The sequence below is a fragment of the Carcharodon carcharias genome, chromosome 15 (genome assembly GCF_017639515.1).
Source record: "Carcharodon carcharias isolate sCarCar2 chromosome 15, sCarCar2.pri, whole genome shotgun sequence".
Lineage (NCBI taxonomy): Eukaryota > Metazoa > Chordata > Chondrichthyes > Lamniformes > Lamnidae > Carcharodon > Carcharodon carcharias.
Genome location: NC_054481.1, coordinates 8809376 through 9962808, shown reverse-complemented (window position 1 = coordinate 9962808; position 1153433 = coordinate 8809376). Strand labels below are relative to the sequence as shown.

At 42.2% G+C, this 1153433-nt stretch overlaps 9 protein-coding genes and 1 pseudogene across 24 annotated transcripts in view; 5 read left to right on the top strand and 5 right to left on the bottom strand.

Moving 5' to 3' along the window:
- The window catches only part of brd8a (bromodomain containing 8a), an 87825-nt gene extending 87813 nt beyond the window's left edge, over positions 1–12 (bottom strand). For all 6 annotated transcript variants that reach the window (XR_005945296.1, XM_041206304.1, XM_041206305.1 and 3 more), the window contains exon 1: positions 1–12. This exon is cut by the window's left edge and continues 41 nt beyond it. The gene's annotated coding sequence lies outside the window, so the exon portion shown is untranslated.
- Positions 13–9533: 9521 nt separating this feature from the next.
- On the top strand, positions 9534–93316 carry cfap70 (cilia and flagella associated protein 70). Of its 3 annotated transcripts, none has more exons than XM_041206626.1 (29): positions 9534–9615; positions 12056–12135; positions 16062–16201; positions 17669–17852; positions 19194–19292; positions 19396–19475; positions 21273–21449; positions 23430–23603; positions 24677–24771; positions 31148–31253; positions 34568–34702; positions 37954–38076; positions 42151–42231; positions 42795–42886; positions 51222–51282; positions 52308–52502; positions 64083–64214; positions 67054–67179; positions 69513–69646; positions 70184–70299; positions 74294–74464; positions 75426–75575; positions 79611–79789; positions 81075–81227; positions 84992–85162; positions 86686–86775; positions 89284–89385; positions 91548–91595; positions 93028–93316. In XM_041206626.1, exons 3-29 carry the CDS (start codon positions 16118–16120, stop codon positions 93106–93108), a joined length of 3339 nt encoding a protein of 1112 aa, XP_041062560.1. In that variant the 5' UTR covers positions 9534–9615; positions 12056–12135; positions 16062–16117; the 3' UTR covers positions 93109–93316. The 3 variants fall into 3 exon arrangements, with proteins under 3 accessions (XP_041062560.1, XP_041062558.1, XP_041062559.1); XM_041206624.1 differs by having other exon boundaries at positions 23427–23603; XM_041206625.1 differs by lacking the exon at positions 12056–12135 and having other exon boundaries at positions 9547–9615; positions 23427–23603.
- A 3336-nt stretch (positions 93317–96652) lies between these two features.
- Positions 96653–173703, top strand: wdr90 (WD repeat domain 90). Of its 2 annotated transcripts, XM_041207107.1 has the most exons (44): positions 96653–96751; positions 98525–98662; positions 101123–101220; positions 101959–102135; positions 103630–103768; positions 105656–105826; positions 109066–109189; positions 111361–111431; positions 111945–112054; positions 114351–114581; positions 115933–115995; positions 116567–116635; positions 119270–119380; positions 119737–119882; positions 120911–120968; positions 124916–125034; positions 126059–126220; positions 128020–128144; positions 130340–130456; positions 131699–131934; positions 132962–133101; positions 133414–133544; positions 136596–136726; positions 142360–142521; positions 143152–143280; positions 148046–148173; positions 148485–148522; positions 151588–151716; positions 153404–153583; positions 154700–154797; positions 157520–157619; positions 158812–158933; positions 161269–161425; positions 164254–164444; positions 166854–167022; positions 167102–167213; positions 167459–167630; positions 168309–168431; positions 168749–168929; positions 169114–169244; positions 169423–169566; positions 170290–170415; positions 171323–171407; positions 173104–173703. In XM_041207107.1, exons 2-44 carry the CDS (start codon positions 98644–98646, stop codon positions 173289–173291), a joined length of 5613 nt encoding a protein of 1870 aa, XP_041063041.1. In that variant the 5' UTR covers positions 96653–96751; positions 98525–98643; the 3' UTR covers positions 173292–173703. The 2 variants fall into 2 exon arrangements, with proteins under 2 accessions (XP_041063041.1, XP_041063040.1); XM_041207106.1 differs by lacking the exon at positions 96653–96751 and having other exon boundaries at positions 98329–98662.
- Positions 173704–178717: 5014 nt separating this feature from the next.
- LOC121287998 lies at positions 178718–180856 on the top strand (annotated as a pseudogene).
- A 2771-nt stretch (positions 180857–183627) lies between these two features.
- Positions 183628–213411, bottom strand: LOC121287761 (lipid droplet assembly factor 1-like). The gene is made up of 7 exons (XM_041205671.1): positions 213266–213411; positions 206524–206602; positions 205348–205484; positions 199867–199999; positions 189291–189459; positions 187066–187204; positions 183628–184467 (listed from the first exon to the last, which is right to left on the bottom strand). The coding sequence occupies exons 3-7, from the start codon at positions 205482–205484 to the stop codon at positions 184377–184379; spliced, it is 669 nt and encodes a 222-aa protein (XP_041061605.1). The 5' UTR covers positions 206524–206602; positions 213266–213411; the 3' UTR covers positions 183628–184376.
- Positions 213412–224232: 10821 nt separating this feature from the next.
- Positions 224233–394972, top strand: dnah3 (dynein axonemal heavy chain 3). Its single transcript, XM_041206203.1, has 60 exons — positions 224233–224308; positions 246213–246432; positions 248993–249062; positions 253438–253618; positions 259160–259349; positions 260187–260382; positions 262953–263078; positions 265859–266054; positions 267062–267241; positions 268921–269057; positions 271053–271158; positions 275734–275912; positions 277420–277604; positions 278796–278919; positions 286148–286301; positions 289807–289951; positions 292208–292419; positions 293921–294012; positions 296116–296230; positions 297388–297504; positions 298031–298210; positions 299278–299414; positions 302839–303040; positions 304645–304737; positions 309139–309249; positions 310789–310903; positions 312040–312238; positions 315564–315672; positions 318153–318266; positions 320452–320628; positions 321224–321315; positions 328508–328727; positions 330059–330193; positions 332103–332214; positions 336668–336909; positions 341515–341615; positions 341708–341813; positions 348822–348951; positions 352152–352388; positions 352479–352579; positions 353687–353981; positions 355508–355687; positions 358258–358381; positions 359120–359276; positions 360522–360665; positions 362996–363662; positions 364704–364869; positions 365714–365930; positions 372190–372372; positions 372941–373139; positions 376671–378812; positions 379455–379680; positions 380519–380763; positions 381050–381166; positions 381318–381475; positions 388940–389107; positions 390785–390927; positions 392903–393107; positions 394114–394251; positions 394619–394972. The coding sequence occupies exons 1-60, from the start codon at positions 224294–224296 to the stop codon at positions 394970–394972; spliced, it is 12081 nt and encodes a 4026-aa protein (XP_041062137.1). The 5' UTR covers positions 224233–224293.
- Positions 390266–414992, bottom strand: lyrm1 (LYR motif containing 1). Of its 4 annotated transcripts, none has more exons than XM_041207431.1 (6): positions 414546–414738; positions 406283–406355; positions 402641–402799; positions 398650–398710; positions 398525–398556; positions 390266–396147 (listed from the first exon to the last, which is right to left on the bottom strand). In XM_041207431.1, the coding sequence occupies exons 2-6, from the start codon at positions 406304–406306 to the stop codon at positions 396034–396036; spliced, it is 390 nt and encodes a 129-aa protein (XP_041063365.1). In that variant the 5' UTR covers positions 406307–406355; positions 414546–414738; the 3' UTR covers positions 390266–396033. The 4 variants fall into 4 exon arrangements, with proteins under 4 accessions (XP_041063365.1, XP_041063367.1, XP_041063364.1 ...); XM_041207433.1 differs by lacking the exon at positions 406283–406355 and adding an exon at positions 403869–403950; XM_041207430.1 differs by lacking the exons at positions 406283–406355; positions 414546–414738 and adding an exon at positions 414837–414992.
- A 350-nt stretch (positions 414993–415342) lies between these two features.
- dcun1d3 (defective in cullin neddylation 1 domain containing 3) lies at positions 415343–451323 on the top strand. Of its 3 annotated transcripts, none has more exons than XM_041207180.1 (4): positions 415343–415453; positions 438672–438756; positions 443769–444310; positions 448813–451323. In XM_041207180.1, exons 3-4 carry the CDS (start codon positions 443877–443879, stop codon positions 449330–449332), a joined length of 954 nt encoding a protein of 317 aa, XP_041063114.1. In that variant the 5' UTR covers positions 415343–415453; positions 438672–438756; positions 443769–443876; the 3' UTR covers positions 449333–451323. The 3 variants fall into 3 exon arrangements, with proteins under 3 accessions (XP_041063114.1, XP_041063115.1, XP_041063113.1); XM_041207181.1 differs by having other exon boundaries at positions 415343–415744; positions 443769–444169; XM_041207179.1 differs by having other exon boundaries at positions 415349–415744.
- Positions 451324–458022: 6699 nt separating this feature from the next.
- Positions 458023–741584, bottom strand: mrtfba (myocardin related transcription factor Ba). 2 transcript variants are annotated; one of them, XM_041206102.1, is made up of 20 exons: positions 741477–741584; positions 696883–696965; positions 692996–693234; positions 640447–640545; positions 629592–629667; positions 603217–603428; positions 544892–544957; positions 521043–521098; positions 510621–510696; positions 510324–510485; positions 500711–500895; positions 492934–493065; positions 488227–488474; positions 487227–487383; positions 477445–478479; positions 475210–475350; positions 469881–470039; positions 466622–466765; positions 463682–463742; positions 458023–462899 (listed from the first exon to the last, which is right to left on the bottom strand). In XM_041206102.1, the coding sequence occupies exons 6-20, from the start codon at positions 603404–603406 to the stop codon at positions 462361–462363; spliced, it is 3351 nt and encodes a 1116-aa protein (XP_041062036.1). In that variant the 5' UTR covers positions 603407–603428; positions 629592–629667; positions 640447–640545; positions 692996–693234; positions 696883–696965; positions 741477–741584; the 3' UTR covers positions 458023–462360. The 2 variants fall into 2 exon arrangements, with proteins under 2 accessions (XP_041062036.1, XP_041062037.1); XM_041206103.1 differs by lacking the exons at positions 603217–603428; positions 629592–629667; positions 640447–640545; ... (1 more) ...; positions 696883–696965; positions 741477–741584 and adding an exon at positions 574149–574380.
- A 21684-nt stretch (positions 741585–763268) lies between these two features.
- On the bottom strand, positions 763269–806462 carry ercc4 (excision repair cross-complementation group 4). 2 transcript variants are annotated; one of them, XM_041207029.1, is made up of 11 exons: positions 806207–806458; positions 792694–792874; positions 791327–791522; positions 788143–788350; positions 783511–783691; positions 777850–777981; positions 776094–776204; positions 774420–775017; positions 770280–770372; positions 768526–768638; positions 763269–765934 (listed from the first exon to the last, which is right to left on the bottom strand). In XM_041207029.1, exons 1-11 carry the CDS (start codon positions 806378–806380, stop codon positions 765201–765203), a joined length of 2721 nt encoding a protein of 906 aa, XP_041062963.1. In that variant the 5' UTR covers positions 806381–806458; the 3' UTR covers positions 763269–765200. The 2 variants fall into 2 exon arrangements, with proteins under 2 accessions (XP_041062963.1, XP_041062964.1); XM_041207030.1 differs by lacking the exon at positions 770280–770372 and having other exon boundaries at positions 806207–806462.
- Positions 806463–1153433: the final 346971 nt, after the last annotated feature.

The window sequence follows — 1153433 nt, the reverse complement described above, 5'->3', positions numbered from 1 at the left end:
CATGGCCTTTGACCCCCCCCTCCCCTCCCCTCGGACGGTTAAACCGTTATCCCCAAATCTTGACAAAATTCATTTGCGGTGCATCAACACGATTCCCTCAGTTTTATAGGATTTTATAACGTCGCGTGAGTTTTCCTTTTAAAAAGAAAATCCAGGGAGAGAGTCCGGGCTCGCTGATGTGACATCACTGCGCACGTCATGGGCTGCACGGTAACTAGGCAACAGAGATAAAAACAAAAAAATAAAAACAAAAAAATAAAAACAAAAAAACTGCGGATGCTGGAAATCCAAAACAAAAACAGAATTACCTGGAAAAACTCAGCAGGTCTGGCAGCATCGGCGGAGAAGAAAAGAGTTGACGTTTCGAGTCCTCATGACCCTTCGACAGAACTTGAGTTCGAGTCCAGGAAAGAGCTGAAATATAAGCTGGTTTAAGGTGTGTGTGTGGGGGGCGGAGAGATAGAGAGACAGAGAGGTGGAGGGGGTTGGTGTGGTTGTAGCGACAAACAAGCAGTGATAGAAGCAGATCATCAAAAGATGTCAACAACAATAGTACAATAGAACACATAGGTGTTAAAGATAAAGTTGGTGATATTATCTAAACGAATGTGCTAATTAAGAATGGATGGTAGGGCACTCAAGGTATAGCTCTAGTGGGTTTTTTTTTTATTTTATATAATGGAAATAGGTGGGAAAAGGAAAATCTTTATAATTTATTGGGAAAAAAAAAGAGAAGGGGGAAACAGAAAGGGGGTGGGGATGGGGGAGGGGACTCACGACCTAAAGTTGTTGAATTCAATATTCAGTCCGGAAGGCTGTAAAGTCCCTAGTCGGAAGATGAGGTGTTGTTCCTCCAGTTTGCGTTGGGCTTCACTGGAACAATGCAGCAAGCCAAGGACAGACATGTGGGCAAGAGAGCAGGGTGGAGTGTTAAAATGGCAAGCGACAGGGAGGTTTGGGTCATTCTTGCGGACAGACCGCAGGTGTTCTGCAAAGCGGTCGCCCAGTTTACGTTTGGTCTCTCCAATGTAGAGGAGACCACATTGGGAGCAACGAATGCAGTAGACTAAGTTGGGGGAAATGCAAGTGAAATGCTGCTTCACTTGAAAGGAGTGTTTGGGTCCTTGGACGGTGAGGAGAGAGGAAGTGAAGGGGCAGGTGTTACATCTTTTGCGTGGGCAAGGGGTTGTGCCATAGGAGGGGGTTGAGGAGTAGGGGGTGATGGAGGAGTGGACCAGGGTGTCCCGGAGGGAGCGATCCCTACGGAATGCCGATAAGGGGGGTGAAGGGAAGATGTGTTTGGTAGTGGCATCATGCTGGAGTTGGCGGAAATGGCGGAGGATGATCCTTTGAATGCGGAGGCTGGTGGGGTGATAAGTGAGGACAAGGGGGACCCTATCATGTTTCTGGGAGGGAGGAGAAGGAGTGAGGGCGGATGCGCGGGAGATGGGCCGGACACGGTTGAGGGCCCTGTCAACGACCGTGGGTGGAAAACCTCGGTTAAGGAAGAAGGAGGACATGTCAGAGGAACTGTTTTTGAATGTAGCATCATCGGAACAGATGCGACGGAGGCGAAGGAACTGAGAGAATGGGATGGAGTCCTTACAGGAAGTGGGGTGTGAGGAGCTGTAGTCGAGATAGCTGTGGGTGTCGGTGAGTTTGTAATGGATATTGGTGGACAGTCTATCACCAGAGATTGAGACAGAGAGGTCAAGGAAGGGAAGGGAAGTGTCAGAGATGGACCACGTGAAAATGATGGAGGGGTGGAGATTGGAAGCAAAATTAATAAATTTTTCCAAGTCCTGACGAGAGCATGAAGCAGCACCGAAATAATCATCGATGTACCGGAGAAAGAGTTGTGGAAGGGGGCCGGAGTAGGACTGCAACAAGGAATGTTCCACATACCCCATAAAGAGACAGGCATAGCTGGGGCCCATGCGGGTACCCATAGCCACACCTTTTATTTGGAGGAAGTGAGAGGAGTTGAAGGAGAAATTGTTCAGCGTGAGAACAAGTTCAGCCAGACGGAGGAGAGTAGTGGTGGATGGGGATTGTTCGGGCCTCTGTTCGAGGAAGAAGCTAAGGGCCCTCAGACCATCCTGGTGGGGGATGGAGGTGTAGAGGGATTGGACGTCCATGGTGAAGAGGAAGCGGTAGGGGCCAGGGAACTGGAAATTGTTGATGTGACGTAAGGTGTCAGAGGAATCACGGATGTAGGTGGGAAGGGACTGGACAAGGGGAGAGAGAAGGGAGTCAAGATAACGAGAAATGAGTTCTGTGGGGCAGGAGCAAGCTGAGACGATCGGTCTACCGGGGCAGTTCTGTTTGTGGATTTTGGGTAGGAGATAGAAGCGGGCCGTCCGAGGTTGGGCAACTATCAGGTTGGAAGCTGTGGGAGGGAGATCCCCAGAGGAGATGAGGTCAGTGACAGTCCTGGAAACAATGGCTTGATGTTCAGTGGTGGGGTCATGGTCCAGGGAGAGGTAGGAGGAAGTGTCTGCGAGTTGACGCTCAGCCTCCGCGTGGTAGAGGTCAGTGCGCCAGACAACAACAGCACCACCCTTGTCAGCGGGTTTGATGACAATGTCAGGGTTGGACCTGAGAGAATGGAGTGCAGTAAGTTCAGAGAGAGACAGGTTAGAATGGGTGAGAGGAGCAGAGAAATTGAGACGACTAATGTCGCGCCGACAGTTCTCAATGAAAAGATCGAGAGAAGGTAAGAATCCAGAGGGAGGGGTCCAGGTGGAGGGAGAATATTGAAGATGGGTAAAAGGATCCGTTGAACTGGGAGAGGACTCCTGCCCAAAGAAGTGAGCCCGGAGACGAAGACGGCGGAAGAAGAGTTCAGTATCATGCCGAGCCCGAAATTCATTGAGGTGAGGGCGTAAGGGTATGAAACTAAGTCCTTTGCTGAGCACTGAACGTTCAGCATCGGAGAGGGGAAGGTCAGGGGGTATAGTGAATACACGGCTGGGGTTGGGATTGGAAGATGGGGTGGGGACGGAGGGACAGGCAGGGGTGGAGGGTCCTAGATGGGTGTTGGTGTCGATGAGTTGTTGGAGCTTGCGTTCCTTAGCACTTGAGAGAAAGAGAAAAAGTTTCTTGTTGAGGCGTCGGATGAGCCGAAGGATAAAATGAAACTGGGGGCACGCGCAGCTTTGAAAAAGGGTACGGCGGTGCTGCTGGAGGGAGAGGTCGAGTGTGTTCATATGGCGGCGCATGGCACTGAGAGTGGATTTCAGAATGTGACGGGAACAGCAGTCCGAGAAACGTTTTATGTCCCGGAGATACCTATAATCCTGGGTGGGTTCGAAACATGAGGGGTGGAATTTCAGTTGAAATCCATGTGGGGTAAGTCGGAGACGGAGACAGTCACTGAGAAAGGAGATATGGCTGTGAAAGCGGGTTTTAGTAAACACCTTGTCAAACACTAGGAGAGAAATGGAAAGCAATGAAGGTGAACAAGGCAACAGAGAAATCCGGAAATCTTGTCGCAGAGAGGAACAGAACTTCTTCAAGGAGGTAGGCATTTCTTGAAGAGCAGTGGCAGTCAATTAAACACAGAGATAAAAACAAAAAAACTGCGGATGCTGGAAATCCAAAACAAAAACAGAATTACCTGGAAAAACTCAGCAGGTCTGGCAGCATCGGCGGAGAAGAAAAGAGTTGACGTTTCGAGTCCTCATGACCCTTCGACAGAACTTGAGTTCGAGTCCAGGAAAGAGCTGAAATATAAGCTGGTTTAAGGTGTGTGTGTGGGGGGCGGAGAGATAGAGAGACAGAGAGGTGGAGGGGGTTGGTGTGGTTGTAGCGACAAACAAGCAGTGATAGAAGCAGATCATCAAAAGATGTCAACAACAATAGTACAATAGAACACATAGGTGTTAAAGATAAAGTTGGTGATATTATCTAAACGAATGTGCTAATTAAGAATGGATGGTAGGGCACTCAAGGTATAGCTCTAGTGGGTTTTTTTTTTTATTTTATATAATGGAAATAGGTGGGAAAAGGAAAATCTTTATAATTTATTGGGAAAAAAAAAAGAGAAGGGGGAAACAGAAAGGGGGTGGGGATGGGGGAGGGGACTCACGACCTAAAGTTGTTGAATTCAATATTCAGTCCGGAAGGCTGTAAAGTCCCTAGTCGGAAGATGAGGTGTTGTTCCTCCAGTTTGCGTTGGGCTTCACTGGAACAATGCAGCAAGCCAAGGACAGACATGTGGGCAAGAGAGCAGGGTGGAGTGTTAAAATGGCAAGCGACAGGGAGGTTTGGGTCATTCTTGCGGACAGACCGCAGGTGTTCTGCAAAGCGGTCGCCCAGTTTACGTTTGGTCTCTCCAATGTAGAGGAGACCACATTGGGAGCAACGAATGCAGTAGACTAAGTTGGGGGAAATGCAAGTGAAATGCTGCTTCACTTGAAAGGAGTGTTTGGGTCCTTGGACGGTGAGGAGAGAGGAAGTGAAGGGGCAGGTGTTACATCTTTTGCGTGGGCAAGGGGTTGTGCCATAGGAGGGGGTTGAGGAGTAGGGGGTGATGGAGGAGTGGACCAGGGTGTCCCGGAGGGAGCGATCCCTACGGAATGCCGATAAGGGGGGTGAAGGGAAGATGTGTTTGGTAGTGGCATCATGCTGGAGTTGGCGGAAATGGCGGAGGATGATCCTTTGAATGCGGAGGCTGGTGGGGTGATAAGTGAGGACAAGGGGGACCCTATCATGTTTCTGGGAGGGAGGAGAAGGAGTGAGGGCGGATGCGCGGGAGATGGGCCGGACACGGTTGAGGGCCCTGTCAACGACCGTGGGTGGAAAACCTCGGTTAAGGAAGAAGGAGGACATGTCAGAGGAACTGTTTTTGAATGTAGCATCATCGGAACAGATGCGACGGAGGCGAAGGAACTGAGAGAATGGGATGGAGTCCTTACAGGAAGTGGGGTGTGAGGAGCTGTAGTCGAGATAGCTGTGGGTGTCGGTGAGTTTGTAATGGATATTGGTGGACAGTCTATCACCAGAGATTGAGACAGAGAGGTCAAGGAAGGGAAGGGAAGTGTCAGAGATGGACCACGTGAAAATGATGGAGGGGTGGAGATTGGAAGCAAAATTAATAAATTTTTCCAAGTCCTGACGAGAGCATGAAGCAGCACCGAAATAATCATCGATGTACCGGAGAAAGAGTTGTGGAAGGGGGCCGGAGTAGGACTGCAACAAGGAATGTTCCACATACCCCATAAAGAGACAGGCATAGCTGGGGCCCATGCGGGTACCCATAGCCACACCTTTTATTTGGAGGAAGTGAGAGGAGTTGAAGGAGAAATTGTTCAGCGTGAGAACAAGTTCAGCCAGACGGAGGAGAGTAGTGGTGGATGGGGATTGTTCGGGCCTCTGTTCGAGGAAGAAGCTAAGGGCCCTCAGACCATCCTGGTGGGGGATGGAGGTGTAGAGGGATTGGACGTCCATGGTGAAGAGGAAGCGGTAGGGGCCAGGGAACTGGAAATTGTTGATGTGACGTAAGGTGTCAGAGGAATCACGGATGTAGGTGGGAAGGGACTGGACAAGGGGAGAGAGAAGGGAGTCAAGATAACGAGAAATGAGTTCTGTGGGGCAGGAGCAAGCTGAGACGATCGGTCTACCGGGGCAGTTCTGTTTGTGGATTTTGGGTAGGAGATAGAAGCGGGCCGTCCGAGGTTGGGCAACTATCAGGTTGGAAGCTGTGGGAGGGAGATCCCCAGAGGAGATGAGGTCAGTGACAGTCCTGGAAACAATGGCTTGATGTTCAGTGGTGGGGTCATGGTCCAGGGAGAGGTAGGAGGAAGTGTCTGCGAGTTGACGCTCAGCCTCCGCGTGGTAGAGGTCAGTGCCTTAGCACTCAGCACCATTACTTGCATTTTTAAAAAAATAGAAGTGGCTGAGGAGGACAAATAGCACTAAAAATCATTTTATTCATAGAGAACGATGGCAAAATGTTGCTGTTATCTGCAATAATAGGCATTTAAAAAATCAACAGTAATTAAAAATAAAAGTGGATAAGTCAAAAGTTTATAAAAATGGTGCTCCTCACTTAGGTCTGCTGCTCTGTTACTTCATACTATATGACTTTGCATGCAATGAATGAATTGGACGTTTTATAAGAATATGGGCGTTATGCCAAGTATCGTCACCAGGGATGCTGATTTATCAGCATTGGGACTAGTCTGTTATTTGGGAGAAGTGGGAGAGGTCATCAGACCAGGTGCCTTTTCTACTTTAAGTGCATTGCTGACCTTTTAAGTACCTACTCTATTTTTATCCATTCCATTTGTCTACTATCTCCTTTACTGTGACGATGGCAGCTCTTCTTGATGCCAAATGCAAACCTCAACCTTACTCTCTGCCTCCACAAGATTCTCTCTTTTTTGATCCCAACCTTCACCTGTCCTTTTACTCTTTATGCTTATAAAGACTTCCACATTCCCTTATATGTTATCCATTATTCTATTCTTACACAATTTCTTTTCCCCACTTCTGTCCTTTTTGATTTATGCTCTGACTTTCTGTATTTCCTTTTCCTGCTTCATCATAATTATTACATAAAGTGTACTTTACTCTGCTTCTGACTGTAATACACCTAGCCTTGGACAAGCCACGACATACATATGATTGAGAGCACGAGTTATAGGAGTGCAACAACTTAAAGGGTGACAACACAATCTGGATGCAATATGCTGGTATAAGGGTGACATAATTGGACCTCTAACTGAGCATGTAATTAGTACATGACTTTAATACATGGTCTGGTATCAGCAAAAGCAATTACTGCACCTGCCACACACAAAAAAACTGGTTCACCAATGCCTTTCAAGGAAGATGATCTGAAGTCCTTACTCAATTTTGCCTCTGCAGGGTACACAACTTGGTTCACTAGCAAGCCACTCAGTGACACCAAGCCACTACAGAAAAAATTACAATGGTTCCAAGAAGGTGTCCACTAAAACCTTCTCAGGACAAGAAGGGATGGACAATGAAAACAGAAAATTCTGAAAATACTCAGCAGATCAGGCCTGTGGAGAGAAACAGAGTTAAAATTTCAAGTTGTTAACGATCCTTTATTACAGACCTGAAACATTAACTCTGCTGTTCTCTCCGCAGATACTGCCTGACTTGCTGAACATTTCCAGCAATTTTTGTTTTCAATTTCAGACTTCCAGCATCCACAAATATTTAGCTTTTGTCTGGAATGGGCAATGATTGCGGTCTTATCAGCAGCGCCCACATCCCAAGAATTATACAATGGCCCAGAAATTCACGTAAACGGCGATGTTGGAGTGCAGGGTAGGGTGAGAGTCAATGGGGTGCTGTTAATCACTGATTCACGCAAGAAATTAACAGTTGGGCAATACTAGAGTAAGTATCCAAATAAGCATCACACAACAAGCCCGAATCTCTGACACCGAACTCAGTGTCGGAGGTACTTTCGGAGGGACCCATGCAGTGCAAACCTGCACATCTGAACTTTAAATTTCTCGGGCAATTACCACACGTGCACGGATCCCGATGTGCAATAGAGGTAAACATCTTAAGAGTTGCTGCCAGTGGCATTGGAAGATCTGGGCCATTATCACAGATTGACTCGTACTCTTTAACCACTATCTGAATTGCTGGGCAGCAACTATCACTATAATACTGGAATGAACATGTAAAATCTGAGGGCAAAAGCAAAATGCTGCAAAGGTTGGGATCTGAAATAAAAGCAGAAAATGCTCGAAATATTCAGCAAGTTAATGACCTTAAACGTTAACACTCAGTATTTCAGTTTTATACCATTATTTCCTATAAATCCTGCTTTCAATCCTATGTACATAGTAGCTGGGCCCAGGCTAGGCATATTACAGTCAGATGCAGAATTACCCACTAATTATGTTCAAACAGGAAAAGGAGATTTACAATTAATATTTGCTTAACTATGCAATAGCAAAACAAGTTGGATACGCAGCAAGATTGGTAACCTGGTTGACCAACTGTCCCTCATTTCATGGGATGGTCCGGTATCTGAGTCCACTGTCCCATGCTGCACGTTATTTATCCCGCCATTCAGACCTCTAAGTTTTGTGCATGTGCAGCAGCCGCTCTCTTCCTGAATGTGCACTCTAACAACTCCAACAACATCCCTATGCCCCACCAAACCCCACTGACAGCTCCAACAACACCCACAACCCCCAACCTCACTGACAGCTCCAGCAACACACCTACCCCTGCACCCCCCCCAAACCCCACTGACAGCTCCAGCAACACCCCTACCCCTGCAACCCCCCAACCCCACTGACAGCTCCAGCAATACCCCTACCTCCGCACCCCACTGACAGCTCCAGCAATACCCCTACCCCCGCAACCCCCCCAACCCCAGACAGCTCCAGCAATACCCCTACCTCCGCACCCCACTGACAGCTCCAGCAATACCCCTACCCCCGCAACCCCCCCAACCCCACTGACAGCTCCAGCAATACCCCTACCTCCGCACCCCACTGACAGCTCCAGCAACACCCCTACCCCCGCAATTCCCCCAACCCCACTGACAGCTCCTGCAACACCCCTACCCCCACAATACCCCTAAACCCACTGACAGCTCCAGCAACACCCCTACTCTCGCACGCCCCCCGGACAGCTCCAGCAACACACCTAATCCCGGACCCTCCCCCCCAAACTGATAACTCCAGCAGTATCCCAGCACCCAAAGCCCCAACAGTTCCAGCAGCACCACCACCCCCCCTCCCCTCCCCTCCCCTCCTCACTTCGTCCCCACCCAACAAGTAACACCACAACCAGCCCCCACATCAGCTTCAGCACTCCACAAAGGCTCCCACCCCCGGCCAGATCCGGAAGCTCTGGCCGCATCCCGCACCCCTCCCGACAGCTCCAGCAGCAACCTCCCCACGCCCCCTCCCCGGCAGCACCCGACCACTCTCCCTGGTCCTAACAGCTCCCCCCCCCCCCCCCCACGCCTCCATGACAAACCGCCCTTATTTTTCTCCGCCGGAGTTGGTCGTCCTGCTGGTGGAGGGAAGGAACAGAGTTAACGATCCAGCTCACTGGCCCGCTGTTTATATTCTAAGAGCCACGGACGTGATTGTGATCGATACAGAAAAGGGTCCCAGTCAAGCTACTCCCTTCCCGCCGACATCCCTCGTCAGGCAAGCACTTATCCTCGAACCCCCCAACCCCCCACAAGGAGACAGGACTCCTGTATGAGAAGATCATCCCCGATCCCCGATCCCCGATCCCGATCCCGATCCCGATCCCGGCCACTTACTGCCAGTCCCGGCCGCCATCATCCCAGCAACCACTGCGCACCATGGCCTTTGACCCCCCCTCCCCTCCCCTCGGACGGTTAAACCGTTATCCCCAAATCTTGACAAAATTCATTTGCGGTGCATCAACACGATTCCCTCAGTTTTATAGGATTTTATAACGTCGCGTGAGTTTTCCTTTTAAAAAGAAAATCCAGGGAGAGAGTCCGGGCTCGCTGATGTGACATCACTGCGCACGTCATGGGCTGCACGGTAACTAGGCAACAGGCCCGGAACCACGGACACGGACGGGGAATAATTTGTTGTGATGACTGGAGACTCGTAAACGTTTGTTATGAAGGTGACCACGTTTTCAAAAAGGCAAAACCCGCACATCACCAGGCTCCCAGTAATATAGGGTTTCACATTAAGGGGAGTCCGTGTGATTCTGCCCCTCCAGGGTGACCAACCGGCCCTTATTTCACGGGGTCCACCCCCAATGTTTGAAACAGTGATGACGCAGAAGGTGGGGGGAGGGCCATTCGGCCCATCGTCAATGCACTGGCTCTCCAAAATGAGCAATTCCCATAGTGCCGTCCCCCCCCAGTAACCCTGCACATTCTTCCTTTTCAGATAACGGTCTAATCTGCCTTTTGGGTGCCTCAGTTGACCCTGCCTCCGCCGCACCCCCAGGGAATTCGTTCCAAAACCCTAAACACTTGCTGCGTGAAAAAGTTTCTCCATGTGTCGCCATTGCCTCTCTTGTCAATTAGTTTAGATTTGTGCCCTCTTGTTCTCCATCCTACCACCAGTGGGAAGAGTTTCTCGCTGTCGACTCTTTCCAAAAACCTCATGATTTTGAATACCTCTTATCAAACCTCCTCTCAGCCTTCTTTTCTTCAAGGAAGACAGTCCTAACTTCTCCATAACTGAAGTTCCTCATCCCTGGAACAATTCTCGTGTATCTTTTCTGTGCCTTTTCCAATGCATTCACACCCTAAAGTGCAGCGTCCAAAACTGAACGCAATATTACAGCTGAGGCCGAACCACCACTGTCCCAGGTCACATGCTGCCAGGATGCTGTTTTTCCCCATAACTCAGTCCTTCAAATGTCGTGCATAATCAATAGCTGCTGTCCTGTTTGTGCATTCTCATAGCTCTGGCAGCAGCCACACCCCCACTCATACGGGACCCCTGCCAGAATGTCCCTTTACTTTGCTCACGAGAGTTGTTCACCCATGTGCCCCAAGTCAGTGTAGTACTGAGTTGTTATACCCCAGCCTCCTCATTGAGGGGTTTAACCTGGAGCTGTGCCTCTTGCTGCACATCCTCTGTTGTCAACGAGCTCATGGTTGCTAAGCGATGCTGTCAACACTACATCCAGGAGGGTAACCCAGACAAATCTTGCAAGAGCACCTGGAGCTCAAACCTGGCTGGGGCTGTCTCCCTGGGATCAGCTGTCAGTCATCCTAGGGTGACCAACAACCACCCTCCACACCCCCCCCCCCCCCCACACACACACACACACACACACACACACACACAACCACTAATTTATAGTATCTTGCAGCCACCTTGTTCCCATTGGTATAGTTTAAAGATTGTCCAAAAAGAGAAAAGTTGAAAACAAGGACATTTAAGTTTTGAGTAAATTATCAGGACAGTGGGACGTTAAATGAAGAACAAAGACTTCTGGTCACTCTATTTATTGTAGCCCCAGCATTGGTGTGGATTATAGACTGGTTACTCCTCAAAAGAACATACTTTGTTTACTGTTAAATGGGAAATGTAGTGCAGTACTGAGGGAGTGCTGCATTGTCTTTTGGATGAGACGTTAAACTGAGGCTCCATCTGCCTGCCTAGGTGGATGTAAAAGAACCCATGGCACCATTTTGAAGAAGCGGTGGGGAGTGCTCCCTGGTGTCCCACCCAATATTTATCTTTCAGTCAACATCACAAAAAAACAGATGGGTCATTATCACGTTGTTTGTGGAAGTTTGCACAGCACAAGTTGTCTTTTGTGTTTCTTACATTACAACAGTGACTCCACTTCAAAAGTACTTCATTGGCTGTAAATCTCTTTGAGACATCTCGTGGTCATGAAAGGCACTGTATGAATCCATGCTTTTTATAATGAAATAATAAACTGTGGGGTAAATAGTGATGGACTTCAAGAGGACATAGACAGGGCAGATCGAAAGAGTGTTTAAAAAGGCGTACTGGATGCGGAGTTCTATAAATGAAGCATAGAGAACAAAAGTAGGGAAGTTATGATGAACCTTTATAAAACACTGGTTTTGCTTGAGCTGGTGTATTGTGCCCAATTCTGGGCACTGCACTTTAGGAAGGATGTGAAAGCTTTAGAGAGAAAAAAAGACTTGCGTTGACTACAATACTTTTCACAGCCACTGGCCATCTTAAAGCACTTTATGACCATAATGAAAGTGAGTGGAGGTCATGTTTTCGCCCGTTTCTTAGTCAGTCTGTAAACAATATATCTCAAAGACTAGTGAAAGGAACAAAACTTGGTACACATATAGGGTATAGCCCATGGGAAGATTGATTAGTTTTTGGTGAAGATGCAGATCTGGATCCAGACTCTGGAATTTTTTAGGGATTTATTAACACTGGGGGATAATGCAAATTTTCTTTTTCTTGATTGGTTTATAATGTTATGGATTTTCATAGCTATCAAAATGTGAGCAGAGTTTATAGAACAGGTTGTTGGATGTGAATGGCCAAAAGCCTCCTCAGTGAGATAGAAGCTCTTAATAAAAATATTTCTTCTTTCAACTTTGTAGATACAAACCATCAACCAGACAGGGAAAGGCCTCAAGGAAGAGCTGCGTAATTGTAGTAACATTAACATAGTGTGGTGGAGGTATGCACTCTACTGGGTACCCTTTTCACTTATTACTTGCTATACCTGCATGCAAACTTTTTGTGATTCATGTACAAGGATACCCAGATCCCTCTGTACCGGAGCATTCTGTAGCCTCACTATATTTAAATAAGATTCTGCTTTTCTATTCTTCCCAAAGTGGATAACCTGCTATTTTCCTGTATAATACTCCATCTGCCAAATTTCTCCCCACTTGAGTATCCTATCGATATCCTGTAGAATAGTATCCCTTATACTATACCGTATGCTGTGTAGTGTAATAGTATCCTGTATTCACAGCTCACATTGCAGTTTCCTTTACACCGGGGTGACTAAATACAGATTGGGTGACCACTTTGCAGAACACCTCCGCTCAGTCTGCAAGCATGACTGCGAGTTTCTGGTTGCGTATTTTAATTCTCCGCCTTGCTGTCATCCAGACATCTCCATCCTGGCAGTGTTTCAATAAAGCTCATCACAAGCTTGAGGAATAGCACCTCAGCTTTCAATTCGGCACTCTATAGACTTCTGGACTCAACACTTGAGTTCAACAATTTCAGATTGTAAACTCTATCCCTCATTTTGTTTCTTTCTTTTTTGCATGTGCCGGTCTTAGTCTGTTTTTTTCATGTTTTTGCTTTCAGAGACACCTGCCATTATTCTGCCATTCACACCCATTCTGGCCAAATCTTTTGTTTCTTCCCTACAACCATTACCATTCCCTTTTGTACCACGAATACGTTTGTCATATAACTTCTCCAGCATACCATCTTCCCTTTTGTTGCTCCTGCCTCTCCTCCCACCTTTCACTTGCACAAAACTATTACATTTCCATCTTGCTTCAGTCCTGAAAAAGGGTCATTGACCTGAAATGTTAACCTTGTCTCTCTACACAGATGCCAGAGCTACTGAGTATTTCCAGCATTTTCTGTCTTTATTTCAAACTTACAATGTTGGGCTCTGCCAATGGAACCAGAACGGGCAGATCGCCAAACACAACCTCAAAAAACCAAACCAAGCCAATTTTCACCCAAGCCGTTCCCGCCTATTCTGAGACTGCGCACTCCGCTTCCGTTCACTGGCTTCGTGTGCGGCTGCCGCTCATTGGTGCACTCGTCGCTCTTTTTCATTGGCTGTTCCTGCCACCCGCGCCTGTTCATTGGCTGCGCCTGTCACCGCACGCGGTTGATGCTGCATCCCATTGGCTGCGCCCGCCGCTCCCGCTCATTGGCTGCGCCCGCCGCTCCCGCTCGCTGAGTGGCCGCCACACACGCGCTCAGGGTTACGTCAAGGCACCGCTCCTGCCGTCGTCATGGCAACAAGCGAACGCCAAGTGGGAACGCGCCGTTGCAGGCGAGAAGGACCAGGAGCTGAGGAGGGTGGATGGAAGTTAAAAGTGAGGTCACAGAGGCAGCAGTGGAGAACCTGGACGGTAATGGGGCATTAATTGAGCCGTGGGTAGGGAGAGTGACGGCCTAAGGGTCAGACAGGGTCGGGGATAAACTTTGGGAAGGGACCAGGTAAAGGTGAACAGGGTCTATCTCCCCAGGGACAACCTGGCCAGTCCATAAGACCATAAGACATAAGAGCAGAAATTAGGCCCTTCAGCCCATCGAGTCTGCTCCGCCATTCAATCATGGCTGATAAGTTTCTCAACCCCATTCTCCCTGTAACCTTTGATACCCTTACCAATCAAGAATTTATCTATCTTGTTCTTAAATACACTCAATGACCTGGCCTCCACAGCCTTCTGTGGCAATGAATTCCATAGATTCACCACTCTCTGGCTAAGAAAGTTTCTCCTCATCTCTGTTCTAAAAGGTCTTCCCTTTACTCTGAGGCTGTGTCCTCGGGTCCTAGTCTCTCCTACTAATGGAAACATCTTCCCCACGTCCACTCTATCCAGGCCTTTCAGTAATCTGTAAGTTTCAATCAGATCCCCCCCTCATCCTTCTAAACTCCATCGAGTATAGACCCAGAGTCCTCAAACGTTCCTCATATGTTAAGCCTTTCATTCCTGGGATGGTTCTCGTGAACCTCTTCTGGACTCTCTCCAGGGCCAGAACATCCTTCCTGAGGTACAGGGCCCAAAATTGCTCACAATATTCTAAATGTGGTCTGACCAGAGTCTTATAAAGCCTCAGCAGCACATCCCTGCTTTTATATTCTAGTCCTTGCGAAATAAATGCTAACATTGCATTTCCTTCCTAACTACCGACTCAACCTGCAAGTTAACCTTAAGAGAATCCTGGACTAGGACTCCCAAATCCCTTTGCACTCCAGATTTCTGAATTCTTTCCCCATTTAGAAAATAGTCCAGCAAACCCCGACCATTTTATGGGTGAACACTGGGAGATAGATAGGTGTTGGGTCAAATATCGTCCTGAAAAAGAATGAAACATTTAACATTGCAAAGGTAATCAACCTGTTTGTAAAGATTTTTTCCGCAATTTAAAAACGAACAAAATAGAAGGCTAGTCAACCAGGACCAATTTTTTTTTTTTTTTTTTTGCACATTTCCTGCTATACAGTTAGATTATTGGAGATCTAGGAACATCTACAATCTGTTGTTTGGGCTAAGTGCAGTGGAATGTATAGACTATGACAAGGAATGGAGGCGGGGAATAAATTACAAAAAAATGCTACTGAATTCCCCCCACCAACTCTAGGCAACATTTTTGTGCACCTTTCCCAATAGAGCAGGAAGACACTTTGTTAGTGATCTGCAAATGTAGATTAGGATGACTAATATAGTGATTATACTAAACAAAAACAGAATTACCTGGAAAAACTCAGCAGGTCTGGCAGCGTCGGCGGAGAAGAAAAGAGTTGACGTTTCAAGTCCTCATCTTTTCTTCTCCGCCGATGCTGCCAGGCCTGCTGAGTTTTTTGAGGTAATTCTGTTTTTGTTTTGGATTTCCAGCATCCACAGTTTTTTTGTTTTTATCTTAATGATTATACTACTTTGTTTATCAAAGTGAAGCATTTTAGTGCTCGTTTGTAGAATACCTTTGAAATTTTAGCAGTGTCAGCACTGAGCACTAAATGATGAGTCAAAGCATGGTCTGTTGAATAAATCTATCTCTAGCCTACCAAAAGTACCTTAATAGCCAGTTTTAAAAGCAAAGTGAACATGTGTGCCAGTTGTGATGGTATTCTCAACTTTGAATCAGAGGATTGTGGGTTCAGGTGCCACCCTGGAGACGAGCACAAAAAAGACTCACCCCAGTACAGCACTGAAGGAGTTTTGCAGAGGTGCCATCTTTCGCATGAAATGTTAAACTGAGGCCCTGCCTGCCCTCTCTGTAAAGAATCCCCTAGCACGATTTCAAACAGATATCACCCTCTAATCTTTATGATCTCTATTGAACCACACAAGTAGCCTTTATGACTGAGGGAAGGAAATATGGCTGTGAGAGTGAGTTTTGGTAAACACCTTGTCAAACACCAGGAGGGAAATGGAAAGCAATGAAGGTGAACAGGGCAAAAGAGACAAATAGAAATCCTGTTGGAGAGAAGAAGAGCTCTGAAGAAGAGTCATATGGACTCTAAACGTTAACTCTTTTTTTTCTCTCCACAGATGCTGTTAGACCTGCTGAGTTTTTCCAGCATTTTCTGTTTTTGCTTCAGATTTCCAGTATCTGCAGGATGTTGCTTTTTGCTTTAACCTTTACTTAAGCTTTGAATGAGCTTAATGCCAAATTCTGTTGTGGCATCAGGAATATTAGGAACAAAGTTAATATTATGTAGCACTTGGAGAGAGGTAAGACTAATTTCACTTGTTGTTTAGGACCAGATTCAAATTTAGGTGGAAGGACTGTGCTTTAACCTATTGTGTAGTTCAATCTTTTTATTGTGTGAAATATTGTGCACATTGGAGTTCTGTTGTCTGCCATTAGTGATTCTCTTTTTATTTTCTCTTTCAGAAAACAGTTTCTGCATTACCGTAAAATAATTCTCTGATATACTGGAGTAGTTGGGTATGCACATGGAGAACCCTGAGGTTGAATTCAGAGCACGCAACGCAGTGCCTGTGCACATCACAGTGCTGAAGGCCAGGAACTTGGTATGTATCTTCACTCTTCCTCTCAGGCAATCAGAGCTTTTATAATTTTGACACTTTAAGGCACTTTTACACTCAGCGTAACTATAGCTTAAACAAAAGGAGACTGCATTTGTGAGCTGATTCCTCATAAAGAAAAAGAAAGACTTGCATTCCTATCACACCTTTCACAACAATATGACATTCCAAAGCACATAACAGCCAATTAAATACTGCTATTGCAGCAATGTAGGAAATACAGCAGCCAATTTGCATACAGCAAGCTCCCACAATCAGCAACGTAATAATAATCAGTTAATCTGTCGTTGTGATATTGGTTTGAAATTGTGCTATGGGATTCTTTACAGAGAGGGCAGACAGGGCCTCAGTTTAACATTTAATGCGAAAGATGGCACCTCTGCAACACTCCCTCAGTGCTGTACTGGGGTGAGCCTTTTTTTGCGCTCTTCTCCAGGAGTGACACCTGAACCCACAATCCTCTGATTCAAAGTTGAGAATACCATCACAACTGGCACACATGTTCACTTTGCTCAAAACGCTCCCTTACTTGGACAGCTGGGTAGTAAACTCATGTAAATACTGGTTAAAAAGTATATTAGAGTATCCCAAGAGAAAATATATGCTTGTCTCCAACTCATCACATCTGTACAGTGGCATGGATGAGAGCAGGAACTCAGTGTCTGTGAAATTATTGGATGCAGTTACAGAATCCCTTGTTCATGATACAAAAATTTGGTACCCCAACACATTTTTGATACTGCAGCATTATCCTACTACTTAACTCCTCTGTTAATCATTCACTACTGTGTAGTGTAGCTTAATGAGTAATGAAGTCAGAAGGGCGCAGGAGCGTACTAAAACCAGCTGCTATCTTTAATTTTAACTTGTGTAACAATTGCTACAATACTTCATAATTAATACTTAAACACTATGTTGCATTCAGAGGTTTTGTGTAAGCTGTGGCTCACTTCACTGGGTGGCATTCTCGCCTCCGAGTCACAAGGTTCTGGGTTCATGTCCCACTCCAGGGCTTGAGTGCAAAAATCAAGCCTGACACTCCAGTACAGTACTGATGGAGTGTTGCACTGTTGGAGGTGCCATATGTTTGATGATATATTAAACCAGAGCCCTATCTGCCTGCTTGGGTGGGTGTAAAAGATCCCATTGCACTATTTAAGGAGGAATAGGAGAGCTTCCCTGATACCCTAGCCAATATTTATCACACAAAAACAAACAGATTACCTGGTCATTATCACACTGCTGTTTGTGGGAGTTCACTGTGTGCATGTTGGCTGCTGTATTTCCTACAGTACAACAGTGACTGCACTTCAAAAATACTTAATTGGCAGTGAAGCGCTTTGAGATGCCCAGTGGTCATGAAAAGTATAAGTGCAAATCTTTCTTTCAGAGGCTCAATTTTAAAAAAAATATTGTATGGGTCATGTCTCGTCTTTTCCATTTTCCTTGCAGAAAGGGAGTAAAGGAGATAATCCAGTGACCTATGTCCGTGTGGAGTATAATAACTTCCAACTTGGAGACTCAGGGAAATTGCAGATGACAGAAAATGAAATAGAGTACAACTTCACAACCAGTTTTGACTGCACATTGGATGGGATTCAAGGATTGGACAACCTGGTGCATAAACCTGTAATTTGTGAGTTTCTGCTTTATTTAACCATTGAATCACAAGCATTCATATATAGTTCTTTCCTCACCTTACCTTCATGTGAATGAATAATGTTGGTCCTTTCTAGAACTGAGCTATGGCTCCACTTCTGCCCCTCAGGGGAGAACTGCAGGATATGTTATAATGAAACTGATGTATAAATAATTATGCATGATTATACCCTTGAATTTGTACCTAGGAATATTAAATACATAAAGGCAGTAATATGGTATGGACCAGATGACAAGAATTTAGTCACAGCAATACCCTAACCTGGAACTGGAATTCTAATTATTGCAGATATGGTGAAGGAGAAACAGTCCTAGTCTGTGTGAAAGAATGTTCACACAGTATCTCCCATACATTCAGAGCTGACTTTATTTTTCTCTGAACACGACCGCAATGCTGCATCTTGGTCAGCTGTTTTGACGAAACATTAACTCTCATTCTCTCTCATCAGATGCTGCCTGACCTTCTGAGTATTTCCAGCATTTTCAGTCTATATTTCAGATTTCAAACATCCAAAATTTTTTTCTTTTGAAAGCAGGTTCTATCATTCACATTTTAAAATTTTACAGGAAGCAAAGTAAAGGTTAGAATATAGACATTGCATTAAGGTCGAAACTGAATTATCATAAACAAATTTTAGAAAAATAATAACTTTTATTATTTTAAAGATCTATAGGATATTTATCATGAAATGGAAAAAACCTGACATACCACAAATATAATATTAGTTTTTCAGGTCCAGCAATGTTATTCATTAGTAATTATGAATTAGTATTCCGTTAAAAACCCAGTTACACTCATTCAACAAAACAAAACAAAACTTTTTAGAGGATTCTTACATTAAGAATAATAATGTTAGAAAGCGGACATTCATGTCAGTTCAGTGATTTCTAATTGATTGCCATCTGCGAGGATTTCAACAGTGCATCCTGTGGAGAATCATTTGCAGCAACATTTCATTTCCACGTTTAACTATACATGTGCAGATGCCTGAAGTTGCTATCAGTTTCACAGACTAATGACAGTGAATGCTGACAGTTTTACCGTCATTACAACTGCAATACCTGAACCAATATTTTACCTCCTGAATGAAACATTTTGCAGTAAATTAATTAACAACAATTTATAAAACATCTGAAAGATAGAACATGTTCCAATGTTCCAAAAATTGACACCAAACCTAGAAGGAGGTATGGAGAGATTAAAGTTGCTTTTGTCATTTCAAAGCTGTTATCTTTTTGCTGTTCTATTGTGGAAGTGTACCTAGAGAATTGTTAATGCCTTATTTTTAAACATTTCTCCCTTTCTATGAAACCATAGTGACAGTAATTGAGCTTTTGCCTAAAGAGAAGAAAAAAAAAGATGAGAAGATTATTGTACTAGGCCAAGCCACGGTGGACTTGTTGCCTCTGGCTCAAGGTGTGTGATATCACCAGAAATTCATGTGACATCACTTAACTATTCAGTTAAACTCTTTACAAGAGACACACCAATCTAATGTTACAAATTCTCTTATTCTTAGGAGAATGTACATTCACAAAGACCTTGACACTCTACCCTTTAGGAAATCCTTTGGAGCAAAATATTACTGAGGAAACAAAGGTAATCATGAATATAGACCTATGTTTGTGATAACATTAATATGATTTATCATCCTTCTTTCTACCCACCGTTACATTTTCAAGTTTATCTATGAGTGTAGCCTGCACCCTGGATTGAACTTGCCACAACGTGTCAGATGTGACTGAGAAGTATTGTTGATTTTCAATCTCTTCTCCTGCTGCATAGTAATTTTCCTCGTGACCACTCAACAACTAATAAAAGTAATTAGTTGTGACTATTGGCTTTAACTAGGTTTGAGATGTCAAACCTGTGCTTCCTGGATTGTGAGGTGAATAGCCTTATCCTTGTGTTGAGGATCTGTTGACAAGCGTTATTCACTTTGTAATTTATTTTCAGTTTTAGTTGACAAAATCTCTTGCCTTCACCCGATGGGGTGGATCTTGAATTTGTGCAATAGTGTAAAAGCAAGTTGACATCCCGTTTTACATCCCTATAAAATAGCCTGACAACTTGTTATCACTTGTTTTATACTAAAATACAAAGTCACGATCCATCCTGAAGTCTTTTTTTGCTTATTCATTCCTGAAATTTGAGTGTCGCTGGTAAGGCTGACAAATCACTCATTCCTGGTTGCCCTTGTTCAACTGACCGGCCAGGCCACTTCAGAGTAAACCATGTTGGTGTGCGACAGGAGTCACATATAATCCAGGTCAGTTGAGAAAGGCAGGTATCTTTATGTAAGGACATTAGTGAACCAGTTAAGTTTGTACAGCAATCCAGCAGCTTCATGATCACTTGTCACTGGTACCAGTTTTATACAAACTGAAATTGAATATTTAAGCTGTCACAATGGGATTTGAACTCCCATTCTTTGGATTATTTGTCTGGGCCCCTAAGTTTTTACTTCAATGACATAACCACTATACTTTGAAGTGGGAAGATATTTTTGATTTGCTCAAGCTGTATATACCTTTTACATTGGTGCTGTTTTGTAAACAGAAGGCTTGGCTTGTAGTTAACTTTGATGGAGCTATTTACTTCCTTTGCCCTACATAATAATAAAGTTCTTTAACGGGTAAGATTTGAAATCTTGTGTGTTTTCCTATGTAGCAGAAATGCTCAGAGTTAAGAAAACACATTCAAGTGGTGCTTCGATGTGCCAACGCATTATTAACATCCTGCATCACAAAGTTGGAGGATGTTGGTGCTCATTGGGATGCTGACAAAGATCATTGTGTTGCTTGTATATTAATTGGATTTAATTGTAAGCAGATGGTGGGCAGATGGGTGCCCCCAATAAATAAACACAGACTGCAATTGTGGTTGGAGGTGCTTGCTTTTAGTCTGTGTCTGTGCAAACAAATGCTTATAAAGGTGTGTGAAGATTGCCTCCAGTTATGTCCTTCACCAACTGGCTTTCTGGAATATAACACTTTGTGTTAGTCACGGGGAAGAAGTTGAGCCCTTCTACAGGGAGAGGGAGGTAATTCCCCAGAGGAAAGGAGAAACAAATTTGAGGACATGTCATCCTATGCAATTTAGATAGACTTCATAGTGTTCTCAGGCTTCGGAAGAGAATTGTTAACAGATTGCCTGCCCATCTTGGCTGGAGAACTTCAGGGGGATCTTAAGAGGCTGCAGAGACCAATGTAAAAAACCTGTTCTACCAGTGAGCAATAAATAAAGCCACTACCATCTTGCTTGGAAGCCAGATTATCAGAATCTATTGAGCTGTTTATTAATATTAATTTGTTAAATATGTAAAACTAAAACGTGTGTTATTAGCTGTATAATTTTGTACTATTTATGCCTTGCATTTTTGTGTTTTATATACAGTGTCTGGTGGATATTGCTGTGTCTGTCCCAGAACCCTTGCTTTCTGAAGCCCAGTTAGAAGAGTCCAATCTCCTCAGGATCACAACAGAGTGTGCCTACTCAGTACCTGAGAGCTGGGCCCTGGCTGCGCCACAATTTAACTATGTAGTTTCTCTGTTTCTACCAACATCCATTTCAGTAAGTAAAGGAACCCATTACTTTCCGAATATACCAGCCATATCAGGCTTCCTTATATAGACTATTATAACACAGAAACAGACCATTCAGCCCCTCCAGCTCTATGCCAGTGTTTGCCCTTCGCATGAACTTTCTTCCATCTTACCACACCCTCATCCTACCAACGTATCTTTCTATTCCTTTCTTCTTCACACTTACCTAGCTGCCCATTGACTGCATCTATGCTACTCGCCTGAACACTCCATGATGTAGTGCATTCTATTTTCTTACCACTCCCTGGCTAAAGAAGTTTCTCCTGAATTCTTTAACAGATTTATTTATGACGATCTTATATTCATGATCCCTAGTTTTGGACTAAATCATGGTTTACCAGGCATCAGTGATCCATACACTCTTATATGCCTTGGACACTTGGACAACTCATGGCAGGTACCTCAAAGCACTGGTGAAGTACCATCAATGGTGCCTTCACAAGATCCTCCAAATCTGGGGGCGAAAGATGTTCCAAAAGCAGCGCCTTCTCCCAAGCCAACATGATCAGCATCGGAGCGCTAATCACTCCATTGGGCAGGACATGTCATTCGTATGCCTGACACCAGACTCCTGAAGCAACTAATCTGCTCGGAACTTGGTCACAGCAGGAGACTTCCAGACTAAATTTGAAGATAAAACGGAAGCTTAGTCTACTGCTTGATGCTCAGTTTAGCTTACTTCCCATTTCTGCTTTTCTTGTGTAACATCACACACCTCCACCCCTACCTTTTCTCTACTGCTGCAAACTTTAAGATATGATGTTTTATGGAGATTTTATTGGTGGAGAATAATGTGAAGTGATATATTTTGATTGAACGAATGAGGAACAAAGAATAAGGAGGTGCAGGAGCAGAAGGACCTGTGGGTATCTGTGCGCAAATCATTGAGGCGGCAGGGCAGGTTGAGAAAGAAGTCAATAAGGCATATGAGACCCTGAGCTTTACAAATAAAGGCATGGAGTACAAAAGCAAGGAAGTTACATTTTATAAAGCATTGACTTGATCTCAGTTGGAATATTGTGTCCAATTCTGGGCACCGCATTTTAGGAAGGACTGAAGGCATTAGAGAGGGTGCAGAAAAGATTTGCAAGAATCATTCCAGGGATAAGGGACTTCAGTTATGTGGATAGATTGGAGAAGCAGGGGCAATTCTCCTTAGAAAAGAGAAGGTTGAGAGGAAATTTAATAGAGGTATTAAAAATCCTGAGGTCTCTAAGCAGGGTAGATAGGGAGAAACTCTTTCCATTGGCAGAAGGGCTGAGAACCAGGGGACACTGATTTAATGTAAATGACAAAAGAATCAAAACTGAGATGAAGAAAAACTTTTTTTCGCAGTGAGTGATTAGGATCTGGAATGGACTGCTTGAGAGTGTGGTGGAAGCAGAGTCAATCGTGGCTTCCAAAGGGGATCTGATAATTATCTGAGGAGAAAAAATTTGCAGAGCTGTAGGGAAATTCAGGGGAAGTGGAACTAGCTGAGTAGCTTTTGCAGAGAGTTGGCATTGTCATGATGGGCCAAATGGCCTCTGTGCTGTAACCATTCTATGATTCTATTCTGTATTTGGTTTGCTTTTCTGGTGGTGACTTTCACTAAAACCTGAAACTCCTCTGTGCATAATTTAGTACCCTAGTCAATGCATTTGTGTTAAGTTCCTACCTGTTGAGGCAGAGGGTTCCAAAGTCACATGACCCTCTGAGAGAAGGTTATGTTAAATGTTACAGGCTGACATATGGCCAAGTTATGGATGCATCTTTCATGGCCATCAAGTCCTGGAGTGGGACTTGAACCCAGAACTTCTATCCCAGAGGTAGGGACACTACCATTGCCCCATAAGACCTCTTAGCGTGTTAAGCTCCTAAATACACTAATTTAACAAAGTAGTTAACTAGTTTACAATAGCTCAAATCTCATTATTTCGTGATCATTAACTGGATTGTATTTCAGAAGGAACTTCGTGTGTTGTTTACTAATGGGATTTTAAAAGCAGACAAAGAGCCCAGTATCAGACCAAAGAGGTGGCCAGTAAGCAACATCATTACAATCGGAGCACAGAATATTCCAGATTCCTTCATAGAGCGTTGTCCTTATGAAGATGAGGATGGGGAACTAAATCATAAAGAGGTAGGACATAAAGTGTGAATTGGTGTTCCTTGTGGATTAGTGATGGGTACCAGTGTTGTCTACCAGTTACTTAAACGATTTGGACTTGGGAATCAAAAGTGTGCAGTAATTTCAAAATTTGCAGACAACACAAAATTGGGGGCTGTAGTTAGTGTGTAAATAGACTGACAAAATACAAGAATTCTGCATTAATAGACTTGCAGAATGGGAGTTTAGTTGGCAAATTAACTTCAATATCGTTCAATGTGAGGTGGTACATTTTGGTAAGAAGATTAAGAAGGTTACATACTCCTTGGAAAATAAGGCCTAAATTTTCTTAGCCCCTGGTGGCAGGCTGGGAGGTGTGGGAAAATAAGGCGCAACCATGTCATGAAAGCACCCAGACACATTTCTGCTACTGGGTAAGCTTCCGAGGGGAAGCGGATCAGCTGCCAGTGCACTGAGGCAGACAGCCAATTTAATTTGTTATTTTATAAAAGGCAATTTTGCTGGCAGTTTGTCAGCAGGGAAACAGCATCCCTCACCCGTGCAGGGACCGTTTAAAAGTCGGTAAGAAAGTGACGGGAGTAGATGGAAAGTATTTGGAGGAGGGAGAATAAACAAGTCTTATCTATGTCGCTTGCTTGTAAGCAGCAGTCAGAAGCCAGGTGTTGACTGAAAATCTGAGTTGCCTGAAATGACAGGTAATCACACTTCAACGAGGTGCATGCAGCTGCTTGAACTGTTTGTTATGCTTGAAGCAGCACCTTTGTAATTGACACGATGTTAGCAAATGGTTAGTACAGTTAAAAACAAAAAACTGCGGATGCTGGAAATCGAAAACAAAAACAAAAATAACTGGAAAAACTCAGCAAGTCTGGCAGCATCTGTGGAAGGGAGCACAGTTAAAGTTTCGAGTCCGCATGATTCTTCGAAATGGCTAGTGCGGTTTGCCTGATATAGGCTGCTGTTCAGATTAAGTGTGGACAGTATGGCTGGTCGCGGCTGTATGTACGTATGTTATTAGATGTAGGGATTTAGTCCATGTACAAGAAGAGATAAATCTGGGATTATTTCTCTCAATTATTATTCAGGACTGGGCATTTAGAAGAGAGGCAGAAAATGAGAAGAAGCATGTGATGTGGAACATAGAGAGACGCTGTTTTATGGAGCCTGAGGCTTTGAGGAGGTAACTATTGTATCTCAACTTTAATTTAAATATAATCAAGAACTGAGGCGCGTCTTTGTTTTTTTGTCTCTGGACTGTGGAATTGAATCCAGCCCAAACTGATGGGGTTAAAAGCCTCTCTTGACCCTAAGATTCTGTGGGAAATTAGTTTATGGAATCTCATCTGATTTCACAGAACAAAACTGCCTTTACTTGTCATTCAGAGAGGCCACAAAGGTGTAGAAAATTGAACAGCTGTAGTGCAGGAGGGTGTACTTTTCTGAGGGTGATGTGTAAAAATGTTACAAAGTGTATTTATTCTAAAAATGAAGAGGTTTAATATAATTACTGAAATTGTGACTTCCAAACTTCTCTTCATTTGACCTTTGACAACCTCCACGGAAGACTCTGTGAGGACAGAGAAACACATCAGCATCTGCCTGCTGTAATTTTCTTTCTCTCTCATCTGTGTTTCTACTGTCTAACAGTCCATTAAATTAAAAAAATACATAAAAACACTTCAGAGAATGTTCAATCGACTGATTCCTGGAATGAGGGGGTTATCTAATGAGGAAAGGTGGGACAGGTTGTGCCTGTATCCATTGGAGTTCAGAAGAATGGGAGGTGATTTTGTTGAAACATATACGGTCCTGAGGAGATTTGACAGGGTGGATGCAAATAGGATGTTTCCCCTTGTGGGACAGACTAGAACTAGGGCATAGTTTAAAAATAAGGGATCTCCCATTTAAGACAGAAATGAGGATTTTTTTTTTCTCTCAGAGGGTCATGAGTGTAGTATAAGGGTCTGGCACATATAGGGTTAACAATGGCTGAGTATATCACCGCCCACATAGTGATTTAAGAGAATACATGTCCCGCACCTATGGGTCAGTCTAATGTTGGAGCCAGTATGCACAAGCAAGCATGGGAACAACTTCTAGCTTGAATCCTGTACTTACACATGTACATGGTTAGGTAGTTAATACATGCATACAGTTAACCTCCTTAAGACTATGAAGACTTTAGACAGTATCCAACACCCTACAATAGTGAGCCTGTAGAACTCCCTTCCTCAGAAAGCGGTGCAGGCAGGGTTGTTGAATATTTTTAAGGTTGATTTAGATAGATTCTCAATTGACAAGGGACTCAAAGGGTATAGGAGGTAGGAAAGAAAGTGGAGTTGAGGCCACAATTACATCAGACACGATCTTATTGAATGGCGAAGCAGGCTCGAGGGGCTGAATGACCTATTCCTGCTCTTTGTTCGAATGTTTGTATAATTATTTATTATGGGAGCTTGAGTTCTGTTGTTGGAGATCTGGCTGGAATTTGAGTCCTGTCTGGATGACTAGATCATTTCTCTTTATCAAAGTTCCAGGTTTTGGAACCCAATTTCCCACCCTGAGCTTGGTATTTCAGGAGTTGGGAAACTTAATTTTGTTGGAACCTGAAGCTGCACAGCAAAAATATTTTTTATTTTTCTGTATCATTCTCTCTCTTTAAATCCATGTTTCTTTGTAGCTTGTTGAGAATATGCACAAGCAGAACAGTAGTATTCAAAATCATCTTATGGTTGAAATGAGTAAAGAGCTCTTAGCCTCTTGAGTCTCTGGCTGGAATCTTGTGTTCTCGCTGGTGGTGAGCTTGGAAACAGGAAGCACATTTTCTTAGGCGGGCTGGTGGCTTACCAAAACCCTGTCACTTTCCCACCTCCGCCAGAATTAAATTCTGGGTGTGAAGAGCTGTGGTTGACCTTCCTGCCTCACCACTAGTTGAGATCCTTAAATGGCCAATTAATGATCATTTAAAAGGGTCTCATCCCGCCGCGGCTGGTATTAACTCTGCTGCAGGCTGCCTGTCACCATGTGGCATACATTGATAGTTAAAACTGTGTGGCCAGCTGATCACCTCCAGGGGAGAGAGGGTTCCCTCGATCAAAGACACGCAATGTCTGATCGAGGGACATCGACATTGGAAGGGAGGGGGTGCCGCTGAGTGCCACCCCCTGCCCTTGCTGCCAACCTCCCTGCACCGCTCTCCCTGTGACCCCCACCCCACAAAACCCCGCTTTCCTACATTACTTACCTGTAGCCTGAGTCGCTCTGCGATCCTGGGACTCCAGTGCCTGTCCTTCGGGCAGCACCCACAGCTTCCCCAGTGCCACTGCTGTGCACAAGAGCTGCTGGTCTCTGATTGGCCAGCAGCACTCGGTAGGCAAGACTTCTGCCGCTGGGACCTTGATTCCAGGGAAGGCCTGCCGCTGGCCTTGCTACTGCTTGATTGGCATGTGGTTTGGGGGTGCCTTCTCAAAAAGAGGCAGCATGGTCTTATGCCAGCTCATCAGCTGACACCTCAATAAGATTACATCCCCTGTAACTAAAGTTATGGATATTTTTAAGCCTGAGGTAAAAGATCCTTCCCTTCTATATGTCTTTCTCCCGCACCTTTTATTTGTATTCCATCTCTTCTTCTGTCCCTCTTCCATTCTTTATCTGTAATTTTTTTCTGCTTATTTCTCTCTGCTCATCATTTCTAACTCTCCTCTTTATCTCAGGTTCCCTTCCACCCATTTCTCTCTTTCATTTCTTCTATATGTGTCTCTCTTCTTATAGAAGCATAGAGCACAGAGGAGGCTATATGTCCCATTATGCCCAGGAAGAACTATCCAATTTGAAAGAGCTATCCAATTAGTCCCATTTCCCTTGTCTTTCCCCATCGGCCTGCAGATATTTCCTTTTCAAGTATATGTCCAATTCTCTTTTGAAAGTTACTGTTGAATCTGCATCCACCACCCTTTCAAGTTGTGCGCTTCATTTAACTATATATTTTCAAATTTCTTACCTCCTCCTTCTTTACTGTGATATGGGCAACATCCTTTTGTGAAGACAGAAGCAAAATATTTATTTTGTACTTCAGCCATATCCTCTGCTTTCATAAGAAGATTCCCTTTTTGGCTCAAATCACCCCCACCCTTCCTTTTGACTATCCTTTCACGCTTTGTGTTTATAATAGACTTTAGTATTCCCTTTTATGTTAGCCCCTAATGTTTTCTCATACACTCTCTTTTTCCCCTTAAGTCCTTTATAGTTCCCTTTGCTTTTTGCATTCTGCATGTATTATGAACCTGACATTTTTATAAGCCTCCCATTTTTTTTGTTTAATTTTAACATAATTTTTTTTCAGTCAGCCTGGGAACTCTAAGCTTTCAATGCCTTTCCTCCCCCCCTCATAAAAATGTGTTTGTTCTTGGACTATTTCCTCCTTGAAGGCCTTCCATTGCACATTTACTGTTTTGCCTTGGGATGAATATTTAGACTGTGTTGGGTCCAGGTAGGCACGGAATTTCATGCTGCTGGCCGGTGTGCTGGTTCCCTGGTTCCATCCCGTCCCCAGACCATTTGGGATGGAGGGGCAGTAGGGCCACCCTTTGGTGAGTGGCAGTAGCTGATTCAACTTATTAAAGGTTCATTGTCAAAGGCCTCCAGGTCCCCAGAGAAGGTGGGGTACAAGGCACCTGCTTGGAGGAGGTCTCTCATGGCAGACTGGGGGAAGGGGCATCAGCATCCGGGTAAGCTCAGAAGCTATCTCTGCCTGACTGGCATCAGCTGCAGCTGAAGTCCGCCCTGTGGAGCGATTTCCCTCTCACTGTGGTGGCCAGGCTGTTGAGGGTTTTTTTTTTAAAATCTTTAGATGATGACCCTGTACTTTGGTCAATTCAGGGAGGACCATAGATGAGTGAGGGTTCTGCACACTGCGCGGACTCCTGATAACATTTCAGCCTGATGGCAGGGTCCTGAAGCCTGCAGGAATTTAACTCCAGCATGATGACACCACCAAACACATCTTCCCTTCACTGCCCCCTGGCGGCATTCCGTAGGGATAGTTCCCTCCGTGACACCCTGGTCCATTCCTCCATCACCCCCTAGACCTCAACCCCCTCCTACTGCACCTTCCCATGCAACTGCAGAAGATGCAACACCTGCCCCTTTACTTCCCCTCGCCTCACTGTCCAAGGGCCCAAACACTCCTTTCAAGTGAAGCAGCATTTCACCTGTACTTCCCTCAACTTAGTCTACTGCATTCGTTGCTCCCAATGCAGCTTCCTCTACATTGGAAAGACCAAACGCAGACTGCGTGACTGCCTTGCAGAACACCTTCGTTCTGTCCGCAAGCATTACCCAGACCTCCCTGCCGCTTACCATTTCAACACTCCACCCTGCTCTCATGCCCACATGTACGTCCTTGGCTTGCTGCATTGTTCCATTGAAGCTCAACGCAAACTGGAGGAACAGCACCTCATCTTCCAAATAGGCACTTCACAGCCTTCCAGACTGAATATTGAGTTCAACAATTTTAGATCATGATCTCTCTCCTCCATCCCCATCCCCTTTCTGTTCTTTCCCCCTCCTTTTTGTTTTTTCCAATAATTTATATAGATTTTTCTTTTCCCACCTATTTCCATTATTTTTAAATGTATTTCCATCCATTGTTTTATCTCTACCTTTTAGCCTTTTTCGATTCCTTCACCCCACCCCACCCCCACTAGGGCTATCTGTACCTTGCTTGTCCTGCTTTCTACCCTTAATTAGCACATTCCTTTAGATAATATCACCACCTTCAACACCTCTTTGTCCTTTTGTCTGTGACATCTTTTGGTTATCTCCACCGATCACTGGCCCTCTATCCAGCTCTCTTGTCCCACCCCACCCCCCCCACTTAAATCGGCTTATATTTCACCCCTTTTCTATTTTTCCTTAGTTCTGTTGAAGAGTCATGTGGACTCGAAACGTTAATTGTGCTCCCTTCCACAGATGCTGCCAGACCTGAGTTTTTCCAGGTACTTTTGTTTTTGTTTTCAATTTCCAACACCTGCAGTTTTTTGCTTTTATCTTAGGGATAATCCTACCCTTTGTTTCCAACTTACCTGGGTAAGATTTTTTTTTTGAACTCACCCACTTGAGTATATTCACCTTTGGCGATACCTTGTCCTTTTCCTGTAGTCCAAACCTAATATTGTGATCATTATTCTCCTCATTCCTTTCTACCTCTCTGTTTCACTTCTTCCTTACTCTGTCATAGTCTCTTTTCAGCTGTTCTGTCAGCTGGAGGATCTTAATCATACACCTTTGGCTGTTGTTTGGAAAAAACTGTTTTGGAGCTATGTCACTAGAACGGGGAAGACGCTGTTCTGTTCATCTACTCTGGCGCTGGCTATTCACAGGTTAGAAGAGGGAAAGAGGAGAAAAAGAAAAACGGGGGTAGTCTATTGAGATGGATAGAAAACTGGTTGGCAGACAGGAAACAAAGTGTAGGAGTAAACGGGTCTTTTTCTGAATGGCAGGCAGTGACTGGTGGGGTATCGCAGGGATCGGTGTTGTGACCCCAGCTATTCACAATATATATTAATGATTTAGATGAGGGAACTAAATGTAATGTCTCCAAATTTGCAGATGACACAAAGCTGGGTGGGAAGGTGAGCTGTGAGGAGATGCGGAGATGCTTCAGTGTGATTTGGACAAGCTGAGTGAGTGGGCAAATGCATGGCGGATGCAGTATAATGTGGATAAATGTGAGGTTATCCACTTTGGTAGCAAAAGCAGGAAGGCTGATTATTATCTGACTGGCTATAAATTGAGAGAGTGGAATGTGCAACGAGACCTGGGTGTCCTCGTACACCAGTCGCTGAAGGTAAGCATGCAGGTGCAGCAGATGGTAAAGAAGGCAAATGGCATGTTGGCCTTCATAGCGAGAGGATTCAAGGACAGGAGCAGGGATGTCTTGCTGCAATTATATAGGGCCTTGGTGAGACCACACTTTGAATATTATGTCCAGTTTTGGTCTTCTTATCTGAGCAAGGATGTTCTATAGAGGGAGTGCAGCGAAGGTTTACCAGACTGACTCCTGGGATGGAAGGACTGACATATGAGGAGAGATTGAGTCGTTTAGGATTATATTCGCTGGAGTTCAGAAGAATGAGGGGGATCTCATGGAAACCTATAAAATTCTACCAGAACTAGACAGGGTAGATGCAGGAACAATGTTCCTGATGATGGGGGCGTCCAGAGCCAGGGGCCACAGTCTGAAGATACGGGGTAGACCATTTAGGACTGAGATGAGGAGAAATTTCTTCACCCAGAGAGTGGTGAGCCTGTGGAATTCATTACCACAGAAAGTAGTTGAGGCCAAAACATTGTATGTTTTCAAAAAGGAGTTAGATATAGCTCTTTGGGCGAAAGGGATCAAAGGATGAGGGGAGAAAGCGGGAGCAGGCTATTGAGTTGGATGATCAGCCATGATCATAATGAATGGCCTACTCCTGCTCCTATTTTCTTTGTTTCTATGGAATATCTAAAAGCAATCCTTTTTTTAGTTTTTACAAATGAAATCTATTTTTCAGACTGCAGAAGCACATAGCTGAGTTCATGTACATCCCTGTGGAGATCAAGCGTCTACCATTAGCCCCTCCAGCCAAGGCAGGAGGAAGGAGCAGCAAATTGGAGAAGGTTGGTTAATTATTTCTCGACCTAATTGATAAAAGGGGATGGAAAGCGTTGGGAGGGTTTTTTCTTTGTCATACACACTACTTATATAAGAATAGGATGGCTTTCTTATTTAACAATTGCCCATATTATTTCAAAGCATGTATAGTCATTCTTCCTATTCCAGTAACATCAAGAATATCCCCATGCAGAGGTGCCTCAGGGAGCTAAGTTTTAAGGTTTAAAAACTTTAATAAAGAAAAAAAAATTAAGACATGTCCCCTCATGTGACAGTGTCACATGAGCTAGGCCATGTCAGTAAACTTTAATTAAAAAATTTATTTAACTTAGAAACCCTTCATGAAACCTCATCCCGCCCATGGATGAGGTTCTATTAAAAATGCAAAGGCCACCTGAGTTCTTCGCCTGCCTGCCAACCTTAAGGTTGGACGGGCAGCTTTCTCAATAGCCTTACTTAGTTAATTAATGGCCTTAACAGACCTGTGACAGTTCGGCGGGTGCGCAGCCAACTTGGGAAATCTAAATGACGCGCAGTGACTTCGGGACGCACACCCAACATCACCCCATGTCATTTTACGCCTTGGTGAGCGGGCCCTGCCCGTGTTGCCGAGCCAAAAATTCTCCCCCTAAGTCTGTGCAAGACTTCTTAAGGCCCCAAAAAGAGATTAAATGCCTCTATAATGTGACTGAAATCATTTCCTCTGCTTGGTCTTTCCCTGTACCCTGTTTGAAATGCCTACCCTAAGCTATCGTTTTTCCTTTGTTGCTCTCTCCAAAAAATGCTGCCAGCATTTGATAGACAGCCAAGTAACCCAGATTGACTGCTGGCTTCCAAAATTCCAGTCTTTAGATTCCTATGCATTATTTGATAGGTACTGTGAACTCCATAAACCTGTGTTAATGAGCTAATCTTGCATGATGTAGCAAATGTGACCCAGACTGCATAGGCAGTGTCCTTGGCCTTATACACTGAGGGTTGCATAATTGAAATCAGAAAATATTGGAAATGCACAGCCAGTCATTCAAAATCTGTGGGGAGAAAAGGTAAGTTTATGTTTAAGGAGCAGAACATTTTTAATTTATCGTGTTGCATAATTGGCCTAATTGAATTAATAGATAATCTGTATCACATTCATTAGTTCTAATTCCATAGCTACAATGTTCCTATTGATAGAAGTCACCCAATATGACAATAATATTTTTCATTTATATCTTCTTTCTCACCATAAACATCTTGTTATCAATTGAATCATCCACAAGTGTATGTACCAGACTCCTATTGCTGACTCTACCTTATACTTAATTATTAACACATGCCAGGCTTTTTTATTTTGATGTACTCATTAAATATCAAGTTAGATTATTAACTTTCACAATGAAGACAGGACATAGACCTGCTCATACTGGTAATACTCCTGAAGAGAAAGCCAAGAGAAATTTGCCTTGTGCAGTCAGTGGGTGTAGTGAACATGTTAACTGCTTCTATTCATACAAACATAAGAACTAGAAACAGGAGTAGGCCACTCAGCCCTTCAAACCTGCTCCGCCATTCAATAAGATCATGGCTGTTCTGTTTGTAACCCCCCAATTAACCTTTCACCCCCTTGTTAATTAAGAATTTATCTTGCCCTGCCTTAAAAATATTCAAACATCCTGCTTCCACTGCCTTTTGAGGAAAGAGTTCCAAAGACTCACGACCCTCTGAGAGAAAAAAATTCTCCTCATCTCTGTCTTAAATGAGCAACCTCTTATTTTTAAACTGTGACCCCTAGGTCTAGATTTTCCCACAAGAGGAAACATCCTCTGCACATCCACTCTGTCAAGACCCCTCAGGATCTTAAAGGTTTCTATCTAGTCACCTCTGCCTCTTCTAAGCTCCAGTGAATACAAGCCTAACCTGTCCAACCTTTCCTCAAAACACAACCCGCCCATTTCTGGTACGAGCCTAGTAAATCTTCTCTGAATTGCTTCTAATGTATTTACACCTTTACTTAAATAAGGAGATCAATACTGTACACAGTACTCTGGATGTGGTCTCACCACTGCCCTGTACAACTGAAGCGTAACCTCCCTACTTTTGTATTCAATTCCCCTCACAATAAATGATAACATTCTATTAGCTTTCCTAATTACCTGCTGTACCTGCATTTTAGCCTTTTGTGATTCATGCACCAGGACATTGAGACCCCTCTGAATCTCAGAGCACTGCAATCTCTCATCATTTAGATAATAAGCTTTTATATTCTTCCTCCCAAAATGGACAATTTCACATTTGCCCACATTATACTCCATTTGCCAGGACTTTGCCCACTCACTTAACCTATGTCACTTTGTAACCTCCTTATGTCCTCTTCACAACTTACTTTCCTACCTGTCTTTGTTCAAAACATCAATAGCTTTTGCCTTGTAACAGAATGTCATATGACCATAAAACACCAATATTTTAGCAGTTATCCTGTATTCCACTTCAAAGCAGTTGCTTGTTTAATAGTTGTATAGCATCTCCTCTACAACTGCCTAGTGCTGGGAATAGATGATTATACACTTAAACAATGGCTTAAAAAAAGGATAACTTTGTCCTGAGCATGTTTTTAAAGAATTGAAAGAGCACAAAACCTTGAACACTTTGTTCTCAAAAACTTTTTTTCTGCAGTTCGTATTTCACAAAATGTGTTTCCCACTGCCCTGCCTCTCAGTTTATTGATGCTCATGTTAGGATAACAAACTGTTCAAAATGTAAATTATATGCCAGTAGGAATGAACCTGCAGAATAGATATTGGTTAAATTTTCCAAGTACACAGATGCCGAGCTATCTCACTGCCAGCATGTATTTGGAAAATTTAGGCATATCAAAAAAAGGTGCTAAATACAGGTAAGTCATGAAATTGATTACATTTTCCCATGAAATAATAGAATAATAATGCATCTTTGATTACATCAGAGATGCAGTACTTTGATTCCATATGAATTAACTCTGGACAAGGAAGGCGTATGTAGGTTTGCGGGCAAATGTATTTTAAAGTAAAATGCACAAACATATGCTTATAAACTAATGCCTGTTGCCTATGGATTTTGCTCCCAAGACAGAACTTCTTCTCTTGGATGGATTTATTTACTATCCTACGCACACCAGGTCCATTTCTTTGCTTCAAAAATATGAAGTTCTCTGAATGTGTCATTCACAGACCAGAACGGACAATGAAAATGAAAAGCTTTCTATTGTCATAGATCAGCCAGTAAAAGGATCAAGGGTAACATGAAGATACATTCTGTTCCAGTTTCTCTATGGAAGTGATCTGTTAAATTATGTTTGCAGACAGAGGAAGAAGGACCTATCTCGTTCCACGGAGTAGCATATGTAAATATGGCTCCTTTGTTGTATCCAGGTGTAAAGCGGATTCGAGGCGCATATGCAATACACCCTTTCAATGAGCACGAAATAATTGAAAAGGTAACATTGATGTAGTAATATAATATGCATTACTTTGGGAAAGAATGTCAAGATAGGTCAACAATTCCTTATACAATAAGTTCCCAGTCTCTGTTATCCAGTTGGAAACATTGCAGACAAAGGTATGAAGATAAAATTCCACACTCCTGTCATTGGGACTCTCCAGTCCTGCTCCCTTCCTTCACACATCAAGGCCTCGCAGAAATCCCATATTGGATCTGATGTATCTGAGCCTGGATTATAATCCAGCATTTCAGATGCCCTCTAGTCAGAGTTACAGAAGGGTCATGGATATTCAGCTCCACAGACCAGCTCAAGGACTTAATTAATCTGATAGTTTTCTGTGCTAACCCCTATTCTCATGTGCTCATGTACCACCCTTTTCCTGAAATGCTGGCATTACTTCTATGATTGATGGAAATAATAACTTGACTTGCATTTTAAAGTTTAGATCAAAGGTGAACAAAACATAGTCGCCTAGGAAATGATCCGTGTAGTTTTGGGCGCTACTTGGAATACCTTAAAACATTGTGTAGGAAGCATGCACACATTTCCCCCCATCATATGGGGTAAGAACAAACAAAAGATGTCCTTTACCTCTCCCTGAAACAGGTGCTAGGTCTTTGCATGTATAAATAATGGCCCGAATGCTTCCTAGCGGTAACCTTCTGTAAGATTGGTTTACCTTGAGGCTGTTGACTGCTCTCAGGGAATCCAATTCTAGAGGTCACCTGCAACAAATAAGGTAAGTAATTTGCCTGAATGTGGAGCCAGAAGGAGCAGCACATTAAAAGGGCTGATCACCAATCCCACAACCCTCTCGCCAATTGCCTCCACTCCCAACCCAATTCTCAATCCTTATCCCTGATCTACCCTCTGTTCTTGACTTGGCCCGTGATCCCTGGCACAGACCACATGACCCTCACCCCAATCCCTGCAAATCCTGTCTGATCTTTGCTTGTGAACCTCGATTCCATTCCAGGCACCAATCCCAACCCAGTACTTGAACCCTGACAGCATGTGTTCTGCAATACGAGCAACAGCCCAACCCAAGGCTGAACAGTGACAAAGAAGGAAAGAAGAGGAAGCAAATCCTGCACGCTGGTTCTCAGTATCATGTGGGATATCCTGCTCTGAGTAGACGTCATGCTCAAATCGAGAGACAGCTGACAACGAGCCCAAACTTGGACTTCTCTTCATCCTAAGCTCTTTAAGCTTTACCATTAACTTTGAAATAAAGCCTGACACCCAACATCTGGAGAGCCTCGGAGCTCACTGTTTAGGCATAGGAGGTATTGCCAAAAAATCATTATGGCCCCATTTCTGGACAAGTGACTTTGCCAGTGCTCACTTCATATAACAAGTTTACATTGTTAGAGTTCTGTTTTTGTGGGATTTATGTAGCTTAACATAACTGATTACAGAAAAAAAACCTTAATTTAAATAAAGCCTTTTATGGCCTCCAGACATAGTTGCTTGACAAATAGGAATATTACAGGATTGTGGAATGGTAAAAGAAAGGACTTGTATTTATGTTGTGCCTTTCATATGCTTAGAATGTTGCAAAGTGCTTCACAGCTAATGATATCTTTCTGAAGTATAATTATTGTCATGTAGAGAAGCAAGGAAGTTAACTTGCATACAATGAGGTCCCACAAACAGCAATAATGTAAAGACCAGATAATACATTTTTGGTGGAGTTAGTTGAGGGATAAATGTTGATGAGAATACCTGGAGAAATCCACTGCTCTTCTTTAAATAGTGCCATGGAATCTTTAACGTCCATCTGAGAGGACAGTTTATGTATAGGCCATCTGAAAAATGACACATCCAGCAATGCAACATTTGTTCAGCACTGCAAGGAGGTTTCTGGAATGGAGACTAAACCCATGACATTCTGACTTAAAAGCTGTGAGTGCCTCTCCTGAGGCAGGTGTGACAGTTTAAATTACATCCTAACCAGGGTTGGCCTAGTATTTAGATAATAGTGGTGTAAAACTAAATAAATAATCTAAATAATGAAGCACAATACATTTAACAATGCTATCTAGAAGTCTTCCTCTTTCATAGTCAATAGCAGGAGACGGATGACAAAAATAATAAAGGCAACATAGGAACTTACGTAGGCTATTTAATCCCTTGAGCCTGTTCTGTAATTCAGTATCATGTTAATCTGTTACCCAACTCCATGGACTGGATTTTATGATTGTGGGGAAGTGGCAGAAGAAAAGTCGGTTCCAAAACCGATCAACTTTAAAATAGGCCACCCAGCAGTGGTAACCCACTCCGACGGCTTAAATAAGCTGAGGGTCAGACTTCTGCCCCTCAGTGGGAGGAAGCCCTGCTGTTGAGATCCCAGCCAATTTAATGGAGCAGCAGCTCTAGCAGTTCCAGCAGCTCTGGAAATCAGTTGTGGGTGCTGCCAGGACTGCAAGGAGGCCCTGGGTTGAAGGGTTAAATGGCCACTGGAGAGCGATAAATCTGGTTCTGGATGGGGAGGGCTCAGGGAGCTAAAAGAGGTGAGGGATTGGGGGTGGGTTTTGGAGGCCAGCTCGGGTGGATCAAAAGGGGGTAACATTTTGGGTGGGGGGGGTGCCCACAGGGCACTCTCCAAATGATGTGGCCCCTTCTTTGCTGCCTTTTCAACAAAATTATTTAAAAAAACAGCTTTTCCACTCTTGAGGGTCTTAATTGGGCAATAATTAGCTGCAAGGCTCTCAAGAGGCCTAAGGGCAGGCAGGCTGGTGGGCGACTTACCCACCCCCACGTGGACTGGGTCAGAGGGGTGGGAAGGCAGCGGGCTAGCCACCATATTTTACATGCCCTCCCAACCAAAAGCATGCCTGGTGGGTGGTGGGGTGTAAAAATCCAGTCCCCGGTATGCGCCTTACCCTCCATTCCAAATAACTTAGGTTAACAAAAGTCTATCTCAGTTTTAAATTCAACTATTGATCTTGCATCGGCTGCAGTTTGTGGAATAGACCTCCAAACCTCTATCAGCCTATCACATTGGGCAAGGATATCATGTGTGATTCAGATCACCAAAAAGAGGAAAAAAATACTGCAGAAATGAATATGGGGAGAAAATTAATACTATCTCCAATTTTATTCCACTAGCAAAACTATGCTGAATGCTTTAGTGAATTTTCAGGAAACGCTGAAGTTCTAGAAGAGCTCTTTCATTACATTGTAATTTATACTTCCTTATGACATGAGCTTCGTTGTTGCTGTGTTTATTGTGTATGATTCAGACAAAACGTAAGAACCGGGAAGCTACTGGTGTTGCAGGAGGATTGAAGGGTCCGCCTTCACATTCTAAAAATGCCCCTAATAAGGTTAAGGATGATAAAGGGCCAAAAGAAGTATATAAGAAGGTATGATTCCTATTGTTATCAAATCTTGTATGGCTCTCACAAGCCAGTATTGCATTCGAGCTAAGACAAAAATAAAAATACCTGGAAAAACTCAGCAGGTCTGACAGCATCTGCGGAGAGGAACACAGTTAACGTTTCAACAGAACTAAGGAAAAATAGAAAATAGGTGAAATATAAGCTGGTTTAAGGGTGGGGGGGGGGGGGGAACGGGACAAGTAGAGCTGGATAGAGGGCCAGTGTGATAGATAGAGATGGCCAAAAGCTATCATAGAAAAAAGGACAAAGAGGTGTTGAAGGTGTTGATATTATCTAAGGAATGTGCTAATAGGTGACATTAAGGGTAGAAAGCAGGACGAACAAGGTACAGATAGCCCTAGTGGGGGCGGGGTGGGGGGGGAGGGATCGAAATAGGCTAAAAGGTAGAGATAAAACAATGGATGGAAATACATTTAAAAATAATGGGAATGGGTGGGAAAAGAAAGATCTATATAAGTTATTGGAAAAAAGGGGGATCGGAAAGGAGGTGGGGATGGAGGAGAGAGTTCATGATCTAAAATTGTTGAACTCAATATTCAGTCCTAAAGGCTGTAAAGTGCCTAGTCAGAAGATGAGTTGCGTTGAGCTTCACTGGAACATTGCAGCAGGCCAAAATTACGGACATGTGGGCATGAGAGCAGGGTGGTGTGTTGAAATAGCAAGCAACAGGGAGGTTTGGGTAATTCCTGCGGGCAGACCGAAGGTGTTCCGCAAAGTGGTCACCCAGTCTGTTTGGTCTCTCTAATGTAGAGGAAACCGCATTGGGAGCAGCGAATGCAGTAGACTAAATTGAGGGAAGTGCAAGTGAAATGCTGCTCCACTTGAAAGGAGTGTTTGGGCCCTTGGACAGTGAGGAGAGGGGGAGTAAAGGGGCATGTGTTGCACCTTCTGCAGTTGCATGGGAAGGTGCCATGGGAGGGGGTTGAGGTGTAGGGGGTGATGGTGGAGTGGACCAGGGTGTCCTGGAGGGAACGATCCCTGCGGAATGCCGCCGGGGGTGGGGTTGAAGGGAAGATGTGTTTGGTGGTGGCATCATGCTGGAGTTGGCAGAAATAGCAGAGGATGATCCTTTGAATGCAGAGGCTGGTGGGATGATAAGTGAGGACAAAGGGGACTCTATCATGGTTCTGAGAGGGAGAGGAAGGTGTGAGGGCGGATGCATGGGAGATGGGCCGGATGCGGTTGAGGGCCCTGAGGTGGAAAACCTCAGTTAAGGAAGAAGGAAAACATGTCAAAGGAACTGTTTTTCAAAGTGGCATCATCAGAACAGATGCGACAGAGGCGAAGGAACTGAGAGAATGGGATGGGGACCTTACAGGAAGCGGGGTATGAGGAGCTGTGGGAGTTGGTAGGCTTGTAATGAATATTAGTGGACAGTCTATCACCAGAAATTGAGACAGAGAGGTCAAGGAAGGGAAGGGAAGTGTCAGAGATGGACCATGTAAAAATGATGGAGGGGTGGAGATTGGAAGCAAATTTAATAAATTTTTCCAGGTCCAGATGAGAGCATGAAGCAGCACCGAAGCAATCATCAATGTATCAGAGAAAGAGTTGTTGGAGGGGGCCGGAGTAGGACTGGAACAAGGAATGTTCCACATACCCCATAAAGAGACAGGCATAACTGGGGCCCATGTGGGTACCCATAGCCACACCTTTTATTTGGAGGAAGTGAGAGGAGTTTGAGGAGAAATTGTTCAGTGAGAGAACAAGTTCAGCTAGATGGAGGAGAGTAGTGGTGGATGGGGATTGTTCGGGCCTCTGTTCAAGGAAGAAGTGGAGAACCATCAGACCATTCCGGTGGGGGATGGAGGTGTAGAAGGATTGGACGTCCATGGTGAAGAGGAGGCAGTTGGGGCAAGGGAACTGGAAATTGTTGATATGATGTAGGGTGTCAGAGGAATCACGGATGTAGGTGGGAAGGGACTGGACAAGGGAAGAGAGACTGGAGTCAAGATAACAAGAATTGAGTTCCGTGGGGCAGGAACAGGCTGACACAATTGGTCTGCCGGGACAGTCCTGTTTGTGGATTTTGGGTAGGAGGTAGAAGCAGGCCATCTGAGGTTGGGAGACTACGAGGTTGGAAGCTGTGGAAGGAAGATCTCCAGAGGAGATGAGGCCAGTAGCAGTCCTGGAGCTATATCGTGTAAGCACTGGCACTAAGCTATCAAAGATGTTTATTATTCTCATTCAGTGTGCCAATAAAGTTGCTTATCATCCTCATTGTTATTCTTCTGATAGTGCTGTGTTATAGTTACTTGTTTTCCCTGTAAGTAGTTTGTAAGGGATTTGGTGCTGGTTTGCTCTCATTTTTGGAGCCCTTTTAAGAGATTACACTTGCTGTCATAGACACACAGCAAATTTATGGCAAAGCAGGAGGCCATTCAGCCCATCTTGTCGATTCCAGCAAAAAAAGAGTCATCCAGTCTAAACCCGCTTTCCAGCTCTTGGTCCATAACCCTGTAGATTACATCACTAGAGTGTATCCAAGTATTTTTTTAAATGCAATAAAGGTTTCTGCTTCCACCATCCTTTCAAACAGCGAGTTCCACACATCCACCACTCTCTGGCTGAAAATTCCCCAGCTATCCTCGAATCCTTCTGCCAATTACTTTAAATCTATGCTCCCTGGTTAATAATCTCTCTACTAAGGGAAATAGGCCCTTCCAATCCACTGTATCTAGCCCCTTCATAATTTTATACACCTCAACTAAATCTTCCCTCAGCCTTTCTGTTTCAAAGAAAATAACTTCAGCCTATCCAGACTTTTCTCATAGCTAAAAGTTTCTATTCCTTGGAATTCCTCTATTCCTCTGTACCCTCTGGTGTGTTATGCAATGTGGTGTCTGGAACTCCATGCAGTTCTTTAACTGTGGATTAGCTAGTGTTCTACACAGTACTGGGATAACCTCCCACCTCTTACATTCTATGTCTCAGCTCCTGAAGGAATGTATCCTCTATGCCTTCTTAATCACCTTGTCTATCTGTCCTGTTACCTTCAGTGACCTGTGGACATGCACTCCAAGTTCTTTTGGTTCCTCTACTCTTCTCAGAATCCTACCATTTATTGTGTGCTCTCTTTGCCCTCCCCAAATGCATGACCCCACTATTCACTGGATTGAATTCCATTGTCACTTTTCTGAGGACCTGACCAGTTCATTGATATCTTCCTGCAGCCGACAGCCTTCTTCCTCACTATTGACCATACAACCAAATTTTGTATCAATTGCAAAATATATACAAAAACATCAATTGACCATACTCTTGGCTTCTTGCCACTGAGCCAGTTTTGGATCCAACTTGCCACTTGCCCTTGGATCCCATGGGGTATCAAAATGAAAGAAAGAAAAAATGCACCTGCACTATTAGGAGCTTCATCACAAATTGAGTTTTCCTTTACATTCACTCAGAAGAATAAGGAGATTACACTGCACAAATTTGTCCTAAACATCATACTAATTCACATTTACATCTATTGACTAAATTTTAGCATTAGAATAGAATTATTGCACTTTGGTCTTGCCTTAAAACCTAAAAATTTGACATTCCACACCAACAGGACAGAGCCCTATGTTCAGTGTATGCTAAAAGCTCCAGATGTTATCTTTACCTAAAGATGCGGACTTTTGAATCAAAGGCTTCTGATAATACAACCTGAAGACAGCCAAACCTTAAAGAAAATCTCATTTGTACTTGAATACAGTTTCAGATGATCCCAGTTATATTACAAGTTGAAGCTAAATTTGAACTCCATCAAAGGTTGTTCCTAGAACAAAATTCAAATTTGGACTTGGTCAGCATTTCTGAGATTTAATTGAGCAAAATATTTTAGAGAATGAAGATCCTTGCCTGATTTTTCTGATTTAGCTGCCAATACTAGGAACAAGACCCTGCCATTCATTTATAGAATGAATAGTAATTCTTGGCCTTGATAAATTAGGTGTACTAGTTTTGCTTCATTTTGGGAAGTTTTATTCTGAGACTAAAGCTTGTATTTCACTGCCTGTTCAATGTTTCATTTTTTTTTTTGCTTTCCTGTAGAACTCATTAAATTTGAAGTCAATTCTCCAGGATCATTTGTTCGATTCAGAAGTGGCAAATGTACTTAATGTGGAAGGAGAGGTACGTTTGTTAGAAAAGTGCAATTTGTATTGAGATACAGCTGCCTTTGAAATTGTACAGGGGTTTTCCTTTGCTCTAGAAGCTTGTGGATGCTCCATCATTGAATACATTTAAGGCCTTGCTCCTTTCAGCTTCTCAGGGAAATAAGGTATATGGGGTGGGGAGTGGGTGGGAAAATGAAATTGAAGCCTGAGATTAGCGATGATCATCTCGAGTGGTGGAACAGGCTTTGCAGGCTGCATGGTCTACTGCTACTCCAATTTCTTGTGTTCTTGTGTGCATACATTTTGTGCACAGGCCCCCAGTGTGCTACATGCTGGTCTGCTATACTGTCAAGCAATTAATGCATTGTGCCTGATAATAGGGCAGTCCAAAGAACACCTTAGTTATGGACTGTGCTCTCAACTCCCATGGGTGGTATCGACATCCAAATGTGATGTTTAATTGTTGGTATCAGATTTGTCTTGATGTCACTGCTATTGCTGTCATTCAATAATCTATTTACCTGTAACTGTCAAGAATGAGTTTATAATCTCAAAAAATGTTTGGCTGTTACATTTCAGCAATACATAGAAGCAAGGTCATACATTGTTCTGGAGTTTACTCTGGAAAAACCTTTGGTGCAAAAGCGACTCCGTGAGGAACTGGCTAAAAGGTACATTTCAGACTGAACAGTGAACATCCACAATTCTTTCAGATGTGCAAACTGATATCTTGTTGATGAAATTCTGATAATATAGAAAATATTTGTCCTTCATTCTGCATCATCCGCATACTATGGGAGTGCATCTTAGTTTGATGGCCATCATGCACTGAACATGTCCACAGAAATGATGCGATGAAATTGCATATAGGCAGTGTTGCAAGTGATCTCCTACTCCCATGTCTGACTGTGCATTATTGTGCTAGCTAGAGCACTTCAGTCTTGTTATTGGTGTACATTACTTTTGTATTCTGTCTCAATTTATTGTGATTTGAACTTCTGCAAACATTGAAACAAAACAATTATGTATCTAATTTCTACTTGTTCTCTGCTAACTCACTATCCTCTCCCCTCCGGGGACTCAACTCAAGTTTAACAATCCTCTTTCTGCTGATAGTCACAGCAAAATAGTTACTATTTAATTTCTGGTCTGTTTTGAGTTCGCTGACCTAAGCTGGGTGCCAGTTAATGCAGTACTATTGGGTTCAGTGTCTTGGACCACAGGGGAAATCCGAATAGCTTTCCAGTTCTGACTACTATTCCTAGACCCTTGCAGTTTTAATCTAGATAGCCAGGCAGTGAGGTATAGAACTGGAACCTAATCTTTGAACACTTACAAGCTTTTATTTCACAGGCACAGTTACAAGCATGTACCTCCAAACCCAACAAACACAAGCCAGAATTTTCCATTCTAGAGTCTAAGTTCAGTGGCGGGTGTGGAATTGAGAGTGATTCCCACCGTGTAGCAGGAGGGCTGACCCTGGTGTGACCTCACGGGGTCGAAGGACTGAGCACCAGTTTTAAAGGCACCCGAACTGCCATTCACTCATTGCTGGCCAGCAGCTCCATATTCTGCACCTACCAGAATTTTGCAGCGAAGGCAACAACGTATGGCCCCACAGTTCAACAGAGGTTCCCTGGGGATTCTCCTCCAGGTTGTCCAGGAAAGACTGGAGGTCCTGTTTCCTGGGATGGCAGCAGGAGGCCATCCCATTTGACCATGGCGGCCTGGGAGGAAGTTGCAGTGGAGGTTAGCGCCCCATGGGGGCCACTAAAGAACCTCTCAGCAGTGCAGGAAGAGTGAATGAACTGCTGCGTCCCACCAGAGTAAGTGGCACCGTCTGCTGACTGCAAACTAACACTCATAAGGGCATCAGGCAGTGTAAGTGTGTGCATGCACAGGATGTCAGACAGGAGTTTGGGCTGCAGTACTCAGCAGCAGAATGGTCATGTGCACTGAGTATGTGCCAGTCACTTCATGCTCTCAATCTTTTATCGGTTGCAGAACATCTTGCTTGTTAATCTCTTACTAGGAAGGGCTCAGGAGCTGCAATAGGCATGCCTGCTCCTAAACTGCTCAATCACCCATTGGGATGACACTAAATCCTTTTGTCTGTCTGCAGGACAAGAATGCTCACAATAAGAGGGAGCAGGCCAAGACTGGAGGTGGCATTCCTGACAATCAAGTCCTCACTCCTTTTGAAGAGCAGGCTGCCGTGTTAACTGGGGATGAGCAGGATCGTGCCTGTGCTGAAGGTGAGACAGCACTCCTCCAGGAAGCCAGTGAGGATGTCTCCAGTCTGCAGTTGTCAGCTGTGTCCAAAGAGTAACACATTTGGTTTAATTAAGAGCCTACTAAATCCACTAAATCTTTCTTCTCTCCATTCCAGGTACCAACAAGAAAAGGGGGAAGCCAACAAGGGAGATGAGCCACAGAATCAGCTGCAACTCCACCTCTGCACAGGATGCCTCAAAAGCCTCAGAAGATGCATTGTCACAGCATTCACCCGCTCCCTCCACCAGAGCAGATACATTCACCTCAGTGGGTGCATGTTCTAGAGAAGGCTCGGTGTCACAATCTGGTGAGCACATCACTGACACAGGTCCATAGCTGGTGGAGGAAGTGACGGCCAAGGTCCCTGATGCTTAGGGCACTGCTGGAGACCAGGTCCCTGCACAGCTCCACTCAGATGACGAGCCCCTGGACTCAGCACTAAGAGACCTGATGGAGATGCAGAGACAAGCAGGGAAACATCAGGCAGAGATGCCAGAAACCATGTTTAGACAGGACCAAAGGCTAGAGGAGTCCATCCATGTTCTGTCTGCTGTGAGCGCTTGGCTGCCTGCATGGAAAGAGTGGTGGCCGTCTTGGAGACCCAGGTCAAGCAGAACACACAGTGGCTGCCGAATATGCATTTGGACATTCACTCCGTCACTCAAACTATGGGTGCAGTGCAGGAGTGGCTAGGTGAGGGGTACTGGGCAGCTCGACCTCCTTTCAGGTGCCACTTCTCCTCAAGGGGTCAGGAAGATGTCATCGGACCCCCACAGGGAGGAGGACCGCCAGCCAGGTACCCCAGACGCTTCGTCCCAGGACACTCCAAGGGTGTCCTGCCATTCTACCTCCCCTCTACTGGTGACTCCATCGCCTCCAGCAGGTCAGGCTAAGGAGGGTGCATTTGCAGGAGACCCTTAGTCTGGCCAGGAAGCCCTAGGCTACAGGCCACCAGAGGATGCCCACCAGAGTCATCACCATCAACAGGGCGTAGCAGTCAGCAGAGAATAGAGAAAGGAAGTTAAAGAAGTTTTGAAGCACACAGGTGGCACAGGTGTACAACCATTGTATATATTTTTGGCACTTGTAAATATATATTCAATTGCACAGTTTGGAAGCGTCCTGGATTCCATATTGCGACTAGTTGCTTCAATGGTCATGGGCATTTAAGGGTTTGGATTTAGGCTCCCATCAGAGCCTGAGAATGAACTCCTATAGATTCACTTCTCTCACATTATTAACAAAGTGATTACTCAACAATCCCACATGTGAATAATAAAGCAGTGGCCATAGTTTGCAGCCTGGGCACGCGGAATGTAAAGCCATTACTTACAGCTCACCACATTCTGACCTCTGAAAATGTGTTCAGCGAGGTCATTGCAGCTCCTGCATCCTCTTAAGTGGGTGCTAGGAGTACTCAAGGGGAGCTAAACATGCTATGTGAGTGGCACTATAGTTGCAGTTTCAGGACTGAGAGAGTGAAGTTCTAGACTGTTTTCGTAACATTAGAAAACCAGAGGCTTCCCTACATGTCCGTAGAAAGCTGTGGTGGGCATGTTCGTTTGTTATTGGCCTTCCTTCAAGATTTGCCATTTTGAGCTAACATGCAAGTAAAGGCTGCAAGGAAGGAGGCAACAGGCAAGTTAACCTTGACTACAAAAGGGATTGTGTCTAGGATTAAAGAGGTGTGGGTCAAGCGGAGGCGATGGCATAGTGGTATTGTTGCCAGAGACCAGGGTAATGCTCTGGGGACCTGGATTTGAATCCCGCCCTGGCAGAAGGTGAAATTTGAATTCAATAAAAATCTGGAATTAAGAGTCTAAGGATGACCATGAAACCATTGTTGATTGCTGTAAAAACCCATCTGCTTCACTAAAGTCCTTTAGGGAAGGAAACCTGCAGTTTACCTGGTCTGGCCTATATGTGACTCCAGATCCACAGCAATGTGGTTGACTCTTAAATGCCCTCTGAAAATGACCTAGCAACCCACTCAATTGTATCAAACTGCTACAAAGTCACAAAAAAGGAATTAAACCAATCGACATAGACTTAGGCACTGGAAACAACAACGGCAAACTCAACCTTGTCGACCCTGCAAAGTCCTCCTTACTAACCTCTGGGGGCTCATGCCAAAATTGAGAGAGCTGTCTCACAGATTAGTCAAGTAACAGCCTGACATAGTCATCCTCACAGATTCGTATCTTACAGATCATGTCCTGGGCACCACCATCACCATCCCTGGGTATGTCTTGTCCCACTGACAGGACAGACAGGTGGCAGCACAGTGGTATACAGTCGGGAGGGAGTTGCTCTGGGAGTCCTCAATATCATCTCTGGACCCCATGAAATCTCATGACATCAGGTCAAACATGGGCAAGGAAACCTCCTGCTGATTACCATGTACCACCCTCCTTCAGCTGATGAATCAATGCTGCTCCACATTGAGCACCACTTGGAGGAAGCACTGAGGGTGACAAGGGCGCAGAATGTACTCTTCAATGTCCATCACCAAGAGTGGCTCGGTAGCATCAATACTGACCGAGCTAAAGGATATAGCTGCTAGACTGGGCCTGAGGCAGATGGTGAGGGAACCAACAGAAGGGAAAAACATAATTGACCTCATCCTCACCAACCTGCCTATTGCAGACGCATCTGTCCATGACAGTATTGCTTGGAGTGAGACTGCCGCACAGTCGCTGTGGAGACAAAGTCCCTCCTTCACATGTGTGGCCCTACCATTGTGCTAAATAGGATAGATTTCAAAGAGATCTAGCAACTCAAGACTTAGCATCCAAGAGGCACTGTGGATCATCAGCAGCAGCAGAATTGTACTCGAACCCAATCTGTAACCTCATGGCCTGGCATACCCCCACTGTACCATTACCACCAAGCCAGTGGATCAACCCTGGTTCAATGAAGAGTGCAGGAGGGTATGCCAGGAGCAGCACCAGGCACACCTAAAAGTGAGATGTCAACTTGGTGAAGCTACAACACGGGACAACTTGCGTGTCAAACAACATAAGCAGCAAGCAATAGACAGAGCTAAGCAGTTCCACAACCAACGGTTAGAACTAAGCTCTGCAGTCCTGTCACATGCAGTCGTGAATGGTGGTGGACAATTAAACAACTCATTGGAGTAACGGGATCCACAAATATCCCATCCTCAATGATAGGGGAGCCCAGCACATCAGTGCAAAAGATAAGGCTGAAGCATTTGCTACAATCTTCAGCCAAAAGTACTGGATGGATGATCCATCTTGGCCTCCTCTGGAGGTCCCCAGCATCACAGATGCCGGTCTTCAGCGAATTCGATTCACTCCACGTGATATTAAGAAACAGCTGAAGGCACTGGATCGTGCAAAGACTATGGACCCTGACAATATTCCTGTAAGAGTACTGAAGACTTATGCTCCAGAACTCGCCACGCCACTAGCCAAGCTGTTCCAGTACAGCGACAACACTGGCATCCACCTGGCTATGTGGAAAATTGCCCAGGCATATCTTGTACACAAGAAGCAGACACATCCAACCCGGCCAATTACCACCCAATTAATCTACTCTTGATCATCAGTAAAGTGATGGAAAGGGTCATCAACAGTGCTATCAAGCGGCAATTTCAAAGAAAAACCTGCTCTCTGATGCTCACATTGGGTGCCGCCATGGTCACTGAGCACCTGACCTCATTACAACCTTGATTCAAACATGGACGAAAGAGCTGAATTCCAGGGGTGATGTGACAGTGACTGCCCCGGACATCAAGGCAGTATTTGACCGAGTGTGGCATTAAGGAGCTTGAGCAAAACTGGAGTCAATGGAAATCAGGGGGAAAACTCTCTGCTGGTTATAGTCATACCTAGCACAAAACAAGATGGTTGTGGTTGTTGGAGGTCAATCATCTCAATTCCAGGACATCACTCAGGAGTTCCTCAGGGTCGTGTCCTAGGCCCAACCATCTTCAGCTGTCTCATCGATGACTTTCCTTCTTTCATAAGTTCAGAAGTGGGGATGTTCACTGATGTTTGCACAATATTCAGCACCATTTGTGTCTCCTCAGAAACTGATGCAGTTCATGTCCAAATGCAGCAAGACCTGGACAATATCCAGGCTTGGGCTGACAAATGGCAAGTAACATTCGCACCACAAAAGTGTTAGGCAATGATCATCTCCAACAAGAGAGAATCTAACCATCGCTCCTTGACATTCAATGGCATTTCCATCACTGAATCCCCCACTATCAACATCCTGGGGGTGACCATTGACCAGAAACCGAACTGGACTAGCCATCTAAATACTGTGGCTACAAGAATAGGTAGAGGCTAGGAATCCTGCAGCAAGTAACTCACCGCCTAACTCCCCAAAACCTGTACACCATCTACAAGCACAAGGCAAGAGTGTGATGGAATACTCTCCACTTACCTGGACGAGTGCAGCTCCAACAATATTCAAGAAGCTTGAAACCCCAGGATAAAGCAGACGCACAGTAGAAGCAGTGTGTACCGTCTACAAGATGCACTGCAGGAATTCACCAAGGCTCCTTAGACAGCACCTTCCAAACCCACGACCTCTACCACCTAGAAGGACTAGGGAAGCAGACAAATGGGAACACCACCACTTGGAAGTTCCCCTCCAAGCCACTCACTACCCTGACTTGGAAATATATCGCCATTTCTCCATTGTCACTGGGTCAAAATCCTAGAACTCACTCCCAAACAGCACTATGGATGTTACTACACCACATGGACTGCAGCGGTTCAAGAAGTCAACTCACTGCTACCTTCTCAAGGGCAATTAGGCATGGGCAATAAATGCTGGCCTAGGCAGTTATGCCCCTATCCCATAAATGAAAAAAAGAACTTGGGTAACTGGGACTGAGACTTATAGGAATCCCAGTGATTGGAGGGTCCGGATTGCTTGATGCTCAGCAACCCATAATGCAAGTGAGGCACTCTCAGTGAGTGGACATCAAAGTAACCTTGAAAAATTTTGGCATTATATAGATGTCAAGGGATGTGGTGATCGGTGGGGGGGGGTGCAGGAACACAATCTTCCCTAACCAATCTGCATGGAGGAGTGATCTCGAGGGGTAAATGGTGTTCTCATGTTGCTCCTCCCTTTGGCCTCATATATTTGTTTCCGCCTGAAATGGCTCTCTGCACCCCTTTGGGGAGCAGCTGTTAGGGTGACGTAAGTGGATCCCTGCCGAGATTAGATTTGATATTGCTTCCAAGTTGCCATGCGCACAGACTTTGTGAGGGCTTGGTAAAATCTCAGTTCTACTTACAGTGATCGAAGTTGCAGGAGAATGGAGTGCTGTGCAGGTTCCAATGTGTGCATTTAGGGCCAAGACTCGCTATATCAGCACAGTTTGGTACATTGCAAAGGATCAAATCACTGGCAGGGCAGACTTTAAGTAGTGCAATTTAATTCAACTATCATAAATCAAAGGTACATAAGAGCAAAGTATAATGCCTGTAACCAAAAAGGAGTTGGGGCCTGACAGCCAGCAGATGATAGAAAACCAGCTAGTAAAGGATATGTTTTGGCAGCTTACGCTGCCTGCAACCTGTTACCTATCAGATTGTCAATGGACCTGTCTACCATGTTGTACACTTGCAATGGCCTCTGCATGTGGCTCTGTGACACCCTGGCCCTCGTCAGCACCATCCCTTCACCATCTTCGTAGGAGGAGACATCTCTTAGCATGCCTCCCATCTTCAGCCTCTGTTCCACCCTTCCACCCTACCCCACCTCCACCCTTAGCCTGCTTCCCATCTCCAGCCTTCATGTAGCTTGACTGGTCAGCACCTGATCTGAATCAAGAGTTTGACATTTATGAACGATCTCCAAGAAGGCCAAAGCAGCAGCTACTCATTTCAAAGTCCAGGAAGAAGTCAAGCTCGCCAGGTGCACGTCACTTATACACAGTTGTAAATGTGAACATTCTAATTTCTCGCTGGTGAGGAACTTAATTTGGAGGGGAGCTTAGTTCTGCCGAGGTGGCCTTTTAATGAGCATGCATGAATTGCTAACGCATGCAAATGGGATTCCCGACATTGCTTGTCAGGAAGCTCAACCTGTCTTTAAGGTCCCGGGAACTTAATTCCAAAAACTCATCCCACAGTCGGGAAACTGATTTTTGGCCTCCTGCCGATATAAGTTTCCCCTGCCTGCCAAGCTTCCCGCTGCTGGCGGGACCTGAAGATTCAACCCACAGTTTCAGTTTGTTCCTACATATGGGAGTACAAGTAATTCCCCAGGTAATGCCCACCACCTGAATACAACTAAACACCCAATTAACTTACGGTCATGAGGACTCGAAACGTCAACTCTTTTCTTCTCCGCCGATGCTGCCAGACCTGCTGAGTTTTTCCAGGTAATTCTGTTTTTGTTTTGAACTTACAATTAACATCTGTTGGAAGTGTGCATGTGTAAACAATGGGTGAGAACAGGATTGGACTCCTCTGTGGCAGCTCCTACTGTTGAATATCCTGCTAAACACTTTACCAGGTCTCACATAAAGAATGACCACCATTGTAAGGTACTAGCAGGCACTGTTATGTTTCCATGGAATGTGCAACAGTGGAAGTCAACACTAACAAGGCAAGAATAGGAGAAAAGTGACAAAGAAGTGAATAACTGTTTGAATTTGAGTTGTGCCACTAAACCAAATGTTAACTTTCTTTACTGCATTATATATAAATCCCTCATGGATAATTTGTCTCTTTCTCACAGGATTGCGGAGATGATTCCTCCTCAGCCACGATTCCCTCGTAGAACAAGTGGAGCAGATAAGGTGAGTAGAGGAACTGGAAAGGGACGGCTCTAGGAAGTAATATATTTATCAGATGATTAGAACAAAATAACAGTGTAATACATTTTAATTCATAGCATGTCTGCTGCAGTATGAAGCCTCTTCATTTGTCTCCCTAAGCAATATGCATTGTATGGTTAACATAACAAATTGCTCTGAGGTTTTTGCCAATCTAGCCTTGTAACTAAATTCCAAAAAATGTTGTTTAGATTTTTCCTCCCATGTTGCTCTAGTTCAGGACATCTGTTTAGTGTTCCAACATGGTGTGCGTGCAAGAATATAGTTTTTAATGGATTTTGACCCATCCACATGGTACTTTTATGTAAGCCGCTTCTTTCTTCACACACCATTCCTTGAAGTTAAAGCAAAATACTGCGGATGCTGGAAACCTGAAATAAAAACAGAAAATGCTGGAAAATTTCAGCAGGTCTGGCAGCATCTGTGGAGAGAAAAACGGAGTTAATGTTTCAAGTCCAATATGACTCTTCTTCAGAATTAAACCTCCAGTAATTTAACTTATAAAATGTTTGTCAGTACTTGAATTTTATTTTAGCCTGGACAACTAAGTGCATTAAGAAAGCTGAGAAGGTAATGAAAGACAGAAGCTGAATTGGACATGTACTGGAAGATGACTAATTTGCAGAGTTAATGGGGAAATGCTGGCTGGGGTACAAAATTGGACAGCCTTTTTAAAGAGCAGGCACAGGCTCAAACAACCTCCTCCTCCTGTACAGAAAGACTCTATGATTCTGTGAAGCATTCCCTGTGATTGCTTTTCTCATACCTCTTATCAAGGATTACAGAGCAATTGTGAAACCTTTTAGAATTTTTTTGTTAATTATAGCAAGGCTCAGTCATTACTGAAACTTATTCAATGACAAGTAGGTCCAAATAGTCAATCTGAAGGAGTTCCTTATGTGTTTAGAGACATGGCATTTTATTCCGAAAATAGGGTAAGCTTTATTCTACTAAGTGTTTATTACATGGCTGATTTCTGAATGTCACAGGCTGTTGCAGACTACCACAACCAGATAATCAATGTGGCTAAAATCATCATGGACGAATATCAGGAGATGTTTGGACAGAAACTAGCTGAAGGAAAACTCTCGCAGGAATTACAGGATCAGGAAGAGCGCAAACATAAACTTATATTTGAGCTCAACGCCTCAGGAAAATACTTTGCCTTCAAGGAACAGCTTAAGGTAAAAACTGATTGTGTATCTAATTTTAAGTATTAGAATGTGATGTTGCTGAAAATTGAGCTTTGGCAGCTATATTTAGTACATACTCCATTCATCCAGATATGTATTTATAATGGGAATGCATCATCTGATGGATTTCTCCCGATTAACACCTTAAAGGGACTGGTTGACAAGAATGCTGATACGTTCCTGGAGTCAGGCATTGCCAATGTGACAGATGGGGAGTTAAAAATTGAAGGGCTACTTTTCCCATTGATTATATGTATTAGGCGAGATTGGAGGTTAAAAAATATATATATTTTTGTTCTTCAGCCACAGCCTCTAGTCATGCTATTCCTTAATGGATGCTGCAGCCATTTAGCTACAAGTAAATTATGAATAGGTATAGTTGCAATGATGCAATCCAAGGTCTTGCTGTATTTTGGCCAATCTGCTTTACGGAAGTTCGATCACATCACCTTTACATTGTTGATGACTGGAAGACGAAGGCCAATGCAAATGAGTGATGGCCTGTGTTGTTGATTATGTGGGATGTCATCCAGGAATAGGCACTGTGCTGGTTGGGGTGACTATTAATGGAACTGACCCAGCACAGGTCAGGTGAGTAATTCCAGCCACATCTGGCTGAATAGAACATTCCTCATTGCTTGGGGTCATTTATCAGGCTGAGGACATTTATGGAGGCCCACTTTTGGGCTGTTCACCATCAGTGTCTGGTACTGAGTAACCCCAGTCAGTGTGGTGGCTGTTGAAATCTCCCACGTAGGTAGCTAGATGGGGCAGTATTGGCAGAATTTGCTGTTCCTAGCGGGCACTTGGAAGCTTTGCAATATGTAGACTGCTGACCCGAATTGTATCGCAGAACATGATTGATAGCAGGGCGGTTGCATCAGCAATGTTGGATCGGACATAAGTGGCACAACCGTATTTAGAGGGGAGTAGCACAGTACGTCAAAGCCTTTGATGTAATAACGACCTGCTTCTTCAGTTCCAAAATGGGTCTCTTGTAGGCAAAAGGTGTCAATGGAGTGTTGGGTGGCAAGACATCCAATGAAGTTTCGCTTGGCAGCTGATAGTCCCTCAACATAGATTCGGAGAGCATGCCATATTACCATAAAGCCAGAGGGCTGCTCAATGTTGAGACTGGCGGCTCTGGGGACCTGGGTTTCTGCATGAGGGTTCTTTTGGAGTTCTTTAATTTTCTCTTGGAATTCTGGTAGGATCATTAGCTTCCTCAGGGGTACCTGGGTACTGACGGGGTGGAGGCTAGGGAGGCGCAATGTGAATGCTGATCCATTGTCCCCCTACACTTGCAGTAAGACAGCTTCATTTTTATACTCCAATCCCTTTTGTAATAAAGGTGAATATACCATTTATTTCCTAATTGCTTGTTGTACCTGCATGTTACAGTGATAATCTTATGTTCTTATGTTAACTGTCTGTGACTTGTGTGCAATGACAACCAGGTCCCTCTGAATACCAACATTTCCTAGCCTCTCAGCGTTTAAAGAATGCTGTCTGTTTTTCTAGAATTCCATATACAGTGGATAACTTTACAATTCCCCACATTATATTCCATCTGCCATGTTCTTGCCCACTCCCTTTGCAATCTCTTGGCATCCTGCTCACAACTTACTTACCTAACTTTACACTGTCAGCAAAAATGGATACATTAGACAGTTCCCTCTTCTACGTCCATACAGATTGAAAATAGCTGAGTCTCAAGTACTGATCCTTCCAATGCCCTGCGAGTTACAGCCTGCCTACGTAAAAATGACATGTTTATTCCTCATCTCTGTTTTCTGTCCATTAATCAATCCCTGCTAATATATTACCCTCCCAAATCCCATGAGCCCTACATCTTGTGTAACAACCTCCTGTTTGTTGTTGTTGAGTCTGAATGTTGTTGAGTCTGAAATTTGGGTCAAAATGTAAATGACCCTAGTTCCCCAGTCACCACCACTACCATCTCTGAGGCCAACGGTGTGGGTCAATCAAATAAGGCTGCTTCATTTTCATAATATTTTGCTCCAGGTGTATCTCATAATTCATTGGGAATGCCAGGGCCATTTTGTTGAGTGTTAGCAGCCAGTGAATGCTGGCTATCCATTGTGCACTTTGCACTTTGCTGGCCTGGAGAGAGGACCAAGTAGCATTGGGCAGTGGGACAACAGGCAAGGAGGATGTTAATGCCAGTGTGCTTTGAGTAGTAGTGGGTGGCAAGTAGTGGGTAAGACAATAGGCGGAATTGTCCCTAAATTGCTCTAAGTGCGGTAGCAGGCGTGGAAATCAGCGCTTGTCCCTCTGGCTGCAATGGCGGGTTTTCACGCAATATCGTCCAGGTCCCGCCTCAAAAATTATGTATCCATATGAAATCCGCTTGATCGCTGGTGGGCAGCTTCTGGTTCGCCCACCCTGATGTGACCTCACTGCTTCTTCACTCCAGGCACCATATCTAATTGGCCACAGTGCGCACTGTTCTCAATGCTTGCAGACCAGGGCAGCTCCGTTGCATAAATGACCCCAAATCCGAAGAAGAACGCTGCTCCCAGTTTAGTGATGCCTCAGTTGAGTACCTGCTGGATGCCACGATGTCCCCTACCCCTGCTTTGGGGCAGCAGCGTCACCAATCCTGGCAGCGGTGGTCAGTGCAAATGCTGCCCAGAAAATGTTGGCCATCCATTGCAGAAAGAGGTTGAATGATCTCATCCATTTCGCCAAAGTAAGTCAACCTTCTAATCACTCTCAACTCACACACTCACGAGACCATCACGCATCCACAGGGATCTCAATCACTGCCAGCTCAATAAACATCACCATGTGGGGAGGCGATGGTATAATGGTATTATCACTGACTAGTATTCCAGAGACCCAGGGCAATGCTCTGGGTACCGGGTTCGGATCCCACTACGGCAGATGGTGAAATTAGAATCCAAAACAAAAGTCTGATGACGACCATGAAACCATTGCCGATTGTTGGAAAAACCCATTTAGTTCACTAATGTTCTTCACCTGGTCTGGCCTTCCTGTGATTCCAGACCCACAGCAATATGGTTGACTCTTAAAAATGCCATCTGAACAAGGGCAATTAGGGATGGCCAATAACTGCTGGCTTAGCCAGCTAATAAAAAAAAACTCACTCTCATGTACCCTCACATTTCCATATGGCCTCATTCTCTCTGCTGATCTCATCCTCATTCCGTCCATGGTTCTACAAACTACTACAAACACCAACCATCCATATCATCTACCCCGCCATGTGTGTTGCTCACACCCTCTCCATTGGTCTTTATGCAGGACAGGATCGGCCATTGGGCATTAGGCACCAGTGGGTGCACCAATAAAAGGGAGAGGTCCCAGACCAGGGATTGTGTAATAGAACTCAACGTTCTCAGCGACTTCGAAAACAGAGCCATCGCGCTGGCCGGGGACTATGTTGACTATTCCTGCGGCAATAGTGAGGATGTCGGTAAGCACCCACATGAGGATCCTGCACCAGATCATCCCTCTATCAACAACTCTGTGAATGCACTGCTCTGTATGTTACTTGGCTGCCTGCACTAATAATCTCCACTTTCTCTCCTAGGCACATCTGCCACACGCCCGACACCCTTGGGCAACCAGGACACCATCTCCAGCCCCAAAACCACCTTGGATGAGGACCCTGAGGTTGGCACCTTAGAAGCCCCATCACAGCACTCACCTACACTGTCCATCAGTGCAGAGACACACACCTAGGTGGTACCGAGATCTAGAGCAGGCTTGGGATCACAATCTGATCCACAGCAGGCAGAGGTAGAGACATCAGAAGTCAACAACACTCGGAGGACTGCTGGAGGCCACAGTTCTGCTGAGTCCGAGTCAGATGATGAGTCTCTAGACTCGGTCCTCAATCATTTGATGGAGCTGCAGCGACAAGCACAGGAACATCAGGAAGGGATGTCAGCTCACTCCTCAGATTGCAAGGGATGATGGAGGAGTCTATTCGACTTCAGTCCGAGGTGATTGCATTGTCATGCCAACGCACCAATATCAACCATGGCAGGATGGCAATCGCCAAAGAGACCTTGGTCATGGGCATCAGTCCTGCACTGCTGCGTGGGATGATCTCCATCGCTGAAGCCATGGCTGGCCTCCAGCAGTGTCAATGCGAGAGGGGTGTGGGGCAGCTTGAACTCACTCCAGCTTCCCCTTCTCCTCAAAGAATCAGCCACAGTCCCTCGGGCACCCATAGGGAGGAGGACCAGCAGCTGAACATCCCAGGGCCATCCACTCAGTTGACTCAAGGAGTGTCCCACCAATCCAAATCCCCACTTCCTCTGACAGTATCAGCTCCAGCTTCATGGGCCTGCCCCACAGCAGGACACCTGAAACAGGCCAGGGCCCTCCAGGTCTTGGTCTTTCAGAGGATGCCCACCAAGGTCATCACAGAGAACAGCAATTTGCAGTTAGTGTGGTCACAAATGCTAATTCCAAGTGGTCATATGTGGTGAACCATGGATCCATTGAGCATGATCAGGAACCACCAGTTGTACTTTCAGACAATGTTGATGGAAGAAATGGGGTATGAGTGATAGTGTACTGAAGCTTAAGTGTGCTCGATATTGGAAACTACGCATGACCCTGAGGGCTTCATGGTGTCAGAGATTTTTCAATTCACCAGGGCTAGCGATGCCCATGAGGGCACAATGTCTGCGTTAAAGGGGAGGCATGTTAACGGCTGGCATGTGTTTGAATGTTGTCATCCTCAGGTAGTCCACATCCATAGTTGGGTGAGAAAAAAAATATTGGTCACCATCCCTGATTGAGAGTGCCAGATATCAGTGGGATTGAGAAGGAGGTTACATGGAGGATTGACTCTTCTGTACATGGACCAAGACCTGCTGAACCTCCACAGCTGCCTTGGCACAAGTCCCACCCATCAGTTGCACCATCGATGTTACTCAATGCATAATCGCATCGTTGAAATGGATTACCTCAAGGAGCGTAGTCTAAATGAACTGCCTACGAGCTCACTCATAATAGTGGTTCAGCTCCTGCATCATCTAGGCTGCCGTTGTGACTGAGATGCTGCAGAGATACTTGAAGGGTCAGCATCTTTGGACCTTTGATGGCACCACACCCTCCCTCCGGACAGTGCCTCATCTCGCAAGGAAGCATGCTCCCAAGGCTTCATCAACCTTCAAAGGATCACACTAAGAAGAGCCTGAGGTGAAACTATTGACTCTTACTTTGAAGTGCATAGTTGAAAAGATAGGAGTTGCAGGGCTCCTGTTCATGTTGGCCTATTGTGTAGGCCATTTGTCCAAGAGGATGCTCACTCCATCTCGTCATACTCCTCCTGGAATCTTGTGGCTATGAGGCCCTCCTGCACGTGCCTGCCTCGTCTGCCTGTGCTATGGCTTCTTCATTTGCAGCATTGGCTTCCTCGAACTCATTGCTGTCATCCCCTTTTGAGGTCCTCCTCATTGGAGGGGATATGCAGCTCCTCCAAGTCACCCCTCTTTGCGGTGTCAGGTTGTGTAGCGTGCAGCAAACCACAATGATCTGCAACACCCTCTGGGGAGTGTATGGGAGTGCTTCACCAGGTCTGTCCAGGCACCAGAATTGCACCTTTAGTATCTTTATGGTGTGCTCAACTAATGTCCAGGTAGCAGAGTGAGCCTCATTGTACCTTCTCTCTGCAGGAGCCTGAGGCTGCCACACTGGCAACATCAACCATGTTCTTTGCGGGTACCCTTTGTCCCCGAGGAACTAGCACTGGATCCTGTGTGGTGCCTCTAAGATCTCTGGGATCTGCAGTCTAATCAAGATATGAGTTGGGGCTCTTCTTGGATATCTGGTGTAAACCTGCAGGATTTGTTTGTTATGGTAGCATACCAGCTGTACATTGAGTGAGTGGAAGCCTTTCATGTTTAATTATTGTAGTGCCTTCTGCCAGGTAGCTTTGATAGCCACATGAGTGCAGTCGATGGCACCCTGCATCTGTGGGAACCTGGAAATCTCTGCGAAGGCCAATGCTCTGGCGTCCTGCATGCTTGATCTCTGTCGAAGTTGATGTAATTGTGGGCCTTGCTAAAAGGACATCTGTGACCTCATGTATGCATTTGCGTGTAGATGCCTGAGAGATCCCACAGAGGTTCCTCATCAAGCCTTGGAAGGAGCCACTGGCTTAGGAGTTGAGTGCAGCTATTACTTTTACAGCCACTGGCAATGGGTGTCCTCCAAGCCCACATGGCGCCAATTCGTTGAGAATGTGGCAAGTGAGTTATCAATCCTTGGACGTGCAGAGCTGTCGGCGACACTGGTTCTCGGTCATCTTCAGATAAGACAGGCGATGTCTGTATAACCAGGCTCTAGCGAGGTGCCTATGCACTACGTTTCTGCTCTCCACATCCTCTGTGTCCAAAGAGGGCCCTGCTGGGCCTTGGTCTTGAGGGTTTTGCTCCTCCCTTTGGTGAGCCAGCCTCCTCTGTCGCAATCTCCTCCTTCTCTCATGCCTGTTTGCAATTATGCAGGCAGCAGTGAATCCAGCCTTCACATTCCTGGTGGCCTCCTCTCTGCAGTATCCCTGAGGAACAGACGAGAGTCAGGACTCATCTGCAATACTGATCTTTCTGTCAATGACTTGTGAGCAATTGTGGGTTTATGGCCGAACTACTCGCCATGGAAACGATCTACAATGCAGGGTGTGTATCAAGGTGCTTCCCCTCACTAATCATGAGCAACTGCTATGAGATTGCTTTGGTCATGTGCCTGGATGTGCTGCTTTCAGGCCAGGCACAGGCATCCTCATACAGGCCACATACCCACTTTGCCAATTAAGCTCTCGCCCTGCAGCCGTTGAAAAAACACCCCTGCCTCACCGCTGCTCTGGTGGTTTGAGACTTTCGTGTTAGTCCCCCTGAAACCGATGTGGTGCTGCCAGCAAAGCCTGGCACAGAATACCATGAGCGTTGCCCGGAACAAGGTAGGCAAATGGTCCTCGAATTGAGGAATGAAGTGCAGGTTGCCAGGTGCAATTCGCTTATGTACCGTTGTGAAACACATTGGCATGATTGCACGCTAATGTGGTGACATGATCAAGCGTGGGGGTATGATTCCAGCAAGCTGGGGTTATAAATACATGCAGAAAATGATGTTCCCGATGTTCAGGAGCGGAGACCACGACCCGCCTTTGGCGGTAGGAGTAGACGATTTCAACCTGGTTTTACAATGACGTAAAACGGATTTTTGCGAGATTTTCCATTCCTGCCCACCATGACGGAATATCTTTTTTTTTGTGGAATATCCTGGCCAATGTGTTTTTCTGTTATTTATTCATTCATGGGTTTAGGCATCACTGGCTGGGCCAGCATTTATTTCCCATCCCTAATTGCCCTTGAGAAGGGGGCAGTGAGCTGCCTTCTTGAAGTGCTGCAGTCCATGTCATAGTCATAGAGGTGATAGTCATAGAAGTCTACAGCACAGGAAAAGGCCCTTCGGCCCATTGAGTCTGTGCCAGTCAAACAAGTACCTAACTATTCTAATCCCATTTTCCATCACTAGGCCCATAGCCTTGTACACTATGGCATCGCAAGTGGACATCCAAATACTGGTCAAATGCAATGAGGGTTTCTGCCTCTACCAAACTTTCAGGCAGTGAGTTCCAGATTCCCAGCACCCTCTGGGTGAAAAAGTTCTTCCTCATATCCCCTCTAAACCTCCTGCCCCTTAGCTTAAATCTATGCCCCCGGTTATTGGTTCCTCCACCAAGGGGAAAAGTTGCTTCCAGTCTACCCTATCTTTGCCCCTCATAATTTTATACACCTCAATCATGTTCCCCCTCAATCTCCTCTGCTCCAGTGAAAATAACCCCAGTCTATCCAATCTCTCCTCATAACTAAAACTCTCCAGCCCAGACAACATCCTGGTAAATCTCCTCTGCACTCTCTTTGATGCAATCACATCCTTCCAATAATGTAGATTCCAGAACTGCATGCAATACTTTAGCTGTGGCCTAACCAGCATTTTATACAGTTCCAGCATAACCTCCCTGCTCTTATATTCTATGTCTCAGCTAATAAAGGCAAGTATCCCATATGCCTTCTTTTCTTAACCACCTTATCTACCTGTCCCGCTATCTTAAGGGACCAGTGGACATGCACACCAAGGTCCCTCTGATTCTTGGTTCTTCCCAGGGTCCTGCCATTCATCGTGTATTCCCATGCCTTGTTTGTCCTGCCCAAGTGCATCACCTCACACTTATCCGGATTAAATGCGCTACCTGGGAGGGTAGTGGAGGCGGGTTGCTTCAAATCCTTTAAAAAGTATCTGGATGAGCACTTGGCACGTCATAACATTCAAGGCTATGGGCCAAGTGCTGGCAAATGGGATTAGGTAGGTAGGATAAGTGTTTCTCACGTGTTGGTGCAGACTCGATGGTCCGAAGGGCCTCTTCTGCACTGTGATTCTGTGAAATTCCATTTGCCACTGATCAGCCCATCTGACCAGCCCGTCTATATCCTCCTGTAATCTAAGGCTATCCTCCTCACTATTTACCACCCCACCAATTTTCGTGTCATCCGCGAACTTACTGATCAACCCTCCTACGTTCAAGTCTAAATCGTTTATATATACTACAAACAGCAAGGGTCCCAACACCGATCCCAGTGGAATCCCACTGAACTCAGGCATCCGGTCACAAAATCATCCCTCGATCATCACCTCCTGCTTCCTGCCACTCAGCCAATTCTGGATCCAATTTGCCAAATTGCCTTGGATCCCATGGGGTCTAACCTTTGTTATTAGTCTCCCATGCGGGACCTTATCAAAAGCCTTGCTGAAGTCCAAGTAGACTATGTCAAATGTACTGCCCTCATCTACACACCTGGTCACCTTTTCGAAAAATTCAATCAAATAGGTCAGACATGACCTCCTATTAACAAAATCATGCTGACTGTCCTTAATTAACCTCTGTCTCTCCATGTGTAGATTAATTCGGTCCCTCAGAATTGCTGTTAATAGTTTACCCACCACTGAGGTTAGACTGACTGGCCTGTAGTTCCCTGGTTTATCCCTTCCTCCCTCCTTGAATAACGGTGCCACTTTGGCTGTCCTCCAGTCCTGTGGCACCTCTCCTGTGGCCAGAGAGGTATTGAAAATTATTGCCAGCGCCCCTGCTATCTCCTCCCTTGCCTCACTCAACAGCCTGGCATACATTTTGTCCGGGCCTGGAGATTTATTTACTTTTAAGCCTGCCAGACCATGGCACTGGTACACCTGCAGTAATGTTAGGAAGGGAGTGCCAGGATTTTGACTGAATGACAGTGAAGGAATGGTGATATAGTTCTAAGTCAGGACAGTGTGTGACGAGGAGGGGAATTTGCAGGTGATGGTGTTCCCATGCATCTGCTGCCCTTGTCCTTCTAGGTCATAGGAGTCGCTTGTTTGGAAGGTACTGTCGAAGGTGCCTTGGTTAGTTGCTGCAGTGCGTTTTGTAGATGGTACACACAGTGTTGTTGGAGCTGCATCCATCCAAACAAATAAAAATTGCTCCATCACACTCTTGACTTGTGCCTTGTAGATGGTGGACAGGCTTTAAGGAGTCAGAAAGTGAGTTACTCGCTGCAGAATTCCCAGCCTCTGACCTGCTCTTGTAGCCACAGTATTTATATAGCAGGTCTAGTTCAGTTTCTGGTCAAAGCTAACCCCCAGGATGTTGATAGTGGGAGATTCAGTGATGGTAATGCCATTGAATGTCAAGAGGAGATGGTTGGATTCATTCTTATTGGAGATGGTCATTGCCTAGTGTGATGTGAATGTTAGCCACCTGTCAGCCCAAGCCTGAATATTGCCCCGGTCATTTGGGCATGGACTACTTCACTATCCAAGGAGTCGTGAATGGTGCTGAACTTTGTGCAATCATCAGCGAGCATCCCCACTTCTGACCTTAAGAGGGACAGGAGGTCAGTGATAAAGCAGCTGAAGATTGTTGGGCCCAGGACACTACCCTGCGGTGATGTCCTGGAACTGAGATGATTAACCTCTAACAATCACAATTATTTTCCTTTGCTAGGTATGACTGCCTCATTGATATTAAAGTCAATGCTAAAGTTTAACTTTGACTCAGGTTTGTGCACACTATGCCCAATCTAATGGGACTAAGAATAAAATGGTAGGCTCTTAATCTTTTCATGGGATAAAAGCAGTATGGGCAGTATTTATTACAAATCCCTAACTCCCCTTGAAGAGGTGGTAATGAGTCACCTTCTTGAGCTGCTGCAGTCCATGTGGTATAGATAGAAGTATTACAGAGGGAGTTCCAGGATTTTCAGTCAGCAACAGTGAAGGAATGGCAATATAGTTCCAAGTCAGGATAGTGAGTGACTTGGAGGCGAACTTGCAGATCCTGGTTTTCCCATGTGCCTGTTGCCTTTATTCTGCTAGGTGGTAAATATCGTGGACTTGGAAGGTGCTGTCGAAGGAGTCTTTGTGAGTTGCTACAGTGTATTTTGTAGATGGTGCACACTCATCTCCTGACCCCCCCAAAGCCTGACCACCATCTACAAGGCACAAGTTAGGAGTGTAATGGAATACCCACCACTTGTATGGATGAATACAGCTCCAACAACACTCAAGAAGCTCAACACCATCCAAGACAAATCAGCTCGTTTGATCGGCACCCCATCCACTATCTTAAACGGTGACTCCCTCCAGCACCGATACACTCTTGAAGTCACTTCAGTGAAACGGAACATTCCATTTTCTAGCCAAAGGCACATAGTGGAAAATAATGGGAACAATTATATTTTCCCAAATCGTTTGCAGTCTGACAGTTGAAATTAGAATTATTTTTTCATTTTTCTGTCAGTGGCAAAGTGTTGGTGCTTAATGCTGACCTTGAAGAAAGCTGCTCACAAAGATCTTGTGATCTCTGGCAAGAATTTCATTTTTTCTGATGTATATTTGATTCTGGTGTAACTGGAGGGGATCTCTAGCTTCCAGCAACAATCCCATTGAAGGATTCTCACAGACAGTAAAGCAGGAAGAAAATGCATTGGTTATCCTTCACCTTTTAATCATTTTACCGAGAGCGAATTGAAGATTGGACATGGAATTAAGATAGAAAACTAAAACAAAAACTAAAGACATGGAATTTTTAGCTTAATGGAGAAGTTTGACATTCTACAAACATATAACTAGCTTTTCAGGGTCAGAGGGATTATTGAATAGCAATTAAGACTCGGTAAGGCATTAAAAATCTGGTTCCATCACATTCAAAGATGTGTTAATTTTTAGAGAGTTAAAAAAGTGAAAGATCACTTCTAAAGACTTCTAAATTTCTAAAGATTTTAATTGTGGGGACTTCAAAAGCATTACTGTAGAGGAGCAGGGTATCATTGACAGCCAACTTTGGCTTTCTGTGTTTACTGTGCATGTATGGACATCATAAGTTGCTGTCAGCTTCATTGCTGTAATGAGGGTGAACGCTGACAGTTTACCATCATTACGACTGCAAAATCCTGGCCTATGTATTAATTAAACATTTTTATGGAGATAATGTCTTGTAAAATCCTAACTTTTAATTTCCTACTCCAGCATGCGGTTGTGAAAATTGTGCGAGAGAAGTACTTGCAGACGGTGGCCTTTGAGAATAGAGAACAGCTTCAGACATTCCTTAATGAATTATATATTTACTTGGTGGATCAGATGCACTGTTGCCTGCATAAGGTAAAGAACAGCTGAAGTGGGAAAAGCTATGTACCTGTTATTTTTATTTTACCTTTTAACACATTTGATGAGCTCACTAAACTTAACCATATATCAGTAAGTAGTCCAGTCCAACCTCAAAGCACAGTTTGAAGAAATAATGGTGGTGATGATTCAAAGTCAATCAAAAACCTGTGGCAGTCCACTCTTTTAGCAAGAATTTGCAAACTAACTCCACAGAGACAGCCATCAAACTTCTATATGAAGTAAAAGTTGCCAGTGCAATGATCCTGTCTCTTCACTTAACACTGCAAAGACATAAGTTGAGTGGACAAGCTTTTGTGTTTTTCACAACCTTGATAGCAACAATCAGTACAGCTGACAACTGTTGAGAGTTTGGCAAGCAGAAGGGCTGGCGAATGGAAGGGTTTGTGAGCGGGAGATAAATAGAAAGAGTTAGAATGTTATTAAGAGTTAGTAAGTTATTAAACATATTAGTAACTGTGTACAGTTACTAATGTTTTATAATCCTGTTTTGTGTTTTATATGCAAAAATACCTCTTTGAAGAAATAAATTGCAATTAATCTAGATGTATTTTTAAAATTTTACTTGCAGTCAGAATAAAATTTTCCAATTTCCCAATTGACCCTCATTATTTTTCTAGTGAATAAGTTAGAATAAAGAAAAACAAACAAGTGCTGTTAGAGTGCATTGTCTGACAGGTAATCTGGTGTAGTTTAGAAAAAAACCATTACCATCTGCTGCTGCAGTTTAAATAGATTCCATTGTTGACATTTCCCAAAGGCTGAGCCCATTATGAATGCCTGACTGAAGTTCAAAAGCTCCAAACCAATTATCTCAGCAGAGGGACTAAGTTCATATTTTGAATGACGGTTTTAAGAGGCTATTGAAGGATTAGCTGTATTTGGTGTGGTTACCAAATAGGAGTTTGTTTGTTTTTATAACAGATTGATCACTTGAGGGGATTTAAAATCTTCAAATGAGTTTCATGAATGAGAATTTTTTCATTATCAAGTGTGTATGGGTGAGCTGCCTTAGACTGTTAAAAGCTTAGTTTATTTTCATTTCCACATGGCTCCTGAGGTCTGTCCATAATGGATACTGGCTGAGTGGCTATGGAGGTGGCATGAGAGTATGAGGTGGTGTGGGTGTGAGGGGTGAGGGCTAGGGGGCATCCAGAGGTGGCAGGCCCAGCTCGATCACAGCCAGGCCTTGCCCACATCAACCCCCTCCATGCTCCCAGAGTGAAAATCATGCATGCAGGGTTTGTTTCCATGGAGATGGGCGTGCTGAATTCCTGCCTCCATGGCAAAAATCTGGCTAGCAAACTCTGTTTCTCTCTCCAGAGATGCTGCCTGATTGGCTGAGAATTTCCAACATTTTTGTTTTCATTTAAGATTTGCAGCAACCACAGTATTTTGCTTGACTAATCTCTTTAGTTTACCTGCTCCCTTGGAATCAAGTTTATTCACCATCCATGACATATATGATGACATCAAATTTTATTCTGTCTTCTCTGGGCTTACTGAACACTCTATGCCCTGAATATTAAATTATTTTCCATCCTCTGGTTTATGTGTTCACTCTAATGGCTCACATTAACATGAACTACACTGAGGGAATGGATGACTGCAAAAATTTCTGCTAAGAATGAATGGTTGTTGGTTATAAGGAAATGTTTATGATGAACAGTCAGCGATATTAACTAAAACCTGCACTAAAACTTGTGAATGGCAAGCATGGCACTTTAAAAATTGTCAGAGAAGAAGAGTGCAGTGAAATGCACAAATATTGCTCTTCTCAGTGAAGGTGAGTTGAGAAGTGAGGTGACAACAGCTTCAAGGGTGAGAAGGGACTAGTTCAAAGTAAGCATAGTGGAGCTGTCACAAAACAGTAGTTGAACTCCACAGTACTTAATTAATTAAATGACATAACCCTCATTGTCACTTATTGCTGCAATACCAGTGGAATTTTACAGCCACTCATCATTTTTTATTGTATTATATCTGTGCATGATAAGTTTTGGTTCTAATTGGGTGCCAGTTCAACATATTTTATTTCTCAAAGTTCTATGCAAACCTAATTAGACCAATTCTAATACAAGCTGTATTTAAACAGCTGACACTTGGGGACACTTGGATGTTGTCTCCTGTTGATAGATAGCAAGACAATTTTCCCCTCTTTATAGTCATTTTGTTGCCCATTTATGGTCACAATTGTGACTTTTACAGTTTACTTAACTCATCAACTTTTGGCTTGTGACCCTCGGGTCACTGAGCTGTATTTCGTTGGTCACTTTATGACCCTTAACCCACTGAACAGATTGCTGAACATGTGCAACCATAGGGGGCTCATTCTTATCAGGACTTATTCTGCTGTCTAAAATTAGCATCCTTTTAGGCAGTCACAACTATCCTTCATTACATATGCCTCTGCAGAAATACATTACTACACAGCTGAGTAAAGTAAGCTATTTAAGATGTGATATTTCTGTTTCCTGAATGGTTTGCTTTAGAAGTTTATCCTGATTTTAGGGGCTTTGAAAAGTATACACTTTTTTGGGTGAATCAACTTTGCCCATCTTGCTTCACTTTATCTTACCCATAATTAATGCATTAGTCATTCTGCCTTAGTTTCAGTAAAAAATTGCAGAAGCGAATATATTGTTGTTAACAGTGCATGTACAATTCAGAAACCATGCAGCCATTTCATTCGTGGCATGTGAGATTGGTGGAAGCTGTGATCTTTAAATTCTTATTACCATTTTACCTACACTTTGAGTAGAATTTTGAATATTTTCTGATTTGGGTCTAAATCATTGTCCTTTTCTTCATCTAGATGTTGCATGTGGACCCTCCAGATCCTATTCCAGAATCAGTTCTTGGCTCTGCACAGTTAAAACACTTTGCTAAAGAAGCTGAAATGAACAAGGACTTTGAACTAGCAAATAAATACTACCAAGAGGTGAGAAATTGTGCAGATAAGCTGATAATCCAGGGAATCTATAGGGTGAATATCCTTCCATGGTGCTTGAGAACCGTTTTGTTATGATCACATCCTCAGTGTCCAGTTCCCCTGCTGAGCCTAATTTTCATTCTGCAGGCCCATACTAGGTGCATATGAGGGCACTACGGGGTATGGAAAAGCAACCAAGAGGACATCCTGGTGCTGCCAAGATGGTAAAGGCAGCAGCAACTATAAAGCAGTTGGTAAAATAAAAATACCCAGTAAGTCTTTTTAATTATAAAGGTAATGGGAGCAGAAATTTCCTGTGTACTGCTTCCTGCCTGCTCGAACCTGTGATTTGTATGTCAGTGGCCTTCACGTTTATTTATAGGTGGTGTCCACTGTGGATGAGTCTGTGTTGCTGTGCCTTGGCTGTAATAGCTGCAGCATCCTAAGCAAAAGTCTGGAAATCCCCTGTGGTCTGCGTTGGAGAAAATTGGTAAAAGGGCGATATGGCTGTGACACACAGTAGAAAGAATAATAGGAAAAGGAAATGTGAGTCTGAAGAATGATGGTGTAGGAACAGGAGGAAGGTGCTGGCTTGACTTTAGTATAAAGCTCATCTTTATATTCAAATTTGGGACTGAATGATGTTATGACCACAGCCGGTGTTAATTGCTGCGTAAGCCAAATCCCAGAGGGAAACTTGGCTTACAGGCCACAACCTTTCTTTTTTTATTCTGATGACAAGAAGAAGACGTACCAATCTCAGCAGTAAGAGGTCCAATACCACTTTTGGTTTTTTAAAATTTATAAGTAAAAGTTTTATTAAACTTAAGCACACAAGAATGCAATTACACAATTAAGGTTAGTCTTACAAAATGTTCCCCCAAAAATATTCTACTTTGTCACACCCACAATTAAGCACTTTCCAGGCAACACTCCCTTATTGGATGTTTAAATATGAAAAGTTCAGTAATATTATACAAGGTAAACTGCTGTAGCTTCAATAAAGGTGTACCACATAACCTTTACCCTCTTCCACTCTGCTGTGGAATCCACTTCAGAATAAAACTGCTTACTGTAGCCCAAGACTTCTCAATAGCTCAAACAGTTCCAGCTATCTCCAGCTTAACAACTATCCAGCTCAACAGCTCTCCAGCTCAATAGCTAAAAACCAGCTATGCACAGTAACTCCAATATACCTTTTTACTCTTTCAACTCAATCCCATTGTTCTCACACCCCTTTGAAACTCAAACCCTTCCAAATATAAGATCTTTCATCTTGTTTCCATCTTGTCTTTCCTTTTGGGTCAATAAAAGTATAATATCCCCACTACTATTTACCTATAGATTCCTGCAAGCTGCAAACATTTTCCTTTCCACCTCTAACTCCCCTTTGGAATTCAAACAACTTTTCAACTTATTTAAAAATGCAAATGTTAGATCTAACATGCTTACTTGTACCTCAAACTAAACACCTTTTTCCTTTTTATGTTTCCAAACCCCCAGACAACCTGACTCCAATCAAACTCTTGCCCAGCTTAATTAAATCTCACGCAACACACACACACACACTTCAGCCTTTTTTACAGAATACCACAATATTCCCCAAAATATTTGTTAAACATCCATTCTCACAATGGTTGTGTGGTCAGGTAGGGTATGTTTTTGCTCTGTGACAGAGAAAGAATTATTATTGGCTTGTGGGGAGATGGTCAGGTAAATAACTTCAGTAGATATCAAACAGACTTTTTTTTACTTAGTTCTGTCTATTTGTCTCCAAATAAGCCACATTGTGAAAAGATGGGTGATGCAGTATGCCTCCACCACTGACAATTTTGAAGCAGCAAGACCATTTTTATTCAAAAAGTCAAAAATAAAGACCTTTCTTCTCATCATTGACCTGTGTCCTTAGACAGAGTTCACCTAAATAGGTGTTGGAAACAGTCATTCTAGGTTTTTAATGGGGGCAGTCTGCCTCTGATCTGCTCCCAGTGCAATTAGAGGAATAAGTGAAGACCTAGCTTTTTGTTTTCAATTTTACAAAAGGTTCATAAAACAGGCATTTGGCTCCTCACTAGCATATTCAAGGTATCTAATGTCTGTTATAGATGGACATCAGAGCATCTGAATCAAAATAGCACTGGATGTGTTTCTGATGCTGGTTGGGCATGGGAGGTAGCCCCTGAAATTGGACCCCTGCTCCATTTTCCGCTTGGAAGACAGGCACAAGGTTCATTTCCCTTCATTGTCTTCAGGAGTAGGATGCTGAAGATGATCAACTATTTCACACTGGGAATGGGTCACGGACTTAACTCACAATTATCAAAATACATTTTCTCTTACAGAGATTAGCACGTGATAGGAGCATTGCTGAACACTGGTTTGACTATGGTACTTTCCACCTCCTGTTAAATGACCATGCCAAAGCAGAGGAGTGCTTCCGTGAGGCTGTTGCTGTAAACCAGGAGCATGTATACAGGTCAGAATCACACATGTTAACCATGCCATGCTTACTAACAGTTTTTTAGACAGCCTAATTAGTATAGCTATGCTAAAAAGGTAGCTTCACTTTTGACTTCGGGCCTTGATTTTGGTTTGGAGCATATATAAGATGGATGGTGGGTGGAGCGATTGCACAGCCTGCTCAACGATGTCATTGGGAGGTCTGAACCATTTTGATTGCCGAAGCTCACTTCAATTAGACAGGTGAACCTCCAGTGCAATTATTGCTGCTGCTTTTGACTATTTAAGCTCTGCATTTGTGCAGATGTGGTTGGTGGGAAGGGTTGAGGGACTCACTCTCCCAAAGATGCTATGTCAGTCACTCAAACCTTTCCAAGCACCAGTACAGAGATCTGCACATCGGATGAATGTACACTGTCACTTGACTTGATGGTAGCCTTGATTCAAAACACACACAGAATGTGATTAGTAAAGTTGATACTATGTTTGAATAGACTACACAGCATTTATTATGATTTCTTTGTTTGACTGAATCTGGTGATTTTTTTTCTAGCCTTATTCTCTGTGGTATCCTGGCATGCATGAATGAACACTATGAAGATGCTGACAATTTCTTTGAGAGTGCCAGGAGCTTTGAACCGAGTAGCGTGTTAGCTTGGACGATCCAGGGTAAGACTCAATTCACATTCCAATTCATTATCATGTCTCTTAAAGTAGTAACATGCAAAAACTAGCATGAGAAACCATTTGATTCCGAGCATTATTACAACCCATTCAGGAGAATGCGTGTCAGGATTTACCCTCCTGTGGACAAGAGGGAAGTACCTTGATGGTCCCTTCTTGAAGACAGTTAAAATTGTCGCAGTGCTGAAGTCAGGAATCCCCTCAAATCCACAGGATAATGCATGGAGCGTAAGTCCACCAGCTCTGAAGATCTCAGCTGGAAGACCATCGGGGCCACAGACTTTGTTGTTTTTGTCCATTTGATTGCTTGTTGCAGCTTTCCTGTCAATGGTGATTCACCCATGGATTCTACTGGAGATTGCCATCTGCCACTTTTTTTTCTTTGTTCTTTCATTGGATGTGGCCATCGCTAGCAAGGCCAGCATTTGTTGCCCATCCCTAATTGCCCTTGAACTGCGGGCAGTTAAGAGACAACCACATTGTCGTAGGTCTTGAGTCACATGTAGGCCAGACTAGGTAAGGATGGCACTAAAGGACATTAGTGAACTAGATGGGTCTTTACAACAATCAATGATATCTGTCATGGCCACCATCACTGAGACTAGTTTTATATTCCAGATTTATTAATTGAATTCAAATTCCCCCAGCTGCCTTGGTGGGATTTGAACCCATGTCCCAGACCATTAGCCTTGATTACCAGTCAGTATCTTAAGGTTGGACAGGCAGGTCCATTAACTAGCTCAATTACTTTTTAATGGTATCACTTGGCCGTTGACAGGTTGGCGAGCGCACAGTTGATTCGGCTGCACGCCCGCCAACCTGAAAATTGAAATGAGGTTGGTGACATAGGGAGTTCCGCCCAACGTCATCCCGCGTCATTTTATGTGTCTGCAAGCAGCACCCCCCCCACCACGCGCCGACCTCAATATGCTGGCCAATGTGGCTTTAGACCTTCTAGAGGAATCTCTGACATGGTCAAATACAAGAAAAATGTCAAGAACTACAAAAGGAACTCTTCATTACATTCATAAACCGGACCAAAGCATTTGACTCAATAAATCATGAGGCTCTGTGGATTATGCTCCAAAGATTTGGATGCCAGGAAACTTTATCACAATCCTGCAGCTGCTTCACGATGATATACTGCAATTGTCTTGAGTGGGAGATCTGAAACACATGCCTTCAAAATCTGGACTGGAGTCAACTAAGGCTGTGTAATAGCCCCCATACTATTTACAATCTACCTGACTGTCTATTCATTTCATCAAAGATCAACTGCCCTCTGGTGTGAGTATTAAATACCACTTAGATGGAAAACTCTTTAACCTCAGTCGCCTCCATGCCAAAACTAAACTGACCACCATGGACATACATGATCTACAGTTTGCAGATGACTGCAGTATCATTGACCACTCTGCAACATATTTGCAAGCCACTCTTGATCGTTTCAATTCTTCATACAAGAGACTTGGTCTGTCCTTGAATATTGCCAAAACAAAACTCCTACATCAATCCACAGCTGGTCAGCTATTCCCCTCCTATTTATGTTGAAGTAGAGACTCTGAAATATATTGAGCACTTCCCAAACTTTGGCAGCCACTTCTCTCAAAAGGCTAGCTTTGACGAGGCGATCCAACACCAGATCAGCTGCACCAGCTCAGCCTTCCTCAAACGACAGCTGTGAGTGTTTGATAACAAAGACCTCCACAAGTCAACAAAAGTCCGAATGTACAGAGTAATTGTCACCGCACTCCTGTACTGCCGTAAGACCTGGCCTGTGTATCAGTGACACATATAACAGCGCTAGAGTAGTTCCATCAGTAATGGGTGTGGAGAGATGGGAGATGGCATTGTGGTACATCAGAATCCAGAGGCACAACTAACACTCTGGGGACATGGGTTCAAAGGTGGAATTTAAAATTCAATTATTAAAACTGGAATATAAAGCTAGTCTTAATAATGGCGACAATAAAACTATTAGATTGTTGTAAAAACCCATCTGGCTCAGTAATGCCCTTTAGGGAAGGAAGTCTGCTATCCTTACCCATTCTGGCCTACATGTGACTCCAGATCCACAGCAGTGTGGTTGATTCTTGATTTCCCTCTGAAATGGCCTAGCAAGCCACTCAGTTCAAAAGGCAATGCGGGATGAGGAACAAATGTTGGCATTGCCAGTGACGTCCATGTCCCATGATAAAATAAAGAAAAAAATACCTCTGCTGCAGCCTCTGCATTCAATGGGAGGAACATTGAACAAATTCTTAGTGGCCTTCTTGAAAAAGCCAGCTCCACAAGCATTCAGGCAAAATTCCTGCAAAATCAGCTTCGCCGAAATGGATGGCCAAAAAGCCTCAATCCCCATCAGGCCCTGTTTTCTCAACTCTCAGATGGCCAGCTTTCCAGGGGAGGACAAAGAAAATGCTTTAAAGGAACTCTGAAGCTCTCCTCGAAGCATGGCAGCATTGACGTTACTGACTGGGAGGAGCTGCAACCAATTGTTCATCGTGCTACATCGCACCTTGAGTCCAAACACCTTAACGATGAGGTAGAGCGATGGCAGAGAACGAAAGAAAAGGAAGCAAATCCTGCACTCCAGATCCCACTACCTCTTGGGACGTCCTGCCCAATGTGCCCAAAGAACTGTGGGTCAAAAATCGACCCGTTCAGTCACGTGAAGACCCGTGGCAGAAACTTGCTATCCTGAGTAGATATCATCCTCAAAATGAGGAATAGCTGAAAATGACAACCCCATCTTTTTCCATATGATTTCTTATTAGGGACCAAATGGCCTACTCCTGCTACTATTTCCTATGTACTGATGTGATTTAGTTTGCATAGCAAAAAGATTCTTCCTTGTGTAATTACACTACAGTTAATACCGAATTTTGAATAAAGGATGTCTGGTCAATTTCTTGCTACATCTCCCTGTGCTTTCAATGTATAGCAAGAAAATAGTTACATTTAGAACACTTACCCTTCTTTTTTTATGTGCTTCATAAGATAGTTTGTGACTAACCAGTCTGTTAGTTTACCCCTCTTTCAGTATGTGCCGCACAGAATTGCTGAAGCTAGATATAATTCAGTTTGTTCATAAGGTGCTCAGTTAAATATCACATTCACTCATATGCACACAATGATACACAACTCATACGTACTCATTCATCATGTGTGTACGCAACAAACATGAATTTTGAAGAACTGTTCAAATTGGGATGTCAACTAATACGATTAGTTTGAACATTGTTCTCAATTGCACACATTTACATATATATATTTACTTATGTAAGTAACATTTAACATCCTCTTATGCCTAATTACACACTGCCATAGTGTTCACAAAGTTGCCTTTGAGAGGTACATGAGGTTAAATTTGTGTGTGCGACATGTGATTTGTCTATTTCCCCTATGTTGGTGTCTCAGTTAGGCCTCTCCTTGTAACACTGCAGATGAAATCACCCTTCTATACCTTCAAATTGCAGGTGGGTGGTGGCAAGTGCAGAGGTAAAGTGTCCTTCTTAAGCAAGATCTGCAACATTTCAGTCATTGTTTGTCTTTTAATTGCAAGCCCTGCCAGTCTCACCATGTACTCTCTGAGAGCACAGTTTGTGAAAATGCTGGGCCTCACCAGTCCTGCCAAGGATATGCAAAATCAATCAATGAGGCAGCTAGGTTTACAAAGCAGCCCCTTTGCCAGCCTAGCTAAAAGGTGCCAATGCATATTCAATGGGAACAAGTAGATTTGAATGGGAGTTACGGCTTGGAAATACTTGAGCTAGTGACTTAACTTGAAGTATCTGTTTAAAAGCAGTTATTCACCTAAATATTTTCTTTCAATTAATATTGCAGGCAGAAAAGGGAAACTTCAGAATTTAATTCTGATGGGAATTTGATCAGATCTAGATATCACCTGCATGTTTTTACTTTTTATTAACATGTAACTTAATCTGCCTCTAGTTTTTAATGGAATAATTGTGTTCAGGGCTGTTCTATGAAAGTCAAGATCGTACAATTCTGTCCGAAATGGCCTTCGCCGAGGCAAGAAAGCTTCAAACGGCAGCGGAGACACTGAAAAAGTCTCTGGATGAAGTGATCATTGACCGGGCGAAGGTAACCGAGGTTCCAGAAGCTGAACCTGAGAACGATAAAAAAGGTGAAAAGGCATATATATTTCACTTTTTCATGAAATTTATTATATCCTCCAAGTGTCTGTGGGCAGCCCTTCCCCTTTGGCCATTTAGGACTTTTTTTATGCTGCTGAAAAGAGAGATGTTACCATAGCTTTTCGTCTTTTTTTTATATTGATTCACGGGATGTGTACGTTATCAGCAATTTATTGTCCATCCCGAATTTCCTTTGAGAACTGAGTGGTTTGCCCATTCAAAGGGCAGTTAAGAGTCACCCATATTGTTGTGGGTCTGGAATTGCATATAAGCCAGACCAGTAAGAATGGCTTATTTCCTTCCCCAAGGTAAAAGCAAAACACTGCGAATGCTGGAAATCTGAAACAAAAACAGGAAATGCTGGAAAAACTCAGCAGGCCTAACAGCATCTGTGGAGAGTCAGAGAGACTCTGAAGAAGAGTCATATGGACTCTGTTTTTCTCTCCACAGATGCTGTTAGACCTGCTGAGTTTTTCCAACATTTTCTGTTTTTGTTTCAGATTTCCTTCCCCAATGGGCATTAGTGAAACTAGATGTTTTTTTTATGACAATCCAGTAGTTTCATGGTTACCAATACTGATGGCTTTTTATTCCGATTTTATTTCATTCATTGAATTTAAAGCCCCCAGCTGCTGTGATGGGATTTGAACTCGTTTCTCCGGATCATTAGTCCAGGTCTTTAGATTACAAGGGTGAGATGAGGAGAAATTTCTTTATTCAGAGGGTTGTGAATTTTTGGAATTCTCTATCCCCTGGAAGCTGTGGAAGATCAGTCATTGCGTATATTCAAGATTGAGATTGATAGATTTTGGGGCACTAAGGGAATCAAGGGATAAGGGATAGGTAGGAAAGTGGAGCAGGCTCAAGGGGATGAATGGCCTACTGCTGCTCCTATTTCTTATGTTCTTATTATGCAGTTTATGAACATAATCTTGTTCACTTCTCTTTAAGATCAGCCAGCTGCAACAGATGAAACTGAACCTGCGGTCCAAGAAACCCCTAGCTCACAGTCTGTTACAAGCCCAGGTGGAACGACTACAGATATGGTTCCGAAAGTCGCATCTAATTTCATCAGTAAAAAAAGGATATCTTCCATTAAAGGTCAGTTGACATTTTATTTCTCTCGTCAACCTCCTTGCCTTTTCACAATAATGTTTGTCACCTTTTATGTCTTACCCTTTTGGGGAGAGGAACTGTAGTCTTTTCAAAGCTTGTTTTAACACTCATTAAGTTACTGGATTGCTGTTAAAACCCCATCTGGTTTACTAATGTCCTTAGGGAAGGAAATCTGCTGCCCTTACCTGGTCTGGCCTAAATGTGACTCCAGACCCCCAGCAATGCAGTTGACTTTTAGCTGCACTTTGAAATGGCCTCAACAAGTCACTCAGTCGTATAAAATTGCAAGAAAAATTACAATTAAGAAAATAAGATGGACCACTCAATTTGACCTACGTACTGGACATGAAAAAAGCACACCCAGCTCAGTCTATTCTGCAAAGACCTCCTCACAGACATCAAGGTTCTTGTGCCAAAATTAGGAGAGCTGTGCCACAGACTAGTCAAACAACAGCCTGACTTCAACATACTCATTGAACCAAATTTAACATTAGATATGTGCTGCCCCACTGTCAGGATCAATCAGTGGCATGGAGCTGGGAGTGAATGATCATGGGGTCCTCTACATTGATTCTGAACCCCATGAAATCTCATGGCATCAGGACAAACATGAGCAAGGAACCCTTCTGACGATTACCACCTGTCTTTCTCCCTCAGCTGATGAATCAATACTCCTCCATATTGAACATTACTTGGAAGAGATGCTGAGGGTGGCAAGTCCATCTTCGACTTTCTCCTTTCTTGCTTGTATCCATTTCTGGTGATAAGCTATCAACTAATATTCATTATAAGCTCAATGACTCCCACAGCTGCCTCTATTATACTTTCTCCTAGCCTATACCCTGTAAGGATTCCATTCCATTATCCCAGTTCCTCCGTCTATGTCGAATCATCGTTCTGATGATGCAACCTTCCACAACAGCACTTCTCATGTCTTTTTTTTTACCTTAACCAAGGAATCCCCTTGCCCCCAACCGTGGTCGACAGGACCCTTGACCATGTCCACTCTTCAGTCACCTCCAACGGCCTGTTCCCTTTCCACAGTTCCTTTCCATGCAAACGCAGGAGATGTAACACCTACCCTTTTACCTCCTCTCTCCTCACCGACCAAAGCCCCAAACACTCTTTCCGGTGCAGCAGTGATTTATATGCACTTCCTTCAATCTAGTCTACTGTATTCATTGCTCAAAATGCAGTTTCCTCTTTCTGGAGATGGTGGTGTAATGGTAATGTCACTGAACTAGCAATCCAGAGGTCCCAGGCTAATGCTCTCTCTCCATGGCAGCTGGTGGAATTTGAAATCCGTTAATAAATCTGGAATATAAAGCTAGTCTCAGTAATAGTGATCATGAAACTATCAACAATTGTTGTAAAAACCCTTCTGGTTCACTAATCTCCTTTAGGGAGGGAAATCTGCCATCCTTAGATGTTCTGGCCTACACCTGACTCCAGATCCACAGCAATGTGGTTGACTCTTAAATGTCCTCTGGAATGGCCTCGCAAACTACTCATTTCAAGGGCAAATAGCAATGCAACAAATGCTGATCTTGCCATTTCCCAAGAAAGAATACATTTTCTACACTGGTGAGACCAAACGCAGATTGGGTGACCGCTTTGCAGAACGCCTCCATTGAGTCCACAAGCATCACCCTGAGCTTCCAGTGACTTGTCATTTTAATTCTCCACCTCGCTCTCACACTGGCATCTCTGTCCTCGGCCCACTACTGTTCCAGTGAAGCACAACATAGCTTGAGGAACTGCATTTCATCTTTTGGTTAGGCACTTTGCAGCCTTCCAAACTCAACATCAGTTTCAGACTATAATCTGTGCTCCATTTTGTTTCCTCTTCTTTGCTTGTTTTGGTTTTTTTGCTTTCAGTCAACAGCACATCTGCTCTAGGAACATCTTTTGTTTCTCTTCTTGCTACATCACCATTCTCTTTGGCTCTGGAAGACTAACTCTTCTGTCTTTCACCCTATTACAGACCTTCTTTTGTCCTTGTCCCGTCCACCCCAATTGCTCAAAATCTATTACATCTCTAATTTTTCCCAGTTCTGGTGAAAGGTCACAGACCTGAATCATTACCTCTGTTTCTCTCTCCACAGATGCTGCCATAACCTGCTGAGTATTTCCAGCATTTTCTGTTTTTATTTCAGTATATGGGTGATGGTCTGACTTGGATGGCCACAATCATAATTCAAGCTGTTCCTCGAGATTAAATTGTGGAGCAAGTGGCCACATCTTCCTTGGTCTGTCCTCAAAATGATTAAGGGTTTTTCAGATTTTCCATGGACTCATGTCAGTTACCAGGTTGTGATTGGTGATGTTTGCAGTCAACCGGGAGATGCGCCATCGAGAGGTGGGGTCGTCGTCAGTTTGTAGGGTGTGGGGTGTGTTTAAGGAGGCACCGTGGGATTTCAAACAAGTGCATGGGTATTTTTGAGGTCCTCTGTCAATGGGATTGCCTTGTTTGCTGTCACCCAGTGGTCTTTTTCGAGGAGGATGTTTTCCCTGTGGACATCAGGAGGGAGTCAGCAATCTTCATGTGGTCTTCCTGTTAAAGTACATTTTAGCACCTGAAAACCTGCGAATTAATGCTATCAAGAAAACAACCAAACTCCAGCCACCTGGCTCCTGGCCTGAGCAGTAAAACGCCGTGGAAAATAGTTTTTGTGCTGTGTCTGCCTAATTCCAGACACAGGCACAACCTCAGTAATGCGAGTTTAGGCTTTCCCTGAAAAGCAAGGGCCAGTGTAGTAGAGTTAGAAATCTGATGTAACAGATTATTGCCCACCTTTCCTCTGAGTAAACACTGCAGCCTGGATTTGTATCGGATAGGTCATTCAGCATGGATTTGTAAGAGGGAGATCATGCTTGTAGAACCTGATCAAACTTTTGGAAGATGTGGCTGAAGTGGTGGAGAAGCAAATATCTGTTAAATGGATCCAAGCCAGATGGTGAAGTATGAAACAAGAAACTGATCTATTCATTGAGTGCTGGTTTATTCACAGGATGCAGAATTACAGATCCCTACCTCCTAACCACCCACCCAGCTGACTCTCTTTATACTCTTTTGAGCACTACAATAAACAAATGGGCAATTTAACAAATCAAATTAAAGTGATAGCCCCTTAAAGATGCACTGTAATAGAACCAAAACTCCGAAGAAGACTTAGTTAACTAAATCAAAATGCGATTTTGGGGCTAATGAAGTACTCTAGCCCCCATGGTGCCCACCCATTGCAGAAGGCATGTCCCTTTTTATACTCTTGAGTACCAGTAAAACAAATTTAACAAATTAATTGATCGAAAAAAAACAGTTAAACTAACTGATAGCCCCTAAGGGCCCTATATGTGCTCGCAGTTATTAATCAAACAATGCCTACCACCGGTGTATCTTTCACAGCTTAATCAGCCAACCATTAACAATGTCTATGGATGTTATTTTTTGGACTTCCAGAAGAGATTTGATAAAGTCCCTCATAAGAGACCGTTAGCTAAAATTGGAGTCCATGGAATTGACAGCAAGTAATTGATCTGATTAGGAAATTGGCTTGCGGCAGCAAACAGAGTAGGGATGATGGACATGTGCTCAAATCGGCAGGATGCAACTAGTGGTGACCTTGTTCCTATATTCCTACTCAGTTGCTAAACTCATGCACACTGTTCACTAGTGTGAGTTAGTACCCGCATGAGAGAAGGAGAGAAAATTTTTGGGGGTGGGGTGGGGGCTGGGGGGGGTGGTGGTGACAATGATACCAGGAGAATTGTGGAAACCAGCTTTCCATTCCACTAGAGGTAGGTATAAGCAAATGAATAGGCTCATCTGAATTCCCTGAATTTAATTGTGTGCTTGGAATCAGTCTTTACAAAAGCAAAGCCATTGACTGAACTGATGTTTTGTGAAATTTAACTCATGATGAAATTAACTGATTTTGCTTTACATTGAAATCAAAAACGTTATGCCAAGCTGTAGAGTATCAGACTGTTGAAAAGTTCTACATTTTGCCGCTTTTGTAGACCCAGCAAAGGTCACTGATGTCCTTGAGACTATTGTAACAACTACGCAACAGGATGAGCCAGCACCCGTTGTACCCCTTCCTGTTAATGAGCCCCCACCAAGAGAGACCATTCCTGTATGTACAAAAAGTATCTACATGGAAGCAGCAAAGTTTCTATTGGAGGTTAATGCTCTACAGGTTAGTTATTGTTCTTACTTAAAAAAAGAAAGATTTGTAATACCTAATCACATCTTGGAAACAGGAGCAGTTTAATTTCCCACTCTCATGAAAAGGAAATTTTATGTAGTATGGAAACAGCCAGAACAACAAAAAATTGAGAGCAACCTCAATGCAACATTCCATGACTGCCAAGTATTTTTTTTAACAGTACTTATTTTCATTCATACAGATACATTACATGTGTTACCTCTCTGTTACTGATTGAAATTCCAGTTTTGTATTCTTAATTTCCAGAACACTGACAGGTCCCAGTGAGGTGCCACATCATTGTCAGTATCATGACTCAGAGAAACTCCTTAGTGTTTCAATAGACAGAAACAAACCAACATTTAATAATTATCTGAAGCTTAAATGACCACATAGTTGCTTAAATAAGAATGAGGCAATCGTGAGAAGTGGCAGGCTCTTGTACCAGATTATGAACAATTTCTGTTCTCCTAAGTAAAAAGTTCAATTTTGTTTAGGCTATGTACTAATTGTTGAGTATGTATTCTGTACATATGTATATCATATACAAGATACTGGAATGATTACTTAGTGGTATTCACCTTTAAAATTGGATAATTGTTTGGCAACACTGAACATGAAGAACAACCCAGGCATTGAAAGTTGTGATATGTCTTGACAATTCTTTTATCCTGAAAATTTTGGGTAGAAATTCCATGAATTATCCACAATAACACTTTTTTCACTGGCGTCTTGCCGGATAAACAGTGAGCCCTGTAGAAATTCATTGTGGTGTATTCTTTCTTTATTCATCCATTTGCCTGTCTCATTTTTCAACTATTGCATTTTTTTTTCAGCTTTTATCCATTTTCCACCAACTTGGGTCACAGTCTATCCTCTGTAGCAACAAATAATCTATTTTTTGGCCTCTTCCAATACTTCCTCTTAACTGAAGGCTGAAAAATCCATGAGAAAGGTTTGAGCAGATCCAAACTTCAATCACCCTCCATTTTCCTCTCTCTCTGTAGGAAATCCTGATTTTTTTTGTAGGGCAATGTGACTTGCAAGCCTATGATCTGTGACTCAGTACAACATTCGAGTGAATTAACAAAGCTATTTGCACAGCCTGCGAATTTCAACAATATGACATTTACAGCATTTTTTTCTATTAATTTATTTAAATCTTTCTCACTCTCTGTTTCTCTCTTTCTATAGCAATCCGGCCAAATTATAGCATGTCACCACATTTTGGTCATCGTTAACTCAGTAAAACTTTTTTCTATTCTCTTGCAATTAGTTTGCAACAAGAGCCATGGCACATGAGATGCTTTCCAATGAAAATGGTCTAAACTGTGAGTATCATGTGGTTCTGGCTCAACTTTACATACTTCAGGAGGAGTTTGGAAAAGCAGAGGAATCTCTTGCAGAAGCAGGACGAATTGACCATCAAGTAAGTGAAAAGACAGTCTATATTAGTTAGTAAGTTAAAGAGAATGTAGCCCAGATCAGTTGTCAGGTAAGTTATTTCTGGGCCTGGAATTTCCTCAATCCCATTTAAACCAAACGTATACTGAAATTTATGCAGGTTTCTGTGCCAATCTTGCTTAAGCTTAGACTCAAATTTCCTGCAGAAATTGTGACAAATATAATAACTTTGGTCAAGTGTCACCAATAGGGTTAAAAGCAAATGGACTGACATCTTCTGTCAAGACAACTGTCTCTCAAAGCATATTGTCTCTTCTGCTCCTCTTCCTCGTGTGTTACTGTGATGACCAGTGATATATCTGGGAGGGAATTGCCCTGGGAGTCCTCAACATTGACTCCAGACCCCATGAAGTCTCATGGCATCAGTTCAAACATGGGCAAGGAAACTTCCTGCTGATTACCACCTACCAACCGCCTCAGCTGATGAATCACCAATTGGAAAAAGCACTGAGAGTGGCAAGGGCACAGAGTGTACTTTGAGTGGGGGATTTCAATATCTTTCACCCAGAATGACTCGGTAGCACTGTTACTGACCAAGCTGGCTGAGACCTAAAGGGAGTCATACCTAGCACAAACGAAGATGGTTGTGGTTGTTGGAGGTCATCTTAGTCCCAGGACATTGCTGCAGTAGCTCCTTAGGGCCCATTGCATCTCAGTATCCAGTGCCTTCAGCTGTTTCGTGATATCACATGGAGTGAATCTAATTGGCTGAAGACTGGCACTTGTGATGCTGGGGCCCTCTGGAAAAGGCTGAGGTGGATCATCCACTCAGCATTTCTGGCTGAAGATTGTATCCTAGGCCCAACCATCTTCAGCTGCTTCATCAATGACCTTCCTTCCATCAGAAGTTTGGAAATGGGGATGTTCACTGATGATTGCACAAAGTTCAGCACCATTTGCGACTTCTTAGATACTGAAACAATCTGTATCTATAGGCAGCGAGACCTGGGCAATATTCAGGCTTGGGCTGACAAGTGGCAAATAACATTCGTGCCACACAAGTGCCAGGCAATGACCATCTCCAACAAGAGAGAATCAAACCATCGCCCCTTGAGATTCAATGGCATTACTATTGCTGAATGCCCCACTATCAACATCCTGGCGGCGGGGGGGGGGGGGGGGGGGGGGGGGGGGGGGGGGGTGGTTTACCATTGACCAGAAACTGATTTGGACCAGCCATATAAATAATGTGGCTACATGAACAGGTCAGAGGCTGGGAATTCTGCACAGAGTAACTCATGTCTTGATTCCTAAGCCTGTCCACCATCTACAAGGTACAGGTTATGAATGTGTTGAAATACTCTCCACTTGCCTGGATGAGTACCGCTCCAGCAGTGCTCAAGAAGCTTGACACTATCCAGGATTGGCATCCCATTCATCACCTTAAACATTCACTCCCTTCACCACCGATGCATAGTGGCTGCAGGGTGTGCAATCTACAAGGTGCACTGCAGGAATTCACCAAGGCTCCTTCAACAGCACCTTCCAAACTGGCAACTACTACTATCTAAAAGGACAAGGGCAGCAGATACATGGGATGGCATGTAACCTGCATGTTACTCTCCAAGTTGCACACCATTGTGATTTGGAACTATATTGCTGTTCCTTCACTGTCACTGGGTCAAAACCCTGAAACTCATCCCTTATAGAACTGTGGGCGTTGCTACAACACATGGACTGCAGCGGTTCAAGAAGACGGCTCACCACCACCTTCTCAAAGGCAATTAAAGATCAGCAAAAATGCTGGACTAGCCAGTAATGCCCACAGCCCATGAAGGAATAAATTTTAAAAATGCTTTCTCAGAGGCTATTAGAACTCTATCTCCTGAATGCAGGGAAAAGGTAGGGTCCGGAAAAATTTGTGTACACTGAGACTGACAGCACTTTCAGTACACTGTCGGATTCCAGAAGAAATGGTTTTGTAAATTGCAACAAAAATAGTTATCAAATTTAAATCTCAGGTATACTGATATCGGGTGGGTTTGGGACAATATGCAGAATTTTTTCAGCATTAATGTGTGCCAGTGCATTACTGGTATAAATACAGGGAACTTGGGTGTGCTGATCTTTATCACAAAGCTATGTAGATGAGTGGCAGATCTCAGCACATGCATCAAACCCTTTAAGCTGAATTTGCACTTCTAATTCACTTGTTTTATTTCCGATGTTACTTGCATTAGCATATATAACTTTTAATAGGGCAATAGACTTTGGCCTCCCTTTATGCCTCGATATTGTTTTCATGCATATTGGAACTTAACATACTCCTCGGGTCACATTTTTAAATGGCAACCAAGTGGAAAAAGAGGTGGACATGCCTGCAATTTTCCGGCACCGTTGGTGTGCTGCTTTGCTGGCATGTTCACGCATCTGGGACATTTTAGAAGTGGATGTTTGGGTTGGGGGTGCAGTGGGGCGGGGGATGGTGATGGCGATCAGCCTGCAAGCAGCTTGGAACCAATTAAGGCCTTTTAAAGGGCCTATAAGGACACAAGTGCTGACGCTGCCATTTTGCAGTCAACTACTGAGCCAACCTCTCCCCCGCTGAGGCCAAAACATGATCCCGTGATGGAAGTGGGATTCCGGTGGCGGACCTGGGTTCCAGCACTACATCTAACATTTCTGACCCCCAAACCCACCACCCCCCCCACCCCCAAACTGTGGGCGCAATCATGAGATGGCCAAAGCTGCAACAGCAGACCACCCTTTCGCAGGGTTGGGGAGGGGTGAAGGTGTTCCCCTCCCCAGTATGCAGTCTGGCAGCTGTGGCCAGCTTAATGCAAATAAGAGTAGTAAAAAAATTAAAGGCTCTTATATCTGAAACCATGGCCCAGATTTTGCAGTCAGGAGCAAAGCAAGTGGTACTTGCTGCTGGCATCGAGGAAAGCTGCCCACAAATATGTAGCAATCTCTGTGGTGAAAATCTCTCTTTTCCCATCATTAGTTTCAATTTGGTGTCAAGTCAAAGAGATCTCCAGGCAGCCAGCAACAGCAACGCCATCAAGCATGATATGCAGCCAGTCACACAGAAATATTCTCACAACAAACCAGGAAGTTAAAAGCACTGATTATCCCTCACTTTTTAATATATCATTTTACACAGAGTGAAATAAAGATTGAGACATGGGATTAAGGTAGAAGTCAAAAGATATTATAAACTTGTAAAAACAATTATTTTAAATGGGATTTTTTTTCGTAATGAAGAGATTTGTCATTCCGCAAATATATAATTAGCTCTTCAGGGCCATTTATTCTATTCACCAGTAATTATGAACTTAGTACACCAATAAAAACCCATTTACACCTCATTCAACAAGGTGTAACATTTCTGAGGGTTTTTGCAATGAGACTAATAGCGTACAGGGCAAGTTCTTGTCGGTTCAGTGATTTCCTCTTGAATACATTCTTAGGGGACTTCAACACTACAACCTATGAAGAAGCTAAAATCACTGTGAGCAACATCTGGATTTCTGCGCTAAATTGCAGAAGTGTGAACCCCAGAAGTTGCTGTCAGTTTCAAAGGAGTAATGGTAAACACTGACAGTTTCATCGTGATTACTACTGCAAAATCCAGGCCTATGATACTTGTAAATAACTTCCAAGTCTATATTTCTTAATATTAATAGTCTACTTTATAGAAAACCAACCTTTTTTTTTGCATGAATTATCTTTTTGTTCTCTTGCATTGGAAGCTGAAGATTGAATTTCCTGACAACTTTGGTTTTTCAGAATCCAGATCTATGGGCTTTGCTGGGACATCTAAGCTACATGAAAGAAAACTACACCAAGGCTAAGGAATATTATGAACGTGCCTTGTGTTATGTAAATGATGCACTTGATATGCACACCATCTGCTTGAGACTGGGCTCCATCTATCTGCAGGAAGAAAAGCTTCAATCAGTAAGAACAATTTAGTAATTAGTTCAGTTTCAGCTTGCTGTAACGTGCTAGAAGGTAAACAACAATGTATCTAATACATATTAACATTAAAGGAGGGGTTGCAACATTAGAATTCAAATTGCATTGAAAACACCTGCAGTCGGCAATACCTTTGGGGAAATTCCATTTTAAAAATATCCACAAGTACTTGTGTCACATAATAATTCCAAAGATGAGTACTGACACAGTGTTCAGGCTTTTTGCAGCCGTTTACATTTGATGGTTGGGCACCACAATTCTTCTTTACGCCCACGTGGCTATATCATTAATGTTCAGGATTTTTCATAAGCCATGTAAAAGTAACAGCAAGTGTCTGTTTGGAAGTAAATAATGTATTCCAATTTTGAATTTCGAATTCAGAAGTGTCGTCTAGCTGAAAAGGTAATGTACTCACTGTTCACTTCCAACCCTCCAATTGGTGGCCCACCAAAGAATTTTGACCAACAGGTAATAAAAAAATATTGTATTGAATCCAATTCAGCACCCTGACAATGCACATACATTTTCCTGAGTGCGACTGAATACCCTTCAACATTCACATTGAATGTTCCCCTATGCCTGTGTTTAAAGATTTAGACAGCATTACCACTAATGTTCCCAAACAGTAGCCAGTTATATCGCCACCTTGGAGCCTAAGGGCAGAATCACCCTTGAATTTTACTAAGTGTGGTAGCAAGCTTGAAAAACGATGTTTTACCCGCCAGCCGCAATGGCGGGTTTTTGCACCGCATCGTCCGCCTCCTGGTGCATTCTGCCTCATTACTATTGCTTTCAGGGGAAACACGCCAGACTGCTGGTGGGCAGGCTTGGATTTGCCCACCATGTTGTGACCTCAGCACTTCCTTGCTCCAGGCATCATATTCAAAGCACACCAGGACAGCTCCAGGTGACAGATGGCCCTAAAGCAAAGTTGACGACAGTCCCCAAATTTAATGACATCTCTCTGTGGCGCCTGTTGGACACAGTGGAAGGTCGTCATTGATGTTCTCCACCCCCGCTCAGTCCACAGGAGATCCACTAGAGTCACCAATCCGGCCAGGGTGGCAGTGGCAGTCAGTGGCGATGGGGCACAGAGGTCAGCCACCCAGTGCCTAAAGAGGATGAATGATCTCATCCGTTCCGTCAGGGTAAGCCAAACACCGCAACATCTCAACACACACTCCCAAACCCATCACACATCCACAGGGATTTCACACCTCAAGGGGCAACACCACTAACTCTCACACACACCCTCACATCTCCATCAGGCTCATATCGTCTGGAGCTCACATCCTCTTCCCGTCCATGGCTCCGCTCACACCACACCCTCATCATCCGCTGTGACATGCATCCTGCTCACACTCTTTCCATCTGTTTTCCTGCAGGAGAAGGTGGCTCACAACAGGAGGGAGAAGTCCCAGATCAGCGGTGGAGCAACTTTATTTACTTCTATAGTTATTTATATTTATAAACTATCTGATTGTTATTTCTAATGTGTTTTTCAGAATAAATTAGCCAAATCTACCTACCTGTTTGCCTCCCAGAGAGCACCATCCTGCTTGTCCTGGCTAGGAGTTGGCATTGCCTGCTATAGGGTGAGTAGACAAGAAATACTGGAAATATTCAGCAGTCAGGCAGCATCTAGGGAAAGAAGAACAGATTTAGCGGGCAGGAATTTTAGACCCAGATGGGGGCAAGTGCGAAAATTAGCACTGCCAGCTGGTTTTACATTGCTGTTCCTGTTACTAGCAACTTTCCTCATGACAGGGGAAGGCAGACCCAGAATTTAGAATTAGGCCAATTAGTCCTGTTAAAAAGCTCATTGTCATCTCATTCAGCACCAGTTTGAAATTTTGGTGGGGATGCACAGGTTACAGCAGGATCAGGGACAGATTAAGTGCATAGAGGCAGCAACACAGCGGGGAATTGGTCACGGCGACATCATATTATTAGGTAAGCCCATATAAGGGAGCAAGGCTGAGAGGGACCCTTGGCTGTTGACACATGTACCATTGAGTGTATAGTGGTTGTGGGGAAAGTGGTTTGTATGCTCTTGGGCAGTGTAGGGGGTTCAGACTGTCCTGGCATTGCTGGGACGTAAGAGGAGGGGGCTAGGATTCCAGACATTATTGTGAGTGCAACAGAGTACAAGTAAGGCAACAGCTGGTGGTGAGGAAGGGCACCTTCCTCTCCCTCCCAGAACCATGATAGGATCCCTTTTGTCCTCACTTTTCACCCCACCAGCCTCTGCATTTAAAGGATCATTGTCTGCCATTTCCGCCAACTCCAGCATGATGCCACTGCCAATCACATCTTCCCTTCACTCTCCTGTCGGCATTCCATAGGGACCATTCCCCCCGGGATACCCTGGTCCACACCTCCATCATCCCCAACATCCCAACATCTCAACCCCCTGCCACGGCACCTTCCCATGCAATCACAGAAGGTGCAACATCTGCCTCTTTACTTCCCCTCCTCCTCACAATCCAAGGGCCCAAACACTCATTTCAAAGTGGAAGCAGCACTTTCTTCAATTTGGTCAACTGCATTCGCTGCTCCCAATGCAGCCTTCCCTATATTGGAGAGACCAAACGCAGACTGGGTGATCGCCTTGCCGAACACCTTCAGTCTGTCCGCAAACATGATCCAGACCTTTCTGTCGCTTGCCATTTCAACACACCACCCTGCTCTCATGCCCACATGTCCGTACTTAGCCCGCTACAATGTTCCAGTGAAGCTCAATGCAAACTGGAGGAACAGCACCTCATCTTCCAATTAGGCACTTGACAGCCTTCTGGACTTAACATTGAGTTGAACAACTTCAGATCATGAACTCTCTCCTCCATCCTCACCCCTTTTTGATCCCCTTTTTTCAAATATTTATCTTTTAATTTTTATATACATATTTTTCCCCACTTATTTCTATTATTATTATTTTTAAAAATTTATTTCCATTCATTATTTTGTCCCCACCTTTTAGCCTATTTCGATCTTTTCTCCCGCACCATCCCCTCCCCCCACTCCGACTAGGGCCATCTGTCACTTGCTCATCCTGCTTTCTACTCTTAATGTCACCATTAGCACTTCATTTAGCCAGTATTACCATCATCAGCACCCCTTCGACCTTTCATTTATGACGTCTTTTGCATTCTCTGCGCTACCTCCACCTATCACTGGCCTTCTATCCAGCTTCACCAGTCCCACCACCCCCCCCTCCTTAAACAGTATATATTTCACCACACTTTTACTTCTCTTTAGTTCTGAAGAAGGGTCATTCAGACTCGAAAAGTTAACTCTGTCTTTCTCTCCACAGATGCTGTCAGACCTGCTGAGTTTGGAAATATATTGCTTTTTTTCACTGCTACTGGGTCAAAATCATGGAACTCCCATCCAAACAGCATTATTGGTGTACCAACATCACATGAACAGCAACAGTTCAAGCAGGCAGCTCACTGCCACCTTCCCAGTGGCCATTAGGAATGGGCAATAAGCCCTGGCCTTGCTAAGAATTTAAAAATAATTTTAAACTAAATATCCATCAAACCATTAGGTTGCAGTAACAACAACTTGAATTTATCTAGTGCCTTGAACATAGAAGAACATCTCAGAGGCCTATTAAGACCAAAATGGACATTTAGCCAAAGAAGATATAAGGAGGGGTGACCAAACACTTGGCCAGAGTGACAGCTTTTAAGGAGGGGCCTTAAAGGAGGCGAGGAGGGCAGAAGAGATTAAGGAGCAAATTCCAAAGTGTGGAGCCTAAATAGCAATTTCTTAGAACTTGTGTGCAAATGAATTGCTCCATTTATGTACAAAACAACGGTAATTAAAAAAAGGAATGGCATTGCATTAAATTGTGTTTTTAAGTTCCCCAAAGAGTGATGCATTGTGCATGAGCGATGTAAATATTGGAAGGAAAATTCATTAAAAAATGGAAAATAACTTTTTAAAAGAATTGCTTAAGTACTGAGCATCCCTAAATACATGTTCCAAGGGATGCTAAGCATAGTTGAGGCTAATTATCTTTGATCTTTGATGGTGCTTTTGTAATGCTTTGTTCAAAAACAACTGATTAATTCTCTTTCTTTCCTGTATCTACACAGCTTAATGAACTGACAAATGCTGAAGATGCACTCTGTGAAGCAAATATTCTGTGTAATACAAACGCAGAGGTCTGGGGCTACCTCTCACTGGTGTGCTTAAAGGTACTGAAAATCTTATTGAGTGGAAATAATTTAATATTGTGACAGATATAATTAGTTATGGTCACCTTGCTCATTAAATGCTAATCCGTTCAAATTTGCAAAACTCATTCCCTCTAAAAAATTTATAGATAATGACAGTGGCTGGTGTACTCTGGACAGAAAAGCTCAACCTTGAGTCTGTGCTGAGTTAGCAGATTTAACCTGGGGAGGTAGGATGTTGTTACCATTTAATCAGTCTGGGTATGAGGGTGGATTTGAGCCCCTACTTCAGAAATTAACATGTATTTTAGGCTGACACCTGAGTACAGTATTGGGATTGTGCTGCATTTTTAAGGTGCTTTCTTTCAGATATCTTATTCAACAAAGATACTCTCAGTTCAGTTCAATTTGGTACCATTCAAAGCAGAGGAGCCAGTTCTTCCAGGGCCTGAACTAGTATTTTGCCCTTAGCTTATGCCACCAAAACAGATCAACTGGTCATTTTGTTGATTTGCTGTTTCTTGGACCTTGCATTGTGCAAATTTACTGCTGTGCCAGCCAGCATGGGCCATCTAAGGACCTGAAGATGTAAAAGTTGCTATACAAATAGATCTTATTTGGCCTGAGCACCCCTAAGCTAGGGAAGGAAAATATTTCTATTCCTCATTGCCTTTTTTGTGGTTCCTTGTCAGAATCACAGAACTGTTACAACAAAGAAGGAGGCCATTGTGAACATTGGGTGAAATTAGGATTTAGTTGGCTTGTGCTTCCTATAATATAATAGCCAGCCAACTAAAAGACACACAAGTCAAACATGAAAATGATCAATTAACAGCAGGTACCTGCCTCATCCAACATTCCTGCTGCAATTTCTAACCATTTATCAGCATCTTCAGGAGAGGAAGGGAGAAAATAGGACAATAATTTTTTTAAAATTTCTCATATCTCACTCAACATTTATACAGCAAGTAAGATTTTTTATTCTTTCATGGGATGTGGCCGTTGCTGGCAAGCCAGTATTTGTTGACTACCCCTAATTGCTGTGAACGGAGTGGCTTGCTAGGCCATTTCAGAGGCAGTTAAGTCAACCACATTGCTGTGGGTCTGGAATCACATGTAGGCCTGACCAGGTAAGGATGGCAGATTTCCTTCCCTAAAGGACATTAGTGAACTAGATGGGTTTTTACAGCAATTGTTGATAGTTTCATGGTCTGAGAGAAGCTTTCAATTCCTGATTTATTTTACTAATTGGATTAAATTCCACCAACTGCCGTGGTGGGATTTGCACCCAGATCTGAAACTGTTAAAAAAATTAAAATGTGCATTGGTTTGATGCCTTTCTCTAATATTTTCTAAAGTTCAAGAAACATGCTGTTCAAAAAGAAACATTCTCATATAGTCTCTTTCCTTACGTTCTGCTTTCACAATGTTTAATAGTTCGGCTGGGATTTTCCAGTCCCGCTACCCACAAAGTCGATGGACTTTTTGCAGATTTGCCAAATTTTCCATCCCGCCTGCAATGGGACTGAAAAATCCCAGCCTTCATTTCTAGCACAGGATTGCTCAGAAATTCACTGAAGATTGCTTCTGAAAATCTTGAAAAATGTTTGTCACAAATGTAATCTTTCAATCAAATTAATAGAAATGATAACAGACAAGTTCTGTAATGAGCAGTAGACTACGCGAGCTGTTAAGGTGAAAATGATCCCCATTACATCATATATCTTCGGAGTCTTACACCTTTAACAGGAATAATTCTAGTCTTGAGAGTTTCAGCAGAACAATGAATCAAGCTTAACAAAAACAGAATTACCTGGAAAAACTCAGCAGGTCTGGCAGCATCGGCGGAGAAGAAAAGAGTTGACGTTTCGAGTCCTCATGACCCTTCGACAGAACTTTACAATGAATCAAGCTTGCTCTTTAAAAAAGGGCAAGTGGGTATATGGCTTAGTGTAAGCATATTTTACTGATAATCTTCAATCCACTCTTGTAGCATTTTATATATGACTAAAGATAGGACATGATTATAACTTTTTTATTTAGAAAAAATATTTTGTATTTTACCAGATGTTCCAATGTTTGTTTTTTGGAAGCATTGCAATGCAGCTGCAGTCCTAATTGCCTCTTGCTGTCTCTGTCCTGAGTTTGATTACATTAATTTGATTTATTTCTCATTGTTTCAGACGGGGAGAAAACTAGAAGCAGAGCAAACCTATAAATACGCAGTAAAGGTTTGTTTCAAGACTGACTTGGTTTTGTTTACCTCCTGCTCTAATAGCTTATTATGGAGGTTGCAACAGAAAGCAACAAAGGAGTAGGCCATGCAACCCTTTAAGCCTGTTCAGTGAGATCATTACTGATCTGCTCCATTCATACAGTTTGGCCCCATATCCCTCAATACACTTGGTGAGCTAAAATCTATGGATCTCAAATTTAAAATGATTAATTGAGCTTGCATCGACAGCTTTTTGTGGGAAAGAGCTTCACCCTCCTACCTCCTTTTGTGTGAAGAAGTGGTTTCTAACTTTACTTCTTATTTTGAGTCTTAGACACTCTCACCAGTGGAAAAAGTGTCTTTCTAACCCTTCAATTTATTTCAAAGTCCTCATTCAAATTACTCCTAAAGCTTCAATAATGCAGGGAATACAAAACTTGTTTATGTAATTCCTCCTCATAATTTAGCTCTTGGGACCCTGGTAACATTCCAGTAAATCTGCATTGCACTCCATCCAAAGCTATTTTATCTTTTCAACAGTGCAGTGCCCAGAACAGTACACAGTTGTGATCGAACCAGGGAAAGCTTTGCAGCTTCTAACAACAGCCTTGTGATTGGGCAGTTTGTTTTTACTGGTAGTTTCAATCAAAGAAAAGTAATTGTGACTGCATGTAAATGATAATGTAACCTGAACACGGTGCTTCCAGTATATATGCATATATAGCTGTGATGTAAATCTAGCTTGGGTGACTTCTTTTACAGACCACAAGCAGAGTGAATTAATTTACAATCAGGCTGAGCCTCAGATTTATATGACACATTTTCTGCCCAAGTTCCTTTTCTTAGCATTTGTGAGGAGTCACCAAATTTAGACAAGGCAATATTCAGCGAGGAAAATTTTTGACTCAATTCAGCATCTTTTTGTTCAAAGCCTTCAGAGGCCCAAGGTTACTTGGTTGCCCAGCCCCAAACATTCTATGCCAGAGAATGTTACATGGTTTGGAAGGAAAACAATAAAACTGAGTGTGCTAGGGAGGAGGAGGGGATGTGATGGTATGGGAGTAGTCGGTATGAGCAGAGGGAGGGCTATTTGCTGAAGAGCTTTCGAGTTACAACGCAAAATACTTGTTGCTTTCTGTAAACTTAGTTTTCAATTAGTTGCACCAGATTTTAGAATGTCACATCTCTGAAGAGTTTAATAGTATATTTTTCATATTAAAAATGTTGGCTAAGGATCAAACTATGCAAAGAATCCAAAAATGCCATTAGAAATAGGAATCGTGGCAGATTCTTCTTCTAATGAGAAACATACTTTTAGGATTATTGCACATTCAACTGAGGGATAAGTGTAAATCAATAAATGAAATTCAAGCAGACAATGGTGGACTGTCAACTGGAGAAACGTATTAGTGTTAATGCTAATTTGCAGTCTGTTTTGTTTTCCATAGTTAAACCTTCAAAATAAACAGCTTCTTGATGAGATTCATCAGCTGCAGAAAACACTTGGCTTTGGAAACCCTTCACTCTGAACCCATTGTAATCCATCAGTTCTGACATAAGCTCTGTGCTTCTTTAGACAGTCTACGTTTTTTTTCATCTTGATTACTTTATCATTACAGCTGTAAAAGGTGTGATTTTTGGCTAATATAAAGCCTGCCTTATATACAAATGCTAAAGTGTACCCAAGATGTGAACGATTCCATGATGTCACAAAAACAATAAAATGTATTTTGAAAACATTGTGTTTTCTGGTGTTTGTGATGGTGTTGTAGATCCCATTCTCTTCTCCCCTTTCTTCTGCCATTTTTTTAAGTTCAATTAAGGTACATACAGTATATACACTCTTACCTGAAATAAAACTATTACAGACGTATCAGTTAGGCTTCTGTCTCATCAGCAACATTCCAGTATTGGAATACTAGGGCAGAATAGCAATACACCATAGTGATAAGTTGATGGACCAGCTTTTCTTCTTTCAGTGACTTTTTGTAAATATAATTTCACCACTGACAAAAAGACATTTTCATGCATGTGACTTATTTATTTTTCTCTCATATATTTTGAAAATAGTAGCATAATGTGCAGGGCAGTGTATTGAAGCACTGACGTTTGACACCAGGGGCCAGATTTTCACTACTCAGACAGGTACATAACTCGAGTCGGGAAATTTCCTGACTTGGCAGACCTGCCTTGGTTTAAAGGGCCCTGTTACACCCACTTTTCATTCCAGGGAGTCAGAAGTGGGATACATTTGGACCCGCCGACCATGGAAACTGATCATAGGTGGCCATGGGGGCAGACGAGTGCCAAGGTTTGAATTAATTCCAGTTGAATACAATACAGTTCCAAGGGCCAAGCTACATCTCGATTTTGAGATTGTCATTCGCATATTCAAACCCCTCCCTAACCCTGTAATCTCTGCCGGCCCTACTTTTGAAATAACAATGAGTACTACAAATGGCTACTATAAAAAACATGACGTGTGGTATGCAGGATACTAATAGAAAATGCTTTGTAATGATAATATATAGTACTGGCAACATGATGATATGCTCCTTGTAATGGACAGCATAGTAATAGCATACAGGTTACTGTTTAACATGTGATAGTAAAAAATACATTGTTCATGGACCATGAAGATTTCAGTTTGATGTTTGTTCTCTGTTCAGTTAGTGAATCTCTGGTGATAGGGATGCTGAAATCTGCCATAACACTAAACCCTATAGATCGTGTGGGAGGGAGGGGAGTTGAATGAATAAACTTTGAAATTGTCTATTAGAAGCGCTGAAGTTTTGTTTAAAAGATGTACTGTACGTAAAAAATTGCATCCGAACCCATTAACAGAACATGTGCTCTGGAAAATTAACGCCATTGGGATTATTGAGAAGCAGATACTTTGTTCGTGAAATTTTGTAAACACTGTTCCTTCCATGTCTAGCACAAGGTTAAACTCAAGCTGGAACAAACCCCTGTTCCACTTTAAAATTTCTTATTGTCATTTCATGGGATTCGTGTGTCATTGACAGGGTCAGCATTTGTTGCTCATCCATAATTACCCTTGAAAAGGTGGTGGTGAGCCACCTTTTTGAAAGTTTCAGCCCGTCTGGTGTAAGTACACCTACAGTTAAGAAGGGAGTTTCACGATTTTGATCCAGTGACAGTGAAGGAATGGTGATATAGTTCCTCCTGAGACCCCCGGATGCCAGTCTTCAGCCAATGGTCAAAATATTGACAGTTAAAAAAATGCTAACACAATATGTATGCAAAATGGAGTTTTGCTATAAATACATCTATGTATCTATTACTGATAAGACTGTATGAAATAGAAGCTGGAATCGGCCATTTGGCCCATCGGGTCTAATCTTTAGCTGCCATTAAATAAGATCATGGCTGATCTGATTGTGGCCTTAAATCCACATTCCTGCCAGTTTCCCATAAGCCTTGACTCCCTTGTCAATCAAAAATCTAACTCGGCTTTGAATATATTCAAGACCTTACCTCCACTGCTCTTTGTGGAAGAGAATTCCAAACACATACATCTAACGATCCTCAGAGAGAAGAAATTCCTCCTCGTCTCTGTTTTAAATGGGAGATGCCTTATTTTGAAACTGCCCCCTAGTTCTAGATTACCCCACAAGAAGAAACATCCTCTCAGCATCTTCCCTGTCAAGCCCCCTCAGAATCTGCTCTCCCCTCCCCAGCTCTCTCCCCTTCCCCCAGCTCCCTCCCTGTCAGGAAGAAATAAGAATTATCATACTGTTATTGGAATTTATTGTAAAATAGTGGTATCTGTGTCTATATGTATCTGTGTGTGTGTATGTGTGTGTGAGAGAGACTTAATTGGATTAACGGCAGCTGATCTGAAAGTTTTGATGTAAACATGGTAAACATGGTGGAAGTTTGGAATGTAATGCGTAAAAGGACATTCACATTTTTAAATAAATCAGACTAGAATGTTTTCAATAGAGGGAGTGAAATGTTCACCTAGCCAGGTGAGGTTCAGAAACAGTTCACTTTCCCCAAAGATTACTGGTAAAATTTAGTATTATGAGAGATTTTTATTATCAGAAAGGTAAAGTCCAAAGACATAGTGAAACAATGGGAATTTGCATTCAAAGAGGAAAATATGTATAAAGGAGCAAAGGCTGTGTGTAAGGATAGGCACTTTAAAGACCTTACAAGTGTGAAAAGCCTTCAGCATCTATACCTCAAGCTGCTGTCTTCAAAGAACTGAAGTTAAGAAAACTCACTCTGAATTCGACTGATTCAGGGTATCGTGTTTCTTTGCCTGGGTCTTTTGAAATCTATGGGTCTTACTGTTGCCTTAACAAAAGTCTAACAGGGATTCAGATTAATTAGGGGATTTAGAAGTTATTATAGTAGTAATTTGTACACATATGTGTGTGCTTAAAAATCATATTTCTTGTTAATAAATGTTTAATCTAGTTTTGTTCAAACCTGTAAGACTTGGCGGTCTTATTACTAGTGATTTTGTATAAATTTCAAGGTGCATCTCGAAATTTATACAAATCGCAAAACAAGTTGTGGCAGTTGTTTCAAGTTTCTCTTTGGGATTTGAACAACTCAGCATTTACCATCAGCTGTGCCATAACATCCCCCCAGCTCTCTCTCTCTCTCTCCCATGCTCTCTCTTCCCCTCCCCCCCCCCCTCCATTGAAGAAGCTCTGAAGGGTCATACAGACTCAAAACGTTAACTCCGTTTCTCTCTCCACAAATGCTGCCAGATTCTGCTTTAATTTCAGCTTTCCAGCAGCCGCAGTATTTTGCTTTTATCCCCTCAGAATCTTATATGCTTCAATAAGACCTCTTATTCTTTTTAAACTCCAAAGAGCATAGGTTCAACCTGCTCAAGATCATTAACATATATTTCAGCCTTTCCTCATTAACGAACCAATATTTCCGCATTTGACGCTTAGTTTCCACATTTAATATTACATCCCCTTCGTTCCAGTCTGATCAATTCTACGCATGCGCAGACAATTTCCTGCTTTCGGGGGCGGGGTTTCTGCTGCGTGGCTGCGCGATGACGTAGCCGGCCCGCTCGGCCGGTTGGTTCGCGCGCCGTGCGCGGCAAGGGAGGCGGGACCGTCGTCAGGGAGCGGGCCTGGGGCTTGCAGAGCGTACCCGCCGTCAGTGGCTGGATTAGCGAATGTAAACACGGAGGAGGAAACGGAAACGGGGTTGGGGTCGGGGTCGGGGTCGGGGTCGGTGGGGGGGGAGAGTGAGGCGTCAGTGATGGGGGAGCGCGGCTTGGGGGAGGGAAGAGCGAGAGGGGGTAGAGATTGAGGGGGGGGGGTAGAGAGCAATGGAGGAGAGAGGTTGAATGAGGTGAGGAGAGGGACCAAGATCCAGCGGGAGGGAGCTGGGGTGGAGATCAAGGGAGGTAGAGAACAAGGGGGAGAGGGAAGGGGCAAAGAGCTGGGGGAGAGGGTGGCGGGTAGGGGGAGGGAGAGGGAGGAAAGTGTGTGAGAGGATGGGGAGGGAGAGTGGGGAGGGGGAGAGGGTAGGGTGGGGTGGGGGAGGGGGAGAGGGTAGGGTGGGGTGGGGAGGGGGAGAGGGTAGGGTGGGGTGGGGGAGAGGGTAGGGTGGGGGAGGGGGAGAGGGTGGGGTGGGGGAGGGGGAGAGGGTGGGGTGGGGGAGGGGGAGAGGGTGGGGGAGGGGGAGAGGGTAGGGTGGGGTGGGGGAGGGGGAGAGGGTAGGGTGGGGGAGAGGGTGGGGTGGGGGAGGGAGAGGGTGGGGAGGGAGGAGGGGGTGAGAGGAGGGCTGAGGGAGGGAGGAGGGGGTGAGAGAGGAGGGGTGAGGGAGGGAGGAGGGGTGAGGGAGGGAGGAGGGGTGAGGGAGGGAGGAGGGGTGAGGGAGGGAGGAGGGGGTGAGGGAGGGGTGAGGGAGGGAGGAGGGGTGAGGGAGGGAGGAGGGGGTGAGAGAGGAGGGGGTGAGAGAGGAGGGGGTGAGAGAGGAGGGGTGAGAGAGGAGGGGTGAGGGAGGGAGGAGGGGGTGAGAGAGGAGGGGTGAGGGAGGGAGGAGGGGGTGAGAGAGGAGGGGTGAGGGAGGGAGGAGGGGGTGAGAGAGGAGGGGTGAGGGAGGGAGGAGGGGGTGAGAGAGGAGGGGTGAGGGAGGGAGGAGGGGGTGAGAGAGGAGGGGTGAGGGAGGGAGGAGGGGGTGAGAGAGGAGGGGTGAGGGAGGGAGGAGGGGGTGAGAGAGGAGGGGTGAGGGAGGGAGGAGGGGGTGAGAGAGGAGGGGTGAGGGAGGGAGGAGGGGGTGAGAGAGGAGGGGTGAGGGAGGGAAGAGGGGGGTGAGGGAGGGAGAAGGGGTGAGAGAGGGGGGTGAGGGAGGGAGGAGGGGGGTGAGGGAGGGAGGAGGGGGTGGGGGGAGGGAGGGGTAGGGGTCAGAGAGGGAGGAGAGCATAGTGGGGAGAGAGGGACGGTGAGGAGAGCATGGGGGAGAGTGCAAGGGGCTAGAGAGTGACGGGGAGAGAGTGAGGAAGGAGAACGTGATAGTGTGTGACGGGGTAAGTGAGGGAAGAGTGGGAGGGGCTAGAGAGCGATGGGAGAGAGAGGGAAGAAAGCACAACGGCGTGGGAGGGGTGGGAGAGAGCGACAGTAGGGATGGGAGAGAGTGACGCAGTGGAGAGGGTGACAGGAGGGGGGGGAGAGAGTGAGGGGGGAGGCAGGAGAGAGCAAGGAATGGGGAGAGCGTGAGGAGTGGGGAGAAAGAGCACTTGGGACTTGTGCAAAGGACTGAAAATTTTTGATGAAGGGCCTTTACCTGAAATGTCAACTAGACTGACTTTTGGGCTGCTGATGAGGCATTCTGATCAGTTGGAAGAGAAAAGGGGCTGGAGGCCAAGTATTGGCCTTTGAGAAATGTCACATAGATTTGTTTTTGGATTTTTCTTGCAGTTGCCCAATGCAATTTTTCTTTCAGGTGATCGGCTCTGCCAAAATGTTCTTTTGCATTGAAAGGTTTGATGCCCACATTAACTAAGAGTGATCTGCTGGGGTCATAGAAAAGAAGAGCATTTGTTGAGGGAAATTTTGACCAGCATGGATAAGCCCAGAATAGGTGAGAAAAGAAATGGTCATCATTGTGAGTTCTGCTGAGTCTCTGTAATGTAATTAAAATCTGTTTGCAGGATTCTGATAGTCTATTGCATAGGGCATCTTAATTTATTGTTGTAGATAGCTATTTGATACATCTGTATGTGCCATCTGTTTTTGTAAAATTATTACAGCATTATCGTGATGCACTTTTATCCCCGCTGCTTTCCGGGAGTTGACCATGTGAAATGTTTAGCTCCCTTTCTGTGGCATTCACCTGTTATTTGGTGTGACAGTCATGTTGTTTTACTCCTTTAAATCAATTCCTGTCTTACTGTGTTTCAGGTTCAGTGAAAATGCTGCCAAGGAATGCCTTATCTTAATGGAACATAGTTCCATCTAATTCATTAATATGTTTTGTAGCAGGGAATTATTGATGACCCCTTCAGTATGAAATTGTTCTAGGCAATGAATGTTTCTTCAGCTTAAAAGTGAGAGAACTTGCACAGGACAGCTCCTCTATTGTTTGTGTAAAGAATTAATAACATTAATCTGGTTTAATTTTTGAAAATTCATCGAGAGGTGATTAACAAGCCTTCAATTTTCAAGATTTCAACATTATGTTCAGCTTCCCAATAAAATGTTATGTTGAACCATTTACATTTCTCCAGGCACGAATTTAAAAGCACTAAAAAACACTATTGTGCAACACGCCATTTTTTTCCCTTTCATATCACTATTTCCCCACACTCCTCTTGAAGATAATCATCACCTTTCTAGAGTGCGGTTCCACAGGGACTGGTCACTTTGCTAACCTTGCTCATGTGGGAATGTGATCATCACAGGTACTGAAGACATTTAACGTAGAGGCACACTATTATTCCTACCTTCTCAGGGCATCTAGAGATTGGAAATAAATGTGGCATTGTCAGTATTGCCCATATCTTGAATGAGAGAGATGTGCATCCTGGGAGTTCCCATTGACCAGAAACTGAACTGTTCTAATCATATAAATGCTCTAGCTACAAGAGCAGGTCAGAGGCTGGGAATCCTGTTGCAAGTAACTCACCTGACTCCCCAAACCCTGTCCATGTCTCCAAGGCATAAGTCAGGTGTGCGATGGAATACTCTGCACTTGCCTGGATGAGAGCAGCTCCAACATTCAAGAAGCTTGACACCTCCCAGAACAAAGCAGCCTACATGATTAGCACCCGATCCACCTCTTTCTGTATTCACTCCCTCCATCACTGATGCATAGTGTGTACCATCTAAAAGATGCATTGAGGCAACTCTGCAAGGCTCCTTTGACAGCACCTTCCAAACCTGCGATCTCTACCACCTAGAAGGCAGTAGATGCACGGGAACATCATCACCTGCAAGTTCCTCTCCAATCTGCAAACTATCTTGATTTGGAACTATATTGCCATTCCTTCACTGTCACTGGGTTAAAATCCTGGAACTCCCTCCCTAATAGCACATTGGGTGTACCAGCACCACGTGGACTACAGCAGTTCAAGAAGGCAGCTCACCACCACCTTTTCGAGGGCAATTAGGGATGAACAATAAGCACTGCTTAGCCAGAGATTCCCACATCCCATGAAAGAATAAAAAACAAATCACAGAATTTTGGTCGTATTAGTAAGCATTCACCTGCAGAGGACTTTACAGCTGAGCATAGTCCTGTTGTTTTCTGGTGTCCATGCATGCACAATTCCATCAAGTGCTGCTGTATAACAATCTGAAGTGTGGGCCCTTGCTGATATTTTTTTTCTCTCCCCAGTCTAATGTGTGCTGTAGCCAACCATGAGACTTATCAATGTCCCAGCTGAGATTTGCTAATTTTGCAAGACTAGGGATTTAACTTCAGAATTTTCTTGATGGTATGGCTGAGATAATAACCACTACTGTGCCTCCGTTGGAGCTTATTTCTTCTCTCTGGTGTGCATTTTATTGTAATTTTAGTTTTGCTGCCCTTTATCCTCCTACATGGTTCTCCCAAGCTCACTAGGTTGGCTAGACACCTATTCCCCAATGTTCTAATGATGCTTAACAAACATATGAGCATCTGGATGCATTGACTTTGCGTTTTTCTGTGGAAGCAGATTTCCAATGGTAGATTTGCTGTTTGGCTAACCTGAATTCATGGCATTCTATGTTCTAGGATATTCTCTGCGATTTAAAAAAATCTTAAACTCTTTTAAATATTTTCCTCTCGTTAACCTGCTGGGAAAACGATTGCTTTGATTGATAACTCAAAGATGTATTTTGCCTGTGGCAGAATTTCACTGCAGTGAAATCGCTCAACATTTAAGCTAAATTTTAAAAAGTTGTTTTAACTTGCATTAGCCTCCCTTTTTTGCCATACAGACAAGGTGAAATACATTGGTAGCTTAAGACATTTAAAGTGTATGCACTTTCCTTTTGGTTTTGTTTTGTTAAGTTGTGCTTAAACTCATTGCATTTCTTAATCTTGAACCTGTTTCAGAGTCTGTGTGGCAGCGTCCATATGTGAACATCTTCAAACACTTCAAATTGGAAGAATGGAAGAAATCAGCAAAAGAAGGGGATGTCACAGCTGTTATGGTACTATTTGATTTCCTATTGGAAATATTTTGCCACCTCCGCAGATACCAGCAGCCCTCTGGTAATTTTTCCATGTAGGTGTTTTTTTGTGTGTGAACTGAGACAGTAAGTTTTTACCTGATTTTAAAAGGATGAAGACGGTACAGTGCATGCAAGCACCAAAGTAGGAGGTGTATTTGGGGAAGTCTGAGGATGTTAAGGCCCGTTCGATCTTCACTTGAGTAATTTCCCTGACTCCCATTACCTGATTGGTGGGCAGTACTGGGAATTCTACTGCACAGCTGGAAATGAGTGAAAACCGGTTTCTGGCATAGTTGGGATGGTGGGGAGCCAGGACAAGGGAAGTCCAAGGCCACTATATGAGGCCTGAATTAGCACAGTTGATCTTCCTGGCCCACGAGGAAACCTAAAATAAAAATGTTCACACTTGAACTGTGTCAGTGCTCCAACATGCACGTGCATTTGTTTTTAAAAATCTTTGTGCACAATAACATCTTCAGTTAATGAAGGTAAACAAGGGGACATTGTTCTATAAAGGATGCTTAATCCTTACTTTTAATAAGAAGTACATCTCGATCAATTTTTGACCACAGTAATGTGCTTAAACAGAGGAACACTTGATAAATTCTGTGTAGGGTAGCAGAGAGATGATTGCAACCATAATTGCAGATAGTTTAAGGAGTTAATCTTGAGCTTGCAGGTTTAATTGATGGATGTTTATTCTGGATTCTTTGCTAGGATAAAACCCTGAAGTGCACGGTGTATCGTATCAGAGGCCCCATCCCTCCTGGTAACTACATTCAGTTACCAAAAACTAGCACTCAATCCCTTGGACTAGTTGGTCGCTACGTCTATCTCCTCTTCAAACCAATTGTATCCAAATACTTTGTGGTTCACTTTGATACAGTCACTGAGGTATGTAATGATTAGTGCCTTCATTTGTTGCAGGACTGTTCCTTTAACAGAATGATCTAACGCAGGAACTGAAGAGTTTGTATTAATGTTCATAGGTTAAAGCTGCAATGTTTGCTAAGATCATTCAGCCAATTAAACTGCACCACTGTAATTCAGTAGTATGTTTGGTTGTTACTGGTGATAATGGTGCAAAATGGGCATCGGGACCTGGTGGAGAACCATTTGTTTTTTTCTATTCATTCACGGGCTATAGGCTTTGCTGGCTGGGCCAGCATTTTATTGCCCAACCCTAGTTGCCCTTGAGTAGGTGGTGGTGCATTGCCTTCTTGAATCGCTGCAGTCCATGTGGTGTAGGTGTAGCCACAGTCCTGTTAGGAAGGAGTTCCAGGATTTTAACGCTATGCTGATTGAAGCCAAAGAAGCTTTAGACTTAAATAGGCTCTTCAACTACTGTAATCAGTCAGGTTTAAATGTGTTTGAATATTCATTGTATTTCCTATGAGTTATTCAAAATTCATTTTTTTTATCACCAATATGGTCTACTTACTCTTCTTTGCCTGAAGGCACTGACAAATGACTGGCAGTGTTGACAATTTGTTACAGTCCCATGTAAGCCTGTATCCTGAATTTTAGATGGGGGTCATTGCTACTGAGTCAGTTCTATTCACGCTTTCTGCACACTTTTCAACAGTGATCACTGGACAGCAATTAAGATCAGGAACACTAGCAGGCCCACCATATGAACTAAGTTTGACATCCCTGTTCTAGGAAGAGCTCAGAATTTTGTGAAGAGATTACAAAGTTAATGAATGATGGAAATCTAGTAGATACTTAAATTAATAGAACAAAATTGAGCTTTCAGTTTCCTTGTTAACAAAACAAATCTTAAATCCTTTTTAAGTACTTTTCGCAGAATCACACAGTGCAGAAGAAGCCCTTCGGCCATCGAGTCTGCACCGACACGTGAGAAACACCTGACCTACCTACCTAATCCCATTTACCAGCACTTGGCCCATAGATTTTTCAATTAAATAACTTCACAGATATTTCCTTTAGATTATTGATGATACATTTGAAGGAGCAAGCTTGCAAACACGTGAAGGTAATTTCTTTAAGTATATTTATGTTTCCTACTTAACTTGCCTTTCTGCTCTTGGTGTGTCATTTCTCAACTAAGACTGGGCACTGCTGCCATGTCTGCATGAAGGAGTGTATGAGCACAAAAAAGAATTTGACCTGTGTTCGTAGACAGGAGTTGCTGATATAAGACTTGCAGGCACCAGCATGAATCTAGTAGCTCTGCAGTACATTACTCCAAAAGCATTTATCTTCTTGGCATAAGCCAATTACTTGAATTTTGATCTTGGTCTCTAATTCTAAGTGAAGTGCCTGTCTGGGGATTGAGGAGAGCAATTGATTGGACTGTGCAACTTTCTGTTATAGGACTCATTCATTGTAATATTTCTGTGAATTGTTAAATCTATCTCTCTCCAGGGGAGTCAAGTCATTCGGATTTCATTCTCCAACCTCTTCAAGGAGTTCAAATCCACAGCCACGTGGCTCCAGTTCCCCTTTGTTTGTGGTGCTGTGGAAGGCTCTGTGTATAATACCACTGCAAAGACTGCAAAGCAAGGTACCCTGGGCAGAGTATTCTGTATGCTCACTGTTCTTTCCTTCATTATATCAGCACCTCAGTTGCTCATCTTTGGAAAAGGCACCAGTTTATTGAACAAACTGCCAGAACATTGTGTAACTGTACTTTTATTTGCATATTTTATTCTATGACCACTTTACTTCAAGGTACAGTAATAGAACAGTTCGGTGTCTGAGAGCTTATGACTGTGTCTCTACAAAAGAAAATATGAGTGGACCATGTAGAAACAGAAATATCCGGAGTCCAAAATCTTCCTTCACAAATACTACTTCCAATTCAATAAAATTAAACTGCCTATGAGGACCTCAGATTTTTATTTTATAGACTATGGGTTACATTGTGACACTTTCTTCCCCCCTCATAGTTTTCATGTCCTTTGCGTACAATATTCTCCAGCTTATTCTCAGATCTGTCACCAGGACACTTGAACTGCTTGATGCCATCTAGATTACACCACTGTTGTGTGTGTATATCCCTTTCATTGGTCCCTATGGGAAAGCACCATGCCTGCACTTCATATCTTATTGGTGGCACAGCCAAGGTCACAAACTCTCGGGGTGTGAAATAGCAGGGTGAACCAGTGTCCGTTCACACTATTGTTGAGCTTGTTGGCTCTTTCAACTCTGCTGCTTTGATTTGACTTGTTTGAGCAAGATTTTGCTTTTTGGTTATTATTTGTTCTATTTCCTTGTTTTTTCAGTTTTTCATGTTTGCTTCACTCCAAGGTGCAGGCAAAGCAAATTACTTGGCGCTGCGCAGCTTTGTTTAGTTTGCCTAATGTCTGGCTCCTTCTAATTGCACCTTTTAATTGGAAACTTGCTGAAAGGACAGATTGCAGTGCAATCAGTGATTCATTGTGATGCTTACAAGTCAAATTAATTTGCTTCTTTCCAATAATCCTAATAAAATTAAACATTCATATTAATTTTACAGCACCCATTTGACATTCCTGAACCACAGTGAGTAAATTTATAGAGGGTCATTTGTTTTGAAGCTACATCTCTGGAAAAACACGAGGCCATTGCCACTCTTACTGAATTAAGGCTACGATTCATATTGAATCCATGTTTTTCTCACATGATCTCAGTATGCAGGGAAACTTTGTGTCACTGAGAAGGTGGTGGCTGTAGGACTTCAGTGATGCACATTAATTTTTTCATATTACTTTTAATACCTGTGGTGTCATATTCCATTTAGTATCACAGTGCACTGATTTGGTGCTAACTTCACTGAGATTGTAAGTTTGCATCTGACCATGGCAAATTTTGAATTTAAATCTAATAAACCATGTGGAGTGGCATCAGAAAAAATGACCAGAGGAGTTGTCTGGCTTTTTGTGTATCAACCTAATTGGTTTATCAGTGCCTTTCAGAGAAAGGGACTGCTACTTCTACCCAGTCTGGCATACATGCAAGTGGTAATGTTCTCTTAAATAGCCTAGCGATTCATTCAGTTGAACAGCTGAACGCCTATGAAGCTGTTCAGGTCTTTAAATAAATAAGGATGGACAGTAGCTTTTCCAGCATTGTCCACATCCTGAAAAGATTTTAAAAATTATGTTTGGTTTGAAAATACACAAGTTGTCTGACTTATTTGGTTCTGTGTTTAAATTTATCTGCTGTAAGTCCTGTGATGTGTTTCTGAAGATGGTATGATTGTGAGCTAAGTTCCTGTTTTTTTATATAAAAGTACCTTTTTTCCATCTCTTTATCTGAATCCTTTGTTCTTTTGATGCTTGTAAATTAGTTATTTTAGAGGAGAAATAATAATTACCATTACTACTAGTTACAGATTTTATCAAGTAGGAGTATTCATCTAATTATTTGGGATAATGCATGTAATCTTTTCCTTTACTTCTGTATACAGACCTGGTAGGCCTTGCACCTCCTGGTGTGAAGTGGACATGCCTGATGATGGACCTGCAGTATCTTCTGTCATTTTATCTGAACCGACACTACAGCCATCTGAAGAGTATTAAGCTCTGCTCCAATATGTTTGTTAAGAATATATTCACCAGTGACCTGGTATTTGAGCCAAGTAAGTGATCACATTGCTTTCAAGGACTAAGTTAGGTGGACATTGATCTTGGTGTGATCTAACATTCATAGAATGCATAGACCTAACTACACAATATATGTGTGGAAATGGTTGGTATTTGGTCAGGTTTGAGAGTCGTATACAAGAAAATAGGGCCGAATGAAGAAAAATTAATAAATTCATGATCATTACTGACAAAGGCAATTTGACTCAGCTTAGTTTACCTATCCAAAACAATCCTCAATTCTCCTCCCATTTAATTTTCGATTGTTCCTTAAATAATTCCAGCCTTTTTTTGCCTTCACTACACTTCATTGGATGTATGTTGTCCACCACGTGTGCAAAGAAGGATTTGCTGATATCCTTCCTAAAGTTACTTTTTACTAGTTATCCTATTCTTACCATTTAATGTAACATTCCAGCTTATTCTTTTTTCAGTCCTTTAAGTATCTTGTATACCTCTAGGATCAGACCTCAGACTCTTTGAGTTGAAAAGCTTTATTTCCTCCAGTCTTTAATCATAACTCAGACTTTTGAGTCTGTTGTTTGAATCATTCTTTGCTTGTATGTCTCCCTTGAGGCTTAGCAACCAGAACTGGACATGGCACTTGAGATATGTCACAGTTTGGTTGTAACTTGTTATCCCACATTGTTTGGATGTAGCCCCTTCCAGGTTCATCCTTAGCTGTTTTCATTAAGTGCAAGATTTTATATTTGTTTGCAATAAATTTTGCCTATTTTTCTGATTGCTCTTAATTATTTAACTAATTCTGTAATTTCTGACCCTGATTCTACAATTCCATTGCCACTTCTAGTTTGCTACGATATGCAAATTTGACCATTTTGCATTTGGGGATGTTCGCTGATGATTGCGCAATGTTCAGCACCATTTGTGACTCCTCAGATGCTGAAGCAGTCCATGTCCAAATGCAGCAAGACCTGGACAATATCCAAATTTGGGCTGACAAGTGGCAAGTAACATTTGTGCCACACAAGTGCCCGGACAATAACCATCTCCAACAAGAGAGAATCTAACCATCGTCCCATGACGTTCAATGCATTATCATCACTGAATCCCCCACTATCAACATCCTGGGGTTTACCATTGACTAGAAACTGAACTGGACTAGCCATATAAATACTGTAGCTACAAGAGCAGGTCAGAGGCTAGGAATTCTGCGATGAATACCTCACCTCCTGACTTTCCAAAGCCTGTCCATCATCTACAAGGTACAAGTCAGGAGTGTAACGGAATACTCCCCACTTGTCTGGATGAGTATAGCTCCCAGAACACTCAAGAAGCTTGATACGGTCCAGGACAAAGCTGCCCTCTATATTGCTACCATATCCACAAATACTCACTCCCTCCACCAGCAGTGCACAGTAGCAGCAGTGTGTACCATCTACAAGATGCACTGCTGGAATTCACCAAGGCTCCTTAGACAGCACCTTCCAAACCCACGACCATTACCATCTGGAAGGACAAGGGCAGCAGATAGATGGGAACGCCACTACCTGGAAGTTCCCCTCCAGATCACTCGCCATCCTGACTTGGAAATATATCGCTGTTCCTTCACTATCGCTGGGTCAAAATCCTGGAATTCCCTTCCTAAAAGCACTGTGGGCTGCAGCAGCTCACCACCACCTTCTCAAAGGAAACTAGGGATGGGCAATAAATGCTGGCCCAGCCAGCGAAGCCTACATCCCATGAGTGAATATAAAATAAAATTTGAATCCCATTCGTTAATATAAATTAGAAACAGTTTGTGTTTTGTAGTTCATATTTTTTCATTGATTTTTACAATAAAATAAGCAGAATTAATTTTAATACATCTTCCCAGAAAATTGCTTTTTAAATTATTGTTATTTTAAAAGCAAGAAAAATGAATGCCATCACCCCTCCTCATTACTCTTTCTTGGTCCACCCAAATGGTATTGTCCCCATATGGTTTTGAAATAGCCCAGCTCATCAGTTTCTCCTCCAGTCCTTGTTTGTTTTTCCCTTGGCTTGCAATGAAATTTCAGTCAGCTGTATGTTTGCTGATGACATCCAACTCTTTGCTATCTTACTCCATCCATGATTGTGGCACTCAACTGTTTATATGACAGAGTTGTGGATGAGCCTAAATTTTCTCTAGCTTAATGTTGGTAAGACAGAAACCATCTTTTTTGCCCCCTGACAGAAACCATCCTATTTTAAGATATGTTACTTATGTTGATCCTGATGGTACGCAACATGAGTATGTGTTTTATCCTGAGCAAGGATCAACCCCAAATTCCATGAACCACCCAGTACTGCCTAGTTCCATTTCTAGATTGCTCTGCATTAATTCATACCTCATCTTCATTGCTGCTGAACCTTCCTTTCATATCTTTGTCACCTCCAGGTTTAACTTCTCCTGTAAGATAAAAGCAAAATACTGCGGATGCTGGATATCTGAATAAAAACAGAAAATGCTTTAAAAAATCAGGTCTGACAGCATCTGTGGAGAGAGAAACAGCTCTGACAAGGAGTCATACGGACTCGAGAAACAAAGAGAAACAACTCTGCCGTAGAGTCATATGGACTCAAAACGATGCTGAGAGACCTGCTGGATTTTTCCTGCATGTTCTGTTTTTATTAACTTCTCAAGTAATCTTTTTACTTGTATCCTGAGCTTCACTGTAGGCATTCAAACTTGCCAAAGGTCTGTCAGCTATATCTTATCCCATACTAACTATTGCTCACCTGTCACCTCTTTCACCAACCGTTGCAGCTTTTTGCCCTCAAATGCATTGATTTCAAACTCCATCTTGGTCTTCTCCAGCCTGAAGCTATGATCCCTTTCTCTGTTAGTGGCTGAGATTTCACCCATTACACTCCTGTAATCTAGAATTTTCTCTCAGAACCCATCTGTTATGCCACATTTTTTTCTTTATTCATTCATGAGATGTGAGTGTCGCAGGCAAGGTCAGCATTTGTTGCCCATCCCTAACTGCCCTTGAACTGACTGGCTTGCTAGGCTGTTTCAGAGGGCAGTTAAGAGTCAATCACATTACTGTGGGTGTGGAGTCACATGTAGGTGAGACCAGGTAAGGATAGCAGATTTCCTCCCCTAAAGGATATTAGTGAATCAGATGATGGTTTCATGATCACCAATACTGAGACTAGCTTTATATTCCAAATTTAATAATTGAATTTAAATTCCGCCTGCTGCTGTGGTGGGATTTTAACTCATTTTTTAATCTGCATTTTTTAGGTGTGACCGCCTTCAAGGTCAAGCGGGCAGGACTGGTGCTGCATGATGTCTCCCCAATGCCACGAGAAATGGCTTTCCTGGTTCCCAAAGGAGAAAATTGGCATGACATTTATGATTATATCAGGTCAGCTTCACTGTGCTTCAAGAGAGAATACTGCAATAGTAATCAGTGATGTCATATTTAAAGAAATTCAAATTATCTTAGCTCATTATCAGGTCTTTGGGGCATTTCTAAAATGTATATGTAATGGAATATTTCTGAAATAGTCACCTGTAGGTAAATACATCACCAATTTGTTTACAGCCAGGCTATGTTGGTTATGGAAGCAATAGTGACAAAAGCACTAGATTCCCTGCACTCCTCACTCTTCTTTGAATAGTGTGACGTGGTCTTTTATGGCCACCTGGGTAGGTGGGGAATGGGGGTGACACAGCTTTGGCTTAATGCTTCACCCAACAGAAAGCATCTCTGATGCTGGAGCACTTCTGCAGCCCTCACAGATTTGTCAGCTTAGCGTATAGCCCTGAAATTTCACACACTGGCATTGCACCCCACCATGTACACGCCAGCTTTCCTTAAATCTAGATAAGTGTTCCAAGCTATCTGTCAAAGGTCTATTCAGACAAAAATAGACACTGAGCTGAAGGAGGAGTTTTTATGAGGAGTGACCAAGAGATTAGTGAAAGAAGGGATTGAAAGAATTGGAGAAAAGTGGAGACGTGTTTATGTAAGAAATTTCAGAGTTTGGGGCCTTGGCTGAAAGCACAGCCACCTAAGGTGAAAGGTGGATAGCAAGAGGCTGAAGACAAAGGAACAGACCGGACTGAAGGATATTGCGGAGATATAGAGAAAAGTAAGACTGAGGAAGTGATTTCAAATCGTCGTTTGGTAGTAAAGATCTTGAATATTGCTGAAAACAAAGACAAGTTACCAAAGCTTTTTGTCTTGCAGTCATCGGGACAAATGTAAGAATGTTAAATTTCAAACAGAGACAATAATTTATACTACTGGAAAACGAGATTATGTGATTGTGCAGCACTTGCTGTACAATCCAGAGTGTGCTAATAGCTGCATTAACAACCAATTTAAGATAATCGGTCAAATTTATAATCTGGCTCGTTTATGCTTGCTAGAAGCAACTTACACTCATATGCAGGAACTCCTTCTCTGCAAAGTAAAAGAATATGTTAAAGCATTGTGCCATTTTTGAATGACCCAGGAGCTTGGGGAGCCTGTAGCTCCCCATTTTTTTTCTCCATGGCAATGCTTCGGCCAGTCAGAGTCAACATGCCAACCAATCAGCACCCTTTTCTCCTCTAGTTTAAGTTGTTGTGATTGTTTGAAATTTGAGATTCTTATGTCTGTGCTGATGAGTGCAAGATGAATGGCAGCATTTCTCTCTCTTCAGCAATATTGAAGTGATTTCAGTTCTGAATTGAGAATTTCATTTTGGACGTGTTGGGTGCCAGGAACCGATGTTGTTCAGCAAGGACAGGACTGGAAGACAAGTGGACTTTGGTGCCAAGCAAGATATGGAGATGAAAATCAGCAGACCTCACAATGAAGAGGTGTGGAGTTGGAACAGGATGCAAGGTTGTTAATAGTCTAGCTCAAACTGAAATAGTGGTAGAGGAAGAAAATGGAATTGGTTGCAAAACAAATGTCTGTGATAAAGGAATGAGTTTCAAAACCTCAGAATTTCCCATAGTGCTTTCTAGCTAATGAATTCATTTTCAAGTGCAGGCACCTTTGCTTTGTAGGCAAATGCAGCAGCTAGCTTGCACACAGCAAGGTTCCACAAAACATTGAGATGTTGATTGATAATTGTTAACCAGGAGACTGTTGTAACTCATTTGCATTTCTTTGAAAAGTGTCATGGAATCCTTTATGTATCTGAGCAGGCAAATTGGGTCCCTCATGAATACCCCATTTGAAAGATGGCACCTCTAGAGAAATAAGGGAGGTAATTTTAACCCCCAAAATGGGTGAATTTAGGCAAGTGGGACGTTAAAATTTTAACAATCCCAAACCCTACCCAACTTGAGTTGGATTTGCCCAATATGATATGGAGTATAGATCTGCCAGTGTTTATGCTCCAGATAAGCTTCCTCACATCCTATTTCATGTAAGCCCATCTACATACCCTTCTATTCCTCTCTTCCTCTTGTGCTTATCTAGCTTCACCCTAAGTGTATCAATGCAAAATAGATCTGGTAGCATCTTGTTTGGCTCCGTTACATCTAGCTTTGTATTGCAACATCTAGATTTTATCTGATTTTTATGCTTGACTCCAGGTTCCCATCAGATGGAGTTAAGATGCCATTCGACTCCATTCAAAAGGGACAGTCCAGCCCACACAAAAAAGGTTAGCAATGCAGTTAATGTGAGACGTAAAAACTTGTGAAAGACTTGAACAGCTTTTATTATGCATTATGCTTTTAATGTTTCTATTCTTGGCATAATTTCAAAACTGCAGCATTGGCAGCTCAAGACTGTACAACCTATGGCAATGCAAAGGACTGCAGGTTGATATTTGCAGAACCTATGGTAGGCTGCCAAGGATTTCTTCATTATACTTTATGAATGCCAATTGCACCTGCAAGATTTTTGAAATTTAATTGTTCACAATTTCATTCTAGACTGAAATAATAATTTATAGACATACCATTTATACTGATGTCTCTGATCCTGCAAGCCAGTCTCAAATGATGCATTTATATAGTCCAACCCACTTCTGCACACACAACCAGTCCTTTGCTGTCTTTGAGTCAGTCAAAAATATTTAATAATTTGTCCCTCAAACATCATCAAAGGCCAGCATCTCTTTCTGCTTCAATTTCAATTTGCATTTTCTTATTTGTAATCTTGCCTTATCTAGGACACCCAACACATTGCACTCCCATTAGAGCAAATCCACACACTGTGAGTGTCAGTAAGGCAGTCCAAGACCGAGTTTCCCTCATCCAGCAAATTACCAGCCCAGAGACGGTGAGTACCTGAAAAAAGTTGACACACTACTTACTCAAGGTTTTAAAGAACTTGCATTTATAGAGTGCCTTATCTCATCCTCAAGATGCCTAATGATTTCAGCAGATAACTTTTGAAGTACAGTTACTATACTTTGTATGAAAGAAACAGCTTGCATTTAAATAATTTTATGGTGTCAGGACATCTCAGAGCACTTCACAGCCAATGATGACCTTGTGAAATTAAGTCGTGTGTAGTGCAATGCAGCAAGCAGTGTGGGCAGAACAAGGTCAAACAGCATTGAGATAAATGTCCACTTAAGGAGTTTTAAATCATGTTGTTTGAGGGATAAATGTTCAAAAGGACAAAGTGGGAGGACTCTTTTTTTGTTTGAAAAGTGCCCCACAATTTTTTATGTCTATTTGTGAAGGAAGACTGGACCTTAATTTAACATTACTAAAAAAAAAAAGTAATCTCTGACAGCGCTTGCAGCATTGTCTGCACTAAAGTATCAGCTTGAATGATGTGCTCAAGTTCTGGAGCAGGATTTGAACCCAAAGCCTTTTGATTTATGCTAGAGTTCTGCTATTGAGCCAATGCTGACGCTACTGCAGCCAAACATGTCAGCCAGTTTATGTCCAGCAGGATCTCTCAATAATTGATATGTAATTGTTTTGGTGCTTTTTGGTTATTGGATGAATGATAACTAGGACACTCAGAAAACTTGCTATTCCTTAAATAGTGCCACAATATCACCTGACACCCACCTGAACAGGGAGACTTCCTTTGTTTGATATCTTATCCAAAATATACAATTTCCAACACTACAGCACATGCTCACTTTATGGATAATGTACAAAAAAAACTGATGTTTCGACATGCATGCAAGTTTACTCCACCCTCTTGGGGTTGATCAGAGATTTTCTGCTGCAGCTGGAAATTCTCAGAATTAAAGGGCATGAAGTACATTGTTTAACAAACAGAAGATTTTGACCTTTTAAACATTTACACATAACCGTATATATTGACGTATAACTCAACCTTTGAAGCCTCAAAAAATCCCTACAAAAACTACTTAAACGTTGAGTATAAAAGTAAGTTGCTGGCTTGGGCAAGGGTGGTCACCATTTTGAAATGCCATCGATATCAGATGCAAAGTGTAGGCGTGCATTAAACTCCTTCAGTCCAATTATAAGGCACTGGTAAGGAAAACATGCAATTGTGGGGTGAAAAATTGAGGCTGACTGCTAATGCAAGTACAACATGTCATGGCTGGAAAGGAGGATCAAGTTATACAGAGAGTCTGTAGAATTGGGGAGCTGTACGCGAATACCAATGGGTTTCATTTCCTTTGCAGTACTTTTAACATACAGATTGATTGCTTACATTTCGTTCTGTATTATTTTAATGTGGCAATTAGTTCATTTTGTTTTAAACAGGGGAGTGACAACATTAGCATTGAGCAGAGAAGAATTTATATAAACATTAACTGTTATGCTTAAAAAATAACAAAAATGAAATAAGTCTCCAAGTGTTTCCTCATGTAAACATACAAATTTTTATACTTGGGGAATCTAGTTAATATCAGGTTTTAGGAACATAGGAGCAAGAGTTGGGCATCAGCCCCTTAAACCTGTTCAGTGAAATCTTGGCTGATCGTTATCCTAACTCCATCCACCCATGTTGGTTTCTATAATCTATTAATATCATTTACTAGCAAAAAAATCTATCAATCTGAGATTTAAATTTATTAATGAAGCTAGTATATGCTGCTTTTTGTGGGAGATAGTTCCACCACCTCCACCGCCTTTTGTGTGAAGATGTGTTTCCTAACTTCTCTCTTGAATAACCTGGCTCTGATTTTAAGATTATGCCCCCTTGCCTTAGATTTCCCCAACAGCAAAAAGTTTCTCTCTAACCTACTAATTCCTTTCAAAATCCTAAAAACCTCAACCAAATCACCTCCTTAACCTTCTGTATTCCAGGGAATTCAAGCCTAGTTTATGTGCATAACTAATTGTAATTTAATAGTCTTTATTTATGTTGAACCTTATTGAATGTCTTTTGTAATTTTCCTTAATTTTAGTTGTGCTTGCAGTAGTTTCAGTTCATCAGCTGGGTTGGTCATCCATTAACCTTTGTTAAATTGCAGATTTCATGAGAGCATGCTATTCTCAAATCTTCCAAAATAATTATACTTAAAAACAAAACAAAACCTTTAAAATTATTTATTGAAGTTGAGAGCTCTTCAAATAAACTAAGAAATTATGCACTTTAGTTACTTGCTATATGCTTCAAGAGTTGCTTCCTGTTCCAGGCACCTTGTAGACGGAGATCTTCTCGGATCATTACGAGCATCCCAGAAATACACTTGGATACAACTGTATCGCCCCATCATGACAAAGATAACAGAGAACATGGGGATCAAACCACAGCTAAAAGTGATGAATGTATGAAAGTGGCTCCAGTGGATGATGGTGGAATTCATGTTTTTGCAGGTCAAAGTGGTAGAGTTGCAGTCCAAAAGTGTAGCAGTGATACAGAGGAGGTGAGCCATAAAACGCAGAAAAATTGCTTGTATTTTTATTACTATTATGTTTGGATGAACAACTTGAATTTTCATTTCAAGTCCAGAGCATAATTTGTGAAATGTTTGGTCACATCAAACCAAACAAACCTGCACAGAAATACGACCCAGCTACTCTGCTATCCACCTTCTCAGCCAAAGGATTGAGGAGAAGAGGAGGAAAATTGGCTCCTCCTTTGTCACTGATGCTTTGACATTGGCTGCAAGGAATCCTGAAGGTGTGGTCATCCATGGGCAGTTTTTAAAGGCTGGAGTTTTTATGTATATCGCTTGAGCAGTATCATTTGCCGCTCTGGAGGAGCCTCATATGAACAAGGAGCAGGTGTCGACCATTCAGCCCCTCGAGCCTGCTCCGCCATTTAATAAGATCATGGCTGACCTGATAGTAACCTGAAATCCCAAGTGCCTCTGATAACTTATCTCCCCCTTACCAAGAATCTGTTCACCTCTGCCTTAAAAATATTCAAAGACTCTGCTTCCACTGCCTTTTCAGGAAGAGAGTTCCAAAGACTCTCAACCCTCTGAGTGAAAAAAACTCACCTCATCTGTCTTAAATGGGTCATCCTTTATTTTTAAACAGTGACCCTTAGTTCTAGATTTTTCCACAAGAGGAAACATCTTCTCTACATCCACCCTGTCAAGACCTGTCAGGATCATCAGATTTGCTGCAGATAATATTGTTTCTCCTTTTTTGAAATGGAGAAGCTACTTCTTCGAATGAGATTGGAACCTCCGTGTGGAGAATCACAGCGAGCCTCTATTTATTCTGTATCACAGCATTTTTGCTACTGTGCTGCACCTCTCATTTTTTGTACATAAAGTGCACCAATTCAGTACATCATGTTTTAAAGCATCACTGCCTCCTTATTTTGGACATAAAGGTCTCATAGAAGCATAGAAAGTAGGAGCAGAAGTAGGCCATTCAGTCCCTCTAGCCTGCTCCGCCATTCAGTATGATCATGGCTGATCCTCTATCTCAATGCCATACTCCTGCTCTCTCCCCATAGCCCTTTATGCCATTAGCATCTAGAAATCTATTTCCTTCATAAGTATATTCAGTGACGTGGCCTCCACAACGTTCTGTGGTAGAGAATTCCACAGGTTCAGCACCCTCTGAAGATATTTCTCCACATCTCAGTCCTAAATGGCCTACCATATATCCTGAGACTGTGACCCCTTGTTCTAGACCCCCCCCCCCTCAGCCAGGGAAAACATCATCCTTGCATCTAGTCTGTCCGTCCCTGTCAGAATTTTGTACGTTCTTAGTTCTGTGTTGCATAATGTTTATGGCCATAATACCTTTGTTTTACAGCCTGTACGCACCAAGGTTCCTTCACCTACTAGGCTTCTTTGTCAGAAGTTCAAAGACCCTAAGGTAGGTCACTTAACCTGAAGGTTTTCTTCAGCCAACAGGACAGATCTTGTATCTGAAATATTTTAATTTTGGAAATTTTTACAGGGAATGAGAAAAGCAAAACTGCATTTTTAAGAAATATCCTTAGGAACACTACATATTCAATATGAATAATCTAATGGCACTCTTCAAAGCGTGTATGTGACTCTGAACAATATCTTTTTACTGCTTAAGCCTTATATTAACATGACTATTTTCCAGTGGCAGCCCTTCACGCCCCCAAAATAAACCATTGGTTTTTGGATCTATTTTAGAGTTTGACGCTGTTCCTTCTCTTGCATGTTATGCCTATTCCTGTTACATGTGGGATCATACATTAACCAATATTTTTACCTTTAGTGAACCTCTTCCACAGGACCCCAGTGTAAACGAGGTGTGGTTTTTCATTTAATTGTCTTGTTACAAATGATCTTTGTTCTGAGCAACTCGGGAGATGAAAATTAAAAAATATTCTATTTAAGTTGCTCCTATATATTTTAGGTTTAAATTTTATTGTATATTTATCCATTCTGCTCAATCCTATTTTTTACAGGGGCTGCAGCCAGACCCTATACTAAAACTAAAGAAGATTATTGGATATGGAGGGTGCACTGTGAAATGTGTAAGTCTGTTTTGAACCTAAAGATGTAGTGCAACATGGTGAAAATAGCTCTTTTTTTGCTTTTTGCCTTTTGCCTTTTCTGCTTTGCATTTTTTTTGTCTTGAGCTCATTTTTACCCATGCAAGCAAAGTCAAATATTGTGGAGAGGTTGCTAGCTGCCTTTTGTCACAGATGGCTTGCAGTTGCTGGCTAACAATTTAGAGAAAAAAACTAAATATAGGACATTTTAAATTGGGAAGCTACATTATGGAATGTTTTTCCTAGTAATTAAAGCATGATTTCTCCTACTTCAGAGAAAAATCTGCACAGATGTGATTTTTACTACATTGATGAGTAAGCCAAACTTACTGATGTTTGGCAAAAGATTAGTAATGCTATTTCAAAGGCAACTGTGGTAAATCTTAGTAAAGAAGAATTGTCTATTTTGAGATGAATTTACAGTGTCAGTAGTTATGGACCGCGATGGGAAAAGTGCACAGTTAATTCTAGCCCCACCTCTTCACAGTTTGCAACAATAGTTTAATTGTTTAATTTGCCCATAAATCTGGCCAATTGTCTATCTTTATGCCCAGCATAAAAAGACTCTAACCAGGCTTATTTCAGTAAACACAAAAGTAATTGATTTATTATAAAACAAGCAACTTTTTAGAAACAAGTTAATAAACTGGTTAACATACAAGTTGTAGTTTAGAATTGTAATGATTTTTCCCTTTTTAAAAAAAAAAACAGATATTCAAGCCCCCATACACTCACACACAAACACAAAACAGGACCAAACAAACAGTCCTCTGCAGAGGCTGGAGTATAGGAATGTTTCTTTTAAAATAGATAAAATTCGAAAAGATCTCAACGCTGTTGATGTAACAGAATTCTAATCACAATAGATCTGGAAGTTCTTTCAGATGGATTTTTTAGTAAAACTTGATGACTCTTTCTTATCACAACTTTGCAGACTTTTAAAAAAAATATGAATTATTCTGATGAGACGTTTCTGAGGAAAGTTTAACTCACTCTAGACCACATGTAACACAAAGGTGGGGCAGAGTGAGGGAAAGAGAGAGTCATCGTTGTCTTGCAGCTTTCTCCCAAGGCATGAGCGCACTGACTGAGAGTCAAAGAATCAAATGTTCAGCGAATACTTCTACCAGGCCAGTAGGCAACAACAGTTTTTTGTTAATTTCGATATACAAAGTATCTCTCCCCTCTCCAGCTGTTCCCCACTAGACATCTATCTTGACCTGTGGTTTTTTGAAGAATGGCATATTCGTAGCTCCAAATTAATCTTGCAGATTTTTAAAATAACTCAGGAGGAAGAATGTCCAAAATTCAGTGTCCTTCAAATTTTCCAAAAACAGGTTCCTCTCATGGTGAAATAGTACAAGTGATTCCATGCACTGTACATGGGAAAAGTCTTGTGCATTTGGTATAAGTTTTTGGAGTCTAGAGTACATCTGTTGAGGCATAGTCAGATAAGGCAAAAGAAATGTGTAGCTGTTGATTTCTTTTGTAAAGTATGCTGTTTCTAGTATTACAGTATTTTGATATTGAGATATAGGTTTCTTCCAGAAGTGGTGAAATAGATCTTTGGGTATAGGTGATGGCAGATTTAAAACAAAAACAAGTTTTTTTGAATCGGTGTTCATGATGCTGTCGCAATAAGTATCTCTAGAAGGTTTGTGCCCAGTACAATTCTGAACAAATAGAAGCAAAAACCTTTTTTGCATTTTTTTCACAAATCATTTGAGCATTAAAATTTAACTTGTGTTAACCTAACACTGCATTTATCTTAAATAGATATAAAATGACTGGCATTGTTTCCTGTTAATTGTATTTTAACATCCTTAATAGAACTTGGCCCCGGGAGAAGTGTTTATGTTCCACAGCAGTAATTTCTGTTATTTAGCTACAGAACTGGGGCTGATTTGATTTTCTTTTATTGTAATGCTTCCACATCTTCCCATATCCCAGAAGATATAAATAATTTCGGGTAGGAAAGAAGAGAGCTTTGAGTTTGTGCAATCTGGTAACCTCCCTGAAAATAGAAATATTTACACCTTTCCACCTGCACCAGAATCACTCGGTTATCTCACTGAATTGGAGATCGATGGACTGTAAAGGTGGTTTTAATTATTTTTTAAAGGGATAATTTCCTCCCTTTTCCTTTCTGATCTTCTATCTGCACCATGGACCAACCTTGTGCTGAGACAGGGAGGCAATCTGCTGCAAGGGTTCTTTAAGTGCTACTCTATTACTAGCTACAAAGAAGTGGCAGGACCAGTCTAGAGGGCACCTTTCTTCCTCGTTTTTGTGAGGAAGAGCTTGGCTTTATTTGTTGACTTCCGACAATGGCTTGATTGAGATGCTTGAACTTGTGATTCTTGACACATTATCTTGTAGGTTTGTCTCTAGTTAATCACAGTTATCAAATGAAAATTGTTAAAGTTTGCAGAAGGTTTAATTTTAATTTTAATTTTTTTTTGAATTTTTGAAATAAATTTTGCCTTTAAGTGACCTAGCCTAGTTTACCTAGCCACAGTTTTTAAAAAAATCTCTGGATGTAAATGGCACGCATGCATGTTGGGAAACCTTTTGGTAACAGTTGTAAAATATATTTGATAATGTGTAACTACCTAGGCAGCATGGACTAAATCTGGATCAGCTGTGGCCTACCCTTGTCATGCCATAGTTGTGGTGATGGAAATTGACACCGGACAGCAGAGATTTTTCATTGGACATACAGACAAGGTAAGGTAGATGCATTTGTTTTATAATTCCTACATTACTGTTTTCAGGAAGATTTTGAAGTATATTATTTAGATCTGTTCTTTATCAAGGGGTCTTACGATCTGCTCCCAGGCGTCTGCCACTCTGATCAATCAAAGACTGGTTTGTTAGAATAGCTGGCCTTGATTTTAAATTGTTCCTGCCCCCATCTCTTTCCATCCCCCGTTTACGACTTACTAATGGCTTCAATTTGGGTGCAGATCTAGGTCCAACTAAACCTTAGATAGCACACATTGTGGTATCCAATGAAAGTACCATATATAATTTCAGCTTTCCTGTCAAACCTATCTATTTCTCTTCTGTCTGCTTTCTGGCAGGTTTCTGCTTTGTCCTTTAATGGCAACTCAACACTACTCGCGTCAGCACAGACTGGGAATGTGAGCCTGGTCAGAGTCTGGAACTTCAACAAAGGGAATTGCCTGGCAATGTTCAAAACCCACATACATTCAGTGTCATCGCTCAGGTAAGGCTGAACTACAGGATTGCTGTTGTGCATCCCTTCTTGCTTTGTTGATTATAAGTGAATTGAATAAAGTGATTGAATGTTTTTTATATTATTTCTCAAATTGCTTGTTGTCAGGAAATCCAGATAGCTAATATCTGTTACATATGTTAAATTTGAGTGCTTTCTTGGATTAATTATTCAAGATCTAGCCAAAACATTTATTGTGTTAAATGGATTGAGTTCCCTCACTTAGACAGTTTCAATTTGAGTATTGCTGAAAAAAGAGATGTACTGAAGCTTTTCATGAAGCACTCATCAAGACACTTTGCAAGAATGCCAAAATAAGGGGAAAACAACAATTTAAAAATTGTTTTTCAGTATGCCTCGAACCAATAGTTTTAAAGTGACTGCATATAAAATGGCGGACTAGTTAAATTCAACAGTAACTTCAGATGTCTTATTTGAAGCATAATGGGAATTTCGGCACATAAGATCAATTGCTGTGCTGTTGTCACCTACACAGTGGAGCTACCTATTCCAAACCATTCCCTATTTGATATTTTTCTTGTACAAATGTTTGATTTCCTTGTAAATTTAATCTCCTCTTATTACTCATGTTCTACACATTGGTCATAGAATTAAACATCAGGAAACTGCAGGAAAGTTTTATGTTACAAAATGTTACTCTATAGGCCATTCATAACTGTTCTAATGGCTCTTTTGAATTTTGCATCTGAGAATCCTGAACACTTCAATGTAGTTGCAGAGTTAAGTGTTCCAAAAAGAAATCAACAATTAAATCCCTCCACAAATAAACAATACAGTTGCTGGGGCTTTGGTGTCTTTTGTAGCAGTTTTATATTTGAATATTTGAAACACCTTTGGGAGCTTACAGTTAGAATGTTCATTGGTTCTGAGTATTGCTTGGGTAATGGGTTACTCTAAATATTGATATATTGGTACAATTACAGGCAGTGCTCCAGGCTGGTTAAGATTTGTCCAAATAACAGGAAAGTTTTTCAACATAGTGTGTTTCTTTCCTTTAGTTTTTCTTTCAGTGGAAGAGTTCTCTGTGGCGTGGGCAAGGACAGTCGTGGTAAAACAGTAGGTACTTTTCAGTTCTTATACAGACACACTCAGTCAAGCCTGTCCAGCGATAACCAAAATCATTCATTGCATTCTGGGTGGTTCAGTTCAGTATGTTGCTTTGTAATTTATATTTATAGTAATAATAATGGTAGTAGAATAATATCATCAAACATTGACACACACAGAATTTGGTACACTTGAAAAGCTCAATAGAACACTTGTAAGCCAATAAGTCCAACAGCCTAGAGTATGTAGAGAAATGCTGTAAACTGTGTCACATTATAACAACGCTGTAAATGCTTTGTTTAAAGGTTGGAACCTTGGGTCAACCTGGATTCTATCAAGAGAATCTTGTCATTTACTGGCATTTTGAAAGGTCTTAAAAAAAAAATCTGGTTCACGAATGCCCTTAAGGGAAGGAAATCTGCAGTCCTGTGACAGAAAGGGACAGAGTGTACAAATATAAAAAAAAGCAGCAAATAGGGTCAAAGGGGGAAAAATGGTAAAGAGGCAAAATTAATGGGCCTTTACTTAAATGCTTGTAGTTTTCAAAACAAAATAAATGAATTAAAGGCACAAATAGAGGTAAATGGGTATTATCTTATAGCCATTAAGGAGACATGGTTACAAGGAGGTCAAAGCTGGGAACTAAATTCAGGGGTGTGTGACTTTTCGAAAGGACAGGAAGGAAAAGGTGGTGGGATAGTTTTGTTAGTATGAGATGGAATAAGTACGATAGCAAGAAAGGATCTTGAATCAGAAGATGTAGAACCCATATGGGTGGAGGTAAGAAATAATAAGAAGACACTGGTGGAAGTAATGTATAGGCCCCCTGACAGTAGCTATACTGTAGGACGGAGAATAAATCAGGAGATAATGAGGGCATGTAAAAAAGGCCGCATATTAATGATGGGTGACTTTAATCTTCATGTAGATTGGGAAAATCAAATTGGCAGAGGTAGACAAGAGCACAAATTCATAGAGTGTATTCGGGACAGTTTCTTAGAACAATGTGTTGTGAGTCCAACCAGGGATCAAGCTATTTTGCATCTGGTAATCTGTAATGAGGCAGGTTTAATAAATGATCTCAGAGTAAAGGATCCCCTAGGAAACAGTGACCATAATATGGTAAAATTTAGCAGTCAGTTTGAGAGTGAGAAACTTGGGTCGGAAACAACTGTGCTAAATTTAAATAAGGGTAATTAGAATGGAATGAGAGCAGAGTTGGCTGGAGTGGACTGGGAAAGCAGTTTAGCAGAAAACAGGGTTGATGAACAATGGCTGACATTTAAGAAAATGACTGTCAACAAAGATACCCCGTGAGGAAGAAGGATCCAAGGATGGGGATAAACCAACCATGGTTAACCAAGGAAGTTGGGGACAGTATCAAATTGAAAGAAAAAGCATACAGTGTGGCAAAGGTTAGTGGTAAGCCAGAGGATTGGGAAAGTTTTAAAAACCAACAAAAGATGACCAGAAAAAATAAAAAGGGAGAAAATACTCCTTGAGGGAAAACTAGCCAGTAATATAAAAATGGATAGTAAGAGCTTCTTTAAATATATAAAAAGGAAGAGAGAGGGCAAAGTGAACATAGACCCCTTAGAGAATGAGGCTGGGGAAATAATAATGGGGAACCAGGAAATGGCAGAGGAGTTGAATAAATACTTAGCTTCAGTCTTCACGGTAGAGGATACTAATAGCATTTCAAAAATACTAAATAATCAAGGGGAAAAGTGGTGGGGGAGGAAAGGAAATAAATACAATAACTATCACTAGAGAGCAAATACTAGAGAAACTAATGGGGCTAAAGGCTGATATGTCCCCTAGACTTGATGGGTTGCATCCTAGGATATTAAAGGAAGTAGCTACAGAGATAATGGATGCACTGGTAGTAATCTTCCAAGAATCCTTAGATTCTGGAAAAGTCCCTGCAGATTGGAGAATGGTCAATGTAACACCCTTATTTAAAAAGGGAGGGAGATAAACAACAGGTAACAATAGGGCAGTTAGCTTAACGCCTGTCATTGGGCAAATGTTGGAGTCTATTATAAAGGATGTAATAGTGGAGCATTTAGAAATACATAGCCTAATCAAGCAGAGTCAGCTTGGCTTCATGAAGGGGAAATAATACTTAACAAATTTATTAGAACTCTTTGAGGAGGTAACAAGCAGGATAGATAAAGGGAAACCAGTAGATGTAGGTACTGGACGTAAGGTTATTTAATAAGATAAAAGCCCATGGTGTTGGGGGTAGTATATTAGCATGGGCAGAGGATTGGCTAACTAATGAGAGTTGGGATATTGGGTGAATTTTCAGGATGGCAACCTGTAACTAGTGGAGTGCCACAGGGATCAGTGCGGGGGCCTCAATTATTTACAATATATATATTAAAGACTTTGAGGGAAGTGAATGTACTATTGCCAACTTTGCGGATGACATAAAAATAGGTGGGAAGGCAAGCGGTGAGGGTGACACAAGGAGTCTACAGAGCGATTATAGATAGGTTAGATGTGTGAGCAAAAACTTGGCAGATAGAATATAATGTGGGAAAATGTGAGGTTATGCAGGAGGCTAGAGGAGCTGAAAATTATTTAAATGGAGAAAGACTGCAGAAGGCTGCAGCAAAGAGGGATTTGGGAGCCCTTGTGCATGAATCCCAAAAAGCTAACAGAAGTTCATAGGGAAGGCAAGTGGTATGTTGGCCTTTATTGCAAAGGGAATGCAGTATGAAAATAGGGAAATCTCGCTAAAATTATACAAGGCACTAGTTGGACCACACCTAGAATACTGTGAACAATTTTGGTCCCCTTATCTAAAGAAAGATATACTGGCATTGGAGACAGTCCAGAGAAGGTTCACTAGGTTGACCCTGGGGACGGAAGCATTTTCTTATGAGCAGAGGTTGAGTAGGTTAGGCCTGTACTCATTGGAATCTAGAAGAATGAGAGGTGACCTTATGGAAACATATCATATTCTTAGGGGGCTTGACAGGGTAGATGCTGAGAGGTTATTTCCCCTTGTGGGAGAGTCTAGGACCAAAACAAGGACCGGGTGAACAATTGGGGAATTTCATTCAGTTAAAAGCTGTAGAAGAAACCTATGATAGTTTGGAATATCTGGATGAATGAAAGCACATTGTTTTAAAATAGATTAACTTCTCCCATTGGGTTTGTCCACTCAGAATTGGATTAAAGAACATGCTGTGAATATGTAGCCATTATTTGACTGTTAGATTATTCCCTTCATTATTTTTATTACAACTTTCTTTCTTTTTAAACTTTTAAAAATGAACACCAGCAATTTCCAAAGGGGAACTTCCTACTATAACATTGGTGGAAATTTGGAAGTAACTGTTTTGGCTTTTCAGAAAGTTTCTCTTTTCTGCTGAACTTATAATGGGGTATCAGGGAACCCCAGTGCAAATTCCACCCCAAATTCTACCGTGATGCTTCAAAAACCATTTTCGAAGATTGAATTGAAATTTTATGATAGTATAAGGGTAGTTCAGCATCGAATAGAGAATACTGTTTGCTAATTAATGTTCATTTCCAGGGAAAGTTATCAAAATCTTACCTACATTTCAAGGAATAGATGTGTAGTTGAAGGTTTGGGGAATTAGGTCACCATTACAAGAATGATCTGAAATATGAGAATCAAAATAACCTAGGCCAAGGAGTCTAACAAGACCCAAAAATACGATGATGATAGCATGAGATTCAAATCCGTGGCATCAAATTGCCCGGTGTCTTCAATGGGGAGCTACTACAACACCAGGCAAATACAATACAAAATGAACAGATGAGGTAAAGATCCCATGATGTAAATGGGAAGAACAGAAATAAAACTGCAACTATAGGCAATTGAAAACTGTTTTCATTTAGGGTAATAAAATAGGGATTAAAAATAAAAATAGCAATTGAAGTTGTCCTCAGTTATTGGAAATAGTAATATTTCTCTGCAGATGGTTGTGGTTTGGAACACAGCAAAAGTGAATCAGGATGGTGAAGTAATGGTGTTGGCAAAAGCTCACACTGAAGTCGACATTCAGGTGATGAAAATAGCTTCTTTTGATGACACCAGGTAAGACTCTCTACTTTTATATTGAATTTTCTCTCTCAAATTGTATTTCTCTCCAACCTTTCCCTGTAAGATGGCAATTAAATTTTTTCTCCTACAAGATGACATTGTTGTTTTTTCTCCCTACTCTGGCATAACTGATATGCAGATTAATTTCCCTGATCTCCAATTCAATTCAGTGTTGGGTTAAATGTTTGTTCATTGATTGGAAGCGGCATGTAGATTTGAGAGTGTACTGTGAATCTAGTTGGAATACTTATTACACAAAGAACATACAGCACAGAAACAGGCCATTCAGTCTGATTGGTGTCTGCTGGTGTTTATACGCTACACACGTCTCCTCTCTTTTCATCTCATCTGAATCTTTGAGCAAATCTTTGTATTCCCTTTCCTCTAATGCACTCATGTGGTTTCCTTTTGAAAGCATCTAAGCTATTCACCTCGGCCACTTCCCATCGTTGCAAGTTCCACATCTAACCACTCTGAGTAAAGACGTTTTTCCTTATTTCCCTACTGGCTTTGTTGGTAACTATCTTGTATTTATGGCCCCTAGTTCTGAATCCTATCAAGTGGAAACATTCACTCCACATCCACACTGTCAAACCCAATTATAGTTTAAAAGATTTTTTTGGGTACCTCTAAGCCTTATTTCCTAAAGAAAAGCCCCTGTCTTGTTCAAACTGCCCTGGTAGCTATAATCTTTCAGTTCTAGTACCACCCTTGTAAATTGTTTTTGCACTTCCTGTGGTAACAGGTATGGAGGCCAGGACTTTGTGCAGTGCGGCCTGACCAGGGTCACATGCTATTTTAATGTAACTTCATTACTTCTGAACTTTGCACCCCTAGAAATAAGTCCCAGTTCTTTATGAGCATTTTGAATTATTTTATTGATGCTATTATTGACTTGTTCACCTGTACCCCTGGATCCCTTTATTCTCGACCCCATTTAGTTTCTTATTTTCCGAGTGTAAATACAACCTGTGTGACACCATGTGACTGCACAATGATTGCTTTGTTTATTTGACAGGATGGTGTCATGTGGAAGAGATAATATTCGCCTGTGGCGTGTTCGAAGTCGGGCATTGCGATCTTGCCCAGTAAACCTGGGTGAATATCATTGTTTGGAATTTACAGATGTAGCGTTTGAAGAAGGGCATCTGGCTGACAAAGACCCTGCTGACCGAATGCTGTAAGGGTAAAAGTGAACAAAACCCAAAAAAATGTTTGATAAGATCAATTCCATGTCATCTAACTCATGTGGTGTTTTGAACTAATTTGACCAATCTTCCAGTGTATGTAGCATATTTTGCATCCTTTTAATGGGTTTTAAAACACATTTACACAAGGAACGAACATATGACCTCTCCAATTTCTTAACCATGTATCAAATAGTAATAAGAAGCAGCTTTGAAGAGCTTTCTTGTCAATTGGCAAGCAGGGATTGTCAAGGCTTGGCCTGTATCATGTTAAGATTTTTATTGGTTTCAATGCCCACTCTAAAAAGTAAATATTTCAAACAAATTTGAAGGTTGCCATGTTAAACTAAATTTGTAGATTAAGGTGTTAAAGCCAATAAAAGATGCAAAGAATGGTGTGAGACTAGTGGTTGAACTGAATGTTTTGTATGGAATAAAGATAGAAGCTGTAATTATAAGCACAGCTACATTCTGAGGATCACAGCAATTTGGAAACGAGATTAAGATTCTGAATGTTTACTCTCTTACAGAAATATACCAAGGGTATATTGAAGTTTAGGAACAGAAGAAATGGGGTAGATATTTATCATCATCACTTTGGTGGAAATCTGCCGGAACCAATAACCTGCCTTTCATAAAATGTGTTTTGATATTTATTTTGTTGATTTTCAATGGAATCGGTTACAGATAGCTGCTCTGCCCCACCATATTACCACCTGAGGGTGAAGATGGAAATTTACCCCAGACACAACTTGTCACCTCACAATTTTCTTTCCTCAATAGCAGTACCTATTTTTTTGGAGAGGGGGAAATGCAAAACTTCATCTTGCATATCTCATTATCCAAGAGACCAAAATCCAGTAGAAATTGGCTAATTCTGTGCAAGCCAGTGATCACACATGAGCGCTTCCTGTTCCTACGGCTCAGCTACAAGAAAAACTTGTTGACCCATCATGAGATCCTGGATTAATTTGGTGTTTTTATAGGAAAGAAAACTGAGGGAAATAAAATAGGAATAGCAACAATTGATTTTTAAGACTGTGATTTGGAGGACCACGAGTGAAAGGGTTTAATAGAGATGGGATTCATATTCTTGAATCAAGGCTGACACCTGTGGCCAATGAAGTCACACTTAGACTTTCGGACCCTGTCTATTTATGAAGTAAATGGTGTCCTAAATGAACATTATTCTGATTTAATTTAAACTTCTTGATTTTTGACCTTTTGAAAATGTTGATTTTTTTGAAATTATGAATTGATTTAATGCAATTATTTTCATGTTGTTCATCCAGGATACTTTGACAATCATGTCTTTTTCAACTATTGATAAGTTCATTTGCTTGGTGACTCTGCCAAGGTTGTCAGCACTCCTTCTTTTGCTATCAGCTGTGGCTCAGTTGTTAACTATCTCGCCTCTTGAGTCAGAAGGTCATGTGCTCGAGTCTCACTACAGAGATTTGAGCACAAAATATATAGGCTGACATTCCATTGCAGTATTGAGCGAGTGCTGCACTGTTGGAGGTGTTGTCTTTTTGATAAGACATTAAACCAATGCTGTCTGTCCTGTCAAGTTGACATGAAAAAGCTTGTGCTCTTGTATAGTAGGCATTTCCTACTATACAAAAGCGAATATTTAGTTTGCTGCAAAATGCACTGGGACATCCTGAGGTCATGAAATGCCCTATAGAAATGCAAATCTTTCATCCTTCATTAGTCAAGTTGGGACATTAGATGTGGTAACCAATCCGAATATGAACAATGCATTTATTTCTATTATTTTGCACATTTGCAGCTTTGCATGCAGTAAAAGTGGGCACATCATCGAAATCGACTATAAAAATGTTGTGATTAAGAATGCACGTCGCTTGTTTCCCTCACAGCAAAAGCATTCACACCAACGGGAAATGGTTAATTCAGGTAAGAAGCTACATTTCTGCACAAACTTAATTTATCTGCAGCTTTGTGTGCAGGATTGCAAGTAAATGCAACTTCACAAAATAAATGTGAATTAATGCATTGAAATTATTGGAAAATTGGTCCATTGTAGCAGTATAGCTGTGTTTTGTACTGAAATTGTCACTTCCATTATGCAAAATCCAAAGGCTATTCCACTGAAGGACTAAAATGTGTTTTGATTGTTCATGATGGAGTGATGGGATAGAGGTTTGATTTCTTTCCCACTCTAACTGAGAAGAGTTGGTGATTCCTACTGTTAAGAGGACTGAATTATGATGATGAGCTAGAAGGAATTTAAATTTCCCTGTTCAAAAGGGTGAAATTGAAGGAATGCCAAAAGCATTGAGCAAAAAAAGGAATCTGGAGCGCCATTTAAAATTAAATCTTAATGTGTGAAAAGGAAATGAAAGAATAAACGGGTGTTATGACCCTAGACCAGATCCCCAAGTTTTTGGTACAATCAGTTAGGAACCAGTAAATTTTGCTAAAGTTTGAGATTCAAGACATTTGTGAAGAGAATAAAGGCACAAGATTCCATGGGTTTTGAACAAATAAAATAAGCTTTACAAGGTCAGAAAGATAAAACAATTTGCAATATCTATCTTATGTTCTAACATTCAGGATTAATATAAGGTACATGTGAATTAACAGGCAAACTGGTTGAGCACACCACACTGCAGAATCGATGACCAATGCGACGTAGACCGATTCTGTGGATTTCTCAATAATCCACCCAGACGTCAGTAAACACAGAGTTAACCAATCTCGTTGAAGCTCTGCCTCTGTCATGAGGGATTCCAGTCTTCACCTTCAAAGATCTTGCCTTGGAATTCTCTCCAAAAATCGCTCCAAGTCAGGCAGCCTCAACAACAGCCCACTCTGAAGGGTTTCATTCTTGCCTCCCAAGACTCCGTTCCTCTGGATTCGTGAGTCTGCACTGCAGCACTAACTCACAAGCACAATCTCAGCTCTTTGGCTGCACGAAGCAGAACACTATTCCAAAGGGGTATTTTTGTCCCAACAGCCCGCAGCACAGAATCACCAACCTTCTGCTGCTGTCTTCAATCTCCAGGGCGTCTTCTGAGCTCCAGTTACTTAGTCTGCCAGCCCCAGCCCTTTTGCTACTGGGAGCTTTTTCTTCGTGTCCTGTCCTCTGTCCTGTCGATCTTGAAACTAGGTTTCTGCCACACACAAAGCCATCATTTCTGCAAATGATGCTGCTAACAAACCTAAACATAATGTAGTTTACTCTTCCTCTTGGTAACAGGTTGATGTCAGGAAGCATTGCACACACTGATCAGTATCAGATGGTGATAGCGGAGACAAAGACTTTGGAATAGCTCACAGTGTGATTAGCTTCCTTGTTGGGACGGACCACAGATTTGTATCATAATATGAACTTCGTAGGTCAAAGTTCTTCATTTGTACTTACCTTTTGAGTGTTTTCAGCCTGTTAGGTCTATCTCGAAAAAGAATTGATCATTGTAATGCACCTTGAAATCCAGCAGGTGGTGCTTTTTTGCACTTAATATCTTAATGCGAATGGGGCATAATTGCATTAATCGACTCAAGATGATTCTCTCTGTATCTCAGAGATGATGTATAATTTAAAATAAAACCTAAGGCTTTGAGTGTAAAGCTTCAGAAAATAAGTTAAAATCTGATGGTTTGAAAAGTGGGATCTGCAGGCTACATGTCAATACACAAGATGTAATGGATTTTCCATTTGTCTGGGATCTGTTCTGTGACTGTCCTCCATTGTAATAAAAATGTATGTTACAGAAATATTTCAAATCCTCTGTACATTTAGTTATGAATTCCTCATTTGATAATTTGTGATTCATTCTCTATATTATTGTATTCTATAAATAGTTGGTAATCCCCATCATCTAGGCCCCTATATAAGTCTCTCAGAGTGGGCTTTCCATTTCCACAGAAAAATTATCAAACTTATGGCGTGTTCTTCCTTTGCTGCCTAACTATGAATTGTAGCAACATGCAGACATTAGCTTAAATGGTGCAAGAAAAGTTAGGAGGAAACATACATCCATTTTAATAATATTTTGATCTGTCTCAAGTTTAGAATTTGTGTTTTTATGATAATCTTTCAGACATGTAAAATTAGTATGCTAAATAATATTTTTTTTAAATTCCAGGTGCTGGTATTGCCATCAATAGTATTAGTGTTTCTGCTGCTTTCTGTGCCACAGGATCTGATGATGGTTACTTGCGTCTCTGGCCTTTGGATTTCTCCACTGTCTTTCTTGAAGCAGGTGACTTGCTATCTTTACTTCATCTAGCAGTTTTGCTGTGGATCTGTACAAATTATTGTAAATGCACATTGATTTGTCAAGTTCAGTCTTTTCTCCCCCATCTTCTCTTCCTGTGCATTGTTCCCGGTATTGGAACAGCCAGGCAATTTGCTTCCCAGCTTGTGCTTAGCCATCCATAAGACAGTTGTTTAGGGATTGCCAAAGTTTAGATTGCACAATATAAGCTAGCCTGTGTAGACTCTTCTTGGTGAAGGAAATGTTAGCATAATTGATGAGAAAACTGATATAGGGCAACACCTGTTGGAGGCTGAAAACAAGAACATTTGCATGTATTCATGGCTGATGAGTTGTTTGTAGAAAGGCAAGAAGCTGCTGTTGGAACTCTGAATTTCCTGGAGCCATAATTGAATAGGGTTTCATGAGTGTCCATGTTGCAATCAGCGAGCTGGTGGCAATGCACTCACACAGCTCATGTCAAGTTTTGTTGCTCAGTATACCGTTCAGAAGATGTTCCTGAAACCTGGTTTTACCGAGGAAGGGTTGAAGTTCACACTTGTCAGTTGTCATAATGAGCAAGTAATGACTATCCTCCCTGACAAGGAAGAATTAATTGGGTTCTCAACTCCAAGGTGACTTTGCTAGTATTGGAAGTTCAGAACATCTTAACCAAATACCTGAATCAGGCAGTTCTGCATGTTTCAAGGCCTGTTGGAACATGGGACAGTAAATCCATCACTTGAGGCTGGAAGTTTTTCTGAATCAGCTCCAGAGAATCCTATATGCCAGTGTTCTAACAGATGGTCTAGTTCTAGCTTGAAAATCTGTGGGAAGAGTCTAGTGCTTTCTACTGATAAGCTGTGCAGTTTTAGCCTCAGTAAGACTCCTGTGCATACTTGGAGATGTCTAAATCTTGGGTTAACCAAACTGTACCGTGCAAACTATTTCTTATGGTAATAGTGTATCAAGTAAACATAAAATCTACAGGAGTATATTACTCATTATCCTGGGAATGCTTCTTCTCAGGTCAGACAGCCATCTGATCGGAAAGGAAGCAGGTATGAAAATTGGCTTCTGATATATTTTGTTCTTGACATTGATGGTAAAATGCCTTTTACCCCTTGCTTTAAAAAAAAAGCACTATTGTATTTTTTTTAAAGTCAGTTTTGAAATTTCAGTATGACATAAATTCATAAATAAATGACTGATTGTACAGAGTTACTTAATTCCTGCATCTATCTATAGAGCACGAAAGTGGTGTCAGCTTTGTAAACATCGACCCTAATGGACTGAAAGTGCTTGCAGCAACCACTACAGGTAACCTAGGATACCTGGATATACCCAGCAGAGGTTATACCACACTAATGAGATCACATACAAACAGAATTCTGGCTTTCTCAGTGGATGGAATAAGGAGACATCTTGTTACTGCATCTGAAGACTGCACCATCCGTTTGTGGGACCTAGATTCTATGCAACAGGTGTGTATGGTCAGGTTGGAGGATGAAGGATTGTTATTTTAAAGAAGTACTGAGGGTCTATCTTTGTATGTTTATTTGGAGGGTTCCCATTTGGAAAAAATACCTATTTCTAAAATCACTTTATTATTTTTACTTCTTGTAACTGATCTCTTAGGCTTTTAAATATACCAAAACATTAAGAAAAGATTTACTAGGATGTTGCTGGGTCTTAAGGAGTTGAGTTACAGGGAAAGATTAAACAGGTTAGGACTTTATTCCTTGGAGCGTAGAAGGATGAGGGGAGATTTGATAGAAGTTTACAAAATTATGAGGGGTATAGACAGAGTAAATGTGAATAGGCTCTTTCCACTTAGATTAGGAGAGATAAACACGAGAGGACGTGGCTTTAGGGTGAAAGGGGAAAGGTTTAGGGGGAACATTAGGGGGAACTTATTCACTCAGAGAGTGTGGAACGAGCTACCATCTGACGTGGTAAATGCGGGTTCACTCTTAAGTTTTAAGAATAAATTGCATAGATACATGGATGGGAGAGGTCTGGAGGGTTACAGACTGGGTGCAGGTCAATGGGATTAGCGGAATAATATTTCGGCACAGACTAGAAGGGCCAAATGGCCTGTTTTCTGTGCTGTAATGTTCTATGGTTCTATGAAATGGGCCTATAGCCTAAATTTTGGTTGCAATTCCTTTACATAGCTACATGATCTGCAAAATAATAAAATTACTGTTGTATGTTGCTCTATAGTGAGTTCTCTGAGAGATGTGTTTCTTGAAACATTTTATATATCTGTTTTTTTTCTCCCCCCCTTCACTTTTTTCCTCCCACTCCAAAACAAAAATAGACACTCAATCTCTCCCAAAAAAGGATTGTACTCTAAGTAATTTTGTGTCACTCTGCATCTTTGTGTTTTTGATTTGTGTAGAGTAGGTTGAGAGAGAGGATTTGTTTAAATTCAAAGGAATATATTTACTTAAATATCATGTTAATGTGGTTGTTTTGTAACTGAATATATGTTTTTCTGATTAATAGTTATATGACTTTGTAAGTGCTGAAGAGACTCCGTGTGCTGTGACATTTCACCCTACACAGCAGATTTTTGCTTGTGGATTCAGCAGTGGAGTAGTAAGAATTTTTAATGTGGGGAATTCCAGTCTCCTGACTGAACAGAGGTGAGTGCTGAATTCTATAGCAATATGTTTTAGGTTTATGAACTTTAAAAAAAAAATTCAAAACCTATTTTGTACAATCCAGTGTTAAACCTGTTCGCATAATTTGCTGTGGAATGGATGAATCAACAAGGGAGTTGAGGGTTAAGGGAGGTGGACAGGAAAGTGGGGGTTGAGGCCACAATCAGATCAGCCATGATCTTAACAAATGGCGGAGTAGGCTCAAGGGGCTGAATGGTCTACTCCTAATTCTTGTGTTCTTGTGAGTGAGGTTTCAGTTCCAAGTTTTGCTGATATTCCATGTGTGGTCTCCAGGCAGCACAGAGGACAGGTGATTGGACTTGTGTTTTCCCCCAAAGGAGAGTATATGTACAGTGCTGGGTCTCTGGGTTCGTTGGCTCTGTACAATGCAACTGAGGAGGATCACCATGTTATCAGGATCTTGGGTAAGTTACACTGTTTCGATTCAGCTGATAACTACTTAAGCACTTGCAGCACATTCCAGTGGCCAGTGTCTAAATTGCAGGGTTAACTGATAGTTGATGTGGGATGTTTGTGAGGAGAGGTTTGGAGGGAAGCCTAGGAAAGAGTTGAATGGATATGGATTTCACAAGTAACTGGGTGCCATGTTCCCTGAGACCAAAATGGCTGCTGTCCCATAACTGCAGCCAATGATTTTCTTACATCATTGGACTTAAATTTACTTAAACAAAATTCAGAGAGCAGGAAATAATGGGATAGAAACTGAAGAAAGTTCATCTTCTTAAACCAGACAAGGGAACAAATTTTCTTCCAGCACTTTGGACATAAAGCATTGCAACATTACTTACATTATAATTGTGAAAACACTTTAAAAGCACTTAATTAGCTGAAAAGCACTTTGAAATACCTGGGGCTGTCAAACATGCAGTATATCAGTGCAAGTCCTTTCTTTATTGCTTGAGTGCACTGTTACCTCTGGATACCCCAAAGATCTACGCTTGGCCCCCTCCCATTTTATAATGGCATGCTGCCCATTGGCAATATCATCTGAAAATATGACATTAGGTTCTGCATGTACACTCCGATACCCAGTTCTACTTCATTAGCACCTCAGTCAACCTTTACACTGTTCCTGATTGATCTCACTTCTTGTCCTGGATGAGCAGACATTTCCTCTAAGTACTGAGAAGACTGAAACCATTGTCTTCAAACTCACCATAAACTGTTCCCTAGCCACTGACTCCATCCCTTTGTCTGTTGCCTGAGGTGAAACCAAACCGTTTGCAAATTTGGCATCCTATTTGAGACGAGCTTCTGACCATGCTCTTTCGCCAAGACTGCCTGTTTCCACCTCAATAACATTGCCTGTCTCTGCCCCTGTCTCAGCTGATCTGCTGCTTAAAAACCTCATCTCTGCCTTTGTTACCTCTAGATTTGATGATTCTAATGTTATCCGGGCCATCCTTGCATTTTCCTCCGTAACTTGAACTGATCCGTAACCACTGCCTGTGTTGTAACTCACAACAAATCCCACTCAACCATCACCCCAATGCTCGTGAACTACGTTGACTTCTGGTCTGGCAATCCCTTTGATTTTAAAATTTTCAACCTTCTTTTCAAATCCCCCCGAGGTCTTGTCCCTCCCTATTGCTGTAGTCTTCTCCAGCTCTAAAGTCCTCCAAGATCTCTGAGCTCCAATTCTGGCCTCTTGTGCATCTCCAGTTGCTGCAACCGTTGACAACTTTGTCTCCAGTTGCCTGAAACCTAAGTTCTGGAATTCATTCTCTAAAGCTCTCAGCCTCTCTAACTCTCTGGGTGTCCTTGTGCATGAATAGCTGAAAGCTAGTATGCAGGTACGACAGGTAAATGGAAGGCAAATGGAATTTTGGCATTTATTGCTAAAGGAATAGAGTATAAAAATAGAGAAGTGTTGTTGCAACTGTACAAGGCATTGGTGAGACCACACCTGGAGTGCTGTCCACACTTTTGGTCCCCTTGAGTAAGGAAGTAGTTGCATCGGAGACGGTTCAGAGGAGGTTCACTAGATTAATTCTAGAAATGTGGGGCTTGTCTTATGAGGAGAGATTGAGCAGTTTAGGCCAATACTTGCTAGAGTTTAGAAGGATGAGAGGAGAGCTAATTGAGGCATATAAGGTGCTAAAGGGGATGGACAAAGTAGATGTGGAGCAGATGTTTCCCCTTGTGGGGCATTCTAGATTGAGAGGCCATAGTTTTAGGCTAAGGGGTGGTAGATTTAAATCAGAGATGAGGAGGAATTACTTTTCACAAAGGGTCGTGAATCTGTGGAATTCACTACCTCAAAGTGCAATGGATGCCGGGACCCTGAATACATTTTAGGAGGAGATAGACAGATTTTTAATTAGTAATGGGTTGAAAGGTTATGGGGAGAGGGTGGGAAATTGAAGTTGAGACCGAAATGAGATCAGCCATGATCGTATTGAATGGCGGGGCAGGCTCGAGGGGCTGAATTGTCTACTCCTGCTCCTAGTTCTTATGTTCTCTCTCCTCCTTTAAGACACTTTTTTAAAACTTACCTCTTTGCTGCCCTAATATCTCTTTAAGTGGTTCAGTGTCAAATTTTGTTTGAAAGAGCTCTTGTGAAGTGCCTAGGTACGTTACTATGCTAAAGGTGCAATATCATTGCAAACTAGGGATGTTGTTAGAGGAATGGGATTGCTTAGATCAAATCTCAGTGGAGTTCGTCAACTTTCTGTCCATTTAAATAAATTGGATGAAAAATTAAGAGTTGGGTCCTCCCTGCCAGATTTTCAATTATGTTCTCTTTAAACAATACTTTGCTTCCAAGAGCTAGAAGGAAAATTTGCCTCATGTGTTCATATAGTGAAAAAGGGAAACAGAAACAGAATTACCTGGAAAAACTCAGCAGGTCTGGCAGCATTGGCGGAGAAGCAAAGAGTTGACGTTTCGAATCCTCATGACCCTTCAACAGAACTGATTTTTCTTTACAATGAGAGGGTTGAAATATAAGCTGGTTTAAGTGGACGGCGGGGTGTTGTTGTAGGGGCAAGCAAGCAGTGATAGGAGCAGATCATCAAAAGATGTCACAGACAAAAGATGTCACAAATATCCTTATAATAACATTTTTGATGATCTGCTCCTATCACTGCTTGCTTGTCCCTACAATAACACTCCGCTCTCCACTTCTCTCTCCACCACCCCCCACGTTAAACACCTTAAACCAGCTTATATTTCAACCCTCTCATTGTAAAGAAAAATCAGTTCTGTTGAAGGGTCATGAGAACTCGAAACGTCAACTCTTTTCTTCTCCGCCGATGCTGCCAGACCTGCTGAGCTTTTCCAGGTAATTCTGTTTTTGTTTTGGATTTCCAGCATCCACAGTTTTTTGTTTTTATCTTAGTGAAAAAGGGAGATGGTTTTCTGACCTCATTGTACAATCAAAGCTGTGTGTGCCGAAAGATGCTTTAATCTTTATCTAAATTGTTGTAGTTACTATGTGTACACTATTCTTCCAGGTAATGTTGTGGCAAGAGGCAGTCATCATGGTCCAGATGCACTGACAGTGAGCAGTGATAGCCGTTACTTGGCTTTTGTGGGCCCATCTGAATACATAGTCACTGTGATGGATGCTCGCTCACTAGATGAGGTAATCTACCATACTTCACCAGAGCAATTTTATCCTGATAATAACATTTACAGGCCTGGTAAATGAATTTTTTTTTCCTGAGTGCAAGTTTCTTGTGCTTTAAATGTTCTTGTGCTACAAGTTATTTGTAGCTCCAAATGGCTGGGTAGACCTTCTCCCTCCTCCTCCCCCACTGTTTCAGCCAATGTTAATCCAGCCTCTAGGAAGATAAAAACAAGAAATTGCCAGAACACCTCAAGTAGTGGCAGTTCAAAGGGTGACCTGTATTTAATTAATACAGTCAGAATTAGAGGGGTGAAAACTTGAACAATAGATGACCCATCTCTTAACTTGTGGTAGAACCGGGCGGTCGATATTTACCTCAATAAAATGTTTAAATTATGCATGTAGTTCCCAGATGAAAATAAGCTAAAAGCAGTTTGTAAGTGAGGGAGTTTCTTGATGAACCCAGCAAGTCTGGAAGAGTGGGTCATTAACTCCATTAGAGGTATAAATTATTAATGTGGGTCTCAGAATCAAAAGGTTTGGTTTTAAAGGTAACAGGTAGTTTACATTTCTGTTTGGAACATCCCAAGTATGTCACATTGCCATGGAGATGACCTGTTGGGATTAGGGAGGTTCCCTTGTTTAATTTATCTCTGTGTATGCTGACAGGAACAAGCAACTCAGTTTGGGAACAGACAGAGACAGTCGCAGCTCACTGAATGAAGGAGCAAAAAGATAATGTTAGCCAGTTCTGCACCTTAAGCAGAGAAAATACTAACTTTATCGTTCACAACATAGAATACGGGTGGGAGTTTGAGTTCAGTTTGGAGACTGAGTTCGTTAGGGAAAAAGAGGCTGGAAGATTTGCCTAACTTGGAGCTAGAGGAAGCAATCAGCAGTAACCCTCATAGTAAAACAAGCAGTTCAGCCTGGAATCTGCCAAAAGGTATGGAACACCTGTAGATTGGAGTTATTAGAAACAAGGGTGTTTTAGGAATTGACGTTCAGGCTTGAGCTGAAAAGTCCTGGACCTTAACAACGGAGCTGTGGAAAAGTTTAGAGTTGGTCCCAAGAAAGTGTATAATCTTCAAGAACCTTATAAGTAGCCAACAATTTTCTGGGGGGGACATTGGGAAAAGGGGGAGGTTCAGTTAAAGAGTTTAGCTGAAAGTATATGTGGTTGTCTTTTATTGTGCTTTCCAATGTAAAGTATAGGTAGTTATCTGTGATAGTGTTTATTTAGTAATGCTTACTTGATTCTTGTATAATAAAATTCATTTGTTTTAAGCCTTGGAATCCTGTGACTTACTCCTTTCAGTAGATAATAGGGATTTCAAATTATTCAAGTGTCAAATGGTCTCTATGAGAATGGTAACTGTACGGCTGGACAACTTTAACTTCAGGCCATTAGTGACTGTCCCCTCTTCCCCCCCCCGATTCACCCAATTGATAAGTTCCCAACCATGGGGAATGGTGACCCCATTGAAGATCAAGGTGCAATGGCTAAGTCTTCTCTTGCAGAAGGTCAGCAGCTTACTTTTATGTGTGATGGTTATTACCTACCATTTATCAATCCAATTAGGAGATTATCTAGGTCCTAGTGACATTTACTCCTTTTTTCTGAGGAGTTGTGAACGGATCTGAACACAGATACCATCAGCAGATTGTCCCACTCCTGTCCTTATGACTGTAGGATGATCATTAATGAGATAGCTGAAGAAGCTTCCTTGAGGAACTCCAGCAATGATATACTATGGGGCTATGCTGGCTGGCCTCCAGCAACCAATGCGGTCTTCCTTTGCATCAGACCTGCCTCCAGCCACTGGCACATTTTTTTTTGAGTGCTGCTTTTATATAGAATGCAACTTTTTTTTTCTTGTGGCATTTAGCTCTTGCATCCATGCCTGGATCAAGACTGTGATGAGTTCTGGGACCAAGGGTTCTGTCAGAATCCACCCTGAGTATCAGGTTATTCTTGAGTAGTTGTCACTTGATGGTACTGCTAATGACTGGAAAGAGGCCATTAGGACAGTTATTGTCTTTTTATCTTTTTTCGTGGATAGGACATAACTAGGAAATTTCCTATATTGTCAGGTAAGTGCCTGTATCAAAGCTGTACTGGAACAGTTGGACCTGGAGAGCGGTTATCTGTTGTGAACAGACCTTCATTACTACAGTTAGGATATTGTCGAGACCCATCGCATATACTGTGTCCGGCATTGTTAGCATCCCCTTAATTTCTTCTTGTGGGTTAAACTGAATTGTTCTGACATGGGCATCTACGATGGCTGAAACCGCAGCAGGAGCCAGAGTAGGATTAGCCACTTGGCTGAAGACACTGCAACTTTTGCATTCACATGCTGGGCTCCACCATGGTCAAGGGTAGAGATGTTCATTCAGCTGCTGCTTCCTGCTTGATTGTCCACCACCAATCTCAATTGAATATGGTAGCACTGGGAGCTTTGCTGTCATCTGTTGTTTGTGCCATTGCATAGCTACTGTAGATCAAGGTGTATAAGTCAACACAGCAGATAAGACGACCCAATTTTTTTTAACACAATGCATATTTAGACTTATGCTCGGTGTGTAAGTTGACCCCCCCCCATTTTCAGCCAATAAATGCATCTTTAGGCTATACTCCCATTAGGAGTTGGCTTTAAATTTTCAGCTCAGAGATACATATTTAGGATTATACTTGCCTTATAAGTTGGTAATGCCCAAATACACTGCCTCACACTTTCAGATTAAATTCTATTCACTATTTCTCTGCCCACTCAACCAAACCATTGGGATCAAGGAGGTAATATGGGCTGTGTTGTCAAGAAGATGCACAAGAGCTTAAGACATGCCCACACAGCAGACTGTGCATAGTGACTGACTAACAGATATGGATACTCCTGCACCAATACTGACAGTTTATGTTTTATACTTGTATAAGTTGACCTCCGTTTTTGAAAGGGTTTTTCAAAGCTTCAAAGGTCGACTTATATGCTGTGGCCTTCAGTATGCCTATGATCTATTTTTAATATACAGGTGCAGAAAGTGAGATCCTGTGGGATACAGGGGAAGGTGTCAGGTTGGATCCAAAATTAGCTCAGTGGCAGGAAACAAAGGGTAATGGTCGATTGATGTTTTTTGCAAATGGAAAACGGTTTCCAGTGGTGTTCCACAGGGCTCAGTATTGGGGCCCTTGCTGTTTGTTGTATATATTAATGAGTTAGACTTAAATTTGAGAGGCATGATTGGGAAATTTGCAGATGACACAAAAATTGGCTGTGTAGTTGATAGTGGAGAGGATAGCTGTTGACTCTAGAATAATATTAATGGTTTGGTTGAGTGGGCAGAGAAGTGGCAAATGGAATTCAATCTGATAAAGTGTGATGTAATGCATTTGGGGAGGGCAAACCAAGCAAGGAAATACTCAATAAATGGGTGGACTGAGAGGGGTTGAGGAAGTGAGACACCTTGGAGTGCATGTCCACCGGCCCTTGAAGGTGGCAGGACTGGTGGATATGGTGGTAAGGAGAGCATTTAAAATGCTTTCCTTTATTGGGTGAGGTATTGAATGCAAAACAGGGGATGTGATGATGGAACTTTATGAAATGCTCGTTAGGGCACAGCTGGAATTTTGTGTGCAGATCTGGCCACATTACAGGAAGGACATAATTGCTCTGGAGAGAGTGCAGAGGAGATTTACAAAAATGTTGCTAGGGCTTGAAAATTGCAGCAATGAGGAAAGATTGGATAGGCTAGGGTTGTTTTCCTTAGAACAAAGGAGGCTAATGGGTGACCTAATTGAGGTGTACAAAATTATGAGGAACATAGATAGGGTAGACGGTAAAGACTTGTTTCCCCTAGCTGAGGGGTCAATTACCAGGGAGCATAGATTTAAGGTGATTGGTAGAAGGATTAGAGGGGACATGAGGAAAAGCTTTTTCATCCAGAGGGTGGTGGGCATCTGGAATTCACTGCCTAAGTTGGTGGTTGAGGCCGAAATGCTCAGCTCATTTAATAGGTACCTGGATCTGCATCTGAAGTGCTGTAACCTATAAGTGGGATTAAAATGAGTGGCTAGTTTCTTTTTTCTCTTTTTGACCGGTGCAGATATGATGGGCTGAATGCACTGTAACTTTTCTATGGTAGCCCTATGTGGTAGCTTAACTATATTAATTACTCATTCAAAGGTATGCCCAGTGCTACTCCTTGCATACCATTCTGCACTGGACCTGGTGGTGTTCCTTTTTCAATCCATGCTGCGCTGGGTAACTCTTCTGGCTTGGTGGTGATCAAGAACTGAGGAATTTACTGGCCCCTGAATTTACATATTGTGGTGATATATAATTCTCATGGCGATGGTCCACAGTGCCTCACGGATGCCCAATTTTGGGTTGTTGGATCTGTCCTTAGATGGTCCATTTAGCACAATGGCAGTACCAAGCTATGCAGTGAAAGATACCCTCATGGTGGAAACAAGACATGATCTCTATGAGGACTGTGTGCACACTTCTACCAATGCTCTCGTGGACTGGTGTGTCTGATGTTCTATTAAAAGTAAGGTCAGGTACTTCCTTGTGTTGGATTTGCATGACCTCACTCAGGCTCAGTCTTGTAGGGTTCAGTCAGCAATTAGTGGTGGCTCTACCAAGCTGCTTTTAGTGGTGCATTCCCTTATCCTGTAGAATTATTTCAATCAACTGATTATTCTGTAAAGTATATGTAGAAACTGTTAGCATATGTTATTAATTCTTGCGTTGCATCTAAATTTTCATTCACTAAACGTGACAGAACTATCGCAGTGAATGTTTGCAACAGAGGAGAAAAGCTGCTTCAGCCACCATCTGCAACATGCATTAAAGCAAACATGGTCAAATCAGTGATTAGAAATAGTTAACCCCATTGAAAGTGTGCACAATTCAGGTTTCACTGGTAATGTGAAACTTCTACTTTAAACAAGCCTTGCCATTGTTTGTTGGGTAGTTTATGGATGGCACTTTTTAAAATTCATTTATGAGATGTAGGTGTTGCTGGCTAGGCTAGCATTTATTGCCCACTCCTAAATGCCCTTCAGAAGCTGGTGGTGAGTTTACTTCTTGAACCGCAACAGTCTATGTGCTGTTAGGGAGGAAGTTCCAGGATTTTGACCAGCGACAATGAAGGAACAGTGGTATATTTCCAAGTCAGATTGTGAGTGGCTTGGAGGAGAAATTCCAGGTGGTGGTGTTCCTTTGTCCTTCTACGTGGTTGTGGGTTTGGAAGATGCTGCAGTACATTTTGTAGATAGCTCACATCGCTGCTACTGTGCGTCAGCGGTGGAGGGTGTGAAAGTTTGTGGATGGGGTGCCAGTCAAGCGGGCTGCTTTGTCCTGGTGTCAAGCTTTTTGAGTGTTGTCGGAATTGCACTCATGCAGGCAAGTGGAGAGTATTCCATCACACTCCTGACTTGTGCCTTGTAGATAATGGACAGGATTTGGGGAGTCAGGAGGTGAGCTACTCGCCACAGGATTCCTAGCCTCTAACCTGCTCTTGTAGCTATAGTATTTATGCGGTCATACTCCCAGGGTGTGACAACTACAATAGGGGTTTTTCTGTACCAGCTACATTGTAATAGCAGCAAGGGTCTATTTTCAACTATACCTTTTTTCCTGTAGATAATGCTTGTTGATGTCAGTATTTTGGACCTGGAGACAACCACCCTTGACACTGCTGTCAAAGTCTGCTATCCATCTGCTGCAATCAGCCAGCTGCTAGTGACTACCTCCTCTAATAAGATACTGTGGCTGAACGCAAGGACTGGGAAACTGATTCGAGAGGTATGTATCTGATGATGAGGGCATTTCTTAGTAAAACCTGTAAAGTTAGGTGGTACTTACTACAATTACAATTGTAGCACTGCATTAATGGGTTACTACAGTTTAAGATGCAACAAAGTTCTTATCAAAGATTTGAAAAATATAGTCCTATATTTAGAATTCTTAAATATTTATTTACAGTTTCCTGATGGTTTAGCTAGTTAAGGCAGTGAGTAATTGTCACACACAGACAAGAATATCCTAGATTCAGTCCCTGAGCCGTACTAAGTTAGCTGACCTCAGTCAGGTTGAGCTTTGCAAGTGTCCTTCATATCAGTTTAGATTTATTTTAAATTAAAATGTTGGGTTTTCATTGTGCTAAGTTGGCAATTTAATTGTTTGGTTACATGTTTTAAGCTGTTGGCCACAACCTGTACTACTTTGATTTACGTCAGACATCTTCTCTTCCTTGGTCAATGCTAATACCTTCTTTAATAATCTGAGTGTGGGAATAATCATTTGATATCGGATGAATTATTGCAGGCTCCAAACCAGGAACTTAGTGGAGTATAGTAGACATGCTTATTCTCTTGGTGTTTTACAGAAAATATACCCTTTGCTTTGCACTAATTGGACTTTTTGTTCCAATAGGTTTGTAATATACACAAAACGGTCTCTTCATCTTTAGCTGTGAGTGAGGACATTCGGTATCTACTGACCACTGGAGAGAAGGTCATTAAAATCTGGGATTACCATATGAAACAAGATATTAATTTCCAGGTATGAAATTCCAATGTTAATATTTTTTGAGCAAGTTAGACCAACATATTACTTCAGTACCAATACACAGTGAAACCTGAGTTTAGTTTAACATCTCATTCATGCTGATGCATTAAGTTAGAAGAAAAAATAAAAAAAGAACTGATTCTTTAAAAATTTGATTTCCCACTTTTGTTTTCTTCTCCCCCCCAACCCCCACCCCCACAAGAAATATCTTGATATATGTCATCCAAAGCTAAAAGGATAGGTCAGAGTCAAATTTTTGGACACTTATCATTGCTACTTTGTGTGTCATCAAGAGCTTTGCTGTAGTGATTTGGTGTGACCTCTGATTTTTGACTGTCTCTCTGCCTATAATCAGAACTGAGATTGTCATCTCACTGTTAGGATCTGGGGAAGCATGGTGGCGATCACCCTTCTAGTATACCATGATGGAGTTCCATTACCACTGTAGGGCCCTGGGAGTACTTTACAGGGAGGGGGAACATGGATCGCAGTTAAATCCCCTGATGGAATTATGCCTAGTCATTCAAAGTTACTGTTTTGAGATATATTTCAATTATGTTTCTACGTGTTATGCATTTGTAGCTTTCTTAACGTCAAAATGCATCTGAAAGACAGTTAACTGTAAATTGAAGCAATTTTTTCTAGCTTTGTGTAAATCATTGGCAAGGGGAAATGTTCATCAGTCAATTTTAAGTGAAAAATCAGTAAAAATCTGAAATGTCCCTTGATGGCAGTGCAGTACATGCTATAATTCTAAACCTTGTAAACTACCAAAGTTCTCTGTTCAGTCTCTAGTCTGTGTTGAGCTGCCTCATATCAGCCAAGACAGAATTGTTGGTATCACTACTGGACTTAATTTCATTAGGATCGGAAAATTTAAAAAAAAAAAGTTGCCACGCTTCCACTAATGTTTGTCCAATAACCACAGCTGAAAAGTATATGTTCAAGCTCAGAGCTGGCAGGGTTATTTGGTTGTGGTGCTTCGCACAGTTGAATAGCATTTCAACACACTGTCTAGGTCCACATGTGAAGAGTGGGCACTTGGGCTGAGTTTTTATTTATTCATTCATGGGATGTGGGCTTCACTGGTTCGGCCAGCATTTATTGCCCATCCCTAGTTGCCCTTGAGAAGGCGGTGGTGAGCTGCCTCCTTGAACTGTTGCAGTCCATGTGGTGTATTTACACCCAAAGTGCTATTAGGGATGGAGTTCCAGGATTTTGACCCAGCGACAGTGAAGGAACAGCGATATATTTCCAAGTCAGGATGGTGAGTGACTTGGAGGGGAACTTGCAGATAGTGGTGTTTCCATGTGCCTGCTGCCCTTGCCTTTCTATATGGTAGTGGTTGGGGGTTTGAAAGGTGCTGTCTAAGGAGCCTTGGTGAATTTCTGCAATGCACTTTGTAGATGTTACACACTGCTGCTGCTGTGTGTTGGTGGTGGAGGGAGTGAATGTTTGTGGCTGTGATGCCAAACAAGCAGGCTGCTTTGTCCTGGATGGTGTCAAGCTCCTTGAGTGCTGTGGGAGCTGCATTCATCCAGACAATTGGAGAGCATTCCATCACATTCCTGACTTGTGCCTTGTCTATGGTAGACAGGCTTCGGGGAGTCAGGAGGTGAGGTACTCGTCACAGCCTCTGACCTACTCTTGTAGCCACAGTATTTATATGGCTTGTCCAGTTCAGTTTCTAGTCAATGGTAATCCCCAGGATGTTGATAGTGGGGGATTCAGTGATGGTAGTGCCATTGAATGTCAAGGGGTGATGGTTAGATTCTCTCTTGTTGGAGATGGTCATTGCCTGGCACTTGTGTGGCGCAAATGTTACTTGCAACTTGTCAGCCCAAGCCTGGATATTGTCCAGGTCTTGCTGCATTTGGACATGGACTGCTTCAGTATCTGAGGAGTCAGCGAATGGTGCTGAACATTGTGCAATCATCAGTGAACATCCCCACTCCTGACCTTGTAATGGAAGGAAGGTCACTGATGAAGCAGCTGACGACGGCTGAGCCGAGGACACCACCCTGAGGAACTCCTGCAGTGTTGTCCTGGAACTGACAGGACTGACTCCAACAACCTCAACCACCTCCTTTTGTGCTACGTATGAGACCAACCAGTGGAGAGTTTTCCCCCTGATACCCATCGACTCCAGTTTTGATGCCACACACTGTCAAATGCTGCCTTGATGTCAGGGGCAGTCACACTCACCTCACCTCAGGACTTCAGCTCTTTTGTTCACGTTTGAACCAAGGCTGTAATGAGGTCAGTAGCTGAGTGGCCCAGGTGGAACCTAAACTGAGCATCAATGAGCAGGTTATTGCAAAGCAAGTGCAGCTTGATAGCATTGTTGATGACCCCTTCCATTACTTTACTGATGATCGAGAATTGGGTGATGGGGTGGTAATTGGTCGGGTTGGATTTGCCCTGCTTTTTGTGTATAGGACATAGCTGGGCAATGTTCCACATAGTTGGGATAGCTGCCAGTATTGTACCTGTACTGGAACAGCTTGGCTAGAGGTGCAGCATGTTCTGGAGCACAAATCTTCAGTACTATTGCAGGAATATTGTCAGGGCCCATAGCCTTTGCACTATTCAGTGCCTTCAGCTGTTTCTTGATATCACATGGAGTGAATCGATTTGGCTGAAGACTGGCATCTGTGATGCTGGGGACCTCCGGAGGAGACCAAGATGGATTTGGCACTTCTGGCTGAAGATTGTAGCATATGCTTCAGCCTTATATTTTGCACTGATGTACTGGGTTCCTCCATCATTGAGGATGGAGATATTTGTGGAGCCTTCTCTTCCAGTGAGTTGTTTAAGAGTCCACCACCATTCACGACTGGATGTGGCAGGACTGCAGAATTTAGGTCGGATCCGTTGGTTGTGGGATCGCTTGGCTCTGTCTGTCACTTGCTGCTTATGCTGTTTGGCATGCCAGCAGTCCTGTGTTATAGCTTCACCAGGTTGACACCTTTTTAGGTGTGCCTGGCACTGCTACTGGCATGCCCTCCTGCCCTCTTCATTGAACCAGGGTTGATCCCCTAGCGTAATGGTAGAGTGGGGGATATGCCGAGCCATGAGATTACAGATTGTGTTCGAGTACAGTTCTGTTGCTGCTGATGCCCACAGCACCTCATGGGTGCCCAATCTTGAGTTGCTAGATCTGTTTGAAACCCATCCCATTTAGCACAGCAGTAGTGCCACACAACATGATGGAGGGTATCCTCAATGTGAAGGCAGAATTCATCTCCACAGTAACTATGTGGTGGTCACTGCTACTGATACTGTCATGGATAGATGCATCTGCAGCAGGCAGATTGGCAAGGATGAGGTCAAATACATATTTTTCCCTCTTGTTGGTTCCCTCACCACCTGCCGCAGACCCAGTCTGGCAGCTATGCCATTTAGAACTCAGCCAGCTTGGTCAGTGCTGGTGCTACCGAGTCGCTCTTGGTGATGGACATTGAAGTCCCCCACTCAGGGAACATTCTGCACCCTTGCCACCCTCAGTGCTTCCTCCAAGTGGTGTTCAACATGGAGGAGCTGAGGGAGGGTGGTACGCGGTAATCAGCAGAAGGTTTCCTTGCCCATGTTTGACCTGATGCCATGAGACTTCGTGGTCTGGAGTCAATGTTGAGGGCTCCCAAGGCAACTCCCTCCCGACTGTATACCACTGTACCGCCACCTCTGCTGGGTCTGTCCTGCCGGTGGGACAGGACGTACAGTGATGGTGAATGGTGGTGTCTGGAACATTATCTGTAAGGTATGATTCCATGAGGATGACTATGTCAGGTTGTTGCTTGACTAGTCTGTGAGACAGCTGTCCCAATTTTGGCCCCAGGTGTTAGTAAGGAGGACTTTGCAGGGCCGATAGGGCTGAGTTTGCTGTTGTCGTTTCTGGTGCCTAGGTCGATGCTGGGTGTTCCTTCCTGTTTCATTCCTTTTTTGAGACTTTGTAGCGCTTTGCTACAACTGAGTGGCTTGCTAGGCCTTTTCAGAAGGCTCTTTAAAGAGTCATCCACAATTGCAGTCAGTCTGAAGTCACATGTCGGCCTTACCAGGTAAGGATGGCAGATTTCCTTGCCTAAAGGACACTAGTGAGCAGATGGGTTTTTAACAACAATCAGCAATGGTTCCAGATTTTTATTGAATTTAAATTCCACCATCTGCCCTGGCGGGATTCAAGCCCGGGTCCCCAGAGCATTACCCTGGGCCTCTGGGTTACTCGTCCAGTGACAATACGATACGCTATCACCTCCCCCATAAGTTGGCTTCCAACACCTGAAACTCTACCACAACAAGAGGAAGAGGAAGGAAGAAACTGGAATGAAATTAAAAAGGACTAAAAGTGAAGAATCTTACTTATGACATATAACCACAAATCTGATGTATGTATAATCACGTTCAAATGATAGATAATCACATCTAAGAATGCATGTCTTAAACCCAGCTCTTAAATGACACACTAGAAACTATGTAAGTTTTATGTTCATTATAACATAACATCTGATCCTGCACAGCTGGATGTCTGTTTTCAGGAAGATGTGTCTTATTTTCTAGTTGGGTATATTGATACCCTGTGCAAATGGAGTTTGGTTCAGCATGTCACCCAGCTTCACAGACTGCATGTGTTCTCCATTCTGAAGCATGTCTGTTAGTTTTGCTTAGATTGCTCAGCTCCTCTTGTCTACTGTTTTGTTGCACATTGTACTCTTCAGGATAGTTTCCATTCTTGCTTGTGTTTATGTTGTTTTTTTACCAGGTGTTCATTGGTCACTCTGAAACAATTCAGCAAGCTGCATTCACTCCAGACCAGCTAAGTGTAATCAGTGTGGGTGATGCAATATTTGTTTGGGATTTTCTTGCTTCCGTCCTAGACCAGGAGACCAAGTAAGTGAAATGGTATTGGTACTGTATACACCGAGTATATTCTTTGGCCCTTGCTGAAATGTGGTGATACTTTAATGGGCATGTGAACCGCTAGCTATTTTGGTAAGATTTGAATGTTTTGGTCTATGTGCTTTTGTTTTCTGGAGTGACATTGTTCCAAAGAACAGAAACTCTTGGAACTATGTAAAAACGGAGACAAGTTGGTAAGGAATGCAGACAGTCAGCACACTGTTTTGGATAAGAGCTTAAATGATTAGGTTGTGTTGTTTCATTATGGGTTGTTAATTGTTTTTATTTTTCTTCCTTGGCAGCCTTCCCTCAATTCAGCCATTTGCCCTTCATGAACCTGGTGAGTTTTCACCACTTAAATTATTGATTTCAAGCTGCATAATCTTAAACCATGTGGAACATAGAGTTATAACAGCACAGAATGAGGCCTTTCAATCCACCACATCCATGCCAGCTCTCTGTAAAGTGATCCATCCAGTCATTCCCAATCCCCTGCTCTCTCCCCATAGCCCTTCAAGTTTATTTCATTCAAGTGCCCATCCAATTTTCCTTTGAAATCATTCATTGCCTTCGCTTCCGCCACCTTCTAGGTTATTACCACTCGCTGTGTACAAAACATCTTCCTCACATCTCCCTTGCACCTCTTTCCCAAAACCTTAAATCTGTGTCCCCTGCTCCTAGTATCACCAGCTAATGGAAATAGCTTTCATTTGCCCCCATTATCTAATCCTGTCATAATCTTAAACACCTGTCAAATCTCCCCTCAATCTCCTTTGCTCCAAAGAGAACAACCCCAACTTCTTCAACCTAACCTTGTAGCTAAAATCTCTCATCCCTGGAACCATCCTCTACACCTTCTCGAGGACCCTCCCATCCTCCCTAAAGTGTGGTGAGCAGAAATGGACACAATACCCTAGTTTTGGCCTAACCAGAGCTTTATAAGGATTTAGCCCAAGACCTCATATATTTTGCTAAATGCTCTCTCAATATTATCTGCCACCTTCAAAGATCTATTCACGTGAAACCTCTGTTCCTGTATACTGTTTAAAACTGTGCCATTTAGTTTATATTGCCTCTCCCTATCCGTTCTGTCAAAATGCATCACTTCACACATCTCTGTATTAAATCCATCTGCCACACATCTGTGCATTCTGCTAGCCTGTCTGTCTCCTGTTGCAGTCAATTGGTATCATCCTCATTGTCTGCCACATCTCCAAGTTTGATATCATCAAACTTTGAAATTTTACCCTATATTCTAATATCCAAGTCAGGTGTATATATATCAGAAAATGCAGTGGCCCTAGCATTGAACCTTGGGGAACACCACTGACTACCGTCTTCAAGTTTGAAAAACAACCAGTTGCCATTTTTTAAAAAAAATTATTTCACAGGACATGGGCATTGCTGGCTGGCCCAATATTTTTATTGCCCTTGAGAAAGTGATGGTGAGCCACCTTCTTGAACTGCTGCAGTCCATGTGGTGTTGGTACACGTACAGTGCTATTTTGGAGCAGTCGCTCCCTGTTTTTTGTCCTAATGCCAGTTTTTTACCCAAGCTAACATTCACCCCTGACCCTCCTATGAGCACCAGTTTTGTTAACCCATCTTTTATGTAGTATTTTGTAAAACACTTCCTTAAAATCATCATGGACACCATCCATTGCTTTCCCTTCATCAACCAATTCAATTAGATTAATCAAATACAACCTGCCTTTTACAAATCGGTTATGGCTTTATTTAATTAACTCATACATCTTCAAATGCCAATTGATTTTTTTTCCAGATTATTGTTTCCAAAACCATACCCACCACGATGTTAAACTGACTGCCTTGTAGTTACTAGGAATGCCTTTGCATGCTTTTTTGAATAGGGGTGTCACATTTGCCACTCTCCAATCCTCTGGTACGTCACCATATGTAGGGAAGATTGAAAGATTAAGGCAAGTTCTTCTACTATCTCCATTCCCATTTCCTTTAGAAACTTGGTTGCAAGCCCTCTAGACTAGATGACATAGCCAGCTTTTCCAGTACATCCTTCCTATCAATGTTTAGCCCATCTGTAACATCTATCATCTCCGCTTCATTGATATTTTGTCAGCATTCTCTTCCTAAGTAAAATCTGGTTTAAAAAAAAAGTACTCAAGTATTCCAGCCTTGCCCTCAACTCTTATGTTTTGTTTATATATATGTATATGCATAACCCTCTTTGTCCCTAATAGGCTCCATCACACTTCCTGCTTACTATTTGCATACCAGAAATTGATTTTCAGGTTCTCTTTAATGTTAACCACCATTCTATTCTCATATTCCTGCTTTGCCTGAATTATTTTCCTATTCTCAACCTCTCAATTTACTGTATTTGGCCTTATTGTGTATTGTTTCTTATCTAGTTCTTGGGTTCTTGTGTTTTTGCGCCAATATTTTAACTCCTGCCAATGCAGTTATTGACTTTCCAATGAGATTCTTCCTAACTGAGGTATTTGAAAGCAGCAAAAATAGATACAGACAGGAATTTCAGGGAGATAAAGCCACATTCTTTGTGATGACCTGCTGTAACCCTAATGTTCATTACGCTGAGAGGGGGTACCTAACCTCACCCCACAGACATTAGTGTTTCCAAAAACTTTGTTCCGCAAGGGGGAAGGTGCAAGAGCAGACCCAGTGGTGCCACTAAGATGTGGGAATGTCTGACTCATCACAAAAAATGCCACCCCAGAAGCACCCAAACGCATGTATGTCATGCTTTTGGTGATACTTGCAAGAAAACTTACCCAACAGCCAATATATTTTGGTCATCAGTCAAGGTGCCACTAATTCTTGCACATTTACCTGTCAATGACCTTGAGAAATGTCTTCACAGGATCCAGATCAGCAGAGCATCAGATGTAGAGCCTTGCTATCTTTTGGAAGGACACTTGCAGCTGGCATGTGCTATAGAGCTGACGCACCCAGTGACAATAATGGCCAACTGCAGCCTGAAATTTGGCTCCACCTCCTTTTGATCCATGCTGATCTGTGTGGATGGTTCAGGAATATAATAGGGGCCATCCTTCCTTATAATATCTCATGTAGAACTGTTTCAACTTCAGCCACCAAATGAGGTTGAGTGCTGGGTTGCACCAACACTTGTTTGTAGACTGATGCCTGCACTCTGGGCTTCCTTTTCCTTCATCTTTGCCTGTCATTTAGCACCTTCTGCATTGCAGGGAAACATCTGACCCTCCACTCTCCCACAGTATCATGACTGTGACCACAGATTATGTGGAGGGCTGCAGGTGCAAACCTGCATCCAAACACATTTGTTGTTAAAAGGCCATATTTCTCCTTCTGGGTTGTATTCATGATGAGCAGCATTTATACTGAAACAAAAACATTAAACAATGAATCTGACTTCTTTTATTTTAGATGCTCCCTCAATTGCAGAGGGCAGTGAGCTGTTCCAAAACAATGGGATGCCTCGCCAGTCAGTGCCAGTCCCCATCTCCTCCCCACCGCAGCTCAGTGTCAATGCTATTGAAAGAACTGAACAGGATGGTGAGTAGTACAGAGTAATTTAGGGTTCCCCCAGTTACTGGATGGGAATAATAATGTGCCACATTTCATTACAATCATCATGGGAATTATACCTCGCTGATACTTATTGATTTAAAAGGCACTGCTGGTTTTGGGTAAAACTGGGTCTTCAAACAATTTTGGTCAGCTACTCGCACCTCGTTAAAGTGAGGTTACTTTTAGTGATGGGATTTTGGATGCAACTAACATCAGTTAGAGGCGGTTGCTATGTTGGGACTTCCTTTTCTTAAATCTGTTGGTTATTTGGCTTTTTAGTTTTACCATCCACTGATCTTAACATGTAAATTGCGTTGAACCAATTTGCTTGTTGTAAGCCATGAGGAGTATTGCGATAACGATTAAATTTACTCAATGAATTGTTTCATGTCTTTTAATATCTCTGTTATAAAGTTATTTCAAGGGCTCTGCTTTAAAACTTGTTTTCAGAGAGTTGAAATAGAAAGGTGCATGTGTTTACCTTTTGTGGATTTGAGAGTTTCTTTCGTGAATATTTCGAAATAAACCAGAGATAGAATTCTCACAACTTTGCTAGACAAGTTTCACATCAAAGTATTTCAATTGTCATGAAAGCAAAATACCGTGGATGCTGGAAATCTCTCTCCACAGATGCCAGACCTGCTGAGTTTTTTCAGCATTTTTCATCTCAATTATCAACTGCTTAATTTATTTTACCTCACTGACCAACACCTGTGATTAATTATGCATGTGGTTTCTTCAGCTGATTTTTAGAACGAAAATCAAAGATTGTTTCATGTAGATAATTTCTTGCTAATTTAAAAATTGAGAGGACTTCACTTTATTTTTCCAACTGAATTAAACCTCGTCGGTAGATGAATTTGAATTATGAAGTTCTCCCTTAGCAGTTATTGTACATCTCAGTCACAAGAAGCCACTCCTTGAATTCAAACTCCAAATTCAGTTCTAAAGAAGTTCTTTCTGTGAAAGATACAACCAATCTATTCAATAAGATTTTTGTATGAAACCTTGGAAAATACATAATCTAGGAAATTTTGAACTTTTTAAGACCATTTTTCTATGTGGGAATTGTATGTTTATTAAAACTTGATTAAGTCAGCAAACACACACGTGCAGACTAATTGTTTTAAGGTAACAGAGAAATGGGGTGGGGCTGGAGGGCGATGGTGCCGAGTGAACCCAGAAGCGATTGGGTTTGGGGAGACTGGCCATTTGTCAGGAGTGTTGTAGGGAAGAGAGTGATGATTGAGAAGCAAAAACTACACACAGTTTGAGCCCATTGTCTTGGGCCCCACTCTGGCTTAACATAGGCAAACTCTATAAATGCTTGCCCCAAAAATTGCCAGACCCTACAATCCCCAATATTACCAGACCTTGGCTGTGCAATGTGGTTGGAATAATTGAAGAGGATTTTTGTTTATTTTTTCAAGTATTTTCAACCTCGCTGGAAGATGAATTTCAAAATGAGCTTTCTCCTGGTTGGCTACTGGCTAAAAAGAGGATATTCTGATCTGCTGTAACAACTCAGCTGTTTAGCTGTCACAGCTGTTTTGTTGTTTAATAAATGATTTATGACTACAAATGTCAGGTGATACTTGGTACAGATATGACACTTTCTGTTAATTGATTTGGCTCATTCTAACAGTTTCTTTGGGATTTTTTTGCTCCCAAGTGTTTTTGTCTGATGCCGAGAATAAGGATGACCACAGTCAGAAAGATGACTCAATCGCCGTTAAAGAACTTGGAGACTCATTTCTGCAAGTACATGAAAACTTGCATTGCGGGGAGGATGTGTCACCTTTTTTGAGGCCTGTTTCTCTTCAGGAGTGCCAGGAAGAGCTGGAAGAACCAGGTAGCTCAGCAGATGCAAAGTAGCCTTGCTTTCCCACCTACCCTTCCTGTTCCACCCCATCACATCCAGACATTATCCTCTGCTTATTCTGTAATTAACCAGTGCAACAATTGGGAGAAAAAGCATAGGCAGTGTAAACAAATCCCTCTCTTTTGGATACCTCATTCTTTCTCTTTTCTGCCTGTGAGTTATTTTGAACCAAGTTTTCAACATTGAAAGTACAATGTATGTAAGTCAGTTTACAGTTTTGCATTGCAAGTTATTTTATCAAATGTTGTAAAAGATTAATTAGAATTTTCTTAAACCTTGCATTTTAACGATCATCATATCATTGATCACTACAAGTTTTGTAATTGGGGTAGTTTATTGCATTCAGAGCTACATAAACTGAACTGACAAATTTAATTCTGTGGTTCTTTGGACTTGGTGATTGATGTTGATTTGCAGTGGGTATCACCACTAGCTCCAGCACCACTGCTAGAGAGCTTAATTTTTAAATTTTAAATCAAGCGTGCAGTGAAAACAGGCACTACAATAAGCTATCAACTCCCAATTGGCAATAATTGTTGCCTAAAGTACAAGAGGAAAGGTGAGAGCCCATAGTGTGAGAGGTTTGTGCTCTGGTTTTTTTCTTCATATTTGTTTATATCTGTTTTGCATCTGATGACCAGAACAGTTTTAACAGAGTTGGAGAAACTCACCCCACCTTATTAATATATGAAGTATTTCACAATTCCAAAAACAGATTTTCCAGTAGAGGGTCAAAAACATTTTGCTCTTCCCTTCAAAAGAACAAAATGGTTTTTGTTTTCTTCTCCTTTTGCTTGCATCAAATAAAGCTGTAATTTCTTTGTAAAGCTCCACTAAGCACATTCTATAGATTATGACCCTTACTGCAGTCACATCTATCTGTGAATCTAACATTGATAGCATGATTATTCCTCATGTGTATCTATGATTAATATCTGTAGTATTTGTACATTTATATGAACAAATGTATCTGTGAAGAATATATTTTTCATCGAAGCTCAGTCCATTGCTATTGATCTCAAAAGTACATGGAGTTGCAGACCTTTACTGAGTGCATTTTGAGTTTAACACACTCTTCTTTCACAGTATCCCTCGTTGGAGATGGAGATTTTCCGCACAATTATACACGACCAGATTCTTATAAACATTTCGCTGCTCAATTCAAAACCTCGTCGGTATCTCAGGTACAATCCCTTAATTCCTTTGTTTTTGTATATAGTTACAATACTGTGAGAAGGCCCAGAGCTGGTATAATTGGCTGGTATTTTGTGGTTTTGAAGATGTTTTCTCTTTGCATCCAATTCAATCCAAGTACACACAAAATCTGGACGAACAAGTACCATAATAGTCGAGAACCCTGCTGTCCTCTCTGAGACCACGGTTCCAGAATTGAAGAGACCTGAGAACCTGGCTGGGAGAGAACTGTTTTGTGCTGATTTGTTTGGAGTTGACCAAGCATCACCCACTAACTATCTGCAGCAGAAAGTTGGTTGAGTTCCTTATCATTGTCTGCCAGACAGCCATGTAGAATTGAAGCCCTTTATTTCTTCCATCTCTGAAGCTTTGCCCCTTCATATTGCTGCACAATATAGAAATGGAGATTGCAGCATGGCTTTTTATGCATACGTTTTGTTTTTAAAAAGGGCAGGAACATCTGACTCTGAATTTGGCTAAAGTTCAGCATGAGAGTATCAAATTCCATTTGCAAAGGTGCAGAAGTTGCTTCAAGCCAAATAAGTGAGGTGCCATTTTTTTTTAATTCTCCCCATTGAACAGGGACAGTTGATCTGCTTCCAGGTTGGAGATACCTGAACAAACAGCCTACAATTGCTTGCATAATCACTTGCTTCTTATGCTTATCCACTGCTCCCTGAAAAATGACTAAGACCTGGCTCACCTGGCCTTTTTCTGCTATGCTATAGTTGCTATCCCCGCCAGGCTATTAGGCTTGTACTTCTAAATTAATTTTATTATTGTGGAATTTTTCTTTGCTTTGGGATGCATTGGGAAAAATTAGCCAAGTTTTGTGCTCTGATAACTATCTTGCGATTCTCTGCTTGGAAATGCATGTGTCTGGAAATCTCATGAGAAAGAGGACCAGGCTCGGGTGTGATGCTCTGTACACCCCATAGAGAAATGGCTTGATGCTACTCACCACTCAGGGTAAAAAAAAATTGGCTATTGGGCTGAGTTATGAGAAGATACTTAATGGCTATGGCCAGGTGAATGCACCAATTTCAGGAGAGAAGGAAAAAGGGAGAAAGTAATCAAAACAAAAAATCAATTTTGTGACTATGATGAAATGGGTACCTTATTAAGTTGCGTGAAAGAAAGCAAAGCTTACTTTGTGTAGCTCTTCATCATATCCTGAGGTTCTCACGTAAATTAATTAGAAGTAAGTTCATTATTTTGCCCCAAGTAGGATCCTCCAAACAGCAATTTTTGGTAATAGTGATTGAGGGGGGAATGTTCACCAACACGTCAGAACAACTTCATGCCTCTCTTTGAAATTGTGTCATGGGATCCTTAGCATCTACCTGAACAAGATTTTGGTTTCATCTTGAACCTGAATAGCACTACCTCTGGTAATGATCTGATCTGTTATTCTGCACCCTACAAGGGGCAGGTGGATTGACTGATTAGAGGCCAGCACTGATTTGCAAATACAAGCAATCTGATATCTAACATAATGGTGAGTGAATGTATTGAAAGCTTTATCCTGCCTGAAAGGGCAGGGAGCTTTGATTAGGACAGTGTTGGTATGATAACTCGAGTAACTCACCTCCTGACTCCCCAAATCCTGCCCACCATCTACAAGGCACAAGTCAGGAGTGTGATGGAATACTCCCCATTTGCCTGGATAAGTGTAGCTCCAACAACACTCAAAAAGCTTGACACTGTCCAGGACAAAGCAACCTGCTTCATTGGCATCCCATCCAAAAACATTCACTCCCTTCACCACCGACACACAGTGGCAACAGTGTATACCATCTAAAGATGCACTGCAGGAACTCAACAAAGCTTCTTAGACAGCACCTTCAAAACCATGACCGCTACCATCTAGAAGGAAAAGGGCAGCAGATGCATGGGAATACCACCTACTGGAAGTACCCCTCCAAGCCAAACACCATCCTGACTTAGAAATATATCGCCGTTCCTTCACTGTCACTGGGTCAAAATCCTGGAACTCCTTCCCTAACAGCACTGTGGGGTACCTACGTCACATGGACTGCAGTGGTTCAATAAAGTAGCTCACCACCACCTTCTCAAGGACAATTAGGGATGGACAATAAATGCTGGCCCAGTCAGTGAAGCCCACATCCCATGAATGAATAAAAAAGATTACTAGAATGATTCTGGGGTGAGGAACTACAGTTACATGGATAGATTGGAGAAGCTGAGGTTATTCTCCTTAGAGCAGAGATAGCTAAGAGGAGAGTTTATAGAGGTGGTCAAAATTATGAAGAGATTAGGCTTAGTAATAAAGAAAAACTGTTTCCAGTGGTTGAAGGGTCACCAACCAGATTGCACTGATTTAAGGCGATTGGCAAATGAACCAGAGATGATCTGAGGAAAAACCTACTTGTGCAAGTGTTTAGGGTTTGGAATGCAGTGCCTGAAAGGGTGGTAGATAGAGATTCAATAGCAGCCTTCAAAAGGCAATTGGATAAATACTTGAAGGATAAACATTTACAGGTATACGGACAAGTGTCAGAGAGTGGGACTAACTGGCTTGCTCTATGAAAGAGCAGATGCAGATTTGATGGATTGAATGGCCTATGCTGTAGTATGTGATGATTCTATCTGTACGCCTTACTTCACTTTGCAGTTTATTCCACATTCACTTTGCTGTCGCATGCACATGATAGTAATTTTATGAACTCAAGCTGTGAATTTGTCTCATAGGTTGCAGTCCTTCCTGATGGGAAGGAGGATCTGAAGCTGAAAGTAGTAATTGGATACAATGGCAATGGAAGAGGAAATATGGTCTGGAATCCTGATACAGGTAATTGTTAGAAAATGACCTAAAATGGATGCAGTGAATCAGTGGAAAAGAAGATATTGTTTGGAATTGGAATGTGGGTGATCAGTAAATATGGGAAATATGTAAGATCTGGCAAGGAAGCATACATTATGCAGCAAATGTTATGCTATATTTATGGCTGCTGTATCTACCTTGAGATGCTTACTAAATTGACACCTTTGTTTGCATCTACAGTGGCTTTCCTATTCAATGTCCCTTGTCAATCAACTGCGGTGGGCATTAAGTATATATTGTAACTAGGTATGAGATTAATGAAATCTCACTTTTTCACCCTGTGTACGCTTTAACTGTACAGTGGCTGCCACTGAGTCATACATTTAGCATGGCACAGCTAGTATATGACAAGTTCCTTTTACCCAGTGTAGGACTTTAACACTGAGTAATACAATAATAGATGTATATGAATCTGCCTTTGTGCACTGTTACAAAAATGCTGAAAATAAACATGACATGGTGTGACTTTATTAAAACATAATTGCATTAAAATTGCATTTTAGTTCTGATAGCATTTTCTGCTACTGAGCTGTTCAGACCAAGATTGAGGTTTAATTCCTGGTCTGTATTAAGTTAGCTGATCCCTGAGTGCTGATAATGAGCAAATCACTGGACACAATAATGGAGATAAAATTAGCCAGGGCTCGAGTTCTTGCCCATTTTCCAGTGGCATCTATTGGAAAGAGCATCTATGTAGATGTCTGGTTGAATTTAAGGTTGTGACATTCATCATACAATTAAATAATCCACTGATGTTTGAAAATGCTCCCACAAGAAGAACGATCACTTGGCCAAGGCAGTGGAAGGTTGTTGATCTTTGTTGAATTGTGCTTATTCCTGTCAGTAGGAAATTAGTGAAAAAGATTGTTTTGCAATTCAAAATGAAGGCTTGATGGAAACTAGCCAGATAATTTCTTTAGGTAAAGTGGCTCTTGGAGAGATTGGCTGATTTACAAATTGTCAGTTGCTGTTTCATGTGTTCAATTCATGTATCAAAACACCCACTGAAATGCAGCTTTTCAGCATCAAGCTGTAACCTGCATCTGACTAATCAGCTTGTTGCATTCTGTGTTTACTAGTGACCTAATAAGTTTTCAAAAGTTTAGACAATGTTCCTGCCATTGTTTTCATTGTCCTTGTTTCTATTTGTCTCTCCCAGCACTCTTTGCATATTCCTGTGGCTGCTTGGTGGTGATTGAGGACTTGCATTCTGGATCTCAGAGACATTTAACTGGTCACACGGAGGAGATCTCTACTATTGCAGTTAGCCATGATGCGCAGGTATGCTCGGGCTGGATTTAGTTTAAATTTAATCCTGTCACTCATGAGTGACATAGGATACCCCTACAGTTAATGTTCCATTTGATTGCTAATCTAATAATTTATAGAATTGTCTTCAACACAGATTGGAAGATTGTGCTTCCTCAGTTGTTATTTGACAACGATCCTTTTTAGTTCTGTATTTGTCACTGAAGTTGTAGTCCTGCTTTTGATCTGTAGATCTACATTGTGTAAAAAACTCGTACTCTGGTAATAAAAACAGAATTACCTGGAAAAGCTCAGCAGGTCTGGCAGCATCGGCGGAGAAGAAAAGAGTTGACGTTTCGAATCCTCATGACCCTTCAACAGAACTAGCTAGTTAGTTCTGTTGAAGGGTCATGAGGACTCGAAACGTCAACTCTTTTCTTCTCCGCCGATGCTGTCAGACCTGCTGAGTTTTTCCAGGTAATTCTGTTTTTGTTTTGGATTTCCAGTATCCGCAGTTTTTTTGTTTTTATATTTGTACTCTGGTAAGTTTATTGGGGAACAGAGGAAGGAAATGTAGTATGTTACTTTCTGTTGGTTAAAAATTATTTAATAGTGCTTTGTAATATTCATCTGTACATATAATATTGCAGTGTACTTCTGTAAACCTTGACTTGAAGAAAAAAAAATACACTCAGCATCCATTGTAGTAATTAGTCCTCTTAGGGCCAGTGCGCCTAGGTCATCTAGGAACCAATTAATTTAATCAAATGTTGCAAATGGAAGGTTTGTGGCCCTTTCAAAACTTAGGTTACATAGGGCAGAATTTAGCCCTCGATAGGCGAGCAGGCCCCACTGGCTGGGCGGCGGGGGGGCAGCCGACCCCTGCCACCAAAACGGGGCCCGCCGCCATTTTGAGTGGGCGGGCCAATTAAGGCCAGCACAGCAGACTGCCTGACAGGAAGTGCTATGCGCTTCCTGTGCAGTGGAGGAGGGAATCCCCAACTGTCAAAGTGCACTCTTTCATGCGCATGCTCCCTGAGGCAAAGTGCTGTCTCAGGGAGTTTACTGACAGGTAAGAAAAGTCAAAAACTGGAGAAATATTAACATATCCCCCTCATCTGACAATGTCAGACGAGATGGGAAATGTTAATAAGAAACACACAAAGTTTATTAAATTTTTTTAAAACGGCCATGAAACTTCATCCTGCCAGTGGATTAAGTTTCATGAATAATCTGGAGCCTGCTGGGGCTCCTGGCCTGCCCACCAGCCTTAAGCTTGGACGGGCAGTGTCTTTAACAAGGTTAAATCCCCACCCCCTTTCTGTTTCCCCCTTCCTTTTTTTTTCCAATAAATTATATAGATTTTCCTTTTCCCACCTATTTCCATTATATATATATTTATTTTACATCTTTTATGCTCTCCCCACCCCCACTGGAGCTATACCTTGAGTGCCCTACCATCCATTCTTAATTAGCACATTCGTTTAGATAATATCACTAACTTTAACTTTAACACCTATGTGTTCTTTTGTACTATTGTTGTTGACATCTTTTGATGATCTGCTTCTATCACTGCTTGTTTGTCCCTACAACCACACCCCCACTCCACCTCTCTCTCTCTCTCTCTCCGCCCCCCACACACACACCTTAAACCAGCTTATATTTTAACTCTTTCTTGGACTCGAACTCAAGTTCTGTCGAAGGGTCATGAGGACTCGAAACGTCAACTCTTTTCTTCTCCGCCGATGCTGCCAGACCTGCTGAGTTTTTCCAGGTAATTCTGTTTTTGTTTTTGTTTTGGATTTCCAGCATCCGCAGTTTTTTTGTTTTTATCTTTAACAAGGTTAGTTAGCCTGTCAATGGCCTTAATTGGCCATTGACAGGTCGGCGGGCGGACAGCTGATTTCGCTGTCTGCCGGCCTTCCTGAAGATTTAAGTGGACCGGGATGACATCGGGGATTCCTCCCGACGTCGTCCCTCGTCATTTTCCCCTCAGCGAGCGGGCCCTGCCCCCCATATTGCCAAGGGGAAAATCTGTTTAATAGTCGTAAGTTACAAACAAGGCCTAAGCCATGTTCTTTCCATGGAAGCATATTAGGTGGCCTGCCTAGAGGAAGAGCAGTATATAAAGATAAGATTAACTCTCTCTCCATTCGCACCCCCACCCCCGCCAACTCCACCAGCCCAAAGGGAGATGAGCTTTTGTAGAAGTTTTCAGGTTTTGTTCACATTTCTTCAGCTTTGAGTTAAGTGCTCCTTGGAGTAAACTCTTTATGGTATTTGATGATTGCTTCAGATAGTGATTTCATCCCTTAACAAAAATGAGAAGATTTGCCTTATAATTACTGTTGTTTGTTCTGTCTGGAAGGATCTCGCCTCGGCTTCAGGAAGTCAGGATAAGACTGGCTGCAGTATCTTTATTTGGAATATGACAAGTGGCTGCTGTAAGAAGGTAGTCTCTCAACACATGACTGAGGTACAAGCTATGGCCTACTCCAGAGATGACCGGTTCCTGATGTCTGCTGGTAAGTTCAGAAGCGCTACTTCACACTTGGTACAGTTTTGTTTCAGATATTGTATCTTTACAGGATCTAATTATAGAAGTGGAGAGGTTTATGTTATGACTGTATTTAATTAATGGTCACTACAGTAACATCAAAGTGCTTCAGCAGATTTTGACTGATCTTCTGAACTGCCATCTCCCACCATAACTTGAGGTATTTGGGTGCAGTTTGCATATGCAACAAGGAATAGATTTATTCAGCAAGTTAAAAATACATTTGTTGATGATGGAGCTCATTGGTGATCCAACAGTCTATGCCACAAAAGTTATAAGACAGAGGTTATACGTTAATTCTATCAGTTGTATTGTTGGGAAGATTGAACTAGCTTCTGCATGCTCTTTTATGGTCTCTTAAAGGCCAGATCAAGGCTAAGTACATTTGGAATTTTACCATATTAGGAAGTATTTTTTTTATTTTTTGGCTCAGTTGGCTAGCAGCTACTGTGTGGATCAGATTAACACCAGCAGCAAGGGGTTTGATCCCCGTTCCAGCTGAGGCAAACTGGGGCGGCCTGTTTCCGCACCCTATTTGTCGTTTAAAAAGAAATTCCGGGACTTTGCTGTGGTTTGGCAAATACCTTTTGCAGCTTTCCACTTCTCCCATCCTATTTTATTCTGCCCTGATCCTTATTCCAACCCTAAGGATTTTGAGCCTATTCTACTATCAGAAAAGGAAAAAAATACATCAGTTATGATAAACATGGCTTATGACTAGTATACCCTCTCTCAGCAAGTTTTCTTCCCCAAACATCAAAATAACAAAAAGCAGGAGTAAACTTTGGGTAAGCTCTTTGGAATCAGTCTCACCTAATTTCCTTCAGATTGGTGCTTCCTCTGAATGCATCAGAATGCACACTGTTTCCTTTGCTAACAGAGACACTTCTAAGAGCAAAAGCAAAATATTGCAGATGCCCGAAATTTTAAATAAAAAGAGACAATGCTGGACCCACTCAATGGGCCAGGCAGCAACAATAGAGAAAGAAACAGTGTTAACAGGAAATTTAAAGTTCTTGACCAGCCAGGAGGAAGGTAGGGGGAAACTGGGCTGGAGGTAAGAGTTTCCCCCCACACTGTGGAATTTTAACTCCATAGCATGCATCACTGGCAGGTTCCCTGGCCAGAAGTCAGGCTAATTGACAGCCTTAACTTTTGGTCAGGTGGGGAACATTCGAGAAGAGGCTGTAGGACTAGTTAAGTTCGATCCCTGTTCCTGGTGGGGTCTAAAGGTGGGGTGAGTTTAGGGGGGTGGGGGGTCAGCTGTGGGTGCGTGGAATTGGAGGCTTTGATGGTGGGGGGGTGCGGAGATTGGACGCCTGATCGGAGAGCAGAGCTGTGCAAAGTAATGGGGTGTCAGATGCCTTTGGAAGAGATCGGAGGCTGAGATTGGTTTGTCTGATAGTGGGGTTTGGTGAGGCAGGTACGTGGGATGGAACTTGCCCCTGGATTCTGCAGCCCTTCCCTTCCTATAGCTGACAGGTTTGTTGAGGTTTGAGTTAAATTTGAAATGATGGCTAGATATGTGAGACACAAACTCATTATAATTAAATTGCCAGCTGCCTCCCGTCCTGCCTCTTTTAGAACCAGAAGTGGATGGTTTGCAGTCAGGATTGAGATTTTTAATCCTTCAATCTCCCACCCAACTAACATCTACCTGGTTTTAAGGTTAAGGCCTGAATGTTCCTGTTGGTGATTTGGGGGCGGGGCCTGCTCACCGACAGGAAAATGACACAGGATGACGTTGGGAGGAACCCCCGAAGTCATCCCGGCCCCTTTAAATTTTTAAGAAGGTGGGCCATTGACAGGCTAATTAAGATAAATTAAGGCTGGTGGGTAGGCCGAGAGCCCCAGCGGGCTCCTGATAAAACATGAAACCTTATCCACTGGCGGCATGAGATTTCATGCCCGTTTTTAAAAACCTTAATGCATTTTATGTGATATTTATTAACATGTCCCATCTCGTGTGACATTGTCACATATGGGGAACATGTTAATAATTTTTTACTTTTTCTATTTTTAAAGTTTTTTGGACTGTCAGTAATCTCCCTAAGACAGCACTTAGCCTCAGGGAGCAGCGTGAAAGAGCAGGATGGGGATTCCCTCTCTCCTCCACCCCCGCACAGGAAGCATATAGTGCTTCCCATCAGGCAGACCGCTGGGTAGGCCTTAATTGGTCCGCCCACTCAAAATAGCGGTGGGCCCTGTTTTGGTGGCTGGGGTCAGATGTCCGCCCGCCGCCGAGCCGGTGGGGCCCACACGCCCACCAAGGGCAAAATTCTGCCCTAAAATTCTCCCCCTCCCATGTTTCAGATAAATGACTGTTCACATGTAACGTGGCCAAAAATAGAAAAGAGATCTTAAACAAGGTGAGACATCAAATTTTGTTGTAAAATAAATTTCAAGCAGGAACAAACAGGTGAAGCGTTATTTGCAATACCAAGCCATGAGTGGTATGGTACTTATACAATTTTCCACTTGATACTGTCCTGAGTAGCATTGCATAAAGGCAGAACTGTAAACCAGGTGATTATATTAATAAACGTTTATAATAACAAAACCGCACCGCATATCCACGTTATATTGCTTTACTTTAACGTTCAGTAGCTCATAATTTTTCACTGAGGCAAGGTGAAATTTGAATTTGTCCCACAATCAGTCTAAAAGGTTGTAACCTGTCTTAATTTATTTTGGATACATAAATGGTACTGCATTCTTCAAAGTTTAAATAAGATGTATGTGTTGCAAGATATGCCCCCAAATGTTTCTAATGTTGATTGATTTAATCCTTTCCAGGAGATTACAGGGATCTCTCAATTGCTTTGTGGGAAACCAGGAATTATGAGCTGTTAACAACAGCAAGAGTATCAAATCCTATTCATGATTTAGCATTTGACCCAACTGCTGTCAATGAATTTGCCTGCGTTGGGGTAGGAGGGGTGCATTTCTGGCTGGTCGAGCAAACTGGTAATGAAGTACAACTCAAGGTCAGTTTTTACATACTGGACTGTATTTCTTGAAAGCAAAATGTTTATGATTGGGCTTGTCCTTAGTTTGTAAGTTTTGAACACTCTCTTGAAGTTACAAGGCTACTATTGACTGGGGGGGACTTCTAATTTCAGGCTTTGATGCAACTTTATAATAGTATGTATATGAACAGTATATGGTGATGAACTTGTCAAAAAATCTCCCTGTCTGCCTCATTGATTATGACCCAAGAGAAATCAGAAACTACATTTGTAGCTGAACTATAGTCTTCTTTATCCTGGGAACCTACCTTGCCGCCTGTTTTTTACTCCTTCATTCTGCTAAGACAGTGATTTTATTTGGGTATAGTTCTGTTAAGGCTAGCATCTCTCATAGGAACATAGCACTTAGGAGCAGGAGTATGACATTCGGCCCTTTGAACATGCTTCGCCATTCAATAAAATCCTGCCTGATCTGGTTGTGGTCTCAACTCCACTTTCCTCTCTGTCTCCCCATTAACTCTTGATTCCCTTGCCTATCAAAAATCTGTCTAACTCAGCCTTGAATAAATTCAATGACTCGCCCTCCTGCTACTTTCTGGGGAAGAGAATTCTACATATTAATGACCCTTTGAGGGAAAATAATTCTCTTCATCTCCATCTTAAAAGGGAGACCCCTTATTTTTAAATTGTGTCCCCTGATTCTAATTTCGCCCATAATGGAAAACATCCCCTCAGCATTCACCCTGTCAGATCCCCTCAGGATTTTATATATTTCAATAAAGTTGCCTCTCATTCTTCTAAATTCTAATGGTTAAAGGCCCAACCTGCCCAACCTTCATAAGATAAGCCCTTCATCCCAGGAATGAGTTGAGTGAACCTTCTCTGAACTGCTTCTAACACAGTTATATCCTTTTGTTTTCAAATAAGGAGAACAAAACTGTACACAGTTCTCCAGATATGGTCTCACCAAGACCCTGTACAGCTGCAGTAAAACTTGCTTACTTTTATATTCCATTCCCCTTGCAATAAATGCCAACATTCCATTTGCCTTCCGAATCACTTGCTCTTCCTGCATACTAACTTTTTGTGATTCCTGTCCCAGTACACCCAGCTCCCTCTGTACCACCGAGCTCTACAATCTCTCTCCGTTTAATAACATACTGCTTTCCTGTTCTTCCTGTCAATGTGTTTTCCCACATCATACACCATCTGCCAATTTTTTGCCCATTCACTTAACCTATCTATATCCCTTTTATAGACACTTTACCACTTCTTGACAACTTACTTTCCTAGCTATCTTGGTGTCATTGGCAAATTTAGCTACCATACATTCAGTCCCTTGATATAGATTGTAAATGGTTGAGGCCCCAGCACTGATCCCTGTGATACCACATTACTTACAACCTGCCTTCCCAAAAAAGACCCATTTATCTCTACTCTCTGCTTCCTGATAGCTAGCCAATCCTTTATCCATGCAAACATGTTAATCAAGAGCTCTTATCTAGTGTAGTAACCTTTGATGTGGCATCTTATCAAGTGTCTTTTGGAAATCCAAGTAAACCATATCTACAGTTCCCCTTTATCCATCTTGCTTGTTACTTTACTTCCTCAAAGAATTCTAATAACTTATTTAAGTTCAATTTCCCTTTCACAAAACCATGTTGACTCTGCCTGATCTCAGTATGATTTTCTAAGTATCCTGCTAATGGATTCTAGCAATTTCCCTATGACATTGTCCCTAAGAACTGGTGCAGAAGATAAAAGGCTTTCACAAATGCAAAACATGCTAACTGCATTTGCACAGAAGTCTGAAATTAGGCCTTTTATGTGCAGCCTTAAAGTTTAAACTTTAGGAAACCTTGAAAGAGTATTATGTACTGATATAAATTGAATGATTCCTGGTTTTCCTGTGAAAAGTGAAGTATTCCATGTGTGAAATTCCAGTGTCATCGATTCCTATAATTTTTAATCACAACACGGAGAAACAGCAATATTTACTAGCTTCTTGCAGTGCTTGATTTAATTTATTCAGTTGAATAAAACCACAGTGCATTGGAACAAGATGATTAACAATGTACTACAGTGTTGCGAGGACATGGAATATTTAAACAGGTAAAACCAGAGATATAGAAATATTGAATTTATTTCCCAGTTGAAACATTTTTTTTAAGTTAGAAGGCATATAGTCCATAATACTAAGAAAAAGGGTAGATATTTGACTTGTGCTAAATGCTGGTTTGTAAACAGCATCTCAAAGACCTTGAGTTGAGCCTGGTAACTTAAGATAAGAGCTCGTTGCTGATTTACATCCTGCTAAACATAGCTTCCCATTCCATATGTGATACTTATCTGATCAGTTCCTTAGAGCAAGGGAAGTTTTGATTTTTGACTGAGTAATTCTGAATATTGTATGTGTTTTTGTTATAGGTTCACAGAGTCTCAATCCCAGATGAGGTGGGTGCTGATGAACTCTCAGCATTGTGCTATAACAGTGATTCAGTTCTTTATACTGCTACCAATACAGGGAAGATCTGTGCATGGGACACCCAACAGAATAGATGTTTCATGGCTTGGGATGCAGATGAGGGGGAGATTGGTAAGTATAAACATAATGTAGCACAGTCCCTCATGCAGTGTGATATGGTGTTATATACTCTGCTATTGTTTTGTTACAGGGATAGTGCAATGTCGAAGATATCGCCTGATGACTGGCAGTAACACAAAGAAAATCCGGCTGTGGGCAGTCGCTGCAGTGCAGGAGATGAGACTCGAGGGCACAAGAGCAAGGTGATACTGCTGTACTGGGGCTTGTCACTGTATTGATGAGTCTGCTGGTTGGGGCTCTTGATCAAAGTTATATTTGTACTGAAATGGAAATTACTTAATATTAGGAAAGATTAAATCTTGTACATTTCAGAAGCTGAGCTTATAAGGAATAAAATTCTATTTAAATGTGTCTTTTCCAGTTTCATAATGTGATGCCTTGTCTGGATGTGTTTGTATCTATAACAATCCATCTATATTCCTTTTAGATCAAGTTCAGTGCTCCTGGAACATGAGATGATTCTGGATGGGACAATAGTTAGTGCAGTCTTTGATGATATCATGGACATGGGTATTGTGGGGACCACAGCAGGGACTCTGTGGTATATAAACTGGGCTGAAAATACCAGCATCCGTCTGATCAGCGGCCACAGAAACAAGGTAACTTCCAAATTGTTTAAAAGGTGAAATTAGTCACATCTCAGCATGCAATAACACTGGAAACGTGGAGCAATGAGCAAGTGAAAGCTTAATGAGTGCCTTGCTCAATTCCATCAGAGCGGCATTATGTGAAAGCTGCAAAGGGAGGAGAAGGGAATTGGAGGGTTGCTTTGTTGACCATCAGAGCTGGCCACCTACCTATTCTCTGGACAACAGTAAGTGAAGGATAATTTGATGGCATTACTGCATTAGGAAAAAAAATGAAATAATAATGGATGAAAAGTAACCCTTAGCATAGGGCAAGTTAACTTCAGAATAGTTTTGCAGTGAGTAATTCAGAGCATTGCCAAAGCCTTGGACCAGAGAAGGGATTTAACACACTCCAAAATAACTAAATGAACGTTGTTAAAATGACTTGTATTTTAAAGTGTGAATTGGTCCCTTTTAATGTGAAAATTAGTTAATAAACTAGTCTTTGCAGCAGATCGTGCTGTTTGTGGTTCTTGCACACGCAGTATCTCTTGTGACATTGCACTTCAGTATCTGTCTCTGAAAGCCAGTGCAAGCAAGGAATTTCAGCATCTGGCTGCCATCAAAATTTAGATGTTGCCTTCATGAGTGTAAATAAGCTGGAGATTGTTGAGCATTTTGATCAGGTTTTTTAAAATTTTCTTTCAGGTTAACCAAGTGATTTTTAGCCCTGATGAAAGTCATTTTGCCACATGTGCAGAGGATGGCAGCTTAAGGGTGTGGGTCATGCACACCACTGAACTGGTTGTTCAGTTTCATGTTCTTAATCAGGTATGTTACCGAAAAAGAAAGGCACCATAAGCGGGGTGAGGGGCAGTTTGTCTTAAAATTGTTAAATGAAGGGAGTTTGAAACAGCGATATAAAGTAAGGTGATGTTACTTAATCATCCAACGACAGCCAGCATTTATTGGGCACAGTAATGTTTTTCTTCATTCTTTTAACCAGAAATTTGCAGAATTTGTGGGTAGTGTACAGCAGTTTTTTCACTGGCATTTATCACTAGGTTTTGGAGAGATTAAGCTGGATGGAAAAACACTCAATGTTTGGGAAAGCATTCACATTTTGCTAACTTTCTGTTTTGCCCCAGAGCTGCTTATGCATGGCATGGAGCCCAGCAGTTAACTCAAGAGAATCTGTTGATAAACAGCAAATTGTGGCAGGATATAGTGATGGCACAATACGTCTCTTTGGAATGTTGAAGACTGAGATGAAATTGAAGATTCACCCCCATCCTGTGGCAGTCAATGCGATTGCATACTCCATGGATGGTACGTTCCACTGGCTACTAATATAGAGCATGTGCTGCACAGAATAGAATGCTGATCATAAGCATACAGCACTAATGCATGTCCTCTGCCCAGAATGTACATTAATTGTCCTGTCATCACCAGTATGAGTAGCACTGATCTCTGGTGTGTGATTAACTGACAGATATTACACATTTATTCCCAGGCGAGGTTGTCATTTCAGGAGGTAAAGATGGTCTAATGGCTGTGAGTAGTCCTCGAACAGGAATCACCATTCGTGTCATCAGTGATCATAAAGGTTCACCGATTACTACAATTGAATGTGCACGGAAAAAAGTAAGTTCAGTATGGCTATAGCATAAAAATGAAAATCAAGAAGTCAAGTGTATAGTCAACATTAAAGTTAAATATGTTGCTCGCGTCGATGTTGTTTTCAGCTAAAATGGGTAACAAATCGGCACAGGATGTAGAACCTGAATTTGAAGCACTGGGCTATTTTGCATTTCTTTTCCAGTATGACGAATTTGGACTTGATGGATGTGAAATGTGGTTGGCTGTCAGTTCAGATCGACGTGTTAGTGTTTGGGCTACTGATTGGCATAAAGACCTATGTGAGCTCATTGATTGGTTGACATTCCCAGCACCTATTGAACCCGAGGTGAGTCTAATTTCCGTTTCATTACAGTGTGGGTAAATTACAGGCTGGGATCTGTTTGCCGAACCTGTACAATCAGATTCTGTAATTTTTTTTATCTATGCGGTATAATGTTGTGGTTTTAGAGTTAGACACTAGGTAATCTATATATTTATGAATACAGAAGGTACAGGTTTTGTGGGTGTATAAGGGTTGTGTAAAGTTAGCAGAATGACATGGTTAAATAGAACAGCCCTCTGTGTGCATAGATGGAGGGTGTGGCTGGTTTGGGGCCAGGGTTGTCTGTGTTGGAAGCATGAAGAGAAAAATAAGTTTCCACAAAAGTGGCAGCCAATTTGCACACAAGATCACTAAATCAGCAATTAAGTAAATCATCTGTTTTGATGGTGTTGGCTAAGGGATGAGTATTAGCCATAAAATCCCTCTGGATCTTTTATGCCCATCTTGACCAGCAGATGGGGCCTCGGTTTAACATGTATTTGAAAAGATGATGCCTCCAAACTGCACTGCACTGACGTGTGAAACAATATTATATGCTCCAGTTCCTGGAGTGGAGTTTGAACCCACAAAGAAAACTATATGGCCATATTGTGCATATGCATATTCCTGTGTTAAGAGTAAGGACAAACCAGCGTTCTGCGTACTAAATAAGGACACCAGAAGGTATTTCAGATGCTCATTTGAAGAACGCTGTGTGATTTCAACTTTTTTTGTTATTTCCTTCAGGGATCTGACAAGAGTAGCCTCCCACCAAGCTTGGCTGCCTTCTCACCCAGTCAGAGTGGTGTAGTGGTATATGTGGGATTTGGAGTGAAACCAGAGATTATCTTGTACAACCTCTATAAAAAGCAGGTATATGACAATAACAAATCTTTATCTAAACTACTTTTAAAACAAAACATCTGTGGTATCTTTTGTGGTGCGATGTCTTGTGCACCGATCATCAACACCAATGAGTTTGAAAATGCAAACTGGCCTCGACTGTTGTTCACATGCAAGGGTGAGAAATTTCTGCCTTTTGACAGATTTCTGACTTGTCAATTATAGAATTCTGCCCTTTGAAATGTTTTTCTGACTTCCAGCTCCCCTGCTCCATAGTCCTCTCGCATGTACATAATGCAGCAAGGCTGTGTGCTGTTGTCAGTATGAACTTCATTCTGCACTAACTGCACAGAATGTTGAAATACTGAGGTCACTTTGGTAATTTTATACAAATGCATTGGTCCACAACCTTGAAGGTAATAGAAGGTAAACGGGGAAAACTAATGTTTCTACCCACTTGAAGTCCAACATCGCCACCTATTCGAAGAGGCCTGGAAGTATTTGCATTACGCTACAACCATAAAAAGTGCAATAATTTTCCAGCCCTCGTGCTACAGTGTCTTCTGCTTTGCGTTATACTATGTACATGATTCCTTGTCATGAAAAAAATTTCAGATCTTATGGTCTTCACCTGCTTGTATCTCTGCACACAGTGAGTTTTTGATCTCCAATTTAGGCAGACGATCAACTCACAATACAGGGCAGTGGTTGGTTGCAGTGTGGAATTGTAGTGCTTGGAACAGGTCACTTGCCCTCTGGATTGGGAGAGACATTTGAACGAACACCCAGGAAAAAAGAAAAGTAGAAACAGATGAGAAAATGTAGTTCGAATGCCTACAGAAATAAAGATCAGGTTTCTGGAAATTTCTCAGCCTAAGTTGTTGCCACGTTACCCTTTGTATAACTACAAGTCTTGTTTTTTTGTATCTCTTTGCAGACAATTAAAAATATAGCTTTGCCTCAGTGGGCTACAAGTTTGAGCCTCTCTCCAAGAGGACAGCTTATTGCTGTTGGGACCAATGGTAAGAGTGAGTTTTGTTCTGCAATTGTGTGAACCAGGGGGTTTTTGCAGGTGACTTTTCACCCTGAAAATACATGGCCTCCGATTAGTCATCAGTGTCACAATATTATTTTCTTCAAATTGCTTGTGTAAAATGGATAAAAGACTTGCACAAATCAAGGTAAAGGAAACACAAACCTTCAGTAAGGCACAGCAAAACCCTGGTGGAAAGGGAACTTAAACCATGCTGAGTTACTGAAGGATTCTGTTGCAGATAAGAGTTAATTTACAGCACTTCCTCTCAACTGGACTTAGAATGACATTGGCAGACCCAGGTTATCTCTGCTGTACAGGACTTATGACATAGGGAGATCAGAAAGTAATAAGGAGGAAACTGTTTTACAGAACAAGAGATTCTCCTTCACTGGAAGTACTCCATGATGGAAGTAATGACAAACTGTTGAAGCATCCAAGTAATGAATAAGCAACAGCCAACTCTAGTGCTCGGTTCAAAAAGTGTCACTTAAGTTGAATATCATTTTGGTGGTCTCATTAGGAATATTGTGATCCTGTGTAACACTTTTTAAATAGATTTTATTGTCGCTTTGTGCAAGCATGCTATATTACAGAAACATACTGAAACTGATGGTTTTAACATAAATGGAAACATCTGACCTAGGTACCTACATGGGATGGTTATGACATATAGAGCACTTTCACATCAGACCAGCCTACAGATTTCTGTACATTTGTCTCTGCTTCACTGTCCCATGAACTGGTTCCAGATTGCTTTAAACATTTGTCCAACCAGCTGGTTCTAAATATCGATGATAGAAACCTTTGCTGTTTAAAGTTAAACCTTAAAAGCTGGAGTGCAAAACCCCTTATAGAAATCATGGAATGTTGCGGTACAGCTTATCATGCCTGTGCTGGCTGTTTGTGAGAGTGCTATCAAATTAGTCCCCACTCGCACCTACTCCTTCCCTTTTCTCCTGCAATTTTTTTTTTCCTTTGAATATTTATCCAATTCCTCACAGCTCACTGCAAACTAGAAGGCAAAGCAACATTAGACCTAAGGAGCAAAATATGTTAGCTTGGTGTTTGTGTGTTAACATGCATAACACAATTTTCCAAGTTGCTTCATTAGCATGAATGCATAAAATTGCTGCAACTCAATACTCACTTGGGTATGCTACCTTCAGTGACCTAATTTATCTTATCCCAGTTTCCGGTTTGAAGTGCAAGTGATTGCACCTCTGCCGTTAAATGCCCCATGAAACAGAAAAAAGACTCTATGAGGTCCATGTAATGCATTTCCATTTCAAATGGTAAAATTCCCAGTAATTAGGATTGGGAACTTTTTTTTTAATTTTTCCCTCTCAGACTGGGCGTGCAGATCAATTCTAATGCCTTGGTTGAATCAGCAAATTCAGCAGAGACCCGGGATCTTTCCTGATGTTTTCTGTTCTGTATGGTACGGACCTACCTTTTAATTGGTATAGGGGCAATTTAAACTGAAATGTGGCATTAAGATTAGCTTAAGACCTGTTGTGTTTTTTTTTGTTTCGCTGAAGAGGAGATTGCGACACCAGCAGGAGATTGTTGCCTTAAATAGAAGTTATTTGAAGCGTAAACTTTGCTTTTAATGCATTCTGTACCAATGTTGTTTCACATCCCAGGCTTTTAAAGTTATTCTTCATGTTTCTGCTTTTGTGCAGGGAGACTTCTGAAGCTAATTCAGAACTCATCCGGAAAATTTCAGGATTTCACCGGGCATAATGATACCGTTCATTTCAGTCGATTCACACCTTCTGGGAAATTCCTCCTATCCGTCGCATACAATGAGGTGCTGGTCTGGGAGGTCCAGAATCTACGTAGCAATTTCACCCATGTACAATATCTCTGAGTTTCCACAGCACACTTGAAGGGGGTATTAGCTGTATCACTGCTGTTATAAATATACCCCTTTATCAAGCTATCTGACATCACAGGTTTCATATGGCTCTTTTTACAATAGAGAACTCATAATGTAGTCCAACGTTAATGCAGTTTTACAGTTAGCAAGATATCACTTTGGAAAGGGCATCTGTTACAGTAATGTAAAATATTGATGTTTAAATCATTATTAAATTGTATAGTTGGTGCACTGTGCACATGAAGTTTTTAATAAATAGTTGCACTGAGATTTTTTAAATTAAGTTTAGCCAAGTAAAGTTTTATTGCGAGATTCTACTTATGAAGTAACACTGATCATTTAAGTGATTTTATACAAGTGATTTTTGTATTTTCCATAAATAAAACTTTTTTTTACTGATTTACAATGTGGGTATTGATTCAGAATTTGTGATGGACTGTTCTGCTTAATTGTATTTGATAAAAACATTGCTCAAAATTTTAAAAAATGCCTATGTTCTATTTTTAATTCTGCACTAAAATATTACTCAGCCTACAAGGCACGTGGCTCATGGGACAAATTGTCTTTACTGTCTTTAGAGCATAAAGATCTTTAGAGCATAAAGATCCTACTCAACTTGTGAATCATAAAATGAACAAATGTTAAAAATAATGAGGAGCCCTTCACCACACGGAGCCCTTCACCGCAGTGCTTCCCAAACCTTTTCCTGGTGTGACCCCATTTTAATGTCTTAGACTTCGTGTGACCTGAATGAAAATCAGTGGGGTGGGGGGAGGACTGGGTCTGTGGAAGGTTAGTGCTGTTTAGTTGGGGGTGGGGGGCTGCTTTAAGATAAGACTTGTTTTATTGGAAACATATTTTGCATAAATATTGAGCTTAAATATGCTTTAATGATCTGGTAAAAAGTATAGATTACAGTTGATAAATAATTACTTTCAACAAAGGCCACTAGAATTCTGTTCTTTGAATGATAAATATGTCACACTCTCATTAGATCACCTGTTCCAGTGTTATACAAGAACAATGATAATGAGAGGTTTGAAATTAACTTGTTTGATTTGCTATTATAGTTTGGCTGAACAGATTTTTCTTTTGTTCCCTCAAGTCCAAGGGATGGGGAATACCAAAATATCTGACACCCAACTGGTGTACCATCCGTCACAATTTGGCAGGACTACATCAAACATTATCAAGTCTCCCTCTTCTCTACGAAAACCACACAATTCCAAGATCATGCCTGGCTGCTTTTCTCCACCATCAACCATCTCTATAAACCCTTCACCCGCTGCTTTCTCCACTCTCATCTCCAGTAACAAGGTGGTGTTGAGAAATTACTTACCTCAAAAGGTTGTGAATCTTTGGAACCCTCTACCAAGAGGGTTGTGGATGCTCCATTGTTGAGTACATTTAAGGCTGGGATAGACAGATTTTTGGTCTCAGGGAATTAAGGGATATGGGGAGCAGGTGGAAAATGAAGTTGAAGCCCCAGATCAGCCATGATCATACTGAATGGCAGAGCAGGCTCGATGGGCCGTATGGTTTACTCTTATTTCTTGTGTACTAAAAACAGGGTAATCTGTTACCTTCTTTTACACCTCCCTCCGCCACCATCTCCCTCGCTGCCCTGCCTTAACCTGAGCCAACAACTTTCTTCAATTTGATTCTTCATATTCAATCCAAACCCATCTTTGTCCATGGTATTCCTGGGTCATGAAAGGTGTGCTACAAATACAAGTCAGCATAAAGCTCAAAGATTGTCCTTAATGCTTCATCTAGACTACCCTTCCTGTTAAGGCAGAATAAAGAGCCAAACCTAAATACAATTGCACAAGGATACAAGCACAAATAGAAAAGGAGCAGACTTACAGCTGCCTCGAAACCCTGAAAAACCCAGTGATAAATGGCTAACAAACACTAACTGAGAGCCACATATTGATCTAAATGTGGTATCAAACTCTAGATTGTAATGGATTTGTGTTTTAAGAACATAAGAACTAGGAGCAGGAGTAGGCAATTCAGCCCCTCGAGCCTGTCCCGCCATTCAATATGATCACGGCTGATCTCATTTCGGCCTCAACTCCAATTTCCCATCCTCTCCCCATAACCTTTCAACCAGTTACTAATTAAAAATCTGTCTACCTCCTCAAATTTATTCAGCATCCCGTGTGCACTGCACTCAGGTAGTGAATTCTGCAGATTCATGACCCTTTGTGAAATTCCTCCCCATCTCTGATTTAAATCTACCACCCCTTAGCCTAAAACTATGGCCTCTCATTCTAGAATGCCCCACATGGGGAAACATCTGCTCCATGTCTACTTTGTCTATCCCCTTTAGCAACTTATATACCTCAATTAGATCTCCTCTCATCCTTCTAAACTCTAGCGAGTATAGGCCTAAACTGCTTAATCTCTCCTCATAAGACAAGCCCCACATCTCTGGAATCAATCTAGTGAACCGCCTCCAATGCAGCTACATCCTTCCTCAGGTAAGGGGACCAAAATTGTGCACAGTACTCCAGGTGTGGTCTCACCAATGCCTTGTACAGTTGCAACAACACTTCTCTACTTTTATACTCTATTCCTTTAGCAATAAATGCCAAAATTCCATTTGTCTTCCTTATTAACTGCTGTCCCTGCATACTAGTTTTCAGCGATTCATGCACAAGGACACCCAGATCCCTCTGCACTGAAGCATTCAGAAGTTTCTTTCCATTTAAATAAGAAGTCAATTTTTTATTCTTCTGACCAAAATGGTTAACCTCACACTTATCCACGTTAAACTCCATCTGCCAAATTTTGTCCCATTCACCTAACCTGTTCATATCCATTTGTAAATTTCTTATTTCTTCATTACAACTTACTTTCCCATCTATTTTGGTGTCATCTGCAAATTTAACTATAGTACCTTCTATCCCTGAGTCCGAGTCATTAATATAAATTGCAAATAGTTGGGGCCCAAGGACCAAACCCTCTGGTGCCCCACTAGTTACAGCTTGTCATCCAGAAAAAGATCCATTTATCCCGACTCTCTGCTTTCTGTTGGTTAGTCGATCCTCTGTCCAAGTTAATATATTACCCCTAACTCCATGTGATCTTATTTTGTGTATTAATCTTTTGTGCGGCACCTTATCAGAGGCCTCCTGGAAGTCCAGATATACTACATCTACAGGATCCACATTATCCACTTTGCTTGTCACATCTTCAAAGAACTCTAGCAAATTAGTCAAAACACGATCTACTCTTCATAAAACCATGCTGATTCTGATGGATTGTATTTTGACTTTACAAATGCCCATTACTACTTCCTTAATAATGGATTCCAACAATTTCCCAATGACAGACGTTAAACTAACTGGTCTATAGTTTCTTACTTTCTGCCTCCTCCCCCAGTGTGCCCTGCCCCCCCTTTTGAATAAGGGCATTTCCAATCCACTGGAACCTTTCCAGAATCCAGGGAATTTTGGAATATTATAACCAATGCATCCACTATCTCCACTGCCGCTTCCTTTAAGACCCTGTGATGTAGGCCATCAGGTCCTGGGGACTTGTCACCCTTTAATCCCAATAGTTTGCCCAGTACTTTTTCTCTAGTGATGGTGACTGTTCTAAGTTCCTCCTTTATGCCCTCTGCACTACTTGTTCCTATTAGGGTGGTACTAGTGTCCTCCACTGTGAAAACTGAGGGAAAATATTGCTTAAGCATCTCTGCCATTTCTGCATTCCCCACTATTAACTCCCCAGTCTCATCCTCCAAGGGACCAATATTCACTTTAGCTACACTTTCCTTTTATATACTTGTGGAAGCTTTTGCTATCAATTTTTACATTTTGCACTATTTTCTTTCATAATTTACCTTTGCTCTTTTTATTATTTTTTTAGTAACCCTTTGTTGATCTTTAAAAGTTTCCCAATCTTCCAGCCTGCCACTTTCGCAATTTGGTATGCCCTAGTTTTTGCCTTTATGTTATCTTTACCTTTCTTGCTTAGCCTTGGATGCTTTTTCCCCCTCTTACCGTCTTTCTCCCTCTTTGGAATATATTTTACTTGGGAGGAATTGAATATCTCCTTAAAAATCTGCCACTGTTCATCAACTGCTCTACCTTGTAGTCTTCCTGCCCAGTCCACTAGGGCCAAATCTGCCCTCGTGCCTATGTAGTTACCTTTGTTTAACTCCAGAACACTATTGTGGGACTCCAGTTTCTCGCTCTCAAACTGAACTTGAAATTCTAGCATGCTACGACCACTCTTCCCTAGAGGATCTTTTACTCTGAGATCATTAATTAATCCCATCTTATTACACAAAACCAAATCCAGAATAGCCTGCTCCCTCGTTGGTTCCACAACATATTGTTCCAAGAAACAATCTCTAATATACTCTATGAACTCTCCCTCGAGGCTACCCTTGCCAATTTGATTAGTCCAATCTATATACATATTAAAATCACCCATGATTATTGCTGTGCCTTTCTTACATGCTCCCAGTATTTCCTGGTTTATGTTGTGCCCTACTGCTGAACTACTGTTTGGGGACCTATAGATTACTCCCACCAGGGACTTCTTTCCCTTGCTATTTCTTATTTCTATCCAGACTGACTCTACATCTTGCTCTCCAGTGCCTATATCATTCCTCACTATAGCACTGATCTCTTCCTTTACTAACAAAGCTACACCACCTCCTTTTCCTTCCTGTCTATCCTTCCAAAACAGAGTAACCTTGGATAGTCCACTACCAAGCCTGTTCTCCCTGAAACCACGTCTCAGTAATCGTCATCAAATCACACCTATTTATCTCTATTTGCGCTGTGAACTCATTAGTTTTATTCTGAATGCTATGCGCATTCAGATATATCTTTAAGTTTGCCCTATTGTCAATTTTCCCTACTCTTATTTGATTCTTTGGTGCAATATGGCATTCACACACTTTTCTTCTTTTCACTTTTTGGTAACAATCGGCCTCGTCACTAACCTGCACTCTTACGCTCTCCTTAAACTTTGATTTTTTATATTTCCGTGCAATGAACCCCCCACAACAACAACCACCCCCCCCCCCCCCCACCTCACTATTTAGTTTAAAGCCCTATCTACGACCCTAGTTATGCGATTTGTCAGGACACTGATCCCAGCATGATTCAAGTGGAGCCCTCTTTCCCCAGTACTGGTACCAATGTCCCATGAATTCGAACCCATTTCTCCCACACCAATCTTTGAGCCACGCATTTAGCTCTTTAATCTTATTGACCCTCTGCCAATTAGCTCGTGGGTCAGGCGGTAATCCGGAGATTATTACCTTTTTGGTTCTGCTTTTTAATTTAGTTTTATTCAGATGAAATGAATCCCTTTGCTTGTACCAACATCACGCCAACAATTTTCTGTTCAGGATAATCAATAGCGGGATTGTTATTTTCACTGTTAGTAAAATGTTTCCGTTCAAACCCCATAGCAGCAGAGTTCCAGATATTTTTTTCATCAACTTGCCCGTGGTTTTTATTGGGCATGCTATTCATGTTCCCTCAGTTTCTAGGCGACAGAGGTTGGCACTTTGGCGAGATCATCTTAGCCTTGGACGCCAACAGCCAATTCACTAGTGCCTACGCCCTCACTGCTATGACTATTGACTGTTACTTAGCCATCGTCCACCCATTCACATCAACTCGATTCTGGAGCCCGCCATTGCTACCCTGACCATCTGTTTTTTGGGTGTTCTCCTTTCCGAGTGACATCCTGGTCTTGGTGTATGCCAGGCTTGTCCAACAGTGTGAAGGGTTGAAGGGGCTTCAGGTTGCAGGATCCGCCTTCCCAACCCAAAGACTGATATCTAATGGTTCACTCTTTACCAGCTCTTCCTGGCATTTGACGTGCTCCTCATTGTCATCTCCATAGGGAAACTATTGGAGAAAATTCTGAAGGAGAGAATCTATCTCCACTTGGAGAGGCAAGGTTTGGTCAGGGATAGTCAGCATGGTTTTGTCAGAGGGAGGTCATGCCTAACAAATCTGATTGAATTTTTTGAGGAGGTGACCAGGTGTGTAGATGAGGGTAGTGCAGTTGATGTAGTTTATATGGATTTCAGCAAAGGCTTTGGCAAGGTCCCACATGGGAGCCTTATAAAGAAGGCAAATGCATATGGGATACAGGGTAATTTGATATGGTGGATTCAAAATTGGCTTGAGTTGTAGGAGACAGAAGGTGATGACAGAAGGATGTTTTAGTGACTGGAAGCCAATGTCCAGTGGCGCATCATAGGGATCTGTGCTGGGTCCCCTATTATTTGTCATTTGTATAAATGACATAGATGACTATGTGAGGGGTAGGATTAGTAAGTTTGCGGATGACATAAAAGATTGGCCGGGTGGTTAACAGTGAGGTTGAGTGTCTTGGGCTACGGGAAGATATAGACAGATGGAATTTAACCCTGAAAAGTGTGAGGTGATACACTTTGGAAGGAGTAATTTGACAAGGAAGTATTCAATGAACGGCATGACACTAGGAAGTTCTGAGGAACAAAGGGTCCTTGGCGTGTGTGTCCATAGATCTCTGAAGGTGGAGGGGCATGTTAGTGGGATGGTGAAAAAGGCATATGGGATACTTGCCTCAATCAATCGAGGCATAGATTACAAAAGTAGGGAGGTCATGTTGGAGTTGTATAGAACCTTGGTGAGGCCACAGCTGGAGTACTGTGTGCAGTTCTGGTCACCACATTATGGGAAGGATGTGATAGCACTGGAGGGGGTGCAGAGGAAATTCACCAAGATTTTGCCTGGGATGAAACTTTTAAGTTATGAAGAGAGGTTAGATTGACTTGGGTTGTTTTAGTTGGAGCAGAGAAGACTGAGGGGCGACCTGATCGAGGTGTACAAGATTATGAGGGGCATGGACAGGGTGGTAGGAGCAGCTGTTACCCTTAGTTGAAGGGTCAGTCACAAGGGAACATAAGTTCAAGGTGAGGGGCAGGAGGTTTGGGGGGATGTGAGGAAAAACCTTTTTACCCAGAGGGTGGTGACGGTCTGGAATGCGCTGCCTGGGAGGGTGGTGGAGGCGGGTTGCCTCACAGCCTTTAAAAAGTATCTGGATGAGCACTTGGCACATCATAACATTCAAGGCTATGGGCCAAGTGCTGGTAAATGGGATAGGTAGGTAGGTCAGGTGTTTCTCACGTGTTGGTGCAGACTTGATGGGCCGAAGGGCCTCTTCTGCACTGTGTGATTCTGTGAATAGCCTAGAAGAGGATCCTGTTGAACATGAGCTCACTCAGAACTCTAATCTTGCATAGAACAGCAAGGCTGTGGACTAAAAGAGTGGTTCAAATCGCCATCTCAATCTGTCTGGCTTTTTTCATCTGCTGGGCTCCATTTTACCTCCTGCAGTTAGCACAGCTAGTCCAGGAGCAGCCTACCTGGCTGTTCAGTTACACCTTCATTGCAGTGATCAACTTGGGCTATCCTTTCTGCTATCCTTCCATCTACATTTTCCTATGTGACAATTTTAGAAAAAGTTTCTTCATCTTAGTGCGGCCCTCCACTGAACAAAACGACCAACACGGTGGTGGCTTGGATTAGGAAAGACACAGAGTGTCAACAGGATAAGCACCACAGACAGTGACAGTCCAGCCAAAGGACTTCTAGGTCACGGAGACCTAACTAGTCCTTATCAATGCAGAATTGCAGTTCTCTCTAGTAGATGTGGACTTTGGACGATAATGTTAAACGGGTGACAGCAAGTGTACAACTTGTTTTACAAATCTGGATTTTTTTTCACTTGTATTCAATATAAGTAACAATTGGTGATATAGGCACTTGCCGATAACTGTTCTGTATTATTGCCCAATGTCAAGATTTATGGACTGCCCTTTCTATTCCTATCACACTTAACTGTAAGCTATTTTTAATAAAACTCCTTACTCACAGATGCACTCTATTGTGTTTCATCTGCTGCTATCTTTGTTGGGTTGCAAAATGTAGGAGACTGGTGTAATGTCAATGTCACTGGCTTTATAATCGTGAAGCCCAGGGTAATGCTCTGGAGATGTGGGTTCATATCTCACCATGGCAGCTGGTGGAACTTAAATTAAATGAATAAAATCTGCAATTGAAAGTGGTGTGACCATAAAACCATCATCAATTATCATAAGCCCCATCTGGTTCGCTAATTCATTCACTCAGAGTGAAATCTGCAGTCCTTACCTGGTCTGGCCTTCATGTGACACCAGATCCATAGCAATGTGGTTGACTTCTACCTGTCCTCTGAAAGGTCACTGAGTTCAAGGGCAATTAGGGATGGGCAACAAATGCTGGTCTTGCCAACGTGCCAGCATCCAATGAAACATAAATTAAAATGAGAAAAAGCTCAAAAAATAAGGAAAGGACATCCAAGCTCGACGGCTAGCATGAGGTGTGGAATAACACCGACAGTGTTCAATCCCCATTCTGGCTGAGGTAGACTTGGGGGATGTCTCCTTGCTCTCCCCTTTGGTAAAATCAAGGCACAAGCCATGGTTCGGCGACCCTCGAATAATCGTGGATGCTAACTGGGGAGAAAAAAGTGGTCACTTTTATTTATATAGATTCATTTATAGCAGAGGGGAGAAGGGAATCACACAACAAATCAACAAGTGAGATGTGTGGCAAAGCCTTATTCCCCCCACAGCAGAAGAATGTGTAAATAATCAAAATCACAATGTAAACTGCAGCAGTTAAACAAAGTAATTACTGACTCTGTACTAAAGCATAAAATCTGAGACATATTTCTAGAAAAGCGTGGCAATTGCTGTACTGTGGGGAAACTAAATCAGAGTTCATCGTGCAACGCGAGGCTGCTTCAATCCCAACCAGTGAGATTAATTCCAACGTGTTTTCTCGCTGCAGATTTATTTTTTCCATCATCCTTTCAGAACCAGTTGTGTATGTGAAGCTGATCGTGCTCCTGGGTAAATCAAGCTCTATTTGATAACAAGCCCAGTGTCCTGGTAAATTTATCTTAACACATTAATTCCAAAGTGATTACACGAACTCTGGCCAAACTGAAATCTAAAATCATTCAGCAATTAATTACTTTTATTGGGATTTTACTTCCTGGATCTTAATAAGAATACTGTTTTGTGTATATCTGGCATTATCTGTATAATGCATACTTGCAATGAAATATGCTAAGTACTTACAATATGATAGTTTAAAACATGTATTGTACCACTCAATTCTCAGTGTTTTTGAAACTATAAATAGGCATGTTGAAACATACACCAGAAAGTGGTTCAGTCTTAATCTTGGGAGCCGGTGCACTTTGTATCAATGGAAATTTACCTTTTTATCTGAGTCCTACTCATTTAAGCATCTTTATAAACTTAAATTATTAATTTATTGTATTTATTATGTAAGGGTAAGAGATTAGGTGAGTTGCTCTCGCAGAAAGCCAGCATGGACACGACAGGCTGAATGGCCCCTATTGTGTTATAATTTCTATGATTCGATATTATACTAGTAATTAAGTATTGGCAGATCTTAAATTTCTGTTGAATAAAAAGTGTTAATGGTAAATCACTGTAATTAGGTGACCACTGACTAGTTATTCATTGACTTCCAATTAGTCAGCATGCTAAATTACTGAAAATTATGCTGTAAACTTTGTTCCATAATGAAGAGTACAATACTACATAGAGATGGTAGCTAAAATTCTCCCTGGTACAAGACTACAAGTTCAATTTGGCCCTGAGTAAGTATTCTTTGGCACAATTTGTGCAGATTGTGGGCTGCTAATTTAATTCACTCTATGGATGAGTGGATGAAAGCTAATTCATACTCTATGTACATTTGGACTAGAATAATTACTGGGAATTTTAAGAGGATGGTGATCACCTTCTCAAACATTAAAATCTCAAACTGTAGTGTTGTAGTGTTTTGAAATTGCAATTTGTATATTTTGTTCACTTGAAACTACCATCCACAATTGTACTAGCAGAGGGAGTCTGCAAGCTGAAACAGAGAATCTAATAAAGGAGCTAAGTTGCTTGTGTACTTTTAATTCTGGGCTATTTCTCGTCCCAAGAACCTGTCACATATAACCAGTTCCTCCTCTCTGCTGCGCTGCTTGCTGGGCCCTGTATGAGCAGCAAGCTGGTTCTACTGACTAGGAATGGGACCCATCCCCAGTTCTTCAGGGCCGTCTGGCTGGTGCCAGTTTCACTGCTAAAGGCAAAGATGGCTTTCCACTCATGTATCCAATGCTCGATTACCATGGATTTCATCACACAGGAAAATCATAAAGCTATAGTAGTTTCACATATAAATATCAGTTTCAAAAAGTTATACAGAATAATAACAGACATGCAAAAGACTGAAAATTTGCAAGGTTTATTGTATAGATTTTAATCTCTACCAAGAAAAGGGATTAAAAAGTTGGGAAATGGAACATGGTTCTCCTTAGATTCAGTAATGATATGAGAAATTATACATGTATTAGTAGCGACAGGTCTTGTTTGTATGCATTAGTCTGCATTTACAGCATTTCTCCCTCAACTTTAGACTTCTCATACTATCTATTGTTTATAGTGTTTTCAAACTGCTGGCAGCCAGACAGCAGAAACAATCTTTCCAACATAGATTTCTTAAGTTTTAACTACAATTTAACTTGTTAATATTTACTAAACATTTGTATTTTTAACAATTCTGTTGTTTCAAAGTGTATAAAGTAAACTGTCATGGATCAAATGCATTTATATTGCTCTGAGTATCTATTTCATTGATAATAGATTTAAAATATCATCACACAGCAGTTAGAACCCATAGGTACGACGGTAATCATTGCTGATGCAGGTAATAACACACAGTATACTGGGCCCAATAACTAGATTTCCATGTTAAGTGATAATTATGTTAAATATTAGGTTAAAGTTGAAAGTGTACAAAGGTGCCCATTGATAATGACAATAAACAAACTAAAATACCAAACAAATTGTGAGGACTAACATCTGCAGTGGTGTTCAAAGGCAAAACAAAAGCGCTTCTCGTTAAAGGAAAATAGTGAAAATAAAATAGTTTTACATAAATACAACCTAACGCAGAAATTCTAGGGGTACTTTGCAATCTAGTCCTTCTTCAAGGTGGGTTTGGATTCGGTGCTATCTGGATATGAAATTGCTGATTGGCTGACAGCCTCTTCTTCCTTATTTGGAGTGCTTGGGAAAAGGTAACAACATGAACAATAATCTGCATTATCTAATCCAGAAACTTTTGCTGTGTTATGCCATGCAATCAAAATTACAATTGAGGTAAAGAATTTAGTGCTTTCAACAACGAGTCTAGAACAAATGCATGTTACTCCACAATGCAAACTCGTAACAGAAAAACAAGTCAATGCAGATACTGGGAATCTGAAATAAAAACAAAAAATGCTAGAAACACTGACTCGATAAAATCCCGGCCAACAGGGTTCTTGCCCACCAGTTGGAGAACCAGCGGGGAACCCCGTCAATTCCTGGGGGAGGCCTGACGGAATCAAGTGCCCTCGGGTTGCAGTTGGACCTTCTCAGCGATTGAGGTTCTGGGAGGAGGAAGACCTACCAGTTGGAAGCCCGCTGGCCAATCAGAGGCCAGTAGGAACATTGACCATGGCAACAACATCCACCTGAAATCCAGGGTTGTGCAGGGACCCAGGCCACAGGTGAGTAAAGGTGGGATGAAGATCTCAAGGTGGGGGCTGTAATAATTTGTTGCTCATTCATTGAGTAAAGGTGGAATCTGGAGGCAGTCTTTCCTTAACGTAGGTTTATTCACAAAACCCAGAGAACACAAGCAGAGACTTCCTCCCCCCTCCATGATGGAAATTGGTTCTTATGTATGCTTAAGAATAATGCCCTAGCCTTTCCCCAATTAGTAACAGCTGCTCTCACTTAAGACCAGAGCATGAACTTCATTGTGACAGGATTGCAACACTAATAGGGGTCGCAGGAAAGGAAGGTCGGAGGTAAGAGCAATGGGGCGGTTTTCAGTGGCTCCCCCATTCTCGATGCCAGGTCCCTCAATCGGGTACAGAGTGCCGGATAATGAGGGACCACCCCCCCACCTCATTTGGGAGGCCACTGGCAAACCAGACAGGTTTTGCTGGGCGGCCTTCTAACAGCTCAGGAGACCCATGGGGCCTCCTTTTAATTCTGAGCTGCCACTAAATTGTAGTGGGCGCAGGGATAATGGTGTCAACTGGCTCATTAATGAGCCTAATTAACTTCCCACTGCCGATGGTTGGAGTCCTGCAGCAGCCCCTTGTGCCCTCCGACTTAATTACGGCTGGTTTTCCCACTGCGAGGAGACTAATGTGGGGCCTCTCCTATGATTAAAGCGGACCTGACTGCCATAAAATGCAGCCCACACTGTGGAGTAAACTGAAATATTGCAATCCCCATTTTCTAAAGCTTAAGAGAGCATTAGATTTTACTGAGGTTCCCCAGTATTGGTGGCCTTATAGTAATAGATGAATATTTCATAAAACACCTAAAGGGCCACCACAACATTTTTGTTTGACTCTGGTTCTGCACTAGAGCCACCACAGTTTTTATCCATTCTATGATTTAGGAAGATAGAGGGAAGTTGGGGATGAACCTAATTCATGATACATCTCAAAATCAGGAAGGCTGCAAAAGCAAGTGAACAGAGATTCATAGTTTAAAATGTAAGTGACATGGTCAAATTGAGCATCTTATATAAGTTTGACAAGTTGCACAAACTAGTGTTGTATAGCCTGGAATTTAGAAGGCTAAGGGGTGATTTTCAAGATATTAAGGGGAACAGACAGGATAGATATGGAGAAACTATCTCTACTGGTTGGGTGTCTAGGACTAGGTGCCATAGTCTAAGTGAAATTAGGAAACACTTCTACACTCAGAAGGTAGTTGAAATCTGGAGCTCTCTTCCACAAATAGCAAACGGTGCTAGATCAGGTGTTAATTTTAAAACAGATTAATAGATTTTTGATAACCAAAAAGTATTAATGGATACAGGGCAAAGGGAGGTATATGGAGTTAGATTACAAATCAGCCGTGATCTCACTGAATGGTGGAACAGGCTCAAGGATCTTGATGGCCTACTCTAGTCCTAAAATACTGTTATCTGCCATATCTTTTCCCCTACTTTCCAGAGTGTTTTGTTTGTCGGTGGTTACTAAATTTAAAAACTGGAACTCAGTTTGATTTAACCATTCCAGCCAGTGGATTGGCCTTTGATTACCAAGGTTTTTATCTTTACGTTTCACCCCAGACCTTGACAGAGAGAAGTTGCCTAAACTTCTTGGGGCATTCGTTCCAAAAGGGCAACAGTGAAATGGTAGCCTGCTTCACACCCTGCCCAGTTTTCTTTCCTACTGACATTAGATCCCTTTGTTGGCCAGAAAGGTAGAGTGTGTAATGGATTTGATTCCACTCCTTAAGTTTCAAGAAACTGTCAAAAATTGCCAAATTTTCATATGCATATGACACATTATTGCTGACACTAATTTTCTCATGGAATTCCTCCTGCTGCTGTCTATTCACCACCTAAATGAAATGTGTCCTTAAATGCCAATACGTATCATCTACAAAGAAAATAAGAGCTTTTCAGGATTGTGTTTGACTATATATTAGTACCTACAAAAATACATTTTTACAAATATCCTCAAATACTGGTTTTAATATATTTTATTGTACCTCTCTGAAATTAAAGTACCCCAAAATGTTAATAACTTAATATATTAAATTCTCTTACTGGAAATTAAATAGAATTTAAAGTATTAATGAAGTCCTTACCTTGAATGGTGATAATAATTCATTGTTGTAGAAAAGGTAAAAATGCAGATAGCCAGAAAAGAAGTGATGACCAATGAAATGAGAACCAGCCCACATAAAAAACAAAGGAGGATAACTCCACCTATTGACAGCATCAGACCTGGTAGGTAAATGAATAAAAAACTAAATTGTACAGGAAACTGAATGTTTTATAATGACAATCAGTAAATGTGGGAGATTTGATAACTAAACTTTTTTTTTCCCACTTTGTTGTAGATAGCATGAACTCAATTTGGATTTCTTTTTAGGCAAAATGTTTATTTTCACTATGTCAAGGAGATGTACATTTTTTAAAACGCAAAACAATAATTACTGAATCTAGAATTAAGCAACTAATTAACAAAGAATAAAAATAATTTATTTACAGTAGGATGCTGCTCTGATGCTTTTGGGGCCAGAATATGAACATATCACACTAGAAGGCACCTGAATTGTTTTAATATTCTGTGCAATGAGTGTAGGTTTCAAAATTACAATTCACTGCTATAGGCTTTGCTTAAAGCTTTAAAATACACTAAGAAGTATTTTCCTGGACTTTTTGTAACTAATTAAAATATTTCATTTTGCTTGTGCCTAGATTAATTTAATCATTGAAGCCTTCCTTCATATGTATAGTCATATGCACTGAAGGACAGTGCATATCAAACAACTGCATGTGAAATAGTTGTCTAGATGGCAATCCTTGGGAATTTCTGGTGCACCACCCTCTCACCAAACAGATTTATGTCCACAGGGCTGAAGCATAACAATCAGAATGAGGGCCTTTCGTACTAGGTATGATTACTTTTTGAACTGTTACACAGATGATGCGTGTTTACATGGTCCAAAGCATCTTCCCTGCTCTCAACCCCCGACGCACACAATAGTCACCACTTTAAACTAACTTACAGCTTAGATGATCTATTGACTTTTTTTCATTTTTTAGCTAATTAAGTAATTCTGATCAGAACTTCAAAACTGATGAACCAAGAAGTGTGTGCATATCCATTCTTGTATTTGAAAAACTGGTAACTCAAATAGATAGCAACTCAGGCATGATTCCCCCCATTTAACAATAAACAGAATTTTCTGAAATGATAAGTTTTAACGCTACAGGCAAAAGACTTACATAAAAATATTTGCGCTGAGTATCTAGCTCATGGTTAATATTTTAGAAATAATTTTTTGTTCTGTGAAGATTAAAGTTTAACTTCAGAAAATGGGATAAATTCAACTAAAGCAGCTTGGTGTCTATTGCAGTTAAAATGTTGGGACCACGTTGACTTGAGGAGTCAATAGTTAGATGAGATAGAGCCCTAAAACAGCAGCTGGGCTTATTTAGCTAGAGCAATTGAAAAGGAGGGATAATTGGCTTGGAGGTCAGCTTGAGGATAGACCAGAGCAGCAGATGTCATCATTTTTTTTCTGCATTTCCCACACCAGCCACCCTGTGACATATATAAAAAATAGAGGGATGGTGGTGTACTGGTAATGTCACTAGACTAATAATCCAGAGGCCCAGACAAATGCTCTGGGGACATGGGTTCAAGTGCCATTAAGTTCAAGCCCCATTAAGTTCAATTAATAAAATATATAATTGAAAGCTAGTCATTTATAGTTCGGTGCAGCCAGGAGACTGGAGTTCGGAGAAACCCAGGGGCGGTGTCAGCTCAGTGAAGCTAGCGGCCTGCAAAAGAGTTGGAAGTGCGTCAGTAATTAGAGGTAGGAGTGCAGGTTTGCGAATCCCATGGAACGCAGTCTCAGGACAAAAGACTGAATCATTAGGAGGGGTGAGCAGTCATAGAGACAATCTGGGTTGGAGAAGCTTTGAGGGAATTCAGGGACTAAATCTTCGAAAGTGAAGAGCTGAAGTCCCTCATGAGGAAGATAGAGTGTTAACAAGATTTTGTGACTCACTGTGGGCACTGACATCTGGGTGGGTTGCTGAGAATTGCATGGAATCTGCCTTGGTTGTATTTGAAATTTAATGTGCAGTGTGATCTGTTGAACCACAGTTTGCCTTTTAATTCATATTTACCTCATTTTAATTCTGATTATATAGTAAAGTTTATTTTGTTTGTTTAAAACCCTGAAATCTTGTAACCTTATTCTCCAGTGGGTAACTGGGATTTCAAACATTGTCTACTTTAAACAAAAAGTTACTGGTCCCGAACCGTATCGTAACATATTCATGAAACTTTTAGTACCTTCCATCACAATGAAACCAATGAAGGCCAAAAGGGATGTAATCACTGCAAAAATCAGGAACAAACCAACTGGCAAGGCTGACATTATGGTAAAAACTAGTAGTAACAAGGCAAGAAAAGGGTGGTCATCCAGGTACTGACCCACAGAGGAGCTCATGAAAGCTGCAACCTGCAAAACAAACATGGAAGGACAGAGATTAAGATCCAAAGGTGTGAAATCATTCTTTGTACAGATGAGATCATATCATTTCAGTTTACCAAAGTAAAACATTTGTGCAATTAGTTTCCAATTTAAACTGGGCTTTTCCCAAAAAGGTTTGGGAATAATTAATTTTCTTGCACTTGTTAGTAATAATGCATTTTCATGAAGTTATACAAGTTATTCGCAAAGTACAAAACAAATATCAAATTACAGAGAAAGGGCAGAGTAATAATGATTGCAGGAATGAGAAAAGGTCATTTTTTCCCTTCAGTTTGCTCTTCTAGGAGTCTGTGTACTACCTACATTATAAAAGGCTATCTCTAACAAATTTTACATACCCCTCTCTTCCCCTCCTCAACTTATCTTCCCTCTGAGCATGCACCATTGTGGCTGAAAGGGTGCATGGACATCTTGCTCCCACCCAGTTCTCTGCAACACTATTTTAGAATGAACCATTAAGTTATACACAAAAGCAGCTCTGCTGCAACTCATTTTATTCTGTTGCAAAGTGTTGCAAAGTTTCTGTGTGACAACTGCCCAAACAGTACCACTAAGAGACAGAGCTCATTGATATAGAGGACTGTGAAAATGAAATCATATTCCACTATTCCATTTTGAAGCTTCAACTTGCTATTCATCTTCCTTCATAATTTAACTAGCTGTGAATGCAAATTGCCAAGCGTAAGCTGTAAAATTACCACCTCGACTTTTACGACATCGAAGCAAAATAATTTCGGCATATAAATCAAACGCTGCTTTATGCAGAGTTGTTAGCATACAAAAATCATTAAAAGTAGTGACACGGATTAAAAGGCCATAAAAAACAAGCAAAGCACTGGAGTTGTTTTTTCTTGGAACATTTTGAAAAGCAGAGAATTTATGTTAAACTTGTATGGAACCTTGATTACAGCATAAATAGAAACAGAAACTGCTGGAAAAGCTCAGCTGGTCCAGCAGCATCTGTGGAGAGAGAAATAGAGTTAATGTTTTGAGTCCAATATGACTCTTCTTCATTGGTAATTTGGTTACAGCATGCTTGGAGTACTGTAAATAGTATTAAATATATAAGTACTAGAGAAGGTGCAGAAAATATTTACCAGGATCACATCAGAATTAAGACATTACACCTCAGAAAAGATTGAACAGGCTGGAAAAAGGTCTCCAAGATTATGAAAGGGTTTGAGAAGATAATACATAGTGTTACCATTATGAGGTTTATGACAGTGCCATGTTTTGGGACTGTGTCTTTAATTTAGGGTAAAATGAAAGAGGTCATGTGATCTATGCTGAAGTCTTCCTGACAAAAGGTCTGGCTGATCGGGCAATTAAAGGAAAGCCTAGATTATGTTACTAGGAAGAAAGGTGCAAGGCATCCACACTTGCAGACAATGGCGAAGGCAGCTTGATGCCAGTGGATAGACCGTGAGTCTCAAAGTCCCAGGGGAGTGGTAAGAATGTCTGGTTGTAAAACAGTATACTTCTGAACTGTCCCTTTGATTCCAGGATAGGTCAGAGTTGGGGTCTAAAGAATAGCTAATCAGAATTTCTACTTAGACACAAGACCCATGTGACTCATGTTGCCATGGAGAAGGGTGCAGAGGCAACCATTGTAAAGTTTGGGCTACAGGCTTTCCAAAAAGATCACCGAATATCACAGGCATCTGGGTCTGCCTTGATCCAGGAGAGAGAGGGCAGCTGGAGGCCGAAAATCTCCGTGGTTCACCGTACAGGAATGCTGGTGGGAACTCTTGCTCGGATTTAAGTTTGTGAGGAAATAAAATGAGACTGGAAGATTTGCCTAGCTTGTGCTAGAGGAGGAATCTCCTAAGGGGGCGGGGGAGCCTCACTGTAAAATACAGTTCTAAGGTTACAAGTTACCAGGCTGAGAAAGGAAAAGAATAGAAATAAACCCTTGGGAGCTAAGAATGACTTTGAATTGATTCTGTGAGAATTGAACGTCAGTGTAAAGTATATCTGTGAAGTGTGTTTCTTCGGTTTTGTGAAAAATAGAAATGGGGTATTCTGTTCTCTGGTTTGAAGTATAAATTGTCTGCAAAGATAGTGCTTAGTCAATCAATAGAGTCTTTAGTCTTTTGTTACAGTAAACGTCTCAAGAAAGGGGAATCTTGTATCATTCTGGAAGCTCGAATTTCTTTTTAAAATTTATCAGTCTCTACAGGGACGTAACAGTAGAGAAGATGGTTCCACTTGCAGGAGAGACCAGATTAAAAGGGCTGTAAATATACAGTCACTGATTAATTCCACTAGGGAGTTCAGAAGAAATTTCTTTACTCAAAGTGGAACCCAATACCAGGAAGAGTAGTAGAGGCAACAATCATAGATGCATTTAAGGGGATGGTGGATAAACATATGAGGGAGAAAGGAATAGAAAGGATATGTTTATGGGGTTAGATGAAGAAGGGCAGGAGAAGGCTCGTGTGGAGCATAAACACTTGTATGGTCTGTTGGCTCAAATGTCCTGTTTCTGTGCTGTAAGTTTTATGTGATATAGAATATCCTATTAGAAACAGCAGTGGAATCAAAATTCGCAATAGCATTTAAAAGGGAACTGGATAAATATTTGAAAAAGAAAATGGAAGTACATGCAAAGGTCAGAAGAACTGGACTAAGTGAGTCATTCTTGCAAAGATTCAGCAAAAAATACAATGGATTGAAGGGTCTTCTGTGCTATATGATTCCAACCTGACTTAGTAGTATGCCAGTCACAAATGGAACAGAATATTTAATTGGGATTCTTATATCTATTTCAGTAACTTCCAACCACTTTCGTAACCAGTACGGTTCCTTTTCAAAAGCAATTTGTTATGTTTCCAGCTAAGGTTACCACTGGACAAGCTTTGATCCTAGAGTGGAACCCAGCTTGATAGATCCTAACTTTTATTTATTTTACCGACTCAGCTGTTGGCAGTATCGCTGCTTTACATGCTCACAGCAGAGAGTTACAGATCTTCAGCTGTTTCTTTGAACCTTCTTGCCTCTTGCAAGCCTTCACCTCTTTACGCTTGAAGCTTTAAACTTGAAGCTTGGGGCCTTTCTCTGCTCCTCACTCTTAACTTCACTTAACAGGGCCTTTTCCAGGTTCCTGTCCTTCCTTTGACTAGAAGGTCTTCTTGGGACTTCCCCCTGTTCCACTCCCCTGGACAGCACTGCGGGTGTACCTACACCACATGGACTGCAGCGGTTCAAGAAGGCAGCTCACCACCACCTTCTCAAGGGCAACTAGGGATAGGCAACAAATGCTGATCCAGCCAGCGAGGCCCAAATCGTGTGAACGAAGAAAGAGAAGGGTCCCTGTAGCAAGGCAACAACAATGTTTTTTTCTACTCTTGTTTGGTTGCCTTAGCTGAAATTGCGTGAAATCATGGGTCCTGCCCTTACACATGCTGAAACCTCTTTCCCATTATTGCTGTCCATAACCTCTGCCATCTAAGTCCAAGGTCTGGAATTCCCTCCCTATACGACTTCGCTTCCCTCTCTGAGACCCTCCTTAAAGCCCACCTCTGATAAGCTTCTTGCTAACTCCCTCACCATCTCTTTTTTTTGCCTCGGTGCCAATTTTGTCTGATTATGTTCCTGTGAAGTCCCTTGGGAATTCCTTCTATGTTAACTGTGTTTTTTGGGCTTAATTTTCCCTCCATTGAGGGGGGTGGGTGGGGGTGGTGGTGATAGTGTTGGTTGATGGGTGGGCGCATACGGGCACGCTTCTGATCAGCGCCTCCGATCAAAGGCACGCCGCCATTTTATGTGGGCAGGCCAATTAAGGCCCACCCAGCATGACACTATGCACTCCCTGTGAAGGCCAGGGGAACCCCAAAATCGAGAGTGTGCTCTTTCACGCATGCACACGAAAGAGCACACTCATATCCCTGAGGCTAAGTGCTGCCTCAGGGAGATCAGCTCTAAATGTGAAAAAGGCAAAAATAGAAAAATAAAATTTCCCTTACATGTCCCTTCATGTGACAATGTCACATGAGTTGGAACATGTCCATAATTTTCACAAAACCTTTATTTAAATTTTTTAAAGCCTGCATGAAACCTCATCCTGCCGGTGGAAGAGGTTTCATGTTTTTTCTACTTCCCGCCAGGGCTCCTGGCCTGCCCACCAACCTTAAGGTTGGACGAGCAGGTCCTTTAATTACTTAATTAACCCTGTCAATGGCCTCAATTGGCCATTGACAGGTCGGCAGGCGTGCAGCTGATTATGCTGCGCTCCCGCCTTCCTGAAAATTTAAATGGGGCGGGCCACCCAGCATCACCGCGCATCATTTTACGTGTCGGCGAGCAGGCCCTGCCCCCGACTTGTAAAATTCTGCCCTTTAAATGTAAGTTGTTGTTAAATAGTCTGCTTCAACTTGCAACAAAAAATCCTTCAGGTACATTTCAGAAGTTACTTTCATTTAACAGTCAAATCACACCAAAATTTTATTTTATTTTTTGTGAATATTCTGAAGTTACATACAATAAAAATGAAAATCCATGTATTCAGTCATCACTAATAGTCTCAGTTCACTAACCAGACAGTCTAATGGAATACCCCTGCTGTGACAGAAGCATTTCTAATTTATATATTACAAATGTGAATTTGCCATCTGTTGTTCAGCTTGTGTAGAGAAGTAGAATGTGCAGTGCTGATCAATGAATTGAGTGTGTGGATGTACAATGAATTCTACTTGTCTGGAGCACTCATTCAAGTTTGGCTAAAAAAATAACAACCTTGCTTTCAGTTCAAGGCTCTAACAAAATGCACCATTAGACAGAGTGAGAGTCTTTTATTTCTTGGTCAAGAACCCAGCAATTTCAAGTTAGGCTGATTTTAAATTGAACTTCATGCTTTCTCCATCTTATTCAGCTATCCAAGCTATAACAAATCAGCTAGCCTCTAATGGTGAAACTTCCAGTTTCAAATACCAAATAGGAGTTCAATGTTATTCAGTTCAAATGTTTTTTTATTCAGTCCATACCGTTGGCTTGTTCTTTTCATATAATGTGTACTCTTAAGAAATAAACATATTTAATATACTGATTCAATAAACATCTAGAGAAAAGTCAGTTGTAATCATAAGGAAATAAGCAACAGGAAGGTACTAAAATAACAAAAACTCAGCGGGTCTGACAGCATCTGTAGTGAGAGAAACAGTTAACGTTTCGAGTCCGTAAGGCCCTTCTTCAGAGCTAAAGAGAAGTTGAAATGTGAGAAGTAGAAGTAGGAATATACTAAGGTTGGAAGCAACCCAGAATCATTTAGTTAAATGATTCGGTTCTATAGGATTTTGATTTTGCAGCAAACAAACAAAATTACTGTTAATTGTGAACAAAATAGTGGACGATTGTTTTAACCATTTCATAATTTTGCATTACCAGGTTTCTCAACATAACTTCAGCTTGGCAAGTAAGGAAAGAACTTAACAGTCATATAGTTTCAAAGTACATACACCCAGTTTACCTTAATCACGCACACCATATATGTGTATACACACAGTAGCAAATTGAATACCCTTTGGTATCAGGTTTCTGAATTATATAAACACATCGGTGCCAAGTTAGACTATTAAAAGAAGAATTTAGTGTGGTTTGTCAACCGAAGAACAATAATTTATTCCAATCAGACTCCTTTCAAGAATGACATGTTACAACGTAAGACTGAACAGATGTAGTTGTTGCCCAGGAAATGGCAAGCTCCAGCTTGTTAAAAACGCATTTTCAGTCAGGCAATACCTAGTACAATAGGCAATACCTATACAACTTTCACAAAGGCATGTTTTTTTGTATTTTATAAACTCCGTTGGTTTCAAGTTAATAAAGCAGGGATTGAAGTTCTGGATAAATGAATAATACTTGAAAGATCTACCTACACAGCTCTAAGAATGTCAAACTAGTTTTCCTACGAATAGGGGCTGCCTTTAAAGCAAATTGATGCCAAAGGCATTAATTTGCCTTCATTCAGTTGGCTACTCAATACCTTAAAATGTGGGATAGTGTTATGACCGCAAGACGTTATAAGACAATTGTGCTTTAAACTGTCTCCTTTATTTCAAGGTACAATGAAGTAGCAGAGACGGACATGTAACCTCATATGAAGTTTGCCTGGAGACAAGTCCATGTGACCTGGTTGCCATGGGGTCAGGGGCCCAGGTTGAAATTTATTGAAAGTGAAGTATAAGCTTTAACATCTGAACACAAAGGAGAAGGCAGCTGTTCTTGCTGATTGCGGACTCACAGGCACTCAGAGGCACTCAGGCTGAGAGATTTGGGGAAGGAGACCCACAACAGGTGCTGCTATGCCAGACATTATAAATGGACAGCTTTTGGGTTAAGCACCAAGTGGAGGGCTGGTGGGAACAGAACCCATATTTGAAGAAACAAGGATTATAAAGAGTTAAAAACCACAGAATCACCAGATGGTACCTTGCAATGGGAAGTCCATTTGAATATGCTCAAAGGATTAAGTGAAGGAGACTTTACTTTAAAGGACACTGGAAGATTCACCCTGGTGAAGCAGAGAGAAGAAATCTTGTTGTGGCTGGGAGGAGCTTTGGACGTTAAATTAAAAAGTATATGTCTATGGAGAATGTGGTGTAATGGATATACATGGAGCAGGGCTTTTGGTTGTGTTAAGAAGTTGCTAGGGAACACCTTTTCTGTGGTTTAATGTATTAGTTGCCTATTAAGTAATGTTTAGTCAATATTGAATTTAGTGTTTTTGTTACAGTAAAAGTCTATAATGTCATGTGATCCTTTGAGTCAGTCAATAGGAAATTTATAAAAATAAAAATAACAATACCTGGAAAAACTCAGCAGGTCTGACAGCATCTGTGGAGAGGAACACAGTTAATGTTTCGAGTCTGTATGTAAGTGAAATAGAAAAGAGGTGAAATATAAGCTGGTTTAAGGCAGAGGGGGCCGGGGCGGGGGGGGGTGTTGAGCTCAATAGAGGGCCAGTGATAGGTGGAGATAGCCAAAAGATGTCATAGACAAAAGGACAAAGAGGTGTTGAAGGTGGTGATATTATCTAAGGAATGTGCTAATTAAGGGTAGAAAGCAGGACAAGCAAGGTACAGATAGCCCTAGTTGGGGTAGGGTGAAGGGAAGGGATCAAAATAGACTAAAACAATGGATGGAAATACATTTAAAAATAATGGAAATAGGTGTGAAAAGAAAAATCTATATAAATTATTGGAAAAAAAAGGGGGTGGGGGGGGAAATCGGAAAGGGGCTTGTGGACAGACTGAAGGTGTTCTGCAAAGCGGTCACCCATCTGCGTTTGGTCTCTCCAATGTAGAGGAAACCACTTTGGGAGCAACGAATGCAGTAGATTAAATTGAAGGAAGTGCAACAGTAATGCTGCTTCACTAGAAAGGAGTGTTTGGGCCCTTGGACGGTGAAGAGAGGGGAAGTAAAGGGGCAGGTGTTCCACCTTCTGCGGTTGCATAGGAAGGTGCCGTAGGAAGGGGTTGAGGTGTAGGAGGTGATGGAGGAGTGGATCATGGTGTCCCGGAGGGAACGATCCCTACGGAATGCCGCTGCGGGGGTGAAGGGAAGATGTGTTTGGTGGTGACATCATGCTGGAGTTGGCGGAAATGGATCTCTGAATGCAGAGGCTGGTGGGGTGATAAATGTGGACAAGGGGGACCCTATCATGGTTCTGGGAGGGAGAGGAAGGTGTGAGGGTGGATGTGCGGGAGATGGGCCGGACACGGTTGAGGGCCCCGTCAACCACCGTGGGTGGAAAACCTCGGTTAAGGAAGAAGGAAGACACGTCAGAGGAACTGTTTTTGAAAGTGGCATCATCAGAACAGATGTGACGGAGGCGAAGGAACTGAGAGAATGGGATGGAGTCCCATTCAACGTGACATTAGTCGTCTCTATTTCTCTGCTCCTTTCACCCACTCTAACCTATCTCTCTCTGAACTTGCTGCACTCCGTTCTCTCGGGTCCAACCCTGACATTGTCATCAAACCTGCTGACAAGGGTGGTGCTGTTGTTGTCTGGCGCACTGACCTCTACCTCGCAGAGGCTGAATGTCAACTCGCAGACACTTCCTCCTATATCCCCCTGGACCATGACCCCACCACTGAACATCAAGCCATTGTTTCCAGGACTGTTACTGACCTCATCTCCTCTGGAGATCTTCCTTCCACAGCTTCCAGCCTCATAGTCTTCAAAACTCGGACGGCCCGCTTCTACCTCCTACCCAAAATCCACAAACAGGAATATCCTGCCCCACGGATCTCATTTCTTGCTATCTTGACTCCATTCTCTCTCCCTTTGTCCAGTCCCTTCCCACCTACATCTGTGATTCCTCTGACACCCTACATCATATCAACAATTTCCAGTTCCCTGGCCCCAACCGCCTCCTCTTCACCATGGGCATTCAATTCCTCTACACATCCATCCCCCACCAGGATGGTCTGAGGGCTCTCCGCTTCTTCCTCGAAAAAGGGCCCAAACAATCCCCATCCACCACTACTCTCCTCTGTCTGGCTGAACTTGTTCTCACACTGAACAATTTCTCCTTAAACTCCTCTCACTTCCTCCAAATAAAAGGTGTGGTTATGGGTACCCGCTTGGGTACCCAGTTATGCCTGTCTCTTTATGGGGTATGTGGAACATTCCTTGTTCCAGTCCTACTCCGGCCCCCTCCAACAACTCTTTCTCCAGTATATTGATGATTGCTTTGGTGCCGCTTCATGGTCTCGGCTGGACCTGGAAAAATTTATTAATTTTGCTTCCAATTTCCACCCCTCCATCATTTTCACATGGTCCATCTCTGACACTTCCCTTCCTTGACCTCTCAGTCTCAATTTCTGGTGATAGACTGTCCACTAATAATCATTACAAGCCTACCGACTCTCACAGCTACCTCGACTACAGCTCCTTACTCTCAGTTTCTTCGCCTCCGTCACATCTGTTCTGATGATGCCACTTTCAAAAACAGTTCCTCTGACATGTCTTCCTTCTTCCTTAACCGAGGTTTTCCACCCACGGTGGTTGATAGGGCCCTCAACTGTGTCCGGCCCATTTCCCGCGCATCCGCCCTCACACCTTCCTCTCCCTCCCAGAACCATGTTAGGGTCCCCCTTGTCCTCACTTATCACCCCAGCAGCCTCCGCATTCAAAGGATCATCCTTCACCATTTCCGCCAACTCCAGCATGATGACACCACCAAACATATCTTCCCTTCACCCCCCCCCCAGCGGCATTCAGCAGGGATCATTCCCTCCGGGACACCCTGGTCCACTCCTCCATCACCCCCTACACCTCAACTCCCTCTCACGGCATCTTCTAATGCAACCGCAGAAGGTGCAACACCTGCCCCTTTACTTCCCGTCTCCTCACTGTCCAAGGGCCCAAACACTCCTTTCAAGTGAAGCAGCATTTCACTTGCACTTCCCTCAACTTAGTCTACTGCATTTGTTGCTCCCAATGCGGTTTCCTCTACATTGGAGAGACCAAACGCAGATGGGTGACCGCTTTGCAGAACACCTTCGGTCTGTCCACAAGCATGACCCAGACCTCCCTGTCGCTTGCCATTTCAACACTTCACCCTGCTCTCATGCCCCCATGTCCATCCTTGGCCTGCTGCATTGTTCCAATGAAGCTTAATGCAAATTGGAGGAACAGCACCTCATCTTCCGACTAGGCACTTTACAGCCTTCTTGACTGAATACTGAGTTCAACAATTTTAATCATGAACTCACTCCTCCATCCCCACCCCCTTTCCGATCCCCCCCTTTTTTTTCCAATAATTTATATAGATTTTTCTTTTCCCACCTATTTCCATTATTTTTAAATGTATTTCCATCCATTGTCTTATCTCTACCTTTTAGCCTATTTCGTTCCCTTCCCTTCACCCCACCCCACCCCCACTAGGGCTATCTGTACCTTGCTTGTCCTGCTTTCTACCCTTAATTAGCACATTCCTTAGATAATACCACCACCTTCAACACCTCTTTTGTCCTTTTGTCTATGACATCTTTTGGCTATCTCCACCTATCACTGGCCCTCTATCCAGCTCCACCCACCCCCTTAAACAAGTTTATATTTCACCTCTTTTCTATCTTTACTTAGTTCTGTTGAAGAATCATACGGACTCGAAACGTTAACTGTGTTCCTCTCCGCAGATGCTGCCAGACCTGCTGAGTTTTTCCAGATATTTTTATTTTTGTTTTGGATTTCCAGTTTTTTGCTTTTCTAATAGGAAATTCATATCTCTTTTTACAAGTTATTAGTCTCTACAGGATCATAACAAAAGTCATAATACTCTTAATAATTAGACATGCCACCTGCATTACCTGTTGCTTAACAGTTCTGCTTTTAGGTTAGAAATGATAACATATATAAAGGACATCATACCTTTGAGTTGCTGTTGATTGTACGCATCATTGTATTAAATCGATTCTGTAAGTCTTGCATTTCTCTTGATAATGGTAACCCTTCAAAGTTTGACATTTTACCCTGCAGTTCATTTATTTCCAGCAGAATTAACCTGTACAGAAGAAAGGAGTTTTTTTAAGCAATGTATGGATCTCACTTGTTAAAAACACAATAAGATGGAGTGGGATTATAGGTGGCTTGAAATGCACAGCTGTAGTTTCTACTGAAATTGTAGTACCAGAGCAAACATACAAATAACCAGCCCAAACTGACATTCTGAAATACTATTAAAGGAGAATTTCATGTAATTACGTTTTTCTATTGCCTGATAACAATAAAACTATGAAGCTTTTAAAATATAACAAAAAGGTTAATCTATTTCCAAATACAGGCATGTCCATTGGGTCAGGCATACTTTCTAACCATCCAAAAGACTAATTCTTGTAGTATAAAGGGTTGATGTTAAATATGTAAATACATACTCCACATCATCAATGACATAAGATCGCAAGACAACAGAGCACGGCGAGAGATAGCTCTATGTACAGCCTCATGCTTAGTCTGTATTGTACATCGTTAGCCTAATGTTCAATAAAAGGTAGAGTTTACCAACAGCATTACCTCCAGCATTATCTGTAAGACCATCCCCACGACAACCATATCTAAAATCCACAACAATAATAACAGCTGGTGGCAACAGAAAAACATGACGAAAGGAGCAACATGTGAAGAGCCCAGCGACAGGAAGGACCAGCAAGAGAAACAACTGCAGGACAACGACTGCACGGGAATATCTTCAACCAATCTCCAAAAAAAGGTAACAGTAAAAGGAAGACAAGGAAAAAATCCTACCTTTACCAGAGTGCTTAGACCTAGGGGAAGGCCCGGATCAAGCCGAGTAGTGGCAGAACTAGCATCGCAGGTTTACCAGGTGCAGAACAGTATTGAGCAGACTAGCAAGGAGCAGGTCAGGACCTTACTCTGCGTCATGGGCAACGATGTAATGGTCAGAAGGGCATAAACAGAGACACGGTGACGTATGAATAAGTTATCAAGGCCTTTGATGCTCATTTTAGTCTTCAGAAAAATATCATAACAGAGAGAACAAAATTTAATAGGCATACCTAAAAACCAGAAGAGAAAGCGTAGATTCCTTTATTAACAAGCTATATTCATTAGCTGAAAATTGTGAACATGGAGCCCTGAAAGTAAAATTAATTCGGGATTGCATTGTTGTTGGAGTCTTAGAAGAGATGCTACCAGATTTTTTGTAGTTGAGGGAAGATTTGACCCTATTGAAGGCTGTGCAGGTAACGAGGCAGACGAAGAGAAAGCAAAACAAAATCTTTATTCGAGATGAAAAAGAAATCTCATGGAAAAAAAACGGTTGATACAGTCCCATTTATAGCACATAAAAATTGCAGCACACCTAACCCCAAACAGAGAAAAAGAGGAGGGCGTGGTAGCCGCTATTATTCAGTGTCCCCATCGTGATGGGGAAAGGCTGCTTCGGTGCAAAGAATGCCCTGCCAAAAATGTAGAGTGCCATTCCTGCAAGAAGAGAGGCCACTCTAAATCAGTTTTCCGCAGCAAACAGCTCTGAACAAAACAATTAAAGGAGAAACAGCTAAGATCATGTGAGATAAAAACAAAAAAACTGCAGATGCTGGAAACCCAAAACAAAAACAAAATTACTCAAAACATCGACTCTTTTCTTTTCCGCCGATGCTGCCAGACCTGCTGAGTTTTTCCAGGTAATTCTGTTTTCATTTTTGAGTTAAGATCATGTACCATGCAAGAAGTTGAAGACATTCAAGAAGTTGGAGAAAAAGAACCAGAAGTACCATTCTTGGGAGAAATTACAGGATCAAATTAGAACTATTTGAGTTCAGATATTATGGACAAGGGACATAAAACAAACTTCAAATTAGAAACCAAAGCAGGAGTTTTGAGTCTTTTAGAGACAGAAAATTGGTTAAAATTAGACATACTCCAGCCATTGACCATAAGACTCCTTGGTCCAGGAGGCATTCAGCTGAAAATCAAGTACAGTTGACTGCTAAACTTCAGCACAAAAGGAGCAGAATCACAGAAACTTTGTATGTGATCTACAATCAAGAATGTTCACTGTTAAGTTGAAAAGCTTGCACAGATCTATAACTCATCTTGAAAGGAGATGAATTAGAAAACCTTGAGTAAATCAGATAGATTTCTCTGGACCAGCAGGTGAAGGAACAAGACAAACATGGCCAAGGCAAACAACAAACATAGCAGATGCAGTGCCATGCATTCCTGTTGGGAAGCCTGAACAGGAGGACATCAATTTTGTTGAGGATATAGTTATGCAGCTCACTGACTACAAAATTCCCACCAGAAACCACAAAGAGACTAACAAAATATGACAAGAACAGAAAACATATGAAGAATGTGCTAAAATGAGAGAATACTGCAAAAATGGATGGCCAAAATATGTTCCAAACAATTCCATCCTTAAACAATACTACTTTGAGCAACACAGACATCTCAGTATTGTAGCTGGCTTATTAATCTACAATGAAAGGTTGGTCATTCCAAGAGTACTCAGACTCAAGATCCTTCAAAGAATACACTAGGGACACCTAGACGTTACCAAGTGTCGTGCTAGGCACAAAATTCAGTTTGGCAGCCAGGAATCTCAAAACCACTGGAGGACATGATTTTGAGTTACATCACCTCTGCATCCATTGCCAAGAGCAAAAAGAACCGCTAATGGTATCTTCATTTCCGTCCAGACCCTGGGAACGTCTCAGAATGAACCTTTATATGCTCAAGGGGAAGATATTTTTTCCAAGTTGTTGACTACTACTCCAGCTGGATTGAGGTTAAACATCTTCATAGTACAACCTCAGGAGCAGTCATTCATTCACTAAAAGAAATTTTTGTCACACATGGCATTCCAGATCTTGTCATTTCAAACAAAGGTCCACAGTTTGCAAATGGAGGATTCAAGAAATTTACAGAAGACTATGGATTTGTCCTTTGGAAAATAGGACTTAAGAGCAGGAGTTGGCAATTAAGCCCTTTGTTCGCCCAGATACCGCAAGCAAATTGTGAGGTCAAAAGAGGAGTAAGAATGGTCAAAGCTTTGTTGATAAAGAACGATTATATCAACTTAGCACTGTTGAGCTTTCTTTCTACACCACTTCAGATTGGGTTGGCTCCATCGGAACTTCTGGTGGGAAGATGACAATGGACCCAACTTTCCGTTCTTCCACATATGTTCATGCCATGTCTACAAACCACTGACATTGAGAAACTAAGGGAGGAGGATAATTGTCATGCAAATCAGACCAAAAATTACAACCACCGCCCCTAGAGTCCATGAGTTACCAGGGCTCCAACCAGGTGAATCAGTCTGGATTAGAGCCCAGAATAGAGAAGGCCAAGTACGGAAAAGATACAAGGTCCAAGATCATAGCTTGTCAAAACTGAGAATGGGATAGACGAAATAGAAATGCACTCTTATCAATGAGAATACCACCATCAGTTGAATGGACTAACTACCCTTATGATCAGGAAGTCAACTTGAGCAGAGAACCAACAGTTTCTGAAGATTCACATGCTGGTCCACAGAGTTCAAGAAAGAACATGGAGTACTTGAATCCTATGTGACCTCTGGGAGAGATGAGAACAAAGTCAGGGAGATTGGTGAAAACACCACAATGCTTAACTCTGAGCCAGTGATGAAGGCAGAGACTTCAGTGGAGAGACATAGAGTAACGTAAATAGTATTTAATACAGTCAAAGACTTGGGGAGAGATGTAGTATTAAGGGTTAATGTTCAATATATAAATATATAATCTCATTCATTAGTGACATAAGATAACATGGCAACGGAGCACAGAGAAAGATAGTTCTATGTAGAGCCTTGACTACGACATCTAAGACCCACAACATTAATACATAATTCTTTCCCACACTCTCTAAAAATATCTAGTTAGATGCTCACACAGATTCTCCTTCTAATGTAATGGCATCTTTTCTGGTCTCACAGAAGTATGGGGTTCCACTTACTGAAGGAAAATTAGGATGCTTTTATAGTCACAATAAAATAACGTAAGCAAAGATTTCTTTCACATTAAGAAAACCTACAAAATGTTGTTCAGACCCAGTGGCTTAATGATTAAGCTGGGACAGAGGCTTAAGTTCCATCTAGAGCAAAGAAACAGTGTTTGAATTTTTGATCAGAAAACTGACTGGATCATTTGGATCCACTTGGTTGAGTTGGTAATCTCTTGGTCAAATGATTGTGGGCGTGAGCTGACATCAGCACCCGAGTGCATGAGCTAGCCCAATACTCCAGTGCAGTACCAAAGGAGGCTGTGTGGTCAGGAAATGCTAGATTTCAGAAATGACCCTCAAACAAAGATCCTGTCTGACACTACAGGTAAGGGTGGTGGGAATCTGGAACTCACTGCCTGAAAGGGTGGTAGAGGCAGAAACCCTCATAACATTTAAGAAGTATTTGGATGTGCACTTACGATGCCATGGTATACAAGGCTATGGGCTTAGTGCTGGAAAATGGGATTAGAATAGTTAGGTACTTGTTTGACTTGATAGGCCAAAGGGCCTTTTTCTGTGCTGCAGACCTCTATGACTATGACTCTATGAAGTTAGATATTTTAACAGGAAGACAATAAGTCATCTTAAAAAAAAAAGCGGTATTAAATGGCAAAAGGCCCTCATCCACAGCTATCTTGTGACGACAAGAACCTAACTCATTCACATTTTAGGGATAGTGGTGCTATTGTCACTGGGCTAGGAATCCAGAGACCCAGGGTAATGCTCAGGGGACCTGGGCTTGAATCCCACCATGGCAGATGATGGAATTTGAATTCAATAAAAAAAAGTCTGGAATTAAATACCTAATGATGACCATGAAACCATTGTTGTAAAAAAACATCTAGTTCATTGATGTCCTTTAGGGAAGGAAATCTTAGGGAAGGAAAGTCACCCTTACATGTGATTCCAGATCCACAGCAATCTGGCTGACTCTTAAATGCCCTCAAAATGGTCTAACAAGCCACTCAGTTTCTCAAGGGCAATTAGGGATGGGCAATAAATGCTGGCCTAGCCAGCAATACCTACAAGCCATGAATCAATAAAAAAAAAAACATTTTAACTATGAATGACTCAGCCATTACACTTATAGTAACTGTCCTGGGTCCTGATCTGTACTCTGGTAATAAATGACCACAGAAAATTTCACTTTATAGGCTTTGGCATTTAAAAATTTCAGATATGACTACAATTCTGTAGCTCCAGATCTCTGACCTGTGCTCTCTGCTGGGAAAGTATAATCTAAGATCATACAATCATAAGAAAAAGGAGCAGGAATAGGTCATTTGGCCCATCAAGGCTGCTCCACTATTCAGGAAGATCATGGCTGATCTGATTGTGGCCTTAACTCCACTTTCTTACCTGTCCCCCACAACCTTTGGCTCCCTGTCAATCAAAGCTTTGAATGTATTCAATGACCCAGCCTTCAATGCTCTCTGGGGAAAAGAATTCCAAAGACTAACGAGCCTTTGACAGAAGAAATTCCTCCTCATCTCCATCTTAAATGGGAATAGATAGATTAAGTGAGTAATGGAGTTCAATGTTGCATCCAAGGAAGACAAGTCAGAATATTGTTTTAATAGTGAGACCAGGAACCATGTAGGCAGCAGCCGAGGGATTTGGTGCACAGGCAAAAGAACCAAATCAATAGAGTTAATTGAATGCTGGCCTTAATCACAAAGGAGTCTGGATACAAATGGGAGGAAGTTATGTTTCAATGATATAAAGCCTTGGACCCCATCAGGAGTACTATGTTGAGTTTTATGTATGATACCTCCGTAAGAATACTGCCTTGGAGGGACAACAGTGCTGATTCACCAGAATTATAACTAACTTTAAAGAGTTAAATTATGAATCATGTAAACTTGGATTGCTTTAAAAGGTTGAGGGGTGATCCAATTGAGGTGCTTAAAATTGTAGGGAATCAAACGGATAGAACTATGTGGAACCTCAGAACATTTCTTAATTTGCGAACTAAATCATTTCAGTATTTACAATAGATTCAATTATTCCTTTAGTAACATTACAATTCAAGTATATATTTAGAGGCTTATTGCACAATAAGTGGAAATGTTAAGACTTTCCAGTCAAATAGAAGAACAACTTACTAATTTTGTCTGTTTTGAATAGAATATCTCAGGGATAACAAGTGTTAATTTATCCCAAACTTGGAAAGTAAAGTTGAAAGGCAGTGGAAGAGATTTAGAGAATATCCTAGACCATATGAACAAGGCAACTGTTTTACAGAAACAAAAATAGAGAAAGGTGGAAGAGTAGGGCTGCCCACCCCGGCTGAACGAGCTCCTGCACACATGATCTCCTGCCTCCAACAATCCCGCCCCCAAATTCCCTCCATTGGTGACCCTACATGCCCATCCTCATTGGGTCCTGCCTTCCCAAGGCCAACTGGAAAGCGAGCTGACTCCATTACCTGTTGGGATAATGCTTGACTGTCAGTCAAAAGGGCATTTCTTTCCCCTCATCTCCATTGTTTAACTAATTAATAAACAAAACTATTCAAAGAAAACAATTTTTTACCTGAGTTTGCCCGCAGTGACCTGGAGATTGATCCTTCAGTTCCTGGAGAATCTAGGTCAATCCTAGAAGGATGGCCACCCTAAAGAACACAACATATAATTTTAGCCTCCTGCCAGCAAGTTGACATTCAGAGTTTGCTTCTTTCTTCAGAATTTCTGAAAAGTACAAACTGAAATATTAACTTGTATGTTCCTTTCACAAAAACTGGCTGACCTTGTGTGTGCTTGTAGCTTACTTAAACTTAATGTCAGCTCTATCAGGTAACAGTCACTGTTTGCAAGATGCTCCCTTACCATCAGATTATTAATTAATTCTGGTTTATACTATTAGTAAATTTAGTTTGGCCTGTTTCCACCTTGGTTCTAAAACTCATTGGCCGGGATTTTCCGGCCCCGTTGTGGTGGGACCCGCCGAGGGAGATTCGATGACCCAGGCAAAAGTCCATTGACTTCCAGAGGGACTGGATGATCCCGGTAGTGGGCGGAGCTGGAGAATCCTGCCCACTGTTTCAGAAAACTGTTCTAGATACATCTTAGAAATTCACTACATTTACAACTTGAGCTGTTTTGCATCTCTTGGCCTATGTGAAACTTCAAAACTTTCGTTAATTGTCTTGCCTTTGTTACATGCTTCTGATCTTCATATGTTTCACAAAAATGCATAATCTAAGATGTTACATAACAAGATCAGAGTTCAGTAATGTCATCACTCTCCACTATTCTCCTTCAATAAAAAGACAAAATATAAAATCTGCAGCAAACGATATAGGAAAAGCCCCTGCAACATTCATTCTTAAAGGTCCAGCTCTGATTGTCAATATACTGTCTGAGTCATCACAGGCAACTATGCACCATCTACAAGACAATGTCTTAATTTCTTTTACACTTGTGCTTATCAAACTTTAAGATTACTTTTCCACCTGGGATTCCAACTGGAATCAACACACAATCAACTTTATTACCTTTGTGTTTTTATGGCTGTGCTCAATCACAGTTTAAATAATATACCACAATTCATGTGATATTATCTGTTATAGATTATGGAAAACAATCATTGCTTTTTGTCACAAAGCTGTTACACAATCTCTCAGTTCCAATTACATCATAATAAGCAATCGAGTATTGGCTTTAGCTTTGTGGTGCTCTCTGAATTGTATGTTGCACAAACTCCAAGCCTTTGAATCTTTTGAACAACTAAATAATTGTTGGGTAACTACTTGCCATTAGAATTCTTCTGCTTTCTATTGCAGCCATTTTAGCTAATATGATTAACTGCATGCTTAATTTAGACTTGTTGGTAGTAGAATAACTAATAATTACCACAAGAATGTTTCTGTTTTTCTATAAAACAAGCCTGGATTTTCGCAGAGTTGGAGACCCTATGGAGCTTCCAAAATGGCAGGCAGGCAGGCAGGCAGGGCCCAGATTGGAAGCCACCCCCGCTCCCCCCTCCCCATTTCTAACAAATCCATTTTTACTGGTGGGGAAAGGGGGCGGGGAGTGATTCACACATGAGGGAAACCTATGAATTAGCAGTAAGATTAGACTATTCAACCCCTCAAGCCTTCTCTGTGATTCAGTATGATAATGGCTGATCTGAATGTGGCCTCAACTCCACTTTCCTTCCTAGCCCCGATATCCTTTGCCTCCTTTGTCAATCAAGAATCTATCTAGCTCAGTCTTAAAAATATTCAATGACCCTGCCTCCACCGATCTCTGGGGAAAAGTTTCACAGACTTGTGACCCTATGAGAAAAAATTTCTCCTCATCTCCGTCTTAAACGGAAGACCTCTTATTTTTAAACTGTGTCCCACGGTTCTAGTTTCTCTCACAAGGGGAACCATCCTCCCAGGATCCACCCTGTCAAGTCCCCTCAGGATCTTACATTTTTCAACAAGGTCGCCTCTCATTCTTCTAAACTCCAATGGCTGGAGGCCCAAACTGTCCAACCTTTCCTCATGGGAAAACCCCCTCATTCCAGGAGTCAGTTGAATGAAACCTTCTCTGAACTGCTTCTTACGCAATTGTGTCCTTTGTTAAATAAGGAGACCAAAACTGTACACAGAGCCCTAAATATGGTCTCACCAATAATAAAGGCCAACATTTCATTTGCCTTGCTAAATCACATGCTGTTCCTGCATGCAAAGTTTTTGTGATTCATGTACCAGGACTTCCATATCTCTCTGTACCTGAGTTCTGCAATCTCTTCCCATTTAAATAAGATGCTATTTTATTATTCCTGCCAAAGTGGATAAGTTCACATTTTCCCACATTATACTCCATCTGCCAATTTTTTGCCCACTCACTTAACCTATTTATATACCCTTGCAGACTCCTTATGTCCTCTTCACAACTTACTTTCCTACCTATCTTTGTGTCATTAGCAAATTTAGCAACCATGCATTCAATCCCATCATCCAAGTCATTAATATAGATTGTAAATAGTTGAGGCCCTATCAGTGATTCCTGTGGCACTCCACTCATTACATCCTGTCAACCCGAAAATGATCCACTTATGCATAGAAACATAGAAGCAGAAGTAAGTCATTCGGCCCTTTGAGCCTGCTTCACCATTCAATATGATCATGGCTGATCCTCGATCTCAATGCTATACTCCCTCCCCATACCCCTTGATGCCTTTAGGGCCCAGAAATCGATTTCCTTCTTAAATATATTCAGTGACTTGGCCTCCACAGCCCTCTGTGGTAGAGAATTCCACAGGTTCAGCAACCTCCAAGAGAAGAAGTTTCTCCTCATCTCAGTCCTAAATGGCCAACCCCGTATCCTGAGATTGTGACCCCTAGTTCTAGACTCCCCCAGCCAGAGGAAACATCATCCCTGCATCCAGTCTGTCCAGTCCTGTTAGGACATTATATGTCTCAATGAGATCCCTTCTCATTCTTCTAAATTCCAGTGAATACAGGCACATTGGTGTCATTGGGAAAGAAGCTTTTAGTACATTTTGGTGAGAACTAGAAGGCCTAAAATGTCATAATGCAACTCAAGGGCGGGTTTTTTAACCAGCCTGCCTCAGCACTTTTTTTAATATATTCATTCACGAGATGTGGGCTTCGCTGGCTGGGCCAGCATTTATTGTCCACCTCTAGTTGCCCTTGAGAAGGTGGTGGCGAGCTGCCTTCTTGAACCGCTGCAGTCCATGTGGTGTAGGTACAGTCACAGTGCTGTTAGAAAGGGAGTTCCAGGATTTTGACCCAGCGACAGTGAAGGAAAGGCGATATAATTCCAAGTCAGGATGGGTGAGTGGCTTGGAGGAGAACTTGCAGATGGTGGTGCTCCCATCTGTCCACTGCCCTTGTCCTCTAGATGGTAGTGGTCATGGGTTTGGAAGGTGCTGTTGAAGGAGCCTTGGTGCATTCCTGCAGTCTTGACTGCCCAAGCTCTGCTTCCAGGGGAGGTGGGCTTGACTCTATCCAGATAATGCCTTGCAGGGGCCCTTTTACTGAGACAGGTTCGTTGAGTCGGGAAATTTCTTCCGTCAAGCACAACGATTTCAATGCTCATTGGTGGGCTCAAGGAATTGTCACTCTGCTATACAGCCGCATTGCAGCCGGATGTATAGACAATACCAAATGGATTGAGGATCCATCCGTCCAACAGGTGTCCAAACTTTTTGAGCAATAAGCTGAACCAGTATACCACAGCTATTGAGTGAAGTGCCTATGAACAAACTACTTTTGAGTCAGATAGAATGTACAAGCTCATTTTCTTCTGAAATAAGTAGCAGTAGCCTGTCCACTCAAAAATCACTGACTGAAGCAGGGTACAGAGCTGATAAAACTATGGTTTTCAGCTGCTAGCTCCTCCACAATGAACCATAATATCTCTCTGCAGACAAGTAAACACTGAATTCATAACATTTCCTTTTAGAATGCAGAAATATCACATGGAAATGAACTTTCCATCATAACAAACAAAGCAAACACTGAGCCAGGTGACTTTTTTGGGAACCAACCATACAGGACTTTGAGATAGTTAAAACAGCATTTCCAATGGAAGAAAGCATTTATCAGCAGGCATTCTTTGTTAATTCATTTCATTTTCACACCAGTTGCAGTCACTGCTGAACTGGCAACTTGCTAACTGCAAAGCCACATGTTGATGAAAGGTATAGCACTGTCAATCCTGAACTGCTTTGCAGCACTGTCTCCCTTGCCTATGACCACCAGAAAAGACTTAACAGCAAATTCTCACACATATGGCTATAATTTGTTGTAAAGTTGAGCCATGATAAAGGTGTCAAAAGCATTAGAAATCATAAAACAACCATGAAGTGACATGGAAAGAGTTTTCTGGTAGCAGAATATTGATATATTTTCCTCTCACGGCAATTCTGCTTCTCTTTTTTTCTTATTTCACATCTGTGTCTCTATTATCCACTTGCTTTTTTAACCTCTTAACCACTTAACTTTCTCTTCCTTGTTCTTATATTTCCCTTCTTCCTTTTGTTTATGTCTAAAAGAACGTTAAACTGGCACAAAAATGTACACTCAAAGTTTATATTAGGTCAGAGAACCAAAGGACAGGTTACAAAGGGGTTTTGAAGTGGGTGGGTGAGAGCATCAGCATCAGCAAAGGCATGTAAGGTTAGTACCAATCTGGAGTCAAGAATGCAGGAAACCTGGAGTTTGCAGCCTCAGGAATTAGGTGAGTGGGGCTGAAGCAAGCAGGCTGCTGAATGAGTTGCAGTCTGTAGAATCAGGTGGGAAAGTGAGCTGCAGCCTGCAGCAATGAGACTCAGGTGGGTTTCTGCCAGCAGTATCAGGAATCATGTGTCTATCAGTTTCAAATACTTCATTGAAGAACTCCAAATATTGACAGACTCCTGGATATCCTCTTCCCTAATTTCCAAGTTAGTACCCAAAAAATGCTGTGCTACAACGGCACACATATTTCTTAAAATTATAGCAGCAAAGAACAGGTCACTAAGTCAACAAACAAAAATCTGAGGATGCATGGATAGAAAACTGGCTACATCATGGACACCCTGGGTTCTTTCTTGGGATAGATCCCTTAAGGTCAGGTATCCTGGTTTGACCCAAGAATCACGTAACTGAATTTATGCCAAAACAACAGCTTGCATTTAAACAGCATCTCTAATGTACAAAATATTCCAGGAATATCAGGCGGTATAATAACAGGAATATAACTTCACAGAGAGTGAGGTTGGGGGGATGGTTGAAGTCTTTGGAAAATAAATGGGGTTTGAGAAGGTTTGTAAGAAAAATAGAAGAGTGGAGGGGGTAGAAGGAAGAAGTACTAAATACTACATACTCCCTGCCTAAACCATTGCAGCTCACTACACAAGATGCACTCTCAGCCAGCTAAAATGCTAGTTCAGCTTGTCACAGATCATCAACCTTAGCAATGATTCAGGGATCTAAAATGAGAGATCGTAAATACAAGATTAAGTGCAAGAAATTCATGTTAAAGGAGATTTTTTTTTACATACCAGATTGCAAGGCTGTGGAATTAATTATGAGTTAGTCATTGAAGCGGGAACCTGCCAACATTTAGGAATAAGTTAGGAAGGTGGCTGGAGAGGGAGATAAAAGGATGTTGCAAAAGAGCAGGTAGATGGGAGTACTGCTTCTGTAAAGGATAAACCTCTCCTTCTGCTTTCATTGTGTCAGCATCGCAGACTAACATCCGTATTCCACTAACGTTTATGTGATCAGCGCCAGCTGAACCAGACCCGCTCATATGGTAGTCATGATAATGAAAAACTTATAAATGGAATTAATCTAAAGGTGAGCGCTGAAGATTTCAAGTAATGGAGCTGTGAACTATTTCCTTTGGCAGCTTGTTCCATAGTGAGATTGTCCTTGGAAGAAAGATTGTTGATGCTTGGAAACAAATGGTCTTTGTAGTTTGTGTCCTTGGTTATCTCCTGTTTTGCCATTGCTGAAGGGCACCAGCTCCTTGTTTCTGTCAACTTCCACCAGTCCATTTCATACTGGTCCGACCTAAGGGCAGCTTTATTGTAATTAAGATTTCCGTATAGTTCTGTTCGTCTCTGCGACAAGATTTCCGTACAACACCACCCGCCCCCCTTCTCTCCACCCCCCCCCCCCCCTTAAACCAGCTTATATTTCACCCCTCTCCTTGGATTCACCCAGTTCTGTTGAAGGGTCATGAGGACTCGAAATGTCAACTCTCTTCTTCTCCGCCGATGCTGCCGGACCTGCTGAGTTTTTCCAGGTAATTCCGTTCTTATTGTAATTAATACGCAATCGGGTCACCTCTTGGAGGAGATGGAAGCGCCCACCTTCCCTGAAGGCCCCGCATAGCAACGGGAGGGGGAGGAGTTGGAGGAGCCCTGGACCCCCGCGCAGCAACGGGAGGGGGAGGAGTTGGAGGAGCCCTGGACCCCCGCGCAGCAACGGGAGGGGGAGGAGTTGGAGGAGCCCTGGACCCCACATAGCAACGGGAGGGGGAGGTGTCGTGGACCCCGCATAGCAACGGGAGGGGGGAGGAGTTGGAGGAGCCCTGGACCCCGCACAGCAACGGGAGGGGGAGGAGCCTTCGGGCCTCCCCTTAGCAACCGCTTCAGAGCCTGGTCCCCTTTGCCGAGGATTTAGAGTCCGCCCGACCGACCCCGGTCCCTTCGGGGAGGGGGCGGGAAAGAGGCTCCGAAAAGCTCAGGCTGACATTTCCGCGGGTTTGTGCCGGAGGGAAGGCACCCGGATCCTCGCCCCGTCTCCGACATTAATTAATGAACCCACCTTCTGCTCGCCGACGGCTGCCGCCTCCTTCCCCGCTCGGGGGGAGACTTGGCTCCTACCCGTCTCTCCCCGCGGCTGGGTGGGGGCGGGGCGGGGCGGGGGTGACAGTTGGGTTTGATTGACCCTCCCTCTTATTTAAACTTTTACAAACCACTTTTTGCTGCCTTAACAATAAACTGCCGAATGCATCAAGGTGCCGGAAGCTGTGGGACTTGTTCCGGAATCTGAGGGACGTGTCTTTTGCTGCTTGAGGGACATCAGAGCGCAACTAGGGTAGGAATTGGAGGATAACGTACATATAAAAAAAAAATAATCAAATTTCCTTTCGATTTCTCTTGTTCTTTTACGAGTTGTGCCCCCTCTGTAAAATAAAGGGGACACTTTTTCCTCTGATGACAGAGGCAAGGCGGTGTTTTTTCTTGAGAATTCTCCCTCCCCTCCACAGAGGGAGGTGACAACATCACCTGTGAGCCAACGTGGGACGCCGGTGACCACAGTGGCCTGGCAACAGGCGCAGGCGCCAAAAACAATGACCCACCGTTGATGGCGCGCTGACCACTTCATATTCAGCTCTCTTGCGGCACAGCCTGCCCCTCACAGATTGGTCTCTTCAGCCAGCACCAAAAGTGCACCATATGGAAACCGCCATGTGCCCAAAAGTTTTGATCTCCTTGCATGTCCATCATATCGCCTGGGGGAAGGATGCCGATGATGGTCTCCCATTTATAGCCTCACCAGGCTCTTCCTTTTGGAAGGCAACTGAAATTAACTTAATGGACTAAGGATAAAGACTTTGAAAAACTTGTATTTATATCGCACATTATTATGCCTCTGAGACAATTCAAAGTACTTCACGTTTAGTGAATTCCTTTCAAATGCAATAAATGATTGTTATCTTGGCATTTTGTGAGTACCATCACTGACTTTTTAGATGATTAAAGCAGCACAACTTTAAAAAGCATATTTTTAAGACATGAATTGTAAATAATGCCACATAATTCCAAAGATTTTCTCGTTCCCCTTTGAACAACGACATTGTACTCTTTTTTTTTCTTGAGCTGAAAACCAAAAATTATGGCTATTGGTAGATATAGGAATTGCCATAATTCATTTACTTTTCATATTAAGTTACCAGTGGATAGACATTGCTGACTTCCATAGTTGAGCACCTCCTGATCCATTCAGGTCAGGTCAAAGTCTGGTCATTGCATCTTTTAGGAGCCATGTGCACCCATGCCTGACAGCAACAAAATAGCTGCTTCATGTAAGGGGAGATTCACAATCATCATGGCCTGGAAAACCTTGATAAAATAAGCATTCTTTCTACTTGATTGGAGATTTTGAAACTGTATTTCCTATACAGGAAAGGGCCCCAAACTTTAAGTACTCCCACTACTCTTAACATTTCCTCTGATGAGTGGGCAGGAGTTGTGTAGACCCTACAATGTCTTCACATTGAGGATACCCTCCGTCGTGTTGTGTGGCACTACAACTATGCTAAATGGACTTCAGACAGATCGAGCAACTCAAGACTGGGCAACCATGAGGCACTGTGGGCCATCAGCAGCAGCAGAATTGTACTCAACCACAATCTAACCTCAGGGTCCGGCATACCCCCCACTCTACCACTACCACCAAGCCAGGGGATCAACTCTGGTTCAATGAAGAGTGCAGGAGGGCATGCCAGGAGCAGCACCAGGCTTACCTAGCAATGAGGTATCAACCTGGTGAAGCTACAACGCAGGACTACTTGCGTGCCAAACAGCATAAGCCGCAAGTGATAGACAGAACTAAGTGATTCCACAACCAACCGAGCAATGTGGAAAATTGCCCAGGTATAACCTGTACACAAAAAGCAGGACAAATCCAACCCGGCCAATTACTGCCCCTTCAGTCTACTCTCCATTATCAGTAAAGTGATGGAAGGGGTCATCAACAGTGCTACCAAGCGGCACTTGCTTATTAATAACCTGCTCACTAATGCTCAGTTTGGGTTCTGCCAGGGCTATTCGACTCCTGACCTCATTATAGCTTTGGTTCAAACATAGACAAAAGAGCTGAACTCCAGAGGTGAGGTGAGAGTGACTGCCCTTGATATCAAGGCCACATTTCACCAAGTGTGGCATCAAGGAGCCCTAGCAAAACTGGAGACAATGGGCTAAAAGCAAAATATTGCAGATGCTGGAAATCTGAAACAAAAATAAAAATAGCTGGAAAAACTCAGCAGGTCTGACAGCATCTGCAGAGAGGAATACAGTTAACGTTTCGAGTCCGTATGACTCTTCATCAGAACTGAAGAAATATAGAAATGAGGTGAAATATAAGCTGGTTGAGGGAGGTGGGACAGCTAGAACTGGATAAAGGGCCAGTGATAGGTGGAGGCAAAGAAGAGATTGCCAAAGATGTCATAGACAAAAGGACAAAGGGGTGTTGACAGTGGTGATATTAGCTAAGGAATGTGCTAATGGTGACATTAAGGGTAGAAAGCAGGATGAGCAAGTAACAGATGGCCCCAGTGGGGGGGGGGGGGGGGGGGGGGGGGGGGGGAGAAGGGATCAAAATAGGCTAAAAGATGGAGATGAAACACATTTAAAATACATTTAAAAATAATGGAAATAGGTGGCAAAAGAAAAACATATTTAAAAAATATAAATTATTGGAAAAAGGGGGATCGGAAAGGGGATGGGGATGGAGGAAAGAGTTCATGATCTGAAGTTGTTGAACTCAATATTAAGTCCGGCAGGCTGTAAAGTGCCTAGTCGGAAGATGAGGTGCTGTTCCTCCAGTTTGCGTTGAGCTTCACTGGAACATTGCAGCAGGCCAAGGACGGACATGTGGGCATGAGAACAGGGTGGTGTTGAAATGGCAAGCGACAGGGAGGTCTGGGTCATGCTTGCGGAAAGACAAGCTGTTCCGCAAAGCGGTCACCCATCTGCGTTTGGTCTCTCTGATGTAGAGGAGACTGCATTGGGAGCAGCGAATTCATTAGACTAAATTGAGGGAAGTGCAAGGAGTGTTTGGGCCCTTGGACGGTGAGGAGAGGGGAAGTAAAGGGGCAGGTGTTGCCCCTTCTGCGGTTGCATTAGAAGGTGCCGTGGGAGGGAGTTGAGGTGTAGGGGGTGATGGAGGAGTGGACCAGGGTGTTCCGGAGGGAACAATCCCTGCGGAATGCCGCCAAAGGGGGTGAAGGGAAGATGTGTTTGGTGGTGGCATCATGCTGGAGTTGGCGGAAATGGTGGAGGATGATCTTTTGAATGCGGAGGCTGGTGGGGTGATAAGTGAAGACAAGGGGGACCCTATCATGGTTCTGGGAGAGAGAGGAAAAAGACAATGGGCATTGGGGAAAACTCCACTGGTTGGAGTCAAACCTAGTACAAAGGAAGATGATTTGGTTGTTGGAAGTCAATCATCTCAGCTCCAGGACATCACTGCAGGAGTTCCTCAAGGTAGTGTCCTAGGCGCAACCATCTTCAGCTGCTTCATCAATGACCTTCTATAATAAGGTCAGAAGTGGGGATGTTCGCTCATGATTGCACAATGTTCGGCACCAGTCGTGACTCCTCAGATACTGAAACGGTCCATGTCCAAATGCAGCAAGACCTGGACAATATCCAGGCTTGGGCTGACGAGTAGCAAATAACATTCGGGCCTCACAAATGCCAGGCAATGACCATCTCCAACAAGAAAAAATTTAACCAGCGCCCCTTGACATTCAATGGCATTACCATTGCTGAGTCCCACACTATCAACATCCTAGGAGTTACCATTGACTAGAAACTGAATTGGACTAGCCATCTAAATACTATGGCTACAAGAGCAGGTTAGGGGCTACAACGAGTAACTCACCTCTTGACTCCCCAAAGCCTGTCCGCAATCTACAAGGTATGAGTCAGGGGTGTGATGGAATATTTTCCCCTTGCCTGGATGAGTGCATCTCCAACAACACTCAAGAAGCTTGACACCATCCAGGACAAAGCAACCTGCTTGATTGGCACCCCATCCACAAACATTCACTCCCTCCATCACCGATGCACAGTAGCAGCAGTGTGTACCATCTACAAGATGCACTGCAGAAACTCAAGACTCCTTAGACAACATCTTCCAAACCCAGGACCACTACCATGTAGAAGAACAAGGGCAGCAGATACATTGGAACACCACTACCTGGAGAATCCCCTCAAAGCCGTTCACCATCCTGACTTGGAAATACATAATCTAATTTAGAAATTGATTTAGAAATACATACTTTAATCAAGCAGAGTCAGCATGGCTTCATGAAAGGAAAATCATGCCTAACAAATTTATTATAATTCTTTGAGGAGGTAATAAGCAATATAGAAAAAGGGCAACCAGTAAATTTCCAAAAGGCATTCGATAAGGTACCGCACATAAGGCTACTTAATAAGATAAGAGCCCATCGTGTTGGGGGTAGTATATTAGCATGGATAGAGGATTGGCTAACTAATAGAAGACAGAGTGTTGGAATAACGGGGCCATTTTCAGGATAGCAACCTGTAACTAGTGGAGTGACACAGGGATCAGTGCTGGGGCCTCAATTATTTACAATGTATATTAATGATTTAGATAAGGGAAGTGAATGTACTTTCACCAAGTTTGCGGATGACATAAAAATAGGTGGGAAAGCAAGTGGTGAGGATGACACAAGGGGTCTACAAAGGGATATAGACAGATTAAGTGAATGAGCAAAAACTTGGCAAATGGAATATAATGTGGGAAAATGTGAGGTTATGCACTTTAGCAGGAAGAATAGAGAAGCTGAATATTATTTAAATGGAGAAAGACTGCAGAAGGCTGCAGCACAGAGGGATTTGGAAGTCCTTGTGCATGAATCCCAAAAAGTTAACATAGAAGTTCAACAGGTAATAGGGAAGGCAAATGGAATGCTGGCCTTTATTTAAAAGGGAATGGAGTATAAAAATAGGTAAGTCTTGCTAGAACCATACACGGCATTAGTTAGACCACACCTAGAATACTGTGAACAGTTATGCTGCCCTTATCTAAGGAAATATATACTGGCAATGGAGGCAGTCCAGAGAAGGTTCGCTAGGTTGATCCTGGGTATAGAGGGATTTTGTTATGAGGAGAGTTTTAATAGGTTGGGCCTGCACTCATTGGAGTTTAGAAGAATGAGAGGCAACCTTATTGAAACATATAATATTCTTAGGGGGCTTGACAGGGCAGTTGCTGAGAGGTTGTTTCCTCCTGTGGGAGAGTCTAGGAGCAGAGGGCAAAATCTCAGAGTATTATCTGAATAATAATCTCAATATAATCTCAGACATCCATTTAAAACTGAGATAAGGAGGAATTTCTTCTCAGAGGGTAGTGAATCTGTGGAATTCTTTACCGCAGAGGGTAATAGAGGCTAGGTCGTTAAGTATATTCAAGGCTGAGATAGACAGATTTTTAATCAGTAAGGGAATCAAGGGTTATGGGGAAAAGGCAGGAAAGTGGAGCTGAGGATTATCAGATCGACCATGATCTCATTGAATGGCAGAGCAGACTTGATGGGCTGAATGGCCTCCTTCTGCTCCTACGTCTTATGGTCTTACATATTGCCAATTCTTCACTTTCGCTGGGTCAAAAATCCTGGAACTCCCTCCCTAACAGAACTGTGGTTGTACCTACACACACATGGACTGCTGTGGTTCAAGAAGGCAGCTCACCACCAACTTCTCAAAGGCAGTTAGGGATGGGCAATAAATGCTGGCCTAGCCAGTGAAGCACACATCCCTTGAATGAATAAAAAAAAACTTTAGTAGTCAATTCAGCCTATTATGTCATCAGCTTATCTATTTTATTAGCCAAAGCTGTTGGTCTTGGCTTAATGGCAGTCTTCTTTGACGCTGAGTCAAAATGCCAAAGGTTCAAGTCCAACTCCAAAGATTACTGCATTAGAACGCAGCATCAGGCACCCAATTTGGGGATACTTCAATCCTTGTATAACAATGCAAGTCTTGGAATTAGTTGCCCAAAACATTTATCAGATTATCAAATTATAATTAAATACAAAATGAAATGATTAAACTTTGAAATAAATTGACAGAGTTGGCGTTCATTCTGTATCTGAATGATGTACGCTTAAGTAGATTCACTCTATACCCTGTACCAACAATATATGAGTATGCATTGTAACTAAGAATAATTCCAATGAAAGAAGGGAGAAATATAAATGCAAAGACATTCAAAAGCCACAACTCACAACAAATGTAATTAACACTGCCACTGCCTTCAGCTGCACTGAAACAAAACTACAAAGGAATATTATGTATCATTAACATTTTTAACCATTTGACCTATCTAACAGTCATATGTTGCACTGTGTACATGATGAAAACATGCACATTATTTTTGTCTCACTCACTTGTTGCACTGACCATAATTTATGAGATGTAAATCATTTACTGTAGATCCTCATGAGTTTATTATGTGTAATTAAGATATAGATGCTGTGCAGCCTGTATAGCCAAACTTCTAGATGAAAAAAATATATAACAGAGCAACATTTTATGTTGCTGCAGTTTGATTTTGGCTTCACAGAGACACAAAGTGTGCAGTATAACTGCACACCACATAAACCAGCATCATGTTAGATGTCAGCTTAGAATATAACAGCAGCTTCAGGAAGCTGCCTCATACCATTTCACTTTCCTACTTACTGCCAAATAACTCGAACATGCAAAGCATATTTTTAAAAAATGTAGTTTTCAAGTATTACCAAGGATTGTCTTTACATTTCTAATGTTACAAAAAAGGGAAGTCAAGAATATTACACTAATTTACTGGCTCTGGCTAGCAGAGTTTTGCATGTTTACAGTTGTTCCCACTTCACCAGAGCAGTGCCAGATTTTGGTAGTGTTGGCAGACACTGCTCTCAAGTGGTGCCTGCAGCATGAATAAACACTTTCTTGGAATGGTAGTATCAAATTATTTCTGAAATGATTCCAGTTTTTTTTTGGCTTTTCTGATGTACCTCGAAGTCTATTCCATAGGTTGGGAGGTAGGAGGCAGAGAGTAGGGATAAAGAGATGGTTCTCTGATTGGCGGAATGTGACACGTGTTCCGCAGGGATCTGCACTGCGGCCTCAGCTTTTCACCATATTTATTAATGACTGGGATGAAGCAATGGTTTAATTTGCAGATTACCTTAAATTAGGTGGCACAATAACATGTGTGGATGGGAGCAGGAATCTACAAAGGGTCACAGACCAAGTTAAAGGACAAAATAATAGCAGATGGAGTTCAGTGTGGGAAAGTTTGAGGTCAAGGATCTGAGCAAGACAAATTGGAATATTTTCTTAAGGGTGAGAGGCTAGGAGGGGCTGTGGATTTAGGTGTCCATCAACACAAACCACTAAAAGTTAGTTCACACATATAAAAAGTAATTAAAAGGCCAATGGGATGTTGGCCTTTATCTCAAGAGGGCTGGTATTGAAAAGCGAGGAATTAACGCTTCAGTTTCACATAACCTTGGTCCGTACACTCCATCTGGAATACTGTTGTTATTTTCAGGCGCTGAACATTAAGAAAGATATATTGCTCTTGGAGGGGTAGAGTGCAGATTCAACAGGATGATACAGTGCTTAAAAAATTACATTCGGAAAATGATTTGCAGATGCATGGCTTTCATTCACTTGAATTTATACAGTGGAGGGGTGATTTAATGAGCAACCTAAAGGAGGAAAGAAAGGAAGTGTTGGGGAGAGGTTTACGAAGAGAATTACAGAAATTAGGGCTTTTTTAGTGGTACAATCCCAGCTGATGTTAATACCGGACAAGTAAGATCCCAAAGTGAAACCTGTCTTGATAGGTCCTAGATTTTTTTTAGACTGTGGAGAAAAGTTACTGAACAAATTTTAATTTTTAATACAAACTTTTATTACAAAGAACAAAATATTTATTAAAACAAGAAAAATGAACTATGTTATACCAGTCAAAAAGGTTGTAAAGATCTCAATACAAACACAAGAAGGTGATTCAAGTACCGACTATTTCTTTATCCCAGCAATATCTTTACAGACACATAAACCAGCTTGACACAAAGGTTTCTTGCTTAGAACTGGCATAGTTACTTCTGGTTCTGGTGAATTCCTGAGCATTCACTTGATGCTTCTCACCAAACTGATATCTCTCCCCAAGCCACCTAAAAAACACACTCTAAATTCACTGTTTCTTCAACTGTAGAACAAACAAATGAGCTCCCTAAACTCAGTCTTCCAGTAGCACCTCTGCTAAACTGATCACTTCACTGTGTCCTCTATGATTGTTCAGTTAACTACTGTCCCAATGTAGTTTTTCTTCTCAGAGAGCGTAAAATCCCTGTCTTCTCCCTCTGTTTCCTTGCTCAACTCCTGCTTTTTTCTGTGTCTGTGTCACTGGATCACTGTTGCTAGGCAACAGTATCATTTTCTACTTTGTGTTTTTTTTCCTCAGAGTACAACATATAACCCCTTTTAACCCATCTCTTTAATTTCAGGTTTACAGCCTCATTAAAAATGTATATATACAAACAAACCCAAAATACCTGAAACCTTTGAGTCACAAGTCTATCCAGACTCCCAGGCACCAAGGTTCATAAACAAAACCTAAATGAAACTGAAACCATTTTTATCTTTCTCAACACACAAATATATATATAAATACAAAATTTTACATTGTTCATAACAGTAGCTAAATGCACAGTGCAGTAATTTGTAAGATTATTAGGTTTTTAACCGAATAACCAGACTTATACTAACCAGAAATAATTAAAGTTTAACTTTATTAGGAACTTGTCTTGGTAGTGTAGTAAAGTGGGAAAACTTACTAATAGGGCACAGTATAGAAAAGGTGCCAAGCTAGTGGGACTATGGGGAAATTATATATTTTTTTTAAAAAACTTACTTGCATCAAAAAGCCAAGATTTTGTTTGTGGGAATTGCTTGTGCATGGAAAGACACAGGATCGGAATGTTTAGGCCTCTCTAAGAGGTAAGACCTTGGAGCTCTGAGATAAAAGGCAGTCGAGCAAAGATGGATGTGAAAAACATGTAATGGTGTGATGCTCACATGAGAGAAACCTGGTTGGTCAAGGAAAGTATGCGCAAACGTGGGGCTGAAGATATTTGAAGTGAGGGATAATTGGATAAGAGCCAGGATAAAAGAGACCCTAACTTTGTCTCTCTGCAGTGGAGAAAACTGGAAAACAAGACAAGGGAGAGAGAGAAAAACAGAGAAGAACCCGAAGACCAAAAACTGCAAGAAACAAAGTCTTCATGCACAGGCTGTCCAGTTATGATATAGAAAGTATATAGCCCACATTAGATTATATGTAAATCACTGCCTGGGTTTATTGCTGGGGCCAAATATGACACCAGTGTTGTGAACAGTCCAATTCAGCCTCAGAGAGTTGCCAGGGAGGGGTTGGAGTTGGTGGAGATTTTTTGCAGGCACCCAAGTTAATAGTTTCAGTCTTCCCAATTTTTTTTGGTGGAAATTTCTGCTATCCATTACTGGATATTGAACAAGCAGTCTGACAATTTAGCAACAGTGGAAGGTGGTGAGCGAGGTGGTGACAAGGCTAAGCTGAGTATCATTGGCGTTCATGCGGAAGCAGACATTTTTCAGATGATATCACCGAGGAGGCCAATGATAGATCCTTGGACGTTGCCAGAGGTAATGGTTTGGAAGCAGGAGGAGAGGCCATTGCAGTTGATGCTCTGGCTTTGTCTGGGCACGTAAGAATGGAACTAGCTGGAGGAGGATGGTGTGAACAATGGTGTCAAAGGCTGCAGATAGGTCGAGAAGGACGAGGAGGGAAAGATTACCATTGTCACAGTCACGCAGGATGACATTTGTGACTTTGGAAAGAGCTGCTTTGGTACTGTGGCAGGTATTGATTTATTACTGATGATATTGTGTGTTTTCCTTAAAACTTATTTTAAGTTTTAAAACTTGCCAGATCACATGCCAACACAAATGTCACATGTCACAAATTTAATGCAGACTGTACCCACATTGTCTTATTTGAATGAAGAAAGAACTGTGCTCCTAATTTATTGACTGCATCATTTATGCCAATTGGAGCATGTATATGTGTAACTGTTTTGTTTGGACACGCGGCTTTAAGTGACTCAAGTTCTTTTGAACAGTGGTTCTCCAAGTGAGTTGGGGGAAGGAGGCGGGGGGAGGTGAGTTGGGGGAAGGGAGGAGGGGGGGGTGCGGGGATGGGGTGGTGGCATCTGTCGACATTTTCTAGATGATCCAGGAAATAATGTGAAAGTAATTATGAGGCTGGATCGGTGCCCGCTGAGAGGTGGGGGCAGAGTGTGGCATATATCACACTAAGAATAGACACAGTGCAATGAGCAGGAGGGGGCACACCCATCTCATTGATACCTGTAAGCAATAACTGTTTTCTTGAAAGCAAACACACTTTCCACTCATCACTTTCATATTGAGAGTATTATATCGTTTTATAATTTAGATGGTGGGTCCGTTTGCAAAGGGATGCTTCCGCGAAAATTGGGAAGCACTTCTTTAAAACAAGGACGAGGTATTAATATGTAACATCCTCGGGAACCTAGCAACAGGAACGCAGTAACAAATAAACAACAGCGTGCTGCACAATGAGTTGCTGGCATGCCGATACAGGGACAACCTTGGGTCACAGACTATAACTTTATGAAACACATTAAAGTTAACTTTTTTATCAATCAGAAAGTTCGTTCAGTTACAAAAAAAAACTCACGAAACGCTTCAGTTCAAGCAGATAATCTGACAATGAAATTCTGGCGTTTAGAAAGTTCAATGAAAGAGGCATTTGGGAAAGCGTCCCAGCTTTAATAAAACTGGCTGAGTGTGGGCACTTGCCCGTCAGAAAGACGCAGAGCCACAACTTTCTATGACGAAACAAAACGGCGACTGTTCCTTAGGAGATTTTCACGAATAATGACCTAAGATATGTTGAAGACTTCATTCAGGGACTGAGTTTTGTTCCAAGAAATTGATTCTTCAATTGCTGCTACCAAAGATGGAAGAACAGGAGGTAGGAACCTAAACTCTTTGTGCGCGAATTCCTTTGCCTTTTGTGTATCTCATCTTCAATGTTTCTGCTGTTTAATATGTTTTGATTTTGAATGAGTGACACATAACTTTGCGCTTTCTAGAAGCGGAATTAAAATATAACAGAAGCTACCTAAATTGTCAATTTCAAAATTGCATTAATGCATATTATTTATTGTGTAGCGTGCCTCAATGTATAAATTACATTATTTAAATACATTCAAAACTGCATTGAAAAAGGTTTTCCTAAGAGGGAAAATAACACTATTGCGAGAGGAATTCACTTGTTTTTTTTCTCCCCCTGTAAAATGCGCTCAAATTTCTAAATTTAATTTGTTAACTCGTCATATTTTGCATCTGTTTTTATACCCCAATACAATGTCGGGTAATGCACCCAGAATGTTTCTTTACTCGTAATTAGACAGGAACTTAGTAACAAGCAAGTTGCTTGGCACCAGTGGGCAGAACTGGCCAAACAGATCCATACGAGAAGCATTGAACTTAGGACCTGGCTGCAATGCTGTAAGAAGCGTAATAATCTGAGCAGGGCTGCAAACGGAAGCCTCCCAGTTCCTATCTCTGTTACTCCCCTGCACTGAGAGTAGACCCTGCACATTCCCTCTATTGCTCCCCATCACTTTCATTCAGTCACAGCAACACACTTCATTGAACCAGCTTCTGTTGCTACTGGCACATTCTGTATCTATTACTGTCATCGCAATTACTTCCCTAAACCTGTGCCACCTTTCCCTCACCATTGACGCACACATCCCATAAACTTTCACCAGGTGCACGCTAACACACATCCTTTCTCCTTACACGACAAGCTGACACACTATATGTGGGAGCCACCCTCCATCATGTGTCTCCATTAGCAGAGGTGGCCATGGAAATTGTGGGCATGTTAGAAGCAATGTGACTAATGTCACAATGTGACAGGCATCACTTTAAAGTTAAGATTAGAGGACTTGCTCAATGTTTTGCTATGTTGTAAACACTGGCTGGCATCAGCAATATGATTGGGGATATAAAACCTGTGTGCTGTAGATAAGGTTAGACAAATCAGAAAACTGCATTGCAGGTAATTACGCTGGAGCACAGATAGAATAATTTGACACGAAATCCATGACAAACTGCCTCTTTGAATGCGAGGAAATTATCTTTGGTCCCTGCCACAAACTCCATTCCTTAGCCACTGACTCTATCCCTCCCCCAGCAACTCTCTGAAACTGAACCCAGATTGTTTGCAACCTTGATGTGATATTTGACTCCAGGATAAACTTCCGGCCACCTATCCACACTATCATTAAGACTATCAATTTCCACTTCTGTAATATTGCCTCACTCCACTCCTGCCTTAGCTCATCTACTGCTGAAACCCTCATCCATGCCTTTGTTACCTCTAGACTTGACTATTCCAATGCACTCTTGGCTGACCTCTGGAACCTTGAGGTCATCCAAAATTCTGTTGCTCAGGTCCTAACTCTCACCAAGTCATGTTCATTTGTCAGTCTTGCACTTGCTGACCTACATTGGCTCTGGGTTAAGCAATGCCTTGATTTTCTCATTCTTGTTTTCAAATCCATCCAAGGCCTCACCCCTCCCTATCTCTGTAATCTCCTCCAGCCCCACAGCCCTTCAAGATATCTGCACTCCTTCAGTCCTGGCCTCTTGTACACCTCTGATTTTAATCACTCCCATCATTGACAGTCATGCCTTCAGTTGCCAAGGCCCTGAGCTCTAGTTTTCTCTCCCTAAAATCTTTGCCTCCCCTCCTCTGTTTCTGTTGATTTTAAGAGGCCCAGTATCTGTGGCTTGATATCAAATTTTGGCTTATAACACTCCTGTGAAGCACTTTGGATATTTTATCATGTTAAAGTTGTTGCTGTTGTTGGAAATGAGCCTTCTGAAAAATCAAATTTGGAAGTCTCTTTGCATGTATATCTGTTTAACATTTATTGCTTCATCCAAGACTCTAATACATCTGCCTTTCACTTTGCCAGACTATTCAAATATTTAGAGAAACTGATATCTGGGAATGATAACAAGGCAATGTGTATTCAAATAGCAAACTTGAGAGTGAGGCTAAAGTGATTTATGATAGTCGTTTGAATTGAGAGATAAGATTACAAGCTTGAAATCATTCCCATATCACATATTTAACTAAGTTATTTCATGGGATTTTCTGATCAATTTAATTTCCCTTATAGGAAATCAAGAATTTCAAAGTTTGCTTAAATGAATTATTACAAGTACAAGGCAATGGCAGAAAAAAAATCAAGCAGTTGATTGAAATATAATATTCTTTACAAACTTTGCAAGCAAATAATTTTTCAAACTTGAATTGCAATTTAATATAACTTGTTTCTGATTTCAAGGCTCAGAGGTTAATTATGTGCATGACAGCATGTATAGAAGCAGCAATATGGAGAAGTCCAACACCAAACTTTGTGGAATATTCTCACATGGCATGGAATCAGTGTAGTCAAGCATAGTCAGTTGTATGGATACTACAACAAGGCCCTCAGATATGTAGCTTCTGGTGACAGCTTTGATAGGTTTTGATGGAAGATCAGTTACTATCTAGGCTCTGGGTTCCAACATCTTGTCTCACTTTCAAAGTATTAAGGAGAAGATGGAAAACAAGGTGTCCTTGTTTTTTTAGTATATTCATTCATGAGACAGGGGACATCACTGGCTAGGCCAACATTATTGCCCTAACTGTCCTTGAGAATTGAGCAGCTTGCTAGGCCATTTCAGAGGGCATTGCTGTGGGTCTGGATATCCCCAATATCCCATGAGTCTGCAGAGAGCATTGCTGTGGGTCACATGTAGGCCAGACAAAGACAGCAGATTTCCCTCCCTTAAGGACATTATTGAACCAAATGGCTTTTTACAGTGATTGATGATGGTTTCATGGTCACCATTAGACTTTTAATTTCAGATTTTTATTGAATTCAAATCTCATCATCTGCTGTGGTGGGATTTGAACCTGTGTCCCCAGAACATTACCCTGGGTCTCTGGATTGCTAGTCCAGTGACAATATCACTACACTACTGTCTCCCACCAGATGTGAAGATCTCCATAACATAGTTCCTGTCATTGCAAATTAGTAATACATTGAATGAGTGGAAGCCCTTCCTACTTAGGAATAGTCCAGAATCTCCATATGTTTAGTATGTAAGGCTTTGTGGGCACAACCACAGGTGTCCTGTACTTATGGGAATCAAGCTATTCTTGCTTTCTGGGGAAATTAAGATATTTATAATGTTTAGTGAGGAGCACATCCATCACCTGTTTGATGCATCACCAATTGCAGCTTGGATTGACCTGGAGACCTAAAAATACAGAGCTATGGCCAATGATCTGCGCAGCCCTTATCCTGGGCTGTAGTTGATGCTGCAACAGGTGACATATCTCTGTCACAGCCTCCCTGGTGAAAGGATTGCAACAGAAAAGTTGAAAAATCTACCTAGTCAGAGCAGTGGTTTTCAAACCTTGAACAGACTGAGGATTTTGAAAAAGTTAAGAGTTCTTCAGGGAAAAATGTTTGGCATGAAATAGAAAGCTATACTAGATTTCTAGATAAAAACAAAAAAACTGCGGATGCTGGAAATCCAAAACAAAAACAGAATTACCTGGAAAAACTCAGCAGGTCTGGCAGCATCGGCGGAGAAGAAAAGAGTTGACGTTTCGAGTCCTCATGACCCTTCGACAGAACTTGAGTTCGAGTCCAGGAAAGAGCTGAAATATAAGCTGGTTTAAGGTGTGTGTGTGGGGGGCGGAGAGATAGAGAGACAGAGAGGTGGAGGGGGTTGGTGTGGTTGTAGCGACAAACAAGCAGTGATAGAAGCAGATCATCAAAAGATGTCAACAACAATAGTACAATAGAACACATAGGTGTTAAAGTTAAAGTTGGTGATATTATCTAAACGAATGTGCTAATTAAGAATGGATGGTAGGGCACTCAAGGTATAGCTCTAGTGGGTTTTTTTTTATTTTATATAATGGAAATAGGTGGGAAAAGGAAAATCTTTATAATTTATTGGGAAAAAAAAAAGAAGGGGGAAACAGAAAGGGGGTGGGGATGGGGGAGGGGACTCACGACCTAAAGTTGTTGAATTCAATATTCAGTCCGGAAGGCTGTAAAGTCCCTAGTCGGAAGATGAGGTGTTGTTCCTCCAGTTTGCGTTGGGCTTCACTGGAACAATGCAGCAAGCCAAGGACAGACATGTGGGCAAGAGAGCAGGGTGGAGTGTTAAAATGGCAAGCGACAGGGAGGTTTGGGTCATTCTTGCGGACAGACCGCAGGTGTTCTGCAAAGCGGTCGCCCAGTTTACGTTTGGTCTCTCCAATGTAGAGGAGACCACATTGGGAGCAACGAATGCAGTAGACTAAGTTGGGGGAAATGCAAGTGAAATGCTGCTTCACTTGAAAGGAGTGTTTGGGTCCTTGGACGGTGAGGAGAGAGGAAGTGAAGGGGCAGGTGTTGCATCTTTTGCGTGGGCAAGGGGTTGTGCCATAGGAGGGGGTTGAGGAGTAGGGGGTGATGGAGGAGTGGACCAGGGTGTCCCGGAGGGAGCGATCCCTACGGAATGCCGATAAGGGGGGTGAAGGGAAGATGTGTTTGGTAGTGGCATCATGCTGGAGTTGGCGGAAATGGCGGAGGATGATCCTTTGAATGCGGAGGCTGGTGGGGTGATAAGTGAGGACAAGGGGGACCCTATCATGTTTCTGGGAGGGAGGAGAAGGAGTGAGGGCGGATGCGCGGGAGATGGGCCGGACATGGTTGAGGGCCCTGTCAACGACCGTGGGTGGAAAACCTCGGTTAAGGAAGAAGGAGGACATGTCAGAGGAACTGTTTTTGAATGTAGCATCATCGGAACACATTGGAGAGACCAAACGTAAACTGGGCGACCGCTTTGCAGAACACCTGCGGTCTGTCCGCAAGAATGACCCAAACCTCCCTGTCGCTTGCCATTTTAACACTCCACCCTGCTCTCTTGCCCACATGTCTGTCCTTGGCTTGCTGCATTGTTCCAGTGAAGCCCAACGCAAACTGGAGGAACAACACCTCATCTTCCGACTAGGCACTTTACAGCCTTCCGGACTGAATATTGAATTCAACAACTTTAGGTCGTGAGTCCCCTCCCCCATCCCCACCCCCTTTCTGTTTCCCCCTTCTTTTTTTTTTCCCAATAAATTATAAAGATTTTCCTTTTCCCACCTATTTCCATTATATAAAATAAAAAAAAACCCACTAGAGCTATACCTTGAGTGCCCTACCATCCATTCTTAATTAGCACATTCGTTTAGATAATATCGCCAACTTTAACTTTAACACCTATGTGTTCTATTGTACTATTGTTGTTGACATCTTTTGATGATCTGCTTCTATCACTGCTTATTTGTCGCTACAACCACACCAACCCCCTCCACCTCTCTGTCTCTCTATCTCTCCGCCCCCCACACACACACCTTAAACCAGCTTATATTTCAGCTCTTTCCTGGACTCGAACTCAAGTTCTGTCGAAGGGTCATGAGGACTCGAAACGTCAACTCTTTTCTTCTCCGCCGATGCTGCCAGACCTGCTGAGTTTTTCCAGGTAATTCTGTTTTTGTTTTAGATTTCTAGAGACAGCTCGGTAATTGAGGTATGGGACTTTCAATCTGAGATCAGAGGAAGTAGTGTGACCATGAACACAATGGATAAAGAAGGACTAAGGGTAAATCCATCAAAAATTAGAGGCAGTTGCTGTTGTTTCTACTTATGTGAAATATAAAGGATTTGCCTATGAGGAATTGGAATTGCTCCTTTGAAAGACTTTAAGGAAATCAAGATATAGTGAAATCAACCATAGCATTGCAAGAGGATTGGAGGATGTGCTCACTGAGGGCAAGAGGAAGAAAGTTGATGAATGAAAGTGAAATCATCAGCAAAACCGTAGATAGACTTAGGTGATAAGCAGAGATGGTCATTGATGTGAAGTGATAACACAATGGAAGAGAGGATAAACAAGTTAGAGATGAGCCATCAACTACAGCAATTTGAGAGGAAATTCTGTAGCCGTGGGCGTATCTTTGGTGGAAGACCATATGATAGTAACTTGTTTGGAAATGGACCATGCCAGATTCTAATATTTTGGAGGCATCCGAGGGAAAAACAGATAACTCATCAAAATGTTCAACAGCAGAGATTCACATATGTGAATCATAGGCACAAGATTACCAGTGGAACTAACATGTTGAAAATCATGCTGGCTGTCAGGAATTAGGTTAGAATCTTGCAAAATAAATTTTATTTCTAATGAGCCTATTTTTGTTTTAGAACTTACCACAAATTGTCAGGTGTGTTGACTGTGCCAATGTCACCTTGGTGTTTCTGATGTTCAGACATGGAAACATGGGCTGGAATTCCACCCCCACCCTCCCCCCTTCCCTCCGGCCCTGGAGCGGGCTGGCAAGCGGGAGGTTTAAGATCAGGTGGGATGGCAGGGGGCACCATGCCCATCACGTACCCACTGCTGCTTGTAAAATAGCAGTGGTGGGGGAGGCATTGGGTGGCCACCTAGCTCTTGAGCCAATTAGGGCCCTTATGTGGCCAATTAATGATCACTTAAGAACCTCTTCCTGCCATCACTGCTATGTTACCAGCAGTGGGGGCTGCCCATGCCATGTGGTAAACCTTGTTGAAGGTGGAGGGAAGCTTCAGTCCTGTTTGGGCACCCTTTTCTAAACGGAGGCCCCCACCTCCATGGTACTACTCACCCTTGCAAGTTTACCCTCCCAAATGTGGCCCCCAGTCTCCCTCCCTGGACATTCCAGACTGGCTGCAGTGAAACCCTCTCACTTACGTGGGTGTCTGGCTCCAGCGATGATTGTCATTGGGGACAGGCTGCAGTTCCAGCCATGGCCACTGCTCCCAATGGTGCTGCTAGGACTAGAGAGCCATATGATTGGCTGGTAGCTCTTTGAAGTGGGACTTCCTCCCAGATGGGGATGGGAAGTCTAATCCCGAAGCAATTAATATCCTAACGACCGTTAAATCAACTCAGGGCTTCCCAGCCACACAAAGGCAGGCTTCCCCCTGACTTCTAAGCCAGGGTCAGGGTCACCGTCTCCAAGTGAAATTCTGCCCATGATATGTAGTTACTTAGCCTCAGCTTATGATTATGGTATTGAGAGCAATGACCTGTAGGTTAAACAAGAACATTTAATGCTTCTGCACCTAAATTTGAAAATGACAAGAAGATGGTGATCTTGCTCAGGAGGCCAGCCACTTCATGGTGGATTTCAAACATAAAACGGATTTAGATTTAGTATATAATCTTTTTCTTTCTTATGTATAAAAAAGTACAAGGCTGTCCGTTTTAATTGGGGAGAAAGGTATTATAAGTCCTTCCCCATCGATTTTCTACCAATTCAAGATTTTCTGAAGTCAAGTTTATAAGAAAAAGCAGGTACACATATATTATCAAACTGACTGATTAGTTTGTCACAAGTTAATGGAAAACTGATAAATTGTATGTTCAGGGGCAAGCCTCATAAAATACCTTATGTAATAGCTTTGTCTTTTGTCACTGAAGTATATAAATTTAGAACTACAGAAAACGTAGACTAAAGCTCAGCTACTGTATCAAAAGTTCTGTTTTATTAATTCTTAAATTGAGTTTTATGAGAATAGATTTCTTAGTGAAGATTCATGTTATACTGAATTGTTGAGAAGCAAATAACACTGTTGTTGACTTTAGTCACAGGATCTCCCCATACTTCACAGTAGTTATACAAGAGGGTTGCCTGGGTTACCACCTCTGCCTCCTGACCACTGTAGCAAAGCTTCAGAATTATATAAGGTAAATGATTTTTGTAGTGAGAAAAGTATTAATTCAGATATCACATATACCACTTTATTATCATAGGTGAAGATCAATTAAAGTCAATCTGTAGAAATAATTTGCAAGGATATTGTGGGGTACAGTGCTTTATGCTTAATTACTTAAAATATCTAAAATTAATTTTTGAAAACCAAATCAAAATGCTGGTGCTGCCTCTGATTTACTAGTGTCTCAGTAATATTTTCAGACAGGCTTATTCATTATTCAGCCCTCCTGGTGATTCACATTGTTCATTCTTCACCCCATCATATTTCTGAATTTTCTGGTTATTTTTTCAGAGAAAGGATTTGGAAAATGTTACTTTTGATCAAAAGCTGAGTGTATTCTCACAAGGTTCAGAAAAGAGACAACCAGCTACAATGTGGTTAATATACTAAACAGGAAGTTACTTCTTTCAGAGCCTGAACAACACGTGATTCAATAGTTTTTCCTGATTTTCAGAAAGACGCCTTGCAATATGACTTTGGAAAACTCTTTGTGTTGGCCTGTGAGAAAGACTTTTAATAGTTAGAATGAAAAGACCAGAAAGAAAGTTTGTCTGGTTTTGGAATCAGGGGTTGCAGACACAGTTGGACAGAGTGCAGGAGGCTGTGGAAGGAGAGTTGTTTAACCAGGAGATTGTACAACAAAATGCAGAGAAGTTATTCTCATTAGGTTAAGTAAGATGACCCACCAAATTGGGATAGCACAAAGTATTCCTTATTTTATATCATTATGTGAACATATATTGTATCATTTGAACAATGCAGCTTTAATCAGAACCTATTACTCTGTATGTTTCTCCTTGCTATGGAATGAAAACTGAAATGAACCCAATTCAGCTTCAACAAGTGCTAATCGGGTCTGCCTTTGGAGAGATTGAAAAGTACACGGGCTGAAGTTATGTCCAAATCACAAGAGAGTCTAATTATTCTACTCCACAACCTTACTATTGTGCAAGTAGCAGTTAGCAGTTTGAGACAACTCCCGTTGAAGTAAATTACTTATGGGCTTGACCCAGATGAAACTGACAATAAAGATAAAGTAACTACAGCAGAGACTGTATATGTGACACATGTTGCAAGTTTTTGGGGTAAAATTGAAACCTCTATCTTAAGGGTAAGTAAACTGATGCATCAAGTGAGGACATGTGTTCCAATCCCCTTGACAGAACAGAGGAATCATGTTAATCAGGGGTATATCTTTTAGCCTTCTGAGGAAAAGCATTTCTACCAAAGCTTTTTGAAAATATATATACCATCTGGATGTAAAATGTACCTGAACTTAAACTTCATTTTACTAGAATATGTTGGATAAAGCTTGACAACCGTGTCTTATTTAGCAGTCATTTTTAGAGCGCCGTGATTAAAGGTTGCTGACAGTTGTTTCCCTGGAACACGTGAGGGTGACTTTAACCCCTACCAAGATGCGAGGGGGTGGGACAAATGGAGATTGCACTTGTTGGCCATAGCTTGAGGCCTGGGGATCTCCCCTATATGTTGTGGTTAGTCGAGCACCTAAAATGGGTGGAAAGCGCCAGCTGCCCAGTGGGCATGAGAGAAACTCAAAAGATGACTCATTGGTAAAATGGTAAATTATGCAGTTGCTGGGCAGGTTTTTAATTGGCTATGGTTAAACTCGCAGTATGTACAAAGGAATGATGGATCTTTCTGACTGCCATTCTTATTAATGGCATGTTAATTATATGGTTAAGTGCACAGGTAAAGGACATTGTTCAATTAAGTACTTAGAGCACTTACAGAGAGAGAGCTTTCCATGACCAGTGGGTACTTGCAGGGACTGGGGTGCTTCCTCAACCCAGAAAGCAACATTTTAATTTAGTTCATTTAAAATTTTAGGTTATTTTTGTGACAGGGGCCTTTAAGAGCATGTTTGGCTAATTGGCTGTTTAATTAGACAATTTGTTAATGATTACTTTATTGGCATACTCAAAAGAATATCGAGAGACTGCTGGAACATTGGTGTAGCAGGTAGAAAGCAGATATCCCAGCCCCGGCTGTGTTTTCACCATACCCTCTGACCTTCCCCTCTCTGATGCTAAACGTTCAGTGCTCAGCAAAGGACTCAGTTTCATACCCTTATGCCCTCACCTCAATGAATTTCGGGCTCGGCACAATGCTGAACTCTTCTTCTGCCGCCTTCGCCTCCATGCTCACTTCTTTGGGCAGGAGTCCTCTCCCCGTTCAACGGATCCTTTTACTCGCCTCCAATATTCTCCCTCCACCTTGACCCCTCCCTCTGGAATTTTACCTGCTCTTGATCTTTTCATTGAGAACTGTTGGTGTGACATCAGTCGTCTCAATTTCTCAGCTCCTCTCACCCACTCTAACCTGTCATTTTCATAACTTGCTGCACTCTGTTCTCTCGGATCCAACCCTGACTTTGTCATCAAATCCACTGACAAGAGTGGTCCTGTTGTCTGGCACAATGACTTCAATCTTGCAGAGGCTGAGTGTCAACTCGCAGACACTTCCTCCTACCTCCCCCAGAACTATGACCCCACCACTGAACATCAAGCCATTGTTTCCAGGACTGTCACTGACCTCATCTCCTCTGGAGATCTTCCCTCCACAGCTTCCAACCTCATAGTCTCCCAACCTCGGACGGCCCGCTTCTACCTCCTACCCAAAATCCAGAAACAAGACTGTCCTGGCAGACCGATTGTGTCAGCCTGTTCCTGCCCCACGGAACTCATTTCTTGCTATCTTGACTCCATTCTCTCTCCCCTTGCTCAGTCTTTTCCCTACATCCACGATTCCTCTGACAGCCTACATCATGTCAACAATTTCCAGTTCCCTGGCTCTAACCGTCTCCTCTTCATCATGGACATCCAATCCCTCTACATCCCCCACCGGGATGGTCGGAGGGCTCTCCGCTTCTTCCTCGAACAGAGGTCCGAACAATCCACATCCACCACTACTCTCCTCCGTCTGGCTGAACTTGTTCTCTCAATGAACAATTTCTCCTTAAACTCCTCTCACTTCCTCCAAATAAAAGGTGTGGCTATGGGTACCCTCATGGGCCCCAGCTATGCCTGTCTCTTTATGGGGTATGTGCAACATTCCTTGTTCCAGTCCTACTCAGGCCCCCTCCCACAACTCTTTCTCCAGTACATCGATGACTGCTTCGGTGCCGCTTCATGCTCTCGTCTGGATCTGGAAAAATGTATTAATTTTGCTTCCAATTTCCACCCCTCCATCATTTTCACATGGTCCATCTCTGACATTTCCCTTCCCTTGGAAAAACTCAGCAGGTCTGGCAGCATCGGCAGAGAAGAAAAGAGTTGACGTTTCGAGTCCTCATGACCCTTCAATAGAACTGAGTGAATCTTAGGAAAGGGGTGAATTATAAGCTGGTTTAAGGTGGGGGTGGGGGAGGGGGGAGAGAAGTGGGGGGCGTGGTGTGGTTGTAGGGACAAGCAAGCAGTGATAGGAGCAGATAATTAAAAGATGTCACAGACAAAAGAACAAAAGAACACAGAGGCGTTGAAGGTGGTGATATTATCTAAACAAATGTGCTAATTAAGAATGGATGGTGGGGAACTCAAGGTACAGCTCTAGTGGGGGTGGGGTGGAAAGGCTAGCAGGGCATAAAAGATTTAAAAATAATGGAAATAGGTGGGAAAAGAAAAATCTATATAAATTATTGGAAAAAAACAAAAGGAAGGGGGAAGAAACAGAAAGGGGGTGGGGATAGAGGAGGGAGTTCAAGATCTAAAGTTGTTGAATTCAATATTCGGTCCGGAAAGCTGTAAAGTGCCTAGTTGGAAGATGAGGTGCTGTTCCTCCAGTTTGCGTTGGGCTTCACTGGAACAATGCAGCAAGCTAAGGACAGACATGTGGGCAAGAGAGCAGGCTGGAGTGTTAAAATGGCAAATGACAGGGAAGTTTGGGTCATTCTTGCGGACAGACCGCAGGTGTTCTGCAAAGCAGTCGCCCAGTTTACGTGTGGTCTCTCCAATGTAGAGGAGACCACATTGGGAGCAACGAATGCAGTAGACTAAGTTGGGGGAAATGCAAGTGAAATGCTGCTTCACTTGAAAGGAGTGTTTGGGCCCTTGGACGGTGAGGAGAGAGGAAGTGAAGGGACAGGTGTTGCATCTTTTGCATGGGCATGGGGAGGTGCCATAGGTGAGGGTTGAGGAGTAGGGCGTGATGGAGGAGTGGACCAGGGTGTCCCGAAGGGAACGATCCCTACGGAATGCCGCCAGGGGGCGTGAAGGGAAGATGTGTTTGGTGGTGGCATCATGCTGGAGTTGGCAGAAATGGCGGAGGATGATCCTTTGACTGCGGAGGCTGGTGGGGTGATAAGTGAGGACAAGGGGGACCCTATCATGTTTCTTGGAGGGAGGAGAAGGCGTGAGGGCGGATGCACGGGAGATAGGCCGGACATGGTTGAGGGCCCTGTCAACGACCGTGGATGGAAAACCTCGGTTAAGGAAGAAGGAGGAGATGTCGGAGGAACTGTTTTTGAATGTAGCTTCATCAGAACAGATGCAATGGAGGCAAAGGAACTGAGAGAATGGAATGGAGTCCTTACAGGAAGCGGGGTGTGAGGAGCTGTAGTCGCGGTAGCTGTGGGAGTTGGTAGGCTTGTAATGGATATTGGTGGTCAGTCTATCACCAGAGATTGAGACAGAGAGGTCAAGGAAGTGGAGGGAAGTATCAGAGATGGACCATGTGAAAATGATGGAGGGGTAGAGATTGGAAGCAAAATTAATACATTTTTTCAAGTCCAGACGAGAGCATGAAGCAGCACCAAAGTAATCATCGATGTACCAGAGAAAGAGTTGTGGAAGGGGGCCAGAGTAGGACTGGAACAAGGAATGTTCCTCATACCCCATAAAGAGACAGGCATAACTGGGGCCCATGTCCCATTTCCTAAGATTCACTCAGTTCTGTTGAAGGGTCATGAGGACTCGAAACATCAACTCTTTTCTTCTCCGCCGATGCTGCCAGACCTGCTGAGTTTTTCCAGGTAATTCTGTTTTTGTTTTGGATTTCCAGCATCCGCAGTTTTTTGTTTTTACTTCCCTTCCCTTCCTTGACGTCTCTGTCTCAATTTCTGGTGATAGATTGTCCACCAATATTCATTACAAGCCTAACGACTCCCACAGCTACCTCGACTACACCTCCTCACACCCCGCATCCTGTAAGGACTCCATCCCATTCTCTCAGTTCCTTCGCCTCCATCGCATCTGTTCTGATGATGTCACTTTCAAAAACAGTTCCTCTGACATGTCTTCCTTCTTCCTTAACTGAGGTTTTCCACCCACAGTGGTTGACAGGGCCCTCAACTGTGTCTGGCCCCATCTCCCACGCATTCGCACTCATGCCTTCCTCTCCCTCCCAGAACCATGATAGGGTCCCCCTTGTCCTCATTTATCACCCCACCAGCCTCCGCATTCAAAGGATCATCCTCCACCATTTCCGCCAACTCCAGCATGATACCACCACCAAACACATCGTCCCTTCACCACCCCTGGCGGCATTTCGCAGGGATCATTCCCTCCAGGACACCCTGGTCCGCTCCTTCATCACCCCCTACACCTCAATTCCTTCCCATGGCACCTTCCCATGCAACCGCAGAAAGTGCAACACATGCCCCTTTACTTACCCCCTCCTCACCATCCAAGGGCCCAAACACTCCTTTCAAGTGAAGCAGCATTTCATTTGCACTTCCCTCAATTTAGTCTACTACATTTGCTGCTCCCAATGCGGTTTCCTCTACATTGGAGAGACCAAACGCAGACTGGGTGACCGCTTTGCGGAACACCTTTGGTTTGTCTGCAAGCATGACCCAGACCTCCTTGTCACTTGCCATTTCAACACCACCCTACTCTCATGCCCACATGTCCATCCTTGGCCTGCTGCAACGTTCCAGTGAAGTTCAACGCAAACTGGAGGAACAGCATTTCATCTTCTATCTAGGTACTTTACAGCCTTCCGGACTGAATATTGAGTTCAACAACTTTAGATCATGAACTCTCTCCTCCTTCCCCACCCTCTTTCCGATCCCCCTTTTTTCAACAATTTATATATATTTTTCTTTTCCCACCTATTTCCATTATTTTTAAATGTATTTCCATCCATTGTTTTATCTCTACCTGTAAACCTATTTTGATTCCCCCCCCATCTGTCTCTTGCTCGTCCTGCTTTCCACCATTAATGTCCCTATTAACACATTTCTTAGCTAATATCACCATCGTCAACACCTCTTTGTTCTTTTGTCTATGACATCTTTTGGCAATCTCCACCTATCACTGGCCGTCTATCCAGCTCTACCTGTCCTGCCCCCTCTTAAACCAACTTATATTTCACCTCTTTTCTATTTTTCCTTAGTTCTGATGAAGTGTCATTCGGACTCAAAACGTTAACTGTGTTCGTCTCCGCAGATGCTGTCAGACCTGCTGAGTTTTTCCAGGTATTTTTGTTTTTGTTCTAGATTTCCAGCATCCATAGTATTTTGCTTTTATCTTATATGTAATGATGCATTCTGCAAATAAACCTATTATCAAGATAACAAATAGTGTCTAGTCTCATGCAGCAACTGGCTTGGGAGTGGATTAACACTTGTGGTTGAGGAGGAGCAGAAGTGAGGAAATCGCTTGGAAGCCTTTTACTCCCTTACTCATTGCACCACACCCCAACTCCGGATTGCATCCTGAGAACCCCCACCCCACCCCCAACTGACTTGGGGACTGTATCCGGAGCTGTGACCTCCTGCAACCAAATTCCTGTTCCTGCTGATTGGCCAAGAACCCAAGAAGGGTTCAGGTGGGTGTTGCCCATTAAGATTGGCTGGACTCTCCAGTGTGCTGCCTGCTTTGGGGCTGATGTGCACCATAATCATTGTTAACAACAAAGAATCCTTAAAAAAACAATTGTCGGAAAAGATAGTCTCTTCTTAAAGGAAATCCAATACAATTGGTGGTGAGCACTTGAAAACAAAAGGCTTTTGTGCAATTGAAAGGTGATCCACCAGCAATTCAAGTGCCTGTTATTGTGCTTAAGGATATGAATATCTTCCGATTGCTGGGGCAGAACTTTTCCGTTGGCTTGCAGGGGGTGGCGGGCCCCACGTCCACGCGTAAAATGATGCGCAGTGACATCGGGCGATATTTTGCTGGGCGGGTGTGCGACGATGTCCCATGCGCGCCCGCCGTTAATTAACGGGCCAGTTAAGGCCCTTGACTCATCAATTGATGCCGATTTTTTCGGTGCCCGTGTAATCTTTTGGTTGGCGCATGGGCACAATGGGCAGGCGGGTAAGAGACATTTGTATAAACCTCATCCACAGGTGGGATAAGAGGGCTCAGTGGGGTCGTGAATGTGCTCTGTGAAGTATTTATTTTTGAAAGCTTTTGAAACTTGCCTGTGTAATTTGCAGTACTTCAGAACGCATCCCAGCTGCTCTGTCTGGACTCTTAACCTTCAGGTTAGCACTCTGCAGTGAGTAACCTTTTCTGGGCCTGCAGGTTTCAGGAAGCCTTCCCTTAGCCTGGGAATGGGAGCTGCACTATCCACTGGAGGCAGTTCCTCTGACGAGGAAGGGAGGGTGAAAAGGGGGAGGAGGCCAGGAGTAGCACATTCAGCCTCCAGGGGAGCCACCTTTGGGAGGACAGACGCAGGCACAAGGGGCACAGGGCCAAGAGGTAGATCAAGGCGGGAGGGACAGCAGAAGACAGAATCACAGAATCACACAGTGCAGAAGAGGCCCTTCGGCCCATTGAGTCTGCACTGACATGTGAGAAACACCTGACCTATCTACCTAATCCCATTTACCAGCACTTGGCCCATAGCCTTGAATGTTATGACATGCCACTATCCTGCTGCCAGGGTATACAGGTGGCGAAGCAGCCACCTCAATATGTCTGAGGTGCTGTGCCGAAGGAGGCTCCGTCTCTCAAGGGATACAGTCAACCATATCTGTCAGATGATAGGGCCTGAGATCTTCGCTAACTGTGTGGGCGGACACCCCATGGCAGTGGCTCTGAAGGTCACAGTTGCTCTCCACCTCTATGCCTCTGGCTCCTTCCAGGGGTCAGTGGGCGATCTTTGCGGTGTCTCCCAATCAGCTGTCCACACTTGTGTCAAGCAGGTTACAGATGCTCTGTCCAGGCCTGCATTGACCTTCATCCATTACCGCTGGGACCAGGTAAGCCAGACACAGTGAGCCAGAGGCTTCGCTGCCATTGCTGGCTTCCCCCGTGTCCAGGGTGCTATAGACTGTACACATGTGGCCATCAAGGTGCCAGCAAGTGAGCCCCGTGCCTTCGTCAACAGGAAGGGCTTCCACTCCATGAACGTGCAGATAGTGTCTGATCACAGGATGCTGATTCTACAAGTCTGTGCAAGGTCCCCAGGCAGCTCCCACGACGCCTACATCCTCAGACACTCCCAGGTGCCGGGGCTCTTCAGTGCTCCACCCCGGCTTGATGCCTGGCTGCTGGGTGACAAGGGCTATCCCCTCAGAAGGTGGCTCATGACGCCTCTCTGCCATCCAAGAACAGAAGCTGAGCAGCGGTACAATAGAAAACATGCCTGCACAAGGGTTGTGGTGGAAAGAACCATCGGTCTTCTCAAGATGTGCTTCCGATGCCTGGACCGATCAGGGGATGCATTCCAGTACCCCACAGATCCTGTGTCGGTGATAGTGGTTGCATGCTGCATTCTGCAATCTTGCGCTGGAAAGGGGGGACACAGTGGATGATGAAGACATCGATGCAGTGGTTGTGACGATGAGTCCATCAGTGAGTCTGAGGATGAGCACACACAGGGAAATGCTGAGGGGATAGACGCTGACCTGGGCATACTCCAGGGAGGCAGGGACACCCGGGAGGCTTTAATCCAATGAACCTTCAGCTAGCCCACCACAGATGGATCTCCAGGACAAGCCTGGGCTGTAGGCTCCATACTCGACACCTAAGTGCAAAATCTGTCAGGTTAGAAACAGTCACTAAGGGCCTTGTTAATAAAGCTGAATGTCCAACAAAGCACTCAAGCTTTGGAAACCGTACACATGCAGAAGAAAAGAGGCACCCTCAGCCATGGTGACATATCTGAATTTAATATGTCAAGCAAACCAACTTATTCCAAAAAAAGACAATAATTACTAATCAAGACAAATCAACACAAAAACACCAGTGATAAACCTGTGGTGTACCTAAGGTGCCTTATGTTTACGTCTCCGGGTGTTACGTCTTGGTGCTGCCTCATCGCTTGGAGTGACATCTGAGCCAGTCTGCTGACTCTGCTGTCCTGTTGGCCTTGATGACCTTGGCGGTCGTCCTCTGGCCCGTGGAGCCAGTGCTGGCCCCGCCTGGGATGTGAGGGTTTACTGGTCAGAGCGCATCCCCAGAAAGCCCTGACGGGTCTCCTGGAGTAGCCTCTCCACGAGAGTCGCCACGGTCTCCATGGAGGACGAATGGTGCTCGGTCATGTGGCTCATTGCTTCAGCGATCGTCCACGTAGACTCCTCCACCGCAGAGACCAAGCATAGCCTCATGTATCTCCCCCAGATGCTCCCGCACACCTGGCTTCATTTCCTGTCCCTGCTACGTCGTGGACGACTCTAGAGACACATCATCAGGCACCGGCTGAGCATGTGCCTGGTCCCCTGCAGTCCTCCAGCTGCTGGTGTCATGGGCACTCTCTGTCTCTGCCAGTTCCTCCAGCGACTGTGAAGTGCCGTCACCACTGTGCCCTGGGACATGAGCCGATGTTCTAATTCCCACTGAGGTGCTAGTGTCTGCATTGGGGCCTGCCTCGCAGAAATGGTGTGACGCTGGTGAGACCTCAGACCCCTCAGGTGTGAGAGAGGGCCTTTGCTGCTCCTCCTCCCGGCTCTGCTCCAATGATGCTGAAAGGAAGAACAAGGACAGTGGATCAGTTATCGTGGAGACAATGACAAACTACATCCCTGTACCCCGGATCATTATATGCTCATCCTTCCATAACCAATGGTCAAGCCAAGTTGCAAAATTAAATCAATTAACATTCAGCAGTGTATGGGAGAACAATGGTGACCTCACTGCTGGGCATACATACCTGGCTAATGGCACCCCAGCCTCACCGACACCAGTGGACCTGGGCACATGGCGCCTCTCCAGATCCAGGGCATCCTGCTCGAAGCAGCTAAGAAAGGTGATCTGCGCCTGGCCACCGCCAATCCTCATATGCTCTGCAGCATTATGAACATTCTTCTCCTGAAAATGAGAGACGAGCATTGATTAGTGCAAATTGCACATGGACTCTCTTTATGCACAGCCCACCACAACCAGAGTAGAACATATCAGGGCTCCAGTGACTCCTCTCCCTGCTGCTGCCGAACACTCACACAAAGATGCTAGACCTGTTCCCCAACCACCTCCCCCCCCCGTCCCCCAACTCCCACCCCAGCCGACACATGCTGCCTACATTACATTAGGAACCGCACGGCGGTGGGGGGGTAGCCGATCTGCTGGGTTAAATGCCCAATGCCAACATGGTTCTCATCCTGCCAGAGTGCAACAAGTCGTTAAAGCGCTTGCGACACTGGATCCAGGTGCGACGCACCATGTCGTGGGAGGTCACCACCTCCGCTACCTCCTCCTAGGCACATTTCATCACGTGGGGAGGCCTCCTCTTCCTACCCTGGGGAACCAGCACCTCCTGCCGTGCTGCCACCTCCTCGAGGAGGGCAGCAAGGCAGGCATCCGAAAAACAAGGGGCACACTGGCCCCCTGCCCAACCTCCGGCCTGGCCTGTCCTGCTGCCCTACCCTCCAGCCTAACCCGCTCCACTGGCCTACCTTCCGGACTGGCCTGCTCACCAGAAGCCCTCTGGTGAGCCCTTCCACTTGCCATTGTGCGCAGCCTTGCAAAGGCTGCCAGCGCTTCATATAAACAGGCTGCCGGGTTGCCATCGGACCCGGTGGATAGTGTACTCCCGCTGCCGCTCGCCCACTCTTGCTATCCCCTGGAGTCACGCCTTATACTGGGCGGGCCTTAATTGGCCCCCCTGTGTAAAATGGCGGTGCGGGCGGTGATCTGGTCCGCGTCCGCTCCAGCTCCCGCTCCCTCCCCTCCCCATCAACCAGAAAATTCAGCCCCTGAATTTCTGGACTCTGGATATGTATGGCTTACTAAAAGGGGTTTAGTCTAGACTTCCAGTGCTTTGAATCTTTAGAACAGAGGAACACAAACAGTTTTTGTGCAAAGTATTTTAATGTTCTGCTGAGAGCTAGCTGATGAGAGAAGTAACTTAATTTGACATATGTTTTGTTCGTATTTTATATAACACCTGTCTGACCACATGTGCTTGCAGTTTCCATGTTCACTGCTACATTTCGTTGAAAACAATTTGCCTTTCAAAACCTTTAATTCCATTCTCAGCATCTCCTCTGGTGATCTGGCTCACTTTTGTCAGCTTTCCATGTTTAGAAGCTTCAACACAAACATGCATTGCATTTCCCCATCGTAGATGTATTGATGCACCCGTCCTCTGTACCATCAAGCTATCTTATTTTGGTTGAGGCTTAATAGATTTAAGGTTCAACGCTCCAGTGCTGTTTACTCGGGCTCGTTGGAGATTTTAGTGTATTCAAACATAATTTGTTTACTTATTGGTACGTTTGCAAATTCCAGTGCAAGTCTCTGAGAAACTCTCAAAAGGAATGTTACAGTTTTAAAGCAGCCACTGGCCTGTTAATTTCTTAAGGAATATAACCCAGTGTATAACACATTTTGCTGTTTTGTTTGAATTTTTTGACATCAGTCAAAATTTAATCTTTTCAGAACTCCAAACAATCATATTATAAAATGAACTCAGAACCATTTGAATAAAAGAAAATAGGAATGATCCAAGTTTTCAAATTGGTATGAAGAATCTTCAGTGAATCAACGGCACCATATGGAATTTATTAGTATACAGTGTCCGCCATGTAGCACCGATGTGCTTTGTTTTCAGTACCAATGGTGCAGTTAGCTCAGTTGCATTTATTAAGTGCAAGTTGCTATGGGCACAGCCAGTGTTCACTACTGCCAAGAGTCCCAGTGTAGGTTGCTGCAGGCAGATAAGAAAGTAGTTTGGCCAGATTATTAAGTCCTACAGAGGAAACAACTATTTATCAAACCTTGTGACCCGCACATTCACTATATAAAAGTAGCTAATGTGAGAACCAGGCAGAATTTTGTTGTGCTTTTTAATTCCTGTTTTTAATTTTTACAACACTGTTGTCTGTTATGTTTTGCTGTTCTTTTTAAAAGCCAGGAAACAGGATCAAACCATCTGAAGCAGCACTGCTACTACAACACTCCTGGTATTGTAAAGAAATATGAGAGTACATCAACAGACTGCTCTAATTAATCGCATGGACAAATAGACCTTAGTACTATTCCTCATCATTTTGTTTCTTCCCATGATTTAGCTGTGTTGGAAAACGTTTCATTACTGAAAGATGGATTAACTTCATTAAGACCATAATCTTGAGATTATCACCTGGTGCTAGCATGTCTTGTACTTTTCACCAAGATTGTATGTATTGCATCCAGTAGTTGGTAGGAGTACTGATTGGCAGCATTTGTCGCTGAAATTTTGACTACTGGAGTCCTGGTTTTTAGATTTATTTTTCCTGCAGTTTTTTTTTCCCTTGAATGTTTCTGGTTTGGGGATTTTGCTGTTATGTTATGAGTTCTTGTGTGCAAAACAATTTAGCCTAGCATGCCTTGGGCAAAGAATAAAGCTTTTTTTTTTGGATTAAGCATAGAATTTTCACTATGCTGCCTTCCTGTCATTTCAAAAGACTAAACCACCAAAAGGTTTATTCATTGTTATGAGTAACAGCCAGTTGTTGAAGTCAGTTCACCTAACAGCAACTTTGAACCAGTTCATGAAGGGCTTAAACAGATAGCCAGGTCAGTTAAGTCCTTATCATTTCCCCGTGGAAAGCTGTCAGCAGCCCAAGGTGACCCTGCACTTCCTCCATCTGACAGGCTTTTCCATAAACCATTTTGACAGTGGAAACAGAGGCAGCTGTTAATGTTGTTTTTAAGCTATCCATCAGGAACTATTGTCGGATGATTGTGGCGGGATGTTTGAAGTCAAGATTTGGCCAACTTGGCACAGCGCAGCCACAGAGACGTACTCCAGTGGCATGTTGCTGTCCACAGCTGACATAAAAGCACACACAATCATGATTGAAAATTTGTAAGTTAAAGTGAGTAAATTATTTGTAGTCAGTTTTGACTGAGTGCTGACGTACAAAATTGGTTGAGCTCAAATTGATGGTGTGGTCATGACCATTCTGTTTCCACTATCCATTAGGATTAGGTTTAATATTTATTAAACTAAGTAATAGACACTACCATAATAACCTTTACTTGCTTGGTTGTACTGAATTTGAGTATTGCTGAGAAAAGAGACATGCTGTCGAAGCTTTTTAACTTGCACTCTTCAGGATGGATGCAAGAATGCCAAATTTCAAAGGGAGGAACAATTTATTCTGCACGGGAAAAGGGTGCTGATTGATTGTCAAGCCAACTCCATTGGTCAAGGTGTTGTGATGGAGAATGCATCTTGTCCCCTACACTTCTGTTTAATTCAAAAAAGGGAAATGCCTGTACATGTTCCTTTTGCCTGCAGAGGACGGGTCCCTGCGTATGAAGACATGTAGCTTCTAGCAAGTGTAAATGAGCCGCATTACAAGCCCAACTGATAAACTTAAGTTGAATATTTGTGTAATTCATAGCACACTCTCTTAATATTCTTATAGAAACCTGGAGGACCTTTAAATGGATGTTTTCTAATCAATCACCAGCTGCTTTTAGTAATAACTGGATGACAGTGTTGCTCCTCTGAATAGATTTTCATTTTTGCATAAAATCTTGTACAGGAAAATAGAGTGAGCCGGTGTCTAGTTCATAGTGTTCACTTACGTAGGATGCATTTGAAAATTTTACTGACATGCAGTTTTATTGAAGGTTCTGTATCTATAACCTATTTGCTTTTCAGACTGTATTGCGTCATAGCCGTCATCCTCCTATAATGCAGGATATATCATGGCCTTTGGCGATTCCATTCAAAGAGCAACGCTACTATAGAAGCCCAAGTGAATCAATAGGCAATAACTACACACCAACAGCAAGCAACCTGAAAATTAAAAATTTGAAGAATGCGTTCCGAGCTGACAAGGTGGCTGCAGCAATGCCGTCCTGTGCAATGAAATATTATGGTATCTTTTCATGAGGGGAGTGAGAAATAATACAAAAATGCTAGGTATGTTGATGCATTTTCTTTATCCCCGAGAAGTACAAATAGCCATTCGTCATTTTTGTCACACAAAGGGGTGTCTCTGTCACAAAATGGGATGTTTTTATGCAACTTGTGCCATAATTGTGTCACAGTATTTGATCACAAAAGACATGTTGAGCACTTTTGTTTTAAAGGCACAATACATGCAATATTTGAAGAACACATATATATGTGATCTACAAAAGCTTTCCGAGACTCTGTGAAATGGCAGTGGTAAATAATTTCTTCTTTCCAAATAGTCTATGGGCTAGGTAAAATCTGAAACCAAGACCATCATTCAAAGGGATGCTTGTCAACTGAAAGCCATGAAACAAAATGTTCCCACTCTTCTTCCTCTTCGGGTGTCAGCTTCAGGTCTTTTTTTTGTTTCTTTTATTTGTCATAAAGTGACAATTTTTCCACTGTGGGAGGAAAGTAAGCAATGAAAAAGACTGCATCTTGTTTATTTGCTTAGAACACTTTTGCAAAGTTCTCCCATAGTTTTGGGAGCTGTTTATTTATAGATTTTTTTTTTTGGCCTTCATATTCTGCTTGCAGAAACTATTTCCTTTCAAACAGCCCTCGTCACAAATGTGTGCTATGTAAAATTTGTCAGGAAAGGACAAAAAAAATCAGTGACATTGGACTGTCCAACATGAAAATTGGAAGGACAAAGAATCCACGGCCATTTATCCTTTCTTGAAGTTGAAGCTTAAAATAGATCCCATAAAGAGAGCTTACCATTGGGTTTAAATTTTGGATTATCTCCAGCAAAATAAGTGATAGTTCATCAATCAAACAAGTCACCGTTGACAACAGATGGAGAAAAGCACCGCAATAGCCAAGGAAGGAGTTGACATTATTGCTTGTGGGTACCGTCTATGTTAGCTATTGATGCCATAGATTTTCTGAAAGTTGCATGTATGTCATCACTCACATTCAGGCTTTGGATGGAAGAGAAAATTCCAGCTTAAATAAGCTAAAACCTCAGGCAGGTTCCCTGATTGACCTTATATGTGTTGGCCTCTCACTTAGCTCCACTATCAGTAATAGAACTTTGAGACGTCTTAGCATTACGCTTTGGAAAGAAAACAAAAGACTTGCATTTATATAACCTCTTTCATTACCACAGGACACCTGGAGCACTTTACAGTCAATTAAGTAGTTTTGAAGTATGGTCACTGTTGTAATGTAGGAAACATGGCAACCAATTTGCACACAGCACACTCCCACAAATAGCAATAACTGGATAGTCTGTTTATTTTGTGAAGTTGATTGCGGGATAAGTATTAACCAGGACACCAAGGATAATTCCCTTCTCTTCAAAAAAGTGCCATGGGATCTTTTAAATCTACCATAAGAGGGCAGATAGGGTATTGGTTTAACATCTCAACTGAAAGGCAACACCAACTGACCAATGCAGCATTCTGTCAGTACTGCACTGGAGTGTCAGCCTTGATTTTTGTGCTCAAGTGGGACTTGAACCCAATACTTTCTGATTCAGAGGCAAGACTCAACCACTACAGCTGGCTGTCCCTTGAAGTGAGGAGTATGTTTCCATGGAGTACACCTTGTGGCAAGAACCAGCGTGTGAAGTTTTTTAATGTGGGGAGGCTAGTGTGCAGCAGCTACCACACATGGGGCTTTGGCTGACCAGAAGACTCTCCCGCTCCTACTGCTTGCCGTAGGTATGGTGGAAGGATGTGCAGGTTGATAATCAACCTGGTTGGCCATGTTATGCATGCACCTTCTGTGGCCATCAAGTCCCAGAATGGGAGTTGGAATCTGGAGCTTCTGGCTCAGAGACAGGAATGTGACCCACTGCACCCCATGACCTCCATGCAAGAACAGTACCAATTGAGCTAAAGCTGATACTCTGGAAATGCCTAACACCCTTCACTTACTTTCTATCTTACTCTTTGAAAGCTTTCTCAAAAGCAATCTCATCAAGTATATCTTTGCTTCTAATTCATCTTATTCTTTTCGTGACTTTTCCTTCTCCGTGAAGTGCTTCAGGACATTTTGTTACATGAAAGAGCTGGGTGAATGTTAAGTTGTTGCCTTATTGGAACTTATGGCTCACATGGAATTTGCACAGCAGCTGGCCTCATCTTTGGAGTGCATCAAGTCCTTTGGATATAACAACGATAACAATTGGAAGTGGCTGCTACGTGAAGGGGAGAGTTATGGATACAAATAAGCAAAGATACTGATAGGCGGTGAATTTTCTCAGTTTCGGTTGACTTGAAAGATCAGTGGAAATCCTGGTTTACGTATATAAATGGGGCACTTGCTGATCTACTGCCAAAGTTACGCTGGTTAACTGGGAGAACCATGGAAGAAATTCCTAGCTAAAGTCTTTTAAAGGGACCTTGCTTCTATTATTTTTCATGGTTCCTCCAAACATTATGTGTGATTTCTGAAGCATTAGCTTCAGTTGAAAGAGTAATCACCATTGTGGTAACCTGTTTTTCTGGATTAACCTTAACTGATGCATTCAGCTGCAAAAGCGTATCAACCTGAGCTGAAGAGTCGAAAGTTTTCAGCAAGAAGCAAGACTATCAGTGAAAGGTAATTTGTCCTTTCATATCTCTTCCGATTGATAGTTTCTAAAATTTCAATTATTTGCTTTATTATTTTTTTGAAACTACAGATGATTTCTTCTACTTATGAAACAATATGACGGCAATAGCAGAGATAGAGCTTAAAGTACTATAGGCCTGATTTTGCAACTTGTGTTTCCTGGTAACACAACCCCTTATAAGTAAGCATTTTCCACTGTTCAACTCTATAATCTGCAGTTTTTACAGGATGCAGAGAAGTTAAGTTCAGAATGTGTTAAGGACAGCTATTTTTGTATCTATCGAGGTTAGGAGCTCAAATGACTATTGAATTTAATCTGATTTTGATCAGCCTTTGTGATATTTTCTCTTCCATTGTTAAAGTCTATATCTGCATGGTACCTAGGGAAGAATTCTGACAAAATGCTGCAACTTGTGGTCCGATGGGATTTTTATCTTTTAGTATTGGACTTAACATGTTAGACGACAATTTTTAAAATGATAAGTGTTGCATTTGCCAAGGTCTAGAAATTTGGGAACAAACATTTTTTGGGCACCTTGCCACAGAGTGGTAACAGATTGCACTCAAATGGGGAAATCTAAGGAGCCCAGGAATTTTGGACCTTGACCCTCATTATCTGTGAAAGGTAGGAGCCCAAACAGTTTTGTGTTACGCTTTTCAGGAGAGAACTTCGCAGGGGTCTGCATGTTGATGGTGAATCTTGGATTGTGATTAGGAGGGGTGGGAGTGCAAGTTTGGGGGGTTGCACATAGGTCACTGGAGCAGGATTGATGGTTAATGATAGTGCTAAACCTATTTTTCAATCCATAGCATTGGTTTTCCCAGAAGCAGTAAGTATTTTTTTTATTATTCATTCTTGGGATGTGGGCGCTGCTGGCTAGGTCAGCATTTATTGCCCTTGTTCAGGGGGCATTTTTTTTTAAGAGTCAACCACGTTGCTGTGGATCTGGAGTCACATGTAGGCCAGGCCAGGTGAGCACAGCAGATTTCCTAATTCATGAACCAGTTGGGTTTTTTAAATTAAACAGTTTCACCACTTTTAATTCCAGATATTTATTGAATTCACATTCCACCATCTGTCATTGTGGGATTTGAACCCAGGTTTCAAACCTGGATTACTAGTCCAGTGACAATGTCACTACACCACTGCCTCCCCAAGCAATGGTGTTGGCCAAAATACTAAAATATCCCTTTATGCAGACTGTTAGATTTGAATTTGTCTTGCACATCTCAGGATTGGTTTCTTTTTAAGCGAAAGTTGCAAGAGAGAGCAGAAGCAAGAGAGAGCAGAAGCAAGTGTTCAGCCAGTTATATTCATATGTTAATAAACTTATGCCTGCTTCTAATGTGAGTAAACCATGCTTCTTAATTAGCCTTTGCCAAAATGACTCCTGTTGGAGCTTGCACCAGAATGATGTGCGCAGCATGGATACATTTTGGACAAGCCCAGCTGCAATGGAGCCAAATTTCTAACTCCTTGAGTTTTAACCTAACAGGATTTTCAAAGTGAAAGGAGAATTTCAAATTACATGCTTGGCTACTGACATTGGTTCAATGTTTTCTTTTTGTTTCTGGCCTTCGGGATATAGATGTAAGCCAAAATGAAACAAAAGTCTAATTTTTCTGATAGCCAATTAGGATCCTATAAATTAATTTTGGTCACCTCATGCTCAACTGTAAATGTAGAACCATAAAATTATCCATAGTTCATAAATACATGTGGCTTCTGTAATTATTGGCGCAATGATCAGGCTGCTATTTAAAAGATATTTTTACACTTAAAATGAAAAATAAAACAATCCCGAGATGTGTGGAGCAATCTCAAATCTCATCACTGTGCAATGGGATATTGTAATCACGCAGTACACAGATCATTTTACTAAATAGATAAAGTTCATATATTGTTGATAGCAACGGGGGCATTTAATCAGGTGGGTGGGTGACAGGTGGGGACCCCGCCATCTTCTGGCCTCTGCTTGATTAGGTTCGTGGTGTGAAGGCTTGTGGATTGCCTTCCTGCCCCACCACCAATTGAAGCCATTAAATGGGCAATTAATGCCCACTTAAGGGTCTCGTCCAGATACTGCTGATATTCATCCAGGGGGCAGGAGACTCTCCTTATGAGAAGCCTGAAAATTGCAGACTTCCCTGGGGCGGGAGTGGTTTCCTCATTCAAAGGCTTTCAGTGCCTGATCAAGGGACCCGGCATCCGGAAGTTAAGGACCCACTGAGAGCCTACTCCCTCTGCCATGACCCCAACCCCCTCCTGCCATCACTCACTTTGTGGGGGTAGATGGTGGTGTAGCGGTAAGGTCACCGGATTAGTAATCTAGAGACCCTAGCTAATCATCTGGGGGGCATGGGTTCAAATCTGACTGCAGCAGCTGGTGGAATTTAAATTCATTTAATAAATCTGGAATCATCTGAGTAATGGTGACCATGGCCACTATTATCAAAAATTGTTGTTAAAAACTTATCTGGTTCACTAATGCCCTTTAGGGAGAGAAACGTTCTTACCCAGCCTGGCCTACGTGTGACTCCAGACCCACAGAAATATGATTGACTCTTATCTGCCCTCTGAAATGGCCGAGCAAACCATTCAGTCCAAGGCAGTTAGGGATGGGCAACAAATGCTGGTCAGCAACATCGACATCCCTTGAAAGAATTAAAATAATCTGCTCTGTGGCCTGAATCCCTTGGTGATCCTGGGTGCATTACTGCCAGCAGCCACCACCTCCCTGGTGGTGCTGCCAAGCAAGGAAGAACTGCTGGTGCAAGGTAGAACTGCTGGCCTCTGATTGACCTGATCTGACTCTCTTGGGCCTTTGATTCCGGGGAAGGACCGCCACTACCCAGTTAAGTGCCTGATTGGCAGCTAATGTAAAGGTCTTCTTGAAAAGAAGTGAAATGGGGCTCTTGTCGGCTCTCCAGCAGTGGGTGAGACTTCCTTCCCCTACATTAAATTCCACCCAATATCTCCTTATAAGGGAGGCATAATAGTAATATCACTGCACTAGTATTGCAGAGGCATTCAGATACCACCACCACAGCAACAGACGGAATTTAAATTAATTTAATTAATTCGGAATTGAAAAGAAGTCTTGGCAATGATGAGATTGTCGTTAAAACCCACCTGGTTCACTAATGACCTTTAAGGAAGGAAATCTGCCATCCTTACCTGGTCTGGCCTACACGTGCCTGTAGACCCACAGCAATGTGGTTGTCTCTCAGTGCCTTCTGAAATAGCCTAACAAGCTGCTCAGTTCAAGAAGGTGGCTCAACATCACCTTCTCAAGGGCAATTTTGGATGGTTAACAAATGCTGGCACTACCACTGATGTCCACATCCCACAAAACTAAACAAAAAAGTGACTCTCTGTCATACCTTGTTTCATAAGCTCCCATGGGATGTTTCATTACATTAGAGGCACTACAAATTGTTATTGGTCCACTATTTCTAAAATTGTAAAAAGTATTTTAAAATTCTTTCTCGTAATGCCATAAGCTAAGCCATAACTCCAGTGAAATTTACAATCAAAGTTGTCTTCATATTATGCTCTCTTGGGTCAAAAGTGCTTGTTTGAATTTTAAATGAAGAAATCTCTCTTGCACCACCATCAATAAAAATCCCACAAGGAGTTATTTTTTATTCATTCACAGGATGTGGGCATTGCTGACTAGGCCAGCATTTATTGCCCATCCCTAATTGTCCTTGAGAAGGTGGTTGTGAGCTGCCTTCTTGAGCCACTGGTCCATGTGGTGTAGGTACGCCTCAGTGCTGTTGGGAAGGGAGTTCCAGGATTTTGACCCAGCAATAGTGAAGGAATGGCGATATATTTCCAAGCCAGGATGGCATGTGGCTTGGACTTCAAGGTGATGGCGTTTCCATGCATCTGCTGCCATTGTCCATCTAGATGGTAGAGGTTGCGGGTTATCTGGAAGGTGCTGTTGAAGGAGCCTTGCTGAGTTGCTGCGGTGCATCTTGTAGATTGTACACACTGCTGCCACTGTGTGTCGGTGGTGGAGGGAGTGAACGTTTATGGATTGGGCACCGATCAAGTGGGCTGCTTTGTCCTGGATGGTGTCAAGCTTCTTGCGTGTTGTTGGAGCTGCCGTCCAGGCAAATGGGGAGTATTCCATCACACTCCTGACTTGTGCTTTGTAGATGGCGGACAGGCTTTGGGGAGTCAAGAGGTGAGTTGCAGGATTCCCAGCCTCTGACTTGCTCTTATAGCCACGGTATTTATATGATAGGTCCCGTTCAGCTTCCTGTGAATGCTAATTCCCAGAATGTTGATAGTGGGGGATTCAGTGATGGTTATGCTATTAAACGGCAAGGAGCATAAAACTGTTTTTTGTTTCAGAGATTCAACAAGTCGGCATGGAGCCCCTGGCCCTTCTGGAGCATCGGATTCTACACCTCCGGCAGGGGAGGTGTTCCCTGGAAGCCGACCTATGACGCCAGTGGAACAAATTAATCTAATTCTTGAACATGAAGAAGAAATTGCTGAGCTAGAAGGAGTGCCTTCTGATCGAGATTATGAGGTTTTTTTATTTACACACTTTTTTAAAGAGGGATTTGCATTCACTTACTGTACCAACAATGGAATGAAATTGGAAAGTATCACCATATAATTCATACTTGGACAATTGCACAAATGGGAAAAATGACCCATAGAAAATTGCTCATTATTTAGCTCAAGGTCTGATCAGTTTGTTCAGCTCAGTTAAAACATTGAGCCCTTTATGTTCAGTAGTCGAAAAACAATTGGGCTGGTTTTGACTGTTGAACTGCTGGTGAGATGAAAGTTCACGCAATGTCAATATCTGAGTTAGTGGCTGTGAGTGTGGGATCAAGTGATGGTGTTTATTCTTCATCCACCTCCTCTACCTCTTGAACTTCAGGCTCCTGTGCTGGTTTTTGGCAAAGTGGCAGCTATTCTGTATCTTTTTTTATTTATTCATTCATGGGATGTGGGCATCGCTGGCTAGGCCTACCCATCCCTAATTGCCCTTGAGAAGATGGTGGTGAGCTGTCATCTTGAACCACTGCGGTCCATGTGGTGTAGATACACCCACAGTGCTATTAGGAAGGGGGCTTCAAAATTTTGACCCAGCAACAGTGAAGGAATGGTGATGTAATTCCAAGTCAGGATGGTGTGTGGCTTGGATGGGAACTTCCAGGTGGTGGTGTTCCCATGCATCTGCTGCTTCCGTCGAGTTGTTGGAGGTCACGGGTTTGGATGATGCTGCTTGGTGAGTTGCTGCAGTGCATCTTGTAGTTGGTACACACTGCCGCCACTGTGCCTTGGTGGTGGAGAGTGTAAATATTGTAGGTGGTGGATGGGGTGCCAGTTGAGCGGGCTGCATTGTCCTGGATGATGTTGAACTGCTTGAGCGTTGTTGGAGCTGCATTCATCCAGGCAGGTGGAGAGTATTCCATCAGACTCCTGATTTGTGCCTTGTAGATGGTGGACAGGCTTTGGGAGTCAGAACGTGAGTTACTCACCACAGAATTCCCAGCCTTTGACCTGTTCTTGTAGCCACAGTATTTATATGGCCAGTTCAGTTCAGTTTCTGGTCAGTGGTAACCCCCGGGATGTTGATAGTGAGGGATTTGGCAATGCTAATGCCATTGAGTATCTAGGGGTGGAGGATGGTTAGTTTGTCTCGTTGAAGATGATCATTGCCTGGCACTTGTGTGGTCGAATGTTACTTGCCACTTGTCAGCCCAAGCCTTAATATTGTCCAGGTCTTGCTGCTTCAGTATCTGAGGAGTTGCGAATGGTGCTGAACATTGTGCAACCATCAGAGAACATCCTCCTTTCCTGATTTTATGGTGAATGGGAGGTCTTTGATGAAGCAGCGGAAGATGATTGGGCCTAGGAATGCCTGAAGTGATATCCTGGAACTTAGATGATTGACCTCCAACCACCATAACCATCTTCCTTTGCGCTAGGTATGACATAACCATTGGAGAGTTTTCCCCCTGATTCCCATTGACTCCAGTTTTGCTAGGGCTCCTTGATGCCACACTCAGTCAAATGCAGCCTTGATGTCAAGGGCAGTCACTGTCACTTCACCTTTGGAGTCATGCTTGATAGAGACTGTTGGTGGTTAGTGAAGGCCTAGTGGTGACATGTGTGAGATTAATGGTTCATTTGTAAGGATCCAACCTGTGTAAGATGCACTCACTAGCTTGACTTCTTATGTCATTGAACTTTCTTGCGGCACTGCGCCCAGATCCCCGGAGTTAGACTGCTGCCATTGACTGCAATGATTATCTGTTCCCACTGTCTTCATGTCTGCCTGGAGGATCTCCTGGCTCCCTAAGGGAAAGAAACTGCTCTCCTCCTCTTCCCCACCTGTTTGAAGGCCTCCAGTACTGGAGAACCTTAGAGCATGCTCCCTGGTCTTTTGTGGCTTTTTTCACCCCTCTTTCTGCTCAGAGACTCTTCCAGTTGCATCAACTGTGCCAACTAAAATTCACCCCCCACCCCTGCCCCCATTTAAGAAGCACAGACTGGCTTTAAATATTGCAGGTTAGCCTTAGATGGTGCTAGCTTTGTCAATAATTAGACCCATGTTGAAGTATGTAAGCCGGTTAGCGGTGCACTTAGAGTTGGGCTGCATGCCTATATGATTTAAATTAGCAGGCACCGTGGAGTTTTCATGCTGCCTGCATCACAACAAAAGGGTACAAGTTGACTGTGCATTAGTAGGCTAAGCCAAGTTCCCCCAACAGGGTCCATTTATAGTTTTAAAAGAAAGAAACTGAATTCAAGTTTTACTTGAAGACAGATAAATGGCACATTCTGGTGGGAAGAATAAGGAGGCCACTTATTACTTGGAAGATTCAAGTCCAGATGGGATAGAGGAACAAAGGGATCTTGGAGTACGAATACATCAGTTACTAAAAGTGCACCCCAGGTTAACAAAGCCGTAGGAAAAGGCATACTAAGCACTAGGTTTTATTTCTAGGGGGATAGGCTTGAAAAGTAGGGAAGTTATGCTGAAATTGTATCAAACCTTGGTTAGACCACACTAGACTGGTCACTATTATGAAAAAGATAGAGAGGGTGGAATTTTCTGTGCTCATTGGCGTCGGACATCATTGCGCGTGCGAGCGGACAATATGATGGGAAGGCCAAAAATCAGCTTCACGCTGTTGTGAAACCAGTTTGTGATCGTCCACTCCGCCCGGCAATGGTGGGCGCCGGAACTTCATTTTAATACATCTGCATGGCATTATAACCCTTACTCGCCAGAATCATCCCCCCCATGTTGGATCATCCAGGCACATGGGCACGATTGCATGCCAACCAACGCAGTTCACAACTGTATATAAGCGCACCAGGCGAGCTGCCCTTCGCTTGGAACTTTGAGGTTTGTTTGCCTACCTTGCCTCAGGCAACACTCAGTCTCCAGCGCCAGGCTTCGCAGGCAGCACCACATCATTTTTAGGGAGGTTCATGAGCAGGTCTCTACCTACCAGACCAGCTGTAAGGCAAAGATCGCTTGTCAATGGCTGCAGGGCTAGGGCTTGCTTGGGGAAGGGGGAGAAGTGGCCTCAGGCCTGTGAAGAGGCTATAGGGCGAGGGCTAGACTGGGGGAAGGGGGTATCCCAGGGTGTGTGTGGGGGCACATGTTGATCTGTGCAAGTGGCCCCAAGATGGTGAGGGCTGAGGAGGCAGCCTCCAGAGGAGATGAGGCCAGATGGAGATGTGAGGGTCTGTGAGAGAGAGTAAGTGGTGATGTCCCTTGAGCTGGCAGCCAGTGAGATGCCAGCCTTGTGACTGTGTGAGTTTAGAGTGATGAGATGGCTGCCTTATCCTGGCAGCATGGATGAGATCATTCATCCTCTATCTGCACTGGATGGCCAGCCTCTTCCATGCAGCATAGGCACTGACCACCACTGTCACTGCCTCCCAAGCCGGAGCAGTGAGATGTCGGGACCTCTTGCGGCCAGAGCGGGGGTGAAGGCCTCTCGGCGGGCCTCCAAAAGGCATTCTAGTGACGGGTCACTGAACTCTTCTTGGCTTTCAGGGCCATGTCTTCAGTGGAGCAGTCCCGGGCTGCAAGCATTGAGAATTGTGTGCACGGCTGCAGTTTAGATATGGCATCCAGAGTAAGGAAACAGTGAGGTAACAGAATGGCAAGCGATTCAGAGGCCGCCCACCAGCGAGACAGCGTGTTTCCTGTGGCTGCATAATTAATGAGGCAGGAAGCGGAGCGACAGTGCGAAAAGCCGCCATTGTGGCTGGTGGGTAAAACGTCCTTTTTCCTGCCCGCTACCACTCTTCGTTCAGATCTGGGATGACTCCACCCAGAAGCACTGGAAAGGATGCAGAGGATATTTACAAGAATGATACCATAAATGCGGTGGGTATACAGATCAGGAAAGGATTAACAGGCTGGGTCTCTTTTCACTGGAAAAAAGGCTGATGAATGGCCTAATAGAGTTCTTTAAAATTATGGGCAGAACTTTATATCCTGCTGTCCACTGCACGCCCGACCCAATCGGGAGTAAAATAGTGCGTGATGACTTCAGGTGCGCGTCCCAACGTCATCACACACTCGTGCGATTTTCCTGTTGGCGGGCGTGGGTGAGAGTCGGCAGCGTACCCGCTGACAAGAGGCCTATTAAGGCCCTTAAGCAGGTAATTAATTTATATTTTCCGCTGCCCGCTCAACCGTTCGTCTGGTGGGCGGGCGAATAGGCCAGGTGGTCTTTGCATTTTTTACAAAACCTCTTCCACAGACGGGATGACGTTTCCAATGGCAAGTTTAAAAAAAAAAGGAAAAAATTTTTCAACTTCGTTTGAAACGTCCCTCATGTGACTGAGTCACATGTGGGGACACGTTTATATCATCTTTTAGATCTTTATTTTTGTTTCCCCAATTCTTCAGCTCCCTGAGGCAGCTCTGCGTCCTCAGGGAGCTTTCAGCGTGTGGTCCCGCGCTCATGTGCAGACTTCTGCGCTCGCCCTCCTCCTGCACCCACCCCCCCCCACCCCCCCCCATCCCACCCCGGCAGTGCTGAGCGTTGCAGCGCACGCTTCACGCCTGCTGGCCGTTAATTGGCCAACCAACGTGAATTCAGGAGGGTGGGTCAGGGGCCAATCGTGGGCGACAGACCTTTTCCTGGCCGCTCCCAGGCCTGCTCGCTGCACCCACCGACGAACTGCCTATGACAGGTTTTGATAGAGTTTTGTGGGAAAGAGCATCCCTAGAGGTCACCAATATAAGATGGTCAAGAAATCCCCATCGGGAATTCTGAGAGTGGTAAGAATGTGGAACTCACTACCACAGAGAGTGGTTGAAGCGAATAGTATCGATGCAATTAAGGGGAAGCTAGTCGAGCGTTTGAGGGAACAAAAGTAGAAAATGCTGGAAAAACTTAACAGGTCTAACAGCATCTGTGGAGAGAAAGACAGAGTTAACGTTTCGAGTGCGTATGACTCTTCTTCAGAGCTCTATTTTTGTTTCTCCAATTCTTCAGCTTCCTGAGGCAGCTCTTGTGGAAGCTTTCAGTACGTGGTCCCGCGCTCATGTGCAGACTTCCGCGTTCGCCTTCCTCCCGCCCCCACCCCGGCAGTGTTCCGAAGAAGAGTCAAACGGGACTCGAAACGTTAACTCTGTCTTTCTCTCTGCAGGTGCTGTTAGACCTACTGAGTCTTTCCAGCGTTTTCTGTTTTTGCTTCAGATTTCCAACATCCACAATATTTTGCTTTTATCCGAGCATTTGAGGGAGAAGGGAATAGAGGGTTACGATGGTAGATTTAGATGAGAAAAAAATGGGAGGAGGCTTGAGTGGAGCATAAACGTTGACATGGTCTAGTTGGGCTGAATGGCCATATATCCTATGTAATCCAGTGTTCATAGAAAAATGAAATTGTACTGAAATGTAAACAATGAAACAAAACATACTGAAAGTGTTAGACACACCCTTAACTAATGGGATAGGATTTGCAAAGTACTTTATTGCATATTACATTTGTTTTATTTACACTGATACATGGTGGATACATGCCTGTTGAGTGTTTGACACCAGAAGAGTTAATTTCCCTCTCTATATTTTCACAGAGATATAGCTACTACATTGATCATGGCATCCAGCCTGATATGATTGAACCACAAAAGCCTGAACAAATAAACCGAATAGAACAACTTTTGCCAAAGGAGCTTAGAAATGTTCCAGATTTGCAAGAGCTACGCGTTGAATTGCTTGAGGAGGTTCATAGTGACTATGACAGCAGCCTTAGGAAAGCTATTGGTAGGGTAATTTCCACAGTTCCCAAATAAATAAACTCCTCCTATTATGAATCAATAAAATTTTCTATGTTTCTGTCAGCAGATGAGTATACTAATTACCTTAAATAATTTCCACACACTTCAAATGTCCCTGAATCGTATCCAGTGTGGCAGTTGGATTAAATCACAACGTGCTAGGGAAATTAGCCTGTAATACTGAATACCTGAAAACTGATACAAACAGAATTTGACTAACAATGAATGGTACCACAACAATATCGCTGTAATTATTGTAGAAAAGCATGGAGATTATCTAACCGGGAGGTACAATGTGATTACTTGGAGTAAGAGAACCGGATTTTTAGATGTGACCTCTTCTGTCTTTTCCATATAATGGGAATTAAGTTTCAATGACCTAAAATACTTTGAAACCTAATTGAAAACAAACAGAAACAGAAATACCTGGAAAAACTCAGCAGGTCTGGCAGCATCGGCGGAGCAGAGCACAGTTCTTTTGAAGGGTCATGAGGACTCGAAAGCATCAACTGTGCTCTTCTCCGCCGATGCTGCCAGACCTGCTGAGTTTTTCCAGGTATTTCTGTTTCTGTTTTTGTTTTCAATTAGGTTTCAAAGTATTTTAGGTCATTGAAACTTAATTCCCATATATGGAAAAGACAGAAGAGGTCACATCTAAAAATCCGGTTCTCTTATTTCTGTTTCTGTTTTTGTTTTGGATTTCCAGCATCCACAGTTCTTTGCTTTGAAACCTAATTGAACCTGGTGACAAATTTTACTTCAACATGTATATTTCTATAACATGTTTGTAAATTAATTCAATGCTTTATTGCAATTTTTTCAGTTAACTACATCTTAAAGGATCCTTCTGAACGGATGCGGCTTTTTGTTTCTTCTGTGCCTCGATCTTTTCCTCATAGAGTCGTTCGTGCTCCAGTTCCTTGGCACAATGCGTACTGTAAAGCTAAGGCTTGGAATGAATCTCACCTCTTTGTTATCAATCCAATGATGACTTTACTACAGGAGTTCTGGTACACAAAGTAAGACAATCAACTGTAGGCTGACTTTTTGCTCACCTTTTGTCCAAATTACTTTACAAATAATGCACAACTTAGCATTTACATCAATAAGTCAATTACCTAATCTGTTCACTTTTGTACAAGTTGTGTGTCTTCATTTGTGTTAACCCTGGCTTCTTAATCCAAGATTTTTTGGATGGTGTACAAATATCAGGGTTCATGTTTTTAGTTGAAAGCATGGATACAATCCCTGCTGTAAATTGGGTAGCTTTTCCTCATTGACCTGTTTTACACACGAATATTTGTGAGGTATCGGAGGCCCATGCTTTAGGATATACGCAGCAGTAATTGTTTTCAGGAGAGGAAAGGAGAACTTTTTGAAAGCATCTATTGAAAAGAGAATTTTTCAAATTTGTGCTCATTGTAGCTTTACATGGTGGCTGCGCATTTTGGAAATTCACAAGCAGAATGTCTATGCTTTCTCATCTATTAAATTTAATAGACTGAAAATCACAGGGGGTGCTGCAGTTTCACAAGATGTGAAGCTGGTAGCTGAGGTTTCGTGTCTGTACTTTATAATTGGTCTATCAACTATTGTGGGTATGACTTATTATTCTATACTTGATTATTTTACTGTGTAAAACAAAATGACATTTTAAATAATATTATAGAAATAAATGAGTGATGGCTAGGCGTTTGAAAGGAATTATTGGCCTGGGTTTTCATCCAGGGTAGTGGGAGTCAGGAAAATCCCCAGCTTGGCCTGCCTGCCTCTGGAGGAAGTGCCCGCAGAGGCAGGATCTTCATTGTCAGGGTGGGGGGGCAGGTATGGGCTGAGGTTGGGCCAGTGACCCAGGAAGAAGTGTGGAGGCAACCACAGAGGCTGCTAAATGCAGAGGCAGGCTGTTTAAAAGGCCCACTGCAATGCCGTGGGCTCTCAGCCAAACATACATAATGAAGCTTGGTTGAGAGCCCAGACAATTTGTTGAAACAGTTGCTCCCCAGAGTAAAAAAATGTTTGATTGACAGCCCAGGCATTCTGATTCTGCTGTGAATTTTATAATGTTTGTTTACATAAGTTAAGTGGTTTCAAGGGTTTATGGATTTTGTTATTGATACTTTAAAGGGTCTGGATGATTTACACTTTTATTAGCTTCTAGTGAAGAAATTTTTTCAACTTAGGAGAAGGTTATGAATGAATTATATTTTTCAAAGCTTTTTACTTTACACACCCCACAATACACTACAGGGTTCATTGGCTCTAGGCAGTGTATTGTGGGTCACTGGACATGAAAATGCCATAGCTTGGCATAGCGGGCATGAGGGGCTATGGGGAAGGATGGAAGAGCTTGGCACTGGGGGCTTGAAGGGCCATAACGCATGGGTAGAAGAACAGAGCTTGGCATAGGAGGTATGAGGAGGACCTTTTGAATTTACCTTTTACAAGGTCCCCTATAGTTTAAAAGCATTCAGTGAACCCTGAAAGATCTAAAAACCCATTTACTTAATCAGATCAAAGAAGAAATTGTAAATGAAGCATAATTAACCTAAAGGTTGGTTTGAGGGTAGCCCAGAGCAGGCGATGTCGTCATGGAGATGGGTGGAGTCCTTGGGGTGGGGTTGGGGGGGGTTCCCTGGTTTCAATTTATCTGGGTATTTTTGCTGAGAGTTTTTATTTGCAGTTTGGTCTGTGCATGATTCACTAAGAGCAAGCTTAAGTAAATGATAGTTAGCTGGGCCTGCACTGTAGGCAAAGTAAAAATCTAACTTCACCATCTGATGAAGAGTCATACGGACTCGAAATGTTAACTGCATTCCTTTCTGCAGATACTGTCAGTCCTGCTGAGTTTTTCCAGCTAATTTTGTTTTTGATAACTTTATCATTAACTGTGTGGAATGCGGGTGAGGCTTAATCTCAGTTTGAATTTTGTGAGGGAACAGAAGCTGGAAGTTTGCCCAGTTTGAAACAAGTAGAAGCATCTGTAGTGGTCCTCACAGAGTCTTGTGCCAAAGAAAGCAACCAGAAGATTAACTTAGAAGTATTGAAAAGTAACCAGAGAAAGGGACTGAGGTGCCCACAGTTAAGAAATGGTAAATGAAAATTTTACCTCTGAGAATAGCTAGAGCTGAGGAAAATTCTCCAGTGGACAGTGGCATACTTATAGGTGGTCCGTACAGAAGTAAATAACTTTAATGTTGATGTGTCTTGTGAGAGAATTCTTGGGGGAAGTAAGAGGTAACCCTGAGTGCATAACATACGTAGTTATAAACCATATTAAGTTAATAGCACTTGTTTTGTTTAATTTGTTCTCTATACAATAAAGTTTGTTTTGCTTTTAAAAATGTGAAACCTTGTGGCGTAGTTCTGTTGGTTAAAATGAGGTATTCGGATTTCTCTTTAAATGTTAACAGTCCCTAACCGGATTGTGACACCCTGTAATTGACATCAAGGAAATAAATGTGCATGAAATATTTTTCAATGTTTTTAGTTTGACATAACTATCAAACAATTAAACATAAATGGTAATAGGAAGATACAATTCAATCTGAAGGTGCCTAGTTTTAATAATTCAACCATCTGCCTCATTCAGGTTCGATAATCTCCGATTTGTACATCTGAAGAAAATAAAAAATGAAGACCTTCCTATGCTCCCTCAAGAGTTTGAAGATCTTGTAAAGAAACAGTGTGCAGAGGCTCATAACATCCTTGAAAACAAGTCAGTATGGTATCTTTTATAGAATCATAGAGTCATAGAGGTCTACAGCACAGAAAAAGGCCCTTCAGCCCATCGAGTATAAGCTGGTCAAACAAGTACCTAACTATTCTAATCCCATTTTCCAGCATTAGGCCCATAGCCTTGTATGCCATGGCATCCCAAGTGCACATCCAAATACTTCTTAATTGTTATGAGGGTTTCTGCCTCTACCACCCTTTCAGGCAGTGAGTTCCAGATTCCCACCACCACCCTCCGGGTGAAAAAATTCTTCCTCACATCCCCTCTAAACCTCCTGCTCCTTATCTTAAATCTATGTCCCCTGGTTATTGATTCAAGGGGAAAAGTTCCTCCCTGTCTATCCTATCTATGGCCCTCATAATTTCATACACCTCAATCATGCCCCCCCCCCCCCCCACAATCTCCTCTGCTCCAAGGAAAATAACCCCAGTCTATCCAATCTCTCCTCATAACCAAAACTCTCCAGCCCAGGCAACACCCTGGTAAATCTCCTCTGCACTCTCTCTAGTGCAATCTAGTGCTGTCCTCTGTTGACGCATCTGGAACTGCATCTGTTGTTCTGAATGATTCATGAAAATTAGCTTAGACTGAAGGAATTAAATGCTATTTGCATGTTATTTTTCAGGCAGCATTTTTATTAGCTTTAAACCATTTAAAGCTGACTAAGATATGTAAAGGAAAACCCACCCCATTATTTGAAGGAAGACAGCCATCAATTTTTAAATGGCAAAACGTAACTGAAATTTTCAGCTTCTAATTGTCTAGGCAGTCTTTGGCAACTTTGTCAACTTGGCACCAAATTAAATGATGTCTTTTATTTATTCATTGTCATAATGTAGGTGTCACTGCCTTCCTTAGATGTCCTTGAAAAATTGGTGGCTTTTTTAAACTGTTGCAGTCTTTGTGGTAAAGGTGCTTCAGAATTGTGTTCATCATGAAATTTTAGGAATTTGATCCACTGATAATGAAGGAACAGTAATGTTGGTCCTCATGATGGTGTTTGGTTTGGAGTAGAACTTTGACGTAATAATGTTCCTATGCACTTGCTGCCATTGTCATTCTTAATGCTGCAGATTGCAGGTAACTGAAAAACCCTTAGTGGGTCACTATTGTGCGTCCTGTAGACAGTACACACACTGTATCCACAGTAAGCCAGTGGTGGAAGGAATAGATGTTTAGTCTAGTGGATGAAGTGCAGATCAAAAAAACTTTTATTTTGGATGTTGCAGGTGAAAATATGTAAACGCACTCTGATTGTTTAATCATTACAATCCTTTTGCATTATTGATGACTCTTGGGCTTTTTGAGGTGAAGGGCGCCAGTGAAATACTTCTTTTAATATTATGCACCTGACATCATCTTCATACAGTTGTGGTGAAGTGCATGACCAGTTAAAGTTCCTTCCATTCTGCCTGAAAATATACTATTACCCCAATTCAAAAATAAGCTCTTCCTGGAACCCTATAATCTTTTTGTTTCCTACAGTAGCTGTCTCTTTGGCCCGCCTGGCAGGTTCTTTGCTGTAAACTCACACTAGCTGGGAAAACTGAGAGAGATGGCGGTGTATTGGTAATGCCACTGGGCTAGCAATCCCAGACTTTTACTCTGGGGCCAAGAGTTCAAATCTCATCAAGGCAGCTGATGGAATTTAAATTCAAATAATACATTTAATTAATTAAAAATAGCTGGAATTGAAAACTAGCCTCAGTAATGGTGACCATGAAACTATCGTTGATTGTTGGTAAAAACCCATCTGGTTCACTAATGTCTTTGAGGGAAGGAAATCAACCATCCTTACCTGGGCTAGCCTATGTGTAACTCCTGACCCACAGTAATGTGGTTAACTCTTAACTGCTATCCTCAAGGGCAATTATGGATGGGCAACAAATGCTGGTCTTTCCAGAGACACTCCCTTCCCATGAAAGAATAAAAAAAAATGCAATGAAAATGATCAAACTCATTTATTATAAAATTTTGCAGCCAACAGATAGACGAGACTTGCATCCCATCAGACTTGACCGGGTGTGAATAATGGCCGCAGGGTGATTGAAAGGTTTCTACAGCTTGCAATGTAAAATGAAGGGACTTTGCATTGTTGTTGGGGCTAATTTTGGTCTTGGTACCTCCCCATTTTCTTGGAGGAGAAGGGTAGTAGAAAACCAAAGTCACAGTGAAGGACTTGTCATCCTGTCTTACCAAAGGACAGTCTGCCTCAATTTTAGAATAGGTTCGGATGTAGGTATCCAAGTGTCACACTGGAAATAGGCAGGGACCTCATTAATTTTTGCCAATCATGCATAGGATCTCAATGCATTCTTGATGCTGGGACATGCAGGGCCCACTAGTGACACTGCACATAGAGCAGCTAGACCATTGGCCCTCAAAAAGACCACCGGAGGCCACAACAAAATTACTGAAGGTGAGTGGTTTTCATTGTTTTTGTGGCGTCAGAGGAGGTCAGGACAGCCTGCTGCCTGTGCAGTTCATGGTCTTCCCTGCACTGAATGGCAATCATCTGGCCCTTCCTTCAGATTAAGTTTCTAATTCTACATCTTGGAGGAGCCACTGACCGTTACCCTCTAACCAGCGAGTTGCCTGTCAATGCTCACAGAGTATTTTAGTGAGGCTCCACCATGAAAATGACTTGGGCCTCTGATGAAACTGTACCAGACAGATCCCTCAGGCTTGGTTTCTCCTGGCTTTTTGGAAGAGCAGTATTTTTGCCCTGCAGCTTAAACTAATTTGTCAATTTGTGCTTGCAGTTGGGTCCCAACCTGTGCTACTCTCTTCCTTACTCACAAAGAGAAGTGGATGCATCTGGTGCCACAAAATGATTGTGATTCAACTCAACAAGTTAAAGAATTCTTTGCATGTGCTGCCTCTATCATGTCTTTGCAACTAAGGGAACTTGTTGTCAACTCTTTGAAGGATCTCCTCTCATTTTTTACCGTACACAAGGTACTATTAGAAATGTTTCTTGAAAAAACATGTGAGGTATGCATGAATTAATGGGCATTAAAATGCACAATTTATTGAGCAAATATTAGGGATGGTTATATTCAGCAGAATAGACAAAGTGTTATTGTCATTTTGATCTTTTTAGGCCATATTATATGTCAAGTATATCATTTTAGCAAATCAAAAGGACTTGGGCCTTGGAGCATCGTCAAAGGAATGTCTTCTGTATGCCACATTTCCTGCACCCGCCAGGCGAATGGGGATTTGGTGCTGGGCTCTTCCCTCTTCACTTGCAGTTACTAGGGGAATTCTTGCTAGTTTCTTTTCCTCCGCTTAGTAATATGCTTAAATTCAGCGGGTTGCCACGTCTGATCTGAGGTCAGTAACGGCCGGGTATGGGCCCAATGCTCCATCGCCACCCATTCAGGGCTAGTTGATTCGGCAGGTGAGTTGTTACACATGATGGCGTAGTGGTATTGTTGCTGGACTAGTAGATCAGAGACCCAGGGTAATGGTCTGGGGATCTGGGTTTGAATCCTGCCATGGCAGATGGTGGAATTTGAATTCAATAAAAAAATGGAATTAAAAGTCTGATGATGACCATGAAACCATTGTCGATTGTTGTAAAAACCCACCTGGTTCCCTAATGTCCTTTAGGGAAGGACATCTGCCGTCCTTACCTGGTCTGGCCTACATGTGACTCCAGACCCACAGCAATGTGGTTGACTCTTAAATGCCCTCTGAACAAGGGCGATTAGGGATGGGCAATAAATGCTGGCCTAGCCAGCGATGCCTACATCCCAGGAATGAATTAAAAAAAGACAAATGCCATACCATCAAGCTTTGGTAATCTGGTAAAACTCTGCAAACCAAGTAGTTTCTTTGTGAACTTTTTGATTATTTAATCAAAAATGCATTTTCCCTAAATGTTTTGGCAATGTTAGCCACATTTTTGCACAAGCTTGTACAGGCCTTTGGTAATAGCATTTATTGCTATTGATTGACAGGATGGAAATGATTTTGGAGAAGAATACCATGAGATGCGATATGTCAGGCCACAAATCATGATCCTCAAACTGAAAGTGGAAGAACCTAAAATCACTTTTGAACCAAGCCTGGATGAGTGCTGGGACCTAATTAATCGATGCTTCAAGGAAATTCTTAAAAGTGCTGATGGAATTCTTAAGGTATCTAATGATCTTGGTCTTTTGTTTTGTTCAAAGAAGCTAATGATACACTCGATTCTATTAGTGGTGAATCAACTCCAGTTTCTACTTCTTGGGTACGTAGATAGACAACTTTTGCTGTTCATGTATAGACCCAGGAGTCCAAAATGTGTGTTTGTGTGGCTGCTCCCCCTGTTCCTCAAGTGGTCCATGATATAGCTGCATAAGCTGCTCCCATGTTGCAGTAAAGGCTGACAGCAGAGAAGATTAGGACATGGTGAGTAAAGTGCAATGTAGATGAAATGACTTCCAAAAAGTTGGAAATCACCAATGAAACAGTGAACTCTCAGAACATGTACGGTATAGGCATGGCAACAGCCTGTCAGTCTTATTGATCAATTATGCATCCTGTTGCTCTTGCCTTGTTGACCCCGGTGAGTTCCACACAGCTTGGTAAACCTGTGCACTGTCTGTTAAATTGCACCTCCTCTCTAAAAGCATATTTTTTCTATATGTTTTTAATCCTACACAAGTTTACATTGTAGTTATTATCACTGTAGAGGTGAAATGTATAACCTCTGAAATTTTGGATGGTTGTTGGGAGGTAGTTTGTGGGAAAGAATTTTATGTCCAATTTTACATCCATTTACGACTCTGATCATGGATCCCAATTTCCAGTGAGGGGTTGAAGATGCTTTAGCTCAGATGCAGCCATGCAAGTAATGGGTAATGAGATTCCTATCATAATTTATTTGTTGGAGAGAAAGGATGAAGAATAGCAATCTACACAGGCTGATAAGGCAGCGCCATAGGCAATCTACACCCTTCAAAAGATACCCAGAGTGTAAAACCTCAAAAGGTTCATGCCATTCCTCAATATATCAATTGAGTTGTTTGCTATATGGTCTCTGCATCCTATGGGATGTATGCAGAGATTCCTCAAGTTGCCATTCATTCCAGGGTCCTCTGCATTTTTAAGATGGCTCCATCATAGTGCTGCTAAGAATGGCTTTGCACTCTGTTGGTATCTCTGTTAATATCTTCAGGGAGTTTTGCGGTGCCTTCAGATGGTGTCTTCTGAAGTTTTACAAGCGTTCATCTTTTCACAGCAGTTCCTCAGAGATCAGTGTCTCAACAGCAGGAGTCTGACACCTTCACAGCCTCCACTTGGGTACATTGTGCTGTACCTCCTATACTTCATCTCCCGGCTCCATTGAGAGTTGCAAATCATTCCCTCCCAGTTTCTGTCCTAGACTGTTACGGGGGAGAAGTTATCTGAATCACATTGGAAATCAGCTAGAAATGGCCTCAGTTATATAAAGTAGGAATATTTTTTCTCCTCTATTTTCCCTTGACCTGTATACCAGCGATTCTTAAAAATTTCTAGCCATCATGTGATGAAGTGGCTGGAGGGATTGAATTTTTTTTGTCCTCCTTTGTAGCCTTTGAGTTCTCTCGCCACAGGGTTCACTATCTGCCAGAGAAAGGAGACGGGTGATCTGTTTCTTGGCCAGTGTCAAACTGTTTTGTAATCCGTTGCAGGGAGATTTGCTGATTATATTTAAAAAAAAAACCTTTCCCCTTTCTGCAAATGATCTGTCATCAGGAATAATGGAGCTGTTCAACATTCTAATCATGACAGACAGTGCTCATGCCCTCAGACTAAGTTGTTGGTGCATTATTTTTGTTCTCTGTAACAGGTGGAGTGTGAACTCTTTCCAGACATTAGAGAAAAAAACCTCACCATTCATACGGTAAAAGAAGATGAATCCTTAGTCAGTGAAATTATCAGCAAAACACAAGAAATTTTTAGTGCCAATGTCATCGGGCCACAAAGGTAAATCTTCATGTAGTTGTTGTATATTTGAAAACAGGGTGAATCGTCCTCTGTAATTAACAAGGTGGGCAGAATTTAGCGATGGGGTCTTGCCTGCCGGCTGGAGAACAGGTGAGACCCCCGCTTTGCCTCCACTGAGGAAAGCCCGCCGGAATTAGAGGGCCCATCAGATGCTTAACTGGCCAGTGTCGAGCCTTCCACGGAATTTTGGACCCCAGAGACAGAAATCCTATCCCCGTGAGCTGCTGGCCAATCAGAGGCTGGCAGCTCTCCATTGCCAGTTGGTGTCATTGGGAGTGGTGGCTGCTGTCAGTAATGCACCCATCAGAGGCCTAGGATCGATGAGAGACCCGGGCCATAAGTGAGTGGGGGCGATTTGGGGATTGTGGACTGGCTGGAGAAGGAAGCGGTCAGAAGAAAGGGTAGGGGGTGGCTCTCTGTCCCCTCTTTCCTGATGCCGGGACCATGATCAGGCACTGGGTATATTTGAATGAGGGAACACCGGCCCTGCCCCCCGTCATCAGCACCTCCGCTCACCCCGACTTGGAAGCCCGTAAGTAACCCCGACAGAAGTTTCCTTTTCAGGCCCCCATGTGGAAACCCCTGCCTGTTGCTGGTAGCAGCATGAGGTCCTTAAGTGGGCATTACTTAAGGACCTCAGTTAGCATTCAGGCTGGAAGGCCGTCCATGAGCCTTGTACGATCGGTCAGAGGCAGGAAGGTGGCAGGGCTTCCATCCTGTACCCTCCGGCCCGATTAAATGTCTTGCCTGCCTTCAAACTCACCGCCGGGGTTGGAGAGGGCATTAAATTCCATCCTATAAGTGGAACCTTACGTGAATTTGGTTAAAATACCAAACATGTATGAACTCATGCAATTATATTCTATTATTAAGAGTATTATTATATAGAGCACAACATGAAATTAATTCTACCAGTCTTGCCCAATTTGTGCTGGGCATGGTTATAAAGTACTGAGATAACCTGGATGACATGGGTAGGAACTGGAGTAGGCCATTCGGCCACTTGAACCTGTTGTGCCATACAGTAGATTGTGGCTGATTTATACCAACTCCATTCATTTGCCTTTGATCCTTTAACACCCTTGCCTAATTCAATAATGTTGATGTCAGCCATGAAAGTTTCAATTGACCCCCATCATCCTCGGTCCTTTTGGAGAGACATTTTCACATTTCCTCCACCCTTTACTTGAAGAAGTGTTTCCCGATTTCACTTCTGAAGGATTGTGCACTATTGTTCTGGATTCGCCCAGGAGACAAAATGGCTTCTCTGTCTCTGGTCTGTCTCATCCTTTTATCATTTTTAAACACTTCAATCAGAGCAACCCTAAACCTAATAAATGCAATACTGGAAGGTGTCTGACCAAACCTCCCCTTTGTATTCCAATCCTTGTCAACTCACACTAGCCAAGATGCTAAATTTGTACAGGTGAGCTCAATCAGGTTTCTAAAGTACCATTCAGTAGTTTAATCTGAGGTCCAACTTGGGAAAAGTAGGTTACTGAGATCCTCCCTTACAGCTGCAAGACTGGAGCCTTTATAGAACTTCAATTGAACCTGTGGAGGTTTAGTCATGGAATGTCTAACTAATGCTCTGTTAAGAGTTAGTAAATTATTAGGAGTTAGTAAGAGGATTTTTGGACCAGTATGGTTCAAGGCAGCCAAAAGATGTGAAAATTAGTGAAAAGGAATGTAACCCACCCTTATTACATGTTTTCTTATGGGATAGCATGTTTTTGTTTAGCACAGTGGTTTTAGGAGCGCTAAACGAGGAATAGCTGTCTGAGTTTGAAATATTTAAGCATAATTCCCTCACACACAGATAATATAACATCTGCATCTTTCCCCTCTGTGATACTGTGGTTTAGTTTCCCATTATGCCATATAAAAATACAAACTTACTTTACCACATTTAATTCTTCATGACAGGATAACTATTTTTATTTACACTAAATATTTTATTTTCTCTTTCTTTAGCTACCTAAATGTGTATAAAATATACAGTGATCTTTTGAACAACAAAACTGAACAAGAAATTACTACCTTTTTGTCAGAGAAACATTCAATGGAAGCATTCATAACAGTAAGTATACTGCTCCTATTTTAAACCTCTGTAAATATGTAGCTTTTTGCATAGTAGCATGGTTATAGCTCATAGTTTATTTCAGAAACACAGCCAACAAAATATTGTATTTCTGTATCTTTCTGAGGTTCTGTTTCAGAAAATTCTTTCAAGGCTTTGAAGGATTTGGTTAGATATTGGTCTTCGTTGTACTATACACTTTGCACCTAAGTATGGAAATGCATTAGTTGATAAAATCACGCCAGCACTTTTCCCTCATAACAACATTAGAATGTTAAAGTACAGGAAATGTTGCATAACCAGGAAGTTATTCATTTGCAATCCTTCTAGTGTATATGAGGGCAGTTGTCATGGTTCAGGATTTTTGTCTATATCACCTTGGGAGGATCTTGATGTAATTGATATTAAAAATTCCACTGTTAAACTACACATGACTCTTAAGTGGTTAAACTTGTAGAATAACTGAATTGGGAACAAGGGTACATTAGACAATGAAATTTAGTTAAGAAAATCCAATGAATATTCAAACCTATTGCAAGGGAATTAATGCTTCTGTTTTTGTCAACCCATCAGAAGGTGCGTGTTGAGAATATAATTCTTGGGCGCCACAGCTGAGTCCCTGGCTGGGGAAAAGGTCAGATGGACAGCTTCCCACCATCTCTCTCCCCAACCCACCCAGCCCTATCCCCTTGATAGGAACATAGAGAGAAAAGTACAAAGGAACACAGGGATGGTTAGTCAAGGAGCAAGGTCTGGCATAGTGAGGGGAAACTCACATCCAGAAATAATCAGAATCAGAAGGCTGAGCAAGAAATATCAAGCAATTCAATTAAACATTGTGCAAGATTTTTTGAATTTTTTTCCCTATACTTGAGAAGGGGTTTATTAGTTAAATTGAAGTGAGATTTGATTACATTGTTAATTCTGAATGTTACTTTCTGCCTATAAAATAAATTAACTTAAAGATGCATAGTGTACTTTGTCTCACTTAAGTGTTTCAATCCACCTTCAAAAAGCTTGAGAAAGCACACATGAAAGCTCATTGAAGAGGCAAAAAGACTTCCTCCGAGTTGAGATCAGAGAGGGTCTTTTTGTTACACCCACAGGGTTAAGCTATCTTATAATTAGTTATTGGGCTGTACAGATGCACCCCTGACACATGCTTACGGCAGTGACCAGCCTCCAAGAGGATATCGAAGACAGATCTGAAGCTTGTACCAACAGTCTACCTGGTATTCCACAATAACATAAGAAATAGGAACAGGAGTAAACCATAAGGCCCGTCAAGCCTGCTGTGCCGTTCAATATAATCATGGCTGATCTTCTGCCTCAACTGCACTTTCCTGCCCATTCTCCATATCCCTTGATTCCGTGAAAGACTGAAAATCTGTCTATCTGAACCTTAAGTATATTCAACAATGGAGCATCGACAACCCTCTGGGGTAGAGAATTCCAAAGATTCGGAACCCTTTTGAATGAACAAATTTCTCCACATCTCAGTCCTAAATGATTGACCCCTTATCTTGAGACTGTGCCCCTAAATTTTAGCTTCCCCAGTTGGGAAAAGCCTTTCGATTTCTACCCTATCAAGTTTCTTCAGAATCTTGTATGTTACAAAGAGATAAACTCAGAGATTAAAGGCCCAATTTACTCAGCCTCTCATCATAGGACAACCCTCTTGTCTCTGCCACCAACTTGGTGAACTTTCACTGTACTGCCTCCAAGGCAAGTATATCCTTCCTTAAATATAGAGATTAAAACTGTACACAGTATTCCAGGTGTGGTTTCACCAAAGTCCTGTACAAATGTAGCAAGATTTCCTTATTCTTGTACTCCAATCCCTGTGCAATAAAAGCCAATATGCCATTTGCCTTCCTAATTGCTCCTGTACCTATATGTTCCTTGTACAAGTATACCCAAGTTTTTCTGAACATCAACATTTATAAGTTCCAGCTAGGCCTTTTCAAAAATATTCTGCATATTTCTATTCTTACTACCGAAGTGAATAACCTCATGCTTCCAGACATTATACTCCATGTGCCACCTTGTTGCCCATTCACTTAACCTGCCCATATCTGTTTGCAACCTCTTGGTGTCCTCCACAAAGCTTAAATTCCCACCTAGCTTTGTATCAGTCTCTTCATCTAAGTCATTAATGTGGACTGTAAATAGCTGAGGCCCCAGCACTGATTCTTGCAGCACTGTAATAGTTACAGCCTGCCAATGTGAAAATGCCCCAGCTCTTTATCCCAACTTTTTTTTTCCTGACCATCAGTCAATCCTCTATCCATGTATCCGTCCATCCTCTATCCAGGTAGCTGTAGGCCAGGTGGCTTAACATCCGTCATTGGGAAAATGTTAGATCTATTATAAAGGATGTCATAACAGAGTATTTAGAAATGCATAATCTAATCAAGCAGAGTCAGCATGGCTTCATGAAAGGGAAATCACGCCTGACAAATTTAGTAGAATTCTTTGAGGAGGTAACAAGCAAAATAGATAAAGGGAAACCAGTAGATGTAATATATTTGGGTTTCCAAAAAGGCATTTGATAAGGTACCGCACATAAGGTTACTTAATAAGATAAGAGCCCATGGTGTTGGGGGTAGTATATTAGCATGGATAGAGGATTGGCTAACTAATAGAAGACAGAGGGTTGGGATAAGGAGGGCATTTTCAGGACAGCAACCTGTAACTAGTGGAGAGTCACAGGGATCAGTGCTAGGGCCTCAATTATTCACAATATATATTAATGACTTGGATTAGGGAAATGAATGTACTATCGCCAAGTTTGCGAATGACACAAAATTGGTGGGAAGGCAAGTGGTGAGGATGACACAAAGAATCTACAAAGGGATATAGACAGGTTAAGCGAGTGTGCACAAACTTGACAGATGGAATATAATGTGGGGAAAATGTGAGTTTATGCAACTTGGCAGGAAGAAAAGAAGAGCTGAATATTATTTAAATGGAGAAAGACTGCAGAAAGCTGCAGCACACAGGGATTTGGGGGTCCTCATGCATGAATCCCAAAAAGCTAGCATACAAGTTCAACATGTAATAGGGAAGGCAAATGGAATTTTGGCCTTTATTTCAAAGGGAATGGAGTATAAAAATAGGGAAGCCTTGCTAAAACTACATAAGGCACTAGTTAGACCACAACTAGAGTACTACGAACAGTTTTGGGCCCATTATTTAAGGAAAGATATACTGGCATTGGAGGCAGTCCAGAAAAGGTTCACTAGGTTTATCCTGGGAATGGAGGGATTTTCTTATGAGAAGAGTTTGAGTAGGTTTGACCTATATTCATTGTGGAGTATATAAGAATGAGAGGTGACGTTATTGAAACATATAAGATTCTTTGGGTGCTTGACAGGGTAGATGCTGAGAGGTTATTTCCCCCTGTGGGAGAGTCTAGGACCAAAGAGCATAAACTCAGAGTAAGGAGTTGCCCATTTAAGACAGAGATGAGGAGGAATTTATTCTCTGAGGGTAGTTAAAATGTGGAATTCTTTACCACAAAGGGCTGTAGAGGCTGGGTCTTTAGGCATACTTAAGGCTGAGATAGACAGGTTTCTAATCAGTAATGGAGTCAAAGGTTATGTGAAAAAGGAGGAAAGTGGAGCCATGATCTTATTGAATGGCAGAGCAGACTCAATGGGCCGAATGACCTACCTCTACTCCTACGTCTTTTAGTCTTATGGTCTAACGTATCACCTCAAACCCTATGAGCTCTTTTCTTGCGTATTAGCCTTTTATGTGGCACCTTATTGAATGTCTTTTGGAAATCAAAGTATAGTGCATCCCCTGTTTCTTCCCCTTTATCTACCCTACTCATTACATGCTCCAAATAAACTTGCTAAACATGATTTCTGTTTTATAACACCATGTTGATTTTGTCTGATCATACCATGATCTTCTAAATGCATTGTTAAGACTTGCTTAAAAATAGATTCCAGTATTGTCCCAATGACTGATGACAGGCTAACTGGCCTTTAGTTCCCTCTTTTCTCTCTCTCCTTCCTTTCTTGAATAGCGGAGTTACATTTGCTGAATTCCAATCCATTGGCACCATTCTAGAACCTAAGGAATGAACCAGTGCACACAACAATTACTGATGCCACCTGCATCCTTTGGCTTAGTCTCTTTTTCCTTCATTTTCCCCTCATTTTAAAAACGAATTCCCCCTGCCCTTTATTTGGTAATAAAAATGCTTCACATTGTTCAAGCTTACAGTATTTCTTCCAGAATGAGACTTATTTTTGGCTTTCTTTAACTTGAGGAATCAGGCTAAGGAATTTACACTGTTGGCTATGTCATGGGACGTGGGCACAAATGGAAATCAAACGCTTTTGCACCTGGGAAAGGAGGGGGAAGATCAGTGGGTGAACTTCCCAAGTTGCTTTTGTGCACTTCACAATGGTCAGGTTTTGGAGGTGCTCCTGGGAGCAGATAATCTGTCAAACTGCTTTATTGGGAAATGGTACATAGTAGGTGTTAAAGATCAATTTGTTGTGATACTCACTGTTTGCGGAATGCAGTACATTTTTGCTAACCACTGTCTCTTACTGCTAGAAAATAGAGGGCTTGCAGAAACTGTGTGATGAAATAGCTTTAATGCACGTCACTGTGCCACTTGCTATGTTTTGCCTGGATGCTGTCAGCCTGAATGCAGACCTCTGTGCTCGCGGTATGAAACTAAAGGAAATGTTAGTTGAGTCGGTGGTGAAGGAAAATCGGAATCTCAACATGAGGTATGGTAACAGCTGAATTTCCTGCTTGGTTTTTCATGAGGTTGCAGTTGACTGCATTTGAAGAAGGTGCAGCCGTGTAAATTGCATGCAAGCAAATTTTGGGGCTAGATTTTCAATTTCCAGCGGGGGTGGGAATGAAGGTGGCGCAGTTTGAAAATTGTGTTACTGGGTTCCATCGCCCTGGGACAGTTTGCATTCTTCAAATGGCCTGTGGGGGGTGGGGGGAGAGAATGAGAAACCCGCTTGCCACCCATTAAATGCCCCTTAAGCTCTTTATTAAGCTCTTTGTTAAGAGGCCTGTCCAGATCAAAATGGGATTTCCAATCTTTTTTCCAGTCAAAGCCAAACGCTCCGGTACATATTAGTACACACATGCTGAGATCTCTACAGGGAAAAAGGAAGTTTGTTTCTATCTGTGATTTTTGCAAAAATTGAGGGGTCAGTTAGGTGTTAACTCAGTTGGCTAGATGGCTATCGTGTGGTTCAGATTAACACGAGAAGCATGGGTTTGATTCCTGCTCTGGATGAGGTAAACTTTTTGGGATCTGCTTTCTTGCCCCGTCCTGGAGAATGGAAGGAAATGGCAAACCACCACCGACAAAAACTGCCAAGGAAGTGGCTCAGGATGAAGCATCAGTGGACAATTATTGAACTTTCCTGAATATTTGTTTTCAGATCACAAAACAGAATCACAAATGAAAACTGCAGCTTGCTTTCCTCGTTTTTAACTGCAGAGCTAAAAAAATCCTCTTTAGCATAGCTTAATATTTTTTTCAAGTGATGAGATATGAGTCATTGTAATGCAGAGAACACCAGGTATCACGACACAGAAGCAATATCTTCTTCAGTTCTCTGAGTGAAGGCAGGTCTGACCCACAGCGCCCCTGCTCCGCCATGGATAGGGCAAGGAGGCAAGTCCTGAATGCACCCCAGCCAGGACAGGGATTAAACCCCATCCTGTTGACACAGTCTGATCCACACCAGCCATTTAGTACTCAAGGAGTCCAAGTTGTTGTGGCACCATACACTAGTTTTATGTGTGTTGTAGTCTGCAGCTATGGATAGTGATGGCAGAGGCTCCAATTTTCTATCCATCACATGGCTGGCCAGGAGTCTCTCCTACTCTTAGTGCCTGTTATTGGTGTACATTGGAAGGATTACAAGTTGACACTCAGCCCTGTTTGGCTGCATTATGAATGCATCTTCCTTGGCCATCAGGCCCTGGAGTGGGATTTGAACCCGGAGCTTTTTGCTCAGAGAAGGGGACACCACCCACTGCACCTCAGGACCTCCAGACAAAAGTAATGTAAAGAGGTAGAAATACTTTGGAATTATTCAAGCCTATCTTCTACAGCTTTTCAGGCTTTACGAGAAGTGAACTCAAAAAGACATGAAAAATGAATCTTCAAGTAGTCAGTTTTACTTATTGTTTGTGTTTTTCTTAATGTTAAAGGAGATAATATGACCTCAATGCTATATATACAGAATGCTGTTTTCCCCTCTCTAGTATTTGTCACCGCTATGAGGAGATATCTGATCGGATTAGCGAAATACCTGAGACCACAGAAGAGCTGGTAGAACTTGACACTTTTGTGAAAAAATCCAGCGAGGTCACTATTACTAAACTGAAAGAAGAAATCTTTGAAGCAGCAGATAGACTGGATTTTTTATTAGACTATGCCACACTTTCAGGTAAACCACATGTATAGTATGTTTTAGAGAATTATTTGAGCATTTGCATTTTCTCTAGCCATCCATTCAACATTAATGTAACTATTTCTAAAACTATTTCATTATTGCCTTGTTTCACCTGGTTTCCCTTCCTATGTGCAGTACCTTACCCAGCAGTTTATTTCATCTACCATTATTCTGCCTACTGACATATTAGAGGGGATTTTGGTGCATTGAATGATCCAGGTTCTGTGAACAGTGGACAGTTGAATGGATTCTTTTACTGGCACGTGCTCCAACCTGCCTACTGATTTCCCAGTTTGTGCTGCACCCAGAAAATTCAGCCTGCTCGGTGGTTTGGTGGGGGAGGGGGACATAAAAATCTACCCGATTTTGTCCAACTCATTTTGTCACTTCTGAGCTGCCTCTTCCAATTCTACTGCCCCTCCTACTTTGGGTGTCACTATCCAAATGTAATTACTTGTTAAATTAAATCTCCCATCTGCCTGGTGAGGTAGGCATTAATGATCCTGCGCCATTATTTGTCGAAGAGCAGTTAGTTCTGCCTTTTACTTGGAAATATACCCTCCTCAATCATTGCTTTTATGAAATGATGCTGGTACAAGGTGGTTGCCATGTTTAGTTGCACGCTAGTCACTACACTCCAGTAGCAGCATTAAGAAACTATGCAACCTGATACGCAATATATGGTATATACTCGAGTAATGGTCAATCTCATGTATAAGTTGACGCCCGACTTTTAGCCAAAAAATCCAAGCTCTTTGTTCTTACTACCCGCTCACTGTTGAAGTCAAAGTTGCCCTGGGTGTAAACCCAGTCATTGATGGAGTTATAGAATAGCAGACCATTGAAGGTGACAGTCCAGTTCCTCATGTCTGCGTATGTCGATGCACGTTAAAAATACATTTTGGCTCCTTTTGTGCTACTTTTGGAGGGGGGTTGGCTGGAAGTGGTCTCCGACCTGGCAACTCTGCGATAGCGAGACGATGGGAGAGGGTGGATTTCAACCCCTCAAAAACATTATCCGTGTAAAAGCCGACCTCCTACTTTTTGACTAAAAGTTTAATCTCAGATACTTTGACTTTTGCACCAGTAAGCGCGATAAATGCAGATGTTTCAATGCAATTTATAACAAGTTCTATGGTTTGGATGATGCTTTTCTGATTGTTAGATTTTCCCTCTATCTTAAAGATGATGATATAAGGCTGAACAGTCAAGTCTTTAACTGGCCAGAACAAATTATATTGATGCTCGATTTACATCGGGACCGGCTGCTGAACAAGAGAGACGATGTAGAAGAAGATCTGAGGAACCGGTCTGTAGTTGAAAACATTTCTTCCTTGGGAAATAAAAGGGAAATAGAATTATCCTCTGTGAAATTGCACTGTAGCAAGGCAACAGGGAATAACACCATTAAAATTCTTGATAGGTTGAAGTTTGTAAATATACGGAATGAGCTTTAAGTGGGTATGTTGCCTATAATGTCTCCCTGTCACATTTTACCAAACTGCAGGTTTTGTTTTATTTCAGAATGACCTTTTAACTTGCTCAAGGAATCCACATTAGACATCAAACTGGTTGGCTTTCCTTTTTATGGAAATTAATCCATTAAAGCACTTTGTATACCTTGCTACATAGCAACTTAGCAAAGACTTTGGGCTGGATTTTACGCTGAGGGTAGGATCCTCACATCCCCAACGTATATTTCAGGAATGAGCTCATGGCCGCATTGCCCTGCTTTAATTTTTTTATGCAGCGGCCCTTTAATTAGTATGAGGCAGGACTTACGTCCATCTCTAAGAGGAAGTCCCCCCTCATAGAGCTGCTGTCCAATCAGAGAGCTGCTCTGCATACCGCAAGGGTCAAGCAGGAGCAGTGGCCACTGCTGGTACTGCAGGTAGGCCAAGGAGGTAGCATTCAGCAATGGGCCTGGACATTCAGGAAAGTTCGAGATTTTGCTGGGGCCTGTTAGTCAGGCTCCAGTGAGTGGTGCAAGGCATGTTGGACAGGGGAGAGGGGAGAGTGGATATGGGGAGGCAAAACCGTGTGGGAGGACCTCCGATTGACACAGCAGGCCTGGATAGGTAGCACTCTCCACTTTTCACTGACCAGCAACTCACAGGGTTAAATCTGCCAGGTTACCTGTTGGGCTTCAGGCCTCTCCTACCACCCATTAAATGGGAGTGGTGGCAGGATGAAGCCCTTAAATGGGCCAGAGTTGAGAGATGCACCTGATGCTTCCTGTACTGCTCATCCACCCCTGCCATGGATTTGCTGGCGACAGATACACTGCTGATGGCATGGTGCCCTAATTTATGGGTCCATCAACCTGTTTTCCTACCCATAGGTGGCCTGTAAAATACAACCCCCCAGTTACAATTGTCATGTATCTTTTTAAAAGGGCATCATGTCGGCACATTTTAGAGTAAGGCCTTATGTGCTGTTGATATAGAGGATGCATAGACCTTACTTGTTTTGGAATGCTTTTGTATTTCTGTCTGACTTTTATCACTTGCTTTGCATTGCTGATAACAGATGTTTAATATTCATACCTATTGTCACTATTTAACAAATATTTTTTCTCTTTCAGTTTAAATGGTTTCAGATTTAATTTGACTGTTATAGAAATCTTTTCTTAAAAAACTTGAAAGCAATGTGATGATTGATGGACGTTGAAAAGAAAATAACCTTTGCAAACATTTATCATCTGAAGCCAAAGAATTGGGATAAAACTTGTGTTGTGAGAACACTTGCATCATATGTGTGCTTAGCAACACATCCTAATGCCAAACAGTCCATGATGTTTTTTCAGTAATCCAAGTGGAAGAGCCTTTTCAACAGCAGCTAGTTAATCTTCATGGAAAATAATGCCCTACTCAATGTGGCGGGTTATAAAGATTCAAGAAATTATGTTTGTTACTCTCCCACATTACTTCTATTCATCGGAACTAAACTGAGTCACAATGATTAGATAGATAATAAATAGTTGGCAGCAAATTATGAGGCAATGATTTGTTATATGTTTTCCAGACATTGTAAATCATGATAGTAATGCTTCAGCGATTTCTGATGTCAACAGAACAATTAATTAATTCCTGGCTTAAATTTATTGTTAGATACTTGTCCTTCTTTATAAAAGTACAGTTTTTTAAAGTAGATTTTTGACATCATCTAGGGTGAAGTGGTGCACGACAAAGGTGAAGACAGGAGTGATATAGGGCCTGAAAGCTTCGTGCATTCCTTGGCTGTTACTGTAATAATAATAGAGTATCTTTTCAAAATGTGTTTCGTTGGGACGTAAGATGTTCAGTATGCATTCTAAACAGCTGGCCCCCAAGTCTCATTACACAGTGTAGGGAGGGTCAATGTTAAATCAACTTCACTGGTAATTATGCAAACACTAAAGTAAAACATTTCAAAAACATTGTTATATGCCACATTCCTTGACTGCAGCCATGTTACATTCCTCTGCTCTGAGCCCATTCACTTTTGCAGGAGAAATGTGTGTGTATGTTTTTTAAGAGAGCTTTTAACACCCTTTTTATTTCATTTTCATTTTATTCCTCTCTCTTAAATTACTGGTGCAACAGTGACTTTTTCTAATGACTCTGAAGTACAGTTTTGTGTGAAGAATATGTATACCAGTGGTATTCACTACATGGCCATAGACTTGTCTCACTGAGGCCCACTCACCACCCCTCTCCCATTCCCTACCACTCTCCTGCTTGCCGCCTATCTCCCGCTCACCACTTGCCTCCCGCTTACCACTTGTCTCCCACTCGCAACCTCTTTCCTCCCTGCTGCCTGTCTCCTGCTCATCGCCTCTTCCCTGCTTACTGCCTGTCTCCACTTGCTGCCTGTCTCCCACTCACCACCTCTTCCCTGATCACTGCCTCTCTCCCGCTCGCCACCTGTCTCCTGCTCGCTGCATCTCTCATTCCTCGAACCACCTGCACGCTGACCCACCTGCACGCTACCTCTCCCCCACTTGCTGACCCTCTCATTCACCACCTCTCTCTCGTTCCCTGACCGTCCCACTTGCCACTTCCCTCCCTGACTCTTCCCCTTGTAGCCCTTCTCACTCCCTTGCACCCTCCCGCTCACCTCCCTTTCTCACGAGCCCTCACTCACAGCGAAGGTTTGGGAGAGGAAAGCGGTAAGTGAGGAGAAGGGTCGGGGAGGGAAGGGGTGAGCAGTCGAGGCAGTGAGCAGATGGTCAAGGAGTGTGAGGGGCAGTGAGTGAGAAAGCCTGGCCCGGGAGTGGGCAAGGTCAGCAGTGGGAGGACCGGGGTAGTGGTGGGGGGGGAGTGCTGAGTGGGAAGGTCGGCGAGTGCGAGGTACCAGTAAGTAGAAAGAGTCAGCATATTTCTTTTATATTTTTAAATTTATTTTATTTTTGAAGTTATTTCATTTGCAAATATAGGAATTTAGGAACGTGCACTATTTCAACTTACAGGGTATAATGTCTTATTGTTTTTTTTCTGAGAAAGGCCCCCACGGAATCTTACATTGGCTATAATGGAAAAATCTGATTCACGTAACGTTGTTTCACTTAAAGCTGCACTTACAGGAACGTGGCTACAGCATTCAGTGAGAATTACTGTACATGCTTTTTGTTCTGTCTGCAGGCCATTCATGCCCAGTGTCTCCCCACAGGCCGATCCCCCCCTCTGCTATACTGCGCCGTGTCAGTATCTGAGCTAGCGGTTGCGAGTATGAAATTGAGTAATGGGTTATTTTCTTCATCACTATCTTCAGGCTGTTGCTCCCTTATCTGACCAAGTTGTCTTACTTGGGTATCTGAAAGGAGAAAGGCATAAGGATAGGGTTGTGGTGCAGGAATGGTTGGTGAGGGTAGGGGGGGGGGGGTGGCGGTGGTTGTTGATGAGTGGTGGTGTTGTAAGAGGTCCATGCTAACACCATCTGCAGCTTGTAAATCAGAAGAGATAGTGAGATGAGGAGGAAGTGGGACGTGAGAAAGAGAATGAGCTATGAGGATACCATCAATATTGATGAATTCGGCCCTTCCACTGGCCATGGCCTCAGCAATGAAATGTAAACCAGGCTGTTAAGTGAGGCAAGGGAGGAGATAGCAGGGGCGCTAGCAATAATGTTCAATACCTCTCTAGCCACAGGAGAGGTGCCAGAGGACTAGAGGACAGCCAATGTGGTACCGTTATTGAAGAAGGGAGGAAGGCATAAACCAGGGAACTACAGGCCAGTCAGTCTAACCTCAGTGGTGGGGAAACTATTGGAAGCAATCCTGAGGAACAGAATTAATCTACACTTGGAAAGGCAGGGATTAATCAAGGACAGTCAGCATGGTTTTGTTAAGGGGAGGTCATGTCTGACCTATTTGATTGAATTTTTTGAGGTGACCAACTGTGTAGATGAGGGTAATGCATTTGACATAGTCTACTTGAACTTCAGCAAGGCTTTTGATAAGATCCCGCATGGGAGACTGATAACGAAGGTAAGAGGCCATGGGATCCAAGGCAATTAGGTAAATTGGATCCAGAATTGGCTGAGTGGCAGGAAGCAGAGGGTAATGGTCGAGGGGTGTTTTTGTGACTGGATGCCTGTGTCCAGTGGGGTTCTACAGGGATCGGTGTTGCGTAACTTGCTGTTAGTGGTGTACATAAACGATTTAGACTTGAAGTTAGGAGGGTTGATCAGTAAGTTCACGGATGACATGAAAATTGGTGGTTTGGTAAATAGTGAGGAGGATAGCCTTAGATTATGGGAGGATACAGACGGGCTGGCCAGATGGGCTGATCAATGGCAAATGGAATTTAATCCAGATAAGTGTGAGGTAATGCACTTGGGGAGGACAAACAAGGCATGGGAATACATGATGAATAGTAGGACCCTGGGAAGTACCGAAGATCAGAGGGACCTTGGTGTACATGTCCACTGGTCCCTTAAGGTAGCGAGACAGGTAGATAAGGTGGTTAAGAAGGCATATGGGATACTTGACTTTATTAGCCAAGGCATAGAATATAAGAGCAGGGAGGTTATGCTGGAACTGTATAAAACGCTGGTTAGGCCACAGCTAGAGTATTGCGTGCAGTTCTGGAATCCGCTTTATAGGAAGGATTTGATTGCACTAGAGAGAGAGTGCAGAGGAGATTTACCAGTATGTTGCCTGGACTGGAGAGTTTTAGTTATGAGGAGAGATTGGATAGACTGGGGTTATTTTCCCTAGAGCAGAGGAGATTGAGGGGAGACATGATTGAGATGTATAAAATTATGAGGGCATAGATAGAGTAGACAGGAAGGAACATTTCCCCTTGGAGGAGGGATCAATAACCAGGGCATACAGTTTTAAGGTAAGGGGCAGGAGGTTTAGAGGGGGCGCGAGGAAGAATTTTTTCACCCAGAGGGTGGTGGGAATCTGGAACTCACTGCCTGAAAGGGTGGTAGAGGCAGAAACCCTCATTACATTTAAGAAGTAATTGGATGTGCACTTGCGATGCCATGACATACAGGGCTATGGGCCTAGTGCTGGAAAGTGGGATTAGAATAGTTAGGTACTTGTTTGACTGGCGCAGACTTGATGGGCCAAAGGGCCTTTTTCTGTGCTGTAGACCTCTACGACTCTCTATGACTCAATGGCATCCCTGTAATGGCCAGTGCTGTGGCAATCACGACATGCAGGTTAGCTCTTCCTGCCTCTGGAGGACCACCTTGTCCTGCAGAAGAGAGAAGTATGACAGTCAGTGTGGTGCAATCTGTTTAGGTGATGTGGCTGTTGTAGTTGAATAGCTGATGGTGTGTGCAAGCTGTGAGATGTGAGTATGAGGCTTGTAGCAGTGCCAAGTGTGTGAGGATGCAATGAAGCATGTGAATGTCCTGTTGAATAAAGATTGTTTGTAGGTGAGTGATGGAGATGGTGAATTGAGGAGTTCCTGAGGCTGGTGCGACAATTGATGGGAAATGGCATTTGAAGATGCATTCACTGACCTTGACCACATGTGTCAATCGAGATTACTGAACTTCTTGCGGCACTGCGTCCAGGCTCTTAGGGTTTGACTCCTTGCATTGACCTCCATGGTTATTTGTTCTCACTGCCTTCTGAGCATGTGTCTGCAGGATCTCCTGCAGATGCAGGACATCTCCCCTATTTTCTACCCCGTCCGCCGAGGCTGCCAGTGTCACATCCAAAGACCCTGTGCCTGCTCTCTTCCATATTGTCCTGTGATCAAGGTTTCACAGGTCACAGTCATTTCTTGTGAGGTTGCCAGCACCTGCTCCACCCACAGTGTTTTTTAAAATTCATTTATTGAATGTGGGCATCACTGGCTAGGCCAGAATTTTTTGTCCACCCCTAATTGCCCTTGAGAAGGAGGTGGTGACTGCCTTCTCGAACCGTTTCAGTCCATGTGGTGTAGGTATACCCACAGATTCCCACCAACCTCTGGGTGAAAAAATTCTTCCTCACATCCCCTCTAAAACTCCTGCCCCTTACCTTAAACCTATATGCCCTGGTTATTGATCCCTCCACCAAGGGGAAATGTTCCTTCCTGTCTACCCTATCAGCTGTTGGGGAGGGAGTTCCAGGATTTTGATCCAGCAACAGTGAAGGAACGGCGATATATTTCCAAGTCAGGATGGTGAGTGGCTTGGAGGGGAACTTTCAGGTGATGGTGCTCCCATGTGTCTACTGTCCTTGTCCTTCTAGATGGTAGTGGTTGGGGGTTTGGAAGGCGATGTCTTAGGAGCCTTGTTGAGTTCTTGCAGTGCAATCTTATAGGTAGTACATACTGCTGCCACTGTGCGTTGGCGGTGGAGGGAGTGAATGTTTATAGATGTGGTGCCAATCAAGTGAGCAGCTTTGTCTCGGATGGTGTCAAGCTTCTTGAGTGTCATTAGAGCTGCACTCATCCAGGCAAGTAGAGAGTATTCCATCACACTCCTGACTTGTGCCTTGTAGATGGTGGACAGGCTTTGGGGAGTCAGGAGGTGATTTCTAGCCTCTAACCTGCCTTCGTAGCCACAGTATTCATATGACTATGTAGACCATAAGACTAGAAGACATAGGACCAGAAATTAGGCCATTCGGCCCATCGAGTCTGCTCCGCCACTCAATCATGGCTGATAAGTTTCTCAACCCCATTGTCCCATCTTCTCCCCGTAACCTTTGATCCCCTTACCAATCAAGAACCAATCTATCTTGGTCTTAAATACACTCAATGACCTGGCCTCCACAGCCTTCTGTGGCAATGAATTCCATAGATTCAAATGTACCTCCCCTTTAAGAGGTGCACTAGATTTAACTGATACTAGCTACTCATGATATTAGCTCCTGGCTTAAGTGTCCAACCAATGACCAAAACTTGGTACTGCCTGGGCTCTGAAATCAGCAGACAAGACGAAATTGACATGCTGCTTGCTTTGCCATCAATAGGCCTAGGTTACTCGCACATCGCGATCTCCTCACCCATTTTCAAGGTGCCTTGGAATTTAACCCCTCTTATTTTCTAGAATTTCAAATGACATTTAAAAAAAATAATTGTGGCTAATACAATTTATTGTGTTTTTAGAATAAAAGAATTTCAAAAGAAGGTGGTGGCATATGGCAAAGAAGTAGACAGCTTCAAGAGAAAAGAAATTATAACTACTGATGAAATGAGGAACAATGTGGAAAAGATCAGTGAATTGACTAATAATCTGAATGCAGCCATCGATGAGGCAGATGTAGGTAATCTTTTGGTGCAGCTAATTATATATTATTCTGTCCGTGATCTTAGTTCAGGAACCAATTTTGCAGCCCACTTTGATGTGGAGAGGCTTTTGGAACTAGCTGTCAAAACCACAGTGATCGATCCCCATGACTTCTGTCATCTGTGCGCACTGAGTTGATTTATTTACAACACCTACTCTATTCTGCTTTCCAACCACCAAAGGCACTTAGCAGAACGCCTAGATAAAATTGACATAAACTAAGCACTGTCCTAAAGTTAAGATTGCAGTGATTGTCCTGAATGTGTCTGTAGCAGGAAGTAAGTGGCTCAACTGCAAAGCTCTGACCTGCTGTGATGTCTTGCTCCCCTGCCTCACTGCAGAAGTTTATTATACTAATTATATCCCTTTTGTCCTTCTTGGAACAATTATTATTGAACTCAGTTTTGATGGCTTGATGCATTTCCTCTTCCTTTCTTTCTCCCCACCAGCGGCCAGTTAGCTCAGTTGGTTAATAGTGTGGTGTCGAATAATGCCAATAGCACATGTTCAATCCCTGGGGCTGGCTGCAGTTGTTCTTGGAGCCTGCCTCCTTGTCTTGCTCCCTAGTGATATCATAACATAAACCCTGATTAGCAACCCTTGGTGGACTGCAGCAGGGGGTGGAAGCAGAGGAAACACCTTGTACTGGGTGTCTATTGAAGCTACCTAGATGTCTTGCATCCTCTTTGCTCCTGGGATTACAAAAGTGTGACCTTTAAAATCACTTACAACTTGGACATTCTTGAAGAATGAGAAGTCTACTACTGCTGCGACTACTTTTTCCTATACACTTTAATAACTGCCTAAATTGTACCATGGTCAGCCACTATTAACCAACTGAGCTAACTGGCCGCTGGTGGGGAGAAAGAAAGGAAGAGGAAATGCATCAAGCCATCAAAACTGAGTTCAATAATAATTGTTCCAAGAAGGGCAAAAGGGATATAATTAGTATAATAAACTTCTGCAGTGAGGCAGGGGAGCAAGACATCACAGCAGGTCAGAGCTTTGCAGTTGAGCCAGTTACTTCCTGCTACATACACATTCAGGACAATCACTGCACTCTTAACTTTAGGACAGTGCTTAGTTTATGTCAATTTTATCTAGGCGTTCTGCTAAGTGCCTTTGGTGGTTGGAAAGCAGAATAGAGTAGGTGTTGTAAATAAATCAACTCAGTGCGCACATAATATGGGGGAGTGTCCTGGAATGGCTGCCTCTGATTTTCCATTCTTTCCCTAACCAATTTTTTTCAAGTGCAGGAGAGATCAAGAACTCAACTTGTAGATGATCGCAAACAAAAGTCAGTGTCTCAGAACTTGACAACATCACACATCCCAGCACGATGTGTTTTCTTTAATTAGGAAAAAAAAATGTCATTCTATTTACATTCTCTGCAATCAGCTGGTACTGTCCTATATGCTTGGACAGGACAGATCTGTTTCTGGAAGGTTTCTTTTACAACAGCTTCCTTATCCTGTCTCCCAGATTGCCGATTTAGTTCCAAATTATGAATGTGATTACGATCATGTTTTTCATGGGAATTAAATATTTCAGATTGTGCATAATAAACTTGGTGCATGTGACCTTTTATGCAGAACTTTCCCTCTGGAGGTTTATCAGATAGTTAGAGTCCACAATACGGTGTATTGTTTCTTTTTGTTCTTTTAATTTTTTCTATTGGATTCACACTCAGTGCTTAAATTCATTTCGTTTGGCGGTTTCCAGTAGGCAGATAAAGGGTACGCCATCTTACCAATTGTTCAACTTGGTTTCCTAAAGAATTGATTAAGCTCTCCCTATTTGGATACTTATGAGGGTCTAGAATTCTACCAGCAGTATAAGGAAGCTAATTCTATCAATATGAACACAGGAAATTGATGCACAGTTGTTGTTCCTACATGATCCAAACTAAATATGTAGTAATATAGAAGCACCTCATGTGATTGGTTGAAACTCTGAGCTCTGAGATGAAATTTTATCTCATCTTATTGAAACATATAAGATCCTGAGGGCACTTGATGGCCTGGATTTTCATCCTCCAAGTAAGTAGGAGGAGTTGGGAAAATTCCCAACACAGCCTGACTACCATGAGAGAAAATGCCCAAGGCTTGGCTGAGAATCCTGACGGATATTAGAATACGAGAACACCTGCCCCCGAGAGGCATCATTGTTTGATTGACAGCTCATACTCTTTGATCTCTGCAGTCATTTTCACAATGTTTGTTTATACAAGTTAAGTGGTTTCTGGGGTTTGTGGTTTTTGAAACTTCAAAGGACCTGAATGATTGGCACTTCTATTAGCTAGTACTTCAGACTTTTTTTTCAATAGGAGAAACTTCTCATCAAATGACCTTTCCACGGTTTTTATTTACACATCCAACTTTACCATAGGGTTTACCAAAGTGTACAATGTGTCAAAGAGGATGGAAGTGCCATAGCTTGGCACAGAGTGCATGAAGGGGGCATTTGGGTGGATGAAGGGCATAACAGCATAAGGGGCATGAGGGTCCTGAGGGGGTGGGTGTTAGGGCAGAAGTTGTAAGAGGGGGCATGAGGGTGACCTTTTGAATTTATCTTTTAAAAGGTCCCCTTATGCAGATTAGGTTTCATAACTCCTCTAAGGGGTCGTGAACCACAACTCTTTAAAAACCCAGCCTGACCCCATAAAAATTGTGGAGGAGTAGGAGATACCTATCTCCACAATGGAGCCAGCCAGATTGGGAGTGCTGGATGTGGCTTTTGAGGAACCACCTCATACCCTTTAAAGGCACTCCTGAAAATCACACAGCCCAAGAATGGGGTTGGGAATCCCGGAATTGGAATGTGAAGGGCCCCCAAGACAACTGGACTTGGTAAAAATCCAGGCCAATAAGGTGGATACCAGAAGGCTGTTTCCTCTTAGTGGTGGGTGGGGTGGGGGTGGGGTGGTCAGTGGCAGAGACTAGAACTAGGGGACACAGTTTATGAATAAGAGATCTCCATTTTAACATGAAAATGAGGAGAATTTTTTTTCCCCTCCAAGAGTTGTTAATCTGTGGAATTCTCTTCCCCAGAGAGCAGTGGAGGCTGGGTCATTGTATTTATTCAAGACTGAATGAGATAGATCTTTGATAGACAAGGGAGTCAAGGGTGATAGGGGGCAGACAGAAAAGTGGATTTGACCACAACCAGATCAGCCATGATCTGTTTGAATGGCGGAGCAAACTTGAATGGCCTACTCCTGCTCCTATGTCCCTTTGTCTACTATTTCAAGTGGCCCTAGCAGTGACCCAGATCCATTTTTTTTCTGTTCTTGCACTCTATGCAGTTTGTTCCACCGCATCTTCTGGCCGCTGACAGTTTCCTATGTAACTTTTATTAATTTGCACTGTTATGTTTGTAAACCAGAGTAATCCAGAGATCAGGATCTAACCATCAATGGCCTCTTCTAAGATCTGGTGCTAGCTACATCCATCATGAACCCCACTCTCTGTTTTCAAAGGCTATAAACAAAGAAGAGGAGCTGTTGGAACACAAGCTGACCCAGTTCCCTCAATTACTGGTCACAGTTGGACAGAAGCAGCCTTATGAACAGCTGTGGAACACAGCATATAACTTCTACACAAAGTCAGAGATGTGGATGAATGGTGAGTTTCAAAAGATAATTGAATGACAAACATAAGGAATCCTTAAGTGGAAACTGGTTAAAACATGTGTTAGTGGGTGGATTAGTCTCCCTTTCCTAGTGCAATACAAACAAAAAGATAAAACCCCATCATAAAGTTAGCATAAACCACTGGTGACATTTTCTCTTATTCAGACATTTTTTTTATTAAAAGAAAATCCCATTTATTGATCCCTGTATAATTTTTAAAAAATATTAAATCTAATGTACAACATTCTGTTTTTGAGTAAAGAGGCTTTAAAAATTCCAAAGTCCTGATTTTTCTGGCCCTGATGAGATGGGAATGGAGACAGGACAGTAGAGAAAATGGCTGCTTTGTCCTGGATGGTGTCCAGCTTTGAGTGCTGTCGGAGCTGCCCTCATCCTAGCAAGTGGGGAGTATTCCATCACACTCCTGACTTGTGCCTTGTAGATGGTGGGTTGGCTTTGGGGAGTCAGGAGGTGAGTTACTCGTTGTACGATTCCTAGCCTTTGACCTGCTCTTGTAACCACAGTATGGCTAGTCCAGTTCAGTTCTGGTCAATACCCCAAGAATGTTGATAGTGGGGGATTCAGTAATGATAATGCCATTGAATGTCAAGGAGCGTTGGTTAGATTCTCTCTTGTTGGAGATGGTCATTGCCTGGCACTTGTGTGGTGCGAATGTTACTTGACACTTGTCAGCCCAAGTCTGGATATTGTCCAGGCCTTGCTGCATTTGGAAATGAACTGCTTCAGTATCTGAGGAGTCTTGAATGGTGCTGAACATTGTGCAATCATCAGCGAACATCCCCACTTCTGACCTTTTGATGGAACTAGTGAAATTTCTAGTTTTCAGTAAGGCGGGTATACTTTTGCAGCTTTCGGGAATCAGACCAGCTCAATGGAGGTGAGGGTGGGGTCGCCTGTTAGCTTATGAGAGAAGATGCAGTTCGAAGGAGCACTGAAGAGGCTGAACATGGCAAAGGAGTCCTACCCCATTGTATAAAAAACCATGTTAAAGAAAATGCCACCAGCCTACCCTGTCCCCCGGTTCCAGTCCTCCCACTGCCCTCCGAAATGTGAGAAATTTTAACATACCCTCTTTTTGTCCCAAAGCATTAATGTGTAAAAAGCAGTGACAGCAGTGGCTGTGAAATGTGTCGCAACGCTTTTTGACTGACCCGCCTTTGTTCCCATGCCCTTGCCAGATCATTGGACAACAGAACCGTCCCTTAGACAATTAACCTCCCAACTATTTCACATCGGGGGTGGGTTTGTGACCCAGAATCAGACCCGCCTCCTGATCCCTGCCTTCAACAGGAACATCCAGCCACAAGTGCTTTTAAACTGACCAGTTTTGAATATCATAATGCTGCTGCATGTACAATGATCATTGTTTTATATCTTTTAAAAATAAATGACAACTGCAGCCGTGTCATGTAGGCACAACCTGACTTTTGGTCATGATGTTTTTTGCTACACTTTTTGTGCCAGTTTCTCTTATTCTTATGTCCACACTTATAATGAATTTTCCAATGCAAAATCATTACTGTGCAAGCAAGCCACAAGGTTTTCATATATCACAAAGTGTATCTGCTATTTCCTTCTTAGTAATTGAAAATTCTGAAGGGCAAAATAAAAAATATTAAAAATTGCAATCACATGATTCAATCTATCTGTTGTATAGTCTATTGTGTCTTTCAATGCCTTCATTCAAGTGTCTTATTTGAAGGCCTCAGCTTCTCCCAAAAGCTTGAACTTGATATTTCAGTCCAAAGGTGTGACTTTCTCAGCTGAATTTGGATTATGCAATGTGAGCATGTGCCATGACACTGACACCATGAGATAGAGATTCTAATTTCTAACGTCTATTAGACAGAGTTTGGAATGGAAAATTGAGAGATGATTGGGGAATAAAGTTCAAAATGCAGGAACTTGAGAAAGGAAAAGGGGATTGAGAAAGGGAAGGCCCATTGAGAGCGAGAATAGTGTTATGCTTCAGGAATTATTGGCAATTTTTTCACAATAAACTCGGGCATGTCCTTTTAAGTTGGGTGACGTTACAGATGTGTAAGTTTTTATAACTCCATCTATGCAATACCTTGGAAGATTGACTAGTGCTATACACATCTGTACATTAAGGTCCAAATCATGAGATGGACTGGAATGCTTGTAACCTATTTTTGGATTATGAGTGGAATAGTTCTAATCATTCCAATAATTTTCTGCTGGGATTTTTATCCCCATCATTTTATAGGACCCTTTCAAGGCCTAGATGCTGAAGAGATCACTAATGATGTTTCAACTATGTGGAGAACAATGTATAAACTGACAAAGACTTTTGCAGACATCTCAGGACCTAAACGCGTAGCAGAAAATGCAAAACTTAAAATTGAGAAATTTAAACCTCATCTACCAATCATTGCAATCATTTGCAATCCTGGCATCAAGGAGAGACACTGGGAAGAGGTAACTCTTTAAATTGGCAGACCATCAAAATGCAAAACTATGAGAATGTATGGACCCTTGACATTATTACCTACCTGTTGTGCCACTGACTAAGAAAACATGAGCGCAGTTTATCATACACACATGGTCATAATTTCAGCTTTCATCAGTAATGTAAAGTGGTCATTGAAAGGGAAAATGGGACCTGATAATGAACCAATATTTCCCATTTCAAGCTGTTGTTGAAAATTAAAAAGACCATAACTGAGTTCCTGTTGAACCATGGTTGTACTCTCAAGTCAGGCACTAATGCAAACTCCTCCTCTGTGGAGACTTAAGGTGGCTGCAGTTTCCTTTAAGAGTGGTGTAGGCAAAGGATTTAAGAAGAAAGAAGTTGAGCATAGGTAGGAAAGTATGTTGTGAAGAGGACATAAGTAGGTTTTGGACAGATATAGATAGGTTGAGTGAATGGGCAAAAATCTGGCAAATGGAGTATAATGTGGGAAGATGTGAAGTTGTTCACTTTGACAGGAAGAATAAAAAAGCAGAGATTTACTTAAATGGAGAATAACTGCAGAACTCTGAGGTGCAGAGGGATCTAAGTGTTCTAGTGCATGAGTCACAAAAAATTAGTATGCAGGTACAGCAAGTAGTTAAGCAGGCTAATGGAATGCAATCCTTTTTTATGAGAGGAATTTAACATAAAAGTAAGGATGTTATCCTTCAATTATACAGGGCATTGGTGAGACCACATCTTGAATACTGTGTGCAGTTTTGGTCTCCTTATTTAAGGAAGGATGTAAATGCGTTGGAGGCGGTTCAGAGGAGGTTTACTAGATTGATACCTGGAATGAGTGGGCTGTCTTATGAGGAAAGGTTGGACAGACTGGGCTTATTTCTGCTAGAGTCTCGAATAGTGAGGGGTGCCTTGAAGTATATAAGATCCTGTTGGACGTGGAAAGGATGTTTCCTCTTGTGGGTGAGTCCAGAACTAGGGAGCACAGTTTTAAAATTAGGGATTGCCCTTATAGGACAGAGATGAGGAGAAGTTTTTTCTCTCAGAGGGTTGTGCGACTTTGGAACTCTGCCTCAGAAGGCGTTGGAGGCAAGGTCATTGAATATTTTTAAGGCAGAGGTAGATAGATTCTTGTTAAACAAGGGATTAAAAGATTATCGGTGTAGATGGGAATGTGGAAATCAAAAAACAAACAGATCAGGCATGATCTTATTGAATGGTAGAGCAGGCTTGAGGGGCCGAATGGCCTATTTCTTCTCCTATTCCATATGTTCGTATATATCGAAAGCAATTTATAAACAGTGCATTACTTTTGTCCTGTAATTATTGTTATGTAAAATATGTTCTCCAAGGAACAAATGCCCCCAAGCTGCTATCCTCATGGGACGAAGGGGACCAAATGAAGGATAAATGAAAAAATCTACAGAATTGACAGATTTTTCTTATTTAAAAAAATACAAATTTGTGTGACTTTATAATCTGTGCTGACTGATGGTTTATTTTCAGATCAGTCAAATTGTTGGATTTACAGTGAAACCAGATAAAGACACCACGTTGCAACAAATGCTAGAATTTGGACTTTCAAATTTCAGTGAGAGGTAAGCAATTAAGGCAGTTACCTGCTTGTCTTCATTCCCCAGGATAAAACTCCTTTCCTTTTAAGCTACTTTCTCAATACCTACACATCTAAAGAGGCTGGATTATCATCCTCCTCCCAGATTCCACGCTGCAGATCTGAAAGTAGTCCCCAGGACTGTGCAAGAGTAGCCCAGGGTGACCCTTGCCCTCCCTATTATGTGGAGTGAATAACCATTCAACCTGCACCATTGCCTCCTTATGATAGTGCTGTTGGTAAGAGGAGCTCTCCTTGTGAACAGAGGGCATAAGCCTTACCACGCATCATACTTTTCATCTTAGATCTGTTTTCTCAGTTGCTCAATGTTTATTTACAAACAATAAAGAGGGGTCTGGTGCTTGCAGTTTCTGCTATCGATACTTTAAAGGTCTGAGTGATTGACACTTTATAGAACTGGAGTAAAAGCAGTTTTTAAAGAAAGTTTTAAATGAATGACTGCTTTTTAAAAAAACCTTTTCCACACATGCTTTTGTTACTTTAGGGCTTATTGGTTCTGTACAGAGTATTTGGGCAAGTTGGCATGCAGGGTATGGGGGGCCATTGGGGGTTGGTGGAGGTGCATTGGTTGGCATGGAGGGTATGATTGGTTCGTGGGGATGCATTAGTTGGCATAGAGGATGAGGAGCCATTGGGGATGGGTGGACGGGCATAGGTTGGCATAGAGAATATGAGGGGCTATGGGGGGTGGGTATAGTGGTGAGTCATAGAGATTACAGCATGGAACTATAGGCCTATCATCGATTATCATAAAAACCCATCAGGTTCCCTCATATCCTTTAAGGAAGGAAATCTGCTGTCCTCACCTGGTCTGGCCTACATGTGACTCCAGACCCACGTCAATGTGGTTGACTCTTAAAAAAAATGCCCTCTGAACAAAACCAATTCGGGATGGGCACTAAATGCTTGCCTAGCTAGCGATGCCCACACCCCATGAACGAATAATTTAAAAAATTAAGGAGTCAGAATTCTCAATTGAGGAGCAAACAATTTACATGAATGGCTTGGATTTCAAAACTCATTGCAAGCTGAACAAACTTGCAAAGAATACTAAACTGGATGGGAGGAAGGGGCAGTTGAATCTTAGGATGTAGCCAGGGACCTACAAAATGCATTACACAAAAGGTGTAAATCGACAAAACAATCTAGTCTGGTTTATTTAATAAAAACGCAAAGGCAGCTTGGGCTTTTTGCCTGCCCGCCAACCTTAAGGTTGAATTAATTAGTTAAATTAGTTTTTAAATGGCCTTAATAGGCCTTTGACAGTTCGACGGGTGCACAGCCGACTCGGCTGCATGCCTGCCGAACTGAAAACCTGAATGACATGCGGTGACGTTGGGCTGTATGTCCCACGTCACCATGTGGTGATTTTACATGGGCCCCGCTCACCGAGCTGAAGATTCTGCCCATAGTGAAACAATGGGAATTTGTATTCAAAAGGGAAAATATGTATAAAGGAGTGAAGGCTATGTGTAAGGGTAGACATTTTAAGATCTTACAAATGTGAAAAGCCTTCAGCATCTATGCCTCAAGTTACTGCCTTCAAAGGACTGAAGTGAAGAAAACTCATTTAAGAAAATGTGTCTTATTGTTGCCTTAATAAAAGTGTAATTGGGAGTTAGATTGATTAGGGGATTTAGAATTTATCATAGTAATAATTTGTAGATCTATGTATGTATTTAAAAATCATCTCTCTTATTAATAAATGTTTTATTTAGTTTTGTAAAACCTATAAGACTTGGTGGTCTTATTACTACTGAATTCAAGGCATGCATCTCAAAGTTTATATAAACTGTAAAACAAGTTGTGGCAGTTGTTTCAAGTTTCCCTTTGAGATTTGAACAATCAGCATTTACCATTGGCTGTATCATAACATAGTCTACTTAAAAGTATTCACTGGCCTAGAAAGAAAAGAGTTGGATGTGTGAGTGTGTGTGTGTGTGTGTGTCTATTCTATCTTTGTAAATGTGGTGCATTAAAACAATAGTGCGAAGTCAAGAAATAACTAAAAGATAATGAGTTCTACAGTGATAAATAATAAAATTAATTATAAACAACTTCTATCTAGATTGGAAGAGATTGGTGTAGCAGCCAGCAAAGAGTATTCACTGGAGAAAGCTCTCGCCAAGATGAAGGCAGAATGGTTAGAGTTGGTCTTCAACTTTACAAAATATAGGGACACAGTAAGTATATTTTCAGAATTCAGAAAATTATCCCCTTCACTTTGTACCAGGGCAACTATTTTAGTTTGGGCAATTAATCTTGCACAATTTCCCCAAATACCAAACTGTGCCGATATTGGCAACTATATTGAGTCTAATCTCGAAGGGTTTCACTTGTCCTGTAAGTTCTCTTTTGTGATGCCTGGACTATACTGATTTCAGTCATTGTGGCAACATGGCTTCTACTGCAACAAGCCTGGGCTGGGATAGGGAAAAAAATCAATCAGGATTCACACTCTGCATTGCTATCCAGTAACTCAAGGGCTTGAAAATGAGGTTGACAGCCATGAACTCTGACAATCGCCCTGCCTTAACTTTCACAGAAGTTTTCCTCTGGGTAGCTGAATTTTCTGCCTGAAGCAAACTTTCAGCAACTTTACTGTGTAAGATGACCTAGTTAGGACCCCAGTTGCAAACTTCAGGGATAAAAGGGCAGAGCTTGTGACCTGAATGCTCTGACCACATGTATTGGTTTTCACCTGGAAATGGTCGGGAAAGTTATAAAAATTGTTGGACTTCTTTTTGTGTGGAGCCAGAGGGACCAAAAGTCCTAGCTGCACAAAAAAAAACCTGTGACTGACGTGAGCTGCTCTAGGACCCCTGTTTGATATTCGCAGCTTGTCTGCCAAATCCAACTGAAGCCGGGGCCTCAAAGTTATAGTGGCCTCTTCACCTTCACGGTGGACGGTCAGCTATTCGAAAGTTAAAGTTGACCTCATGTGTTTGGAGATCAAGTGAGGACAAGGTTAGTACATGGATAGCCTGCCAAAGCTCAGTATGAAATTTTCCACTGGCTTATACCACAGTAGGAGCCTTAAATGCAATGGGCTTCTTGGCGTAAGATGGCAAAGTGCTCTTGAGGGGGGCCTTGTGTGCTGTACCTGCTGTATATTTTAAAACCCAAACATTTTTTTTGAAAACTATGGAATTTCATTACATTACTATAAATTTATATTATTCTGAAGAATTACTGAGTAATGTAATTTGATGTCATACCTGCAGCCCAGAAGCTATTGCCTTCAAGTGTAGGTAATGGTGTGGGTGAACTGCACCATTATGGCAGGTGAATCCAGCCACTTATTGATAAGGTGCTGTAATGTAACCTCCTGTATTTTCAGAATATAAGTATTCTGTCCGCAGTGGATGATATCCAGGTCCTGCTGGACGATCATGTCATTAAAACCCAGACTATGCGTGGATCTCCATTTATCAAACCTGTGGAAGAAGAGTGTAAGGTATGAGCAAAGAATAAGGGAGAGAGGTGCCACCTGAAACACACAAACGCTGAATATGAAAACCCATCATGTGCTATGAACTTGTATCTAACTCTCCATGAAGAATTTTCCTTCTGAAATTATGCATGTCCTTTTTTTTAACAAGTAAAGCTACACCTGAAAATTATCTTAATTTCAAATTTGGATTTTCAGCGTGACTGAAAATAATGATCTAGGAAGACATATTTATGACTTAAATACGTAAAGTGAAGATAAGTTTAAAAAAAAGTAATTTCAGATCCAGATTTTGCTTTTCATTTTCTGCATTTTGTAACAAACTACTGCTTAAAGGTTTAAAAAAAAAATAATTTTCCTGGATAGCAGCAATAACTTATAAATTTCATTTTATTGTCAAATGTGTTTCTTTAAAGAAATTCTAATTCCTACAAGCATGGTGGATGAAACAGAGTCTTGTTTGTTACTTAACTGTTACCTTAAGTATTCCTAATGATGATTTTTATATTGTGTGTAATTTTCAATAATCTAGCTATGGGAGGAGAAGCTGGTCCTGATGCAGAATATTTTAGATGCCTGGTTAAAATGTCAGGCCACCTGGTTGTACCTGGAGCCTATCTTTAGCTCAGAGGACATCATTGCTCAAATGCCAGAAGAAGGTCGGAAATTTGGTATTGTTGATGGCTACTGGAAAGACATTATGTTGGAAGCAGTAAGTAAATCACCCATTCAATTTAGGGACTTCAATTTTGAACTGAAGAAAATCAACACTGAACTTAGGACAGGTTATTGCAGGAAACTTTGGAAGCAGTGTATTTTTCTGCACCCATAATACAAACTAACACCCAGCTGCAACTTTTCTCTTGGGTTCATTTTTCTGTGACCCATTTAGTAGTAATTTTCTGTTTTGCTCCATTCATTTCGTCTCCACATCTGTTTGCATGTCTTTGTCAATCAACGCCAAACCTGAACTGAACACTACCGGAGGTATAGGAAGGGGAGAGCATGTCCACTTGCACTGATTTCTTCCTGCCTCTCCTTTTTTATGAAGTAATGTCTTGATGTGGTAGAAATTTAGGTCTACCACTAGAGACATGCAGGAGGGTGCTTCTAGTGCACAGTGATGGACCATTTTCAAAACGCTGGCACCCTCATTATTGGTGTTAGTAAGGTGATGAGACTATTGATTCTATTTCTATGCCTTTGCTAATCTGTTAACAGCAGTGAGAATGCACAGCCCTTGCGGAGACCAAGACCTGTCTTCACAGTGAGGATGTTCTCCATTGTGTTGAGTATCACGGCCCCCACACTAAATGAGTTGGATTCATAGAAGATCTAGCAGCTCGAAATTGGGCATCCACGAGATGCTGTGGGCCACCGGCAGCTGCAGAATTGTATTCAACCACAATCTGTAACCTCATGGACTGGCATATCCCTCACTCTAGCACTACCAGCAAGTGAGGCAATCAATCCTGGTTCAGTGTGGAGTATAGAAGGTCGTGGCAGCAAGGTCTACTTGAAAATGAAGACCTGGTGAAGCTACAACACAGGACTGACTCCATGCATGTTACGTAGATTACATGTACTACACTGCCTACTGGTGCAGTATTGCAAACTTGATACTGTTTTTAATAGATAATGGTTGGTTTAAACTAGATCATAGTGTAAATTAAATTCTATGTCCTGAACATGTATGTCGTTTAATGTGTTGACAAGGAGGCATGGTCACTCAAAATTTAAGAGCCATATTCTTTCACACTGTGACTGTTTTGTTGCAAGGTAAAAGATACCCGAGTTTTGGTAGCTACAGCTCAGCCAAATATGCTGGAAAGGCTGCAAGAGGCTAATTTTCTTTTAGAGGACATCCAGAAAGGACTTAATTTATATCTGGAGAAGAAAAGACTCTATTTCCCAAGGTAATAGATCCATTTTAAAAATACAGTGCGATTTTTCTTTTGAATAAGGGGCTTTTCCAGCACTTTTGTTTTTCTTTCAAGAGGCAGTATTTTGGATATAGGGGAAACTCTTATTCAGATATTTTATAAATAGGCAATATAAATGTGTATATACTTTCTGGATATTCTGTAATCTCTTGTTTGCGTCTCACCATTTCTGTGGTGAAAATAACACTCACTTATACAGAAGAGAGTGTTGATGGATTTAGATGCAGTTGCTGATACCCAACCAGGTAGCAATGTAGCCTAGAGTATCCTGTTTACATTGTGTTGCTTAAACTTCAAATCCGCTGCTAACAAGAGAGTTCTATTCTGAAGCACTTGCAAATCTGCCGTCCCTACGCTTCAGAGCCCAGAACCCTAGGGCCCTACTCTTCCAGCAAAAGTGTAACAAATGGGGGCTTTTGTACTCCATTACCCATCACTGTAGACCCTGTTCTATATCACAGGAATTGGGTCATTTTGATGCTCGGAGCAACAATGGTGTAAGGGTGATTTAGCGCAGCAGTCCTGTTCTACAGCACAAGTCGGAATGGTACACAGAACACATAGTTACTCCACTTCAGGAATTCCTGACCTGGGAAAGGCCAATAAACAGTCAATTTTACTAGAACAAAGATTTGATTGCCCTTGATTATACCTCTTTCCAACTTCCCTCCTCTCAGAACTCATTCTTTCTCTTGGTTTCTCCAATTTCATTGCATCTGCTTCGATCATGCCAGAATTACTGAAATGTCTTCCCTTTTCTTCAGCCGAAAGTTTCCCACCGCTGTAGTTGTACTCAGTTGCATCCATTCCACCTCCCACGCTTTTGCCTTCATGCTTCTCCTTCCTCCCAGAACCATGATAGGGTCCCTCATCGACACCTTCCACCCTGACAGTATCCAGATTAAGCCGCTCATACTCCGTCATTCCTTCTACCTCCAGCAGAATTCCACCAAAAGAGACACCTTCTGCTCTTTTTCCCTTTCAGCATTCCTTTGAGGCACTGTGATCCACTCTTGCATTACCCTTACCACCTTAGGGGATGTGGTAATGTGACAGGACTAATCATCCACAGGCTAAACTAATGCTTTGTGGACTTGGGTTCAAATCTCACCATGGCAGCTGGTGGAATTTAAATTCAATTAATAAATCTGGAATTCAAAGCTACTCTCAGTAATGGTAACCATGAACCTATCATCGATTATCATAAAAACGCATCTGGTTCACTCATGTCCTTTAGGGAAGGAAACCTGCCATCCTTACCTGGTCTGGCCTACATGTGACTCCAGACCCGTAGTGCTGTAGTTGACTCTTAACTGCCCTCTGAAATGACTTTGCAAGCCAATCAGTTGTGGCAACTAGGGATGGGCAACAAATGCTGGATTTTCCAGCGATGCCCACATCTCATGAAAGAACATATTAAAAAAACCTTACTCCCCTCGGCATGGAAGTGAAGGAGATGCAACCTGCTCTATTACATCCTCCCTCCCTGTTGTACAGGGCTGAAACACTCCTAGGTAAAGCAGTGATTTAATTCAACTTCTCCCAGCTCAATACTGTATTCATTGCTCACGATTCAATGTCTCCCCTATCCTGTGGAGACCAAACCCAAATTTGGAGATTGTTTTAGTACCACTTGTGTTCAGTCCAGAAGCATACCCTGAGCTTCTAATTATTTTAATTTTATTTTAAGCTGCCACTTTAATTCTCCATTTCACTCCAGCTCTGACCTCTCTGTCCTTGACTCTTAACTGCCCTCTGAAATGACTTTGCAAGCCAATCAGTTGTGGCAACTGTTCCAATGAAGCTCAATGGAAGCTCAAAGAACAATGCCTAATTTTTCTACTAGACACTTGACAATCTTCTGGTCTTAACATTGAGTGTAAGAACTTTAGATCTTAACCACCACTCCCATATTTCTCGCACTGTTAGCAATCTATCAGAACCACTGGGATCGGAGGAGGCTGATACTTTGGGTGGGGAACACCTATAGATACACAGTTGGACAGGGCAGTCTGTACCCCTGGGACTCTACCTGCCTTTGTCCCATCACACTCCCAGGCCAAGGGGAGCTTTCGTATCTTTTCCAGCTTTTTGTTGCTTTCCTTTTCTCTGCTATTTTGTTGTAACCAGTTACAGCTCCTCTGGATCCATCTTTTGATTCTTTACCTGTCTCCTTATGACCTCATTTTGTCTTGCAACAGCATCACTTGTGTCATTTAATCACACTTGTTCACAGATTTTTCCCTCTTGTTCTTTCCCTGTTCCCCTCCCTGTGGCTCTTTATTTATGCAATAGCTGTTCTTCTCTATTTTTTTTTCCACTTCTGATCAAAGGTCATCAACCTGAAATGTTAACTTGATGCTCTCTCCACCGATGCTGAATATTTCCAGCATTTCTTGTATTTATTAAACCAATTATACTAATAACCCTGAATGAGGAAAGTGCCATTTTATTAAATACAATTACCATCCCATTCAGGACAAGTGACTACTTTGTTCACCGGCTGCCAAATGTCACTGTAGAGCAGCCCAAGGTTTCGAGACAGAAATCCTAGAGCCTTTACTAAGGCCTCATTGGAATTCACAGCATATCCTCAGCTGGTGAGTTATGTTGAGCTTAATGAGGCAGAATGAGGTGAATTTCTGCAGTAGACTGGGAAGGAGAAACTTAGCTGAGCTGGGATCCACCTCAAATTCCAGCTGCCCAGTTAACCATCTAGCTACTTGCTACCCTCTTTTAGGATTGGGATTTTCTGGCCACTAGATGTGATGTCTTTAAGCCTCTGCAAGACCACAGCATCTGCATTTTTGTTAAACATATGAACTAATTACAGTTTTGCTAGTCTCAGGAGACGTTATGGCCTCATTCTGTGCTTACACTACAAGAGCAACACTAAGGTGTAAATGTACTCAACTGTAGTTTATTTGCATCTGCCTCAGAAGATTTTCATAGTTCGACACAAAGCAGCATTCCCCTGGAGAATACCCCATGAACTGACCTTGGGTCAGAAATGGGCAGAGTGAGAGAATTTGAAGCTAAAAACGGATGGGTGCGATTCACCTTTTCGTTAAATTATCAGATTGCCTTTAGATAGATGGATGGATAATCGTCATGGTGGCAAGAGGCAAATTGCGATGATGATACAAATAAAACAGCTAATCATAATTCACAACATAGTTATAGACAATCATTTAAAGTAAAAATAGTGTAAAATAATAAAAGGATTGCATAATTATCTTTTCAGTGTGCGAATAATTACAATGTGTTGCAAAATGCAGGCCTCCTTAATTTATGAAGTAGAAATGAAAGGCCTGCTAATTTTGTATTTTAGCTGATTTGTTGTCAGGTTGAGTTTGGTTGCTTGCACTCTTTGTCTTACTGTTGCTTTTCACTCCAGATTCTTTTTCTTGTCCAATGATGAGCTGCTTGAGATTCTCTCAGAAACCAAAGACCCGCTTAGAGTCCAGCCACATTTGAAGAAATGCTTTGAAGGGATAGCAAAACTTCAGTTCACCGATCAGCTTCAAATAATAGGGATGGTCAGCTCTGAAAACGAAATCGTTCCATTTGTTAAAATTATCTACCCAGCAAAAGCAAAGGTACGTGTTTGCTCCCCATGAGTCTTAATTGCTCTTCTGTGATTACAGAACAACCCAAAATATAGGGAAGGGTCACTATTCTTTACAAAATGGAAGGGTTCTAAGCAATCACTCAGTCACTCTTCAAATATACTTTGATTTCCTGAAAGAAAATATTTGATTAATATATATTCAATCACACCCTTTTTGACAAATTCCATTCATCTATATTTTTTCCTCTAATATCTGCTCAGTTGTGATGTTAACAGTAAATTACAGAGTTCCACAAACTTTTGTAACTTGATAAATATTCATTATGACTTGGTAAGGATGTGGGAGCCTAATTCATTTGGAAAATATTGTAATTCAAATTGGGTAGACAATAGAGAATGGTTTACGATATGAAGAAATGATCATGAGTAATTGGATAGTATTGTAGTGGACACAGCGCCTTTTGTCAGCATTAACCAATCAAGTCTCCAACAAGCCATGTCAGTTGAGCTGTCTGTGCGATTTATATTTAAGATGGAAATTTATACTCCTTTTTTTCACCTATCTTCCTGGCAGCCATTTATGTTGCAATTTAATCAGAATCCTAGTAGCATACGTTGGAATGTAAAAACCAGTGGAAATTAGCATTAAAAATATGAACCTGAGGAAAGCACAGGACAGCTTCTGTCATCTTATTGTTAGATTGTGACGCAATTTTAAAAAATCAACGATACAGAAAATACAATGTATCTCTCAATAAGGAGAAATTTTTTTTTAATGTTAAAAATTGGCCATAAAACATTAGACACCAGGGACAGAATTTTACGGCCCTGGTTTGGCGAGGACGGGGCTGTAAAATGCGGCGAGACATTATAAACCCCATTGACTTCAGCGGGAAGGTAAAATCCCGCTGCCGTGAAATTCTGCCCCAGTGGTTTGGGTCCTGCCGCGGACAATTTTTTTTGTGGGAAATTTACCGACGTTATGGCAGCAAAGTCACGTTTTGTCTTACACGCGTTAAATAGCGAGGTGCGGCTATGTTAGTTAGCTGGGTGAGGCTCGAGCAGTTTTAACTTGAGAATGGCGGTTGTAATTTGGATCCACAGAAACTGGATTCAGAATGAATTAACAGGTTATGTGCTAGTCCATTATGCACCCGGGCACTGCTTATTTTTAAAAGAAGACGTTTTAGATGTTCAGAGCAATACGAAGGGCTACTTTGAGTTACAGGACACCACTTCCGAAATAGACCTGGCCCTTAATTACGTGTAAAAACGACAAGAGCGATAAAGCCTGTTGCAATTTGCTGGAACCAGATTGCAGGCAGTGAGTGACTGGTTATTAACAATAATTTGCCCAATGTCACCCCATTGAGTATAGAGGGGCAGAAAATCCAAAGGCCAGTTACACAAGATTTTGCTTGCAGAAGTCAACCTCACCTGCTGAGAACACATATTGGAAAATTTCAGGTGTACTCCCCATTAAATTTAATAGTCAGAAAATTGTGGGGACAGGCCCCATAACTTCCTGATGTGCATTCCTGACATCAAGCAGTTTTATAAAATCAGTCCTCTCTGATGCATCCCAAATCTGATAGAAATTAATTTTTCCTTTGTGCACTTTCTCAATTGTAGGGTATGGTGGAGAAGTGGCTTTTGCAAGTTGAAGGGATGATGCTTAGCAGCATAAAGCACGTCATCAAGGAAGGTATTTCCCACTACGTTCAGGTAACAGGACTTAACTGTCAATCACAATTAGTCCATTTTGTTTACACATTTTTATAAGATTAAGGCCGGAATTCTCCAGCCCCTCAGCGATGGGATCTTCCGTTCCCGCCGATGTGAACCGAGATTTCAATGGCTCACCGGTCCCGCTGCGGTAGGGGCTGGAAAATTCCAGCCGAAGGCACTAAAATCTTGCAGGTATATTTTTGGCTGTATTAGTATTAATATGGCAAACTGGCTCCACTTTTCTATTGCTTATTATTATTCCTATGGATTTTTTTTACCATTTCTTTATTCAGTTTAATTTTTTTTATTGCTACTCCAATTATGCTAGAATACTCATGATACACTTGTTCTGAAACAAAATCAATTGCTATAATCCCAGTATAGAGTTGCAAAATCAAAACAAAAAACAGAATCAGCTCTATCAGGATCTACCACACCCGGCAATCTCATGTTACTTGCTTCCATGCATCATCTTTCCTACTCTTGAATTAGCTGCAAGGTATAAGAGCATAGCCCAGGGATGACTCACCATAATTTTTCCTTGCTACTACTCCAGAAGCGCTACACGTCCTGTACTGCATCTTCACAACATTCATAAAACTGGAGCTTGCCAAGAGATTTCAAAAACGGAATACTAGCCTGAGCTAACAGTTGCCTCTATTTAGCCCAGATTGTCATTGACCTCACCAAGAGCAAGGCAAATGCTGAGCCGGTGGACTTTCAAACTTGAATCTCATGTCAGCTGTTGATTGGTCGTGTTGTGACATTGCTGGTCTTTCCCAGCTGTACATCAGAGTGTTTGTGTGTTAGGGAATTTCCACCCCAAAATGATTCCTATTTTTGGGTTCCTCTCACAAACCTGCTCTTATGATCACGAGGGTAGGCAGATAGCCCATACATGACCAGCTATTAGTAGGTGTACACCTTTTGATTCTCTCGCTCATCTTTGCGCCGGCAACTCACACATAGATGCCTTCTCTACATGACAGACCATTGTCAGAATCAGAGATACAAACCTACATTCTACAATTCCAAGGCAGAGTGTGCATGTATACTAAATATATCATTGATCTAGCAAAAATAATTGATATTTTCCTTTTTGATCAACAAATTATTACTGCCAGTTTTTGTTTTCATATCCTAGTTTCTTCCCTTTTGCCGCTACACCCCGCCCAGTCCCCATAGGTTTTGGATTCTGAGGTTTCTCCCCACTGCCTCTGGGACATGAATTTTCATAAAGATGGAGAGCCTCTCTGTCTTTACGAAAATGGTGGCCGAGGACCAATTCTAGAACATGGCACCTACCATTTTTTTAGGGGGAGTATTGCAGCAGGTTCTAATGAGCACACCTGTGTTTCACAGAAGCAGCTGCACATGTTAAAGTGCAGCTGCCTCAGGCTGATCTCATTTTCGTTGCTGGGATATCCAAAACACAACTTGTGCATTTTAGGCCTGGTAGGATGTCTAAAACTACTGGAGATCTTTAGAGGGCTGAGGTACCCTTTTGGATATGTTCCTAGGGCACCTCTTGGGGAAATCAGGTGCTCTTTGGGAGAGATAATGTGCCCTTTGGGATTGTTAAATGTAGACATGAATGTGTGGAAAAATTGCATAAACTCATTGGAGCTGCCAAGCTCATGGAACTGTCAAAAGGAGCTGTCAAAAGGAAACTCTCATCTGCACAATTGTTGGACAATTGCAAGCACTGAGGCTGCTCCACTTTTACCTTCTCGATTCCCCTTACCTCTTTTACTTGCAGTCACACCCTCCTGTCCCTGACCACTGACCAAATGAGAAGACACTATCCCAAGGGTGTGACCGCCTCCTGGAGCAAAGTGTCCAGATAACACTTACCCCCTCTGATGTATCGCAGTGTCTGCAACTCTGCTTCCAGCTCAATGACTCTGAGCTGAATCTCCTCAAGCCACAGAAATTTACTGTAGATGTTTTTGTCTGGGATTAAACTGGCATCCAGGAGTTCCCACATCCTACAGTTGCAGCACATCACCTTTTTTCTCATTCATTCATGGGATGTGGGCTTCGCTGGCTGGGCCAGCATTTTTTGCCCATCCCTGGTTGCCCTTGAGAAGGTGGTGGTGAGCTGCCTTCTTGAACTGTTGCAGTCTATGTGGTGTAGGTACACCCACAGTGCTGTTAAGGAGGGAGTTCCAGGATTTTGACCCAGCGACAGTGAAGGAACAGCGATATATTTCCAAGTCAGGATGGTGAGTGACTTGGAGGGGAACTTCCAGGTGGTGGTGTTCCCATCTATCTGCAGCCCTTGTCCTTCTAGATGGTAGTGGTCGTGGGTTTGGAAGGTGCTATCTTAGGAGCCTTGGTGAATTCCTGCAGTGCATCTTGTAGATGGTACACACTGCTGCTACTGTGCGTTGGTAGTGGGAGTGAATGTTTGTGGATGTGGTGCCATTCAAGTGGGCTGCTTTGTCCTGGATGATGTAAAGCTTCTTGAGTGTTGTGGGAGCTGCTCTCATCCAAGCAAGTGGAGAGTATTCCATCAGACTCCTGATTTGTGCCTTGTAGATGGTGGACAGGCTTGGGGAGTCAGGAGATGGGTTACTTATCGCAGGATTCTTAGCCTCTGACCTGCTGTTAGCCACAGTATTTATATGGCTAGTCCAGTTCAGTTTCTGATCAATGGTAACTCCCAGGATGTTGATAGTGGGGAATTTAGTGATTGTAATGCCATTGAATGTTACTTGCCACTTGTCAGCCTAAGCCTGGATATTATCCAGGTCTTGTTGCATTTGGACATGGACTGCTTCAGTACCTGAGGAGTTGTGAATGGTGCTGAACATTATGCAATCATCATCGAACATCCCCACTTCTGACCTTATGATGGAAGGGAAGGTCATTGATGAAGCAGCTAAAGATGTTTGGGCCGAGGACACTATCCTGAAGAACTCCTGCAGTAATGTCCTGGAGCTGAGATGACTGACCTTCAAAAACCACAACTATCTTCCTTTGTGCTAGGTATGACTCCAATCAGTTTTCCCCCTGATTTCCATTGAATCCAGTTTTGCTAGGGCTCCTTGATGATACACTTGGTCAAGTGCGGCCTTGATGTCAAGGGCAGTCACTCTCACCTCACCTCGGGAGTTCAGCTCTTCTGTCCATGTTTGAACCAAGGCTGTAACGAAGTCATGAGTTGAGTGGCCCTGGCGGAACACAAACTGGGCATCAGTGAGCAGGTTTTTGCTAAGCAAGTGCCGAATTCTAGCACTGTTGAAGACCCCTTCCATTACTTTAGTGATAATGGAGAGTAGACTGATGGGGCGGTAATTGGCTGGGTTGGATTTGTTCTGCTCTTTGTGTACAGGACATATCTTGGCAATTTTCTACATAGCCAGGTAGATTCCAGGGTTGTAGCTGTACTGGAACAGCTTGGCTAGGGGCACGGCAAGTTCTGGAGCACAAGTCTTCAGTACTATTGCCGGAATATTGTCAGGGCTCATAGCATTTGCAGTATCCAGTGCCTTCAGCCATTTCTTGATGTCATGAGGAGCGAATTCAATTGGTTGAAGACTGGCATCTGTCCCAGATTACACTGGCATCCAGGAGCTCCCACATCCTACAGTTGCAGCACAACACCTTTTTTTTTGTATTATTGCATCGAACTTAATTCACTAATTAATTGTTTTCTTAATTAATTTTGAATTGTATTCGTTGCCTATCAAGTAATGTTTAGTCTATCTGTGGAGAGAAAAACGGAATTAATGTTTTGAGTTTGTACGATTCTTCAGTGGAGAGTCATACTGACTTGAAATGTTAACTCTATTTTTCGCTCCACAGATGCTGTTAGATCTGCTGAGTTTTTCCAGCATTTTCTGTTTTTGTTTCAGATTTCCAGCATCTGCAGTATTTTGCTTTTATCTTAATGTTTAGTCTATGTTGATTGTAATATATTTGTTACAGCAAAAGTCTTAAAATGTGAAATCTTGTGATCTTTTGAGTCAGTCACTGGGAAATGCATATCTCTTTTTAAAATTCATCAGTTATTGGGATTGTAGCTGTGTTCCTTTACCATTAGCTTGTTGACAAATTCAGCTCAACAAGGTGACACACACATATGGCATTCTTCTGAACTGTATGAATCTATGGTGCTTCAGCAATAGAGTATAGCGTCTCCATTACTGGTCATGACCCAGTGCAGACTAGATTATGGAGAGCTTTTGCCCCTCCAACTGGTTGGGCATGGTTCTTCTGTGGGCAAAGTAGAAAAATGTTGGAGTTTGAGGAATATATGTTGAATATATCTGAGAAAATGAGTTTTGTCTACACATTGGCTTTGAAAAGTATCCTGTGCACCGCAAACATAAATAACTTTTCCTATTTGTGATTGAAAATAATTTTAAAGCGTTTTTTTTTTTGGATTTGTAGCTACCTCGCAGAAAATGGGTTCTTCAGTGGCCTGGGCAGGTGGTGATATCAGTGTCCACAGTCTACTGGACCAGTCAGGTCTCCAAGGCAATTAGAGATGGAACTTTAACAGTAAGCTGAAACAAGCCCCTGTTCCTATGTGTATATGTACACAAGATACATGTAAATGTATACATGTGAATGCATACGTGTATATGCATACAAGCTCATGTTCCTACGTGTATATGTCTACAAGCTTATGTTCCTATGTATATATGTTTACAACTTGTTTTTAAGTCACAATGTGTTGCAGATTGTAGTACAATGATGTTTTCATAATGTCCGAGGAAGCAGGAAGGGTGCAGGGGTGATGGGTTAGCAGCCAGAAAATGTGGTAAAGGCACCTCAGTAGAGTTTCTGGACTCTATTGTTCCCTTCCATGTTTGCCCGCTAGCTGAAGACAAACAGCTATTGGAATACACATGCCAGTTTTCAATTGGAAAAGCTTACGCTGATTTTACCATAAAGGTTTGTAAATTCCTTTGTAAAGGACAGGAATTGTGAAATGGTGAAGCTGAGATAAGGAGAATATGTGGATGCACCTTTGTCTGTGCAATGCCTGATGTCCCCAGTAAGGCAGCTATCTGTGAATGACAGCTGTATCTATAACAAAGTTGTGCAGTTAGCAGAAAATCAATAAAACTTACCCTTAAGGTACATTCACACAGCAACTGTACTGTAGATACAAAGTAATTATGATAGAAATGCAGTAATGATATAAAAACAGCCTGAATCTGAAGCCAGGACCTGACCTGACAGTGGAACAAAATTAATTGAGACATCTTGGAGACAAGAGTCTTTCTCTTCTTCACTTTGGAGTCAGTTTGGACTTTAATGCCTGAGCTTCATCACACACGCTCAGCATCGATACAAAGCTGAAATCATAGAAACATAGGAAAATAGAAGCAGGACTAGGTCATTTGGCCCTTTGAGCCTGCTCCTCCATTCAATATGATCATGGCTGATCCTCTATCTCAACGCCATACTCCTGCGCTCTCCCCATATGCCTTGATGCCCTTAGAGTCTAGAAATTATTTGCTTCTTAAATATATTCAGTGACTTGGCCTCCACAGCCCCTGTGGTAGAGAATTCCTCACCCTCTAAGTGAAGAGGTTTCTCCTCATCTCAGTCCTAAATGGCCTACCCTGTATCCTGAGACAGTGACCCTCTTGTTCTAGACTCCCCCAGCCAGAGGAAACATCATTCCTGTATCCCTGTCAGAATTTTATATCTTTCAATGAGAACCCTTCTCATTTTCCTAAACTCCAGTGAATACAGGCCTAGTCGGCCCAATCTCTCCTCATACAACAACCCTGCCATCCAGCTGCTTCATACGTAAACTTGTAGTGTTGATGCAACCTTAAATAACTGAGTCTCTGAGGCACTTTTGGCAGCAATAATGTGCTTCAGCTAATAGGTTATAGCAAGGTTGGAGAAGTCTTGGAAGTAAGAGGCTTGTCTAAACTATCCTTTTCAGGGCGTGAGGGGAACCCAAAGCTGGGGGAGTAAAATAATTGAAATTTTGAGTGTTTATTTTAAGAACTGCACCTTTCCTCAATTATTACACCGATTATTGGCTAAGTACATCAACATTTTATTATTATTTTGAAGGATTATCTAAAGAAAAGCAACGAACAAATCAATGAAATTGTGGAACTAGTGCGAGGAAAGCTATCTAGTGGAGAACGCATGACTCTGGGAGCACTCACTGTCATTGATGTACATGGTAATTGATCAATTACAGTCTCTCATATTTGTGAGGGAATAACAGTAATTGCTTGTTTCAGTAATGTCACATTATCTTAAAAAAAACAAGGTAGAAATTCCTCTCGGGTGGTGATGCAAAATGGGCAGTATTGGATAGGCCGTGCCTGACATTTAATCCCATTGACTGACTGCAGTGGAGCTGAATATCAGGCAATATGTACAACAGGCAAATCCAATACTGCTCATTTTGTACCATTGCCTGAGATGAATTTCTTCCCTAATGTGTTCTCATAATAGGGGCAGTGCTGGGAAAACCACAGTTATTGCTCAACTTTAGCTGCCCTGACAACTGGGGGTATTGAGAGTCAGCAACATAATGCGCACAGGGCAGGCTTCCTTGTTTGGAGGGAATTACTGAATCAGTTTCATTATGACTTGAGCTCCTAACGTCTGGGTTGCTAGTCCAGTATCATATCTACAACAATGCTTACCTGCTACAGATCTAGCTTGTTTCTGCATGCAATTTTTTAAAATTCTTCCATAGGTTATGAGTGTTAATGACAAGGCCAGCATTAGTTACTCATCCCTAATTGCCCCTCGAGGCACCTTCCTGAACCATTGCAGTCCACCTGGGTGTAGGTACACCTACAGTATTGCCAGGAAGGGAGTTCCAGGATTTTGACCCAGCAACTGTAAAAGTAACAGTGATAAAGTTTCAAATCAGGATGGTGTGTGGAGCTTGCAGTTGGTGGTGTTCCCACCCATTTTCTAAAGGTGATTAATATTTCAGGTCTGATCCCTGGACTCTGAAAGGCCTCACTGGGCAGCAGTACGAATGCAATAATTGGCCACAGCAAATTAGGGAAGCAAAATTGGCCTTGGTTCCTGCCCCTGAATGCTTTACAGTAACTCCTTCTGATAGACAGTATGTGTTTCATGGCTAGGTGAGGACAGGACTCTACATGGATGAGGTCCTACAGACTATTGTTGAGGCTCCAACATTGAAGCCATGTACTGGGGAGTGAGTCCATTTATGGAAATGTATCCCTATGAGGTACATGCCTGTGCCTCAGGAGAGGAAGGCAGGGGGGAAAATGAGGAAAACGATATTTAAATGGTGCACGGCATATCCGATTGTATGTTCTGTTCCTGCAGCACGTGATGTGGTTTCTGAACTGGCAGATGCTAAAGTATCAAGCCTCAATGATTTTATGTGGATTTCCCAGCTGAGGTACTACTGGGAAGAGAATGATGTTATTGTGCGAATGATCACTACAGTTCTGACATATGGTTATGAATATCTGGGCAATTCTGCAAGACTCGTCATAACACCTCTCACTGATCGATGCTACAGGTACAATAAAGCACATATTCTTCTTCTGAAAGAAACAGAACCTTGCATTTTCAAGGGGAGTATTGTTGATAGGCATTTTTGGGCTTCTCGAATAGAAAATGTTTACAGGGAAGATTGATAAATTTCACAAGGTAATTTATTGTGTCTTCACAAAATTTGTCATTGAAGGAAGATTTACACCCATTGTTGGCATTCAGGCTGCAGATTGGCTAATTTACCTATCAGTTCACCTCTGTCCTTCTATTAAAAAGATGTGCACCTAGCTTTCCTTCTGTTTATACTTTAGTTTGAAACTACTGAAGAGAGACCAACCAAAACTGTCTTTCAGAAATATCAACCCTTTCCACAGTTCATGTAGTTTCATAAATGTGTAGATTGGCTCCAATTAAATACTTTTTTGGTGTGGCTTTAATTAGAGACCAAGCAGGTGTGAAGATGTTTTATTTGAATGCACTCCTGAATACTGATCTTTCATCTGAGAATTTGGATCAATTTCAACTGTGCCAGGAGGATGCGGGTATCCTCCTGATAACAAGTCTTTTTTATTCATTCATTGGACTTGGGCATCACTGGCTAGGCCAACATTTATTAGCCATCCCTAATTGCCCTTGAGAAGGTGGTGGTGAGCTGCCTTCTTGAACCGCTGCAGTCCAGGTAGTGTAGATACACCCACAGTGCTGTTAGGGAGGGAGTTCCAGGATTTTGACCCAGCAACAGTGAAGGAACAGTGATATATTTCCAAGTCAGGATGGTGAGTGACTTCTAGGGGATTTTCCAGCTGGTGGTGTTCCCATGTGTCTGTTGCCCTTGTCCTTCTAGATAGTAGTGGTTGAGTTTGGAAGGTGCTGTCTAAGGAGTCTTGGTGAGTTGCTGCAGTGCATCTTGTAGATAGTACACACTGCTGCCACTCTGCGTCACTGGTGGAGGGATTGAATGTTGAAGGTGGCAGATGGGGTGCCAATCAAGTGGGCTGCTTAGTCCTGGATGGTGTCAAGCTTCTTGAATGTTGTTGGAGCTGCACTCATCCAGGCAAGTGGAGAATATTCCATCACACTCCTGACATGTGCCTTGTAGATATTGGGCAGGATTTGGGGAGTCAGAAGGTGAGTTACTCCCCACAGGATTCCTAGCCTCTGACCTGCTCTTGCAGCCACAGTATTTATATGGCTAGTTCAGTTCAGCTTCTGGTCAATGGTAGCCCCCAGGATGTTGATAGTGGGGATTCAGTGATACTAACGCCATTGAATGTCAAGGGGCTGCAGTTAGATTCTCTCCTGTTGGAGATGGACATTGCCTGGCACTTGTGTGGCATGAATTTTACTTGCCACTTGTCAGTCCAAGGCTGTATATTGTTCAGGTCTTGCTGCATTTGGACATGGACTCAGCATCTGAGGAATCACGAATGATGCTGAACATTGTGCAATCATCAGCGAACATCCTCACTTCTGACCTTATGATGGAAGGAAGGTCACTAATGAAGCAGCTAAAGATGGTTGGGCCTAGAACGCTCCTGGACTGATGTCCTGGAACTGAGATGATTGACCTCCAACAACCACAAACATCTTCCTTTGTACTAGGTATGACTCCAACCAGCAGAAAGCTTTTGTCCTGATTCCCATTGATTCCAGTTTTGAAAGGGCTCCTTGACGCCACACTTGATCAAATGCTGCCTTGATATCAAGGGCAGTCATTCTCACCTCACCTCTGGAATTCAGCGCTTTAGTGGCAATTGAACCACGTTGGGAAGTCTCAAGTCAGTTCTCAGTGAACATTCATGATTCACAGTTGTCAATATTTGGCAATATTTCAGCAATGATTGTAAGTTTTCTATTTGAGATTACAGACAAAGGAGGTTGCCAAAACAACATACAAACACATGAACTAGGAACAGGAGTAGGACACTCAGCCCTTTGACCTTGCTCCACCGTTCAATAAGATCATGACTAATCTGACTGTAACCTCCTGCCCACCCCTGGTAACCCTTCACCCCCTTGCTTATCAAGAATCCATCTAGCTGGGCCTTGATAACATTCAAAGACTTTGCATTCACTGCCTTTTGAGGAAGGGAGTTTCAAAGACTCTCTACCCTCTGAGTGAAAAAATTTCACCTCATCTCTGTCTTAAATGAGCAACCCCTTATTTTTAAACAATGACCCTGAGTTCTAGATTCTCCCACAAGAAGAAACATCCTTTCCACTGCAACCCTGTCAAGACCTCTCAGGATCTTATATGTTTCAATCAAGTTGCCTGTTACTCTTCTAAACTCCAGTGGATAAAAGCCTTGTCTGTCCAATCTTTCCTCATAAGATAATCCACCCATTTAGTAAACTTTCTCTGAACTGCTTCTAATGCATTTACATCCTTCCTTAAATAAGGAAACCAATACTGTACACGGTATTCCAGATGTGGTCTCACCAATGTCCTGCACAACTGAAGCATAACCTCCCTACTTTTATATTCAATTCCCCTTGCAATAAATGATAACTTTCTATTAGTTTTCCTAATTACTTGCTGTACCTGCATGCTAACCTTTTGCGATTCATGCTCTTGGACACCCAGACCCCTCTGAACCTCAGAGCTCTGCAATTTCTCACCATTTAGATAATATGCTTTTTTATTCTTCCAGCTAAAATGGACCATTTCACATTTGTCCACATTATACTTCATTTGCCTGATCTTTGCTCACTCACTTAACCTATCTATGTCTCTTTGTAGTCTCCTTATGTCCTCTTCACAACTTACTTTCCTACCTATCTTTGGATCATCAGGAAATTTAGAAAAACATCAATTCTGTTTTTCAGTGCATGTGTACCTAGAAGTGTGTTATGTAGTCACTCATGTTCCTTTATATACTATGGGGTTGCTTTTCTAATGACCACAGTTCCCCTCCTTTTGCTTTGTGAGACAGCAAAAGCCTCCTGGAATAAGGTTTTTCTCATTGTGCCTAACCAAAATGCAACTTATGACAAATATAAACAGTGCACACCATAAGAATATACCTGGCATTTGGAGTTTGACATTAGGTAGCATAATACTCTGCAAGTGCAGTTCATTCAAAGTAACACAGTGTAAACAGAACAGGTTCAGTGTCAATTAGTTCAATTAAGTAATATAAAACCATATAAATAGAAGCACATTCTTTCTGTACCAACTTTAAAAACCTCTTTCTAAACCGTTACAGATTGAAGCATTCTAAATGTAAATCTCACTTTAAATTACATTAAATATTCAGTCTTGGTAATTTAGAGAATCAATGAGATTCACATATTAACTTATCTTTAGTCACCTGATTATACTTAGTGTACTTTTCTTGTAATACGTTTAGGACATTGATGGGGGCCTTAAAATTAAATCTTGGTGGTGCACCTGAAGGACCTGCTGGAACTGGCAAAACAGAAACCACAAAAGATTTAGCAAAAGCTGTAGCCAAGCAGGTAACTATCACTGTGAGATGTTACGTAAGTGCTTGCTGCTTTTTGCTTTTATTTTAACCAATTTTTAAAAATTTAAATGTACCAATTTCCTCTGCTGTTTTCATTTGTTTACACATTACCCGCACCTTATTTCTGTTTGCCCTATTTATTGACATCACTGTCCTTCCATTTTTATATTTCAGAACATTTTAGTTGCAAGCAGTCAGTATGTTTCCTCTTTCAGCATAGAGAATATGACCATGCGGTTTCTTCACTTCCAGCATTAATGTTGTTTCATGTTCTGTTGATTATGGATGTCTTCTGCGGGGACAGGCTTGATGCTCCTATTGGTTTTTAAAGCTGCTCTGACCCCACCTCCCATCCCCTGAATGGAGCAGCCAATCCACAGCCCCCCCCCACACCCCCCCCCCCCCCCCCCCCAACCCCACCCCACCCCACCCCCACCACCACCCAATACACACATACCCCTGAGTGCTTATGTAACTGAATTATAAAGGAATGGTCATCTTAATTGCTATTGCTGATGGAAGAAATGCTCATATTGAGAATCTGCTAAATGAACTATAGTAAGTCCTCATTGTGGTTACGTTCCTGAAAATTGTGATGTTAAGTGAAACAACTTTAAGTGAATCATAGGTTCTCATAGGATTCAATGTTAAAGCAAGAGTTAGGCTCCTTTAGATTTTGCTCACCCGGAAAAAGTAATTTACGAGTTGCAGTACTACACCACTGTGAGTTCCTAGCTTAAGTAACCTACAAAATAAAATATATCACTAACTATGAAAGAAATACAATATAAAATACTATGCAAATTGTTTAAAAAAATTACACTCATCTCCAATACAGTACTTTTAGATTGACCGGACTCCATCTAGTGGCAGAAGTTGGTTGGTGAGGTAGCAGCTGAAGTCCCAGGACTACCTGTACTGCCCAGCTTCTGCCACCAGATAGAGCTCAGGATTTCAGTGTGAGTTTAGAACTGAAGCCAGGAGCTAAGAGCTGAAGAACAGAGTCCAGGGATAAGGTAAGAACAGAGGCTGGAAGGCAAGGCCTGGAATCGGCAATGGTGGGAGAGGTAAGTGTGGGAGAAGTAAGAGCAACTGAGGGAGAGGGCAGAAACACGACAGGAAAGATCATGTGAGCAGGCGGGCCACGAAAGAGGAAGTTTGGCAGAAGATGTTAAAGTGAAGCTGGCAACATTAAATGGCTAAGCGGGGACTTAACTATAAAGAATTCTTTTAAAAACTGATTTTCAGCAGTTATGCTGCGGTGCAGGGATGGTTACTTTTAGTATGGCAGGTACATGGTATATGCAAGTAGCAATCTGCATAGGGATGTGATAGTATCATTGTCATATCTTGTCAGTGCTTTTGGATGAAGATGCAACCCTGAAGGAGAAACACTAACAAAACAAATTATAAAACGACCTATGAAAGGGCAAGGATATGTTTTTAAATAATAAAACAATAAACCTTAAGCAAACTATCCTTTGAATGAAAACACAAGGTAGTTTCAATTCTAACATGTAACCAGTTAGACCATATGTCATCTTATGATGTGGGAACTCATTTCAAAATTAACAGAGACGAAATAGATCATTGTCTAACATTACTGGGGTAAATGTTCATCTTCACAGTCAGCAATGTTTTGATTTTAAAATTCTCAACCTTGTTTTCAAATCCTTCCAACCTTTTGCACCTCCCTATCTCTGTAATCTCTACCAGTCCCACAACCCCCAGAGATATCTGCACTCCTGTAATTCTGGCCACTTTTGCATTCCCAATTATAATTGTTCCATCACTGGTGGCTGTACCTTCAGTTGCCTCGGCCCCAAGCTCTGAAATTCCCTCCCTATACCTCTCAGCCTCTCTATCTCACTATCCTCCTTTAAGACACTCCTTAAAACCTATCTCTTTGACCAAGCTTTTGACCATGGATATCTCCTTATGTGACTTGCTGTTATGCTTTGTTTTGTAATGCTCCTGTGAAGCGTCTTGGGACATTTCATATGTTAAAGGCGCCATATAAATATTAGCTGCTATTGTTCACCACCTGGATGGTAATCTGGTGAAATGGAAAGAATAAAATAATAAATGTTGTAGAATAAAGTTCTAAAACAGGCAGATGATCCGGTCTTGCAGGTAACTGCCCAGGCAAGGAAGACAATTAACAGGTAATTAACAGTGCAAATGCAAAGTTATGGGGAAATTGATGGCAAGCGGGGCTAATGGCAGAGTGGTGCAAATTGCCCAGTAATTTGTGGCAACCTGTGCAGTATCTCTACCTCACCAGAAATTGCTATTTTTTTTTGACATCCTAATGATGGCATTTAACTTGTTCTTATTCTCCCAGCAAGTCCTGAGCCATTAAATTACCATAAATGTGCCATTTGTAATGATTCACTCATAGAGCTGTCCTACGTTGGGTGTTGCGGTTTAGTTTGGTGTTCTACTTCACTCACTTTTTCTGTGTCTTTACAGTGTGTAGTTTTCAACTGCTCTGATGGCCTGGATTATAAAGCCATGGGGAAATTCTTCAAAGGCCTTGCTCAATCTGGGGCCTGGGCCTGCTTTGATGAGTTCAACAGAATAGAGGTAATTAAACCTATGAGGAGAAGACGGTGGCGTAGTGATAATGTCACTGGATGAACAGTCCAGAATCCCAGGCTAATTCTCTGGGCACATGGGTTCAAATCCCATCATGGAAGCTGGCGGGATTTAAATTCAATGAATTAATAATTCTGGAATTCTTCGCAATGGCCATGAAATTATCATTGATTGTTGTTAAAAATCCATCTAGTTCACTAATGTCCTTCGGGGTCTATTCTTCAGATGTCTCCCTGGTTTGGCCTACATGTGACTCCAGATCCACAGCAATATGGTTGATTCTTAACTGCTCTCAAGGGCAATTAGGGAAGGGCAACAAATGATGGCCATGCCCACGATGCCCACACCCTATAAAAGAATTAAAAAGAAATAGATCAAGATAAGATCTATATAGTCATAAATGTTGAATTTGGATTACTTTCCTTGTTTATTAGGATTCAGACAGTGGAATTCTCAATGAGTTGGAATTTGCATAGGCTGGAGTTTAAGGTCTCTAGTTTCACCTGAAGGATTGCACACGTGACAATACAGCACCCTCTCATAACTTCACTTGAGCATCTATGCTTAATTCCTGCAGTGGGTTTTGAATCTATAAGGTTTTGCATTAACAAGTAGGTGCTGGTGCACAATTCTTTGAGTGCCAGCCACTCCCATGGCACAATGACCAAGTGAACCAAGGCAGTATATGTTGGTATGATATTTCATTATGGGTGATTAGGGTAAAACAAAAAGCAGCAACTGAGCCAGTCATCACCCAACATTTATACACAAACCCTTTTCCAGTGGCGATCACTGGGTGGCAATCTGGAGGAACCCTAGTTTGTTTTATATTTCTCCCCTCACTAACTCGGGTATGATGAGGTCAAACTTGGTGCTTCCACTACAGTCTGGCTGAGGTCATTTGACTCAGAACTAGGGATAACTGGCCTATAGTTTCCTGCTTTCTGTCTCCCTCATTTTTTTGAATAAAGGAGTTACATTTGCTATTTTCCAATCAAATGGAGCCTTCCCTGAATCTTGGAAAATTAAAACCAAAGCATCAACTCTCTCACTAATCACTTCCTTTAAGACCCTAGGATGAAATCAATCAGGACCCGGGGACTTGTCAACCGCAGTTCCATCAATTTGCTGAATACCACTTCCCTGCTGATTGTAATTTTTTTGAGTTCCTCTCTCCCATCCAATTCCTGATTTACAGCTTTCTCAATTTCTTTAGCTGTATTGGAACAGAGAACAAGGACACAAAGTAATAATAGTGATACAAAACACTGGTTAGGCCATGTATGTAGTTTTGGGTACTTTATGATGGAAAAAATTACTTGTTTTAATGCCTGTTGGTGATCCAATAATAAGCCTGAAGTCAACAGACCCTTTGCTGGTCCGTCAAATTTCCTGTGCCACCCATGACGATTCCCACGGCGGGTGGGACTGGAAAACCCCGTCCTCGGAGTGTGCTATTAAAGCAACATTAATTTACTGAGGGCTGCGGGACCCCAACATCAGGCTGAAAAGTGGATCCTGAGCCCGCACTTGGCTCTTCCTGAACTTGTCCTAATCGTTCAAAACGGTATTATTAATGGTGGTATGGTTGCTAAATTTGCTGATGACACAAAGGTAGGTAGGAAAGTAAGTTGTGAAGAGGAGGCTACAAAAGAATATAGATATGTGAGTGCATAAAGATCTGGCAAATGTGATATAATGTGGGAAAATGTGAGGTTGTCCATTTTGGCATGAAGTATCAAAAAGAAGCCTATTATCTAAACGGTGAGAGGTTGCAGAGTTCTGAGGTGCAGAGGGACCTGGGTGTCCTAGTGTATGAGTCACAAAAGGTTAGCATGCAGGTACAGCAAGTAATTAGGAAAGTTAATAGAACGTATTGTTTATTGTGAAGAGGATTGATTACAAAAGTAGGGAGGTCATGCTTGAGTTATACAGGGCACTGGTGAGACACATCTGGAGATACATCCTGCGTGCAGTATTGGTCTTCTTATTTAAGGAAAGATGTAAATGCATTGGAAGCAGTTCAGAGAAAGTTTACTCGATTAACACATTATTAATGTAATTTATTATCCCTCATGGTCGATCCACACACTGGAGCACAGATATGACAAAAGTAGCGTGGAGTTTTAAAACGTCTGTGATAACAATGTTGGATTGTTATTTCGATCCCCAGGTGGAAGTACTCTCTGTAGTTGCGCAACAGATTCTCAGTATCCAACAAGCAATTATAAGGCATCTTAAAACATTTTACTTTGAGGGTACAGAAATTTCTCTCGACCCAACATGCTCAGTCTTTATTACCATGAACCCTGGGTACGCTGGTCGAGCTGAGCTTCCAGACAACCTTAAGGTAAAACTCAAATATTTCTTCCTGATTTATGATGCAATAAAGTATTGAACAAATCCTAGCAACTAACTTAAATTTGCAAATGGCAGCATATAGTATATATAAAAACAAACTGAATAGTGACATTTAAAAGGCACATATAAACATTACATTATACAGGTTGATTTCCTAACTATATTTTTCACAAAAACTTGTTCCTAATTGTTTGAGGAGTGAAATAAATCATTTTGAGGTGTGTTTTTTTTTTGAAGTATGTGCTGCATATTTGAAAGTTATTTTCCTTCCCCCTTCTCCCCTAAAGGAAGATTATTTTCCTTAAGATTAAAGATAGCTACAAGCTAAAGCTGAGGTTTAATGCTGAGAACCTTCAATGAGATCCCTTTTGCTGTTTGTGAATTAGAATTTGCAATTAAAAAATAAACTCCATATCCAGGTTGTTTTTGGACAGTGCACTAAAGATACAAGAGCTCTTTGGAGGGCATAACACACCAAAGGTGTCATGGAATCAACTGAATGAATGAATCCTTCCTTGACGATTATTATTGACTTACCTTTGCATTTTTAAAAATTAATTCACGTTATGCTCTAATTTCTCCAGGCCTTGTTCCGTACAGTTGCTATGATGGTTCCAGACTACGCTCTGATTGGTGAAATTTCTCTTTACTCAATGGGGTTTATTGACTCACGAAGGTAAAGAGCATTGATTTTTGGATACTTTAACTCAAATTAAAATTGTAGCCCTAAGTATCCCTTATCTGTATCTTCCCACCGGTGCAGATCCTACTCTTGTGGGTTGAGTGAGAAAACATCTCAATTCTGGGTGACCAATGGTGCAAGTGCCACTTGGGATATATTTCTTTTGCTTGTTTGTGTATGTGGTCAGAAACTTGCCTGCCTTGGAGAATTGCTCAAAACCCCCCACCCACCCTGACCCCAGCCATATCATCCCTGGTCCTCTGTGTTGTGGAAGGCAGTTCCCTTCTTAAAAACAAAACATTTGATGAGGCTTTCTTTGGTGTGCAAACCACTTTCCTGGCATAGATGTGACCATTGGGCAAACATCTGCTCATGCAGACACGCTGGTAGGTCTCACGTCCCTGGGTGTATTGTTCTCCATTGGTAATTTGGATCCAGACAACCAAAGAAGCTACAGTTTGGTGCACAACCAATTGTGCTGGTTCCACCTTCTTACTGTTATTTCTTCTTACACAGTCCCTCAGGTTCGATAGGGACTTACTTCTGCTTTAGTTTGGTGGTTTCTAAGATGGCTGATAAGTCCAATATGCAATTTGCAAACTCTGCCACATGCGGGACTGGTGGAGTTTGAGGGTTGTTTGGAGGTTTGTGCACTCCCTTTGCCTCGACTTTGCCTCTGCACATTTCCAATGAAGTCCCTTGATGTATTTGGTGCCTTCCCAAATGAACCTTCTCCATTTAGGTCAGTCACAAGCCAGGGACTCCCATGAGTCGAAGGGTATGTTTGACCTTTTCACAGAAGCTTTGAGGATGTCCCTAAAGGCTTTCCACTGTTCTCCTGCCATGACTGAATTCCAAGTAGAGCTATTTATTTGGGAGTCTGGTGTCAGGCATACAAACGACATGTCCTGCCCAGTTGAGCTGGTTTTTAGTGATTAGCACCTCAATGCTGGGCAAGTTGGCGTGGGGAAGGATACTGCTGTTGGACCACCTTTCTTGCCACTGGATTTGGAGGATCTTGTGAAGGTGCTGCTGGTGGGACTTCTCCAGCGCTTTTGAGGTTCCTATTGTAGGGCGTCCAAGTCTCCAAAGCAGATAGCAGTGGAGGGATCATTGCTACTGTTATTTGCTTTGTTGTTTACCTTTAAGAGGATATAGACGAGCTGGTGGAGTGGGCAGATAGGTGGCAGATAAAGTTCAATGCAGAGAAATGTGAGGTGATTCATTTTGGTAGGAAGAACATGGACATACAATATAAAATAAGGGGTGAAATTTTGAAAGGTGTTGCAGGAGCAGAATGACCTGGGTGTATATGTACATAGATCATTGAAGGTGGCAGGACGTGTGGAGAGAGCAGTTAATAAAGCATATAGTATCCTGGGCTTTATTAATAGGGGCATAGAGTACAAGAGCAGGGAGATTATGCTGAATTTATATAAGACACTCATTAGATTTCAGCTGGAGTATTGTGTACAGTTCTGGGCACCATATATTATAGGGAGGATGTGAACACATTGGAGAATGTGCAGAAGAGGTTTACATGAACGGTTCCAGAGATGAGAAACTTCAGCTATGAGGATAGATTGGAGAGGTTGGGACTGTTCTCCTTGGAGAGAAGGCTAAGAGGAGATTTGATAGACATGTTCAAATCATGAGGGGGCTGGACAGAGTAGATAGGGAGAAGCTGTTCCCGCTCGTAAAAGAATCAAGAACAAGAGGGCACAGATTTAAAATGATTTGCAAAAGAAGCAAATGTGATGTGAGAAAAATATTTTTCATACAGCGAGTGGTTCGGGTCTGGAATGCACTGTCTGGAAGTGTGGTGGAGGCAGGTTCAATCGAAGCATTCAGGAGGGCATTAGATAATTATTTGAATCGAAACAATGTGCAGGGGTATGGGGAAAAGGCAGGGCAATGGCATTAGGTCATGATGCTCTTTGGAGAGACGGTGCAGACACGATGGGCTGAATGGCCTCCTCCTGTGCTGTTAAAATTCTATGATTCTGCGAAGTGGCAGACAGAGTGCGGTTGTGGACGGGAAAAAGGACGTTTTACCCGCTGGCTGCAATTGCAGGTTTTCACACCATATCGTCCGATTTCCGGAGAATCCTGCCTCATAAATAATGCATTCCCGGGTAACATGTTGGATTCCAGGCAGGGAGGCCTCTGATTTTCCCGCCCTACCATCACCTCAGGTCTTCAGTGATCCGGGCGTCATATGTGCCCCTCTACAGAGCTAGCACTCTCTAAGGAACTGGATCTGCTGCAAAGTCATGACTGCCAAAGGGAGGAAACATACTATCCTCAAATTTAGTTATGCTTCCGTTGGGCACCTACTGGATGCAGTGAAGTCCCACCATGAAGTCCTCTACCCTCGCTCTGAGTGAAGACCAGCAAGCAAGGTCACCAATCCAGCATGAGAGGTGGTCAGCGCAAGCACCCTGCAAAAGAGGACAGACACCCAGTGCTGAAAGAGGATGAATGATCTCCTCTGTTCTGCCAGGGTAAGTCACTCTTCTCATCACTCTCAAATCTCACGCTCACAAAACAATCACACATCCACAGGGATTCACTCACTTCTAGTTCAAGAGACCATTCATTCTCTCACACACACACCTTCATCTGCCCTGCGGATCATGTCCTCATCCCATCCATGGCACCATTCACCACCCACACATGCCAGACATCCTTTTAACCTGGCCTGGCAGGCGTCCAACTTACACTCTCTCCATCTGTCTTCATGCAGGACAAGCTGGCTTACAACAAAAGGGAGAGATCGCAGACTGGTGAAGGAATGCCTGACAAAGCCTTCACAGACTTTGAAAATAGAGTTATTCAGCTGGCCGGTGGTGATGTGGACCGTTCCTGTGCTGCTGATGAGGTCAGCGGTGCTCAACCAAATGAGGATCCAGCAGTGCAATATCCATCAGACAACTGTGGGTCAGTTCTCCTGTTCTTCAGTCCTCTGCCATGCATGAGGAACATATGAGGAACGTTTGAGGACTCTGGGTCTATACTCGATGGAGTTTAGAAGGATGAGGGGGGATCTGATTGAAACTTACAGAATACTGAAAGGCCTGGATAGAGTGGACGTGGGGAAGATGTTTCCATTAGTAGGAGAGACTAGGACCCGAGGGCACAGCCTCAGAGTAAGGGGAAGACCTTTTAGAACAGAGATGAGGAGAAACTTCTTTAGCCAGAGAGTGGTGAATCTATGGAATTCTTTGCCACAGAAGGCTGTGGAGGCCAGGTTATTGGGTGTATTTAAGGCCAAGATAGATAGGTTCTTGATTGGTAAAAGGTTACGGGGCAAAGGCGGGAGAATGGGTTTGAGAAACTTATCAGCCATTACTGAATGGCGGAGCAGACTCGATGGTCTGAATGGCCTAACTTCTGCTCCTACGTCTTATGGTCTTATGAATTATCTCTCCTTGCTTTCACAGGCACACCTGGGAAGCAGCCGAGGGAGTCAGTGAGCCAGGTTCTCGACTCAAGCCCTGAAGACACCTCGGAAGAAGAATCTAATGACGTGCTCACCCACACCCTCCACCAGCGCAGAGACACACACCTCAGTGGGACCTAATTCTAGAGTAGCCTCGGGGTCACAATCTGGTGAGCACATCACACTGATGCACAGCAGGTGGCGGCAGGGACATCCCAGGTTTCCAGTACTCGAAGGAACTGCTGGAGATTAGAAGTGTCCGAGTCAGATGATGAGCCTCTGGGCTCAGTCATACCTCTTTTCCTGGAACTGCAAAGGCAAGCTCTGGAACATCAGGAAGGGATAGTCCGCTGCACTCCTCAGATTGCAAGGCATGATGGAGGCCTTCAGTCTGATGTGATGCCAATGCACCAAGGTCAGCACTGGTAGGATGGCAGCCATCATGGACACCATGGTCCCGAACATTGGTCCTGCACTGCTGCATAGGCTGAACTCCATCGCTGATGCCATAGTTGGCTTCCAACAGTGTCAACGCGAAAGGGGTATGGGATAGCTGGCTCTCACTCCAGCTGACCCTTCTCCTCAAGGAGTCAGCCAGGGTCCTTCGGGCACCCATCGGGAGGAGGATCAGCAGGTGCTCACCCTGGGACCATCCACCCGGGTGACTCCGGGAGTGTCCGGCCCATCCGAATCCCCTCTTCCTGTGACCCCAGCAGCTCCAGCTCCACAGGCCGAGGAGGGTGCCACTGCCACACAGCAGGACCCCGAAAGCAGGCCGGGGCCCTCCAGGTCTCAGCCCTCCAGAGGATGTTTGCCAAGGTCATCACAGACAGGGCATAGCAGTCAGCAGGCTGCCTCCACCTTGGCTGTGGATGTCAGGGAAGCATCACGGCGTAGTGGCAAGGTTAAGAAGATGTAGTTGCACAGCCTGGGCATGAGTGTTAGTCATTTTTACTTAATGTTCACTATTGTAAATAAACTCGAAGAATGTCTCCTTGCCTGTGGCTCCCTGTTATGAGGAGCAGTGTTTGTGTCACACAGATGTGAAACCTTGGTTCCTCCACAAGATAAAGGCAGGTCTCGATCCAGGGCCTCTTCCCTGTGCATTGTGTAACCTTCAGAGTAAAGTGATGGTCCGGCCTCACACTCACTGGACACATTAGTGATGCCTGCACCTCGATGATGCTTGTTATTGCTTCAGAATGTCGTGGGCAGGTGTCACAGAGTTCCGTCATTCTCTCTGTGTGCCCTCAGTACCTTTGTGGTGGGGCTGGCCCGCATCTCTTCAGCATCTGTGACCGGTGACGCAGTGCTCCTGAAGGGCTCAGGTGCTGAAGGCTGACAAAGGATCAGGTGCATTTAAAGTTTCACTGCTGCGTCTCCATGATATGACCCTGATCACAGAGCACAGGTGAGCTGCCCTCAGCCCGACAGGAGTCAGACATTCACAGAGGCTATGTGAAGATCTATGGAGTGCCCTTACTGCATGTCGTCATCATCCTCCTGGAACCTAGCGACTATTAGGGCCTCCGCTGCATCGCCATGACATGAGCCTGACTATCCAGTGTATGTGCACTGCCATCAGCCACACAGGAGTCAAACATTCACAGATGCAAGATGAGGATGTCAGGATTGTCCTCACTGCATCTTGTCATCATCCTCCACAAATCTTGTGGCTTTGAGGGCCTCCTGAGTGCACCTGCCTCATCTGACTAGTGCGATGGCCTCATCGTCGGCATCCTCTCCTTTGAGGACCTCATCATTGTCATTCCCTTCGATGTCCTCCTGATTGGAGGATACGTGCAGCTCCTCCATCTCCTCCTCAGCCAGGTCCTCTCCCCGGTTGCAGCGCCAGGTTGTGGAGCGTGCAGCAAGTGACGATGATGTGCACAACACCCTCTGGGGACTGGGTTGTAGTACTCCACTGGACCTGTTGAGGCACTGGAACCTCATTTTCAAGATGCCTATAGATGGCTTCACCAAGTCTGGGTTGCAGCATGAGCCTCGTTATACCGTCGCTCTGCTGCAGTCTGAGGCCTCTGCACAGGCATCACCAACGCCCTCTGTTGGTGGCCCTTATCCCCGAGGAGCCAACACTAGACCCTGGAAGACGTCAGGGATCTGAGACCTGCAAAGGATGCAGGAGTCGTGGACGCTCCCTGGGAATCTTGCACAGACCTGCAGGTCTGTGGTCGCACACCAGCTGAACATTCAGCGAGTGGAAGCCCTTGTGGTTGATGTAGTTGACTCCTTGTTGCTATGGAGCTCTGAGTGTCAAGTGAGTACAGTCGATGGCAGCTTACACTTGTGGAAAATCAGAGATCTTCACAAATCCCAGCACTCTTGCTTCCTGGCTTTCCTGATCCCAGGCAGAATGTACAAAGTCCTGTGCCTTTGTGAATATGGCATTCATGTCCTCCTAGATACACTTGTGTGTGGAGGCTTGTGAGATCCCGCAAAGATCACCTGTGGAGCCCTGGAAGGAGCCACTGGCATAGAAATTAAGCACCGTGGTCACTTTCATGGCCTCTGGCAGTGGATACCCTCCATGTCCCCAAGGCGCCAAATCTTGCAGCAGGTGGCAGATGTGACCGACCAATTCCCTGGACATGTACAGTCTTAGGCGACATTGGTTCTTGGTCATCTGCAGGAATGACAGGTGCCGTCTATAGACCCTGGGTCTAGAGAGGCACCTACAAGTGACGGCCCACAGTGGATCTTCAGCTTGGGGGAAGTGCTCCTCCCTTTGCCAAGCCAGGCGCTTCTGCTGCTATCTTCTTCTTCTTCTTCTCACTTCCCTGTAAGCCATGAGGCATACCGCTAAATCACCAGGCTCCATGATCCTGATGTTCTCCTCCTGCAGGATCAAAGAGAGAGATGTGTAGGTTAGCATAGGTGTAGTAAGAACCTCTCTTAGTTAAGTCTGAAGGCCCCTTCACGCATGCAGGAGAATGCTGTCCATCACTTGCCTCCTTGCAGTCCCAGCAGCACCCACTGCTGAGCTCTGAGACTGGGACTACTATTAAGGGCCAGACTTCCTGCCACTGAGGGTCAAAAATCCAACCTTCACCTGCTGAAGTCCACCCCTGTATTATTGCTGAGATTCAGCCTTGTTGAGTGTTGGTTGGTGCAGCACCAACTTATTTTCTGGGGGCGGGCAGAGGTGGGGCAAGCAATACACTCCCTCTCCTTCTGCACCCACCCTCCACACCCCCCTCCCCCCCATAAAATTCAGCCCATGGTGCCACTGGTTAATGGTGTTGCATGTCCACAGTGGCCAATTTGTCAGTCATGACCATTACCAGAAACCTGAAGCTGATATTCCCATCTACAAGTGCTTTTTCCCTTGGAACACAGTTTATTTCTGGTTCACGGAGACACTGGCAATACAACTTAAAAGTAAACTTCAGAGTACGTAAGCCTACCATGTAGTGGTAAATGCTGGATCTGTCGCATTAAATCATTAATGTGGTGTAACTCTCTTGTCCAATGGATTGCCTTTTGTTAATTTGTGGGATGTGTGGGTTGTTGGATACAACAGCATTTATAGCCCCTCCCTAATTGCCCTTGAGAAGGTAGTAATGAGTCCGTTGTGTCTCTTCAGCTCACTGCTAATTCTGTACATTATAGCCTGAAATAATTGTTTTAGACAAAATAGAGGAAAATTTACAGCACAAGTGCTTTTTATTGTTACACTCTTCTCTTCACCTGTTTCCCCCACACCCTTCTCCATGCCTCTCCCAGTCTTTCCCAGAAGATTGTAGCTACCTACCGACTGTGTTCTGAACAGTTATCATCACAGCATCACTATGATTATGGTATGCGTGCAGTAAAGTCAGTCCTGACTGCAGCTGGAAACCTGAAGCTGAATTTCCCAAAAGAAAATGAGAGTGTACTGCTGTTACGAGCCCTGCTTGATGTGAACTTAGCCAAGTTTTTGGCCCAGGATGTCCCTCTATTTCAGGTATATTTGAAGAAGAGAACCTTGCTTAAAACAAGATCTCTGAGAGAGATTGAGTCTGGCATGCCAGCTTACTAATTGTGAGCAAAACTCTGTGTAAATGATTATTTAGCATATAATGAAAATGGTGCAGATAAATGAGATTTGCACCGTTTTGAAGTGGCAATATACAATGTTCAGGTTTACGTAAAAAGTAAACTGTGAGGAGGATAGTGTAGCACTTCAAAAGGACATAGACAAGTTGGTGGAGTGGGCAGATAGATGGCAGATGAAGTTCAATGCAGAGAAGTGTGAGGTGATTCATTTTGGTAGGAAGCCATGGAAGAGACAATATAAAATAAGAGGTACAACTCTAAAGGGTGTGCGGAGCAGAGGGACCTGGGCGTATATGTGCATAAGACATTAAAGGTAGCAGGACATGAGGAGAGAGCAGTTAGTAAAGCATACAGTATCCTAGGCTTTATTAATAGGGGCAGAGAATACAAGAGCAAGGAGATTATGCTGAACTTGGATAGGACACTAGTGAGACCACAGCTGGAATATTGTGTATAGTTCTGCGCGCCACACTTTAGGAAGGATGTGATCTTATTGGAGAGGGTGCAGAAGAGGTTTACAAAAATGGTTCCAGAGATGAGAAACTTCAGTTATGAAGATAGATTGGAGAGGTTGGGACTGTTTTCCTTGGAGAGAAGAAGGCTAAGAGGAGATTTGATAGAGGTGTTCAAAATCATGAGGGGGCTGGACAGAGTAGATAGTAAAAGGATCGAGAACGAGAGGACACAGATTTAAAGTGATTTGCAAAAGAAGCAAATGTGATGTGAGAGGAACCTTTTTTACACAGCGAGTGATTCAGGCATGGAATGCACTGTCTGGAAGTGTGGTGGAGGCATGTTCAATCAAGGCATTCAAGAGGGCATTAGATGATTATTTAAACAAAAGCAATGTGCAGGGTTACGGGGAAAAGGCAGAAGAATGGCACTGAGTCATAATGCTCATTCGGAGAGCTGCTGCAGACACAATGGGCCGAATGGCCTCCTTCTGGTCCGTAACAATTCTGTAAAAACCTCAAGTGTTGGAAATATGAAACAAAAATTGATAATGTCAGCCACCAACTGTAAAGAGAACAATTTGGTTGAAACTCAAAGGCAAAGTAACTTTTGTTTTCGAGTATTTATTGACTACCTTTGCGTTATCTGCATTTTCAGCTTTTAGCCCAGATCTAGGCATTCAGGTCAAAACTTTGGTAGCATCTCAGGATCAGCATGCAGAGTTACAATGTAAAAAAATCTTGTCATCCACTGTTAAAATGCAATCTCTGTGTCTCGTTGCTCCAGGGAATTATATCCGACTTGTTCCCTGGTGTGGAGCTACCTGCACCGGAACGTGAGGTTTTCCTCGTTGCACTCAGGACCAACATCAAGAAGATGAAGCTGCAGCCTGTTCCATGGTTTATTGAGAAGATTATTCAGGTAACTTGAAGTTGTTTTAAGCTGGTGATCCATCTGTTGGTCTGTCCTTTTCAGGGGGGAGAAGTTAGTATTTGCCGATTTTTAATGATCATTATCTCCCTTTCCAATTGTTACCCTCCCCAAACACTTTCAAACGAGAAAATAGTTCTTCCCTTTTCATAAACGTAAAATAATGCAGATGCTGGAGATCTGAAATAAAAACAGAAAGTGCTGGAAAAACTCAGCAGGTCAGGCAGTAGAAACAAGAGTTAATGGGCAGAATATTTAGGTCGGCGGGCGGGCACCCAACCCGACTGGACGTGAAATTGTGTGAGATGATGTCAGGCAAGCGTCCCAAGTGTTCGTGCAATATTTTGGGCGCGTGCAGAAGTCAAAATTGCGCCCACTGACAATTAGGTCAATTAAGGAAATTAAAGGTGCAATTGTCTCTGATTTTTTGTGGTCCATCCAGCCTTACAGTTGGCCGGCGGGCGAATCAGCCAGGTGGACCTTGCATTTTTCATGAAACCTCATCCACGGGCGGGATGAGGTTTTCCGTTATTAAATGAAAGAAGAAAGAAAAATCTATGGTCGGCATTTTTATCATGTATATGTTCAGGTGACCGATAGTGACGCTTGCGCATTTTTTTCCCTGATTTTAGAAACTTTATTTAATGCTTTTCAGGTCTTCAGCTCCCTGAGGCAGCTCTCTGCCTTCAGGGAGCTTTCTGTCAGTGCTCACCCCCGGCAGCGCTGATGTCAGGGCCCACCCTCCTCCCCCCTCACCCCCAGCAGCGCTGATGTCAGTGCCCACCCTCCTTCCCCCCACCCCCGGCAGCGTTGAGGTCAGTGCCCACCCTCCTCCCCCCTCACCCCCGGCAGCGCTGATGTCAGTGCCCACCCTCCTCCCGCCCTCACCCCCGGCAGCGCTGATGTCAGTGCCTGCCCTCCTCCCGCCCTCACCCCCGGCAGCGCTGACGCCAGTGCCCGCCCTCCTCCCCCCCCACCCCCGGCAGCGTTGAGGTCAGTGCCCACCCTCCTCCCGCCCTCACCCCCGGCAGCGCTGATGTCAGTGCCTGCCCTCCTCTCGTCCTCACCCCCGGCAGCGCTGATGTCAGTGCCTGCCCTCCTCTCGTCCTCACCCCCGGCAGCGCTGACGCCAGTGCCCACCCTCCTCCCGCCCTCACCCCCGGCAGCGCTGAGATTCTCAGCACACCTTTCACACTGGCTGGCTGTTAAGTGGCCAGCCAGCCTGAAATTGCGGTCAGAGGCAGAGGTTGGTGGTCCATTCCCCGGCCAATCCCGGACCCGCCAATCACGCCTGTCCACCGATCTAAGAATTTCTGGCCAGTGTTTCGAATTAAATGACTTCTTTGGAACTGAAGGGAGGTAGAAATATGATGGGTTTTATGCTGTTGAAAGGGAGACAGGGGAGGTAGGACAAAGGGATGGTCTGGGATAAGGTAGAGGGCGGGAGAGATTAAATAACAAAGATGTCACAGAACAAAGGGCAAAGGAAGTGTGAAGGTTGTAGTAAAGAAACAAAGTATTGGTCCAGAGTGAGTGTTAATGGCAGGAGAGTGAACAGCTCTGTCTGAAAGCAAAAACATGAAAACAAGGTTCAGATATATTTGCAGAATTAAACAACCCTAATGTTTCTTTAACTATGGGATAGGTTAATGTTGCATCAGCCCATGAAACGATAGTGCCTGAAAGATTTCATCCCTAACTTTTACAATGTGAGGGATGATAATTGTATTACAAGTATATTTTTTCAAGTTAAACTATGATTTGCTGAGCATTTATATAAATAGCATCTGTCTTACTACTTGTTTTTGCCTCCTATTTTCCTGAAAACAATGTTTCAGTAAGAGACTTAACCTAGTGACTGAAATGAAGTGTTCTGTTAATTTATACTTTGCTCCATCAGATTTATGAGATGATGCTAGTGCGTCATGGATTTATGATTGTTGGTGATCCTTTGGGTGGTAAAACCTGTGCCTTCAAAGTGTTGGCGGCAGCACTTGGTGATTTGTATGCAGGTAACAATTTATCAGATATTTATGTAGCAAATTAGTCGTTGCATGTTTGCAGAATTAGATAAATATATATCCTGCTAACAGTTACACAACTAATATTGTGCGTTTCCTTATATGACAGTTGTTTGTAAAATGTTCTTGGTTTCAGCCAATTTTACATGACAAGAAACTTTCAATTTCTTTGGATAAAAGTACAATTACTTACAGTAATTGTAACAAATGTGTGTAACAAAGTTCTTGGAGTTTTCCAGCTACCATTTGGCACATGTTGGTATCCTCACTGGTACTCTAACACTAGCGATAGGGGTGAAGAATATTAGAATCACTCTTAAAGGTTCTATTTTGCTCAGCACTCTCTGACACTACGTGTTACTGTCAATGCTAGCTAAGGAGAGGTGGGAGGAGGTGGGTGCAAGGGAATGGTTAGGACATTTGCAGGTTCAAATACTTCTGTATGTAACCCACTCTTCTGTCTCCTGGTATTGCTATTTTTAAAAATTCTTTCATGGGATGTGGGTGTCACTGGTAAGGCCAGCATTTGTTGCCCCATCCCTAATTGCCCTTGAGCTGAGTAGTTTTTCTAGGCCATTGGTCTGGAGTCACATGTAGGCCAGAGCAGATTAAGGAAGGCAGTTTTAATTCCCTAAAGCACATTAATGAACCAGATAGGTTTTTAGGACAATTGGTGATAATTTCATGGTCACCATTACTGAGACTAGCTTTCAATTCCAGATTTAGTAATTGAATTTAAATTCCATTAGCTACTGTAGTGGGACTTGAATCTGCGTCCCCAGAGCTTTATCCTGCGCCTCAAGACATTATCACTATGCCACCAACTCCCACTATCACTAATTATGGTACAGATTATGTCAGCAAACAAAGTACCTACAATAATATAACAGCAAATCTAATGTAACATGCAAATATTGTTTGTATTATATAGTTATCATCAGGTAATCTATATTAATCCTATTGATTTCAATATAGGATTATTTTTCATGTCTTGAAATTAAGTTGTTACTTAATGTGTTTATTCAAATTCCTCTGCTAGTTTTAGCAGAGGTAGTGCTCTGGTAAAGTAAATGGGCTACAGCTTCTGTTAAAATAATGGAAAGAGGAAGTTCAGATGACGAATGTGTTTGTGTGAATATTGAAATGTGAAAACGGCTAGGAAAATGCTTTTTTACTGACTGTTATAGGGGCATTTAACAGCTTTCCACGGGCATGCTTCATGCACGCACCCGCCCTCTGCCAGGATCTTCCGGTCCCGCCGCAAGTCAGTGGAATTCTGGCTGGGGTGCTGCCTCGCCCCTGGCGGGTCCCACCCGCAACAGGGCCAGAAAGTCCCGGCCAGTGTATTTTTAAGGGAAAATTGGTTAAATATTAAAAGCAGAGGAGGACACAGGGTTACGGGAAGAGTGTGGGAAATGGGATTAATTCTGGATGTAAACTTCTGTATGCTTAGGTATAATTTCAAGGCTTGGTGATTTCCACAAACAGATTCATATTTGTGTATGCTAAAGTCGATTTGAATAAGGAAACGTAAAGACGTTTTTTGTGCAATCTGTCAGATGTAGGGGTATGCGGAAAAATGCAGGAGAATAGATTAAGGCCAGGATTTAATGGCCCCTCCTGTCTAGTGGGATAATAAGGATCCTGTCGAATTGAATGGAGGTTTAAATAGCTCGCTGCATCCGCCGAGGGGAGACACACTGCGGCAGGGCTGTAAAATCCTTATATGGAGAAAAATGCCAGTGCAGATTAGATGAACCAATTGTCATTCTGTGATTTGATTATAATCACAATGGACTGAATTGTAACAGCAGTATATAACAGATTACAGTTTTTATGTAGGTGGGTAAGTGGGAGAACAGCCTCCCTTCCTGAGACAGGCTGCTTAAATATGCATATTGGGGTCCTACGTCGGTTCAGTGACTCTAGTTGCAATATTCAAAATTGTTCCCTATCATGTCTCTCATTTGCCAAAGACTCAGTGAACGTCTCTCCAACAGCTATTTGTGTTTTATATATAAATTTAGAGGAGGCAATGGTGCAGTGGTATTGTCGCTGGACTAGTAACCTAGAGACCCAGGGTAATGCTCTGGGGGACTTGGGTTCGAAATCCCACCACAGCAGATGGTGGAATTTGAACTCAGTAAAAATCTGGAATTAAAAATCTTTTGATGACAATGGAACCATTGTCGATTATTGTAAAAACCCATCTGGTTTACTAATGCCCACTGGGGAAGGAAATCTGTTGTCCTTACCTGGCCTGGCCTTTGTGTGACTCCAGACCCACAGCAATGTGGTTGACTCTGAAATGGCCTAGCAAGCCGCTCCATTGTAACAAACTGCTACAAAATCACAAAATAAGGAATGAAACAGGATGGACCACCCGGCATCGACCTAGGTACAGGAAATGACAATGGCAATCGCAGCCCTGTCGACCCTGCAAAGTCCTCCATATTAATATCTGGGGGCTGTTTCACAGACTAGTCAAGCAACAGCCTGACATAGTCATCTTCATGGAATCATACCTTACAGATAATGTCCCAGACACTAGCATCACCATCCCACCGGCAGGACAGACCCAGCAGAGGCGGCGGCACAGTGGTATACAGTCGGGAGGGAGTTGCTCTGGGAGTCCTCAACATCGACCCCAGACCGCATTAAGTCTCATGGCATCAGGTTAAACATGGGCAAGGAAACCTCCAGCTGATTACTACGTACCACCCTCCCTCAGCTGATGAATCAGTGCTCCTCCATGTTGAACACCACTTGGAGGAAACACTGAGGGTGGCAAGGGCACAGAATGTACTCTGGGTGGGGAACTTCAATGTCCATCACCAAGAGTGGCTCAGTAGCACCGCTACTGACCGAGCTGGCTGAGCCCCAAATGACATAGCTGCTAAGCTGGGTCTGTGGCAGGTGGTGAGAGAACCAACAAGAGGGAAAAATATACTTGATCACCACCCTGCCTGCCGCAGATGCAACTGTCCATGACTGTATCGGTAGGAGTGACCGCCATACAGTTGTTGGGGAGACAAAGTCCCGCCTTCACATCATGTTTTGTGGCACTACCACCATGCTAAATGGAATAGATTTTGAACAGATCTAGCAACTCAAGACTGGGCATCCATGAGGCACTATGGGCCATCAGCAGCAGCAGAATTGTACTCGAACATAATCTGTAACCTCATGGCCTGGCAAATCTCCCATTCTACTATTATCATCAAGTCAGGGAATCAACCCTGGTTCAATGAAGAGTGCAGGAGAACATGCCAGGAGCAGCACCAGGCATACTTAAAAATGAGGTGTCAACCTGGTGAAGCTATAACACAGGACTACTTGCGTGCTAAACAGCATTACCAGCAAGAGCTAAGTGATCCCAAACCAATGGATCAGATTTAAGCTTTGCAGTCCTGCCACATCCAGTCGTGAATGGTGGTGGACAATTAAACAACTCACAGGAGGAGGACGCTCCACAAATACCCCCACCCTCAATGATGGAGGAGCCAGCACATCACTGCAAAAGATAAGGCGGAAGCACTCGCAACAATCTTCAGCCAGAAGTGCTGACTGGATGATCCATCTTGGCCTCCTCTGGAGGTCCCCAGCATTACAAATGCCAGTCTTCAGCCAATTCGATTCACTGTACGTGATATCAAGAAACAGCTGAAGGCGCTGGATACTGCAAAGGCTATGGGCCCTGACAATATTCTGGCAATAGTACTGAAGACGTGTGCTCCAGAACTTGCCACATCCCTAGCCAAACTGTTTCAGTACAGCTACAACACTGGCATCTACCTGCCTATGTGGAAAATTGCCCAGGGTATATGTCCTGTACACAAAAAGCAGGACAAATCTAACCCGGCCAAATACCGCCCCGTCAGTCTACTCTCCATCATCAGTAAAGTAATGGAAGGGGTCATCAAAAGTGCTATCAAGTGGCACTTGCTTAGCAATAATCTACTCACTGACACCCAGTCTGGGTTCCGCCAGGGCCACTCAGCTCCTGACCTCATTACAGCCTTGGTTCAACATGGACAAAAGAGCTGAACTCCCGAGGTGAGGTGAGAGTGACTGCCCTTGACATCAAGGCCGCATTTGAACAAGTGTGGCATCAAGGAGCCCTAGCAAAACTGGAGTCAATGGGAATCAGAGGGAAAACTAGGGATGTGCAATAAATGCTGGCTGAGCCAGCGAAGCCCACACCTTGTGAATAAATAATTTTTAAAAATTGTCTTTCAGAGCTATAGGTTGAGTGTAGTTTAGATCTGTTGGAATATTAGTTTCATTTTCACGTGAGAAGGAAAGAATTGGGTTATTATGCCAGAATGTAAAAATACATTCTATTCTTAGTTGTGAATGTTGAAATAGAAAATATAGAAACAGTAAACTGATGAACATAAGCTTTTTGAATCTTCTAACTTGTTTTATTTGCTTTATTTTTAAGCCCAATTGATGAATGAGTATGCTGTTGAATATGCTATAATAAATCCTAAGGCTGTAACTATGGGCCAGCTGTATGGTTGCTTTGATCCTGTGAGCCATGAGTGGACAGATGGGATTCTCGCCACAACCTTCCGTGCACACGCAACTTCTGCTACCAATACAAGAAAGTGGATTGTATTTGATGGACCTGTTGATGCTGTGTGGATTGAAAATATGAATACTGTATTGGATGACAACAAGAAAGTAGGTAGATATTTTTGGAAGAGTTTGAGAGATTGTGAAGAAATCATATAGAATTGCACAGAAACAGTTTATCAATATTGTTGTCCATACTATTTTCCCAAGTTCTATCCTTCGTCCCTCAAAATCAGCTTTTCTCCAATTGATTATCCTGGTTTTTAACATGCCTATCTTGCTCACAGTTATTATCTTGAAGTGTATTTTATTACGGGCACTGTGTCCAGATGTTCTCCCTCTTTTACTCCCCTTATGTGCTCTGCTTCATTCATTATTGCTAGAAAGTAGTGATTCTTCCTTGTTGGACTTCTTATGTACTGGGTTAGAAAGGAGTTGTGTACACACTGTAGGAACGCAATTCCCTTATCCTCTTTACCTACCTCCTCTAGCCAGTTAATTTTGGGGTAGTTGAAATCCCCCATGATTATAATTCTATGGGCTTGGTGTGCGGGCATGCGCCCAACACATATGAGCACGAAATACCGCGGGGAGATGTCGGGCGAGCATCCTGGCATCATCGCGCACTTGCGCAATATTTCGGTTGGCAGGCAAGCGCCGGAGTCGGCAGTGCACCTGCCGATAACTAAGAGGGCTGTTAAGCCCATTAGTAAATTAATTAAACTTGATTTTTCTCTGCCTGTTCAACCTTATGGTTGGCGGGCGGGCGAATAAGCCCTTGGATTTTTGGGGAAGCCTCATCCACGGGCAGGGTGAGGTTTCCGATGTTAATTAAAAATAAAAGTAATGTTTTTAATTCTTATTTTTAACATGTCTCTGCTCATGTGACAGAGTCACACGAGAGGACATTTGCCTTAATTTTAAGATCTTTATTTTGAGTGGTAGAAATCTTCAGCTTCCTGAGGCAGCTCTCCTGTGCGCGTGCGCTGACTTCTGTGCTCGCCCTCCCCCCCCCCCATCCCCGCACCCAGGCAGTGCTGAGCGTTTAAGCGTGCGATTCACACTGCTGGCCGTTAATTGGCCTGTCTGCCGCACCTGCCCAATTAAGGTAAAAATCTTGTCCTATGTTTCTTACTCAGCCCCCTAATTTGTCTGCACATTTTTTCTCCACTTCCCTTCCACTATGAGGTGGTCTGTATTCTACCATAATTCGTGTGTTTGATCCTTTATCATCTTTTATCTCTATCCACTCGACCACTATTTCTGTCTTACTGATGGCTGTGTCACTCTCTTCTACTGCCATTATGCTATTTCTAATAATCACATCTGCTCCACATCCCCTTTTACCCTCTCTGATTCTTCTTAAGTTTATTTATACTCTGCAAAGCTTCATTCCTATGTAGCCATATATCAGCATTCCGTTCCACACTGGTTCCTTGTATTATTGCCTCCAATTCCCCTGTTTTATTACAGACACTGTGTACATTGCTATACAAGCAGTTTAACTAATTTTAATAGCAATTCCCCTCACCATATTTTTAATCATCTTTTAACAGCCTGGTTCCATAATTCCATTTATTTTCTCCATTTATTTAGACATTTGTCCTCCTTTCCTGTTCTGTTTATGTTGTTTCATTTCTTGCAGTTCCTTCCCTGTGTCTTGGTTAGTTTAAAGTCTTTTCCATCGCCCTGTTTGCCACTTCTTTGAGGGCACTGGTCTCATTCTGGTTCTGGTACAGTCCATCCCTCCTGTAAGGCTCCCTCTTGTCCCAGTACTGGTGCCAGTGTGTGTCCCATGAAAGTAGTATTGTCAAAGTTGGAGTTTGGGCTTGAGTGGATTCTGTTTAGTCCCATGCTTTCCAGTGGATCTTTCAAAGCTGTACTCCTAATATTTTCCCAAGCTTCCCATCAAGGTTTTCCATAGGGGTGAAGCCAAAAGAGTCTGCCACAGTTCTGTGGAACACATGCCTATTCACATTCATGTTCTAAGTGGCAATTTTACCATCCTCCTTCATCTTTCCTTTCATGGAGTTGATGGCTGTCATTTTGACATATTTCGAACTCTGAAGGAGTGTAATATCAGTCTCTCCAGCCCTGCCTTTTAGGCAGGAAGTAAAAGAAGCTGATTTGGTTGTATCATTAACTTCTATTATCTACCATAAACCAGTGGAACATTGTCAATCACTAAGTGCAAATAATAGCCAGAAACCCATCCAGTTGCCTCAGGAACCTGATGTGTTGATTTCTAAAAAATTAATGAGTGACTGAGCATCTGGGAATATTCTCTTTCAATCTCAAAGAAACATGTGATTTCCACGGAATTTGGAGCCCAAGAGAAACCCTGCCCCTTACTGGGGCTTCCTGGGCTCCCTCATTACCCCACCCACCTACTCCACACCATTTCCCTGAAACACCTTGTTGTAGGGCGGCCAAATTGTGCAACTAGTGATAGAGTTGATCTGCAGACACTTCTTGGGTGGAAACATTAAGTCTATTTACAATATACTCAGCAGCAACTACATGTCCACTTTCAACTCTAACTCTATGGGCAGAATTTTCTGCCTGTCGGGCGGAAGGGCCCTCACCCAATCGCCAGCGGGTGTGGAGCCGATCGCCGCCTGCAAAGCGGGCTGCACTGCCATTTTACGTGGGCCGGCCAATTAATAGCCACCCAGTGTGATGTCCGCCGGGAAGCGCTATGCGCTCCCTGTGCGGGCGGGGGGATTCCCTAAAATCGAGAGGGCGTTCTTTCGCGCGTGCGCAGGAAACAGCGCACTCATCTCCCTGAGGCTAAGTGCAGCCTCAGGGAGATCGCTTTGACTTTTGAAACTGTTAAAAATAGAGAAAAGAAAAATCCCTTATATGTCCCCTCATGTGACAATGTCACATGAGTTGGGACATGTTCACAATTTACAGAACAACTTTATTACAATTTTTAAAACCCTGCATGAAACCTCATCCCGCCGCTGGATGAGGTTTCATGTTTTCTCTATTTGCTGCTAGGGATCCTGGCCTCCCCGCCAACCTTAAGGCTGGATGGGCAGGTCCTTTAATTGTTTCAATGATCCTGTCAATGGCCTCAAGTGGCCATTGACAGGTTGGCAGGCCTGCAGCTGATTTTGCTGCGCCCCCACCTTCCTGAAAATTTAAATGGACTGGGATGACTTCAGGGGTTCCGCCCAATGTCATCCGGTGTCATTTTATGCATCGGTGAGTGGGCCCCGCCCCCTGCTCGCCGACGTCAAAATTCTGCCCTATATCTCGACACTGACTGCTGAGGTAGCCCATGCTACTCTCCTATTGGTTACTACAGATCATGTGATCTTCCTTAACAAGTATTATTCTTAAAGGTACATTACACACTAAATAAAACCATAATTACTACATTCCTCCCTCTTTAACTCGGCTATAAATATATTTACAAGTACATATTTTTCAAGACTACCCAAGATCTGCTGACCAGGATATTGGCTCAAGTTGGTAAAATGACTTTATTCCTTCATTCTAAATTGAGGAGATAAAATATTCCAGCAGCGTAACACTGTATTCATTCAATTTCACTTGGTCCTTGCTTTCTCTAGCAAGTCTGTACGACTTTGCTAAACATCCAACAGCTCAGCACAACGTATGTTATTATTTAACAAAACTACTGTTTTACCCAACTTAAGATTTGAAATCATGGTCTGTTATGAGCTGTCCCACACACAATGAGAGCTATTGTAACAAAATAATGTTTGTGAGTTGTCGTGAAACCGAGATGTCAAGCAATGTTCCCATGTTCTGCAAGACCAAAATCTTAACTTCTCCAGCCGGTCCTCTTAGCTGGTGCAGACGCAATGGGCCAAATAGCTTCCTTCTGTGCCATAACAATTCTGTGATTATCAGATTGCTAAAAAAAAAACTAATTTACTTCTTCATCCTGAAATGAGTCAGTGGGGGGTGATCTTCCTTTTTCCCATAACTTTGGAGTGCTCCACCTACCCTGAAACACTGATGCAACACTTCCCAGTTTCCTGCTGCAACTTTGGTAAGATACCAGCAGAAATGCTCGAGAAAAGACCTGAGGATCTGGTGGTCTCAGGCCAAAGTTGCAGCAGGAGTAGGGGCGAATTACAAAGGGATTTCAGGATTTTGATATTTTTCTGCTACTAATACCTTGACCAGGGAGCAACACGAATTGAATCATTAGTTCTGATGTTATATATGTTACTTAACTCTGTGGTATTTAGACAACATAGCAGTGCAGTGGTTGGTGGTTGAATGGGTTTTAATGCGCTTGATTCCATACACACTACTTGTAAATATCATAAGGGACAACCAATAAACAGTGTTCTGGAGCTCCCTCAAAGAAAAAGCAGGAAGCTGAGAGGGAGAGATACCCTGGATTATTATTATGTATTTCCTCCCAGTTAGCTCAGCAACAGAATTGGTCGAAACCCGAGATCAGAGCACATTCCTCACTGAAACGCTGAGTGATGCAGGAAGACTTGGGGGAGGAGAAGATACATTTTACTGTTTGATTTGATCTTTTAAAGTTTTGGACATTGTAAAACATCAGTGTCCAGAGGCAGTGTTCAATTCTTTCAACTGGAAGAACAATTGAAAGATTTGCTGGACGCTCATTAATGATGTCTTTATTATTTAGACCTATGATGAAATGCTCTCCTACACTGTGCGCAAATCGCTATTGTTTATATGCCATTTGTCTTCCAGTTGTGTTTGATGAGTGGTGAAATTATCCAGATGAGTCCCAAAATGAATTTAATATTTGAGCCGGCAGGTTTGGAACAGGCATCTCCAGCGACTGTCAGCAGGTATGATGGACTGTGAGATTATCGAGGCCTCAGCACTTGGTACAGAATGCAGCCACTGTTGTCCAGTGTTAAAGTGCCATCCTTTTTAACAGGTGTGGTATGATTTACCTGGAGCCCCATCAGCTCGGTTGGACGCCACTGAAAGATTCCTACATGGATACTCTACCATCAACTGTCACTGCTGAACATAAAGAACTGGTAACTCTATATTTTGAAATGTTTAAATTTTTTGTGATAAATGTCGACAGAACTTGCCCAACTAATTATTCAGTGCTGTCGACAGCAATCGGTGACACCACGTGTGTTAAGTGGGAAATACTGAGCTTGAGGAATCTCATTCATATCTGTAATTCTCATATTGTGTATTCCCAGTGTCAGTTTTAATTCTCCGCTTTCTTTCATTGATGCAATTCGCTCACTGCCACTCAGCACAAAGATACAATAAATCTAAGACCTAACCTCCAACTACAAAATTCAATACTGAAGATTGTCCTCCCCTTGTGAACTTGGTTGTAAACTAGGCCACCTACATTTGTAATTCAGTTCCCTGTGAGGTTATTGCAGATTCCATATATTAATCATCTGGAGTTTGGCGCACAAGGCACAATTTCAAAATTTGCAGATAATACAAAACTTGGAAATGTTGTGAACTGTGAGCATATAGACAGTTTGGCAGAATGGAGGGAACAAGTGGCAGATGAAATTTAAGGCAGAGAACTGTAAAGTGATTCATTTTAGTAGGAAGAACAAGGAGAGGCAATACAAAATAAAGGGTACAATTCTAAGGGTACTGGAGCAGAGGGGGTATATGTGTACAAGTCATTGAAGGTGGTAGGGCAGGTGAGAGAGTGGTCAATAAAGCATACTGGATCCGGAGATTTTTAAATAGGGTCATAGAGTACAAAAGCAAGGAAGTTATCATAAACTTGTATAAAACAATGGTTTGGCCTCAGTTGGAGTATTGCATCCAGTTCTGGATATGACACTTTAGGAAGGATGTGAAGTCAGTAGAGAGAGTGCAGAAAAGATTCACAAGAATGGTTCCATTGAATGCCTCAATTATGTACATCTTTTGGAGAAACTGGGGTTGTTCTCCTTGGAGAAGAGATGGTTGAGAGGAGATTTGATTCAAAATCATGAGAGATTTGGACAGAGTAGATAGGGAGAAACTGTTCCCTTTGGTGGAAGGATCGAGAACCAGAGGGACAGATTTAAGGTGATTGGCGAAAGAATCAGCGGTGACATGGGGAAAAATTTTCCACCCATTGGGGGGGGGGAAGCGCAGGAGCGGGCGCTGCCATTTTACGTGGGCGGGCTAATTAAGGCCCGTCCAGCGTGATGTCCGTCTGGAAGCGCAATGCACTCCCTGTGCGGGCGAGGGGATATTCCATCAACCGGGAGTGTGCTCATTCGCGCATGCATGCACAAGTCCACACTCATCTCCTTAAGGCTAAGTGCTGCCTCGGGGAGATCGGCTATGATTTAAAATTTGCAATAAAAATGGTAGGAAAATTTCCTTGACATGTCCTTTCATGTGACAGTGTCATATGAGTTGGGTCATGTTCATCACTTTAGCTCAAACCTTTACTAAATATTTAAAAACCCTCATGAAACCGCATCCCGCCTGTGGATGAGGTTTCATGCTTTGTCTTAAGCCCACCAGGGCTCCCGGCCTGCCAGGCAACCCTAAGGTTGGACGGGCAGGTCTCTTAATTATGTTAATGATTTTTTAAACGGCCTCAATAGGACATTGACAGGCCGGCAAGCGCACAGCTGATTCGGATGCGCCCCTGCCGACTTGAAAACGGAAATGATGTGGGGTGACGTTGGGAGTCCCGCCCGACATTGTCCCACATCATCTTACGCATCGGTGAGCGGGCCCCGGACCCCGCTCGCCAACCTAAGGATCCTAAACAAAAACAGAATTACCTGGAAAAACTCAGCAAGTCTGGCAGCATCGGCGGAGAAGAAAAGAGTTGACGTTTCGAGTCCTCATGACCCTTCGACAGAACTTGAGTTCGAGTCCAGGAAAGAGCTGAAATATAAGCTGGTTTAAGGTGTGTGTGTGGGGGGCGGAGAGATAGAGAGACAGAGAGGTGGAGGGGGTTGGTGTGGTTGTAGCGACAAACAAGCAGTGATAGAAGCAGATCATCAAAAGATGTCAACAACAATAGTACAATAGAACACATAGGTGTTAAAGTTAAAGTTGGTGATATTATCTAAACGAATGTGCTAATTAAGAATGGATGGTAGGGCACTCAAGGTATAGCTCTAGTGGGTTTTTTTTTATATTTTATATAATGGAAATAGGTGGGAAAAGGAAAATCTTTATAATTTATTGGGAAAAAAAAAAGAAGGGGGTAACAGAAAGGGGGTGGGGATGGGGGAGGGGACTCACGACCTAAAGTTGTTGAATTCAATATTCAGTCCGGAAGGCTGTAAAGTCCCTAGTCGGAAGATGAGGTGTTGTTCCTCCAGTTTGCGTTGGGCTTCACTGGAACAATGCAGCAAGCCAAGGACAGACATGTGGGCAAGAGAGCAGGGTGGAGTGTTAAAATGGCAAGCGACAGGGAGGTTTGGGTCATTCTTGCGGACAGACCGCAGGTGTTCTGCAAAGCGGTCGCCCAGTTTACGTTTGGTCTCTCCAATGTAGAGGAGACCACATTGGGAGCAACGAATGCAGTAGACTAAGTTGGGGGAAATGCAAGTGAAATGCTGCTTCACTTGAAAGGAGTGTTTGGGTCCTTGGACGGTGAGGAGAGAGGAAGTGAAGGGGCAGGTGTTGCATCTTTTGCGTGGGCAAGGGGTTGTGCCATAGGAGGGGGTTGAGGAGTAGGGGGTGATGGAGGAGTGGACCAGGGTGTCCCGGAGGGAGCGATCCCTACGGAATGCCGATAAGGGGGGTGAAGGGAAGATGTGTTTGGTAGTGGCATCATGCTGGAGTTGGCGGAAATGGCGGAGGATGATCCTTTGAATGCGGAGGCTGGTGGGGTGATAAGTGAGGACAAGGGGGACCCTATCATGTTTCTGGGAGGGAGGAGAAGGAGTGAGGGCGGATGCGCGGGAGATGGGCCGGACACGGTTGAGGGCCCTGTCAACGACCGTGGGTGGAAAACCTCGGTTAAGGAAGAAGGAGGACATGTCAGAGGAACTGTTTTTGAATGTAGCATCATCGGAACAGATGCGACGGAGGCGAAGGAACTGAGAGAATGGGATGGAGTCCTTACAGGAAGTGGGGTGTGAGGAGCTGTAGTCGAGATAGCTGTGGGTGTCGGTGGGTTTGTAATGGATATTGGTGGACAGTCTATCACCAGAGATTGAGACAGAGAGGTCAAGGAAGGGAAGGGAAGTGTCAGAGAAAAGCTTTTTTTTTATGCAGCAAGTGGTTAGGATCTGAAATACACTGCCTAAGAGTGTGGTGAAGGCAGATTCAGTTGTGGCTTTCAAAAGGGAATTGGATCATTATCTGAAGAGCAAAGATTTGCAGGACCGTGGGAATAAACAGGGGATTGCCGTTGGGTGAATGGCTCTTGCAGAGCCAGTACAGACACAATAGGCTAAAAGGCCTCCTTCTGTGCTGTAACTATTCTGTGCTTTTATGAGATATCAGTATTAATTACCTACAAGATAGTGATTAATGACAGTGGATAAAAATCTGAGTCCAGTTCTCAGTACCTAAAGCTAAATTGGGTTTTTAAAAAGATATTCTTTCATGGGATGTGGCAAGGCCAGCATTTGTTGCCCATCCCGAACTGCGCTTGAACTGAGTGACTTGCTCAGCCATTTCAGAGTCAACCACATTGCTGTGGGCCTGGAGTCACATGAAGAGTAGATAGGCCAGACCAGGTAAGGACAGCAGATTTCCTCCCCTAAAGGAGCATTAGTGAACCAGATGGGTTTTTATGACAATCAACAAGGGTTTCATGGGCACCATTACTGAGCCTAATTCATATTTCCAAATTAATTAACTGACTTTAAATTCCACCAGCAGCCGTGATGGGATTAGAACCCGTTTCCCCAGAGCATTAGCCTGGGCCTCTGGATTACCACTATGCCACTGTCGCCCCAGTGGGTGTTGGTGTTGGTTTGGTATCTTATTTGCTACTACAGCTAATTTGATCGTACTCTTTCCAAAACTACTTACCAATTTTAAACGGGAAAAATCTTGACCCTAAAAATCATTAGGGCAGCATATCATGTAAGTGCCGAGTGCACTTGCTTAGGTCTCAGCCTCTGATCCACAGTCCCTGTATTTTGATGGTTTAGGCTCCCACTGCCCCCGATGAGCCCCAAATTGCTGGTTGATCTGCCAATTAATCAGGTGTACTGCCGCTCTTCAGAAGCCAAGTCCTTAAGTAAGTTCAAGATGAAGGAACCCTGAGGTTCAGAGTTTTACCTAGCACCCCCCCCACCCCAATCTGCTACTTTAAACCAATGGGCCTTGAAGGAGCAGTTGGGGACTCTACCTCCACAGTCATCTGGAATCTTTGGTGTGTTAGAACAAAAGAACTAGAAACAGTATTTTTTAAAATTCATTCATGGGATGTGGGTGTCGCTGGCTAGGCCAGCATTTATTGCCCTCCCTAATTGCCTTGCAAAGGTGCCGGTGTGCTGCCTTTTTGAACCAATGCAGTCCATGTGGTGTAGGTACACCCACAGTTAGGGAGGGAGTTCCAGGATTTTGACCCAATGACAGTAAAGGAACGGTGATATATTTCCAAGTCAGGATGGTGAGTGGGATTGGAGGGGAACTTCCAGGTGGTGGTGTTCCCATCTATCTGCTGCCCTTGTCCTTCTAGATGGTAGTGATTGTGGGTTTGGAAGGTGCTGTCTAAGGAGCCTTGGTGAATTCCTGCAGTGCATCATGTAGATGGTACATACTGCTGCTGCTGTGCTTCGGTGGTGGAAGGAGTGAATGTTTGTGGATGGGATGCCAATCAAGTGGGCTGCTTTGTCCTGCATGGTGTCAAGCTTCTTGAGTGTTGTTGAAGCTGCACTCATCCAGGCAAGTGGAGAGTATTCCATCACACTCCTGACTTGTGCCTTGTAGATGGTGGATGGGCTTTGGGGAGTCTGGAGATGAGTTACTAACCGCAGGATTCCTAGCCTCTGACCTGCTCTTGTAGCCACAGTATTTACATGGCTAGTCAATGGTAAGCCCCAGGATGTTTATCGTGGGGGATTCAGCAATGGTAATGCCATTGAATGTCAAAGGGCAACAGTTAGATTCTCTCTTGTTGGAGATGGTCATTGCCTGGCACTTGTGTGGCATGAATGTTACTCGCCACTTGTCAGCCCAAGCCTGGATATTGTCCAGATCTTGCTGCATTTGGACATGGACTGCTAGTAGACCATACAGTCCCTTATACCCTGCTTCATCAACTTCATTTTCCTGTCAAATCTGCAGTTCTTGATGTAACAGGTTTTCAGACTTAGTTTCTAGCCATTTTCATGGATTCCTGCTGAAGGTATGGTGGAAGCCGCGAGAGCAACAGTGAATATTCAGCCTCAGTCAGTGTCAGGTTATGAATGGTCCTGGGTTAGGTGCATTGGAGCTCCACTCTGTGCTGCCACAGAATGGGGCATAAGCTTTCCTCTACTCCAGCAGCAGAGATTCACCAATTAGAGATCAGGGCCCTTTCCAAAAAGCAACAGAAATCCAAGGCAGAATCCCCACCAAACTGCTTTTACGCACACCCGAGCAGGGGACTCAAAAAGAGCATTGCAGGGGCTATGGGAGTGAATTGGAAGCCCTCCACCCACAGGAGTTATTGCATCTTGAACATACGACCATACGAATTAGGAGCAGGAGTAGGCCACTCAGCTCCTCGAGCCTGCTCTGCCATTCAATAAGGTCATGGCTGATCTGATTGTAACCTCTGGCCTACCCCCGATAATCTCTCACCCCTTTGTTTATCAAGAATCTATCTAGCTCTGCCTTAAAAATCTCATCCCCTGCCCCTAAGAAAATGAAGAAACTAACCAGAGATTGTAAAAATAAATAGTCAAAAGTGTGGAAATGTTGTTGATTCTTCTCAATGTTATCTGTCCACCTTCCCTACCACTGACTCAGGTTTTAACCCACATTAAAACAAATAATTTTGATTAAGTACTGAAGACAAGAGGACAAGGTTAACTAACCTGAGAAAAGGAGATAATAACATCCATACAGATAATTTTTTAAACTTGTTCTGTACTCTTTTGAATAGTCTTCCTTTAAACCAAGGAAATGTTTATGTGTTGACCCCAATGATAGGTACCCATTAAAACTGCCATTGTATCATGTGAAGAAAAGTAACAAATCACTCCGGATTGCTTTAATTAGTTGACATACATGGTACACTGGCACAGTAAAGGGAATATACTATCTATGGAGATTAAATATAATATTCTTTGGTCATTCCTGTTACCTTGAAAGGTTTTTTTTCTGACCATATTCTCTCTCCTTCCTTTCTCTTATAAGCTCTGACTCATTGCTGAGGTATGGCTTCACAGATGTTGCATGGCGACTCTCTCTCAGGTCTCTTCCTGTGGCCACGGGTTTCAAGTGTGAGCCTTGATGGCGGGTATTGACAGGCTGTGCAACTGTTGGGGCATTACAGCCGACCCAATCCTGTTCTTTTCCGACATTTACCTATGCAAACTTCCAGAAGGGCTCACTGATTAACAATCAGGAATGGGAGCTCTGGCTGATATCCCTTCCCCTAACCCAGAGGTATTGAGCTCAACTGTAACATTTCAATTCCCAATCGAGCTATCATCAGCTATTTCAGTACAGACCAGTTCTGAAATGTGCAGGCTTCCTCATACGATCATAAGAAACAGGAACAGGAGTAGACCATTAGGCCTATCGAGCCTGCTCCACCATTCAATAATATCATGGTTGATCTGATTGTGGCCTTAATGCTACTTTCCTGCCTGTCTCCCATAACCATTGGCTCCTTTGTCAATCAAAAATCTACCTGGTTCAGCCTTGAATTTATTCAGTGACCCAGCCTCCACTGCTCTCTGTGGAAGAGAATTCCAAAGACTAGTGACCTTCAGAGAGAAGAATTTCCTCTTCACCTCCATCTTAAATGGGAGATCCCAACTGTCATGCAAAGATGGATCATTAGATAAAGAAGCTGAATCATTGTGAAGTTATTTTGAAGACTCTAGAAATTGTAAAGATGTTTCAGATAAACAGCTAAGATGCTTTGTTTTCAGATCAATGACATGTTCCATTGGCTGATGCAGCCCTGTTTGGACTTCACCCGACTGCGCTGCAAGTTTTTTGTGCAAACGTCTCCAATGCACCTTGCCTATAGTATGATGAGGCTCTACTCTTGTTTAATGGGTGAGTGCTCTTATTTAAACCTGGATCTTGCTGCACTGCTGCAGCATGAATGCAAATTTTACTGGGTTAGCTGAATTTCAGCTGTCTGTCAAATGCTATTGTTTCAGAACAGCACTAATATGATTGCAAAACAAAAACAGAATTACCTGGAAAAACTCAGCAGGTCTGGCAGCATCGGCTGAAGGGTCATGAGGACTCGAAACGTCAGCTCTTTTCTTCTCCGCCGATGCTGCCAGACCTGCTGAGTTTTTCCAGGTAATTCTGTTTTTGTTTTGGATTTCCAGCATCCGCAGTTTTTTGTTTTTATCTCTAATATGATTGCAGTTCAGTGAGAAATGTGTTAGTAATAATTGTGCACAAGTATGTTAGGAACCAGTCATTTAATTTTAACAGAAGGACTAATAAATTCCTTGGGCTGTGAAAACTAGATAGGAAATGCTTTTTTCCATTTGCCTTTTTTGAAAACCCTGTATCAAAAAAAAAAATCATGATTTGGTAAATGGTATATTCACTTCTCCATTAGGGGCTGGGAGCAGGAAAGGAAAATAAAAGAGTATATTTTGTAACATTGTAAAAGTAATCTTTTTTGAATTACTCATAAGCAGCTAAGTCCTAGGGTTATTGGGAAGAGAAGGTCAAAAGGAAGGGAGTAGCAGGGGCCAGAAGCAGCTGCAGTATTGCACTGTTGACTCTGTCTTAGGAATAAGAGATAAGACATGCCTTTTTGTTAGCAGCCTCCAACGATCCATTTAAGGACTGCAGGTTAGGCTGCGGTAGACCTGGACTAACTGAGTGGAGCATGTGAGGTGTGTAATCCATCCACTAATGACCGAATTTGGCATCAAGGCCCTCCAGGCATTAGGGCCCTGGTTGACATTTTCAAGGGGCCTGAAGTCTGGTGTAGCTGGGCACCCAGGGCATGGAGCAGTTGCTGGCTGCCAAATTGGGAAGTCACACCCAGAAATTCCCCAGCTCTTTTTATTCGGTAATCTGGCACATTGGAGACCAATTTTGTCCCTTTATGTAATCTGATCTACATTTCATTCCATATTTCCTGGGAGACAAGAGGTAAAAAATGTTCCAAATAAAATAAATACAAATTATATAATGGATTTACCTATGATGTTGGAATGCAATCATCAGGCTGGAAGGTGAATTTTTATATTGAGAGATTCTTTTTTCATTCATTAATGGGATATGGGCATCGGTGGCTCATTCATTGTCTATTCCTAAGTGCCATTGAGAAGGTGGGGGTGAAGAGCCTTCTTGAACTGTGGCAGTTAATATGGTGAAGATGCATCGCAATGCTGTTAGGGAAGTAGTTCCAGGGTTTTGACCTGGCAACGACAAAGGATTGTAAGCATATTTCCAAACGTATTAAGGGTGATGGCATCATGCACTTAGTGGCATTTCCATGTGCCTGCTGCCCTTTTAATTCTAGGGGGTGGAGGTCGCATATTTGGAAGGTGTTGTCAAAGAAACTTGGGTGAGTTGCTACAGTTGATTTTGTAGATGGTACGCACTGCAACCATGATGTGCTGATGATGGAAGTGACTGTTTAAGGTGGCAGACAGGGTGTCAATCAAGTGAGCCTCTTTTGTCCAGGATATGTTGCAGCTGCTCTCATCCAGACAAGTGGAGAGTATTCAATTACACTCCTGACTTATGTATTATAAATTGTGGAATGACTTTGGGAAGTCAGTGAGTCACTCCCTGAAGAATATCCAGCCTCTGGCCTGTTCTTGTAGCCACTCGTGGCTGATCCAGTTATGTTTCTGGTCAATGGTGACTCTCAGGATGTTGCTGGTGGGGGATTCAGCGATGGTAATGCTGATGACGTCTTGTTGGAGATGGTCATTGCCTGGCAGTTTTATGACATGAATGTTTCCTTACGTTTATCAGCCCAAACTGAATGTTGTCCAGGAATTGCTGCATGTGGGCACAGACTGCTTCAGTATCTGAGGAGTTGCAAGTGGTACTAAATGTTGTACAGAACATCCCCACTTCTGACCTTCTGATGGATGGAAGGTCATCGATGAAGCTAGTGGTTGGGCCTAGGACACTGCTCTGGGGAACTCTGACAGTGATATCCAAGGGCTGAGACGAGTGGCCTCTAACAACCCCGGCCATCTTCCTTTGTGCTTGGAATGATTCCAGTCAGTGGAGAGTTTTCCCCTTAATATCAATTTACTAGGCTCCTTGGTACCACACTCGGTCAGTGATGGCCTTGATATTAAGGGCATTTACTCTCACCTAAGTTTTGGAATTCAGCTCTTTTGTCCATGTTTGGGCCAAGGCTGTGATGAGGTCTGGAACTGAGTGGTCCTGACAGAACCCAAAACTAAACATCAGGGAGCTGGATATTGGTGAGTAATTGGTGCTTGATAGCTCTATTGAAGACACCTTCTGTTACTTTGCTGGATTGGACTTGTCCTGCTTTTTGTGGACAGGACTTGCTTGGGAAGTGTTCCACTTTGTCGGGTAAATGCCTGTGTTGGAGCTGTACTGGGACTGTTTGGCTAAAGGCGCAGATAGTTCTGGGGCACAAGTCTTTAGCTAAACAGTTAGGATGTTGTCAGGGGCAATATCCTTATCTGTGTCCAACACGTTCCACCATTCCTCGTGGAGTGGATCAAATTGGCAGAAGACTGGCTCCTATGATTTTGGGGATCTCAGGAAACGGCTGAGATGGATCATTCACTTGTCACTGCTGGCTGAAGATGGTTGCAAATGCTTCAGTCTTGTCTTTTGCACTCACGTGCTGTGCTCTGCTATCATTGAGGATGGGGCTGTTCATGGAGGTGCTTCCTCCTCCCACCACTGCACATGGAAATGCCACCAAGTGCATGATGCCATCACCCTGAATATGTTTGGAAAATCTTCTGTTCCTTTGTTGTTGCTAGGTCAAAATCCTGGAACTACTTCCCTAACAGCATCACTAAACACCAAGAACCTAAATATTAGATATCTAGATACCTAAACTAGATCCTTATTATGGAATCCTTGAGCTCTGCGGCTCTACTCCTTTTTTGAGTTGGGCATCAGAAACCACCTTGCTCCTCTTCATTGAATTCCTTCTTTCACCAGATTCTCAGCGCCTGCTCTGCTTGCAATCCACCTAGCCCTCTCGCCAAGCCCTATGTCCAAGCCCAAAGAGAATTGTGACACTAACAATTGATTTGTCTTTTTCTAACCTACAGATGAAATAGCTCAGTCAGGAAAGGAAGAAAATGAGGAAATGTCAAGTCAACAAATCACGCTCTGGCTGCAGGGTTTATTCCTCTTTGCTACTGTATGGGCTATTGGTGCCACAATCAATGGGGAAAGCCGCAAGAAATTTGATGTTTTCTTCCGTAATTTGATTTTGGGAATGGATGACCATAATCCCCGTCCAAAGAGTGTCAAACTTACAAAAAACAATATATTTCCTGAAAGAGGTTAGTATATAAAACTTTGAAAATGCAGGAGCCCTAAGTAAAGTATCATGGCTGGGAGGCTAATTATTTTTTTCCATGCTCTTCACACAGGAAGCATTTATGATTACTTTTTCAAAAAGACTGGTAGTGGACAGTGGACAATGTGGACTGATTACGCCACAAAAGACCAAGTCATTCCTGCTGGAGCTAAGGTTAGACTGTTTTTTTAGCTGGGAGATTATATGTCTGATGCTTGTGTTTAATTATCTATTTTCTAGGCTGAGATCAGCATAATATTTGATGTTGGTCTCCATGACCACAGGTTAATTGCTTATTCTTTTGCTTTTTCAGATACTTCTGGCAAAGCTGCCTCCTTTATACTCGAACACCAAAGGAATATAAATTATTCCTGGTACATTTTTGATTCAATATTTAGACTTTCCTCACAACCTTCTTGTGTTCTCTGCCTGAAGGCAGGCCTGACCCACAGTGCCATGATCCCCACCTCGAGTAGGGTAAAGAGGCAGATCCCGACTCCACCCCAGCCAGAATAGGGATCGAACCTCTGTGCTGTTGGCACCAACCTGATGCAGATCAGCCACTGAGCCAACACCCCACCAGGAGTCTGAGTTGCTTGACAGCATACACTTGTCATCTAGAGCAAAGGACAGTGATGATGTTTCTTTCCTTTATGGCTGACCGGGCATCTCTCCTGCTTTTACTGCCTGCCATTGGCGTACATTGGAGGGATTCACAGATGGATCCTCAACCTTTTTGGCCAGATTATGAACATACTTTCCTTGGCCATCAACTCCTGGAGTGGGATTTGAACCCAGAGCTTCTGGCTCAGAGATAGGAACGCCATCTACCGCAAGACCTCCTTTCCTTGCAATCCAAACTTTAAAAAACACTTTTAACCTTAATAAAGAATTCATTAAGGCTCAAAGTCTGGCTGAAACACACCCCCACATTGGGGGTTGTTTGGTCGTTCTACATTCTGAACCTTTCAGAAATCTTATTGAAATCATCTCTTAAGATCCATAAGAGGGAGCAATTTGGTTTGAAAGCATTTGAGTTTGTGGGAGCAGGGCCTTGTAAAAGCTGGGCCAGTTAGCCTGATTTATTGCCGTAGCTTCTCAGGCTTTGGCCATATAGTTTGCTGGTATCAGCATTTAAAACTCACAATCTGTCCTTTCTTTGAGATACTCCAAATATTGAAAAAAACCCAGACATATATTGTTTTGGGTAAATAATGAAATCTAAATGTTGGAATATCTTACCTTATTAGGATATAGCTTTAACATTCTCTTAATTTACAGGTTTCGGATCTTATTATTCCTACCGTGGAAACGGCCAGGCAGAGCTTCTTCTTAGACATTTTTGTCTTACACAAAGTGCCTATGTTAATTGTGGGACCCACTGGCACGGGCAAATCCACCATTACAAACAATTTTCTCATGCGGCTGCCCAAAGAGCATTATATTCCCAACTGCATCAGCCTCTCCGCCAGAACCTCGGCCAATCAAATGCAAGACATTATCATGTCCAAACTGGACAGGAGGAGGAAAGGAGTTTATGGCCCACCTATTGGAAAGGAGTCCATTGTATTTGTAGGTAAGGGGTCTAAACTGTAGGTAGGTTTGGTACCATAAAAATCTTCCTTTATAGAAAATTCATTCAACGTTTCAGTTTAATAATGGAAATTTGAGATTTATATAATTATTATTGCTATCATTACTCACAATAATATAATTGAAATGGCCTAGCAAGGTCAGTCAGTTCAGGAAGGCGGTTCACCACTATCTTCTCAAGGGCAATTAGGGACGGGCAACAAATGCTGGCCTAGCCAGTGGCGCCCACATCCCATGAAAGAATAAAAGAATTATTAATATGGTAGGTCTGAAGGTAGATTGGCACCTTGTGCACCTATTGCAGGGGGTTTGAAGCATACGCCACATCCTGCAATTTCTTCAGCATCATGAAACACAGAACCATAACAAAGAAAGAGGCCACTCAGCCCATCGTATCTGCGCCAGCCAAAAAGAGCAAAAAGAAACTAGCCGCTCATTTTAATCCCGCTTTCCGCCACCTGGTCCATAGCTTTGCAGGTTGCAGCGCTTCAGATGCAGACCCAGGTACCTTTTTAAATGTGTTGGGATTTGCTCATTTCTTCAACGGGGATTAAACTGGCAAACTAAGGTCTGGCAATCTGGGAGCACCCAGGTCCAAGTGGGTCCAGGCGACAGGTTCAGGGTGAGGGGGTGATGCAAGTTGATAAAAAAAAACCATGGGTCAGGCCCGGCGATCAGGGCTACGGGTCGGGTTGAGGGACTAGGAGTGGTAGGGGCGGAGAGGGCAATCAGAGCTGCGGAGGAGAGGGTGATTGGTGGTCGGGGCCAGCAGGGGAAAGGGTAGTCAGGGGCCAGGGAAGGGAGAACCTGGCCTGACGTGTCTGGCAACAGATATGGAGGAGAAGTTTGGAATGGTGATCGAACCCTTTAATGTCTCTCCTGGATCTATATTCAGATACGTTACTTAGCTTCTTTGTTGTAGGCAGCCCCTCGGACGAGCTCCCCCGAGTACAAACGTAACAGTGCTGACTGCCTCAAGAAAGCTGAAGTTGGAACGAGCAAGCACAGGGGACCCTTATTGGCACATGCAGAGGGATTAATGTCTGCTTCATGCGTGTGGAAGCAGGGACTACCCAGCCCAATTTCTGAGCCGAAGACTGCGTTGGGATAGCTTGTAGGAATGAGAAACCCTCTCAATTCTGTCTGGATCTAATCCATAAAGATTAGTAGAGTTTGGATATCTCTTGTATCCTCTCAGTGGCCCAGTTCTGAAGTTTCCAAGTCATCTTGCAATTAATTTTGGTAGCTTGCCTCAGCTGGTAGATCTTTATCCACCAAATTATAAATGTGTGGGTTCAAGTTCCCCTCCAGGAGTGGAGTGAAAATCAGGACTGACACCTCTGTGGGAGGTCTGAGGCGTTGTTAGTGGTGCTGTGCTAAACCCTGGCCCACTCAGATGGATTTTACAAATTGTGATGGGATGCGCCGGGAGATGCTGTTTGAATACACTTGTTTCCCCCCCTTTATAAAAGAAGATTCGTGCTCAAGTATTTCATGTGTTGATTCCAGATGATCTTAATATGCCTGCAAAAGAAATCTATGGAGCCCAGCCACCAATTGAGCTCCTTCGACAATGGCTAGATCATGGTCACTGGTATGATAAGAAAGATACATCAAAGCTGACTATTATAAATGTATTGTTTCTTTCGGCAATGGGGCCTCCTGGTGGAGGAAGGAATGATATAACAGGTAAGAAAGCTGTAAAGCACATCCTGTACTGGAGGATTATAGCAAATGTTAGTGTTTTAAATGGAATGTAGCATTAATTCCTTGGCTTCATAATCACAAGATTCAGCCATTTTGCAAACTAGGATAATATTTTTAAAAGTGCTTCTGAATTTCATCACGGATTGATTTTTGAGTTCTGCTGGATCTTTTTGTCTGGGTTCAAGTGTACATTGTTAATATTGGGGTGTTTGCTCTGTGCATACCTACCACAACCATTCTAACAAGTAGCAAAGGGAAAAATACCTGAGTTATTTAGAACCAAGTCACAATTTGTGCCCTTGTCTAAAGGAAAGCTCTGGAGCTCGGTATTTCATTGCGTGCAGGATGTTGAGTGAAACCAGAATTATCAGACCAACAAAAGGTGCATGTTGGCCCCACCTAGGGGTACAGGCAAACATTTTCCTTTTCATTCACAGTCGAAAGTCAGTGAGCAACGCAGATAAAGGATATTTACAAATTCTGGTCTGATATAGATGCCTTATCAGGCTCAATGACATTGGCTGCTCTTGTTGGCAGACTATGCACCTTAACCTTTACACAAGTTGACTCGACCTGCTCTATATCTTTATGGGGTGGCAAAACTGATTTTTCAGGTGGTGGGGCCTGTTCCATCCACTGATAAAGTCAGCGGAGAATGCATCCCCACCCATGTCAGCAGCCCACAGCCACTTAACACTCTGAGGACCGATAATTGGCTAAAGAAGGGATTTCCGCCTTCACTCGGAGGAAGTCCTGCCTCAGAGGTGCTGGAAAATCTGATTGGTCGATAGTTCTGTAGGCCCAGCAGCATCACTGGGAGCCATGGCCACTGCTGGATCTTCAGCTAGCCCTCAGATTCGAAGTGCCAGGACCCCAGGCCAAAGGTAAATGCCAGGGTCTTGCAGTGCAACTGGAGGGGGAGGCTCCGGGTGTGAGAGGGGATCAGGCTGGAAAAGCCAGGGTCGGGGGAGCATCTGGTGTGGGCATTCCTTAGAGGAGGTGGGTGGGGGGTGGTAGTGCTGATCCGGAAAGGGGGCTTGCAAGGAGATGTTCCCCCTCCTTTCTTTCCAGAGGCACAAACAGCTTAAGTTCCCCCCCCCCCACCGCCCCCCCCGCACTACTACCCCCACCACAGTGCCGCCCTCACCCCCCTGTCTCTGACCTTCTCTTGCCAGCCTCAAATTTGTAACTGGGCGTGAAGCAGCCCTTAAATGGCCAATAATTAGTTACTTAAGGGCCTCAATTGGGACCAAGGCAATTTTGACACCCTAGACCTCGCCCACCCCCTTTAAAATTTCAGATAGGTCGGCGGTAGGCAGGTAGGCAGTGGGAAGGCCACCTGGGTAACTTTACAGACACCCCCTCCCACTTATAAATTGCCGATGGGGAGCATAACATTCTGCCCCTGGGGAAGTAACATTAGCACCCTTTTCTGACTGACACTGATATCTGTGCTTTTCACACACAAATATATTCAATCTTTCTAAAGATGGACCAGGCTAATAATGGATGAAGAAAGTTTAAATGGAATTGTAAACCGTAAGTTCCACTGTATGGTGACATGGCAGAGTCATAAATAATTCAAATCAGTTGTGGTATAACTTATATAATATAATAAAAACATAAAATGCCGGAAAAACTCAGCAGGTCTGGCAGGGTCTGTGGAGGGAGAAATAGAGTAAATGTTTCAAGTCCGTCTGACTCTCCTTCAGAGCCAGATTATTATGGTATAACTTATGTTTGCATTACTATAAAAAAAAAGCCCATGAGGTTACCCTTACCGCCAGCGTGTCTTAAATAGTCTCTCTACATCCCAAAGCAGAGCCTATTTTCCTTTAGCCTCTTGTCCTTTTCTCACCTTTTCACAACTTTCTGCTGCTTTACTGTCTGTGTAATTGTGTATCATTTTTAAAAGCCTCACTTCAGAACGAGCTTTCAGACAAAACTCTGTTATCCTACCCCCTCTGCCTCCCCCAGAATATAGTCCGCTTTGACCCCAACTGGGTTCAAAACTCGAACTCAAGTTCTGTCGAAGGGTCATGAGGACTCGAAACGTCAACTCTTTTCTTCTCCGCCGATGCTGCCAGACCTACTGAGTTTTTCCAGGTAATTCTGTTTTTGTTTCAAAATTTATATGATTGTTGCAATAACTATGAATGTGGCAGTCACTCGTTGTCTTCAGAAAGATTGTTTTGGAGACCTGTGCCTGAATTCCAGTACACAGCTCTGTTGTGCTTCCAGTTTAACCTCTTTGATGCAAGTTTTAATTTAATAGCCCATTTTAAAGTAATTCATAATTGGATACTTCCCATGGGAAAATGGTAATAAAAAATCCAGAAATGTGATAGGGTTACTGAAGAACAATGGGCGTGTCATGTCAGTGACATTAGATTATGTTATTTATAAGTATGGGGTTTGCTACCAATTAAGGTACCTGTGTTTGGATGAACTACAACTCAAAACGATATTTTTGCATTGCATCCATAAAATTCAAGTTGCTGTCCCCAGTTTCTCTGGTCGTTTTGAAGTCACTCTTCTGCTCTACCTGACAGGGCGCTTCACTCGCCATTTGAATATAATCTCCATTGATTCATTTGATGATGATACCATGATGAAGATTTTTACTTCAATTTCGGATTGGCATTTTGGAAAAGGATTTGAAACCACCTTTCTACGGTAAGGATCAACAGAGTTCAATTAAATGAAATCAAATGGGGGTCTTCAGCTTCAGTGTAATATCTAATATTGGATAAGTTGCAATTTCATCAGCTATTAATTTTGCCCCTGTGTCAGCTCGCCTGTTGCTGAAACCCTCATTCATGCCTTTGTTAACTCCAACATATTCGTGGCTGGTTTCCCACATTCTACCCTCCATAAACCTGAGTTCTTCCAAACTCTGCTGCCTTTGTCTTAACTCACACCAAGTCCCATTCCCCTATCCACCCCTGTGCTCGTTGATGTACTTTGGCTCCTGGTCAAGCAATGTCTTGATTTTAAAATTCTCATCTTGTTTTCGAATCCCTCCTTGGTCTCGCCCTTCTCTATTTCTGTGAGTTCCTCAAGCCCCATAACTCTCTGAGATATCTGCACTCATCTAATTCTGGCTTCTTGAGATTCCCTGCTTTTAATTGCTCCACTATTGGTTGCTGTGCCTTCAGTTGCCTAGGCCCCTACACTCTCTGCCTCTCTACCTCCTTTCTCCTTCTTTAAGACACTCCTTAAAAACCTACCTGTTGACCAGGCTTTGGTCAGCTGACCTAATATCTCCTTATGTAGCTTGGTGTCAAATTTTATTTTATAATGCACCTGTGAAGTGTCTTGGGACATTATATACATTAAACGTGCAATAAGTTGTTGTTCTTGTTGATATTGGCTAGGAACATGAATTTAAAGCTAAATTCTTCTATATTTTAGATTAGGTAAGATGATGGTGCAAGCTACCATGGCGGTTTATAAGGCTGCAGTGGACAATTTTCTTCCAACGCCTTCCAAATCTCATTATGTTTTCAATCTGCGAGATTTCTCCCGAGTGATTAAAGGAGTGCTGTTGTGTCCAAACACTCATCTAAAGGTCAGTGATGAAACTTTGCTACAGTCTTTGAATGCCAAGCACATTGCATCACTTGAATTGGACTTGAGGGAAGTCATGTAAAGCTACAGACACTATTATGTGAAGTAAAAGACACTATATAATTTGCAAAAATACACCAGCCACCTACAGAATTCCAATTAAATAAGTCCTAAAGTCTTCCATGACCCTATTCAAAATAGAGCAGTAGCATATCTGAGAGGGAAATTATAGGCTGAAGTAACATATTAAGTACTATGCCACATGCTGAAGACCTTGGTAGAATTAATTGAAGAGCTTTGAAACAAAACTGAGGATCCCAACCTGTCCTCAAATAAAATGTGCTTGTTCTGACAATGTATAGAAGGTCTCTCAGAATGGTCATGTTGATTTCTTTCTGGTGTAGGCCGCGTATTTAGCACAGCCTCAAACAAGATTTTCTACATAGGCAGATACAGCAAGGACTTAAACATCGCTTTCAGCTGTGCTTTAAAAGAAAGAAAGACTTGCATTTCTATAGCACTTTTCATGACCACTGAGTGTCTCAAAGCACTTCACAGCCAATGAAGTATTTTTGAAGTGTAGTCACTGCTGTAATGTAGCAGCCAATTCTGGCACAACAAGCTCCCACAAACAACACTGTGATAATGACCAAATAATCTGTTTTTGCGATGTTAATTGAGGGAGAAATATTGGCTAGGATACTGAGGATAACTCCCCTTTTCTTCTTCAAAACAGTGCCATAGGATCTTTTAATCCACCCAGCAGGTGGGTGATTGGAGACCGATTTAATGTCTCACCTAAAAGGTGACACCCCCGACAGCGCAGCTGTACTCCCTTGGTACTGCACGGGAGTGTAAGCGTTGATGCTTGTGCTCAAGCCATGGAGTACTACTTGAACCTGGAACCTTGTGACTCGGGCTAAAGTCTAAGCTACATGGAATAGCATGCAGTGGATTCAATGTCATGTAAACTTAATTCCTGATGTCAGAAGAGCACGCCTGGTTTGAGACAATTGTAGTTCCTGTGCTTTTCAAAGGAGTTCTTTAGCAAACATTTATTCTGCAAAGATTCAAGCCCCTCAGACATGAAAGCTGTGTGATACACAACATGTTAAGTAATTCTACAGCAGCACCTATCTCCTGTACTACTGTTCTTCAATGCTGAAGCTTTTTCTCTGAACTATTCTTGTGTACACTCATTTGTGAAGTGCTTTAGTTACATGATGTGAATGATTTCCTTTTCCAGGAGGGGGAAAAGCTGATTCGTCTCTGGATTCATGAAGTTTACAGGGTTTTTTATGACAGATTGATTGCAGATGATGACAGACAGACATTCTTCAATATAATTAAACAAACAACATCAAATTTCTTCAAACAGTCTGTTGATAAGGTAATTTTTAGTGCTTCTTATGATTTTTTTTCTAGATGTTTAAAATTGTACAGGTAGTATTTGTGAGACTAAACAAAGAGCAAGAATAGAGGATTACACCACAAGCTTCAACTCATTTGTTACCCCTTAATCTCATAATTGAATTCTTAATGATAGTCTAGTACAGCTGACTTTATTTGATCCCACTGTACTGGAATTGAGTTGGATGTAAGAAGATTTTCCAGATTGGTTGGGAGCTGCACTTGAAATTCCTCTCTTATTTTGGGCTGCTTTAGGTCTGAGACATTGATACATTGATCTTCTCCCTTTTGGACTTTTGAGTCTTGCAATGTCTTGGTGCTAGGTGGATGTTCATTGCTGATAAAACAAGTCTATGATCTGTCCTGTAGGCAATTGTCCCCCAAATGGACCAGTGATATAGATATCATGTAGATCTTTAACCCAAATGATGACATAATCCAGGAGGTGCTAATGCTTTGATCTAGGATGCCTCCATGTAGGTTTATAATTGTCCTGACGGAAGACAGTGTTTGTTATAATGAGGCCATGCTGAACACACTTTGTCAGCAGGAGGACTCTATTTGCATTGGCTTTTCCCACCCCATTTTTCCCAACGGTTTCACTCCAGATAACAGAGTTGTGGCCAGCCCTGGCATTAAAGTCCCCCGGAAGGATGATCTTTTCTGCTTTTGGGATGGCAGTGAGGACTTCATTAATGTCAGAATAAAACTTTTCATCTTCATCGGAGTCAAGGATCGGAGCATAAACACTGATGACGGTGGCATATTAGTTATGGCTGAGCTGGAGGTGAAGTTTCATGAGTCTTTCATTTATACAATTTGGGAACTTTGGCAGAACATCCAAGATCCTATTCAGGATGGCAAAACCAAGTCCGTGGACATGACAGTCGCTGTCAGCCTTTTCAGTAGTAGGTGCGTGTTCCTTCAGCTGCCCCTCCCCAAGAAGGTGGGCCTCGCTGAGGGCAGTGATGTCAATTTAGAGTCTTGATAGTTCACTTAATATGAGTGCAGTTCTTTCTAGACAGTCACCCACCAGTGTTCTAACATTCCAAGTTGCAAAATTTAAAATTTTCTCTGACCATAAAGATGGTGATGCTGCAGGTTGCGATTTCCCAGCCAGGAGAAAGTGGGATAGCCTATTTTAAGCCCTCTTTTCTAGTCCTCTTCCCATTTGGGGTATCCTGAAGAGGACTGTTCAGTTGCAGATGCTGCTGCCTAAAGACACCTGTATCCCAGCACAGGTGTTCAACAGGTGTCATGCAACTGTTGCCAGTGTGCAGATTCTTGACTCGGGACTTCCAGGTTCACAGCCCTATCCCCATCATCAATTCTCCATCACCATAGAACTTGACAAATGGACTCAGTTGCTTAATCTGGGAATGTTGGTGCTGTCATTGTCCACACATTCTTTGACATGTTGGTGGTCAGATTTCAGTAACATGTGGAGCCATGATGACTGGGACCACCTTGCTGCTGCAACCTTCTTCCGCTTTTGCAGTTGGTGAGATGCACAGTCTTCCTTCACCTGCTCTGCCGTTGAGGACGTTTTGGACCACATCAACCTTACCAGCATGAGTGACCCTACCAGGAGCAAGGAGCTCTCAATGGCATCGCTCAAGGAATCGTCGGAACGCACAAGCCTCTCCACCATGCCAAGGTGGCGATCCATGGAAGGGTGATTACAATTAACGTGCCAGCAAAGGAAAGAAAATAACTGGCAATACAAGAAAAGAATGCTCAATTGTGCCTGATTTTAGCCAGTTCCCCCAAAGTTATACAATAAATAATACATAGGTCAAATAATTTTGTTTTATTATTTAAACTTCAGCCTTGACATTAAACTGCTCTAGGAATGATTAAAACATTGATCCAAAATTACTCTTCACTGTTTCAATGGAAATGCTAACTGATATGACGCTGGGACTGAAAGTATTGAGAGGAATTTCAGATGAATTCATTAAGAATATGTAATTTCAAGTCTTATATTTCTTTCTTGTCCTCCAATTCCTCTTACTTTTGGCAGCATGAGGCCACTGGTATCCTACATAGCAATGAGTAAGGTCATTTAACTGTGCATCTTCTTGGAATCAAGTCAGAAAATACGCTCATCCAATATCTATATGTATGTATTTCCAGCAGTGGTTCCTGGATAGTGAACAGGAATGGTTTGATTTTTTTTTCTTTCTCTTTGTCTTGCGAATATTGAGCTTAGATGCTGTACTGCTAGAATAAAGTAACTTATTTCTTTTTAAATAAATGAAACACACACAACTAAACTTTATGCAATCTGTTTCCGTCCATGTCCTCTAGGTTTTGAGCCATTTAACTCCATCGGGGAAAGTTACTGATGACAATATTCGCAGTTTGTTTTTTGGAGATTATCTAAAGCCAGAGGCTAATGTAAAGGCTTATGATGAGATTGTAGACTTAAAACAACTCACATCAATCATGGAATACTATCTGTCAGAGTATAACAATGTCAGTAAAGCTCCAATGGCCCTGGTTATGTTCAGGTTTGCTATAGAGCACATCTCAAGAATATGCAGAGTGCTAAAGCAGGACAATGGCCACTTGCTTTTGGTTGGTGTTGGTGGAAGTGGCAGACAGAGTTGCACAAAACTGTCCACATTCATGAATGATTTTACTCTTTTCCAAATCGAAATTACAAAGAACTATGGCAAGAGTGAATGGAGAGATGATGTTAAAAAAATAATGATCAAGACTGGAGTTGAAAGCATACAGACTGTCTTCATGTTTAACGATAGCCAAATTAAAGATGAATCATTTGTGGAAGACATCAACATGTTGTTGAACACAGGAGATGTACCCAATATCTTTCCAGCAGATGAGAAAGCTGAACTCCTTGAAAAGATGCAAACTGTGGCCAGGACAGATGGAAAGAAAATTGAAGCCACTCCACTGTCATTGTACAATTACTTTATTGAAAAAGTAAAAGCTAACCTCCACATTGTATTAGGTAAAATCTCATATTCCTACAGTTAAAACAGTGACTATACTTCAATAAGTACTTCATTGTCATGAAAGGTGCTATATAAATGCAAATTTTTCTTTCTATTCATCCATTAGTTCTGAATTAAAACTATTGGTATCACAAGAGTGGATTCAGTTCCAATTTGATCTAGTCCAATCAACCAATTGTAATTTGGCAATGGAATGAACAACCTTGTTCTGCTGTATGATTGGTACCAGACTAGGGCACAGATTTAAAGTAATTTGAAAAAGAAGCAAATGTGATGTGAGAAAAAAACTTTCTCACACAGTGAGTGGTTCAAGTCTGGAATGCGCTGCCTGAAAGTGTGGCGGAGGCAGGTTCAATCGAGGCATTCAAGAGGGCATTAGATGAATATTTGAATAGAAACAATGTGCAAGGGTACGGGGAAAAGGCAGGAGAATGGCACTAGGTCATAATGCTTATTTGGAGAGCTGGTACAGACACAATGGGCTGAATGGTCCCCTACTGCAATGTAACAAGTCTGTGATCATTTTACTCTTCCTTTTGTTATGATAGACAATATTCCATTAATCTAGGCACCAGTGGCAAAAAAGTGCCTCAAAATTAAAATGTACTGTTGGATTTTAGTCCAGTACCTAATTTGACCAAGCATCATTATTTGAACAAATTGACTAAGTAAGGAAATATATATTTTTGCATTGGGCTGCTCATTTGTTTGATGAATGAGTAGAAAACCCTTAATGAAAACAGAAAGTGCTGGAAAAACTCAGCAGTTCTGGCAGCATCTATGGAGAGAGAAACAGAGCTGATGTTTCAGGTCCAATATGACTCTTCTTTGGAACTGTTCCCCTTACTCTGCAAGTTTAAAACTGATGCTTTTCCTCTTGGAATAAATCTCTTACCTTTCAGCTACAGATATAACAATGTGGAAAAATCAGTATTCAGATTCAAAATTAGCTAATTTTGCAACATAATATCTCAGTCTATCAATTGTTTTTAACATGCTTTTCCAGAAATACCTTATCGGAAATTTTATTTCTACAGTCATGAGTCCAATTGGAGATGCCTTTAGGAATCGTTTGCGAATGTTCCCGTCACTCATAAATTGCTGTACCATCGATTGGTTCAAAGTTTGGCCAAGTGATGCTTTAGAAATGGTGGCACACAAATCTTTGGAAGATGTGGAATTGGACTATGAAGTCAGGAAAGAGTAAGTCAGCAGGTGACATTTAATTTCATTGCAGCAATACATTTCTATACTATCCACAACAGCATTTTGATTTGTCCATCCATTTAGTCAATATACTAAATTATAGTGAATGCTGCACAATACCTGCAATAACACTGTTGACTGTTTATACTGAAAATTCATTGATGGTGGAAAGCAAACACAAAAGTATGGCATCAGTGAAGAGATGGTGGACATGTAAAGGTCAACAATGACATATTCTGCATCATATTCTTGATTAAGGCTGACAGGATAATACAGAAATAAGTTACGAACATAATGGTCACATTATAAATGGAAGTATTGCATGGTTGGTCATGAAGCTCTGCTTGCAAAAGCTATAGTAAGTTTCTAGCTTTTAAAAATAACTCTCAGTGTGTATCTTTGTGGGGAAAACTGCAATGAGGGTGTCACTTATCATTGTGCAGTCGTACAAATATCTTTACAATCATTATATAAAAACTAATCGTGGAAATATCAAAGAAATTCACTTCCCTATCTTAAGCCTTCCAGTTGATGTTGTAAATTATATTTCTACTGAGATCATTTACAATACTCCATACTTTTGCCATACTTCAGCCCAGTTTACAGATTAAACTTTCAGAAAGATCTTACACAATTTTCTATTATTTGATCATTATAATTTTTAAAAGTGTGCCATTTTGTCAAAAAAGAAATGCAAAAGCTAATTTAGAAGCTAATTTTAAAATTTGTGAACATTGTGGTAATATAATAATCGCTTTTTAAATCTGTGCATAAAATACTTGTAAATACATGTAGTGTGAAACAGGCAAAAATACCATTGCGGATATCCATGTTTTTGCAGAGTTGTTGCACTGTGTAAATATTTCCAAGAGAGTGCAAGAGATCTTTCAACTAAATATTTCTCAACATTGCGGAGGTATAACTATGTGACGCCTACTTCCTACCTGGAATTAATCCTGACCTTCAAAGTTCTGCTTAATAAAAAGAGGCATGAAGTTGATCTGATGAGAAACCGTTACCTTGTTGGTCTAGAGAAACTAGAGTTTGCCTCTTCACAAGTGAGTTTACTGACTACTCAGTTTTTTCTTATTTTATTTCTGATTGTTTTATTTCTGTTGCCTGAAATGACCTGTGATTTATTTTCTGTCATCAAGGACATAAGAAGAACATTAAAAAGGTAGGGAAAAAAAAGACTAATTTTATTCCTGGCACATGTGTCCTTTGCAGTGATGTGAAAATAGGAATATTTTCTATTCCTAAGGAACTTGGGTTTAGTGTCCAATGGTGTCTAATAGTGTCCCATAATTCCATTGTGGAGTCAGATCTGTTTAACCCAATGGCACTGTTTTTGATGTTGTTACAATCCCAACTGATATTAAAACTGGACAAGTCAAAACCTGGCTCGATAGATCCTAGCTTTTATTTTTTTTGAAACCGTGGAGGAAAGTTACTGAACAAATTCACAGGAGTCTCCTGACGAACTTTTAACACAAAGAATAAAACATTTATTAAACAAGAAAAATGAACTATATAACACCAGACAAAAATGTTGGAAAGATCTCAGTATGAACACATGAAAATGATTCAAATATTTAGAGATACGTACAAATTAGGAAAGATAAAACAATTTACCATATCTATCTTATACTCTAATATTCAAGGTAAGTATGCAGTATATGTAAATTAACAGGCGAACTGTGATCAGACACACCACACTCCAAAGTAAATGACAGATGCAACCAAAGCAGAGTCCTTGGATTTCTCAACAACCCACAAAGGTGCCTATCACACTGTGAGCCAACCAGTCTCAGTGAAACTTCGCCTTCCTCACAAGGGCTTCCAATCTCCACATTCGAAGAAATCGCCTTGGAATTCTCTCCAAATATCACTCCCATTTGGACAACTTCAACAAGGATCCACCTCTAGGGTTTCAATATCTTCAATATTGCCTTCTGAGACTCCTTTCCCCTGGATCTCTGAGTGCACTCAAGCTTCACCTTCCAAGCCCACTTTCAGATCTTCAGCCATGCCAAGCAGAACACCACTGCTCCAAAGGGATACCTTTGCCCCTACACCCACAGCACGGAGTCACCAACCTTAGGCTGCCCTCTCGGATCTTTCTGGGCTTCTCTTGTGCCCACTTTGCTTCAAGTCCGCTCCTTGCAGTTCTTTCTTTAATTTGAAGCCTATTTTTCTGCTCTTTAATTTTAATTTTACTTAAGGGACCTCTTTCTAATCCCTGTCTTTGTCGCTGCCTGGGACTTCTGGGACCGCTTCCTGTCCCACTCCCTGGTTTGGGACCTTCTCCCTGTCACGCCTTATCCTGCTCCATGGGATGCCTTCCTCTGGAATGGCGCTCCGGTTCAGTTCACCTGACTAGTTTCATGCCGTTTCACTTTGCATCTTTTCTTCTGCGCAGGGCCAGTTCCCGGCCTGAAGAACAGGAAAACCATTAACTGCGCATGTGTGGTCACTTCCTGGCTGGCACATGTGCAGAAGGCTCAAGGCCACTGGAAACTGTAATTTCCAACCTCCAAAGTAAGTATTCACATTTCTTAACAATGTATGAATTTGACTTAATTTGACTCATATTGGGTTTAGTGTGGTGCTGAGGCTGCTTTTATTGGGTCGTCCTCTGGTGTCTTATTAAATTAGCAAGTGGGGCCACTGCTAGCGGCAGCGGTCCTAACACCCCACTAAATCCAATAGGCCAGAATTTACTTTCAAAATAATGACAAGTTTTATGAGCATGCCATTATTAATGTGTAAATCATCCAGTAACATGGCAAAGAAGAGAGACCCCATGAACTGCGAATCACCAGTTTCTGGCAGATTTGTGCTGCTCCTCCCTAAACAGCTTGCCTTCGACCTTAATTATTAGCCAATTAAACTTGCGGCATTAAGTTAAGGCTGGTACTTAACAGCGTAAGTATCTTGTTAATAACAAAATTGGTGTTCTTGCAATGCCACTCAAGCTCTCACCCCAGGAAGGCAACAATTGAAAGTGTGGAGTTTTTCTTATTGGTAGTCCATTGTTGTTGGAAATTCTTAAAATGTTAAATCTTTTTCTTACTTTGTCTTTTCTTTTTCTCTTTTAACCCAATCTTTCTTTCCCTTTCTATTTCTCTTCTTATATCTGATTTGACATTAATTCACTCTATTTTCTTCTCTTATTGCTTTGCTTCTTTCCAAACCTTACTGGTTAAGGAAATGGATGAAGTTCCCATATTCCCCATTCCCTTGCCCTCAGAAAACTTTTGAGATAGAGGATGAGGGGAAAAGTCAAACCTACAGGCCATGCCTCAAGATGTCCCACTCCAGCAAATTCTGGACCATAAAAGCAAAAATGAAAAGGAAACACAAAATGCTGGGATTACATAACAGGTCAATTAGCAGCTGTGTAGAGAACAGATAAGTTAATCTTCCAAGTCTAACATTGCATTAAAAATAGAAAACTTTTGGGATAGAAGTAAAGAAAAGCAATGTTCCCTTGGGTCATGGAAAACCTGGAAAAATCATGGAATTTTATTTAACTAAAGGTGCAGGAACCCTGGAGACAAAACATGCACATGAGAGAGTAAATAAAGATATAATCATCTGTAATTAGGGAGAAGAAGTAATGTGCACAAAGGACTGGGAGAGGCACTAGAGTAAATAACAGTTCAATGATGGGAGGGATCAGACAGTGGGTAAATATGAAGCAAACAAAGATGGATTTTCATGTATGTAAATGCATAGGGTGCAATAATTACAGTTAGTGAGCTGCAGGCACAAGTCGTCATGTGGGACTATAATATAATGACAATATAGACCTGGTTCAAGGTAGGGGAGGAATGAGAACTTAATATTCCTGGCTACAAGTTATTCAGGCATAATTGGGAAGGAAAAGAGGGTGATGTCAATATTGATCAAAAAAGGCATTACAGTGCTGGTAAGGAATGAGATTGTTGAGGGGTCAATGTCAAGAGTTTATTTGGTTGGAATAAAGGAATCGGAGAACTGTTAGATTACTGGATGCATGCTACATATTGGGAAAGAGATGGAGGAGCAATTTTCAGGCAAATTACAGAAAGGTCTGAGAACTACAGTGTAGTGATAATGGGGGCATCAATTATCCTAATATAGACTAGGATAGTGACAGTTTAAAGGAATAAAGAGGGAGAACAATTCCTGAAGTGTGGATAAGAATAGTGCGTTGTCAGCCCAATGAGTAAGGAAGCAGTACAAGATCTAGTTCTTGGGAATGAATTAGAGAAAATAGAGCATGTTTCTGTGGGAGTGAATTTGGGGAATGGTGATCATAACATTATCGGGTTTAGAACAGTTAGGGACAACAACAAGGTCTGATAAAGCGTAAAAATATTAACTGGAGGAGACCTAATTTAAGTGAGTTGAAAAGGGATCTGGCCCAAGTGGATTGGAATAAAAAATTGTTAGGCAAAACACTAATTGAGCAGCCTTCAAAAAAGAGATGGATAGGGTATGGAGTAGTCACATTCTTATTTGGGGACCAAGAAGAGCATCCAAAGCTAGAGTTTGCTAGACGACTAAAGATATAGAAGTTAAAATGAACAGAAAAAGGAAACTTATGATGATTGAAAGGTTCATAAAACAGTAGAGAAGCAAGCTGAGTATAGAAAGTATAGAGGGAAGATCTAAAAAAGGGGTAGAAGGGTGGAAAGAGAGACTATGTGAATAGATTAAGATAAAAGCAATATACTCCAGTTGCTGGAAATGTGAAGTGCTGGAAAAACTCAGCAAGTCTGACAGCATCTGTGGAGAAGGAAACAGAGTTAATGTTTCAAGTTCAATATAATTAATCTTTGGAACTGAAGAAGAGTCATAATGGACTTGAAAAGTTATCTCTGTTTCTTTCTACTCAGTATTATGACACAGCCGATGGTAAATGCTGAACTGTTCAAATCCCAGAGGGAAACTTGAAACAACTGTCATAACTCATTTTGCAATTTATAAGTTTCGAGATGCAGGCTTTGGATTCAGTAGTAATAAGACCACCGAGTCTCAAGGGTTTTTATAAAACTAAATTAAACATTTATTAATACAAGAAAGGTTGTAAGCACATACATATGTCTACAAAATTACTACTATAATAACTACAAAAATCCCCTAATTAATCTGACTCCTAGTTACACCTCTGTTAAGGCAACAGTAAAACACATAGGGGAGAATTTTCTCCCCGTTGGGCGGGCCAGTCAGGAGCAGACGTGTGCGGGCACAGAGCCAATTGTTGCCCACAATCGGCTGCATGCCGCCATTTTACGTGGGCGGGCCAATTAAGGCCTGCCCAGCGTGATGCTCTACTTGTGCGGGCAGGGGTAGGAGGGAGAGTTGGGGCTTGCGCTGCATCAGGGAGATTAATTTAATTATCAAAAATTGAAAAAAAGAATAAATAAAATTATTCAGACATGTCCCCTCATCACATGAGCTGGACGTATTTATGAATTTTCTTGAAACATTTTATTGAATTAATAAACCCTTCATGAAACCTCATCCCACTCGTGATTGAGGTTCCATGAAAAATGCGAAAGCTGCCTTAAGGTTGGACAGGCATCCCTGGCAATTAGTTCAGTTAGATTATTAATGGCCTTAACAGGCCTTTGACAGTTCGGCGGGCGCGTAGCCTACTCCGGTGCGCATCCGCCAAACTGAAGATCAGAATGACGTGCATTGACCTTGAGACGCATGCCGAACAGAAGATTCTGGCCATAGATTTAAGCAGACCCCTGGCAAAGCACACTCTGGACAGTCACATTCAAAATGAGTTTCTTTCAGCTCTGGATCCTTGCAGACAGCGGCTTGAGGCTTACAGGCTGAAGGCTTTAGATCTTAGAAACCCTCTCCTTTTTACCAACATCCTTCTCTCCCTTTATACATATTTTCCTCTTTGAATGCAAATTTTCATTGTATCACTAGGTCTTTTGAACTTTATCTCTTCCAATAATAAGACACTTTCATAATACCCATTTCATCCTTGGGAAAAATAAACACACTGGGCAGGATTTTGCCCTTGGCAGGGGTGCGGACTGGGAAGCCGACCACTACCTGCAATCGGCTCCGCACCACAATTTTGCATGGGTGGGCCAATTAAGGCTGCCTGTGCGGGTGGGGGGAGGAGGGAGAGCTGGGTCTGGTGCGCAGTTTGCACATGTGCGAGAAAGAGTGCTTCAGTCTCCCTGGAGCTGCCTCAGGGAGATTGAAGTGCTTTTTAAAAAAATTCATAAAGACAATAAAAAATTTAATGAAACATGTCTCCTCGTGCTGTCGCATGAGATGGGACATGTTTTTAATTCCAAAATAAAGTTTTTAATTTAATGCTTATTTGCTTAAGGAAACCTCATCCCGTAGGTGAGGTTTCCTAAAAATGTAAAGGCCGCTTGGCCGCTTCGCCTGTCCGCCAACCGTAAGGTTGGACAGGCAGCATAGATTTGAATTTAATTAGATTGTTAATGGCCTTAATAGGCCTTTTAATTATCGGCGGGCGCGCAGCCAACTCCAGCGTATGCCCGCCGAATGAAATATTGCGCGAGTGCGCAATTACGTCAGGACATACGCCCGATGTCATCATGTGTCATTTTACGCTCAGGCATGTCGGGCACATGCCTGCACACCAAGTGTAATATTCTGCCCACTGTTTCTGAGCTTCACCTGGTTAGGTGTAATATTTCACTCCCCCTCTTTGAATCCAAGCTACACTAGTTTGTTTAAAGAAAAAAATGCCAATTTCCCCCATGTTTACCTAATTATCATTTTAAACCTAATTCTGTTCCATACATCAAAGCCTCTAGACCAGCTGGCTTTAATCCAATTAAGACACACATACGCACATACATAGACACAGACACCACTAGAACTCTATTTTAAAATAGTTTCCAATGACATTACAGACATTATTATATCTTCTTGACAATAGATGCTACCAGACCTGCTAAGATTTTCCAGCACTTTCTGCTTTTATGTGAGTAGATTACTGGGTGCATTTCTGAATCAATAAAAATCAAAATTGGTGCTTTCTATAACCGGCTGGAAATATGCTCCGTGAGTTTGTTACTTACGTGGTGAAAGTGAAAGTTAATTCTTTTAATTGAGGCAAAGAAACCTTGGGTCTCCCTTATTTTGTACTCTTAAGCAAGGACTGAGAAACTCTTCCGCATCATATTGGATCACTGTACCATCTACTGTTTCAATACAAAATACTCAATTGTATATGTACCACATGAGTATTTTACAAAGCTATTTCCAGTTGCTACCTCGTATTAACAATCAAGTAATATATATCGAATTGTGACTCACCTTTAGGTGTCCGTAATGCAAAAGGAGCTGACAGACCTGCAGCCAGAGTTGATCAAGACTTCTGCTGAGACTGACAACATGATGATAAAAATTGAAGAGGAAACAGTTGAAGTTGATGCTGCAAAGGAGTTGGTTGCAGCAGATGAAGTAGTGGCTAATGAAGCTGCAGCTGCTGCACAAGAAATTAAGGTACAACATAGTGAGCTTTGATTAATTTTTACTAAATTCTTTCACATCAGGTTGATCTTAACTGGGATTTTCCAAATTACCTTCTAGGGTGTTGCTATAATGATGAAAAACGTAATCAAAGGTTAATATAGAACCTGGTTTCTGTGGCTGCTACTTAGTGTTTTAACCCAGTACATTAAACATGATTGTCAAGATGTGCCAATTACATCTGAAGATAAATTAATGGATACTCCATTAACTTAATCAATCAGTTATTACAATAAAACGGTGAATTGTTTTAACTAAGGAATCACTGATAATTTTACTTTGTTTAGTGACATTAGTTAAATATTTTCCAGACTTAATTAAAAGGGATCAACATATTATTGTGGTGGAGGAAGCAAATTGGGGATTGAAATTACATTCTAAGAAAGGAATAGCTGATGAGAAGTATTTGCAGGTGCTCCTGTGTTTGTTGTAGTGAATCTCGTCTTTTTTTCTGCGATATAAGATATTTTACACATCACCAGAAACATATTCTTCAGCTGAATATAATGTTTTACTTTATTTCTTTGGAATGTTTTTGCAGGATGAATGTGAGGGAGATCTTGCAGAAGCCATGCCAGCACTAGAGGCTGCTGTAGCTGCTCTCGATACTTTGAAGCCTGCTGATATCACAGTTGTAAAGACTATGCAAAATCCACCGGGCCCCATAAAGCTGGTGATGGAAAGTATCTGTGTAATAAAAGGGATAAAGCCAGAACGTAAACCAGATCCAACTGGATCAGGTATGGGATTTACTTAATCATGACATTAATTTAAGTCTCTCATCATAACTGTTTTACATTAATGTAACAATAGTTGGAGCCAGGGAAACCTAAGGAATGGATGTCCTGAAAGATCTGATTTGAAACCACTGAGCCAGATCATAAAACTAGACAGCAAAAACTTTGTCTACAGTAGTGATAGCCAAGCTCAGAAGCTTGACACCATCCAGGACAAAGCAGACTGTTTGATTGGCACCCCTTCCACAAACATTCACTTCCTCCACCACCGACAAACAGTGGCAGCATCTACAAAATGCACTGCAGAAACTCACCGAGGCTCCTTCGACAGCACCTTCCAAACCCACAACTGCTACCATTTAGAAGGACAAGGGTAGCAGATACTTGGGAACACCACCAGCTGGAAGTTCCTCTTCAAGCCACTCACCATCCTATCTTGGAAATACATTGTTGTTCCTTCACCAATGCTGGGTCAAAATCCTGGAACACCCTCCTTAACAGCACTGTGGGTGTACCTACACCACAAGGGCTGCAGCAGTTTAAGAAGGCAGCTGTCCACCACCTTCTCAACGGCAATTAGGGATGGGCAATAAATGCTGGCCCAGCCAGCAATGCTCACATCCTGTAAATGAATAATAAAAAATGAAGTTCTAGCATTTGACACAACTATATTGGGGCAGATGTCCAAAAGCTTGGTCAAAGAGGTAGGTTGTAAAGAAAAAAAAAAATTACATTTATATGGTACCTTCCATGACCTTAGGATGTCCCAAAGCACTTTTCAAAAGAGCTTCACTGGCTATAATGTAGTCACTGTTGTATTGTAGGAAACTGAGGAGCCCTAAAGGAAGAAAGAGAGGTAGAGAGATGAAAAGATTCAGGAGTGAATTCCAGAACTTGCAGCTGAAGCTGCAGCTACTAATGGTAAACCAGCTAAAATCGGGGATGCTCAAGAGGCCAGGATTAGAAAAGTGCAAATATTTGAGGCTCTGGAGTTAGAGAAGATGACATAGATAGTGGGGTTGAGGTCATGGATAGATTTGAAAACAGTTACAAGAAGGAAACAGGGCCAACATATTACAGTAAAGACAAAGGGTGGGACCAACAAATCCAGGGAACCCTGGATATTGAGGAATATACAGGATTGGATAAAGAGAAAAAGGGAGGCTTATGGCAGATACCGAGAGCTCAAAACAGCGGAAGCTCTAGAGGATTATAGAATGTGTAGGGGGATCTTAAAAAGGAAATTAGGAGAGCAAAAAGGGGGCATGAAAAAACATTGGCAGGTAAAATAAAGGAAAAATCCCAAGTTATTTTACAAGTACATTAAGAGTAAGAGGATAACTAGGGAAAGAGTAGGGCCCCTTAAGGACCACAGTGGTAATTTGTGTGTCAAGCCGGAAGACGTAGGTAGGGTTCGAAATGAATACTTTGTGTCAGTGTTCACAAGTGAGAGGGACGATGTGGGTATGGAAATCAGCCAGGAAGACTGTGACATAAGTAAAGAAATTAGCATAGAAAGGGAGGAGGCTCTAGGTGGCCTGGCAGGCTTAAAAGTAGATAAATATCCAGGCCCAGATGAAATGAATTCCAGGCCGTTGAGCGAGGCAAGGGAGGAGATAGCGGGGGTGCTGACAATAATTTTCAAAGCCTCTCTGGCCACAGGTGAGGTGCCAGAGGACTGGAGGACAGCCAATGTGGTACTGTTGTTCAAGAAGGGAGGAAGAAGTAAACCAGGGAACTACAGGCCATTTAGTCTAACCTCAGTGGTGGGGAAACTATTGGAAGCAATTCTGAGGGAGGCCATGTTTGACCAATTTGATTGAATTTTTCGAAGTGGTGACCAGGTGTGTAAATGAGGGCAATGCATTTGATGTTGTCTACTTGGATTTCAGCAAGGCTTTTGATAAGGTCCCGCATGGGAGACTGGTAATGAAGGTAAGAGCCCATGGGATCCAAGGCAATTTGGCAAATTGGATCCAGAATTGGCTGAGTGGCAGGAAGCAGAGGGGTGTTTTTGTGACTGGATGCCTGTGTCCAGTGGGGTTCCACAGGGCTTGGTGTTGGGTCCCTTGCTGTTTGTGGTATATATAAACAATTTAGACTTGGATGTAGGAGGGTTGATCAGTAAGTTCGCAGATGACATGAAAATTGGTGGGGTGGTAAATAGGAGGATAATCTTAGATTATAGGAGGATGCAGACGGGCTGGTCAGATGGGCTGATCAGTGGCAAATAGAATTTAATCCGGATAAGTGTGAGGTGATGCACTTGGGCAGGACAAACAAGGCATGGGAATACACGATGAATGGTAGGACCCTGGGAAGTACAGAGGATCAGAGGGACCTTGATGTGCATGTCCACCAGTCCCTTAAGGTAGCGGGACAAGTAGTTGAGGTTGCTAAGAAGACATATGACACTTGCCTTTATTAGCCGAGGCATAGAATATAAGAGCAGGGAGGTTATGCTGGCACTGATTAAAACGCTGGTTAGGCCACAGCTAGAGTATTGTCTGCAGTTCTGGAATCTGCATTACAGGAAGGATGTGATTGCATTAGAGAGAGTACAGTGGAGATTTACCAGGATGTTGCCTGGGCTGGAGAGTTTTAGTTATGAGGAGAGATTGGATAGACTGGGGTTATTTTCCCTGGAGCAGAGGAGATTGAGGCGGGACATGATTGAAGTGCATAAAATTTTGAGGGGCATAGATAGGGTAGACAGGAAGGAACTTTTCCCCTTGATGGAGGATTCAATAACCAGGGGGCATAGATTTAAGGTCAGGGGCTGGAGGTTTAGAGGGGATGTGAGGAAGAATTTTTTCACCCAGAGGGTGGTGGGAATCTGGAACTCTCTGCCTGAAAGGGTGGTAGAGGCAGAAACCCTCATAACATTTAAGAAGTATTTGGATGTGCACTTGTGATACCATGGCAGACAAGGCTATGGGCCTAGTGCTAGAAAATGGGATTAGAATAGTTAGGTACTTGTTTGACCCATGCAGACTTGATGGGCCGAAGGGCCTTCTTCTGTGCTGTAGACCTCTATGACTCTATATTGGGAGAAAAAAAAGACTTGCATTTATATAGTGCCTTTCATGAACACTGGATGCCTCAAAGTGCTTTACAAGTGGCTCACCACATGCGGATTATGCTTCTATTTTATCCTGTAAATTATGAACAGTGTCAATACCTGAGGTGGTGGCTGTGAGTGTGAAGGCGAGTGACAGTGTTTCTGCTCCATCATTGTCTTCCCATTATTCAACTTTTCGCTCTTCGATTGGAGTGGCAAATATACATCTGTCTAAAAAGAGTTTGCAATATAGGTGATTCTAAAAACACTTACCTCAAGACATATTTCTCTGACACCTTGTAATAGTAATATATTTATTTGCATAAATACAGATTAAGATTTTGATTATTGTATTTAAATGATCTCTCAAGTTGAAACAAGCTGAAAGTATTGCAACAGATGAAGACCAAAAGTATTTAAAAGAATGATTTGTAGTATTAGTATTTAGTATTTTTTTCTTAATTTTCACACAGGTAAAATGATTGAGGATTATTGGGGCCCATCTAAGAAAATTCTTGGCGACCTTAAATTCCTTGAAAGCCTGAAGGCGTTTGACAAGGACAACATTCCACCTGCTGTCATGAAAAGAATCAGGGAAAGGTTTATAGACCATCCAGACTTTCAGCCGGCTGTTATTAAAAATGTATCATCTGCCTGTGAAGGTTTGTGTAAATGGGTTAGAGCCATGGAAGTGTATGAACGCGTCATAAAGGTGGTTGGTCCAAAACGTGAGCGGCTGAGGATAGCCGAAGAGGAATTTGCTGTCCAGATGGAGATGTTGAATGTTAAACGAGCAGAGTTAAAAGCTTTGGAGGACAAACTGCAAGCATTGAATGATGACTTTGAAATTATGAATAACAGGAAGAAGGATTTAGAAGACAGCATAGAACTCTGCTCACAGAAACTTGTACGTGCTGAAAAACTGATAGGTGGACTTGGTGGAGAGAAGGACAGGTGGACTGAAGCTGCTCGACTTTTAGGAATAAAGTACAAAGATCTAACTGGTGATGTGCTTCTGTCATCAGGCACCGTAGCCTATTTAGGGGCTTTCACAGTTGATTATCGTCATGAATGCCAAAGTGAGTGGCACGTCTTATGTAAAGAGAAGTTAATCCCATGTTCAGATGTCTTTTCCCTGAATGGCATATTAGGAGATCCTGTAAAAATCCGCGCTTGGCAAATTGCCGGGCTGCCAGTTGATGCTTTTTCTATTGACAATGGGATAATTACATCAAACTCGAGAAGGTGGCCCTTAATGATTGATCCTCAAGGTCAAGCAAACAAATGGATCAAAAATATGGAGAAAGCCAACAGACTTGGAGTAATAAAGTTATCAGACACAAATTATGTAAGGACGTTAGAAAATTCCATCCAGTTTGGCACACCACTCTTATTAGAAAATATTGGTGAAGAGCTAGATCCCATGCTTAAACCAGTACTGCTGAAACAAACATATAAGCAACAGGGAGTAGAGGTCATGAAGTTAGGGGAAAATGTAATTGAGTATTCACATGACTTCAAATTCTACATTACCACTCGTTTAAGAAACCCACACTACCTCCCAGAAGTAGCAGTAAAAGTTTGTCTGTTAAACTTCATGATTACACCACTGGGCCTTGAAGACCAATTGCTAGGAATTGTAGCTGCCAAAGAAAAGCCTGAGTTGGAAGAAAAGAAGAACATGTTGATCGTGGAGAGTGCACAGAACAAAAAGCAACTTAAGGAGATAGAGGACAAAATTCTTGAAGTCTTGTCTTCATCACAGGGAAATATCCTAGAAGATGAAACTGCCATTAAAGTGCTATCTTCTTCTAAACTGCTTTCAGAGGAAATATCTCAAAAGCAACAAATTGCAACTGCAACAGAGAAAGAAATAGATATCACACGAATGGGTTACAAGCCTGTTGCAGTACACTCATCTATTATCTTCTTCTGCATCTCTGACTTGGCTCACATTGAACCGATGTATCAGTACTCACTAATTTGGTTCATTACCTTGTATGTGCAGTCAATTGCAAACAGTAAGAAGAGTGAAAATGTGGCTAAAAGAATTTTAGCCATAATGGAACACTTCACATTGAGCATCTATAACAATGTTTGTCGTTCTCTGTTTGAAAAGGACAAACTACTTTTTTCACTGCTTCTTAATGTGGGGATATTGAAAGGTAAAGGAGAAATCGATGAAGAGCTATGGCGTTTTCTGCTAAGTGGTGGTGTGGCTCTTGACAATCCATATCCCAATCCAGCTCCTGAATGGCTATCAGACAAATGCTGGTCAGAGATTGTCCGAGCGTCTAATCTGACAAACCTGTATGGATTTATGGATCATGTGATTGACAATATAGAAAAGTGGAAAAACATTTATGATTCTGCAAAACCTCATGAAGAAGCACTTCCAGATGAATGGAGTTCCTTAAAAGGAATGGATCACTTGGTTGTTATCAGATGCTTTAGACCAGACAAAATTATTCCAGCAGTGCAGCAATTCATTGCTAACACAATGGGAAAGATATTTGTTGAACCTCCAACGTTTGATCTTGGTGGTAGTTACAATGATTCCCATTGCTGTGCACCTTTGATATTTATTCTTTCCCCTGGAGCTGATCCCATGGCAGGTAAACAGATTAGTTGAATCATTAATCCATTAACTGTTACACTTTTGGATAAACAATGAAGTCAAATTAAAAGAAGACATATTTTAGTCTTAATCTAACAGTTATGATTTCTTTATACTGGTATGTAATATTGAACAATGTAAATTAGCAAATTGTAATTTATACTAATGCAAAAATTGTTTGGAACAAATGGTATAAATGCTTGATGTAGTAGCATGTTGTGTATTCATTTTTAAGTTTCCCCTGCTTTTAAGAAGGACTTTCATTCTTTTCTGGTGTTTTGGCTTGAATGATAACTTCCACTTCTGATTATTTTGGGGACGAATTTCCTCAGGGCTTCTACTGTTTTTCTGCTATACTCACGGTCAAAATGCCACGGAAACTCCAAACAATATAAAGGTCTTACCCAGTTTTTTGAGATTTCCACAACTCTTCCACAAAAGCTGTGCAAATGAGGGGATCTCCATGGAAATTCATCCCGTTTACTTATACTGTTCATGTTTTGGTGTCATCCACTTGTGTGCTGTACAGTTGGGAAAAAGCAGTGAAAAATCTTACCAATTTTCAAACATTGTGAAATGTTTGTGGCAGAGTACAGTTTCTAGCTGTTATGTTCATGAATGTTTTATTCCATGCTCACAGGCTTGCTTAAGTTTGCAGAAGATGTTGGCATGGGTGGAGAAAACACTCAAACAATATCACTTGGTCAGGGCCAGGGACCTATTGCTGCACAAATGATAGACGGTGCAATTCAAAGTGGATCCTGGGTCGTATTGCAGAACTGCCACCTTGCAACTAGCTGGATGCCTACTTTGGAGAAAATCTGTGAGGAGGTGATTATACCAGAAAACACCAAAAAGAACTTCAGGTCCAAATTTTTCTAATTCTGTTGAATATTCATGATTTAATATTGGTTATTACTTTCATAAATGTAAACACACTTTTTCCTGTAAATCGTGGCGCTAATCCGGTGCCTAAAAGATCTATTGCATTGGTTTTTACCTTCTGCCACAATTCTTGGCCAACTGGGTTAGATTTTAGAAAAATGAGATGTGAGCTAGCAGAGGTGAGGTGGAAGGTGAAATTGATATTCAGGACTGTAGGACAACAGTGCGTTTTTAAAAAAATAAATAGCAAAGAAAGAACTTGCATTCATTTGAGGAAGTACAAATGCGAGGAGTTGAAAATTAGACCTTTATTTGAACATTGCAGACTACGTACAGCTCATCATGCTAGTTAGTAGCGTTGAAAACTATGAATGCTGGAACAGTGTAAATAGAAGCAATCTGTTTCAAGTTGTTGAAAGTTCTATTGTTCAGGCTGATCACAGGTTTATCATTTTATGACTTCAGTAACCATCTGTTTGCCTGATCTTCCAGATCTGAGGAAACACTTCAGTAGTGTTACATATAATTTATCTAGTTAGCATAGTTGATTTATGCCTTAAAATGTCCTGAGTATAATTCCATTGGCCACAGATCAGGCATAATCTTGAATGGTGGGAACAGGCTTGAAGGGCTAAATGGCCTACTCTGCTCTGTGTCCATTATTAATGGCAGTGATATAAACTTTAGCTTGTGATTTTGGAATGCCATAGAGATATATATTCTAAAGATGCAGATTATTCTCTCTTTGTTGTATGAATTACTTCATAATATTTTATGATACTTGTGTCATGTGCCAATTAAAAAGGCGTATCTTTTCAGATTGTGGCTGACCAGTTACCCTTCAGACAAGTTTCCTGTCAGTATTCTTCAAAATGGTGTAAAGATGACAAATGAGCCTCCAAAGGGCCTCAGGGCAAATATGCTACGTTCATATCTAAACGATCCAATCTCAGATACTACCTTCTTCAAAAGTTGTGATAAACCTGAAATCTGGGAAAAACTTCTATTTGGGCTTTGCTTTTTTCATGCTCTAGTGCAAGAGAGGAGGAACTTTGGTCCTTTAGGTGAGCCTCCAATATTACAGAAATAGATCATTAAAGATATCTTCACAGGATAATGTAGTTTATAATTTTAAAATATTTGTGCCAAATATGTATTTCCCCAAGATAGATAAATTAACATATTCTAGTATCTAAACTGTATATTGTCAATTGTTTATGTAATGTTCAAACCAGATGTAAAGAAATTAATATTTATTGGTTTTAAGCATTTAAATCTTTAGGGTGTAATATGAATTCAATCTTTACCACCATAGATATTTTATTGCTTTGCAATACAACTTTTTAACAGGTTGGAATATCCCTTATGAATTTAATGAGTCTGATCTGCGAATAAGCATGAGACAGATCCATATGTTTCTGAATGAATATGAAGAGGTACCATTAGAAGCTCTAACATACTTAACAGGTACACAATTACAATTGATAATTCAGTTCCTTCACTGATATTAATTAAAGTATCTTAATTGGTTGAAAGTTTATTTTAAACAATAAGATTGGTGACGTTATTGTCATCCTACAGATTTCATCAAACTTTGTGTATTTCTTAATTCCTAAAGGTGAATGTAACTATGGAGGTAGAGTTACAGATGACAAAGACAGGCGTTTGCTTTTGTCTCTTCTATCTATTATATACAATAAGGACCTAATATACCAAGACAAATATGGGCTTACACCTGGTGAAATTTACTATGTCCCACCACATGGTTCATATCAGGTAAGCAATTCATTGAATGAATTTTCCTATCTACTCAAACTTGAGGAAAACCTTTAGGAAAGGGGTTCTGGTTTTTCTTAGTTACACATCATAATTTTATAATGTAGTGTTCCTGTCTGCCTTTCCTTCCTCAGATTAGCAAGTGTGTAGATTGGCACTGTAAAGTAAAATCATTCCTTTCCTTGTGCTATAATGTAATTGAGGAGGAAAAGGTGGGCAATTCTGTACTGTTTTAAATACCTCCTTAGGATCAGTCACTCCCATGATCTGAACATTTGTGGGAGTTGATGCAGTGCACTACTTGCACAATAGCACAACCTAGGGATGTAAAGAAAGAATGAATTTACATTCATAGAGCACATTTGGTATCTCAAAGTGCTTCCCAGCTGATGATGTATGTGCTGTAGTTACTGTGTAATTTTGTACAGAATGTGCAGAAAATGTAACAATAACAGTTCCTTGCAATCTGAACTTGTATCTTTCACGTGTACCTCCCTTCAATCTCCATGTAGTCAGCATAGGCTCAGTGGTAGCATGCTCATCTGAGTCAGAGATTGTGGGTTCAGATGACACTCTCGACACTTCAACACAAAATCTAGGTTGACACTCCAGTGCAATACTGAGGGGGTGCTGCACTGTCAAAGTTGTCTACTTTTGGATGAGAATCAAACCGAGGCCTCATCTGCTCCCTCAGCTGGATGTGAAAGATCCCATGGAACTATTTAAAAAAAAGAAAATCCTCCCTAGTGTTCTGGTTAATATTTGTTCAACCAATGTCACTAAAGCATACTGTTTTGTCTCCAGAGCACTTTGTGGGAATTTATGTTGAACAAATTGGCTGCCATGTTTCCAACATTACAACAGTGACTACGTTTTAAAAATACTTAATTGGCTGTAGATTGCTTTGGGACACCTGGAGATTGTCAGAGGTGCTATACAAACATGATTTCTTAATTTCCACCAGAGGACCAAACACAGATGAGTGAAGTTTGGTTTGAATTGTCCCTAAACTGTCAAGTTACCTTTCATTATCCCCAGGTTCAGGTGGCTCAACTAATAGCTAAAACACGCCTCTGCCAGCCCAGCTGTCCTGTAAACTTAAGTTAAAGCTTGCTTTAAAAATAATTGCAGTGGTTATTTTACCACCACCACCTTCACAAGGGCAATTAGGGATGGGCAATAAATGCTGGCCTAGCTAGCGACACCCACATCCCATGAATGAATAAAAGGAACTAATTTTTACATAATTTCCTTGGGAAAATATTTTTTTTAAATCCAGAGATGTGACAACAGGTAATATGCAAATGTTACACTCTTGGTCAAAAATAGGGTGTAAAGATAAGCTCAGCAGCTACAGGTTAGTCAGTTTAACCTCAGTGGGTGGGGAATCTTTTCGAAGCGATAATTCAGGACAAAATGAATAGTCACCTGGGAAATGCGGATTAATTAAGGAAAGCCAGCATTGATGTGCTAAGGGCAAATTGTGTTTAATTAACTTGCTTTAGTTTTTTTATGGGAGAACAGTGAGGGTTATTAAGGGTAATGTTGATTTTGGGTACATGGACTTGAAAAAGACATTTGATAAAGTGCCGCACAACAGACTTGGGAGCAAAGTTAGAGTTTATGGTATAAAAGGGACAGTAGCAACATGGATACAAAATTGGCTGAGTGACAGAAATCAAAGTAGTGATGAATGGCTGTTTTTCAGACTGGAGGAAGTTTTTTAATGGAGTTCCCCTGGAATCGGTGTTGGTACCCCTGATCTTCCTAATATACATTATGGCTGAGACCTTGGTGTACAGGGCACAATTTCAAAATTTGCGAATTATATGAAACTTAGAAGTATTGTAAACCATGAGGAGGATAGTGTAGACATAGACGGGTTCAAGAAATGGGCAGACAAGTGACGGATGAAATTTAATGCAGAGAAGCATGAAATGTTTCATTTTGGTAGGAAGAATGCAGAGACACAACATAAAATAACAGGCATTGAAATGTTTCTTCACTTCTTAACAATTAAGAATACACACACACATACACACATCTGCTTTATCTGCTTCTGAACCCCAGCTTCCTGTATAAAAAAACAGAAGGTTTCTTTATTTCTTATTTTACATCAGAGGGCAATACATCCCGGACTTAGCACACCCTGCTGGCAGGTTTTATATAACAATTCTTTTTAACTAAAATGTTCTTTTACAAAAAAAGCATTTAACATTAAACACAAACTCCTCCCCCTTTTGCCAGGAACAAATCAGTCAGATAGTTGGCAGACTCGCTTTGGTCTAGAGAGGAGTGTTGGCTTAGGTATCTGTTTGTTTGTTTAGAAATAGGAGGATCTGCTGTTCCACTTGTTTCTGTTCAGGTTCAACAGTTGCAGCTACAGGTTTGTCAGTTGAGTCAAGTCGGGTTTCACCAACTGCAGCAGATGTTTCCCAAAAATATTCCACTGGAGATCCCTGGAAATTTGGTTCCTTGCATTTGACTTCTCTAACCTGGTCAGATTCCACAGGAAGGTTCAACATCACAGGTCAGCTGTCTTGGATGCATGATGATTCTTGCCAGGAGCCACTTTGGTGTCCCATAGTAATTTTGAACCTAAATAGACTGATCCAGATTAAACTCATGAGCTGGTTTACTTGTGTCATGTGACCTTTTCTGATCAAGTTGCCTTGAACCCATCTTTCCTTTCAAACCCGGACACAGTAAATCCATTCTTGTACGCACTCGTCTTCCAAACATCAGCTCAGCAGGAGATACTCCTGTTGTTGCATGTGGAGTGTTACAATACATCAAAAAGTTCTTCAGCTTCAACTTCCAGTCCTCCCCTTCAATATGGCCGTTTTGAATGTATGGACAAAGTGCTCCGCTTCACCATTTGAGGATGGGTGGTAAGGCGAGATGAGAATCTGCTTGATCCCATTGTTTATCAGGAATGTTTGAAATTCACATGATGTGAACTGTGTGCCATTGTCAGACACAATCTGCTCTGGCAATACAAAAGTAGTGAACACATTCTGGAGAGCATCAATGACCTTTGCTGAAGTAGTCGACTTCATGGGAATAACGAGGCTACTTTGTGTGGGCATCCACCACAATCAGGAACGTGTGTCCAAGAAGTGGTCCGGCAAAGTCCACATGAAGTCTCTGCCATGGGTGGTCAGGCCAAGCCCACGGATGTAATGGGGCAGATGCGGCCGAAGATTTCATTTCTTGGCATGGAAGGCAATCACTTGACCATGCCTTCGATGTCTTTATCCAAGTGTGGCCATCATACATGTAGACGAGCCAATGCTTTCATTTTGATGATTCCCATGTGACTGAGATGAAGTTCTTCTAACACTCATGTTTGGAATTTTGGAGGAATAACAACTCTGGTTCCCCATAACAAACAACCACCTTGCAGAGTCAGCTCAAATCTACACATGTGGTAATGTTTAAGCTGTCGTCACTTCTTGAGGTACACACCAATCCTTCTGTGTGTGCAGGTAAATTTTGGAGAGCACAACATCCCTCTTCGTTTCAAGTCGAATTTGATTCGCTTTAACGGGTAACTTGTCTATCTGGTTCACATTGAAAGCAATGACTTCACTTCAGGTTGTGGAGTTGTGGTGCATTTCCATGATTCTCAGTAGAGTGAAATGTAATCTCGTACTGGTAAGCAGATAAGATCAGTGCCCACCGTTGTAGGCATGTAGCGGCAAGTGTTGGGGTTTGTAACTTCGAGCTAAGCAACCAGGTCAAAGGCTTGTGGTCTGTAATTAATGTGAATTTACACCCATACAAGTATTGGTGGAACTTCTTGCCTCCATGGATTAGTCCAAGAGCTTCCTTCTCAATGTGTATAATTTTGTTCTGCCTTGGACAGTGTCCATGAGGCGAATGCAATGGGCTTTTCACTGCCATCAGGAAATGTGTGGGAGATGACAGCTCCAACACCATATCCAGATGCATCACAAGCCAGACTGACAGGCAACTTTTCATTGAAATGTGCCAGGACTTTAGCAGAAGTGAGCTCTTCCTTGAAACTCTCCTGATGGACTTGTGACCAATCGCATTTTGCATTCTTCTTTAGCTGCTGCCTTGGTAGCCAAACTGGAAATGAACTTGCTGTATTCACAAATCCCAAAAATGAAGGAAGCTCCTTAAGATTTTTGGGCTGTGGTGCATTCACCACTGCCTCCACCTTTCTGGGTGAGGTTGAGAGGCCAGTTTCATTGATCAAATGTCCCAGGTACGCCACTGAGGGTTTTAGGAACAAGCATTTGGATTCCTTACAGCGGGTGCCACATTTTTACAGTCTACTCTGGATTCTGCCTAGGTTCTCTGAATGAGTTGGGAGGTTTTTCCCGGTGATGAGCCCTCTTGGAAGCATATACCAGGGAGGCCTTGCAGTATTTAGTCCATGGCCTGCTGGAATAAGGCCGGTGATGATGCGATTCCAAATGGTAGTCATTTATATTGATATAGACCTCAGTGTGTGCTGATGGTTGTATGCTTTCTGGAATCTTCACTCAGCTACATTTGCAAAAATGCCTGTGATAGGTCAAGCTTTGTGAATAATTCACCTCCATTCAGAGCAGTGAACAGGTCCTCAATTTTTAGTAGCGGGTGCTGATGCACATCCAGGAAAGGATTAATGGTGATTTTATAGTCACCACATATTCTGACAGACCTGTCATCCTTCACTACTGGTTATATTGTAGCTGCCCACTCTGCATAATCAACTTGTTCAATTATCTGAAAATTTTCAAGTCTTTCTAGCTCCTGCTCGATTTTGTCACATTGAGTAGGGAACTGAACATGGTTTGAAGAACCTTGGAGAAGCTTCGGCCTTCACAGCAAGTTTGGCTTCAATGTCTTTAATAACTTCAAGACCTTCTTTGAAGACATCAGTAGGCTTGTCTCAACAAGGACTGCAACATGGGGTTGCAACGCACTTTATTTTATTCCAGTCCTTCCTAATTTCTTTTAGCCAGTTTCTGCCTAGAAGCAATGGATGATCCCCTGTCACAATGATAAGTGGCAACCTTGCTGTTTTTCCAAATATATTCACAGGCTCACCAGTGTAGATTCTAAGCTGAAGGACGGTTTTCTCCAATGGACATTTCTTGAAAATTTTCTCCTATGTCTTCTCTGAAGTAATAGAAACAGATATTCCACTGTCAATCTCCATTTCAACCATTTTACCATTTAAGGCAATGCCAACTTTTAGTCCTTCAACTAGTTTCAGATCAGACTGAATGCAATACAATTGCTCTTCTGCATTGCCACTGTTAAGTTTCACCTTCTGTCTCATCTGGACTTGCATTATTTTTGTATTTTGTTTCCAAGTAATACACCTTTTTAAACAGCCTGTTTATTTTCAAGCGCGACTTGCCTGTGTGCTCGTGATGCCCTTTTCTTGGTGGTACTGCTTTACTGTGACCAGCCCTTTGATCTACATGCATGCTGTATGTGTCCTTTATTTCCACATTAGCAACAATCAGTGGTTTTCCACTACAGGCGTCTGCATTGTGCTCTATTCCATTACAGCGGTAACATGTTTGAAAGTGAGTAAACCTTGACTTTACTATTTTAACTTCGGCATTATTAGAATGCACTTTCAAATCACCTGCTTGTTTCTCTACCATTTCTATGCTTTGTGCAATCTCGAACGCTTTCTTCAGTGTTAACTCTTGCTCCACTAACAATCTACGCTGAATTCTTTCATTTCTTAGACCACGAACCAAGCGATCACGCAGCACTCCTTCCAGGTAACCTTTAAAGTCACAATGTTCGGCTAATTTTCTTAACTCAGCCAGGAACTGGGAAACTGGCTTCTTTGAAACTTGAATCTCTCAGCAATAATTGCTGGTTTGGGATCAAAGTGCTTTTTCTAAAATGTCCATAAGGTCTTTAAAGCTTTTATCTGCTGGCTTGTCAGGAGCAGTGAGATTTTTCAAACTTTAAGACCCCTAATAATGATCTCACTCTCACACACACACACTACCTGGTGAACCCCAGCGTCCTGTGTAACAAAGCAGAATGTTCCTTCATTCCTTCTACATCAGAGAGCAATACACCCTACTGGCAGGTTTTTTATGTAACACTTTTTAACTAAAATGCCCTTTTACAAAAAATCATTAATTAAGCACAAACATCACTGGTACAATTCTAAAAGGGGTGCTGGAGCAGAGGGACCCGAGTGTATAAGTACATAAAGTATTGAAGGTGGTAGGACAGGTTGAGAGAGCGGTTAATAAAGCATACTGGGCTTTATCAATAGGGGCATTGAGTACACAAACGTAAAGAAGTTATGTTAAACCTGTATAAAACACTCATTCAGCCTCAACTGGAGTATTGCATCATCATGCTTTAGGAAGGATGTTAAGGCATTAGAGAGGGTGCAGAAAGATTCATAAGAATGGTTCCAGGGATGAGGAACTTACCTATATATATTAGAGAAGTTTGGACTGTTCTCCTTGGAAAAGAGGAAGTTGAGAGATTTGATAAGAGGTATTCAAGTCATGAGGGAGAAACTGTTCCTATTGGCGGAAGGATCGAGAAGCAGAGGGCTCAGATTTAAGGTAATTAACAAAAGAAGCAATGGCGAGATGAGGAAAAACCTTTCCACATAGCAAGCGGTTAGGATCTGAATGCACTGCCTGTGTGTAGTAGAGGTAGGGTCATTTGAGGTTTTCAAAGGGAATTGGATCATTACCTGAAAAGGAAACATTTGCACGACTATTGGGAAAAGGGGAGCGGCACTAAGAAAATTGTTCCTTCAGAGAGCCAGCACAGACATGATGGGCTAAAATAGCCTCCTTCTGTGCTGTAACCATCCTATGATTCTATACAACTACAATTTTGAATTATTAGCACTGTTATCCAGTTGATCCATTACATTTGATACTAAAATCTACATTTAAAAGTGTAGTTTTAGTAAAGAGCATGTCACAAGTGGAGAAGGATGCAGGTTTAAGTCCTACCCTGCTTAGCTCTGATCCTTGCTGTATTGAGTGGAATTGAACTACAGGAATCTCCCTGCAGAGCACAAGAAAAATTGGAAGGGAGATTCACATGCCCATATTTTCCCTTGTTTCTGGTAGTGCCTGTGGAACAGGCCATTTGTACAAGCCTTAGGTCAAGTAGTTAAATAGAGGATTACAATGCTCCATAAATATCCCATAAAAATAATGTATACAAACACAAGAGAAGTTTGCAAACCATGAATGTAAGAAATGGGATAGTGCCAAGGCATGGCTCTTTGGCAGACCAGCAAGTGAAATTTCCCGTCTGGGAAATGTACTAATTTTGTCTAATGTGTCTATGTCAAGAAGACCAAAAGGGGAAAAATCTATTGAGGGGGAGTGAATATTAGAAGGTAACAAAGCTGTTTCAGTTACTTGGTTATCCTTTATTTTAAGTAGTAGTGTGTGCCTCTATTTGAATGCCTTTAATGATTTAATTTTCACTTTTCAGTCATACATTGATTATCTACGAAATCTACCAACTATAACCCATCCGGAGGTCTTTGGACTTCATGAAAATGCTGATATCACAAAAGATAACCAGGAGACTAATCAGCTTTTTGAAGGGGTGTTGCTAACTCTTCCCAGACAGGGTGGTGGTGCTGGTAAATCTCCTCAAGTAAGATAATCAAATTAGAAGATGCATGATGAAAGATTTGATGTTTTCAAGTTTTAAAACCTATTTGGATTTAATTGTTTATAATTGAAATGTTTACTAACCAGTTAATGGTTTGTAAAAGGACACTGCAAAAGTTTGAATTTAAAGATGGACACACCATCATAGATCACTAGATCTCTCCGTGAGGCTTTTTGCAAGATCAGTGGTGAATGCCTTTGCTTTGCTGCTGATCGCAAAATCACAGCCATAGTTTCTGCCTCAAACACTAATCCCTGCAACTGAATTCCACATCCTCACAACTTCCTTAGTAACAAAATTCTCTTGCTCTCTAATATAAAAGCAAAATACTGTGGATGCTGGATATCTGAAATAAAAACAAAATGCTGGAAAAGCTAAGCAGGTCTGGCAGCATTCATGGAGAGAAAAACAGAGTTAACGTTTCAAGTCCAATATTACTCTTCTTTGGAACTGAAGAGAGGCGTTTTGCTCTCTATTCTAAGTGGATTGCATTTAATCTTGCATCTATGTCGCTTTGTTTTAGACCTCTCAATTATTGGAAACAGTCTGCTTTTATCTACTTGTCCAATCCTTTCATAATTTTAAACATTTGTGTCACATGGCCCAATAATCTGTACTGTTCTCAAGAAGAAAGCACTAGCTTTTATAAGTCTTAATATTTGTATTTCTTCATATTAGATTAGACAGGATCCTAGTGAATGTGTTGGAGTGTCTCCAGAGCCATGATATTCTTCCTAGTATCAAGTCCAATATTGCAACTTCTAATTAAGATCCAATTAGGGTTTTATACACATGCGTATTAGCTCTTGGTTTTATTCTATAACTAGTGATAAAAATGTACAATTCCATTAGTTTTTTTTAAAAAAGACTTTTCATCTTGTGTTGCTGGCTTTAATATCCTCTGAACTGTAGCCCCAAATCCCAATGCTCTTCCATAGCATCAAGTTTATTGCTATTCAGTGTTAGATTGGTGCCGAATGTTACATCCATCATTAACATGAATTTCCCAAATGATCTATTTTTTAAAAAACTGTAACAGAGAATTTCAAGTCAATTGGTACAGTTTGTTCATTGTGGATTCTGCCTCCAAAATGGATACTATATAGGAAGCAAAAGAAAATGGCTTAAACTTAAAAACAATTAGAAACAGAATAAAGTTTATTACAGAAAAATAAAGTGAAATCAAAATAATGTCTACAATTTCTGTTATGATTAATGGTACAAAAATAGTTCTTGTCTGTCAAGCACCTTGGGATGTCCTGATCTCACAAAAGGCACTTATTAATGCAAGTTTGTTCTTTGTTTAGTTTTTTGACTCATTACAGTATTATTGATTACAAGAAGTATATTAACAATCAAATAGCTTTATTATCAATATTTGTTTTGGGGTACATTAGGCAAACTAAAAATATTTGAACAAATGATTGAAATTTTAATGAGTAAGGGATTCAAGGGTTATAGGGAAAAGGCAGGAAAGTGGAGTTGGGGATTATCAGATCAGCCATGATCTCAATGAATGGGCTGAATGGCCTACTTCTGCTGCTACATCTTATGGTCTTATTTACATTTCCAAAAGATTTAATACCAAAAATCTGCTAATGACTTGTTATACTTTTATTGAAATGTTTTAAATCTTCTAATGAATCTACATAATTTCAGGAAGTTGTTGAAGACCTTGCTGCAGACATTATGTCCAAACTACCTGATGACTTTGATTTGGAAGAAGTGATGAAGAAATATCCAGTAGTTTATGAGGAGTCCATGAATACAGTACTCAGACAAGAACTTATTAGATTCAACAGGTGTGCAACAAAAATATAATGGCATTTGGAACAAAGGTTTTATCTGAAAACTTAATGCTGCAATTAAAGCATATCAAGCTGGTGATTTTTTTTTACTCATGAGTGAAATATCCTCACCAACTGAGCAAGTTTCGGAGATTCTGTTGAATTTTGATTCAAATCCATCCTTTATTTCTTCTCAACATAACACATTTATATAAAGTCTGAGTGTGAGTAAACGTTAAACAAACATACCAGTTAGAAAATGACATTTGAGCTGTTTACAATAAAGGCTGGTATTTGGGGAATTTTATTGGAGTGAGAAACCACTCCAGCGGGATAATTTCCCAGCCACCAGTGACAGCAGCAGGCCATTAATGATTTTAGATGCTGCCTGGGAGTAGAGTGCAGAGACCAGAGGGTAGCTTTCAGCTGTCGAAGACTGGCCAGCCTCAGCCGACTAAGACAGGTCGGCCAGTCTCGGCCGACCACGCAATTGCAGGTTTGTGACTGCGCAGGAATTTCAGAGGGTGTGTTCTAGAACAGGGAAGGATATGACCATCCTTGTGAGGCCCAGAGGAGCACTCTTGCTTCCTCTTGGCTCCATAAAAAGGTTTCTGATTTACCTTTTGGGGCTCTTTAACCTACCTGATAGATGGTGACCTGCTTTCACATAGTGTAAAACCCACAGCAGCTGGCCACGTAAGGCTGGATTTAACTGCAACTATGAGCCTATTGGTGAAATAGGACCCTGATCTGAATATACGAGTCCTCTTCCTACTTTGGATGAGCACATCAACTGCCTGCTGAAATCTACAGGTTAAGATTACAGGCTGCAGGAATGTGGTGGTCCAAATGGGTAACTAGCCTGCTATGTTTTAACTGTTCACCTGAGTGGTTTTTACTGCCTGGGTAGGGTTAAATTTAACTCTTAGATCTAGTTGATTATTGCAATGTAAATAAACAGAAAAGACCAATGGGACAATTATTGAGAACAGATCTAATGGTGACGTGATTGCAAAATAAGTGCAAAAAAGGGAAATGTATACATTAGGGATGAGAATGGAAAAAATAAATTTCCAAAAACATCTTGGCGACATTTCTGGGGTAAACTGCTGAGCTGTAAACATGAATAGAATTTAATGCCCTGCCCCGTGGAGAGTTTTGTGGTTGGGGGAGGGGGGTGGTTGCTGGGTGAGAAACTTGCCACTTTCTCTCTACCTTGATTAAGTCTGGTGGGAAGGGTAGTGGACAGCCTTCCCAACTCACTGCCAATTAATGCCAACTTATGGGTCGATATTGATCCTGGGCTTCATGTGGGTGTCATATCAGCAGCAGCCACTGTCTCCTCAGTAGCACTACTGTTCAATAGAGCTGCTGGCCTTGTTGGGTGGGACTTCTGCCCCTGGGGCCCTTGATCCCAGGGAACGCCCGCCACTGTCCTGTTAAGTGCCTAAGTGGCAAGATGTGGTGGACCTTCCCGAAAAGAGGTGGTGTGGGGCTCTTGCCAGCTGTCTAGCTAGAAGATGAAATTCCTGTCACTTCTATTAAATCCAGCCCCATGTGTTGTTCTTCTGTTGATCTAAATATTGGGACATAATTGATGAAAAAGGTGGTTTTGTAACTGCATGCTATTGAATTTGTCTGTAATCATTGTACTATTAACAGTCCTTAGCTGTGCTGGTTGATGGGAGTACCTTCAGGGAAAGTTTGCACCAGTCACCAAAGGAATGAAAACACTGACACTGAAAGATTGATTTTTCTTCTGTCAGTCTGAGGAATGCTGTTCATCAGGCACAAAGGAAAGTATAATGGGGACAGGATACATTATACCATGCCTTTACTCTCTACAATTTGTCCAGGTATTTCCTGGGAATCACCAAGGGTGGCAAGATGCAACTTCTGAAATGGATGTTAAGAAATTTAGAAAATTCTGTCTTGAAGGGTTTAATGAGAATACAAAACATTTTACCTACTGCAGTATCTTCTCTTTCAGACTCACCCAAGTTGTACATAGCAGTCTTATAAACATACGCAAAGCTATTAAAGGTCTTGTGTTAATGTCTGCTGAGCTGGAGAATGTGTTTGACAGTATGCTGGTGGGCAAAGTTCCAGCTATGTGGGCAGCCAAATCCTACCCATCTCTGAAACCCCTTGGCAGTTATGTGGTAGACCTTCTTACAAGGTTACATTTCTTCCAGGTACTATATATTTACTTAAAACTATAGCAGAATGTCTCACTTGAATTAAGGACCTCTATCTTCATATTGAGATGAGATAGCTAGCAATATAAAACAATTATTATAGCCAATCTGAAGAGAAAATGCCATCGTAAATACAAATCCATTAACAAAAATTATCTATATACTGGTATATTTTAATATAAATGTATAATCTACTCTAAAATGTATGCAGATATAATTTGCCAAATTTGATGCCTCAAACATAATGTCAACATAACTAGAATATAGTTTTACTGCCTTGCTATGCAAACAAATCCTTTGCATAGAATATTGAATATTGAATCTAAGAACCAGATCAAGACTTGTTATGAGGATTTATAAGATACACAATTAAGATATCATAAATGGCTACTTTTTATCCATTGTGTATTTTGTTTTATTCTGGGGGTGAGAAAAAAAGCCAAGATCATAAACTAACCCCATTTCAACCTGAATTATCATGGATTTCCACAATCAATGGGAACTTGTGGCAGGAATAGGAATAGAGGGAATTACACTCAAGGCTCTTTTTAAAAAATGTCAAATAAAGTTAAATTAGTTTATATTTTATATATGTTAGTGTTTTGAATAAATTTGTTTGGGCAGTAAACGGTAATAACACTAATGGAACTGTATTGGAATAATCACTGGGATTAAGTACAAGAAACTGAATTAATATATTGCTGAAACAGCCTGGGTAAATGAGAGAAATTCTTATAATACAATTTCAGTTTTGCAGAATGCACCATTTAAAAGAAAAACATTGTTTTAAAGAAATAAGTATCAATGGGTTAGACTTTCTCCATGAAATGTAGATCAATATGCTGAACCAGTGAAATGTAAAAATCAAGGATAGGATGTTTCCATTGTGCATGTACATAAGAACATGTAGGGTAGTAAAACATTATTTGAGGAAATGCCTCATTTTGTTATTTGACATAAATGTAACAATAGTGCCATTTTGTTAAATGTCTTTTGTCTCTAGGAATGGATCAGTAAAGGACCACCCAGTGTATTTTGGTTATCTGGATTCTATTTTACTCAATCTTTTTTGACTGGTGTGTCTCAGAATTATGCAAGAAAATATACCATACCAATTGATCACATCGGATTTGAATTTGAGGTAAGAAAGGTATTCTACTTGTTCAGGTTTTTCCCCTCCCATTCCTTGCTGGACTTTTCCCCTTAATCCATTTCTCCAAGGAGATTTCTCCTTGCTTGAGTATGTTTCTGCTGGAGCCCCTTTCCATTATGAGCTTAGAATATGAACAGGATATTTGATCATTTGCAGTTCTGATAGCATGCTTACATTTAATACCTGCATCCTTATTCAAAACATGTTTTTAAATTAAAGTGTTCAGTACACGTGTTTTTCTTTGCTCTAAAGTTTTCCTATTCTTACATAAGATTGTTGTTCTTAGCATGTAGCCAAAACGGTTTGCTCTTACAGAAGTATATTACCCCAGACTTGTTTCTCTTAAATTTTCTAGGTCATGAAAGAAGAAACTGATATGGAGGTAAAACCAAGAGATGGAGCCTATATTAAGGGTCTGTTTTTGGAAGGTGCACGTTGGGATAGAAAAGAAATGGTTATTGGGGAGTCATTTCCCAAAATTTTGTTTGATTCTCTGCCCATTATCTGGCTTAAACCAGGAATCAGTGCAAAATTTCTACATCTAAAGATCTATTACTGTCCAGTCTATAAAACTAGTGCTCGCAGAGGTACCTTATCCACAACTGGTCACTCAACAAATTATGTTCTTTCAATAGAGCTTTCATCAAATAAACCAGAACAGCACTGGATAAATCGTGGTGTGGCAGCTCTTTGTCAGTTGGATGACTAAAATGTCTTGCTAATCTTTGAATATCCAAATATGAAAAGTGATTATGTATATTCACCTTGGAAATTGGGAAGTAGAAGTAAATAATTTTGTTAAAAAGCATTTTTTGCACACTGTTCATTTATTCTGAGATGCAAAACAATGATGATTTGTCATTGATAAAATATTTAAATGATTAATGTTTGACAAAAATCATGAGTAAAAGATGGATGTGTAATAAAAATCTGAAGGGCAAAACAATGAATTGGGCGGATTTAGTTTGTGCAATGGGGGCCCCCACCAGTTGAAGAACCAGTGGGAGCCCTGTGTTGCTTCTCTCCAGGAGGCCCAACACCATTTAATTGCAATCAAGCACTTATCTGGGCAGCTCTCCATTGCTGGCAGCGCCACTGGGACCAGTGACTGCTGCTGGTAGTGCTCCGAGGCCTTCAGCATTGTGGATGCACCGTGATCAGTCAGACTGCAACCATTCAAGCTGAAGGCCACCACCACTTTCCGAAAGGCAACTAGGGATGGAAATAAATGCTGACATTACCAATGATGCTCATTTCCTAAGAATGAATAAAAATTAGACAATGAAAGAAAGAAAAACAAAGTCAGGCAAATACTACATTGTTTTGCTATCTGCACTTTTAAAAGTATATTTTGCACTAAATACAGAGTCTTAAAAAGGTTGACCTACGAACAATGTGCAAATCCTCAGTACCATATGCATTTTCCCACTGCATTATACTACTTGCATGCAACAGGAGCACAATAGGCCCAGAAGGCAAAGCCCATAGTATAGCACAGGACCTTGTTGTTTGCTCCATTTTTAAAATGTTTCAGTATTGAAAGTATTCCTCAATCTTCGATAAACTATGTTCAAAATAATTCTGTTCCAGGGTAATCCCACAACATAATTATTTTATGAACTTTCTAATTCAAACAGTTTGCTGGATGCTGTTCTCTTTTCATTACAGAAATTTTACTTCTAGAAATAAAGTACAATGTAAACCACTTCAATAACAAATCATATTCACGTGAACAAAGAAAATAGTTTAAGTTGTTGACTCCAGTCACCATTACATTTCCTCATGTGATTGTAGATACACTGGTTTGGCCATTTTCCTCAGCCTTTCTTGCATTCTAAACTTGCGTCCCTTTTTATCAGCAAGTCCCATAGGAGGTAAATGCATCTGTAGATAATATGGAGCAAGTTAAAGGGATATTGTGATGGAACTATTTTTCAGAAAGTAGCATTGTAATCATATTCACAAATAATCTTATCAGTTTTCTGTACCGCGCAACTCAATTTTTTTCTGTCCAGCATTTTGACATATACTTAGTACATAAGCATATATCCTCTTTTCATATTAAGAAATAATGGTGCGTTCATTGCCCCCCCCCCCCGACTGCCCCGCCAAAGAAATCTTACTCAACAGGGACAAAAGGTTAGAAAATTGGAGTTAGTGTTATAGCCCACCCCTGACCCATACTCTGATAAAATACAGCTCTCTTCTAGGAACACATAGATCTCTTCAGGGAGCACAAGATCAGCAAATTTAATCAATAATATATTCCAATTTTAAGGCTGTCTTCAACCCGGCATTTTTAAATACTTGTTTAATTTCATTTATTTCAAATCACCACTTACTCATCATTGCACTAGCCTGAACAGAAAAAACTGGCTGCTGATTCATAGTGTTTGATTACAATTCTTTTGCTAATTTTCTCAGTCAATGTAAGCACTTAAGACAATTGTTCTTCACTTGGTAGTATGGCTGTAAAACAACAAACCTAATGAACTGAGCTTCTGCACTGGGATTTGAACCTATCACAACAAAGGTGTGAAGTTAACTTAACCATTACTACAAGCCTTTAGGATCACATTAATGAAATAAGTGATTTGTTGTGGCAATTTACCAGGAAGATATAATAATAATATTGAAATTTATTGTAGAGTAATCTGGGGTCTCTGTATGTGTGACTTAATTGAATTAAAGGCAGCTGATCTGAAGGTCTTGACGTATTAGAAGATAAGTGAGGTTTGAAATGTTAAGTAGGTAAACATAAGGGAAGTTTTAGAATGCAAGGTGTAAAGGGAACATTTGCATTTTTAAATAAACCAGACTAGCTTGAATTCAAAAGTGAGGGTGAAATGTTTCACCCAGCCAGGAGAAGTTAAGAAACAGTGTTTATTTTTCCCGAAGATTACTTGTAAAGTTGGTACTATGATAGATTTTTTTATTATTGGAGAAGTAAAGTCCAGAGACATAGTGAAACAATGGGAACTTGCATCCAAAGGGGAAAATATGTATAAAGAAAAGGCTGTGTTGTGTAAGGGCAGGCATTCTAAGATCTAACACAAGTGTGAAAGGCCTCCAGTATCTAAGCCTCAAGCTGCTGTCTACAAAGAACTGAAGCTGAGAAAACTCACTTTGAATTCAATTATTCAGGGTATTGTGTGTTACTTTGCCTGGGTCTTTCAAAATCTATGTCTTACTGTTGCCTTAACGAAAATGTAACTGGGAGTTAGATCAACTAGGGGATTTAGACATTATCATAGTAGTAATTTGTAGATGTGCTTAAAATATTTTCTACTGTTAATAAAGGTTTAGTTTAGTTTTGTAAGAAACCTATAAGGCTCGGTGGTCTTATTACTACTGAATTCAAAACCCGCATCTCGAAATACATACAAATTGCAAATAATGGTAGCAGCTGCTTTAAGTTTCCCTCTGGGATTTGAGCAGCTCAGCATTTGCCATTGGCTCTGTCTTAACACAATTGTTTTGTTTCTGCTCACATGGGCACTCTCACTGCCTTGGGGGTATTTTATACAAATTTGTACATGGAAAGCAAATTGTACTACATGGGATTAAGTGTAAAGATTTTCAGGATGATGGTTTAGTTGGTTCTATATTGTATACATGATAAAACACATTGCACTACAATTCTACCTGTATCATTATTTATAAATCTGCTACAAAGGAACAAAAGCACAAGCTTAGAAGATACAGAGGTTGATTTAGCACCTGCAAGTATCAGTATCCATTGACATCGCTGTGTCAAACAACAAGTTGGAGGCAGAGTGGGACTTATGGCAGGACACAAAGTTGATTTACTAACTGCACAGCAAACAAAATCTTCTTGTTCAACAGAGTCTAATTAAATAGTACACTACAGAGTCAATTTCAAAAGAGTTTCCAGAAAATACAGAAAACAGAACTTATGAGAGAAATTAAAGCAATTTGTCCTGATAAAAGCAAGGTGACTATCCTCCACAATGTATTTTGCTGGAGAAGTTACGTATTACAAATGGATCATTTCTCCAGCAAATTGCAGTGTTCAGGATAATTAGATACTAATTGGGTGTGTAAAAACAATCTTGTATAATTGACAGGTTTATTCTTTATTTCTAATCACAAGTTTAGCAAAGGAAACTCTAAAGAAAATGCTCAATAATTATATGGCTCTTACTAAATGTTCTCAATGTCCAGCAATGTGATAATTCACTGCATTGATCAATTACCAAATCCAATTTTACATGTTTATAATGTGAAGATGGTAACTTACTGGTCTAGGATAAGGAATTCTGTAATGTAGTCCTGCAAAAGCGATCAAAAGAATTCAAAAACCAAATGTTATATCCACTTAAGAATTTAAAGTAAAGCATTGATAGATCTTTAAATGATTCTTACCCATTTCTATCCTTGTTTGGCATTCCTGTATACAGATTTTAATTGCTTCTACATCTGTTAACTACAAAATAATTTTATTAATATCGTAGCTAATGAAGAAAAGCCAAAGCTTATAAAAATGCTATAATAAAAACAGAAAATTCTGGAAATAATTAGGTCAGACAATAGCTGTGGAGAGAGAAAAACAGAATTAATGTTTCAGTTTGATAACCTTATGTCAGAATATTTAGATGACAGGTCAACGGCCTGAAATATTCTGACACTCCAGATGCTCTTTGACCTGTTTTTATTTCAGATTTCCAGCATCTGCAGTATCTTGCTTTTGTGTAAATATTATGTTACAACTCACCTAAATATTTTCAACTAAAACTTTAAATGTTGTGATAAGTTTGATTCAGGCTTAAAGAAATGCTTGACCATCATACACACCAAAGAGAATTAGTGGGATATTTGTCTTTCAGATAGAATAAGTTAAGTTTATAATATACAGGTATGTGTGAAAGAAACCTAAAAGTAATGACCAGTGTAAATGTTCATGAGATTCATAGTTAATCACAGAGTGTAAACCAGCCACTGATTAGGACTTAACTGAATGTTCATAATAACCTTTTCAAATGGAAATAGCTGTAATCAAGTCACAAAAGGCAACCTGTGTGATTGTGACTGGTGCACTCTCTCTCCTTGTCCTTTTAAACTTCTCTGCAGCCTTTGACATGTTTTTTCAGATCCTCCTTAAACCCCAACACTAACCAAGTTTTTAATTCCCTCCTCCTAAAAGCTTCTTCTTTGGCTCAGCATCGATTTTTGTCTGATTATACTTCACTGATGTGCCTTAGACTGGTTTTCCATGCTATGGATGCTACATAAAGGCTACAAAAATTAGAATACATATCAGAATACACTTTACCATCCATACCACTCAAAGTCAGAAACTCAGTTCAATTTCAAGTAGGGGAAAAAAATAATTCAAGGCTCTTGCTCCTATCCACTTATCACCTGCTGGTGTGTAGACACCTGAGAATATGGGTGAATAGCATAACATTATATTAAGGCTGGATGACGACTAGTGGTTAATTGGGAGAAGTACCACAGAGCATTTAGTGCATGGAGGTGAAAATTTCATACCACTGAACCTGTTCCTGTGACCAGAATATGCAGTTTGTATTGTCAGTAGTTTGGATAATTCTGTTTCATCATACAGCAAGGAAGGTAGAGTCATCAGAATGTGTAAAATAAAAGAGATGGAGAAGAGGATATGAGTACTTTTAGGAGCATGGAGGGGAAGTATTATAATAAGGTATTTGCAGAAGTCAATGTGCTTGTAACTGATATCTGTAAAAAGCCCGCCACTTGAGATAGAGAAAGATGACAGCTCAGGAACACAAGAGCCAGAGATGGACAACATAAAGACAAGAGATGGATGGAAATTTGAAGCACAGAAAGAGTTTATCATCTCTGATACTTTCTAAACTATTAACATAAAATGATACAGCATAGGGAGGTTACCATTTGGCCCATCATGCCTGTGCTTGCTCTTTGGCAGAGCTATCCAAATTAATTCCATTGTCCTTCCCTTTCCCCATAGCACTAATTTTTTTTCCTACGAGTATTTAACCAATTCTCTTTTGAATGTGACTATTGAATCTGCTTCCAACACCCTTTCAGCCAGCACATTCTAGACCATAACAATTCAACTGTTCTTAAAAGTTGTTTCCTCAAGTTGTCTCTGATTCTTTTGCCAATCATTGTAAGTTTGTGCCTTCTGGTTACCGACCCTTCTGCCAATGGAACAAGTTTCTCCTTATTTACATCATTCATGATTTTGAACACCTCCACCAAATTTCCATGTAACTTCTCTGCTCTGAGAAGAACAATCCCAGCTTCTTCAGTCTTCCCACATGCCTGAAGTCCCTTCTCTGGTACCATTCTAATAAATCTGTTTTGCACTCTCTCCAATTAATTCTTTGGCATCCTTCTGAAAGTGTAGTGCCCAGAATAGAGAACATTTCAGCTGAGGCCCAGCCAGTGTCTCATAAAGGCTTAGTAAAATTTCCTTACATTTGTGCTTTATTCCTGTGTTAATAATGCAAGTACTCCATATACTTTTTAAACAGACTTCTCAACTTGATGTGCCGCCTTCAAAGAATTGCTTACATTCAACCCCAGGTCTCTCTGTTCCTGTACTCCCTTTAAGAATTCTACCATTCAGTTTATATTGTCTCTTTTCATTCTTCCTACCAAAATGTATCACTTTGCAACTCTATTACATTTTACCCATGTTCATTTCACCAATCTGGCTATGTCATCCTGAACTCTATTTACTACATTTCTGAATTTCATGTCATCTGCAAACTTTGAAATGATGTCATTTATATTCAAGTCCAGATCATTTAATATATCAAAAAGAGCACCATTTCTAATACTGACCCCTTAGGGATCCCACAGTATACCACCCTTGAGTCTGAGGAACAACTTTTCACCACTACCTTCTCTTTTCTGTCTCTTAGCCAATTTTGTACCCATGCTGCTACAGTCCTTTAATCTCATGGACATTCATTTTTAGCAAGTCTATTATGTGGTATATCGTCAAAAGCTTAAAAGTTCAGAAATTGGTCAAGTTAGTCAAACATGATTTTCCTTTAATATATCTGCAATGGCTTCAATTTATTACCCTATATTTTTCTAAATGCCAATTAATTCTGTCCTGGATTATTATCTCCAAAAGTTTCCCTCCCACCAACATTAAGTGATTGACCGATAGCTGACAGATTGATCCTTTTTCCCTTCTCTAATCAGAGGTGTACCATTTGCAATCTGTCAGTCCTCTGCTACTATCCCCATATCAAAGGAGCACTGGAAGATTGTGGCCAGACCCTCCACAATTTTTACCTTCACTTCCCTCAGTAACCCAGGATGCATCTCATCTGGACCAGGTGACTTTTCTACTTTGAGGAATGCCAACTCTTAAAATACCTTCTTTTTATCTTTATCCTATTTAATATCGCTACTGCCTCTTCTTTTACTACAACAACCGCTTTTCTAGTGAAGACAGATGCAAAATATTCATTTAGTACCTCAGCTTTACAAAAAAAAGATAAAAACTCCAAAGAGATAAAATTTTGAAATTTCTCGACACTGCCCAATGCAAGTACAGCAAACACTTGCAACATCAAACTAACTTTCAATCTTCATGAAAAAACAGAATACTGCAGATGCTGGAAATTTTAAATAAAAACAGAAAATGTTGGAAATACTCAGGCGAGACAGTATCTGTTCACAGAGAACAGAGTTGACATTTCAGGTCGATGACCTTTCATCACAGAGATGTAATAGGTTTTGAACAAGGGGCAGGTGGGACAAGTGACAAATGGAAAATCTGTGATCGGAAGACAGAGGATTAAATGACAAAAGAGTTAGTCTTTCAGGGCCATGGGTAATGATGATGGGGCAAGAAAGGAATAAAGAAACATCTTGTTCAAAACCTATTACATCTCTAACTTTTCCCAGTTCCGATGGAAGGTCATCAACCTGAAACATTGACTCTTCTTTGTCAACAGATGCTGCCTGACCTGCTGAGTATTTACAGCATTTTTTGGTTTTTCATTCAATCTGGATCATTGCATTTTACAAATCACATTCATGTAATCCCAACAGTTCTGAAGCCATCATTTCAGAGCTGCCTTTAAAAGACGACTTGAATGAGGCTAAATATAAAATTAAAATCCGAGACAGAAGTAACACTTTGTGAAAATGACTAAATAACTTCTTCCAGCTAACTCCCCTGATTGCTGTCAGCACGTATGGTTTAAAAGAAAATATTTAAATAGAAATTGAAGAAAACTGAGTTAACTAATGCTTTTGTCTCCCCCCCCATTAAGAGGCACTAATGGCAATACTAAGTTGTTAATTTATATCTTTATTACATAATTTTCCCCATAAAAATGCAATAAACATGCCATAAATTAAAACATTGTTTGCATTTGTGACTTGCATTTCTGTTTTTTCTGAACAATGCTCTGGCCTCTGTGATGATGTAGTCCTTTTCTTTCAAAGTGTCATCTGTTAGGCCTGATAGTGACTGCCATGTTCTTGCTATTCTGAAGATCCTTCGATAAAGACCAAGCACATCACACCTAGTTGCTACTGTCATCTGTTGAAATGAAGAGAAAATCTATGAAGCTGCAATAATAATTTAGAAGATTATGCTGAAAATTAGATGAAAAAGGGCAGGACAAAGCTCATGTGGAGCATTAACTTGGGCACATAATCAATTGTGCTGAATGACCTGATTCAGTGGTTACATTCTATGTAATTCTAAGTAACTTTGTCAGACTATACAAGCTACATTCCACTATCATATAAGTATACAATATTTGAGCACATGGCTGTAGGAGGGAGCAAGGAAAATAAAAATATATATATATTCAAAATAACTGCTGAATGTCATTATACATAATAGAATTAAAAGACTAGAAGAAATGTTAAGTTTTTTTAATATAATTTTTGACCCTTTCTCCAAGGAATTTGCCTTACTCATCTACGGTATATGCTCTCTCCCACCCATCCGAGATTTTTTTGTAAACACAATATGCTGTTTAAACCAAGTTCTCTTCTTTCCACATTGACCTGTAACTGCCTTTTACTGCCAGAAATTCTTCCAATGAAGCATCAGCTCCCTTACCATCAATTCCATAATCCCCATACCTTTGTCCAGTTTAGACTCAGTTTATCCAGGCTCTCCTTCCTGGCCTCCATTCCGCCAGAATCTTCAACTCCAAATCTGCCACATATTTCCTATTGTTCACAAAATCCTGCTCGCCCATCAACTCCATCATTATCACCCGAAACTGGTAGTCATATACGAACCACCATGCCTTACCATACAATTCCTGCAGCTTTATGTCCCCCTCATGCTGACTGCCCCTGTAACTCTACCCTTTTGTGCATTTATTTTTCTCTCCACTCAATCCCAATGATCACCCATCTTGATTTGCCTCTCTTGAATTTCCTCTATATCAATCTATACCATTAAAAGTCTTTACAAAACACCTCTCTTTGAAAACTTGACATCTGCTTCTTTCTTGCCTGGAGACATTTTTTTTGGTTAATGATGCGATACAATTGCAAATCATTGCTGCTGAAACAACAATGGCCATATCTGATAAAAGCAAAGAACCGCGGATGCTGGAAATCTGAAACAAAAACAGAAACAGAAATACCTGGAAAAACTCAGCAGATCTGGCAGCATCAGTGGAAAAGAGTACAGTTGACGTTTCGAGTCCTCATGACCCTTCAACAGAGCTAAGTAAAAATAGGAAAGAGGTGAAATATAAGCTGGTTTAAGGGGGGGGTTGTTGTGACAAGCAGCCAGTATAGGTGGAGATAACCAAAAGATGTCACAAACGGACAAAGAGGTGTTGAAGGTGGTGGTATTATCTAAAGGAATGTGCTAATTAAGGGTAGAAAGAAGGACAGACAAGGTACAGATAGCTCTAGTGGGGGTGCGGTGAAGGGATACTAAAAGGGCTAAAAGGTAGAGATAAACAATGGGTGGAAATGCATTTAAAAATAATGGAAATAGGTGGGAAAAGAAAAATCTACATAAATTATTGGAAAAAACAAAAAGGAGGGGGAAGAAACGGAAAGGGGATGGGGATAGAGGAGAGAGTTCAAGATCTAAAATTGTTGAACTCAATATTCAGTCCTGAAGGCTGTAAAGTGCCTAGTCGGAAGATGAGGTGCTGTTCCTCCAGTTTGCGTTGAGCTTCATTGGAACAATGCAGCAAGCCAAGGATAGACATGTGGGCATGAGAGCAGGGTGGAGTGTTGAAATGGTAAGCGACAGGGAGGTCTGGGTGATGCTTGTGGACAGACCGAAGGTGTTCTGCAAAGTGGTCACCCAGTCTGTGTTTGGTCTCTCCAATGTAGAGGAAACTGCATTGGGAGCAACGAATGCAGTAGACTAAGTTGAGGGAAGTGCAAGTAAAATGCTGCTTCACTTGAAAGGAGTGTTTGGGCACTTGGACGGTGAGGAGAGAGGAAGTGAAGGGGCAGGTATTGCATCTTCTGCATTGCATGGGAAGGTGCCGTGGGAGGGGGTTGAGGAGTAGGGGGTGATGAAAGAGTGGACCAAGGTGTCACGGAGGGAACGATCCCTACAGAATGCCTCCCGGGGGGTGTGAAGGGAAGATGTGTTTGGTGGTGGCATCATGCTGGAGTTGTCGGAAATGGCAGAGGATGATCCTTTGAATGTGGAGGCTGGTGGGGTGATAAGTGAGGACAAAGGGGACCCTATCATGTTTCTGGGAGGGAGGGGAAGGCATGAGGGCGGATGCGCGGGAGATGGGCCGGACACGGTTGAGGGCTCTGTCAACCACTGTGGGTGGAAAACCTTGGTTAAGGAAGGAGGAGGACACGTCAGAGGAACTGTTTTTGAAAGTGGCATCAGCAGAACATATGCGACGGAGGCGAAGGAACTGAGAGAATGGAATGGAGTCCTTACAGGAAGTGGGGTGTGAGGAGCTGTAGTCGAGGTAGCTTCGGAGAAAGAGTTGTGGGAGGGGGCCGGAGTAGGACTGGAACAAGATGGACTGGCCATATCTGGTTCTTTTTACATTTGTCAAGTTTACTGGCTCAAGTGAAACAATGAGCCATTGTCAAAGATTTTAAGCACCTCCCATGTAATTAGCCCTGCATGGTACAGTATAACAGTCAATTCAATCTTACCAGCAATGTAATATTTATTAAACGAGGTCAGAATTGTGCAACTTAATAGAAGGCAACATTGCCCTGATACAAGCATTTTTAAAATAATTACTTTTGCAATAAAACATTAAAAAAAACAAAAATATGGCAGCAAGCATGTAAATTTTTAATGTCAGAATTCTTTAAATAGCAAAAATCAGAAACATTTTAATCACAGAATTTTAACAGCACAGGAGGAGGCTATTCACCCCATTATGTTGCCCCAGCTCTTCAAAGAGCATTATGACCTAATGCCATTGCCCTGCCTTTTCCCCATAACCCTGCACATTGTTTTGATTCAAAATCATCTAATGCCATCTTGAATACCTTGATTGAACCTGCTTCCACCACACTTCCAGGCAGTGCGTTCCAGACCCGAACCACTCATTGTGTGAAAAATTTGTTGCTCACGTCACCGTTGCTTCTTCTGCAAATAAATTCAATCTACGCCCCTCATTTTTGATTCCTTTACAAACAGGAGGAACTTCTCCATATCTACTCTATCTAATGCATAATCCAGTGATTAAGTGCATAATCTTCATAGAACTTTATCCAATTTGATGAAAACTAAATTGCTGACCAAACTGTATTTACATCTTGGTTAACATCTTTGATATTATAGATTTACTCATTTTAATTGTCTCTCACACAGGGTGTTTAAATGCTCAGTGCCTTTCTTAATGTCATTATTTGACCAAGATCAGTGGCAAAGCCACCTGGTACATAAAGCCACAATGTCATGCCAGGTCTGATAATATAATTGCAAAAATCTAACTATCAAATAAAAATGCATTTAAATGAGATGCAAATATTTAAATTGATACATTATTCTAATTATAAATATGGAGCTGTAAACTTATTGTTCAATAACCCTCCTGATGTTCCTCACCTTCGAGCTATGCTCTATATTCATTCTTGGTTCACTCTCTGCGTAGCACTAAGGCTTCCCTACATAATGAAAGCTATGGAAATTATATTGTTAGAACTGTAATAGACTTGCAACCATAAACTGTTTACGATACAATGTCAGCTGGACCTGGAGTAGCGGGCATGGCCAAGGCTTAGGATGTGAGTAGACTGGTTGTAAGTGGGAAATGTTTGTAACAAAAGAATATGATTATTCATACCAGATCTAAAATATGATTAGTTAAAGTCAGTCCAGTGATGAAAAATAAAAGTTAAGCTACAGGTTGTAATCCAGGAATGAGAATTAGGCAAGGATTGAACTATTAGTAAGTAGAAAATTAGCAAGCAAGACCTCAAAAGTAGTGATCTCCAGATTGTTCCCAGTGTCACGCGCATGTGAGTGCATAAATAGGAGGATAAGACATATGAATGAGTGGCTAGAAAGATGGTGCAGGAGGGCTTTAGGTTCTTGGGACATTGGAACCGGCTCTGGGGAGATGGGACCTATACAAGACGGGACAGACCTCCTTGCGGGGCATTTTGCTAGCGCTGTTGGGGAGGTTTTAAACTAGCTCAGCAGGGGTGTGGTAACCAGGAGATAACATTAGAGAGGAGTGTCAAGGTCCACAGAATACTAGGAGAAATAGATAGAACCAGCAAAAGGACTAGTAAATGAATAGGTAGCACTAGAGTAAAGGAGAAATTAATAGAGTCTAAATCAGAGTTACTACACACAGTAAATAAGATTGGTGAGTTACAGGTGCAGATTGCCATATGATGTTGTGGCTATAACTGAGACCTGGCTCAAAGAAGGGCAGGACTGGATGTTAAATATCCTTGGATAGATGGTGTTCAGGAAAGATAGGAAAGAAAGAAAAGGAGGGGTGGTGGTATTGATAAAGGAAAGCATTGCAGTGCTGGAGAGAGAGGATATCCCAGAGGGATCAAGGACAGTATTTGGCTACAGCTCAGGAACAAAAAAGGTGCAATTACATTGCTCAATATAGTACACAGGCCACCAATTATGTAGAGGGCCAAATGTGCAAATAAGTTACAGGGAGGTGCAAAAGTTATAGTGGGGGACTTTAATTATCCAAACATGGACTGGGACAGTGGTAGTGTAAAGGGTGAGAGGGGCAAGAATTCCTAGAAAATGTTAAGGAAAATTTTCTTCAGCGGAACGTTTCCAGTCCAACAAGGAAGAAGGCGCTGCTAGACCTGGTTCTTGGGAACGAAGTGGGCCAAGTACATTAAGAGTCAGTAGCTGAACATTTAAGGGACAGTGATCATCGTATCATTTGTTTTAGGCAGACTATGGAAAAGGACAAAGAACAGTCCAGAGTAAGAAAAATTAACTGGGGAAAAATCAGCTTCAATGAGGTAAGAACAGATCTGGCCCGAATAAATTGGGGCCAAAGGTTGGCAGGAAAAACGGATGCTGATCAATGGGCTACCTTCAAAGAGGAGATAATTTGGACACAGTCAAGGTATATTCCCTCAAAAGGGAAAGGTAGGGCAAACAAATCCAGAGCTCCCTGGATGAAAAAGGAGATAGGAATTAAGATAATTAAGAAAAAATGTGCAGGTGTCAGGTAGAAAATACAATTGAAAACCAAGCTGAATATAAAAGGTGCAGAGGAGAGGTGAAGCAGCAAATAAGAGAAGAAAATATACAGTATGAAAAGAGACTGGCAGCCAGCAGAAAAGGGAATCCAAAAATCTTCTATAGGCATATAAATAGTAGAAGGGTGGTAAAAGGAGGAGTAGGGCCGATTAGGGACCTAAAAGGGGATTTACACATAGGAGCAGAGGGCATAGCTGTGGTACTAAATGATTACTTTGCACCCGAGTCTGTGAAGGAAGAAGATATTACTCAGGCCATGGTAAAAGATTAGGTAATTCAGACACTAGATGGGTTTAAGAATTGAAAAGGAGACGGTATCGGATAGGTCATCTGTACTTAAAAGTTGATAAGGCACTGGGAACTGGATGAGATGCATTCAAGGATACTGAGGAAAGTGAGAGTGGAAATTGCAGAGGCATTGGCCATAATTTTGCAGTCTTCCTTAGATTCAGGATGGTCCCGGAGGACTGGACAATTGCAAATGTTACACCCTTGTTCAAAAAAAAGGTGCAAAGGTCAGCTTAGCAATTACAGGTCAGTCAGTTTAACTTCAGTGGTCAGGAAATTTCTAGAAATAATAATTTGGGACAAAATTAATAGTTACATGGACAAACGTGGGTTAATTAAGCAAAGCCGACATGGATTTCTTAAGGAAAAATCATGTTTAACTAAACTTGCTGGAGTTTTTTAAAGCGGTAACAGAGAAGGTTGATGATGGCAATTCTGTTAATGTGGTATGTACATGGAAAATTGTGAGCAAAGTTATAGTTCATGGACTAAAAGGGACAGAAGCAACATGGATATGGAATTGGCTGAGTGACAAGAAACAGACAATAGTGGTTAATGGATGTTATTCATGCTGGAGGGAGGTTTGTGGTGGAGTTCCCCAAGGGTCAGTATTGGGACCCTTGCTTTTCCTGATATATATTAATGACCTAGTCCTTGGTGTACAGGGCATGATTTCAAATTTAGCAGATGATACAAAACTCAGGAACGTTGTGAACTGAGAGGAGGACAGTGTACAATTTCCAAGGGACATTAACAAGTTGGTGGAATGGGCGAACGGATGACAGGTGAAGTTTAATGCAGAGAAATGTGAAGTGATTAATTTTGGTAGGAAGAAATGGAGAGACAACATAAAATAAAAGGTACAACTCTAAAAGGAATGCAGCAGCAGCGGGATCTGGGTGTACATGTGCATAAATTATTGAAGGTGGCAGGACAAGTTGAAAGAGCAGTTAATAAAGCATACAGTATCCTGAGCTTGATTAATAGGGGTTATAGAGTACAAGAGCAAGAAGGTTATGTTTAATTTATATAAGTCATTAGTTCAGCCTCAGTTAGAGTACTGTATCCAGTTCTGGGCACCGCACTTTAGGAAGGATGCGAAGACATTAACAAGGGTGCAGAAAAGATTCATGAGAATGGTTCCAGAGATGAGGAACTTCAGTTATGAAGCTAGATTGGTGAAGTTAGGACTGTTTTCCTTAACGGAAAAGTAGGTTGAGAGATTTGATAGAGGTATTCAAAATTATGAAGGATCTGGACAGAGTAGATAGGGAAAAACTGTTCCTAATTATTTGTAAAAGAAGCAAAAGTGATATGGCGGTGGGGGGGGGGAAAGAGGAGAAACATTTTTACGCAGCGAGTGGTTAAGGTTAGGGATACACTGCCCGAGAGTTTGGTGGGGGCAACTGAAGCATTCAAAAGGGAATTAGGCTGTTATCTGAAAAGGTAGAATGTGCAGGGTTATGGAGAGAAGGCAGGGGAATGGTACTAGGTGGGTTGCTCATTTGGAGTGCTGGTGCAGACACGATGGGCCAAATGGCCTCCTTCTGCGGCATAACAATTCTGTGATTCTGTGAAATGAAAGGGGAAGCAGAAAAGACAGCTGAAGAGATGAACTCCAGCTTGGTAAACTTTTATTTAAAGATCGCTTCATAATTAGTAGAAGTGAGGCTAGAGGAAGGGGTAGAGAGAGACTTCAAGGAGGTTAGTAGGGCAGAAATACAGCCTAAGGTTATTTTTGCCCGCTAGGATAAATAGAAGATTTAAGATCACATGATTAATTATAAGCAATATCTTTAGCACTCTACATTTATACAGACAAAAAGTTTTTAATGTATAATGATTTAACTTTAGTGAAGTTAGCTTCTAATGGCTTTGACAACATCAAGATAGAACAGTTGAGTGTTTTTTACTCATGTTTAGTAAAAGTAGAGGGGAACAGCACTGGTGATGAAGAGGTAGACACCAGCAGGTGATTTAGAGTCTGGACTTTGCTGAGAGGCTAAAATTTCAGAAATTTGAAAGAGGACACTCAGATACAAATGAAGACCCTGCAGTCTAGACCAATTTAAGGTTAGGTGCCATTTTCCAGTTACAAAAGTGAACTAACTTTCTTACTATTATGACGTTTTTAAGTGAAATGGTGTAGCTGACAGAGAACAATGATGTCTAATCTAAAGATGCAGAATGTCATGATTAGTATGATAAAGAGATATGAAATGAATTGGGGACATGAGCCTAGGCAGTGTTTCTAGGATCTACAATAGGAAGGCTGAGAGTTGAAAGGTGGTCTGGGCCAGAACCAGAAACTGCAGAAAGTTGGTGAGGGGAGGAGAGCGGGTGTGTGGGGGGTGCATGTAGTAGTGCACACTATTGAAGTAGAGTGGTGCCTCTATCTTGATGTTACAGTGCAAAGCACTGTAGGGGAACCTGATGCTTGAAAGTTGAATGGGGATACAGTAAGCAAAGGTGTTGGGGGTGGGGTGGGGAGGAGAACAGGCCTTTTTGGTAGCCTCTTCGTACCCGGAACCAAGGGAGCAGCTGAGTCGATGGGGTAGTTCTATATGTTAGCAGTACTATATTTTAAAGGATAGACATACTCAGCCAACGTCAGAAATAAACGATCCACCAATTCCCCAGTGTTCCACTGCTAAAGCTTCTGTGCTTTAATTGGTTTCAGACTGGTGTGGGTGGGTGGAATACAGGGGCAAGGATTACTGTGAATACTTTGAAAAGAGGTAAAAGTTTGGAAGTAATCAGGAAAACTAGAGTTTGTCAGCCAACAGGTGGTGCTGGAGCTATTGGAAAGTCTGTTTTTTAATAAGACCATAAGACATAGGAGCAGATATTAGGCCATTCGGCCCATCGAGTCTGCTCCACCATTCAATCATGGCTGATAAGTTTCTCAACCCCATTCTCCCGCCTTTTTCCTGTAACCTTTGATTCCTTTACCAATCAAGAACCTATCTATCTCCGTCTTAAGTACACTCAATGACCTGGCCTCCACAGCCTTCTGTGGCAATGAATTCCATAGATTCACCACTCTCTGGCTAAAGAAGTTTCTCATCTCTGTTCTAAAAGGTCTTCCCCTTACTCTGAGGCTGTGCCCTCGGGTCCTAGTCTCTCTACTAATGGAAACATCTTCCCCACGTCCACTCTATCCAGGCCTTTCAGTATTCTGTAAGTTTCAATCAGATCCCCCCTCATCCTTCTAAACTCCATCGAGTATAGACTCAGAGTCCTCAAACGTTCCTCATATGTTAAGCCTTTCATTCCTGGGATCGCTCTTGTGAACCTCCTCTGGACCCTCTCCAGGGCCAGAACATCCTTCCTGAGATACAGGGCCCAAAATTGCTCACAATATTCTAAATGTGGTCTGACCAGAGCCTTATAAAGCCTCAGCAGCACATCCCTGCTTTTATATTCTAGTCCTCTCGAAATAAATGCCAACATTGCATTTGCCTTCCTAACCACCGACTCAACCTGCAAGTTAACCTTAAGAGAATCCTGGACTAGGACTTCCAAGTCCCTTTGAACTCCAGATTTCTGAATTCTCTCCCCATTTAGAAAATAGTCTATGCCTCTATTCTTCCTACCAAAGTGCATGACCTCACATTTGCCCACGTTGTATTCCATCTGCCACTTCTTTGCCCATTCTCCTAACCTGTCCAAATCCTTCTGCAGCCTCCCCACCTCCTCAATACTACCTGTCCCTCCACCTATCTTTGTATCATCTGCAAACTTAGCCAGGATGCCCTCAGTTCCTTCATCTAGATCATTAACGTATAAAATGAAAAGTTGTGGTCCCAACACTGACCCCTGCTGAACTCCACTAATCACTGGCAGCCATCCTGAGAAGGACCCCCTTATCCCCACTTTCTGCCTCCTGCCACACAGCCAATCTTCTATCCATGCTAGTACCTTGCCTCTAACACCATGGGCTCTTATCTTACTGAGCAGCCTCCTGTGCGGCACCTTGTCAAAGGCCTTCTGGAAATCCAAGTAGATAACATCCATTGGCTCTCCTTTGTATAACCTACTCGTTACCTCCTCAAAGAATTCTAACAGATTTGACAGGCATGACCTCCCCTTGATGAAACCATGCTGACTTTGCCCTATTTTACCATGCACTTCCAAGTATTCTGAAATCTCATCCTTAATAATGGACTCTAAAATCTTACCAATGACCGAAGTCAGGCTTTGGGAGCAATTGCATGGAGACACCAAGTCAGGAAGCTGAGATGGTGGGTTAAAATCAGTTTTAGCCCACTTACAAGTGCTAGAAGCTTGAGCAAAATTGGGCATGGTCTTTAATGAACAGTTGATGCTAATCAGGTTTCCAGAATCAGCTTACAAGTTTGAAGACTAACTTCAGCCAGCTACTTTTTGGCAATAATGGGTATCAGTTAAGAGCTGGGAGGAGAGAGCACGAGCATGGTCCAGCTGCTGTTTACAGCTAGTGCTGTAGAGCTGGAGGACAATTTTAGGTCATGCTTCTGAATTACTTCACTGAGGGATAGCATTTAAAACCTGGCACGAGAGGCCAAGGATTCTTTTTTGCAAATGGCTTGACGTAAGTGAGATGACAGTGTTGGCTTTGGGTTCACAGATGGCTTACAAAGCCTATCTTAGCCTCTCCCGCAGTGAGGTCATGGGCTGTCAGCAAATTTCTTACAGAAATAAAAACAAAAAATGCTGCAGAAACCCAGCAGGTCAGTATTTCTTAAATGGCAAGGGATTAGAAAGTGTAGATGTACAAAGAGACCTGGGTATCCTAGTCAATAAATCACTAATAGCTAACATGCAGGTGCAGCAAACAATTAGGGAGGCTAATGGCATGTTAGAATTTATCACAAGAATTTGAATACAGTAGTGAAGTCTTTCTTCAATTGTATAGAACCTTGGTTAGACCACACCTGGAGTACTGTGTGCAGTTTTGGTGCCCTTAGGGAGGATATTATTGCCATAGAGACAGTGCAATGGAGGTTCACCAGGCTTGTTCCTGGGATAGCGGGACTGTTTTTTGAAGAGAGATTGGGGAAACTGGGCCTGTATTCTCTGGAGTTTTGAAGAATGAGAGGTGATCTCATTGAAACCTACAAAATACTTAAAGGATAGACGGGGCAGATGCGTAAGATTTTGCTGCTGGTTGGGGAGTCTAGGGCCATGGGACACAATTTCAAAATAAGGGGAAAGCCACTTAGTACCGAGATGAGGAGAATTTTTCTTACTCGGGGGAATCTTTGGAATTCTCTGCTCCAGAGGGCTGTGGAAGCTCAGTTACCGAGTACGTTGACAGATTTCAAAGTACCAATGACATAAAGGGATACGGGGACAGTGTGGGGGGAAAAGAAGGCATTGAAGTGGATGAAAAGCCATTGTCATATCAAATGGCTCCACAGGCTGAATGACCTACTCCTTGCTCCTATGTCAGGCAGCATCTGTGGAGAGTTTACCTTAAAGGTCCAGTGACCTTTCATCACTGTTCTGAAGCTTAACTCTCTCTCTTTCCACAGATGCTGTTAGACCTGCTGGGTCTACCAGCACTTTCAGGTTTCCACTATCTGCAGCATCCTGCTTTCGGAGAAGTTGTTGCAGGGCTTTCCAACAGTTGCGATTTCTAATCTTAGATAAACGGACAGCTTAATTTAAAAAGAAACGGAAGCTTGGAGATTATCCAGCCGGGGGAGGGGTGGTGGGGGGGGGGGGGAAAGAGAGAGAGAGAGAGAGAGAGAGAGAGTGGGGGGGGGGGGATGTTTTTAAAACTTTCTTTAAAAGAAAGAAAGATCTGCTACAAACAGGAAGCAATAAAAGTGATGGTGGTGGTGGGACCGGGAGGCAGCATCTGAGAGAAAACACTTGGTGGGGCGGCAGTGGTTTCAGCCTCGTCCAGACCTCCCCAGGGGTGGAGGTGGAGGTGGAGGGGGGGGGGGGGGGGTTTAAAACCTGAATCTAAATCGAGAATCATCTCCATAAACTTAATCGCCGCTGTTTAAAAAAAAATAAACACAAAACAGCCGAGGAACGATGCGCTTCTTCCTCACCCACCCCCACCCCCCCCCCCCCCCCCTTTTCCCCTCCCCTCCCCCCAGCCTCACAAAAAGAACCAGCCCCAGACGGTGATATCAGGGCAGGGGGACCCTCACCTCTAAGATGAAGCATTCATTGTCCAAATAAACATTCCCCCGCTCTCCAATTCAAATTTTTATACAAAGAAAATAAATTAAACCGCCGATTAGATGGGTTGCGAACTGAATGCAGGAGGTCGGCTTTCCGACTCCTTTTTTCCCCTCTCACATTGAAAAAGTAATACAATTGCCGTCGGATGACTCACGTTGGGCGGAGAGTGACCCCGCAGGGAGAAATTCGGTGCTTTCTGCCAGGTTGCAGGTTGTGTTATTATCAACGGAACACATTTAACCAGAGGGTAGCCGGCGGTTTTCTCCCAGCTCGAGGGAGCAACCAACGGACGAACGCCTGGGGCTCGAGCGTCGCGCAGGCGTACCCCTCACGTCGCAGCGACGGAGAGGTCGAGCATGACGGCAAATTGCAGCGCCCACGCGCAACTCCCAGGAGACACGAGCCCATTGAGCAGCTGAGATTCGAGCGCCGCGCACCCGCGTACCTCAAGGTTCCTCCCCGCCCCCACTCTCCGACGGTGCTCGAGCAGGACGACGGATCTCATCGCGCACGCGCCCCTCTCCGCCACCACCAACGGACGGCTCGAGCGCTGAACGCCTCACATCCCCACAACGGAGTTTTGACGACGGATTGCACTGCGCACGCGCACCTCTAAGGTTTCCCCCCCCCTCCACTCCCGAGGGACATGAGCTGTGGTTCGGATGTTGCGCATGCGCACCTTATTCCCACACCGGAGATGGGGGCTTGACGTTGTACTTCAGTGCGCATGCGCACCTCTAGCTTGTTTTCCCCCCGTCGGCGGTCGAGGAAGGTGCCGATGACGATGATGACGACGGCGACGGGCCCCTCCTCCCACCAGCTCGGCTTCCGGTCCCGCGCATGCGCCCTCCTGGCGTTCCGCCCCGCTGTCTTGAAACGTCAACGTGAGTGTTTTCACTTTCCCTTCCCGGGGACCAAGCGCCGCCGCCGCCTTGCGTGTTTGCGTCACTGTTGTCTGACCACAAGGTTTGGTGAGGTAATGCGCAGGCGAAAAGCTGGGTGCCCGGCGCAGTAGGAAGTGATGAGGGGAAGTTTCTGTCTCCTTAAATTATCCGCGGAACGGTGGGTGTTTTTCCGTCCGTACCTCTCTCGAAATCGTCGCGTTAGTGTCCGTTAGTGGCCGTCCGGGCGGCATGTCGCTGAAGGGATCGGGTTCATCGGCCGTAATGTCGTAAAGAAGGCCCAAGCGCCTGCCTTTCCTCTCCAGGGGCGAAGGGAAGCCCGTCGTTTGTTTCGGTGCCTGCGCACAACCTCTGACTCTAACCCTGAATACAATTAAAACTCAACCAGCATCTGCGTTCTGCCCACTCTCCCAGCAAACAGGATGATGACTTGATTGCGCTCGTGTTATTTGTAAGTTTCCTGGTTTTTTTTTTATTCCCTCTCCCCACCCCCCTCCTCTACATTTAATATTTACCTGGATTGTTATTTGTGGTATGTGACAATTATTTTTTTTTTTAGCCATTAATACAAGTCTGGGTCAAAATGAGCTCCCTCAAGCCCTCGAACGTGGCACATTTTTATCTACTTTGTGTGATGGGTAACTTCACCCCCCCCCCCCCCACCCAACCCCACCACCATCACCATCACCTCCTCCTCCGTCCTGGGTATTGAAATTCGGTTTGTGTGCTAAGATGGACCGGTGGCCTGATGGAGTGTTTTGTCCGAAATCGGGGGATGAAATTTTCACTTGAATGAAAAAAAGGATGGGTGCCGCTAACACGACCCAGAAATGATCTCAGACGTTGCATCTTTCTAAACTCTGATCTTGAAAATTCCTCAGTGAAAAATTACATAGCAAAGGGCTTCAAGGGAGACCGTTGGTAGGTTAATTTTCATGGCTGTGAGCATTTTCGGACATAAACAATGGTCCTGCACACAAGCACTATATTCTAAAATGAAGATGGAAGTTTGAATGGGGGAGGGGGAGGAGGAGGGGGGGGGGGGGCGGGGGGGGGGTGGTGTGGAGAGTAAGCAACGTTGAGCAGTTTGTTTTCAAGTTGTACAATACCTGGCCACACCTATGCTACAGGTGAGAATTTTACACTCCTGGGATTGCCAGGCCCTGTCATTCATATTACAAATGTTTGCTGAAGTTTCAGAATCATTGTAATTTAAAAATAGCGAAATTTCTGCTTTCATGTGCTCCTATATATTTGTATGCAGTGGACATTGCAGAAATTTATTTACTTCCCAAAAAGACTTGCCTTTCCATAACCTTTCACAATCTCAGGGTGCCTCAAAGCATTTTACAGCCAACACTTTTTTTAAAGTGCTTTTTTATAATGTACTGGACTAAGCACCCACTTTGCATGCAGCAAAGGTCTCAGTGAGAATTTGCAGAGTATTACTTAAATGCAGAATGGCTGCATAATTCTGAGATGTAGAGAGATCTCGGTGTTTAACTACGAGTCACAGAAAGTTAGTATGCAGGTACAGCAAGTAATTAAGAAAGCTAATGGAATGCTATCCTTTATTATGAGAGGGATTGAACATAAAAGTAAGGATGTTATACTTCAGTTATACAGGGCATTGGTGAGACTGTACCTCGAATACTGTGTGCAGTTTTAGTCTCATTTAAGGAAGGATGTAAATGCATTGGAGGTGGTTCAGAAGAGGCTTACTGAATTGATACCTGGAATGAGTGGGTTGTCTTATGAGGAAAGCTTGGACAGACTGGGTTGTTTCCACTGGAGTTTAGAAGAATGAAGGGGTGAGTTGATTGAAGTATACAAGATCCTGAACAGTCTTGACAAGGTGAATGTTTCCTGTTGTGGGTGAGTCCGGAATTAGGGGGCATTGTTTTAAAATTAGGGGTCACTCTTTTAGGATAGATGAGGAGAAATTTTTTCTGAGGGTTGTGAGACTTTGGAATTCTATGCCTCAGAAGGTGATAGACTTTGGAATTCTATGCCTCAGAAGGTGATGGAGCCGGGGTCATTTGAATATTTTTAAGGCAGAGGTAGATAGATTCTTGTTAGGCAAGTGAATCAAAGGCTATTGGGATTAGATGGGAACGTGGAAATTGAAATACAAGATCAGCCATGATTTTACTGAATGGCAGAACAGGCTCGAGGGGCTGAATGGTCTACTCCTGTTCCTATTTCTTATGTTCTAAATGTGTTAATGGCTAGATAATCTGTTTTAGGGTAGTTGGTAGAGGGATAAATATTAGCCTGGATGCCAGGTGAAATCCCCAAGTTCCTGTGGCATTTTTGAATTTTCCAAAGGGATTTGATGAGGTGTCACATATAAGGGTTGCTGAACAAGATAAATGCTAACAGGGTTGGTGTAATGTATTAGAATGATAAAGGATTGATTGAGGGAAAGAAAACCATAGGAATAAATGGGTCATTTTCAGGTTGCCAGATTGTTACTAGACAAGTTGCACAAGAATCATTGTTGAGGCCTGTAATTTATCACTTATAATGACTTGGATGAAGGATCTGAGTGTAATCTATTCAGTTTTGTTGGCAGTACAGAGCTAGGTGGGAATGCTGTGAGGAGGACACAGTCTGCAAAGGCTTATAGATATATTAGAGTGGAAAAGAAGGTGGGAGATGGAGTATAATGGTTAGAAATGAGGCTATTCACTTTGGTAGAAAGCATAGAAAAACACTTTTTTTAAATGATAAGAACCTATGAAAACCTATTGTACAAGAAAGAAAGTTAACATACAGGTATGAAAAGCAATTATGAAGCCCAATTATATATTGGCTTTTTTTGCAAGGACATTGGAGTAAGGAAGTCTTACAGAAATTGTACAGGGCTTTGTTGAGACATCACCTGGAATACTGTGTAAAGTTTTGATCTCTGTATCTAAAATAAGGATATACTTGCCTTAGGACTATGGAGCATGAGGTGAGGAGAAATTACTTCACTCAAGATTTGTGAATCTTTGGAATTCTCTGTCCCAGAGAGCTGAAGATGTTCAGTCATTGAATATATTCAAGGATATGGGAATGTAGAGTTTAGGTCGAGGATCAATTGTGATCTTGTTAAATGATGAAGAAAGAGATGTGGTATGTTGTACTCCTCCTATTTCTTATGTTCTTCTAATTAGTGTCATAGGGTGGTTTTGCCCACTTGATAGGGCAGTCAGAGCCTCAGTTTAATCTTTCATCTGAAAGAAAGCACCTTTGACAGTGCAGCATTCCCTCAGTACTGCACTGGCGTGGCTGTTTAGATTATAAATTCAAAGTCCCTGTAGTGGGCTTTAAATCCACAAGCTTCTGGCTCCAAGTTGAGAGTGCTACCACTGAGTCACAGTAAACAGTATACGGTACAATAAAATCATTTTGTAGTTGTCATGGGATGTTAAGATGTGCTATGTCTTTCCAAAAAAAGAAGCATTAAATGTGCTATGATATTTTATGCAGTAGATTCAGATTTCAGTAAAATCTTCTGGATTCTTCTGGGGATTAATATATTGTGATAGTACTGTTCTTTTACCATTGAACATGTGTAACTAAGTGAAAGCTTACATTTTGTATGTTGGAAAAAATATTATGATTTATTTATATAAAGTGTGTGCTATTAGAGCGTTAGCCTCCCAGCAAGGGTATTAGATTAGGCCCAAGTCTCAATTGGTATTTGAACTTTGACTCCATCTTGACTATGTTTTCCTGCCTCTCGACAATTAATAATGAGAGATCAAAGGAAAGCAACCTTGAAGGGCCCCTTTCCTACATCACTGGGGTGATGTAGAAGAAATGGGTGTGAATGTAGATTCTGACTACTTCTTAGTGGGACTGGGTGGGACAACATATTAGCAAATCGTATTCTTGGGGATCTGGGTTTGAATGCACTTGTTAGTTATTGAGCTTTGTTAATCTCAATCCAACCCCTCCTAAACTAATATAAAAACAAAAAAACTGCGGATGCTGGAAATCCAAAACAAAAACAAAAACAGAATTACCTGGAAAAACTCAGCAGGTCTGGCAGCATCGGCTAAACTCCTGTTCACAACTAAGTTACCCATGATTCAGTGGCAACTGCACTGAGACTCCCAAGCATGACAGATGTGGAAATGGAAAAATCACTTTGCAGATGGCAGTCCTTTAGGATGTGGCTAAAGGACAGAGGAGAAAAGTTTTACTCTGACCCATCTATCCCATGCTGTATTTAACCTGGGATTGCTTGATGTGGCAACAAGTACCCAAAGTGAAAATCACCTCCACTTCCTTTGAACACAAATTCAAAAAACACATTTGTTTGTAGCTGAAAAGCAAGCCAATTTCTCCATTTATTATGCTATACATAGTTTGCAATAATGTTTTTGTTATTTTGCTAATCATGATTATCATGAATATAATGGAAATGCTAATACAAAACAAAATCTCATGCAGGAAAGTATAGTCTTGAGAATTTCTCAGGAATGCAAGGAGAAGTAAAATGCTGTCAATGGGCAATCTCAATTAAAACAAACTACTGAGAATATTTGTTTCTGGTGAACTGATGAAGGACTGTGTGGAACTTGAAATAAGGAAGGAGTTAAAAATACAATGGTTCTAATTTATACTTAGCTTTTAGTGCTAAAGCTGCCAAAGTTAGATCAACAGTGACTATTTCACTAATGTGTTTCATTTTGGCTATTAACCTATAAAGTTCAATCTCACTTGAGTAATGGATGATCATTGCTGTATGTTGTGCTTTGTATTATTGACTGAATTAAATTTCTTAACTAATAATATCTCAAATTAAACATTGAATGCTTGCATGTCTATTGTGACAATCTCAAACATTTCTCGATGTGAGAAGTTGGCATCCTTGTGATACCTCAAAGGGTCAGGCGTCGTTTCATTTAATTCGCACAATTAGGCTTAGCTGGGGCAGATGTTTGGAAACCTTGAGCACCCCCATTACAGAGGAGGCATTTTAATTAGGATGGTGTCTTAATTAACACTTGGTGGGTAAAACCCCCATCTCTGTCCTGGGGAGTGCTTGCATGCTATGTCTGTCTTATTTTTGTTCACTCTCCATGTGCCAGCTCTTTTAACTGCTTTTTCATTCGCACTCTCTTTTTTGTTTCTGACCTCCCAGTGCTGCTAATTAAAAATTCTCCACCCTGTGTTTAAATGCCTTCCTATCTCTGTAAATTGCTCCAGCGCTACAATTCCTCCCTCCAAAACGCTGTTTCGCTAACTTGGACTCACTGTGTACATCCATGATTCTCTTTGCTCCATCATTGAAAACCATGCCTTCAACCATCTAGCACCTGGAATTCTCTTTTAAACCCTGCCATCTCTGCACCAGCTTCTCTTGGAAATCCAGCCCTTTGACCAGGCTGTTGGCCATCGCCCTGATTATCTTTGTTTTTGCATCCGTTTTTATCTGATTGTACCTATGTGGAGTGTGCTGGGACATTTTTGTATGTGAAAGATGTTAAATAAATGTAAGCTGTTGTTGATGTAACTGAGGAGCACAGGAAATTAACTGTTCTTACATTGTGAAGTACATTCTATTCATTTTCGTATTTCATATAAAAAACCAGTCTTTGAGCTTATTCCTCGTTACTTTGTGGTCCTCCTCCCCCCTTAAGAGCTCATGATATATTTCTGAAGCTGGTTGAAAGAATAGGGGTCCTCTTATGACCAATACTGATTGTCGTAAAAACCCATCTGGTTCACTAATGCTCTTTAGGGAAGGAAATCTGCTGTCCTTACCTGCTCTGGCCTATATGTGACTCCTGAGCCACAGCGATGTGGTTCTCTTAAAATTCCCTCTGAACAAGGGGAATTAGGGATGGGCAATAAATGCTGGCCTAGCCAGCAAGGTCCTCATCCCATGAATGAATAAAATAAATGATTCTTGGGTCATGCTGTTGTTTAACAAGTTACTGGACAGTAAAGATCATAGTCCCACAAAGCCTGGTACAAGACTGGTCGGTGACACTAAAACCTAGAGGGGAGACAGGGCAAAATGCAGATTGTTACAGGGCTTCATTTTGACTAAAGCAAAGACTTTGATACTACTCTTGATTTATGGATTATGAATTCTGTACATAACATTTTAAATTGTTAACTTCCCTTAACTGATGTATTGAATCAAATATTATTCAACTAACCCCCATGAAAACCACATTATTTAACATTAGTATTATTTGGTAACTTGTGTCGAATCTAACATGAATTGTCTTGGGACAAAGAAGTAGTGAAAGCATCAAAAAATAAAAATATATTGTCTGCTAAAACATTTTGTTTTTGGAGACTCATGATTTCCAGTGGAATCTTAAGCACATCTTTAATTTGTGCACTCTATTTTATTGCCAACCATTATCTGTTGTTGAATTGTAAATTTTAATTGTTGATTTCGCATGTGAAGTAATGCTCTGGGTGATGGAGTACCAATCACACATGGAATAGAGCTCTCAGTTGAAGCCAGCACATTGAGAAAAGTTGGATACAACACAAAAGTGCCATTATGGATACCATTCAAAACATCTATTAAGTAGTATTCATGAGAATCCTCTTTCTATCATTGGAAATTTTGTCCACGGCATCTTTAGTTTACTTTAAAAGGTTGAATCTCCCACACCATTTAGAGCCAAATGGGAGAATGCTGTGGTGTCGTTATCAATAGGGAAATTAAATGGAGATAAATTTAAAATGTTAAATTCATCTCAATAGCTGGTTAGGAAAGATATATTGGAGGAGCTGAGAAATATATCTGATGACATCCAGCTCTACAGTGCCTCTCTCCACCTCCAACGTCTCTATCAGGCTGCTTGTAAATAAGTACCGGCTGAGCAGAAATTTCTTCCAGCTACATATTAGAAAGAATGAAGCCACTCTTCACAGTTTCTGTCTCAAACTCCATTCCTCTCCCTGGCAACTGTATGAGGCTGCAACTTTGGCATCAAATTTGACCTCACATATGGGGCAAACTATTATGCTCGGGCATGTGAGCGTGCCCCTGACATGCCCGGGCGTAAAATGACGCATGGTGATGTTGGGCCCGCCCAACATTATCATGCAATCTCGTGATATTTCATTCGGCGGCTGCGTGTCCACAGATAATTAAAAGGCCTATTAAGGCACTAACAATCTAGTTAAATTCAAACTTATGCTGCCCATCCCACCTAACGGTTGGCAGGCAAGCAAAAGGGCCAGGAGGCCTTTATATTTTTTAGGAAACCTCATCCACGAGTGGGATGAGGTTTCCCAAAGCAAATATACTTTAAATAAAACCTTTGAATTAAAAACATGTCCCAACTCATGTGACAGAGTTGGACATGTCTTATTATATTTTTATTCTCTTCATTTTTTTTTTACACATCGATTCAATGTCCCTGAGGCAGCTCCATGCCTCAGGGAGATTGAAGCGCTCTTTCTTGTGCATGCGCAAACCCGGTTCTCTCTCCCTTCCACCCTGCCTGCACAGGCAGTGCTCAGAGCTGCTGCTCGCGATCTGTGCGGGGCGGGCCTTAATTGGCCCCTCTGCGTGAATTTGTGGTGCGGAGCCGATCGCGGTCAGCTTCCCGACTGCCCCCGCCAAGATCAAAACCCTGCCCACGGGGTCTACCCACATCTCTGCTTCATTACTAAGACTTACTATTTCAACCTCTGTAGCATTGCCCAATTCCACCTCTGCCTCTGCTTATCTACTGCTGATACCCTCGTCCGTGCCTCTGTTGCTATTCCAATGTAGCCCTGGCCAGCCTCCTGCAGTCTACTCTCTATTAGCTTGAAATCATCTAAAGCTCTGCTGTCCATATCCTAACTTAAACCAAAGAAATAGGGACAGGAGTAGGCTAACTAAGGCCTGTTCTGCCATTCAATGAGATCATAGCTGATCTGCAACCTAACTTGATATACCTGCCTTTGTCTCATATCCCTTAATACGCTTGCTTACTAAAATCTATCAATTTCCATTTGATGTTGCAGCCCCATTCACTCATTCCCTCTGTGCCTGCTGAACTACACTGGCTCCCAGCAATGCCTTGACTTTACAATTCTAATCCCTGTTTTCAAATCCTCCATGACTTTGTCCCTCCCTATCTCTGTAACCTCTTCGAGCTTTCTACCCCTCTGGAATTTTGCACTCCTCCAATTCTGGGCTTTTTAACTTCTCTGCCATTGGTCAGCTGCCTAGTTCCTTGGCTCTCAAATTCTGTCAATAAATCTCTAGGTATCTCTGCATCTTCAAAAGACCCTCCTTTCAAAACTACCTTAAGTTTGTAAAACAAAAACAGAATTACCTGGAAAAACTCAGCAGGTCTGGCAGCATCGGCGGAGAAGAAAAGTGTTGATGTTTCGAGTCCTCATGACCCTTCAGCAGTTCTGTTGAAGGGTCATGAGGACTCGAAACGTCAACTCTTTTATTCTCCGCCGATGCTGCCAGACCTGCTGAGTTTTTCCAGGTAATTCTGTTTTTTTGGATTTCCAGCATCCGCAGTTTTTTGTTTTTATACCTTAAGTTTGTGTTTTTACTTGGGTTTTATTTTTGAGACCTTCTTACTTTCGCTGCAATGTAAAATGTTATGGTAAATATTACAAAGATTGCAGAAGTAAAAACTAATTTTGTCAAGACAGCAGTGTGTTTACTTGCAGCTATCTACTGATGTTATAAATACTATACTTTCTTTATATGAATATGCTGTGATCAACTGCTTTTACTTCACTGCAGGAAGTACATTGCAGAGGGTGAACAGAGGGCAAAGGATGAGCTTGCTTAAATCAAAAATAATGTGGTGTTCTAGTGTTGCCCATGAGTCAAACAGAAACTTTTGTAATTGTACTTGGTTTCCTTAATTGACACAGCTCTCTGTACTATTCTAAAATTTGGAAGAATAAACACAACCAGGACACACCGATTAGGATATCAGCTACATTGCATTTGTTAAACTTTTTTTTTAAAAAAAGACGATAGCTGGACATCAATATAGGGAATTCATCTTGATTGTAGAACTGTTAATATTATTTTCTTTTCTGACATGGAAACAGTAAGACTTGATGCCTTTCTAATTCACATCAAATTCAAACTCAAATCTGTAATGCACATTTGTAAAAATGAGGATTAATTTGTTTCAAGAGAGTGACCTGATGTATGCCTGTATCTCAGTGGTCTCTGAAGCACAGTGCTTGAAATATACTTGTGCTCTTTGATGTAAATCTTATCGAATTTAGGTATTAGTTTCTTGCCGTACAAACTTCCAATTTGCAAGTGCTACAGAGTCATTGCTCATGAATTAGCAGTTTTTAAGATTAACGTAAATCTGTGTTGTGGTTTTTGCTTGCTTTGAAATCATGTATTTGCATATAAATAATATCTTGCCCCTCAAGTGGGTATGAAAGGCCATGCATGTCACATGTGATTGCATTCATTTTACCTCAGCCACATATTGATGAACTAAAAATTAAAGGGATTGCCTCCATCCTGTAACAAAATAATAATATTAGAGGTTTACAATTAGAATCTCCCTATTTGTCCATCTCCTCTTAATGATATTGCCAAAATGGTGAGGATATTCTGGACAGAGGAAATAGTACATCTTTTATTTTATGGTCAGGCTGGTCAAATGTTGGGGTGCTGACCTTGTTGATTTGGTTTCATTTCGATCACTTTGCCTTAGATATGAGATATGACGGCAAAACAAGTAAAAATATTTTGCACTTCTGTCGACCAGAAATCTTATTAATGATAGTGGCATCAATATGACCCGAGCCTCTGGGTTGAATGTGCTACTGTTTATACCAGTGCTGGAAATAGTGTGACAGGAAGGGGCAAAGTGTACAAACATTTAAAAAAAAGCAGTAAATAGGGTCAAAAGGGGGGAAAATAGTAAAAGGGCAAAACTAATGACTCTTTACTTAAATGCACATTATATTCAGAACAAAATAAATGAATTAATGGCACAAATAGAGGTTAATGGGTATAATCTTATAACCATTATGGAGACATCGTTATAAGGAGATCAAAGCTGGGAACCAGATGTTCAGGGGTATGTGACTTTTCAAAAGGACAAGCAGGAAGGAAAGGGTGGTGGGATAGCTTTGTTAGTTGAGATGCAATAAGTACGATAGCAAAAAATGATCTTGGGTTGGAAGATGTAGAATCCACATGGATGGAGGTGGTCTATAGGCCCCCTAACAGTAGCTATATTAGGACAGAGAATAAATTGGGAGATAATGAGGGCATGTAAAAAAGGTAGTACATTAATCGTGGGTGATTTTAATCTTCTTGTAGATTGGGAAAATCAAATTGGCAGAGGTAAACACGAGCAAGAATTCATAGTGTGTATTTGGGACAGTTTCCTAGAACAATATGTGTGGATCCAACCAAGGAACAGGCTGTTTTGGATCTGGTAATGTGTAATGAGGCAGGTTTAATAAATGTTCTCAGAGTGACCATAATATGGTAGAATTTAGCATTCAGTTTGAGAGGGAGAAACTTGGGTCAGAAACTGTACTAAACTTAAATAAGGGTAATTACAAAGGAAATGAGGGCAGAGTTGGCTGCAGTGGACTGGGAAAGGAGTTTAGCAGAAAAGATGGTTGATGAACAAGAGTTGACGTTTAAGAAAATAGTTAATGACTCACAACAAAGATATTTCCCAGTGAGAAAGAAGGTTTCCAGGAAGATGGTAAATCAACCATGGTTAACCAGGGAAGTTAAGGATGGTATCAAATTAAAAGGAAAAAAAATCATATAATATGGCAAAGATTAGTGGTAAACCAGAGGATTGGGAAAGTTTTAAAAACCAACAAAAGATGACCAGAAAGAAATAGAGGGAGAAAATAAACCGTGAGGGTAAACTAGCAAGTAAAATAAAAATGGACAGTAAGAGCTTCTTTTAATATATAAAAGGGTAGAGAGAGGTCAAAGTGAACATAGTACCCTTAGTGAATGACGCTGGGGAAATAATAATGGGGAACCAGGAAATGGCAGAGGAGTTGAATAAGTACTTTGCATCAGTCTTCGTGATAGAAGACAAGTAGCATTCCAAAAATACTAAATAATCAAGGGGCAAAAGGGGGTGGGGGAGGAAATAAATACATTAACCAACACTAGAGACAAAGTATTAGGGAAACTAAATGGGGCTAAAGGCTGATGGGTCCCCAGGACCTGATGGGTTGCATCCTAGGATATTAAAGGAAGTAGCTAGAGAAAGTGGATGCGCTGGTAGCAACCTTCCAAGAATCCTTAGATCCTGGAAAAGCCCCAGATGATTGGAAAACTGCCAATATAATGCCCTTATTCAAAAAGGAAGGGAGACAAAAACAGGTAACTATAGGCCAGTTAGCTTAACATCTGTCATTGGGAAAATGTTAGAGTCTATTATAAAGAATGTAATAGCAGAGCATTTAGAAATGCATAATATAATCAAGCAGAGTCAGCATGGCCTCATGAAGTAATGCCTGACAAATTTAGTAGAATTCTTTGAGGGGGTAACAAGCAGGATAGATAAAGGGGAACCAGTAGATGTAATATATTTGGATTTCCAAAAGGCGTTTGATAAGGTACTGCACATAAGGCTACTTAATAAGATAAGAGCCCATGGTGTTGGGGGTAATATATTAGCATTGATAGAGGATTGGCTAGCTAATAGAAGACAGAGTTGGGATAAGAAAGATAGTTATTTACAAAAAAATTAATGACTTAGTACATTCACTTCCCTCATCTATCGTCAAGTTTGCAGATGACAAAAATAGGAAGGCAAGTGGTGAGGATGACATGAGTCTACAGAGAGGTATAGACAGGTTAAGTGAGTGGGCAAAAACATGGCAGATGGAATATAATGTGGGAAAATGTAAGGTTATGCACTTTGGCAGGAAGACCAGAGGAGCTGAATATTATTTAAATAGAGAAAGACTGCAGAAAGCTGTAGCATAGAGGGACTTGGGGGCCCTCATGCATGAATAACAAAATGCTAGCATACAAGTTCAGCAGGTAATAGGGAAGGCAAATGGAATGTTGGCCCTTATTTCAAAGGGAGTGGAGTATAAAAATAGAGAAGTCTTATTAAAACTATACCACACCTAGAATTCTGTGAACAGTTTTTGTCCCCTTATCTAAGGAAAGATATACATTGGAGGCAGTCGAGAGCAGGTTCGCTAGGTTGATCCCGAGTATGGAGGAATTTTCTTATGAGGAGAAGTTGAGTAGATTGGACCTGCACTCATCGGAGTTTATAAGGATGAGAGGCGACCTTATTGAAACATGAGATTCTTAGGGGGCTTGACAGGGTAGATGCTGAGAGGTGTTTCCCCTCGTGGGAGAGTCTAGGGCCAGAAGGCATTTTCTCAGAGTAAGGGGCCCCCTATTTAAGACAGAGATGAAGAGGAATTTCTTCTCTGGGGGTAGTGAATCTGTGGAATTCTCTACTGCAGAGGGCTGTAGAGGCTGGGTCATTAACTATATTCACGGCTGAGATAGACAAGTTTTTAATCAGTAATGGAATAGAGGGCTATGGGGAAAAAACAGGAAAGTGGAGTTGAGAATTATCAGATCAGCCATGATCACGTTGAATGGCAGAGCAAACTCGATGGACTGAATGGCCTACTTCTGCTCCTACGTCTTAAGGTCTTATAGTTTGGAATGAAGATGAGTCAACTCAGAATTATTTAGGTTACATCTGGCCCTGAAAATTTGTGTTGTATATCACAAACTAGATCTGTCATATTACTGGTTAATATTTTTCTCATTATGCTTTTGTGCTTGTCACAGCAATTTCAATTTGGATAGAATGCTTCAGAGCAGTGAGACACTAATTATGAGAAAATAACTATTTTCAGAAGATACTGATCACTGTTGTGATATGGAATTGACAAGTGTATCCCTTTTTATCTTTTATGTTATAGTAGGTTTATTAGGGGAACAAAGTAGACTGCTGAGGTACTCAGTGATCAGCTCATGTTATCCAATTGTTGTGTTAAAGGTAGAGTTTGAGGGAGATGAAGTAACTTTGGAATCTCAGTACCACTGTAATCATTCACTGGCGCATTGAGACAGCAATCCTGGATGAAATGGCTATTGGTGAGCCACATTTGCACTAGATCTCCAGAGGAGCCTAATGATGCATTCATACTGCAGCTGTGGTGCCAATGGGGCACAGTTTCTTTTTGTGTTGTAGCTGCAGTTATAGTGTAAATGCAGTTTGAAACTGGAGCTGAGGCTCAAACTGACATTGGAGCAAAATGGGATGAGTCTCCCTGGATGACAGAGTCTCACTCTGCTTCACTTTAGAGTCAGTTCAAGCCTTTATATTTTATTTAACAGAATTTTAGTCTTGGTGCAAAGTGTTAAATGTACTGCAAGAACAGGGAAAGTGAGAGCGATTAAGCACTTTTTTTTTGTGGTATGGAAGTTCAAAAGAGGAACTAATTTTGGACCATGCTGTGAATGGGGTCTTTTTTATTCGGAGTCCTGAAACCTTGTGGTACTGTACTGTGAAAGTGAGAATTCAACCTTACAACTCAGTAGCTAATGCAAATGAGATCTGCTAACACATGTGATATAATTACCAAAGTATATCTGTTTCGAAAATACCTGATCCATCATAAAGCTTGTTCTGATTCATTTTGTCTGTTCAATCATGATTCTGTATCTAGTTAATTGTACCGTCCCACAGATTCTATACTGTATCTTAACATCAAATTGATAGCAAAGGTATTTGTAAATTTGAGTAGGAAATTATCCTGATTGGGAGTAAAATGTAGTTTCACTTTTTCCTCTACTGCTCCTTCATGACATCATCCACAGACATGCATTCATGTGGAAATTGATGCTAATGACACCCAACTCTACATCTCCAACACCTCTTGTCCCCCTGCTGCCTCTCTGTTGTCTGTTTGTCCAACATCCAGCCTTGGATGAGCCACAATTTGCTACAGCTAAACATCAGTAAAAACCAAATTCACTGTTTTCGGCCCAGGCCACAAACGTCACACCGTTACCACTAATTCCATCCCTCTCCTCGATCATTGCCTCAGGGCGAAGCCGACCATTTGTAGCTGTATGGTATAATTTGACCCTGAGCCGAGCTCCTGACCCCATATCCTCTCCATTACAAAGAGTGTTTTTCATTTATTTGTCATCTTGACTTAATTAGTCCAATTCAGTGCTGGCTGACCTCCCAATTCAGCACTCTGTAAACATCACCTCATCCAAAACTCTGCATGTATTCCAACCCATGTCAAGTCCTGCTCACCCATCGCCCCTCACTGATTTATATTGCGTTCCAGTCATGAGATGCCTCAAATTTATTATTCTTACCGTTGTGTCTCAATCCTTTTACGACTTGCCACTATCTATTCAGGTAAGCTCCTGCAGCCCTGCAGATTTCCTTGAATGTTCCAGTTCTTCCCTGATTCTGGCCTCTTGCAAATTACGCCTCTCCCTTTACCCACCATTGGTTATTATGCCATTAGCTGCCTGGGCCCCAAACCCTGAACACCACCCCCCACCCCCCATAAGACCTTCCTTAAAGCCCATCTCTTTGGCCAAGCTTTTGGTCACTGCTCCTTCTCTCTCTCTCTCTCTCTCACTTGGTCTAGCACCAAATCTATAATAAAGGCACTTTATAAATTATTATACCTTTTTCTTTGATTTTAAACTATGTCCTCTTTGTAATAATGCAGAAACAAACAGCAGGATAACTATAAGATAAAAAAAAACACAAAATACAGCAGATACTGGAAAAAAAACGCAGAAAATGGGGGAAGTACTCAGCAGGTCAGGCAGCATCTGTGGAAAGAGAAACAGTGTGAATGTTTCACATGGATGACCTTTCTTCACAAGTGGAAAAGGTTGGAGATGTAACATGTTTTAAGCAAGTACAGAGATAAGAAACGAAATAGGGTAGGGGAACAAAAGGGAGGGTCTGTGACAAGAGGGATAATGGCGCAAGGCAAAAGATAAATTTGTAATTTTGCTGTCATGTGGTTTTAGGTTGGAAGCTTCCTCCAGTCAGTGATTTCAGACCTTCTGCTGCAGTCAGACTGCACTGTGAACACAGCCAGGCTGAATTTAAGTAAATGTGTGTAAAATGCCCTATGTCACAGCATGCAAGGATCTCAAAATGAAGATCAAAGTCTAGGCACAATTGTTGCAATCCCTGTGGGGGAACTGTAAACCAAAATAACCAAATTTACCAAAAAAATCCCCTAATGAAATTGCCAACAAGATTTCTTTTGTAATTTTTTGCTTGGTATGATTTAGAACCAATGCCATTCACAATCTCTGGTCTAATCTTAACTATGTCTTTGGCTTTCTGTCCTATTTAACTGTGGTACACTCCTTGTTCTCCCCTCTGCTCCAGCTGTCCTTTAGTACGTTAACTTCCTTCCTGTTGATACTGCTTCCAGGTGAAGGCTCACCAGTTCACATGGACCAGTATTATTTCTTCTTCTTCCAGAAAATTACAGTCGATTGCTTTTAAAATTGTTGCAAACTCCTAACAGTCCTTTTCAAACATTCTTAAAACCAATTAAATTCCACAGACCATTTTAAAGAAATTACAAATTTTCCTTTCTGTACTGCTTCTGTACAACTATAAAGCTATACCTTCCATTTCTGTTCTAGAAATAAGCTGTTATGCATCACCATGGATCCATACTTGCACTGTTATGTTTACTTCCATTATTTGTAGGTATGATGGTGTTATTACATCCCAAGTGAGTCAAGTTTATCCACTCAGTGTAGTTTGATTAACTCCAATCTGTGTTTCTGAAGGACAGTAATACAAAAGTTCTATAAAAACTGCTAGAACTAGTATTTTGAAGTTAGAGCTGATGCGGCACATGCGCCTTTGTTTTACATACATGTAGTCTGGAACTCTGGATAGTGATTGTAGAGGCTCCAATTTTATTCCATCACATGGCTGACCAGGAATCTTTCCTGCTCTTTCTGTCTGCCATTGGAGTATGTTGGAAGGACATACATCAATGGCAGGAAGGTGGGACTGAAACCTGGAACTTCTGATTCGGAGGCAGGGACCCTATCCACTGCGCCACAAGACCTCCCATTTGTAGGTGTACAGGAATCTAAATGAGATTCCAGATTAGGAAAATTTTAGAATGCATGCATGTCCAGTAGAAGTTTATAGAACTGATGCAGATCAAAACATCTACCCTTCTACAGCCATAGACATTAGAAATGCTGAAATGGCATGGAATCAAAATGACTTGGAGCTTGCTCTCTATGCCGGGGAAGGGTGACCCAACTTGGTATTTTGGGCAGTGTGGAATAAATATGTGAAATGATGTCTAGAGACAAAGGTTCAACATGTACAAGCAGGCGTTACAGTATTTAATGAAGGCGATAGATGATAAAAGTGAGTCAAGTTTATCCACTCAGTGTAGTTTGATTAACTCCAATCTGTGTTTCTGAAGGACGGTAATACAAAAGTTCTATAAAAACTGCTAGAATTAGTATTTTGGTTGCGGTTTAAAGTTGAGTTATGGTCTATTGCTAGGATGCCATTAACCCTGAGTTCAGCATGTCAAAAGCTAATGCAGAGCCCATTTGCAAAGTTTTAAGTTGGTCAGCTACATGCAGTGACTCATTCCAAGTTAATCGCTATTTTGATGGTATTCACCAATAGCATTCTCAAAATATCTGGTGGGGTTAGAAAGAAAACAGATACTCGGGGCAATTTTCAGAAGGAAAGAACATATGTCAACAACGGTAGTACATTTTAATGATGCAGCAGGGTTGCATGGAAAATGATAAGAGGGGAAAGTGATTAACACCAGATGAAGATTAAGCAGAATGAAAGTGGCCCAGGAGTGAGTTTCAAATCTGAATTTAAAAATACACATAGAGAATCTGGAAGGCTTCATTTTTTAAAAAAAAATCTTTCATGGGCTGTGGGCGTTGCTGCAAAACCAGCATTTGTTACTCATCCCTAATTGTGTTCGAGATGATTTATATCATCACAATTTTCTAGCACTACTTAGCAAAGACTGTGCTGGTTAGCTATTATTGGTTTTGATATACAGTGATGAATAAGGGCCCTCGCCTGAAACATAAACTCTGTTTTTTCCATAGATGCTGACTGACGTGTGTTTCCAGCTTTTGCTGGCTTTATTTTTTATCTTTTACTAGCATGTTTATATCAGTCACGATTGAGGTAAAATGTTGCTTTTGTAATCTCAAATGCCAGGCAGTCTCTTAGTTAAATAGTTACACAAATGTATTAGTGTTAGCTTGTGTAAAATGTTACAAGGACCCTTTAATTACCTTCATAAAGGCCCTTATGCAATTTCCTCACTTAGCAAAAATATAGCATCGTAATGGTAACATTCCTGAAATAGTTGGGTAAAAAATGTATTACAATTTCAATAGTGGCGTTTAATTAAAATATCACTGCACACTTAAAAGTGCTATTTTTGTTTTGCATTGTGTCCAACTTCTGATTTGTGTATAATTTCTTCAACTGATTTGGAGTCAGTGGCTTGGAGTCTATCTTCAATATAAAAAAAACTCCATTATTTTCTTTGTGTGTGTGCGCGCGCGTGCGTGCATCTGGGAGATGATGGCGTATTGGTAATGTCACTAGACAAGAGTTCAGATCCCACCATGGCAACTGGTGGAACTTAAATTCAATTATTAAATCTTGAATTGTTAGTCTCAGTAATGGTGACCACGAAACTATCAACGATTGTCATAAAAACCCAACTGGTTTACTGATGTCCTTTAAGGAAGGAAATCTGCCATTCTTACCCGGTCTGGCCTACATGTGATTCCAGATCCACAGCAGTGTGGTTGACTCTTAACTGCTCTGAAATGGTCTAGCAAGCCATTCAGTTCCCATCCCATGAAAGAATAAATAATATGTCCCTTTACTCTGTCCAAAAGGAACATATCCCATTTTGTTCCAAACTTTTGTCCAGTTTTATGAGTACTGAAGGGTAGATTATAATCTTTTCTGGAGGCTCTATACAGTTATACTGTTAATGTAACATATATACTGCTAAATGAGTCTGACTTAGTGGGCTTTAGGTAGCTTTGACATTCTACTGGGGAGACTATTATTGTGAAATAGGCTTCAAAGCAATAAACAGTAAATTTCAAATAGCATCTGAACCCATATTTAGATTATGCCCCATGAAGCAGGTGCCTGTGACAGAAGGAAGCATGACCAACTTTTCAAAATTTGCTGGGTACTAAAGTCTGTTTGAAAAGGAAATAATTTTAACAGCTATTCAATGATATGTTTTGTACCTGTTGAAAATGGCTTTGAATTTTAGGCAAGTAAACAAGATATTTAGATAAAATTTAGTTCAGATTATAGCTATGCTTTATTTTTGTTTTCGACTGGACAATCGGGTGTTAACCACTGGATGAGGAATTTATGCAGAATTTGAATTTGACAATCATAAAATCTAATTTTGCTTAGTTAACCTGCTAACTGAGGGTTTTTTTTTAAAGACCTGGACCCATTGTGCACTATCCTTCAGATGTTTACACTATGTGCAAATGAGTTATAACCAAGCAATTCACAGTTTATATGAAGAACATTACAGTAGTGTTAATTCTGTAGTATAAAAGCCACTCATCAGAAAAAACATCTGGATGAATTATGACTAACTGTAACTGAATAATTAATTGGTTTTATTACTCTGTACAGGAGAAATGATTCCACAAGGGGAAGCTAGATAAACACACAGGGAAAAAGCACATGCTGGCCAGTTAGATGAAGAGGTATGGCAGGAGGCTCGTGTGACTCACATGGGCCAGTTGGGCTGAATGGCTTCTTTCCATATTCTATTCTGTGTAGTTTCAATAATTTCATGGTTGGAACTTCTGTTTACTATAATGTGTTCTCTGTATACTATAACCTTTCATTAGAAAAATAACACAGTGGAATATCCTTCTATTCCATGAGTATCAGTGAGATCTGTAGTTCAGAATAAATTGGATTAGTCACTGTTGCTTCGTGTTCAATGTGCAGTCATGGATGCAATTTTGTTTCAAATGCATCCATTCTGTTTAATTTTCACACTCTGTGGTTAAAAGGACTTATGTCATTTGACCTGCTCTCTAGAAGTAACTGCGATATTGAAAATCTGTTAGCAAAGATGCAGTGTAGCAATTCACCAGACAGTTCTAGTTCCAAATATGGTTTCTTAATTGAGTCATGGAGCAAGTCTGGCAGAAATCAGAATCTGTTGCTAAATTTGTCATCAGCTGCTGCACAGGAAAGGCATCATGCTTAGTATTGAATAATATTTAGCCTGTAGTCTGTTGATGCAATAGCCTAAAGCACCTGAACAATCTAGATAACTGTAGTCCCTTGGAAGAAATTAGTAGTTTTAGTCATATGCTGTAGAATAAATGGCATATTAAATTTCATCATGGATAACATCTTTTTGTCAGTTTATGGAAATCACGTGTTTAAATTTATTTATTGGCAGTCAGCTAAATCATTTGAAAATAGGTAAGAGATCATTGAATACTCAACCTAAAATTAGTGAGAAAATATGTTAAAATCAATTTAAATGCTCCATTTGTTAAGCCTTAAGGGTATTTAAATGTATTCTATTGGTCCATTGCTGATATTTACTATCAGCGGCAGCAAACAGCAAATGGTGCGGGGAAACAGGAAAACAATCTTTCTTTTGAGTAATCACTGACCCTTTTGGGTTCTTCGGTTTCTTCGTTCACAATTTTTCTGTCATTTTCTTACTCCTAAAGGTTGTGGCTCCTTTAAGGGCTTCATGTTCCACAGTTGTTGGTTGCATTTTGTTACTTTGTCCAAATTCTTCTACGTCTTGCAGCATTCTTGTCCCTTGTGCAGGAGACTGAGCTAAGCCCTGCCCCAGGACTGCAGCACATCTAGCCTGACTCTCCAGTGTAGGACAGTACTAGTGGAGTGCTTTATTTTCAGAGGTAGCATCATTTTTGGTGCATTATAAACTGTCTGTTGTCGATTCAGGTATAAGTTTAAAAATTTCAGGGTCTTATTTGAAGAGCAGAATTTTGTTGAAGTCTGGTCAACGTTCCTCCCTTGATAACACCACCAACAAGACAAACACTGATTATTTATCTCACTTCTATTTGTGGCTATTGCTGTGTGCAAAATTGGTTGCTAAACTTGAAGGTCAAGTCATTGTATGAAGCACTTTGAGATCTGACATTGAAAGAAAAATCCAAATATGCAATGTGTAAGCTTAATTCCTAGTAATAATAAACTTTTCAACTCATGGTTGAATCACAGCCCTAGTTCTAATGATGGGAACTGCTGGTTAATCATCAGGGGAGGAAACCTAGATGTCATTCTCCCTTCCTCTAACTCTGAAATGCCAAGGCCTATTAATAAGAACACAAGTTATAGTAGCAGGAGAAAACCATACTGCCCATTGAGCCTCCTCTGCCGTTCAGTATGATCGTGGCTGATCTTGGACTTCAGCTCCACTGTCCCGCCTGCTCCCCATATCCCTTGATTCCATGAGAGACCAAAAACCTGTTTACCTCAGCCTTAAAATATATTCAGTGATGGCATAAACCCTCTGGAGTAGAAAATTCCAAAGATTCACAACCCTCTGAAGAAATGTCTCCTCATTTCACTGCTAAATGATCAGCCCCTTATCCTAAGACTGTGCCCCTCATTCGAGATTCCCCAGCCAGGGGAAATGATGTCTCAGAATCTACCCTGTCAAACCCCTTCACAAAATGAATGTTTCAATAAGATCACCTCTCATTCTTCTAAATGGCAATATTGACCCGATTTACTCAGTCTCTCATTGTAGGACCACCCTCTGATCCCAGGCACCAATCTAGTGAACCTTCACTGTACTGCCTCCAATGCAAGTATATCCATCCTTCAGTATGGTGACCAAATTTGCTCATAGTATTCCAGGTGTGGTCTCACCAAAGTCCCTTTCAATTGTAGCAAGATTTGTTCTTGACCCCCAGTCCCCTTGCAATAAAGGCCAACATGCCATTTGCTTTCTTAATTGCTTGCTGTTCCTGAATGCTAATTTTGTGTTCCTTGTACAAGTACACCCAAGTCTATCTGACCGTCAACATTTACAAGTTTCATACCTTTTAAAACATATTCTGCTTTTCTATTCTTGGGCCAAAGTGAATAACCTCACACTTCCCCACATTATACTCCACCTGCCACCTTGTTGCCCATTCACTTAACCTGTCTATATCTCTTTGCAGTCTCTTTTGTGTCCTCCTCACAGCTTTGCACTCCCACCTAGCTTTGTATCATCATAACCTTAGATACATTACTCTATGTCTCAGCATCTAAGTTGTTAATATAGATTGTAAACAGCTGAGGCACCAGCACTGATCCTTGTGGCACTCTACTATTCACTGCCTGCCATTTTAAAAATGCCTCTGCTTCCTGTCCATTAACCAATCCCCTATCTTGGCTACTATATCAGCTCAATTCCATGAATTCTCGTTTTGTGTATTAACCTTTTGCCTTCTTACCTTAACCTTATCAAATGCCTTTGGAAATCCAAGTATATGACATCAACTGGCTCTCCTTTATCTATCCTACTAATTATCTAGAATCAGCATAGACTTGTAACAGCACAGAATAAGCCCATCCTCAAAAGAAAACTCTAAATCTGTCAACAGGATTTCCCTTTCTTAAAACCATGTTGACTTGTTTTAATCATATTCTGCTTTTCTCAATGCACTGTTAAGACTTCCAAATAATAGATTTTACCGTTTTCCTGATGACTCATGTTTGTCTAATTGTCTGTAGTTCCCTCTTTTCTCCCTTCCCTCCTTCCTTGAATAGCTCCAAATGTGACTCTGGTCAAGATCAACTAACTTGGAACACCTTCATATCTTTAGGATCAACCCTAGGCCCTTCCTAGTTTACATAGCTTGATTAGTCATTTCCTTAACCAAATAAGCTATTGAGGAAACCTTGTTTTTGTTATAAAAATGAAACATTTGTATTTTTGCTCACTCACTGATCTTGTAAAAAAAAAAGTTCAGAAACTCTTAAACTATTGTCAAATGCTGACTTCTAGATGCATGTTGTTTGGGGAACCCTAAAATATTGTATGCCTAGAATTTATGAGGATCTATAAACTTCAGTAGTTGACACTGCTCTTCTTTAAATGGAAACCATATTAAGCTAATCCTGAAACAGCAGTTAGAGTTGCTGATAGAGGTGTCAACCTTGGACCCTGACTGTATTGATTAGATTTTTATTACTCTGTACCAATTTTAACTTGGAAATAATTAAGGGAAAAGTACTAATTGTTGAATCAAATGTTTTTTTGAAATACATGCAAGTGTTTGAATTGATTATTTCTGAGCCTGTACATTTTGTGTGAAACCCTGTCACCTGGTACTCTTTACAACCTTAAGTTATCTGTGCAATATATTTCATCATATATTTCAAAACTTAATTTGGGCAGCATCGCATGGGATGGTGTTAAATTGGTTTGTGTGTTAATATCTTATGGGATCTGAGAGTTTTGTAGGACATGACCTGCTTTTGATAAATGGATGTCCATCATACTGTAAAGTACTACATACACAGAAAAGATGTTAAAAATTCAGTGAAAGAGACAAAAGATTTTGTATTTTAAAAAAATACTATGTATAGTTAACCAACATACCTGTTGTTTCAGGGATGAAAAGCTTGGGTGACATAATTTGGTTCTATATTGGAGTTATTGCTTTTAAATTGTTTTCCTTTCCCAGCCAGCTTCTCCTCTTCTTGTTACCCTGTCGAAGACATTGGCTTCTTGCTGACATGTAGTTCCATGGGCACTGATCATCTTCTGGTACTCTTCCCTCTTTCACCCCAGATGTGGTCGACCAGTCTTTGTGTTGAATTTGAACAGTCAGTGTCAGAATGCTATATAGCTCCTATAGTGGAAATCGCAACTGAGTACCACCTTCTCCTTGGTAATGTTTATAATGAGTGCACTTCTAGTGGGGGACACTGGATAGCAATTAGGAACAGAACCAGGACTGAATTTCTCCCTCTCCCCCCACCCTCAAACTGGCAGTGCTGAGGGAGCTGTATACCAAGCAGCATACACTAATTGAACTCTCTATATCAATACTTCATGAACCATGTACATATATAGTTGTCTAAAATAATTGCAACTAAATGGCTCTCAATTGTTACAGCATTAGTAGTTTGATAAATGTTGAAGGGAAGAATAAAAAGAGGAAAATTAAGGTGTTTATATTTTTTCAGAAAAAGTAGTGATTCTGTGGCAGTAAAACTGAGCATGCTCAAGTTTAAAGCTAATGTATATAAATACACCTCATAACTAGAATAAAGAGGGCACTTTTTTAACATGTTGGATTATTGTTGAAAAGTTTCTTTTTCACTTAAATTTTACAGTGTTGCATGTGCTGACGTCACAACTCTGCGTGTACAACAAACCGATATGCTACAGAGACCAGCTGTAACTGCCGCATTTATTTCTGTAAGTACAGCAGCGTGTCCTCTGTAACTTGCTTTCCAACTTGTTTGTCCTGAGGTGTTTATACTGGTATGTCAGTAAGTTTCTGTTAACTAAAATCATAATGGATAAGTTGTGCAGAGAGCTACAAAGCTAGTTTCTGTCCCTCTTTGCCAACTCAGTGATATTATGCAGGAGTCTGATTCTCGTCTCCATATGACATTTCAACAAATTTCATACAATTACTTGCATATGGAACAGTCAGTTTCCCTTTTAATTTATCAACATATTCAACAGCTCTTTGTGAAACTTGAATACATATTCAATGGCACAGTACTCTTTGCATTATTTGAAAAAGGATCTTATAACCATGATTTTGAGTAATTGGCCCTTCTGTGTCAACACTTTATAATTGGGAAAAGCCTTTGCCAACTTTTGTTTGTCATGCTATCGTTGCAGGTCAGTAGATTGCATTGTTTTGAGTCTCCCAGGTCCACCTGTAGTTTTGAATTCTCTCTTGATACTATCCCGTTTTTTTATTATCTAGGTATTCTTCAGTCAATTTTTGTTTTCAGTTACCCAAGTCTGTTTTTAGACATGTGGTAAGAGAACCAACAGAAGGGCATAACTAACTTGGCTTCGTCCTCACCAATCTACCTATTAGAGATGCCACAGCATTGGTACATGTGACCACTGTCTTGTCTTCACACTGAGGATGTCCTCCATCATGCTGTGTGGCACTGCAGATCTATTAGCTCAAAACCAGGCATCCATGATAAACTGTGGGCTGCCAGCAAAATTCCATAACACCACAATCTTTAACCTCATGACCTAGTTACTTTCACTTCCCCAACATAAAGTTAGATGACCCACCCTGGTTCAGTGAGAAGTGTGGAAGGGCATTCTGGGAGGAGCATTAGGTCTTCCTGAAAATGAAGTGTCAACCTGGTGAAGCCTCAGCACAGCACTGTATGCATGCTAAACAGAGAACTCAACATGCTGTAGCAGAGGCCAAGCAATTTCGTAACCAGTGGTTCAGGCCAAGGTCCAGTTGTGAATAGTGGTAGACAGTTAACTAATGGATGGAGGCAGCTCGAGGAGCATTTTCATTCTCAACTGTGATGGGTTGCAGCGCAAGTACAAAAGAAATCTCAATGAGAAGTGCTAAAAGGATGATCCTTCGGAGCCCCATCTTGAGATCCTCACCATCACAGTCTTCAGCCAATCCGATTCACTCCTCGTAATCAGGAAACTGCTGAGTGCAGTGGATACTGCAAAGACTATGGGTCCCAACAACTTCCAGCTTGTAATATTGAAGACATGCTCCACAACTAATCGTGCCATTAGCCAAGTTGTTCCAATACAGCTGCACTCTACAGGCATCTACCTGGCAATGTGGAACATTGCCCAGATATGCCCTGTCCACAAAAAGGAGGATGTGCAGACTAATTGCTGGCCCTATGCCTACCTCCACTCTAGAATTTATTACAGCATTTGTCCACATACTGACAGCAGCTGATTCCAGAGAATGATTACCCATATGACATCAGGGCAAGATTTGACTGCTGTCAAGAAGCCTGAGTAAAACTGAAATCAGTAGTGATCACCGGAGAGAACTCTCCGCTGGCTGGAGTTCAGGCTAGCACAAAGGAAGATTGTGGTTGTTTGAGGCCAATCATCTGAGAATATTGTTGCAGGAGTTCCTCGGGGCAGCATCCTAGGTCCAACTATCTTTAGTTCCAAGATCAGAAGTGGGGTTGTTCATTAATGATTGCAGAATCCAACTCCATACGCAATTCCTCAAATATTGAAACAGTCTTTACTCAAATGCAGTAACACCTGGACAACATTCAGGCTAGGCCTGACGTAGGTAAGTAACATTCATGTCACACAAGTGCCAGGCACTGATCGTCTCCAATAAGAGAGAACCTCCCCATGACATTCAGTTGCATTACCATTGTCTAGTTCCTCACCATCAATATCCCAGGGGTCACCATTGACCAGAAACACAAATAGACAAGCCACTTAAATGCTGTGGCTACCAGATTAGGTTAGAAACTGGGTATTCTGCAACAAGTGGCTCTCCACCTGTAGTCAGCTGTTGTGAATTTACCTGTAGTGATTTGAAAGACAAAGTCATGAGAGTTTGAAAAATAAGATATTTGATGTTGCAAATCTGAAATTGAATTTCTGGGAAACAAGTAGCACACCTTGTGCAAGGAATGAGATTGCACAATAAAATGGGAATTGGGGCTTTGAGGGCTGAATTAAAGAAAACTGGTCTGAATCACAACAGCAACTTGTATTGAGTAACACCAGGTGTTGCCTACATCATGGGAAAGCTAACACAGTTGGCAACTCTAGCCAGGTAGGCTGGCTGAGAAATAAGAGAATAATGCTTCTTCATTCCTCCAAAAGGAAGTTTTATTCGCTGCTTAGCAGCTGGACAACATTCAGGCTAGGCCTGACGTAGGTAAGTAACATTCATGTCACACAAGTGCCAGGCACTGATCATCTCCAATAAGAGAGAACCTCCCCATGACATTCAGTTGCATTACCATTGTCTAGTTCCTTGGATTAACTGCTAATTTTGGAGCCTTGCTAATTGGAAATTGGAGCCACAGTACTCATCTGACTCCATTGACTTAATGAGAGTAAAATAAATAGGATATTTTCATAATACAAGTAGAATCATAGAAACTTACAGCACATGAAGGAGGTTATTTGGCCCATCAGGCCTGTGTTAGCTCTTAGAAAGGATAGTCATCCTTGGTGCCACACTCCAGTTTTTGTCCATAACCCTGTAATATCCAACTCTCATTTCAAATTATTTGCAACATCAAATATCTTATTTTTCAAACTCTCATTATTTATGGAATTATCTTCCATTACCATATCTGGTAGTGTTCTAGGTTTCATAACTGAGTGAAAATATTTTCCTCATCTAGGGGTTTGTTATGAGGAAAGGTTGACCAGATTGGGCCTATACTTCAGTTTAGGAGAATGAGAGATGAGTCTAAAACCCAGATTATTGGTATGCGTTCAGTAATGTTGCTATTTTAATTATACCTTCAGAAAATATTATTGAATATGGTGAACATACTTGACCTTTAACTTTGAATAGGCAAGTTTTGAAGATTAGATCATTGTAAATCAATGGTATGCCATAACTTGAATAGAATTGGTAATTGAAAGTTTAGGTCTGAATGTGGTGCAAGTTAAGAAGTTGAGAGCTGTGTTTGCCAGTTGCTGGTCGGCTTTACCTGACCTGGGGGAAAAAAGTAGTAGTTCTTAGATATCCATGATTTCAATTTGGTGTGGTATGTAACCTCATCTATTCAAAATGGAACACAAGTTCCATCATGTGGATGTGAGAATTTGTCTTTGTTGTTATGTCAAAAGAAGGAACATGATATTTACTTGATTGTTTGTGGTAAAGAAATGAATAAGGTACACCTGATGCCATACAAATGGTTAACAGTGCACTTGATGATATAGTATTACCTACTAGTTGAGCAGGTAGGATTGTCGATCTAAACTTTTAACTTGAGGGAAAGATTATAATTTTGGAAAGGTCATAATTTTGTTCATTTTGATTGTTTAACTGTTAACTTTTAGGAATTCATTTTGCAGGAGGAAGGCATATGACAAGGCTGTGTTAATGTAAACCCCTTCTCCCCTGTACTTTGCAGATGTGTCCACAGAGCCTGTGCCACCTAAATGAGTTTATCTTTCAGCTGTGACACGTTGCTGATACCGCTTGGCCTTAGCAATCCTTTAAGGCAACTGAGGTTTGCTTGAGTTTGGCCAGAGAAACATTGATAGTGAACTCGGGATTTTCTTTAATTCTGCTGTTCTTTTATAAGATCATGTCAAAATTGCTGCCAGGAATCTAGCCAGAGCATTTAATCACTTGGGTTGAGCCTTCTTTGTGGCAAATGGGTACATTATTTTGCTTTAATGGCTGCGTTAATGTCTGTTTCTTATTCTGAATGTTTCGCCCTTCTCTTCCAAAGTATAGCCTACTCCTGATGAATTTGTAACACGTTTGAGGACTCAGTGGTAGTGATTTTCATTTCCTCAAGTTTACCTGCAATATGTCCACATGCTTCAAATGGGAAAGTAAATTATTTCTTATTAAAGAACATTGAAGCTGTAGAAATAATAGAAAGTTAGCAGGAAGTTGTTTGCATTTTGACAAATATAAATACTCATTGAAGAATAAGACAAAATGACCACCAATCATTTCATTGTTGTAGTCAGTGGTGTTGTCATACAAATTGAGATCTGAAGAAGTAGCTCCTATCGATTCGTACGTGTTTATAGTTTACCGTAGGATCCCATAGATTTTAGTGCCGGTGCAGTCCTGGCAGTTATACCGACTGTCTACACTTTATAATGTTACATTTGGGTGTGTGCTCTTGGCTGTAAAAGGAAGAAATGGGAACAGCCAACCTTCAGACAAATATTCTTTGCCTCAGTCTAAAAACAATCCTTTCACTGAAGTCGTGATAAGTTGATTCTTGCTGCAGATCCCGACAAACATTTGGAAAGATGCTGAATGTGTCAAAACCCCCAATCTATTGTCAAATCAAATTTTAAAAAAAGCAAGTTACTGCCTTATTGAAATTTTCACTCTGATCAACAGATACACTATATTTCTTAAATCAGCGTTTATTGTATTTAAACTTCTAGATCTGTTTATTTAGACTGAATGAGTTCTTTAGGAGATGTGGTCTTTTTATTTAAAAAAAAATTTGCTATTTGTGAAGTGATTGGGCAAAGATTCTGAGTTTCCAGTGGCCCAAGATTTCACTTTGATTGACAGGTATAGCTGAGAGAATTTTGTGTTTGGGTCTGCGTCCAAAATTGAACTTCAGTTGCTTCGAGCTTTTAATATTTTTAACAATAGCACATTTGTGATACCTGTTTAATAGCCTTTACAAAATTGTACTACAAGATTAAACTGGTAATGATAGCTGAATAGTGAAACAACCAATCAAATGTTAATGTTCATTTTTTTCCCCCCCCGCCAGTTTCTTTTTAAACCGCATTCCTGATGGCAAGCTGAAGTGTATGGAGCAACAGGAGCAGAGAGGGAGTGTGACTGGAAGGGGACTGCTTTAGAACTGCAGTTAAGAAACATGGGCCAGTGTGTCACCAAGTGCAAAAATCCCCCTTCCTCTCTGGGCAGTAAAACTGGAGATAAAGAATCCGGTAGCAAATCGCACGTTAAGAAAACTGCCAGCCCTGGTGAAGAATTTAGCTCAATGTGTGCAAAGGCTTCTGGCGATATACTTGCCAATGGAACAAAGAAAACTGATGTAGTGGAATCGACCCAGCCCCAACTTGCTCACTCTGGCGACAGTAAAAAAGAAGAATCCTTTTCATATCGTGAGGAGTTCTCACTTAAGAGAGCTGAAGAATTGTTTAGCAGGTATAAAGACGCACATGAGGATGCCATCTTAGAGGAGGGTATGGAGTGGTTTTGCAATGACCTTTCTGTGGATCCTACTGAGTTCATAGTGTTGTTATTAGCATGGAAATTTCAAGCAGCTACTATGTGCAAGTTTACCAGGTAAGAAGTTCAGATGAAGTTTGAAAATGATCGCTACAGCTAGTTTATTTTTAAGGATGCACTAATTCCAGTGCAGACAGTTCACCGGGATAGGTGGTGATGTCAATCTGTTAACTATCTGGAGGGGATAGAATAGTTTCATTCTGACTGAAAGGACAGTAACAGTAAGGCCCTCTCATATTTCCCCTTCCTGTGAAAGGATGAGGCAGGTGCTTGGTGGTGAGTAGCACTTGTGCGAGGATGATTATTGGGGAAAGTGCTTTCTCACAGCTTGGTGTGGAGAGCTGTTCACTAGCTCAGCATTATGATTTTGCTTAAGCCACCAAAACAATGAAAGTACCAGTATCTGCACAATGACAAGTCACTGTTACAAAAACTACCTACCGTGGGATTGTTTGCTGTGCGAATCAATCGAGATGGTACCAGTAGCGTCCAGTAGCCTTTCACTAAACACCCCCCACCATTTCCCAGGAAGTTGCAAGTGGTGTAGCTGAGTTATTGACATTTGCAATTCTGAATGTATCTGATGGAAGTGCAGCATTTTAAAAGCAATGCTGCAACTGCATGCTGGTGACATTTGAAAATGTATAACAGATACTGAGCATGTCTATCTCCAGCATGTTAGCTATTCTCGGTCATGCTGTGGAAAGGGTCAACCCACTAGCTACATTGAACTTCCTGAAGACAGCAGGAAAGTTGACCTTAAAGAGGGAGCAGAGAATCTGATTGGAGTCTGACTGAAATAAAAATCAGTAAAATGTATCCAAGCAGGAATGATACTGCAATATTATTGGCTTACAATGACATACATGGTCTTGCTCAAATCATTTTATATTCTGGTGCCTGACATTCCAAAACAATTTTGGAATGAACAATAATTATTTTGTGAAAAAATAGCTGGTAATAATCTTTATTATTGATGATGAGATCATAAATGTGAACAGTATCTTCCCTTCAACCACTCACTCCATTTCTCCCCATTGGTTTACTGAGATATTTTCTTGCCACTGCTACTCTGTATGTTCACACTCCAGCAGTGCATTTCAAACACACCGTTACTTCCAGATAGTGGCATTTCCACATAAGATGAGATGAGGCCCGATATAGCCTTTACTTGGCAGTTTTCTTTTTTAGCAGATTTTGAAGTACACTTCCGTCACAGTAATTATGCAAAGAAAGAGGGAGGACTTTTTCTGTGGTGTAAATGTGGCCTGATTTTACTGTGCAAATGACTATTTTGATCATTTATTCCACCACCTCCCCCCCCGCCCCCAAAAAAAATTATCTGTCATCATCTGAAGGCAGCAGAATACAATTGTAGAGTAAAGGAAAACACTCACCCAAATATTAATTGTTTTTGCATATGAAACTAAACTATGAATGCTAACTGTTCAGACATACGGGATACTGAGTCGTCCTCGATCCTGTCCTTGCCGGCAATCACTACTTGTACTCTTTGGAAAAACCTTGAAACTCTGAAGCCAGTTGTAACTATTTATTCTTTTATGGAATGTGGACACTGCTGGCAAGGCCATTTCTAATTGCTTTTGAACTGAGTGGCTTGCTAGACCACATTGCTGTGGGTCTGGAGTCACACGTAGGCCCGACCAGGTAAGGATTGCAAATTTCCTTCCCTAAACAATCACCATTACTGAGATTATCTTTCAATTCCAGATTTTATTAATTAAATTTAAGTTTCACCAGCTGCTGCAGTAGGATTTGAACCCATGCTCCCAGATGCGGTCTGGATTACTAATCTAGTGACATTACCACGACACCATCTCCCCTGTGTTAGGTGTCAGTTTTGGCTCGGTGGTAGCACTTGAGGTTCAGAAGCTTGTGAATTCAGGTCCCACTTCATGAGAGTTGAGCACAAAATCTAGCCTGGCAGTATGGAGTGTGAAGGCCCCTCCTTTCACTGGCAGTACTGAGTGAATCCAGCAGTGTCAGAGGTCCCTCCTTTCAGAGAATAATATATTGGCTTTGGAGGGGGCACAATTCTGATTCACCAGCCTCTTTTAAAGTGTTAAATTGTGAGGACAGGTTGTATATCCACTAGGCTTGGATTTCTCTAAATTTGGGAGATTGAGGGATGATGTGATTGAAGTTCGTAGGGTGATTAATGGATTTGATGGTAAACAGTTATTTTTAGGCTATGGGGAAGTTTACAATGGTGTTCTCCGGAGGCTAGTATTAGGGTGGAATGTAAGTTTGCCGATAATCCGAAACTTGGAAATAGTAAACAATAAAAGAGAATGGTAGCAGAGTTTGAGGAGGACGTAGTTTGGTAAAATGGGCAGACTTGACAAATTAAATTTAACGCAGAAGTGTGAAGTCATACATTTTGGTAAGGAGGAGAGGCAATATGAACAAAATGGTCCAATTTTAAAGGGGTGCATGAAGGTGGCATGAAGTCTTGAGAAAGTCGTTTTAAAAAAAATATGAAATCCCTTAGTTTTGTTAATAGTGGCATAGTGTACGAAAAGTATGGAAGTTATTTTAAACCTTTTTTGAAACATTAACTAGGCCTCAGCTGGAGCATTATATTCAGTTCTGGGTGCCACAATTTCTTTATTGGCAAGGATGTCAAGGCTTTGGAGTGGGTACAGAAGAGACTCACTAGAATAGAAATCAAGAGACATCAGTTATCTGGAGAGATTGGAGGAGCTCGGGTAGTTCATAGAATCGAGAATGTTAAGAGGAGATTTGACGTTCGGCACCATCCATGATTTTGATGCAGTAAATAAGAAAAATTGTTTCAGTCACAGAAGGATCAGTAGGTAGAGAACGTGCATTTAATGTGATCGACAAAAGAATCAGAGGCAACATGAGGAAACCTGTTCATATGGCGCGTTGTGCACTAATTATTGGAATACACAGCCTGAAAGGGCGATGGAAGCAGATTCAATAGCAATATTCAAAAGAAAATTGGATAAATACCTGAAGGGAAATACTTAGAGGATAATGGAAAAGGCTGGGATTAATTGGATGGTTCTACCAAAGAGCTGGCACAGGTACACGGGTTGAAGGGCCTTCTGTTCTGTATCATGCTGTGATTCTATAGCAAGAAATTATTTCCTTGGGTGGGAGGATCCTCAAGGAGGTATAACCTTAAGATTGGAGCTGGGCCATTTTGGGGTGAATTCAGAACACACTCTTCATGCAAAGAGTATTGGAAATCTGGAACTCTTGAGGCTAGGTCAATTATAGATTTTAAAACAGGGACTCATAAGAGTTTTGTTAAGCAGGCATATTAAAAACCAAGGTGGGTAGATGGAGTCAAGATATAGATCAACCATGGTCTAAATGAATGAATGGCAGAGTATGCTTGAATGCCTGAATGGTCCAGTTATACAGGGACCCTCTCTGAACATTCAGGTGGTTGTTGAAGATCCCATAGTACTATTTAAAGAAAACTGAGGGAGTTCTGTATTTCAGACATCATTTATCCGTCAATCAATACCTAAAACTGATGTTCATTTAATCACTCTTTTTGGGACCCTGTGTATGTATTTGGCTGCGTTTCCTACATTACAACAATGACTATACTTTGAAAGGTACTCCATTAGCTGTAAAGCATTTTGGGAACTTCCAAACTTGTGAAGGGTGCTATATAAATGCAGGTTCATTCATTCTTGACTCATCATCCCTGCTGAGATTGCCATGCAGTTAGAATTGAAGTTAAGTTCATCCAGCTCTGTGTGATCCAGTCATTTTTAAAGTATCTTTCACTGCCATCAGAAGGCGACGAAGAAAGTGCATTGGTCGAGCACAGTGAAACCAGGCCATGTATTAGCCTGTGGAGAAAGCCTTGCATTGTTTTTGCATTATTCATTTTTTTGCTATTTTGAGCATACCAGAGTATTTTTAAAAACTGGTAGAGAATTGCCAGGTGTTTACATGTTGATTTGCTGTGCTGTAACACACACACACACACACACACACACACACACGCACACCATAGTTATGACCTTCCATTGCAGAGATTGTTGCTTTTTGAAAAGCTATACTAGAAAATTGATATTGATCATTTTGAGACAAATTGGAAACTCTAGAGTATCTGAGAGAGAAAAAGTCGACCTATTCTCCGTGTGATCCTAGTCTTTACAAATTTTGGCTTTTATTCACTATCTTAGTTGAACTTGCTATACAATGAACACGCTTGTATAATGGACATGCTATGACCTCAATCATTAGACCAGCCAGAACTGTATTCAGAATACTGAAACATGTATTTGCATTATATAAATGAATTATTATCTGAAATGGGCTGTTTAAATGTACATTATTCAGAATATTGGGTTAAAAGCATTCTGTTAATGAACTTGTGTGTACAATGGTTGTCACTTGTGTTAAATAAAAGTGTACTGTGTGTAACATTATTTATAAAAATAACTATCAAAAACAATGTTTACTTTATCCAAAAACTTTTAATTCATGTGTGGGCTGCTCATGTGGTTCAAGCCTTTTGATGGTTTTTTTTTTAATCCTTTTTACTATAGGAAAGAATTTGTGGAGGGATGCAAGGCATTAAACGCTGACAGTATTGATGGAATCCGTGCCAGGTTCCCAAGCCTTATGAATGAAGCCAAAGTTGAGGACAAGTTCAAAGATTTGTATCGATTTACGTTTCAGTTTGGGCTAGACTCTGAGGAAGGCCAGCGATCGCTGCGGAGGGAAATAGCTGTTGCTCTTTGGAAACTGGTGTTCACACAGAACGTACCTTTCATATTGGACCAGTGGCTGAGCTTCTTAACTGAGAACCCGCCTGGAATAAAGGGAATCTCTCGAGATACGTGGAACATGTTCTTAAATTTTATTCAGGTGATAGGTCCCGATCTAACAAACTACAGCGAGGACGAGGCTTGGCCAAGCCTGTTTGACACATTTGTAGAGTGGGAAATGGAAAGAAGAAGAAAAGAGGGCCTGGCCGAAGAAGCATTGCATTTAGTTACAGAGGCTGCAAATGTGGAAATGTTAGGACAAATTGCTACAGACTACCAAGTAACAGATAATGAGTAGTGAGCAATAACGGAAAATGACAGCATATGTAGTTTACTGCTCCTCACCACCCTCAATTGCCTTGTTGCTAAAAGGGCTCCAAGATGCTGTAATAATTTATAGGCACTTTTTAAGCAATTGGGTAATACTTTTTTAAAAATGCTTGTTCACAAAAGTATGCAGTAATTCACTAGTTGCCCTAATAAAAGCAGCATCCATTTCAGCCTTTGAATACTACTAGTGTGAAGTAATCTGACATCGTTATTGCAGAGTTCTGTCTTTGCTTTTTTAATTGTGGTGTTATGGAATTCCTTGGGTTAAGAAGTTGAATAGTGCCAGAGCCCACTTTCAGCAAATTGAACGATTTAAGAGGCTGCTCTGTGTGATGCTGCTCATAGCAGTGGAAATAGTATAAAATGAAAGACAGTATTAAACATTTACCAGTTTACTGATCAAAGAATTGGAGAAGTGTTGCGATATTCAAAGTGCAAGACTCCTGCAGTTGTTCAAGCAGCCACACGGTCTTTCAGTATATCTAACTGGTAGTTGTGTTAGCACTGTACTCTTGTATGCTGTACACTGCAAGGTTCCAGGGTTTGCAGTACATGTACACACATTTCACGTGTGGTCTCATCTCTGTAAAGTTTGTTTCCTTGTGTACACCTAATAAACATATGGGTTCTTTTGAATTCCCCTTGATAAAATCGCCGGTGATCTGGAATCTCTATCTAAAAACATTGATGTCTTTCAGCTTATTAGGTTTACAATCCGTCGTTACAATTTAGATAGCGCTACTGGTGCACGTGTCATGATCATATTCACCAAAACCAGTTCACTTTGGGGCACAAAAATGTGCATTTATGTAGATTGCACCTGCAGGTACCGTAAAAGCCCCATTGATGATTTTGCCTCAATTACTAGAGTTCAAAGACCTACCTTTTAGATCAAATCAAATCTATGGCTGCCTTAGCATCTCACGGGAGGGAACACCAGGACATGTCAAGGTGGCTTGCTCACAAAGCTCATTGCACTATTTTCAGAGTCTTGGCACAGATTTAACACCAAGAGTATTCAAGAAGCAATAGGCAGCAGGGCATAAAGGAATGGGATCAGTCCTGCAAATACTGTTGCCTTAACTAAAATCAACTGAAATGTGATTTATTTTTTTCTTGAATTTATTACTGAACTACAGCTTTTTATTAATCTGAGGTTCGGCCTTTTTTTTCCTCTGGTGTCCATTCGAGGTTTTGTGAAAATTCAAAAATGTCCATTTTACTGTATTTTTGTTAAAGAAATTTATAGTTAAGTGATACGTGGAAAGTGTGCTTCTGCCCTACATGTCATATTGCATTCTGCAACCTTTTGGTGTGTCACATCAGTTGTGTATCTCACTGATTTTTACAAATGCATCAGATGAATGATTTCCAGTTTCAAACAGGGAAAAAAAATTGACACTTTTTTCTAATGTTTTAATTTTCCTCTCCTTCGAAGTTACTCTAGGACTTTGGACCTTGTCTGTACTGTCCTTTTGGATTGCAAGTTCTTCCTTCCTTGGAATTTTACACAGAACCGACAACCCTGAATTTTCTGTAGCAGGATTACAAATTTAATTCTTAAAACTCTGATATATAATCTGTGCATTTAGCTTGTGCTACATGTATATTTTATAGAATAAGTTTTGGTGCTTTCACTTCTGGGCTGCAATTCTGTGGTCTGTGGGGTTGTTGTGAGTCTTGTTGGTTTGTTTAGTTGTGTTACCATACTTAAGATGCTTTCTTTTCTCTTTCTGAAATTTACTGCCTCATCTTTACATCCACTTGTAGGTAACTTACTGAAATGAACAATGTTTTGCTAATAGTGTTTCTACCAATACACTGTCTTGTTACCATCAATTGTACATTTTATGTATTCAGATATTGTATAAATAATGGATTTATTTAAAGTTGAAATGCTTTGTATGTTTTACGTACTGATTATTTTCCAATTAAAAGGGTCAATTGCATTCTTAGCAACTTCGATCGTCCATAACTTATTTCCCTCACTTTGATTTCACAGCTGTTATATCTTGTTTCTGCATCTGACAGTTACTCTCTCGATTTGTTTCTTTGCCATGTTTGGATGTAAAGGTGCCAGTTGGGATGCCAGAGAGGTTAAAGAAAGACTTGTGTTTATGTTAATGGGTTACAGCTGTGCTTATCACTGCATCAGTAGTTTGAGCTGAAATTCCTTGCAAAAGCAAAATACTCCAGATGCTGGAAATCTGGGGGAACAAAAATCACAATGCTAAAAAATACTTAGATCTGGCAATACCTGCGGAGTGCGAAGCAGAGTTGGTGTTTCAAGTCTGTAACCTTTCATCAGAATTGGTTAAAGTTAGAGATATAATAGGGGAAGTGGGGTGGAAGGGAAACAAAAGGGTAAGACTGTGCTAGGATGGAGGGCAGTAAGAGATGATGGTAAGGTTTGTTGTGGCAGACAAGAGTGGCATCAATAAGGTATGTGAATTCTTGACTAATTCCATTGGAAGCAGCCTGTCGTGGAATGCCATGTCTTCAGTGCCACTGCATAAAGGAAAGCAAGACTGATTAATCAACAGCCAATGTAGGCTGTTCGTTGACTGACCCCACCCAGCCATTACCGTCATTCCTGTGTACACAGATCAGAGTAACTGGCTTCCAGGGTTGATGAGCTGTTCTGACATTTGCTCCCTTGGGTTTTCTTTCAGCTTTGACTTCTGACTTATCCCCTGCAATTTCAGCCTTAGCAAAAGGACACAATAGGTTAAAATACTTTTCCATGCTCTGACCCCTGTGTGGTACTAAGTCAGTCCAAAAACTAGTCAGAAGCAGCAAAGCCTAGATTGTAGTATTGCTTCTTATTCATTGTTGGGATGTGGGCATTGCTGGAAGGCTGTGGGCATTGCTGGAAGGCAGGCGTTTTAGAATTATACAGTGCTTAAAGCAGAGCAGGAGGCCATTTGGCCTGTCATGTTTGTGCCTGCTCTTTGTACCCACCATTTCTACCTGAAAACCTCCCTTCAAGTGCTTATTCGATTTGATTCCCTTTTGAAAGCAACAACTATCTGCCTCCACCACACTCACAGGCAGTGCAGTTTGGATCCTAACCACTTGCTGCGTAACACGTTTTTTATTGTCCTTAAAAGTGGTGGTGAGCTGCCTGCTTCAACAGTCTGAGGATTGGGCCAGCTCAGTTAGTAATGGTGTTACTGAGCCACTCTTGGGGAAACTTCAATGTCGATCACCCAGAGTACATTGTGCCTTGTCACCCTCAGTGCTTCTCCCTCCATGTTGAACACCTGAGGAAGGGCAATAAGTGGTAATCAGCAGAAAGTTTCCTTTCCCATGTTTGATTTGATACTGAGAGACTTCATGGAGTCTGGAGCCAATGTTGAGGATTCTTGAAACCACTTCCTTCTGACTGCTGCCGCCTCTATTTGGTCTGTGGGACAGGACAAACCCTAATAATAAAGGAGTCTGGGACATTGGCTGAGAGAGATGATGGTGTGGGCTTGACAATGTCCAGCTGTTGCTTGACTAATCTGTGGGACAGCTCACAATTTTGGCACAAGACTTCATATGACTTTGCAGGTTTGAATGTTCCTTTGTCCTAGACATTAGATGGACCAGCCAACATTGTCCTATCCTGTTTTATTATTTGACAGCTTTGGCAGGCCATTTCAGAGGGCAGTTAAGAATCAACTTCAGTGCTGAGAGTCTGCAGTCGCACATAGTTCAGATTGGATGAGAATGGCAGATTTTCTTCCCTAAAAGGCGTAAGTGAACCAGAGGGGTTTTTATGACTAGATGGTAGTTTCACGGTCACCATTACTGAGACTAGCTCTTTAAGTTCAATCAACTGACAAACTAGAACAAATTTCCCGAGCTGCCATGGTGGATTTGCACTCATGTCTCTGAAACATTAACCCAGCTTCGGATTACTAATCCAGAAACATTATCAACTCTGCTTTGTTGCCATTTACTTAAACAAGAAACGCTTGCATTTTTTGAGCATCTTTCAGGATAGTTCAAAGCACTTTACTGTTAAACTGTTGGAAATATAGCAGGCAATTTGTGCATAGCCATATAATCTGTTTTAATGATGTTGATGGGATAAATATTGACCAACTCAACTCATCTTTGATATAGTGACACAGGTTATCTTAAATCTACCTGAAAGAAGATGGAGCTTGGCTTTCACGAATCCAAGATTGTACCTCTGCCAGTGTAGTGCTCCCCCAGTACTGCACTAGATGGTTAAATCTAGATTTTTGTGCTCAAAGTCTCTGAAGTAGGACTTGTGTCTGTGTCAGAAGGTTCTGGGTTCAAGTGCTATCAAATGGACCTGACACCTGTGTCTAACTGCTCATCCAGTGTTGCCTGGGTAGATAATACTGCATGCTTCTACTCAACCCCTTTGTCAGGGATAAGAGACATAAGAGAGGCCAGTCAGGAGAAAAGTTAGGAAACGTTTCTTCACAAAAGGATGTAGAAGTGCTGAATTCCCACACAAAGTAGTAGATGCTAGCTCAATAAATAATTTTAAATACAAGGTGCAGATTTTGCTAGCTAAGGCAGTTGGATGGATGGAATTAGGACACCGATCAGCCATGATCTCATTGACTGGTGGAACAGGCTCCAGGGGATGAATGGCTTACTCCTGTTTCGTTGTTCCTATAATGGGGTGTTTTTTTTTCCATCTGGGATTCTGTTCCAATGCTTTGTGGAGGAGGGAAAGGAATGGAAGCCAGGAGCATGCAGCAGCATCTATGCAGGCCACACTGGAAGAACATGTCTCCACACAGGGCTTACAGATGACATTATCTGAATTTTTGCTTGCAGCGGTGTCCAAAAAGTCTATTTTCCCTCTGGTCTCTCTGCACAAAGATAGGCCAGCTGTTGGAATCTCTCTTGAAGCTTCTTCCCCTGGGGGCATTGCCTTGTCTGTGGATGTGAAGATGATGACAGCACTTTTATTCATCCAGATTCTTGCAATTGGTCACTGGCGATGAGTTATTTCAGTCAGTTCACTGTTGTATTATAGATGTCCCATACCCCTTTCAGGTATGCCTCCAAGTTTATTTGATTTCATGTGGAGAGCTATATTCCCATAAGCGCAGGAGGTCCCATCAACTTCAAAATGGAGATTGCATGCAATTTCCATGTTCAGATAGCTAATGATGTTGGCCACCTCCTCACACATCTTAATGTGTGCTACATGGGGCATAGACCTGGTTTGTTTCTCAGGCGATCTGGGATTCTCATTACAAAGGGATGGAGCCTTCCAAACACAAAAGGTAAAGATGAGAAAGATGGTGACCAGGAGAGAATGAGACAGAAGATGGACACCGCCATAGAACTTGTGTCCATCATCACCTTAGGCAGCCATTCAGCCAATTGGAAAAAGTTATAAACATTAAATTCCATACGTGTTCTCCTTGGGGCTGGGAGGAAAGGAAACAAAACACTTCAGCTCTCCTTCCTTATTCATTTGTGATTCTGACCATTACTAATACTGTGGCCATTCTTTTTGTTCATTCATGTGGGATTCACTGGCTGGGCCAGCATTTATTGCCCATCCCTAGTTGCTCTTGAGAAGGTGGTGGTGAGCTGCCTTCTTGAACCGCTGCAGTCCATGTGGTGTAGTTACACCCACAGTGCTGTTAGAATTTTGGCCAGTGACAATGAAGGAACGGTGATATATTTCCAAGTCAGGGTGATGAGTGGCTTGGAGAGGAATTTCAAGGTGGTGGTGTTCCCATCTATCTGCTGCCCTTGTCTTTCTAGATGGTAGTGATCGTGGCTTTGGAAAGTGCTTTTGAAGGCGCCTTGGTGAGTTCCTGCAGTGCAGCTTGTTGATGGTACTCACTGCTTCCACTGTGTGTTGGTGGTGGAGGGAGTGAATGTTTGTGGATGTGGTGCCAATCAAGTGGGCTGCTTTGTCCTGGATGGTGTCAATTTTCTTGAGTGTTGTGGGAGCTGTACTCATCCAGGCAAGTGGGGAGTATTCAATCACACTCTTGGCTTGTGCATTGTAGATGGACGGCAGGCTTTGGGGAGTCAGAAGGTGAGTTACTCATCGCAGGATTCCTAGCCTCTGGCTGCTTTTGTAGCAACAGTATTTATATGGCTAGTCCAGTTCAGTTTCTGGTTAATGGTAACCTCCAGAGTGTTGATAGTGGGGGTTCACTGATGATAATGTCATTAATTGCCAAGGGGCAATGGTTAGATTCTCTCTTGTTAGTGATGGTCATTGGCTGGCACTTGTGTGGCGCAAATGTTACTTGCCACTTGTCAGCCCAAGCCAGGATATTGTCTAGGTCTTGCTGCATTTGGATACAGACTGCTTCAGTATCTGAGGAATACAAGTGAACATTGTGCAATCATCAGCGAACATCCCTGCTTCTGACCTTATGCTGAAAGGAAGGTCATTGATGAAACAGCTGAAGATGGTTGGGCTGAGGACACTACCCTGAGGAACTCCTGCAGTGATGCCCTGGAGCTGAGATGACTGATCTCCAACAACCACAACCATCTTGCTATGTGCTAGGTATGACTCCAACCAGTGGAGAGTTTCCCCCCTGATTCCCATTGACTCCAGTTTTGTTAGGGTTCCTTGATGCCACACTTGGTCAAATGTCACCTTGCTGTCAAGAGCAGTCACTCTCACCTCACCTCAGGAGTTCAACTATTTTGTCCATATATAAACCAAGGCTGTAATGAGATCAGGAGCTGAATGACCCTGGCAGAATCCAAACTGGGCATTGGTGAGCAGGTTATTGCCAAGCAAGTGCTGCTTGATAGCAGCACTGTTGTTGACCCCTTCCATTACTTATGATCGACAGTAGACTGATGGGGCGGTATTTGGCTGGGTTGGATTTGCCCTACTTTTTGCGTATAGGACATACCTGGACAATTTTCCACACAGCCTGGTAGATGCTAGTGTTGTAGCTGTACCGGAACAGCTTGGCTAACGGCACAGCAAGTTCTGGAACCCAAGTCTTCAGTACTATTACTGGAATATTGTCAGGGTCCATAGCATTTGCAGTATCCAGTGCCTTCAGCCGTTTCATGATATCATGTGGAGTGAATCGAATTGGCTGGAGACTGGCATCTGTGATGCTGGGGACCTCAGGAGGAGACCGAGATGGATCATCCACTCTGTAGTTCTGGCTGAAGATTGTAGCAAATGCTTCAGCCTTATCTTCTGCACTGATGTGCTGGGCTCCTCCATCATTCTGGATGGGGTATTTGTGGAGCCTCTTCCTCCAGTGAGTTGTTCAATTGTCCCATTCATGGCTGGATATGCCAGGACATCAGAGTTTATATCTGATCCATTGGTTGTAGTATCCAGTAGCTCTGTCCATCGCTTGCTGCTTATGCTGTTTGGCATGCAAGTAGTTGTGTTATAGCTTCACCAAGTTGAACCCTCATTTTTAGGTATGCCTGGTGCCATTCCTGGCATGCCCTCCTGCACTCTTCATTGAACCAGGGTTGATGGTAATGGTAGAGTGGGGGATATGCCAGGCTATGAGGTTACAGATTGTTTTTGAGTATAATTCTGCTGATGGCCCACAGAACCTCATGGACGCCTAGTCCAGTTGCTAGATCTGTTCGAAGTCTATCCCATTTAGCACAGTGGTAGTGCCACACAGAACGATGGAGGGTATCCTCAATGTGAAGATGGGACTTCGTCCCCACAACAACTGTGCAGTGGTCATTCCTACTGACACTGTCATGGACAGATGCATCTGCAGCAGGCAGGTTGGTGAGATTGAGGTCAAGTATGTGTTTTTCTCTGCTTGGGTCCCTCACCACTTGCTGCAGACCCAGTCTAGGAGCTATGTCCTTTAGGACTCGGCTAGCTTGGTCAGTAGTGGTACTCTTGGTGATAGATATTGAAGTCCCCCACCCAGAGTACATTCTGCACCCTTGCCACCCTCGGTGCTTCCTTCAAGTGGTGTTCAATATGGAGGAGCACCGATTCATCAGCTGAGGAGGGTGGTACATGGTAATCAGCAGGAGGTTTCCTTGCCCATGTTTGACCTGATGCCATGAGGCTTCATGGGGTTGATGTTGAGGACTCCCAGGGCAACTCCTGACTGTATACCACTGTGCTGCCACCTCTGCTGGATCTGTCCTTTCAGTGGGACAGGACATACCCAGGGATGGTGATGGTGGTGTCTGGGACATTATCTGTAAGGTATGATTCTGTGAGGATAATTGTGTCAGGCTGTTGCTTGACTAGTCTGTGAGACAGCCCTCCCAATTATGGCATTAGCCCCCACATGTCAGCGAGGACGACTTTGCAGGGTTGACAGGGCTGAGATTGCCATTGTCGGTTTGATACAACTGAGTGGCTTGCTAGGCCATTTCAGAGGGCACCTAAGAGTCAACCACATTGCTATGGATCTGGAGTCACATATGGCAGATTTTCTTCCCTAAAGGACATTAACATTCAATAGCAGCAGAGACCCTTTCAGGAAAAGGATGTTTGCTCCATTTGAAGCAATGAATACAAAATCAGGCCCTGCCTAAGTAAAATGCAGAGGGCAGGTGTAAATCCTCCCACTTTTCCATTGATCCTTGTTTTTCCCAAGCATCTGAACCCAGAGTGCTTGGATCACAGAAGTGACTTTTGGCATCCCAATGATCATCCACCCATTTTGTTCACTTGTTCTCAGTAAAAAGAAGGCAGCTTAAACAATCTTTATTTTCAGTTTCCCTACTAAAATATTGGACAAGCACACGTGTGAAAGCCACGTGCATCCAGTACAGATTTGCAAAGGGGTCACCCACAGGATGCATGCACTCCATGTGTTTACATTTGGCAGAGTAACTAGTATTGCAGAAACAGAGATTATCTAAGGCGGGCACTGGAATGCAAATCACAGGACATTAACATTTTATTGAAACACAGCAGTAATGCAAAATTGCTGAGATACATATCATCAGAAACTACCAACACTGCCAATATTTACAAGGCTTTTACGGATAAATGTACTCACACATATAAAAATATGCATTACATATATACAAATGTGCAAAACATATGGTATTTGAACATGATATGGAATTTCTCATGGGTGCAAATAGTTATTACAAAGGCATCGTGGTATGATATAGAAGAAACACATTACATTCTTCCTGGACCCCCAAAGGCTATATGAAATACCTAGTGTTAAAATGTACAAGATTTCAATTTTGGAGTTTGTCAGCAATTTATAATAAATTGAGATGCTAAGACAGTGTGGCTATGAAAAACATCTTATACAAAATGCATTCCTATTATAAGCAATGTCTAACATCTAGTGTACTCTACCGTGGAGGTGTACTTATAACTGGTATTCAGGGGTTAAAAATCATGTTTTTTTTTCTTTGGTAATTGCTCAATTTACGTTCCAGGATCATAGGCAAGTCTAGTTTACCCTGTGTTTTCCCTAACCACACAATATATTGTAAAATATATATCTCATGTTTACCACATGAAGCTTTAACTTCCATCATTGGTTTCCACTTGGCAAGCTTATATTTCAGCACAGTTCAATAAGAGAAGCTGCCTAATTGACAATAATCAACAATTAGCAATGAGACTCTCACCAGGTAGGTTTCCATTGTTTGGATTAATTGTCGGGTAGATAATGGAGGAACAGACCATTGCTGAATTGCAGTCCTGCACTAAATTCTTTGTTTTCTCAAATAACTGAACACCTTGGCCCTTTCAAATCAAGAGGCCACCCATAATAGTTCCTAAATAATAAATCTAGTGCTAAACCTATTTAATGTCACCACATTTGGGAAATTAATCCAACAACAATGAGAAAATATATTCTGGCACAAAAATATAAAATTCCTTCATGTTTCTTTCAAAAAAATATCTACTCTTTGAGTCTGTGGCAACTGCTTCTTTCTTAGCGCACAAGGGTAAATTTGTAAATACTCTACGCAGTTACCTGTTTGAGCAAATACAAGAAAGTTAACTGCTCTGAGGTGATTGGCTGAATTTCCCCGAAACCGGTGGAGCCAGATTTGGAGGTATAGGAGGGAGGGGCGGGAAGCGTAGAAATTTTGATGGAATCACATTGGGTCGACTCAGATATATTCAGGCCACCATGTGCTTTTCATGGAGATGGACTACTGGTGGCAACATCCACCTGCCCAGTAGTAGCCAATTAGGATACTTATAGGGCAGTCGGTCCCTATTCTGGCAATGGATCGAAATTTCCCCGAGAGAGCCCAGGTCTCCCGCTGTGTGAGGAGCCTGTGTGGAAAGAGTGGAGGCAGCAGGGAGGTACGAAATATAAAACACCAAGTTTTTTTTTTAAATCAATCTGTTGGCAGGAAAGCTCAGGTCACCCTGAGCAGAAGGTCTGTTATCGCAGCCACTTCATGGTGACTGAGGTCTCTACTAATCTTAACTCTTGGGGCAATGGTGGCAGCTGCACCCCTACTGAAGGAGCTTCTGGGGCAACGACTGCCATTCTCGCTGCTGGCCCCATCGCGAAGGAGGCCAGTGGTCCTTGTCCACAGGTCATGCTGAACAGACCTCCTGAATCTGTAAATCGACTGCTGCCCCAAGTAATAAGCTTGTGTCCGACGTCCTGCCAAGGTCAATGCTGTGACAGTGACCCACAATCCAGGCCAATGTTGGGATCGCCAGCCACCCACCAAAATTCACCCTGACGTGTCCATCATCAGCCCTCCTGCACTCTACCTTTGTGTAAAATTAATCGGTGCAGCACTGGCAGACACCTAGCAGCAGCTTCCTTCTGTGAGAGGTCGTGTATGTGCGGTGATCTGAGAGTGGGATAAGATTTTCAAGAACAAAGTCATAAGCTGCAAGCTGGACACTAAACATGGAGAGATGTTTCTTAGCTACAGTAATACTTTGGTGTTGTTTGTTGGATGCTGTTGGTTTAGTAGTGGTTTACACTTCTGAAATACTGGCATCGTCACATTACTGACCTCGATTTTCAGAAGCTGTGCAGAAATACACAGAAAAAACAATTATGTAATTAGTGTTACTTTGACAAGATACTCTATGGCAATGAAACATTTGGCTTTCAATTTGCTCTGTGCTTCTTTGCTCACCCAGATTTCCATATGTAACCATAAATGTGGACTATAAGAAATGTTAAACAATTGGCCTAATCAGCAATCCCTCAAAGATCATTTCACTGCAAACAGAACAAGAGGGCTCATTATGGGAATCTCCACAGCTAAGTAGCTTTAAACAACAAAAACATTCAAACTCCAAATTTGTGACTTTTTAGACTGTGGGTTGCACTATGTTTCACACGAGAAGACAATCCTGCATTCTCTGAAATTAACCATCTGAATAGAAATCATTCCTGAGGGCGTTCCGGGAGCAGAGTGACATCAATTACCCACTCACATTCTGCTAAATGCTGCATCGTCTGAATATTTTTGAGATTCCTGAACTGGTGAAGGCAATGATTTCGTTTCAATTTATATATTTACATTTTTTTGTACTACATTTAATTCACATGTAAAATATAGACAATTACATCTCCTCAAAACTCTTAACCCTGCTTTAATTTTAAAATTTGCAGCCTTTGATTAAAAATCTGCACTTCCTACATTTTGCAGCCTTTGGTTGATAACCGAAATCATTCCCATTATAAGGACACATTACATTTCATAATATTACTCACATCACTTCATGTTTTCCTTCATAAAGTGTTTGGCAAATCCATTTCTGGGGGAGGGGGGGGGGGGGTGGAAAAGAGCAGAACCATGAAGCAGCTTGGTCAGGGGGAGATCACAAGGCAATAACATCAAGTGTTTCAATATCTCTTAGCTTGTAAACAACTGAAAAAAGCTCTCCCAATGGATTTTCTAAAATATGGCCCTTTAAAAGTTACTAGTTCAAACACTATGCTGGTATTTTCCTAATTACTGAAAGAGCGTATTACGTTAGCACTACTGCATTCTCAGAATTGCCTGTAATTTGGAATGGCCTCCAAAAACGATTCAATGAACTCAGTTTCATTAAAAAAAACACGTCATGAATGTAAATATTGCCAAATCCCTTTTTCCTGGTTGATTGTAAGATCAGGTTCATACTTAACAAAAAAGGCATGGGAACATGTTTGGCATTGGACTAATTCATCCTGACCATTCTTCTTTTTGCATTTTGGTTAAATATTACGGGAGGAGTGGGGGGTGGCGGGTCAAGCCCCCTGTCCACCTTCGTATACTGAAGGTGCCGATTAAATATGAAAATTTGCAGGTGGACTGTTAGAGAAAAGATGCCACAGGCTTATTAATCAGTACCAAAATGTACGGATTCCAGTGAAAAATTATTTGCCTGAAGTAACAGAGACAAACTTCCGGTTGACATATTGTACTTTCATGGTTTTGCAGAATTAACAGTGATCCAAGAATTACACCCAGAAATCTACTACAGGTTGAGTATCCGTGGTCATTATAAACTGGAAGATTTTTCCCCTGGACCAGGACCATCATATCTTCTTTGTGTAATAAAATAGATGAAAACATTACTGAAAAGAACATTAAAACAAAATGTACAAAGTAGGAAAAGATTAACTAGTTCAAAAACATCTCCGCATTCAAAAGATTGGAATACTTCACTCAGACTGATTAAAAAGTCACTGAACCAGCCAGTGTAATAAACTTCACAATTACCATGCATTTTGGCTCAGGCCACCCACAGGAAAGTTCACTTGCATGAAGAAGAAATTCTTTCCAATTTCAATCTTCATTTCAACAGAACAGTAATTACCACTGACACCAGAATAAAATGTTACATTAAAGTACAAAGCCTTAAAATGGCCACACTGTAGGATTGTCAGTTGCCCTGAATCATCACTTTTTTTTAAATCACTGCCCACTCATCTATCTAGAGACAATAAAGTGGACTGGACCAGAGAATCTCAACTTGGCTTGTTTTGTTACTACATTGGAGTACTAACCATTACTAGACGATTGACACACAACACCAAGAAAGCATATTGATTTTGTTCAGGTGCCACTAAAAGCCTGGCTGTATTACTCCCAATGTAGCTGAAGATCATGACCATCCAGAAAATCAGTGGAAAACACACTAGGAGCAGCACTATTAATGGGAGTGAGTCCTGTACTTGAAACAGGCATCGTCAGGTCCAGCCAGTCCATATTGTCCAAGTTAGTGTCTTGGAGGTCCAAGTTCAGGCAAGAACTTTCTGCAGTGAAATGCATATCACAGGTATCCATAGCAGAATGATGCTGGTCCAGAATGTTGGGCGTATTCAGTAGATCATTCTGAAGATCCTCCATTAAAGGAAGAGTGTCCGAGCCCTCTTGGCTGACTGTCATTTGCGGAATATTGGCACCAGATGACAATGTACCATCCAGAAAGGCCTCCAATTGATTTTCTGAACCAACCGAGAGATCATTTGTTGATTCAAGCGACAGCGGTGGAGGTGCCATCTGAACTCGTGGTGGTGGTCGAGACAACGCTGAGTTTACAGGCAAGGAGGAGATGTTGGCTACAACAGCTCTCATCTTGGTAGCGGGTAATGCTTCTTCTTTTACAATTGGTGAAATCTCTGTTGCGCAACAGAAGGTGATAAAAGTCAGTGTCATAAATACTGCACTAAACACATTTTAAAAAATATTATCATTCTACTCTATGGTAACTGGAAAATGGGAGAGATTCACATATGTCACAATAGTTATAAACCATTTAAGTGATCTTAGTGCATATTTTCAATAATAATGAACCAGTTTCCTTAGTACCTTTTCCACAATTGTTTGAATTTAGCAAAATAGGAAGCTGTAAAACAGTAGAAAGGAAAATGAAACCATTAAAAAGTAACCATTTGGCAACACAGCACAATAGGTAGGCTGTGATGTTGAGGTGTTCCTTAATCTGTAAGAGATTTCTGCATCCTATACCGAATCATTTCTCTATATGACAACAGGAAAATTGCAAGAACATTATCCATTTAAAAGGACACCATCTTCTTGAAATAGAATCTAGCAGACCCATGATTGCATAAATCACATTGAAAGGCATTACCCTTCTGAGCATGACCTTTCTCATGGTATAAATGATGGAACATTCTATTCCCAACACAGCAACATGGGTTAACAAACACCATCATGTGCTTATAGATGTTTTAGACAACCGTATATATCATTCCATGGCATAGCCTACCCTGACTTCAGTGCTTTCAGGTATGACTGCCTACAGAGCCAGTTATAAAACACTAATCACCTATTCTCTCAAATCCCAGGTCTGCTATCTTCCACATAACAAAACACATATTTCACCGATAATTAGTAATAAAGTTCAATTCACAGTGTCAATATATTGAATTCACCTTACCTCCACTCTCAATTAGGATATCAAAAAGATCATCCATCTGCTGACTGTGCGCGCTGAACACCTACACAGGGTTAGAAGAAAAAATGCTATTTGTTCTACGTACAGCCGGCTTACAATCACCATTCTCAGGCTATTGCTCATTTGTCAGTGCTAAGTAGTTTCAGATGTACAATGATCAGAAAGCCGGAATGTTGCTTTGGGGTTAAGTAATACAACAAACACACAGGGAAGAAAAGCTGCTTAGTTCATCCAGCTGGTAAAATCCTCATCACAACAAACTAATGGTTCTGAAATAATTCAAGCAATTTGCCTCTAACTGGTCGATCCAGATGTCCAATCCACATGTTGATTGCTCCTTGTGTGATGAGCTTCCTAAACTTACCTTTAGTTAGTCTGAACTCTTCACCAGTGTAGCCGTCTCGGGGAGGTGCGGCCAGTGCCCCCAGCTCTTGGCGCCATTTAAAAATGGCCAAAGGCTCAATATCAGGGATGCCTCAGGCCCCCCAGTTCATGTCGGTCTCATTTCCGACATTGTGGCTTTGTTTTCGATGGAAATTAATCAAGCTTAGGCAGGAGGGAGGAACAGTGTAAGCAGCTTTCCAAGACTGTTACTGACCTCATCTCCTCTGGAGATCTTCCCTCCACAGCTTCCAACCTCATTCTCCCAACCTCGGATGGCCCGCTTCTACCTCCTACCCAAAATCCACAAACAGGACTGTCCCGGCAGACCGATCGTGTCAGCCTGTCCCTGCCCCACGGAACTCATTTCTTGCTTTCTTGACTCCATTCTCTCTCCCCTTGTCCAGTCCTTCCCACCTACATCTGTGATTCCTCTGACACCCTACATCATATCAACAATTTCCAGTTCCCTGGCCCCAACCGCCTCCTCTTCACCATAGACGTCCAATCCCTCTACACCTCCCTCCCCCACCGGGATGGTCTGAGCGCTCTCCGCTTCTTCCTTGAACAGAGGTCCGAACAACCCCCATCCACCACTACTCTCCTCCATCTGGCTGAACTTGTTCTCTCACTGAACAATTTCTCCTTAAACTCCTCTCACTTGCTCCAAATAAAAGGTGTGGCTATGGGTACCCGCATGGGTCCCAGTTATGCCTGTCTCTTTTTGGGGTAAGTGGAACATTCCTTGTTCCAGTCCTACTCCGGCCCCCTCCCACAACTCTTTCTCTGGTACATCGATGATTGCTTCGGTGCTGCTTCATGCTCTCATCTGGACCTGGAAAAATTTATTAATTTTGCTTCCAATTTCCAGCCCTCCATCATTTTCACAAGGTCCATCTCTGACACTTCCCTTCCCTTCCTTGACCTCTCTGTCTCAATTTCTGGTGATAGACTGTCCACCAATATTCATTACAAGCCTACTGACCCCCACAGCTACCTTGACTACAGCTCCTCACACCCCGCTTCCTGTAAGGACTCCATCCCATTCTCTCAGTTCCTTCGCCTCCGTCACATCTGTTCTGATGATGTCACTTTCAAAAACAGTTCCTCTGACATGTCTTCCTTCTTCCTTAATCGAGGTTTTCCACCCACGATGGTTGAAAGGGCCCTCAACCGTGTCTGGCCCATCTCCTGCGTATCCGCCCTCACACCTTCCTCTCCCTCCCAGAACCATGATAGGGGCCCCCTTATCCTTACTTATCACCCCACCAGCCTTCGCACTGAAAGGATCATCATCCGCCATTTCCGCCCACTCTAGCATGATGCCACCACCAAACACATCTTCCCTTCACCCCCCGGCGGCATTTCGCAGTGATCATTCCCTCTGGGACACCCTGGTCCATTCCTCCATCACCCCCTACACCTTAACCCCTCCCATGGCACCTTCCCATGCAACCGCAGGAGGTGCAACACCTGCCCCTTTACTTCCCCCCTCCTCACCGTCCAAGGGCCCAAACACTCCTTTCAAGTGAAGCAGCATTTCACTTACACTTCCCTCAATTTAGTCTACTGCATTCGCTGCTCCCCATGCAGTTTCCTCTACATTGGAGAGACCAAACGCAGACTGGGTAACCGCTTTGCGGAACAGCTTTGGTCTGTCCACAAGCATGACCCAGACCTCCCTGTTGCTTGCCATTTCAACGCACCACCCTGCTCTCATGCCCACATGTCTGTCCTTGGCCTGCTGCAATGTTCCAGTGAAGCTCAACGCAAACTGGAGGAACAGCACCTCATCTTCCGACTAGGCACTTTACAGCCTTCCGGACTGAATATTGAGTTCAACAATTTTAGATCATGAACTCTCTCCTCCATCCCCACCCCCTTTCCGATCCCCCTTTTTTCCAATAATTTATATAGATTTTTCTTTTCCCACCTATTTCCATTATTTTAAAATGTATTTCCATCCATTGTTTATCTCTACCTTTTAGCTTATTTCGATCCCTTCCCCCCACCCTACTCCCACTAGGGCTATCTGTACCTTGCTCGTCCTGCTTTCTACCCTTAATATCACCTATTAGCACATTCCTTAGATAATATCACCACCTTCAACACCTCTTTGTCCTTTTTGTCTATAACATCTTTTGGCCATCTCCACCTATCACTGGCCCTCTATCCAGCTTTACTTGTCCCACCCTCCCTTAAACCAGCTTATATTTCACCTCATTTCTATATTTCTTAATTCTGTTGAAGAGTCATACGGACTCGAAACGTTAACTGTATTCCTCTCCGCAGATGCTGTCAGACCTGCTGAGTTTTTCCAGGTATTTTTAGTTTTGTTTTGGATTTCCAGCATCCGCAGTTTTTTGCTTTTATTTAAATTAATTAGCTGTGGCTCCATAACATTCTCTCTACATGACTGGCTGCAATTTCTCATGTCCCACAAATCACTGCATTAACTACGGTATCTTCACCAGTACTTCCAATGTTTCATCGTTAGCTTAAATGTTAGCCTAATTTAAATCACTACTGCATCATGCTTACCTCCTGCTGTTTTAAACTGCGAGTCTGCTTGACTGCTTCCTCGTATCGAGGAGGATCTTTTGTCTTCGAAACAGAGTTATTGAAGACCGAGTGTTGGATTACTAACTGTTGCTGGGACTGAGGTGGGGAAGTGGATGATCCAGACTGCGGAGACATGGATAATATAATATAGGTTATTCTGCTTAGGAGTAAGTTATTTAGGAATAATTATTTTTTGATCACAATTTTCTCCTATTTACTAATTAGTGCACCAAGAATAGAAATACAATGATTTCATAAAATAACCTTCAATTAACAGAAAATGACTTGTTACAAGGGATGCACTATGTTTCAGACACAATATCATTAAAGTTATAACTTAAGTATTACATATAGTGTATATCAAACAATATTAAAGTTATAAAGATAAATAAAACTTATTGCAACAAAATCGTCCACATCCTCAGCATTTACTATATCTCATGTACTTGGGCAATATTTTCTGTTTAATAAAAAGTAGCAATTAAACTTTCAGCTATTTAATACTTTGGCAGCTTTTGAAATATAGTGTATGTTTTCTAATATCCTGAAAAGAAAAACGAACCTGCAATTCAATAGGCAGAGGATGAGCAATGGGAAATGATATACAAACATGCAAAATGGATGGAACAATACCATTTAGTCCATCCAGTCTGTCCTGTGTGAACATGGTGCAACTTTGTATGGCATTAACCACGCCCCCCCATTCATGGATAATACTGAAATACACAGAATCCACAGTACAATTGGACCCAGCTCGTCCATGCTGATGTGTATACGCCATACAAACCTCCTCCCACTCTGATTACCTTTTTCTATCCTACCTCATATGTTCCCAGATCAAAAAATCTCTTGAGAAATCAGGAAGAAAAATCTGATGCCTTCCTGGGGGATAAAAAACTAAAGCAAAGGACCAGCGGACTGTGTAACCAATAAACTGATCTCATCAGAGCTGCGCAATCTCTTTAACTGAAAATATTTTCCCCCTGCAGGAACTTGTCCATTTCCCATTTGAAGGACTGTAGAAAATCCATACTCAACACAGAATCTAGTAATCTTTTCCAGGGAGGTAACAAATTCCTGTGAGAAGCAGGGGTTAGTCTTCAGACCACCACTGCCATTAGTTTAATATGGCTTTCACTGAACTAAGGCTGTTAGCTTTCTCAGTAAAACCTCTTTAAATTCAGCTTATTGCTCTTTTCAAATTATTCTTAAAAACTGGCCCTGAAATTCTATAGGTCACTCCCAGCATAAACTCTGGCTGGAGACTAGCTGAAATCCAGAGAATCTTTCTGGAACTTTAGGGCCTATTTACACAATGAAGAGAGGACTTTGCACTGAGGCAGTAAAACCACTCAGGCAAGCACAAATCTTTTCAAATTACAATACTGCAGGGTAGAAACAGGCCATTCAGCCCAACCGGTGCTTTTCTCCATGAACATCTGGTCTCATTCCCTTCTCCTCTTGATCACCATGTCTCTTTTCAAGCAACTAACCAGTTCCCATTTAAAAGAATTTGTTTAAAATAACGGCTTGAGGCAGTGAATTCCACATTTTAACCACCCTCTGTTAAAGACACTGACCCCAAATTTCCTGGGTTTTCATTGCACCTTTGCTGTAATTAAAGTCTTTCTCCAAGTTCTTAGTAACTTCACCCTGTGTTATATGCCCCCCCCACGGGAACTGCTAGACAGAAAAATAGACTAGATTCCATCTACCATTTTGGTAGAAGCAAAGTTTAGAAGAATGAGAGGTGATTTCATTGAAGCATACAAAATTCTTACAGGGTTCCACAGGGTGGATGCAGGATGGATGTTTCCCCCAGCTAGGTAATGCCTAGAATCCGGGGACACAGTCTCAGAATAAGAGGCAGGCCATTTAGGTCTGAGATGAGGAGGAATTTCTTGACTCAGAGGTGGGTGAATCTTTGGAATTCTCTACCCTAGAGGGCTGTGGACGCTTAGTCATTGAGCATATTCAAGACAGGGATCTTAATATTTCTAGATATTAACGATATCAAGGGGTATGGGGATAGTGTGGGAACATGGCTTTGAGGTAGAAGGTCAGCCATGATCAGGTTGAATAGTGGAGTAGACTCAAGGGGCCGAATGGCCTTCTCCTGTTCATATGTTCCTAATTGCATGATATGACAATAATGGAGTTGTTACTTCTCACTGACAACCAATCGCTATCAATTAGCCTACCACAGACTAAAGAAGAGCTGAAGAACTGCCAGTGGTAGAAAGGTTTTGAAACCAGAAGGTCCAAAGTTATCATATCATAGAATTGTAGAATGGTTACAGCACAGAAGGCCATTTGGCCCATTATGTCTCTGCTGGCTCTTTGCAAAAGCAACTCAGTTAATCCCACTTAGCTGCCCCTTCCTCATAGCACTGGAAATGTTTTCAGATGCATATCCAATTCCTTATCGTTTACTATATAGTTAGTGTATACCTTATTCTTTAGTTTTAATTTTATCCTCATCTCTTTATATCTCCATGCTACTTCATTACTAGCTGGTTTCTTCTTACATGTTAGCAGAATATATTTCCCCTGAACTCTACTGATCATAGCTGTTCCTTTCAAGCATTCTAAACCTACCACATGCCATTTCTCAAATTACTAATTATACTGTATCCCAAAATGCCATTGTCTAAGTGAAATTTCAAAATGTAATAATGTATTATGAGATGTCATGACTATTACTGACAGGGAGTCAAGAGATTACAACAGATCTACTGGATCAATGACAATCTACCAGAGGTTAAGATTAATCAAAGCTTAGCTGACCCACACCATGGTGGGCCAAAAACTGAAAGACAGCAACTAAAAGGTGACAACACCAAACTTGAGAAAACTTGTAACTTTAGAAAAAAAAAATTAAGGCTTCCTTATCCTGTTAAGGAAAGCAAACTGTAAAGAAAAGCCAACAGAACTAAGACTTTCAAACCGATCAAGAAGTCAAGACTGCTGCTCCTAATGGGAGAAAGAGACTGGAAGAAGTGTCCATAGGTTGAGTCTGTGGCTGAGAGGTGGGGCGTCACATGAAGTGTTTAAGAGGTTGGTACAGGTGGAAGATTATTCTGTCTGTATGTGAAGACTAGTGAAGTACAGTACAATCGACAAGTTCATCCCTCCAATGAGGGCATCTGATAAATGTTTAAAAGCGGAGACAAAAGAAATAAAATAGAGAATGTTGCCATCACTTTCTCTAATGATTTCCTATTAGTTTTGCAATTACCTTGTGTGTACAGTTGGGTCCATTGAGGAGAGTATTAACGTTGCTTATCCTTGGATGATGCACATTACCTGTTGAAGTGTTTATGAAACATTGCTGCACTGTTGCTGCTGTTTGAATGTGCTTTGGAAATGCATTGGTCGTTGATGTGGATGTAAAAACCTGTGGATTTACAAGCCTCCGTAAAGTTTGTTGTATAGTCTCAGAACAATGCATTTTAATCTTATTGGGTCAAATGTAAATCATCATAAATATTGCTTTCTTCCATAAAATCTGGAATATTTAAAATTGTACCTTAGTTCATAATCTCAAATAGTAGAGTTAAGTAAATCATAAAACAATACGTCTCATGCTGCAGCTTAGGAATCTGATGCTTCATTATTAAGTAATGACCAATAAATCAGATTACACTATGATTAAAATGGAGAAATATTCCAGGGAGCTATACTACATCCCATATTAGAAATTTATCATTTTAGTCATCTAGCTAGGGGCATGTCTCAAGCAGTATACACAGGCAGCAAGGAAGAAATTCAAGATGCTCCTACACGATCTCTAACGACCAATTTAAGAACTAGAGATAAGCTACAGGTTCTGGAGCAGGCTGCCTGCATGACCTGTTGCATGTAGGGGTTGGCAGTGGCATAGTGGTATTGTCCCTGACCAGAGGCCCAGGGTAATGCTCTGGGAATCTGGGTTTGAATCCCGCCATGGCAGGTTTGGAATTTGAATTCAATAAAAAAAAATCTGGAATTCAAAGCCTGAAGACAACCATGAAATCATTGTCGATTGGTATAAAAACCCACCTGGTTCTCTAGGGAATCCTTACTTGGTCTGGGGTACGTGACTCCAGACCCACAGCAATGACTCTTAAATGCCCTCTAAACAAGGGCAATTAGGGATGGGCAATGAATGCTGGCCTAGCCAGTGACACCCGGATCCCATGAACAAATATAAAAAATACAAAACACAAAGATGTCAATGATGAAAGCTTTTCTCCACCACCACCCCCATCATAAGTCAATTGAAGTTGTGCAGGACTAACGAAGGGTTCCTCAGAACAGATTTGAATGGACTCCCAGGATATGGGATACAGGATTTATTTCGGAGAACCATGTTCAGTTATCAGCAAGGCACTATACAGTTATTGTGCAAAACGTATAAATCAAAGTAGATCAGGATACCATCTTCAAAAGAATTAGGAATCCCCAGACAGATCAGGTTCCCGGTCCTGATAGCATCCACCTAATGATGTTTAAAGAGATGGGGCATGTGCTTCGTGAGCCCTTTGTTCATATTGCATATTGAGGATTTTAGTGTACCATATTGTAAATACTTCATTATATTTAATTGTAACTTAATAATTTGAAGTAATGCACTTATTAAACACAAATTATAATTCATCAGTAAAGTCATGCATGCACCTATCAGTGTGTGACTGTTCGTATGTTCAAGGTTACAACAAACTCTTGGAAGGAGACTTATTTTCAAAACGGACAACAAGTCAGAACCATGGAACAAATCGCTATTAGCTTGACTTCTATCATAGGTAAGATGCTAGATGGGGTCACAACATATATTGTATGTGATAATCTGGATAGAGAAGGAGTTAGGAGACTCATTCAACATGGCTTCTGAAAAGGAAACATTGGATCTGACCAATCTATTTGATTTTTTCAAAGAAATTACTACCTGATGCACAAAGGTAGCCTGACAAATATTGATGGATCTTCAGAAAGCTTTTAGCAAGGTGTCTACAATAGATTGCTTTATGATAGAATCTTGGGAATTGAACAGAGGATGAGACACGAGATTAAGGATTGATTGCATTCCTGCCAGGAAGAAGTGGCTATTAATCGCTCCGGATCTGCATGAATACAAGTCTGTCTTGCAGGGATTGTTAGGGCTGTTGCCTTTAAGATCTTCATTAATGACTTGGATATAGGTGTTGGGAAACAGCCTACAAATTTGCAGGTGATCTGTGCGAGTGTTACGATCATGGAGCATGATCTTGGATGTAAACAAACTGTTGCAAGCTGATCCTGATGTGATGGGAGAATGAAGCCATATTTTCCAAGTGGCATTTAATATCGATACATGTGCTATTAAGCCTGTGGGCAGGACTTTCGTGCCTAAAGTGTACTGAACTTAAGGCCGTGAAGAAAGAAAAAATATCTTGGTGGCATAGTGTATAACTTATATGCAGTGCTATGAAGTGATGGCGAAAGTAAGAGAATTAGGTGGCACTAATGGAATGATTTAATGTAAAACAAAAGGCATCTTAATGTTCATGTATATGACATTGGTTAGATCTCAGTTAGAGCAGTGTTCAGTTTTGATCACTTCACAAGGTGGATGGTATTCAGGATGTTCAAGTGAATGGCTAGTTTCGAATACTGTAGTTCTCCTAATAGGGTTTAAAACCTGGGTCTATCTACTTAAGAAAAGCATAGACCTTGAGGATGATTTGATTGAACAATTTAAAATAATGATGGGATGAGATATGGATAGATTATTTCAAGTTGGTAGGTTCGGAGTATGGTTTATAGAAGGGTAAATGTGAAGAGGTTGCTGTTTACTCAGAGGTTATGTGACCGATGGAACAAATTGCCTGCTTGTATAGAGCGTGGATTCAATGTGATCTTCAAAAGAGACACGTTTGGGGTAGAAGTCAAAGTGTAGAAAAGGTAGGTATGATACTTGGTAATATCAATCATGATTAACCTCACCTCACTATGTTGGATTTTCTTTCTCCCTAAATTGACCGTCGGTTTTTATAACCTCTCCCAGGGGGTGATTAAACTCTGTACCGGGGCGCAGAGTGTTGGAAATCATAAGAATATGATAAATAGGAGCAGGAGTATTCAGCCCTTTGTGTCTGCTCCGCCATTCAATGAGATCATGGCTGATCTTCTGCTTCGACACCATTTTCCTGCTCTACACCGGTATCCCTTGATGTTTTTAATACATAGAAATCTATCAATCTCAGTCTTGAACATACTCAATGACTGAGCCTTCATAGTCCTTTGTGGCAGAGGATTCCAAAGATTCACCACTCAAGGAATTCCACCTCACCTCAGTCCTAAGTGGCTTGTCACTTATCCTGAGACTGTATCCCCCGGTTCTAGACACCCAGCCAAGAGAAACATCTTTCCTACATGTACCCTGTCGAGCCCTCTAAGCACTTTGTATGTTTGAATGAGATCACCTCGCATTCTTCTAAACTCCAGAGAATAAAGGTCCAGTCTACTTAATCTTTCCTCGTAGGACAATCCCTCCATCCCAGGGATTAATTCAGTGAACCTTCGTTGCACTCCCTCTGTGGCAAGTAAGGAGATCTGCATACAATGCTCCAGGCGTGGTCTCACCAAGGCTCTAAATAATTGCAGTATGGCATCTTTATCCAAATTCTCTTGTAAAAAAGGCCAACATACCATTTGCCTTTTTAATTGCTTGTTGTACCTCCATGTTAGCTTTCAGTGACTCATGAATAAGGACGCCCAGGTCCCTTTGAAGTTTAACCCTTCCCAGCACTCACCATTTAGAAAGTATTCTGTATTTCTGTTTTTCCTACCAAAGTGGATAACCTCACATTTCTCCACTTTGTATTCCATCTGCCAAATTTTTGCCCACTCGCCTAGCCTCTCCAAGCCCCCTTGAAGTGACTTTGCATCCTCCTAAGAACTCACACTTGCACTTAGTTTTGTGTCATCTGCAAACTTGTAAATATTAAATTTAATCCCCTATCCAATTGGGGAGACAGTGGCGTAGTACTAATGTCATTGGACTAGTGATCAAGAGACCCAGCCTAATGCTCTGGAGTCAAGGGTCTGACCCACCATGTCAGATGGTGGAACTTGAATTCAGTCAATAAATCTGAAATATAAAGCTAGTCTCTGTGATAGTGATCATGAAACTATCATTAATTGTCGCAAAAAAAACCATCTGGATCACTAATGTCCTTTAAGGAAAGAAATCTGCCATCCTTACCTAGTCTGGCTTACAAGTGATTCTAGATCCACAATAACGTGGTTGACTCTTAACCGCCCTCTGAAATGATGTAGCAAGGTCAGTTCAAGGGCAATTAGGGATGGGCAACAAATACTGGCCTTGCCCACATCCCATGAAAGAATATTAAAAAATCAAATCAGTGATATAGATTACGAATATCTGGGTCCCAAGCACTGATCCTTGTGGTATGCCTGCAGTCAAAGTCTGCCAACCTGAAAATGACCCATTTATTCCTACACTGTTTACTGTCCATTAACCAGCTCTCAATCCACGCCAGTATAGTACCCCTCGTCCCATATGCTCTAATTTTGTTTACTAATCTGTGTGGGACCTTATCAAAAGCTTTCTGAAAATCTAAATATACCACATTCACCTGTTCCCCATATCTATTCTGCTAGCTACATCCTCAAAAAACTACAACAAATTTGTTAAAGATGATTTGCCTTGTTGACTCTGCCCAATCCTACCATTATTTTTTAAGTGCCCTGTTATCACATCCTTTATTATTGATTTTAGCATTTTCCCTACCACTGATGTCAGGCTAATAGGTCTGTAATTCCCTGTTTTCACTCCCCCTCCTTTCTTAAATAGTGGGGTTACATTTGCTGCCTTCCAATCTTCAGGAACCATTCCAGAGTCTACAGGATTTTGAAAGATGACCACCGATGCACCCAATATCTCTGCAGCCATCTCTTTCAACAGTCTAGGATGTAGCTCATTAGGTCCATGGGATTTAAGTCCCATTAATTTATCTAGTACTTTTTTTTAAACTAATATTAATATTTTGCAGCTCCTCACTTACACTAATCCCTTGATTCTCCACTATTTCTGGGAGCTTTTTAGTATTTTCCTCGTAAAGACAGACACCAAGTATTTGTTTAGTTTCTCTACCATCATGATGCTAAAGGCACCACAACTGTAAGGGGTATAACCAGTGGGCCAGCTGGTCTACTGCTATCCATCATTTTTATAAATTAAAGCGCTGTAAGGATATTCTCACATACAGATCACAATCTGGAATTAACGCTAAGGATTCTTCCTATTGGGTAGTTTAAGGTTCAACTGCAAACAGTTGGGTAGTTCACTGTGAAGGGTGGAGACATACAAATTAAAATCTGAATATTAAAAGCATGGAGCAGCCCTGATAGGTTGTTGAAAGTTTAACTAATTATAGCAGCACTTCATCTGGGAAAGTAAAGATCTACAACAGAAAATTCAAACTGAGCTTGTCGCCACCTGTGGTCTTGCTGGCTCATTACAAGCCAGTGCTGCCTAATATCAGAGGTGGCTTGATTTTAGTACTCAGAACCATATTACAAACCTCAATAATCTGTGGGTTCTGGGTCAAACTACGTTGTGGCACAGAATCTTGTGGTTGTGGTTGTTTCTGAGGGCCTGAAGGCTGCACTGCAGTAGAGGTCGGGACTGCTATTGGTTTCTGCACCGTGGCTTGTGAATGAGACTACAAAATAAATTTTAGAAAATAAAAGATCAGTGCAAAGTACATCATATATAGTATAATTGTATTTTCACCCATATCGTAACAAAGCTATGACAAGAGCAATGTAGTTGTCATGGGGTTGAATTATACAAGTTGCTGAATTTCCTGCTTCCCCGGGGCTAAAGTGTTGGAGGGGTGGAGGATGGGTGAGCCCTCCAAGGCAAACACTAGCTGCCCCAAAACCAGTCCATGTCCAAATGCAGTGAGACCGGAACAATATCCAGCCTTGGGCTGACAAGTGGCAAGTAACTTTCACACTACACAAGTGTCAGGCAATGACCATCTCCAACAAGAGAGAATCCAACCATTGCCCCTTCATGTTCAATGGTATTATCATCACTGAATCCCCCACTATCAACATCCTGGGGGGTTACCATTGACCAGAAACTGAATTTGACTAGCCATATAAATACTGTGGATATAAGAGCAGGTCAGAAGCTAGGAATCGTGCGACGAGTAACTCACCTCCTGACTCCCCAAAGCCTGTCCACCATCTACAAAGCACAAGTCAGGAGTGTGATGGAATACTCCCCACTTGCCTGGATGAGTACAGCTCCCACAACACTCAAGAAGCTGGCTACCATCCAGGACAAAGCAGCTCGCTTGATTGGCGCCACATTCACAAACATTCACTCCCTCCACCACCGATGCACAGTAGCAGCAGCATGTACCATCTATAAGATGCACTGCAGGAATTCACCAAGGCTCCTTAGACAGCACCTTCCAAACCTACGACCACCACCATCTAGAAGGACAAGAGCAGCAGGTAGATGGGAACACCACCACCTGGAAGTTCCCCTCCAAGTCACTCACCATCTTGACTTGGAAATATATCGCCATTCCTTCACTGTCGCTGGGTCAAAATCCTGGAACTCTCTTCCTAACAGCAATGTGGGTGTACCTACACCACATGGGCTGCAGCAGTTTAAGGAGGCAGCTCACCACCACCTTCTCAAGGGCAACTAGGGATGGGCAATAAATGCTGGCCCAGCCAGCGAAGCCCACATCCTGTGCATGAATTAATAAAAAATTTGGCATTAATAGGCTGGAGGCACAACATCCAACCTTCTGGGTCAGGACGTTCCGCCAATCAGAGGCCAGCAGCTCTCCAGCACTTTGGGCGTGCAGCATGGGATCATTTATGTTCAGAGACTCTCCGGGTGTCAAGCTGGCAGACTCCGGCGAGGGGGTGGAGGGGGTAGGGTGGGTTGGAGTTTGAGAGGCCATGGGTGGGTGGAAAGTCAAGTTGGGGGGGTTTGGGGGGGGGGGGGGGGGGGGGGGGTGGAGATAGTAAAACCTCGAGGGGGAGCGGGCCTCCCTCTGATGGGCTAGGGGGCCCATTAAGGAGGGACCCACTTTCCCACCAACAATCTGCACAGGGAAAACCTACCGGGCTGGCTGCTTGGCGTGGATCTCTCCCACCTCCAGGTAAATCCCAGTGGAAGCATTAATTGGTCACTTAAGGGCCTCAATTGGTCCAAGGGTCCTCTGACAGCACCCCGCTGCTGAAATAATTGTGGGGATAGGGGCGGGCAGGAATGTAGCAGGCACGTCGCCTGTTCTATACAAGACCTCCCTGGCTCCAAACCCACCGGCAGGGGAACGGTAAGTCTAGCCTGTCACCTCTGAATCACCGCTGTGGAAAATGGAACATTGTTACTGAAGTATCAGCATATTTTAGAATTGGTACTTTCCTCCATACTAATGAAGAGGCTTATCTGAGAGTATACAGGCAGTGTGTGTTATATGCAGGAATTCTGACCAAACTGTTTCTTACAGATTGGGAGTTTGGTCTTTGTGAACAAATTGAGTACCAGTGTGTCTGGAATTATAGTTATCCTATAATTAGGGGTTTAATCCAGGACTCAAATATATAAAATAATTTTCTATATGGCTGTATGAACACTGAAAACGAATGACTCAATTTTACATTATTTAATGCAGTTCCTTTTAGTGCAAGTTGGTCATCACTCATTGTCCTACAAATTGCCCACTGATTTAGCACACTAAGCAGCAAACACACACAGAATAAAACCAAATCCAGTAACTCTATACCTGCAATTGAACATTTCCTGCGTGCAGGTTCTTCGAGTCGCTGCAGAGATTTGTATCGTGCGCTTGGATGGCCAACGGGAGCAACAGCTGAGTTCCTGTCTGAGTGGTCAGCAAAGCGTGAGGCTGAGCCTGGGCTATAGCTGTAGTTGGTGTTTGTCTTGGTGGGCTTACATAAAACTGAGACACTGCATTCTGTTGCTTAGCTGTTGCCAGTGGGGCTTCCTGTTTCACAAGCAAAGCATTTCGCTGCATTGCATTCTGGCTGCATGTCCCAATGTTTGTAATGGTTGGTGGACCCAAGGGTTGGTTGGGAGCTGGTGTGGGCTGTCTTGAAATAGGACAGTTGGAGAGCGTGTTCTCCTCTTTGACAGGGTTGTTCAAGTGCTTCTGATTCGCAGTCACAGATTGTTGCTGCTGGCATCGTTTTTCAATCTCCAACTGAATCTTTAGTTCCTCCACCAATTTCTGTTCTTGCTCAAGTTTTCTCTTGAGGTCGACAATTTGCCTCTCCTTCTCCTGAAGCTTTCGGTCCTTTTCAGCAGCATCAATTTCCACACTCGGCAAACTGGCACCCTGAGGAGTAGCATTATTTGTTGCCCGGCTCACCCCTATGCTGTCTTCATTAACAGTTGTATTCACAGGTGAAGCATGAATTGTGAGCTGTGAAGGAGACACCATTGTCACCAGCTCAGTAAACATATCTGTAAGGTTGCTGTCGTCGGTGCTCACATTAGACTGTTCTGAGGGAGCTGGAGAGGTAGGAGACGGCGAGGCTGCGTTTTCATAGAATTGTAGATTATTTGACGCTGTGGTAATGGTTGCCTCTGTGGTGTTTGTGGCATTACTAATAGCAGCAATAGGAAAAGCTGCAGTGGTCTGATTCCTTGCAATAGCAGAGTTGGAGGCTGTCACTACTGCTGCACCAACAGCAGTGTTGCTTAAGTCCTGGTATGATTTCAGCCTCTCTATAAGGTCCATTTTAGTACCAGACACTGGGAGCCCTCGCAACTTCAACTCTAACTTCAGTTCTGCCACCTACGCGATATAAAACAGAGGAACTATTGGTTAAACAAGTTATCAGGATAAAACACTTTCAAGATAAAAATAATACAGTATCAGTTTTCAGAGGAGTTTTAATCATTTTTTAAGTGAGTCCGCAGACTGCCAGGTTAATTCATAAACATATGAATGAATGTGCAAGACCAGGAGAGTTTTGCTGTCCATCTGGCCAGCTCAAGTAGAAAGTTGTGCCTAATGATCCTTCAGTTGCTGCAGGAGTACTTTTCTAACTTGTCCAAAACATAAGATACTTTCCCCCCCACCCCAAATTGACAAACAAGTTAAATCAACTGCAAAACCTAGTGGACATATTTAGAAAATTGATCAGTATGTATTGTATACACAATATGAAAAGCATGGGATACCATCAATTAATTGAAAAACATGCAAGTTATTTCAAATCTTATCTATTCAAATTTCCCACTTTTTTTTTAAACTCGCTCATTGGGCGGGATTGCATTTTATTTCCAACAACGCAAAAGCGAAGTACTGCAGATGCTGGAACTCTGAAATAAAAACAAAATGCTGGAAACACTCAGCGGGTCTGGCAGCATCAGCGGAAAGAGAAACGGTTAATCTTTCCGGTCTGCGTGATCCACAGATGCTGCCAGGCCTGCTGAGTATTTCCAGCATTTTCTGCTTTATTTCGTATATGTTGCATATATATTCACAAACATGCCTGAACATCATCTGCCACTCATTGAAGTGGTGCATTCACAGAATGTACATCCATTTTAACAACAGCTTGGCGCAGGAATACTATTGCACATATTTCTAACTAAAATTGGTGTGTGATCAGAAAACATTCCTGACAGATGAAAAAAAAACCCCACAAATCAGTCGCACAAAAGGCAAGTGAGCTGATGAATCATTGAGAGAGTGACGTGCAGTAAACAGGTGCTTTGACATGTTCGCAAGCTGAGGAAGGGATTGGCCTATCTAAGCTTTTCTATCCAGATGGGCCTTTAATATTTCTAGAGTTGTATGTCATAAATCACTCCACTAAGCAGCCAGAGTTTCTTATTTTTATAAGGGCTGACTCACTTTTCTCTACATTTACTTTGTACAATAGGATAACCCAGAGATGGAACAAAAGCATTTCCTTTTGAACTGAACTGGATACTCACATCTTATAGAATCATAGAATGGTTCCAGAACAGAAGGAGGCCATTTGGCCCACCATGTCTGTGCCAGCTCACTGCAAGAGCAACTCAGCTAGTCCCACTTCCCCGCCTTTTCCATGTAGCTCTGCAAGACTTTTCTCTTCAGATAATTATCACCATTATGGGGAGGCGGTGGCGTAGTGGTATTGTCATTGGACTAGTGCTCGAGATACCCAGGGTAATTCCCTGGGGACCCAGGTTCAAATCAAAGTGTGCAGAGGGCAGTTAATAAAGCATACAGTATCCTGGGCTTTATTAGTAGGACATAGAATACAGCAGCAGGGCGGTTATGCTGAGCTTATATAAGGTACTAGTTAGGCCTCAATTGGAGTATGTGTACAGTTCTGGGCACCTGTCAAGAAAACAAGAAATTATAATATTTCCCTTCTGGTAATAACCCTGGCATATTTCCTTACATACCGGAAGTCAGGCTGTAATTGGATTAAGAGCTAGAGTGACGGCAAGGGTCCAAGGTCAACAGCGAGAAGTGGTTTTGATATGTTAATGAACCAAGAGGAACTTCAATCAGAGTTTTATATAAAGCAATAACAGGAATAGTTTTGAATTGACTTGTTTTAGTTCAAAGGGGGATATATGTAAAAAAAAAAGTGTAAGGAAGTGAGGTAAAAATAGGGTGAGTTTGTTTTTACAAGTCTAAGTGCTAAAGTAAAGAACAACTTAGTCAATTCTGGGAAGAAAGCATTTCTGAAGAGACTGATTGAAACAATAGGGAGATCAAAGGGAAGAAACGCATTTAAGGAAATACTGAAGCCTGTGAGGGGGTAGCTGCTTAGATCTCCCAGAAGACAGCAGGATAGCTGGTCAGAACTCCCAGCAGACAGTGTGAACAAGGCCAGAGTGAAAGAAACAGTTGCTGCCAGCTTCACAGGATACTCCAAGGAAAAAGAACTGTGTGGTAAAAATTACTGGGTTTCTATAGATTCTAAAATCTATAAAGATAGTTGCTGAACAGAAAAGGGGAAAGATTAGCTCCGAGGGTAGTTAAGATTTGTGGAACTGTTTTAAAGTACTGTTTACTGTGTAAAGCCATTTGTGTGTTTAAGTGTAATTGTGTTTTACCTGTTTTTCTCTATTCTTTTAATAAATGTTTACTTTACTATAAAATCATCATAAGTAGTAGGGGACATTGTTTCCCGATTTTGGAACCACATCTCATACTATACAAGTTGCAAAAACTGTTTTGGCAGCTGTTTCAAGTTTCCCTCTGGGAATTGAGTGGTTCAGCATTTACCATCTACCGTGCCATAACACACCACACTATAGGAAAAATGTGAACACATTGGAGAGAGTGTAGAAGAGGTCAGGGATGAGAAACTTCAGTTATGAAGATAGACTGGAGAGGCTGGGACTGTTCTCCTTGGAGAGGTGAAGGCTAAGAGGAGATTTGATAGAGGTGTTCAAAATCTTAAGGGAGCTGGACAGAGTAGATAGGGAGAAATTGTTCCAACTCGTAAAAGGATCAAGAACGAGAGGGGCACATATTTAAAGTGATTTGCAAAAGAAGAAAATGGGATATGAGGAAAACTTTTTCACTCAGCGAGTGGTTCGAGTCTGGAATGCACTGCCTGGAAGTGTGGTGGAGGCAAGTTCAATTAAGGCATTCAAGAGGAGATTAGGTGATTATCTGAATGAAAAAATGTACAAGGATACAGGGGAAAGGCAGGAGAATGGCACTAAGTCATAATGCTCATTTGGAGATCCGGTACAGATGGTGAAATTTGAATTCAATAAAAAAAAATTGGAATTAAAAGTCTAGTGATGATCATTGTTGATTGTCGTAAAAACCCATTTGGTTCACTAATGTCCTTTAGGGAAGGAAATCTGCCATCCTTATCTGGTTAGGCCGACATGTGACTGTGTTGACTCTTAAGTGCCCTCTGAAATGGCCTAGCAATCCACTCAGTTCTCAAGGGCAATTAGGGATGGGCAATAAATGGTGGCCTAGCCAGCAACGCTCACATCCCATGAACCGAATAATCTAAACAGAAATTAAGATAAAAGCAAAATACCGCGGATGCTGGAAATCTGAAACAAAAACAAAAACAGCTGGAAAAACTCAGCAGGTCTGACAGCATCTGTGGAGAGGAAGACAGAGTTAACATTTCGAGTCTGTATGACTGTTCAGCAAAACTGTTATGATAAAGAGTCATATGGACTCAAAACATTAACTCTGTCTTCCTCTGCACAGATGCTGTGAGACCTGCTGAGTTTTTCCAGCTATTTTTGTTTTTGAATAAAAAAAAATTGCTCCTTTTCCCATTCCCCTTAAATCGGTGCTCTCTGGTTCTGATCCTTCTGCCAATGGCAACAGTTTCCCCCATATCCAATCTGTCCACACACCTCATGATTTTGAACACTATCAAGTTTCCTCTCAACCTTCTCTTTGCTGAGGAGGACAGCTTCAGCTTCTCCAATCTATCCGCATGACTGAAGCTCCTCATCCCTGGAACCATTCTTGTGAATCTTTTCTGCATTCACTCTTATGCCTTCACATCCTTCCTAATGCGTGATGCCCAGAATTGGACACAATGCTCCAATTGAGGTCAGACCAATGTTTTCTAAAGGTTCACCATAACTTCCTTGCTTTTGTATTCAATGTCCCTATTTATAAAGTCAGGATCCCATATGCTTTATTAACTGCTTTCTCAACCTGTCCTGCCAACCTCAACAATTTGTGCACACATACTCCCAGTCTCTCTGCTTCTAAACTCCCTTTAGAATTGTATCCTTTAGTTCATATTGACTCTCCTCGTTCTTCCTGGCAAAGTGTATCACTTTATACTTCTCTGCATTAAATTTCATCTGCCATGTGTCCACCTATTCCATCAGCCTGTCCTATACCCTCTTGAAATCTATCGCTACCCTGCTCACAGTTCACAATACTTCCATCTGTGCCATCTGCAAATTTTGAATTTGTGCCTTGCACACCCAAGTCTAGGTTCTTAATATAGATCAAGAAAAGCAATGGTCACATCGACCCCTGGGGGACCCCACTTCCCACATGTACCTTCCTCCGGTCTGAAAAATAACCGTTCACCACTGCTCCTTGCTTCTTGCCTCAATTTGCACCCTTACCTCCCTCAGTGTTCTAGGATGCAACTCATCTGGTCCTGGTGACTTACCAATTTCAAATACCTACTCAGTACCTCCTTTTTAATCAATATTCAGTGTCTCAAGACTTCCTCCTTCACTATGACTTGGGCAGCATCTTCTTCCTTAGTAAAGAAAGATGCAAAATACACATATAGTGCCTCAGGCATGTCCTCTGCCTCCATGCACAAATCCTCTTTCTGGTCCCATCCCTAAACATCTACACTCCTCCCATTACCATCCTTTTACTGTTTATATGTCTATAGAAGATTTCTGGATTTCCTGTCATGTTAGCTGCCAGTTTCTTCTCTCTTTGCTTCTCTTATTTCTTTTCCACCTTCTCCCTGATCTTTTTATAACAAGCCTGGTTCTCACTTATTTTATCAACCTAACATCTGTCACATGCATCCATTTTTTGCTTCATCTTACGCCCTCTTTCGTTATCAAGGGAGCTCTACCTTTCCCCCTTGTGGGAATGTACCTCAACTGTACCTGAGCTCTCTCCTCTTTAAAGGAAGTCCATTGTTCCACATGTATACTTCTTCAATTTCTCTGATAGTGGACTGAGCTATAGGAATTGTTATGCTGCTTTAATACACAATTAGGTGAACATACAGAGCAACAGTTATAATCTGATTTACCTTGTTCAATTGGCAACATTTCACACAACATAAAATTAATGCTCCACTCTGCCTCTTCACTTTAGTGGGTCATTTTAATTAAACAGAATAACTCTGCTATATACTATCCTACAGCCCAGGGCAGACTCTCCATTCCCTGCCCTCTCCTGTTTTTTGAACCTGCCTTTTGAAGTCTGACTGCTTGTGCAGTGCCCTGTTATCCTAAAGGCACCTCTCTCTCTCCATTTTATATCTCCCTCTTCACAGACAGAGATCAATGGGTTTTCTAATGCAACGCAAGGGGGAAGAGGGTGGCATAATGGTAATTTCACTGGACTAGTAATCCAGAGGCCCAGGCTAATGCTCTGAGGATAGGGATTCACACCCCATCTTGGCAGCTGGTGGAATTTGAATTCAATTAATAAATCGGGAATATAAAGTCATTCTCAATAATGGTGACCATGGCACCTATCCTAAGATTATTGTAAAAATCCATCTGGTTCACTAAGGCCCTAATTATGCCATCCTTACCTGGCCTAGCCTACATGTGACTCCAGACCCACGGCAATGTGGTTGACTTTTAACTGCCCTTTGAAATGGCTGACCAAGCCACTCAGTGCTCACTTAGGGATGGGCAACAAATGCTGGCCTTGCCAGCGATGCTCACATCCCATGAAAAAGATAAAGAAAAAAAAGTGAGAGACATAATTTCTCAATTACTTAGTGTTTAGTGTCTAACTTGAGTTTAGTCTAGATGCCATTTTCCAACCTAGCGACAACACGTCTGTTAAAAGAAACTACAATAATTTCTGTGGGAAAATGGTGATAGCATCCAGAAATAAAGCAGTTTATTACTCTAGTTTTAGATACACATTCATTGGGGTTTTGAAAATGTTATATGGATAAGGTAAGTTTATTACTGAAATAAATGCCTTCAGTTTTAACAGATAAAGCAGCTGACTGCTTTTAAATGAAAGCAGCAGTTTGTCAGGACTATGCCTGAAATAAATGTATAACTTATTCAGCAAAAGACAGTGAATGTTGGAATCTGAAATAAGAACAGAAAACGCTGGAAAATTTCAGCGGGTCTGGCAGCATCAGTGGAGAGAGAAACAGAGTTAACATTTCTAGTCCATACGACTCTGCTTCACAGCTGAAGAGAAGCAGAAATGTGATGGATTTTATACTGTTGAAAAGGGGCAGTTGCAACAAAATAGAAGGTCAGAGATAGGTGAGAGCTGAGGAGATATTGACAAAGGTGTCAAGGACACAAGACAAAGGGAGTGTTAATGGTAGTGTTAAAGACTAAAGAAGGTTCTGATAGTGTCATGAAGGAAAGATAGCAGAATGTGTTAATTGTAGAGACTGCATAGGCTAAGGTTGTTTTCCTTAGAGCAGAGAAGGCTGAGGGAGGACCTGCTAGAGGTATACAAAATTATGAGGGGCACAGATAGGAAGAAACTTTTCCCCTTAGCGGAGGTGTCAATAACCAGGGGGCACAGATTTAAGGTAAGGGGCAGGAGGTTTAGAGGGGATTTGAGGAAATAATCTTTCACCCAGAGGGTGGTTGGAATCTGGAACACACTGCCTGAGAGGGTGGTAGAGGCAGGAACCTTCACAACATTTAAGAAGTATTTAGATGAGCACTTGAAATGCAATAGCATACAGGGCTACGGGCCAAGTGCTGGAAAATGGGATTAGAATGGATAGATGTTTGATGGCCAGCATGAACATGATGGGCCAAAGGGGCTATTTCTGTGTTGTATAACTCTATGACTCTAGAACTCTAGAACAAGGGTCAGGCCTCTGTGAAAGCAAAACTTAAGAACAAGTGACAGATGGCCCTGTGGAATGGGCTGGTGGGTGGGGGGAGACTAGATTTGATGAAGGAGAGTGTTCACGGTCTGACATTGTTGAACTCAATGTTAAGTCCAGAAGGCTGTAAAATGCCTAATTGGAAGGAGGTGCTGCTTCTCCAGCTTGTGTTGGGCTTCACTGGAACACTGCAGCCAACCAAGGATGGACATGTGGGTAGGAGAACAAGATGGTGAATTGAAATGGCAAGCAACAGGAAGGTCGGGGTCATGCTTGTGGACTGAGCGAAGGTGTCATCCAAAGCAGTCATCCAGCCTGCGTTTAGTCTCCCCAGTGTAGAGGAGACCACATTGGGGGCAGTGAATACATTAGACCAAATCGAAGGAGATGCAAGTGAAGCAAGTGGACCAGAGTGTCACGGAGGGGAGGGTCCCTACGGAATGCTGACAGGGGGATGAGAGGAAGATGGTTTTTTTTACTACAAGCTACAAGTTTTACTACATTTCTACCTCTCTTCGGCTCTGAAGAAGAGTCATACGGACTTGAAATGTTAACTCTGTTTCTCTCTCCACAGATGCTGCCAGACCTGCTGAGTTTTCCCAACATTTTCTGTTTTCATAACTTATTCAGTTTGTACAAATCAAATTTAAAACCATCAGGCCACAAAACATTCGGATATGCCTACAAAAAACCACTGCCCCGACCCTACCAAGGGCCCAGTGTCAAAGGTTCTCTAATTAACAGTTTGATGGCTAGTGGTATAGGTGGCAAGAACCATGGAAAAGTTAGATGCTGCAACGGGTGGGTTTTATGGTCTTTTTGAATGGATAATTTAAGATGGGCCAAATAACTTTTCTAATCTGTAATTAGCTTGTGAACAGCCAGTGTCATTACAACATTACTAAAATGATACCTAATTATTTTAAACTTGAGTATTCATTGCCAACACAGCTTAAATATATAATTTTAGTGGGATTTACCTATAAACTCTGTAATAAAACTAAAAGGGATACAGTGAAAATATTAACATTTGAATAAGAGAAAACTAACAAGTAAATTAAACAGATACTTATTGACTGAAAGCATACAGGAGGTGGCAGCACTGCACCATTATAGTATATATGCCATTGCAGTTGTTAAGTAGTCTGCTTCCCAAAAATCACAGATTAATCATGTAGGAATGAAAGTAACAGTTTCTAATCTAACATGCACACAATGGGAAACAGATGTTGAAGTTAAAAGCACAGCTGACAAGACCACTCAGAGACAGATTTTATGCAGCTTCATTTACATTGCAGCCGTTAATCTTTAGACAAAGAGGATAGAGGAAGTGTGGTCCTCTATCAAAACAGTATAAAATAACTATCATGTGAATACAGCAATTATCTGAGTACACATAAATGACATCTGAGAACTTTAATCTCTCACGGCAGACCACTGGTTTCTTCGTTTTAGATGCCAACTGTCTAAATTCAAAATGAGCTCTATTAGCCCACTTACCCTGATGATGCAGATGGTGCCATTTTGAAAGGGGGCTGTCTAGGTTCCCACAGCATCTGAATGATTCAGGCAATCAGCCCTTTTTAATAAGCAAATCGGAATCCTGTGACGTACCTAGGGCTCTGATTACCCGGTGATCGGCCTACTCATTGCCTGATCCCCACATCTGAGGGTTGCTGCCAAAAATTGACACAGACCCCACCATCTATTTCTAACCCCTTATGTCTATGTAGTGCTTTCTGCAGTGGCTTGATGGAGAACCGATGGGGCTGTTGTACTAAACCAAACCAGTTCTTGTGGCAGTCCTGGGATTGGAATAAACTTCTAGTATGGAAGAAATCCAAATTCTTGTTTATCTAAATGAATTGGCAGTCCTTAACGCAGTTTAAACTAATTAGAAGCTCACTATATATACAGACACTGGAAAAAACAAAATACACAATTGTACTTCTCGCTGTACTTTTAAAAGTAGGCAAACCTATCTTTTGCATTTTTTAAATAAAAATATATCTACCTTCATGTCATCCAGATTAGGGGGAAGAGTTCCCAACTTCCTGCATGGTGCATTGTTGTGCCGTGTGACATATGACGATGATGACAATGTTGGTGTGCAGTCAGCCAGAGTAGTGGATGTGGTTATGCTGTTGGTTGTCTGGTTATCATCAGATGATCTGGGAATAAAGGTACAATAACTGATGTTAATTAATACTTGTTAACTCAGAAAACATCCCAAAGCTGTTTCTGAGTCTTGCTGTGTCTTCTGCACTAAAACCAATTCGTCCACCACAACCTCTTATTGTGAGTAACAAATTTGGCCTCAGCCTCCCTGGGCTTGGAAGAGAATGTCAATTGGGAATCCCACTTCAGAATTTCCATCCACCTGCTGGAAAGAGTTCACATGTGGGAAATGGAGCAAGAACGGAGGTTGGGTTTGGCTGTTACACTTTTCACAATTGCAGTCTGTTGCTCCTCGCTCTCTAAACATGTGTATATATTAAAAGTAGTCACTTGGGCAATGTACTGGAGAATCTGTTGCAGTCCTTGTAACTATACACCAACAACAGTTTGTCCCAGTCGCTATAACTATAGCCCAGTAAGAATCAGTACTATCATGAAAGGGTGAAAATGGCAAAACAAAAATGGGAAGACAAACTTCGGGCTGCCAAGTACCAAGGAGTGCTTGCACTACTGGGAAAGTCAGAGCCGCACAACCTTTAGGAAGCTGTGCGCACTCAAGCACTAGATTATAATATAACAATGTTCAGTTGCAATGAAAAAAAAAGTTGCTTTCATCTTATAACAAAATTTGATTTCTGCAGGTTCAACTTCAGGAAGAAAGGCAGGATTTTCTTTAGCACAATGGGAGCAAAACATTGGGAGCCAAACGTAAACTCCAAGGTGAACAGGAAAAACCTTTGAACACGCATGAGTTAGACATTGGAGAAACAACGCAAGGCCAAAAATTATACAACACTTTCAGAGATTTGAAAGGGAATAAGGGTTGTGCTACATACTTTGGTGGTGCAGGGAGAATGGCCGGATAATTGTAGTGTTGCTGTTGTTGACTCAGGATCTGCAGCTGGAGGAAAAGCTGCTGCTGTTGCAGGAGCCGGGAGTAGTTTGTATCCATGGGAAGTTCAATTTTCTCATGCTTCTTGTCTGGTGGAACGTACTGGTGATATTTCAGCTGCTTTACTCTGGGTTTCAGATCCTTATTTTTCTTGCTCCGATTCTTATCATTTGCACTTTTGGGTTGGCTTTGCTGGTGTAAAATTGATGTAAAAGACTTCAATTCCAGATTAGTGTCTAAGCATTCACAAACAAATCTTGATCTTAACTATAATATATATTTCTCACAATAACTGTTCTCCAGATCACAGAATTGTCAAAGTGCATGTTATGTACTGTATGTCTTGTTTAGCTTGCCGTACTTTGCAGGCCAGTGCATTTTGGTTTTGTTACTTTAGTTGCCGAAGTAAAATAAATGAAAGCACCATGTTCAAATCGGCAGTACCAGTATTAAAACGCAGGATGTGGGCCATTCAGCCCATTGTGTCAGAACAAGCTCTTCGAATGAGCAATTCATTTAGTGTCATTTCCCTGCCTTCTCCCCGTAACTCTGCACATTTTTCCTTTTCAGATAAGAGTCTAATTTCCTCTTGAATGCCCCTGCTGTATCTGCTTTCACCACACCCTCAGGCAGTGCATTCCAGGCCTTAAGAACACAATAAATAGGGGCAGGAATAAGCCATTCAATGAAATTACGGTTGATCATCTACTTCAACAACATTTTCCTGCACTATCCCTGTATCCCTTGATGTTTTTAATATGTAGAAATCTATTGATCTCAGTCTTGAACATACTCAATGACTGAGTGTCCACAGTCCTCTATGGCAGAGAATTCCAAATACCCTCTAAGTAAAGAAGATCCTCCTCATCTCAGGCCCAAATGGCCTGCGCCTTATTCTGAGACTGTGTCCCCTGGTCCTAGATGCCCCCAGCCAAGAGTAACATCTTTCCTGCATCTACCCTATCGGGTCCTGTAAGAATTTTGTACATGTGAATGAAATCACTTCTTATTCTTTCAAACTCCAAAGAATAAAAGCCCAGTTTATTTAATCTTTCCTCAAAGGACAATCCCTCCATCCTGGCAACTAATGCAGTGAACCTTTGCTCCAGGTATATCTCTCCTTCGGTAAGAAAACTGAATCTTCACACAATTTCCAGGTGCGGTCTCACCCAGGCTCTATATAAATGCAGTCTGACATCTTTACTCCTGTACTCAAATCCTCTTGCAGAAGGCCAACATACCATTTGCCGCCTTAATTGCTTGCTGAACCTGCATGTTAGCTTTCAATGACTCATCAACAAGGACACCCAAATCCCTTTGAAGTTTAACATTTCCCAGTCTCTCACCGTTTAAGAAATACTCTTTTTTTTCTACCAAAGTGTATAACCTCATATTTCTCCACATTTTGTCTATTGCATTTGCTGCTCCCAATGCGGTTTCCTCTACATTGGAGAGACCAAACGCAGACTGGGTGACCACTTTGCGGAACACCTTCGGTCTGTCCACAAGCATGACCCAGACCTCCCTGTCACTTGTCATTTCAACACTCCACCCTGCTCTCATGCCCACATGTACGTCCTTGGTCTGCTGCATTGTCCCAGTGAAGCTCAACGCAAACTGGAGGAACAGCACCTCATCTTCCGACTAGGCACTTTACAGCCCTCCGGACTTAATATTGAGTTCAACAATTTTAGATCATGAACTCTTTCCTCCATCCCCACCCCTTTTCCGATCCCCCCTTTTTTGTCCAAAAATTTATATAGATTTTTCTTTTCCCACCTATTTCCATTATTTTTAAATGTATTTCCATCCATTGTTTTATCTCTACCTTTTAGCCTATTTCGATCCCTACCCCCCACTAGGGCTATCTGTCCCTTGCTCATCCTGCTTTCTACCCTTAATGTCACCTATTATCACATTCCTCCCACCTTCAACACCTCTTTGTCCTTTCGTCTATGACATCTTTGGACAATCTCCACCTATCACTGGCCCTCTATCCAGCTCTACTTGTCCCACTCTCCCTTAAACCAGCTTATTCTTCACCTCTTTTCTATTTTTCCCTAGTTCTGTTGAAGAGTCATACGGACTCGAAAAGTTAACTGTGTTACGCTCCGCAGATGCTGCCAGACCTGCTGAGCTTTCTCAGGTATTTCTGTTTCTGTTTCGGATTTCCAGCATTCGCAGTTTTTTGCTTTTATCTCCACATTGTATTCCATCTTCCAAATTTTTGCCCATTTGCTTAGCCTCCCCAAATCCCCTTGGAGCGCCATTGCATCCTCCTCACAACTCACACTTCCACCTAGTTTCATATCATCTTCAAATTTGGAAATATTACATTTAATCCCCACTTCCATATCATTGATATAGATTGTGAATATCTGGGGCCCATGTACTGGTCCTTGCGGTACACCACTAGTCACAGCCTGCCAACCTGAAAATGACCCATTTATTCCTACTCTCTCTTTTCTGTCTGTTAACCAGTTCACAATCCATGCCAGTATATTACCCCCAATCCCACGTGCTCTCATTTTGCTTACTAACCTCATGTGGGACTTCATCAAAAGTTTGCTGAAAATCTAAGGGCAGAATTTTGCCGTCGGTGAGCAGGGGGCGGGGCCCATTCACCGATGCGTAAAATGACGCGGGGTGGAACCCCTGATGCCATCCCGGTCCATTTAAATTTTCAGGAAGGCGGGGGTGCAGCAAAATCAGCTGCGGGCCCGCCGACCTGTCAATGGCCAAATGAGGCCATTGACAGGGTCATTTAAACAATTAAAGGACCTGCCTGTCCAACCTTAATGTTGGCAGGCAGGCCAGGAGCCCCGGCAGCTAATAGATAAAACATGAAACCTCATCCAGCGGCGGGATGAGGTTTCATGCAGGGTTTTAAACATTTTAATGGTGTTAGTATGTAAATTATGAACATGTCCCATCTCATGTGACATTGTCACATGAGGGGGACATGTTAGGGAATTTTTTTTTCTATTTTTAACATTTTTAAAAGTGTCAGTGATCTCCCTGAGGCAGCACTTTGCCTCAGGGAGATGTGCGCTCTTTTATGCGCATGCGCGAAAGAGTGCAGTCTTGCTCCTGGGGAATCCCTCTCCCTTGCCCGCACAGGAAGTGCATAGTGCTTCCTGCCGGACGTCACGCTGGACAGGCCTTAATTGGCCAGCCCACGTAAAATGGCGGTGTGGCCCGCTTCTCCAGCGGGGTCCGGCCCCCCACCCACCGGAGATTGGGTCGGGCCCTAAATATATCACATCCACTGGCACCCCCTTATCTATTCTGCTAGTTACATGCTCAAAAAAACTCCAACAGATTTGTTAAACATGATTTCCCTATCATGATTTAACCACTCACTGTGTGAAAAAGCTTTTTCTTGTATCACTTTTACCAATTATTTTAAATCTGTGCCTTCTCATTCTCAACCATGTCACGAGTGGGGACAGTTTCTCTCCATCTAATCTCCCCAGACCCCTCATGATTTTGAATACTTATATCAAATCTCCTCTCGGCCATCTTTTCTCCAAGGAAAACAGTCCCTAGTTCTCCAATCTATCTTCATAACTGAATTTACTTGGAGTTTACTTAGCACTTAGCATTAGAATATACAGGGTGAAATTCCTCCCATTGATGACTTCAGTGAAATACTTGCTGTATTTACAAAATGAGAAATCGCCTTTTGTACTGTTATCAATAATTTTAATGAAAAAGATGGTAAGAGAAATTTCACTCCCATAGTGTGATTGTAGGAAAGCCATTAACTAAAAATGATGGTCCACTTTTCAAGCTGAGCATACATGTGTAAGGCATTAGTCCACACACTGAGAAGTAGGACTCCTGCGCTTGGAAAAATGCATTGAGATTTTTGTTTTAAGCTTACCAATTATTTTAATATACAACTGGATATCTGAAAATGGTTAAAGGTTTATATTTTGAAAGAGTGCAACCACATTTGCTAGCTGTCAATTGTTGAAAACATGTACCAAAACTGTACCACAATTGAGCAGGAAGTGAAGTCTGCACAATTCTGTCATATTGGTTTAATCCTGTGCCCCTGGAATCACACTGTAGGAATGAGATCATTCCTTGTGTCAGGAGTTTTCTCTTGCATCTTTGTTGTACTATGTTGTGGGGTTGTTGTCATGCCATTACTAATCCTCAAAGTGCAGTATAATGCTAACAGTGCTGACTTAATCTCTAATCTACCAATTTAAGAGACTGCTTCCAAGAAATGGTATTATATCAACTTTTCTATGTGTCAGCATAAAACTGCAACTGGAACTTATAAAACATCTTTGTTATGCTGTCTACTGTACCATTGCTCCCTTTTCTTGTGATCAAAAGTAATTCACCAGGCAGAAAGGAATAAATAAACACAGCTCCAGAACATTAGATGGCATATGGCACATCCCATACAACAAATTGCATTTATACAGCACCCTTGTTGCAACAAAATACCTCAAAGAGCTTCACAGGGACATTGACAAAGAGCTACACAAGGTGATGTACTTGATGCAAATGGAGGTCTGTAATCCCTGCACAGCACAGCAAGCAGTCAGTATGGCTTAACATTCCCAACACAAATGAAGCTGATATTATTCAAGGAGAGCAAGTATAAGTGTTTGAGCGTGCCACAGAGACTTACCTTGATTAGGGTTGGAGCAGGTTTCGTTGAGGCAGCTGTACTTGTGGACAGTGTGGTACTTACTGAACGTATACCTTGCTGATCAGGTAAAGGGGCAGGTTTCAGGAAATCAGGCATTGGCTGTGGGTGGTACTAGAAATAAAAGGGGAACCAGAGGTCAGATTCAGCAATTCGTGATAAGGAGGAAATCTGTGTTATCCAAGAGCCGCAGTGGACTAGTTAAAAATTACTCCATGTAGTACTAAAGCAGTGAGAAGTTAGAGTAATCTTTAATTTGAACTGCTGTAGATTAAAGTCATTTTGGAAAAGGAACCTTCTTCTAAATGACAGTAAAATAAAATCACCTTCAATATACATGGACTCAACAGCTTGTCCAATGAAGATTCTTTGCATGTGTGAAAATCTGTGCCTTTAAAATGCATTTTCTGTCATTTAAGTTGATAACAGTAAAAAGCTCCAAGTTACTCTGTTTTCTCATTCTCTTGTTTCTCAAAAGTAGCTTATTTTTTTAAAATCAGCATATTCTGTCTCATTTCCCATGGGACAAACTTGTAAAACTTTTTGAAAGAGATTAATGAGATACAATTTTGAGCCTATTTAAAACTTTTACCGTAAATTTCAAAATAATTCACATTTCTGCAGCCTGCCTATCAAATTAACCTTTCTCCCTAACAAAAGCATTGTTAAAAAACAAAACACATGTGCAATATTATGTTTTGCTTTAAATTAAAATCAATTTTAAATATTGCTGAATGTTCCTCCGCGATGTCCCAGAATTAGTGTTCCCCAGATTGAAAACCACTTGTAAAAAGTTAGGTTTTGGAACACACAGGCAGCATTCCTTTGCATCTTAAATTAAATTGGATTTAACTTAATTGGATTAAACTTAACTTTGGAAGTGGGGCTAAGTTGATCAAACAATTCGTAAATTTAATCCATCAATTAAATCCAATTCAATCCAGCAAAATAGTCAGTAGCATAAAGTTTTCTGAACCAAGTCATGGAACACTTAGAATTGATGAGCAACTGTGTACCAAGCTGTCACAAAAATATAATAATTCTCTTAATATTGTGATTTATTATAAAAGTAGCTAATAGTGGGGTTTGGATAGTGTATATGTGTGCGTGCGTATGGGATTTAATTGAATTGGAGGCAGCTGGTCTGGAGGCTTTGACTCATCAAAAGAAGCTAAGTTTGAAATGCTAAATACGTAAACATGACTAAAGTCTTAGAATGTGAGGTGAGGAGAATTTGCATTTTTAGACAAATCAGGGTTGTTTGAATTTCAAAGAGGACGTTACACCTAGCCAGAGAAGCTAGGCCAAGCAGTGTGTTTATTTTTCTCAAAGGTTACTGATAATATTAGCATCACGAAAAGATTTATATTATGAGAAAGGTAATGTTCCAAAGACATATGGAAACAACAGGATTTACATTAAAAGGGAGAAACATGTATAAAGAAGAATGAGGCTGTATCAGGGAAGGCATTGTAAGATCTACCAGAAGTGCGAAAAGCCTCCAATATTTATGCAAAAGCCTGCTGTCCACAGAAACCGAAGTTGGGAAAAGCCACTTTGAACACTACTGTCCAGGGTATTTTGTTGACTTGGCTGGATCTGTTTAAATCTATTTTATTTTTACTGTTGCCTTAACGGGAGTGTAACTGGAAGACAGAATAATTAGGGGTTTTAAGGTGTTATGGTAGTAATTTGTAGACCTATGTATGTGCTTGAAATCTCTTCTTCTGTTAACAAATGTTTAATTTAGTTTTCTCTGAAGTCTTGGTAGACTCATTACTTCTGAATTCAGGGCACGCATCTTGAAATAAAATATAAATTGCAAAACCGTTGTGACCATGTGATCAAGTTTCCCTCATGGATTTGATCCGCTTGGTACATATCATCTGCTGCATCATAACAAAGCTATTAGCGCACAACTCCCTCATTTACAACAAGGAGGATTGTAAAGCCACAAAGTAACGTTTTATTAGTAACAATTACAAATATTTGTATTTTTAAACTTGCTTGGAAGTCTCCTCCATCTCCCAGTGTGTCTTGGCCTCTTCGGGCTATTCACTGACTGGAAATGAAAGGTCAGGCAAACAATTGGCCGCCAAGTCTTAGCCAGCACTGCTCCAGTGCGTCATTAGGAGGTCGTGAGAGTTATCTGGGGAAAATCCAGCTTCTTATTTTTCTTTGCTACGTGGGGCTATGCAAGGTCAGGAACACAGGAGCCTGCGTCCCACCACTTTGTGACACTGTATATTAGTATTCCTTGGTACTTATAATTATTGCCCATGCATGGAATTTGCAATTTAATTTATACTCAGTCATGGGCTATCAGACTTGAATATTCCCCACAATATTTAATGATTTAGGAACACGTTTTCTACCCTTGGAAACATATAATTTTGTAGGTCTATGCAATTTATGAAGATGCTTTTACCAATGTAAACCTCAGGCGGAGCTTTGCATTTTGGCACTGTAGGTTTTTTAGCCCTCCAGCTGAGCATCTATTACTTTGGAAGTAGCAGATTTACTGTTGAGGGAATAAAACTAGCTCATATAAAAAGGACAAAAAGTGCAGATCTCTAATGCTGCAGCTGCCAAATGCGCCTACCATTCCTTTAAAAAAAAAGACTTAAAATCATTAAGGAATCAGGCGCCTGCAGTACCACAGATCTGGCAACTGGAAAGACTGAATTCAAATACTAATACGAAACAGATGATAAGACATCAGGCGCAGCAACCACTTCTAAGACCTTAAGCTCGCCTTTAATCAAAGCTACAATTCAGAAACCTATGGTTTTACATAACTGGTCACAAAATTTCTGAGCAGCTCTTAATTACATGCAGAATCTAATATGTTTTTTTATTTCCCAGAAGATCTGGCAGTTTTCTATTGTTTAAAGCACCTTAATGGAAACAGTTTGCAATGATCATTATATCTCAATGCATTAATTAGGCAATTTAAAGAAACATATTCTGCGATGGAAAGACTTTTCATAAGTTGCAAAGTCTTCCACTGGGAGCAGGTCCGCACTGTTTAATAACACTGGCGCTCTGAATTTGGCTCATCTACAATATAGGGCAGATTTCAGTGCACTGGAAGGAGACCTAGATTAAGAATTTTGGGTCCCATGTGTATTACAAAGTTAGGGGTCTCTCTGAAATTCTGCACAGTCACCTCCATCCCATTACAATCCATTAAAGCACAAACGTGTAACAAAACGCATGAAGTAGATGACCCAGGATGCTCTCACGCTGCATTATAATAAAGCAAATCATATCACAATAAATCAAAGTGATCCTGCAGCTGTATGCAGCGTGTCTACATTATGGTTTCTATTACTGGGGGCCCTATATTTGACTAGGATCTCTGGGCACAGGTCATACTGTGCATTAATCTGTCCTTGGCTGGAAATAACAAGTGCACAAGCAGAAGCATACATGCACAATTACTCAAAAGTTGGAATAAAGTTAAAGCAATAGTCCATTTCTTCTTTTGTAATCGTTCTGAAAGAGTAATGGCCTGGATAGGGCCTGAGCTTCAAAAGCCCATGGAATACACTGGTCTTGCACCAGAAATGAAAGCTATGGGAGACTTTTATGTCTTCTAAAGTTTATGAGCCTTTGTAAACAATGACTTGAATTTTGTCATTGACTCAAAACTGTCAGTGCTTGCTGTCATTACTCTGTAAAACTAACAGCAACTTCTGGTGTTCACACTTGTGCAGTTAAATGTGGAAATCTAGGAGCTCCTGTTAGGCATCCTCCACAGGGTGCACTGTTGCAGTTTGCACAGATACAAACAGGAAAGAAATCTTTGACTTGATGTGGACTTCAACTTTTTGCGCACTACGATCACTGTAAAAAGTACTGAAAATGCCTTGTTGAATGAGGTGTAACTGAGTTTTTAAACTGTGTACTAAGTCATAATTACCCATGATCAACCCCTTTGGCCTTGAAAAATTAAATTTAGATGTCTGGAGTGTTATTGTCCCCATTCCAAATTTCCAGAGATTTGTAAACTAATGAAAATTATTTTCTGTTAATTATATTTGATCTTTTACTTTAATCTTATGTGCATGTCCCAATGTTTATTTCAATCTCTGTAATATGATTAAAAAGCCAATGATATTCAGTGCTTTTTACTTCCTGATTTGCTGCCTGATTGACTACTCAAGCTGCTTGATGACTTCATTTTCCAGGATGCCAGAGATCTCTTTTAGTTGGCATCAGAACGAAACTGATGTCATAAGAGGAGAAATCCATGATACAGAGCTCACGAGATATTTATGGGAAGCTTTCTTTTAGGTCAGTGGTGAGTACCATCCTTTCACTGCTGGCTGCAAAATTCAGGCCAATGTTGTCAATCACTCACAAACAAAAAGGACAATTACACAAAATGCTCTATTATATAGATTTCACACTGTTTATAGCGAGCATATCCAAGTGAATGAATGCAACTTGTCTCTTACTCGTGATAGCCACTATAAGGACCATAATGCTGCAAGTGTGGGGGCTGGATCTCCCCTTTAGCTGGCTTCTGTTCTCAAGTATCTACCTGACCACTGAGATGGTGGAGCTGGCAGGAAGCAGCAAAACCAGGATCATTTCCAGTGCTGGGTGCAAGGTGGCCAAGAAAGTATCTACGATGAAGCGCTCTTTTCAAAGCCACTCATTGCAATGGAGGAAGGACTGATTATTGTCTGCAGAGAGCTGCCTACTTTAGCTTATTCAGCAGCTTGCCTGTGGTTTTGCTCCAGTCTTCACTGAGCTTATTGGCGAGTTTCAAGCTCCCTCCCATCAGTTATGTGATTCTTTTTCTCTGGGTCCAGTAAGTTTTTTTAAATTCTGTCACGGGATGTTGGTGTCACTGGCTAGGCCAGCATTTATTGCTTGTCCCTAATTGCCCTTGAGAAGGCGGTGGTGAGCTGCTTTCTTGAACTGCTGCAGTTCATGTGGTGTAGGTACACCCGCAGTGTTGTTAGGAAGGGAGTTCCAGGATTTTGACCCCGCGACAGTGAAGTGCCTGTTAGCAGGTCCCCTCTGATTTCAGGATTCTTCCCGTCACACAGACGCTGTTGTGATGCAAGGTCACGGCGATTTCTAAAGACCTAAAGTAATTGCTGGCTCTCATGCAAGCAGACCTGGAGCAGCACTGACCTTTCCCAGTTTTAAACTTCTATCAGGATTGATTTCAACACATCTCCCTGTTTCTGCTGTTGAAAGATCAGATCTGATCAACTTTAATGTAAAGAGCAAATTTAGCAGATTAGAATAATTGATTATTAACAAGGTGTGAATTAGCAAGCAAACTCAGCTTCTTAAGAATAAAGTAAACAGCACTTGGTATGCGGTAATAGGCAACTCTTAAATTGACATTAGTGTAAGTGAATAATGGTTATTGCTTTTTGGCTGATATAAGGAACTGCCTTTTTTAAATGCTCGGATGTTTCAATTGGTGAACATTATATTAAAAAAATGTGTGTGGTGGTAACATTCCAAAGGTTTAGCGCCTGCTGTTGGCTCCATGGGCTAATGTTATGTGACAGAACATTACATGACAGGTCTCTTTACAGGGAAGATTAAAATGCATACTTGGAACCATGCAGGATGGCGGATGGGGGAAAGAAGTTTAAAAGGGTGCTGTAAAAAAAAAAACTAGAAACACATGAAAAAAATATACAAGTGGTTTGAACTGGTAAAAGAATGATCAAATTAATTTTAGGAATTTTCTGAAAGCTAATGAAGGCCAGCTGCTGTGTCAGAAATGAGAATAATGTAAACTATGCAAGAAAAGAAGCTGTGGCAGTTTAGGTTCGAAGATGGGCAAACTGCTCTAAATCTTGCTGCACACAGGGGATGAAGAAATTGAACAATCAAAAATATTAAACCTTCAGGCAACGTATTACAGGCACAAAGTGGGGACCAGACCTCTTGCTGAGGCACTAACTACCAAGCATCATCAGTAGCGACTTCAAGGACTTTGATCTGCCTCTTTCAGGTACTTCTCTTCTTCAACAGTGAAGATGATGAATCCAGCAGCAGATAGCGTTGGTCTGTACTGAGGTGCATGGGGCCGATGGACATGAAGTGAGATCCACTGGGCTGTCCGGCTTGTAAGCAATTAATTGTATTGTCTGCGCAAGCATCACCTAACGTCCAGACAGCATACGATTCAACTTGTATTGGCCATGAAGTCTTTTCATCAAAATTAACTTAGTGATAAATTAACCATCTTCTAATTCACAAGGAGAGTGATTGATTTCCACTTTAAAACTTGAGCAGTTTTCATATTGTTTGCGGTGACACCCACCAACAACCAGGTCTCATGCAGCTGAAGGTAATACATGCTAAGAGTTACAAAACCAGACTTCAGCTTCGCCAGACCTGCTGAGTTTTTCCAGGTAATTCTGTTTTTGTTTCAGCTTCAACATCATTCTAATGAAGCTCAAGGTAAGCTCGAGGAATAGCGCCTCAACTTTTGCTTAAGTTCGTTACAGCCTTCCAGAACTCAACATCGAGTTCAATAATTTCACTAACCTCTATCTCTATTTTTTCAGATGGGAGCAGTTAGTGATGATTTTGCTATTCCTATTTACACCTCCTCCTGGCTAATTTTTTGTTTCCTTCCTTGTCCTTTGTAACAGCGTCCCTTTGTCATTTAATCTCTCAAGCCTTCCACCTTATCCCTTTTATTCTCTCACTCCAACCTGCCTTTGTACTTGCTTAAAACCTATTACGTCTCTAACTTTTTCCAGTTCTGATGAAATGCCATTGATCTGAAACATTAACTCTGCTTCTCCCTCCACAGATGCAGTCTGACCTAAAAGCAAAATCCTGCGGATGCTGGAAATCTGAAATAAAAACAGAAAGGGCCGTAAAGACCCAGCATCTGTGGAGAGGGAAACAGAGTTAACATTTGGAGTCTGTACGGTTCTTCTTAAGAGCTGAGAAGAGGTAGAAATACGATGGATTTTATACTGTTGGAGAGGGGGGCTGCAGCAGGTGGAGCAAAATAGAAGATCAGGTGTAGCTGGGAGCTCAGGAGAGATTGACAAAAATGTTATGGACACAAGACAAAGGGAGTGTTAATGGTAGTGTTAAAGAGTAAAGGAGCTGCTAATAATGGCATAAAGGTAAGGTGGCAGAATGTGTTAATAGCAGAACAAGGGTCAGCGCTCTGAGGTCTCTCCTGATCTCCCGCCTATACCTGATCTATTTTGCTCCACCCTGCCTCTTCAACAATATAATATCCATCATATTTCTACCTCTTTTCAGCTCTGAAGAGTCATACGGCCTTGAAACGCTAATTCAGCTTCTCTCTCCACAGATGCTGCCAAACCTGCTGAGTCTTTCCAGCATTTTCTGTTTTTATTGCAATCTGACCTGTTGAGTAATTAACAGTAATTTCTGTTTTTATGTCAATATTCCAGCCTCTTCAGTAATTTGCTTTAATTTTAGTGTCACTAAGATCAGAAGCTGATTTATCAGGACTTCCTGCCTTCAGTCTTAGTAAATCTCAGAAATGTTACTTTTATGTCACAATCAAGACCCAGACATCAGGTACCTATTAGCAAGGGCCATAGCACAATATAAGAGCAGCTTCTGTGAAGTGAAAGCAACCTCTATTTAAACCATAGCTGTTTAGAAGTAAGATGTGAAATAAAAATGATAATTTCTTATTGATACCCTGTCATCTTTATGTTCAGATTGCTAACCTATCGCCCCAATTCCCAACTAGGAGCTAGTTCATTTTCACAGCACTCACCTGAATAATGGTGTTTGGTACAGGTGACGATGAGGAGGATGATGACTCACTCACTTTGGTTTCCCCTGGAGAAGGAGCTGAGCTTTGTGACTCTTGGCTCCCAGGCTGCTCTGGAGACAAGGCATCACAGCTGTCATCATCAAATGAGAATGTGTCTAAGGTTTTGGGGTAATGGACTTGGCCAACTGTGAAAAGAAGCACATGTTCAAACACAATGCTTTTGAAATGGATCTGAGAAACCAGGAAATGCTTGTCATTTTATTAGCTGCATGAACTTTTAAAGAAAAACATTCCAATGCAGAAACACTAAGATAACTTTGCTTACCCACAACTATCTCAAAACTCAAAGTATTGTTTCAAAAGTTATCAATTTTGTCCATCTTCTGTTATCTTTCTCTTCATCTGACTGCATCAGTGAAGCATAAATTTCTCCCCAAACCATGTCCAACTGGCTATTAAATGGTACACATTTCATATGTTTTCCATAAATAAAAAACATGAGTGCCTAGAGGTCAAAGACACCAATTCAACAGATCTAGGGTGGGTTAGTGATTTCAGCCAGAGTAGCAATTGGCTTTCACAAAATGTCTTATGCTGATTGTATATTAATAGTATTTAACTGTATGCAGGTGGTGGACATTAACTGGGGATTCACTTGGGGTCCCATAAATTGTAACAAACAAACTGTGGTTGTTGGGTTAGGAGGTGCATGTTTGTAATAAGTATCTCTGTAAATAAATGCTCATGGAAGTGTGTAAAGGTTGGTTTCAATTCTATCCTTCTCTTTATTCTTTAATGTGATGTGGGTGGCATTGGCAAGGCCAGCATTTGTTGCCCATCCCTAATTGCCCTTGAACTGAGTGGCTTGCTAGGCCATTTCAGAAGGCAGTTAAGAGTCAACCACATTCCTGTGGATCTGGAGTTGCATGTAGGCCAGATCACTCACGCGTGGAAAGTAGATTTCCTTCCCTAAGGGACATTAGTAGGCTCTTACAACAATTGATGATAGTTTCATGGTCACCATTACTGAGACTAGCTTTCAATTCCACATTTTATTAATGGAATTTAAATTCCACTAGCTGCCAGAGCATTAGCCTGAGTCTCTGGGTTACCAGTCCAGTGACATTACCACTACGCCACCATCACCCCATCTTATCCTTCACCATGTTATCAGATCAAGCATTTAGTGACGTTTGGATTATGTGTAAACACACCAAGTTCAACTAACATTATAACTACACACATACCTATATTTGAGCAGTTATGTCAGCTGCCCATATAAAACAGATTGAAGTGATTTTCTGTAACCAGTTTTGATGAACAGTGAAGTTATATTAGGTTCAAAATCAAGTCAATACATTTTGCATCTGTAACATGCACGTTTTCAACAATGGTTTCTGGAACATAACTACAGAACTCTGCGAGAAATGAAACATTTGTCACAGTTCCCATTCCTGATCTGATGTCCAGTGAATCTTATTGGATGTGTGCAGATATCGGTCTCCTATGAGATCAAGCTCACACTTGGCTTTGCTGCTCTTCCATGGATGAACAAAAGGCAATATTTACTGTCTAGTTACATTGCCTTACATTTGAAAATGGCCAGTTGGATGAGATTGCTGAGATGCACTGGCATCTGCAGGACCACACCCCAGCATTAGCCATTGCCTTCAACAGAGTGGCAAGTGGAGTGTGGGACAATTGGGACAACAGTATCAGTCAACTTTGGTAGTAACAAGAATTACTGAATAGTCTGTCTCGAGGCTGAATGAATGAACTTGAGAAATTTAAAACTTCGGATAAATCCAATCAATCTACTTAATTAATACACGTTGCATAATTTTAATCAGTTTGGGTTCATTTTACTACCATTAGAAAAAATCCCATATAATTTTGGGGAAGCTTTGAATGATCTTTAGTAAATGGGAATTAATTTGGACAGTGTGATGCTTTAAGGGCTAGTTCTGAAAGTGCTATATTTTCATTTACCAGGATAATTAGTGTACATGACATTCCTATATTAAACTCATAAGTGAATGCTACATATTTACTTACCTAACCAGATCTTATTATAGCTATTTTACATTAAGTCAAGAATTTAGTGATGTTTGAATCATGTTTAAACACTCCAAATTCAACTTACATTTTAACTCCTATACTTGAGCAATTTTGCCAGCTGCCATATAATATGGCTTAAAGTAACTGGTCGTGATGAACAGTGAAGTTATGTTAAATTCAAGAACAAGTCAATACATTTTGCTTGTGTAGCATGTGTACATTTACGCAACAATAGTTTCCTATTTTCGTTTGACTTTTTTCCAAAAACCGGCACATTGAGTTGAGGGTGATGTATTATCATGGATAGAGGATTGGTTAACAGACAGAAAGCAGAGAGTTGGCATAAATAGGACATTTTGGAGTTGGCAAGCTATGTGGAGTGCCACAAGGATCAGTGTTATTTACAATCTATATTAATCGCTTTGATGAAGAGGCAGAGAGTAATGTATTTAAGTTTGTTGATGATACCAAGCTAGGTGGAAAGGTAAGCTGTGGGGAGGACACATAGAGGCTGCAAAGAGATGTAGTCAGATTGACTAAAGTAAGAGGGCAGATGGAGTATAATGTGGGGAAGTGTGAAGTTATTCACTTTAGTTGTAAGAATAGAAAAGCAGAATATTTTTTAAAAGGTGTGAAACTTGTAAATGTTGATGTTTGTAGATATGTGGGTGTGCTCGCACAAGGAATGCAGAAAGTTAGCATATAGGTACAGCGAGTAATTAGGAAATAACATGCTGGCCTTTGTCACAAAGGGATTAAGTACAGGAATAAAGAAGTCTTGCTACAATTGTAAAAGGTTTTGGTGAGGCCACTTCTGGAATACTAATGTTTTGATGTCCAAATTTAAGAAAGGATATACTTGCATTGGAGGCAATACAGCAAAGGTTTGCTAAATTGGCCCCTGGGATGAGAGGGTTGTCCTATGATGAGAGGATGAGTAAGTTGGACCTATATTCTCTGGAGTTTAGAAGAATGAGAGACAATCTCATTGAAACATATAAGATTCTGACAGGACTCGATAGGGTGGGCACAGAGATTGTTTCAGCTGGTTGGAGAATCTAAAACACGAGGACAAAGTCTCAGAATAAGGGGCCGATCATTTAGGGTAGAGATGACGAGAGTTACTTCACTCAAGGGTTGTGAAGCTTTGAAGTTCTCCATTCCAGAGGGTTGTGGATGCTCCATCATTGAATACATTTAATGCTGGAGTAGACAGATTTTTGGTCTCTCAAGGAATCAAGGGATACGGGGACCAGACAGAAAGGGGAGATAAAACCTAAGATCAGCCATGATCATATTGAGTGGCAAAGCAGGCTCAACAATTCATATGGTCTACTCCCTCTCCTAGTTCTTCTGCTCTTGTGTTAAAAATTTTCAGGGGTCAAGATCGTTTCCAGGTCCCGACTCCGTTCATTTCAGCAGTGCACTTGCCAACTTTATCTTAAGGGAAGCGGCCGACCACCATGTTTGCTATTCAATTCGAGGTGGTGGGAGGATGCAGAGGGTGAGAGGGTGGCAGCTACAAGACTGGGACACAAGAGAGAGCAATGGAATAAAAGGAGATGAGGCTGCCGGTGCCGGAAGGCTTTTCTTTACCGCAAGCACTCTCAATGATAGCAGTTTCCAGGAGAGGCTGCAGCAATGGCAAGTGAGTGCCTATCATTGACCGCAGGCTTCCTGTTTTTGCCAAATAAACATCAGATATAATTGTAAATCTAAAGCTGCTGAGACTTCCCAATGTGCACTCGCCTCCTGTGAACTGATATTGCAGGGGTCCCCATCGCCTTTGGGAAAAATGAAATCTTCAGGGGAAATTATTCATAATGACTTCTTCAAATACCTTAATCAGCTTCCTGCTACTGTCGGGCAGGTTGCTGTCATCGTTTTGAAGCTGCCCCCGAGAAAATCCATAGGAGGCAGAAAAAAGTCAGAGAGCCGGCCAGGCGCATTTTTTTTTTTAAACAATTTTTTCCAGCGTCCCTCTGCCTACCTACAAGCGGCTGAGAAAATTATGTTCAGTTTCTGAAACTCATCCTGGTCTCAACATCTGGGTCTCCAAACAGGCAGGGAAGCCGGTCACTGATTACGGCAGGAGCAGTTAGGCCCAAGCCAAGACTAAGGTCCGATTGGGGATGGAGGTGGTGTCCTGATTGCTGAGCCTCTTTGGACAAGCACCTGGATCCAGATGGTAACTGTGAAGACACTTACCTCCTGAATCCATGAGAGTTCAGCCTTGAGGAAGCTGCCCGTTTCCCCATGAATGAGAAACCCCAGTTGGCAGCAGTCAAAGGTCACAAGCTGCTTATCATATTCAAAACTGCAGCCCACCACCTCGGATCAGTTAAAGTTGGGAATGGGAGCGTTGGAGGTGGTGTTGGGTTGGGAGCGGATTTTTCTGACTTTAACCCCCACTCCCCACCACCCAACCTAAAACTGCTCATTTTTCAAAATTCCCCTCAACATTTCAATTAAAATAACTTGAAATCTGAAAGGAGTCAGTCACAACTACCCTTAAATTGCTTTTCACTTGTTTAATGGCTTCTTATTGTTATTGCCACTGCCTTACTACCAACATTACCATTTCCATTCCATGTTGAGCAGGGCATTAACATCATGGGACAGTGTTCCAGAGATCAACTATGTGAGATTAATTTTTCAGCATTATGAACTGTTCCGGGTGAGTGACAAATGACAAGAAGGAACAGCCCCTCTCTGCTTTTAGGTTATTTCTGGCCAGAAGTTTCACTTTATAATTAGTAACATGACTGTAGGAAAGTTTTTCCACCAGCATGTCAGCAGAGTTGTCTTTATTTATATATATATATATATATATATATATATAAATAAATCACAGCTGACCCACATTGATTGCCGACATAAACCCTGTAAGTTGAACATTGAAAAAAAAGCATCCAATTACACAGCCTGGATGGTTAACAGTACTGGTATTTTTCATAGACAGTGGGTTAATGTAGCCAAAAGTTATTTGGAATTCAATTGACATAATAAAACCGTTTCATCACATGCAATCAGAATGGCCATGTTGATTCAACTCCTACTAATTGTATTCCAACCCGTCACATGCGCCAGGCACTGATGTTTTGCTTCCTTTACATGGTGCTATGAATTTTAAGAATTAAGTATACATACGTTAATATGCCTAGTAGGCACAAATCCAATACTTACCAAGGTTACAACAAATTGTAATTATAGCTATCACTTAAATAAGCTGATTATTTTTCAGAACTGTTCATCCTAAACATTTCATGATAACCGCAAGCTTTAGCTCAGTCTAACTACCAAAACTAAAATCCACTTTATTTTCTTTTAAAATATAGATAAGCAAACAGCATTTTTTTTGTCAAAGGGGTGTTATTCTCAACAAGTGTGCACGCCACTGGCCCAGGATTTTTCTCACTCGTGTGCAAGTGACCCATAAATACACAGAAGGTTCAAGGGTTTGATCTCTGTATGCACAGAGTTAGCTGATCACAATTGGTACAGCAGTGAGTCCTATAATTAGCCTCAGCAGCATGGCTGATGAAAAAAAATTAATGATGTCCTGGTATTGATCACAATCCTAAGATTTCTCCTGAAAAATGTTTGCATGCATAGGTGTCTAACGAGGACAGGATTGAGCTTAGTTTTACAGCTTTCACAGACAGCTAGCAGTCCTGTAAAGACCCAGGTGTGTAGAGAAGCAATTTATCTGAGACAGGATGCATCTGTATAAACCACCAAATGAATTGGTTTTCAGGAAATAAAGGGGAAAATTGGTGGAAGGAAGAGAAAATAGCATTGAAAAATAGAGTGAAGTATTTCAACTGCAAAATATTTAAGGTAAATGGTAATTCCTCTACTGCTATTTAATTGCACCTCAGTTTACATTTGACTTCAAAAATATGGTTTTTAAAATCAGGTCCCTTGCCCATCTATAACCTTCCCCCACCAACCAGAGAGCAGTATCACAGAATTCTAGAACATAGCTTTCGCACCACACCTGTTGGCTACTCAGCACACATGTGCCAGCGGTACTATACTTGATCTGACCTGAACCCCGTTCTTTGTTCTTTCCTGAACCATTTTTATTCTTCATTCTCAGACTTATTAATATTTCTCTTTTAAAAGTTATAGCCCTCTTCCCCAACAACCACTCCAGTTAAAGCATGCCTTGTTTCAAAAACCCTCCGTGCAAAAAACACTTTTTGTCAAAACTCCTGAGTTTTGGACATTTTTCCGTGTTAAAGGTGTTAGTGACAACAATTTGCATTTACCTATGATAATCCTCAATCTATGAAAGGAACAAACATTACTACTGATAATCATTATGATAACCCTCAATTTCTGCCTCTTTATCAAGGTATAACTAACCAATTCTAGTGTATCTCTTCTCCTTTCTCGAATGGGGTGTGACGTTTGCCACCCTCCAGTCTTTTGGCATAGTTTCTATTTGCAAAGATTTTTGGAAAATTATGGTTATCGGAACATACAAAGGAACACAGGACTTAGGAGCAGGAGTAGGCCATTCAGCCCTTCAAGCCTGCTCCACCATTCCATAAGATCATGGCTGAACTAGTTGTGGTCTCAACTTCACTTTCTCCTGTCTGCCTCCCATAACCCTCGACTCCCTTGTCTTTTATTTTTGCTTCTTTCCAGATATCACCACCAAATGCCATTAGTGCTGGTCAAACACTCTGATGAGAAACACCAGGTTTTGTTAAGGATTTATAATCAGAAACACTGCGCTGCAATGAATGCCAAACATATGAAACTACAAATTAGGAGCTGGAATAGGCCATTTGGCCCCTTGAGCTTGCTCCGCCATTCAATAAGTTCATGGCTGATCTGATTGTGGCCTCAACTCCACATTCTGCCTACCTCTGATAACTTTTGACTCCCTGTTAGCCAAGAACCTATTTACTTCTGCTTTAAAAATATTTATTGACCCTGCCTCCACCGTTTTCTGGGGAAGAGAGTTCCAAAGATTCATGAACCTCAGAAGAAAATTCTCATTTACTTGGCCAACCCCTTATTTTTAAACTGTGTCTCCTAGTTCCAATCTCACCCACAAGGGGAAACATCCTTTCAGCATCCACCCTGTCAAGTCCCCTCAGGATCTTATATGTTTCAATAAGATCACTTCTCATTCTTCTAAACTCCAATGGATACAGGCCCAGCCTGTCAAACCTTTCCTCATAAGATAATCCCCCATCCCAGGTATTAGTTGAATGAATCTTCTCTGAACTGCTTCCAATGCATTTATATCCTTTCTAAATAAGAAACTGTATTCCGTACTCTAGATGTGGTCTCAACTGTAGCAAAATATCCCTTTTTTATATTCCGTATGACCACCAGACGTGTTATCGAACAAGCAATCAACAATCTGAGGATGCAGTTCAGGTGGCAGAATTCACCAAGGCTCCTTAGACAGCACATTCCAAACCACGACCACTACCATCTAGAAGAACAAGGGCAGCAGGTAGATGGGAACACCACCACCTGCAAGTTCCCCTCCAAGGCACTCACCATCCTGACTTGGAAATATATCGCCGTTTCTTCACTGTCGCTGGGTCAAAATCCTGGAACACCCTTCCCAACAGCACTGTGGGTGTACCTACACCACATGGACTGCAGCGGTTCAAGAAGGCAGCTCATCACCACCTTCTCAAGGGCAACTAGGGATGGGCAATAAATGCTGGCTCAGTCAGCGAAGCCCACATACCGTGAATGAATTAAAAAAAGATCTGGAGGTGTCCTTCAGTCTGCACCTGCCAGGGTCTCCAGAATGAGTATGATGTTCTGAGCTCTGCACAACATTGTGCATCTGTGAGGTTTCGACCTACAGGGGTAACATGGGAAAGAGCTCAGATTCCTTTTTAAGGTGATGAGGGCAATGCACCTCAACTGGCCAGGATGCCTGGAATGCCTTTATTAATGAGAAGTTCACTTACTTTGCTCTGGTGGAGGCAAGGCACAAGTACATGCAATGGCACTCTTCCTGCTTCCCACTTCTCTCCACCTAATGCCACTGACACAAACCAGTCCTACTAATGGATAACTACTCCTTTAAACATCCCCCATTGGTCCGCATCAATTCACGTCTTCAGATTTCTCAAGCAACATAAAAAGCAAAAATGAATGGGCAATAAGGGAAAGACATACAAAAAAAATATTTAGGTTCTTTTACTAAACAACAGAGACTTAGCTGCATTAAGATTAGTGCCTCTGCTATGTTTTTCCAACCAATCCTGGCAATCTTTCTACTTTGAGACCCATTAAGTTTTAAGTTTCCTTCTGAATGTTTATTTGCAATTCAAACTAATCCATATCTTTCTCAAGAACCCCTGCAGTCCCAAGAGTCACTTTCCTATGTGGAAACAGAGGCAAATACTTATTGAACATTCTACTCATTCCTTCATTCACAAGAACAAGATATGCATTCAAAAAATATTTCCCTTTTTGATGGACAAATGTTTGATTTGCCGCATCTAGCACAGGATCATTAATGTTGCAAACCATTCTAAATCTCATCCTTGATTTCTTTGCCATTATTTGATGGTCTTTAATTTATATGCACTACGGTGGATATATTATTTATTAATTCAAAGACAATCTCCATTTGAATGCCACTATCAATAAGAATGTTTCTTTCCATACTGTAATTTTTCCTTAATCAATAAGACCACCCCATCTCCTATTTTTAAAAAATTCTTTCTCTCCCAAAAGACTATGTCTGGGAAATTATTATTTCCTCTCTTGTCCAAGCTGAAATCAGTACCCCGATATTAATAAGAAGTCCATGAGGGTGTGTGGGAGTGGGTAATTTGCTGAAGAACGCAGTAAGAGAAGGTGGTCTTAACGCAGGGCCTCACTAGAATACTTTTGGGTAGCCTCCTGCCCTGCAGCAAGTCAAATTGGCAGACTGGCCAATGAGCAAGTGGGGAAAGCAGTGGCAGGAGGTCATGGCTGGTGACCCTAGGGATGATTCTTGGCACTCGGGAGGGAGGCTCCAGGCTTATGATCGTGAGGCTGTGCATGGATGGAGGAGGTTGAAAGACCCAGAGGAGCACTCCTGCCTCACTAGTAAAACCTTTAAATGTACTTGCTGGACATTTTCTGACCCAGGATCTGGCTCACACCTTTCTCCATCTGTTCTCTCAGGATGTAAAAGATCCCATGGTGCCATTTTGAAGAAGAACAGGGGAGTTCTCCTCAGTGCCCTGCCCAATATTTATCCCTCAACCAACACCACTAAAACAGGTTATCTGGTATCACGTGGGTGAATGTGGGAGTTTGCCCTGTGCAAACTGGCTACTGTATTTCCTACACAACAATGACTACGCTTCAAAAAGTACTTAATTGGCAGCAAAGCACTTTGGAACACCCTGTAGTTCTGAAACGTATTATATAAACTCAAGTCTTTCTTTTTGTTCCCTTTCATTACACTTATTTTTAACCCTTATCCTCATAACATCTACTATTTGCTCCTATTCCTCTCTCACATCAGTCTCAGTAGGCCAAAGCTAATCAAACCGTGGAATGAATGGCTACTTGCCTTTAATTGCTTCCTTTAAACTGGAATCTACAGGAAGAATGTTCTTTTCCACAAGTTCCATCGGACCTGGTCTCTGAGCGATCTTTTCGTTTAGATCGTCTGCCAGTCTGGCTCTTTTTAGCTTCATCTGAGTGGCCTGCAGCGAAGGTTCTGCCAAGGTCTCTGTAGATTTCATGCCAATATTTAATGGGAAGAAATTTGCAACACAAAACATGTTTTTTCTAGAAATACTTCATGGATTATGTAATTATAAATTTGGTAAGAATGTTTTCCTACAGAGTTCAGATATTTTCTTACCCTCTAATATGTGCATTCTGACCAGTTCAGACCTCTCCGGCCTACTTCGTATCTTGTGTTTCAGGTAGTCCTCAGTCTGAAAGAATATAAATTTGTAAGTTCTATTTAAAGTTCTGGTTAGATACTAATATTTTTTTCTGTAATAGAAAGGAAATTGCTGTTTTTATCTCTAATAACAGGGAGAGGACACCTCGAACATGTTCACTCCCTTAAATAAAAGCAAAATACCTAAGATGCTGGAAATCTGAAATAAAAACAGAAAGTGCTGGAAAAATGCAACAGGTCTGGCAGCTTCTGCGGAGAGAGAAACAGAGTTAACGTTTCGAGTCCAATATGACTCTTTTTCAGAGCTCTTCTGCTCACTGACTACCTCTGCTAATGTTATTCAGTAGCTATTCAAAAAACGGTGTAGTTGCAGAAAGGTCAGCTGAATGTCAGTAATACTCTTCCCATTGGAAATAGAGCTGATTGAATATTGTCTTCCCAACAAAACATATGAAGGTTCAGGTCAGAGTGCTAATAATCTCTGAAGCTCACCCAGCTCTTGGCAGATGCATAATTTTCTTTTCTGGGAGTCGTTACAACCACAGCAGGTGTTACTTGCTGCGTAAACCAAATCCCAGAGGGAAACTTGGCTTATGGGCCATACCCTTTTTTTGTATTCTGAAAACGAGAAGACGACATACCAAGCTCAGCAGTAAGAGGTCCAGTAGTACTTTTGGGATTTTAACAAGAATAAAAGAAAAATTAAGCACACAATTATAGTTACACAATTAAGGTTATCCTTACAAACATTCCCCCCAAAAAGACTCTCCACTTGGTCAGACCCACACCTTCCAGGCAATACATCCTTATAGATTTTTAACTATAAGAAATCCAGTAATATTACCCAAGGCAAACTGCTGTAACTTCAACAAAGGCATACCACATAACCTGTAACTCGCTTCCACTCTGCTATGGAAACCAAACTTCAGAATAAAACTGTTTGTTGCAGCCCAAGACTTTTTTGGCTTGACTGGAGGGCTGATTCAAACGGCATCTCCTCCCAGGCCAGAACAATCAGCTCCTAACTCAGCTCCAGCTGCTCATCTCACTGCTCAAACAGCAGCTCCAGCTATAGCTATCCCCAACTCCACAGTAACTCTAAAATACCTTTTTCCCTTTTATCTCAAGTTCCATTGTTCTCACACCTTTTAGAAACTCAAACCGAAGTGCGCTATGAAGCGCGACACACGCCCACCATTAATTAAAGGCCTTGTTAAGGCCCTTAACCCGGCAATCGACGCTGATTTTGAGGAGCCTGTGCAATCTTCGGCTCGACGCACGGGCACATCGGGCAGACGGGTAAGTGATTTTTTAATAAACCTCATCCACGGGCGGGATATATGGGCTCAGAGGGGTTGTTAATGTTTTATCTGAAGTATTTATTGCAGAAAGTATTTTAAATTTGCCTGTGTGATTGTTAGCAGTTCAGATTGATTTCCAATAGCTTTCTCGGTACTTTGAAGCTTCAGCTCACCAGTCTGCAGACAGTAATCTTTATCGGGTCTGCAGCTTTCTGGAGGCCTCCATTTAGCCTGGGTATGAGTTCTGACACCCCCACTGGAGGCAGCTCCTCTGAGGAGGAAGGGAGGGATAAAATAAGGAGGATGCCAGGAGTGGACAATCAGCCTCCAGGGGAACCACATTTGGGAGGCCAGGCGCAGGCACAAGGGGCTCAGGGCCAAGAGGTTGTCCAAGGTGGAAGGGGCCACAGAAGACGCACTATCCTGCTGCCAGGGTATACAGGTGGCAAAGCAGCTACCTCAATATGTCTGAGGTGCAGTGCCGAAGGAGGCTTCAACTGTCAAGGGAGACAGTGAACTGTATCTGTCAGATGATGGGCCCTGAGATCTCCCTTAACTGTGTGGGTGGACACCCCATGCCAGCAGCTCTGAAGGTCACAGTTGCCCTCCACTTCTATGCATCTGGCTCCTTCCAGGGCTCGGTGGGTGATCTTTGCGTTGTCTCCCAATCAGCTGTCCACACTTGTGTCAAGCAGGTTACAGACGCTCTGTTCAGACGGGCATTGAACTTCATCCACTTCTGCTGCGACCAGGCAAGTCAGGCACAGCGAGCCAGAGGCTTCGCTGCCATTGCTGCCTTCCCCCGTGTCCAGGGTGCTATAGACTGTACACATGTGGCCATCAAGGCGCCAGCAGGTGAGCCCGGTGCCTTCTTCAACAGGAAGGGCTTCCACTCCATGAACGTGCAGATAGTGTGTGATCAGAGGATGAGGAAGCACAGGACAATGATGAGGGGCAGCATGCCGACCCGCTGCTACACCAAGGAGGCAGGGACATCCGGGACAATTTAAGCCAACGAACCTTCAGCTAGCTCCACACACATGGATCTGCAGGACCAGCATTGCCTGGCGCTTCCACACGTGGCTACATCTTCCACCTCATTAGCTACAACTAAGGGCTTAGTACAGAAACATCAATGTCCACTCACTCACGATATGTCTATGAAACATACAAAGGAAACACTCTCAGCCATGGTCAGAAAAATGGACTTTATTGCCACTGAAATAAACAACAAATGTCGCTCTGACGCACATAATGATATATTCCCTAATCTAGGGCCAACACAAAATCACCAGTGACAAACCCATGGAGTGCCTAGCGTGCCTTATGCTTATGTTTGTGGGTGCTACGTCTAGGTGCCGCCCCATCACTGAGAGACAGCCTGCTGACTCTGCTGTCCTGTTAGCCTCGATGACCTTGGCGGCTGTCGTCTGGCCGGTGGAGCTTGTGCTGGCCCCGCCTGGGAGAGAGTGGCTAGTTCCAGAACTGGCACCTCCCCAGTTGTCGCAGCCTCAATAGATGCAACGGTCACTGGCAGACGGGCGGATGAGCTGCTGCCCTCATCTGGAGTGTCCTGAGAGGAGCTCGCAGCGACGACAGGCAGCTGCTGCGCTGACGTGAGGTCACATTGGACCTCCCTGCTCACTGCCAATGGATGGGCACCGAGCGGCGATACTTGGTGCCCAGAATATCTCCCACGTTGCCAATGACCACCTGTGGCCATTAGCGCTGTGAGGGCTTGCAGGTCAGAGCGTAACCCAATCAGAAGATTCTCAATCTGCTGGAAGCCCCTCTCCATGAGAGTTGCCAATCTCTCAGTGGAGGAAGCCTGAAGCTCTGTCCTGAGGTTCATGCCATCACTGACACTCTGCCTGGATTCCTCCACCACAGAGACCAAGTGAAGCACACCCTCATGCAACCCTGCCAGATGCTCCCATGCACCCTGCTGCTTGTCCTGCAGCTGCTGCAAGGCTGACATCTCCTGAGGCACATCATCACTGCCGGACTCAGCATGTGCCTGGTCCCCTGCATGCCTCCAGCTGCTGGTGCCATCGGCACTCTCTGTCCATGCCATCTCCTCCAGTGATTGTGAAGTGCCCTCTCCACTGTGGCCCGGGACACTAGCCGACATCATAATTCCCACCGATGTGGTAGTCGCCGTGCTGGTGCCTGGCTCGTTGAAATGACGTGACGCAAGTTGCAAGTGTTGGTCCTCAGGTGTGCAGGGGGGGCTCCGGACCATGCGGTGCTGATGCTGAAATTAACAACTAGGGCAATGCATCAGTTAGCATTCATTCAGTAATACCATCCATCCCTTCCTCCCCCCCCAGTCTCATAATGCGCTCAACCTTCAAGAACCTAAGGAGATGAACATTGGTGGGATCAAGAGGAGGCCCAAACATTACACACGCATACAGACAGGCTGGTCAGATGGCCTAAGAAATGCCACATGGAATGTTATGAGGATAAGTGTGCTGTTAAGCACTTGGGCAAGACAAACAAGGTATGGGAATACGAGTAATGGTAGGACCGTGGGAAGTCACGACATTTACAGGGACCTTGCTGGGTAGACCCGTTAAGGTAGCAGAACAGGAACATAAGGCGTTTAACAAGGTCAAAGCCAAACTTGCCTTTATTAGCCGAGGAATAGAATGTAGGAAAAGGGAGGTCATGTTGCAAGTGCAGAAAGAGCTGCCGAGGCCACATCTACACTTCTGCGTTCACTCGTGACCTGCACTTCATGGGAGGGATGGCACTGGAGTGGGGAGAGTGCAGAGGTTCCTGACCTGGATGCATGCTGGCCTGGAGAGTTGGAGTGATGAGGAAACATCGCAAACACTTGCCACATTTGCCGTGGAGCACAGGAGATTGACAGGTCACATTATTGACTTTCATATCGTTATGAGGGGCATAGACCGGGTGGACAGAAGGCAACATTTCCCCTTGGCACAGGGATGACTAACGTGGTGGCATTTATTTAAGTTGAGTGCCATGAGGTTGACAGGTGAGGTGCTGAGGACCTTTTGGACAGAGTAATGTGGGACGCACTGGGTGGTGGAGGTACAAATCCTTCTAAGATGCAATAAGTCTTTGGATGTGCTGCAGCGATGCCATGACATGTTAGGCCGTGGGGATAGTGCTCACAAATGGGATAAGGCGACTTTGGAAGGTGCTGGAGACGCGCATCCTCAAGGGGTCGAGGGACCTTTGTGTATGACCACACATCTGACTGTATCAGTGTGTGAATAAGCAGTGTTGCTGCATTAACGATTGCAGCAATCATCAGTGCTCTGGATGGTGGGGAGACAGAGCGCATCGATGGGACTGTGGCCCTCAAATACCTGGCTGCTGCACCCCAGCCTCGCTGACACCTGCTGACCTGGCCGCCTGCCTCCTCCTCCCCAGCTCCATGGCCTGCTCTTCATAAGTGGTGAGGTGCTGCAGCATGGCGTGCCCACCACCAGTCCTCAGACGCTCCTGGCTGTTGTTCTCTGTTTTTGCCTGCAGAACAGAGAAGAACATTTATTGGGGCTGGTCGCTCATGGACTCTGCATGTGCACACCGCACCCCAACCATAGAGGCCCATCTGAGGCCTCCAGCGGCTCCTGTCCACACTACTGGTGATCAGTCACCAGGAGATAGTACGGCTGCTCCCAACCCCCACCCCCAATGGCCACCTTGGACACATTCGGCGTCCATCACTTTGAATAACAGACGGGTCTTAGCGCCCATGGCAAGGAGGTGCAATTAGGTGCGGCGCCGAGGCCAGCAGATGGCTCTTGGCCACGACACCTTGAGGCTCCCCTTCCATCATCTCATCACCATCAATAAGACATGTGTTGGAGTTCTGAGTATGTGTCGAGCTGCCTCCCCTGAAGGTTGCCCCCAGACTAGGCAAATGTGACAAACACCAACATATGCTGCTGAGAGAACCCACCTTCCCATCAACCACTAAGGCTGATGTAAGCATGGTCACTATCTGTTTGCCCACCCAGCGTGCACCAAATGCCCAATGCAGTAACGACACTAAGACATGGGGGGCCTCAAAGGCTAAGGCTACCTGCTGGGTAAAATGGCCAAGGCCGACATGGTACTCACCCTTTTAGAGCGCTTGCAGCACTGGGTTCCTGTGCGTCGCACAGCATCTTGAGAGCTTACTGCCTCCGCCACCTCCTGCCACGCCTGCCTGGTCACGTGGGGGACCCTCCGCCTCCCATCCTCTGGAAACACCACCTCCCGATGATTTGACACCTCTTCCAGGAGGGCAGCAAGGCAGGGATCGGAGAACCGGGGGGCACATTGGCTTCCTGCTGGCCTACCCTGCAGCCTGCCCCCCTCCTTCTCCTCTGGCCTCACCTCCTCTGGAGCACAGCCGCTGGCCATGGTGAACAGTCTAAAGGAGGCTGCCTGGCCTTTCTTTATACAGATGGCTGGTTCCCCATTGGAATTGGTGGTCGGAACACGCCCGCCGCAGATTTTAATTTCCCGCTGAACACGGGAGTCTGAAACGTGCTGGGCGGGCCTTAATTGGCCTGCCTGTGCAAAATGGCGGCGCGGCCCGCTTTGCCGGCGACTGTCGGCTCCACACCCGCCCAACAAACAGAAAATTCAGCCCAAGATCTTTCATGCTTCCGTCTTGTCTTTGCTTTCGGGTCCATAAAATATAATATCCCCACTATTATTTACCTATTGAACTCCTGCAAGATACAAACATGTCTCTTTTCGCCTCTGACTCCCCCTTGATAGTCAAACAAACTCTCAACTTGTCTAAAAAGGCAAATGTTAGATCTGACCTATTTACTTGTACCTCAACCTAATACCTCTATCCTTTTCATGTTTCATCCTCTCCAGACAACCTGCCTCCTGTTAATCTCTGCCCAGCTTAATTAAATCACACACACGCACAGACACATACACAGCCTTTTCCACAGAATAACACAATATTCCCCGGAAATATTTTTTAAAAATCCATTCCTCAAAGAGCACGGAAGGAGAACCTGGCACAGCTCCTGACTGTCATACACACCCACCATGGGAATCATAGAAGTTTACAGGAGGGAAGAAGGCCATTCGGCCCATCATTCCAAGCCTAACAACAAGTTGCTAACTGGTCGAATCCCACTTTGCAGCTCTTGTAGGCACTTTAAATGGATATCCAAGTACTTTTTAAATGTTATGAGGGTTTCTGCCTCTAAACCCCTTTCAGGCAGAGAGCTCCAGATCCCCATGACACTCTAGGTAAAAAAATGTGCCCTTGAATCCCCTCTAAACCTCCTACCCCTTACCCTAAATTTATACCCTCAGGATATTGACTACTCAATCAAGGGGAATGGGGTCTCCCCATCTACTCTATACAGAGCCCTTATAATTTTATTCATTTCAATTAAGTCACCCCTCAGCCTCCCCTGTCCTAAAGAAGACAACCCCAGCCTATCCAAACTTTACTCATAATTAAAATTCTCCAGTCCAGGCAACATCTTCATAAATCTCCTCTGTATCTTCACTAGTGCAATCACTTCTTTTCTAATAGTGTGGTGACCAACTGTGGCCTAACTAGCGTTTTGTCCAGATCCAGCATGACATCTCAATTCTTATATTCTACACCTTGGCTAATAAAGCCAAGTATCTTGTATGCCTTCTTAACCACCTGCCCATCCACTTTCAGGGATCTGTGGATATGTACACCAAGATCCCTCTGTTCCTCTACACTTCTCAGTATCTTACCATTTGTTGTGTATTCCCTAGCCTTGTTAGCCCTCCCCAAATGCATTACCTCAGAACTTTCCAGATTGAACTGTTTGCCACCTGACTAGTCCATTCATGTCTTTCTCCAGTTTACAGCTTTTTTCTTCATTACCTACCACATGGCCAATTTTGTATCAGCTGCGATTTTTGCATTGTCTTCTTAATCATACTCCTACATTCACATCAAAATCATTGATGTATACTATGAGAAGCAAGGGACTCCATACTGAGCTCTGTGGAACCCCACTGAAAACAGCCTTCAGTCACAAATATACCCACTGACCATTACCCTTTGCTTCCTGCCTCTGAGCCAATTTTGGATCCAACTTGCCATTTGCCTTGGATCACATGGGCTTTTACTTTTGTGGCCAGTCTGCCATGTGAGACCTTATCAAAAGCATTGCTAAAATCTACATAGACTACACCAAATGCACTCCCTTCATTGATCCTTCTTGTTACCTCATCAAAAATTCTATCAATGTTAGTCAGACATGACCGTCACTTAAGTCCATGTTGATTATTTTTGAATAATCTCTGTTTTTCTAAATGAAGGTTTATCCTGTCCCTCAGAATTTCTTTTCCAATAATTTTCCCACCACCAAAGTTTCTGACTGGCTTGCAATTACTCAGTCTATCCCCTTCTCCCTTGTTAAACAATGGTACAATGCTAGCTGTCCTTTGGTCCTACACCTGTAGCCAGAGTGGATTGAAAAATGATAGTCAGAGCCTCTGCTATTTCTACTCTCGCTTCCCTTAACAGCCTAAGATACATTTAACCTGGGCCTAGGGATTTACGTACTTTCAAAAATGTTAAACCCCTTAATTCTTCCTCTTTCGTTATGCTAATTTCATCAAATATTTCATAGTCTTTCTGCCTCCCTGATTGCAATGTCTGCACGCCCCTCTCTTTTGCAAAAACAAACGCTGACTTTATTAAGAACCATTCCAACATCCTCTGCCTCCATACAAAGCTTATCCTTATGGTCCCTGATAGGCCTTACTCTATCTTTAGTTGTCCTCTTGCTCTTTATGTATTTATAAAACATTTTTTGAGATTTCCTTGATTTCACTTGCCAATATATTCGCATGCCCTCTCTTTGCTTTCCTAATTATATTTTTAATTTCACCCCTATACTGTACTTTTTATAGTTTTTTTTTCAGTATCGAGCCCTCGGTATCTGTCATAAGCTTCCCTTCTTTATCCTCTGCTTTAGGCTCCTTGACATTCAGTTAGTTCCCCCCTTTTTCTTTAAAGGAATATACTTGCTATGAACTCTCACCATCTCTTCCTTGAATGCCTCCCATTGATCTGTCTTCAAGTAGTTGTTTCCATTTCACTTTAGCTGAATAATATCACAGCTTAGCAAAATTAGCTTTTCCCCACTCCTGGTCTATTTTTGTCCTTTTCCATAACTATCCTAATTCTAACTGAATTATGATCACTTCCACCAAAGTGCTAACCAACTGATATCCTTTTCATCCGCCTGGCTTAATTCTCTCAAGCTAAGTGCAGAAGCGCTCTCTCTCTCGTAGGGCTTGCTATGTACTGGCTAAAAAGGTTTTCTTGGTAACGGGAGTAGGCCATTCAGCCAGTTTTTTTTTATTCATTCACAGGATGTGGGCTTCACTGGCTGGGCCAGCATTTATTGTCCATCCCTAGTTGCCCTTGAGAAGGTGGTGGTGAGCTGCCTTCTTGAACCTCTGCAGTCTATGTGGTGTTGGTTGAGCCTGCTCCGCCATTCAATTAGATCATGACTGATCATCTACCTCAACCCCACTTTCCTGCTATTGCTGCCCTATTGTTTTTGCACTTCTGAGATTTCCCTACATATTTGCTCTTCTACCTCCCCCTTTCTGTTTGGGGGTTCTATTGTAAACTCCCAGTAGTGTAACAGTCTGTTTTTGTTCTTCAGTTCAACCATATGTCCTCATTTGATGATCCTTCCAACATATTGTCCCCCCTCAAAGCTATTATTGTTTCTTCCATAAATATGCAAACTCTGCTCTTTTTTCACCCCCCCCCCATCTAGTCTGAAACCCTATAACTAGGAATGTTCATCTGTCATTCCTGTCCTTCTTTCAGCCATGTCTTAGTAATAGCTATAATATCATACTCCCACATGCCAGTTCGTAATCTCAGCTCATCTGCCTTATTGCCCAGACTTCTTGTACTGACGTATACATCATTTAGCACTGCCAAACTGCCTTGCTGTCAATTTTCTGGTCTTTGTTTCCTCTGCTTTCCAAACAAGCTTACTAATTTTCTGCTTTATATTTTCAACTTTTCTTCTCTCCCTTCTGAATCTACTCTCACGTTACCATCCACTTGCCAAGCTAGTTTAAACCCTTCCCAATAACACAATAAAAACCCATGAGGACATTGGTCCCAGCCCTATCGAGGAGTACCCTGTCTGTCTTGTACAGGTACACTTTCTCCTAGAAGTGGTCCCAATACCTCAGGGATCTAAAGTCCTCTCTTCTGAACCGTCGCCATGTATTCCTCAGCTCTGTCTTCCTATTTTTGTACTCACTAGCACATGGGATTGAGTAATCAGGAGATTACTACCTTTGAGGTCTTGCTTTTCAATCTCTCTCCTAGCTCCCTAAACCTGTCTTCAGGACCGCTGGCTTCTTTCTACCTATGTCATTGGTACCAATACGAACCACGGCCTCTGGCTTCTCACCCTCCGACCACCCCCACACTCCAACAACCCCCCCTCCCTCAGAATGTCCTGCAGCCTCAGGAACATCCTCAATCCTGGCACCAGGGAGGCAACATAGCATCCTGAAGTCAAAGGCATGTCTGTTTCCCCCACTACTGAATCCCCAACAACTGCTGTTCTGCTCTTCTTCCTCCCACACCGTGCAGCGGAGCCACCCATGGTGCCATGGGCTTGGCTCTGCTTGGACCTGCCCCCCCGAGATAGCAGATTATGGGCCAGTACTGAAATTGTACTGCTCGAAGGCAGGCTGCGTGGCTGCAAGGTAAGAAGCAACCCATGGTAAATATAAGGTAGGGTGGGGGGTGGGGCGGGGGGGGGGTGGGTGTTGGGGGGTTGGTGGAAAGAAGAATAAGGTGAAGCTGGAGCGGGATATTGAAAAATGCACAGACAAAATTGAAATTGAAGTTTGTTAAAAATAAGTTACAATGGGCATTTTGTCAAGTTTGTCTAAATATTTGAAAAGTACAATGGCTTGTTCTTGCAATATTTTTAGTTAGAAACTCAGGTAGGCCAATGCAGGTGCTGTGTTTTAAGGCATTTTTTTCATTAACTTAATGCAGGTGCTGGTAAGGTTTGTTGATTATGGGAAGCATGATTGACGTTCTTACCCTTGCTCGTTCTAAACTCTTCCTTTGTTCATGGAATGCAGCTGGGCTCTTCAATGCTGTGAACAGGTGACAAGGAAGAATTTAAACCAACAGGAAATGTCTAGAAGAGGAAACGCGGTAATACTTTCACAACTAAAGGCATTCAGGCTTCTGACAAACGGCATGCAAAGAGAAACTAAAAATACACCACCTTGGAACTACTAATCTGACTCATCAACTCTACCAAATAGATGAATGTACCAGCGATATACGGGGGACGGTAATCGTTGAAAGACTTAACAATACTAAGTTCATTGTTCTGCAGCTAAGATGTATTTACTGTGACAATCAACTTGATGTTTATTAGAAAAAAAACTAGCATGACATTTAGCAATTTGGAACAGCATCTGTGTTAAGTAATAAGGATGAAAGCAATTAAATTATACAGTGAAAAGAAATGTGTATTTGTTCCAATACGCGCCTTTGTTACCTCTAGACTTGACTATTCCAACACACACTTGGCTAGCCATACACATTCTGCCCTCCGTAAACTTGAGGTCATCCAAAACTCTGTTGCCCATGTCTTAACTCGTTCGAATTCCTATTCCCCTATCACCCCTGTGTTCGCTGACTGAAATTGGCTCCGGTCAAGCAACGACTTGGTTTTAAAATTCTCATCATTATTTTCAAAGCCCTTCATGGCCTCTCTCCCCCTTGCCTCTGTCATCACCTCCAGCCCCACACTCTCAAAGATATCTGCGCTCATCTAATTCTGCCTCTTCAGCATCCCGATTTTAATAACTCCACCACTGATGATTGTACCTTCAGCTACCTCAGCCCTATGCTCTAGAATTCCCTTCGTAACAACACCCTATCTCGCATTCTTCCTTTAAAGCGCAACATAAAACCTACCTCTTTGGCCAAGCTTTTGGCCATCTGCCCTGATATAACTTTATCTGCCCGCGTGTGACTCGGAGTCTAATTTTGCTTTATAATGCTCCTATAAAGCAGCGTGGCATATTTTATTACAGTAAAGAGGCTAAATCATTATTGTTGTTTAAAATTTGAGTATTCAGAGTGATTTCAGCTCGGAAAAATAAGAACATCTTGAAATCTTTCTGTGACACCATGATAGATGGTCACTAATATCCTTTTGGGAAGAAAATCTGCTGTCCTCACCTTGTCTGGCCTACATGTGACTCCAGATTCACAGTAATGTGGTTGACTCTTAAGTGCCCTCCGAAATGGCCTAACAAGCCACTCAGTTGTATCAATCCGTTAAAAAGTCAATAAAAAGGAATGAAACTGGACGGACCACCAGCATCAACCTAGGCACTGGAAACGACAAAGGGAAACCCAGCCCTGACGACCCCTCAAAGTCCTCCTTACAAACATCTGGGGGCTTGTGCCAAAATTGGCAAAGCTGTCTCACAGACTAGTCAAGCAACAGCCTGACACAGTCATCCTCACGGAATCATAACTTACAGATCATGTCCCAGGCACCACCATCACTGGTTATGTCCTGGCCCATTGGCAGGACAGACCCAGCAGAGGTGGTGGCACAGTGGTATACAGGCAGAAGGGAGTTGTCCTGGGAGTCCTCAACATCAACTTCGGACCCCATGAGGTCTTATGGCATCAGGTCAAACATGGGCAAGGAAACCTCCTGCTGATTACCACGTACCACCCACCCATCCACTCCCCTGCCATCAGCTGATGAATCATTACTCCTCCATGTTGAACACCATTTGGAGGAAGCACTGAGGGTGGCAAGGGCACAGAATGTACTCTGGGTGGGGGATTTCAATGTCCATCACCAAGAGTGGCTCCGAAGCACCACCACAGACCAAGCTGGCCGAGTCCTAAAGGACATAGCCATTAGACTGGGTCTGCGGCAGGTGGTGAGGGAACCAACAAGAGGGAAAAACATACATGACCTCACTCTCACCAACCTGCCTGCCGCAGATGCATCTGTCCGTGACAGTATCGGCAGGAGCGACCACCACACAGTTGTTGTGGAGACTAAATCCCATCTTCACATTGAGGATACCCTCCACTGAGTTGTGTGGCACTGCCACCATGTTAAATGGGATAGATTTAGAACTGATCTAGCAATTCAAGACTGGGCATCCAAGAGGCACTGTGAGCCATCAGCAACAGCAAAATTGTACTCAACCACAACCTGTAACCTTATGGCCCGGCATATCCTCCACTCCAACATTACAAGTGAATTAGTTGAGCTTAGGTAGAGAGGAGCAGGGTTAAAAGTTGATGTCAGTGTTCTGGGAAAGTAACTAGTGTTCCTAGTCTTAATCCCAATATAACTAAAACAGATTATTTGATCATAATCACATTTCTGTATGTCAGAGATTGCTGTGTGCAAATTGGCTGCTGTGTTTCCTACAATAGTGACTGCATTTCTAAAGCACTTTGGGATGCCCTGAATTTATAAAAGGCACTATACAAATGCAGTCTTTCTTTTCTCTTAGCGACCCTGTTGGAAAGAGCACAGTTATCAGTGATCAGGCTTGATTGTGATTGTTCCCCAGTCAATAAGCTGACTGACACAAAAGAGTAAATTTTCAGAATACTGTATTTACCACCGGTGTGAAGTGAAGTGATGAGCACAAATTCATCACGTTATCCTTATAACTGTGTAGATTTACACATGGAAAATGACCACGTGGACAAGATGCCAAAGGGCTGTCAGCAGTGTGATCATAGGAAGGGCAAAAAACTGAAGGCAATAAGAAGACAAGATTAGTTTATAAGCAATAATTTTTCTTTTGTTATCATTTCCCCAAACATTTTTTTCCGCCCGTTTTCAATTACCCCTCAGCTGCAGCTCCCATTTCTCAATTGACAGGGTTCTTGCTCTCAACCTCTGGATCTGGTGCTTGAGGCAGACAGAAGGGGCAATCAAGAACAGCCTAAGGTGATTTGTCTTCTGATTGTTTTCTCCCTCTCTTTAGGCTGATTCACTCCTATTATCCATATTTAAGTCTGAGATCGATAGATTTATACATCTTTAAAACATCGAGGGATACGGGGATAGTGCAGGAAAATGGTGTTGAAGTAGAAGATCAGCCACGATTTCACAGAATGGCAGAGCAGGCTCGAAGGGCTGAATGGCCTACTCCTATTTCTTATGTTCCTATTCCATCACAACAATAACAACGACTTATTGGAAAGGTTTTGGGAAGGAATTCCAGAGCTTAGGGCCTTGGCAGTTGAAGGCACGGTAACAAGTGGTACAGCAATTAAAACTGGGGATACTCAGGGCCAGAATTAGAGGAGTGCAAGTATCTCTGAGGGTTGTGGGGCTGGAGATTACAGAGATAGGGAGGGTCAAGGCATGGAGGGATTTGAGAACAAGATTAGGTATTTTAAAATCAAGGGATTGCTTAAACAGGAGCCAATATAAGTGAGCACAGGGGTGATGGGTGAACAGGACTTGCTGCAAATAGGACACAGGCAGCAGAGTTTTGCATGACTTTGAGTTGATAGAGGGTAGGACATGGGAGGCTGGCCAGGAGTGCATTGGATATTTTCTGATTTAGTGCACTGAACCACTGATGACACCTACTCAAAGGTCAGATATCCTTGAGCTGATATGCATTTCCATGGAAAGTTCTTTGGTTTACATCACACATTCCCTATTGCTTTAACAAGCAAACACTTCTCACTAGTTCAGGTGCATGGAGTTGCAAAAATGCTTATTTGTTCAACTGCCCACTGTCATAGTTTCATCAGCAGCTCATAGCTGCTACAAACCATTACTGGAAATTGCATGTAGGTTAAAAAGTAAAATTTACAAGAAAGATGAAAACAAGGATCTTGATGTAATCATGCCATCCTGGTTATCTATATAGATGAGCAACACATCTATGGTCAAATATCGCAATCAGACAACCTACCCACCTCACATTCACTAACGTCTAAGTGTAATTCTCTACGAATTATCTTGTCTAAGATACTTCTCTCTTTGAGTGTGTGTTAGAAATCTGTTTCTGACTAAGGCAGGTTTTTGTTTGTGACCACATGTAGTAAATTTGGTTCGCTCATAACTGGATCTCTCTGAGGTTTTACTTTCCCACAGGTTGTATTTCAGTTTGCAACTGAGAAATGTTAAACATTGCTTCTCTAAAGAATGGCTAACATAAAACAACTATAATGAATTTACCGATCACAACCATCACTTTAGCAGAATTAATGAAGACATCTAACAGCAGGAGGCCTTTGTTTGAACTACACAGTTTAAATTGTTATACTCTTAAGCATTCCTTGCCAACTTCTCACAAGAGGATTAGCCTACCTTTTTCTTAAAATGCTTCCAAACTAGTCATTCTTGACACCAATAGCATTCTCTATAATGCACATATATAGACTTAAAGTACTATTCCACATTATTGGTTTACTTACTGAATAGATACTTGAAATACATTGCAGCAGCTCAGTCAGTAGTAAGATCTCTGAGCAATGTATGTTTTCTGTTAGCTGTAACTTTAAATGCTGTGCCGGCCGTTGGAACATTAGGCAACAATGTGAAACAGAAAATACAAACCACTGCCTAGTAAAACTGACATCAAGTACAGTTCTTACTCAGTGGACATCATTCTGCAGAGCCTCATTATTTCCTATTGATTTGCTAACAATTGTAGACTTACAGCGCTTAGCTTCTACACTGCAATGCAATGGATGAATAAACTATTCAAATGACAAATTACCTTGGAAAATCCTTTCACCCCATGAATAATACAATGCACTCTTCATATACACGGCAATTTTAATTGAAATAGTTATCATATTTTGCGGGTGATTTACAATTGCGTATTCAGGTGTTGACGATTTTTTGAGGGGAGCCAAGGTAGGTTCTTGAATTGAAACACTAGTTTAGCCTGCATTTGGCACAAGACATTAGATTGGTATAGGAGTTGAAGCAAGTGGAATAGCTGCCTGAAGACTCATTAAGGGACTGATTGCCACTTAAAATTCTTGGTAGCATTCATTAAGGAGGCTGCACAGCACCTCCAGGTCCCCCTTTATGTCATACACCATGTTGTGGTATAAAGACCACTCGAGTCTGTGAGTTTCCTAGTAAGCAAAGGTTTTATTCAAGCATATGCTGGGAGGATACAGCCTGGTTCTACACTGTGTCTCCCTGATACCAAGGTTGCATAGCATAATTATATCTTTTAGTTATAACACTTCACTATACTGCCTAATACAATCTCCAGTTACATTCCTAATAAGTAGAATTATTCAGGCTGCTGATGTCTCATTGGGACACCTGGAAATGTCTCCCAGTCTGTGCTCTTATTGCTCTAACATTTGTTTACCCATTCTGTGAAGGTCATTAAGTTTTATGATGTGATTGTTAGTTGGGTTCCCACAGTGCCATAGCCATCATGCTGATGTGTTGGCTATATTTCCCGTCATGCTTAGAAAGAGCTCTCACAACTACACTTAAAGCTATTAATGCTCATAACTACATTTGACTACTTTTAAAGCTGTTAATGTACATTTTAATATCAGTTTTAATACCGAATTTTTCCAATTACCCCACTTCACACCATCCAGAGTTAGAAATATATTGCTGCTCCTTCAGCGACAGTGAGTCAAAATTCTGGAGCTCCTTGTCTTACAGCACTGTGGGAGTACCTTCATCATACAGACTGCAATGGTTCAAGAAGACAGCTCACCACCGCCTTCTCAAGGGCAACTTCGAATGGACAATAAATGCTGGCCTTACTAGCAATGCCTATATTCTATGGATAAATAAATAAGTCACAAGAAATAGTTCGGCAGTTTAGTTTGAAAATTGTACTTTGCTTCATATTTGAAAACCAGCACGTTTTCTTTCTGACTCAGACCTTCCCACAAAGAAAGGAAACAGAAATACTTATATGCAATCCAGAAAGCTTAACCTTTCAGAAAGCTGAATAAATTGAACCACACAAAATTTGCATTATATAGTGCCATTAAAATAGTAAAATGTCCTAAGGTGCTTCAGAGAAGTGCAATTGGTCGAAAACAAAGGCACTGTGCTAAAGGAGGAGACATTAGGCGAAATGACTAAAAACTTGTTTAAAGGGATAGGTTTTAAGGAAGATCCTAAAGGTGGAGAGAGAGGTGGATAGGCAGAAAGGTTAAGCGAGGGAATTCCAGAGAGGCGGCTTAGACGGTGAAGGCATGACCATCAATAGTGGGCTGATGGGAATGGGGAACACACAAGAGGCCAGTGTTGGAGGTATGGAGTGCTCTGGAGGGTTGTAGGACTGGAGGAGATTACAGAGATAAGAAGGGGTGTGGCGATTAAGAAATTTGAACACGTGGATGAGAATTTTTAAATTGCAAATCGTAGGTCAGTGAGTGCAGAGGCAATGGGCAAGTGGGTCTTGCTGTGGGTTAGGATACAGGCAACAATTTACATGAGTGAAGGTTTATGGAGGGCGATGACCGAGAAAAAGGAGCATTGGAACAGTCAAGTCTTGAGGTAATAAAGGAATGGATGATGGTTTTGACAGCAGATAGGCTGGGGTAAAGTCAGAGATTGGTGGGGTGAAAATAGGTGATCTGTGTGATGGAGAGGATATTGGATCAGGTGGTCGGTCAGTTTAGGGTCAAATAGGATGGCAAGTTTGGTTTCAAGACAGGGTAGTGGATGGGAATGAAATCAGCAGTATGGGTACATAGTTCATGGAGGGAGCTAAAGATGTCAATATTTTTGAAAAAGAAAATTGAGCACTGTGAAACAAGCTGCCTAATTGTAATTAATGAAAATGAAAATCAGGAGGGGCACATAATGGGTGGCCTTGCCGATATGGCACGCTTTACTCTCACCCGAAGTCAAAATCACTCTCAGTCTCTTTTCCCCTCTCCCAACCCAATTTCCACACCAGTCACTCATAGGACCTGATGAGTGAGGCCATTGAAATAGGCCCAAAAAGTGCTGGAGAATGGGCAGTTTAAAGGCAGCAGACACATTTCAGGATCACTGTCAGCAGAGTGAGGGGACTTTCAGCCTCTCACCTTCAATTTGATACAAAAGAAGCACCTAGGGCTATATGAATTGAACAGGGCTGCTTCCCCCAATATCTAACATATTTTGGATACTAACAGACTTTGCACAAGTAAATTTAAATTACCATAACTACTGAAATTGCAGTCAATGAAAATGAGAAGAGTAAATCAGCAGATAAGGCTAGAGGTTACAAAAATAATAAAAAGGACAAAACTAAAGGCTCTATATCTGAATGCACATAGCATTCGAAACAAAACAGTTGAGCGTAAATAGAAATAAATAAGTACGATCTGATAGCCATTACCAAGACATGGCTGCAGAATGACATAGATTGGGATTTGAATATTGAAGGGTACATGACAGGAAAGACAGGGAGCTAGGAAAAGGTGAAGGGGCGGCTCTGTTAATTAATGATGGTATTAGCACAATAGAGAGAGATGACCAAAGTTCAGAAAACCACTATGTAGAAGCGGTTTGGGTAGAGGCAAGAAATGATAAATGCAGGATGTCACTTGTGGGACTGGTGTACAGGCTCCCTAACAGTAACCACATGGTAGGAGAGGGTATAAAGGAAAAAATAATGACAGATTGTCAGAAAGGTATGGCAATAATCATGGGAGATGTTAATCTACCTATAGACTGGAAAAATCAGATGGGCAAAGGTTGGATGAGGAATTCAGAATGTTTTCGAGATAGTTTCTTAGAACAGCATGTTCTGGCACCAATCAGGGAGCAGGTTACACTAGTTGTAGTATTGTGCAATGAGATAGGATTAATTAATGACCTCTTAGTGAAGGCACCCTTATGTGGCAATGATCATAATAGGATTGAATTTTATATTCAGTTTGAGGGAGAGAAGAGTGAGTCTAGGATGAGTATTTCAAACTTAAATAAGGACAATTATGATGGCATGAAAGTAGAGCTAGCTAAAGTGAACTGGCAAATTAGGTTAAGGGATAGCTCAATAGAGATGCAGTGGCAGATATTTAAGGAGATATTTCAGAATACACAGAATAGATACATTCCAACAAGAAGAAAAAATTACAAGGGGAGGACCCACCATCCATGGTTAACTAAAAAAGTTAAAGATAGTAACAAACTTAAAGAAAAAGCATATAATTGTGCTAAGATAGGTGGCAAGTCAGAAGATTGGACAGAACATAAAAAACAGCAAAGAATGACCAAAAGGTTATTAAGGAGGGAAAATTAGAGTATGTGAGAAAGCTAGCTCGAAATATAAAGACAGGTATTAAGAGTTTCTAAAGGTATTTGAAAAAGAAAAGAGTTAATAAAGTAAGTGTTGGTCCTATAGAAAGTGAGTCTGGGGAATTAATAATGGAAAACAAGGAGACGGCAGATGAAGTGAACAGGTATTTTGCATAGGTCTTCACTATAGAGGATACAAATAACATCCCAGGAACAGCTGTAAATCAGGAAATGGGAGATAGGAAGGAACTCAAGAAAATTACAATCACCAGGAAAGTGGTACTTCGCAAATTGTTGGAGCTGTGGGCTGACAAGTCCCTGGGTCCTGATGGACTTCATCCTAGGGTCTTAAAAGAAGTATCAAGTGAGGTAATTGATGCATTGGTTTTAATTTTTCAAAATTCTCTAGATTTGGGGAAGTTTTCATTAGGTTGGAAAACAGCTAACTTAACTCCTTTATTCAAAAAGGGAGACAGAAAGCAGGAAACTACAGGCAAGTTAGCCTAACATCTGTCATAGGGGAAATGTTGGAAGCCATTACTAAAGACATTATAGCAGGGCACTTAGAAAAATTCAAGACAATCAGGGAGAGTCAACATGGTTTCATCAAGGGAAATCATGTTTAACCAATTAACTGGAGTGCTTTGAAGAAGTAATATATGTGTTGTGGATAAAGGCAGATGTACTCTATGTAGATTTCCTGTAGGTATTTGATAAGATGCCACATCAAAGGTTATTGCAGAAAATAAAAGCTCATGGTTTAGGGTGGTAACATATCAGTATGAATAGATATGGGCTTGGAAACAGAAGGTAGGCATAAATGGGTCATTCTCTGGTTGGCAAGATATAATGAGTAGTGTGCCACAAGTACTGGGGCCTCAACTTTTTACAATTTATATAATGACTTGGATGAAGGGACTGAAGGTATGGTTGTTAAATTTGATGATAATATAAAGATAGATAGGAAAATAAATTGAAGAAGACATAAGGAGGCTACAAAGGGATATAGATAGGTTAAGTGAGTGGCAAAGATCTGGCAAATGGAGTATAATGTGGGAAAATGAGAAATTGTCCATTTTGGCAGGAAGAATAGAAAAAGCATATTATTTAAATGGTGAGAGATTGTAGAGATCAGAGCTGCAGAGGGCTCTGGGTGTCCTAGTGCATGAGTCCCAAAAGGTTATTATGCAGGTACAGCAAGTAATTAGGAAAACTAATAGAATGTTATCGTTTATTGTGAGGGGAACTGAATACAAAAGTGGGGGGGGTTATGCTTCAGTTTTACAGGGCATTGGTGAGACCACATCTCGAGCACTGTGTACAGTATTGATCTCCTTATTTAAGGAAGGATGTAAATGTGTTAGAAGCAGTTCAGAGAAGGTTTACTAGGCTAATACCTGGAATGGGAGGGTTGTCTTATGAGGAAAGGTTGGACAGGCTGGGCTTGTACCCGCTGGAGCTTAGAACAGTAAGAGGCAACTTGATTGAAACATACAAGATCCTGAGGGGTCTTGACAGGGTGGATGTGGAAAGGATGTTTTCTCTTGTGGGAGAATCTAGAACTAGGGGTCACTGTTTAAAAATAAGGTATCACCCACTTAAGACAAAGAAAAGGAGAGTTTTTTTCTCTCTCAGTGGGTCGTGAGTCTTTGGCACTCTCCTCCTTAAAAGGTGGTGGAAGCAGAGTCTTTGAATATTTTTAAGGTAGGGGGGTGAAAGGTTATTGGGGATAGAGCAGAAATGTGGAGTTGAGGTTACAATCAGATCAGCCATGATCTTATTGAGTGATGGAAAAGGCTCGAGGGGCCGAGTAGCCTATGCCTGCTCCTAATCCATATGTTTGTATATTCGTATGAAATTAAGGGCAGTTTTTCAGCTGTGTGTGGTCTCACTGTACTTATTGAATACTTTTGGTGCTATAACATTGCAGTTACAGGTTTGACCCTTGTACCTGGTTTAGAATGTCATGAACTGGCAGCACTGAGCTGTACTCTTGGCTCTTCATCCCACTCTATTTATTCAGATACACTTTCACATGTAGACCCAACCTGGTGTTCACGTGGTGAGGTTTCCTGTAAAATGTCAGCTGCCTCTTTGCTAACGCAAAAAATAATTCAACATATTTTTAACAAACCAAAGCAGTGTAATAACATTTGAAAGTCTGCTCTACAGCGGTTGTAATTACATTGCAACAGTGAAGTCAAAGCATTGCCAGATTGTCCTGCCAGAATTTGTTGCGCTTGTTGGCCATTAGATTGATGGCTTTAGTATTCAGTTCTGTTGCAGTTTTGGCGTTATTAGAATAGCATTTAGTTGATGGAAAACTGCAATAACTATGCAACGAGCCAGAATGTTCATATTTACTTGTATCACATTTGATGCATGTAGAAATGCTGGTAATGATGCTAATGCTCAGTAATGGCTTTCCAGACTGATTTCTATCTTCTACAATGGAAAGACTGTGCCTTTAAAGAGGAATTGCATGTTATTCCAAATTTTGACTGCTACTCCTTTTAAAATGACACATGCGCTATCCTGAAAATATGAACGCTATTTCATTTTAAAATCCCATAGACTGGGAAAAGCATCTGAAAAGTTAGAAACAGCCTTGATCTGCAACCACAAGCCAACATCCTCAATGGTTCAGTTACAACACTGATTTGAGAACCTGCAGATTCTCAATTCACATATTTGACAGGAAATAAATCAGACCCAGTGGCTGTTTGCACCTAACCAGAGGCTGCAGCTTAAGTAAAAGATTTGTGGCAAAAAATTTGAACAGTGCAAAGTTTTTTGTCAGGGTACAAACAGGAAGTCATGCACCAGGGCTTTAAGTGGTTGTGGGCTTCTCAAACTTGGCTCCAATAAGGAATCACAGAACAAAGCACAAAATAAATAAATATATCATCTACAGCTGTTTTCATTCGGTTGTTGTTTCTCCCGGAGTTAATACTGAGAGCTACTGTGAGATTTAACTCACAAGGCTGGAAAAGAAGGAATTTACAGGGCTATGGGCATAGGGCATGGAGTGAGAATAATTGGATAGCACTTTCAAAGAGCCAGCACAAATAGAATGGGCTGAGTGGCCTCTATGAACATGAATCTATATAAGCTGCTAATAGTCACTGACTGCTGTGGCCAGTGGCCACTTGAACTTAAACCTGCTGGATTTCTTTAGACCAGCAGCAAAGGATACCTGCTCTTCACTGGATCCTTCCGGTTCTACCAGCCTTACTGTGACTGCTAAAGGAGTTGCTGAAAAAATATTACCACTCTGAATACGTGCTGGCCAAAATGGTGTGGTGAGCTGTTTTAACTGCAGCAAATGTTGCTGTTGGTTTCCAGCAAACCTGGTGCACATGACACCACCGACTATGGGTGAGAAAGTTAACCTTCCATTATCTGGGCTGCTGTTACAAGTGGCTGTAGTTGAAAAATCAAATAAATATCATATCCCACTTTTGGTGTCTGTGAATTTTTTCTTCAACAAATAATAATGTGTTGGATTTTAAGCATTCTGACGAATTGTATTTTAAGCCTCCATCCACCAATTGAAAGTCAGCACATAATATATTTGGGACAAGTCTGAGCCAAGATGCAATAAGGATATGCTCTTGAGACTGGGGTTAAAACACATAATTTGTGGTATGGTTTTGCTAAGCAGCTAGCTATGTTGCAGTGGGTCTGGTACGACTGGATTTTGACACGGGGTGCCAAAATATGGAAAGTATTCCCTTTACCCAGCACTAAAATCTCACTGCTGGGCACAAAGAGATTCTTCTCCCAGTTTTAAACCCTCATGGCCTGAGCATTCCTTGCTGGGAGTTGGGTGGGTATTTATGTTGTTATTTATGCTGGGGCTATTAGAAATAACTGCTTTGAAATTTAAAATAAAAATCCTACCCCTAATTTTCAGGACTCTAGAACCTGGCTGATGATTACATTCCAAGATAGATGTCAGCTGGCAGGGAGGTCCGGGAGGGAAAACAATACAAATGTGGCTTTCAGGGGTGTGTGTGTGTGTGTGTGCGTGCGTGCGTGTGTGTGGAGGGACTGGTGAAGCAAATGGTGGTCCAGGAAACAGATGAAGAACTGGACCAAACACTGTGATGATACTGAATTGGTGGAGTTTCTGCATGATGCACAGCTGCAGGAATGGACGGTTGGTGGTCTTGTGTCTGAAAAGAGAGATGACAGCCTGTACTTCATGAAAATAGGAGGAGGAGATGAAAAGAAAGGTCTGCTCCACGGCAAAGGAAAAGCAAAGCCCCTGTAAATCAACGTAATTCTACATTCACTGAAGGGAAGGAGATAGTGGTCAGGGATCTGGTCAATGGGGAGCGGGCAGATCCTGGGCTGGGGTAGCGTGACGGTTTGCTGGTAAGTTTGTTGGGCCTGAAGGAAACACTCCTGCCCCTGGTCATAATTAGTGCTGTAAAGGGATTTAGCTCCTTGATTCAGCCCTTTTCCCTCCTTTTACCTGCCAAATTTCCAGAAGCTTGAGGAACCTGGTAAACTATAGTTAGGAATAGAATCACTGTTAAAATGAAGGCTCACAGTCTCATTAAAATATTTAAATGAATAACCTGCCCTTCTTCCTGCTTCCATTAAAACGGGAAGTGGATGGGTTGGGTTCCTGTTCAGATTTCTAGCTCTCCAGCTTCCCACTTAAACCAAACCCACTGATTTTTGGAGGTTAAAATTATCCCCATGCTATAAATGCAGGGCATTTCCATTAGGCAGAAGGGGCCTTTGCGAATCCTACAAGTCTGTGAAACAGCATGCCTTCGATATTTCTGGCAATAATTAATGTGGTAGAATAAAGATTTAAAGACAATACATAACACCTATGTTTTCATAAAGGAAGATTTACTGAGAGTGCAAAAACGTTTGAATGAAAAGGAAGAAAATTGGTCAAGCAAACATATTTAAGTAAATAGAAAATGTAACCTCTGGCCTATTCCTTTGAATAATGAAGACTATGGATTGTGCCTAAGACACCACTTTTAATTACTGGTATGGAAACATAAAGTCAAGCTTTTTGTAATTGTGAAATTAAAAATCCCTGAACATTTCAAGCTGTCTACTACCATGTAATTAACTCCAACGCCCACTCAGACTGGCATGACCTGAAATTAACTCCCAACCGGACATTGCTAAAATGTTTGGAATGTTTGTGTTCACTACTAATACCAATTGATTTAATTTAAGTTGTATAGAGCTGTATTGGGTTTCTGCTATCTGTATTAAAAATCAGCCACTGAATGTCTGCACAGATAGAATTAAACACATTTAAATAATGCCTTAATCAGAGGAAAGAAAATTCCAAAAGCATGAAAGGAGGTGGGTCCTTTGACAGTAGAAAAAAAGAGATGCAGCTATCAGCAAGACAAAAATAGAACCCAAATGGATAGGGATAAGAGATGATAAAAGATTAATGCCATTAATAGATGTAGTCTACCGACTACTAACAGTGGAAGGGAGGTGGGGGAAGAAGTATGCAGATAAATTAAGGAATTGAGTAAAAAATGGAACAATAATCATTGAGGATTTCAACTAACCTGATATCAATTGGACAGAAGAGGTGGGAAGGGGATAAGGGAATGGAGCTCCTACATCGTGTACAGGATTCCTTTCTAATCCAACATGTAAAAAGCCCAACAAGGGAAGATTCGCTTTTGGACCTTGTAATGGGGAATGAACCAGAACAGATAACAGAAAAGTAACAACTTATATTCACAGAGCACCTTTAATGTAACGAAAGGCCCCAAAGCGCATCAGAGGAGTTTTATAAAACAAAGTTTGACAGCGAGTCATGTTAGGAGATATTAGTTTAAATGACCAAGGCTTGGTCAAAGTTTTAAGGAATATCTTAAAGGAGGAAAGCAAGCTAGAGAGACAGAGGGGATAAGAGTGTATATGAGAGACTGGTGCCTAAGCAACTGAAGGTATTGCCACCAATTAGGGATGCACAACAGGCCAGAATTAGAGGAGTGCATATATTTCAGAAGGTTGTGCGGCTGGAGGAGAATACAGAGATAGGGAGGGGTGAAGCCATGGAAGGATTTGAAAAAAGGATGAGGACTTTAAAATCAAGACCTTGCTTGGTTGGGAGTTAATGTAGGTCAGCGAGCACAGGGGTGACAAGGGAATGGGACTCGCTGTGAGTTAAGACACAGGCGCCAGAGTTTTGGGTGACCTCACATTTACAGATGGCAGAATGTGGAACAACAGCCAGGGCTGTGTTAGGACAGTGGAGTCAAGAGGTAACAAAGGCATGAATGAGAGTTTCAGTAGTAGATGAACCAAGAAAAAGGCAAGGTCAGTTGATGTAATTGAGGTAGAAACAGGTGGTTTTAGGGATGGCACAAATATTACACTGGAAGCTCATCTTAGGATCAAATGTGACACCATGGTTGCAAACTGACTGGCTTATCCCAATTATTGCTGGGGGAGTCAGCAGAGTATGAACATCTAGGCAACAGTGACCATAATATATTCTGCTTTAAGATGGTGATAGAGAAGGAAATAAGTTTGACGAAAACCAGGTTAATAGATTGGAGAAAAGCTGATTTTGAGGGGCTGAGTATAGAACTTGGGAAAATAATGTGGGCAATAATGTTGGCAAACAACAATATAGAACAACAGCGTGAAACATTAAAAACTGTGTTCAACAGAGTGCAGGAAAAATATATTCTGCTAAAATGAAAGAACAAACTAATACTCATGAGACTCTGCAGATTAATGAAAAGACATGAGAACAACTGAGGATTAGGAAAGACGTTTACATTACGTACACAGGCAGCAGAGGAGTTCACATTAAGAGATTACAAAGAGATTAGGAGAGGAGTAAAAAAAACATTAGGAAACCAAAGGGAACTATGAAATTAAATCATCAAGGAACATAAAGCAATAAAATATTTTACTGGCACATCAATAAAAAAAAAGGCAGGCAATGACGGGAATAGGAGCATTAAGGGATAAACAGGATAATACCATAGAGAGATGGCAGAAATACTACATATTTCACTTCAGCATTTACCAGAGAGATATTTCAGATAGGCAGTACATTGAATGATGAGATAAGCAATGAAGTAAGTGCATTTAAAATAAAAAACGGGGATTTACTGGATAAAATAATCAAATTCAAAGAGGGTAAAACCTCTGGTCCGGATGGATTGAATCCATGTATTTTAAAAGAATCTAAGGAAGAGATAGCAGAGGTATTACTACACATACTTAATAATTTGTTATAAAAAGGTGTAGTGGCAGAAGACTGCCAGATAGCTATTGTAATTTCTATGGTTAAGAACGGGAGCAGAACCTGCCCAGGGAATTATAGACCAGTCAGTTTAACATTGCTGGTAGGAAGAATAATGGAATCTCGACTAAAGGAGAGAATAGAAGAACATTTAGAAACAAAAAAAAATGTACAGTCAGCATGGATTTCAAAAGGGAAAAATCTTGCTTGAACAACCTTACTTTTTTTGAGGAGGTAACAGAGATAGTAGACAATGCTAATGCAATAGATGCAATTCATCTGGATTTTCAAAAGGTCTTCGATAAGGTGCCCCACAATAGACTAATGAATAAGGTCAGAGAATGTGCACTCAAAGCAAATGATAGAATGGATTGCTAGCTGGCTTCAAGATAGAAGGCAGAGATTGGGAGTAAAGGCCATTCAAAGTGGCAGAAGGTGGGAAGTGGTGTTCCATAAGGATCAGTGCTGGGACCACTGCTGTTCACAATTTACATTAACAATACTGAGGGGAACTGCAACAAATTACAGGAAGACATTAATAAATTTACAGAATGGGGAAGTAATTAGCAAACGAAGTTCAACACAAATAATTGTGAAGAAGTACATTTTGGTAGGAAGAACAGGGAGATCACATTGTTTGGAAGGTGCAAGTCTAGGTGGGGTAGATGAATAAAGGGATCTTGAAGTACAAATACATCAATCATTAAAAGTTGAGTCACAGATTAAAAAGGCCATAAAAAGCAAACTAAGCACCAGGATTCATTTCTAAAGGGACAGAATTGAAAAATTGGGAAATTACACTAAACCTGTATTGACTCGTGTTAGATGACACTTAAGAGTACTACATGCAGTTCTGGTTGCCACATTATAAAAAGGACAAAGAGGCACTGGAAAGGGTGCAGATTTACAAGGATGATACCAGAAATGCGTGGGTACACATGTCAGGAAAGGATTGACAGGCTGGGTCTCTTCTCTCTTGAAAAAGGCTTATGATGATTTAATAGAGGTCTTTAAAATTATGAAAGATTTTGCTTGAGTGGATACAAATAAAATGTTTTCTCTTGTTGGGAAGAGCATAATTAGAGGCCACCAATATAAGATAGTCACCAAATAATCCAATAGGAAATTCAGAAGAAACTTCTTTATACACAAAGTGGTGAGAATGTGGAACTTGCTACCACAGGGTGTAGTTGAAGTCAATTATATAGGTGCATTTAAGAGGAAGCTGAACAAGCCCATGATGAAAAGGGAACATTGGGTTACAATGATAGATTTAGATGAGGAAAGATAGGAAGAAGCTAGGCATGGACTAGTTGGGCTGAATTGCCTGTTTCTGTGCCATAGGTCCTGTGTAAAGCCCAAGAGAGGCACAGAGGGTAAATGTGGTCTTACTCAAGGAGGATTCAAGCTTGGAATGGTGGCAAGAGAATACAAAGGCACAGTAGTGACAGGTTGGGTAGAGATGGAATGGAGGGCAAAGTACCTAAGAAAGGAAAAAAAAATTAAAGGTAGTATGAGTGAGTGACAGGAAAATTAGGAAATAAGAAATGAGGGCTCAAAAAGCGTCAAGAAAAGTTAGAAGTAACAGGCTCGAGTCCAGAGCAGCCATCAATATGCACACACAAATAGACAAAGGCAATTTGGATTGCACAGGCACAGCAGAAATTGGAAGTAGTCTGGTCGTAAACAGAGGACCTTCTGCCTTAGACAGATGCCTAACACCAGATGGATCAAAAATTGTTATTCTTGATATCTCAGTGTTCCAATAACATTTTACAATATCCAATTAACTATCAGTCCACAGGTGTAAAGCTTCACTGGATCAACAAACACATCAAACATTAAAGCACTCCACAAAGCACGACTCATAAATTCAACAGTTGTCCTTTTAATTGGGTCTCCCTCTGTGAGTTCAGTGGGTGGAGGCATTGATCCTGGGTCTGTCTTGATTTCCTAGTTGTTCACTGGGAAAGGGAACTTGGTTTGTGCTGAGTGTCCAATGGACAGTGTTGCAACTTGGTCCTAGACTGCCATCAATGTCTCTCTCATAAGCTGCTACGTGGCTATCTGTAGGTACCAAGCATGTTTCCCCTTCCTATTTTACCTAACCCTTCAGAGGGAATGTAACCATCTTTCATTGTTGGCTCTCCACTCAGATCATAACCGAATGAATGGGAATTCAAGTAAGGGAATTCAATTTCTGATATTCAGCATCAGCGGTGTAATGTCCAGTACCATCGTGCCTGCTTAGATACAAGCACCACTTAAATGCTAGTAAATCATTTTGTTGGTCAGCTAGATGCCAGGCATGTACAAACACTCTCCACCAAACTTACGAGTCTCCAAAACAAACTAGTCAGAAATCTACAAAAAACGAAGAGCGGAATCTTCCACTCCAGGACTAAGTCCCATAGTGGGGACGGCAAGTTGGAGGGACTCCCACTGCAGAGTGTAGGGTAAACCCGCCAAATTGTGCCCATTAATTATGCAGCCATGAAGTCCACTTCGAATCCCATGGTGGGTCGGACAGGAAGTCGGCTGCCCCCACCGTCATGTCTGGGCACCATATTTAAAAGGCATCTGGACAGCCCCCACTTGCAGAGTTGCCCTTCCCTGGACACATACCCACCTTGCAGAGTTGCCCTTTCCCAGACACACCCCCTTGCAGAGTTGCCCTTTCCCAGACACACCCCCTTGCAGGGTTGCTCTTACCCAGATCCCCCCCTTGGACTTTGCCTCCCAACCCCCCCTACCTTCCTTCATGTGTGTTCCAACCTCGCCCCTTTTCCTTCATGTCTTCCAAAACCCCCCTTCCTTCGTGTGTGTGCCATCTGTTGCGTGACACGCTGCCGGCACCTGGGAGAAGAACAGTGCAAATAGCAAAGGCAGCATCCTTTACAAGGAAGTCTGGTGCATGCCAGTGCACATCACGTTTGCAGATCCGGAAACAGAACGGTCTGATTTCCCACTGGCAGGGAAGATTCCACGGGGGCATAAGGTTCTGGTCTGTAGCCCCTTTAATGATCATTCATGTCATGCAAATTACAATCCCGACGTTGACCAGTGGGAAAGGTGAGCGTCATGAAAGTGCCGAGGGGAAAGTTGCGACTTTGTTTTCCTGCCGGCGGAATTCTGGCTTATGGCCTCACTCCAGAAAATTTAGACAACAAGTGGGGAAAAAAGCAATGATGCGGATAACCAGTGTGATACAGATAGAGCTTAATCAGCTAAATCTGCACAGTGGAGCACTGCTAAGTGTTTCTGTTGCTTGTCGTACTAGTACAAACCTGTCTGTTCAACATTGGATTGCATGTTTTGCCTGTTTTCATAAACTTCAGGAATATTTGCTGAACACATGTTAAGTCCTTAGAAGACAATAGAAGTAGTGGTATGGGATGGAAATCTGTGATAGAATAATTTTATGTGGGCTCCAGGTGGAGTGGACGTGAGGGCTTTGAATTTCTGACTTTGGATTTCTGATGTCCTTCATTTACAATTTTCCAACTCTTAGTCAGTGGAAACTGTAACATGAACTGCACATACTGACAGCTGAACAAAATGTTACAACATTCTGATGCCTGAAAATCTTGGGGGTGGGGAAGGGGGAGTCTGTGAAGCTTACAAATTAGCATATAAGTAAATATTAATCATAGAGACAGGTGGGGGGACAGGGCGAAGGTATGTGCGAGTCCAGGAATGGGCAGTGCAGCCAGGCAATTCAGAGGTGCAGAGGCTCACCTGATCGTATTGTCAGGACTTCATTTAAATAAAACTTCTGGGACAAGAGCTGGCCAGATTCGCTAGCCAGCCAAAAGTGCGAACCAGAATTTTTCTGGAGGAGGCTGCATTGTAGGATTGGTCAGTGGGAGGAGGGGAGATCCAAAGCAATCACAGTGGGACTGGGGAGAGCTGGGAATTCCCACGCAGTACAGATAGGGGAGGTCGTGAATTTCCTCATGATGAGCAATCGGAGATGGTTGAGAATTTTCTTCTGTTAAGCCTTGGCGAGGTTGCAAATTCCCTTGCGTTAAGCAATCAGGGAGGATGCAAATTCTCTTGTGTTAAGCAATCAGGTAGGTTGCAAATCCCTTTGTGTGAAGCAATCATGGAGGACTCCGGCTTCTCCTGGCTCAGAACAAATTCAAAGAGAAGGAAATTGAGGACAGTGTGGGATTCCCACACCTTCATATTAATATTATGACATTTGCAATTTTAAGCAGGAGCCTCTGTGAAGGCCTGGAATCAACACCATTAATATTACAGGGAATGGGGTTTAAAATCGTGGTCTACATTTTGGTTGGAGTATAGTTGGGTCTGTCTGTGTGATTTAATTACATTTGAAGTCATCAAAAGAAGCTAGGTGCTTGACATGCAAATGCTATACATGGATGCTGGATTAGCATGTAGTGTGCAAAAGGAATTTGCATTTTTAGATAAATGAATGGATTTGGATTTTAAAGGGATCTTAGTCTCTTTACAACTAGCCAGATGAGCAGGGCTAAGGAGTGTGTTTATTTTTCCCAAAGGTTACTGACAATAATGGCAACATGAAAGTTTTATATTATGAGGAAGATACAGTTTCAAAGGCACATCGAACAATAGAATTTATATATTAAAAAGATAGAAACATATATAAAGGAGAATGAAAGGCTATGGCTGGGATTTTCCAGCCTTGTCGCAGGTGGGACCCGCTACAGGTGAGGCGGTGCCCCAGCCAGAAGTCCACTGACTTGTGGTGGGCGGGTGCAGAAAATCCTGCCCTATGTGTCAAAAGGCCATGTAAGATCTAAAACGATCATATGAAATAGCGTTAATGAAGCCTCCAGCCATGTGTGCACAAGTCTGCTATATAACAAAACTGAAGTTGGAGAAAAGCCATTTGGAATTCCACTGTCAAGTGGGTATTGTGTTAACTTATGGCTCTGTTTTAAATCTATATTGGACTATTGCCTTAAAGGGGGTATAACTGGGGGTCAGGTTAATTAGGAATTTTAGGAGTTAATATAGTGGTAAGTAATTGTAGTCTTATGTATGTGCTTGAAATCTTTTATAGTTTGTTAATAAATATTTTAATTTAATTTTTAATATCTCTAAAGGTCTTGGTTGACTTATTACTTCTGAATTCAGTGCACATATCTTCTCGTAATAAATACAAATTGTAAAACTGTTGTGACAGTGCAACCAAGTTTCCCTTGTGGTTTTGGCCTGCCTGGCACATATCATCTGTCATGTCTTAACATTCACTAATGTCCTTTAGGTAAGGAAATCTGCCACGTTTACCTGGTCTGGCTTACATGTGACTCCAGACCCACAGCAATGTTGTTGACTCTTAAATGCCCTCTGAACAAGTGTAATCAGGGATGGGCAATAAATGCTGGCCTAACCAGTGACGCCCACATCTCATGAGCGAATAAAAAAATTACTATAATGCCAAGCAGTGGGAGATTAAAAATGTCAAAGATTTTAAATGCAAATGTCGGAATCGGTAATACCCAAATGGAGTGATGAAAATTGGTCAAACTGATATATGAACAGAATCCAGAATCCATTCAAATGCTTTCAAATTCTGCGTATTTACTTGGTTAACCACCGCTGCGCTCCCCCCCCCCCCCAACCTCCCTCTGTTGTATTGTATATATAACTTGTATCCCAGCTTTATAGGTATTAAATTATATCACCACATATCTAACGATCTAAGTTTGTATATAGCCTGTTCACAAACCTATTATTAGGCATCAACGGTACAGGTATGGGAATAATCATTTTGGGATATAGGTTGTAAAAATGTATCCCATAAGAAATAACATGCTTAATCACATTAATTCAGCAGCTTCTGAATAACACTATGAAATCACAAAGTTCTCAGCTTTCAACACACTAAAATGTACATTATTAAATAATTTTGTACCTACATATCTGCTAGCTGAGCAAGCAATGAGGAATCATGGAATATCAGGTTTTTATACAATTTTGTTGCTTTGAGTTTGGAAAATTCTTCGTAACTAATAACTGGATAACCCAGCATTATCCAAATAATTTTAATAGCAACTTTGGGAGTAAACATAAATTTCAAGCTAAGCAAATGAGTGCAGCTGAGGAAACTGGGTGCAAATCTGAGAGTTTGTTGAGTGGGGGAGTTCGGTGAAGGGAAGGAGGTGGTGTTCATTTCCTTTTACATTTCTACCTTTCCCACCCTGTAGGAATTGGTCCTTACTCAACTAGAGGGAAAGGAGCTAGCTGTTTGGTGAGTATTTGGCAAGTGGTTCAGGTATATTCCATTCCTAAGGTTTAAAATAGTGTACAAGTTGGTGGTAAAGTTAATAAAATATATAAAAAAGCAACATAGGTGAGTGAGTAATATAATTAAGTAACAGATTAAGGATGGCAGGACAGGTGATGTGTCAAGGATGCAGCATGTGGGGGCTCCTGGATACCGGTATGATCCTGAGCAAACATGTCTGCAGTAAGTGGTTTACAGCTTGAAAAACTTTGGCTCAGAGTCATTGAGCTGGAGGCTGAGCTGCAGACTCTGCAACACATAAGAGATGGGGAAAGTTGCGTGGATGCTTTGGACCAGGAGGCAGTCACACTACTTTGGATAGTGTCTTTTAATTTGGTCAGTGGTCAGGGACAGGAGGGGGTAACTGCGAGTGAGGCAGGTAAGGGGGCCCAGAGGGCAGGAGTGTCAGCCCCTGCAATTGTCCAACAGGTCTGAGGTTCTCTCACCTTGTTTGGATGAAAGTAGGGGCTCCAGGGTGGATGAGCAAACCTACCATGGCAATATGGTACTAGAAGCCTTTCAAATGGGGGGGAGCAAAATGGACTGTAATGATATTGGGGAACAGTATGGTGAAGTGGATTGACACTGTTCTTGCAGTAAAGAGTGAGAGTCCAGATGGCTTTCCTGCCTGCCCGGTGTCATCTGCTCAGGGCTGGAGAGGAACGCAGTGGGAGAGGAAGAATCCAATTGTTGTGGTCTGTGTAGATATCAATGACTAAGTAGAACTAGGAAAGAGGTTCTGCATAGAGAGTATGAGAAGCTAGGCACCAAATTAAAAAGCAGAATCTCAAAGGTTCATAATCTCTGTATTATTACCTGAGTCGCGTGCAAATTGGCACAGGGTACATAAAATTAGAGAGGTGAATACATGGCTCTAAGACTGGTGTGGGAGAAATGGGTTCCGGTTTATGGAGCACTGGCACCAGTACTGGGGAAAGTGGAGGCTGCACCGTTGGGACGGACTACACCTGAGCCATGTTGGGACCAGCGTTCTTGCAAACTGCATAACTAGGGAATAGTGAGGGTTTTAAGATAACTAGTAGAGGCAAGGAATCAAATGTGGTATATCAAAAAGTAAGGTAAGAGAGGAAAATAATAATATGGGAAATAAAGGTTGGAGAATAACAGGAAGGGACAGAGAGAAATAAACTAAGAACCCGCCTACAATCAAGACTAGATGTTACAAGGATAACAAAAAGACAAAACCAAAGGCTATGTAGCTGAGTGTACATAGCATTCGTAACAAAGTAAACAAATTGATAACATTAAAGTAAATAAATATGATCTGATAGCCATTATAGAGACATGGCTGCAGGATAACAAGGGTTGGGTCCTGAGTATTGAGTGGCATATGATATTCAAGAAGAATAGGAAGCTAGGTATAGGGTGGAGGTGTAGCACCGTTAATTAAGGATGACATTTGTGCAACAGTTAGAGATGACCTTGGTTCAGGAGATCAGGATATAAAATTGGTTTGAGCGTAGGTGAGGAATAGTATGGGAAAGAAGTCACTAATGGGTGTGGTCTACAGGCCCCTAACAGTAACTACAATGTAGGACAAAGTAAGCAAGAAGAAATATTGGGTGCTTGTGATAAAGGGACAGCAATAATCATGGGTGACTACATATAAACGGGAAAAATCAGATTGGCAGTAGCAGCCTGGATGACTAGGGGGCACTGTTTTAAAATTAGGGGTCGCCCTTATAGGACAGAGATGAGGAGAAATTTTTTCTCTGAGGGTTGCGCAACTTTGGAATTCTGCCTCAGAAGGCGGTGGAAGTGGGGTCACTGAATATTTTTAAGACAGAGTTAGGTAGATTCTCTTGCCTAACAAGAATCTAAGGTTATTGGGGGCAGAGGGGAATGTGGAACTCGAAACACAAACAGATCAGCCATGATCTTATTGAATGGCGAAACAGGCTCGAGGGGCCGAATGGCCTATTTATGTTCCTATTTTGTGCGTTCATATTCCAGGAAAAGTTTTACTGCTTCAGTGCTTGGTTTTAAAATCCTATTGTATCTTTTGACAAAATCCTCTCTATATCTTAGTGAAGGGGTGTAAGATTTGAATTTTATAAATTTACAAAGGAGTATCTTACGTGGCATGATTCCCTGGTCCACCAGCTGCTCTCTTGTCCGTCTTTGCTGTAGCTTTAATTGAAGTACTGTGAGGGAAAGCAAGGAAAAAGATACAAAATCAATACAGACAAAGTGATCTGTGATAGTCTATAAACAACACATCAGTGGTGTGCAGTATGGAAAGTTAGACTGGATTTCAGTTTCTCTAAATAACTGTCATAGCGATCATTCAATGGTGATGATTAATCTGACCTTGCTAAACAAGTTGCTACATGTGTCGGAGTGGCTGACTTCAGTTATAATGATGACTGGGGTTTCTGTTATATTGATCGGATTACAGGTATGATACCTCTAATAAAATCTTCTGTTTCAGCATGAGGAAAAATATTGCAGCCTGATTAGTTCCTACACTCAATCTGCACCAGGCAAAGGGTGCTACCATTCAGCAGCAAATCTGTGCCTTTGTTCTTTGTGAGCCTGGTACTGGGCGCTGAAGGCAAGACTGAGCGTTAAGTTGGTGTTGAGGTCTGAATTATATCATTAAACTTTAATGTTCACTTTAATGAAGCTCTGGCCTTACCTGCAGTGCAGCGAGGGCCTGACATGCCCCAAAACACAAGAGTTAAAATAGCAGCCTATACAAGTGCATTTAAAGCTGGAAAGCTGGGCATAGCTATTTCAGCACCAAAATGGCTCATTTTGATCAGGTTTGGGAGGGACTATAATTGGCCCTCAGATGCCAGACAGACCTCACTGAGGGTGGGGTATAATTTCACAATGGGTTTACTTAAAACAAATAATTAAAAAAAATACATTCTGAGTGTGCAAAATACATAACAAGCCAAACGTTTTATTGTATCAAAAAGTCACTTATTATCAAATTGCTGGGCAGTTGCTGCAGGGTAAACGCCCATCATTTTAATTTGAAATGTCCTAATACAGCCTTAACTGGTCTCTGACACTTCATGTTCACACTCACACCAACAGATTAGAAAGAAACCTAAACTCATACACCTTTTTATCTAGTGCATGGAGTACTTAGAATAGTAAACTTCAGTATTCGATATTTCATACATCAGATCAGCAAATGTAGAATTGATCGTTTCCCATATCAAAGCACCATTTTTCCCCTCCCTTACAGCACTGTGGGTCTAACAACATCACATTGACTGCAGCAGTTCAAGAAGGCTTCTCCATCACCATCTTCTCAAGGGCAATTAGGGGTGTGCAATAAATGTGGACCTGGCCATTGACACCCACATCCCGTGAAAGAATAAAAAAAAAATCTTTGGATTTGTTGTTATTGAGCTGCAGCTAACAGCTAATTTAAATTTCTAGTCAATGGAAATTTTAAAAATCAGGAGAGATATGAAAAGAGCTGTCATACTGTCACACAAAGTCAAAAGTTACCCCCTTGGTTAGGAAACTACATTAGAAATCTTGCATCCCTCAACTTTATGAAAATGCTTATGTTAAATTAAATGTAACACTGATTCAAAATTGCAATGAGAGATTATGGTAAAAATCCAAATTCTCAGTTTTGACAGTATTACACATGGTGAACAGAGGCCTCACCAATTAAGTAACTATTAAACAGTTCAATCGAATCTTCACACAACGATCACACTCAAACATGTCCAAACCGATGTTATTTAATATTAATTTTGTTATAGGAATTTTCAGCTTGAGGAGCAGAAATTTCCTGATAGCAATTGGCTTCAATGGCACTGTTTAATGTTAATTCAGTTGTTTACGCTTAGAAAAAAAAACTATTTGTTTATTTGCAACTCACTTAATTGCATTTAATGTTTTAATGTAACCATTTCAATATCTCTGTTTTATTCTCTATACTTCCTATTGCGATAGGCTGTTTTATTGCAATCCCTGCTTGCTTGTAAATGGGGCATGCAGAAGTCCTGCTTTAATGAAACCTTTCATCTTTGAACCAGAGGCTTACAATCTGATTGGGTTTTTGTTGGTTAATTTGCTTGAAAACCAGTTTGACCTGGTTTTCAGTCATCTCTAATGTTTATTAGTGTTGTCTGGAAGTCTAGTTGCTTTTCAAGATGGTTCAATAATAAAAAAAAAATCACCATGACTTCACACTCCCCACTGGTTTGAAGGTGGGGAGCGCATATAAGATCCAGCACATGGCCTTCTTGCTGCCTTACCACCCCCGACCCGTCTGAAATTTTACAGAGAATGGGGGAGGTGTTGGGTGGCCTGCCTGCCCACCCTTGGGCCTATTGAGGTCCTTAAGTGACCAACCTTTTTAGCTGGTCGGATGGGGCTTGGCAGCCAGCACCCTTTAAAATCCAGCTCCATATCTTGTGTGAGGAAGTCAATGTTTTCAACAGTGTTAAGGAATTGCAGTGTCAAAAATTAGTCACACTTAAGCATGGCATTGCTGAATCTCGGGTTTCTAGAATTTTGAAAAGAGTTTTATGCACTTGGGAAAATGCAGAGGTTGGCAACTTCTAAATCCTCACCAAAACTAAATTGTAGAATTCTTTGTAGCATAAAAACTCAGGATTAATTTTTAAGATGTTATATATTATTCACCTTTTAAAAATGATTCAAGAAATTTAGGCAAATAAAGGTTATGTGATTTTGATCCTTCCTGCTTTATAGAAATTCCTGTTTTATCACAATTTTGAGAGAGTGTGCCAGACGGTTGCAATTAAGCAGGTTCATTCATGTTCATTGATTTTTCAATATTTAATAAACAAGCACAGGAGGGGTTGCACAGCTAATTTGAATGAACTAACTTTAACTTAACAGGAGAAGGTTACACTTCATGCTACAAGTGAACAAACTATTAGTTTTCCTTCACTACATTTGCAGCTGGTAGGTAACAGTTGCCTCTTAGATTAATACCAGACCTCAAAGGCCAGAGGAATGTGAAAAGGACAAAAATAACCTTACTGCTGACTTCCAAAGTACTAGCTTGAAGATCAATGGTATGTAAACAAATAAAGAAAACTTTCTGAAGGTTTACTTCATATCACAAATCAAAAATAGTACGGAAGCATTTCAAATGACTTAAAACAAATCATTACTAAGGCTTGGAAGTGATGAAAAAGGAACTTGTATATTGGTAGTAACAAATACTGATTCATGCCATTGTCATGAAGCTATTAATGTTAATAACATTTTGGGAAATATTTTTCTTTTAAAATAGAGCTTTAGTCTGCTGATATGTCTTAATTGGATTAAAGCCAGCTAGTCTGGGTGCTTTGATGTGTACTAGTTTTGATATGTAAGAGAGATAGGCTGCATTTGCCTTTTTTGAATAGAGCATGTAAGAAGTGGGGTAAAAACTTGACGCCTACCTAGCAGATACCAAGCTATTTGTTTATATCAGTAAAAACGTTGGTACTATGAAAGGGGTTTCATTGTTAAAAGGTGAAGTTCAAAGAGGTTGTTGATACAATGATAATTTGAATTCAATCAGTGGTGGTAGGTGTAACTTCAGTAGTTTTTGGGTGTGCAGGTAGAGGCAATGTAAGGTCAAAAGGCAGCTGCAGGTCTCCAACTGGCTCCACAGTGAAAGAACCTCATTCTGAATTTGTAAGGTGGAAATGCTTTGCCTAGTGTTTGGTTAAGTCTATGGGTTGCTGTTGCCTTAATGGAGATTAGTTTGGGAATTTGTTAAAAGCTATGATAGTAGTGATTTGTAGCCATGTGTATATATATTTTTAACCTGTGTAAATTAATAAAATATTTCAATGGGTTTAATGTAAAACCTCAAGAACTGATGTCTGATTCCTGAATTTAGTGTTGCATCTCAAACAAAACACTTCAAATTATTGGTTATGACAGTTGTTTAAAGTTTCTCTCTGGGATTTTTAAAATAACTCAGCTTTACCAACTGCATTGGTCATAACAGTCATGTCATGTGTGCTCTGCCCAGAGGCAGGCCCTTAGCTCATAGTCTGTTGATGCTTCATCCTGAAGAGTTTTCTTGGCAGTTTTTTTGTCAAGGGTGACTTGCCATTGCCTTCTACTGTCAGGCGCAGGGTAAGCAGACCGTTCCCACATCTACCTCGGTCAATTAGTCAAAACATCTGGAAAAGGGCTACTTCACTGTGACCGAAGCAAAATTGCATGCGGCACAAATCCATTTACCTCCTTGCTTTCCACATCCAGGGCTCCAAATACTCCTTAGGGGCGAAACAGCGATTTACTTCTACTTCTTTCGTTTTAGTATACTGTATTTGCTGCTCATTACATGGTCTGCACTACACGGTGGAGATCAAATGCGGAACTCCTCCATCCAGTCCACAAGCATGACCCTGAGCTTCTGGTTCTCTGGCATTTTAATTCTCCACCCCATTTTGACCTCCCTGCCTGTGGCCTCCTAATCTGTTCCAACAAAGTTCAAGATCAGCTTGAGGAACAGTACCTCTCCTTTCGACTAGGGAATTTCCTGCCTTCCAGACCCAACATTGAGTTCAACAATTTCAGATCATAATCTCTGCCCCCATTCTTTCAGGTGGCAGCTGTTGGTGATGATTTTGCTATTCGCATTCACACCTCCTATGGACCCCTCTTTTGATTCTTTATTTGTTTATTACCACCTCTTTTTGCCTTGCTTCTCTTTGGTCATCTATCTCTTCTGCCTTCCACCCTGTCACAGGCTATTCTTTTATTATTTTCTCCCATCTCCCTTCTTCCTACAGATCATCACTCTGTAATGTTAACTTTGTTACACTCTCTACAGTTAGTACCTAAGTATTTCCAACATTTTGTACTTATACTTCATTCTAAATTTATTTATCGAGATCTGATGAGGGAATGAGCTTGCATCCGGCAGGTATTATTTAAGAGTGAAAAATTGAGATAGGGCATAGATAGGACCGAGGTTGTTAAATAGGAAAAAGTGCTAGGTGCTACAGTGCCTGAATCTCTTAAAGCTTCACAAACAGTGCAGCATGAGTTATTTGCAAAGGAAAATAAATTGTTGGGATATATTGTCAGAACAACTATAAAATAAAACAAACTGGCGAAGAATTTTTGCTTTGAGCGCAATCGGCAATCTGGCTCAAGTTAAGCTGAACATCGCAACTGTTTGCAGATTTCTTTTATTCAAGTTTCTGTTCAAACTCAATTGCATATTGCCGAACATAAAATATTCCATGAACCAGGACTATTAGGGGGAATTTTAGAATAAAAAACAGCATTAAAAATATTTTTGATATATTTAGGAGTGATAACCTGCTGCATTTTCATTAACACAACCGAAAATTGGTTTATCACAAAACCTGAATTCATTGAAAATGACTTTAAACACTTACACAGAACAATTTTCTACTTTCGCTGGTGTACTATAGTCAGTTTCTTAGTAAATTTGAAAAAAATTAAAAACTTTTTAAATGTGCCTATAAGTGTCCTTGCGCCAACAAAACAGCTTAAATTTAAGTACCTATTTGAAAGGCTGTGGACGGATCTAATGAGCTTGTCATGATGATTAATTCGATCTGAGAGCATGGGTCAGTTTTTGGGCAGGGGTGATGTCAAGCTTGATGCTTTCAAAACTAGCACAAAACTTAACTTGCGGAGAACATCATTTACGCTTGAAACTTTCTGATCTTTGGTGCTGGTTTAACCTATTTTGAGCGAATTGTGCTGAAGAAACAGCAGAACCTAGTAGGAACTCCAGGCCACTATGTGGGCCTGGTACAATACCTTAGTGAAACCTCATTTATTATATTGTGTCCAGTTTTGGTCCCTTCACGAGACAAATGATCTGGAGGCCCTGCAAAAGGCTTTGAGTATAGCAACTTATTTGACACCTAGTTCAAAGATCCATAGTTACCATTATAGGTCAGGGACTTATTAAACTAGAAAAGCATAGACTTTGAGGAGATTTGTTGGAGGTCTTTAAAATTTTTAGAAGGTTAGTTTTGATCCATATGGATAGGCTATTTGTGTTAGATAAGTTAGGGTTAGGCATAAATTATATATCGAACTAGGTAAAAGGTTATTCTTTTTCACAAAGGGCTATCAACCTATGCACTGTAAGTTGTTCCATTCGGTGAATACGGACTTGCTGCAAATATCAACTGTGACAAATATCATTACGTGTAGATGGTAGAAGTGGCACTTGACAATGAGTCTTCCAGTCACTGTGCTCTCATGGATTTTTTGTCCTTGCTCATCAAGGCACACCTCCCTAAGATATCTTCTGCCCTCAGCCCTGAACCCACGTCTTTTTCCAATTTCTCTCCCGTCTTCTATCGTTACTCTCTGAGCTCATCTTGGCTATGAGATGCACCGCCTGCTCCCTCAACCCCATTTCGATAAAACAGCTGACCACCCACTTCCCTTCCTGGCTCCCATAGCGTGTGACACGATAAAAGGACAAAATCAAAATGCTGCAGATATTGAAAATCTGAAATTAAACCAGAAAACGTTGGAAAACTCAGCTGGTCTGGCAGCATCTGTGGAGCGAGAAACAGAGTGAAAGCTCAGGTGAAATGTCAGTGGCACTCTCGTCTCTGAGTCACAAGGTTCTGAGCTCAAGTCCTACTCCAGACTGACACTGCAGTGCAATACTGAGGGAATGCAGCCTTTCAAACAAGATGTTAAACTGAGGCCCCATCCACTCTCAGGTGAACATAAAAGATCCCATGGCACTATTTCATTGTAGGGTTAGGGGAGTTATCCTGGTGTCCTGGCTAATATTTTTCCCTCAGCCCACTACACAAAAACAGATTACCTGGTTGCTGTTTGTGGGAACTTGCTGTGTGCAATTTTGGCTGCTGTGTTTCCTATATTACAAAAGTGACTACACTTCAAAAGTACTTCATTGGCTGTGAAACACTTTGAAAAGTCCGTTGGTCGTGAAAGGCACTTTGCAAACGCGCAAGTCTGTTTTTTGCTTTCTTCTTTATGATCCTTTGTTCTAATGCTGCTAAGCTCTGAAGGAAGTGGCAGAGCAGAAGGCAATCTATGATAATAAACCTTTATGGAACTGTCGTTACAGCCTAATTTACAGCTCTCCACTTGGCTAATCCAAAGATGTAGGCTGAGCCAAGGAGTTAATCACTGCCAAGGATTTGTCTGTTCAGTTTAGGGGTACTTTCCTACCTAAAAGAAATTCTATCAGCAGGCTCACATGACAAGCAGTGACTCACTCGGTTAAGAATAAATCCAACAGTTGTTTACAATGCTGCTGATTAAGATACAGTATGGGACTAAGATTAATATACACTGGTGACTGTAAAGTAACAAAAACCACAGGGACATTCAATATTACAAAACGGGATACAATATTGTTTGTCAAATATCTCAGCTGGATACAAATCACTTCAGAGATATATTTGACAGATCTGTCCACGATGAGATCCCTTTATGTTAATCAGGATTAGCTTCCTTTCTGTCCTCAATGCTTCAATGCAAATCATAAATTAGGTCGCATCCAGAACTGATGCTAAACCTTTTAATAAAGAACTTACATATATACAGATCCTCTCATGCTGGACATCAGAAACACTTAATTGGTGAAAAGTGCTTTGCAAAGCGCAATCCCTGTTTTCAGTTGTATTATACCCAGGAATCAGCATTCAGGATCACAAAACATGCTGATGTTTACTCAACATAATGCAAGGTGTAGAGCAGTTGCACGGTGGGGCCTTCTCTGATTGGAACACCAAATATTGGGGTTTCCTTGAAATAGAAAAAGCTATCAGAAGTGGTATATTGGAATCCTGTTGGGTAAAATTCATCACGGTCAGATGCAAAAATCTGCAACATAAACTGTGTCCTTATTCAGCACATAAAATTGCACAAGTATTATGTGTTCTGAAAAGGGTATAGAGGCATTGGAGAAGGCGCAATAATGAGGATACCAGAATTGAGATATTATACCCCTCTGGAATAGGCTGGGCTCTTTTTTCTAGGACGGGAGAAGATGCCTTGATAAAAGTCTTCACAATTATGTAACAATTCAATACGGCAGATGTAGACAGGATATTGCAGGGGAGGTCAGAACTAGGGGCAATTAACCAATCCACTGGTGAATTCAAGAGAAACTTCTTTACCTAGAGAGGGATGAGTGTGTGGAACACAAGGAACAGTTGAGGTGACTGGAAGATTGGAAATGTGAATAAGAATATATTAGAAAAGCACTGCATAGGAAAATCACATTTAAACACGGCTTGCAGCTGATAAAAGCAAAATACTGCGGATGCTGGAAATCTTAAACAAAAACAGAAAATGCTGGAAAAACTCAGCAGGTCTAACACAGCATCTGTGGAGAGAAAAAAACAGTTAAGGTTTCGAGTCCGTATGACTCTTCTTCAGAGCTAAAGAGAAGTAAAGATGTGATGAAATTTATACTGTTTAAGGGGGGGTGGGGTGAAGCAGGTGAAGTTGGATAGAAGGCCAGTGATAGGTGGAGGTAAAGGAGAGATTGCCAGAGATGTCATGGATAAAATGACAAAGCGGTGTTAATGATAATGGTACCGGTTAGAGGAGGTGCTGATGGTGGCATTAAGGTCAGAAATCAGAATGTGATAATATCAGGACAAGGGTAAGCACTCTGGAAAGAACAACATGAATAAGTGACAGATGGCACTTGTGGGGGTGAAGTGGGGGGAGGGGAAGGTGGCTGGAAAAAAGATTGAATATATGATACAAGGTGGGGATAAAACAATGAACAAAAATGAAAATAAATAAAAAATAAAAATAAGTAGATAAAACATAAATATGGAAAAATGAAAAAACATTGAATATTGAAAAAAGGGAATAAAAAAGGGGGTGAGGGTAGAGGAGAGTGTTCATGTTCTGAAGTTGTTGAACTCAATGTTAAGTCTGGAAGACTGTAAAGTGCGTAATCGGAAGATGAGGTGTTGCTGTTCTTCCAGTTTGCTTTGGGCTTCACTGGAACATTGCAACAGGCCAAGGATGGACATGTGGGCATTAGAGCAGGATGGGGTGTTGAAATGGCAAGCAACAGGAACATCTGGGTTATGCTTGCGGACAGACCGAAGGTATTCTGCAAAATGGTCACCCAGTCTGCGTTTGGTCTCTCCAATGTAGAGGACAACGCATTGGGTGCAGTGAATGCAATAGACCAAATTGAAGATGGTGCACGTGAAGCGCTGCTTTACCTGAATGGAGTGTTTGGGCCCTTGGACGGTGAGGAGGGAAGAGGTAAAAGGACAGGTGGTGCACCTTCTGTGATTGCATGGGAAGGTGCCGTGGGAGGGGGATGAGGTGTTGGGGGTGATGGAGGAGTGGACCAGGATGTCCTGGAGGGAATGGCCCCTAAGAAATGCCGACGGGACTTGGGGGGGTGTGAAGGGAAGATGTGTCTGGCGGTGGCATCATGCTGGAGTTGGCGGAGGATGGTCCTTTGAATGCAGAGGCTGGTGGGCTGAAAAGTGAGGACAAGGGAGACCCTATCATGGTTCTGGGAGGGAGAGGAAGGTATGAGGGCAGAGGTATGGGAGACGAGTCGAACAAGGTTGAGGGCCCTGTCAATCGCAGTGGGTGGGAAACCTCAGTTAAAGAAAAAGGAAGACACGTCAGAAGCACTGTTTTGGAAAGTGGCATCATCGGAACAGATGCAACAGAGGCGAAGGAACTGAGAGAATGGTATGGAGTCCTCACAGGAAACAGGGTGGGAAGAGCTGTAGTCGAAATAGCTGTGGGAGTCGGTGGGCTTGTAGTGAATATTGGTGGACAGTCTATCACCAGAAACTGAGGCAGAGAGGTCAAGGAAGGGAAGGGATGTGTCAGAGATAGATCAGGTGAAGGTGATGGAGGGGTGGAAATTGGAAGCAAAATTGACAAATTTTTCCAGGTCCAGACGAGAGCATGAAGTGGCACCAAAACAGTCACTGATGTATCGAAATAAAGAGCTGTGGGAGGAAGCCTGATTAAGACTGGAACAAGGAATGTTCCACATACCTCATAAAGAGATAGGCATAACTGGAGCCCATGTGGGTACCCATAGCCACACCTTTTATTTGGAGGAAACGAGAGAAGTTTAAGGAGAAATTGTTCAGTCAAAGAACAAGTTCAAGCAGACAGAGGACAGTAGTGGTGGATGAGATTGTTCAGGCCTGTGTTCAAGGAAGAAGCAGAGAGCCCTCAGACCATCCCGGTGGGGGATGGAGGTGTAGAGGAATTGGGCATCCATGGTGAGGAGGCGGCAGTTGGGGCCAGGGAACTGGAAATTGTTGATGCGACATAGGGCATCAGAGGAATCACGGATGTAGGTGGGAAGAGACTGGACAAGGGGAGAGAGAACGGATTCAAGATAGGGAGAGATGAGTTCTGGGGGCAAGAACAGGCTGACACAATCGATCGGTCTACTGGGACAGTCCTGTTTGTGAATTTTGGGGAGGAGGTAGAAGTGGGCTGTCCAGGGTTGGGAGGCTGAGGTTGGAAGCTGTGGAGGGAAGATTTCCTAGACAGCCTGCTTCTACCTCCTCCCCAAAATCCACAAACAAGACTGTCCTGGTAGAACGATCGTGTCAGCCTGTTCCTGCTCCACAGAACTCATTTCTCCCTATCTTGTCTCCGTTCTCTCTCCCCCTTGTCCAGTTTTTTTCCACCTACATCCGTGATTCCTCTGATGCCCTATATCATATCAGCAATTTCCAGTTCCCTCACCCCAACCACCTCCTCTTCACCATGGATGTCCAATCCCTCTACACCTCCATTGCCCACCAGGAGTGTCTGAGGGCTCTCTGTTTCTTCCTTGAACAGAGGCCCGAACAATCCCCACCCACCACTACTGTCTTCCATCTGGCTGAACTTGTTCTCTCGCTGAACAGTTTCTCCTTAAACTTGTCTCACTTCCTCCAAATAAAAGATGCGGCTATGGGTACCAGCATGGGCCCCAGTTATGCCTGTCTCTTTATGGGGTATGTGGAACATTCCTTGTTCCAGTCTTACTCAGGCCTCCTTCCCACAACTCTATTTCGGTACATCGATGTCTGTATCGGTGCCGCTTCATGCTCTCATCTGGACCTGGAAAAATGTATCAATTTTGCTTCCAATTTTCACCCCTCCATCACCTCTATATGGTCCATCTCTGACCCTTCCCTTCCTTGACCTCTCTGTCTCCGTTTCTGGTGATAAGACTGTCCACCAATATTCACTACAAGCTCACCGACTCCCACAGCTACTTTGACTACAACTCTTCACGCCCTGCTTCCTCTAAGGACTCCATCCCATTCTCTCAGTTCCTTTGCCTCCATCACATCTGTTCCGATGATGCCACTTTCCAAAACAGCGCTTCTGAGATGTCTTCCTTCTTCCTTAACTGAAGTTCCCACCCACTGTTGTTGACAGGGCCCTCAACCTTGTTTGACCCATCTCCCATGCCTCTGCCTTCACACCTTCCTCTTCCTCCCAGAACCATGATAAGGCCCTCTTGTCCTCACTTTTCACCCTGCCAGCCACCGCATTCAAAGGATCATCCTCCACCATTTCTGCTAACTCCGGCATGATGCCACCACCAAACACATCTTCCCTTCAACCCCCACCAGCTGTAGGCATCCAATAGGGACCGTTCCCTCCGGGATACCCTGGTCCACTCCTCCATCACCCCCAACAACTCATCCCTCTCCCATGGCATCTTCCCATGCAATCGAAGGTGCAACACCTGCCCCTTTACCTCCTCCCTCCTCACCATCTAAGGGCCCAAACACTCCTTTCAAGTAAAGCAGCGCTTCACTTACACACCCTTCAATTGGGTCTACTGCATTCGCTGCTCCCAAAGCTGTCTCCTCCTCATTGGAGAAACCAAACGCAGACTGGGTGACCGCTTTGCAGAACACCTTCGGTCTGTCTGCAAATATGACCCAGATGTTCCTGTGGCTTGCCATTTCAACACATTGCCCTGCTCTAATGTCATGAGGACTCGAAACGTCAACTCTTTTCTTCTCCGCCGATGCTGCCAGACCTGCTGAGTTTTTCCCAGGTAATCCTGCTCTCATGCCCACATGTCCATCCTGGGCTTGCTGCAATATTCCAGTGAAGCCCAACGCAAACTGGAGGAACAGCACCTCATCTTCCAATTAGGAACTTTACAGCCTTCCGGACTTAACACTGAGCTCAACAACTTCAAACCATGAACATGCTCCTCCATCCTCACCCCCTTTTAAATCCCCCTTTTTCAATATTCATTTTCACTTTTTTATCCACTTATTTTTATTTTTATTTTCATTTTTGTTCATTGTTTTATCCCCATCTTCTATCATATAATTAATCTTTTTCCCATCACTGTCCCCTCTCCCCCACTCCACCCCCACAAGTGCCGTCTGTCACTTATTCATGTTGTTCTTTCCAGAGTGCTTACCCTTGTCCTGATGTTATCACATTCTGCTTTCTGACCTTAATGCCACCGTCAGCACCTCCTCTAACCAATACCACTATCATTTGCATTCCTTTGTCCTTTTGTCCATGACATCTCTGACAATCTCTCCTTTGCCCCCACCTCTCATTGGCCTTCTATCCAGCTTCATCTGCTCCACCCCTATTGAACAGTATAGATTTCATCACATCTTCACTTCTCTATAGCTCTGAAGAAGAGTCATATGGACTCGAAACGCGAACAATTTTTTTCTCTCTCCACAGATGCTGTTAGACCTACTGAGTTGTTTCAGTATTTTCTGCTTTTGTTACAGCTTGCAGCTGAGCTAGTGACTGTAGCAACTCAACTACTCCAAAAGCACCATACTTTACACACATGGTGGATAACTGAGAGTTACATACTGTTACTTATAGTTTAATAGAATTAAACTGCAATCTTTAAGAGCATTTTCCTGGTTGAATGCAAAAGATTTGCCTCACTGTTTATAAGAGTATCAGGTTATTTCATTCCATTCAAGATACTGAGTTCTTCATTTTCATTCCAATTTTTGACAGCTGGATTTCTAGGTCTTGAAACTATTACCATTCAGAATATATTTAATTTTCCCCTTCCTAAAAGTAAGGGTCATCAAGCTGGTGATTCTTTTTTGTTGCAAGCAACAGAAAAATTGGTTCTGTGTTCCCCTTTTTGCTGCCTGTGGAAAAGTGCCATGGTGTGATCAACAGCATTTTCTACCATCACCTCTTCAGATTTCCATCAAAAAATATCAAAATGCATGCACAGCCTCTTAAATGTTAAATTTGGTGGTTTAGGCTTATGTTTCATTGAAAATTCATCATGAATACCTTAAGTACCTTTGCCTCCGGTATACACACAGAATATACATGTATATGTGGTAAGTATTTTATTGTTAAAAGTATTAACACTGTAATGCACAATGACTGCTATTTTATAGTTACTATATATTGCTCTGACATTGGGTAATGTCCCCACTGGGTCAAAATAAATTGCTAAAGATACATTCTGAAATTTGTTTCCATACACTATTTTCCCAGCATTAGAAGTTTGAATATCCAACAGAATGGTATAGTTAAAATTCAAAACTTTTTTAAAACAAAGGCATAGTCCGGGATTTTCTGGCCCCACCATGGCAGGTTTGCCCGTGGCAGATGTGATGAGCCATTCAAATCTCTGTTGACTTTGGCGGGACCGGGAAATCCCGCTGGTGGGAGGGGCCGGAAAATCCCACTCATGATCAAATTTATCCAAATTGTCTTTTGATGCTTTTATCAACATTTTTGGATTCTTGAAGACTTTAGTCCCTCCCAAAAGCCTGAGATTGGCCCAGAGTTGTGACTCTAACTTCAGTTTACATTGGGAACACTGCACTTGTTCAAATTGCACGAAGAATTCAATAGGAATAGTTACTTGGTTGTACACCTGGAATAATTTACTTTACCTCTTCTTCAAATAACTTTGAAAAACAAGATAAATTTTAAAAGGTTAACATAAAATTTATACTATTCAGCCATCGTCTTCAGCAATTTCAAAACCTAACCATAGCTCCCAGTTTTTCTCTGCCAATCCATTCTGTCAGAATGGAAAGGGTGTACTCGTACTTCTGGGGATGGAAAGGGAGTGGATGGGGGAACTGGGTTCAGGATCTCTCATCAGTACACTACTGGCAGTGTGGCCTGCATCCTTAATGACTTGCTATTTTCTTCCACCAATCTCCAGGGCTAATGGGGTTAGCACTTATCACGATTTTGACTATTTCACTATCTTGTCCACATCATTCTGAGATCTATTATTATCCTCATCACTATTTACTACTTTTCCAAGATTCATATCATCTGCGAACTATATAATTCTGCTCCCTATATCAGAGCCTAGTGTTAATTGTATATTAATTGTGTTGAATTGTATGCAGGTGGTGGGCATTAATTTGTGCTCCTATAAATAGGAACAGGCTGAAACTGAGATTGTTGGGTTAGGAGGTGCATCTTTGTAACTCTTTCGAGTACAACACGTTTCCATCTGTTTCAGATGAAGTTACATTGTTTCATAGTTTGCCATTGTGAGATTTGAACTCTTGATATTTTATTTGATCTGCCTGATTAATAGCCTGATTAATCTTTAAGAAGTAACTCTTTCGAGTACAAACATGTTTCCATCTGTTTCAGATGAAGTTACATTGTTTCATAGTTTGCCATTGTGAGATTTGAACTCTTGATCTTGGGGTTACAAACCCAGTACCATAACCACTTGGCTATTTAGGCCAAGCTAAAGACGTAACTCTTTCGAGTACAAACCCGTTTCCATCTATTCCTATTCAGATGAAGTTACATTGTTTCATAGTTTACCATTGTGAGATTTGAACTCTTGATCGTGGGGTTACAAACCCAGTACCATAACCACTTGGCTATTTAGGCTAAAGCTGTTTCAGATGAAGTTACATTGTTTCATAGTTTGCCATTGTGAGATTTGAACTTGTGATCTTGGGGTTACAAACCCAGTACCATAACCACTTGGCTATCTTCGAAAATAAATGCTTATATATGAGTGTAAGGATTGACTTCAGTTCTACCCTTCACCACCTGGCTTTCTGCAATATAACATTCTAGGCTGTTTTTAAAAATTGAAAAAAATGTAATGGACACAAAACTGACCCTTGGCAAACACCACTTTGAAACCGCCTCCCAGTCTGAGAAACATCCATCCACCACCACCCTGTGTTTCCTGTCACTGAGGCAAATTTATAGGGACTCGAAACATTAACTCTGTCTTTCTCTCCACAGATGCTGTCAGAGCTGCTGAGTTTTTCCAGCAATTTTTGTTTTTGTTTCCGATTTCCAGCATCCGCAGTATTTTGCTTTTACCTTTATATCCAACCTGTTATTTTCCCCTCAATTCCATGGGTTTCCAACTTCTTAAGAAGCATCCTGTGACACTTTGTCGAATGCCTTCCAAAAATGCATATATACATCTGCACTATCTTGATCGACCTCCTCTGTCACTTCACCAAAGAATTCAATTATGTTAGTCAGGCATGACTTGCCTTTAATAAATCCATGCTGGCTCTCCTCGATTAACCCTGTGTCTTTCCAAATAAAAATTAATTTTGTTCCTGATGACTGTTTCCAATAACTTCCACACAACTGGTATTAAGCTAACTAGCCTAGTAGATTCCTGGTTTATCCCTTTTTGTTTTCATGAATGGCGATGTAAGAACAACCACTGTCCTGTCCTCCTGAATGACTCCTAGGCCTAAGGAGGATTGAAAGAATGTGACCAATGTCACTGCTATTTCTACCTTTGCTTCGTTCAGCAACCTAGGATGCATTCCATTTGGTCCAAGTTTCAGTAATGCTAACCTTTTTTAGTACATCTTCTCTATTACTGCCCTGTCCATAACTTCCCTATCTTCTTTTAATTTAACCTCCCAATCATCTGTCTCCTTTGTGAAGACAGATGCAAAGTTTAAAAATTGAAACTATAAAAGCTAAAAATTAAGATCCATCTACTTAACACTTGGATGTCAAAATCAGCTTTCAGTGAAACATCTCCCAAAGACTCCCACCCCCTCGATCACAGAATATCACAGCATGAATCCTTTCAACTCATTCTGCCTGCAATGGTGTTTATCCCTACATGAGCAACCTAATCTAATCCCACTTTTCGGCTCATTCCCCAAACTCTTTTAATACTCCTCTTTCTCAAGGAACAAAAAAATTACTTCTAAAACGTTACTGACTCTGCTTCCGTTTTTAAAGACTTTTTCTTTCACTTTTGTACCTTTGTTGTCTTTTTCCTTACTCACTGAACTAAGCAGAAAAATGAATACGAATTTTATTTTTGCCAAAAAAAAAAGTGCTTTTCCACTTTCCAAGCGGTCTAGAAAACTTGCAGAAAGGATCAATTACAGGAAATCCTGTATCTGTTCAGAAATTTTGGGGCAATGCCATTTTTTGGCCATGAGGATGGGCAGGAAACCTGCTCACATTCTGGTTGAGCCAGGATCCAGGAGGTGCATGACAGCAGTGAGGAATAAGGAACTACTGTACCTCTCTTGACACCTCTCCTGGACTGCAATGCTGAGCTAAAAAAAAAACCCATGAAATCATTCTGTGGTATATTCAACCACTGCATCACCACACCTTTATAACAAGAAAGCCTAGTTATAAAGTTACAGACACTAAATCCATTGAAGCGGATAATCTGCTAATGTGAACGAGTTGTTTGCTCCTGTACTGTCACAGATCACTGCCATTAATGGTACGTTTGTTAGTAATTTAGTGATTTCAGAAACCGTGCCTACCAAAACAACTCGAGAACAATACTCTTTCAAAAACTGTTGAAACAGAACTACGTCTATGATAGGGAGAAACTGCTCCCACTCATGAAAGGATCGATAACGAAAGGGCACAGATTTAACGACATTGGCAAAAGAAGCAAAAGCGATATGACGAAAAACTTTATCATGCAGTGAGGGGGAAAGGTCTGGAACGCAGTGCCAAGTGTGGTGGAGGCAGGTTCAATCGAAGCATTCAAAAGGGAATTCGACAGTTGCCTGAAAAGGAAGAATGTACAGGAGTTATGGGGAGAAGGCAGGAGAATGACACTAAATGAATTGCTCTTTCAGAGATCTAGTGTAGACACGATGGGCTGAATGGCCTCCTTCTGCTGTAACAATTCAGTGATTCTATTTAACATGTAGGTTCATGGCACTGCTCTACTTAACCGTATTGATTGAGACCTGGACCTCTTTAAAATTACCTGGTGATGCACAGCTGAGTTTTATTACTAGCTCCACATCACTCTACTTAGGCAGAGCACCAACATCTAAACACAGCCAATGGTACTGTTGGCTCTTGATTAATGCCAGCAATTCTAGAGACAAATTTGAGAGAGTTTTCCAGATGCCTTGATGAGTGACTCAGAACTTTCTGAACTTTTCTTTGCATTGGTTGCAAATTTAGTATAATTGATGTGAAGGGGTACCTTCCTGGGATGGTCAAAATCCCACCTCCATAATTTGCTGCAACAGCAGTTCAGCAGCTTTGCATGCTAATTATAGTACAATATTCATTTTAATACAATGCAGAAACGATATTTGATTAATGCGAAACCTAAAAGATAAAAGTCATGACATTACAGCAATTAATACAAGAAAGAAAATAACGAAGAAACAAACAATAGGTGATCTGTAGGTTAATGCATTCCTGGCAACAGTTTATTCAAAGAACAGTCAAATCTACAGAACCTAAACATTGCTTCTCAAAAAAAAAATGAATGTACTAATTGGACGGTGCTTTCAAAGTGTCAGCATGGGCATGGTAAGCCGCTTGCCTCACATACAGTAGATTTAAAGATTTTAAAAATGTGTTACACATCTCTTTTTTCAATACTACTGTGCATTATTAACAGCACTTCTTCTTAGCCAGTCCCTCAGGATTGAGGATGACTTGCCTCCACACTAAAAATGAGTTCTCAGGTGACTGAAGAGTTCAATGCGTGACCTACAGTCTCTGTCACAGGTGGGGCACACGGTGGTAGGGGGAACGGGTGGGTGGGGTGCCCAGGTTCCCACTCACTCCTTTTGCTGTCAGCGCTTGGTTTCAGCTAGCTCTTGGCGAGGAGACTTGAGGAGTTCAGTTCCTTCCTGGATGCTTTCCCTCCACTTCGGGCAGTCTTGGGCCAGGGATTCCCAGATGTCAGTGGGAGTGCTGCACTTTTTCAAGGAGGCTTTCATTTATTTTTTCAACATTACTGTGTATTATCAGCAGCACTAGTAATTTATTGAGGTACTTTTAACCCAGGATCTTGTATTTTTGCTGCTTCTAATACAAAATTACAGGACTTGGGTGGGAAATTGTGCAACACCAGTTAAATGCAGAAACTTGGAAAAACTTAGCAGGTCTGGCAGCATCGGCGGAGAAGAAAAGAGTTGACGTTTCGAGTCCTCATGACCCTTCAACAGTTCTGTTGAAGGGTCATGAGGACTCGAAACGTCGACTCTTTTCTTCTCCGCCGATGCTGCCAGACCTGCTGAGTTTTTCCAGGTAATTCTGTTTTTGTTTTGGATTTCCAGCATCCGCAGTTTTTTGTTTTTATAAATGCAGAAACTTACTGGACTGGTTTGATCAAACTTGTGATGTTGCTGCATTCAGCCTGCCACTAGCCATTGTTTTCCACTTCTTTTACTGCTTCTTCAATATTTGAAAGTCTGATCAGAGACCAATGGAGTACTTTCATGTGGTCTAAGATAAACTATAGCTCAATTGAGTAACTGAACAGAACAGTTTCCCACAATTTCCCAGTAGAGTACTTACCCTTGGACATTGCTTAACCTACTAAACTAATTAGATCTTTCGGAAAGTGCATGTTAAAAATAAAATCTAAATGTGCAGCAATGTTATTTTGATGTTTGGTTCTCTAGATTTTTCAGATTCTACTCTGTGACATTCAACATTAAAATAGAACACTATTTGTACATTCTATACAAATAAAACGGTGTACCATAATGAAATGCAAAATGAGTACAGCATTCAGAAACTCAGAGGCAGCAAAAGGTATTTGCAGTCATTGCAGTAATTCATTAAGTAGAACATCTTCCATGCATTACACCCTTGTATACAATACACACATTACACTTTGGGTCACAAATGTTGCAAAGAATGCTATATCTGTATCATGTTGCACTCCCACGTTCTGGTTTTTGAAGCTGGCAATGGCCTTATGTCCTTCCAAGAACTGCTGTACAGCAGAGATTCTTTGTATAGTTGAGGACAGAGCCATTGGCAATAGAACAGCTGGGTGTGAGTTTGGTGAAGTTCCATGAAAAAGAGACAGCATCCCATATACAAAAAAAATCTGAACATGGGCAGATGTCAGTTTTTCCCAGAGTTGAAGAGAAAAGCATCTTGAAATGGGTTCATGAGAGATGACAAGGAAAGTGGGGTCAGCACAACTGAACTCAGTTAGTTATATTCCCAACTAAAAGTATGGAACATCTGTTAGGGCACCCTTGGGACAAAGGGAAAGATTTCTGTGGCATTATGGATCTATTAGGCTATGTGCTATCACCACACAGAAATTTCTCACTGATTTCAGAGACAATGATGACACCAATCTGCATCTGGTTTGCAAATCTTGATCATTAAGAATTGGGGTTTCTAAATGTTTTTCCATCATCACCGTCATATTTCCACCATTTGTTTTTAGCATTACTTGGTAATAAATATACAGCTTTGAGTAGGCACCACCTGGACTGCAGCGGTTCAAGAAGACAGCTCACCACTACCTTCTCAAGGTCAATTAGGGATAGGCAAAAAATGCTGACCTTCCCAGTGACACTCATCTCATGAAAGAATAAATAAAAACTTCTAGCAGCTCATTAAAGATTGGTTCCAACCTTTCTAATTCTTCTTTAAATAATATTAGTTTTAGTATCCATGTCTCACATGCACCCCCCAACACTTCAGAATTTTAATTCAGGAAAATAACGTACTATTTATAGTTGCACCGACTGCAGTAATCTTCTACAACTTTTAACCAAAGCAGGGAATGCTTTAGCTCAGATCAGGTAGAGTTGTTCTTTTTATTTTAGCTCTATTGTTTGCTTAGACAACGCAACATCAGTATAGTGTCACTGTTGATGGCATTTCATGAAAGAGTTGAACAATCCTATACAAATAAAATGAACTATGAGGAATCTTCACTGCCAAGCTAAATCACTGCAAAAATTACAATTTGGAAAATATAAAGTGGAAATTAGGTTTCAATGTGATAAATTATTTTACATAAATTTTAATGATTTTAATGCCAATTTTCTGGGCCTTGAATCAGTTTAAAATTGTGCTCGAGGAATCTTCACTAAATCACTGCAAAAATTACAATTTGGAGAATATAAAGTGGAAATTAGGTTTCAATGTGATATATTATTTTACATAAATTTTAATGATTTTAATGCCATGAATCAGTTTATAATTGTGCTCGAAAACTCCTGCAGCCTTGTCCTAGGGTTGAGATGATTGGCCTCCAACAGCTACAGTAATATTCTTTCGGGCCAAATGTCACTCTAGCCAATGGAGAACTTATCTCCGATATCCATTGATTTCAATTTTATCAGGGCTCCTTGGTGCCACATTTGGTTGACTGCATCCTTGATATCTGGAGCAGTCACTCTCACCTCACTTCTGGAATTCAAGTCGTGTGTCTATCTTTGGAGCCAAGTTTTGCTAGTAAAACCCAAATTGAACATCAACGAACCAGTGTGCTCTGAAGAAGAATCATATGGACTCAGAACATTAACTCTGTTTCTCGCTCCACAGATGCTGTCAGACCTGCTGAGTTTTTCCAGCATTTTCTGTTTTTATCATCAATGAACCTGTTATTGGTTGCTAAGTGCCGCTTGACAGCACTGTTGATGACACCTTGCATTATGCTTTTGATGATCTAAAGTAGATTTAATGGGTGGTAATTGGTTGGATTGTACTGTTTTTTTTGCAGAAAGAGCATACCTGAACAGCCTCCAAATTGTTCAGTCGATGCCAGATCACTGGCTGTGTTAACAGCTTAGTTATTTTTCAAGCACTGCTATGCATCACAACAGCCAGGGTGCTGATGGGGGCATTTACCCCTTCATTTTTCAAAGCACTCAGTCATTTCTTGATGTAGCATAGAGTGAAACAGTCCAGCTGAAAACTGCCAACTGTGATAGTGGGGAGTGTCAGTGTGAAACCGTGTAGGATCACTCATTCATCACTCCTGGTTGGATGTGGTTGCAGATGCTTCAGCCCTGTCTTTTCCACTTGTTCTGGGCCCTGTCATTGTTAAGGATGGAGATGTCTTCCTTCTACCAGTTTCTTAATTGTTCACCACTATTCACAACTGGATGTGGCAGGATTACAGAGCTTGATCTGATTTGCTAGTTGGTTTACTCGCTCTATAGCATGCTATTTTTGCCGTAGAGCACGTATGGTAGTCTGCAATGTAGTTTCACCAAGTTGGCAATCTTTCACATATGCCTAGTACCACTTCTGCCTTCATTCAATGCTCATTGAACCAGGCTTGGTAACTTGGCTTGATGTTAACAGAGGAATAAAGAAAATGCCAGGCCATGAGGTTACAGATTGTGGTTGTATTTCATTCTGCTTGTATTGATGGCCCACCATTGATCGAGTCTGAATATTTGCTGGTTGATATGTTCTTAACTTACCCCATTAAGCAGGATGATAGCTCCATGTGGAGGGTGTCTTCAGTGTAAGGATTTGACATGGTCTTCATGTGGACTGTGCAGTGGCTCCTCCTACCAATATTGTCATGGACAAATGCATCTGTAACAGGAAGATTGGTGAGGAGATCAAGTAGGCTAATCTCCCATGTTGGTTCTCCCATTAACTGTTGCATGCCCAGTCAGATAGATAGGACCTTCAAGACTTGGCCAACTAGGTTAGCGATGATACTATTAGGTTACTTTTGGGTGATGGACATTAATGTCCAACCCACAGTGCATTCTGTGTCCTTGCTACCCTCTCAGTGGTTCATCCAAACAACGTTCAACATAGAGGAGTACTGATTCATCAGCTCAGCAAGGGTAGTAAGTGGAAATTAATAGGATACAATGAGAGAATAAACAATGACGTATATTTATATAGCACCTTTAATGTAATGAACCATCCCGGTGCTTTATTTAAGGAACATTATAAAACAAAGTATGACACCGAGCCACATAAGGAGAATTAGATCATGACGACCAAAACTTGGTCAAAGAGGTAGGTTTTAAAGAGTGTCTTAAAAGGAGCAAATTGAGATAGAGGGGTGTAGAGAGGGAATCCCATAGCTTGGGGCCTATACAACTGATGGTGCAGTCACCAATGGTGGAGCGATTAAAATCAGGGATGCACAGGCGGCCAGAATTAGTGGAATGCAGATATCTTCAAGGGTTCTGGGGCTGGAGGAGATTACAGAGATAGGGTAGGACGAGGACATGAAGGTATTTGAAAGCAAGGATAAGAATTTTAAAATAAAGATGTTGCTTAACCCAAAGCCAATGTAGATCAGGGAGCAGAGGGGTGAGAGGAATAGGAATTGGTGCAAGTTAAGACGTGGGCAGCTGAGTTTTAGATGGCCTTAAGTTTATGGAGGGTAGAATTTGGAGGATCAGCCAAGAGTGCATTGGAATGGTCGAGTTTAGAGGTAACAAATGCATGAATGAGGATTTCAGCAGCAGATGAGCTGAGACAGGGGTGAAGTCAGATTATGTTATGGAAGTGGAAATAGGTGAACTCAGTGACAGCATGAATATGAGGTTGGAAGCTCATCACAGGATCAAGTATGACATCAAGGTTGTGAACTGACTAGCTTAATCTCGGACTGTTGCCAAGGTGAGAGATGGAGCCGGTAGCTAGGGAACAGAGTTTGGATCGGGAATCAAAAACAATGGTTTCAGTCTTCTCAACATTTAATTGAAGGAAATTTCTGCTTGTCCAGTACTGGTTGTCAAATAAGCAGTCTAACAGTTTAGCAACAGTAGAGGAGTGGAGAGAGATAGGGCTGAATGACATCAGCGTACATGTGAAAACTGATGTTGTACCTTCGGATGATGTCACTCGCTGAGGGCAGCACGTAGATGAGAATTAAGAGGGGCCAAGGATAGATCCTTGGGGGACGCCAGAGGTAATAGTGTGGGAGCAGGGAGAGGAACGACTGCAAGTGGTTCTTTGGCTACAATTCGATAGCTAAGAATGGAACCAGGTGAGAGCAGTCCCACCCAGCTGGATGACAGCAGAGAGGCATTGGAGGAGGATGGTGTGGTCGATCATGTCAAAGACTACAGACAGGTCAAGAAGGATGAGGAGGGAATGCTTATCTTTCTCATAGTCACATAGGATGTCATTTGTGACTTTGATAACAACTGCTTCGGTACTGTGGCAGGGGCTGAGGAGGAATTCATACATGGAGTTCCAGGAAAAATGAGAACGGATGTGGGAGGTGACATGTTCAAGGACTTTGGTGATGAAAGGAGGGGTTGGAGAAGGTTTGGTAGTTTGCAAGGATGGTAGGATCAAGGGTTGGTTTCTTGAGGAGAGGGTTAATGACGGCAGATTTATAGGAGGGAGGGACAACACCTGAAGAGACAGAACCTTTTACAATATCGGCTCACATGGGGGCAAGGAGAGGAAGTTGGGTGATCAGCAGATTAGTGGGAAAAGGATCAAGGAACTAGGAAGTGGGTCCCAAGAACAAGATCACCTCAGAGAGGGCAGGAAGAGAGATAGGAGAAAAACTGCAGAAAGTTGCAAGTTCAGGGCTTGGGCAGAGGAAGCAATAAAGGAAGTTTGGCCAGGTGGGTTACTGAACGAGAGGGACACAGCAAAGGCAGATTAAAGAAACAGAAAAGCATCAGTGGGGTGGAAAGTCAAGTAGGAGCTGGGACCACAAGCTCCCCACTTCAAAGGGGACTCAACTGCCAAAGTCCAAATGAGGGCAAAAGATTTAGGCAAAGCTTCCATCCACTCCTTAATCCTCCTTCGATACAGAGGTGGTGACAGAGAACCGGAGAATTGCAAATGTTATACCCTTGTTCAAGAAAGGGGGCAAAGATAAGCCCAGCAACAACAGGCCACTCAGTTTAACCTCAATAATGAGATAGCTTTTAGAAACAATAATCTGGGACAAAATTAACAGTCACTTGGACAAATGTGAATTAATGAAAGCCAGCATGGATTTGTTAAAGGTAAATTGTGCTTAACTAATTTGATTGCGCTTTTTGATGAAGTAACATGGGTTAACATTGTTGATGGGGGTAATGGGGTTGATGTGGTGTATGTGGACTTTTGATAAAGTGCCACATAACAGGTTTGCCAGTAAAGTTAAAGCTCTTGGAATAAAAAGGACAGTGGCAGCATGGATACAAAGTTGGCTGAGTGACAGGAAACAATAAGTGACGAATGGTTGCTTTTAGGACTGGAGAAAGCTATGTGAGTGGGGTTTGAGTAGCTTTTATGGAGAACCAGTATGCACACAACAGGCCAAATAGCATTTTTCTGCGCTGTTACTATTCTGAATCTATTCTATAAGGGCCTCAGTCAGTGTGAAGAGGCAAAGCTGGTGGGACAGCTTTCTCCAGTGGAACATACAGTTTTTGTGCCGTTTGCACTCAGCGATCCAGAAGCCGAAAAATAACCAACATCCAGGTTTTGTGAGACCAGAAATAAGGCCCACCATAAGTGTCCAGGCCAGTGTCAGGGATAGCAATCAGGAATAGAAATTCGTTCACAAATCCCTTCCCATTGCTCGGCCCAGAAGACCTGGTACCACAGCTGACCAAGCAAGCGTAGACCAGCGATCAACCTCGTGGGTGATTTTATGCTCTACAAGACTTTGTGCTACACCTAGTGGTATTCTCTTCAACTATTCTCAAATTTTCAGCCCCTCACTTGTACTTTCTTGCATTCCTGTCTCTTTTCAGGAATCTGAAAAAACAGAATATTGTGGAAATTTGAATTTTGCACGTTTCCACAACACTGTAATACTCACTGAGAAATGAACTATTAAACAGTGTAATATTATTGGTGATGCACAGCTTTAAACATTAGAGCTGTGCAAAAATAAAAGTATATTTAGAAAATATATCGCATCACCAGCTTTTGTTCTCCAAGGAACTTGCTCTCCTTTAACATGTTTTGTCATTATAATTTAGTATTTAACGGGTCACTTCCTGACGTTCAACAGTCGCAGAGCTGGGGTGAGAAGATCATACTAATATACCAATGGCAACAGTTCAACAATAATTTCCACAAATATGAACCACAAGGCTGGTCACTGTATCAACATACCAGCCAAGCCTTTCACAATACTGTTTGTGTTTCACTGTCAACAAAAATCAGCAATGGACAATGTAGTTAGCTACAAAGGCTCTGTCAGCACTCTGGCAGCCTTTCACCAAAATTATTTGAAAACTCAGCACTGAAGTAATATATTTTTAAACACAAAAAAAATGTACTGCCTCTCCTTGGAGTAAGTCATAATGATATCTCAAAATTGAACACTTTATTCCCACGAAAAATAAAGAAATATGAAGAAACAATCATTTCAAGCAGATAGAATATGAGGATAAAAACAAATAACTGCGGATGCTGGAAATCCAAAACAAAAACAGAATTACCTGGAAAAACTCAGCAGGTCTGGCAGCATTGGCGGAGAAGAAAAGAGTTGGCGTTTCGAGTCCTCATAACCCTTCAACAGAATATGAAGAACAGTTGAAGCTTTTCCCAGGTGCGTGATATTGATTTCCCTACAAAAAAGCCGGCACTGTACCTCAAGAAATCCATTACAAAAACAGCAGACCCAAGCGACATACTTGACAATACCAACAATAATCTGTACAGGCTTACAACTGTCATAAATAAAGAGATTTCTCCGCGCCCCCCAAACCCAACAATTATTTGAAGAATTTATGGTTTCATTTAACAAAACATGATAGTGCCAATAATTGCAACACAGGTTCTATTGATGTGAATTTGTAACAACGTGAGATTGTGAGGTGACAACCTCCTAAGGTTGTGGCCATGAATGTGTGTCGGGAAGTTTATTTGGAGGGATAGGTTAAACGGAGGACAGAAGGCCAGATAAATCACAGAAGTTGAAAGGTATATTGTGATCAACATGGGAAATGCAGAGATGAGGAGTTGCACAGTATAGAGCAGGAGGTAGTGAGCATTTCTTACTTAGAAACATGGTGGGGTTTGGAGACATGGTATTGAACACATGTTCTAAAATAGAGGGTGGATCAAGGTGAAGTGCTTGAAGGGCGAGTAACTGCCACAGCATTAGGGAAGTGACCAAGAGGTAATTTGGTGATAAAGGTCATTACAGCAGTTTGCAGGTCTAAGTGGCAAAAAAAAAGCCAGGTGAGAAGACTTCAGTATTGCCCCCTTCAAGCCAAGTTTTTAATCAAAGCTGTGTGTCAATAGTTTCTCTTGGGATTCACTAAATAGCAACCAAGAACAGGAACTGTGAATAATACGTCTTCTTGGTTCCTTAGTCAAGGACATGGAATTTAATTGTAGCATCGATCCTACCTGAGAGCAGCGAACTCAGAACTAGCCATAAAACTAATTGGAGGTATTCTCTCTTCTGCAGCATAATAATGTGGCACTTGGTTTTAGCCTTGCCCACTAATACCCCTGGCTGGGATTTTATGGGGTGGCGGCAGCCCCACCCAGTGGCTAGAGAGTTGGGGGCACCCCTGCCTCCGCCAGCCCCTGAAACCACAATTAGATTTTGCAAATCTCAGGCAGTCAACTGACTGGAGTCGTGGCTTCCGACCCTAGAAAGGGAGATGTCCCACCTTTAAGAACTGCTGGCCAATTAGAGAACAAGCAGCTCATCAGGCCCAGCAGCGCCACCAGGAGCGGCAGCCACTGCCGGGGTTGCAACAGACCTCAGAGCTGCAGCCATCTCACGGCAAAGACAATAGGGTAAGTGGGCCTCAGTGAACAACAAGACCAACACTCCTTTCACCATAACTAGGGAAGGTGACGGTGCAGTGGTATTGTCACTGGACTAGTAATCCAGAGACCCAGGGTAATGCTCTGGTGGCAGATGGTAGAATTTAAAATTCAATAAATATCTGGTGATTACCATTGTCGATTCCTTTAGGGAAGGAAATCTGCTGTCCTTACCTGGTCTGGCCTACGTGTGACTCCAGACACACAGCAATGTGGTTGACTCTTAAATGCCCTCTGAACAATGGCAATTGGGGCTGGGCAATAAATGCTGGCCTAACCAGCGACACCCACATCCCATGAACAAAAAAAAAACACTGCCATTTAAGGATTAAGAAAGAATCGGAAGAAAAACAGATAAGGAAGGTGAGTGACTTGGAATCAAATAAGATCCAGAAAAGGAAACAAAGATTGGATTAAGAGAGAAAATGAAAACGATGCAGAAAGGAAAAATAAGAAAAAAATGTTCAAATTTAAATTTTGAAGTTTTTAAAGTCTCCAAGAAGTTACTGTATGCAGCAACGAGATGCAACAGTTTAAACAGCTTTCTTTTTGAGCCAAAGAGGTTGTTTAGCATTGCATTAAAGGGTACTGACAATGTTAAGTACACACCCTAAACCCACAACTTGTCACTGGAATAGTTTGCTCTGCTGAATGGATATACTCCACGAGGAACATATTCACTGCCTATACTTCATATTGAGTAAACAAGAGAAACATCAAGCTAGCAATGTGTAGCTTTGATCACTAGGTGCAGTGCCACCCAATGTTTCCAAGTTCTCCATTGTTAAAGGGTACTTACAATGTTAAGTACACACCCTAAATTTCTGTTGTTAGCTTAATTGGTGCTATGTATTCTTACTGGGTTTTGGACCCCAGAGGTTAGTAATAATCAGACTTTAAGCTTGGAAAGATGAGAGCTCTTTACGTTTAACATTTGCCAAGCCGCCTTGTACAAAAGAAGGGACAGTTTGAATTGGTTCTGTTACACATCATATGACTCTGCAGTGCAGCCATGAAATGTGGCCCCCTGGAACACCTTCACATAACAATTAGTTCCTGGTTCTTTACAGATATTTACAGATAATACAACGATATAGAACAATTGGCAATTAGTGTGCAAATCCATGAAGTTCTTAAATTATCCAGTAGGTTCAGAGTGAGCTGCCGTTTTTGAGAAACAAATGGTGGAGCAGCCTAAATTCAGCAACCTAAAGCATATCTCTTCTTTGCTTCAGCTTGTTGAACAATGTACACATTAATAACGCTATGCATCGTTAACTCATTGTTATTTTTGCAGCAAAATTTCCACCAATATTTTATTTTAAACACTACAAGCTAAAAGGAGACGAAACATTCTAAAACCAATCCAGCTTTGAAGCAATCCATTTTTCATCTAACCAATGATATTTTTGATATTGAACATACCCAGAGAAAACCAATGAATTCAAAACACAGAGGTGGTTTTTAGTAACACTCTAGGGAAAAGCTCGTTCCCAGTAATCCTGATGGATTTAGCAATCTTAAATGTTTGGTGAATGCTGTTACTATGGCCTAAATGTACCGCATTAACCTCTGACATGCCCCTTTGTGACCTTGCTCATATCCCCTCAGGCTATATTGTCATCATAAATGTTTTCATTCGGTCCTGTGAACATTCCTGCCCTCTTACCCTGATTCCGCAGACTGGTTTTCCATTAGGACTACATAAATGCAATCAGCAACAATTTCTCACACAAGAACAGTCTATAACTCAAAAAGACAGTCTGACTAATGAAAACGAGTGAGCAAGAATGCTATGGGCAATTTAAAAAAATCTTCTTTATAAATTACAACATAGGTATAAAATCCAGATGGACATAACAATGACACAACTAAAGTTCATGCATAAACAAATCACTTGTGTATGAGATCCAGTCTTTTTGTACTTGACTGGTTCTCAGTGACATTATTCTCTGTCCCAGAACATCAATAACATTGATCTGTCTGTGATCCATGAGCAACGTCTATAATATCTTCCTCGCTTGGGGTCAAATAACCCAAACCTGGGTTCTCCTGTTTAAACATAACATTACACTTATTTTATTTTAGCTAGACAGGCAATATCAACTTGTCACTGGAATGGTTTGCTCCGTTTAATGGATACACTCCATGAAGAACATATTCGCTGCCTATACTTCATATTGAATAAACAAGAGGAACATCAATCTAGCAATGAGGGGCATCCGCTGTAGCTTTGATCACTAGGTGCAGTGCTACCCAATGTTTCCAAGTTCTCTCCTTTCAAACAATTGTCAATCGGCAGTACAATGTAGGATAACTGCACAACAGCTAAATCAATACATCTATTCATGTGAACACAATTTGGAATAAAAATCATTTTGAATTAAGAAATTCGTCCCTAAAGTCATAGAAAAGATAAACATTCACCTGATTTAAATTTACTCCGTAACACAGTGGGCCTCTCTGGTTCCAGCAGAGCCATCTGCTAATGCCTGAAATCTCACAGAATCCCGATACTTTGCTTCTGATTTGTAAATTAGTTCCATTGAAGTACGTAGAAAATATGTCAGGCATTCCAGTTTGCACAGCAAAAGCCTGCAACAGTACTGCAGGAATCTGCTTTTGAGAGGCAGACCAAGACCTGGCTGTTGTGAGAGTACCAATCAGATCAGCCCTGATACAGAAAGCAGTCAGTGAGTCAGTTTCAGCCCCCTCAGGAATCCTGCCAGACACCAATTATCCACAGGAACTGCTGCCTTTATACACAATCTTGAAGGTCCTTGCGGTTTGTGTATTCAATAGAAAGATTAAGCCATTTCTTTCCCGCACTGGCACATCACCTGGTAAAACTGCTACAAACATGTCAGTTCTCATAACCCCATTTCTCTCGAATCACTTTTCTTGCCTCACAGCGAGCTGAGAGGCCACGTCAGATCCACTTTCAAACTGCTCCAGTACATTTTAGATAACATGCTGACGGATTGATAACGGCCAATGAAAGCTAGACATGCTAATGTTACAAAAGAATCCACATGTTTAATGTCTGATCAATCTGGCTTCTATTATGCAATCAGCCTTGAATGTTAACTGCATGTAAATCTCATTTATAAACCAAATGGTTTAAACTGAGATTGAGAAATGTGATACAGTATAAACTAACCACTGCTTAGTCAAAATTACATGTGGTTTCTCAGTGAAACTAGTTAAGCTGAGCACAATCATAACTTTTCAATAGAAACTTGCACAAATATAACAGGAAACAGCAGCAGCGCCACACCCAGAAACAAATTTTCTCCAAGACTTTTCACCAAAAATCAGTTTCTCTCAGTATAATACCCTCACATCATCTTTATATCTGTATTTATCCTGCTTACATTGCAAAGTAGGTTCCTCAGCACTGAAACAATTCCAGATTTCCTAGTGCCTGGCTAGATAGCAATACTGACAGAGGTCACGGGGTAGGCTATTTGTCCAGAGTGCTGGCCAGGAAATGCGGACATAATGTGGGACCCAAGGAAGGAAAAACGGACTTTTTAAAAAGGGCTAATCAGGCAATTTAAAAAAAACGCATGATTCAAAATTTATATCAGCTATCAAATATTTTAGAAAGAAAATTAAAACTAAAAATGCTTAAAAAGCTATAATAAAAGCAGGAAATATATTGGCCAGTCAGTATCTGAAAAAAAGGTTAACATTTCAACTATAGATCCAAAAGATTCTGAAGAAGATTGCACCAAAAATATCTTTTCTCCTTTGAGATTCTGGTTACCGGCTTTTGTAAATCAAATAACTCTACATTTCTGCCATTCAGTAATGTTATATATTGATAAAGATTAGCTCCAAGGGTGCAGCGTCACATGAAAGACCAATGAGCCCTGCCTACAGAAATGACCAACAGCAGCTTGAATTTGTATAGCGCCTTGAAGGTATTAAAATGTCCAAAGGTGTTTCAAAGGAGTTCAAACATAATTTGGCACCGAACCACCAAAAGAAAAATTAGGACAGGTGACCAAAAGCTTGATCAAAGAGGTGGGTTTTAAGGGCTGAGAGGTTGAGAGAGGAAATTCCAGATCTTAGGGCCTACGTTCCTGAAAGCACACCCACCTGGAGCGAAGGAAATTGGGGATGCGCAAGAGGCCAGAATTGGAGGAACGCAGATATCTCAAAAGGTCACAGGTTACTGATTGAGAGGGGAATATTCACTTCGTGCTCCTCCAAAAAGTAAATTACATACACTGAAAAGATAAACATGCAGACACGCAACATTTATCAATCAAGCATAAAATAATAATTTGTCTATCTGGGTAGGCAGCAACGTGCTGGGACAAGTACAAATTGCTCTTTTATCCTTTAAACAATCCCAGACCTACATTAAATGAACAAAGCTGCATTATAAAGACCATTATTACAGCTTGAGTGGTTCTCATTTGGGAAGGTGACAACTTTGCAGAACTATTAAACTGGGCAGATGTTCAGTCATGAGCTACAGGCCTGAGGCATTGTCATATGGCAAAACCTAACATGGCTAAAGACAACATGTTTAAGTAGACTTTAGAAACAAACTGCACGCCAGAAAGCCTGAATGAAGGATTTCTTTCTCAGCTAATATGGTGGGATATCTATGCAAAAAAATGTTTCCCTGTTTGTATATTAGTACATCTAATTAGTAGGGTCCTCCAGTATTGTGAGAAATGGGATTTCCATGGGTATGAGATCATAATCCTCATGCAGGGGTGTATGAAATTGTGAGCTTGTGTGTTAGAGGTTTGAATTTAACTCATTAATGAATTGTTTGGCATCTGTCCATTTAACATCACCACCAGGAAGAGCAATTAATTACCCGCAACAACCTGTTCATCAGCAGGTGTACTTTCCCAAGCTTTTCTGTCTATGAAATAGAAGCTATTTGTTTAAATGCTTCAGACTGTAAAATAAGAGCACAAAAGTAACTGCAACACAAAAATCTCAAATCAGCTATGGCTCTCAATGTCAAGTTGTAAATTGCTGAGCTAGATTTGTTAGTTTATTGTTCTGTTGTGATTTCAGTTAGTTCCAGATGTATACCTCTATCAGTTGTAATTGGTCAATTCAGGTTAATTATCTCCATTTTATTAAAGTTTGAGAAATTTGTATCCTTCGCTCTAACAGGAGAATGGGTTTATTGGAATAGAGAATAAATTCTGGGTGCATTATCATGTTTTGTCAGAGCTGTACCCCCTGTTTTATGATTGAAATGTACTGTATGGTGGTCCATTTCCAATTGTTTTGGCTCTGCAAGCCATTTTGCACTCAATAAGTAAATCATTCTAGAAGTCATAATCCACAGTGTTAGTTAGTCTCTTCCTCACCAAGTACAATATTAATGTGCCAAGTAAGAAAAGGAAGAAATTTTCATCTGCAATGTGCATTGGGAATTCAAGCATGTCACCATGTACTTGCATGTACTAAAATTTACCCTATTTAATGCTAACAGGTTTTGCCTGACTGATTGTCACATTCAGGTAGAAACACAGTACATTGAAACAAGCATCCAATTCCGACTGCATTACTTATGGAACATGATCCTAACTGCTCAAAGTTCTCACCTACACAGAGGTTTTCTCTTTAACTGGACACCAAGAAATCAACAGACAATTATATCCACAAAAAACACTGTCCATTTATTTAGGCGCCACGAAAGAGGGCAAGGAATGGCATGCATTAGCAAACATCAATATCCATTTAGCTATTTAAAGAATACATACAGTGAAAAGTACTGTTACTAATAGACGGAAATGTTATTGTATTTGACTGGATTTTATATTTAACTTAGAACCATTTTGTATGGTCATGATTTTTGCTCTGATTACTAGTTTTATTATTAAGAATGCAGATTACAAAGGTCAGCTTGTCTTGCCTCGCATTTTTGAAGAGATACCATAATTGTGTGCATCTTATTCCTTGGATGATTTCTCCTGAACCATGCAGGCTAGAAAAGAAACCAGGTCATTATATGAAAATAACCAGCACTCACAGAGCTGTCAATGTTGCAGATAGATTGGGAGTGATGTTTATGAGCCAAAAATATGAGGCAGATTATAAACCCTCTTAAAAATACAGAATTGTGTTTATTTTTCAGACTAGGAGGTATTAAAATAGGTTAATTTTTGTAAAACCAAAATGAATGAGTTTCAGGAACTCCAACAATTGTGCTAAAGATTTTCAGTTAATATTTCTTCTCTTGCAAATTAAGACAAATCTTAGTACTGGTGGCAGGCATTAAATTTCTATCATTGAGTTGTAGGGCCTGTAGTCAATATCACAAGATCTGTAAAGCTGATCTCTACATTCAGCTTCCCATTTTCTTTAAACCAGTCGCTGCATCAAAAATAATGGTTCTAACTGTTTAAAAATAAGAAAGTGAATCTTAATTAAATCTTACAATTTAAAAATCACTTTGGCCCTCCTTAGTTCAGAAATTGCTACTGTGTATTCCATGGAACTTGACAAAACTGGTAGCATTGGTGTTGAATGCAGTTTGAAGGACAGAACTGCAGTTAGGTTTTACAACATTTGTAGTTATTCAGTAGTGAGATGCAGAACTTGCTAACTTCATCATCTCTAGAAAATTAGCAGGAAGGCCACTGAGGAAGTTAGGAGAAACAAATTTCACAGCAAAATATTTTATAATTGTAATTCATACTATTTCTACACTCCTACTTAAATAGTCAGAAGCAAGGTCCTCCTGAATCTGGTTTAAGTATTTTGACATACCAGATTTATTGCAATGAGGCTCCTGAAAGTAGACAAAGATATCGCAAGGCAGAGGTTTTTCAGAATTCTGGGGCATAATGACTAACAGTTCAGCCATAATGAAGAGGTAGGGTAAGCAGTGATGCACAGCTGGTCTGAATTGGAATACAGGACAGTGCAAGTGGAGGCAGAGGATGGGGAAGGTTACAGTTGTAGTGGTAGGATGGGACAAGGCCATGAAAATATTCAAGATAAGAGAGAGGAGATTGAAATGAATACATTGGAAGTTAGAATGGATATGGGGTAATGAGTGAATAGACTTAGTGCATGATAAACTCTACTCTCAATTTCATTTTTTGAGATATAGCCAGTCTGTTTGCAACCTTGGTGTCACATTTGATCCCAAGATGAATTTCTGACCTCATATCTGTGCCATCACTGAGACCATCTATTTCCACCTCTGTAACATCACCCAATTTCACCCTGTATCAGCTCATCTGCTGCTGAAACCCTCATGCATGCCTTTGCTACCTCTAGACTCGACTATTCCAAGACACATCTGGCTGGTCTCCCATATTCTACCCTCCATAAATGTGAAGCCATCTAAAATTCTGCTGCCTGCGTCTTAATTCGCCAGTAAGTCCCATTCCACTATCGTCAGTGTGCTCGTTGACTTATATAGGCTCCTGGTCAAGCAATGTCTTGATCTTAAAATTCTCATCCTTGTTTTCAAATCCCTATCTCCGTAATCTCCTCCAACCCCAAAACTCTGAGATATCTGCACTCCTCTAATTCTGGCCTGCTGCATGTCCCCAATTATAAATGCTCCACCATTGGTGGCCGTGCCTTCAGTTGCCTAGGCTCCAAGATCTGCAATTTTCTCTCTACACCTCTCCACCTCACTTTCCTTCTTTAAGGCACTCCTTAAAACTGACCTCTTTGACCAAGCTTTTGGTCATCTGACCTAATATCTCCTCAGGCAGCTTGATGTCAAATTTTGTTCCATAACACCCCCTGTGAAGCACCATGGGATATTTTACCATGTCAAAGGTATTATACATATAGAAGTTGTTGCTGCGACATAATTTTATTTTTGTGGATTTTTTTTCTTCAACAGCAAATACTGAGAAAATTACTAGATGAAAGTGGCTTGGAGAGTTACTCAACCGGACAATATGAAGGAGAGGTATTATACTATACAGCAAAATTGGTGTGATCTGCACTCTGGTTAACCTCTGATCTTAATCCTCCTCATTTCCATAATCAGACTCAGTTATCAAGCAAAAATCACCCAGGAATGGAGCAGGCAAAGAATTTTAAAATTCTGACAACTATTTGTAACCTTTTGATTTTTAAAAAGGTTACTAATGGCATATGGTGAAGGATACACAAGTGTACCAGACAATCTGAAGATTATCTTCAGCTCTGTCAATTTAAGCCCCAGAAACCAAGTTTACCTAATAGCACTTTTAACATATAATACACCAAGATTCCCTGTAGTGGCATGTCTGAAATCTTGAAAAGAGACAATGGAACAAAAATAATTCTAAAAAGGAAGCAAAGGGGGCTTCAAATGAAAGACTTAGCATTGAGAAACATATTAAAAGTGTAAAAGGTTCGATCACTGGTCTTTGATGAGTTAGTCAATTTCAGCCACAGTACTCCTTGATATAACAACTAGTCTCAATGTCCCTTGGATAATGATGAATGGTCTTCATCTGAAACATTAACTCTGTTTCTCTCTCCACAGTTGCTGCCTGACCCAAGTATTTCCAGCATTTTCTGTTTTTATCTCTTGGCTCAACAGCATAGAGACCACCCTTCAGAAAATTCAACTTTGATGTGCAGGCCATGTCTTCTCCATGGATGATTACAGAATCCCCAAGCTGACCTTCGATGGGGAACTCTCTCAGCGCGAACATCATCAAAGTAGTCAATATAAATATAAGGGCATTCTAATAAAGAGTCTTACAAACTTCTGCAGTGCGAAAAACCTCGCTTGGGAAAACACTGCAGCTGACTGATGCATGTGGAGGCAAAGACTGAAATTTGGTTCAGCATGCTTCAAGGACCATCTATACGAAACTCGCAACATCCCAAGTATCCAAAGGAAGGCCACAGGTGGTGCAGCTGTAGATACTCCGCCAAACATCAACAATGACAATATGAACTGCCAGTTCTGTGGATGCCCATGCCAATCCTGCATCAGACTCTGAAATCATGAGGGGGCCCACAGAAGACTATGAAATCATTTACAGCTTGGACATACTTGAACAATGAGGAGTCCACCATGATTTCTTGGCTAAGTGTTTGCTTTTTATTTTATTCATCATGGAATGTAAGGATCACTGGCAAGGCCAGCACTTATCGCTCATCCCTAATTGCCTTCTTAAACCGCTGCATTCTGTATGGTGTAGGTACAACCATACTGCTGTTTGGCAGGGAGTTCCAGGCAAGTGAGTTCCTCTCACCAAAATACCACCCTACTCCCCTCAGTGGTATCTTGTCTGTTGTTCGGCACATTTCTACACACCCCAATAGATCAATCCTCTCCCCTTCAACAGCAGATCCCACGAACTGGCAACCTCTTACCTTATGGTATCCCCTCCTCCCCTATGCAACTTACTTCCATGCATAACTATATTACAGTGAAATTTTTTTAGAAAGAAACTGACATGATTTGTGGTCAACTTTGGAGGGCACTATTCTCAGACCCTGGCTGTATACTAGATTTTGTAATGATAAAAAATTGTCATAGAAATGAACAATATCTTGTAAATTTAGCTTGAAAACTGAGCAAGCACTGGCACCCAAGTACTTTCTTTCTCTGGTTACTATGTCATTATACAAGTTAATGAAAAGCTATAATACTGTTATGAACGGTGACCATGAAACACAAGACAGTCATTAACTTGGCTCTTCATATTATTTAGATTGGGAACAAACAGATTAGTGTTTATTTGCACATAGTATGCATGTTTAATTTAGAAAGATTACAAAAAGTCTCTAACCAAAACAAACAATCATGTTTTTATAACAGGACAACGCAAGATAGCCTACCTAGTTTAATCATTTTATAATTTAAGATTTGCACTATACTTTTACTTCAGTGCAAACTCTGTCAATTTATTTTCAGTAGGTCTCCAATTTTTCCCAAAACAATTTAACTCGCTCCCATCTTTCTCACTGCTGATAAAGAAAGCAGGGCTGTATTTATTCCAATACGTTTGCAACAAATCTTAGGAATTCTGTCAAAAACGCCACTGTTCTTAATGATCTGACCTTAACAAATATTTAATATTAACTGGAACATAGCCATGTATTAGGATTTTTTAAACTATTTTTCCACAAAATGATTTGGAAAAGGGTTACATTCAATTGCATGTTTTAAAGCATAGTGCATTCAGGCAAGTTTAAAAAAAGAATTTGAGACAATAGGTAGTTAAGATGCCAGGGCACCAGCTTTGATGGTCACTTAACAGATTCTGAATGTCTCCTGTCAAACTGAGATATCATTCTTAAGCATTGCAAGTGTGCTGACAGGATGGAGAACTCACCCCTAGGCATGCTTCTATGGCTGCACATGTCACATTGAAAGCCAGAAGAGTTTCCTTGTGTGCCAGGTGCTTGGCAGTCAGGTCTTGCAGCCTTGCAGCCTCAAATCTATTCAAACCGACCAGGCAGATGTGACAGCTTTGTGGTCTGTCAGTGGCTGTGTATTTCCAGGTGTCAGGTGTTAATGTTGCCTTTAGTATATTTTCAAAGCATTTCATCTGCCTACTTCTGTCAGAGCATACAAACTGTACCTCGATGTAGAAATTGGCAATGGGAGTTCTATAATCAGGCGTGAAAATGACCTGTCTAGACCAATGCAAGTGGATCTTTTTGATTGTGAACTTGATTCCAGTTATTTTGCTGCACTTGAGGACATCAGTGTCAGGCACTCTGTCCTGTCATTTGATACTAATGATAACCATTGCTTCTGTCGAGGGCCAACATTTGATTTGATGATAGTAGCAGGTCCACAACCCCAGCCCCTTGGTAGCAAGTGACATACCTCAATATTTTTGTGTTGTGTGCGGTCGATTTGTTTCGACACATGGGCCCTTTAAACATTCTTGTGCGGCTGCATGAGTGTGGTAACTTAAAAGGGACTGGCTTGTGTGCGGTATGTTCCAAAACTTTTGGATTACTACGTTACTGTGCAGCATATAAGGAACATTGGTAGCAAAGACAACAGTTTGGTAAATTTACCAATTTATGCTTGTAGACTACCCCTTGTTTCTGCCTCACTGCTCAATTTTGGCAATGATGTTTGATCTTAATCTTACTCAGGCCATCAGACCAATAGGTAGTTGCTGGGCAAAATTTACAAATCTACCAGGCCTTCTGAACAATAAAAGAATCTCTTATTACCCAACTGGATGATGCCTGACTGTTCATCAAACAGTCTTGTCCATCCCCCCAACCCCCACCCCAACCCCACCATTTTCAATATTTTTATATCTAGTAAAGAGAAATGTTCAAAGAAAATCTTTTTTAATGTCCCTATGATTTTTCTCCTGACAGTGTCCTGAAGATCGATCTTCAATTCCCGGAGACTGCAGGCTAATCCTGGAGGGCTGGCAACCCTAAGTGCTATATAAAAGATAAGAGCTCATGGTGATGGAGTTATATATTAGCAAGGATAAAGGATTGGTTGACTAACAGGACACAGCAAGTCAGAATGAATGGGTCATTTTCAGGTTGACAACTTTAACTGGTGGGCTGCCACAGGGATCAGTGCTGGGACCTCAAATATTCATGATTATATAGTAATGACTCGGATGAAGAGACCGAGTGCATTGTAGACAAATTTGCTGACAATACAAGGATAGGTGGGAGAGCAAGTTGTCAGGAGGACACAGAGTCTGCAAAGGGATATGGATAGGTTAAGTGGGTAGGCTAAAATTTGTAGATAGAGTATAATGTGGGAAAATATGAGGTTGTCCACATTGGCAGGAAGAATAGAAAAAGTATTACTTAAATGGAGAGAGAGACTGCAGAATGCTGCAGTGCAGAGGGATCCTGGTACATGAATCACAAAATGTTAGCATGCAGGTACAGCAAGCAATTATGAAAGCAATTGGAACGTTGGCCTTTATTGCAAGGGGGATGAAATATAAAATTAGGGACGTCTTGCTACAACTCTATAGGTTATTGATGTGACCACATCTAGAGTACTCAAGTACTCCTTACTTAAGGATGGTTAAACTTCCAGTGGAAACAGTTTAGAGAAGGCGCACTAGGCTGATTCCTGGGGTGAAGGGCTTGTCTTACAAGGAAATTCGGCCTATACTCATTGGAGTTTAGAAGAATGAGAGATCTTATTGAAACATATAAGATTTTGAGGGGGCTTGACAGAGAGATACTGAGACAATGTTTCCCAATGTTGGGGAATCTAGAACTAGGGCACCCATTTAAAACAGAGATGAGCAGGATTTGGATTTCTCTCCCCCAGAGAGCAGTAGGGGCTGGGTCATTGAATATATTATATTTAAAGATCTCAGCTGCAATGTGACAACTGGTTTCAGCACTGCTGGTCTAGAGTGGAGAAAATCAGTACAAATTCCCACCCTGATTCCTATTCAGTTACCCGACTAGAAATAATGTATGTATGGATGTCAAATGTAAACACGATGGAGCTTAATCAATTGTGAGGACAATTACGATAATTCAAAGGGAGACTTTCTGCTACTGGCACAATTGCAGCTCAGTGAGCACCATTGTTGGAACAAAGTTAACCAGCAGAGCAATGAACAGATTGCTGCAATTTTCTCCTGTCACTTCATCTGAATAATTATTTGGAGGTGCCCTTGAGCTTTGGATTTTTGCAGGAACAAGACCAATAGGCTCAATAGAAAATCAGTCGGAGAGTCTGAATTAAAGGAAAGTGTACAGTTAAAGGCAAATGTCTGATTCCAGGATTTGAGAATATGGATTCAGCCTTTGCCCAACTTCAAAATGAATTTGGGTATTTATCAGACTTTCCCCTTTCGGTGTGGGGTGGGGGAGTCAGTGGGGAGGAGAGGAGAGGAACAAAACAGATTGCCACGAGAAATGTTAGACTCAGACATCTTGTGCCGCGCCCTCCTTTAACTTCATCAATGGCAGCTGTGTCTTCAGCTGTCTAAACTCAACTCTCTGGAGCACCCTCCCCAAGACCCTCTGTCTGTCGACCTCCCTCTCCTCCTCAGAACATTCCTCTTCAACCAAGCTTTTGTCCACCATTCCTAGTCTCTTCTTGGCTTGGTATCTGTTTTCCTCACTGTCCTGTGAAGCACTTTGGAATGTTTTTCTACATTAGAACTGCTACATAAATGCAAGTTTGGATCTAGAAAGTTGCCCATCTTTAAGAGGACTATGGCTGTCAAGTAATTTCAGAAGAAAAGATACTTGAGCAGGGGATTCCACCTTGCATTCATTTAGAATACTGAAATATTCTAGTTTCCAGAGTTTAAAATGTGAACACATTTGTAGGAAAGTTCACTAAGGATTTGTACTTCTGCTTTCTTAGACACGAAAGATTTTAGTCCAGAAAGTGTTTATTTTAAGAACCCTGAAAAAAGTAAAAATGTATGGTATCATATTGGTGCCACAACCTGCAGCTGGGAAAAAAAGATAAAACAAAGTATTAAAAGAGCTATAATACAAAGCTATGAGTTGAATAGACCCTGTTAAACAAAGGGAAGGAAAAAAATCCAAAATCTTGCTTGAAGAATTTAGTATATACAATGGAAGCATATGTTCATTTCGACAGTGCTGCCAAGTTCCATCCTCTCTTGGGGCTGGATACAAGGACAGATTAGAAGGTATAAAAAAAACATTATTATATGGCTAATGAGGTTGAAGAGTATCACAAAAGATGACAAAAAAAAAACCAGATCAGGAAGGAAGCAAAAGGAAAACCAAACTGACAATTGAAGCTACTGCTATACACATTCTGATGTTACACTCGAACCGCTGAGTTGCTTTGACTTTCACTCAGGTGCAAAATAACTTGTCTTGTCTACCAGCAAAGTAAATTTTCCAGCCCTGTACTGCCTGCTGTCAGGGCAAGCAAACACAGGATGATGGGCTTTACACAGGGATAAACTGCATTCTACAGAGTTTTGCGTAACACTTGGCCTCCTCCCACACTAACAGTGTAGTGGGCATGGTGGTTTTTAAAACAATGCATACAGTTCTTTTTTCTCTCAGTTGTTAGTATAAATAAAGGAAATCTATCAAGCTTTGTTAAAGTAAAAAGTGGACAAACATTTTGCTACGGTGTTTGAAAGCACTTCAATTGCTCACTGCTATCACTAAATCCTTCCAGCACAAGTACTACCATCAGATCCTACAATGGCACTTTAATGTGCAATTTAACTGCCTTTAGGAGACTAAATGTGCTTGTCTTTTTGGGTTAGATGCATAGTATTTTCAGAAGAGTGGATATAAATCAGATTTTATAGCTGCAGAAGGGGAGTATGACACATTGGTCAGTCGCACTGAGATTCTTTGCAGTGTCCTGTGAAAATCTCTAGATGGGACATATTTCAAACAAGGTTCCCAGGAAATTATTTTGATTAACATAATTTATCACATGTTTAAACTTCTAATAAAATTACAATAAATTGGGCTCTTCATAAGGTACTTTATGATGATAAGACAATGCTACATTTGTGGGAATTAGTACCAGATTAATACAAGTGTCTTGTATTTTTTAAATTTGTCTTTTCAAATTTGACATTTTCTTTCTCTTCTCTCGATGACACACTTTTGTCCAATGGGGAACACAAAGCACTCCAGGCCACAGATGTTTCACAGAGAGCAATGGTGCCTAAAATCAGTTAACAGGCACAATTCAAGCTCCGAGCAGATAAAGAATTTCTTCTTTAATTCCCTCTTCTTTCATCATATGGGATGCCTCATCTCTTATGGTTCCCAACCTAGCACTCTTGCCAAAAAAAAGTCTTGGATTTATATAGTCCCTTTCATGACCTCAGGGTGTCCCAATCGCTTAATAACCAAGAAACCACTTTTGAAGTATAGTCACTATTGAAATGTGGGAAGCATGGCAGCAAACCTGTGCATAGCAGGGCCCCACAAACAGCAATGTGTTACTTGAGCACATCATCTGTTTCTTTAGTATTTTTTTTTTATTCATTCATGGGATGCAGGTTTTGCCGGCTGGGCCAGCATTTATTGCCCATCTCTAGTTGCCCTTGAGGTGGTGGTGGTGAGCTGCCTTCTTGAACCGCTGCAGTCCATGTGCTGTAGCTACACCCACAGTGCTGTTAGGAAGAGAGTTCCAGGATTTTGACCCAATGACAGTGAAGGAACAGCGATATATTTCCAAATCAGGATGATGAGTGACTTGGAGCGGAACTTCCAGGTGGTGGTGTTCCCATCTATCTGCTGTCCTTCTCCTTCTAGATGATAGTGGTCGTGGGTTTGGTGGGTGCTGTCGAAGGATTCCTGCAGTGCATCTTGGTGAATTCCTGCAGCGCATCTTGTAGATGGTACACACTGCTGCTACTGTGCGTCAGTGGTGGAGGAAGTGAACGTTTGTGCTGAATATTGTGCAATCATCAGCGAACATCCCCACTTCTGACCTTATGATGGAAGGAAGGTCATTGATAAAGCAGCTGAAGATGGTTGGGCCGAGGACACTATTCCTGCAGTGATGTCCTGGAACTGAGATGACTGACCTCCAGCAACCACAACCATCATCCTTTGTGCTAAGTATAACTCCAACAAGCAGAGAGTTTTCTCCCTGATTCCGAATGACTCCAGTTTTGCTAAGGCTTCTTGATGCCACACTCTGTCAAATGCTGCCTTGATGTCAAGGGCAGTCACTCTCACCTCACCTCGGGAGTTCAGCTCTTTTGTCCATGTTTGAACCAAGGTTGTAATGAGGTCAGGAGCAGAGTGACCCTGGAGGAACCCAAACTGGGTGTCAGTAAGCAGGTTATTGCTAAGCAAGTGCCACTTGATAGCACTGTTGATGACCCCTTCCATTACTTTACTGATGATAGAGAGTAGACTGATGGTGCAGTAATTGGTTGTGTTGGATTTGTCCTGCCTTTAGTATATTGAACATACCTGGACAATTTTTCACATAGCCAGGTAGATGCCAGTGTTGTAGCCATAATGGGACAACTTGGCTAAGGGCATGGCAAGTTCTGGGGCATAAGTCTTCAGCATTATTGCTGGAATATTGTCAGGGCCCATAGCCTTTGTAGTATCCAGTGCCTTCAGCTGTTTCTTGATAGCACGTGGAGTGAATCAAATTGGCTGAAGACTGGCATCTATGATGCTGGAGACCTCTGGAGGAGGCCAAGATGGATCATCCACTCGGTGCTTCTGGCTGAAGATTGTAGCAAAAGCTTCAGCCTTATCTTTTGCACTGATGTGCAGGACTCCTCCATCATTGAGGATGGGGTATTTGTGGAGCCTCCTCCTCCAGTGAATTGTTTAATTGTCCACCATCATTCATGACTGGATGTGGCAGGACTGCAGAGCTTAGATGTGATCTGTTGATTGAGGGATCGCTTAGCTCTATCTATCACTTGCTGCTTATCCTGTTTGGCATGCAAGTAGTCCTGTGTTATAGCTTCACCAGGTTGACACCTCATTTTTAGGTATGCCTGGTGTTGCTCCTGGTATGCCCTCCTGCACTCTTCATTGAACCAGGGTTGATCCCCTGACTTGATGGTAATGGTTGAGTGGGGGATATGCGGACCATGAGGTTACAGATTGTGTTCAAGTACAATTCTGCTGCTGCTGATGGCCCACAGTGCCTCATGGATGCCCAGTCTTGAGTTGCTAGATCTGTTCTAAATCTACGCCATTTAGCACGGCAGTAATGCCACACAACACGATGGAGATTATTCTCAATGTGAAGGCAGGACTTCATCTCCACAACGACTGTGCAGTGGTCACTCCTATTGATACTGTCATGGACGGATGCATCTGCAGCAGGCAGGTTAGTGAGGGTGAGCTCAAGTATGTTTTTCCCTCTTGTTGGTTCCTTCACCAACTGCCGCAGATGCAGTCTAGCAGCTACGTCCTTTAAGCCTCGGCCAGCTCGGTCAGTAGTGGTGCTACCGAGCCACTCTTGATGATGGATATTGAAGTCCCCCATGTTGGCCTAAGGATAATATTGGCCATGATACCCGGGAAAGCTCCCCCAACTCTTCTTTGGATACTACAATGGGAAAAGTTTTCCACCTCCAGATGACCCCAGAAACAGTTCCAGTAGTCCTTGAAATATTTTTAACAAACAGATAGCAAAATTTGCACTTTCCTTGCTGTTAAGTCAATACTGTCCTCAAGGAAAGCTCTTCTAAATAGAATAGTTGTAACTTCCCAAGGATCCATGCTGTTAGCAGAGCCTCACATACAGGACAGATGCAGCGTTTTGGACAATCATGGATGCATTGACTATGGCTTTCCTCCCAATAAATAGACAGAAGATTGTGGGCAAAGCACTCATAATTTGCCAGTAAGTCACCAGCCAGATGTGCGAATGGCTGGAACCTCAAAAAAACTTCCCATTATCTCAGCATTAGGACCCTTTTAAAAATTAAAACCAAATGTTCCAGTTATACTATTGATATGCTTAGCAATTCTATTTTCGCAGTGGTGTTCACAGAATAAATCCCAAGGTTGTATATTTCATTCCACAGCCCATGGCTATATACATTTTTGTGTCTTAATCTATGAACTGCAGAGGTGATCGTACTTACTGGCAAGTTTTTTTAAAAGCTTTCTGAAAAATTCTCTAGTGTTCACAGAATACAATTGGGACATCAGGAAGGTGAAGGGTAGGGAGAATTGTTAGTGAGAGCATGATCAACAGACTTTAGTTGTTTAAGTGCTTATTGATGAAAAACTATCAATAGTTACAAGAACTAGCCAGTAAGAAATTTTACTGCTTATGCCGCATCTCCCTTTGAATTGATGGCTAGTTATTGCTCAAGAAGCATGTAACTCATTAAAGCACTTTAAACTTACAAGGATAGTGCACAGCACTCTGGCAATGTGACATTGGCAGCAAACGTGCATCAATAATGGAACACGAGCATCCCTTTCGCACCTGTACCAGCCCTTGCATTGATATGAGGCTACCACGGTTATTGTGCACATTTTAAGACAACGGACTGGCTAAAAACAGAGGCTCCAAATATGAATCACTTCAACACTGTTCTTGTCTGGGTGGGGGAGGGTGATGTGTCTGTTTTTGTAATGCTTTTATTCCAACTCCTAGTATTGAATTACATCATCACAGAAACTGACTCAGAGAAACTGTTGAAGCCAACCCTGTGAGAGGAGGTCAACTGAAATTACACTGTTGATTCCCTGTAGATTAATGATTGTATGGACAGATGTTCATTCATCTCCCCCACATTGTCAGATTCCAAACCAGTTTCCCCAGATGGTATTGTTAGCATCCAATGTTGAAGGATTTTTAAAACAATGAAAATAGAGTGAGGACCATACTATTTGTTCAAGTGGGATCAGAATAATTTCTTTCATACAAACAAGGAGCAGGAGTAGGCCACTCGGCCCGTCGAACCTGCTCCAACATTTAATAAGATCATGGCTGATCTGATAGTAACCTCAAATCTGAATCCCGCCTATCCCCAATAACCTATCACCTGCTTGCTTACCAAGAATCTATCTAGCTCTGCCTTAAAAATATTCAAAGACTCTGCTTCCACCACCTTTCCAGGAAGAGCGTTCGAAAGACTAATTTCGCCTCATCTCTGTTTTAAATGGGCGATCCCTTATTTTTAAAGAGTGACCCCTTGTTCTAGATTCTCCTACAAGAGGAAAGATCCTCTCCACATCGACCCTGTCAAGACTCCTCAGGATCTTATTTGTTTCAATCAAATCGCCTCTTATTCTTCTAACCTCCGGAGTATAAAAGCCTAGCCTGTCCAACCTATACTCATAAGACAACCCGCCCATTCTAGGTATTAGTCTGGTAAACCTTCGCTGAATTGCTTCCAACTCATTTACATCATTTCATAAATAAGTTGACCAATACTGTACACAGTATTCCAGAGGTGGTATCACTAGTGCCCTGTACAACTGAAGCATAACCTCTCTACTTTTGTATTTAAATGCCCTTGCAATAAACAATAACATTGTATTAACTTTCCTAATTACTCGCTGTACCTGCATGCTAACCTTTTGCAATTCATGCACTGGGACACCCAGATCCTTCTGCGTCTCAGAGCTCTGCAAGCTCTCATCATTCAGATAATATGCTTCTGTTTTGTCCTTCCTGCCGAAATGGACAATTTCACATTTTCCCGCATTACACTCCATATGCCAGATCTTTTCCCACTCACTTAACCTATCTATAAATTGTTGTAGCCCCCTTATGTCCTCTTCACAACTTATTTTCCTGCCTGTCTTTGTGTCATCAGAAAATTTGACAACCATCCCTTCAATCCCTTCATCAAAGCCATTTATATACATTGTAAACAGCTGAGGCCCCAGCACTGATCCCTGAGGCACACCACTCGTTACATCCTGCCAACCAAAAAAAGATCCATTTACGCCTACTCTCTGCTTCCTGTTAGCCAGCCAATCTTCTATCCATGCCAATATGTTACCCCCATACCATAAGCTTTTATTTCCGCAATAACCTTTGATGTGGCACCTTACCAAATGCCTTCTGGAAATCTAAATACAGTACATCCATCCCCTTTATCCACAGAATATGCTACTTCCTCAAAGAACTCTAATAAGTTGGTTAAACATGATTTCTCTTTCACAAAACCATGTTGACTGTGCCTGGTTACCTTAAACTTATCCAAGTGCCCTGCTATAGCTTCTTTAATAATAGCTTCTAACATTTTCCCTATGACAGGTGTTAAGTTAACTGGCCTCTAGTTTCCCACTTTCTGTCTCCCTCCCTTTTTGAATAATGGAGTTACATTTGCTATCTTCCAATTTAATGGGACCTTCCCTGAATCTAGGGACTTTCTGAAAATTAAAACCAACGCATCAACTATCTCACTAGCCACTTATCTTAAGGCCCTAGGATGAAGTCCATCAGGACACTGGTACTTGTCAGCCTGCAGCTCAGTACTGCTTCTCTGGTGATTGTAATTTTCCTGAGTTTCTCCCTCCCTTCCATTTCCTATTTATAGCTGCTTCTGGGATGTTACTTGTATCTAAAATGAAGATTGATGCAATATACCTGTTCAGTTCATCTGTTACTTTCTTGTTTTCCACTAACAAATCCCCAGATTCACTTTCAATAGGACTAACACCTAACTTTGTTAACTCGTTTCTTTTTAAAACATTTATAGAAACTCTTGCTATCTGCTTTTATATTTCTGGCTAGATTTTCTAGTACTCTAATTTTTCCCTCCTTATCAAACTTGTAGTCATCTTTGCTGTTCCTTAGATTCTGTCCAATCTTCTAGCTTTCCACCTATCTTTGTACAATTATATAATTTTTCTTTAAGTTTGAAACTATCTTTAACCTTTCTAGTTAACCACGGATCATGTGTCCTTCCCTTGGACCTTTTCTATCTCCCTGAAACTTATCTATTCTGTATATTCTGAAATATCCCCTTAAATGTTTGCCACTGCACCTCTATTGACCTATCCCTTAACCTAATTTACCAATTCACTTTGCTTTCATGCTCTCAAAATTACCCTTATTTAAGTTTAAAACATAGTCTCAGACCCACTCCTCTCTCCCTCAAGCTGAATGTAAAATTCAATCATATTATGGTTGCTTCACTATGAGGTCATTAATTAATCCTGTTGCACAATACCAGGTCTAGTACAGCCTGCTCTCTGGTTGGCTCCAGAACATGCTGTTCTAAGAAACATTCTATGAACTCCTCATCTAGGCTACCTTTGCCCATCTGAGTTTTCCAGTCTATATGTAGATTAAAATCTCCCATGATTATCGCCATGCCTTTTTGACAAGCTCCCATTATTTCTTCCTTTACTCTCCATCCTAGCATATGGTTACTATTATGGGGCTGGTACATGACTTCCACAAGTGACTTCTTGCCTTTACTGCTTCTCATCTCCAATCAAACTGTTTCCACATCCTGGTTTCCTGAATTTTGTTTTACCAAATATATACCTCACAATTTTTTTTGTTAGGGCAAATAACAAAGATGTATTTATATGGTGCCTTATCACTGCTCAGAAAACTTCAAAGTGCTTCACATACATTGAATTACTTTGAAGTGAAATGATAGTTATTATTTAGGCAAATATGGTAGTTATTCTGTGCACTGCAAGATTACTCAAAGCTACAAGATGAGTGGGTGGTTAATCCAACTTTAGTGGTATTAGTTGAGGGAGAAGTGTTAACCAGGATGAAGCAAGAACTCCCAGTTGTTTTTCTTTTGAGTAGCATTATGAGGCCATTAATTTTCACCGTACCTAGCAGCAATAGCTTTTGGTTTATTGCACATCCAGCAATGCAGCATTCCTTCAGTGATGCATTAGAATGTCAAATTAGACTGTGTAATCGACTCCTGGGATGTTACTGAAAATACCAAACAACTTCTGCTGAGAATCGAGGGCGAGAGCAGCAGTGTTGGCACATTCACCTTCTGCAGCAAGCTTTCAAGTTAACACGCAGTGTTTCACTGTTTCTCCTGCTTTGTGGCATTTCCATTTTAACTCAGAAAGTCATTATAAAAGCCAAATTTGCCAGCATTGCTGCCAATTCCACTTTTACTTCCGGGAGCTCTGCTGTTCCCCTTTGCTCTTGTACCCTAGATCACCAAATTCCCCCAACCCTGCTGCAGTATTCTTTTTAAGGTGGCCGATCAGGGACCTGCAGGAACAGCGAGTTAAAATACTGCTTTACTGACACACTTCAAAAGCTTGAAGGTAAGTAAAGATAAGCCTATTGAAATAATCTAGATACATTGATCCAGGGATCCATTTTTTTCATTCATGGGATGTGGGCATCACTAGGCCAGCATTTATTGCAGAACGTTTAAGAGTCAACCACATTAGTCACATGTAGGCCAGACCAAGTAAGGATGGCAGATTTCCTTCCCTAAAGGACATTAGTGAACCAGATGGATTTTTATGACAAATCAACGGTTTCAAGGTCGATTTTTATTGAATCCATCTGCCGTGGTGGGATTCGAACCCTGGGTCTCTGGAATACTAGTCAATGACAATACCACTATGCCACAACATCCCCAGTGAAAAATTAAAGAGCATGGAAGTGAGGCTTACACTCAATCTACTTTCATTCTGGTGGTGGTTGACATTTTAAACTTCAGAACATTTGTTTTCTCAATGTTAATATATCAATATCCTTGGTACATTTTAATATTGTGCAGTACACTACTTGACACCATGTGTGTGCTATAACCATAGCTTTAGTTATTGTATTTATTACACTCATCACACAGTGCTGTCAGTCTGTAGGTCCATATGGCTCACAAATTATTACATGCACCAATGCTTTGAACAAACAGAATATTACAAGCACCATACAAGTATATAAAATATTTGGAGTCTTTTAAATTGCTTTCTGAACTGCATTCACACTATATTTCACATAGCAAATTTCACAATTTGGAAAATGTGATTAATGATTAGAAAAAGAAGAGGATTATACGTCCAGCTGACAGATGGTTTATGTTTATTCTCTTCATTTACACAGAACCTCTGGAACATGTGTTTATGAGTAAGATTTAAATTAATACGCGATAAAAGATCAGAAGAAAATCAAATGTAAAATTAGCCCTTTCTTAATCATTTAAACACTTGAGAGCCAAATTACATTTCATTAGGAGGGATTGTTTTCCAAGCTCAATGTGATACACAGGTAAGTTGGTAATGAAAATTCATTCTGTACAATGTACTGAGAGGACATAAAACACCAGCTTTGGCTGACAGCCAGATGCAAGCTTCCCACTGTTAGGTGGTGTGGAATTTCAACAATTTGTCAGTTGTGGCTCTGAGAAAAAGTGAAAGGCATAAAAAGACAACTGTCAGGGCATTGCATCTTGAGTTGATACTTAGTGTTCCCAAATGGCTTATCACACAGTGGTACCGACAAAGATTGCAGAGATGTTAGCAATCACCTGTCTGAACACTCAGCTGTTTGCAAGTCTGAGACATGGATGATATGAAAAATTATTTTTCTTAAAATTATGATGTGTTTCCTTCTCTTTTCAGTACCAAGCACACATCTAATGATATTCAGGGATAATTTAAGCTTACACGACACTACAGTGTAAAGTTTAAACCTGGGTTAAAAGCAATTAAAATTAGCAATTAATTTGGATCAACTTGATCTTTATTGTGGAATAAACAAGAGATTAGCTGGCACACAAAGCAAACATAAATTTTCAGCTACGTAATTTAGAAGAACAGCAAAACCAGGAATGTGTTTTTCTCTCTTCCAGCAGCAAAGAGGAAAGACCATTCCAAATTTTATGAGAAATGTCCTCCTCATAATTTCAAAATAATCCTTATATAGAGCAACCAGCTACCTAAATAGGGCCTAAATGCAGAACAATTTTCTTTCACAAACATTGATGCCTGGGGCCATTGAAATTTTGGGCACCCACTTAGTATGATGTTAAATGCAGTAGATAAATACCAAAAAAGCCTTTTTATAAGGAATAAGCTAAAGCAGGCTAGTCCTGTTCAGTTATCCTGTGCATATTTTATATAGGTTAGTGTGTCCAGCAGAGGATACAGTAAAACTTTGCCCAAAGTCATCGAATTCAGCATGAACTTCAATAATTATTCTATTTAAATAAGGTTTCTACTTGCCAGGGCAGTACTTCCTTTGATTTACAAAAGCTACACCAGGAAAAATCTAGCTTCTTACAAAAGTGGATATGCTATAGGTCGGTGTTTGATTTTGCAATCTACCATGGTACCATTGACAAGATTTTATGCACTGGTGAAACCTCAAAAGAATCACAACTGTAAAGTGTGTTACAGTCATTCATTAAGGTTTATTATCCAAGGTACAGTAAATCTAGTTTTTGAGAGAAAAGTGACATGAGTGTTAGGTTACTGCAGGGAAACAACTTCTTTACATGCTGGACAATACAGGCAAAACAATTATGATATCAAGTTCCATGGGAAAGCAACCAAACATGAGTTAATGCTATTGCAATAAATAATCTGAAAAAGAAAGTTACTGCCAATATAACTAATTTGGCCTCCATTACAATTGAATTCTTAACCTTGCCCTTTATCCTTTCTGACAATTTCTCAAGGGGATCCAGTGAATCTATTTCTAGTTTCTGCCTTTACTACAAATAAACAGAGTGCAATGTCCAAAGTAATCTATTCTAATATACTGAAAACATTCTCAACAGTTATTAGACATATGAATCATGTGAAATACCAGCCAATGAATAAAAATGAGCAGTCTGTCTTTTCTTATCACTAACACTTGCACCAAGTTCAGTCAGAGTTGGCCTTGTAGAGGATGTTTTGATGTAGCTTCCAAATTGAACTCACACTTAATAGAACATAATTTCACAACTACAGGATGGCTTGTGTGATTCAGAATTATTTTGTTACATTTCAACAGAACGTGATTAATTGGAATGTACTGGACAAATTTTTAAGAACATAAAAAATAGAAATAAGTGTAGGCCATTAGGTCTAATGAGCCCACTCCACTATTCAGTAAGAACATGGTTGATCTGATCTTGGCCTCAACTCCATTTTCCTGGCTGGCCCACCATAACCCTAGATTCCTCCTGTAGTTTGGAAATCTGTATAACTGCTGTCAGGGGTACATAATTTATCTGAGAGAAGGAATTTCTCTACAATTCCATTTTAAATGGGATATCCCTTATTCTGAAGCTTTTGCCCCTAGTTCTAGATTCCCCCACAAGTGGGAAGGTCCTCTCAGCATCCACCGTCAAGCCCCCTCAGAATATATTACTGAATGTTTCAATATGATCACCTCTTATTTTTCTAAACGCCAATAAGTCTCGGTCCAACCTGCTTAAATTTTCCTCATAAGGCAACCCTTTCATCCCAGGAATCAGTCTAGGGAACCTTCTTTGAACTATCCTTAAATAAGGAGGCCAACACTGTATGCCGTGCTCCAGGCATGGTTTCAGCAACATCCTGCACAGTTGTATTAAGACTTCCCTACTTTTATACTCCATCCACCTTGCAATAAAGGCCAACATTCCACTTGTCTTCTTAATTACTTGCTGTACCTGCATGCTAACTTTTTGTACTTCACGTATGAGGACATCTAGATCCCTGCATATGCAACATTCCGTAGTCTGTCCCCATTTAAATAATATTTTGCTTTTCTATTCTCCCTAACAAAGTGGATTGTCTCACGTTTTCCCATATTATACTCTATCTGCCAAATTTTTGCCCACTCACTTAACCTATCTACATCCCCTTTCAATAATATATCACCAGTTTAGTACATGTCACATTCTAACAGACTCACACTGTGGGAAAAAGTTTCAGTTAATCTAATGCATTACTCATTTTCAAGGGATTTGCAATTAATTTTTAGAATCCAATTTGTGAGTATATTTTCCCACAGATGAGGCAATACAGTAGAATCAACAACATCAGCAAAGTGCCAGAATTACATTTACAATTGAAGTCTACCACTGATAATTCAAAGCTGCTTTTGGGCTTAAAAAATAAATGATCCAGTAAGTTGAATTAAGCTACATTAATAATATAGGAAAGTAGGAATTTAATGCTAAAAATTCAAATATTGAATCATTTGAAGAAGTGGTTTAGAATTTGGAAGGGTATACTGCAGCAACAGTGATGGGCTTGCACCAATATAGATCATGCTTTGATATCAAAATGAATGATTGCTATGTATAATGAACAACATTCAGCTGGACTGAAATGATGAATGAGGAAAAAGTGATCCCTTTAAACATCCAAACAGTATCCGTTGCCCATCCCTAATTGCTCTTAAACTGAATGGCTTGCTAGGCCATTTCAGAGGGCAGTTAAGGGTCAACCATGTTGTTGTGGGTCTGGAGTCACATGCAGGTCAGATCGGGTAAGGATGGCAGATTTCCTTCCCTGCAGGACAGTGGAACCTGGTGGGTTTTTACAACAATGATAGCTTCATGGTCACCATTACTGAGAATGACTTTATATTCCAGGTTTATTAATTGAATTCAAATTCCATCAGCTGCCTTGGTGGGATTTTAGGATGGATTCCTAGTCCAGTGACAGTACCACTACGCCACCATGTCCCCCTATGGTTGTGGCTCATCTGCCACATAACTCCATGATCACCTGGAACACCACTTGGCGTAACTTGATTACCAAAAAATGGTTTCTCAGCATAGATTCATATAATCTGACCGCGGTGTAGTGAAAGTGGCAGACCATCCAGATTTAACTATATAAGGCCTCTCCTGCATTCCCAATAGCCTCAGTGTTACTGACCCAGGAAGCAATACACTGATCTTGTGATATCACATCACAAACAGTAATTAGTTACCAACGTAGGGAAGCAAGATGGCACAGCATATCTGTACTCTTCAAGCATCTTCTTTTCCCCAATGATTCTGAACAAGTTATTGACGTCAGTTTCCAATCTCTGCAATTCCAATGTTTTCTGAACACTGTTCAATCCAACCTCAGGTAATGTTGGTGCTGGGACACAAACTGTCATCAGTTGGTGACAGAAGCATGCTCTGACTAAAACAGAGCACAGGGGGAACCAGAGCATGGAAAGAGTACTGGAGGAGCAGGGGGGCAGAAGGAGCATGCCTCTTACCATTGCTCATTCTATTAGTTTTGAGTATGTGGCGTTCTGGGTGGTCACAACCGCCCACAACCCCTATATTGTGCACCCCCTGGAAGCTCTCTGCAGAGATTCAGGTGAGTTACAGGAAGCCACAGGGACATATAGCACACTTTCCTTTCTTTAATATATTTATAAAATCATTTGCTTTTAGCTTTGATATCACATAAAATTCTTTTCATGTTTCCATTTTGCATCTTTTATTACTTTTCCAGCATTATTTTATTGTCTTATCGCTCTCCCAGCCCACTGGACTTTCACCTCTTGTTGCACTTGTGCAAGCCTTTTATTTTAGCATGATTCCGTCACTTACTTCATTTGTTGACCATAGTTGCTTAACTGCACAAGTTGAGTGTTTGCCTTTTAGGGTATGTACATATGGGACAAATAGTGGGGTAATTCTGGCTTTACGCAATAGCATAACGCAGGTGATATCAAATCATGACAGCCCATTTTACATCTCTTCCGATTTTGCATTGAAGTCAATTAACTTCATCCACTAAAACACTGCACTGGCACTCCAAACCTCAATTTCCATACAAATATTATACTGGATTGTATAAACATTGTTATAAAAACAGAAACTTCATCAGCCAAATTATGCCCTGATCCAACTAGACTGAGGTCTGAAACCCAGATCAATTTAGTGAGCAATGTCCTAAATCATTGCAATGAAACTAAGTATTTATATTACTCCAGATAACAGTGAAGCTGGAATGGAATGGTACACTTATTCTTGACAAGCAATAATGACTTATTTATAGAAAATATTTTACATGGAAGTGTTATACCTAATAGCTAGTTTGCATGGAAAAAGATTAAGTTTGTGTATAATGGATGTGGGAAATCTGATTATTCTTCACTTAATACTGTTATCACAATGCACTCTATATTGTGCACAAGAACAATCTTCAGCTTATATAAACAAACGCTAAGCAGTACCATGAATTAAAGTGGAAACATCTGGTTTACATAGTAAATTTCTGTGTCATAAAGAGTCACATCATCAGCTCCTCAGACAGTAAGGAGCCACCTGCTCTGTCCTAGAACTTCAAAATTTCTCAGTGGGGTAAAGTGGAGCCTCCTATCTGTTGTAGCACAAATATTCACTGTGACAAATTCTCTTTCAAATGTATAACATCAAGGAGATAGAATGAAATCATCAATTGAATTGAATTTAATGAAAGGCAACATTGTCAATCCAAACCTTGTTAAAAATATCAACATGTAAATAAATAGTGCATCATACATTAATATATATACAAATATTTGGTTTTCGAAGAATAATCCAGGCTTAAATAGCAACTGTAGTTACTATTTCTAGGATGTAAGTGAGGTAAATCATTACCTTTGCAATGCATTTCCCATTGGTCCTTTGTATTTGAACAATAGTGCAGGAAAGTATGATACTATGGGCAGAATTTTCTGCCTACCGGGTGGGTGGCCCGACCCAATCTCCAGTGGGCGAGGAGCCAATCCCCGCCGGAGAAACAGGCCCCACTGCCATTTTACATGGGCGGGCCAATTAAGGCCTGTCCAGCGTGACATCCACCGGGAAGTGCTATATGCTTCCTGTGCGGGCGGGGGGGGATTCCCCAAAAGCGAGAGTGAGCTCTTTCGCACATGCGCACGATAGAGCGCACATCTCCCTGAGGCTAAGTGCAGCCTCAGGGAGATCACTGACAGTTTTAAAAACATTAAAAATAGAAAAAAAAATCCTTAACATGTCCCCTTCATGTGACAATGTCACATGAGCTGGGACATGTTCATAAATTACACTAAAACTTTATTAAACTTTTAAAATCCCCACATGAAACCTCATCCCGCCGGTGGACGAGGTTTCAAGTTTTTCTATCGCCCACCAGGGCTCCTGGCCTGCCCAGCAACCTTAAGGTTGGACAGGCAGGTCCTTTAATTGTTTCAATGATCCTGTCAATGGCCTCAATTGGCCATTGACAGGTTGGAGGGCCCGCAGTTGATTTTGCTGTGCCCCCACCTTCCTGAAAATTTAAATGGGGCGGGATGACGTCAGGGGTTCCCCCCGACATCATTTTACACGTCGGCAAGCAGGCCCCGCCCCCTGTTCGCCGATGGCAAAATTCTGCCCTATGAGCGAGATAATCTTTGCCTATTTAAAACTAGTCATTTTCTTAACCAGAGAGTGAACAACAATGGTTCTAGGTATTTCACTATATCAGTATAAATTACTACTACTTTCTACCCATTATATGAAGCACAGGGCTTCAACGAGGGCTAAACACATAGCTTCACCATGTCATGGAATAAAATACTTATACTGTTGAATTTCCACCTGTTTATTGTCTAAACCTTCTGCTGTTCCACATATATTTCTGTAAACTGACAAAAACTGATTTATCAGAACAGTCTCATCAAAAATGCAAACTTTTCTTAAACAAACCAACGGGGGATGAAATTTTACTTAATTAGGGCATTAAGTGGTAGCAGATCGTCAGTTCCCTATACATCAAACCAGATTTTTCTACTGACATCAATGAAAAGAAAAATCAAGAGTGTGTTTAAAGAGTGGCCAATCCACCAATTTTACCCCTAATCTATACTGTACTATATATGGAATTATCAGATACATTATCTTCTAACGCTTTAGGTTTCATTTTACATTCAATCTTAAAACCTCTCCTTGTCCATTAGTCTGGGAAAGAGAAATACACAATGCAATGACAGTTGCTAAGTAATGGCGATGGTCTGTTAACCACCCGCTGTTCAGATTCACAACATAATGTTCAGAAATCCACATAAGTATTGTCAGATGGAGTGAGAGTCCTTCAATAAAGCAACAACTCTTTGTAAGAAAAGAGCTCCAACTCCGCATAAACATAACATCTGTGGATAGTCATTTGAAAATAAACTCAGATTCTCTTTGTGACAGAACATTGGAGGGGGATCTGAAATTCACATTAAAGGAACATCGATTATTTTGAGAGGCTATGGCCTCTGGCCAGTGCAATTTGACCAATTTTGCATTTTACAACTGCAATGATACATGTCATTGAGTGTAAGGTTCATCAAGGTCTGCATCTTCTTTTAGCTCGTAATCACAAGGCTGTAATTTTATATTGTTATTTTAATGAAGTCATGCAATCTTTGCATCTTGTTTTGCACACAGCACCACACTTTACAATTGAATTATTGACTTGGCAGCAGAAATAATCACCCACTGTAATCAAGTTATTACTCCCAGATGTCAACAAAATTTTGGTTAAAGTGTATAAGAAGAGGTTTCTTGAAAACTGTATCAGCTCTAACCTCTCAGAATTAATCAAACAAAACTCAAAGGTTATTGAGCAAAATAAAAGCTAATGGTGTGTTGTGGGGGGGTAACATACTGGCGTAGATAGAAGATTGGCTGGCTAACGGGAAACAGAGAAAATGGATCATTTTCTGGTTGGCAAGGTGTAATGAGTAATGTGCCACTGGGAACAGTGCCTCAACATTTTATAGTTTATATAAATGACTTGGTTGAAGGGACCGACAGTATGGTTGCTAAAATTGTGGTGATACAAAAATAGATCGGAAAGTAAGTTGTTAAGAGGACGCAAGGAGGCTACAAAGGGATGGATATACATAGGTTACGTGAGTGGGCAAATGAAGAATAATGAGGGAAAATATGAAATTGTCCATTTTGGCAGGAAGAATAAAAAATAAGCTCATTATCCAAATGGTGAGAGATTGCAGGACCCTGAGATGCAGAAGAATCTGGGTGACCTAGTGCATGAATTGTAAAAAGTTAGCACACAGGTACAGAGCAAATAATTAGGGAACTTAATACAATGTTATTGTTTATTACAAGGGGAACAGAATACAAAAGTAGTGAGGTTATTCTTCATTATACAGGGCATTGGTGAGGTCATCTCTGGAGTACTGGTTACAGTATTGGTCTCCTTATTTAAGGGTGTATATGCATTGGAAGCAGTTCAGAAAAGGTTTACTAGACTAATACCTGGAATGGGAGGGTTGTCTTATGAGGAAAGGTTGGACAGGCTAAGTTTGTATCCACTGGAGTTTAGAAGAGTAAGAGGTGATTGATTGAAACATAAAAGGTCCTGAGGAGTCTTTACAGGGTGAATTTGGAAAGGATGTTCCCCCATGTGGCACAATCCAGAATTAAGGGTCACTGTTTAAAAATAAGGGGTCGCCTATTTAAGACAGAGAAATGTTTTTTTTGGAGAATTTTTTTTCTCTGAGGGACATGAGTCTTTGGATCTCTCTTCCAGAAAAAACAGTGGAAGCAGAGTCTTTGAATATTTTTAAGGTAGAGCTAGATAGATTCTTGATAAGCATGGGGGTGAAAGGTTATCGGGGGTAGGTGAGAATGTGGAGTTGAGGTTACAATCAGATCAGCCATGGTCTTATTGAATGGCGGAGCAGGCTGAAGGAACCAAGTGACCTACTCCTGCTCCTAATTCATGTTTGTATGTATGTACGTACAAAACTTGAAAGTACCAAATATTGCCCTGATCACAAATATTCAAATACTAGGATTGATTCAAATGCCTCATGTGCAAACATAGCAAAACATGTAGAACTGGGCAGAATTGAGCAGGAAATCATACTGGGAAGGAAATTAACTGATGAACTGCTTTTTCTTTACCTGTGTCCGATACGATACTGGTTTGCACTACATTTATGCACAGAGTAACTGGTGAAGTTACAGGAGGGAGTGGATGGAGGAGGAAGTGAAGCAGCTTTCATGAACATTTCAACTCAATTATCAACTATATAAGGTCAACAATGCAACAAATAGCTTCTGACTACTATTGTGAGTACAGCAATAGCACATTCACAGTTCTGCAAGAATTTCAAACACCATAAACATTACCTGACAACCTCAAAAAAGACTTATCAATATTATTTTCTCTCTTCCAGATACAGGCAACTGCAGTTGGTTTGTTCTGTTACAATACTCACCATTCTTCCTCTCGTTCAAAGGAGGTAGGTGCGGGTTTGGCTGCAGTGTAAGCTCTTGGAATTCATGGGCAACCATTTCACTTCGAGGGCTTGGGGTTATTAAGCTCTGTAACACTGACTCTTCCAATTCAGATACTTGTATATGATCCATCACACTCAGTAAGATGGCAGGAGCCGTCTGTTGATCCATATTGACTCACAAACTGATGATGCTGAAAGGGTGAGAAGAATTGGCACATTATTTCTCAGGTTAAATAGTTAATTTTAAAGAAACAATCTGTTGCATGAGGTTTAAAGGTTTTTAAATTGTGTATTGGAACACTTGTTTGTTATATATAGATAAATGGATAGGCCTGGTCTGATTCCAATTTAACTTATGGTACACACGCAGCTTTTATGGATGGGAGTAACATGCATTTAAAATAAAGCTGATTTTTAAAAAATGTCTATTCCTCTGCATGTTAATGATTATTTCCTCATAAGAAAACAATCTGTGCTGTTAGGACTCAGTTTTTTAATTTTTTATGACCCATCACACAGCCAAAACTGGATTCCAAAATGAATCAAGAATATACTGGCACTGGATACACAAGAAGAAAATATATGGAAAGAAAAGAAGAATGAAATAACTTGCATTTATACAACACCTTTCACATCCTCAGGACACACAAGATGTGATCAATAAATGAACTACTTTTTTAGTAGTGACAAGATTATTTTCCAGAGCAGGCCATTTGTGCACAGCAAATGGCTAAATGACTCCCAACTCACATCTGGATGGATCCAGATCAATCAATATGCAGAAATCAATATACTACAAGGTGTGCTATCTCATATCATAAAATGATGAATTTTAAAAAAGTCTCACTGTCAATGTAGCTGGAAACCAATAATTTTTAATTAAATGGTTTTCCATAAAGGCAAGTGAAAACCAACTTCTAATTCCAGTTTACATTTCAATGTAAAGGAATCGTGGAACATAAACGCAACACTTAAAGGCAGGATAAAGCAGGTGGCATAGTTTAAAAAATAAACACAGCTAGTTTTTTAAAAAAATCCATTGCTGAGCTCTTTACAAACTATATTGATGTTAATTTCATTGTCAACAAAGGTTTGAAGAGCCCACACACAATAACGCATTGAAGAGAATTACAACTAGATTACCATTTGCCCTGTACAGTCCAGCTGACAAATGCCTATTATTTGTAACACAGATAATGTACTGAACAAGTTGTAGGATTTGACCTGTGCAAAATAATCTTGCAAAGAACAATAAAGCCAATTTCTGCTCTTCTCAAAGCTATCTAAACCAGTTCACATGTCATCTACACTGCTCCTTCACACAACACTTTCCCCCTACTGGGGGAATTGGCTGAGATGCAGGAAGCAGAAGGTGATGGCAGGGGGATCTGTGATTGGAAGTCTGTTTCCAGTGGGGTTCTGCAGGGCTTGGTGCAGGGGCCCTTCTTGTTTGCGGTGTACATAAATGACTTGGACTTAAACGTAGGGGGTATGATCAAGAAGTTCATAGATGACACCAAAATTGGTAGGGCGGTAAATAGTGAGGACGATAGCCATAAACTGCAGGAGGATATCAATGGACTGGTCAGGTGGGCAGAGCAGTGGCAAATGGGATTCAACATGGAAAAGTGTGAGGTAATGCGCTAGGGGAGGGCTAAAAGGGATTACACTATGAATGGTAGGATCCCTGTAGGTAGCAGGGCAAGTAGATAAGGTGGTTAAGAAAGTATACGAAATGCCTGCCTTCATTAGTCGAGGCATAGAATACAAGAGCAGGGAGGTTATGCTGGAACTGTATAAAACACTGGTTAGGCCACAACTGGAAAATTACATGCAGTTCTGGTCACCACATTATAGGAAGGATGTGATTGCACTGGAGAGGGTGCAGAGGAGATTTACCTGGATGATGCCTGGGCTGGAGGGTCTGAGCAATGAGGAACGATTGGATAGGCTGGGGTTGTTTTCCTTGGAGCAGCGAAGGTCGAAAGGGCACCTGATAGAGGTGTATAAGATTATTAGGGGCATAGTATGGTGGATAGGAAGGCACTTATTCCACTGGTAGAGGGGTCAATAACCAGGGGGCATAGATTTAAGATAAGAGGTAGAAGGCAAAGAGGGGAGTTGAGGAGAAATTTTTCACCCAGAGGGTGGTGGGTGTCTGGAACTCACTGCTCAAAGGGTGGTTGAGTCAGAAACTCTTGTAACATTTGAGAAGTATTTAGGTATTCACTTGTGTTGCCAGAGTCTCCAGGGATATTGGCCAAGTGCTGGAAAAGGAGGTTAGTGTCGTCAAATCTTTGTTGACTGGCGTGGATGTGATGGGCCAAATGGCCTCCTTCTGTGCTGTAAACATCTATGAGTCTACTGAAGCCTCCCACCTGGCTATATTTTCCATCATCTGCCCAGCCCAAAAAGTCACTTAACATTCACTGCCTTTTGTCACCTTGTCTTTCAGAATGACCCTTCACTTGCAAACAAAGGCCTTTTCCATCCATGGTCTTATATAGATGATTGTATTGACATATTAACTTTGATTCTTAGTTCATTGATGACAACAGGGAAGACTTCCCACTTGTTATACATTATTTCATCACTTGCACCCCAAAATTGCTGTGATGGTTAAGTGGCCCTCATCATCAAATGGCACCTTGGTCTCTCTCTCTCTCTACTCCTTTGGCACCTTTTCCTTTGAGCAGCTTACCTTCTTCCACCCCTCTCTCCTCTTCTTTACAATCCTCATTCTCTACTACCTAACCAAGCGCACCCTGAGTTTTCTTACCAAGATATCCTTATTATCCTTTCAGTCCACGCACTAAGTTTTTAAAATTCTGTCGTGAGATGTCAGTATCACTGACGAGGCCAGCATTTGTTACCCATCCATAACTGCCCTTGAACTGAATGGCTTTCTAGGCCATTTCAGAGGGCAATTGAGAGTCAAGCATATTGCTGTGGTCTGGAGTCACATGTAGGCCACACCAGGTAAGGATGACAGATTTCCTACCCTAAAGGGCAAGAGTGAATCAGATGGATTTTTACCACAATGAATGACTTTCAATTCAGATTTATTATTCGTTGAATTTAAATTCCACCAGCTGTCATGTCCCAGATCATTAGTCTTGGCCTCTGGATTACCAGTCCAGTCACATTATCACTATGGCAGCATCTCCCCTCCCCAACTCTCATTCTTGGTCATTTAAATCTCTTTTTCACCTCATCTTGTACTCTCCCTCAATCAATCCCTCACCTTCATCTTTGAGCCCAGTAAAAACTCTTACTGTCTCCCACCTTTGTCACACCCCCAGTACAGCCCCCACCTTGAATCCCTCGAATCCAAGGGATATAAAAAAAAGCAGAATTGATTTAATCCCCCCCCACCCTCTCAGGCAGTGCATTCCACTCGCTGAGTGAAAAGGTTTTTTTCTAGTATCGCTTTTGCTTCTTCTGCCAATTACTTTAATTCTATATTAAAAACAGAAAATTCTGGAAAATCTGTGCCCTCTCATTCTCAATCCTTTCATAAGTGGGGAACAGCTTCTCCCTATCTACTCTGTCCAGACTCCTCATGATTTTGAATACCTCTATTAAATCTCCTCTCAGCCTTCTTTTCTTAAAGGAAAACAGTCCCAACTTCTCCAATCTAACTTCATAATTGAAGTTCCTCATCCCTGGAACCATTCTTGTAAATCTTTCCTGCATTACACTAGAGTCAGCCTGGAATATAAAGATAACTACCCGGCTTCTCCACTATTACAACTACCGAGCATCTCCTTAAATCCTTCTACCCTGCCTCCTCCAAAGTGCGAAGAGCTAATGAGCTTCTGTCACCAATTGAGGCCAGAGAGCTGTCTCTGCCACATCCTTCCCTTTGTTTACCATGCCAAGCTTCTCCCAAGGTTCCTCGCTGCTGTAACTATGAACCCACATCTTTCTCAACTTTCTTTACTAGCTCCCCTCATGCTCTGCTCGGGCTCAGCTGCATGAGATCCATCTCCTATTCCCACTGACCTGTTGACTACCAAACTTCCCTTCCAGGTCCCCATGCCAGATGACATCACAAATGGTTTCCTCCCTTCAATTACTGTCCTTCTCCATTTCAAATCTGCTATCATCACCCTCCCTCAAAATACTCACCCTTGACCCCTTTGACCTTGCAAACAGCTGCCTTATCACCAGCCTCCCTTTCCTCTTAGTTCCTGAACATGTTGCCGCCTCCCCAAATTCATGCCCACCTTTCCCATAACTCCATGTTTGAACAGCACTGAAGTAACCTTCATTAAACAGCACAAATGACATCCTCTAAAACATAAATATCTTTCCACATCCTTCTCAATTCCCTATACCTTTTGACCCAATTCTATAGTCCTCCGAGGTGACTCCATATTATTCGGGTAAGAAGGATTGCCTTCATCTGGTTCCACTCTTACGTATCCAGTCTTAGACAAAAATCTCCTGCAGTGACTTCTCTTCCCACCCCTGCATTATTACCTCAGGAGACCCCAAAGATCTGTCTTTAAATCTGCTGACAGCACCTAGTTCTATCTCATCGCCATCTCTCTTGACTCCTCCATTGCCACTGTGTTGTCAGGCCATTTGTCTCACATCCAGTTCAGGATGAGCTTCAATTTCCACCAATTAAACTGTTAGGAAGACCAAAGCGACGTTTGCTGGTCCCCAGCACCAACTTCACTTCATCGCCATTGATTCTATTCTCCTACCTGGCGAAGGTCTTTTTTAACCTCAGGCAGAGCCAGGCAGTCCAGAGCCTCAACATCCTACCTGACCCCGAGCTGAGCTTCCAATCCCATATCCTTTCCATCACAAAGACTACCTTCTTCCACCTGCCTCAGTCTGTTTCTGAAGCCTTCATTCATGCCTTTGTTACTTCCAAACTCGTAATCAAATTTCTCCTGCCCAGCTTCCCATCCTCCCATAAACTCAAACTCATCCTTAGTTCTGTTGTCCGTGCTTTGTCTCGCATCAAGTCCCGCTCACTAATCTACAATGGTCGCCCCAATGCCTTTAATTTAAAATCTCTCTCATGTTCAAATCAAGTTATGGCTTTACCTCTCCCTCTCTCTGGAGCCTCCTCCAGCCCTACAACCTGCTGAGAACTCTATGTTCCTCCAACTCCAGCCTCCAACACACCACCAACTCTCTGACTGTTGCTTCAGCTTAATTCTAGGCCCTAAATTCTGAAATTCAGGGAAAACCAATTTAGTGAAGAAGAGGACTGGTCCCTTGTAGCAAAGCTGTGAGTCACTTCTGCAGTGGTTACTGGCCTTAGCTTATTTCTTGCTGCCAGGCTTAAACCAAATGAGTCACAATTAAACTTGCTGAATGGATACGGTTTGCTTTACATTTAGAAAATGCACTAAACAGGAGCAATTTCTTTACATTCCAGATGCTACAGAATGGTTGGGATGTTTTTCTTGGGTTTAGCAACCAAATAGTGCCTGAAAAATGTGCAGTAATCTTTCATTCCCATTTTGCACCTGAACAGCAGTACATTTGAATTCCTTGCATTGTTCTTCAGGTGGTTGTGCCTAAAGAGGGCACAGCAATAAAAAAATGCCAAAGAGAGTGAGGCACCAGGTGCAGACCAAACTGCTCTCAGAGGAACCACGAACTACAGCTACCTGAGGCTGCATTCCAATGGTGTCTATCTTAAAGAACAGACTGATGTTGCAGAGAAAGGTCTTTATTTTTGGCTTTTTGAGCAAAAAAAGTTTTATCTGCTTTAGTGATGGTTTCAGAATGCTATTAATACTTTACACCTAGTGAAGGAGATGTGGTCAGGTATGTCTCTCCCTTCCCACCACCACTCCACGTTTATGAATTGTTTATTTGAAAGTAAAAAAAGAGGAACCAGCCACAATGCCCTTCAACAGTCCTATACCATGGCCTCTCCCGAGGCACTAACAACTGTTTCCCTTTAACAAAGGAGGAATCCCCTTTTTTTCTAACTGTACAAGCGCTCCAGACGATGAAACAAGAAGCTTCACAGTCAAACCAGCGCACTCCTCCTAATTCTGCACCATCAAATTTGATACTCATTCTTGCTTTCCTGTTCTTCCACTTACAAAGTAGGCTGCAGAGGTATCCGAACTGCGGCTTTGGGTTTTGACGCCATCCCACCAATGATATGGCAGCACAAACTCACATACATGAGACAGAACATTTAAGTTAACATGATGACCACTGGCATGCAAATCAGAAATTTACAATTTATCCAAAGGTGCCCACATTAAAATCTTGGTCCATAACCTTCAAAGAACAAAGATTTCCTCCCGGGGACTTTAATTGCATCTGCCTCTTGAATGGTACTGCTGCCTTTAAGGGCTGAATTGTTTCCAATCCTCCCCTGCCCTTGAGCCAACTAGAGTGGATGCAGCAACACCCAAAATGAGGGCCAGCATGAAATCTGGATGATCCAGCTCTTTTTGGAGCCCAGTCCACATCCAATGTCCTCAAACAGCTCACAAAATCTGTCCCAGTGTACCACATAATTAATTTTGCAATGTACTTTACTCCCTTTTTACATACAAACTGATTTATGTTATTACAGTGCCCATTACTTAAAGAAAGCACATTAGTGTTAATGTGATTTCTCCCTATAAACAGTGTACAGTAAAAGCACAAGGTGTCAGATAAAAACAGGTAAACCAGATAAGAATACTTTGTCTAAATATATGAAATTGTTCTGATAAGTAATTTTATATATTTTTTTAAACTGAATACATCTTTATCATGTTGGCATGGAGAGCATGGCATGCAGATTTAGTTCATGCTTAATATTTGATTTGCACAAAAGTTAAATTTGCATAATGTTCATGGATCGACTGATTTATGCTTTCACAGTCTCCATCACTATAAGCAGGCACCAATGTCACTTGCTCACTATATAAAACGTGTCTAATAAGAGCACAATGTTTCAGATGAATAGTTAACAGTACTTTCTGTTTAAATCCTTTAAGAGACATTTATGCACTGTACCTATATCTTCCCTTGTTGGCCCAAAAGCTTAGAAGACACTACCCTTATCACATCTAAAGTAACTCCTACAAGACATTGGCTCTTAAACTTTTTTGGATGAAAGTCCCCTTCTTAAATGGATTGGTAATCACAGACCTTCTAAATTATCCATAACACGAAAGTGCTGCATGTAAAAAGTATCTTAACAATGTCTTTGAGAAAACAGATATTTACCTACAGATTAACAGTGAGATGGGTGTCCCTGCTTCTCACTTCAGAGATTGTCTATCATTGGCAGGAGCACAGGTAGAAGTCAGGAGAGAGCAGGAGACCAGAGAGCTCAGTGAAAACACCAAGGGAACAGGGGGAATGCAAGAGCCTAGGGAGGGTAGAACATGGAGAAAACAGATACCCCCTGGGAGCATAACATGGAGAAAGCAGGAACACAACTTAGCAGAGCATGATTCTGGCCACAACCCAATCACTTAATCTTGACCATGAAGCCCTAGGCTCACATGTGTTGCTCACTAGTAAGGCTGGCCCTACATCACAGACCCTTGAAAGATCTCGGCAGGCCTTCCAGGGTTCTACAGATGTCAGTTCGAGAACGACTGCTTAGGAGAACACCGTTTACTGCACTGGCCACCAAAGAAACCAACTGCCAACCATTGGCATTGTGCCCTTTTCAAAAGTTTCAAACGGAACAACAATTAAATCCAGATGATTTTCACATAGGAGGGATTAAATTAGATTTTACCATCTGAGGAATGGCACATGTAACCCCATAACTCAGCCAATATGTCACCTGATATTTTACCTGTTATAAACAGAGGCAGTACCTCAGCTCCTTAGGTGAGTAGTTAACAGTAATTAATTGTACTTTAACAAAGTGCAAAAAGCTTATTGAGTTGCCTGAAATAGCTGGCATGTTTAATATATTTAATCAGTGCCTTTGTAATTGACACCAATGGTAATGGTAATTGGTTAGCACCATTTGCTCTACACAAGCAGCTACCTGTGATTAGTATGGATGGTGTTAATGGTGGGTGCTATACTATCAAATTTGCTCAAGTCATCCAAAGCTTTTTTCAACTATGCAACGCCCTCATTATTTTCCAACAACATTAAAGAAAGCAGATCTCTTGTTGGTCCATGAGCAGAGTTTTTATTAGTGGTTGCTATGCAGCATATTTTTGGTTAAGTGGTTTTGGGGACAGAAACCAGTGCTCAGAATGACAGTGTAACAGTGTGAATTTAGGTTTTGAAAATCCTGAGAAAACTCTGCCAAACTTTCAGACACATTGTAGAAATTGCTGACTTTCATATGAACTCATTACAGTTTTACTGTCTCTTTACCATCATGATATAATTTTCTGCCAGACAGATCAATTTTTTATTACTCTAATTAAGTGCAAATGAGGAACATTAAATCAATATAGATTTTTGAAAAAATTGTGAAATAAACATTTTCTTAGACAAGGCAAAAAGATCTTTCAATATTTAGCCCAATTTTTAGTGTAGAATGTCCTCCTGAAGGAAACCCTGCCAATCTTTTGTGATAAGTTTATCTAATTAAACTGAAATAGCCATAGATGGTATTTGGCTATAACTGTCAGCCTGTCTATTGTATTAAGATCTTGCATCATAGTGCCAAAGTCCCTTTACTTCACTCATCAAGTCATAGAGTTCTCAGCTGTTTCATTTTTGATTGTTCAATAACAAAAACCACATTCTATTAAAATGTTAAGTGATGTACAGCTGAAATGCCATGTCCTTAACAACAATATCCTTAAAAATAGAACTCAAAAAAGTATAAGCAAGGTGAAACTTCCCCATTGCACATATAATCTATCAATAGAAAAGAAAAATTTCTTCATAAAAGTCGCTCAAGGATTTATAATTGGATTATGCGCAATCTATGCAATATTTAATTCAGGACTTCCATTAATCAAAAACTCAAATTAGAGTTTGCACAATGTCACACCATCTCATTTACAAACCTTTTAAGTAGCAATTTGCATTTATATCTTTCATGACCTCAGGAATCCCAAAGCATCTTATTGCCAATGGAGTTGTTATGAAGTGTAGTCATTGTTGTAATGAGGAAACATGGCAGCCAATTACACATACCAAAGTTCTATAAGCAGTAATGTGATAATGACCTGATCATCTGTTTTGGTTATATTGGTTGAGGGAGTAACATTGGCCAGGACATAGGGAGAACTCCCTTAATCTTCTTCAGATAGTGCTCCTTCACGTATACGCAAGAGGGCAGACAGAGTCTCGGTTTAACATTTGATCCAAAAGATGGCATTCCTAATAGCGCAGCTTTTGCTCAGCCTTTGGTAAAGCTGAGTTATTTAAAAATCCCAGAGGGAAGTATTAAATTATTAAATTATATTAAACTAAATAAAACATTTTATTAATTTACACAAGTTAAATATATACACATGGCTACAAATTACTACTATCATAACTGTTAACAAATTCCCAAACTAATCTCCATTAAGGCAACAGCAACCCATAGACTTAACCACACACCAGGCAAAGCATTTTCACCTTATGAGTTCAAAATAAGGTTCTTTTCACTTTGGTTCCTGTGGAGGCAGTTGGAGGCTTACAGCTGCTTTGATCTTACATTGCCTGTGCCCTGCACACAAGAAAACTGCTATCCTTATACCTAGCACAGCCCATTGAATGTAAATTCTCATTGTATCACCAGCCTCTTCTAACAATAAAACCCCTTTCATAGTACCAATTTTATTAATAATATAAACATACTGCTTGGTCTCTGCCAGCTAGGTGCCAGATTTCACTCGCCTTCTTGAATGCTGTATTCAAAAAATGCAAATGCACTCCACATCTCAAAACTAGTACACATCAAAGCACCCAGACTAGCTGGCTTTAATCCAATTAAGACGCACCCACAAACTAAAACTCCATTTTAAAAGAAAATATTTTCCAATAATATTATATACATTAATAGCTTCATGACATTCCCCTCCCTATCGAAAAAATGAACGGTCATAATTCTAAAAGACAGCTTCATTTTAACAACCTATCTCACACCATCTCCTACACGTATTATGCTATTACATTACCAAATTCATGCATTAACATAACTATATATACACACAAGTCCTTGGTATTAACAGAAATCACTCCAGTCCCATGTCTAGGTTTATTAAAAAAAGTCCCACCTTCTTTTAAGCTTCAAACTCTTAATAATACATCTGTGAACAGGTTTTCTCTTTCAGCAATATGTATAATCTGTAGATTAAATGGTTGTAATACTATATTCCATCTGAAAAGCCTTGCTTTTGTCTTGAAATTTGTCCAAAAACTTCAAAGGATTATGGCCTGCATAAACTATTGTTTCAAATTAATTGTTTGCAACATAAATTTCAAAATGCTGCAATGCTAACACCAAACTCAAAGTCTCTTTTTCGATCATTGAATATCTTCTCTTTTGTACATTCAGCTTCCTTGAAAAATACCCTATCAGTTTTTCAATTCCAGTGTCATCTTCTTGAAACAGTACAACTCCAAACATGAATTGCTTGGCATAATTGGGTACTGCCAACACAGGTGTCATAGTTAATATAACTTTTAAACTATTGAATGACTTCTGACACTCCAGTGACCATTGAAACTTCTTGTGCTTTTTTAATAGTTCAGTCAGTGGAACAACCACTTGGCTAAAATTTGGTATAAATTTCCAGTAAAACCCACTCATGCCCAGAGATCTCAAAACTTCCCGTTTTGTTGTAGGCACTGGGAAATCCATGGTAGCCTTGACTTACGCATCTCTTGGAGCCACCTTACCATGTCCAATGGTATGACCTAGATACGTCACCTGCGCTTCTGCAAATTCATCAGCAGATTAGCTTCTTGTGGTCGAGTAAATAATTCTTCCAGATGCTGTAAATGCTCCTCCAATGTCTGACTGAAAACGATTAGATCATCAATATAAACCGCACAGATGCTTAGACCTGCAATTACTTTGTTTGTCAGTCTTTGAAATGTTGCAGGCGCATTCTTCATATCAAATGGCATGACTTTAAACTGATATAGTCCACTTGGTGTTACAAAAGCTAATAATACCTTTGCTCTCTCTGACAATGGTACCTGCCAATAGCCTTTCAGCAAGTCAATCTTTGTGATAAATTTCGGTTGTCCCACTTTCCCAATGCAATCTTCCAACTGTGGTATGGGATATAATTCTACTTTTGTCACCGCATTCACCTTTCGATAATCCACACACAATCTTTGAGTTCCATCTGGTTTCGGTACCAGTACAACAGGCAAACTCCAGTTACTGCAACTAGACTCAATGATAACATTTTGAAGCATGGAATCAACTTCTTTTTGTACTTGTGATAACTTTGCCGGATTTAATCTATAAGGTTATTGCCTTATTGAAGACGACATTTCTATACATACATCATGTAAAGCTAAATGTGTCTTTCCAAACCTATTTCCACAAATAGGTTTGTGTGATTGCAATAGCTTTTCCAAATCACTTTGACATTTGCTTGGAAGGTAACTCAATATTTCATTCAAATTTTTAAGCACCCCCTCAATAATCAATTTGATTACAGGAAAATCAATTTCAGAGTCCCGCACTTCTAACTCATTCTCATCATTCACCATTGCTAACACCTCTTTTTGTTCCTCTTCCCTGTCAAAGTACTTTTTAAAGCATATTTACATGACACACCCTCTGCTTCTTTCTTCCATCTGGATTACTTATTAAATAATTTACTTCATTCAATTTCTTTTCAATCTTGCAAGGTCCACTAAATCTTGCATTTCATGAACCACCTAGTATTGGTAACAAAACTAGTAATTTCCCCCCCAGAAACAAAACTGCAAGTTTTAGCTTTCTTATCTGCTTTCACTTTCATCACTTGCTGTGATATCTTTAAATGTTCCCTAGCCAACTCACATGCTCTGTTCAATCTTTCCCTGAAATTTGATACGTAACCCAGGAGAATAGTTTCTGAATTTTGACCTACCAATTTCTCATGAATCATCTGAGTCCCCTTACCTCATGACCATAAACTAGTTCAAAAGGGCTAAAACCAGTTGATGCATTAGGAGCGTCTCTAATAGCAAATTACAAAAATGGAATTCCTGTTTCCCAATCCTGTGCATAATCCTGACAGTCTACTCTTATCATAGTTTTTAAAGTTTGATGCCATCTTTCCAAAGCTCCTTGTGACTCTGGATGATAAGCTGTGGACATAAACTGTTTCATCCCCAAACTGTTCATTACTTCCTTAAATAGCTGTGACATGAAATTTGACCCCTGATTTGATTGTATTTCTTTAGGTAAATTATATCTTGTAAAAAAAAATTAACTCCTCCACAATCTTCTTAGTTGTAATATTTCTTAAAGGTATCGCTTCAGGAAACCTGGTAAACACATCCATTATTGTCAATAAATATTGATTTCCACTTTTAATCTTAGGCAGGGGTCCTACACAATCAATCATGACTCTGGAGAAGGTTCTTCAAATGCTGGGATTGGGATTAAAGGCGCCGGCTTAACCACTGCTTGTAGTTTTCCTGTTATTTGACATGTATGACAGGTTCTACAGAATTTGACTACATCCCTATGCAATCCTAGCCAAAAAAAAATCTCTGTATCTTTTCCTAAACTTTCCTAATTCCTAAACGTTTCTCCATTGGAATTTCATGAGCAATTCTCAGAATCTCATTTCTATGGCCTAATCGGATAACAATCTGATGCCCCCCTGCCACCCCCCGCCTTCATTTGCTGACACATGATCCGACCACCACTTTCCCATTAAAATACCTTTCCGAAGGTAATAACATACTGGAATACATGTTGCTTCTGTTTCTGAATAAGCTTTCATGAAATTGCAAATCATTTTTCTGTAATTCCAATAACCTCCGAGTTAAACATTTCAGCTGAATTGTCCTGTATTCCTTCCATTTGAACAATGTTATCAAACACAGAGATAAAAACAAAAAAACTGAGGATGCTGGAAATCCAAAACAAAAACAGAATTACCTGGAAAAACTCAGCAGGTCTGGCAGCATCGGCGGAAAAGAAAAGAGTTGACGTTTCGAGTCCTCATAACCCTTCGACAGGACTTGAGTTCGAGTCCAAGAAAGAGTTGAAATATAAGCTGGTTTAAGGTGTGTGTGTGGAGGGCGGAGAGATAGAGAGAGAGAGAGAGGTGGAGGGGGGGGTGTGGTTGTAGGGACAAACAAGCAGTGATAGAAGCAGATCATCAAAAGATGTCAACGACAATAGTACAATAGAACACATAGGTGTTAAAGTTAAAGTTGGTGATATTATCTAAACGAATGTGCTAATTAAGAATGGATGGTAGGGCACTCAAGGTATAGCTCTAGTGGGGTTTTTTTTTATAATGGAAATAGGTGGGAAAAGGAAAAGGACACCCTGGTCCACTCCTCCATCACGCCCTACTCCTCAACCGCCTCCTATGGCACCACCCCATGCCCACGCAAAAGATGCAACACCTGCCCCTTCACTTCCTCTCTCCTCACCGTCCAAGGACCCAAACACTCCTTTCAAGTGAAGCAGCATTTCACTTGCATTTCCCCCAACTTAGTCTACTGCATTCGTTGCTCCCAATGTGGTCTCCTCTACATTGGAGAGACCAAACGTAAACTGGGCGACCGCTTTGCAGAACACCTGCGGTCTGTCCGCAAGAATGACCCAAACCTCCCTGTCGCTTGCCATTTTAACACTCCACCCTGCTCTCTTGCTCACATGTCTGTCCTTGGCTTGCTGCATTGTTCCAGTGAAGCCCAACGCAAACTGGAGGAACAACAACTCATCTTCCGACTAGGGACTTTGCAGCCTTCCGGACTGAATATTGAATTCAACAACTTTAGGTCGTGAGCTCCCTCCCCCATCCCCACCCCCTTTCTGTTTCCCCCTTCCTTTTTTTCCAATAAATTATAAAGATTTTCCTTTTCCCACCTATTTCCATTATTTAAAAAAAAACCCCACTAGAGCTATACCTTGAGTGCCCTACCATCTATTCTTAATTAGCACATTCATTTAGATAATATCACCAACTTTAACTTTAACACCTATGTGTTCTATTGTACTATTGTCGTTGACATCTTTTGATGATCTGCTTCTGTCACTGCTTGTTTGTCCCTACAACCACACCACCCCCCACACCTCTCTCTCTCTCTATCTCTCTGCCCCCCACACACACACCTTAAACCAGCTTATATTTCAACTCTTTCTTGGACTCGAACTCAAGTTCTGTCGAAGGGTCATGAGGGCTCAAAACGTCAATTCTTTTCTTCTCCGCCGATGCTGCCAGACCTGCTGAGTTTTTCCAGGTAATTCTGTTTTTGTTTTGTTATCAAACACAGTGCCAGCTAATTGGATTTCGACACCTTCTTCTTGCCTTTGAACTGCCTGCTTATCTTGTTTGTCTTGTTCTTCCCGATGAGCCTTTGATTTCATTATAACACAATCAGGAAACAATCCAGCATGTTCCTTCTGTAACACCTCTGTCAAAAACACTTCTACAGGCTGCTCAACTACCACATTAACACCCTATTTCTGATCCAGCTATATCATTACCCAGAATAAACTGAACCCCTGCAATGGGCAATTTTTCCACCACTCCGACTATAACTTCACCTACCTTCCATTTGCTCTTTAAATTTACCTTCCACAACAGAATAGATTTAGCATCTCCATGAACCCCACTTATTATTACCTTCTCCTGCAATACTCCCTTTGAACAACAAATATCACTATCCCACAACATTAAGGATTGACTAGCCCATGTCTCTTATTAAAATTTTAACATCTTTACCGACTCCACTCCGTACACATGGAAAGACTTCCCCTTCATACACAAAATCTTTAAACGTTTTTGCAACCTGCTCCCCCGGATTCTCTCGAGTTAACTGTGAACACGTCCCCACTTCTTCACCTTTCACTAATTCTCCGTTTCACCTGTACACAAACCACGGGTTTCTCTTGTGCCTGAACCTCAGAAGCCACAGTACTTTCACTTCCACAGCTTTTCTGTACCCCTACAATTCCGACAGATTTTTCCTGCAATTTCCAACACATTGAATTTGTGTGCCCCACTTTAATACATTGAAAACGCCTCAATTTTTGAATGTCACTTCTACCTTCAGCACCTTCCTTTTTATTCTGAGAAAAAACTTCCTGGGAACTTCTAGCTATTCCTTCCCTTCCCTGACTATCTACCTTCCTTTCACCTTCTCACTTTTATCCTTTTCCAATTTGAATAGGTGACAAAAAAAAAGGTTTTGGTCTATGAGCTAACTCATAATCATCAACTATTTCTGCTGCTTGTCTTACAGAATCAACCCTCTGTTTCTCCACATGAGTTCTCACTACTGAAGGGATTGAATATTTAAATTCTTCCAAAAGAATTACTTTCCTAAGAGCTGCATAGGTTGTTTCTATTTTTAACACCCGTATCCACCAGTCAAAATTACTTTGTTTTACTCTTTCAATATAAGTTTGCCCAGGCTGTTTTCTCATATTCCTAAATTTCTGTCTGTATGCATCAGGGACTAATTCATATGCACTCAAAATAACCTTTACACCACATCATAATTCACTGACATTTCTTCTGATAGCAAAGCATATACCTCAAGCACCCTACCTAACAACTTAGACTGTAATAATAATGTCCAGTTTTCCTGTGGCCATTTCATCTGTTTAGCTAGCTTCTCAAATTAAATAAAGAATGCTACAATATCTTTTCCTTCAAACTTTGGAAGAGCTTGTACAAATTTAAACATCTCCCCACTGGATTCTACTCTAGAGATAAATCCTTCCTCACCTACTAGCATCTCTTTTTTAACTTCCAACATTTAGAGTTGGAATTCTCTCTCTTTTTCTCTTTCCTCCTTCTCTATCTTCACAATTTTTAATTCCCTTTTAAAAGCCATTTCACTGTCCTTTGCTTCAAATTCAAGCTTCTTCAGTTCCTTTGTTAGTTCAAATTCAAGCATCTTAATTTGTAACTGAAGTCTCACTACCTCCAGCTGTGACTCACTAGTGCCAGGTTTCACTTCCAACTGTAGACGCTGTGCTATACTTTTAATTATATCTGATTTCCTGGCCCCCGCAGGTAATCCCAGTTTTAACTTATCTGCCAACTCTATTAACTTACTTTTGGTTATTTTTTCTAACCCAGAGTTATCTCTACTACTCCCAGACAAATCTTAGCAATTGCCAAAGCCATCTTGCAGTCTTACAACCTCTAAAATACCTCACCAACTCCTGACTCGTAACCTTAAGATTCACTAATTCCAAACCAATTATGGAATTAGAAATATAATCCCTGACGAGCCCCCAATTGTTACGAGACAGCCTTTGTTAAAGCTGAATTGTTTAAAAATCCCAGAGGGAAACATTAAGCAACTGTCATAACCCATATTTTTAAGTGGAATGTTTGAGATGCGACTCTAAATTCAGGAATCAGAACACCGGTTCTCGAGAGGTTTTATATTAAACTAAATGATGCATTTTATTAATTTACACAAGATAAACATATACACATGGCTACAAATTACTACTATCATAACTTTTAGCAAATTCCCAGACTAATCTCCATTAAGGCAACAGCAACCCATAGACTTAATCACACACCAGGCAAAGCATTTTCACCTTATGAATTTAAAATGAGGTTCCTCTCACTTTGGTTCCTGTGGAGACAGTTGGAGGCTTACAGCTGCTTTGATCTTACATTGCCTCTGCCCTGCTGTTATGAGACAGCCTTTTGGTAAAGCTGGGTTATGTCAAAAGCCAGAAGGAAACTTTAAATAACTGTCATAACCTATAGTTTTTAACCTATATGCAACTCTAAATTCAGGAATCAGACCACCAGTTCTCAAGAGGTTTTATATTAAACTAAATGAAACATTTTATTAAGTTACACAAGTTAAATACATAAACATGGCTACAAATTACTACTATCATAACTTTTAACAAATTCCTAACTATTCTCCATTAAGGCAACAGCAACCCATAGATTTTTAAGCAGACACCAGGCAAAGCATTTTCACCTTACAAATTCAAAATCACGTTCCTTTCACTTTGGTTTCCGTGGAGACGGTTGTCGGCTTAAACAGCTGCTTTGATCTTACATTGCCTCTGCTTGCACACACAAAACTGCTGAAGTTATACCTAGCACAGCTCATTGAATGCAAATTCTCATTGCATCAGTCTCTTCTAACAATAAAACACCTTTCATAGAACCAATTTTATTAGTAATATAATCATATTGCTTGGTCTCTGCTCGCTAGGCGCCAGATTTCACTCTCCTTCTTGAATGTTCCTTTCAAAAAAATACAAATGTACTCTACTGCTCTTGCATCTCAAAAATCAAGGCACCCAGATTAGCTGCCTTTAATCCAATTAAGACACACTCACAGACTAAACCCCTATTTTAAAAGAAAAATATTTTCCAATAATATTATATACATTAATAGCTTCATGACACTCAGTGCCTCAGTGGGATTACTAATGTAAATTTTGAACTCAAGTATCTGGAATGAGACTTAAGTCCTCGACTTAAGAGGCACGAGTGGTATGATGAGCCACAGCTGACATGTGAATGTAAACTTTCCAAGCTTCAGGGGGAAACTAGGGTACCTAAGAAATTATCTTTCCCAATGGCTTTGACAATGCATGAGGAATGGATAAGTTACAGTTTAGCACATATCTTACACAGCACAAAAGCATCCTGAGTGTCAAATTTAATTACTTTAGTCTGGGAGATCAGGGGTTGAGCATGTGGGGGATGATAATGTGACACTGATGTAGCAGGAATTGTTTGATGTTGGTTGAACAATAGTCCAGCTTACAAGTAGTGAATGTTGCCGACAGTGATTCAAGAGAAAAGTATTTCAATGTCCAGCATCAGTATTTTTTTTAAAACTCTGATGAGCATAAAGCAAAAGAAAAAACATTGAGGACTTACTAAGCTACTCGAGCTTGATTCTCTTTGATTTGATTACTGTTTTAGAACTACAAAAGTGGCCAGTATCTTCAATGCACTATACCAAATGGACAGTGGAAGCATTTTCAATGTATATTATTCCTTTTAGTCAGGGAAAAAGCCGTTAGGAAAAACCTTCTCATTCCAGTTCTTGGAATCCTGCCAGATTGACTACCAAACTTGAAAAATGGCCAACTTATTTGACGTCAGTAACAAGTCTTTGAGTCAGTGAGTGCTTTCATAGGCTGCAGTTATTTTACAGAAATAACTCTGCATAGAGTTTGCGAGACTGCTGGTCTGGAGCAGCACTAACATTCTGTAACTATCTTAAAATAGAAGAAAAGCTTTCCAATGGCTGTATAGGTAGAGATAGTATTAGCCCTGTGGTGGCAAGGTTCAAAGCCCAATCCAGATATTTACCAAGTTATCTGTTCTCAACCAGGACAGCAGCTCGGACATGTGGCCTCAGTGTTTTGGAGTTGGAAAAGGAGGAAATCTTGCTCTATTGGATGCGATATGCTCCATGACTGACTGACCAGTTTGGCAGCACATATCTGGGCTCAGATGTGAAAAATGGTCATTTGGGCAATTGGTATAGGTAGAAGGAAATCCAGGTTAAGTGTCATTTTCATTTGCAGAGGGGAGAAAACTGGAGAAGAGACTTTGACAAAATATAGAATGAGCAAGGAATTTCATGCTATCCAATCGATAAAGTGGTACATGCACTGTTAGACAGTCGCCCCAATTTTCTAGAAATTTCCCATAGCTAAGAGAACAAAAAACAGTTGTTATGATTTTATTGTTGCTGCTTACTTCTATTTTGATTGAAAAATTGTAAGGGGCTGGTTTAGCCTTTGGTGATCCAATGTGTGCAAGTGTGGCAAAATTAAATCAAAATAATTCAGTACACCTAGGCCCCATTCCACCACTGGAAGCGCACCTAGCAATCTTCCCTTGTCCTTGCCCCAGATCCCAATATTGGGCTTGTTTATGTCAATTGTGTGGCTATCCAGGCTACTACCAACATCCATTCATGGGAGCAACTGCTTCCCAGAGGTACCATCCCACTCTATCCAGGGAGGGGGTTTGGGAGATGTGGACCATTCCAGCTATTATTTTTGAATAAAGTTTCAGTTTTGAATTTTCTACTTTCCTTACAGCAAATCATTCAATGTGTGATCAATTGCCGAAGGCAAAATGTCTTTTGAACTATTTTGGCACCACCCCCACTAGGATCTGATCCAGGCACAAAAATACTTAAATTTCCAGGTGAACTCTAAGCTGGCAGAACTGGCATGATTTCTAACTGGTGGCATCATCTCGCCAGCCCTGTCTCTTTTGGTAGTGCCTGTAAGGTATGGGTGAGTACAGTGTCCTTGCAGAATTTTGGGACATAGAAAAGCGGGGCAGGGGTTCAGCAGAACTGAACCCCACCCTCCCCCTTCCAACCCTAACAAGGTCTTATCTTTAATTTAGCGTTTAATCACATTTATTTAACATTCTTTGGTGCCGCTTTCACTGCAACTAAAACAAAATTGGAGAAATTCTTTACAATTACTACACTCCCTCACTTAGCCTTCTAGCCAACCAACCTACACTGCAACTTTTAAATTTGGTATGTTTCTCTTTTCTAGCCCCTGAGGTAATTTCATACCAATTACTACATAGTTAACTTCTATGTGCCTCAGTGACAAGCCAAAATCCCTCAAAGCAACTCTGGTGTATTAAATTATACACATCAAAAGCATGAGCAAACAAGCTGTTTTGTTGCACCAAAAGATAATGGTTCTGCAGGATACAGCTCAACTTGCCAGCCTCCAAGCTTTTTCTCTTCAAAATATCATTTCCTGACAACATTCATTCTTAAGCAGTTATGACCCAATTAAACATGCAAGATATTCACAAGCAGTTCAGGTCATTTAATATCAACAGTAATTCTCTTTTGAAAGACACATGGGGCTGGATTTTCCTGATATACAGGGTTGGGGCAACATGTATGTCCTGACTCTGCCCAGTTTCCTGGGTCAAGGGTGATAATCATGGCAGGCTGAGCTGGATTCTCACCAGAGACCCCAGGAAGATAAAGACAGTGCTGCAATAGCACCAAGCTCAGCACAAGTTGAGGATCAAAGGTTAATTAAAGTGAGCACAGGGTCCTGAATGTTAGGTCAAGTATACACTGAAGAGCTCTGTTTAAGGGCTTCAACAGGTGAGACATTATGATGACTAGGAGAGGGTGGCTGGGACTTAGGGTCATTCACATTGCTACCCCTGGCTTACATTGTTGTCTGGAATTCCCGAGAGAACTGAGGAAACGGGCAGACAGGAGAAAAATGGGTCAGAAACCTAGGCCCCTCCAGCATTTGCATGCACCGGCTAGGAAGGAATGGCAATTGACGGTCCCAACAAGGGCAGGAGGGCAAGGAAAATTATGCCATAAAGCAAGACAGTGTTAGGTCTCATTACCTAATTTCACCTCATTTGCTGCAGCTATCTTGGCTCATACAGCAGAAAGTGATACCCAAAAAGGGAGACAGAAGAGAGCATTCTCCAAAGATTTTTAGTTACTCCTCTCTTGATATCATGCAGAACATTTAACTGCATAGAGCTAGGCAATACTGTATAAGATTACAACAACTTCTCAAATCAGAAGGTTATATAAAAGCAAACCATGTAACTAAGAGCTAAATATAGATATTACAGGTTAAAAAAAAACAAAGCAAAGTCATGGGGTCAATTGTTCCCTGGTGCATTGCTCATGGCAATACCTCGACCTGAGTCACCTTGCCTTTTTTGAATTTAAACAAAAGCTTGGGGGATAACTGTTCTCTGGCGCATTCTCCAAGGCAACGCCTCGACCAATCAGAATCTATTTGCCCAACCAATAGCACCGTTTTCTCATGCAGCATAAATTGTTGTTACCTTTGAGATTTGGTATTCTGGCATCTATCCTGATAAATGCAGGACGAAAAGTTTCAACAGCATGTTTCTGCTTTCAGCAATTTCTGTACTAACTTCTGTACAGCAAGTTCTGTATTAACAAACTACACAGTAATAAATCCAAATCTCAGCTGATGTTTTGTGTTTGTGCTTATATTGGAAAGCGGACCGTGAAGAAATATTTTCTTCATATTTTTATATTTGTTTCCAAGCCCTTCATATTGCAGGTTATTGGATGTGTAAAGTCATTAACGTTCTACTCGGTGGAGTTTTAATATCACCTATGCCAGAGTTATTGCTTTCAGTTTCCCTTCAATAGACTAGCTAATAATCATCCAAATGTAATCTAATATATACTTACAATGCCAAATCCACACAGAATTCGATTGTAATGAACCCTTTAATCTTTAAGTAAATGAAATAGAAAGCACTACAAAGTACTCAGTTGAAGTTACATAACACTGCTTTCAATTCATACCATAGTATCTCAATTTACAAACTGCTTGTTACAAAAAATATTACCTCTCGTTCCGCCAGAATTTTTATTTTGATAGGCGGTGGTATTCTCAAACCTAGACAAGATGAACCCTGATAAAATGAACTGCTTTGTGAATACCCATGATTTTGTATTAATTAGGTTTTCCTACTTTAGTTTTTTTTCAGACAGTGCGGACACTTTTCCTATTAAAATACCAGAAATCTATAGTTTGTAACACATAAGTGACGAGGAAAACAACAGGATTATCATCAAGTGCCTTCAAATCAATTTATACTTAGATTCAGAAAGGAGCTTTTCTTAAAGCTCGGCAGAGTAGAATGATTCGGTACATTTTAAATGCAATTTTAGTTAAAGGTTTACTTCACTGCTACTGCCAAGTGTGAGAGAATTGTGGACTGGGAGATACATTGGCCTTAGTACAGCATTAAACAAATGTGTAAGTAGCTGTGACTGGGACTTTATGAGATTCCCAAATGACCTGAAAAGGCAGATTGGTGCTGCATTCTCTACTTACTTCTCTTAAGAGGCAATAATTTAATTAAAATATAAATTCCATAATCACACCTTCTAAAGAGACCACTTCTAAAATATTTATGGCCCAGATGGACATTATGCTTTATGTCAATTTGAAAGAAGTGGAACCCAGGAAGTTAATCTCTCCATGAAGGGCCTTAATCTTTATTGGAGCAAATTTTCCCATACAAAGCATAATAAACATAATGAGCAGAGTAAAGGGAATGTGTACATTTTACAGATTATTAAATCTCCTCATCTAACAGAGAAGCAATAAAGTTTATGCAAAAACCAGATACCCGGCACCACTGAAGAAAAGCAAGCAATTGGCAAAAGTAGATTTTAATACTCATGGCCATGTGTGTTACAGAATTCTGTTGGTATCGCAGAGTCAAATGTAGTAAATATAAGCCAAAGGATCCTGAAATTTTCCTTGGAAAAGGTATTTAAAATGTAATTGTTGATTTCAACTAGGTAGGTTTTTAATGGAATCTGGAAACCAGAAACAGTCTTCCAAAGCTCATTAGTTTTTTCTTTGCAAGTCACATTGGCAGAGTCGTTTACTGCTATCAAACACATTTCTCTATTGTGCAGAACTTGTAAAAATGCAGTATAAGTATGAATGAAAAGGAAACAATGGCTGATCCTATTTCTGTAAAAACGTGTTCATGTATAATTAGAGACAATACTTGCAACTCCTTTAATGGCTAAAAGCACCATCAGGCACAGTACAAGCTATAAAGACTGGCAGATTTCAGGTTTGAACGGTTACATTTTGAGCTGTAGTTGGAGGGTTACAATTGTTTTTAGCATCTTATGGCAAAGGTGCGAGTGGGCAGGAAATTATCCTGGGTTGCTGCCTCCAGTGATACCTGTTGGAGAAAGTGTGTGCACATGCCAGTGGATGGTTTGGGTTCAGCTCCAGTGTCCTCCATTATTGAATAGTCTGTGCTCATATGAGTTAGAAACAAGGAACTGTACCCTGCAATAGCTACCATCTTTTGTATAGATGAGGGTGGGCCATTTAGGAAGACTGACAATTCTAATAACTTCATAAAACATTTCTCAACATTAAAGTCACTTGCACAGTATAAAACTAAGAGCTTAGTTTTTATTACAGATTCTAAAAGGTCATGATGAGGACAAGATTAGAAACTGTGAACAGACATTAATAGACTCAATCTACAAGGACAGACATGATGTGTTCTGGGCGCTGAGTCAAACAGTCAGGAAATGATAAGGAGACTTACAAACACAATAAACTAGTCGAGAAAGGATGGAATAGTAATTTACAAGATGAATTAATGGGTTAACATGATACATATTAATTAAAATTAACCAGAACATGTTGGCATGTTATCATCACGACACCAAGGCATTACCAACAGTATAAATGGCTCAATGCACAAAACATCAGGGGATTTGAACTTCTAGCTTGAACCAATGTAAACAGAATAGAACTACAAGCTTACAACTTTTCTTGCTGATTCCTCCCTTGGGCACCTGTCTATATCAGTAATTCTTGGTTACTGTATGTCATGGGTTGTGCAATATGATTAAAATGCATTAAACCAAGGTCTCATTGCTACCTTGGTTTCAAGTGTTTTTAATAGAGTTTGGATTCAATTACCCTGTTGAAACCCAAAAGTATATTTAGTTTATTTAGGGTCAAAAATATAACATTTGAGAGAGAACATTTAAGGGGAGGAAAAATGACAATAGTCAACACGCTTTTCGAATTTTTATTCCCCTTCCTAAAAAAGTTTATTTTTAAGAAAGCTACTTTTCATTAGGAATTCAGGAACAAGTAGGTCAGGTAAAAATATTTTATCTGCAATTAACACAAGTGGGAAGAATTGAAGCAGGTAGGAAACAGCTGAGCTGGTAACAAACCCCGCACGTGGGCTCTCCTGGTAACAAATCGTTTTTGATCACTTCAACTTTTCATTTTGTGATATGCAGAAAGCTCGAAAGTGCAATGTTAGACTTCAGATAATTGAAAAAAAGAGATTAAATTTTCTTTGCAGTAACAAAAGCAACCCAATTTGTTCATTCAGTCATCCTGCTTCCTGCTATTAAGTACAGCACCTTCTGCTTTTCCTGCTGAAGTTTGTTAAATTGCTTTTCTGGTGTCACACAGTAGGAAGTGCAGTATTGCTGAATGCGTTTACTTCTTTGAAGTATTGCTAGAGAGATGGGAAATAGCTTCCTTTGATCAAACAGCCACACAATACCAACATTACCTTGAAGAGCCAATAGGCTTGGAAGGAATGTGTACATACTTGAAATATACAGAATATGATTTAAGAATTTCCAGTTTGTTGCTGTATTTATTTGCCCTCAGACAAAATTTCCAGCTCTGTGAAATTTGGCATTTTTCGGGATTCCTACCATTTGAAGGTCTCAAGTAATCCTGTTGTGCAACAGTATCACAGTATCTTTACAGTGCAGAAGGAGGCCATTTGGCCCATCGAGTCTGCACTGGCTCTGAAAGAGCATTCCACCTATTCCCACTCCCCTGCCTTGTCCCCGTAACCTTGTACGTTCTCTCTTTTCAGGTAGCAATCTAATTCGCTTTCGAATACCTTGATTGAACCTGCCTCCACCACCCTTTCAGGAAGTTTGTTCCAGGCTCCAAATATGCGACCTGCATATCTGTTTCAGAAGTTTTGACTTCTTAAGGAGTCAGACTTCAGAACCAACAGAAAGTGGAGAATGAAGTGAAGAGTTGTGGCTCGTATAGTGCACGGTGGATGCTACAATTCAACGGAAACATTTGCTGAACTCAAACATTTCTTTAGTGCAGAGGAAACAAACAATTCTATATTGCATGAAAATAGACTTCATTCATAAATATGGGAAAAACAGCTTTGAATCATGGAGCCCCAAATTCTAAAAGTTAGGAAGATTCCAATGTTGAAATGATTAGACACCATTTTGGGGGAGGGTTGAATTCTATGAACATAGCTACATTAATTTTTGCATCATTTTCAAGTCACTAGTGTGGTTAATAAAACAAGGACATTTTCCACATTACTTTGATGAACAAGCACTAGAAGTTGGTAATGATTTTGGAGCCACCAGAGGATTTTGCTTACTATGCAAGAAAAGGCTGGAGTCAAACAAAGCTACGATTTATAGCAAGGCTAAATGTTGTCAGTTACTGGCCAGCAAAGAACTCTTTGTGCACATGTAAAGAGGGAATTTAGTTAATGGAAACAATACACTATTCCTGTTTGGGCAACTTGTCCCAGGACAAAGAAAAAAATAAAACAATTTCCTGTATTGAACAAATCTTTGTTTTGTATAGGTTGATTTTTAGCAGCATTGCTCTCAAGCAATTTAACATCTGAGCAGAGTTTTGATGTTCATAATGATCCACTTCCAAGTCAAAGAACAGAGTTAGTGGGTTAGGAAGAGGGCATCATTGGAAGTTTACGGCACAGGAAGAGGCCACTTAGCTCATTGTGTTTGTGCCGGTTGAAAAATGAGCTACTCAGCCTACTCCACTTTCCAGCATTGGGTCCATAGCCTTGCAGGTTACAGCACTTGAGGTGCAGACATCTTTAAAATAAGTTGAGGGTTTCTGCCCCTACTACCCCTTCAGGCAGTGAGTTCCAGACCACCACAACCCTCTGGGTGATTTTTTTTTCTTATCTTCCCTCTAATCCTTCTACCAATCACTTTAAAGCTATGCCCCCTAGTCACTGACCTCTCTGCTAAAGTAAACAGGCCCTTCCCACCCACTCTATCCAGGCCCCTCATAATTTTGTACATCTCAATCAAATCACCCCTCAGCCTCTTCTGTTCCAAGGAGAACAACCCCAGCCTATCCAGTCTTTCCTCATTGCTGTAATTTTCCAGTCATGGCAGCATCTTCATAAATCTCCTCTGTACCCTCTCTAGTGCAGTTACATGCTTTCTGTTGAGGTGACCAGAACAGCACACAGTACTCAAGTTGTGGCCTAACTAATGTTTTATATAGTTCCCGCATAACCTCCTGTTCTTATATTCTATGCCTCAGCTAATAAAGAAAAGGATTCCATATGCCTTCTTAAACACCTTCGTGACCTGTCCTTCTACCTTCAGGGATCTGTGGACATTCACTCCAAGGTCCTTCACTTCCTCTACACCTCTCAGCATCACAGCAGTTATTCTGTATTCCTTTGCCTTGTTTGACCTCTCCAAATGCATCATCTCACACTACTGAGTTGAAATCCATTTGCCACTTCTCTACCCATTGATATCTTCCTGCAGTCTATAGCTATCCTCCTTGTTATCAACCACATGGCCAATTTTTAAGTCATCTGCAAACTTCTTGAGTTTCAGCAGGAAGCAGGCGTGGAGCACAGCTGCTGGGGGAACATGGTACTGTATTTTGATCTTAAAAATCTAGAACTTGAGAAACAGACACTCACCTATTTAATATTTAATAGCTGCTGTTCTCAGAAATTTGTTTCCCCTTGAACCTGATATCCAATCAGTAGGCCGTACCTGGAAGAATAAAATTGTTTGTCCGATCAAAAAATTGGGAAGTGTCTTCAAAGCACCGGAATTATAATTAGCAAAAAGAATGATAGAAAGACTAGCCAAGTACAACCCAATTCAGTGCTACAACTCCCTGTTTGTGAGGCTGGTACCCATATTCAGTCCCAGAATCAGTTACAGGTATCAGCCTTTAGCAGCACCAGGAGTTGTAGTCAGGCAGTCATCAAAGTGGCTGATGTACCACGGGAGTAGATTCATGGCTGAGCCTCTTGAAGCAGGTAAGTTCCAGCTGCACAACGCAAGTGGAAAATGCAGCCCTCAAGTCAAAGTTCCCCAGGAACTGGGACGGGCCTACGCAGGGAAAATATCTTCACTGCATTTATAAAATATAATGGCTGACTTTATGGGCAGGTTCTTTTCTGAATTAATTTTATGTAGTTATTATGCAATAAACCTTATTGTCACCTGCACTGAATAGGCTTTGCGAGAAAGTAAAATAAATACTCAAAGCAAGAAGTGGGGATTTACAGTTATGCAGTAAGTGATGATGTCAACTGAGTAATTCTGTATACTCAAAAGCCGAGGATTAATTTATCAAAATCATTTATACATCAATTCATCAGAAATCAGCTCAAAGTGACAAACACACGTTCTACACCTGCAACTTCCCACATTGCTGATCTCAAACAGCTGCACACATTGGCACCAAGGAACAGTTCAAGTCTATCTCAAAAGAAGAGAGAAAAATTGGGAGGTTGGTCACTGTTATAGGGTGTTGGATATTATTCGGTAAGTCTTAATGAATTCTTTGTAGTCTTAAGTAGGTTAACCATATGTATTTATTAATTACAAGAATTATGTACATAAATACAGTAAAGGGTCCAAGCTAGGCACCGTGTCCATGCTAGCTTGTGTACACTGCTCTGTCCAACACTAGACTGACCCCCTAGGTGCAGGTCATGTGTTCTCTTACATCACAGTGTGGACGGTACTGTACTAAGTCCCATGTTAATCTTATATGTACCAGACTCTTATATTATACTTTCCCCCCAAGTCTTTATTCAATGTATTGCAAGTTATTCTATTTACCCCATGTATTTACACCGTTATTACTACCCCGTCTTCTCCGCCATCCCCCTTCAGTTCAGCCGGTCTGGATGCCTAATAACCCTGCCATATTGCATTCACAATGCTGTTGGAGGAGTGATAAGCTCTGCATTCCAGGTAAACTTTGTTGATTTGGATGTTGTTCTTGAATCCGGATACCTTCCTCGACGTCTCTCCACTGTACTGTGGGAATGGGCGATCTAGGGAAGAGACAACACCTCTCTCCTGACTGTACCTTTTGGAGTGCCAACCAGGTAGAACTGAGGTTGGTCATCCTCCTTCCTGATGATAGTACCACGCCCCCTTCTCTCACAAGGTCTTTAATCCAGACCTGGTCTTGTAGTTGTGGCAAGTGTCTCGTGCAGTACCTTTTGTTGTAGGCGGAAGCCTGCTTCTGCCTGTAGGGCTGCTCTCTTGCTTAAATGTCCTGGTAGTCCTCGGTTACCAACCCTGGTATGAGCTTTTGTCAGCAGGATTGGAAGTTGTGTGCTGAGTTTCTCGCCCATTAGGAGCTCGGTTGGGGACAGGCTGCATTGTAATGGAGTGGACCTGTAGGTTAGTCGTGTTGTGGAAAATCCTCATCCTTTTTCAGGAGGGCCTTTACAGTATGGACCCCACTGTGGGGAGTTGGTACGGTGGTGGAAGCAGGGTGTGATGGGAAAGTGCACGGAATACTCATTTGAAAATTGTTGGCTGTCTGATCTTGTCGTGGCTCATGAACATCTCTCAGTGCCTTAATTACTGTCTCCGTGGTAGTCATATATAGTTGCTTCACCTCAACCAATCTGGGAAAGTAATCCATCATTATAAGAAACGATTTGCTGTTGAAGCCAAATAAGTCGATGCCCAGCCTCTCCTATGAGAACTGTGTGGGTATAAGGGGCTCTCTTTGGTATTGCAGTACACACACTTGACAGTTTGCTATGGTGTCCTCAATTGCCCTGGAAATGCCTGGCCACTAGACAGCAGGTTGGGCGCATCCTTATACTGGGTGATGCTCAGGTAGCCCTGGTGTATTTTTTGATGGATCTCTGGCCGGAGGGAAACTGGGATGATTAGCTGCTCATTTGAGATCAGGGGATCGATCGTCTATGATAGTAAATTGTTTTGTTGCTCAAACCAAACTTTCATGGTATCGCTGTTTGGTCTCTGTTGTGGTCACTCTTGTTGGCTGTAATGGCGAAAGCGGGCACACTCCTCATCATGCATTTGTTCCTGAAGAATATGTTGGAGTTTACTTGTGGTCACTGGTAGGTGTCTCTTTGTCAACTGGGAGTATGCTTGCAGCTCTTTGATGGGACTGACACCCTGTTTTGTCGGAAGGCCCACTGTGGCCCGGGAAAGGATTTTACCTTGGACGTATACCATCTTGTAGGTGGAATCTCTGGACTCTGGGAAGGATCTTTGCTAGCTCCTTCTCTTCCAGAAATGAGATCAGTGACCTATGGTCTGTTCAATTGTGACCTTGAAGCCAATGATACAGTCTGAAAATTTCTCGCATTCCCACGTGACTGCGGGGCTTCCTTTTCTATGACGGCGTATCTCATCTCAATGTCCGACAGCCCTCAGGAAGCGTAGTACAGAGGTTGGTGACTTCCATCCAGTTGTTCCTGGAATAGGACAGCTCCAAGGCCTGTGCCTTGAAGCACCTGCTGCTATGGCGGTGGGTGAGTCATAGTGGGCCAGATTGTCGGTGGGGAGCAGTATCGCTTAAATGCAAGTGAATGCTTGCTCTTGATGGGAGTCTCAACATCATATCTGGTCTTTGTTAAGCAGATGCCTCAAAGGTTCTGTGACCTGTGCCAAATTTGGCAAAAATTTTGTCAGCTGGTTCACCACCTAAGAGTTGCTGGAGGTCTGAAATTGAGGATGGATTTGGGAATTTGCTAATAGCTTTAGTTTTCTATGGGCCCACTGTGATGCCTTCATTGCTGGTGATGTGGCCCAGGAACCAAATTGATGTGAACTCATTTCTCATTCAGCATCAGCCCTGCTTCCTGCAGGTGTTCTCAGACCATTGTGAGTCTCGTCATGTTCCTCCACCGTTGTACTGTGAACTAATACATCTTCCATGTGGCAAATGACTCCCAGGACACTTGCAAAATGGCTGACATCGTGCGTTGAAATATTTCTGGTGTTGAAGTGATTCCAAACGGCAGGCGGTTGAAGCAGAATCTACCAAACCGGGTGATGAATGTGGTCAGCAGCCTGGATTCTTCGTCAAGGAGAAGTTGCCAAACGCCGATATTGGCGTCCAGATTTGAAAATGCAGTGTCCTTCGAGAGTTTAGTCAGGCTTTCATCCGCCTAGGACATGGGATATACTTCTTTGGCTAAGGTTTTACTGAACTGTGCCAGGTCGACAAAAATACAGATGGACCCGTGTTTGTCATCTCATCAAAGTTGCTGCTGCATGTGTTTCATGAGTGGATGGGTATCCTTCATGGCATGAATAGGCACACAGGTTTAATATCCTCCCTCAGTGTGATCTTGCATGCTTTTTTCAGTCGCCCCAGTCATGTAAAGAACTTAGGGAACTCAATTTTATACCTGGAGCCAGACCCTTGTTGATTGACCCTGTCAATTTTTTGCAGAAGGTTAAATTCGACACAGGCTTTGTAGCTTAACAGTGAACAGTCCTGGATATGGACCATGAACAGGGTCTCTCAGATTCTTTTATCCTTGCACCTCAGTGTCACCTGCAGGGTGTCTTTCACCTCTTTCATCTGGAGCTTTATGCCTCCCGCTCCGTACAGGGGTGTCGTGGGCAGCGTCAGCCACTGGGTCACCAGCCATGGTTCTCTGTCCGAGAAGATGTTACGGATGTGTCCAATTTAAAGTTTGCCACTAACCAAAATGTCCACATTCCAAAACAAAAATCCCAATCTTTAACCTCACCCAAGAAGCATGGCTGTGTGTTGTCTCGATGTGCTGTCTCAACCTCATGAATACGTTTGGGTCTTCTTAGGTGTTTCCGGCTTGCATAATTTGCCAAAGTGTCCAATTCTGTTACATTGAAGGCACGGGGCTGAAATTGCAGAACATTGATCTTGCCTGTGGGGTGCTTTGTTCCATTGCGCTGGCGTGGTCGCTCTACTGGTCGATTAGGATATTGCTTCCCTTGGCTAGGAGTGTCTCTGTTTCTGTGCTGTTTAACTAACTGGACTGTGGGGTTTTCTTTGTACCACGGTTCGCTTTCTTAAAAATGGACCTGTATGCACTAGGTGCTCAGATAGCTTTCTCGACGGTTGTATCTTCCTTCGTTTGCAGCATACCTGAGTGCATTGTCCGCTACTCCTACAACTGTTCTATCCCTGATAAGTTCAGATACTAGCTCTCAACATTCACAGCCTTCAGTCATCGTGTACAGATCATTAATGAATGTGTTGACAGGCTCTCCTGGCTGCCGGGCATGATAATTAAATTTAGCCCTTTCGAGGATTTTGTTAGTTCTTTAGGTTAGAATAAACACCAAATGATTTTAGTACTCCTATAAACTTAGCAGATGATTCGCTGATTCCCTGTCTAGCAATAATGTCGTCCTCTATCGGCCCTAGTGAGTAAAGTAATATGTTAACTTGCTTAGCTTCTTGCTTTTTACACAAACCAGAAGCAATTATGTATCTAAGGAATCTTTTTCTCAAAAATCCCCAATTATGTGATTGATCTGGGCCTTGGATAAGTCCAAATTGATCTGGTAAGATGGTTTTTTGATCCATGGTTAAAAATTTTAAAGTGTAGGTTCAGGTTTAAGTTGTTGTTGAAATCCAAGAAGGTGCTGCTGTTTGTTTGAAAGGATTTACCTGCTGCAATGGTGCTCGCACTCAGCCTGAAAACATTTTAAACAATGGCTTGGATCAACTAGCTGCAGATTTTTCCATGTCAGCACTATGCTTTAAGGTCGCAAATGTGTAAAGTCCTGACCTTTGCTGGTCTTTAAAGCGGATTCTTTAGTCACAACTTTTCTGAATTAATTAATTTTTCCCCCTTTAGGATGTCACGTGTTCAGACGCTGGCTGGAAATCTGTTTTTTCCGACTGAGTTCGTAAATAACAATCTCTCAACACTGAATTATTTAGAAGTTTCTCAGGGCTTGCTTTATCCTGGAATTTAAAAGTTTTAGCTCACCTGTGCTAGGTCTGCTGACTCTGCACACTCTGGGTATTGAAGCTGGCCTTCCACAGAGTTCAATGGAGTCTTCTGCTGCAGTTGGATATTTAGTTCCTGCCTTCAGCTTCCAAGCCTTTCTTTGGAGCTTTTCTCTGACGATTTCCTTCTGCACCTTCACTTTGTGAGCTTTTCTTCAGGGCAGAATGCTTCTTTGATTTTTCCTTCAGCTTTCCAGGATGTTAGTTTGCTTCTGCAGTCTCTGTGAAGTTTTGAGTTGTTCCATTCACTGCTACCATGATGTAGGGTGTTGGGTATAGTTTGGCAGGTCTTAATGAAGTCTTTGTAGTCTTAAGTAGGTTAACTGTATGTATTTATTAACTACAAGAACTATAAACATATATACAGTAAAGGGTTGAAGCTAGGAGCTGTCCCCATGCTTGCGTGTGCATATAGCTCTGTCCAACACTAGACTGACCTCTAGGAGCAGGTCGTGTGTTCTCTTCCATTGCTGTGTAGGTGGTGCTGTACTCAGTCCCACATTAACCCTATATGTGCCAGACCTTTATACTACAGTCACCACCTGCCTCATTTACCTTCTGATTGTCAGGTGGTTTTAGAGGAGGCCTGGAAACAGTCCTTTTTGCAAGAGTACCTGTGTGTTACTCTGATATTTAAGTTTTGCAGAAAACAAGTATAAAAGAGCACAAAAAATAACATTGTTGGACAATTCACATAAATCTAGTATAATTTTCTTTCCATTAAAACTAAAGGTGGAGAAGTTTGTTTTTTTGTCATACCAATTGGCATAGATTTACATCTAGTAAGCTTGTCAATTTAACATACTACAATTGTAGCAAGTGAACAGTTTGATGATTTGTACCATTTTCAAAGTAATAGGTAAAAGTTATAGTTCCCAAGGAAGATTGTCTTTCAATAAAGAATATTTTTCTATTCAGATCTTGCCTGTTACATTTATGAGTAAACACACCTTCACCTCCCTCCTAGAACCATGATAGGGCCCCCCCTGTCCTCACTTTTCACCCCACCAGCCTCATCATTCAAAAGATCATCCTCCACCATTTCCGCCAACTCCAGCATGATGCCACCACCAAACACGTCTTCCCCTCATTACCACCCCCCTCCCACCACCCAAACCAGTCAGCCTTCTGTAGGGAACGTTCCCTCTGGGACACTCTGGTCCACTCCTCCATCACCCCCAACACCTCATCCCCTTCCCATGGCGCCTGCCCATACAATCGCAGAAGGTGCAACGCCTGTCCCTTTACCTGCTCCCTCCTCACTGTCCAAAGGCCCAAATACTTGTTTCAGGTGAAGCAGTGCTTCACTTGCACCTCTTTCAATTTGGTCTACTTCATCCGCAGCTCCCATGTGGGCTCCTCTACATCGGGGAGACCAAACGCAGATTGGATGACCACTTTGCGGAACACCTCTGGTCTGACCGCAAGCATGACCCAGACCTTCCCTGTCGCTTGCCATTTCAACACACCACCTTGCTCTCATGCCCACATGTTTGTCCTTGGCCTGCTGCAATGTTTCAGTGAAGCTCAACGCAAACTGGAAGAACAGCACCTCATCTTCCGATTAGGCATTTTGCAGCCTTCTGGACTTAACACTGAGTTCAACAACTTCAGATCATGAACTCTTTCCTCCATCCTCACCCCCTTTTTTCTTCATTCACTTTTATTTTTCATCCACTGATTTTTATTTTTTATTTATTTATCCGTGGTTTTATCCCCTTTTTATTCCCCCTTCTATCCCATTTTCTATCCTTTTTTCCCCCCACTCCACTGCCCAAAAGGCCATCTGTTACTTGTTCCATGTTGTTCTTACACTCAATGTCACCCTTGTTCTGCTATTATCACATTCTACTTTCTTACCTTTATGCCACTATCAGCACCTTTTTTTAGTAGTACCTGTACCATTAACACCCCCTTTGTCCTTTAGTTCATGACATCTTTGTCAATCTCACCTTTGTCCCCCACCTACCGCTGGCCTCCTATCCAGCTCCACTTGGCCCCCCCCCAACAGTATAAATTTCATCACATTTCCACTTTTCTTCAGCTCTGAAGAAGGACTCAAAATGTTAACTCTGTTTCTCTCTCCACAGATGCTGCTAGACCTGCTGAGTTTTTCCAGCATTTTCTGTTTTTGTTGCTAAAGAATTGCAACTCAGTGAAAAAATTCATCTCCTCAGCCTGAAAAGGCTGACCGCTTATTCTGAGATTCCCCGCCCAGGGGAAATATCCTGTCAGCACTTCTAAATAACTTGCCATGAAAGTCTTGTTTTCTCGCAAATTGTTCTATTTGTGCTACTTTTGATGGCTAATCTTCTACTTTTCTATTAACTCAGGGCTCCCTAGTGCTCTGCTCTGTCTCACATTCTATTCCTTCCTCACATTAGTCTCCACTCGATACCCGACAGTATTCATTCTTTCGATGGTTATTCCCTGCACATTAATCAACTTCTTTCAAACTAAATACCTTTAGTAGCCAAAGTGCTACTACAGAACAATGGCTGAATTACTACATCTGATTTCCTCCATACCCTATTAAGAGCTTGGCATTTCTGTAAACCCATGGGAGAAATAAGAAACAGTGGTTAGAGGATTTTTAAAAATCTATTATCACTTTGTATTTGTTTTGTCTGCCTACTTGCATTTGCAGTTTTTATACAAGCCAAAACACAATGGAAAATATGGCCATTAAAGCACTCAAGATAGTTGCAGGTTTTTTTTCAGGAGTATTGCTGATTTAAATCAACATGAAGTTTGGGTTCTCTATAGAAAGAAAATAAGCAAGCAGCTAGAAGATAAGGTTACCCACCCCAGTAAGGAACAACTGATTAAGCCAGTGTACAGAGATATTAAATAATTGTGTTCAGGGTGAGCTGTGGAAAGTCTTCTAATTCCATTTATTTAAGAAAATCTTTGCCTCCCCCCCACCCCGCACAGCCATTGCAAGTCTGCTATAACTTTGTAAACTATATTTCATTGTTTCTAAAGTAGCTATGAATATTGAAAAAAAAATATTTTTTTTGTTCGCCAGGCTGTATAGTTTGGCATTACATTAAGAAAATACTGGCCTCTTGAGAATTTTTTGACAGTAAATTTAAACACAGTGAAGTATATTGGCAGGCTCAGGCTGGAATCTTTAACTTACTCTGCTACACTGCCAAACTTTGGAAAGGCTCATTGAAAACATTATGTACAGCTCTAGCTCACAAATTTCTTTTACAACTAGAAGTGCATAAAATTAGGTTTTTTTGTCTTGTTTCAACAAGGGAGGTGTTGTGCAACTTCACAATCTTACGTTTATAAATGTAACTGCAAGATCTGAATAGAAAAATATTCTTTATTGAAAGTTCCTTGGGAACTGTAACTTAGAATTCTCTACCTCAGAAGGCTGTGACTACTCAGTCATTGAGTATATTTAAGACAGAGATCAATAGACTGTTGGATACTAAAGAAATCAAGGGATTTGGGGATATTGCAGGAAAATGAATTGAGATAGAAAGTGAGCCATGAGCTTACTGAATGGCAGAGCAGGCTCAAAGGGCCAAATGGCCTCCCCCTGCTCCTATCTCTTATGTTATGAAATGCACAGGGCCTGATCCTTAACAAGGTCAAAGATTTTGGAGGTGTTCATGTCAATGGCCGATGCCTTACCAAACAGTTCAACAGCAGAGTTCCAAAGGTACGTAACATAGGCAATAAGATCACCAGTGGAATGGCCATACCAAAAAATACATTGCAAATTCTGGTTCAAGTCATGATTGGCAATGTAATGGATAATTTGAAATTTAACAGCAGCTCCCATGGGCTGAATTTTAACACCCAAAAAGGGTAAGTTGGGCTTGGGTCAAATGTTAAAGTTTAAAAGTCAGAAAACTGACCCCAAGATTCCCACCTCCAAGTTTATTGAATGCGGGACAAAAGATGGGAAGCCAACCTGCTCTCAGGAGGCCAGTTGGAAATTTAAATATTCAAATGAAGCTGGCAGCCTCCGATTTAAACAGGTTGTACATTTTACAGTGGCCATTCAGGTTTCCCTGGCCTCAGGCAACTTGACAGGTGAAGCGGGGCCGAAGACTGCTTCGGGGATGACACAAATGCCTTTACAACATTGCCTAAGGGCTAGGAGGAGCAAGAGTGCTTCCTCTTGTGGACCCCCCTTCCAACTTTCCCCCACCCCGTACTCCCACTCTCCTCCCCTGATCAAAGTCCACCCCAATACCCCACCCCCCCCCTGCCCCGAGCCAGGGTTGTCGCTTGGAGCTACCTCCTCCTGTGGCCTACCCTGGGGTCTTCCTCAACCAACTGAAGCCATGTCTGTCAGTCAGGCTGACCTCCAGGTGGTGAAGCTGTCCCATACCGTGGAGTTAAAACTCCACAGTGTTTGGGCCAGCCCAGACTTGGGCTAATTAAGGATAGTTAGCCCATGTTTGCAGAAGACATCTCATGGGCAATTTTGGTCTCCCAAGGAGAAACCTGTTGGAAGTGGTTAGAACATGAACAGCAGCTACCTGGAGGAGTAAAACAAAGAACCTATTTCAGTTTCCAGGTTGCTACTAATTTACATAACTTCCAGGTTTCCTGTCCAAAACTCTGCCACCCCTCACCCCCAATGCCTACAAAATCTGCTGCTGTAATATCCAGACCAGTAACTTACTCTGTCAGTGTTATGTGGCGTTAGGACGGTATTTAAAAGGGTAATAAAGGATAGGTAAACATGCTTTAACCCAACAAGGATGCTTAGGGTGGTAGGAAATGTAGGAACAGAAGAGCAGGGTTAAGGTGAAAAGCCATAATATAAGAGTAAATGTAATAGAGTTAAAACAGAGGGCTTCATGAAGGTTATAGGGTTGTGGAATTCGCTTCTAGTGTCAGTGGTTTAGAAAGAAACCACATCCCTTAAATCATCCAGCTATTGATCATCCAGCTCGAGTTTTTGGGATTTTTGGCACCACAGAAGTTACTGCATATAAGAAATCATCTAAGCTCTAAGCAGCAAACGTTCTCTCAAGCTTTATTCCTTTTTCTCCTTTAATTTTCCTCCTTATGCAGCCAGCGGCATCACATAGCATCACAACAGCAATCAGAAGCAGCATTGGTTACATTTTGTGTTCCTTCAACTCAGTCAGAGGAAAACTGTAATTTTTCCATCACCACCACAGCTGATATCAACTCACTCAACACAGGTCAGGGAATGGTCCTAGGATTTTCCTGTTCTGTAGAACTTAATGTCACACCATGTAAAACATTTATTCACTCAGATATAGAAGGGGTGGGGGGGGGGGAAGGCTGAAAGCCTTATTTAATCACTATAGGATTTCAGCATGCAATACAGAGTAAAGGTTCACTAACTTCTGCAGGTGATTATACACTATTGTACTGCTCAGAAATTTTCTCACCCTTTTTCATTAGGTGGCTACGAACCAATGTTTGCTTGCACCAGTGTTCCAAATGTGAAAGCATTAACCAAGAAAAATATAGGGGTTTCACACACCTGTCACATCATTCAAAATATCCTTATTTTAAAATAAGCTTACCTCAAGCAGAGAGTCCACTGTATTGTATGACCACGTCTATAGCTCAATGTTTATGTGTGGAAGTATCAGCCATTATTAAAACTTAGTGAGATCAGTTAGCTGCAAGCAGAAGACAAGAGATCAGGTTAGTTTAACCTATCCTTTTTGTGCAGAAGTGAACTAATTTTAGTTCAATTGACCTAGATCACTGAAGCTACAAACATAATAAATTCCTCTCTGATCATGATTTATATTTGCAGGTGCACTCAGTTCCCGGAACAGTAAGTACTTTGAAAATAATACATCTTAATATTTGTATAATTTTATCAATGACATATGCACTGTAAATATAAATCCATATTGCTAATGATAGTTTAGGAAATGTATGTTACCAGTGGTCAGTAGTAACCCTACATGTTGGCACTGTGCTTACTCATATTCTTCTCTCATTGAGTCTGAAGGTTGTAGGTTCACGCCCCACTCCAGAGATTTGAGCACATAATCTAGCCTGACCCTTCTGTGCAGTACTGAGGGAGTTCTGCAATGTCAAAAGTGCTACCTTTCAGATGAGTCGTTAAATCCAAGTCATGTCTGCCCTTTTGTGTAAGAGGTCCCATGCCACCTTTTGAAATACAGCAAGGCAGTTTTCCCGATTATCCTGGTCAGCATTTATCTCTCTCTACCACTGGTTTTATGGTGTTACTAAAGGGAAATCCTGTTTGACAAATTATTAGAGTTTTTTGAGGATGTAACTAGTAGGATTGATAAAGGAAACCAGTAGATGTAGTATACTTGGATTTCCAAAAGGCATTTGATAAGGTGCTGTACAAAAGATTAACAGGCAAGACAGGGGGTCATGGAATTGGAGGTAATATTTTAGCATGGATAGAGGATTGGTTAATGGATAAAAAACAGTGTGTGCATAAACGGGGCTTTTTTAAGTTGGCAGGCAGCAAAGAGTGGAGTACCGCAAGGATCAGTGCTGGGGTCTCGGCTATTCGCAATCAATATTAATGACTTTAGATGAACAGACAGAGAGTAATGTGTTTAAGTTGGCTGATGATACCAAGCTGGGTGGAAAGGTAAGCTGTGGGGACGTCACAGAGATATGGACAGGTTAGGTATGTGAGAAACAAGATGGCAGATGGAGTATAGTATAGCAGTCTTATTTTAAAAAGGTGAGAAACTTCTAAATGTTGATTTTCAAAGAGACTTGGGTGTGCTTGTACAAGGAATACAAAGTTAGCATGTAGGTGCAGTAAGCAATCAGGATGGCAAATGGCATGCTGACCTTTATTGCAAGGGGACTGGAGTACAAGAATAAAGAAGTCTTGCTACAGTGGTAAAGGGTTTTGGTGAGGCCACATCTGGAGTAGTGTGTACCGTTTTGGTCTCCACATTTAAGAAAGGTTATACTTGCATTGGAGGTGGTACAGCGAAGTTTCGCTAAATTGGTCCCTGATGATGGGGTTGTCCTGTGATGAGAGGCTGAGCAAGTTGGGTTTATATTCTCTGGAGTTTAGAAGAATGAGAGGCATAGTGGTAATATCACTGGACTAGTAATCCAGAGGCCCAGGCTAATGCCCGTGGGTTCAAATCCCACCACGGCAGCTGGTAGAATTTGAATTCAGTTAATACACCTGGAATATGAAGCTAGTCTCAACCATGAAACTATCATCGATTATTGCAAAAACCCATCCGGATCACTAATGTCCTTCATGGAAGGAAATCTGCCACCCTAACCTGGTCTGGCCTACATGGGACTCCAGGTCCACAGCAATGTGATGGACTCTTAACTGCCCTTTGAAACAGCCTAGCAAGCCACTCAGCTTAAGGGCAATTAAGGATGGGCAACAAATGCTGGCCTTGCCAGTGACATCCACATGACATGAAAGAATAAGGAAAACAGATCTCAGTGAAACCTATAAAATTCTGAAGGGGCTTGGGCAGGCACTGAGAGATTGTTTCCATTGGTCAGGGAATCTAAAACACAGGGCACAGTCTCAGGATAAGGGGCCAATCATTTCGGACTGATGGGCAATCTGGTTGATGCAGTTCCTCAGTGAGAACATTTGAAAGTACTTCATTGGCTTTGGGTGACCTGAGGTTGTAAACGGTGCCACATAGAAGCAAGATCTTTCTTTAATATTAGAGTGGTGAAAGGGAGTCATAGATTTAGAAAATTAATCCAACATCACTATATACTTGATCATTGAACTGTACCTAGATATTTTCAAAAATAATAGAAGGCATTTTTCTTTCCTCTCTTTCATATATTCACAATTTCCATGTGCGTGTCTGTGAGGATATATTCTTCCAATCAGTGCTCTGAAATCAGCCATGTGAAAGGGAATGATAGTTGGCTGAAATAATGCTTTCTCCTTCCCCGTGGATATGAGTGTGGCTTCGTTTGGCACTTCTCTGGAATGGTAAAGTTCAAGAGTGCTGTGTATGAAGAATATTGGGGTTAGCTGCCATCCCATCACCCTATGGTGCAGTCCAAAATTCAAAATTTCTGGTGGTCATTTGCCAGGAGGGCTGTCTTCACATACCAGCTCGACACTCGAGTATCTACAGTTTATTTGACAATTGTGAATTGGGTTGGGGGGGGCGCGGGAGAAGAATCATCACCATGTATCTTCATCTGTTTTTCTAATTTTTGGCAGCAGCCAATGTGCAAATGAGGTCATTCCATTAAATCTAGCAGAATTTCTATGTTCCCTGTGTTTCTGTGTTTCCCAGCCGCTACATGCTCTGGCCCTAGCCCTGCAAATATCAGGGCCTATAAACCTCCCAGTGCAGCAGATATCAAGGATTCAATTGGGTTCCTTTACAGCTTTGTAATCCAACCTGCCCTATTTTCTGATCTGCACTGAGCACAGACCTAGGAACATCTCACTACATTTCAAACTAGTGTTGACACATTCAAAATTTGAAGTGAAATTCAACATTCTTCCTTCAGGCTAGCACAATTTGTAAACAAGAGAAACACTGTATTTGCATCTTTTGCAATTAGGACAAATGTCAAACATATGCTGTAATTGCTGCTTCCAACTGTTCCAGATTAAGTATTACTTTCATCCTTAAGAATAAGATGAAAGTAACAATTCTGCCAAAATTTCCTAACAGCTGTGAACGCAAGACTGAAGTTCAAAGAAGTTGCTTTGCAAACTAAAATAGTCTCTGGGTTTCACATTAAGTTTACTGGAGAAATTGTATTCACCCCACAAATCCTGTTAGCTGGTGTTGGCTCTGCAAGTGGAATTATACACTCATATCCCCTTTGTCCTTTTAAAATATTTATTCAATTCCCTTTTCAATGATATTGCAGTCTTTATCACAGTGCTTCCCAAACTTTTCCCAATGTGACCCCGTTTGACTGCCCCAGGCTTTGTGTGACCCCAGAATGAAAATTAAAGGGTGGGGTGGGGCACTTGAGACTTATTCAGCGAGGCTGTTGGTGGGGGGGATGTGATATTGGTTCAATTGGGGGAGGGGTGGGGAAACTGCTGGGTTTGCCTTGAAAAAAAACAAACTCCCACCTTTTTACAAGGTGTGGTTTTAACAGCAATCAGGCTTCAAAGAACACACAGATTAAGCCATGCCCAACAACAGAGAAAAAACACAAACATTTAAAGGGGCTTTGCAGCTATCAAAACTCAGTCTGAGTTCCACGGTCGCCATTGCTGCCTTGGAGCTCGTGATCCCCTAAATCTCCTCTTGCAACCATGTGCCAGGGGTTGACACCCACTGTTTGGGAACTGTTGCTCTAGCAGCATGCATCACTCCATGTTCTAATAGCCTAGTGTGTGGAAAAAATAGATTATATAACTTCCCCCTTTGATAACCTTCAGTCTCTGTAGTGCTATCCATTTCCCAATTAGTGGAAGCTATCTTTACATTATTTAGTCTTTCAATATCTATTATAATTATTAAAACCCTCTATTATATTCCCATAATTTAAAGCAATTGGTAAAAGAAGCAGAAGTAATACGAGAAAAAAAAATTTTCACACAGTGAGTGGTTAAGGTCTGGAATGCATTGCTTGACAGTGTGGTGGAACAGGTTCAATCGAAGCATTCAAAAGGGAATTAGACACTTCCTTTTCAGATAAATGTACAGAGTTATGGGGAAAAGGCAGGAGAATGTGTAACGGAAATATTTTTTCCAATATTACTATGGGGTACTGTGAAGCAGGCTTGTGAAGGCTATGTGGATGTTTGTGACTAATTTAATTAAACTGAAGACAGTCAGGCTGCAAGGTTTAAATCATCAACGGCTAAGGTGTAAAAGCAGGCATTTTGAAGTGGAAATGGACAAGCTAAGATGGGATACACGTAAATACAACATGAATAGAAATTTGCATTAGCAGATAAATAGGGAGTTGAATTTTTAGCTGTTGAATTTCAAGAAAAAGAAAAAGGAAGTTTTACAACTGGCAAAGTTCACAAAAGAATAAAGCAATGTTATTAAGTTTACTTTTTCCAAAAGTAGTGGCCATAAAGAGAACATGAAAGATTTTTATATTCTGGGAAAGGTAATTTCCAAACAAAGTTAAAAACAATGGGTTAAACATATTTAAGGAAAGGTTGAAAGCTGTATGGGATGTGTGTCCATGTGAGATCTTGAAGAGTTTGCTGTGCCAAGACAGACTTGTGAAGAAAGCAGCCTCTGGACACCCCAGAGAAATGTCTGAATGTTTCAGAAAGCAAGGTCTTGTTACAAGCCTTGGATTTCCATTGTCGAATGACAGGAGAAAGAAGCCTTGTGAGATACCTCTCCTATAGCAACAGTGAGTGCCTGTGATAATGTGGCTGGATTTTTTTTTTTATAGATCAAGGATCTATGTGGATTTTTGCCTGGAAAAGGGTTTTTATTTGGGAGTCTGGCTAAGCAGAAATCCTTTGGGATATATTTAACTGTGTAACTGTAATCGTGTCTGTTTAAGTGCTCTTTTCTTTTGTTAATAATTGTTTCAATAAATTAAAATAATTTAGTATTTAAAATCTCCAATAGTGGTAGTGGAATCTTTACTTCTCACTTCAGTATACATATTTTCTCGTAATAAATACAAATTGCAAATCATTATGATAGCTTGACCAAGTTTCCTTTTGGGATTTTGTCAGCCTGGCAATTACCACCTATCATATTATAACAAATGGCAAGAAGTGAACTGCTCATACAGAAACCTGGTGCAGACATGATGGGTCGAATGGCTTCCTTCTGTGCTGTAACAATTCTGTAACAATTCAAACTGGTTTCATTGAGGATACAATAATAAAGTGAGAAGGTTCCACATTTGTTTTGCACACACCGTCAAGTATCTGAGCCAAAGCCACAGCATCTACCCAACAGTTGAGAGATGGAAGGGAAAATGCAACAGAGAGCAAATGATACATTGACTTGTCCAACATGGAAGGTATACAAATGCAAGTGAATGTTATGTTGGAGTGATGGTAGACAAATAAAATGACTTTGTACATAGAAGGGGACAGGCTGTAAAAAGAAAGTGTGAGAGAAATATAGCATTGATGATAGGAGGCCATTTTTCTTTCCCTTCCCCACGTCAAGATGAATACCTTGGTGGTTGGGGGAAGGGGTGCGACTATATGAGAACATTCTGTTTTGGTCACCTAAATAGTTTAACCTTGTACCTCCTGTGATTGGCCAAAGAGGGTACTGATAAAGGTTCGAGTGTAAATCACCCTCAGCAACTAACAGGTGTTTCCAGCTCTAAAGTAAAAAGACAAGGGGATAAGTAACAGAAACATTGTTTTTTTTAAGTCATTCTTTCATGGGATGTGGGCATCACTGGCCAGGCCAGTTTTGTTACCATCCCTAATTACCCTTGAATTGAGTGGCTTGGGAGAGCAGTTAAGAGTCAACCACATTGCTGTGGGTCTGGAGTCACATGTAGGCCAGACCATGTAAAGATGGCAGATTTCCTTCCCTAAAGGCCATCAGTGAACCAGATGGGTTTTAATGATAACCGTTGATAGTCGTTATGGTCACCATTACCGAGACAAGCATTCAATTCCAGATTGATTAACTGAATTTAAATTCCACTAGTTGCTGTGGGACTTGAACCAGTATGGCCAGAATGTAGGCCTCTGGATCACTAGTCCAGTGACATTGCCGCTACGCCACCGCCTCCCGCCAAGTTATCAGTAATATGAAGCACCAGTGAAGCAAAGGTTACACAGGCATGAAAGAGACAAGGTTTATATTTAAAACCAAAAGCAGTTGTGTAATTAACTGAACTGAATGGTTAAACAATTTATCGTGCTATAGTGAATGGCAGGATGCTGAATGAGAGTACACATTGAAGTGGTGCACAAGCTGTGCCATTTACCACCAATTATCAGGGGCCAATTCTAAACATCTGTAAACGTTTTTAAAAACAAACTAACCAGGTGACCAATTATAAACATTCTTGCAATCAGCTACAAGTTAAACAATAACATACATTCCCACACTCACACACAATATAAAATAAATATACATATATGTATATATATTCACACACATATTACATATATTAAAGCTAATATATTAGCTTTAATGTAGAAAGGAACATGGGAATCAGACAAAAATAGAAGCCAAGCTAAAGGAACTACTAGGAGGGATAAAGGTTTATACTTTTGGGCATCTTCTGTTTATTGTCACCCTGCATTTGCCACAAAGCAGATATATGTTTTATTCTGAAGCACACAACAATCCTTCAATTTGTGACCGAATCATAGCCTCTCTCACCAAATCATTAAAAAGAGTTTAAATAATTAGCACAAAAGATTTATTTGCATGGACTATAAAATCATCTGTATAAGTCAGATCTTCATGCTTGCTTTGTAGACTTTTAAAAGAAGTCACTTACACAATTTTGTTTTTAAACAAGACATAACAGTAACCAAAACCAGATGAATATTTTATATAGCAATGTGATTTATAGTTCAGATTTCATCACAAATATTCTGTGCCAAAAAGGAATTGTAAATGACTAAAAACCACATTTACTCTATAGCACTGACTGGTAATGATCATGTGTTTCCATTCGGGAGATACAGGCTGACATATCTGCTAAAATATCAATAAAAATAAAAAACACACTTTCATTCTTCACCAAGAGATAATATAAAGCATCGTCTTCAATTGCTTCAAAAACTCAGTAAATTGTTTTTTGTGGGTATAAGAAACACATTATGGCTAAACGTGATGTATGGTAAATATCTCAAATTGCATAGTAATAGTAACTCAATCACGGCATCTGTCACTCAGTTACCTGGTTCTGAATCATGCAGTATTCCCAACCATGATATATCTGTTTCATTTAACTTTTACAAGTCATTATTCTGCATACCAAACAGAACCACTATATTTTCTTTCATTATTACTTATATATATGCAAGCCACTGTCCAGGATAGTAATGCTGTGTCTGCGTGTGAGACACACCACATTCTTAGAAATAGTAATATTATATCTGATTACAGCAGGTTTATTCGGGATTATAGGTAGTGTGGAATCTGGAACTGAAGTAAAACAGCTGAGTTATTAGATGGAGATTTTAAATGGCATGCAAAGATAGTAATTCTTTGCATGGTATCCAACCGCACATTCTGGAAAGATTTAACTATTGCTTATTAATTTCTTCAGATTTAATCCAGTTATATAAAATACAGATCAATTTGCCAGATGAAAGCGGTAAAAGACGACAACTATAAAAAATTATATTTCTAGTCGTTTGGTAGTACAAAATTTGAGTATTGCTGAAAAAAGAGACACACTGTCGAGGCTTTTCATCTTGCGCTCATCAGGACGGACGCAAGAGTGCCAAACTTCAAAGGGCACAACAATTTATACTGCATGACAAAAAAGGGTGCTGATTGATTGGCAAATGGACTCTGATTGGTCGAGGCCTTACCATGCAAGATGCATCAGGGAACAGATATCCCCCAAGCTTTTGTTTAAATTCAGAAAGAGCAAGTTAACTCTGATTGTTTGAGGCATTGCCATGAGGAATGCATGAGGGAACAGCTGCTCCCTATGCTTTAGTTTATTTGAAAAAGGTGCATTGCCTGGACATGTTCCTTTTGCTTGCAGAGGACAGAGCCCTGCCCATGAATATATGTAGCTTCTAGAAAGCATAAGTGAGCCACATTGTGAGCCCAACTGATAATTTTAAATTGGTTGTTACTGTAATTATTAGCACATTCGTGATTGTTCAATAAGTGCTATCCAATCGCTGAATCACATCTAATGTTGGACACTATGTTCAGAGTTTTGCAAGAGTTGGCTGGTTGAGCAGGGTCAATACTCTGCCTGTTACAAACACCCAAAGGGACATGTTGCTTGATATGATCCACCAGTCATATCATACCTGGCATCACACCAGCACTGAAATTCATATACCACATTACTCATTTGTGTGGTAGGCCGAATATCTTTTTGGCTTGACAGCAGCATCCTGTTAGTGAAGATATCGCTCATGTTGCTACTGCATAGTAGCAGTATGAAACGGCTAGCTTCACCTGTTGCTCCAATTTTTGAGACACCTTACCCTTCTAGGGTAATCTGAGGTAGACGGGGCACTTTTCAGGATCAAAGGTTTGTGCAATATGCAATGAGCAATGTACTGCTCTGGGTAGCCATTATCCTGCAGGATAAGCTTTGATGCACCCTATTTCGCATCAAGTTTGCATAGTGAGCAAATGGCTCGGGCCCTATTTATGGGGTAGCTGATAAGGCCAATCTTGTAGCGCATGGAGCTGCAGGAAGTCCATCGTGTACATTGACCAGTGAAGGCAGGCTTGCGGTGGACAGTAATAGAGAACCCATTAGCGGATTTCTCAACTAGCGTGTGGAAGAAGATGAGCTCATGAGACTGCTTCATTGCAAAGGTGAATTTTAGTGTGGGACAGAGCACATTAAGATAAGTATTAAGATACTCTGATTGGTTGCACATTGTGCAAACTTATGAATGGGTCTGAGTCCACTACTTTGTTTTGAAAAGTGCCCAGTCTACCTCAAATTCTCCACTAACAAGATGCTGCTGTCAAGCCAAAAAGACTTTCTGCCTATCACACAAATGAGTAATGTGGTATATGAATTTCAGTGCCAGTGTGATGCCAGGTAAGTAGGCCGTTCCACAAAACAATTGGTGGATCATATCAAGAAGCATTTGGGTGTTTGCAACAGACAAGAGTGGTGACCATACCCAACCAGCCAGTATTTACAAAACTCAGAATGCGGTGCCCAATATTAGATGTGATTCTGTGAATGGACAGTACTTACTGAAAAATCCCAACTGTGCTAAGAATTATATTAACGACCAATTTAAGATCATTAGTTGAGTGTGCATTGTGGCTCACTTAAGCTTGGTAAAAGCTACATACATTCATACTCAGGGCCCTGTCCTTTGCAAAGGACACGTCCAGCATTGCGCCTTTTTCAATTAAACAAAAGCATGGGGGACAACAGTTCCCAGGGGCATTCGGCATGGCAGCACCTCAGAGTCCACTTGTCAAGCAATGAGCACTCTTTTCTCATGCAGTATAAATTTGTTGTTCCCTTTGAAATTTGGTATTCTTGCATCTGTCCTGATAAGTAAAAGATGACAAACTTTTTGCGGCAAAATTATATTCACCAAATATAACATCACATCATGGTTTATGAAATATAGATGTCCAGGGTAGCAAGCTGCTATTCAAAGGGGCGGAATCATTCTGCTGGGGAGGCGAACAATTGTCAACAGCTATCAGCCATCAGCCACACTATGAAAAATGTAAATTTTGGCATTACTAAAGTGCCTTCGGGTACACACTTCAGAATAACACATTATTTTGAAACATTTTAAAAATAGATTATAGATAGGCCAAAATACATCGATTTAAAACTGCCTTTTAAATTTCTTGCAGGATTGGTCTTTTTGATCACCTGTGATATTTGTGGATAGTATATTAATTTAAATTTCACAAAATGGTCTCAAGTCCTGGATTGAAAATTTGGATTATAAAGTTGTCTTGAGAACAATCAGCCTAAAAAATGGTTATTACAAACAGAAGCAGACTGTGTCACAGTGTTGTGAAATGTCGAAGCAAGAACATAAGGGGAGATGGGATGTGAAATTGTGCCAGGTTTCCCTAGGTCACTCAGTTCCTGCTATTAGCTACATTTAGGTATGACAGTGTCGAGCAGGAAGCAGGCTTCAACTCTCATGTCTACAGTGCTCCTCGCTTGCTGAAATGTCTGAACACACTTTGCACCAAAGAACAGGGAATGGGGAATTTGTGCTGAGCGGGAAGGAAGGAAGGAAGATGGAGAGGTCATGGTGGAGGGGCTGAAGGCACTGTCGAAAACAAGGGCAGTGTGGACCTTTTTTACAGCAGGGGGGGATCTTTCAAAGTGGAAGGGGTTAGATTTGGGGAGGGAGAGACTAGGTAAGGAACTCCAGGGGACTGCAGTATAATGGTTTAACCAGCAGACATCGTGGTGATGTGGAAGGAATGTGAACAAGAGCGAGCATATTATGAGAGAAGAGGATAGATGTAGAAGTATGAAGCTAGAGGGGTGTAAATTCAGCCACAGTCACTGTCATCAACCATTAGAGAATGTATAGCCCAAACAGAACAGGAAGGAAAATGAGAAGTTAACAACTTTAAAAGTACAGAATATTACCCTCATAATTTTCCTTTTAAACCAGAAAATGACCGAGAGTATACTGATATTGAACTGCAATGTGAGTCCAATTTAATCAATAAGAATTATGGGGGAGACAGTGGCAGATGGTGCAATTTGAATGTAAGCAATAACCTGGAATTGAAACGCTAGTCTCAGTAATGTTGATCATGAAACCATTGTCAATTGTTGCAAAAACCTATCTGGTTCACTAATGTCCTTTAGGGAAGGAAATCTGCCATCCTTACCTGGTGTGGCCTACATATGACTCCAGATCCACAAGAATGTAGTTGACTCTTTACTGCCCTCTGAAATGATGTGGTAAGCCAGTCAGTCAAAGGGCAGTTAGGGATGGGCGACAAATGCTGGCCTAGCCAGTGACGCATCGCATCCCATGAACGAATAAAGGAATTAAGATTGTGAGGAAATTAATGTAATGCTGAGATTTGACTCAGTAAAGTTAGTAAGCTGATTCACGTTCTGATCTGGAAGGGCACATGGCCTATATATGGGCACACCAACTAAAACTTCATTTATATCACATTGTATAACATAACCTCAGGGTAACAATTATCTGCAAGTTAGTATATACAGTGGTTCTTTCTTTCTGAATTTAAAGCTCCCACCCTCTAGCTCCAGTTCATAACCTTCTTCCTGGGGTGAGGGGTCCATGTCAGTGTACAGTTCCAATTGGTGGTACCAGCCTCTGATATTTCATCCAATCAAGCTTCTTCACATGTGAATTTAGGTAACAAGTGTTCAGTCTATTTGACCAAGACCATAACAAAGTCCAAATCCATATTCATAACCTTCAACAGGGGTTACTGGATTTGAGCAAGAACCCCGAGGTGTACTAATTATAGTAATTCATTCCTGTCCTGACTGAAGTCAGTCAATTCAGCACAGATCAGGAATCAAGCCTGGAAGCTTCCCAGTTTGTACGGCTCAACACAAAACTGCAGAATGTATTTAAGAAATGGTCACAGACGGTGATGCTTGGGCACCTCCATTCTAGAACTTTTTTTTTGAGGAATCCAGGCGAGGACCAAGGCTCAAGATCAGGGCACCACCAAGGGTGGAAAGAGTAGGAGAAAATACAAAATAAAGAGCATTAAGTGACACCAATGTTGTATTTTAAATCCTGCAGAATTTAGGAAGCAAACAGAGACAAAATCCTCTAGGAAAGTCAGTGGGAGTGTGCATGTTGAGCCTGAAAGTAATTCACTTCTCACTACATGTTAAACAATTGGCTGATTAATCTTTCAACAATATATTGTTTCGAAAGGAAAAATCAGTCACAGTTTATAATTACCCTTAAGCTGAAAATATCTAGGTGTTTGTAACTCTGAAGACTTCACAGGATAAAAATGCACACTGATCTTTTCTGGCTTGAGCACATTCACCTGGCTATGGAAGCACATATTGCCACAAATACATTATTTGATCTTTAAAACACATGTCATATAAACATTTCATTATGTTGATAAACAAAACAGAAATACTTTTTATTTTTTGCCCTTGCAGTCACGTGTACCTTGCAATTGTGCTACATTAATTGCTCTAATAAGCAGCAAAGCAATAGATTTCTGTTTGGAAATTGCTACAATCCTGCCAACAATCTGATTTTCGCAAGTGTACATTGGATCTCAAAATCAGAAAGCAACATTTTGCATATACAGTACTTTTAATGGATTGTGAGAACATCAGAAAGCTATAGTTAAACCATCACACCAGAGAAAACACTGAAAGCAACAAATCATCTTCCATCACTGCAGCTGGTTTACAAAAATGACTAAAGGCAGATAGAGGTGTGCATGTCTTTTTTCAAAACCGCCATTTTCCTGTTTAGGTAAACTTTTGTAATAAAGTATAAAGTCAAGATATTTAATTTGTATTTTGTTAAGATGTAAGATAATGTAGAGGTATGGAGAAAACTTTAAAGAAATCATTCATTCATTTGCTTTTTGAGGGACCTTGCTTTTTACAAATTGGCTACTGTGGCTACCTACAAACCAATGATTACATTTAAAATGCAATTATTTAGACTAAATCATTTTGGGATGTCACGAGGATTTGAAAGGCACCATACAAATGCATTTTTCCTCCATTCTTCCATTTGGTAAATGTAGAATGTTGAAGTCTTAGAATAAAACTTCAAACAGCGAGACAGTATTTACAAGAAATTATTTGACTAAACCACACGCAAAATCAAAGAGAGAAAAGATGAACTGGTCCATGCTGATGTGCATGAGTACTGCTCATTGTTTCTTCTGTTGAGTCAGTGCAGCTGTTTCAACATTAGAATGCTCACCACCAAAAAGGAAATCATGTCATTTTCCTGTGGTTGGAACCAACTTATCAACTGAGGTTATGATCTGAAGGATGCTTTTAAAACTTTTAGTAAACTGCTTTGAATAATATAGTTTTCTCTTACAAGAGAGTGAGTCTTGTTAATGACACCTTCCTAGTTGTACATAACTATAAAGCTGAGATTTATAAAGATGCTTATGCAGGATGGTTAATCCACTCTGTTATAATACCCACCAGATTTCAAAAGTAGTTTTCGTCACTTGGTTTTACATTTAGGCTGTCCCAGTATTTTCTGAATTTGCCTTTTTAAAATAGACTCATGTGAGAAATGCATTTAACAGGCTACCCCAGGTGCAATGCAGCTCAAATAGAAGAATGTAATCATGTTTGTAGTACAAATCCTGCAGTGGTCTCGGTTGGACTCCAGTTGTTTCAAATACAAGCTGTATTCTTGTAACCATATGGAAAAAGTTTAGAGAATCCAATGAGGCTGTATATAAAAATATGGAATGCCTTGCTGTTTTTTTTTAAAAAGACATTAACACCATCCAAAAAAGATAAGCTACTATTTCAGCCTATTTTTTAAAGTTTGTACTGATCAAGGATATGAAAGCTGAGGAATTCCAGTTTGGTATCCGGTGCCAGCGTTAAGCACTCTTTTTAACTGAACTTCCTTCTGAAATCAAATTAGCCTCTCTTTTCTTTGATGAACTTAACCATTATGTCATAAGGGAAATCCTTCCATTGCTATTTCTATCAACCAGTAATCCCCAGATACTTAACTGTAGCATGTGAACAGACATGGGACATCTAAATATAGTGAAACAATACAGAAACATGTTTTATGCTAGTATTCAAATTTCTGCTAGCAATAGATTAAAAATAAGGGAAAGGACACTGCTGTCCATATAGTTCCATTTCTAGAATCCAGATATATGTTGGACAGCATGGTGAACCAATGTCGACAGATATATGATGTATTCTCCAAGAATGATACGGGATAATGGTTAAAGGATGAACATGAATTTATATAATGATTCATTGCATCTTCAGGATGTCCCAAAGCTTATCACAGTCAATGAATTACTTTTGAAATGCTGCCATAGGTGTTTTGTAGCCAAATAGAACTGCCAGATTGCAAGGCAAGGCCTCACACCAGGCAAGCCAATGAATGACCAGATAATACATTTTTGATAGTATTGTTGAAGGGAAGATTGCCCAGGCTCATACAGTCCTGCATCACAAAATCTTGTGTGTTCATTTGAGCATCTTATCGGAATGATGGCACTTTCGATAATGCACCAGTCCCTCAGTACTGTGTCCAGGTGTCAGCCTAGATTATGTGTTTGATGTGTAGCATTTAGAATAAAACACCATGGATCATGCTGATTCTTGTACTACTCTGATCATAAATGTACCTTCTCGTAGGGCATGACTGGCTAGAACTAAGTTTGTTGTAAAGTAATAGCCTGGTATTTTGTTTGATTAGCATTAAAGATCAAAATAAAACTACATAAAACTTGTTTATCTCAAGAAATTGAATGGGTTTAGTAGAATCCATCATTGACCAGATCTTCATGGGAAAAATATGCTTCATGAGCTATACGGCCTTTTCCAGCTCCATATTTTATATTCTAGTAAATCTCCCATTTTTACAAGTTAGGCATCAAGGGTTGGATTTTCAGAGCTGAACATTTAAAAATGGTGAACAAAACCCGATTCCAAGATTCCCATCGCCACACCCCCCCCCCCCAACAACCGACGGAGGAGATGGGTGCGGGTAGCATGGTCTCACCCTGCACTCCTGACCTAGCCGACTCCATTGTGGGGACAGGCATGTCCGAACCATTTCCAGGGTCAGCGGGCCTGACTCCAGCATGCACCCTTTCCACGCACTTTCTCCCCCCCGAGTGGTGTGTGCCAAGCTGGGAAATTTCCCGACTCCCACTACCCGCCTCTAACATGGACATCCAGCTCCAAAACTTTGAAACAATACGATTGCCTGAAATAGATGATGCTATGTCTTCTTTTCAGAAATGAGCACTAAGTTTATTTGATCTGGTTGTCATGAAATTCAATGGACTAAGTATCAATGGCCCGTGAACTGGCAGCCCAGTTACAGGAGGCACTTTGGGGAGAGTGTAAAATGGCAAGTATCAGATGAGCCTCCCAGTGCACACCTTTCTCAATTTTCGTTTCAGAAAATCAGGAGAGTATTATTAATGGATAGTTAGTCCAATAGACTGTTGGTGGTAGTGTAAAACAGTCTAAATTGTCCCTGCCGAGACTTTTTGATTGTGAAAACAAAAGATTGCTGAATTGTTTCCAAAAAGCCAATGCCTTCAGTCATGGTGGTGAAAGTATTTCAGTTAAGGGGAGCGAGTTAATGAATTGTAACAAATGATAAGTAATTTTGCTCAGCACCGCATGCCACAATTATAGAAAGGCCCTGAAAATTCCACCCTGCAGGACTGAGCCTCTGAGAAGTTGGCCTAGTGACCTAAACATGCCTCTTCCTAAAATGAAAAAGATGAAAACTGTCTGGGATGGTTTCCTGATGCTGATAACAAAGCTTGTGCTTATTACTCATTCAGTTGAGTGTTAAAGAACAAACTACATATAAAAGGTACCGGAATCAAACAAACTCAAACCATTGTTATAAATCTCCCTTTGCCTTGGAACTTCAGGAAAATTAGCTGGGCGTGGTGGAGCATTATTGTAAGAATTACAATACTTCATTTTTAAAGATTAATTTACACTAGTTATCTGTGTATAACCATTTTGCGCTCCATTTAAGTGATCAGAGTAGCAGGATACATCAATAAAACAGCCATAGATATCACATACCACTAGAATGAATCATAGAATTATAAAACATTAAGACCACTGGACATAGTGGTTATGTTTCAAACTGTCTCCTTTAATTCAAGGTAAAATGGAGTAGTTTGGAGAGTGGGGTGGGGGAATGTAACCTCATATGGGATCTGTCCAGACACAAACCCATATGACCTGCTTATAATGGAGAAAGAAACTGAAATTGAAACTTATTCAAAGACAGGTGCAAATTTTAGCACTATGACGCAAAGGAGGAGGCAGCTGGCTTTAATGCTGCCCAGGCTCTCAGGAACAGTTAGACCAAAAGATTTGGGGGAGAAGACCGAAAGCATGTGCTGCGATGCCAGGCGGAAGAACAGAGCTGCTTTTGGGTTAATCACCAAGCAGAGGGCTGGTGAAGACAGAACCCCTGTTCAAAGAAACAAAGATTGTGGAGAGTTAAAAATGAAGGAATCACCAGAGGGTACCTTGCTACAGGAAGTTTATTCCATTATGCTCAGAGGACTGAGTGAAGGGGGCTTTTTTTTAAAAGGACATTGGAAGATTCCCCCGGTGAGTCAGGGAGAAGAGATTCTGTTAAAACCAGGAAGAGCTTGGGACTTAAAAAAACAAGACTACATTTCTGTGGAATCATATATGAACATGGCGTGGAGTTTTTGGTTGTTAAGTTAATAGGAAACATGTTTTCTGTAATTTAGAGTATTTGTTGCTACTAAGTAATGTTTAGTCTCTCTTAATTTTAGTGTATTTGTTACAGTAAAAGTTTTAAAATGTGAACTCTTTTCATGTGATTTATTTTTTTCGGCCTCTGGAAAATTTATATCTTTTTTAAGAAGTTATCACTCTCTTTGGGGATCATAATAAGTAACAGCAGACCACAAAAAAACAGCCTCATCTTAACCTTCCAATTAATAATCTGCTTCATTTGGAAAAAGATTGTATAGCTGTTGACAGTTTTGAAATGTAGTGTAAACTACCCCATCACAAAACATTCTAACAAGTTGCTATTTTTAAAATTTAAAAAGAACTTTGATGTCTATGGATGAGGCTTGGTCTTGTTCCTTTCATAGAAGGCATTCTTCTATATTTATTAAAACTCTTGCATATACCACATACTTCCTGTAAGTGTAATACTTAGGTCATCATGTTAATTCCAACACATTATCTTCATCTTGCCAGGCTGTCACATTTTAACACAGTTGTATTTTGTATTTAGCTAGCATTGAATGTTCCCAGTTGCATGTACAAGAAGCACAGCGCTTGTTTACCCATCTAACACCAACTCAGTTCAATTTTCGGACTCTTGTGAGTCCTGGCTCTGGCTTCCTGCTGAGAGTTTTAGTAACTTAGGTTATATAAGCTAATTTTTTTAAGTTAAAATTTTAGTGTTTAACAAACTTCAAGTAGGGACTGAACTATTCTGACCACATCCGACAATTTTACTGACAATTCAAGGAAGAGCAAGGGAGCTCTTCCGATGTTCTGACCAACATTCATTCTTCAAACAATATCGCTAAAACAGATAGCTGCTCAGTTATCTCATTGCTGTTTGTGGAACCTTCCTGTGTATAAATTAGCTGTCACATTTCCCTACACAGCGACTACACTTCAAATAAAATACTTCTTGAAACGTAATATGTTTGTTCTTGAGGAAAAAGAAGCATGCCCTGATTCATACTGTTACTGTAAAGTCAAAGGGCTTAAAATAAAATAGAATACCAGTAGCATAAACATGCTTCAGGGTAAACAGACTTGTATTATCTTGAAATGTGAATTCTGCACTACTACTAAATATTCGTATAGTGTTAAGGTAAAACACAAAAATTCTGAGATATACCGAAGTTACAAATCACATAGATGTAAGTGGAAAGTTCCTATAATGTTAACCTTCTTGATGACTTCATATATCCAATGAGTCAAAGTCATTTATAAGTTTGGTCAAAAATATAATCACGTCTCATCATGTCACGGTCACAAGCCAGTGTTTATAGACAAATAAACAAACATAACATAATGCCCTGCTTGTTTAATTAACCCGAGAGTTTGCGACTGAGAAATCCTATTTTCAAGTTAACTGAAGCTCTAATAAAATTAAGCAATTAAGTGACTATTAATGTTCAAAGCACAGGATACTAACACACATGGCTGAATGCTCTGTAGAATGTATACTTTCAAAAGAAAACAAGAAAATGATCAGAATTAATAATGGGTCAAACATTCCAGTCTCCATTTCATCAGAGGCTGGATGTATGGCTGAGGATGCACATAGGGATCATGCAAAAGTCCTGACGTGTTGACCCACGTGGGGATTGCCCGGGAAGTTTGAACTTCCGATGGGCAATTGCCCTGCCCCGCAGGATCCTCCACACATGTCTATGACTCTGAGAGTCAGAGACTTCAGGAAGTTGAAACGTGGTCTAACACCTGGATAACTAAATAATGAAGTCCTAATCACTCACAATGACTCCCCCTGCCCTACCCCCGACTACACCACTACTCCTCAATCGCCCCGACTATCCTCCCAGACCCTACGAATACTTCCCAACTACACCCCTGGTTAGCCCCTGACCCTATCCAACTGGCCCCGAAGCACTGCCCCGACCTGTGCAACTACCCGCTTACCTGACCAGACGATCCCATGCATGACCCACCTACCTACTAACCCACCATACACTTGGCCACCTACCCACTTAGCTCACCCACCTACCCATTCACTTATCCATTCACTAATATTCAAAGGCAGGACATTTAAACTTACCATAAGATAGCTAGTGCCGTAATAAGGGAGTTGTCCTGTCTTCCCCCCAACTCTGCTTCACTTCAATGGAGCTCCCCAATGGATGCTGTGCTCCCTATTTCTGGAAACGCTAGGCTTTTTTTTTGTTAATTCATGGGACGTGGGCTTCGCTGGCTGGGTCAGCTTTTATTGTCCATCCCTAGCTGCCCCTGAGAAGGTGGTGGTGAGCTGCCGTCCTGAACTGCAGCAGTCCTTGTAGTGTAGAAACACCCACAGTGCTGTTAGGAAGGGAGTTCCAGGATTTTGACCCAGCGACAGTGAAGGAACAGCAAAATATTGGAGGGGATCATCCACTCGGCACTTCTGGCTGAAGATTGTAGCAAATGCTTCAACCTTATCTTTTGCACTGACGTGCTGGGCTCCCCCATCATTGAGGATGGTGATATTTGTGGAGCCTCCTCCAGCAAGTTGTTGAATTGTCCACCATCACTCAAACTGGGTGTAGCAAGACTGCAGAGCTTAGATCTGATCCATTGGTTGTGGGGTTGCTTGGCTCCATCTATCAATTGTTGCTTATGCTGTTTGGTATGCAAGTAGTCCTGTGTTATAGCTTCACCAAGTTTACACCTCATTTTTAGGTATGCCTGGTGCTGGTCCTGGTCCTGGTCCTGGTCCTGGTCCTGGCATGCCCTCCTGCACTCTTCCCTGCACCAGGGTTGATCCTCTGACCTGATGGTAATGGTAGAGTGGGGGATATTCTGGGCCTTGAGGTTACAATTTGTGTTTGAGTACAATTCTGCTGCTGCTGATGGCCCACAACATCTCATGGATGCCCTTGAGTCTTAAGTTGTTTTAAGAGGCTTAAGATCTGTTCAAAATCTATCCCATTTAGCATGGTGGTAGTGCCACACAGCACAATGGAGGGTATCCTCAATGTGAAGGTGGGAATTTGTCTCCACAACGACTGTGTGGAGTCACTCCTACCAATACATGGACAGAGGCGTCTGTGGCAAGCAGGTTGGTGAGGATGAGGTCAAGTATGCGGTCAAGTATGCTTTTCCCTCTTGTTGGTTCACTCACCACCTGCCACAGACCCAGTCTAGCAGCTACGTCCTTTAGGGCTTGGCCAGCTTGGTCAGTAGTGATGCTACCGAGCCACTCTTGGTGATGAACATTGAAGTCCCCCACCAAGAGTACATTATGCCCCCTTGCCACCCTCAGTGCTTTCTCCAAATAGTGTTCAACATGGAAGATTACTGATTCATCAGCTGAGGGAGGGGGGTATGTGGTAACCAGAAGGTTTCCTTGCCCATTTTTGAGAATTCATGGGGTCCAGAGTCAATGTTGAGGTGTCACCACCTCTGTTCTGCTGGTGGGATAGGACATACCGGGGATGGTGATGGTGGTGTCTGCGACATTATCTGTAAGGTATTATTCCGTGAGGATGATTATGTTATGCTGTTGCTTGATTAGTCTGTGAGGGAGCTTTAGCCCACAGAGTTAGTAAGATGGACTTTGCAGGGTCATCGGAGCTGAGTTTGCCATTGTCTTTTCCTGTGCCTAGGTCGATGCTGGGTGGTCCATCCAGTTTCATTCCGTTTTTGAGTGTGTGTAGTGATTTGATACAACTGAGTGATTTCAGAGGGCATTTAAGAGTCAACCACATTGTTGTGGGTCTGGACAGGTAGGTAAGGATCACGTAAGTGCAGCAGATTTCTTTTGCTAAAGGACATCAGTGAACCAGATGGGTTTTTACAACCATCGACAATGGTTTCTTGGTCAAGGACTTTTAATTCAGATTTTTATTGATTATTCTGCCGTGGCAGGATACGAACCTGGGTCCCCAGAGCATTACTTTGAGTCTCTGGGTTTCTAATCCAGTGACAATACCACTACGCCATCACCTCTCCTTGGAAGATTCCAGAAGAATTGTGGAGCAGCATCAAGTCAGGGGAGTTGAGCGGCAATCTGACAGTGATTGCCACTGCTTAGAAAATCTGGGCCAACATGCCCAGGTAAAACTCAAATAGAATTTCCACATGCAGTTGGCGTATAACTTGCAAATACACAATGCTTATTCAGAATTCCTTATGAAAGCAGTTGTTCAGATCGCAACAAAGAAGAATAAAAACTTGCACTCCACTTCTTACTATTACCTTCACACTGGCTTTTGAAAAGGTACGAGTTACATGTAGTAGGCTCCTTTGAATCTACGCTCTGAAATTAAACTTCTCCAGCTCCCCCCACTCCTTTAGAACCCTATGTAAATCCCAGCTCTTCGATCAAGTTTTTGCTCAGCCCTCCTAATATTCCCTCCTCTAGTTTGGTAACCAACTTTTGATTCCCCTTCTGAAGACCTTGGAACATTGTTCCATATTAAAGGTACTGCCTAAAATTGCAGAATCTAAAGTTCTCAACTGTGCTCACTTAATAGTTTAAGCCCCAAATGAAATTTTTCTGTGTAAATTGGTGGCTAATTTCCAAATTATTGATATTGCAGTTTGTTTACATTTTCTTGTATGAGGGAGGTTTAACTTGGCAATATTTTTATGAATCAAATGCTCAAAAATCACCTTGGTGTTACAAGCCTTAAGAGCCAGGAAAAGGTAGAATTTTTGAAAGAAACAGCCCATGCTTAGGTTGATATCTTTAACATTGCTTAATCAAAAACTTTGATGACTGTATGCCTGAGAATTACAAATTATTTTAGTTACTGGTTACGAAAGCAAAATTTGCTGGCACAATGTGTTGGTTTCTCTCGCATCTTGCTTTTATTGGCAGAACATTTCAGGAACAAGTTGATAAATTTAAACCGAAGAAATATGCAAGTTAATTTGAATGAGTCAGGATTTCCAGAGAGAACAGACAATTTTTATTCCAGAATTTTCTGTATTTGCCCCCTCCGCATGACGATTCTTTGTATAGATTCTGCTATAGTTCCTCCAGTGCCAGTGGCTCTCCTGTGCCTCTTCCCCATTGTGTATTCTTGATGTCTAACCCTAGACAGTGAAGGCTGGTAAATCATTCAAAGGTGTAGGAGGAATATCAACAGATGACCATCTTAGTCAGGGGTCACTGGATAGCTACCATGGTTCCCTTCTCCTGGGACAATGAGGTCAATTTTGCCAGAATAATTAGCATCTACTGCAGTGAATCAAACTCTGCTGACGCAATATTCCAGATATGTCAAAGTCATCAACCATTCTCACTAGCAGAACAACAAATTCCATAGAATGATATCTGTGATAAGCCAAAATTCCACACTGGTAACTCTAGGTTACTTGTATAAGTTTGTCATGTCACCGCACTGACCAATCAGAGTTAGACACACAAACTAAACAAGAGGGGTGAGGGATCAAGCTTGGGTAGAGATAGCAATTCAAGCTATAGGGTCAAGACAGGAGGGCAAAGTAGCACTATGAGAAATAAAGGTCAGAGAATGGCAGGAGGGGATAGAGAGAAAAAACCTAGGAATACATCAACAGTCAAGACTAGATGTTCCGAAGCTAACAAAAAGACAAAACTGAAGGCTCTCTATCTGAAAGCATGTAGCATTTATAACAAAGCAAATGAATTGATGGTCCACATTGAAGTAAATAAATATGATCTGATTGCAATTAGAGAGACGTGGCTGCAGGACGACAATAAGGTTACATGACATTCAAGGAAAATAGGAAGTTAGGTAAAGGTGGTCGGGGGTGGGGGTGGGGGGGGGGTGGGGGGTAACACTGTTAATCAAAGAGGGCATTGGTGAAAGAGTTAAAGATAACCTTGGTTCAGGAGATCAGGATGTAGAATCGCTTTGGGTGGAGATGAGGAATAGTAGGGAGAATAAGTCATTAGTAGCAGTGGTCTACAGGACCCCTAACAGTAGCCACAATGTAGGACAAAATATTCCAGAGAAAATATTGTGTTTGTGTGATAAAGGAATGGCAATAATCATGGGTGATTTTAATCTACACAAACCGGAAAAATCAGATGGGCAATAGTAGCCTGCTTGAGAAGTCCTTAGAACGCTTGAGATAGTTCCTTCGAGCAGCATGTTCTGGAACCAATCAGAGAGCAGGTTATATTAGATTTGGAATTGTGTAACGTGACAGGAGTAATTAATGACCTCAGAGTAAAGGCACCCCTAGGCAGCAGCGACCACAATATGATTGAATTATACATCCAGTTCAAAAGGGAGAAGATTGGGTCTAAGGCAAGTATCTTAAACTTAAATAATGGCAGCTATGTGGGGATGAAAGCTGAGCTAGTTGAAGTGAACTGGGAAACTAGGCTAGAGGATATATCAATAGAGAAGCAGTGGCAGACATTTAAGGGTATATCTCGAGAGTGTTCAGAATAAGTACATTCCTACTATAGCGAAAAATTCTAAGGAGAGGACCCACCATCCATGGTTAACTAGAGATGGTAAGGAAAACATCAGACTTAAGGAAAAAGCATACAACTCCGCAAAGATGAGTGGCAGGACAGATGATTGGACAGAATATAAAGAATGGCAGAGAATAGCTGAAAGGTTAATCAGGAGAAAGAATCAGCAGTATGAGAGGAAGTTAGCTAGAAATGTAAAAGTGGATAGCAAGAGTTTCTACAGGTATTTAAAAAGGAAAAAAAGTAAAGTGCATGTTGGTCCTCTAGAGAGCGACAGTGGGGAGTTAATAGTAGATAATAAGGAAATGGCGGAAGAAATTAACAAATATTTTGCTTCTGTGATCACTATAGAGAATACAAAAAACATTCCTGTCATAGATGCAAATCATGAGGTGAAAGGGAGAGAGGAACTTGGTGAAATTGAAATCACTAGGGAAACAGTACTGAGCAAATTGATGGAGCTGCGGGTTGGCCAGTCTCCGATCCAGATGGACTACAACCTAGGGTCTTAAAACAGATGCGCTGGTGTTAATTTTCCAAAATTCGCTAGATTCTGGAAAGGTTCCATCAGATTGGAACGTAGAAAATATAACTCCTCTGGCCAAGAAGGGAGGGAAACAGAAAACAGGAAACTATAGGCCAGTTAGCTTGACATCTGTCGTGGGGAACCTATTAGAAACAATCATTAAGGAGTTATAGCTGGGCATTGGGGTTATTGGGGTTATATGGGAATGTGGAAGGCGAAACACATGATCAGCCATGATCTTATTGAATGGTGGAGCAGGCTTGAAGGGCTGAATGGTCTACTCCTGTTCCTATTTCTTATGTTATGTTCACAAGCGCTTGAAATCATGGAGCGCTGGACAAGCCATCATTTGACATAGAGCTCTCCCTGTGAAAGGACGAGCAAAACCTGAGAGTATGGCTAAACCTGTGAGAAAGTTGATGTTGTGGATCAGAAAGAAGGTGAAGTTGATACAGCAAGTAGCAAAGTGAACCATCAAGTTTTTCCACCAATATGAAACACACAACAAACATCTTGGAACAGTTCGACAAGCAGCATTCCTTCCAGCAAGGAAGAGGGCGAAAATGGTTGCCTATCCTGATGTTGAAGAAGCTCTGCAGAGAACATTCCCCCATCTCCTGTCCAAACCTGAAGGAAAAGGGAGTTGCCCTGGCAAAGGAGCTGGGCCACATGGATAAAAGCAAAATACTGCGGATGCTGGAAATCTGAAACAAAAATAAAAATAGCTGGAAAAACTCAGCAGGTCTGACAGCATCTGCGGAGAGAAATACAGTTAATGTTTCGAGTCCGTATGACTCTTCATCAGAATCGAGGGAATACAGAAATTAGGTGAAATATAAGCTGGTTGAGGGGGGTGGGACAGGTGGAGCTGGGTAGAGGGACAGTGAGAAGTGGAGGCAAAGGAGAGATTGCCAAAGATGTCATAGACAAAAGGACAAAGGGGTGTTGACGGTGGTGATATTAGCTAAGAAATGTGTTAATGGTGACATTAACAGTAGAAAGCAGGACAAGCAAGTAACAGATAGCCCTAGTGAGGGGGGGGGCGGGGGGGGCGCGGAAGGGATCGAAATAAGCTAAAAGGTGGCGATGAAACAATGGATGGAAATACATTTCAAAATATGGGAAAAGGTTGGAAAAGAAAATATATTTAAAAAATATAAATTTTTGGAAAAAGGGGGATCAGAAAGGGGGTTGGGATGGAGGGGAGAGTTCAGGATCTGAATTTGTTGAACTCAATATTAAGTCCGGCAGGCCTGAGTAGGATTGGAACAAGGAATGTTCCACATACCCCATAAAAAGACAGGCATAACTGGGGCCCATACGGGTACCCATAGCCACACCTTTTATTTGGAGGAAGTGAGACAAGTTTAAGGAGAAATTGTTCAGTGAGAGAACAAGTTCAGCCAGACGGAGGAGAGTAGTGATGGATGGGGATTGTTCGAGCCTCTGTTCGAGGAAGAAGTGGACAGCCCTCAGACCATCCCATTGGGGGATGGACGTGTAGAGGGATTGGACGTCCATGGTGAAGAGGAGGCAGTTGGGGCCAGGGAACTGGAAATTGTTGACATGATGTAGGGCGTCAGAGGAATCGCGGATGTAGGTGGGAAGAGACTGGACAAGGGGAAAGAGAATGGAGTCAAGATAGCAAGTGAGTTCCGTGGGGCAGGAACAGGCTGACATGATAAGTCTGCCAGGACAGATCTGTTTATGGATTTTGGTGAAGAAGTAGAAGCAGGTCGTCCAAGGTTGGGAGACCAAGTGGTTGGAAGCTGTGGAGGGAAGATCTCCAGAGGAGATGAGGTCAGTAACAGTCCTGGAAACAATGGCTTGATGTTCAGTGGTGGGGTCATGGTCCAGGGGGAGGTAGGAGGAAGTGTCTGCGAGTTGACGCTCAGCCTCTGCGAGGTAGAGGTCAGTGCACCAGACAACAACAGCACCACCCTTGTCGGCAGGTCTGATGACAAAGTCAGGGTTGGACCTGAGAGCATGGAGTGCAGCAAGTTCAGAAAGAGACAGGTTAGAGTGGGTGAGAGGAGCAGAGAAATTGAGACTACTGATGTCGTGCTGAAGGTTCTCAATGAAAAGATCAAGAGCAGGTAAGGATCCAGAGGGAGGGGTCCAGGTGGAGGGAGAATATTGGAGGCGGGTAAAAGGATCTGTTGAGCGGGGAGAGGACTCCTGCCAAAGAAGTGAGCATGGAGACAGGCCACATGGAGTTCACTTACAGCCACGGATGATTGGACCAATTCAAGATAAGTCACGGCATCATCATCTGTGTAGTAAGCAGGGAAGGTGCGACGGTTACAACAGTAATGACAGATGATTGGCTCCAAAATAGTCTCACCCATGTATTGAATGTGTATGCAGCATGGGACATTTTTAACGCAGATGAAGCCAGACTGTTTTACTGTATTTTGCCAGACCGTTCTTTAGATGTTTAAAGGTGAAACATATCATGGTGGAGAGCGGAGCAAAGAACATGTCACTGCTATGGTTGGCGCCAACATGGGCAGCACCGAAAAGACCTGTTTCTTGTGATAGGATAGTCTGTCATGAACACTTTAATCACGGAAAATGGTTCATCTTCAAGGACTAAGGACTTTCTGCAAGAATTTGTGTTTTAAAAAACACTGTCCTTGAAAGGGTTAATGCGAGACTCCGATTGCTATTCCTGGAAAAAGCATTCTTTTACAAGAAAGATTAATTAAGTAGTTTAAAAAAAACTGTCAACTTCTTGACCCAGATGAACTGTTTACAAAGGGGGTCAGATGGCTCTGGGGAAAAAATAACCATGCCTGGATGACTGTGTTTTTGGTTTTGCTTTGAGAAGATAAGGGCTAACTGCTTGAGAAGGAAGACAGCAGTCTCCTACAGTCCAGAGCCAGTCCACAGCCTGAAGTGAATATAAGCTGCTCCTGAGATGCTCTACATGCTGGAATAGAGTACCCTCGCATATGTACCCTCTGTTATGACGTGGCAGATGATGTGCCAGGTGGGCCAAATCCACAACAGAAAACTGGCCACGCTATCACAACAGCTTTGCAACTTGTATTTATTACAAGAAGATTAGTGCACTGAATTCAGAAGTAATGAGTCCACTAACACCTTTACAGATTTTTAAAAATTAAAACATTTATTAACAAAAGAAATGATTTCAAGTGCATACATAAGATTACAGTTACGTAATACTATAACAAATCCCAAAATTCGTAATTAAATTGACTCCCAACTACACACCCGCTTTAAGGCAACAATCCAAAATAGATTTTAAATTTAAATAGTCAAGCCAGCAAGATTACCACAGCACCCACTTGACAGTGGAATTCCAAAGGGTTTCTTCCACTGGACACAGCAGACTTCTGCACAAGTGACTTAAGGCTTCTCCAAGGCTGTTTTACACAGTCCTCTTAGGTCTTACATGGCCCCAAAACATAGCCTTCCATTCTCTTTATATGTCTATCTCTCTTTAATCTGTAAATTCCATTTTTCTATATGTCTTTGGAAATTTACTTTTCCCATACTATAAAAATCTTGCATGTTGCCAATATGGCCAATATTTTTGGAAAAATAAACACACTGCTTGGCTCCTTGCTTATCTTGTCAGTTGCAAACATCTTATCATCCTTTTGAAACCTAAACAACCCCTATCTAAAAATGCAAATTCCTTCACACCCTACATGCTAAGCCCTCATCCATGTCACTCATTAGCATTTCAAATCCCTTTTATCTCCAACTTCTTTTGATAATTTTAAGCTTGTAGTCTATCTGACTCCAATTCAATTAAATCACACAGACAGAACCATTTACAAACTCATCCATCAACCTACTTTACAATAAACCACAATTTAATGAAAAAATGTTAGTTTCATGACAATTCCACAAGTCTACCTGAAAAGCAGTGCCAGGGTCATTGATTGTTTTGCAGATCGGTGCTGAGATTCCAACAGTATACCCAGATGCCATTTCAAGAACTCCACCTTCTATCCTTTGCTTTTGAACTACTGACTTTTAACCTTTGGCTGAATTCATCCATATCAATTTTATGTTCATTGTTTGTGGTGCTTGTGTGCATGCACGTGAGACTGGGTATCTCGAAAGAGTAGTTAGTATAATTTCATATTCTGTACTAGATGTTGATAAACTTTGTTTTTATATTTGACAAGACTGGTTTGATAATAAGCTAATAAGTTTGCTGTTTATTGAACGAAGTCTGGTTAAAATCTCGTGAACCTGCATACTAACCTTTTGTGATTCATGCACTAGGACACCCAAGTCCCTCTGAATCTCAGAGCTCTGCAATCTCTCACCATTTAGATAATAAGCTTTTTTATTCTTCCTGCCAAAATGAACAATTTCACATTTGACCACATTACACTCCATTTGCCAGATTGTTGCCCACTCACTTAAACTATCTATGTCACTTTGTAGCCTCCTTATGACCTCTTCACAATTTAATTTCCTACCTTTGTGTTGTCAGCAAATTTAGCAGCCATTCTTCCAGTCCCTTCATCCAAGTCATTTATATGAATTGTAAAACGTTGAGGCCCCAGCACTGATCCCTGTGGCAGACTACTCGTCAGATCCTGCCAACCAGAAAAAGACCTATTTATGGCAACCCTAGGCTTCCTGTTAGCTAACCTATTTTCTATCCACGCCAATATGTTACCCCCTACATCATGAGCTTTTATTTTCTGCAATAGCATTTGATGTAGTACTTTATCAAATGCTTTCTGGAAATCTAAATACAGTACATCCACCGGTTCCCCTTTATCCACAACACATGTGACTCCTCCAAAGACTCACTTTAAAAATACTGCAGTAATTATTTTACTGAAATGTAAGATTATGCTAAGTCGAGGAACAAATTACCAACACATGTAGACAACTGACTATAACTTAGGATCCAAACCAGTAATTTGCAACACATGTTTTTCCTCTTTCCAAAGACAACAATTGGATTTCTAATTAACAAATAGCTTCTAATTAACAAATAGCTTCTGGTTCAGATCTATAACTTGTTCTACAATTAAAAAATTCCTATGGAATGACTTCAGGGCCTGATTATCTTTTTTTTAAACCACTAACATGATCACCCACAGATGGAGAATATGATAAAACATGAATAGTTAGTCATGTATAAATCAACCTCATTGCCTGACAAATTTATTAGAATTCTCTGAGGAGATAACTAGCAAAATAGATAAAGGGGAATCAGTATATGTAATATATTTGGATTTCCAAGAGACATTCGATAAAGTATCGCATGTAAGGCTACTTAATAAGATAAGAGCCCATGGTGTTGGGGATAGTATATTAGCATGGATTGAGAATTGGCTAACTAATAGAAGACAGAGAGTTGGGATATTGGGGGCATTTTCAGGATGGCAACCTGTAACTAATGGAGTGCCACAGGGATCAGTGCTGGAGCCTCAATTATTTACAATATATATTAATGACTTGGATGAGGGAAGTGAATGTACTATCGCCAAATTTGCGAATTATACAAAAAAAGGTGGGAAGACAAGTGAAGATGAAACAGGGAGTCTACAAAGGAAGGGATATATACAGATTAAGTGAGTGACCAAAAGAAGTGGCAGAAGGAATATAATGTGGGAAAATGTGAGGTTATGCACTTTGGCAAGAAGAATAGAGGAGCTGAATATTATTTAAATGAAGAAAGACTGCCAAAAGCTACAGCACAGAGGGATTTGGGAGTCCTTGTGCATGAATCACAAAAAGCTAACATACAAGTGCAAAGATAATAGGGAAGGCAAATGGAATTTTGGCCTTTATTTGAAAGGGAATGGAGTATAAAAATAGGGAAGTCTTGCTAAAACTATACAAGGCACTGGTTAGACCACACTTAGAATACTGTGAACAGTTATGCTCCCCTTATCTAAGGAAAAATATACTGGCACTGGAGGCAGTCCAGAGAAGGTTCACGAGGTTGATCTTTGGTATGGAGGGTTTTTCTTACGAGGAGAGGTTGACTAGGTTGGGTCTGCACTCATTGGAATTTAGAATACCTTATTGAAACATAAAAGATTCTTAGGGGGCTTGACAGGGTAGATGCTGAGAGGAGGTTGATTCCCCTTGTAGAGAGTCTAGGACCAGAGGGCATAATCTCAGAGAAAGGGGGCGCCCATTTAAAACAGAGATGAGGAGGAATTTCTTCTCTGAGGGTAGTCAATTCTTTAACGCAGAGGGCTGCTGAGGCTGGGTAGTTAAGTATATTCAAGGCTGAGATAGACAGATTTTTAATTGGTAAGGAAATCAAGGGTTTTGGGGAAAAGGCAGGGAAGTGGAGTTGAGGATTATCAAATCAGCCATGATCTCATCGAATGGTGGAGCAGACTCGATGGGCCAAATGGCCTACTTCTGCTCCTACATCTTATGGTTATGGTCTAATTCTTTGTAGCAACAAAACGAGTAAACAAGGGGGATGCATTGGAATTGGTAAAACATGGAGTTTCGAACGTTTAACAATGTGCCACATAACAGATTTAAGACTAGAGTATGTGGAGTCAGGAGCTATTTAGCATAATGGATTGAAAGATGGCTACAAACCAGCCAATAGAGTAAGAGTTCAGGGAAGTTCCTTGGGCTGGCAAAATTGGGAAATGATGCAGCTAGGATAACTGTTGTTCACTATATGCAGAAATGACTTGGACTCTGGAATTGGGTTTATGGGCTTGAAATAATGTGGAAGACTGCAACAAAATATAGGAAGGCATAATCAGCTTTTTATTTAATTAATTCAGGATATGTTAGTATCCCTGGAGGGGACAGCACTTGTTGCAAGCCTTAACTGCCCTCGAGAAGGTGGTGGCGAGCCACCTTCTTAAATCGCTATAGGCCACGTAAAGCAAATACAACCACAGTGTTGTTACGGCGGAAGTTCCAGGATTTTGACTCAGCGACAGTGAAGGATCAGAGGCAATACAGTTCCAAGTCAGGATGTGCTGCGACATAGAAGGGAACGTGTGGGTGGTGGTGTTCCCATGAGTCTGCTGCCCTTGTTCTTCTATGTGGTAGAGATCGTGGGTTTGGACGGTGCTGTTGAAGGAGCCTTGGTGAGTTGCTGCAGTGAATCTTGTAGATAGTACACACACTGCTGCTACTGTGCATCGGTGGCGGAGAGAATGAAATGCTTAAGGTGGTGGATGGGGTGCAGATCAAGCAGGCTGCTTTGTCACAGATAGTGCTGAGCTTCTTGAGTGCTGTTGGAGCTGCATTCCTCGAGGCAAATGGAAAGTATTCCATCACACTCCTGTCTTGTGCCTTGTAGATGATGGACAGGTTTTGGGGAGTCAGGAGGTGAGTTACTCACTGCAGAATTTCCAGTCTCTGAACTGCTCTTGTAGCCAAAGTATTTATATGGCTGGTTGAGTTCAGTTTCTGATCAATGATAACCCCTAAAATGGTGAGGGAATTCAGCGATGGCAGTGCTGTTGAACATCAAGGGTAAATTGTTAGATTCTCTCTTGTTGGAAATGATCATTGCCTGGCACTTCGGTGATGCAAATGTCATTTGCCACTTATCTATCAGCCCAAACCTGAATGCTGCCTAGGTCTTGCTGCATGAGGGCAAGGTCTGCTTCATTATCTGAGAAATTGTGAACGATATTGAACACTGTGCAATCATCAGTGAACATTTCCATTTCTGGTTGATGGAGGAGAGGTCACGAAACAAAAACAGAAAATGCTGGAAAAACTCAGCAGGTCAAACAGCATCTGTGGAGAAAAAAAAACAGTTAATGTTTCGAGTCCATATGACTCTTCTTCAGAGCTAAAGAGAAGTACAAATGTGCTGAAATTTATACTGTTTAAGGGGGGGGAGGGGCAGTGGAGCAGGTGAAGCTGGATAGAAGGCCAGTGGTAGGTGGAAGCAACGGAGAGATTGCCAAAGATGTCATGGACAAAAGGACAAAGTGATGTTAATGGTAGTGGTTCTGGCTAAAGGAGGTGCTGCTGGTGGCATTAAGGTCAGGAAGCAGAATGTGATAATAACAGGACAAGGGTAAGCACTCTGGAAAGAACAACATGAATAAGTGACAGATGGGCCTTGTGGGGGTGGGTTGGGGGGGGAATTGAAAATAGGATAAAAGGTGGGGATAAAACAATGAATGAAAATGAAAATAAAAAATGAAAATAAATATCGAAAATAGGGGATAAAAAAGGGGTGGACTGAAGTCGTTGAACTCAATGTTAAGCGGAAGGCTGTAAAGTGCCTAATCGGAAGATGAGGTACTGTTCCTCCAGTTTGCGCTTGGCTTCACTGGAACTGGAGGAGAGGTCACCATTGAAACAGCTCAACGTGGCTGGGCCTGGTCACTGACTGGAGGAACCACTGTAGTGATGTCCTGGGACTGAGATGATTGACCTCCAACAATTACAACCATCTTCCTTTATGTTGCGTGTAAACCTAACTGGTGAAATATTTTACTGTGATTTTGATTGATATCGATTTTTCTCAGGCGCCCTTGATGCCACACTTTTGATGTCAAGGACAGTCATTCTCACCTAACCTTTTGTCCATGCCTGGAGCAAGGCTGTAACAAAGTCTGTAGATGTAGCTTTTGCAGGACACAAGCCAAGCATCAGTGAGCAGGATTAGTGATTGCTGATTAGGTGCTGCTTGATATACATATCAATGACACCTTATCACTTTGCTAATGATTAAAGTAGGTTGATAGGGCAGAAATTTTTTTTTCATTTGTTCATGCGATGTGGGCGTCGCTGGCTAGGCCAGCATTTATTGCCCATCCCTAATCACCCTTCTTAAAGATGGTGGTGAGCTGCCTTCTTGAACTGCTGCAGTCTAAGTGGTGTAGGTGCACCCACAGTGCTGTTAGGGAGGGAGTTCCAGGGTTTTAGCCCAGCGACAGTGAAGGAACTGTGATATATTTCCAAGTCAGGAGGGTAATTGACTTGAAGGGAACTTCCAGATGGTGGTGATCCCATATATCTGCTGCCCTTGTCCTTCTAGATGGTAGGGTTGTGGATTTGGAAGGTGCTGTCCAAGGAGGTTTGATGAGTTCCTGCAGTATACCTTGCAGGTGGTACACACTGCTGCCACTGTGCATCGGTGGTGGAGCGGGTGAAGATTTGTGGATGGGGTGCTGAATCAAGCAGACTGCTTCTTCCTGGATGGTGTCAAGCTTCTTGAGTGCTGTTGGAGCTGCACTCATCAAGGCAGTGGAGAATATTCCATCACGCTCCTGGCTTGTGCCTTGTAGATGGTGGGCAGGCTTTGGGGAGTCAGGAGGTGAGTTATTCGTCGCAGGAATCCTAGCCTCCGACCTGCTCTTGTAACCACAGTATTTATATAGCTAAAACAAAAACAGAATTACCTGGAAAAACTGAGCAGGTCTGGCAGCATTGGCATCCCATTTATATAGCTAGTCCAGTTCAGTTTCTGGTCAATGTTAACCCCCAGAATGTTGACAGTCGGGGATTCAGCGATGGTAATGCCACTCAATGTCAAGGGACGATGGTTAGATTCTGTCTTGTTGGAGACGGTCATTGCCTACCAGTTATGTGGCACAAATGTTAGTTGCCACTTGACAGCCCAAACCTGGATATTTTCCAGGTCTTGCTGCATTTGGACATGAACTGCTTCAGTATGAATCGTCGCAAATGGTGAACATTGTGCAACCATCAGCAAACGTCCCCACTTCTGAATTTATGATGGTAGGAAGATTATTGATAAAGCAACTGAAGATGGTTGGACCAAGGACACTACCCAGAGGAGCACCTGCAGTGATGTCCTGGAACTGATGTGACAGACCTCCAACAACTACAACCATCTTCCTTTGTGCTAAGTATGACTCTAACCAGCAAAGAGTTTTCCCCCGATTCGCACTGACTCCAGTTTTGCGAGGGCTGCTTGAAGCCACACTGAGTCAAGTGCTGCCTTGATAGCAAGGGCAGTTACTCTCACCTCTGGAGTTCAGCTCTTTTGTCCATGTTTGAACCAAGGCTGTAATGAGGTCAGGAGCTGAGTGGCCCTGGCGGAATCCAAACTAAGCTTCAATGAAGAGGTTATTGCTATGCAAGTGCCACTTAATAGCACACTTGATGACCCCTTCCATCACTTTACAGATGATTGAGAGTAGACTCATGGGATGGTTATTGGCCAGGTTGGCTTTGTCCTGCTGTGCGTGTACAGGACATATCTGGCAATTTTCCACATTGCCAGATAGATACCAGTGTTTCAGCTGTACTGGAACAGCTTGGCTAGGGGAACGGCAAGTTCTGGAGCACAAGTCTTCAGTACTATTGCTGGAATATTGTCAGGGCCCATCGCCTTTGCACTATCCAGTGCCTTCAGCTGTTTCTTGATATCACATGGAGTGAATTGAATTGGCTGAAGACTGACATCTGTGATGTTGGGGGCCTCCGGAGGAGACAGAGATAGATCATCCACTCGGCACTTCTGGCTGATGATCGTTGCAAATGTTGCAGCCTTACCTTTTGCACTGATGCGTTGGGCTCCCCCGTCATTGAAAATGGAGATATTTGTGGCGTTTCCTCCTCCAGTGAGTTGTTTAGTTGTTCACCACCATTCACGACTGAATGTGGCAGGCTGCAAAGCTTAGATTTGTTCTGTTGGTTGTGGAATTGCTTTGCCCTGTCTATCACTTGCTGCTAATGCTGTTTGGGTCACAAATAGTCCAGTATTGTAGTTTCACTAGGTTGACACCCCATTTTTAGGTATGCCTGATGCTGCTCCTGGCATGCCCTCCTGCAGTCTTCATTGGCCAATTTGTCCTGCTTTTTGTGGGCAGGTCATAACTGTTCAGAAACAACTCAGCTAGGTCTGGAGCACAAGTATTCAGTACCAGTGCCAGGATGCTATTAGGGCCCATAGCCTTTGCTATATCCAGTGAATGAAATTGGCTGAAGATTGGCATCTGACATACTGGGGACCTCAAAAGCTTTGCAGAGTGGGTCAAGATAGTGGTGTGAGGTGAGCAGTAAAGAAGCCAATTACTCTTTAGAAGACTGGAAACTAAATAGGGTATAGCAGCAAAGAAATCTGGGAATACAGTAAATCACTAAAAAGTCACAACACATGTTGATGAGGTCACAAAGCGTGAAAACAAAGTACCTCTTTCTCTAAAAGAACCAAATATCAAAACAAGGAGGCAAAATTAAATATATGCAGCATCTTGGTTACAGCACACTTGGATTGGGTTAAATTTTGTCAGAGTGGCGGGTGTCCAGACCATGGACTGGAAAGTTGGTTGTACCCACCACCCCCCCACTTTATGGGAGTCCTGGTGGATTTCAGGTCCATCGTGCAGTTAATGAGATGCCTTTGGGGTTCCTATCCCTTTAAGAGACAAGAGCCCACCTCCAAATGCTGCCAAAAGTCACCGTGTAGCAGACAGTGCCCTTCCAGCAAAAGTGCGTTTGAGGGTCACAGCAGCCGGTTAGACAGGCCCTGGGGATGGTGAAGGCAGAAAGGTGTTGCTGGGGCAGCTATTGCTGCTGGAGGACCCCTCCATGGTCCACAAAGCGTAAGATTAGGAGGCTCCCCCCAACCCCCCTCGCTGCATTCCCACCCTGAGCTCACAGGGAGGCCACCAGGGTTCATTAGGTGGTCTCTCCATGCGGCTGAGGGCCCATCCACCACTGGTAAAATGCCAGCAGCGGCAGAAAGAGGTCCTTGATGGCCATTTTAATGGCACAGTTGGCCTCTGGGTGGGAAGGCCATCCTCCACCTTCCCCACCACTGGCAGAATGCTATTTTCAGCATAAAGGCAATAGGCACTCCACCCTCTGCCTTCTCTCCCCATTTTCCAGATCCCTCCCCCACCTCCTTTCCTGTTCTTGCACGTCCTATAAAAGTCAGTCCATTGTGTGCAGTTCTGATCTCTGTACTACTAAACAGCTTTGAAGCACTGGAGAAAAGTTAGGGAAAATTTATACAAAACCTTAGCGGGTGTGGATATAGAGAAACCTTTTGCAATTGAAAGTGATCCAGAGCAAAGGGGAAAAAGCAGCCATTAATGATCAAATAAATAATTTCAGGAGAATTTCGTTACACAGAGGTTGGTAAGAATATATGGAACAGCTGCCACATAGATGGCTGAAGCAGAGAGTATTGGCATAGTAAGGAGCAGCTTGATGCATACATGAGGGGGTACAGAGTAGAAGGATATGAGGATAGGTCAGGAAGAGATAATTAGATTGGGTGGAGGTTCAGATGGAGTATAAACACCAAATGGACAAGTCAGGTCAAATATCCTGCTTCTGTTCAGTGGTTACTTAATTCAAAGTAGGAAATCTCCTGGGGACCGCAAGTAACCAAAGATAACAATAAGCTGCACATATGCAAAGAAGAATAAACTTGCATTGTTGATGGTTTGGGTTTTTTTCCTTTTCCCTTGAAAGGATGTGAAAGGATTTGCAGAATAATTGAGACACTAATAGGCAGCAACATTAACATATGACCATAACCATATTTGTACCAGCTAAGAGGATGGTTAGTCCTAAATAGTGATTTATGCACTTATAATGATTTTGGGGGTGGGGTGGGGCAGCCACAACCACTGGACATGAGTATCCTGCTTGATGTCAACCAAGGCCAGAGCTTTAGTCTCCATTTGCTGGGACTGGTTGAAACAGGATTTGAACCCTGTATCTTCTGATCCAGAGGCAGAAATATCATCATGAAGCCAAAAGCTCACCTGCATTTATTTATACCTTTCACATCCTCGGGATGTCCCAAAGTCCTTTCAAACTCTGGGCACTGCTGCGCAGCAGCAGAGTTAAGTGCCTACGTTATATATTTTAGTTTTGTTGGCTGAGGCTTGAGCATTATCCAATATAAGTTCTCCATTTCTTCCTATAATGTCATGGGATCTTTTATGTTCACCTGATAGGGCAGACATAGCCTCAGTTTAATGTATCTGAAAGACAGCACCTCTGGCAGTGCAGCACTCCCTCAGTACTGCATTGAAGTGTTAGCCTAAATAATGTAGTCAAGTTTCTGGATTGAGGCTCAAACCAACAATTTTCCAACAGAGGCAAGAATGTCACCACTGAACCAAGGTAGACATCAGTTACTGTTCCTAAATCAGACCAATTAGTATCTCAAATGTACAAACTTAAGAATTAGGAGGAGAAGTGTGCCATTTGGCTTCTCAAGCCTGCTCCACCGTTCAATAAGATCATAGCTGATCTGACTGTGGCCTCAATGTCATTTACCTGCCTACCCCCTATACCGTCTGACTCCCTTGGTGGTCAAGAATCTATTGACATCTGCCTTAAAAATATTCAATGACCCTGGCTCTGCTGCTCTCCGGGGAAGAGGGTTCCATAGACTCATGAATCTCAGAGAAACGTTTTCTCCTCATCTCCCTCTTAAATGGGAGGCCCCTTATTTTAAAACTGTGTCCCCCTAGTTCTAGTGCTTCTCACAAGGAGAAACATCTCAGCATCCACTCTGTCAAGTCCCCCCAGGATTTTATATGTTTCAATAAAATCACCTCTCATTCTCCTCAACTCCAATGGATACAAGCCCAACTTATCAAAGATAATTAAAACAGAAAATACCGGAAAAAACTCAGCAGGTCTGGCAACATTAGTGGAGCGAGAAACAGAGTTAATGTTTCGAGTCCATGTGACACTTCTTCAGAGCTATCCAAAGATAACCCACTCATCCAAGGATCAATCGAGCGAACCTTCTCTGAACTGCTTCCGGAGACATTATGTCCTTTCTTAAATAAGGAGAGCAAAGCTGTACACAGGACTTGAAGTGTGGTCTCACCAATGCCCTGTACAACTGTAGTAAAACATCTCTACTTTTATATTCCATTCTCTTTGCAATAAATGACAACATTCCATTTGCCTTCCTAATGACTTGTTGTACCTGCATATTAACTTTTTGGGATTGGTGTGCCAGGACTTCCAGATCCCAGAAACATGCCTAAATCTTTACAGTCCTGAAATTCAGTTCAAAGGATAGGGTAGAACAAAAACAAGCAATGTACTTCCACTTATTAAAGTGGGTATAATTGCAAAAGAGAAAGAGGCTATTGATCAGCAGAGAGGGATTGAAGCCATTTTGGTGCCACTAGCATTGGCTGTTATCCTAACTTAATAATTGACACCTAGGACAGCTTGTTCTATAAAAATGAGGAACTAGAAGAGCAACAGAACAGCAGAGTATGTGCGCTATGGAGGATTTCAATTATTGAACCGTTTTTGGTGTGAATGGGAGAGCAAGGGCAACCACACAAAGAAGCAGGCAAGCATGTATCTCTTGGTGCCTTCAAGGTTGTTTCTTTATTCAGCATGCTGGACAAATTATAAACTACATAAAAACAAAATATAAAGCATAAAATTCATTAACAAAGAATAGATCCAGGGAAGTATTTCTTTTCACAAAGAGACACTGACATCTGGAATCAATTAATGAAGGATGTGGTAAATGTGGATTCCCTGGAGGAGACCTTCAGAACAGTGCCTGGCAAATTTCTGAGGGAGGAAGGCACTAGGAACAATGATGAACATGAGTTGCTGTGGTCTCCTGGAGTTTGCTTAATTGCCTTAGAAAGCTAGAGAATTTTCCTGAGTTGTTCCTAAATTGGCCTCAGATTTTTCCTTGATTTCGTTTGAGAGGGGGGTGGGCTTATAGTCGACGGGACAGCACCACACCTAGACAGGATGGGCTTGATGGACAAGACAGACTTTTCCTTGTTTGAACATCTGGATGTTAGCTCTGTTGTAACTTGTACATTCTGGGAAGATTAGAAATATTCTCAGATAGTCGTTTGGTAGTACAGATCTTGAGTATTGCTGAAGAAAAACATTTTGTCGAAGCTTCAAACAGCATGTCCTTTCTGCTGTTCACAATGGGCAAGGTACAAACCATACCCAACCAGCCTGTGCTTGCAAAACTAAAAACAGTGTCCAACATCAGATGTGATTCTGTGATTGGACAACTTATGCTAAATAATCCTCAGTGTGCTAAAAATTATGTTGACAACCAAATAATGGTCGTCAGTCAGGCTTGCAGTGTGGCACCTGTGAGTACTGGAAGCTACATATATTAATACGCAGGGTTCTGTTCTTTGCAGTCAGAAAGACCATGTACGTACATTGTGCCTGTTTCAGATAAACAAAATATCAACCATTTTCTGGTTCATTCCTCTTGGCAATACCTTGACCAAACCGAGTTAAGCTGCCTGGTTTAAATTTTAAATTTCAAACAATGCTTGGCAGTTAATGGTCAGTCACCATTAACTGGTGCATTCTCCATGACAATGCCTCTACCAATCAGAGCCCACTTGCCAATCAATCAGCACTCTCTTCTCATACAGTATAAAGTTGTTGCTTCCCCTGACAATGGTATTCTTGCAATTGTTCTGATGAGCGCAAGACAAGAAGCTTCGACAAAATGTCTTTTTGCAGCAATACTCAAAATTCTCAACGTAGGATTAGAGGCCACCGATTTCTTGCCAAGCACAATAATGGTGTTTGTAATTTCAACAGCTGAAGCACACTTCGTTCATTCTGGAAAGAAGTTGCAATGCCATATCGACATCACTTGGTAAACTTAATATTTTTCTTTTCATGTATTACCTTGCACAAATTGTACTTTAAAATGGAAACGAACAGGATCATTCATGAATATGACCACACATAATCTATTCTTAAGTAAATGAAAATTATTTTGTAGAATGCTTTTATTTTGCAACAATAAAAGAATGGCTGTATTTTAGAAATTGCTAGAGATTAAAATACTTTGTTAAACTGCAATATGACTTTTTCTAAGACTTTAACAATCCAATAATTGAAATAGTGCAAGGATGTGTTTATCTTCCCTCCTATTTTCTCTCACTATTCCTTCAATCTTGAGCCATTGATTCATGCTGGTATATGGCCCGCAATCTTTGGCAGCCCTCTAGTATTTCACCACTATTAATGCGAGACCCACAGTGCGTAATTCACCCATGAGTGCTATCATATTCTAGCCCAATCCCGTCCTTAACCCACCAATCATCTACACAAGTACAATGTGTCACTAAGAGTTATGAAGAGTCATATTGGACTCAAAATGTTAACTTTGTTTCTCTCTCCACAGATGCTGCCAGACTTGCTGGGTTTTTCCAGCACTTTGTTTCTATTTCACTAAGGCTACTGTTGCCTAAGAAATTTTCAGTTAGGGAGTAAAAAAAAAAGAATCAAACAGGGTTCCTGCCCCCAAAATGCTTTCTGACACCCTTTGCTCAGTTGGTAGCATTCTCATCTGACTTGAAGCTTGCCTGAAAATTCAGTACACAACTGAGGAAGTGCTGCATAGTTGGGAGATGCCATCTCTTGGATAAAACATTAAGTGCAGATTCCATCTGCTTGCTCAAGTGGATATAAAAAATACCATGGTCAAAGAGCAAGAAATTCTCCTGGAGCCCTGGCTAACATTATCCCTCAACCAATACCACCACCAAAACCAGATTATCTAATCATTTGTCCATTTGGGGAACTTATTCATCCAGAAAGTTTTTGGAAAAAAAATGGCAAGTTCACGGTGCTCACCAGTATTAGATTATAAAAAGACCCAATAATTTGTGACAAAGAGGAGATAAGCCATGAGTTCTGATTCACCACATGCAGGATGATTTATTCTGCTATTAGCCTCACTGAAACTGAAACAATTACTATCTTATTCGTTGTGCATAGAGAATTGCTGGAATTATGCTGTTAATATAAATGAATCTCACCATAGCCAATTAGGTCTGGTAATTCATGTCTTAAGGATCCTATTAATGACTTGATTGATGGTCCTGACATATCACTCAATCTTGGGAGACCCAGAAAGGGAACAACAGAACCATGCAGTCTGTTGCCCACAGGCCTCAAACTTCTCCGTACTACCTCTCTTTCCTGCTTTAAAATCACTCCTTAAAACTACATCTTTCACCAAGCTTTTGGTCAGTTATTATCCCCTTATGTGGCGGGTGTCAAAGTTAGCTTTATAGCGTTCCTGTGAAATGCCTTGGGGCATTTTATTATGTTAAAGGCAGTACATAAGTACAAGTTGTTGTTACTGTTGTAGTAAATTGTTCATTGAAGTTCTGTAAATTTAATTTTTCTTACCTTCCCATTTGTTCTTTTCCTCTTTCTTAATCCACTCATTCTCTTTCCTTCTATTTCTTTTTCTAATCCAACTTGACTCTAATTTACGCTATTTTGTTTCTTTTCTGTATGCTTGCTCAGTTTCTTTCTCTGTCCTTTTGTTTCATTGCTTATGGAGATAGGCCATTGGATTTGATGTCCATGAGGTCCCAGACGCCTCTTCATGTTGCCATGCCATTATTAATTCACATTTCCAGCACTTACAGTACAAAATTAAGATCTGAAAGTATCTGGAGTTAAGATCTGAGGTAAAAAAAAAATCCAATTCGCCTTGAGATAATCGTTCCAGCAATTTCTGGGCCATTGTGTGGAGTGGCTGCCACATTTGATTGCAGTGACAAAAATAATCCATTGACTGTGGTACTTTGGGCTATTGAGGACATAAGGCACTATATGTACATACAAATTAAGAGCAGGAGTAGACCACTTGGTCTCTTGAGCCTGCTCTGCCATTTAATAAGATCATGGTTGATCTGACTTTATCCTCAACTCCACATTCCCACCTACCCCCGATAACATTTCAGCCACTTTCTTATCAAGAATCTATCTACCTCTGCCTTAAAAATATTAAAAGCCTCTGCTTCTGCCACGTTTTGAGGCCGAGCATTCCAAAGGCACATCACCATCAGAGAAAAAAATTCCCTTCTTCTGTCTTAAATGGGTGACCCCTTATTTTTAAACAGTGACCCCTGGTTCTAGATTCTCCCATAGGAGGAAACATCCTCTTCACATCCACCTTGTCAAGACCCCTCAGGATCTTATGTGTTTCAATCAAGTCGCCTCTTACTCTTCTAAATTCCAGCAGATAAAAACCTAGCCTGTCCTCAAAAGACAACTCGCTCATTCCAGGTATTAGTCTAGTAAACCTCGGAACTGTTTCAAATGCATTTATTTAAGGAAGGCTGTAAGGAGACCAATACTGTACACAGTACCCCAGATGTGGTCTCACTAATGCCCTATATATTTGAAACATAACATCCCTACTTTTGTATTCAATTCCCCTCATAATAAAACAATAACATTCTATTAGCTTTCCTAATTACTTGCTGTACCTGCATGCTAACCTTTTGCGGTTCATGCACGAGGGCACCTAGATCCCTCTGCATCTCAGAGCTCTGCAATCAAATAATATGCTTCTTTTATATTTTTCCTGCCAAAATGGACAATTTCATATTTTCCCACATTATTCTCCATTTACCATATCTTTGCCCACTCACCTAACCTATCTATATCCCTTTGTAGCCTCCCTATGTCGTCTTCACATCTTATTTTCTTACCTATACTTGTGTCATCAGCAAACTTAGCAACCATGCCTTCGGTCCCTTCACCCAAGTCGTTTGTATAAATTGTAAAAAGTTGAGGCCCCAGCACTGATCCCTGTGGCGCATCAATCGTTTAAACCAGAAAAAGACCCATTCATGGCTACTCTGTTTCCTTTTAGCTAATCAATCCTTGCCAATATGTTACCCCCTACACCATGAACTTTTATTTTTCATTATAACCCTTAATGTGGTACTCTATCAAATGCTTTCTGGAAACCTAAGTACTGCACATCCATCAGTTCCCCTTTATCCACAGCACATATTACCTTCTTCAAAGAGCTCCAATAAATTGGTTAAACATGACCTCCTTTTCGCAATACCACGTTGACTCTGCCCGATTACCTTGAATTTTTCCAAGTGCCCTGCTATAACGTCTTTAATAATAGCTTCTAACATTTTCCCTACAATAGATGTTAAGCTAACTGACCTGTAGTTTCCTGCTTTCTGTTTCCTTCCCTTTTTGAATAAAGGGGTTACATTTGCTATTTTCCAATCTAATGGAACCTTTTCCAAATCTAGGAAATTTTGGAAAAGTAAAACCAACGCATTATCCATCTCCCTAGCCATTTCTTTTAAGGCCCTAGGATGAAGCCCATCAGGATCAGCTTGTTGGCCATAGCACCAACATATAAATGCAAGTCCTTTCTTGCTTTAGATAAAATACCTTTCTTAAATTATTAGTGTATAATAAATTTAAAAATTGACAAACTATCAGTTCAAATGAACTAAGTATATTGTAAATGTTTTAATACTTCAAGCAGCAAGCTATTATAGCTACGTGCCATGTTGCTGGTTGTTTAGCAATGGCTGCAGTCATCAACTATGTCTCCAGATACTTCCTTTTCCTGTATTCCATTCAATAGTAAGCTGTTAATAGTTATTTAAAATCAGCTGCCAAAAAACAGCAAAATTTCAATCCAAAAGTAGCACAAAAATCATTGCTTTAATGCTAGATTCTTCCCGCTAAGGACTTACTTTCCATCTTAATTTCCCATTTAAAGCTCTTGTACACTATTGTAGGAAGCAGATTAAAAAAAATAAAACAATGGATTTTGTGAACTTTTTCTGTTCACACTGCAGCAACTTCTGAAAACCACAGATCTAACACACAAGGAAAAGTAAAATAAAGGTTCTCAAACTGCCCTTTTTCCTCAATCCCACTATTTCCCTCTCCTCTGAACTTGCCTTTGACTTAGTAGAATGAAAGCAATAGTAAAAAGGGAATCCTGGTTTTAAGAGTAATTTGTATGGATAGAATTTGTCTTTGTACTTTCAGTCTTGGAGCTATAATAAAACAGAATCTTGCAGCACCCCAGCTCATATCAGTAACTTCCAATTCAGAAAGGCAGGCAACATAGTAAGCTAAATTACCACTAATAGCAATACTCTGCCACCAGTAATTAATGGCATTTCCCCAAATAATGATGATCTGTGGCACTATAACAATACAGCTGTTGTAGTTCACCTCTTTACAGAGCTTTGTCTTGGACTTTCTATCGGATGCAGCAGTAGCTTGCATATAGTGCTTTTTTAAAAACAGCCAACTTGGAGTCACTTCACTTCCCAATGTGGTGTTTAGATCATTGGCTTTCTGAGTGGTGCCTATGAGGTCATCTCAACCTCTGCCAATCTGAAGCTGAGTACTTGCTTACGAGCATATAGTTCATGTTGCTAGATTTTCTACATGATAACGTTAGCTAATGTAATTGAAAATTATACCGTTAGGGGAAGAGGATCTCCAGGACTATGTCAATATGTGCAAGGGATCCCCCATAAGGGAAAGCTTGAAAACATCAGGTAGAGCCACTAATGAGTTTGTAATGCAGTTCTTACGTTCAGTATGAACTGGATATTCTGAAATAGTATAACATTGTAGCTCTTAATTGATATTAATAGTAATACTCCTGCAAATAAAGTGTTTCCCCTCACACTGTCACAACAGGGTCCACAAATTGAAAAGTCTTGTTATGATGATGCTGCATTGCATCCCTGAGGCAGTTTCAAAGTCAGCACCAACTGTTCATAAGGTTCTATGATTCACTATTTACCCAGGCATAAACTTCACCGTCACTCACTCTCATTTTCTCATATGCATTTTCACTTGGTGACTAGTTTTTTTGGATTTCTTATTTCTGCCAAGTTATTATAATGATATAATGCCTAATCGCTCACAAGGGATCGGGAAAACACATTGTGGGTTCATTTATTAAGACTAAGCACATGAGAACATAGGTATAAAGCTTGAAAACATCAGCAGGGCTATGTGTGTGTGCTCTACTCACAGCAAAAGCGAAACTAAGACTGGATCACATGACACACTTCCCTGTTAATGCTGTCATGCTGATATCCCTTAAAGGCATATTACAACATCCTCTTTCTTTTCCAAGATACTTTCCTCCTTCCAAAGTATAACTAGTTCCAATATATGTTCATGTTTAGTTACCATTACATAAGTGCACAGAACTGATGAATATGAGTTTCTAAAGTATAAAGGTAAAATACTGATATGCACAGATGGTAACCTTATCTGGCGGTTTCTTTAATTGCTCACTGTGATCTGTGGGATTGTCAGTCTTAGATGTTGTCCCTGGTTGCATCCGGGATCCCGTCCTAGATGCAACAGGATTGTACGGTGGTTCAGGATCTGGAATGGATCAGATTTGTCCTCAGTTACGCCTCACCATTGTGCCTTTGTGTAATTACTTCGTAGGACACTGATTCTGAACAAATCCTTGTCACCTTGGCTGGTTGCTACGTATCTTCTGTGGGACTCTGGATACAATCTTGTTGCCCTAGTTGCAAATTTGCCAATCTGTACCTGCATTTTAATTGTGCATGTTGGTCATCTTCTCTTGTAGTTTTAAAAGTTGTTCTCTAGTTTCTGAGAGAATAGGATGGGTAAGAGCGGGTAGATTGGTATGCGCTGGTCTGCCAAACATGAGCTCTGCCAGTGATGGAACAGTTGCACTTAAAGGTGTTGCTCTCAGATGTAACTTTGCAACGTGTAGATCTTGCTTGGTCTGTCTGCATTTGAGAATTAGGGATTTCACCATGCAAATCATTCATTCAGCTAGGCCATTAGATCTAGTGTAATGGAGAGATGTAGTGGTGCGATCGAAATTCCACTTCTTGCACATATCCTGAAATGGTTTACCAATACATTATGGACTGTTATCTATAATGGTCTCTCTAGGTACACCCAAAAAACTGAAAATAGCACTTAAGAGCGTGTGCGACAGTCGTACTCAACATATTATGCAACTGTCGAATAATGGGCTACTTAGTAAAGTAGTCGCCAAAAGGGTGAAGTCAGTACCATGGATGTGAAAGAGGTTGGATTCAATTCTGGACCAAGAATGGGTAGGAACTTCATGTGGAATCAATGGTGCTTTGTGCTGACTTGGCATATGCTCTTGACAGCCTCGCACTTCCTGAAGAATTCAATGTCATTGTTCATGCCCAGCAAATAGACTGTCTCTCGAGTCTTCTTGTCCAATCTTTGCTCATGTGCAAGTGAAGAAGTTCCTGAAGAATTTTGGGTCAAAAGATTCCGGTAAAATGACCTACCTGCCTTCAAAAATGACTCCCTAGAAGATGCTTAGCTCAACCTAATAAGGCCAAAATGGTCTCATGTGTTTGTGGACATGCTGAATTGAATCAGTGATGGTTTTCTACAGTTTCTGTAGTGAAGGATCTTTCGCCATTTCTTCTTGTAGCTGCTGGCATTTGCATTGCGTTAAATGGACCAGATCAATTTGGAAAACATCTTCAAGCTAGATGTCAATGAAGTCAACTTTTAGATCCAAGGCTATATTTTCTGTTTTTGCTGGGTTAGGCAATCTGCCAAGTATATCTTATGTGACCATCAAGTTACCTGGCCTGTATCCAATCTCACAGTCGTAACCTTGAATCTTTGTCAAGAGATGTTGCAATCGAGATGGTGTACTAGTCAATCATTTTGCCAAATCATGCCCAATGGCTTGTGGTCAATCTCTACCACAAATATTTTGCCAAATACATAAGTATGAAAACGTATGATTCCATACACTGAAGCTAATGTCTCCTGCTCAATGTTGGAGTAGTTGGATTGTGTTATAGTCAGAGATTTTGCAGCAAATGCAATCGGTTTCCCATTTTGTAGTATGCATGCTCCCAGATCTTTCTTTGAAACATCTGTCTCCAGGGTAGTTGCCTCCTTAGGACCATAAAACTGCAATGTTGATATTTCTGGTAATGACTGTTTCAGTGCTTCGAAGAGTTATTATGTGGTTTCCATGCCTCAGGAGAGGCACATCCTTTCTCAACAAATCCCTTAGCAATGAAAATATGTGAGCGAAATTGGAAACGTATGGAGATAAGAAATTAAAAAGATTTAGACATCTTCGAAGATCGTGCTTATCTTGAGAAAATGGTGCAGCCTTAAAATCACTTATTTTACTTGTATTGGGACGTATGCCAGCACTGGAATAAATAGAACTGAAGAAATTGATCTGCTGCATACTGATGGAACATTTCAGACTATTGAATACAAATCCTTTATTATATGCCACTTGCATCGATATGTGTAGATTCTGGTCATGTTCTTGCTTTATTCTTCCCACAACAACAATGTCATCTGCGATACAGATGCATTCTGGCACAACGCATGTAATGTGATCTACGTGAGCTTGAAAGTGATCCTGACTAACAGATAGTCAGTTTAAACTAACTCAGCAGGGGTGTGAGAACCAGAAGAATATTAGAAAATAATAATAGGCTGCACAGAGTGCTGGGAGAGGCAGAAAGCACTAAAATAGAGAATAGTAAGTTAATAAATGGAGTCAGAGTAAGGGAGCAAGTAATGAAGTCTAAATCAGGGTTACACTATATGTATGTGAATGCATGGAGTATAGTTAATAAAACTGGGGAATTACAGGCACAGATTGCCTTGTGGGATTATGATGTTGTGACGATAACAGAGACCTGACTTAAGGAAGGACAGATCTGAATGTTAAATATTCCTGGTTACAAGGTGTTCAGAAAAAATTGGAAAGGGAAAAAAGGAGGAGGGGTGGTGTTTTTGGTTAAGGAGAGTATTGCAGTACTGGAGAAAGAGGACGTGTCAGAGGATTCAAGGGCAGAATCAATTTGGCTAGAGCTAAGGAATAAGGAGGGTGAAATTACATTGTTCAGTGTAATGTATAAACCACCAGCTAGTAAGAAAGATATAAAGGAACAAATCTGCAAGGAAATTACGGAGAGGCGTAAACATCATAGAGTAGTTATAATGGGGGACTTTAATTACCTGTACATAAGATAGGATAGTTGTTCCTAGATTGTGTTCAGGAGAATTTCCTACAGCAGTATGTGTCCAGTCCAACAAGAAAGGAGGCACTGGTAGACCTGGTTCTTGGGAATGAGGTGGGCCATGTAGATCAAGTGACAGTGGGGGAACATTTAGGGGGCAGTGATCATTGTATCCTAAGGTTTAGGATGACGGTGAAAAATGGCATTGGTCAATCCAGAGTAAGAATAATCAACTGGCGGAGAGCGGACTTCAATGGGGTAAGAATGGAGCTGGGTCGGATAGCCTGGAACCAAAAGTTGGCGGGAAAAACAGTAGCTGAACAACGGGCTACCTTCAAAGAGGTGATGGTTTGGGCACAGGCAAGGTATGTTCCCTCAAAAGCGAAGGGTAGGACAAACAAACCCAGGGTTCCCTGGATGACAAAGGAGATAGAAATTAAGTTAAAGAAGAAAAAGTGTGCTTATGACAGCTGTCAGGTAGCAAATACAATTGAGAACCAAGCTGAATTCAGAAGGTTCAGAAAGGATGTGAAAAAACAAATACAAGAAGCAAAGAGGGATTATAAATAAAGACTGGCAGCTAACATAAAAGGAAGTCCCAAAGTATTCTATAAGCATATCAATAGTAAAAGGGTGGTAAAAGGAGGAGTAGGGCTGTTTAGCAACCCAAAAGGGGATTTACAGAGTCAAGAGGTATGGCTGAGGTGTTAAATAAATACTTTGCATTAAATAAATACAAGGCAGATGCTGCCCAGATCATGGTCATAGAGGAGGAAACTCAGTCACTAGAAGGGTTTAAAATTGATAAGGAAGAAGTACTAGATAAGCTGTTGACACTTAAAGTTGATAAGGCACCGGGACTGGATGAGATGCATCCAAGGGTATTGAAGGAAGTGAGAGTGGAAATTGCAGAGGCACTGGCAATAAACTTTCAATGTTCCCTGGATTCGGAGGAGGTGCCGGAGGACTGGAGAATTGCAAACATTACACCCTTGTTCAAAAGAAGGTTGTAAAGATCCGCCCTGCAATTACAGACCAGTCAGCTTAACTTCGGTGGTAGGGAAACTTCTAGAAACAAATTATTTGGGATAGAATTAATAGTCACATGGAAAAATGTGGATTGGTTCAGAAGAGTCAGCATGGATTTGTTAAAGGAAAATTGTGCCCAACTAACTTGCTGGAATTTTTTTTGAAGAGGTAACAAAGAGCAAGTCCGTTGATGTGGTGTATATGGACTTCCAAAAGGCGTTCGATACAGTGCCACACAACAGACTTTGTGGAAAGTTATAGGTCATGGAATAAAAGGGATAGTAGCAATGAGGTTTGTAGTGGAGTTCCTCAGGGGTCAGTATTGGGACCCTTGCTTTTCCTGATACATAAAAATGATCTAGATCTTGGTGCGCAGGGGGCAATTTCAAAACTTGCGGATGAAAAAAACTTGAGAAAATTGTAAACTGTGAGGAAGTCAGTGACACAGTGGTGAAGTGGGCAGATAGGTGCCAGATGAAGTTCAATGCGGAGAACAGTGAGGTGACATGCTTTGGTACAAAGAACATGGAGAGTCAGTATAAAATAAAGGATACTATTCTAAAGGGTGTGCAGGAGCAGAGAGACATGAGTGTATATGTACATAGGTCATTAAAGGTGGCAGGACAAGTAGAGAGAGCTGTTTCTAAAGCATTTAGTAATCTAGGCTTCATTAATAAGGGCATAGAGTACAAGAGCAGAGAGGTTATGTTGAACTTATATAAGATACTGGTTAGACCTCAGCTGGAGTATTGTGTACAGTTCTGGATGCCACATTATAGGAAGGATGTGAAAGCATTGGAGAGAGTGCATAAGAGTTTTATGAGAATGTTTCCAGGGGTGAGACACTTCAGTTATGAGGAAAGATTGGAGAAGTTGGGACTGTTTTCCTTGGAGAGGAGAAGGCTAAGAGGAGACTTGATAGAAGTTTTCAAACTCATGAAGGGTCTGGACAGAGTAGATAGGGAGAAATTGCTCCTGCTCCTAATGGATCAAGAACCAGAGGGCACAGTTTTAAAGTATTTTACAAAAGAAGCAAATGCGAGGTGAGAAAATTTTTTTCACCCAGGAAGTAGTTAGGGTTTGGAATGCACTGCCTGGAAGTGTGGTGGAGGCAGGTTCAATTGAGGCATTCAAGAAGGCACTGGATGATTATTTAAATAGAGGAGAGATTGAGTCGATTAGGATTATGTTCACTGGAGTTCAGAAGAATGAGGGGTGATCTCATAGAAACCTATAAAATTCTAACAGGACAAGACAGAGTAGATGCAGGAAGGATGTTCCCGATGGTGGGTAAGTCCAGAACCAGGGGTCACAGTCTGAGGATATGGGGTAGACCATTTAGGACTGAGATGAGGAGAAATTTCTTCACCCAGGTAAGCTTGTGGAATTCATTACCACAGAAAGTACTTGAGAACAAAACATTGTATGCTTTCAAGGAGGAGTTAGATATAGCTCTTGGGGCGAAAGGGATCAAAGGATATGGGCAGAAAGCGGGAGCAGGCTACTGAGTTGGATGATCAGCCACAATCATAATGAATGGTGGAGCAGGCTTGAAGGGCCGAATGGCCATAATCCTGCTCCTAGTTTCTATGTTTCTAAACAATGTACAGGGTTACAGGGAAAAGGCAGGAGACTGGCATTAAGTTAAAATGTTCAGAGCTGGTGCAGACATGATGGGCTAAATGGCCTCCGTCTACACCTTAACAATTCTGTGATAGCCCGAAAGGAAGCTGTTGAAAACAGTATCATCCAAATGGAGTACAAAATGTAGTAAGCTCTTGGGACTTCCCCACAAGATGCACTGATCAGCAACCATGCTTGGCATCAAGCTTTGAGAAAAAATCTGCACCTGCAAATTTCAAATTTAACTCTTCTAATGAGGTATTTTGTAGGGCCAACATTTCAAGGCTGTGTTTAAACATTGTGGATCGAGGAACACTCTAAATGATCCTTCCTTCCTTATGACACGTGATTGAGCTGCACCAATCTGTGAGTCCTTGTACTCTTCTAATGATTCTGTTCAAGAAGGCAGCTCACCACTACCTTCACATCTCGCCAGTGATGCCCACATCCCATGAATGAATAAAAGTAGCAATCAATAATCTAATTAAAAAGAAAATAAATCCGACAACATTTCCCAGAATAAAGCATTGGCAGATGAAATGGGAAACATTTTGCAGGTACAAACCCAGAGGAAATGCCAGAGAGGTGTGCTATTCACTTGCATATAAAATTGCTAAGGTACCTGATTTAAAAAAAAAAAATTATTAATTCTTATATTTGAGAAGACAACATTCGGGCAAAATGATAATTTTCGCTAGAGCTGTTCGAACAACTACTGCAGTTCAAAGATGCCAGACCTTAACAGATCAAATTGGGCTTCTGCCCAATTTTGGTGGTGTATTTTGCATCACCTAGCTAGAAATAACATGAAAACATCTTCAATTTGATCTAATATTACGCAGTTCTTCAAAAATAATGGACATCACAGGATTTAATGTTCATTTTCTCTCTACTTTCCATGACATGCACTCTTAATTCATCTGAATGTGTAGACCAAACAACTTACATTCTTCTACACCATTGTTTAGACAATTAGATGATTTGCTTGTGGGCTTTCTGAACCTCCATCCAACAGGTTATAAGCTAATTTTTCAACATACAGAATTGGCACAGCACATAGGATTGGCAAGTGCCTGGCTTCGTTATTTTAACTGGGTTTTGCTTATTTACCAAGTACAAGATGGAGTAACAGTTGCTACAAATTTAAAAATAATTTCAAGATTTTTTTTAAAATAGCATTTAGAAAAAAATACAGCCACACACATTTTCAGATTCAATCATGGATGTCAAAAGGGAATTGAATAATTATCTGAAGAGACAAGATTTGCAGGGCTATGGGGAAAGGACAAGGGAATGAGATGAGGGGAGTTCTTTTGCAGAGAGCCAGCACCAACACAATGGGTTGAACAGCCTCATTCCATGCTGTAACCATTCTATGATTCTATCAACAACAGCTTGCATCTATATACAGTGTAAGTCCTCACTTAAAGTTGTGGTTACGTTCCTGAAAATCACAACTATAATTGAAACAACTTTAAGTGGATCATGGGTTCCCAAAGAAATCAGTGTTAAGATGGAGTTAGGTTCCTTCGGACATTTCTTGCCTGGAAAAACGAATGCACAAGTTGCAATATTATACCATACATGTGCAGCACTGTGCTTTCCAAACTGGAATAACTTGCAAAATAAATCACTCAATATAACAGAAATACTGCATAAATTAAAATTAGATAACACTAAATCACCCAAACAAGCCCCGAGTAACACAGCTTCTGTGTCTCACCCACAGCACTCCTGAAACTCAATTCAGGTTTTTGCTTCCTCTCCTTCCACCGCTCCCTCGCTCTTCCTTTTCCTCTCCCCTCTCCCTCCTTTCCCCCTCTCTCCCCTTTCCCGCTCTGCCCCCTCCTTTTCTGCTCCCTTTCTAAAAACAGGCCCTAAAGAATAAACAATGTTAAAATGAAACAACATTAACTGGGGTGATGTAGAGAGAGGACTTAATGTTGCACCTTTAGTGATAATATCTAATGCTCTTGAAAAGGCTGGGATCAGTAGTTAGTAGTCTGTTATAGAATCATAAAACGATTATAGCACAGATGGTGGCCATTTGACCCATCGTATCAGTTCCTCTTTATCTACTCTGTCCAGAATACCTCTATAAAATCTCCTCTCAACCTTCTCTGCTCCAAGGAGAAGAGTCACAACTTCGCCAATCTTTCTATTTGAAGTTCCTCATCCCCGGAACCATTCACGTGAATCTCTGCTGCACCCTGTCCAATGCCTTCACCTCCTTCTTAACGTGTGGTACCCAGAACTGGACATAAAAATCCAACTGAGGTTAACCCAGTGTTTTATACAAGTTTAACATAACCTCCTAGCTTTTGTACTCTATACCCCTATTGATAAAACCTAGGATGCTGTATACTTTATTAAGCACTTTCTCAACCTGTCCTGCCACGTTCAATGATTTATCCGCATATACACCCAGATATACAAAACATTCTCTGCATTAAGAAGCAGGATAAACAGTCATGTTTTCAGGCAAGTGAGTTTAAAATAATTCGCCTTATTGTAGTGTCCTAAACAATTGCTGTCAGTCTAATAAGGTATATGTTTGTTCATCAAATAGACCAGAAATAAATGCTATTTGATTCTGAATTTTTCTCAACTTTACTAATGATGTTTAATTCATACTAATTTACATAGGAAGCACCGAAGACAGCAGAAAGTTGAAATCTTCCCACTTGTTGGGAAGGAATGATTACCGTTTCGATCTGTCTGTAGCCTTGGACATGGTCGGTAACACAATCCTGTCCCTTGTTTGAAGCTGAACCAGACCTTTCGCAACCTTAGCGTCCTATTTACCCCTTAGACGAGCTCCCATATCCTCTCCAGCACCAAGACCGTCTATTTGGACCTCCAGAGCATCACAGTCACTCGCTGGACCAGCTTACCTGCTGCTGAAAATCCCCATTCATGCCTTTGTCACTTTAAAAAGAGTTTGCTAAAAATAGAGGAGTAAGTAGCATAGTGATTTAGCACCGTTCACTTCTCGAGACCAGGCCAAAATTATGAATAGAATTTTATAATTTATTCTAACCGCAGGCAGATAAAGAAGAAATATGCAAACAATTTTTACAGAATAACACAAAAGGATGGTCATGTAAATCACAAGTTTTATTTTTAAAAATTGTATATTGTTCAAAAAGCTGAGACTGAAGTAAGTCCAAGGCAACAATAACAAAGATAAATAATTATGAATACATGAGGGGATGCTTTTTATAAAAACGTAAGGTTGCTCTGACTTGGAGTCTCCTATGATTGGGTTTCAACTGAAGCACCAAGAATTAATTTACAATTCAGAACATTTGGTGCCTAAAGGGAGCAGCCCAAAAATTACATTTCCCATAGCCCAGTGTGGAATACACTGAAGATGCAAGAGTTGGTTTTCAGATATTGCTTAATGAGCATGACATGTTCCATAAATATTTGAAGATTCACTATTTCACATTTCAGACATTATAGCATTTCCTCAACAGGATAGCGGTAACATCTCGGAAAACTGATACCACCATGAGTCAAACAGTCATTATGGCTCAGCCCATCAAGTCTATGTCAGCTCTACGTAGAGCAATCCAGTCAGTCCCATCTCCCCGCCCTATCCTCATAGCCCTGCAAGTTAATTTTCAAGTGACCATCCAATTTCCTTTTGAAACCATTGATTGCCTCTGCTTCCATCATCCTCATAGCAGCGGGTTCTGTTTTCTGTTTTGTATTCAGCTTGATGTCCATTCTACTACTTGTCCCCTGACTCCACATGTCACAGAATCAAAGAATCACAGATTCACACAGTGCAGAAGAGGCCCTTCGGCCCATTGAGCCTGCACCGACACGTGAAAAACACCTGCCTTACCTACCTAATCCCATTTGACAGCACTTGGCCCATAGCCTTGAATGTTATGATGTGCCATGTGCTCATCCTGATACTTTTTAAAGGATGTGAGGCAACCCGCCTCCACCACCCTCCCAGGCAGTGCATTCCAGACCCTCACCACCCTCTGGGTAAAAAAGTTTTTCCTCACATCCCCCCCTAAACCTCTTGCCCCTCTCCTTGGAACCAAGTCCCCCCCATGACTGACCCTTCAACTAAGGGGAGCAGCTGCTCCCTATCCACCCTGTCCATGCCCCTCATAATCTTGACCTCAGCAAGGAGTCTGCTATGCAATACCTTATTGAAAGCTTTTGAAAATCTGAATAAATTATGACTAATCTGCTCTTTCCATTGGTTCTTCAATGAATTTCCAATAAAGTTGGTCAAATATCAAACAAGACTTTCCCTTTTTAAATCTCTGTTGTCGTCTTTTAAACCCATGTCCTTCTTTCCCATAACTCCAGGTTTGAACCCTTCCAATGAGGTCTCTGCTGCTGCCGCCAAAGAACTGAAAAAGCCCTTAAAGTCACAAATGACCTACGAAGTGGCTCTGACCACAATAATTATTCCTCCTCATTCTTTCCGATCCGTCTGTAGCCTTGGATATGATTGGTAACACATGGGTAATCCTCTCCCTGGTCACTGTCTGAGGCTGAGCAAAACCTTTCTCAACCTTAGCATCCTATCCAACCCTTAGATGAGCCCCTATATCCTCTCTAGCACCAAGGCTATCCACTTGAACCACAACATCGCAGTCATCTGCTACACCAGCTTACCTGCTACTGAAAATCCCCATTCATGCCTTTGTTACCTTTAGACTAAACTGTTCCAGTACTCTGCTGGCTGGCCTTTCATTTTATACCCTTTGTAAATTTCAGTTCATTCAAACTCTGCTGCTGTAGCTTAACTCGCAGCAAGGTCCTTTCACCTATTGTTCACTGGCCTACATTAGCTCCTGATCCACCAATCCTCAATATTAAAATTCTCATCCTTGTTTTCAAATCTATGGCCTCTACCCTCCCCATTTCTGTAATCTCCTCTAACTCTCTGAAAGTTCTGCACACCTCCAATTCTGGCCTCTTGCATATTCCTGATTTTAATCGCTCCACCAATGGCAGATGTCAGCTGCCTGGGCCCCAAGCTTTGGACCCCCTCCCCAAACTACTCGCCATCACACCTCCCCTCCCCCTAGACACTCCCCAAAACCTACCACCCTAACCAATCCTTCGTTACTTGTACCAAAAAAGCCTTGTGAATTGGGTCAGACCTTGTTTGATAACACCTCTATGGAGCACCCTGGGACTTTCCACTACATTGGAAGTGCTGTAAAAATGCAAGTCACTGTTTATTCCAAGGAATGCAAACTTAGTTTCTATATTCTCACCTCATAATCCAACCTTTACTCCCTGCAACAAAGAGCTTCAGATTGTAACAGCTAAATCTGGTAGTTGATAACCTTCCTCTGAATACAGATTTCCAGTCAGCTAATTTGGCTGCGTATCTGATGCTCAGGCTTTTGCTCACTGTGAGATTGTTACAGTACACCACCTAAGTGGATTTACACATTTTTAAACAACTTTGTCAGTAACATTTTTCACCAAACATTGTATACATGAAGAATTTATTTGACTAATTCTTGAGTTAACCAAAGCAAAGCTTTACATACACACTAAAATATATTGTTAAACACACTTGTATCTAAACCAGCTAAAATAACAAACCAAGTTAATAAATAAAGCTGACTACTTGTCAGGGGATAAGTAGTAGAATGGAAAGCTAATAAAAAATTTAATAAAAAAGGAGTCTGCTCCACTTTGCCAGTTTTTCACTGCTCCACTTTCTACCTGTCTATCCCTCATCCTCAGCTATTCACACACTCATTTTGCCTCATATATGTATTTTATTTCTTTGATTTCTTTCATTATACCTCCTATTGTCTCAAACTCAGCACTTCTGCTAATTAATGATCTCCCGTTTTCCATCTAGGTCAGTCTATGTCTTTGCTGATATGCGGGCTCCTCCTCCTAACCAATTTCCTCCTTTTTAAATGCTATTCTTCTGTAATGTTTTCCTGTTCAGATGAGAAGCTCTAATGCTTGGAACATTAACTTGTTTATTTTCTCCACAGATGTGGCTTGACCTGCTGAATGCTTCCAGCAATTTGTGTTTTTTTTTTCAGATTTCCAGCATCTGCAGTAATGACTAATCAGTAAACTTCAGGCAATGTACATGTTTGGTTCCATGGTTACCTGTATTTGGTTGCAGAACTTGGGTTCTAAATCTTTTTTGCTTTTCTAAAAAGCATATTGGTTTAATTGAGAATCTCAAAATTTGGTTGGCTTTCCCTTAAGGCAACAATTAAGCTTAGGCATAAAGCCCAGGATGCACCGAGGATGATTAATGAACTGGAACATCAAGGTCGGACCAATGTAATGGGAAAAGGTTGAAGTCTGAAGCATGATTCGAATGTTTACAATCAAATTCCATAAATTATCAACAGGGAACACATCTCTAGATTAAGGAATTATAAACGGGAGACAGACACACACACACAATTTTATCTGCTGACCACACATCTTTTGACTGCTTTCCTTCAAAAAACCTTCAGAACCTTCTGATTGTGGAAGGCTGATTTCACCTAATTACAGGGAAAGTCATTAGAGTTTAGTCCAGCCTCAGTTAAAGTCCCAATTTATTTATAGAGTTGATTTAAAGTCTTACCAGTAATGCTCCACACTAGAATTCTGTTAAGTCCAGCAGGTCAGGGGAGGCCAACATGCATTTACTGTACGTCTGCAGCAGACCTGGAGTGGAAAGTACCTTTATTAGTATTGTCAAAAACCTGCCATTAATATCTTTAACATTTAGTCCAAGTAGAATTAGAAAATATTTTCAGGGCAAAAATACAAAGTCCACCAAGCTTTTGATCGCTTTTCCAACATATTCTTTAGCTCAGTATCTATTGTAGTCCAATTGCTGGGGTACTTTGAGACATTTTTTTTTTATACTGAAGGCATTATATAAATGTTATTAACAACTTTTTTTCCTTTATCCTGATTTTGATAAAAGGTCACCAATCTAAGACATTAACTCTACTTCTCTCTCCACAGATGCTGCCTGAACTGCTGAGTATTTCCAGCACTTTTTGTCTTTATTTCCTTGATCCTGGTTTTCTTTCAGACACCAATATTAATATTGTTGTGCATTCCCACCTTTGAGGGAAACTCCAGGCAGCAGATGGGAGGTAATAGAGCGTGTGACTGCATCGCGCATTCTGTGAAATCCCATGTTGATACTAAAATAAAGCAATGCCACAGAACAACCTCAGAGCTGGAAATACAACCTAACACCATGACTACCTCCTCAATTATCTTCCATTAAAACAGTTCCTCTATGTTAACAGAAGATAAAAAAAACATTTATTGATTAAGGGATACTATCGTGGAGAACAGCAAATTCATATTATATAAATTAGCCTTACACAAAGAAAGAGCAACCTCATTTAAGAGTTTAAAATTTTTATGTTTGAATGACTAATAATATCTATCAGCTAAGAATCTGTCACAATTATAACAATATTTCCTGTCTGTTACAGCAAGTCTGGAAAAGAGGAAATTATTGACCTTAGTAACACCGTCACTTCTCAACAAGTTACAATGCTGGCAATAATGGATTTATTTGAACCCCATGCAATTTCCCACACCTATAATTAGTAAGTGAAAACAGATGGATATTTGACAAACAATAAAGCGGTTATTCTGCCCACACACATTTAAATATAGAATCACATTCAATTCCACTTTTGTGCTCATTAGAGCGTGGGTTGTTTAAGTGTCAGGGAATAAAACGCTTCCAATTTAAGGCATCCAGGGAGGGAGAGGGGAGGAGTGGGAGTGTGGGGCGGGGCGGGAGCAGAATTTTAACTCCCAATGACTGGAAGAAACTGGTCAGGAATCAGTTTAAGGGATGCAGGAAATTTGTGGGCTGGCCTCCCACCCCAATCCAGCCGATTGCAATTTTAAATTGCAGGTATGAAAGTCACCCACTCTAAGTGGACAAGGACCACCTTTAAATATGCAAACCGGATTCTGTTGATATACTTGGGGCCCAATCACAATCCTAAACCCAGGCCTTTACAGGGAAGCTGTGGGGTCTTTGCCTACTAGGTCAAAGTTGTCAGGAAGTGGATCCAGGGCCAAAGGTAAGACTTTATAAAATGCTTTTAACTTTATAGCCTAAGAATAATGTTATGATTCATTTTCTCTTCAACTCTTAAATGTTGGTAGTGTCCTGCGCATTATGGGCCTAGGTCACATCAATTAAAGCAATGTATTTATTTGTTCAGCTTTCATACATTCTTCCCTTCAGCATTAATACTGTTACAGATGATTCAGAGTGCACCACCGATTTTACAAAACTGCTTCACAAGAATAAATCATCCAACTTGAAGAACTATATCCTGCATCCTGACATGATCCAAACATGTCACCAATAGCATTTGACATAATTTACTTGCGCATGTTGTCTCAATGAAGCAATAATTTTGCATAATGACAAAAGATTTCTGATTGGGTATCTCGATTTATTCCTGGCATTAAAGTAAGGTGATATGCAGACACTGCAGCCACAGGACATTAAGTAATGCTTGTAATCAATTACCATTAGGATTCCAGCATGTTTGAACAGGGTTTGTTACATACAGGATAGTATGTAGCAACAATGCTTGTGGGAAACTCCCACGGCAGTACATGCTGCGTCAACATTTGTAGCTGGTTAAACAGGATTTAACTGGCTAGAATATACACTAGATGGTTTTTGGGGCATACTCGTCTTCTGGGAGTTCTGTTTGGTTTAAGTTTATTTAAGTAGTGTTTCAGTGCTTCTGCCACGGGTTTTGAAAAAGTAGTTATTCTTCCGAGTGAGCTGTGTAGTCACACAGAGTGTAGTAAGCAAGTTAAACTTTGTACTACTGATGTTTCAGGACTCTTTGGAGGAATCAGGCTGAGGAGGTTACCATAGTTATAGCCGGGACCACATGTTGATGTTTGATTTTGAAACTGTTAATGACTGATGGGAAAGTACTACTGGACAGGTTAACGTTCTATTATGCATCAAGTGACTCGAGCAATCATTCCTTAGCTGGATATAATTTTATGGAAAAACATGAGTTTACCATTTTTAACAGTAACCTTCTGGTTTGGCTGAGAACACTTGCTGGATTATACTCTCAATGCGTGAATTGTCTGGGCAGTTTCAGGCTGTAGGTACATGTGCATAAATATCCCAATAATATTCAAAACAGCCATCGGAATCAAGAAACTTCCATATGTCTGAAAAGAAGTATCAGTATCTCAGATTGTTATGATGTGGCAGATGATGTGTGCCAGGCAGACAAAACCCCCAAGGGAAATTTGGCCATGCTATCACAACGGTTTTGCAATTTGTATTTATTACGAGAAGATTTGTGCACTGAATTCAGAAGTAATGGACCCACTAACATCTTTAGAGATTTTTTAAAAATTATGAAGGTTGTAGCAGAGTGAAAATGGTGGGACTTATGCAATATTTGCTAAATATACAAGATGGAAACCACACTAAGATAAAAGCAAAAAACTGTGGATGCTGGAAATCCAAAACAAAAGTAAAAATACCTGGAAAAACTCAGCAGGTCTGGCAACATCTGCGGAGAGGAACACAGCCCTCTATCCAGCTCTACCTGTCCCACACCCTCCCTTGTACCAGCTTATATTTCACCTCTTTTCTATTCTTACTTAGTTCTGTTGAAGAGTCATACGGACTCGAAATGTTAACTGTGTTCCTCTCCGCAGATGCTGCCAGACCTGCTGAGTTTTTCCAGGTATTTTTATTTTTGTTATGGAAACCACACTGGTGAGCTTGGGGGTATAAAATTAAATTAAATATCTAGTATTCACTACAGACTTTAGTAATGATCATTTTTTTGTGACTTCATTTCACATACATTAAAGTATCTTACTTAAGTCTTGCTTGCAAGCCAAACCTTTCGCAAGAATGCCTTTCTAAAACAGGTAAAAGATCAAGACCAATAGTAAACAAACCTTTAAATATATCTAACCAAAGATAACCATGTGGAACTAATTAGGAAAAACAAGCTTTCTCAACTAACAACTACAGTTCTTACACACAGGTAGGTGTTGTATTTTTTCCAACTATCCACAATATCAGTACTAAATTGAAATGAATAACGCTGCCTTCAAATACACATCATATAGTACGCTGAAATCAATGTACGAGAAACAAAGTGCAGTCAGGTTATGAAATCCACACGTTAAACTAGATTTGCTTGGTACCCCAAGCTTTCAAAAGGTTTTAACTTGCATCTACAAATCTGAGATTCTGTAAAAGTAGCAGATGAAATACCAAGGAGGAAGACAAACTGATATAAACCAGCAATACACCAGTAATTCTCCTTAATGAACTTTTTCCCTTCAGTCACTACTTCAATCTACTTTTTTAAAAATTTTTCATCCGTCAGCAAGGAAAGCAAGGTATCCGGGGTACTGATGTTTGTTATACAGTCAATAGATCCTGTAGTATACTGATGTGGATGAGGTGTAAAATCTTAGGTTCTTATTCCAATCCTAGGAAAAACCTTTACTAAAAGAAGTGTTCTAGGGTCAGATATTTAAACTTCTACTCTATTTTAACATAGCCTTCAAAATGGCTCATCTTAAAAATTTTCTTCAATTCTACTTTTTTCAACATGCTTTATGTCCTCAAGAATGCACTGCTCAGCAACTGAACATTTATTCTTCTCTGCTCTTAGCAGTAGCAGCAGTCTTTATGCTATTCTAACAGTGCCTTCATAAAATCACAGCATCAGTATCGGTTATTTCCCTTATTGTTCAAATGTAAGTTTGGTTCAGTTGGTAACACTCTTGCCTCGGAATCAGAGGGTTATGGCTCCTTAACCTGCTGTGGATTAGAGTATGCAAACTAGGCTGTAACTTCAGTGCAATACAGGGTGCTGCATTGTTGGAGGTGCCTTTTTTCTGTGTTAGAATAGCATAAAGACTGCTGCTGCCGCTAAGAGCAGAGAAGAATAAATGTTCAGTTGCTGAGCAGTGAATTCTTGAGCACATAAAGCATGTTGAAAAAAGCAGAATTGAAGAAAATTTTTAAGATGAACCATTTTGAAGGCTATGTTAAAATAGAGTAGAAGTTTAAATATCTGGCCCTAGAACACTTCTTTTAGTGAAGGTTTTTCCTAGGATTGGAATAAGAACCTAAGATTTTACACCTCATCCACATCAGTATACTACATTAAACCAAGAGATGGTCTGCTCAGGAGAATGTAAAGGATTCCCTGGCACTTTTCAAGTGCAAGGAATTCTGGCAAAAAATCCCATCCTCAACCAACAGCATAAAAAAGTCATTAATTTGCTGTTTTTTGGACCTTTCTTTGCACAGAATGGCTGTGATATTTATATAAGATCACTGACAACACTTTCAAAATAATCCATTGCTGGTAAACTCTTTCAGACATCCTAAGGATGAGACATTACACTATTGCAAGTTCTTGTTACTTATGATGGAGCAAAAAGTGCAATAGAGATAAAAACAAAAAACTGCGGATGCTGGAAATCCAAAACAAAAGCAGAATTACCTGGAAAAGCTCAGCAGGTCTGGTCTTCTCCGCCGATGCTGCCAAAAGTGCAATAGTTGCCTTCTACTTGGACTTGGAATCAGGGTATGAATAAGCCAATCTCATTTTTACTTTTCTTCTTGTAATGAGAAATAATAGGAATAGCTTCTATTTTAAATTTGACTCACTGTTTATATATCATTGAATAGATGCATAGAATGGTTACAGCACAGAAAGCCATTATGCCCATCATGTCTATGCTGGCTCTCTGCAAGAGTAACTCTCCTAGTCCCACTCCCTTGCCTTTCCCTTATAGCCCTGCAAATATTTCCTAATCAGATACCTATCCAATTCTCTTTTAAAAGCCACAATTGAATCTGCCTCCACCATAATCCCAGGCTGTGTATTCCAGATCTTAACCGCTTGAAGGAAAAGATATTTACGCAGCAGTTCGCCATTGCCTCATGATTTTGAACACCTATTAAATCTCCCCTTACCTTCTCATGAAGGAGAACAGCCCTAGCTTCTCCAATCTACCCACATTACTGAAGTTCCTTATCCCTGGAACCATTCTTGTGAATTTCTTCTGCATCCTCACTAATGCCTTCACGTCCTTCTTCAAACAGCTATAATAACAATTGATTTAATCCCTCTTGTCTCATGAATGGAGGAAATGTATATTTTCAGGCTACCAAGCTATTCCATGATTAAATACAAAACACACAATTTTTTGCCCCCCACTGTGCTTGAAAAATCTATCCTCCAACAATGCAGCACCCTCTATCAGTACACTCGTCTGCTCTTTGCAGTCCCATCAGCATATGCTATTTTCCAGAGAACCAATGGAGTGTCTTTTGCCAGGACTTCCATGAGTGGTAGTATTTTTGGATGATGTTCTCATCACTGGGTCAACCAAGACTGAACACTTGGCCAACCTGGAGGAGGTGCTAAGAAGGTTCATGGAAGCCGGCATACAGTTAAAGAAGGAAAAATGCACATTTCAAGAACCAGGAGTCACTTATCTAGGTCACAGGGTGGACACCATGGGTTTACATCTAATAGAAGATATTCAGGCAATAAAAGATGCACCATCACCATCCAATGTAATAGAATTCAAATCCTTCCTGAGTATGATCAACAACTATAGCCAACCCGTCAACTGTTTTGGCACCATTACACTTGCTGCTAAAAAAAAGAACCGCCGTTGGTCTTGGGGTGCACAACAGAAAGAGGCCTTTGAGAAAGCAAGGAAATTGCTGCATCCGTCTTGTTTATTGGTATGCTATGGCTCATCCAGAGAGCTGGTATTAACATGTGATGCCTCTCCTTATGGTATAGGAGCCATATTATCACATAAAATGGAAAATGAATCAGAGAGGCCCAATGGCTATGTCTTGGGAATCCATTCCCAAGCCAAGAAGGGCTATTCTCAGTTAGATAAAGAAGGGTTATCAGTGGTATTCGGTGTAAAAAAGTTTCACCAGTACCAACATGGAAGACATTTTACCATTGTTTCGGACCATAAACCATTAACAGGGCTATTTAGTGAGGATAAGGCCATTCCACCAATGGCATCAGCAAGATTACAATGTTGGGCTCTGACATTACCTGCATAAAGTATACTTTGATGTACTGCCCTGGCCTACACATTGCAAATGCAGTTGTAATCTGTTGTCTCTTGTTACCAGACAGAATTGTAAATGCTCCAGTTCCACAAGAATTAGCACTACTATTGAATTTCTCAAATTCTTCGCCTGTGTGCGCAAAACAAATTAGAAATTGCACAAACAGATCCAATATTTTCAAAAGTCAGAGACTTTGTTTTGCAAGGTCGTCTATATCTGAAGAACCGAGACCATTCCATGTCAGAAACACGGAATTAAGCTGTCAAGATGGAATTGTGTTGTAGGGTTCAAGAGCTGTTGTACATCGCAAGATAGATAGCCACTCTTGACAGAGCTCCACAGTGTTCATCTAGGCATATCAAAGATGAAAATGCTTGTGCGATGTCATGTATGGTGGTCAGGCATTGACAGTGATATTGAAAGCATGGATAAGCACTGTCTCTACTGTCAACAACAACAGAAGTTACCTGTTTCAGCTACCCTGCATCCGTGGGAGTGGCCTGGTCGCCCTGGGTTCGACTACATATTGATCATGTAGTACCACTCTTAGGTACCATGTTCATGTTAATTGTAGATGCACATTCAAAATGGATGGGTGTACACGAAGGCAAAACGCCAATGTCGAACGCCAATTATTGAGAAGCTACGTCACTGTTTCAGCATAAATGGCCTACCTGAAATTGTTGTTTCTGATAATGGTACAGCCTTTACCAGCACTGAGTTTCAGAAATTTATGGATCTGAATGGAATCCAACATATTAAAACAGCTCCTCGGCATCCCTCAACGAATGGTCTAGCCGAGAAAGCAGTACAAATTTTTAGGTCTGGTATGGAAAAATTATTGGAAGACTCTGGAATTTCGACTTTCCCAGTTTCTCTTCAGTTATCGTACACTGCCACATTCAGCTACAAGTTCAACACCGGAGTTATTAATGAAACGCCATCGGCGTACACGCTTACACTTGGTGTTTCCAAATTTAGAGAGGAAGGTAGTGCAGGACCAGAGTAATTAGAAATTTAACCATGACATATACAGTAAAGCTCGCAGGTGTAGGTGACACAGTATACATGCAAAATTTCGGCAGTGGGCAGTGTTGGGCTCCGGCAGCCGTTGTTTCCAAGGACAAGTGGGAGACAGAATCATCCGTAAGCATGTAGATCACATCTGTGCCACAGAGGCATTCCAACAATTTACTGATCAATCTGTGATTAACGTTGAACCATCGACTTCCGAGGTGTATGAATGACCAAGAACAGACATTCCAGATATTTCAGAAGAATTGCCAAATCCTGAACAGCCTAATTCCGATGAAGTGCCTCATAGTGCAGCTCCAGATCCTGTTCAGGAACTTCCAGCGGTAAAACTACGTCACTCTAGCCATATAAGAGGTTTGATTCATAGTCACCTGAAATATGTTTGTTGACTGTTTAAATGTTTTTCTGTAAAGAGTGATTATAAAAATCTAAAGGAGGAAGAAATGTGGTAACTGGATGTATAGTCACTCCCTCCTGTCAATCACAGATCACATGACGTACTGCAGGGGCTCCGACTAGTAAGCTCTTTGCGCGGGCAATCCGTGGGGTGGGGGTTTTCCGATGAGAGATCTGGTCAAGGGAGCAAACACCAGAAACGTCTCTGTAATAAAGTTTAACTGTTTCTTGACGAAACCAGTCTGCTCCAGTCATCACACAGAACTTCAATGGATGTCAGATGAAAAAAAAACAGACAGAACTAGTAAGTAACCGTGAGTTCATTACCAGAGATAGTCTCAGAAGTGGAAATGAACTAGTGATAAGTTAACACTGAAAAGCTCCCTAACAACAAAGACAGCCTGCGGAACTAAAAAGATGAGACAAATTCCAATTAGATCAGGAGAGCAAAAAATAGATTGTCCAAAATACGACTTGAGTTGACATGAAAGAAAAATCAATTCTAGCAAAGAGGATATTCTAGTGAAAGCAAGCTGGAGAACAGGCTCTCTGAAGAGCTGCAAGTCTTACAATGAAGCAAAATTGGTTAGAGGAGAGAAAAAGAAAAGCTCACAAGATTGAAAACTTATCTACTTGACAATAAGCTTTTAAAGCTTATAAGACCAACTCTGAAAAACAGCCAAGTGCAAATATATAATTCCTAGTTAACACCTACTTTTTGGTCAATCTTTTTTTTTTAAATTTATAGATGTTGCAGAACCACGATTCTGTCCACCATTCTTTAATCTTGTTTTTTCCCCAGTCAATGGGATGTGGGTGTCGCTGGCTAGGCCAGCATTAATTGCCCTTGAGAAGGTGGTGATGAGCTGCCTTCTTGAACCTCTGCAACCATGTGGTGTAGGTGCACCCACAGTGCTGTTAGGGACGGAGTTCGAAGATTTTGACCAGGGACAGTGAAGGAACGGCGATATATTTCCAAGTCAGCGTGTTGAGTGACTTGGATGGGAACTTCCAGGTGGTGATGCTCCCATGTATCTGCTGTCCTTGTTCGTCTGGATGGTAAGGTGCTGTCTAAGGAGCCTCAGTGAGTTGCTGCTGTGCATCTTGTAGATGGTACACACTGCTGTTACTGTGCATCGGTGGTGGGGGGACTGGATGTTTGTGGCTGGGGTGCCAATCAAGCAGCCTGCTTTGTCCTGGGTGGTGTCAAGTTTCTTGAGTGTTGTGGGAGCCAAACTCATCAAGGCAAGTGGAGAGTATTCCATCACACTCCTGACTTGTGCCTTGTAGATGGTGGACAGGCTTTGGGGTGTCAGGAGGTGAATTCTCTACAGGATTCCTAGCCTCTGACCTGCTCTTGTAGCCATAGTATTTATATGGCTAGTCCAGTTCAGTTTCTGGTCAATGGTAACCCCCAATATGTTGATAATAGAGTATTCAGTGATGGTAATGCCATTGAATGTCATGGGGGAATGGTTAGATTTTCTCTTGTTGGAGATGGTCATTGCCTGGCACAAAAGTAACTTGCCACTTGTCAGTCCAAACCTGAATATTGTCCAGGTCTTGCTGCATTTGGACTCCTCAGTATCTGAGCAGTCACGAATGGTGCTGAACAACGTACAATCATCAAACATCCCCACTTTTGACCTTATGATGAAAGGAAGGTCATTGATGAAGCAGCTGAAGATCGTTGGGCAGAGGACACTACCCTGAGGACTCCTGCAGAAATGTCCTGGAACTGAGATGATTGACCTCCAATAACCACAACCATCTTCCTTTGTGCTAAGTATGACTCCAACCAGCAGAGAGCTTTCCCCCTGATTCCCAACGACTCCAGTTTTGCTAGAGCTCCCTGATGCCACACTCGGTTAAATGCGGCCTTGATGTCAAGGGCAGTCACTCTCACCTCACCTCTCCTCTGAAGTTTAGCTCTTTTGTCCGTGTTTGAACCAAGACTGGTCAGGAGCTGGGTGATCCTGGCAGAACCTAAACTAAGCGTCAGTGAATAGGTTATTGCTAAGCAAATGCCACTTGATAGCACTGTTGCCCTTCCATTACTTTACTGATGATGGAGAGTAAACTGTTGGGCAGTAATTAGCTGGATTGGAATTGTCCTGCTTTTTGTGTACAGGACATAGCTGGGCAATCTTCCACAATGCTGGGTAGATGCCAGTGTTGCAGTTGTACTGGAACAGCTTGGCTAGATGCGCAGCAAGTTCTAGAGCACAAGTCTTCAGTACTATTGCCGGAATGTTGTCAGGGCCCACAGCTTTTGCAATATCCAGTGCCTTCAGCCATTTCTTGATATCTCGTGAAGTGAATCGAGTTGGCTGAAGACTGTCATCTGTGATGCTGGGGACCTCCAGAGGAGGCCGAGATGGATGATCCACTTGGCACTTCTGGCTGAAGATTGTTGCGAATGTCAGCCTTATCTTTTGCACTGATGTGCTGGGCTCTCCCATCATTGAGGATGTGGATATTTGTGGAGCCGCCTCCCCCAGTGAGTTGTTTAGTTGGAATGACTGGATATGGTAGGACTGCAGAGTTTAAGTCTGATCTGCTGGTTGTGGAATCACTTAGCGCTGTCTATCACTTGCTGCTTATGCTGTTTGGCACACATGCAGGTTGACATCTCATTTTTAGGCATGCCTGGTGCTGCTCCTGGTATATCCTCCTGCACTCTTCATTGAACCAGGGTTGATTCCCCTAGCTTGCTAGTAATGGTAGAGCGCAGGATATGCCAAGCCATGATGTTACAGATTGTTAAGTACAATTCTGCTGCTGCTGATGATCCACAGTGCTCATGGTTGCCCAGTCTTGAGTTGCTAGATCTATTCGAAATCTATCCCATTTAGCACGATGTAGTGCCATACAACACGATGGAGGGTATCCTCAATGTGAAGACAGGACTTCATCTCCACAAGGACTCTGCAGTGGTCACTGCTACCGATATTGTCATGAACAGATGCATCTGCGGCAGGTAGGTTGGTGAGGATAAGGTCAAGTATGTTTTTCCCTCTTGTTGGCTCCCTCACCACCTGTCATAGACCGAGTTTAGCAGCTATATCCTTTATGTCTCGGCTAACTCGGTAAGTAGTGGTGCTACTGAGCCACTCTTGGTGATGGACATTGAAATTCCCCACCCAGAGTACATTATTGGTCCGTTAGGTATAGAATTGGTATTGTGGGTTCCATATTCAAACTTGCTTTAGGCACCACTGTTTTCCACCAGCAACCAATAATAGTGGCAAGGAAAACCTAGACTGCCAAACATTCATCCACTTTGATTAAAATGCACTATACTACTGAACTGCTGAGTTGACATCATTTTGTTGGAAGAATTAGGGATGTATGCGATTTTTCAAATCACATTGATAGCACATGGTGAGGAAGTTGGAAAAAAGGATCAGGTTAAATTACAAAAAATTCCCCTCTATTTTATGCACCACTATTTGCTGCAGGGTACGTTACCATAGAAATCTACAGTGCTGCAGTAAGATCCTGATTGCGTATGTGCAAAAAAAATGTCAACTGCCGAGGCTTGATGCAATTAACGAAAATTAACAGATGGAATTTATATTAAATGGGCCACACAGCGTGTGAATGGTTTAGATCAAAGGAGAAAACTTGATTCAATTACAATAATGAAACGTTGTTTGATTTAGAGCAAATATTTTGGTTGATTTATGGTTTTTATTTTACAGATTTAGTCTTTCAGCTTCACTTCATGAGGTATTGTATCCATAAATAATCCTGAACATATAATGGAAAGTGAGGAGTGAGGAGGAAGGTAGATCTAAGTGATGACTAATTATAGTTGTCAAGGCAACAAGCAGATGGGAAAATAACAGTACCAGTGCAAGAAATAAATGCCCAATGATGTTCATAGCCTGTCTTTTACATACATTTTAAGTCTTAAAAGGCTGAGAAGCCAATACAACTAAGAAAATCTTTTGTTATCTGTTAAATCAATTTTAAAGAAACTATCCTGGAAAAATCAACCTTGTGTTTAATTTTGATATAAGCTATAAGAAACAATATTGGGTCAACTTCCAAGTGAAACAGTGATTTACATGTACTTTCAATTTTAGTATACTGTATTTGCTCTCCTCTACATTTGGGGATCCAAACGCAGACTGTGTGACTGTTTTGTGGAACACCTCCATTCACTCGGCAACCATGAACCTGAGCTTCCTGTTGCTTGCCATTTCAATTCTCCACCTAGCTCCCATTCTGACCTTTCCTTCCTTTGCCTGCAACACTGTTCCAATGAAGTGCAACACAAGATCAAGGGACAGCACCTCATCTTCCAACTCAGCACTCTACAGCCTTCTAGACTCAACATGGAGTTCAATAATTTTAGATCATAACCTTATTTCCATCTTGTCCTAGGTTTATTTTTACTGCTTTGGTCTGGTCTCATTTCTTCCTTTACCCCTCCATGTTGCATTTGGATGGTTACTATGCAGCCATTCACACCTCATTTGCACACATCTTTTGTTTCTTTACTGTGCTCACTACCACCCTGTGACTTTCGTACCCCAAAACCTTTTGTCATTTCAACTCTCTGGTGCTCAACCCTTCCCTTTTCTTCCTGCCCTATCTCACCCTTCCCGCATTTCTATCTTTCCTCAGTTCCAATGAAGGGCCCAAGGCCATAATCTTCAATCTGAAATGGTTACTGTTTCTCTCCACAGATGCTGCTCACCCTGCTGAGCATTTTTTTTTTTTAGCATTTTCTGCTTTTATTTCAGATTTCAGCATCTGCAAAATTTTATTTTTGTAAAAGAGGCAAGTTTGCCATCTTGAAACCTGAGTACAGAGCTGCTGCTATTCATTTCCACAGCTCCTTTTAATCCAAAACCTGTTATTCTGGAGGGAAATTATACAGGCACGGATACAACAGATAATGCTTTAAGGGAGTGCAACAATGGTTCACAAATCTGGTTCCTGGGATGAAGGGATTTTCTATAAGGAGAGGTTGAGCATTCTAGGCCTATATTCCCTAGAGTTTGAAAGAATGGGAGCTGGCCACATTAAAACAAACTTCTTAAGGAGCTTAAAAAAAAACCCGCATGGGCCCCAGCTATGCCTGTCTCTTTACGGGGTATGTGGAACATTCCTTGTTGCAGTCCTACTCCGGCCCCCTTCCACAACTCTTTCTCCGGTACATCGATGATTACTTTGGTGCCGCTTCATGCTCTCGTCAGGACTTGGAAAAATTTATTAATTTTGCTTCCAATCTCCACCCCTCCATCATTTTCACATGGTCCATCTCTGACACTTCCCTTCCCTTCCTTGACCTCTCTGTCTCAATCTCTGGTGATAGACTGTCCACCAATATCCATTACAAACCCACCGGCTCCCACAGCTATCTCGACTACAGCTCCTCACACTCCGCTTCCTGTAAGGACTCCATCCCATTCTCCCAGTTCCTTCGCCTCCGTCGCATCTGTTCCAATGATGCTACCTTCAAAAACAGTTCCTCTGACATGTCCTCCTTCTTCCTTAACCGAGGTTTTCCACCCACGGTCGTTGACAGGGCCCTCAACCGTGTCCGGCCCATCTCCCGCGCATCCGCCCTCACGCCTTCTCCTCCCTCCCAGAAACATGATAGGGTCCCCCTTGTCCTCACTTATCACCCCACCAGCCTCCGCATTCAAAGGATCATCCTCCGCCATTTCCGCCAACTCCAGCATGATGCCACCACCAAACACATCTTCCCTTCACCCCCCTTATCGGCATTCCGTAGGAATCGCTCCCTCCGGGACACCCTGGTCCACTCCTCCATCACGCCCTACTCCTCAATCCCCTCCTATGGCACCACCCCATGCCCACGCAAAAGATGCAACACCTGCCGCCCCTTCACTTCCTCTCTCCTCACCGTCCAAGGACCCAAACACTCCTTTCAAGTGAAGCAGCATTTCACTTGCATTTCCCCCAACTTAGTCTACTGCATTCGTTGCTCCCAATGTGGTCTCCTCTACATTGGAGAGACCAAACGTAAACTGGGCGACCGCTTTGCAGAACACCTGCGGTCTGTCCGCAAGAATGACCCAAACCTCCCTGTCGCTTGCCATTTTAACACTCCACCCTGCTCTCTTGCTCACGTCTGTCCTTGGCTTGCTGCATTGTTCCAGTGAAGCCCAACGCAAACTGGAGGAACAACACCTCATCTTCCGACTAGGGACTTTACAGCCTTCCGGACTGAATATTGAATTCAACAACTTTAGGTCGTGAGCTCCCTCCCCCATCCCCACCCCTTTTCTGTTTCCCCCTTCCTTTTTTTCCAATAAATTATAAAGATTTTCCTTTTCCCACCTATTTCCATTATTTTAAAAAAAAACCCCACTAGAGCTATACCTTGAGTGCCCTACCATCCATTCTTAATTAGCACATTCGTTTAGATAATATCACCAACTTTAACTTTAACACCTATGTGTTCTATTGTACTATTGTCGTTGACATCTTTTGATGATCTGCTTCTATCACTGCTTGTTTGTCCCTACAACCACACCCCCCCCCCACCTCTCTCTCTCTCTATCTCTCCGCCCCCCCACACACACACCTTAAACCAGCTTATATTTCAACTCTTTCTTGGACTCGAACTCAAGTTCTGTCGAAGGGTCATGAGGACTCGAAACGTCAACTCTTTTCTTCTCCGCCGATGCTGCCAGACCTGCTGAGTTTTTCCAGGTAATTCTGTTTTTGTTCTTAAGGAGCTTGACAGGGTAGATGCTGGGAGGATGTTTCTCCAGATTGTGGAGTCTAGAACTAGGATCAGAGTCTCAGGATAGGGCATGAGGTAAGGAATTTCTTAACCCAAAATTTGTGAACTTTTGGAATTCTCTACCCCAGAAAGGTGTCAATGAGTATATTCAAGTTAGAGATGGATAAATTTTTCGATACAATGGAAATTGCGAGGTATTTGGATAGTGCAGGAAGTTATAGCTGAGGTAGAAGGTCAGTCATGATCTTAGTGGATGTCAGAGCGGGCTCCCAGTGTCGAATGTACCATGATGCCCATAGACAGCAGTAACTTTCAAAAAGAAATTTAAACTTCCAGTGAATAGTTCAAAGGATCACATGACAAAATTTCAAGTTTTAAGACTTCTAATGTAACACACATTAAAAGCAACATTGACTAAACACAATTTCAGTAAGCAAGTTATATGCAAAGCTACAGATAAGATCCCCCATTTAACATTTAAAACAACCAAAAATCTCCCTCCACTGTTATACGTAACACTGTCTCTTAAGTGGACCCTTCGTTCTCCAATGATCTCCTTTTCCGTTCAGATAACTACTAATCCCTGCAATTAATTTCATGATGTGGGCTGTCCTGGAGATCTCTCCCTCTAGCCAAAGCTAGGCGAATCTTCCAGTTTCATTTAAAGCCTGGCGATCTTGATCTCGATTCAAGTGCGAACTCCCACTCATATTATTGCGTGGTGAACCCTACAGGCTTGCTACCTCCATCTCTGTCTTATCCTTGCAGACTGACTCTGTGGTATGGACTCTACCCCTCTCAAAGCCCATCTCTATGGCAACATGAATCGCATGGGCTTTGTATCCAGGTAGAAATGCTAATTAGTTACCCGTTGGACCTCCCAACTCTATTCTATCTTGGAATTAAATAGCCGGTTTGAAGTATAACCATTTACAAAAATGTAACATTCCTAACACCTCCCTGGGACTTGGAGACTGACAGTCTATCCACTGTCTCCACAGCTGCTTGAGTCATTGTTTACAGGTGTGAGTATCTTGCACTTCCTTTCCAGTAAAGCAACCAAGCCACTCAAGTTTACTATCAGGCAGAACTCAGAACAAGTCACATGACCCCCTTCATTGCACCGTTTTACCCTAAATTAATGTGACTGTCCCAAAACATAACCTTATTAACCTCATATTTGTAACAAATTTGTAACAAAAGGCCTCCTATTTACTTATGTTCCTATGTTCTAAAGTTTGCATAATTTAAGCAATTTCATTTAAGAATACAGACTTGTAAATACTTACATGAACTCATATAAGACTTTATTAAATAAGACAACCAGCTATATTTTAGCAGGATGCCTCCTGGTAATGCCAAGTTTTGCACAGCATGCCCAGGTATATATTTCTTCAGGACAACAATCTCAACTCAAACAACAAATACACAATCAAAACATTAAATACAGTATATGTCTATGCACAGACACTCACTCCACTTTATTATAATACAAAATAATTTTATAGATACATTTAGACTGCAGCTACCACATAGTTTATATTGTGTGGTTCCTGCTTAGCTGGCATTTTAACTTCCCTGTTTCCCAGAGAAGTTCAAGCAGATCTAGATCACTTGCGGTGACAGATTAAACTCCCAGCAATGCCACAGCAGATCCGTAAACATTTACTATTTAAAGTTGTGTTTAAGGTTCTGAAGAATAAGCAATGCTTGCCAGTGAACATCAGATGTGATATGCATAGACTTACAAAAGCAAAATACTCTGGATGCTGGAAACCTGAAATAAAAGCAGAAAATGCTGGACATACGCAGCAGAATGTGGAGAAAGATGATTGAATTTAATGTTTGCAGCAGTGGCCTTGTCCAGCGACAACCCACCATCATGGCCATTTTTGGAAGAACTGCCGGCCAATTGAAGAAATTATGTTTCTCATCGCTGCTTTTATCCTGCACTTTGCACTTTGGATTCAGCATGCCTGTGCCTGTAAGGCAGCTGCCATCAGCTACATTTCTGAACATCCTTTTGACTGGCAGCCCGTTCACACAACCATTGCTCTTCTTGATGTACAGTAGTTGAATCATTGCATCTTGAACCTTCATGTTTCATATAAAAGGACAGTAGAATCTAATGGATTTTAATTCTTTAAAAGATGCAGTTTATTGAAGCTTCTTCTTAAATCAATGAACAGCTACCAATTTTTACTTTTCATATCTCCACACATCAACTTTCTTCACCTAGTGAAATCCTTGGCCTCACCATAGATTTTGATCGTATATAGAACTTGCGCATCTTTTCCAAAGACGACTTTGGAAAGAAGCTACTTCTTCCAGTGCAAACATTTTTCCCTCTCAATAACTCAATAAAGTTTAAGTCTAAGACTTAAATACAGTTCCAACATCTGGAGAACCTCTTGGAACACCTTTTCTGCAATCCTGGACAGGACGCAAGCAAGGGTCATTGATTGACAATCCTGGTCTTTCTGTAACTACCTATTTTTATCTTGTTCCAATTTTAGAATATACTTATGGACAACACTTCTTTAATCTTTGCTTTTTCTCTCCCACCGCACCCCTCCACCCAACCCTGCAAATATACAGTCCTGCATGACCTTCACCGACTCCTGAAATTGACATTTGTCAAGCTTATCCTAACACCAACTCCCTACTGAGACCTCAAAACTACAGAACCACTCAACTTCCTCAATATTCTTTTTCCTCCTACAAGCCACAGGCTTTTGAAATTCATATTTGGTTCCATCTCATGTGAATGCATAAACAATTCCTACACCTTCAGAATAAATGCTTTCAAATCTTTCAATGTTGTAATGACCGGTCCCTGGGCGAGGTCCCCAATTTGTTATGGTCCTGGACAAGATACCCCAAATATTTAGCATCCCGAACGGGACCCCTGCAACCATAGGGGATTAGAGCTGCATTGCATCTCTCCCTTTCAAGTATCTCTGTCTGAAGTCAGCCATGACACGTTTTAGGTGTTACATTCCATGTTCTCTGGACTAGTCGGTCAAATATAATCCACATAGGAATTTTCCAGCAAGTGATTACTTTACAAACAAAAGCTGGCTGAGAATATATGTATTTTAAAAAAAAACATATCTTCCTTTAAAGGTTCAATATGCCTGTAAGTAATTTGGGCTACGAGTGCTGTCATGACACATCCCCACACAATGAATGACACACACACATCCAAGCCTTGGTCAATATTTTCTTTTCAGTTTTAACTGGGTCTGCAATCACATTTGATTTCCCAGCAATGTGGGTGATTTTTAGGTGGTACGGTTGGAGAAAAAAAACTCCAACGCAATAACCTAACATTCTGTATCTTAAACTTTTCCACAAAGGTAAACATGTTGTGGTCTCTCTGTATCCATTTTGGATATACATCTCAGTGTTTGAGAGCCAGTAATAAATCGAGGGTTTCCTTCTCCACTGTGGGGTACCGTCTCTGATGCTTGTTTAGTTTTTTGAACAAGTACCTGATTGGTGTCTCTATCCCTGCTTCATTTTCCTGGAGGAGGAAAGCCCCTAACCCCGATGTCACTCGCATCAATGGCTACTTTAAATGCTACATTAAAGTTTGGAGCTGCAAGCACAGACTCACCTATCAAAATGGCTTTCAGCTTTTCAAAAGCTGTCTGGCATTTCTCAGTTGTCTTTGCTTTTTTCTGCCAGCAGGGTGGTACTGTGCTGAGGGTTGGGACGAACTTGAGGTAGAACCCACACATCTCCAAGAACCTCATGATTTCCCCTTTTGTTGTGGGAATGGGGAACTGGGCTACTGCTTGTACCTTTGCAGCCCTGGGCAGTCCTTGCCCTTGATCCGCTATGTGTCCTAAATAGGTCACCTGAGCCTTGGCGAATTCGCTCTTTGAGACTGACCACTAGGTCAGCTGACTACTTTCTGGAAGAAGGCTTCCAGTTGTTCTAAGTGAGTTTCCCAGGTGTTGCTGTACACGTCACTGTCTAGGTACACTACATAAATGGATACACCCACCACTACTTAGTTCATCAGCCTCTGAAAAGTGGCTGGGGCATTTTGGAATCCAAATGGCATTGGTATAACCCAATGGAGTTACGAAGGTGGAGATTTCATTCGCGTGGCAGTCAAGGGAACCTGCCAATACCCCTTGAGTAAATCTTTGTAATGTAGGCTACTTTACCTACCCTGTCTATGCAGTCTTCCAGCCAGGTCATTAGATAGGAGTTGGCTCTGGTCAATGCATTAACTTTTTGGTAGTCAATGCAGAACATCGTGGAGCCTTCTGGCTTGGGCATGAACACAACTGGGGAGCTTCAGCTACTAGATCCTATTAGTTGGTGCTCCAGCAAGTAGTTAATCTCCTCCTGAACCTGGGATAGCTTTTCTGGGCTAGGCTGGAATAGGGATGTTGTCTTATGGAAGGGGCCTCTCCCACATCTACATGTGCAGCTAGTGTTGTGCAGCCTGGTTTGTCTCTGCATAAGCCTTTAAATGCAGTGAGCAGCCTTGTCAAGTCTGCTCGCTGCTTTGCGCTTAAATAGGTTAATAAGGAGTCTAAGTTCACTAGTACCTCTGTCAGTTAGCTGGGTAGTAGGGGGTTCAACGTGGGCCCCACCCACATCTCCCTCTAATTCATCCCCACTGCCACCCTCATCCTCTAGGTCACTGGCAATGGGACATTCTGTTACCTGTTTGTCCCCTTCTTGGCTATGATATTGCTTTATCATGTTGACATGAAACAGCTGTTGCTTTTTCCCCCAACCTGGGGTCTCAGTTATATCGTTTACTTCCCAGAGCTTCTTTGCTACTCTGTACGGGCCACTGAGCCGGGCTTTTAAGGGTTCACCTGGTATTGGTAGGAGCATTAACAGTCTCTTGGTTGAAAGGTCCGGACCCTGGCATGCTTGTCTGCCTGTTTTTTCATAGGTGTCTGGGAGATTGTCAAGTGTCCTCAGGCCACATCACAGGCTCTCATGAGTCGCTCCCTGAACACCTTTATGTAGTCTAACATGGAGGCCTCATCCTTCTGTTCTCAGGTGATGAGTTTGAGAGGCCCTCGCACTTGGTGCCCATAAAATAATTCAAACGGAGTAAAACTGGTGGACTCATTGGGTGAGGCCCTGGTAGTGAACTGAAGAAAATCTAGTACTTTATTCCAGTTGGTGTGCCCTGATCACAGCTTTTAGGGTCTGGTGGTGCCATTCTAGCACCCCCTAACGACTGCAGGTGATACGCTGGACACTTCAGCTGGGGCACACCCAGGATACCCATGACTTCCTGGAATATTCAGGACATGAAAACGAGCACTGATCCGACTGGATCTCGGTCGGCAGACCATACCTGGTAAAGAATTGGGTCAATTCCCTCATCACTATTTTGTCAAAGATTCTGCAAAACCTCACTACATCCTTGTGGAGGTGTGGCCAATGAAAATGCTAGCTGATGCGGGCTTGGGTTTTGCATATAACAACACGCGCAGCCATTGGAATTTCATATCTCGGCAGCACCACTGCTTGGTGGATCACTGTCCACTCCTCATTTGCAGGTCTGTGAGGGGGTCTCCATTTCCACATCAGAAGTTCATTTTTAATGTAGTAGCATTCAGGGATTGCTTCTGCCTCAACTTCATTGCGTGCAGTCTGAGCTAGTGTTTTTAACAAAATGTTTTTAAACAGTGGGTTAGCTTGCTGGCCACTACCAAGGAAAATATATTTATTACCTCCTTAGTCTTCTAGGCTCCTGAAAAAGGTTTCTGATAACCAGACCATAGGGTCTTCTCTTTGCAGTGCCACTTCAGCCTCCACATATCTAGCCATAGGCTGCGTTATCACACTGTCAGGGAAAATGCCAAATACTTTATTCTGCAGCTGTGCTGTTCCCTGACCTCAGTGGGCTTCTCTGAGGCCACTGGTGATGCTATTACCTCTGATCCCGCCAGATCATTGCCAAGGAGCAGGTTGACTATCGGTAGGAAAACGGGGGACGACTCCCAGTCGCTGGTCCTGACACAAGGTCGCACTCCTGATGCACCCAATATAAGGGGATGAGCATATACCCTCCTTCAATTCCCTTTACCAACACCTTGGCACTCACTGCACTCTCTGGTAAAAAGGTTAGCCCTTTTCCCAAGAGTAGAGTTTGGCCGGCCCCTGTATCCCTCAATATCATGACAGGCTTACTCGCCTCACCCTGGGGAAATGTGGCCACCCTTCCTTTGGATACAATATCCCTGTAACGCTTAGGGATTTGTTAAAACTCATTCGAACTCAAGAGAACATCTATGGGGATTTGCAGCAACAGTCAGAGCCATGGCCTGGTCTGCTATGCTCTCTGACTGACTCCCATTCTCTGCACGGGGTGTATGTGCCCCTGGTTTTTCTCGTAACCTCCAACAGTGGGCCTGGAGGTGCCCTACCTTTTGGCAGTTAAAACACACAGACTTTTTGGCCTCACCTTTCATCTCAGCACCATCCCTTCTGTCCTGAGGAGGACCCCCAGCATTTCCTCCTCTCCCATGCTCAGTTTTTTTAATTCATTCATGGGATGTAGGCATCACTGGCTGGGTCAGCATTTATTACCCAACCCTAATTGCCCTTGTTTAGAGGGCATTTAAGAGCCAACCACATTGCTTTGGGTCTGGAGTCACACTAGGTCAGGCCAGGTAAGGACAGCAGATTTCCTTCCCTGAAGGGCATTAGAGAATCTGAGCCCAAGGTTTGAACCTGGGTCTCTGGATTACTAGTCCGGTGACAATACCACTACACCATTGCCTTATCTATTACTCTCTCCGCCTCTATCCTTTTTAGTTGGCCGGGGAGTGACTAGGGTAGGGTCTATTCTGGGACAAGGGTTTGTGGATCAGCTCAAAATCATTAGCCAATGTGGCTGCCTGCCTGGCCTCTGTTGCTCTAGATGTGTTCTTATTGGGAGGGGTATGGAGTTCTTAAATTCCTCCAGGAGAATTATTTCACAAAGGCTTTTGTAAGTGACTTCTGTTTTAAGTGCCCACACCCAAAGCAAGTTGTTTAAGCCTTTCAAATTCCAGATACATCTGGTCAGACCGTTTCCCGAGAGTATGGGATTTTTGACGGTACGCCTCCGGCACTAACTGGTACAAACCTAAAATAGGCCTTTTTGCTCCCTCATAGTCAGTGGCACTTTCTTCAAGCAAGAGGGAGGAAACCTCGTGAGCTTTCCCTGAAAGCTTACTCTGCACTAGTAAGAACCAACGTTGGACTGGCCACTTTAACTGCTGTGCTAACTGCTCGAAAGATATAAAGAAGGCTTCCACCTCTGCTTCATCAAACTTGGAGATTAAATGAGAAAACTGGGTTGCCTCAGTCCTTAAGTCTGAGCTCGTGACATCAAGGGACACAGTAAGATTCCTGCCCCACAGCTCGAACTGTTTTAGTTTAAACTCCCTTTCCCTCCCTCTGTCCTGAAATTCTCTCTTCTCTCCTTGCCCTTTCTCCTCTTTCCCTTTCATCTTTCTCTCTTTGTCTTTTCCTTGCCTTTTCTCTTTCCTGAAGTTCTAATTTCCGGCTGCTCGAATTTCAATCTCTCCTGCTACTCTCTGTTTCATCATCATCAATTTCCACCTATAGACTGTTGGCAAACCCTTTTGAAATTTCTGGTTTTCTGGCTTTCGGGTGAAATTCTAATTCTAAATGCCTCGCTAACTCAACTGTTCGAAAGACAGAACCATTAAACTTTCATAATGTCCCTTCCGTCTGTAAAAACACTGGCATCAAACGTGGAGATTTCTACACTTTAGTAGTACAGACTCAAGAAAGCCTTTTTTCAGTTTTTAAAATTGGTTTCATAGGAACAATTTAGTTTTCCCACCCAAAATATTTTGTTTTGTCTGTGGAAACTATTCTGGCACCGAGCCCCCAATTTGTTACGATCAGACCCCAAGCGAGGTCCCCCAATTTATAATGATCCCAGACAAGATATCCCAAATTGTTAAATTCCCGAATGGGACCCCCAATTTCGTTATGCTCCCTGGTGAGGAGGAATGAGCTGGCTCCCCTTCTTTATTCAAACCCCTCGGTTGGTCACAATAAGGTTTAATTTAAAAGGGATCCCTTTCCTCGTGGATGCCTTTTTCTAGTCCAAATGTATTTATGTTTTAGGAGCCAATTTAACAAGGCTTTAAGTTAAAGAAAGAGAGAGCTTTTTAGTTACTAAAAAACCTGAGGAAAAAAATACTCAAAATGCAACGCACATTAACACGGATTAGAAATGGGAAGCTGAGTCCAAAAATATAAGTTAAAACAGATATATGAATCAGCCTTTGGCTTGTCCATGAGGAGATGATGACGAAACGTTGCAGCTGTTAAGTTGGGTGATTCTGGTAAAGCTGACTTTGGCAGTAGAGCAGTTGGTTTGGAGACACTTGGTTCTGCAGGTTAGCTGAAGAGCTGTGCTACTTCCTTCTTGACTGTGGTTTCCTAACTTGTTAGTTGCCTCCAACAACAAAGAAAGACATTTTTTACCTTCAGGGATGCCTAGTTGATGTTCTTCAGTTGTGACCTTCACAGCACACACTAGCACACCCAGACCAGGTTTGAAGCTGGCATTTTAATCCCTTGTGTAATCCTGGAAGGGAAAAACAAACATGTCGTCCACCCAGAATCTGCTTTCTTTCAACGCAGGCCATTTCCACAGTCTGAGCAGTCTAGCTTAACAGGAGATAGTTCCTATTGAGATGGTAATCAGTCTCCACTGTCTCTACATAGAGTTCAGCCTTTTGCATTGCATCTTTCCCTTTCAAGTGTTTCTGTCTGACGTAGGCTTTGACAACTTTTAGGTGCAACATTCCATATTCTCTGGACTGGAGGTCAAGTGTAATCCACATAGGAATTTTCCAGAAAATGACTACTTTACAAATTAAAGCTGGCCGAGAACATGTCTTTTTAAATATCTTCCTTTAAAAGATCAATGCGCCAGTGTGTAATTTGGGCTGTGATTTGCTGTCATAACAACATGCAGGAAAAATGCTCAAAAATGTTTTAATATTTCTGCATTCATCTTGGAGTTTTGCTCTCTTTTCCACCCTGACTGTGTCAGTGAAGGGTCAAAGCCCATGTGTTAAGTTTTCTCAATATTAAGAGAAAATCTGTACAAGTGAAATTGCCTCGAACGGGTAGCCTCAGTTCACTTTGCTCTGTACCACTGACAGTAAAGTTGCCCACATTTCACCTTTTGTTTTAAAGAATCTAAGTTACCCCAGATTGCAAAGAATGAACTTTTCTCTTAGCAGTTCTCAATCAGAAGATGACCTCAGTATTTTCAAGCATGCATCACACACATTGAGCCAATTGCAATCTTCTCCCTATGATGCTACATAAAAGTCGCTGTTCCTCATTAACTTTCCAGGTGCATTCAGGGATGTGTGAAAATAAGGAATGAGGAGTAGGCCATTCAGCCCTTTAATCCTGCTCTGACATTTAATAAGATCATGGCTGATCTTCTATAACAGGGGTGTCCAGCCAAAACATGAGGGGCCACAGCTCAATTTTTTTCCCTCACTCACTGGGCCGGTGAGGAAATTTTGAAAAGACATTAGAAATTTAACTTGCTATTATCAAAAAAAACAAAAAAAAGTGCATTTTTAAGATCAAGCTTCAAATAAGAAGACTAATTTATTAGCTTACTTTTTCATCACTATATTGAACACTGATTTAGAGATATCTGGCATTGTAGCTGCTACATTAGGTGGCAGGTGATTCCTAAATGGTCTGATACTGCTAGAACAATGGCCCATCACACATTTGAATCACCTTTTATTTACCTGTCCAAACACAACCCAGCATGATGGCTTTCAATGGACAAACCAGATCAACTCCTCCCCAAAATACATGCTGAGACTCCGGAATCCCCTTCCTAAACCTCTCTCCTCTTTTAAGAAAGCATATCCAAGTGTTAATCAGGAAAAAAAACAAATGGTCACAGGAACCCAATCAATGGTAAATTTCACAATATAAATGCATTGAAACAGTTCTCTGTTAATAAGAAGTGCCTTTTCCAAATCCTTTCCATAGCATTAGTTAATTTTTGCATCATATATTCAGGTTTCAAAGATGTGCAAAACAGACTATATTATTCTGCCACAGACGAAATTTAGACATTGGGTGCAACAAAAAGGACAAACATCCAGATATCATCGAAGTGTGTTTTTTAAACCAACATCATAAGAACATAAGAACTAGGAGCAGGAGTAGGCAATTCGGCCCCTCGAGCCTGTCCCGCCATTCAATATGATCACGGCTGATCTCATTTCGGCCTCAACTCCAATTTCCCACCCTCTCCCCATAACCTTTCAACCTGTTACTAATTAAAAATCTGTCTATCTCCTCCTTAAATTTATTCAGCATCCCGGCATCCAATTCACTCTGAGGTAATGAATTCCACAGATTCACGACCCTTTGAGAAAAGTAATTCCTCCTCATCTCTGATTTAAATCTACCACCCCAGCCTAAAATTATGGCCTCTCGTTCTAGAATGCTCCACGTCTATTTTGTCTATCCCCTTCAGCATCTTATATACCTCAATTAGCTCTCCTCTCATCCTTCTAAACTCTAGGCCTAACATCGGTAAAATCTTATCATTGCTGTCATATTTTGTGCTATAGGGCATACACATTTTATGAAAATAATTTATTACTCCATATATTCCCAAGGCAGAACAGAAAATGCTTCCTTGAAGGCTCAAAGCCAAAGGTACTGCAACATGCAGAGCCAACCTGCAAAGATCAGGCAGATCCCACATTCAAGTGCTGACTAGATGACCTTGGCTGGGCTGGAAACAAGCATGCTATAATTGGCCTCATCACTCCTGACTTAGTGAAATGAAAGAAGAAATCATTTTGCTATTGATCACTATTCAGTGATCCTTGCTGGAAAGTACATGGTAGAGGATATGATTGGACTTAGCTGCGAGATTCCCAATGGCTGAATACTACGCCACCATTCACTACTTATATACAAAATGATAGAGGATACGATCAACCACTTGACTATTCTAACTCCCCTCAAAGAGGCAGCCTTGCCCCCTGCCCCAGGCAGGCAGTGGCTCCCCCACAGCCTCTCTTGCCCCTTCCCTCACCCAACTCCCAATAGGCATCCTCTCCTCTTGCTGTGCAGACTCACCAAAGCTGAGCACTGCTACTCAACTTCCCACTGCTCACTAGTGAGCCTATCAGCAGCAAATGCAAGACAGAACCCAGTCTGTGATTGGAAGAGCAGCTCCTTGCAGAATCTGTCACTTCCACTTTGCTGTATTTTGAACAGTAGTTTGCTGGCTTCATAGAAACTCTTAGCGGGCCAGACTCAGGCCCCTGGACTGTATGTTAGATAACCTTCGCCTATCACAACTCCACGTTCCTGCTCTATTTCCATATCATTCAATTTCCTTAGTATCTAAAAATCTATCAATCTCTGTCTTCAAATACTCAATGACTAAGCATCCACAGCTTTTCGTAGTAGAAATTTCCAAAGATTCACAACTGAGTGTGAAAAATTCTCATCTCAGCCTTGAAATTCAGCCCCTTACTCAGATTGTGAGGCCTAGTTTTAGATTCCCCAGAGAGGGGAAACATCCTCCCAGCATCTACAATGTCAAGCCGCTTAAGAATTTTATATGTTTCAATTAGGTCACCTCTCATTCTTCCAAACTCTAGGGAATATAGGTAAAAGCAAAATACTGCAGATGCTGGAAATCTGAAAAAAAAACAGAAAATGCTGGAAAAACTCAGCAGGTCAAACAGCATCTGTGGAGAGAAAAGAAACAGTTAACATTGAGTCCTTATGACGAGCCCCAGCTCTGAAGAAGAGTCATAAGGACGCGAAACGTTAACTCTGATTTTTTTCTCTCTCCACAGATTCTGTTAGACCTGCTGAGTTTTTCCAGCATTTTCTGTTTTTGTTCTGGGGAATATAGGCCTAGTTTACTCATTCTCTTGTCATAGCACAACCCTCATCGCACGATCAGTCTCCAAAACATTTGCTGCACTCCTCCAAAAGCAAGTAAATCCTTCATAAGGAAAGGAAAGGAAAACTATGCACAAAAAACATCAAGAATGAGATGTGTAAGGCCCCAAATAGGTAACAGGGAGGGTTTTCTGAAATGGTTTTCTAAGGGACCTTGACTAACACTTCCTAATAATCTCTAGCAATGTCAGTAAGTGTTCGACAAATTTCAGTTCACGACAAACTGAGTCAGTATACTTGAAAATTGATCATGAGGAACCAAAAGACCCAATTCAGACCTTTGTAATTAATATTAAAGTACCAGCCGATTCAAAAACTGTACATGACACAGATGTTTAATATAAACAGGAATTCTCAGATACACCCAAGTTCAAAATTGCACTTGACATAAATGCATTCCTACATTTGCATTTTACCCCAACAGATCAGAATCTGCACACAATTATTATCCATTTCTTTGTTTTGTTTCAAAAACAATAGCACCTTTTAAATTCAACTGCTAAACACAGATAAATAGGACCTATGTCGAACCGCAAGAGTGAGTGGCAGCAACCTCCAGGCTAACATGTGTGTGTACAGATATTATCCAACAAAATATGGAACAGATCCTGTTCAGCATTCTACACCATCTGTAAGGGATTAGGACAGAAGGCTGCACATATTATCTTTGCATAACATGTTGGATTTATTTGCAATCAAATCATTATATTCGCTCGCAAAAGCTGGTGTTTAAACACCTCCAGCAAAGCCCATTAGGTAGGGGCATTTTTAACACCTCAACTAGCATTATTGTCTCAATACCCATTTGTGCGGCTTTTCATAAATGCTTATTGTTTTAAAATGGCATGACCATCAATAACAACTGCATAGCACGTGGCAGGAACTTAGTCTGCTCATCACCTGCTGGCAAGGCCTAATTCTGTTAAAGAAACTGGAAAGAGTGTGTAGAGGCTTTATGAAGTTATATTAGTCTACATAAATAGAGTTACTTTTTAGTAGGAAGATGTGACTTTTTTTTTTAACTGATTTGAACACTAATCAAGCAAATCCAGAGCACTGACACGAGCCAACCTTTCTTTCCAAAGTGAAAGACAACAACCTAGCTTCAAGGCACAAATTTTTGAATTATATTTCTCTCTTTAACCGCTGTTCCTTTTCTGCATATGTAAAGCTAATTGACTCTTCCCACATTTTGCCTCGGTATAAGAATGAGAGAAGGATGAGAAAAGAAAGAAGATTTTATGTTGCACATCAAAAATACACAACTTGTTCAAACAAACTCAGGGAACACAGAGTGTTTGTCTCATTATCAAAAGGTTAAACTGAAGTATTTTGCATTAAAATTCAATATGGAGGGTGTTCAGAGAAAACAAACCATAATAAATGAACAATAAAAACAAAAATGCCGGAAATATTCGGCAGGTCAGGCAGCATCTGTGCAGAGAAAAACAGTTAACGTTTCAAGTCGATGACCTTTCATCAGAACTGAAGAAAAATTGAAATGTAAGAGTTTTTAAGCCAGTATAAGTGGGGGAGGGGGCAGGAAGGACAAAAGGGAATAAGAACAAAAAAAAGCTGGGAAAGTTCAGCAGGTCAGAAACAGTTAACTATTCTGATGAAAGGATATCGACCTATTAACTCTGTTTCTCTCTCTCCACAGATGCTGCCAGGCCTGCAGAGTTTTTGCAGCTTTTTTTGGTCTTATTTCAGATTTCCTCTCTTTGGAAAGGAAGGTCGGCTCACGTCAGCGTTCTGCGGTTGCTTTATTTGTGCACTGTGTCCCCTGCCAACACAGGATGGCCAAGCAAAAGGACCACCGATACCTGCCAGGGCATGCACAGAATCCAATGACGTCCATTTGCAGGAGACACAAATCCACCCTCAAACAGTAACAGCTTTTCTTTCAGCAGTCTTCAAACTATTAGTAATGGATCTTATTTCATTGCCCATATATCTCCAAAATGATTTATGCAACCAAAAAAAAACGTAACCAGGGTAGACCATGCCTCCAAACTAATTAAATGGCTGGTCTGAAATTTCAAGCAATTGCACGCTTCCTGAGCCCGGCGGGCACTCAGAGCATGGCCATTTCCCTGTCTGTCTCTCCTGCTTTCTCTCTCCCCCCAGCCATTTCTTTCCATGTTTCATCTTTTAATAAATTTCTAAAAGGACACACCAACGAGGTGTGTCATTTTAATTGGGGGTTGCGGTGAGAATGGGCAGATGGAGTAGGTTCCATTTTCCACTTGCTCTTTCTAGCCTTGTCCGAGAGGTTTGGGGTGAGCTGTGGATGGAGGGGATTGTTAAAAATGTTAACTTGAAACTGCCGGCGCTGTAATATTTACAATTCCAGGGCCAGTGATGACTGTGCATGCGCCTGCTGCACAATGGCCCCTATAAAGATGGCAACTGTGCATACAATTGCGCATGAGCAGTATTGGCAGCAAACACAGCCTTATTAATGACAGCACATTTTCAAATCAGTTAAAAACTGCACATCTTCCTACTAAAAAGGTCCGTGATTGAGTGGCGGGGGCAGGGGATATTAGCTGACAAAAAGATTTCATGATGCAAAAGCCAAAGTGAGTGAGAATGGGCAAAGTCATAAAGGCTATGCCTAGATAAGGCATGAATGTCTATATAGCAGCCATATCAATGCAAAATGAAGGACAAAGAACCAAGCCAGCAATAAAAAATAACAAAATACACACAGAACAAAATGGAGGTACAGGTTATGATCTAAAGTTGTTGAACTCAATATTGAGTCCAGAAGGCTTTAGAGTGCTAAGATGAAAGATGAGGTAGCGTTCCTTGAGCTGGTGTTGATTGTCATTGGAACACTGCACAGGTGATGGACAGAAAGGTCAGAGTGACAGCAAAGTGGAGAATTAAAATTACAAGCAACTGGAACCTTGGGGTTGCGCTTGCAGACTGAACTGAGGTGTTCTGCAAAGCAGGTACCCAGTCTACGTTTGGTCTCCCCAACGTAGAGGAGACCACAACAAAAATAAAAATACCTGGGAAAACTCAGCAGGTCTGACAGCATCTGCAGAGAGGAACACAGTTAACGTTTCGAGTCCGTATGACTCTTCAACAGAACCATGTCGCGAGAGGTGAATACAGTATACTAAATTGAAACGAGCATAAATAAATCGCTGCCAAGTGTTTTGGGCCTTGCATGGTGAGAAGCGAGTTGGTGAAAAGACAGGTGTTTCATCTCCTGTGCTTGCACAGAAAGGTGCTGTAGGGGAGGGATGGGGTCTTAGGGGCAACTGAGGAGTGGACCAGAGTGTCGCTAAGGGAACAGTCCCTTCGGAATGCTGCAAGGGGAGCACAGTGGATGACGTGTTCTGTTTGGTGGTGGTATCACGAAGGAGCTGGCAAAAAAATGGCAGAGGATGATCCGTTGAATACAGAGGCTGGTGGGGTGAAAGGTGAGAACAAAGGGAACCCTATCATGGTACTGGGGGAGAGGGGAAGGAGTGAGAGCAGAAGTGCGCAAAATAGAACAGACATGGTGGATGGCCCTATCAACCATGTTGGGTGGGAACCCTCTGTTGAGGAGAAAGGGAAACATATCGAAAGCGCTGGTGTGGATGGTTACATCATCAGAACAGATGCGACAGTGATGGGGAAACTGGGCGAACATAATGGAGTCCTTACCGGAAGCAGGGTGCAAGGAAGTGCAGCTGAGGTAACTGTGGGAGTCCATGGGTTTGTACTGAATATTAGTTGATAGTCCATTTCCAGAAATGGAGACAGAGAAGTCAAGAATGGGACAGGAAGAGTCAGAGATGGGCCAGGTGAAGGCAAGAGAAGGGTAGAAATTGGAAACAAAGTCAAAGAATTTTGCCAGTTCATGGCGGGAGCAGCAGGTAGCACCAAGTAGTCATCTATGTACCGGGAAAAGATGAGGGAGGGGGCCCAAGTAGGACTGAATAATGAATGTTCCACATATCCCACAGAAAGGCAGACATATCTAGGATATATGTGGATTCCCATAGCAAGACTTTTTATTTGGAGGAAAAGCAAACTTTGAAGCTCTGAAGTTATATGGGAAGCTGACAGGATGACCACTGGAGAAAATGAGAATGGGGATAGGGTCAAGCTCTAATACAGGCTTTCAAAATGCTGTAGAACTGGACAAAATATCTGGCTTTGAATGAGCAGGGAGATTCAATTATCAAAATGCACCATTTGTTGTGATTCTAAGCCGCACACATTAAGCAAATCATGTCTGAGAACCAGTAGGTGTTGAGCAAACTGATCAGAGCTAAGGCAGGAGTATAGATGTTACAATTGGTTTCAGTGCTCCAGAAAGTGGAAGGAGAAAAATAGCCATGCCTCCAGCTCCTGATTTTAGGCCAGTGACATCTAATGGGAAAAAAATGGACCTACACAACACCTGGGGCGGGACTGGGGTTAAATCTGGCTTTAATATTGACTTTACCATCTTCATTTATCATCATTGTTCCAATTTAGCCTCAGGTATCAGATGCTAGGGCGGCAAGAGCATAGAATGTACTCTGGATGGGGGGACTTCAATGTCCATCACCAAGAATGGCTTAGTAGCATGCTACTAATGGAGCTGGCAGAGTCCTGAAGGACATATCTGCTAGACTGGGCCTGCAGCAAGTGGTGAGCGAACCAAGGTGGAAAATCTTACTTGACCTCGCCCTCAATCTACCTGTCGTGGATGCATTTGTCCACGGCTAATTGGTAGGAATGACCAATGCAAAGTTCGTGTGGAGTTAAGACACATTTTCACCTTGAGGATAAACATGTGTGGCACTATCAATGTGCTAAATGGGATAGATTCAGAAGAGCTCAAAACTGAGCACCCATGAGACCGTGGGCCTTCAGCAGCAGCAGGATTGTATTCGACCACAATCTGTAATCTCGTGGTCTGGCATATCCCTCACTCCAATATTACCATAAAGCCAGGGGAATCAATCCCGGTTGAATGAAGAATGCAGGACAGCATGCCAGGAACAGCACCAGGCATACCTGAAAATGAAGCTACACCACAGGACTACTTGCAACAGAAACAGCACATAATGGGGGAACAAAGTGAGCCTACAAAGTAATGCATAAGGTCAAAGCTCTACAATCCTGCCAGATCCAGTCTTGAATGGTGGTGAACAATCAAACAACTAACTCGAGGAAGAAGCTCCACAAATATCCCCATCCTCAAAAACGGCAGAGCCCAGAACCTCAGTGCAAAATATAAGGCTGAAGCATCTGCAACCATCTTCAGCCAGAAGTACCCAGTGCATGATCAATCTCAGCCTCCTCCTGAGCTCCCCAGCATTATAGCTGTCAGTCCTCAGCCAATTTGATTCATTGCACATATCATCAAGAAATGGTTGAAGGCACTGGATTCTGCAAAGGCTATGGGCCCTGACAACACCCCAGCTGTAGTACTTAAGTCTTGTGCTCCAGAACTAGTTGGGCCAATAGCCAAGCTGTTCCAGTACAACTACAACACTGGCATCTACCCGACAATGTGGAAAATTTTTCAGGTACATCCTGTCCACAAAAAGCAGGGCAAATCCAATCTGGCCAATTACCACCCCATCAGTCTACTCTCACCAATCAATAAAACGATGGAAACGGTTGTCAACAGTACTACCAAGCAGCACTTGCTCAGCAACAACCTGCTCATCAATGCTCAATCTGGGTTCCACCAAGGTCACTCAGCTCCAGCCTTAGTCCAAACATGGGAAACAGCGATGGACCCCAGAGGTGAGGTGAGAGCGACATCAAGGCAGCATTTGACTGAGTGTGGCATCTAGGAGCCCTGGCAAAATTATGTCAATGAAATCAGCGGGAAAACTCTCCATTTGTTAGTGTCATACCTAGCACAAACAAAGATGGCTGTGGTTGTTGGGGGTCAATTATCTTAATTCCTAGGACATCACTGCTGGAGCTCCTCAGGATAGTGTCCTAGGACCAACCATCTTCATCTGCTTCACCAATGATGTTCCCTCCACCATAAGGTCAGAAGTGGGGATGTTCGCTGCTGATTGCAACATTCTGATCAGAAACTTAACTGGACTAGCCACATAAATATTGTGGCAACAAGAGCAGGTCAGAAGCTGAAAATTCTGTGGCAAGTAACTCATTTCCTGACTCCCCAAAGCCTGCCCACTATCTAGTGTCGAAGTCTGCACTCGATTTGCCTGGATGAGTGCCGCTCCAAAAACACTGAAAAAGCTTGATACCAACCAAGACAAAGCAGCCCATTTGATTGGCATCTGATCCATCACCTTAAACATTCACAGCCTCCACCACTGACGCACAGTGGCAGCAGTGTACACCATCTTCAAGACGCACTGCAGCAGGTCACCATGGCTCCTTCAACAGTACCTTCCAAACCCGTGTCCTGGAAGGACAAGAGCAGCAGATACATGGGAGCACCACCACCTGCGAGTTCCTCTCCAAGCCGCTCACCATCCTGATTTGGAACTATAATCGCTGTTCCTTCAAGTCGTTGGGTGAAAAACCTGGAACCACGTAGGCTGCAGCAGTTCAAGGCAGTGGCCTACCATCACCCTCTCAAGGGCAATTAGGGATGAGTAACAAGTGTTGGTCTAGCCAGCGACTTTCACACCAAGTTAAAAAATAATTTAGCATGGGTGTACCAGTGCTTCTGAGATAGGGAAAGATTAATGAGCTTGCTTTAGGGATGACGATCCCCTGTTGGTGCACAACTGACAGGGTGGTCTGCACACCTTATGTCTATCTGCCTTTTCAGCTTTTGGCTGATTTTCCAAGTTACCTGCTCCCGGTGCTACTCTGCTCTAACAAATCAGATGTCTCCCGAGTCTCAGATATCTTTAATTTTTCTAATTTCTCTCATTATTATTTCTTTTGTCTTCCACCATCAACAGTTCTGTCATTTAATCATCTCCTGTCCTCTACTTTTTCCCTAGCACTGTTCCTCTTATAAGCTGCCCATCTATAACCAGCTTCCCATTCTGACAAAGAGTTGGCTCTTCTGATGCCACCTTCTATAAGTGGTGCGTCCGATACATCTTCCTTTAACCCTGAGGTTCCCCCCGCCCAACCCGCTGAGCTTGACAGAGCCCTTGACAGTGTCAGTTCCATTTCCCGCACTTCACTCTTACCCCTTCCCCTCCCTCTCATATCCTCACCTTCCAATCCATCAGGCTCCACATCCAATAGATCATCCTTCAGCAGTTCTGGTACCTCCAGCAATATGCCACTGCCAAACGTATCATCCCTTCTTTCAGCATCCCAAAAGGTTCATTCCTTCCACAATTCCCTGGTCTGCTCTTCAATCACCCCTAACACTCCCTACTCCTCCCACTGCATCTTCCCATGCAAGTGCAGGAGATACAACAACTGCCCTTTTACCTCCTGTCTGGGAAGAGTGTCCTGTAGTCAGTATCGCGGAGAAGCAGTCTGGGAAGGGTGTCCTGCAGTCAGCATCGCGGTGAAGCAGTCTGGGAAGGGTGTCCTTCAGTCAGCATCATGGTGAAGCAGTCTGGGAAGAGTGTCCTGCAGTCAGTTCTTGTTGAAAATAACAAGAGTCATCTCCTTGTGGATTGTGCCTTTGCAAAGAAGGTCTGGAGAGAGATGCAGTGGTTTCTGTCGAGGTTCATCCCGAGCAGTTCTGTGACACAGGACTCTGTGCTCTACGGACTGTTCCCAGGGACATGCACCAAGACAAACATCAACTACAGCTGGAGGATCATCAGCTCGGTGAAAGATGCTCTATGGTCTGCCCGAAACTTGTTGGTCTTCCAGTGCAAAGGGTTGTCCCCGACTGAGTGTTGCAGACTGGCACATTCCAAGGTCCAGGACTACGTGCTGAGGGACGCACTAAAGCTTGGGGCAGCCGCCGCAAAGGCGCAATGGAGAAAGATCGCTGTCTAAGACCTTTCTTCCACAGTGCACCGAGGGGCTGGGAATTGTATAGACCCCTCGGGCTGGACGGCTCACAATGAACGTTAGTTCTGTTGAAGAGTCATACGGACTCGAAACATTAACTGTGCTCCTCTCCACAGATGCTGCCAGAGCTGCTGAGTTTTTCCAGGTATTTTTGTCTTTGTTTCACAATGAAAGTATGCATTGAATACTAATTGCACTATAATTGTACTGAAGCACCCCAGAGTGTAACATGTTGTATGTTGATAACTCCAATATCATTGCACTGTCTGACTGTCTGTAATGACCATATTGAAATGATTGTAATATTCATTGATTGTATTGAAGCACTTCATGATCCATGTGTAAAAGTTGAATCTGATTGCACTTTTTGTGATGGTGATTTAGAAATGTTCTGTAATGTTCTTCCAGATATTTTATGAATAAAGCATGTTTCTCAAAAAAAATACAAGAATGACAACACAAGACAGTGCGAGAGAGCAGCAGAGAGATCAGAACCAGCGCGAGTGTGGGGAAGCTTCAAAAAGTGACATCAGCACAAAGGTGAGAGCTGATTGGCGAGTAGTGGGTAAGTGTTTTTCTCCAGTTTAAAACAGATTAAGCTAAGGAAAGGTAAGGGTTCTAGTCTTTATTTAAAGTACATAAATAATTTAACTTTTTTTTTTAAAACTGTATTTACTGTGGTCACCCCACAACTTATGGAAGTGCACACAGAGAGGGAATAGGTGACCATCAGTCAGAAGAAAGGTGTCAGGCAGGTAGCCAGGAAATCCCCAGGGTGCATCTCGCTTGAGAACCGTTTTTCTGTGTTGGAAAACAGTGAGAGTGACGGTTCCTTTGAGCAGTGCAGCCACGCTCATGGCACTGCGAGTGGCTAATCTGCATTTGGGGGGGGGTGTAGGAAAAAGAGGGGAACAGCAATAGTGGTAGGAGACTCAATAGTAAGGGGAACAGACAGGCATTCCTGCAGCCGTAGATGTGACTCCAGGATGGTATGTTGCCTCCCTGGTGCCAGGGCCAAGGGTGTCACTGAATGGCTGCAGGGCATTCTAAAGGGGGAGGACAAACAGACAGAGATCGTGGTGCATATTGGTACCTTCGACATAGGTAGAAAGAGGGGTGAGGTCCTGCAAGCAGAGTTTAGGAAGCTAGGAAACAGATTAAAAAAACAGGACCTCAATGGTAGTAATCTCTGGAATACTTCCAATGCCAGTGAGTATAGAATTAGGTTAGTCCAGATGAAAGCGTGGCTGGAGAGATGGTGCAGGAGGGAGGGCTTTAGATTTCTGGGACATTGGGATCATTTCTGGAGGCGGTGGGACCTGTACAAGGCAGACGGGTTGCACCTGAACTGGAATGGGACCAACATCCTCGCGGGGGGATTTGCTAGTGCTGTTGGGGAGGGTTTAAACTAACTTGGCAGGGGGGTGGGATTCTGAGAGGAGGTTCAGCAGGGGAAGATGCACAGCCAAAATTAGAAGAGAAAGCAAGTGAGTCTGGAAGGCATAGAAAATAAAGGCCAGTTAAGGCAAAGGGAGTTTGGGAAAGTTGGATGGTACTTATTTTAAAGCAAGGAGTCTGACGAATAAGGCAGATGAGTTGAGGGCACAAATTAACACATGGAAGTATGATGTCAGTGCTGTCACAGAGATGATGACATGACTGCAACTGTCTTGAGTGGGAGATCTGAAACAGACACCATTATCATCCAAACCGAGGTCAAGCAAGGATAGACCCTGGCTATTTGCATTCTACCTGACAACAGCTATTCAGCTCAAAGGTCAACTGCCCTCTGATTTCAGCATTTATTACAGTCCAGATGAAAAGCTCTTTCACCTCAGTCACCCCCGTGCCAAAACTAAACTGACCACCATAGATATACATGATCTAAAGTTTGCAGATGACTGCAGTGTCTATGCCCACCCCGCACCAGATTTGGAAGCCACTTCCAATTTCTTCAATTCTGCATACAAGAAACTCAGCCTGTCCATGAATGTTGCCAAAACATAACTCATATCAACAGTCAGCCAAATATTCCATCTCTCATATATGTTGAAGGAGCGACTCTGGAATATGTTGAGCGATTTCCATTTCTTGGCAGCCAATTTTCTCAAAAAGGCCACCATTGTTGAGGAGATCCAACACCAAATCAGCTGCATCAGCTCAGCCTTCCACAAACTACAGCAACGTGTTTGACATCAAAGATCTCCAGAAGTCAACAAAAGTCCTAGTGTACAGAGCCACATTCCTGCACTGCGGTGAGACCTGACTGTGTATCAGTGACACATTAGAGTGCTGGAGAAATTCCAACAACAGTGCCTCCACCACATCCTCTGGATTCAATGGGAGAACCATTGAACAAACTCTAGTGTCCTTCTTGAAGCACTCAGGCAAAACTCCTGCAAAATCAACTTCAATGGACAGGACTGTGTCCAGGTGGCCAAAAAGCATCTCCCTCACTAAGTCATGTTTTATCAACTTTCAAATAGCCAAGAGAGGACAAAGAAAATGCTTCAAAGGTACTCTGAAGCTCTCTATGAAGCAGGGCAGCATTGACATTAATGACTGGGATCAGCTTGTTACCAATCGTTCAAAATGGCGACAACTTGTCCATCATGCTGCATCACGCTTTGGGTCAAAGCGTCTTAATGATGAGGCAGAGTGGTAGCAGAGGAAGAAAGAAAAGGAAACAAATCCTCCACTACTTTGCAGGACATCCTGTCCCATGTGCCCAAAGAGCTTTGGGATGAGAATCAGCCTGTTCTGTCACATGAAGACCCTGAATAGATGTCATTCTCAAATCAAGGGGTAGCAACAAGGGGAATTCTCCCAATGTTTTATGTATCAAAGTGAACTTGAATTCTCTTGTCAGTGCATCGTGTGCAAGTGTCACCTCTCAACTTTTAAATATTGCTACCTTCTGCAACCTATAAGGAGAACCAACTTGCATTTATATAGCACTTCTACAACCTCAGGTTGGTCCACAGCCAATTAATTGCTTATGAAATGTAGTCACTGTTGTAATGAAGGAAAACGTGTCAGCCAAATTGTGTACAGCAAGCACATAACCTGGTACTAAATATAAAGGCAAGATTTTTTCTAAATTTGTACAGTTCATTGCCATTTCTATTCTAATATAAAAATTTTGGTAAAATATTTAATTTACTGAATACATAACCATAACATATGTTAAACATATTAGTTCAAGTCATGGAATTACAGATATTGTAAAGAGCAGTATTAAAATCAATACCTGCCTTTACTAACTTGATTAGATTAACATGTTGAATTAGGCACCGATGTGGAGACTATAAAGGCCAACACTCATATTAAGATCAGAGTTTTCAATGTCTGCACTTTCAGGGATTCCAATAAAACACTTCTGTTGCAATCTGCCTGACTGTCGAGCACTGTTAAAATGAGGGTCTGCACTATCATTCAGTAGAGTTCAAAGAAACACAATACTGAAAATTGCAGGACTGTGCTATAATTAGAACCTATCATTCACTATTTATCTTATTCCTGCAAATGTGTATGCCAACATTCTCCCATTACACCTCCCGAGAATGACAACTCAAGCTGGCGTATGGTTCCACAAGTGGTGGCAGTACCTTGCCAAACAGTGATCTTTGATATGAAAGCCTGAACAATGAAAATTGATAAGGCTATTCGCCTAATCCAATTCTGTCCTCAGCCTACTTTTACACATCCTATTTATTATGTTAATTGTGGCATTAAAAGCAGGATCTCCCATTTTTCAAGTTTAAATGTATATACAATAGACAGTTGGTTTGGATTTGAAGGTAGGATTTACCTCCAAGTCACTGATGCAAAATTCTTTTTAACCCCACAGCTGTACATTCTGAATTGAAGGTACAACTTACCAGCAGACTAATGCCATTTTCCTCCAAGTTCACTGCCACCAATGCCAACCCTAATTTAAACACTGGGTAAATGAGGTAGTGCTGCAATTTGTTGAACTCACCTAGGCTGCTGATGGTTTTCACTAAAATGCTTGAAATATAAAGATTTCTACTGGAGGCTGGTGGGGAATCCATCAGTGTAAGGCAGCACTGTTTGTTCTTATATTCTCCAGTAGTGTACAACTCTTTTTCCATCTTATGGCACTCAGTGTGATGTGTACACCATTTTGTGCAGTGATTGTTCCTCAGTATTCTGGATTACAGTGAATATTCTGGATTACAGTGAAATCTGATTAGATTGCACCATTGAAAGAGCATAAAATTGCCATCTATCTCATCAGCTTATCTCTTATCGTACCAAGTGTCGGAGATCACTTTTAAAATGTTCGAATCCTCAAAAATTGAGAGATATGTAATTGCTACAGTTAAATAACAGACATATATACAATGATCGAACCTATAGATGCTTCCATAATTGGTGGTGAATTTATTCCAAAATGAAGCCCCCTGCGCATTTTCTAAATTCTTTATCTGTAGCTTCTGACAATTTGTTTAAGAATCCAAACCTCCACTAAAATTATCCTAACATCCATGTCATTGGGGGTGTGTGTTTATGTGCCATTAGAGCCATTAACAATTAGGAGCATTGATAATACAAGACAAGGTTTTATTAGGAAATACTGGCATGGTCATATAGAAGGTTCAGTTTATTTATTTTATGGTGTGTCTGCCACGGCTCAGTGGCAGCATCTCCTGAGCCAAAAGGTTGTGCGCCAAGTCTTACACCAAAGACCTGAGCACATAAACCAGACTAACACCCCTGCGCAGTACCAAGGGACTGTCAGAGGTACAGTCCTATGGATGAGACTTTAAACTGAGATGCAACTGCCCTCTCAAGTGGACATAAATGATCCCACGTGTTTTGAAAAACAGGAGAGTTCTCTCAGGTGTCCTCACCAACATCAGGAAAACATTATCTGGCCATTATCACATTGCTGCTCATAAGACTTTGCTGTGCCCAAATTGGCTGCCACATTTCCTACATTACAATAATTACTAACATTTAAATGTGTTACATTGACTGTAAAGCGCTTTGGGGTGCGCAGAGGTTGTGAAAGGTTGTAAATGCAAGCTTTTCTTTTATTTTTTTTCAGTGTAAACTTAATTTTATGGGGGCCAGTTGGCTAGACGGCTAGCATGTGGAGTTCAGGATAATGCCAACAGCTCGGGTTTGATTCCCGTTCTGGCCGAGATAGACTTGGGATTTGCCTCCTCACTCTGCCTGAGAGTGAAGGCAATGGCAAACCTCCACTGACAAAAAACTGACAGGAAAATGGTTCAGGATGAAGCATCAGCAGACAATAAGCCAAGGGCCTGCCTTCAGGCAGACCACCTGAATGAATGGCTGACACCCATGATAAAATCTTCACTATATCTAGTTACTTACAGAGCAAATGCTGAAAATTTGAGGAAGACAAACGATTACAAGCCTAAAACTAAGTCAACAGTATGATTCTATTGTTTTATTATTAATGCTTGCATTTTATTTGAGCCTCCATGATTGCTGGCAGGTCTAGAATCTTTCTTTGCTCCTTACCTCAACATCCACCCCACCCCCCAACCAATCACCCAAAAATGTCTACAACAATCCTACAAATTAAGGCAAGTTAACCAACATTTTCATTAATTTGAAATTTCCAAGTAATTCATGAAAATTGTATTGAAGCAATCACTACCCATATAAGGAAGAATAATCAGGGGCAGCCAAAGGTAATTACTATTTTATCAGTTGCTACAATTCAGAATCTTATTTAAAAAAATCACTTTAGAGAATTTACACAGCTCAATTACATCAACGTATCAATCATGTAAAAAACATGAATGCATTTGGAAACCTTACCTACTAGCTGCAACTAAACTATAATGACATATAAGAAGCTACAGAAAAAGTATTTGCCAAATTGCCTTGTTTCTTTACACAATGGTAAACTCAAATATTAAATTTTAGGAAGTCTTTAGAATATTTCTGAATAGGAGGTGTCTTGACCATTCAATTAAATAAAGGACAGTTACAAATGATAGTCCTGCATCTAATGAAAACAAAAACTACCTCAAGTCACCAGCTCTGCGCATCAGATAAGTAAACCAGTTTGAAACTCTGTGGAGTCTTTTCAACACCTCCCATCTACATGATTTCAGGAAGGAAATTAAATCTTTGAGTCCACGCTAATGACATTGGTATGACATTGCAGATTCCACAAAGATTCATTTCCTGGAGGTGTCAAGTGTATACAAATCTCAAAAATTTCAAAAAGTATGCCTGAACTCGATAGACCTGGCCCCTACCAATCTCAGAGCTAGAAAGGCAATATTGATAACTGAAACGTCATTTGGTCCCACAGAAAACAGGTCCCAGCCTCTGTTTGAGAAAGGTGCCAAAAGCAGATTCCTGGACTAAGCCACTGAAAACTTGATTTTGGTTCAATAAAATAGGCATCAAGCAAAATGCCAGACATCCACTTTTAGACCATAAGACAATAGGAGCAGAAATTAGGCCATTCGGCCCATCGAGTCTGCTCCATCATTCAATCATGTTTTTGTTTTGCTAATAACTGCACCATCTGGATGCAATAAGCAGTACATTGCATAACCTCCTCCACTGCCACTTTATATATAGGCATGAAAAATAAACCTAATTCAAATTAGGGATAAAGTTATAGCCTCTAAATAAATTCAAAAACTTCTTTATATCAGGAATCAAAATTCCTCTTTAGAAACAAACAAAATATGTAGGAGCAAATAAGAACATTTTTATGCTTATTATGCATTTTATACATTGTCTGAAATCGATGTCACAAAAGACATTCATGAGGAATTAAGATTGGTAATTGTTATGTGAGCTGATAAAATTGTGGTTGCTTATCTTTGCATCTATTTGAGTAACATGCAAACCTAGCAAAAGTCAACTGGAATTACATTACAACAGTGACTATACTTCAAAAGTACTTAATTAGCTGTAAAACACTTTAAAACATCCTGAGATAATGAAAGGCGCTATATCAACTACCATCACTGAAGCCCCACTATCAACATCCTGGGGATTACCATTGACCAGAAACTGAACTGGGCTTAGCCATATAAATACTGTGGCTACAAGAGCAGGTCAGAGGCTGGGAACTTGGCAGCAAGTAACTCATCTCCTGACTCCCCAAAGCCTGTCCTACATCTACAGGGCACAAGTCAGGAGTATAATGGAACAATCTCCACTTGCCTGGATGAGTGCAGCTCCAACAACATTCAAGAAGCTGGACACCATCCAGAACAAAGCAGCCCCGCTTGATTGGCACCCCATTCACACCTTCAACATTCACTCCCTCCATCACCGATGCATGTCAGCAGTGTGTACCATCTACAAGATGCACTGCAGCAACTTACCAAAACTCCCTTGACAGCAACTTCTAAACCGGCGACCTCTAGCACACATAAGGACAAGGGCAGCAGATGCATAGGAACACCACTATCTGCAAGTCCCCCTCCAAGTCACACCCCATTGCTTCACTGACGTTGGATCAAAATCCTGGAACTTCCTCCTTAACAGCACTGTGGATGCACCTACACCACATGGATTGCAGCAGTTCAAGGAGGTAGCTCATCACCACCTTCTCAAGGGCAATTAGGAATGGGCAATAAAAATGCTGCAGTAGCCATTGATGCCCATGTCCCGTGAAAGAACTAAATAAGTAAATAAAACGTGAGTCTTTCTTTCTTAATCAATTTCTAGTTCTTCTAGCAGGATGAGTCATAGTTTTCAAAATATTAATTTCATTAACTGGTGTTATTCTCCCCCATGAGTATTCCTCACACTGTTTCAAGATGGGAAACAACCAGAATTTTAAATTCTATTCAATGCCAAACAACATTGTAGAAGCAAATTAATTACCAGTCCCTCAAATGCAGGAATGATATATTCATGACCAGCTTACAGGACTAGCTTGACAGTAAAAAAAACACGTAATTTATAAGTGCTATTCGCTATATCCATGATGCTGTCCCAGGAGTGGAAAAATGCCAATGGGGCCTCTTAGGACTGTGACATTTTGTTTATTCCAGCGGTTCTGGACCTTCTCTTGTGGATTAGAATTGTCTTCTTGACATGGTCCTTACAGGTTTATACTGCATACATTGCTACGTCTAGTGGTAACCACAATTTTAAATAAAACAATCAGTTTCTGGCCCATCTGTAATCAAGTACATGACAATCAAGAGAAGCCTGAAGGCAATAACAATAGTAGAAAATGTCCACTTCACATGTGGTTGGGTGAAATCTTAAATGTTCTGGACTCTAAGGAACAGTTCAACTCATGAAATAAAGCAGACAATAAGATAATGAGAACTAATGAGATGGGTACTTCTCGCCACAGCAATATTTTGCTATAACAACTGAACTTATAAATTATTCTACACCCTTTGATACATGTATGTTCTCTTTAAGTACTGTTATGCAATTTGTTAACTCTTTGAACCATAAATAGACCTCATGACCCCATTCTAAGTTAGTTTCTTGTGTTATAGCATAAACACTGGTAAGACATTCTTTGAAACTGGGCAGATCTAGCAGTCATTACAGTGCAGAAGGCCATTCAGTCCATAATGTCTGCACCAGCTCTCTGAATGAGCAATTTACTGAGTGCCATTCTCCCACCTTCTCCTCACAACCCTGCACATTCTTCCTTGTCAGATAACAGTCGAAGTCCCTTTTGAATGCTTCAGTTGAACCTGCCCCCAGCACACTCTCAGGCAGTGCATTCCAGACCTTCACCACTCACTGCATGAAACAGTTTTTCCTTGTGTCACTTTCGCTCCTTTAACCAATTACTCTAAATCAGTGCCCTCTCATTCTCGATCTTTGCATGAGGGGGAACCAGGATACACTCCAACATGAGATTTGAGATTTCTGCTGCCATTTCATTCAGCGCTACAAAAAGAAAAAAAACCCCCACATGATGTGGACGCAAACAGCAATTCCCAATGAGCTGACAAAGCCCCATCAAATAAAACAATGAATTTTCAGCCGCTTGAATCGTACCATCAGCTGACTGGAATCTGCAGAGTGTTTGCTCCATCCAGGGCAGCAGGCACACACTTGCCTCTGAACATTGCTGAGCCTGAGCCAATGTGTGATCAGGCCAGGATCCCCGGTGGCGGGATGGATGCTGAAGTGTTCGGGCGGAGTTCACTGGAGGAAGGGGCTGGAAAGGTGAGGGGAGAGAGTGGGGGGTGGGGGGGGGGGGAGGGGGGAGAAGAAGGGGGGGAGCGGGAGGGGGGAGAAGAAGGGGGGGAGGGGGAGGGGGGAGAAGAAGGGGGGGGGGGGGGGGGAGAAGAAGGGGGGAGGGGGGAGAAGAAGGGGGGAGGGGGGGAGAAGGGGGGAGGGGGGAGGAGAAGGGGGGGAGGGGGGAGGAGAAGGGGGGGAGGGGGGAGGAGAAGGGGGGGAGGGGGGAGGAGAAGGGGGGGAGGAGAAGGGGGGAGGGGGAGGAGAAGGGGGGGAGGAGAAGGGGGGAGGGGGGAGGAGAAGGGGGGAGGGGGGAGGAGAAGGGGGAGGAGAGGGGGGAGGAGAAGGGGGAGGGGGGGAGGAGAAGGGGGAGGGGGGGAGGAGAAGGGGGAGGGGGGAGGAGAAGGGGGAGGGGGGAGGAGAAGGGGGGGAAATCCCCTTGAAAATGATGCCATAGCATCGCACAGGGCCCGGGGGGGGGGGGGGGGGGGTGGTGGGAGAGGTGGAGGTGGGGGGAGCGATTACCCTATCGAGGAGGCTGGGATAAAGGGGGAAATTGGCCCAGAGGGAGCAGCCCCCACCCTGGCAACCGTGAGAACCTCAACACCCCCTCCTCCTCCTCCTCCTCCTCCCCTCCCTCACTCCCCCTCCCCTTTAATGACAGCGTAGCACCATCTATCACCATGGAAACGTTTACTGAAGCACATAATACACAGACAGGGAGGGCAGGAGGGCGCCTCCAGCCCGCAGCCCCGAGGCCCGCGCACCTGCCCCCAGCCGCCCAGCCCGAACCGGCGTCCCCACTCACCTGGGCGCTGAGGTCCCTCAAGGCGCATCGGGAGGCAGCAGCTGTCAGCCCGGCGCTCGCTCCCACAAACCCCCGCGCTCACTATGCAAATGATCGCGCCGCGGCCTGACGTCAGCGCGTCAGAGGCCCTGACGCTGTCGCCGCAAGCGTGTCTGACGCAGGCGCGTAATCACCGCCCCGCCCTGGTCGCCGCCTGCGCGTCGGGACGGGGGCGGGGCGGGGGTTGGGTTTGGGGAGAAAAGCGCACGTGGTGGGTCCCAGGAATGTTGCAATAATATAAAAGCAGAGTTCTAGGATTTGAAGATTTTGTAATTGGAGGCCACTGCTGTGTGCAACCCTGGAGAAATATCATTAGGGACACTAAACAGATTGTTTTTTTTTTCATTTTCTTTGAACATTTCTCTTTAACCAGATATACCAATATTGAAAATGGGAGAAAGATTGGTTTGACAGTGAAGCTTCATCCAGTTGGGCAATGAGCCTTTTTGCTTTCCAATTGGTGTCAGAAGGCAGTGCTCACAAAGATGAATGTGTTGGCTGACTAAAGGCTGGATCATGGGGAAAGTCAGGTGTTAAAACCTCCAGGAATCTATTTAATCATAGTTGTCAACCCTAAGAATACTGCTGGGTGTTGAAATAAAAACAGGAAGTGCTAGAAATACTGGCAGAATCTGTGGACTGAGAAACAGAGCCGGTGCTGAGTCAAATATGAGTTCTTCCGAAGGAGTTATATTTGAATCAAGGCATTAACTCTACCTGCAATATTGCAGCTGTGGAGGAGCGTTACATCCAAGCTACTATTGCACAGCTGCAACCCAAAAAGTTTTAACTGACTTTATATACAACTTTTAAATTTTAAAGGGAACATTGCACTCCAGTACAAATTTTGCAAGACTTTCTGTATTATCAGTAAATTCTAATTATAAAACACATAAATAGTATGTAAATGAGTGAGAATGTAATTAACTCATCTGACAAGGTGATCCATGGACTTTAATACAAAAGGCAGAGTGTAGTAGACTTTTCATTTTCACTCTGTAAATTAAGAAGACCTGCATTTTGCAACACATTAATTATTTGTGTACTGAAATGTTTATAATTGTGTAATATTTTATTATTTTATACTTTATTTTTATTTTAATGATTGTCTATAACTGTTGTGAATTATGAATGCTTGTTTTATATCATCATCACAATTCAGCATCTGCCACCACGATGATTTTTTATTAAACCAATTATCTAATTATCTTGGATTGTGCTGCTAATTCTGATATTTTCCAAACTGTTCAAGATGCATTGTCCAAATTTCAACCTGACCTGTATTTAAACAAGGCATTTTAAAAAATTTGAAATCCAGCCTGTTCACTTCAAAGTAATTTTCTGGATTTGCTTTTTTTCCATTCTATTTATCTTGTATACTTCTATAAAAGTGCCTCTTGGACATCTTCTTTCAAGGCTGACAACCCCAAATTTCTTCAATCACCCTTCATAATCCCAAACACACTGATCAGCCTTACGGTTCTTCTTTGCAGTCTCTCCACTGCAGTAGTGCAGCCTAATGATGTATGACCACACAATGCTAAGGTAATCTGTTCAGTATTGATAAAGGTCAGCAGGATGGATATACACAGGATACCCCTCTAGCATACTTTGAAATGTGTTTATTGATAATGTAAACAGTTAGGAAGCTTGAATCTTACTGAATCTCATAACTTGACATCACTCAACCTTTACCTTATGAAAAAAGTAAAGTTAAACTATTGTGTGAACCAATGGAAATGCTAATTTAAAAAAAACTCAAGCTGTTTATTTCCTCCATTACCTTGCACTCCTGACCTTATCTGAATGACTCATATGCTTTCCCTACTTCATTTCTAGCTCACAGCAGGCTTAGCTTCTGCACACTATCACTTCCTGCTGTTTGTGTTTGGCTAACCCATTTATCTCAAACTTAAGCCCAACCATATTGATCTAAAAATGTAAAAAAATGTTATGCCACCTGCCCTGTACAAAGACCTTACTGCACAAACTATTCGAATGTTATAGCTGGTTATTCTATTGTGCAAATGTTGCAATATGAAGAATGGCGATTGGCAGTCTGGCGCTGTTTTTGGGGTCATACTATCAAAGTGCTATCAAAGTAAGAAAGCTCAGAGTGGAAAATAAGATGGGAAACTTGATGGAGGAAGAAAAATAATATTGACTAAACAAATGCAGCTTTGTTCATAGTCCTAGCTATGAGATTGTGCTTACAATATAAGTATTATCCTGTGTTACATGACATTGAGGTTAACACAATATGTTCATTACTTGTCTCAGCACTAAATGTCCCACCCTTTTCAATGGAATGTTAAATATGTGTTTACAGTTCCTGTGTCACATTTTTGTATTAAGTGTTACAGGATGGTTTGTGTATAATAAAGAAGCCACTGCTGAAGCCATAATTTTTCAACATCTACTTGTGAATATTGAGGGGTATATATTGGGTAACAGCCTCCCCTTCCATCAGCTTGAATTCTCTATTATTTTAAAGTTTGGAAGGGCATTCAATTTTTGGGAACAAGGTTCTTTTGTTAGCTGCTTTCAAGAGATGATTAAAATAAAAACCATTATGGAAGTAACATTCTCTATACATCCTGATTTTCTGTGCAGTGTTATCAAAATAGAAAGTACCATTCCTAGCACAAAATAAATCATTTGCGTTGCTCTCATATATGTTAAAGGATCTTATGATAAAGTGGCTCCTCTTCTTACATAACTAAAGTCAAGCAGAGCCATCCAGAGGCAGTCACTTTATTAAGAAAACTGAATTCACTCATTCATTTACAGAGTTAGGTGGGATTATAATTTAAGGATTGATGTTTATTTATTCAATGATCTGATGATAATGCAATCCAATTGTTCCACATCAGGAATAGATTTAAACCGAATACAAGGCCCTCCCCCCACCTCCTTACTTGTCACAAAAATCACTATACACAAGTGTTGTTGAAAACATGTTGAGGGAAATGATTTACTTTGCAATTTTCTTTTTAGTGCAATTCACTAATGAAAACAATTTCTCTAAATGTAGAAAGGAGGTTCAATATTATGCAGGCATTAAGTTTTCCCAAAGATAACAGGGTCATGTTCCTCGGTGGGGGCTCAGATTACAGAATTGAAAGTTTAAAGACATTCCTACACGTGATGAAAATAGAATCACAAAAGGAACATAAGAAATCGCAGCAGGATTAGGTCATTTGGCCCCTCGAACCTGCTCCACCATTCAGTAAGAATGGCTGATTGGATTGTGGTCTTACCTCCAGTTTCCTTCCTGGCCCCCATAACCCTTAACTCCCTTGTCAATCAAACATCTGTATAACTCAGCCTTGAATGTTTTCAATGACCCAGCCTCCACTGTTCCCTGGGAAAGAGAATTCCAAACACTAACAACTCTCAGAGAAAAAAAAATCCTCCTTATCTCCATCTTAATAAGAAGGTAACATCGATGACATTTCATAAGGTTTCTGTTTTCTATTGTGGGTAGGTCAATGTTGCTATATTACTCATGTCATAGACTCTCAATTTCATTTATTACCATTAACGTTGAAGAATGGGATTTGAGGTCATTTTGATAACTTCCTGCCCATCAACAATTATCTTGAAAAAATCACATTTATTATTTAAGATCTTGAAGATTATGGTCCACACATTAATTCAAGTTTCAAGATGATTGATGGTGGACAGGAAATTGTTGATAGCTTCTAAGAAGAATAGAATATACCATTTTGCAAACACTGTCCGTGACTACTGGACTCCTCAGTTGGGCAAGACTGCCTGTCTGCATTCTTCGAATACCCACTCCTTGCAATGCAATATAACATTATATGGCCAACAGAACATTCTGGTTTCATTTATATTTACTCTGCCTACATCCCACACAACTGCTAAGGTCAAATTCATGACAACTGTCTTCACTACAAATACATCTGGCTGTCTTATGTCACATAATATACAAAGAAACAAAATCATTGTGCAATCTATTCAGTATAAGTTCATGGACTATTGAATGGTACTTTGAAAGAATCATGGAAACAATTTCACTGAATCTTACGCATCATAGCAAATTCAAGGTGACATCAGGATGGTGAATGGTTCTTCAAAGCCACATTGTTTTACCACACAATAAAAACAAAGTAGTCGCTTGGTAGTACAAAACTTGAGCATTGCCAAAAAAAAAGACATGCTGTTGAAGCTTTTTGTCTTGCAATCATCAGGACAGATGCAAAAGTATCAAATTTCAAAGAGAACAACAATTTATATCCCATGACAAAAGGGTGCTGGTTGGTTGGCCAGTGGGCTCTGATTGGTCAAGGTATTGCCATGGAGAATACATTAGGCTGAAAAAACAGACATGCTGTTAAAGCTTTTGGTCTTGTGGTTCCGAACTTCTCTCATCCGATGTGTCATCTTGGATCTCTCTCAGGATAACCGCCCCCTGGTGTATTCTCTATGGCAACACCTCTGCCAATCAGAATCCACTTGCCAACCAATCAGCACCCTTCTCTCATGCAGTATAAATTGTTGTTCCCTATGAAATTTGGTATTCTTGCACCTGTCCTGATGAGCGTAAGACAAAAAGTTTCGACAGCATGTCTCTTTTTCAGCAAAACCAAAGTAGTGCCTCATGAGTGGCAGAGAATTAAATGCCAAGAAGAGATTTAGTCAGACGTTGTGGAGATTGGAGGAAGTTTTTTGTAGATGGCTCTTTTCTCCTGCTTTGAGGGTGGATGGGAGAAGAAATAGAAGAGTAGAGTGGGGATGTAAGCAGAATGTTTTTGAGGCTGAGTCAGATTCAGGATGACGTGTCTGATGAGGGAAGTTTGGAACCAAGTCAACTGTATGTGGCAGATTCAATAAGACCTGAGCCAGGGTGTCTACAGAACTCCCAGGACACTGTTGATGACAGAATACTGACTCTGGCTCATTAATGGGGCCTGGAGGATTAGACTCATTACTTAGAGAATCACAGAATCACAGTGTAGAAGCCCTTCGGCCCATCGAGTCCGCACCAACATGTGAGAAACACCTGACCTACTTACCTAATCCCATTTACCAGCACTTGGCCCATAGCCTTGAATGTTATGACGTGCCAAGTACTCATCCAGGTACTTTTTAAAGGATGTGAGGCAACCCGCCTCCACCACCCTCCCAGGCAGCGCATTCCAGACCATCACCACCCTCTGGGTAAAAAAGTTTTTCCTCATATTCCCCCCCTAAACCTCCTGCCCCTCACCTTGAACTTATGCCCCCTTGTGACTGACCCTTCAACTAAGGGGAACAGCTGCTCCCTATCCACCCTGTCCATGCCCCTCAATCTGGTACACCTCGATCAGGTCGCCCCTCAGTCTTCTCTGCTCCAACGAAAACAACCCAAGTCTATCCCAACCTCTCTTCATAACTTAAATGTTTCATCCCAGGCAACATCCTGGTGAATCTCCTCTGCACCCCCTCCAGTGAAATCACATCCTTCCTATAATGTGGCGACCAGAACTGCACACAGTACTCCAGCTGTGGCCTCATCAAGATTCTACATAACTCCAACATGACCTCCCAACTTTTGTAATCTATGCCTCAATTGAGAAAGGATGGGAGTCTGCCCTTTTGATTTTGGGAAGCCTTGTGGCTAGTTCGAGTTAACCTACATTTGCCAGTGAAACTACCACTGATTAATATATTTCACATTAAATTAGGTGGTTGTTAAGAATGTTTTACGTCCCCAGTACAATAGGAGTAGAAGTATGACAGCAGCAGTAGCTGGATCACTAGTGGAAGATATTATTGACACATCCCACATGCAATCTGAGTGAATATTTCATGTGGGGCAGGGAGGTAAAGAAAGGCAATTTCATCATGGATTAAAGTGTCTTATTTTATTTTGGAAACATTGTTATTTACAGTTTATTGGTCGGGATTTTGCTAGGAGTAGCAAAGCAATGGCACTCACTATTCATTACATTTAGAGAGGCCCACAGAAGTTTTGTGTGCTTTTGAGTGGCAGGTTAGGGCATTTCGAGATCCTTTTCAGTGCAGCACCCCCTATAGGGGACCTGAGACATGTGTGAGCAAGGCAAGCAAAAGTGTATCACTTCAACCAATCAGATTGAAAAACCAGGAAGTATAAATTAGAATATTTAATTCAATGCAAAATTATGCACAGAAAGCAGAGAGGGAAAGAAAGGTGGATTAAAAATAGAGAAAGAGCAAAGAAAGTAAAGGTAAAAAAACTTTCATTTTCTTTACATCTTCAACAATAATTAAATTCTGAAGGAATGAGTCTCCACATTATAGAATTAAATTTTTAGTGCAAGAAAGGTTTGGCAGTAGCTTTTCTTTATTTTTTCATGGGATGTGGGCGTCACTGGCAAGGCCAGCATTTGTTGCCCATCCCTAATTGCTTTTGAACTGAGTGGCTTGCTAGGCCATTTCAGGGGGCAGTTAAGGGTCAATCACATTGCTGTGATCGGGACTCATATTTAGGCCAGACCAGGTAAGGATGGGAGATTTTCTTCCCTAAAGGACGTTAGTGTTCAGATGGGTTTTCATAACAATCGATGATAGTTTCATGGTCATCATTACTGAGATTAGCTTTATATTCCGGATTTATTAACAGAATTCAAATTCCACCAGCTACCATGGTGGGATTTGAAGTCGTATCTCCATAGCATTAGCCTGGGCCCCTCAATTGCTCGTCCAGTGACATTGCCACTCTGTCATCATCTCCCTGTAAAAATTAAATTAAAACTTATCAATGCTATTAAAATTGCACTTGCAGCTGAAAGAACCGGCCCTAACTTCTTATAGGCTGTTTGTTGAGTAATCAGTGGATAAGTACAGGAACTTCACGCTGCTCATGTATTTTAATGCTGAATCTATCAGTGAGGTACCACTGTAGCGAGGGTTGTGAAGGACCAGGAAACTCAGACAGGAACTTCTTGATTTCCACGTATAACTGCACATAGGTGGATGCTGAAATTTGATGCTTCCCCTTTATTCTTTAATAACAGTGGACACCGATAGGCTCACGGTTATTTCAATCACAAAATCTGGGCCAACTTGTTATCGTAAGCTACATGCAAAAAATTAGCGTCACCAGGTTTTAGTGTGTGAATTGCAGAATAGGTCTCAAAATACCCAGGATTATTTTACCTATTTGCCATTGCTGTTCTGTAATTGGTCAGCCAAGGTGCTGAAGTATCCGTTGGAGTGACACTATTTTGCATTTTCTAAATCCAGATGCTCCTGCAGGGAATGCTGAACTGTATTACTGAGACCAGGAGTTCACTAGGTGGAAATGGGAGTAAATCTCTTGGTGCCACCGCTCTGTTGTAGCAGCAGCAGCAGCAGCAGCACCATCCCAAGTGTATCAGTTTTAATTACTGATTCATGCGACAAAAATACGAAACAAAAAAATTAATATTTCGAAAAAAAAACTCCAAAACTTATGATGTTAGCAAGTTGCAAAGAAATCAGTAAATGTTTGATCCATGGTTTGGACTGTGCTATACGCTGTAAATTTATTTACAAAACTATCTAAACAGCCAGAGCTTGTGTCGTTGCAATTCAGAATTCAACAGTACCCTCTAGAGTTAGAAAATGTAAGAACAAAGTGTAAAAAAAAAATGCAATATGAAAGGCCAATGGTTATATCCCACATCTAGAATTGTCTTTCTCCCAGAATTCCTCGCTTTCAAATTTTTGCCCTCACCACTGCACCAAAGTGACACTAATCAAAGTTATACATGACTGTTGTGCATCATTCCTCCCTGTCCACTCTGCAGCCTTTGTGGCTCAGCCATACTATTCTCCCCCAACACCTCCTTTAATAGAATCATAGCATTTTTCTAGCACAGGAGACCATTCAGCCTGTCATGTCTGTGCCAGCTCTCTGCTAGAGCAACTCAGCTCACCCCAGCTCCCCTGCCTTTTTCCTGTAGCGCTGTAAATCTTGGTAGTGCAGCTCAGTGGGACTTTTCTAGTTTCTGTCCATACAATTATAGCCAAAGCATCTCCAGTAAAGGTTTCTCTTCACACCCCAACACTATTGTTCTGGAGTCCTCCAATAGTTTATCGTTGTCCCTCTCCTCTTCTTCATCTGCATGCTTCCCCTTGGCGATATCATCTGAAGAAGGCATGTGGTCAACTTCCAAGTGCATGCTGACTACACCTAGCATTATCTCTCCATCATTTCTCTTAGCCCCTCTGCTGTTCCTGTTTTGTCAGATTGCTTGTCCAACATTCAGCCTTGGATGAACTGCAATCTGCACTGGTTAAACATTGGTAAGACTAAAGTCATTGCTTTTGGAACTTCCAGAAACATCACACCCTTGCCACCAATTCCGCCCCACTTCCAGCTACTCACTCAGGCCCAACCAGGCCATTTACAACTTAGGTATTCTGCTGGACTCTGGTTGTACTTCCAAACTCTGCATCACAAAGACCACCTGGTTCCACCTCTGTAACATCATCTGCCTTTGCCCCTCCTACAGACCATTTGCCACCCTCATCCATGCTTATGTCACCTGGTAACTCAACTATTTCAATGCTTTCCTGGCTGGTTTCCCAATTTCCACTTCCAAAACTCTGCTGTCCATATCCTTTCACACACAAAGGCCTACATGCCTACCACCTTTGTCCTTGCTGACCTATGCTGGTAGTCAGTCCCCCCCAAAGCCTTCAATTTAAAATTCCTATACTTGTGTTTAAATCCCTCCATTGCCTCTTCCCACCCTATCTCTTTAACCTTCGCCAGTTCAATAATCCCACATTCTCAGTTTCTCTTGCACTTTTCTGTCTCCCTTTGCCTCACCACAGGCGGAAATAATGAAGAAAAATGTACAGGAGGCAAGTGTCCAAAAAATAAAAATGAGGTTAACATTTAGATGTCCTACTTATCATGACTCCACTTGAAATGTTAACCTATCTTGCTCTTTCAGTTGTTAAGTGATCTATTTTAATACAGAAGGAACAATATCTGCTTTGATAGAATGGAACTGGTTAACATTGTGGTTCACAACATTCTTTTATAGTTAGTATTGACCTGAACAATAGCTTGGTCTGTTCATATTTTACGAGCCCTTGAATGTTTCTTTATGGCAAGAATGTAATGGTGACTCTTGGTAATGGTGACCTTTTCTGAATCTGTCAGCGAGAAGAAAACAATTCTGAAAAGAACAGAGTTATGACCAGCTGGAATATTGAAAGAAAAGCTGGTGTAGCCAGACTAAAGGATAACATAGGATCCCAAAACAGCGAGTAATTCATATATTTCCTGTTGGTATATTAGGAATGTGCAACGTGCTCAGAGCCATATCAGTTAACAGTTTCAATTAAAATCTACACAACACATTTGTGTTGAAGATCGTAATTATTATAGCTATGATCTGATTATCTAGCTTATTGCTATGCCAAAAAGCTGTGTTGCAAGATGTGGTTTTGTACACATAGCTTCCAACATTAGCTGGGGAGGTCATTAGAGTTAATCAGAGACAACAGAGATCCGTTGTCAGATGGGAAATTTGCATTGTCAATTACATTAGTTTCAATTTACTGCAAATGTTTTCTTTTCAGAAAAAAAACTTGTGTTTATATGGCACATTATCACAGCCTCAGAATGACTCAAAATGTTTAACATCCAGTAAGTTACTTTAAAATGGATAAAAACAAAAAACTGCAGATGCTGCAAATCCAAAACAAAAACAGAAACACCTGGAAAAACTCAGCAGGTCTGGCAGCATTGGCGGAGAGGAACAAAGTTGATGTTTCGAGTCCTCATGACTTTAAAATGGAGTTGCTGTCATTATTTAGGTAAACATGACAGCCAGTTTGCACATAGCAAAATCCCATAACAGCAAAAGAATGAACTTAGTCTGTTTTTAGTAGTGTTGGCTGAGGGATAAATGTTTGCCCTGACACTGGGAGAACTACCCTTCTTCAAATAATGCCATAGAATATTTTATACCCACCTGAACTGGCAGTTGCAGCCTTGGCGCAACATCTTAACCAAATAACAATGCAGCTCTTCCTTAGTACTGCACTGAAGCGTCAGCCTGGATTATGCAGCCACGACAGATTACATTGTGCAAATTAGCAGGAAGTTCCAATTAGAAGGAAACTCCAATTTGCACTATGTATTTAATGAGCTAAAACTTTCCAATATACAGTACTGACAGATAACTGGAAGTAGGTTATTTAGCCATTGCCATATGGCTGCATTTTTAAAGAACTATTATCACATTTTTGTGTAGACTCAACTCGTAAAACAGTCATCAGCTCAGCTGATGCTCCATGGGACTACTGGCTACAACAGGTTTGTGGCAAAGATACAGTTCTGAAGAAGAGTCATATTGGACTCCAAATGTTAACTCGTTCTCACTCCACACAGAGTCACTGCTAGACCTGAAAATCAAAGAGGACATTTGTAAGTTGTTCAGCCATTAACCCTCTCTCTCGATCCCATTGGGCACCATCTAGGAAAGTTCCATGAGTGTAAGCTCCATCTGGTGGCGATTTCAATGCTGCGTCTGCGGACAGAACCTCATACTCAAATCACAGCGGGTCGGATAGTGTACTTTCTGGTGTAGTTCTGTGTGACTCCAGTCAGGAAGGCCTGGGTAAAGAAGAATCCAGGCAACCAGAAGACATGGAGCTTTTCATTATCAAATCAGTTTTGCAGGAATTATGGCTGGGCCAAAAAAGTCGGTGACATAGCTTCCCAATGCTTAAGGCTGGGATAAGAGCGTTGAGCCCACTGATCAGGCAGTTTTCCAATAAGCAAACTTCCTGCCAGTGCTTCCAGCTTTGAATTCATCACCACTAACCTTTAATTGCTTTCTGCAGGCTCTGAAGGGTGAATCGTATTGTTCGGATTAAATTATTAAATCACTCCATCTCTTGCACTAATGCTATGTTCATGCTTTCCTCATATTTTACTGGGTATTTGATCAATGCTTGTTCAATATCATAATCTTTAGGCAATTTATCCAGGATATCTGTTGCAATATCATGTAGTACATGATCACTGGAGTCAAATGGACCTCCCTGTCCACGAGCTCCCTGTGTTAGGAGCGTGAGTCAAACATCATCTTGGTTTGGTGTAGATCCTTTGATACTTTTATATTTTCATGCATTCCAAAGACCTCTGGATGCTGAGATGCTGGTAGTTTCTTAATTAAGTTGATGTAGTTGTCATAGTTTCCTTTGGGGGGTTGCACAGTAATTTCTACTGGGGGAAAATGAGTACCTTGGGTTTTCTATCAGCTCAGAATTGTAAACATCTGCCAGAATTGTCATCAGTAGATGGCTGTCCTAGTTATCCATCATTTGGCCCCCATAATTACGTTCACCGGTCAGATATGTGATAGCATCAAATGGTGCACTGTCATACTCATTAATGAAGAGCTGCAACTGCCTAACACTGATATGCAGGTCAGACTCATTAAATCCACATGGAATATTCCAGCCAAGAGGACCAAACCTTCTCCTCTCCTGTACAATGACATGGAAAAAGCAAAGTCCAAAAAGAAGTTTCTGCCAGACCAGTCCCTTTCTAATGCAGCTGTTGAAAAATTGGGGTCAGAGAGAGGGTCAATGAGGTAGGATTGGAGTAGGTTTGATTGGAGACCACTGGGAGGTTCGTTAATCATTTTTATGCCTTTCTGCAATATGGTCACATGAAACTTAGGATAGGTAACTAGTGAGCAACAGCCTAAAGTCTGGGTGGCAGGTCTCACTGCTGAATTATTCACAAATCTTTTCCAGTATTGGCATCCAGCACACAGCCAGATGGCAATTCTGCAGACACACCCAAGTGCCGTCAAGCATACCGTTTTTAACCATTTTGGCAGCAATTGGACTTTGTCCCTGACCAAGTGAGATGGACTGGACCTGACCTCGATGCATATTCTTATCATTTGTTAACTTCAATAAACTTGCCATTGGATCAGCCCCTGGCAAAAGTATAAACGATAGTGGTATTGTGGCAGTAGAATCTGCATAATTCATTGCTAAATCAAGCATGTGGAGGTGGTGCCACAAACATCTTCCCCAGTTTTTCAACAATGAAATTTGCCACAGCTGGGATGATCTTAACCAGTCTAAATGCCCACAAAACAATCATCTTCTGAGGTTCATTGATTTTGTGATCCCGTGGATTTGGTAAAAGAACAATGTGCGAGTCTTTACTTTCATAGATCTTGTGCCATTCTCGACTAGACTTACAGAAATGATCCCTTAGTCCTTGTAAGCTTGGGAGATCACTTGCACGACAGTTTTCATCCCAGCTCTTGACTTGAAGCCAGGATGGATCAGGATTTTGTAATTTGTTTTGATGTCCTACTCCTGCTGTCAAGAGGAACATAAATTCATGATAATTGATATTGTGTCTTGCCAAGAGCAGATTACAGCACAACAGGAGGGAAAGGAGCACATTGTCCTTCTCAAATAGAGAATGGCAAATATCGGACTACAGCTAAGGAATAAGAAGGGTGCAATTACATTGCTCGGTGTAATATATAGACCACCAGTTAGTGGGAAGGACATAGAGGAACAAATCTGCAAGTAAATTACAAAGAGGTGTAAACACCGTAAGGTAGTTATAATGGGGAACTTTAATTACCCGTATATGGATTGGGATAGTGGTAGTGTAATGGGCAGTGAGGGACAAATGTTCCTAGATTGTGTTCAGGAGAATTTCCTACAGCAGTATGTGTCCAGTCCAACAAGAAGGGAGGCACTGCTAGAACGGTTCTTGGGAATGAGGTGGACTGTGTAGATCAAATGACAGTTGGAGAACATTTAGGGGACCTTGATCATTGTATCATAAGGTTTAGGATGATGATAGAAAATGACATTGGTCAATCCAGAGTGAGAATAATCATCTGACAGAGGGCGGACTTCAATGGAGCAAGAATGGAGCTGGGCCAAGAAAGAAGCTGGGCCGGATAGACTGGAACCAAAGGTTGCAGGAAAAACAGCAGCTGAACAAAGGGTTACCTTCAAAGAGGAGATGGTTTGGACACAGTCAAGGTGTGTTCCCTCAAAAGGGAAGGGTAGGACAAGCAAATTTATAGTTCCCTGGATAACAAAGGAGATAGAAATTAAGTTAAAGGAGAAGAAGTGTGCTTATGATAGGTGTCAGGTAGCAAATACAATTGAGAACCAAGCTGAATACAGAAGGTTCAGAAGGGATATGAAAAAGCAATTATGAGAAGCAAAGAGGGATTATGAATAAAGACTGACAGCTAACATAAAAGGAAATCCCAAAGTATTCTACAAGCACAGCAATATAAAAGGGTGGCAAAAGGAAGTATATGGCTGATTAGGAACCAAAAAGGGGATTTACACATAGAGGCATGGCTGAGGTGCACACAGAAAACCACATTGCTGTGGGTCTGGAGTCACATGTAGGCCAGACCAGATAAGGATGGCAGGTTTCCTTCCCTAAAGGACATTAATGAGCCAGATGGGTTTTTACAACAATGGTTTCATGGTCATCATTAGAATTTTAATTCCAGATTTTTTATCGAATTCAAATTTGACAATTTGCCGTGGTGGGATTTGAACCCCGGTACCCAGTCCAGTGACAATACCACTGTGCCACCATCTTCCCCTGATGAAGTTCAATGCTGAGAAGTGTGAGGTGATACACACTGGTGCAAAGAACATGGAGAAACAGTATAAAATAAAGGGACAGTATAATTCTAAAGGGCGTGCAGGAGCAGAGAGACCTGTGCGTATATGTACATAATTATTTAAAGGTGGCAAGACAGGTACAGAGCTGTTTCTAAAGCATACAGTATTCTAGGTTTCATTAATAGATGCATAGAATACAAGAGCAGGGAGGTTATGATGAACCTTTGTAAGACACTGGTTAGTCCTCAGACTGTTTTGTGTACAGTTCTGGGTGCCACACTATTGGAAGGATGTTAAGATATTGGAGAGAGTGCAGAAGAGTTTTACGAGAATGGTTCTAGGGATGAGACACTTCAGTTATGAGGAAAGATTGGAGAAGTTGGGACTGTTTTCCTTGGAGAGGAGAAAGCTGAGAGGAGGCGTGATAGAAGTTTTCAAAATAATGAGGGGCCTGGACAGAGCAGACAGGGTCCACTCATAAATGGATCGAGAACCAGAGGGCACAGATTTAAAGTGTTTTACAAAAAGACCAAATGCGAGGTGAGAAAAAACTTTTTCACACAGCGAGTAGTTAGGGTTTGAAATGCACTGCCTGGACGTGTGGTGGAGGCAGGTTCAATTGAGGCATTCAAGAGGTCATTGTATGATTATCTAAACAGAAATAATGTACAGGGTTACGGGGAAAAGGCAGGAGATTGGTACTAAGTTAAAATGCTTAGAGAGATGGTGCAGACAACGATGGGCCGAATGGACGCCTCCTACACTGTAACAATTCCATGATTCCACTCTGTGACCTGCTGAGTTTTTCCAGCACTTTCTGTTTTCACTTCAGATCTCCGGCATCTGCAGTATTTTGCTTTTATTATTGTGATGAAGACAATGTAGCACTAAACATCATTTCTACAAAGCAATTTATTTACCTTACATTTTACTAAAACTAAGGCAGGAATAAGGAACAGACACGCGATAAGTGGTGAAATGTCACTTTCAGAAGTGGGCACACTTCATGCTGTTTCCACGTTTTTGCTGATCTACTGTCAAGGTTATGCTGAGTAGGAGAACCCCTGTAGGATGTCAAGGCTGATACAGCTATCTATTGTGTGCCGTCTTTGAAACGTTACCTTCTATTGTTACATTTTGTTACGCTTTTGTGACAACTTTTTCAGTTATAAATTCCTATGGTCTAATTTTACAATGGAACCAGTCTATATAAAGTTGTCATGCTGTCTCCTGCCTTTACTGGCACTGTATCACTAAGTTTTGCCTCTCCCAGCTCCTCATTTATATGGATGTAAATTCATGTATTCTAATCAACCTCCAATTTTTTGCTTCTGAAATAGCTGTTTTTCTTGCTATTTAAATATAAATCTATTCACAACACATTCCATCGCAAAATAAATTGGAAACTCCTGTCAGCCTTTTCAATGGGAAACCCATTTAAAACCTTAACATTTTCTGTGCTGCCTGCAATTTGCATATTAAATGTGCCAGAAAAGGAGAAATAAAAAGTGAATGAATGGTTGTTAATTGTGCTGCAGTCCTGAACAATTGGCGCAACAGTAAATGTAAGAAAGCTTAAAAACTTCCTTCCTAACCTTGAAAATAGACATTCAGATAAGTGCATAAATATTGCTTGATGTTGTCTAACCCCGCCCCAACATTTCATGTAGAGGATCCTAAGTCTGGACTCTTTAAGGATACCAACCCTTAACAATGGCCACAGTGACAGAGTCAAGGAGGTTGATAAGCGTAGAAAAATACAGTTTCAGTTGTTGTGAATTCTTATTTCATAATCAAACCAATATCCGTAAAGCTAAAACAAAAACAGAATTACCTGGAAAAACTCAGCAGGTCTGGCAGCATCGGCGGAGAAGAAAAGAGTTGACGTTTCGACTCCCAGACCTGCTGAGTTTTTCCAGGTAATTCTGTTTTTGTTTTGGATTTCCAGCATCCGCAGTTTTTTTGTTTTTATCTCCGTAAAGCTAAGTCAGGCCTTATATGCAGGGTGATATTTTTACTAATGCAATGAGGTGTTCTAGGTCGTTTCTTTTGTACGCTTTTTCTCCCCAATTGTTTTGGCAGTGCATTACCTATGGCTGGTAAATGCTCCAGTTAACTTATCACTGAGAGATTGTACAATTTTAACTGTAAACATTGCAGTTTATTCACTCCACGGTGTTGACTATGATGAACAAAGGCATACGTGGGTGTTATGGTACTGACTTTCTGAGAATCAAATCAGCAGATGATAGAACCCATTATTTTGAGCAAAGACAATGCTCTTTAACACCAACATGTTATGTTCAGAAGTTAACTTCTTATCTGTCACCTGCAAAAAAGGCACTGTGCAAGCACTATCACTAGATGGCACTCAATGATAGCAATATAAGCAAACTAGAGTCAGACTCTGGTTTAATAATAAATCTATCCATTTTAATAATATGTTACTTTTCATGTTATGAGGAGCAAAGAGATCAATAGAATTTCACTGAAAATTGTTTTCTTATTGCACATATATAATAAACCAGTTTACTGGTTTACAATTTACTTCAATAGTCTCGTGTACTGATTAGTCCACTTTAAGATAATAGGGGAAACGTTTGATGGGTGTGTGAAAAGCTGCAGTATCTGGTATGCATGAGAAACTTCATCATTATAAACCCTCTCATCTATTAGAGAGGTAAGGTAAACTGCTTGTAGTAAGGGGTGTGGTGTCTGCTTCTAGGAGCCACTGTTACTGAATCCAGGTGGCAATGCAGACCCAATTAGTACAGCATGCCCATACTGTACTCTGGGGATTAATGGCAGTCCATTCATTCATGTTTTATGGCAAGTTGCATTTGTCACAATAGCTTCTGGTACCTGCTGAAACAAAGCAAGAGGCTTAAGCCTATGCTTATCAGTTGTCTAATGATGAACAAGTGATTATCCTGTTGTGGGACAAAGGAGGTAAGCCATCATCTTTTCAAGGAGTAGTGGTGCCAAAATAGTGCCTCCTGCTACATATGAACATTCGAAATAGAAGTCGGCCTTTCAGCCCCTCAAGCCTGCTCCACCATTCAATAAGATCTGTTTGTGTTTTGAATTCCACATTCCCACCGACCCTTGATAACCTTTGATTCCCTACCTAACAAGAATCTATCTACCTCTGCCTTAAAAATATTCAATGGGCCCACTTCCACCGCCTTCTGAGGCAGAGCGTTCCAAAGTCTCACAACCCTCAGAAAAACTTTCTCCTCATCTCTGTCCTAAATGGGGTACTCCTAATTTTAAAACAGTGCCCCCTAGTTCTGGACTCACCCACAAAAGGAAACGTCCTTTCTGTGTCAACCTGGTCGAGGCCGTTCAGGATCTTATATACTTCAATCAATGGTAGATGAATATAATTGATGATTGCATGAAACCAAGTGATCCTTTGTAGCAGAATTGGGCACTTGGGTGATTGATCAGCCAGCATGGCTGAATAATAAAATCTGAAAACCTGCTGTTAGGGCCTGAGATTTTTCCCACTGTGCTTCAGATTACCCTTTAAACCTATAGGTAGAGTGGTCCAGGGCAAGCAGCAAGATTATCAGTGCATTGTGGTGGTAGGCTGTGTGGCTTTCAGTGGTTAAACTCCAGTGGTGACTCTGTGTAAACATAAGATATCTTTTAAATCCTTAGAAATCTCCGTCAAATCTGTGCCTAAAGTCTCTCGACTAGAGTGTATCCATACAGGGAGCGAATTTATATTCTAACAGTGAACTAACAAAAACCAGCTGCGTGGATTTCTTTAATATTTCAGTTTGTAGATTTCGACATGGAAATGGAATTCCACATGTATTGGAGATCCAAAAAAACAAGTACCTTATTTACCTCAGTTACTAGTTTACAATGAAAATTGATCTGCATTCCCACCTTGACTAGAATTACTGCTTCAAAAACAGGATCTGTAAGCAGACAGGTCATTTTCAATTCTATGGAAGTGGCTGGGTATTGGAGGCATTGTTGATCGGGTTGACTCCAATATTTGCATCTAAATCATAGTGGCACTAAGATTGAAGCATAGTTTGCAGCACTCACTAGTCTTTCCATAGTCACGGCAGTCTTGTGGAGCACCTTGGCTGCTTCCAGGGCCTGCTCTGGACACCTGTCTCTCTTGTAAATGTGCACATCCTTTGTTGCAAAATACATGCAGATCATCCCTTGAGCAAACTGATGAACAATGGCACTGACTGCACAAGTGGTTGGAGGATAGAAGGATATGATATACAGGCCAACTGACAGGAGCCTAGAGAAGAATGACATGCACTGATGGGATTGTGGCATTGGGAGACATCACTGGAAGGAAAAGGCAAAGTTGGAAGAATCTAGAGATCATTAGTAGCGACAGAAAAAACACCAGAAAGAGGCAGAGGAAAGTAACAAACACAAGGAGAGAGTAATTAATGAGGCATAGGTACAAGAAAAAATACAGGAACATTACAGATACTTCAATTGAACATATTAAGGTTCAGGTAGTGCCTGTCGAGGCTTCAGTGACATTGCAAGAGGAGGCAAGTAGATCTTGTTCGAGTATACTTGGGAGCCCCTGCCTTGTGTTGTGCCCCAGGTACACTGCAGGTACACTGCAACAACAGTTCACTGCTTCAGTGTTGTACCACTACAGGCTAGGTCGGTCAGGGGCTCCACAGCACAGCTCTTGTAAGAGGTTCCTGCTGATTGTAACATTTTTATAAACCAGTGCAAACTGTAAAAGGTCTGTTTCAGATCAGCAAGCAAGGGAAAGAGACAAAATTCTTTCAATACTCAATGGGCTGGAGTTTCATCCTAGAAGCGGGAAGCAGGAGTCGAGAAATTTCCCAGCTCAGTATACACGCCTCAGGGGAAAGTGCCTGAAAAGGTGGGATTTTCGAGGTGGGGGTTCGGGTGCTAACAGGAGTTGGGCCAGTCACCCCGAGAAATAATTCAGAGGCAAATACAGGGGCTGTTGAGTGCTGAGGCAGGCAGGTTGAAAGGCCTGCCTTGATACTCTAGGATTTTGTCCCAGTTGTAACAAAAAGAGTAAATCAAAGAACAACCCTCTAGCTCTCATCCCCCTGCCCCCACGCACACTCCCCAAAGCCTGATCATATCCTCGCTGCCAACCTAAGTCCCTCCACCCAACACCCCATACCCTCCATGCCAACCTATGCCCCTCTACCCACCCATCATGGCCCCATTGCATCAGTTCTATGTCCATTCGCCCAGAATACACATTGTGCAGAACCAATGAACCCTAAAGTAACAAATGCATCTGTGGAAAAGCATTACAAAAATCATCCAAAACTTTCTTCAAAAAAGATTTTATTACAGCTCTATAAAATTGTCAATCATCCAGTCCTAAAAGTACCAATAGCAGAAACTACAAGCACTTGATACCTCTTTACATTGTGTAAATAAGCATTATGCAATTGACAAAAATAAATCCAAGGGAAAAAGCTATTAAGCAATGCTTTCACTTGGGTATAGGCGAGGTACGCTTTCTCTTGGGCCTGGGCGAGGGATGCTTTCCCTTGCGTCTGTGTGTCTGGGCTCTCAGATAAATCTTATTATACATTCTTGGCTGACAGTCCAGACATCCATTAGTCTTTTGAACCAGCTGCACCTAAGGGAAGACATTACTTGATTGACAGCTCTTTTTCTTGGATCTATTTTGTCAATTGCACAATGTTTATTTACAGAAGTGTCAAACGCTTGTAGTTCTGCTGTTGATGCTTTAAAGGTCTGGATGATTGACACTTTTAAAGGGCAAAGTAAAAGTATTTTTTAAGGAAAGCTATAAATGAATGACTGTTTTTTCAGAACTCTTTCACACATGCCACTGCTACTATAGAGTTCATTGGTTCTGTATGGAGAGTATACTTGGTAAACATAGGAACAGGAGTAGGCTATTTGGCCCAAAAGGGCTGCTCCACAATTCAATTGGATTATGGCTGATTATCTAGGTCAATGCTGCTTTCCCACACCATTTCCATATCCCTTGATGTCATTGATCTCCAGAAATCTATCTATTTCTGTTGTGAACATGCTCAATGATTGAGCTTCCACAGCCCTCAGGGGTAGAGAATTCCAAAGATTCACCACTCTGAGTGAAGAAATTCCCCCTTATGATATCACTCTTAAATGGTCTACCCCTTATCCTGAGATTATGTGCCCTGGCTTTAGACTCACCAGCCAGGGGAAACTCGCCACCCTGTCACATCCTAAGAATTCTGTAAGTTTCAGTGAGCTCACCAATCATTCTTTGAAACTCTAGGGAATACAAGACCCAGTCTCCTCAATTTCTCCTCAGGAGATAATCCTGCTATCCCAGGCATCAATCTGGTGAAATTCTGTTGCACTCCTTCAATGGCAAGTATATCCTCCCTTAGATAAGGGAGCCAAAACTGTGCACTATACTCCAGGCGAGGTCTCACCAAGGCTCTATATAACTGCAACAAGGCATCCTTACTCCTGTACTCAAGTCCCTTCGCATTGAAGGCCAACATGCCATTTGCCATCCTAATCACTTGCTGCATCTGCACGCTAGCTTTTAGCAACTCGAACAAGGATACCAGGTCCCTTTGGATAACCGCACTTCCCAAACTCTCACCTTTTAAGAAATACTTTGCCGCCTTGTTTTTCCTACTAAAGTGAACACCCTCACACTTAATCAGAGTAGCCCATTCACTTAGCCTGTCCAAGGCCTCTTGAAGCCTCCTTGCATCCTCCGCACAACTTACAATCCCACCCAGTTTGGTGTCATCAATAAATTTGGAAAATTTACAATTAGACCCCATATCCAAATTATTTGTATAAGTTGTGGACCTAGCACTGATCCTCGTGGTACCCCACTAGTAACAGCCGTCCATCCTGAGAATGATCTGTTTATTCCTACTCTGCTTTCTGTCTGTCTCAATCCATACTAGTATGTTTCCCTCAATCCCATGCACTTTAACTTTATTTACTTGCCTCCTGTATGGGACCTTATCAAAATCCAAATATACCACATCCACTGGTTCTCCTTTATCAATGCTTCAAGCAACATCCTCAAAAAATAAACTCCCAACAAATTGGTCAAACATGATTTCCCTTTGATAAATTCACGTTAACTTTGCCAATTTTACCATTCCTTTCTAAATGTCCAGTTATCACATCTTTTATAAGAGATTCTAATATTTTCCCTACTATGGACATGAAACAGGTCTGTAGTTCTTCATTCTCCCTCTTTCTCCCTTCTTAAATAGTGGGGTTACATTTGCTTCTTCCAGAATCTACATAATTTTGAAATGTAACCACCAATGCATCCACTATCCAGCCACCTCCTTCAACAGCCTGGGATGAAACTCAACTGGCTCAGGGGATTTATCAACCTTCAACCCAGTTAACTTTTCAAGTACTACCTCTTTACTAATGCCAATTTCTTTTAGTTCCTCAGTTTCACAAATCCCTGGTTGCTTAGCATTTCAGGGAGATTTTCGATATTTCCCATGAAGACAGATGCAAAGTCACTGTTTAGTTTCTCTGCTATTTCTCTATTCTCCACTATAAATTCTCCTGACCCCATCTCTAATGGGCCCACATTTTTCCTAGCTGATCTTTTTCTTTTCACGTATCTCAAGAAGCTTTTACAATTAGCCTTTATGTTCGTCGCTAGTTTGCATTCATATTCTATTTTCCATTTCTTAATCAGTATCTGAATGAGCATGGAAATGCCATAGGTTGGTATGGAGGGTATGAGGGGCCATGAGGGGGTTGGGGAGGCGTGGCTGGCATGTTGGAGCATGGGTATGACCTTTTGAACTTATCTTTTGAAAGGTTCCCTCACCCAGACTATGGTTCATGACACCTCTCGGGGTCCGTGAATTACGAATCCTCCAAAATCTGGTGACTCAGAAAATTGCAGGGGGCTAGGAGATGCCTATCGCCGGAAAGGTGCCGATTGGGTCCGGAGTGCAGGGTAGCATCATCCTTAACATGCGCTGACTAGAAGGAGGCATTGGGAATCTTGGAATTGGGTCCTGCTTGCCATTTTTAAAGATCCGCAAAGTCAGGGAGACACCATGAAAATCCAGCCCAATACTTCATTCAAAGTATTGACAACCTTTTTTCTAGTCATTGTTTTAGCTTCTTTGAACATTTTTATTATCAACCAGTTTATAAAATGAATACATACACATAATATCAAAATGCATAAGTACAACCAATATTGATGCACTATTTTAGCAGCTCTCCCTCCTTTAACTTACCCTGGTCCTAAAGATACATTACAATCCCCATTACTTTAAGTTTATTCATATTTTTTTTTAAAAAAGCTTTCCTGAAGAGGCTTCATATTATCCCTTCCTTGTCCTAATATTAACCCCAAGATCAGTCTATCAAAATTTAATTTGTTTTAACATTTCAAAATTGAACATTTTTCCATTTGTGTTACAATGAGGCAAGATGGTCTTTCAACTCATGAACCAAATAACATTTCCTAAAGTCCCAGGAGCCATATAATATATTTTTAAATAATTTTTGTACCGCGTAAGACATAAAATCCTAACTATCCATTTGAAACAGTATCAAAGAATAAGAGGAAACAAATCCAAAACATTCCTTTCAAGGCTTCACACTTATCATAAAAAGCTCTAGAAACACACCCACAACCATGCCAGAAAAGTTCATTATATGAAATCTTATTGCTAAATGCCACAGCATAATTTGCTCCTGATCCAAAATCCATACCATCAAGCGGGCACTGAAAAAAGACAGACTTGCATCTATATAACATCCATCACGACTAAAGGGTGTTCCAAATAGCTTTACAGCCAATGAAATACTTTTGAAGTGCAATTCTTGTTGTAATATGGGAACTTTCATAGCCAATTTACACACAGCAAGCTCCCACAAATAACAATGTGTCATGACCAGATAATTTGATTTTGTGATGTTGACTGAGGGATAAATATTGGCCAGGACACCGGAGATAACTCCCCTGCTGTTCTTCAAATTGTGCCGTGGGACTTTTTATATCCGCCCAAGGGCAGGCAGGTCCTCGCTTTCACGTCCCATTTGAAAGACAGCGCCTTCAACAGTCTAGCACCTCCTCAGTACTGCAATGGAGTGTCAGCTTTGATCTTTGTGCTCAGGTCCTGGAGTGGGACTTGAACCCAAAACTTTCTGCCTCAAGGGTGAGAATGGTACCGAGTGAGTCACAACTGACACTACTTGAATTACTCGGGACCCCAACCCCTGACAGTGGTCTAACAAGCTAAGTAATGCAGCTACAGATCTTCTAGGATTAAAAAGAAATATTTCATGGAGTTAAACCTCAGGAAGATTCCCATTACCTTAGGTTGCCTTTTATAAAAGTTGCTAACAACTTCAACAACAGCATGAAAACCACAGGTAGAGGGATGAATCAGGTTGATAAAACACCTTTCTGAAGCCAAGACTCCTTGGGATATAATGTAAATAAACAAAAGTGTAACCAGTCATGGGCAAAGCTTCAAAAATCTACAGTTCATTAACACATGCAGACCAATGAAAAAAAGTACCTCAGCTGATCATATTCAGCTACCGACACACAATGGTTTGGTTTACCAGCACTCACTGACAAGGCTATGGAAAGCTGTCTCCCTGCTGAAAATAGCAGGCTGAAAGATCAACTTCTACGGTAATATTTAACTTCCACTGTCCTGCTTTGTTTAGCATTTCTTCATCTTTCTCTAGTGAATCAAATACATGTGAAAAGATTCGGTATTAGTTGCAGTCAAATCTCATTGCAGCAAACTAATAAGGGCCAGGAAACCAGCTCATACCGTTGAATCTGGAGCTCCCTGTGGGATTATAGTAAATACACAGAGAGTTCCTGCTGGTAGTCCCAAATGAATTACAAACCTGTAACAAATTTTTTTGTCATAAAGTTTTGCTATTTTTACAACGGTACGAACTTTAATGTAATTAAATATGCTGACACCTCCTTAAAACGATTGTTGCATTGGGCTCAGAATTTCTGTAAACACTGAAAACACAGAAGTGTCCATTAAAATCCTTCCACTCTGAATGTCACTTTCTATTTTTTCCCTGTGCTGTATGGTCCAAATACGAAGAGTGAATAAACTCCCAGAGCTGTTTGGCATTGTTGGCATTCCCTAAGATTTCTGCTAATCGCTCCTGAGAGATTGTCACCAGTTCTGCAATGCTCCTCACTTGGTTCATCAGGGCCCGGCAATTTTTAGCATTCACTCCAGGCATCTTCAGCAGAAAGTCCTGTGCGCCTGGATTGTACCTGTCCGACTCAGAAACCATTTCCGAGTCGGTCGTGACAGCCAGGGCGGTGGCTGCATCAGGCTCAGGACGGTTTTGTTTCAACTCCTCAAACAATTCAGCAGAAACGTGCGGGGAGGGGCACCAGAGGACACGCAGCTTGGGAAAGTGAAGAGTCAATAAGGTAAGTTTGGATGTAGTGTCATTAATGGAAATCTCTTGGTGTACAGATCCTCTGAAATTTAGGGAAAAGGGCTTGTTGGGGTCAAATTCAATCAAAAGGACAGGCCTCTTATAGTACCTTGACATGGTGATGCACTGAGTGTACAGGCGACCACTGTTTAAAGAGCCAATCAGGTCACTCACACTCTTGCGCTCAACACAGATATCAGGAGTCAGAATGTAGTCGCCAACCTCCAAGGTGACTGGCTCGATGTCAATGCCCCGCCGATGTATCAGGGAAGGAAGTTCACTGCGGAACTCCCGTACATCCACTATAATACGCTGTTGCTCTTTCTTCTGAGCCTGGCCACCTGCATTATGATAAACCAAACAAGAGAATTCATCTTTAATTATCCACATACATATACCCACATTTGTCGTGGGCAGCACCTTCAAATTTGAGTTTTCTTTCTTTTGAAACAATTTCTCCCTCTTACCACACGGCACTTGCTTTGACTGGATTGGGTAGCAGGGACTGACCATGCAACATGCACCCTTGTTTCCACTAGCGTTTCTTACCTAGCTGATGCTGGCATATGGAAGTGATGTAGCTCTCATTTTCTCACCCTGCTTGCACAGAAGCCTGGGGCATCTGCCCCAGTGGTATTATAAAAATTATAACGATTTGACAAACCTATGCCCGACAATTGCATGGTGCAACACACTGGGGTAGGAGTTCTATGCCACTGGGGCATTCTCGCACAACAGAAATATCCCACATAGAACACAGTTCTTACATGGACTACAAAATTTCAATAAGAGGGGCAGAGCCCTAGTTATGAAAGAATAAGAATTTCTCTTAACTATGGCCTGAATTTAGCGGCGGTAGCAACTGTGTAACAGTTAGCAGTCACTCTCTGACACTGACAGCAACTTCTGGAATCCACATGTCTGCAGAACAACAAATTCAAAAGTTGCTGTCAGTGATTTAATGCTTCTCTAGAGGCTGCACGTTTGAGGTCTCCCTGCACTGTGATCAAGGGAAAATGTATGACAGGAACTTCCACTATTACACAGCATGTCTCCATGTTAAAACCTTTGAAAAAACCCTTGTGGCACACTAACTTCATTTTATTGCTAAGCACCCTCAATCAACCCTGAAAAGCTGATTTCATACTTGTGGAATGTCAAATTTCCCCATTACGATATAAAAATTCCACATTGAAGATAAACGAACTTTGAAAAAATTATTTTATTTTAGCTTCTATTGTAATCCAATCATAAATCATTTATTTCATGATCTTAAATGTTATATTAAAAGTGAAGATATTCTGTGCTTTGAACTTCTTGGTTTGCTGTCTGTGAGAATACTGCAATGTGATTGGCTGCTTATCTGCTTGCTGACATCACTGTTGCTGCATGTCTTGGTCGACTTGACTTGGCGCCAGACTTAAACTGTAATTGGGAAAAGGGAAAATCACGCTGTAGATATTCCGGGTGGGGAGGAGGGGAGAGACATGGTGGTGTAGTGGTAAGGTCACTGGACTAGTAATCCAGAGGCTCAGGGTAATGTTCTGGGGACAAGGGTTCAAATCCACCACAGCAGCTGGTGGAATTTAAACTCAATTAATAATCTGGAATTGAAAAGCTAGTCTCAGTAATAGTGACCACGAAACCATTGTCAATTGTTGTAAAAACTCATCTGGCTCACTTACGCCCTTTCGGGAGGGAAATCTGTCATCCTTACCTGGTCTGGCCTACGTGTGACTCTGAACCCATGACTCTTAACTGCCCTCTGAAATGGTGTGGCAAGGGATGGGCAACAAATTCTGGCCTTGCCAGAGATGTCCACATCCCATGGAAAAGTAAAAAGAATGACTAGATCTTTGAGGTCAGTGGCAGGTGCCATTGCTTTGCTGCTAATAGCAAAATTTGGACCAATGGGTTCTCAAAGATCAGTGTTCAAAAAGCTGCAAGGCATTAAGCTGTCACCAAATTGTGACATTCAAAAAAATGTCAGGGCTGAGAGAGACACATTTCACTTCTGATTATAGAAGCATAGATAGGGTTTTGTAAGTATTCATTCTCAGAATATTGGAGCAGCTGGCAAGGCTGGCATTTATTTCTAAACCCTAGTTGCCCTTGAGAAAGTGGTGGTAGACCACCTTCTTGAACTGCTTGCAGTCAGCATGGTGATGGTATTCATACAAAGTTGTCAGGAGCGGTGATATATGTCTAAGGCAGGTTAATGTGCGACCTGGAGGTGGTGGTGTTCCCAATCACCTGTCCTTTTCCTTCTGGGTGGTGAAGATCGCAGGCTTGGGAGGTGCTGCTGAAGAGACCGCTGCTGTGCCTCTTTGTAGATGGTACACAATACAGCCACAGTACACTGGTGGTAGAGAGAACAAATACATAAGATGGTAGATGGGAGTCCCAATCAAGTGGGCTGCTTTTCCTAGACGGTGTTGAGCTTCTTTAATGTTTTGGAGCTGCGTCCATCCAGGCAAGTGGAGAGTATTCCATTACACTCTTGACATGTGCCTTGTGGATGGAGGAGAGGTTTAGAGGAGTCAGGAAATAAACCATTTGCTGAAGAATGTCCAGCCTTTCTAGTAACTACAACAGTGAATTGTGACCCTTGAAGATGTTGATGTTGGGGGATTCAGCGATGGTAATGCAATTGAATAGGAGGTGGATATACTCTCTACTGTCGGATATCCTCATGCCTGATACTTGTGTGGTACAACTGTTAATTGATATTTAACATTTCGGGTCTTGCTGTATGCAGGCCTGGATTGCTTTATTAGCTGAGAAACAGCAAAAGGAGCTGAATACTATGCAATCATCAATGAACAGAACACTTCTGACCTTTCAATGGAGGGAATTATCCTGATTATTATATTTGCTGATTCAGAAAGGAATCTCAGAAAGGAAATAAAGAGCTTTGCCAGTCTACACAAACCTGCTTTCCTTGTGTCTGTAACAGCAGCTGGTAGGGCAACATTCCGTGCAAGATCTGGATTTAAATCATTTCTTCCCTCTCTCTCCTCAGGGATAACCATCATTGCCTTCTCTCTAAAGATTTGCAGGGTAGAAACTCATAATGATCAAGGATTTTTTCACATCAAGTTTAAAAAAAAGTCCTCATTATCGCAAAAACAATTTTTTTTATAAACCCATGAATAGCATTAGTCAGTTATAACTTGCATTTATTGCTGAAGTTGACAGAACAGTGAAGAATTGAAGGTTTCACCAGCAGGGACTTTTAATAAACAAAAAAAATCCAGATAGTAATCATTGAGAAAAATATGCCAAAAGTAATTTCAAACGAAGGCTTGAGTATTGCTGAAAAAAGAGACATGCCGAAACACTCATCAGCACACTCGCAAGAATACCAATATAAGGGGAAGACAACAATTCATATGGTATATGGTTAGAACGTTGATTGGTTAGCAAGTGGTGTTGCCATGGAGAATGCACCACTGATGGTGGCTGACAATTAACTGCCAAGCATTGTTTGAAACTTAAGCCAGGCAGCTTGGCTCTGATTGGTCAAGGCATTGCCCTGACGACCGAGTTAGCGAATGACTGTCACTTATTTTGTTTAGCTGAAACAGGCGCAACGTATGTACATGTTCTTTTGGTCTGCAAAGAACATGACACCGTGTATTAATATATGTATCTGCCAGTACACACAAATGAGCCACACTGCGGGCCCGACTGACAATCTTAAATTGATTGTCAGCGTAATTCTTAGCACAATGAGGATTTTCAGCTTAGTTTGTTTCCAATTAAGGTTCATTGAAAATCTGCAAGATAATGCACTGAAGGGTTCACCTGGTATATATTGGAATATAGGAGCAAGAGTAGGGCATCTGGCCCTTCAAACCTGCTCCACCATTCAAAAAGATCATGGCTGAGCTGGTTGTGGTCTCAGCTCCACTTTCCTCTCTGCCAAAACCCCCCCCCCCCCCCCCCCCCCACCCCCCCCCCCCCCACTCCATAACCCTCAACTGTCCTGTCTAACAAAAATTTGTCTAAATTTGCCTTGAATAAATTCAACGACCCAGCCTACACTATTTTCTGGGGAAGAGAATTCTACGTACCAACAACCCTTTGGGAGAAAAAGTTTCTCCTCATCTCTGCCTTAAAAGGGAGACGTCTTATTTTTAAACTACGTCCCCTCGTTTTAATCTCCCCCACAAGAGGAAACATCCTCCAGGTATCCACCTTATCAAGTCCCCTCGGGAACTTGTGTGCTTCAATAGGATCATTCTTTCATTCTTCTAAACTCCAATAGGCTGAAAAATTTACACGAATACATGGAAAGCTGAGAAAGCAGACAATATCCAGTCTTACTTCCTCTTGTTTTAGGAAATTAAAAGTTTTCTGATTTTATTAGAAAATGATGCAGCTGATAACAGCTTTCCGAGCAGCAGTGTGGCTGAATTTGATTGTTCACGTTCATCTGGAGCTGCGAGTGAGGGATGCTGATATTCTTATCAAGTTAATTAAGTGGTTTTCTCTGTCAATCTTTTACTGCCCTTGGTTTTTGATGACGATTAAATGAAATGGGCTAAATTGCTTAATGAAAGTTATATCAAAGTCATTTCCACCAAAAGATCAAGGGTAAATTGGTCGTCATTTTAAATTAATTTCGCAAGATGTTTCCATCACACTATAAACTCTACTGAAGTTGTATTTTCATTCATTTACCTTATCAAGAGCTCAAAAGCTGTTTTCTCTTTTCTCAGATTGGTTAGGTATCGTTGCTCTTCTGTAGAGCCTCCATATATTAGGAAATAAACCCTAAAAGAAATTAAATGGAGCATCAGCCCTTCAGGCAACACATTTGCTTAATGATTCATGCTGAAACATGTACACAACTGCAGAGTAGGTTATCAAAAAGGCGGAATAGTTAAGTTAAATTGGCTGGTAGCTCCCTTTGACTCAGCTGTGTCAGTCCCACTGCAAGTGTTTGGATTGTCTCGTTAACTGTGCAAAATTGAAGCGATGATACTGGAAATAAATCTGATCACCAGGGCTGCTGGAGAGAAAAATATTTTCCAATTTATTCACATGAATGAATGAGTGGGAGAGGAGGAAGGCGCACACAGAAACAGATATTTTAAAAACCTACATAATTACATAGAATTTACAGCAGAGAAACAGGCCATTTGACCCAAATAGCCAATGCAGGTGTTTATGCTCCTCATAAGCCTCCTCTCGCCTTACTGCATCGAACCCTACTCATGTATTCTTTTGATTTCTTTGTCCCTCATGTACTTATCCAGCTTTCTCTTAAGGATATCAGTGCTTTTTGCCTTAATCATCCCATGTGGTAGCAAATTTCACATTCTAGCAACTCTCTGGATAAAGAAGCGTTCAGCATTTGGAACAGAGGATAGTACAGAAAGTACAGAACAATGAAAAGTGTCCATAAAACACTGAACAAAATGACAGCAGTTCAAGGGTAAAGTTGTGTGTGTGTGTGTGTGTGTGTGTTGGGGGGGGGGGAGGTTTTGGGGCGGAGGATAGTCGGTGCCATGTAGTCTCAAATTAGGCTTTTTCTTAAACCTGCTTCACCCTTTCCCCCGTGCTGTAACATTTCAGCATGAATCATAAACCAATGGGAAGAGCCAGAACTATAGAAATTAATAAAACAATCTGAATCATTAGCATCCAATAAGTTTGGACCATTGAATTAGATGTAGGTGGAGAGCAGTTGGAGAGAAATGACATGCAGAATCTGTGGAACTAGTCCTATAGCAGCAAGTAACTTATGTTCGCTGTGTTTTAAGTTTTCTTTGTACATTGAATTAATACAGTAAGCTGCTACACAGTACTGTCCTGATTATTTATTACTGAGGCTGAACTACCATGGGCACAATTTAGCTATTAAATCCCCACACCTCAGACTCTGCCTTTCCTGACACTTACAAATGAACATAGCATGGCTGCACAGCAAACAATGCCCAAGTCAATGTGAAGACTCCTTATTCATGTTAACACAGCTTCAGGCAACTGGATCCCTATATTCATTATTCCACAAGATAACAAACATGTTGAAGAGTGGGCGGCGATGATGATAGTAGATGCGAGATGCTGCTACTCATTTCTGGAATCCCTGCTGAAAATTTATCCTGGTGATTGTGAACAGTCACTGGTGATTGCTAAATGGCATAATGAAAGTGTAAAGTGGGCTACACAAAGGCAGCTGGTGGCACAGGCCCCAACATATCGCTGAACGGAAGTGAAGTACACACACACACACACACACACACACACACACACACACAGACAAAGACACAGACACAGACACACACACACACGTGTGCACGTGGCAGCGGTTTGGTGGGGTGGCAGGGAAAGCAGGAGGTGTGTGGAAAAAGAAATGATATAAATAGAATGGGAAGGCAATTGAAGTCATTTTGCTAAAGTTCATCACCATTTACCATGCAGTGGGAGCAGCTTCTTGCCTGCCTTCTCAGGCAATGAACTGATGTACAGATCACATCTGGAAACTTCCAGATCTTTTCACGGAAAACAATGTAAAGTAATTTTGTACAATATATGCCATTTTTAAATCAAGAATGGTGCGAGAAAGGAATGTTTTCTCTTTATATGAATATTTTCATACCAAAAGAAAACTGCACATTTTTCACACTCCATTTATTCCAATGAGACATAAGACGATAAGAAATAGGAGTGGGAGTGGACCAGATGGCCCCCTGAACCTGTTCCACCATTTTATAAGATCATGGCTGATCCTGAACCTCAACTCCACTTTCCTACCCGATCGCCATGTCTCTTCATTCCCTTAGAGTCCAAAGATCTATGGATCTCAATCTTGAATATACTCGGTGATGGAGCACCCATGGCCCTCTGGGGTATAGAATTCCAAAGATTTTACTGTCAACCCTTGAGCGAAGGCAACCCCTGCTCCATATATTAAGGCCATTTAGAACCTAATTAAAACAATTAAATGAGCTGCCCATCCAACCTTAAGGTTGGCGGGGCAGGCGAAGAGCCTTCACATTTTTCACGAAGCCTCATCCACGGGCGGGATGAGGTTTCATGAAGTGTTTCAAGACCATAAGCCATAGAAGCAGAAATTAGGCCATTCGGCCCATCGAGTCTGCTCCACCATTCAATCATGGCTGATAAGTTTCTCAACCCCATTCTCCCGCCTTCTCCCCGTAACCTTTGATCCCCTTACCAATCAAGAACCTATCTATCTCGGTCTTAAATACACTCAATGACCTGGCCTCCACAGCCTTCTGTGGCAATGAATTCCATAGATTCACCACTCTCTGGCTAAAGAAGTTTCTCCTCATCTCTGTTCTAAAAGGTGTTCCCTTTACTCTGAGGCTGTGCCCTCGGGTCCTAGTCTCTGCTACTAATGGAAACATCTTCCCCAAGTCCACTCTATCCAGGCCTTTCAGTATTCTGTAAGTTTCAATCAGAAACCCCTTCATCCTTCTAAACTCCATCGAGACCCAGAGTCCTCAAACGTTCCTCATATGTTAAGCCTTTCATTCCTGGGATCATTCTCGTGAAATTCCTCTGGACCCGCTCCAGGGCCAGCACATCCTTCCTGAGATACAGAGCCCAAAATTGCTCACAATATTCTAAATGTGGTCTGACCAGAGCCTTATAAAGCCTCAGCAGCACATCCCTACTTTTATATTCTAGTCCTCTCGAAATAAATGCCAACATTGCATTTGCCTTCCTAACTACTGACTCAACCTGCAAGTTAACCTTAAGAGAATCCTGGACTAGGACTCCCAAGTCCCTTTGCACTCCAGACTTCTGAATTCTCTCCCCATTTAGCAAATAGTTTATGCCTCTATTCTTCCTACCAAAGTGCATGACCTCACACTTGCCCATGTTGTATTCCATCTGCCACTTCTTTGCCCATTCTCCTAACCTGTCCAAACCCTTCTGCAGCCTCCCCGCCTCCTCAATACTACCTGTCCCTCCACCCAAGTTTTAAACTTATTAAAAAATTATTAAAAAATTAATTGACATGTTCCAGCTCATGTGACACTGTCACATGAGGGGCCATGTTTTAAAAGTTTTTTTTTCCTTTATTTAAATTTTAAAGCGTTAAACTGATCTCCCTCTGTGCCTCAGGGAGATGAGCGGGAAAGAGTGTAGGGAACCCTCAGGGAATCACACCCCCACCCCCCCCCACCCGAACAGGGAGCGCTCAGCGCCTCTGGGTGCGCGTCACGATGGGCTGGCCTTAACTGGCCCGCCCATGTAAAATAGCGGCGTGGGACCCAATTGGGGGCGCCGATTGGGTTTGTGCCCGCCCCAGCACAATCCCCCCCGATGGGGGGGAAATTTCTGCCCATGGAACTCTAGAGGAAACTGAAAATAAGAACATAAAAGAGATTGAAATTAAATTTACTGGAGTCCTAAATAAAAGATATTGTACTGGACTAGCAACTCTCGGATTGCATTTTCAAATCATATCAAGTTGTGAACTGGAATTCAATGAAATCAGGTTCTAGCCTCAGGAAGAGAATAACCCTGGAAGCTGCTGGCTTGTTGTAAAAAGCCAACTGGTTCACTAATAAAAAGAACCTGCATTTATATAGCACCTTTCATGGCTTCAGGACATTCCAAAATGCTTTACAGACAAAGTGCTCAGAGTAGCCAATCAGCAATGACATAAATGATCAGAGAATTTTTGTTAAGGATTTTGGCTGATGGATAAATATTGGTCAGGGCACGAGAACACTCCTGCTCTTCTTTGAATAGATCACATAACCTTTGTGGGATCACATTCTGAGAATAAAAAATAAAACCCATCAAGCTTAAAAGGCCTGAAAGTTAGGATTGAATTACCTAAGAGGCTTGCCAGGCCTACTTGCTCTGTAAATCTCCAGCTGGCGGACAAATGTCAGTTCTGCATCGTATAATATAACATAACGGGGCTCGATTTCATGCAGTACACGGGACAGACTATATGGGTCACTGCAGCCCTGTAAAGGGTGGATGACAATGAGTGGCTCCTTCAGGATTCCATAGCAAGCATCTGTTGGCAACTTCAGGATCACACCCTCAGATTCGGTTTCCTCAGTGCTGGCTTCCAGGCTAACATTTTCTTCATTGTCCTCTTCCTCCTCTCCTTCCTTTATCTTCTTAGAACTTTCTTCATTTTCTCTTCCTACCATTTGGGTCAATGTTAATTCTGGTTTCTTCCTGTTTCTACCAGTCTCTGTTTTGGCTTTCTTCATTTGGGGTCCATTGTCAGGTTTCAGTCTCGCCTTGGATTTGCCAGGCTTCCGATCTTTTATGCAGGTCACCCCTGCATCCTCTGCCTTCTCGTTCTTCCTGAAGGTTTTATTATACAGCCTCATTAACAAGTCTCCTGCTCCAACGGTGATGTACTCCTTCAGCTGAGCACAGGTCCGATCATCACTGGCACAGATCAGCACATGACCTACAGACAGCAAGAGAAAACACTGCCGCATTTATCTTGTTCATTAAGAAATACCAACGTACGATATTATACCAATTGTGCATGTGTAAGCGTATCTGTTTGGAGATGATTTGCAGTACATGGCCATTGGCAGAAATTACTATTCAAAAGCTTATTCATCAGCACAACACAAACTAGCATTGAGTTAAAATAACAAAACTGAATTACCAGAACAAAACTTCCCATGTTCCAGCTGGTGATGCAAAGAATGCCTATAACTTTAGTTGTTACATATTAAAAACTTAAAAAAGTCATGGATGAGAAGATGCTATTTGGTCCGTCAAAAATTAAGTCCTTTAGGGTATTAACTGTTCCATTTAATCGAATTTTAAATAACGTCAATGCTTTTGTCTCTGCCACCTTGCTGCTTGGATAATTTCGAATATTTACTATCACAAGTTCCCTTGATATCCATTCTAATTTCATATTCAATTAATTATCATTCATGTCCACTCTGCTTATATTTTATCAGCTTTTTAATTGTCTTCCCACAATGTCAAGAGAGTGTAAATGGAAATAATATCTGCTTTTACACTCCTGTGAATATCTAAATTTCACCACTTCTACTAACATGGATTGTCTAGGCTCATAATATAATAGCTTCACTGGTCAGCTGCCTAACTTGATTCAGTTAAGTCCACCTCATTGTGGGAGCATGGAAGTGTGCGCATTCATATAGCAAGTATTTTTGATGTCATTTATATTCCAGCAGCAGGATCTTAGAAAAAAATGCATGAATCTCATGCGCATTAAAATGAAATGTCTTTTACATAAACATGTACCTGACTCATAAATCATTTAACACTTTTGAACAAATCCAATTTTCGTCCAAATTTCAAGTACAATTTCTCTGCGTGTTCCAGTCCCAGCTGTCCCATAAAACCTTTCAAAAGCCTTAAAACATTTGATGTAGAAGTCTGCACCATCTGGAGTTGTCATTCTCACAGGGTTCCTACAATTACTGCCAATAAATGCATTTTGGAGTTAGGCAAACGAATACGAGGTGTTCAATTCTTCCAGCTGTTCAGACAGCTTACCTGATTCTGTCAATGCTTCACTGGGCTCATTTTCCCTTTTGATCTCTGTTAGGACTTGACTTAGGGCTTCCCACTTCGGGTTTGTCTCCAAGACAAGATCCTTCTTTTCCTCTAAATAAAACACAGACAATGCTCGCTCAAGTCATCGACAGTTTCAACTAATTTTCCAGCTATTCTGTCTTTAACTCTTTGAAGGAACTGGTTGTTTTTGGAAGATATAAAATTGCTCCTTTTTCCTGGACTATACACCTAAAGGGAGCAAGGCAACAGGTAGGTGACCCACTTCTGTTTTGGCAGCATTACTCTGTAGTTGTCCACTAGAAGTCATGTAACCATGTCCTTTTGGTGGCACATGTTCCAATTTTCCCTTCCTCGCTGTAGGGAGGTATCAGACCTTCACTTGGCATCACCTCACTGCAGCGATGGAGGTTAGGGAAATTCAACCCATAACCCCATGCTCCACCTAACAAATGGCAGGGTCCTCTACCATTTATTATTTCAAATTCGCTCGATTCATCCAGTATAACATCCTACAAGACTTGTGCCCTTGAATGCTTCTTGTAAAAAATGAATCTAATCAGACATTTGAAAAATCACTACTTTGAAATTAAAAAGGATTTATTTGTTTTCTGCTCTGGCTTTCCTCATAATTTGAATGAATAACACAAGCACAGAACAATGTTCCACTGACGAAAGTTAGTGAGACTCGTTCTGCTGTCTGCCCACAGTCAGTCAGATCCTGGTCCAGGGTGAAGGAAAGCTGGACAACAAGATCTACTGGTGCACCTTACCGTCCGACCTCTGCCAGCTCCTTCCCTGCCCTGCAATTGGGAGCTGGGTCTCCGACCACTTACGCTCCTCATTGCCGGGTTTCTAATTCTTCCCCATTTAGGTCCTAGGAGGAGCTGTAATGACCCCCGAGGTCCTCCTAATGAGGGAGAGCGCCTCATAATGTCCTGCTTTACTTCTAGTCTGTCTCCCACTTCCCTCATTTGTTCCCTATGAAATGTACACTCCTTCCGCAAAAAGACATCCCACCTACCTAAAGTTCGGAAAGCAAGGGCGGACTTGGAAGAGCACTTGGGTTACTGACTTTCAGCCAGTTAAGGGTGTATAATCTGCCAACAGAGAGCAGTATCAGTGATCTGCTTCCCAATGCTTTCCCAGTCAGTGTGCCTAATGGCTAGAATTCCAAACCCCACCAACAAGTATCTGCTTCCAGATTCTTTAAGTGAGCCAGGCTGACTCGCCGATCAAAGGTCCTGTATACCTGCCTAGTTCAGGTATCAAATTATCAAGTCTGTCAACCTTTCATTGCTGGTTACATCACCTTGAAGCCACCTTAACCCCAAAAAGCCTTTGATTTATTTCTGCCTCCCCTCCCAGGGAGGACAGTCACTTGTCAGTCATTAGGCAATCAAGAAAGCAGAGGTCTGAGCCTTTGCTCGATAGACTGCAAGCAAAAGAAGCTCCTCATGAGCAGAATGGTGGTTGGTTTGGCCACCATTAAAAAGTGTTTATGCACTGCCATCATTCTCCTGGTCACAGCACAAGGAAGAATGTCCATAGGACACAATATGAAGAAAGCACCGAGAATCAAGATTTCTCAATCTCTGCAAGTCAAGAGCTTTGCTTCCTCTGTAAACACATAAAAACAATCCAGGAAACATACAAACCTTTTCCACAAGGAGTAGCTAAAGGAGCCCCAACTCATTTGTCGCCTTCGATGCAGCAATGACAACAATTACATACGCACCTTTCTTGTTCATTTCTTTTGGTTCAGTCTTTACCACGTCTCCTGTGTTTTTAAGCTTTGCCTCTGGACGCTTGTACACTCTGGTTCGAGCATTCACAAACATCGTATTACTGGCATCCAGAAACAACCATCCTGTCAGCACAAAACAATATTTGCTAATTATGCTTCATGGCATCAATGTTTCACCACTTAGTCAAGGACACAATATCAAGGAAGCCCTGGATGAACAAGGTCATCTTCTGTATAAACAACCTGCGGTTCCATCAAGTAATGAAGCAACTTTGCCAGTGCCTGTCAAAGTCAGTGCAGCTCTCAACTTTTACGCCACTGGCACCTTCCAAGTTGCAACTGAGGACTTCTGCAACAGCAGCCAGGATGCTATCTAATGCTGTATGATATGTCACCAGTAGTCAGGTGGGTGGATGCAGGAAACATTGCAGCAGAGCATTCAAGTAATACATTAATGGCTGTAATATGTCACCCAGGGTATTTCCCATCATAACTATAGCAGGGCTAATCCAGATTAAGACATGAATTTCTTGAAGGAGAATTTTACTTTGCCAAGTTCAGCTTTTTGATTTCTTTCTCACGGTGCTCAATGTTTTTAATAAACACATTTTAATATGCTGGTATCAACAAAACTGCCTCAAGATACTTGACAAGACTCTGATATATAACTTAAAAAGAGAGTTTATCAGTCTGCCTGCAACATGGTAATATCTATTATCACTTCCGCTAATTCCCATCACAACTGCAGCAGCTGGGACTGGGAGAGGGAGGGGAGAATGGGGACTTATTTCTGGTCTGATTTCTCCAATGCCTCCCATTAGCCACCCTCCACAAACTGACTTGTCCAAATAACATCAGTGAACCAGCTGTGTTTCTATGACCAAACAACCAATCCGCTTTCACCAACACCAATTTTTTGCTTCCAGGTTTTTGTCCAAACTGAACTCAGATTTTCAAACTGCCAATGGTGGGATTAGAATTCCAAATTCTGGATTACTAGGTCAGTAACAAAACTATTACAATACTGTTCCTGATCAAGTTTATTTGGCAGTTAAAGCCTAAGTGACAGTCTTGTCAAAAATCAAGGAAAATCAAGGGCACATAATAAAGCTAGTATGGTAAAGAAGCGAAAGGGGATATCCTGTCTGATCCTGAGAATGCTGGATATTTGAACAAGTGAAAGCACTGCTTGGCACATAAACAGCAAATGCTTACCTACAGAAACAATGCTGTTGCAACGTCCCCATTCAAAACATGGAGCAAAACAGCAACTGGGATTTAAGAACCCCTTTAAGGTAGAAAAATGCCTCAAATTACTTTATGGAGGTGCGATCAAAAATTTTTTTTTAGGTCTTCAAAAAACGTTAATTGATCTCCTCAGCTGACTGGACTAACAGACACTGGGCCATAACTTCCTCGGAATGGCAGCCAGCACTGGATTGCCTGTGCAGATTTTCTTCCATACCGTCTCGCCCAACCTTCCGACTCAGGCTGGGCGAGATCCAGGCAGCGCAACATTCCTTGAGGCCCAGTGTTGCAATCCAGCTCCATAAAAATGAAGGAGGATACACCTTTTTTACGGCACTAGCTGCTGTAACTCTTTCGAGTACAAACACGTTTCCATCTGTTCCTATTCAGATGAAGTTACATTGTTTCATAGTTTGCCATTGTGAAGCCAAGTAAGTTAAAGTCCCACTGAAATTGATATCTGAGGAGAAAGTAAATGTCTAAGGCAAGTGAATAGGATTTGGGGTGCGAGGGGGACGGGAGGTCATGGCGGTGGGGTGGGAAATCAGAGGTCGGGGTTGGGCCTGGACCTCCGGGGAGGGGGTTGGGGGTCGGACCTCGGGAGGGTTGGGTGTTGGACCTCGGGGGTGGAGGTAAAAGGTTGGATCTTGGATGGTTGGGGTAGGTAGCGGGGGTGTCAGAGGTTGGTGGTGGTGGGGGGGGGTCCCTTGCAGATGGGGGGAATCTCATTGGGTGGTGGGGGGGTGGTGTTTGGGGGAATGGGGAATACTGCGGGGGGTGTTGGTTAGTCGGGGTATGTGGGCAGTACCCTGGGGTTTGGGTCTTCACAATAGTTAGAGGAGGTTTTAATTCTGCTGACTTTTTCTGAGTAACTATTGATGTAACCTGTCCGAACCACCCGAAGTTTGTGATTTAAACTGCATTTTCGGATGGTCCCCAGCGCAGAGCAATTGCCCAGAAGTTTGCAATTCAGGGCAATTGCCATGCAAACCCTTACCTATGAAGTTCTGAGAGGGGCTCTCCAGCGCATCTTTGGGGTACCCCCACAATCTGATGCTGGGGAGCTCAGAAGTTACAGCCCAAGAACACCCTGGTGCAAGTGTGAATTAACCAGGCCAACTTCAGTTGGCTGCTTTGCTTAGGACCTCCTTAATCTATCAAGATTTCAAACTGCTGTTAGATTAAATTGTTGGCATGATGGTAGGATGACTGAATTTCAGAGCTGACTAGAATCTCAGTTGACTGCACACGTCACTAAGAAAGTCAGACACAGAAGTCAAAACTGTGAAACTGTAGCTGCTTTCAGATTTTGGGCCAAGTCTGGGAAAAGTGACCCAAGTGCACAAATCTCCCACGCTCGCATCCTAATAGCTTTTTTTATTCTCCTGAAGCTTGCTGTCATGGACGGGTTAGGTGAAGAACCAAAAGGAAGTCTTGTGGTGCAATGGTAGTGTCCCACTTCAGAATTTGATGGCCACAGATGATGCATTCATAATGCAGTCAAACAGGTGGATTATCAACTTGCAAAAAAAAAAAAATCCTCCCAACAAGCCTACGGCAGGAAGAACGAGTGTTTCCTGGTCAGCCAGAACCACGTAGTAGCTGCAGTGCAACAGCCCCCCACCCCCCCACGTTAAAAGACTCCAAGTGCAAGCTCTTGTCATGGGCTGTACCCTTTGGCAAGGGTCCTCTTTGTTTTAAGTGACTGCTAGAGAGAGATAATGAACCCTTATCAGCTGAGCTCGAAAATGTCATAGACTGCTTAACAAACAGAAAGACACCCAGCAAGGATGGAATACCAGCTGAACTGTTCAAACATAGCAAGTCCCATCTATTACCTTTATGACCTTCATCTTCTCTGCTGGAAGGGAGACTCTGTTCCACAGGAGATGCATGATGCAAAACTCATCACACTAAACAAAAACAAAGGTGACATGGAGACAGCAGCAACTGCATTGGTACTCAACTCCTTAGTGTTACAGGGAAGGTCTTTGCTAGGGTCATACTCAAAAGACTATTCACTTGCAGACAACTGTACCCAGAACCACAGTACAGTTTTTGTGCCAGCAAATCTACTGGGGGCATGATCTTCTCCATATGCCAGCTATAAGAGAAGTTTATGGAGCAGGGTATACCTCTTTACCTCACTTTCGTAGATCTCACTAAGGTATTCAACACCATCAACGGAGCAGATTTTGAGGGAAATTGGCTGTCCACTAAAGCTCCGCAGTCTCATCTGCTTCTTCCATGACAATATGTACTGCACTGTACAGTTTAATGGCTCCACTTCTGACAGTTTCAGCATGAAGAATGGAGTGAAACAGGGCTGTGTCCTAGCCCCGACTCTGTGGTTAGCAAATTCTGCTACCTCAGGCCCACTGCAGCAGGCAATGTGTCCCTTGATGCAGAACTTGATATACGCACAGGGAAAGCAACTGTTACCTTTGGCCAATTCACAAAACACGCATGGAAAAACATCAAGCTGAACATTAGGACCATGCTGATGGTTTATGAGGCTTGTGTTCTCAGCACCTTGTTGTACGACTGTGTCTTTGAGACACACAAGTGCCGCTCATGAAGCTACCAACTGTTGTTGTGGTTTGTTGTTTTTGGTGTTGGTGCCTGTTGCCGAGCTGCTATTGCCACTGGTCATCGTGGTGGTGCACGCCAGCCCACAGGAGATGTTGCAATTTTCCCCCATTGTGAGGTATAGTTACTCACAGGTGCAATAATTGACACTAAGGGCCTTCATGTCATAGGAAAAGAAGTTCAACAATTTCCATCTTTTCTGTCCATGGTGCATTATGGGTATATCTGGCAGGACAAAATCACAAATGCGGCAGTCCTCTCACAAGAAGAGCTCCCAAGTTTGTTAGCACTCATCAAGCAGAGGCGGCTTCATTGGCTTGGGCACAATCACAGGGTGGAAGATGGTATCATATCCAAGGGCTTTCAGTCTAGTGAAGTAGCCAGAGCCAGACAACTAGTAAGATGCCCAAAGCTCTGTTTCGAGCGTGACATGAAGGCCCTAAGTGTCAATTATTGCACCTGTGAGTAACTATACCTCACAATGGAGTAAAATGGCAACATCTCCTGTGGGCTGGCGTGCACCACCACGATGACCAGTGGCAATAGCAGCTCGGCAACAGGCACCAATGCCAAAAACAACAACCCACAACAACAGTTGGTAGCTTCATGAGAGGCACTTGTGTGTCTTAAAGAGTGGCCTCTTCAGCCATTAGCAAAGGTGCGGCGTATGAAGTTACCCCAGCTGAAATGGATTGTTTGCTGCGTGTCCCTCATCTTTCATAAACGGATGCCGGAACAGAACAGGATTTTTTAGGGAGTGGATTGCTCTACAGAAGCCGTGGTGGGAGCAGAATTAAAAACAACTTTCAAAAGTGGTTAAAAATGTGAACGGAGTTATATGGCAGGGAGAAAGGGAATGAAACCATGAGGATAGCTCCTTCAGAAAGCTGCAGCAACAGTGAGATGGAATGAATAGTATCCTTTGGTGTTCTAGAATTCTATGATTCTGTGATCCAGAAAGCTGAGGTGTAGTCACAGCAGCTATAAAGCATAAGCACAGAGGGCTGACATAAATGTGGACATCTCTTAAGGCACAACCCAGTTATCATCTTGTAACAGCTAGCAGCACAGCAATACCCAGCCTATGCTTTAGGAGGTGTTCCATATCATGAAACAACATAAGAACATCACGCTGTCTTGCAAAAGTCCCTCCACCACACTAAAAGACAGATCCACTTCACTTAGTAATCATCACTCAGAATGCTTGGACTGACTTGCTTATTAGAAGAATGCCTGTACCCAACGAATTGATTTGAATGTAAAGCTCTTTCTTTGCCAGACGTAAACATGGTGCATCTTCCTAACTCTTTCAAAAGTACTTAATTGGCCGCAAAATGCTTTGGGGCATGTTGTGAAAGGTGCTATATAAATGTAAATCTTTCTTTGACTTTTCCCTTCCTCCATCAAGATTGACTGTCCTCAAATGCAGTCTTTGTTCACTGGTTGCCTGTTTACCTTTCAAAGATGAGAGAAGAAAAGAACAAGGCTTTTAAATCAATCTTATTTGGTGTTAAGCAACTAAAATTGAATTGGAAGAATGACTGGTAATTGTAACCCTTCTCCTGCCTCACATATTTTAGTACCATTGCCTTCTAATATATCAAGTGCTAAGCAATGCTAAAGCAGTACAAGGCGGGATTCATCATGTGGAGGCTTCATACGCTGGACATTTTCCCGAAATCAGGAACAAATATTTCTGAGAAATGGCCAGAGTGCCAGCTATTCATTGAAAAGTGTAGATCGTCAATTCTGTGGTTGCCTGTGATTGCTTTTCTAGATATTGAACAGAATTTTCAGTCTTAATTTTACAATTACCTGAATTCTGTCCAAAAGCTTTCTCTGTGGCTCGAAGAGACTCGAGTAGATTGAGGAAAGTAACACAGTCATACTGGGTCAAATACTGTAACAGGGTGCGAAGAACCTTCAAATCCTGCACCAGAGACCTGGTTTTTGCACCAAGTTGGTGCCAGACTGGGTCCAAATAGTAACACATTGCCTGTAAAGTAAGGAAATAGCAGTCATCAAAAAAGTAAAACCATTCATCAGTGAAGCAACATAAGGACTATGGAAGCTGAGATTGAGAAACTGACAATCACAGGTCTCTGAGCCTTCCTGGATATCACGTGCTGTGCATTTTGTCAGCTAACACGGACTGGGATAGTGTTATTCCATCCATGCTAGATCTTTGCAACTTAGGGCAGATTCCCGCTTTATTGACAAGCAACATGGTACAGCCGATTATGTTACTTGATAACTGATTCTTCAGATTACCAACAATACCATAAAGCTCATGAATGTAAGTAAACTCAAGTAAATAGCTAGGTCCAAACAATTGTTTACTTCTATTTAAAATGGTAATTAGTATCTATTTAAAATGGTAATTAGTAATGGACCCACATTCTGATAAGCTACACCCAAAAGAAAATCCCTTTACAGACAGCTTTGTTGTGAAGTGATGGGTGTTTGTTCTACACCACACTCCCTGTTTCATTTTTATTCAATACTTCTGTTTTTCCAATCAAGTATTGATGCATATTATAGACTATGAAGCAAATAGGGTGATCACATAAAATATAGTTGTTTCTCCCTCGGGAACTCTGATGTGCTATAACGTTAGATGCAACATATATCATATATTGCTGAAGCATTGCTTGGGATTTCCGAATATTTTGCAATGGAATAATCTTAGCATAATTCATATTAGTTGATTACTTTTAAGTTCAATTTTATTTGTGCGTTAGCTGTGACTCAATTGGTAGCACTCTCATCACTCGTTCACTAGGTTCTGGGTTCAAGTCCCACTTGAGGACTTGTTTTTATTTGTTCATGGGATGTGACATCACTTGCTATGCAATCATTTATTGCCTATCCCTAATTGTCTTTGAGAAGATGGTGATGAGCCGCTTTCGTGAACCGCTGCAATCCATGTGGTGTAGGTACATCCACAGTCCTGTTTGGGAGGAAGTTCCACGATTTTGACCCAATGACAGTGAAGTAACGGCAATATATTTCCAAGTCAGGATGGTCAGTGGCTTGCAGGGAAACTTCTAGGTGGTGGTGATGCTCCCACATGTCTGCTGCCCTTGTCCTTCTAGATGGGTTGTGGTCGCGAGTTTGGAAGATGCTGTCTAAGGAGCCTTGGTGAGTTGCTACAGTGCATATTGTAGATGGTACACACTGCTGCCACTGTGCAGTGGTGGTGGAGGGAGTGAATGTTTGTGGATGTGGTTTCCGATCAAGCAGGCTGCTTTGTCTTGGATGGTGTCAGGCTTCTCGAGTGTTGTGGGAGCCGCACTCATCCAGGCAAGTGGAAAGTATTCCATCAGAATCCTGACTTGTCCTTTGTAGATAGTGGACAGGCTTTGGGGAGTCAGGAAGTGAGTTACTCACTGCAGGATTCTTAGCCTCTGACCTGCTCTTGTAGCCATACTATTTATATGGCTAGACTAGTTCAGTTTCTAGTTATAATGGTAACCTTCAGGATGTTGATACTGGGGAATCACTGATGGTAATGCCATTGAATGTCAAGGGGTGATGGTTTGATTCTTTCTTGTTGGAGATGGTCATTGCCTGGCACTGTGTAGTGTGAATGCTACTTGGCACTTGTCAGCCCAAGCCTGGATATTGTCCAGGTCTTGCTGCATTTGGACATGGTTTGCTTCAGTATCTGAGGAATCGCGAATGGTGCTGAATATTGTGCAATCATCAGCGAACATCCCCACTTCTGACCTTATGATGGAAGGAAGGTCATTGATAAAGCAGCTGAAGATGGTTGGGTCTAGGCCACGACCCTGGGGAACTCCTGCACTGATGTCCTGGAGCTGAGATGAATGACCTCCAACAAGCACAACCATCTTCCTTTGTGGCTAGGTATGACTCCAACCATTGGAGAGTTTTCCCCGATTCCCATTGATTCCAGGGCTTCTTGATGCCACGCGCAGTCAAATGCTGCCTTGACGTCAAGGGCAGTCACTCTCATCTCACCCCTTGAGTTCAGCTCTTTTGTCCATGTTTGACCAAGGCTGTAATGAGGTCAGGCGCTGAGTGGCACTGGTGGAACCCAAACTGGATGTCAGTGAGCTGGTTATTGCTAAGTAAGTGCCGCTTGAAAGCACTGTTGATGACCCCTTTCATCACTTTACTGACGATCGAGAGTATACTGATGGGGCGGTGATTGGCTGGGTTGGATTTGTCCTGCTTTTTGTGCACAGGAGATGCCTGGGCATTTTCCACATTGTCAGGTAGATGCCAGTGTTGTAGTTGACCTGGAACAGTTTGCCAAGGGTGCAGGAAGTTCTGGAGCACAGGTCTTCAGTACTTTTGCCAGAATATTGTCAGGCCCCATTGCCTTTGCAGTATCCAGTGCCTTCAGCCGTTTCATGGTATCATGTGGAGTGAATCAAATTGGCTGAAGACTGGCATCTGTGATGCTGGGGACCTCTGGAGGAGGCCAAGATGGGTCATCCACTGGGCACTTCTGGCTGAAGATTATTGCAAATGCTTCAGCCTTATCTTTTGCACTGATGTGTTGGGCTCCCCCATCATTGAGGATGGGGATACTTGTGAAGCCTTGAGCATAAAAATCAAGGCTCCACATCAGTACAGTAATGAGGGTGTGCTGCATTGTCAAAGATCCTGTCTTTTGGGTAAGCCTTTAAACGGAGGCTCCATCTCCTGCTCTGATGGTTTTAGAACATCCCATGGCGCTCTTTTGAAGAAAAGCAGAGGAATTATTCCTGGTGTCCTGGCCAATATTTATTCCTCAATCAACATCACTAATAACAGATTATCTGATCATTATCACATTGCTGTTTGTGGAACTTGTTGTGTGCAAATTGGCTGTCATGTTTCCTACTTTACAACAGTGGTTACACTTCAAAAGTACTTAATTTGCGCTTTGGGATGTCCAGTGGTCATGAAAAATACTATATAAATACAAGTCTTTTTTTCGAGGGATTAAATTTTCTGAACAGAAGGACAGACTATGTGTATTCAAGTGTATTGTAGAGTGTTGCTTATTGCATATCTCTTTGGCTCTAAACAATGCAGGGCTTGCTTTGGCTCCTCCACAGGTCAATCACTGGGAAGGGATAGCACCAGAGTTCAAGCTGCTGGCTTCCAATCCTCGCTAGGGAACAAAAGCTAGAAACACATGGTCTATAGTCAGTTCAGTAAGATTCCAGAAAAGAGCCAAACTTTGAGAGAAAATTCTTTCATTTAAGTTCAGAGCCAGTCAAGGTCAGATGAATTGCTGCCTATTTAGTTTGCCATTGGGTACGATGAACTGTGATTCGGTTCCATGTGAAGGGTTGAATCAATGTGCAACAACGCAGGATTTACTGTCAATATTATTCTTGTACATTTCCCTAACAACTGTAAATTAAACCAGTTTGTTAATTTATATTTTGCTTTTTCTCACTACAGTGTTGATCAGTCTGCCTTTCTGAAAATTTGAGAACTGAATGTGGAGGTAAGCATACAATTATGGAATCTAGTTCACATAACAAGAAATCTATTTGTTATAACCCCCAGGTCACGCTATCATATGACTAGGGATTGGGCGGTAGAAACAATCTCTGGATCATAAGAGGTATGGTACTCACTAATTGAAAGACTGGTTTAAGTGATCCAGAGAAAGTATCAAGGCTGTAGATTTTGCAAATTCATTCTCCCAGCACAGAGCTTCACAAACTGGAAGGGGACTATGAGATTTTTGGCACTTTGGTCAGCATATCTTGCAGTGATTATCTGCCAATTAGTTTTATTGAATGGAAAATTCCACAAATTCCCAGGATGTGCAAATTAACAAAATCTACCCTCATGTATTCTGTAAGTAGAAGAGGTGGTATATTCCAAGTCAGAACCTTTTTTTGCACAGTACGCAAATCACTACAAAATTCAGAACAGTTTTGTTGAGGGTCAGATGCAGAATTCAAATGTCAAATCTTTAGCTGAGGTGCAATGAGTAGGTCTTAATTAATAACTTCAATCACTAGAGATTGCTTCCAGCTGCAGAGAAAACTAGAGCTTTCCAGCAGTTAAATTTTAGTTAACTCTCTTTGTAAGCTCAGAGGTTAATTTTAGCAGGTCATTTACTCCATTGAAAAGTCTGTTTGTATTTTGTAGAAATAGGAATTCCATAATTCCAAAAGTGTCTACCGATTACTTTGGCTCAGCAACAGCCTTTACATGTGGTAAAATAATGGAAGGTGTTTCTCCCTATGGCAAGTTCAAATTTTCAGCTGTGCATAAAATGGAAACATGATCCTTCCCAGATAACTAGAAGAAAAGGAAATAATGGAGAATGGAGGTAACATCAGCCCCAAAGAACTCCAGGTCACCCATCAGCACCACTTGCTGAGCCCTGACAAGTCCTTTTGGGCAGAGAGCAGGATGCCAAGACCAAAATACTTCCAAAATACAAAAAAAAAAATCTGAATTGCAAACCTTTTCAAATGACTGTCCAACAGCATTCTCAAGAGATAGTTCCTCAACATCCAAAGATGGGTTGTAGCGTTTAAGTTCTTTCAAGCAGGCATTCATTACGTCCATTATAGCAGTTTGGATAGCCAGCATGGAGGGCGTCAGAGATACGTGCAGCTCTATTACTTCAGGTTTGTGCTTGTCCAGGAAGGAGCTCACTGTTATATGGAATCTGAGAGGAGAGGCAATTACACCAGTGAAAGACAGCAAGGGACATGAAGGACACAGGATGCCAATAAACAATCTGTCCTTTGGGAGAAGTAGTTCCATCAAATATATCCATTGCTATACAAGGACAAAATTATTCAATACTACCATGTATTTCAAATTTATGAATAATTTTCATTTTATACACAATGATGATTAAGCTCATTTCAACAAGCTGGTTGTCTCCTCTAATGGAAATTCCCATTGTTCCTGGAGTGCAAGCATATGATCTAAATGGTGAGAGATTGCAGAACTCTGAGATGCAGAGGGATCTGGGTGTCCTACTGCATGAATCACAAAAGGCTAGTATGCAGATACAGCAAGTAATTAGCAAAGCTAATAGAACGTTATTGTTTATTGTGAGGGGAATTGAACAGAAAAGTAGGGAGGTGTGCTTTAGTTCAAGACACTGGTGAGACCACATCTGCAGTACTGTGTACAGTATTGGTCTCCTTATTTAAGGAAAGATGTAAATGCATTAGAAGCAGTTCAGAGAAAGTTTACTAGGCTAATACCAGGTTGTCTTATGAGGAAAGGTTGGACAGGTTAGACTTTTATCCACTGGAGTTTAGAAGAGTAAGAGGTGAGTTTGTTGAAACTTTTAAGGTCCTGTGGGGTCTTGACAGGGTAGATATGGAGAGGATGTTTCCTCTTGTGGGAGAATCTAGAACTAGGGGTCACTGTTTAAAAATAAGGGGTCACCCATTTAAGACAGAAATGAAGAGAAATTTTGCCTCTCAGAGGGTCATGAGTCTTTAGAACTCTCTGGTTGGAAAATGTAGCCAAGTAAAGGACGTTAAAAGAATGTTCCTGCTATAACGGAATAAATAATGGAGCAGCACATTTATAATAAAAGACAAGTAACAGTTTCAAGGCAGGCTAAAGACTCCAAGCACCCTATTCCAAACACAGGACCCACCTCCAATACCAAGCTTCGGGCAGCAATTCATCTTCAGCTGTACAAGTTTCAAAATCTGACTTGGAACTATATCACCGTTCCTTCACCGTCACTGGGTCAAAATCCTGGAACTCCCTTCCTAACAGCACTGTGCATGCACTGTAGTTTAAGAAGGCTGCTCACCACCACCTTCTCAAGGGTAATTAGGGATGGGCAATAAATGCTGACCTAGCCAGTGCCACCCACATCCCATGAAAGAATAAAAAAAAGGACGTTTTTTTCTAACTGTGATGGAGCCTATTGTTGGCAGATCACAATATTAAAAGATTAAAATGGTTTTCCAATGGTTGAGATAATAAGTTCTACGACTTTGGTGGTTTATCTTCTTTTATTTTGTTCCTGGAGTGCAAGCATATGATCTAAATGGTGAGAGATTGCAGAGCTCTGAGATGCAGAGGGATCTGGGTGTCCTACTGCATGAATCACAAAAGGCTAGTATGCAGATACAGCAAGTAATTAGCAAAGCTAATAGAACGTTATTGTTTATTGTGAGGGGAATTGAACAGAAAAGTAGGGAGGTGTGCTTTAGTTCAAGACACTGGTGAGACCACATCTGCAGTACTGTGTACAGTATTGGTCTCTTTATTTAAGGAAAGATGTAAATGCATTAGAAGCAGTTCAGAGAAAGTTTACTAGGCTAATACCAGGTTGTCTTATGAGGAAAGGTTGGACAGGTTAGACTTTTATCCACTGGAGTTTAGAAGAGTAAGAGGTGAGTTTGTTGAAACTTTTAAGGTCCTGTGGGGTCTTGACAGGGTAGATATGGAAAGGATGTTTCCTCTTGTGGGAGAATCTAGAACTAGGGGTCACTGTTTAAAAATAAGGGGTTGCCCATTTAAGACAGAAATGGAGAGAAATTTTGCCTCTCAGAGGGTCATGAGTCTTTGGAACTCTCTTCCTCAAAAGACAGTGGAAACAGAGTCTTTGAATATTTTTAAGGCAGAGCTAGATAGATTCTTGATTAACAAGGGGGTGAAAGGCTATCAAGGGTCGGCAGGAATGTAGGGTTGAGGTTACAATTAGATCAGCCATGATCTTATTGAATGGCAGAGCAGCCTACTCCTGCTCCTATTTTGTATGTTGGGAGGTTAAATATGCAGAACATACCTCTCCTCTGTCCCCACCCTGTCTCAATTAAGTATAATGGAAAAGTTTTGCCTCAACAAACGATCATATATTTTATGCATATAAAAGCACCCAGCCAGAATGAATAAAGTAGGTTAAAGAATTGAACTTCAGATAAATGATGCAGGTTATAATGGCTTCACGAATTCTTGGGCTTCCTTTGTAACACTGTGGAGATGCTGCTGAAACTTAGGGACACTTTGTTCCATACAATATGTTCTAGCAATAATGAGCTTTGATAAAGAACTTATGTGTCAGCTCACTTACCTGCATTATGCCTGCTGTGTTATCTAGTGTTTGAGATGGCTGACAATGCTGCTTGGCCAGTGTGCAATGACCCTGATACATACCCTGGCAGTGCTTTGAGCTTCCGAGTATTGTTTGGATTCCAGGTGGAATCACCACGTGCCTCCAATATTAGAACATTGCCTTGTGTGGTTGTTATGAAGTTAACAGTTATATTTGCTTTGGATACAGTGGCTTCACACTGGGACATTTGCAGCACCTTATCTGTTAGTATGGTACAAAAATCCCTAGTAAAACATTGGCAGCAGGCGGCTGTACGAAACGGTGGGAGTTCATCTGTGTTAATCTCCTAAAACAATAAATGGCTGCACTCAGTAGATGAAATAAAAATCCTTTTGAAACTTGTTTTTCCCATTTGGATGTAATGACCAGAATGAGTTGGTGCTTGAATCAATGGAGAGGCTGTGTTCTGTGTACTGAACAGAAGTTTTGTGGAGTCAAACAAACCCTTCAAATTGCCAAGTTAGCAATCTTTAAGAGGATTTCGACAGATGAACCGTATTTGTATCAACTGGCAGTGCAAGTGAAGCCATTTCTCCTTATGCTGCTTACCTGGGCCAGAGGTACAGCTTGCGAACAAACAAGTTTCGCATCACTCGCTCCGCTCGACAGAAACCGAGACTAAAGGCCACTGCATTGTCTGTGAAAGCCTTGATAAAACCCTGTTTGTTCTTCTGTCGATAGAGCCGAAGAATAAATGCTTCCTGACATGATTCAATGATTCTGTGAGCTTTGTATACCAAAATACCTGCAAAGACAAAGTATTCCAGTACATATTTTGTCACATAAACCACTGATGCAAGTAGGTCAGGTCTGTTAGTGTGGTGCAAATATTATTAAATTCTCTAAAACAGAGAGTCCTGCCTCTATACATCATACAGTCCAGTTATCTAGAATTTAATAAAATCCGATATGTGGGATCACACAGGTTTATCTACTCAGTTATGAAAGCTGACACCATCAACACCTTTGGAGGAGGTTATTAGAATATTAGTTCTCTTTCTGGTGACTGCTCATGCAGGATGATTAACGCTTTCTAAAGAGTAGACAGTACCCATCCCTCCCTGTGTTTACCACAGGGCAGACCAACAGCCACCCACTGTACCAATCCCTCCATTTTAGTGACCATCTTGAATAAAGAGCCTGAACATGAGAGAGCAAGTCTAAGCTTCTAAGACTTTACACATGGAAAGCATTTAAAAAAGACATGAAAAGAACATTGCTAACACAAGACAGAGAGGGCAACAGCCAGCATTTTTCAAAGCTCACGATGGCAACGTGAAAGCAAACTTATGAGGTAACTTTACTGCAGAAAGAAGTGGTGGCAACACCTAAAGTTTTCTACTGAATGCATTTTATTTCAAAGCAAACTGAATGCAATTCAAACACTTGCTTGATCCATTTGTGAGATGTGGGCACCACTGGTAAGGTCAGTGTTTTCCCATTCCTAACTGTCTGTAATTGTTAGGCCATTTTAGAGGCCTGTGGGTCTAGAGTCACATATAGACCAGGCCTGGTAAGGATGGCATATTTCCTTCCCTAAAGGTCATTAGGGTTTCTACAACAATCCGATAGTTACATGGTCACCATTACTGATACAAGATTTTCAGTCGGTTTATTTACTAATTCAATTTAAATTCCAAAATTGACATGGTGGGAATTCAACCTCTGGATCATTAGGCCAGGCTTCTGGTTTTCTAGTCCAGTAACATAAACATTTTTCTTTATCCTCTGGGATTCCACAAGAAGGAAAGCAAACAAAATAGCTAAAATACAAGCACTGGCTCCAACGAGATAGGCTCTGATCAACATCTTTCCCACTATCAAGGACTGATAGTTTATGTCAAGTTGTTCTACATCCTGACATCAGGGCAAGATCCTTTAAACTGTGTTAAAAAAAAGACCAACGGACCAATCACCTGTAATGAGATTTGCAGGGATACGATCTGTTAAGAAGTCGACGACGAGAATCCGGCTGGTCACAAACAAGACCCCACCTTCAGTGTATACCGTATAACGCTCATTACTTGGAATTTCATTGGTGATAATGCGAGGAAGATGGGATACTCCTTCCGAACGTAGCTGCTCAATAAAATATTGCTGAAACAGAGAAAAGCATTTGTAACATTTCACCTTCTTTCCTGTGTCCCGTGGATGCTAATCACAGAATCACTGCAGTGCAGGAGGCCATTCAGCCCATCGTGTCAGCACTGGCTCCCTGAATGAGCAATTCACTTAGTGCCATTCTCACCACCTTCTCCCTGTGATCCTGCACGTTCTTCTTTCTCAGTTAATAATCTAATACCCTCTTCAATGCCTCAATTGAATCTGCCTCCACCACACTACAGTGAGACTTCACTTTAAGTCGCCCCACTTAACGTTGTCTATTCTTTGGGGCCTGTTTTTCCAATTTACATTGCCATTTTCAGTTTTATGTCCTCCTGCACTCTGGCCCTGGCTCTCTTCCCTCAACCCCCCTGTATGCCACACTCTATCCCTGCCCCCCACCCTCATGCGCCACACTCTGTCCCTGCCCCCAACCCTCATGCGCCACTCTGTCCCTGCCCCCAACCCTCATGCACCGCAATCTGTCCCTGCCCCCAACCCTCATGCACCGCACTCTGTCCCTGTCCCGCACCCTCATGCACCACACTCTGTCCCTGTCCCCCACCCTCATGCGCCGCACTCTGGCCCTGTCTTCCACCCCCACCAGCGCTGCACTCTGGGCCAGCCACTGCCATGTTCTGATGCCAGAGCTGCTGCTGCTGTCACCAGAGGCTGAGGATGTGTGGAGAAAGCAAGGCCCGAAATCCTGAGAACAGGAGGGCAGGGCAGAGAACCTGACCCAGGGGTTCGGTTGGGACAGTTATTGTCACTCTGCTACGGCAGCCCAGACAGGAAGCTGCTGACCGCGGATTGGATTGTGAAGTGTAACCCGGCAGGGGAGGGGAGGATGGAGTGAGCAGGGCCTCTGGCTCAATCTGTGGCCCTGGACAGGGGCTCTGCTCCTGTAGTGTCAAGAAGTGTACCAGCTACAGCCTCAGATTGGGAGCTGGCCAGAGCCTCGGGTTGTCAAGTCACTGCTCTGGGCTGGGGTAGGGTTAGGGTGAGGGGGGAGGGGAATAGGGTGAGACAGAGTGTGAAAGGTGGGGGAAGAGAGACAGAGAGAGAGAGGGAAGGGAGTGGGAGACAGTGGGAAAGGAAAGCAAGCAAAAAGTTGAGCTAAGTTTCAGGAGTGCTGTGGGTGACACACAGAAGCTGTGCTACTCAGGGCTTGTTTGGGTGATTTAGAGTTACCTAATTTGAATTTATACAGTATATCTGTTATATTCAGTGATTTTTATTTTGCAAGTTATCCCAGCTAGGAAGGCACAGGCTGCACATGTACTGTACAGTGTTTCAACCTGTACATTGGTTTCTCCGGGCAAGAAATGTCCGAAGGAACCTAATTCCGGCTTTAACATTGATTCCTTTGGGAGCCCATGATTCACTTAAAGCTGTTTCACTTAAAGTCGTGATTTTCAGCAATGTAACCACATCTTTAAGTGAGGACTCAGAGTATCAGGCAGCACATTCCAAATCTTAACCACCTGCAGCGTGAAAAATTCTCTCCTCATACCTCCTTTAATACTTTTGCCAATTAACTCAAATCTGTGCTCCCTTGTTCTCGATCCTTCCACCAATGGGAACAGTTTTTAACAGTAATATAAAACATATTACTATAATAGGGCATGGCAGCTGGGGATGGGCAATAAATACTGGCCTAGCCAGTGACGCCCAGGTCCTGTGAAAGAATAAAAGCAAAATAATATTAATACATAGTGAACACAACCAATGTGCCCACTTCAAAAGATGTCAGCAGTGTCACCACACGGAGTGAGGAAGTACCTTTCTATTTTGCAAAACTAACCCTCAAAGTGGTGACCTGTGACATGTGAAAACTGGCAACCAAAATAACACTTTTTAAATTCCTATTGTCTGGAGTTCTAACAGATCAGGTTCCCTCACGAGATTTATAATTGAGAAGAACTGAAATGGGGGTAAGGCAGCTGATATTGGACTACAACAGAGGGCTCCAGTTGAAGATCTAGTGCTGGCATTAACGTGATGGGCAGAATGGTTTCACAATTCTAAGCAGCATCACAATCCCTGGACAAACAATTTCCATAGGCAGGGTAGCAGAGAAATTCTTTCAGTGAATTTGTATATCAGAGGTTCCCTTGTTCCTTTCCCCAGGCCTCTCAATAATGTATCCATAAGTATATATATATATATAATATATATATATATATATATACACACAATGTAACACGTCTGGAGTTTACCATTGACTCGTCCTCAGTATCAATTCCTAGATGAAACAATGGGCACAAATTTGTGATTCTGGGTGCAATCAGGGATCCGGGTGCAAGTTGTGGTAGTGTTCAGGAGCATTTTATAATGCTCAAGTTTCCCCATAAAATCATTTGCATATTCCAAATGGAAAACCTTCAATGAAATGGCACAGTCGGATAGCATTTTACAACATAGCCTTTATTTTAAAGTGCCTGCATTAAACAAATTGCCAAATTAAAATACAAGTGACAATTTGCTGCAGTTTCATTACTACAGCTGAAAATGGGTTAATCATAAAAAGTAAGCATTGTCAGTAAGTGTCTGGTCAACAGTAAGCATCTGTGGAGGGAGTGCAGCGTAGATTTACTGGAATGATACCTGGACTCCTAGGGTTAAACTACGAGGAGAGGTTAAATTAAGGTTGTGTTCCCTGGAATTTAAAAGGTTAAAGGGTGATTTGATCAATGTATTCACGGTATTAAGGGGGAACTTTTAAGATAATGTGGGAGAAAGCATTTCCACTGGTCGGGGAGTCTAAGACTAAGAGGGATAACCTAAAAAAATAGAACCTGACCAAGGAGTGAAATTAGGGGGACAATTTCCACCCTCCCCCCCTTCCCCCCCCCGCCCCCGGTCAGGTGAGTTGTGCGGGGGCGGGCGCAGACCTGATCTGCACCACCCCTCCCTCCCCGATCGGGTGCGTACCACCATTTTACAGGGGTGGGCTAAGTAAGGCTGGCCCAGTGTGATGCTCACCTGGAAGCGCTGAGCGCTCCCTGTGCAGGCCGGGAGCCGGTGGGGGGGGGTGTCCCAGTCAGGAGTGCTCGCTTTCAAGCATGTGCGCGAAAGAGCACAGAAATCTGTGCCTCCAGGAGATGAGCTTAAAGCGTAAAAAGTTTAATAAAGTGGCAGAAAATTTTTTATGACATGGCCCCTCGTGTGAAACTGTCACGTGAGCTGGAACATGTGCATTAACTTTATCAAAGTTTTTTGTGAAAATTTAAAATCATTCATGAAACCTCATCCCGCCCGTGGATGAGGCTCCATGAAAAATGTGAAGGCCGCCTGGGCTTTTCGCCTGCCCCCCCACAACCCCCACACCGCCAACCTTAAGGTTGGGCGGGCAGCTCCATTTATTATTTGTATTGAAAGGTAAATGGCCTTAATAGGCCTTTGACAGTTCGGCAGGTGCGCAGTCAACCTACATCATTTTATGCCTCGGCGAGCAGGCCCCGCCCCCGCTCACCAAGCCGAAAACTCTCCCCTAGGAAACACTTCTCTACAAAAAGGGTGGAGCAAGTTTGAAACTCTCTTCTGTAAATGACAATTGTTGCTTGATCGACTGTTAATTTTAAGCCCGAGATTGCTAAATTTTGGTTAACCAAAGGCGACAAGGGATACGGGATATGGAGTGAGGACCCAGGTCAGCCACGATCCCATTGAATGGTGGGACAGGCGCGAGGGGTTAAATGGCCATTATCTGCCTCTATGTTACTAATCCAGTGTCTGTTGTGGGGGGGGGGGGGGGTGCAGCGTAGATTTACTGGAATGTACCTGGACTCCAAGGGTTAAACTACGAGGAGAGGTTAAATTAAGATAAAAGCAAAGAACTGCGGATGCTGGAAATCCAAAACAAAAACAAGAACAAAAATACCTGGAAAAACTCAGCAGGTCTGGCAGCATCGGTGGGTTGAAGGGTCATGAGGACTCGAAACGTCAACTGTGCTCCTCCCCACTGATCCTGCCAGACCTGCTGAGTTTTTCTGGGTGTTTCTGGAATTTAAAAGGATAAAGGGTGATTTGATCAAAGTATTCTCCTGCTCCTGCCTCTATGTTACTAAGCTATTTTTAAATAATTGAAAAGGAAGCTAACAAGCTATAAAGAACAACTTATGTTGGTGTAGTTTGTTTCTTAGTAAGTTTAAAAAATTAAAAGCTTTTAAAACATGCCAATTAGCAGCGCTGCACCTAAAAAAGGGTCAATTTTTAGAGCCTCCTTAAAGGCCCACAATGATGACAATTAACTGAAACACACAATGGTGATTATTTTGATGTGGGGTCAGTTTTATGGAGTGGGCTGGCTGCCAATGAGAGTTTTTTTTAACTATTGCAAAAGTTTATAGAAATTCCTCAACCAATTGTTCCTGGATTGGCCAATTTTGGGCATATCTAGCAGATTCTCCAAGCTAATATATCTAAGGTACATTTCAAGTGTGTATCTTCTTTTCAACACGACTTATACCTTAGAGAGACTGCTGCCAATGGCTTTGATCCTCTCGAAACACTATGAACAGTAGACAGTAACCTGGGGAATTGAGGTCATAATGAAGTCCCAGGGTGATTGAGTTGCTCCATGATTCCTCAGGTGATTCAGAACACCAAAGCTGCTGTGCTTCATCCAGTATACAGACAACTGGATACTCATCAGCTATTCTAAAGAATAACAAGACCTGTACAAAACTATCAGTTACAACTCTCACTATGATCCATTACATGACAAGAAAATGTAGGCTGAGGCCTAAACATCTCCACCACCAGGCTCCAAGTTGAATACCAGATCATTTATCATAACATCTGTTGAGCATTTTCTGGACTATCAACATGACAGATCTTTGAATTCTCAGAAGGCAGCTTTTCAGGTCACTGCCCGCTCACTGCAAGAGCTATCCATTTAGTCCCAGTCCCCCACTCTTCTTTCCTTTAACAAATTCAAGCTGACTGTCATTTATTAACCCATATGGTCTGCATATCTGAAACCAACAGTGTTTCACGAGAACAGAATGATGACTTCTTAACGGGGGAAAAAATAGGTACAGTTTCTTTAAAAACTGATTAATCTGCCAATCAGAAGAATTCTGCAATGAGGAGTCCGTCTACCACAGTCCTGACAGGACAGAAGAAAGGTCAGGCCAGGTATGTTGGGTATAAACTGGGGGAGCTTAAGTATTCCAAGTTTTTTACACATTCAAGTAGTCAGTGCTTAGATGGTTAATTAAAGTAATGTTGACCAATAGGTTAGCCACTTGTAGCTAATTATGAATCCAGAGTTGGCGTATTGCATTTCTAATTAATAATCCAAAAATGATAAGGGACATCTCCATTAAACATGTGATCTCAACATTCAGTGAACTTTAACCGTTTTGTACGTTTGTCGGTAAAAGCAAAACGTGCAAGTGTTTTTTTGATTGTTGAGAGCTTTACTTCTTTAGTTAGTGAATGATAAATGTTTGATAAGTAAATATACACTTGTGAAATACATTCACACGTTACAACTAAATGTCAGGGATTTTCTGCTAAAATTACTGTATGTGGTTAAGACAGTATCACCACTGACACACCTGGGGTTGCTTACGATCTCTACTGGGACGCTAAAGAACTTTACGGAATATAAGTTCAGGGTTGTGCATAGTGAGTACTGAAATGCAAATAGGAGGTGACACTCCCTCTAAACTAACTTCCGTGGGGCACCATGAGAGCTCCCGTTCCTTGCCAAAACACATCATTTTTGGAATGTGAGTGTCACTGGCAAGGCCAGCATTTATTGCCCTTGAAACTGGATGGCCATTTCGAAAGTAGTTAAGAGTCAACCACATTGCCATGGCCCTGGAATAACGTGTAGGCCAGCTCAGAAAAGGATGGCAGATTCCTTCTCTTGGAAAGCATTAGTGAACCAGTTGGGTTTTTACAATAATTTGATAGTTTCATGATAATTATTAAAGACTTTAGCATTTATTTCAGGTTTATTAATTAGTTGAATTTAAATTGCCAAAGCTGCCATGGTGAGATTTGATCTCATGTTGCCAGGGCATTAGTCCAGGTCTCTGCATTACTAGTCAAGTAATATTACCACTATGCTGCCATCCCCAGTTGCAAGTGTGCTTTTAAAAAATATTTCCTGATATACAGACATCAATTCCTCATTAAGATAAAAGCAAAAAGCTGCGGATGCTGGAAATCCAAAGCAAAAACAAAAATACCTGGAAAAACTCAGCAGGTCTGACAGCATCTGCGGAGAGGAACACAGTTAACGTTTCGAGTCCGATTGACTCTTCATCAGAACTAAGGAAAAATAGAAATGAGGTGAGATATAAACTGGTTTAAGGTCGGGGGGGTGGTGGGACAGGTAAAGCTGGATAGAGGGCCAGCGATAGGTGGAGATTGCCAAAAGATGTCATAGACAAAAGGACTGGTGTTGACGGTGGTGACATTAGCTAAGAAATGTGATATTGGTGACATTAAGGGTAGAAAGCAGGATGAGCAAGGTACAGATAGCCCTAGTGGGGGTGGGGTGTGGGGAAGGGATCAAAATAAGTTAAAAGGTAGAGATAAAACAATGCATAGAAATACATTTAAAAATAATAGAAATAGGTGGGAAAAGAAAAATATATATAAATTATTGGAAAAGGGAGGATAGGAAAGGGGGTGGGGAAGGAGGAAGGAGTTCATGACCTAAAGTTGTTGAACTTAATATTCAGTCCGGAAGGCTGAAAAGTGCCTAGTCGGAAGATGAAATGCTGTTCCTCCAGTTTGCGTTGAACTTCACTGGAACATTGCAGCAGGCCAAGGATGGACATGTGGGCATGAGAGCAGGGTGGTGTGTTGAAATGGCAAGTGACAGGGAGATCTGGGTCATGCTTGCGCACAGACCGAAGGTGTTCCGCAAAGCGGTCACCCAGTCTGCGTTTGGTCTCTCCAATGTAGAGGAAACTGCATTGGGAGCAGCGAATGCAGTAGACTAAATTGAGGGAAGTGCAAGTGAAATGCTGCTTCACTTGAAAGGAATGTTTATGCCCTTGGACAGTGAGGAGGGGGGGGAAGTAAAGGAGTAGGTGTTGTACCTTCTGCGGTTGCATGGGAAGGTGCCATGGGAGGGGGTTGAGGTATAAGGGGTGATGGAGGAGTGGACCAGGGTGTTCCGGAGGGAACGATCCCTGCGGAATGCTGCCGGGGTGGTGAAGGGAAGATGTGTTTGGTGGTGGCATCATGCTGGAGTTGGTGGAAATGGCGGAGGATGATCCTTTGAATGAGGAGGCTGGTGGGGTGATAAGTGAGGACAAGGGGGACCCTATCATGGTTCTGGCAGGGAGGAGAAGGCGTGAGGGCGGATGCGCAGGAGATGGGCCGGACATGGTTGAGGGTCCTTTCAACCACCGTAGGTGGAAAATCTCGGTTAAGGAAGAAGGAAGACATGTCAGAAGAACTGTTTTTGAAAGTGACATCATCAGAACAGATGCAGAACAGATGCGACGGAGGCGAAGGAACTAGAGAATGGGATGGAGTCCTTACAGGAAGTGGGGTGAGGAGCTGTAGTCGAGGTAGTTGTGGGAGTCGGTAGGCTTGTAATGAATATTAGTGGACAGTCGATCACCAGAAATTGAGATAGAGACATCAAGAAAGGGAAGGGAAGTGTCAGAGATGAACCATGTGAAAATGATGGAGGGGTGGAAATTGGAAGCAAAATTAATAAATTTTTCCAGGTCCAGACGAGAGCATGAAGCAACACCAAAGCAGTCATCGATGTACCAGAGAAAGAGTTGTGGGAGGGGGCCGGAGTAGGACTGGAACAAGGAATGTTCCACATACCCCATAAAGAGACAGGCATAACTGGGGCCACACCTTTTATTTGGAGGAAGTGAGAGGAGTTTAAGGAGAAATTGTTCAGTGAGAGAACAAGTTCAGCCAGACGGAGGAGAGTAGTGGGGGATGGGGATTGTTCGGGTCTCTGTTCAAGGAAGAAGCGGAGAGCCCTCAGACCATCCTGGTGGGAGATGGAGGTGTAGTGGGATTGGACGTCCATGGTGAAGAGGAGGCGGTTGGGGCCAAGGAACTGGAAATTGTTGATATGATGTAGGGGGTCAGAGGAATCGCGGATGTAGGTGGGAAGAGACTGGACAAGGGGAGAGAGAATGGAGTCAAGATAGCAAGAATTGAGTTCCGTGGGCCAGGAACAGGCTGACACGATTGTTCTCTCACTGAACAATTTCTCCTTGAACTCCTCTCACTTCCTCCAAATAAAAGGTGTGGCTATGGGTACCCACATGGGCCCCAGTTATGCCTGTCGCTTTATGGAGTATGTGGAACATTCCTTGTTCCAATGCTACTCCTGCCCCCTCCCACAACTCTTTCTCTGGTACATCGATGACTGCTTTGGTGTTGCTTCATGCTCTCGTCTGGACCTGGAAAAATTTATTAATTTTGCTTCCAATTTCCATCCCTCCGCCATTTTTACATGGTCCATCTCTGACACTTCCCTTCCCTTCCTTGACCTCTGTCTCAATTTCTGGTGATAGACTGTCCACCAATATTCATTACAAGCCTACCGACTCCCACAGTGACCTTGACTACAGCTCCTCACGCCCTTCCTGTAAGGATTCCATCCCATTCTCTCAGTTCCTTCGCCTCCGTCGCATCTGTTCTGATGATGTCACTTTCAAACACAGTTCCTCTGACATGTCTTCCTTCTTCCTTAACCAAGGTTTTCCACCTACGGTGGTTGAAAGGGCCCTCAATCGTGTCCGGCCCATCTCCTGCGCATCCGCCCTCACACCTTCCTCTCCCTCCCAGAACCATGATAGGGTCCCCCTTGTCCTCACTTATCACCCCACCAGCCTCCTCATTCAAAGGATCATCCTCCGCCATTTCCACCAACTCCAGCATGATGCCACCACCAAACACATCTTCCCTTCACCCCCCTGGCGGCATTCTGCAGGGATCGTGTCCTCCGGAACACCCTGGTCCACTCCTCCATCACACCTACACCTCAACTCGCTCCCACGGCACCTTCCCATGCAACTGCAGAAGGCGCAACACCGGCCCCTTTACTTCCCCTCACCTCACTGTCCAAGGGCCTAAACATTCTTTTCAAGTGAAGCAGCATTTCACTTGCACTTCCCTCAATTTAGTCTACTGCATTTGCTGCTCCCAATGCGGTTTCCTCTACATTGGAGAGACCAAACGCAGATTGGGTGACCACTTTGCAGAACACCTTCGGTCTGTGTGCAAGCATGACCCAGACCTCCCTGTCGCTTGCGATTTCAACACACCATCCTGCTCTCAAGCCGACATGTCCGTCCTTGGCCTTCTGCAATGTTCCAGTGAAGCTCAACACAAACTGGAGGAACAGCACCTCATCTTCCATCTAGGTATTTTACAGCCTTCCGGACTGAATATTGAGTTGAAGAACTTCAGATCATGAACTCTCTCCTCCATCCCCACCCCCTTTTTCCAATAATTTATATATATTTTTCTTTTCCCACCTATTTCCATTATTTTTAAATATATTTCCATCCATTGTTTTATCTCTACCTTTTAGCCTATTTCGATCCCTTTCACCCCACCCCACCCCACCCCACCCCCACTAGGGCTATCTGTACCTTGCTCATCCTGCTTTCTACCCTTAATGTCACCATTAGCACATCTCTTAGCTAATATCACCACCGTCAACACCTCTTTGTCCTTTTGTCTATGACATCTTTTGGCAATCTCCACCTATCACTGGCCCTCTATCCAGCTCTATCTGTCCCACCCCCTCTTAAAACAGCTTATATTTCTCTTTTCTATTTTTCCTTAGTTCTGATGAAGAGTCATTCGGACTCGAAACGTTATCTGTATTCCTCTCCGCTGATGCTGCCAGACCTGCTGAGTTTTTCCAGGTATATTTGTTTTTGTATCAATTCCTCATTCTCGTTTCCAGCTGCAGTTATCTGACTCCGCTCATTGCCACTTACTATCACTTGCAGAATGGGTGGGCAATTCACTACAGTCCAAAATATTGTGCTTTGGATTTCGCGAGATTTATTTTCTCCATGAAATAGTATTTGCACAATAAAGATGTTATGCTGCTTGCACATATTACTAAGTAACTCCACGATTGGGCAGCACTTGCTGAACAATCCTGAGTGCACTGATAGCTACACTAACAACCAATCTAAGTTAATCAGTCAAGCTTGTAATGTGGCTCAATTACACTTGTTAGAAGCAAGGCTCAATTACACTTGCTAGAAGCAACATACGTTCAGATATAGGGACCGGACGTGTTCTCTGCAAACAAAAGGAATATGTTCATGTCTTGCACTTTTTTTCAACTATCCAGGAGCCTATAGCTCCCCACCACTTTCTCCATGGCAATGTCTGAGCCAACCAGGGTGGACTAGCTGACCAATCAGCGCCATTTCCTCCTGTAGTATAAATTGCTGTGATCTTTTGAAATTTGGTATTCTTGCATTTGTCCTGATTAGTGTAAGATGAAAAGCTTTGGCAACATGTCTCTTTTCAGCAATACTAGAAGACACTGCAAAAATAACCCTGAGCTCTGATCTTCCTGAATGAACATTTTAAGTGGTTGCTGTGGAACAAATACTGGGAGGAAAGTCATGCAAAATGCCCTAACATTCCAAAAAAGTCAACAACACGTTTGTAGTAAATCAATATTACTTCCATTATGTCACAAGAATGACATATTTGATCCAACTTTGTTATATATTTCAATAAAAGGTGTTATCAAACTCTTTCACAAAGACTGACGCATGACATTTCTGCAGGTAGAAAGCAGGATAAGCAGTTGATTTTGGTGAAGACAATACTAAGGAACAAAAAAAAAATTAGTCAAATACTCTGGCCTGGATTTTATGTTAAGAACACGATCACCGCTAATATGGAGTAAATCAGACAGCAACTTTTGCGGACTGCATATGCGCAGTTAAGAAAAATCAGAAAGTTGCTGTCTGAATTACTGTGCTCCTCCAGAAGCTTTGCTATACTGGTGTCTCACCAAGAGACTTTGCATGAAACACGTGAAGGATATAAAGTTGCTGTACTTGGCCACAGTTACCCAATAAACATGTCAAAAAAAAAAATTAGGGCTTCTCCATTTAAGTGTAAGTGAATTTTTAAAAGCATATTAAGTCTTAATTACTGTCTAATAATCTGTCTGGCACTGAAAATTTAACTGTTATAAGGATGGAGGCTCATTCTTCAGATGTTAATTACTATTGGAGATTTAAATAAAATTTTTCCTTCCTCTTTGTCTCTTATATTTTGCTCTCTCTCGTAATCCCATCTTTCTTTCCCTATTTCACTTTCTGCACATGATTTGGCATTGCATTAACTATTCTAACTTACAGTTTTAGAGCCCAATTTTAGCCAACTGAAAGCCCATTCAGGCTTTATGTACCAGTGAGGATTCTTCAATCTGACTAGTTCAGCAAACACACTGTCCTGTTCACACAGATCCCAGATCCCTTCTAGAAAGTAAAAGTAAAATACTGCACCCAAGAAGAGTCATACTGGACATGAAATATTAACTCGGTTTCTCTCTCCACAGATGCTGCCGGTCCAGCTGAGTTTTTCCAGCATTTTGTTTTTATTCCCTTCTGGAAAGTTGCCGGCTATTTAGGAATTCTAAACACTAAAAGGCACGTGTAAAAAGCACAGAAAATCTCTGGGCAAGTGTAAAGCTAACTAATGAACGGCAAGCACTGTTTGGTCGCTGCTAACCACAGAATCCAACATGTAATTGAGCAGGACAATAAGTGAAACTTAAAATGGACAGGTGCAATTACTGTCACAAGAAGAAAATTGGACAATACAATGAATGCTATTGAATTCTAGAGCGATGTTGAAAGAGATGGAGGCATTTCTTGAGTTCATGCTCAACTCACCAATTATATATTGCTGAAAAAAGAGACATGTCTAAGCTTTTCGTCTTGCACTCATCAGGGCATTCGCAAGAATACCAATATTAGGGAGAAAATAATTTATACTGTATGTGAAGAGGGTGCTGATTGGTTTATACATCACTATCCCTAGCTACAGACTACAACTGTAAAAGCGCATGTCACCACAGCCCTGAGTGAAAAGCACCACACATTTTGTTTAAGAATAAATAAGAGATCTCCCTTTTAAGACGGAGATGAGGGGAGATATTTTCTCTCAGTGGGTTGTAAGTATGTGAAATTCTCTTTCTCAGAAATCAGAGGAGGCTGGGTCATTGAATATATTCAAGGGTGAGTGCAATAGATTTTTTGATAGACAAGGGAGTCGAGGGTTATGGGGGACAGAGGAAAGTGGAATCGAGACCACAATCAGATCGGCCATGATCTTATTGAACGGTGGAGCAGGCTCAAAGCGTTGAATGGCCTACCCCTGTTCCTAAGTCCTGTGTCCTGTGTCCCTAAGCACACTACCACAGGGTTCTCCAGGAAGGATGGTGCAAGGAGCCCCCAATGCCTTTCTCGTCCATGTTTATCTTGTGAAGACAATATCTCCCAAACTACAGAACTGCAAAAACTGTCCAAGACCCCTACCCTAGTTAATACCATCCTGATGGGTTGAGTGATCAAATCCTCCCCTATAGTGAATCACTGAAATTATATTTCAGTCCTGTCAACATTTGGGGATTCCGGTCAGGTTATAAATGACACTGTAAGCAACAAAATGAAGATGCCACCCAGCCACTGGGACAGGGTCAGAGATCAGGCCTAGGCCCCAAAACTACAGCCCAGCCCCCAGACACCAGATCCAGACTTCCAGACACCGGATCCCAGACCCCCAGACACCGGATCCCAGACCGCCAGACACCGGATCCCAGACCACCAGGCACCGGATCCCAGACCACCAGACACCGGATCTGAGACACCAGATCACAGTCCACAGACACTGGATCCCAGACCCCCAGAGACTGGATCCCAGGCCCCAGACACCCGATCAAAGTCCCCAGACACTGGATCTGAGACACCGGCTCACAGTCCTCAGACACTGGATCTCAGACACCAGATCCCAGATAACTTTCCCCAGACACTGGATCTGAGACACCAGATCACAATCCCCAGACACTGGATACCAGACCCCCAGACACCAGATCCCAGTCCATGGACTGGATCCCAGACACCAGATCCCAGGCCCCAGACACTGGATCTGAGACACCGGATCCCAGCCACTGGATCCCCCCCCCCCCCAGACACTGGATCCCAGTCCCCATACACCGGATCCCAGACCTGACACCAGATCCCGGTCCCCAGACACCGGATCCCAGACCTGACACCAGATCCCAGTCCCCAGACGCTGGATCCCAGACACCGGTCCCCGGGCCCTATTTACCTCCTCGGCGACATTAGTGTTGAGCACCAGGACCAAGTTGCCGGGGTCACTGTACAGCTTCAGGAAGTTAAAGAGAATCCTGTCCACCCCCATCCCCTTCGCCGTGATGACCAGCCCATCCTCGTGGAATAAATCCAGGAAGATCTGGCTCTCGTGTTCCAGGAGAGGAGTCATTTCCCCCCGCCGGCCGCCGCCGCCTGTCTGTCCGTCTGTCTGTCGCCCCAGAGACCGGGTGGCCGCCGGAACCGGCGCCGGCGCTTCCTCCGCGCGCTTCACACGCTGACCTCCGGCGCCAGCGCCAACTAGAGGGCGAAGAGCGCAGAGCCGCCTCCTCACCTTCAGGGATCGCTGCCCTGCACTGTGCACAGAAAGCAACCCTGGTGAAGGGCCATGTCACTCTGTTCCTCTCCACAGAAGCTGCTTCGCCTGCTGAGCATTTCCAGCATTTTCTGTTTTTTGTTTTATATTATTATTACATTTTTTTTTTAAAAAAGCCTTGCATTTATATCAGGGGGACCAACCCTCGGGGAATAAATAAATAAAGGGGCACTTTGGCACCTGAGAGGGGGGTTGGAGTGAGGGTTGCTGATGAACCTGCCAGAGCAGGGAGGTGGGTCCTGGCACGTCTGTGGTAGCAGGCCACTGCCAAGGGGAGTACAGTGAGCACACATAGGTACATACTGCACATGCACAAAATTCAATCATCGCGAATACCGAACAAACAATTCTGCCTCAGATGCAGAATCACAGATTTGTTACAGCGCAGAAGGAGGCCATTCGGTCCATCATGTCTACACCGGCTCGCCGAATGAGCGTTATGACTCAGTGCCGTTCTCCTGCATTTTCCCTGTAACCCTGCACATTGTTTCTATTTAAATAATCATCTAACGTCCTCTTGAATGCCTCAGTTGAACTGCCTTCAGCACACTTCCAGGCAGTGTGGTTTCCACATTACATTTGCTTCTTTTGCAAATCACTTTAAATCTGTGCCCTCTTGTTTTCGGTCCTTTTACGAGCAGGAACAGCTTCTCCCTATCTACTCTGTCCAGTCCCCTCATGATTTTGAACACCTCTATCAAATCTCCTCTCAGCCTTCTCCTCTGCTTCATTCTATCTTCATAACTGAAGTTTCTCATTCCAGGAACCATTTTTGTAACCCTCTTCCACACTCTCTCCAATACGTTCACATCCTTCCTAAAGTGTGGTGCACAGAACTGTACACAATACTCCAGCTGAGGTCTCACTAGTGTCCTATACAAGTTCAGCATAACCTCCTTGCTCTTGTTCTTTATGCCCCCATCAACGAAGCCTGTTTGCTTTATTAACCACTCTCTCAACCTGTCCTGCCACCTTTAATGACTTATGCACATATACACCCAGGTCTCTCTGCTCTTGGACACCCTTTAGAGCTGTACCCCTTATTTTATATTCTTCATGTTCTTCCATGGAACTCTCCATGTTCTTCCTATCAAAATGAATCACCTCTCACTTCTCTGCATTGAACTTCATCTGCAACCTATCTGCCCACTCCACCAACTTGTCTATGTCGTTTTGAAGTTCTACACTGTCCTCCTCATAGTTTACAATGCTTCCAAGTTTTGTATCATCTGAAAACTTTGAAATTGTCTCCTGCAAGATCTCGATGATTAACATATATCAGGAAAAGCAAGTGTCCCAATACTGATCCTTGGGGAACTCCACTACAAACCTTCCTCCAGCCTGAAAAATATCCATTGACCATTACTCTCTGCTTCCTATTACACAGCCAATTTTGTATCCACATTGCTACTGTCCCTTTTATTCCATGAAAACCCAGGACCACAGGACAAAGTGCCTCAAATATGAATGGTCCCGGGAAATCCAGGACAGTTGGTCATCCTGTGACTAACTTTCATGAAATAAAATAAGGGACAGTTTGAACCATAGGACCAGAGAAGGTGGGGGTGTGGGTGGGGGTTGAGGTAGGTACTAGTAGGCAGTTGAGCATACATTCTTCTTAGGCAGTTCCTCAGGGTTGAGGATGACTTGCTTCCACACTAAAAATGAGTGAAGAGTCCAATGCGCGACCTGCGGTCTCTGTCACAGGCGGGGCAGACGGTGGTAGGGGGAAGCGGGTGGGTGGGGTGCCCGGGTTCCCACTCGCTTCTTTTGCTGTCGATCCTTGTCTTCAGCTAGACCTTGGCGATGAGACTCGAGGAGTTCAGCTCCTTCCCGGATGGTTTCCCTCCACTTTGGGCCAGGGATTCCCAGATGTCGGTGGAGATGTTGCTTTTTTTCAAAGAGGCTTTGAGGGTGTCCCTGAAGCGTTTGCTCTGCCCTCCTGAGGCTTGCTTGCCGTGTCGAAGCTCTGAGTAGAGCGCTTGTTTCGGGAGTCCAGTGTCAGGCATGTGGACGGTGTGGCCCACCCAGCGGAGCTGGTCGAGCGTGGTCAATGCTTTGATGCTGGGGATGTTGCCATGAGCAAGAAAACTGACGTTGGTGCACCCATCCTGCCAATGGATCTGCAGGATTTTGCGAAGGCAGCGCTGGTGATACTTCTCTGGAGTTTTGAGGTGCCTGCTGTACATAGTCCGCATCTCTGAGCCATATAGAAGGGCATGTGTCACTACTGTTCTGTAGACTGTGAGCATAGTGCTGGGTTTGAGATCCTGGTCTTCAAGCTCTCTCTTCCTCAGGCAGCCGAAGTCTGCGCTGGCACACTGAAGGCTATTGGTCGATGTTTGCCCTTGTTGACACTAGGCTTCCAAAGTATGGAAAATGGTTCCCGTTGTCCAAGGCCATGTTGTGGATTTTGATGACCGGGGCCAGTGCAGTGTGGAGGGGGCAGGTTGGTAGAGGACCTTTGCCTTACGGATGTTTAGTGTAAGCCCCATGCTATTGTGTGCCTCGATGAAGATGTTGATGCTGGCTTGGTGGTCAGCCTCCGATGGTGCGCAGACATGATCATCGTCTGCATACTGTAGTTCAATGACATAGGATGGGATGACCTTAGATCTGGCCTGCAGGCGGTGGAGCTTGAACAGGCTCCCAGTTGTTCTGTAGTTTAGCTCCACTCCAGCGAGGAGCTTGCTGAGGATGAGATGGAGCATTGCGGCAAGGAAGATCGGAAAGAGGGTCAGTGCGATGACACAGCCTTGCTTGACCCTGGCCCGAAAGTGGATCGGGCATGTGGTGGATCCATTGGTCAGGATCACACCTTGCATGTCATCGTGGAGCAGGGGGAAGATACTGTCAAACCTTTGGGGGCAGCCAAAATGGAAGAGGGCGCTCCATAATCCTTCGCAGTTGACGGTGTGGGGGAGGGCTGGTTCTGGTGACCACAAAGTGTGGGGGGCTGGATGCGGTGGTAGATGGTGAGCATGAGAGCGGAGAGGGAATGGTGGGGGGGGGAGGCGGGGGGTGGGTTCTAGTGAACATAAGAGCAGGAGGATTGCTGATGAGCTTGAGAGTGGAGTGGGGCAAATGGTTTTAAGACAAACAAAACTTGCAACTTATCTCCTGAGTCACAACATTATCATCTCCCTGCTGGCCTTCTCACAGACCTGAGGTCCCACTCAAATCACACTCCTAGGCTCAATTTCCCACATTAAAATAAAAGCAAAATGCTGCAGATGCTGGAAACATTAAATAAAAACAGAAACTTCTGGAAAAGCTCAGCTGGCCTAACAGCATCTGTGGAGAGAGAAACAGAATTAACGTTTCGAGTCCGCACGACTCTTGTTCAGAGCTGAAGAGAAGTGGAAAAGTGATGGAATTTATACTGTTTAAGAGGGGGTGGGGCAGGTGAAGCTGAATAGAAGGCCAGCGATAGGTGGCAGCTAAGGCGAGACTGACAAAGATGTCATGGACACAAGACAAAGGGGCAGTTAATGGTAGTGGTGAAGACTAAAAATGGTGCTGATAGTAGCACAAAGGTAAGAAAGCAGAATGTGTTAACAGCAGAATAAGCATCAGCACTCTGTGAAAAAGCAACATGGAACAAGTGACAGATGGTCCTTTTGGGGGGATGGTGGAAGGAGGGGGCGGTGGTTGAGAAAAAAGGATAAAAAGGGGGAGAAAAGGGGATTAAAAAGGGATAAAACAATGAATGAGTGAATAAAAATGAAAGTAAATAAATAAAAAGTAAATTTTTTAAAAACGTGATTAGAAAAGGGGTGGGGATGGAGGAGAGAGTTCATGATCTAAGGTTGTTGAACTCAATATTCAGTCCGGAAGGCTGTAAAGTGCCTAGTCGGAAGATGAGGTGCTGTTCCTCCAGTTTGCGTTGAGCTTCACTGGAACATTGCAGCAAGCCAAGGACGGACATGTGGGCATGAGAGCAGTGTGGAGTGTTGAAATGGCAAGCTACAGGGATGTCTGTGTCATGCTTGCGGACAGACCGAAGGTGTTCTGCAAAGCGGTCACCCAGTCTGCATTTGGTCTCTCCAATGTAGAGGAAACCGCATTGGGAGCAACGAATGCAGCAGACCAAATTGAAGGAGGTGCTATTGAAGTGTTAGATAGATACTTGATAAACAAAGGGGTGAAAGGTTATCTGGGGTAGGCAGGAGTGTGGAGAGGAGGTTATAATCAGATCAGCCATGATCATATTGAATGGCGGAGCAGCATTGAGGAGCCAAATGGCCTACTCCAGCTCCTAATTTGTATGTTCGGTTGTATGTATGTATGTTAAGAAGGCATACAGGATCATTTCTTCCATTGGCTGAGGCTTGGAATATCAGACCATGGAGATTATACTAGAAATCTATAAAACATTAGTTATACTGCAACTGGAGTATTGGGCCAAATTGTCCATGGAGTGGCAATCGCTGTCGGATTGCCACTCCACCCCTTTCTACTTACCTTAGTCTAGAGCTGCACGTTTCTTGCCCAGACCTCCAACCAGGCCCTGCTGAGAAATGTGCAGTGTAGCTGCTCCTGGAGTCCCTGCTCCTGGAGTCTGTGCTCCTGGAGTCCATTCAGTGCAGTGCAGGATCGTCAGGGGGGAATCAAAGCCACGTCCCCTTTTTAGTGCACGAGCTGCTGTAAAGCGATAAGTTTAAATGTCCCAGCCGCTTTAACAGGGGAGAAGGTAAGTGTGTAAAGTAAGTGGGTAGGATGGGTCGGAGGATGGGGTTGGGGGGTGAAGTGGGGTTGGGCAGCCAAGAGGGGGTAGTTGGTGGATGGGGCAGGTCGGGAGGGTGGTTGGGTGGTCAGGGTGAGTAGTTTGGGGGGGTGTCAGGAGGCTAGTCAGGCGGTTGGGGTGTAGTTGGGTGGTCAGGCGGGTTGTTGAAGGATGGGGTCTAGTTGGGGTCGTTGACAGTCGGGTGGTCAGGGGGTAGTCATGGGATGGAGTGGGAGTCAGATGGTGCAGGGTAGTTGGGTGGTCAGGGGAGGGCAGTCGGGAGTGGGAGGGCGGTGTCAGGTGGTGCAGGGGTGTATTCGGGAGGTCCAGCGGGGGATCAGTAGAATAGTGACCCAGGAGTTAGAAGTGGATTTAATCATAATTTTTCCTGGGTAACTATTCTGCTAAGAGAGTCAGAACCATCCGATGTCTCCGACTTTAACTTCTGCTGTGCCCAAACTCTTTCTATGTTTCCGTGTTTGTAAGTAGAATCAAGGTATCAAGAGCACTCAGTGAACAAAATAGAAAGCAATCGTGTAAACCTTCTGAGCTTTTCACGAATTAATCAGGAGACGATCATGTTCATCAGGCGGAAAATCAGATAAATTGCTCGTAGGAAACCGAGCATGACATTCTGCAATTCACACCTAATTGTAATTGTCAGCACTTTCCTTTGAAAATAATTAGGCAGCAGGCAGCAGAATTAACTCACAATTTATTTGCTAAGATTGGTGGTTCATTCTTTTTGGCATCCTTCCGAAACATTGGGCAGAATTTTATGGCCCGTTGCGATGGGGGCAAAGTCATAAAATACAGCGAGCCATTCAACAGCCTATTGACTTTAGCGGGACTGTAAAATCCTGCTGGCATAAAATTCCGCCCGTTGAACCCAAAATGCCAGAAGTTGTGAGACGGCATGTGCCTCAAACACCCACAAGGGTCAACTGGTGGAGTTCTGCAGCCAACCCGTTACTGTTATCATTCTTGATGGACAGCAGTACTATATAAGACTAGTTTTCTTAGTGGCTTCATCTGGTTCGGCACTGACTCTCTTTTGCAAATTTTTCTCCATGCTGCTATCGTACATTTTCTGCAACTCAAATGAAGGTGTCTACCTGAATGCCAGAGCTGACAGTTGGTTGTTCACCTTGGCAAGATTATGCACCAAGTCTTACTCTGTGAGTTACTGTTTGCTGATAATGCCGTCCTGGGTATCCTGTACTGAAGTTCACTTGCAACAGCTTGTGGATAGATTCCCCTGGGCCTGCAAGGAGTTTGGACTGACTATCAGAGTCAGGAAGACCAAATTTATGAGCCAGTTATAGGTAGAGACTCCACCCTCCATGAACGTCAACAACCTCACTCTGGAGATCGTCAACAGCTTCACACACCTTGGATCAACAGTGACCAGCAACCTGGATCTTGATGCTGAAATCAGCACCAGGATTGCCAAGGCCGAGGGTATCGTGTCAAAGTTGAGAAGGTGTGCGTGGACCAACAGCAAACTATCTGAAAATACAAATCGCCGAGTGTACCAACATTTTATTCTCAGCACCTTCTTTTACAGTAGTGAGCCACGGACATCTTATGGAAGCCAAGAAAAGAGGATGACCACTTCCGCTGGTTCATTATACAGCTCTTGGCAAGACAAAGTGCCGAACTTGGAAGCACACCAGCAGGCCGGGATCTCCAGCATGTTTGCCCTCTTGAATCAGCGGCCAATCCGTTGGCTGGGTCACGTGAGCTAAGTGGATGATGGCCACATCCCCAAAGACGATGGCGAATTTGCTATCAGCACGAGATCAATAGGTTGCTCATGTCTGTGATACAAGGATATCTGCAAGTGAGACTTCAAGTTGACCAGAATCGGAGTTGATTGTCATGACACAGCAGTTGGTAAAGACTGAGTTGTTTAAATCCCAGAGGGAAACTTGAACAACTGTCATAACCCATATTTTCAATTGGTATGTTTGAGATGCAGCTCTGAATTCAGCAATAAGACAACTGAGCCTCGAGCTTCTTTATATAAAACTAAGTTAAATGTTTATTAATTTGACAACAAATTAAACACACTCACGTCTACAAATTACTACCATAATAACTTTTAAACAGACCTCCAAATTAACCACCCCCAGGTAAATCTTCGGATGCCTTCATCATCTTAGTGGCTACACCTGATTTGCTGCATAATTTCATTTTAATATAATTATTTTCTGAATAAGACGAGAAAAAAGTTAAGAAATGGCTGGGATGAGTTTCAAGAATTATAGCTGCAAGCCACTGGATAAAGGAAGAGCTTCTCTTTCATATGTTAACCATAGAGTTTAGGAAAAGAGAAAGACAGTGGATCTGTATTGTGAATGGAGGCCAGGAATGTTATGTGGCACAGACCAATTTCCCTTCAAGTAAAGTAGATTATTTTTCTAAAGTCGGTACAGAAATATACCTTTCTATTGTGACTAGGTAAGGTTAAGCAAGCTGGACTAAATTTTAAACAGGATGGACAGAGCAAACCATTTGCCCATTTACCCAATTTCATCCCATTGATTCAACGGGTTAAAGGTGGGTTGGTTCTGTAATGGGTGGGTGACATAACAGCAATTAGGGATTGGCAATAAATGCTGATCTTGCCAGTGACACTCAGCTCCCAAGAATGAATAAAAAAAAAATGCCCATATCGCCAATACGTTGAAGGTTCACCTAATCCCAAAATAACCATTTCAAAAGCAAACAAACAGGTGTGGTACTGTATTGACTTGAGAAGGCACAATTACTTGTTTCCACATTTTCCCCTTAATCATTGTTCTTTTGAAGACTGGGTATAAAAAAGCACCAACCCTCTGGGGTTGGCAGCCCCTGTTTCGTTTTGTTGCCAGGCTTCCCAAGCTTGGTGAAACTTAGCAAACGTCAGTTTGGTTCAGATCGGGCTGCCAATTGCACTGTGGGGGCCTGGTTTAAATGTGAGAATGGTGTGTCATCCTTCCGCCTTTCCATCTCCAAGGCAGGGCGCTGGGATTAAAAAGTGGCAGGCCAGGATGAAGAGACAGGGACAATGCAGCTCAGAGCCTCATTTCCTTTCTCATAGTTGCTGACACCCAGGGTGGAATCATCCCAGGTTTGCACTCAGTACGGTAGCGAGCTGGAAAAAGGATGTTTTTACCTTTAGGCCGCAATGGCAGCTTTTCACGCCGTGTCGCCCCATTCCTGTCTCACTAATAATTCATTCCCGGGAAACGCCCCTGGTCACTGGTGGGGCTGCCTCTCATTTGCCCGCCCCACCATCACTTCAGGCCTTCAGTAAACCAAACGACATACTTAAAGGCTGCCCCAGCACAGAGCCAGCACTCTTCAAGGGATAGGAAGCTGCTGGGAACTGATGGCTACCAAAGGAGGAAACATGCTGCCCCCAGATTTAGCAACACCTCCCTCGAGTGCCTACTGGACGCAGTGGAGGCCGCAATGTCCTATACCCCCTCTCTGGGCAAAGACCAGCAAGCAATGTCACCAATCCAGCATGGGAGGCAGCCACAGCGGTGGTCAGCGCCAATGCCCTGTAAATGAGGACAACATCCAGTGCAGGAAGAGGGTGAATACTCTCATTTGTTCCACCAGGGTAAGTCACTCTTCACATCACTCTCAACTCACACACTCACAAACCTATCACACGTCGAGATCCCTCTCGAGGGACATCACCACTAACTCTCACATACGCCCTCACATCTCCGTCAGGCTCATATCCTCTGGAGCTCGCATCTTCATCTCGTCCATGGCTCCGCTCACCATGCCAACATTCCATGCAGAGCCATGCGTCCTGCTCACACTCTCTCCATCTGTTTCCATGCAGGAGAAGCCTGCTCACAACAGCAGGGAGAGGTCCCAGCCCAGGGGTGGAGTGGCCCACATTTTACCCATCACCACTTTGAGGAGCCTGGCTGGTGAGGATGTGGACCCCGCCTGTGGCAATGGGGAGGGCAGTGGCGAAAACCCACGTGAGGATCCTGCACCACATCATCCCTCTCTCAATGCAACTGTGAGTGCTCTCTCTCCTGCTTTTGAGTCTGTTGCCATGCGCTAATCTGCTCAAACTTGGTTCACAGGGAGATCAGCCAACGGCCATTACCTCAGCTCCATCCACGTCCTCACCTCCAGCCAAGAGGACACCTCTGGATTCGGCCTTCCAACTCATCACGGAGTCAGCAGAACCCTCAACAGAGTGTCACACGAGTAGGAGAAATGTGCCTACCTGCTTTCTGATGAAGCGGTGCCCGCCTGCGCGTGTATGGAGGTCTCCTTGGAGAGGATGGCAGATGCAATGGAGACCCTGGTCCAGCAGAATGCAGAGGTGCCCACAGACCCGCACTCCATTGCGGTAGCCATGGGCTAGTTCCTGCAGTGGCAACGCGAGAGGAAAATGGGGCACCTGAACATCCCTCCACATGCTCCTTCCCCTCAAGGAGTCAGTCCAGTGGCCTTGGCTTTCCCCTCCCTCCAAGCCCCCTTTCCCTGTGACTCCCTCATCCTCTGTAACTAGGGGGAGCAGTTATTTTTTTTATTCGTTCAAGGGATGTGGGCAATGCTGGCCAGGTCAGCATTTATTACCCATCCATTGTTCAGAGGGCATTTAAGAGGCAACCACATTCCTGTGGGTCTGGAGTCACATGTAGGCCAGACCAGGTAAGGACAGCAGATTTCCTTCTCTAAAGAACATTAGTGAACCAGATGGGTTTTTACAACAATCGACAACATTAGTCTTTAATTCCAGATTTTTATTGAATTCAAATTCCACCATCTGCTGGGGCAGAATTCGAACCCAGATCCCCGGACCCCAGACCCCCCTGGGTCTCTGGTTTACAGTCCAGCAACAATACCACTGCACCATCGCCTCCCCCTGTCCTTCTGGACCAACCAGAACTCTTTCCAGGATTCCCTATCTTCCCAAGAATCCCACCCCCAGTGACACTGACCTCCCCAACCTCCTCCTTCCTGCTTCCAGGGTCCGTGTCTGCCTCCGAGTCCCCACCAACCACCCTCATCATCCCTTACACTGCGAATGTAGCACCCTCATCCTCCCACCTACCGGCTCAGTCTGCCCTCTCTCATACTCACCATTCCCTCCTACCATGCCTACCTTCAGTTTGCTCCCTCCATAGATCCCTCTCTTGCATGATCACCTGGCCATCCCATTGGTGGATTTGTTGATTATATAAGAACGTAAGAAATAGGAGCAGGAATAGACCACACGGCCTGTTGAACCTGCTCCACCGTTCAATAAGATCATGGCTGATCTTGGGCTTCAATTCCACTTTCCTGCCCGCTCCCCAAATCCCTTGATTCCCTGAGAGAACAAAGATCTGTCTATCCCAGCCTGAAATGTACTCAACGATGGAGCATTCACAATCCCCGGGGTAGAGAATTGAAAAGATTAAGTGAAGAAATTTGTCCTCATCTCAGTGCTGAATGATCGGCCCCTTATCCTGAGTGTGCCCCTGTGTTTTAGATTCTCCGATCAGCGGAAACAACCTCTCAGCTTCTAAAATCTGATATAAGAACATAGGAAACAGGAACAGGTGTAGGCTTTTCGCCCCATCGAGCCTGCTCCACCATTCGATAAGATTATGGATGATCTGACTGTGGCCTTAACACCACTTTCCTGCTATACAGTGCTTAAAATTAAGCTGAATGCATCATTTTGTACGTAACAGCCCAATGCTTTCTAGGGAAACGTGCCCCTGTACCTCTCCCCTCAAGATTTGCACTCTCAATTTTGTACCTTCAACTTTTGGATTTAACAAATCAGGTTTTCATTTACTCACATTTTCTTTCCTCCTAAGAGAGGACTGTTTGTAATCCTACAGCTTACATTTCCCTGTACTGAAGTGTTCACATTTCATAGGCTTAGAATCAGCAAAATTCTTAACCTGACAGTTTTTTGTGTGTGTAACTATTTTATTTGATACTGTTCGTTAAAGCAAGCTACTTTTCTAGGTTGTCATAAATGAGACAATACTTCTACGTTAGCAAGAATTTAAGACAATACAAATAAATGTAGGTACTAGGATCAAGAAAATCTAGCGTTACAATTCCTCATTTCTGTTGCGTTGTGTGGCTGGGGTCTAGATGGAGTTTTGGGGATTGTCCATTCCCCCAAAGTATGCTGCTCGAGTCAGTAGTTTCTCAAAACCATTACTCTATACTTACAGCAAGTATTTACACATTTGGACCTCTAAAAGAGGTTGGAGCTTCTCCTCCTTCCAGATCTCTCTTACTTCTCAGTCATGTGATCTGACATCATTATTACATCAGCATCATGTCTGCTTCTTATGTTGGCCTTTCGCTCTACAATTTCTTCATCAAAATCAGTTAAAAATGATGAAAGGCCGAGGTCTCAGAACAGATACCTGGGGAAGACCACTTCCCACAAATCATAGAATGTTCCCTTTGTCCCTATTCTCTGTCGCTCCTCTCCCAACCCATGTTACAGTGTTGCCTCTGATGCTCTGTGCTTTTATTTTTGATTGTAATCTATTGTATAGAAAGGCTCATGAAAGTCCATATGACCAATATCCATGAACATTCCTCGATTGATCATGTTGGTGGTGCTGCTGGTATTTTGTTCTTCCTCCACTGTGAGAATGGATACAAAGTATTCATTTAAGAAGTCTGCAGTTTCCCCATTATCCAATCTAGTCTTGCCAAAACCTGTCTCGATTCCACTTTACCACTCTCTTATTCTTAACAAATAACTTTATGGTGTTAGCTTTATTATCTCCTGCAAGTTTTTTCATATTTCCATTTTATGACACATTACATTTTTAGTGATACTGTGTGCTGCTACTTTGTTAGTTGACTGTGGTTGCTTAATAACACAAGTAGAGTTTTAGCCTTTAAAGCACATGTGTTGCTATTATTACCAATGTATGGATATTTTTAACTGAAAGGCCACTTTTTTGGATTTTGTTGAGTCCAATTTTTCATCCATTTGTGCTCGATTTTTAAAAAAATTGCCTCTCTTTCAAAATCACAATATTATCAGGCAGCTCACCTCCTGACTCCCCAAAGTCTGTCCACCATCTACAAGGCACAAGTCAGGAGTGTGATGGAATACTCCCCACTTGCCTGGATGAGTGCATCTCCAACAACACTCAAGAAGCTCGACACCGTCCAGGACAAAGCCGCTTGATTAGCACCCCATCCACAAATATTCACTCCCTCCACCACCGATGCACAGTGGCAGCAGCGTGTACCATCTACAAGATGCACTGCAGGAACTCACCAAGCCTCCTTAGACAGCACCTTCCAAACCCACAACCGCTACCATCTAGAAAGACAAGGGCAGCAGACATAATGGGAACAGTTATTCAAAGAGTTTAATTAGATGTTAGAATTGACCTATCCTTTATAAATCTTTGCTGACTCGTTTCATAAGCTCACACTTCTTTGTGCTCAATCACTCTGTCCCTGATGGTATATTCCAGTAATTTACTCAAAACTAATGTTAAACTTACAGTTCTGTAGTTATCTGGTTTCTCTCTCCTGCCCTTTCTAAATAATGGAGTGATTTTTACAAGTTTCCAATCCATAGGTGCTTAAAAGGCTAAAAATCTACTTGTGTTATTAAGCAACCACAGTCAACTAACAAGGTAGCAGCACACAGTATCAATAAAAATGTAATAAGTGTCATAAAAATTCCTGAATCTAGGGAGCTTTGGGAAATTACAACTGATATAAGAACAAAAGATATAGAAGCACAGCTAGGCCATTGGGCCCTTTGAGTTTGTTCCATCATTCAACACGTTCATGGTTCATGCTCAACCTCAATTCTACCTTCCTCCACTCTCTCTCTATGTCCTTCAATCCCCCTAGTGTCCAAAAATCTATCGATATGTATCTTGACTGTGTTTAGTGACTGAGCATTAACAGCCCTCTGGGCTAGAGAATTCCAAAGATCCACAACTCTTTGAGTGAAGAGATTGTTCCTTATCTAAGTCCTAAATGGCCGACCTCTTATTCTGATACTGTAACTACTAGTTCTAGACTCCCCAGCCTGGGCAAACATCTATAATTTATTCCCTGGTATTTTGTTCTTCCTCCACTGTGAGAATGGATACAAAGTACTCATTTAAGAAGTCTGCAGTTTCCCTATTATCCAATCTAGTCTTGCCAAAACCTGTTTTGATTCCACTTTACCACTCTCTTATTCTTAACAAACAGAAAACTTTTGCTGTTAACTTTAATATCTCCTGCAAGTTTTTTCATGTATCCTTTTTATGACACTTATTACATTTTTATTGATACTGTGTGCTGCTACCTTGTTAGTTGACTGTGGTTGCTTAATAACACAAATAGAGTTTTAGCCTTTTAAGCACCTATGATGATTTAATTACAAATGTAAGGATATTTTTAATTGAAAGGTTCCTTTTTTGGATTTTGTTGGGTCCACTTATTCATTTGCGCTTGTCTTTTTTTTAATTGTCTCTCTGTCAAAATTGCAATACATCAGGCAGCTCACATCTTGACTCCCCAAAGCCTGTCCACCATCTACAAGGCACACGTCTGGAGTGTGATGGAATACGCCCCTGGATGAGTGCAGCTGCCTGGATGAGTGCAGCTCCCACAATACTGAAGAAGCTGGACACCGTCCAGGACAAAGCAGCCCGTTTGATTGGCACCACATCCACAAACATTCACTCCCTCCACCACTGATGGACAGTAGCAGCAGTGTGTACCATCTACAAGATGCACTGCAGGAATTCACCAAGACTCCTTTGACAGCACCTTCCAAACTCACGACCACTACCACCTAGAAGGACAAGGGCAGCAGATAGATGGGAACACCAATACCTGGAAGTTCCCCTCCAAGTCACTCACCATCCTGGCTTGGAAATATATCGCTGTTCCTTTACTCTCACTGGGTTGAAATCCTGGAACTCCCTCCCTAACAGTACCGTGGGTGCACCTACACTGCATGGACTGCAGCGGTTCAAGAAGGCAGCTCACCACCACCTTCTCAAGGGCAACTAGGGATGGGCAATAAATGCTGGCCCAGCCAGCGAAGCCCACATCCTGTGAATGAATAATTTTAAGAAAAGTCCTCACCCCTTGGAAGAGACCGTGCTTGGTATTATTGGAGGAGTCATTAATGGGCCCATCACAACCCGGCACCACTGAAGCCTCCAGGATGACGTTATGCTTTTGCCTTCTGAAATCCCACTTCACCTGCATCCCATAATCTGGTACAAGTTGCCCATGGTGCAACCGTGCACTTCTTCCTTTCCACCCAGACCTCACTTATCCCAACCCTCCCCTTGTGGATTTAAGCTTTCAGATACCCTGGAGCCGCTGCCCACGATCAGCCAATGGTACCTGAGGGTGGAAGCCCGGTGAAAGAGCAGGTCTTTGAAGAAGAAACACTGTCACTTGACCTGACCCCGCATCGCCACCGGTTCAGATACCAGCAACGCACATACCTTATAGGGTAAGTGGGATCAGCATGTGGTGAGTTACTGGACATGAGTGGCCTATAGTGGGCTCTTGGGGGGAAGATAATGCATGTGTCAGCTCCCTGGTGGATGAAGTTGCAGATGGGTTCTGCTGTAAAGGACTCAGGTTGGGACTTCAATAGGGCGGTGTATAGGAAAGGCTGTTGGGCTTGCATGCTGAAATGCTATGTGAATTGCAGGCCTGCCAGAGAGCTTGTTGTCACTGTCAAGACGGTGTCTGGTTCCAACTTGGCACAGGGCTTCATGCAGAGCTTGGAGCCCATCCACAACCAACGTGTTGGCCAGCTCCGTGAGAACACTTGCAGACCGACCCGTAGGACGGCGTCTGTTGACTGGCACCGTGTGTGTTGCTACTACTACTGAGATGGCCGCTGACATTAATAGATGGCAGCCAAGATTGCTCTGCACATGTATGGTGGTTTGTGCGTTCGTGGGCATTCGCCAATGTCACTTCAAAGCGTGCGGGTTGGAAAACTGGCAGTATCAATCTGCGCATACGCAGATGACATCAGAGCGCATCATCAGCAATGCGTGATGTCTGATTGGGTTATCCGTTACATGACTCAAAATTGGCCATGTGGTCTAGTGAATAAGGCATTTGACTTTGGTATAAACCACGATGTTATCAGAGGTCGCAGGTTTAAGTTCTACCGCAGTCATTTTACACAGAGACTGGTTCAACGTCATGAAACCGAACCACGTTCCCACTCATGAGCTGAAAGTTCTGATTTTCCATCCAAACATTGCAGGGGTCTTTAGTAAAACTGTACCTTCTTGCTGTTTTGTGTATTTATTTCTCACTCATCTTTGTATTTTGTTTAGTTTCTAAAAAATAAACCAAATCTAACTAATCCCAATAAATTATTGATCGGGAGGGTGTCAGTCATGCCCCAATCGGTCACAATCTTGCCACAGCCACAAGGTTATGGGGTCTTGTGTTAACACGCTGGCCGGAATTTTCCAGCCCCCTTGGGGCAGGCTCCCCCCACAATGGGGCCGGTGAGCCATTAAAATCTCTGTTCACATCGGCAGGGCTGGAAAATTCCGGCCACAGTGTTATTTGCGTCTCTTGACCGTAAACAATGGAGCAGCGCCATCTTTCTCACTGGCAGCTACATGAACTGTCAACGGCAGTGACCTTTCAATCGAACACAAACGCACTGCATTTGCGCTTGTACGAGCAGTGCGCCACCTAGCGGTTGCGTTGCATTTGGCGTCAGAGGCAGCCAACGTTAGCCAACATCTCATCTTCCTTCGCAGCTCAGGCAGCATGTAGATGAGAAATAGGAGGAGGCCAAGAATAGATCCTGGAGGTAGTGGTGCGGGAAGTTAAGCATCGCAGGTGACATCCTGGCTACGATGAGAGAAAAATGGAATCAGGTGAGAGCATTCCCAGGTGGAAGATGGTGGAGAGGCATTGGAGGGGAATGGTGTGGCCAACCACATCCATAGGTTGGGAAGGATGAGCAGGGAATGTCAACCTCTGTCACAGTCACACAGGATATCATTTATGACTTTAATAGGATCCGATTCGCTTCTGTGGCAGAGTGGAAACCATACTAGAGGGATTCAGTTCTGAGAAAGATAGACACAAATTTGGGAGGCAGTAACAGGGAGGTTAGAGATGGAATGGTAGTTTACAAGGATAGTGGCATCAAGTGTTTTTTTTTGAGGAGAGGGATAAATACAGTAGATTTGAAGGCGAGATAGACAGAACCTGAAGAGAGAGAACAATATTAGCTAACATGGGGACCAGGAGGTGGTGAGTGATTCAGTGGGAATAGGTTTGAGAGAGCAGGAGGTGAGTGTCCTGGACAAGGTGGGCTTGGAGATGGCACAAGGGGAAATAAGAGAGAAACTCATGAATGATGCAAGTTCTGGGCTAGGGCAGGGGGAATTTTGGAGGAATTTTGACCTGGTGGACTAGAGGGAGTGGGCGTGGCAGCTAAACAAAAGGTCTCAACCTTAGTGATAGAGCTGCTCATGATTATTGTTGGAGGTGAGGTGGAGGCGACAGGGGAGAGGGATTTTAGATGACAGTTCGTATTGGAGAACAGAAGCTGAGGTTATCTCTGCATTTCAGGATGATCCTAGAATAGTGAGAAGTGTTAGCAGGATTATGAATAATTATTCAAATGAGCTGACTTCAGATAATTACAGGCAGTCAGTAAATTACACTCTTGGTTAGCTCTGAACCTAAAGCCTAAACTCAGCCTCAGAGGGAAACTGGCCCTCTAATTTTCTTTTCAATGTTCCAGGAGCTGCTCTATCATCCAACAAACTAAATAACAACGTCTCAAATAATGTGATAATATAATGATTGCTTATTTTGATAAAGTCACCAGCCAAGTAGCTGCTAGATTAGGCATTAAACTTTCAATTCTGTTTGAGAGGATCAGCATCCATCATAGTCCTTTCTCGTTGTAAATCATCCCAAGGGGTTTCCTTGTCGTGTACATTTCATTGAGGTACACCAGCGATTGGCTCTTTAATCAGCAAGGACAATTGAGTTGGGATTACTGTCATTTAAATTGTCACTGACAATACATAATTCTGCCTTCGTCTACAGACCCTTGCAGAAAGTTACTCCGGCTTTGCCTAGCTCATCCGCTTTGTGCATTGCTTTTGAATCAGAGCCTTGTTACTCAATCTGGTCTTTGTAAATTCTGTCGGGGGTGTGGGGCATCTCAATTCCCAGATTCAACATTATAACCTTCAGCTTGCAGCTGCAGAGTGTCCTTCTGTAATGTGCTGTTAGCGAAACTTAACATCAATTTAGATTATGAATCTGCACTGGTTAGCACTAGAATTTGTAACTGCAAATTGTACAGGAGCCATTCCACTTTGTAATTATGTGCTCAATTGGCAGTTATCCAAATTGCACTAAACATCTCTGCTTGTCTAGTGTAAACTCAAATTTGTGTTAAATATTCCACAGTTCTATTTACTGCCAGAAAGTGTTGCTGCTGGCATAACATCCACATAATAAATGATGCCCTGAATCTGTTACATTTATTACTTATCAAAAGTTAAAAAAAAGTAAATTCTTCTCCAGGTAGTTTTTTTTTTGGTTCAATCTCTGATCTACATTGAGCTGGCTGAATTCAGGTGGCAAGAGTACTGGAACTATCCACGCGAGAGAGACACTAAAGCAGCCAGAATTCCTAATCATCACCATTGCTAGCAAGTGTGTGTTTGTGTGTGTCTGTCAGACAGTGCGTGTGTGCACGTGTGTACATCATTGTCAATCCAAGACAAGATCAGGCTTGGCTATGGGGCCCTCCAGTGCTGACACTCATGGTCTGAAACTCCAATCGAGCCACGGCTGGGACGATGACCTCATGAAGTAAAGGGTAAAGGGCAACATTGGTGTGTGTAGTGGTGATTTCATTTTTTTTAAAAATTCGTTCATGGGATGTGGGCATCTCTGGCTAGGGCAACATTTATTACCCATGTTCAGAGGACATTTTAAGAGCCCATCATATTGCTATGGGCCTGGAGTCACATGTAGGCCAGACCAGGATTTCCTTCCCTAAAGGACGTTAGTGAACCAGATGGGTTTTTACCACAATGGTTTCATGGTCATGGTCAGGCTTTTAATTCCAGACATTTTTGTTGAATTCAAATTTCACCATCTGCCGTGGTGGGGATTTGAACCCTGGTCCCCAGCGCATCCCCCTGGGTCTCTGGAATACCAGCCCAGTGACAATACCACAACGACGCTGCCTCCCTGTTAATTGGACCGGTAATGCTGAGGCCCAGGCTAACGCCGCAGGTTCAAATCCCACCTTGGCAGCTGGTGGAATTTAAATTCAATTAGCCAATAGAAAAATCTGAAGTTGCAAGGTAGTCTCAGCTATAGTGACCGTGAAGCTTTCACCAATTGTTGTACAAACCCACCTGGTTCACCGATGCCCTTTAAAGAAGGAAATCTGCCATCTTCCCAGCCCCGCAGAGGTGGGGTTGAGGTGACACCAGGAGTGAAATTAGAAATAACGCTTTGGGTCAGCAGTCCAATGTGCTCTTGGTGGACGCGGTGGTGATGTGGCAGTGGTGAGTGGTCAGTCAGGCCCATTATAGTCTTAATTGATGGAAAGTTGATGAAGCCTCTAGAACCCTCCTGATGTCAGGTAGGCCCCTCACTGAGGCTGCAGCTCGGCAGATACGTGGAAGGGGCCTTCAGCAGGCATGGACGCAGGAACGCCCGTCCCTCACCTCACTGGCCCTATTATTAAGCTGCATTTAGGGCCATGCATGTTCCCACTGAAGGACAGTGAACACACTAAGGGCTGTGGGCCTTCTGAAACTTTTGCCCTCCTGCAACCACCCCTCCCCCGCCACCCAAACCCCAACACCTCCACTGGGTTCTGAGGTGGGGGCAGAATGAAATTACATGGGCGCGATTCCCTCCAGGTTCCCACCTGCCCCGGCCTGGTAACGATTTTACAGTGGGATGGGCAGGGCCTCGATAGGGAGCCAGCCCTTGCCCAAATTGAAGCCCTTAAGTGGCCACTTAAGGGCTGTTTCCTACCCAGCCTCAATTTTTAGGCTGACGGCCGGACAAGAGCTCAGTGGGGGAAGGCCGGAAATAAACTGAGTTTGATCTCAGGTGGGTGGGGGGAATGTCGGTGTCTTCATCTGACTGGGGGCTCCCTCCCCTTAGAGCCTGGTGACCTCCGGCCCTCCCCCGCCCCACCCAGCCTGTGCCCCCGAAACCCTGATCTTCCACCTTGCGACCCCCTCCCAGACGTTGCCAACTTTCCCCTCCCTGGGACCCCTACCACTTACCTGTCTTCTGGCCCCTGGGACTCAGTGCCAGGCAGCTCCCCGCAGTGCCTCTTCCGGCCACTACAGCGCTGTGCCTGGAGGGACTGGAGAGCTGCCGGGCAATCAGATTGGCTGGCAGCCCTCCAAGGCGGGACTTCCTCCCGAGTGAGGCCTTATGTCATTCAACACTATTTTAGGGCATAATATGGCAACCAGGCTGCTGGAGTCAGCGGGGATGTGTTCCTTAATTGGTCGCCTCCCAGATGATTCTCCTGTTGGCGCACTGAAACCCCTACAGGGTCGAAACCCAGATATAGTCCCTGCTGCCTGAAATGTTTAAGAATGTAGGAGATTGTGCCCTAGATTCCTGTGCAGGCCTTTCCAAATTATTAGGCTGTAGGCTTGGAGTGACATGATGACACTTTGCACTCAGTTAATCAAAACATGCTTTACAGATTTTTCTAACAAAATTGCCTTGCAAGATTGGTGGCATTATCACCTTGTCTTTTACAACTGAATATCGATTTGACAGCTCAACAGTGCCACTGGGGCTGAATGAACTCATTCCATGCTTGTTTGCTCAGGACTAGCTTGGCTGCATTACTCATCTTATCCCATTCTGTGACAAGTTACTGTTGACATTGTCTATCCAGTGCTTTCTTTGTCTTCCTCAACTTCTTGTTCTATGTACCCCTGCACGGTCAGGGCCGTGAAAGATATTCTAACTGTTCCCATTCTTGAAAGGCGCCCAACTATCATGGTTATCTTTCTTGGATCTTACCAGCTTCCCTTCCACAGAATCACAGAATTATTACAGTGCAGAAGGAGGCCATTCAGCCCATCGCACCTACGCCAGATCTCTGAATGAGCAATTCCCTTTCTCCTGCCTTCTCCCCATAACTCTGCACATTCTTCCTTTTCAGATAATAATCGAATTCTCTCTTGAATGCTTGAATTGAACCTACCCTCCACCACACTCTCAGGCAGTACGTTCCAGACCCTAACCACTTGCTGGGTTAAAAAGCTTTTCCTCATAGCGTTTTTGCATCTTTTATCAATTATTTTAAATCTATGCCACCTTGTTCTCGATCTTTTCATGAATGGGAACAGTTTCTTCTCCCTCTCTACTTTGTCCGGACCCCTTGTGATTTTGAATCCCTCTATCAAATCTCCTCTCAACCTTCTATTTTCCAAGGAAAGCTGTCCCAACTTCTCCAGCCTATCTTCATAACTCAAGTTTTTCATCCCTGGAACCATTCTTGTGAATCTTTTCTGCACTCTCTCCAATGCCTTCATATCTGCCCTAAAGTGTGGTGCCCAGAACTGGGAACAATAATGCAGCTGAGGCCAAACTAGTGTCTTATACAAGTTCAGTATAACCTCCTTGATCTTGTATTCTATACCCCTATTAAGAAAGCCTAGGATACTGCAATCTTTATTAACTGCTCTCTCCACCTGTCCTGCCCCCTTCAATGATTTATGCACATATACACCCAGGACCCTCTGCTCCTGCAACCTCTTTAGCATTTATTTTATATTGTCTCTCCATGTTCTTCTTACCAAAGCAAATCACTTTGCGTTTCTCTGTGAACTTCATTTGTCACCGGTCTGCCCATTCCACCAACTTGTCTATGTCCTTTTGAAGGTCTACACTGTCCTCCTCACAGTTCACAATACTTCCAAGTTTCGTACCATACAGACAGTAAAACCCATGCCCATTATAATGAAGCTTAGCTTTAACATTTCATCTTGTCTGATGTAAGCCCACTGCTTCCCATTGGTATCTTTTTAGCTTGTTAATTACCTAGCCAGGTCTCCAGTTTGAAGTAAAGTATGAAGATCCCATGTTCCTATAGATACCATACATATAAAGCAGATTAAAAACTCTCAGTCACACCTCACTTCTGAAGCATGACCTTTGTTTATTCATGTGACGACCAATTGGCATGAATTGTTCATCAAATCTTCCATAAATCATTTGGTTTCAGAGTTCCAAGATTTGCCAAGCGCTCAGCAATTAATCGCTACCTGCCCTCTCTAGGTTTAGCAGGTAAGGCAAGGTACTGGATAGTGTGCAACATGGAGCCCCTAGTGAGAGCACGGTGAGTCATCAGGACAAAGCTTTGGGTGAGACAGCAGAACAAATAACTCATAGAGATTTTGACGTAACATGATATATGCAAAGAAAAGATTTCATCACAAGGTTATAGGACCTCAGTTATCTTTTGTTTTATAGGGAATGTAATGGCTTAATATCATTAATCATGCTCTGAAACCACTTGCACGGATTGTTTAGCTGTGACTAGCCTAACAGAATACATTAGCTCCCTCTGGATCTGAATGAATGTTCTCCCCCTCCTACAACCATACACATACAAATTATGCACAACTGTTATTGAGTTTGAGAAGCCATTTGATGAACACAGCCCTGCAGTTAATATTATTGTCTTAAATATCAATTCATTATGGTGATGACTGAAGAGCAAATATCTCTCCAATAATCTAATTATGATATATCCACAATGGAAATAATAAGTTGTTATTGAACTTTGGGAATTCGTTTCTGGCCTTTAATAGAGAAGATAAAAAGTTGAGCATAATTGTAACACCACCAACACAAAGCATAGAAGTTGGATGAAATTATGTATTTAACAAATTTAATTTGTATTGGTAAATACAAGCCCCAGATACGTAAATCAGAATAATTGTGGGCTTTAAGAAAAATTGGAAAATATATGAATCACCATAGATTACCTTTTAGGAAAGTTAGGAACTTTATTGTTTACCATATATGTATTTAAGAACAATATATTGTACCTTTTATACATGAGAAAAGAGTAAGGATGGTGATCAACCTGAAGGCAATTTGTCTGAGTAAGATTGTCTGATTTACCTCATTGCATGTACCTTAAATCTGAACTAAGTCATCAAAGATAGAGTAAGATATCTTTTACCCATTATTAAATTAATGATTCAGTATAATTTAATTACCAAAGTTGGAATTCAACATTAACCTATTATTTAAATACAGCATATGATGCTAGATTAAAATTTGTGCCATAAACCAGGTTATTGAAAATGTTATTTACATTTCAAAGCATGGCCAGTGAGTGATGAGAACAGTCCCTGGGTCAAAGAAATCCAACAAATGTAAAATACAGTCATGTAGTTATGATTTCTCTTCAAGTAGATAGACGTTCCAACTTGTTATTCAATCCCTTTGCATTGCTTGTTCCATTATTTTCAAGTTTGCACCTTGTTTCTGTTTACATCTATTTTTTTGTCCTTCTTTGATACATTCACTTCATGCAGTGTGTCTGTTTTATCTCTATTTTTTGCTATGAGAAACTGTGTGCTACAAAGGCAGAACTGAAGCAGCAAATACCAGTACTTCAATATAATGAAGGTAAATGGGCTGTGTGAAATGAACAGGATAGAACCACTTGGCTTAATTCATGGATACTCCAGTATTTGTCCATGTTGTTAGTACAATGATTCAAGCCCGAGTCCAATTTGCATGTTCCATGAACCGAACATTAATTCTGTAATCTCCACCTGGCATTTGCCCAAGTCCTAACATTCAATATCAGGCAGACATTAAAGAACAACTGTAGTGCATCAGCCTTTTTAAACGTGGGAACCTGCAAATGACATTTCATTGGGCAAGTACTTAATGGGAATCATTTTGACTATGTGCTTTAAGGCATCTGGTAGTCGCGAAAAGCCCTTTATAAACGCAAGTCTTTTTATCTTCAGTGTAAGATGAGCAATAGCAAATCAGCCACCATTAAACATGCCTTCTGATTTTTAAAAGAATCAGGAGAGACACCGAACACAAATGCGCAGTCAGAATTACTCCCAATGTTCTTAATAATTTCTTCCGTGCCCATTATTTTAATCCTGACAAAAATCTGTTATTTTAAATTGGTCATCTCTACTGAAAAAGCAGATAGAGGAACATCAAACAGGTGCATTGAACAATATCTATATTATGCTTTAATGGCAAATTTATTTTTCTCCAGTATGCCCCTTCTCCTTTCCAACATTCTGGTGAATTCTGCCTATTGTACGGTTTTTCTTTTATTCACGTTTGACCTCTTTTCCCCAAAATGTGGTGGTGACTTGTGTTCATGGTTCTGGTGTTGTTCCATATTCCCCTGTACCCCATCCATATGACCATTATTGCAATGGTTCTTCAACCTGGTCTTCCCTCTGGGATAGCAGCGCTCGCAGATACTCAGGATATTAAAGCCACTGAGCCTATGATTTTCCACCCATTAAATTTAATGGCTGGAACATCATGAGTTGCATGACTGCAATGTCCCATGGTGTGCTCCCTACAAGTGCCACTTCCAGCTGACTGCAGTGGATGACTGAATAACCTCTGAAATGTGAACCTAAGAGAGTGGCTGTTGGTGACCAGTGCATCAGGGCATGATCTTGTTATCACTATCATCCAATCAGAAGCAGGAATCCCACCTGATTTTTATTCTCATTAGAATTGGGGCTGTTAAAGCCAATTAAAGCCGCCCACCTCCTCAGGCCAGCTGAGAATAGCTAACCTGGGACCTTACTGATAGGCTTGGTGAATACCATGCCAGCTCATTCCTAACTCATCAATGTACCTAACAAGTTGTTTGTCCCCCCAAACCTTTAACCCAAAAGGGTTCTAAAATTGGAATAGTGATTCTGGGATTATTTTAATTTGAAATGTTCTTCTTTCTCTGGAACTTCTGAGGATCTTCAAGGAACTTCAAAACCCGGTGAATGGTTTTGGCAATCTGTTCCAGAAGGTGATGAATTTCTGAAAAGAGATACTTCCTAACATTGAAACCTACTTGTTACCTACAGATTTTAGCTGAATGCCCCAAATTCTTCTGTATCTTGATGATTAAACCAATAGGTTTTGGAAAATTGGAGTGCACCAGTAGTAATACACCAATAATTAGTACTTTTAGACATGTGGCAAAATGATGCTCTAATTATCAGGCTATCTCTCAATTAGTGTCAATTTATAAATAAATAACCCTCCAGACAAAGTTGTTATTCAACTGAAAATCTATTTTCCTCTTTTTTTTAAATCTCAGTTGAGGGTGCGGTCATCTCCAAACTTCTCCACCCAGCCCAACTTTGATTCTATTCTGTGGATTGAACTTCAAGAGGTGCGCAATCATGGACAGGACATGAACAATTTCTCTCATTCAGGGATGCCTAGGCCTCAATTTCTTCTGCAATCTACTCTGAAAATCATAGTATGATTAGTCAGAGTCAACCTTGTTTTACAAAAGGGAAATCGTGCTTTTCTAGTTTATTTGAGGTTTTTCGTGTTGAAACCAATACGATAGATGGAGTGGACTTGGTAGATGTAATATACTTAGGTTTCCAGAAGTTATTCAGTAGGTTATCACACAAAGGGTTAATACGCATGGTAAGGGCTCATGGAGTTGGGCGTAATACATAGAAGGAGGATTGGTTAATGGACAGGGAGCAGAGAGTAGGGGTAAATGGGGCATTTTCATGTTGGCAAGCTGTAAGTAGTGCAGTGCTACAAGGATCAGTGCTGGAGCCTCAACTATTAACAATATATATTAATGACTTAGACAAAGAGACAAAGAGTAATGAATCTAAATTTACTGATAATGCAAAGCTAGGTGGCAATGTAAGCTGTGAGGACACAACATGGCTGAAAAGAGACATAGACAGGTTAAGTGAATGGGCAACAAGGTGGCAGATGGAGTATAATGTGGGGAAGTGAGGGGTTATTCACTTTGGTTGCAACAGAAAAGCAGAATTTTATTTAAAAGGTGTGAAGCTTTTAATTTTTGATGTTCAGAGGGACTTGGGTGTAATTGGATAAATGATACAGAAAGTTAGCACGCAGGTACAGCAAGCAATTAGGAAGGCATTTTTTTTATTTGTTCATAGGATATTGGTGTCACTGGCTAGACCATCATTTATTGCCCATCCCTATTTGCCCTTGAGAAGGTGCTGGTGAGCTGCCTTCTTGAACCGTTGCAGTCCATGTGGTGTAGGTATACCCACAGTGCTGTTAGGAAGGGAGTTCCATGATTTTGACCCAGTGACAGTGAAGGAACGGCGATATATTGCCAAGACAGGATGGTGAGTGACTTGGAGGGGAACTTCCCGGTGGTGGTGTTGTCCTTCTAGATGGTAGTGGTTGTGGGTTTGGAAGATGCTGTCGAAGAAGCTTTGGTGAATTCTTGCAGTGCACCTTGTAGATGGGCACCTTGTAGATGGTACACACTGCTGCTACTCTGCATCAGTGGTGGAGGGAGTGAATATTTGTGAATGGGATGCCAATCAAATGGGCTGATTTGTCCTGGACAGTGTCAAGCTTCTTGAGTGTTGTTGGAGCTGCACTCATCCAGGCAAGTGGGGAGTATTCCATCACACTCCTAACTTGTGCCTTGTGGATTGTGGGCAGGCTTTGGGGAGTCAGGAGGTGAGTTACTCACCGCAGGATTCCTAGCCTCTGACCTGCTCTTGTAGCTACAGTATTTATATGGATTATCCAGTTCAGGTTCTGGTCAATGGTGACCCCCAGGATGTTGATAGTGGGGGATTCACTGATGGAAGTACCATTGAACATCAGAGGCCAATGGTTGGATTCTCTCTTGTTGGAGATGGTCATTGCCTGGCACTTGTGTGGCGCAAATGTTACTTCCACTTGTCAGCCCAAGCCTGAATATTGTCCAGGTCTTGCTGCATTCAGACATGGACTGCTTCAGTATCTGAGGAGTCACAAATGGTGCTGAACATTGTGCAATCATCATCGAACATCCCCACTTCTGACCTTATGATGGAAGGAAGGTCATTGATGAAGCAGCTGAAGATGGTTGGGCCGAGGACACTGCCATGAGGAGCTGTTGTAGGGATGTGCTGGAGCTGAGATGACTGACCTCCAACAACCACAACCATCTTCTCTTGTGCTAAGGTATGACTCCAACCAGCAGAGAGCTTTCTCTTGAATCCCATTGACTCCAGTTTTGCTACAGTTCCTTGATGCCACACTCAGTCAAATGCTGCCTTGATGTCAAGGGCAGTCACTCTCACCTCACCTCAGGAGTTCAGCTCTTTTGTCCATGTTTGAGCCAAGGCTGTAATGAGGTCAGAAGCTGAGTGGTCCTGGCAGAACCCAAACTGGGCATCAGTGAGCAGGTTATTGCTAAGCAAGTGCCGCTTGATAGCACTGTTGATGACCTCTTCCATTATTTTACTGATGATCGAGAGTAGGCTGATGGGGTGGTAATTGGCCGGGTTGGATTTGTCCTGCTTTTTGTGTACAGGACATACCTGGGCAATTTTCCACATAGCTGGGTAGATGCCAGCGTTTTAGCTGTACTGGAACAGCTTGGCTAGGGGCGTGGCAAGTTCTGGAGTACAAGTCTTCAGTACCATTCCCAGAATATTGTCAGGGCCCATAGCCTTTGCAGTATCCAGTGCCTTCAGCTGTTTCTTGACATCACATGGAGTGAATCAAATTGGCTGAAGACTTGTGATGCTGGGGACCTCTGGAGGAGGCTGAGATGGATCATCCACTCGGCACTTGTGGCTGAAGATTGTTGCAAATGCTTCAGCCTTATCTCTTGCACTGATGTGCTAGGCTCCTTCATCATTGAGGATGGGGATATTTGTAGAGCCTCCTCCTCCAGTGAGTTGTTTAATTATCTACCACCATTCACGACTGGATGTGGCAGGACTGCAGAGCTTAGATCTGATCCATTGATTGTGGGATCGCTGAGCTCTGTCTATCACTTTCTGATTATGCTGTTTGGCAAGTAGTCCTGTGTTATAGCTTCACTAGGTTAACACCTCATTTTTAGGTATGCCTGGTGCTGCTCCTGGCATGTTCTCCTGTACACTTCATTGAACCATGGTTGATCCCCTGACTTGATGGTAACAGTTGAGTGGGGGAATATGTCGGGCCATGAGGTTACAGATTTTGTTTGAGTACAATTCTGCTGCTGCTGATGGCCCACAGTGCCTCATGGATGCCCAGTCTTGAGTTGCTAGATCTGTTTGAAATCTATCCCATTTAGCTTGGTGGTAGTACCACACAACACAATGGAGTGTATCCTCAATGTGAAGGCAGGACTTAGTCTCCACAATGACTGTGCAGTGGTCACTCCTACCGATACTGTCATGGACAGATGCATCTGCGGCAGGCAGGTTGATAAGGATGTGGTCAAGTATGCTTTTTCCTCTTGTTGGTTCTCTCACCACCTGCTACAGACCCAGTCTAGCAGCTATGTCATTTGGGACTCGGCCAGCTCGGTCAGTAGTGGTGCTACTGAGCCACTCTTGGTGATGGACATTGAAGTCCCCCACCCAGAGTACATTCTCCGCCCTTGCCACCCTCAGTGCTTCCTCCAAGTGGTGTTCAACATAGAGGAGCACTGATTCAGTAGCCGAGGGAGGACAGTACAAGTAATCAGCTGGAGGTTTCCTTGCCCATGTTTGACCTGATGCCATGAGACATCATGGGGCCCAGAGTCAATGTTGAAGGCTCCCAGGGTAACTCCCGTCTGACTTTATACCACAGTGCCACCACCTCTTCTGAGTCTGTCCTGCCTGTGGGACAGGACATACCCAGGGATGGTGATGGTGGTATCTGGGATATTATCTGTAATATATGAATCTGAGAGGGTGACTATGTCAGAATGTGCTTGACTAGTCTGTGAGACAGCTCTCCCAATTTTGGCACTAGCCCCCAGATATTAGTCAGGAGGAGTTTGCAGGGTTGACAGGGCTGAGATTACCGTTGTCGTTTCCAGTGCCTAGGTTGATGCCGGGTTGTCCGACTGACTTCATTCCGGTTCCTGGGTGAGAGGGTTGTCCTATGATGAGAGGCCCAGTGAATTGTGCCTATCTTCTCTGGAGTTTAGAAGAACGAGAGGGAGCCTCATTGAAACATACAAGATTTGCACGGAACTTGACAGAGCAGAAATCGGGACTTTCTTCCCCCTTGATGGGGAATCTAGGACACGGGGGCACAACCTCAGGATAAGGGGAAGATCATTAGGCCTGAGATGAGAAGAAATTCCCTCGCTGGAAGGGATGTGAATCCTTGGAACTCTCTACCCCAGAGAGCTGGGGATGCTCCATGATTGAGGAATTTTCAAGGGTAGACTGGATAGATTTTGATTTCTCAGAGAATCAAGGGATATCCAAAGTAGGCAGGAAAATGGAGATGAGACAGAAAATCAGCCATGATCATTTTGAATGGCCATGGGGGCTCAAGGGGCCACTGCTGCTCCTATTTCTTATGTTCTTTTGCTCTTATCCAAGTCGCATAGCAAGCCAATGCGACATTGTTTGTTCTGATGGGCAAATGCCTAACTGGGAACTAACTAGAATTTTATTTTTAATGTTTTTATTGAGATATTGAACAATGCAGCATTGACACAGAAGAAAACTTCAGTATTAGTCATATGATACTATCTCATTTTATTTGTGATCAACACAACACAGCACCTATCACCATTCTTGTTAATGGGATGAAATCATGAATGTCAACAAAGCAAAGCCACACAGAAAGTCTGTTCAAACTTGCTAAAAATAACTGTTGTAAATTAGTAAAGCAGCAGGGTGACTGACAATTTGCTACTTGGAGAATGAAAACTCAGGGGTCGGTCAACATCATTAACTGTAAGAGCACCACGTATCCTTCAGCACTTGCTATTATACAATAATATAACTATCTGGGCTTTAATCACTTAGCACTTATTTCCAATGGTAACGCTGTTGAATGTCAAGGCAAAATGATTGGATTCTCCCTTGTTGGAGATGGTCATTGCCTGGCACTTGTGTGGCACAAATGGTACTTGCCACTTAACAGCTCAAACTTAAGTAGTGTCCAGGTCTTGCTCCTGTTGACATTGACTGCTTCCTTATCTGAGCAGCTAAAATGTTACTGAACATTGTGCAATCATCAGCGAACACCCCAACTTCTGACCATATGGTGGAAGGAAGGTCATTGATGAAGCAGCCGAAGATGATTGGACCTAGGACACTACCCTGAGGAACTCCTGCAGTGATGTCCTGGGGTTGAGAAGATTGACCTCCAACAACCACAGCCATCTTCCCTTGTGAACGGAGAGTTTTCCCTCTGATTCTGATTGTGTTCAATTTTACTAGGGCTCCTTGAAGCCACATTCAGTCAAGAACTGGGTTGATGTCAAGGACAATCAGTCTCACCACCTCTGGAATTCAACTGTTTTGTCCATGTTTGGACCAAAGCTGTAATGAGGCCACTGATTGAATGGTCCTGGCAGAACCCAAACTGAGCATTAGAGCAGGCTATTGCTGAGTGTGTGTCACTTGATTAGCACTGTGAATGACACCTTCCATCACTTTGTTTGCGATTGAGAGTAGATTGATGGAGGGGTGGGGGGGGGTGGGGGGGGGGGGGGGGGGGGGTGGGGGGATGCGGGGTAGTTGACTGGATTGCATTTGCCCTGCATTTTGTGGACAGGACACCCGTGAGAATTTTCTGCATTGTCAAGTGGCTGCCAGTGCCATAGCTGCACAGGGACAGTTTGATTGGGACAAGGCTAGTTCCGGAGCACATGCCTTCAGTACTACAGCCAGGATGTTACTGGGGCCCACGTAGCCTTTCATGGTGTCCAGTGTGCTCAACCATTTCCTGATAGGACATGTAGTGAATTGAAGTGGCTGAAGACTGGCATTTAATGCCCATCACTAGTTGCCTTGAGAAGGCGATTTCAGAGGGCATTTAAGAGTCAACCGTATTGCTGCGTGTCTGTAATCACACGTAGGCCAGACCAGGTAACAACCCTTAAGGGCAACAAGTGACATCAGTAGACTTTTAATTCCAGATTTTTATTGGATTCGAATTCCACCATGGTATGGCATTAACCTGGGTCTCTGGGTTACTAGTCCAGTGACAATACCACTGTGCCAACCCCTCCCTCCTGTGATGCTGGAGACCTCAGGAGGAGGCCAAGATGGATCATCCATTCAGCACCTTTGGCTGAAGATGGCCTCAAACACTTGATAACAATAACCACTTCGATTGGCTTGCTAGCCTTTCATGGATCACATCATGTCATACTTCCTTCTTTATTTCTGTTCAAATGCTTTGAGAAATGCTTTTGGCTCGATTGCCTATTCTGACTTCTCTTCCGTGTGTTGTCCATTTATCAACATCTTTTATCATTGTGACAGCCTTAGTCCCACTGAGATAGTACATGTGTACATCGAAATCCCTATTCCATTTACACATCAGTAAGGAAACAAAAATCCCACTGATGGAATTAAGTGGCTCTTACGCTCACAATAAGCTACAATCAATAGTGTATGTTATTTGTGCATAAAAGCACTGTCTTGCTATAATTATTTCAGATGACAATTTATTTTTTAAGCCAGTTTTCTCAGCATTGCTTCCAGAACACAGGATCTGATCTCTCAGTTCCTCTTTTAACTGCTGTGAGTGTTATACCTCTTTGCTAATTTAATTATTGGATAGCATGCTCTATATGTGCTGTAAATAGATTCAGCTGAATTTGGAACCAGTGTAGCTCACTAGAGGTCACTGAGAGAATAGATTTAAACCTAGTTAAGCTTTCACCCTGACATCACATTACTGGAGCTTAAAATGATGCAGTGCCCTGTTCAATTTTACATATGTTGAACCATATTCGTTCTTGTAAACTTCTGGAACTGTTTTATTACATTTTATTAGTGGTGATTTAGAAGAACAATTATTCCTTACCCCTGATTAACATGATAACTTTCACTGCCTCTTCCTTGGTCTTTCTCTGCTGCACTTCTTTTTCAATTACTCTTCACTGCCGTTGCCATGGTTTCCTGCCTATTTAAACTACCAACACTTGTGGGAATTTAAATACACGTGATGGCATTGCCGACAATATTGAGAATATTCCCTAAGAATGTAACGTAAACATAGCTAATGTAATCTCATATCACAACCTCTTGGGTTGAGATACAAAATTAGGTGCAAAGAATTATCGGCCTGGATTTTGTGGTTGTGATGATGGTGTAACTGTCAGCATTTGACGTCATTATTCTGTAAGACTGACGGCAAGTTCAGACATCCGCACACGCTTTGTTAAACACAGAAATCCAGAGGTTGCTGTCGGTGATTCCTCACTTCTCCAAAGGATGTGCTCTTGAAATCCTCACAGTTGGAAATCATGTGGGCATCACGGATTTGGTGTGAACTTCCCCTTTTGATGCTATTAGCCTCACTGAAAGACCCTTTAAAAATGTAACACCATGTTGAATGAGGTGTAACTGGGGTTTCAATGCAGTGCTAGGTGATAATGACTGCTGGCCCCACCAGCTGATATATTCATGCTAAAATGTATTCTTTTACCGCAGTTGTTGGCCTGTTTAAAAAAGTATTTTTACATTTTGGAAATGTGGGAGGTGAAACTGAACTTCACTGTTGGCACAAAATGGGAGATAACGAGTCAGGGGACTGTTTTGCTTAAATCCCTATTTAATCCTCTTTTCCTTTAAAATCAGTTTGCTGCCATGTTTTCAAATTACTACTGCAAGCACTTTGCAACTCCATTAAGTTAGTGTGGACAGGAATTTTATGGGAATTGATTAACTAGTGACCTGAAATTAGTGCACAGGAAAATATCAATCCAACTGATCACAACCTTTTCGTCAATGAGTCAAACGGATGAAAGAGGAAATTGAGGATTGACTATAGTGCTGGTTACATTTCCGATACTCTCTCAGTTTGTGCCAGCTCTGATTCAGCTGGTTATTATTCTTGTTCCTGTGGTAGAAGATTGTTGGTTCAAGTCCCACTTGGACTTAAAAAATCAAGGCTGACACTCCAGCGCAGCACACTGAGCGAGTGTTGAAGGTTAACACTCTGAACTCAATTGCAGCAGGACAGTGCAAACGCTTTAGGGAGGTCCTCAAAGTATCCCTGAAGAGGTCAAACATAGCTGCTGACTCATGGGAGACCCTAGCTTGTGAGCGACCAGAAATGGAGAAGGTTCATTTGGGAAGGCACCAAATACGTCCACAGACTTCGTTGGGAACAGGCAGAGACAAAGTCAAGACATCGGAGGGAGCGCACAAATCACCAAACAACCCACCTGCCCAACACTGCAAACACCACATGCCCCAAATGTGGCAGAATCTGCAAATTGCGCATTGGACTTATCAGCCACCTCTGAACCCATCGAATCAGAACGGAAGATTGTCACCCTCGTAGCTTGACTGCCTGAGAAGGAGATCCCCTGTATGAGATGTTAAACTGAAGCCCTGAACAACTTCTCAGGTGCAAATAAAATATTGTGTGACACTGTTTTGAAGAAGAACACTGGAGCTATCCTTGGTGCCCTGTTCAATATTAATCTCTCTCTCACTCGTCATCACAAAGTCTGGTCATGTTTGCATTGTTGTTTATGGGTGCTGAGTTCACAAATTGGCTGCTGTGTTTCTTACATTACAACAAAAAGTTCTTCATTGACTGTAAAGCACTTTGGGAATCCTGAGGTTGTAGAAGGCACTATATAAATGCAGACCTTTCTTTTTCTCTTTCTTTCCATTTGCTTTATTGATTTTTGTTCAGATCACTAAGTTGCCTCCAATTCAATAATAATTAGCAATCCTGCCAAGTCCATCTGAAAGTATGTGGATATGATCCTCTTCCCCCTCCAGATAGCATGGCCTAAGAGGGTGTTGGTGACCATGGACTTGAATTGGATTGCTCCATGATTATGCTTGGTGAGGTATTGCAGTGGTTTGCTGTGGCCTTCTGCAGTATGGCTGACCAGGAAACTCTCCCACTCTTACCGCCTGCCATCAGGGGTATTGGCAGGATTTACAGGCTGATAATCAACCTGATTGGCCATGTTACAAACAAACCTTTTGTGGCCACTAAGCCCCGAAGTGGGACTTGACCTGGAGCTTCTAGCTCAGAAGTGGGGATGCTACCCAGTGCACCTCAAGATCTTTATTTGTACTGATGGCAATTTGCAGTCGCCATAGGTTTGAGTTGAACTTAGTATTTCAGGGTATGATGAACAGCAAGAGGGTGACTCTGAGTTCAAAATCTATCCTAATTAATCAATTAAATTCCACTTCATCATTCCCTAAGACAGATAATCTCAGTATATTCAGAACAGGCTAGTTAAAATGGAATTACTTACGACAAGCAATGCTGGTGAGTTTTTAAACAATATACTGCAGTATTATCAAACTGCAGACCGTTTGCAAGGGCTTAACCAAATAAAACTGCCTGAAAGGTCTCCCTGCAGATCCTGATCAGAAAGTGCTCTTGTTCCCACTTAAAACAGAATGCATTTTTTAGAGGATAAGTGTAACTGCTATTTTGTAGATGATGGTATCGGCAAAGACCATAGTATGCAAAATGTTCTATTTTATCAAAAAAAAAATCCTTCGAAGGACAGATTGAAAACCAGTCCGTCAAATGTTAGCTGAGCAATGCCAAATGCTGTTAACTATCTGTAAACACAAAGCCCCGACCGACCACAAAGGATGTTGATGTGGAATATAAATATATTTTGTTTGCGTTTGTCCAGCCGACGCCGTTCATCCCACAGTGGGTGCTGGATATAGTCAATTCACATCTGTTTCAAAGCAACCTGGCTGATCTATAATTAAAGTCCAAACCGTCGTCTTCCTGCAGCTAAGGTGTTGGAAACCATCATTTTGGAGTTTTGAGAAAGCACTGTTTTGTAAAACTGAGCTGCTTTTGCTTTTAATGCAATTGGTAAAACAAATATCAATTTTTGTCACGTAAAAGTATGGCAACGGAGGGGCTTTCAGAAGAGAATTAGATAACTATCTGAAGAGAAAAATAAAATCAGGGCCGGGGGAGTAGGAATACAAAGCACCCAGCATGGACGAATGGCCTCTTTCTGTCATGTCTATGTTTCTGTCTGTCTGTGACTGCCTTAACTCTCCAAATTGAATTATAAAGAGACTCGTTGCATCTACTTAATATAAAAACAAAAAACTCTAACAGAAACAAAACTTTGAAGGGAACTCAGCCAATGAAGCGAAACTGTCATTTTGGGTGGAGATAATGTGCTCCGGCCCCTGTGGTGCCCACAGAAAAGGCTGGAAAAACTCAGCAGGTCTGACAGCACCTGTGGAGAGAGAAACAGGGTTAACGTTTCGAGTCCGTATGACTCTTCTTTGGAAGAGTCTCTGCTCTGAAGACGAATCATATGGACTCGAAACGTTAACTCTGTTTCTCTCTCCACAGATGCTGCCAGGCCTCGTGAATTTTTTCAGCATTTTCTGTTTTTACTTCTGATTTCCAGCATCTGTAGCATCTTTCTTTTATCATTGCATCTATTTATTTTGTCAGCCCGTTGCAAAGTGTTTCCACAGCTCCAGTATCATATGAAGAAAGACTTGTGTATATATAGCTCCTTTCATGACCACAGGACACCCCAAAGCACTTCAGATGAAATATTTTTGAAGTTTAGTCACTTTTGTAATGTATATTGATTGTGCCACCTGTTTGATTTTCTCTGTAAGTGATTCTATTTATAAATAAATCCACTTAGGTCAGCCTGGAACAAAAGGTGGTTTGTGCTGCTATTATCATTTGTCTTCTGAAATGGTACATGACGTTGTTGAATCCTACTTTCCAGCCAGGAGCAGTTTAAATGTAAAAGGTTAGATTGTTAACCCTTAACTAAAGCATGGGGGCACCATTCTTGTTCAGGCCACACTGTGAAGTTACAGGATTCAGCCCACGAAGAACATGGGTTTCCTTACAGAAATGAACTTGTGGGAAACGCAAAGAAACAACTTCAGCGAGGGCCCAAACTGTAACAACCTCCGTGTGATGGCATCTTGTCTTATTGTTAAATGTATTAAACTGACACACACGTTGATGTTACAGCGACTGATGGTATTTAGGCCAAAATGTCAGGCCTTCTGCGCCTGCAGCATCCCAGAAGCAGCAAGGAGATGAATAAGCAGTTAATCTGTTTCTGTGGTTGAATGTTGACCTGGACCCTGGGACGTACTCACTGCTCTTTTTCAAGCCAGTGATTTGAGTCTTTAATTTCCACTTCAGAAGATGGACACGTTGGTTCAACATGTGAACCACTGCTGGCAATGCAGCATTCCTGCAGCACTGCATTAGGGTGTCAGCACAGATGAGGAGCTCAAGACCTAAGAGAAGGGGCTTTAAACCCACAATACAAAAACAGAATTACCTGGAAAAACTCAGCAGGTCTGGCAGCATCGGCGGAGAAGAAAAGAGTTGACGTTTCGAGTCCTCATGACCCTTCGACAGTTCTGTCGAAGGGTCATGAGGACTCGAAACGTCAACTCTTTTCTTCTCCGCCGATGCTGCCAGACCTGTTGAGTTTTTCCAGGTAATTCTGTTTTGTTTTGTATTTCCAGCATCCGCAGTTTTTTTGTTTTTAAACCCACAATCCCTGTCTTTGAATTCAGAGTGCTATCAGCTGAATGGAACATACAATTTGACCATCACATGACTGTTTCACAAGCTGTGTAAGAAGTTATATTTTAAGATTTGAATAAATAATGCACTTTACTTTGAAACAACAAAGGTCTGTAGCACTTGAACCTACCAGCAGCATTTCGAGAAAGATTGTTAATGAGTCTGACAGTTCAATTTTCAAGTTGCAGGGAAGATCATAATTCTAGTTGTTAATGTTATGTTAACTGAATTGTTAAGATTAAGGATAACACGGTGGGAGGTATTGATTGATTAAGTATGTTGAGCCTCATCCGTGGCTATGTCTGTGCCCCTCCCTGAAGAGGGATCACATGGGTATCCACCAGTACAGTGATCAATGGGCACCACAGGGGCTGGAATACATTATCTCCACCCAAAATGACAGCTTAATTTAATTTGCTAAGTTCCCTTTTAAAGTTTTTGTTTTCAGTCATCAGTTATAATTAGTTCATTTTATTCATTTGGTGTGATCAAAGGAGTATAAAAAGGGACTGCTGGGACATTGTGGTGTTGGCAGAAGTGTAATACTACATTCTGTGAATAAACCTATTATCAAGAAAAGGATCTGTGTCTAGATTCATAGTTCATCTGGCTCAGGACCCATTTAACACCCGTGGTCTCAGTACTGACTGTCTGTAGGACATCACTGTGTGTTTCCAACCATATCTCCATTTCATTACCAAAAACGTATATTTCCACCTCCATCTCATTGCCCATTCTGTCCCTGCCTTAACTCATTTGCTGCTGAAATACTTGTTTTGCCTATATTACATTTAGACTTGACAATTGCAATGCTCTCCTGGCTGGTTTCCTTCCACCCTCTATAAATTTGCACTTATCCAAATCTCTGCTGCTCGCATCCTAGCCAAGCCCTGTTTACCCAACTCCCGCTGCTTTTTCTAATCTAACTTAGTCTGGCAATGCCTTGATTCTAAAATTCTTACGCTTGTTTTTAAATCTCTCCATAGCTCTGCCTCTGCCAATCACGGTAACCTGCGTCAGTCCAACAACAATCCAAAAAGTCTGCAATCCTCTAATTCATAGACTCAGACTTTTAGAGCACAGAAGAAGGCCATTCAGCCCATTATGGCTGTGCTGGTCAACAAAAATCTGACTACATTAATTCCATTTTCCAGCGCTTGGCCCATAGCCCTGGAGGCTACAGCAATGCAAGTGATACTGTTCTCAATACTCTCTGCCTAAGGACTAGTGCCCCTTGTGAATCCCTGACTTTAATTGCTCCACCACTAGGGGCTGTGCCTTCAGCTGCCTGGACCCTAGACATTGGATTCCCTCCTTGAACTTCTCCACTTTTCTCTTCCATTAAGATGCTCCTTAAAACCTAACTCTTTGACCAGCTTTTGGTCTTAATAGGCAGAATTTAACGTGGACAAAGTAGGACTGGCGTAGTCCTACAGAAGCGGGACTCACCTGCTGACTCCCCAAAGCCATCACCATCCACCATCTACAAGGCACAAGTCAGGAGTGTGATGGAATACTCCCCATTTGCCTGGATGAGTGCAGCTCCCATAACACTCAAGAAACTTGACAGCATCCAGGACAAAGCAGCCCGCTTGGTTGGCACCACATCCACAAACATTCACTCTCTCCACCACCAACGCACAGTAGCAGCAGTGTATACCATCTACTGCAGGAACTCACCAAGGCTCCTTAGCACCTTCTAAACCCATGACCAGTATCATCTAGAAGGACAAGGACAGCAGATAAATGGAAGATCCCCTCCAAGTCACTCACCATCCTGACTTGGAAATATATCGCCGTTCCTTCGCTGTCGCTGGGTCAAAATCCTGGAACTCCCACCCTCACAGCACTGTGGGTGTACCTACACCACATGGACTGCAGCGGTTCAAGAAGGCAGCTCACCACCACCTTCTCAAGGGTATCTCGGGATGGGCAATAAATGCTGGCTCAGCCAGCGACACCCACATCCCATGTATGAATAAAAAAAAAATCTAGTGTGATGAATCAGCTGGTACCCAATAATACAGTGGGCTGACGGACTGCAAAATTGACAGCTCTCCCACCACCTTAAAATTATTAATTAAACCCTGATGAATGTATTCCACAGCCCAATTAACCACCTTAAAAAGTTGCCCATGCTACAATAAGGTCTGTGCACAGGAAACACAGCGGGTGGGAATCACGATTTTTTCAGGGACTGATGAAAGGGTGGATATAAAAATGGGGGGTGGGTCTTAGCAGGAGAGGCCGAGAGTTAGTTATTTGGAGAAACTTTGCTGTACGCACACCTCTGATCAGATTCAGGGCCATTCCTCGGTGCTGGGCCTGGGTGGGGGTGGGGGCGTTGGTTCCAGAAGATTGGTGCTGCTGTTGTCGTTGAGGACTGCGCCATTTGTTGTGTGTGAAATGGTGTCCCCTATTGAGCATTGTACATTCTGTAGGAGGCACCTCCTCCAGTGAGGAGGAGGAGATGGAAGAGGAGGAGGAGGAGGCCAGGGTCAGGAGCCACAAGAGTTGCAGGAAGGTTGATAAGCCGCTGAGGGGTGAGGGTCTGTGGCGGGGAGGTAGCAGGGGACACGCAAACGTAGGTGAAGGCCGAACCCTGCCAACCTGCAGATGATGGAGCGACAGTGTCTCTGGGACTTTGACTTTCAGGAGAGACTGTCACACCCCAATGTGATGTGTTGGTGGCTGAGGTAGCCTCCAATTGTACGGCTGGCCAACTGATCCCTGTGGCCTTAAAAGTGACAGACACCTTGAATGTCTCCACCTCCTTTCAGGCAGTCGATGGAGGGCTGAGTGGGATCATCCGGCCTTCAGCACGTCACTGCAATGAAGGGTTTCACTGATGCCATGTCCAGGCCTGCAATATATTTCCTCACTACGGACAACAACGGTCAAGTGGGAAGAGCCAGAGCCTTTGCAGACATGGCTGGTTTCCCAGGTACAAAGGGTTAATGACTGGGCTCATGTAACCACCAAAGCACCAGTGGGGCTTTCATCGGCCTTAGGGTCTGCTGCTACCTCCCCGCCACAGACCCTCACTCCTCAGCGGCTTATCGACCTTCCTGCAACTCTTGTGGCTCCTGACCCTGGCCTCCTCCTCCTCCTCCTCCATCTCCTCCTCCTCACTGGAGGAGGTGCCTCCTACAGAATGTACAATGCTCAATAGGGGAGACCATTTCACACACAACGAATGGCGCAGTGCTCAACGATGACAGCAGCACCAATCTTCTGGAACCAACCCCCCCACCCACCCCCACCCCCGGCCCAGCGCCGAGGAATAGCCCTGAATCTGATCAGAGGTGTGCGTACTCTCATACCTTTCCCAGATAACTAACTCTCGGCCTCTCCTGCTAAGACCCGCCTCCCCCTTTAATATCCACCCTTTCCCACCTGCCGTGTTTCCTGTGCACACACCTTATTGTAGCGTGGGCAACTTCTTATGTAAATGTACAGAGCGCCTGCGATCACAATCAGCAAATCATGCCGGTGTGTGCAAGGTACCCGGACAGCAGCCACAACACACACACCCTCAGACCCACTCCCAGGCGCCAGGGATGTTCACAAGTCCAGGCACTCTGGATGTTTGGCTGCTTGGAGACCAAGGATACCCTCTGAAGAAGTAACTGATGAATCCAGTGCAAGGAGCCTGAGTGTTGTTACAACGAAAGCCACACAACGACCATTGGCCTGCTGAAGATGAGATTCTGATGCCTGGGTAGATCAGGTGGCTCGCTCCAATACGTTAGCAGTCAGAGCCTCCCTCATGGCCCGCAGTCTGCTGTGCTCTGCACCCTCTGGCCATCCAGAGAGGGGGAAACTCTGTCAGAGGAGGAAATAAGGGAGACAGCCTAATCCTCTGATCATGACTTGGAGTGTAAGAAATTTGGGTTTTTAATTAACTTGTATTTTCTGTCTGGTTTGGAACGTTTATGAGATTAGTTGAACACCATTGATTCCCTCTCTGGGAAGGCAATTCCTAAACACGTCGACTTCTAAACAGTAATAAAAACAGAAAATGCTGGAAAAAACTCAGCAGGTCTGGCAGCATCTGTAAAGAGAGAAACAGAGTGAATATTTCGAGCCTGTATGACTGTAGAGCCATGCGGGTGATGCCAGACCTACTGAGCTTTTCCAGAATTTGCTGTTTTTATTTCAGATTTCCAACGTCCACAGCATTTTGCTTTTAGACTTCTAAACAGTCCCTGGAAACGGCCAGGTCATTTCGTTCAGGCATTCCCAAGTTGCTAGGATGATGTCTTGTGTAGCCCCTTATCTACGCGAGTGTTTAGAAAGGGCCAGGAAATGACCCTCAGCATGGCAGGAACTAAAAAGCTGACCTCGAGCAGGGTGACAAGCGGGGGAGGAGGCAACCACCCTGACATTTTGGGTAGCTATCCTGTATCCATTGGTCAGAAGGGTTTGAATAGATGACTGACACTGGGTAAGCCACCAGCCCTCAGAAAAAGGGTATGTTAACAAGTGCTCAGGGACAGGGTCTGGGTCCTGGGGTATTGGCAGTGCTCGTCAGGCAGCAGTCGCCATCAGATAGGAAAGGAAGAAGAGGAGGAGGATGAAGACAGAGGAAAGAGTTCCCTAACACTTTGACTAGAGAGCAGAATGCTGTCATCACAAGCTACTGAGATCAACACGCATTCTGTGCCAACCGTCCATTCATCCTCTGGGATCAGTGAACCGCTCTCGACTACCACGGGTCATACACCTTTTCTGACCTGGGTGTCCTTGTACACCAATCACTGAAAGCAAGCATGGAGGTGCAACAAGCAGTTAAGAAGGCAAATGGTATGCTGGCCTTCATTGTGAGAGGTCCTGAGCACAGGAGCAAGGATGTCTTACCGCAGCTGTAAAGAGCCTTAGTGAGACCACATCAGGAGTATAAGCAAAGTTCTGAAGAAGAGTCATACGGACTCAAGATGTTAACACTGTCTTTCTCTCCACAGATGCTGAGCTTTTCCAGCATTTTCTGTTTTTGTTCCACATCTGGAGTATTCCATGCAGTTTTGGTCCCCTTACCTAAGAAAGGATATACTTGCCATAGAGGGAGCACAGCAAAGGTTCACCAGACTGATTATTGGAATGGCGGGGCTGTCGTATGAGGTGAGATCGGGTCGACTAGGCCTGTGTTCACTGGAGTTTAGAAGAACGAGAGGGGATCTCATTGTAGCATATAAAATTCTGACAGGGCTGGGCAGACTGGATGATGTTCCGTTCTAGAACAAGGGGGTCACAAACTCAGGATACGAGGTAGGCCATTTGGGACTGAGATGAGGAGAAACTTCTTCACTCAGAGGGTGGTGAACCTGTGGAATTCTCTACCACAGTGGGTTATGGAGGCCGAGTCACTGAAGATATTTAAGAAGGAAATAAATAGATTTCCAGACCCTAAAGGCATCAAGGGGTATGGGGAGAGCGCGGGAGTATGGCGTTAAGGTAGAGGATCAGCCATGATCACATTGAATGGTGGAGCAGGCTGGAAGGGCTGAATGACCTACTCCTGCTTCCATGTTTCTATGTCTAATTAATTAATGCATCATATCTAAAATGTTGCTTCTTGATAAACTATCTTAAAATTGCTTACGAATCTTAGGTATCTGTGACCCCCCAAATCCAAAAATCTTACAAGGGGAGGAGCAGGGTAAGTCATAGCAAGCAACTGTCCAAGGCAGGGTCTGTGGATGCCTGTGTGACACGGGGAGCTCTGATCACCAGAGGATTCCATTAGCGGAGTCTCTCCTGCTCAATATCACCATCATGACCATCGGCACCTTCTCCCGGCAGCTCCGTGGACACCAGCACTGAGCTCTTGCAGTGTTACGCAGCCAAGCAATGTCATTCGGAAGGATGCACCTAATCACAGGATCAAATAAGAGCATCAAACAAATCCTTATCCATACTTTCACACCGACATAATGAACAAATACAGTTGGATAATAATTGGAAAATGACAATCATTTATGTACACGATAGCTCATTTCAATGTTCAAATTCTACAAATGAGAAAGACACCCGTGTGCACCCAAGCGTGACTAATGTGAGGATTTCTTGAATTTTTTCCAGCTGCCTCAGTGTGATACTCTCCCCTCCCTCCCCCCAATCGCTGTCGGCTGCCATGAAGCCTATGACCAGGATTATATGGCACCGCCGCACGGTGTGTCCACCCTGGCGGATGTGGTGAGCCATTTAAATCTCCCTTCAGTTCGGCAGGACCATAATATCCCGCTGGGTGGGAGGGGCCGTAAAATCCTGACCCAAGTTAGTTGTGGCATTGTTAAAATTATACAGAATACTTACTGAGCCTGCAGAGGTGTGTAAGACAGGAGTTGTGTTGAAACGTCTTATTGTGCTGGCTACATCTTACATGAGGCTGCATGGGAGAGGGCAAACTATGTGATAATGCATCACTTCCTGAGATGATATACACACTATCTAATTAGAATATTACACAGTTAGAATTAACCCATTATACTACATCTCTCCCCCCCCACCCCCAAATCCCTGATCCCCAATGCTATATTGTGAAGATCAAGCAGCCAAACCTTTAAACTCTGGTGTATTGCAGTCCTTAATTTTGTTTTCTTTTCTTAGATCATCTTCTTCCCACTGTGGCAATTTCACAAGTCTACCAGAATGGAGTCCTCTTCTTGTTTTGGAGGGGATTGGGGGTTTGGAGTCCTGCAGGTTATCTCTCAGACTCTTGAGATTCACCAGTCAGGTTGCATCTAGATTGGTGGATAAATGCAGCATCTCTGGCTAGTTAGTTTGGGTAGATGACTGCTTCCATGGGATGGGAGGTTGCTTCTGTATGGCAACCAGGGCACATCTGTAGTGTCCTACCTTACCGTGCTCTGTTTGGCTGATGTATGAAGCTAGATGTGGTGTCTGTTCAACCACAAATGAATATACGAATTAGGAGCAGCAGTAGGCCACTGGGCCCCTTGAGCCTGCTCCACCATTCAATAAGATAAAGGCCGATCTGATTGTAGCCTCCCGCCTACCCCCAATAACTTTTCACCCCTTGTTTGTCAAGAATATATCTACCTCTGCCTTAAAAACATTCGGAGACCCCACTTCCATTGCCTTTTATGGAAGGGAGTTGCAAAGACTCAGGACTTACTGAGAGAAAAAATTTCTCCGCATCTCTGTCTTAAATAGATGAGCCTTATTTTTAAACAGTGACCCCCTAGTTCTAGATTCTCCCACAATAGGAAATATTCTTTCCACATCGACCCTGTCAAGACACCTCAGGATCTTATATGTTTCAATCAAGTCCATAGCAAGTTTGGTCCTGGATCCAAATTGGCTCTCCTTGTTGGAGGTATGGCAGGTTGTGTGTCTTGTGACATTTCTCATGGTTCCACACCTGGCTGGAACAATATTTGTCCTCTTCCTCTCTCACTTTGTCCAAGTCACCAGCTTGTATTTGCAGCATGAGTGTGTGTGTGTGTGAGAGTAGGGAGCTGAGTTCTCAGCCTTCTCCCCACAAGAAGTTCATATGGTATTTGACCATTTTGGAGTGGGCATCATTGTTCTTCTTCAGCAATGCTTTCACTGCAGGCACTCCTCTTTCAGTTTCACTGCTGGCTTGAGGGTATTTTGGTGAGCTGGTGGCACGAACAAATCCATATGATGCTGAGGACTCTTTAAAGTATTCATTGGTTATCTGTGGTCATGTGTTGCAAATATCTTCTTCAGTGATGTAATTACTGCTTCAGAAATGTGATCCTGCTGTTGCTTGACTTCTACCCATCTGGACTAGTATTCTACTACGATCAAGAACATCCTATCTCTGTGTTCAAAGAGGTCCATCCCATGGTCGTGATGGGAGGAAGATGATACCAATGGTTCTCTTCTCTCCTGATAAAGAACAGCACAAATAATATAACTTGTTATCATCTCTTCCATCTTTGAGAGACCTGGTCACCAAACCAAGTATCTTGCCCTGATGTTTTGTAATGACCAGACGTCCCTGGTGCAATCGTTGTAGTACGTTGAGTCTCAGAACCCTCAGAATGACCACTCTCTTGTCATAGATGAGTAAATCTTCAACTACACCAAGGTGTCCCCTTCGTCCATAGTACTGTCTGAGAATGGGATTGTGTGGCATGTTTGCTGACCACCCTTTGATGCAGCACCCTCTGACCTGAGCACACTCTTCATCAGATTTCTGTGCATCTCTGATTTCAATCAGTGACTGAGTTGCTGATGGCAGATTTGCGTCAATGCAAATGTTTCTACCTCTTCAACAAGGGTTACATCTCCTTGTCCGGGGGGTCTTGCCACTGGCATACGGTGACAAAGCATCGACTATATTCTGCTGCTTTCCTGGAACATGCTTTGTCTTTGCATCAAATCTCATCATCCTCAGTCTGAATTGTTGAACTCGTGCCTTAGAATTTAAGAGTTTCACTAAGGGCTTGTGGTCTGTCTCCATCTTGAAGTGGAGATCAAGAACATAATCTTCAAATTTCTCAAGCCCTTGTAGCTCTAGTGCTTCTTTCTCTATCACTGCATATCTCTGCTCAGTCTCTGTCAGTGAACAGGATGCATTGTAAACTGGCCTGCACTTTCCATCCATCTGTATGTGAAAAAGTACAGCTCCCACTGCTGTAGAAGATGCAACTGCAGCAATAGGTGATCTCACCATCTCTTTGATTTTCTCAAAAGGCCTCTGTCATGCTTCCTCCCAGCACCATGTCGCAATAGCTGACATAGTGGCTCATTGATGACAGCTAGGTTGGGCAGGAACTTGCTGCCTTGGTTTACTTATACTCATCAACCTCTGGAGCTCAGTAACATTCTGACGAGCTGAAAACTCCTTGATTGCTCTTGCCTTTTGTGGATCATCCCTGAAGCTCTTAGGTGGAGATGGTGTCATACTGATAACGTCACTGGACTAGTAATCCAAAGGTCCAGGCTAATCCTCTGGGGACCCAGGTTCAAATCCCACCGTGGCAGCTGGTAGAATTTAAATTAATTTAATAAATCTGGAATATAAAGCTAGTTTCAGTAACGGTGTCTGTGACAACTATTGTATCATCGATTGACCCATCTGGTTCACCAACACCCTTTAGGGAAGGAAATCTGTCATCCTTACCTAGTCTGGCCTCCATGTGACTCCAGACCCACAGCAATTGACTCTTAACTCTTCTCCGAAATGTTCAGTTCAAGGGCAATTCGGGATGGGTGACAAATGCTGGCTTTGCCTAAAACCCATGAAAGAATAAATAACAAAAAACACCAGATATATCCACAATATGCCCATGGGGCTTGACAGTTTGCTGAGAGAGTTTGTATTTGCTGCTGGATGTTGCAGCTCAGCTTTCTCTCATGTTCTGTCTGAGTGGATCCATGGACCAGGACATCACCCATGTGACATATGGCTCCAACCAATCCTTCTAGGATTCTTGACATTGTCCCTTGGAAGATTTCTGGTGCTGATACGACGCTAAAGCAAAACCTCCCGAATTGAGTAATGAAGTTTGTGAGTAACTTGGATTCTTCATCGAGGTGAAGTTACGAGAAACCACTATTTCCATTTAACATTTGAACTCTTTCCCAATTTTGCTAAGCTCTCGTCCACAGACAACGTAGGATGAACTTCACACCCAATTGTTTGTTCAGCTGTGTGAGACCTACACAAGTCCTGATCGATCCGTTGGGTTTTGGCACTGGGACCATCCCCGAGCACCAGCTGGTTGGTTCTGTCACAGGTGAAATAACCCCCTGCTTCAACATAGAGTCAACCTCTTTCTTAACTTTGGGCAAGAGTGGATGAGGAGCTATTTAGGGTGTAAACAGACGCACTGGCTTCTGGATGGAGAGTTATGCGGTACGCTGTCTTCAGCTTTCCTAGTCCCCTGAACAGCTGTGGAAATCCAGTTCTCAAGTTTTTTTGGGGCTGATCTTCTCAGTTTTCCAGTTCCTCTCTTCTGCAAATCAGATACCAATCAGTACAGACTTTCCTGCTCAAAGATGCGCAGCTCTGATTCTGAATCACATACAGCTTTTCTGTGATTTCTTTCTCTCGATATGGGCGGGTTTCCTTCAGTTCCCCCATGGCGTTATGAGCGTATAACCTTTTGCACAGTGGCAGAAGAGGTCTTCCCTTCACCCACGGTTCAGCGTCAGAATGAACCGAAACTGCTGCACCCGTGACTAACTTACTGTTCCCCCTCTATGAGGATTTCAGCATTCCAGTAGCTTCTGCTTTCTTTCTGGATCTCTCCAAGGAAAGGCATCTCGATATCATGGATATCATCTACTTCATGGATCTTGCTACCTCTTGAAGTCTCCCCTGTGTGTGTATTCTGTACAGGCTTCATTGTCCAGCACAAAGCCTGGAAGTGGCCCATTTTCCTAGATGAATGGCATTTGGCTTATTTGCTAGGGCAATTTTCACACCAGTGCTTTTCCCTACCACACCAATTACACTTAACTGGGGCTGTTGATGGATGCACTTCCTCCCTCCCCTGCTTTTTTTTACAACAGCTTCCCTGTTTTAAAATTTGACATAGTCTATTGAGTCAACTGCTTTTGAGATAGGGTTCACCTTGTCCTCCTGAATCACAGCTTGATTTTGCTTCCTGATCCATCATATCCACAGTCCTCTACAAGCCTATACATGTCATTTATGAATGCATCAACTCTTTCTCCTTGACATTGGATATATTTGTTAAATTTAGCCCACTCAACAATTATATTCTTTCTCAGATTGAGGTATGTATCAAGTGCTTTGATTACTTCATCGTACATGGCTTTTTGTAAATGATACCACGCCTGACAAGGATATCATCCACATAGTCACCCATTGCATATAACAGTGTACTGATCTGTTCACTGCTCGCCTTCATAGTGAGGCCCACATGGCTTGATGTCAAGCAAATCTCCGATACCAATTCAGCCTATGTCTTTCTTGAAGCTTTCTGGTAATGGTAGATACTTCTCCATAACTGTTCTTTCGCTCACAGCCACCATATAATATTATTAGTATTGTTAGACTAACCCAAAATATTAACCCAGCCTGCAGAGATATGTAAAACAGGGGCTTTATTGATACACATTTTACTGTGCTGGCTACATCTTACATGAGGCTGCATGAGAGAGGGAAACCATGTGATATTGCATTACTTCCTATGATGATGTGTGCAGTATCTGATTAGCACATTACACACTTAGAATTAACCCCTTATACCACAGAGACAGGCTGCTGGACGTTATGCCTCTTTGCCTGGGATGACTTTGGCGGCTGTCCTCTGGTCACCTGAGGCCATGAAGGCCCCAGCCTGGTGGGAGTCTCCTGTGCAATGGCAGGTGGCACAGCTGTCACCTGTGCCAATGGCAGGAGGGTGAAGGAGAGGCCACGACCATCAGAATCGCCCTGCGAGGTGCCCCCCACGTTGGTGTTAGCAGCTGCTCCTCCTCCACTGTGAGGAATATTTGGCCCTCCCTGCTTTCCTGTGACTCCAGGCTCCTTGTCCACTCTTGACCTGGCTCTGGGGCCTGGGACTGAGAGACAAGGCAATGGAGTGCAGGTCAGAATGCACACCCATCAGTAATCCGCTGGGTTTGACCCCCCATGACAGTCGACAGTCTCAAATGGAGGAAGGCTCTTGTTCTGTTGTGTGGCCTGGATGGACTCCTCCAAAATCAGTGCCAGGATGCGCAATCCCTCAGGTATCTCTGCCACACCTCCTCGCGCCTCTCATTGGACGTCCAGCATCTGCTGCCTGACGGACTTCTCCAGAGGATCGTCATCAGCCTGGGGCTCAGCATCTAGGTCGCCTCCCACACTCCTCTGACTGCCAGAGGCCTGCTCCCTCATCTCAGTCTCTGGTGTGATGTGCTTTCACCAGTGCGTCTATCCATCACAGCTGAGTCATGCCCACCGAGGTGCGTGTATCTGCGCTGGTGCTGGGTGCAGAGCAAGGATGTGACGCTGCAGCCTCAGGGGCTTCCTCTTCCTCCTCAGAGGTAAATGTTGGTCCCTTGGAGCTACTGCCTGCAGCTGCCGAATGTGCACCCATGGGATAAACAAAAAGGAGAGTTAGGGGCATCTTCAACCTTTCAGGCAAGTTTCGTGAGGCACTCTTCATCATTGAATCACACCTCCCAAAAGCTCATGTATTTGCAGCATTAGAACCTCATACCATTCATCTTGGAGCCACACCTTCCTCCCTGATGTCATTAAACCTTCAAAATCACAACCCACCCAGGCTAGCTTCCTGCCAGTTTCCCCAGCTTCAAGCCCCCTCCCATCCCCAGCCCCTTTCAGCAGCGTTGGCTGGAATTATGGAAAAAGCATCATTGGATTCTCACCATCCCAGGGCCTTCCTCGTATCTCGCGTTGGGCCTGGCTCGATTGGTTGGCGGCCGACTCCCAGGACCTCCGGCTTGATGGCTGTCAGGATGGTGAGGCTGGTGACCTTGTCTCCTGTCCTGCTCTTCTCTCGGGCATTGTGAGCCCTCTTCTGCATAAGAAGAGTAAGATTGTGGTGATGGTTCTGTGTTACAATCATGTCTTCAAGAATGTGGCCCTTGTGTATTCTATTGGCGCTCGCTTCTGTCAATGCTGTTTGCCAGCTAACAGGAATGGCAGCTCCCACACCCCACTTTAACCGCACCCCCCCCACCATTGCCATGCAGAGTGGCATGTGGGCATTGTGCTTCCGTACCCAAGACAATCCCATAATGGTCCCACATCACCCTCTTCCAGATACGTCCATCTCCAGAATGGTGACACACCTACCCTTGCAGATCTCAGAAGGTCATTGAACCTTTTGCGGCACTGCAGCAAGATTCACTGGATGACCACAGGGCTGCTGACCTCTGCTGCGACCTCTGTCCTAGCTGGGAGGTGTCCTCTTCCCGTCAGCTGGCATGAGGATCTCCTGTCTAACACTTACAGCCTGGAGGAGGGCTCGCAGCGAGTCATTGTCAAACCTGGGGACCGTCCTTGGCCTGGATCTCCCCACAGATCATGGCTCCATTCTCCCGGCCACTTGCGGAGTGACAGATAGAGTTAAAGGACTGATTTCCAATATCTCCCTAAACACTTGTTACTCGTCAGGTGAACGGGTCGTAGCTACATCCCAATGTTCTTTCTTCCCTGTCAAAGGCCCAGAATGCTTCCAAACTCGATGATTAGTCATACAAATAATGAACAAGCTCTTACCTTCTCCAACAGTTTACAGGAAATCAAAATCTTCACCAAAAATTACTCAGGTGCCCAGAGTTGGAGGGCGGAGCTCCAGAACGGTGAGTATAAAAACCTTACCTCGAGGATTCGCGGCCTAGTTCCAGGGAGCAGAGTCGGAGGGCGGAGTTCCAGAGAGGTGAGTATAAAAACCTTACCTTGGGGATTCGCGGCCTAGTTCCAGGGAGCAGAGTTAGAGAGCGAACCTCGGGTCTTAAAAAAAATTGAAAGTGGCGTCACGGTAAATCTGTGACCTGACTGGCTGGTAGGGAACCTACACTGAATTTGAAACTAAAACATTGTTAAACTAATTAAACCGAATAAATTAGTCACTTAATTAATAAGTAGAGGGTATCTAGACCAGAAGCAGGAGATTACTGTTCTTAGAATTTACATATATAGTAGAAGTCTAGCCCTAGGGAACGTGTAGTTAATAAGGAGTCAATAAGCAGTTATTAGATTTAAATTAATTTATTAAACAGTTCTAGAAATGGCAGTTGCTGGGGTGAAGTGCTTCACCTGTGGGATTTGGGAAATCTGTGACGCTTCAAGTGTCCCGGACAACTACATCTGCAGGAAGTGTACCCAATTGCAGCTCCTCACAGACCCGCATGGATCAGTTGGAGCAGCAGTTGGATGCACTTAGGAGCATTCAGGTGGCAGAAAGCGTCATTGACAGGAGTTTTACAGATGTGGTCACACCCAAGGTACAGACGGATAGATGGGTGACCGCTACAAGGGGCAGGCAGTCAGTGCAGAAATCCCCTGTGGCTGTCCCCATCTCTAACAGGTATACCGTTTTGGATACTGTTGGGGGGATGGCCTATCAGGGGAAAACAACAGCAGTAGCCAGAGCAGTGGCACCACGGCTGACTCTGTTGTTCAGCAGGGGGGGGTCAAAGCACAGAAGAGCAATTGTCATAGGGGACTCTATAGTCAGGGGCTCAGATAGGCACTTCTGTGGTTGTGAAAGAGACACCAGGATAGTATGTTGCCTCCCTGGTGCCAGGGTCCAGGATGTCTCTGATCGGGTACGGGACATTCTGAAGGGGGAGGGAGAACAGCCAGAGGTCGTGGTACACATTGGTACTAACAACATAGACAGGAAGAGTGACAAGGTCCTGCAGTGGGAGTTCAGGGAGTTAGGCAGAAAGTTAAAAAACAGGACCTCTAGGGTTGTAATCTCAGGATTACTCCCTGTGCCACGTGCCAGTGAGGCTAGAAATAGGAAGATAGTGCAGCTAAACACGTGGCTGAACAGATGGTGTAGGAGGGAGGGTTTCTGATATCTGGTTCAGTCGGATCTCTTCTGGGGCAGGTGGGACCTGTACAAGAAGGACGGGTTGCATCTAAACTGGAGGGGCACCAATATCCTGGCTGCGAGGTTTGCCAGTGTCACTCGGGAGGATTTAAACTAGCACGGCAGGGGGGTGGGAACCAGAGCAATAGGTCAGCAGGTGAAATAAATGACTGGGAACTAGTGAATATGGTCGGTAGGACTAAGAGGAAGAGCAGGCAGGGAGAAATTACTGAACACAGTGGGTCTGGGGGTCTGAAATGCATTTGTTTCAACGCGAGAAGTATAACAGGCAAGGCAGATGAGCTTAGAGCTTGGATTAGTACTTGGGACTATGATGTTATTGCAATTACAGAGACTTGGTTGAAGGATGGACAGGATTGGCAGATGTTCCAGGAGCTAGATGTTTCAGGCAGGATAGAGAGGGATGTAGAAGAGGTGGGGGAGTTGCGCTGCTGGTTAAGGGGAATATCACAGCTGTACGACAGGAGGACATCTCGGTGGGCTCATGCAGCGCGGCAATATGGATAGAGCTCTGGAATAGGAAGGGTGCAGTCACAATGTTGGGGGTTTACTAAAGGCCTCCCAATTGCCGACGGGAGATTGAGGAACAGTTATGTAGGCAGATTTTGGAAAGATGTAAAAGCAATAGGGTTGTTGTGGTGGGTGATTTTAACTTTCCTTATATTGACTGGGAATCACTTAGTGCTAGGGGTTTGGATGGTGCAGAATTTGTAAGGTGCATCCAGGAGTACTTCCTGAGACAATATGTAGATAGTCCAACTAGGGAAGGGGCAATACTGGACCTGGTATTAGGGAATGAACCCGGCCAGGTGGTCGAAGTTTCAGTAGGGGAGCATTTCAGGAAAAGTGACCATAATTCAGTAAGTTTCAAGGTACTGGTGGATAGGGATAACAGGAGTCCTCGGGTTAAGGTGCTTAACTGGGGAAAGGCTAATTATAACAATATTAGGCAGGAACTGAGGGAGCTAGACTGGAGGCGGATGTTTGAGGGCAAATCAACAACTGACATGTGGGGGGCTTTCAAACGTCAGTTGATAAGAAGTCAGGACCGGCATGTTCCTGCTAGGATGAAGGATAAGCATTGCAAGTTTCAGGAACCTTAGATAATGAAGGATATTGTGAGATTAGTCAAAAAGAAAAGGGAAGCATTTGTAAGGGCTAGAAGGCTGGGAACAGATGAAGCCCGTGGAGAATATAAAGAAAGTAGAAAGAAACTTAAGCAAAGAGTCAGGAGGGCTAAAAGGGGTCATAAAAAGTCATTGGAAACCAGGATTAAGGAAAATCCCAAGGCCTTTTATACATATGTAAAAAGCAAGAGGCTAGCCAGGGAAAGGGTAGGCCCCCTCAGGACAGAGGTGGGAATCTGTGTGTGGAGCCAGAAGAAATGGGAGATATACTAAATGAATACTTCTCATCAGTATTCACCAAAGAGAAGGATTTAGCGGTCGATTTGTCTAGGGAAGAGTGTGTAGATAGCCTGGATCATGTTGAGATCAAAAAAGAGCTGGTGTTAGGCGTCTTGAAGAATGTTAAGGTGGATAAGTCCCCAGGGCCAGATGGGATCTACCCCAGAGTACTGAGGGAGGCAAGGGAGGAGATTGCTGGGGCCTTGACAGAAATCTTTGTATCCTCACTGGCTGTGGGTGAGGTCCCAGAGGACTGGAGAATGGCCAATGTTGTTCCATTGTTTAAGAAGGGTAGCAGGGATAATCCAGGAAATTACAGGCCAGTGAGCCATAAATCAGTGGTAGGGAAATTTTTGGAGAAGATTCTTCGTGACAGGATTTACTACCATTTGGAAGCAAATGGCCATATTAGTGAGAGGCAGCATGGTTTTGTGAAGGGGAGGTCGTGTCTCACTAACTTGATCGAGTTTTTCGAGGAAGTGACAAAGATGATCGATGATGGTAGGGCAGTGGATGTTATATACATGGATTTCATTAAGGCCTTTGACAAGGTCCCTCATGGCAGATTGGTACAGAAGGTGAAGTCGCACGGGATCAGAGGTGAGCTGGCAAGATGGATACATAATTGGTTTGGTCATAGAAGACAGAGGGTAGCAGTGGAAGGGTGCTTTTCTGAATGGAGAGCTGTGACTGGTGGTGTTCCACAGGGATCAGTGCTGGGACCTTTGCTGTTTGTAGTATACGTAAATGATTTGGAGGAAAATGTAACTGGGCTAATTAGTAAATTTGCAGACGACACTAAGGCTGGAGGCGTTGCAGATAGTGAAGAGGATTGTCAAAGGATACAACGGGATATAGATTGGCTGGAGACTTGGGCGGAGAAATGGCAGATGGAGTTAAATCCAGACAAATGTGAGGTAATGAATTTTAGAAGGTCTAATACAGGTAGGAATCATACAGTAAATGGCAAAACGCTTAAGTGCATCGACGGGCGTGTACTTCGATCTAGGTGTACAGGTCCACAGGTCACTGAAAGTGACAATGCAGGTGGATAAGGTAGTCAGGAAGGCATATGGCATGCTTGCCTTCATTGGCAGGGATATTGAGTATAAAAGCTGGGAAGAAATGCTGCAGCTGTATAGAACCTTGGTTAGGCCACACTTGGAATATTGCGTGCAATTCTGGTCGCCACATTATCAGAAGGATATGGAGGCATTGGCGAGGGTGCAGAGGAGGCTTACCAGGATGCTGCCTGGTCTGGAGGTTATTAGCTGTGAGGAGAGGTTGGAGAAACTCGGATTGTTCTCACTAGAGCGACGGAGATCGAGGGGCGACTTGATAGAAGTTTACAAAATTATGAATGGCATGGACAGAGTAGATAGTCAGAAGCTTTTTCCCAGGGTGGAAGAGTCAATTACTAGGGGACATAGATTTAAAGTGAGAGGTGAAAATTTTAGAGGAGATGTGCGGGGCAAGTTTTTTATGCAGAGGGTAGTGAGTGTCTGGAATTCACTGCCAGAGGAGGTGGTGGAAGCAGGTACGATAGTGGTGTTTAAGAGGCAGCTTGACAAATACATGAATAGGATGGGAATAGAGGGATATGGACCCCAGAAGTGCAAAATGTTTTAGTTGACAGGCAATATGATCGGCGCAGGCTTGGAGGGCTGAAGGGCCTGTTCCTGTGCTGTACTTTTCTTTGTTCTTTGTTCTTGTTCTTGAATGAAAGGCAGCTAGAGACTGGCAGTCCGAGAGGATTACAAGGCATTGTGCTGGGAAGAAACTCATGAGCACTTGCTTGAACTGTGTTTATTCTGTGTGTAGCAGAGAGGAGACAGGAAATTATTGCTGTTCCAGCTGTAGACGGCCTGTAGTTTAAAAGTTGTCTGTGGGCAGTGAGAGGCACACATTAAAGCTGTTACCCTCTTCCCTTATTTATCTTCCTTACCGGAATACAGCCGCTCACGCTGAGATATCACTAACGAATATCCGCAAATCCCTGGTACACCACCAAGATTTCCAAGGCTGATGTGTGACCCCAGATCGTAAAGCCTAGGCTTTCTGATCAGTGTTATTTTAACATCATGTTAACCATGATCACTATTTATATTAAAACAACCAGGAGTCGAATAGGCCTAAGAATCTCTGGCTTTTTGACTATCGAGGCTGTCACAGCCTTTTCTGAGAAATGGCAGCCAAGGTGTGGGAACATATCCCAGAGCTTCTCCTTCCAACATATATGGCAGGTGGAATACTTGGCTGACCAGGTGTGGATTGATATATGAATTTTGTTTTGGCAACATTCACGGACAGGCCGGGTTTCTTGTGTGCAGAATTGAAGAGATCGAGTGTGGCTTGCAAATCTGGCGCAGGGTGGGCGATGACTGGGGAGACCCGCAAACTGCAGGTGATGTATGTCTATGGTTGTCAGATTAGTTTTGGCGCGGAGGTGACCGAGATGAAAGTTTCCCTTCTAGGCAGTATTTAATACCCACACCAGAGGGCAGTTGATCGTTGATGAGGTGAACAGCCACTAGCAGGTAGATTGTAAATAGTATGGGGACTATCACACAGCCTTGCTTGACCCTGGTCCAGTTGTGGAATGCGTCTGTTTCCGATCTCCCACTCGAGACAGTTATCACCATGAAGCAGCTGCAGGATTGTGAAGACGTTTCTTGGGCATCCAAATCTCTGGAGCACAATCCACAGAGCCTCACGATTTACTGAGTCAAATGCTTTGGTCCGGTCGATGAATGTAATGAAGAGTTCCCGGTGTAGTTCTTGACACTTTTCTTGGATTTGTCTGGCCACAAAGACCCTGTTAGAGGCTCCTCTGGAAAGTTTAAAGCCTCACAGTGTCTCTGGGAGGATTCCCTCAGCCATGGGAAGTTGGCGATTCAGGAGAACGTGTCAGGATTTTCCCTGCTGTGGACAAGAGGGAAATACCTCGATAGTCTCCACAGTATGGTTCATCTTCCTTCTTGAAGATAGTTACAAATGTCGCATGAAGTTGGGAATGGGGGGAATTCTAGCTCCTCCCAAATCTGTGGGATGAGTGCACGGAAATTTAATGTGAGCAAAGGTCCACCAGCTTTGAAACGTTGGCTGGGATCCCATCAGGGCCGCAGGCTTTGTGGTTTATTCGTTTGGTTGCTGGTTGCAACTTTCCCATTGATGGTGGTTCACCCATGGAATCTACCACAGGGCAATGGGGGACAGTCCGGAGAGTATCAGCTGCCACTGTGGATTCACAGTCGAGGAGTTGTTGAAAACGTTTTTTCCAGCACTGAAGGATGGCATTGTCATCCTTAAGAATATGTTGAGCACTTCTCATATATCGGCAGCCGCCTCTCTCAAAAAGGCAGCATTGATGAGGAGATCCAACACTGGCTCAGCCTCCCACAAACTACAGGAGTGAGTGTTTGACATCAAAGACATCCTGAAGTCAACAAAAGTCCTGGTGTACAGAGCGGTTGTCATTACCACACTCCTGTACCACAGTAAGACCTGGCCTGTGTATCAGCGGCACATAACAGCGCTGGAGAAATTCCATCAGGAATGCCTCTGCCACATCCACCGGAGACAATGGGAGAACCATCAAAATACAAAGTGTCCTTCTTGAAGCCAGCTCCAAAAGCATTCATGCAAAATCAACTTTGATGGACTGGACGTTCTGTCCAGGTGGCTGAAAAGCATCCCCCTGGCCAGGTCCTGTTTTCTCAACTCTGAAATGGCCAGCATTTGGGTGGGGGGGGGGGGCAGAGAAAATGCTTCAAAGGAACTCTGAAGCTCTCATTGAAGCACAGCAACATTGACATTACTGACTGGGAGGAGCTTGCAACCAATTGTTCAAAATGGCGGCAACTTGTCCATCGTGCTGCATCGCGCTTTGAGTCCAAACACCTTCACCATGAGGTAGAGCGGCGGCAGAGAACGAAAGAAAAGGAAGCAAACCCTGCACTTGGCACCCCACTACCGGGTGGGGCATCCTATCCCATGCACCCGAAAGATCTGCGGGGTCAGAATCGGCCTGTTCAGCTACATGATGACCCAGGGCAGAAACCCGAGACCCTGAATAGACACTGTCTTTGAATCGAGTGACAGTTGATGTGATGATGATTCTGTCGCGGCTGAGTTTGAGGTAATGACCACAAACCTACTGCGACACGGACGCTCATAACCACATCTCCCCGCCTCGGAGCTTGGTGCCCGGTCAGGTACACTGAACCTCAGACTAACTGAGGAAATACTTACAACAAGAGCCACTCCATTTATATCTGTCTGGTAAGCCAGTGTCTCAGATCTGTGGGTTTTCTATAATTAAGTTATGTCGCTTGTAGTTAATTCCCTGCAGTTAATGATCCGATAACATCAGGGGCTTTAATTTGCAAAAACAAGGCATCTCCATGATTGACACCTCTGAGCTGATGTTGTCAGTGCAGTGCATTTTGCTGTTAGCCAAACCGAAATTCGTGATGTTTAACAGCTTGATGATAACTACGTTTGAGGCAATTTAGCTACAGAAACTGCATGTCTATGAATCTCGGCATTTCCCTGACAGGTACAAATGAACATGCTGCTGTGGCCAAACAAATAGTGCCTGAGTCAATCTGATGATTACTTACTCAGCTTACTACAGCTGCCGTCCAGCTGGACTCCCCCACTTACTTCACTGGAAAGCCACAATCGTGTTGAAGGTCCTGGTGCCGATGGAGTTGATAACGGATGTTTCATGTGCTGCCACCTATTTCACAGGTCCCGGGTGAAAACCTCCCCTCCCCAAGAGATGGTGAAATGTCATTGATGATTGCTAAAAGCTAGAATGAACAGCGTTCCGAATGTTCTCTTTAACTCATTTTCCACCCAGTTCACGGTACACAAATGGAATGTTGGCACGATGCTTGTGCTCATTGTCACCGAGATAGGACACAGAATTCTTTTTTATTCACTCATAGAATGTGGGCATCGCTGGCTGGGCCAGCATTTATTGCCCATTCCTAATTACCCTTGAGAACTGAGTGCTGGGCCATTTCAGAGGGGAGGTGATGGCATTGTGGTATTGTTGCTGGACCTAGTAATCCAGGGTAATGCTCTGGGGACCAGGGTTCAAATCCTGCCAAGGCAGGTGGTGGAATTTGGATTCAATGAAGGTCTGATGACAACCATTGTTGATTGTTGTAAAAACCCATCTGGTTCACTACAGTCCTTTAGGGAAGGAAATCTGTTGTCCTGACCTACCATGGTGGGATTTGAACCCAGATTCTCCATAGTATTACCCTGGGTACCTGGAGTGCTGGTCCAGTGACAATACAACCACACCACTGCCTCTGCAATTCATTGCTCAACCATCTCATAGCCATTGACCTACAAGATCCTTACATAGTAAGATCAAACATGTACCTATAGTACAATAAGTGTTTTAAAAAGGGTGATTCTGCATAACTAGGATTTTCATTTTGTTTACTCATCACTGACATTCATCCACATACCATCCTGCAAATAGTGCACTAAATTCCAAGATGTAAATTGGTGAGAAATTAATAATGATGCATGTAATACGAATATATGAACTAGGAGCAGGAGGAGGCCACTCGGCCCTTCAAGCCTGCTCCACCATTCAATAAGATCATGGCCGATCTGATTGTAACCTCCCCCCTACCCCTTGTAACATTTCACCCTCTTGTTAATCAAGAATCTATCCAGCTCTACCTTAAAAATATTCAAAGACTCTGCTTCCACTGCCTTTTGAAGAAGAGAGTTCCAAAGACTCACAATCTTCTGAGAGAAACAATTTCTCCTCATCTCTGTCTTAAATAAGCGACCTGGTATTTTTAAACAGGTGATCCCTAGTTCTAGATTCTCCCACAAGAGGAAACAACGTCTCCACCTCCACTCTGTCAAGACCCCTCAGGATCTTAAAGGTTTCGATCAAGTCACCTCTTACTCTTCTAAACTCCAGATGGTACAAGTCTAACCTGCCCAGCTTTTCCTCTTAAGACAACCCGTCCATTCCAAGATTTAGTCTGGTAAACCTTCTCTGAACTGCTTCTAATGCATTTACATCCTTCCTTAAATAAGGAGACCAGTACTGTACACAGTACTCCAGATGTGGTCTCACCAGTGCCCTGAACTGAAGCATAACCCCCCTACTTTTCTGTTCAATTTCCCACACAATAAACAATAACGTTCCCTTAGCTTTGCTAATTACTTGCTGTACCTGCGTAACAAGCCTTTTGCGATTCACGCATCAAATCTCTCTGAATCCCAGAGCTCTGAAAGCTGTTTTAAAATTAATATTAATGCTGAAAAGTAATTTTCAGTTTGTCTGATCAGAATCACGAATATCTGATTAGAATGTGTTAACTCAGAAATCAGTAGCATATTATTCATCTGGCTCATTATATCAAATTATAAAATGGTTCTCGATTTCTGTGCTCTGTATCCAAGAACACAGAAATTGAGAACTATTGGGTTCTCCAGGAGCAACTTGGGGGAGAGGGGAGCAGTTCCCAAAATTAAACTTGAAAAACAATTTCCATCAAAGCATTTTTACAGCAACAATACTCCGCGTGATTGGAGTGAAATATGCGCGGTGTAACCTTTTTAACAAAGAAATTGACTGTTTGGAGTAAAATTTCTTTCTTCTTGGCTCTAATGAGTTTCTTAACCTTTAATTTTGATTATTGTCTTTGTTAAAATATTAAATGAAGAAATTTCATTCAAATATGTTAAGCAAGTTATTAAAAATAATATGCAGAAGAATATTCGCCCCTTGTTACCCCTGGTTGCTTGCATGGAACAAAAAGCATGGCATTTCTCCCTTCCCCATCAACACCACCACCACCCCCCCCCCCCAACCCCCCCCACCCACCCAGCTCCAGCCCCTGCCAACCTCAAGCAATGATTGAGTTTGGCAACATGGGGGGTGGTGGGGAGGTGGGAGGGGGTTGGTGGTGGGTAGGTGAGAGGTGTGGTCATGAAATGGTACAACATTGGTGTGCATATGTGGAGCTGAGGATTACGTTAGATGCTTTGAAGATTTAGCTGGAGATCACTTTAAACAAAGTGGAGTTATAGACTGGGAAAACACTCTGAACATCGTGAAGTAATAGCTTGGGAACACTGTAAAGAATGTAAAGCTACCACATTTGGGAGAATGCATGGCTGGATGTAGCCATGGTTTAATTGATTTGTGCTTGATTATGTGAGTCTGGTAACTGACCTATGCTCACTGTGCTTGATTGGTTAAGCCTGGGTGTGGACTCAGAGCAAAGTAAACAGACACTGTGAAAGACCTGGAAGTAGAGCTGTAAGCATGAGTGCACACATTTTTTGATTGCTGAGATATTTTAAAGCACTATAAATAACATACTAAGGCAGGAAAAAAACAATAGGGAAGATCTGTGGTTGAGTGGAGAGCAGGAGAGATTACATGACAAAATCTCATGCCATGGGATCCTTCCCTTTGTCAGATCTTCCGCACTTCCCTCCTGTTCAGTTGGTCAGCTATAACCATTTACACCTCCTCTCGGCTCATCTTTTGATTCTCATATTTTGATATCTCATTTTCACCTTGCTTTGCCTTGCACCATTGTCCTTTTCATCACTCAGCCTCTCCGGCTCCCCCTGGCTGTCCCTTTATCGTTCTTTCCTTGCCTTAGTATCTGATGAGAAACGATTACATTGTCAGTTCTGCTGACAGATCATCAATTTGAACGTTAACTCTCTCTCTCTCTCTCTCTCTCTACAGACGCTGCCAGACCTGCTGAGCGTTGCCAGCATTCTCTGTTTTTATTTCAGATTCCTGAAATATTTTAGCTTTTCTGGTAATTTAATTCCCAGTTCATGACTTGTTCGGGGGGGGGAAGATGAGCGCTTCTGCTCGGAGTCAAAACAGCACAGCAACTATAATACTTCATCATCATAAATAGATCTTCAAAATACCAAACAGTCACAGCTGGGAGGAATTGAGAAGCAACTTGCATTAAACAACGGCAGAATGAAAGTTTCTCCACACTTGTAATGGTCCTCATTAAAATCACATCACAACAAAATTAATACATCACTCTAGTTCCAACCAAATTAGTTCCAAACTTTGTTATGCAAGCAGAATGCACAAAATTAGATAATGTAATATCACCACATTTTGGAGAGTTCTCCAACTCAGACAGTACCATCTTCAGGGTGCTCCTTAGCTCCTCAGCTGCAGTTCTTCAAAGTGCTGCCCAGCTATAGCCCACCGTCTTTGGAGTAGACCCCTCGCTTCTTCAGAGTTCACTACGTCCCTGGGGTTGTATGTCCGGTTTGCCTCAGAGCAGTGCTGGGTTGGCGCTTGCTTCTAAGTGTGCAACAGGTTTACTTACGGGTGTTTTAAAATACCTCAGCAGTCATGTCACAAAACGTTGACGCTCCTGGGGCAGGATTTGGTGTGTCCGGCGGGAGGGGCGCGCCTGACCTGATCAGGCATATAATAGCGCGCGGTGACATCGGGCGAGCGCCCCGCGTCCTTGTGCACTCGCGCAACATTTAGGTCAGCGGGTGCACGCGAGAGTCATCAGCACGCCCTCTGACCTTTAAGAGGCCTGTTAAGGCCCTTACGCAGGTAATTAAGCCCAATTTTTCCGCTGCCCGTCCAACCTTAAGGTTGGTGGGCGGGTGAATCGACCAGGCGGCCTTTTGACTTTTTGGCAAACCCTCATCCACGGGTGGGATGAGGTTTCCGCAATTATATAAAAAAGTAAATGTAAATTTCTGGGCAGAACTTTGATTTTGTTGATGTAATCGTGAGCGAGTCCCATGCTGGGACATTTTTTCCAGATTTTAAAGCTCTTCGCTTTTGATGTGTCTGGTCACTTTGCTCTGAGTCCACACCCAGGCTTAACCAATCAAGCAAAGTGGGCATAGATCAGTCACCCAGACTCACATAAATCAAAAACAGATCAATTAAACTGTCGAGGTAGAAAGCCAAATGCTGGAAATCTGAAGCAAAAACAGAAAATGCTGGAAAAGTGCGGCAGGTCTGACAGCATCTGTGGAGAGAGGAACAGAGTTAACGTATCGAGTCTGTATGACTGTCTGAAGAAGGGTCATACGGACTTGAAACGTTAACTCTGTTCCTCTCGTCACAGATGCTGTCAGACCTGCTGTGTTTTTCCAGCATTTCCTGTTTTTGTTTCAATTAAATCATTGAACGCTACATCTAGCCATACACTCTCCAAAATGCGGTTGTTTTACATTCATTACATTGTTCCCAAGCGATAACTTCACAATGCTCAGAGCGTTCCCCATCTATAACTTCACTTTCTTGAAAGCTACCTCTAGTTAAAGCCTCACGGTTTCTAGAGTGATTCTCAGCTCCACATATGGAAACACAGGAAACACCATTTTTTGAGGGTAAGAGTCAAGCCGAAATTGTCCGGTTACAGGCAAAGAGTCCTTTGAAGAAGGGCCTCATGTTGTTAAACTTCAGGTGGCAGGAGAGATGTTATTTGTGCCATAATTAAATAAGAGGCTTTATTTTAATTGGTGCGTATGGGCAGACCGAGCAAGCGTGAGTCACGCCCAGGCTCCCTGTTGAGACCCGGAACATTCTAACACCCTGGCCTCAGATAAACATGACAGGCCTGCCTTCGGCCTGAACCCAGTCTCAATGATGTCAGGCCAGCGTTGTGACAATGTTTGGACAGCATTGTGCGAAATCACACTTGTGGACCCATTGGAATGATACCCGGCTGTGAGGTAATTGATGACTGGGTGGGGTCGGGGGTGTTCGGGTGTTTAGAGCATCGTTGGCAAGGGAAGGAAATCTCCTCCCCTTCCTGGCCCACAAGAAAACATTATTAAATGAATAACTTAACTCTTTGACCCTTTCCTGGGCCTGATGCCCTTTGGTGCCTGCTGCTCTTGGTGAAGTTGGCACTGAATGTCCATCATGGAAACATAGACAGGCTCAGAATAATGTCATCAGACCCCAAAATTCTGCATCTCAGTCAGGCGCTTGCCCACCTGCTGTCATATCCTTGCCGGCTAGCCAGAAAAAGCCTGTTCAAATGGCACATGCCCAGAAACTATCGACCCTGAGCATGACATCGAATTATGTAGAAATTACAGCAACAGAAACAGGCCATTCTGCCCAACTGGTCCACGTGCTTCACACAAACCACCTCCCACCCTAGCTCATCGAATCCTTTCAGCATGTCATTCTGTTATTTTCTGCCTCCTATACTGATGCAGATTCCCTATAAACACGCCTACGCTATTACTCCATTTCACATTCAGAATACAAGATTTTCCTAAATTCCTTATAAGATTTGTTATACTTATGACCCTTAATTTTGGACCCCCCCACCAGTGAAAACCCTTTCTCTACGTATACCATGTCAAACCTCTTCATAACTCTAATAACCTCTATTAGGTCATCTTTAAGTCTTTGGCAAAGAGCTCCAACTTGATCTCTGCCACCTTGAAGGACAAGGGCAGCACACACATGGGGACACCACAACCTGGAAGGTCCCCTCCAAGCCACCCACCACCCTGACTTGGAACTATAATCGCCATGTCCTTCACTGTCGCTGGGTCAAAATCCTGGAACTCCCTCCCTAACAGCACTGTGGGTGTACCTACACCAGGTGGACTGCGGCGGTTCAAGAACACAGCTCACCCCCACCTTCTCAAGGGGCAATTAGGGATGGGCATTAAATGCTGGCCTAGCCAGGGGTATCCACTAAGAACAAACATTCTTAAAAAGTCATAGGAGGAATCATCCCAGAATTGCACTAAGTGTGGTAGCGGGCGTGAAAAACAATGTTTTACCCGCTGGCTGCAATGGTGGGTTTTCACACTGCATCATCTATTTCCGATCTCAGGCCACAGGAAACACGCTGTCTCACTGGTGGGCGGCCTCTGAATCGCTCGCCATTCCGTTACCTCACTGTTTTCTCACTCCGTGAGCCATATCTAAACTGCAGCCGAGCACACAGTTCTCAATGCTTGCAGCCCGGGACTGCTCCACTGAAGACATGGCCCTGAAAGCCAAGAAGAGTTCAGTGACCCGTCACTGGGAATGCCTTTCGGATGCCTGCCGTCCACTTGCACAGATCAACATGTGTCCCCTACACACACCCTGGGATAGACCCCCTTCCCCAGTACAGCCCACACCCTGCAGCCTCTTCCCTTGCCAGAGGCCACTTCTCCCTCCTTCCTCAAGCAAGCCCTAGCCCTGCAGCTGTTGAAAAGCCACCTCCGCCTCATGGCTGGTCTGGTAGGTAGAGACCCGCCCCCTCTAAAAGTGATGTGTTGCCGTCCGGGGAGCCTGGTGCTGATGACTGCGAGTGCTGCCTGAAGCAAGGTAGACAGACAAACCTCAAAGTCCCGAGCGAAGTGCAGCTCGCCAGGTGCACGTCGCTTAAGTACGGCTGTGAAACAGGTCAGCGTGCAGTCACGCCAATGTGCCCGAGCGATCCAGCGTTGGGGGGGGCGGTGGGTGGTGGCAGGGATGATTCTGGTGAGCAGAGGGTTTAATGAGACGCTAAAGTATTGAAATTAGGTTCCCGATGCGCAGCGATGGGGAACGCGTCTCGCCTTTGACGGGCAGAGCGGACAATTGCAAACTGGTTTTGTGACGACGCGAAACCGATTTTTGGCCTTCTTGCCATATTGTCCGCTCGCGCCGCCAAACGCGCCCACCGCCAACAGAAGCGGCAAACTCCAGCCGTCCTCGATAGTTATAACCTGTCAGCTTCGGAGAGCAGCTCTCTGCAAGAATTTTCATCCCTGCTTGCTCCATGCCTATTGGTAACTGAAGCAGGGTCGAGGGTATGGTGGAGGCTATCTCTTTGTGCTAGGCCAGTGTCTTATTCTCCTACAAAATCCTCATTGTTCTGGCTGACTGTGCAAACTTACTTGCTGCCTGTAGATGGTGCCACAGTACCAAAGGTACGCATTTGCCTTTTAATACCAGCCTGCCACTGTTGGTGAAGATGGAGGTGAGTTGACAGGAGGTGGTCTACCACCTACTTCCTGCTGGCTTTGAGGGGAGGGCTGCGCACATATTTCTTGGCAGTCCAGTGGTGGAAGTGGCATCCATTGTCCGGGGTGATTGAAGAGGGCTGATGCGCCCGTTGTTCTGAGGATCTAGATCTTCGGCTGATCACTAAACGTGTAGCCAAATTTCCACTCTGGGTTCCTACTGATCGGATGGTATGTGCCAATGCATCCCTATGCTTGAAGTTAGTGGGCCGGGGATGACCATGTTTCCCAGTGTTTTACAGTGAGTTAGCACCACCCACTGGGAAAAGCATTTGGCTTCGTTTCAGATATTAGAAAAGCAGGAAATAACCCCGAGAAACACTGATTGTGGTTTCCTATTAATCGCGGATGATTACAATTCCAGAAGGGATTCCTTGTAGGGTGTATTTTCAGTTGAAAAGAAAAGGACACAGATAAAAAAGAAACTATTATTTCATGTTCTTCAATTATGATCTCTTGACACAAATCCACTGGGTCATTTGAAAATACTGCTGAATGAGTTGATGAAGGAGAGGTAAACACTATTGAAGGGCAGATAAGAGACCTAAGCACTCTTGAAGGGTAGATAAGGTCCGATTAAGTATCATAATCCCCAGCCCTTTAAAAATTAAAAGAAAATGGCTGCTTGGTTAGGGTGAAAAAACACACTTTGCTGGAATTTACTGACAGGCTATCTAGTGTAGCATAGAAAAATCATCAGCATCTATTCCTGCAGTTTCAATATACTTTATCTTTGACATTTCCCAAAGATTATTGTTACAGCTGAGCCCATTATGAATGTTTGGTTGAGTTTCAAAAGGTCCAAAACTACTTATCTTAGCAGGGGGGCTAAGTTTACATTATGATTGACAGTTTTAAGCAGCTATTAAAGGATTATCTATCTTTGAGGTAGTTACTCAATACAAGTTTGTTTGTTTCTAAACAGATTGACACCTGATTTAAAACCTTTGAATGGGTCTCATGAATGAAAGCTTTTTATTCTGTAACAAGTGTATGAGTGAGAGATCTATTAGATTATTAGAAGATTTGTTTTGATCTCCTCATGGCTGCCCATAATGGATATTGAGTCAGTGGTTTTGGAGGTGACGTGGAGAATATGAGGTGAGGTGAGGAGGCATGGGGGGTATGAGGTGGCGTGAAGGGGGATATGGGGGTGTTTGAGGTGGCATGGAGGGGAAATGGGAGGTGGGTAGGAGGCTGAGGGGTGTGGGCTAGAGGGCCATAAAAAGCCTTTTATAAAACTGGGCTGAAGTCTTAAAAAACCCGAGGCAGGCCTACCTTGGTGGTTGCCTCAGAACTGCCTCTGGAGGTGGCTGACTTGGCACAATAATGCCCCCCACCTCCCTGGAGCCAAAACCACGTGAGATGGGGCCCCTTATGTGAGGCGGCCCCTGTCACATTTGGAAATTTCTCCACTCGAGCGGCTGGCTTTGGTGGCGGAAATCTGGCCCCATGTCCTTGATTTTCACAGTCCCATCAAATAACCCTTGGAAACATTCATCTTTAAACGCGAGCTGATTTCTAAAAAAAAATTCCAGCATCGCCTTGGCATTAGAAAAACAGACAATGGTCAGAAAGTACAGCATTTTGGGATTAGATTGCAATAAATAATTAATGAAGAGTCAGATTTTGGATGATAAAATATGAAGAAGCATTGAACCACAAGTCTGATGTCAATTTTTATTCATATTTCGAGCGGCTTGAAAGGGAAGTTATCATTGGAGCTGTCAGTTTAAATGTTAATTAATTTTCAGGGAGCACAACAGAATCTAAAGTACACCACAATTTGCCTACGTTTAAACCCGCTAATTTTCAATTAGCAATTTACACAAATATAACCTTTGTAACAGACTTATAAAGGGCACAGCGTATAGGCTGAATTTTGGAAATAATTGCAAAACACTTTCCCAAATAGAACATCAATCAGAAACAACTCGAATTCATTCAAAGTGTACACATATTAACTTCAACGTTTCTCATTTTGCCCTCAAGTGGTAAAACCATTCTGTGGTTGAAAATTTCACAATGTGAGAATTAAAAATAAGATCAACTGTAGGTTATTGAGTGTATATATTTTTTTCAGTTAGAAATATTTTAGTTGTTATCATTTTCTCATCACTGGGAGCTTTTATTATTAACTAAATAACTAACCGATTCAATGATTCCACAGTGAGGTGATAAGTTAGATGCTAATTCTTAAAGATCTCACAAATCTATGAATTACATAAAGTCCTGTGTAAAATTATAAAGGTCTTTTAATTCTTTCATAGGATGTGGGCTTCGCTGGCTGGGCCAGCATTTATTGCCCATCCCTAGTTGCCCTTGAGAAGGTGATGGTGAGCTGCCTTCTTGAACCACTGCAATCCCTGTGGTGTAGGTACACCCACAGTGCTGTTAGGAAGGGAGTTCCAGGATTTCGACCCAGTGAGAGTGAAGGAATGGCGATATGTTTCAAAGCCAGGATGGTGAGTGACTTGGAGGGGAACTTCCAGGCGGTGGTGTTCCCATCTATCTGCTGCCCTCGTCCTTCTAGATGGGAGTGGGCATGGGTTTGGAAAACTGCCCTGCTGACTTAGCGTAATAAAGTAAACATGTGATGATATCTAACAGCAAGAGGAAGATCTAAACCTTTGAAATTGGATCTCAAATGAGTTCTGATACTCAAAGGCAACACAGCTTTCTTCCTTTGCTTTGTATCTCAAAGTGTGAATATTTGCAATCAATTATTATTTAGGAACTTCCCCAATAAAGTACATTCAATCATGAGGCAGTCTAAGTGATGCAAATCAGTCAATCAAAACATGATGGGCCGAATGGGAACCTCCTCCCTGTGCTGTAACAATTCTGTGATTATGTGCTGGCTGCAAAAAAACTAACAGGGTAGTCATTGTGACCAATTTATTTGGGAAGGGGCGGGTAGTATGACAGCTGCGTACATACTACTGTATAGCAAGACTGATAAAGACAGAGAGAGGGCTGCCAAACTATCATATATATTTATTCTCTCACAGGGTGTGTGAGTCAGCAGCAAGGTCAACGTTAGTTCCCCATCCCTAATTGCCCTTGAACTGAGTGCCCTGCCGGGCCCTTTTAGAGGGCATTTAAAAGTCAACCACATTGCTGTGGGTCTGGAGTCACATGTAGGCCAGACCAGGTAAGGACTGCAGATTTCCTCCCCTAAAGGACATTAGTGAACCAGATGGGTTTTTATGGCAATTGATGATAGTTTCATGGTCACCATGGAGCTGTTTTTTCATGATATAAAGGTGCCAATCATTCTTAAGGGATTGTGGTTTCATTTATTGATACGAGGCACTTGTGAACAGATATACAGATGCATAAAGCTTGAAGACATCAGGGCTGCAGAGCTGTGCGTATGTGCTCTGCTGTAAGCAGAAGTGAAACTAGATCATACGCACACATCCTTTCAAATGATATCATACTGCAATCCCTTAAAGGCATATTACAACAGAGACTAGCTTGCAATTCCAGATTTTATTAATTACATTTTTAAATTCCATTACTTGCTTTGGTGGGATTTGAACACCTGTCCCCAAATCAGTAGCATGGGGCCTCTGGATTACTAGCCCAGTGACATTATCACTATGTCATCATTACCCTTTCATTAAGCTGTGCCTATTCATGCTGAGGGAACACAAAAAAAAACAAAATCCTCAGAGTAAAGTTTCTTAAAAAAAACTTGCATTTCTATAGCACCTTTCACGATCTCAGGATATCCCAAAACATTTTACAGCCAATAAAGTACTTTTTAAGGTGCGAGGTAGGAAACATAAAAACAGCAATGTGATAATGACCAAATAACCTGTTTGAATGATGCTGGTGGAGGGATAAATTTTGGCCTGGAATAGCTCATCTTCAAAATTGTGTTGTGGGATATTTTAGATCCTGCATAGCGAGCAGATGGGGAAGAGAGCACCTCCAACAGCGCAGCACTGCCTCAGTGCTGCACTGGAGCGCCACCTAGAGTTTGGTTGCTCACGTCTCTGGGATGGGACTCGAACCCACATTCTTCAAATGAACCAGGGCTGACATTTTCCTTTCTTTTCCGTTTAAACCTCTACACAGGAAGGGCGATTGTCTGAACATCTTCCACACACAGCAGATCGGGAAAGTAGCCAAATAGTAAGGACAGATTAAGGGTATCAATATTCCTCTAGAAGGGAGGTTTCTGAAATAGGCTAAGCTATCTCAGCTCCCAGGTCCATTGGAGGGTGCCTAGGGAAGATTGAGTGAGCTAATACTGAAACAGTTCTTTACAGTGAGCAGTTCGGAAAGAAGGACATAGATCTTATAACTTTTATTGCTTGAGATTGAGCAGTATATTATACTTTCTGACTCTGCCACCTTCCAGGATGTTTGAATTCAAACAGGGTCAAGAAGGCTGCTGTGCAAGGTGTTACAGACTGCCGGATCCTGTCAATCAATTTATAGCAGAAGCTAGAATCTTTCATGGGCTCCATATGGAACTAAATACAAGAAAGGAAGATTTAATTAATTGAGATCCCTCTGATAATCTGTAGACATCTGGTCGAGATGACCGGGGGCATAATTAGTTTTGGCAGTCTGAAAAAAAATGCATTCCAAATAAACTTCTGTTAGAATCTCTGTAAACGTGCCGTGCCACCTTGTTATATATTTCAAGCTCACAAGATACATATGGATAATGAAGGCCATTCAGACCATCTTAATCTATTCATCTGCAGCGGCTCTACGCTCTCCCACCCCCACTTGCACATCACCACGCCCCAACCTTGCGCTGCCATTTTTTGATTGAACTTAGGCCATGGTTTATGTCTCCACCAATTTGCCCTAAAGTCCACCTCAAACCTTGATCACACTTTTGTGAAGACGAGCGGCTAGATGTCAGTCCTAAAGTTACTGTTCACCAGTTTGAACCTGCGTACCGTTTCCATACACCCACAGTTCACCGAATGCAATATTCCAGGTTTGTTCACTTCAATAAGATCATCTCTCAGACACGCGCTCTCCCTGTTGAAAAGGTCCCAGCTCCACACGTTCTTCCCCCACAACGGAGAAAGTAATTGCTCATGATGGAAATCAGATTGGTCCTTTCAGTACTTAACTTAATCTTTATTCCCGTCCATTTTCGGTTTGTCTTCCAAACCCGTTGACCCACTTAACCCCTCCCCCGGAGTGCACGTTGCCATGGGAGATGTCTAGACGCATGTAAAAAAGAATTCCACCTATATATGCTTACTTTCAATGTATTTCCATTATAAATTCTTGTTTTTTAAAATTCTTTTTACAATTTATTCATTCTTGGGATGTGGGTGTCGCTGGCTGGCCCAGCATTTTTATTGTCCATCCCTAATTGCCCCTTGAGAAGGTGGTGGTGAGCTGCCTTCTTGAACCGCTGCAGTCCATGCGGTGTAGGTACACCCACAGTGCTGTTAGGGAGGGAGTTCCAGGATTTTGACCCAGTGACAGTGAATGAACGGTGATATATTTCCAAGTCAGGGTGGTAAGTGACTTGGAGGGAACTTGCATGTGGTGGTGGTGTTCCCATGTGTCTGCTACCCTTGTCCTTTAAGGAGGTAGAGATTAGTTGTTTGGAAGGTGCTGTTGAAGGAGCCTTGGGGACTTGCTGCACTGCATCTTGAGAATGGTACACACTGCTTCCACTGTACATCAGTGGTGGAGAGAGTGAATGTTTGTGGATGTGATGCCAATCAAGCAGCTGCTTTGTCCTGGATGGTGTCAAACTTCTTGAGTGTTGTTGGAGCTGCACTCATCCAGGCAAGTTAAGAGTATTCCATCACACTCCTGACATGTAGATGGTGGACAGGCTTTGGGGAGTCAGGAGGTGAGTTAGGCTCCACAGATCCAACCTCTGTCATAAATATTGTGAGGATAGTGGTGGAGACACAGGGTAAAAGAGCGCGAGGAGAGCGGAGACACAGGATAAAAGAGCGCGAGGATAGTGGCGGAGACACAGGGTAAAAGAGCGTGAGGAGAGCGGAGACACAGAATAAAAGAGCGCGAGGATAGTGGCGGAGACACAGGGTAAAAGAGCGCGAGGAGAGCGGAGACACAGGATAAAAGAGCGCGAAGAGGGTGGATACACAGGATAAAAGAGTGCGAGGAGAGCAGCGGAGACACAGGATAAAAGAGCATGAGGAGAGCGGAGACACAGGATAAAGGAGCGTGAGGAGAGTGGAGACACAGGATAAAAGAGCGCGAGGAGAGCGACGGAGACACAGGATAAAAGAGCGCGAGGAGAGCGGAGATACAGGATAAAAGAGCACGAAGAGAACGGAGACACAGGATAAAAGAGCACGAGGAGAGCGGAGACACAGGATAAAAGAGTGCGAGGAGAGTGGTGGAGACACAGGGTAAAAGAGCGCGAGGAGAGTGGAGACACAGGATAAAAGAGCGCGAGGAGAGCGGAGACACAGGATAAAAGAGTGCGAGGAGAGTGGTGGAGACACAGGATAAAAGAGCACGAGGAGAGCAGAGACACAGGATAAAAGAGCGCGAGGAGAACGGCAGAGACACAGGATAAAAGAGCGCGAGGATAGCAGTGGAGACACAGGATAAAAGAGTGCGAGGAGAGGCGGAGACTCTGGATAAAAGAGCACGAGGAGAGCGGCAGAGACACAGGATAAAAGAACGTGAGGAGAGTGGAGACACAGGATAAAAGAGCGCGAGGAGAGCGGGGACACAGGATAAAAGAGCGCGAGGATAGCGTTGGAGACACAGGATAAAAGAGCGCGAGGAGAGCGGAGACACAGGATAAAAGAGCGCGAGGAGAGCGGCAGAGACACAGGATAAAAGCGCGAGGATAGCGGTGGAGACACAGGATAAAAGAGCGCGAGGAGAGGCGGAGACACAGGATAAAAGAGCACGAGAAGAGCGGTGGAGACACAGGATAAAAGAGCGCGAGGAGAGCAGAGACACAGGATAAAAGAGCGTGAGGAGAGTGGAGACACAAGATAAAAGAGCGCGAGGAGAGCAGAGACACAGGATAAAAGAGCACGAGGAGAGCGGAGACACAGGATAAAAGAGCGCGAGGTGAGCAGAGACACAGGATAAAAGAGCACGAGAAGAGCGGTGGAGACACAGGGTAAAAGAGCGCGAGGAAAGCGGAGACACAGGATAAAAGAGCGCGAGGAGAGCAGAGACACAGGATAAAAGTGCGCGAGGAGAGTGGAGACACAGGATAAAAGAGCGCGAGGAGAGCGGAGACACAGGATAAAAGAGCGCAAGGAGAGTCGAGACACAGGATAAAAGAGCGTGAGGAGAGCAGAGACACAGGATAAAAGAGCACGAGAAGAGCGGTGGAGACACAGGGTAAAAGAGCATGAGGAGAGCGGAGACATGGGATAAAAGAGTGCGAGGAGAGTGGAGACACAGGATAAAAGAGCGTGAAGACATACTTTGTAGTTAAGAAGCATATAGACTTAGTTGTTTGTGGTACTGGCATTCAATAGCCACAGTAAATTGTAGCATACATAGGAAGAAAGTAATTAAAGTAGATTAAATAACATCAGTTAGAATGGTGGGCCAGGTGTTATGTTGCAGCTGTGAGATGTGGGAGCTTTTGGACCTCAAGACGATCCATGACGAACACGTCTGCAGGAAGTGTAAGCAGCTTGAGGAATTCCGGATCAGGATTATTGGTCTGGAAGCCAAAATGCAGACGCTGCGCAACATGAGGGAGGGGGAGAAATACCTGGATACTTTGTTCCAGAAGACAGTCACATCTCTTAGTATAGGGCCATCTCTTTTGGTCAGGAGTGAGGGAGAAGAGAATGTCAGTGAGGCAGGTAACGGGACCGAGCAGACAGTGGGGGAGGAGCCTCGGGCTTTGCAATTGTCAAACAGGTTTGAGGTACTCACAACCTGTGTAGGTGAAAGTGAGTCTGTAGGGTGGATGAGCTGGCTGGCCATGGCACTGTGATACAGGAAGCCGTTCCAGTGGGGGGAGCAAAAAGGAAGGTAGCAATAGTAAGGGACAGTATAGCGAGGGGGATTGTCACTGTTCTCTAGATTATTACCTGAGCCACGTGCAAATTGGCATAGGATAAATAAGAGTCGAGAGATGAATGGGTGGCTCAAAGACTGGTGGGGGAGAAGTGGGGGTTCCGGTTCATGGGGCACTGGCATCAGTACTGGGGAAAGTGGGGGCTGTACCGTTGGGATGGTCTACACCTGAACTGTGCTGGGACGAGTGTCCTCACAAATCGTGTAACTAGGGAAGTAGAGAGGGCTTTAAACTAAACAAGAGGGTTGAGGGATCAAGTTTGGGTAGAGAAATCAATTCAAAGTGTAGCATCAGGACAGGAGAGAGAAATAGTAATATGGGAAATGAGAGTCAGAGAATCACAGAATCACAGAATCACACAGTGCAGAAGAGGCCCTTCAGCCCATCGAGTCTGCACCGACACGTGAGAAACACCTAACCTTCCTACCTAACCCCATTTACCAGCGCTTGGCCCATAGCCTTGAATGTTATGACGTGCCAAGTGCTCATCCAGGTACTTTTTAAAGGATGTGAGGCAACCCGCCTTCACCACGCTGCCAGACAGCACATTCCAGACTGTCACCCTCTGGGTAAAAAAGTTTTTCCTCACATCCCCCCAAACCTCCTGCCCCTCACCTTGAACTTATGCCCCCTTGTGACTGACCCTTCAACTAAGGGGAACAGCTGCTCCCTATCCACCCTGTCCATGCCCCTCAATCTAATACACCTCAATCAGGTCGCCCCTCAGTATTCTCTGCTCCAACGAAAACAACCCAAGTCTATCTAACCTCTCTTCATAACTTAAATGTTTCATCCCAGGCAACATCCTGGTGAATCTCCTCTGCACCCCCTCCTGTGCAATCACATCTTTCCTATAATGTGGTGGCCAGAACTGCACACAGTACTCCAGCTGCGGCCTCACCAAGGTTCTATACAACTTCAACATGACCTCCCTACTTTTGTAATCTATGCCTCGATTGATAAAGGCAAGTGGCCCATTTACCTTTTTCACCATCCCACTAACATGCCCCTCTGCCTTCAGAGATCTATGGACACACACACCAAGGTCCCTTTGTTTCTCAGAACTTCCTAGTGTCATGCCATTCATTGAATACTTCCTTGTCAAATTACTCCTTCCAAAGTGTATCACCTCACACTTTTCAGAATGACAGGAAGGGACAGAGAGAAAAAACCTAGGAATACATCAACAGTCAAGACTGGATGTTCCGAAGCTAACAAAAAGACAAAACTGAAGGCTCTCTATCTGAAAGCATGTAGCATTTATAACAAAGTAAATGAATTGATGGTCCACATTGAAGTAAATAAATATGATCTGATAGCAATTACAGAGATGTGGCTGCAGGATAACAATGATTGGGTCCTTAATATTTAGGGGTATGTGACATTCAAGAAGAATAGGAAGCTAGGTAAAGGCGAAAAGGCATAGATAGAAGATTGGCTGGCTGGCAGAAAGCAGACAGTATGCATAAATGGGTCTTTTTCTGATTGGCAGGATGTGACGAGTGGAGTCCCTCATGGGACTGTACTGGGGCCTCAACTTTTTACGATTTACATCAATGACTTGGATGAGGGGAGTGAAGGCATGGTAGCTAAATTTGCAGATGACACAAAGATAGGTAGGAAAGTATGTTGTGAAGAGGACATGAGGAGGTTGCAGATGGATATAGATAGGTTGAGCGAGTGGGCAAAGATCTGGCAAATGGAGTTTAATGTGGGAAAAAGTGAAGTTGTTCACTTTAATAGGAAGAACAAAAAAGCAGAGCATGACTGAAATGGAGAACGGCTGCATAATTCTGAGGTGCGGAGGGATCTGGGTGTTCTACTACATGAGTCACAAAAAGTTAGTATGCAGGTACAGCCAGTAATTAAGAAGGCTAATGGAATGTTATCCTTTATTATGAGAGGGATTAAACATAAAAGTCAGGATGTTATGCTTCAGTTATACAGGGCATTGGCGAGAACACACCTCGAATACTGTGCGCAGTTTTGGTCTCCTTGTTTAAGGAAGAATGTAAATACATTGGAGGCAGTTCAGAGGAGGTTTACTAGATTGATACCTGGAATGAGTGGGTTGTCTTATGAGGAATGGTTGGACAGACTGGGCTTGTTTTCACTGGAGTTTAGAAGATTGAAGGGTGATTTGATTGAAGTTTACAAGATCCTGAATGGCCTTGACAAGGTGGACATCGAAAGAATGTTTCCTCTTGTGGGTGAGTCCAGAACTAGGGGTCATTGTTTTAAAATTAGGGGTCAACCTTTTAGGACAGATGTGAGGAGAATTTTTTTCTCTCAGAGGATTGTGTGACTTTGGAACTCTCTGCCTCAGAAGGTGGTGGAGGCGGGGTCATTGAATATTTTTAAGGCAGAGGTAGATAGATTCTTGTTAGGTAAGGGAATCAAAAGTTATTGGGGTTAGATGGGAGTGTGGAAATCGAAACACCAGAAGATCAGCCATGATCTGATTGAACAGCAGAGCAGGCTCGAGCGGTCGAATGATCTACTCCTGTTCCTATTTCTTATGTTCTTATGAATTCCCAGCTTCTGACCTGCTGTTGCAGCCACAGTATTTATATGGCTGGCCCAGTTCAGTTTCTGATCAATGGTAACCCCCAGGATGTTAATCGTTAGGGGTTCAGCGATGGTAATGCCATTGAATGTCAAGGGGAGATCAGTGGATTCTCTCTTGATGGAGATGGTCATTGCCTGGCACTTGTGTGGCATGAATACTACTTGCCACTTATTAACCCAAGCCTGATTGTTATCCAGGTCTTGCTGCATATGGGGCACAGATTGCTATAAATTCTTGTGTCCACATTATTGTGGGGAAACTGTTTATGTCGCCTTGTCGTGCTCTCATCAAACCCTGCCGCTGAAGGCACTGCACTGCCAACAATGTCTGAAGGGTGTAATTACAATGCGATCAACACAGGCGGCTCCCATTATCAGTTGGAATTTATAACGTGGGAAAATAGAATGTAGGCTTTCAAAGGGGAGGGCTGAATTATACCTAAATGACCGATTCAGTTGGCCCCGTGATACCTGCTGAATTTCTGGCTATGTTACAGGGTGGAGGGGAAAGGTACACAAAGCAGATCTTTTGGTCATTCAGTCTGGAGTTCCTGACAAGATTTTAACTCATTCAAAACCCATTCACTCGCACAGAGTTAAAATTGGGCCCAGAGTCTGCGCCAACACCTTGGGAGATCAACTTGTTCTTGTACAGAAAGAGAAATAAAGTCAGTTTTATCTTTGCTGGTTTCTCTGGTTATCAGAAATCCTGGTGCCTGATACAAGCTGTTGTAAACTGGAGAAAATCCCAACAGCAACATCTAGCCTCTAATCGACGCCAGAATTTAATTCTCCTCAGGCTGTACTGAAAGGCACAGGCCAAGCTATCGATTAGGCACCATAACTGTGCATCACAATTACGAGCAATTGTTCATGGAGCTCGTCCAGCGAGAGCACAAAATCGCACACAAAATGCCGGGTGCCTAGTTTGAAAACGTAACATTCATTCAACCTGAGCAAATGTTTTAAATTCGGGGGGAAATAAAGATCTAGACTTCCCGAACCCTCCCACTTAAAGTCAGAGAACGCGATGTTAATAGTGATAATCCTCCGGCACCCTTCCATTCCCGAAAGTTGAGGGACACGCAAGCAAATGATCCATCTCGGGCGGGGTATCTTCACACGCCGAACCTTTGCTGAAGGCTGAATGAGGCCAATCCTCGACAGATGGGTGCTGCCGCAAGTGCCGCACGTGAAGCCACCGAGCGTGGCTGTGGGTTGTTGTTTTTGGCGTCGGTGCCTGTTGCCGAGCTGCCGTTGCCACTGGCGACCGTGGTGGTGCGCGCCAGCCCACAGGAGGTGCCGCCATTGTCCTCCGTCGTCAGGTAGTTACTCACGGGTGCGCCAGTCGGCGTTTTGGGGCCTTCATGTCAGGCTTGCAAGCATCCTTTACCTCTGAGAAACTGGTGAAGACACGCGGGGATCAGTCGGTCAGTCAAGCAGTGCTCTTCTCCAGTCCTGTGAAATCGCGTGTTCCTGTGTAACACCCTTTTCACGCCGGCTGTGCTCACGCCCGCCCAGTTGACAACCCTGTGGCGGAATCGTCCGTGCCCGCCGGCGTCCGGCGTGTCCGGTGGCGTGGGTGGACGGCATGGCGAGGAGGCTGAAGGTCGGTTTCGTGGTGCCGCGAAACCAGGTTGCGGTTGTCCGCTCAGCCTGCCGACGAAGCGCCATGTTTCCTGCCATCGGACATCGGGAACTTCACCGTAATACGTCAGCGTATCATTACAAGGCCTGCCCCACCGGACTCAGCCCCGCCTGCTGGGTCGCCCGCCCACGTTGGCGTGATTGCACGCAGATGTGTTTTACAGCAGTAATTACAGGGCGCGCAATTGGCGGGCTGCATTTCAAGGGGAGCTTGGAGGTGAGTGCACAGTAACGTTGTGGAGCACTCGCGAGGGACGCCTGCTGGACTTCAAGGCTGAGGTGACTTTGGGGGGGGGGGGGTGGGGTGGGGTGCAAAGGCTGCCCTGTGGTTGAAGGTGGCTCACATGCCCGTGCAGGGTAGGGGAAGGTGGGCGAGGGGAAGTGGCCATGCATCAGGGACATCTTGTATAAAGTGACCATTCCTCTGCAGCTGAGACAGTTCAGGCGCAGCCACATTGATCTGATTGGAGTCGGGTCTCTAGCTTCTCTGCCCACTCAAGCAAAGCAGAGGCATCAAAGTGTCACCAAGCGCTCCAGAGCTTTTCACCCCTCGGGCACAGACTGCAAGCTAATGAGCATTTTATTGGACTGCAGAACAGTTGGACAACTGGGCACGTTGTACAATTTCCTTGCTAAAGCTGGCCATGGTGCAGTCACTGGTGGAGATGCTCACAGCCCTTTGCAATGTCAGCATCTCAGTTTGGACCAATCTCCCCCATGGTTCAAGCTAACAGTGCAGCCTTGCAGTGTGGGTTAGGAGAATGCCTGTGCCTGAGCTGAGAGCACAGCCTGCAGGCCAATGGGCAAAGCTATCACCAATTGGTCAGTGGAGTGGGGCAGAGGAAGGTGGGGTTTCAGGCAGCCATGCAGCACTAATCTCTGGTCATCCAAGTGGTGACCAGCTCTCTCCGGGAAGCATTATTGGGCCTTCAGGCTTAACCAAGAGAGGTTCTTAGTCCACCCACGCTAACCCACATATCTCTCTCTTTCATTCTTCAGGAGGAGAGTGTAATCAGGACGCCTGCCAGGGCCAGATGATATGTATGCCTGGCATGTGTGGGCGGTGAGTGGTGCCACCGAATGAGATGAGGACAATGACGGTGAGTGTGAGAGAATGAACAGTGATGTCCCTTGAACCGGCAGTGAGTGAGGGCCCTGTGGATGTGTGATGAGTTTGTGAGTGTGTGAGCTGAGATTGAGGAGAAGAGTGACTTACCCTGGCGGAACGGAGGTGATCATTCATCCTCTTGCGGTACTGGGTGGCTGTCCTCTTTTGAAGGGCATTGGCACTGACCACCGCTGCCACCATCTCCCAAGCTGGATTGGTGAGGTGCTGCCCATCCTGCAGCCAGAGTGGGGGGGGGTAGAGGACATCACAGCGAGTCTCTGCTGCGAGTAAAAGGCGCTCGAGGGATGTGTCATTGAACCTGGGGGCTATAGTCTTTTTGCCTTTTGGGACTGTCCTGTCTTCCACGCAGCAGTTGTGGGCTGGAAGCACTGAGAGGTGTGCACATGGCTGCACTTTAAATGTAGTCCGCGGTGTGAGGGAGTGGCGAGGTGATGGTGTGGCAGGCGAATGAGAGCTCGCCCGCCATGGACAAGGTGTGTTTTCTGGGAAAGTATAATTAATGCAGCGGGTTTGGAATGGTAATGGTGTGAAAAGCTGCCCTTACAGCCATTGTTTTACCTGCCGGCTGCCGGGCTTAGTGCAAATCTGAGATGATTCCGCTCTTGGTGTATATTTGGACCCTCGGATAAGCTTTCAATCATGTATCCATACCGTCATGGAAAGTCCATCGCTGTAACATCACCCGACTCCAGCCCTGTCTCAGCTCATCTGCTGCTGAAACCCTCACCCGTGCCTTTGTTACCTCCAGACTTGCTCATTTCGATTCACTCCTGGCCAGCCTCCCACATTCGACCCTCCGTAAACTTGAAATCATCCAGAAGCCAGTTGGCTTACTTGCACAAAGTCCCATGCGCAGACTACACTGGCTCTCGGTTAAGCAGCGACTCGATTTTAAAATTCTCAACCTTATTTTCAAACCCCTCCGTCGCTTTGCCCCCTCCCTATCTCTGTCATCTCCTCCAGCCTCACAAGCCTCCGAGCTATCTGTCCCTCTCTAATTCCGGCTCTTGAACATCCTCGATTTCAATCGCTTCACCATTGGTCGCAGCCGCCTGTCTAGACCCTAAACTCTGCAATTCCGTCCCTTAGCTTTTCCGCCTCTCTACCTCGCTTTCCTTTGTTAAGCTATTCCTCAAAGCCTATGTCCTTGACCAAGCTTCTGGTCAACTGGCCCAATATCTCATGACTCAGTCATAGTTTATTTTATAACACCCCGGTGAAGCACCTTGGGATGTTTTATTACGTCATAAGTGCTATATAAATGCAAGCTGTTGGTTGTTGTTTAATTTTCATCCATCCAGAATCTATGGTTTGCCTTAGGTATCTCTTCCAGAATTCATTCATTTTGAATACAAAGCCCGGTCTTCTCCGGCAGGGCAAGGAAGATCTTTGTTCCCATTGCTCATCATTCGATGCTTAGAGCTCTGAGTAGGAGATATCAAAGCGGAGATTGAATTTATTAGGACAGAACTTCACCCTGGCTGGTAGCATATAGCAGGCTGTATCCCATTGGCTGCCTGTTTTACCCATCTGGTGTCAAGTTCAATTGAAGCCAATTCATCAGCCCCTACACTAAAGGGCCACAGCCCATTCTCAACGATGGCGGGGTTTACTTTTATGAATGAAGTGGCTGCTTACAGATCACACTGTAAGTTATTAATACAGCTCCCAGCTTGCACCTCCTTCAGTTGCAAACTGATTTCAGTCTTGGGTTTTTGCCTTGTGATGTGCGGTCACTGTGGCGCATGGGGCTGTTACGTGTGCCCATTGTTTCGTAATGTAGGAAAATCCAGCATGCAAACGGTTTTGTATAACAAGGGAAAACGCTGGAAGTACTCAGCGGGTTTGGCAGCTTCTGTGGAGAGAGAAGCAGAGTTAACATAAGACATGCCGCATGATTCTGCTCGAATCAGTTTGGGAAGTACACTGGTGTCACGCCCTGGATCAAAGATTTGGAATGGGAATCACTACAGCAAAAAGAGGGAGAGAAACAGACGGACCCCGATTGACAAAACTTGGGATGAGCTGCTGGGAATTGACGGAAACAAGTACCTGGTGCCCTTCAGCAATGATAAAACAGGAGCTCGCCATCCGCACAAACTATAAAGACCAGGGCCTGAGTTTTTAGCTCGTTGGGTGAGGGCGATCGGCAGGAACGGAAGCAGATGTGACATCCACTCCCCGCCCGCGATTGGCACCCGAGAGCACTGGCCGGTCCGTTAACGGCCGGTCAGCGTGAACCTCGCGCCGAGAGAGGGCTGGGGGTGGGGTGAGGGAGTTGGTGGGGGGTGGCGGGAAGACGATGGGCGCCTGAATGTGTTCAGGTGCGGGTGGGGTTTTTTTTTTAAAAAACAGAGGCATGAAGGCACGTTTCTGAGGAGGAACTGAGGGAGCGAGTGAGGCGCGACTTCAAACTGAAGCCTGAAAGTGAGGGGGAAGGTGCGGCCCAGAAGGTGGCAATGTCCCCAGGAGCCGGAAGCCGTGGCAAAGGGCATGAAAATGGCCGAAACCAATCAGCGACCCCCACCTCCCCCCCCCCCACACCGGTGCCTGCCCTGCGGGTACTCATCAATGGTGTCAGTGATCGGCGGGAGATGTTGCTGCCTAGTGACAGTAGGAGGAGGTCTCCACATCTCGCCAAGAAGTCAGCAGCTGAGTGGGGGTGTGGGAGGGGGGCGGTGGGGGTCATATGATGGACCTTGATGCAGGGCCTGGAAGAGGGGTAATGACCTTCCCCGCGCAGCAAGGTGGAGCATTGAGGCCCCATTAAGCCTTGAATAAATGTGCGCGTGCAGGCTTGCCCCTACTGGGGCTTTTAGGCATAAAGCTGCGGCCTTGTGCTTCTCGGTCTTGAGGGCAGACCCTATCACGCCGCCTGTGGCCAACTGGCCTCTTGTCCCTCCTTGCCCTCTCCTCCTCCTCAGCTGAGGAAGCGCCTCCAGCAGAACCAGACAACGTCCACCTCAAACATTCTGCTTGGCAGAGGTTTGACCTTAATTACGATGAGGCCTGTCTGCAAAAATCCTCCGAAACCATTTAAGCCTCCGAGACTAATGCCGACGAACAGGAGGCTTCACTGAATAATCAGTAACGCACAGACTCACAACTCGGTTTTGAAATCCTGCCTCCCCACTTTTTCTGTTCATCCTGGCCCCCTGAATCCCGCCCTGAATCCAGGAAGTTGAAAATGTGCGATTCCCGCCTGCTGGTTTCACCTGGGAACCGAGTGTAAAAACGAAATTGTAGTCGATGGGCCCTTTAACTGGCGGTGGACCTGCTCCCGACATTCGCACACGCCCACTGAGGGTAATCTCGCCACGCGGAGCGATGATGTCAGGAGGGTCCTGCCCAATGACACCGTGTGCAATTTAACACCATGTCAAGACTACCGGGTCCCGCCCAGCCCAGGGAGAATTCTGGCCCGTTTCTTCCCAAGTATCGACAATCTTCCTTCCCTTCCCCAAGGGCAACCCCACCATGCAACGAGCTGTCAAAGGGAAACAGCCCCAGCCCCCATCACGGGAAAATCTTCAAGACCCACCCTCAGATTATTTCCGTTCACGAGTTTCGATGGTCAGGATGACCACCTCAAGCCAATCGCGCCTGCTTTAGTTTGTGCTGCCCCAGCTAAACAATGGCGGAATGTGGGGTATTAGGCTGTGAGGTGAGGGGGACACAGATAAAGCAGAAGCAAGGTGGGGGGGGGGTGGTGCTGTGACCTTTCAGCACAACTGGGGGAAGTTTGAGATGTAATAGGTTTTCAGCAAGTGAAAGGGGGGGAAAGGGAGCAAAAGAACAAAAGGGAAGGTCTGTGATAGGGTGGAGGGCAGGAGAGATTAAATGGCAAAAGGATTCCGGCCTCCGGATGCTGAGTATTTCCAACGTTTTCTGTTTTCATTTCAGATTTCCAGCTTTCGCAGTATTTTGCTTTTGTACGGTTTTATTTTCAATCTTGCGATGCTAATTAAGTGGTTGTTGGTGGCGTTGATGATGTAAAAAAAACATATCAGATAAACGAGTCTTTGTTGTTTGCATGACAAAAGGCTTTGCTGTTTGCAAATAGAGCAGCCCTCGATCAAAGAGATTATTCCTCACAAAAGATCTCCTGGCCCTGAGAGAATGCCTCTCAATCCTATCAAAGACAAAGAAAATGGTATACTGTACAATGTTGCAAGAAGTTCAGAGGGCAACCAACTTAAACCACAAGGCAAATTAATTGCTTTGATTCTATATCAGCTAAACAACAACGGAGATCATCAGGGATGAATGCTAACTAGATGTTTCCATAATGCACAGGATATATGATCTTGTCTTGGGACAGTAGCCTCTAGTACAACTCTTCCTTTCTTATACTTCACTTTGGAGAACCAGTCTTTGGAGGGCCATTGAATTCTGCAGCTAATATGACAGCAGATTCCAAACACAAAGATCAGTTCTCCACATTTACCTTCATTGAACCTACAGCTGATGGCACATTAGTCGGCTGCAAGCCTTCAGTTTCCTGCCGTCCAGTTGCTTTATCTTTGAGGAGTTTATCTTAGGGAGAGTCATCTTAGGGGGGGATCCAGATACCTGCAGTTGGCTGCGCTCCAATGGAATAGAGTGCCATTTAAGGATAATCCTCATCACGGTGATTAATAAACAAGCACTTATGACGGATCCCATGATGTTTATGTTTAAATATAGAGATGACCCAGGTTCTTCTGGATAATGATGCGATGTCACCAATCAATAATGATGATGAGTCAAGATGGATGGATGAGATGGAACAGTCTGAAAACTAATAGAGAATTAAGAGGAGTTCAGTCCGGATTATGGACCGTGTCTTCAATTGAGTAGTGTTGAAGGACTTTTACTTTTTAACTCATGACCTTTGGACATGGTTTTGTGCTTCTCGTTATTTTTAGAAGATTTCTGAATATCTGCATTAAGAAACTGAAACAACAGTAAGTGCTGAATCCATCAGGTCAGGTTGGGTAGACATAGGGCATGAGCATCATGCCCAATGCTACCAAAGGGCATCAATGTATTTAACTGCACACAGTTCTGGTCACATTACAGGAAAGACAGGGTTGCACAGGAGAGGGTACAGAGGAAATTTACAAGGATGTTGCCAGGCCTGGAAAATTGGAGCACTGAGGAAAGACTGGATAGGCTGGGGTTGTTCTCCTTGGAACAGAGGAGGCTGGGGGGTGGGGGGGGCAGATTTGATTGAGATGTACAAAATTATGAGGGGCCTGGATAGAGTGGGTGGGAAGGGCCTGTTTACTTTAGCGGGGAGGTCAGTGGCTAAAGGACATAGATTTGATATGATTGGTAGAAAGATTGGAGGGGAGATGAGGAAAAATATTTTCACCCGGAGGGTAAGAGGGGTCTGGAAATCACTGCCTGAAAGGGCGGTAGAGGCAGAAACCCTCAAATTACTTAAGATTATGCCTGGATTATGCACCTCAAGTGCTGTAACCCGCAGGGCTAAGGACCCAATGCTGGAAAGTGGGATCAGGCTGGGGGGCTCATTTTTCTGCGAGTGCAGGAACGATGGGCTGAGTGGCGTCTTTCTGAGCTGTAAACTTGCTATGATTCTATGAAGAGCTGTTGACCTGTAGGGTGAAGGACTTAATGGAGGGAGTTGGAATTAGGCTCTTTGTCCAGCAGTATGGCACAATGGGTCGAATGGCCTCCTTCTGTCATAAGTTTTCTATATTTCCATGAACTGTGAATCGGTAAGTGTGGACCTACTGAGAATAGGGTAAGAAAAAATAGATTTGTAATGTAAGGGGAGTTTTGTGGATCGTGTCTTTGCCCTTCCCTTGAGAAAGGTTTGACATTGACCTCCTCTTTGACAGGATGGGTAACAGTTATCCAGCTTCCCCGGAAAGACATTTTGCTAAGGAGTGAGACCAAACGTTGGTGTTTAAATGCCTGGCCTAGATACAGACTTACCCCTTTCTCTGGGTCACTTTGCTTTTTGTCCACTCACACTCTTGGGCAGGATGCTTAAGAGATGATCTTAACCGGGAGAATGGGAGCCATGCAGGGACGGGTGAGGTGGATGGCAAACCACTTGTATCTTTGTGGCCCGAGGCCCAGGGCACTTTACAAAGGACTCATCATTCTCCTGCTTGAACCTGGTGGCTGGTAATGGCCAGTGGCTTGGAGCCAATGTCAGGTTTGAGGAGGCCACGGCCAAGAGCCCACTGGATCCTGTTTTAAGTTGCTGAAATGGATGTTTAAAGGATATTAGTGATCTCAAAATGGGACTGTTAGACTTACTGTCTCCATGACGTACCTAAGACCCTGATTGCTACAGCAAATACACTTGTAGAATGACAGGGATAGAGCAGGGGAATGGGACTTACTGGATTATTCTACAGAGAGCCAGCATGGACTCGATGGGTTGAATGTGCACCAATGACCCCCCTGACTGTGACTATCTTAGGATAGAACTCTTTGAAGCAGGCAATATCACAAAATCACAGAATGGTTACAGCACAGAAGGAGGCCATTCAGCCCGTTGTGTCTGGGCTGGGTTTCTGAAGGAGCAATTCACCTAGAGCCGCTCCCCCACCTTCTCCCTGTAACCCTGCATAAACGAGAGCCAATGGATGTTATCTACTTGGACTTCCAGAAGGCCTTTGACAAGGTGCCGCACAGGAGGCTGCTCAGTAAGATAAGAGCCCATGGTGTTAGAGGCAAGGTACTAGCATGGATAGAAGATTGGCTGTCTGGCAGGAGGCAGAGAGTGGGGATAAGGGGGTCCTCCTCAGGATGGCGGCTGGTGACTAGTGGAGTTCCACAGGGGTCAGTGTTGGGACCACAACTTTTCACTTTATACATTAATGATCTAGATGAAGGGACTGAGGGCATCCTGGCTAAGTTTGCAGATGATACAGAGATAGGTGGAGGGACAGGTAGTATTGAGGAGGCAGGGAGGCTGCAGAAAGATTTGGACAGGTTAGGAGAATGGGCAAAGAAGTGGCAGATGGAATACAATGTGGGCAAGTGTGAGGTCATGCACTTTGGTAGGAAGAATAGAGACATAGACTATTTTCTAAATGGGGAGAGAATTCAGAAATCTGGAGTGCAAAGGGACTTGGAAGTCCTAGACCAGGATTCTCTTAAGGTTAATTTGCAGGTTGAGTTGGTGTTAGGAAGGCAAATGCAATGTTGGCATTTATTTTGAGAGGACTAGAATATAAAAGCAGGGATGTGCTGCTGAGGTTTTATAAGGCTCTGGTCAGACCACATTTAGAATATTGTGAGCAATTTTGGACCCCGTATCTCAGGAAGGATGTTCTGGCCCTGGAGTGGGTCCAGAGGAGGTTCACGAGAACGATCCCAGGAATGAAAGGCTTAACGTATGAGGAACGTTTGAGGACTCTGGGTCTATACTCGATGAAGTTTAGAAGGATGAGGGGGGATCTGATTGAAACTTACAGAATACTGAAAGGCCTGGATAGAGTGGACGTGGGAAGATGTTTCCATTAGTAGGAGAGACTAAGACCCAAGGGCACAGCCTCAGAGTAAAGGGAAGACCTTTTGGAACAGAGATGAGGAGAAACTTCTCTAGCCAGAGAGTGGTGAATCTATGGAATTCATTGCCACAGAAGGCTGTGGAGGCCAGGTCATTGAGTGTATTTAAGACCGAGATAGATAGGTTCTTGATTGGTAAGGGGATCAAAGATTACGGGGAGAAGGCGGGAGAATGGGGTTGAGAAACTTATCAGCCATGCTTGAAGGGTGGAGCAGACTCGATGGGCCGAATGGCCTAATTTCTGCTCCTATGTCTTATGGTCTTATGGTTTTATTAGGGACAAAAAGAAGGGTTTACACATTGTGGCAGAGGGCATAGCTGAGGTACTAAATGATTACTTGGTAGCTGTCTTTATGAAGGAAGAAGATGCTACTCAGGCCATGCTAAAAGGGGAGGAAATTTAGTCACTAGAAAGGTTTAAAATTGATAAAGAGGAGGTATTGGATGGGCTGTCTGTACTTAAAGTCGACAAGATGTTAGGACCGGATGAGATGCATCCAAGGATGGCCATTATGTTTCAGTCTTCCTTAGACTCAGGAGACTAGAGAACTGAAAGCATTATGGCCTTGTTCAAAAAATGGTGTAACGATAAGCCCAGCAACTACAGGTCAGTCAATTTAACTTTGACGGTGGGGAATCTTCTAGAAACTAGAGTTCGAGACAGAATTAATGATGAAATTAATGGACAATTAATTAAGGAAAGCCAGCATGGATTTCTTAAGGGAAGATCATGTTTAACTAACTTTCTGGAGTTTTTTTGAAGTGGTAACAGAGAAGATTGATGAGGGTAATGCTGTTGATGCAGTGTACATGGACTTCCAAAAGGCATTTGATACAGTGCCACACAACAGACTTGTGAGAAAGGTTTTGGTTAAGGATTAAAAGTGACAGTAGCAATATGGATATAAAATTGGCTGAGTGACAGGAAACTGAGTGTAGTGGTCAATTGATGTTTTTCGTGCTGGAGAAAGGTTTGTAGTGGAGTTCCCCAGGGGTCAGTATTGGGATCCTTGATTTTCCTGATATACATTAATGATCTAGGCCTTGGTTTACAGGGATCAATATCAAAATTTGCGGATGATACAAAACTTGGAAGCATTGTAAACAGTAGGAAGGGAAGTGTAGAACTTCAAAAGAACAAAGGCAAGTTGGCAGATAGGTAGCACATGAAGTTCAATGTGGAGAAATGTGAAGTGATACATTGTGGTAGGAAGAACCGGGAGAGACAATATAAAACAAAGGGTTCTACTCTAAAGGGTGTGCAGGAGCAGAGGGATCTGGGTGTTTTGTGCATAAGTCATTTAAGGTGGCAGGAAAGGTTGAGAGAGCGGTTAATAAAACATATAATATCCTAGGCTTTATTAAGAGGGGCATGGAGTACTAGAACAAGGAGCTTATGTTGAACTTGTATAAGACACTAGTTAGACCTCAGCTGGAGTAATTGTGTCCAGTCTGGGCACTACATGTTAGGAAGGATGTGAAGGCATTGGAGAGAGTGCGCAAGAGGTTTATGAGAATGTTTCCAGGGATAAGGAAGTTAAATTGTGAAGATAGATTGGAGGAGTTGGGACTGCTTTCTTTGGAGAAAAAAGGGCTGAGAGGAGATTTGATAGAGGTGTTCAAAATCAGGAGGGGTCTGGACAGAGTAGATAGGGAGAAAATGTTCCCACTCGTGAAATGATCGAGAACGAGACAGCACAGATTTAAAGTAATTGGCAAAAGAAGCAGAACGATATAAGAAACAACACTTTCACGCAGTGAGGCGCTAGGGTCCGGAATGTGCAGCTTGAGAGTGTGGCGGAGGCAAGTTCAATCAAGGTGCTCAAGAGGAAATTTAACAGTTACTCAAGAAAGAAACAACCTGAAGGGTTATGGGGAGAAGGCAGGAGAATGGCAGTAGGTGAGTTGCTCATTTGGAGAGCTAGTGCTGACATGATGGACTGAATGGCCTCCTTCTGTGCTGTAGCAATTCTGTGATTTTCTGAGCTTGGCCCCAATTTCTTCTGAAAAAGCCAGAAACCTCCAATCTTCATTTAAGAACTAAGAGAGAGAATCCTTTAGGCCTGCAATGCTTATCAACCTCCACCTTAAAGGGCTGGTTAAAAACAAACCACTTGTTTCTTGTTACACTGTTAGTAATCTAAGTGCATGTTCCGTCTCTAGAAATCACATTTTCTTGTATGTTTGTGTGTCTGCATTTTTGAGTAGTGGGGGTTTGATGCATTTACATTTTGGATGTCAGTAGTTGCTTGGTAGTACAGAGCTTGAGTATTGCTGAAAAAGAGACAGATCAAAGCTTTTTGCCCAGCACTCATCAGGACATGTCGCAAGAATGCCAAACATAAGGAGAAAACAACAATTCACACTGCTTGTGAAGAGAGTGCTGATTAGTTGGCAAATGGACTCTGAATGGTAGAGGTGTTGCCTTGGAGAATGCATCAGTGATAATGGCTACCCTGATCAGATCTTTTCACTCCGTATGTCACGCAAACCCATGAACTGGCCTAAGGCCATCACTTTCGGCACTGAAAAGTGCCCGGTTTACCTCAGATTACCCTAGAAGGGCAAGGTATCTCAAGAAATTGAGCAACAGGTGAAGCTAGCCGTTTCACGCTGCTAATATGCAGTAGCAGGACAAGTGGTGTTCGCCACTGACAGGATGCTGCTGTCCAGCCAAAAAGATGTTCTGCAAATGAATAATGTGGTATATGAATTTCAGTGCCAGTGTGATGCTAGGAATTTAGGACATACATCCCAAAGACTGGCGGATCATATCAAACAGCATGCCCCGCCCACTGTTCGCAATGGGCAGGGTACAGACCGTACCCAACCAGCCCCTGCCTACAAAACTCAAAACACAGCGTTCAACATTAGAAATCATTCCATGATTGGACAACAGTTGCTAAATAATCCTCAGTGCGCTAAGAATTATGCTGACAATCAATTTAATGTTGTCTGGGCAGGCCCGCAGTGTGGCGCATTTGCGTGTACTGGAAGCTACACATATTATTATACAGGGCCCTGTTCTTTGCAGGCAGAAAGAACATGTACATTGCGCTTGTTTCAGCTAAACAAAATAAGTGACAGTCATTCACTGAGCTCTCTTTGACAAACAGCAAACTGATGCTAGGTCAATTGTTTAATTCATAACTGGGATTAATTGATGTTTATTAACCACACATGTTTAGGGGTGTGGGGCAAAGGCAGATGTTTGGAGTTAGGTCACGGATCAGCCATGATCTCAATGAGTGGTGTAAGAGGCTCGACGGGCTAAATGGCCTCCTCCTGTTCCTATATAATCAGAGGCAGCATCTTTGTTTGTCCTTCAGACTTTTGCCTCAACAAAGTAGCTCAGGAAGGGGCCCAAGTCAGGACTAATTTTCCATGGGTTTAGGGTTCCAGGTTTCTCCTTGTGCAATGGAAGCTAAGAACCATGTCACATAAAGTCCTTGCACATAAAATGTAGGATTTTGCTAAGCTTTTTTCTATCTTTCATGGGATGTGGGCATTGCCCATCCCTAATTGCCCTTGAACTGAGTGGTTTGCTAGGCCATTTCAGAGGGCAGTTAAGAGTCAACCCTATTGTTGTGGGTCTGGTCAGCCCGAGCAGGTAAGGTCACTAGATTTCCTTTCCAAAAAGGACATTAGTGAACCAGGTAGGTTTTTATAACAATCAATGATTGAGGCTAGCTCGATATCCCAGATTTTATTAACTGAATTCAAATTCCACCAGCTGCCATTTGAATTCATGTCTTCAGATCATTAGCCTGGGTTGCTGGATTACCACTCTGGTGACACCTCCACCACATCATCATTTCCCCCTTGGTAGACATAGGGCTAGAAATATATAGATATAGTATGAATCAAAGATATTATGAGGCACAATGCTAATCCAACAGTCAAATCTATCTAACATTCCTACAGTAGCTGAAAAAAGAGACATGTCGGAGCACTCTCTTCTCATGTAGTACAAATTGTTGTTTTGCCCTTATACTGGTATTCTTGCAAAGCACCCTGATAAGTAGAAGATGAAAAATTTCAACTTGTCTCTTATTTCAGCAACACTCAAGTTCTGTACTACCAAATGACTATTCCTACAATTCATGTTCTTTGCCTCAGGTGTGTACCTGACTTCAGTGAGACGTCACAGACTGGGGTTTAAATCTCTACTTACTTATTAGAGGCACATCACAATGTGTATGTGATGTGGGGGATTCCCACAAATAGAAGATAAGTTTTGCAGGTTGAATTTAGCCCAAACTCCACTATTATAATTGTGCCCCAGAACCTGCACTTTAGCATACTTAATTATTACCTACTTTAAAGAAAATTACAGTAAAGGCTTCGTAATGACAATGTTATTATTTAAAAATAAAACTTATTGAAAAGTTCTGAGTCAGCTAAAGTTGACTAAATGCCTAAACATAATGCTTACTCAGAATGAGTGTGTAACCTACCATTGAAGTGGTTAAGACCCCAACTGCTAAAATGATTATTCTTCCTCCTCAGATGTCAGAACAACAGAGATTCAGTACCACAGACTCATTCTGCTGGCTGGAGACTTAAAGACGGGAGTTTATTTAATGCTGAACCTGATAATTTGGTTTAATTCCACCAAAGCAGGGTGGTTCAAATAAACACAGTTTTCAAGCTTAGAGTCTGTCATCGACAAGGCGCTGGTTAATCAGGGAAAGGTTCTCCTACCAGAAAGTGAATTAACATAGGGATGAAACCAGTTTACCAGAAGTAAACCAAAAAAATCAGCAAGGTTCATCTGGATTTCTGACAGGGAGTGAGTATGTATTGATTGTACTGCAAGTAATCTGAATGGAAGCAGGCCAGAATAAATTGCTGACTTGTGCAGAAATTTGATTAACTGGATTGCAGTCTGAATTCAGAGTTGCCTTGACCACTTTAACCTGGTCTTTGTTTCATGCAGCTCAGGAATAATTTTATAAGCTGTGTTTTTATTTTGTGACCGAACGTCTTGCTAGTTCAGGGGCTGGTGTGGGCGAATGCATCAAATAAAGACTACCTACTCATTTTGGTTCCCCTGCCAACACTGGGCATCACTTTATAAGCACAGGTGTGGTCAAGTTGTGCTTTGTCCTGTCGTGGACAGATTGAATCCACTCAGCAGCGCAAGTTTTTGCCATTTCCCATGTGGGACTGCTTTGTGGGCTGGGCGTAATTGTTTTCAATGCCTGCCTTGGTTATGAACTTTTCATAATTTGTTTGACAAGTCATAGGTTCCACTTACAATTTTGTCAACTCAAAGATGATTGATCACAAGAGAATCAAGAAGTTCCCCCGAGGACTCTGTTCCTCCAACTCTGGTCTCTTGTGTATCCCCCGCTTTCTCCGCTCCACTCCTGGTGAAAGTGCCTTCAGCTGCTCAGGCTCCAAGCTCTGGAAATCTCTCACCAAACCTCTTTGATTCCCCACCTCTCTGATCCTGCTTGGTGTTGCTGCTTATAACCATCCCTTCGGATAAGCATTTGGTCATCTGTCCTACTGTTTCCTTCTGTGGCTCCATGTCAACATTTGTTTGATTACTCTCCTGTGAAGTGTTTTAAGGACATTTTACTACCTTAACAGTGCTGCATAAATGCAAATTATTGTTGTTGAATGAGGAAAACCACTCAGCCTATCCAAAAAACACTTAACAGCCCTCACCACTATCCCAACTGTTTGGAAATGATTGCAGAGTTTGTATTATTTTTGTGCGACATGGAGGACAACTCCAAGTGTTGATCACTCTCGTGAAAGGACCACCCTGAGGATCAATCCGACATTTGGCTTTTGCCAGTTTGAACTTGTGACACTTGACCTCCTGTCACAGTTAAGCTTGACATAGTGTTCTGTTTCTGTTATGTTCCTTCTGTCGGGTCGCTTAGTTCAGTGAACACAGTTGCACGCCTATCTACCGCTGGGCGAGTTGGTAAACGAGATACTGCAGATGCAGAGACCAATAGAAGATGAAGCACATGATGTTTATTAACACAAGTCACAGAGCACTAACACAATGTGTGCTTCTCCAACCAGACCCTATTCTAAACTACTGATTAACATTGTAGCCCACGCTACACAGCAATTGGGTAATACAGTCACTTGGCCAATCTGCTCACATTCTCTTAAAGCTATATTGCACCTCAGATACCACATCCCTCCCCCTTTACTCAAAAGTACAGTTTACAATCTTAACAATATATCAACTATTTATATAAAAAAACTTTTTACAAATTTCAGTCTCACTGGAGGCTTCTTCAAACATGTCGAACATCATAGTTCTATGACTTCAGATGGTTCATCCGAGGCTTCCCTCTCAGGAGTCATCTGTCCACTTGGCTCTCCAGTAGGTACCTGTAAGGTTGTCTCTTTGACTGTCTGAGGCTCAACGGATCCTACAGGCACTTCCAAACCAAGGGGAGTTCCTTCCACATGTGGTGTGGGTTCCAGCGGGAATGCTTTCACCCTCTTTCAGGCCCAGTTGCATGCACTCCTGCTGCCCCTCCCCTCCAAGTTCAACAATATGAACGTCACTGTCAGGAAAGTTCTCAAAATCAGGACATTGGACAAGGCTAAATTCGAGACAGTATGATCAGCTTCCTTAAGATAAAAGCAAAATACTGCAGATGCTGGGCATCTGAAAGAAAAACAGAAAACGATGGAAAAACTCAGCAGGTCTGACAGCATCCCGGAGAGAGAGAGACGGAGTTGACATTTCGAGTCCGTATGACCCTTCATAAGGACTCAAAACATCAGCTCTGTTTCTCTCTCCACAGATGCTGTCAGGCCTGCTGGGTTTTTTCAGCATTCTCTTTATGATCAGCTTCCTGTTGTGTGTGTAAAAAAAAAATTGGGGGCTTTGTTATTAATTCTGCTTTTTCTTCCTACATGTGATGGGTTTTTTTCTTGGCAGGGCTGACTTTAATCTCAGCTTCTTTTCGATTTCCCTACTGGCCAGACTAAGCTCAGGTATGAGCTCCATTTGAGTGAACTCGGTGGCTGAACCTTCCAGTAATTCCTCATCTGTCAGCTCCTTTGAAAACTCGGGGGTCTCTGTCTTTAAAGCTTCTTGGCTTCCACATAAGCTGATTCTTCAGCTTTACCATTTCTTTTTTTTGTATTTGTTAGTTGTTTCCTGGAGAATTAAGCGTTGTTGTGTGTTCTTGGCTAATTGATTCTTTATCTCGGTCAGAGATATGCTGAACTCTTTCTGTTCTTCCTCAAACCATTTTACTGGTACAAATTGGGATCCGAGGGAATCTTGCAATATGCGAAACTCCTTCAGCAGGTTTTATTTTTCATTTTGGAGGTTACTGGTTTCGATTCGAACTCTGTCCTGAAGCGTCACCTCTACGAATTGCTTTTGTTGAGTCTTTACATTCTCCTTTTTTCCAAACAGTAACACTTTCTGCTTCTGATTGAGATCTCAGTAATCTCTCAAGATTAATCTCTTTTAACCAGTTTCGTCCGAGGAGACTCAGTCCTCTGCCTGCTATCAGTATCATGGGTAGATTAACAGACTGATTTCCGTACTGTACTGGAACATTGCATATACCTCTTATTGGTATGTCTTCACCAGTAAATGTCTTTAACTTAACATTTGAATTCTCCAGATTTAGTGAACGGTCTCCTCCATTCAGATATTTGAACGTATGTTCCCCTATAAGTGTTGTGGATGCCCTTGTATCCACCTCCATTCGGATGGGTTTCCAGTTGAATTCCACTGTCATGTAGGTTGGCTCTGTTTTACCCATTTTTAAGATGTGTAGTGAGTAAATATCTGACTCTGTTTCTTCTGGTTTCTTTATTAAGTGAATTTCACTGTTTCTACCTTTTGCTTAAAGCTTTGTCTCACTCTGTCTTTACAATATCGCATAATGTGCCTGTCATGACTGCAGTAGAAACATTAGATTCCTTTAAATTGTTGTTCGTTTGCAGGCTGTCTGGATCCAGTTCTGCCATTATTATTGTGGGTTTTCTCTGTTTAACCATTGCTTTCTGCTGCTCAGTTAATGGTGGTTATTTCCCACCTTTCTGCAGAGCCCAGCGCTTCTGCGCCATTTCTAACTGGTACTTTTGGCGGGATGGACGACACCAATTCATGCTCCCTTGGTTGTTTCTGAATCCCTGACTACGTCTCCATTGCCAGCGCCAACTCCAGCGCCCTGCTGAAGTCTAAATTAATTTCTGACAACAACCCTTTGTGAATGGCATTTTCATTAAACCCACATACTAATTGGTCTCTTAACATGTCGTTAATTGACGTCCCAAACTCACGGTGCTCTGTCAGTTGTTTCAAGGTTGCTACATAGCAAGTGACCGTCTCTCCAGGGGCCCGACACCTCAAATTAAATTTAAAACACTGTGTTGTTACCGAGGGTTTCAGCTGAAAGCGGCTTTACACAAGATTTACCAACTCATCAAAACTCTTGGAACCTTAGGTGTTGGGTGCCATTAGGCTATGAATTAGGCCCTATGTTTTACTGCCACATGTCGATAAGAGGAACGCTCGCCTCTTCTCCTCCCCGGAAATGTCATTGGCCAAAAAGAAGAATGCTAGGCGTTCGATATAATGTGACCAGTCATTGGTGGTCTGATCAAACGGTTTGATACGGCCAAACTGTGGCATACCGGAGGGAGATAACTTCAACCACTATGATGAAAACTGTACTCACAATCACCTTGCAAGGTACGGCTGATTTACTTCTGTTTAATTTCCATGGTTCTCCTTGGTGGCATCAACTGGTCGTGTTTTGCCTCGTTGCCAGTCGTTATGTTCCTGCTGTCAGGCCGCTTGGCTCAGTGAACACGGTTGCACGCCTATCTACTGGTGAGTGAGTTGGTAAACAAGATACTGCAGGTGCAGAGACCAACGTAAGATGAAGCACATGCTGTTTATTAACACAAGTAACAGAGCACTAACACACGTGTGCTTCTCAAACCAGACCCTATCCCAAACTACTGATTAACATTGTAGCCCGCGCTACACAGCAATTGGGTAATACAATCACGTGCTCACATTCTCTTAAAGGTGTATTGCACCTCAGATTAGCACAATTTCTAAAATCTGTGGCCTCTCACATGTACTCCTGCTGTAAACCGATGGAACTAGCCAGAAAGGCCAAATACAGTGGGGAATTGAGGAGAATTTCTTTTCAGCAGTGAGTTGTTGTGATGATAAACGAACTACCTGAGTGGGGACGGAGAAGATTCATACGAACATACGAAATAGGAGCAGGAGTAGGCCATTTGGCTCCCTGAGCCTGCTACACCATTAATAAGTTCATGGCTGATCTATTTGTGTTTTGAATTCCACATTTCCATCTGCCCCCGATAACCGTTGATTTCCTTACCTAACAAGAATCTATCTACCTCCACCTTAAAATGCCTTCCGGTAGCAACCTTCAAAAGTGAAATGGATATATACTTGAAAAGGAATAATTTCCATGGTGATGGGGAAAGAGCAGGGGAGCTGCACCGATTGGAGATGGTCCTTTCAAAGAGCCGCCAAAGACAGAATGAATGAAATAGCCAGTGAAGCTTAACACAAACTGGAGGAACAGCACCTCATCTTCTGACTAGGCACTTCACAGCCTTCCGGACTGAATATTGAATTCAACAACTTTAGATCATGAACTCTCTCTTCCATCCCCACCCCCTTTCCGATCTCCCTTTTTCCAATAATTTATAATTTTTTTCTACAAATATATATTTTTTCCCACCTATTTTAAAATTTATTTTGATCTATTGTTCTTATCTTCACCTTTTAGCCCATTTTGATCCCTTCCCTCCACCCCACCCCTGCTAGGGCCATCTGCCACTAGCTTGCTATCCTTAATGACCCCATTAGCACATCCTTTATATAATATCACCACCGTCAACACCCCTTTGTCCTTTTGTCTATGACAACTTTGGCAGTCTCTTCTTGGCCTCCACCTATCACTGGCCCCCTATCCAGCTCTACCTGTCCCACCCCCTTCTACCAGCTTATATTTCATCTCATTTCTATTTTTGAGTTCTGATGAAGGGTCATACGGACTCAAAACGTCAACTGCGTCCCTCTCCGCAGATGCTGTCAGGCCTGCTGAGTTTTCCCAGGTATTTTTGTTTTTGTTCTAGATTTCCAGCATCCGCAGTATTTTTCTTTTATGAAGTAGTTTCCTTCTGCCCTCTCTGACTCTGTGATTTTATAATGAGTACAAGTGGCCACCAGTATCCTTGTTTCCTGACTCTCTCTGTGTGAAGTATCTTGGGATGTTTTTAAGTGCCAAATGCACTCGATAAGTGCAAACTGTTGTTAGACATGCAGTTGTAATGGAATTGAACATGTCGAGGCTAAAGTTCAGATGCTAGCATTGTGTGAGGCGGCAGCTGGTGATCAGGGGTTACTTTACTGTTGCACTAAGGTTACCAATTGCATAAGGTTGCTATGGAAAGATGGGCTTCATACAATAATTTAAAGGGGAGGCCCAGCTGCAAGCATTGGCAGCACCAAGTCAAAAAAACACGTAGGCCTCGATTTTGTAATTAGCAGTGATCTTTATTGTTTCCTGGTCTGTGGGCCACACCGGCAAGGCCAGCATGTGTTTCCCGTCCCTCATTGCTCTTGAACTGAGTGGGTTGCTCGGACATTTCAGAGGGGCAGTTAAGAGCCAACCACATTGCTGTGGGTCTGGAGTTACATGTAGGCCATTTCCCTCCCTAAACGGCATTAGTGAATCAGATGGGTTTTCACAACAATCAATGATAGTTGCCATGGTCACCGTTACTGAGACTAGCTTTATATTCCAGATTTATTAATCAAGTTTAAAATTACTCATCCAATGACAGTACCACAATACCACCATCACCACTGAAAGATCAGCACCTACCATTCACCATGCTGCAGCTGCCCACAGACCTGAGGTCTAACAAGGGTCTTATATAAATTCAGCATAACCTCTCTGCTCTTGTACTCTATGCCCCCATTAATAAAGCCCAGGATACTATATGCTTTATTAACTGCTCTCTCCACGTGTCCTGCCACCTTCAATGATCTATGCACAAATACACCCAGGTCTTTCTGCTCCTGCACCCCCTTCAAAATTCCACCCCTTATTTTATATTGTTCTTCCTGCCAAAATGCATCACCTCACATTTCTCTGCATTGAACTTCATCTGCCACCTATCTGCCCACTCCACCAACCTGTCTGTGTCCTTTTGAAGTTCTACACTGTCCTCCCTGCAGTTTACAAAACTCCAAAGCCTCGTATCATCCTCAAACTTTGAAATTGTCCCCTGCACACCAAGAACTAGATCATTAATGTATATCAGGGAAAGCAAGGGCCCCAATACTGACCCCTGGGGAGTTCCGCTACAAACCCCCCTCCAGCCTGAAAAATATCCATTGACCGTTACTCTCTGCTTCCTATTTTTCAGCCAATTTTGTATCCACGTGGCTGCTGTCCCTTTTATTCCACGAGCATTAACTTTTCTCACAAGTCTGTTGTCTGTTACCCAACACAAGACAACCCTGAAAGTCAGTTTCACCACTTCCATTGTGTCGGCACGTGCCAATTTGTCACTCAGAATGGCAAAGGTGTGGGCAGGAGGGATTTAAAGGGACCCAGGAGTTAAAACAGGAGCAGAAAGTCTAGCTGCCCTCACTGTCCCCGCTGCCCAAATTTATATTCCATCGATCACCTTTCTATAACATTTTCTCTTAGAACATGGCAAGCAAAAAAGCTTTTATCACGGCTCTTATCCCTTTGTTGACAAGCCATCATCTTTATAATATTGCCTGATCTTGTTAACTCTCAGGATACCTACTTAGGAAGCTGGAATTCATGTGGTCATTGGAACTTTGAGAACCATTGGTGCAGCTGGTGAATCGGAGCTGAAATCTGCAATGCAGCAGCTTCTATACCTGGGCCAGTCTCAGGAGTATGTAACGCGCTTTTGAAGGAATAAAACTAAATCCATACTGAATAATGGAAGTAATCCGAATGTGTGCACAGCATTGGGATGGTGCTGGTGCTGGTGCTGTCTGACCACACACACAGATATGAAACTATCAATAAACCATCCCAGATATTTTAGTGGTTTATCATTAAGCATCAGTTACGTACTTTATAAAAATTATAAAATCATAGCATGGCTACAGTACTGCAGGAGGCCATTCAGCCCATCATGTCTGTGCCAGCTGTCTGCAACAGCAGCTCACCTAGTGCCCCTCCCCCCACATTTTCCAGTCGCCCTGTCAATTTTTCATCTTCAGGTTCCTTTTCTTTTTATTCATTTAGGGGATGTAGGCTTCGCTGGCTAGACCAGCATTCATTGCCCATCACTAGTTGCCCTTGAGAAGGTGGTGGTGAGCTGCCTTTTTGAACTGCTGCAGTCCATGTGGTGTAGGTACACCCACAGTGCTGTTAGGGAGGGAGTTCCAGGATTTTGTCCCAGCAACAGTGAAGGAACAGCGAGGTATTTCCAAGTCAGGATGTTAAGTGACTTGGAGGGGAACTTCCAGGTTGTGGAGTTCGCATCTAACTGCTGCCCTTGTCCTTCTAGATGATAGTGGTTATGGGTTTGGAAGGTGCTGATTAAAGAAGCTTGGTAAGTTCCTGCAGTGTATCTTGTAGATGGTACACACTGCTGCTACTGTGCGTTGGTGGCGGAGGGAGTGAATGTTTGTCGATGGGGTGCCAATCAAGCGGCTGCTTTGTCTTGGATGGTATCAAGCTTCTTGAGTGTTGTGGGAGCTGCACTCATCCAGGCAAGTGGGGAGTATTCCATCACACTCCTGACTTGTGCCTTGTAGATGGTGGACAGGTTTTGGGGAGTCAGGAGATAAGTTACTCATTGCAGGATTACCAGCTTCTGACCTGCTCTTTTAGCCACAGTATTTATATGGCTAGTCCAGTTCAGTTTCTGGTCAATGGTAACCCCTAGGATGTTGATAGTGGGAGATTCAGCAATGGTAATGCTATTGAATCTCAAGGGGCGATGGTTAGATTCTCACTTGTGTGGTGCGAATGTTACTTGCCACTTGTCAGCCCAAGCCTGGATATTGTCCAGGGCTTGCTGCATTTGGACATGGACTGCTTCAGTATCTGAGGAGTTGCGAATGGTGCTGAACATTGTGCAATCATCAGCAAACATCCCCACTTCTGACCTTATGATGGAAGGAAGGTCACTGATGAAGCAGCTGAAGATGATTGGGCCAAGGACACTACCCTGAGGAATTCCTGCAAAATAATCCAATTTTTAAAAGTCATGATTGAATCTGCCTCCACCACACTCTTAGGCAGTGCTTTCCAGATCCTAACTGCATAAAGCTAATTTGCCTCATGTTACCATTGATTAACAAGGGATAATATAATCCATTAGATATTGCTGAAAAGAGAGACATGCTGCCAAATTTTTTCATCTTACACTCATCAGGACAAACACAAAAATGCCAAATTTCAAATGATCACAACAATTTATACTACAGGAGAAAAGGGTGCTGATTGGCTGACAAGTCAAATCTGATTGGCCAAGGTGTCATGGTGTTGCCATGGAGAAAACAAGGGGGAACAAAGCCCCCCAAACACTTGTAAGTAAATCCAAATAAGGTGCAAGGCTTGAACGTATTCCTTTTGTTTGCAGAGAATTGGTCCCTGCAAAGGACTGTATGTCACTTCTAGAAAGCATAAATGAGCCATGTTACAAGTTTGACTGATTATCTCAAATTGTTTGTTAATGTAACTATTAGTGTGCTCTGGATTGTTCAGTAAATGCTGCCCAATCACAGTATCACATCTAACAGTAGACGTTTTGTTTTGGGTTTTGCAAGTGCGAGCTGGTTAAGTATGGTTTGTACTCTGCCTATTATGAACCACCGAAGGAACATATGGTTTGATTCAAGTTTTTCTAGGGCATTAAATTCTGCCCCTTCAGTGGAAGTGGGTGTGATTGCGTCTGATCAGTGCTTGAGTGTTAAACATGCAGGTGTGTGTTTTAGCACCTCCAGGTAAATTCAAATTATCGTAATCAACAATTAAGTCCAAAATAGTGTTTTAAAACTAGACTTCCAAATAGGCACAGCACCCATTTAACAAGTGTTTTCATCTTTCACCAAAATATCCCCTGCAATTTGATAGTGGCATACATTCCCTTCGCTCACAGATAGTAATGATCAAAAGAAGACATTGAACTGGCTAATACACCATCAAATAAAGAATTGTTTGAAAGGGGGGAATGAAGGACACTAATCTTACATTTATTAAATGCATTTCATTTAACAAAATAACCATAAGTTCTCTTCACAACAGGAACAGTAAACATTGAATGGGAAATGGGGGAGATGCTTGAGAGGGTGGTACAATAATGCAATTGCTTATCCGGAGAGCCGGTGCACACACGATGGGTCGAATGGCCTCCACAGTGCTGTGGGTAGGATTCGGAAGGGTGGTAGGGAACGAACAAAGGTCAGAATTCCAGGGTGTGTTGGGAGTGATGGCTGGATGTTCGACCACATGTGTTGGAGTGGAGGGATAGAGTGGGGGTGGGGTGGGACTAGGGTCTCTGGCAGGGGGTGGGTAGAGCTTACAATAGACCAGACTTGGATGATGAGGCTTGTTGAGACATGAGAGGACTGCAGTCGTGGGGGAGCTGGATCATCGATGGATTTGAAGAGAGGAGAATGATTTTGAAATTGATTCAGAGGATAGGGAGCGAAGCAAGACCAGGGATAACATTATTTGCTTTTGTGAATAATATAGACTGTAGAATTCTAGCTGAGTTTGAATTTGTGTAAAATGGAGCTGGGGACGCTGGTTAATATAGCATTGGTGTTAAAGGTAACAAGACAATGAATGAAAAGCTTAAAACTCACGTTTTACAGCCCTTGCAGCCACAAGTGACAAAGACTGCTGGTGTGAGCTGTTTAAGAACAGTATGATCGGGAATCTAAAACAGTTACAGGTTCGGCTTGGTGTGGTAATCTGATGTGTAATATACCTTTAAGAAGAATGTTATAATGGAAGATCACACAATCTTAGAACTGCAGGCTGTCTTGAGCCAAAACCTGGAAGAACAGCAGAAGGTGCTGGAAGAGACCCTGCTTAAGGACAGGGTTCGAGACGAGGTGAGCAACCTTCGAAAGGAAAAAGAAAACCTGTTGAAAGACCTTCACACATGACAAGATTCCCTCAGGTTAAAGTCAGTACATCTGGAAAAGTTCAAAGAGAAACAGAAAGAATTCAGCACCTCTCTGAATAAACTGAAGGATGAGCTGGCAGAGAAGGCACAACAATGCTCAATTTTCCAGGAGGCAGCAAACAAATACAAAAAAGAGATGGAAGAGCTGAAGAATCAGCTAAATGAAGCCAAAGAGGCTTTGGAGGCAAAAGTCACAGAATTTTCCAAAAAGCGGACAGGTAATAAAATTCTGGTAAACTCAACCACTGAGCTCACTCAAGTTGAGCTTGAATCGGAGAGAAGTCTGGCCAATATTGAAGTTGAAAAGAAGGCTGAGATTAAAGTCAGCGCTAGAAAGAAGATGGCAGGTAGAAAGGAGACAGAGAAACACAAATAAGGCTTTAATCCTGGCAGCGTTCGAGTACACTTTCATGCGTAGGCCTGGAAATCAAATTGCAAATGACGATGCACTTAGTATTTTGCCTTTACAAGAAAAGGATGTGGACCTCCCAGTTCCACAGGAACTTATTTTGTTGTTAAATTCCTTAGATTCCCCACCGGTACGTGCTCGACAAATCAGAGACTGGGCAAGTAGGGACCCAGTCCTATCACAAGTATGAGAACGAGTACTTCATGGTTGGTCACCAGAGCCTGTACCTGATGGAATGAAACTGTACTTCAACAGAAGATATGAAATAACCAGCCAGGATGACATTTCATTGTGGGGAGCACGAGTGATAGTATCTCTAAAGGGTAGAGAGTCATTGCTAATTGAATTATACAGCACACATCCAGGAATATCCTGAATGAAGACCATAGCACGCAGCTATCTATGGTGGCCTGGGATACTTGGTGAAATAGAGAGTTTAATGAAGAATTGTCAGCAACTGCAAAAGCTACCTTTAACAGCTCCATTACACACTTGGGAGTGGCCAGGAAGACCATGGGTGCACTTACACATTGGCTATGTTGGACCTTTCATGGCCATTTTAAATTAGTCTGCCATTCCTGGAAATCTGTCTCTACAGGACAGATGGAGAACTCTGTTAAAAGAGCCTCCATTCAAGAAATTCCAGACCTTGACAGTCAGGGAAGCACCCTCCTGGAAGAAATCAAGGAAGATCAAAACTAGTTTTGGAGTGCTGACATTGAGGTCAATAGACATCTGCCCAAATTCCATAAGACCATAAGACATAGGAGCAGAAATTAGGCCATTCGTCCCATCGAATCTGCTCCGCCATTCAATCATGGCTGATAAGTTTCTCAAGCCCATTCTCCCGCCTTCTCCCCATAACCTTTGATCCCCTTACCAATCAGGAACCTATCTATCTCAGTCTTAAATACACTCAATGACCTGGCCTCCACAGCCTTCTGTGGCAATGAATTCCATAGATTCACCACTATCTGGCTAAAGAAGTTTCTCCTCATCTCTGTTCTAAAAGGTCTTCCCTTTACTCTGAGGCTGTGCCCTCGGGTCCTAGTCTCTCCTACTAATGGAAACATCTTCCTCACGTCCACTCTATCCAGGCCTTTCAGTATTCTGTAAGTTTCAGCTAAAAATTCAAGCTAAACACTGCAGCTGGTGTGTCAGTGTTATCTGACAGAGCCTCACGGCTGAATAAAGTACTGCTGCAATCGTTCTCTATTCTACTGCAAGGCCCAACGGGGACCAAGTTATATGTTCAAGGCCAGCTAGAGATGACACTGGAATATAGAGGTAGAGTAGTTCCTGAAACATTGCACATCATCAAGAATCAAGCATACTCTTTGTTGAGCAGAAAATCCTGCACAGGCTCTAAACCTGCTTCAAAAAGTTGGTGAGGTCAATGCAAAGACACCAGAAAATGAATTTAGGGGTGGGAACTCCCCACCCTCTTTACAGGGCTGGGTCAGCTGAAGACCGTGTATCACTTTACAATCAAAACAGATGCTCAGCCCCTTTGTCTATTCACATCGAGGAAGGTCCCACACCCATTTCTGAAAAGGCTCAGGAGTGAGATTGAGATGTTGCTGCAACAAGGAGGCATTTCACCTGTCACTAAACCAGCTACTGCTGCTCTGGTCTGGTACCAACTCCGAAGCCCAATGGCTCGTATCTGTGTTTCTCCAACACATCTCAACAAGGCAGTGGGCAGAGAAACCCATCCAATGGCATCAGTAGATGAGAACTTTGCCAAATTTGCCAAGAGCACCATCTTCGTCAAACTTGATGTCAACAGCGGGTTTTGGCTGCTGTTATTGGACCAAGAGTTGAAGCTCGTAACTACTTTTATTATGCCCTTTGGACGGTATGGTCTTAACCACCGGCCATTCGGCATCACGTCAGCCTCTGAAATATTCCAAAGGACAATGTCTAATACACTGCAGGGTATTGACCGGGTTATCTACCGCATGGGTGACATCTCGATCCATAGGTCAACAAAGCAGGAACACGACAGACAGGTCATGGAAGCCTTACTTGCTCTGCAAGAGGCTGGCTTGAGGCTCGAAGACAAAACGTGAGCTTCGTAAGATTCCTAGGGCACATTATCCGAGCAACTGGAATTACCGTGACTGTCAAAAAGCAAAGGCAGTGAGGGAATTCTCACCACCTAGAAATGTTAAGGACCTCCAAAGGTTTATGGGCATTGGCAGCCAACTAGGCAAATCCCTGCCTCATTTAGCCCAGACAAATGAACCCCTCAGACACCTTTTACAACAGGACCAGGTGTGGTGCTGGACAGAGCATCAGCAGCAGTTGTTCGAACAAATTAAAAGGATGCCAACACCCTCAGAGGTCCTAGCCTACTCTGACCCATGATTGTGGGAGCCGATGCATCTGCAGCAGGACTGGGAGCAGTGCTACTCCAGGGTCCAAAGTGATGGCAAAAGAAGATCAGTTTACTGTGCGTCCAGGTCATTAACCAAGTCTCAACAGCCCTTCCAGCATCTCGGGCATGTGGGAAATGATCTGACTATGTACTGGGCCTCCATTTTAAGCTTGGGATCAATCGCAAGCCATTACTAACATTGTTAAGCACAAAGGAAATCCCAAAGATGCCACCCAGGATTCAGTGATTCCGGCTTTGGCACATGTGCTATGATGCTACAACAGTGTACGCACAGGGTACATGTGGCATTCCCATTGTAGCTATCTCTGATAACAGACCACAGTTCGTCAACAATTGCTTTCAATCTTTCACAAAGAAGTATTGACCTGTACATACCACGAGTTCCCCAAAATACCCCCAGGCTAACGCAGAAGCTGTGTGAGGAGTACACACCGTAAAATACCTCTTGAAGAAGAATGAAGACTTTGATCTTATTCTGTTTGGCTATCGTTCGACCACATTACATAATGGGTTTGCCCCATGTGAACTCCTGATGGTCCATAGACTAAAGACCCAACTTCCTTCCCTGCCCCACACTTTACTACAGAATGTGGTGGGGGAAGACCATGAGCAAGCCAGGAAGAAGGGGGAAGCCTAGCGAGCGAGTCAGGCTCATACATTCAATGAGATTTCCGATTCTGAGAAAAGGAAAGAAGGTGTGGATCAGAGACCAGAACCATGTAGGTGCAGTCACTGAAAAACTCCTGCAACCGAGATTGTATTTGGTCAGGACACACTCAGGCATCGTTCAGTGGAACAGATCTGCCCCTATCTCGATGGACAGAAAGCCATCAACAGCAGGGACAGAGTTCCCTGAACCAGAAGAGAGTGTCACACCTACTCCACCACAAATGAAGGAAATCAGGAGTGACTGGCCTCGCGAGCTGATCTTGGTGCAGCACCTACCCCCGAATGAGCTCCACACTCGTTCAGGGAGACTGGCGAAACAACCAAAGAGACTTTCGCTATAAGAGAAGAGACTTTGCAGGGAGGTGTAGGGGAATGTGTGTAAAGTAATATGGGGGATAAGGACTTGGGGAGAGATGTAAAGGGTTAATCTCAATAAGAGCATACAGAGCATGTGTAAAAGAAGCTATGTCGCAGTGATGTCACTCACTGAGAGAAGATGTCTGAGTAGCATCTCAGAGGGCAGCTCTAGCTATATGTTAGTTTTATTTAATCTTTGTAAATAGTTAGCAAGTAAATAAATGTTTTTTGAACAAAGACCATTGCCTACAGTGAGATCTCTTCTAGAATAAGATTCTAATGAATCCCGAGACCAACCCACCATAACAGACAATATATCTAGAATTCAAACAATCACAACAATTTATACTATTGGAGAAAAGGATGCTGATTAAGTGGCAAGTCAACTTTGATTGGCTGAGGTATTGCCATGGAGGAAGCCAATCAGAGCTTACTTGCCAACCAATCAGCATCCTTTTCTCCTGCAGTGTAAATTGTTGTGATTGTTTGAAATTTGTCATTCTTGTGTTTGTCCTGATGAGTTCAAGACAAAAACATTCAACAGCTCCTCTCTCTTTTCAGCAATATTCAAATTCAGCACCGATGAGCGACTATATGTAGATTTTGAAAAGATCTTTGGTAAGGTAATGCCTAATAAATTAATGAATGTTGGAGCAATGGACAAGTAGTATAATGGATGGTGAGTGAGCTAAAAGGCAGAAGGCAGGGAGTGGGGTAAAAGCCATATTCCGAGTGGCACAAGGTAGGATTGTGGGGTGTGGGGGTCCCTCAAGGATCAGTACCGGGACCACTGTTCACAATTTATACTCGTTATTTAGAAATTGGAAACAAAAGCATAATTTCTAAATGTGTGGATGACACCCAATTCATCAATTTTAGGAGGGCTGCAACAAATCACAAGACAACGGCAATAAACTTGCGGAATGGACTTATAAGTAGGAAATGAATCCCAACAATAGATAAGTGTGAGCTGTTTCACTCTGGTAAGAAAAATAAGGAGATCACATGTTACTTGGGGTGGAAGTTTACAGTCCCCCCCCCCACCCCGCTGGACCGTTTGAAGGCAGGGGTTCCTGTAAAATGCCGAGTGTGGCCTGCCCACCATCTTCTCACCCACCTCAACCTGCCTTCCATTTTACAGGGGGTGGTGGAGGTGGCAGATGGCCTATCCCTGCTTGGGGCTACTGAGGCCCTCAAGGGGCCAATTAATGGCCACTTAATTGTCTCATCCTGCTCCTGCTGCTATATTAGCCACTTGCAAGGGGTGACCTGGGCAGCTTTAGCTGTGTAGACTGTTGTCGGGAAGTGTGTGGGGGGTGGGGGATACCTCCTTTGGGGGTCCCCTGTGCCCATCGGAGGCAACTCCCCCAGCCTCTCAAATCTGGCCCACCAACCTCATCACTCCCCTCGCTGGGGCCCGCAAGGCAGGCCCTGCTGATACCTCGGACCTACCTGCAGTGCGGCCTCCATTAGCCCCTCTTCTTCGGGCAACGGCTGTAGTCCCAGCAGTGCTTGAACTTGGCGTTGCTGGGACCATAAAGCAGCCAGCCAATCAGATTGGCCGGCTGCTCTCTCATGGCCTCCTCCCCATGTTGGGGGGGCGGGGGGGAGGGGGAGGGGGGGGGGGAGGGCGGAAGTCTCGCCCCTAGCCCATTCGCGGCCCCGCCGAACGTTAAAGGACTGCAGGGCCAGCCGGCGTCGGCGGTGATGCGTTCCTCCCCGACTCTTTGGATGACAGGGTGGGAAACCCCACCACCCCAAAAATCCTGCCCTTGGAAAATCAGAATCAAAATCAAAATGGGGGTCGAGGAGCGAGAAGATCGCAGATCACCAAAGTGGTGGCGCAGATCATGAACAAAACAAGCACTAGGGGTTATTTGAGGAATTGGAAAGTAGAGAAGTTGTGCTCTTGAACCTTGACTGGACCACACTTGGAGTGTTGTGTCGCCATATTATGGAAAGGTTGGATGAGGATGTAAAAAAATATTAACAAGGATGTTACCAGGACTGTAAATTGTACCAGTCGGCAAAGGTGGAACAGGCTGGCAGAGGGAAGGGCGACCTTGCGTGGTCTTTTTCACCTGCGGAAGGTTTTGATGGGGTGGATACAGAGGGAATTTTTCCACCTTCCTTGGGGAAGAGCAAAGTTGAAAGACTTCGATTATAGGAAATCCAATAAGGAATTGAGAAGAAAATTCTTTACCGAGGGAGTAGTGAGAATGTGGGGCGTGGAACATGGGGCAGCAGTTGAAGCAAATGGTAAAATTCCATGTACGGGGAAGCTGGATAAGGGTATGAAGAGAAGGGAATAGAGCGTAACACTGATGGAGTTAGATAAGGAAGGATAGGAGGAGGCTTGAGTGGAGCAATAAAGCTGTTATCGACTGTCTGGGCTGAATGGGCTGTTTCTGCGGTGTCTGTTCTATTGAATTCTAATATGGCGGCATGAAGAGAAATGCAGACACCAATAAAAATAGATCAGATGCCAGATTTACAGGCCTATTCTGGTGCATGTTCTGATACATTGTTGTCCAATACCCTATCTGCTAACCGCATGTGACTAATTGGAAATCCAGAATGCATCTAATTGCATTTCCGATTAGCAAATAAAAAATGAGTAATGGACCCTGTCACCAGACGTGTAATTTCAATACAGATCTTCACACCGCGTCTGCTAGTGAATGCTAGTTATCCTTTTGTGCAGTTGCTAATGAAATGGCAACACACAAAAAGAAAATGTGTGTATCTTTTGATCATTGTGAACACTTTAGTTCCTTCATTACTAAATGGTGATGGAGGCTTGTTTAGTAAATGTGAATGTGAAGCACATTTACTTGTATAACTACCTCTACATTGGAGAGACCAAACGCAGACTGGGTGACCGCTTTGCAGAACACCTTCGGTCTGTCCGCAAGCATTACCCAGACCTCCCTGTCGCTTGCCATTTCAACACTCCACCCTGCTCTCATGCCCACATGTCCGTCCTTGGCCTGCTGCAATGTTCCAGTGAAGCTCAACGCAAACTGGAGGAACAGCACCTCATCTTCCGACTAGGCACTTTACAGCCTTCTGGACTGAATATTGAGTTCAACAATTTTAGATCATGAACTCTCTCCTCCATCCCCAACCCCTTTCCGATTCTCCCCCTTTTTTTCTCCAATAATTTATATAGATTTTTCTTTTCCCACCTACTTCCATTATTTTTAAATGTATTTCCATCCATTGTTTTATCTCTAACTTTTAGCCTTTTTTGATTTCTTCACCCCACTCCACCCCCACTAGGGCTATCTGTACCTTGCTTGTCCTGCTTTCTACCCTTAATTAGCACATTCCTTAGATAATATCACCACCTTCAACACCTCTTTGTCCTTTTGTCTGTGACATCTTTTGGTTATCTCCACCTATCACTGGCCCTTTATCCAGGTCTACTTGTCCCACCCCACCTTGAACTAGCTTATATTTCACCTCTCTTCTATTTTTCCTTAGTTCTGTTGCAGAGTCATTCGGACTCGAAACGTTAACTGTGTTCCCCTCCGCAGATGCTGCCAAACCTGCTGAGTTTTTCCAGGTATTTTTGTTTGTGTTTTACCTGTATAGTGTTAGTGTAAAAGACGTTTCCCACCCAAATGAATGTGAATGACCAAAACATTGTAGAAGGAGCCAGATCTGTGACTAGTTAGTGTTTTCTGTTGGACAACATGATGCTCACCTGAAGAAGTGATGGGGACTCGAAAGGTTAACTCTGTGTTTCTCTCTCCACAGATGCTGCCAGACCCACTGAATTCTTACAGCGTTTTCTGCTCTATTCTATATCTGTAGCTGGCATAAGTCAATGCTAAACAATGCTATATATATTTACTGTCTAACCCTCACATCCTGAGTACATAGATTGCTGATTTTCACATCCAGCAATGTTCCCTTGCTGCGTCAGTCTCCAAATCCTATTTGTCTTACTGTTCAACAAGAAGCTAATTATAATAACAGCGTGGAGTCAATATTTGCTGTGTACTGAACAGTAATGTGAAACAAGCTAAGGGCGGGGAAGCGGTGTACATTTATAAAAATGGGGAAGCTTCTAACTTTTGAACTAGCATTAGAAAGTCAGAGCCTTTGAGGGAAATTAATTGTTCTTAGAACATATGCTGTCTATTGAGAGCTGTTCTATGCTCTATTTATTGTCACAATTAAACAATCAGCCTAGGAGAGTTAGTGCCAAGACACAGAGCTACGTGTAATTAAAGTTGGCTTTTTAGCTTGACGGTAATAACTCTGTGCACTCAGCCTTGGTGCAACATCCCCCCCCTTCCCCACCCCCCCGCAACCCCACCACCCCCCACCCCTGTCTAATTGCATCCAGGTTTTCTCTCTTTTAAAGGCTTAGTTTAACGCAGCGTTTAAATCCGGAAAACATGCCAGCGGTGCCTTGCCTTTACGTTTGGTGGTTGGTGCGATCCTTCCCGTTGAAAATAAAAGAAATCTTGCACCGCTTTCCCAAAGCTGGAATACCGCGGAGGCTAGGAATCTGAAATCGAAACAGAAAATGCCGGAAACACGCGGCAGGTCGGGCAGAACCCCTGGAGGGAGAAGCAGAGCCAACGTCTCTTTAATTAATTATTCATCGCCAACGTCCCTTTAATTAATTAATTATCAATTGCTAATTGAGTAACTAATGGCTAACTAAGGGCCTCGTTCCACCCCCACTGCTATTTTACTCGTGGCAGGGTTGGTCCCAGTAGTTTTCACTGCGGGGGGGCTGGTGTTGGGTAAGTGGTGGTGGGGTTTTGGGGGGGGGGGGGGTGGAACATTCTTTGGGAGTCCCCTTTGCCCATTGGAGGCTCACCCCCGCAAGGTCACACCCTGATTTAACCCTCCCCGTGTGGCGTCTCAAATCCGGCCCCCCCCGCACCCCCCCACCCCCGCAGCCCCCTCATCTCTCTCGCCGGCCAGGCCGCTCTGATAGGAGGAAAAGCCAGTTCAAAATGTTCAAAATCGGCTCGAGTGGCACCAGTAACGCTGGAGTTCCATTTTAAGGTATCAGGAGCAATTCGGACGGGTTCTACTGGTATCCTTCATTTCCAAGGCTTTTCCTTTACCCGGCTTCCATTACCTTCCATAACCTCCTCCCCTTCGGGAACTGGCTGTAGCTCCCAGCCGTGGCTACCCCTCCTACCCCTCGAACCTGGCACCGCTGGGACTTACACACGGCTGCTGGATAATCTGAATGGCCGGCCGCTCTATAAGGCCGGACTTCATCAGAAGCCTAAAAAAAACCCAATAAAAACTGGGAAATAAGAGCACTGAATACTGGTCCAAACTGGTCGTGTGCATCTTAAAGCCAGTAAAAACCGGGAAATAAGGGTACTGGTCTGAAACTGTTTTTTCCTTCTGGGTCCTCCCCAGAGCGGGGGTGCGTGGTGGTGGGGGTGCAGAGTAGGGGTGCATGGAAGTCTCATCCTTAGCCTATTAATTCCCCACAGAGCGTAAAATGGCTGAGGGAAGCCATTTTTTTGGTGGGGGAGGGGGCTCATGACTCACTTTTTAGTTGGGAAAGCGAGGAATTTGATGCCCTATAAAACCTAGCCCGAGATAACTGACCAGTTAAATTGTTCTTGCTGATGCTGATTTAGTGATAAGTGTTGGCCAGAACACTGGGGGCGGGGGGGACAGACCTCCTATGTGGTCTTCAGTGAATGGTGCCATGGGATTGATTATATTCACTGAAAGAGGCACGGTGCCTGTTTAAATGTGGTTTGGCGAGAGTCAGTCTGATTTTAGTCAGATAATCCAGTACCATCATGCTCCTATTAGTCATAATACACATTGTAGGAGTTTATTTTTATCCATCAGCCATACCGGCTGGAAGGTTTGTTATATCTGAGCGAAAAGTACTTCTGGATAAAAAAAATTATAACACCGTTCGTCCAATTAAATTGAAGTTTGCACCAATACGGTGTTACTAACTGAAAACGGTCAGTTGGAAAGAAGCCAATTGACTCATAAACTGAATCTAGCTTTGTTGTTAAAGAGGGTTTTCTTCTTTAGCAAAGGTAATATTCTGCTCTCTAAGGTTTTCCCCATTTCTGAATTGGTTCAGCTGTTCTAAGGCAATGGGGGCAATTTTCCCCGTCAAGGGTGGGGGGTGGTGGAGTTAAATCCCCTGAAATTGATGCTGGGTTGGGGTCCCAACATCATTCCACCCTCTTCCGGGTTTCTGCGGTGCCCGAGTTGAAGGGTGACCTCCTTAGATCGGTCAGATAGTTTATTAAGATGTAAGGGAGATAGTTAGGATGCCAGTTAAGATCTGATCTAACTCTCAGGGGAACCATTTGCCAACCTGTCGGCAACTCGCCAGGGTCATCAAGGCACGTGCACGGAGGGAACTGCTTCATCAGTGAAACTGACAAGCTGGTAAAGCTTTGATCAGTTACACTGAGGAGTTCCAGCCATGGCCATTAAGAGACTGTTGATCAAAGCACTTCCTCTCTCAAAGACCGCGATTATTGCTGGGCTGGTACTTTACAACTTCCTGGAAAGCGCCTTGCCTGTCTCACACTTCACGCACCTTCAGCTGCACTTCCCTAGCGCCCGCCTGCACCCCGCAGCATGGGGGCAGCGTATTCACCTCCACGTTGAACCTCTGATGAGGGTCAAGAGCAGAGGCTACACCAGCACCAACAGCAGCAGGAGCAACACCAGCAGCTGCACCAGCTGCCTCCTCTTCATCCACATTCCCCCCCCCCCCCCACCGCCCCACACACAGGGCAGAGGGGATGGGCTCTGAGGTCCAGCTCCAAGACGGCGAGACCCCCAACACAGGATCTACAAACCTTTCCCGACATGTCTGAGCACCAGTATCTCAGGAAGCTCCGGCTCTCACCACTGCTGCATCTGCAGCCTCCTGGAATAAGACCTCCTTCCCAGCGGAAGCAGGTGGCCACACATTGCCAATAGCCGACAAGGTGCCTGTCACTGGAGGGCCAGCCCCCACCCGGGTCTCTGTCTCTCGCCGTGGCTGTGTGCTCCCTTGTCCCGCAAGGAGAGAAAGCAGAGAGAGGTGTGAGTGAACGGCTTGTGTGCAGAGGAGGGAGGGACAACATTTACTCACTGTGAGGCATGTGTGCAAGAGGGAAATGGGCTGAGCATGCGTGTGAGCGTTGTCTGTTCAGGTGGAAATATGAGGTGTCTGCAGAGAATGGGATGAATGGAGCTGGAAAGTGTGTTGGTCCAAGGAGGGTTGTACAGGAGAATGCTGAGGGAGTCAGAGTGTGGGACTTGGCACCTCACCTTTCCCACCCTCCTGATGTCCTGCGTCCTCCAGGCTGGGGGGGAGCACACTCCTGCTGCTGACTTCCTCCGCCACTTCCAAACATTCCTGTTTGGGGGAACTCGGCTCACCGCAGCCCCTCAGCTCCTCCAGGGAAGAGTGAGAGACCCGAGGAGAAACCCTCCCAGGTCTCCTCTCCTTTCCTGTGGCTGCTGCAACCTGAAAAAAGATCCACGTGCTGGTTCGCGCTGGTAACCCATTGCCGCGGTCCCGTTAATCAGAAATGCCTCATCCTGCCATCCTCCCCGATTGGCGGGGCCTTAATGCCTTGGCGCAGAGACAGAGCTACGGCAAGTCGCACAAATTAGGGAACCGTGTTCCTGAGCCTGGGTTTCCAGCCCATTAGATCCTACTCAGTGGTTTAAGGGATGGTAAATTTCTGAAGTTTCCCTTCGACTGTTGCTACACGATCATCTACAATTCAAAGTTTACTTTTTGCCTTTATAAGCCTGCCCCACTAAATGTCATCTGTGTAGGTATGATATTACAGCTATTAGTCTCAATAATGGGCCCACTGACAGTTAGCTAATATTAGTCAGCTCTTTCATCCCTCTGCAAGAAGTGAATAATGAGGCTTTATTGTGGATTTCACCTTTACTGATTGAAATAATGCTGCAGTGTGTGTAGAGGCTGACATTAGCTCATCTATCATCGCTGCTACACAGGGAAGGTACAAAGAGTGGCGGAACGAAGAGATGCTTGTGTTGGTTATTAGTGATAGTTTCATAAAACTCTAAAATGTAAGTTAGAGGTGGAGCTGGAGTCAGTAAATAAAGTAGCGGAGGGTCTTCACCCTACTTTTATTTGTGGGACTCTGGCAGCTGCAGATTACTGTTCCCACACTTTGTGACACACTTGCAGCCAGCATGGTTCTGAAAACGTTTGTAACCTTTCCATTCAGGTGAAACATTAGCCTTAGCCTTTTGTCTGTTTATGACTTGCATTTGTATAGCGTCTTTCACAGCCTCAGAGTGTCCCAAAGCGCTTTACGGGCAATGGAGCCCTTTTGAAGAGTGGTCACTGTTGTAATGTGGGAAACGAGCCAGCCGATTGGTGCACAGGGAAATCACACGGACAGCAGTGAGATAAGGATTAGATGATCCGTTCTGGGTGAGGTTGGCTGTGAGATATCGACCATGACACCGGGGAGAACTCCCCTCGGCTTTTCCTCAAATTAATGTCACCTGAGAGGGAAGCTGGGACCTGGCTTTAACATCTCATCAGATAAAGAAGACATTACTTTATTGCACATTTACCCTATTGTCTCTTAGTCAACCACACTATTCTCATGAAGCACTCTTTGCTGAGGTTTTCAGAAGCTGTACATTGGCCTATAAATTCTTTGAGGAGGAGTAAGACCCTGTGGAGAGGGAACCAGAGCTAACATTTCGAGTCTGTGTGATTCTCCTGTTCCTCTCTCCACAGCTGCTGCTGGACCCGCTGAGCTTTTTCAGCATCTTTTGCTTTTATTTCCGATTTCCAGCATCCGCAGTATTTTGCTTTCGTCTCCTTAGATGATGTCTCACTCTCCTTTCTCCCATTTTGTACTGTCTTTCTGTGTGGGAGCCAAATCTCCAAGTGGTCTTATAGGCCCTCAGGCAGTTAGAACTCTCTGCAAAGTCAAATATAATGCTTTTCTAACTCAATGAAACACTTCTCAAAGTTTCTTCCGGTTTCACGGCCCAAGATAAAGCACTTCTGCTCACCTGAGTCAATGCTGACAACAGAAGGGTCTCTATTAACTCACCTTTGATTCCCCTGAATGCAACTGGCTCTGGGCACTTCACTTCCGCTCCTTCTCAGTTTAATATATATTATAATGAACTCCTGGCAGCATCAACAAGTGCCTACATAGGAAGACCCAAGATCACATTGCAAACTACTGCTGCTGCTTGTAGTTATCCCCGCCAGGAGATCGCCTGTTATGGTGTGTGACGCTTATCTTGTACCATCCTCCACACATCCACCGTGGCTCGTCTGCAATCGCTCTGTGACGCTCATCATCCAGCTACCCCTAGATTGATCCTTCTCTCTGCTGCCTTCACTTTCCCCTCTAGAAGAGATCTCTGCAGCTCTGAACAAATGACCAAAATACAGATGTTTCTTTCCTGAATGTCACGTTTTAGAGTTCCCTTTTGCCCTTGCAATTCCAAGCACTTCTCCGTTTCTCTTATGCTCTGTGTCTGGAATTTTAAACCAAATGTCTGAGCATCCGCATTTCAAAAGCCCTGGCTTCGTGAGGCTGATATGTGTTAGGAATGGGCCCCAGAATCCACAAACTGAATTGCAAGTGTAGGGAAGTCCGTGTTTAATAATTTTAATAGTTTTAGTTTAGTTGTGTGTTATTATCAAGTGTATCAATCAACTAACGCACTACGTATGGTATAGTATCAGACTGTGTGAGCTTTTTGTCTTTGGCGTGTGCCATGTTGCCTGGGATCAAAGCAAGGTTACATTTTACAGTTACATTTTATGGCTTGATTAGAGGACAAATGTGAGGACTCTCGTAGTTTAATCGAGAAAGCAAATGTTGCAGAGATTATGCCCTGGGAAGTGGTTTGACACTGATCATGTTGTATTCCTTTCAAAAGTTTTAGATCCCAAACTACAGTTCCATGTCTTAACCTGTCTCATCTTTTTAACTTAAAGTGCCTTAAAGGGAAAGAGTCACTTTCCTCCTAAGTATGTAACAAATTTTATACATTAATATGGCTTTTATTATCAGTTTCTATAATCGCTGTTGTAGTTATGTAGCTCTTGTGACTTTTATTTCTGATGAACATGTACGAATTGAATGTTATTTTGCTATATGTATCTTGCTACTTCAACTTTAATGCACCAATCACCTCTATGCACTGACTTTATATGTATTGTGGAAATTCTGTAATTGCTGTATTAATTTAAGATTGTATACCTCTTGGACTTTAAGTTATTTTTGTAAGAAACTTGCTTCAGCCATTAGCAGCCTCTAAGAAGTTACATATAGATGTTTGAACTTTCCAGAACATCTAAGATGTATCAAATGGTCTTTTGAGATGATGAATCCAGAGCACCAATCATTAGGAAGTGACACCACACATCTTCTTCTCACAAATAAGCAGACACACAAATTATCTTGTGGTGCTTTGTTATCTTAGTGAAAAGCTATAAACTTCATAAAATGACAGGAAAAAGCTATAATGAGAAGGATGTTCCCACAAGTGACTGACATCTTAGGGAACCAGTCAGGGGGTAATGGGAAGTGACATCAGTAAGGTGACCATCACCCTTAAGAGACCAATCAGATATTGATCATGCACCATTTAACCAATCAGGACTGATCATGTGACACTTGAGCCAATCAGAACTAAAGGATACTACTGATCATGTTAGAGGACATAGATAGCAAGGGTTAATAAACACCAACATTCAGTAGTTAGGTGCGCAGCAAGAAGAGAATTCAGAAGATAGACTTTGATCAACAGAACAAGAGACAGTGCCACAGTCAATTGGAAGTCAAGAGCTGTGTTCCAGAGTGAACTGTGTTCCACTGCCTTTGCTAAGTATTGTAATTTTGCACTTATTGCAATTAACCTAATAAATTCTGTGAAACTTGTGACAACATACTCATACCCAGAGTGGTCTGTAGCTAGTCAGAACTGCCGGTTCCTTTTAGATAACTCTCCCAACTGATTCTAACAATTGCAATTGACTTTAACTATTACAACTGAGATTAGAGTGAACTCCAGGTCGAACACAAGTACATTGCCTTTAAGCTTCCAAAAGGCTGAATGACATGACAGCCAATTTTATTTTACTCAAGTCCATAATCACACAGATTAAAAGAAGCCAAGAAATCTTAATTCACGGACTGATTCACATCACTTTGTCGAATGAAGTCTCATAGTGAGCACAAAGCCTGGGTGTGTTTTTAAAAGTGCTGTGTAATAAAGAACAGGCTGTTCCACATGGTCTCTGGGAGGGAGAGGCAAGGCCGGGGCTTGGACTTTTAACTCCTGCATGGAATGTTTGGGGATATGGTGGCATAGTGGCAATGTCACTGGGTTAGTAATCTAGAGGCCCAGGTAATGCCCTGGGGACATGGGTTCAAATCCCACCAGGGCAGCTGGTGGAATTTAAATTCAATTCTTAAAACCTGGAATTGAAAGTTAGCCTTAGGAATGGTGATCGTGGCAACTACCATCCGTTGTTATAAAAACCCATCTGGTTCACTAATGCCCTTTAGGGAAGAAAATCTGTTCTCACCTGGTCTGGCCCACATGTAACCCGGACCCACAGCAATGTGATTGACTCTGAAATGGCCTCGCAAACCACTCAGTTCAAGGGCAGTTGGGGATGGGCCTTGCCAGTGATGCCCACCTTCCATGGTAGAGCTGGAGATCATTTGTGCTGCTGCCAAAGGTCAAGGCCCATTTTAACAGCCAGGCCTGGCTCAAGAGCAACATGTGGGCATCTGGAGGTAGCTTTGGCCGGTGTCTATTGGCTCTTCCGGGTCTGTTGCTTGCACAGGGTGCAGCATGAGTCCTTCTAGTCGACCATTAAAATGCCCATGGTGTCCTAGCTCAGGGCTTGGGTCCCAGTTTGCACATAGTTTTGAGGTCACTGCCTCAACCACCCAGGAAAACAATAGCGTGAGAATGTTGTGGGACAGGAGCAGAGCGTTATGTATACTGCTTTAATTATAATTCTTTCTCCACTCTTTTTTTCCAGGCAGAGGAGCTAAAATCCTCCCCAGCGTGTCTTGTACTTCAAATTAAAAGACAAATACAAAGAGAATGGAAAACTGCACAGCAGCAGCCCTTGGTATTGTAATCCAACTAATGTCTAATCTCTTCCCTCATTGAGGCAGTTTGATAAGATTTTCACTATTTTCTGCACTTTAAGGGTTTTTTCTTGTTTTTTTAATTAGTCCCAGAATAATCATGATTGGAAAAATAAGGTCGTTCATTTTAAATGCAATTCAAATTAATGAGGGTGCTTTAGGACATAACTTTACTATTCCAAAACAGCTAACCTCCAGATTGCCGACTGCTGGGGAGGATATTAAGGACTCGCATTTACATAGCTTCTTTCACATCCTCAGGATATTCAAAAGTGCTTTACACCTACTGAAGTACTTTCGAAAGTGAGAGTCGATTAGTCAATTTTAACTTGGGCGCGTCAGTTGGCACTAGCCGCTGTGGAGTAGGAGAGAGAGAGAGAACCCCCTCCCCCTTCACAGAGACTTCAACCTGAGGCTTGTGCCATTTTGGTCAGACATTGGGACTGGGAGCCCAAGGGTTAGCGGGCATGGTCCTGAGATAAGCTTAGTGTGCGAGGTTGGAGGGATTGGAGGGATGAGACCAGTGAGGGGGAGGGAGAGACGGGTTTGGGGATGACCGAGGAATCCTGGTGGGACCGCGGGGAACTATCTAACAGTGCGTCACTCTCTCAGTGCTGGTGTGGAGTCGGATTTGAGCTGCATCTTATTACTCGAGGTGACAGGTCGACCAACTGAATCAATCTGACAGTAAAGGGGCAATTTTCTGACCGAGTTCCTAGCGAGAGTGGGAGTGGACAATGAAATGCTGTATGATTTTCCATCCATTAGTTTAAATGGTTGTAAAAACATGTGTAAGACATCAAGCTTTCAACTCGGGCACACCTTGCAGAACGTTCAATACCTCCAGAACCTCATCCGCTGGATCCCTTGTTAGCTGTGGATCACTGCCAATTCCACATTCAGTCTAGCTTTATCGCCTGTGTTACTCTATCTGGGTGGCGAGTGGGAGTGATGAGTTTCATGGTGGAGTGGGCCAATTTCTGCTACTCATGTCATATATCAAAGGCATTGGTGTAGGTGCAGGACAAATTCTCGAGAATGGTTCCAGTGAAGAGGAACTTCGGTTATGGAGATGGATTGAAGAACTTGGGACTGTTTTCCTTGGAGAAGAGAAGGCCGAGAGGAGATTTGATAGAGGTGTTCAAAATCATGCGGGGTCTGGACAGATAGGGAGAAACTATTCCCACTCGAGGAAGGACTGAGATCAAGAGGGCACAGATTTAAAGGAATTGGCAAAAGAAGCAATAGTGATATGAGAAGAAACTTCTTCATGCAGCGGGTGGTTAGGGTCTGGATTGTGGTGCAGGCAGGTTCAGTCAAAGCATTCAAGACGTAATTAAACTGTTATCTGAAAAAGAAAGAACGTGCAAGGTTACAGGGAGAAAGGCAGGGAAATGGCACTAGGTGCATTGCTCATTCGGAGAGCTGGTGCAGACATGACAGGCTGAATGGCCTCCTTCTGCGCTATGACAATTCTGTAATGTTGGAGATTATGGAATAGGCTCCTCTCCCTGAATCATCCTTCCTGCTTCTGTGAAGATAAGAATGATAAATGTAACGACTTAACTGCTGCCCATTTTCTCCTTTCCCATTGGGCCCATGTAAGGCTTTTTTCAGAGTACAGACTTCATTTGACCATCAGAGCAGACCACCTGTGAGCTCTCCCATGTGTTAGCTGAGTTGGTTCCCGGGATTTGCTTTGCTTCTCCCCCACCCTGCTTCCTGTAACCTGTTCAATTCCGGATTTGTGCTTGACAAAAGAATGCTTAATATTGTCAGTCACAGATCACTGAATTTGACAATGTTTAAGAATTTATACTGCCTCTTTCATGAAGCTCCCACTGAAGCAGTGAAGCTACAAGGGACATGTTTGCATTGAAAGATGTTGCATTTACCTTCCAAAGTGCAGTTGTCACCACAGATCACTTAGTGCATAGAGTGATTTGTGAATGCACTTTTAAGGTAAATAGAAATCCACCGTCTGAAATGTACAACATTGAATGCAGCTTCCTTGGAATTGCCAACTCAATGGAAGGGTCCCAGCGGATTTGAAAATAGCAAATGTAAAGCCTTTATTCACGAAGTGAGGGAGACAGAAAGCAGGAAACTATAGGCCAGTTAGCCTAACATCTGTCATAGAGAAATTCATAGAATGTGACATTAAGGCAGCTATGGAAGGATACTCAGAAAACCACAACGTGATCAGGGACAGTCAACATGGTTTTGTGAAATGGAAATAGCGTTTAACTAATTTATGAGCATTCTTCAAAGAAGTAACAAGCAAGGTAGATAAAGGGGAACCTGTAGATGTGGTGTGCTTGGATTTCCAAAAGGCATTTAATAAGGTGCCACGTCAAAGGTTACTACACAAGATAAAAGCACATGGTATAGGGGGTAACATATTAGCATGGATAAAGGATTGGTTGGCTAACAGGAAGCAGAGAGTAGGGATAAATGGGTTTTTATCAGGTTGGCAAGTTGTAACTAGAGGAGTGCCAAAGGGATCAGTGCTAGGGCCTCAACTATTTACGATCTATAATCAATGACTTGGATGAAGGTACTGAGTGTATGGTAACGAAATTTGCCAATGATATCAAGATAATTGGGAAAGTAAGTTGTCAAGAGGATATCTTTAAAGGGATATAGGTAAATTACGTGAGTGGGCAAAAAATTGGCAGATAGAGTATGATGTGGGAAAATGTGAACTTATCCACTTTGGCAGGAAGAATAGAAAAGCAGAATACCATTTAAATGGGGAGAGACTGCAGAACATGGTGGCAGAGAGGGATCTGGGTGTCCTAGTACATGATTCACAAAAAGTTAGTCTGCAGGTACAGCAAGTGATTAGGAAGGCAAATGGAAGGTTAATATAGCAAAGGGAATGGAATATAAAAATAGGGAAGTTTTACTGCAGCTGTACAGGATCTTGGTAAAACCGCATCTGGAAAACAGTGGACAGTTTTGGTCTCCTTATTTGAAAAAGGATATAATTGCATTAGAAGCAGTTCAGAGAAGGTTCACTGGACTCATTCCTGGGATGAGGGGCTTATCTTATGAAGAAAGGTTGAACAGGTTGGACCTACACCCATTGGAGTTTAGAAGAACGAGAGGTGATCTTATTGAAACATATACGATCCTGAGGGACATTTGGTAGGATGGATATTTGGAGGATGTGGGGGAGACCAGAACTAGGGGACACTGTTTAAGAATAAGAGGCTTCCCTTTTAAGACAGAGATGAGGAGAATTTTTTTCTCTCAGAGGGTCGTTAATCAACGGAATTCTCTTCCCCAGAGAGCAGTGGAGGCTGGGTCATTGAATTTAGTCCAGACAGAGTTTGGCAGATTTTTGAAGGACAAGGGCATCATGAGCTATGGGGGGCAGACAGGAAAGTGGAGTTGAGACCGCAATCAGATCAGTCATCACCTTTTCAAATGGTGGAGCAGACTCAGAGAGCCTACTGCTGTTCCTAAATTCTATTTTCCTACTACCTGAGCCATTTCCTTCCACCAGGTTCTGGTTGCTGTATTAGGACGTCTCTTGCTGCCCATCCTCATTATTCCATTTCCTTCCCAGATACTTAATCTCAAGTCTGAATCACCTTTAGCTCACTCTCTGAGGACCTTCAGTCTTTATTCTTCCAGCTTTCTTTTTAATCTGTGGTTTGGAATTGTTGCATTGTGGTGTTGCTTTAACAGGAGCATTTCCTTCTGTAGAATGGCTTTGTCTCCCTCTGAAATCTGAAGATATGTCATGGTTCTAGTAAGGATGCAATAAGGTTCACCTTTGGTGTGATTTTTCAAAGGTCAAACGAAGATGTCAGCGTGAGGTATTTTTCCATGTCTTTGATAGTCCATTAGTACCTAAAGAAGATACAACCCAAGGGAGGAGGGGTCTAATGGTCTCCCTCCCTTCGTTTGACTGCAACAGATTTTTTTTTTAAAAGGATAGACTTGCTAATTCCGTGACTTTCAAACGCGTACACACTTGAAGTTCATACACACACAAATCGAATAGAGAGTGGGGAGGATAGATTCATTTAGAGTCCAGTAAAATTAAAGGTGTATATAGCTCTTGAACATTGGTGACTTGGCTGGCTTTAGGCTAAATTCCATGGTCCTGCTGCTTTCATTTGGTGGTTCTTTTGCCTTCACCCGGTGCTCCTGCTGCTATTGGCGTTGACACGGTTTAACGGTGTAGATGGACAATTTATCTGTTCTTCTGGAGACAGCAGTTCTGGGTTGAGTTCTTTTTAACATCCCTGTCTGCAGTAGCTGGATAGTCAAAATCAGCAGACAGGGTTCAAAAACTTGCAAGTTGGATGGTGAGAGAGAGAGAGAGAAGAGGAACCCACTCAGGATCTTGTTCCTTCAGCGTCTCAATTGCTTGTCATGTTCTGCAGGGTAGGCAGGTACTTAAAAATACACAAAGGGATGGATTGTCACATGACCTCTTGCCTACTGCCCAGTGATCCAAATAAGGTAATCCAATTGTAGCTTGATTAGATTATGGCTGAGAATTCCACTCTCAACCAGGATCCTATTGTCCAAATGATTATGTCTAATGGTTTGCCCTTCACCCAGTGAGTACCCAGTTGATTGTCTGAATGCTTTGTTAATTGGATAGGAGATGGTCCCCATTGTTCCTGGTGAGGCTTTGCAGACAGGTTATCTACATTTCAATAGGTTATTATTTGCAATGTAGATGAAACAGTGATGCAAATGTGCAGCCACCTTTGACTATGATCCCAAGTCACTGAAATGCGGCTTTAGTATTTTAGTAAAATCAATTAGGGGTTTCCAGCCAGTAAATTCGAAAATAATTTTTAAAACCAAAAGCACGGTTTCACAACACCTCTGCACCACGCGAAATGAAATGTTAGCATTTCATTAAAAGTTTGTTAAAAAAATCATAAACACTCAGTCATACTCAAACACTCACTTATCAAACTTACACTGCTATATCCCTTGTCTAAAGCTGAAATTCTCATCACCCTCCTTGGATGAAGCACGGTTATAATTAAATCTTCTTTGGTGTTGGGTCCAGCAGAAATCTAGTGCCTTCTGGCCTTTAGCTTTTAAATCCCTGTTAGATATTGCCTAGGAGTGTTCGGCTTTCACTAAAATCCAGTGAAAATGCACTGGGTGTTTTAAGCCAGCAGCCATATCTTGTGAATTTTGTCTTTATTTGAAAATTCAAATTCAATGCTTGAGTTGAGGATGTCTGATTTCACAGTCTGCTGTGCAGAGAATGTCTCAGCTCCCGGTCACTTGAACTATGCAAATTTTCATCACAGCATCGTTGCCCTGCCTTTAAAGTTATTACCCCTTTAATTTCTGTTTCCACAGCCCATGGGTTTAATGGCTCTGTGCCTCGGTACATTAATAAATCTTACTTCTTTAACGACAGTGGGTCATAAACTGTTTTTAAATCTCTGCAAGGTGTCTGGTATATCCTCCTGCACCCTGTCTTCAGAGGGTTCTGAAGTTGAATTGCTGGGTTTAGTTAGATTTGGAAGTTTGAACTTGACCATTTGACCCTCTGGTGGATATTGTCACATTGACTTTACTTGTCTTTCCTGTGTGGTTTCCACAAGTTCTATTCATTTTAGGACGCAATACCTTCCATTTTTCCTTTACTTGGGGAAGGGGTTTCCCCCCCCAACTGGTCCCATGTCCTCTGGATCACTACTGCCCACAGGTATCTGTCCAACCTCTGTTGTCTTCCACAAGGCACTTCAACTAGGTGAGGCATCTCCCTTAGTTTCTGCTCGCCTGGTTGGGAGCTTTCTGGGCCCCTATTCAAATCATGGAAGGAGGTTTATTCCAAGCACAACTTCAACCTCTGCGGCTTTAGTTCCAGCATTTTTGCTTTCCTGTCTCACTATTTTGACATTATAAAATCCCACGGGCTCTATCCTGGCCTCTTTACATTCTATGCACTCTACCCTGGCCCCATTAAGTGCTACAGGCTCTGCCCTGGCCTTGATAAATCCACCTGGCTTTCTTGTAGCCTTATTAACTTTGCTGGCTCTATCGCCTCCTTTGGAATCTTTTGGAATCCCTCAGCCCTCTGCACCTGGGCAGAATTTTGCTGGTCCCCGTCAGTTTCCACACTGTCCGCGGGCTACTTTGGACTCTCTAGATAAAGGACCTGACCATCCCTCCAAGTCATTGCCCAGCAGTAGGCAGACCAGCTGGAAAGGTAAGCTTGGAGTGACCCCAGTCATCACTGCCTTGGTGACCAACTTACTCTGCAGGCAACTTTTGATGAACGGAACCTCTGCAGCTTCACACACAGTAAAGCCCCGTTTAGCAGCACATTGGCGTTCACTCTGCTTTCGGGTGGAAAAGTTCCAAATCCTGCCGCGAGTAAAGTTTTCAAACAACCGGTACCGCCAAGACTGCTGATCTCACTTTCTGGCTTTTTAGAAACAATGGCTCATTTTCTCTTTAGGCACAAAATCCTGGTAGATGTTCTAGCCCCCGGTCACACTGGATCACCAGCTTACGACCTTAGTGGTCAGAGAATTTCTTGACCGCAGCGCTTCCTGTGGGTCTTTTGGCATACCAACAATTCTTCCTCAGGTGGCCAGGCTTTTCACACTGAAAAGTCACTCGGTGGGCCCCTGCTGGTTTACCATCTTGATTCTTTCTTTTAAAAGTCGGCGATTAACCTGTATTTCCTTCTTTACACCCCTCTTATCTCAAGCCCATTTTGGTTTCATCTACACCCCTCCTATCTCCCTCTAACCTATAAGAACTACCAGGTCCCAGTTTACTTTACATGAGGGGTGTGTGTGTTAATTCATAGTCATCTGCTACGATGGCTACTTGCTTGCTTTGGACACTCTTTGTCCCTCCATGTGAGTCGTTATGGGAAGGGAAAGGGAGTTTTTGAACTTCTTGAGGAGAATCACATCTCTGAAGTTCTCATAGTTGGCATGGATCTTAAGCTCCACTATCCACCTGCCGAAAGCAAGTTGCTGAGCCCTTTGGAACTTGATGTAAGTTTGTTCTGGCCATTTTTGGAATGGGTGGTGGTATGCCTTGGGTACCAGCTTGTATGCGTTCAGGTAGTATTTTTGGTCATAGTTTGATGAACTCTCGTTGGCCATAAACCTCATGGGCTTTTCCCATTAATTATCTTCGCAGTAGAAAGGTCTAAACTTCCACAGGTCACTTCAGCTGCTTTGCAAGCTTTTTAAATAAGACAAAAATGCTTACAAACATATGAACATATGAACAAAGAGCAGGAGTAGGCCATTCAGCCCCTCAAGCCTGCTCCACCGTTTAATGAGATCATGACTGATCTGATAGTAACCTGAAATCTGCATCCCACCTACCCCCAATAATCTATCACCCCCTTGCTTACCAACAATCTGTCCACCTCTGCCTTAAAAATATTCAAGGACTCTGGTTCCACCGCCTTTTCAGGAAGAGAGTTCCAAATACTCACAACCCTCTGGGGGATAACATTTTGCCTCATCTCTGTTTTAAATGGACAACCCCTTATTTTTAAGCAGTGATCCCTAGTTGCTCTTGAGAAGGTGGTGGTGAGCTGCCTTCTTGAACTTCTGTGGTGTAGGTACACCCACAGTGCTGTTAGGGAGGGAGTTCCAGGATTTTGACCCAGTGACAGTGAAGGAACAGCGATATATTTCCAAGTCAGGGTGGTGAGTGACTTGAGGGGGAACTTCCAGGTGGTGGTTTCTATCTATCTGCTGTCCTGTCCTTCTAGATGGTAGTGGTCATGGATTTGGAAAGTGCTGTCAAAGGAGCCTTGATGAATTCCTGGAGTGCATCTTGTAGATGGTACACACTGCAAACACACATAATAAAAATGCTCTGACTTTCTCACACACACAGACACACAGACACACACAAACGCACTTAAAAATTACACACACACAAATAGATTACAGAGTGGGCGGATAGATTAAGTAACTTATTAAAATTAAAGGGGTATGCAGTTCTTGAAGGTTGGTGACTCTGCTGGCTTCAGGCTGAACTCGGTGATCCTGCTGCTTTCATGCGGTGATTCTGCAGCTTTTGGCACAGATATGGTTTAAAGCTGTAAATGGACAATTTTGACTTCTGGAGACAGCAGCGCTGGGTTGAGTTCTTTTTAATTTCTGTCTGAGGCAGCTGGATAGTCAAAATTGGCAGGGTTCAAAAACTTGTAAGTTGAATGGAGAGAGAGGGAGACTGCAAGGGAGAGAGATGGAATCCACACAAGGTTTTGTTCCTTCAGTGTCCGGTTGCTTGTCCTGTTCTGCAGAGTAAGCAGGTGCTTAAAACACAAAGGATTGGCTTGTCACATGACTTTCTCCAACTGCCCAGTGATCCACATAAGGTTATGGCTACTATATTCCAATTGTACCTTGATTATATCATGGCTGGGAATTCCTTTCTCAACCAGAATCCCATTGTCCAGGTGATTATATCTAATGGTTTGTCTCCACCTAGTTGAGTACCCAGGTGATTGTCTGGACACTTTGCTAAATGTGATAGGAGGTGGCCCCCAGTCATCCTCTTTCAAGGCCATTGGGCAAAATTTTACATTGGCAGGATTTAATAGTGCCGCCGAATTCGATGGATTTATGAATGGTTCGCGCGTTTTAAAGCTCCGCCCCTTCTGCGACAGGGCTGTAAAATCCCTGCCATTGTTTCTGATGCGGCTTTGCAGATAGGTTGTCTTCATTTCAACGTTTGTTTGAAATGTGGATGAAAGTGCACTGATGCAAATATGCAGCCATCTTTGACTATGATCCCAAGCCACTGGAATATGGCTTTAGACTTTTTGTAAAAAATCAGTTACAGGTTTCCAGCCAGTAAATTCTAAAGCATGGTTCCACAGCAATGGCATGGGAAGAGTTAATACCAAACCTTGATATAAACATCAGATAAACCAATTACAATGGGAGGACTTGTGGAAAATATTGAACTCCTTTCTCTCGCAAATACAGGTGGACCTGCTGCTTGTTTCCAGCCAATTCCAGTTTTAAAAAGAGGCATCTGAACAATGAAAACAACATAAACCTTTCCTGAATTACAGTCTGGGAGATAGTATTGGCTCTTAATTCAGGTGCTATTATTGGAAAATGAGGCGAGTTTCTTCCAGTGGTTCCTTTCTAAGTTTGGGCAGTTCCAGTTAAATCACTCAGGGCTTGGGCTAAGAATCAATACAGTCATTATCCTTAGCCTCTGTAAAATAACTTAACAATTGACTGTCTTAGGATAAATTGGACATTGCAAAGAACAAAGTGGCGCTGCGTCAACAAGCTGATGTTCTATAATTTAAATGTCATTTCACAGGGGTTGTGAAATGTCACACAGTGCTGGCTATTAAGCAATGACTAACTCTCCTGAGATATCTTTCCATTTTACGGCAGCTGAAGCTGGTGAATATGTCTCTGCAAAATATTTCCACTGTGCTTAGGGTGTGAGAAACATTGACTAAACAGCACAATCAACCAGCAGCCAAAAGATCAGTTGTTGACTGTTGTAACCTGCACTCATACGGAACATGTCAATACAGATGTTTGGAAGGAGAATGGTTAAAAAAAAATGACTTAATGCAGCTGAATCAAATGATGAATAATGTATAAGACAGACAGTGAGAAGAGAAGCTTCTTAGCTCTGATTTCAGATCTAATTCAATCTGAGAAGATGAAGGGGTTTTTTTCTGTCCGCTGTAAGAGTCCTGAATTGAAAAAAGCCTGGGTTGTCTGAATCCATCCCCCAGTTTGGTGCTAATTGGCAACCTCACTGTGAGAGGCTGCAAGGCTTGTGTGGGAAATGGAGGTGTCATGCTAGGGTGAGTAGCAGGTGGCCTGCTAAAGTTTGTGTTAAAGTGTCTTGTTGGGACAAGTTGAAGGAGCTTTTCTCCATTTTACTTTGACTCCATTTTACTCAATTGTTCTCATTTATCTTTGAAAACTCGTATAATTTATTAGTAATTGTAAGGTTTCATTAGTAGTAGTAGTAGCAGCAGTAGTAAGGTTTACTAGCAGTAGTAAAGCTCATTGGGAGTAGTAGGGTTTATTAATTATAGGGAAGGGGGAAAGTTACCTGGACACTTTATGCAAGGAGGTGGTCACATCCCTTAGGTTAGGCTTTTTGGATTTGGCCAGTAGGGGCCAGAGTAGTCAGGGACAGCCAAGAGCTTGAGTCCAGATGCCTCTGTTGCCCGCCCATGCCAGGCTTTGGGACATCTGTTCAGCTGGAGAGGAACTTGCAGTGGGAGGGAGAGGATCCACTTGTTGTGGTCCATGTTGGTACCAGCTACATGGACAGGACTAAGAAAGAAGTTCTGCTTAGGAATTTTGAGCAGCTAGGGGCTAAATTAAAAAGCAGAACCTCAAAGGTAATTATCTCTGGATTAATGCTTGACTTATTAGCAAATCGGAAAAGGGTAAATCTCTCTAGAGAGGTGAATGCACAGCTCAAAGATTGGTGTCAGAGAAATGGTTTTGATTCATGGGAAACTTGCACCAGTATTGGTGAAAATGGGATCTGTACCATTAGGGCAGGCTTTACTTGAACTGTGCTGGGACTAGTGTTTTGGTGAGGCATATAACTAGGGTGGTAGAGAGGACTTTAAACTAAATAGTTGGGGGAAGGGATCATCTGAGAGGAGATGAGGTAAATCAAAGGGAAACCACAAGGTAATAGAGCAGGGGAGCGATCTGGGTAATGATAACCAGAACATGGCAGGAAGGGGCAGAGCGTATAAACTTAAAAGTGCACCAGCAGATAAGGTCAGAGATTGCAAAAATGGTAAAAATACAGAGTTAATGGCTCTGCACCTGAATGTGTGCAGCATTTGTAACAAAATAGGTAAATTATTAGTGCAGATAGAAATAAATATGTATGACTTGATAGCCATCATGGAGAAATGATTTCAGGGTGACCAAGCCTGGCACCTGAATATTGAAGGATATTTGACATTTTGAAAAGAGAGGAAGCTAGGAAAAGGTGGTGGGGTAGCTCTGTTAATTAAGGATGTCATTAGTACAGTAGTGAGCAATGACCGAGATGCAGAATCAGTTTGCGTAGAGGTAAGAAATTGGAACAGTAAGAGGCCACAAGTGGGAGTAGTTTATAAGCTCCTGAACAACAGTTACACTGTAGGACAGAGTATACAGGAAGAAATAAATGGGGCGTGTAAGAAAGCTACTCTGATAATCATGGATAATTTTAGTCCACACGTAGGGTTGAATTTTTCACTGAGTGGGTGGGCGCTTGAGCGTAAAATGATGGGTGATGAAGTCGGGTGAGCATCATGATGTCACTGCGCACTCGCGGGATATTTCAGTCGGTGGACGCATGTGGGAGCCTGAAGTGCACCCACTGACAATTAACAAGTCAATTAGGGCCATTTAAAGTATTAATCGAATGCAATTTTATCACTGCCCATCCAACCTTATGGTTGCCAGGTGGGTGAAAAGGCCAGGCGGCCTTTGGATTTTTTAATGAAACCTCATCCACGGGCAGGATGAGGCTTCCAGTAGGAATTGAAATTAATTGAAAGTTTTGAAATTACATTTATAAACATGTAGATAAAAACAAAAAACTGCGGATGCTGGAAATACAAAACAAAAACAGAATTACCTGGAAAAACTCAGCAGGTCTGGCAGCATCGGCGGAGAAGAAAAGAGTTGACGTTTCGAGTCCTCATGACCCTTCGACAGAACTAGGCGAATCCCAGGAAGGGGTGAAATATAAGCTGGTTTAAGGTGGTAGGGGGGTTGGGGTTGGGTGGGGGGGAGAAGTGGAGGGGGGTGGTGTGGTTGTAGACAAAAGCAGTGATAGAAGCAGATCATCAAAAGATGTCACAGACAGCAGAACAAAAGAACACAGAGGTGTTGAAGTTGGTGATATTATCTAAATGAATGTGCTAATTAAGAATGGATGGTAGGGCACTCAAGGTATAGCTCTAGTGGGGGTGGGGTAGCATAAAAGATTTAAAAATATTTTAAAATAATGGAAATAGGTGGGAAAAAGAAAAATCTATATAATTTATTGGAAAAAAACAAAAGGAAGGGGGAAGAAACAGAATGGGGGTGGGGATGGAGGGGGGAGGTCAAGACCTAAAGTTGTTGAATTCAATATTCAGTCCGGAAGGCTGTAAAGTGCCTAGTCGGAAGATGAGGTGCTGTTCCTCCAGTTTGCGTTGGGCTTCACTGGAACAATGCAGCAAGCCGAGGACAGACATGTGGGCAAGAGAGCAGGGTGGAGTGTTAAAATGGCAAGCGACAGGGAGGTTTGGGTCATTCTTGCGGACAGACCGCAGGTGTTCTGCAAAGCAGTCGCCCAGTTTACGTTTGGTCTCTCCAATGTAGAGGAGACCACATTGGGAGCAACGAATGCAGTAAACTAAGTTGGGGGAAATGCAAGTGAAATGTTGCTTCACTTGAAAGGAGTGTTTAGGCCCTTGGACGGTGAGGAGAGTGGAAGTGAAGGGGCAGGTGTTACATCTTTTGCGTGGGCATGGGGTGGTGCCATAGGTGGGGGTTGGGGAGTAGGGGGTGATGGAGGAGTGGACCAGGGTGTCCCGGAGGGAACGATCCCTACGGAATGCTGACAGTGGGGGGGTGAAGGGAAGATGTGTTTGGTAGTGGCATCATGCTGGAGTTGGCGGAAATGGCGGAGGATGATCCTTTGAATGCGGAGGCTGGTGGGGTGATAAGTGAGGACAAGGGGGACCCTATCATGTTTCTTGGAGGGAGGAGAATGCGTGAGGGCGGATGCGCGGGAGATGGGCCGGACACGGTTGAGGGCCCTGTCAACGACCATGGGTGGAAAACCTCAGTTAAGGAAGAAGGAGGACATGTCAGAGGAACTGTTTTTGAAGGTAGCATCATTGGAACAGATGCGACGGAGGCAAAAGAACTGAGAGAATTCCTTACAGGAAGCGGGGTGTGAGGAGCTGTAGTCGAGATAGCTGTGGGAGTCGGTAGGCTTGTAATGGATATTGGTGGACAGTCTATCACTAGAGATTGAGACAGCGAGGTCAAGGAAGGGAAGGGAAGTGTCAGAGATGGACCACGTGAAAATGATGGAGGGGTGGAGATTGGAAGCAAAATTAATAAATTTTTCCAAGTCCTGACGAGAGCATGAAGCAGCACCGAAGTAATCATCAATGTACCGGAGAAAGAGTTGTGGAAGGGGACCGGAGTAGGACTGGAACAAGGAATGTTCCACATACCCCATAAAGAGACAGGCATAGCTGGGGCCCATGCGGGTACCCATAGCCACACCTTTTATTTGGAGGAAGTGAAAGGAGTTGAAGGAGAAATTGTTCAGTGTGAGAACAGGTTCAGCCAGACCGAGGAGAGTAGTGGTGGATGGGGATTGTTCGGGCCTCTGTTCGAGGAAGAAGCTAAGGGCCCTCAGACCATCCTGGTGGGGGATGGAGGTGTAGAGGGATTGGACGTCCATGGTGAAGAGGAAGCGGTTGGGGCCAGGGAACTGGAAATTGTTGATGTGACGTAAGGTGTCAGAGGAATCACGGATGTAGGTGGGGAGGGACTATGTGTTCTTTTGTTCTGCTGTCTGTGACATCTTTTGATGATCTGCTTCTATCACTGCTTTTGCCTACAACCACACCACCCCCCTCCACTTCTCCCCCCCACCCAACCCCACACCCCCACCACCTTAAACCAGCTTATATTTCACCCCTTCCTGGGATTCGCCTAGTTCTGTCGAAGGGTCATGAGGACTCGAAACGTCAACTCTTTTCTTCTCCGCCGATGCTGCCAGACCTGCTGAGTTTTTCCAGGTAATTCTGTTTCTGTTTTTGTTTTGGATTTCCAGCATCCGCAGTTTATTTGTTTTTATCTCTGTGTTTAATTGACTGCCACTGCTCTTCAAGAAATGCCTACCTCCTTGAAGAAGTTCTGTTCGTCTCTGCGACAAGATTTCCGTATCTCTCTTTTGCCTTGTTCACCTTCATTGCTTTCCATTTCTCTCCTAGTGTTTGACAAGGTGTTTACTAAAACCCGCTTTCACAGCCATATCTCCTTTCTCAGTGACTGTCTCTGTCTCCGACTTACCCCACGTGGATTTCAACTGAAATTCCACCCCTCATGTTTCAAACCCACCCAGGATTACAGGTATTTCCGGGACATAAAGCGTTTCTCGGACTGCTGTTCCCATCACATTCTGAAATCCACACTCAGTGCCATGCGCCACCATATGAACATACTCGACCTCTCCCTCCAGCAGCACCGCTGTACCCTTTTTCAAAGCTGCGCGTGCTCCCAGTTTCATTTTATCCTTCGGCTCATCTGACGCCTCAACAAGAAACTTTTTCTCTTTCTCTCAAGTGCTAAGGAACGCAAGCTCCAACAACTCATCGACACCAACACCCATCTAGCACCCTCCAACCCTGTCTGTCCCTCCGAACCCACCCCATCTTCCAATCCCAGCCCCAGCCGTGTATTCACTATACTCCCTGACCTTCCCCTCTCTGATGCTGAATGTTCAGTGCTCAGCAAAGGACTTCGTTTCATACCCCTACGCCCTCACCTTAATGAATTTCGGGCTCGGCATGATGCTGAACTCTTCTTTCGCCATCTTCGTCTCCGGGCTCACTTCTTTGGGCAGGAGTTCTCTCCGCGTTCAACGGATCCTTTTACCCATCTCCAATATTCTCCCTCCACCTGGACCCCTCCCTCTGGATTCTTACCTTCTCTTGATCTTTTCATTGAGAACTGTCGGCGCGACATTAGTCGTCTCAATTTCTCTGCTCCTCTCACCCATTCTAATCTCTCTCTCGCTGAACTTACTGCACTCCGTTCTCTCAGGTCCAACCCTGACATCGTCATCAAACCCGCTGACAAGGGTGGTGCTGTTGTTGTCTGGCGCACTGACCTCTACCTCGCGGAGGCTGAGCGTCAACTCGCAGACACTTCCTCCTACCTCTCCCTGGACCATGACCCCACCACTGAACATCAAGCCATTGTTTCCAGGACTGTCACTGACCTCATCTCCTCTGGGGATCTTCCTCCCACAGCTTCCAACCCGATAGTCGCCCAACCTCGGACGGCCCGCTTCTACCTCCTACCCAAAATCCACAAACAGAACTGTCCCGGTAGACCGATCGTGTCAGCTTGCTCCTGCCCCACAGAACTCACTTCTCGTTATCTTGACTCCCTTCTCTCTCCCCTTGTCCAGTCCCTCCCCACCTACATCCGTGATTCCTCTGAAACCTTACGTCACATCAACAATTTCCAGTTCCCTGGCCCCAACCGCTTCCTCTTCACCATGGACGTCCAATCCCTCTACACCTCCATCCCCCACCAGGATGGTCTGAGGGCCCTTAGCTTCTTCCTTGAACAGAGGCCCGAACAATCCCCATCCACCACTACTCTCCTCGGTCTGGCTGAACCTGTTCTCACACTGAACAATTTCTTCAACTTCTCTCACTTCCTCCAAATAAAATGTGTGGCTATGGGTACCCGCATGGGCCCCAGCTATGCCTGTCTCTTTATGGGGTATGTGGAACATTCCTTGTTCCAGTCCTACTCCGGTCCCCTTCCACAACTCTTTCTCCGGTACATCGATGATTACTTCGGTGCTGCTTCATGCTCTCGTCAGGACTTGGAAAAACTTATTAATTTTGCTTCCAATCTCCACCCCTCCATCATTTTCACGTGGTCCATCTCTGACACTTCCCTTCCCTTCCTTGACCTCGCTGTCTCAATCTCTAGTGATAGACTGTCCACCAATATCCATTACAGGCCTACCGACTCCCACAGCTACCTTGACTACAGCTCCTCACACCCCGCTTCCTGTAAGGACTCCATCCCATTCTCTCAGTTCCTTTGCCTCCGTTGCATCTGTTGTGATGATGCTACCTTCAAAAACAGTTCCTCTGACATGTCCTCCTTCTTCCTTAACCGAGGTTTTCCACCCACGGTCGTTGACAGGGCCCTCAACCGTGTCCGGCCCATCTCCCGCGCATCCGCCCTCACGCCTTCTCCTCCCTCCAAGAAACATGATAGGGTCCCCCTTGTCCTCACTTATCACCCCACCAGCCTCCGCATTCAAAGGATCATCCTCCGCCATTTCCGCCAACTCCAGCATGATGCCACCACCAAACACATCTTCCCTTCACCCCCCCTGTCGGCATTCCATAGGGATCGTTCCCTCCGGGACACCCTGGTCCACTCCTCCATCACCCCCTACTCCCCAACCCCCTCCTATGGCACCACCCCATGCCCACGCAAAAGATGTAATACCTGCCCCTTCACTTCCACTCTCCTCACCGTCCAAGGGCTCAAACACTCCTTTCAAGAGAAGCAACATTTCACTTGCATTTCCCCCAACTTAGTCTACTGCATTCGTTTCTCCCAATGCGGTCTCCTCTACATGGGAGAGACCAAACGTAAACTGGGCGACCGCTTTGCAGAACACCTGCGGTCTGTCCGCAAGAATGACCCAAACCTCTCTGTCGCTTGCCATTTCAACACTCCACCCTGCTCTCTTGCCCACATGTATGTCCTTGGCTTGCTGCATTGTTCCAGTGAAGCCCAACGCAAACTGGAGGAACAGCACCTCATCTTCCGACTAGGCACTTTACAGCCTTCCGGACTGAATATTGAATCCAACAACTTTAGGTCTTGACCTCCCCCCTCCATCCCCACCCCCTTTCTGTTTCTTCCCCCTTCCTTTTGTTTTTTTCCAATAAATTATATAGATTTTTCTTTTTCCCACCTATTTCCATTATTTTAAAATATTTTTAAATCTTTTATGCTCCCCCCACCCCCACTAGAGCTATACCTTGAGTGCCCAACCATCCATTCTTAATTAGCACATTCGTTTAGATAATATCACCAACTTCGACACCTCTGTGTTCTTTTGCTCTGCCGTCTGTGACATCTTTTGATGATCTGCTTCTATCACTGCTTTTGTCTACAACCACACCACCCCCCTCCACTTCTCCCCCCCACCCAACCCCAACCCCCCTACCACCTTAAACCAGCTTATATTTCACCCCTTCCTGGGATTCGCCTAGTTCTGTCGACGGGTCATGAGGACTCGAAACGTCAACTCTTTTCTTCTTCATTTATAAACATGTCCCTGCTCACGTGACAGAGTCACACGAGGAGATTGTTTTTAACATTTGTAAACTCTTTATTTTTGATTTTAAAAACCTTCGGCTCTCGGAGGCAGCTTGCGCCTCGGGGAGCTCTCGCTGTGCGCACCTGCACGCTTGCGCAAACCTGCGCGCTCGCCCTTCTCCCGCCTCCACCCCAGCAACGCTCAGCGTTGCAGCGCGGGGTTTCACGCTGGCTGCCTGTTAATTGGCCAGCCGGTGTGAAATTGATGTTGGGGCCCGATTGCGGGTGGGTGGTCAGCTTCATGACTGCCCCCCTGGGCCCGCCCGCCATTCCTGCTGTGCCTGCCAGACAAAGTAAAAATCCTGCCCGTAGATTTGATGAATCAGATCGGCAAAGGTAGCATGGAAAATGAGCTTGAATGTATTCGGGACAATTTCTTAGAGCAGCACTTCTAGACCCAACTAGGGAGCAGATTATTCCAGACCTGGTCTTGAGAAATGAGACAGGATTAATCACTAACCTCATAGTAAAGGAGCCTCTAGGCGACAGTGATCAAAACATGATAGAATTTCACATTCAGTTTGAAGGGGAGAAGTGTGGGTCTAAGACTAAAGTTTTAAACCTGAATAAAAGCAGAGATGACTAAAGTGAACTGGGCAGCTTGGTTGAAAGTTAGGACAGTATAAATACAGTGTCAGACTTTTAAGGGGATATTTAATAACCCTCAGCAAAGATTTATCCTACTGGGAAACAAAGACTCTTTGAGAGGGATGCATCATCCATGGCTGAAAATGGAAGTTAAGGATTGTACAAATTTGCAAAGATTATTGGTAGGTCAGAAGATTGGGCAGATTTTAAGAACCAGCAAAAATGACTAAATAAAAGATAAAGAGAGGGAAAGTAGATTATGAGAGAAAGCTAGCTAGTAATATAAAAATAATAGTAAGGGTTTTTACAAGTATATAAATAGGAAAAGTAAAAACTAAAGTTAGTGTTGGTCCTCTAGAGAATGAATTGATAATGGAAAACAAGGAATGGTCGAAGCATTGAACAGGTATTTTTTTGTCTGTCTTCACTGTAGAAGACTTAGAAAACTTCCCAAAGGTACTTGAAAATCAAAGGTGAATGAGAGGGAAGAACTCGGGAAAATGTGCTCGGAAAACTATTAGGACCTAAAGGCTGGCAAGCCCCCTGGACCAGATGGTCTGCATCCCAGGATCTTAAAAGAAGAGGCTACAGAGATGGTAGAGACATTGGTTATAATTCCCAAAGTTCCTGAGATTCTGGAAGGGTCCCAGTGGTTTGGAAAATTGCAAATGTAACACCTTTATTCAAAAAAGGAGACAGAAAGCAATAAACTATAGACTGGTTAATCTAACACCTGTCATAGGGAAATTGCTAGCATTCATTATTAAAGTTATGGCAGGACACCTAGAAAATCATAGTGGGATCAGATAAAGTCAATATGGTTTTGTGAAAGGAAAATTGTGTTTAACTAATTTATTAGAGTTTTTAGGGGAAGTTACAAGCAAGGGGGATAAAGGGGAACCTGTAGATGTGGTGTATTTGGATTTCCAGGAGGCATTCAATAACGTGCCACATCAAAGGTTACATAAGGTAAGAGCTCATGGTATAGGGGGTAACATATTAACATGGATATAGGAATGGTTGGCTAACAGGAAGCAGAGAGTAGGGGTAAATGGGTTTTTTCAGGTTGGCAAGTTGTAACTAGTGGGGTGCCACAGGGATCAGTGTAAATCAACTATTTACAATCTACATCAATCACTCGGATAAAGTGTGTATAGTAGCTAAATTTGCCAATGACACCAAGATAGGTTGGAAAGTGAATTTTTAGTAGTATTCAGAAACAGATAGCCACCGGCTTTTCTGCAGTAGACCAAGAATGATGGAACATAGGAACATAGGAGCAGGAGTAGGCCACTTGGCCCATCGAGCCTGCTCTGTCATTCAATAAGATCATGAGGTAGGGAATCAGGCTAAGCGAGTGGGCAAAAAAACAGCAGATGGAGTATATTCAGGGAAAATGTGAACTTGTCCACTTTGGCAGGATGAATAGAAAAGCAGTATACTATTTAAATGGAGAGAAATTGCAGAACCCTGAGGTACAGAGGGATCTGGGTGTTCAGGTGCATGAATCACAAAAAAGTTAGCATGTAGGTACAGCAAGTGATTAGGAAGGCAAATGGAATGTTAGTATTTATTGCAAAGGGGAATGGAATATAAATGTAGGGAAGTTTTACTGCAGCTGTAAAGGGCATTGGTGAGACCACATCTGGAATACCGTGTACAGTTTTGGTCTCGTTATTTGAAAAAGGATACTATTGAATCAGAAGATTCAATAGAAGATTCAGAGAAGGTTCACTTGGCTCATTCCTGGGATGAGGGGCTTATCCTATGAGGAGAGGTTGAACAGGTTGGGCCTATATCCATTGGAGTTTAGAAGAATGAGAGGTGATCTTATTGAAACATATACGATCCTGAGGGGACTTGGATAGGGTGGATACTAGGAGGATGTTTCCACTTGTGGGAGAGTCTAGCACCAGGAGACACAGTTCAAGTTTAAGACTGAGTTAGACAGACTTGTGATAGACAAGGGAGTCAAGGGTTGTGGGAGGCAGACAACCCTTTGTCTGGAGTGGAGTGGAGACCACAACCAGGTCAGCCATGATCTTATTGAATGACAGAGCAGGCTCGATGGGCCAAATGGCCTACTCCTGCTCCTATGTTCCTATGCTCCATCATTCTTGGTCCACTGGAGAAATGCTAGAAAGCATTACAGCCACAGGAAACCTCTCCTTCTGCATAAGACAATTACTCCAAAACTCAACATGTAGGGAAAGTCCAGTGATACGTTAGATAGCTCAGGCTCTATTGAATAGTGGTTACTGTCTACATGAAGTTGCAGTGGAGGCAGTTCAGGGAAGATTCTCGAGGCTGATTCCTGGGATGAAGGTGTTTGCCTTATGAATAAAGGTTGAGCAACTTGGGCCCACGCTCATTGGAGTTTAGACGAATGAGAGCCAGTCTAATGAAACATAGGGTGGAATTTTCTGTGCCCGCCGGTGTTGGGTGTGAAAGGTGGCGTGAGCAGACAATATGGCGAAAAGGCCAAAAATCGGTTTCATGACGCCGTCCGCTCGGCCCATCGATGGTGGGCCGTGTTTCCTGCTGTTGGATTTCGGGAGCCTCACTGTAATACATCTACACCTCCTTTATAAGCCCAGCTTGCCGGAATGTTACCCCCACGCTGGATCAGCCGAGCACGTCAATGTGATTGCATGCCGATGTGGTTCACAGCAGCATATATGAGGTGTACGCTTGGTGGGCTGCACTTTGAGGGGAACTCAGAGGTGAGCGCACAGTAAGGTTGCGCGCCAGGGTCGCCTGCTGGACTTTAAGGTGGAGGTGACTTGGGAGGGGCGGGTGGCAAGGCCTGAACTACGGTTGAAGCAACTTGGGGGGACAAGGGCTGCACTGCGGTTGAGACAAGTTGGGTTGTGGGGGAGGGGCGGCAAGGGCTGTCCTATGGTTGAGGCGAGTTCAGGTGGGGGGAGGGTGGCAAGAGCACGTGCGGGTTAGTGGGGAGGGAAGTGGCCATGCATCAGGGACACCTTGTATAAAGTGGCCATTCCTCCACAGCTGAGACAGTTCAGGTGCAGCCACATTGAGTTGGGCCTCTAGCTTATCTGCCCACTCAAACAACGCAGAGGCATCAAAGTGCCATTAAATGCTCCAGAGCTTTTCACCCCTTAGGCACAGCCTGCAAACTAATGAATGTTTTAGTGGACCGCAGAACAGTTGGACGACCGTGGACATTGTACAATCTCCTTGCTAAAGCTGGCCATGGAGCAGTCACTGGTGGAGATGCTCACAGCTCCGTGCAATGTCATCATTCCAGTTTGGACCAGTCTCCCCCATGGTTCAAGCTAACAGTGCAGCCTTGCAGTGTGGATTAGGAGAATGCCTGTGCCTGAGCTGAGAGCACAGCATGCAGGCCAGTGGGCAAAGCTGCTGCCAATCAGTCAGGTGGAGTGGGGCGGATGAGGGTGGGGTTTCGGGCCATGCCAGTGCACTAATCTCTGACCATCCAATCGGTGGCCAGCACTCTCCAGGATGTGTTAAGGGGTCTTCAGACTTAACCAAAAGAGATTCTTAGTACACCCAAGCTAACCCATGGCATCTCTCTCTTTCATCCTGCAGGAGGAGTACATCAGGAGCATGGAGCCTGGTGAACCAGCTGTATGCCTCGTGGCATACAGAGAGTGGAGATGACAGAGGAGAGGGCGACAGAGGTGCCTGGCTGTGCAGAGGGAAGAGCAGCACCCTCTGGAAGAAGAGGCGGCTGGGGCTCTCACATATGCTGCTGAAGAGCCACAGCGAGACATCGCTGGTCAGATCCTAGCTAGACCCAGGGTCTATAGACACTGCCTTTCATTCCTGCAGATGACCAAGAACCAGTGTCACTGAAGACTGTGCATGTCTAGGAAACTGGTCGGTCACATCTGCCACCTGCTGCAGGATTTAGTGCCACAGGGACATGGAGGGCATCCACTGCCAGGGGCTGTGAAAGTGACCACGGCGCTCAATTTCTACACCAGTGGCACCTTTCAGGGCTCCACAGGTGACCTCTGTGGGATATCACAAGCCACCACCTACATGTGCATCCATGAGGTCACGGATGCCATCTTCTCGAGGGCACACAACTTTGTGCATTCTGCCCGGGACCGGGACAGTCAGGATGCAAGAGCCATTGGATTCACCCAGATCTCAGGTTTCCCACAGGTGCAGGTGATCGACTGCACACACGTGGCGCTAAGATCTCTGTCGCAACACGTGGTCAACTATGTCAACCGCAAGGGATTCCATTCGCTGAATGTGCAGCTGGTGTGCGACCATCAGAAATGCATCCTGCAGGTCTGCGCTTGTTTTCCAGTGAGTGTCTTCAGTCGGTCTCAGATCCCTGACATCTTCCAGGGTCCACAGAGGCTGCAGGGTTGGCTCCTCGGGGACAAGGGTTACCCACAGAGGCCGTGGCTGATGACACCCTTGTGGCGACCTCAGACTGCAGCAGAGCGACGCTATAATGAGGCTCATGCAGCAACACCCAACATGGTGGAGCAGACCATCAGGATGCTGAAGATGAGGTTCCGGTTCCGGTTCCTGGACCGGTCTGGTGGAACCCTGCAATACAGTCCACAGAGTGTGTCACACATCATCGTCATCATCTGCTGTGCCCTTTACAACCTGACACTCCAATGGGGACACGAGCTCCAAGGAGATGGAGGAGCTGGAGGTCTCCCCTGATCAGGAGGACACCATCTGGGATGAGAGTGAGGGGGTCCTCTAGGGAAAGATGACGATGTTGAAGCCCTCGCACTGGTTAGACGAGGGTGGTGCACTCGGGAGGCCCTCATAGCAGCTAGGTTTCTGGAGGATGACGACATGCAGTGAGGTGACCCCATAATTCCTCACATCGCATTTGTGAACGTTTGACTCCTGTGTGGCAGATGACAACGCACATACTATCTGTGGTAAGGCTCCTGTCGCGGAGACACAAAGACCCTAGTAGTTGCTCGATTGCAGGAGGATGATGATGACATGCAATGAGGACACTCCATGAATATTCTCACAGTCTCTGTGAATGTCTGACTCCTGCCTGGCTGAGGGCAGCTCACTTCTGCTCCGTGATCAGGGTCATATCAGAGACACAGACATGAAACTTTAAAAGCATCTGATCCTTTGTCCACCTTCAGCACCTGACCCCTTCATGAGCACAGCGTCACCGGTCACAGATGCTGAAGAGATGGGGGCCAACCTCATCTCAAAGTTGCTGAGAGCACACAGAGAGAATGATGGAACTCTGTGACGCCTGCCCAGTACATTCTGGCAGCAATGACAAGCACCATCAGGGTGAGGGCATCAGTAATGTGTCCAGGGAGTGTGAGGCTGGACCATCACTTTGGTCTGAAGACTGCACAGAGCACAGGGAAGAGGCCCTGGACCGAGACACCTGCTTTTATCTTGTGCAGAAAGGTTTCACATCTGAGGTGACACGAACACTGCTCATCAGAACAAGGAGCCATAGGCAGGGAGACATTCTTCGGAGTTTATTTACAATAATGAACAGTATGTACAAGTGATGAACACCCATGCTCAGGCTGTACAACTACATCTTCTTACCCTTCTTAACCCAGCCGCCATGTCTTGCTGTTCCCCGGACATCCACAGCAGAGTGGGGGTAACCTACTGACTGCGATGTCCTGTCTGTGGTGACCTTGGTGGGCGTCCTCTGGAGGGCCGAGACCAGGAGGGCTCCGGCCTGCTTTCGGGGTCCTGCTGTGTGGCAGTGGCACCCTCCTCGGCCTGTGGAGCTGGAGCTGCTGAGGTCACAGGAAGAGGGGAGTCAGATGGGCTGCTCACTCCCGGAATCACCCGGATGGGTGGCCCGGGGTGTGCACTGACTGATCTTCCTCCCTATGGGTGCCTGAGGGCTCCTGGCTGACCTCTTGAGAGAGAAGGGAAAGATCGAGCTGCCCTGCATCCCTCTTGTATTGACACTGCTGGAAGCCAACTAGGGTGGCAGTGATGGAGTTAAGCCCGTGCAGGAGTGACGCCCTGGACCAAGGTCTCCATGGTGACTGCCATCTTACCAGCATTGACCTTGGTGTGTTGGCGTGCCAGTGCTATCACCTCATTCTGAAGGCGGACTGACTCCTCCATCGTGCCTTGCAATCTGAGAAGTGCAGCGGACATCCCTTCCTGATATTCCTGAGTTTGCCTTTGCAGCTCCAGCAACTATGACATGACCGAGTCCAGGGGCTCCTCATCTGACTTGGACTCAGCAATGTTCTGGCCTCCAGCAGCTCCTCCGAGTGCCAGACACCTGGGAAGTCCCTGCCTCCACCTGCTGTGGACCAGACAGTGCGATGTGCTCACCAGATTGTGATCCTGTGGCTACTCTAAAGCTTGGTCCCACTGAGGTGTGTGTCTCTGCGCTGATGGAGGGTGTGGGTGAGCGCTGTGACGGGACTTTCATGAAGGTACCTTCAGATTCATCCTCAGAGGTTTCTTCAGGGCTTGAGTTGAGGACCTGGGTCTAGGACCCCCTCGGCTATTTCCCTGATGTCCAGGCAAAAGCACGGAGAGATAATTAGTGCATGGCAGGGGACTGTGGAACAGGAAACATCATTCACAGCATGGTTGTCTGATGAATGTTGCACTGCTGGATCCTCACTTGGTAGACCAGCGCCAACCCCGCTGCCAGCACAGGACTGGTCCAGATCCTTGCTGGCCAGCTGGATGGTTCTATTTTCAAAGTGTCATGAAGCTATTAATATATATGATTGGAAAATATTTTTCTTTTAAAATTGGGATTTAGTCTGTGGGTGTATCTTAATTGGATTAAAGCCAGCTAGTCTGGGTGTTTTTCTATGTACTAGTTTTGATTTGTAAGAGAGATATGGTGTATTTGCATTGTTTGAATATGGTATTCAAGAATTGGGATGAAAACTGACGTCTATCCAGCAGCTACCAAACAATATGTTTATATTACTAATAAAATTTGTGCTATGAAAGGAGTTTTATTGTTAGAGGGGTTACTTCAGAGTTTGGTGATATAATGAGAATTTAAATTCAATGAGAGGTGCTAGGTATAACTTCAGCAGTTGTGTGTGTGCAGGGCAGAGGCAATGTAACATCAAAGCAGCTGTGAGCCTACCACTATCTCCACAGGAACCAAAGTGAAAAGAACCTTATTTTGAATTCATAAGGTGAAAATACTTTGCCTGGTGTCTGGTTAAGTCTATGGGCTGCTGTTGCCTTAATAGAGATTAGTTTGGGGAATTTGTTAAAATTTATGATAGTAGTAATTTGTAACCATGTGTATATATATTTTAACCTGTGTAAATTAATAAAATGTTTCATTTAGTTTAATGTAAAACCTTGAGAACAGGTGGTCTGATTCCTGACTTTAGAGCTGCATCTCAAACATAACACTTCAAAATATAGGTTATGATAGTTGTTTAAAGTTCCCCTCTGAGATTTGTTAAGTAACTCAGCTTTACCAGCTGCATTGGTCACAACAATTGGGGGCTCTTGCCGGGATAAATTATATTTCTAATTCCTTGATTGGTTTGGAATTGGTGAATCTTAAAGCTTATGATTATGAGATGCACTTTGAATTCAGGAGTTGGTGAGGTATTTCAGACGTGGTGAGACTGCAAGAAGGCTAAGACTTATCTGGAGTAGAAGAGACAACTTTGACTGGGTTGGAGAAACTATGCAAAGGTAAGTTAGCAGAGTTGGCAGATAAGTTAAAATTGGCGTTATCTCCGGGCGCTAGGAAATCAGATATAGTTAAAAGTATAACACAGCACCTACAGGTGGAAGTGATACCTGACACTAGTGAGTCAAAGCTGGATGTAGTGAGACTTCAGTTGCAAATGAAAACACTTTAACTAGAAGCAAAGGATAGAGAAAAGGCTTTTGAAAGAGAATTAGAAATTGCGAAGATGGAGAAGGAGGAAAGAGGAAGAGAGAGAATTCCAACTGAAAATGCTAGTAGTTAGAAAAGAGATGCTAATAGGTGAGGAAGAATTTATCTCTAGAGTAGAACCCAGAGGGGATATGTTTAAATTTGTACAAGCTCTTCCAAAGTTTGAGGAAAAAGATATTGAAACATTCTTTATTTCACTTGAGAAGCTAGCTAAACAGATGAAATTCCCACACGTAAACTGGACGTTATTATTACAGTCTAAGTTGTTAGGTAGGGCATATGAGGGATATGCTTCACTTTCAGAAGAAATGCTGGTGAATTATGATGTGGTGAAAAAAGCTATTTTGAAAGCATATGAGTTGGTTCCTGAAGCATACAGGCAGAAATTTAGGAATATGAGAGAACAGCCTGGGCAAACTTATATTGAGTTTGAAAGAGTAAAACAAAATAATTTTGACTGGTGGATACTGGTGTTAAAAATAGAAACAATCTATGCAGCTCTTAAGGAAGTCATTCTTTTGGAAGAATTTAATGATTCAATTCCTTCAGTAGTGAGAACTTGTGGAGGAACAGAGGGTTGATTCTGTAAGACAAGCAGCAGAAATAGCTGATGATTATGAGTTAGTTCATGGAGCTAAGCTTTTTTCCCATCACCCTTTCAAATTGGAAAAGGATAAAAGTGGGAAGGTGAAAGGAAGGTAGATAGTCAGGGAAGAGAAGGAGTAGCTGGAAATTCCCTGGAAGTTTTTTTCTCAGAATAAAAAGGAAGGAGCTGAAGGTAGAAGTGACATTCGAAAATTGAGGCGTTTTCAATGTATTAAAGTGGGGCACACAAATTCAGTGTGTTGGAGATTGCAGGAAAAATATGTCGGAATTGTAGGGGTACAGAAAAGCTCTGGAAGTGAAAGTACTGTGGCTTCTGAGGTTCAGGTACAAGAGAAACCCGTGGTTTGTGTACAGGTGAAACGGAGAATTAGTGAGAGGTGAAGAAGTGGGGACGTGTTCACAGTTAACTCGAGAGAATTCTGAGGAGCAGGTTGCAGAAACGTTTAAAGATTTTGTATATGAAGGGGAAGTCTTTCCATGTGTACGGAGTGGAGTCGGTAAAGATGTTAAAATTTTAATAAGAGACATGGGCTAGTCAATCCTTAATGTTGTGGGATAGTGATATTTGTTGTTCAAAGGGAGTATTGCAGGAGAAGGTAATAATAAGTGGGGTTCATGGAGATGCTAAATCTATTCTGTTGTGGAAGGTAAATTTAAAGAGCAAATGGAAGGTAGGTGAAGTTATAGTTGGAGTGGTGGAAGAATTGCCTATTGCAGGGTTTCAGTTTATTCTGGGTAATAATATGGCTGGATCGCAAATGTGTGGGATGCTTGTGGTAGTTGAGCAGCCTGTAGAAGTGTTTTTGACGGAGGTGTTACAGAAGGAACATGCTGGATTGTTTCCTGATTGTGTTATAATGAAATCAAAGGCTCATCGGGAAGAACAAGACAAACAAGATAAGCAGGCAGTTCAAAGGCATGAAGAAGCTGGCACTGTGTTTGATAACATTGTTCAGGAGGAAGGAATACAGGACAGTTCAGCTAAAATGTTTAACTCAAAGAGGTTAGTGGAGTTACAGAAAAATGATTTGTAATTAAAACAGTTATATCAGAAAGCTTATTCAGAAACTGAAGCAAAACGTACTCCAGTATGTTATTATCTTCAGGAAGGTATTCTGATGAGAAAGTGGTGGTCAGATGATGTCTCAGCAAATGAAAGCTGGAGGGAGGTGCATCACATTGTTATCCCATTAGGGTATAGAAATGAGATTCTGAGGATTGCTCATGAAATTACAATGGGGGGACATTTAGGAATTAGGAAAACACAGGAAAAGATGGAGAGGTATATTTTTGGTCAGGATTACCTAGGGATGTAGTCAAATTCTGTAGAACCTGTTATACATGTCGAATAACAGGAAAACCACGAGTAGTGGTTAAGCCGGTGCCTTTAATCCCAATACCAGCATTTGAAGAACCTTTTACCAGGGTCATGGTTGATTGTGTAGGACCCCTCCCTAAGACTAAAATCAATATTTATTGACAATAATTGATGTGTCTACCAGGTTTCCCGAAGCGGTCCCTTTAAGAAATATTAAAACTAAGAAGATTGTGGAAGAGTTAATTACATTTTTCACACGATATGGTTCATCTAAAGAAATACAATCAGATCAGGGGTCAAGTTTCATGTCACAGGTGTTTAAGGATTATCAGGATTATGCACAGGATTGGGATATAGGAATTCCATTTTTGTTATTTGCTATTAGAAACGCTCCTAATGCATCAACTGGTTTTAACTCTTTTGAACTAGTTTATGGTCATGAGGTAAGGGGACCACTGAAATTGACTCATGAGAAATTTGTGGGTCAAAATTCAGAAACTACTCTCTTGGGTTACGTATCAAATTTCAGGGAAAGATTGAACAGAGCATGTGAGTTGGCTAGGGAACATTTAAAGATATCACAGCAAGTGATGAAAGTGAAAGCAGATAAAATGCTAAAATTCACAGTTTTGTTTCTCAAGAGAAAGTACTAGTTTTGTTACCAGTATTAGGTGATTCATTAAATGCAAGGTTTAGTGGGGCTTTACAGGATTGAAAAGAAATTGTGTGAAGTCAATTATTTAATAAATACTCCAGATAGAATAAAGAAACAGAGGGTGTGTCATGTTAAGTATGCTTAAGAAGTATTTTGACAGGGAAGAGGAACAAAAAGAGGTATTAGTGGTGGTGGATGATGAGAAAGAGGTAGAAGTGCAGGACTCTGAAATTGATTTTCCTCTAATCAAACTGGCTAATGAGGGGGTGCTTGATAATTTAAATGAAATATTGAGTTACCTTCCAAGCAAGTTTCAATGTAATTTGGAAAAGCATATTTGTGAAAATAAGTTGGGGAAGACAAATTTAGCTTTACATGATGTATTTATAGAAATATCATTTTCAATAAAGCAACACCCTTAAAGATTAACTCTGGAAAAGTTATCACAAGTACAAAAAGAATTTGATTTCATGCTTCAAAATGTTATCATTGAGTCTAGTTGCAGTAACTGGAGTTCGCCTGTTGTGCTGGTACTGAAACCAGATGGAACACAAAGATTGTGTGTGGACTATTGAAAAGTGAATGCGGTGAGAAAAGTGGGTTCATATTCTATACCACAGTTGGAAGATTGTATTGAGAAAGTGGGACAATCAAAACTTATCACAACGATTGACTTGCTAAAAGGATATTGACAGGGTACCATTGTCAGAGAGAGCAAAGGTATTATTAGCTTTTGTAACACCAACTGGACTATATCAGTTTAAAGTCATGCCATTTGATATGAAGAATGCACCTGCAACATTTCAAAGACTGACAAACAAAGTAATTGCAGGTCTAAGCATTTGTGCGGTTTGTATTGATGATCAATCGTTTTCAGTCAGATATTGGAGGAGCATTTACAGCATCTGGAAGAATTATTTACTCGACCACAAGAAGCTAATCTGGTGATGAATTTGCAGAAGCGCATACCATTGGACATGGTAAGGTGGCTCCAAGAGATGCGTAAGTCAAGGCTACCGTGGATTTCCCAGTGCCTGCAACAAAACGGGAAGTTTTGAGATCTCTGGGCATGAGTGGGTTTTACTGGAAATTTATACCAAATTTTAGCCAAGTGGTTGTTACACTGACTGAGCTATTAAAAAAGAACAAGAAGTTTCAATGGTCACTGGAGTGTCAGAAGTCATTCAATAGTTTAAAAGTTATATTAACTATGACACCTGTGTTGGCAGTACCCAATTATGCCAAGCAATTCAAGTTGGCTGTTAACGTAAGCGTTATAGGCATTGGGGCTGTACTGGTACAAGAAGTTGACACTGGAATTGAAAAACCGTTAGGGTATTTTTCACGGAAGCTGAATGTACAACAGAGAAGATATTCAACAATTGAAAAAGAGACTTTGAGTTTGGTGTTAGCATTGCAGCATTTTGAAATTTATATTGCAAACAATTCATCAGAAACAATTGTTTATACAGACCATAATCCTTTGAAGTTTTTAGAAAAAAATTTTGTGACAGAAGTGCAAGGCTTTTCAGATGGAGTCTATTATTACAACCATTTAATCTACGTATTATACATATTGCTGGAAGAGAAAATCTGTTTGCAGATGCGTTATCAAGAGTTTGAAGCTTAAAGGAAATTGGGACATTTAAAAAAAAACCTGGACACTGAACTGGAGTGATTTCTGTTGATGCCAAGGACTTGTGTGTATATATTGTTATGTTAATGTATGAATCTGGTAATGTAATAGTTTAATAAATATAGGAGATGGTTGTTAAAATGAAGCCGTCTTTTAGAATTATGATGGTTCGTTTTCCGATAAGGAGGGGGATGTCATGAAACTATTAATGTATATAATATGATTGGAAAATATTTTTCCTTTAAGATCAGAGTTTAGTCTGTGGGTGTATCTTAACTGGATTAAAGCCAGCTAGTCTGGGTGCTTTGCTATGTAGTAGTTTTGATTTGTAAGAGAGATATGGTGTATTTGCATTTTCTGAATAGAGCATTCAAGAAGTGGGATGAAAAGTGACGTCTATCCAGCAGCTACCAAACAAATTGTTTATATCACTAATAAAATTTGTGCTATGAAAGGAGTTTTATTGTTAGAGAGGTTTAGTTCAGAGTTTGGTAATGCAATGAGAATTTAAATTCAATGAGCGGTACTAGGTATAACTTCAGCAGTTTTGTGTGTGCAGGGCAGAGGCAATATGTGATCAAAGTGTCTCCACAGGAACCAAAGTGAAAAGAGCCTCATTTTGAATTTGTAAGGTGAAAATGCTTTGCCTGGTGTTTGGTTAAGTCTATGGGTTGTTGTTGCCTTAATGGAGATTAGTTTGGGAATTTGTTAAAAGTTATGATAGTAGTAATTCGAAGCCATGTGTACATATATTTTAACCTGTGTAAATTAATAAAATGTTTCATGAGTTTAATATAAAACCTCGAACTGATGGTCTGATTCCTGAATTTAGAGCTGCATCTCAAACATACCACTTCAAAATATAGGTTATGACAGTTGTTTAAAGTTCCCCTCTGGGATTTTTAAATAACTCAGCTTTACCAACTGCATCGGTCATAACAAAAATCCTTGAGGACCTTGATTTCAGGCATTTCTCCACCGGTCTGCGACTTCTCCCTCTTGTTGTGTGCCAGCATGCCCTGCATGAGAGAGATGGGGAGAGTGTAAGCAGGACACCTGCCTGGCCAGATGATAAGTATGCCTGGCCTGTGTGGGTGGTGAGTGGTCCCATGGACAGGACGAGGACAATGAAGGTGAGTGTGTGTGAGAGAGTGAATGATGATGTCCCTTGAACTTGCAGTTCATGCAGATGTGTGATGGGTTTGGGAGTGTGAAAGTTGAGAGTGAGGAGAAGAGTGACTTACCCTGCTGGAACGGAGGAGATCATTCATCCTCTTGCGGCACTGGGTGGCTGTCCTGGTTTGCAGGGCGTTGGCGCTGACCACCACTGCCACCATCTCCTAAGCAGGGTTGGTGATGTTGCTGCCCTCCTGCGGCCAGAGCAGGGGGAGGACTGGGGCACATCATGGCAACTTTCACTGCATCCAAAAGGTGCTCGGGAGATGCATCAATAAAGCCGAGGGTGGGGGGGCGGTGGTGAATGGGACGAGGGGTGGGGGTGGGTACAGGGGGTGGGGGATGAGGTGGGGGGGGTGGGTACAGTGGGATGCAGTCTTCTTGCCTTTTGGGGCCATGTCCTCTGTGTAGCACCCTGGGCTGGAAGCACCGAGAGGTGTGCGCGTGGATAAATATGGCGCCTGCCATGAGGAAGCGGTGAGGCGATGGTGTGGCGGGCGAATGAGAGCCTGCCCGCCATTGAAACAGCGCATTTCCCAGGAATGGGGTTGGGATGGTACAGCATGAGAAGCCGACATTGCGATCAGTGGGTAAAACGTAGTCTTTCCTGCCCACTACCGCACTTAGTGCAAATCTGGGATGATTCCGCCCATATGTTCATGAGGGCAACTTGACAGGGTAGATGCTGGAAGCTTGTTTCCCATCGTGGGTGAATCTGTCCAGCGGGGAACCGTTTAAAACTAAGGGGTCTCCCTCCCATTTATGCCAGAGATGAGGAGGGATTTCTTCTCTCAGAGGGTGGTTAGCCTTTGGGATTCTCTACCCCGGAGGACAGTCCTGGCTGAGTTGGACAGATTTCTGATTGACAAGGGAGTTAAGGGAACGAGGAACAGGCCGGAAAGTGGAGTCAAGGTCATGTCAGTTCAGCCGTGACCTTATTGAATGGCGTAGCAGGCTCGAGGGGCTGAATGGCCTGACTTCTGCTCCTATTTCTTATGTTCTCGTGAAATTATAGTACGAGTTTTCTTTGCTTCCCTGATGCAAAGAATTGGAGGCTTTTTTTGAACATACAACAAAAATCACACTATTTAACCAAAAATAGCACTGCTTCAAAATCTGTCAGAATGTCAGATTTACTGTCAACGTGGCATCTTTTGAAAGATCTTCTTTCTCACCCTATGTGTGGAAAAGAGAGGATTATTTAAAAATACCGTGAGGCTGCGGTATAAATAGATTTTCTGTGGAGGTAGGTCTTGGCAGTGACTGTGAAATGTGTTCACCTTGGAGGAGAGTTTCCAACTGCGGGAGGGACAATTCTTACCGCAGCCACTTGGCTGAAGCCAGACGGGCAGGCAGTTCACATCAGCCAGGTGACTAGCCGGCGGCGCCCTACCTGGTTCCCGCTGCCTTCCGTAACCTGCTCTTCTGGAGGAGGAGGCAGCGGCAAGGAAGCCCGTGTGAAGCCAGCGGGGTCCTTCTGTAAATGTCAAGGTGGCATCACTGGGGTCCTGACTGGAATGTGTACGGTGGGTCGGAATATGTAAGCTATTGCCCCTTTATAATCTCAGAGAAGAGCGCGTGGGGAATATCCCAGAGAGGAACAGGTCCGACAGGTAAGCTTTGTTTTAATGTTGGTTGCAGTCATTCCCAGGCCTGGGCTCACACCTGTCCCTCCAGTAAGACCACCCACCCCCCCCACCCCCCCCCCAAATTCCACCCCCCCCCCACCCCCCACCCTGTGCCCACCCTTGAAAACACTGTCCCTGCACCTTTCTTGCCGACCAGTATTAATTTGGTGTCAGCTGGCTGCCTGAAATTCTATTTTCACCCTCAAGTTCTGGCAGGTAGCTGTTTGGCAAGTTGTAAGCGAGGCCCTGGGGTTCTCGTGCTGCCAAAGTTGGGTTTGGGGGTTTGGTTGTCTTCCCTCCACCCCCACCAGCACCAACCCCCCCCCACCTCTCCCCCAACCTACCTAATTCCCACTTCCTGTTAAAATTGGGCTTGGGCACCTTCCCCCTTCCAGTTCCCGTGCCGGGTTGCATGAGGCGGACGAAGGGCACGTTCACGTCTGTCTTCAGTAGCTTGTTTCCTCCTGGAGCGGATCACAGGGCTGAAGCCAGAGGCTATAGCTTGAGCCTGACAGGCCTCCGCTCCACCTCACGTTATGGCTGACCAGTAATCTCCCACTTTTTTAACCTGATGCCAACAGCACGTGGGAAGGATTTGCAGTTTGTTACTCCAGCTAGTTTGGCTGCATTATGAACGCAGCTTCCTTGGCCATCAAGTCCTGGGGTGGGACTCAAACCCAGAGCTTCTGTCTCCATGGCCTGGACCCTACTCCCTGGTCCACGAGATCTCCTTGCTGTTTCCTTAACTGACTTAAAAATATCAGAGAGAGAGAGAGAGAGAGAGAGAGCACGTGTGAGGCAGAGAGTGCCCCGTGACAGATAACGCCTAGGGCCACCACGCTAAAATTTCAACAGTTTGCTAACTTTAACATACGCAGTGTAAAACCACACCGAAGCAGTGGCTTACAGCACAGTTCAACAATTGCATCCTTACTGCTTTAGAGTTTATCATGTAAGCAGGATCCTTAGGGGAATGTGAAGGGTTTCTGAGTCACCCTGACCAGAGATGATCATGGAAATTTGTAATTTAAGTTTAGAAAGTGGGAGAAATATTGTAAAGTGTGTGGGAGGTGTAAGCGTGGGCTAGAAAGTGAGAGTATGATCAAGAGTGGGAGTACTGATGTACATGTCCTGGTGACTCTTGTGTGTGTGTGTGTGCACTGCATTTTGAGAGAGGAGAAAAAGCAGTTTGTAAGTTATTTTTAGTTTTCGGTTTACAGCCGTTAGTGGGGCACACAGGGGCTGATCTCTGACCCTGCCATCTGCTGTTATTGTATTAACGTTATTGACTCAACCCAGCTGCTGAAGGATTGTAATCATTGTCAGCTCAAGAATTGCTGGAGACGCACAGCGGAGATCAAAGCAGATTAAAAATACAAACCAGAGTGTCAACATTTATTTCAGGGAACTATCTTCAATTTTCCTAAAGCGGGTTGAGAATATGACGCGGAGAGTGGTTGTCTCTCTCTCTTGCTGAGACGGAGAATTGAAGCGAAAGCAATTCGAAGATGAGCCGTGAGACGAAGTAGAGAGAATTTGCATTTATATGCTGCCTTTCACATCCTGAAGCGTCGAATTCAAATATGAAGATTGATCTCACAGTTTTCTACTCATTCCTTTCCAGCACGTCTAAACAGTGGAGCTCGGCATTCCTCCCTTCAGTCTTTCCTTCCTTTACCAACTTTCTTCATGCCCACGGGTGGAATCTTCCAGTCCCGTCAGCAGCCGGGAGCTTAGCGGGTGGGGGAGGTTAATTTGGTGGGAGGCCAAATATCAGTTTCCTGATGGTGGGGTGAACTTTAGCAATTAAGTTCTCAGGTCTTTAAAGGGAGGTTGAGCTTCCTGTCAGGACGCCCTTGTGCACGTATTAGCATGTCACTGTTGCTCATTAAAAGGCCGGTTCATTCGTATTCATGACTGCACATAAGTGGTGTGTGCCTGGTGAGGTAGACTTCCTCCACAGTTAGCGGTGAGTTGCTGCTGCATTGTCCTCTTTGGTGGTGGCAGTGCAAGTTGTGTGGAAGATGACCAAGGAAGGGAGGAAGGGTTAGCGGGGAAGGGTGGAGCAGTGGCTGGGCAAAGGTAGAAAGGGATAGCGTAGGCTGTCCGGGTGTCCTTTAAATATGGCGCCCTGACCTTTGACTCCATGAGGTAATGGCAGGGACAGTGACTTCCTGCCTGCCCTGAATCGGTGAGCTCCTCTCAGGTACATAGTAACGAGTTAAACAGTGCAAGGTCAGGCATGGTCAGCCATCCTGTGCATCCCCACGCTCCCAGTGGGAAATCACTCCCACTTCTACACCCACCATCAAACTTAGACTCCAGAACAGAAGATTCCGGCCTTTAAGACCAAAACACTATCACCCATTTGGTTTGTCGTCACTTTTATTCTTTACCAACCAGGCATCACCTGGCTCTTTGGAACTTGGCCTTGCTCAACAAGAAAGAGGTTGACCTTACTTTCAAGACTTGTAAATATGCTTTAAGCAGCATGTTACTTCCACAAGGTTTCTATGAAATTGAAATACAGCTGTTATCACACTACAAATACTTACAGGAGACAGGAGGAGCGAACACAGATCAATGAACTTTATTGGCATTAGTTGGACAATATCAGGAGTATCTGATGAAATTCAGCTGGACTGACTTATGTAGAAAGATTTGGGCTGCAGAATTTGTTTCCATAGCAGCACCCATATTTTCAGTGCAATGGGCATATTTTTAGTTCCAAAATGGTACCCACATTGCGCACGTGTGCCATGTTGGACACCATCTTGGTGAGGGCATCATCAAGGAGTTGAAAGCATGTGCCAGAAGTAGGCAGACCGTGATGCCAGTCAGCGTCTAATGCTGATTTGATGCCAGTGCTGTGTCACGATGACAAGAAATTGTGACTGAGTGAGATTTGCCTATAACTTCACCAAATAATCAAAAAACGTATTGAACTGTTAAAAATACAAGAAAAGACATTGACCAAAAATGGCTGCCACGTGTAACCTGATGTCTGGAATTGTAAATTGGCCTTTACTGGAAAGTTACTATATCGATTACACTGCTGACATATTGCTCATGGAATTTCACACCTGAGGTGTCAAGATCCCCTTCAAAGGGACTCTTAAAAGGAAGGCATTAAAATTGCAAAGTGTTATCCTTTAATCAACTGTAATTCTGTTAAGACAATGGGAACTGCTAACCAGCCAGATAACCAACAGATATTCAAAACCCCCTGTGGAGGTTGAAATAACCCCATTTCCTGTTGGTTTCTACTATATTGAAATGTATCAAAAGTTTCTGAGAAGAATGATCAAAAATGTGATGACTTATTCTGCAACAATGACTGCAAGACATGTTAATTGAATTATTTCTTAGAATATACAGACAGGAGGTTTAAGAATTGGTTTTGCCAAGCCAGAAACAGAGAGAAAAATCAAAATAATTTGGAAATGCTGTTGAAGGAAGCAGTAATGAATCTCTCTCTCTCTCTCTCGCTCTCTGTCTCTCTCTGTGTCTCTCTCAAGCCAAGTGCAGTTACCTGAACTTCAGTTCAACTCCAGGGGCAGTACTTTCTGTTTGATGTGCAGGGGGTGGGCCCGGCATGTTCGTGTGTAAAATGACACGTGGTGACATTGTGTGAGCATCACTGTGCGTCATTGCGATATTTCGCTGGGCAGCTGCGCGATGATGTCCGACGCGCACCTGCCACTAATTAACCGGCCACTTAAGGTACTTTGGTCTTCAATCGATGCCGATTTTTCTGTGCCCGTGCGATCTTTGGGTTGGCGCACGGGCGCAACGGGCAGGCGGGTAGGAGACATTTGTATAAACCTCATCCACGGGCGAGATAAGAGGGCTCTGTAGGATCGTGAATCTGCACTGTGAAGTATTTATTGGTGAAAGTTTTTGAAACTTACCTGTGTGATCTGCAATACTTCAGAAAGCATCCCAGCTGCTTTTTCTGGACACTTAACCTTCAGTTCAGCATTCTGCAGTGAGGAATCTTTTCTGGGCCTGCAGCTTTCAGGAAGCCTTCCCTTAGCCTGGGAATGGGAGCTGATCTGCCCACTGGAGGCACCTCCTCTGAGGAGGAAGGGAGGGCTAGAAGGGGGAGGAGGCCAGGAGTAGCACATTCAGCCTCCAGGGGAACCACCTTTGGGAGGACAGGCGCAGGCACAAGGGGCTCAAGGCCAAGAGATATTCCAAGGTGGAAGAGGTCACTATCCTGCTGCCAGGGTATACAGGCGGCAAAGTAGCTACCTCAATATGTCTGAGGTGCAGTGCCGAAGGAGGCTCCATCTCTCAAGGGAGACAGTCAACCATATCTGTCAGATGATTGGCCCTGAGATCTCCGCTAACTGTGTGGGTGGACACCCCATGCCAGTGACTCTGAAGGTCACAGCTGCCCTCCACCTCTATGCCTCTGGCTCCTTCCAGGGGTTGGTGGGTGATCTTTGCGGTGTCTCCCAATCAGCTGCCCACACTTGTGTCAAGCAGGTTACAGACGCTCTGTTCAGGCCTACATTGACCTTCATCCACTTCTGTTGGGACCAGGTAAGCCAGACATAGTGAACCAGAGGCTTCACGGCCATTGCTGGCTTCCCCCGTGTCCAGGGTGCTATAGACTGTACACATGTGGCCATCAAGGTGCCAGCAGGTGAGCCCGGTGCCTTCGTCAACAGAAAGGGCTTCCACTCCATGAACGTACAGATAGTGTGTGATCACAGGATGCTGATTCTACAAGTCTGTGCAAGGTACCCAGGCAGCTCCCACGACGCCTACATCCTCAGACACTCCCAGGTGCCGGGGCTCTTCAGTGCTCCAGCCCGGCTGGATGGATGGCTGCTGGGTGACAAGGGCTATCCCCTCAGAAGGTGGCTCATGACGCCTCTCCGCCATCCAAGAACAGAAGCTGAGCAGCGGTACAATAGGAGCCATGGCTCCACAAGGGCTGTGGTGGAGAGAGCCATCGGTCTTTTCAAGATGTGCTTTTGATGCCTGGACCGCTCAGGGGTGCACTCCAGTACCCCCCAGATCGTGAGTTGGTGATAGTGGTTACATGCTGCGCCCTCCACAATCTTGCGTTGGAAAGAGGGGACACTGTGGATGATGAAGATGTCGACGCAGTGGCTGCGGCTGCACACGATGAGTCCAGCAGTGAGTCCAGGGATGAGCACACACAGGGAAATGCTGAGGGGGTAGAAGCTGACCCGGGACTACTGCAGGGAGGCTTTAATCCAACGATTCTTCAGCTAGAACATCACAGATGGACCTCCAGGACAAGCCTGGGCTGTTGGCTCGATACTCGCGACCTAAGTGTAAAATCTGCCAGGTCAACAGCACTAGCTAAGGGCTTTGTACATGAAGTTGAATGTCCAGCAAATCACTCATTACACTTATCTTTAACAAACACATGCAGTAGAAGCGGGGCACCCTCAGCCATGGTCACACATCTGCATTTAATGTGTGAAGCAAAAGAACTTATCACAAAGAGAAAACAATAGTGTTAACAATCAAAAATAAATCATAAAGACCTCATCTCGGGCCAACACAAAAGCACCAGTGAGAAACCCATGGTGTGCCTAAGGTGCCTTATGTTTACGTTTCCGGGTGCTACGTCTTGGTGCTGCCCCCTCGCTGGGAGTGGTATCTGAGCCAGCCTGCTGACTCTGCTGTCCTGTTGGCCTCGATGACCTTGGCGGTCGTCCTCTGACCCGTGGAGCCTGTGCTGGCCCCGCCTGGGAGGGAGCTACCAGGTCCACTGCTGGCATCTCCCCAGTCACCGCAGCCTCACTGGATGCAATGGTCAGTGGGGGAGGGACGGAGGAGCTGCCGCCCTCATCCACAGCGCCCTGAGAGGTGCCCGCAGAGACGCCAGGCAGCTGCTGCGCCGACGTGAGGTCACTTCGGACCTCCCTGCTCACCAGCTGAGGTCAATGCCGATGTGAGGGCTTGCTGGTCAGAGCACATCCCCAGGAAGCCCTGATGGGTCTCCTGGAGGAGCCTCTCCACGAGAGTCGCCACTCTCTCTGTGGAGGAGTGGGGTGGGGGGAGAGGAGTGGAGGAGGGAGGGGGGGGGCAGTGGGCACTGGGGGGGGTAAGCCAATCTGCTGGGTTAAATGCCCAATGCCAACGTTGTCCACACCCTTCCAGAGCGCTACAAGTCATTGAAGCGCTTGTGACACTGGATCCAGGTGAACCGCACCACATCGTGGGAGCTCACCACCTCCGCCACCTCCTCCCAGGCTCGTTTCGTCACGTGGGGGCGGGGGTGGGGGGGGGTAACTCCTCCTCCTGTCCTGGGGAACCTGCGCCTCCCACCGTGCTACCTCCTCGAGGAGGGCAGCAAGGCAGATATCAGAAAAACGAGGGGTGCACTGGCCCCCCCACTGTCCTACTCTCCGGCCTGGCCTGCTCACCCGAACTCCTCTGCTGCGGCCTGGGACTGGCCATTGTGAGCAGCCTACAGGAGGCTGCCAGGCCTTGTTTTAAAAAGGCTGCCGGGGGGTCGCCATTGGACCCGATGGTCGGTGCACGCCCGCCTCAGCCCCCACACTCCCACCATCCTCGGGAGTCGGGAGGTACGCTGGGTGGGCCTTAACTGGCCTGCCCACGTAAAATGGCGACGCGAACCTGATCGTGGGTGGCGATGGGGTCCACCCCCACCCGCCGCTGCCCCCACCCCTGCCCCACCCCCACCCCCACCCCCACCCCCACCCCTGACCCACCCCCGCCTGCTCCCGCCCGCTCCTCCCTCCCCACCAAACGGAAAATTCTGCCCCAGGATTTTAAAGGAAATTCATGTACTTCAAATGGGCCAAAACGTTCAACAATCCACAGCTCAATGTCCAGCAGAGGACTTAAATCGTATATCCTTTTAATATTTATTTGGACTCTAACTTCTTACTGCTGAAAGCTGTGTGTGTGCACGTGTGTGCGTATCTGTGCATGTGCGTGTCTGTGCATGTGCATGTGCGTGTGCGTGTCTGTGCGTATGCGTGTGCGTGTCTGTGCGTGTGCGTGCGTGTCCGTGTGTGCATGTATGTGTGTGTGCATGTCTGTGTGCGTGTCTGTGTGTGCGTGTCTGTGTGTGCGTGTCTGTGTGTGCGTGTCTGTGTGTGCGTATGTGCATCTGTGTGTGTGTGTGTATGTGTGTGTGCAAATGTGTGTGTGCGTGTGCGTGTGTGCCTGTGTATGTGTGTGCCTGTGTGCCTGTGTGCATGTGCGTGCGCGTGTGTGTATGTGCGTGTCTGTGTGGTCGTGTCTTTTATTTTTTTCTTGGGCTTAGTAACTAATAAACTTACTCTTTAATAAACTTACTCTTTCTTTGACTCAAGAAAACCTGGTTTGATTGACTCATTATTGAAAAGTAAATACATTTGGATTGGAAAAACATTTATGGGGGAAGGAAATTTGAAAAGAACCCTTGTTGTGAGCAACCGAGGAGGCTGAATACAGGGGAGCCAGTTTACTCCTCCTTACCGAGTGGTAACAGCTGCCATTTTCAGCTTTGCCACTCTGACTAATGCCCTCTGATAAACACACACCTCCGAATGCCTTCAGCAGGAGGAAGGAACCACAGGAGGGAGTTGAAGTCGGCTGGGAATGATGCTGCATGTGGAGAAGGTGTGGTTCTAAATTCGAGTCCACTTATTTGCAGTCAAGGGGGCTATGGTAATTACCCCCACTAAGGCCTGCAGAATAAAGGGATATCAAGCAGAGGCTGGACAGGTGAGGACAAGTTGCTCATTGAGGGAGGAGGATTAGGGGAGAAGGGCTTTCCGCAGGAGCTCTTAGTGTCCCAGGAATATTTCTCTTACCCCAACCTAGGCCAGAAACAATCTGTGCGTTGTCTCCATTTTACAAAGGGTCTGCTCGTTGCCACCTCTCACAACCTCAAGGCAGGGCTCAGCCAATGGTTGTGAAGGTGGACCCTGGTCATGACTTTCCTTCTGTCAGATTCTTTACAGGCAGCTGCTCACCAAGGGCAATTAAGGACGGGCAATAAATGCTGGGCCCAGCCAGTGAAGCCCACATCCCGTGAATGAATAAAATAAAATGCTTGTGGCTTTGTCAGGAGAGCAGACATCTCCATGTTGCAAAACAAAAACAGAAACAGAAATACCTGGAAAAACTCAGCAGGTCTGGCAGCATCGGCGGAGAAGAGCACAGTTGACATTTCGAGTTGTCATGACCCTTCAACAGAACTAAGTAGAAATAGCAAAGGGGTGAAATATAATATATTCCTATTTTTACTTAGTTCTGCTGTCAGACCTGCTGAGTTTTTCCAGGTATTTCTGTTTCTGTTTTTGTTTTGGATTTCCAGCATCCGCGGTTCTTTGTTTTTATCTCCATGTTGGAGCTGCTTGTGGGTGTCACAATGTAAATGCAGAGATGGACCTTGACAGCAAAGGGCACCAGTCACTGAATGTGCAGTTGATGTTTGTCCATTACCAACGCATAATGTTGCTGAATGCCCAGTACCCTGGTAGTGGGTATGATGTCTTTATTTTGTACCAGCCTGCTATTCCCTCCATATTCGAGACACCATGTCAAACCAGAGGGTGGTTGCTGGGTGACAAGGGCTATCCACTTACCAGCTGGTTCATGAACCCCATAAATGAGCCAAAGGCAAGTGGCCATAGTGCACAAACCAGGAGCCATAATGCCACATGAAGCATTGTAGAGCAAATCTATGGGGCGCACATGCAATGTGGAACAGGGAGGAGGGAGGAGGGGGGGGGGGAAGAGGGAGGAGGGAGGGAGGAGTGGGGGAGGAGGGAGGAGGGAGGGAGGAGTGGGGGAGGAGGGAGGAGGGAGGGAGGAGTGGGGGAGGAGGGAGGAGGGAGGTGGGGGAGGCAACCAAGACATTCCCTTTGCTGCTGGGGTGCCTGTCATTGTCTCACTGACTACGGTGCCAGTGAGTATGGTCCCCAGTACCACGTTCACCAGATGTTCCAAACTTTCCCTTCCCCCCGCTGTCACTGGCCATCACAGCATCTGGTTGGCCACAATACAAAAATAAAAACCACCACAAAAATAAACATTTGAACAAAGTTTATGAATGAAATCACGCCCATATCGTATGCAAGAATCAAGTAGTCACCCCCTCGTGCATTCGCTCGGTGCCTGCCTTTCATGTGCCTGTGTCTGTCCCAGCGCTCCTGTCCAGTGCTACCACTGAGACTGCATCACGGCTGGAAACTGCAGGAGGTCTTGGACGAGGACTCAAGCCCATTTTTTTTTTACCTCTATTTTCTTATGGGATGTGGGTGTCCTGGCAAAGCCCATCCCTAGTTCTTGACCTTGCTCGGCCATTTCAGAGGGCAGTGAAGAATCAACCACATGGCTGTGGATCTGGAGTCACTTGTAGGCCAGACCAGGTAAGGGTGGCAGATGTCCTTCCCTAAAAAGGACATTAGTGACCCAGAGGGGTTTTTACAACAATTGTTAATAGTTTCATGGTCACCATTAATTGAATTTAAATTCCATCTGCTGCTGTGGTGGGATTTGAACCCGTCTCCCCAGAGCATTTGCCTGGGCCTCTGGATTATTAGTCCAGTGACATTACCACTATGGCACAGCTGGCAGCAGTTTGGACTGGCTGACTGTTAGCCCTAAGGGCACTGGCAGAGTGGCAGCAGTGGGAGGGCGAATGCTCTCTTCCTGAGAGAGGACAGCAGGTTTGTTTCCACGGAGCCACTGCCGCTCCCCCCAGGGTGGGGCCTTGGCACTCCTGGTATTCCGTGGGGGGACAGATTGTTGGGCTGCTGTGTGGTCCTGCCAACCCCATTCCGCACTGTAACCCACAACCATGATGGCATCAGCCTGAGTTTCCACTGCTGCACTCGGACATCGGGTGGGTGCTGCTTGTGCTGCAATGGAATTGGCGTCATTGACCATCAGGCACTGCAACATAAGTGGTAAAACACAGTGTACAAATTCAGTTGGCCACCATTTCCATGCTGGAAGTGACAGGCTCCAAGCTCTCTGTAAAGCCCTGTGCCAACTTGGTGCCAAGTTGGTACCAGCTCCTCCATTCTCCTCGATGTTGGCCACAGACATCCTGGGAGGTCTCCCAATGCACCAAGCATTTTGTTGTTCGGATCCATCAGCGTTCTTCTGTCAGTGCCTCATCAAAGGCCTCGTCTGAGTCCTCTGTAGCAGAACCCGTGTGCAACCTTGTCCCATGGCAAGCTGGCACATTTGCCACTCTTGCTCCCTGCCTGGCTGCAGCCCACTCATGCCCATAGCCTCACCATGTGAGATGCCACCTCTTTGTTACATTACCCAAAGTGTCTGTGCCTGAGCTGGTGGCTGAGAGTGTGTGATGGAGTGATGCTGCCCTCATCATCACTCTCCCCATTGCCTGAGCGGGTGACATTTCTTGGGTATCTGGATGGATACAAAATAGGAGCAAAAATAGGTCATTCAGCCCCTTGGGCTTGCTCTGCCATTCAATAAGATCATGGCTGATTTGTTTGTGTTTCAAATTCCGCATTCTCATCTACCTCCGATGACCTTTGATTCCCTTTCCTAAGAAGAATCTACCTACCTCCACCTTAAAAATATTCAGTGACCCCACCTCCACCACCTTCTGAGGCAGAGATTTCCAAAGTTGTACAACCCTCTGAGAGAAAATTCTCCTCATCTCTGTCCTAAAAGGGTGACCCCCTAATATTAAAACAGTGCCTCCTAGTTCTGGACTCACCCACAAGAGGAAACATCCTTTTCATGTCCACCTTGTCAAGGCTGTTCAGGATCTTGTATACTTCAATCAAATCACCCCTCACTCTTCTAAATTCCAGTGGAAACAAGCCCGGTCTGTCCGACCTTTCCTCATTTCACAACCCACTCATTCCAGGTATCAATCTAGTAAACCTCCTTTGAACTGCCTCCAATGTATTTACATCCTTCCTTAGATAAGGAGACCAAAACTGCACACAGTATTCAAGATGCAGTCTCACCAATGCATAACGTCCTTCCTTTAATGTTCAATTCATCTCGTAATGAAGGAAAGCACTCCATTAGCCTTCTTAATCACTTACTGTACCTGCACACTAGCTTTTTGTGACTCATGTACTAGAACACCTAGATCCCTCTGCGCCTTAGAATTCTGCAGCCATTTCCGTTTAAGTAATACTCTGCTTTCATATTCTTCCTGCCTAAGTGAACAACTTCATATTTTCCTACATTATACCCCATCTGCCAGATTTCTGCCCACTCACTTAACCTATCTATATCCAACTGCAAACTCCTTATATCCTCTTCACAACACACTTTCCTATCTATCTTTGTGTCATCTGTAAATTAAGCTACCATGCCTTCACATCCCTCATCTAAGTCATTGATATAAATTGTAAAAAATCGAGGCCCCAGTACAGTCCCCTGTGGGACTCCACTCGTCACATCCTGCCAATCAGAAAAAGACCCATTTATGCATAGTGTCTGCTTTCTCCCAGCCAGCCAATCTCTATCCATAATATATTACCCCCTATACCATGAGCTTTTATTTCTGCAAAAACGTTTGATATGGTAAATGCTGGGATCAAATGCCTTCTGGAAATCCAAGTACAGTACATCTATAGGCCCCCCTTTAACCACTGCACATGTTACTCCTTCAAAGAGTTCCAATAAATTGGTAAAACATGATTCCCCTTTCATAAAACCATGCTGACTCTTCCCAATTACCTTGTGTTTCTCTAGGTGCCCAGCCAAAGCCTCCTTAATGATCTATTCTAACACCTGCTCACAACAGACATCAGGTTAACTGGCCTATAGTTTTTGTTTTCTGCCTCTCTCCCTTCTTGAATAGAGGGGTTATATTTGCTATTTTCCAGTGTGATGGAACCTTTCCAGAAGGTAGCAAATTTTGGAAAATGAACACAAATGCATCTACTACCTCATTAGCCACCTCTTTTAAGACCCTAGGATGAAGTCCATCAGGATCCAGAGACTTGTCAGCCCACAGCTCCATCAGTTTGCTCAGTATCTCTTCCCCAGTGATTGTAATATCACTAAATTCCCTTCTCACTTCTACCTCCTGATTTACCACATTCCACAGCTGCAATATAACACCTGTCCTGCCATTGTTACTTATGTTTCCTAGTTAACTTAATTTAATTACTCACTTAATTAACTTCAAATAATTCCTATGTATACCACAGCTCTTTCCCCCATGCACTGAATTTCCACATGAATCTAATTCACTGCTGCCTCAGCCTCATGCCGACAGAGTCGCCTGTCTCCTCTTGTGCTCCTTACTGATTGTGGGGTTTGAGAAGCCTGTCTCTTGTATAGACCACCCCCCTGATGAGTCACTAGCTAGTTTAACTTCCTGCTACAGTAATTAACACCATTTGAATCAACTGCTTTCAAGTGATTGACTAATAACTGCCACTCCAAGCAGTTCTCTGTTTAACAAGCTAATCTAATTTACTTGAAGGTTTGTACTACATCAGATTTTGATTCTTAATCTATAGTTAAAAACTAAAAAGAATTTACCAGAACTTACCACGTGAACCTAATTCACTACTCACTCAGTCTCCATTTCACTCTAATGTAATTGCCTATCTCTCTTGTGCCTCTTACTGAGGTAAGGTTGTTGTGTAGGGAGGACAGATAAGTAAGGGACGAACGTTTACACCACCTGCAGCTTGTAAATCAGAACATAGTGTGGGAAGAAGGTGATGTGGGATGCATAATGAAGATTAGATATCAGAATACCATCGTCTTTGATGATTTCAGGCTCACTGCTGGCCATAGACTCAGCTATGACATCCCAGTAATGGCTGTTACTTCATTCCCCATGGAGATTAGGACGTGCAGGCGTGCCTGCCTCCCTCTGGTTAGCTCCTGCTGTCTCCCAACTTGCAGGGGCATCTTGTCCTCTGAGAGAGAGAGAGAAAGAGGTAAGTATGTCAGTGAATGTTGTACAACCTGGGTAATTGTGGCTGTGATGGTTGAATGGCTGGCAGTGTGTGTATGCGTGAGACTTGGAGAAATGCTAAGTGTGTGAGGGTGCAGTAGACGTATAAATGTTAGATATGAGTTCCGAGTCATAAGAGATTATTGCTTGGTGAGTGATGGGGATGAGGGGAATTGGACAGGGTCCCAGACTAATAGTACAGTTAGTAAGATGTAACATTTATTTCACTGACCTTGGCTTGTGTAATGTCATTGAACTTGTGATCTTTCGTGCTTGGCATTGACCTCCACATCTATCTGCTCTCACTGCCTTCTGAGTGCAGGTCTGGAGGGCCTCCTGCTCCCCTGTTGATACAGGATATCGGTCCTCCTTTCCGCTTAAGGCCTCCAGTGCAGGACCTAAAAACCTTGGTGATGCTCTCTCCATGTTATTCCATTGTTCAAGGTTTCACAGGTCAGATACACTTCCTGTAAGACTGTCAACACCAGGTCCTGCCAGAATGCACCTCCCCTTTAAGCAGCGCAGGATGCACCTCCCCTTTAAGCAATGCAGGTTGGCTTTAGCTGGTGCCAACCTCTCATGATATTGGTTCCCCAATGAAGTGTTCAGCCAATCAACAGCACAGGTAACAGTGGCTGGACATTGAAATCATTGCCAATAGCTGACAGCACTGAGCTGGTTTGCTAGCTGCGTTACACTGAGTGGGCGTGGGTTCATTGTGTATGGTGATCCTCGTGCCTGTTTTCAGTCCCATTGAATTTAGCCGCTAAATATCATTACCATGGAGAATCAGGTCATTGGGTGCTGCTGGGCTGTGGACGCAGGAAGAAGGAAGGGAAACCTAAGTTAAGACACTGTGATGAACCAACAGAAGATCCAAATCCAGTGTCCAATGCACCAATTCTGATGAGGAACCTGAGGAAGAAGCCACAGTATAAGACATCGTGAATGAAGGAGCAATGGGTGGAACTGTCCCAGATTTGCACTAAGTGCGGGTAGCGGGGCGTGAGAAAAGATGTTTTACCCGCCGGCCGCAATGGCGGGTTTTCTCACCGTATCATCCCCTTCACGGGAAACGTGCCTGATCGCTGACAGGTAGCCTCCGATTTGCCTGCCACACCCTTAGCTCACCGCTTCCTTATGCGGGGCACAATATTTAAACTGCAGAGACACGCACACTTCTCAATACTTGCAGCCCAGGACCGATCCGGTGAAGAGGATGTTAAGAGGCTTCAAGGCAATATAGGCATGTTGAGTGAGCGGGCAAACACATGGCAGATGCAATATGATGTGGATAAGTGTGAAGTTATGCACTCCCATAGGAAAAACAGAATGGCGGAGCATTATTTAAATGGTGATAGACTGGGAAATGTTGATGTACAAAGGGACCTGGGTGTCCTTGTACACAAATCACTGAAAACAAACATGTAGGTGCATGTAGGACGGGGCTGACTAGGCCTGTATTCACTGGAGTTTAGAAGAATGAGAGGAGGTCTCATTGAGATGTATAAAATTCTGGCAGGGCTAGACAGCCGGGAGGCAGAGATGATGCTTCCTCTGGCTTGGGGATCCAGAGCAAGAGGTCACAGTCCTGAATGGCCTACCCCATATCCTGAGATTGAGATGAGCAGAAACGTCTTCACTCAGAGGGTGGTGAACCTGTGGGATTCTCTACCACAGGGGCCTGTGGAGGCCAAGTCACTGAATATAATTAAAAAGGAAATAGATAGATTTCTAAACTCTAAATGCATCAAGGGGTTCGGGGAGAGCGCGGGAGTACGGCGTTGAGAAAGAGGATCAGCCGTGATCAAGTTGAATGGCAGAGCAGGCTCAAAGGGTCGATTGTCCTACTCCTGCTTCTATTTTCTAAGACACGGCCCCAAAAGCCAAGAGGAGTTCAGCAGCCGCCCAATTCAGTGACGTGCCCCTGGAACACCTTCCGGACGCCGTGGAGACTTGCCGCAGTGGCCTCTACCCCCGCTCTGACCACAGGAGGCCCATCAGTCTCACCACTCCGGCTTCGGAGGCGGTGCCAGAGGAGGTCAGTGCCAACGTGGTACACAAGAGGTCGGCCGTCCAGTGCAGCAAATGGATGAATGATCTCATACGTGCTGCCAGGGTAAGGCAAACGTCTCATCAATCTCATCTCACCCACTCACGAGCCCATCACACATTCGCTGGCATCTCACTGACTGCCAGCTCAAGGGACATCCCCCTCTCACACAAACCCTCACATCACCATCTGGCCTCACCCCCTCTGGAGACTGCCGCCTCAGCCCTCACCATCTTCAGGCCACTTGCGCAGGTCAACATGTGCCCCCCCACCCCGACACACACACACACCCTGAGATACCCCCTTTCCCCAGTACAGCCCTCGCCCTGCAGCCTCTTCCCTTGCCTGAGGCCACTTCTCCCCCTTTCCCAGACCAAGTCTTAGCCCTGCAGCCGTTGAAAAGCCGCCCACAACTTATGGCTGGTCTGGTAGGACCTGCCCGTGTGACCCCGCTAAAGCTGATGTGGTGCTGCCCGTGAAGCCTGGCGCTGATGACTGCGAGTGCTGCCCGAGGCAAGGTAGGCAAACAAACCTCGAAGTCCCGAGTGAAGTGCAGCTCGCCAGGTATCGCTTATGTACAGTTGTGAACTACGTCGGCGTGCGTGCCTGGGTGATCCAGCATGGGGAGTCGGGGGGGTGGGGTGGGGGGGCGGTGCGGGGGTGTGAGGGATGGTGATTCTGGTGAGCAGGGCTTATAATGAAATGCTAAAGTATTGAAGTTAGATTTCTGATGTGTGGCGATGGGAAACGTGACCTGGCCTTGTCGGGTGGAGCGGACGATCACGAACTGGTTTCATGACAACGTAAAACCGCTTTTTGTCCGTCTCTCCATATTGTCCACTTAACGCTCGCCACGACGCTCAGCGCCAACAGGATTGGATGATTCCACCCTATGTAATTAGCTGTATATTCTATAAAAGGAAAGGGGCAATGCAAAATCATGATTCTGCCTGGATGGGAGGTCTAAAGTCTGGATTTGGATTGGACACTGGAGGCACGCTAAATATTACGTCATTAAAAATATGAAGAAAAATTACCTCTCAGAAAATGAGATTTTACTGAACTAATATCTTGGTTGCCTCTGCCCAATCCTTGGGCTCAATATCAGTGTAACTCAGGGCTACCCTTTGAGACTCATGGATTGTTTCTAGGCCTGTAATTTGCAATGAGCATTGTTGTATATTTTATATCTTGGAGCTATGCAGAGATGACACACCAATTTCTATGTGTGTAGGAACTTTATTTACAATAGTTTCTTTTAAATGTCTGCTCCATGCTAATAGCTCTTTGCTTTCAGCAACATCCACAGCTTGTTTACTTTTTCTCTGAGTTCACACCCAGGCTAAACTTATCAACAACAGTGAGCATCAATAGTAAACAGCCTCACATAATGAAACACAGAACAATTGAATACCATAGGCATGACTGTTGAAAGATAGAGGTATCTGACAGAGGTATTCAAAATCATGGGGGGTCTGGACAGAGTAACTAGGGAGAAACTGTTCTCACTCATAAAACAATCAAGAACGAGAGGGCACAGATTTAAAATAATTGGCAAAAGAAGCAAAAGTGACATGAGAAGAAGCATTTTCAAGCAGCGAGCGGTTAAGGTTTGGAATGCACTGCCTGTGTGGTGGAGGCAGGTTCAACTGAAGCATTCAAAAGGGAATGAGACTGATACCTGAACAGGAAGAATGTGCAGGGTTACGGGAAGAAGGTTGGAGAATGGCACTCGGTGAAATGCTCATTCGGAGAGCCGGTGCAGACAGGATGGGCTGAATGGCCTCCTTCTGTGCTCTAATAACTCTGTGATTCTGGGATAACTAATACTTAAGGGCAGCTAGCTCGACAACATGGTTCTACAGGTGTTTATAAAAATGCTAATACAATTACCTAACGCAGGGTGGAAAATCTGAACTGGATATAAGGCCATTATTATTCAAAATTTGAATTATTAAGTATAGATTATTTGCAACAAAACTGCTGACTATTGGACAAAAGTAATACAGTTTCAAACAAGGACAAAGTTAATGCTTCAAACGATCATGTTACTGGACCGAGTGAACCTGTTTTGTGGCAGCTGTTATCCTTATTACTCAGTCGAACCTTAGATGTGAGGCCATTATTAATTAGAATCTGCTGACGGCTGCTAGATCACACAGAAAATGACACTGTCAGGTGGGAGCAAGGGAATTGTCACAGTGACAAATGTATTTCCCTCTACCCTGTCAGCATGAGGGATATCATGGCTTGTAAAAATTCTTTCCGTGGAGGAACACTGACTGAGAGCTGAGAGAAAATGCCCTTGGTGAAATCCACCAGGAATTCCTCAACCCGTTCTCATGTCAGCTCTAAATCACATCCGGAGAATCTGCCATTTAGAGAATAATATCAAAGCACAATGATCGCCCATAAATGATTATAGAAGGTCCATTAGTGATCAGAGAGTTGGAACGCAACATCGCTCTAGTAAATGTTAATTAGTAAAACACAAATTATCCAGCAAGGGTGGTTGCATTCTCTGCAATGTTCAGTTTAGTTCCAGCTACTGGGCTGTACTCATCTTCTTGACAGAAGCAGCAAGTGAACATGTTTTTTTCACATTTGCTAATGGGATTTGGGTCTCTAAGGTCAGCATTTATTGCCCATCCCTAGTTGCCCTTGAGAAGGTGGTGGTGAGCTGCCTTCCTGAAACCCTGCAGTCCATGTGGTGTAGGTACACCCACAGTGCTGTTAGGGAGGGAGTTCCAGGATTTTTGACCCAGCGACAGTGGAGGAATGGCAATATATTCCAAATCAGGATGGTGAGTGGCTTGGAGGGGAACTTCCAGGTGGTGGTGTTCCCTTGTATCTGCTGCTCTTGTCCTTGTAGATGGTAGAGGTTGTGAGTTTGGAAGGTGCTGTTGAAGGAACTGGTCCATTACTGTCACTAGTCTGTTTCAGCAATCACCTATCAGACAGTGCTCCATCAGCAACTCCCTGTCAGGTAGACGCCCTTAACTGCTTTTCATTTAACTCTTCATCGGAACCCTTCTGAAAGTCCTCCGAATTCAAGTGACACAACTCCGGGGAATTCAACAACCCAGCCACTGTCGAGTCACCCTCTCAGTGGTTAAATATTGGTTAAATGTTGTGGAATATGACATTCCGTACCACAAATCTCTGGAGCACCACTCTCTGAAAGCAAGATCCAGAATTGTTTGGATCTTGTTAATGTTCAAAATGAAACAGAGCAGGCAGAACGATCCTGATCCTATCTTTATGGAGCATCAGCCACCCCAGTTTAGTCCTCCCTTCCGTTCCTCCTCCCTACTGATCACCCTTGGTAGCCGCTTTGCTTCCTTCACCTACTCATCAAGGCTATTCTTTATTTCCCCACCTACAATCAGCAATGAACACAGAACCATTTTGTTCTTTCCCACAGCAATGCTGACTATATGACGACCTTACACTCATCTTCCTACACTAAATAGTGATTCTACATTGGTATGGGCCCACCGGCACTCCCAGTAACACTGCTAACACTATATTGTCGTCTATTACATATTAGTAATACTATGAGAATGTTAATTCTTCATTATTAGTCTGACTAATGGCCAAATCATTTCTTTGGTTGTGTCAGTGTTCTGTCAATGACAATAATTAAAGCTTCAATGCTGCACCAAGGATTGGGAAATTGGCTACAGGTCCAAATAGGTTGACTTTAAGATTTCGCACCTGCTTCACTTATGGAATATTTCATAAAAGCTGGTTAAATGGTTTTGGAAGCATGTTAATCGTCTTAATGGCAGTAAACAAATGATTGGAAAACGTGTATAAATGGCGCATTGGCCACTTGTGAGGTGTATTCATTATTGCTGAAGATTTTTGTTGAACCAGATATTCACTAGGGGTCATTTTACTGCCCCTCACCCCCACCCCCCCAACCCCCCCACCCCCTTGCTCCCCTCGACAAACGTGGGAGTTTGGGTTGGGTGGGAAGTAAACATTTTGAGACTTTTGAATTGAACCCAAAATGGACCCAGCCTCAAACCAGTCCACTTCCAGGTTAACAGACAGGGGGGAAGAGATGCCTCAAACAGTCGGGCAGTACCTGTGGAGAGGGAAACCGAGTTAACGGGCAGCTGTTTCCCTGCAGGTTTCGGGAACCCACAGCCCCGACTTGGCCCAAGTGGGTGTCAGACGCTCGGGCTGTGTGGGGAACAGTCATCTGGCTGTGAGTTTCCCCGAATTGGCGAATTAATGGCTAGAGGGTGGGCCTCCGTTCAGTTAAGGACAGCAGATGGGCTCTCGAAGCTGGAGGGCCAATAGGAGGCCCTCCAACACTGAAGAAGCAGAAGGCTGTTCTTTCAGGTAAGTGAGAGAAAGAAGTTGAGGTGGGGGGGGTGGGGGTGAGTGGTGGTGGGTGGGGGGGCTGGTGTGGGTGGTGTGGGGGGTTGGTGGGGGTTGGTGGGGGGAGTGGTGGGGGTGGGGGGTTGGGGTGGGGGTTTGGTGGGGTTGGGGGGTTGGTGGGGGGGTGGGTTGGTTGGGGGGTGGGTTGGGGGTTGGTGAGGGGGTGGGGTTGGGGTTTGGTGTGGGGGGGGTGGTGGGTGGTGGGAAGTGGGGGGGGTGGTGGGGGTGTAGGGGTGGGGGGGGGGCGGGCACCCCAAGATGGAGGAACCCTCTCTCCAACTTCTTAACTTTGCACTTAAAAAAAGAAATGGTCTCGGAAGCTGGCTCAGCATTGTGGAGGGGAGGGGAGGGGAGGGAAGGCCCCAAAGCCTGCCTGGAGGGCCCGCTCTCCCACTGTCCACCAGGAGGCCCCCTCCAAGCAGCTACACTGTTCCCTGTGCCTCCAACAATAGGTCTTAATAGGGCCTTTAATGAGGTCAGTTGGCTACCCGCTGCTCGCAGGCAGGTAACTCTGCCGCCCACCCATCTTCCTTGAGGAAAATGGCCGGGGGGTGGGGGGGGGCGGTGGGGGCACCCTTGAGATGGGAACCAGCATGTCAGCCAGCGGCATGAATTCACCCACCCACCCACCCAGCCAGCTCCACGCTTGGACCCCTCAGGACCTAAAGATTGAGCCCCACCTTTCCGGCCGATGACTTTTCATCAGAACCTTGTCCCCCTTCTCATCCCCCACTAGGTTAGTGAAACACAAATTGCCTAGTGGCTGGATTCCCTGCAATGTTCAGTTTAGTTCCAGCTACTGGGCTGTCCTCGTCTTCTCAACAGAAGCAGCAAGTGAACAATTTTTTTTCACCTTTGCTCGTGGGATTTGGGTGTCTAAGGTCAGCATTTATTGCCCATCCCCAGTTGCCCCTTGAGAAGGTGGTGGGTGAGCTGCCTTCCTGAACCCCTGCAGTCCGTGTGGCGTAGGTACACCCACAGTGCTGTTAGGGACAAAATATAACAAGTTAAAAACAGTTCGTATGACTCTTCAGAAGAAGAGTCATACGGACTTGAAACGATAACTCTGGGCGGGATTTTCCCCTTGGCGATTTGGGGGGGTGGGGCTCATATGCTGAGGGGAAAATGACACGGAGTGACACCGGGAAGAATCCCCAACGTCATCCTGGTCCCTTTAAATTTTGAGGAAGGCAGGAGGAAAGCGAAATCAGCTGTCCACCCGCCGACCTGGCAATGTCCAATTGAGGCCATTGACAGACTCATTAAGATGATTAAAGACCCTGCCCGTCCAACCTTAAGGCTGGTGGGTAGGCATGGAGTCCCAGCGGGCTCCTGGTAATACATGAAACCTTATCCACTGGCGGCATGAGGTTTTGTGCCCGTTTTTAAAGCAATTAATAAATTTTATGTGTTTGTTATTAACATGTCCCATCTCGTGTGACATTGTCACATGAGGGGGCCAGGTTAATAATTTTAATATTGTTCTATTTTTGGACTTTACTTACTGACTCTCACTAATCTCCCTGAGACAGCACCATGCCTCAGGGAGCAGCATAAAAGAGTGCACTCTGACACATGGGGATTCCCTCTCCACCTCCCCCCCAATACAGGAAGCGCATACCAAGGGCAAAATTCTGCCTTCTGTTTCTCTCTCCACTGATGCTGCCAGACCGGCTGAGTTTTTCCAGCATTTCCCGTTTTTATTGCAAGATTTCCAGCATCCGCAGTATTTTGCTTTCAAAATATAGCAAACCCTGACTGAAGCTCAGCTTCCGATTTTAACATAATAAAAAGCCGTGAGCTGCTTCATGGGGGCATCGTAAACCAAAATTTAATGCCAAACCACGCAAGGAGATACTAAAGCAGATGACCAAAAGCTTGGTCAGAAAGATGGGTTTTCAGCTGTGACCACAGAGGTGATGGACAAACAGGACTTGTTACTGGTGAATACATGGCAGCAAGATTTCTGTTTTTACTTCCTATTTCCAACGTCTGCAGTATTTTTCTCCTGTGTTCCAGGCCTAATCTCAGAAGGTGGGTCCCTCATTTGAATATTCCCATTGTGGCTGCAGGCGTGAGGTCTTTTACCCTCTGTTCCAGTTGATCTGCTGGGTTTTTGTGAATCTACAAACCTGGAAGGTAAGGGGAGGGGAGCACCGCTGGATGGATTAAAGTAACTGCCTTTCCAGCACTGCTCGTGGGCCAAGAGGAGTAAGACTTCTGCCCCCCCCCCCCCCACCCTCAATCCTGACCCTCCAGGTTAACCTCCATCGCAACACCCACCCCTTTGAAATTGACAAATATAAGGCGGTTTCATGAGCAAAACATACCATATCAGCAAATAAGCTGAAGGCATTCAAATTCAGTTCAGGTAAAGCATTGAACAAAGGCTGAAAGAAAGCTACTAAAGTTGATATATTAGCCTTGGTTTTAACTGGGTGGGGGGATTGGAGGAGGGGAACAAGGTGAGTGTCAAGCCCTGAGGGATATTTTAGCTCCTGGGTTACATGTGTGAGCCCTGATCCACTTGGTCCACAAGGAGACTAAGCCAACAAACTGAAAAGCTCCCACTGCCGGGCCATGTCAGCCCTGGATGCTGCTCCTAGCGGGTTTGAGGGACATCACCCCGGCTTCCCCGCTTCAGACCTCAGGTTAAAAGATCAGATGATCTGCATATTGATCCCGCTGGCTTGCAATGGATGACTTTGTTGCCTGTAATTTAAATTTTGGGGGTGGGGGTGCGGGTATTGATGGTGGGACAGAGTGGTTCCAATTTCATCAACTGTTCTATTTCTCCTTACGTAGCTCAATGTCAAATCTTGCTTTACACCACCCTTGTGAAGCGGCTTGGAATGTTTTACTACATTAAAGGAACTCACCAAGGCTCCTTACACAGCAAACCCATGACCGCTACCATCTAGAAGGACAAGGGCAGCAGATAAGTGGGAACACCACCAGCTGGAAGTTCCCCTCCAAGCCACTCACCTTCCTGATTTGGAAATCTATCGCCGTTCCTTCACTGTCGCTGGGTCAAAATCCTGGAACTCCCTCCCTAACAGCACTGTGGGTGTACCTACACCACATAGACTGCAACGGTTCAAGAAGGCAGCTCACCACCACCTTCTCAAGGGCAACTAGGGATGGGCAATAAATGCTGGCCCAGCCAGTGAAGCCCACACCCTGTGAATGAATAAAAAAATATATAAATATAAGCTGTTGTTTATTTGTTTGTTTGTCCTGGATTGTTTACTTCTGTATTCTGAACTTCAAGGAAGTTAGGGCTTTTTCATGTTTAACCTTTAGAAATATTAACTGACTGGAGCCTCTAGTCACATTATAATTGCTACTTATCAAACTGAGTTTCAGAGTCAATACTTTCAAAGCTGCACACTAATGGAACATTTCCATTTTAGTAGATCTTTGGCAATCATTGTGTCACAGAGAGCTTTGAAGCTATTGAACTGTAATTGGGGTGAAATGCGACTGACTTAAGTGATGGGGGCTGTCTTATTCTGGAAAGTGGCTTTGCATGTCCACTGCTTTATAAAATACTGATCTGTCATTTTTGTCAAATATCAACAAACGTGCCCCAAGTATATTAAGTAAACCATGAAAAATATGAAGTAAACCAGGGCAAGAGGCCTGACCAATGACTTAAGCAGCATCTGGAAGTCCAAAAAGCAACATCATGAAGCTGCAAAAGCATCTTATCCAGTCACTGGCGTGGAGTGTTGCACTCTATAGATGTGAGAGTTGGACTCTGAAGAACGAGGAGGCAAATAGCTTTTGAAATGTGGGTATGACAGGGTAAAGACCCGACAGCCTTGGCAACAACTGAAGGAGAAATAGAGGGTAAAAACAGAAGAAAAATCGGGATGGGCAGATAACATCAAGACGTGGGAGGCTTGAAGAAAACCAGAGAAGAAGCAAGACAGTGCCAACAGCCCCACTAAGGCTACGGTGACAACGAACGAACAGAACCATGAATAGCTGTGCCAGACCAACAGTGCAGTCATTGCTGAGCACCTAAGTGGCTGTTTTGACCACTGGCCCTAAAGTCTTTGGGTGGAGAGGGATGGATTCCAAGGTTGCAGATGACACTCGGTTAAGAGGTACAGGAAATAGTGCAGATGGGGGCATAAAGTTCCCATGGGATGTAGGCAGATTGAGCGAGGGGTCAAAACTAAGATAAATAAGAGTTCAATGCGGACAAGTGTGAGGTCACTCCACTTTGGACCCAAGGTGGATAAATGAAAGTATTTTCTAAATGCTGATAAAATGGGGATTGTAAAGGAGCAAACAGACTTGGGATTTCAAGGATGAAATCATTGAGAGCTGGTAGATACTAAACCGAATCCAAAATGGTCCTTGGAATGTTGACCCTAATCTCAAGGGCCTGGGTTACAAAGAGGTGGGAACTGGCCTCGGCTGTATAGAGTCTTGGTCAGACCCCATCTGAGTTTTGGATATCACACCTCAGGAAGAACATACTGGCCTTGAGGTTTAGTGCAAGAGAGAATCACCAGAATGACACTGGGTTAAATTATGAAAACAGTCTGCATAAATTTGCTGTGTATTGCCTTGAGTATAGAAGGTGGAGTAGGTGATCTCACTGAGATGATTGAAATGTTAGAAGAGTTCCATAGGGTTAAAGCAAAGAAACTGATCCCTGTGGTGAGGGAATCAAGAACAAAGGGATATCATCCTAAAATTAGAGTCAGGTCATTCAGGAGCAATATCAGATGTTACTTTTTCAGACAAAGAGTGGTGGGGATCTGGAACTCTCCCTCAATGAGCTGGGAATGTCAGGACAATTGGAAAAAGAAACATTAGAAGTTTCAAAACTGAGATTGATAGTTATTTATTAGATAAGGGTATCAAGAAATAAGGCGTTAAGGCCAGCAAATGGATTTAGGTGCAGATCAACCATGATCTCATTGAATTACAGAATAGGGTAGAGGGGCTGAATGGCCTAGCCCTGTTCCTATGTTCCAAGTGGTCAGTCACTCTGACCTGAATAACTTCCATTGGCAGGATTATAGCTATCTGGACAGGAGGCCTTGGGGCTCAGTGAATAGCATCCTTGCCACCCAGTCAAAAGCTCTGGTTCAAGTCCCACTCGAGGACTTGATGGCCAAGGAAGGTACATTCATAATAATAGTCAAACCGGTTGAGTGTCAGCCTGCAAATATTTCCAACACACGCCAACGGCAGGTGGTAAGAGCAGGAGAAATTCCTGGTCAGCCATAGTTTGATGGAAAGAAATTGGAGTCTCTACCATCACTATCCATAGCTCCGGGCTGCAAGATGCATGTGGAAGTGTCTGTTGCCGATCCTTGGGGGTGTTGGATGGCTGGTGTGGATCAGATTGGTGCCAGCACCATGGGGTTTTATTCCCTATTCTGGCTGGGGTGGATCCTGGACCTGCCTCCTTGCCCTGCCCGTGGTGGACATTGTGGCGCTGTGGGTCAGACCTGCCTTTGGGCAGAGGACTGAAGAAGAATAAGGTTAGTTACCTGCTTTCTGATCTTTCTTAAATAACAAAGTGACATTTTCAATTTTCTAATCCAATGGCACAATTCCCGAATCAGGAGAGATTTGGAAGGTTGTCACTAACACATTTGAAAGTTCTCACCTTCCCCTTTTAATACTCTGTGTGGAAATGATCAGACCTTTGAAATGTGTCTATCTCAAGTCCCATTATTTTCTTCCTTATTTATTACTTAAATAAGATTCAAACTTCCCTCCCCTCGATTTATTTTAGTTTCCTTGTTGGTATTTTTTCTTCTTACTAGCCTGTGAAGATGGATACAAAGTATTAATTTAACAAGTCTGCCATTTTCTTCTGACTGGTTACAGCTTCACTTGTGCCTGGCATTAACTAGCCCACACTTCCCTTAAGCCACTTTGTGTCTCTTAGAACATTAAAAACTGTCTTCCTTGAGATTCCTTATAACTTTCTTTGGTATTCCTTATCTTGATCATTTCTTTGGAGTTTTTTATTCCTTCTCCATATTAAGTCTTCAGGATTTCGACTTCTCTTTGTATATTAGTTGAAGCCTCTCGCTATGTTCCCTTGATTGTACACAAGTGTAGCTTTTGTCTTAATGTACCAAATACTGCCTTGACAGTAGGTATGATCACATTAGAGGAGATGGTGGGGTGTTGGTGTCCCTGGGCAAGTAATCCAGAGGCCCAGATTAATGGTCTGGGGACATGGGTTCAAATCCCACCATGGCAGTTGGTGGAATTTAAATGCCATTCATAAATCTGGAATATAAAGCTAGAATCAGTAATGGTGACCATGACAACTATCATCGATTGTCGTAAAAACCCATCTAGTTCACTGATGTCTTTTAGAGAAGGAAATCTGCTGTCCTTACCTGGTCTGGCCTACATGTGACTCCAGACCCACAGCAACGTGGTTGACTCTTAACTGCCCTTTGAAATGGCCGAGCAAAGCCACTCAGTTCAAGGATTGGCAAAAAATGTTGGACTTGCCAGTGACACCCACATCCCATGAAAGGAAAAAAAAATCCTGTCATTAGCATAATGCACCACTTTGGGCTTGGGCTGATCATCAGACAATTCTACGAGAGTATTTCAGAATGCATGTTGCTCTGGTGAAGTTGTCTTATGGCTCAAAGGCTAATCCTTTAACCAGAACTACACAAACGTGTACCAAAAAACTTTGGAGTTTAAGACCCCTGGGGTAAATTGAACATTAGGAAGGTAAAATAGAGCAAATGTCCAATATTTAATCTGTGGAGTGATTGGTGAGAATGATGGGCCTTTTAAAAATATATCTAACTTTTTTAAAGTGGGGTAGAGTTTTCTCATTCTTTCACATTTTCCTCCTTTCCCTTGCTTTTAATTTCTTTTTGGCATTATCCCCAATCTCCAGGTGACCTGACCTCTCTGTTCCCCAGTATCGTTCACCCTCATCCTGCCTGCCTCTTATTTCAGCCTCCCTTTGTGTGGCACAGGGGGATAGCTTCCTTGTCTTAGCCCTTTAGTTGCAGCTTCTGGCTAAGCAAAGAACACCTGTAAGGGAAGGACAAGTGTGTGAGAGCAGGTTTCCCAAGCTAGAGTCTTGTACTTCATATATGAACTGGTTTCCCATTGCTCTGTGATCCTGGTGTTAATCCACGTTTTCTTCTCAAGGTAATCTCTCCTCGATTCAAGAATGCATAACATTTTTGTTCGATGCCTGCACAAATTTTGAACACACGAACGTTAGCTGATTAATGAGGGTTATTTCGGAAATTAGTGACCTTTCTGCTGTTCTGATTTGTTGAATCTTTTTTTTTTTCTCTACTGAAAACCACCAATGCTTTAGAAGCTGGTTGTTTATTAAAATTCAGATAATTACACTATTGATTCTTTTACGAATTCATACTAAAGTAATCAAACTTACGGTAATAGGAAATAAAAAAAAAATCACTTTCAGGCTGGGGTTGAATTTCTGAAATCAAGACAATTGCGCTTCCATTTTGTAAATGTTTGAGTGCAGTGTGAGCTGCAGAGACACGGAGGTAATTTTGACTCTGGTTGATTGTCTAAAATGAGGGTTAGCAATCCAGTCCCCTATTATAAAGTCCTCGCAATTTTCATGCATACTTTTACATAGCATTTATGGCACAAAAACACACCACTTAACCCAACCGGTCTATACTAGCGTTTATGCTCCCCACAAGCCCCGTCCCATTCTCCCTTCAGCCAAACCTGTTAGCATAACTTTCTATTCCTTTCCCCTTCATGTGTTTATCTTACTTCCTGTTAAATGCATGTAAGCTTTTCACTTCATTCTACCCCCTGTCTGAATAAAGACATTTCTCCTAAATTATGTATAAGATTTATTAATGCCTCTCTTATATATATATATATATATATATATATATATATATATGACGTCTAGGGCAGAATAATACAAGGGGCAGACCGCTCATCGCCTACTCAGACCGGAAGAAAAGTCAGCGTGGACACACATAGGAATTTACGAATGAGGAGCAGGAGTAGGCCATTCGGCCCCTCGAGCCTGCTCCGCCATTCGATAAGATCATGTCTGACCTCAAATCTTCATCCCGCCTACCCCTGGTAACCTGTCACCCCCTTGCTTACCAAGAACCTACCCACCTCTGCCTTAAAAATACTCAAAGACCCTGCTTCCACCATATTTTCAGGAAGAGCTTTGCAAAGACTCACAACCCTCTGAGGGATAAAGTTTTGCCTCATTTCCTTTTTAAATGAGCGACACCTTACTTTTAAACAGTGACCCCCTCCCCCTAGCCCCACGTCAGCCTGCCCCACAGCAATAATGCTGGGCGTGTTTACTGAGGCTTAACGAAGGGGTTTTGATAGAATTAAACATTTTTTTTATATTCATTCACAGGATGTGGGTGTCAATGGCAAGGGCAACATTTATTGCCTAAGATGAAAGCAAAATACTGCGGATGATGGAAATCTGAAACAGAAACAGAAAAGCTCAGCAGGTCTGACAGCATCTGCGGAGAGGGACACAGTTAACATTTCAAGTCCATACGACTCTTCAACAGAACTAAGAAATATAGAAATCAGGTGAAATATAAGCTGGTTGAAGGGGGTGGTGGGACAGGTAGAGCTGGATAGAGGGCCAGTGATAGGGGGAGGCAAAGAAGAGATTGCCAAAGATGTCATAGACAAAAGGACAAAGAAGTGTTGATGGTGGTGATATTATCTGTTCTTAACTGAGCAGCTGTTAAATGTCAACCACTCTGCTGTGAGTCTGGAGTCACTTGTAGACCAGACTGATAAAATCGGAATGTTTCCTTCCCTAAAGGGGTAGCGATCAGTCAGATGTGACTTTTTAAAAATCCAGTAATTACACGGTCACCATCACTGCTACTAGCTTTCTATTCAATTCATTTACTAACTGAGTTTTAATTCCCCAGCTACCGTAACTCATATACTCTGGATCATTAGTCTAGCTTTCTAGACTGAGTCCAGTGACACGAGCACTCTGCTGCCTTTCTAACTGTTTCACCTAGCAAGAGGCTCAGTAGCCAGGGGACACAGATTTAAGATCATCAGCAGAAGAGCCAGAGGGGAGAGGAGGAGAATGTGTTCACACGGTGACTTATTCTGAACCGCGTCAGACTGCCTGAGTGGGTGAAAACAGATTGTGCTCACTTTCGGAAGGGGGATTGGATACAAGCTTGGAATGGGAAAAATTGCTGAGCTGTGCGGAGAGACCAGGGGATTGTGATTAATTGGGAACCCCTCCTTTTTGCTTTGTGATTCTACAGTTTTCTTCCCTGTTGACAGTCGCACTGTTGAGCCTGTAGTAGGGACAGCTGTGGACAGGGTCAGTAAGGGGCCTGGAGGAGACAGGAGACCATGCCAGAGTGAGACGGAGACTGAGTGAGTAGCGAAATACAAAGACGAGGAGACATTTTTTACTCTCAGAAGGTTGCGAGTCTTTGGAACTCTCTTCCTCAAAAGGCGGTGGAAGCAGAGACTTTGAATGTTTTTAAGACAGAGTTAGATAAGATTCTTGATTAACAAGGGGGTGAGAGGTTATCTGGGGGTGGGGGGGGGGGGGGTGGGGGCGAGAGGAGGGCGGGCGCTGACGTCAATGATGGCGTGGGCGAGCACTGACAGGAAGCTCCCTGAAGGCGGAGAGCTGCCTCGGGGAGCAGAGGACCCAAAACCCAGGAAATAAAGCTTTTAAAATCAGGGGAAAAAAATCACAATCAGGCACCTGAACATATTGGATGATAAAAACGCCGTCCACAGATTTCCATTTTTATTTTATTTAATGGCGGAAGCCTCGTCCCGCCCTTGGATGAGGTTTGATGAGAGATGTAAAGGCTGCCTGGCCAATGCGCCCGTCCGCCAGCCGTGAGGTTGGACGGACTATTGTAAAATGGCCGACGATCGCGCCGTTAACGGGCTGAATAGCCCTCTTGATGGTTGGCGGGAGCACTTCCGACTTCGGTGTGCGCCCGCCGACTGGAATATGGCGTGAGCGCGGGGATGATGTTGGGACGCTCGCCCGACGTCATCTCGCGCGATTTCACTGGGTCGGGTGCGCAACCACCCGATCAGCGTAAGGCTCAGCCCTGAGGAATAAGGGGAAATCAGGGCCAGTCATTTAACATAATGTAAGTAAACTGAGGTGAAATAAAGTCAACACAAGGGAAGTAAAGTTGAGACGTGGCGGGGCAGCTCGGTCGTGTGGAATGCTCGTCCAGTAATACGTGGGAAGTTGTGGATGCTACCGGTGACCTAGACGACCACTTGTGCAGGAAGTGCCATCAGCTGCAGGACCTTGAGCTCCAGGTTGCAGAGCTCGAGCGGCGGCTGGGGGTCACTGTGGCCAATCCGCAGGCTGAGCGCTACGTGGATAGCACGTTCAGAGAGGTGGTCACACTGCAGCTTAGGAGCCTGGAGGCAGAGATAGAATGGGTGACCACCAGGCAGTCCAAGGAAACTAGGCAGGTAGTGCATGGGTCCCCTGGGTCTGGCTCACAAATTGGTTTTCTGTTTTGGAAGCTGGTGAGGGTTCTGGGTCCTCAGTCAGAGCCAAGTTTGTGGCACCACGAGCGGCTCAGCTGTACTGGAAGGGAGGGAGAGAAAGGAAGAGCTATAGTGATAGGGGATTGGTTAGTTAGGGGAACAGAGAGGCGTTTCTGCAGCTGCTGATGCAGCTCCAGGATGGCTTGTTGCCTCCCTGGTGTCAGGGTCACCAAACAACTGCAGGACATTCTCCTGGGAGAGGGTGAACTGTCAGAGGTCGTGGTCCATGTTGGTACCAATGACTTAGGTAGGAAAGGGGATGTGGTTCTGCAGTCAGAATTTAGGGAGCTAGGTAGAAAATTAGCAAGCAGGACCTCAAAAATAGTAATCTCTAGATTACTCCCAGTACCACATGCAAGTGAGTACAGAAATAGGAAGATAAGGGCAGATGAATATGTGGCTGGAAAGATGGTGCTGGAGGGAGGGCTGTGGATTCCTGGGACACTGGGACTCAGTCCGGGGGAGATGGCACCTGTATAAGCCAGAACCTGAACAGGGCTGGGGCTGAGTTCCTTGCTAGTGCTGTTGGGAGGGCTTTAAGCTAACTCAGCAGGGGTGTGGAAACCAGGAGAGAGTATTCAAGAGGAATACCAGGGTACACAAAGTACTGGGAGAGACAGATAGCACTAGTATAGAGAATAGTAAGTTAATAAGTGGAGTCAGAGTAAAGGTGAAAGGAATGAAGTCTAAATCAGGGTTATACTACGTGTATGTGAATGCAAAGAGTACGGTAAATAAGATTGGTGAGTTAACAGAGCAGATTGCTATGTGAAAATATGACGTTGTGGCGATAACGGAGACCCGGCTCAAGAAAGGGCAGGACTGGTCGTTACATATTCCTGGGTGCAAGGTGTTAGGAAAGATAGGGCAGAAAGTAAAGGAGGAGGGGTGGCTGTATTGGTTAAGGAGAGCATTGCAGTGCTGGGGAAAGAGGATGTCCCAGAGAGATCAAGGACAGAATCAATTTGTCTAGAGCTAACGAACAAAAAGGATGCAATTACATTGCTCGGTGTAGTCTATAGACCGCCAACTAGTGGGGAGGATATAGAGGGACAAATCTGCAGGGAAATTACAGAGAGGTGCAGACATTATAGAGTACTTCTAACGGGGGACTTTAATTACTCGAATATAAATTGGGACAGTGGTAGTGTAAAGAGAAGAGAGGGGCAAGAGTTCCTAGACTGTGTTCAGGAAAATTTTCTACAGCAGTATGTGTCCAATCCAACAAGAAAGGATGCACAATTGGACCTGGTTCTTGGAAATGAGGCGGGCCAAGTAGATCAAGTGTCAGTGGGGGAACATTTAGGAGACCTGTATCCTAAGGTTTAGGATGCTGGTAGAAAGGGACAATGTGCAACCCAGAGTAAGAATAATCAACTGAGAGAGAGTCGACTTCAATGGGGCAAGAACGGAGCTGGGCTGGACAGACTGGAACCAAAGATTGGCAGGAAAAACCGTAGCTGAACAATGGGCTACTTTTAAAGAATAAATGGTTTGGGCACAGCCAAGGTATGTTCCCTCAAAAGGGAAAGGTAGGGCAAACAAATCCAGAGCTCCCTGGATGAAAAAGGAGATAGGAATTAAGATAAAGAAGAAAAGGTCCACTTATGACAGGTGTCAGGTAGAAAATACAACTGAGAACCAAGCAGAATACAGGAGGTACCAAGGGGAGGTGAAGAAACAATTAAGAGAAGCAAAGAGGGATTATGAGAAAAGACTGGCAGCCAACATAAAGGGGAATCCTAAAAGGGGGTGAAAGGTTATCAGTGGTAGGCAGAGTGTTACAGTCAGGTCTTCCATGATCTTATTGAACGGTGGAGCAGGCTCAAGGGGCTGAGTTACTTACTCCTACTCCTAATTTGGATGTTCATATATTCGTATTTGATAGAGGAATTCAAAATCATGAGGGGGCTGGACAGAGTAGATAGGGAGAAGCTGTTCCCGCTCGTAAAAGGATCAAGAACAAGAGGGCACAGATTTAAAGTAATTTGCAAAAGAGGCAAGTGTGATGTGAGAAAAAATTTTCTCACACAGCGGGTGGTTCGAATCTGGAATGCGCTGCCTGGAAGTGTGGTGGAGGCAGGTTCAATCGAGGCATTCAAGAGGGCATTAGATGATTATTTAAGTAGAGACAATGTGCAAGGGTGTGGGGAAAAGGCAGGAGAATGGCACTGAGTCATAATACTCATTCGGAGAGTCGGTGCAGACACAATGGGCCGAATGGCCTCTTTCTGCTCTGTAATAATTCTGTGATCCCGTGATCACATGGTGGCATATTTACCTCTGCATCACATGGTTTTGGGGTCAAGTCTGAATCCGGGGTTTGAGCATAAAAACAAGGCTGATGCTCCAGTGCAGTGCTGAGTGAGTGCTGCACTGTTGGAGACGCTGGCCAGGTTATTCTAGTCCCACCAGTGGCAGGCATCGTCAAATGACTTTTGGCCGCTCTCCAAATTTTCCCATTCCCCTCACGGCAATGCCAGCTGGTGGCAGGATTAGAAATTCCTAGCCGCTGACTTTTAGATGAAACGTTAAGATGAGGCTTTATCTTGTAAAAGATCCCATGGCACAATTTTGAAGAAAAGCAGGGTGGTTATCCCTGGTGTCCTGGCCAATATTTATCCCTCTGTTGACACCATGGAAAGCAGATTATCTTGTCATTATCACATTGCTGTTTGTGGGAGTTTGCTGCGTACAAATTGGCTGCTGTGTATCTTAAGTTACAACAGTGACTACACTAGAAAAAGTGCTTCATTGGCTGTAAAGCACTTTGAGATGTCTGGTAGCTATGAAAAGTGTTATATAAATGCAAGCCTGTCTTTTCTTTTACATGAGCCTGTCGCATGGAGTGTTGTGGACATGAGAGTGTAACGTAGAAGGTTATTATGAAGCTGTAATATAGAAGGATGTAGATATGAAAGTCTAGTATAGCAGGATGTAGATATTAGAGTATAATATGGCAGGATGTAGAAATGAGAGTCTAGTATGGAAGGATGTAGATATTAAATTCTAATATAGCAAGATGTAGATATGAGAGTCTAGTATGGAAGGGTGTAGATATGAGAGTCTAGTATGGAAGGATGTAGATATGAGAGTCTAGTATGGAAGGGTGTAGATATGAGAGTCTAGTACAGAAGGGTGCAGATATGAGACTCTAGTACAGATGGGTGTAGATATGAGACTCTAGTATGGAAGGGTGTAGATATGAGAGTCTAGTATGGAAGGATGTAGATAAGAGAGTCTAGTATGGAAGGATGTAGATAAGAGAGTCTAGTATGGAAGGGTGTAGATATGAGAGTCTAGTATGGAAGGGTGTAGATATGAGAGTCTAGTATGGAAGGGTGTAGATATGAGAGTCTAGTATGGAAGGATGTAGATAAGAGAGTCTAGTATGGAAGGGTGTAGATAAGAGAGTCTAGTATGGAAGGGTGTAGATATGACAGTCTAGTATGGAAGGGTGTAGATATGAGAGTCTAGTATGGAAGGATGTAGATAAGAGAGTCTAGTATAGAAGGATGTAGATATGAGAGTCTAGTATGGAAGGATGTAGATATGAGAGTCTAGTATGGAAGGGTGTAGATATGAGAGTCTAGTATAGAAGGGTGTAGATATGAGAGTCTAGTATAGAAGGGTGTAGATATGAGAGTCTAGTATGGAAGGGTATAGATATGAGAGTCTAGTATGGAAGGATGTAGATATGAGAGTCTAGTATGGAAGGGTGTAGATATGAGAGTCTAGTATGGAAGGATGTAGATATGAGAGTCTAGTATGGAAGGGTATAGATATGAGAGTCTAGTATGGAAGGATGTAGATATGAGAGTCTAGTATGGAAGGATGTTATGAGGTCATAATATAGAAAGTAAGGAGCCTGAAACAATTCACATCAAAATTCAAAAGTTCTGTACCATTGACTGCCATAACAGACTGTTTAGGGAGAAGAGATTAAGTGATTGAACCAGGGTTGATGAATACTGGATCACTAATGACTGATTTTGTCTGATTTGTCATCTGTAGGTGTAAAATTTGTAATGGTTTTGAATTAAATAACAATGAACCTACAGTACTTGAACCTGGGCTGCTCGGTGTTCAGACAATGCTGACTTGTGCATCCATATCTATTTATTTTTTAACTATCAGGCTATGTGAAGCAAAGCACACTGCAGAAGAATATTAAACACTCTGACTCGAGCCTTGAACCAGGATTCCAGTGATGCCAATCATTGGAGTATAAAATCTTCCCCTGTGGTGAGTCCACTATGATTGAATACAGTAAAACTTACTGAGGGGCTCTTGACTGATTGTACTCCAAGGAGATGCACTCTACTGATGTGAAATAATATTTTAGCAGGAAAATAGGATATTCTTCTCTGGTCAACTTGTGTAGCTGACGCAACCTGTCCATGACAGCATGCAAATCAAGGGTAGCCATTTCAGAACCCATCGAACCAGAGTTGAAGCAAGTCATCCTCGATCCCGAGGGACTGAATAAGAGAAAGGCATATCGTGGGCTCCACCATCATCACACAGAGCATGTAATTATGATTGTTATCATGACCGCTCCAGTAGGATAGAGAATTGTAACTTAATTGGCCATGAAATTATACTTTGCAAATATTAATGGATAAATGCTTGACACCTGCACACAATATTCTTTAGTTTGCTATTTTAATAAATACATTAATTTGTCTGTTTTTAATTAAAAGGGCAGTTGCTCATTTAAATCCAAAAATTTGCTTTAGAAAAATTCTTCTCCCCTCCTCTCTTGGAGACACAGAGTCCTTCCTGAGAGATGGACCAGGACTCACATCCGCAGAGTGTTCCTGACCACTTTATATAAGGGACCATTCTTCATGCGTGACCTTGGATAGCGAGTGTTGAGAGGCTAACTGACCACGGAGGGCAGTGCTGTTGAATGTGGAGGCCAAGCATCTGTGCGAGGGGCAGTGAGGTCACAAGTTGCCCTCTCTTGAGATGGAAGAAGGTGTGCTTCTCTGTCAACTGGTACTGGTGCTGGTATTGGTGGGCCAGCTGGACCAGACTGTCAGCATAGTAGTTAAGACACTGCAATCAGGCCCCAGCTCCTCATGGTTGAGCACTGTGACATCTCATTGGCTGCTTGGCCAACTGTCAACTCCAAAGTTGTAGCCACTGAGGTAGCGGCTCAGAGGGACATGAGACTGATGGCCTGGGCCAAATAGACAGGGGGCAGTGAAGACTGGCACACAGTAAAGGCAACAGAACAACAGATGAGTGAGTAGAATCCCCTCCTGCTCATGCAGATTCCAGGTTTGTGATACACTTACTTAGCTTTGCTGGTTCCGTCAATGACGTCCGGCAGCTGGAGCGGAGAGCTGGGGAGCCTGGGCTCACGGTGAAGCCCAGAGCCCCATTTCCCTGCTTCATGCAGCAACGCACCACAAATGGACTGATATTGCTGATGTCACCGAACGTAGCCCGGGATAAGCGAGAGGTGCAGAAATTCAGGACCATGGGCACCTTCAGATCCACAGGACTAAGGTATTGTAGGGCTGATGTAGCTTGATCCCAACCTCTCTACTGAAGCGAAGCTGCTGTGTACCCTGTTCCTCAGTTAACTGGAGGAAAGGGGCAGGATTTTACAGGTCCAGCCAGCGAATTTGAAGGTTTGGGGGTTGGTTGGGGGGGGGGAGGGGGGGGGGGGAGAGAAGGAGTGGAGGGTGGGGGCAGTGCTCAGAAAATAAAGCGGGTAACCTTCTCAGTGCCATCCCATGTCGCTGACCTGCCTTCCATATTACCATGGGTGAGGAGAGTGTCAGGCAGCCCACATACCCTGAGGCCTATTGAGGTCCTTAAATGACCAGTTAATGGCCAGGAATAAGCCTCATTCTGTCTGCACCACTATTTTACATGTAGCGGGTGATGGCTGGGCTAAGGTGTGCAGCCCAGCAGCTCTCACTGTGTTGGCTGTTGTCGGGCAGCAAGGTGGGTGTACCTCCTTTGGGGGTGTCCCCTGTGCCCATCAGAGGCAATACCACCCCCCCCCTCAAGATCTTATGCCCCCTTTAACCCTTCCCCCCTCAATTTTTCAAACCCAGCCCCCCACCCCTTCTATCCCCACACCGGGGTCTGCCAGTTGGGCCAGTCCAAAACCCTGGGCTGACCTGTTAGTCCGGGCTCCAACATGTCTTCCCAGGGACTGCCTGTAGTCCCAGCAGTGGCCACCGCTCGGTCCTGGCGCTGCTGGGGCTATGGAGCTGCCAGCCAATCGGCTTGGCCGGCAGGTCTTTATCGTAGGACTTCCTCCCAGGTGGGGGCAGAAGTCCCATTCTGAAACAAGTAAGGGTATCCCCAGTGCAATATTGCTGTGGGGTAGTAGTGTTTTGGGTGGGTAGGCTGATAATTAATTGTTTGGTTGGGGTTGGGGTGGGAATGGATGGGGAACATGGGTGTGTGTAAAATCCAGCCCAGGATACCTACTCCTGTACATTAACATGTTGCGAGGCCTCCTGAACCCTCCTGTCATTTGCCCCTGTCTCCCAGCAGCTGTGGGTCTCTGCACTCTGGAACGCCGCCGTTTCTCCTCTTTATTCGTCAGCCCCATCGGCAGACAGAACAGCACGTTCATTCTGCCCGGAGCACAGTTGTGCACAAGCCCCTGGGCAGAGGTTGTCCTCCAGCTTTTGGAAAATAACTCTCCACAATATTGGAATGTGGCTAGAGCTGCCAACACAGGCAAAAATAAAAAGCACAGGAGCTGTCTAAAAGCCAGGCTAACCAGAGACTTAATTGAATTCTACTGCTGCTTGTAGCTACTCCTGCCAGGAGATCTGCTGTCAAAGTGTGCCATGTTTAACTGAATGAAGGACCCTAATTTACATAGTCCCGGACTTTGCAGTAGGAATAATGATGAGGTGATCAGCACTGGCTGTTATTCAAGTGTAAATTGGACAGCAGCTTCTGCCATCTATGTACATGCAGTTAAATGCAGAAATCAGGAAGATGCTATCCCCAGAAGCTTCACCAGAAGTTTACCCCAGTACCTCACCAAGAGACTTGGCATTCAAATACATGGCAGGACAGGAAGCTGATGTGCTTACATGATAGACCCCCCACTACATCAGACAGAAAGAGCCAGACCTTATAAGCATAAGAGTATTTTTTAACAGCATTGTTTTAAATACTGCCAAACAACCGTTCTCTGGTACTGAAAATTTACTTTTATAAGTGTGGAGTCTCATTCCTTCAACTTATAATTATTGATGGAGATTTTTTAAAAATTAAAAAATGTTAATTTTTAAATTTTGTTTTGTTTCTTTCTTCTCTCTCCTAATCCCACCTTTCTTTTTCTCAGTTAGTTTTGCTTTCTGTAATCAATTTGCCTTTGACTATTCTAACTTACCTTTCCTGGTTTAGACTCTATGAGTCTGATATTTACTGGAGGAGGATGGTTAGGCAGGAGTGGGTGGAAAGGAAGGGAGGAGTTCTGGTCGGGACATTGGAAGTCTCAGTTTCCCCAGATACTGTGGGGTTTTAATGTATGTCTTTTCTTTTCAATGGTTTTCCCACCCAGGTCAGTCTGATTGGGTTTGACTTGGTTCTCTGTTGATCAGGAAGCAATACAGAGACCAAAAACACAGGAGAAGGTAAGGAACCTGCTGCTGGGTTAGTGTGAGCATGAAGGGTGGGGATTTTGGTCTTAGGGGGTTCTGATGCTAAAGGTATTGGACCCAGAGTGTCTTCAAATCCATGATCTCAGAGGGGCCTGGGAAGATGAGGGTTGTATCCCCAGGTGGGGGGATCTGATCTGCCATCCAGGAGTTGTCTCTATAAGTGGGATGCTCATTGGTGGTAGGGGGATCCAGTGACAGGGAAGACATTAGCTTGGTGGGTGGTAGGGAGGAAGCACTTCGGTTCCTCTTGACCCACAAGCAGTGCTGTAAAAGCATCTACCTTTTCCCCAAAAAGTTGCCCTCATGAGCTCCTGGGTTACCTGAGATCCAGAAAACCCATCTGGTCAGGTTTAGGCTGGTAAAACAGATAAAATGTGAGGCTCCCAGCCTCATTATAACATTTCAATGGCTATCCCACTGTTGTGAGCAGTTTGAATGCCTGTCCTTGTCTCATCTCCATTAAACCAGGAACGGGACTGCCTGGGATCAGGTTTGAGATTTTAAAAGATTTTTACATCTCATCCGACCCTGACCCATCAGTTTACTTGGGGTTAAATTTCCCCCTATGTATCCCAATAAGGATTCTTCAATTTGAATGGTCAGAGAGACAAACTATTGCTTGCCCTGTTGACACAGGCCCCAGTTTTCCTGTAAGGTGGCGGGGGGGGGTGGTGGGGGGTGCCCTCTGCTGTTTTGAATTTCTAATCCCAGCAAGTTCCGTTGTCACTGCCCCACGTAAAGTCTCGGAGCAAGTGGAAGGGCAAAGAATGGCTGGCACTGTTTGTTCAATGCTGACTGCAAAATCCAGGACATCGTTAATCAGTTTTCCCAATTACTTTAAGGCGGATGCTCAGGACAGCTAAAAGTCATGGAGCCGAGTGTGGATTACATCTGACCTATTGACCAGAGCTGGAAGGGACGCACTTGCACCCAAGGATGCAAGATTCTAATGCTAGCCCGAGAAAGAAATCCTTCCCTAACAGCACTGTGGGTGCACCTACACCACATGGACTGCAGCGGTTCAAGAAGGCAGCTCGCCACCACCTTCTCAAGGGCAACTAGGGATGGGCAATAAATGCTGGGCCCAGCCAGCGAAGCCCACATCCCATGAATGAATTTTAAAAAAACTCCCGGGTAAGATGGGGTGGGTTGGCGTTCCTTACTATGGCACCATCACCAGTGTGTCAATACCCTCCCCCCACCGGCACAGCGTCGAGAAGCCTTCATCCAGTCAGGAAAATGTGTGCGTGGACGTTTTGAGCTGAAGCGGCGATTTTAACTCTGAAGACGTGACGGATATTAGACTGTACACACACGTGAATTGCAGCTTTGCAATTCTACTTGATTTGCTGATATGAGATTTGCTGGTTTTGCTGATACAATTTCCATGTATCACGCAGCGGGTAGTTGGAGTGTGGCTGATCGACAGTTTGATGAGGCCAGCAAATTCCTCTTCAGCTGTAAGAGGCCGTTGGTTTTTTTCCATTTCCAACTTTTCAATGTGGGAACTTTAAAGTCGCACCTCTAACATCTCTGCCACGACTCAGGTTAGTGTGAGCCCTTCTGTTTAAAAAAAAAACACAATTTAAAAAAAAACAACTGAGCATCGCAGTGTATGGATCGACCAGGGAGCACTGGAATCTCATGGCTATCATCAGCAGAAAGTGCCATGGAATCCTTAAGTTGAAAGAGAATGGGAGCATTGAAGTGCCAATCACTAATGCTGCTTGAGCATTTACGGACTGGGTAGAAATAACTGTTAGTAAAACCATTCGGCGATCATCCGTGAGCTACTAAGAGCTTTTAGGTGGAATTGCTCCAGGTTGTTGCTTGTATCTGTGCGAGTAAATTGGGGTGCCAGGAGACCCACACAGCCTCCCGTGTAGGTAAAGCGTTTGTTAAAGTGTTTCCAGAGGTATGTAAACCCTGCATTGCAAATCAGGAGTTTATTAAATCTACTATAGCTCCCTTCGTTGTGCTCCACTAATGTACCTCATTTTAAGCCCAGGAGAGGGAATCAATTCACTTGTGATATCTCCAATCCTGACGGTCCCTCAGAGTGAAGTTGCTCACTTTCATCTGAAGTGCCCCTGTTACGGTTAGTTTAGTCACTATGGCTAAAGGTTGACATCATTTCATTTCGGACCTTACAGCAATTAAGGTACACATCATTCTGGTTGGATTAAATCGTTAGGTTGGAATATATGGAAGATGGCCAACCTAAAGAAGCTGTGTCAGCGCTCGCACCCCCATGTGAGCTAATATTTCTAAACAATCCAGTCCAACATGTCCCCAAATCCCTTCAATGCTTTTTTGTCATCTACCTTTTCGATATAGACTTCAGTGTTGACATAGTTACTGTCTCAACTACTGACCTTGGAAGTGAATTCTGCAGTTTCACAATTCTCTGTGTCGAGACATTTCTCTTTAGCCTTGTTCTCTCACATTTAACCTTGTAGCTATGGCCCCTTGTTTTTCGACCCATAAGATGTATGAGCAAGAAGTAGGCCACTCAGCCCATCGAGTCTGCTCCGCCATTCAATGAGATCATGGCTGATCTGATAATTCTCAACTCCACTTTCCTGCCTTTTCCCCATAACCCTTGATTCCCTTACTGATCAAAACTCTGTCTATCTCAGCCTTGAATATACTTAATACTCCGGCCTTTACAGCCCTCTGCGGTAAAGAATTCCACAAGACTCACTACCCTCCGAGGGATGAAATTCCCCCACTGATGACTGTAAATGGCCTACTTCAACCTACCCTCTCCCATTCTTTTGTAATTTTCAACACTTTCACCACGCTGTCCCACAACCAGTGTTCGAATGAAAAAAGTCCCAATTATTCAAACTTTTCTTCATATTTGCCTTTTATCATACCAGGCAGGATTCTAGTGAATCTGCATTGCAACCTCTCTAAAGTACCCTTAATACAATGTGTTTGTCCAGTGCTGTGCACATAACCCTGAGGACCTATCAAGAAGGTTTTATGTGTAGGCTTATCATTATCTCTTGGCTTTGATATTCAATATCGTTTTGTGATAAACGCTAAAATTCCATTAGCTTTTTTAATAGCCTTATCAGCATGAAGTGCTGCCTTTAATGTCCCACAGGCCACAATGGATGAGTCCCTCTGCTCTTCCGCAGCACTCAGTTTGCTTCCATTCAAAGTATAATTACTGCTGCTACTTCACTTCACCAAAATGCATCTCCGCAAACTTACTGACGTTGAATTCCATCAGCCACTTCCAGCTCATTTCCCCCAGCTGATCACGTCCCCTTTTTTGCAGCCTCCCTTGGGGCGGAGCTTTGTCCTTGTCGGGCGGGCTCAGCGGGAGGCTGTTGGGAAGCCGATCGCAGCCCACGATCGGGACCGGCCGTGACTTCATGCTGGTGGTGGGCCAGTTGAGGCCCCGCCCAGCATGAAACGTGTGCTGCAGTGCTCAGCACTGCCTGTGCAGGACTGAGGGAGGGAGGGAGAGAGGGAGGGAGGGCGAGTTGGGAGGGCGGGGAACTTCACACACACACAAACGCGCGCGTTGGGAAAGCTCCCCGAGGCACGGAGCTGCCTCGGGGAAACGAGGAGTTCTGATAAACAAAAATAGAGAGTTTTTAAATGTTTAAAAAAACACGTCCCCCCCCCTTCGTGTGACTCTGTCATTTGAGCCGGGACATGTTATGCATGAGATGCAAAATTTTTTATTTTATTTTTATTTTCTGTAGGAAACCTCATCCCGCCCTTGGATGAGGTTTCCTAAAAAGTGCTAAGGCCGCTTGGCCTTTTCGCCTGCCTGGACGGGCAGTGAAAAACTTAGGTTAATTAACACCGTAATGGCCTTAACAGGCCTTCTAAACGCCGGCAGGCGTGCTGCCGATTCCCACACGCGCCCACCGGCTGAGCTATCGTGCGACTGCGCGATGACGGTGGGACACTCGCCTGACGTCATTTGACGCTCGAGCAGGTCGGGCACACGCCCACCTGCCGAGGTGGAGATTTTGCCCTTGGTTTTTATAAAGAACGAACGATACCTCCCACATTGTTATTAAATGAAGATTTTGGCTCCATGCTCACTGCTCCTCCATCCAAATCATTGTCAGGCCCTAGAAACGATCCCTGACAATTCCAACCACTCGGAAAACCGGCCCCACTCCCAACTCCTACTTTCTGCTTCTTCCCTTCAAATCTACATTTGCAACAGTGGCTGCAATTCAAAAGTACTTCCTTGGCTGTAAAGCACTTTGGGACATCTTGAGGTTCTGAAAAGCACCATATAAATGCAGTCTTTCTGGTAAAACCATGTTTCAAAGCAAGCCTCCTACCTTCTCCCGAATTCCAATCCCTTTAATCTCTTCTACAGAAAGGGGCGCTACACTATTGGGCAACCCAGTCAACGCACAAATTCGAAAGAATATTAAACTGGTTTTGTGCTCCTGTTACCCTGCAGCATCCATAGTCATAAGGTAATGGTGGAAGTTGACACATGAGCTGGTAATTTCAGCATCTTGTTTTATTTTAGGGTTTAAAGATAATAAGAGCTGTTTGGTTATTTCTTCATGCATCTACACGGCAGTTTTGACTTTGACGACTGTGTGCAGGTTCCTTTAGGATGAGCGAGGATTTTAGACTTTCAATTGGTAGTACGGAGCTTGAATATTGCTGAAAAGAGAGAGCCATGTTACCAAAGCTTTTCACCATGTACTCCACGCGGGTAATTCAAACGTTCAATAATTCAATAAATTCAAGCCTTTCCCCTTTCTTGAATTACATGGGCTCGAGGAACCCCTAGTTCCCTGTTGCTTATTCCATGGCAACGCCTCATCCAATCAGAGACAACTTGCCAACCAATCAGCGTCGTTTTCTTCTGTAGTATAAATTGTTGTGATCCTTTGAAATTTGGCATTCTTGTGCTTGCCCTGATGAGTGCAAGACGAAAAGTTCGGCAACGCGTCCCTCAGCAATATTCATGCTGGACTTTATTGGCTTAACGTGATGAATGGAAGCCTGGATGTTATTAAAATGCTAATGCGTTATCTAGAATCTCACTAGGTAGGCCTCATCCGTACTCGTAGGCAGCAAATATCGGAGATTTCAACAGATGTTAAATTTAAAAAAAGCAGATTGAGAAACCTTCAGCATGGCAGCCGTTGATTTTCACAAATTTAATGCTTATCATCTTTTCCCTATGAGCCTCATGCTTTGTGTGAAAGATCACTCATTTACATGCATCTTCAACTTAACTTCAGCTGGGGAAGAAGGCAAGCGAAAGTCACAGCAATGGGTTTGCAAATCACGTACATGTTATACAAGGGAAAACAGCCGGCAGATGAAAGTTTACTGCGCTAATTCCTTGAAAGAGCAACCCCTCACATTATACAAATGGCCCAAATTATTCATGACACTGGGGCGAGTTCTGGCTATATTTTTGCTTTAACTTGTTGATGATCAATGCTACTCAAGCAGAGCTGTCAGTGAAGTGCAGCAAGCTGCTGCATAAAAATGGAGCCTTTGTCACTGGTCTCAGAGTGAAGCACAGTACAGGACCTGAATGAGCAATGGAAGACAGCAGCCTGGGGTTAATTAGCCAGTGTGGCTCTTTCTCCTAGGATAAACTGAAACCGGGCGCTTTTATACTGCACTGTGTGCTGTCCGATTGGATGTCAGTCACTGCAAATTCAAACTGCTGGTGGTAGGATAATAGCGATTAAGGGTTGCCAGCCCTCCAGGATTGGCCTGGAGTCTCCGGGCATTGTAGATCAATCTCCTGGACTCTGCTGTGTGCAATCCCTGGAGAAAAATCGTCGGGACGTTAAAAAAGGGGGGTTCGGTTTTTTTTTGTCATTTTCTTTGAACATTTCTCTTTACCAGATATAAAAATATTGAAAAAGGGGGGAAAGAAATGGGCTGTTTGGGTGACAGTCAAATGTCATCCAATCGGGTGATGAGTCTTTTTGCTTTCCAGTTGGTGTAGGAAGGCCGTGTGTCACAAGGATGGATGTGTTGGCCGACTAATGGCTGAAGCGTGGTGGGGGGGGGAGGGGGCAAGTCATGTGGGGAAACGCTCCAGGAATACATTTAATCGCAGCTGGCAACCCTAATAGTGATTCATCTTCTAAACAGGCACCTGAGCTGCTTTAACCTTAACCAACATCTGCAACATCTGGAATTTGGCTTTACCCATCTTTCACAAGGCACAGGTCTATTCTTGTGGCTTTTATGGCAAGTGCTGCAGGGGAGGGGGCTAAATTGGATGGCTCAGGAAAATGGGTGGGTGGATTGTGATGCGTGATTAACCCCTGCCTGACCAATGTAACGCAGGCAGCAAGCCAAGTTCAGCTGGCCTGCTTATCTGAATGATCACTGCAAGCAGCCGGGCCTAGCCATAAGACCATAAGACATAGGAGCAGAAATTAGGCCATTCGGCCCATCGAGCGTGTTCCGCCATTCAATCATGGCTGATAGGTTTCTCAACCTCATTCTCCCCGTAACCCTTGATCCCCTTACCAATCAAGAACCTATCTATCTCGGTCTTAAATACACTCAATGACCTGGCCTCCACAGCCTTCTGTGGCAATGAATGCCATAGATATAGCCATGCTATTCATTGGCTGCACACATCAGCAGTCACCCCGCACCCCACAACCACTACCCCCCCCCTCCCAAATCATAACTCGCCCTCACCACTTAAAGCTCGCTCACACTGCTTGAAGCAACCTACATCTCTTAAAGGGGAGGCGCCCTGTGGCTGGAGCAGGTGTTGACAGTCGTGCAGGAGCTGAATCTGACCTGGACAACATTGAATAATGGCACAAGGTGGGAGAGGGCCATCCTCCAGCGTCATGGACGCTGCACTGGGGCCTGGGTAGAGGAGGTGGAACGGAAAGAGAGATATCCTTTATCCACAAGGGAGCAGGAGACCCACTGGACGTACACTCAGGAGACAGTGGGAGGTGGTGCTTGGGAAGGTCACTGTGAGGAGCCAAGCCCCACCGATCTGGATGCAGTGCCACGAGAAGCTCAAAGACCCTGCCTGACTGGGTCAAGGTCAGTGAATGTATCCCGTATGTTACCAACCCCACCACTAGCCTCAGATGCTGCTCGATGCACCGCATCCCCATCACTCACCTGTCGAGAATCTCTATCAGCCCTGCACCCTCACAAACTGCTGCAAGCTTCACTTGCACACTCTGCCAGCTATTCAACCACGACAACCACACCGGCCAAACAGATTGCTCAACGCAACCGATGAAGAGTCCTATTGAACTCGAAACGTCAACTCTGTCTCTCCCTCCACAGATGCTGCTCGACCTGCTGAGCTTTTCCGGAACGTTCTGTTTTTATTTCCGATTGCACAATGTTCGCTGACACGCTTTGATGGACAAGGTGGCACACAACCAGAGGAAGTAGGAGGGGGACAGCAGTACTTGCCCTAATCCTTGTGGAGGAGAAAGCGCTGGCCATTATTGGACACACGTTGCTCAAGCCTTGGCCAGTAGCAGAGGGTTGAAACCGTTGAAGATGGTGGGATCCTCATGCTGAATCTCCCTTCTTATATCCAATTTCCTCTGTATCCCATACTCCTCTTTCTGTTTACAAGCTGCAGCTCTTACTTTCTCCCTTTTCCCCTGACCCTTGTGCCTTTTTCCTCTCCGTTAGCCAAGAGATCCAACCTGGCCTGGCAGCAGTGGAGGAAGAGAAGGAAGAGAGTGACGATGGAGCCACAATACCCGCACATGCTGCCAGATGGTGGACAGGTGCCCATCTTGCCAGAGGACATGGGCTCTGTGGCAGAGAACCTGGATATGCAGTTCCATGAGGTGGTACACAGAAGAGCAGGATGTTGATGGGTACGCACTAGCGGTCAATGTCAAAAGCATGGAGGAGTCTGGTACCAGCTCGGCACGGAGCTTTGCACAGAGTTTGCAGCACATCCTTTCTATCAAGGAAGAAGTACAATTGCTACAATTGTGTAAGGTTTTGGCGAGGCCACATCTGGAATAGCGTGTGCAGTTTTGGTCCCCATGTTTAAGAAAGGATATACCTGCATTGGAGGCGATGCAGCAAATGTTCACGAAATTGGTCCCTGGGATGAGGGGGTTGTCCTACGATTAGAGGCTGAGTGATTTGGTTCTATATTTTCTGGTGTTTAGAAGAATGAGAGACAATCCCATTGAAGCCTACGAGATTCTGAAGGGGCTTGATAGGGTGGACACTGAGAGATTGTTTCCACTGGCTGGGGAATCTAAAACACGGGGGCTCAGTCTCAGGATAAGGGGCCGATCATTTAGGATGGAGATGAGGAGAAATTACTTCACTGAAAGGGCTTGAATCTTTGGAATTCTCTGCCCCAAAGGGTGGTCAATGCTCCAGCAATAAATACATTTAAGGCTGGGATAGACAAATTTTTGGGAATCGAGGAATATGGGGAACAGGTGGGAAAGCGGAGTTGAAGCCCATGATCGGCCATCATCATACTGAATGGTGGAGCAGGCTTCACAGGCCCATATGGTCTCCCCCTGCTCCTATTTCTTGTGTTCTTGTGGGTCCTGACCCCAACATTGGGGTCAAATAGGGAGGGGGGTGGGGGGGTCCCAAACCCAAATTGTGTTGCCCGGTCGTGATTTTCTCTGAATTACTCAGTTAGTGGTCAGAAGACACGCTCACATCCAGTTCAGGATAGTGAGTCGGCTCAGAAGCAGCTACAGCTTGTTAACACAGGGAAGGCCGAATCGCCTCCATCGTGAGATGCCCTCTCAGCAACTTTAGCAAACCTGAAATATAAACATTGGCCACAGCTGCTGTGTCACCATTGCGGAGGAGGGGTGGTGGGGTAGGAGGGAGGGAGGGAGGTGTGGCAAAATGTGGCCACGGCTGCGACCAAGTAAGCAGGGTGGATGGACTTCAGAGTCTCCCTGGGGCGACGACCCTTCCCCCCTCCTCCAGTTTGCTTCTGCTCCTGGTAGCTGCTGTGCTGCCAACTCTATGGGGGGTGGGGGGGCGGCTGGCTGGGAAATACCGGCCGACCTCTGGTAATTGGCCTTGATTGTCTTTTAACACCTCGATTAGCCACCTGCTGCTTGGCTCGGGGGTAGGATGGTGCTGGCAAACCAGCTGGCAGAATGAAATGACCCACCTACCCGCCTCCGTTCTCACCCCCATTGAAACCAATATACAAGCTGCAATTAGATTCTGTCAGAGAAAAAAAACTGTAAGGCATTATACCCTATAAGTTTAAATACTTTGCATTCCTAAATTCCTATAACTTTTGAGATAAAATCGAAAAGGGAGGGAGACAGAAAGCAGGAAGCTACAGGCCAGTTAGCCTAACATCTGTCCAAGGGAAAACGTTAGAAGCTGTTATTAAAGATGTTATGGCAGGGCACTTAGAAAAATTCATGGTAATCAGGCGGAGTCAACATGGCTTTGTAAAAGGGAAATCATGTTTAACCAATTTATTGGAGTTCTTTGAAGGAGTCACATGTGCTGCGGATAAAAGGGAGCTGGTGGATGTGCTGCACTTAGATTTCCAGAAGGCATTTGATAAAGTGCCACACCAGAGGTTATTTTGGAAATAAAAGCTCATGTTGTAGGGGGTAACACATTGGCATGGATAGAAGATTGGCTAGCTAACAGGAAGCAGAGAGTTGGCATAAATGAGTCTTTTTTCTGGTTGGCAGAATGTGACGCGTGGTGTACCACAGGGATCACTGCTGAGCCTCAACTTTTTACAATTTATATAAATGCCTTGGATGAAGGGACAGAAGTAATGGTTGCCAAATTTGTGGGTGACACAAACAAAGGTAGGAAAGTAAATTGTGAAGAAGATGTAAGGAGGCTATAGTGTGACATAGATAGGTTAAGTGAGCGGGCAAGGATCTGTCAAATGGAGTATAATGTGGGTAAATGCAAAATAGTTCATTTTGGCAGGAAGAATGAAAAAAGCAGCTTATTATCTAAATGGGGAGAGATTGCAGAACTCTGAGATTCGGAGGGATCTGGGTGTCCTAGTACATGAATCACAAAAGGTTAGTTTGCAGGTGTAGCAGGTAATTAGGAAAGCTAATAGAATGTTATCATTTAATGTGAGGGCAATTGATTACAAAAGTAGGGAGGTTATGGTTCAGTTGTACAGGGCATTGGTGAGACCACATCTGGAGTATAGTGTACAGTACTGATCTCCTTATTTAAAGAGAAGGTTTACTTGACTGATACCAGGAATGGGTGGGTTGTCTTATGAGGAAAGGCTGGACAGGTGAGGCTGGTATCCATTGGAGTTTAGAAGAGTAAGAGGTGATTTAATTGGAACCTTTAAGATCCTGAGGGGTCTTAGGGTGGAGGTGGAGAGGATGTTTCCTCTTGTGGGGGAATCTAGAACCAGGGGTCACTGTTTAAAAATAAGGGATCACTCACTGAAGACAGAGATGAGGAGAATTTCTTTTCTCTGAGGTTCGTGAGTCTTTGGAACTCTCTTCCTCAAAAGGCAGTGGAAGTAGAGTGAATACTTTTAAGGCAGAGCTAGATGGATTCTTGATTAACAAGGAAGGTTATTGGGGTTAGGCAGAAGGTTACAATCAGGTCAGCCATGATCTTATTGAATGGTGGAGCAGGCTGGAGGGGCCGAGTGGCCTACTCCTGCTCCTAATTCATATGTTTGTAAATATGCAAACTCTTTCTACTTAGCTACCGCTCCTGGACCCTCCCACTCCCTGACCCTCCAACTCCCCGACCCTCCAATTCCCCACCTTCCAACTCTCTGACCCTCCCACTCCCCGACCCTCCCACTCCCCAACCCTCCAACTCCCCGACCCTCCAATTCCCCACCCTCGAACTCTCTGACCCTCCTACTCCCTGATCCTCCCAGTCCCTGACCCTCCCGCTCCCCGACCCTCCAACTCCCTGACCCCCCAACTCCCTGACCCCCCAACTCCCTGACCCCCCAACTCCCTGACCCCCCAACTCCCTGACCCTCCCACTCCCTGATCCTCCCACCCCCTGATCCTCCCACCCCCTGATCCTCCCACCCCCTGATCCTCCCAGTCCCTGATCCTCCCAGTCCCTGACCCTCCAACTCCCTGACCCTCCAATTCACCACCCTCCATCTCCCCGACCCTCCCACTCCCTGATCCTCGCACCCCCTGATCCTCCCAGTCCCTGATCCTCCCACCCCCTGATCCTCCCACCCCCTGATCCTCCCACCCCCTGATCCTCCCAGTCCCTGATCCTCCCAGTCCCTGACCCTCCAACTCCCTGACCCTCCAACTCCCTGACCCTCCAATTCACCACCCTCCATCTCCCCGACCCTCCCACTCCCTGATCCTCCCACCCCCTGATCCTCCCACCCCCTGATCCTCCCACCCCCTGATCCTCCCAGTCCCTGATCCTCCCAGTCCCTGACCCTCCCGCTCCCCGACCCTCCAACTCCCTGACCCTCCAACTCCCTGACCCTCCAATTCACCACCCTCCATCTCCCCGACCCTCCCAGTCCCTGATCCTCGCACCCCCTGATCCTCCCACTCCCTGACCCTCCCGCTCCCCGACCCTCCAACTCCCTGACCCCCCAACTCCCTGACCCTCCCAGTCCCTGATCCTCCCACTCCCTGATCCTCCCACCCCCTGATCCTCCCACTCCCTGAGCCTCCCACTCCCTGAGCCTCCCACTCCCTGATCCTCCCAGTCCCTGACCCTCCCAGTCCCTGATCCTCCCACTCCCTGATCCTCCCACTCCCTGATCCTCCCACTCCCTGACCCTCCCAGTCCCTGATCCTCCCACTCCCTGATCCTCCCACTCCCTGATCCTCCCACTCCCTGACCCTCCCAGTCCCTGACCCTCCCAGTCCCTGATCCTCCCAGTCCCTGACCCTCCCGCTCCCTGACCCTCCAACTCCCTGACCCCCCAACTCCCTGACCCTCCCAGTCCCTGATCCTCCCACTCCCTGAGCCTCCCACTCCCTGAGCCTCCCACTCCCTGATCCTCCCAGTCCCTGACCCTCCCAGTCCCTGATCCTCCCACTCCCTGATCCTCCCACTCCCTGATCCTCCCACTCCCTGAGCCTCCCAGTCCCTGATCCTCCCACTCCCTGATCCTCCCACTCCCTGATCCTCCCAGTCCCTGACCCTCCCAGTCCCTGATCCTCCCACTCCCTGATCCTCCCACCCCCTGAACCTCCCACTCCCTGATCCTCCCACTCCCTGATCCTCCCACTCCCTGATCCTCCCACTCCCTGATCCTCCCAGTCCCTGATCCTCCCACTCCCTGATCCTCCCAGTCCCTGACCCTCCCAGTCCCTGACCCTCCCAGTCCCTGATCCTCCCACTCCCTGATCCTCCCACTCCCTGATCCTCCCAGTCCCTGACCCTCCCGCTCCCCGACCCTCCAACTCCCTGACCCCCCAACTCCCTGACCCTCCCAGTCCCTGATCCTCCCACTCCCTGAGCCTCCCACTCCCTGAGCCTCCCACTCCCTGAGCCTCCCACTCCCCGACCCTCCAACTCCCCGACCCTCCAATTCCCCACCCTCGAACTCTCTGACCCTCCAACTCCCTGACCTCCCAACTCCCTGACCCTCCCACCCCCTGATCCTCCCAGTCCCTGACCCTCCCGCTCCCCGACCCTCCAACTCCCTGACCCCCCAACTCCCTGACCCCCCAACTCCCTGACCCCCCAACTCCCTGACCCTCCCACCCCCTGATCCTCCCACCCCCTGATCCTCCCACCCCCTGATCCTCCCAGTCCCTGACCCTCCCGCTCCCCGACCTTCCAACTCCCTGACCCTCCAATTCCCTGACCCTCCAATTCACCACCCTCCATCTCCCCGACCCTCCCAGTCCCTGATCCTCCCACTCCCTGATCCTCGCACCCCCTGATCCTTCCACTCCCTGAACCTCTCACTCCCTGAACCTCCCAGTCCCTGATCCTCCCACTCCCTGAGCCTCCCACTCCCTGAGCCTCCCACTCCCCAACCCTCCAACTCCCTGACCCTCCAATTCACCACCCTCCATCTCTCTGACCCTCCCACTCCCTGATCCTCCCACTCCCTGATCCTCCCACTCCCTGAGCCTCCCACTCCCTGATCCTCCCACTCCCTGATCCTCCCACTCCCTGATCCTCCCACTCCCTGAGCCTCCCACTCCCTGATCCTCCCACTCCCTGATCCTCCCACTCCCTGATCCTCCCACTCCCTGAGCCTCCCACTCCCCGACCCTCCCACTCCGATCCTCCCACTCCCTGAACCTCCCACTCCCTGAGCCTCCCACTCCCTGAGCCTCCCACTCCCCGACCCTCCAACTCCCTGACCCTCCAATTCACCACCCTCCATCTCCCCGACCCTCCCAGTCCCTGATCCTCCCAGTCCCTGATCCTCCCACTCCCTGAACCTCCCACTCCCTGAACCTGCCACTTGCCGAGTCTCCCACCTGCTTCCTGCCTTTCCCAAATCCTTGTTGTGAGCAAGGGCTCAGGACAGGGCTGGCAAAAGCGAAGTAGTGGATGAGCGAGAGGAGCTGTGAGCGGGAGGAGCTGTGAGCGGGAGGAGCTGTGAGCGGGAGGAGCTGTGAGCGGGAGGAGCTGTGAGCGGGAGGAGCTGTGAGCGGGAGGAGCTGTGAGCGGGAGGAGCTGTGAGCGGGAGGAGCTGTGAGTGGGAGGAGCTGTGAGTGGGAGGAGCTGTGAGTGGGAGGAGCTGTGAATTGGAGGAGCTGTGAGTGGGAGGGTTGGGATAGGAAGCAGCGAGTGAGCAGGAGGGTCAGTGAATGGGAGAGTCCGCTCTAAAATGATGCCTGTTGGGTCATGTGGCGTTACATTGACCTCGTCATGAAACAATGGTAAAGCAGAAATCCCAATGCTAAGTGTACATAGCGGCCTCGTTAGATCGGCAACACTAAAGCAGAACAACACTGAATGAGGCAACTTGAAATGGGGACTTACTGTACTCCCTCACTCAAAGGACTTAATCCAGATCCTTCAATATTGTGCTGATTTTTAAACGACTTGCGTATGACAGTTGCGCATCAAGTGAACCTTTTAAGCATAAGGGACTAGGACCTCTCGCTGTATATCTCTAAAAAATATATATAGATATGCTCATTATTATTTCTAAAACTTTAAAACTGAGCAAAGACCTTTAAAATGGCTGAACCTGTGCCTCTCTATGGATCGTCTGCTAAGACAAAGGCAAACCCTTCCTTACAATTCCTAATGGCTGAGACATTTTTTTGGTGGACCTTGTGGAGAGGAGGGAGTCATGTGACATAGGCTCCTGTCTGGTAGAGCAAGTAATATTGACTTGCTGAATTGAATAGCTCAGTCTGCTCTAAACAGCAGCCTCACAGACAAGGAGCTCTGCCCAGGTTGGACACCTGGTCCCAATCTACACTGCTTCCGCTGGAAATTCTCTACCATCGCCTACAAAACTGATTCATCTCTACATCCCATCGTGTGAATTCAACACCATCTGATTCATCCCATCGTGTGAATTCAACACCACCGGGAAAATGAATTATCCAGCATTGGTTTTCGACCCACCATGAAGGAAAACCTCATTGGACTTCGATTCTGGACTCTGTAACCTACATGAACAAATATTTATTTTCTCTCTGCTCTCTGAACTGTAAATCTTTCTTTTCTCTACCTGCTCTCTTTACTATCTTAATGCGAGGGCGACTTTGCGAACCCTCTTCGCATTTTGAGTGCATGCAAATAAACTAACCCTTTGAGTTCATCCTATCTCGAATTTGTTGTGGGGTTATTAATAGAAAATTGGATCACACCAAAACCGAGGGGTTGGGAAATACGCCCCCACTTATAAAGCGGGAAGCAAATCAAAAACACCTTTCTGTTCACGGATGGGTGGTGAGAGGAGAAATTAGTGCTGTTTAAATTAACCTCCCTCCTGTCTGTAGCAATATCTTGTATGTAATTATTTCAATGTTCTGTGTATTAATATTTCTGTTTAATAATCATTTTATGATTGATACTGATTTATTTGTCCTAACAAGGTGTTCCTTGAGCTGAATTATTTGAAAAAATTGCCAACTGTGGATAAAAATAAAACTCTGTTCCTCCGATCATGCAGAAACTCATCTTTCAGATGATCTATTTGTAATTGTCACTGTGCCATTGGCTGTTTGTATCTCCTCTCAAAGCTGCCCTTTCTCGAATTTTAAAAAATTTATTTATTCATTCACAGGATGTGGGCTTCGCTGGCTGGGCCAGCATTTATTGCCCATCCCTAGTTGCCCTTAAGAAGGTGATGCTGAGCTGCCTTCTTGAACCGCTGCAGTCCATGTGGTGTAGGCACATCCACAGTGCTGTTAGGAAGGGAGTTCCAGGATTTTGACCCAGCGACAGTGAAGGAACGGTGAAATATTTCCAAGTCAGGATGGTGAGTGCCTTGGAGGCGAACGTCCATGTGGTGGTGTTCCCATCTATCTGCTGCCCTTGTCCTTCTAGGTGGTAGTGGCGTGTGTTTGGAAGGTGCTGTCTAAGGAGCCTTGGTGAATTCCTGCAGTGCATCTTGTAATTGGTACATACTGCTGCTTCTGTATGTTGGTGGTGGAGGGAATGACTGTCTGTGGATGTGGTGCCAATTAAGTGAGCTGCTTTGTACTGGATGGTGTCAAGCTTCTTGAATGTTGTGGGAACTGCACTCATCCAGGTAAGGTGAGTATTCTATCACATTCTTGACTTGTGCCTTGTAGATGGTGGACAGGCTTTGGGGAGTCAGGAGGTGAGTTATTCATCACAGGATTCCTACCCTCTGATCTGCTCTTGTAGCCACAGTATTTATATGGCTAGTCCAGTTCAGATTCTGGTCAATGGTAACCCCCGGGATGTTGATAGTGGGAGATTCAATGATGGTAATACCACTGAATGTCAAGGAGTGGATTGTCTGTTGTTGGAGATGGTCATTGCCTGGCACTTTTGTGGCATAAATGTTATTTGTCAGTCCAAACCTGGATATTGTCCAGGTCTTGCTCTATTTGGATATGGACTGCTTCAGTATCTGAGGAGTTGCGAATGGTGCTGAACATTGTGCAATCATCAGTGAACACCCCCACTTCTGACCTTATGATGGAAGGAAGGTCACTGATGAAGCAGCTGAAGATGGTTGTGCAGAGGACACTACCCTGAGGAACTCCTGCAGTGAAGTCTTGGAGCTGAGATGACTGACCTCCAACAACCACAACCATCTTCCTTTGTGTTAGGTATGATTCTAACCAGTGGAGAGTTTTCCCGATTCCCATTGGCTCCAGTTTTGCTAGGGCTCCTTGATGCCACACTCGGTCAAATGCTGCCTTGTTGTCAAGGGCAGTCACTCTCACCTCACCTCAGGAGTTCAGCTCGTTTGTCCATGTTTGAACCAAGGCTGTAATGAGGTCAGGAGGTGAGTTGCCCTGGCGGAACCCAAATTGGGCATCAGTGAGCAGGTTATTGCTAAGCAAGTGCCGCTTGATAGCACTGTTGATGACTCCTTCCATTACTTTACCGATAATCAAAACTAGACTGATGGAGCAGTAATTGCCTGGGTTGCATTTGTCCTGCTTTTTGTGTACAGGACATACCTGGGCAATTTTCCACATAGCCGGGTAGATGCCAGTGTTGTAGCTGTACTGGAACAGCTTGGCTAGGGGTGCAGCAGGTTCTGGAGCACAAGTCTTCAGTACTATTGCCAGAATACTATCAGGGTCTTTGCAATATCCAGTGCCTTCAGCCGTTTCTTGATATCACGTGGAGTGAATCGAATTGGCTGAAGACTGGCATCTATGATGCTGGGGACCTCCAGAGGAGGCCGAGATGGATCATCCACTCGGCACTTCTGGCTGAAGATTGTAGCAAATGCTTCAGCCTTATCTTTTGCACTGATGTGCTGGGCTCCCCCATCATTGAGGATGGGGATATTTGTGGATCCTCCTCCTCCAGTGAGTTGTTTAATAGTCCACCACCATTCACTGGATGTGGCAGGACTGAAGCGCTTAGATCTGATCAGTTGGTTGTGGGATTGCTTAGCCCTGTCTATCACTTGCTGCTTATGCTGTTTGGTACGCAAATACTCCTGTGTTATAGCTTCACCGGGTTGACACCTCATTTTTAGATATGTCTTATGCTGCTCCTGACATGCCCTCCTGCACTCTTCATTGAACCAGGGTTGATCCCCTGGCTTGATGGTAATGGTAGAGTGGGAGATATGCCGGGCCATGAGGTTACAGATTGTGTTTGAGTACAATTCAGCTGCTGCTGATGGCCCACAGCACCTCATGGATGCCCAGTCTTGAGTTGCTAGATCTGTTTGAAATCTATCCCTTTTAGCACGGTGGTAGTGCCACACAACACGATGGAGGGTATCCTCAATGTGAAGGTGGACTTTGTCTCCACAACGACTGTGTGGAGGTCACTCCTACCGATACTGTCATGGACAGATGCACCTGCAGCAGGCAGGATGGTCAGGATGAAGACAGGTATGTTTTTCTCTCTTGTTGGTTCCCTCACCAGTTGCCACAGAACCATAAACCATACCAGGACCATATTGATTTTCAGTAATCACCTCTGCCTCTGCCACCGTCTCAACAACGGCTGCCAACTCTCCTGCCAACCAACAGAGAGCGGCACCCCTGCCCAGAAAATGGAGATTAGCATATTGAGCCACATGGGCAAGGTGCAACGATACATCTCAGCCAGTGGGTAAGACAAACCTTCCAATTATCGCATGCTCAGTGGTTAATAGAAGCCATGATATGGCAGCAGCTCCAGGATATTTGCCTGGTTTGCCAGCCTACTTCATCTCTCTTGAACAATCTATGTCCTGGTCTCACAGTGTGAATCAAGCAAGGTGGCAGAGGAGTGGGGGAAACTGAGGCAGCCGTCACAACATGATACCTCCTTGCAATGGAAATCAGAGGCATTCTAAAAGTACAAGGAAGACTGACTTAGCATTACTTCAAAATAGTGTCTCTGACTCTCACAGTGAGAGGCAGAGCAAGCAGAGGTTGACGGCGACGCTTGAATAAGGGAGGACACTTAAATGCGGGCTCACTCTTAAGTTTTAAGAATAAATTGGATAGATACATGGATGGGAGAGGTCTGGAGGGTTATGGGCTGGGTGCAGGTCAATGGGACTAGCGGAATAATATTTTGGCATGGACTGGAAGGGCCGAATGGCCTGTTTTGTGGGCTGTAGTGTTCTATGGTTCTATTGGTTCTATGGACAGGGGTTACCATTGGGAGAGTGTTTGGGGTTCAGGGAATGCACTGGATTTATGTGGGACATGAGAAAGATGGAGTAAGGGCGAGAAAAATTGGGAATGGGTAAACGCGGCTTGATTTCCTGCTATTGTCGATGAATCTAGCCCAGGGAATCCATGCAGAAAGTACAACCAAGAGCTTGGAGAGCCTGGAGTTCCTTGTTGCTTTCTTCATTGGCTTCATCCAATCAGAGTCGACTCACCGACCAATCAGCACCCTTTCCTCCTGCAGTATAAATTGTTGTGATCATCTGAAATTTGGCATTCTTGTGTTTGTCCTGATGAGTGCCAAAAAGAAAAGCTTCAGCAAAAACATGTCTCTCTTTTCACTAATATTCAGGTACCATTATCTTAAATTCCAGGATAGAAGGAATCCAAAACAGCAGCAAAGGAAACAAATTTCAGAAGCAGGAAACTGGGAAGAGAAGCAAAGGACTGGAAGCTTTCACTTTACAGTTGTTTGTTGTTCTGTGATTTCTTAACATTACACACCCGTGACAGCCAAAGTGAAGCTATTGAAGAGCTTTGCCGTGTCAACCCAACTCCACTGTTTGCTGATGTCTGCACGGGGCTGTCAGTTTGACTCAGCTGCCATTGCCCTTCTCTGACAGACTGTTGGCATCTCACACAAAGGTACCGAGCTAATGAGGAAGTAAGAACTATATACTGCAATCAGCAACTTGCCTCTTTGCCAGTAACTGTATCTGTCACTCATGACATTGGCGATTACTACAATTCTGTCAAGCAACATTGAAGTCGTTCTCTTCCCCTGCTCTTTCAGCATTTTGAAGGGACTGTTCCCTCCATGACTCCCTGGTCCGTTCCTCAGTAACCTTCAACATCCTGTTCCCTTCCCACCACAACTTCCCATGCAAATGCAGGAGGTACAACACATGCCCTTTTACCTCCTCTCTCCTCACCGACCAAGACCCCAAACACTCCTTCCAGGTGAAGCAGTGTACTTCGTTCAAGCTAAATCGACTGTACTCGCTCCTCACAATGTGGTCTCCTTAGCAACGGGAAGACCAAATACAGATTGGGTGACCACTTTGCAGAACTCCTCTGTCCAGTCCGCAAGCTTCTGCTGGCCCGCCATTTTCATTCTCCACCTCGCTCTCGCGCTGACATCTCTGTCCTCGGCCTGCTGCGCTGAAGCCCCAACACAAGCTTGAGGAATAGCACCTCATCTTCCGATTGGGGCATTTTGCAGCCTTCCAAACTCAGCACCGATTTCAGACCATAATCTACGCTCCATTTTGTTTCCTTTTCTTTGCTTGTTTCAGTTTTTCATATGTTTTGTTTGCCTGGACACCCACTCCAGGAAAATCTTTTGTTTCAGTTCTTGCCCTGAAGAACCAATTTTTCGGTCATTCAATGTCTTGTCTTTCACCCTATCATATTCCTCCTTTTTTGCCCTTGTCCCGCTCACCCCTTGCTCAATATCGCTTACATCTCTAACCTCCCCCGGTTTTGATGGAAGGTCACTGGACCTGGAATGTTAACGCTGTTTCTCTGTCCACCGATGCTGCCAGACCCACTGAGGACTCCCAGCGCTTTCAGTTTTTGCAACGTAGGTTAGAGGGAGATCACCCAGGAGACTCCTGAAGCACCGTCCGGATCCCCTCTGTCACGGGAGGAGGCACAGTAAACCTTGCGCCGATGGGAAGAAACACAGGCCAGGGCAAAGAGTCCGGTCTTGCCGTAGGAGAAAATGGCCAGGATTTTCTGTGCCCGCTGCCCTTGGGCGTGTTCACAACGGCGTGAAACCAGTTTGCGATTGTCACCTCAGCCCGCCAGCGGAGGGCCACATTCCCCAACATCAGACGTCGGGAACCTCATATCAGCATATCATTATTGGGCTAGCCCACTGGAATCGTCCCCCATTCCTCTCCCCCCCACTCTGGATCATCCACCCACGTCAACGGGGAATCACGCCGGTGTAGAACACGTCTTGACAACTGAGACTTACCCGCCAGGGCCTTGCTCACATCGCGGGCATCCGAGGGGCAGAGGATACTGAAGCCCGACTCCAACGGCATGCTGGGAGAACGCCCGAGGCATGCTGGGTGGATTCCCATGGCATGCTGGGAGAACGCCCGTGGCATGCTGGGTGGATTCCCATGGCATGCTGGGAGAACACCCGTGGCATGCTGGGTGGATTCCCATGGCATGCTGGGGGAACGCCTGAGGCATGCTGGGTGGATTCCCATGGCATGCTGGGGGAACGCCCGAGGCATGCTGGGTGGATTCCCAAGGACATGGCTCTGTCACGAAGCAGCTCATGGAAGTTGGGAAGTCACTGTTGATGCTCACAATGGGCGATGGTGGAGACGGTGCGGAGGAAGGGCTAGGATCGGCTGGGAGAGGAAGAGGTGTAGGGGGGGGTGAGGTTGTGGGGGACAATGAAGGTGACAGGAGGGGGCCAGGTTGTGGGGGGGGGGTGTGGAATGAAGGTGTCAGGGGGGTGGCTGGGAGGGGACAGGGAGAGTGGGGGAAGAGGGGGTAATGTGGGAGAAAACAGCAACTGGGAAGGTGGTGTAAAGGGGGTGGAAGGTGCGAGGGGAGGAATGCGGGGAGGGGAGAGTGAATGGGTAGAGGGAGGAGTGCGGAGAAGGAAGAGTGGAGAGGAGAAGGAGGAGGAAAGGGTGGAGGAAGAAGTAAGAGTGGAGGAAGAGGTAGGGCTGGATGAAGGAAGCTGGGAGGGGGAGGGACTAAGGGTGGCAGAAGAGTTGAGAGTGGAAGAAGGAGTCAGGAAGGGGGATGGACTAAGAGGCAGGGAGTCCGGGGGGTGTGGGAGGACTAGAGGAGGGGAGATGTTCCGAGGGGGAGTGGATCCGTGGGGGAGAAGGGGTGCGGAGGGGGGAAGGGGTGCAGGGGGGGAATGTGCATGTGAATGTGCAGGGGAGGGGTTGGATAGATCCATGTCTACCTCCAGGGGAGTGAACTGAGGGTGGATGTGATATGGAGGAAGGGTGAGAATGACCGAGGGCAGAGTGAGGAGGTAGGGTGGGAAGGTGAGGGTGTGATAGCGTTAGGAGGGACGGCGAGGGTGGTTGGTGGGGACCTAGAGGGAAACACAGACCTTGGGGGTGGAAGGACGAGGTCGGGGAGGTGAGTGTGGATGGGGTTGGGATTTCCAGGAAGGAAAGGGCCTGGACATCACCAAAAGAAATGGGTTGTGCCTGACAGGTCACGGAGAGGTGGGGAAGGTGATGCCGGGGAGGTAACTGTGATGGGGGAGAGGAAATGGGCGACTGTGGGAGGGTAAAAGACAGGGTAGCGCACAATGCAGCGAAACCAGACCATGCTTGCTAAATCGAAAGTGAAACGAGAGTTGTGATGGGTGAGATCAGGTGCTGCATGGGAGCGCGATCAGTGGGTGGGTGGATATGCAGGTCAGCTCAGATGGACAACTGAAAGAGAGCCCCAGCAGCCAGCATTCACAATGCTCAGGACATTGAGATGAGTGTGAAATGTGAAGGATCTGTGTGTGCGTTTGCACGAGACTCAGAAAGGTCCCTGCCACACACATACACACTTCTCCCTCCAGAATCACTCGTGGGGCTGGCCGCTCCCCCTGCAGTGACGGGTCTTCCAAGCTGCTTATTTCCATCTCTTCACTGGAGGAGGTGTCCTCTTGGCTGGAGGTGAGGACCTGGATGGAGCTGAGGGACTGGCTGGCTGTGGGTATCAGTTGCTTAGCAGAGCTCCCTGTGACCCAAAGTAGAGAGAAGTAGCGCATGGCAGCAGAGTCAAAAACAGGAGAGAGAGCACTCGCATTTGCATTGAGGGAGGGATCATGTGGTGCAGGATCCTCACGAGGATGTTCACCACCGACCTCACTGTCACCACAGGCGGGGTCCACACCCTCACCAGTCAGCGCGATGGCTCACTCCTCACAGTGAGTGAGAGGCCTAATGTGGGCCACTCCACCCCCTGCTCTGGGACCTCTCCCTGCTGATGTGAACAGGCTTCTCCTGCATGAAAGCTGATGGAGAGAGTGTGAGCAGGATGCCTGGCTCTGCGTGGAATGTTTGTGTGGTGAGCGGCTCCATGGACATCAATGAGGATGTGAGCTCCAGAGGATATGGGCCTGATGGAGATGTGAGGGTGTGTGTGAGAAAGTTAGTGGTGATGTCCCTTGAGGTGAGCGATCCCTGTGGATGTGTGATGGGTTTGTGAGTTGAGAGTGATGAGAAGAGTGAGTTACCCTGGCAGAAGACATGAGGCCATTCAACCGGTAGTGGCACTGGGTGGCTGTCCTCTTTTGCAAGGCATTGGCGCTTATCACCGCTGTCACCACCTCCCATGCCTGGTTGGTTATGCCCATCCTGCTGCCAGAGTGGGGGTAGAGGACATCGTGGAGGGCCTCCAAGGCACCAAAAGGCATTTCAGTGACGCGTTGCTAAACCTGGGGGGGGGCTGTAGTCTCCTTGCCTTTTGTGGACATCTTCCCTGTGGTAGCCGTGGTCTGGAAGCACTGAGACGCGTGCTCGCAGCTGGATTTTAAATATGGCACCTGGCGTGAGGAAGCGGCGAGGCGATGGTGGACAGGCCAATGACAGCCCGCTCGCCATGGAAACAGCGTGTTTCCCAGGAATGTGCAAATACTGTGGCGGGTCTGGGACAATACGGTGCAAAAACCCACCACTGCGGCCGGCGGGTAAAATGCTGTATTCCCTGCCCGCTACCGCACTTAGCGAAAATTTGGGATGATTGGAATTTTACGCTGGTGGAATTTTACGATCCCGCCAGGGTCAGTGGGTGTCTGGACAGCTAGCCGCATTTTACATCCTGGCCTCCACTGCAATGGTACTGTAAAACTCCGCCCAATAAAATTAGAGGGAATGGGAACTGGGGTTCCAATGCCTTAGGCATACGGGGGGAGATATTTATATCTGTTTATCTCACGGCCAAAGATCTTACAGTCTCAATATACTTTGTATGAAGCGAAATGACCTTGTTTGTTGCCTGTTTAATTAATATCAGATGTCTCTTCCTCTGGCCTCAGCACGTTGCCACTGTAATGGTGCTGAATAGTTCCAGATTCATTCATGAGCAGCAAATATATTTTTGCCAAGTGTGAAACGCTGAGGGCCATATAAACTTGTACACATTTCCAGCTTGATTGTGGCCTGAACAGCTTTCTCCATTTATGATGCTGTTGGAGTGATTATTCAGAGTACCATAGCCAGGTATAACTCAACAGATCAAACACAGCGGTACTTTCTTTATTCTTTCATAGGACGTGGGTGTCACAGGCAAGGCCAGCGCCAGTTACCCATCCCTAATTGCCCTTGAACCAAGAGTCTAGCCACACCATTTCAGAGGGCAGCTTAAGAGTCAACCACATTGCTGTGGATCTGGAGTCACATGTAGGCTAAGCTGGATAAGGATGGCAGATTTCCCCATTAGTGAATTGGATGGGTTTTTGCACCAATCAACAATGGCTTCATGGTTGCCAATTCCAGGTTTATTAATCAAATTTAAATTCCACTGGCTGCCATGGTGGGATTTGAACCCATATCCCCAGAACTTTAGTTTGAATCTCGGGATTACTAGTCCAGTGACATCACCATGATGTCACCAACTCCCCCATTGACAGCAAGTAGACTGATTACAACCAGAACAATAACAAAGTTAGAATAGATGCTGTTAAAATCGAGTTTGTTAAACTATAGCAGTGTGTGATGTATATGAACTCAGTAAATATAAATACGGTGTTTACAAGGGCAGGTCAGAGGCTAGGAATTCTATGATGAGTAATTCACCTTCTAACTCCCCAAAGCCTGTTCACCATCTACAGGGCACAAGTCAGGAGTGTGATGGAATATTCCCCACTTGCCTAGATGAGTGCAGCTCCCACAGCACTCAGCACACTCAACACCATCCTGGACAAAAAAACTTGTTTGATCAGGACCCCATCCACCACCTTAAATATTCGCTCCCTCCACCACCGACACACAGTAGCAGCAGTGTGCACCATCTACAAGATGTACTGCAGGAATTCACCAAGGCTCCTTCAACAGCACCTTCCAAACCTGCAACCTTTACCACAAGGGCAGCAGATGCACCTTGCAACAGACCTCTACCTGCAAGTTCCCCTCTAAGCTACACACCATCCTGACTTGGAAATATATCGCCGTTCCTTCACTGTCGCTGGGTCAAAATCCTGGAACTCCCTTCCTACCAGCACTGTGGGTGTACCCACACCACATGGACTGCAGGGGTTCAAGAAGGCAGCTCACCACCACCTTCTCAAGGGCAACTAAGGATGGGCAATAAATGCTGGCCCAGCCAGCAAAGTCCACATCCCATAGACAAATGAAAATAAAGGCCCATGCTTTGTAGTGTGTACATGAATGTATGATAAGAATTCACCAGATTGTACAGCTGAGTGGCTCTTTCACAGGAGTCACAACAGAAAAAGCACTGAACTCACATCAGTCGTGGATTCCTATCACTGCTGAAACTGGTGAGGAAATAACCTCTACACAACCTTCAAGTGTAGGTCAATTATACACTGGTCATACTACCTTTTATTACCAAGATAGCACCAAATATCCAATTACACCCAAACCAAAGCTCCTTTATCTAGTGCGTTTCACAACAGCAGGGTGCCCCAATGCGCTTTACATTCCATAACCTCATTTGAAAGTGTAATCATAGAATGGTTACAGCATGGAAGGAGGCTATTTGGCCCATCATCCATGCTGGCCCTGTGCAGGAGCAATACGCCTTGTGCCACACCTCCGCATTTTCCACATAGCTCTGCAGATTTTTCCTTTTCAGATAATGTAGGGAGTACGGCAGCAAATTTATGCCCATCAAGATTATACAAAGAGCGATGAAATAAATGGTCAGATCATCAGATTTCACGATGTCGGTGTTACACGATGCTGATATAGCTGATATCCCACCACTGCCAACCATGTTGTAATATCGGTTCTTTAGATGTCTCGATGATGAGATCTTGAGATTTGTACATTTAAACATGAATTGTTCATTGTTAATCTTTAACTATAGAGATCCCAGGTTACTGTCATGCATGGTGCTGTTACCTCCACGCAGGCTGGTTCTAGAATGTTCTCTCTAGACTGTTTTCTCAGTCTATTACCATGTGACTCTATACATCATACCATGGGCAGCGCTATTCTCCAGTCCCACATTAACCCTTGCTCTGCCAAACACCTTTACATTACAATGGCATGCAAGCACATACAACATCATACAACAGAAGGTTAAGGGATAAACATTGGCCAGGGTAGCAGGGTAACTATCCTGCTCTCCTTTTTCAAAATAGTGTCATGGGATCTTATATATCAACCTGAGAGGGGTGAGGGATCGATACATTTCAGAACTCTAAAGCATTGAAATATTGAAAGCCAGCACACTAAGGTCATTGCGATGTAGTGTGGGTCAATCCATATACAGCATGTCCGGGAGTCATGTTTCCAGATGTGTCAGCCAATGGCCTGATGTTATGAATACTCCATATTCTATGTGTATCAAGGGCATGAGAAATGTATATTGGTGTGTATACATATATATATATATATATATATATATGTATATGTATAATCACTCTTTGTGACATTGAGGCATATGAAATGATCTGATAGAATAGTCTCTATTTGTGTCGAGGGGTGCCTGCCAATAGCTCCCAGCCAAACAGCACATTCCCGGGTCTGGGTTGAAGAAACCTTGGAGGAGAAACGGAGCCCTGAAGACCACTTCAACTCCACTCCAGCCCAAGGCCTCCACATGGTGTGGTGAAGGTGAAAGAGAGTTGGAGAGGCAGATGTCTGCTGCAAATCCCTTTCCCTCCATTTGGGGCATTGCCCACTGCAACCTTGGGCCTAGTGGGCCCCAAGGAGTGTGAGGAATGGGTGGATGGGTGGGAGGGGAATGTGTGGGGACCTGGCACTCCACAGCCCCACCACGTTTTGTGGCTAGTGGTGTTGGGGGTGGAGATGGGGGAGGGAATGCAAGTTGGCGTAGCTAACCTTGCTGTCCAAATTTTCCCCTTTTCCACTTGTTTCAAGTGGGATAGCTGGAGAGATAGTTATTTAAGCTACAACAGAGTATTGTTCTGAACAATTAGGCTTCAAAATACCTACTAAAACTGCTATTACTTGAATTTGCATTCCAATTTTGTGGCAGTACTATGGTTTAAATTGCATTTGTAGAACCTCCAAGCGCTGCACCATATTACATTACAAATTTATTTATTCCAGGAATGTCTTGTCCCGCTAAACCAGCAACTGATCAGCAAGTCATAAGCTACTCTTCCCTGACAATTAATTTATTTTTGTTGTTATTAGTCTGAGATGCAGTTGATTATTATTCATTGAAAACTGTTAAATCAACAGGGCTCATTCCTCACAATGACCCTGCCCTGGGAGACATTGGGCTACAGTTTACTGCTGACTGCCAGTGTACTTGAGTTTTTGTGCACAGATTTTTCACCTGGGGTTTGACAATGACAGTAAACCAGAGACTATAATGCATTGCCAAGGAGATACTGAGCTCCTCATTGCCGGGTTGATACTTAACGGGTCATATTTTAAAGAGAACGTTCCCTTCCATTAGGAAACTGTGAGCAAGGCTTTACCATGGGGTGTAGAAGGGCTGAGTGGAAACACACAAGACTGCCTTATCTGAACAGCTTTCTGTTAGGCTATGAAGTTTGATGAATATTTCTGAATTGGCAAACAACTGTAAAGAGTCAGAGAGTCATTACAGCACAGAAGGAGGCCGTTCAGCCCATCGAGTCCATACTGGCTCTCTGTAGGGCAATCCAAACAGTGCCCTTCCTCTCGGTCCAACCCTATAGCCCCAAGTTTACACCTCTCAAGCCTATCGAATTTCCTTTTAAAAATCATTCAACGTCTCCACATTCACCATCCATGTAGAGAGCAAGTTCCAGGTTATTACCAATTGCTCGGCCAAAAAAAAAATCTTCATTATCGCCAAATCTGGCCTCATCAGCAAATTTTGAAATTTTACTCTTTATTCCAATATCAAAAAAGTAGCGGTCTTATGACCTTGGGGTACACCACTGTCTACCGCCCTCCACACTGAAAAAAGTGACCAGTTATCACGACTCGTTGCTTTTATGTCCTTAAACCAATTCTTTATCCAAGCTGACACTGACCCTCTATTCCATGAGCTACAATTTTGTTAACCAGCCTCTTCAGTGGTACCTTGTCAAAGGCTTTCCCAAAATCCATATAGACAACATCCACCGCATTCTCTTCATCAACCTTCTCAGCTACTTTATTAAAAAGTTCAATTAGATGAGTCAAGTGTGATATTTCTTTGACAAATCTGTGCTGGCTCTCCTCAATTAACTCAAACCTCCCCAAGTGCCAGTTGAAATGTATTCTTTAATTATTGTTTCTAACACTTTATCCACCACTGATGTTAAACTGTTTGTCTCGTAGTTACTGGGAATGTCCTTACACCCTTTTGGACTAAAGGTTTCACATTTGCCACTCTCCAATCCTCTGGCACCTCGCTCATATTTAAGGAAGATCGGAAGATAAACACAAACTCTTCCACTATTTCCACCGCCACTTCCTTTAGCAACTTAGGATGCAAGCCATCCAGAACAAGCAACTCATCAACTCCAAGCATTGCCCACCATCCCAGTACCTCCTGCCTATCAATTTTCATCCCATCCATTACCTCTACCATCTCCGCTTCTTCCAATATCTTGTCAGCATCTTCCTCCTTAGTAAACACTCATACTCATAAAGTATTCTCACCACGCCCTGCAACCCTGAGCACATATCCCCTTCTTTGCCCCTAACAGGCTCCACGCCACCCGTTTACTATTAACGTGCTGCTCGAGGATTTTTCAATTCCTTTTGTTATTAACTGATGTTTCGGGTCTCACGTTCTCTCTTTGCCTGTCTTAGTCACCCCCCCTCTTCAAGTCCATCTCAACTTATTGGGGGAGGGAGAGGGGGAGGGGGAAGAAACTCACAGGAAAAAAAAATGTTGTCACAATCAACTTTCTTCACATTAGAAAGACCAAGATATACTAGAAAATCAAAAGTTTCATTTGCTCTATCTCATTTGCCCCTTGCTATGAACTTTACTTATATGACATGAAACAGATTTGATCCTCTGTCAGAGCAGATCCAAGGTCTCCAGAATTCCTGGTGCAGGAAAGAAATGTTCAGACAGTGCAGTTTCTTCAGACTCTTCATTAGGCTGCACTTCAGAATCTGAGACTGGCAAAAAAAAACCCCTCAGCTCGCTTGGTGGTTCAGTTAGCATTATAGACAATCTCATTATCTGTGACAATATCCTTCTTCAGAGGAGATTTCCTGCTATATCTCGGCAATTCTATTCTCCGACACCAGTGCAATATATTTTCAAGGAAATAGAATTATGGGACCTTGAGCATTCATTCAGATCCCTCTGCATTAATTGCTCTCGGTTATTTTGTAGTCAGGATTTTAATTAAAGCAGCAGGTTAGAAATCATTAAAAATTAAGAAACTGTAATCCTTGTTCCCTAATCTGCTGCACAGAAGGAAAATATTTTCAGCTTCAAGCTGCTAATTTTCACATCCTCCCCAGGTTTAAATTCAAGAAGGTTGGTGCAGCCAACATGGTTAGGAAATTGAAACCAGCAATTGGTCTAGAACTCCTCGCCACAGAGCCATAAGAAGCGTCAGCTCAGGATGAGGAACGAAGGTTTGTGGAATCACGTCAGGATTCCGGTGGCTTGACCAAGAGAACACATGAGGTAAACGTTCCAAGATGACCTCTTAGCAAACCTGTGAAGGGCAATCATGGGATATGGCTGAGAAGAGATTTGAGAGCAGCGGAGGCTGGGTCATTGAATTTATTCAAGGCTGATTGGACAGGTATTTATCTACAAGGCAGTCAAGGGTTATGGGGGCGGGGCGGGTAAGAGAGCGGAGTTAAGGACTTTGAATGACAGGAGCAGGTTCGAGGGGCCGAATGACCTACTCCTGTTCCTATTTCTAATGTTCTTAGGTTCTTAGAGACATGACACAATCGGCACTTGATCTTTTTATTTAACGTTTATTAGCTTTAGGAAACTTCATCCCGCTCGTCGTGGATGAGGTTTCCTAAAATAATGTAAAGGCCACTTGGCCTTTTCGCCGGCTCCGCCAACCGTTAGGTGGGATGGACAGCGTAAATTTGAACTTAATTAGATTGTTAATGGCCTTAATGGGCCTTTTAAGCATCGGCGGGTGCACAACCAACTCCGGCGCGCGCCCGCCCAACGAAATATCGCGAGACTGCGCGATGACGTCAGGACACACGCCCGATGTCATCACGCGTCATCTTACGCTCGGGCGTGCCTGGCGCACACACCCACACGCCGAGCGTAATATTCTGCCCTGCGTCTTAGCTGTGTGAATGCAGGCAGTGGTCAGCACTTATCCCCAATGAATCTTTCATCAAGTGTGTGGATCTGTACAGCACCGGCAGGCTATTCCAACAGAGGACATTTTCATAACTAAACCTGATCACATGGACATAGAAACATGGAAAACAGGAGCAGGAGTAGGTCATTCAGCCCACAGGATTTGAGCTGTGGTCCAGCCTGGACTCATGGGGCACAGTGTCAGTATAAGGGACCGATCAAAGGACTGAGAGGAGGGGGAATTACTTTACTCAAAGCGTTGTGAATCTTTGGAATGCTCTTCCCCCAGAGGGTTGTGGATGCTCCATTGTTGAATATATTCCAGGCTGAGATAGATACATTTTTTGTCTCTCAGGGAATGTGGAGTTGAAGCCCCAGATCAACCATGATCATATTGAATGGCGGAGAAGGCTCGATGGGCCATGGGGTCTACCTCCTGCTCCTATTTCTTGTGTTCATTCAGGAAGAGGTTGAGATTGTTATTGGCCTGCTTGTGGTTTAAACTGTCTTTTTAGTATTTTGTATAAATCTCCACCTTTTGCAATATTGGGCCTTCGCTCATTATCAGTGTTCTGGCTTCTTCTAAGTGGCTGAAGTCCTGGTCCTATAATGTCAGGCAGATGGTGATATTCAGGAACTCTAGGCTTGTCTCCCCAGAATGAAAAAAAAGACAGTAAAGACTGGGAAATAAGAATACTGCCCCAAACTGGTCTTGTATACCTTAAAATGGAACAGCAGTAAAACTGGGAAATAAGAGTGCTGGTCTGAAGTGTTCTTTTACCTTCTATGTAGCTGCTAGTGCTCCCTCGGGGTACCTTAGCTCTTCTCCAGCTGAACCAGTAATCACAGCTGGATCTTCCCTTTCACGTTACTCACCTTCCTGACTTGGTCTGTCCCTTCATTTTCCACTGGATCAAAATCCTGGAATCACCACCCAACAAGATGGCGGGGGCAACATAACCACGGGGAACAGTAGCTGCTCAAAAAGATGCATCCCCCTTTCTCAGGGAAAATACCACCTTATTGAGGATCCCACACACGCATATGCCCACTGGGAGCAAAAATTAAAAATTACTGACAGTGACTGCATGCTAATCTTAGCAAAATGCATTTTTATGATATTTCAACAGCCTGAGATGCTGGAAGATTTTTACCTTATGGTAAGGAAAGAGAAAATTATATTGGCAACCATGAAACTCTATTATTAATCATTTATGGTGCACCTCCAACAGCATCTAAGAAAAACACATATAAATCAATAGCAACAACCGAGGTAAAGGAAATTATCTACGGTGAGAAGCACAACATGCTTCATAAGCTAATGGTGCTGTAACCATACAAACCATTTCCAATACTCTCTCTATGGCAATTACTGGCCACAAGCAATGACAACGAATCCAGACCCATGGACATAATAACTCGATTGGGTGCGGGGTGGGGGTGGGGGTGGTGGGGGTGGGGAAGGGCTGTCCATGTCCAGTCAGGTGATCACTGGGAATTGGTACCAGGTGTGTAGCTAGCACGACCTGTGTTGCCGATTGGCTGTTCGCCTGTTTGTGAGGGTGAGAAACCAGGATCCCTGACATCATTGTGGAACACGCACTCTGGCCGAAGACAGCAGGAATCATTTAACAAGGTGCAAATTAGAATCACTGCAGGAGGTCCAGGGTTGCCATCCAGCTTCTCTGTCTAGCATGGGAGGCCTTGGTCTAAGCTGTCCACAAGAGGAGTGAGATCCTGTTCTACCTCACAAGGCAGGGAAAAGAGATGTCTGAAGATGTTAATACCAGGACCTTAGTTCCCAGGACATGGGTGTAATGCCACAAAAAGTTCAATGACCTCACCAGAGTTGCCAAGGTATCATCTCAACTGCTTTCTCCTGCCACCTCACTACTCACAACACTTGCCCTCTTTCCTTTGCCCTCCTACAATCATTGCGCCACACCACTCCACCCCACCCCCCCCCAAAAAAAACTCTCAGCAATATTGCAACCTTCACTTCTCCACCTCCCAGCTTCACATCTTGTTCACAACAACTGCACTATTCAACCATGACAGGCATATTCAGAAACAGCTCCCCAGGCTGTCACGAATATTTCCTTCTGGCTTGCAGGAGAAGGTATGCACACAACATGAGCTTGCAAAGGTGATTGGAAAAGCCAGAGACCATTTGCTGGGTCAAAATCCTGGAACTTCCTCCCTAACAGCAGTGTGGATCCGGGACTGTCAGAGTGGGGAGGGGGGGTGTGGGGGGTAGGGAGTTACTGGAGGAGACATTATGCATCACTCCTTGTTTTCCTATTCTCACTTCAACCTCACTCTACACAGTCAGCATGACAAACTGCAGCTACCCTTTACCTTCTTGTCTGCTCACCGTTTGCAATGAAAGTTTATCTCTCTCTTTCAATTCAGTTTCTGAAAGTGTGGAGTTCCCAGTGGCACTTGGAGAAGAGGAGGACAGCCTTCCTGAAATTGCAGCTTCACTTGATCTAACCCCCGGAAAGCACCGGTCCAGAGACACAGGCACCAGGCATAGTCTAGAGAACCACAAGGTGAACGACAAGGCACAAGTGTGCAGGAGGTGTGGATTAGAACACTACAGGTGCCAGTTCGCTAGCAGGCGAGATTGTATCTAATCCCTGCTGCAGAAGTCTCACATGCTCGCTTTGCGAGTCCAGACCATGAGTGAAAGCACATGGACATGTACTAGGAAATGCTAATGACACTGGACAAGCTACCCATGAGTCCGAGTGCAATGATTGAATGTATGGAGCAGTTCAGCTCCAACTTTTGTTGTGGGCTTCACGTAGAACTTGGCGACCATTCTGTACAAGATGAAATCAGCGGTCAGCTCTATGAGCATGGCAGTGGAGAGCACCATGATGGAGCTCCTGGTATCAGCTCTTACAGCTTATAGTTCATCCATGGAAGCACACACTGCTGGCATCTTGGCTCCAGTGTTGACAATTGGCCCCGTACAGCCACAACACTGGCATCTACCCGGCAATGTGGAAAATTGCCCAGGTATGTCCTGTCCACTCAAAGCAATTTGGCCAGTTACCACCCCATCAGTCCACTCTCACTCATCAGCAAAATAATGGAAGGGTCATCAACAGTGCTATCAAGTGGCACTTACTCAGGAATAACTTGTTCACTCATACGCAGTTTGGGTTCCGCCAGGGCCACTCAGCTCCTGATCTCATTACAGCCTTGGTACAAACATGGACAAAAGAGCTGAACCTCTGAGGTGAGGTGAGAGTGACTGCCCTTGACATCAAGGCAGCATTTGACCGAGTGTGGCATTAAGGAGCCCTAGCAAAACTGGAGTCAATGGGAATCGGGGGGAAACTCTCCACTGGTTGGAGTCATACCTAGTGCAACCTAATGGTTGTTGGAGGTCAGTCATCTCAGCTCCAGGACATCACTGCAGGAGTTCCTCAGGGTAGTGTCCTCAGCCCAACCATCTTCAGCTGCTTCATCAATGACCTTCCTTCCATCATAAGGTCAGAAGTGGGGATGTTTGTTGATGATTGCACAATGTTCAGCACCATTCACAAATCTTCAGATACTGAAGCAGCCCATGTCCAAATGCAGCAAGAAAACTTTGGGCTGATAAGTGGCAAGTTACATTTGTGCCACGCAGGTGCCAGGTAATGACCATCTCCAACAAGAGAATCCAATTACCACCCCTTGACATTCAATGGCATTATTGTCACTGAATTCCCCCTCTATGAACATCCCCGGGGGGTTACCATTGACCAGAAACTGAACCGAACTAGCTATATAAATACTATGATTACAAGAGCAGGTCAGAGGCTGGGAATTCTATGGCAAGTAACTCACCTCCTGACTCCCCAAAGCCTGTCCACCATCTACAAAGCACAAGTCAGGAGTGTGATATAATACTCCCCACTTGCCTGGATGAGTGCAGCTCCCACAACACTCAAGAAATTCAACAGGACAAAGCACCACCACCTGCAAGTTCCCCTCCAAGCCGGTCACCATCCTGACTTGGAAATATATTGCCGTTCCTTCACTGTCGCTGGGTCAAAATCCTGGAACTCCCTCCCTAACAGCACTGTGGGTGTACCTACACCACATGAAGGCAGCTCACCACCACCTTTTTAAAAGCAGTTAGGGGAGGGCAATAAAAGCTGGCCTAGCCAGCGAAACCTACATCCCGTGAAAGAATTTTAAAAAAGGACTTCTAAATTGTAAAGTTATTCCTGCGCTTGGATCTGCACAGAGCAGTGGAAGAGCTGAGGCACTGGAGAGTGCTTTTGGGCTCCCAGGGAAGGAATCCTGCTTTGTCAAAGTGACAGATTACACCTGCCCTCACCACCCACTCTGCCTGTGCCCTTGTCAGCAGGGTTTCAAGGGCCATTAGGCAGCGGTGTATAGAGGAGAGCTGGCCAATAAGGCTTCCCCACCAAGAATGAAGTCTTGAGTAATTTCTCAATCATTCTCTTTAATAGACAGCAATTCCGATGAGCTCCAGTTTGCAGTCTCTCTGACTAGATTGTGTAGATGTCCTGTGCCCAGGTAATCTTTTAGGTGCAAGCATGATAAGAGGAAATCACAAATTTGTGCGTTCAGACTAGGGATAGCTAAAATGAAATGCTTTTGATTCATTCACCCCAGCTTAACTGGATATTTAAATCAGTGACTTGACTTCTTTTATTCATGCCTCTCTTAAAGTCTTCTTTCCTCTACTATAGTTCTTGTCCTGCCTTGTTCTGGGGGTTTATTTTGCTGCCGTCTTCTCTTCGCCTGCACTAATCTTTTTGTTTCTTGTTAACTGACTTTATTTTAATCTCAGTCCTGCATCTTTCTCTCACTGCAGCACTCTGTGTCCCCACTCCTTGTGCTGTTGACCTTTTACTTTCCTTTGTAGCCTTTTACTCGTCTCTTGGTTACATTCTCCCCTTTCATCTCATAGTCAATACTCTGTCACATGGTGGGAGCTGGAGCTGGAGCTGGGATTGGGTGGTGGGGGGGAGGGGGGGGGTGCGAGGGAGAGCAGCACAGGCCGATGGCCCAGCCTCCGGGCTTCGCCAACCTGGAATTTTTGTAAACAGCCTTAGCTTTTAAATGCCTGGAGCCTTTATGACTCAGTCTCCTTTGTAACTGTGGCTAGAGACACCACAATATTTACAAGACAGCCTCCCTACACCATGAAACACTTGCAGTGCGAGGCTAGATCGGACTGGGTGTGCCTGGAACTGGGTTCAGGTTGCACGGTGAGCTCCATTTATGTATAGACTGAATGTGTGGCAACTCTGGGGAAACGTTCATTTCGGGAGCATTCAGAGAGTGTTGACTGTCACACATGCCTTTAATCTCATCTGCCCAGCACATTCCCTTCCCCACCGCTCTGTGTATCACTCCCCATTCCACTCAGTAGGTGGCCATCTTTCACATAAAAGACCATTTCTGAGGTTCAGTGGACTTGTGAAGTGTTCTCACTGACAGTGAGCACTGCAAACAACAAAGTTCTCCTTATTTTCAAGAGCATGTTGTTTAAGGGGACTGGTTAACGTCACCTCTTATCTTCGCCACCTCTACCACCTCGAAGGATGAGAGCAGCACAAGGGTAGCATGGGAACACCTGGAAGTTCCCCAAAAGCCACGCACCATCCTGTCTTGGAAATATATCGGCCGTTCCTTCACTGTCACTGGGTCAAAATCCTGGAACTCCCTTCCTAACAGCACTGTGGGTGTACCTACACCACATGGACTGCAGCAGCTCAAGAAGGCAGCTCACCACCACCTTCTCAAGGGGCAATTAGGGATGGACAATAAAAATTAAATGCTGGCCTAGCCAGTGATGCCCACAGTCCATGAAGAATATAAAAAGAAATGACCTTATGGTGGGGAAGTCTCCTTTGTTGTATATTTTATATCTTTGATTTGTCCCAAAGCAATCCAGGGATGACACTAGTTTGAAACTTGCAATAGGTTTTATTTGTAGTGTTTTAAAGTGTCCACTTCCATCCTTCTAGCAGCTTTCAGCTCTCTCTGTGAGATCTGTTTGCTTTTCTCCGAGTCTACACCCAGACTTAACCAATCAAGCACAGTGAGCATCGCTAGTAAACAGACTGACATAATCAAACACAGGACAATTGAACCATTGAACACTACATCCCTGTCACTCACTGACCTGTAACATTGTGGGCTGAGTAATATGACGTATCGGATTCCCTGCCATCCCCCCACCACCTCGGGACCCTGCCAAGGGGAACACCAGGAGCCCCATAGCTAAGCTGGGGGGGGTGGTGGTGAGACTTCCACCTTGCTGGATCAGGGAGTCCCAGTTTTGACGGCTGTTCGCCAATCAGAGGCAGGCGGCTCTCCAGAACTTTGGGACAGAGGCATGTAGCATTGGATCAGGACTCGAGTCTGTGTTTGGGATCTTGCCTGCTGCTAAGTTGTCAGGTCCCAGCGAGGGGGAGGGAGTGAGGGGTCGGGGTGCTGGGATTTGAGAGGCCATGGCAGGGGAGGAGGACAGCCTGGGGGTGATAAAACCTTGGGGGGAGGTGCCTCACACAGGTGGATAGATATAATTGGCCTAACTGTGGTGGGGGCATTGGTGGACAGATAGGCAGTGGGCAGGCCTCCCGCTGGATTTAATCAGCCCCCCCTATCGTCAAACCCGTTGATGGGGGGGAGCATAAAATTCAGCCCAAGGCCTTCTCTCCCTCTGGAAGGAAAATTGTCCTACAGGTCAGTACCCTCAGAAGATAATATGGGGAGGGCGAACATTACTGAGCACCCCGAATGTGTGCTAAGACACATAGGTAGGTGCACACCCTGTAAATCTTCCAGCATTGATAATTTAGTTGTCTCTTTCTTCTAAAATAGAAGAATTGAGGATATCATTCTTAACAAGAACAGTCAACTGGTGGACAATCTCTGCTGTTTAAATCTGTAGCAGCTTGTGGGGAGGATATTCTGCTGCCTGCATTATGAGGGTGTCAGCTGATTTATAGTTTTAGACGGGGGCGGGGATGGGGGCTACATTGCATTTTTGAGAGGAATTTTTTAATAAGCAGCTTACCACAAGAAGGTTACGTAACCGATTTTAAACAAATTTCACAGCACCAGTCATCTGTCATGTTATATTCTTAATCCTCATTTTCACTCAAAGTGCTTAGTAAGAAGACTTCCTCCTTCAGGTACCACGCCCTAAGAGGGTGTGGCTGACTATGGGCTTCCATTGGATTGGTCCATGATTAAGCTTGGCGAAGTACCACAGTGGCTTGCTGTTGCCTTCTGCAGTATGGCTGACCAGGAGACTCTCCCACTCTTACCACCTGCCATCAGGCACATTGCAAGGATTTACAGGCCGATAAGCAACCTGTTTGGCTACATTATGAACACAGCTTCCACGGCCATCAAATCCTGAAACAGGGCTGAAACCCGAAGCTTCTGGCCCAGAGATAGGGTGCTACCGCTGCGTCACAAAACCTCCACACAGTAACAGGACAACCCGGGTGGAAAGAAGACTTAAAGCTTCAGTTTAGACACTCTGGCACAAGCAGCTACACGCTAGAGGTCATTGACCGTATGATAGGACACCCTACATTCAACTATTTCCCCCTGTCCCATCATTACACCGCCACTATCTTGGTTGAGTTCTGCTTTCACCTATTGCTTGACCACCTGACAGAGAAGCGACCATGAATACTTATAAGCCAACACTCTCCATTGCATGTTATAAACCACTTTTTCATGCAGATCATATCCAATGGCATATCGTACCCTTGTTGACTAGATACTTTCTTTTTAACAAAAAAGAATAGTCTTCCAGCGCTGTTCTTTTGGTAAACTGGGTATTTTATTAAGAATAACAAACTGGTTTGGAAATGGGGCTTCAATTATGAAAATAAAATTGGGAGGAAGGACTGCAATGTTTGCATTGGCAATTTTGATGCAAAATAATTGTCAAATGTAGACTTGCACCTGTCATATAACTGGAGAAATGGAATTGTGTTCCAGGCTCAATTATATAAATACGTCTTTATTCGCAATATATTATGCATTCAATCACAGTGTTAGCATTGGGAAAAAAAATGAATGATACATTAGCTTGTGAAAGTTTGTTATTCTTAATAAAATACCCAGAAACTACTATGGAAATGTTTTTGAAAAGCCAATACAGGACAGTTCATTCCTTAGAAATTAGTGTAACAATTAAGCAAAGGAAAATATTATTGAAAACTGCAAAAATAAAACCTGGGATAAAATGTATCTTAAAATGAATACAGTTTCAAGACTGTTTCAGTTCAGTATAGAAAATGGGTTAACCAACATGTCAAGAAAGAAACTTCCAGGCACAATCACTTCACTCCTGTCAGTTAAAGCGACTATAAAAGGGGTGAAAGATTTTCCACATTAGTAAAGATTAAATCAGTCCGTTTCGTATGCTGTTTTTACTTTGCTGTTAATGCAGTTATGGATTTAACAGCTTCTCCTTTTTCATGTATCTCTACCAACTGAAAATGATTACACTTTCTAATCTGGCTCACGATGACATATTGTCCTAGATATTACCTCGTAACATAGAACACACTTTTGCTTTTACAATGTAATCAAATCATACATCACATTTTGACAAAAGTCATTACCAAATGGACTTCAAAGTTGGCTTGCAGTGGTAGAATGGAAAGCTCCTTTCTGTAATGGTTGCTGAAGAGTCCTACAAAAAAATGTTTTTGGACAGGTTCAATCAATTTCCCATTGCATAGGATTCTGAAGGAGAAAACTATCCATTGCGATCTTAATCAGTTGATCTCATTCAATCAGACTTCCAAGGTGGCATGGGAAATATAATTGCCACACACTGATATAGTAAATGGGTCCCTCTATTGAGCTTAATTGTAAAAGGAACTACATCTACCTCAAGACTGATTGATGCTTGACATTAGGTGCAAGAAGGGGGACATTTCTATTGTTTAGTGCTGTTTTTCTTCATCCTTCCCCATAGATATTAAAGACAGGCAGCATTGATCATAACCACCATCTCATGATCACTGGGATTTTGTGCTGGTACTAAACAGCATCTTGACATTTCAGCAGTTTCTCAAAATACCATTTGCGCTGACGTGACAAATGAATCCTTTGCATTTTGAGATTCATTATTATTTCATACATATGCGTGCATACAGATAACACAAATGGATATGCAGGGAGATACAAATAGATAAATAGTTACAGGTGGATGGTATGGAGAGATACAAAGAGAGAGATATATAGATATTGATTCACATATATACACGCACACACACACACACACACGCGCACAGGTATCTGGAAGAAAACTCCTAAGTAACAAATCCTATGTAATGTTTAAATTAAATTGCCTCTTCTATCTAACAAATAAAAAATTCATATAATAATGGCAAATTTTGGAAAGAATGTGCTATTCTTTATGATCAGAGGAAGTTCCTGAATAAAAGTTCTGAATTAAGCATATTTATTCAAACAGGGCTTTTTATCAATGCAAGGTGCGTTCAGAGAAACATCCCCGGGAGAATAAAGGATGCAAATTTATTTGGTCTCTCAAGCTTTGTGCTTTTTTTAATAGGTAGAAAAATTCAGATCCTAAACAGATGGGACATCTATCTATAGCTGCAGAATTGACTGATCTCAATGGAACCAGCATTGTGGCTGAATAAAAAACAATTGTTTCAATCACATCCAAGAAATCCCCTCTTACAGTACTGGTGTGTGAAAAAGAGCTCTACATAGCTAAAGAAAAGAGCTACCAAAATAGAGCACAAGGCTGAGCATGTGAAAGGCCAAGTGCAATGAGAAAGGAAAACTGAAAGTAATTTATGTTGCACCTTTTATATCCGGAATCTATGCAGAGATGACACTAGTTTCTATGTATGTAACAGGTTTAATTTACAGTGCTTTAAAATGTCTACTCCATGCTTCCTTTACCTCTGGCTTCCAGCTCTTTCTACAGGTTGTTTACTTTTCCCTGAGTCCACGTCAAGGCTTAACCAGTCAAGCACAATGAGCGTCAATAGCAAACAGACTCGCATAATCAAACACAGAACAATTGAACACAATAACTTCTATCCATCCCTCACATTAGGAAGATATCCAATTACTTCATTTATGTGAACAGAAATGTGTCTGTAGCCAGATGAAGATACTTCCTTCTTTTATAATCACTTTAATTTCAAGATTAAGATATTATAATATCGTATCATAGTGTTATAAGTTTGCAGGGTAGGCAAAAGGTTGATTTATTCATGTTTGTGTAGCCACTCATTATGGGTGATGAAGGAATGGAGAGAGCGAGAGAGATACTATAAACTCATTTTGCCTCTGTTTTCATTGAGAAGAATTACATTGAGAACCAAAGAGCTGGAAAAGAGAGGATGGTGTCACCTGATAAGCTATCCACAGAAAAGGAAGTAGCACTGGAAGAATGTGGCGGAATTCAAATTAGATCAGGCCCTGGAACCTGTCAATGCCCATCCTAGAAAACTGAGGGAAGTCAGAGTGGAATCGTGTGGGGGTGATGGTGATCTCCCCGTGTCCCCTCTTCTTGGGAACGTCTGTGGTTCCTTGTGCCACTCAGCTGCCAGACAATCCAGCCGTTGTGCAGCCTTCCCGTGGGATCGAGGAACCCAGAGGCAGAAGTCCCGCCCACAGAGAGATGCCAGCCCATCAGAGACCATCAGCTCTTTTGTGCTCAGCAGCCTCACCAGGGATGCGGTGTTTGCTGCCGGTACTACACCTACCCGGAGGCCTCAAATTGAGGGAGGCCCATGTACAGGTGAGGGATGACGGGAGGGGTGTTATGGGGTGGGGTCACAGGGAAGGGGTTAGCAGCAAGGGCAGGACAACCCCGCCCCCCCCCGACCCTTACCTTCAATGAGGCACTGGCAACAAGGGACCCCCCCCCCCCCCCCCCCCCCCCCCCCCCCCCCCGCCACCAGGTGCCCTCAAGCAAACCCACAAACAAACAAAAAACATTGGTTGTGCCCCCTGCATGGTGAGCTCCCTGCCCACTGCTAGAATGAAGCCCTCAGGTGGGCACTAATTGCCCGCATCAGGGCCTCGGTTGGCACTGGGGCAGGAAGGCTGCCCATGGGCCTTCTAGCCATAGACTCAGTTGGCACGGAGACAGGAAGGTGGCGTTCCCTGTGTGCCATTCTCCCTCCTGATTAAATGCCCCCACCACCAAACTCACCACAGGAGAGGGCACAAGGTTCCACATGTGGAGGAAATAGAAAAGGCTCTAACGGGAATCGTTCACACTTGGACACACAAGTTGTGCTCCTGGACTGGAAGGCTGCAAATCTATTAGCTCTGATTAAAAAAAAAAGGTGAAAATGGATATGCTATCTAAGCGTGGATCAGGCAGTCTTGGTAATATCCTGTTGGTGAAGGGGGAAATCAAACTGAAATCAAACTTTACTCAGTTTTAGGCTTATTTACAATATGAAACACTACAAAAGTATAGCTCCGAACTCCACAACCCTCCACCAGGGTCACTTTATAACCTTTTGAGTAATCCAAATCAAAGAAACTAATTAAATTAACGAACCACCCCTTAAAGGAGCACTGTAATATAAAACAAAACTCATAAGGAAATTTAACAGATTAAATTAAAATAGTATTTCTCCAGCCCTTGTGACGCCCACTGGTCATGGAAAACCTCGAGCGTACTGACGGGCACCACATGCCCGTTCTCCAAGGACACCCAGGCTGGCTGCCTATAGAAGGTGAGCAGGCATTCAGGTCAGACAACCCCCTCAAACACCCACTGCCTGGATCTGTTAATGGCCACCTTGGCCAGAAGCAAGCTAACAGGGAAGACCTCCACCCTGCTTGCCCTCCTCCGCACCAGGTGGGCAAAGATCAGGAGCGTGGGGGCTGAAATGCGACCAAGGCTTGAGGAGCAGCCCCCTTAGATAGTGGAATGGGGGCTGCAACCTCACACAACCACAGTAAACATGGAGCACAGACTTCTTGAAGCCGCAGGAAATACAGGCAGCTCAGGTGTCTGTGATCCATCTTATCCTCCTGTTGTACAGCATTGCTGTGTGCAACCACCCTCTGCACCAAATCCCCAGCGGGGAAGGGGAGGAGTGTCACCTTCTATGTGCTCAAGTAATTATGCAATGAGTGCCCGTGACCTATGTACACTTATCCTTAATTTATACAATTAACAAGCCTGTTAATTGGGTAGGCTTCTAGAGATGATATTCTCCTTGAGTTCTCTGCCTAAGGATAGGCTTGACCTATGGTGCTGTGGCCTCCACACAGGTAGGGCAAGGAGGCAGGTCCTGAAATACCCCAGCTGGCACAGGGATCAAACCCTGTGCTGTTGGCACCAATCTGACCCTCACCAGCTGTCCAGCCAACTGAACCAGCCAGCACCACCCCCCCACCCCCCCTTCAAGGCATCCAAGTTGCTGTGGCAACATGCATTTTTACGTGTGTGTTGTACTCTGGAGCTATTGATTGTGATGGCAGAGGCTCTAATTTTCTTTCCATCGTATGGCTGACCAGGAACCTCTCCTACTCTTACCACCTGCCATTGACCTGCGTTGTAAGGATTTACAAGTTGCTACTCAACCTATTTTGGCTGCGATGAACTCACCTTCTCTGGCCATCAAGTCCTGGAGGGGTCTCAAACCCAGAGCTTCTAGCACAGAGGTAGGGACACTACCCGCTGTGCCACACAACCTTCTTTATAGGTGATAATACCAAATACTGCGGAGACAGCGGTGTAATGGTAATGCCACTGGACTAGTGCCCAGGCTAGTGCTCTGGGGGGCATGGTTTCAAATCCCACCATAGCAGCTGGTGGAATTTAAGTTCAATTTATAAATCTGGAATTGAAAGCTAGCCTCAGTATCGATGACCACGAAACTATCATTGATTGTCATAAAAACCCATTCGGTTCATTACTCTCCTTTAAGGAAAGAAATCTGCCATCCTTACCTGGTCTGGGGTCACATGTAGACCAGTCTGGAGTCACTCAGTTCAAGGGCAAGTAGGAATGGGCAACAAATGCTGGCCTGGCCTTGGCACCCACATCCCATGAAAGGATAAATAAAAAGATAAAAATAATTTTCACCCAGAAAGATGTGGGCTAATTCAAGACAGTGAGCATAGATTTGTAAAAAAAAATCAAGCAGGCCAAGCAAATTAGCCACAAATCTTCGGGGGCAATAGTGGGATGTACTCATGAAGGAAATGCAGTGGTCTTTTTGTACAGAATATGGATCTTCAAAAGGTTTCTGATAAGCTACCACATAGGTACCTTATCAAGGTTTAAAGTGGATATTGCATCTGGATAGAAAATTGCTCAAAGCAAAGAAATCAAAAAGTAATGGTTAAAGGATGCATTTTGGGCTGGAGGGAGATAAGCTTGTCAAAGTTTGGGATCAATACTATTTCTTTTTCTAAATATATATTTGAAATGAGTATTTTATACATTCAAAGAAATCGATGCTATCTATACTCAGACGGACTGTGCATGCATGCGCATATGCTTAGAGGCACAATATCAAAGTTTGCAGATGATACAAAGATAAAGTGATGTGAAGATTGAATAGTGAAGGATGTAGGTTAATAGATTGGCTTGGTTATGGTTAGAATATTGGCTTGGATGTTCTTGAAAATTTTTTACCATATTGATGGTGCATCTAGGCTGTCCACCATTATTGTGGTACAGAGATTCCAGGAAATAATGGCATGAATGATTTGAAGCCAAGGACACAAGAAAGGGGAGCAGGAGTAGACTGTAAGGCACACTGAGCCATTTCCATAAAGCAATATGGGCAAGGCTGATCTAAATCTACTTCCCCGCCCATTCCCCATATCCCTTCATTCCCTGAAAGATCAAAAATTTGTTTATCCCAGCCTTAAATGTATTCAACGATGGAGAATCCACAACCCTCTGTGGTAGAGAATTATATACATTCACAACCCTTTGAGTGAAGACATTTCTCCTCATCTCAGTCCCAAGGTGAAGTAAGAGTGATTGCCCTTGACATCAAGGCCGCATTTGACCGAGTGTGGCATCAAGGAGCCCTAGCAAAACTGGAGTCAATGGGAATCAGGGGTAAAACTCTCCACTGGTTGGAGTCATACCTAGCACAAAGGAAAGTGGTTGTGGTTGTTGGAGGTCAACCATCTCAGCTCCAGAACTTCACTTCAAGAGTTCCTCAGGGTGATGTCCTAGGTGCAAACATCTTCAGCTGCTTCATCAATGACCTTCCTCCATCAGAAGGTCAGAAGTGGGGATGTTCGCTGATGATTGCACAATATTCAGCACCATTCACAACTCCTCAGATACTGAAGTAGTCCATGTCCAAATGCAGCAAGACCTGGACAATATCCAGGCTTGGGCTGACAAGTGGCAAATAACATTTGCACCACACAAGTGCCAGGCAATGATAATTTCCAACAAGAGAGAATCTAACGATCACCCCTTGATGTTCAATGGCATTACCATCACTGAATCCCCCACTATCAACATCCTGGGGGTTACCATTGACCAGAAACTGAACTGGACTGGACATATAAATACTGTGGCTACAAGAGCAGGTCAGAGGCTAGGAATTCTGTGGTGAGTAACTCACCTGCTGACTCCCCAAAGCCTGTCCACCATCTACAAGGCACAAGTCAGGAGTGTGATGGAATACTCCCCACTTGCCTGGATGAGTGCAGCTCCCACAACATTCAAGAAGCTGGACACCATCCAGGACAAAGCAGCCCGCTTGATTGGCACCACATCCACAAACATTCACTCCCTCCACCACTGATGCACCGTAGCAGCAGTGTGTTCCATCAATAAGATGCACTGCAGGAAATCACCAAGGCTCCTTAGACAGCACCTTCCAAACCCACGACCACTATCATCTAGAAGGACAAGGGTAGCAGATAAAAGGGAACACCACCATCTGGAAGATCCTCTTCAAGTCACCCACCATCCTGACTTGGAAATATATCACTGTTCCTTCACTGTCACTGGGTGAAAATCCTGGAACTCCCTTCCTAACAGCACTGTGGGTATACCTACACCACATGGACTGCAGAGCTTCAAGAAGGCAGCTCACTAGCACCTTCTCAAGGGTAATTAGGGATGGGCAATAAATGCTGGACCAGCCAGTGAAGCCCACATCCTGGAGGATGAATAAAATGAATGAATAAAAATAAGTTCTAAGCGATCGGCCCCTTATCCTGAGACTGTGGCCCCGTTGTTTTAGATTCCCTGACCAGCTGAAATAGCTTCTCAGCATCTACCCTATTAAACCCCTTCAGAATTTTGAAGGTTCCAATGAGATCACCCTTCATTCTTCTAAACTCCAGGGAATATAAGCACAATTTACTCAGCCTTTCATTATTGGACAACCTCCTCATCCCAGGGACCAATTAAGTGAATCTTCACTGTACCACCTCCAATGCAAATATATCTTTTCTTAAATGTGGAGACCAAAACTGAACACATTACTCCAGATTTGTGCCATTGTTTAGGACAGTATTATAGTTTCCTGAAAAAACCAATACTAGTCTACCTGCGTCCAAATCAATGCGTGCACAAGTTTGCTGAATTGACTCTTTTTTGATTGTTGCTGATATTTAAAGCAATACAGAATGGTGCTTGTGGGTCACAGTGTGACACTGGCGAGTCGCAGAATGACACTGATTGGACACTGAATGATGCTAAGTGTCACAGAGTGACACAGCTAGGTCACAAAACTAGGTCCTGCCACGATTAAAGTCAGTAGAGTCATCGCTCAGCAAGTTGGCTGTATCAGAGGATGGGCTTTATTGGATAGTGAACTCTAAAGCTACTGCTAGCTTATTTGAAATGTGAGCTTCATTAAGAAAGCAGATTTTATACCATCAGGATGTCTTGCATCAGCAAACTGGATCTAAAATGGTTTGTGGATATTAGCTTAAGAGGAATTTATCATATGAATGTCCGGTTGGAGCCACTTAAGGCATTTATGGGTGGGAATGATAGCAACTGATAAGTTTATGCTTCTGTTCCCTTTTAAAAATGTATAAATCCCATATCTCTAATTGAATGCCATGTTTCAATGGAGTTGGCTCCAAATAGAGTTTGTCTGCTTTGTCATTAAGGTAGATTCATTTCAAAAGATGTTTTATCTCATTTCAATTTATAAAATGAACAAACTACCTGAGGAGAGAGATTTCGGACTACACACGTTGAATAATCAGATGAAAATCCAACTGCAGTTTTTCTTTAGTGGAGAAAGGAAGAAAAGCCTTGCATTTATATACTGCCTGTCACAACCTCAGGATATTCCAAGGCACTTAGAACCAATGAAGTCACTGTCACTATCGTAATGTAGGGAATGCAACAGCCAAGTTGCACACAGCAGGATCCCACAAACAGCAAGGTGAGAAATGTCCAGATAATCTCTTTTAGTGATGTTGGTTGAGGATTAAATATTTGAGTATTTCTGGAAAAAGAGGCATGTCCAAGCTTTTCGTCTTGCACTCATCAGGACGCTTTAAAGGATACCAATATAAGGGGAAAACAACAATTTATACTGTATGTGAAGAGAGTGTTGACTGGATGGCAAATGGCATTGCCATGGCAAATTCACCAGTGATGGTGACTGACGGTTAACTGCCTTTTGTGATCTTTTGTGCCCACCTGAGAGGGCAGGACTTTGCTGCTGTATTGGATGTTGGATGCCCCATTTCTGACTCGTTGCTTTGCTTAAGTGATATCCCCGGTGAATTTTGGATTAAATTTGCCGCTAGGAGATCAGGGGCCAGAACCTTTTGCCATTCAGGGCCAAACACGCTGTCCAAGGAAAATCATTGTGCCTCGTTTTGGGCACATTGTTTTTATGCAAGATACCAAGGTATTGGAGAGGATGCAGAAAAGATTTGCTGAGATGATACCAGGGGTGTAGGGCATGAATTATGAGGAAACACTAGCAAAATTCGGGGGGCACTTTTTATGAGAACAAAGACCATTAAGAGGGTATCTGAAAAAATATTCATAATTCTGAGGAAGTTAATAAGGTAAATGAGGAAAACCTTTCCCACTGATTTGTGGACTGGTAACAGGAAGGCTTAAATGAAAGCAGAATCCATCGCATGTTTTTAAAGGGAAGTGGGACACCATCTCACGTCACTGATGATGCACTCTAACAATTAGCACAATAGCTTATTAACCCTTTATACTACACCTCCCCCATAAATTATTTACATTTTTATTCTACTCCTACTAAACCCCCAGGTCACTGTCAGGCTCACCGAGTCAGAGGGAAGGTCTTAACTAATCTGCCTGACTGTGTCCTCATTTCTTTCGGAGGAGGGGTAGGAACACAGGCACCCTGCGGAGGAGGATGTCAACAGTCCACCGAGGTGGTCGGTGCATCTCTCTTTTCATCTGGGAAGTTAACCCAAGCCTGAAAAGGCCATTTGCTGGTAGACACTAGCGCCGATCTGTTGCGTTTGAGGTCTCCGTGGTCAATGTTGACTAAATAAGAACAAGGATGAACCAAGGGACTCAAAACACGGCCAGATTGGTTCTGGTCCCAAGTACAGACTGGCCCCCCAGGATGAATCGTTAGCAGTTCCTGCACTTTATGGTAGTAGTTGAAGGTGACAGCCTGGTTTGCATGATAGTGATGCTCCTTCTGCTGGATCTTACCCAAGTCAGTCTCTGTGACACCTGGTCAAAGGATATGCGGGTGACTCGGGAGCCGAGTACATAACCTCTGTAGTATAAGGGTCTGGCACGTATATGGTTAATGTGGGATTGAGTGCAATACCGCTTGCACAGTGAGGTATGAATAGACCACTTGGCCCCTCGAGCCTGCGCCAGCATTCAACAAGATCATGGCTGATCGGATTGTATTCTCAACTTCACATTCCTGCCTACCCCGATAATCTTTCATCCCCTTGCTTATCAAGCGTCTATCTAGCCCTGTCTGTAAAAATATTCAAAGAGTCTGCTTCCCCTGCCTTTTGAGGAAGAGAGTTCCAAAGACTCACGACCCTCTGAGAGAAAAATATTCTCCTCATCTCTGTCTTAAATGGGTGACCCCTTATTTTTAAACAGTGACCCCTAGTTCTAGATTCTCCCACAAGAGGAAACATCCTTTCCACATCCACCTTGTCAAGACCCCACAGGATCTTCAAACAAGTTGCCTCTTACTCTTCAAAGCTCCAGCAAATACAAGCCTAGCCTGTCCAGCCTTTCTCCATAAGACAACCTGCCCATTCCAGGTATTAGTCCAGTAATAAAAATAGAAAATGCTGGAAAAACTCATAAGGTCTGACAGCATCTGTCATCTGGCATCTAGCTGGCCTGGCCACAACTCATGAATGAATAAATTTAAAAATAAATAAATTCAAAGCAAACTGCGAAATTCAATTTGCACACAGAGAGGCTTATTTTTCGCTTGCTTTCATTTTTATTGAAAGCATTATCTTATACTCTCTCATAGCAACACCGCCCCCCCCCCCCCCGCCCACCACAACTCCATACTTCTCCCTACCCCACTCTGTCTCCCATTCCTCACTCTCCCTCTTCCTGGGAATGAGACTTTCTCTGGCATCTCGCTGTTTGAGCAGCATTCGACAATTCTTTTCATTTGACGGTGGACTCTGACACTTACTACAAGGCTCAGTTCAATTGAGATCACAGCAAAAGCCAGCAAACAATATCGTTTAATTTCAGATTAATTAAATATCCATTGAATGGATTTAGGGGATGGCTTTCCTGTCACGGAAACGATTTAGCAACATGAATGATTCAGTTTGGGATCTACTGTACCCTTATTCTTCTGTGTCCCGCAAATCCTTATGAACTCATGATTAGTATGAATGATTTTTTTTGCTATTCTCTCTCATACAGTGCAGAGTTAATTTATTTGGATATTAATCCTTCTGAGGCCACAATAGGATTTTTTTTTTCTTTTAATAAGAGTTTACTGGTTTGCTCAGAAAGATTCTGGAAGCCGACTTTAGTGAGTTGGAAGTTCACAACGCTGCTCCGTGGAATAGTTCACTTGATGGTTTAAACCTTCAGTTCTCTGCAAGGGTGAGATACAGGCCAGACAATTCTCCATGGGAAAGGCAATTTGCAGGTTACCTGGCTGCTAGCTAAAGAGTGGCATTAGACACAGTTTGAGAGCAGGACTTCAGAAATCCACTTGGCTGAGGGTGTGTTATGGCACAGCGGATGGTAAATGCTGAGCTGCTCAAGTCCCAGACGGAAACTTGAAACAGCTGCCTCAACTGTTTGAAATTTGTATTTTGATTTTGAAATGTGTTTTGAATTCAATAGTAATAAGATCGAGTCTTACAGGTTTTTTTTAGAAAATTAATTAAACATTTATTAATAAAAGGAATAATTTTAAGCATATACATAGGTCTACAAATTACTACTATGATAACTCATAGCTCCCCTAATTAATCTAACTCACAGTTACACCTCTGTTAAGGCAACAGTAAAAACAAAATACATTTTAACTGACTCAGGCAAAGCACATGATACCCTGGATAAGGATATTCACAATTAATTCTCTTAGCTTCAGTTCCTATAGGCAGCAGCTTGGTACGTAGAGGCTGGAGGCTTTTCACACTTGCTAGATCTTAAACTGCCTTCCTTCCTTACACCTAACCTCATACCCTTCATCCTTATTTCTTCCTTTTTAACGTAAATCCCATTGTTCCAATATATCTTTGGACTCCACCTTTCTAATACTAAAACTCTTTCATTGTACCGAATTTATCAGTAAGCTTTGGGAAAAATAAACACATTGTTTGATTTCTTCTGGCTAAGTGTAACATTTCACCATCTCTGAAGTTCATGACTACTCTGGTTTATCTCAAAATGTAAATTTTCCTTTTACATCTCGGATTCTAAAACTTCAGCCATGTTTACTTATTTAGCATTTCAAACCTATCTTCTCTTCTGATACATCAAAGCCTTCAGGCCAGCTGTCTTTAATTCAATTAAGTCCCTCACACAAACACTCACACACACACACACACACACACACACACATACACGCACAGACACACACTATCCAGACCCCACCATTCCTACTTTACAATAAATCCCAATAACCTTATAAAAATTATTCTATTTTCATGACAGGCGGTGACTAACTCATTATCGATTGCTCTAGCAAAGGGCCAGCACGCAGGTGATGGGCTTAAAGGTCACGTACTTTATTGCCTCCCTTTTACAATTTGATACCATTGCTTGGAGGAACTGAAAATAAGTAATTTATGGAAAGAGAAAAACATTGCAGGAATTCAATGTTAGTTTAAAAAGAACAAAGGAATTTGACTGGAAATGAAGGGAGTGAAAATCCAGACAAAAAAAATGTATTACATTGTGATTGTGAGTGGGAGGACAACAGGTATAGAATAAATCAATTGACATGGTTCCTACGGTGATAGAAGTTTTAATACATAAAGCCATGGCTGTCAAACTCAATGTACAAAGTAGGCCTGATCCGACATCATGGCACTTCGTATGAGCCACATTCAACAGGCACTGCCATGTGGTTGGTGTTTTGCCAATTCCTTGTGCGCAAAGCAAGTGCAATTTAAAGCAATTTCTGATTGTGAGGCCCTGTGACTAATCTTGGCCGTCAGTGTGACTCCACCAGTGTCATCCATTTCTGAATCCCTGCTTCAAGATATTACATCAGAGTCTGATCAACTATGTCAGTCTTCTGCCTTATGCTACATGGATTTGGCCTTTACTGCTGTCGGTCAGAAGCTCTTTCGAAACTCCCCTCTCATTCACGGATGCACAGGGAAAGCAAAGTGGTTTTGATATTGATCTGACTCAGTACTCCAGCTTGATGGGACCTCGGGGATCAGAGGAAGTTGGTGGGCGATGTCTGCTCCAGAATCCTGGCATAGGCCGTGCTGATCAAAGCAGTGCCTGCACCAGCTACACTTCACCGAGGATATGGGCACTGAACTGTTGCCACCTTCTTTACACTGTTCTTGACTTCCAAGAGGCTCTAGGTTTAGGAGAACTGCCATTTTTCTCGCTTCTGTTTGTTTGTTCTGAATCCTCACTGTCTCGTCCTTGAATGTTTCCAGCCCATTTTTGCTAACTCACATCTCAGCCGAGTAAAACTGGCCTTTCCCCAGTGAAGAACATTTACTCCTCCTCTATCTTTGTCCTTTTCCATAACTACGGTAAGGGTGGAACTTTCCTCTCCCGCCAGTGGCAGGAATCATGGTTGGCGGGGACACTAAATTCGGCGCTTACGAAAAAGTCAGTTTCCTGCCGACAGAAAATTAATTTGGAATCTTGTTATCGTGACTTTGATGGTAGGTTAAAGGCAGGTTGAGTTTCCCGCTGATCTATGTCAGGAACCACATTTGCATTCATTTGCATCTCATGAATGCTCATTAAAAGGCTACTTGCCAGAATTACATTCCCCCTCCAAATTATCCAGCGGATAATTGAGACGGACGGTTTGTTTCCCGACTGTATATAAGTGGTGCGCACCTGGAGAAATTCGGTTTATCCACGACTTGGAGGTCAGTAGACGCTGCTTCAATGCTCCTTTAAGAGCATTGCTGTGAAATATCGGGTGCCAGGACCCCAGCTATGCCAAGGCTGGGCACAGGAGGCATGACCAGCGAGGAGGGGGTGAGGTGGAGACAGGACTGGGGAGGTGGGGGAAGTGTGGAACACAAGAGGTGAGGGGGGGGGGGCGGGTGGATGGAGGCAGGACAAGGGGGTGTTTGAGGAACAGAGTGGAGGAGTGAAAGACTGTCCTGGGGCAAGAGTTATAAGGCTGTCCAAGGAAGAGTCAGGAATCGTCCTGGGGATGAGGCCACGCTGTCGGGGGCATATTGAAGAGATTGTCCTGGGGCTGTTCTGGCCATGTTGGAGGGCTCTACATGGCACGCATGGATTGGTCATGGTCCTGGGTGGGGGAAGGCCCCTCCGAGCAGTGATGGTCATACACAGCATGGCGTTCAGGCCATGGTCAGTCTCCCAAGGAATTTGGTCCTGGGGGTTCGAGTCATGGTATTGGGAGACAGAGGGCACGGTAACATTCAGGGAGGCATCTGGATCCCATATGTCGGGAGTTAAAAAGGCGGGGGGGGGGAGTGGTTTTGCATGGTCTGATGGAGGGGTGTCCCAAAAAGTAAGGGCGCATGAGGCCTCAAAAAGGGGAGGGATCAGGTTGACAAAGGGCAGGGGGACATCAACATTAAAGGTTTTGAGTGGGGGGGAGTACAGGAATATCCACATGGACAATGATGGGCTCCAAGGCTAATGGGGGGGGAGGCTGGATAGTGACAGGGGGAAGGGAAATTAGGAGGATAGGAGGAACTTGGTGGGTGATGGGGGAGTTTAGAAGCTGGTCTCCCAGACGAAGGTCAGCAGCATCATTTTCAATCCCAAAAACAAGATAGAAAAAAATCGTTGAGGGAAAGGGTCTCAGCACAGCAAATCTTGGCCGATTGAAGGGACACCCTATAATTGCCCTGCTCAAGCCACGGGGACCATGGCTCAGCTGAACGTTGGATCCGAGGGTCTCATCACAATGGATGAGCTTGGATCCTTTACGAATGGGGAACAACCTGGCAAGAATCCATTAAGTTTAGGTGCTGTGGTCTTAACTGGCACCTGATCCTTACAGAGGCAATGTCAGAATGGATGTAGGGTCAAACAATCAAGGGCCGCGTCTACTGTGCAGAGGCAGCTTGGGCCCTACGAGCCTCCATGTTCCCAGTGCACTTGTCATGGTATTTATTCATGGCACCCATGCAGTCAGGATGTAAGTGCACAGATTACATAGGAACATAGAAAATAGGAGCAGGAGTAGATCATTCAGCCCTTCGAACCTGCTCCGCCATTCAATATGATCATGGCTGATCCTCTATCTCACCGCCATACTCCCACTCTCTCCCCATACCCCTTGACACCTTTAGAGTCCAGAAATCTATCTATTTTCTTCTTAAATCTATTCAGTGACTTGGCCTCCACAGCTTCTGTGGTAGAGAATTCCACAGGTTCACCACCCTCTGAGTGAAGAAGTTTCTCCTCATCTCAGTCCCAAATGGCTTACCCCATATCCTGAGACTGTGACCCCTTGTTCTAGACCTCCCCTCAGTCAGGGGAAACATCATCCCTGCATCCTGTCTGTCCAGCCCTGTCAGAATTTTATATGTTTCAATGAGATCCCCTCCCATTTCTCTAAACTCCAGTGAATACAGGCCTAGTCTGCCCAATCTCTCCTCATACACCAGCCCTGCCATGCCAGGAATCAGTCTGGTGAACCTTTGCTGCGCTCCCTCTATGGCAAGTATATTCTTTCTTAGGTAAGGGTTAGGTATGGATAATTATTGTCAAGACCTCTGGAGGACAATTACCTGAAGCCTGACATTGGACCCTAGGACTTGGGTCTTCAGAGTCTAATTTTGACACTCATTGTGAATGCACAGTCACATTCGAGGGGAAGGATCAGCCACCTGTCATCCTCCAGGATGATATCATCTTGCAAGGGGTGGCCTTGGTGTGCCATGTTCAGATTGAGAACAAGTCAAGGGCTAGAGACTGGATTTCTGCCCTGTATATGGAGAGAGACCATTCAAGGGGAACTACCATTGATTACTCAATTGTACCTGTTCAGGTACAAGGAGGAGTGGAGAAGGCAATGCTGCCTTCTTGATAGCTTCGGTTAGAATGAGGAGAACAAGGGCCCAGCGCCGATTGGCACATCTCAAGAAGGCCATCGCCCTGATGATCAAGATCCAGCAGCATTCTGCTACAAGGTCCTTAATAGAGCAGACTACTGGCCTCTTAAAGATGCGCTTCCAATGTTTGGACTGCTTAGTTGGGGCTCTCCAATACTCACCACAGAGAGTATCCCACATCATTGTCCTTTGCTGCATGCTGCACAACCTAGCGCTACAAAGGTGGGATGTGTTGCCGGGGGAGACATTGAGGAACTAGACGTCTCCTTGGATGAGGAGGACTTGGAAGGATATGACTCTGAAGAGTGCGAGGATTCAGACGAGCCACATGAGGATGCCGTTGCGTGGGTATGACACAGCTGACGTACCTTGACAACCCCATAAGGTTCCAGGAGGAATAAGGTGAAGACATGTTTTCACAGTTGAAGTTCTCTTCAGGCTTCGATGCAGGGGACACAGCAACACCTTCACTGTCAGCATCAGCATATCACAAAAGCACATCGATCTCACAATGATCACAACATAGGTCATCTTGGTTCCCAATGGAAGGCACAGCTGCCTAGGGAACATGTGGCTGCTGTGGAATGTGTTCAGCACTCCACTGGGGCACCTCCTTAAGCAACTGCACCTAGTTCTTTATCTTTATTCTCTCATGGAATGTGGGCATCACTGGCAAATCCAGCATTTGTTTCCCTTTCCCAGTTGCCCTCAAACTGAGTGCCTTGCTCAGCCAGTTCAGGGTCAGTCACATTGTTGTGGGTCTGGAGTCACATGTAGGCCAGACCAGGACAGCAGATTCCCTTCCCTAAAGGACATTAGTGAACCAGATGGGTTTTTAATGACAATCGATGTTTTCATGATCACCATTACTCAGACTAGCTTCATATTTCAGATTTAATCATCGAATTTAAGTTCCACCAGCTGCTGTGGTGGGATTTGAACCTGAGTCCCCAGAGCATTAAGCTGGGCCTCTGGGTTACTAGTCCAGAGATATTACCACTTTGCCGCCATCTCCCTTTCAAGTGCAGCCCTTTCGACCATGGTGTCAACACTTCAGTGGGAATGGTATCCTGCAAGAGGCTGAAATGCCATTGCGCATATGGGTGCCCTCATACCAGACAGACAGCAGCTTAGCAGGGTGGCACTAGCAGTAAAAACATTCGTCAATGGTTAGCACTTGACTGTCTCCAGAGGGAGCTACATCTGGACAGCACCACCTCTCCAAATGCCAGCTTTCATGCATGAATAATGCAGAGGCCTCGTTTTGTCATTGAGCCCCAGTATGCAATCGGACACTAGGACACAGTGAGCTGTTACTCTGCAGCAAGCACCCAGAGGTGTGAGTTACGTTCGCATTGTCCTCACAGAGAGTGGCTCACCAGGATCAGCGTTTGATTATTGACAAACACCCGGGACCCTTCATTTGTCAGAAGCCTGCCAAACCTACGTCCTGCATTGCCTTGGCATTTGGGAGAGACGGGGTCCAGTCAGTTTTGACACAGCAGTGAACGGTAACTCCTTCCCTTTCATAGATCCCACTAAGCACTCAGGAGATGTGCTGCAGCAACGCTTTCATAGGGTCACAGTCCTCGATACTGTCCATCTCACAAAAGTCAATCCTTTCTATCTAGCCTGAGCCAATGAGTGCACAGTCATTGAATGAATTCCATATCACTTTGCATTGTGCGAGTTTACAGAGGGATTCTGAGAAGCACTGCGAGGCAGCCATTCGGAAGCAAAGTACGATCCTCACAGGGTAAGTGGACAGCTTCATCAGGACGAGCACACGCACATTCCCGTCTGGCTGACATTCCAAATGTCACCGAGTGAAACCAACTTCCTACGATCGGTATCATGCATGGGGAGAGTGGGAACTAAGAAAGCAATAACATTCGGCCTTAAACACAGAGACAGAAACACTCTGCCGGAAGGCGGGAAAGGCTATGGTGCTCGATGATGAATGCTACTTTTCCCAAAAACTTAGTCATAAAATAAATGCCTTTGCAAACTACACTTGGGAGAAAGGACTCCGACATTGGTCGCAACAAATACTTGTTATATCCACAAACTACAGACTCCAGCGCGACAGCATCAGGATAATCACTAACCTTAATGACTAATTCTCATGAGGTCAAATAATGGCTGCCTGAGAGGCAAGGGCTACATGTGTATTGTCCAACCATCATTTTCACATAGAAAGCACCTTTGTTCATCTCGCTGATGTGGAACTAAAGGCGATTCACTTTGATGAGATTGAGTGAGACTTAATGGACCTTGCACCACATCAAATAGCCATTCAATACCTGAGATTTAGAGAGGAATAAATGTGAATCACACTTTCTTTACGGTGAATGAACACCCACGCCACAATTGTGCAATCAAAACTTCTTAATTTTTCTATCCTGTTATGACTAGGTGAGAAAGGGTGAACTGGTTCCCCTCTATTCAACCTCTTTGTGGTCACAACAAAGGTTTAAGTTTCTTTTTCACAAGCATATGCCTTTCCCAAATCAGGACATATTTAACTATTTAATCCGTGAGCAATAGGGAGCCAATCAAACAAAGTCTTCCTGAGTCAAGGAAAGAGCAAATGCATGAGCCACTAAACCAGAGGGAGCAAATTATAAAAAGAGGAAGTCACACACGCCCACACGCACACACGCAGATGCGTGCATGCACACATGTACACATGCACACACGCACATGCCCACGTCCACACGCACACGCCCACACACATGCACGCACGCACATGCCCACGCCCACACACATGCACATGCACACACACACACACACACGCACACGCACACATGCACACACACACACGCACACACACGCACACGCACACATGCACGCACGCACACGCACACGCACACATACACACACACACACGCACACACACACGCACATGCACACACACACATGCACACATGCACACACACGCACACGCACACATGCGCACACACACACACGCACACGCACACACATGCACATGCACACACACATACGCACATGCACACACACACACACGCACACACACGCACATGCACACACACGCACGCACACGCACGCACACGCACACATGCACACACACACACGCGCACACACACGCACATGCACCCACACACGCACACACACGCACATGCACACACGCACACGCACACACACACATGCACACGCCCACACATACACACACGCACATGCACACACACATACACACAAACACATACACGCACATGCACACACGCACAGATGCACACACGAACACGCCCACACGCACACGCCCACATGCATCAGAAATAAGGGAAGTTAGAGTACAATAAAAAAATGTTAAAAGAATCTATGATTAAGTGTCCTTTGCCCTGGAGACATAGGGCTGAATTTTCTATACCTGCCGGCGTCATGGTGGGCCTGAGTGGACAATATGGTGGGAAGGCTAAAAATTGTTTTCCCACCGCCGCACACCGGGAACTTCATTGTAATACGTCTGCATATCATTATTAGCCCAGCTCGCTGGAATCATCCACCCCCCAAATGCTGGGTCATTCAAGCAGGTCGACGTGATTCACAACTGAACACAAGTGACATGTAGCTAGCGAGCTGCACTACACTCGGGACTTTGAGGCTTATTTACTTCAGGCAGCGTCACATCACTTTTAGGGGGGCTCAAGGGCAGGTCCCCAACTACCAGACCAGCCGTAAGACAGGTTTTCAAAGGCTGCAGGCTCGCTCGGGGAAGGGGGAGAAGCGGCCTCAGATAAGGGAAGGGGCTGCAGGGAGAGGGCTGTACTGAGGAAGGGGGGTATCCCAGGGTGTGAGAGAGTGTGTGGTGATGTCCCTTGAGCTGTCAGTGAGTGTGTGATGGGCTTGTGAGTGTGAGAGTTTAGAGCGATGAGATTGTTGCCTCACCCTCGTGGTGCAAATGAGATCATTCATTCTCTATCTGCACTGGATGGTGAACATCTGTGCAGTGATGGCACTGACCAGCACTGCCACTGCCTCCCAAGCCAGAGTGACGCAGATGGACCTCCTGCAGCCAGAACGGGGGTAGAGGTTGGGGTGGAGGGGGAGGGGAGGGGGTGGGGTGGGTGGGGAGGGTCACAGACAGAGGGATTTTGGAGCAGCAGGACACCATCCCTGGTTCCTTAGGGAGAAGGGGCACCTGGAGGGAGGTCAAGGTGCCTTGTCTCCCCCCCCCCCTCCCCACCTCGCCTAACCACTGCTGGAACGCACCCGTGCCTAGAGCGATGGAGCACAAATCCAGCAGAAACAGCTGGACATGGGTCTCCCAGGCAGCCACCGCCCTTCCCATGGAGACTTCATGGTGGCACGTCCAGGTTGGAATTCTGGGGGAGAAATGGGCAGCTCCATTCCCATTGCAAGTGAAAGGGAGTGGAATGGTAATCCGACTACTGTGAGCGGTAATACGTAGCATAGTTTGACTGCACAGTCACAATGCAAAGGGGTAGAAAGCTGGATGAGCTATGTTATAGATGCAGTGTCCCACCACACTCCCTCCCCACCCACCCACCCCCTCCACCTGATCTCCCTCTACGCTCTCCACCTGCCACTCCCGGGAAGTCCTGGGCCATAATTAAAATCAGATGGAGAAGACAAGGGAAAGGAAGAAGAATTTAAGGAAAGTCTAAGCAGGCAGTGTCTAAATCTTTGGTTAAAAATGGTATTTTGAGCACTCATTTTAGTTGAGGAATATTATATTAATGAAGCTTTTCCTGACATTTTAAACAGCTTTGTTACTGTAACAGTATTGATTTGCTAGTAATATAATGCACCAGATGACAAAGGACTGGGAGCAGGGAATCCGGAATTCCACAGGACACACCAGCCTGAAGGTCAAAGTTGCCAATCTTCCCTGATCCCAGAGCAGCCATTTATAACGGGATAAGACATAATCTGATTAAACCACATAAAAACAAGGTCTGCAGTCTTACTGTCATTGAGGTTCCACATACTTAAAAAAAATGTTAAGAGTTCCTGGTGACTGACCTTTAGCATAGCTGACTAATTCCCTGTCAGATGTGTTGACTTCTTTACAGCAACATATCATGGCACAATTTCTCCTGCAGAGACTTATTCAAACTCTATCCTCCTCCAGACCACGTCACGCTGGTTCCCAGTCGAGGAAATGTATACAAGGTATAAGTGGTGAAAAGCAGCACCATTTCCAGTGCACATTTGCAGTTTTCTGTCAAACATTTATTTTTATTTATTTTCTTTTTTGCTGGCTAAAATATATTCCTTTGTTTGAGCGAGGGGCTTGTGGATGGGAAGCCTCGCACAGTAACGTCACCCTCAGGAGTTCAGCCTTTGTGACAAATGCAAATGCTCCAGGCTGCAGTTCCCCAGAACGCAACAGCTTGTGGCTTGGACCACCCGGGAGATAATTCCAGCGCTCCCTTATGCACCAGAATATCTTTAGCTTGCAGCTAGAGGAAGTGGCTTGTGCTTAGGAGTGAGGAGGGAAATGAGGAAGCTTGTAATCCACCGGAGAAGCCAAAAACATGAAGGTGAACAAGGGATAGATTTCCCTGTTCACCAGGTGGAGAGTGTAGAGGGAGATCAGGTTGGGTGGATGGGGAGGGAGTGTGGTAGGACACTGCATCTATAACAGAGCTCATCCAGCTTTCTACTCCTTTGCGTTGTGACTGTGCAGTCAAACTATGTTATGTATTACCAATCACAATAGTATTTGTGCTGTAGAATGATAATCAGGAGAATGATGATCAGTAGAATAATGATCAGTAAAATGGTGATCAGTAGAATGATGGTCAGAAGAATAATGATCAGTAAAATGGTGATCAGTAGAATGATGATCAGTAGAATGATGATCAGTAGAATGATGATCAGTAAAATGGTGATCAGTAGAATGATGGTCAGTAGAATGATGATCAGTAAAATGGTGATCAGTAGAATGATGATCAGTAGAATGATGGTCAGTAGAATGATGATCAGTAAAATGGTGATCAGTAGAATGATGATCAGTAGAATGATGATCAGTAGAATGATGGTCAGTAGAATGATGGTCAGTAGAATGATGATCAGTAAAATGATGGTCAGTAGAATGATGATCAGTAGAATGATGATCAGTAAAATGGTGATCAGTAGAATGATGATCAGTAGAATGATGGTCAGTAGAATGATGATCAGTAAAATGGTGATCAGTAGAATGATGATCAGTAGAATGATGGTCAGTAGAATGTTGGTCAATAGAATGATGATCAGTAGAATGGTGAACAGTAGAATGATGATCAGTAGAATGATGATCAGTAGAATGATGATCAGTAGAATGATGATCAGTAGAATGATGGTCAGTAGAATGATGATCAGTAGAATGATGATCAGTAGAATGATGATCAGTAGAATGATGATCAGTAGAATGATGATCAGTAGAATGATGATCAGTAGAATGATGATCAGTAGAATGATGGTCAGTAGAATGATGATCAGTAGAATGATGATCAGTAGAATGATGATCAGTAGAATGATGATCAGTAAAATGGTGATCAGTAGAATGATGGTCAGTAGAATGATGGTCAGTAGAATGATGGTCAGCAGAATGATGATCAGTAGAATGGTGAACAGTAGAATGATGATCAGTAGAATGATGATCAGTAGAATGATGATCAGTAGAATGATGATCAGAACAGTAGAATGATGATCAGTAGAATGGTGAACAGTAGAATGATGATCAGTAGAATGATGATCAGTAGAATGGTGAACAGTAGAATGGTGAACAGTAGAATGATGGTCAGTAGAATGATGGTCAGTAGAATGATGATCAGTAGAATGGTGAACAGTAGAATGATGATCAGTAGAATGATGATCAGTAGAATGGTGAACAGTAGAATAATGATCAGTAGAATGATGATCAGTAGAATGATGGTCAGCAGAATGATGGCCAGTAGAATGATGATCAGTAGAATGATGATCAGTAAAATGATTATCAGTAGAATGGTGAACAGTAGAATGATGATCAGTAGAATGAGGATCAGTAGAATGATGGTCAGTAGAATGATGATCAGTAGAATGATGATCAGTAAAATGGTGATCAGTAGAATGATGATCAGTAAAATGGTGATCAGTAGAATGATGGCCAGTAGAATGATGATCAGTAGAATAATGATCAGTAGAATGATGTTCAGTAAAATGGTGATCAGTAGAATGATGATCAACTGAATGATGGTCAGTAGAATGATGATCAGTAGAATGATGATCAGTAAAATGGTGATCAGTAGTATGATGGCCAGTAGAATGATGATCAGTAGAATAATGATCAGTAGAATGATGATCAGTAGAATGATGGTCAGTAGAATGATGATCAGTAGAATGATGATCAGTAGAATGGTGAACAGTAGAATGATGATCAGTAGAATGATGATCAGTAGAATGATGGTCTGCAGAATGATGGCCAGTAGAATGATGATCAGTAGAATGATGATCAGTAAAATGATTATCAGTAGAATGGTGAACAGTAGAATGATGATCAGTAGAATGATGATCAGTAGAATGATGGTCAGTAGAATGATGATCAGTAGAATGATGATCAGTAAAATGGTGATCAGTAGAATGATGATCAGTAAAATGGTGATCAGTAGAATGATGGCCAGTAGAATGATGATCAGTAGAATGATGATCAGTAGAATGGTGAACAGTAGAATGATGATCAGTAGAATGATGATCAGTAGAATGGTGAACAGTAGAATGATGGTCAGTAGAATGAAAGTCAGTAGAATGATGATCAGTAGAATGGTGAACAGTAGAATGATGATCAGTAGAATGATGATCAGTAGAATGGTGAACAGTAGAATGGTGAACAGTAGAATGATGGTCAGTACAATGATGATCAGTAGAATGATGATCAGTAGAATGATGATCAGTAGAATGATGATCAGTAGAATGGTGAACAGTAGAATGATGATCAGTAGAATGATGATCGGTAGAATGGTGAACAGTAGAATGATGGTCAGTAGAATGAAAGTCAGTAGAATGATGATCAGTAGAATGGTGAACAGTAGAATGATGATCAGTAGAATGATGATCAGTAGAATGGTGAACAGTAGAATGGTGAACAGTAGAATGATGGTCAGTACAATGATGATCAGTAGAATGATGATCAGTAGAATGATGATCAGTAGAATGATGGTCAGTAGAATGATGGTCAGTAGAATGATGATCAGAAAAATGGTGATCAGTAGAATGATGATCAGTAGAATGATGATCAGTAGAATAATGATCAGTAGAATGATGTTCAGTAAAATGGTGATCAGTAGAAAGATGATCAACTGAATGATGGTCAGTAGAATGATGATCAGTAGAAGGTTGATCAGTAGAATAATGATCAGTAGAATGATGATCAGTAAAATGGTGATCAGTAGAATGATGGCCAGTAGAATGATGATCAGTAGAATGGTGATCAGTAGAATGATGATCAGTAGAATGATGGTCAGTAGAATGATGATCAGTAGAATGATGATCAGTAAAATGGTGATCAGTAGAATGATGGTCAGTAGAATAATGATCAAAAGAATGGTGAACAGTAGAATGATGATCAGTAGAATGATGGTCAGTAGAATGATGATCAGTAGAATGATGATCAGTAGAATGATGATCAGTAAAATGGTGATCAGTAGAATGATGATCAGTAGAATGATGATCACTAGAATGATGATCAGTAGAATAATGATCAGTAGAATGATGATCAATAAAATGGTGATCAGTAGAATGATGGCCAGTACAATGATGATCAGTAAAATGGTGATCAGTAGAATGATGATCAGTAGAATGATGATCAGTAGAATGATGGTCAGTAGAATGATGATCAGTAGAATGATGGTCAGTAGAAAGATGATCAGTAGAATTATGATCAGTAGAATGATGGCAAGTAGAATGATGATCAGTAAAATGGTGATAAGTAGAATGATGATAAGTAGAATGATGATCAGTATAATGATGGTCAGTAGAATGATGATCAGTAGAATGATGGTCAGTAGAATGATGATCAGTAGAATGATGATCAGTAAAATGATTATCAGTAGAATGGTGAACAGTAGAATGATGATCAGTAGAATGATGGTCAGTAGAATGATGATCAGTAGAATGATGATCAGTAGAATGATGGTCAGTAGAATGATGGTCAGTAGAATGATGGTCAGTAGAATGGTGATCAGTAGAATGATGATCAGTAGAATGATGATCAGTAGAATGATGATCAGTAAAATGGTGATCAGTAGAATGATGGTCAGTAGAATGATGGTCAGTAGAATGATGGTCAGTAGAAGCATGATCAGTAGAATGGTGAACAGTAGAATGATGATCAGTAGAATGATGATCAGTAGAATGATGATCAGTAGAATGATGATCAGTAGAATGATGGTCAGTAGAATGATGATCAGAACAGTAGAATGATGATTAGTACAATGATGGTCAGTAGAATGATGGTCAGTAGAATGATGATCAGTAGAATGGTGAACAGTAGAATGATGATCAATAGAATGATGGTCAGTAGAATGATGGTTAGTAGAATGATGATCAGTAGATTGGTAAACAGTAGAATGATGATCAGTAGAATGATGATCAGTAGAATGGTGAACAGTAGAATGATGATCAGTAGAATGATGATCAGTAGAATGATGGTCAGCAGAATGATGGCCAGTAGAATGATGATCAGTAGAATGATGATTAGTAAAATGATTATCAGTAGAATGGTGAACAGTAGAATGATGATCAGTAGAATGATGATCAGTAGAATGATGGTCAGTAGAATGATGATCAGTAGAATGATGATCAGTAATTTGGTGATCAGTAGAATGATGATCAGTAAAATGGTGATGAGTAGAATGATGGCCAGTAGAATGATGATCAGTAGAATGATGATCAGTAGAATGGTGAACAGTAGAATGATGGTCAGTAGAATGATGGTCAGTAGAATGATGATCAGTAGAATGGTGAACAGTAGAATGATGATCAGTAGAATGATGATCAGTAGAATGGTGAACAGTAGAATGGTGAACAGTAGAATGATAGTCAGTAGAATGATGGTCAGTAGAATGATGATCAGTAGAATGGTGAACAGTAGAATGATGATCAGTAGAATGATGATCAGTAGAATGGTGAACAGTAGAATGATGATCAGTAGAATGATGATCAGTAGAATGATGGTCAGCAGAATGATGGCCAGTAGAATGATGATCAGTAGAATGATCATCAGTAAAATGATTATCAGTAGAATGATGGTCAGTAGAATGATGGTCAGTAGAATGATGATCAGTAGAATGATGGTCAGTAGAATGATGATCAGTAGAATGGTGATCAGTAGAATGATGATCAGTAGAATGATGATCAGTAGAATGATGGTCAGTAGAATGATGGTCAGTAGAATGGTGATCAGTAGAATGATGATCAGTAGAATGATGATCAGTAGAATGATGATCAGTAAAATGGTGATCAGTAGAATGATGGTCAGTAGAATGATGGTCAGTAGAATGATGGTCAGTAGAAGCATGATCAGTAGAATGGTGAACAGTAGAATGATGATCAGTAGAATGATGATCAGTAGAATGATGATCAGTAGAATGATGATCAGTAGAATGATGGTCAGTAGAATGATGATCAGAACAGTAGAATGATGATTAGTACAATGATGGTCAGTAGAATGATGGTCAGTAGAATGATGATCAGTAGAATGGTGAACAGTAGAATGATGATCAATAGAATGATTGTCAGTAGAATGATGGTTAGTAGAATGATGATCAGTAGATTGGTAAACAGTAGAATGATGATCAGTAGAATGATGATCAGTAGAATGGTGAACAGTAGAATGATGATCAGTAGAATGATGATCAGTAGAATGATGGTCAGCAGAATGATGGCCAGTAGAATGATGATCAGTAGAATGATGATCAGTAAAATGATTATCAGTAGAATGGTGAACAGTAGAATGATGATCAGTAGAATGATGATCAGTAGAATGATGGTCAGTAGAATGATGATCAGTAGAATGATGATCAGTAAAATGGTGATCAGTAGAATGATGATCAGTAAAATGGTGATCAGTAGAATGATGGCCAGTAGAATGATGATCAGTAGAATGATGATCAGTAGAATGGTGAACAGTAGAATGATGGTCAGTAGAATGATGGTCAGTAGAATGATGATCAGTAGAATGGTGAACAGTAGAATGATGATCAGTAGAATGATGATCAGTAGAATGGTGAACAGTAGAATGGTGAACAGTAGAATGATAGTCAGTAGAATGATGGTCAGTAGAATGATGATCAGTAGAATGGTGAACAGTAGAATGATGATCAGTAGAATGATGATCAGTAGAATGGTGAACAGTAGAATGATGATCAGTAGAATGATGATCAGTAGAATGATGGTCAGCAGAATGATGGCCAGTAGAATGATGATCAGTAGAATGATCATCAGTAAAATGATTATCAGTAGAATGATGGTCAGTAGAATGATGGTCAGTAGAATGATGATCAGTAGAATGATGGTCAGTAGAATGATGATCAGTAGAATGGTGATCAGTAGAATGATGATCAGTAGAATGATGATCAGTAGAATGATGATCAGTAAAATGGTGATCAGTAGAATGATGGTCAGTAGAATGATGGTCAGTAGAATGATGATCAGTAGAATGGTGAACAGTAGAATGATGATCAGTAGAATGATGGTCAGTAGAATGATGATCAGTAGAATGATGGTCAGTAGAATGATGGTCAGTACAATGATGATCAGTAGAATGATGATCAGTAGAATGATGATCAGTAGAATGATGGTCAGTAGGATGATGGTCAGTAGAATGATGATCAGAAAAATGGTGATCAGTAGAATGATGATCAGTAGAATGATGATCAGTAAAATGGTGATCAGTAGAATGATGGTCAGTAGAATGATGGTCAGTAGAATGATGGTCAGTAGAATGATGATCAGTAGAATGGTGAACAGTAGAATGATGATCAGTAGAATGATGGTCAGTAGAATGATGATCAGTAGAATGATGGTCAGTAGAATGATGGTCAGTAGAATGATGATCAGTAGAATGGTGATCAGTAGAATGATGATCAGTAGAATGATGATCAGTAGAATGATGATCAGTAAAATGTTGATCAGTAGAATGATGGTCAGTAGAATGATGGTCAGTAGAAGGATGATCAGTAGAATGGTGAACAGTAGAATGATGATCAGTAGAATGATGATCAGTAGAATGATGATCAGTAGAATGATGGTCAGTAGAATGATGATCAGAACAGTAGAATGATGATCAGTACAATGATGGTCTGTAGAATGATGGTCAGTAGAATGATGATCAGTAGAATGGGGAACAGTAGAATGATGATCAATAGAATGATGGTCAGTAGAATGATGGTTAGTAGAATGATGATCAGTAGATTGGTAAACAGTAGAATGATGATCAGTAGAATGATGATCAGTAGAATGGTGAACAGTAGAATGATGATCAGTAGAATGATGATCAGTAGAATGATGGTCAGCAGAATGATGGCCAGTAGAATGATGATCAGTAGAATGATGATCAGTAAAATGACTATCAGTAGAATCGTGAACAGTAGAATGATGATCAGTAGAATGATGATCAGTTGAATGATGGTCAGTGGAATGATGATCAGTAGAATGATGATCAGTAAAATGGTGATCAGTAGAATGATGATCAGTAAAATGGTGATCAGTAGAATGATGGCCAGTAGAATGATGATCAGTAGAATGATGATCAGTAGAATGGTGAACAGTAGAATGATGGTCAGTAGAATGATGGTCAGTAGAATGATGATCAGTAGAATGGTGAACAGTAGAATGATGATCAGTAGAATGATGATCAGTAGAATGGTGAACAGTAGAATGGTGAACAGTAGAATGATAGTCAGTAGAATGATGGTCAGTAGAATGATGATCAGTAGAATGGTGAACAGTAGAATGATGATCAGTAGAATGATGATCAGTAGAATGGTGAACAGTAGAATGATGATCAGTAGAATGATGATCAGTAGAATGTTGCTCAGCAGAATGATGGCCAGTAGAATGATGATCAGTAGAATGATCATCAGTAAAATGATTATCAGTAGAATGATGGTCAGTAGAATGATGGTCAGTAGAATGATGATCAGTAGAATGATGGTCAGTAGAATGATGATCAGTAGAATGGTGATCAGTAGAATGATGATCAGTAGAATGATCAGTAGAATGATGATCAGTAAAATGGTGATCAGTAGAATGATGGTCAGTAGAATGATGGTCAGTAGAATGATGATCAGTAGAATGGTGAACAGTAGAATGATGATCAGTAGAATGATGGTCAGTAGAATGATGATCAGTAGAATGATGGTCAGTAGAATGATGGTCAGTACAATGATGATCAGTAGAATGATGATCAGTAGAATGATGATCAGTAGAATGATGGTCAGTAGGATGATGGTCAGTAGAATGATGATCAGAAAAATGGTGATCAGTAGAATGATGATCAGTAGAATGATGATCAGTAAAATGGTGATCAGTAGAATGATGGTCAGTAGAATGATGGTCAGTAGAATGATGGTCAGTAGAATGATGATCAGTAGAATGGTGAACAGTAGAATGATGATCAGTAGAATGATGGTCAGTAGAATGATGATCAGTAGAATGATGGTCAGTAGAATGATGGTCAGTAGAATGATGATCAGTAGAATGGTGATCAGTAGAATGATGATCAGTAGAATGATGATCAGTAGAATGATGATCAGTAAAATGTTGATCAGTAGAATGATGGTCAGTAGAATGATGGTCAGTAGAAGGATGATCAGTAGAATGGTGAACAGTAGAATGATGATCAGTAGAATGATGATCAGTAGAATGATGATCAGTAGAATGATGGTCAGTAGAATGATGATCAGAACAGTAGAATGATGATCAGTACAATGATGGTCTGTAGAATGATGGTCAGTAGAATGATGATCAGTAGAATGGGGAACAGTAGAATGATGATCAATAGAATGATGGTCAGTAGAATGATGGTTAGTAGAATGATGATCAGTAGATTGGTAAACAGTAGAATGATGATCAGTAGAATGATGATCAGTAGAATGGTGAACAGTAGAATGATGATCAGTAGAATGATGATCAGTAGAATGATGGTCAGCAGAATGATGGCCAGTAGAATGATGATCAGTAGAATGATGATCAGTAAAATGACTATCAGTAGAATGGTGAACAGTAGAATGATGATCAGTAGAATGATGATCAGTTGAATGATGGTCAGTGGAATGATGATCAGTAGAATGATGATCAGTAAAATGGTGATCAGTAGAATGATGATCAGTAAAATGGTGATCAGTAGAATGATGGCCAGTAGAATGATGATCAGTAGAATGATGATCAGTAGAATGGTGAACAGTAGAATGATGGTCAGTAGAATGATGGTCAGTAGAATGATGATCAGTAGAATGGTGAACAGTAGAATGATGATCAGTAGAATGATGATCAGTAGAATGTTGAACAGTAGAATGATGATCAGTAGAATGATGATCAGTAGAATGATGGTCAGCAGAATGATGGCCAGTAGAATGATGATCAGTAGAATGATCATCAGTAAAATGATTATCAGTAGAATGATGGTCAGTAGAATGATGGTCAGTAGAATGATGATCAGTAGAATGGTGATCAGTAGAATGATGATCAGTAGAATGATGGTCAGTAGAATGATGATCAGTAGAATGATGATCAGTAAAATGGTGATCAGTAGAATGATGGTCAGTAGAATAATGATCAAAAGAATGGTGAACAGTAGAATGATGATCAGTAGAATGATGGTCAGTAGAATGATGATCAGTAGAATGATGATCAGTAGAATGATGATCAGTAAAATGGTGATCAGTAGAATGATGATCAGTAGAATGATGATCACTAGAATGATGATCAGTAGAATAATGATCAGTAGAATGATGATCAATAAAATGGTGATCAGTAGAATGATGGCCAGTAGAATGATGATTAGTAAAATGGTGATCAGTAGAATGATGATCAGTAGAATGATGATCAGTAGAATGATGGTCAGTAGAATGATGATCAGTAGAATGATGGTCAGTAGAAAGATGATCAGTAGAATTATGATCAGTAGAATGATGGCAAGTAGAATGATGATCAGTAAAATGGTGATAAGTAGAATGATGATAAGTAGAATGATGATCAGTATAATGATGGTCAGTAGAATGATGATTAGTAGAATGATGGTCAGTAGAATGATGATCAGTAGAATGGTGAACAGTAGAATGATGATCAGTAGAATGATGATCAGTAGAATGATGATCAGTAGAATGATGGTCAGTAGAATGATGATCAGAACAGTAGAATGATGATCAGTACAATGATGGTCTGTAGAATGATGGTCAGTAGAATGATGATCAGTAGAATGGGGAACAGTAGAATGATGATCAATAGAATGATGGTCAGTAGAATGATGGTTAGTAGAATGATGATCAGTAGATTGGTAAACAGTAGAATGATGATCAGTAGAATGATGATCAGTAGAATGGTGAACAGTAGAATGATGATCAGTAGAATGATGATCAGTAGAATGATGGTCAGCAGAATGATGGCCAGTAGAATGATGATCAGTAGAATGATGATCAGTAAAATGATTATCAGTAGAATCGTGAACAGTAGAATGATGATCAGTAGAATGATGATCAGTTGAATGATGGTCAGTGGAATGATGATCAGTAGAATGATGATCAGTAAAATGGTGATCAGTAGAATGATGATCAGTAAAATGGTGATCAGTAGAATGATGGCCAGTAGAATGATGATCAGTAGAATGATGATCAGTAGAATGGTGAACAGTAGAATGATGGTCAGTAGAATGATGGTCAGTAGAATGATGATCAGTAGAATGGTGAACAGTAGAATGATGATCAGTAGAATGATGATCAGTAGAATGTTGAACAGTAGAATGATGATCAGTAGAATGATCATCAGTAAAATGATTATCAGTAGAATGATGGTCAGTAGAATGATGGTCAGTAGAATGATGATCAGTAGAATGGTGATCAGTAGAATGATGATCAGTAGAATGATGGTCAGTAGAATGATGATCAGTAGAATGATGATCAGTAAAATGGTGATCAGTAGAATGATGGTCAGTAGAATAATGCTCAAAAGAATGGTGAACAGTAGAATGATGATCAGTAGAATGATGGTCAGTAGAATGATGATCAGTAGAATGATGATCAGTAGAATGATGATCAGTAAAATGGTGATCAGTAGAATGATGATCAGTAGAATGATGATCACTAGAATGATGATCAGTAGAATAATGATCAGTAGAATGATGATCAATAAAATGGTGATCAGTAGAATGATGGCCAGTAGAATGATGATCAGTAAAATGGTGATCAGTAGAATGATGATCAGTAGAATGATGATCAGTAGAATGATGGTCAGTAGAATGATGATCAGTAGAATGATGGTCAGTAGAAAGATGATCAGTAGAATTATGATCAGTAGAATGATGGCAAGTAGAATGATGATCAGTAAAATGGTGATAAGTAGAATGATGATAAGTAGAATGATGATCAGTATAATGATGGTCAGTAGAATGATGATCAGTAGAATGATGGTCAGTAGAATGATGATCAGTAGAATGATGATCAGTAAAATGATTATCAGTAGAATGGTGAACAGTAGAATGATGATCAGTAGAATGATGGTCAGTAGAATGATGATCAGTAGAATGATGATCAGTAGAATGATGGTCAGTAGAATGATGGTCAGTAGAATGATGGTCAGTAGAATGGTGATCAGTAGAATGATGATCAGTAGAATGATGATCAGTAGAATGATGATCAGTAAAATGGTGATCAGTAGAATGATGGTCAGTAGAATGATGGTCAGTAGAATGATGGTCAGTAGAAGGATGATTAGTAGAATGGTGAACAGTAGAATGATGATCAGTAGAATGATGATCAGTAGAATGATGATCAGTAGAATGATGATCAGTAGAATGATGGTCAGTAGAATGATGATCAGAACAGTAGAATGATGATTAGTACAATGATGGTCAGTAGAATGATGGTCAGTAGAATGATGATCAGTAGAATGGTGAACAGTAGAATGATGATCAGTAGAATGATGGTCAGTAGAATGATGGTTAGTAGAATGATGATCAGTAGATTGGTAAACAGTAGAATGATGATCAGTAGAATGATGATCAGTAGAATGGTGATCAGTAGAATGATGATCAGTAGCATGATGGTCAGCAGAATGATGGCCAGTAGAATGATGATCAGTAGAATGATGATTAGTAAAATGATTATCAGTAGAATGGTGAACAGTAGAATGATGATCAGTAGAATGATGATCAGTAGAATGATGGTCAGTAGAATGATGATCAGTAGAATGATGATCAGTAAAATGGTGATCAGTAGAATGATGATCAGTAAAATGGTGATCAGTAGAATGATGGCCAGTAGAATGATGATCAGTAGAATGATGATCAGTAGAATGGTGAACAGTAGAATGATGGTCAGTAGAATGATGGTCAGTAGAATGATGATCAGTAGAATGGTGAACAGTAGAATGATGATCAGTAGAATGATGATCAGTAGAATGGTGAACAGTAGAATGGTGAACAGTAGAATGATAGTCAGTAGAATGATGGTCAGTAGAATGATGATCAGTAGAATGGTGAACAGTAGAATGATGATCAGTAGAATGATGATCAGTAGAATGGTGAACAGTAGAATGATGATCAGTAGAATGATGATCAGTAGAATGATGGTCAGCAGAATGATGGCCAGTAGAATGATGATCAGTAGAATGATCATCAGTAAAATGATTATCAGTAGAATGATGGTCAGTAGAATGATGGTCAGTAGAATGATGATCAGTAGAATGATGGTCAGTAGAATGATGATCAGTAGAATGGTGATCAGTAGAATGATGATCAGTAGAATAATGATCAGTAGAATGATGATCAGTAAAATGGTGATCAGTAGAATGATGGTCAGTAGAATGATGGTCAGTAGAATGATGATCAGTAGAATGGTGAACAGTAGAATGATGATCAGTAGAATGATGGTCAGTAGAATGATGATCAGTAGAATGATGGTCAGTAGAATGATGGTCAGTACAATGATGATCAGTAGAACGATGATCAGTAGAATGATGATCAGTAGAATGATGGTCAGTAGAATGATGGTCAGTAGAATGATGATCAGAAAAATGGTGATCAGTAGAATGATGATCAGTAGAATGATGATCAGTAAAATGGTGATCAGTAGAATGATGGTCAGTAGAATGATGGTCAGTAGAATGATGGTCAGTAGAATGATGATCAGTAGAATGGTGAACAGTAGAATGATGATCAGTAGAATGATGGTCAGTAGAATGATGATCAGTAGAATGATGGTCAGTAGAATGATGGTCAGTAGAATGATGATCAGTAGAATGGTGATCAGTAGAATGATGATCAGTAGAATGATGATCAGTAGAATGATGATCAGTAAAATGTTGATCAGTAGAATGATGGTCAGTAGAATGATGGTCAGTAGAATGATGGTCAGTAGAAGGATGATCAGTAGAATGATGATCAGTAGAATGATGATCAGTAGAATGATGATCAGTAGAATGATGGTCAGTAGAATGATGATCAGAACAGTAGAATGATGATCAGTACAATGATGGTCTGTAGAATGATGGTCAGTAGAATGATGATCAGTAGAATGGGGAACAGTAGAATGATGATGAATAGAATGATGGTCAGTAGAATGATGGTTAGTAGAATGATGATCAGTAGATTGGTAAACAGTAGAATGATGATCAGTAGAATGATGATCAGTAGAATGGTGAACAGTAGAATGATGATCAGTAGAATGATGATCAGTAGAATGATGGTCAGCAGAATGATGGCCAGTAGAATGATGATCAGTAGAATGATGATCAGTAAAATGATTATCAGTAGAATGGTGAACAGTAGAATGATGATCAGTAGAATGATGATCAGTTGAATGATGGTCAGTGGAATGATGATCAGTAGAATGATGATCAGTAAAATGGTGATCAGTAGAATGATGATCAGTAAAATGGTGATCAGTAGAATGATGGCCAGTAGAATGATGATCAGTAGAATGATGATCAGTAGAATGGTGAACAGTAGAATGATGGTCAGTAGAATGATGGTCAGTAGAATGATGATCAGTAGAATGGTGAACAGTAGAATGATGATCAGTAGAATGATGATCAGTAGAATGTTGAACAGTAGAATGATGATCAGTAGAATGATGATCAGTAGAATGATGGTCAGCAGAATGATGGCCAGTAGAATGATGATCAGTAGAATGATCATCAGTAAAATGATTATCAGTAGAATGATGGTCAGTAGAATGATGGTCAGTAGAATGATGATCAGTAGAATGGTGAACAGTAGAATGATGATCAGTAGAATGATGATCAGTAGAATGGTGAACAGTAGAATGGTGAACAGTAGAATGATGGTCAGTAGAATGATGGTCAGTAGAATGATGATCAGTAGAATGATGATCAGTAGAATGATGGTCAGTAGAATGATGATCAGTAGAATGATGATGAGTAGAATGATGGTCAGTAGACTGATGGTCAGTAGAATGATGATCAGAAAAATGGTGATCAGTAGAATATTGATCAGTAGAATGATGATCAGTAGAATAATGATCAGTAGAATGATGTTCAGTAAAATGGTGATCAGTAGAATGATGATCGATAGCATGATGGTCAGTAGAATGATGATCAGTAGAATGATGATCAGTAAAATGGTGATCAGTAGAATGATGGCCAGTAGAATGATGATCAGTAGAATAATGATCAGTAGAATGATGATCAGTTAAATGGTGATCAGTAGAATGATGGCCAGTAGAATGATGATCAGTAGAATGGTGATCAGTAGAATTATGATCAGTAGAATGATGGTCAGTAGAATGATTATCAGTAGAATGATGATCAGTAGAATGATGATCAGTAAAATGGTGATCAGTAGAATGATGATCAGTAGAATGATGATCACTAGAATGATGATCAGTAGAATAATGATCAGTAGAATGATGATCAATAAAATGGTGATCAGTAGAATGATGGCCAGTAGAATGATGATCAGTAAAATGGTGATCAGTAGAATGATGATAAGTAGAATGATGATCAGTAGAATGATGGTCAGTAGAATGATGATCAGTAGAATGATGATCAGTAGAATGATGGTCTGCAGAATGATGGCCAGTAGAATGATGATCAGTAGAATGATGATCAGTAAAATGATTATCAGTAGAATGGTGAACAGTAGAATGATGATCAGTAGAATGATGATCAGTAGAATGATGGTCAGTAGAATGATGATCAGTAGAATGATGTTCGGTAAAATGGTGATCAGTAGAATGATGATCAGTAAAATGGTGATCAGTAGAATGATGATCAGTAGAATGATGGTCAGTAGAATGATGGTCAGTAGAATGATGATCAGTAGAATGGTGATCAGTAGAATGATGATCAGTAGAATGATGATCAGTAGAATGATGATCAGTAAAATGTTGATCAGTAGAATGATGGTCAGTAGAATGATGGTCAGTAGAATGATGGTCAGTAGAAGGATGATCAGTAGAATGGTGAACAGTAGAATGATGATCAGTAGAATGATGATCAGTAGAATGATGATCAGTAGAATAATGGTCAGTAGAATGATGATCAGTACAATGATGGTCTGTAGAATGATGGTCAGTAGAATGATGATCAGTAGAATGGGGAACAGTAGAATGATGATCAATAGAATGATGGTCAGTAGAATGATGGTTAGTAGAATGATGATCAGTAGATTGGTAAACAGTAGAATGATGATCAGTAGAATGATGATCAGTAGAATGGTGAACAGTAGAATGATGATCAGTAGAATGATGATCAGTAGAATGATGGTCAGCAGAATGATGGCCAGTAGAATGATGATCAGTAGAATGATGATCAGTAAAATGATTATCAGTAGAATGGTGAACAGTAGAATGATGATCAGTAGAATGATGATCAGTTGAATGATGGTCAGTGGAATGATGATCAGTAGAATGATGATCAGTAAAATGGTGATCAGTAGAATGATGATCAGTAAAATGGTGATCAGTAGAATGATGGCCAGTAGAATGATGATCAGTAGAATGATGATCAGTAGAATGGTGAACAGTAGAATGATGGTCAGTAGAATGATGGTCAGTAGAATGATGATCAGTAGAATGGTGAACAGTAGAATGATGATCAGTAGAATGATGATCAGTAGAATGTTGAACAGTAGAATGATGATCAGTAGAATGATGATCAGTAGAATGATGGTCAGCAGAATGATGGCCAGTAGAATGATGATCAGTAGAATGATCATCAGTAGAATGATGGTCAGTAGAATGATGGTCAGTAGAATGATGATCAGTAGAATGGTGAACAGTAGAATGATGATCAGTAGAATGATGATCAGTAGAATGGTGAACAGTAGAATAGTGAACAGTATAATGATGGTCAGTAGAATGATGGTCAGTAGAATGATGATCAGTAGAATGATGATCAGTAGAATGATGGTCAGTAGAATGATGGTCAGTAGAATGATGATCAGTTAGAATGATGCTCAGTAGAATGATGGTCAGTAGACTGATGGTCAGTAGAATGATGATCAGAAAAATGGTGATTAGTGGAATATTGATCAGTAGAATGATGATCAGTAGAATAATGATCAGTAGAATGATGTTCAGTAAAATGGTGATCAGTAGAATGATGATCGATAGCATGATGGTCAGTAGAATGATGATCAGTAGAATGATGATCAGTAAAATGGTGATCAGTAGAATGATGGCCAGTAGAATGATGATCAGTAGAATAATGATCAGTAGAATGATGATCAGTAAAATGGTGATCAGTAGAATGATGGCCAGTAGAATGATGATCAGTAGAATGGTGATCACTAGAATTATGATCAGTAGAATGATGGTCAGTAGAATGATGATCACTAGAATGATGATCAGTAGAATGATGATCAGTAAAATGGTGATCAGTAGAATGATGATCAGTAGAATGATGATCACTAGAATGATGATCAGTAGAATAATGATCAGTAGAATGATGATCAATAAAATGGTGATCAGTAGAATGATGGCCAGTAGAATGATGATCAGTAAAATGGTGATCAGTAGAATGATGATCAGTAGAATGATGATCAGTAGAATGATGGTCAGTAGAATGATGATCAGTAGAATGATGGTCAGTAGAATGATGATCAGTAGAATTATGATCAGTAGAATGACGGCCAGTAAAATGATGATCAGTAAAATGGTGATCAGTAGAATGATGATAAGTAGAATGATGATCAGTAGAATGATGGTCAGTAGAATGATGATCAGTAGAATGATGATCAGTAGAATGATGGTCTGCAGAATGATGGCCAGTAGAATGATGATCAGTAGAATGATGATCAGTAAAATGATTATCAGTAGAATGGTGAACAGTAGAATGATGATCAGTAGAATGATGATCAGTAGAATGATGGTCAGTAGAATGATGATCAGTAGAATGATGATCAGTAAAATGGTGATCAGTAGAATGATGATCAGTAAAATGGTGATCAGTAGAATGATGGCCAGTAGAATGATGATCAGTAGAATGATGATCAGTAGAATGGTGAACAGTAGAATGATGGTCAGTAGAATGATGGTCAGTAGAATGATGATCAGTAGAATGGTGAACAGTAGAATGATGATCAGTAGAATGATGATCAGTAGAATGGTGAACTGTAGAATGGTGAACAGTAGAATGATGGTCAGTACAATGATGATCAGTAGAATGATGATCAGTAGAATGATGATTAGTAGAATGATGGTCAGTAGAATGATGGTCAGTAGAATGATGATCAGAAAAATGGTGATCAGTAGAATGATGATCAGTAGAATGATGATCAGTAGAATAATGATCAGTAGAATGATGTTCAGTAAAATGGTGATCAGTAGAAAGATGATCAACTGAATGATGGTCAGTAGAATGATGATCAGTAGAATGGTGAACAGTAGAATGATGATCAATAGAATGATGGTCAGTAGAATGATGGTTAGTAGAATGATGATCAGTAGATTGGTAAACAGTAGAATGATGATCAGTAGAATGATGATCAGTAGAATGGTGAACAGTAGAATGATGATCAGTAGAATGATGATCAGTAGAATGATGGTCAGCAGAATGATGGCCAGTAGAATGATGATCAGTAGAATGATGATCAGTAAAATGATTATCAGTAGAATGGTGAACAGTAGAATGATGATCAGTAGAATGATGATCATTTGAATGATGGTCAGTGGAATGATGATCAGTAGAATGATGATCAGTAAAATGGTGATCAGTAGAATGATGATCAGTAAAATGGTGATCAGTAGAATGATGGCCAGTAGAATGATGATCAGTAGAATGATGATCAGTAGAATGGTGAACAGTAGAATGATGGTCAGTAGAATGATGGTCAGTAGAATGATGATCAGTAGAATGGTGAACAGTAGAATGATGATCAGTAGAATGATGATCAGTAGAATGTTGAACAGTAGAATGATGATCAGTAGAATGATGGTCAGCAGAATGATGGCCAGTAGAATGATGATCAGTAGAATGATCATCAGTAAAATGATTATCAGTAGAATGATGGTCAGTAGAATGATGGTCAGTAGAATGATGATCAGTAGAATGGTGAACAGAAGAATGATGGTCAGTAGAATGATGATCAGTAGAATGGTGAACAGTAGAATGATGATCAGTAGAATGATGATCAGTAGAATGTTGAACAGTAGAATGATGATCAGTAGAATGATGGTCAGCAGAATGATGGCCAGTAGAATGATGATCAGTAGAATGATCATCAGTAAAATGATTATCAGTAGAATGATGGTCAGTAGAATGATGGTCAGTAGAATGATGATCAGTAGAATGGTGAACAGTAGAATGATGGTCAGTTTAATGATGGTCAGTAGAATGATGATCAGTAGAATGGTGAACAGTAGAATGATGATCAGTAGAATGATGATCAGTAGAATGGTGAACAGTAGAATGGTGAACAGTAGAATGATGGTCAGTACAATGATGATCAGTAGAATGATGATCAGTAGAATGATGATCAGTAGAATGATGGTCAGTAGAATGATGGTCAGTAGAATGATGATCAGAAAAATGGTGATCAGTAGAATGATGATCAACTGAATGATGGTCAGTAGAATGATGATAAGTAGAATGGTGAACAGTAGAATGATGATCAATACAATGATGGTCAGTAGAATGATGGTTAGTAGAATGATGATCAGTAGATTGGTAAACAGTAGAATGATGATCAGTAGAATGATGATCAGTAGAATGGTGAACAGTAGAATGATGATCAGTAGAATGATGATCAGTAGAATGATGGTCAGCAGAATGATGGCCAGTAGAATGATGATCAGTAGAATGATGATCAGTAAAATGATTATCAGTAGAATGGTGAACAGTAGAATGATGATCAGTAGAATGATGATCAGTTGAATGATGGTCAGTGGAATGATGATCAGTAGAATGATGATCAGTAAAATGGTGATCAGTAGAATGATGATCAGTAAAATGGTGATCAGTAGAATGATGGCCAGTAGAATGATGATCAGTAGAATGATGATCAGTAGAATGGTGAACAGTAGAATGATGGTCAGTAGAATGATGGTCAGTAGAATGATGATCAGTAGAATGGTGAACAGTAGAATGATGATCAGTAGAATGATGATCAGTAGAATGTTGAACAGTAGAATGATGTTCAGTAAAATGGTGATCAGTAGAATGATGATCGATAGCATGATGGTCAGTAGAATGATGATCAGTAGAATGATGATCAGTAAAATGGTGATCAGTAGAATGATGGCCAGTAGAATGATGATCAGTAGAATAATGATCAGTAGAATGATGATCAGTAAAATGGTGATCAGTAGAATGATGGCCAGTAGAATGATGATCAGTAGAATGGTGATCAGTAGAATTATGATCAGTAGAATGATGGTCAGTAGAATGATGATCACTAGAATGATGATCAGTAGAATGATGATCAGTAAAATGGTGATCAGTAGAATGATGATCAGTAGAATGATGATCACTAGAATGATGATCAGTAGAATAATGATCAGTAGAATGATGATCAATAAAATGGTGATCAGTAGAATGATGACCAGTAGAATGATGATCAGTAAAATGGTGATCAGTAGAATGATGATCAGTAGAATGATGATCAGTAGAATGATGGTCAGTAGAATGATGATCAGTAGAATGATGGTCAGTAGAATGATGATCAGTAGAATTATGATAAGTAGAATGACGGCCAGTAAAATGATGATCAGTAAAATGGTGATCAGTAGAATGATGATAAGTAGAATGATGGTCAGTAGAATGATGGTCAGTAGAATGATGATCAGTAGAATGATGATCAGTAGAATGATGGTCTGCAGAATGATGGCCAGTAGAATGATGATCAGTAGAATGATCATCAGTAAAATGATTATCAGTAGAATGGTGAACAGTAGAATGATGATCAGTAGAATGATGATCAGTAGAATGATGGTCAGTAGAATGATGGTCAGTAGAATGATGATCAGTAAAATGGTGATCAGTAGAATGATGATCAGTAAAATGGTGATCAGTAGAATGATGGCCAGTAGAATGATGATCAGTAGAATGATGATCAGTAGAATGGTGAACAGTAGAATGATGGTCAGTAGAATGATGGTCAGTAGAATGATGATCAGTAGAATGGTGAACAGTAGAATGATGATCAGTAGAATGATGATCAGTAGAATGGTGAACTGTAGAATGGTGAACAGTAGAATGATGGTCAGTACAATGATGATCAGTAGAATGATGATCAGTAGAATGATGATCAGTAGAATGATGGTCAGTAGAATGATGGTCAGTAGAATGATGATCAGAAAAATGGTGATCAGTAGAATGATGATCAGTAGAATGATGATCAGTAGAATAATGATCAGTAGAATGATGTTCAGTAAAATGGTGATCAGTAGAAAGATGATCAACTGAATGATGGTCAGTAGAATGATGATCAGTAGAATGGTGAACAGTAGAATGATGATCAATAGAATGATGGTCAGTAGAATGATGGTTAGTAGAATGATGATCAGTAGATTGGTAAACAGTAGAATGATGATCAGTAGAATGATGATCAGTAGAATGGTGAACAGTAGAATGATGATCAGTAGAATGATGATCAGTAGAATGATGGTCAGCAGAATGATGGCCAGTAGAATGATGATCAGTAGAATGATGATCAGTAAAATGATTATCAGTAGAATGGTGAACAGTAGAATGATGATCAGTAGAATGATGATCAGTTGAATGATGGTCAGTGGAATGATGATCAGTAGAATGATGATCAGTAAAATGGTGATCAGTAGAATGATGATCAGTAAAATGGTGATCAGTAGAATGATGGCCAGTAGAATGATGATCAGTAGAATGATGATCAGTAGAATGGTGAACAGTAGAATGATGGTCAGTAGAATGATGGTCAGTAGAATGATGATCAGTAGAATGGTGAACAGTAGAATGATGATCAGTAGAATGATGATCAGTAGAATGTTGAACAGTAGAATGATGATCAGTAGAATTATGGTCAGCAGAATGATGGCCAGTAGAATGATGATCAGTAGAATGATCATCAGTAAAATGATTATCAGTAGAATGATGGTCAGTAGAATGATGATCAGTAGAATGGTGAACAGAAGAATGATGGTCAGTAGAATGATGATCAGTAGAATGGTGAACAGTAGAATGATGATCAGTAGAATGATGATCAGTAGAATGTTGAACAGTAGAATGATGATCAGTAGAATGATGGTCAGCAGAATGATGGCCAGTAGAATGATGATCAGTAGAATGATCATCAGTAAAATGATTATCAGTAGAATGATGGTCAGTAGAATGATGGTCAGTAGAATGATGATCAGTAGAATGGTGAACAGTAGAATGATGGTCAGTTTAATGATGGTCAGTAGAATGATGATCAGTAGAATGGTGAACAGTAGAATGATGATCAGTAGAATGATGATCAGTAGAATGGTGAACAGTAGAATGGTGAACAGTAGAATGATGGTCAGTACAATGATGATCAGTAGAATGATGATCAGTAGAATGATGATCAGTAGAATGATGGTCAGTAGAATGATGGTCAGTAGAATGATGATCAGAAAAATGGTGATCAGTAGAATGATGATCAGTAGAATGATGATCAGTAGAATAATGATCAGTAGAATGATGTTCAGTAAAATGGTGATCAGTAGAAAGATGATCAACTGAATGATGGTCAGTAGAATGATGATAAGTAGAATGGTGAACAGTAGAATGATGATCAATAGAATGATGGTCAGTAGAATGATGGTTAGTAGAATGATGATCAGTAGATTGGTAAACAGTAGAATGATGATCAGTAGAATGATGATCAGTAGAATGGTGAACAGTAGAATGATGATCAGTAGAATGATGATCAGTAGAATGATGGTCAGCAGAATGATGGCCAGTAGAATGATGATCAGTAGAATGATGATCAGTAGAATGATGATCAGTAAAATGGTGATCAGTAGAATGATGATCAGTAGAATGATGATCACTAGAATGATGATCAGTAGAATAATGATCAGTAGTATGATGATCAATAAAATGGTGATCAGTAGAATGATGGCCAGTAGAATGATGATCAGTAAAATGGTGATCAGTAGAATGATGATCAGTAGAATGATGATCAGTAGAATGATGATCAGTAGAATGATGGCCAGTAGAATGATGATCAGTAGAATGGTGATAAGTAGAATGATGATAAGTAGAATGATGATCAGTATAATGATGGTCAGTAGAATGATGATCAGTAGAATGATGGTCAGTAGAATGATGATCAGTAGAATGATGATCAGTAAAATGATTATCAGTAGAATGGTGAACAGTAGAATGATGATCAGTAGAATGATGGTCAGTAGAATGATGATCAGTAGAATGATGATCAGTAGAATGATGGTCAGTAGAATGATGGTCAGTAGAATGATGGTCAGTAGAATGATGGTCAGTAGAATGGTGATCAGTAGAATGATGATCAGTGAAATGGTGATCAGTAGAATGATGGTCAGTAGAATGATGGTCAGTAGAATGATGGTCAGTAGAAGGATGATCAGTAGAATGATGAACAGTAGAATGATGATCAGTAGAATGATGATCAGTAGAATGATGATCAGTAGAATGATGATCAGTAGAATGATGATCAGAACAGTAGAATGATGATTAGTGCAATGATGGTCAGTAGAATGATGGTCAGTAGAATGATGATCAGTAGAATGGTGAACAGTAGAATGATGATCAATAGAATGATGGTCAGTAGAATGCTTGTTAGTAGAATGATGATCAGTAGATTGGTAAACAGTAGAATGATGATCAGTAGAATGATGATCAGTAGAATGGTGAACAGTAGAATGATGATCAGTAGAATGATGATCAGTAGAATGATGGTCAGCAGAATGATGGCCAGTAGATTGATGATCAGCAGAGTGATGATCAGTAAAATGATTATCAGTAGAATGGTGAACAGTAGAATGATGATCAGTAGAATGATGATCAGTAGAATGATGGTCAGTAGAATGATGATCAGTAGAATGATGATCAGTAAAATGGTGATCAGTAGAATGATGATCAGTAAAATGGTGAACAGTAGAATGATGGTCAGTAGAATGATGGTCAGTAGAATGATGATCAGTAGAATGGTGAACAGTAGAATGATGATCAGTAGAATGATGATCAGTAGAATGGTGAACAGTAGAATGGTGAACAGTAGAATGATGGTCAGTAGAATGATGGTCAGTAGAATGATGATCAGTAGAATGGTGAACAGTAGAATGATGATCAGTAGAATGATGATCAGTAGAATGGTGAACAGTAGAATGATGATCAGTAGAATGAGGATCAGTAGAATGATGGTCAGCAGAATGATGGCCAGTAGAATGATGATCAGTAGAATGATCATCAGTAAAATGATTATCAGTAGAATGATGGTCAGTAGAATGATGGTCAGTAGAATGATGATCAGTAGAATGATGGTCAGTAGAATGATGATCAGTAGAATGTTGATCAGTAGAATGATGATCATTAGAATGATGATCAGTAGATTGATGATCAGTAAAATGGTGATCAGTAGAATGATGGTCAGTAGAATGATGGTCAGTAGAATGATGGTCAGTAGAATGATGATCAGTAGAATGGTGAACAGTAGAATGATGATCAGTAGAATGATGGTCAGTAGAATGATGATCAGTAGAATGATGGTCAGTAGAATGATGGTCAGTACAATGATGATCAGTAGCATGATGATCAGTAGAATGATGATCAGTAGAATGATGGTCAGTAGAATGATGGTCAGTAGAATGATGATCAGAAAAATGGTGATCAGTAGAATGATGATCAGTAGAATGATGATCAGTAAAGTGGTGATCTTTAGAATGATGGTCAGTAGAATGATGGTCAGTAGAATGATGGTCAGTAGAATGATGATCAGTAGAATGGTGAACAGTAGAATGATGATCAGTAGAATGATGGTCAGTAGAATGATGATCAGTAGAATGATGGTCAGTAGAATGATGGTCAGTAGAATGATGATCAGTAGAATGGTGATCAGTAGAATGATGATCAGTAGAATGATGATCAGTAGAATGATGATCAGTAAAATGTTGATCAGTAGAATGATGGTCAGTAGAATGATGGTCAGTAGAATGATGGTCAGTAGAAGGATGATCAGTAGAATGGTGAACAGTAGAATGATGATCAGTAGAATGATGATCAGTAGAATGATGATCAGTAGAATGATGATCAGTAGAATGATGGTCAGTAGAATGATGATCAGAACAGTAGAATGATGGTCAGTAGAATGATGGTCAGTAGAATGATGATCAGTAGAATGATGATCAGTAGAATGGTGAACAGTAGAATGGTGAACAGTAGAATGATGATCAGTAGAATGATGGTCAGCAGAATGATGGCCAGTAGAATGATGATCAGTAGAATGATCATCAGTAAAATGATTATCAGTAGAATGATGGTCAGTAGAATGATGGTCAGTAGAATGATGATCAGTAGAATGATGGTCAGTCGAATGATGATCAGTAGAATGGTGATCAGTAGAATGATGATCAGTAGAATGATGATCAGTAGAATGATGATCAGTAAAATGGTGATCAGTAGAATGATGACCAGTATAATGATGGTCAGTAGAATGATGATCAGAACAGTAAAATGGTGATCAGTAGAATGATGGCCAGTAGAATGATGATCAGTAGAATGATGATCAGTAGAATGGTGAACAGTAGAATGATGGTCAGTAGAATGATGGTCAGTAGAATGATGATCAGTAGAATGGTGAACAGTAGAATGATGATCAGTAGAATGATGATCAGTAGAATGGTGAACAGTAGAATGGTGAACAGTAGAATGATGGTCAGAAGAATGATGGTCAGTAGAATGATGATCAGTAGAATGGTGAACAGTAGAATGATGATCAGTAGAATGATGATCAGTAGAGTGTTGAACAGTAGAATGATGATCAGTAGAATGATGGTCAGCAGAATGATGGCCAGTAGAATGATGATCAGTAGAATGATCATCAGTAAAATGATTATCAGTAGAATGATGGTCAGTAGAATGATGGTCAGTAGAATGATGATCAGTAGAATGGTGAACAGTAGAATGATGATCAGTAGAATGATGATCAGTAGAATGGTGAACAGTAGAATGGTGAACAGTAGAATGATGGTCAGTAGAATGATGGTCAGTAGAATGATGATCAGTATAATGATGATCAGTAGAATGATGGTCAGTAGAATGATGGTCAGTAGAATGATGATCAGTAGAATGATGATCAGTAGAATGATGGTCAGTAGACTGATGGTCAGTAGAATGTTGATCAGAAAAATGGTGATCAGTAGAATATTGATCAGTAGAATGATGATCAGTAGAATAATGATCAGTAGAATGATGTTCAGTAAAATGGTGATCAGTAGAATGATGATCGATAGCATGATGGTCAGTAGAATGATGATCAGTAGAATGATGATCAGTAAAATGGTGATCAGTAGAATGATGGCCATTAGAATGATGATCAGTAGAATAATGATCAGTAGAATGATGATCAGTAAAATGGTGATCAGTAGAATGATGGCCAGTAGAATGATGATCAGTAGAATGGTGATCAGTAGAATTATGATCAGTAGAATGATGGTCAGTAGAATGATGATCAGTAGAATGATGATCAGTAGAATGATGATCAGTAAAATGGTGATCAGTAGAATGATGATCAGTAGAATGATGATCACTAGAATGATGATCAGTAGAATGATGATCAATAAAATGGTGATCAGTAGAATGATGGCCAGTAGAATGATGATCAGTAAAATGGTGATCAGTAGAATGATGATCAGTAGAATGATGATCAGTAGAATGATGGTCAGTAGAATGATGATCAGTAGAATGATGGTCAGTAGAATGATGATCAGTAGAATTATGATCAGTAGAATGATGGCCAGTAAAATGATGATCAGTAAAATGGTGATCAGTAGAATGATGATAAGTAGAATGATGATCAGTAGAATGATGGTCAGTAGAATGATGATCAGTAGAATGATGGTCAGTAGAATGATGATCAGTAGAATGATGATCAGTAAAATGATTATCAGTAGATTGGTGAACAGTAGACTGATGATCAGTAAAATGGTGATCAGTAGAATGATGGCCAGTTGAATGATGATCAGTAGAATGATGATCAGTAGAATGGTGAACAGTAGAATGATGGTCAGTAGAATGATGGTCAGTAGAATGATGATCAGTAGAATGGTGAACAGTAGAATGATGATCAGTAGAATGATGGTCAGTAGAATGATGATCAGTAGAATGATGGTCAGTAGAATGATGGTCAGTAGAATGATGATCAGTAGAATGGTGATCAGTAGAATGATGATCAGTAGAATGATGATCAGTAGAATGATGATCAGTAGAATGGTGAACAGTAGAATGATGGTCAGTAGAATGATGGTCAGTAGAATCATGATCAGTAGAATGGTGAACAGTAGAATGATGATCAGTAGAATGATGATCATTAGAATGGTGAACAGTAGAATGGTGAACAGTAGAATGATGGTCAGAAGAATGATGGTCAGTAGAATGATGATCAGTAGAATGGTGAACAGTAGAATGATGATCAGTAGAATGATGATCAGTAGAATGTTGAACAGTAGAATGATGATCAGTAGAATGATGATCAGTAGAATGATGGTCAGCAGAATGATGGCCAGTAGAATGATGATCAGTAGAATGATCATCAGTAAAATGATTATCAGTAGAATGATGGTCAGTAGAATGATGGTCAGAAGAATGATGATCAGTAGAATGGTGAACAGTAGAATGATGATCAGTAGAATGATGATCAGTAGAATGGTGAACAGTAGAATGATGAACAGTAGAATGATGGTCTGTAGAATGATGGTCAGTAGAATGATGATCAGTAGAATGATGATCAGTAGAATGATGGTCAGTAGAATGATGGTCAGTAGAATGATGATCAGTAGAATGATGATCAGTAGAATGATGGTCAGTAGACTGATGGTCAGTAGAATGTTGATCAGAAAAATGGTGATCAGTAGAATATTGATCAGTAGAATGATGATCAGTAGAATAATGATCAGTAGAATGATGTTCAGTAAAATGGTGATCAGTAGAATGATGATCGATAGCATGATGGTCAGTAGAATGATGATCAGTAGAATGATGATCAGTAAAATGGTGATCAGTAGAATGATGACCAGTAGAATGATGATCAGTAGAATAATGATCAGTAGAATGATGATCAGTAAAATGGTGATCAGTAGAATGATGGCCAGTAGAATGATGATCAGTAGAATGGTGATCAGTAGAATTATGATCAGTAGAATGATGGTCAGTAGAATGATGATCAGTAGAATGATGATCAGTAGAATGATGATCAGTAAAATGGTGATCAGTAGAATGATGATCAGTAGAATGATGATCACTAGAATGATGATCAGTAGAATAATGATCAGTAGAATGATGATCAATAAAATGGTGATCAGTAGAATGATGGCCAGTAGAATGATGATCAGTAAAATGGTGATCAGTAGAATGATGATCAGTAGAATGATGATCAGTAGAATGATGGTCAGTAGAATGATGATCAGTAGAATGATGGTCAGTAGAATGATGATCAGTAGAATTATGATCAGTAGAATGATGGCCAGTAAAATGATGATCAGTAAAATGGTGATCAGTCGAATGATGATAAGTAGAATGATGATCAGTAGAATGATGGTCAGTAGAATGATGATCAGTAGAATGATGGTCAGTAGAATGATGATCAGTAGAATGATGATCAGTAAAATGATTATCAGTAGATTGGTGAACAGTAGACTGATGATCAGTAAAATGGTGATCAGTAGAATGATGGCCAGTTGAATGATGATCAGTAGAATGATGATCAGTAGAATGGTGAACAGTAGAATGATGGTCAGTAGAATGATGGTCAGTAGAATGATGATCAGTAGAATGGTGAACAGTAGAATGATGATCAGTAGAATGATGATCAGTAGAATGGTGAACAGTAGAATGGTGAACAGTGGAATGATGGTCAGTAGAATGATGGTCAGTAGAATGATGATCAGTAGAATGATGGTCAGTAGAATGATGATCAGTAGAATGATGGTCAGTAGAAAGATGATCAGTAGAATGATGATCAGTAGAATGATGACCAATAGAATGATGATCAGTAAAATGGTGATAAGTAGACTGATGATAAGTAGAAAGATGATCAGTATAATGATGGTCAGTAGAATGATGATCAGTAGAATGATGGTCAGTAGAATGATGATCAGTAGAATGATGATCAGTAAAATGATTATCAGTAGAATGGTGAACAGTAGAATGATGATCAGTAGAATGATGATCAGTAGAATGATGATCAGTAGAATGATGATCAGTAGAATGATGGTCAGTAGAATGATGGTCAGTAGAATGATGATCAGTAGAATGGTGATCAGTAGAATGATGATCAGTGGAATGATGATCAGTAGAATGATGATCAGTAAAATGGTGATCAGTAGAATGATGGTCAGTAGAATGATGGTCAGTTGAATGATGGTCAGTAGAAGGATCATCAGTAGAATGGTGAACAGTAGAATGATGATCAGTAGAATGATGATCAGTATAATGATGATCAGTAGAATGATGATCAGTAGAATGTTGGTCAGTAGAATGATGATCAGAACAGTAGAATGATGATCAGTACAATGATGGTCAGTAGAATGATGGTCAGTAGAATGATGATCAGTAGAATGGTGAACAGTAGAATGATGATCAATAGAATGATGGTCAGTAGAATGATGGTTAGTAGAATGATGATCAGTAGATTGCTAAACAGTAGAATGATGATCAGTAGAATGATGATCAGTAGAATGGTGAACAGTAGAATGATGATCAGTAGAATGATGATCAGTAGAATGATGGTCAGCAGAATGATGGCCAGTAGAATGAGGATCAGTAGAATAATGATCAGTAAAATGATTATCAGTAGAATGGTGAACAGTAGAATGATGATCAGTAGAATGATGATCAGTAGAATGATGGTCAGTAGAATGATGATCAGTAGAATGATGATCATTAAAATGGTGATCAGTAGAATGATGATCAGTAAAATGGTGATGAGTAGAATGATGGCCAGTAGAATGATGATCAGTAGAATGATGATCAGTAGAATGGTGAACAGTAGAATGATGGTCAGTAGAATGATGGTCAGCAGAATGATGATCAGTAGAATGGTGAACAGTAGAATGATGATCAGTAGAATGATGATCAGTAGAATGGTGAACAGTAGAATGATGGTCAGTAGAATGATGGTCAGTAGAATGATGATCAGTAGAATGGTGATCAGTAGAATGATGATTAGTAGAATGATGATCATTAGAATGGTGAACAGTAGAATGATGATCAGTAGAATGATGATCAGTAGAATGATGGTCAGCAGAATGATGGCCAGTAGAATGATGATCAGTAGAATGATCATCAGTAAAATGATTATCAGTAGAATGATGGTCAGTAGAATGATGGTCAGTAGAATGATGATCAGTAGCATGGTGAACAGTAGAATGATGATCAGTAGAATGATGATCAGTAGAATGGTGATCAGTAGAATTATGATCAGTAGAATGATGGTCAGTAGAATGATGATCAGTAGAATGATGATCAGTAGAATGATGATCAGTAAAATGGTGATCAGTAGAATGGTAATCAGTAGAAGGATGATCACTAGAATGATGATCAGTAGAATAATGATCAGTAGAATGATGATCAATAAAATGGTGATCAGTAGAATGATGGCCAGTAGAATGATGATCAGTAAAATGGTGATCAGTAGAATGATGATCAGAAGAATGATGGTCAGTAGAATGATGATCAGTAGAATGGTGAACAGTAGAATGATGATCAGTAGAATGATGATCAGTAGAATGTTGAACAGTAGAATGATGATCAGTAGAATGATGATCAGCAGAATGATGGTCAGCAGAATGATGGCCAGTAGAATGATGATCAGTAGAATGATCATCAGTAAAATGATTATCAGTAGAATGATGGTCAGTAGAATGATGGTCAGAAGAATGATGATCAGTAGAATGGTGAACAGTAGAATGATGATCAGTAGAATGATGATCAGTAGAATGGTGAACAGTAGAATGGTGAACAGTAGAATGATGGTCTGTAGAATGATGGTCAGTAGAATGATGGTCAGTAGAATGATGATCAGTAGAATGATGATCAGTAGAATGATGGTCAGTTGAATGATGGTCAGTAGAATGATGGTCAGTAGAATGATGGTCAGTAGAATGGTGATCAGTAGAATGATGATCAGTGAAATGGTGATCAGTAGAATGATGGTCAGTAGAATGATGGTCAGAAGAATGATGGTCAGTAGAAGGATGATCAGTAGAATGATGAACAGTAGAATGATGATCAGTAGAATGATGATCAGTAGAATGATGATCAGTAGAATGATGATCAGTAGAATGATGATCAGAACAGTAGAATGATGATTAGTGCAATGATGGTCAGTAGAATGATGGTCAGTAGAATGATGATCAGTAGAATGGTGAACAGTAGAATGATGATCAATAGAATGATGGTCAGTAGAATGATTGTTAGTAGAATGATGATCTGTAGATTGGTAAACAGTAGAATGATGATCAGTAGAATGATGATCAGTAGAATGGTGAACAGTAGAATGATGATCAGTAGAATGATGATCAGTAGAATGATGGTCAGCAGAATGATGGCCAGTAGATTGATGATCAGCAGAGTGATGATCAGTAAAATGATTATCAGTAGAATGGTGAACAGTAGAATGATGATCAGTAGAATGATGATCAGTAGAATGATGGTCAGTAGAATGATGATCAGTAGAATGATGATCAGTAGAATGATGATCAGTAAAATGGTGAACAGTAGAATGATGGTCAGTAGAATGATGGTCAGTAGAATGATGATCAGTAGAATGGTGAACAGTAGAATGATGATCAGTAGAATGATGATCAGTAGAATGGTGAACAGTAGAATGGTGAACAGTAGAATGATGGTCAGTAGAATGATGGTCAGTAGAATGATGATCAGTAGAATGGTGAACAGTAGAATGATGATCAGTAGAATGATGATCAGTAGAATGGTGAACAGTAGAATGATGATCAGTAGAATGATGATCAGTAGAATGATGGTCAGCAGAATGATGGCCAGTAGAATGATGATCAGTAGAATGATGATCAGTAAAATGATTATCAGTAGAATGATGGTCAGTAGAATGATGGTCAGTAGAATGATGATCAGTAGAATGATGGTCAGTAGAATGATGATCAGTAGAATGGTGATCAGTAGAATGATGATCAGTAGAATGATGATCAGTAGAATGATGATCAGTAAAATGGTGATCAGTAGAATGATGGTCAGTAGAATGATGGTCAGTAGAATGATGGTCAGTAGAATGATGATCAGTAGAATGGTGAACAGTAGAATGATGAACAGTAGAATGATGGTCAGTAGAATGATGATCAGTAGAATGATGGTCAGTAGAATGATGGTCAGTACAATGATGATCAGTAGAATGATGATCAGTAGAATGATGATCAGTAGAATGATGGTCAGTAGAATGATGGTCAGTAGAATGATGATCAGAAAAATGGTGATCAGTAGAATGATGATCAGTAGAATGATGATCATTAAAGTGGTGATCTTTAGAATGATGGTCAGTAGAATGATGGTCAGTAGAATGATGGTCAGTAGAATGATGATCAGTAGAATGGTGAACAGTAGAATGATGATCAGTAGAATGATGGTCAGTAGAATGATGATCAGTAGAATGATGGTCAGTAGAATGATGGTCAGTAGAATGATGATCAGTAGAATGGTGATCAGTAGAATGATGATCAGTAGAATGATGATCAGTAGAATGATGATCAGTAAAATGTTGATCAGTAGAATGATGGTCAGTAGAATGATGGTCAGTAGAATGATGGTCAGTAGAAGGATGATCAGTAGAATGGTGAACAGTAGAATGATGATCAGTAGAATGATGATCAGTAGAATGATGATCAGTAGAATGATGATCAGTAGAATGATGGTCAGTAGAATGATGATCAGAACAGTAGAATGATGATCAGTACAATGATGGTCAGTAGAATGATGATCAGTAGAATGGTGAACAGTAGAATGATGATGAATAGAATGATGGTCAGTAGAATGATGGTTAGTAGAATGATGATCAGTAGATTGGTAAACAGTAGAATGATGATCAGTAGAATGATGATCAGTAGAATGGTGAACAGTAGAATGATGATCAGTAGAATGATGATCAGTAGAATGATGGTCAGCAGAATGATGGCCAGTAGAATGATGATCAGCAGAATGATGATCAGTAAAATGATTATCAGTAGAATGGTGAACAGTAGAATGATGATCAGTAGAATGATGATCAGTAGAATGATGGTCAGTAGAATGATGATCAGTAGAATGATGATCAGTAAAATGGTGATCAGTAGAATGATGATCAGTAAAATGGTGAACAGTAGAATGATGGTCAGTAGAATGATGGTCAGTAGAATGATGATCAGTAGAATGGTGAACAGTAGAATGATGATCAGTAGAATGATGATCAGTAGAATGGTGAACAGTAGAATGGTGAACAGTAGAATGATGGTCAGTAGAATGATGGTCAGTAGAATGATGATCAGTAGAATGGTGAACAGTAGAATGATGATCAGTAGAATGATGATCAGTAGAATGGTGAACAGTAGAATGATGATCAGTAGAATGATGATCAGTAGAATGATGGTCAGCAGAATGATGGCCAGTAGAATGATGATCAGTAGAATGATCATCAGTAAAATGATTATCAGTAGAATGATGGTCAGTAGAATGATGGTCAGTAGAATGATGATCAGTAGAATGATGGTCAGTAGAATGATGATCAGTAGAATGGTGATCAGTAGAATGATGATCAGTAGAATGATGATCAGTAGAATGATGATCAGTAAAATGGTGATCAGTAGAATGATGACCAGTATAATGATGGTCAGTAGAATGATGATCAGAACAGTAAAATGGTGATCAGTAGAATGATGGCCAGTAGAATGATGATCAGTAGAATGATGATCAGTAGAATGGTGAACAGTAGAATGATGGTCAGTAGAATGATGGTCAGTAGAATGATGATCAGTAGAATGGTGAACAGTAGAATGATGATCAGTAGAATGATGATCAGTAGAATGGTGAACAGTAGAATGGTGAACAGTAGAATGATGGTCAGAAGAATGATGGTCAGTAGAATGATGATCAGTAGAATGGTGAACAGTAGAATGATGATCAGTAGAATGATGATCAGTAGAGTGTTGAACAGTAGAATGATGATCAGTAGAATGATGGTCAGCAGAATGATGGCCAGTAGAATGATGATCAGTAGAATGATCATCAGTAAAATGATTATCAGTAGAATGATGGTCAGTAGAATGATGGTCAGTAGAATGATGATCAGTAGAATGGTGAACAGTAGAATGATGATCAGTAGAATGATGATCAGTAGAATGGTGAACAGTAGAATGGTGAACAGTAGAATGATGGTCAGTAGAATGATGGTCAGTAGAATGATGATCAGTAGAATGATGATCAGTAGAATGATGGTCAGTAGAATGATGGTCAGTAGAATGATGATCAGTAGAATGATGATCAGTAGAATGATGGTCAGTAGACTGATGGTCAGTAGAATGTTGATCAGAAAAATGGTGATCAGTAGAATATTGATCAGTAGAATGATGATCAGTAGAATAATGATCAGTAGAATGATGTTCAGTAAAATGGTGATCAGTAGAATGATGATCGATAGCATGATGGTCAGTAGAATGATGATCAGTAGAATGATGATCAGTAAAATGGTGATCAGTAGAATGATGGCCATTAGAATGATGATCAGTAGAATAATGATCAGTAGAATGATGATCAGTAAAATGGTGATCAGTAGAATGATGGCCAGTAGAATGATGATCAGTAGAATGGTGATCAGTAGAATTATGATCAGTAGAATGATGGTCAGTAGAATGATGATCAGTAGAATGATGATCAGTAGAATGATGATCAGTAAAATGGTGATCAGTAGAATGATGATCAGTAGAATGATGATCACTAGAATGATGATCAGTAGAATGATGATCAATAAAATGGTGATCAGTAGAATGATGGCCAGTAGAATGATGATCAGTAAAATGGTGATCAGTAGAATGATGATCAGTAGAATGATGATCAGTAGAATGATGGTCAGTAGAATGATGATCAGTAGAATGATGGTCAGTAGAATGATGATCAGTAGAATTATGATCAGTAGAATGATGGCCAGTAAAATGATGATCAGTAAAATGGTGATCAGTAGAATGATGATAAGTAGAATGATGATCAGTAGAATGATGGTCAGTAGAATGATGATCAGTAGAATGATGGTCAGTAGAATGATGATCAGTAGAATGATGATCAGTAAAATGATTATCAGTAGATTGGTGAACAGTAGACTGATGATCAGTAAAATGGTGATCAGTAGAATGATGGACAGTTGAATGATGATCAGTAGAATGATGATCAGTAGAATGGTGAACAGTAGAATGATGGTCAGTAGAATGATGGTCAGTAGAATGATGATCAGTAGAATGGTGAACAGTAGAATGATGATCAGTAGAATGATGGCCAGTAGAATGATGATCAGTAGAATGATGGTCAGTAGAATGATGGTCAGTAGAATGATGATCAGTAGAATGGTGATCAGTAGAATGATGATCAGTAGAATGATGATCAGTAGAATGATGATCAGTAGAATGGTGAACAGTAGAATGATGGTCAGTAGAATGATGGTCAGTAGAATGATGATCAGTAGAATGGTGAACAGTAGAATGATGATCAGTAGAATGATGATCATTAGAATGGTGAACAGTAGAATGATGAACAGTAGAATGATGGTCAGAAGAATGATGGTCAGTAGAATGATGATCAGTAGAATGGTGAACAGTAGAATGATGATCAGTAGAATGATGATCAGTAGAATGTTGAACAGTAGAATGATGATCAGTAGAATGATGATCAGTAGAATGATGGTCAGCAGAATGATGGCCAGTAGAATGATGATCAGTAGAATGATCATCAGTAAAATGATTATCAGTAGAATGATGGTCAGTAGAATGATGGTCAGAAGAATGATGATCAGTAGAATGGTGAACAGTAGAATGATGATCAGTAGAATGATGATCAGTAGAATGGTGAACAGTAGAATGATGAACAGTAGAATGATGGTCTGTAGAATGATGGTCAGTAGAATGGTGATCAGTAGAATGATGATCAGTAGAATGATGGTCAGTAGAATGATGGTCAGTAGAATGATGATCAGTAGAATGATGATCAGTAGAATGATGGTCAGTAGACTGATGGTCAGTAGAATGTTGATCAGAAAAATGGTGATCAGTAGAATATTGATCAGTAGAATGATGATCAGTAGAATAATGATCAGTAGAATGATGTTCAGTAAAATGGTGATCAGTAGAATGATGATCGATAGCATGATGGTCAGTAGAATGATGATCAGTAGAATGATGATCAGTAAAATGGTGATCAGTAGAATGATGGCCAGTAGAATGATGATCAGTAGAATAATGATCAGTAGAATGATGATCAGTAAAATGGTGATCAGTAGAATGATGGCCAGTAGAATGATGATCAGTAGAATGGTGATCAGTAGAATTATGATCAGTAGAATGATGGTCAGTAGAATGATGATCAGTAGAATGATGATCAGTAGAATGATGATCAGTAAAATGGTGATCAGTAGAATGATGATCAGTAGAATGATGATCAGTAGAATAATGATCAGTAGAATGATGATCAATAAAATGGTGATCAGTAGAATGATGGCCAGTAGAATGATGATCAGTAAAATGGTGATCAGTAGAATGATGATCAGTAGAATGATGATCAGTAGAATGATGGTCAGTAGAATGATGATCAGTAGAATGTTGGTCAGTAGAATGATGATCAGTAGAATTATGATCAGTAGAATGATGGCCAGTAAAATGATGATCAGTAAAATGGTGATCAGTCGAATGATGATAAGTAGAATGATGATCAGTAGAATGATGGTCAGTAGAATGATGATCAGTAGAATGATGGTCAGTAGAATGATGATCAGTAGAATGATGATCAGTAAAATGATTATCAGTAGATTGGTGAACAGTAGACTGATGATCAGTAAAATGGTGATCAGTAGAATGATGGCCAGTTGAATGATGATCAGTAGAATGATGATCAGTAGAATGGTGAACAGTAGAATGATGGTCAGTAGAATGATGGTCAGTAGAATGATGATCAGTAGAATGGTGAACAGTAGAATGATGATCAGTAGAATGATGATCAGTAGAATGGTGAACAGTAGAATGGTGAACAGTGGAATGATGGTCAGTAGAATGATGGTCAGTAGAATGATGATCAGTAGAATGATGGTCAGTAGAATGATGATCAGTAGAATGATGGTCAGTAGAAAGATGATCAGTAGAATGATGATCAGTAGAATGATGACCAATAGAATGATGATCAGTAAAATGGTGATAAGTAGACTGATGATAAGTAGAAAGATGATCAGTATAATGATGGTCAGTAGAATGATGATCAGTAGAATGATGGTCAGTAGAATGATGATCAGTAGAATGATGATCAGTAAAATGATTATCAGTAGAATGGTGAACAGTAGAATGATGATCAGTAGAATGATGTTCAGTAGAATGATGATCAGTAGAATGATGATCAGTAGAATGATGGTCAGTAGAATGATGGTCAGTAGAATGATGATCAGTAGAATGGTGATCAGTAGAATGATGATCAGTGGAATGATGATCAGTAGAATGATGATCAGTAAAATGGTGATCAGTAGAATGATGGTCAGTAGAATGATGGTCAGTTGAATGATGGTCAGTAGAAGGATCATCAGTAGAATGGTGAACAGTAGAATGATGATCAGTAGAATGATGATCAGTATAATGATGATCAGTAGAATGATGATCAGTAGAATGTTGGTCAGTAGAATGATGATCAGAACAGTAGAATGATGATCAGTACAATGATGGTCAGTAGAATGATGGTCAGTAGAATGATGATCAGTAGAATGGTGAACAGTAGAATGATGATCAATAGAATGATGGTCAGTAGAATGATGGTTAGTAGAATGATGATCAGTAGATTGCTAAACAGTAGAATGATGATCAGTAGAATGATGATCAGTAGAATGGTGAACAGTAGAATGATGATCAGTAGAATGATGATCAGTAGAATGATGGTCAGCAGAATGATGGCCAGTAGAATGAGGATCAGTAGAATAATGATCAGTAAAATGATTATCAGTAGAATGGTGAACAGTAGAATGATGATCAGTAGAATGATGATCAGTAGAATGATGGTCAGTAGAATGATGATCAGTAGAATGATGATCATTAAAATGGTGATCAGTAGAATGATGATCAGTAAAATGGTGATGAGTAGAATGATGGCCAGTAGAATGATGATCAGTAGAATGATGATCAGTAGAATGGTGAACAGTAGAATGATGGTCAGTAGAATGATGGTCAGCAGAATGATGATCAGTAGAATGGTGAACAGTAGAATGATGATCAGTAGAATGATGATCAGTAGAATGGTGAACAGTAGAATGATGGTCAGTAGAATGATGGTCAGTAGAATGATGATCAGTAGAATGGTGATCAGTAGAATGATGATTAGTAGAATGATGATCATTAGAATGGTGAACAGTAGAATGATGATCAGTAGAATGATGATCAGTAGAATGATGGTCAGCAGAATGATGGCCAGTAGAATGATGATCAGTAGAATGATCATCAGTAAAATGATCATCAGTAGAATGATGGTCAGTAGAATGATGGTCAGTAGAATGATGATCAGTAGCATGGTGAACAGTAGAATGATGATCAGTAGAATGATGATCAGTAGAATGGTGATCAGTAGAATTATGATCAGTAGAATGATGGTCAGTAGAATGATGATCAGTAGAATGATGATCAGTAGAATGATGATCAGTAAAATGGTGATCAGTAGAATGATGATCAGTAGAATGATGATCACTAGAATGATGATCAGTAGAATAATGATCAGTAGAATGATGATCAATAAAATGGTGATCAGTAGAATGATGGCCAGTAGAATGATGATCAGTAAAATGGTGATCAGTAGAATGATGATCAGAAGAATGATGGTCAGTAGAATGATGATCAGTAGAATGGTGAACAGTAGAATGATGATCAGTAGAATGATGATCAGTAGAATGTTGAACAGTAGAATGATGATCAGTAGAATGATGATCAGTAGAATGATGGTCAGCAGAATGATGGCCAGTAGAATGATGATCAGTAGAATGATCATCAGTAAAATGATTATCAGTAGAATGATGGTCAGTAGAATGATGGTCAGAAGAATGATGATCAGTAGAATGGTGAACAGTAGAATGATGATCAGTAGAATGATGATCAGTAGAATGGTGAACAGTAGAATGGTGAACAGTAGAATGATGGTCTGTAGAATGATGGTCAGTAGAATGATGATCAGTAGAATGATGATCAGTAGAATGATGGTCAGTAGAATGATGGTCAGTAGAATGATGATCAGTAGAATGATGATCAGTAGAATGATGGTCAGTAGACTGATGGTCAGTAGAATGTTGATCAGAAAAATGGTGATCAGTAGAATATTGATCAGTAGAATGATGATCAGTAGAATAATGATCAGTAGAATGATGTTCAGTAAAATGGTGATCAGTAGAATGATGATCGATAGCATGATGGTCAGTAGAATGATGATCAGTTGAATGATGATCAGTAAAATGGTGATCAGTAGAATGATGGCCAGTAGAATGATGATCAGTAGAATAATGATCAGTAGAATGATGATCAGTAAAATGGTGATCAGTAGAATGATGGCCAGTAGAATGATGATCAGTAGAATGGTGATCAGTAGAATGATGGTCAGTAGAATGATGATCAGTAGAATGATGATCAGTAGAATGATGATCAGTAAAATGGTGATCAGTAGAATGATGATCAGTAGAATGATGATCACTAGAATGATGATCAGTAGAATAATGATCAGTAGAATGATGATCAATAAAATGGTGATCAGTAGAATGATGGCCAGTAGAATGATGATCAGTAAAATGGTGATCAGTAGAATGATGATCAGTAGAATGATGATCAGTAGAATGATGGTCAGTAGAATGATGATCAGTAGAATGATGGTCAGTAGAATGATGATTAGTAGAATTATGATCAGTAGAATGATGGCCAGTAAAATGATGATCAGTAAAATGGTGATCAGTCGAATGATGATAAGTAGAATGATGATCAGTAGAATGATGGTCAGTAGAATGATGATCAGTAGAATGATGGTCAGTAGAATGATGATCAGTAGAATGATGATCAGTAAAATGATTATCAGTAGATTGGTGAACAGTAGACTGATGATCAGTAAAATGGTGATCAGTAGAATGATGGCCAGTTGAATGATGATCAGTAGAATGATGATCAGTAGAATGGTGAACAGTAGAATGATGGTCAGTAGAATGATGGTCAGTAGAATGATGATCAGTAGAATGGTGAACAGTAGAATGATGATCAGTAGAATGATGATCAGTAGAATGGTGAACAGTAGAATGGTGAACAGTGGAATGATGGTCAGTAGAATGATGGTCAGTAGAATGATGATCAGTAGAATGATGGTCAGTAGAATGATGATCAGTAGAATGATGGTCAGTAGAAAGATGATCAGTAGAATGATGATCAGTAGAATGATGACCAATAGAATGATGATCAGTAAAATGGTGATAAGTAGACTGATGATAAGTAGAAAGATGATCAGTTTAATGATGGTCAGTAGAATGATGATCAGTAGAATGATAGTCAGTAGAATGATGATCAGTAGAATGATGATCAGTAAAATGATTATCAGTAGAATGGTGAACAGTAGAATGATGATCAGTAGAATGATGCTCAGTAGAATGATGATCAGTAGAATGATGATCAGTAGAATGATGGTCAGTAGAATGATGGTCAGTAGAATGATGATCAGTAGAATGGTGATCAGTAGAATGATGATCAGTGGAATGATGATCAGTAGAATGATGATCAGTAAAATGGTGATCAGTAGAATGATGGTCAGTAGAATGATGGTCAGTTGAATGATGGTCAGTAGAAGGATCATCAGTAGAATGGTGAACAGTAGAATGATGATCAGTAGAATGATGATCAGTATAATGATGATCAGTAGAATGATGATCAGTAGAATGTTGGTCAGTAGAATGATGATCAGAACAGTAGAATGATGATCAGTACAATGATGGTCAGTAGAATGATGGTCAGTAGAATGATGATCAGTAGAATGGTGAACAGTAGAATGATGATCAATAGAATGATGGTCAGTAGAATGATGGTTAGTAGAATGATGATCAGTAGATTGCTAAACAGTAGAATGATGATCAGTAGAATGATGATCAGTAGAATGGTGAACAGTAGAATGATGATCAGTAGAATGATGATCAGTAGAATGATGGTCAGCAGAATGATGGCCAGTAGAATGAGGATCAGTAGAATAATGATCAGTAAAATGATTATCAGTAGAATGGTGAACAGTAGAATGATGATCAGTAGAATGATGATCAGTAGAATGATGGTCAGTAGAATGATGATCAGTAGAATGATGATCATTAAAATGGTGATCAGTAGAATGATGATCAGTAAAATGGTGATGAGTAGAATGATGGCCAGTAGAATGATGATCAGTAGAATGATGATCAGTAGAATGGTGAACAGTAGAATGATGGTCAGTAGAATGATGGTCAGCAGAATGATGATCAGTAGAATGGTGAACAGTAGAATGATGATCAGTAGAATGATGATCAGTAGAATGGTGAACAGTAGAATGATGGTCAGTAGAATGATGGTCAGTAGAATGATGATCAGTAGAATGGTGATCAGTAGAATGATGATTAGTAGAATGATGATCATTAGAATGGTGAACAGTAGAATGATGATCAGTAGAATGATGATCAGTAGAATGATGGTCAGCAGAATGATGGCCAGTAGAATGATGATCAGTAGAATGATCATCAGTAGAATGATTATCAGTAGAATGATGGTCAGTAGAATGATGGTCAGTAGCATGGTGAACAGTAGAATGATGATCAGTAGAATGATGATCAGTAGAATGGTGATCAGTAGAATTATGATCAGTAGAATGATGGTCAGTAGAATGATGATCAGTAGAATGATGATCAGTAGAATGATGATCAGTAAAATGGTGATCAGTAGAATGATGATCAGTAGAATGATGATCACTAGAATGATGATCAGTAGAATAATGATCAGTAGAATGATGATCAATAAAATGGTGATCAGTAGAATGATGGCCAGTAGAATGATGATCAGTAAAATGGTGATCAGTAGAATGATGATCAGTAGAATGATGATCAGTAGAATGATGGTCAGTAGAATGATGATCAGTAGAATGATGGTCAGTAGAATGATGATCAGTAGAATTATGATCAGTAGAATGATGGCCAGTATAATGATGATCAGTAAAATGGTGATCAGTAGAATGATGATAAGTAGAATGATGATCAGTAGAATGATGGTCAGTAGAATGATGATCAGTAGAATGATGGTCAGTAGAATGATGATCAGTAGAATGATGATCAGTAAAATGATTATCAGTAGATTGGTGAACAGTAGACTGATGATCAGTAAAATGGTGATCAGTAGAATGATGGCCAGTTGAATGATGATCAGTAGAATGATGATCAGTAGAATGGTGAACAGTAGAATGATGGTCAGTAGAATGATGGTCAGTAGAATGATGATCAGTAGAATGGTGAACAGTAGAATGATGATCAGTAGAATGATGATCAGTAGAATGGTGAACAGTAGAATGGTGAACAGTGGAATGATGGTCAGTAGAATGATGGTCAGTAGATTGATGATCAGTAGAATGATGGTCAGTAGAATGATGATCAGTAGAATGATGGTCAGTAGAAAGATGATCAGTAGAATGATGATCAGTAGAATGATGACCAATAGAATGATGATCAGTAAAATGGTGATAAGTAGACTGATGATAAGTAGAATGATGATCAGTATAATGATGGTCAGTAGAATGATGATCAGTAGAATGATGGTCAGTAGAATGATGATCAGTAGAATGATGATCAGTAAAATGATTATCAGTAGAATGGTGAACAGTAGAATGATGATCAGTAGAATGATGGTCAGTAGAATGATGATCAGTAGAATGATGATCAGTAGAATGATGGTCAGTAGAATGATGGTCAGTAGAATGGTGATCAGTAGAATGATGATCAGTGTAATGATGATCAGTAGAATGATGATCAGTAAAATGGTGATCAGTAGAATGATGGTCAGTAGAATGATGGTCAGTAGAATGATGGTCAGTAGAAGCATGATCAGTAGAATGGTGAACAGTAGAATGATGATCAGTAGAATGATGATCAGTATAATGATGATCAGTAGAATGATGATCAGTAGAATGATGGTCAGTAGAATGATGATCAGAACAGTAGAATGATGATCAGTACAATGATGGTCAGTAGAATGATGGTCAGTAGAATGATGATCAGTAGAATGGTGAACAGTAGAATGATGATCAATAGAATGATGGTCAGTAGAATGATGGTTAGTAGAATGATGATCAGTAGATTGGTAAACAGTAGAATGATGATCAGTAGATTGATGGTTAGTAGAATGATGATCAGTAGAATGGTGAACAGTAGAATGATGATCAGTAGAATGATGATCAGTAGAATGATGGTCAGCAGAATGATGGCCAGTAGAATGATGATCAGTAGAATGATGATCAGTAAAATGATTATCAGTAGAATGGTGAACAGTAGAATGATGATCAGTAGAATGATGATCAGTAGAATGATGGTCAGTAGAATGATGATCAGTAGAATGATGATCAGTAAAATGGTGATCAGTAGAATGATGATCAGTAAAATAGTGATGAGTAGAATGATGGCCAGTAGAATGATGATCAGTAGAATGATGATCAGTAGAATGGTGAACAGTAGAATGATGGTCAGTAGAATGATGGTCAGCAGAATGATGATCAGTAGAATGGTGAACAGTAGAATGATGATCAGTAGAATGATGATCAGTAGATTGGTGAACAGTAGAATGATGGTCAGTAGAATGATGGTCAGTAGAATAATGATCAGTAGAATGGTGATCATTAGAATGATGATTAGTAGAATGATGATCATTAGAATGGTGAACAGTAGAATGATGATCAGTAGAATGATGATCAGTAGAATGATGGTCAGCAGAATGATGGCCAGTAGAATGATGATCAGTAGAATGATCATCAGTAAAGTGATTATCAGTAGAATGATGGTCAGTAGAATGATGGTCAGTAGAATGATGATCAGTAGAATGGTGAACAGTAGAATGATGATCAGTAGAATGATGATCAGTAGAATGGTGAACAGTAGAATGGTGAACAGTAGAATGATGGTCAGTAGAATGATGGTCAGTAGAATGATGATCAGTAGAATGATGATCAGTAGAATGATGGTCAGTAGAATGATGGTCAGTAGAATGATGATCAGTAGAATGATGGTCGGTAGAATGATGTTCAGTAGACTGATGGTCAGTAGAATGATGATCAGAAAAATGGTGATCAGTAGAATATTGATCAGTAGAATGATGATCAGTAGAATAATGATCAGTAGAATGATGTTCAGTAAAATGGTGATCAGTAGAATGATGATCGATAGCATGATGGTCAGTAGAATGATGATCAGTAGAATGATGATCAGTAAAATGGTGATCAGTAGAATGATGGCCAGTAGAATAATGATCAGTAGAATAATGATCAGTAGAATGATGATCAGTAAAATGGTGATCAGTAGAATGATGGCCAGTAGAATGATGATCAGTAGAATGGTGATCAGTAGAATTATGATCAGTAGAATGATGGTCAGTAGAATGATGATCAGTAGAATGATGATCAGTAGAATGATGATCAGTAAAATGGTGATCAGTAGAATGATGATCAGTAGAATGATGATCACTAGAATGATGATCAGTAGAATAATGATCAGTAGAATGATGTTCAGTAAAATGGTGATCAGTAGAATGATGATCGATAGCATGATGGTCAGTAGAATGATGATCAGTAGAATGATGATCAGTAAAATGGTGATCAGTAGAATGATGGCCAGTAGAATGATGATCAGTAGAATAATGATCAGTAGAATGATGATCAGTAAAATGGTGATCAGTAGAATGATGGCCAGTAGATTGATGATCAGTAGAATGGTGATCAGTAGAATTATGATCAGTAGAATGATGGTCAGTAGAATGATGATCAGTAGAATGATGATCAGTAGAATGATGATCAGTAAAATGGTGATCAGTTGAATGATGATCAGTAGAATGATGATCACTAGAATGATGATCAGTAGAATAATGATCAGTAGAATGATGATCAATAAAATGGTGATCAGTAGAATGATGGCCAGTAGAATGATGATCAGTAAAATGGTGATCAGTAGAATGATGATCAGTAGAATGATGATCAGTAGAATGATGGTCAGTAGAATGGTGAACAGTAGAATGATGGTCTGTAGAATGATGGTCAGTAGAATGATGATCAGTAGAATGATGATCAGTAGAATGATGGTCAGTAGAATGATGGTCAGTAGAATGATGATCAGTAGAATGATGATCAGTAGAATGATGGTCAGTAGACTGATGGTCAGTAGAATGTTGATCAGAAAAATGGTGATCAGTAGAATATTGATCAGTAGAATGATGATCAGTAGAATAATGATCAGTAGAATGATGTTCAGTAAAATGGTGATCAGTAGAATGATGATCGATAGCATGATGGTCAGTAGAATGATGATCAGTAGAATGATGATCAGTAAAATGGTGATCAGTAGAATGATGGCCAGTAGAATGATGATCAGTAGAATAATGATCAGTAGAATGATGATCAGTAAAATGGTGATCAGTAGAATGATGGCCAGTTGAATGATGATCAGTAGAATGGTGATCAGTAGAATTATGATCAGTAGAATGATGGTCAGTAGAATGATGATCAGTAGAATGATGATCAGTAGAATGGTGATCAGTAAAATGGTGATCAGTAGAATGATGATCAGTAGAATGATGATCACTAGAATGATGATCAGTAGAATAATGATCAGTAGAATGATGATCAATAAAATGGTGATCAGTAGAATGATGGCCAGTAGAATGATGATCAGTAAAATGGTGATCAGTAGAATGATGATCAGTAGAATGATGATCAGTAGAATGATGGTCAGTAGAATGATGATCAGTAGAATGATGGTCAGTAGAATGATGATCAGTAGAATTATGATCAGTAGAATGATGGCCAGTAAAATGATGATCAGTAAAATGGTGATCAGTCGAATGATGATAAGTAGAATGATGATCAGTAGAATGATGGTCAGTAGAATGATGATCAGTAGAATGATGGTCAGTAGAATGATGATCAGTAGAATGATGATCAGTAAAATGATTATCAGTAGATTGGTGAACAGTAGACTGATGATCAGTAAAATGGTGATCAGTAGAATGATGGCCAGTTGAATGATGATCAGTAGAATGATGATCAGTAGAATGGTGAACAGTAGAATGATGGTCAGTAGAATGATGGTCAGTAGAATGATGATCAGTAGAATGGTGAACAGTAGAATGATGATCAGTAGAATGATGATCAGTAGAATGGTGAACAGTAGAATGGTGAACAGTGGAATGATGGTCAGTAGAATGATGGTCAGTAGAATGATGATCAGTAGAATGATGGTCAGTAGAATGATGATCAGTAGAATGATGGTCAGTAGAAAGATGATCAGTAGAATGATGATCAGTAGAATGATGACCAATAGAATGATGATCAGTAAAATGGTGATAAGTAGACTGATGATAAGTAGAAAGATGATCAGTATAATGATGGTCAGTAGAATGATGATCAGTTGAATGATGGTCAGTAGAATGATGATCAGTAGAATGATGATCAGTAAAATGATTATCAGTAGAATGGTGAACAGTAGAATGATGATCAGTAGAATGATGTTCAGTAGAATGATGATCAGTAGAATGATGATCAGTAGAATGATGGTCAGTAGAATGATGGTCAGTAGAATGATGATCAGTAGAATGGTGATCAGTAGAATGATGATCAGTGGAATGATGATCAGTAGAATGATGATCAGTAAAATGGTGATCAGTAGAATGATGGTCAGTAGAATGATGGTCAGTTGAATGATGGTCAGTAGAAGGATCATCAGTAGAATGGTGAACAGTAGAATGATGATCAGTAGAATGATGATCAGTATAATGATGATCAGTAGAATGATGATCAGTAGAATGTTGGTCAGTAGAATGATGATCAGAACAGTAGAATGATGATCAGTACAATGATGGTCAGTAGAATGATGGTCAGTAGAATGATGATCAGTAGAATGGTGAACAGTAGAATGATGATCAATAGAATGATGGTCAGTAGAATGATGGTTAGTAGAATGATGATCAGTAGATTGCTAAACAGTAGAATGATGATCAGTAGAATGATGATCAGTAGAATGGTGAACAGTAGAATGATGATCAGTAGAATGATGATCAGTAGAATGATGGTCAGCAGAATGATGGCCAGTAGAATGAGGATCAGTAGAATAATGATCAGTAAAATGATTATCAGTAGAATGGTGAACAGTAGAATGATGATCAGTAGAATGATGATCAGTAGAATGATGGTCAGTAGAATGATGATCAGTAGAATGATGATCATTAAAATGGTGATCAGTAGAATGATGATCAGTAAAATGGTGATGAGTAGAATGATGGCCAGTAGAATGATGATCAGTAGAATGATGATCAGTAGAATGGTGAACAGTAGAATGATGGTCAGTAGAATGATGGTCAGCAGAATGATGATCAGTAGAATGGTGAACAGTAGAATGATGATCAGTAGAATGATGATCAGTAGAATGGTGAACAGTAGAATGATGGTCAGTAGAATGATGGTCAGTAGAATGATGATCAGTAGAATGGTGATCAGTAGAATGATGATTAGTAGAATGATGATCATTAGAATGGTGAACAGTAGAATGATGATCAGTAGAATGATGATCAGTAGAATGATGGTCAGCAGAATGATGGCCAGTAGAATGATGATCAGTAGAATGATCATCAGTAAAATGATTATCAGTAGAATGATGGTCAGTAGAATGATGGTCAGTAGAATGATGATCAGTAGCATGGTGAACAGTAGAATGATGATCAGTAGAATGATGATCAGTAGAATGGTGATCAGTAGAATTATGATCAGTAGAATGATGGTCAGTAGAATGATGATCAGTAGAATGATGATCAGTAGAATGATGATCAGTAAAATGGTGATCAGTAGAATGATGATCAGTAGAATGATGATCACTAGAATGATGATCAGTAGAATAATGATCAGTAGAATGATGATCAATAAAATGGTGATCAGTAGAATGATGGCCAGTAGAATGATGATCAGTAAAATGGTGATCAGTAGAATGATGATCAGTAGAATGATGATCAGTAGAATGATGGTCAGTAGAATGATGATCAGTAGAATGATGGTCAGTAGAATGATGATCAGTAGAATTATGATCAGTAGAATGATGGCCAGTAAAATGATGATCAGTAAAATGGTGATCAGTAGAATGATGATAAGTAGAATGATGATCAGTAGAATGATGGTCAGTAGAATGATGATCAGTAGAATGATGGTCAGTAGAATGATGATCAGTAGAATGATGATCAGTAAAATGATTATCAGTAGATTGGTGAACAGTAGACTGATGATCAGTAAAATGGTGATCAGTAGAATGATGGCCAGTTGAATGATGATCAGTAGCATGATGATCAGTAGAATGGTGAACAGTAGAATGATGGTCAGTAGAATGATGGTCAGTAGAATGATGATCAGTAGAATGGTGAACAGTAGAATGATGATCAGTAGAATGATGATCAGTAGAATGGTGAACAGTAGAATGGTGAACAGTGGAATGATGGTCAGTAGAATGATGGTCAGTAGATTGATGATCAGTAGAATGATGGTCAGTAGAATGATGATCAGTAGAATGATGGTCAGTAGAAAGATGATCAGTAGAATGATGATCAGTAGAATGATGACCAATAGAATGATGATCAGTAAAATGGTGATAAGTAGACTGATGATAAGTAGAATGATGATCAGTATAATGATGGTCAGTAGAATGATGATCAGTAGAATGATGGTCAGTAGAATGATGATCAGTAGAATGATGATCAGTAAAATGATTATCAGTAGAATGGTGAACAGTAGAATGATGATCAGTAGAATGATGGTCAGTAGAATGATGATCAGTAGAATGATGATCAGTAGAATGATGGTCAGTAGAATGATGGTCAGTAGAATGATGATCAGTAGAATGGTGATCAGTAGAATGATGATCAGTGTAATGATGATCAGTAGAATGATGATCAGTAAAATGGTGATCAGTAGAATGATGGTCAGTAGAATGATGGTCAGTAGAATGATGGTCAGTAGAAGCATGATCAGTAGAATGGTGAACAGTAGAATGATGATCAGTAGAATGATGATCAGTATAATGATGATCAGTAGAATGATGATCAGTAGAATGATGGTCAGTAGAATGATGATCAGAACAGTAGAATGATGATCAGTACAATGATGGTCAGTAGAATGATGGTCAGTAGAATGATGATCAGTAGAATGGTGAACAGTAGAATGATGATCAATAGAATGATGGTCAGTAGAATGATGGTTAGTAGAATGATGATCAGTAGATTGGTAAACAGTAGAATGATGATCAGTAGATTGATGGTCAGTAGAATGATGATCAGTAGAATGGTGAACAGTAGAATGATGATCAGTAGAATGATGATCAGTAGAATGATGGTCAGCAGAATGATGGCCAGTAGAATGATGATCAGTAGAATGATGATCAGTAAAATGATTATCAGTAGAATGGTGAACAGTAGAATGATGATCAGTAGAATGATGATCAGTAGAATGATGGTCAGTAGAATGATGATCAGTAGAATGATGATCAGTAAAATGGTGATCAGTAGAATGATGATCAGTAAAATGGTGATGAGTAGAATGATGGCCAGTAGAATGATGATCAGTAGAATGATGATCATTAGAATGGTGAACAGTAGAATGATGGTCAGTAGAATGATGGTCAGCAGAATGATGATCAGTAGAATGGTGAACAGTAGAATGATGATCAGTAGAATGATGATCAGTAGAATGGTGAACAGTAGAATGATGGTCAGTAGAATGATGGTCAGTAGAATAATGATCAGTAGAATGGTGATCATTAGAATGATGATTAGTAGAATGATGATCATTAGAATGGTGAACAGTAGAATGATGATCAGTAGAATGATGATCAGTAGAATGATGGTCAGCAGAATGATGGCCAGTAGAATGATGATCAGTAGAATGATCATCAGTAAAATGATTATCAGTAGAATGATGGTCAGTAGAATGATGGTCAGTAGAATGATGATCAGTAGAATGGTGAACAGTAGAATGATGATCAGTAGAATGATGATCAGTAGAATGGTGAACAGTAGAATGGTGAACAGTAGAATGATGGTCAGTAGAATGATGGTCAGTAGAATGATGATCAGTAGAATGATGATCAGTAGAATGATGGTCAGTAGAATGATGGTCAGTAGAATGATGATCAGTAGAATGATGGTCGGTAGAATGATGTTCAGTAGACTGATGGTCAGTAGAATGATGATCAGAAAAATGGTGATCAGTAGAATATTGATCAGTAGAATGATGATCAGTAGAATAATGATCAGTAGAATGATGTTCAGTAAAATGGTGATCAGTAGAATGATGGCCAGTAGAATGATGATCAGTAAAATGGTGATCAGTAGAATGATGATCAGTAGAATGATGATCAGTAGAATGATGGTCAGTAGAATGATGATCAGTAGAATGATGATCAGTAGAATGATGATCAGTAGAATTATGATCAGTAGAATGATGGCCAGTAAAATGATGATCAGTATAATGGTGATCAGTAGAATGATGATAAGTAGAATGATGATCAGTAGAATGATGGTCAGTAGAATGATGATCAGTAGAATGATGGTCAGTAGAATGATGATCACTAGAATGATGATCAGTAAAATGATTATCAGTAGATTGGTGAACAGTAGACTGATGATCAGTAAAATGGTGATCAGTAGAATGATGGCCAGTTGAATGATGATCAGTAGAATCATGATCAGTAGAATGGTGAACAGTAGAATGATGGTCAGTAGAATGATGGTCAGTAGAATGATGATCAGTAGATTGGTGAACAGTAGAATGATGATCAGTAGAATGATGGTCAGTAGAATGATGATCAGTAGAATGATGGTCAGTAGAATGATGGTCAGTAGAATGATGATCAGTAGAATGGTGATAAGTAGAATGATGATCAGTAGAATGATGATCAGTAGAATGATGATCAGTAGAATGGTGAACAGTAGAATGATGGTCAGTAGAATGATGGTCAGTAGAATGATGATCAGTTGAATGGTGAACAGTAGAATGATGATCAGTAGAATGATGATCAGTAGAATGGTGAAGAGTAGAATGGTGAACAGTAGAATGATGGTCAGAAGAATGATGGTCAGTAGAATGATGATCAGTAGAATGGTGAACAGTAGAATGATGATCAGTAGAAGGATGATCAGTAGAATGTTGAACAGTAGAATGATGATCAGTAGAATGATGATCAGTAGAATGATGTTCAGCAGAATGATGGCCAGTAGAATGATGATCAGTAGAATGATCATCAGTAAAATGATTATCAGTAGAATGATGGTCAGTAGAATGATGGTCAGTAGAATGATGATCAGTAGAATGGTGAACAGTAGAATGATGATCAGTAGAATGATGATCAGTAGAATGGTGAACAGTAGAATGGTGAACAGTAGAATGATGGTCAGTAGAATGATGGTCAGTAGAATGATGATCAGTAGAATGATGATCAGTAGAATGATGGTCAGTAGAATGATGGTCAGTAGAATGATGATCAGTAGAATGATGATCAGTAGAATGATGGTCAGTAGACTGATGGTCAGTAGAATGTTGATCAGATAAATGGTGATCAGTAGAATATTGATCAGTAGAATGATGATCAGTAGAATAATGATCAGTAGAATGATGTTCAGTAAAATGGTGATCAGTAGAATGATGATCGGTAGCATGATGGTCAGTAGAATGATGATCAGTAGAATGATGATCAGTAAAATGGTGATCAGTAGAATGATGGCCAGTAGAATGATGATCAGTAGAATAATGATCAGTAGAATGATGATCAGTAAAATGGTGATCAGTAGAATGATGGCCAGTAGAATGATGATCAGTAGAATGGTGATCAGTAGAATTATGATCAGTAGAATGATGGTCAGTAGAATGATGATCAGTAGAATGATGATCAGTAGAATGATGATCAGTAAAATGGTGATCAGTAGAATGATGATCAGTAGAATGATGATCACTAGAATGATGATCAGTAGAATAATGATCAGTAGAATGATGATCAATAAAATGGTGATCAGTAGAATGATGGCCAGTAGAATGATGATCAGTAAAATGGTGATCAGTAGAATGATGATCAGTAGAATGATGATCAGTAGAATGATGGTCAGTAGAATGATGATCAGTAGAATTATGATCAGTAGAATGATGGCCAGTAAAATGATGATCAGTAAAATGGTGATCAGTAGAATGATGATAAGTAGAATGATGATCAGTAGAATGATGGTCAGTAGAATGATGATCAGTAGAATGATGATCAGTAGAATGATGATCAGTAAAATGATTATCAGTAGATTGGTGAACAGTAGACTGATGATCAGTAAAATGGTGATCAGTAGAATGATGGCCAGTTGAATGATGATCAGTAGAATGATGATCAGTAGAATGGTGAACAGTAGAATGATGGTCAGTAGAATGATGGTCAGTAGAATGATGATCTGTAGAATGGTGAACAGTAGAATGATGATCAGTAGAATGATGATCAGTAGAATGGTGAACAGTAGAATGGTGAACAGTAGAATGATGGTCAGTAGAATGATGGTCAGTAGAATGATGATCAGTAGAATGATGATCAGTAGAATGATGGTCAGTAGAATGATGGTCAGTAGAATGATGATCAGTAGAATGATGGTCGGTAGAATGATGGTCAGTAGACTGATGGTCAGTAGAATGATGATCAGAAAAATGGTGATCAGTAGAATATTGATCAGTAGAATGATGATCAGTAGAATAATGATCAGTAGAATGATGTTCAGTAAAATGGTGATCAGTAGAATGATGATCGATAGCATGATGGTCAGTAGAATGATGATCAGTAGAATGATGATCAGTAAAATGGTGATCAGTGGAATGATGGCCAGTAGAATAATGATCAGTAGAATAATGATCAGTAGAATGATGATCAGTAAAATGGTGATCAGTAGAATGATGGCCAGTAGAATGATGATCAGTAGAATGGTGATCAGTAGAATTATGATCAGTAGAATGATGGTCAGTAGAATGATGATCAGTAGAATGATGATCAGTAGAATGATGATCAGTAAAATGGTGATCAGTAGAATGATGATCAGTAGAATGATGATCAGTAGAATGATGATCAGTAGAATAATGATCAGTAGAATGATGTTCAGTAAAATGGTGATCAGTAGAATGATGATCGATAGCATGATGGTCAGTAGAATGATGATCAGTAGAATGATGATCAGTAAAATGGTGATCAGTAGAATGATGGCCAGTAGAATGATGATCAGTAGAATAATGATCAGTAGAATGATGATCAGTAAAATGGTGATCAGTAGAATGATGGCCAGTAGATTGATGATCAGTAGAATGGTGATCAGTAGAATTATGATCAGTAGAATGATGGTCAGTAGAATGATGATCAGTAGAATGATGATCAGTAGAATGATGATCAGTAAAATGGTGATCAGTAGAATGATGATCAGTAGAATGATGATCACTAGAATGATGATCAGTAGAATAATGATCAGTAGAATGATGATCAATAAAATGGTGATCAGTAGAATGATGGCCAGTAGAATGATGATCAGTAAAATGGTGATCAGTAGAATGATGATCAGTAGAATGATGATCAGTAGAATGATGGTCAGTAGAATGATGATCAGTAGAATGATGGTCAGTAGAATGATGATCAGTAGAATTATGATCAGTAGAATGATGGCCAGTAAAATGATGATCAGTAAAATGGTGATCAGTAGAATGATGATAAGTAGAATGATGATCAGTAGAATGATGGTCAGTAGAATGATGATCAGTAGAATGATGGTCAGTAGAATGATGATCAGTAGAATGATGATCAGTAAAATGATTATCAGTAGATTGGTGAACAGTAGACTGATGATCAGTAAAATGGTGATCAGTAGAATGATGGCCAGTTGAATGATGATCAGTAGAATGATGATCAGTAGAATGGTGAACAGTAGAATGATGGTCAGTAGAATGATGGTCAGTAGAATGATGATCAGTAGATTGGGGAACAGTAGAATGATGATCAGTAGAATGATGGTCAGTAGAATGATGATCAGTAGATTGATGGTCAGTAGAATGATGGTCAGTAGAATGATGATCAGTAGAATGGTGATCAGTAGAATGATGATCAGTAGAATGATGATCAGTAGAATGATGATCAGTAGAATGGTGAACAGTAGAATGATGGTCAGTAGAATGATGGTCAGTAGAATGATGATCAGTTGAATGGTGAACAGTAGAATGATGATCAGTAGAATGATGATCAGTAGAATGGTGAAGAGTAGAATGGTGAACAGTAGAATGATGGTCAGAAGAATGATGGTGAGTAGAATGATGATCAGTAGAATGGTGAACAGTAGAATGATGATCAGTAGAATGATGATCAGTAGAATGTTGAACAGTAGAATGATGATCAGTAGAATGATGATCAGTAGAATGATGGTCAGCAGAATGATGGCCAGTAGAATGATGATCAGTAGAATGATCATCAGTAAAATGATTATCAGTAGAATGATGGTCAGTAGAATGATGGTCAGTAGAATGATGATCAGTAGAATGGTGAACAGTAGAATGATGATCAGTAGAATGATGATCAGTAGAATGGTGAACAGTAGAATGGTGAACAGTAGAATGATGGTCAGTAGAATGATGGTCAGTAGAATGATGATCAGTAGAATGATGGTCAGTAGAATGATGGTCAGTAGAATGATGATCAGTAGAATGATGATCAGTAGAATGATGGTCAGTAGACTGATGGTCAGTAGAATGTTGATCAGATAAATGGTGATCAGTAGAATATTGATCAGTAGAATGATGATCAGTAGAATAATGATCAGTAGAATGATGTTCAGTAAAATGGTGATCAGTAGAATGATGATCGATAGCATGATGGTCAGTAGAATGATGATCAGTAGAATGATGATCAGTAAAATGGTGATCAGTAGAATGATGGCCAGTAGAATGATGATCAGTAGAATAATGATCAGTAGAATGATGATCAGTAAAATGGTGATCAGTAGAATGATGGCCAGTAGAATGATGATCAGTAGAATGGTGATCAGTAGAATTATGATCAGTAGAATGATGGTCAGTAGAATGATGATCAGTAGAATGATGATCAGTAGAATGATGATCAATAAAATGGTGATCAGTAGAATGATGATCAGTAGAATGATGATCACTAGAATGATGATCAGTAGAATAATGATCAGTAGAATGATGATCAATAAAATGGTGATCAGTAGAATGATGGCCAGTAGAATGATGATCAGTAAAATGGTGATCAGTAGAATGATGATCAGTAGAATGATGATCAGTAGAATGATGGTCAGTAGAATGATGATCAGTAGAATGATGGTCAGTAGAGTGATGATCAGTAGAATTATGATCAGTAGAATGATGGCCAGTAAAATGATGATCAGTAAAATGGTGATCAGTAGAATGATGATAAGTAGAATGATGATCAGTAGAATGATGGTCAGTAGAATGATGATCAGTAGAATGATGGTCAGTAGAATGATGATCAGTAGAATGATGATCAGTAAAATGATTATCAGTAGATTGGTGAACAGTAGACTGATGATCAGTAAAATGGTGATGAGTAGAATGATGGCCAGTTGAATGATGATCAGTAGAATGATGATCAGTAGAATGGTGAACAGTAGAATGATGGTCAGTAGAATGATGGTCAGTATAATGATGATCAGTAGAATGGTGAACAGTAGAATGATGATCAGTAGAATGATGATCAGTAGAATGGTGAACAGTAGAATGGTGAACAGTGGAATGATGGTCAGTAGAATGATGGTCAGTAGAATGATGATCAGTAGAATGATGGTCAGTAGAATGATGATCAGTAGAATGATGGTCAGTAGAAAGATGATCAGTAAAATGATGATCAGTAGAATGATGACCAATAGAATGATGATCAGTAAAATGGTGATAAGTAGACTGATGATAAGTAGAAAGATTTTCAGTATAATGATGGTCAGTAGAATGATGATCAGTAGAATGATGGTCAGTAGAATGATGATCAGTAGAATGATGATCAGTAAAATGATTATCAGTAGAATGGTGAACAGTAGAATGATGATCAGTAGAATGATGGTCAGTAGAATGATGATCAGTAGAATGATGATCAGTAGAATGATGGTCAGTAGAATGATGGTCAGTAGAATGATGATCAGTAGAATGGTGATCAGTAGAATGATGATCAGTGGAATGATGATCAGTAGAATGATGATCAGTAAAATGGTGATCAGTAGAATGATGGTCAGTAGAATGATGGTCAGTAGAATGATGGTCAGTAGAAGGATGATCAGTAGAATGGTGAACAGTAGAATGATGATCAGTAGAATGATGATCAGTAGAATGATGGTCAGTAGAATGATGATCAGAACAGTAGAATGATGATCAGTACAATGATGGTCAGTAGAATGATGGTCAGTAGAATGATGATCAGTAGAATGGTGAACAGTAGAATGATGATCAATAGCATGATGGTCAGTAGAATGATGGTTAGTAGAATGATGATCAGTAGATTGGTAAACAGTAGAATGATGATCAGTAGAATGATGATCAGTAGAATGGTGAACAGTAGAATGATGATCAGTAGAATGATGATCAGTAGAATGATGGTCAGCAGAATGATGGCCAGTAGAATGATGATCAGTAGAATGATGATCAGTAAAATGATTATCAGTAGAATGGTGAACAGTAGAATGATGATCAGTAGAATGATGATCAGTAGAATGATGGTCAGTAGAATGATGATCAGTAGAATGATGATCAGTAAAATGGTGATCAGTAGAATGATGATCAGTAAAATGGTGATGAGTAGAATGATGGCCAGTAGAATGATGATCAGTAGAATGATGATCAGTAGAATGGTGAACAGTAGAATGATGGTCAGTAGAATGATGGTCAGCAGAATGATGATCAGTAGAATGGTGAACAGTAGAATGATGATCAGTAGAATGATGATCAGTAGAATGGTGAACAGTAGAATGATGGTCAGTAGAATGATGGTCAGTAGAATGATGATCAGTAGAATGGTGATCAGTAGAATGATGATTAGTAGAATGATGATCATTGGAATGGTGAACAGTAGAATGATGATCAGTAGAATGATGATCAGTAGAATGGTGATCAGTTGAATGATGATTAGTAGAATGATGATCATTAGAATGGTGAACAGTAGAATGATGATCAGTAGAATGATGATCAGTAGAATGATGGTCAGCAGAATGATGGCCAGTAGAATGATGATCAGTAGAATGATCATCAGTAAAATGATTATCAGTAGAATGATGGTCAGTAGAATTATGATCAGTAGAATGATGGTCAGTAGAATGGTGATCAGTAGAATGATGATCAGTAGAATGATGATCACTAGAATGATGATCAGTAGAATAATGATCAGTAGAATGATGATCAATAAAATGGTGATCAGTAGAATGATGGCCAGTAGAATGATGATGAGTAAAATGGTGATCAGTAGAATGATGATCAGTTGAATGATGATCAGTAGAATGATGGTCAGTAGAATGATGATCAGTAGAATGATGGTCAGTAGAATGATGATCAGTAGAATTATGATCAGTAGAATGATGGCCAGTAAAATGATGATCAGTAAAATGGTGATCAGTAGAATGATGATAAGTAGAATGATGATCAGTAGAATGATGGTCAGTAGAATGATGATCAGCAGAATGATGGTCAGTAGAATGATGATCAGTAGAATGATGATCAGTAAAATGATTTTCAGTAGATTGGTGAACAGTAGACTGATGATCAGTAAAATGGTGATCAGTAGAATGATGGCCAGTTGAATGATGATCAGTAGAATGATGATCAGTAGAATGGTGAACAGTAGAATGATGGTCAGTAGAATGATGGTCAGTAGAATGATGATCAGTAGAATGGTGAACAGTAGAATGATGATCAGTAGAATGATGATCAGTAGAATGGTGAACAGTAGAATGGTGAACAGTGGAATGATGGTCAGTAGAATGATGGTCAGTAGAATGATGATCAGTAGAATGATGGTCAGTAGAATGATGATCAGTAGAATGATGGTCAGTAGAGAGATGATCAGTAGAATGATGACTAATAGAATGATGATCAGTAAAATGGTGATAAGTAGACTGATGATAAGTAGAATGATGATCAGTATAATGATGGTCAGTAGAATAATGATCAGTAGAATGATGGTCAGTAGAATGATGATCAGTAGAATGATGATCAGTAAAATGATTATCAGTAGAATGGTGAACAGTAGAATGATGATCAGTAGAATGATGGTCAGTAGAATGATGATCAGTAGAATGATGATCAGTAGAATGATGGTCAGTAGAATGATGGTCAGTAGATTGATGATCAGTAGAATTGTGATCAGTAGAATGATGATCAGTGGAATGATGATCAGTAGAATGATGATCAGTAAAACGGTGATCAGTAGAATGATGGTCAGTAGAATGATGGTCAGTAGAATGATGGTCAGTAGAAGCATGATCAGTAGAATGGTGAAAAGTAGAATGATGATCAGTAGAATGATGATCAGCATAATGATGATCAGTAGAATGATGATCAGTAGAATGATGGTCAGTAGAATGATGATCAGAACAGTAGAATGATGATCAGTACAATGATGGTCAGTAGAATGATGGTCAGTAGAATGATGATCAGTAGAATGGTGAACAGTAGAATGATGATCAATAGAATGATGGTCAGTAGAATGATGGTTAGTAGAATGATGATCAGTAGATTGGTAAACAGTAGAATGATGATCAGTAGAATGATGATCAGTAGAATGGTGAACAGTAGAATGATGATCAGTAGAATGATGATCAGTAGAATGATGGTCAGCAGAATGATGGCCAGTAGAATGATGATCAGTAGAATGATGATCAGTAAAATGATTATCAGTAGAATGGTGAACAGTAGAATGATGTTCAGTAGAATGATGATCAGTAGAATGATGGTCAGTAGAATGATGATCAGTAGAATGATGATCAGTAAAATGGTGATCAGTAGAATTATGATCAGTAAAATGGTGATGAGTAGAATGATGGCCAGTAGAATGATGATCAGTAGAATGATGATCAGTAGAATGGTGAACAGTAGAATGATGGTCAGTAGAATGATGGTCAGCAGAATGATGATCAGTAGAATGGTGAACAGTAGAATGATGATCAGTAGAATGATGATCAGTAGAATAGTGAGCAGTAGAATGATGGTCAGTAGAATGATGGTCAGTAGAATGATGATCAGTAGAATGGTGATCAGTAGAATGATGATTAGTAGAATGATGATCATTAGAATGGTGAACAGTAGAATGATGATCAGTAGAATGATGATCAGTAGAATGATGGTCAGCAGAATGATGGCCAGTAGAATGATGATCAGTAGAATGATCATCAGTAAAATGATTATCAGTAGAATGATGGTCAGTAGAATGATGGTCAGTAGAATGATGATCAGTAGAATGCTGAACAGTAGAATGATGATCAGTAGAATGATGATCAGTAGAATGGTGATCAGTAGAATTATGATCAGTAGAATGATGGTCAGTAGAATGATGATCAGTAGAATGATGATCAGTAGAATGATGATCAGTAAAATGGTGATCAGTAGAATGATGATCAGTAGAATGATGATCACTAGAATGATGATCAGTAGAATAATGATCAGTAGAATGATGATCAATAAAATGGTGATCAGTAGAATGATGGCCAGTAGAATGATGATCAGTAAAATGGTGATCAGTAGAATGATGATCAGTAGAATGATGATCAGTAGAATGATGGTCAGTAGAATGATGATCAGTAGAATGATGGTCAGTAGAATGATGATAAGTAGAATTATGATCAGTAGAATGATGGCCAGTAAAATGATGATCAGTAAAATGGTGATCAGTAGAATGATGATAAGTAGAATGATGATCAGTAGAATGATGGTCAGTAGAATGATGATCAGTAGAATGATGGTCAGTAGAATGATGATCAGTAGAATGATGATCAGTAAAATGATTATCAGTAGATTGGTGAACAGTAGACTGATGATCAGTAAAATGGTGATCAGTAGAATGATGGCCAGTTGAATGATGATCAGTAGAATGATGATCAGTAAAATGGTGATCAGTAGAATGATGGTCAGTAGAATGATGGTCAGTAGAATGATGGTCAGTAGAAGGATGATCAGTAGAATGGTGAACAGTAGAATGATGATCAGTAGAATGATGATCAGTATAATGATGATCAGTAGAATGATGATCAGTAGAATGTTGGTCAGTAGAATGATGATCAGAACAGTAGAATGATGATCAGTACAATGATGGTCAGTAGAATGATGGTCAGTAGAATGATGATCAGTAGAATGGTGAACAGTAGAATGATGATCAATAGCATGATGGTCAGTAGAATGATGGTTAGTAGAATGATGATCAGTAGATTGGTAAACAGTAGAATGATGATCAGTAGAATGATGATCAGTAGAATGGTGAACAGTAGAATGATGATCAGTAGAATGATGATCAGTAGAATGATGGTCAGCAGAATGATGGCCAGTAGAATGATGATCAGTAGAATGATGATCAGTAAAATGATTATCAGTAGAATGGTGAACAGTAGAATGATGATCAGTAGAATGATGATCAGTAGAATGATGGTCAGTAGAATGATGATCAGTAGAATGATGATCAGTAAAATGGTGATCAGTAGAATAATGATCAGTAAAATGGTGATCAGTAGAATGATGGCCAGTAGAATGATGGTCAGTAGAATGATGGTGAGCAGAATGATGATCAGTAGAATGGTGAACAGTAGAATGATGATCAGTAGAATGATGATCAGTAGAATGGTGAACAGTAGAATGATGGTCAGTAGAATGATGGTCAGTAGAATGATGATCAGTAGAATGGTGATCAGTAGAATGATGATTAGTAGAATGATGATCAGTAGAATGGTGAACAGTAGAATGATGATCAGTAGAATGATGATCAGTAGAATGGTGGTCAGCAGAATGATGGCCAGTAGAATGATGATCAGTAGAATGATCATCAGTAAAATGATTATCAGTAGAATGATGGTCAGTAGAATGATGGTCAGTAGAATGATGATCAGTAGAATGGTGAACAGTAGAATGATGATCAGTAGAATGATGATCAGTAGAATGGTGAACAGTAGAATGATGATCAGTAGAATGATGATCAGTAGAATGATGGTCAGCAGAATGATGGCCAGTAGAATGATGATCAGTAGAATGATGATCAGTAAAATGATTATCAGTAGAATGGTGAACAGTAGAATGATGATCAGTAGAATGATGATCAGTAGAATGATGGTCAGTAGAATGATGATCAGTAGAATGATGATCAGTAAAATGGTGATCAGTAGAATGATGATCAGTAAAATGGTGATGAGTAGAATGATGGCCGGTAGAATGATGATCATTAGAATGATGATCAGTAGAATGGTGAACAGTAGAATGATGGTCAGTAGAATGATGGTCAGCAGAATGATGATCAGTAGAATGGTGAACAGTAGAATGATGATCAGTAGAATGATGATCAGTAGAATGGTGAACAGTAGAATGGTGAACAGTAGAATGATGGTCAGTAGAATGATGGTCAGTAGAATGATGATCAGTAGAATGGTGATCAGTAGAATGATGTTTAGTAGAATGATGATCATTAGAATGGTGAACAGTAGAATGATGATCAGTAGAATGATGATCAGTAGAATGATGGTCAGCAGAATGATGGCCAGTAGAATGATGATCAGTAGAATGATCATCAGTAAAATGATTATCAGTAGAATGATGGTCAGTAGAATGATGGTCAGTAGAATGATGATCAGTAGAATGGTGAACAGTAGAATGATGATCAGTAGAATGATGATCAGTAGAATGGTGATCAGTAGAATTGTGATCAGTAGAATGATGGTCAGTAGAATGATGATCAGTAGAATGATGATCAGTAGAATGATGATCAGTAAAATGGTGATCAGTAGAATGATGATCAGTAGAATGATGATCACTAGAATGATGATCAGTAGCATAATGATCAGTAGAATGATGATCAATAAAATGGTGATCAGTAGAATGATGGCCAGTAGAATGATGATCAGTAAAATGGTGATCAGGAGAATGATGATCAGTAGAATGATGATCAGTAGAATGATGGTCAGTAGAATGATGATCAGTAGAATGATGGTCAGTAGAATGATGATCAGTAGAATTATGATCAGTAGAATGATGGCCAGTAAAATGATGATCAGTAAAATGGTGATCAGTAGAATGATGATAAGTAGAATGATGATCAGTAGAATGATGGTCAGTAGAATGATGATCAGTAGAATGATGGTCAGTAGAATGATGATCAGTAGAATGATGATCAGTAAAATGATTATCAGTAGATTGGTGAACAGTAGACTGATGATCAGTAAAATGGTGATCAGTAGAATGATGGCCAGTTGAATGATGATCAGTAGAATGATGATCAGTAGAATGGTGAACAGTAGAATGATGGTCAGTAGAATGATGGTCAGTAGAATGATGATCAGTAGAATGGTGAACAGTAGAATGATGATCAGTAGAATGATGATCAGTAGAATGGTGAACAGTAGAATGGTGAACAGTGGAATGATGGTCAGTAGAATGATGGTCAGTAGAATGATGATCAGTAGAATGATGGTCAGTAGAATGATGATCAGTAGAATGATGGTCAGTAGAAAGATGATCAGTAGAATGATGATCAGTAGAATGATGACCAATAGAATGATGATCAGTAAAATGGTGATAAGTAGACTGAAGATAAGTAGAATGATGATCAGTATAATGATGGTCAGTAGAATGATGATCAGTAGAATGATGGTCAGTAGAATGATGATCAGTAGAATGATGATCAGTAAAATGATTATCAGTAGAATGGTGAACAGTAGAATGATGATCAGTAGAATGATGGTCAGTAGAATGATGATCAGTATAATGATGATCAGTAGAATGATGGTCAGTAGAATGATGGTCAGTAGAATGATGATCAGTAGAATGATGATCAGTAGAATGATGGTCAGTAGAATGATGATCAGTAGAATGATGATCAGTAAAATGGTGATCAGTAGAATGATGATCAGTAAAATGGTGATGAGTAGAATGATGGCCAGTAGAATGATGATCAGTAGAATGATGATCAGTAGAATGGTGAACAGTAGAATGATGGTCAGTAGAATGATGGTCAGCAGAATGATGATCAGTAGAATGGTGAACAGTAGAATGATGATCAGTAGAATGATGATCAGTAGAATAGTGAGCAGTAGAATGATGGTCAGTAGAATGATGGTCAGTAGAATGAAGATCAGTAGAATGGTGATCAGTAGAATGATGATTAGTAGAATGATGATCATTAGAATGGTGAACAGTAGAATGATGATCAGTAGAATGATGATCAGTAGAATGATGATCAGTAGAATTATGATCAGTAGAATGATGGCCAGTAAAATGATGATCAGTAAAATGGTGATCAGTAGAATGATGATAAGTAGAATGATGATCAGTAGAATGATGGTCAGTAGAATGATGATCAGTAGAATGATGGTCAGTAGAATGATGATCAGTAGAATGATGATCAGTAAAATGATTATCAGTAGATTGGTGAACAGTAGACTGATGATCAGTAAAATGGTGATCAGTAGAATGATGGCCAGTTGAATGATGATCAGTAGAATGATGATCAGTAGAATGGTGAACAGTAGAAGGATGGTCAGTAGAATGATGGTCAGTAGAATGATGATCAGTAGAATGGTGAACAGTAGAATGATGATCAGTAGAATGATGATCAGTAGAATGGTGAACAGTAGAATGGTGAACAGTGGAATGATGGTCAGTAGAATGATGGTCAGTAGAATGATGATCAGTAGAATGATGGTCAGTAGAATGATGATCAGTAGAATGATGGTCAGTAGAAAGATGATCAGTAGAATGATGATCAGTAGAATGGTGAACAGTAGAATGATGGTCAGTAGAATGATGATCAGTAAAATGATTATCAGTAGAATGGTGAACAGTAGAATGTTGATCAGTAGAATGATGGTCAGTAGAATGATGATCAGTAGAATGATGATCAGTAGAATGATGGTCAGTAGAATGATGGTCAGTAGAATGATGATCAGTAGAATGGTGATCAGTAGAATGATGATCAGTGGAATGATGATCAGTAGAATGATGATCAGTAAAATGGTGATCAGTAGAATGATGGTCAGTAGAATGATGGTCAGTAGAATGATGGTCAGTAGAAGGATGATCAGTAGAATGGTGAACAGTAGAATGATGATCAGTAAAATGGTGATGAGTAGAATGATGGCCAGTAGAATGATGATCAGTAGAATGATGATCAGTAGAATGGTGAACAGTAGAATGATGGTCAGTAGAATGATGGTCAGCAGAATGATGATCAGTAGAATGGTGAACAGTAGAATGATGATCAGTAGAATGATGATCAGTAGAATAGTGAGCAGTAGAATGATGGTCAGTAGAATGATGTTCAGTAGAATGAAGATCAGTAGAATGGTGATCAGTAGAATGATGATTAGTAGAATGATGATCATTAGAATGGTGAACAGTAGAATGATGATCAGTAGAATGATGATCAGTAGAATGATGATCAGTAGAATTATGATCAGTAGAATGATGGCCAGTAAAATGATGATCAGTAAAATGGTGATCAGTAGAATGATGATAAGTAGAATGATGATCAGTAGAATGATGGTCAGTAGAATGATGATCAGTAGAATGATGGTCAGTAGAATGATGATCAGTAGAATGATGATCAGTAAAATGATTATCAGTAGATTGGTGAACAGTAGACTGATGATCAGTAAAATGGTGATCAGTAGAATGATGGCCAGTTGAATGATGATCAGTAGAATGATGATCAGTAGAATGGTGAACAGTAGAAGGATGGTCAGTAGAATTATGGTCAGTAGAATGATGATCAGTAGAATGGTGAACAGTAGAATGATGATCAGTAGAATGATGATCAGTAGAATGGTGAACAGTAGAATGGTGAACAGTGGAATGATGGTCAGTAGAATGATGGTCAGTAGAATGATGATCAGTAGAATGATGGTCAGTAGAATGATGATCAGTAGAATGATGGTCAGTAGAAAGATGATCAGTAGAATGATGATCAGTAGAATGGTGAACAGTAGAATGATGGTCAGTAGAATGATGATCAGTAAAATGATTATCAGTAGAATGGTGAACAGTAGAATGTTGATCAGTAGAATGATGGTCAGTAGAATGATGATCAGTAGAATGATGATCAGTAGAATGATGGTCAGTAGAATGATGGTCAGTAGAATGATGATCAGTAGAATGGTGATCAGTAGAATGATGATCAGTGGAATGATGATCAGTAGAATGATGATCAGTAAAATGGTGATCAGTAGAATGATGGTCAGTAGAATGATGGTCAGTAGAATGATGGTCAGTAGAAGGATGATCAGTAGAATGGTGAACAGTAGAATGATGATCAGTAGAATGATGATCAGTATAATGATGATCAGTAGAATGATGATCAGTAGAATGTTGGTCAGTAGAATGATGATCAGAACAGTAGAATGATGATCAGTACAATGATGGTCAGTAGAATGATGGTCAGTAGAATGATGATCAGTAGAATGGTGAACAGTAGAATGATGATCAATAGAATGATGGTCAGCAGAATGATGGTTAGTAGAATGATGATCAGTAGATTGGTAAACAGTAGAATGATGATCAGTAGAATGATGATCAGTAGAATGGTGAACAGTAGAATGATGATCAGTAGAATGATGATCAGTAGAATGATGGTCAGCAGAATGATGGCCAGTAGAATGATGATCAGTAGAATGATGATCAGTAAAATGATTATCAGTAGAATGGTGAACATTAGAATGATGATCAGTAGAATGATGATCAGTAGAATGATGGTCAGTAGAATGATGATCAGTAGAATGATGATCAGTAAAATGGTGATCAGTAGAATGATGATCAGTAAAATGGTGATGAGTAGAATGATGGCCAGTAGAATGATGATCATTAGAATGATGATCAGTAGAATGGTGAACAGTAGATTGATGGTCAGTAGAATGATGGTCAGCAGAATGATGATCAGTAGAATGGTGAACAGTAGAATGATGATCAGTAGAATGATGATCAGTAGAATGGTGAACAGTAGAATGGTGAACAGTAGAATGATGCTCAGTAGAATGATGGTCAGTAGAATGATGGTCAGTAGAATGGTGATCAGTAGAATGATGTTTAGTAGAATGATGATCATTAGAATGGTGAACAGTAGAATGATGATCAGTAGAATGATGATCAGTAGAATGATGGTCAGCAGAATGATGGCCAGTAGAATGATGATCAGTAGAATGATCATCAGTAAAATGATTATCAGTAGAATGATGGTCAGTAGAATGATGGTCAGTAGAATGATGATCAGTAGAATGGTGAACAGTAGAATGATGATCAGTAGAATGATGATCAGTAGAATGGTGATCAGTAGAATTGTGATCAGTAGAATGATGGTCAGTAGAATGATGATCAGTAGAATGATGATCAGTAGAATGATGATCAGTAAAATGGTGATCAGTAGAATGATGATCAGTAGAATGATGATCACTAGAATGATGATCAGTAGCATAATGATCAGTAGAATGATGATCAATAAAATGGTGATCAGTAGAATGATGGCCAGTAGAATGATGATCAGTAAAATGGTGATCAGTAGAATGATGATCAGTAGAATGATGATCAGTAGAATGATGGTCAGTAGAATGATGATCAGTAGAATGATGGTCAGTAGAATGATGATCAGTAGAATTATGATCAGTAGAATGATGGCCAGTAAAATGATGATCAGTAAAATGGTGATCAGTAGAATGATGATAAGTAGAATGATGATCAGTAGAATGATGGTCAGTAGAATGATGATCAGTAGAATGATGGTCAGTAGAATGATGATCAGTAGAATGATGATCAGTAAAATGATTATCAGTAGATTGGTGAACAGTAGACTGATGATCAGTAAAATGGTGATCAGTAGAATGATGGCCAGTTGAATGATGATCAGTAGAATGATGATCAGTAGAATGGTGAACAGTAGAATGATGGTCAGTAGAATGATGATCAGTAGAATGGTGAACAGTAGAATGATGATCAGTAGAATGATGATCAGTAGAATGGTGAACAGTAGAATGGTGAACAGTGGAATGATGGTCAGTAGAATGATGGTCAGTAGAATGATGATCAGTAGAATGATGGTCAGTAGAATGATGATCAGTAGAATGATGGTCAGTAGAAAGATGATCAGTAGAATGATGATCAGTAGAATGATGACCAATAGAATGATGATCAGTAAAATGGTGATAAGTAGACTGAAGATAAGTAGAATGATGATCAGTATAATGATGGTCAGTAGAATGATGATCAGTAGAATGATGGTCAGTAGAATGATGATCAGTAGAATGATGATCAGTAAAATGATTATCAGTAGAATGGTGAACAGTAGAATGATGATCAGTAGAATGATGGTCAGTAGAATGATGATCAGTATAATGATGATCAGTAGAATGATGGTCAGTAGAATGATGGTCAGTAGAATGATGATCAGTAGAATGATGATCAGTAGAATGATGGTCAGTAGAATGATGATCAGTAGAATGATGATCAGTAAAATGGTGATCAGTAGAATGATGATCAGTAAAATGGTGATGAGTAGAATGATGGCGAGTAGAATGATGATCAGTAGAATGATGATCAGTAGAATGGTGAACAGTAGAATGATGGTCAGTAGAATGATGGTCAGCAGAATGATGATCAGTAGAATGGTGAACAGTAGAATGATGATCAGTAGAATGATGATCAGTAGAATAGTGAGCAGTAGAATGATGGTCAGTAGAATGATGGTCAGTAGAATGATGATCAGTAGAATGGTGATCAGTAGAATGATGATTAGTAGAATGATGATCATTAGAATGGTGAACAGTAGAATGATGATCAGTAGAATGATGATCAGTAGAATGATGATCAGTAGAATTATGATCAGTAGAATGATGGCCAGTAAAATGATGATCAGTAAAATGGTGATCAGTAGAATGATGATAAGAAGAATGATGATCAGTAGAATGATGGTCAGTAGAATGATGATCAGTAGAATGATGGTCAGTAGAATGATGATCAGTAGAATGATGATCAGTAAAATGATTATCAGTAGATTGGTGAACAATAGACTGATGATCAGTAAAATGGTGATCAGTAGAATGATGGCCAGTTGAATGATGATCAGTAGAATGATGATCAGTAGAATGGTGAACAGTAGAAGGATGGTCAGTAGAATGATGGTCAGTAGAATGATGATCAGTAGAATGGTGAACAGTAGAATGATGATCAGTAGAATGATGATCAGTAGAATGGTGAACAGTAGAATGGTGAACAGTGGAATGATGGTCAGTAGAATGATGGTCAGTAGAATGATGATCAGTAGAATGATGGTCAGTAGAATGATGATCAGTAGAATGATGGTCAGTAGAAAGATGATCAGTAGAATGATGATCAGTAGAATGGTGAACAGTAGAATCATGGTCAGTAGAATGATGATCAGTAAAATGATTATCAGTAGAATGGTGAACAGTAGAATGTTGATCAGTAGAATGATGGTCAGTAGAATGATGATCAGTAGAATGATGATCAGTAGAATGATGGTCAGTAGAATGATGGTCAGTAGAATGATGATCAGTAGAATGGTGATCAGTAGAATGATGATCAGTGGAATGATGATCAGTAGAATGATGATCAGTAAAATGGTGATCAGTAGAATGATGGTCAGTAGAATGATGGTCAGTAGAATGATGGTCAGTAGAAGGATGATCAGTAGAATGGTGAACAGTAGAATGATGATCAGTAGAATGATGATCAGTATAATGATGATCAGTAGAATGATGATCAGTAGAATGTTGGTCAGTAGAATGATGATCAGAACAGTAGAATGATGATCAGTACAATGATGGTCAGTAGAATGATGGTCAGTAGAATGATGATCAGTAGAATGGTGAACAGTAGAATGATGATCAATAGAATGATGGTCAGCAGAATGATGGTTAGTAGAATGATGATCAGTAGATTGGTAAACAGTAGAATGATGATCAGTAGAATGATGATCAGTAGAATGGTGAACAGTAGAATGATGATCAGTAGAATGATGATCAGTAGAATGATGGTCAGCAGAATGATGGCCAGTAGAATGATGATCAGTAGAATGATGATCAGTAAAATGATTATCAGTAGAATGGTGAACAGTAGAATGATGATCAGTAGAATGATGATCAGTAGAATGATGGTCAGTAGAATGATGATCAGTAGAATGATGATCAGTAAAATGGTGATCAGTAGAATGATGATCAGTAAAATGGTGATGAGTAGAATGATGGCCAGTAGAATGATGATCATTAGAATGATGATCAGTAGAATGGTGAACAGTAGAATGATGGTCAGTAGAATGATGGTCAGCAGAATGATGATCAGTAGAATGGTGAACAGTAGAATGATGATCAGTAGAATGATGATCAGTAGAATGGTGAACAGTAGAATGGTGAACAGTAGAATGATGGTCAGTAGAATGATGGTCAGTAGAATGATGATCAGTAGAATGGTGATCAGTAGAATGATGTTTAGTAGAATGATGATCATTAGAATGGTGAACAGTAGAATGATGATCAGTAGAATGATGATCAGTAGAATGATGGTCAGCAGAATGATGGCCAGTAGAATGATGATCAGTAGAATGATCATCAGTAAAATGATTATCAGTAGAATGATGGTCAGTAGAATGATGGTCAGTAGAATGATGATCAGTAGAATGGTGAACAGTAGAATGATGATCAGTAGAATGATGATCAGTAGAATGGTGATCAGTAGAATTGTGATCAGTAGAATGATGGTCAGTAGAATGATGATCGGTAGAATGATGATCAGTAGAATGATGATCAGTAAAATGGTGATCAGTAGAATGATGATCAGTAGAATGATGATCACTAGAATGATGATCAGTAGCATAATGATCAGTAGAATGATGATCAATAAAATGGTGATCAGTAGAATGATGGCCAGTAGAATGATGATCAGTAAAATGGTGATCAGGAGAATGATGATCAGTAGAATGATGATCAGTAGAATGATGGTCAGTAGAATGATGATCAGTAGAATGATGGTCAGTAGAATGATGATCAGTAGAATTATGATCAGTAGAATGATGGCCAGTAAAATGATGATCAGTAAAATGGTGATCAGTAGAATGATGATAAGTAGAATGATGATCAGTAGAATGATGGTCAGTAGAATGATGATCAGTAGAATGATGGTCAGTAGAATGATGATCAGTAGAATGATGATCAGTAAAATGATTATCAGTAGATTGGTGAACAGTAGACTGATGATCAGTAAAATGGTGATCAGTAGAATGATGGCCAGTTGAATGATGATCAGTAGAATGATGATCAGTAGAATGGTGAACAGTAGAATGATGGTCAGTAGAATGATGGTCAGTAGAATGATGATCAGTAGAATGGTGAACAGTAGAATGATGATCAGTAGAATGATGATCAGTAGAATGGTGAACAGTAGAATGGTGAACAGTGGAATGATGGTCAGTAGAATGATGGTCAGTAGAATGATGATCAGTAGAATGATGGTCAGTAGAATGATGATCAGTAGAATGATGGTCAGTAGAAAGATGATCAGTAGAATGATGATCAGTAGAATGATGACCAATAGAATGATGATCAGTAAAATGGTGATAAGTAGACTGAAGATAAGTAGAATGATGATCAGTATAATGATGGTCAGTAGAATGATGATCAGTAGAATGATGGTCAGTAGAATGATGATCAGTAGAATGATGATCAGTAAAATGATTATCAGTAGAATGGTGAACAGTAGAATGATGATCAGTAGAATGATGGTCAGTAGAATGATGATCAGTATAATGATGATCAGTAGAATGATGGTCAGTAGAATGATGGTCAGTAGAATGATGATCAGTAGAATGATGATCAGTAGAATGATGGTCAGTAGAATGATGATCAGTAGAATGATGATCAGTAAAATGGTGATCAGTAGAATGATGATCAGTAAAATGGTGATCAGTAGAATGATGGCCAGTAGAATGATGATCAGTAGAATGATGATCAGTAGAATGGTGAACAGTAGAATGATGGTCAGTAGAATGATTGTCAGCAGAATGATGATCAGTAGAATGGTGAACAGTAGAATGATGATCAGTAGAATGATGATCAGTAGAATAGTGAGCAGTAGAATGATGGTCAGTAGAATGATGGTCAGTAGAATGATGATCAGTAGAATGGTGATCAGTAGAATGATGATTAGTAGAATGATGATCATTAGAATGGTGAACAGTAGAATGATGATCAGTAGAATGATGATCAGTAGAATGATGGTCAGCAGAATGATGGCCAGTAGAATGATGATCAGTAGAATGATCATCAGTAAAATGATTATCAGTAGAATGATGGTCAGTAGAATGATGGTCAGTAGAATGATGATCAGTAGAATGGTGAACAGTAGAATGATGATCAGTAGAATGATGATCAGTAGAATGGTGATCAGTAGCATTATGATCAGTAGAATGATGGTCAGTAGAATGATGATCAGTAGAATTATGATCAGTAGAATGATGATCAGTAAAATGGTGATCAGTAGAATGATGATCAGTAGAATGATGATCACTAGAATGATGATCAGTAGAATAATGATCAGTAGAATGATGATCAATAAAATGGTGATCAGTAGAATGATGGCCAGTAGAATGATGATCAGTAAAATGGTGATCAGTTGAATGATGATCAGTAGAATGATGATCAGTAGAATGATGGTCAGTAGAATGATGATCAGTAGAATGATGGTCAGTAGAATGATGATCAGTAGAATTATGATCAGTAGAATGATGGCCAGTAAAATGATGATCAGTAAAATGGTGATCAGTAGAATGATGATAAGTAGAATGATGATCAGTAGAATGATGGTCAGTAGAATGATGATCAGTAGAATGATGGTCAGTAGAATGATGATCAGTAGAATGATGATCAGTAAAATGATTATCAGTAGATTGGTGAACAGTAGACTGATGATCAGTAAAATGGTGATCAGTAGAATGATGGCCAGTTGAATGATGATCAGTAGAATGATGATCAGTAGAATGGTGAACAGTAGAAGGATGGTCAGTAGAATGATGGTCAGTAGAATGATGATCAGTAGAATGGTGAACAGTAGAATGATGATCAGTAGAATGATGATCAGTAGAATGGTGAACAGTAGAATGGTGAACAGTGGAATGATGGTCAGTAGAATGATGGTCAGTAGAATGATGATCAGTAGAATGATGGTCAGTAGAAAGATGATCAGTAGAATGATGATCAGTAGAATGGTGAACAGTAGAATGATGGTCAGTAGAATGATGATCAGTAAAATGATTATCAGTAGAATGGTGAACAGTAGAATGTTGATCAGTAGAATGATGGTCAGTAGAATGATGATCAGTAGAATGATGATCAGTAGAATGATGGTCAGTAGAATGATGGTCAGTAGAATGATGATCAGTAGAATGGTGATCAGTAGAATGATGATCAGTGGAATGATGATCAGTAGAATGATGATCAGTAAAATGGTGATCAGTAGAATGATGGTCAGTAGAATGATGGTCAGTAGAATGATGGTCAGTAGAAGGATGATCAGTAGAATGGTGAACAGTAGAATGATGATCAGTAGAATGATGATCAGTATAATGATGATCAGTAGAATGATGATCAGTAGAATGTTGGTCAGTAGAATGATGATCAGAACAGTAGAATGATGATCAGTACAATGATGGTCAGTAGAATGATGGTCAGTAGAATGATGATCAGTAGAATGGTGAACAGTAGAATGATGATCAATAGAATGATGGTCAGCAGAATGATGGTTAGTAGAATGATGATCAGTAGATTGGTAAACAGTAGAATGATGATCAGTAGAATGATGATCAGTAGAATGGTGAACAGTAGAATGATGATCAGTAGAATGATGATCAGTAGAATGATGGTCAGCAGAATGATGGCCAGTAGAATGATGATCAGTAGAATGATGATCAGTAAAATGATTATCAGTAGAATGGTGAACAGTAGAATGATGATCAGTAGAATGATGATCAGTAGAATGATGGTCAGTAGAATGATGATCAGTAGAATGATGATCAGTAAAATGGTGATCAGTAGAATGATGATCAGTAAAATGGTGATGAGTAGAATGATGGCCAGTAGAATGATGATCATTAGAATGATGATCAGTAGAATGGTGAACAGTAGAATGATGGTCAGTAGAATGATGGTCAGCAGAATGATGATCAGTAGAATGGTGAACAGTAGAATGATGATCAGTAGAATGATGATCAGTAGAATGGTGAACAGTAGAATGGTGAACAGTAGAATGATGGTCAGTAGAATGATGGTCAGTAGAATGATGATCAGTAGAATGGTGATCAGTAGAATGATGTTTAGTAGAATGATGATCATTAGAATGGTGAACAGTAGAATGATGATCAGTAGAATGATGATCAGTAGAATGATGGTCAGCAGAATGATGGCCAGTAGAATGATGATCAGTAGAATGATCATCAGTAAAATGATTATCAGTAGAATGATGGTCAGTAGAATGATGGTCAGTAGAATGATGATCAGTAGAATGGTGAACAGTAGAATGATGATCAGTAGAATGATGATCAGTAGAATGGTGATCAGTAGAATTGTGATCAGTAGAATGATGGTCAGTAGAATGATGATCGGTAGAATGATGATCAGTAGAATGATGATCAGTAAAATGGTGATCAGTAGAATGATGATCAGTAGAATGATGATCACTAGAATGATGATCAGTAGCATAATGATCAGTAGAATGATGATCAATAAAATGGTGATCAGTAGAATGATGGCCAGTAGAATGATGATCAGTAAAATGGTGATCAGGAGAATGATGATCAGTAGAATGATGATCAGTAGAATGATGGTCAGTAGAATGATGATCAGTAGAATGATGGTCAGTAGAATGATGATCAGTAGAATTATGATCAGTAGAATGATGGCCAGTAAAATGATGATCAGTAAAATGGTGATCAGTAGAATGATGATAAGTAGAATGATGATCAGTAGAATGATGGTCAGTAGAATGATGATCAGTAGAATGATGGTCAGTAGAATGATGATCAGTAGAATGATGATCAGTAAAATGATTATCAGTAGATTGGTGAACAGTAGACTGATGATCAGTAAAATGGTGATCAGTAGAATGATGGCCAGTTGAATGATGATCAGTAGAATGATGATCAGTAGAATGGTGAACAGTAGAATGATGGTCAGTAGAATGATGGTCAGTAGAATGATGATCAGTAGAATGGTGAACAGTAGAATGATGATCAGTAGAATGATGATCAGTAGAATGGTGAACAGTAGAATGGTGAACAGTGGAATGATGGTCAGTAGAATGATGGTCAGTAGAATGATGATCAGTAGAATGATGGTCAGTAGAATGATGATCAGTAGAATGATGGTCAGTAGAAAGATGATCAGTAGAATGATGATCAGTAGAATGATGACCAATAGAATGATGATCAGTAAAATGGTGATAAGTAGACTGAAGATAAGTAGAATGATGATCAGTATAATGATGGTCAGTAGAATGATGATCAGTAGAATGATGGTCAGTAGAATGATGATCAGTAGAATGATGATCAGTAAAATGATTATCAGTAGAATGGTGAACAGTAGAATGATGATCAGTAGAATGATGGTCAGTAGAATGATGATCAGTATAATGATGATCAGTAGAATGATGGTCAGTAGAATGATGGTCAGTAGAATGATGATCAGTAGAATGATGATCAGTAGAATGATGGTCAGTAGAATGATGATCAGTAGAATGATGATCAGTAAAATGGTGATCAGTAGAATGATGATCAGTAAAATGGTGATCAGTAGAATGATGGCCAGTAGAATGATGATCAGTAGAATGATGATCAGTAGAATGGTGAACAGTAGAATGATGGTCAGTAGAATGATGGTCAGCAGAATGATGATCAGTAGAATGGTGAACAGTAGAATGATGATCAGTAGAATGATGATCAGTAGAATAGTGAGCAGTAGAATGATGGTCAGTAGAATGATGGTCAGTAGAATGATGATCAGTAGAATGGTGATCAGTAGAATGATGATTAGTAGAATGATGATCATTAGAATGGTGAACAGTAGAATGATGATCAGTAGAATGATGATCAGTAGAATGATGGTCAGCAGAATGATGGCCAGTAGAATGATGATCAGTAGAATGATCATCAGTAAAATGATTATCAGTAGAATGATGGTCAGTAGAATGATGGTCAGTAGAATGATGATCAGCAGAATGGTGAACAGTAGAATGATGATCAGTAGAATGATGATCAGTAGAATGGTGATCAGTAGCATTATGATCAGTAGAATGATGGTCAGTAGAATGATGATCAGTAGAATTATGATCAGTAGAATGATGATCAGTAAAATGGTGATCAGTAGAATGATGATCAGTAGAATGATGATCACTAGAATGATGATCAGTAGAATAATGATCAGTAGAATGATGATCAATAAAATGGTGATCAGTAGAATGATGGCCAGTAGAATGATGATCAGTAAAATGGTGATCAGTAGAATGATGATCAGTAGAATGATGATCAGTAGAATGATGGTCAGTAGAATGATGATCAGTAGAATGATGGTCAGTAGAATGATGATCAGTAGAATTATGATCAGTAGAATGATGGCCAGTAAAATGATGATCAGTAAAATGGTGATCAGTAGAATGATGATAAGTAGAATGATGATCAGTAGAATGATGGTCAGTAGAATGATGATCAGTAGAATGATGGTCAGTAGAATGATGATCAGTAGAATGATGATCAGTAAAATGATTATCAGTAGATTGGTGAACAGTAGACTGATGATCAGTAAAATGGTGATCAGTAGAATGATGGCCAGTTGAATGATGATCAGTAGAATGATGATCAGTAGAATGGTGAACAGTAGAAGGATGGTCAGTAGAATGATGGTCAGTAGAATGATGATCAGTAGAATGGTGAACAGTAGAATGATGATCAGTAGAATGATGATCAGTAGAATGGTGAACAGTAGAATGGTGAACAGTGGAATGATGGTCAGTAGAATGATGGTCAGTAGAATGATGGTCAGTAGAATGATGATCAGTAGAATGATGGTCAGTAGAAAGATGATCAGTAGAATGATGATCAGTAGAATGATGACCAATAGAATGATGATCAGTAAAATGGTGATAAGTAGACTGATGATAAGTAGAAAGATGATCAGTTTAATGATGGTCAGTAGAATGATGATCAGTAGAATGATGGTCAGTAGAATGATGATCAGTAGAATGATGATCAGTAAAATGATTATCAGTAGAATGGTGAACAGTAGAATGTTGATCAGTAGAATGATGGTCAGTAGAATGATGATCAGTAGAATGATGATCAGTAGAATGATGGTCAGTAGAATGATGGTCAGTAGAATGATGATCAGTAGAATGGTGATCAGTAGAATGATGATCAGTGGAATGATGATCAGTAGAATGATGATCAGTAAAATGGTGATCAATAGAATGATGGTCAGTAGAATGATGGTCAGTAGAATGATGGTCAGTAGAAGCATGATCAGTAGAATGGTGAACAGTAGAATGATGATCAGTAGAATGATGATCCGTATAATGATGATCAGTAGAATGATGATCAGTAGAATGTTGGTCAGTAGAATGATGATCAGAACAGTAGAATGATGATCAGTACAATGATGGTCAGTAGAATGATGGTCAGTAGAATGATGATCAGTAGAATGGTGAACAGTAGAATGATGATCAATAGAATGATGGTCAGCAGAATGATGGTTAGTAGAATGATGATCAGTAGATTGGTAAACAGTTGAATGATGATCAGTAGAATGATGATCAGTAGAATGGTGAACAGTAGAATGATGATCAGTAGAATGATGATCAGTAGAATGATGGTCAGCAGAATGATGGCCAGTAGAATGATGATCAGTAGAATGATGATCAGTAAAATGATTATCAGTAGAATGGTGAACAGTAGAATGATGATCAGTAGAATGATGATCAGTAGAATGATGGTCAGTAGAATGATGATCAGTAGAATGATGATCAGTAAAATGGTGATCAGTAGAATGATGATCAGTAAAATGGTGATGAGTAGAATGATGGCCAGTAGAATGATGATCATTAGAATGATGATCAGTAGAATGGTGAACAGTAGAATGATGGTCAGTAGAATGATGGTCAGCAGAATGATGATCAGTAGAATGGTGAACAGTAGAATGATGATCAGTAGAATGATGATCAGTAGAATGGTGAACAGTAGAATGATGGTCAGTAGAATGATGGTCAGTAGAATGATGATCAGTAGAATGTTGATCAGTAGAATGATGTTTAGTAGAATGATGATCATTAGAATGGTGAACAGTAGAATGATGATCAGTAGAATGATGATCAGTAGAATGATGGTCAGCAGAATGATGGCCAGTAGAATGATGATCAGTAGAATGATCATCAGTAAAATGATTATCAGTAGAATGATGGTCAGTAGAATGATGATCAGTAGAATGGTGAACAGTAGAATGATGATCAGTAGAATGATGATCAGTAGAATGGTGATCAGTAGAATTATGATCAGTAGAATGATGGTCAGTAGAATGATGATCAGTAGAATGATGATCAGTAGAATGATGATCAGTAAAATGGTGATCAGTAGAATGATGATCAGTAGAATGATGATCACTAGAATGATGATCAGCAGCATAATGATCAGTAGAATGATGATCAATAAAATGGTGATCAGTAGAATGATGGCCAGTAGAATGATGATCAGTAAAATGGTGATCAGTAGAATGATGATCAGTAGAATGATGATCAGTAGAATGATGGTCAGTAGAATGATGATCAGTAGAATGATGGTCAGTAGAATGATGATCAGTAGAATTATGATCAGTAGAATGATGGCCAGTAAAATGATGATCAGTAAAATGGTGATCAGTAGAATGATGATAAGTAGAATGATGATCAGTAGAATGATGGTCAGTAGAATGATGATCAGTAGAATGATGGCCAGTTGAATGATGATCAGTAGAATGATGATCAGTAGAATGGTGAACAGTAGAATGATGGTCAGTAGAATGTTGGTCAGTAGAATGATGATCTGTAGAATGGTGAACAGTAGAATGATGATCAGTAGAATGATGATCAGTAGAAGGGTGAACAGTAGAATGGTGAACAGTGGAATGATGGTCAGTAGAATGATGGTCAGTAGAATGATGATCAGTAGAATGATGGTCAGTAGAATGATGATCAGTAGAATGATGGTCAGTAGAAAGATGATCAGTAGAATGATGATCAGTAGAATGATGACCAATAGAATGATGATCAGTAAAATGGTGATAAGTAGACTGAAGATAAGTAGAATGATGATCAGTATAATGATGGTCAGTAGAATGATGATCAGTAGAATGATGGTCAGTAGAATGATGATCAGTAGAATGATGATCAGTAAAATGATTATCAGTAGAATGGTGAACAGTAGAATGATGATCAGTAGAATGATGGTCAGTAGAATGATGATCAGTATAATGATGATCAGTAGAATGATGGTCAGTAGAATGATGGTCAGTAGAATGATGATCAGTAGAATGATGATCAGTAGAATGATGGTCAGTAGAATGATGATCAGTAGAATGATGATCAGTAAAATGGTGATCAGTAGAATGATGATCAGTAAAATGGTGATCAGTAGAATGATGGCCAGTAGAATGATGATCAGTAGAATGATGATCAGTAGAATGGTGAACAGTAGAATGATGGTCAGTAGAATGATGGTCAGCAGAATGATGATCAGTAGAATGGTGAACAGTAGAATGATGATCAGTAGAATGATGATCAGTAGAATAGTGAGCAGTAGAATGATGGTCAGTAGAATGATGGTCAGTAGAATGATGATCAGTAGAATGGTGAACAGTAGAATGATGATCAGTAGAATGATGATCAGTAGAATGGTGAACAGTAGAATGGTGAACAGTAGAATGATGGTCAGTAGAATGATGGTCAGTAGAATGATGATCAGTAGAATGGTGATCAGTAGAATGATGTTTAGTAGAATGATGATCATTAGAATGGTGAACAGTAGAATGATGATCAGTAGAATGATGATCAGTAGAATGATGGTCAGCAGAATGATGGCCAGTAGAATGATGATCAGTAGAATGATCATCAGTAAAATGATTATCAGTAGAATGATGGTCAGTAGAATGATGGTCAGTAGAATGATGATCAGTAGAATGGTGAACAGTAGAATGATGATCAGTAGAATGATGATCAGTAGAATGGTGATCAGTAGAATTGTGATCAGTAGAATGATGGTCAGTAGAATGATGATCGGTAGAATGATGATCAGTAGAATGATGATCAGTAAAATGGTGATCAGTAGAATGATGATCAGTAGAATGATGATCACTAGAATGATGATCAGTAGCATAATGATCAGTAGAATGATGATCAATAAAATGGTGATCAGTAGAATGATGGCCAGTAGAATGATGATCAGTAAAATGGTGATCAGTAGAATGATGATCAGTAGAATGATGATCAGTAGAATGATGGTCAGTAGAATGATGATCAGTAGAATGATGGTCAGTAGAATGATGATCAGTAGAATTATGATCAGTAGAATGATGGCCAGTAAAATGATGATCAGTAAAATGGTGATCAGTAGAATGATGATAAGTAGAATGATGATCAGTAGAATGATGGTCAGTAGAATGATGATCAGTAGAATGATGGTCAGTAGAATGATGATCAGTAGAATGATGATCAGTAAAATGATTATCAGTAGATTGGTGAACAGTAGACTGATGATCAGTAAAATGGTGATCAGTAGAATGATGGCCAGTTGAATGATGATCAGTAGAATGATGATCAGTAGAATGGTGAACAGTAGAATGATGGTCAGTAGAATGATGGTCAGTAGAATGATGATCAGTAGAATGGTGAACAGTAGAATGATGATCAGTAGAATGATGATCAGTAGAATGGTGAACAGTAGAATGGTGAACAGTGGAATGATGGTCAGTAGAATGATGGTCAGTAGAATGATGATCAGTAGAATGATGGTCAGTAGAATGATGATCAGTAGAATGATGGTCAGTAGAAAGATGATCAGTAGAATGATGATCAGTAGAATGATGACCAATAGAATGATGATCAGTAAAATGGTGATAAGTAGACTGAAGATAAGTAGAATGATGATCAGTATAATGATGGTCAGTAGAATGATGATCAGTAGAATGATGGTCAGTAGAATGATGATCAGTAGAATGATGATCAGTAAAATGATTATCAGTAGAATGGTGAACAGTAGAATGATGATCAGTAGAATGATGGTCAGTAGAATGATGATCAGTATAATGATGATCAGTAGAATGATGGTCAGTAGAATGATGGTCAGTAGAATGATGATCAGTAGAATGATGATCAGTAGAATGATGGTCAGTAGAATGATGATCAGTAGAATGATGATCAGTAAAATGGTGATCAGTAGAATGATGATCAGTAAAATGGTGATCAGTAGAATGATGGCCAGTAGAATGATGATCAGTAGAATGATGATCAGTAGAATGGTGAACAGTAGAATGATGGTCAGTAGAATGATGGTCAGCAGAATGATGATCAGTAGAATGGTGAACAGTAGAATGATGATCAGTAGAATGATGATCAGTAGAATAGTGAGCAGTAGAATGATGGTCAGTAGAATGATGGTCAGTAGAATGATGATCAGTAGAATGGTGATCAGTAGAATGATGATTAGTAGAATGATGATCATTAGAATGGTGAACAGTAGAATGATGATCAGTAGAATGATGATCAGTAGAATGATGGTCAGCAGAATGATGGCCAGTAGAATGATGATCAGTAGAATGATCATCAGTAAAATGATTATCAGTAGAATGATGGTCAGTAGAATGATGGTCAGTAGAATGATGATCAGTAGAATGGTGAACAGTAGAATGATGATCAGTAGAATGATGATCAGTAGAATGGTGATCAGTAGCATTATGATCAGTAGAATGATGGTCAGTAGAATGATGATCAGTAGAATTATGATCAGTAGAATGATGATCAGTAAAATGGTGATCAGTAGAATGATGATCAGTAGAATGATGATCACTAGAATGATGATCAGTAGAATAATGATCAGTAGAATGATGATCAATAAAATGGTGATCAGTAGAATGATGGCCAGTAGAATGATGATCAGTAAAATGGTGATCAGTAGAATGATGATCAGTAGAATGATGATCAGTAGAATGATGGTCAGTAGAATGATGATCAGTAGAATGATGGTCAGTAGAATGATGATCAGTAGAATTATGATCAGTAGAATGATGGCCAGTAAAATGATGATCAGTAAAATGGTGATCAGTAGAATGATGATAAGTAGAATGATGATCAGTAGAATGATGGTCAGTAGAATGATGATCAGTAGAATGATGGTCAGTAGAATGATGATCAGTAGAATGATGATCAGTAAAATGATTATCAGTAGATTGGTGAACAGTAGACTGATGATCAGTAAAATGGTGATCAGTAGAATGATGGCCAGTTGAATGATGATCAGTAGAATGATGATCAGTAGAATGGTGAACAGTAGAAGGATGGTCAGTAGAATGATGGTCAGTAGAATGATGATCAGTAGAATGGTGAACAGTAGAATGATGATCAGTAGAATGATGATCAGTAGAATGGTGAACAGTAGAATGGTGAACAGTGGAATGATGGTCTGTAGAATGATGGTCAGTAGAATGATGATCAGTAGAATGATGGTCAGTAGAATGATGATCAGTAGAATGATGGTCAGTAGAAAGATGATCAGTAGAATGATGATCAGTAGAATGATGACCAATAGAATGATGATCAGTAAAATGGTGATAAGTAGACTGATGATAAGTAGAAAGATGATCAGTTTAATGATGGTCAGTAGAATGATGATCAGTAGAATGATGGTCAGTAGAATGATGATCAGTAGAATGATGATCAGTAAAATGATTATCAGTAGAATGGTGAACAGTAGAATGTTGATCAGTAGAATGATGGTCAGTAGAATGATGATCAGTAGAATGATGATCAGTAGAATGATGGTCAGTAGAATGATGGTCAGTAGAATGATGATCAGTAGAATGGTGATCAGTAGAATGATGATCAGTGGAATGATGATCAGTAGAATGATGATCAGTAAAATGGTGATCAATAGAATGATGGTCAGTAGAATGATGGTCAGTAGAATGATGGTCAGTAGAAGCATGATCAGTAGAATGGTGAACAGTAGAATGATGATCAGTAGAATGATGATCCGTATAATGATGATCAGTAGAATGATGATCAGTAGAATGTTGGTCAGTAGAATGATGATCAGAACAGTAGAATGATGATCAGTACAATGATGGTCAGTAGAATGATGGTCAGTAGAATGATGATCAGTAGAATGGTGAACAGTAGAATGATGATCAATAGAATGATGGTCAGCAGAATGATGGTTAGTAGAATGATGATCAGTAGATTGGTAAACAGTTGAATGATGATCAGTAGAATGATGATCAGTAGAATGGTGAACAGTAGAATGATGATCAGTAGAATGATGATCAGTAGAATGATGGTCAGCAGAATGATGGCCAGTAGAATGATGATCAGTAGAATGATGATCAGTAAAATGATTATCAGTAGAATGGTGAACAGTAGAATGATGATCAGTAGAATGATGATCAGTAGAATGATGGTCAGTAGAATGATGATCAGTAGAATGATGATCAGTAAAATGGTGATCAGTAGAATGATGATCAGTAAAATGGTGATGAGTAGAATGATGGCCAGTAGAATGATGATCATTAGAATGATGATCAGTAGAATGGTGAACAGTAGAATGATGGTCAGTAGAATGATGGTCAGCAGAATGATGATCAGTAGAATGGTGAACAGTAGAATGATGATCAGTAGAATGATGATCAGTAGAATGGTGAACAGTAGAATGATGGTCAGTAGAATGATGGTCAGTAGAATGATGATCAGTAGAATGTTGATCAGTAGAATGATGTTTAGTAGAATGATGATCATTAGAATGGTGAACAGAAGAATGATGATCAGTAGAATGATGATCAGTAGAATGATGGTCAGCAGAATGATGGCCAGTAGAATGATGATCAGTAGAATGATCATCAGTAAAATGATTATCAGTAGAATGATGGTCAGTAGAATGATGATCAGTAGAATGGTGAACAGTAGAATGATGATCAGTAGAATGATGATCAGTAGAATGGTGATCAGTAGAATTATGATCAGTAGAATGATGGTCAGTAGAATGATGATCAGTAGAATGATGATCAGTAGAATGATGATCAGTAAAATGGTGATCAGTAGAATGATGATCAGTAGAATGATGATCACTAGAATGATGATCAGCAGCATAATGATCAGTAGAATGATGATCAATAAAATGGTGATCAGTAGAATGATGGCCAGTAGAATGATGATCAGTAAAATGGTGATCAGTAGAATGATGATCAGTAGAATGATGATCAGTAGAATGATGGTCAGTAGAATGATGATCAGTAGAATGATGGTCAGTAGAATGATGATCAGTAGAATTATGATCAGTAGAATGATGGCCAGTAAAATGATGATCAGTAAAATGGTGATCAGTAGAATGATGATAAGTAGAATGATGATCAGTAGAATGATGGTCAGTAGAATGATGATCAGTAGAATGATGGCCAGTTGAATGATGATCAGTAGAATGATGATCAGTAGAATGGTGAACAGTAGAATGATGGTCAGTAGAATGTTGGTCAGTAGAATGATGATCTGTAGAATGGTGAACAGTAGAATGATGATCAGTAGAATGATGATCAGTAGAAGGGTGAACAGTAGAATGGTGAACAGTGGAATGATGGTCAGTAGAATGATGGTCAGTAGAATGATGATCAGTAGAATGATGGTCAGTAGAATGATGATCAGTAGAATGATGGTCAGTAGAAAGATGATCAGTAGAATGATGATCAGTAGAATGATGACCAATAGAATGATGATCAGTAAAATGGTGATAAGTAGACTGAAGATAAGTAGAATGATGATCAGTATAATGATGGTCAGTAGAATGATGATCAGTAGAATGATGGTCAGTAGAATGATGATCAGTAGAATGATGATCAGTAAAATGATTATCAGTAGAATGGTGAACAGTAGAATGATGATCAGTAGAATGATGGTCAGTAGAATGATGATCAGTATAATGATGATCAGTAGAATGATGGTCAGTAGAATGATGGTCAGTAGAATGATGATCAGTAGAATGATGATCAGTAGAATGATGGTCAGTAGAATGATGATCAGTAGAATGATGATCAGTAAAATGGTGATCAGTAGAATGATGATCAGTAAAATGGTGATCAGTAGAATGATGGCCAGTAGAATGATGATCAGTAGAATGATGATCAGTAGAATGGTGAACAGTAGAATGATGGTCAGTAGAATGATGGTCAGCAGAATGATGATCAGTAGAATGGTGAACAGTAGAATGATGATCAGTAGAATGATGATCAGTAGAATAGTGAGCAGTAGAATGATGGTCAGTAGAATGATGGTCAGTAGAATGATGATCAGTAGAATGGTGATCAGTAGAATGATGATTAGTAGAATGATGATCATTAGAATGGTGAACAGTAGAATGATGATCAGTAGAATGATGATCAGTAGAATGATGGTCAGCAGAATGATGGCCAGTAGAATGATGATCAGTAGAATGATCATCAGTAAAATGATTATCAGTAGAATGATGGTCAGTAGAATGATGGTCAGTAGAATGATGATCAGTAGAATGGTGAACAGTAGAATGATGATCAGTAGAATGATGATCAGTAGAATGGTGATCAGTAGCATTATGATCAGTAGAATGATGGTCAGTAGAATGATGATCAGTAGAATTATGATCAGTAGAATGATGATCAGTAAAATGGTGATCAGTAGAATGATGATCAGTAGAATGATGATCACTAGAATGATGATCAGTAGAATAATGATCAGTAGAATGATGATCAATAAAATGGTGATCAGTAGAATGATGGCCAGTAGAATGATGATCAGTAAAATGGTGATCAGTAGAATGATGATCAGTAGAATGATGATCAGTAGAATGATGGTCAGTAGAATGATGATCAGTAGAATGATGGTCAGTAGAATGATGATCAGTAGAATTATGATCAGTAGAATGATGGCCAGTAAAATGATGATCAGTAAAATGGTGATCAGTAGAATGATGATAAGTAGAATGATGATCAGTAGAATGATGGTCAGTAGAATGATGATCAGTAGAATGATGGTCAGTAGAATGATGATCAGTAGAATGATGATCAGTAAAATGATTATCAGTAGATTGGTGAACAGTAGACTGATGATCAGTAAAATGGTGATCAGTAGAATGATGGCCAGTTGAATGATGATCAGTAGAATGATGATCAGTAGAATGGTGAACAGTAGAAGGATGGTCAGTAGAATGATGGTCAGTAGAATGATGATCAGTAGAATGGTGAACAGTAGAATGATGATCAGTAGAATGATGATCAGTAGAATGGTGAACAGTAGAATGGTGAACAGTGGAATGATGGTCAGTAGAATGATGGTCAGTAGAATGATGATCAGTAGAATGATGGTCAGTAGAATGATGATCAGTAGAATGATGGTCAGTAGAAAGATGATCAGTAGAATGATGATCAGTAGAATGATGACCAATAGAATGATGATCAGTAAAATGGTGATAAGTAGACTGATGATAAGTAGAAAGATGATCAGTTTAATGATGGTCAGTAGAATGATGATCAGTAGAATGATGGTCAGTAGAATGATGATCAGTAGAATGATGATCAGTAAAATGATTATCAGTAGAATGGTGAACAGTAGAATGTTGATCAGTAGAATGATGGTCAGTAGAATGATGATCAGTAGAATGATGATCAGTAGAATGATGGTCAGTAGAATGATGGTCAGTAGAATGATGATCAGTAGAATGGTGATCAGTAGAATGATGATCAGTGGAATGATGATCAGTAGAATGATGATCAGTAAAATGGTGATCAATAGAATGATGGTCAGTAGAATGATGGTCAGTAGAATGATGGTCAGTAGAAGCATGATCAGTAGAATGGTGAACAGTAGAATGATGATCAGTAGAATGATGATCCGTATAATGATGATCAGTAGAATGATGATCAGTAGAATGTTGGTCAGTAGAATGATGATCAGAACAGTAGAATGATGATCAGTACAATGATGGTCAGTAGAATGATGGTCAGTAGAATGATGATCAGTAGAATGGTGAACAGTAGAATGATGATCAATAGAATGATGGTCAGCAGAATGATGGTTAGTAGAATGATGATCAGTAGATTGGTAAACAGTTGAATGATGATCAGTAGAATGATGATCAGTAGAATGGTGAACAGTAGAATGATGATCAGTAGAATGATGATCAGTAGAATGATGGTCAGCAGAATGATGGCCAGTAGAATGATGATCAGTAGAATGATGATCAGTAAAATGATTATCAGTAGAATGGTGAACAGTAGAATGATGATCAGTAGAATGATGATCAGTAGAATGATGGTCAGTAGAATGATGATCAGTAGAATGATGATCAGTAAAATGGTGATCAGTAGAATGATGATCAGTAAAATGGTGATGAGTAGAATGATGGCCAGTAGAATGATGATCATTAGAATGATGATCAGTAGAATGGTGAACAGTAGAATGATGGTCAGTAGAATGATGGTCAGCAGAATGATGATCAGTAGAATGGTGAACAGTAGAATGATGATCAGTAGAATGATGATCAGTAGAATGGTGAACAGTAGAATGATGGTCAGTAGAATGATGGTCAGTAGAATGATGATCAGTAGAATGTTGATCAGTAGAATGATGTTTAGTAGAATGATGATCATTAGAATGGTGAACAGTAGAATGATGATCAGTAGAATGATGATCAGTAGAATGATGGTCAGCAGAATGATGGCCAGTAGAATGATGATCAGTAGAATGATCATCAGTAAAATGATTATCAGTAGAATGATGGTCAGTAGAATGATGATCAGTAGAATGGTGAACAGTAGAATGATGATCAGTAGAATGATGATCAGTAGAATGGTGATCAGTAGAATTATGATCAGTAGAATGATGGTCAGTAGAATGATGATCAGTAGAATGATGATCAGTAGAATGATGATCAGTAAAATGGTGATCAGTAGAATGATGATCAGTAGAATGATGATCACTAGAATGATGATCAGCAGCATAATGATCAGTAGAATGATGATCAATAAAATGGTGATCAGTAGAATGATGGCCAGTAGAATGATGATCAGTAAAATGGTGATCAGTAGAATGATGATCAGTAGAATGATGATCAGTAGAATGATGGTCAGTAGAATGATGATCAGTAGAATGATGGTCAGTAGAATGATGATCAGTAGAATTATGATCAGTAGAATGATGGCCAGTAAAATGATGATCAGTAAAATGGTGATCAGTAGAATGATGATAAGTAGAATGATGATCAGTAGAATGATGGTCAGTAGAATGATGATCAGTAGAATGATGGCCAGTTGAATGATGATCAGTAGAATGATGATCAGTAGAATGGTGAACAGTAGAATGATGGTCAGTAGAATGTTGGTCAGTAGAATGATGATCTGTAGAATGGTGAACAGTAGAATGATGATCAGTAGAATGATGATCAGTAGAAGGGTGAACAGTAGAATGGTGAACAGTGGAATGATGGTCAGTAGAATGATGGTCAGTAGAATGATGATCAGTAGAATGATGGTCAGTAGAATGATGATCAGTAGAATGATGGTCAGTAGAAAGATGATCAGTAGAATGATGATCAGTAGAATGATGACCAATAGAATGATGATCAGTAAAATGGTGATAAGTAGACTGAAGATAAGTAGAATGATGATCAGTATAATGATGGTTAGTAGAATGATGATCAGTAGAATGATGGTCAGTAGAATGATGATCAGTAGAATGATGATCAGTAAAATGATTATCAGTAGAATGGTGAACAGTAGAATGATGATCAGTAGAATGAAGGTCAGTAGAATGATGATCAGTATAATGATGATCAGTAGAATGATGGTCAGTAGAATGATGGTCAGTAGAATGATGATCAATAGAATGATGATCAGTAGAATGATGGTCAGTAGAATGATGATCAGTAGAATGATGATCAGTAAAATGGTGATCAGTAGAATGATGATCAGTAAAATGGTGATGAGTAGAATGGTGAACAGTAGAATGATGATCAGTAGAATGATGATCAGTAGAATGGTGAACAGTAGAATGGTGAACAGTAGAATGATGATCAGTAGAATGGTGAACAGTAGAATGATGATCAGTAGAATGATGATCAGTAGAATAGTGAGCAGTAGAATGATGGTCAGTAGAATGATGGTCAGTAGAATGATGATCAGTAGAATGGTGATCAGTAGAATGATGATTAGTAGAATGATGATCATTAGAATGGTGAACAGTAGAATGATGATCAGTAGAATGATGATCAGTAGAATGATGGTCAGCAGAATGATGGCCAGTAGAATGATGATCAGTAGAATGATCATCAGTAAAATGATTATCAGTAGAATGATGGTCAGTAGAATGATGGTCAGTAGAATGATGATCAGTAGAATGGTGAACAGTAGAATGATGATCAGTAGAATGATGATCAGTAGAATGGTGATCAGTAGAATGATGGTCAGTAGAATGATGATCAGTAGAATTATGATCAGTAGAATGATGATCAGTAAAATGGTGATCAGTAGAATGATGATCAGTAGAATGATGATCACTAGAATGATGATCAGTAGAATAATGATCAGTAGAATGATGATCAATAAAATGGTGATCAGTAGAATGATGGCCAGTAGAATGATGATCAGTAAAATGGTGATCAGTAGAATGATGATAAGTAGAATGATGATCAGTAGATTGATGGTCAGTAGAATGATGATCAGTAGAATGATGGTCAGTAGAATGATGATCAGTAAAATGATTATCAGTAGATTGGTGAACAGTAGACTGATGATCAGTAAAATGGTGATCAGTAGAATGATGGCCAGTTGAATGATGATCAGTAGAATGATGATCAGTAGAATGGTGAAGAGTAGAAGGATGGTCAGTAGAATGATGGTCAGTAGAATGATGATCAGTAGAATGGTGAACAGTAGAATGGTGAACAGTGGAATGATGGTCAGTAGACTGATGGTCAGTAGAATGATGATCAGTAGAATGATGGTCAGTAGAATGATGATCAGTAGAATGATGGTCAGTAGAAAGATGATCAGTAGAATGATGATCAGTAGAATGATGACCAATAGAATGATGATCAGTAAAATGGTGATAAGTAGACTGATGATAAGTAGAAAGATGATCAGTATAATGATGGTCAGTAGAATGATGATCAGTAGAATGATGGTCAGTAGAATGATGATCAGTAGAATGATGATCAGTAAAATGATTATCATTAGAATGGTGAACAGTAGAATGTTGATCAGTAGAATGATGGTCAGTAGAATGATGATCAGTAGAATGATGATCAGTAGAATGATGGTCAGTAGAATGATGGTCAGTAGAATGATGATCAGTAGAATGGTGATCAGTAGAATGATGATCAGTGGAATGATGATCAGTAGAATGATGATCAGTAAAATGGTGATCAGTAGAATGATGGTCAGTAGAATGATGGTCAGTAGAATGATGGTCAGTAGAAGGATGATCAGTAGAATGGTGAACAGTAGAATGATGATCAGTAGAATGATGATCAGTATAATGATGATCAGTAGAATGATGATCAGTAGAATGTTGGTCAGTAGAATGATGATCAGAACAGTAGAATGATGATCAGTACAATGATGGTCAGTAGAATGATGGTCAGTAGAATGATGATCAGTAGAATGGTGAACAGTAGAATGATGATCAATAGAATGATGGTCAGCAGAATGATGGTTAGTAGAATGATGATCAGTAGATTGGTAAACAGTAGAATGATGATCAGTAGAATGATGATCAGTAGAATGGTGAACAGTAGAATGATGATCAGTAGAATGATGATCAGTAGAATGATGGTCAGCAGAATGATGGCCAGTAGAATGATGATCAGTAGAATGATGATCAGTAAAATGATTATCAGTAGAATGGTGAACAGTAGAATGATGATCAGTAGAATGATGATCAGTAGAATGATGGTCAGTAGAATGATGATCAGTAGAATGATGATCAGTAAAATGGTGATCAGTAGAATGATGATCAGTAAAATGGTGATGAGTAGAATGATAGCCAGTAGAATGATGATCATTAGAATGATGATCAGTAGAATGGTGAACAGTAGAATGATGGTCAGTAGAATGATGGTCAGCAGAATGATGATCAGTAGAATGGTGAACAGTAGAATGATGATCAGTAGAATGATGATCAGTAGAATGGTGAACAGTAGAATGATGGTCAGTAGAATGATGGTCAGTAGAATGATGATCAGTAGAATGGTGATCAGTAGAATGATGTTTATTAGAATGATGATCATTAGAATGGTGAACAGTAGAATGATGATCAGTAGAATGATGATCAGTAGAATGATGGTCAGCAGAATGATGGCCAGTAGAATGATGATCAGTAGAATGATCATCAGTAAAATGATTATCAGTAGAATGATGGTCAGTAGAATGATGGTCAGTAGAATGATGATCAGTAGAATGGTGAACAGTAGAATGATGATCAGTAGAATGATGATCAGTAGAATGGTGATCAGTAGAATTATGATCAGTAGAATGATGGTCAGTAGAATGATGATCAGTAGAATGATGATCAGTAGAATGATGATCAGTAAAATGGTGATCAGTAGAATGATGATCAGTAGAATGATGATCACTAGAATGATGATCAGTAGAATGATGATCAGTAGAATGATGATCAATAAAATGGTGATCAGTAGAATGATGGCCAGTAGAATGATGATCAGTAAAATGGTGATCAGTAGAATGATGATCAGTAGAATGATGATCAGTAGAATGATGGTCAGTAGAATGATGATCAGTAGAATGATGGTCAGTAGAATGATGATCAGTAGAATTATGATCAGTAGAATGATGGTCAGCAGAATGATGGTTAGTAGAATGATGATCAGTAGATTGGTAAACAGTAGAATGATGATCAGTAGAATGATGATCAGTAGAATGGTGAACAGTAGAATGATGATCAGTAGAATGATGATCAGTAGAATGATGGTCAGCAGAATGATGGCCAGTAGAATGATGATCAGTAGAATGATGATCAGTAAAATGATTATCAGTAGAATGGTGAACAGTAGAATGATGATCAGCAGAATGATGATCAGTAGAATGATGGTCAGTAGAATGATGATCAGTAGAATGATGATCAGTAAAATGGTGATCAGTAGAATGATGATCAGTAAAATGGTGATGAGTAGAATGATAGCCAGTAGAATGATGATCATTAGAATGATGATCAGTAGAATGGTGAACAGTAGAATGATGGTCAGTAGAATGATGGTCAGCAGAATGATGATCAGTAGAATGGTGAACAGTAGAATGATGATCAGTAGAATGATGATCAGTAGAATGGTGAACAGTAGAATGATGGTCAGTAGAATGATGGTCAGTAGAATGATGATCAGTAGAATGGTGATCAGTAGAATGATGTTTAGTAGAATGATGATCATTAGAATGGTGAACAGTAGAATGATGATCAGTAGAATGATGATCAGTAGAATGATGGTCAGCAGAATGATGGCCAGTAGAATGATGATCAGTAGAATGATCATCAGTAAAATGATTATCAGTAGAATGATGGTCAGTAGAATGATGGTCAGTAGAATGATGATCAGTAGAATGGTGAACAGTAGAATGATGATCAGTAGAATGATGATCAGTAGATTGGTGATCAGTAGAATTATGATCAGTAGAATGATGGTCAGTAGAATGATGATCAGTAGAATGATGATCAGTAGAATGATGATCAGTAAAATGGTGATCAGTAGAATGATGATCAGTAGAATGATGATCACTAGAATGATGATCAGTAGCATAATGATCAGTAGAATGATGATCAATAAAATGGTGATCAGTAGAATGATGGCCAGTAGAATGATGATCAGTAAAATGGTGATCAGTAGAATGATGATCAGTAGAATGATGATCAGTAGAATGATGGTCAGTAGAATGATGATCAGTAGAATGATGGTCAGTAGAATGATGATCAGTAGAATTATGATCAGTAGAATGATGGCCAGTAAAATGATGATCAGTAAAATGGTGATCAGTAGAATGATGATAAGTAGAATGATGATCAGTAGAATGATGGTCAGTAGAATGATGATCAGTAGAATAATGGTCAGTAGAATGATGATCAGTAGAGTGATGATCAGTAACATGATTATCAGTAGATTGGTGAACAGTAGACTGATGATCAGTAAAATGGTGATGAGTAGAATGATGGCCAGTTGAATGATGATCAGTAGAATGATGATCTGTAGAATGGTGAACAGTAGAATGATGGTCAGTAGAATGATGGTCAGTAGAATGATGATCAGTAGAATGGTGAACAGTAGAATGATGATCAGTAGAATGATGATCAGTAGAATGGTGAACAGTAGAATGGTGAACAGTGGAATGATGGTCAGTAGAATGATGGTCAGTAGAATGATGATCAGTAGAATGATGGTCAGTAGAATGATGATCAGTAGAATGATGGTCAGTAGAAAGATGATCAGTAGAATGATGATCAGTAGAATGATGACCAATAGAATGATGATCAGTAAAATGGTGATAAGTAGACTGATGATAAGTAGAATGATGATCAGTATAATGATGGTCAGTAGAATGATGATCAGTAGAATGATGGTCAGTAGAATGATGATCAGTAGAATGATGATCAGTAAAATGATTATCAGTAGAATGGTGAACAGTAGAATGATGATCAGTAGAATGATGGTCAGTAGAATGATGATCAGTATAATGATGATCAGTAGAATGATGGTCAGTAGAATGATGGTCAGTAGAATGATGATCAGTAGAATGGTGATCAGTAGAATGATGATCAGTGGAATGATGATCAGTAGAATGATGATCAGTAAAATGGTGATCAGTAGAATGATGGTCAGTAGAATGATGGTCAGTAGAATGATGGTCAGTAGAAGCATGATCAGTAGAATGGTGAACAGTAGAATGATGATCAGTAGAATGATGATCAGTATAATGATGATCAGTAGAATGATGATCAGTAGAATGATGGTCAGTAGAATGATGATCAGAACAGTAGAATGATGATCAGTACAGTGATGGTCAGTAGAATGATGGTCAGTAGAATGATGATCAGTAAAATGATGATCAGTAGAATGATGATCAGTAGAATGGTGAACAGTAGAATAATGGTCAGTAGAATGATGGTTAGTAGAATGATGATCAGTAGATTGGTAAACAGTAGAATGATGATCAGTAGAATGATGATCAGTAGAATGGTGAACAGTAGAATGATGATCAGTAGAATGATGATCAGTAGAATGATGGTCAGCAGAATGATGGCCAGTAGAATGATGATCAGTAGAATGATGATCAGTAAAATGATTATCAGTAGAATGGTGAACAGTAGAATGATGATCAGTAGAATGATGATCAGTAGAATGATGGTCAGTAGAATGATGATCAGTAGAATGATGATCAGTAAAATGGTGATCAGTAGAATGATGATCAGTAAAATGGTGATGAGTAGAATGATGGACAGTAGAATGATGATCAGTAGAATGATGATCAGTAGAATGGTGAACAGTAGAATGATGGTCAGTAGAATGATGGTCAGCAGAATGATGATCAGTAGAATGGTGAACAGTAGAATGATGATCAGTAGAATGATGATCAGTAGAATGGTGAACAGTAGAATGATGGTCAGTAGAATGATGGTCAGTAGAATGATGATCAGTAGAATGGTGATCAGTAGCATGATGATTAGTAGAATGATGATCATTAGAATGGTGAACAGTAGAATGATGATCAGTAGAATGATGATCAGTAGAATGATGGTCAGCAGAATGATGGCCAGTAGAATGATGATCAGTAGAATGATCATCAGTAAAATGATTATCAGTAGAATGATGGTCAGTAGAATGATGGTCAGTAGAATGATGATCAGTAGAATGGTGAACAGTAGAATGATGATCAGTAGAATGATGATCAGTAGAATGGTGATCAGTAGAATTATGATCAGTAGAATGATGGTCAGTAGAATGATGATCAGTAGAATGATGATCAGTAGAATGATGATCAGTAAAAAGGTGATCAGTAGAATGATGATCAGTCGAATGATGATCACTAGAATGATGATCAGTAGAATAATGATCAGTAGAATGATGATCAATAAAATGGTGATCAGTAGAATGATGGCCAGTAGAATGATGATCAGTAAAATGGTGATCAGTAGAATGATGATCATTAGAATGATGATCAGTAGAATGATGGTCAGTAGAATGATGATCAGTAGAATGATGGTCAGTAGAATGATGATCAGTAGTATTATGATCAGTAGAATGATGGCCAGTAAAATGATGATCAGTAAAATGGTGATCAGTAGAATGATGATAAGTAGAATGATGATCAGTAGAATGATGGTCAGTAGAATGATGATCAGTAGAATGATGGTCAGTAGAATGATGATCAGTAGAATGATGATCAGTAAAATGATTATCAGTAGATTGGTGAACAGTAGACTGATGATCAGTAAAATGGTGATCAGTAGAATGATGGCCAGTTGAATGATGATCAGTAGAATGATGATCAGTAGAATGGTGAACAGTAGAATGATGGTCAGTAGAATGATGGTCAGTAGAATGATGATCAGTAGAATGGTGAACAGTAGAATGATGATCAGTAGAATGATGATCAGTAGAATGGTGAACAGTAGAATGGTGAACAGTGGAATGATGGTCAGTAGAATGATGGTCAGTAGAATGATGATCAGTAGAATGATGGTCAGTAGAATGATGATCAGTAGAATGATGGTCAGTAGAAAGATGATCAGTTGAATGATGATCAGTAGAATGATGACCAATAGAATGATGATCAGTAAAATGGTGATAAGTAGACTGATGATAAGTAGAATGATGATCAGTATAATGATGGTCAGTAGAATGATGATCAGTAGAATGATGGTCAGTAGAATGATGATCAGTAGAATGATGATCAGTAAAATGATTATCAGTAGAATGGTGAACAGTAGAATGATGATCAGTAGAATGATGGTCAGTAGAATGATGATCAGTAGAATGATGATCAGTAGAATGATGGTCAGTAGAATGATGGTCAGTAGAATGATGATCAGTAGAATGGTGATCAGTAGAATGATGATCAGTGGAATGATGATCAGTAGAATGATGATCAGTAAAATGGTGATCAGTAGAATGATGGTCAGTAGAATGATGGTCAGTAGAATGATGGTCAGTAGAATGATGATCAGAACAGTAGAATGATGATCAGTACAATGATGGTCAGTAGAATGATGGTCAGTAGAATGATGATCAGTAGAATGGTGAATAGTAGAATGATGATCAATAGAATGATGGTCAGTAGAATGATGGTTAGTAGAATGATGATCAGTATATTGGTAAACAGTAGAATGATGATCAGTAGAATGATGGTCAGTAGAATGATGATAAGTAGAATGGTGAACAGTAGAATGATGATCAGTAGAATGATGATCAGTAGAATGATGGTCAGCAGAATGATGGCCAGTAGAATGATGATCAGTAGAATGATGATCAGTAAAATGATTATCAGTAGAATGGTGAACAGTAGAATGATGATCAGTAGAATGATGATCAGTAGAATGATGGTCAGTAGAATGATGATCAGTAGAATGATGATCAGTAAAATGGTGATCAGTAGAATGATGATCAGTAAAATGGTGATGAGTAGAATGATGGCCATTAGAATGATGATCAGTAGAATGATGATCAGTAGAATGGTGAACAGTAGAATGATGGTCAGTAGAATGATGGTCAGCAAAATGATGATCAGTAGAATGGTGAACAGTAGAATGATGATCAGTAGAATGATGATCAGTAGAATGGTGAACAGTAGAATGATGGTCAGTAGAATGATGGTCAGTAGAATGATGATCAGTAGAATGGTGATCAGTAGAATGATGATTAGTAGAATGATGATCATTAGAATGGTGAAAAGTAGAATGATGATCAGTAGAATGATGATCAGTAGAATGATGGTCAGCAGAATGATGGCCAGTAGAATGATGATCAGTAGAATGATCATCAGTAAAATGATTATCAGTAGAATGATGGTCAGTAGAATGATGGTCAGTAGAATGATGATCAGTAGAATGGTGAACAGTAGAATGATGATCAGTAGAATGATGATCAGTAGAATGGTGAACAGTAGAATGGTGAACAGTAGAATGATGGTCAGTAGAATGATGATCAGTAGAATGATGATCAGTAGAATGATGGTCAGTAGAATGATGGTCAGTAGAATGATGATCAGTAGAATGATGGTCGGTAGAATGATGGTCAGTAGACTGATGGTCAGTAGAATGATTATCAGAAAAATGGTGATCAGTAGAATATTGATCAGTAGAATGATGATCAGTAGAATAATGATCAGTAGAATGATGTTCAGTAAAATGGTGATCAGTAGAATGATGATCGATAGCATGATGGTCAGTAGAATGATGATCAGTAGAATGATGATCAGTAAAATGGTGATCAGTAGAATGATGGCCAGTAGACTGATGATCAGTAGAATAATGATCTTTAGAATGATGATCAGTCAAATGGTGATCAGTAGAATGATGGCCAGTAGAATGATGATCAGTAGAATGGTGATCAGTAGAATTATGATCAGTAGAATGATGGTCAGTAGAATGATGATCAGTAGAATGATGATCAGTAGAGTGATGATCAGTAAAATGGTGATCAGTAGAATGATGATCAGTAGAATGATGATCACTAGAATGATGATCAGTAGAATAATGATCAGTAGAATGATGTTCAGTAAAATGGTGATCAGTAGAATGATGATCGATAGCATGATGGTCAGTAGAATGATCATCAGTAGAATGATGATCAGTAAAATGGTGATCAGTAGAATGATGGCCAGTAGAATGATGATCAGTAGACTAATGATCAGTAGAATGATGATCAGTAAAATGGTGATCAGTAGAATGATGGCCAGTAGATTGATGATCAGTAGAATGGTGATCAGTAGAATTATGATCAGTAGAATGATGGTCAGTAGAATGATGATCAGTAGAATGATGATCAGTAGAATGATGATCAGTAAAATGGTGATCAGTAGAATGATGATCAGTAGAATGATGATCACTAGAATGATGATCAGTAGAATAATGATCAGTAGAATGATGATCAATAAAATGGTGATCAGTAGAATGATGGCCAGTAGAATGATGATCAGTAAAATGGTGATCAGTAGAATGATGATCAGTAGAATGATGATCAGTAGAATGATGGTCAGCAGAATGATGATCAGTAGAATGATGGTCAGTAGAATGATGATCAGTAGAATTATGATCAGTAGAATGGTGGCCAGTAAAATGATGATCAGTAAAATGGTGATCAGTAGAATGATGATAAGTAGAATGATGATCAGTAGAATGATGGTCAGTAGAATGATGATCAGTAGAATGATGGTCAGTAGAATGATGATCAGTAGAATGATGATCAGTAAAATCATTATCAGTAGATTGGTGAACAGTAGACTGATGATCTGTAAAATGGTGATCAGTAGAATGATGGCCAGTTGAATGATGATCAGTAGAATGATGATCAGTAGAATGGTGAACAGTAGAATGATGGTCAGTAGAATGATGGTCAGTAGAATGATGATCAGTAGAATGGTGAACAGTAGAATGATGATCAGTAGAATGATGATCCGTAGAATGGTGAACAGTAGAATGGTGAACAGTGGAATGATGGTCAGTAGAATGATGGTCAGTAGAATGATGATCAGTAGAATGATGGTCAGTAGAATGATGATCAGTAGAATGATGGTCAGTAGAATGATGGTCAGTAGAATGATGAGCAGTAGAATGGTGATCAGCAGAATGATGATCAGTGGAATGATGATCAGTAGAATGATGATCAGTAAAATGGTGATCAGTAGAATGATGGTCAGTAGAATGATGGTCAGTAGAATGATGGTCAGTAGAAGGATGATCAGTAGAATGATGGTCAGTAGAATGATGATCAGTAGAATGATGGTCAGTAGAATGATGATCAGTAGAATGATGATCAGTAACATGATTATCAGTAGATTGGTGAACAGTAGACTGATGATCTGTAAAATGGTGATCAGTAGAATGATGGCCAGTTGAATGATGATCAGTAGAATGATGATCAGTAGAATGGTGAACAGTAGAATGATGGTCAGTAGAATGATGGTCAGTAGAATGATGATCAGTAGAATGGTGAACAGTAGAATGATGATCAGTAGAATGATGATCAGTAGAATGGTGAACAGTAGAATGGTGAACAGTGGAATGATGGTCAGTAGAATGATGATCAGTAGAATGATGATCAGTAGAATGATGATCAGTAAAATGATTATCAGTAGATTGGTGAACAGTAGAATGATGATCAGTAAAATGGTGATCAGTAGAATGATGGCCAGTTGAATGATGATCAGTAGAATGATGATCAGTAGAATGGTGAACAGTAGAATGATGGTCAGTAGAATGATGGTCAGTAGAATGATGATCAGTAGAATGGTGAACAGTAGAATGATGATCAGTAGAATGATGATCAGTAGAATGGTGAACAGTAGAATGGTGAACAGTGGAATGATGGTCAGTAGAATGATGTTCATTAGAATGGTGAACAGTAGAATGATGATCAGTAGAATGATGATCAGTAGAATGATGATCAGTAGAATGATGGTCTGTAGAATGATGGTCAGTAGAATGATGATCAGTAGAATGATGATCAGTAGAATGATGGTCAGTAGAATGATGGTCAGTAGAATGATGGTCAGTAGAATGATGATCAGAAAAATGGTGATCAGTAGAATGATCATCAGTAGAATGATGATCAGTAGAATAATGATCAGTAGAATGATGTTCAGTAAAATGGTGATCAGTAGAATGATGATCGATAGAATGATGGTCAGTAGAATGATGATCAGTAGAATGATGATCAGTAAAATGGTGATCAGTAAAATGATGGCCAGTAGAATGATGATCACTAGAATAATGATCAGTAGAATGATGATCAGTAAAATGGTGATCAGTAGAATGATGGCCAGTAGAATGATGATCAGTAGAATGGTGATCAGTAGAATGATGATCAGTGGAATGATGATCAGTAGAATGATGATCAGTAAAATGGTGATCAGTAGAATGATGGTCAGTAGAATGATGGTCAGTAGAATGATGGTCAGTAGAAGCATGATCAGTAGAATGGTGAACAGTAGAATGATGATCAGTAGAATGATGATCAGTATAATGATGATGAGTAGGATGATGATCAGTAGAATGATAGTCAGTAGAATGATGATCAGAACAGTAGAATGATGATCAGTACAATGATGGTCAGTAGAATGATGGTCAGTAGAATGATGATCAGTAGAATGGTGAACAGTAGAATGATGATCAATAGAATGATGGTCAGTAGAATGATGGTTAGTAGAATGATGATCAGTAGATTGGTAAACAGTAGAATGATGATCAGTAGAATGATGATCAGTAGAATGGTGAACAGTAGAATGATGATCAGTAGAATGATGATCAGTAGAATGATGGTCAGCAGAATGATGGCCAGTAGAATGATGATCAGTAGAATGATGATCAGTAAAATGATTATCAGTAGAATGGTGAACAGTAGAATGATGATCAGTAGAATGATGATCAGTAGAATGATGGTCAGTAGAATGATGATCAGTAGAATGATGATCAGTAAAATGGTGATCAGTAGAATGATGATCAATAAAATGGTGATGAGTAGAATGATGGCCAGTGGAATGATGATCAGTAGAATGATGATCAGTAGAATGGTGAACAGTAGAATGATGGTCAGTAAAATGATGGTCAGCAGAATGATGATCAGTAGAATGGTGAACAGTAGAATGATGATCAGTAGAATGATGATCAGTAGAATGGTGAACAGTAGAATGATGGTCAGTATAATGATGGTCAGTAGAATGATGATCAGTAGAATGGTGATCAGTAGAATGATGATTAGTAGAATGATGATCATTAGAATGGTGAACAGTAGAATGATGATCAGTAGAATGATGATCAGTAGAATGATGGTCAGCAGAATGATGGCCAGTAGAATGATGATCAGTAGAATGATCATCAGTAAAATGATTATCAGTAGAATGATGGTCAGTAGAATGATGGTCAGTAGAATGATGATCAGTAGAATGGTGAACAGTAGAATGATGATCAGTAGAATGATGATCAGTAGAATGGTGAACAGTAGAATGGTGAACAGTAGAATGATGGTCAGTAGAATGATGGTCAGTAGAATGATGATCAGTAGAATGATGATCAGTAGAATGATGGTCAGAAGAATGATGGTCAGTAGAATGATGATCAGTAGAATGATGGTCGGTAGAATGATTGTCAGTAGACTGATGGTCAGTAGAATGATGATCAGAAAAATGGTGATCAGTAGAATATTGATCAGTAGAATGATGATCAGTAGAATAATGATCAGTAGAATGATGTTCAGTAAAATGGTGATCAGTAGAATGATGATCGATAGCATGATGGTCAGTAGAATGATGATCAGTAGAATGATGATCAGTAAAATGGTGATCAGTAGAATGATGGCCAGTAGAATGATGATCAGTAGAATAATGATCAGTAGAATGATGATCAGTAAAATGGTGATCAGTAGAATGATGGCCAGTAGAATGATGATCAGTAGAATGGTGATCAGTAGAATTATGATCAGTAGAATGATGGTCAGTATAATGATGATCAGTAGAATGATGATCAGTAGAATGATGATCAGTAAAATGGTGATCAGTAGAATGATGATCAGTAGAATGATGATCACTAGAATGATGATCAGTAGAATAATGATCAGTAGAATGATGATCAATAAAATGGTGATCAGTAGAATGATGGCCTGTAGAATGATGATCAGTAAAATGGTGATCAGTAGAATGATGATCAGTAGAATGATGATCAGTAGAATGATGGTCAGTAGAATGATGATCAGTAGAATGATGGTCAGTAGAATGATGATCAGTAGAATTATGATCAGTAGAATGATGGCCAGTAAAATGATGATCAGTAAAATGGTGATCAGTAGAATGATGATAAGTAGAATGATGATCAGTAGAATGATGGTCAGTAGAATGATGATCAGTAGAATGATGGTCAGTAGAATGATGATCAGTAGAATGATGATCAGTAAAATGATTATCAGTAGATTGGTGAACAGTAGACTGATGATCAGTAAAATGGTGATCAGTAGAATGATGGCCAGTTGAATGATGATCAGTAGAATGATGATCAGTAGAATGGTGAACAGTAGAATGATGATCAGTAGAATGATGATCAGTAGAATGGTGAACAGTAGAATGGTGAACAGTAGAATGATGGTCAGTAGAATGATGGTCAGTAGAATGATGATCAGTAGAATGATGATCAGTAGAATGATTGTCAGTAGAATGATGGTCAGTAGAATGATGATCAGTAGAATGATGGTCGGTAGAATGATTGTCAGTAGACTGATGGTCAGTAGAATGATGATCAGAAAAATGGTGATCAGTAGAATATTGATCAGTAGAATGATGATCAGTAGAATAATGATCAGTAGAATGATGTTCAGTAAAATGGTGATCAGTAGAATGATGATCGATAGCATGATGGTCAGTAGAATGATGATCAGTAGAATGATGGTCAGTATAATGATGATCAGTAGAATGATGATCAGTAGAATGATGATCAGTAAAATGGTGATCAGTAGAATGATGATCAGTAGAATGATGATCACTAGAATGATGATCAGTAGAATAATGATCAGTAGAATGATGTTCAGTAAAATGGTGATCAGTAGAATGATGATCGATAGCATGATGGTCAGTAGAATGATGATCAGTAGAATGATGATCAGTAAAATGGTGATCAGTAGAATGATGGCCAGTAGAATGATGATCAGTAGAATAATGATCAGTAGAATGATGATCAGTAAAATGGTGATC

What these genes read in the sequence shown, in the direction of transcription:
- wdr90 (XM_041207107.1), top strand. An exon ending in GACCCTGCTGACCGAATGCT is followed by an intron (nt 126,221 to 128,019) that starts GTAAGGGTAAAA and finishes GCACATTTGCAG; the next exon opens with CTTTGCATGCAGTAAAAGTG. An exon ending in GATTGCATACTCCATGGATG is followed by an intron (nt 168,930 to 169,113) that starts GTACGTTCCACT and finishes ATTTATTCCCAG; the next exon opens with GCGAGGTTGTCATTTCAGGA.
- cfap70 (XM_041206624.1), top strand. Translation starts at nt 16,118, where the DNA reads ATGCACATGGAGAACCCTGAGGTTGAATTCAGAGCACGCAACGCAGTG. An exon ending in GGGAACTAAATCATAAAGAG is followed by an intron (nt 23,604 to 24,676) that starts GTAGGACATAAA and finishes ATTATTATTCAG; the next exon opens with GACTGGGCATTTAGAAGAGA. An exon ending in GAGCCTGAGGCTTTGAGGAG is followed by an intron (nt 24,772 to 31,147) that starts GTAACTATTGTA and finishes TCTATTTTTCAG; the next exon opens with ACTGCAGAAGCACATAGCTG.
- mrtfba (XM_041206102.1), bottom strand. Translation starts at nt 603,406, where the DNA reads ATGGATCAACAGACGGCTCCTGCCATCTTACTGAGTGTGATGGATCAT. An exon ending in CTGCTCCAACCCTAATCAAG is followed by an intron (nt 488,475 to 492,933) that starts GTAAGTCTCTGT and finishes ATTTTACACCAG; the next exon opens with CAAAGCCAACCCAAAAGTGC. An exon ending in GACCCAACTGTACACACAAG is followed by an intron (nt 466,766 to 469,880) that starts GTAATTGCAAAA and finishes ATGTCTCCGCAG; the next exon opens with TCTGGATCATCCACTTCCCC.
- lyrm1 (XM_041207430.1), bottom strand. Translation starts at nt 414,896, where the DNA reads ATGAGATCCGTCGTCCTGCTCGAGCACCGTCGGAGAGTGGGGGCGGGG. An exon ending in GGGCGGGGAGGAACCTTGAG is followed by an intron (nt 402,800 to 414,836) that starts GTACGCGGGTGC and finishes TCATTTCAACAG; the next exon opens with ATGACAGTAGCAACTAGGTG. An exon ending in CCAAACAAGGATAGAAATGG is followed by an intron (nt 398,557 to 398,649) that starts GTAAGAATCATT and finishes TCGCTTTTGCAG; the next exon opens with GACTACATTACAGAATTCCT.
- dcun1d3 (XM_041207180.1), top strand. Translation starts at nt 443,877, where the DNA reads ATGGGCCAGTGTGTCACCAAGTGCAAAAATCCCCCTTCCTCTCTGGGC. An exon ending in ACTATGTGCAAGTTTACCAG is followed by an intron (nt 444,311 to 448,812) that starts GTAAGAAGTTCA and finishes TTTTTACTATAG; the next exon opens with GAAAGAATTTGTGGAGGGAT.
- LOC121287761 (XM_041205671.1), bottom strand. Translation starts at nt 205,484, where the DNA reads ATGGAGATGAGGAGGAATTTCTTCTGTCAAAGGCTCGTTAGTCTTTGG. An exon ending in CCAAAGGTTGTGGGGGACAG is followed by an intron (nt 200,000 to 205,347) that starts GTAAGAAAGTGG and finishes TCTTCTGTACAG; the next exon opens with GTTAATTCTGCTGGAAATAA. An exon ending in CAATCAACAGCAACTCAAAG is followed by an intron (nt 189,460 to 199,866) that starts GTATGATGTCCT and finishes TTTGTTTTGCAG; the next exon opens with GTTGCAGCTTTCATGAGCTC.
- dnah3 (XM_041206203.1), top strand. An exon ending in AGCTCTAACATACTTAACAG is followed by an intron (nt 381,167 to 381,317) that starts GTACACAATTAC and finishes TAATTCCTAAAG; the next exon opens with GTGAATGTAACTATGGAGGT. An exon ending in CAAGGTTACATTTCTTCCAG is followed by an intron (nt 393,108 to 394,113) that starts GTACTATATATT and finishes TTTTGTCTCTAG; the next exon opens with GAATGGATCAGTAAAGGACC.
- ercc4 (XM_041207029.1), bottom strand. Translation starts at nt 806,380, where the DNA reads ATGACTCCTCTCCTGGAACACGAGAGCCAGATCTTCCTGGATTTATTC. An exon ending in AAAAGAAATGAACAAGAAAG is followed by an intron (nt 776,205 to 777,849) that starts GTGCGTATGTAA and finishes TGTTTTATTTAG; the next exon opens with AGGAAAAGAAGGATCTTGTC. An exon ending in TGAAGCATTGACAGAATCAG is followed by an intron (nt 775,018 to 776,093) that starts GTAAGCTGTCTG and finishes TGCTGTCTGTAG; the next exon opens with GTCATGTGCTGATCTGTGCC.